This window comes from Gopherus evgoodei, chromosome 10, assembly GCF_007399415.2.
Source record: "Gopherus evgoodei ecotype Sinaloan lineage chromosome 10, rGopEvg1_v1.p, whole genome shotgun sequence".
NCBI lineage: Eukaryota > Metazoa > Chordata > Testudines > Testudinidae > Gopherus > Gopherus evgoodei.
The window spans coordinates 5,852,536-7,005,968 of record NC_044331.1 but is presented as its reverse complement, the minus strand read 5'-3'; the positions used below and the strand labels follow the sequence as shown (position 1 = coordinate 7,005,968).

Genomic DNA, 1,153,433 nt, shown 5'->3' with positions numbered 1-1,153,433 from the left:
TGGGTCTCAAAGCATGTAACAAAGGAAGGAGGTCAGTATCGTTATCCTCATTTTACAGATGGGGAAACCAGGGCACTGAAGTGACATCGCCTTGTAAAAGCTCACGCAGCAGGTCAGCAAGAGAAGCAGGAATAAAACCCAGAGCTTCTGACTCCCAGCACAATACCCCTGTTGTAAACAGATAAGTAAGAGTTAATAAAACAGGAGTACTTTTTATCTCTTTTGCCTGTAAAGGGTTAACAAGATCAGTGAGCCTGGCTGTCACCTGACCAGAGGACCAATCAGGGGACAGGATACTTTCAAATCTTGAGGGAGGGAAGTTTTTGTGTGTGTTGTTAGTGTTTGGTTGTTGTTCACTCTGGGAGCTCAGAGGGACAAGATGTGCAACCAGGTTTCTCTTCAATCTCTCCGATACAGGCTCTTATAAGTTCAGAATAGTGAGTACTAGGTAGATAAGGTGAGTTAGGCTTATGTTTGTTTTCTTTATTTGCAAATGTGTATTTGGCTGGAAGGAGTTCAAATTTGTATTTTGCTAAAAGGATTTTAATTTGTACTTGTATACTTAGGCTAGGAGGGTATTCCCAGTGTCTATAGCTGAAAGACCCTGTAACATATTCCATCTTAAATTTACAAAGATAATTTTTACTGTTTTTTCTTTCTTTAACTAAAAGCTTTTCTTGTTTAAGAACCTGATTGTTTTTTTTATTCTGGTGAGACCGCAGGGGACTGGGTCTGGATTCACCAGGGAATTGGTGGGGAGAAAGGAGGGAAGGGGGAGAGAGGTTAATTTTCTCTCTGTGTTAGGATTACTTTCTCTCTCAGGGAGAGTCTGGGAGGGGGAGAGAGAAGGAGGGGGGAAGGTGGATTTTCCTCTGTTTTAAGATTCAAGGAGTTTGAATCACAGTGATCTTCCAGGGTAACCCAGGGAGGGGAAGCCTGGGAGAGGCAACAGTGAGGGAAAGGGTTTACTTTCCTTGTGTTAAGATCCAGAGGGACTGGGTCTTGGGGGTCCCCGGGCAAGGTTTTGGGGGGACCAGAGTGTACCAGGCACTGGAATTCCTGGTTGGTGGCAGCGCTACAGGTTCTAAGCTGGTAATTGAGCTTAGAGGAATTCATGCTGGTACCCCATCTTTTGGACGCTAAAGTTCAGAGTGGGGGTTTATACCATGACAACCCCATCTCCTGCTGTAGAGATGGTCTCTTCAGCGCAGTCCCGGCTGCCGTAAAGCCAACTGAGTAAATTCTTTACCTCTCAGGGGCGCTTCCACGGTCTCTCGAGACTGAAGAATGCCTACTAGAAACCAGGCGGCCATCAAGACTGAGACCGAGCATGTGTAGTTCCAGGCCAAAAGGAATTATTGTTTAGCCCATTCTCCTTTGATTTCCATGGAATTATACCAGGGATGAACTGATGAACTTGTCCCCTATGGTGGTCTGGCTTCTTCCTCTTCCCACATCACCCTTAGCACTAGTAAGCTAAAAACAGCCTCCTGCTCCCCGCCTGGCACCTGCTGCTTCTCAGGGGAGGGAGGAGAAGCTTCTTCCCTACTTGGAGCTGGGAGCTCTGGGGACAGCAGGAGAGGTGTTCAACTGCCTCTGCCTGAGCAGTGGTGCTGGAACAATTTTTATAGTGGGGATGCTGGAGGTAGAAGCCATGTATTTGGGTTATTATTGCTACTTCAAGCCAGGAGGGGCAGCCCTGGTTCCAGCACCTGTGTGCCTGAGGCAAGGGAAGTGGTCAAAGTCTTGACTCTAGCCCCTGGCCTTGAAGTGACTGTCTAATCCCTCAAGGTTGAACATAACTAGGAATGGTCTAATTATTGCTTCGTCCTGCTTGGAGTAAAAGTAGGTGCAGGGGACTGGACTAGAAAATCTATTGAGGTCGCTTCCACTCTTCCACGTCTGTGCTTCTATAAGGCCATTTCTTGGGGGCTGCTGGTTTCTGAGCTCAGTTTGGGGGGTTTGACAGTGATTGCTGGGTAACGGGGAGGACAATAAGCCAGATCTTGCCATACAATGAGCTCATTCTCATCTTGCGGAGAACCAGAGATTTTTTTACATTAAAAAAAAAAAAAGTTGATGAAATCTTCATGATCCGCCCGCCACTTTGTTTTTCCAAGCAGTGCTATTAGTGACTCAGTTTGCAGTCTTTGTTTTGAGCCCAAAGTGAATTCTTTGGTCAGGCAGTAGCCCATGCTTTCGACAGAGGTGCATGCAGACTGCAGACTAAATACAGCACTGCACGGCTTTTGTAACAGATGATGGCAAAGACAGATAACGGTACATAAATGTCGACCACAAGAACCCTGTAAAACGAATGAAAAAGTGATTCATCTGTCCATACTGGCAGGACAAACCGTATTATACATAAGTCAAGCTGGCCCATGGTTAAACCTAGTACCCTAATTCAGTTTAAAACCCACTGCAGAACAAGGTCCCTAAAGGAGAAACGCTGAGTTCTATTCCCAAATTATACCACACGCTCCTTCTGTGCTCATGTTAATGTGCCCAGAGCCTCAGGTTCCCCGTGTGTGAAGTGGGGATGAGAATACTTCCCTACTATCCAGGTGCAAGTCTGAATTCATTCATGGATCCAAAGCCAGAAAGGACCACTGTGATCATCTCATCTGGCCTCCTACATAACACAGGCCATAGGACTTCCCAAAATAATTCCTAGAGCAGAGCTTTTAGAAAAACATCTAATCTTGATCTCTCAAAAGTGTCAGTGACGGAGAATCCACCATGACCTCAGCAAAAAAAACTGCATAGTTCTCTACCTTTGTAAGTTCAACTTTCATGATAAAGCGATTGCACCACTGTACTTGTATTAGGTGAATTTATTTTGTTTTTTACAGTGCAAATATTAGTAATAAAAATGAACATAAAGTGAGCACTGTACACTGTATTGTGTTGTACTTTAAGTTGATATATTTGAAAATGTAGAAAACATCCCAAAATATTGAAATAAATGCTATTCTATTATTCTTTAACAGCGCGATTAATAGCGATTAATTTTTTTAATCCCTTGACAGCCCTAATTTTAAGACATAATAAATGTTGGGTTCTTTATTCGCCTTCTGGTTTTTGAGTCTTTACGATTCACTTTTTCAAGCTTTTTTTTCTGCCACCACAAGGGCTACAAACTTACTTTTCAAAAACAGAAGCAGAAGCAGAGAGTGGCACATACTCATATGACCCTGGGAGTTGGAGCTTTCAGGCAAACACTAGCTAGTGCAAGAGCCGTGATGAAGCCTTGGGAGCTGGCAACATTTCCTCTTTCTACATTTTGCTGGCTAGGGCAGAAAACTTTTTCAGCGCTCAGGCCTTCCTACCCCACCCCAGTGGCCCAGGCCTTGGGAGCAGAGAATAAACCAAAAGAGCTGAATAGTGTCACCAAGTGGAATTTGGTACCCAGAGCAATCACCCTTTTCTCCAGCCCTTAGAACCAGCCCTGCTCAAGTCCGCTGCCCTTGAGCATTTTTGGGGTACCTATCCCCCTTGTCTCCCACCAATCAGACCTTCCATGGACTATGAGAACTGAGACTTTGAGGGCATGAGTGTCCGTCATGTACACTGGTTTTATACCACAGTAGCTCCATTGAATGGATTTACTCCTGATTTACACCAATGAGTTGAGAATCAGTCCCTGGAACTCAGTTTCTGCTGCTCTGGGGGATGATCTGGGCCACAGTTAACATAATAAAAATGAAGTTCAGGGCAAGGATTTCTTCTCTCTGTCAAGTGCCATGCAAAGTTATGGGGCTGCCTAAATATCAGCGTCTCCTGAGCAGTTAGGTAAAGACACATACACTGTTTTTGCACCAATCATTTTATGATCATGGAGCCATATTCTGCACTCATTAGGACAGGTGTAAATCAGCTGGAGTTTTTCAGACTTTCAGCCTGGAGTGGGTTTGCCATTTTATGGAACATCTCAAAGAGTCTCATTTTATTTGTTAGGATTTTAACTAAGTTTAAGAGACCCAGTCCCAAGAGATGAGAATTGAGCTGACACCCTCTCCCCTTTTTGGAAAAAGGCAGCACAATTTGCTATGCCCTGCATTCTGCCTGGAATCAGCATGGGCTGGAAGACCAGAGAATAGCTGGTAATCTTCACTGGTTCCAGGATTTCAGCAAAAGGTTTCTATTGCTGCTGGAGTGGACAGAGCAGCAAGCTGGGACACAGGCAACCTGGGAACTGGTCCTGACTCTGCTACTGCTTTTTCTGGGTGACCTTGGACAAGTCACTTCTCTTCTCCATGCCTCAGTTTCCCCCTCTGGGAGAATGATACTGACCTACTTTGTAAACCCCTTTGAGATCTGTGGATGAACAGTGCTAGGTATTATTGTTAAAAAGGGAGTAATATTTATTTGTCTGCTGTACCTCCATGGCAGCATGCTCCCATGCCTGCCAAGGGCTCTCCACAGGTCTGGGGATCCCTGCATGGCAGTAGGTATGTGGGCAAAGGAGCTGTGTTACTGGCTTGGGGAAAATCCTCCTGCCCCAGGACCCCATGGGGGGTGAGGCAGAGGAGTAATGCTGCCAGATGCTGTATTGCTTCTTCCCACAGATCCCCCTCAGCAGAGAGGACCCCATCTCAGCGAGGATCCTCAGGTCAGCTGTGGACAGAGGAGGCCAACAGGGACTGGGGTAGGGAAGTTTGGGAGCAGAAACGTGACTTGTTTTAAGGAGGACATCCCCCCCGACAGAGCTATGAGGGGAATCTGGGTCCTCCCTCAGGTTGCAGCTCGCTGTCACCACCTCCGGACTCAGTGCTAGACCATTTAACCAAGGTATTTAATGGCATCTCTGCCAAAGGGATTAGCTTCCATCTCCAGAATCTCTTCTGAAGATCTTTGCATGGTGACAGGTTTCAGAGGGGTAGCCATGTTAGTCTGTATCAGCAAAAACAATGAGAGTCTTTGTGGCACCTTAGAGACTAACACATTTATCTGGGCATAAGCTTTTGTGGGCTACAGCTCACTTCATCGGATGCATGGAGTGGAAAATACAGTCAGCAGGTATAAATATACAGCACATGAAAAGATGGGAGTTGCCTTACCAAGTTGGTGGGGGGGGCAATGTGATATATGCCATTGTGTGCCAGCAATGCCCCTCTGCCATGTACATTGGCCAAACCGGACAATCTCTACGCAAAAGAATAAATGGACACAAATCAGGCGTCAAGAATTGTAACATTCAAAAACCAGTAGGAGAGCACTTCAACCTCCCTGGTCACTGAGTAACAGACTTAAAAGTGGCAACTCTTCAACAAAAAAACTTCAAAACCAGACTCCAGCGAGAAACTGCAGAACTGGAATAAATTTGCAAACTTGACACCATCAAATTAGGTCTGAATAAAGACTGGGAGTGGCTGAGTCACTACAAAAAATAATTTCCCCTCTGTTGATACTTACACCTTCTTGTCAACTGCTGGGAATGGGCTAGATTCACCCTAATTGAATTGGCCTTGTTAGCACTGACCCCCCACTTGGTAAGGCAACTCCCATCTTTTCATGTGCTGTATATTTATACCTGCTACTGTATTTTCCACTCCATCCAGCTAATGAAGTGGGTTCTAGCCCACAAAAGCTTATGCCCAAATAAATTTGTTGGTCTCTAAGGTGCCACAAGGACTTCTAGTTGTTTTCTCTGAAGAGCAAGACCTTAGCCAGCTCCCCAGCTGGTGCCAATGGGCCTCGCTCCCCCCACCCCCAGTCAATGAGCCAAGTCTATAGACCCTGAGGATCTAGCCCATTCACTTGCTTTCCCTTGTGTGGCAGAGGGTTTCCTTTCAGTCAGCACAGTGTGCGATGAGCAAATGGCACATCTGACGGGAAGAGGCGCTTGGAGCACAAGGATGGAAGTGGGTTGTCAGCCGTCCTGTCCTGCCTGAGGAATAGGTCATTCAATCAGTGGTGGTGGCATGGGGTCTCCCATGCCCTGCACTAGCTCCAGCCGGGGGAAATGTAACAGATTCCAGAGGGGAACTACAACCACAGCCCTTCCCAGTCCTTGCTTGCCTGGGTCTTGACAACTGCCCTCATTACCAGAGGAATTACAGGCACAAAAGCCCCCAGAGGATTAGAAGACACTAATCCTAAAACTTTCTGGAGCCCTTCTTCAGGAATTGAGCTCAAAGACACCCTTGCATGGCAATACAGTCAGATGACTGCTCCTGAGGTCTCTGCTGAGGCACAGGGAGGGCCCGGTGGGGCTTTCCACTGGAAATCGCTTTCTCCAATAGAAATCCTTTGTTTACGGCCCTAATAGTGGCTGTTAAGGACCAGCCTTCGCCATTTCATTACAGCCATAAATGAATGGCAGCTGGTGCCATTGTACCTTGCTGTGCCTACGCCGGGTGATTCTGCATGGCAGTTAGGTTGCTGAGCTGAGGAGAAGTGATATATCCTCCATTAATTGAAAACAACTGTGCCAATGATCCGGCAGTTTTGCTGTCAGTGGAAATGAGTGTGTGGCGTCAGCACTAATGACACCTTAGAGAAAATAGAGACGCACAACTGTACATCCCACACAAATGAGATGAACTAGGAAATCCAAAGAAATATCCTTCTGGCTGCTATGTTCTAGTCCCCTCCCTGCCCCGTTGCATTAGCTTCTCAGTTAAACGAGACGGTGCTTTAATACTGATGGTCATCAGAGGCACTTACACCAACCCCACCATGCAAGTGCACGGAGACTGGCTAACCTGATCTGACTGAGATCAAAATAGCTTGGCTGGGTGGGATTTTTCTATTATTGTTTATTGCTGTAAATAAACAGTGACAGTAGATCAGAATGGTCCCCAAAAGCCCATGGACAGCTATGGTTACAGGGCCTGATTTCAAAGCCTGTTGAAGTCAATGGCACTAGTATCAGGATAAAATTGTCAGAAGGGCCTAATACCCAGATTGTCAAAAGTATTTAGATGCCTAATTCTCATTTATTTCCCTTAGAGGAGCTGGACCTAAGTGACATAGGAGCCTAAGTCCAATTTTCAAACAGTGACTTGGACATTTAGGAGACTAAGCCCTGAGGACTTGCAATGAGATGTAGGCTCCTAAGTCACTTTAGAACATTTTTCCATATTGTCTTCAGAGGACTTTGGCTCAGGCCCAATCCCCATTCACCCCTATGGGGCTGACACAGTGAGGTGCTGCGTGCCCTCAGCTTTGATTGGAGTAATAGGCAGCATACCATAGGCATTGCTCATAGCCGTGCAGGACTCGGGCTCCCATGGAGGGATGAGGCATGGTGGGAAGTCAGGATTCCTGGAGTCTATTCCTGGCTCTGACATAGACGTACTGTGGGACCCTGGGCAAGTCATTGAACCCGAGTGGGCCTCAGTTTCTCCTTTTCTCTCCCTCCCCCCAAACCCAATAGCAGCTCACGGGAATAACATGGGGCTTAATGGTAGTTAGTGTTTGTAAAGCGGTTGGAGTTTCTTGGTGGCTTGGTGCTGTGGAAGCTCGAAGTATGTTCAGTTTCAATGCTGATTGGGTATGCCATGCAATAGGGCCAGACCCACGGCAGGGAAGGCACTTCATAAAATCCTTAATAATAATAATGCTTCCCTAGGTCATTGAACATAGCGGGGTCAGCTCCCCAGCGGGAGTAAATCGATGTAGCTCTATTGACCTCAGTGGACCGAGATCAAGCTGAAGACCTGGCTCATCCAGTCCAACTGGCACTCAGCCATTCTGCCACAGTGGTACAAAATCTGGTGTGCACAGGGAGCTGCTGGCAGGTAGATGCCAATTGACCAAAAGGAAAGTCTTACACTGTCATACTGACATTATTGTTACAAATGCAATAAAATAATTACAACAAAAACAGATGTATTCACTGTTTGCCAAATCAGTCAATCAACCCTGAATACATTAATTGTATTGGTAGTAATCTGAGTTTCTTGCCAATTTATGCTTGTCATTTTTACATCAAGAAAATATTACAATCAGACCTCGTAGTTTATGCAGAAAATGTCAACCTGTCACTGCGTGAACAACGTAGCAGATTTGGCTTTTGTGTTCCTATTAATACATGAGGTATTACTGAAATGGAGTATTCCAAAGTATGTGCGTGGGAGATTGGAGGCTCACAATTTGAGAGCTGCCATTCCTGAACGAGTTAAAATCTCTCTTGGCACTCCCGGTTTCCTTTGCCTCAGCAGAAATCCCCTTCAGAATCAATTGCCTTCACTGGATGATCCAGGAAACACTCTGCTGGATGGAAACACTGGGGACACAATGTTGCATGAGTGGCTGGTGTATTGGGTCTGTGAATAAGCCCATAATGTGTTTACTCGAGTTGGCACCTACAGAGGGAGGGGCAGTTCTAGGAACTGGCAATAGAGGATAAGTATCTGGGGGTTTGGCTACATGAGAATATTTTTTTTCAGTTATACTGGTATAGTTAAATAACAATGTTATACTAGCATAACTCCCTGTATGGGCACTCTTATTCCAGAATTAGTGTGACATTTCTCACTGCGCTCCAAGTGACATAAGCTGAATTGGAAAAAGGGGGAATTGGAATTGGAATAAGGGTGTCCACATCAGAGGGTTAGACCAGTATAAATATAGGGGATTAAATTCACCCCTTACCTTGTACCAGTCTAACTTTCCTGTGTTGAGGAGCACTTAGGCTAGGCTGAGAGTTCCAATTCAAGCCATTTTTTGGCAGCTCAATGGTCTATATTACAGGCGTATTCACTTCAGAACAGGGCTTAGTGAACAAGGACCAAAGGTCCATATAGGAAAGTAATAACTGTATACACTAAGTTGTGAATTTTAAGCACTAGAGTTACACCAGTATCATCACCGTGTGGACATTCACAGTCTGGTATAAAGAGGCCTTTTTTCCAATTCAGTTTATGTAGCTTTGGAAAAGTTGAAGCTAAACCCAAAAAGGCACTCATTCTAGAATAATAATGACCACAGGGGTTTTACGCTGACATAACTATAGTGGTTTAATGATACAGCTGAAAAAATTCCCCATGTAAACAAACCCTCAGAAAAGCAGCCCTGTATCATAGAATCATAGGGTTGGGAGGGACCTCAGGAGGTAATCTAGTCCAACCCCCTGCTCAAAGCAGGACCAATTCCCAACATATATTTGGCATTAATTTGCACCTTTGTTGATGAGTAGAGTCTTGTCACTGTTTAAGTTCCTCATGGCCCTTCTCTCAGCCCCAGGTGCTGAGCTAGATGGCTCCAACCTATCCTTTTCCTGGGAATCCAGATCCTGGCCACCACAGCTCTGCCCTCTCCTCACTGAAGTCCCTTCACAAGAACCACTTCTCCAAGGACACTCCTCCAGGCTGTTATGTTCAGTTGTCGATTTACTAGCTACAGAACAATTCTCCCTCTGCAAAAAGAAAAAAAGAACCTATGCAACTTTCAAGCCGTGTGACTTCACCTCTGAGGCCACCACACCACCATCTCATGTTCGCCCTTCATCTCTCTCCAGAAGCTCGTCTCCCTCTAATGGCTCCTGCTGGTCTCATCGTTCGGAACTTTGGCACAGGACTATTTTCATCCGCTTTGTACAACACCCTGGGCATCTGTGTTGCCAAGACGATGCATTGGGAGGGCATGTGGGGTCTCACACACACACACACACACACACACACACACACACACACACACACACACACACACACCCCTCCATTTGCTGCTTGGCTTGTACTGAGCATACTCAGTAACACTACTGATGCTGGCTGCCCTCACTCTGCCCCCCACCCCGACTATCGGCAGGCATGGGCTGTCTTTGTATGATGCTGTATCAGCAACCAATAGTGACTTTCTGCTGGAGCAGGAGAAACTCAGAGAACCCCCCATCTCATAATCTGCCTTCATGGGCTACAGACAATACCACTTTCCCTCAGAATTTGCTTGGAACATCGCTGACTGGAGCGTATTGTACGACAGCCAACTGAATCCCATTAGATCACTTGCCAGAGAGCTGAGCTGGGTAATTCATTGCATAGTACAGCTACTGAATTCCATAATGCCTCATTGCAGACTAGCCCCATATCTGTAATACCATTGCCGGCTGTACTGTAGCATAGAGCGTCTGGGGGTAATAAAAGATAGTGATGAGAATGAAATGCAAACCAATGATTCATTCAGATACTGGCCTTTTTGAAGGCCCAGCTCCATTGTGACAAATTATTGCAGATGTGCAGATGGGGAAGTAAGGGGAGCTGCTAACCCTCTGAGTGCAAGAATAAAAGGGAAGTCCCAGGCCGGCCTTTCCTTTCTATTCATGCCACCAGAATGAGCTCCGGCAGAGTCCTGGCTGACTACGGAATAAGTGGAAGCTCTCTGCTCTGCATTGCCGGGTTGCTTCTTTCCAACCAGAGTGGCTACTCAAATTTTGGGGCCCTGGGGATTTTCCAATTGGGAGTAGAAATGGGTCACAAACAGGTATTTCTCTGATGCTGTTTTGTTTCTTTACAAACCATGTACAAAGTCCTGGGTCTCTGGACACAGATGGAACCAAGAAGTAAAGGAGCAGTGGCCTAGCTTGCAGCCCCCAAGCCTCTTTAGCTTACACCCACCTCCATCTGGCCACAATGGCCAGTGGCACCCACTGCCCGTTTCTGGGCACTCTGTTTGCCTTTGTGTTGGGGGGGGGAGCCCTTCTCTGTTTCTTACAACAATCTTAACTGGAAGGCTCGCGCCCACATCAATCTGAACACGGTTTTAACTCAACCTTGTAACCAAACAGGCCATTTTGTCATTTAATTGTGTTACCTGTGGCCATGTTGCCAAACTCCTATGTTCTTTCATGTGCAATCGATGTGCGGTGAATAGATTTCAGTTGTAGATATAGGTATAGCAATAAGCAGAATAGGAGTATAACAGTGATAAATAGTTAGGTGTGATAAGTGTGTATTAGGTATATGAGTAATGTGATGCCTATAGGCTGAGGCCTGTAAGATCTCAGCTTGGTCATAGTAAGCTTCAGGGGTTTTGGCATAGATAGGTGACCCAGGAGTAACCCTATGCCAGGCAAGTTACAAGATTACTGTAATAGGTGATGTTCCAAGAAAATATACAGCACAAGGTACCTCTGTAAGCACCTGATTGTAACGTCATGGAAAAGTCTGCTCATACCACGGGTTACCATGAAACATGTTTACATAAATGTTTATAAGAATAAGGGGAACTAAGAAGACAACCTATAAAAACAGGGCACCCCAAAATTGATGAAGTGTGGAAGTAAAGATAAGGAAAGGGAGGTTAGCACCCTCATGCATATGCACAAAGTTGTAGGCGTGGTCATAACAACAAGATAAAAAGCGTTCCCTGATATGGATAGGGTGGGAAAACTCCAGGAGGAACTACCCCTCCATCAGTGACCACCTGTTGAGATCCACCAGACTCTATAACATCTCTGGCAATGAGAGTATGAATACAGCAGTAGCTATGGCATGGTCTCTCTCAGGGTTTGTGAACATGGTTGTAACCTTAATCATCTGCTTAGTAAAATTTATAATACAAACAAGACTCCTTACCTGTGACTGTGTTTGTGGTGACTGTCCTCGGTCTCCGTGTGTTCCTAGAGTTTCCCAAACGAAGAGATTCGTACGGGGTGACTTTCACCCTGTTGACCTGAAAACTGTAGTACCATGAGAGCTCGGCTCTCTCTCTAGGGACACAATAGTTTTTCACTACGAATGCTGTTTCAAATAGAGGCTACAACCCAGAACAAGGTTTTGCCCAGCTCATAACAGTAGACAAAGGAGGACACAAGGCAGTTAAATTGTATGTATTGCTCTGTAGCCACGTGTCTAGTGGTTAGGTCAGGGAATGCAGAAACCAGTCTCTTGGATTCTGTTTCTAGCTCTGCTACTTGCCTTGCTGGCAGGTTCAGAGGCTTGACTTACGGCTGGTCTATACTAGAAACTTAGATCGACCCAGTTATGTTGCTCAGGGATGAGAAAAATCCAGCCCCTGAGCCACATAGTTAAGCCAACCTAAGTCCCTGTGTAGACAGCTCTAGGACGACGGAGGGTCAACTAGCTACCCTCTCTCAGAGCAGTGGATTTACCAGACTAACGGGAGAATCCCTTTCCGCCGCTGGAGCGAGTGGCTGCAATGATGTGCTACAGCGGCGCCGTTGGAGCTGTGCCACCGTTCCATTATAAGTGTAGACACAGCCTGAACGTTGTGCAAGTACCTGGATTCCCAGCATGTTTCTGGATGACTGGTGTTAATGCTGATGTGCCCGGCCAGGTGCATCTCAGAGAGAAACTCTTTCACCTGGTAGTTGAGGTGAGCTGGGCCACTTGAGCTGCTGGTCCCTGGACGGGAATGTTGGCAAGGCTGGGGGGGAAGGACACTGTCACAGGCCCCTGACTGTCACCCTTGGTCTAATATGCTGGGTTTGTTGACCTTCTGGCATTGTTGCAACTGCCTCTCTCTTCACTCCAGCTTGTTGTGAATTGGATCCCGAGTTGCACAATTTTGACACACTGCTGGATGAGGTGATTATTTCCAGAGAGTTTAATTCTTTATTGTACGATAGAGGTGCATTGTATAAATGGAAAATATAAACATGAGTTGGGGCCTATTTGGGTCTGAACCCTCCATAGTCACATCTGTGTAACTGTATTGCACAGTGTAAGTGCTTGTGTCGATTGAGCACAGGCTTGCCTGGTTCTGAGCGACCTCCACTCGTTAATATCGACTGCCTTGGAAGTTGAGGGTGTTTGGTATCTCAGTTCAGCTTCTTGCAGGATTGCAATGCTTTTTATAGCAAAGTTTTTGGAGTCTGAGCTGAACGTGTCAATCCAAGACACCACTGGGAGAAGAATTCCCCTATTCATTTGCTTGATGCTTCGTCTTATTAAAATCCCTACGATTCCAGGTGAGATAAACAGCAAAAAGTGTTTGAGTTGAGCTGCCCCCTCCCCCATCTTCTTTTAACTGGCCTCCTGAGCAGACAGGGATGGAAATATTTCAGGCATAGAGAGATGCTTAACAAATCCAAACCACCACCTGTGACGCAGATCATCCACGGGCTAGACTGCGATGTAAAGAAGTTAGGCGCCCAACTTCCATTGCTTGTCCTGAAGATTTGGATTAGGCTCCCTGGGAAATTCCCAGCCTTCACAAGCAGGTGGATCCCACAGCTCTGCTCCCAATAGCCCCTCAGAGACCTGCCACTTTGGAGCTGGTGCAAACACACCAATTGCCAGACCAGATCAGGCTAATGGTCCATCTGGTCCAGCAACTTGTCTCCAGCCATGACAGCTGCTTCCAAGGAAAGGGCAAGAAACCCCACAATGAACAATCACGGATCGTACTGTAGAAATGATGGACAATTATGGGCACAGAAATCCATCCTTTCTGCAGCACTCACAGATATTGTAGAAGTTCCCTCCAGGCCATTCCTTCATGTGAATTTACCCCTCAATAGACAATATTCTGGATTCTAAATCCTGTGCAGCCCAACACACCTGAACCAAAGAGCATAGGAGAGGGTTCTGAGGAGACCCAAACTTCCACAAGTTCTAGGAAAGTTTGGAACTGGGCTTGATGCAAGTCCCACCCCTTTTGTAAGATACCATCTTTTCTGCTATTATATGTCTGCTTTAAAAGGTAGTGTAAGTACCACTGCGTAAGAGCAAAACTCCCCTTGACTTCAATATTAGCAGTGTGGAACCCAGTAGCCTAAACACTGTTAAAGAAACTATCCTTCACCTGGAGGACAACCAGCTCTACATACAGATTAAATCCTACATTGGATTCTACCTCTTTTTGTAAATATTTTATTAATAACACATTAGTTAAGGAATACAAGGACAATTTCTTCTTACATTTTAACACTAAAGAGTATTTGTGAAGTAAGAATAGTCTCTGAAGAAATAAAGTTATAATTAAATACAGCATGGAACCAAATACAGACAATCTTTGAATAAGATGAAGTTCTGGTTACCCTTCCTTATGCATTATGTTAAAAAAAAAGTATATTTCATTTAATTTTTAAAATATTAGCAAGGGGGAAATGATAAAAATAGAACTAGACTAAACATCTCTTTTCTAACTAGGATACTCAGGAATCAATTTCTAATGAGAACAAAAAAACTTATATAGTGTGATACAAAAATGGTCACTTTCTTATAAAGCATCCGTCCTGGACAGATATCAACGTTATTCATTATTTACTTTTTAAAAATCAGAAACCCTAGAAGGTTATAAATTATCTCATTTGTTGCTATTTAAACCAGAACTTTACTGTCTGTGAAAAAATAAACCAAATCAACCAAACGAAAAAGTTGACAACCAGATGTTTTTAACCAAGTCATGTTTCATATGAGAGGAAATTCAAAGAAAAGAATCAGAATTGTGACTTTCACAGCAGCATGGAAAAGATAGAGTTGTGTAACCAAATGGTAACATTAACCCTACAAAACTTATGTTGGGGAGACATATTTGGTATTTAAACAATGTAAAAACAATACAGATAGGCAAAAAGTTGAACAGCAATAATCTTTAGTGTTACTGAAGGAAAGAATGGGTGGTGGAGGAAAAACAGTGCTAACTTTTAGTAAGATACACAAAATCTGATGTGTAATTAAAGGTATCAACCTTTTGTGTGTGTCTGTGAGAAAGGTGCAAGAAAGCTAATTACTTCTGGAAAACATTTCATGATACAAAAATATATGCACTGGTTATTTCAGCTTTGTACACAGAATGCATAATATTAACCCATTTCTCCAGCTTTTAGTCAACGATGCGAATATAAACGCCTGACACATGTATAATAAGTGCAGGGGCCAGGGAAACAGCCACGTAAATTTGGATACCTCCCTAACCGAACACTGAACATAATCCACAGTGTGCGCTACTGTGGAAGATCGTGTTAAAAAGTGACTTCAGTACAATTTTGGGGACAGGTCCTCAGCTGGTGTAAACCCCTTGACTTCAAGGGAACGACACTGGTTGACACCAACAGACATTCTTTTGTTTTAACAATCCAGGGGCACTGCAGTAAGCTGATGTTCCAGTGCTGTACGTTTCATGCTCTGGAACAATTCGGATTGGTGGAATGAGAGTAGAGAGGAAGGTTGGATGCAAGGAAACAAAGTATCCATGTGATGCAAGCTTTCTGCCTACACAATAATGGTAAGTAACGCACTGGAATGGGTTATCTAGGGAGGTGGTGGAATCTCCATCCTTAGAGGTTTTAAAATCCGGCTTGACAACGCCTTGGCTGGGATGATTTAGTTGGTGTTGGTCCTGCTTTGAGCAGGGGATTGGAGTAGATGACCTCCTGAGATCTCTTCCAACCCTAATATTCTATGATTCTAAGTAGCACAAAGAGAATCATTCACACTTTTCATAGCATCTTTCCTCTGAGGATCTCAAAGCGTTTAACTAAGCCGCACAAAACCCCTGTGAGGTAGGTTTGTCCAGATAGGGAAACTGAGGCATGGGACAGTTACGTGGCTTAACCCAGGTTACATAGCAAGTCAGTGTGGTAGAGGTGGCAAGCAGAATCCAGAACTCCCTCAAGCTAGCTTTATACCCTAGTCATGAAACTCCACTCCCTCCCCGAATGTGAATTAAACTAAAGAGTTGAGATGTGCAGTCACTGAAAGGGTCAGTTGAGAGGGTGGTTCAGCAAACAGCATCAAGCATTCCTGTCAGGTAAGATGCCCCCAAAATTATACATCAATTTACAATAGGCCAATAGTTTTTCCCTTTGATATTTCCAATTGTGTAAGAATCACCCCAGCGTTTGTTCCTGGGAGCTTTGCCTATATCAGGCAGCGTGACTGGGCCTTTACAGAACATAGGAAAGGGAAAGATCCTTTCTCAGACTTCTCCTGTTTGGGATCGGGAAGAGACTAACAGCGAATCAGGTCTCAATTTCAGAGGCCTGAGGAAATCAGCACAATCTAGCACTTAGACGAGTCAAGATTTAAACAGAAAGCTGGTCTTAACCTTAACTACAAGGTAATAGCCGTGGTCCATTCTAGTAAAGAGCCTGATTTCGAGACTTGGCCTCCTCCCATTTTGCATCCACAATTTAGGAGGAACAAGTAGGAACATCAGAAATGGCTCATGCCAGTGAAAGATTCATCTAGTCTGTAATCCCATCTCTGACAGTGGCCAGTACCAGATGCTTTGGAGGAAGGCCCAGGAAGCCCCGTAAAGGCCCATAGGCAGCTACTGGTTGGTCTATGCTCCAAAGCAAAAAGGGTTATATCCCTTATGTATTTTTATCTTATCTAATGTAACTGTGGGTTGCTCTTATTGTCCATGGAAATGTTTAATCTTTTGATTTTCAAGCCTGCTAAGCTCTTAGCAAAATATCCTGTAGCAGTGAGTTCCACAGAGTAATCATGCATTGTTTAGAATGCATTTCCTTTCATCCACTTCAAACTGGGTGCTGTGTTTGTCACCCTGCTCTGGTATTATATGAATAAATGAAGAGGAGCTCCCAACTAACCTTCTCTAGGCTACTCTTTATTTAAATACCTGTACCACATCCCCTCAGATCTGCCCCTCGCTAAACTAGGTGCCAACTTTAACTAAGCTAAGTAAATAGTGCAGTATGAGCACGACTCCTCTACGCTAGATTCTGTTCACTAGCAACCCCTCCGTGGCTAGCCACAAGTGGCCATTCTCTGGCTGTTGCCAATAAGGCAGGTTTGCGGGGCTGCAGCCAGGGAAGGCAGGTCCCAGAGTTTCCTTCATTGTCTGCAGCCTCACAAACCCCTTTGTGGCTGGGGCCTTTCCTCCAAAAGCAGTTCTCAGTAAGCGATGTGCTGCTGCCAGTATCTGCATCTCATTAACATGAAACTCAATGGGACAGGACTGGTTCCCAGCAAAATGTTGCTATTAACCGGACATCATTAATATCGGGGTTGCTATTAAGCAGCATCTGCTCTACTTTCTTAGCCTTAGTAGAAGGAGTACTACAAATACAGAGGTTAGGTCGCACCAAATCTTCGTTATTTATGGGAAATAGTGCGCTTTTCACCACAACTGTATATTGCTCCATCTTATTCTAGGCTCTCGAAGCCTTTTATCCTGTTCTGTGCCCCTCTCTGCACTCCTTCCATTTCTCCTGTGCTTTCTGAGCAGGGAGATCCAGAGCTGAACACTGTCTCCAAGCAGAGTGAGTATCATTGATTTGACAATGGCACTCAGTATTTCCAGCATTATTCCCTATCCCTATCTTAATTTAGCCTAACATCTGGTTTTGCTTCCCTGCTCCCCCCCACCCTACCTCCTCTCCTTTGACTGCTGCTGCTCACCGAGCACACATTTCCATTGCAATGGCTGTATTGACAGCTAGGGCTATTTCCTGAGTCGTTCCAGTTAATTTAAAACCTATCGACATGTATGGAAAGAAATGTAGGCATGGCTGAGGTCAATGAGACGTGATTGGCAGCTGCTGTCCCACATGGCACTGTAGACAGTTGCACCTGCAAATATTTGCCTCACAAAATTGGGTGTGAAATTTCCACCCACAAAACAGGAAGCCAGGTGGAGGCCTCATTTGGAACCAGGCATAGACCACATGTCTCGAAAAAGGCTCTTTTGGAATAGCAGAGCTACTCTTTTTTTTAAATTTAGTCCTTGAGCATGACAGCCCCCTTCATTGACCCTGCCATCCCATGGTCTGGGGGTGAGCATTCCTGAGGGTCTAACAAATGATGGTGATGAATGACGGGCCTGTTCAACAGGGATCTCAGGGTTTGTCTGTATGGAGAGGCAGCGATCAGCAAGCTGGGGTGTAGCATTCTAGGCTGCCGTGCACGTAGCTACTGCAAAGCAGGGTCACAGGGTAGCAGGGTCCACATGGCCAGGCTGGGGCGCTGTAGATGGACACCCCGGCTTGCCGCACAGTAACTTTCTGTACAGACATGTCCTCGCCCTGTTGCTCCTTCGGTGTGGATGGTGCTGGGAGCAAGGTAGGTGGGATGCAAATGTAGGTTGCCTTTCATACCACTTTGTGGCTGCTCATGGACTGGCATTCAAGAGGCTACTCAAGGCTCCAAACCATCTTTGGGGCTTGGCAGGGCATGGAAAGACAAAGCTGTGACAGAGGCCACTGGCGGTACTGGGGACAGAAGTTATATGCTAGAGAAGGGTGGCCCAAAGGCAGGAGAAAGCAAGGTCCTCAGACTCAGGTTATAGCCTACCAGGGCCTGGTCCACTGGCTTGAATGGGTGTTGGACAGGGCCCTTGTAGTACAATCCTATCACTGTACACACACACGGGGTTCCGCTTGGAGGCAAAGTGAGTAGGCAGGGCAGGATCGGGCTGCTCAAGAGGGATCTGATTTTTTCCTTGACAGGCACCAGTAAATGCCATGAACATGAATGGGAGTTACAGGCCCACACCAGGAAAGAGAAAACACTGCAGGATAGCAGAGTCCCCTCCCTGTACACCGTCAGAGTTGATGGGAGAGGAAGGCATCCTTCACATTCATCCACGTTAACAAAACAGAGGAAACAGGGGCCTTTGCAGACTTTTGTCCACAACAGTCACTGCCAACGGGACCTTTCGCAAGTAAATAATGATGAATTAAAGGGACCCAGACAGGTCAATTCAGCTCCAGTTATAGGGCCAAACTGCAACACTCTTGCATGAAGTGGCATCTTGAGTAGCTAACAGGGCAGACTGTGGAGTACAGGGTCACCCTTTGCTTGCAAGGGTGATCCTGTATCACAATCTGGACCGAGATGTAAAAACTTTTTACAAAGCCTCAGCTCAACACAAAGGTCTCCATGATATTTTTCTGGCTAATTCCAATGGAAGCAGGGTTTGGGGTTTTTTTGTTGTTGTTTTTGTTTTGCTTCGCTGTTTAACCAACAAATGGCTAAATCCTAAGAAATGCTGAGCATCTGCTCAGCACCCGCAATCTCCAATGAATTCAATGGGAAGTGCAGATTCTCAGCACCTCTCAGGATTTGGCCCAGTCTGCAGTGTTCGCTATTCAGAGTTGCATTTTGGGAATCTGAAAGCGACCCAAGACAGGGTAGGAATTAAAGGAAACTGACTCCTTTCTTTTCAATGGGTCAAGCGGAGGGAAATGCCCTCAGTCAGAAGAATAAATGAGATTATTTAAAGTCTGTCTGGGATCATTCAAGGTGCTATTTGAACAAGAAAGAACAATTTTTTTTAGTGGCCCTGTCCTTTAAAGGGGATGTCCATGCTCTGAGCAGCGAGTGCGAATCCCAGCGTGACGAGACGGCCCATCAACCTAGTATGCTAAAAATTGAGCAGAGTGCGGTGCAACAGGCTAGCTACGTGAGTTCGCACCATTGGTCTGTAGTCAGAAAGGCTAGTTCCTCCCACAGCTCACCTGCCCGTGGCTACACTCCATTTTTAGGGTGCTAGCTTTATGGCAGCTAGTGTAAGCAGAGCTGATGCGTGGTGGAAAGCATGTGGGGTCATATGCCCCCTTTCCCCTGCCCTTTCCCCTTGCAGCTTGGCTTGTATTGAGCATGCTCGCATGAATGGAGTATGCTCAGTAACATTGTTGAAGCCGGCTGCCCTCACTCTGCCCCCATATCGGCCGGCACAGGTTGTCTCAGAGTAAGTCAGTCTCCTCGAGCAGGGAAGCGGACGCCCCCACTCGAAGGCTAGACCCAGCCTAAAAATCCATTTTGGCCAAGATTGTCAGAAGCGACTTATGATTTTGGCTGCTGAATTTGAGCCAGTTTAAAGGGACCTGATTTTCAGACACTGTTGAGTACCCACCCTCAGGCAATCTGGTCTCTTTAAAGTGGTGTTGGTCCTGCTTTGAGCAGGGTGTTGGACTAGATGACCTCCTGAGGTCTCTTCCAACCTTACTCTTCTATGATTCTAAGTCTCAAGCTGGGCCCTAACAAACTGACGCTCCCCAAATCCTGTTTGAAAACAGTAGCTCTTCATTTTCTTTACCAGCGTGAGCGCCCTAAAAACAAAACGCTGCTGACCATCGCCTCATCGGAGATGGCCTTTTTGTGCAGCACATGGTCATACGGCCAAACACGCCCGACGCGTCCGTCCTCGGACAGGTGGTCCTGCCGTAACAGATTCCAAAGAAACGAAACAGCAAGACTTCAGACCTGCAGCACTATTCATTAAAAAATAGTCAACAACCAGTGCAAACATATTCTTTAGAAAAAGGCAGTATAAGAATAAGTTAAAAACTAAAATGGACTATAACAAAAGAGTCAATCTACTGCTTTTTTTTTTTCTTCAACAGACATGAGGTAGTTGTGTTGTTAAGGAGGAAAAAATAAAGAGAGAAGTAGTAAAAATGCTACTCTAGACCACACTCTACTCCACTTTATAAAATTAAATAATATAAAGATGCTCCGAGGAAATAAAAATACATTGTCGTACATTAGAAGGAGAGAGACGTACCTAAAACCATAGGTACAAGAACCTACATAACACAAAGTCCAGCTTGGTGAAGTGACCGAGGTGCAGGAGAAGGTTCTATATAGTACAAGTTGTTAGAGGCACTCGCAGAGTGTGTAATAAAAGGCCACTACATCAGCCTGCTAGTAATATTTACTGTGGTAGTGTACAAAGGATCATTAAAATCATTTTAACCATGGGCGAGCGGAGAAGGCGGCTGGTTACAGCTAATTGTCTTTCGGCTGGCATTTGTCTCAACCCCTTTGGGTGCCTGCTTTGCAAAATGCATGGCAAAGCTGAAGAGGGCCCTCCCTGGCGAATAGCAACATTGGAGAAGATACGCTTAATGTATTCTCCCTCTTTCCACCGTGACAAAAATCCCGGCACTCCCCATCATGGAATAAAAGGAAAAAATGGCACAGGCTGAGGGCAAGTGGTTCTGTTTTAGTGGCTTCAATGGGAGTTGGATTGCGCCCACAGCAATCTACACATTGATTTATTTCGTGTGTATTTAGGGCTGTTCACCTGTCTAGGAACCTGAACCACTGAGGTACTGAGCACCCTCTTTCCCCCATCGAATTCACTGCGAGATGAGGGCACACAGTATCTCTCCGGATCTGGCCCCCAGTAACTCACACCTATTTCTTCTAGCTCTCCCTTGGTCAAAATCAGATTAATTTCCTCTTTAATGGTTATGGACATGCGTCATGTTCTCAGATGCTGAGGATGAATTGATTAGCGCAGAGATACTACACAGAGGGGTGTCCTGCTGGCCTGTGGGAAAAGCTTGGCACTTGACTGGCTGTACGTTCCCTCTGACTTCTTGAAGACAGTCCGAATCCCCACTTTCCATAGAGTCCATACTTTCTCCGTGCCTGTGGAAGCCATTGGTGAGCCCACGAGGGCCAACGGCTTCCATTTTGTTCATCTTTCTGTCAGTACTTAACAGGGCATCCTGGGTCCGAAGCTCAGGTTTGCCTTGGCAGTCCACTAATGCTTTGCTGACATTCTGCTTCGCGTTTGCCAAGGTGTGAAGGGGGTGCTCATCAGAGGGGACGTTTTCTGGGTTGTGATCCTCAGGATCCATTTCTTCAGTGTCCAGCGTGTGAAGCTGAGAGTCGCAGTCTCTGTCAGAGGCTGAGAAATCGGAATGGACAATGACCTCGGCTTCCACTTGATGGAGGCTGATGGGTGGTTGATTTTTCATTACTTCATTCTGTTAGTAAGCAGAAAGCAAAGGGAGAAAGTGACTAAATTCAGATCATTCAGTCCCTGGATCCTGACAAATGGAGAAGCCCGTGTTTAACCAGGAGCATGTGAGTAATCCCATTGATTTCACTGGGCCTACGCACATGCTTAAAAGTAAGCGTGTCTTTATATGCCGCACTGGATTGGAGTCTTAAGCACTGCTCACGCTGTAACATGAGCAATAGCCAAAGACAGAATGGCTTTATGGCATAACAGCTTTGTTCCTCTCAGAAACAAGAGCATATGCTCTTTTTCAATGCAGACAACTTTTCCAAGCTTCTCTTTTCAGGTCTAAAGTCAAGAGATGCTATTTTAACCCAACCAGATTTTCCAAAATGCCAGCTGAGTTGAATTGCATTTTCCACCAGTTTTTGGTAATTAATGTTGGAAATAAAGCATGCAGCTCAGAGATAGAGCTCACTGTATATCCAAAACCAAATACGTCATTTAAAAAAATAAACATCAGGCTGTGTCATTTTAAAAGATAAACAGTCTAACAAAAGCTTACTCAGATCAATAGCCCAAAGCATTTCCAGGCATTTGTCCACATGGTTTTAGACGGTTGTGATTCCATCAATGATTTCGGGGGTGGGGGTGGGGGGGAGAAGAATTCTGGGTTTTGAGCTTGGCAAGTGAGCAAGGTTGGAACGGCTTTCCCAAGACGGTGTTATAAAACGTATTTGCAAATCTGAAGTCAACACCCGCAGGGCATGACATTCACCTCCCCAGTGTGGACTGCCGATCCCCAGTCCAGATGCTCGGTGCAGAGCGCTCATTTACAACAGCGAAAGCATTCTCTCGGGAATGAGCACAGTGGGCATAACAGAATTCACACTGTAAACTGGGCAGGAGGACTACGTCCAGATATGTGTACTCTGCACTTATACATTGCTGTCCATAACAGGCCCTCAGGATGCTCTGGAAGTCTCACAACACACATAGCTACAGGTGGGGAAATTGAGGCACAGAATGGTGCAAAGACTTCCACAGGTTACCCAGTGAGTCAGCAGCAGAAAGGGGACTAGCAAACTACACCAGGAGGTGGTTAGAAGTATGGCTAATAGTGTACAGTGACATTAAGTGGCTGGATAGCAGTATGGCCAACCCCAAGCATTCAAAAATAATGAATCAGGTTCCAAAAACTAATGTGTTTAAAAAATTAAAAGCGTGGGGTTTCTTTTTATTTGCCTTTGGGTTTTGAGCCTTGAGAGTTCATTTTTTCAAGCATGAGGGGCTCGAAATGTACCTTTTATTTTTTAAATGTAAGCTGAGATTCTCATATAATCACATGACTCCAGGAACTGGGACACTAAGAAAAAAACCCCCAGCAAATATAGCAACCATGAAATTGTGAGAGTTGGCAATGTTATTATTATAACAGTAGTAATAACTTGCTCCGACACAGCACTTTTCATCAGTAGATCTCAGAAGGAGATTTTTACAAAGGAGGTGAGCATCATTACCTCCATTGTAGAGTTGGGGTAACTGAGGCACAAAGCATTGTATTATCTTGCTCACAGTCACCTAGCAGGCCAGTAGCCAAGCCAGGAATAGAACCCAGATGTCCTGTACTCTGCTTACAGGGCAACACCACCGAGAATAACATAGATGCCTTCAGATTCTTAAGGATATTCCCCAAGTCCTTAGCTATCCAATATTGAAATTGGAACACGTACATTATAACAATTCCACAAGGCCCTCTCCCTCTAGAGACAAAGGCTGAGATTTTCAAAAGTCCTAGTGATTTTAGGTGCTTAAAGGGACAGATTTTCAGAAGGTGCATGCTCAGTACCTTCTAATTATCAGGCCCCTTTGTGGCCTCTCAAGCTGGGCACCCAAACCGTGAGGCACCCAAGTTGACTATTCTCTTTTGAAAATGTTGGCTGCAGTGTACAAGCAGAGCAACATTTGCTAGTTACTTGAATCCCATTTTGTAATTTGCAAAAGCTGTTATAAACCAAAGCCCTTAGAATCGGAAAGAACAGAACGATTTCACTCATGCAACATTTAAACAGTGTCCTGTGTTCTTGGGTCCTTTGCATTTATTTTTAAGCAGGGAGTTACTATATTAGACTAAAATTTGTTAACTAAGCAGATTTCTCTATTTTGGAAGCCCACAGAGAGACTCCTAGACAATTAGCTTTAAAATCTTTTCAAAGTTTATTGCCTTTGCTGGTTAACAACTTCATTTCCTGAAAGGAAACAATCCAAAACAAGGAAGTGAACTATCCTATGTGTAACTCTCTGGCTTCCTGTTTAAGCCAATTTTGTGTAACATTTACATATTTTAACACTTCCCTCCTTTTGTTGACAAACTCTGATGGGTAGCTAAACTGTGATGTAAATGACACTCTATAATGGGGTTGTAAAACATTGTCTCAACTCTCTACACACCATTAATTGCATCCTGTGTATAACTGATTTTCACACTGCTATCTAGGAAGGAAGCACAGGATAGGTGGAGGTACTTATTAGAGGGGAGAAGACAAAATCTTAAAGCAACACCAGGCAAATCTCTTGCTTTACCAAGTCAGCTGAGTTTATATCGAATTGCTTCAAGGGAGCCTTGACACAGAAATGATATTAGCAGCTGCTTAACTGGAATAAATCTGTATTCCCAAGTTTGAGGACACAACATCAGAAATGTTAATGTTGATTTTCAATACGTCGTGGAACACTGGAGAAGTTCTAGACGACTGGAATAAAGCGAATGTGCCAATATTTAAAAAAGATAAAAGAGATGACACAGGTAATTATAAGGCTTGTCAGCCTAACATTGATCCTGGGCAAGATAATGGAGCAGCTGATATGGGACTCGATTAATAAAGAATTAAAGGAGGGTAATGTAATTAACTCAAATCAACAAGCATTTGTGGAAAACAGATCCTGTCAAACAAACTTGATATCATTACAAGTTTGGTTCTTAGGGTAAAAGCACTGATGTAATACATTTAGATTTTGGCAAGGCATTTGACAGTACCGCACAACATTTTGATTTAAAAACTAGAACTATATAAAATGAACATGGCACACATTAAATGGATCAAAAACTGGCTAACCGATAGGTCTCAAAATGTAATTGAAAATGGGGAATCACTGAGCAGGTGTGCTGACAGTGGGGTCCCGCAGGGACTGGTTCTTGGTCCTACACTATTTAACATTTTTATCAATGGCCTGGAAGAAAATGTAAAATCATCACTGATAAAATATGCAGATGACACAAAGACTAGGAGAGGGGTCAATAATGAAGAGGACAGGTCACTGATTTAGAGTGATCTGCATCACTTGGTAAACTGGGTGCATGCAAACAGAATGTGTTTTAACACAGCTAAATGTATACGTATACATCTGGGAATAAAGACCGTAAGCCATACCTACAGGACAGGGGACTCTATCCTAGGAAGTAGTGACTCTCAGAAAGATTTGGGTTTGGTGGATAATTAACTGAACATGAGCCCCCAAATGACTCTGTGGCCAGAAGAGCTAATGTGATCCTTGGATGCATAAAGAGGGGAATCTCAAGTAGGAGCAGAGAGGTTATTTTTCCTCTATATTTGGCACTGGTGCGACTTCTGCTGGAATACTGTGCCCAGTTCTGGTGCCCACAAAGGATGCTGATACATTGGAGAGGGTTCAGAGAAGAGCCACAAGAGTGACTGAAGGATTAGAAAAGCTGCCTTACAGCAATAGACTCACATGCTCCATCTATTTATCTTAAAAAAGAGATGGTTAAGGGGTGAGTTGATTACAGTCCATAAGTAGCTACATGGGAAACAAATATTTAATAATGGGCTCTTCAGTATTGCAGAGAACGATATAACACAATCCAATGTCTGGACATTGAAGCTAGATAAAATTCAGGTATAAATTTATAATGTTGCAAGTAATTAACCATTGGAATAATTTTCCAAGGATTTTAAAATCAAGACTGGATGTTTTTCTAAAAGACCTGCTCTAGGAATTTGGTTTTGGGAAGTCCTATGGCCTAACGTTATGCAGAAGATCAGACTAGATCATCACACTGGAATCTATGAAACCTGAATTTTCTCCTGATCTGTAGACGAAGGATAATGGAAATTGCTTTACACTACCTTTCAAAGGAATTTAAAACAACCCTTGATTTTTGACTCTTTCTTTAAGCAAAAATGCAATTCCTTCTCCAGGTTGGAATAAAATAGATCTTAATAACTCTCTATGCTGAGTATTGTAGATCCTAACTCAGTTTATGTGTAAGTTTACTGCACTGCTACATAAAAAAACACAATTTTGTTTTCTGGAGCCCGATTTCTGCTCCCCAGATGAGACCACGACAGCCTCTCCACCTTATTAACAAGGAATCTGCTCCACACCCCATTTGGCCACCGATTCAAGACCACAAGGACTGAGGAAAGTAAGGCAGTGAGAACAGGGGGGTTGCTGGACCTCTGAGAGAGGCACAGAGGACTCCCTGAATATAAAACAACTTTTCCCCACATATGCGAATCACACATGACATGCAGTGATATACTTGGGCAACAGAACAAAAACCATAATCAGCAAACTGAGACGAACTCTATGGGCTAAATATTTTCTCTCCCCTACAAGCAGGGAAAAGATGAAGGGACACATAACAAATGTACCGTAGTGCACAAGCAACTGACACTAAAATACTGAAAACACCCACCGTAACAGCGTTGTACACCAGGGCTCGTAGCAAAAGCTTTTGTCCTGCATTAGAAGGTGCCTTCAGTGTTCCATTCACAGCAGTAGTAGGCTCTTTTGTAATGGCATCTCCACATCTTGTCCTGTTCTGATTAACTGATTTATTCCATGTAGACTGCAGAATAAAAAGGAAAGCAATGATCAAATTGTTCTTTCAGGTTTGGAAGGATACAAATCTGTGTCTCAGAAATAGGCAGTTCAACACAAAAGTTGGAGAAATGCCGTATGGCTTAAAGATGTCGGTTAAATGCAGCCAACATACTTCCAATGACGTCACCATAACACTAGCCCTGACAAACTGACATTACCACCACAGAACATGGAGTTTAGTGCACTGATTTGTTATGGTCCGATGTGGAGCAAGTGGATAATTGGGATTTTCTTAGCTCTGATCCCAAAATTTCTAATATCGTTCTTCCTGTGACACATTACAAGAAGAGTTCATGCTCCAAATCTAACACGGGGTCTCTGCTGATTTCATAGATTTCAGGACCAATAGGATGCAGTGTATCAGGTAACACCACACTGCATACATCTTCCTTTTGAAGACCTAATTCAAAGCCCATTGAAGTCAGTGGGAAAATGATCTTTTATCTCAGTTGGTTTGGCATCAGACCCTACTGCATGTACATACCAAGACACTAGTGTGTTGGAGGCAGTCGGAATAACACTCTACACTTCAGTAGCTACTCTCCTATAACAATCTCAAAGCACTTTATACAGGTGGATAAAGATCTCCATGTTACATGTGGAGAAACTCAGGCACAGAGAGACTAACTGACTTGCCTAACATCTAATAGTGGCTCAGTAGAAAAGTTAGGAATAGAATGTAAGTCTCCATTACGCCACTCTGCATCTCTTACTGCCCATAGAACTCACCATCTGCATGCCCACAACAAACATGGCTGCCACAACTTCTCATTTCATCCAGCTAACAGAAGAAGAAGAACTCAATTACGTCGCAAAAACATCTCATTGTTAGACATTTCAGTTTAATAACCACAATGCAAAGTGCTTCTTCTGGGCTAATGCTTTGATTCTAAGTTTTAAAAAAATCTCAGTGCACAACTTATTTTTAAAAAAAAAGGGGGGGGGGAGGAATAGCTCAGTGGTTTGCGCATTGGCCTGCTAAACCCAGCATGGTAAGTTCAGTCCCTTAGGGGGGCATTTAGGGATCTGGGGATTAGTGCTGCTTTGAGCAGGGGTTGGACTAGATGACCTTCTGAGGTCCCTTCCAACCCTGATATTCTATGATTCTAACAAGCCACCTTGGAGTTCCTCAGCTCACAATACAGTTATCACCTCATAAATAGGAAGTACCTTCATATTATCGTCTATTCATGTTATTTCACATTAACAATACAGTAACTTTTCTGGAAGAAATAGTAACAATTATTGGCTATCTATGAGAATAAGCAATATAATATTTTCATTTAGGACTATGAATGTTATTTTGAGAAGTAACTTTACCATAGCAATTATGGACATTTACCCATAACACATCAGCTAATTCTCTCCAGCCCTGCCTGTTGTTATACTAGCTACCACTAGTCCCTCTCGACATTTTAACTACAGTACTTTTTGTGATGGAAGGATCTAAGCCAAAACTCGAGTTCTAACGATGCATCATTAGGATTATTTATCTACTGCTGTAAGTGCACAGGGCTGCGCAGTAAGAGAAAGGTGACAGGTAATGAATTGGTGCCCTACTTTGAAAGGCTGCCTGGAACAACTAGTTAGGAATTTATTTTCCTCTTTCATAAAAAATTTCAATGAAAATTAGTTTTTTTTCATTGAAATTTTTCTTTGAAAGCTTCCATGGGATTTTCTAAAAGATGCTTTTTTCAGCAACCAAAAATGGGGGAAAAAATTACAATTTTGTTTCATTTTGTCAAAAAGCCAAGTTTTTACCCTAATAAAAGTTTAAATGAATTTCTTTGAAGCAACTGTTTTGGCTAGGAATGACAGAGGACAGCAGGTGGGTCACTGTGATAGCTATGGCAATTTCCTGCAGTATCTTTGGGAGCTCTTACGGTACTGTTTATTTATCCCAGTGGTCTGGGGATTGTCTGTAACTCCACGGGTGATGGGAACCACAGACCTCTGGGAACTAAGAACACTGCAAGGTGATTAGGCATATTCACTCAGGGTATAACACCTCCACAGAGGTACCACCACCTGGAGAGGCTCATATATATTGGTTCAAACTGGATTCCCCAGTGACCAACAAAGAAAGGACTTTGGATAAACAGCCTGAGTTTAAACAGGCTTTCTGATCCACCAAACAGACAAGACCTTCTGTCTAAGGAGGGCCCCAGTCTTTCCTAGGAGAGGCTGGAAGATTTTGGCCTACTGAAGCCCCATAAGACTGATGGATGACCTCTGGTAAGCTTTTAGCAGGCGTATAGGAATGCTCACTGTTGCGATTATGTTTTCTCTGTAACGCTTTCTTCTTGAAAAGAAATGTGCTTGCTTAGACCAGGTCTACGCTGCAAACTTATATCGGCATAACTACGTTGCTAAGTATCAGAGGGGTAGCCATGTTAGTCTGGATCTGTAAAATAGCAAAGAGTCCTGTGGCACCTTATAGACTAACAGATGTATTGGAGCAGGAGCTTTCGTGGGTGAATACCCACTTCGTCCGATGGGACTCTTTGCCACTTTACGTTGCTACGGGTGTGAAAAATCCACACGCCTGAGTGACACAGTTATACCAATCTAACCTCCGGTGTAGACAGAGCTATGTCGACAGGAGAGCTAGCTACCGCCTATCAGCGAGGTGGATTAACTATGCCGATGGGAGAAGTTCTCCCGCGGGCACAGCAGTGTCTTCACTAATGCGCTATAGCCGCGCAGGAATGAGTAATGGGAACACGCTAGCAGTGACATTTGAGTTGAGCAAAGAGGGTGGGAGGCCATGCAAGAGAAAATTAGAGCCTAGATACAGAGAGAAGCTGATTTACGGGGAACCTTCATGGTGGGAGAAGGGAAAAACATGGATTTCATTGTGGGAGAATGCATCAACTCCCCACCGGGAGAAATGTTGGGCCAGAAGGAAACCAGGAACAGTTCTAGCCTACTGAAAATTAATTCAGTGATAGAAACAAATGGCGTTGTTTGGAAATAAATGGATCTTTCAGCACTGTCTGATGACATCATTCACTTTGGTGATTGGAACAATCAGTATTCTGCTCTATGGAGACTCACCACACAAGGACATTAACAAGGCACATTCAAGCTGAGGTATGTATGAATGGATTGCCTGCTTAAAGTTAGAGCCAAGGGAAAAAATGTGGTAACTTCACCAATACAGAGGCACAAAATTTAGGGGTGGAGTGGGGGGTTTAAGCAGACCACCAAGCTATTCTTAGTTGAGCTTCAAATCCCCCAGGCAACCAGTATTACCTTTTTGTAGATCTAATTAAATTATATGGGCTGAATGCAATTTGTTCTGGGTTCTCTTGGCTTCCCCTTGCAATAAAATGTTGAATGCACACCTCTGTGCATGGGAAATGTGTGCCTTTCAGAGCTCAAATTATTTCACAGCTCAGACTCTTAGTTCATGGACAGAGGTAATTTCTTTACTGGGCAATCTTGTGTTTATGTGGACTCACCTTATTACTAAAAGCTTAGCGTGGTTAGAGCAACTCCTCTTTCTGGCTCAGCGGTTAAGCAGAAATGTAGCCCCATTTTTCTTTGGTGGTCTGTTTGTCCCACAAAGAATAAATTCGCTGAGAACTGGAGAAGAGCATGGGGGGAGGGAAAGGAAGCTGTACAGTTTAAATGGAGGAAAATCACTCTTCTTTTCTCTCTCTCTCTCTCTCTCTCCATCTAATCCCCCGGTGAGTATATCACAGAGCCTGTGTCTAGCTGCAAGAGCAAAGGGGCTTCTGACACCAGCGTGGCCTTGTATGAGTCATTTGACCTCCTTGTGCCTCAGTCCATCTGGCTGGAAATGAGGTAGCAACGCAGGACCAGATGTTGCACGTAAGCCGAGCATTCCAAAGTCGGTCACTTACAAAAAGTCAGACATTAGACCAGGTTGTCGGGGTTGGCATCAGGCAAATAAAAACAAAATGCTCATGTACATGCTTAGGAGGTGCTGAGCGCCCTCAGCCCACTTGGCCTTCAAACAGCAGCTAAAGGCGCTTAGCACCTTGCAGGATAAGACCTCTCTAGATAATAATTGCTTTGCACAAAAATCTCTAGGGCCAAACCTTGCTCCCACTAAAGTCCCATCGCTACAGGATCAGGCCTGCAGAGACCAGATATCAAAGATGTTGTTTATGCAGCAGTCAGCTTCAGAAAGAAAGCTTGTCAAAGCAAAGCTGTGACTTTCAGGTGCTTGTTTTCAAAACTGGAAACATGCAGATCATGGTGACAGCATCTCTGCTAACGGTCACTTCCCGTCCATCAACAATACAGTCTATTCTGGACCACTGCCCCCGGCCCCTCTCCCGTTCGTTTGGGTCAGCGATAATTAAACTAAACGGTGAGTAATGAGAAAACAGACAAGTGATCACATATAGCTGGCTGGGATGAAACACAATACGGAATATTAATAAATGAAACAGCATTTAATTACACTAATTTGCTCCTGCTGCCATCTGAATGGCTTTCTGCAGATAGGTCAATGCTGGTGGATTATGAGTTTTTTCCAGAGAACATATCATTACTGAGCAAATAAAGTCTGGGTGTTTCAGACTAGAAGGTATACACTCAGGGGCAGGCAACCTATGGCATGGATGCCGAAGGCGGCACTCGAGCTGATTTTCAGTGGCACACACACTGCCCACGTCCTGGCCACCGGTCCGGGGGGCTCTGCATTTTAATTTAATTTTAAAGGAAGCTTCTTAAACATTTTAAAAACCTTATTTATTTTACATACAACAATAGTTTAGTTATATATTATAGACTTGTAGAAAGAGACCTTCTAAAAACGTTAACATGTATTACTGGCACGCGAAACTTTAAATTAGAGTGAATAAATGAAGATTCGGCATAGCACTTTTGAATGGTTGCTGACCCCTAGTATACACACACACACACACCCCACCATATGTACTGTTATAGATATCTGCATGCACGCACACGCTATCAGAGATACCTGCACATACATAATATGCCCCCATCCCTGGCATACTTGCACGCTCTTTTTGTAGGCTTCCTGTGCAAACCAAAAATGTGGACAGAAACAGCAACCCCGGTGCAATCCCCAAAGGAGCAATCTGCCATGTTTACATAGGTTTTGATGACTGTGGGAACAGACTGTTCAGCTCCGGCTGAAATTAGCTGTGATGAAGAGCAAAGGTTTTTTGTACCAGTTTGCTATTTGCAAACAACCAAACAAAGAACCCCATTCGCTTCACCAGGCAACCGTATACCATGTTACACAGGCAGGTTCCATTTACAAAAAATATTCCCTCCTAGGGAAGTAATATCTCCTAGGTCAAGCACTTGCAATTAGCTCCAAGTCTGACTGTTAAAGCTTAGCTTGAGAAGGCTGGGGGAGAAGTTGCAGGAAGTCAGGAAAATGGTCTCTGGACTTTTACAGTGTATTAGCTAAGGAATGGAGTGTCAGTCTCAGATTTAATTTAGAGGGGCAAAAAATCACTCTCTGAATAATAAACTGTTCAATTCAAACGAGAGAATGAATACGTAACCATCTTCCAATAAAGGGCCGACAGCAAAGACATTTCAGTTTCAGTTAAACTCATCAAAGCAAATAGACTTTTTCACTGTAACCTCTTTGTAGTATCAGCAACTGCTGATAAAAATGATATTGGTTCTTATTTCCTTCACCAGCAACAACTTGTGATTTCCTGCAACTCTGTTAGCTGGGGATCCACACTTAGAATATGTACATAGCCATTTATACCCCAAGTGCCAAAGAAGTCTAAAGAACACGGCCTCTCAACATCAGCACACCCTGAAACCGTATTTGCTTTGGGACCACATCTGTTTAGACTCCCATCATGCAAACATACAGACATCATGGTAAGCAGCGGGGATAGAACCCAGGAATCTTGGACCCCAATACAAAAAAACCCTCAGGCTTCTACCACTTGAGTTAAAGGAGACTTTCTTTTAGCTGTCAGCAGGAGTAGGGGTCTTACTTAGAACCAGTCGGAAAATGTCCCCCTCAGCAAATTACTCAAATGAAAAAAAGTGGCCAAACTACATCTCCCATGATGTACCAATCTCTACTCTCTTCCTGAGCCTCTCTAGTGCATCATGGAAACTGAAGTCCACTGCGGAGCATGTCCTATTAAGAAAAATGGAGGCATGAGGCAGCCAAACTACAACTCCCATGAGAGACTCCAGTATTGTCTCCAAATCAAAAAAAAAATGTGGTTTTGGTATTGAAAATGTTTGATTTTTGAGTATTAAGTATTTGGACGAAGCGTTACCGTGGAAAGCATACACATTTTACAAAAAATTTCATTTAGCCAAAAACAATTTAGACAGAAAATGTTCAATCTTCCCCACCCACTAGAGGAACACAGAGCTGTACCACCCTTAGCCACTACACTACAAGCATCATTTATCACCTGTCCTGTCGGATACCAAAGGTAGCGGTGTTTAGGAGGTGCATTTGGGAGGGAAAGGGAGCTGTGTTATTCCCCCAATGACAACTGGAAACCAGCATTTGAAGAAGACACAGACAAAAAACTATCACAAAATGGGCATGACTCTCCTCTGGCTGAAGCAACTGCCAGCACTACGCAGGAGCGCCACCAACTGGCCTCTACTGACAGCTCACCTGCAGTGGCAACCAGCTCTCATTACAGCTGGGCAGTTCAAATGTTTCTTTATAAGCAAGGAGAAAGGATGGTCTCGTGGTTAAGGTACTGGGCTGGAGAGGCATGTTCAGTTCTTGGCTCTGCTAGAGGCTTCCTGTACATAGTGTCGCTGTGCCTCTGTTTCCTCATCTGCAACATGGGTATGATACAAGTATTACATTAACACTTTCTCCCTATATACACAAATATATATATACACACACACACACATAAATATATATTATACACACACACCCCTATATTATAATACTTTCTTTCTCCCTATCTGAAACTGTAAGCTCTTTGGAGCAGGGACTCTCTCTCACTGTGTGCTGATCTGGAACCTGGAGCAGCAGAAGCTCCAGTCTCAGCTGGGGCATCTCAGGGCTATGGCAATATCATCATAAAGAAAAATCAAAAGGGAAAGCCCTAAATATGACTGAATACTAAACCAAGAGCCTCAACGTGAATTAATGGAGAAAGAACCTCCACGCACTGAGAGCAGCTTGCTGAACACAGCTGTAACTCCAAGCGCAAGGCGTTCACCACACCACCGATTTCTGGTTGAACGATTAAAGTCCAAGAGCCAATTTGCTAGTTTTAAAAGGTCACGTAGCCTTGTTACTGCCAATTTCTTGGCATCCTGACTACATTAAACTGCGAAAGAGTAATTGCAGTGGCAACATTTGTTAAGCCCTGAGCTGTCAAAAGATCCTGATCAAGAATAATCCCAGATTGCACATATAGAGCATGTTTCAGCTGGGGATCTCAAAGCATTCTAAACCAAGAAAGCTCTGTGATAACCCTGCAAGGCTGGTAAATGTTATTAATTGTATTCGATTTGCTGAGGGGGGATTGAGGTACAGAGAAGTGAAGTCACGTGTTTGCATCAGTGGCACAGATGGAATCAGTACTCCAGTGTCTGTGTGGCCAAATGAGTAGAGCATTGGATTGACACTAAGATGACCTGGGTTTTATTCCAGGCTCTGCCACTGCTCTGTTGGGTGATCTTGACCAAGTAACTTCACAGCTCTGGGCCTCAGTTTCCACATCTGTAAAATGGCACTAATGATGCTGAGCTCCTTGAAATCTACTGAAGAAAAGCCCCATAAAAGAATTAGATCTTACTACTGGCACTCCTCTGCCCCAACCATTAGGCCATACTCCCTTCCTGTTAATGTCAAAACCAGAATGGGCTGGATAGCTCAGGGGGTGAATGATGCAGCCTTTCTTCTCTAGTTAAACGATCTGAATGAAAGCTCATTTCCCTGAGCTGTCCTGGGTTATCTCATTTCAGTTCCCAGGACAGGAATTCACATCCCTGCTAGTTATCTGGTGGCATTCACAGCACAGAGGGTAAGGAGTGACTGGATCGTGGGGACTGCCCTAGTCTCCTGTCCCTACTTCCAGCTTCCTGCAACTGGGTCTTGCTTTAAAGCACATAGGCGTGGCAGGAAAATCTGGCCTGCTGATGCCATGTTGCTCCCAAACCCTGGAGAGCCAGGGGATTTCTGTCCCCAAGTGATGCCCATCTGGCAACTGCTATAATTGAATATCTTGCAGCTCATCTGTTGCACAATGATCCAGAGCTGCAAGGATGGATGGATGACGCAGTGGGCGAGAATGTGCACTGCCACGCACAGACCCGGGTTGGGGGCAGCCTGGGGGATGTCACTTCTTGGTCGGACCTGCACTGGAGGCAGGGGAAAGAGGGCAAGGGCAGAGTGCAGCATGCATTGGGCTCTTGCATCCCCTAGTGGCTGGTTACAGGCTTGGAGGAGGAGGAGGAGGAGAAGAGGCTTGCCCTTCCAGCTAAAGTTTAATTGCACTGCTCTGAGATGTTGCGATGAGGGAGGAAGTATCCCTGCACAGAGCCCCAAGTGGCTACAAACGCCTTCTGCTCAGCAGGCAGGAAGGCTTCAATTTCAAGTTACTGCCTGAGAAACAGACAGCTCCTTCGGAGTGGGCGTGAGCAGCACCCAGCTGGACCCAGAACAAGGACTTTGTGGTGCAGGAAGACACTGGTAAGTCGGGTTGAATAGCACTTTGGAGGGATAATGGGGCACAGAGCCTTTTACCTCTGGGTCACTAGCCTGAATCCAGAGCAGCTACAAGTCGCATTGCTACCACCTGGGGGCTGTTTGGTGCAATGGGCTCAGTAGGTCTCAGCCCAGTTCCCGGGGGACGGACACCCACATCACAAAAGCCACCAGCCCAGCTGGCAGCCTTGTTGGCACTCTTAGCAGAGAGGCCAGAGCAGGGGGGAGAGATGGAATGACCTCCTCCCTGCCAATGGTCAGGCTGGAGGTAGTGGTGGGAAAGGCGGGAAAGCCGAGAGTGGGGAGGTGTCATGAGCGTTAGTCCTGTTCTGCGGGATACCACGTCCGTCTCTGGGGTAGCATCGGCACCTCCCGCAGTGCCATGGCCTCACAACGTTTACTAGAAAAAGCAATGTTTAAAGAGCGAGAATTGTCTACAGTGTCCCTTTCATCTGGAAAGGGATCAGGTCACCCCACAGAGCCAGCGGTGCCTCCCGGGCTTCAGACGCAGGCTTGGAGAAGATGAGCAAACTCTAAACTGCCGGTGATGGTGCAATTTCCTATACAAACCAGACTGGATCTCTCCTCTGCTGAGTGGGGCTTCCCTGGGGTCATTCGTCTAAGTCCCCCACTTTCCTATTGTTCTGCTGCTTTCCACAGCCTCACTCGGAGCAAAAATCCCCACAGCACAGCAGAGCTCGGTCTGTGGCACAGAGGAACAAAACTCACGGTGAGACTTTTCCCTCCACTCCGCGCTCCATGGCTCCTAGCCGATGTAGTCACGCTCCCTGCAGCAGGAGTATCTCATGCAAAGAGCTGCACAGAGGATGCCATCTGCAGCACACAACAGCCGATATATTCTGGGATGTGTTCTTGAGCCCCATCTCCTGGCACCTTATTGATCCATTACCCTGTTTACATTATATGCAGACACAGAGCACTTTTGCAACAATTTGGATGTTATCTCAATCTCTGCGGTTACAAGGCTTGTGCCAGCCACGCCCCTTCATTCAGCCGTTCACCTGAGTACTGATGGAGTTACAGCTTAGCGTCCGTGCCACGCTAATGCCTGAAGAATTTTTCTGTCATGGTCTGTTTCACTCTACAAATTTCAGAGAAAGAGAGAAATGAGGACAAGCCAGAAAGAAGAAGAATGCTTCTCAGTTTGACAGCACTGTCCATCGTAGGCTTGCAAATCACTGTGCAAGCCTTAATGAATTAAGCTATACAGCCACTTTTGGTATTTACAGGACTCAGTTTCCGTAGGATGCGAAATGCCATGGAAAATGTAACAGTTGCAAAGGAGACATGTCCTGGTTTTAATGACGATTACTGTAGGAAAGTAACATTGTCACCATTTTATGGATGAGGAAACCAAGGTAGGATAAGTTAAGTGACTTGACAAAGGTCATTTAAAGAATCTGTCAGAACTTGCAACAGTGTCCTCATCTCCCAACGCACAGCCCTGAGCTGTAACTATAAGGCCATGACTCTCTCCAGTGAGCAAAGAGTAGAAAACTACATCTGCCGGAATTCTGGTCCCCATTTTTAAGTGACAGTTTCCAGATGTGCATGCTCCTGACTGCACGCACGCAGCACCTGGGGCGTGCTCACAAATGGAGTGTAAGTGCACAGGTTAAGTTTGGAATTTTGGAAGCGTTTGTACAATACACTAGCTCACTCCATGTCGCGATGTCGCCCTCTGCTGCCCATGTCCGGCAGCTACAGCAGCCTACTACTTGCTAAAGGAGGGGGTAGGGTTTTGTGCATTCAGCACTGAAGATCCTAGTGCAATTGACACTGACGTACGCAGCCAGGCTTCATCACATGTGCACTTCCGAAGACACAGAGCTTTACATTTGTATCCATTTCTTTGTAACAAAATAACGCCCTGAGTCTTCCAGTGAAAACCGTCCAACACACAAGTAGGGATTCAAAAAATTCCATTTCTTTAGGATTCAGTGGCGTGCCCTACCAGATCTTAAAGTCATTCTAATGGGAGACGGGGGCTGGTAGCTACTTAGTGGTGTTGCCACCACATGATACTAAGGGGTAGAGTTAGAATTCAGCTAGGGAAGAGGCTAGAGTCATTTACGAAAAAAACCCTAAACCTGGAACAGGTTAATGATCATTGTAATGGTGACACCACTTCTCTGTCCGCACCACCACAGCATCTGGGCCCCTCACAGTTTTTATTTACCCCTGTGTGGCAAGGCATGCTCATATTCCCATTCTGCAGATGAGGAAATTGAGGCACAGTGAGACAAGTGACTTGCCCACAGTCACTCTGTAGCAGACCAGGGAACTCCCATGTCCCAGTCTAGTGCCCTAACCACTGAGAAATCCTTCCTCTGTTAGGAGTTTGTTTGTGTCTCCTCAGGCACAGCTGGGCATTGGAGATGCGAGGACACGCCTCATGCCAGCAGGGGCTCTGTGCTTGGCCGGGCTTAATGCCTGCTGCGACACCTGGGAGCACAGCTGCTCTATCAGCCTTTTCCCTGTCCTGTGCGAGATCGGTGCTGTGGGCCTGGGCATCTGGGGAGCAGTACTAGCACCTCACCCCCTGGCAGAGGCTAGTGCCACCAGGGAAAGTAGGGCCCCGATTCAGCAAAGCATGTAAAGCACCTGCTTGACTTTCCGCACGTGCCTCGTTGCTGAATCAGAGGCCAGTACTGCATAGTTTACAGGACACTGATTGCGTCCAGCCCCTGGCATGGGGTCGGGTGTGCAGGAGAATCTTTGCACTCTTCCCTCTTGCACACTCATGCTGGATCAAGCTGAGATAAGCCTCGAGAGCAGCTCTGCAGAGAATTCAGATACTTAATCTATCCGATCTGCTGGCAGATTTCGTTCCAAGCATGTGCACTTTTCCTTGGCATCCTTCAAGATAATGCATCCAGTTTGCTGTCCAGTGGTGACACAGATGCCCCAGAAATACTGGCTCTCTCAGAGAACAAGAACCAGGAAGTTACCAGCTGTCTGAGCTTTGTGGTCATATCTCTGGAGGCTGCACTCTTCTGGCCTATAGAGACTAACGCTCCTGCATTTCTCCTGCTCACCACGCCCAGGTGGAGCTCCAATATAATTTCATGGAGGACTTAGGATTTCTGAAGACTAGGAGCAAATTCAAAGTGCTACAGAAGACAGCACAGCACTTGAATAGAAGCATGTACATCTCCATGGCATAGAGAGTCCAACAATGCACGCAGCAAGGTCCTGGTGAGCAGCCAGAAGCTATGGCAGACTGGGACTGAAAGTGAAACCCTGCATGTAGGAGCATTAACCAGCCTCCCCACTCAGCAGATTAAATTACGGCCAGACCGTACACCATGCAAACCTTTGATCTTTGATAATCCATCTGCCGAACGCCAAGACAGGCTCAGATACTGAGATTCTGAGGCCTTAAACTCTCTGAAGACAAACCCTGAACAGACCGTGATTGGCATCCAGGCTCCTTTGGGGAGCATATCTTGCGTTTCTAGGCATTAAATTCCTACTTGGGCAGTATCCACAGAGAGATCTGGATTTATTATCCCCAAAAGGCAGGGGAAAAATGAGTCAATTGGGCAGAGAGTTTTACCTCCAGGACCCCAAATCAGAGATCAGGAGCTAAGTAGCTCTTTAAAGAAAAGCAGCGAAGAATGCATGCATCTGACGAAGTGGGTATTCGCCCACGAAAGCTCATGCTCCAAAACGTCTGTTAGTCTATAAGGTGCCACAGGACTCTTCGCTGCTTTTACAGATCCAGACTAACATGGCTCCCACTCTGATCTTTAAAGAAAAACATGCATTCCTCATTTAATGGAAAGGGCAGTTTAAAAAACAGGGAAAAAAGCAACCCAACTCTTAGATACTAACACTGCAAGGAACTGTGATTGCTACACAGGAAACCTCACGCGCTCTCCTATCTTTCCCTGTTAGTCTTGATCTGATGGTACATCTGGGAAACCACGGCAAATCGCTCTTACCCTTGTGACGGTTGTGGAGTATCAAAAAAGAATAAGTCTCCGCATTCTCTAGCGAAGAGGCAAACTCTCCAAGGCTGGGCTGCAGTGCCAGCCTCTCGCACGTCTCCCTTACTTTGCACTTAGATTTGATTAAAGTTTGCTATCATGAATACACCTTAACACCAGTGACATACAAGCATATGATTGATGCAAACATGAAATCCCGTGTGCTCACAATGCGCCTGTTTCACTCAACCTCCTAATTACCTTACACACTCTCCCCGGGTTACAAAGAAAGACATAAACAGATTAACTAAATTAGGCCAATTAAAGGTTCCCTAATGGAATTAAATGCTTCAGACAAGCTTGAGACAGAAAAGAGGGCAGGGAGAAGAGAAAGACGAGGCAATGTCAGGCAAATTACACAGAGCTCAGAGAACACCTCCGAACATACAGATCCACAAATAAAAACATAAGCTCCCTTCAACTGCACTTGCCTTCCTGATGTTTGCTCTTCGTGAACATGTTAGTGAACTTGATGTTTACAAAAATGACATTTTAAGTTAATACTGCGGAGAGTATTTGTAGAAAGCAGAAGTCGAATTGGTGAATGCAAATATTTGCATTGGAAACCCGATCGTTAATCTGTGGAATTCGTGGCCACAAGATCTCACAGAGTTTAGCAAGATTCACAAAGGGATTGGAACCTGAGAGCATCCACAATATCAGACAGGACAAGCCATTTTTCTCTATAAAAAAAATGTATCAGATATTTCTCGATACAAGTTCTCCAATCCAGCATTCTGGTTTTGCTTTCAATGCTCTTTTTTGTGACAGGTTGTTTTCAAATAAATGGAGAATCTCACTGCTTCAGTCCAAAGAGAAACTGCCGTCCTCTTTGCACTTCACCAATAACTACTTCAACCTTCTCTCATAGATCAATGGATTCAATGGCCAGAATGGACCATTATGATCATCCAGTCCCAACTCGTGCATAATACAGTCCCTAGAATTTCACCTCATCATTCATGCATCATGTCCATAACATCAGCTTGAGCTAAAGCGTCTCTCTTTTGATTTACTGATTGCCACAAGATCCTTGTACAGTTACTTGTCTTAAGTGGAAAGTCAAGTTTCTTGGTCATGGTCATTAAATTGCACCAGGCTTGCAACTGAACCAGAGTTATGACCGGACAGACAAGGTAGAGTCCATCATCATCTTTCTTACCAAAAGGCTGGAGGAAGTTCTCCTTCGTTGAATCACAACATGCTATTGTGGGGCCTTTTAATGGACACACATGCTCTATAGCAGGGCTTAAGGAGCTAACACAGGACCTGATCAAGATTCTGATGAAGCCAATGCGAGTCTTTCTATTGACTTCAATGGACTTTGGATCAGTCCTATCAATACCAGAGACTGGGCCAAACCCAAGCCCTGGTCCAGAATACCATCAAACTTTGAGGAAACCTGGAGCCAAAGCGTAGGGGATTTAGCAAACATCAGCACCTGTACCAATATTGCCACTGGCCCACAGACATGCCAGGCAGCTAAAACCCCCAGCACAACTCTGCATGTCTACCCGCCTTTGAAGAAGGGGAATCACTCTGCAGAATCGGCATGGCTGACCATCAAATACAGTAAGGTCTGGCTTTCAGCAGAATCCTTATGGGAAAGTCCAAAGCTAGATAAGGAGGACCTTTCTATAAGGTATTTTTTTCACCATCGTAGAGAATGTAATGGAGAATTATATCCCTCCTATAGAATGCCACAAGACGAGAAAAGCTAAAGAAAGGATATTAAGTGTCTTTTAAATGTTATAGGTTTAATTTCTAAAAATCCCTATTCATTTTCTACAGAACTCTGTTTCATCTCACCCCTATTAAATTCTATAGGATGATCGTGTTTTGGTCCTAATGGATTCATATTGGTGCTAAGTAGAGGGTGAGACCTTTTTCCCTTGTCTCTCTCCAGCAGCGAAGGCCACTAGGACATTTGTATTGAATACAGAGGTCACAGTAACAAACCCTGCCCAGCCTCTATTTTGGGCATGAAGGACCTGGATGGAGCAGAACCAATGCAGTTCTGCTGGGAGCAGAACCTCTCTACTCTACAGCACAGAGCTGTGCTCCCTGGAGATGAGGTGGAGCTGGACTGAGGCAGAAGCAACAGGTCACGAATCCATAACTATGGAAATCCATTCACTATTCCATCCTTCCCCAAAATGGGATCATTGCAGCCAAGGAATATACTCCTGCTTTGAAGCTACAGCAGCATCCATGGGTCAACGTCATGTGAGCTCAGCAGACTCAGCTCTGAGACTCTTGCCTTTAGAAAGTGTCTTGTAATATATCAATGGAAAACTACCACCACATTGACTGCTCCAATCATTATGAAATGTACGTAACAATGCTGTATGTGACGTTATGGATATTCTCTCTTTTGGAATCTGTAAACAAACCAAGGAAGCAAAAAAAAGGTTTTTTTTCCAGACAAAGGAGAATGGCCAGCACCTCTTGGACTCAACGGCAAACAAATCAAGCCAGCTGTGCCAAGAACACTGGGCCATTCGTTTGCATTGCAAAATCCCAGGAGACTGCAAAAATTAGCATGGTGTCATCTCCCTGGAGGACACAGAGCGCTGATCCCCCAGGACAGTTTCTTGGCTTTGAAACCAAAGATTAACTTGAGGCTATCAGGACCTGCTGAAAGACTTGGGGGTAACCATCATAGAGGGACGATGGGATACAGCATCCTTCAAGCCTTTGAGAGCTGTGTCCTATTAGCCTGGAAGGCAAGAGTTGCTGCAGGGGAGATGGTTTTGGGGGGACTCAGGACTGAAAGGGCTGTTGGTATTGCCCTGCAAGAAGGAACCAGGCTGGTGGAGGCCAGGGTGAGGCCACTGTGCCGGGAGCAGGATGCTCGTGGCAAGGCTCGGAGCCAAAGCTGCACAGCACAAAAGCACCCAGGGCTACAGGGCAGGTGGTGACACACCCCCTTACTGGTCTGGGTGAACTCCCAAATCATCACCAGGGCATAGCTTCCTCCGGCATTGGTGATGACATGGACTTGCTGTAGGAACTGGGCCATTCTTACCATGGCTGGATATGAAAACCAGCATGTTGGGGGGAATAGCTCAGGATAACCATATTAGAGGAAAATACACTTGATAATACTCTGTAGTGAGGGATACTCAGCATCAGCTGTTACAGGGACCCCCTTGCTAGCACGGTGCCTGCCCTGGAATGATCCATTCAGGCCAGCACTTTTCAGAGCCAGAGGGGAAATCAGACCCAGACTGCACACGATTGCTTGGTTCCTTGGTGCCTCTCCAGGTTAAGAGGGTTATTTGAACAAGGCAGTGGTGAGCATTCGCACCGGCTATACCTGTCTTATCCCGTGGATGCCGTCATCCGGAAGGCTGGTGTGGATGAGGCTGTGCACTTCCGTCAGCTCCGTGATGTCCATCAGGGGCAAGGGAACCTCTTCAGAGAGTGGGGACATGAGGGATTCCAGCTCATGAGAATCAGACTTGGTGCTGGGCCTGGGTGGTCCCTGCCTGCCCCGGTGATAAGAGCTGTGATTCCTGGCTGCTTGAGAATCCACGCCTGGCAGAGCCTCCCTGCAGGGGATGGGACAACAAACAAAGGTTTCCACCTCGGAGGGCAAACGGCCCTGCGCTCCCCTGTCCAGCCAATCGCTCAAGGGGTGTCGGCTCCCAACTCACAAGCAGTGGCAGATGCTGGACCAAACTGCCCCTCTCTGCTTGGGCTGTTATCAACAGGACTGGAACTGCTCTGCTTCTGTTTACTCTTCTGGGTGTGGGGATCAGTGTTAGGGCCCTGTGCTCAGCATGTACGGCCAATACACCCTAAGCCCGTGTTCTGTAACAAGCTCAGTGTGCAGATTCTACAACCCGCCCCTGTCCAGCAGATCACAACAGCTGGTGCTTAGTGCCCCATAATGGGAGCGAGTGACAAGGGCATGGATTTACTCTCACTCATGCTAATCACACCCCACATGACGTGGATAAGTTTAATCATCCCCGTTTTACAGGTGACAGGGGGAGGTTATGTGATGGGGGTGGGTTAGTGGCAGAGCCTGAATGAGACTTTGGGAGCTCTTAGGTCCCAGGCCTGTGCTCAATCCAGTCGCTCACAATGCCTCTCTCTAAACCTACGGCTTACGTCAAAAGTTGGGCTTCAAATGATTTGCTTCATAAGCACTTACAGGGCAGGTTCTGACACCTAGATCAGATCAACAGGACTCGGCCAATATGCCCCGAATGAGGATCTGGCCCCGATCACGCCAACCCACTCCATTACATCAGGAAGAAAGGGAATCCTCTAACAGTCTTCCCTGCTGGAAGCTCACAAAGCTGTTCAGAGCATGCTTAGAACTATCAGCCAGGCACCCAAACGCATCAGAGCCGTGCTGTGCATACACAGAGATGAAGAAAGGATAATGCTCTTTGACAGGGCAATTAGCATCCTGTTTTGGTGCAAAAACAATTACTCTAACAATGCAGATTAAAGAAAAGCTACCACGGCAGCATGCAAACCAGCCTGCATTAATTAATGAGTGCTCCTTAGCGGGCACGCCCCTCAAAGCAACATGACAGAGAAGGGATTCTGTATTGAAAGACATGGATTATTCTTATGGCCGGCATCTTTAACTGCCTTAAATTCAACTGTTCTGCAACACAGCCCATCTCAGTGTGGGAAAGAATCTGACAGGGGGTTTTGTGCTGCTCCACATCAGTGCTTTGTTCTCCTGGCTGTCCGGATAATGCAATGCATACCTCTGCTTGCCGCTGCGGAAACTGGCACACATACAGAAGAGTATGCAGAGGAGACCTAAGCAGACTCCCACGATGATCCCGGTGACCGAGTGGATATCCAGAACATCTAGTAGGCGAAGGACAGAGTCGAGTCAGCGTCTCAAGCCCTACCAGGAAGAGGACGCAGAGCGTCCGTGCATTCAGAAAAGCACCAACTTCGGGTGCGTAGATAGAAAATGGGCCGGATTACTGATCCAGAGCTAGTGTTCCCTAAAGCCCAGGGGAAGTGGACTGAGTGGCCCCACGCTGGGCCCATAGCTAATCACGTACACAGAGAGATACGCAGACAACACACTATTATGAAAAGTACTTAGCAGTGACCGTTGAAGCAGATAAAAGCGAACTGGCATCTGTCTAAAATTCAGCTGCCTTAACACTATATGAACTAATACAACCGCTGCAAGGTGGGGAATGAGAGCCAAATCCTTGCCCCAAGATACAGATCAGCAACAGCCACAGATGTCAGCAAGAGCTGCACACACACATTCAATTTGGCTCGATCCCCTGCACTGGTTTAAACATGTTCATGTCCTGTGTATCACGCAGCGGGATCAGGCAGTTTCATGCATTCGCTTGCACACAAAACTAAACGACACTACTAGCTAAGGGCAATTACAGAGCGTGACTCAATGCTCGGAGTGACTTCTCGAGACCAGGGCATGCTTCCAGGGGGAGTAAAAACTGGGATACCTGACAGCTTCTCACGAAGCGTGTGCACGTCCTTTACGTTCGAGTACGGCCCGGATCCTACAATGGTCTTTGCTCCCATCTTGAAGTAATACCTGGTGTCACTCTCCAAGCCATGCACCTCGGCGCTGAAAATATTTCCTGTTTAAAAGCAAGTGAGAAGGTTTAATGTCTACAATTGAAGTGCTATCTGGGGGGTTGCAGAACTTCGTTTCACTCTCTTAGCTAGCAGAGTCTACGAGCAGTATAATGTACAGAGGTGCCTTCTGTATACCAGGATGTTTTTATGCTAACATAATATGCTCGCTAGCAACCTGACCCGGCATGTGTGAAACTTTACTCATGGGAGTAATCTCACCGAAGCCTCTACTGCAGCTACACAGCCTCATGCTCCTTAGTTCTGGACTGGACGCAGGATGGAATTCCCTGGCCTGTGATATGCAGGAGGTTGATCAGCTGGTCCCTTCAGGCCTGAAAATCTTGACATTTGTGCCATTCATTGGCCACACCCCTAGACCATCCCCTCTGTGCTACCATGGATGGAGCCCAATGAGCAATCCCGTTGGAGCCAGTGGGAGGACCCTCATGAGTCAAGTTCTCTACATGCTGAACTGTTAGCAGGATCCAGTCCCAATCCACTACATGCTAACTTTAATTCCTAATTAACATCCATTTCGAAATCGTCAACCAGCAGCCTCCACAGTTCAGCTCCATCCATCCTCAGAGATTTTTGACCCTTTCCATTTTCATAGATTCCCAGGCTAAAGGGGACCATTGTGTTCATCTAGTCCAGAGGAGGGCAAATTACGGCCCATGGGCCGGATCCGGCCAATCAGGGCTTTAAATCCAGCTTGCAGGATTGCCAGCCCCATGGCACAGCGGGGCTAAGGCAGGCTGTTTACAAGGCTTTAGTTTACAAGTGGCCAGCGATCGAGAATGCATCACATCCCGTGGTAAGTTATTCCAATGGTTAATCACCATCATGATGAAAAATTTGCACCTTCTTTCCTGTCTGAATTTGTTTCACTTCAACTTCCAGCCACTGGTTATTGTTCTTTCATCACATTTCTGTTCCCCAGGTAGGTACTCACCAACCGGGGTCAAATGACTCCTCAACCTTCTCTTTGTCAGGCTAAATAGATGGAGCTCCATGTGAGGTTTTCTAATCCTTTAATCATTCTCGTGGCTCTTCTCTGACCCTCTCCCATTTGTCAGAATGCAGAACCGGCCACAGTATTTCCAAAATGGTTGCACCAGTGCCACGGCTGAGGTCATATCACCTCCCTATTCCTGCTGAGATTTCCCTTTCTGTGCATCCAAGGATCGCATTAGCCCTTTTGGCCACTGTGTTCAGCTGATTACCCATGTCCTTTCCAGAGTCACTGCTTCCCGGCCTGAGACCCCCATCCTGTAAGAAGGCTCCATTCTTTGTGCCTAGATAGCTAACTCTATATTTGGCCATACTGAAAGGCATGTTGTTTGTTTGTGCCCAGCTTATCGAGCAATCCAGATCACTCTATCCGGGACCTGTCCTCTTCCTCATTTACCCCTCCCCCAGGCTGTTTGTCATCTCTACACCTTGTCAGTAATGATTTTATCTTTTCTTTCAGGTCATTGATAAAAAGGTTAAATAGCGTAGGGCCAAGAACTGAGCGCTGCGGAAGTCCACTGGAAATACACCCGCTCGAAGCTGATTCCCCATTTGCAGTTACATTTTGAGACCTTGCGGTTAGGCAGGTTTTAACCCAGTTAACGTGTGCCCTGTTGCTTTTGTATCCTTCTGTCTTCTCATTCAGAAGCTCAGTTCTCCTTCAAGGCAATGAGTGAACAAACTGCAAGAAATGACCAGCTGAGCTCTTAACTTCACGCTGCACCTTACATGTAGCATTTCCACTCACTAGCATTGGCTTCACCTCCCCAGCCAGCAGCTTCACCCTGACACTGTTATCTATCAGATGAAAACCGCCACGCACAGGAGTGACCTGGTTTTGCAGAGGACCTCCTGGATGATCTCAGGGGGCCAATGTGCTCACAGCCTCTAGCTCACAGCAAACATGCAGCATTTTCTTTCAACCACCGACCCACCCGCTTTCCTCCTTTCTTATCTCTGAGCCACAGCCTTGACACTCAGTCAACAGAAAGTTCTTTCACTGCCCAGCGATAGCATCTTCCCTCTCTGCAGCCAGGATCCAAAGAGCACCCAAGAGCCTTGCTAAAGAGGCAGCTGGCAAGAGAACCCACCTGCTTCCAAACACACCTCTTCTCCCACACATCTCTTCTCAGTGCTCATGCTCTGCTCTCAGCTGTGGGTCTCCTCTGCTGCTGCTATTTCTAATTGTATTACAGGCTAGCACAGCCTTTCCTCAACATTATCTGTCCCCCAGCTCATTAGACTTCTCTGTTTAGAAGACTTCTCTGGACGGCAGAGACGCATGATTCCCGTCAGAAAGCAGAGAGGGCAAGGCAAGTGGGGGGATTCTGAACTGACATTTATTAGGATTGGCACATGTGCCCAAGTAGGATCGAAGTCAATGCACCTCCACTCTGGACCTAGCCCAAAGGACACGCTCCTGAGCTACTCCTGGCGCTCACCTTGTTTCCTCAGCAGAGTCCACATGTTGTCGGGCTGCGTGTTGTTTGCATTATACAGGATGACATACTCCACGATGATGCCATTGGGTTCGACTGGAGGACACCAATGCACCTGCACGGCGTATGGGTTGATTGGATGCAGCCTGAGGTCAGATGGTGGCGTTGACGGCCCTGGAGAGACAAAGGATATGACGACTGCCCCAAACGTGCAACAGGAACCAAAGGGGAAATGGCGAAAGCTCAGCTCTTTGGGCCACACCTCCAATCTGGTGCCCCCAAAAGCGGGCACGTGCCAAAGCTGCATTTGCAGATGGGAGCTGGGTGGCCAGATGCGCACTGGAGTGATCTGCATGCACCAGGCAGACGCAAGCCTACTTCGGTGGATGCAAATGGTGCACAAACCAGGCTGCTCGCTGTTGACTTTGGAGCTCAATGGAAGGGTGTGCTCTCTGCAGCACAAACAATGGGGAGTTTGTCTGTCTTGGCCAGGGAGCTAAGGAGTAGCAGGAAAACACAGGTGTCACTGCACAACTCAGTAAGAGATACACCATTAAAATATGCCAAAGCTTTTCTTATCCTTGGGCCAGGGAGCCTCTGAGTCCTCTGCCCCCTTCTGGTTTTTAATTCCCCTGCCCACAAAGCTCTCTTATCACCACAGCTAGATGGGACCCACCCTCCAAAGTCGGTTAACTCCACTCCCAAAACAGCCACTGGAGGTTGCTATTGGACAAAAGAGGTTATCCCGTGACCTACCAGAGCTAGCAGCTGTCTCAGCCTCTGCCAGCCCTAGGGCAGAGTGGGAGGCTCGAACTCCTGCCGGTATCTCTATATCACCATGCTGGGCTCAACGACCCATTTTGACAACATCTGTCAGCATTAGCCAGGACCCATCGCTCAAAGCAACTCCCAGGGCAGCTCAATTCCTCACTAGAATGTAGGATTTCTCAGAGAAAGTCCACCCCTCTTTCCCAAACAAAAGAAAACTCAAATCTGAAATAAACGTATTTGCCCTGATTGTATCAATTGCTCTTCTCGAGTTCTGCTTCCATTCCTTTGTGCTTACAAAGCCAACTCGAGCGGCAGCATCTCGTCAGCGGGCTTTGGAATGGCTCCTGGGCTTTCAAATGGCTCTCAGCCTCCACTGATGCAGAAGAGAACTGAGGGCCGACAAGTGACAGCGAGTCGGATGCCCAAGCATTTCATCGTACAAATACGTTACATCTGCTGAGTGAGTGCACAGGAGGAATGACAGAACTGGCAGCTGAAAACGGTCTTCAGAGATTTACATTGTTGCTCCATTAGTGGGCAAGGCACAGGAGGTGAGACTGGCCTTCCTCCAATCAGGGAGAGCTCTGTGAGTTTGGGGATTTATTTTCACCATGTTGCGGTACTTACGGTCAGGAAGAGTAAACCTCTCCACCACGCTGCTGAACGGTCCGTCAATCCCAACTCCGTTAGACTGGACTGCAAACTCATACTTGGTATAAGGTTTCAATCCGCTGATGAGAATACCTTCATCAGAACTGCCAAGGAACACAAACACACAGGGCAGATTAACACAGGCCGGGGTCCCATCATCGGCCACCTCAGCAACTTACCAGGAGCCTGTGGGCCAGAAAAGATGTGGGTGCAATGGAAAGGATCAAACGGCAGTGCTCCCACCTCTCACGATTCTATCATAAGTCTCACTATCTTTCATATGTTTCTTAAAGCCCAAGCTTCAGGAATCATGGGATTACGGGAGAATCACGTATGTTTCTATCCTTCATGGCTGTTCATTTATTTATGATCTTCTTGCAGAGGAAAGCTTGAAAATATGATGCCGCTAAAGCCTCAAAATCCAGAAGACAAATATACGAGCCACCCCAAATTTATTATATATATTTTAAATGTCATGATTTTTAAACCAAAACCCCATTTTGGGGAGCCTGATGAGTCATGATCTTTGAATATTTGGGGCTGACAATACTGCAACTGGCTTTATCCTTAATATAAAGCCATGGGAACTAGAGATTCCAGCATGCAGTGCAGCCTGACCCCTACAAATCAAGATGGAAAAAGGCCTGCTTTCTCCTAAGCCCCATCTCTTGTGTTTCAGATACGGACCGTTCTCCAGGAGCCATTTTTTGCACAGCCCTGATTTAGAATTGAGCAAATGGATACAAGTCAGTGTCACACGCGGCCTGGATGTAGAAAGGCACCGGGTCTACTAAAATTTAAACCACCCAGCCGCGAGGTTTCCCATGTATTTCTCCCGCATGTTTGTTTTCTTTCCAACAAGGAAGCCGTTGGGTCGCTCAGCCTGTTGCGTGACACTCTTACCTTGTGTAGTAAGTGACAAGAGAGGCGTTTTTCAGTCCCCAAGGGCTGAACCGCACAGTGTAATTGACGATCTTGACAGTCGTGAAGTCTGGTTTCTTCCACCTGAGCCAAATCGAGGTCGAACTGTTGGACTCTGCATAGACCTGGGCTGGGGGCAGTGGGGGGCCCTTCTGAACTGGAGGGTCTACGGTGCATGAAGGAAGAAGAATTAAATACACAAGTGTAAGTGGCATGGGAGAGAGAAGAGCAGTCACTGCTGGTGAGTCGAGAGGCGGATAGGCCCAATGGTTAGAGCACTAGCCTGGGCTCAATTCTCTATTCTGTCACAGGCTTCCTATGTGACCTTGGGCAAGTCAGTTAGTTACTCTCTGCCTCAGTTTCCCATCTGTGCAATGGGGATAACTGCCCTGCCTCCCAGGGTGTGCGAGGATAAATCAATTAAAGATTGTCAGGGGCTCAGACATAATGGTACTGGGCAACGTAAGTACCGTGAAAAGGCTACGATTTAGTCACGGAGGTCACGGAAGTCACAGAATCCGTGACTTTCAGTGACCTCTGTGACTTCAGCCTGTGGCAGTGGGGAGCTGCTGAGTCGTCCCCTCCCCAGCCCCCGCCCACGGGGGCAGGGAGCTGCAGTGTTCCCCTACCGCCTCTGTCAGCCCCCGGAGTTCCAAGCCGCCACAGAGTGTGGGGGTACCCCGCAGCTCCCAGCCCCCGTGGGCAGCTGGGGAACCCACGAGCTCCCAGCCATTGCGAACGGTGGGGGTACCCTGCAGCCCCCAGCTGCTGCAGGCGGTTGGGCCCTGGCATCTCCCAGCCATGGGTGGGGGGGACCTTGAGCTGTGACAGCCAACCTGCGGTGGGGGCTCCTGTAGCTCCTAGCCCCCACACAGCTGCCCCGCTGCAGGCGGTGGGGGCACCCACAGATCCCCAGTTTGTCACAGGTATTTTTAGTAAAAGTCAGGGTCAGGTCATGGCTTCCATGAATTTTTCTTTATTGCCCATGACCTGTCCATCACTTTTACTAAAAATATTCATGACAAAATCTTCGCCTTAACCATGAACAGATAGAATACGCGTCGAGAATCACAATAGCAGCCTAATTTCACCACAAAGGGAAACGAATAATGAAACTGACACATATGTCTGTATTATTATTTATCTGTATTACCCTAGTGCCCCGGAGCCCTGGTCACGAACCAGCACAACACTGTCCTAGGCGCGTTACAAACGAGATCCTCCTAGCCATGTCTGACTTCACTGGGGCCAAACTCCTACTGTTTTGCCACCCTTAGAAACAAATTGTATTGCACTTGCAAAATCCTGTCTGGGACAACAGCGGCGAGAGGCCCCACTGTGCCAGGGCGAGGTACCAACATGGAGTCAGAGACAGTCCCTCTCCAAAGAGCTTAAAATCCAAAGAGCAGGAGCAGAAAGAGAGAGCCAGGGAGATGTATTAACGTGCCTGTTATCATCCAACAGATTGGTGTCAGAACTGGGAACAGAACCCAGGCCCCCAGAGGCCACTCCTGGGCCCTATAGTACCATCTGGATCTTTCCTATATAATGGGTGGAACCGAGCGCTATCTTGCATCTCCAGCACAGCTCCCCCAGTGTTTCTCAGAAATAGGGTAACCAGATGTCCCAATTTTATGGGGACAGTCCTGATTTTGGGGTCTTTTTTTTTTTTATATAGGGTCCTATTACCACCCCTACCCCACCCCACCCGGTTCTGATTTTTCACACTTGCTGTCTGGTAACCCTACTCAGAAAGGGGGGTGAGTAGGGGATGTTGGGGGGGGTGGGGTAAAGGCCATCTGAGTTGAGTGGCACCCAATCGTAGTAAGATAGAGTGGAGACATTTCCACCCCCTCCAAGATCCTTTACGATTAACAATGAAGGTTGATCTGTAACGTGTTGAGCACTCCAGCCAGCTCCCAAGGAACACTGGTTGGTGGCTCTAAAAATTCGGATGGCCCCGCTCATTCTCAACTGGGAACGATGATGTTGGACACCAGTGCTAGAGCACAACTCCTGTCGTTGGTTCCTAAACATCTGCCTCCTTATCTTTATCCCTTTCGCTCTCTTAAAGCCATGGGCAGAGCAGAAGAGAGCAGAACATACAGGCAGAAGGTCGCGGGTGAAATAGCTAGGAACTGCCCTATGAAGTCACAGGGGTATTTCTTACCTACTGCGGTCACTGGTGCCTTTTCCGTTTTGCCCTTCCACACAGCTGCGTAGCCATCTTCGTGCTTATTGAAAGCCACCAGCTTCACCTCATAGAGTCTCCCTGGGGCTGGAAAAATGAATAACGTTTTTGGTTGCAAAAATCATTCAGCAGAAGTTCATCTTCGCCCAATCTCAACAGAGCTGCACTGGCTTAAAACCATTCAGATTCCATGTTCAGATATTAGCTAATTCATCAGGCTACCACCTCCCTACAAAGTATCATCATCTCCATTTTATCACTGGGGAAACCAAGGCCAAGAGAAGCAAGGTGACTTGCTCACGGTCACAGATTGAGTCAGTGGCAGAGCCAATATAATAAGAACTCACAATTTCCTGACCCCCAATCATGTGTGCCTGCCTCTACCATGGAAGATAGCATCATGCTGCATTAAAGCTTCATCACAACGTGGTCCCACAGCGCAAGATGACTGTGTTTAAGAGGTCCCGGGAGTTGTTTGAGGAGCTATGAACGTCCTGCAAGCACTGGAGTAGGATTATCTGGGAAAACTCTGATGGGTGGTAACCCAATGGCCTCTCCAAAGCTAGGCAACACATTAATATTCTTTGCTCCAGTTGCTTTACCCAGTAATTTAAGGCCTGATCCTCAGATTAATTGCTTAGATACTGCACTCTACGAAATATCTTAGACCTTACATCTTTTTGCTCCCATCCAAGACCAACCTACCACAGAAGACAAGTGTGTTTATTTCTCTCTCTCGCTCTCACACACACGTATGTGTACTAAAGCTGACCCTCCAAAGTAAACAAAAGCATCACATTGAATTTATCCTTGTAACTCAGCAACACCCTTGCAAATCTACAAAACGCTGCAACCTTCATTTTCCAAATCACCAATTATGCAGGGGGCCCATCAGCGGCCCCTGAGCCTGGTGGGAGAACTTCTCTCAAAGCGATTCATGGTGTGACTGTGCCAATAACCTCTGCTCAGGGAAAGCCCAGTTCATGTATTCAGAAGGATACATAGTACAGCCACCGGGGGGAATTTTTAAAGACACGGCGCTGGATCCTGAAATTCCTTGCACCATGAAAACTTCTATTAAAGTCGACAAGAGTTTTTGGTGCACACAGAAGCACAGGATCAGTCTCAATCTGTCTCATCTGCCAAGAGAGATTCTTGTCAGAAAAAACTCTGGTGCACACAACAACATACTGAGCCTACCGCTTTCTCAGACGCAGCTGCTTTAATAATAAAGTCAGGCACCTTCAGAAAGGAAACAGAGATCCCCGTTTCAAGGGCAATTCTTCCACTGACCCCAAACGGGTTTGCAGGAAAAGGCCCAGAATATCTCCCAGCAGCATTAGCTGCGCTTTCGTTAGTTCCTACAACGGACACCAAACTTAGCTCACACAGTCCAAAAGGCCGTTGCAAAGCTTGCCTGCCTCTTTCTATTTGTCTTTCACAAACTAGTAGCCTCTCCTGCCATGTTGGGGGACATTTTAGCAGGGATGTTTATTCAAGGAAACTACTTAAAAGATTGAAAGTTTTTAAATAGAGGGAAACTGGCAATTCTCTCTGGACATCTAGTCCCTTGTTCAGAAAGGCACTGAAAGCAGCCCACAGTCTCTTTGGTTCCCTCGGCTGCATTTAGCTGATGAAGTTTGTTAATTAAGGACGTGCCTATTCATCCCCTGCCCCGATGGCTCACTGGCTCCCTTACCGTGCCAATGTAAGCAGCACAAAGCCCGTCTCACTGATGCCAATTTTATTATTACTGCTCCAATTATGCTCCCAGGGCCTATTGGTGCCAATTACCCAAAGGGTGCTCGGAAGGCTGCCCCTGCTTCACAATACGTGTTCACGTTCGGAATCTAAAAACAGTTCGGCCACATTTTCCTCGCTGAAAAGCTCCCCAAAGCAAACACAGTTTTGTCTCCCTCAAAAGCTGCCTGGGTGTTGTGCGATGATGAAAACAGGCTGGCTGACCTGCATTCATGCCTCCTCTGAAATTCACAGAGGCAGGAGCTATCATTGTTGGACTACAGAGTCGCTGAGTTCTCAGGCTCAGGGGCATGTAACTGAACAGTGGCCCTGCTCCCTGTACACTTGCTCAGAGTTTCGCTCTGTGTGATACTTTCTCAGCTTCACAAAGGCTTCCGAGAGGAACCTTGGGAAATAAGTCTAGTTTGGGGAGCGGAGAGTCAGGGCAATAAGGAACGTGTTGCAAAATGTGCAGTAGAGGACAATCTGCCTTGGAAGAAATAGCACAAAGACAGGAAGGAAAGGCCAAGTCTTACTGTGACTGCATACACTGTTAACACAGTAACGACTTTTTCCTTTTAAACATCGTGGCCAAAATTTTACAACAATGGGAGCCTAAAGTCAGGCTCCTAAATTCCCATTTAGGCACTTCACTGAGTGGCCAGATTTCCAGGAGTACAAGTATCCAGTGGATCGCATTGACACCGGGTGCACAGAACTTATACAGGAATTGCCAGACTGGATCAGACCTGAGGTCCATCTAGCCCAGTCTGTGACAGTGGCCAGTGCCAGAGGAAGGTACAGGAAACCATACACCAAGCGGACATGAGATAATCTGCTCCTCATCCTGATCTCTAACAGAGATTGTGAAACACGAGGTTTGATACTGCAAACTTTCTGCAAGGGGCAACAGTTATAACTCTGGAGATTCTTAGCATCAATTTTTGCCACTTATGCAAGCTAGAAGCTGGGATTTGTATCTGCGACCCCTGGTACACGAATCCGGATCATTTCCACTGCACCACCTGAAAATCAGGCCACGGTGGTTTTCGAAGGTTGGGGTTAGACTCCTGTTTCTTATAATAGAGGCCCAGAAGTTCAGTATCTGAAAGCTTACAGGATACTTGTCAAGATTTGCTATTGAAGCTAGCAGGAAGGGTGAAAACAGATGTATTTTGTTGCATCCTCTCATATATGTGTGTGCCTGTATTAACTTGATCCAGAATAATCTACTCTGCATCACTTCAAATATGGGATCTGGATGGCTGTAATATTTCCAATAGACTAATATATATTTTTACATTCTTTTTTTAAGTGCTCATTTGGGTGTTAACTCTCTCACCTTTCTCAGGCTAAGAAGTACCTGGTACCGCTCCCAAAGCAAGGTACTACTTACTAGCCATTAACATGGATGGTGGAATTCGGCCCTCAATGTTTCTTTTTCTTCTAGCTCCCGGCCCTGGTTGTTGCATTCCACTACTAGTGATTAATTGCTGGAGTCAGACCTAGAATGTCCACTGAAATCAATGAGAGTTCTTGGAGCTCAGCACATATCAGGGTTAAGCCCGGAATGACAGACTTGTGTTGATTACAACGTCCCATTTCTCCTATTTCCTGCACAATGATTTTCCTGACTCTGTTCCCTTTTTAAGACTTTGCAGCTCCTTATCCAACCCCTCATCTCAACTGAATTGCAATATTCTCGCCAAGTGCCCAAGGTCCAGATTGTGCAATCCTGACTCGCACACGTAACCTCAACGAAATCAACACCTGCTTGTGCGAGTGGGCACTCACCAGTGCAAGGGTTGCACAGTCTAGCCTTAAATTAGCACACTTATACTTCGACTCTTGATGGGTTTTCACCCTCCCCTGCCTTCCCTGCCACCTTTGCATTCTCCGCGTACACTAGGCGCTTCTACCCCTTCCCTTCTCCAAGCCCCCAGGAGCAGGTCATTCCACAGAAAAGCAAAAAAGGACACCCACAACTGGAAGACATTTCAGCCTCTTCATGAAGTTAGGATAGTTCATCCACACCAGCCCCATCATAAGGAAACCATCAAGAGATGATTGAGGCCCAGATTTAAGGAAGTAATTACAGGTGAACAAGTGATGTTCTGAGCACTGATGTGCCAGAGCATTTGGAACCAATTCAGATCATTCCTGAGCCACTCTCCTGGCTGGTTTGTCAGTGGTAAGGACAGTACACAATGTACAGATGTGGTTTCCTCAGTGCAGTAATTACAGATCTAAATTCTTCAGAGTGACTTGTAACTGTTAACACCCTCTCCAAGCTATGAGCAGACATAGCTGTAATGCAATTCTAGAGGGGGAAGTTTATTTAGTGGCGACACAAGTTAGCCTCCCAGGTCCTATATACTGACTGTTAAACCATCCACACTATATGTTAGGTGTGTAACTCAAGCTGGCAGGCACACTCACACTGCTGTTTCAACAGCTGGTCTTGGTCAACAAAGCAAAATGCTGTACTATACGGGGCCCGATCCTCAGCTGGGGGAAATCAGCACAACTGCACTGACTTCCCGGGAGTTACGCTGATTTCACACTAGCTGAAGATCAGTCCCATAGTGCCCTACATATTGTAGCTCTGAGTCTAGTAATTAACCAACTAGTTACAGGACGTGACAATTACAAGGGTGAGCCACGGGGCAGAGGAGGGAAACAGTCTAAGCAGGAGAGTCCTATTTCAAGAGTACATGTGGCATGTCTGATTTCTTAACAGTTGGTTAATTAACTAATTACTCTAGTCAGATACTATACAGACAGTCTATTGTAGTAAACGGTTACAAGCATCTTGTTGGCTCAGGTTATCTTTCAGATCTGATTGCAGCTCATCCCAGCTGGGATTCAGACTCGTTTTCTGACCTCCAGCTCTAAAACTTTTTGCCTCAATTTTTCTCCTCTGTAAAATGGGGAGAGTAATACTGACCTGCAAGAGGTGTGGTGAGGATTAACGCATGGCTGTATTTTAATCTGGAGCAGATCTCTCAGGTGCTTTTTAACCTCAAGTAACAAACACGCTTGGCTGCATTAGAGAAGCATCTTACATACACTATATGTGAGGGAGCAGTATGATTGCTCAGAGCTCCAGTATGAAAATGGAGAAAAGCATGTTAAGTGTCTGTGGGTTAAGTTTAAAGGCGAGAGCAACAAGGGTGCTGTCGTGGTGGGCGTCTGCTACAGACAACCAGACCACGAGGAGGTAGATGAGGCTTTCTATGGACAACTAACAGAAGTTTCCAGATCACAGACCCTGGTTCTCATGGGGGAATTCAATCACCCTGACATCTGCTGGGAGAGCAATACAGCAGTGAACGGACAATCCAGAAAGTTTTTGGAGAGAGTTGGGGACAACTTCCTGGTGCAAGTGCTGGAAGAACCAATTAGGGGCCATGCTCCTCTTGACCTGCTGCTCACACACAGGGAAGATTTGGTAGGGGAAGTAGAAGTGGGTGGCAACCTGGGCAGAAGTGACCATGAGATCCTCGAGTTCAGGATCCTGACAAAAGGAAGAAAGGAGAGCAGCAGAATACGATCCCTGGACTTCAGAAAAGCAGACTTTGACTGCCTCAGGGAACTGATGGGCAGGATCCCCTGGGAAGCTAATATGAGGGGGAAAGGAGTCCAGGAGAGCTGGCTGTATTTTAAAGAAGCCTTATTGAGGGTGCAGGAACAAACCATCCCAATGTGCAGAAAGAATAGCAAATATGGCAGGCGACCAGCTTGGCTTAACAGAGAAATTTTTGGTGAGCTTTAACATAAAAAGGAAGCGTACAAGAAGTGGAAACTTGGACAGATGACTAGGGAGGAGTATAAAAAAAAAAAATTACTCGAGCATGCAGGGGTGTAATTAGGAAGGCCAAAGGACAACTGGAGCTGCAGCTAGCAAGGGATGTAAAAGGTAACAAGAAGGGTTTCTACAGGTATGTTAGCAACAAGAAGGCAGCCAGGGAAAGTGTGGGACCCTTACTGAATGAGGGAGGCAACCTAGTGACAGATGATGTGGAAAAAGCTAAAGTACTCAATGCTTTTTTTGCCTCGCTCTTCACAGACAAGGTCAGCTCCCAGACTACTGCACTGGGCAGCACAGTATGTGACCAGCCCTCAGTGGCGAAAGAACAGGTTAAGGACTATTTAGAAAAGTGGGACATGCACAAGTCCATGGGGGCCAGATGCAATGCATCGGAGGGTGAGGAGGGAGTCGGCTGATGTGATTGCAGAGCTATTGGCCATTATCTCTGAAAACTCGTGGCAATCAGAGGATGTCCCAGACAATTGGAAAAAGGCAAATATAGTGCCCATCTTTAAAAAAGGGAAGAAGAATCTGGGGAACTACAGCCTGGTCAGCCTCACCTCACTCCCTGGAAAAACCATGGAGCAAGTCCTCAATTAATCCATTTTGAAGCACTTGGATGAGAGGAAGGTGATCAGGAACGGTCCACAAGGATTCACCAAGGGCAAGTCATGCCTGACCAACCCGATTGTCTTCTATGAGGAGATAACTGGCTCTATGGATATATGGGAAGTGGTGGACATGATATACCTTGACTTTAGCAAAGCTTTTAATATGGTCTCCTGCAGTATTCTTGCCAGCAAGTTAAAAAAGTATGGGCTGGATGAATGGACTATAAGGTGGATAAAAAGCTGGCTATATCATCAGGCTCAACAGGTAGTGATCAATGGCTTGATGTTTAGTTGGCAGCCGATATCAAGCAGAGCGCCTCAGGGTCGGTCCTGGGGCTGGTTCTGTTCAACATCTTCATTAATGATCTGGATGATGGGATAGATTGCACCCTCAGCAAGTTTGCAGATGACACTAAACTGGGGGAAAAGTAGATCTATTGGAAGGTAGGGATAGGGTCCAAAGTGACCTAGACAAATTGGAGGATTGGGCCAAAAGAAATCTGATGAAGTTCAACAAGGATAAAATGCAGAGTCCTGCACTTAGGACAGAAGAATCCCATGCACCGCTACAGGCTGGGGACTGACTGGCTAAGGAGCAGGTCTGCAGAAAGCGACCTGGGGATTACAGTGGACGAGAAGCTGATATGAGTTAACAGTGTGCCCTTGTTGCCAAGAAGACTAATGGCATATTGAGCTGCATTAGTGGGGGCACTGCCAGCAGATCGAGGTACGTGATTATTCCCCTCTGTTCAGCACTGGTGAGGCCACATCTGGAGTATTGTGTTCAGTTTTGGGCCCCCTACTACAGAAAGGATGTGGACAAATTGGAGAAAGTCCTGAGGAGGGCAACAAAAATGATTAGGGGCTGGGGGACATGACTTACGAGGAGAGGCTGAGGGAACTGGGGTTATTTAGTCTGCAGAAGAGAAGAGTGAGGGGGGATTGGATAACAGCCTTCAACTACCTACAAGGTGGTTCCAAAGAGGATGGCGCTCAGCTGTTCTCAGTGGTGGCAGATGAGAGAGCAAGAAGCAATGATCTCAAGTTGCAGTGGAGGAGGTCTAAGGTTGGATATTAGGAAAAACTATTTCACTAGGAGGGTGGTGAAGCACTGGAATGGGTTACCTAGGGAGGTGGTGGAATCTCCTTTGTTAGAGGTTTTTAAGGTCAGGCTTGACAAATCCCTGACGGGGATGATTTACTTGGGGTTGGTCCTGCTTTGAGCAGGGGGTTGAAGTAGATGACCTCCTGAGGTCTCTTCCAACTCTAATCTTCTATGAGTCTATGAGAGGTTCTTAGAAATATGTAGGTGGGAACAGATGATAATTCTGACCTGAGTTTTGAGATACGAACATAGGATACACCAACCATTTCAATTTGTGCTTCACCAGATATAATTTAATCACTGAGTAGAGAATCATCTGTCACTACATTAGCTTTCAGGAGTTTCTGCATTTTAATATTTTTAAACAATTTAGCACTTGGATCCTGCTCTGACAGGTGGTCTTACAAGTATCTGAAAGAGACAGAGATTAATTTCTGCCCCTTAAACTCTCAGTACACTCATCCCTGCAACAGTCAGCTAATGATTTAACAGTGGGAGGAGCTTTAGAACTCGGGTACATTCAGACTCTGTAGTACAGTCAAACCTCGCAATAGCGCGCCCCGCCATAACGCGAAATCGCATATAACACGATCATAAGTTGGCTCCCCTTTAAGGCCTAATACTAGTGGTCCCCAATGCCATGATGCCCATCGGGACATTGATGTGCCCCCGCCTAGTGCCCAGCAGGGGAGAGAAGCTGTGGCCTTGTGCCTGCCGGGGAGAGAGAACTCCAGGGTTGCGGGTGCCGGTGCTCTCTGTCCGCAGCAGGAGCAGGGCCGCGGCTCCTCTTGAATCCGGAGAGAAGCCACAGCCCCACGCCTGCTGGGGACAGAGAACACCGGCGCCTGCAGCCTCGTTCTCTTTCCCCAGCAGGTGCGGGGCCAAGGCTTCTCTCCCCTGCTGGGCACTAGGCAGAGCACATCAATGCACCCGTTGGGGACCAATCACTTAAACTGACCAGCTTGAAACCCCGTTATACCGCGACACCGCATTTAGCGCGATGGAATTTTTTGGACCCCAAACATCACGTTATAGCGGGGTTTCACTGTAGTAGTAAAAGACTCTGTAAGATGCAATGGTGCATCTGAAGGGCTTGCAGCCAAAGAACTTTGCCCCTTCTTAGAAGTTCTCCCTCACGACCACCTTGCATTGCAAGGTGCAACCGCGGTGCCAGTGCATGTTGATAAGAAGTAGACTTAACCAGCTAACCTAGTTGAGTTAACTCATACTGCTTCACTTTCTTCTTTAGCTTTATGGGCACCATATCCCAGCTCTCCTCTTCTGTGCCATCAGAGGGGTTTTCGTCACTTGTCTCTTCTGTGCCCACTTCCCGGTAGTACAGCTTGTAGCCTGAAATCTGGGCGTGGTTGGCTGGGGGCTGCCACATGACCAGGAGGGATTCCATTTTCGCTCGGACTTTTAATTCTGTCGGGGCAAACGGAACTAGAAAAACAAGAGGAAAGAAACCCACATTTCAGCAACTCTGCGGTGTTTCCTTGCTTTGCTAAGGGGCTTCCTTCTCTCTGTCCTAGTGAGGGGACATGCCCCTGATGTGCCAGAGAGGAGCGGTGATGATTCTGTCACTGATGGGCCAACCAGATGACCACAGAACAACACAACTGATGTTCATCTACATAGCAAGGGGGGCAGTCTAGCAGATAGAGCTGGTGACTGAGAGCTACTGCTGTGGGGTGGGGTTTACCTGCCCTATTTCAAGTTAAGCACAGCACCACTTTTACCGGATGCTGTCTGTTGGCTCTGTGTTTATCTCTGTATGTCGATTTTGCCTACCCACTTCCAGACATGCCCACGCTCATTTTTCATGAGCCCCTGCTTATAACCTGCAGCCTGAGGAAGATCTGGGAAATGATGGGGAGAAGGACCCATCAAAAACACACCAAGCAGCATGGGACAGGGAAAAATATTCTGGTTCCCCACACTAAATGGAAAGCTAGGAGAGGGGTTCTGGTGTGACTGGGACCTCCTGCTGCAATTCCCTAGTGAAGACACAACCTTATGTGGGGTTGGGTATGCCATCTAGTCTAACTGCCTCAGCTTCCCCATCTGTGAAATGGGGATCATGGTATTGACCTCCCACCCTCACGGGGTGCTGTTCCAAGCCCCAGCGAAGAGAAAGGAGCTATGCAGCGCACACCACGCCCCACCCCATCCCCATAGGGTGACCAGATGTCCTGATTTTATAGGGACAGTCCCAATATTTGATGCTTTTTCTTATATAGAAGCCTACTACCCCCTACCTCCATCCCGATTTTTCAAACTTTCTGTCTGGTCACCCTACCCTACCGTGCGTTTGGTTGTCCTTGTCAGGAGTACGATGCTGCGTCCACTCTGAAGGGGCGCCATATCCTGCACTGGTGCTGGCTGCAATGCGCACTTTGTAGACTTTATTGGGATGGAGTGACTCAAGGGTGATTTGTGTCTCATTCGCACCAACCTCGGTGGAGGAGATCTGATCTGCTAGAGCCAAGGAAACCCCAGTTAGACTTCTTTATTCCAGTTCAGGTGAATTTGCCCCTGTGCCGGGGGCCAGCAGCAGGAGCTCCGGGCTGTGAATAAGCTGAGGTGAGACTTGCATGGTGCACTGTGCTGGCCTTCGGCCCAGTGGCGAACTTCCCTGCAGGTCACATTGTCACGTAACAGCGCAATGATGGTTTATAACTAGAGATGAACCACAACTGGAATCCTGACTCAGCAATCTCTTTCCGGCTTCGATTGTGGGTCACAATCAGAACAGGAAGAGGTCTCTTCTCCCCAGTGAACACACACAATTCCAGTCTGGATACAGCAGGAATCATGAGATAGCAGGAAGCTGGCAGAAAACTCACGAGAACAGATGATGAGGTGAAATTTCCACCGTTCTAGATGGCAGATATCTCAATACCTTGGGCCAAAATCTCAGAAGAGCCCCAACTGAGATTCTGGTGCCATCAAATCTGCAGCCAAATGCTAGTCTTAAATTAACTGAAATGAACCAAGAACCTTACCCTCGACTCACGGCATTCAAATCCAGCCTAAATCTAATCCAGACCCAGATTAGAACATGGCCTCCTCAGATCATCTCTGTTATAAGGTGTGTTCAGTTAATGGGTTAAACGGAGCCTAGTGGGAGATATCCATTGGAGCTGCAAAGATCAGCCTTGCTAGAGATTCGAACAGTGGCCCTATAGTTAATGCAAAGGTCACGTTTAAATAATTCATCCTGTTTGAGCTCCTGTGGGAATTTTGCCCTGGTTCTTTAACAGAAGGCTGTGTCTACACTGCAGTTGGGAGGTGTGTTTCCAGGCGCGGGAAGACAGACGTGTGCTTGAGCTAGTGCATTAAAAACAGCAGTGTGGAAGCTGCAGATCTAGCGGCAGCTCAGGTTGGTCGCCTGAGTCCAAGCCCGCCCGACCCCCTGGGTCTGGCTAGCCCGAGCTGACAGCCATGCTGTAAGATCCACACTGCTATTTTTAGTGCACTAGCTCGAGCTGAGCTAGCAGAGGACTGTCCCTCCGCGCTGGGAATCCCACTTCCCAACTGCAGTGCGGACATACCTTAAACGACCACACATCAGCCCCAGGGTGCAAACATTTCAACCGCTTCCCACTGACTCATTGGGTTGGCGGCAACCGCTTTTAGGCACCAAGAATAAAACCAAGAACCAGGTGTCACGGTGCAGAACAGAAACACAGGTCAAACCCATGGGAATGTGGCCCTTTGTCACATTTTCAATCCCCTCCTTATATCCTGGAGGTGAGCAGCTGCAGAGCAAGGAATGCTCTAGGGCTGGGAAGCTGGCACTGATGAGAAAGTGCCCATGTCCCCACTGAAGGGTTAGTATAATGGCTAACAATAGAAATAAAACCAGATCAAGCCAAAAACTGGCACATGCGGTTACATGGGCTTGCCGGGATACCGGTTTTCTTTCGACACAATGATCCAATTTTTTTTTAATTCATCGAATGCACTTCTCCACCTACCCCATGATCATTGAACCCCTTTCAAAACACACAAAGCACCAGTGACAGCCAGAAGTTGTTACCCTCTGGTGGTTGTTGCTGGCCCATATGAAATGCAATCCTCAGTCCAGTTCCCATGTGGCCGTAGGCCGACAGGGCGAAATCCACAGCTGGCAAGTGCAATGGCAGTGCTCAGCCAAGGGTGGCCAGGTACAGAATGGGCTCTGGGGAGTGAATTCTTGTCTAACCCTTTCAGGGGAGGTGTGAGGCACATCAGTGGGGCAGTACGGGGACATTTGCAGTGCTGGTCTTTATGCTGCACGTCTCCTATGGCTAAACAGAGGCCTCTGGTCCCAAAGGGTTTCAGCCCGGAACCTTCTGTCAGCATTAACCACACACACACACAACAGATTTCTCAGAACTGCAATAATGCATTGAATGCACCAACCTCTGCTTCTCACTGAGCCCATTTCCTCCTCACCTTCCTTGAGGGTGCAGTAGTCAATTTTATATTTCGTTATCTTCCCATTGCTCAGCTCCGGAGGGAGAGGCAGCCACGTCACTCTGATGTCGGCCGGGGTCGTACTCGACAGAGACAGCTGAGGAGCAGAGCTGGGAACTGGGACAGAAACAACGAACAGATGAGACATCTCCTCAGGCCGAAACCAAGAGCAACAAGCTGTTTCAACGAGGCGCCACTGGGAATTAGCTCCACTTGGGAGCACATATGTCTGAACCATGGGGCTTCAGAGGTTCAGGGATTGGCTTTGGGATTGCCCGAGCTGACCCACTCCTCTGGGCAGGCGAACCTTGGGTGCCCTTGGTCCTGAAAGTATTGTCCCTGCAGAGCATACATGGTGGCATGCTGACACACCATGCCCTTTGCTGAGTCTCACATACTTAATGCCTGGAGTTGGACCACAATGGCTTCCACTTCTGTCTCTGCATCATTAGCATTTCAATGTTTCGTTACCTGTTTGCTTCCAGAATTTAAACACAGATCTCCTAAGGACACTCAGAAATGCTCCCTGCTCTACTGAGGATTTGGTAGTTTGCTTTAGATAGGCCTATCTGCTTTCAGTTTTTTGCCATGGAAACAGAGAGATTTAATGCCACGGGGGATGGCTCAAGGATCTAAGCATCAGGTTTGAAAAACAAGTTTCCCTAGAACCACAGATTTGTATTCCGGGCAGCTGCTCATACTTCCGAGGCAGATTGTGACAGGGAATACACCCCACACCAGCTCTAATGGGGTTATGGTGGCTCAGAAGGGGCCAATTAACCTTCTACTGCACCAGGGGGGAGAGTCAGGATTGACTGAAAAACTCTAACTGAAGATGAAGACCAGCTGGGCAGGAGCAGGCTGGGCTTGTATAAGCCAGGAAGTAGAGAACAGCAGAGAACAGCAGGAGGCTGCAGGGAGAGAATCTGCAGTCACTCTCTGGAAACCCAGGGGGAGCAAATGCCCAAAGATCCTGTCCCAGATGGAAGGGGTCCGTCTAGGGGAGGTGTGGGGAAGAAGCCCAGGGACAGAGTAGTGAGAGTTGCAACTGTGTAGACCTTGGATGCTGATGATAGTGTCCCTGTGCGGTAACCCAGAGTAGTGGGCGGGCCCAAGTTTCTTTAGCAGCCCCTGTGGAAGTGGCACAGACTGGTAATTGGCACGGAAGACTGGGACAATGTATGGACAGTTGGTCCAGAGGGACTCTGGGACCCCGGAGGGGGAAGACTAGAAAGTGACCCATCTGGAGGGCTGAGTCATGAAGAGCGAGTGCTGTGAAGTACAGGAGAGACACTGCAGGGACAGAGGGACTGATGAAAAGGGGCACTAGACCGTACAAGACATGGTCCCCAGACCAGCCACAAGGGGGCACCACCAGCAGTGACTGTACCGCATTACACAGATAGGCAGAGACCATGCAGTTTACTAAGTGGGTGAATTTCAGATTAAAACTTTACAAGTTATGTATGGACATTACAGATCCTATAACAGAAGGGGTTTGCCTGGTACTTGGCAAAAAATTCCCTTTAATGTTCTACAGCATGTTATGGGCTAGCTGGCCAGTGCCCTCAAGCCCCTGTGCGTCTGTGTTTTGGCAGTGTTCTGTACCTACGGTTTAAGAAATGCTTTGAAACACTTCGAATGAAAGGCAATATAAATGCAAAATATAATCTTTTAATAGACTTGACTGCAGGTCTGACCCCAAGCTGCTGGCTGTCAATAGGAGTCTTTCCATTTGCTTCAGTGGGCCTTGGATCAAGTCCACATGGAGCAAAATCATTGTTACCTAAATAAAAATCCAGACCAGCTGAATGCAGTTCAAGTAATGGTGCCTGTGTGTCAACTGCCCCAGGATCAGAAGACAGCAGGATAATATCTAATGCCTGTTGCTGCTCATGCAGATCACTGTTCCCCACTCTCTGAAAAAAAAAAATGCGTAAATAAATATCCAGATGCAACAGGCCACATTCACAGTGCGTCTGGATTTCTGCAAGCTGACACCATTCTATGTAGGGTGTTTTGTGATATCTCCATTTGCGAAGCATAACAATTACTTGATTGTTTGAGAATACTTTCAGACACACCCGTGCACGTCTACTCAACGCACCGTCCTCCAGTGTCCGCACGATAATGGAAGAGGATGTCCGACTGGCTCCTAGCTGGGAGTACGCAACCATGTAGAAAACATAATTGGTATTGGGTTCCAGGTCTTTCACTTGAAGCTCAGCGGTATCATTATTGACAGCAAATTGGTATTCCACATTATCAGTTCCTAGAGACAAGGCAAAAACCCATCATCAGTGCAACGAACAGGAAGCAAGACACCCATCAAGTCCAAAATCAGCTCTTCCAAAAAGCCTACAAACTGTAGCTTTCCCTCTTTGAAACCACTATGGCTTCCCCTTGTCCCGCCTCTGTCACCCCGCCCAGTGTCTGCCACCTTCCTCCATCATGTTCCAGCAAATCTTAACTTAGGCGCTGAGCTCTTGGGGCAGGCCATTAGATAATCCATCCTAAGGCACCTAAATAAGCAGCCTGATTTTCGTGTGAGTTCTTGCTTCCCATTGACATTCGCAGACGTGGGAGATTCTCAGCTAAATTCTCTGAAAGTCAGACCCCTGATTCAGATTGCAGACGCAGACGCCTAGCTTTAGGGACCCAAGTTTGACTGTTTTAGTCACTGTCATTGCCCCTTGGCACCAAGCGTTTTTCTGGCATTTTGTACATTCACTGGTCATAATAAAGGCTACGATTTAGTCACAGATGTTGCGGAAGTCACAGAATCTGTGATTTCCGCGACGTCTGTGACTTCAGCCTGCAGTGGTTGGAAGCTGCAGGGTTCCCCACTGCCTGTGGGGGCAGAGAACTGTGGGGTACTGACGCAGAAGGTGGTGGATTACCTTGCAGCTCCTATCTGCCATGCGTGGTGGGGGAACCCCCGAGCTCCTGGTCACCCCGAGTGGCAGAGAACCCCTGGAGCTGCTGGTGGTGGGGGAACCCCCAAGCTCCTGGTGCCCCAGGGGGCAGGAAACCCCTGGAGTTGCTGCTGGTGTGGCAAACCCTGAGCGGCAGGAAACCCCTGGAGCTGCTGGTGGTGGGGGAACCCCCGAGCTCCTGGCCGCCCCAGGGGGCAGGAAACCCCTGGAGCTGCTGGTGGGGGCGGGAACTCCCAAGCTCCCGGCCACCTCAGGGGAACCCCCGAGCTCCTGGCTGCTCCAGGGGGCAGGGAAACCCTGGAGCTGCCGGTGGGGGGGGAACCCCGAGCTCCAGGCCTTGGCAGGCCCCTTGAGCTGCAGGAGGCGGGGGCACCCAACAGCTCCTGACCCTCATGGGCAGTGGGGGCCCCCAGACCTGCAGGTGGCTCCTAGCCCTTGCGCACCTGCCTTGCTGCAGTGGTGTGAGGACCTGCAGATCGCCATTTTATCAGGGATATTTTTAGTAAAAGTCAGAGTCAGGTCATGGCTTCAGTTAATTTTTCTTTTTTGCCCGTGATCTGTCCGTGACTTTTACTATAAATATTGGTGACAAAATCTTAGCCTTAATCGTAATAAATGTACCTAAAATTAAAAGGACAGCAGTGTCATAATAGAATAAAGACTAACAGAAAAGTTTTCAGCAATGCCTACATCAATGGGATTTAAGCTCCTGAATCTCTGAGGGTAAAATTTTCAGTCGTGTCAGAGTGAGCACACTATAGATGTTCACCTGCTCTTCTTTCAGTTTTTCACAGCCATCCAGAGGACAGAATAGTGATTTGGAAGGTAGGAAAAGACTCAGTCTGGCTGGGATCCCAGATTAGACTCCCAGCATGGTTATTTCTTCATTGCATCTGTGGGATTCACCAGGGCCTGTTTCAAACATGCATTCCTCAGAGATGCTCAAGGTCAAATTTTCATCCCAGGTTTCCACTTTTGCATGGCCATTTCTGGTCATGCAACTGATTGCATCACAAAAGTGGCCACTTGCATGCACAGAATGGGGAGATGGGCACCCAATTGCCCAATATGGATGGGCAAAACTGGTAGGTGCAATGAACTGCCAATGCAAAAGTGGGTAAGCAGAGCCAGAGGTGATCTTAAGGTGCTAGGGTGCAGCTCTGCCATACAAACTGAGCTTCCAAAAAAATTCTAGGGTAAAGTGCTCTGAAACCCCATTGACTCACTAGATTTCTCTGACCCTAGTGGGGACAAGTCAATAGTATGAGAGGCAAGTTTTCTGAAGAGGCTGAAGAGCTGCCTGAACTCTCAGGCTAAGCACACCCAGTTTGATCACACCCTGTCTGACATGATAAGAACACGCGAACAGCCGCTCCTGTCTGTGCAAGATGTCGTTAAAAAATAAATAAAGCACAAGCCCACAAAGGGGGACATGCAGCACGTGGATTCATTTTATCATCGCTATTCTACGGTGGCGGTGGACAACCCAACTACACAAACCGTGAGCACCTACCCAGGGCTTTCTGATAATGCAGGGAAAAGCCAATGATCTGTTCGCTGTTGTACTCTGGACGCTCCCAGGACACTAAGACAGTGGTGCTGGACAGGGAGACTGCTGACACCTTCTTGGGAGCACTCGGCAAGCCCTCCCGCACAATGACCGAGAGCTTGGCCGTGGCACATGCCATCCCCAGCCTGTTCTCCGCCACACACTGGTAATAGCCGGCATCCTCCAGCCCGATCTGGTTGATCACCAGGCTGCCACTGCTCTGAATTTTCACCCGGCCATTGGACAGGATGGGCTCTCCGTTCTTCAGCCAGTGGATGACGGGGGCTGGCTCCCCTTCCGCTTTGCACATAAACCTGGCAGTGCTGGCACGGGTGCGGGAAATGGTTTCAGGAGACTGGGAGATGCTGGGAAGTGCTGAAAGAAAAGCAGAGAAATGAAGGTTAAAAAAAGAAAAAGCCAAGACGAGCCCTTTCCTCCCAAGCCACATCATGTCTGTAACAGATCCAGGTACACGGTAGGGTTTGCCAGGCAAACTCTTGAGGCTTAATTTAGACTAGCCCCCAAAAATCTGTATCAACTTGCTCCCTGTTCCTAGGCTGCTCTCCCCAACGGCTTCCATAATACTGGAAGTTAGTTCCTGCTACTGATTTTCACAAGGAAACTCTGCAAAAAGAAAAAAAAATGCTTCAGTAAGTAAAAAAAAAATTAAATGGTAATAATGCCATTGAGAACTATTCCACGCTCAGATTGAATAACTGGGACCTGATGGCTTTCATCTAATTACGTTCCCCTCTTAGACACAGCGAGGGAGCTGTGAGTATCACTTATGGGGGAGCCTCTGGATGTGGTTTTAGGGGAAAAGCAATTATTTAGAGGTGTTTACATCTGAAATGTTTATTCTGTCAACTCACCAAGGACGCTGAGCTCAGCCGCAGCTGTAACAAACTGCCTGGTCTGGGGTTTGTTCGCCCGACAGACATATACGCCAGAGTGATGGGGATGGGCCTGAGGAATTAGGAGGTTGGTCCGGCCTAACACAATCACGTCTGTGGAAATAGGTTTCCCGTCTGCGGAGCACACAAACACACACCATCGGTGTAAAGCCTACATTAGGGATCCTGGCGAGACATCAGGGTTTCCAGATTTTAACTAATAACCATCATGAAAAGTTCAATTCCCAGCTCTGCCTCTGTACATGACCTTGAGCAAGTCAGTTGATCTCTTTGGGCCTCAGTTTCCCATCTGTAAAATGGGGATAAATAGCACTTTTTTTTTCCCCCTCACCCATTCTTTATCTGTCTTGACTATTTAGGCGGGAAACAATTTGAGATAAGGACAATCTCTTACTATATGTCTGTACAGCACCAAGCACAAAACAGTACTGATCTACTTGAGGTACTACTGTAATATAACTAATAATAAAATGGCTTCTATTCCCATCTCTGCCACTGACTTCCTGCATGTGTAGTCTCGGTCAAATCACTTAATCACTCGGTGCCTTGGTTTTCTCCTTTGGATAATGCAGATAGTATTACTTCCCTGCTTCTCCCAATGGTTGTCAAGAGTTTTCATTGTTTGTGAAGTGCTCGGACACCTGGACAACGAGCGCCCTGGAAATACCTTTAAGTAAATAAATGAAACAGCTGACCTCTGGAAACTAGAGGCAGTTTTTAATTGGGCAATTCAGCTGGATGAACTGAAGGAGAACAGAGGAAAATGGGGAAGCCACTTCTAGCTCTATAACTTTCTAATTAACTTAATTTACTTCCTAATGCAGAACCAACCAGAAGAATAATGCTGCATCCAAGCAATTTTTTTAATGGTCTCTATGATAAAAAATTAAATGCCCCAAACTTCATTAACATAGAGCTAAGGTTGGCCAGCTAAGTCTTCTGTCCTTCCAGAATAGGGAGAGTAGCTAACGTAAACCTCTGAAAAACCAGGAAATATACCAATATCACCCCCACAAAACAACCTTAACAGTGCCCTCTTTGTGCTAAGCCCCAACATGTCAGTAATGCTCATGCTAGCACTCTACACTCATAGATGCTACAGAACAATTTCAGATCAACCTTAACTGTAGCAGAGCACGTGTTCTGCTACAATGAAAGTCAAAGTTGTTCTGCTGCTGAGCAATGGGTGGCATCTTTCAGGCGCAGGGCTGTGGTGTGGATTTAATCCCATAGTTAATGTGAACACCAGCTCTCCCCAAGAAGAACCTATATTGTGCTGGCAAGGGGTAGCGGCTGAGAAGAAGAGATAGCCCGTGCTTATTTTCACCATTGGGTTTCTCCTAGGGATGGACTCATTCTCAGACTAGTTCTCATCCTGATCCAAACTGATCTCAAGTTTGGATCTGGGTTTAGTCCATTATAGCCAAGAAGTTTTGACTTGGAACCAAACATCCCTTATGCTCTGGGGTGTCTGATTCAGACCATATCTAAGGCTGACATATGTGAAGAAGATAATTGCTTTATTACATGCCTACTGGACCAGGTTGAGGGATGGAATCCAGAATGTATGTGTCTGCTAAAAACCCCACAAGCACATTTTGTTTTACAAGGAGCCAGAGCACTGAGTCACCATTAACTGAAGAGATTTTTTCCTGTCCGGCTCCTGGAAGCTGTACTGAACTGGCTCACAACACAGAGGATGCAATGAATTTGCCAAACCCGCTAATAAATTTTTATGTATCTGCTCTGGTTACTGACCTGTAACATATTAGCCAGTTTGATTACAAGGGAATTTACTGGCCTGGTTTTGAAACCTAACCCTGCCATGAACAGCAAAGGCTGAATTTTCCACATGAGCCTTTAACCGACATGAGCCTTTAACTTGGAACCGACAAAGGTTTGTCAGATCAGCTACATTTGAAGACTTCTGGTCTGTTTCTTGCCGTGGATAGGACACTGCCATGCATAGCACTGTCACTTTGAAAGCAGAGTAGACCCAGGGACTCTACGGCTCCCCTGACATGAGAAATTTCAGCAAAGAGAGAGAGTTCTTGGGGAAAGCGATAAATGGCTTTGGGGCCCGATCCTGGGGGGTGATGAGGAACCTCAGCTTCCCCCTGAAGGCACAGGAAGTTGCGTTTGCCCTTGCCTGGTTTTGCTGGAGGACTTCTCGGGGTCTCGGAAGGCGTGTAAGCGAAAAGGGCACAAGCCCAGTTTCTGTGCCTTCTCAGAACACCTTTAATTGTAATGTCACTGCTGCAAAGCTCCAGGAGCAATGCTGGGTCAGAGGCCCGGCAGTTCCGCAGAACAAAGAGCAGAGAGTGGGGGGACAACACTCAGATTCAGGGCTGGCCAGGAGTCAAAATGGCCTGGGTGTAATTTAAAGCAACTCTTGGCCTCTCTGCCAATCAGGGATTAGGTGGAGTGCCCCTGCTGCCACCTTGCTCCCAACAGACCTCCGAGGGAGCCGGTGGCCCGGAGCCAGCGACGTTGACTCTACGTGACCCAAGCATCCCCTCCATTGGGGAATCCCCAGCCTGCTCTGTGTCAGGGTTTAAGCAAAGCAAGGGGACTTTGAGCCAGATTGAGTTTGTGGGTGAATTTGCTTGAGGGAGGAGAGGCTTCTCTGGGCATTTGTAAATCCAACCTGCCAGCTACCAGGCTGAGCTAGACGGGGCAGAGGAGCTCAGGTTTTGCAGTCATGCATGATTTGCAATTTTAGAGCTTTGTTTTAGGTTTCAAAAATAACCCACCAGCTTCCAATGCACGGTGGGGAACCATGCTGCTCGCCTCCTCTCCCCCGCACAAGAGCCGCAGTTGCTTTCGACCCTGGCACTGCTGCTAACATCTCTGCTACTTCTGCAGCATCTCATCCTTGCTGTGATACATGACAAGCAAGAACACACCAGCTGGAAGCTCTGCCATTCCCCCCACCCTCCAAAGATACTGCCCTAGAAAACAGACGCTGAAATGCTTTCCTGGCTCCACAGCCACTGCTGGCTGCATTCAGTCAAGGCTGGACGTGGAGACTGAGACAAGCTTCCTGCCTTCAGGGTACACAGATGCATCCTCCTCCGAGTGGTGAGTGGTGGCTTGCTTCAAGTAGCAAGGGCTACTCACCTAGCACAGTCGATGTGGAACGCAGCTGTGAGCAAAGTCTACACACTCCCACATTTACTGCCCAGTCTGCAGATGGGCCCACAATTCAGTACCCAGGCGTTCAATTCAGGAACGCAACTGCAGGCACATTTTGCACACATGCCTGAACACAAGTGACTTGAAAATCTGATCCCAGATGGAACTGACGATACCAACCGTGGCAGAGTTTGACCTGGTAACCTACAGTTGAAATCCTCAATGTTACAGGACTTTACTCATCCAGAGTCTCTCAGCCCTTCTTTTTACTGCTATTTTGGAACCAAATCTATTTTAATAACCACATGAAGACTGATGAGGCCCAATCAGCTCATCCATGCTAAGCGAAGGATATTCAGACTGAAAAACCAAGGACACGGCACAAACATTTAAAAACCAAAGCTTGAAAGAAAATGTGCCACCCATTTAATAAAAAAACAAAAAACACCCAAACTCTCACTGTGCTAATTGACTCTGATTACAAATACTCTGGGCACTCACCGCTCTCGGTGTAGCAATGAATAAATTATGTAGCATGGGAAAGATGGGTATTGCTAATTATGTCTTAAGTACATGGGATGAAATGCAAGCTTCCAGCTTTGCCTCAGTGATTAATCCTCCCTGTTTTCATTCCCCACACTGAGTCCTGCAAGCTTTTTAGGGGGAGTGTGGGGGGGGAAGGATAGGAAATATTACCACAACCAAAAACATTGCCATTAACAAAGAGCCACTGGAGCAGGCAAGTTACAGCTAAAGACTGGTTTGATTAAATGGTTATGAGGGGGAGGAAAGAGGCTTATGTCAGAACATAGATTTTTGAAAACTCTTTCAATGTGTTTTTGATACGTGGTTCTTGGGCTGAGAACCCACATGGCAAGTTTCAATGTTTAATCGCTCATGTGAAACATCCGACACAACCTCAGTGATGGTTACACCAGCCCTACTTCTGATTTAGGCTGATCAGCCTTGACACATGAAAGTCAGTCTGGCTTGTTTATAGGCACTTAATGATATCTTTACTCTTTCTCAGACCTTCATTATCTTGACCATAAGAGGATTTACTTTTGAAAACAAGGCCCCTTAAATGACTAAAGAATCTTTATCACATTTTATAATCCTGCAAGATAACAAAAGTTATTTTTACAAAGCAATAGCAGATGTGTTAGAATTCCCACTAACCTTTCTGAACCACTACAAAAGAAGTGCCATCAACCTGACCCTTATACAGCGACCTTCAATGCTTTGGCTCATACAATACTGCCATGACTAATTTAGATCAAAAGGCATCAAGTAACCAGAATTTCATACATTTTACAGATCAAACAACTATAAAATAAGTTGCATGCTTTGTAACATTTTAGATTCAATTAGTAATCCCAGCTCAGGAAGGACACTCCAGATCACCACGTACGCAGCCCCATATGGTTGTTAGCAATTTAAAAAGCACCCTCTCTTCCACAGCACTTTTCCCTTTAATAGATTTTAAAAATAAAGTGTCTATAGACTCCTCTCAACATCAAAAGAATAATTATCTTCATTTACCCTGTCGTATCCAAGAGACAAATGGGGTGGGATCTGCAGAGGCCATGCACTCCATCACTGCACTCTCTCCAACTACCACTGTGGTATTCTCCGGAGCAGCAACAATAGCGACATCTCGAGTCACTGCTGGTTGGGAACCTAATACACCCAGAAAAAAATTAAAGAGGGATAAAAGAAACTCTTTAAAGAAGTGTTGTCCACATTCCATTTACATTAAAAACCAACAAATTCCTCACCTCCATGTCAAGAACAAACCAACACAGAAAACAGACTTTTCTTCCTCACTAATTACACTGCTTGTTACATTTTTTGCAGTTCACTCAACTGGTCTGGTCAATTTCACCTTTGTTTCTGCTTACTTTCACTTCCGGGTTCTCCAATAGGAGTGCCATGTGGTTGGGTTTGGAATTGACAAACAAGACTTCAGGGGAATGAGTTTCTATTTCAGACCAACATTTCTGTTCAAGTCAAGCCATGAATGGCAAGCCCACAGCCAAACATTGTGGGACTTTGCGGAAGTGTAGAACCTGATCTAGAGTCCTGCCCCGATCCTGCAATCAGATCCATGTGAGTAAAAGTGGATGCACACCTGGAGCCCCACTGAAAATCTGCACCAACCTAGGTCCCATCCACACAGCTCCAATAAAAGTATCAGGCACTTTGTGGTACAGAACCTCTACAATGGACCAAACCAGAACCCGAGATCTGAACATGCCCATACTTAGAGGAATCCCAATGCAAAGTTTGATCTGGAATCTACATCTTAGGTCCATGTAATTTCTCATCACATTAAATCTGGTAAGCAGCCCTCATTGCTATTATTTTTGTCTTCAGAACAAAAGTTCAATTTAATTACTTAAAACTGAGACCTACTCTAGTTGACAGCACAAAGGGCCTTTAACCAGCACAAAGGGCCAGATTTTCAAGGGGCTCTGAGCCCAGCTGCAAATGCGGGGTGCACAAAATGAGTGGCCAAATTCCACAATGTTGAAGCTGGCAAAGTTTTGCGCTGAACTGTGGTCAGGAAAGGGTTTTCTAAGGATTCCTAGGAAGCTGCCGAATAAAATAGTAGAAATTCTTTGTTTGTGTTCACATTTATTACTTCACCCATTAATAGCTGAATCCTGTCTGTAAGCAGAAAGGTGGATTTCTTTGTTCTTAATATGGAAAGGTTGTCACAGACATTCTGATAACCAGCTGCTAGGTTTCAAAGTAAATCACTGAGAGATCAGTTCTCTGCACACCACACCTTCTTCATTTTTGTGCACAAAGAACAGTCAAAATACATGTATTACATACAACACACAGAGGGTATAGATGTATGTATAGATAATCCAAAGTGTTTATGCATTCACATAAGGCAGTGGTTCCCAAACTGGGGTTCATGAACCCCTGGGGATTCGTGAAATGTTACAGGGGGTCCTCGGGAAAAAATTCCCTAATGGCGGACAGAGCTGTCCCTAGGAACCCAGCCAGGAGCCCGGAGCCCCTGGACTTCCAAGAGCTAAGCAGATCAGAGCAAGCCTATCTATCACACTGAGATTTAAACTTCAAGACTCCTTATAAGAAAGAGAAAGAGAGAGGGATTTTTTTGCTTTTTTTAAAATTAAACAAACAGGCAGCGAGTATTGTTTCAAAATTATTATGAAGAACAAGTTTAAGTTTTGTTGTAATGTGCGTTGTTTGCCTGGACTGCTCAAGACTTAAATAGCTTCATGCTGTTTCACATCTGATACTCCTTGATGAAACATAGGAGCCTTGTCTTAAAGCAGGCTTAATCAAAGTGATACAGGCTATGAAAGTGAGATCTTGGAAGAGTGTTGCCATTTTCATAATGTAATAAAAATACTGTAATGATAAATAATATTTAATAATAAATCGTGTGTAATAAGCATGTCATAAAAACAAATTTTATATTTCCAAAATCACTGCTTTTATAATTTATACTCAGGTAAAGGAGAAAATCCCTTTTTTTAGGAGGGGGTTCGCGAGACTTGAAATTTTAGTGAGAGGGTTTGCAGGTTGTTAAAGTTTGGGAATCACTGACATAGGGAGATATATCTATATCCAGTGTGTATACGCATCGCACAACTTCCGGACACTCAAGAATGGTCTTTTTTTTGTTTGAAGTGAACCTTCTGACTCTCTCGGCCAAGTTTATAAGGAGAGGTTAAGGAGACAGGAAATGTCTTTGCTGAAACTACCATTTTTTATCAGTTTACAGCAGCTTTGATGCTAGGAATCCTATTCTCTTTGCAGCTAATGAAAGAGATTCACTGCTTTCTGAAGGATGATGTTGTTTTCTTCACCAGGTAGGAGATATGCAGTGCTGCACAATACGAGGTTGCTCCAGGTGCTCTTGTTCCTGACAAAGAATATTGTGTGCCTTCAAGGACGCTGTCACTCTTTTAGACCTTGCTTGCTGAAGTTACCAAAAAGTGCATGTCATTTTCACTGAGAGACACAGGCAGCCCTTTTAGTGCCCATACAAGAGGGAATGCTTCATTGTCAGCCTGGTGTATTGCAAAATGCATTCAGTAATATCAGTACTTACCTCTTAGATGCAGCATGTTTAATCCTCAGATCTCAAAGCATTTCATAAAGATGGAGAAGTATTCACTCTACTTCACCTCCACCCTGCCCTCCTTATTTTCTTCTTCAGCAGAAGACAATGTGGAAGGAGAAGAAAAATAAGAAAGCTAATATACCATGGAGTAGGGTTAATGGAAGAATTCTTGGCTCCTAATCCAGCTGCAGCAGCTTCCCTCTGGCAATAAAACTGCATCCTTCCAGAAGCCAGACCCACCCACGACTGTCAGTGAAAAGGGGCCACGCAGCCACTTTCAGGGTAAAGGGATGAGGTGATTTATCTGATGAACCATGGGTGAAATTGTGCCCTCAGTGAAGTCAAAGGAAGTTTTGCTCTGGATTCCAACAGGGTCAGGATTTACCCCGAAGTGTCTTGACTCTGTAAGTTACTGGTTTTGATCCCAATGCATCACCACTTTAGGAACAAACCAGCTAACAAAGCCACATACAGCATGAGGTTAGAGCCTGCACCTGCCTAACGTGAGCTAGAATAAGGGGAACTGAATCTTATGCTTTAAGGCGTAAACTGACCAGGTGGGAGGACAGGAAGGAACTGCAGAAAGACACATGCACCCAGCATGCTCTCCAGCTCTCCTACATGTTCAGCACCGCAGAGTTGCACAGCTGTATTAGTAGGGTGAGAGGGTTGTTTAACTCCGAAATATCAAACATTGGTCACGACCAGAGGCAGAACAATGGATTTGCTGGACAAGTGATTTTATCTGGTATGGCAATGCATGTGTTTCTAAGGATTAACTGTAGCATTGTCTACATGGTGAATAAGGGGTAGATATGCACGCCAGACCCAGGATACTAGAGAGACAAGGTAGGTGAGGTAATATCTTTTATTGGACTAACTTCTGTTGGTGAAAGAGACCACTCCCCAACAGAAATTGGTCCAATAAAAGATCTTACCTCACCCACTTTGTGTCTCTAATAAGGAGCAGAAGCAGTTCCAAGGCTCCCCGAGGGCATAACATTCCCACAACAGTTTCACTCCGAGTCAGTAAAATACCTGAACGTTCCCAGTTCCTTGGCACTGGTGCAGAAAGTCACAACTTTGCCGACAGCCTTGCGCCAGAAGCTGTTTTCAGCACAGAAACTCTAATTCTCAGACCAAGACATGACACAGGACATTAGAAACAGAGCATCAGCTAAGGTGCAGGTAGTAGAGCAAACCGCATAAGATAGGGCTGCAGCGTTAGGATATTCCCACTTGGATTTCTCGGTCTTCCTGGGTGGCAGCTAGCACTGGGGCTAGATTGTCTCACCCATCTGAGTTTACCCTCTCTGCTGGGATCCAACAGTATCAAGTGATTCTAACCCCTCCCCCTTTGGTCCAATTAGAATCTCTTCATTCACATGAAGTCATCAATATTAGCAGGAAAAAAGTGTGAATTTACATTTTACAAACCAACATGGCCCTCTATCTTATACTGGTGCCATCACTGCGGTATCTAAGTGTCTAGTTAACCTTCTCCTAGTGTTGGTTGACACTAACTCCAAGGCTAGCAAGGAAACAGATTCTTATGCGCAAGTAAACACATAATCTAGAAATTAAATGAATTATGTTACTGCAAAGTAGCAGGATTATCAACAAGGAAGTCTGGGATTAGGAAATATAACCCACTGACATGTCCGTTTCAAACTAACCTAGAAGATTTTCCTGCAATGTTGAAGAGTGGAGACCCAGAAACACAGGAAGCTTCTGCAGTCTTCTGCCAACAAGGCACCAAATTTACAGAGTGAAACAGACTGTATGAAACCCACTCCATGCAACATGCTGTGAACTGAATGTGGATTTTTTACTAGAATTGGGTCCAACCCCCCAAAGTTCAGAACTGGATCCAAATTTTGCTGAAGTCCCAACTGTGTCTGAATGAAGACCTCTTCTTTAGAATAATGCAAACGTGCTCTAAAAGAGGACTGGTGAAAATCCCTGAGTCAGGACCCTGTGCAGAAATAGACCAGTAGCCAGCATTTGTCCACCAGATGGAAGCAGAGATACAAAGAAGCACGCTGTGGCCTTTTACCCTGGGCAACATTTATATTGGACATTCTTAAGATTTAACCTCCAAATTCTTTCTGAATACCCAAGTAGAGTCGCAACAAAGTTCAGAGAAAAAGTAGGTAATTCAGCCAGGTCTGAGCACGTATCACTTTACACAATGGAACTATTACGTTAGAAGGAGCGACTGATGGAAAAAGGTGCATCTGTGATCTGGTTTCATGCTTATAAACACACTGGGAGCTGAAAAGGATTTTGCTACATTCAATTACATTCATTCAGGCCAGGCCTATGGCATAAAAGATTACAAACACCATTGGCTTAACAGCCAAAGGTACGATCACACTATAGCAAAATTCAAGGGATACTTGAATTAGCACGCTGACAGGGCTACCTTGAATGGTGCCAGATGGCAAAAAAGACATTCTGTTCCCTGCGGTACGTATCGCTGCACTTATTTCAGTGGAGTTACACCAGCCAAAAGTCTGGCCCACTGTTTAAATATCAAGGGGGTGATTCTCTACCCTGAAGTCACTGGAGTTACTCAAGCAGAGTAGTAGTGAGAGGGGAATCAGGCGCTGAGGACCCACATTCACTCCATTACGGAGGCACGTGTTAGAAAACATCAGCAATAGGTGAGAGGGAGGTGCTCAGAAAAAAGCCCTCGGGTTTGCTGATTGTTACACAAGTGTGACACCACTTAACTGCAGTTGTATTAGGCCATGGATTTCCTTGACACACTCAGGAGGTGTTTACTATAAAAATGCACGTGGAGAGTTAAAAAGATCCATATCGGCTGAAGTATCAGATAAACACAACTGTATTCTGAATAGCATCTTTCATCAACACTACAGCTCCAGGTCAGCAAAGCAGGGAAGTCCCTGAGTCACGCTCTCTCTATTCAGCAAAGCAGCTGAGCACACTGCCTTGAATGGGGCTTTGCTGAACAGGGAGAGAGTGTTACTTGCAGACAGGAGTGTGGTGCTAAATTGGAGCCTATATCCCTAAAATGCTTTAAAGAGCAAAATAGCACAGCTACTAAGGAGAAACGGTGGAGAGCAGAGCTTTTGTGGGAGAGCAGGGGAGGGAGGAGAGGCAAAATTTCAATCCAGATTTGAAATGAAATGCTCAAGTGATGAGACACAGGGAAATTTCTCCCGCTGAAGATTAAAAAGCTTCTGCACCAGGTGTGGGCATATTACAGAGAGGGAGAGCAGGCTGGTTCTAAATGAGCCAAGGGGGTGGAAAGAGGCAACATAGGGTCAAGGAGGGAGGTCTCAACAAGTCCACCAGGGGGCTGGAAAACATGAGGACAATTTTGAGATGGAACCAGAAAGAAAGCAGGGGCAGGGGAGAGAGTGGAGAACATGGGTCTTGGATCACTACACTCTAAACATGCAAGTAGATCTTGGGTAAAGTCCACCCGCTGGGGTAGCTGGTGAACACATACTCAGGTGTCTGTGTATGCACAGGGTGACATTTGCTCTGGCTTTGTGCAGGGATCGGGGAATTGTTGTTTATTTATATTACCATTGAAGCCTCTAGTCATGGAGCACCCCAGTCCACCCGCTGCATTCAACATACCTGTGACCTGCAAGAGCATCTGCTTTCGCTCTGCACCCCTCACTGGGACTGCCGGACCTTTGGTACAGGGCACTAGCACAGCCCATGGGGCTGCCCTCAAATCCCCTTGTGCAGTGTCCTGTTTAAGGCTGGCAGCACAGATGGGGTATGGACTCACTGGACCTATTCAGCCCCTTCTTCATGGGGCATATGCAGCACAAAAGGCATCCCCCAGCCTGCTGTATTGGGTTAACTAGGCATGAAGTTGGCCATTCAGGAGCCAAGCTGTGTATTTCCAAGTAGAATCCAGTGATAAAGCAGAACCCTACTCCTCTTCGCTCGGTCCAGTGAGCGCCCACCTAGATGGGAGTGCTTTGCTCACTAGCCATAGCCTGGGACAAAGCTGTTGCCATCACAGAGTTTAATGGTCACTTCTCTTTTTCTGCCTGAGGCCATGTCTACATCTAAAATTTTGCAGCGCTGGTTGTTACAGCTGTATTAGTACAGCTGTATAGGGCCAGCGCTGCAGAGTGGCCACACTTACAGCAACCAGCGCTGCAAGTGGTGTTAGATGTGGCCACACTGCAGCGCTGTTGGGCGGCTTCAAGGGGGGTTCGGGGAACGTGAGAGCAAACCGGGAAAGGAGACCAGCTTCGCCGCGGTTTGCTCTCGCGTTCCCCGAACCCCCCTGCAAACCGCAGGGAAGGAGACCTGCTTGTTCGGGGAACGCGAGAGCAAACCGGGAAAGGAGACCAGCTTCGCCGCGGTTTGCTCTCGCGTTCCCCGAACCACCCTGCAAACCGCAGGGAAGGAGACCTGCTTGTTCGGGGAACGCGAGAGCAAACCGCGGCGAAGCTGGTCTCCTTTCCCGGTTTGCTCTCTCGTTCCCCGAACCACCCTGCAAACCGCAGGGAAGGAGACCTGCTTGCTCGGGGGTTCGGGGAACGAGAGAGCAAACCGGGAAAGGAGACCAGCTTCGCCGCGGTTTGCTCTCGCGTTCCCCGAACCACCCTGCAAACCGTAGGGAAGGAGACCTGCTTGTTCGGGGAACGCGATAGCAAACCGGGGAAGGAGACCAGCTTCGCCGCGGTTTGCTCTCGCGTTCCCGGAACCACCCAGCAAACCTCAGGGAAGGAGACCTGCTTGCTCGGGGTTCGGGGAAGGCGAGAGCAAGCTGGGGAAGGAGACCAGTTTGATTACCAGAGGCTTCCTCAGGTATGCTGGGATACCTGCTTATTCCACGGAGGTCAAGAAAAGCGCTGGTAAGTGTCTATACTTGATTACCAGCGCTGGATCACCAGCGCTGGATCCTCTACACCCGAGACAAAACGGGAGTATGGCCAGCGCTGCAAACAGGGAGTTGCAGCGCTGGTGGTGCCCTGCAGATGTGTACACCTCCTAAGTTGCAGCGCTGTAACTCCCTCACCAGCGCTGCAACTTTCTGATGTAGACAAGCCCTGATTTAAGACTTTTCTCAAAGCCACTGCAGCATGGTGCCAGAATCACCAACCAACTCCAGAGTGGGCTTGAAACGCCAGGATTTTAACACTCCGATCAGCCACGCCTCACGGCAGTTACTCCGTCTCTTCCTTCTGCAGACCCCACGCATCGCTTCAGAACAGAGCAAGGGGGGGCACTTTGAAAGTGATTTGCTTAATTGGACGAGCGCCATTTTCTAGCACAAAGCTTTGCCAGATTTTTCTGGTTGCTCCTGGTGTGCCCTGGGGTTACAATTTGGGGGTGGGAGGGCTCATGGGTTTGGGGCAGGGTTCTGTAAAATGGATCCTCGTGCCTCACAACACCTTTTCCTAAAGGGTTTTACAACTTGACTCAATTTTGGGGGTCTTTTACTATAGGATCAAAGATCCAGCCACCGCGGCTAGCGGTTGCTATAGAAACAGCTCAGTCCTCATCCCTAGAGTTCTGCATCCAGAGCAGCTTAGCTTGTGTGTCCCAGCTGACAAATTATGCCAGAGTTTGAAGTCCTACTGGAAAAGGGAGGCCGGGGGCAAGCACAGAGCCCCCAGCAGTTCTAGGCCAGGCGGCCAAACAAAGCACCTCTCCTATCAAAGCCACAGTGCTGATGGCACCAAGAGCTGTGACGTTCTGACTCATACACTTTATAAAACCTAATACGCTAACAACAGCGAACACCGACCTCCAAGAATGTTCTGGGGTCTGGAAAACAAACAGACTCTAGGAGTGATCTGGGGAAATTACAGACCCGTAAGCCTTACATCTTTACCTGGCAAACTGGTTGAAACAATAAATTAAAAACAGAATAACTAAATAACTGGAAGATCATCATCTGATAGCGTCTGATCACCACGGACTCTGCAAAGGAAAATCATGTCTCTCTAAATCGCTTAAAATTCTTTGAATGTCTCAATAAAGTTGTGGATAAAGGAGAACCAGCTGACATGCATCTGAGGAAGTGGGTATTCACCCACGAAAGCTCATGCTCCAAAACGTCTGTTAGTCTATAAGGTGCCACAGGATTCTTTGCTGCTTTGACAGATCCAGACTAACACGGCTACCCTCTGATACTAATTTATTTAGATGCCCAAAAGGCTTTTGACCAGGTTGTGCACAAGAAACTACTACAGAAGCTAAGCAGCCACGGGGTGAGAGGCAAAGCTTTGTCGTGGCTGAGGGCTTGTCTACATCAGAAAGTTGCAGCGCTGGTGAGGGAGTTACAGCGCTGCAACTTAGGAGGTGTACACATCTGCAGGGCATCACCAGCGCTGCAACTCCCTGTTTGCAGCGCTGGCCGTACTCCCGTTTTGTCTCGGGTGTAGAGGATCCAGCGCTGGTGATCCAGCGCTGGTAATCCAATGTAGACACTTACCAGCGCTTTTCTTGACCTCCGTGGAAGGAGGAAGCCTCTGGTAATCAAGCTGGTCTCCTTTCCCGGTTTGCTCTCTCGGTCCCGGAACCCCGAGCAAGCAGGTCTCCTTCCCTGCGGTTTGCTGGGTGGCTCCGGGAACGCGAGAGCAAACCGCAGCGAAGCTGGTCTCCTTTCCCGGTTTGCTCTCGCGTTCCCGGAACCCCCCTTGAAGCCGCCCAACAGCGCTGCAGTGTGGCCACATCTAACACCACTTGCAGCGCTGGTTGCTGTAAGTGTGGCCACTCTGCAGCGCTGGCCCTATACAGCTGTACTAATACAGCTGTAACAACCAGCGCTGCAAAATTTTAGATGTAGACATGGCCTGAGAGACAGAAAGCAAAGAGCAGGATTAAATGGTCACTTCTCTTTCCGGTAAAAGGTTAAGAGCAAGCATTCTCAAGGACTTGTGTTTTTTAATAAATTTATTAATGACTCGCAAAAGAGGGTGAGCAGGAAAGGGCAAAATTTGCAGACGAGACACGGTTATTTAGGCTAGTCAGGACTAGAGAGAGCTATGAGGAACTTCAGAGGGACCTAACCAAATTAGGCAAATGGGCAACACAATGGTAAATGAAATATAATGTTGACAAATGCCAATAAAACTCCTCATACAGCTCTCAGTTAACTGTATCAACTCAAGAAAGGACCTGGGCATCAGAGCTTCATGAAAACCTCAGCCAAAAAGCTAACAAGATGTTTGGATGCAAAAGGAATGGGATGGTGAATAATATAAAGAATGGGAAGCCCTGCTGATCAGTGCCTCCCCTTCTCCCCATGCCTCCTGCCTGCCACAATCAGCTGTTTTGCAGCATGCAGGAGGTAGTGGAGGAGCGAGGACATGGTGTGCTCCAGGGAGGGGGTGGGAAGAGGCGGGGTAGGGGTGTGGCATTTAGGGAAGGGAGTGGGGAGGGAGCCTGGGACAAAGCTGAGGGTCAAGCACCCCCCCCCAATGAAAAGTCGGCACCTGTGAAGGTGGGAAATTCAAAACAAGTAAAAGGAAATACAAAAACTCCCTGCCCCAAAGATAAGATAAGAGACAACAGACAGTTACAGACAGATAGGGGAGTACAAGGAAACAGTAAGACATTTATTCAATGTGCAGTGGCAGTCAAAAAAAAGCAAACAGAATGTTGGGAATCATTAAGAAAGGGATAGATAAGGAGACAGAAAATATCATATCATATTGCCGCTATATAAATCCATGGTACGCCCACATCTTGAATACTGCGTGCAGATGTGGTTGCCCCACCTCAAAAAAAGATATACAGGAATTGGAAAAGGTCAAGAAAAGGGCAGCAAAAACAATCAGGGGTATGGAATGGCTTCCATATGAGGAGAGAGTAATAAGACTGGGACTTTTCAGCTTGGAAAAGATACGACTAAGGGGGGAAACGATTGAAGTTTATAAAATCATGACGGGTGTAGAAAAAGTAAATAAGGCAGTGTTATTTACTCCTCCTCATAACAGAAGGACTTGGGGTCACCAAATGAAATTAATAGGCAGCAGGTTTAAAACAAAGGGAAGTATTTTTTCACACAACACATAGTCAGCCTGTGGAACTCCTTGCCAGAGGACGTTGTGAAGGCCAAGACTATAACAGGGTTCAAAAAAGAACTAGCTAAGTTCATAGAGGATAGGGCCATCAATGGCTATTAGTCAGGATGGGCAGGGATGGTGTCCCTAGCCTCTGTTTGCCAGAAGCTGGGAATGGGTGACCACGGATGGATCACTTGATGATTCCTTGTTCTGTTCATTCCCTCTGGGGCACCTGACAGTGGCCATTGTGGGAAGATAGGATACTGGGCTAGGTGGACCTTTGGTCTGACCCAGTATGGCTGCTCTTATGTTCTTATGTCATTATGACTGACAGCAGTCTCAGCCCCGCAGATACCTAACCATTGTCAGGTTTTTTGAAGGCATCACAGCAAAGGTGAGTTTTAAACAGGGATGTGAAGGAGAACAATGAAGTGGCTTTGAGGATGTTTAAAGGGAGTGCCTCCCAGCAGGCGGGGCAGCATGGGAGAAAGCATGCAGGTGCTTGTTTGAAAGTTTAACAAAGGGGTAATCTCAAAACTTTGAGAAAGATTTATTAAAAATAGTCCCAAACTGCAAACAAAAAGTTATCCGTTATCATTTCCTGTTGTTGCTAGCGCACATCATCATATAAGAATACTCCAAATGCAATGGGGGAAAATGTTACTTGCTCAGCTCATTTCCGATGGTCACTTTCAGTGACTAGGAGACTTCTTCCAGAGATGGAATTGACACTTCTCCCCTAGATGCCATAAACACTGTGTCAGCTAAGACACTGTAGGTTAAACATGACTCGACACCGTCCGCTCTCACATGTCAACAGTTTGTTGTCTGATTGCCGGATATCTCGGTATCTCAATCTTCTTTTCCATGAACTTTCTCACCCTCTACGGAGGAGGAGTCTGAAAGCTAATTCATCCTTATAGATCTCCCCTGGGAACAGATTCTAGCAACGAGCAGCTGTTCAATTGAGAAAGCCAGTGCTATTGCTCCTGTTATTCTGCAGCTAATAAAGAGGCAAATTATCCATTTCAAAGCTTGCCCCTTCAGAAATACAGGCACTGTACTTACAAAACTTTCCCCTACCCCCACTCCCCTCAACTCAGGGGCCATATGGATTGTGCAGAGGGAAAGATGATGATGACACAGGAAGAGAAGTAATGTCCCACAAAGCTGCCTTTCCCTCTGGCTAGATCCTCTTGTGGCGCTATCTATGAGTTGTTCCTATGGATGCTGCTCATCTGGGAAGGACTGGAGAGCAAAGAGGTTTGGGATGATTAGGTTCTAAGATCTCTGGAGCAGGATGTTTGCACACCACCTATGTACTCAAAGTGTGCCATGAACAGTTCTGGGACAATCTACATAATAAGAGACTCCAAAACAGTGTCACGGGCATTTCTGAATTTATAGCAGTGCTCATCAGAACACAGAGAGAGTATGCACACCGTGCTCACAAGGAAACACAACACCAAGTGGCCCAGAGATGAGCTGGTTCCAGAACGAAGCTAGGTCACCAGTATTTTCAGAAGTGACTAGTGATTCAGGGCGTCCCACTTGAAACACCTGAAATTCAGGCCCTTTCCGATGGTCTCAAGCTGGGCGCTTTGAAGTTAGGCTCCTAAAACCACTCGTCCCTCTTCAAAGTTCAAGCCTGGTATTCTGCCTACAACCATGGCAGTCAGGCAAAAACATTAGAGCCTCTGAAACATGAGCTTCGGTATCTGCATATAGCAATAAATCTCTGCAGAATGCGGCACTGAATGAGACATATCCTGAGCTGCGTAGATCAGCACAGTCCCACTGACGTCAATGGGGCAACACCAATTTACACCAGCTCAGGAACACTGGCCCAGTATGAGGTTTTGCAAAACAATGTCAGCTAGTTTGTAGTTTCTGCTATAACCATCCCAGGTCCAGAGCGTAATATTCCTGTACCTCTAGAGCGTGGTGACGCTGGATAAAAAGTGATTCATCCTGTACCTCTAGAGTGGGGTGATTCTGGATTTAAAAGTTCTAGTTTTGGCCTCTTTTTCCCTCTCAATTCACCAAAGTGCTTGAGCATGTGCCTACTTTTAGGCATTGAGAACTACTTACGTGCACAGAGTTAAGCACACGCTTAAGAGACTTGGTGAATTAGAACCTTTAACGCTACGTAGCATCAAAAGCTCAAAACACAAACAAAATCTGGCCCTGACCACTGTTGGGGGCCCTGGGCTACGAAGACCATTGCTCTGATGAGGTCTGGCAATGCCCGTATTCCTCACTTCCTTCATGGAGATGTTCATGTCTTTCTTTTTCAGACTGCGGTGGAGCAGTCAGGTCAGTGCACAAGGCAGGCATAAGGGACATTTTTGAATGTGGAGACGCTTTTCTCTCTGCTTTGATTACACAGAGGATGCTGCATCAGCCAGCCTTGGTCTTTTCTGCCCACCTACATACATGAGCTTTAATATTGTATACACTCTGCACTGCTTTGCAGATAGTTAAGCAGTTGGTAGTGCAGTGATTCTCTGGGCAAGACAACAGGTAAGAAAATATCACCCTCTTCTAACTTAACTCTCTGGAACACTCTCTCTTTGCAGATATCAGGTCTGTACTAGGGTAATATTAATATTATTATTAATAAAATAATAATAAGTATTTAAAGCGATGATGATACATGTAGAATGGGAAACAAAAGCACCGAGAAGTTAAATGATTTTCCTATTGCCAGTGAAGGTATCCAGATTAGACCCCAAGACTTTTCACCTCCTGCGCTCAAATCATTGCCCTCAAATAAAATAGCTGGAAGTCTAGCCCACCGGAAAAAATATCCCCAAGTCACTAACAAATAAAAATCCACTCTAGCTTTTAAAAAGCAGCCGCTCTCCTGCAAGCATAACAGCTGGTACAAATGTTACCACTTCATGTACACGTATATAAGTGCCTGATTTATGAGCAAAGTCAAGTACTTAGATACCAAAGTGCCAGGATAAAATGGCACCTTCAAAAGAAACCCACAAAAAAAATGCTCATTCAAGGCCCTTTCAAAGTGAGGATCAAAGAGTGTATATAGAGTGCGCGTGTGCACAAACACAAGGTAAATGTCACAAAAGACTTTCCAAGTATTTCTATCGAGAGTGTTACACTGGTTAAGCATGGTCGCTGGGAGCAGTTCTGGGCAACATCTGTTCAACTGGCTTGAGATAAACAGTCTGTAAAATAGTTTTCCCTTGTCTGTGCTCTGGAGTTGAGACTCTGGGAAGCCAGTGGAGCATAATCCCAGTGAAAGAAGAGGCCACCAGACAGTTCTGTTTCACTCCTCTCAACTTCCTTACACAGCCAACATGGATTTCTGCTCAGAAATTAAATCCTTTAATGTACCAATTCACCTAAGAAGTCAACATTCTAAACTATGTGTTCCCAAAAGCCCAGTGAGAGCCCAAGCCATGGCATTCTTCCAGGAATTGATTTGTGGATGTTTTTATTTTTAGAAGCCTTGCGGCCTGCAGGGCACAGAGCTGTATTTACAAGCAGACTTAAGGTCTGCTGCTAATCAGTCAGGGTGCACTGTGCCCACCATTCAGCCTCCTGTAAAGCTGTCAACAATGGCTCGCCCTACACACTTTGAGAACTGTTCTTCATTAAGCCAAAAGGGAGCAGAGGCAGCCAGACTGCACTATGGATGCCCCTTTATTCACTGATAGCCATTAAGAATTGCTCAGACTTTAGCCAGCCAAGCTTAGCAGGGCATATTTGTGATCTTCCAGCAGGCTCCACTCTGCAGAACGACTATGTAAAGACGGCACCTTCTTATAAAGAGACTTGTGGCTCTTTTGTCTTTCTACTGGAGGCCCTACTTATCAGCCAATGGTTCAGGGATTCCAGGTTTAGGGATGTCAAATCCTACTGGATATCCTTCTAAACAGGGAGAGACATGCAGGCATAAAGGGTGGAGGCCAGGGCTGAAAGGGGATGAGTTGGGGGTCTGCACAAGAGCCAGAAGGGCTGAAAGGGGCAGGGCAAGAGGTTGCAAGGGGGAGTGGGGTTATGTTGGGGAAAGGCCAAGCCAGAGTGGGAAGGGTCTGGGGATATGAGGGGAAGGGCTCAGCTGGGCTGAGACATCATCATCAGAGAGCATAAGGCCAGATCATCTAGTCTGACCTCTTGTAGCTCTCAGATCACCAACCCCACTCAACACCCACACACTAACCCAACAACCCAAATTAGACCAAAGTACTACAGCCCACAGGAGACTAGACTATGGCGTGCAACAGACACAGGGCAGGCAGGATCAATGTGCACCAATGCCCAAGGCCCCTGCAGTGGCACAGAGCAACATTGATCAGTTTTGATAAGGACAAGACCCTTTCCTTCTGCCAGCTTCTTGTCTATCCATTTCTCTTGATTTCACAGGTCATGTGGCGAACAGACTACACTGGGGCAAGTTGTTCAGGGTAGGGTAAGCTTTCCATTCAGGAACCTGCATAACAGCAAGAAAACACTGGAAAAAACCTCAGGGTCTCTGAGATGGGGATTCCCACTGCCAGGGGCAGCTCTATGTATTTTGCTGCCCCAAGCACGGCAGTCAGGGGGCTTTCGGTGGCATGCCTGCGGGAGCTCCGCTGGTAATGCGGATTTGGCAGCATGCCTGCAGGAGGTCCGCCGGTCCCGCGCCTTCGGCGTACCAGCCACCGAATTGCTGCCGTGGGACCGGCAGACCTCCCGCAGGCATGCCGCCGAAGGCAGCCTGACTGCTGCCCTCATGGCGACCAGCAGGCCACCCCCCCGTGGCTTGCCGCCCCAGGCATGTGTTGGTGCACTGGTGCCTGGAGCCGCCCCTGCCCACTGCAGTTCGCTGTGCAATGCCCCTCCCTCATCCTAAAACAGCTATCCAGCCAGCGTATGCTAGTGATGCCTGAGCGATGGACCAACAAGCCCTCAAAGTGCTCCTTCAAACGAGACTTGTTGGAGAACCTAATTCTACAGAAGTTACTGAGAAAGTGGGCGGAGGTCTAAAAAAGGAGAAGATGCACAAAAGGATCTTTCTGTATGTTGTCCACAGAATGGGACCGCTATATTATACAGTCCAGAGCAATATCCTTAACCTGCAGTTTATGCAAAAAGAATTCCAGTGTTATTACAAAGCAATCTGTATGATACAGCTGTTCTCCTGAACACTGCCACTTGGCACTGAACCATGCGAACCTTCATTGTACTCGTCCCATTACAGTCACTTCCTGCAGTCAGAACTCAGCAGGTTTGGCCCCTCAAGATGGAGCTACCATGAGATGAACGGTGTGTACAAGAGTCACTCGACTTTAAATCAGTTCATCTCAGGCCTGTGTCAGAGCATCACTCCGTGAGCAAGGTTTCCTAACTTGTAATACAAATAACCTTTACAAAACGTGTACACAGCAGAGGCTACAAACACCTTAGCTGGAACCATACTGCCAACATGCCGCTGTGCTCGCCTAGAAGGAGGATTGTATTTTGCGCTCCTGTTTGAAGGACTAGAGAGTCTGGAATGTGCGGCAGCAAGATTGACGGCATTGGCTACAGAAAGACAAGACGTAAAGAAGAGCTCTGTGTAAGTTTGAAAGCTTGTCTCTCTCACCAACAGAAGTTGGTCCAATAAAAGATATTACCTCACCCACCTTGTCTCTAATATCCTGGGACTGACACGGCTACAACATTGCACACAGCACTGGCGATAGCCATGCTCAGGGCCTGATTCTGATCTCACCAACACCAACTTTATAGTTTCTCCTGTGAGATCAGAATCAGGCCCACTGCATAGACGGATGCAGGGGTGGGTATCGAGTTCCGCAGCATTACCTCGATCGACATTACCCAGCAATCCCTTACTATCCTGGTCCCATTCCTTACGCACCCCTGTCAACGTGCCTCACTACTGACCCACAACACCTGTCTTGAGACCAAGCCTCTGCTCTGCACTTCAGTCCTGCCCATCTGCTTCCAGCCTGGCTGTCGCCCCTTGACAGTGCAGCTGCTTCAGCCACCCCTCTTTCCAGCTTCCCGACAGAGCCAGGATCTAACCTTTAATGAGGAAATGTGATTCAAGAACAGGAGTGGGAGTCATGAGTTCTCGCTTCTCTGGCCATCTTTGCCACTGACTACTCCTGGGTGAATGCTTCACTACTATGCACGTACAGAATTTATGTCCTCCGCAGATTTATTTGCTTTCCCGCAGAAAAATGACTTTATGATGGGGAAGCAAAGGGAAGCCACAAGAGTGGCCACGCAACCCTCTCCAACAGTATGTTTTGGGTGCCCAGGGCAGACAGCAGAGGATTAAATCACTGTGGAGCAGGGGGTGGGACTGGGGAAAATCTGGCTGGTGGCTCCTAACCTGTGGCAGGCTCAGCTGCTAGTCCCAGCTGGGCTGGGAAGGATGGGACTTCCTCTACACCACATCTGGGGCAAGGTTAGACCCTGTGTTCCCTGTAAGCTGTGTGCTTAGGCAGCCGCGCAGGAGAGATTCAAGTGCCGCTCAGCTGATTAGCATGTGCCAGCAGCATGTGTTCAGGTGCTGCTCCCCCCCATGTTGTTCCATCCTGCAACTGCTTCCAGACCCTCCTGCTGGCTGTGCGGAGCAGGGGTGAGGTGGGGAGGAAGGTGCTAATGTCAGAGTATACCCCTTCCCAGCACCCCTGTACCCCATCTCCACAGAGTATGGCAGAAGGGACAGCCTGGCTCAGCAGGACACAGAGCTGTTGTGGTCTGAAGTCTAAATGGTGAGTGGCTGAGTGCCTTTCTTAAAGAGACAGTGCACTGTTTTTAAGATTTCTCCAGCAGCCAGCTCACACGGTCTCTCCCCCCCTCCCTGCTGCCTCCCACCGCCCCTTGCAGAGTTGGGGAGGGGGACAACAGGGCTCAGGACAGAGCAGGAGAGCGTTCATTGAGTGTCTTAAAGAGACAGCGCACAACTTTCCCCAACAGCCAGCACACATACTATCCCTGTGTCTCAGATACACACACGTCTCTGTGTCACACACATGCACCCTGTGTCAGACACACCCACACCCTCTGTGCCACACACACACAGTCTCTTTCACACTCACCTCCCAATGCATATTTGTATTATTGTTGTTACTTGGTACTTCCTGCAATGCACATATATTCTCTGTCATTTTATTCTTTCAACAGGTGTTATTTTAGTGTTTTGACTGGTCTATGCATTTTATAATATTTATTTCTCTTAAACTTCATTCTTTGAGTAGTGAGTTCTAAAATGCTTAACCTGTCCTGGCTGGAGTAATTATCCTATGGTAACTTATTAAAAAATATACATTATATCTAGGTATTCTGTTTCTACTGGTGGTGCACATTCACACATATCTCAATGCACATAACATTTACTCCGCACATGGATGGAAAAAAATTAGAGGGAACATTTGTTAGACTCAGATTTCTCCCTCGGATGCAGGAAACTCTGCCAACTCCCTTGCCACTTCCTGCACCCATCGCTCCTCAGCTTCAGGGGGAGGGATCCCTGTACAGAGATCTGCTCCCCTATCCACCCAACCCCCATGCATCCAGACCCCCTCATACCCAGACGCTCCCACCAAGCCTCACCCCCCTTGTACTGAGAATCCCCCCTCCGATAAGCCCCACTCCCCCTGCACTCGGACCACCCCGACGAACCACTGCACCTGGATCCTCTCTCCACCAAGCTCCAAACAGCTGCATCTAGATCCTCACCCCATTGAGCCCTCAACACCAGACCCCCTTGATGAGCTCTATCCCCGCTCACACCAAGAACCACCTCAACCAATTTCACGTGGACCCCCCTGCAGAGTCCGATTACCTTTGTGCCCAGAATCCCTCAACAAGCCCCTGTGCATCCAGATACCCCCCACACCTAGGTCCCCCACTGAGCTGCCTGCACCCAGATTGCCCCACAGAGAATGCTCTCAACCCACACGTGGATCCCCCCACACTTCAATCCTGCCTTGCTGAGCCTGCCTGGCCACAAGCGGTGCACCTGGCATCGAGGGGCAGGACTCTGGGGCAGGCCCGGACCTTGCACTGTGTCAGGGTTGGGTACAGCTTCACCCCTGGAGTCCGTGTCCCATGGGGAGAAGGGGGGAGCTGCATAGGGATCTCTCACCTCTGTGCAGCCGGTGGCCTGTGCTCCCCGGTGCCATGCTGGAGCCTCCACATTTATTTGACCAATAAAATTTTCAGAATTTTAAAATATTGTGAGCAGAATTTTTAATTTTTTGGCACAGAATGCCCTCAGGAGTAACCTAGGATATGTCACTTGACCTCTGTATGACTTAAAATATTTGTCTGTCTCACAGAGGCAATGTACATGTGCAAAGCATACAACATTTTCCAACAAACGTAGCAAGGGTCAGATTAACAAATATTGAAATATATAAAGCAGCTTGAATCAGGAAGGAACAAATGCTCGACAGGATACAAGTTTGGTGCCTTCTTTCCAGAATCTAATGAACAGGTGTCCACTCCTCCTTAACCACCCCAACATTGGGCAGTGTCATTCTCAGCTGAAAGACCTGCTCCCAGTGCTAGGGGAATCCTGCGCTCACCTGTTTGGTGGCTGGATTCCAGTTCCCAGAGCTGCCAAGCTGGCACCTTTCACCGGAGTAAGACCCACAGGAGGCATGCCCAGTGACACCCTGTCTGCAGCAGGGCTGCGTGGCTGAAATCCCTACGTGACTGGGAGTGAGAGAACAACGCCAGCTCTGCCAACACATGGGAACGGACTCACGTACCCACCATAACTCATCAGTTCCCAGATGCACGCTCGCCCTGTCAGTCCTTCGCTTCCAAGAATGGATTTTCCAGTACCAGCAATTCAACTTCCATGGTGCCGTAGAAGGAGACACTTCCAGGAACAACATTACAGGGCAGCCACGGATATTGCGGTACCCCTTGTGGAGAAGAGTGCTCGACAAAATACCCCTCATCCCCACAGGTCAGCAGCCCTGTCACTGCCCCCTACTCAGCTATACTGAGATCGTCCAAGGGATCTGTGTAACATTAATGGATGAGTTTCCCCATTTGGACTCCATATGGGCTGAAATCTATTTGCATGAGCTCTATTTGCAGTTCACACTATCATACGTCTAGCAGGAGTACTAGGGAAATATATTTATGGCACTGGGTTCCATAGCAAAACACTGCACATGCTGCTTTCTGATAAGGGTCATTAACTGATTCAGCTCTGCCTGGTGACAGATGCAGCTTTACACTTCTGGTGTCAGGTAAACAATGCTACTTTGCAGGGGGCTGAGGCAATGCACAGGGGACAGATGATAAGAAAAACCTTTCAGGTCCCTCCCACATATCACACACAAACTTGGTCTTGCAGACAGAGTCAGTATCATCAGGTCATGCAGAATGTTTTCTCAGAAAAAAGCAGAGAGTTGCATTTAAGGAGTCACAAATGCAACAGATGGGAAGACCAAAGTCAATCAGGCATGAAATCGGAGTGAAACAATGCATGACAACTTGGAAGGAAAAATAAAAACAGAGAGATGTAACTCATTAAAAAAAAATCTGTTCTCCCTTCCACAGAAAGTCCAGAAAGAAGTCTGGCTCTCAGAAGAAAAGGAACTTTAGTAATATCCACTCAGGAATGAGGAATGAGCATCCTGTATGTGATGAATTGAGACATAATGAGTAAGAAGAGAGTGTTAGTGAAAGCTGTTACCAAAAGGAGATCTCTGAGAAAGAAGATCATTTCCTGCTGGGATCCAACTGTCATATTAAAAGTTGAAGACAAAAGTGTCTCTTTTTCAGCCTAAAAAGGTAAAAATATCTCAGAAGCTTCTGTCCATCCAGATGAACTTTTTATGGGGTTTTGGTTTTGGGGAGGTAACCATACTAGTTAGGAGGACTCTGCTACTGAAATGCTCCAAAAAAAGAAGACATCCTTAGAGTAGATCACTGCAGTAAGCAGACAAGCCCATCCCCTCCAAGGTCCTATCTTCATTAGGAAAAAAGAAAAAAGGTGGGTTCTTAACTCCAGGTCAAGTTAATGCCTACAGGGCACCCAATTTTTAACTCAACCTGTTAACATGGGTGAAAGCTGCAAAATGCTTTGTCCTCACTATGATTTTACCCAAGTGCCTTTCTCCCAGTGAAGACCCAGCCCAAGTTTTCCAGGCAATCTTGAATATTCACCAATGACCTTTCTCAATAGCTCTTCCTAGGAACGGTGACAGACTGTTAGTTTCCTTCTGAAAGAGGAAGAGTTGATTTCCCAACCTCTGCTTAAATCCTCTGGGACCGTTCAGTGCTTCAAATAAGGTTTGGTTTGGTTCTGAAAGCCCAGGGAAATTCTTCTGTTTTTCACAGTCATCACTACTGTCCAGGAGGGCTGAGTGTCACATGGGGTCAACTTGGAAGGCTTCCTATGACTGAGCATTGTGAAGTGGTCTCTTGGGTTAAGTGCCATGCCTTTCGTAACCATGGTAAGGTTACTTCTGTGGATCTGCTTCCTCAGCAGGCCTCACAACCACTCCTGCCGTTCTCTAGGATATAATTTTGGTGACTATCACACCCCGTCCTTTGACAAGCTGAACAGTGTTGTGTCAAACCCACCCAGGAAAGGAATTCACCATGTGAGCCACTCTCTTCAGACCCATGGGAAGGGGCCAATGACGCTGGAAAGGTTGAAGCTGAGTGAATCGTTTGCAGCGACTCATTGGTTCAGTGGACGTCGCCTTTCTTTTTCAGTTCCTGATTTGTCCATAAGCAGATCACCAGGTTCTTGAACATATTAGGTATTCTCAATGATTTGCCAGTTGCTTCTGCAAACGATTCTTGGTTTGCATATGTATGAATTGCAAATATTACAACTGAATATACAATTTGTGATGTACAGTGGAATGTCTGTAATTTACCCAATGCAAATTCAAAACTCTACACCAGACAAGCCAGAATGGTCTGGTGGTGACGACAACAGCCTGGGAGTCAGGATCCCTGGGTTCAATGCCTGACTTAACTTCCTTGGTGAAATTGGCTGACTCATCCAATCTGTATGCTGTGGGTCATAATGCTTCATTTCTACCACCCTTTGTCTTGTCTACTGGTACTGTAAGCTCTTTGGGGCAGGAACTCTCTTACCATTAGTGTGTACAGCTTCCAACACAATGAAACTGTGACCCTGGAGGTGCAATTAGGCACAATTACAACGCCCATAACAATGGTGGTGATATCCTCCTGAAATAAATACTGCAGCTCCTTTAGGCTACTGCCTCCCGTGGGAGTTCTCTGGCTGGAAGGGCCATCTCAGGTCAGCATCGTTCCATGTCTTTATTCCCCACCACCACCACCTTTTTTTTTTTTTTTTTTTTTTTTTTTTTTTAAACATGGGACTAAAATGAAGCCTCAAACTCCAACTGGGACCAGAAACCTCAAGAAAAAAATCTCTCCTCATTAGTTAACTGTGCAGGTCCCCAAGGCACTGTGGTGGTGTTTGTGGCATTTCCCAGTTAGGAAGGGAAAGATGGAGGAGAGAAAGTATAAGAAAGAAGAAATGCAGGCTGGGTTTTACCAAGAGGCCTAAGGGTGTCAGGTACTTGGAAAATTCCAGCTTCCAAACCCAGTAGGTGTAAAGATCATTTCAATGGAACCATTACTAGAAACAGTACAGAAGCCCATGAGCTTATGCTACAAACAAACTGCTGGCCAGTTTCTACCGATGTTGTTAGCACATTTTGACCAACAGCCCATAAACCAAACCTACTATTCTCCAGCCTCTTGGTAGCACTGCAGAGCACCTCTCTCCTCCGTAAGGCTGAAATCCACCCCGTACAGAGGACTAGCCCAAGTTCCAGGCACCACTTCAGTCCTGCTATTGTCCACCCCAAGCAGTCTATCGCTCCAGAAAACCTCCAGCCCTAGAGTATTAACGAGTCGTTCTCAATGAGGTGGAATGCTCTATCCAGCTGCCTTAACAAAATGCATATCAGGAGGTTAGAAGACCTTGAACAAACAACAAGTCCAGCTCTCACTGAGCGTGGGAGGTTCAAATGCAGGGCTGTTTGTAATACAGGAGATGTAACGCACTCTACAGCGTCAGTCACCATGGTCAGGTATCAGTACTTCTGGGCAAATCCTCAGAAGCAGAGGAGACAGCTCACCTTGTCCTATGTTTACATCCTTCCTTTTGTTCTATTACTCTTGACATCTTTGCTGCAATCTCTAGTGCCAATGTCAGGTCTTGTCAGTTCTGCTTAATGGAATATGAGCGATGGGAATTTTGTATCAAACTCACTGTCACCTAGGATTGTCACAGTTGTCAGTAGTGCTGCACTTTCAGAACTTCAGAGACAGCCAAGAGAGAACTCAGATCCTCCAGCTCCAAAAAGACTGGCTTCGAACACTTCAAGGGAGAATTTCTGTCAGCACTATGGGGTTTATGACACACGTGAGCAGTTCTTATTCCATTCAGTAGAAGGCAGTGGTGCGCACGCACGCGCACACACCCCAGTTCAATCACTAATAGTCTCCTTAGTTATATTACTCTTCATCATTTCTTTGTTGACAATTTGTAAAGTACCTACCACAGTGTTAAATACTATTTCATGTCCATTTGAGAAGATCTGATATGCTTTAATCAAACACAAATTATTGAGTTCAGTACAGAAGGAACTGGATGAAATTTCATGGTCTGTGTTATACGGGAGGTCAAACTACATAATCTATTGGTTTCTTCTGGCCTTAAAAGACCAGGCCCGCATTTCATCCCTTCTCTTTCACACCTTCCCTGCCTCTCAAAGTCACATAATCACTTAGCACCTCCTGCCAGAGAAAAAAAGATTAAGAGCGTTTTTCATGACCCAACAGGTTCATTATGCAACAGCTTCAAATATCAGCCACCTGAGAAACCTGATCCTAGAAACTCATGTAAACCGAGCCCGCCCAACTCTGAGCTTTCCTTATTTTCAAACGGATTTCAATTCCGTATTTAATTGCAAGTAAAAAAGAAATGGAAAAATGGAGAGATGGAGATACCAGAGAGGAAGGTTATCAGCCCCACTGGGGAAACGCACTGAGAAAGGAATACATTGTGTAGCTTACAAAATAACTTATAATAAATGCAGGAATGATTGGACCTGAATCTCTTTTTGCAGGGGCAACTTTAAATAGAGATTGAAATTGAAGCCTCAAAATAAAAGCACAGCTGCCTCATTCCACACTAGAAGTGGTTGCATTTATAATGGCAAGTTGAAATTATCCCAGACAGGGCCAAATGTTGCTTTCCTTTTACACTAGTGTAAAAACTGGAACAACTCCACTGAATTAAGGAGCTTGATTTAAAAACAATGGAGTCAATCTGGATTTACACTAGTGTCAATGAAAGCAAATGTTGATCTGCAGTTTCAAGGGCAGTGGAATCCTTCAGCATGAAAACCACCACTCAAGTGAAAGATGGGGATAGTGTCATTTCCATGTCATACAAAACAGGGCAGGAGTGTGTCCTTTAGAACAGTTCTCAGTTAGCCATGTGGGATGGGACTGGAGCACAGAACTAAAGTTGCCAGCTGTTTCTTTAAGATACAAGCAGGAAAACCCTGCAGGTCTTGTTCAAATGAGGAGAACTAATTTTACTGCAGCGTGTAAACATGGGAATCTTTTTCCAGGGCCACAGGAAAGACTCCGCAGAGTTGTTGCACTTCAAAGGCAAGCAAATGCCATGTTCTTCTCTGCAAGGCTCTCCGTACCCCTCTCACCTCCTCACCTTCAAAAGCCCAGCCTCCCTGTCTGAGCTTTCTCGCAAAGGAAGGCTGCACAGGGCTCTCTCCAGAATCCATCAATGCCGTTCTTGAGTTGCCTTGAGAAGGATGGGGTTGCTAGGCACTACAGCAACACAAACAACAACAAACAGGGGCTGCAAATGAGAAACTGGACGGGGAAGTATTCTCATCCGCTAGGCAGAGATTGCTCTAATCTAAATGCAGCTGAAGCCACATGAACTAAAGGCTGCAAGATCACTAGCCTTGTGGGGAAAACATCACAGCTTAGCAGCCATAATCCATTGTGATTCTTTGATCCCACAGCCTCACTCTCACTGCAAAGGGTGTTTTAGCTGCCCCTCAGCTTTGCCCCACTTATCAGATTTCATACAAATATTTGACTGAAAAACACATTTCATGGGATGTTGCCACAGCAAGCTGTTACAACTGTCAATTTAAATGATGTTCTGCCGACGGCAATCTCCCAGCGTCATCTCTAATAACAGAGCATTAAATCCCAATTCACCAGGAATGTGCTTGTCTGCCGAAAGACTTCACAGCAGCCCAGACCCAACGAATACCCTCTCTTGGTCCATCCCAGTGAATCGTCCATCCATTCCTGTGTCTGCTCAGTACAGATAGAAAGAACAGGAGTCACTTTTGGAAGACACGTCTACTTGAGCTGCGTACCCTTTAAAAGCCTACGTCCTGCTATTTTGTAGCTATTACAAGGAAGACCATTGTGCCTTCCCCAGTCTTCACAAGTTAGTTTAATTTAAAGGCTGCATACAAACACTCAGGGGGTGGATGTTCAGACAAAATTCATGCACCAAACATCTCCAGCTATGCACGCCAAATCAGGACACCGCACATGCAAACAGCTACCAAGAAGCAACGCAACATTAGATGGTTGTGCTTACCAATGACGGCAATTGCACTCACAGATTTGCCACATAACTGCACATTCAGACTGCACTGAGCTGAATATATTTGCCCGGGTAGCCCCGCATCCTTATCATTCAGATTCCAATTACTGTAATAGTTGTAATCTTTCATAACGATACAGAACTTTCCTATTGTACATTTCTAAGTACTTCTAAAAAGGTGACTAAGTATCATTAGCTTCATTTTACTGAGGCAGAATTTGTCGCACAGGAACAGCAAGTGAATCTGCCAAGTCCAAACTCTATTAGAAATTTAAATTGCTGTTATCTCTAACTTTCCCCAAAACAGGCTCTTTTGAGGCTCCAGGAACAAAAGCATCCACAAATACCTGAAGGGCATAAATACCGAGGTGAGAGAGGAATTGCTTGTGGTGGCCAAACAACGTATAACTAGAAAGAACGGGACGAACTTAAGGAAAGGAGAATTTGAACTGAATATCAAGAAAAATGGACACTATCTATTAGGTTGCGGAAGAGTCTTTCAAACAGAGCGGTAGAAACACCACTGCTTGGGACATTTAAAATCTGGACGGGACAAAGTACTTGAAGACAGGCTGTACCTACCCTGGTAGATGTTTGACCTGTTATGATTATTAGTAATGCAGCACAGTCTAGAGTCCTCCCTGCCCCTCCGTCAAACTCCAGCCCTGCTGTGCTGGGTACGATACCAACACATAAGTGAGTGACAGGACCTGACCACAAGAAGTTACATTTTAAATAGACAGTGGGAGGGGAAACAGACACATGGGGGTGAAGTGACTTGCCTGTGGTCACCAAGTAGGTCAGTGTCAGAACCAGGAACAGAACCCATGTCGCCTGGTTCCTAGCCCAATGCACTAGCACTAGACATGCGCCCCTAAAATGTGGATGTCCTCGTAGATCTTAGATTTTGCTCAGCTCTATGGTGCGTTGGGATTCTAGTCTATCACTGTGTAAAGAGCAAAAGACACAACAAATGTAATAAGAAGAGCGGCAGAGTGGGCTCCAAATAGCCATGATTGCTGCATATACACAGCATGTAAGGCCTGGCTACATATATACACTGCTGCTTTGGTTGAGAGTTGGCAGCTAAAACATAGCATCTGGTGAGTGCCTCTAGAGGGTTCCCCAACTACTCAAAGGGCTGCTACTCTATTCCTGTGCCCTGCAGTGAGCAGGCATTCTGAGGCTTCTAGTTAGTGGGCCCTGCTAAGCGTCATCTCCCCCCCTTCTGTTGGTTGTTCCTTATCAACGTGGTTGTGAAGCAAGCCAATGGGGCCCTCATCCTCTAACAAGGAGCACCTTAGAGCAATTCACATGACCTATGGTAGAAAAGTGGAATGGACACACCCCTCGGGTGCTGGCTTTGGAGCAGAACTCTGTGCCCATAGGTTCTAGAACTAGGGTGCAGGGGGTGCTGCAGCACCCCGACTTAGAATCATAGAAGATTAGAGTTGGAAGAGATCTCAGGAGGTTATCTAGTCCAATCCCCTGCTCAAAGCAAGACCAACACCAAATAAATTATCCCACTTGAAGCGGTTTCCGTTATATCCAGAGTTTACAGTTTGGTTCAATGGCTCTCAGCACTCTCACTATAAAAACTGCTCCAGCACCCATCTGTGCCCTGCTGCAGGGCGAAAAAACAGTCACAAAAACTGAAACGCAACCCCATAAAGCGCTCCTGTAGAAAGCTGAAGAAGGGGGAATATACACAGAGTATGGCAAAGCATTCCATGATGAGGCCATTTCTGGCAGAAAGCGAAAGTGGGGATTTGCAGCTCGCTTCCCACATGTACAGACGAGGAGGTCAGGGACAGGGCTGGCAGGTGTGTTTTGCACTCAGGCCATTGAGCCAAGTATGCTGGGGAAGCAACAGAGAGAAGATGAAAATCAAACGTATCCTTCTGTTTCTATTTCTGCAGAATAAGGACACAGCTCGGTTTCAGGGCTGCATGACTGGGTCCTGCCCTAAGTTCTAGTATCCTCATTCTTGCTCAAACTGCTGTTCCCGAAGGAATGTCTGGAAATTTACACCGTGACGGCTGTGCAGCCTGAACATCTGCAGCACACACAGCACCGCCTGCCACAGTTACTGTCTATCACATTATTAATCTGATCCCAGCACACATCCGGTTGCAGAGACACAGCAGGTCCTTCCCAGGGTTGCCATACTTTCAGCAGAGGGAAAGGACAGCAGCTTGGTTTTTTTAGCTCATGCAAATAATTTGGATGCAGGATAGTGTGAAGAGAATCACCCTCTCAGCTGAGAAAAGACATTGACTTAGCAAGGAAAATGTTATGATATCCCGGATACCATATCGGGAGCAGAAAAACAGGATTGGCCGGAGAGGGTGGATGGCTGAGGAGAAACAGGCCCTTTCCTTCACTACTAGCTGCTAATTCAAATCCAGCTTCATCTGGCAGCGACAAGTAGGAGACATCTCCTGGCCTGCATTCAGCAGGCTGGTGGCTTGCCTGGTGGAAACATTTCCACCACAATCAGCACCATCATCAGGTCACAAATCACCATTGACACAACTGGTGCCTTTATTAGCAGTCAGCAGGAGACCAGATGGAGTGATGGTGTAGGAGCAGGATTTTATAATTGTACTATCAGAATTAATGTATGATTTGATTTCATCCTGCCAGCCACCCTTTTTGAATAGCAGAAAGGAAAGACAGACGAGAACAATCCTTCTGACTGATTATGGTCACCCTTTTGTTTTAGGATAAGTTATAATGTCTACTATGGTTTCCTACATGTATTACAAATTAGGCACTCTAGTTAAATATACATGTCTTTGTTTTAAGGTTTTAGTAAGTAAGAGACAAGGTTAAAGGAAGGTTGAGGGCCTGAAGCCCCAATCTGAATTGTTTTAGTTAAGATTTAGCAAGGCTTGATTTACAATGTATTCTGCTGAATATAAAACACTGCTGTCTGTATACCTTTGAAGGTTTCAGTAAGAGATTATTTGTGGGAATGAGGAATGCATGCATCAGGGAAAGATAAGGTGTGAAAACCATCACAAATGTCCAGATGGTCAAGAAAAAGTGAGAGACTTGGAAAGACCAGGAGACAATCAGAAAACATCCATTGTATCCGATGCTAAACACGTTAGCAGCATTGATGACCTCAGAGGTGAGGCAGGCACCCCTGAAGGCGAGACAAATAAGAGATAACAATGGGAAGCTCGACAATACCCATCAAATGATAACAGCAGAAAACTCCAAGAACACCACCACTTAAGGACAGGATGACGTTGCAAAATGCATGTACTCAAATGGGAATTTACATCTATAAAGCTGGGGTGTTTTGCCATGGAACTCTGGGTTCAGTCCTGCAAAGCCTCGGAGCATCGGATTGTGACCGACAAAGCCCAGCTCCTCACTTGTGCTCAATCTAACTGGCTATTAGATTGACTCGAGCTACAACAGACTGGTAACTAAAAACATCAACTGGCAGGACTGGGGGGCGGGGCGGGGGGGAAGGTTTAGCGGCTGCTGCTCCCCACTGTGTGGACAAACAGAGGAGCTTGTCATGGAGTTTAAGGCCAGAAGGGACCACAACCATCTAGTCTGACCTCCTGCACATCACAGGCCACTAATCACCCCCCAGCCACCCCCATACCATGCTCCACAACCAGAATTAGACCAAACTGTTACACCCTTCTGGAGAGTAGATTGTTGTGTGCACAGGCTGAGAACAGGATGGACCAAGGTAAACTGATGCCAGAGGCGCCCACAAAGCTCAGTCTCCAGGATTTCAATCAGGCACCTTTAACCAGCACTAAATAGTGTTTTGTTTTGTTTTGGGGGGAGGGGTTGTTTTTAAACAAAGGGGTTTTTTTAAATACCTGTTTGCATGTACCATCGTTTACAGATTAAAACCAGATCGCCAGGGAGAGAATAAGTCACCTGCTGGAATTATCAAGATGTCTAAAATAACATGCATCTTATGGAGATCGCTTGGAAAAAAAACTATCAGCAAAGCGTGAGTCACCCACAGAGGTGTTTGTCGCTCGCAACAGGTTCTGCTGCCTTCCACCTGACTCACATATCCTTTTCCCAATTATAAAAATCTCCAGAGATTTGCCAGAGACATGATTTTCATCACTTTTAGCTAAATCCAATGAAAATGTCAACCCAGAGCATTCCTTTGTCTAATCAGCGGGCAGCTTAATGCTTCAGAAGTGGAGTGGGGGGGAAAGAAAAATCAAAACAGAAATCTGCTCAGACCCGTTTGTGTGGCAGAAGGAATGGTCCCTTTTTAACCTCTTTGATTGCTTTCAACCTGAAAAGCAGAGTAAACGTCTTAGAGTTACAAGATATAATTATGCAGAGAACAGAACAAATTGCGGTGCTGGGGAGAGGTTATCCAAAGTGTGGCTTGATCGATATCACTTATCAATAACACATCAGGCCAAAGAGGGGAGCTGTCTCTAGCATGCAGAGGCACCTGATACCAGAGCTCCCCTGTTACCTTGTGTTTTATTAGGAACCACAGGATCTGGCAGGGACTGGTAATTAGATACAGAGTGTTGGACTGCTCAAGAATTCTCTGTAGATTCAACACAGATTATCTCCATAAAGCAATTCATTGATCAAAGGTGTATTCTTGGACTCCACCGTTAATTACACTCCCTGCTGATGGATGAACAGCAAAGGCATCTATGTGAAAACGCACGAGCGGCAGAGAAACAAGCGAGACACTTCTAAACAAAGACAAAGAGGGCCATGGAAGGGTCTCGGAGTTTGCAAGGGAGTTTTGCCCTGCAGATGGAGGACTGAGCACCCTGCGTATGTACCTGGCTCTTTGGCTGATCCTGTAACAATTCTGTGCCTCAGACTCTCCAATGGGAATAAACAAGCAGGAGGAAGCAAGGTCTAGGCAACAGGCTGTGGATCAGGGAGTCAGGAGACCTGGATTCTAATCCTGGCTCTGCCATTGTCCAGGCTGTGTGGCCTCGGGCATGTCACTGGCCTTCTCTGCGCCTCCCACCCTTTGTTTGTCGCCTATTTAGACTGTAGTAGGTGCTATGGCATTACAAATCACAATCAGGGCCGGCTTTAGGCCTATTCCATCAATTCCCTCGAATCGGGCCCCACGCCTAAGATGGCCCCGCGCCTAGTGAGAATCCCTACCCTGGCTGGAGGCGCCTTTTAAATTTTTACTCACCTGGCGGCACTTCGGGTCTTCAGGGGCACTTCTATGGTGGGTCTTTCCCTCGCTCTGGGTCTTCGGCGGCAGCCCTTTCGCCTGCTCTGGGTCTTCAGTGGCACTTTGGCGGCAGGTCCTTCAGTGCTGCCGAAGACCTGGAGCGAGTGAAGGACCCACCACCGAAGACTCGGAGCACCGCTTGATGAGTACAAGCCCCAGATGTTTTTTCACGTGTGGTTTTTTTGTTTGTTTTTTGTTTGTTTTTGTTTTTTTAGTCATCCCTGCTGGGGCCCCATTGAAACTGTTCAAATTGGGCCCTGCACTTCCTAAAGCAGGCCCTAATCATAATACTTCCTTACCTTCCTAGGGTGCGGGGAGGGCTAACTACCTAACGGCTGGGAAGCGATTTCAAGTTCCTCACTGAAGACTGCCAAGTGTTCCGCTCATTATCATTATTATCCATCCACAAACATTCACGGAATTAGTCATGTCACCTCTGCCCCTTTCCAGAGGGAACCCTGCGAATTAAGCCTTCTCCTAGCCCCCTCTCAACTTTTCTGAACAACAGAGACATGGGCCAGAGCAGAGATCCAGTACTTTAATCTAGGGTCGGGTGTCCTATTCTACCAGCCCCTAACCCACCCCCCTGCCCACCAGCCTTCCAGAGATCCTCTCAGCCAACACTGATGGAAAAGTAACCTCCTACTGCACCTTCTGCAGGCCACTGCCACTGGCAGAGCCACTGGGCTGATTTCACCCCCAGCGTCAGCAGGTGCCACTGGTCTGAGGTCAAATGGAGAGGCTCCCTCACAGAGCAACCACAATGCCTCTGCTAGGCAGCTCCATCCATGAATTTAGATGATTATGCATGGAAGACATGGGGCCACTTTTGAAAACATAGGAAAGGCTTCTTTGAAAGGATGCGGTTTGTTCTGCACCATGCCCACCACCAGCAGCTGAGCATGGACATGACCAAAGCCTTTAAATGCCTCGGAGTGTCACGTTTACCCTCCTTCTCCTGCAAGAGACGTCCCCAAAGAGCAAAATGGAAATCCACGGAAAGCTTTGGAAAATGTCATTTAGGCAGAATTCTCATCTGGTGCAATCTTTTCTCTGTCTCTAGTCTCTTGTTGCTTATCCATTGATGGACCCAGCCCAGAAGGACCAATGCAATCTTCTTGTAGCTCAGACCTGCTGCATGTTGCGTGAGAACTAGAGCATGGCTCATCTGCTGTTTATTCCTGAAGTCATCTAGGCTGAATTCCAGGGGCCTAAAGTTATTACCACTGAATTCCTAAGGAGGGGAGGTATCTCCTCTTTAGGAGTGATCAGAAGGAACGCATACATCTGAAACAACTCCTTATTACACAGCGCTTGAAGATGGGATCACTGAATGGGCTTTGATTAAAGCTGAATCCATCTCTGAGCCCCATGAGAAACTCTGTATGTTGCTAAGTTTTGATAAGGAGGGAAATCTCCATGTTGTAGCTCCCAAGACACTACTGGCTCAAGAGGTCTCCAATTAAAACAGTCCACTGCAGTTCCTTCCCACCAAGAAAAACAACCAGAGGGGAAAAGAAATGGAACACAGAAACCAAACTTACAAAAGAGAAACCAGGCTGCTATTTCCCCAGACAACTCAATTCTATTTTCTAAACAAGGTGATTACCAACAAATCTTTAAAATCTTCATCTCACGCACGTTTTGAATCCCTAGCCACAACCAGCCTGTCTGACAATGTCTGGTTGGAGGAAAAAAACTGGCCTCCATCCGCCCGCAAAGTGGGTTTTACATTGGTCAGGAATGGTGGGATTTTACATGTACATGTCTCAGATACCACAGTGACCCATGACTCTCAGCCAGCCAGTAAAACAGGAGGTTTATTAGATGAAAGGAACACAGTCCAAAACAGAGCTTGCAGGTACAGGAAAAAGGACCCTTCAAGTCTGGTCCATCCTGAGGGGTAAGGAGCCCAGGCCCCAGTGCTGGGCCTCCCTCCGTTTCCCCAGCCAGGTCCAAACTGTAACCACCTCCAGCAGTCTCACGCAGTCACAACCCCCAGCTCCTCCTCCAGCCTTGTCCAGTTACCCAGGCAGAAGGTGTCACCTGGCCCCAACCTCCTCCTGGGCTCAGGTTACGTGCTGAAGTATCATCTCTCAAGTGAAGTCACCCCCTGATATCCCACTACCATCCAGCACCAATGCAGATGGTACTGAGTGGAGTATGAAGGCCTGAATTACATGAGAGACCAAGAGATCCTGGTCCAATGGAATATCTTGGATCCCTAATAAGGTGTCACGAAGTTATCAAGGAAATGGCATACAAACAGAGAAACCAACCCAGCATACTCTATTACACAGAAGAGGCTGTATCTCCTTCCCCTGATCCCGCCCCCGTCCTCTTTTCAGTTCTGAGAGAAGCTTCTATTCCTTCCAGTCAGGAAACATGCACCAAACTGGAACATGAACCTTCCAACAAACATGGCTACAAAACACTGCACTAGAGGTAACCCTGCAGGCATGGAAGAAAGTCATGGCTCTGATTGCCCTTCTCTCCGACAGAGCCAGCAGCAGTCACAGAACGAACAGGGTGTGAAGCAGTGCAGGGATCCCTTTCACTCTCACCTCCAGGAAGTGGCACAAAATACCCCTGCACTGGTTTGCACCCGTGTCTTGATCACACAGTCGGGGCCGGCTCCAGCTTTTCTGATGCCCCAAGCAGCAAAAAAGATGAGTGGCAGTACTTTGGCGGCAGCTCAATTGCACTGCTTCTTCAGTGGCAATTCGGCAGCGGGTCCTCCCTCTCGTCCTCTTCAGCGGCAATTCGGCGGCAGCTCAAAGAGGAAGAGAGGGAATGAGGGACCCGCCGCTGAATTCCCGCCGAAGACCCAGACGTGCCGCCCCTATACCGGACGGAGTGCCACCCCTTTGAATTGGCCCCTTTGAACTGGCCGCCCCGAGCACCAGCTTCCTACTCTGGTGCTTGGAGCCAGCCCTGCACACAGGGACCCCTGTGCAGCCCCTGTTCAGCTGCCCATGCAGATTACTCATTCATGCAGCACAAACAACCCTAATGAGGGAGTGTGCATAGAGACTCAGGCTGGGCCAGTCAAAGGAACCTAAGTGTGGGATTTGGGTGTGACACCTTGGCACCTTTGCCAAACTAAGAATGCATCGATGCCAGATACCCACACTGCACCGCACCATTGAACCTTCTATGGCTCAATGCACAGAGGATACACAGGCTCCAGGGGTTTTAGGACCAAGACCAGGACCAGGAATGGCAGCTGTGACCAGCTTCTTTGGTAAAACCACTCTCCCTGAATCAGAATTTTGCCCATAGAGTACAACACATGAATAAGCTGTACAAGTCAGTGCAGAACTTGTAAGTAATGGATGCAAAGATACCCTATTATTATAAATACAGTCATTTTTAAATTGTCCACGGCATCCCTAGGAGGAGTCCAACTATCCCACAATTGAAGTGACACCCACAGGGAGAATACCATCATCAACATTTCATGGCAGCTTCTCTATTTATAAGAAAGAATCCTCAGTACGGTTTTACACAGCCATACAACTGCCCTTTCATGCCTTACCTTTTAAGACGCTAAGAATAGCATCGTCACTGTAGCGTTTCTGTGCTGCGTTGGTTGCTACACAGCGATAGGCCCCAGCGTCGCTTTCCTGCACATCTACGATTTGGAGGATGCCATTAGGAAGAGTTATAAACCTGGGTAAGTAAAATAAAGAGCATCAGATTTGCTTTTCACAGCTAACACGATTCATACCCTAGCCACTGGAATGCAGCTATTTTCATTCCTTCCTTATATGTGAGAGCGTATTACGTGCACATCACCAAAGCCCTGGCAGAGAAGAGTGGGCAAGAAACTCTTTAACCTCCCAATAGGAGAGTTTTAAATAAAGCAAAATGTACAACCCATTAATAGCAATGGATTCAAAGCAGCAATAAAACTGCTGCCTTCTTCAGACTAAGCCTACAGGTCTCTGCTGCAGAAAACATTCTCTATTAAAAACTATATGCGTGCACGCACACACACGCACACACGTATATATACACGAGTGTGTGTCTGCATATGTAGGTAGATAGATAGTAGGAAGAATGCCATCTATTAACTTATAAGGGTATATATACACAAGTCTTCATGTTCGGTGAGGCTGTAGTTATGTGTTGCAAATGGATTCTTTAGCTCTTATAATCTGTAGCAGAAGCTCTTCTCTGGGGTCACAGGGCTTTTGACTCCCACCTCATCGAGATGTGGCTCCTGCGAAGTCCTAGGGATTTCCTCTGCAGATTCCAGCCCGGAACTGTTGGAAAAAACTGCCCCCAAAGAACCCCTCCTCTGGCTTTACAGTGAGCTAGTGCAGACTTTGAGTATGCACAGCACTGACTAAGCTCTCAAACGGAGCCCAATCCTGCAAGCACCCTCCAGCTCCCATTGATCTGGATTTGAGGGTGCTTAGCACCTCGCAGGATCAGGCCCACTGTGCCAGAGTCATGCCCAAGGGCAATGATTCAGTACATCTCCCAGGCAGCAGTACCCTGGCCCTGACACATTCTGAGCTGGTCGTGCCCCATCTGTAGATCTCCCTGTCTAGGTCCCCCAGTGCTGTGGGGTTGCAGGTGGCTGAGAAGACCTCTGAGCTCTCTCTACTGGTGAACTTTCCTCCCCACCAGGGGCTTGCTCACAGCTGAGGGTCCACTGGGCAGTAAGTGAGGCCAACAACCAACGTAGTTCAATGTTACCTACTCTACTGGCAAGTCTCAATGCCTCTCTTGATAGGAAGTCCCAGCAACCAGGGTCGTAACAGCTATTGAGACGGCAGCTGAAGAGTCTGTTTCCCCTGCCATCTGACACACCCGTAGGAGTAACAGACAAATATATTTGGCTATGCATGCAGACAGGTGACAGAATTAATTTGCCTATTGCCTACCAGCCACTCTGCTCTTCCCAGCTGAGAAACCCCCTATACTGTATTTGCCTTTGTTTGAACAAAGTGTCAGACCCGTTAAGCACCTTCCCTCTCCAAACAGGATTTCAGGGAGTTGCCCCAGAATAAGGATCCAGGAATGCTTGTTTTAAATGAACTCGCCATTAAACGATTTTCTGATGTCTCAAAGCAGGAAGCTTCATTTTCTGCATGGAAGCTAAATGCAGGGGACCATGCATCAAACGTATGTGCAAATAATTAGATACCAATAAGGAACGACCTCCTCGCAACAGCTCCAAAAAGAAGTTTGCCCTGGAAGCCATGCTCTTTTGGTCAGCGGACATTTGTAATAGAACGCTGGGTGAGGAGAAAGGGAGATACAGACTAAGCAATGCCTATAGCAGGGGTAGGGAACCTAGGGAGTTAATTTTTAATGGCACTCACACTGCCTGGTTCCTGGCCACCGGGCCGGGGGGCTCCACATTTTAATTTAATTTTAAAGGAAGCTTCTTGAACATTTAAAAAACCTTATTAACTTTACATACAACGATAGTTTAGTTCTATATTACAGACTTATAGAAAGAGCCCTTCTAAAAATGTATGACGGGCACGCAAAACCTTAAGTTACAGTGAATAAATGAAGACACGGCATAGCACTTCTGAAAGGTTGCCAACCCCTGGCCTATAGCATACTGGCGTTAACAACTCCACAGGGGAATAAGTGCTGATGGTTAGGGAGAGGGACTGGGCATCAGAGATTTTCTTCCCAGTTATGCCACTCATTCATTAGCTGGCCTCAGGCATGTAATTTTAATCTTTCTGTGCCTCAGTTCCTCCCTTCAGTAAAATACTATATAGCAGTGGTGCTCAACCTTTCCAGACTATTGTAACCCTTCCAGGAGCCTGATTTGTCTTGCGCACTCCGAAGTTACACCTCACTTAAAAACTGCTCGCGTCCAAAACCAGACATAAAAATACAGAAGTGTCACAGCTCACTGTCACTGAAACATTACTGACGTTCTCATTTTTACCATAGAATTATAAAGTAAATCAATCGGAATATAAATAATGTATTTACATTTCAGTGTAAGTATACAGAGCAATGTAAAGAAGTCATTGTCTGTATGGAATTTTCGTTTGTACTGACTTTGCTAGTGCTTTTTATGTAGCCTGTTGTAAAACTAGGCAAATATTTAGATGAGTTGATGTACCCCGGGGAAGACCTCTGCATGCCCCTGATTGAGCACCACTGCTATAAAAGACTTCCCTACCTCACATTAGGGTTGCCAGGTGTCTGGTTTTCGACTCTGCTAAAGCCATTCTGAATTTACAACGGGGCAGTAAAAAGTGCTGACCGTTTCAAAAGAAATCACCAATATGGGATGTTTTCCCGAAAAATGTAATTAGAAAACTGCTGGGATCATTCATAGCTTTCAGAATAGTACAAACTTTTCAGCTGTGCCCAGTATAACTGAGATCAGGATCTGGCCCTATAGGAGTAGGGGCCAGATCCTGAGCTGCTGTCAATCCATTGCTTCACTGAAGTCAATGAAGCTAAGCCAATTAACAGCAGCTCAGCATCCAGCCGACAATATTTAATAATAATCAGAGCTTGAATAACGCTGTTTACCCAGGGATCTCAAAGCAATTTATATAGGAAGGCATTGCCCTGATCATCACAGAAGTGTTGAGAAGTGACTCAACTAGTGTCACACAACAGATCCAGGCCAGAGCTGGGGGTCAAACACTGGTCTTCTGACTCCCAGTCACTGGACCAGAGGTCGGCAACCTTTGGCATGTGGCCCGCCAGGGAAAGCCCCCTGGTGGGCCGGGCCAGTTTGTTTACCTGCCGTATCCACAGGTTCGTCCAATCGCGGCTCCCACTGGCTGCGGTTTGCCGTCCCAGGTCAGTGGGGCTGCGGGAAGTGGTGCGGGCCAAGGGATGTGCTGGCAATCACTTCCCACAGCCCCCCATTGGCTGGGATGGCGAACCGCGGCCAGTGGGAGCCACGATCGGCTGAACTTGCAGATGTGGCAGGTAAACAAACCGGCCCAGCCCAGCAGGGGCTTTCCCTGGCAAGCCGCGTGCCAGAGGTTGCCGACCCCTGCAGGAGACCATCCCTGGCAGCTACGCAAAGCATGGTTACGGCCACCTACCAACCAGGTTACCGTGGCTGACTACTGATGGATCCATTGCCTTGTCATTAAAAACCCAGCTTATACGGTATTAAACTGAATTATACACTGATCAGCAATTAGCACAGAGAACAAGCTGGCTGTTAGGTTCTTCATTTTCTGCCTGGATTCCTACACGGCAGCTTCTTTATTTTTTAATATAAGGCCCAAGCCTACATGAGCCTTTTTAATTATAGATGAGACCAAGTTTTAATTGAAGAACGCTATAAACAGAGCTGCAGAGCTTTGACAGCCAGCTCTGGGTTACCAGCCTTCATCATGAAGAGGATGCACTGAAGGCTGATTGGTAAGGAAGGGGCAGCAGATATTCTGTGTGTGCGGAAGGGAGAGGAGCAACAAGCACGAATGGGGGCTTCCTGGTCCTGTTGCTACACTCCAGAAAGTCCTGACGGGAAACTCAGCTGTTTGCAGCACTACACAGGGTACAGGTTCTCTGTTCACTGAGCCAGCTGGATCTTCAGGCATCAGCTCCCTCCTCTTGTGTACGCTAGCAAATTCGAAGAGAGAGCATTTTAAGGCAGCTCAGCCAGAGAAGCGATGCTGTCACCGCGGGGCCCATCCTGCAGACCTTATTGACAGGAGTAATCTTGCTGGAGCCAGTGTGTCCACACGCGTGAGTCAGGGCTGCAGGACCAGGCCACGTGTTCCCTTGATGGGACAGTGTTATCCAGAGAGCCACCGTGGGGGCTCCTTGGCCGAATACAGCAACACTAAACCAAACATTTCTCTCTCTCTGCCGAGAGAGCTGCCCAGTGCGATGAGATTTATTTTTATCGCGCATCTGCTCTGAGTGTGCGTAATTACTATCAGCATATTTCAAACACCAGGCAAGGCATCTACCAGTTCCAAATATAGAAGTCAAACACACTTCCAAAAGCATATGGCTGAGATCCATTACGTAACCGCGTTCTGCTCTGCGAGGAAGGATTCTGATCGAGATGGAACATCTGATCAAGATGGAAAATCCAGCTTACAAAAAACAACCAACCAATGTCCCCAGAGGGAGTTTAACGCAATTAGCTCTCATGGCCGGTTCTCGGTAGCATGCCCAGTGTATGGTGCTATACTACAAACTAAACATGAACTCCAAAAAGCTCACAATCTAAGGGTCTGTCTACAATGCCAGGCTATGTCAGAGGCTGGCTGCTCATACATATCCAGGGCCCCCAGGCAGCCCTTGCTACACAACCTTTCACTGCTGTTGTTATCCAAGCTAGTTAGATCAGAGCCAGCCCAGGTATGTCTCCACAGGCTGCAGTCACACCTCTGATTGCAGTGTAGACGTATCGAAGAGGCACACTGACCAGAGGAAGGGTACCACATACAGGTAAACATGAGGATATATTGTAATGTCTGAGCCATCTATCTGTGTGTATGTGTTACGCAGACTATCCTCAATTATTCTCAGCCTTTAGGCGTCCTAACTGCACGAAGGGGAAGGGCTAATTGGGGCGAGTTACCATGTCTTAGCATAAAGAAAAACCCCAAGGTCACCAGCTATCCAATATGTTTAACAAAATCATTTTTGAGAGCCCTGAAGTACAAAGACGGGTTCACAGTACAGCCGCTACTAGGGACAGAATTTCCAACCCAAATGCAAGATACGTGACATATTGCTCTGCCAAGGAAAGCACAGGCACACAAGATAAAGACATCTTTACACTTGATCTTTCCCAACAGATCTCAAAGCTTCCAGCTGTTTGTGCTCATCACAGTCATGCTCGTCAACTAGAGACATCAAAAGAATTTGGGGTAGGTACCATATATACTCATTCATAATCCAAATGTTTTTGGTTAAAAATGATGCACCAAAGAGCAGAGGTTGGCTTATAAATGGGTCTACACCAAAATTTGATGATTTTAAACTCCATGGAATCACTGAATTGAATATGTAATACACTGTCGTTTTGTTTACCTGGAGCGTTTGCAGGCATGGAGCCCCTCAGCTCCCTGTGGCCACGGTTTGCTGTTCCCAGCAAATGGGAGCTGCGGGAGTCACTTCCTGCAGCTCCTGTTAGTTGGGAACTGCAAACCATGGCCACAGGGAGCTGAGCGGCTCCATGCCTGAAGACGTTCCAGGTAAACAAAATGTCCCGACCCGCCAGCGGCTTACCCTGATAGGCTGGCTGCCAAATTTTCCATCCCCTGAAATATAGGGTCAGCTTATGAAAGGATCATACAGTTTTTGTTATTTTTGCCTATCCATTTTGGGGGGTCAGCTTATAAACAAACGGGCTAATGAACGGGTATATACAGTATTTATTTCCCACTGCAATGTAGCAAAGTTTGCCTAATGGTTCAGAATTTTAGGGAAACTCTGGCATTATCCTTTTTTTAAGTACACAAAGAGCAGACATAGCCTTTCTGTCCAAATGACTTTCATTACAGGTAAGGATAAAAACAAAAAACAAAAGTCAAGTCTCCATAAAAACAGAAAACATACTGCCAGTGAACTCGTGGCCCCACTGAAATCAATCGGAGTTTTGCCACCAACTTCCTCTAGGGTGACCAGCTGTCTGGCTTTTGACCGGAACATGAAGTCAAAAAGGGACCTGGTGGCTCCAGTCAGCACCGCCAGTCAGCCTGTTAAAAAGTCCGGTCGGCAGTGCTGAGGAGCTAAGGCAGGCTAGTCCCTACCTGTCCTGGCTCCATGCTGCACCCGGGAAGCAGCCAGCAGGTCCGGGGTGAGGGGGTCACGGGGCTCCACACACTGCCCTCACCCCAAGAATCAGTTCCGCACTGCTACGGGCCAGGAACCTTTTATTAGTTGGTAAATTCTAATTCTACAAGTAGCTTTGCGTGTGAGGTGACTCTCGAAATATTTTGGTCAAAGACAAAAACAAAAAACTGTCTCGCCTTCTTTGAAAAGTTGCCGACCAACCTAGAGTTTTCTTCAGCCTGTCATACATGACTTCGCAGAGCCTGATCCAGTCATGTGTTCTTAATGTTGATGAGAGGTAATAGTTCCACTTCGTTTTTTTCAAACTGGTCCTTTTTTGATGGTCTCTTTCCCCTAAAGCTGTTTCATGGATTGTTGTCCTTAAATCTTCCCAAAATTCCTCTGCCTTGTCTGGTAATGGCTTCCCATGCATGCCAAGTTCAAAATCTTGGCATTTCCTCTGGTTTTTGGTGTTAATAGCATTGATCTTGAGCTTGCTCCTAGGTTTTGCTCTATGTAGCTTCTTGGCTGTAATCATCACTTTGCGAACAGTCAATGAGTGATCAGTGTCACAATCAGCGCTGTGGAACGTGCAAGCATTCTGCACTAAGGGTAGGTCTTTCTTCCTGATGATAACAAGGTCTAATTGGTGCCAGTGGCCTAATGGTGGATGTTGCCATGACACTTTGTGGCGATCTTTTCCTGTAAAAATATGAATTGGCAATGCACATTTGGTTTTGGGCGCAGAATTCAAGAAGTCATTGGCAATCCTCATTCATCTTGCCAATGCCAAAATGTCCCAGGCAATCTGGCCATGAGTGGTTGTCTGCACCTACTCTTGCATTAAAGTCACCAAGGAGGAGAAACTGCTCAGCTGACAGTATTCTCTTGACAACTTGATGCAAAGAGTTGTAAAATGTATCCTTTTCCTCAGGGCTAGATTTGAGTGTTGGGGCGTAGGCACTAATGATATTCACAGAGCCAATGATCGTCTGAAGTTTAAGTGAGATGAGCAGAAAGAATCCTGTGGCACCTTATAGACTAACAGACGTATTGGAGCATGAGCTTTCGTGGGTGAATACCCACTTCGTCGGACGCAGACTAACACGGCTGCCCCTTTGATAAGTGAGATGATATGCTCTGACTTCCAAATGGGTGTTTCTAGGAGCTTTACCCACTTGTTTCTCACAGCGAAACCAACACCGTGCAGATGATTTTCTTCGCTGCTTTTACCTTGCCAAAAGAAGGTGTCACTGGCTTCTTGGACAGAACCAACATCTGCAAGTCTTGTTTCCTGGAGTGCTGCAATGTCAACACTGAGTCTGTACAGCTCGCGGTCTATCAAAGCTGACGTCCATATGCTGCCTGTGTATTGTAGGTCATCGTTGTCTGTCAGACAGGGCACAAATGGTCGCACTTCCAAAGGTCCAGTCAGATGTCTCCACAAAGGTGAGCTGAAAAAAATCTGTGGCCAGCTTAAGGCTTGCCTGGAATCTGGTATTGCAGAGAGATTCTGGGTTAACGCTGCCATTGGGTCCTGGCACCCATCTGTATCAGCTAAGCTTGCCCAGCATTCTGAGACCCCTAGGCACAAGGGGTATGGCTGATGGACGGAGCAAACGATCCGTGGCCAGCACTTCCTTGGGCACACTTAATTCTTTCAAAAGTCAATTGTATAAAGTCAACAACAGAAAGCAAATCTCCCTGAAATAGTATATGAACTAAACATGATTTAAAAGCAAGATCTGAAGCCAATGATTATGTCTGGCTGTTACAAGGAAAGCAAATTTCAAGCTGCCTATGTTGAAAGCAATCTCCACGCAAGTAATTTCGCAACATCCATCGAGCTGTCATTTTAAAAAGCCATTGCCCTATCTATGGCATGCTTCCCTCCCCACCCTCACCCGACCTTTTTTAACACTTGTTTTTCTTCTCATACAAAGCAACAACCTCCCACAAGCTTCAGATAGCCCCATGACAGCCTCAAGGATATAAACAAACAGCCTTTGTTCCCAAATCATTTCTGACTCTCGTTGGGTCTTTTTTAATCCCTTTTTCCCCCTGCTCATTGCATGGGTTAACTTCCATCTCGGAGGAATGACTCTTCCTGCACAAAATGAAACCTACCGAACTTGAAGAGACTAAAGGACAATGTCGTCACTAGATCCAGAGAGAGCTATGAAGTCTGCAGAACAGCCACTAGTAGGATGACCAGACAGCAAGTGTGAAAAATGGGGATGGGGGTGGGGGATAACAGGAGCCTATATAAGAAAAAGACCCAAAAATCAGGACTGTCCCTATAAAATCGAGACATCTGGTCACCCTAGCCACTAGCCCCTGGAATCGTCCTCTCCTTCCCACACTACACACACTTTGATTAAGACAAGGGAGCAGGGCAGAATGAAATTTTTTATTTTTTTTTTTTATGTATTTTTCTAACAGAAAGTCCATGTTCTGCCTGGATCATCCCAGAGGATCCATTAACAGAACCTTTAAGCCCTTGTTAAACCTCTGAGGGAAACAGATTGAGAAAGAGAATTTGGAAATGTCTTCAGAACCAAACTTTGCATTCAGTGCCACCTGTGAAACACCACATCCTGGGCTGCACAGCTTAGTGGCAGCCACGCAGCCTCAGTTGACCATGGATTTATTACAAAACGCCACCTTTGGCACCAACCCTGCAAAGACTCACACGCTTGACTCTACGCACGGCAAACAGGTAGTCAATGGGGATAGTCACCATGCAGGAAGTTATGCACGTCCTTAAATCTTTGCAGGACCAGAAACTTGATAAAATATCAAATATCTGCATTTCCTTGACACTCTTTATGCTATTTGTCTCCTTTGTCATTTCTCTCCATTTTCAGAGTGTCCAAGTCCCAGCCAATCATTAAACACACTGCATGGGCAAAAGGATACTTACCAACAGTCAAGAGTTGGTTTGCTATTGCACACAGCCCCTGATGAATAGACATCCGGCACTCAATAGTCCTGGTTGACATTTTTGGTTATTAGTCAATTTCACTTCTATGAAATCATCCTTTGCAACTTATACAGTAGCTCTAATGCAGCAAATACTGCAGGGGAAGGCTATTCATGGGGGAGGGCAGTTTCTTTTCTTTTTTCAAAGTTTTATGGATACATTTATGTTGGTTCTGAGAACATTTGTCCTTACAAAGTCTAAATTTTAGGTCCAAAACTGCCCTGGCACCACCTCTTAAATTCCAGATTTTTATAAAATACACTCGTCTCTTAATTTTTTTTATTATTAACCCAAGAAAAACACTGGCCATCACCTGGGCTCTGCAGGAACAGCCACTTGATCCTTCTCCCAGGTGATGACAGGGGAGGGCAATCCTTCGATCCGACACTCAAATCGGGCCATACCATTTTCTTCCACTGTCTGAGACTCTGGCTGCTGAAAAAAACGTGATAAACCTGGAAAAAAGAAGAGAGTTAATGCCTTCAAATCTGTGCTCTGAGAAATACATTTTCAGTCGTTTGAGAAGCTGTATCAGAAGAGAAGAGAATGCATGTTTTCTAACACTCATGAATCTATAATAACGCAATGTACAAGCTAGGAAGACTCCTATTATGTGGTAAAACTTGGCACTACAAAATGACCAGGCTGGACAAGAGAAATGTAAATTCCTCGCTGTCCTCCAACCCGCTAGCTGGCATGCCCTTAACAAGCCTGGGTGTGTTACCAGAGGCATCTGAACATGCAAATTGGCCTCCTGCCTCATTTTTGCTGTAAATGTAACCGAATGGCAGAAGCAGCAGGTCATTTGTCTGCCTGCCCAACTGCTTTGCTAAATGGCCCTTCAGTTTCCAGTCATCCCGTTAGAAGTGGGGAGAACGATACTTTCTTGACAGACAACCAAATCTGAGACCCAGCTTGTTTTGGATGAGCCACAAAATTTGTGCAGAGAAGGGTGAATTTCACCCGTTCAGCTCTGCCCAGCACAAGTGTTACATATACGAATGTAAAGCAGGAGGACCCACTTGTGCATTAATTGATGTTACACTAGAACCTGGAGGCCACACGCGAGGTCAGGCCCCCTGGGCTAGGCACTGCATCGACACACAGTGAGACGCACTCTCTGCCCCAAAGAGTTTATAAGCGAAGGGAGTATTATTAGAGCCATTGTACAGATGGAAAGCTGAGGCACTGACAGGTGAAGGGACTGGCCCAAGGTGACATGGGGGGCGTGGAGAGCCAGGAGCTGAAACCTGCCCGCAGAGCGCAAATCCAGCGCTTTACCCACAAGGCTGTTCTGCCTCTCAGCAAGGAGCTGATTTGCCCCGAGGCCTGCTTTAGCAGGAGTGAGGAGCACCTGTACCTAAATGCCTTGTTACAATGAAAAGTGATGTGCTTCCCTCCTAAAACACACGCAACGCCGGCTCCCTTTGTCACGTTTTGCTCCCTAGAGTAAGGGGTGTGAGACCTGCTTCTGCTCGTTTCTCCCCTCTTTCAACCACGGTTAGTGTCTATTCAGACCTGCCCTGGTGCCCGATCCTTCTCCCACTAAAGTGCATGGCAAAACTCCCGCTGAGTTCAGTGCCGCAAGATCAGTGCCCTGAATCACAGCTATTTTCTGCTCACTGTCCCGCATCGCACAAGGATCTGTAGGATCAAGAACACAGAAATGAGCACTGGTATATAAATTTGGCCAGACTATCAAATAATGCACCACTAACATGTCTTAGTCACACAATGGACTTTTGAACACAACACGCTGACATCCTTAATAGGCTGTGGAAGGTTTTTATTCTCTACAACCAGAAGAGTTAGAATGTCTTTTAAATGCATCTCCATTAAACTATGACATTAAACCTATCCTGCCTTACAAATGCTTTGTGCCATCATAGAACACAAATGACTGTAGCACCATAATGCACAGCAAAGGTCTAAGCTAGAAAACATCCAACTCTGTTGCTATGCCAAGCATAAAATTCTACTCAGCAGGCTCAAATTTATCTGCCAAGAGTAATTCTAACATTAGTGTGAAATTATTTGTTAGGCTGATTTCTTACTCTCCTCAAAAACAAGAATTCTATTGGTGCGTAGTTTACAACTTTTTAAAAAATTAGACAATTTGTGTGTTTCTGATCCTGGAACCAGTTTAAAGTGTGGTATGGTTTTTATTTTACTACATTTTTTAGACCATATTCATACTAAAAATGAAAGGTCCAAAGGGCAAAATGTGTGTATTGCACAAATGGGCCTTTTTAAATATTGGGTTTCACCTGTTTTTGTGTGCAAATACCATTAATTTTTTAAACAGACAACCTGATGCACATGCAGCAGTGCTCACTCACCCTTGGAGCACCCCCTTGTGTCAGTGCGGGATGTTGCCACTATCTTCTGCTCCAGCTCCTCCTGCAGGCCATCTGCCTCTGGTCCTGTCCTCTGGCCAAGTCATCTAATTTCAGACCCCTCCATCCTGGGCAGCGCCGTCCCTGGGAGGGGGTGCAGGGTCTGGGGCAGAAGTGACAGATTCATCTCTTCCGGGACCAACCACACCAGCCAACCGCACCGGCCCGCAGGGCCCGGAGCGGTCGCACCAATTTGCCCTACCGAAGGGACAGCTCTGCTCCTGGGACATCACAGACGAACCTAAACGAAACTGAACAATTCTTCTGCTTTCTTGAGCTACTGAAGTCTTTTCTTCTCTGCTTACAAACCCTGTCTCAGGGTTCCCGCCTACAGGAGCCTACTCTGCTCCATGTAAGTTTCCCTCCATAGGAGGGTCCTGCCTTCTCCACAGTCTCTCCCTAGATCTTGCCCCTTTTTTCCATGGCCCACCACAGGGACCAACTCTGTTCTGGAGACCTTCTTTAGTCTGCTGACCCCAGGCCTTTCCATGAGGAGAGGCAGGAACTCCTTAACTCCTCTTTCCTGGGGCTTGCCTCCACCACTCAGCTCCTTCAGGGTATGTCTACACTGAAGTTAAAAACCCACAGCTGGCCCACGCCAGCTGACTTGGGCTTAGGCGAAGGGGCTGTTTAATTACAGCATAAACATTCAGGCTACAGCCTGGGTTCCAGGAAACTGTGAGGTGGCAGGTCCACTTTCAAAGCAACCAGTCCACCCGGACTCTGCTCCTACAAACCAAGGCTGCAGAACGGGACTCCTGGCCCTGGCACCTGTGCATTTTCTCTCTGATGTACAATCTACTTTTCCCTGGCAATATGAAGGATGATGGTGCAGCCCAGCTACAGAAGCACTGAGCCCTAGGCTGCAATGTTTCTAACAGGACCCATGCAATGCAGTGGGATCCAAGCACATTTTAAGGCCCTCCCCTTTGGGCATTGATTTCTGCTGGCTGTATGGTGAAACGAGAAATCACGAGTTAAAGCAAATGCAGTGGGACTTCGCTGGAGAAAGAGCCAGGTAAGAACTGTTCCTCTGCGGGGATCATACCGCATTTTTCTAGGAGTCCCACTGAATTCAGGAAGTACAGTACTCCTCAGGGGATGTCAGAGTTTCAAAATCTGGCCCTGAGGTAGGATCCAGGGCCAAAGCCTGCACAGCACCATTCACCATTTTACCACAATGCCATTTTTCATGGGTCCGGGGTCAGGAACTGGTTAAGTCCTCCAGGAATACACTCCAGTGGAAGAATGAAGAGTGGAGCACGGCAACACTGTGGGCATTGAAGGGGCAAGGTGACAGGCATGGAATGGTGAAAGACACGAATGTATTCAGCATTATTTAAACCACTTGGCAGGTTTAGATGGAAGTCTTCATTGGGCCTTGGAAATCTGTCATGAAAATTGACCAGCCCAGCCATAAAACCTGCTTTCCCTCTCTTCCCAGGATGATGGTTAGAACGAAAAGCTTCGTATTTTACTCTCAGTCACCAAAATTACACACCGCAGGTGAGCAAGTGCCGTTCTGCAAGGCTGCCTTGCACTTTTATTAATGGCACATTCAAACCAAGCACGCGACCCTCCACTGACATTTTACACTCAGCTGGAGCTAAGCCCCCTCTGATCACACTTTTAACCCAGTCTCGAGAGGTGACTGCGCTACAGTGACATGCCTCTACCCCACCCTTCTCCCGAAAGGTCAGTCCCATCAGCACAGAAGGCTCTGAGATTGGAGAGATTCCCTGCCAGAGACATTATATCCTGGTCAGAAAATGCAGTCTATGCCTGGAATTTCAGCCTTCTCAAAACGCCTCTCTGGTCTTTCGCGCTGCCTTTTGCCACCAAATTCTGTCTCCGTTTATTTTCTCCCTTTGTTCCTTTTATAATTATTAGTATTTATTTTTGGATGGTGGCATCCAGAGGCCTCAGCTGAGACTGGGGCCCCATTGGGACACTGTAGAACCCCCCTGTAACACAACCCCAGCCAGAACAGCTTACACTCAAAATAGACAAGACTAGCAAAGAGTGGGAGGGGAAAGTGAGGCCTAGAGAGATGAAGTGACTTGCCAGAGGTCACCCCGCAGGCTAGTAGCAGAGCTCGAAATGGAACCCAGATGTCCTGAGCCCTAGCCTGATGCCCTCTCCATGCTGCCTGGCTCAGTTTTGTAGGATCTGCTGCTGCTGCTCTTGCACACACCTATCTCCCAGCAACTAGAAATGATAGGCAGAGCCTCTGACCTTTAATTTTCAGCTTCCAGGTCAGGCAGGGGCGGCTCCAGGCACCAGCATGCCAAGCGCGTGCCTGGGGCACCAAGCCACGGTGAGCGCTCAGCCCTCCCACAGGCATGCTGCCGAAGGCAGTCTGCCTGCCGTGCTTGGGGCGGCAAAATACCTAGAGCCGCCCCTGAGGTCAGGTAACATCTGGTGACTGTCTTGTGGCCTGTGTGTGCAATGAGTCGGTAGTCTCAGCAGAGGTCCCCCAAAACCCCACAGCAATAACTGAAGCGGTAGTAGGCAATCTGTTCCGTCACCAAGGAGTAAATGGAGCAAGGAGCGAAACTACCCTTTCACGCTGGAGGTGCTCATTCCAGGATGGGTTAGAAGGAAACTGGCGGGCAAGGAGAGAATCTTGCACTGACATTCCACAGCCGGCTCTGCAGTGAGGACTTTGCTTTCTGGGGCAGCCAGTCTGCGATCTTTCCTCAACACTTAAAATGTTTTATGACTCCTTTTTTTCTTTTTTTTGGGGGGGGGGGAGGAAGTGACTCCAATTCTGTATGTCCTTTAATATCAGTGGACGTGCAATTTAACTACAACTACTATTCCTTTAAGCAAGTGGAATGTAGGTGAGACAAGCCTACAAGAAAGTTTGTTTCTACTCCTGTTGTAAGCTTGTGTGACCCTCCTAACACAATTGCACTACACTCGTTTAGATTACACATCATGCATATAACGTGGCACTTTGACAGCCATTTTCAGCTTCTGCCAGCAGAAATGTGATACACTACAGCACCATTCCTTCCAGACACAGCAAATATGTTCACCCAACAGCTACAATTACTGTAATTTTATAGCCCATCCCTTGCAAAACTATTTAAAGTAAATTAACAGTTTTCACAAATGTCGTGATTAACAGGAAGAGCAAAAACAACACACTCCATAGTTTCACTTTGAGGATATTTAGGGCTCTGAGAAACCTGCCAATCTAATTAATTGACTAAACATCTATTTACATAGTAAACAGACTTGAACTAGAAGTCATCACAGATCAACCAGGTCTCATGTGTAACAGTAACCCCTAAAATCAGTGTATTGACTCTGCCATGTGGCCAGGGTATAACCCAGGGGTAGGCAACTTATGGCACAGGCGCCGAAGGCAGCATGTGAGCTGGTTTTATGTGGCACTCACGCAGCCCAGGTCCTGACCACTGGTCCGGGGGGTGCTGCATTTTAATTTAATTTTAAATAAAGTTTCTTAAACATTTTAAAAACCTTATTTACTTTACATACAACAATTGTTTAGTTATATATTACAGACTTACAGAAAGAGACCTTCTAAAATGTTAAAATGTATTACTGGCACGCGAAACCTTAAATTAGAGTGAATAAATGAAGACTCGGCACACCACTTCTGAAAGGTTGCCGACCCCTGGTATAACCTTTAGTATCCCTGATTCATGGCGTGTGACTGACACCAGTAAATAAAGATCAGCCTCTTACTCCAGCCCTCTTGCACGACATATGCAGTGTTGCTGTAGCCACGTCAGTCCCAGGATATTAGAGAGAAAAGGTGGGTGAGGTAATATCTTTTATTGGACCAACTTCTGTTGGAGAGAGAGACAAGTTTTCGGGCCCAGACCTGAACAAGAGCTCTGTGTAGCTCAAAAGCTTCTCTCTCTCACCAACAGAAGTTGGTCCAATAAAATATACTGCCTCATCCACCTTGTCTCTCTTGCATGTCGGCTTTGACTATGTTGTGTCCGAACCGTTGACAAAAACGAGGTCATCTGACTCCATTTGTTTGGAAATAAAGCTGCCAGAGAAGTCCAGGAAGTGCTACCAAAATTTCCCAGGGAGCATTGCAGAGAACTCAGAGAGGGTGAAATATCCCACACTGCTGCATGCGGCAGGGTTCACTATCCGCTGTCTCCAGTGGCCAGTGCTACATCATCTACGCTACAAAGACTGAATTCAAAACCCAGTCCTACAGCAAACATAGTTCCCTAGATGCCATCAGCCGGCTAGGGCTACTTCTGAACCCAGCTGGTAAAAGAGGAAATCCAAGCAACTATCCACCACCTTTCCCATTTCGAAAAGGACAGATGACATGCCACATACACACTTGGATTCCTGGATCTAGGTGGCCCCATCAGAGAACAAGTCTGAATTCGACAGCACAATTCTATTGGGCCACTGGTCTGGAATGGAAACTGGCCAATCGTTGCACAGAAGCGTGAGCTCTCCTTTCTTCCAGACTGGGGGTGCAGAAAGACACAGGCAGCTGAGAATTCTGCATCAAGGAAGAACATCCTTCCCCTGCCGTTGTCTTTCATTCTCTGAAAGGCAGCAAGATTTCAGAAGAATGTAAAGGTTCTGTGCAGGACGTTTGCAATCTGCTGACTCCAGTAGCTGAATCCGGGGATAAAATGGCTGTCTATGACTTGAGTCTGTCCAAAGGCAGCAGAGACTTAAATGCCGCCAGCCTTTGTAGGGTTAATGAAATCCACATGCCGCATAAAATGGACCATTGGTTCAGGTGCAATTTTTGGTCCTATGTCAGCCCCACAAGGCTGTAACAATAGAGATTTGCTGTCATGCTGTGAAGATGTCAAAAGTACAACCTGCCACAACATTTGAGAACAGCACCATCTTTCTGAAGGAAAAAGGAGAGGGTCAAAACTGCATCAAAACAAAGGTGTCATAATTATACCGTCAGCTTCAGAAACCTTTCTAGCCCTGAAGCCTGTCTGTGGAACAGCCGGGTTCTTTTGCACCCAGGCCATTGCAATGGCTGATCATCTGAGAAAGCTGCTCAGAACCTCCCAGTCACCCCGTCCCAAAACAGAAGTGTGGCAAGGTGCACGATGATATTAAAAGGCATTTGAACCAAATAACCAGACGAGTTTATTTTTAAAGGCAATATAGAAAGAAACCACACAACTCTCTGTCCCAGGATACTGTTGAGACTTACCGAGTTTCAAAAACGTTCTGACGTTTCTAACAATAATATCAGCAGTTGCAATTACACTAGCGAAGATACAAATCCTACAGGCTTTCAATACTGAGGCTTCAGGGTATATAATGAGCTCACCAGGAGGGAATTTCCCCTGTGCTATACCACTGCACAATTAAGCCCACGGTGCAGGTTTCTAACTTTCTCTAAAGCAGGGACAGGCAACCTATGGCACGCGTGCCAAAGGCGGCACACGAGCTGATTTTCAGTGGCACTCACACTGCCCAGGTCCTGGCCACCGGTCTGGGGGGGCTCTGCATTTTAATTTAATTTTAAAGGAAGCTTCTTAAACATTTTAAAAATCTTATTTACTTCACATACAACAATAGTTTAGTTATATATTATAGACATAGAAAAAGACCTTCTAAAAACGTTAAAATGTATTACTGGCACGCGAAACCTTAAATGAGAGTGAACAAATGAAGACTCAGCACACCACTTATAATAAATAAAATAAAATAAATAAATAATAATTGGAGATATACCTATTTCCTAGAACTGGAAGGGACCTTGAAAGGTCATCGAGTGCAGCCCCCTGCCTTCACTAGCAGGACCAAGTACTGATTTTTGCCCCGGATCCCAAAATGGCCCCGTCAAGGATTGAACTCACAATGCTGGGTTTAGCAGGCCAATGTTCAAACCACTGAGCTATCCCTCCCCTCCTTCAACCTTCTGAAAGGTTGCCGAGCCCTGCTTTAAAGCCTCCAGTCTCAGCCAGTCAGACATGATGCTGGGCTATGTGAATTCAGGCTCTCTTCGGATGGAGAAATTCTTATGGCTTTATATAGGACAGGTAGCCCATACATCTTGGCAAACCAGATCCCACAAAGGAGACAAGCTTTTGTCAGACTTGTCCTCTTCTCTTGTAACAATAGCTGGCGCAACCCCATAAATTAAGGGAAAAAATGCTAGGTCCTTCCTGCTGACACTGGATTCCTTGTCACCTGGCCATGCCTGAACATAGCTTCCAAACGTAATCTCTTTCACACGTTCCTGGTGAGACAGACTGTCTCCTCTGATCGGTCCCTTTGAGACTCTCGACTCATTTCCGTCTGATACTTTCCCTTCTCCAGTGTGGGAGCCAAAAGCCCTTAAATGTCACAGTGGCCCCAAATTTCTGGGACTATTTGTAGAAAGGTGCAGACTGTCTCCACAGCCACTGTCTCAGGTTTCCAGCAGAATCCCTGCGAGTGGCTGACTGACTCCACAGGAGACGTGTGACCTGACCGGCCCATTTCGCTAGTGCGCACTCTGGGGAGTGAAATATACCATGCAATAGATTTCTAGGCAGCAAAGATGATCTGCTTAAAGCACAGGACTGGGAGGCAGGAGGAGATGTGGTCCATCCCAGGCTCTGCTACAGGCTTGATGTGGGACTTTCAGCAAGTCATTTAAGATTCATCCAACTCTCAATGAAGCCACAGTCTTGAGACTGATTTCAATGGGCGTCTGACCACCCCTCCTAACTTTAGTGCTTCACTTTGCTGGTATTTACCTACCTCATGGGGCATCATGAAGCTAAGTTCATGATAAAGCATCCAGAGATCTCCAGGTGCTTATGAGGGCCAAGTACTGTCATTTTTTATTATTATTATTTGCATCAGCCTATTGATCAAAAAAGAGTCCCTGAGCCACATTCAGGACCTGCAGCACAGACTCATCTCCTGACAGAAACATACCACCTTCCAGGAGAAAAAGGTTGCTGGCTGACTTCTCCTCTCTCTCTTCTTCCAGACAAGCCTTTTTCTATCGCCTAACATTAATCAGCCATGGCCGACGCAATCAGCATGAAGAATAACTCCATCTGCATGTAAACAAGTTCTGATAGACCAGGGCACTCTATTTCGCTTGCACAGAAACAGATCCCTTGGAATACTCCACTCACACGAAATGAATGCTAATGTCGCAAATGCGTCTCTCCAGCCTGCAAAACAAAATGAGCTGGGGGATGCATTTCATTAATCAACTTCCTCGTCACCCTCGATTCAGAAATAAGTAAGTTATGTCAGGTGCAAATGCTCGCTGAAGAAGCAGCACTTTCCCCGGGCAGATGGTAATAAAATGAGACATATGAATGCACACATAAAGAGCGACAAGTCTTAGACAGTTCATCTGATTTTGGATGCCATGTGATAGAGCATGGCGGAAGACGGGAGGGGGAAGTGTCATTCCCCATATTCTTACAAATATCCATTTCTAAAGATCTAGAAACAAAAATTTGGGATTTTTTTTTTATATAATTATTCTCGTTTCTGAGCCAGTATTTTTTCCATTGGTCTCCCCTACAGGCTACCAGCCAAAAAAACCAGATCAGTTAAACTGTAAGGCACACTGCTGTACCATACGCTGCAAATTTTTAGCAGTGAGGGTAATTAATCTTGGAGATAATTTACCAAGGGATGTAGCTGACTATCGTTCGGAGTCCTTAGCTCAAGAGAGGCCACCTCGTCTACGAGATACGCTCTCTAGTAAGTTCAGCCACAAGTTCCTGGGGTCGATGCGGGAGGTGCAAGGCTGATATTATACAGGGGCTGGGGGGTGTCACGCTAGATTATCATAATGATCCCTTGTGGCCTTACATGCTGCGACCTATGTTCTGCACAGCTTATTTGCTTTTAGAATCTTTGAGTAAAATGAAGTGCTGTGTAAGGTGAGGAATTTTCTGTCCGACCAGAGAGAGGCGTAAGGCAGACAGGCTATCCTGCACTGCCAGGCAGAAGGGCTGAATTCACCCTAGGTGGTTTTCCCATCTCTAACAATCACAATTTACCCAGTGTCTGTCTGCACTATACTGGTCTGTCTCCTGTCCAATGCCCGGCATTTCATAAGCCCAAAAAGTCACCCAGTTTATTAAATACTGCTAGTAGCTATTCATCTGGCACTGCAAATGTATGCAGAAGGAAGAAAAAAGGAGAGAGAAACTGGCCTTTGGGACACTGTATGCTTAATATTTCCTAAGCAAACCAAGTGGTTCACATAGACCCTACCTAAACTGATAACAAATCAACTAAGGCTCCAACACTGCAAAGATTTTATGCACAGTGAGTAGCATTTGACTTGGGTGGGACTATTCACACAGCACACGGTTACATAGGAGACAGGTTATATATGTTTGTGGTACTCGAGCACCAGGAATATTCAGGGCTGGGGGCCCTGCTCCAGCAATATTTGGACCTGGGTCTCTCCCCCGGCCCTGCCTGGTTCGGGCCCCGGCTCCTGTGGGTCTCCCCTGCCCCGCCGCGTCCCTGCCTGGCAAAAAGCAGTGCAGCACCTCTCCCCTGCCTACTTCTGCTGCCAGAAGGGCTCTGGCAGAACTGCTGTCTACTGCCCCAGGGTCCGAGTGCCCACCATCTCCTACTGGCAGGGCAGGCTCCCTTATCCTGCCCTTCGGCCCTAGCCCTGAGCCTCTTCAACACCCCAAACCCCTCAGCCCCCGACACCCTAATCCTCTGTCTCAGCCCTGAGCCCCCCTACATCATGAATCCCTCATCCTCAGCCCCAACCCTCATCACCCTGCACCCTGATCCTCTGCCCCAGCCCTGAGCCCCCCTACATCATGAATTCCTCATCCTCAGCTCCACAGCCCTGACCCCACACCTCAACCCTCTGCCCCAGCCCTGAGCCCCCTCACATCATGAACCCCTCATCCTCAACCCTCATCCCCCTGCACCCTGATCCTCTGCCCCAGCCCTGAGCCCCCTTACATCATGAATTCCTCACCCTCAGCTCCACTGCCCTGACCCCACACCTCAACCCTCTGCCTCAGCCCTGAGCCCCCTCACATCATGAACCCCTCATCCTCAGCCCCAACCCTCATCCCTCTGCACCCTGATCCTCTGCCCCAGCCCCGAGCCTCCCCGCAGCATGAACCCCTCATCCTCAGCCTCACAGCCCTCACCCCTGCATTCCCTCCTATCCCCAAACTACCTCCCAGAGCATGCACCCCTCCCAAAGCGTGCACCACCTCCCCTTTCCCACACACCTCTTCCCACTCCAAACTCCCTCCCAGAGCCTGCACCCCTCACCCCTTCCTACACCCCCACCCCCAGCCCAGAGCCTGCACCCAAACTCCGTCCCAAAGCCTGCACCCCTCACCCCCTCCTGCACATCCACCCCCTGCCCCAGCCCAGAGCCTGCACCCAGCACCCAAACTCCACCCCAAAGCCTGAACCCTGCACCCCTCCTGCACCCTAATACCCAGCCCAGGACCTGCACCCCAGATCTCCCCCTCCCAAATCCCTCCCAGAGCCTTAGGCAGGTGGGGGCGGAGTTGGGGAGGCAGGTTCTGGACACCACCAACATTTCTACAAACTTGCCACCCATGCACCGTTAAACACACGTTGGATAGGCTCAGGGCCTATTTACCCTTCTACTAGAGTAAGTGTGTTCCAGTGGGCAAGCACAGGACCCCCGGCTTCCATTCCTGGTCCTACTGAAGATGCTGGGTAAATGCAAACCAATTTGTACCTCAGTTTCCCAGTGGCAAACAAGGCTAATTACTTACCTGCCTCACAGTCATTAACCGCCATTAGGATCACAGGACGAGAGGTATTATAGCACAGAAAAATATTACTGCAGTAATGTTATTTTCTAACCTAGCTTAGTTTTTAAGTCAAGGACTGGTTTATTTATTGGCTCTCACATTCTTAAAACAGCTCTGAAGGCAATTTCCAAATGCGAGGGACTTTAATCTAGGATATTACATTGTTTTATTACTTTAATGCCTCAGCTCTTGAGAGATCTTTTTCTGTGCCTGAAACGAATACCAGCCTGAATTGGAAAGCCCTTCCTTTCATCTCTGCTTCCGTTTATAAACAGGTTGTCACCTTGCGAGACAGCACAGACAGCGTAGAGTCTTTGCAACTTAAACAGACAGCTGCTACCGCTTTTTACTGCTCTTCACTGTCTAGAACTTTCCCCTCGAGTTCAGAAGGGGGCCGTACAATATACAGTGACTGCTCCTCCTCCATACCGTCTCGTCAAAAGACACTGGGACAAATTCTGCCCTTAGTGATACCCATGCAAGCTCCTTGGCATCCAGGGGTCTAATCTCACTAGGTGCTCAGAAAGTCGCAGGCGTGGACCCCTACAGCAGAAAGCAACCTGTTATCTCCTGCCCTTTTTGGCAACCTCTCTAGGTCCCACCCATGCTCCTTCTCTGGGTATGTCTTCGCTGCACAGTTCACCTGGGTCAGAGTGCCTCTCACTGGACAGCAGCTGAGTCTTAGGCATCAGTGCCTCTCCATGAGGGGACTGGAGAACAATGCCTCCAAACTAACAATCACAGTGTCAGAGTGGGGTTGCAACCCCCAATGCTCAAAGAAACCCTTTAAAAACAAGACCAGTACATCTGTTACAGTTCAATCCAGACAGAGGGATTACTCTGACTGTAAAAATAAAGGAAGCTCTGGAAATGAACATTATTGAGATATTCTGGATGCGTGCCCACCCTCTGCAATTCTAGTCTGTCCTGCACTGGAAGCCTACTGTCCTTAGGGGGCCACATATCTCTGGGATTGGCAACAGCTGGAGGATTGAGCCTTTATTGTATTCACTCAACACGGGACAGATTTTTTTTCTTTAACTTTTTACAAAAAGGTCAGTAAAAAGAACCAGGCAGAATGGGACAAACTTAGAGCTGGGTTCTCCACATGCAGAAATAAGCAAAAACAGTCATTTTTGGACAAAACCTCGAACTCTTCTGCAGAAAGCAGACACTTCTCATGGCGAGCTGAAAACCAGTGTCAAAGGAAATTCTTCAGTCAGCAGCCCTACAGAAAGTCGCCTTGCTGAATCCTGGCTCTGGGACCAAGGTGGTTTAAAGGGGATTGGGTAGGAAGGCCTGAGGGGCCAATCCCTGCCAGGCCCGGGTTGCGTATCTCCTTGGGAAAGGTCACACTGAGCACTGGAAATCTGACGCTCGAACATTGGGACTTGTTGCTGTTTTTCTCTTGGTCTGAGCATACTGATTCTCTGTGCTTCAGCTCCAGCCTTTGAGGATAGCTCTTTCCCCACCCCTCACCCTTTTCTTTAGGTCCAGAAACCTGCCTGCCCATTTCTGTGTATTTTTGCCTCCACCTGGCAGGCATTGGCTATGAGTCAGAAGCAAACCTAGGCTCTCCTCACTCTTCAAGAGGGGCAGAGCAGGGGTCAGGTTTGCATGCTGGGTCACAGATCTCCCTTGTGTAAGTGAATGGTTTTCCCTCCACTCCTTTATACTTTCCATGCTTTGCACCAAATTACCTGGAGTCGAAGTGAGGGGCAAATATCACCAGTGTATCCTGGGAGAGATGTAGCAAGGTTGATTAGTTTATAACCCTATGAGGCCTGAAGCCTAAGGACCTATCTTAAGGTCTAAACAGCCTCTAATGTGACAATATACCGGTGCGTTCTGTGGGTTCTATAGTCTAACATAGGCACCTCAGCTGGATGACCAGCTTCCACATTTGGGCAATCACATTGGCATGTGGGCACCCAAAGGTGTGGACTCGAGCATCAGGCCTCCACTGCCAATTCAAGCTACAAGAAGGCAAGTGGACAGCAGACTCTGGCGCCGTGACCCGCGTTTCTGAGGATGATGGCAAACAGAAGATTTCATGCAGTCAAGTCTTACTCTGCAAAGCAGAGGGTCTGTTTACATCTCTTCCTAGCATGGTGCACACACCACAGGGAGCTTGAGAAATCAGATTGTTCCCTCTGTGTTGAGCTGGATTCGTGGATGTTGCCCAGTCGAGCAGTCTTGAGGATAAAAGTACTGCCTGGTTTTCTTTGGCACCTGCAGTCAGAGTCACTGAACTGGAGGAACGAAGAGCTTGGGACCAAAATCCATTATACCTTTCTCAGCTACTTCCCAGGGCACCTTAAAACACTACACTCGGCACCTGAGGACATCAGCATGTCTGCAATAAAGCTCCCACTTTACTGCCAGCTTGGACTTTCCTCAAATCTCTTTCCCTGCCAAAGATTAAGCCCCTGCCCTGCTGCTACCTAATGCAGCGAAGGCGGAGCTGAGCTTTCACAAGCAGAAGGCATCACTAATGAGGAGACACCTGACACCCAGCCCAAGAAGAGTGCACAGCCTACATGGAGAGAGATCACTGGCTCCCAAACGGGGCCTCAGCCTCCAAACTAAACAACCTTGTGCTTTTACCAGTTCCATCAGATCCTAGCCCATTCAGTGTTGTTTTCCAACCTCAGAATGGCCAGCAAAATTCCCCACACTATTTCCTCATGAGATTGCTTCATTAGCATCTTTAACTAATTCATCTGGGGGCAGATCTTCCACTGGTATAAGCTGCCATTGCTCCATTGACTTCAATGGGACTCTGGTAATTTACACCAGCCTCTTGGTTTTCGTTGGATCTATAGAGAGCTCCCACAGAAGGTCTAGTGGCAGGAGCTCTCAGCTCCCACTGCACTCCATATTGGCCTGACCCTGCCCTCTTTAGTAATGCAAGGCCCCACTGAAGCTACATGCATTAGTAATAGAATAGGATTGGCCCCATCATGCTTCTCTGATTCTATGCTGCAGTAGCTACCACTTGATCAAGATGGAATGACCAGCTGCAGCCTAATCCCGGTTTCAAGTTTGGCAGAGGTGTACACGCAGTGGACTCCAAGCATTTCAATGGCTAGTCTGAAAGGCCCTTTCCAAAGAGACTCCCCCATCTGGTTTTTAAAAGAAGCCAGGGCCCAGGGGAGTAGTGGGGGAAAAAGACATATCTGGCTTCAAGACTAAGCTTGATAAGTTTATGGAGGGGATGGTATGACGGGATAGCCTAATTCTGGCAATTAATTGATCTTTGATTATTAGCAGGTAAATATGCTCAATGGTCTGTGATGGGCTGTTAGATGGGTTGGGATCTGAGTTACTACAGAGAATTCTTTCCTGGGTGCTAGCTGGTGAGTCTTGCCCACATGTTCAGGGTTTAACTGATCGCCATATTTGGGGTCGGGAAGGAATTTTCCTCCAGGGAAGACTGGCAGAGGCCCTGGAGGTTTTTCACCTTCCTCTGCAGCATGGGGCACGGGTCACTTGCTGGAGGATTCTCTGCAGCTTGAGGTCTTCAAACCATGATCTGAGGACTTCAATAACTCAGACATAGGTTAGGGGTTTGCTACAAGAGTGGGTAGGTGAGATTCTATGGCCTATGTTGTGCAGGAGGTCAGACTAGATGACCATAATGGTCCCTTCTGACCTTAAGTCTATGAATTTATGGCTGCCTTTTAAAAAAAATCCGTGGTCCCTCTGTGCTCACTCACCAGTGCTGGAATTGTCAGCACCAGTTCAACTGGCCCCTCCCAGAATCTCAGTGTACAAACCAAAACGCAGGTCCGAGAAATTATTGTGCGTTTGGGGTCAGAAATCTGTGCACGGCAGCTAGTTAGTGCTGTGTAGAAATGCATAACGTGGGTCAAATTTAAGCTGCTTTTTAAAAGGTTGTTTATTCTATTTCCACAGCACATCTGGGAGTCTGCAGTGGGCTATCATAAATTCCTCAGAAAACACAGAGAATCAGTCTTCCCAGCAGCCCTTACGGTTATTTATGCCAGCACGTACCATACAAGTCACTTTTCTGCCCAGACTGGCACCACTAACTGCAACATCCAAGCTGAGGTTAAGAAACAACTACACAGGGCAGGCAGAAGCAAGCAAAAAAAGAGTGTGTAGCTACTTTGGAACTTTACGAGTAATATCTTACTGTAAATCCTTACTGCTTTATTAAGGGTTATCCATTACCAAGAACATTCATACATTTATAGTAACTGATTACCAGCAACCCGCTATTGGGCAATGCCAACTTCAGAGCCACCCAGATGTAACTAGTGTAAAAGTAACTGTTTGTAATTAGTTACTGCATCTCCCAACACAGCTATAATTAAAAGGACATTGCAGTTTTAGTTTCGGCCCAATATTAAGATTGTTAAATTATTTTAAGAAATCTAATATTAATAGAAATGTTTTCATATCTTAAAAATGAAACAGTGAAAATCGGTTTTGGCTGGCTTTTTGTCTGGGGGAAGGGAGAGAGATTTAAACATGCCTGTAAAATGTTGAATCCTGAAGCACCTACATCAGTACTGTGTCAGTGCACCCGTCTGTCCGATTAGCCAGTCTGCACTCAACTCTATCATATCTGAGCACTTTGGGACGCCATTGTATTTTTCTTTGTTTCATTGAACTAAACGGAAAATGTAACATTACTAATGATCCTTGGTGTTCCTAAGAACTCGTTTTACAAAACGCAGGGGGTAACTTCACCTGTCAGGGTCCCCAGTACTGTCGGGTCTCACTAATTCATCTAACACACCAGTTAGAACAACCCTGCCTCTTCTCTTTTGTTGCCTGCTTTTTGCACAGATTGACTCAAGGAGGAGATATGCCAATGAAGGCCTCCCTTTTTAAAGGGAAACACTCACCTCTCATGCTAGTCTATTCATGACAAGTTCGAGTACAACCCTCAATGTTCAATACTTCTAATATCTGGTTTCCTTTTCGCAGTTTATGAGTAATGCTGTTAGTGTACTGGGCCCCGTCCTGCAAGGTGCCAATCACTGTGAACTACCCCCCTGTAAGAACCCACTGCTTTCAGTAAATCCATCCATTCCATCATATATAGGATCCTTTAAATTTTATACATGTAACCACTGCTTACTGTGTGTGGCAATCTGTCTCCCTCTACTGGTGGTTGGGGCACAGATAGAGGTTAACCTGCTACAGCTGTGGTTAAACAGCAGAAGCCTTTTAGCACTGACAGTAGAAAACGCAATATTTAAGACTCAGAAGTCCTTGCTCTGGATCCCCACCTAGGTTGTCAACCCACACAGATGTGTCATGTTACATATAAATCAATTAAACTGTTAACGTTTTCTTATAACATGTTTTCTGTTGTTCGTGGTGCAGATTTTTTTTTAAGTTACCTATGTGTTTGTGTAACACGTAGCTCAATGGGACGTCTGTTGTAACTGTGGTCTTTAGGCACAATCATAATACAAATAATAATAATTAGCAGGCAACTGCTCACATCAAAGGGATACCATTAATCTGAAATCAAGTAATTTTAACAGCAGATTATGTTTCCAACCCCAGCTCCCCTTGCCAAGTTTTGTAGTTGCACAATTTCTATTTCTTGTGTTTTCCATCTCTTACTGCAATGTGTAGGGGGCATGGATCAGCGTTCATGTCGCACCTCATCTCAGTACCCAGCCTGGGCCAGGGAAGCGAATGATCCAACCAGCAGACTAAATTCGGTGATGAATCCGGGTCATGTACCACCTGAGGTATGTTGCAATACACTAAGAAGAAAACGACTGCCATGTGTGAAAACCCAAAACAAATTACAGGGGAGAGCATCTATTCAGGAGAAAGAGTGACACTGACTAACTGAGAAAACAGATCCAAATATCATTCTCTAAATTCACAGTACTAGTAAGCAGCAGCAGGTAAACCTTTTTGAGAAAAGTGTGATTTTCAAATGTCTTTAAAATAAGTTGCTTTTTAAACTAGCTCTGTAATTTACAACAAACTGCCCGGGTAGGACAGATGCATTGATTTTTATTGTACATTTTGCAAAAGTGCCACTTAGCTTCTCTCCATTATTTACCAAAGCATGTCTCATTCATGGTGTTAAAGAGGTAACTGTTAGATAAGGAACCACAGAACAAACAAACAAAAAAACGAAAGCCAACCAACCATACCCCACGTTATCGGTCATGCCTTTCTATGTATTAATGCTTGCATACAATCAAATCGCTCTTGGTGCACGAGTCTTCTGCTCTGCAGTCACTTGTCATCTGAAGCCACTTTCAATTGAAACTGGCCTGCAAGCAGCTCCCCATTCCCTGCCTTTAAAGGCACTTCTGAATACGCATGCTTTGGCTCTCTGCGGGATGGAAGGGGTATGTTCGTGCACTGGCCCAAGCCTGAGCAGATCCCTGAACCCAGAGGGTGATCCTACAGGTCTGAGCAGAACAGAAGCAGCCAAGACCCCTTCTGGCCATGAAAGGGGAGGTCGGCATGGCAAGTTCCTCAGGGGCACCCCAGTGCACAATCTGGCTCCCTGCTGTTACAACGGTGCTTCCGTATCTTTAGCTCTCTGAAATTTTTCAGTTGCCACCTGTGCCAGGATCTCACAGAATTGTTCTTCATGCTCCTGTCTTGAGACTCTCAATCCCATTGTGGTTTCTCGTTCCGTTTTTGAGACCCCACACCCATTAATTAGCATTTGCTGTTCTGGATGCCTAGCTCACCCATGCCTTCCTCTCAGCCCACACGGAGACAGTGTGCAGCATGCCCCCTCTGGGTCCTATCCACAGAGGATGCGACTGTTACATCTATCAACTAGACAGCCTGGCTCTTTAGCTCAAGCTGTAGAGACACAGGCTTTTAGCTCTGGTGATCCCTGGTTCAATCCCTAGCAATAGCCAAGAAGCACACTGCTTATATCAAGAGCCCTGCAGTCCTCGATCCCTGCATTACAACTTACACACAGCTCAGCTGACTGAGGCTCTAGTTTAAAGACAGTCCATATTCAACCTACTGTGGCTCTGATGAAGTTCATAATGCACCTCTTCCCTGCTACTCTTCACGTAGATATATCTCAGAATCTTTTGGAAGCTGATTGTGCCCTTTGGGTTCCTTAAAAGTGCTGTTAGTAGGAGGACCAGATAGTTAATTAGGCTGGCCAAAAGAGAATTAGAAAAGCAACTAGCTAAAGACACAAAAACTAACAGCAGAAAAAAAATTAAGTACATCAGAAGCTGGAAACCTGCCAAACAATCTGTGAGGCCACTGGATGATCACGGTGCTAATGGAGCACTCAAGACAGACAAGGTCTTTGCAGAGAAGCTAAATGAATTCTTTGCATCAGTCTTCACTGCAGAGGATATGGGGAAGATCCCACACGTGAGCCATTCTTTTTTCAGTGACAAATCTGATGAAGTCCTAGACTGAGGTGTCAGTAGAGGAAGTTTTGGAACAAACTGATAAATTAAATAGTAATAAGTCTCCAGGACCTGATGGGATTCACCCAAGAGTTCTGAAAACTCAAATATGAAATTGCAGAACTATTAACGGTGGTATGTGATCTATTGTTTAAAGCACCCTCTGTACTAGATGACTGGGGGAGAGCTAATGTGATGCTGATTTTTACAAAAGGCTCCACAGGCGATCCTGGAAATTTCACTAAACCTAATTTCAGTACCAGCCAAACTGGTTGAAAAGAGAGTAAAGCACAGAATCATCAGACACATAGATGAACATGATTTGTTAGGGAAGAGTCAGCACAGCTTTTGTAAAGGGAAATCATGCTTCACGAAGCTATTAGAACTCTTTGTAAAGGTCAACAAGCATGTGGACAAGAGTGAGCCAGCTGATATAGGGTATCTGGACTTTCAGAAAGCCTTTGGCAAAGTCTCTCACCAGAGACTCCTAAGCAAACTAAGAAGTCATGGGATAAGAGGGAAGGCCCTCTCATAAAGCAGAAACTGGTCAAAATATAGGAAACAAAAGGTAGGAACAAACAGTCAATTTTCAAAATGGAGAAAGAGAGGTAAATAGCAGAGTCACCCAAGGATCTGTATTGGGACCTGTGCTGCTGAACATATTCACAAATGATCTGAGATATGGTGTGAAGACTAAGGAGGCAAAATTTGCAGATGATGCAAAATTACTCAAGATAGTTATGTTCAAAGCTGACTGCAAAGAGTTACAAAGGGATCTCACAAAACTGGGTGATTGGCAGAAAAATGGCAGATGAAATTCAAATATTGATAAATGCAAAGTAATTCACATTGGAAAAAATAATCCCAATTATACTCCAAATGATGGGGCCTCAATTGGCTGTTACCACTCAAGAGATCTTGGAGTCATCATGGACAACTCTCTGAAACATCTGCTCAATATGCAGCGACAGTCAAAAAAGCAAACAGAATGTTAGGAACCACTAGGAAATGGGTAAGACAGAAAATATCATATCGCCCCTATATAAATCCATGGTACGCCCATACATTGCATACTGCATACTGTTCTGGTCGCCCCCTCTCAAAAAAAATATATTAGAAGTGGGAAAGGTACAGAGATGGGCAACAAAAATGATGAGGGATATGGAACAGCTTCCATGGGAGAAGAAGTTAAAAGGACAGGGACTCTTCAGCTTAGAAAAAGAGACAACTAAGGGGGAATATGATCAAGGTCTATAAAAGCATGAACAGTGTGGTGAAAGAGATTAGGGAAATGTTATTTACCCCTTCACATAACATGAGAACTAGGGGGTCACCCGATGAAATTAACAAGCAGTGGATTTAAAAGAAACAAAAGTGCTTCTTCATACAATGCACAGTTAATCTGTGGAACTCATTGCCAGGGGATATTGTGAAGGACTAAAGTATAACAAGATTCAAACAAGAATTAGATACGCTCATGCAGGACAGGTCCAGCAATGGCTATTAGCCAAGATGGTCAGGGAAGCAACCCCATGCTCCAGTTGTTCCTAAACATCCAATTGCCAAAAGCTGGGACTGGACGACAGGGGATGGATTGCTCCAAATTGCTGGGTTCTGTTCATTTCCTCTGGGGCACCTGGCATTGGCCACTGTCAGAAGACAGGACACTGAACTAGATGGACCATTGGTCTGATCCACTATGGCCGTTCTTATGAGATCAGTAAATTCCATCTGGTAGCTAGCAAGCAGTCACAGCAAGACACACTAAGGCCTTATCTACACTTACCAGGAGTTCGATGTGCAGCAATCGATGCATCGGCAGTTGATTTAGAGTGTCTAGTGATGACCTACTAAATCAACCACCAATTACTCTCCCGTCAACTCCTGTACTCCACCTGAACAAGAAGTGCAAGAGGAGTCGACGGGAGAGCGTCTCCAGTCGACATCGTGTAGTGTGGACCCCGCGGTAAGTAGATCAAAGTACGTCGACTTCAGCTACGTTATTCCTGTTACTGAAGTACAGGCAAGGCCTAAGTGTCAGTCCAATTTCCAGTATCCACATCATAGAAACCACCACCAAACAACTGACAATAATTGAGATCCTTGGTGCTACTGCAATAGAGGGAGAGAGGACTGAATAGTCATGTGGTCTGAATGATCTTCCAACCGTGGGGGCGGGGGGTCCCACTGGACAGGCACGGAGAGCAGAAGCTTGGACTCCAGTTCCTGTGCTAAACTGGTTATCTGAGCAAAGAGGGCTTCGGTCTCCACAAATGTCAATGCAGCAAACTCCAAGGGAACTCTGCTGACACACACAGAGGTATCTTAAAAAAAAAATCACCACCATCAATGACAGAAAACATGTTACGATACAATGTTAACAGCTTAACTGGTTATAGGTAACACGACACACCTGTGTGGGTTGCCAACCCAAGTGGGGAACAAACCAAGGACTTCTGAGTCTTAAATATTGTGTTTTCTACGGTCAGCGCTAAAAGGCCTCTGCTCTTTTAACCACAGCTGTAGCAGACTCATCAACCTCTATATGGGGTCCAGGGAGATGGGACCTACCATAGCACAGCAGGTAGTTCGCATCCAGAGCATGGAATTCTTAGGTAAGGAGGAGAAGTCAGAATGTCTAATGCCTTTCCATTATTCAAAGACACACACAGACCTTATTTCCTTTCCCCTGCTCCCCAGCATAGTCTATTTCAGCATCCATTGTTCTGGAGTATTGTTTTCCCACTTCCCTCCACTCCTCCTTTGTGCCAAAGTGTGAGCTGAATATACCAGAGAAAAGGAGAACGATCTTAAGGGGCAAGGATAGACTTTTCAAAGACTACAGCTCCTCTCACTTCCCTATATATACTTAATTAGCATAAAGCAGTGCTAATTATCTAGCAGATCCCAAAGGAATTAGGTGAATGGTGATATGCTAAGAAAATATTTTGACCTCTGATCTCATCATTCAGGTCCCATGTAAGTCATTCTCCAACGTACTCTTCTTGCCATGTGTTGGGTAACACTAATTAATAACACACACACACACACACACACACACACACACACACACACACACACACACACACACACACACACACACACACAGAGTATAATTCAACTTAAGACTTAGCATCACAGTTTCTTTAATAACACGGGGGCAAAACAACCAATCAAGAGACTGAATAAAGGAGGACGGACAGAAGGTCAGCACAGGACGGAACTGCTTTTTGTCCCTGAAGAAATGCTAGAAGGTAGCAGATCCTCAATGGTGGAGGCAGGTATAACTCCATTGACTCCCACTGATTTAGGCCAGCTGAGGGAAATATAGTGCATTCTGTATACAGACCATGTGTCCTGAAACAAAAGGACTTGACAAGATAATGTCCCAAAGGAAAAGCCTGGCTTTCTGAGAACAGAAGGGCCTTGTCAGGAGGGAATCTGGAAGGGTTCCATGGGAAATTAAAATGTAACTGGGAGAGGGGGAGAAAGACGACGACGTCGTAACTTATTTTGCAGACAATTCTGAGGCCTGCCAGCATTTAAAGGAACCACGTTTTCCTAGACAATTCTTCCTCCACTCTTAAGCCAGGCCGAAGAGTCTATATCAATACCAGAAAAATACTTACTTGAAAATCTAACTGCAGCCGTTTGACTGGCAACCGCGCCTAACGAGCTCTGGGAGACACAGGAGTAATTACCCTCTGCACCAGTCCTTTCAGGATATTTACTCTCCTTAGCAGCAGCCGGGGACGATATGAGGAGTGATCCATTTGGAAGCAGGCGAAGGTGCTCCTGCTCCACTAATGGGAACCCGTTCTTCTTCCATGTGATATTGATCAACTGCTCGACAGAAGCCAGGTTACAGTCCAACACCACGGCTTGGCTCGGCTCTAATGTCACCTTTGCAGAGGCAGCCCTGCAGCTCAGCTCCAGAGAATCCCCCTGCAACAGCTTCCCTGCAAGGAAAAGACATTTGGGTTGTCTCCTGATTTATACAAACAGATGTCACAGCACTTTGCAGTTAACACAATCGGACATAAACACGCAAACTTCAGCCCTGCGAGGGGTCTGGCATCTGACGTGTCACTCACAAGTGGCAGCCCCCTTTGCACATCTCTCCCGCACAGCTGAGAGGTTACCCATTAAGCTGGGCTACAGGAATGACCTGCAGTGTCTCCTCTGGGCTACGGTGGTGTCAGCTCTGCAGACAGCCTCCCTGCCTCCTTTGTTGCTATACCGCTGCTGGGGAAGGTGTATGCAGGAGGCGGCAAAGATGGCAATAACAGTATCATCAGGCACAAAAGACAATGGGGAGCCAGCAACAGCGTCTGGCTCTCGCACCTGCCTTCTAGACATCTTCACTCATACACCCCAGCTACTGTCTGAGACACCCCAGCACCGCCCACTTACCCCCAGACTCCCTCCAGCATCCTCTCATCTATTCCTGCACTGCCAGACACCCACTCACCTACCCAAGCTACAGTTGTCCAGTTCCTTGCAGCTCCTTGTCCAATCCCCCGCCCCCGCTAGGGGCAGGGCATGTTGAGCATAACCTGATATTTATGGCTATGGACAAGTATGCAAATTAGCCAAGACTTTTGCATGAAGTGTCACACGTATCACTGCACAAAACTTGGCAATTATGCCCTTAGCATCATCAGGGCATAAGTCTCACTGAAGCCAGCTTACCCCAGAGGCGGAACTCGGCTCAGCAATGGTAGGAAACTGCTTCCTACCAAACTTAATGACTCTTCTTCACATAGGATGTGTAAACACACAGGAAAAGTCCTACAAAATTAAAGAAAATAAGAGCTTTCCCACGGGCTTTAACTATCTTATAAGATGTAATAGAGAATTATCTCTCCGGAACAGCATTCTATATGATGGCTAAAAGCCTATCGAAATTCGTTTGTGCTCTTAGATCCTTTAATTTTGTAGTGTAATTTTATAGTGTAATCCTACTGATTTTATCCTTAGGAAGTTCCATAGAACTTCTCCATAAAGAAGGGAGGCTTTTGCTGAGAATACCCAGCCACTCTGTTTAACCTGGATGCACATGGGGAGAGGGGCCATATTCCGGTAGTCTACTCCTGTGGGAATTCTGCACCATTGCACAATGCAGAATTTTGCAGAAATTAATGTTTTTGCACATAAATTTCCTTTCCCCCTCCCCCAAAAATGGGCTGCAGTGCTGCTGGCCGTCACTAGGGGTTGCTGGACCCAGCAGAGCCCAGCTTGCACAGAGAAGACACTGCCAGAAGGAGAAGGGGGAGAGAGAGAAATTTCCTAGCAGCTATAGTTCCCCACAGGACCTGAGGGAAGGAGACAGTAGCATGCAGGAAACTCCACACAAGCCTGGGACCCAGCAACAGGCTGTTTCTCCTTCTGGATCCCTGGGCAGTAGGGGGATGGGTTTCTGGACTGGGGGAGGAGGGGGCACAGCTAGACTCTGGAGGGGAAGCGGTGTGGATATCTGGGCTCCAGGGACCCCCATGACTGGGCTCGGGGGGGGGGGGGGTTCAGGTGTATTGGCAGGAGGCCCACAGCTGGACTTGTGGGGAGGGGTTGTGGGTGTCTGGCCTCCCAGCTGGGCTTTTAGGGGGGAACAGGGGGCAAAGAAACAAACTAGGTTGTCACAGGGGTTTCTGTAACTCTCTAACCCTGGGGACATTTTTGCGTGAGTCTGTATTGTAACAGAGATATTTACAGAGAGGTATTTTGAAATAAATTATCAAACTAATTGAAACTGGCGTGATTATATAGTGTTATTTTGACAAATAAAATTTGCAGAATTTTTCATAGATTCATAGACTGGAAGGGACCTCGAGAGGTCATCGAGTCCAGTCCCTTGCCCTCATGGCAGGACCAAATATTGTCTAGACCATCCCTAATAGACATTTATCTAACCTACTCTTAAATATCTCCAGAGATGGAGATTCCACAACTTCCCTAGGCAATCTATTCCAGTGTTCAACTACCCTGACAGTTAGGAACTTTTTCCTAATGTCCAACCTAAATTTCCCTTGCTGCAGTTTAAGCCCATTGCTTCTTGTTCTATCATTGGAGGCTAAGGTGAACAAGTTTTCTCCCCCCTCCTGATGACACCCTTTTAGATACCTGAAAATTGCTATCATGTCCCCTCTCAGTTTTCTCTTTTCCAAACTAAACAAACCCAATTCCTTCAGCCTTTCTTCATAGGTCATGTTCTCAAGACCTTTAATCATTCTTGTTGCTCTTCTCTGGACCCTCTCCAGTTTCTCCACATCTTTCTTGAAATGCGGTTCCCAGAACTGGACACAATACTCCAGCTGAGGCCTAACCAGCGCAGAGTAAAGCGGAAGAATGACTTCTCGTGTCTTGTTTACAACACACCTGTTAATGCATCCCAGAATCACGTTTGCTTTTTTTGCAACAGTATCACACTGTTGACTCATATTAAGCTTGTGGTCTACTATGACCCCTAGATCTCTTTCTGCCATACTCCTTCCTAGACAGTCTCTTCCCATTCTGTATGTGTGAAACTGATTGTTCCTTTCTAAGTGGAGCACTTTGCATTTATCTTTATTGAACTTCATCCTGTTTACCTCAGACCATTTCTCCAATTTGTCCAGATCATTTTGAATTTTGACCCTATCCTCCAAAGCAGTTGCAATCCCTCCCAGTTTGGTATCGTCCGCAAACTTAATAAGCATACTTTCTATGCCAACATCTAAATCGTTGATGAAGATATTGAACAGAACCAGTCCCAAAACAGACCCCTGCGGAACCCCACTTGTTATACCTTTCCAGCAGGATTGGGAGCCATTAACAACTACTCTCTGAATACGGTTATCCAGCCAGTTATGCACCCACCTTATAGTAGCCCCATCTAAATTGTACTTTCCTAGTTTATCTATAAGAATATCGTGCGAGACTGTATCAAATGCCTTACTAAAGTCTAGGTATATCACATCCACCGCTTCTCCCTTATCCACAAGGCTCGTTATCCTATCAAAGAACGCTATCAGATTAAGTTTGACACGATTTGTTCTTTACAAATCCATGCTGGCTATTCCCTATCACCTTACCACCTTACAAGTGTTTGCAAATGATTTCTTTAATTACCTGCTCCATTATCTTCCCTGCAAAATTTCAGAATATTGTGTGCAGAATTTTTATTGTTTTGGTGCAGAACTTTTAATTTTTTGGCACAGAATTCTCCCAGGAGTAGGTAGTCATAAGCCAAGTCCTAACTTCAAGGGTGTTCAGAGCCCCCTGTAGAAGTAAGCACAAGACAGGAAGTTCAGATCCAGATTTGGATCCAAATGTAAATTGTCACAAAATTCAGAAACAGGCGTCAGACCTGGGGATCTGATTCAGGCTGGTCACAATTTCTAACAGAATGGGTATTTTACATGTTTGCTTTCAGAACTCCATCTCTGTGGCTGACTGGTAAAAAACAAAGAGTAGAGCACTACAAAAGAGGCAAACCCCAACTAACATGGATGGGAGCAGAATCATACCTAGATAGCTAGACATGAGTAGTGCAGCCTTCAGCTGACAACCAAATCTGCATTACAAAAAATTCACCCAGAGAGATCTAACAGTAACAAGAGCATGAACAAGGGCTGATTAGTGATGAATCCCAAGAGAAACATAGCAAAGGCCAAATGAGAGAAAAAAGAATGAAAAACAGGGAATACCCATTAAAGCAGGTGTTGAATAGCTGATAACACAAGGCTAACAGTTTATCATAAGGTAAATGAACAGTCAAAAAAGAACAAGCAACAGAAAAATGGCCAAAATATCCATCCCACTGGCTTAGCACTCTAACCCCATGATGATCCCTGCAAGCAGTTCCTGAAGTGCTGTATGTCCATTCTCAGTCAAAAGGAAGGATGTTACAGCTGCAAACTACTGGACACTGAGAAGACTGCATCACATCTCTTGGCAGCCCGCTTGCCGCAATGAGATCTTCGATCCGGTACCAGTGGTGAGAAAGTTAGATTGAACAGGTCTTGGTCTGGAAGGTTTCCAAACCAACACACACAATCCCACTTGCAAGAGTTCCACCTCTAGCAACAATGCCTCAGCATTTCCTAAAGAATATTGTCATTAATAAAATGCATTTGCTATTACAGGTCTCCAGAGACACTAAGTCAATGTTAGCTGGCAGTGCTGCTTCCACACACCAGCAATTTCAATCTCCACTGTGCTAGAAGCATCACATCCACTCTTTTTATGGCTCCCCTCCAAATTATTTTGTCACTGCTCCAATCGAAAATGTTTCCTGCCTCAATAACGAGTTTATCAACACTGGATACGAACCACATGGCTCCCTGCCCATACCCTATCACAGAAAGCTACAGATTAATTTTATAGGAATTCAAACACCCTATTAAACCTTCTACTACCTACTGCCGATAAAAGGGCTGCATTTTAAAAGCGCGCACTTTAAGCATGCAATTAGGGGCAATGACACGCAAAATTACACATGCAGGGGAATGGAATTGTTTCTAGGCATCGAAAGCTCCAGGTGCCACCGAAAAGAAGGAATTTGCACGGCCCAAGTGCACAGTTAATTTAGTGACCCCCTGCTGTGCAGAAAACCTGTCAGCTTGCAGAGAGCTCAGGGATACGCATTTGTGCTCACAGGGGCCCGCTGATCCGCGGTCTCAGCTCAGAGTCACAAACATACATGTACTCCTCTGTGCACTCTCCAACAGATTATAATGGTGCCTTCCCCCCCTTCATCCAAACAATGGCCTTTTGTCGCCAAGAAGAAAATTAACAGCAGGTTAAAAGGTTCTGATGATAAAGAAACTAATTTTCATCCAACCTGAAATATAAATTCCCCCCACCCCGTGACCTCTTTAGTTCTTCACACCGGGAGTAGAGCCCTGCCCATGCCTCAGTTTACCTTCTGCCTTGCATCAAACAAACCACTACACTTGGTGTTTTCACAGTGCTGCTCTCCTTCGGGGTGCAGCTGTCTTATTACCCTTCCCATGTAATGCACACTGCCTGCCATCGCTGGGGTGTGTGGAGGACTGAAGACTAAACACAGTCAGCACCGTCTGTGCTCAGGATAGTATCAGAGTTATTAGCAGGGTAAAACAGTATGAAAACATGCGACACAATGATTTCGACCGCAACACAAATCCAAGGGTGGGGCTCTTGATGACGGTAAATCATTTGTTATCCAAATTAGCATGTGTCAGTGGATCAGAAAAGGATGAACTGCTTCTCTTGCAGCTTCCTTTGGGCCAAAGTTCAACCGAGTGCTGCCCACCCTACCGGAAACGCACAAGTATCTTGCAGGACTGGGCCCTTTGGTGGCTATGATTTATGCTACTCTTCCATTTTTCATTACTAATTTTGTCCCTCACAAGCAGTGACACTAATAGATGTCCTAGCTGACTGAGTAGAAGAAGGATGGTCCAGTGGTTACAGTGTTAACCTAGGATTTGGAAGACGCAGTTTCAACGGCCTGTTCTACCACAGACGGCCTGTATGACTGTGTACGCATTGTAGTTGCAGCCATGTCGGTCCCAGGATGTTAGAGAGACAGGGTGGCGGAGGTAATATCCAGGGCCGGCTTTAGGGCGATTCACCCGATTCCCCCGAATTGGGTCCCGCACCCCTAAGAGGGCCCCACAAACTCCGTAAGGACCTCTGCCAACATGCCACCAAAGGCACCGGAACCCAAATGAGCCTCCGCCGAAGTCCTGCGGCTGTCTTTGGCAGCTCTTTCGAATCGGGCTCCGCGGTGCCTAAAGCCGGCCCTGGTAATAATCGGTTATTGGACAGACTGTAACCCACCAACCCCCTCCTCGTGTCCTATGACTACACAGGTGTTAACAGGTCACTCTCCCTTGAATGGTCCTTTCCAATATGTGCTAACTACTTATGCTAAACAAGGCTTTCTATCTTGCACTTTGCTGTGATGCTGGGAGTTCTTTTCCCAGAGCTGAAGAAGAGCTCTGTGTGGCTCGAAAGCTTGTCTCTTTCACCAGCAGAAGTTGGCCCAAAAGAAGATATTACCTCACCCACCCGGTCTGACCTCGGGCAAGTCACCTAACGCAAGTCTACACTTAAAACCCTGCATCGGCTGTAGCTCTTTAATGAGGATGCTCTAAGCCGATGGGAGAGAGCTCTCTCATCAGCGTAGTTACCACCCTGAGAAGCAATAACTGTGTCAATAGTAGAAGCTTCCTGCAGACATAGCACTGTCTATACAGGGGGGGTTAAACTGGTATAACTATGTTGCCCAAGGGTGTGGCTTTTATGGTTTTAAGGGTGTGTTATGGGTCTCACCAAATGAAATTAATAGGCAGCAGGTTTAAAACAAATAAAAGGAATTATTTCTTCACACAATGCACAGTCAACCTGTGGAACTCCTTGCCAGAGGATGCTGCAAAGGCCAAGACCGTAACAGGGTTAAAAAAAGAACTAGATAAATTCGTGGAGGATAGGTCCATCAATCGTTATTAGCCAGGATGGGCAGAAATGATGTACCTAGCCTCTGTTTACCAGAAGCTGGGAATGGGCCATAGGGGATGAATCACTTGATGGTAACCTGTTCTGTTCATTCCCTCTGGGGCACCTGGCATTGGCCACTATCAGAAGACAGGGCACTGGGCTGGATGGACTTTTGGTTTGACCCATTATGGCCGTTCTTATGTTCTTTTTCACCCACTCCCATGAACATGTGGTGTAGTGTAGACAAGACCTAAGTCTCTCTATGCCTCAGTTCCCCATATGTACAGTGGGGATAACAATACCTATCTAGATGACAATTACCAACTTCCCACAGGTATCGTTAGGCTAAACACATGAACAATGGCCAGGTGCTCAGATATTAGGGTGGTGGGGGCTATAAAAGCACCTTAAATAAGCAGGTATTTTTGTTGCTGACTTTTTAAATGTTGGAGGAGGGAGGGCCACATAAACCTAAGCACAACCTTGCGTGGGCCAGAGTCTACATATATTTTAATAAGATTTAAAGTTACCTGTATTGATTTATATTTTAAGTTCAGTTTGTTTCACATGAATTTAGATAGAAAATACTGTACATAGAAACAACCTAATACTTCCATGTGTAAACTAAAATGATGTAAACATGACAACGAAACACTAATGAATCGGCCATTAGTATATTGTGCTAAAGCAGGCCGTGGGCCTTATGAAATGCTCTGGTGGGCCATGTACAGCCCGCAAGCCAGAGGTTGGGCACCCCTGCATTAGCCCCAGCAGCGCAGGAGACAAAGGTGTCCCAACCTGCAGCATTAGCCTAGATATGCTATGCACATGCCAGCAAACCACAGAAGGAGAAGGCAATGTGACAGCCCGTGCACTGTTCTCTGCTCCCTTCCAGTTTTCAAACCCCAACGGAACACACAGCTGCTGGCTGACTACATATTTCACGTGGACTTGCAGAGACCATGTGAAATTACCCAGCCTGGCAGCCTACATGCAGGCACTGTATTCTGCTACATGCAGAGCACAAACGCATTGCCCTCTCGGGATACTGGCTATTGCTCCCTGAGTGGCTCTTGGCCTCTTATACCTCGCACATTGGTATAAATAACACTGTGAAAGGAAAGGTATTTTAGGCAAAGAGAAAAATACGCTCTGAGCAGGTTACCAAAAAGAGCACAATAGGAAAGTGACATAATCAATGCAGAAAGCTGGTTAACAAAGCATGCAAGGCAGAGGAGAACTCATCAGTCAGACTAAGGGCAAGAAGACATATCCAGAGTGATGAATTACTTGCAAGAACACAAATCTGAGGAGATGTATTTTTCTCCAGCCGGGACAACACTGGGCTTTCTGAGACCCTTCAAAGGGCTCTTGGCCAATGACAGCTGTTCTTGTAAAACAGTTTATGTGTAGAATGTCATATGAACCCTACTCAGCTTGTATTGATATAGCATGTGAGGGGGAAGCCCCTCAAAACGAAAGTACTGAGGCATGCAAGTCCAGAGCTGCTGCTACTACCAGTTATTCCAAAACACACTGCTACTTCTTATGGTAGGGGTCTCATTTCTTTGCACTTCCTTTGAAATCCTAAGCATCTTAACAGCCTAATTACTCCTACATAAAGCTACATCTATGGTGAACCTCGCAGGATGAGGAGGAGTGTGGTAGCGGTCTGAACACTACATTGCAAGGCTGCAAATTCCAACCCTGCCTCTCATACCGACTTTCTCATAGCCCTGAGTCACTTGACCTCTCTATCTCAGTTTCCCTATTTGTAAAATGGAGATAACACTTATCTCCCTCACAGGAGTGTAGTGGGAATTCATTCATTAATAGCAATAAGGCTTTTGGGAGGGGAGGAGGGAAGCATCAGATAAAACGCAGCCTAATTCAGTGCCCAACTCCCATTGAATTTCAGTGGGATTTGGGTGCCTGAGCTCTGAAAACGTCACCATACATCCTGCATACATTGACTATTACAACTGACGTTGTAATATGGTCTGGCTACTCACAGCATGATACAGCAACTAGCCCAGAAATCCTCTTCTGTCTCTTTTTGGTACTTGGCCAACCCTCATTAGCGTAGTCCCAGAGCACCTCAGAATCATTCCCACTGTACATATGGGGATCTGGACAGAGACTAAGTGACTTGCCCACGGTCGCCCATGGAGCCTGTGGCGAAACAGGGAACTGATTTTGGTTCACAGGCCAGTGCCACTGGATCTGGCTTTCTCCACACCTCTTTACAAGGCACCTTTTCATCTTTGAGCCTAATCACTCACTTTTTACTTTGAAGAGCAAATTTCCAAAGAGCCACAATTGCCCAGGAAAATTGGGCACAGAAAAGGTCCATTTGGTGCTGGCTAAAAATGTGTACCCACCAAGCTGGTACCTTTGTGTGCAGCCATTATAACAGCCTGGGTCATTAACAGCCCATTTAGTGTAGGACCATGAGGAGTCTTAATTAGGGAAGGGAAGAACTTCTGTTCAGACGCGTGTGACAACTTCCCACCGCTTAGCACTAAACACAGCACTGGACAAACCATATTCAGACCTGGCATGAGTACATGCAGCTTCACTGATTTCCGCACGAGTGCTGTGATAAGTGCACAAATACAGCTCTCTGCTGTCACCTCATCCTCCCGCCTGCTCCTGTTCGCCTTCTGTTGCATATTATCAAAATCCTGGGTTGAGAGTTCTGTGGGGCAGGGACTTTGTATTCGTTTGCACAGTGCCAGGCACAGTAGGGCCCAGGGCCCCGACTGGGTGCTATGCACTACCACAATACAAATAGTCATAAATTGGTCCTAGATATTGAAAGAACAGTACAAACATTAACGGACAGAGAGAAATATTTTACAGCCTCTGGAAATGTAGCAAGGTGGCTGGTTCAAAACACCATACTATGTAAAGTACTTTCAGGGTAGAGGACCACAACAGAGGAAAAACAAATATAAATCAGGATTCTTAAATGCTGCAGACTATTTTCAATTTCCATCCATTGTTATGCACTGATAGAAAGAGATATGGCTCCGTTTAAAACACACACACCCACCCACACACACCCCTACCTACCTACCCACCCAGCCACCCTGTTGGAGTTAATTTGCTAATGAAACCAAACTGAAAAGACTTTACCAGCTAGTAGAAAGTACTTGGCCAATATAATACAGAAACTATGGTTATTCCAGGACTGTTTCTAATTAAGTGGACTCCTGATCCAATAGTCATGAGGTCCCTTTGGAGGTCAGACATCAAATGTTTTAACCACAGAGACTGCACTTAGGAATTACATTTACTTCTGAATTTAGGACCTGCTAGTATTGCTTCCTCTTAGCCAGGGGCGGCTCTAGCTTTTTTGCCACCCCAAGCATGGCAGGCAGGCTGCCTTCGGCGACTTGCCTGTGGGAGGTCCCCGGTCCCGCGGCTTCAGTGTACCCACCGCCGAAATGCCACCAAATCGGAGGGACCGGGGACCACCCGCAGGCAAGCAGCAAAAGGCTGCCTGACTGCTGCCCTTGCAGGGACCGGCAGGGCGCACCCCACAGCTTGCCACCCCAGGCAAGCACTTGGAGCGCTGGTGCCTGGAGCCACCGCTGCTCTTAGCTGTCACGGTAATTTTGAAAGCTAACATGTGGCATGACATAAAATATTCTACTTGCCTGGATTACTAAATCCAGCACTGGGAATTTCTGAGAGCGCAACATGAAGTGGTACATACAAAACAGCTTTCTAGACCAGAGGGTGCTCCCACCTGTCTACACACTATCCACAGATTGCCTCAGGGTAATTAAGAACATCTTGATAACTTCTCGAGAACAAAATAAGAAAGGGTAGGGGGAAGGATTTGGGGAAAACCATTCACTAGCTCAGATTTAGACATACGTAACTGCTGAGGTGAACCGATATTAAATTCCATTCATGCAAACAGGTCACTGTTCTATTCAGAACCAGACTGTGATTGCTTCAGGACTTCCTAGATTGGATACTGTGCCTATACCAGCTGTGTGGAGGGATTTGCTTGAGATACGTGGAAACATACGACATGCATTTGAGACTGGAACCAAGCCCTGGTGTCTTGTGTTAAAGTGTTAGATTTCCACCAAAACTAGCTTCTTTGAAATAGATTAATATAATAATGCCCTGCAGAGCCTATCTAATGCACTGATAACGGCTTGGCAGGAGGTGATCTGCTTCATGCTCAACATTAATCTAAACAGGAAAATGAGTACGTTTCTGCATCTCTCCTCCTCATTCCACCTGCTTGTTCATTTCAATCACCTCTTGAATTTTGGCCCTGATCCAAAGCCCACTGAAGTCAGTGGAAAGATGCCCAGTGACTTAAATGGAAATAAATCTGCCCCTTTCAGATGAATGGGGCAGAGACTTTACCTTTCCCTACATGTTAGTACACAACCCAGCATACCTGGCCCTGATCCTGGCACTACAGGAAGACACATGAATAATAAGAGAGTAGAAAGAGTATGAATCATTGACTCACAGCAACTGGATGCTTTACACCTTTCATATGTGTATGTGATGACATACAACCGAGAATACCATTAGACCCACATGCGCTCAACTGGAGCTGAGCAACTCAAGGCTTAAACTCGAGTAGAAAGTAAAACTGATTCCCTGGCTTTCGTGGATTACAAAATTATAAATAATTCCATCTGGTGCAAACTAGCAATCCAGCCAAATTTGACAGATTCCTGATGGGTCAGAAGTGAGGCTCAGAGTGCGGTTTTCACATGCAGGATACACCGTAACAGTCGGCCACATGTCTGCTGGGAGCTTGCGCTTTGTGTCTGGTAACAGAACTTGTCTCCTCACGTGTTGCATGTAACTCCCAGCTTCTCATGTTTTGCATGTAATGCCTCACGTCTTCCCCCGCCACCCTGGAAATTTGCCTTTTAAAACAGAGAGGAGGAAAGATCTACTCAGGGACATACCAACGTGGTAACATTTCAGATATCAGAAGCAAATATGTCCTTGATCTCTGTTACACGGCTTGGGCAAACAAAAGGTTACTGTTCAACGGGAGACAAACGGCTTTGTTCAATGGAGAGAAGGGCTGTGCTTTTAACAAACATTTCTAACAACAGCTAGATGATGTATTTGTATTATTTTAATGCCTAGGAACCGGACTCCATTGTGTTAGGCACTGCACAAGCCCAAAACAGACAGATGGTCCCTGTCCCAAAGAACTTTCAATCTAAGCATCAGACAAGAAACAGGCAGACTGATTGGGGAGCTCCAGGGAACAATGAGACAATATGAGTCAGCATGATGGGCAGTGGGTCTCGGCACACCGGCATCTTGACTGTTGCCAAGTGTTTTGTAGGATCACAGAAGAGGGGCGTTGAAACAAGGGATTGAAGGAGGACAATGAGCTAAGTCTGCAGATGTGCACTGGGAACTTCTTTCAAGTGCGAGGGGCAGCAGGGGAGAAAGCACAAAGGGGCTTGTTTGAAAAGTTCTCAAGCGAGTGAGGGAGGCTGGTGGCATGGAGGAGCTGACATTTTGCTAGTGAAGGAGAGATGGTAGGTAGGGTGGAGATAGGCCATGAAAGGCCCTGAAAGTGAAAACAGGCAGCTTATGTTTGATGCAAAAAAGAGAAGAGGGAGCCATTTGAGAGACTCGAAGAGAGGGGTAAGAAGGTCAGAGCTGCATTCTGAATGGGTCTCAGTGGGGCAGGATTGCTTTGGTCAAGGCCCAGAGAGAAGGATGTGGCAGGGATCAAGATGTGATTGGAGGAGAGCCTGGAGGAGAGTTTAGTTGGGTGGATGGACAGGAAAGGCCACATCTTACGGGTGCTGTACAGAACAAATAGGCAAGATTGACACACAGGCAAGATGTGCGGACCAAGAGAAGTCCAAGCTAAAGATGATGCCCAGATTATGGAGCTGAGAGACAGGGAAGACTATGAAGAGAGGGCTACACGGAGAAGAGAAAGGATGGCAGCAGGGCAGTCTGCCACCCAAGGGCGTGCAGAGCCAGAGAGCAGCAAGCCCTCAGGAGGCGGCCAGCAGACAGGTGATGGAAATCAGCTGATCCAGCTGAACAGCAGTTAATGTTTTGCTCTCACTCCCAGCTGGACCCAGCTCTGTATGAGGAGGAGGGCCAGGAGAGGCAAACCCCTCCCTGAGCAGCAGCAAAGGGCTGCAACAGGTTAAGGGCAGGCAGGCTCTGTGGTTCCCCTGAGGCAGAGAGAGAGGACTGTGACCCTTGAGCCACCAGGGAGTAGAGGACCCTGAAGTATCTGTCCTGGTCATGGCTATTACTTGTGTTTCTTTATCTTTTTTTTTTTGCATTTGTGTGGCAGTGGAATAAAACTTTAAGAAATGAGTCAAAGGAGGTGAGAAGGCAGCGAGGAGTTACATTCATTCAAACACCCTTGCACAGTGTGTGTCTGGTCTCCCATCTAGTGGCTGGTCCACAGAGAAGGTAGCAGCCTACTACTAATGGAGTTACTCCTTAAGCTCAAGCGGCAGAGATCTGTGTTGATTGTTCTGGGTCCAAGCACCAATGACAAGCGTGAGTGGTGCTGTTAGACAAAGAATTTAAATGCTCATTTCAGCTTAATAAACAGTCAATCACTATTCACAATGGGCCAAAGTCCTCACTGGCATTGACCTGAATAGGAGTTCTGCCTGCTCTGACAATAACCAATACAGCAATCTAAAGTCATGTCCCCAAGACTGCACTATCAGGATTTTATGCTGTCATGTCCTGGGCCATGACCGTAAGGTATTCTAGCACCTCTTTTAACAAGACTGAATAAAGACTGAGGATCAGCTTCAGGATAGGATTTGTCCCAATCAAATTAAATTATCACCAGCTGAAAGCTTCCAAAAGTATTTATGTGAAAATCTTTGAATAGTTGGTTTAAAAAAAAAAATTTAAGAATGTAGCAAGAGAGGACTCATTCTAGCACAGGCCGTGGCAGATTAATACTTCACAAAGAGTGAAGTACAAAAGTTTGCTAATCTGACACACTTCCAAGGCTGACATCACTTTCAGTTCTTGGCAGCAAGAGATTTTCCTGGAGATCTGCTACTGTACGGCAGGTCCCGCTTTGCCTGGAGACTGGCCAGTGCATTTCCTATTCCATGCACTTCTGGCACATTGGAACTGGCTTATGCACCTTGCAGAATCCAAGCCAAAGAAAACCTTCCAAAGCGCAAGAAAAGCCTTTTAAACAGCGCAAGGAAAATGCTCCCTGATCATGTGTGTTCTGCTAGATATCACACTAAGAGAAAAGGACTTTTTTCCCTCTATGTCTTGCAGCATATGGAACAAATTCAAATTGCAGTTAAGCCTCTAAATTGTCGCCTGTCTTCATTTATGTATTTATTTTGGATGTCAAACCAGGAGATTCAACAGCACAATTAATCTCATTTAATCAGGAGTGAATAGCACTGAAGACAAACCAAAGTTATTCCTTCTAAAGGGGTTTCCTACCATGCCAGCCAGCCAACTACTGCAGCATTTTCCCACTGAAGCGTAACATTCTGCTGCAGCTCTTCATGCGCTCCAAGCTTAAATCTTTAAATTCCATTGTCTAGTTCAAAGAGCAATTACATTTGAGTGTGCCCGCATCAGAGGGTCACAAAGCACTTTTTCTTCTTGGGTACCTTAAGCACTGATAATTAAAAAACTTGGCCTAAGCCCTTGTTCAGGACAATCACACATTGCAAATGGCAGTCTCCGAAAGAAGCATGGACTGAGATTTTAGTATCTTGCAGCATTCTATGGAGGAAAAGTATTCTGCTTTCCAGTGGAGGCAGTGCTGCGCAGCAGTTAGAGCAGGGCATAACGTACCCTAATGGAGGGGAAGGATGGCTCAGTGGTTAGGGTGCTAGGCTGGAACTTGGAAAACCCAGGGTCAAGTCACTGCTCTTCCTCAGATTTCCTGTGTGGCCTTGGGCAAGGACCTCTGTGCCCCAGTTCTCCTTCTGTAAGGAGGATAACAACATTGTTGCACTCCTTTAGGGCGGTAGCAGATCCCACTTTCGCGTACGCTCCCAACTGCGTCACTGTATGCATTGTGCCTGCAAGTAGATGGTGCAGGGGTCCAAGTTGCCCCAGCTCTCCACCGGCTCTCAAAATTCATAGCTTGGCTACTGCGAAACAGGAGCAGGCGGGTGAAAATAAAGACCTTTGCAACTGTCATTCATGTGGGTGGGAAGCTGCATTAATGAGGCTTCGGGACCTTGATCCAGTGTGTTCATTCTGTGGCTGTTGTTAATATTTGCACAGGCCCATCTAAGACTCTGTGTGCACTTTAAATCAATCAAAATTGATTAATGGCATTCCCACTACACTAATGGCATCACCCACTAAATCAGTGGTCCCCAGCGCGGTGCCCATGGGCACCATGGCGCCCGCCGGGGCATTTATGTGCGCCCGCCTAGTGCCCAGCAGGGGAGAGAAGCCGCGGCCCCGCACCTGCCGGAGACAGAACTCCAGGGCTGCAGGCTGCGGGCGCCGGTGTTCTCGGTCCCTGGCAGGCACGGGGCCGCAACTTCTCTCCAGCTTTGAGAAGCCACAACCCCGCACCTGCCAGGGACAGAGAACTCCAGGGCTGGAGGCGCCAGTGTTCTCTGTCCTCCTGGCTTCTCTCCAGCTTCTCTGCACTGCCCAGAACTGGCACAAAAAAAACCCCAAAAAACAAACAAAAAAAAGCTCCGACTCTGCAGAATGGAGGGAATGCCGCCCCGTAGCATGTGCTGCCCCAGGCACGTGCTTGTTCCACTGGTGCCTGGAGCTGGCCCTGTCACCCGCCCGCCACACTCTTCTGAAAACATGAATGTGCTACTGGCCACAAAAAGGTTGGGGACCACTGCACTAACTAATCATGCTGGACTAAATCTCTGTTACCCTTCTCTTGCTGATCTTTCTGATACGTTTTCCATTACCCCTTTCACACAGAGTTAAAAACCCAGAAAGCACTTGCATGTCAGAAGCATCAACAAAAACAACTGCTGCGCTATGTTACTGTGTACAGGCCACAACTAAAAAGCTGGGAGCTTTATGAAACTATAAATTACGGTACAGTATGTTATTCGTTGTTTTTATCTAAATGTTTCCAAAGGCTGCCAAAGTCACTTTGGTAGATAAATATCACTTTGTGTGTGGATGAGACACACACACACTGAAATGAATATAGTTTAGACTTTCTCCCGAACCACAGATTAACCTGTGGTTTTCCTGTATTTGAACAACCCTCCTGCTATTTTGAGCAGTCTCAAATCAAGCGCTCCTGCCAAGGTTAGCCACCTCTCATACTAGGATGTAGCAAGGCTGTGACTGGTGTCGTGGTGAGGTATCACTTTCCTTTAGATTCATAGATTCCAAGGCCAGAAGGGATCGTTGTCTGACCGCCTGTATAACACGAGATATAGAACTTCCACATCTCTTAGGGCTTGTCTACACTTACATTTTATAGCACTCTAACTTGCTGGCTCAGGGGGTGAAGAATCACTCCCCTGAGCGCAGACAGTGTGGACAGGCTCCCAGTGCTCGGCGCCAATCCCCTCGTGGAGGTGGATTACCAGGAGCGCTGGGAGAGCTCTCTCCCAGGGCTCAAGCATGACCACACTCGCATGTCAAAGCGCTGCTGCGTTTTTAGTGTAGATGTAGCCTCAGAAAAACATCCGATCTTGATTTTAAAATCATCTGTGACGGAGAATCCAGCACACCTCTTGGTGAACTGTTGCAATGGTTAATTACCCTCACCATCAAAAAATTACACCTTATTTCCAATCTGAATTTGTCTAGTTTCAACTTCCAGCCATTGGATCATGTAATACCTTTCTCCAATGGAGTGAAGAGCCCTTTTTAAATATTTATTCCCCATGTAAATACTTGTAGACTGTGATCAAGTCAGCCCTTAACCTTCTCTTTGTTGAGCTAAATAGATTGAGTTCTTTGAGTCTATCACTACAAAGCAGGTTTCCTCATCTTTTAATCATTCTCGTGGCTCTTCTCTGAACCCTCTCCAAATTACCAGCATCCTTGAATTATGACTGTCAGAACTAGAGATAGTATTTCAGCAGTGGTCGCACCAGTGTCAAATACACAGGCAAAATAAACTCTCTGTTCCTACTTGAGAGTCTCCTGTTTATGCATCTAAGGATCGTACTAACTCTTTTGGCCAATGCATCACACTGGGAGCTCATGTTCAGCTGATTACCCACTACAACCTCCAAATCTTGTTCAGAGTCACCAGAATCCCAGAATAGATTTCCCCATCCTGTAAGTACGACCTACATTATTTGTTCCTAGATGTAAACATCTACATTTAGCCATATTAAAACACATACTGTTTGCTTGCGCCCAGCTTACCAAGTGATCCTGATGGCTGACCTGTCCTCTTCATTATTTACCACTCTCTGAATTTGTCTCATATATGATGATTTTATGTTTATTTCCATAAAAAATGTTAAATAGCACTGGGCCAAGAACAAATCCCTGTGGGACCCCATTAGAAACAATATCCATTTGATGATGATTTGATGTAGATTTACAACTACAGTTTGAGACCTATCAGTTAGCCATCTTTTAATCCATTTAACGTGTATCATGTTAATCTTGTATCTTTCACAAGTTTGTTAATCAAAATGTCATGAGGTATGAAGTCAAATGCCTTACAGAAGTCTAAATATATTACATCAACACTAATATCTTTATCAACCAAACTTGTAATCTTACCAAAGATAAATATCAAGTTCGTTTGATAGGCTCTATTTTCCATAAACCCATGTTGATTGGCTTTAATTATATTACCCTCCTTTAATTTTTTTTTTATTAAATCAAACCCCATATCAGATGCTCTATTATTTTGCTTGGCATCAGTGTCAGACTGACAGATTACCTGAGTCACCCTGTTTACCCTTTTTAAGTACTGGCACATTCGCTTTCACCTAGTCTTCTGGAACTTCCCTGGTATTCCAAGACTTTTTTAAAATCAACACTAACGGTCTAGCAAGCTCCTCAGCCAGCTCTTTTAAAACTCTTTAAATGCAAATGATCCAGACATGCGGACTGAAAAATGTCTAACTTTAGAAGCTGCTATTTAACATCCTCCTGAGATACCGGTGGAATGGAAAGGATGGCATCATCAAATGATATGACTACATCATCTGCTTTTTTCCCCAAATACAGAATAGAAATATTTATTGAACACGTCTTCCTTTTCTGCATTATTATTGATAATTCTACCATTGCCATCTAGCAGCCATTGTTGCTGGTAGAACCATTGTTTGGATTCTTCTTGGTCCTAATATATGTATGTCTCTTTGCTTCCCTTATAAATTTTCTACAATACCTAGTTTCTAAGTCATATTCATTATAATCAACTTCCCCTTTCCTCTATTTGTTTTTTATATATATATTATATATATTTTAATTTTGTACAACTGGCTTCACAGCCCCCCTAAACCAGGTTGGTTTTTTAAACATTATGGCCTTCTTCCTCAATTGTCGCTTTTGGGGCATCTAGTAAAGAGTTCTTAATGTGAAATTATCATTCACATTTTTCTGATTAAATTCTTCCTCCCAGATTATTTGGCTTATAGTTGTTTTCAGCTTTGTGAAACTGGTCCTTTTAAAAGCATCACTGGCTTTATAAAGGTCTGGACTTTATTCTGTTTGCCCACTATAAATGTGATCAAGTCATGATCACTTGTATCCACATTATCACTCATTTTTAGTTCCGTGATCAGTTCATCTTTATCTATCAAGATGAGGTCCGCACACATTGGATCCAACACTTTTTAAGTTAAGAAATTGTCGTCTACAATACACGTTTTAGTAATGGCAGCATGAGCCCTCCTGTATATATAACTCAAACTGAAGTCCTCCGTGATCTTTCAGACTTTTCTCTACATATTAGAGATAGGTGCATAAGGAGCTGGTCATCCTGCTCCTTAGTGTAATTTCATGATCTACAGCAGACACTGGTTAGGACAAGGATACATAAGCATTCAAGATCACTTTCTTTTGAGGTATCAGTGGCTTGAAAATAAATTTTTGACATTCACCCTCCCCTTTTTCCCCCACTCAATCCTTCTTTATACCCACTGATTTTAACATTTCAGTGATGAGAAACATCTCGTCAGTTTTCAGTATTACCAGCTAGATACAATTTATGCTCATAAATGAGCATTTCCAATTCCTCTGTTTATCCAAGATCCTGGCATTGGTGTATAGGCAATTAAAGAATTTCTTCTCTTCACATCCTTTGGTTCCTTGATTAATTTTGTTCTCAACATCTTGATTTTGTGCTGATTCATATCTTCCCCCTTCCTACCTTCCCTTTTTGTTATTAGTTTTACACCTACCTGACTGTTCTAGCCAGCATAGGTCCAATCTGGTGAGGTGCTAAGCGACTCCTGTGATATGCTAAGTGATCTCAAAGCCTTCTGATGTTACTGGGAATTGAGGATGCTCCACACATTACAGAATGGGGAGCCAATCCCTGGAAGGACACACCCTCCCAGCCGTCAGAAGGTAGTATAAACCCAATATAAATTAAATGAACTGATACAAGTTAGATAATTATGATCTCGGAGCGACATGACAACCACTCGCATGGATCATCAGCAGGGTTGGAGCACTTCTAGACCACAGTGGAGGCCTCTACATCTTGAGCAAAAGGAATAGCCCCATTAGTGGGTAGCAGCAGTAGACGTATTCTGTAGTGGATTAAAAAGGACGACAGAAAGACGCTTCCATGCAAGCTTCATGCTTGCCCCTCATTGCATACCTGCTGTATCTACGTACTGTGGCACTCCAGAGGGTAGTTATACAAAAAACAGATTTTACATGCAACAGAGTGTTAAATTTCATTCAAACTGTGCATTACTCTAACACATCCTTTGAAAACAAATCACCCAGAAAGATAAAACAAATCAATAGCAATAATAATTGATTCATTGTGTTGAATTATCAATATCTGTCACAATGCGAAAGCGAGCTACTGCATCATAAATGTCAGTCGCTCACTTTCCTTCTCTCTGCCCTCAGCAAGGCATTTAAACCAGCACACATAAAACTTATGGACCAAAATCTACAGGTCTTAACTCAATTCTTAATCAGGACCCTCCTCTGTGGAAGTTTTACCCAAATTATGACTGAACACAAAGTGCACGGTTTGTGTTTTGCTGTGTGTGCCCTTCACAACTCTGGTATGTCACGCTACGGTTCCCACTGCGATTTGCATAAAGCTCCATTTTCCAACTTATTTAAGGGACTGAGGGGCCTACGCCCATTTTCAGAGCCACTCAAATCACAAAAATCTGCTGAAAAATTACCACACGATCCTATGCCCTGCCTGCAGTGGGGGAGGAGCTGTGATTGCCCCTCGCAATACAGAGAATAAATAAGGTGGAACGTCAAGCTTCATTTTGCAAAGGTCTTGCTCATTGCATTTTGTTTGCTTTCATATTTTTCTCGAAAAACAACTCAAAAGACTGCGTAACCTCTTTCAGAAGTCGGAGGTGCATGGGGTGAACCCTCTTTGGTTTGCGTTCATGTATGTACAGCGTATACCCACATGAAAATTGCAAGCTTGACAAACAGCACTGGAACAATAACATATCAGAGTACTGTAACTGGCCCCCAAAACTCAGTTAATGACAAAATTCAAAGCAGCTGCAATGTTAGAAATGCTGATGCTAATGCAATTTAATGTAATTATTGGCAACAGACCATCAAACGAGGGCACTGTGTGCACTGATCAGAGACAAGAATCAGATGGCCAGAGTCTAAGATAATGGGGCTTCTCTGTTCACAAATGCAGACGCTGCAGATTGTTGTGGACCTCCACTCGATTCCCATCACAGTTGGCAGAGAACTGCAGCATAACACCTCCCTACACTCCAGCATTCCACGTGGCCTTAGGGCCCACATACCTACCCCTACCACGCCACACCAGGGGAAAGCAGAGACAGCAACAGCTTCACATACGCTGACCTGTGAGATCTATAGTTGATGTATGTGTAGCTACAATAGCCACCAATGTTCCATCCTCTTGTTTACTTATTACAGTTCCTATTTTTTGTAAGCCACAATGTATTTACTTTTAAAGTCTTCACATTTATTATTTTTTGGAATTTTTTTCCTAAGAGAATACAACTCTTTTGTTGGGAAGCAGGTTAGATAAATGTCTATCGGGGATGATCTAGATAGTATTTGGTCCTGCCATGAGGGCAGAGGACTGGACTTGATGACCTCTCAAGGTCTCTTCCAGCCCTACAGTCTATGAATCTTTATTAGTTTACAATACATCATGTCCAATGCCTGCTGGCAGAGAACGCAGTGGGCTTGTACACTCATGTCATAGTATAATTCCCAAATCTGGACCTTAGCGTCCAAAATATGGGTACTAGCATGAATTCCCCTAAGCTTAATTACCAGCTTGGATCCTGTAATGCTGCCACCAATCAGGACTTAGAGTAGAGCGCCTGATAGACTCTGGTCTCCCCCAAAACCTTCCCTGGGGACCTCAAGACCCAAATTCCTTGAGTCTCACAACAAAGGGGAATAAACCATTTCCCTTCCCCCTCCTTTCTTCCTCCCAGCTCTTTCCCGCCCTGGGTACCCTATGAGATCACCGTGATTCAGCTCCTTGAATCACCACACAGAGAGGAATGATACCTTCCCCTAGAGGCAATCCAGATTCAAGCTCCGTGAATCTAAAACAAAGGGATTCCCCCTTCTCCCCTCCCTCCTTGTTAAGTACAGACTCAATTCCCTTGAGCCTCAACAAGGGGAAAAAAATCAGACAGGTCTTAAAAGCAAAACTTTTAATAAAAAGAAAGAAAAAAGTAAAAGGTCTCTCTCTGCAATTTAGATGGTAAAAAGTTACAGGGTCTGTCTGCTTAAGAAACTGGAGAAACAGCCTCCTCCAATAGAAATACAATTTAAAATACTTCCAGCAAACTACACAATTGCAAGTAAAGGAAAACAAATAAAAAGACTATACCGCCTTTCTACATTTGTACTCTCAAAATTGGAATAGAAGATTAGAGAGCCTGTAGGTACGTGTGGTCACTCTCAGAGCCCAGAGAGAACAAAGCAAAACCCCAAAACACACACAAAGGCTTCCCTCCACCGAGATTTGAAAGTATCTTGTCTCCTGATTGGTTCTCTGGTCAGGTGTTGCAGGTCACTGTTTGTTAACCCTTTACAGGTGAAAGACACATTAAACCTTAGCTATCTGTTTGTGACAACTCAGCCACTCCAACTCTGCCCGCCGCCCTTGTGGCAAGTTTTGTCCCTTTGCTTCACAATTATGCGGCACTCAGCAGGCAGCTAGAACCATTGGGATATTTTTCACACTGAGATCCAACCTCATGAGTAGACAACGCCAGCGCCATTTCAGTCTACTCAAAGCACATTCAGCTGTCATTCTGCACCTGCTGAGCCCATAGCTGAATCCTTCCTCAGTGCTGTTGAGGTGGTCAGTTATACAGCTCATGAGCAGGGTAGTAAGGGGCAGGCTGAGTCTCCCAGAATCACTTATAACATTGCCAACTGTAATCCGCATGTCAGGATAGACGGTCCCTGCCTGTAGCTTTCTGAACAGGCCTGTGTCTTAAAAATGTGAGAGTCCTGCACCCTCCCTAACCAGCCAACTTTCTGTGGAAAGGCGGTCTGGGGCCAGAATAGAGAGACACCTGGAGTCACAGTACTGCACTGCAGGAGATATTTAATGGTCCTGCACACTTGCACAACACTGACTCCCACGGTGGATTTTCCCACTAAAAAATGACTTCCCACTGACCAGTAGCAATCCAGCACAGCAGGTTTCCACAGTGTGATCACCACTAGCTTCTCCACTGTCACTGCAGCTCTCATTTTGGTGTCCCAGCGTTGGAGGGCTGGGCCAAGCCCAGCACAGAGATCTAGAAATGCAGCCTTGTGCATCCGAAAGTACTGCAGCCCCTGCTCGTCATCCCAAATCTGCATTATAATGCGAGTCCACCGTTCAGTAATCTTTTCTCAGACCCAGGATCAGCGCTCCACCATATGCAGCTGCTCCATGAATGCCAACCACCACTGTGAATTGGTTCTTGCTATGTCCCACAGAAAACTGACCACCAGGAAATCGTTATGTTCCCCGTGGTTCTTTCTGCAGCTCTGCAAATACTGGAGGACCATGAGTCCTGGGCTTCTGTCAGAGATGATGAGAATTACAAGTTCCGGACTGGTTCGTGGGAAATTGAAAACAGACATGAAAATTATGGGACAGAGATGATACTATGGGATGGAGAACTCTGCTTTGTGGAAAGCTGACCCTTTGCTCTCAGTCACCCCTCCGCCAGTCATTTCTGCCCCATCATGCATTGCCAAAACTATCCAAAAAACAGTGTGCTGAATAGTGGTGGGCTGCACAGTGATTTACCCATGGTGCACTACACTGTGCAGCGACACAAGCACTCTTGGTGCGTGCCCAGCGCCGATACAAAGAACCAAGTATGCAAGTGCACAAGCAATATACTAACTGCGGAAGCTGTGGCCGACACTGGCGTTGAGAAAACTTTGGAGTGTAGACATGGCCCCATTACTGTTATCTCCCTGTGTTGCTAGTATCTCCTCTGTTTGTGGAGTTGTTCAAAACTTTGCTGCTAAAATGTGGCCCAAACTGAAACTTCAGATTCAAGAACCTAGCGGGGCACTGTCAGGTTAAAATTAATGGCCCAGATTTTCATGATTTCATGCACAACATTTACAAACACAATTAGGTTTTGTATTTATTTCAGCTTACATCAGCGGTTCTCAACTGGGGGACGCAGAGGTCATCCAGGGGTACATCAACTCATCTAGATATTTGCCTAGTTTTACAACAGGCTACATAAAATGCATTAGTGAAGTCAGAACAAACTAAAATTTCAGACAATGATTTGTTTATATCACTCTATATACTATACACTGAAATGTAAGTACAATATTTATATTCCAATTGTTTTCATAATTATATGGTAAAAATGAGAAAGTCAGCAATTTTTCAGTAATAATGTGCTGTGACACTTGTATTTTTATGTCTGATTTTTTAAGCAAATAGTTTTTAAGTGAGTGAAACTTGGGGTACACAAGACAAATCAGACTTCTAAAAGGGGTACAAGTAGCCTGGAAAGGTTGAAAACCACTGGCTTAGAGAGTGAAACTAGCCCTGTAATGCATTTGCAGTGTTGCAAGGGATTGGGATGCAAACACAACAAGGGAGCTTGAATGAAAGGTGTTGTTACAAAAGTTGCCCAACCATCTAAATATTGAGCCTAAACTATTTAAATTCTAATTTTTAGCATCTTCATCTCACAATGCTTTACAGCAAATAAAAAGCAAACAAGGGCTGATCCAAACGTTTGGGCCATTCGATAGCTCTCCTTTAACTTGGAACTAATATTACTAAACAAAAATAAAAGAAGAAAAAGGGAAAAGAAGTATTCTGGCTATTTCTTATTATTCCCAGTTCTAAAATTAAAATATGGAGTACATTTCGTAGTTCTTCTTCCAGAGGTTTTTGTGTACTCCACAAAAATTAAAACGGAAAACTTAATAATATTCAGTTCAACTGTAAATTTCAAAGCACTTTACAAAGGAAGATAAGTATCGCTATCCCTTTTTTTGAGATGGGGAAACTAAGGCAGAGAGCAGCCAAATGACTTGCTCAGTGGCAGAACTGGGAATAGAATCCAGGTCTCCTGAGTCCTCGCCCATTGCTCCAGGCACCATGCCCTGCTGCCGCCCTTTTCAAATGTAACTACTGCATGGACAGCAAAATAGTTTCCCAATGCAAATTTCATAAAAGATTTTTACTCACTCTTCTGCATAGTCAACTGGCAGAGTCTGTCCTGCCCTAATCTATTCATTTTTTAAAAGCCTCGATGTACCCAGCCGAGATGTACAGTTGGCAATTTCCATGCAAGGCTGGTACATAAATTGTTGGTAAATAATTTGTATTATACATGTTCTTGACAGAGTAGAGCAGAGTGGCCCTGAACTGCATGGATAAACATTAACCACTTTATAAATGGTCCACAATCATAATACAGGGAGTACGAGGTGCACTGCCTTTGCTGTGCGATAGATAGCTAGACAGATGGATAGACGGACAGACAGGACAGGACAGACAGAAGCACTCCAACATTTAAATGGGGGCTAGTGATCTAGGCTGGAATAAAGATCCTTTCCCCTCAAAGTCACAGGCTTGAAGTTGATAGAAATCAGAAGATCAAAGCTATTGCCAACCAATGATCCAAGCTGGTGCTTTCAGTTCACTTCCCATTTGGACAGGTTACATGTTACCAAAAACAACATCTACAGCTCAGCAGAGAGGTAAGGGAGGAGGCACTGGTGCAGCAGGGAGGAAGCTCGCACCTCCGGTATTGCCCCTGCCCTGCCCTGCCCTTGGCTGAGGAAAGTTTGTGCATCCCCAAAGCTGCCTGGATGGTATCTTCCAAAAGTACTAAATTCACTCCAAAAAGGACAATATAAAAACTAACCTGAATACAAATTATCGGAGAAGTTCCTTATGTGCCCACCAAACAATGTGTGAAGCAGCATCATAATGGCTGGCGTGACGAGTTCAGCAGTAGCACAACATGCTGTCGTGTGGGGGGATCCATCCTCAGACTTTCACCATCTGAGAAGCTGGGGCCTCAGTGGAAATTCTCCCCCTCGTTCCCAAAGGCCCTCCCCTCCGAGCAGCAGCGATGGGCACCAGAGTGGGACGTGTCTGCCATTTTGGGCAGAAGAAAGGAGGGTGACTGATAGAGGAGGAAGGAGTGGAAGGTACTGGATGGAGGAGTGGGGGGAGACAATACACACACTGCTTTTAAAAAGGATATTTTGCCTGTTTATCATCTTGTTTTTATTGGCCTCACAGCTGTCAAGTCCCCTCACTGGTGGTCTCAAAATAATGACCAACCTTACACACTAGGGGCCAACTCCTGCAGCTCTCACTGATGGGATCAGACCCACAATCATCAATGGAAGTTGCAGGTGCTCTGCACCTCTTGGGACTAGGCCCTCAGTCCTTCCTCAGGCAAAACTTCCATCAATTCCAACCGGTTTGCCTGAGAGGCGGCAGCAGAACTGGACCCTTTATCAGCTACCTTGTCTAGACACACAGGGCCCTGTCATTTGAGATGCTAAACAACATCAGGCACCATGTGGGAAATTAAATTATGGGGTTTCACTCTTACCTTTGATAGCCCTGGGCTTTGGCATTGGAGCCAGTGCCTCCCCATTACCTGTGCAGTCTGTGAGGAAAGCACAGATGACAGGATGAGGAGGAAGATGAGGAGAAAGCTCTGATTTGTCACTGACTTCATTTAAAAAAAACAAAAATCAGCAATGTGTGAGCTTCCCCCTTCCACACCGTGCATAACACAGAATCATTCCGTCTTTAACTAGATGGACACATTCAGGGTGGATTTTTTTTTTAAATTACTTCTCCATCAAACGTTCATTTCCCTTCACAGATTCCACTGCCAGTTGCATAGCCTGAGTTGCCATAAAAAAAAAATTACAACACGACACTGTATGATGTACTGTAAATCAATACAAATAGCCACAGGGAGAATCTGAAAGGCATATGGTAGGAGCACTCGTCAAATGATATTTATGAGCACAGGATACTGCAGAATAAAACAGCTTTAGCTCTCTGGTGTATTTCCACTTTTACAATGAAATCTGAAAATCAAAATGATATTTTATGCTGAACAGCACAAAGGAGACATACAAAGTCCTTCTCTCAGTCCCATTTACAATATAAACATTGGTGATGGACCTGGAACAGCAGATGGTCAGAAATACTCTCTTAGAATATTCAGGCAATTCAACTTGAATCTGTGCCCAAATCATTTAACTTTAATGGATTCTTTCATTAACAACCAAAGAAAGGGAATATGGTTGCCAGGACATTAAAATCACTTTTTCAATTATACTGTTATAAAATCGAACAAATTAGCTGTAATTCTTAGCTGAAGCCTAAATGGAGGCACGACTTTATGATAGAAATCAAAATTGATTTGGATTAGTGGGCATCAAGGGCTTTTTAAAAATTAACAAGATTCTTATGACTTCATAGCACGGATGGGTTAGCTGGAGTTTTCACTGCTCCATGTTTGTTACCTGCCAAGGCGCTGGTGCAAGCTTCACGGGTGCTTGGTACAATGGTTTTAATTAGACAGAAACTGGAGACTGCAAAGTTTGAGGCGGGAACAAAGTTTCTGAAAAAGTTTGGAGATGTTTGAACACCGTTTCGGCTCAGCCTCCCAGGGCTCAGTTCACAACTTGGGCATGGGTCAAAAGGTTTTAGATAAGAGGTTTTCCTTCAGTATCTGCATTATAGTGGCCCCAATCAGGGATCAAGGCCCCGTTGGACATGGAAGTAAAAAGTCAAAACAACAGTCTCTGTCCCAAAGACTTCACAGTTTTAGATTAGAATGTAAAATACGACAGGTGGACAAAACAAAGGGGAGGTGATGGGGAGAATTTAAGTAACAGAGCACTGCTGTAAGTAACTGAGGAATTGATACACACCTGTGCGTGGGATGAATAATTATTTTGGGGTGCCAGGAATAAGGAAGCTATGACCACAGGGATGGGATCGAGCAAAGAAAGAAAAGAATCAGGCTGGAAATTCAATGCTAAGAGCTCTATGAAAGAGGACACCATCTGGAGCGCACAAGTTGTATTGATCCTATAAAACCCAGGTACCATGGGACATATTCCTGAGTGCCACCTACTGGCAATTTATCTACTAACATCTCTGAAGACAGCTCACTTATACAGCGCTTCTGTGACAACAGGAAAAACCTTCCTGACAGTGAGATCTAATAGTCTGCGGAACTGTCACCCAAAGTGAAACGATGGAAGTCCCAACGCCAGGGCTTTTAAAACCACACTGGATAAAATGTTAAGAGTTTAGGAAACAATCCTGCATTGGCCCTTTCAAGACAGAATCACCGAACGTCAGCGTTCGAAGAGACCTCAGGAGGTATCTAGTCCAACCCCCTGCTCAGAGCAGGACCAATCCCCAGATGGATTTTTGCCCCAGATCCCTAAATGGCCCCCTCAAGGATTAAACTCACAACCCTTGGTTTAGCAGGCCACTGCTCAAACCACTCAGCTATCCCTCCCCACATGGACTAGATGCTTCGATGCATCTGTTCCAGCCCTAATATCTATGAAATGATCTGGCGTTGACAATACCTAGTCAGTTGGCAGAACTCACTCTTTAAAAAGTAAATGCAGCAGACCGTTTCAAAATCATTTTCATGAAATCTTGCAACACAAAGCACTTTCTGTGACCCCTTTAAGGGTCAGTGTATCATATTTAGTTATTTCTACTCTTTATTGCAACACAGTGGTTGACAGTTTGCATCAGTCAAAGCTGACTTGAAAAGTTAATCTTTCTTTGGACAATCCTGCACACTGCTTGCTTGCCATAATCGCTCTATCAGCATAGATATGGCTTTCAACCATGCCGCTGAGTAATATTTTTCAATAAGCGAAGGGAAACTGTTCCCTTTGAATTGGATCTTGTATTGTAATCACTGTGACTCTCTCTCCATGGTCTTGCCAGGATGGTTTTAGTACTTAACAGAACAGAGGGTAGTTTTATACAGCACCTTTCATGCTCCAAGCTTCCCAAAGCACTTTACAAAGACGTGAGATAGAAGCCAGGAGCCACATTCTCTGTTACAGTGTAACCAAGGGCAAAATTTGGCTAGGTGGAGCAGTGACTGTACAAACAAGCACAGCACCCACTATAAAGCAAGTGTATTGGAGGCATATCAAGCCTAAAATGTAAACCAACACCTGGAGCAACCAGTCCAGGGTCCTTGAAGAAATACTGCAAAATAAGTAAAATACGGATAATACTTAGATACCACAGTGATGTGCACCTTCCAGGGGGATTAAACAGGTCAGCAAATAGTGCACTCACACTCAGTCTGGAACACTAAAACTTGTTGATAATGAAAGAAAAGAAATTAAATTACCTACCATGCACTCCTGTGGTGCTGTGTATTGAAACTCTCCCACAATCAGCAGCAAAATCCTCCCCAAAACAGGCTGGCAAACAAGGGTGCCCGTTAACACTATCTATACTCTATTTTTGCTTTATAATTCTCCTCTGTGCTCCATTTCACATCCCATTTTTCACCAGTCTCTCCCTGATGACTCACTTCTCTGATAGTGTTCAAATTTGAGTCAAATTTTCTAACCCACAATGTTTGAGTGGTTTTCCAACTAGACAAAACAAGCATCTCTCTCTAATAACCAGCCTCTATGCATGTGAGAAAACACACCCACAATGTACAACCTCACAACTGCACTCCAGTGACTGGGAGAAGACCCAACATAAACAATGGCTGTTGTTCAATTGACAAGTATCTGAACAGAGAAGACATAATGGGCCACAAATGTAGCTTATTTTCCACTTATGATGATAAATTAGGAAGTGATCTGTATAGTAATTCCATAGAATTAATGAGTTTTAGGAATATGAGACAACACTACTGGTAAATCTTTGAGGAGTGGGGAGGAACCTTATTTTTTCTGCAAATTACAAAGTCCAGTGTGAATACGTAGTGCAGCTGAGAGAAGCTCCACTGCACTATATGTCAACATATAATATTGTGCAGTAATATATAAAGAGTTCTTACAACTACATACCGCTCTTGAAAGTAAAAATTCTGCCAGGCTGTAAACACATAGCAGGTCACTAGCCGTACTTTATAAGGACAAGAACGTTGAGATAGCTTCAACCCAAATCTATATATACACATCACAGAGAAAAGACAGACACTTTTTAAAAACTCCACTGTACAACTAAGGGCTTGTCTTCACTGCAAAATTAACGTGAGTGTTGTCCCTAACTCAAGTCTCTCCACACACAAACCCCTCAACTTGAGCGTCATGGTGCTTTTAACTTGACCTACTTGATCAAAGAGGTGTACAGGCTACAACTCAAGTAAGCACAGCTTGTCAGCTGCTAAAATGACCACTCTGTAGCATGGACACAGGATAGCTCCACGAGAGTGCCAATAGTCCAACAATGCCTTCCCCCAATTCCCTCTGCGTGACTAGAAAGGAAAGATAAGTTCTCCCACAATTCACTCGGAGAGAATCAGAGTGGCTCATCTTACTGCAGCGCTAAGAACCCTGGGATGTGTCCCAGAAGTCTTAGCACCATACAAGTGAGTGTGGCGCCGATGTGGACACAGCCGCTCAAGCGGAGTAACTTGTGTCAATAACTCAAGTTAACTCTGCAGTGCAGACATACAGGTCTGTCACATCTTACGCGCTCTTAACATGTGTGATTTCAGCTTTATGCGGTCAGCAAAAACAAAACAAAAAAAAACCCAAAAAGAGAAAAACAACAATTTTAATACTGTAACTGTAGTGTGGACAATTCCCCCCGCCATTACACTCAATGTAATTTTGACTATACGCGATTTTCGTTTTGTGCGCTGACTGCAGAATGTAACCCCAGCGTAAGATGCAAGACCTGTACCCTGAAAGGTCAAATCCTAGTCCCTCTGAAGTCCATAGCAAAATTCCCATTGACTTCAATGGGCTGCGGATTTAATCCTAAAGATGTTACAAACAAAAGCTATGGTGCATTTCTGTTCAACTTAGACACTTGAGCACAGAAAAGCACAGAAATTATGTTCTTGAGGAGGAGCTACTGCTGCTCCATGGATAACCACTAAGGCCATGGCTACACTAGAGAGTTGCAGCGCTGGTGAGGGGGTTACAGCGCTGCAACTTAGGATGTGGCCACACTTGCAAAGCACGGCCAGCGCTGCAACTCCCTGGTTGCAGCGCTGGCTGTACACCCGGTCGAGCCTCGGGTGTAGCAATTCCAGCGCTGACAAGTGTGGACCCCACCAGCGCTTTTATTGACCTCCAGGGTATAAGGAGGTATCCCAGAATTCCTGTCCACAACAAACCAGAAGAAAGGGAGAGCTCCGAGTTCAGCCAAACTGCTTATTTAAAAAACAAACACAGCTCCTGTTTGCTGAGCCAGCGGAGGCAGGCAGGGGAATTACTTTGGAATGTTCACAGCTGTTTGCTTGAAGAGAGAAACAGCACTCTCACACAGCAGAGAGGAAGGGGGAAGTCCATGTTGAGCAGATGCTTATCTGGTCTGACGGCTATTTAGGAGTGCATAATTTGCATTTAGTGAATAAGAGAGGGGTGGGGGAAGGGGGTCAGAACTTTTAAAATGATTGAAGGTAGGCACTGTGTGTCTTCCAGTCCTTAGAACTTGCAAGGCAGGGAGCTGAGAACAGTGTCAACTCCAAAAATCCATTCTCTCTGTCTCCTCCACGCTCCCTGTCACATTCCACCCCACCTCCCTCTTTTGAAAAACACGTTGCAGCCACTTGAATGCTGGGATAGCTGCCCACAATGCACCACTCCCAACAGCGCTGCAAATGCTGCAAATGTGGCCACACTGCAGCGCTGGCCCTATACAGCTGTACGAACACAGCTGTAACTACCAGCGCTGCAGAACTGTAAGTATAGCCATGGCCTTAGAAACAATTCTGTTTATAGACCATCTGTCTTCTGCATGCCACTGGCTTTTTCCTTTTATTCTTTATCACTCAGAGTATTTGCATGGAAACAGAAGCTCCACTTCCCAGCCGTTCACCTCCTCTTGCTGCTTATTATCCACCTGAAGTTGTAGAATACACAGATCCAGCGTTCATACAAACTGACTTAGCTAAAGAAATGAGAGCAGAGGAGCACAGAAAATAGTGTATGAGTGATTCCTGCACACATGAAGGACTCAGTGCTGCCGTCATTATGCCAAAACCAATGTCACTTTCGCACACAGAACAGTTACAATAACGGACCTTGTGAAAAATTTGCAAACCTTGAGGATGGAAGCTGCTGTATAGATGGAAAATGTTCACAGCGGAGGTTTACACATTTTCCATGGGATTCAAGCAGTAACCAACAATATTGTGATGAGGTACTGCAACATCGACCACAAAGGATGCAACAGCAGCCACCAGGCTAGGGAAGGTGGTGTTAGCCAGAAGCCTTGGCTTACCACAAATCCAGTGTGAACAACTGGAATTTAGAAGAAACACTGCCAGCATAAACACTAATCAATCTCATAACTGAGTCAGGTGTTACTACTGCTCCTGAATTCCCCTGGGAATTTTGCTATTTTTTAAAATTCATCTCTGTACCATGTTGCTGGGTGAAAAACCCATACAAACAGGGAAACTGACTTTGGCCCTGATCTAGAAAAGTACTTAAGCACAATCTTGAAGCACAATCATACGCCCAAGTATCTTGCTCAGTTGAAGCCTATGCACACAGTACTGTCAAATGATCAAACAACAACTGGGAAAAACAGCTCACTTTTTTCCTCTAATTTGATCCATTGTTACATGTAAACAGAGTTAGTCAACAAATGAAGTGGCTTCCTGAAATATTTCAAAATTTGTGGCATGCATCTGACAAAGTGGGTATTCACTCACGAAAGCTCATGCTACAATACGTCTCTTAGTCTATAAGGTGCCACAGGACTCTTTGCTGCCTTTACAAAATTTGTGAAGTTGTTTTCAATATTGAAGGGTTCAAAATGTGCCCTTTTTTGCTTTTTTAAAAAAAAAAAAAAACTGGCAAAAATTCTCCCCAAAACCAGGTTTTCATATTTCAATAATGCGGTTTTAATAATGCTTTTAATGTTTCACTGAAAATGTCAATTAAAATGTCACTGCTTTTTTATTTATTTATTATGAACAATAATAATTTAATAAAGCAGATAATTTTTCACAACTATTTTAGGGGAAAAAGGGCATTTTTCAAGCAGGAAACACTTTAAAAATTTCAGCTGACTCCATATGTAACCATCATAGATTAAAACAAATTTACATGCAAGTGTGACTTACCTCAGGCTGAGGCCCCTTCAGCTGCTGACTACCCCCAGAAAACCTGCAGATCTGCTCTTAAAAAATCCTAGCCTCACTGACTGGCAGACACATCTAAAAATGAAACTGCTCGTCTGCCCCAGCTTCCTTCTAAACATCACTCCATGGAAGGAGAAAAGACTGATTGTCTGGCAAAAGCCGCTGCTTTGCTAAGGCCCTGTCTTATTTCAGCCACCACTGGCCAGCCATCAGGGTAGATCATTTCAAACAGGAATAAGCTCCGCCACTGCAAATTGAGGCTTTGTCTGTCTACACTAGGGATTGCAACAGTGCAGCTACCCCAGTGGTCAATCACCAGTGGATGAAAGAAGAGCCAGTCCCCAAAGCCAGTAAGTCCAACACTGCTCCCCAGGCTCCGCTCAGCCAGCACTTAATTTCCTTCTTCAGCAGGTGTAGTGAGGATTAGCAAACATTCATAGAGTGATTCAACACTGTAAAGTGCTATAAAACAAGCTTGGTAGTATTATTGCTTCCCACTTAGCTGATTAAATGACTCAGGAGCTTGAATTAGTGACCTAAAGATGAAATCCCCCCTTATCAAAACAGACCCTTATCCTGCAGAGACAGGTGCTTGACACCCTGCAAGGGGTCCCACTGAAGCCACCTTCATCAGTCTTTGCAGGATGGGGGCTTTGGGTAAGGAGCGACCCACAGTGATTCTCTTTTGACAATGACAGTTTCAGTTACATGAGCCGGAGCAATCAAATTCGGCTCTTATAAGGCAGCATCAATGTCAGAGACCACGTACTACACAATGGTTGGCAGACTCAGCAGAAAGAGAGTGAAGATTGATTAGAATGGTCTCCTCCATGGCAGAGCTCTGACACATTGCCCCGCCAATGGATCTGCTGTGGTTATCTATGAAAGATGCCCACCTCTAGACATGTCATTCCAGAATGACATTCTCTTTGCAGGAAGGGGAAAAAATGCTCTCTCCCATCACAATTGCTTGGTAATAATCTCAGGGACACAGGCTGAGATCATTCTGCCATTGGTTACCTCCCATCATGAAAGGCACCAGGACAAGGTCTCCACAGACTCCCATTTAAATCAGCCCACAGCTGTAATCTCACATTTGTAACATGAGCTTCACAGGCCTGCACCGACATTGTCACTGGCATCTGGCGAATGAGGCACTAACATCTTCAAAAGAAAACTAAAGGGGGTTGCGAAAACTAATTAGTTGCTCATGTTCACTACTGTGCTTATTTGTAAAACTATAATCACACCAAGTCATTCTGACAACTTCATTTCTGAGGGCTACACTGGAGTTACCCTGGGGGCTTCACAACACCAAAAGGATGGGCTCTAATCCAGTGTTAAGAAAAGTTCTCTGAAATGTTTCATACTGATCCCGGGCAAAGCCTCACTGTCTTTCTGAAACTTTTGTGGTTTTGATGAGAGAGGGACCTTCCCTGAGATCTGCATCCAACCTTTCCCAGAGCCAGAGAGGGTTCCAATTCGGGTTTGTGCTATGGATCCCATCTGTGGCTTTAAACAGATTTAAAACTATTTTTGTATAAAAGAAAAATGGCTGGCAATTTCTCACCAGGTTTCAACCAAGTCCAGTTACAAATGAAGTAATTAATAAAACACCAGTATGTACCAGGGGTTTGCAGTGGAAATATTAAACTCTCAAACTTTGCTTTGTTTTCAAATAATAGACAAATTCTTAGGCACAGATCCCAATGATGCTTACGTCTCTGATAATACCACTTTGTATTTATATGGTTCTTTTCATCCAAAAATGTCAATGTGCTTCACAAGCATTAATGAACTAAACTTCACAACAACGTGAAGGAGGTGACAAGATCACCATTTACAGACGGGGAAACTGAAGCACAGAGATTTAAGTGTCTTGCCCAAAGTCTTGCATCGGTGGCAAAGAGAGAAAAGAACCCAGGAGTCTTGATTCCTGGCTCCCTACTCCTATCCCCAGACAACACTGCCTGCCTAAGAAATAAACACAAAGCATCAACCAGTTGACTGTTTCCTTATCCCACTGGGAACCACCAGCTGATACTTCAGAGAGAAGAAAAGGATATCTTATGAGACACAAGGTGACAGCAAGTCTCCAAATGCAGGCGAGTTAGACCACTTATCGATAGCACGACACAAGTATGCCCAGTGGTCTGTGATGGGATGTTAGATAGGATGGGATCTGAGTTACTACAGAGAATTCTTTCCTGGGTGCTGGCTGGTGAGTCTTGCCCACATGCTCAGGGTTTAACTGATCGCCATATTTGGGGTCGGGAAGGAATTTTCCTCCAGGGAAGATTGGCAGAGGCCCTGGAGGTTTTTCGCCTTCCTCTGCAGCATGGGGCACGGGTCACTTGCGGGAGGATTCTCTGCAGCTGGAGGTCTTCAAACCACAATTTGAGGACTTCAATAACTCAGACATAGGTTAGGGCGGTTGTTACAGGAGTGGGTGGGTGAGATTCTGAGGCCTGTATTGTGCAGGAGGTCAGACTAGATGATCATAATGGTCCCTTCTGACCTTAAAGTCTACGAGTCTATGAATAAAGTATCTTAGAACCATGCACACACCCTGTTCCTGCAATCTAAAAAGGTCAGATTCTTAACCAGTGAACGGCTCAAAAGTGAGCACAGACATATGAACGGCAGAAGCAATTACTGTGCACCTATAGTCTTACGAATAGCAGCCCTCTCTGCAAATTCCTTCTAGGAGCGTGAATAATCTGGTATGGGGTCAAGTCAGCACATCAGGCGCTAGTGGGTTAGTCCCGAGCAAAGAGATAATGATGATATCATCTAGAGCTCTGGGAGATTTCATTTGGGAGAAAACAGTTGAAAAACTAGAAACAACGTTTATTCTTTTCTTTTGCTTCAGTGTTTCCTAAGCATTAAAATCTTTTGCTAATTACTAGCTATTCATTCATTATCAGGTACTTAATACCTCAATTACTTCCAGGGAAAACTAACCCGACTATTAGGCAAGCAGTTGATATTATATTTAAAATAAGACTTGACACTAATATTGCACCTTCTCTCCAAGGACCTAACAGCGAGTCACACTAATTAATATAGCCTCACATCTCCCCTGTGGGGCAGGGAAGCATCAGTATCCTCATCTGCTGTGGAAACTGTGGCACAAAGCAACTGACTAGTCCAACATCACACAGGAAGTCTCGGCAGAGCCAGAAGTAGCTAGACGTCTCAAGTTCTAATCCAGATCCTTCTGGTACTGATAAAAAACATCTGGCAAATTCCATATGAGTATTATATATGTGTATCTCCGCACAAATATGTATGACTGTATGAAGGCCCTGACTGAGATGGTGGCCACATTGTGCTAAGGGCTGCACATACAAATACCAAGAGACAGTTCCTGCATGGGAGAATACATTCTAAATAGACAAGATCATCTTTCTGGGCCTCCTGCCCTTAGTTTAAGTGACTTGCCCTGGGAACAGAACCTTGACATCCAATCCTACAGGACCACGCCTTCAGCACTATACAAAATATACGGAAAATTTAAAAATGGGTTAATTTTATTTTTCTTCTTCCCTTGCAGTCTACCCCCTCAACGTCCCTGCACCCAGTCAGAGACCCTTCCCCCTCCATAAAGAGGCCCAGGCTCTGGACACTCCAGAACCTATCAACGACACCCCTTCAATTGGCCAGAAAGGTGTTTCTTTGAATCAACCCCAACAGGGAAGCGGCCATGCAGGCCTGGAAGGCCTAGATCCAAATTCTGAGCCCCTGCACTGGAACACAGATTTGGATGAAGGTGTTTTGATGGGGATTTTACACTTCAGTCACATCCCCTCATCATACATGCAACCCAAAGCAATGTGTGTATGGACATGGGAGAAAGGGACCTAACCCAAAGCCCTCACAAATGTAGGGGACATTTCTGTACTGGCCTGTACTGCCCATCTCTGTAACGAACCAAACCAAACCTCTGGCTGCAAAAACACTCTCACCGCATCGAACTCTGGGGCAGTTGAGATTCAGCTCTGAACAGTGCAACTTCAGAGCTTGGGAGGGTAGGAGGCTGCTAGTTAACTGCTGGCGTATTCCAGATCATACACAGACACTCTAGTCTGCTCTTCCTACCCTCCCCATATTGTGCTGACAGGAAGACATGATAACACAACACACGGCTCATTCCTTCTCTCTCTCCTGAGGAAAGGAAGACAGTGCCTGAGAATCTAAAATTAGCCTCTGATCTAAGCCAGCTCTAAAGCCTTCTCAGGAACAGTATGTTATCTCTTGCTAGCCTGAATCATTCCAGTTAGGTGTGGAATAATAAGGCAGTTGGCATTTGATAATGACGGGTTTACAGTGGTGTGTTTGCACTGCTATAATTTAACGGTGCCTCATTGTTTACATTAGGAAACCCAGTGTTAAAAGGTTTATAACCATTATAAACTCTAGCTCCAGGTCCAAAACATACGCGTGCTGTCATCTGGATAAACCGGGATTACATGCATAAACCCCTGTTCTCTAGAAGAGAATATTCTCAACGGCATATACACAAGCTTGTGGGAAACACATTTTTATGGACTGATTATAAATCAATTTGGCCATGTTAAAGTAAAAGGAGATGGTAGGGAAAAGGGGGAATATGTTTTCTGCTGCTTCTTTTGACCGGTGTCTAAACTGATCATTCCTAAACAGTTTTGTTTTCTAAAATTATGTTCTCCCAGCTGCTAAATCAGGGCCCACTGAAAGGGAATGAGATTTAGAGTTACTGCGAATGTGCAAGAATTATTTTTCTTTACACATATATTTGACTACGCCATCAGTACTCTGGATATACAACCCACAGAGGTGTGGTATTATGAACAAATGATCATTTTTTAGAGGCCAGTTGGATGGAACAGCAAAGCAGCACATCAATAATGTGAGGATTCGTTCAAACCCCGGGGCCCCCTCCCTTTCCTCAGTGTTTGTGCCAACTCAACCTGCCACAGTCACAAGATTGACATACCTCTATGAAATGGAGGCTGTGAACTGAGCTGGTAAATGGGTGCCCTGGGAAGGTGACTTTGAGACTGTATTAGCGAACATATACTAGGATAGCATGCCAGGATTCTCACCTTAGGCAACAGGCTGCCTGGCATTTAAAGGTTCATCTATATAGTAAAAAAATCTGCAAGGAAGCAAGTCTCAGAGTCTGGGTCACTGCCTCGGCATCTCACTGCAGGGGTAAAAACCGTAGTGCAGTCAATCAGCTCTGAAATCCAGGGCCAGGGTAGGGTCTTGGAACCTGGGCTCAAGCTGAGTCCAAAATGTCTACACTGCTACTTTTAGCCCAGCAGCGCAAGCCCCTCGAGCCCGACCCTGGCTCTGACATTCGCTGCCAGGGGCACTGTTTCCTATGTAATGGTACCCTAGCAGACAACGTCTTCCCTACAGCCTCTTCTGGCTCTGATCTTATTAATTCAGATAAACACGATCAGGCCTGAGCAGTATTGGCTGCAGACCCAAGGAAAACCCAGGTAACTGTTGGAAATGGCGCTGGTGATTTAAAGGAAGGCATGTTTCCCTCCGAGTCAATATTGAAGTGATGCCTGATTGTAGTGCTGGTTTTTAATAAGACCATTTGTATAATGCATGAAAACAGTTTAATCAGCATGGATCCACCTCATCCATCTGCCCTTTATTGATTATCCAGCTTGCAATATTCCTTCGCCCCCACCACTTGTCATTTTTCTTCAGATCATTTAAATATTCCATTTTTTTAAACTGGATTGGCTCAATTTGAGAAGTTGCTCTGCAGAAAGATGGGAAGGCTCTTGGCCCAGGTGAATGGGCTGGAATAAACTGCTGTCAATAAGATACTGACCACATCTTTTACTTTAACATAAGAACAGCAGTACTGGGTCAGATCAAAGGTCCATTTAGCGCAGTATCTGTCCACCGACAGTGGCCAATGCCAGGTTCCCCAGAAGGAGTGAACCTAACAGGCAATAATCAAGTGATCTCTCTCTTGCCAGCCATCTCCATCCTCTGACAAACAGAGGCTAGGGACACCATTCCTTACCTATCCTGGCTAATAGCCATTTATGGACTTCACCACCATGAATTTATCCATTATTTACTGAAATACTAAGAGATATACTCTGGCTGAGCACAAAATGCTTTGTTCCAGGAGACAGGTGGGCAAATCCCTCTCCTCACATTCCAAGAAAAAGGAAGGACGGTCTCGTAGCTAAAAAACACATCCAGGGTTCAGGGGGCTTGGGTTATATTTTTGGCTCTGCTCTGCCCCTGTGGAACCTTGGGCAAATCACTCACTTCCGTTTCCCCATTCGCAAGATCCTAATGTCTTACTTCCCAGAGGTGCTGAGGGAAGCATGGCAGCAAAGAGCAAAGTATCAGATGTGGTTTTGAGATGGAAGTCAATATACGGGTCCTACCTAATATTTCAAGATGCCATCCCCATGGTGACTCTTCAGCCTGTGCTGGCAATGAACTTTTGACTCATTAGGAATCTGGAGAAGAAAAGACATTCTAGCTTTCAGAGTTCAAAACGATGGAATTCCCACCAACTCCTTTGGGACGCTAGTCTACAGTCTATTATATTTCATTCTCCAGACATTCAACCTACATTTCCCTTTCTTAACATCATCCCATTATACCTTTCAAACACAAGAACACAGTTATCTCACTTCTTCCCACCCTCTCAATCATCTTTGAGCCAAGCTCATACATATTTGCCTTTTTAATCTTCCCTCCTATGTCAGTCCCTCCAGCCCCTTAATAAGTTGCATTGTTGCTCTCTAAATTCCATCCAGATAACACACAAAAAGAGTTCTCTGGTTTGACATGATTGGCGAGGTCTCACCTGGACTAGCGTGTCCAGTTTTGGGCACCACATACTTTAAGAAAGGCATGGATAAGTTGGAAAGAGTCCAGAGAAGAGCAACAAAAATGATAACAGGCTTAGAAAACATGACCTGTGAGGAAAGGGAGAAAGAACGGGGCATGTTTAGTCTAATGAAGAGGAGACTGAGGGCATGGGATACTGTTAGCAGTCTTCAACTATGATGAGGTCTGTTATAAAGAGAACAGTGCTTAGTTTGCAACAAGGGAGATTTAGGTTAGATATTGGGGGTGGAAGCTTTCTAATCACAAGGAAAGCCAAGTTCTGGACCAGGATTCCAAGAGGAGCTGCGTTGTCCGCATCACTGAACATTTTTAAGAATTGGTTAGACAAACACCTGTCAGGGATGGTCTAGGTTTGCTTGGTCCTGCCTCAGCGCCACAAAGGGCTAGACTGGATCACCTCTTGGGTTCTCTTCCAGCCCTTCATTTGTACAATTCTACAAACTGAAACGGTCTGCGCATGCCTTACAAAGAGTGTCGGCTCTCCCAGATTGGAGTGAGACACCCTGGGCCTGATTCAACTTGGCAGGATCAAAAAGCTGAAGTTTGTACCCTGGCTGGAGTTCATCCCTATGGGAGGGCACATGGCAGCATGACTACCAAGGGGCTCTCTACTGAAAGGCCACTTTACATTCCAGCTGGGAGTCCCCAAGTTTGCACTGAATCGGTGTATCTCCACAGGGCAAGTGCCAGCACTAGTCAGCTCTGGGCCCCAGATGGGTAAGTGCCAGCGGGGCTCTAGGCACACCTTCCAACACCGGCCACCCACAGGCTGTGGACGACCCAGCACACTAGTTGGATACATGCTGATTCCAACCAACCAACAACACTCTGCTTAGAGGCAGTGGGGGGGAAACTGGCATCAACCCGCAGAGAGGCAAAGAGCAGGATAGCGTGAGCACTGCTGTAAAAAGAGTGTAACCTTGTCACAGTGTCAGGTTAATGACATTCAAGGCACTCCTGTTAGGTCTTAGGCCTCCAGCCATCACCTCTCTCTGGATCCCTCTCCCACCAAACCAGAGATTTAGGCATGTGGCCCCTCTGCACCTCACTGTGATCTCCCTAGCACATCTGACCGTAGGCCAGCACCTGCCGTTCTCGCTCTCTCTTGGGGACAATGTCAGGGTTACCCAGAACCAGTCAGCTTTCACAAAGCACAGTACATTTAAGTAGGACAAAAGTATCACAGAGAAAACAGACCACCAAAATATAAGCAACCCAGCCACACTCTAGCTTACCAGCGTCACCATCTTCCACATGGAGACCAGCAGGTCCCAGTCGTTCCAACCCTTCCCACAGGGTTTGGCCCTCTTGGTTCCAGCTTCATGGCAGTACAAGTATCAGATGAAGGCTGGTGAGTCAGTTCAGGCTCCCATTTATACGAAGAGCCTGTTCTTCGTCTCTTGGGTCTCTTGAACCGGGTCTGAACAAGCCTATGCAATTCTCCCCAGCGGGTGGTACTTCTCTGGAGCTGTTTACCAGCTGTAATTACCCCCCACTGATTTTAGTTCCTGGAGAAAGCTCTGTGACCCTCCTCCATGGAGCCCGAATACAAATCCTAGCTCACAAAGATACACATAACATTTATAGATACCAAAGTCTATCGGTATTGCATGTGCCCATAATGCCTGGCACATCTCCATACAATAGTCTTTTGAAGTTTCCATATTTCCAAGATCTCACATTTGTTCCTCCTGAATCACTTCCAGTTTAGCCCTGCTCAGTATCTCCTACTTCTTCAGAGATAAGACCCAAAGCAATTAGTATGCTCATTGCCATAATAACCATGTATAATGCAGGCGTATACTCCAGGTCTGCATACTATCAAATTTCCCATCTAACTATTAAAATATTACAGCTAATAGGGCAGGGAGGAAAAGTGATTGCAACAATTACCGTCCCACTCGTTATGGCCTGAGGTATAAATCATGTCAGAATAGAAAACTGGATCCAGACCCTAATTTATGGCAGGCTAAACCCATCGAACCATGAAGCGTATCCCTCATTCATTAATTCAAATGGAACTCAAACAGGATTTGAGGCTTCACAGAGAAATACTAGCAGAAAAGGAAAGAGGTGACAAAGACTGATGGGAAGTAGCATGCAGACATATGCCGTTCCATTATAAGCCATTCATAAAATCCCATATTCCAGTCCATTTCTCTTCAATGGATCCTTTCAACAAGAAGGACCCCAAAATGGCATATCAGATCATTTGTATCTATATTAATGCCTTTTTGCAGCAGATCTCTCAGATAGCCCTGGATCTTACTCACTTATCATTTTGCTCAAACTTTCTATGTCCAGTCTCAAGACAATGAAAGTTGAAGGGAAATCCCTTTGGTGGATTTTTTTGGGTTATGGAAGAATAAATATTTTAACTGCATACCCTTGCTCCCCAATGTGTAAGTACAGAAGGAAAACGCACAAATATTGCATGTAGCTTTTGCAACCTTAGTCCCCCAGCTACCTTTTTGTGGGGGAAAGGCTAAGACAAAAATATCTGAAGCCAGTTCAATGAGTGGAGCCACTGAAACCCCATCTCCCTACACGACATCACTAGCAGGTAGGGAGAATCACATTTTTTCCCTCCAGCTTGGAAAGTCAGAGGCTGCTTCCAGGCTAATGCTCGGACAATTTAATCAAAGGAGACTGTAAAGATCTGACTCAGACACACACTACGCCTTCCAAAACAAACTGCCTTAACTTCAGAAACTCAGAAAATGGAAGATGTGAGAACAAGACAGTAGTTTTCATTCTCCTTAAAAGTTACCAAGCCAGAGCACACCTGGCTGAGATCCATTACATTCACAGCCTCAGGTGGCTTCAATACAGGTAGCAGATTTTTGTACGTGCTTTGTTACAAACATTTTGTGGACTAAATTAATCTGTTCACATGACTGTAACAACAAGGATATCAAAATGTCAACGCTTGATCTTCTAACGGCTGTTGAAAAGGTTACAGTCGCTGAGCAGCACTCATGAGTTTGCAACAACAGCTTATGCTGCGTATGCATTTGGCTGAAGAATGGCTGACAAAGAACACAGATCGAACTTGCAGGATTTTTCACAGAGTGCACAAATAGTTGCTTTATGTTTAATCTAGAATCACTGAAGCCTCCTGAGGTTGTATAACAACTGCCAGTAATGAACAAGAGAAATGTCTCTCAGATTTGAATGCCTGCATTTTGCACTTATATCAAACTATTAAAGCAATTTATTCCGCCCCCCCAGCCGAATGAGGCCCTTGGCTGAGCAAGCCAAAGGGAACAAGATGGTAGACACAATTTCAAAAGAGGTTACGCTCTCTTGTCTGCCTGGAACAGAACGATGGGAGGGATGGACAGGGATCCCCCAGGCGTCACATCTAAATGGCCATGGCAGACTTATCTCTGAAACTGCTGCTTAGCATTGCAACCAGTTACAACATTTAAGGCTTGTCTACATTACAAATACTCAGCCAAATACAGCTATGATGGTCTAGCTATGATGGCAGAGTTCCCTAGTGCAGATGCAGCGTAAGCAGACAGAAAGAGTTCTACCAGCACCAGTAAACCACCTCCCCAGAATACATTAGCTTAGCTATATCAACAGAAGCACCCTGTCTACAGGGGGGGCGGAGGGGTGTCAGCATAGATATGTTGGCTATGGGGTGTGTCTCTTCTTTCTTTGCCAAGAAGCAGTGCGGCAGAGTACAGAGGACAAGACACCAGGAAGGAGACAAGGTTTCCATGCCCAGCTTTGTCACCACGCTGTCTGGCCTTAGATAAATCACTCAGCGTCTCTGTGTCTAAGACATTTCATCTCCAAAACAGAGATAGGGATACTTACCCATCTGTGCATCATGCATTGAGATCTATGGATAAAATACATGATCTACAAGTGTTGCTAACTGTTGTTGTTATTTCAAAATTCTGCATTCCTCTTAGAGCTGACTTATTTAACTATCTGATTAGAATCTTGACGTCTCTGAGAAAACAATCACACAATCAAATGAACGGGTACTAGAAGGCCAACACAACAGAAGCTTCTGAACCAGACAGTAAGTGTCAATAGCTATTTGGCTACATGGAAGCCTGCATGCACAGACCTAGCTGAGCAAATACACAGGTGCCAGCAATATTTCAACCAACGGAAATTCAGCTACTTCTCCCAGGAACTGGGATGTCAGAGGGGTGTGCTTCTACAAAAGCCTCCATTGGAAAAGAAAATCAAACAAATGAGTAATAATCCAGGTGGGTTTAGAACTCGTGAAAGGTGCCATATTTCCTAGAAGGCAAGGACCACGGCCCATAGCAACGCAAGTCTCTGCAGGCTGCCTGCCACTGTGCTTCACTCTGACCCACAAGTGTTCAGCGTAAGCTGAGGGGATATCACATAATTCCATCTCCCGTGGTTCATACACTCCTTTGTCCCTCTGCTGAGATTGCCAAGAAGAGGGTTAAAGTCTCATTCTTTTTGCAGATAATACATCCTTTACACTCTCATTTCCATTCTATTCCGAATTCCAGTCGATTAGAAAAACATGCTTCACCCAGAAACAGTAGCACACACCCTCTGTTTCCTTCCTTACAGCCTCCTCCATTCGTGCACTGGCATCCCTTCCACCTCTTTCCTCGGCGTTCGCCAAGCCCAAAGCCTCACCCCTCTCAGTCGTCTTTCTCCAAAGACTGTCTGTGGCTAAACGGAATAGGGCCTGTATCCCCTAATGCTGCCCTGCACTGCCCGTAGCCCTCTCAAACTATAAACTTCTTTCTCTGCTTCTTCTGCCTTCTGTGAGTTTGCAGAATTGTTCAGGACAGGCCAGTTTGTAATTGTTTAGCACAAGCCATGTCAGGAGTGCACCAGGGATTCATATCACATGCTCCCCAGGCGCAGAGAGGGAAAAAAAAAATCCATGGAACATAACAAAAATCCCAATGGATTTCCTGTTCCAAACACAGCACAAATCGCATGATCAGAGTGAAAATCTTCAAAGTGCTGCCACTGCTGTTGCTAATGAGGATTTTGCAGTTCACATGGGGAAAAGAATTGAAAAAAAAAAAAAAGCAGCTAAGAGTTATGCAGGGGAAGCCCATTCTGCTGTGACAGGCCAAAATTTCATCTCTTAAAGTTATCTGTCAAAGAGCAATCTCACTTCTTCGGCCTTTGCAGGGATTGTGGACACAGTGCACAAGTCCAGTGACACGTGAGGGAGGAGCTATGGTTCCTAACTGTCAGGGTAGTTAAACACTGGAATAGATTGCCTAGGGAAGTTGTGGAATCTCCATCTCTGGAGATATTTAAGAGTAGGTTAGATAAATGTCTATTAGGGATGGTCTAGACAGTATTTGGTCCTGCCATGAGGGCAGGGGACTGGACTCGATGACCTCTCGAGGTCCCTTCCAGTCCTAGAGTCTATGAGTCTATGAGTATGAGAAACTATGATGATCTGACGTATTAGTCGGTGACAGCGGCAGGTCACTTCACCTAGCCAGGCCTCAGCTTCCTCCTCTCTAAAACAGGGATAATGACTCCTAGTTCCTCACACGCAAAGCACTGCGGAAGTGAAAAGTTCAAAGAACTCATAGAGGGGTTTGATTACACTTGAATTCCTGGGCACAAGTTAGAATCATTTCTCAGACAGAGCTGGAAGCTTCTGCAGTGACTAAAATCAGCTCAGTTATATTTACTATCTACAGTTCGTTTCCTTCATTTGCTCTCACTTACCTCATATGCCGATATGCGGCTCTGAAGTAACTGCAGATTCTCTCTGGGGTACGGTGAAGAATACCACACACAGGGACTGCTACCCAGAATAGCTCCTGTTTCGGTCCCATTAGGAACTTGAGAAAACTGGCATCTGCATCTACTACTCATTCTTTCCAGGAACTGCTCAGAAAATAACGCAGCTAGCAATCAGAACGTCTATGAGTAGGCGGGAGCAGGTAGCCAAGGTCAGCAGGTCATTGTGCATCCGTAAATACTCCAGGAGTGAGAGCGCCAAACGTCACAGACTGCACGTACAAAAAGTCAAGCCTAGCACCCGAGAAGTCAGGCACATCAAGTTTCCATTAACTACTCTGCATTTCCCAGGTAATTGTGCACCCTAGGACTTAATGAGAAATAATGAGCTAGCATGCAGCTCCATGTGGCAGCCAAGAAAACTAATAGGAAAATGTATTTAAATATTTTATTGCAGATGTGGGGAAACGAGTCTTGCTACCATCATCTCACAGCGTACAGCCCAGAAGAAGAGACAAGGACCTTACAGATTATCTTCATCACCACTGCAACATGGGTGCCCAGGATCAACCTGAGTGAGGACGACAGCGGCAGCCTACAGGGCCTAATTAGCGTAGCGTTAGAGACCCAGCATCATCTCTAGACCCTGCTCAATCACTCATACAGTGTGGCCATGGACAACAAAACCTAGCTACACCGCTGCTGCCCTGGCTGCAGAATAGAGCTAACACTGCTTACCTGCCTTGCATGATTGTGAGGGCAAAGCCTGGCCTTATCTACCCACTCCCTCCTCTGTTCATGTCATTAACGGCAAGGATCCTTAAGGTTCAGCCGAACAGCCTCACCACTCCACTGTAAACCATGAGGGGGAAAATGAAGGCGCGAAAGAGAGGACAAAAAGAAGAATAAGACATTAAACTGCAATGTCATCAAGATGCGCCCATAAAAACATTACAATGACACCTAGTTATCAGGGATCTGAGTGTTTCAGAACTGTGATTACGTGGCTGTGTAAACCGCTACATCATTGTTGGTCTGGTTTATTTTTAAAATTTGGCATATAACTGTGCTTTGGAATCTGAGCTTTCATTAACACCCACACCCACAAAAATAATAATATTTACATCTCCAGCCTTTCCGGTTGTGAAGAAAACCTTCAAAGCACAAAACAAATGGGAACTGACCCATTTCTTGCCATGGGTTGTTCACGCTGAAGCCCAATCAAGATGCTTTAAATGCCAGCATCGTTATCTGTTCTGGGGTTCCCGCCGCATAATTTGAGTCTAATGCGGCACATAGGATACCCTTATTTTGTAACCCCTGGTTCACTTTCTGCTCCCTCCTTGCTCTTTGCTGCTCCCACTGCACCATGTCTAGAACCAGGTCCTGATATTGCAATTACATCTAGGCAGGGATCCATGCATAAACCAAACGAAGTCAATGGGGCACCATGCAAGTGTAAACGGTCCACCCATGTGGATCATATGGCAAGATCAGTACCTTACTCTGCAAGCTCCTCTGGACAGGGACCAAATCTCACTTGTACCTAGAACCCAAACAGTTAATATTTCCATAAATCAGAACTAACTGCTACTGCTGGCTCCAGCATGCATCTTGATGGCAGGAGAAATTTAATTTAGTTTTAACAATTTTTGGCCATTTCGAATAGCTGCTTTTCTTTTAAAAAGAAAAAGAAATTGACTATTTCCCGCCCATGCCATTTCTCTCACGTAAAGGCCAGCAAAGCCTTGCAAAGTCTCACTGACTTTATCCCACTTTTACTACTGTTGAGCGGGATTAGCCTTAATTGAGCTCACCTCACATTAGCTGAGGATTATTTCATTAGTCATCAGCCTATAATCACTTGCATTTTCCAACACAGCCCATACATATATCACTCAGATAGCTCAGATAATCCAAGTCACATTTTTTTTTAATGATATCTGCAAGACACACATACAACCACTTTCCCCCACTCCTCCAAAATACCCAATTAGTTCATCTTAGGAAACACCATAAAAAATTAATATTGTGAAATTTCCAGTCTAGCAAGTTTCTTGTGAGAATATTCCCTACTAGGGCAATGTACTTTTTTTAAACCACAACCAAACACCACCCGGGGAGGGGCAGGGTTCACGGAAGCCAGAGAGCCCCATTAGCCCATTCTGTGGCACCTGGATTAAGAATTAGGCCCAGCTGGGCAGAACCAGGCTGGGTGGTTCCTATAAAGGAAGGACTGCAGGGTTAATAGGGAGGAACTGAGGGTACGTCCAGACTACCCGCCGTATCGGCGGGTTAAAATCGATTGCTCGGGGATCGATATCTCGCGTCTAGTCTGGACGCGATGTATCAATCCCGGAACTCCATCAACCCCAACGGAGTTCCAGAATTGACACGAAGAGCCGCGGACATCGATGCCGCGCCGTCTGGACGGGTGAGTAATCCGATCTTAGATATTCGACTTTAGCTACGTTATTCACGTAGCTGAAGTTGCGTATCTAAGATCGATTTTCCCCCCCTAGTGTGGACGAGCCCTGAGAGAAGTGAGCTGCAGCAGGGAGCTTATCCCCTGGGACTTGCCCTGAAGGGAGAAGGCAGCAGGGGTGGAGAGGTTCCAGGCAGCTGCCAGAGAGTCTGGAAGTCACACTGAGAAAGCTTCTACATTCAGCTTTCTGCAGCTATGTGGGTACCTGAACTCTGGCTCCCAAACATCTGCAGTAGTCTGAATTTCCCCAGTGCTAAGTGTCACCCAACAATCCCTATGGTGTTTTTCTGCATTGGTGCATCTAGATGCTGTGGCATAGACAAAACGTAAAAAAGGCTTCTCTAGGATCAGGACACTAGTAAGGAGAGCTACATTTTGTCTGGATTTTAGCTCCCACTGTTGCTAGCTGAAGCCTGCCATGCCCACACTACTGTTACCCATGCTAGTTAGATTGCAGCTGGCGTGGGGATGTCTCTCTTTGCTACAATCGTATCTTCACGTACACTGTAGATATCCTGTTAGCAGCTAGCTGTGCAGTGCTGTTACAGCTTATAAGGCGGCTTCTTGGCTTTCCTAAGTATGGGGAAGGAGCAGAATTTGGCAACTAGAATGAAGAGCTGAATGAATACACACACACAGCCAAGAGTCTCTCCCAGTCACTGCATAGGGAAATCAGAACTATGCCATGGCAATGTCTCCACCTGCTGGCTGAAAGGAGCTTTACCAAAGTGCCTTGACTGGTACAGAAGAAGAACAGAGAGTAAAAGGAATAATCTGACAGCTCACACTGCTGCTGAAGTGTTATTGAAAGCCTTTCACACTACACTGAACTCTCTCTCTACTAATGCAAAAAATTCTGGCAGCAACAACAAACTAACTAAATTGGAAGCTATTCTGTGCTGGCAGCTGGAAGCAACCTCCACCTACCTTTGTTTTGTGCATGCACAGAAAACCCAATGACAACACTGGAGACAACATTCCTAACCTGGTTTCCAGCTAGTAACATCTGAAAGGGCATGAGGTACCAAGTGCGCTCCTATGGGCCACTGATTAATGGATCAACATTTGACATTCTGAACCAAAAGTCTCTCTCCTCAGCAAAATGTTCATTGTGCATTATTTAGAGATAAGAGAGTACAGCACAGAGGAAGAAATAAATTGGATGTACTGTGATCTAGGAAAAAAGGGGCTAAATAATTTAGATCAATGTTTTGTGTTCTCCGACAAAAGCTGCAATCAATAAACAACTAGTTAGCAACCCCAAGAAAAAAAAATCAAACCAGAGTTACAAGATGCTTACTTTTCAATCACAATCATTGTCAAAGGCAGTAATTTACATGGCTAATACCGGAACCTGAAGCCTTCCCATGCTGTTAGATATCTCTTAGGGCATGAAGAAGGCTCCACCATCACTGTCTATCCTGGGCTGCTCTTTGTATGTCCCCTCTGTTGTTAAGTCCCATAAGTTTTCCCACTCTGAGTAGTGTTTGGAGGAATTCATTCAATCAGCCCCTTTTACATGTTCTTCCAATTGCCCAGTGGCTCACCTGCCAAGGCAGATGGTCTGGCTTCAGTCTTAACACAGATCCCAAATATTTCCTTCTTCTTTTCTGGATAACATGAGAGATGAGGGGTTGTTGAACCCCTTGGCAATTCTCTTGGCATTTGTTATAAGCTCATTTCATTTAAGAGCTAGTATTTTTCTACAGCCTTTAGACATCTATCTTTCCCTTTAGTGGATTTCCAGCTCTCTCAGCCAAACATTAAATGCAAATAACATTGGCGCTGAAGATCTGAAATTTAGTGTTTAAACTTCAGATTTTTCAATGACCAAATTTTGTTGAAGCTGATGAATGCTGCTCCTTGCAATTTGTGACAGCATTTCCTTCTGAACATCCCCATTGGTTTGCACGTTACTGCCAAGGTACGTACATTGGCTCATTTCTTGTATTCCTTTGCCTTCTAAAGTAATGCTGAGGTGGGGTGTAAATTAGATTTGTTTTTTCAAAACTGCTTATTGATCTCGTGTTTTTTCCAATGTGGACAGTCTTTCAGTCTTTACTCGTATGCTGTATGAGCGGTCACTTAGAAGAGCAACGTCAACAGCAAAACCTAGAACTTCTAGCATACTGTTGTCGTGCCGTGCAATGCCTGTTTTGTACCCGTCTACCCTTATTCTCATAGCGAAGCCCACAGTGATGCCAAACAGGAGAGGTGAAAGAATGCATCCTTGTTTGACATCATTCACTCAAGCCTGCGTTTACTTTAACAGTACAAACTTCAACTTGATAGAAGGTCTTTTGTTGGCATGCCACAGCACATCAAGATGGTCCAGAATGAATTGCAAAGGGAGCTGTTAAATGCTTTCTTGAAATCTATGAAGTTTAAGTGCTTTTTGCCATTCAATGATTATTCTTAGTGTGAAAATGTGCCTAACACGTGATCTTGTGGATTGCTCTTCCCTTAGATTCACCACAACCATTTCTGTTATTCAACTTAAGATGCTACTGCAGCATGATAGGAATGTCACCAGTTATTGCAGCCACTTACGTCATCTTTCCTTGGTATTTTGACTATAATCCTAGTTTTCCATTGTTCTGGAGGCTTTTCCTCATCCTAGGTCTCATCAACTTGAGCTTTCAGCATTTCCCCACTCACTTGGTCTTCACCAGCAGCTTTCTCAAATTTTAATATTTTTATTGATTTCTTTGTCAAAGTCAATAGTTTCTTTTGGCACCGGTCTCTTTAGCACCTCTTGAAAGGACTCTGCCCATCGCTCTCTTTTATCTTTTTCTGTTGTTAAAGTATTTCCTTGTTTACATCATCCTGAGGGCCTGAGGGATAAACTTGTCAAGCAGGACCTTGTTGAGCTGATAAAAGTGTTTTCCTATCACTGCCCAACAGCCTACATTATGTTTACAAAATCATTCTTCAGAAGGGAGATTGTAACTATTTTTTTGGTCAACGTGAACGAGAAATATGCAGTCAGTATTTGATCAGATGCTGGATTTCTTTTGTCCCATTGATCTTCAATTCACGTATCGCAGAACGGTACTGACTAAGCAATAATGCATGCTGCCCATGCAAGTATGTAAATAAGCCTATGCGATGTATTTGCTGATTACTAGTAAATGGCTGCTCTCTAGTGACACCATGCCTTGCACTGGTAGCACTGCCAATGGGCATCTCTAACAACACAGCTTCCTGTGTCTACCTCAGTTGCAGAATGCGCTACAAATCACTAAGGGAATAATACTGGACAATCAAACAAAATGGGGCCTCAGCACAAAGGCATTTGGCTTCCTGCAACCCAGGCTCCATGACACAGCTGTGAACATGCGCGAACCAGTGCCCGACAACCCATACGCAAGCCTTATCTCCTGCAGCGACCCCCAACCTTCCAGCTAAACCTCTGTCTCTCCAAGCCTCTGCAGAACTGCTCACACCTCCAACGCCTGCTTCACTCTGGCCATGTCTACATCTAAAATTTTGCAGCGCTGGTTGTTACAGCTGTATTAGTACAGCTGTATTAGTACAGCTGTATAGGGCCAGCGCTGCAGAGTGGCCACACTTACAGCAACCAGCGCTGCAAGTGGTGTTAGATGTGGCCACACTGCAGCGCTGTTGGGCGGCTTCAAGGGGGGTTCCGGGAACGCGAGAGCAAACCGGGAAAGGAGACCAGCTTCGCCGCGGTTTGCTCTCGCGTTCCCGGAGCCACCCTGCAAACCGCAGGGAAGGAGACCTGCTTGCTCGGGGTTCCGGGAACGAGAGCGCAAACCGGGAAAGGAGACCAGCTTCGCCGCGGTTTGCTCTCGCGTTCCCGGAGCCACCCAGCAAACCGCAGGGAAGGAGACCTGCTTGCTCGGGGTTCCGGGAACGAGAGAGCAAACCGGGAAAGGAGACCAGCTTGATTACCAGAGGCTTCCTCCTTCCACGGAGGTCAAGAAAAGCGCTGGTAAGTGTCTACATTGAATCACCAGCGCTGGATCCTCTACACCCGAGACAAAACGGGAGTACGGTCAGCGCTGCAAACAGGGAGTTGCAGCGCTGGTGATGCCCTGCAGATGTGTACACCTTCAAAGTTGCAGCGCTGTAACTCCCTCACCAGCGCTGCAACTTTCTGATGTAGACAAGCCCTCTGTCTGCTCCCTCACATGTCCATTCCCTCCTAAGGCTCCATCTCTTCTCCAACACCCAGCATGCTTTCCCAAATGGAACCAACACAGATTAATTGGGTGGCTTGGATTAGGAGAACAATTCTGCATTGTGTTTTTTGAAGTGGCTGTGATGTTAGCAGAATATGGAGTGTATCAGGTTGGAAACTCTGGGTTGGGGTTTGACAAACCCAAAGAAATGTGACAAAAATAAAAGGGCAGAGAGATCCAAAAAGAGCACCTGTAACTCCTTCCTCTGCTAAAGCCAGTACATATTTTAGTTTTAAAAAATATCATGGAAAATTCAATTATCCTCTGGTGACTCAGTGTGCCCAATCTGGAGAGCTGATCCAGCCACCAAGGTGTCATGCATAGGGATTTTAGTCCCGATTTAAGTGCAAATCTCAAGGCAGCTTTAAACTATGGAGTCACCACTGATATGCCCATGACAGATGGATAACCGAAGCCCTTGTAGGCAATCGAAGAATTTGGCCCAAAATACTTAATAGATTCAGAAGAGACAGCATGAGAAATCCACTGAGTCAGACCTATCTGGTCACACCAATTAACTTAATTGGCTATTGATTGTTTAACTAAAGATTCGCAAGGAGGCAAATCCCCAAGTATAGAAGGTAAAATAAAAGACAGTATGTTGCCTTCACATCCTCCCAGTAGTGGCAGTGAATGTCAGGAGACCCCCCTGGTGGCAGAAGAATCCTGTTCTCAGGCCCTGTTCCTTCCTCATCTATTCAACAACTCATTTCTGAAACGTGACTGCTGCTTTTAACCCATGAAGAGCTCCCGAGATCTTTCCCCATGCGCTGATCCATTTTAACCTGCTCAAGTCTTGGATTGTAAAATTAAAATGGGGCCAAATCATTGCAACTCCACAGGAACAAAAGCACAGCAGATCTGGGCAGGGACAGGGGGTTGGAGCGGAGGAGCACTGCCAAACCTCACATCCAATGCTCTTTTCAGGTGGGCCAGAAAATAAAGAGGGTGAAGCTAGGGTAAAGGTGTACTCCACTGTACTCCAGTTCTCCCACGCTCTTGGGTGAGGGAGCTCACAAGGGAACCCACAGGAGCACAGCTCTATCAGGTCATAGTGTTTAAGGCCAGAAGGAACTGAGGGAGTGGCAGGGGCAGTGTGGGGCACAAGTCCGCCGGGGTAGCCTCCTGCAGGATTTATTGCATCCACAGATTCCACGAGTCAAACCCCTGCCAGGTTGTACGCTGGGACAAACTTTGCTCCCCCTCACTCCCGAGACTAAGTATTTAGCAAACGTGCAGCACCACCAGCACCAACGCAGGAGGGACATGTCTCTTAAATATTAACAACTCTCAGATGATGAATCTGTGTCACTGAATTTAAAAAAAAAAAAATAATAAGTACAAGCCAGACCAGGAGCTTCAATACCTAGGTTACAGGTTACATTTAAAGAGGCAGAGCCAGGCAACGTGGGCCCAAAATGCAGATCTTGATTTAATTTTTTTTTAAATGCACCTAATGTTAAAATCATACCCTACGCTGGGCAATGGGGTAAATCACTCCCTCCCCAGGATGGGCACTGGGTCATGTTAATCACCCACTATGATGGGCAATGAGGTACTCAGCCTGCAATCCTCACACTCTTTGAGCAGTGCTGGACTTTTGACATAAAGCAGATCCAAAGTAGATCAATGGGGTTGCTCAGATGCGACAGCAGGGCAGGCTTTGGCCCAGAAACAGAGAGAAGCCCACACACAGAAATAAAAAGATCATAAGAGCATCTGTAAATTAGGAACATCACCCATCCACCAACTGCAGGCAAAGGGCCTTGACTCTGAGATCTGCAAACGACTGGAGCAGGAGTGTGGAAGATTCCCCCCTCTCTGCTCGAGACCATGCCTTGTCATGCAGATTTGCTGTCTACCCACATACAGACAGCAAGTTAAGCCCTGGAGGGAATGTCACTTCTCAGTAGCTGCCACTGTAGCAGATTTTTACCTTGCTTAATGTAAACACTGATTAGCTCTTCCCCAGAACCTTAAGCTTTTGTTTCTCTCTAGAAGCCAACAGAACTTGACAGGGTTTGGTTTCAGCAGCCCAGCACAGTAAATGCTGCTGAGGTCTCCTCCCCGGCACCAGGAAGCCATGCACAGAGTGATGTTTAGCATCCCTAGGAGCTGTAGAGCGCGTCCGGATGCGCCCAACTCATTAAGCTGATCAGAGATATGATCGCTCTGGATATTATAGAGGGATGAGGGCAAAGTCAGTATTACCACACTGCGGAGCTGAGTACCAAGAATCAATTACCCCACCGAGAGGACCAGACAAAGGGTCAATCCTGCAAGTTACCTCCACCATCCACCACCAGAATGAGGCCTAAATTCTCATTGTCCATCTCAAACTCACATTACAATTCCTTGCCACTTTTCTGGCTCTCCTCCCACAATGACCCACATGGGACAAGCATGCTACACAAACCACTATTTGCTGCTTTTCTACTCAAGCGTATTGTGGTAGACGGTGGGAGGAGGAAACCAAATCAGAGGAAAATGAGACTTTTTTTTTTTTTTTTGGAAAGAATAAAGTAGAGGTTGAAAGGCTGTACTGCCTAAATGGCAATGGGCATCACCACTGTTTAAAAACATAAACCAGCTGTAGGTTAATAAATCAGAAATCAACGTATTTGGGGTTACTGAAGCATGGGAATCGAATAAACGCTATAAAGCTACTTTGTGTGGAGAACTCCGTCACCCTTTCCCAGCACCTTACAACGTTCCCTGCCAGACAGATAAATATCAGTAGTATCCTCCCTTTACAAAATGGAGAAACTGAGGTAGAGCGGTTTAGTGGCCTGCCCAGACCCAAGAACATCAACGTCAGAGCTCAAGGATTCCTGGCTTCCAGTCCTGCGTTCAGACCATGTTCTCCCTACAAGGAAATGGAAAGCACACTAGCGAGAAGGCCATTTGATGCAAATGTTGGTATCAAAATAAAACAATACTTTGGGGGGGTTGTTTTTTAAGCATAAAACAAGAGTAAAATACAACAAATTATAGACATCAGGCCAAGTTCCTCTCCTGAAGATGATAGAGTTGCATCAGAGTTGAATTTGGTCTAATATGTGCTAGGCAAGCCCTTATAACAAAGATTTACCATTTTTCCTTTAGTATTACAGCTGACTGTAAAACCAACATTTGCTTTCTACAGATAACAAAATGACTAAAATGATCATACCGGATTTGTAAATGTTTGGGTTACCCTTCCCCAGTAGGACTAAGAATCTCTTTCAATTACCGATGCAAAAATCCCCTACCTATAGCCCCTATATATCTCCTATCCATAACACACACAACTCCATGCAAAAGTCTGGGATGGATTCCAACAACAAATTACAATGAGATTAAATATTAATTCCCATCTTAATTATATAACCATGACTAGGCTCAATGGTATCACAGCCATTAAATGCTAGAAGAGTGTGTTGAGTACAGGCTAGGTCCTCTCACAATGCTAAGTACTTGCGCTGGTGCAAATACAACTGCATTTTGCCCGTGGCTGTGAGCAGCTGTCTTGCTATGGCTGACCATCACCTATGGGCACAAAGATTCTGCTATTGTACATGAATGCTATAGTGGCAACGATACCAGGGAGTCACAATCAAACTTTTACACACACACAGGGCAAGCCAGCAGTCTATCTCCATGGTTTTCTAGTCCGCCCATCTCCATGGCATCTGGTTACCAATGTGTTCTTCATCACTGTAGCATTTAAGTGCCACATAATCATTAATGGATTCTAACCAAATGACTCCCTGGGGAAAAAAAAGGAGGTACTGTCCACATTTCTTTTTAAGATGGGCAACTGGGACACGAGGGTAAATTAAGCAACTGGCCCATGGTCTCAGCAGAAGCTGAGTTGGGAACTGAATACAGAACTCCCGAGTCTCAGTTCAGTGCCCTACCCACTAGACCAAACTTCCAATAACTGGTATCAAAATACACTGAAAAAAATAGGAGAAATGTGGAAAGGTTTGTTTGTTTAAGAGTTTACTTTTTTTTCTTATTGATTCAGAGTCACTTAATGGTGGAGGAATAAAAAGGTATAAAAAAATTAAAAACATGGTGAGGCAAGCCTCTCTGTATGGAGCTGCAGAGAGAAACCCCAAAACATTCGATTTCCCCACTCACCTGGTGCAACAGAAAAGGAAGAGAAATTATGCCAGAAAGGTTTTTACTTTAGAGACCTGAGACTGGAGGTTTCCTACTGATCTGTCAGAAAGATGGTCTGTCACGACTAGGGTGACCAAACAGCAAGTGTGAAAAATCAGGACAGAGGGTGGGGAGTAATAGAAGCCTATATAAGAAAAAGCCCCAAATATCAGGACTGTCCCTATAAAATCGAGACATCTGCTCACCCTAGTCACGACAGCCACAGAACAACTGCAGCAAATCAAGACCTGCATCTGGAAATGAGCCATGTTTGAAATCAGATTATTGTGTGCATCAGAACATGGCCTCTCACAAGGGCACTGCAGATGCTACAAGGATGTCTCAAACACAATGGAAAACTGAGTCTCTAGGAAGTACACCTCCCCTCACCACATTGTGCAAACCAACATTCGCCCACCCCCAAAAAAGACGGCAATCAGGTGACGCTGCAATAGTATAGTCATCAGGGCAGGTGAATCTGCATGCAGGTGATGGCCTGCAATGAACAGGCTACCATGACGAAAGACAAGACATGTGACATCTGGAACAACAGCAAGACTGACAGTTCTAGGCAAAGACACTACGTGTATTCAGCATGCTGCAGGGCTGCGGAGCCAGAAAGAATGCGACAAGAACAAAACAGAGCAAAAGTTAGGTAACAGAGGAAGAAAAACAGTTCAGAAACCACAAAGGAGATTTTACAACAGACACCAATTACATAAACCTAGATGGATTTCATCTGATCGTTCAGTTGGAAAGCTAGCTCTCTCCCTCTCTCTCTGCCCAAATGCAAGCTGTGTCCCTTTAGAGAGCCCCAGGTGAAGAAAGCAATACAAACCCCTTTGGCAGGCCAAGCAAGAGTCTTTAAAAAAAAATCCTTCCTGGCTCTTCAGGGAAAACTGTATCAAAATTAGACAGCAGCAAGTTTGCAAAATGCCGGGCCCGATCCTCACCGTAGCTTCATTAAAGTCCATGGGGAAAGATTTTCCCATTCCAGTTTCTTCGTAAGTGTCTCATACCCCCAATGCTTGAATTTTGGATTGAAACAAGTGGCCACGGGGTCAAATTCACAACTTTTAAAAAACATTTCAACCTTTCGGAGAATGAATTAGAGCTTAAAACAATTCAAGACTTTTGTTTTCTCAGTAAAGCCCACCTGTTGACCACACACACCTCCCCCACCACCACCAAAACCACCAACTTCGCTTCTGAACCTTCCTCCACATTGTGCTGTATATTCCTGGACTAGCCTAAACCAGCAAGTAGCAATAGTACAGCAGAGGTAATTTTGTTTCCAGGCACAACAGCAGCCAATAATTAAAAACCATTACAAATCCTAGAAAAGGAATTCCAGATTTCTTCTTGAATCTTGTTTGAAAACTAACGTTTCAACCCTTTAAAATCATTATTATTGATTATAATAAGTACTGCAGTGGTACCCAAAGGCTCCACCCACTGTGCTGCTTGTTCAACATAAAAACGGCCAAACTGGGTCAGACCAAAGGTCCATCTAGCCCAGTATCCTGTCTTCCAACAGTGATCAATCCCAGGTGCTTCAGAGGGAATGAACGAAACAGGTAACCATCCAGTGATCCATCCCATCACCCATTCCCAGCTTCTGGCAGCCCAAACACCACTCTCCATCACCTGCCTCATCCTCTGCCTCACCTCTACACTTCTCCTGTTGCCTGGACCATTCCTGCAAAACACACAAGAAACCTTGGTTCCTGCCCCAAAAATCTGACAAGTTAATACTGGAACAAAAAACTACAATCTTGTACCATGAGCACTATTTGGGGCTAAAAGTTAAGGCCACATGCTCCCCTCGGATGACAACGGGCCATAGTAATTTTGTGAGCATGCAATTCTGCACCTATATTATGCAATAATCTGGCCCTTCAAATAGCATCAGTAGGATTCAGAGTCAACTCCCAGTTTAGACAACAGGAGCAGTTCACATCTCTCAGGGTTAATACATCCCTGCATCCATCCACTCATATTGAAAAGGGTAATCTTTGCAACTTTAAGGGCTAGATACTGTAATAAACGAAAATTTATACTCTGCTGAACCTGAAACCATCAGAGGACTGAATAACTATATGCAGTGAAACAGGCATGACACTCCTGGTTTAAATCCTCGTTTTGTGTGTTTTTCTCAAATAAAAAAAAATTAAGTCTAGTGGACATTTAACGCACATGATATTGCAACAATGCAGTTGTATCAAACCATGACTTTCTAATCTTTTTCAGAGAAACAGTTAGATGCTTAAATGGGCAAGCGTACACACCGGAAGAAGCAATGGATCCAAAGATCCACAATGTGAACGAACCTTGGTGAAAGCGTCTATGGTTAAACACAGAGAACCAAGGATTTAGATCAGCACAAACAGGGGAGTGACTGGTATGTTTATTACTGGATTACTTGATTGATAACTAAATATTTGCCAATATGGTAGAACTAAGAAAACTGCACTAGTAGGCAGTAAGCTAGTGAAGTGAAAAGGAGAGTCATAACATTATTTTTTTTTTAAGGTATAAAGAGGCTCCTGGGCCTGACTGGAAGATATTGGGAGCAAGATTTCATGCTCACCAAGAGGTTCCCATTTGAAGAAGGGAGGCTGTTTCCATTAGCTACACAAAGCTTTTATGCAGAGCTTCCCCTGCTTGAAAAATCACACCTGGATGTTTTGCATGCAGAACGCAAAGGCCTTGCAGTGCCCAACGGGAGCATCCACTGTGATCCTGCTAGCCAGGGGCTGGCATTTCAGACCCAGACTGGTGGCTGCATCAGAAATGCAGATTTGAGATCTCCAGGCACTAAGATCCAACCAGCAAGTTCTCCTCCGCTGATAGAAAGTGATCTATGGAGCCAAGGAACAGCCTAATCTCAGAGCAGCCTGAACACTGCTCTCCATTGCCTCCCTCATCCTGTGCCTCACCCCTACACCTCTCCTGCCGCCTTCACCTTCCCTGCCACCAATGCCCTCCCTTCCCCACTCCCCTCAGGGCTGAGCCGGCCGGAGGGAAATGGCCCCTGTGAATAAGCCCCCCACAAATCTGGAGAGGAGAGGCCAGGGCCTCCCTTGTGCACAGGAGCCCAGTGGTAGCACTGGACCCCTGAAGCCCGCTGGAGCCTGGCTCAGGCCCGAAGGGTGGGCCAGGACAGGGGGGTGGTCACAGGCTTAGGGGCGTTGACTTCTCTCCCTGCCTTTGGGGCACGTGGCTTCCCCCCACTGCCCAGGCCCATAGACAGGCGTCCCCCCCCACATCCTTCCCCAGGCCCCAGCGCTGGCCAGCTCCCACCCCAGGGTGCAGCTGCTGCTCCTCCCCTTGCAATGGCTGGGACAGGCAGCAAAGGCACGTGGCTGAGACAACACTACCCCAAGCTCCAGGAGAGAATCCGGGGGGGTGGGGGGATCAGCAGCGCCTCGGGCCAAGGGCCCCTTCCCCCCGAGCCTGTGTCCTGGTATCCGGGGGGGAGCAAGGCTGCTGCCAAGAGCCCCCCCCCCCCGGACATCCAGCCTGGGCTCCCCTTCTGCCCTCGCCCCCACACGCCTGGAGTCAGCGCCCCCGCTCCGGAGGGAGCCGCCCCGCCCGGGTAGCACATGGCCCCGAGCGGCCGCTCCCGGAGCCCGGGCTGCGGGCACCGCTCCGAGCTCGCCCGTCCGCCCAGCGCAGCTGTAAACCGGGGGGTAAATTAACACACGCACACCCCCCCCCAGTGCACTGAAATTAACTCGGGATCTGCCGGGCCGGGCGCCCCCTTCAAATCCCAGCCCGACCCCGCCAACTTTTTGCAACAGATTGTGTGTGTTTGTGTCTCCGTGTGTGTGTGTCCCGGCCCCGCGTCTGCACCACGCTCCAGCCACGCCGCGAGCCCCGCTGGGCAGCAGGCAGCAGCGGCGAGCCTGGAGAGCCCGGCGGGTTGTTTTCCCCGTGGCCCGCCGCGCTCCCTGGCCCCGCCGGCGGGCGCAGGGGCCGGGCCGCCCGGGCACCAGGCTCGGGGGCGGCTGCCTGGCCGTGCCCGCAGTGGCGGGGCTGCTGCCGGGCTCGCTCCGCCGCTAAGGAATAAATCATCCCTGCAGCTCACAACCCGGCTCATGACCCTGGCAGGCTCCGGGAGCCGCGCAGGTTCGTGCACCAGCAGCAGCCCAGCGGGACCTGCAGTTCCCCCCCTCCCCGGGCAGCTACACGGTTGTATTGTCGGGGGTGAGGTGCACGCTCCTATAGCCGAGCGGAGTGGCAGACGGAGCCGTTCCCAGCTCTGCACCAGCCCCCTGGGTTGCTTGCTCAGAGGAGGGGCGCAAGGGGCTACCCCCAATACAGCCCCCCATCACACACACCCCGACCCCCCCTTCACACAACACACAAACGCGAACCCCAGCAGCACTGATTACCTTCCACAGCCAGGGCACAGAAGGTCAAAGAGAAAAAACAGAGACAAAGCAAGTCCTCCAGCGCCATGTAAACCCTTCAAATCTCCAGGGGGGGAAAGCAGGGCTCTTCGACTGTCCAGCAGAAGAACATTTAAGAGGGGAGCTGAGTCTCCCTCCACTCCATCGCCATCTTGTGTGAATGTTAAAGACTATGTGAGTTGCTTGCACACACACATACACACACACTCAAGTCCCACTTTAGGTGTCCACTAGAGACGCCTGAACCTCTGCCAACAACCCAGCACACACACACCCCTTTCTGCTTCTCCATGCAGCAGCATGCTGGAAGCTTTGAGGGAAACCGATTGGTCACTCCCTGCTGAAGAGCCCAGCTCTGTGCGCAGGGTTAGCAAACAAGCACCAAAGCATGACAAAAAATAAAAAGTCTGGCGGTGGGCTTTGTATTTCTGTGTGCATGTGGAGAAGAGGAGGGGTCAGCTCCAGCTTGCACACCCTGCCAGCAGCTTCTGGGTGACCCAGAAGAGTGCTGTTTAATAAAAAGAAAGGACTATTTAGTCATTCAACAGGTTGCTAAAAGCTTCAGGGAGTCTAAGAAACTGTCCTCCCTTCCCTCAAGAATATGTAGGATTTAAAGGATATTTATATTTCACGCTTAGCGTTTTTCCTCGTCAAAGTGTTTTGCAAACACTAATGGGGAAGTGGCAGGTAAATTTCAGTCCCAGATTGGAATATTTTTGGAGAGGGAAATGGGAACACAGTCAATCTTTTACAAAACGATTGTCCAAGGCATGCTACCAAGAGGGAGATAAATACATATTTAAGGAGAAACAAACACTTCCCTGCAAAAACCCAAGTGTTGCAGTATTAGGCTAGCACACAATCTCAGAGATTAGAAACAAACTGAGGGGTTGAGCCTCAGCCAAATTGACCCAGATGGATCTGGTTGCAGGATAAGGGCCTTCATTTCATTCATTAAGCATGTGCCCACCGACTTGAATGGGAACTTAGGGCAGTAAGGACAGAGGTGTAATTGAGCAAGGATCCTGGCCTTTGGCATATTGGACATAAACAGTGTAATCAAGTAAATTCTATGGCAGATAATTTTGTTAAACAAAATTCTGAACCCAACATTTCTCCTCCTGTTACCCCCTAAGCACAGCTGTGTGGCAGGTAAGATCAGTGCTCCAGTGATAAGCTAGATGCCAGTGGATGTATTCATCCTATTCTCTTTGTAAGGGTCAAACCCTAGTCACCCACTCCCTGTGGGAGCAGAAGGCTTGCTATGCAGCCAAAGAAGCACATAGGGTGACTGGCGCTGTGGGAAGAGGAAGATCTGCACCGCCCCCCGCCGTGGAGCTGTACGGCTGAGCTCCATGGGGACAGTTTTTTCTTTAATATGCAAAAGGGTTTTGGAGGGTAGGCTGGGAGAGGTGCAAAGCTGGTGGATCCATGACAGCACAGATCCACTTGCATTCCCCATACACACACACTCAGAGCAGTGTGGGGCAGGGGCCAGCAGCAGTCACAGAGTAGCTCTGCTGTTCCGCAGGCCAGGATTCCCCCTGCAGAGCCCGGGCTAGATTTGGACCCAAAAATCACACAAATGCAAGAAGCACTGAATATACTTGGTGTAAAAAAAAATTAAAAAATCTAGGGATTATAGTTTGACCAAAATTGATGCTGCTGGCCTGAACTGGAGCCGCAAATCACCTCCCCACCTGGAGCAAATCCACATCCAACTGGGCCAGTCCTTAACCATGAGCTCCACTTGCCTGGGTGCAGGTTTGGGTTCTTAGTCATTTGTCTCCAGCTCTTTAAATGTTGGTGATGTGCAGCCCCCAAGTTATAGTTTCCTTTCCTTTTTAAATAAAATGTATCATGTGACCATCCTCGGCCACTGGCTATGAAAACAGGGGCAGAGCTCATTTGGCTGTTTCTCCAACCTTGCTCAGCAGTGGAAATTATAAAGCGCTCTGGGAGCGCCGAGAGTGGCTGCAAAAACACCCCTGCCTCAGTAGCTTGGCAAATAACAAAACGTTATTTCAGCGCACGCTAGTACAAAGCTGCCCAGGTGCATTTCTGGCCCAAGAGAGGGATAGCATTCCAGTGACTCCTTTGCCCTCCAGTGGGCTGAACAAGGTCGCTGTGTAAGCTGGACGGCATTAATCTCCAAGACGGGTAGGAGACTGAGTGCTGTGGGCTAGGAAATAGGGAATAGGTTGGCTAGGGCAGAGAGATGTTTTATCACTGCAGTGTGGAAAGCACAGAGCTCTGAGCACGGTAGAATTAAAACCCCTTCATTTACCAAAGAAGCCTCTTTAATCCAGAGCTTTCTATTTATTAGCTTGTTTAGTGAACTATGAAAAGAGAAAGGTTGCATGTAGGAAGCAAGTTTCCCATGTTTACTAATTATGCAATTTTAACTTTGCACTTGGCACTTCGTTCCTGACAGACTGCCTGAGCCAACAGTGCAGAGCTATGGCTGGAGAGGTGACCGTGGTTCTCAGGCAAGCATCAGAGGTGGGCTGTAAGGTTCTGCTCCAATTCTCACCAATTCTCTGTTGTGTAGCTAGAGCTACAGTATATCTTGCTGGACCACAGATTATGATGAGCCCACATTCCTTTGTCTGTTTGACAGCACAGTTTTGGTTAGGCTCAGATTTTCTAAATAGCCTTGAGAGCTGGATCCCTAAATCCCACTGACAATATGTGGGAATTGAGGGCCTAACTCCATTAGGCTCTTTTTGAAAACCCCCGTCTTCAAAACAGCAACAAGAACTGAAATGGTACAGATGGGATAGGCTTTACGTGCTGAGATTAATGGCACTTTGTGTAAACTGGTGCAATGATTCAGGACTATTCAGAGGAATTATGGGCCAAATGCTGTGGCTAATTCAGGCAGGTGCATCGCTCTGTGCACCTATCAGATAATCTGCACCCAGCAGCAGGAGCAAGGAGTTAGCTGGTATATTTGGGCTCTACTCCAAACCCACAGAACTACAGGCAGGAGCGGCACCAGGGTTTTTGGCGCCCTAGGCAGAGGTCCTTCCATGCTCCAGGTCGGCGGCAGCAATGCTGCGGCGGGGGGGTCCTTCCACGCTCCTGGTCTTTGGGGCACTTCAGCGGCGGGTCCCGGAGCAAGTGAAGGACCCACCGCAGAATTGCTGCCGAAGACCCGGAGCGCAGAAGGAGCCCCCCGCCGCTGAATTGCCGCCGAGAGTGGCAAAATGCTGCCCCTCCAAATCCTGGCACCCTAGGCGACCGCTTCGGTCACCTAAATTGAAGCGCCGGCCCTGACTACAGGCGGGTGTGCCAGGGCTCAGCCTAGCGCCATGGTCTGCATCTAAGTGAAGCTAATGACAGAAAAGTGATACCAGAGAAGAGTCCACACAAGACCTGGATAATGACACCTCATCCACATTGGTCATCAAGATCATGGAGGAAAATCCACCCACTGAGGTCACCGGGACTAAGCTGAAAGGATGGCTTTGGCTGAAGACTCTGAAGATGGGTTTGGTTCCTGACTCTGCTGCCTGTGTGACCCTAGGTGAATCATTTCATCTCTCTGTGCCTCAGTTTCCCATTTTGTAAAATGGAAATCAGAATTAAAGCTACATTGTCGATTCAACTACATTTGCCACAGAAAGGGTCTGTTCTTTGCAGAACATTTTGACTTTTTATTAAAAAAATATTTCGGTGTTTGTTGTTTCAACTAAAAATAAATTTTCCATGAAAAAAAAAACCCTCCATTTTTCAACCAGCTTTAATAAAATAATAATAATATTTCTTTTTCCTTCCCTTTGCCTCCCCTGTCAATTGTAAACAATCTGAGGCAGGGTCTGTCTCCTACTCGCATTGTGGGCACCCTACACATTAGTGGTATACAAATAAATACCGTCTGGGTGTAGGGAAGCAGCATTCCAGTGGTGTTTCTGACCTGGAACATCTTCACCCACAACTGGCCATTTGCTAAGCATAATGCCAAGGCCCCTCTGGTGTCAGCATGGACCGAATGATCTCAGAAGGAATCACATTAACTTGGACTCAGTTCCTGTAGGATTTCTTCAGGCAAAACACCCACTGAAGTACGACCAAGAGGAGCTGGCCCTCACTGACTCCAGGTGAGAAGTTAACCTCTCACAGGTGGGATGTAGCTAGCTCAACAGGCCCAGGGGTGCCCTACTCCTTTTTAAACAAATTGTTATGGTATTTCCAGACAGAGGAAGCCGGAAGGAAGAACCATTCCTGCTGCGCTTCTCAAGCATCAGATGTTCTCCTCCCCACAAGAAGCAGCTAACAGCAAACTCCAGGAACACAACTGTGCCAGTAAAAGGAGCTCCACCTTCCAAGGTACTGATATTTCTGCTCCAGCACTTATTAGAAGCAAGAAGCCACGTTAATTTACAGCAGAACATCTCAGATGTTTCCAGCAGGAACTTTGTTCCCTTCAGCAGGCAGCTTCGTTCAACCTTTCAATATCTGCAGAGCCTCAGGTGTTTTGAGTAGAGAGACATTCTGGATGATAACAGCAGCAGTGGCAGGTGTTTGTAGTTCAGCCTTTTGTTCCCCATGTGGGAGGCATTATTGCAGCACTCCAAAAAATCTGCAATAATTCATACAAGCAATAAATCTCATACAAGCCTCCTGGTTTGCATAAGATCCTGGCTATGGAAAGAACAGAAGGGAAATCCTGCCACAAGCCTGATGGAATCATAAAAGCTTCTGTAAATTTACCAAGCTCAGCATGGCTCTCGCAGAGGCCACTAAAAAGTAGCATTTGGGGTTCTGTCCCTTTTGAAGTGTCGCCTCCAATTTTGTGTTGCTGAAAACACAAGAAATGGACGCAGAGCGGGGGCCTGCATTCGAGAGAGGTCGGAACCCAAGCCCTGGATCCAAACACCCCCGAAATGGGTCAGACCTGAAACATTTCTAAGCCTTTAATACTGATCTGCACTTAGTAAGTCTAGTCTGTTTCCAGCCTATGAACAATTATTAGTGGTGGCAGTAGAGGCCCTAACTGAAATCAGGAACCTGCTGTGCTATGCACTGAACAAATGCACAGCAGGAAACAGTCCCAAAGAGCTAATAATCTGAAGAGAAAAGACAGACAAGGCAAAACGACTACCCCCATTTCACAGATGAGGAACCGAGGCACAGAGTGACTTATGGCTTGTCTAGATGGACACTACACTGGGAAATTAGGTCGATACAACTTCATCGCTCAGGGGTGTGAAAAATCCACACATCCCCAAGCAACACAGGTAAACGGACCTCACCCCCGATGTAGGTGGTGTTAAGTCCACGGTGCATAGGCACCATCTTTTTTTTGTTGCTGGAGGGTGCTTGACCCCCACTCTGCACCAGGCTCCATCCCCACTCAGGGCCGGCTCCAGGGGTTTTGCTGCCCCAAGCAGCCAAAAACAAAAACAAAAAGCCGTGATCTGCGGCAATTCAGCGGGAGGTCCTTCACTCCGAGTGGGAGTGCTGCCCGAATACCTGAACATGCTGCCCCTCTCCAGAGTGGCTGCCCCAAGCACTTGCTTGCTAAGCTGGTGCCTGGAGCCGGCCCTGTCCTCACTCCACTCCTTCTCGCAAACCCCCTTCCTGCCTCTTCCTGGCCCATTCCACACACCCCCAGCGCACCCCGCCCTCACTCCTCCTCCTCCTTCCACCCAGCACCTCCTGCCCACGGTGGAACGGCTGATCACGGTGGGTGGGAAGCACTGGGAGGGAAGGGGAAGAGCTGATTAGCAGGGCCACCGGTGGGCAGGAGGTGCTGGGGGTTAAGGGGCTGGAGGAGGCACTGATGGAGGCACCCACTGTTGTTTTTTTTAATGTGGGTGCTCCAGCCCCAGAGCACTCACTGAGTCAGAGCCTATGAATGGGAGAATTCGCCTGTCAACCTATCGCCTCTTGGGGAGGTGGAGTACCTACACCCATGGCAGAACCTCTCCTGTTGGCATAGGTAGCATCTTCTTTGAAATGCTAGAATGGCACCGCTGCAGTGTTTTAAGTGTAGACGCCCCCAGTAAAGTTAAGGTGAATTAACTAAAGAAGTATAGTTAAAGCACATCAAACCCCTGTGTGAACGCTCTCATCCAGAAACAAAGTGGCTTTCATTTGCTTTATCTTGAGCCCTTTTGAAGGAAGATTAAGACACTTTACTTCTGAATGAGGGCATCTGCATAGACACTACCACGTTACACCAAAGCACTTGCGCCGCAGTGGCGTGCAGGCGAAGACGCGCCATGCAGATAGGAGAGTGCTCTCCTACCGGCGTAATCACTCCACCTCTATGAGAGGCAGAAGCTGTGTCAGCAGGAGTGTGTCTCCTGCTGGCATATCACAGTGTAGACACCGCTTTAAGTCAATGTAACTTACGTCACTCAGGGGTGTGAAACAACCACTCCTCTGAGCAATGTAACTTACATCAACTTAAGTGGTCGTGTAGACCATCCCTTAGCTTTCCCAAGTATCCCTGTGTACGCAAGGCCTTAGTGACTCCCCAAGGTCACCAAGAAGACAGGTGGCCAAGACAAGAAGTGAACACAGGGCTCTGGAGTTGTTGGCCTCGTCTGCACAACAGAATTAGGTCTCTAAGTCACTGCACATTGACCTATCTGTGCATGTGTCTATGCTCACATTTGTCTCCAGCTGACGTCAGTGCCCCATTAAGGCAACACAGTAAAACTACCTCCCCGAATGGTACTGAGCCATGGTCAACCTACTGTGTTTGACACAGTGCGTGTGTAGGCATGGCATGAGTCTAGTGCCTTACCTACAAAGCCGTTCTTTCCCCCGCATGACAACTTCTCACCAGCTTTGCTACATTTCTTCAACCCAAGACAGATCCCCAATACTCAGTCTTCTGGGAGAATGAGTCCACCTGGGAATATTACTCCATGGAAAGTGGGGGACAAGGGAGATCATCCTTGCCAAAGTTATTCCAAGCTGGTGGTGACTCGTGGGCTACAGGAAACACTCACAGAATGAAAAGTGTCCGTGCCCTCCTGTTCTGTATGTGTGAACAATGCCGAACGGGGAGCAGCTGTTTACATTTAATAACATGTATTGTGTAAGTGAGCAACACAGTAAGCAATTTGCTCAACAACCCAGGGATATCAGGACAATTCTGTATAACAGAAAAAGAAAAAGAGAGGGGGAAAAAGCCATTTGATAGCCAGACCCTAAGGGAGTCTCTGTATAATACACATTCATTTCATTATGCTTTCCCTCATAAATATTTATTAGGCATAATACCTCATCATTCTTCCTTGAATGGGTGTTGCATTATTATTATTATATACAGAGAAGGCTTTCCCTGCTCTCCTGGTCCTCAGCCTCCTGCTATGGGCTGTCCCTTTCTGCAGCTGTAAGTCGGGAAGAGGGGATAAATGGGAGTGACATAACAGTATGAAATGCCACCTAACAGTGGACTTTATGGCTGGACAATTGCAGCCGCAAATTTTTAGAGGGACTGGGAGGGCGGAGGAGGAAAATACTGCAAATATAGAAGTCCTGTCTTTAAAATATGCTCGCTGCATGGTACCTTTCTGCAAACTAGAGCCCCGCTCCCACAATCTGATCCTCGGGGGCAGAATCTTATACTCCTGCAGCAGATCCAACCCCAGCACTGAGCTGAGGCTGTGGCTTTTGGCATGAGCAAATGTCAGACCTTGACACAGGGCAAAGTATGGCCAAAGAGGATTTTAAATACCAACATCACACTGAGCTATTTTTATATAAAAAAGGTGAAACCATTCATATTCCATTCTAAAGATGAGGGGATTTATTTCCAAAGTTACACCAAAACAAACAGGATTTAAAACTCCATGCACGTAAAATGCATGTCCTTTGATTTGACTTATAACTGCAGCATTTGTTCTGCTAGCTGGTATTTTCTAAATGCAATGAATCCTTACTCTCATGAGTTACTCAGTGGGGCTAACTACATGAGTTAGGATTTGGTTCTGCAACTCCTAACTAAGGTGACCAGATAGCAAGTGTAAAAAATCGGGATGGGGGTGGGGGGTAATAGACGCTTATATAAGAAAAAGCCCCCAAAATCAGGACTGTCCCTATAAAATCAGGACATCTGGTCACCCTACTCCTAACTTGCCTTATTTTCTATACAAAGAGACACCCCAACTGATTCTTTATTAAGATCTGACAAGACTACTGGAGTGGGCTGGATGGATTAGGGAAAATTAAATTCACAAAAATTATGCAGGATTTATAGGAACAGCATGTATCGGGTGGTAGCTTTTAGATCAACCTTATCTGTTTCATTTCAATCAGTCTCCTGTACTGTCATATTAGTTCACTGCCTTTTTCTAAACAACAGATTCACTGCCAAGACAATAAAATACATGTTTACTGGACACGTCTCAGAATATTATGTGGCAGTTGGATAGAATCTTGTAAACAGGCATGATTCTGAAAAATAATATTTGCTCAATGTTAAAAAAAAAATCTGTGTGCTTCCCCTTGCAGCCCTTTTTCGTGTGAATGGTCCCACTGATGTCTCGATCTGTTAAGTTGTTCAAATTTCATACCTTGCTCAGAAACTTACTGACCAGGACTGGTTTTCAGTGTAAACAACACATGACATCAAGGAGTTCTGCACAGTGGGGGCTGCCTTCAGAAATAACAGTCATGCTCCTTTGTGCTAGGAAATGTGTTCATGTGCCAAAAATTAAGAACTGTTCCAGGGTTTCATTAGGTGTACAAAGCTGATGATAAAATGATATGCTTGGGAAAATAGAGTTAAACCACTAAAGAGGTTTAGAGTATGTGATCATGTCGCCCTCTAGTGGCTGGCCTCAGAAAATATAACAACCAGCTATCTCTGGAGTAACTAACTCCTGTAGCTCAAAGGTCAGAACTTCCTGCTTTCAGTGCTTATGGTCTTGGGTTTGATCCTGCTAATAGATGGGGTGCCTATTTATACACAGCTACAGTCATACCTTAGTTTGGTATATATACTGGGATGATTTAGTTGGGAATTGGTCCGGCTTTGAGCAGGGGGTTGGACTAGATACCTCCTGAGGTCTCTTCCAATCCTGCAATTCTATGATTCTATGATAATACCCCAGAAGCAAAGTTTGGGCCTGAACAAAAACATTCCTGAACTTTGGAAAAGTTTGGATTTGATCTCTATATATTACTAGATCTAGCTTCAATTCCAGCTCCCAAAACTCTGCAAGAATTTAGATTTGGAAAGCGATCTGAATTTCATGCCTGCCTCTCCTGAGATGCATTTAGTTTAAATACAAAATTTCCTCACTTGCTGCATATTTCACAAAGAATTCTAGCCAGTTTGAGTCTATTCTTGCCGTGAAAACAGCAGAGACATGATCCCAGTCTTTCTTATAGTCCTGTCTCTTTGATACAGTTCCACAGGTTGATGCTAGGAAGGACATATAGGTTTTAGTCCCCTTCTAAGTACACACAGTAGGGTGACCAGGTGTCCCAGTTTTATAGGGACAGTCCTGATATTTTGGTCTTTTTCTTATATAGGCTCCTATTACCCCCCAACACCCCACCCCACCCGGTCTTGATTTTTCACACTTGCTATCTGGTCACCTTATTTCCTAATTGTCACCCTAAAATGATAATTTTGCATTGAAAGCCTTTCACCACATCTTCTGTGCCCTCCTTGTATGATGAAGGCTATTCCTACCTATCTGATTGCTCTACAAACCTAAATAGATGGTGTATTCATTTAAGGATTACTGACCACAAGCAAGAAAAGCTTTGCCCTAACATTAGGTCTGCTATAAATAATGCATCATTGTTCAGTGTTGGTTTAAGTTCCAATGAGCATCATGGGCCAGCAGACTCAGCAAAGATGAAGGCAACACTGAGTATTAATGAGAAATAATATCATTTGATGAAGACCTCCAGTGAAACGTAGCAAAAAAGCTAAAACATCTCCAGGATTATTTTCATGTAAATCTCTTCATCCAGAGACCTGTTTAACCCTTTACTTTAGAAACACACAACTCTATGATTACCCTACCATTTTCATTTTTCATCTCTCTTTTGCGAGCCAATTTGATTTCATATAAACACTAGTTCACACTAGAGGTCATAACCATGACCCGCAGGCAGGACTCCAATGCAGCATCAAGAAACGCCTTTGAAACATCTAAAAGTTCTGCTAGATCTGAGAAATCAGAAACGTCTCAACAGCTTCCCTCTGAACTATCCAATTAAAATGTCCACAAATAAAGCTATTGTTTTCCATTGGCTTCCTCTGCTGGCCAGATATCATTAAAAGACCATTGCCTCTGACTGGTCCATTATTCCTCCTATGTTAGATTTGCTGAGAATTTTCAACGCTGTTCTTCATCTCCAGACCAAGGTGGGAATAAGAATATAATATAATAAGACTGTTTGATGCTAGAAGTGAAGTCTATGGGGAATTTAATTTTCATCTATTGAGCTTAAAGGGGTCTCTTCTATCAATGCCTCATAAAAGTTTTCTTGGAGGCAATTATTGATAGCCCAAAAGACTAAACCAGAAAGCCGGTTTCTCTTTGGATTAATAAGATTCCCCTGCCCTCTTCGATTGGGTATTGCGTAGACTAGAGAGCCAATCAGTACAATAACCTCTCACCTGTAAAGAAAGTCTGTTTCATAGCACATGTACCACAGAGGAATTCGTTGGCTCAGGGAACCTAGTTATACATGCAGAAGCGCTCGGATTGTGGACTAAGTCATTAGTGACCAAAAGTCATGATTGTTTGGTGGCCTCTTGGTAGGGGACATCACCAAGTTACTAGTGAACAGGAGCCCACATCAAACCTAGAACTCAGAACTCTCGCTTGCAGACTCTGAGGAAGCACCAAGGATGGAATGGTCAACAGAAAATGAATTCCATTCCTAGTCATAGAGCTCAGGATTTGGACAACAGATTAGTGGGAGTGTCTGGAGAAACTGGAACTACAGCTGTCTATGTTCTGCGGGCAGAGAGACAGCATCCATCTCCACTGCTGTCCACCCGGAGCCTCTAATCAAAAGTAAATCGTTCTATAGACACTAGTCCAGCCTCTAGTTTGCATGGGTCATAAAGGAAATATCAACAAGAAAGCATGGACATCCTCATGCACAATACTCACATGCACAAATGAAATGAAATTAAACAAATGGGGAGAGAGAACAATATCAGCAAACACCTCGGGCAAACACATATTCTGCCTGGGACGTATTTTAATCAGTGGTGGTGTTCATCCCAAAACTCAAGACCTCCCTAGCCTACTGTCATAACTCTCCTACTCAGATCTGAACCTTAGAGTTCAGAACATGAGAAGCTAGCATGAAACCTCCAAACTTAATTACCAGCTTGGATCTGATATCACTGCCACCAGCCAGAAGATTCCAGTGTCTGGCTCACTGTGGTCTCCCCAAAACCTTCCCTGGGGGACCCCAAGACTCAGATTCCTTGAGTCTCACAACAAAGGGGAATAAACCATTTCCCTTCCCCCTCTTCCCCTCCAGGTGTTCCCTCCCTGGGTTCCTGGAGAGAGATACAGATTCAAGCTCCGTGAATCTAAACAAAGGGATTCCACTCTCTTTACCTCCTCCCAGATTTCCCTGCCCTGGGGACCCTAGGATACTCCCTGCTTCAAGTCCTTGAAACACAAGTACCGAGAGATCTAATCTCTCTCTCCCCTCACCCAGAGGGTATGCAAAGTCAGGCTTAGTAAATCTAACACAAAGAGATATTCCCCCTCCCTTCGTTTCTTAGCCTTAACCAGTGAAAAACACTTAAACAGGTCTTAAAAAGAAAGCTTTATATAAAAAGAAAGAAAAAGACATAAAATGGTCTCTGTATCAAGGTGACAATATACAGGGTCAATTGCTTAAAGGAAAAAAATGAATAAACAGCCTTATCCAAAAAGAATACAATTTAACACATTCCAGCAACTACACACATGTAAATACAAAAAAAAACAATAAAAACCTATTGTCTTACTATTGTCTTACTATCCTTGTCCTTACAACTTGGAAACAGAAGATTAGAAAGCCTGGAGATTCCTGGGGTCACTCTCAGAGCCCAGAAAGAGAACAGACCAAGAACAAAGGACTCACACTCAAAACTTCCCTCCACCCAGATTTGAAAAAGTCTTGTTTCCTGATTGGTCCTCTGGTCAGGTGTTGTTTGTTACCTCTTTCCAGGTGAAAGAGACATTAACCCTTAGCTATCTGTTTATGACACCTACAGCCTAGTGCAGGGGTCGGCACACTAGTGGTGTGCCGAGTTTTCAGTTATTCATTCTAATTTAAGGTTTCGCGTGCCAGTCATACATGTTAATGTTTTTAGAAGATCTTTTTCTATAAGTCTATAATATATAACTAAACTATTGTTGTATGTAAAGTAAATAAGGTTTTTTAAATGTTTAAGAAGCTTCATTTAAAATTACATTAAAATGCAGAGCCCCCCAGACCGGTGTCCAGGACCTGGGCAGTGTGAGTGCCACTGAAAATCAGCTCACGTGCCACCTTTGGCACGCGTGCCATAGGTTGCCTACCCCTGGCCTAGTGCATCAAACTGGCCCAGCAGAACTGGCGTAAAGCCCTGTTCTGGTCATTTCCTATGTCTAAAAGAACTAGTAAGATGGTACTTTGTGGTGGTGCCAGTGTGAGCTGAGGAGTGAGGGAGTATTCAGGATTCATAACAAGAAGCGTAAGCATTAGCTGCCGGAAAGGGATGTCACTCCACCTCACTTACACAGCAGCAAGTTATACTACCAAGGGGAGAAAAATCTAAACACCGGGGGACATCAGGCAGTGAGTGAGTCTGACAAAAGCCATTAATTCATTGGGGAAATGGTGTAAGACCATCAAATCCCCTTGGAAATGTTGCTATAACATTGCTAAGTTCAGGATCTGCCTCGCTCACTGCCTCCTAACGCAGCTACACAAGGCCTTGGCCAGATCTTAGCCACCAGTGCCTGGCCACCAGGGTAGCTGTCCCAGAGCAAATCCACAGTGTAGACAGGGTAAATTGCTATGAGCCACCATTTGCACTGGCATTGCTTACTTTGTTTTCTGGCCCAGTACAAACAGCAGAGTTGCCTGTCTGAGCTGGTGGCCGTAACCAGGGCAAGGGCCATTATACACAAAGCTTTAGTTACAGTTTTGTACCATTTCATTTTTATTAGGGCACCTCCTTTGCAGGCCATTTTCGGCTCCCGCCTGCCCTCCCCCACCATCCACCAGCTGAGCAGATACAACACCGGATGAGAAATCTGCATTTCATTAATGTACTCTTTCCCTCTGTCACTCACCTCCTGCATGGTGCTAGCTGTACATGACTGGGCCTGAGATTTAATCAGATTAATTTAAATTAATACAACTGCCACTTAATTACAAGTATCTGAGAGCTTATCCAAACCAAGTGATTTATAGCCCACATCAGTCTAATTAATACCACCATCTCTTAAAATAAAAACCTAATAAATTGGTTTATTATATGAATGTAAGATCAAGTTATTAGCTTTGGGTCTCTTGTGACCTGGCCAATTTGAGGGAGGTTTTACAGCCCTGCTGGCAAAGGGTCTTTTTTTCTCTCCATTTTCACCATTTAAAATATTTTAATTGCAGAAGGAGGGAAAATATCTAGCTAGCAAATCACTCCACAAGCCAAGGGGTCGCAGAAGGGTTGCTTCACACACATTCTGTGGTTTCTAGAATTGCAAGTACCCACAGGACTACAGTCTGCCCAGGTTTCTCCAATCAGAACGTACACTGGTCTGTGTATCTAATATCAGGCAGCCTGTACCAGTTATTAGCCAGCAAATGGGTTTGTGAGATTACGGAAAAGAATAGGAGGAAAATTAAAGGCTTTGTGGATATGGAAGACAGTACAGGATACTGGGCTAGATGGATCACTGGTCTGACCCAGTACGGCCATCCTTATGTTCTTAACTATCTCAATCAAAATTACAGACTTTCCTACTTTATTTTCTGTATTTATTCCCCTCTCTCCAACCCCAGAAACTTTTTCTGAAGGGGGAAGTTTTCAAAAGTGTCTGAGGCATTTAGGAGCACAAATCCCCCTGGAAGTCAATGAGATGTGTGCTTCTAAACCTCTTCATGCTGGTGGCCACGTCTACACTACCACATATGTCGGCAAAAGAGTGTATCCCACTGACAGAGCTACTGCTGCTCGTAGGGGGTGGCTCTATTATGCTGACCGGAGAGTCAGCATAGTAAGATGGTACTTTGTGGTGGCGCCAGCATGAGCTGAGGAGTGAGGGAGTATTCAGGATTCATATCACCTGAAGGTTTGATCTGAGTAAGGTTGAGCCACCTCAGATTCCCCAGCATCATCATCCAGCATGTCCCGCAATCCACAGAATATCTAGGACCCAATACTGCAGCTCAAAGAGCAGCACAGAGAGAAGATAGTGGTTACGGCACTAGCGTGGGACTCAGGAAACGTGTGTACAGTTCCTGGCTCTGCCACAGACATTCCTATGTAACCATGGGTGAGTCACTTAATCTCTCTGTGCTTCAGTGCCCCACTCGCCACATGGGAATAACACTTCCTTACCTCAGAAAGGTGTTGAGTGGCTAAATTAATTAATGTTGGTGCTGGGGTCATAGAAGCACGTACACTCAGACTAAAAATGACCATCAGCAAAGCAGGGGCAGTGCTAAGAAACAAGGAAGAAGAAACAAACAGAGGAATAATTGAAAAGCAAATGAACATTGTAAAAAATAACTTCTATTGGTTACTAGCATAAGTAAGGTGAGCATAGTCCTTTTCAGAGCACCAATGTCTGTATTACTCTTGCTAACCCCCCAAGTCAGCAAGCCTGCTTTAATCAGCCCTTTAAGCACACAAAATACTGGCTAATGTGTCCTCTCAACCAGTCCCTCTGCTGAATGGTCTCAGAACCACCCCATTATGTGTCATAGAGCCTATGCTGATAACAAGCAGAGGCTATATGGCATTAGCTAAAGCGTATTGTGGTAGAAGGGGGATCCATGTTCTATCCCTGGTGCCACCATCGAGATTCTAATGATCCTCATGTGCAGAATGGTGGGAAGTCCTAGACGGTCACAATTTGTAACAATATAGTAGAGGTAGGTGTTTTATTTAAAAATGCATGAGCTTATTGAGGTTTGAGGCTTGACTAGATTTAATTGAGAATAATTGTGTCCAGGAAACATCAGTGTAAGTTTTACCACAGTCTGCGGTTTTGGGCAACATGTCTGGATGTGGTTAATGTCATTAAAGCCAATCTCTTGTAAAAAGTTGTCTGCTAAGTCTGTGACTAGTTAACACAGTGAAATTCTTTTCAAATGAAAGCCAGAGCCAGTCAAGGGACATTTTATTAAGAGAAGCAAAATGGCTGAATTCCCAGTACTACGGAAATGTTTAAATCTGTCCTTTGCTAAAGGTTAATGGTGATACACGGTGTACTTACAAACAACACCTAGCAAAAGAATCAGGTCTGGCCAATAAAAGGATTCAAAGCCTAAACATTAATCGTTTCTTATAAAAGAAAGTGTAGTTTTGTTTTGTTTCAAACCACACTGGAAATAGCTGAGTTACCTACTACATCCAGTACAGGAATATGGAGTAAAACAGAACTCTTATTATTTTTATAGGGTGAGGTATCAGGGAAGATGCAGAGAAAAATAAACCAGAGATTTTCAAAATATGGATCTACTGATTTCACTTTACTTTGTTGTTCTACCAGCTAGACTTTGGGCTGAACATGGAACAAACACAAGGATTGCTGAACTCCAAAAGTGGGTTGATAATGATGCATTCCTGGGTGTATCTGCCAAATTAAAGATGGGTTTGGAATGGGTCCCATATGAGGAGAGATTAAAGAGGCTAGGCCTCTTCAGCTTGGAAAAGAGGAGACTAAGGGGGGATATGATAGAGGTATATAAAATCATGAGTGATGTGGAGAAAGTGAATAAGGAAAAGTTATTTAATTGTCCCCATAATACAAGAACTAGGGGCCACCAAATGAAATTAATGGGCAGCAGATTTAAAACAAATAAAAGGAAGTTCTTCTTCACACAGCGCACAGTCAACCTGTGGAACTCCTTGCCTGAGGAGGTTTTGAAGGCTAGTACTATAACAGGGTTTAAAAGAGAACTAGATAAATTCATGGAGGTTAAGTCCATTAATGGCTATTAGCCAGGATGTGTAAGGAATGGTGTCCCTAGCCTCTGTATGTCAGAGAGTGGGAACAGATGGCAGGAGAGAGATCACTTGATCATTGCCTGTTAGGTTCACTCCCTCTGGGACACCTGGCATTGGCCACTGTTGGTAGACAGGATACTCAGCTGGATGGACCTTTGGTATGACCCAGTATGGCTGTTCTTATATTCTTATGACCCAACCTGCAAAGTTCAGACCTGAACTACCCCAAAGTTTAGGCATGATCAGATCCAAAGTTTGGTTGAGGAACTTCTCTACCAAAAGGTGAGCTGGAAATCCAGACTGAAACCGGGGAAGGAATGGCTGAACCCACAGCATTTTCCATCCTAAGGCTCTGATCTTTGCCCACGCGAGTGCTCCTCATGAAATTAACGGGACTATAAGGTGTGTGCAAAGGCATTTGCAGAACCTGGGCCTGCATTCCAACATCCTCTGGAAGAGGCGGGAGCACTCCAGAAAGCACAAGGCCTTCATAAATACAGAGCTTAGTATTTTTGGCAATTAAGCCCACAAGGATGTCCACCCACTTATTTTTTTTAAATGTGATGGAATTCAGTGCTCAGAAAAGTGCAAGTCTAATAAAAGTGTGCAAGTGCCTCCCACACACAGCTCTGCCAGGGCAGCATCGACTCCTACTCCCCAGCTTTTGGGCTCCCGTTCCCAGGGGGAGTCAATTGTTTTTTGTCAAGATCCAAATTTCTTGGTCAAGGTATAGCCAAGGTCCAGACTCCAGAGAAAATAATAAAACAATCATAATAATGATGAGCATAATTAAATAAATCAATAATAAGTAATTAGAAGATTTCAGGGTCCATTCAAAAGCAGCTGGTGGTCTGGATTTTGCCTGCAGTCCACCTATTGATTAACCCAGCTGGCTCTGGAGTAACAAGGATGGGTTCTAGAGGGACTGGCCTCTGAGACTCTCCGTGGCTGGAATCAGAGTTTGGGCTGATATGGGACCTTTAAAGAGGAAATAAAGTAGGGGTTCCTCATCCTGACAGATGCAGGCATATAGTGTGTCCTTTACCCATGGCCATGACACTACTAGCAGAGAGAGCTGGAGGGTGGGAGGAATTTAAGCATCGAAAGTTCAGATCTCGGGCAATAGCAAGTCTTACACTCCTGTTCTGCACTAGGAGGCCAGCTGGTTCCTAGAGACTTCGTATGGTATAGGCTGCATGACTGTTGCCAAAAGCAATAAGTCAATGCTTGCACCTCTGCTGCCAATTCCTGCTGAGGTTCAGGAAAGAGGGGGTCACTGTCCTCACCCATGTCCAATTCCAAAAACCAGCATGCTCTTAAATCTAGAACTGGGGCTGAATCAGAATCCTAGGGTGCAAGACACCTCCAAATGCAGAGGAAGTGAGTGAGTATCTAAACTCTGCAGCTTGAGTCCTCCTGTTCTTAATTTTGTGTTTTTCCAAACCCTGTCCAGGAGGTGCCTGAGGTTCTAGAGATAGCAGCATTCAATTACCATGAAGAGATCCAGGAGCAATGAAGTCAGAGGAGTGAGACTAGAGTGCCCAAGGGCAGTGTGGAGATGCACAGCTAAAAGTGTTACCATTTATTTGTATTACAGCAGTGCCTGCAGGTTCCAGTGACGTTGTGCTAGGCCCTGTACAAACACATTGTGTGACAGTCCCTGCTCTAACAGCTTGCAATCAAAACAGACAAGACTGACAGAGGATAGGAAGGAAAACAGAGACCCAGCGGAGTGACTTACCCACAGTCACACAGCATGTCAGTGGTAGAGATGGGAAAAGGATGCAGCTTTCCAGATGCCCCCTCACAATACCTTATGCCGTAGGCCATCCTGATGCTTGCAATTCTGGGTCCCTTCGCATACCCTAGGCAGGATGCTGCAACACAGCAGACGTTCGGACCCTACAGCTCAGTTTGGAACATTAGCCAAATAAAAGTACTTCGGGGGGGTGCTTCAGATTTCTTAAACTCCTGCAGCCATCATGCAAACAAGGAGAACCTCCCATGGCTAATATCCCTTCAGAACGTAAGAGCTGCAGAAATGGATTTATTATCCCGGAGCACCCTCAGAGGCCAGCGCTGCCTCTCTTGGTTCCTAACCAATGGGATACCAAGCAGTAGTTTAAGGACAGCTGCATTTATGGACTGGAAATTCCTTGCAACTTAGAATCCTCACAGCTGGGGAAAAGCATAATCTCCATGATTTGCAGGTTGTCTCTCTAGTTTAAAATACATTAGACTCAAACTATTCAATCACATGGAGAAATGAGTCAGTTACGTCCTCTAATGCCAACATTTATCATCCCATTTATCTGCTCCAGCTTCTGAGGCCCATATCAAATCACTTTCTTGTACTAGTTAATAACTTACAAGTTTATGCCTTGTATCCCTGGGAGGCCCTGAATGGCTATTCTAGCATTGCAGGCAGCATGAGACCACCTAGGGATAGGCGATCTGGTTTAAATCATACAAAAATCAGCCCAAACACAAACCAAGCCCCTTTTCCTTTCCTCTCCAGTGTTCTGTATTCCCTCCAGGAACCAATGTAAATAGTTCTAGGTTCCCCACCTGCTTTGCAGGCTTTACGCCTCCAAACAGCTCTGAGAGGTCGTTAAATAGCCCCATTTTACAGGTGGGGAAACAGAGGCACAACAAAGTTAATTGACTTGCCCAGAGTCACACAGTGAGGCAGTAGTAGAGAGAGGCCTAGACCTCAGAGGTCCAAATTCTCAGTCCTGTGGGTCAACCACTAGGTGACTCTCTATCCATCACTCTGAGAAGTCTCTCAAATACCTTGAGAAAAGCTGCCTCCTGATATTTTCAACCAACTGGGGTGGGGGAAGGAGAGCAGGAGGAGTGGAGGGGAGAAGAACTAGCAGATGGCTTAGAAGAAAAGCTTGTTCTCACAGGATGATCTCTACCCCTATTGCTAGATAATGGTTCAGCCGCACAAAAAAAGCTGGAAGGGAGGGTAAGACCAGCTGTGACAACGCATTAGTTCTAAAATGGGTAGAGGGAGACATGAAGGGGAGTGTTAACATTTGGGGCGGTGGACAAAGCATGCAGAAGCAATCCAGCAGCGGTTGTGCCTAGGTTACTAGAGCAAAGGAGCTTTGCTACTGGAGCTGGTCGGGAGTTTTTTCAATGTTTTTTTCCCATCAGAAAATACCCATTAGTTGAAACTGAAACTTTTTGATGAAACTTTGAGGTCCAAAATAGAATTTGAATGAGCAGCCCACCCCAAAATGGCCAACAGCCTGGTGGTTATCTGGGACGTGACTAATGCCAGCAGGTAGGGAATGGAACCTGGCTCTTCCTCATCCCAGGGGAAAGCCCAGGCTCCTCCGGCATGGAGGTGACTCAATCTCAAAAATTTTGAAAGGTTTCAGTTTCACCTAAACAACTCGAACATTTTCAGTAAAAGAAACAGACCCATTTAATCTAATGTGTCTCATTTGCCTGATTTGTAGGAGTCATTTCTAGGAAAACAGGACACATGCGTTTTAGTTTGCTATCATCATGAGCCAAGATTGTCAAAAGTAATGAGTCAGTTTGGGGTGTGTCTCTTGGGACACTTTTAAGGAGACTAATTTTAAGAAGGCAGGAGTTCACCACTCTCAAAATCAGGTGCTTTTTGGTTATCTGAAGCTGGGCATCAAGAAAAAAAATATTAGGCTCCCCAAAATCACTAGACACTTTTGAAAATGTTGGGGCAGGGGCATTTGAATGTTATGGGTATTTCCTCCATCGTTGAGACAGTGTTTCAAGTCTGGTAAGAGGAAAATGTTTTACTGGTAACAGAATAATTATAACAAAAAGACAAAGCCATGTAATGGACTACAGTCAGCCTTGGTTAGGGTGAACTTACCTACAGAACTTCATAAGATCCTCTGGAAGAGTTCAGATACTGAGCTGTCTTCATTGCCCATGTGGTCACTTAATGAAGCCTGAATGTAATTCAGCAGTATCCATAGAAACTAAGGCACCTTGACAAGATGACAAACATCCCTGCAATAATAATAGCAGGACAGGGATAATGGGGTGTAGCCTAAAAATAAGCAGAAGTCTTGTGGACCTGAATGGATGAGCATGAAGCTTTCCTAGATAACAAGAGAAAATATTGGTAGAAATTGAAGTAAGATAGGACAACAACTAAGGGGCGGTGTGTGTCAGAATATTTTTTAAAAAATTATAAATCAAAGTCATCATTGCAGGGATTGCTGCATCACACTATGTTAGAAATAGACAGGCCTGATTTCCACTCACTTACACCGCTGTAAATCCAAAGTTACATCATGGACATCAGTGGTGTCAAACTGGTATCTGTGAGGAGAAAATCCAGCTCCAAGAATCTGTCTTTGGCTGGAAGGCTGTTAGATCGGTGGCTCTTCTGTGTTTTAGAAGAAGACGTTACTTACGTGTAATTGGAGGTTCTTCGAGATGTGTGGTCCCTATCTGTATTCCACTGTGGGTTACACATGTGCATCTTGTGCCAGGAGCCAGATAATTTGACAGCAGTGTCTATTGGTCCACGCATGCACCCAGCCTCCCCTCATGCCTCCAGCTGAGTGGATAAAGGGCAGGTGGGCCAACTGCCTCTCCAGTTCCTTCTCCGCAGTGAATCAGATAAGTTCCAAAGCAGAGGGGAAGGAGGGCAGATAGTGGAATATAGATAAGGACCACACAACTCAAAAAATGTCCAGTTACAGGTAAGGAGCCCCCTCTTCTTTTCTTTGAGTGATGATCCATATCGTATTGCACTGTGGGTGACTGACAAGCATTCCCTAATTAGGAAAGGGTGCAAGGATGTAGACGGTAGGGCTGAGCAGATAATCGTTGTCCCAAAGGAGGCATTAGCAGAAGAGTCCTGCACCAGGGCATGATGCCTTGCAAATGTGTGAATGGAGCCCCACCTGTCCGCTTTACACCTGAAGAGACGCCATCGCTATTGCTCGTGCTCTGGTGGAATGAGCTCTTACTCCTAGCAAGGTGGGGAGGAGAGGTTCAAGAGCTGATAGAGTAGAATGAAGCCAGAGATGCATTTGGAGATTCTCTGGATGGAGATGGCATGCCCTCCAACTCTTTCTGCTATAGCAATGAACAGTCTCAGGGATTTCCTGATTGGGTCTGTTCTCTGTAGAATAGCCAAGGCCTGCCAAAGGTAAAGAGAATGGTGTCTTCATTCCTCTGTGGAAGTGTGCGGTTTTGGGAAGAACAGAGGTATGTGAATGGATTTGTTAAGGTGAAATTCTGAAATGGCCTTAGGGGTGACTTTGGGGTATAGACATAAATAAACCTTGTCCTTATGGAATATAGCGTATGGAGGATCCACCATCATTGCTCTGAGTTCACCAACCTTCTCACTGAGATGATGGCTACAAGGAAAGTGACCTTCATGAAAAGGTGGGACACGAAGCAAGTAGCTAACGGCTCAGAGGGGGACCTTGTGAGTCCTGAGAAAACAAGGTTTAGGTCCCACTGGGGAGCAGGCTTCTGAACAGGTGATTAGGCCTTTCCAAAATCTGTTGGTCACTGGATGTGCAAAAACTGAGAGCAGCACATCTCAGAACCAAGATCAACTGATTCGGGCTCGCAGGACTGACACAATGGGGGTCAAAATAGCCATACAGACATTTCCACTCATCTCTGAAACCCAGCAAGTGGGGAAGGTCTCAGCCCAGGCTCCAGCTCCAGCCCAAGTGGGAATATCTACACTGCTATTTTCAGTCCCATAATATGAGCCCACAAGCCAGAGGCTGAGGCTCTGAGATTTTCTGCTGCAGGCTGAGGTGGTTTTTTTCCTTTGCAGTGTGGACGCGGCCTTAGAAGCCCAGCACAATAATCTTACCCTAGGTGTCAGACCAGACACGATGTTCAGGCCTGGGGGTTGCTAGTTCACATCCAGCACAGCTCCGCAGTAACCAAGCACAGCACAGATCCATAGCAACTGGAACGTAGTACAATTAGCTGGCTGGTTGGTGGGCCCTGGGAAAAGAGGCTGGTGGTCTCAGTGTCAGCAACATTCATAGCAGGCCCTTCCATTGCCCGCATGCTCCATTCACCTCTTGTCCCTAAGTACTGCTCTTTTTCCTTCTCACTGAGCTCCCTCACTGTTCCCGCAGCAAGCCTATAGCAAGCAGCCTTCAGCACAGCTTTCACAAGTGTTCCAGGGCACGATTGTACAGTACGTATTCCATCAAATTGGGTCGGTGCTTTCCTGTGTATTTCAGGACTGCACACTGCTTTCAAGGCTCATTGTAGCTCCATAACTCATTGTTAGCGGAGACCTGACCTTCTCCTTTATTAGCTTAATACTGCTCTATAAAAAAAGTCCTCAGTAAAAGCCAGTCACCAATCAAAAGAGGCACCACTCAGAGCAAGCAATGTGTCACCACAAGTGTCCAAGTCAATGGAAACCTTGTTAGGTGGAGAACAAGGATCCCTACTAACAGGCTCTTATCTGTGTTTTTGTTTCCTGTTGAAGGTGCATGTCATTAGGAGTGTTAACAAGAGCTCTCAATAGCCTCATATGGCCAGTCTGCCGCTGAATATTCATGAAGGTGTGAACAGAATGTGGGAAAGCAGAAGAGAAAAGAAAGGAAGCAGGACAGTTTATTGTTCAGAACAAAAGAAAGGGAGGAAGATAAAGAACTTGTTGCTCTGTGGGAAAAAGAAATCCTGAATCACTGAAACAACAGTATATTCCTTGGGTGAAGCTTGTCTATCAGCCTGGGCTAATGTTATTTATTAAACTAAAGATGTAGAATTTTTCTGAGTAACACAGACAGCCTAGAGAATCATTGGCAGTGAAACAGATTAGGCATTTGCCCATTTGACGTTTATGATTCTAATTTAAAAAAAGCAAAACTATGACTGTGAATATGGTAAAATCTATTTTATCTAAACTTTAGTTCCTATAAAACAGAGATCCCCAAACTTTTTACCTTGTGTCCAACCTTATCCCTGTTCGCCCATCCCGGGAGCCCGGGCCAGGTGGGGCTGTGGCTGCAAGGGGGGGATGGCGCAGACAGGGGTAAGGGGGCCAAGGCAGCCAGGAGCAGAGCTGGGTGGTGCTTCCTCTCTGCCCCCCATGGGGGCTGGCCCGGGCTCCAGACATGCCCCCCTAAATGTTCCTTGGTGCCCGATGGGGGGCATGTCCCATTGTTTGGGAACCTCTGCTATAAAAGGAGAGAAAGGAAGTTCTTGTCACTAATGCACTCAACTGGGATCCAGGAGATCTGGATTCAATTCCTGGTTTTGCCTGACTCCCTGCAAATCTTGGGCAAGTCACTTGATCTCCGTCTCTCAGTTCCCCATCTGTAAAAACAGAGATAATATGTCCCTTCCCTTTGTCCGTCTTCCTTATTCAAATGTTAAGTTCTTTGCAGCAGGGTCTGTGTTGCCCCATGTGCAGGTACAGACCCTCGCACAATGGGGGCCCTGATCCCCAGGAGCTTGTGCAACATAAACAAACACAAAACACAGTTTTATTTTGCAAAATCGATACACAACAATCCCCAAGTTGTGTCCTGCCCGTGCTGGAATTTTCAGCTGTTGGAACTGAAGAGTTCTTTAAGAGGTGTTGAAACCCAGCTGAAAGTTCCAGCATATACATCCTACCAAGAATTTCTAGAACTATCATAACTAATAGCAACAAACATTTTGGAAGGGAGATTAACCTCACGTTTCAGGGTTTAGGCCAATCTCTAACTACAAGAGACCAGGATGAGACCTAATGTGGGATAATTTGCTCCCCCCAATCAGCTCTATTGTGGTCATTATACCTTCCACAGGATCATCTGGTGCTGACCACTATAATAGACAGGATACTGGACTAGTTGTCTGATCCAGCCTGGCAGGTCCTAAACCCTTACTATGTGCAGTCAACTATTAGACACACAGATTTTAAGTGGGAAATTGTCTTTATGGAATGAGACAAGCAAAAGCTGTTAAAGGAAACTGTCCAGGTGTTCCCTTTGTGGTGCTATGGTTCTCCATGTAACTGAGAACAGAAAATGTACACTAAATCCCTGCACATCAGTTGTCTCTGGACTGAGCTTACCACAACCAGACCACTGGATAAAGGCCTAATCTACCTTAGGCAAGAAACCAGACATGAGGGTTGTTCATGTTTTATAGGGCCAGAAACAGACGACTACTTTGAACAGGGGGCAGGGAAGCTTACCATTTGCAAGACATTCCTGTAGCTATTGTAACCAATGCTCAGAAGAGAGCGCAGCACAAGGAATCTTAATGTAAATATCCAACTCCTTTGATTTCAGAGTAAAAATCATCTCTCCAGTTTGCCTCCTCTCCAAAGGTTCTAAACCTCCCATATCACTTGCAGATAAATAGTTTTCCCTCAACAAATCAATGAATAGAAAAGTGAGGCAAATAATGTCAAGTCATTTCATTGATAATGGCAGGTGCTGGGCTGTAAAGGAGAAACAGATTATGAAATTAAAAAGCAATGAATCACCGCCGGGGTGGGCAGGGAGGGGGACGATCAAAACCGCGCAGCTCCCAAAGCTCACTGCTTGGTATTTACTCATCTGTTTCTAATGAAATTTAAAGTAGAAAGGGAAAAAAGAGGGCTGTGAAAGCTAATCATCAAAAACAACCTCGTTAGAAAAGCAAAGGGCCTTTTCTAGTGAGAAAACTAAACACAGAATGCAAAGCAGCACAGAATAAAGTCCCAGCTGACAGCAGTGAAGCTCAACTCACTTCACTACTCCCATACAATGAGACAATGCACTCTGAGGCAGCCTGCCTTGCTGCTGAATGGGGCTTTTCTCCTCCGTTGAGACCTGAGTACATTACTAATTCACTGCCTTTTTTTTCTTTTTTTTTGGTTTGTTGTTGTTTTTCTTTCTTAAACAACCTCTGTGATACTAACAGCTTTATCGATGTGAAAAGTGCTGATCAAACAACATATTGAAAGGGTTTTTAAAAAGGCTCATGGACTCTGCTGGGGGAAATTCACGGGAACCCTTGCAAAAATGTTTTCATCTAGAGTATGATATGATATCGCTGGGGAATCTTTCAAGGATGTTTCCTGGAAAGAGCGGAGATAATTTTACATTTTGCTTACTCCAGGGACCAAAAAATGGCATTGACAATAATGGAGCCCATGTAGGTAAACGCGTTTGCTGCTGAGCTAGAAATTAGAGGTGTTCTAAAGACACCTACGGTATTTTTGAATAAAGAATCAATGGAAGAACAAGAGAGAAAGTTGGTATGAGATGAGGCCTTAATCCAGATTTTACATCTCAACACCACCGTGTCACCCTGTCCAGATCTATTCCCCAGCTTTCTAACTGGTCCTCTACAGCTTGAAATGAACCCCTGGATCCAGTCAAAACCCCCCAGCCTTTGGGGCATCTGGATTTGCAGCTCAGGCCCATCTTTACCACCAGAAGGAAGGCAGATCCCCATTCCCAGGAGCGGTTTGTGAACAGAGGTTTGCTAAGCTTCCACAGAGGGTACCAGAGGAAGCTCAACTGAAGAATGGAAGAGAGAACAGGGCTTGATGGTTGAAGGCCAGAGAGAAACTTAGAGGAAGGGAAATTGATCAAAGGAAAAATTGGGAAGGTGATTTTAGGGAATTCCGTTTCCTCTGAAACTCTTCATTCTTTATTTTACAATAAAAACAAAACTGGCTTCAGTAATAGGCCAACATTGAAATGAGCCGGCAAAGGTGCTTTTGCACCACTGCCCTCTACAGGATGGAATCAAAGCTGCTTAAATGGATGTCATCAGCCCTATACTGCTAACTGGAGACTCACCTCTAGTTGAAGTGGTAGGTATGTTTTTGGAGTGAGGAGAACCAAGTTCTGTTGTCATTGGTGTCTTTAAGCTCTGAAGAGCCAAAATGTGCAGCACAGAAACAGCCAGGAAGCTTCTGGATAGGCACGGATTTGTTACAAAACTATTAGCTGTGTCAGTCTTCCAAAACAAATCAGGGGCATTTGCTAGCTCAGCATAAAAGCTGATGTCCTAGGGCCAGATCCTGCACTGGGCTTGAAATCTGGGGATTTGCCTGTAGGGCATAAGCTTTAGCTGCCACTCATGCTGCCTGTTGGCAACAGACCAGTTATCACACCAGTCATACAGTGGGGCTGGAGAGAGGTAGGGTAGATAGAATTACTTTGCAGGAGAATTGATTTGTCAGTTGTGAGACCACGGGAGAGGGTGGGCCTAAGGAATGGAGAACCCCAAACCACCTCAACTCACAAGCAAGAGAGAGAAACCCAGAGGCCCCAGGAACAAGAGGAGATGCGCTTTTCCCTCCCCCCACAGTCTCAGTTCCCCAGTGGTCAGGTAGCATAAGACAGCTTTCCCTGAAATGCTATGGGGCGCAGGGGGGAGGGAATGGGCCAGATGCTCCCGCCTGAAGGTCCAGGACTGGTGGTGGTGGGAGGAAACTGCAGGACAAATGGGCATCATCACAACATTAAAGAACATAGTGGAGGGATGGGGGCTGGAATGGATGCTAGCCATTTAGAGATCTTGAGAACTGAGATATTCACGTCAAGATCTAAAATTCCCTAGGGCATGCACGCAGCAGCAACAGCTCTACCCTGCCACCAGCAGAGCAGGCTACCATGGCGACACAGAGTTGACCATTCAGCTGATATACAAAAAATAGGCCTCTGATTTATGCAGAAAAAACTGGACGCCAGTATCTGAAAATCTGTCCCTTTTTCTCATTCTTGTTTGTTACATTTCCTATCGCTCCTGTGAGGCAAACGAGTAGCATTATCCCCATTTCACAGATTGGAAACAGAATTAATGACTTGCAATTCCCTGGTAGAACCAGAACTGGCTCCCAAGACTTCCAGTGCCCGGCCCCCTATTCTAACCCGTAGGACTCCTCAGTTCCCCATCTGCTTTCCTACTTCAGTGACACAGCTTCCAAAGGGCTCTGTCCGCTTGCGGGGGTGCAGAGAGGGTGCTGTTTTACTTATGAGTGCTGCTAATACTTGAGAGGATGTAGCTGAGGGTCATAAATCTTCGGTTAGGGTTAATGGCCTCTGCATCACAGTAAAAAATTAAAGAGAGACAAAACCTCTAAGTGCTTGGAGTTGGCACCTGCACATTGGTAAGTGGCCTTTATGCAAAGTGCTTTAAACTCTCAGGAAAATGGAAACAATGCAGGGCATTAAGAATCGCTGGAAGCACAACTTGCTTAGGAGGAGGAAATGTCCTGAAAGGAAGTTGGAGAGAGTCACTTTTACAGCAAGCTCTTGTGTGCATGTCTCTCCCTTTCAGCTAGCTCTTTGTAAGGATGGATTGTAGGGAGATGGGAATTAGCCCAGCCAGATCAGACCAGTGGTCCAGTATCCTCTCTCTTCGGCCTACACTAACAAAATTAGTACCTGTATTCCAGCACCAGCCAGCAGTGGTGTAGCTGTAGATGGTAACAATGAGACAAGGGCTAATGTAATCCACACCAGTACCCCTCTCTGTCCCTCTCTAGCAGCTAGGAGAATACCAGGGATGATGGGCCAAGAGAGAGGGGAAGAATGAGGCCGTGGTTAAGGTGCTAGCTGGAGACTCCAGAGACCCAGAGTCAGCTCCCCGTCCTGCCACAGACTGCCTGGGTGACCTTGGGCAGGTCACTTAGTGTCCCTGGGCAGCAATTTCCCATAACTGCCCTGGGGTGTGTGAGGAGAAATACACTGAAGATTGTGAGGTGCCTGGATACTGTAGTGATGGGGGCCACATATGTACTTAGACCGAGGCCATTTTAAAGGAGCTCGTAGTTTTAGATCCACAGGTCCTGGTTTCAGTCCCTCATAGCGACAGCCCATCCAGGGATATCGTCTCATCCTGGCAAAAATGGCACTCGCAACCCCACCAACTCCAACCCCCTCCCCCCAATAAATAAAATAAATAAATAAAGCCTGTAAAATCAACCAGCAAAATCAACACACATGCCACAAGCAGAGGCAAACTCCATAAAATCCACCAGGGACTTGGCTATTGCTCTCGACTTGAATGGCTGGCGCTCAGCTAGATCTGGAAATGGGCAGCAGTATAAAACCCTAAAATAGATGATCTGATTAAATCCTCTTCCGGCTAGTTTTACATTATCCTAAACTCATTCCTGCTCTTTGTTTTCTAAATTAATTTCTAACCCAAACTAGCCCTTCACCTCTCACTGTGTGGTTTCCTTAATAGCCACATGTGGAGGGACTTCATCAAAGGCCTTTTAGAATTTCACATTTGTATCATGTTAAAACATGAGTCACATTTGGGCAAAAAGAGCATATGGTTGAAAAATGGGTTATTGTAGCTATTGTAAGTGCCCCAGATGGAAAACAACCCTGGATCACAACATCGCTCCTCTGGAGCTGGGTGGTGAGACGGCTTTCTCAGATACGTGGTCTCATTGTAGCACGTTAAGCAGCATTTTCATGCTCACGACACTTTAAGCGAGTCACTCGAAGCAGAGAGACGACTCGCAGGGCACTGCATTCTTTCTGCCAGCTGCAAGCACCCACCAAGCAAAAAGAAGTCCGGGCTTTACAGATCCCCACTGAGGCCTCTCTCTCTGAAGAGCAGCGGTTTAGAGGAAGACAAATAGTTTAATGGCTGCCCTCCTCAGGGTGTAAGGTTAGAAATCATATGATGGTTAAACATACAATTGCTGCATTATCTTAACATGCTCAAGCTACAACTTTCTCACGGCTCTATCCATGCCAGTTTGCGGTGGCCCCTCCCCACCATGACGCCTACCATAGCAGGCTGGGTCCTGATGATTCACTAGCTTGCTAGAGCCACACACCCTGTACTATCCAGTGAACAACCAACTTGGATGGGGACACAGTGGCTGGTGTTTAAAGACGTGTACATAGACACTGACATTTTTCCAGGGGTGCTTCACCCCCGTGCTGCTCTTTCCCCCATGGTACTGCCCTTGCTCTGTCTTTTCCCACCCCCATTCTGCCTGTTCCCTGAGGCCCCCGCCCACCCCTCGCTGGCCTCCGTTCTTCCCCAAACCCCTCCCTGAGCTGCTGAACAGCTGTTTGGCAGCACCACCTGGCAGCTGTTCCATGGTACCCTGTTCCATGGTACCCCTGATTACCCCTGCTAAGCACCCATAGTTTTTTCCATGGGGTTGGAGCACCCCCAGAGTCAACACCACTGGAGATGTAGAATGAGGCACCGTGGGTCACTGTTAGAGGTAGGGTTAGCGCCCAGCCCCATGCACAGCCTCAGATGCACCCGTTCTCTCTCTCTCAACATGTAAACCCCACTTTGCCCTGGTCTGGGGAACATCCCCACACAACACACCTCTGTGGTGTACAGCTGCATTGCCTGAACCGTAGAAACTCTTCTCACAAATTCTCCAAGCCCTTAAGCCTACCTCCCCCTCCTCTGATCCACTCCAACTGCTGCCCCTTTTCCCCTCTTCTTTCTCGCTCTTTTCTCAGCCCTTTCCAAAAGGGATTTCTCCACACAAATGCAGTCTGAGGGAAAACAATCCTCCTGCTCATGCAGAAATGCATCACTCAAAATGGGAACTGCACAGGAAATCGATATATGGAGAGAGAAGACAGAGGTCTCATGTCGTCACACAAATGGTTTGTGGTTCTGCAAGAGCAGGGGAAATGCTGAGGAAAATTAATCACTAGGCCTTTAGGTAGATTCTAAACTGGATTTAGATTTCTTGTGTTTACACCTCATCTGAATTTGATTTCTACCATCTCATACAAACGAAGACCTATTTCTACCAACATTTGGGGGAAGTCAATGTTGGGCCTGGAGGCAGAATTTGTTTCTTAAGAAAACAAACCTCTAGAGGTGGAAACAAAGCAGCAGCCACCTTGCAGTTACATTTGTTGGGCAGCGAAGGGGAAAGGATTGGCAGCAGCCATCTGTATAATAATCACCAGCAGCAAGAGTCAGACGCACGCACCAGACGCTCAGGCCAAGATTTTTATAACTGATGGGAGATTCTGGGGGCCTGACTTGAGACAAGTTAAAGGGGCCTGATTTCCAGATTTCCTCAGTGTCTATGAAAATAATTCAGTCAAAATCCTTGTGGGTCTCATTATTGCCCCACAGCTAACTCCACCGAACAGCTGCATCCTGCACATCAGTGCTACCTCACACCTGGTCATGTTTCCTCTCCTCCCAGTCTTTCTGAACATGCGTTATTAGCATATATTAACACAGCATATAAATATGAATGAGTGGGGAAGGGAAATAGAGCAGGCTAATGACTATAGCAAGAGATGGGGTTCTGACATTGACCTACGGTCTACGACTGATGGTTACAGATCGGCCTCGCCAAAGGGAAAGCTCCGTTACCAGCTGTTTGAGCTGCCTGCGCAGATTGCTGCCAGTGCAATCTTACAGGAATAAAATATTGGCATTTGCTCCCCCTTCCCCCGCACCCCACTTCTTTTCCTTCTTCTCAAAAATCAAAGGCTGTAGCGGCAAGTTTGGCCCTAAGAGAAATTGCATCTGACTGTAAAAAGAGCTCCTTCCTGCCTCAGGCTGCCATGTGCTGGTCTTGTCAGCCCGCCTTAAAGTGGTTCTTCCACAACAGGCCTTTATCCGTGTGCCAGACGGTCGCCTTCCACCCCTCTCCCTCATGGGAAAACAAGAGGCAAGAGTGATCTGCTCAGAAAAAACAACGGCTGTATCAGTATTAATCACTATCACTAGCATGCACCAATGTCAGCCTATTTCCCACTTCGTAGCTCTGCGTCAAAACGATCCTGACCTACATCACCAGGTCTTTGCAAGCAGTGTGGGGAAAGGAGGACGAGCTCCATTTTCAAGGTAGCACAGCCTAGCACGTTACGGCTTGCAGCCAAGAGCTAGGAACACCTAAATCCTACTCTTTGTTCCGATGAGATAAATTAAATATTTAGTCAGTCTAGTGGCTGGAGGTAGCTGTTCTCCTTCCCAAGTAAGTGCCCAAACCATTGGACTACTGGCTGTTCTGGGATGAGGCTCTCAATCTCTCATTGAAGCTGTTCACACTTTGAATAGTCACCGGGCTAGAGAGAAAGAATCTAGTTGTCAGAGCACTCCCCTGGGACGGGTGCCCCATCCCTGCTATTACAAATATTTAATTATTTACGCCAAGTGCAAAATCTCCAACAGCAGAGATGGAGAAACCCATCCCAGAATTCCTTGCAGCTTGGTGGGCAGGGCACTCTCCAGCCCCTGCTCCCAAGTCAGGATTGGAAACTGGATCTCCTACCTCCCAGGTGTGTACTATACCCACCTGGGGAGTGAGTGTGAAAGGGCAGCATCCCCAGCATGAATCATTTTGTATAGAACAAAACAATTCATTCACCCACAAAACAAAAAAGTTTCAATTCTCCAAAAATTCTGAATAATGTTGGTTTCGGTTTGACTGGATATATATATTTCAGGACTGTCAGCAAAGCAAAATCCACACAGCTGTACTTCTGAGTCCCTGCTAGTACCCTAACCACTCAACTAGCTGTACCCGCCTTCCTCTCAAGGCCGCTCCCTTTGCTGGAGGGATGCAGCCCAGTTTGGCATGGGAATAAAAGACCAAACAAAACCATTGGAAAGCCCCCTTGCTGCTGCTGTTGAAATGAATGATAACACAACACAGCATGTTAATAGTGATGCTATCACCAAGAGGCTGCATAGCCCAGCGTGCCATGAGAGAGGCCCACAGAACGGAGAGGATGCAGACTCTGTACTGGGATGGTGAACATGCCGGCTGCCTGCCACTGGTAGCAGAGAGCCTGCTTATTCTACGCTTGCTCAGGCTAGCGGCAGCAGCAGGGTCGGTCGAGGCTGGACCTCATTGATAATTGAGCATTTCATTTGTGTCTCCACACAGGAATTAAACCGTAACCTAGCTTAGCAGAGAGCCCACCAGACAAACCAAAAATAGCTTGCCAAGACGCTGCTGCACTAACGTCATGTGGCAGGCAGGTCCATCAGACGCAGCCTGGTCCGGTGAGTGCTGCATGCACTTAGATTGTGCAAAGGCATTTTCCAGCTGTTTGCTTTAGAAAACATCTTAGTTCATATATATCATTTGGAAGACAGACAGCTAGGTTCCTAAGCCTCCAGGGGCTTCCATCATTGGGAAAAACGAAACCTGCAAGCAATGTCCTTCCAGCTGCAGACAGGAAATAATCCTGATATAAAGGCTGCTTTTAAAAAACAGTTGTATATTTGTGTGTGGTGGTCATGGTCGGCTCCAGCTTTTTTGCCGCCCCAAGTGGCAAAGGAAAAAAAAAATTAAAAACCGATTGAGCGGCCACCGAAGTGCCACCAATGAGTGAAGAGAGGGAGTGAAGGACCCACTGACAAAGACCTGGATGTGCCGCCCTTTTCTATTGGCCGCCCCAGGCACCTACTTCCTTCGCTGGTGCCTGGAGCCAGCCCCTGGTGATAGCACCAAGCCACAGACTCCTTTCTTTCGGGGGCGCTTGGTTCATGAGGAACTTTGGCTAATACAAGAGCAGGGACAGAAAGTCAGGATTCCAGGGTTCTGATCCCCAATGACGCCACATGTGACCTTTGGCTAGTCAATATTATTTCACATTCGTATTTTATTTTCACTCAGTCACAATTGCTGATGATGCCAGAGCTACACCTCTGGAAAGACAATATTTTAGTTTTGCTACAAACAGCTTTCAAGTCCTGCTCAGTAGTTAGAAAAGCATGTAACAAATCTAATCTTTAATTGTAATTAATTGATCTACAGCATAGCTGTAGACAGTGACACTTAGCTTTTCTATAGTTAATCTTAAAGTTCTTTACAAAGGAAGTCAGGGTCATTAACCCTATTTTACAGGTGGGGAAACTGAGGCACCAAAGCAAAGTGACTTGCCCAAGGTCACCAACAGAATTGGGAGTAGACTCCAGGTCTCCTTCCTTCCATGCCAGGAAGTGCACAGTCCACTGGAATATGCCACAAGCACTTGGCAGCTAGAAAATGTAGGAAACCCCTGGAAAACAACATCAGCTACTATTAGAAAATTCCTCTTGGGTACACGCAAACAGACAGCTCCATTTCCATTCTCATGCCTTTCCTTTGTGGGTTATGAAGAGTTGCACTTAAACAGGATTGTGATTCAATTAATTTGTTAATACTTGTAAAACTCTGTGAAGATGACATGCACTATGTAAGTGCTAAGTATTTAGCTCTGAACCTGCTACCATTGAATTCAATGGGTGGTAGCCTCCCACAGTATTCACTCAGCATCCTTAGCCTGTTCAGGGATGTAACAATGTTCTCTGTAGCATCTGACTAGCTATGAAATAATTCTAGCATATCTTTTATAAACAAACATCAATATGGCCTGATGTCGAAATGAGAGAAGACTGATTTCCCTTAAAAAAGCTTCAATGCAAACCATCTTATAGGTGACTTTTCAGTTTACCGTATGCACTGTGTGGAATTTAGTGTGTTTATTACTTGCATTCCAAAGGGATTTAATTCCAGGCATGGAAAGCACTTTGGAAGCTTTAAGGGTTAGTGAGATGGGACGTGTTCTCTAAATTACAGATGCCTTTCTTATTACAGTTACATCAGTCAATCAGATGCCAGCGGTCATGAGTTTTAGAAATTCATCTTAGGTATTGGAGAACGCACTGTAACAACAGGCCCCAAAGCAAGGTAACTGGTGGCAATAAATACCTGGTCCTGTGTGCTGGGGTTGTCAATCTTTCAAAATATTTCTGGTATGCAAGACTGAAAGCTGAAAGGATATGGCTATAACAATCCTGACCTCATCTCTGAGGTCACCTGCCAACAGGGGAAGTGCTATCCTGGCTGAATAAGGGAGCTCGGTACAGGCAAGTTATGGTTACAGCTGATGGAAAAACATTCTGCCAGAAAACTTCCCATCATAGAGTAAAACTTACCTGGCTGTACACCACCAAAACTGGCTGAGCCTGATGGACCATGTGATTTAAGGACAGCAGCACCTTGAACTGCTGTTCTTGCTTTGCCCAGGTGGGTTCCTTGCTCACCTAGGTTACAGTTTTGCAGAAACATGGCAATTTTGATGAAACTTTGTTGCAAAAGAATATTTGAAAATAAAAATGTTTCAGTAAAGTTAAAATAGTCCATTTGACCTTTAGATGTTCCCTTTCACAATTTCTTTTCTTTTCAATTTTGTTCTTTTATGTCATATACGCTTTATATAAAGTCTAAATGGAAACAAAACATTTCAATTTTATAGAAATGGAATATTTCAATCAATCAATCCAGTTTAAATAAATTCCATTATTTCATTTCATGAGAAATTTCAATTTTTTTTTGGTTATTGTTCCATTTCAGAACAGAAAACAAGAAACACAAAATCACAGAATTCCCCACAAAATGGAAAATCCAGTTCCCAGGCAGGTCTAGTTACATTGCATTGGAAGGAAGTGGGGAAACATCAGGAGAAAGCCAACAGAATTGTTTTCCCCCATAAGATCCATGGAGCCATAAAAGAAACAATTCCTGTTATTAATGCATATGTTGGCTTTAGAGGCCCTGTTAGCTGGCAGAGGCAGACTTAAAAGTGGCTCATCTTGAAAAGGACTCAAGCCAGGAGAAGAAAATAACTACAGCCATTCAATCTCGACTATCACTTGAGTTTCTCTTTTGGTAACACGAAGTCAGTTGTGAGGTTTCTATTGCCCAGACTGTAAACTCTTTGGGGCAGAGTCTTTTCTTTGTGTGGCAACAACATCTGGGACACAGGACCCTGATGCCAACCAGGGCTTTTAGGCTCCAATATTGCCAACCACACGCATTCTAAAACAACGAGTTAGTCCTACCCCACCTTACAAAACATGAGATTTTTTTAAACAAGAAGTTTGGGGTTATGTTTGTCCTCTGGTTTCAGAGCCTCAAGGATGTAACTAAGTCACATTTTCAAGCTTTTCTTGCAACTATGAGGGCTAGAAATTTCATAGAATATCAGGGTTGTAAGGGACCTCAGGAGGTCATCTAGTCCAACCCCCCTACTCAAAGCAGGACCAATCCCTAGACAGATTTTTGCCCCTGGTCCCTAAATGGCCCCCTTAGGAATTGAACTCACAACCCTGATTTTAGTAGGCCAATGCTCAAACCACTGAGCTACCCCTCCACCCTTAAAAATTTACTTTTTTTTTTTTAATGAAAATGGTTCTCCTCATGTATTAACTAGACTCTTACAGCAAAACAACATGAGATTCATGATAAAACCTTGAGCGTTGGTGGCGCAGTCGCTACCATCGTACAACTAATAAAGGAGAGGCCAAGGGAGAGGAATAAAAAGGGAAGAAAGTTGGTTCTCCTGGACCAAACATCCCAACTCAACGTAACCCAACTCGGCCTCGGTGGTTCTTTTTCCATGCTGAGCTGGGTATGTTTGTCTGTAAGGAGTAATCGTAATCATTCCTGGCTCTGCATAATTAAATCACAATATAATAGACTTTTCATAAGGTACGAACAGCATAGAGCATAACATTCTTCGTGCCATAGAGGATGTAACCATTTCCCAGAGCAGCCCAGATGACAGACTCAGGCCCTGTATGGCTTAGAGCAGTTTTATGAATACACATCTATGCTACATTTTCCGAGCATACATTTAGGATTAAACGTGAGGCTGACTCTCTGTTGTACAAAGTACAACCTGGAAGGTTAACAGTTCTTTGCCCTTCCATGGGACCTTCCTCCAGAGGATCCCAAAGCGCTTTGCAAATATTAATGGCTTTAGCTTCACAAGCCCCCAGGAGACAAGAGAGTGTTGTTATCCCCATTTTACAGGTGGGGAAGCTGAGGCAGAAAGGGCTGGTCAAAGTCACACAGGAAGCAAATCCCAACACCCAGGCCTATGCTCTAACCACACTGCCATCCTTTCTATCCTCCACTCCCACAAGCAACCCTTTCCTCTTAGGCAACCATACTGAAGTATCCCCAAAGCTCCAAATACAATTCAAGCTTTAGTTAAAACTCACCTTGAACAGGCATCCTGTTTCTGCTGGTTTGGGTGGTTACTTAAGAAAAGTTTAACGACGCATGCCGCTCAAGCTGTTTTTAGAGACAGATAGCATCAGTCCAACATAACTGGCATTAATGATGCAGCAGCCAATTTTGTCCTGAAAACAAGCCAAGATCAGGGATGAGCCTCGCTTCTGTCTGCAAGGCATACACTAGATTATAGCAAAACTACAGCCACCAAAAGCACATCTTCACAGTTGCCACTATACCATGGCCACTGGAAACTTAATTGCAATAACAGGGCTAGACCTCAGATATGCCAGCTTCTCAAGCACAGTTTCCTGCCACTTGTGCTAAAGGAGGAATGGCAGACTACTACAAGCAGTACAGGGCATATGAAACACAGAGGCTTTTTTCTGACATCAATCCACAGAGGGCAACAGAACACACACAGACTAGGGCAGTTCATTGAAATGCCAATAAAAAGCCCTTTTTAAACATCAGGCGAAAACATGTTTTGCTGCAGCCTGAAAAGGCTGTAAAGTGCTGAGGATCTGGCTGCATTGATACCACAAGAGGCACACATTTCCATGGGAACCAAGCATTTATTTACTTTGAAAAGCAGAGCAAATGGACTAGGAACTTGCCAGGTTTGACATTTTGCCAGGGCCGGGAAGAGAAGTCTCTGTGTCCATGAGCCATTAAAGGAAGCAGGCGCCAACCCGCTGAGCGTGTGTGTCAGGATGGGCGAAGGGTTCTCTTTAACTTGCAGGGGTGATTCAAGGTTTTAGGACACAAACTAAAGCCCAAGTGGGGACAGATGGGTCTCTTCTCCTCTTTTGCTTCCACATGCTCATGTGATTTCTTTCCTTTTGCTAAGTTGTCCAGCGCATCCTTTAACAGGAAAGCACAGTCGAAAGCTATCAAGTTTCCAGACACAGACCTGCAACTCAGCTCCACTGATGTATCCATATTATTACTACTGCCCAAAAACCCCGACCGAGACTGGGGCCCTGTTGTACTAAGCTCTGCCCTCACACTGTGTAAGAGACAGCCCCGCCTGGAAGAGTTTACTGTATAAACGAAAAGGGTGGGAAGGAAACACAGAAAGGCGAAGAGACTTGCTCAAGGTCACACTGTAGGTCAGTGGCAGAGCTAGGATTAGAATTCAGGTCTCCTCCCTGTGCAGATAGCCACAAGGTAACACTGCTTCCCTCTCTTCATATCTAGGCATCGATTAGAATCAGTCATGTGACAGAATGAAGCTAAAAGCTCATAGAAGTCAGAGATGGAAGAGACCTTGTAGGCCATTCTGGCCCTCCCTTATCAGTGCAGAACTGTCTTCCCCTTCCCCCATTTCAGTGTGGCATCTGGTTCAGATTTAACTGACTCATGCAGTTGTGCTTCCACCTATAGATACAACCGGCTAGATGTACAGTAACTGACTCACACAAAAAGAGCAGGAGTACTTGTGGCACCTTAGAGACTAACAAATTTATTGTAGCATAAACTTTCTTGGGCTACAGTTCACTTCATCGGATGCATGTAGTGGAAAATACAGAAGGAAGATATATATATACACACACACACACAGAGGGAACATGAAACAATGGGTGTAACTATACACACTATAAGGAGAGTGATCAGTTAAGGTGTGCTGTTGACAGCAGGAGAGAAAAATAACTGTTTCTAGTGGAAACCTAACTCATACAAAATAGTCAGTCAGGGGTCTGCTCCCTCCCAACACCATAACCAGCTCATTGTTACTGGGAACATCATAGAAACAGCAGGGATAGAACCCAGATCTTCCTCCTCCAAGAGAAGAGAGGTTTCAGAGTAGCAGCCGTGTTAGTCTGTATCTGCAAAAAGAACAGGATGCATCCGAAGAAGTGGACTGTAGCCCATGAAAGCTTATGCGCCAATAAATTTGTTAGTCTCTAAGGTGCCACAAGTACTCCTGTTCTTTTTTCAAGAGAAGAGAGGTTCCTAGTACTTAAAATAAAAGGAGATCATCCTTTGGCATAATAGGATCTATTACACACAGCTGAGCTGGTGCAGTTCTATCTGGAAGAGAGGATATTAGCCAGACAAGGTGGATGAGGTGAAATCTTTTATTGGACCAACATCTGTTGGTGAGAGGGACAAGCTTCTGAACTTACACAGACCTCTTGACAGCACATTCATTGCAACACCCGTTCTGCATGTGGCCTCTTGAGGAGTGCGTGCCCTGGTAAAAGCATTTTGGAACAAAGTTGGAGAGATGAGTAGTTGAGTGCTTAAAAACTTTACTTTGTAAGCAGAAGCTGGAAATTGCAATGAGTTTTTCTACCATTATGAAATGCATCTTTCTCCTAGTTTGCTGCTACTAATTATTTCAAGGAGAGTAACAGACCTGGCCTTACTTTTTGGATAAATAATGGAAAACCAAACCAGAAAAATCAGGGTTATGCAAGAGAACGTGATGATAAGAACAGATCTCGATATAATCAAATTGTATTTGAATACATCTTTAAAACAGGTTTTGCACAACGGGGAATTTGCGAGGAAATACCCCCAGATGCGGCACCTCAGGGCAGAGCAGCAACAGACGCTGATACAACGTTCTCACTTTTTAAAGACATGACTGCTGCAATAAATGATTGAGGTTTCAAATATAGAACATGGGCTTCCAGCAGCGAGGTCTAGTGGCTAGGGTTCTGCCCTGCAAGTCTGCAGACACCGGGACCATTCCCAGCTGTGACCCTAACCTGGCGTGTGACCACAGCCAAATTGCTTCATGACTCTATACCTCAGTTCCCCTCTCACCTTTTGTGTTGTGTTAAAATTGAAAATGCTTTGGAGCAGGGACTGTCACATATCATGTGTATGGCCAGCACAATGAGGCCCTGATCTCAATGTGAATAATAATAAAGGCCTTGTGCCAGAGCTGGCTTTAAGGTCATGGCAGCAGGATGTTAGCACTTTTGTAAACATTTAGAGTGAATGTTAGGCCCCAAATCAAACTGCTTGTGGAGGCCAGACTTACTCTAGAGTTGTCTGATGCATGGAAAGTGAAGGTGATTCCAATGGCGAAGCATCAGCTGACTATACACACTGCAAAACTCAAATCCAGCCTGAATCAAGAGAGAGAAATGCGTATGTTGAATATTTCTGCTACTGGCAATCGTTTTTAAAAACACCCACCCACTGAGTGCTTCTGAGAGGCACTGAATAGCTCACTAACCGCTGATGCAGCTGAGAGGACTCCACAACCCTCCCTAATCATCTTTCCATGGAGTTCTCCTTCTAGTGCTGACGCAATTGCATAGCAATTGGCAATACCTTTGGTCTTGGCTTAGATAATGAGATAGGACTAAGCAGAGAAAGCGGATTGAAGATTAGCAATTGCCACTCTACCTGCACAAAGGGAAAGAGTTGTGATACATTGTCCTGAAATTTGTGCCATTGTTGGAGGGAAAAGCAACAAAGGCAGGTGTTAAGGATGAGAGGAGAAGAGATGAATTTCCTGATCTTTTCTAGGCCATGTCTACATCTACAATTTTGCAGCGCTGGTTGTTACAGCTGTATTAGTACAGCTGTATAGGGCCAGCGCTGCAGAGTGGCCACACTTACAGCAACCAGCGCTGCAAGTGGTGTTAGATGTGGCCACACTGCAGCACTGTTGGGCAGCTTCAAGGGGGGTTCGGGGAACGCGAGAGCAAACCGGGAAAGGAGACCAGCTTCGCCGCGGTTTGCTGTCGCGTTCCCCGAACCACCCTGCAAACCGCAGGGAAGGAGACCTGCTTGCTCGGGGGTTCGGGGAACGAGAGAGCAAACCGGGAAAGGAGACCAGCTTCGCCGCGGTTTGCTCTCGCGTTCCCCGAACAAGCAGGTCTCCTTCCCTGCGGTTTGCAGGGTGGTTCGGGGAACGCGAGAGCAAACCGGGAAAGGAGACCAGCTTCGCCGCGGTTTGCTCTCGCGTTCCCCGAACAAGCAGGTCTCCTTCCCTGCGGTTTGCAGGGTGGTTCGGGGAACGCGAGAGCAAACCGCGGCGAAGCTGGTCTCCTTTCCCGGTTTGCTCTCGCGTTCCCCGAACCACCCTGCAAACCGCAGGGAAGGAGACCTGCTTGCTCGGGGAACGAGAGAGCAAGCTGGGGAAGGAGACCAGCTTCGCCGTGGTTTGCTCTCGCGTTCCCCGAACCACCCTGCAAACCGTAGGGAAGGAGACCTGCTTGCTCGGGGTTCGGGGAACGCGAGAGCAAGCTGGGGAAGGAGACCAGTTTGATTACCAGAGGCTTCCTCAGGTATGCTGGGATACCTGCTTATTCCACGGAGGTCAAGAAAAGCGCTGGTAAGTGTCTATACTTGATTACCAGCGCTGGATCACCAGCGCTGGATCCTCTACACCCGAGACAAAACGGGAGTACGGCCAGCGCTGCAAACAGGGAGTTGCAGCGCTGGTGGTGCCCTGCAGATGTGTACACCTCCTAAGTTGCAGCGCTGTAACTCCCTCACCAGCACTGCAACTTTCTGATGTAGACAAGCCCCTAGTTAGCATCCGTGCTATTCAAGTGGGATATTTTTTCTATCTAGTTTATTTCGTTTAACTCTTTAAAGATAAAAGAAAAGAAAAAAATCACAGCACAGATGAAGGGAAGTGCACTATCCTAGCAGCATCCTGGCTTGCCCAGAGGAGCAGCAGTGTCAGTGGTGACAGCAGCACCTCTGGTATATGTGTACAATGCCCTGAGGAGATCACCTGTTAGGACTGAATCCTCAACCTCGGGATTTAAATGCATGAGCCTCTAGGCTAGAGCTGGAGCGAATAGGCCCAGGCCGTGATTTCTAAAAGCATCAGCAGGACTTCAGAGCAGAAGTCTCATAAGCCCATTTGACATTCCTAGCCTAGGTCTATTAGTTTGGCAAGGTAGCAGACACAAACCTTTTTATATGGTCCAGTCACTACACGGGGACAAAGACACGGGTATCATTGGAGGATCTGTGCGAGGTCACAAGCATTTAAGTCACCATAATATGTTGGTGCAGCCAGTAGCAACGTCTATTTGCCAGCTTTGTATTAATGGACCCTGAGAATGAAAGACTATTTTGAATGGTTGATTCAAGGCTCCCAGGCCACATCTACACTGGGAAGGCACAATTGCAAGCTCAAGATGCTCCAAACAACTCTTGTACAGTCCCTTGCACCCCCAATTCAATGGCCATCTTACAAATGCTGGCTGCAACGGCTGCTTGCAGCCTCTTGGAGCACCTCTTTAGTGAGAGTCCAGCCTAACAAGTGCAATTCCCAGCATGGACAGGAAGCCACAAGTGTCGCAGCTGCACCAGCGCAGCCACCTTTCCTAATTCCAGCCCATCATGCAGCGCCTTATGTAGGGAAGCTAGGAAAAAGTCCTTGCTCCCAGCAACTGTGCTGGGAACTTTTGAGTAGCTAGGTCCTTTCTATGTAACAAGGACAATCATGGGTCTGCAGAGCTTCCGAGGTAACGAGAGGATGCTTAGGTAATGAGTTATGATCGCACAACGATTCTCATCGCTGCTGTTGGTGGAGAGCAGGGAGGTACGTGCCATTTGAGGCTAGAACAGAGACAGAGGAAATGAGGAGCCCCAGTGGAGCTATTTAACTGTTTTCCCCTTTCCCAGAGCAGCAGAGGGTTTTCATTGAAAACTTGATGGAGGAAAAAAAAAAAAAATCCACCCCTTTGCGGGGAGGTAGGGTGACCAGATGTCCCGATTTTATAGGGACAGTCCCAATTTTTGGGTCTTTTTCTTATATAGGCTCCTATTACCCCCCACCCTCCATCCCGATTTTTCACACTTGCTGTCTGGTCAAACTAGGGTGAGGGGACATGGGCTCCCAACTTGCAAGACTTTGTGCAGAAGGCAGTTTCAGGTTTCTTCTTTCACTCCCTGACTTTGGGTAGCACATGAATAGGCATAATGAAAGCTTTTGTTTGTATCCAGTCTGGCTGCAGCGGATCATGACTCAGCATTGGAGAGGGCAAAGAAACCACTGGATTGTATGTCTACAGTTGCTGCTGCTGAATTTGAAAGGCGCCGGAGGACATACCTTCCTCACTGGCTGCGGAGCAAGGATCAACTTACAGGTTCAACTTATAGCCAGGTTCTAATTTTGATAAATTCAGCCAGGCCTGGGCATCACATTTATCAATTTAATCCATCTGTGTATCTTTCAACCGGTAGCATGGTAAGCAGTTGGTGGTTATTATTTATAATTACAGTAGTGTCTAGAGGCCCCAGCCAAGATCAGGTCCCACCCTGTTAAGCATTTACAAACACAGACACAGCCCCTGCCCTGCAGAGCTTACAGTCTAAATGGACAAAAGGGGAGAAACTGAGGCACAGAAAGGTGATGTAAGTGACCTGGGATCACACAACAGGTCAGTAGCAGCACTGGGAATAGAATCTAGGTATCTTGACTCCTAGCTTGGGGCCCTAGCTAGTAGACAATGGTACTGCTTTATCTATTATAGGATGCATAGTAAGGCACTCACCCAATTACGTATGAGCTACGTTTTCAAACTTGTGCACAGTCACATATGCGTATGTTTATGCACACCTAATTTCAGTGAGCAAGACATGATCTGCCCATTGAAGGTGCCTGGCCAGTTAGGCACATAAGTGGGTGTGTACATACACAAACCCCTCCTAGGCTCTGTGCACACATTGGATATGTGACTGTGTAAGAAAGACTCCTGTGCACCTAACTAAAAACCTGTCTATGCTCTCTCACAACACGGAATACAGCCAGCATCTTCTATACAAATCAGTCTAGTTTGTTTCATTAAAGGAGGAACAGATTGTGTCTTTATTTACCTTTTTTGGTAATTACTGGTACTTTGACCCCTGTCACACTCAAGTAGTTTGCAATAAGGAGAATGTAGTTACTTTTGAACCACATCCTAAGTGCACAAAAAGACAGTGTGTCCTTGTGGGAAGTTGTGCGAGAAGACAGTCTATAAGAGTCTTTTTCCTATAAATGGAGCCAAAACCAAACCAGGAAATCGGTTGCTGGGTGAGGTTGGAATCTATCTGTTCTATGAACCATATGTTGGGGGCATGGCTGCCCTGTGATATCATGGCAATGCTGCAAAGGCCCAGGCCTCTTCCTGACTCTAAAGGAAATCATGCAGCATCGCATATCCAAGCCCAGACTGAATTCCAGTAGGGCCACAATTATGCTGCCTAGGACAGAAAATGTGAGCAGTATACCAGGCTGTTAAGAACTTCTGGTCTACAATAAGCATTTGCATCAGAAATGCTAGTGCAATTCAGAAACTAGGCACTTGGGCATGGCCGCCCTTAAAAAAATCAGATGGCAACCATGGTCGTGGTGTGACCATCTTAAGAATGGTGATAGACTCCCCCACGTCCATCTCCCTTCACTTGAAGGTCTGAGGTTACAGCTACATGCTCTGTTGTGAACTGTCAAAGGGTCTCCTGTCACTGACTGCTACTGCCCACTATGGCAGTATAAGCGTCGCCATCTGGAACACAAGCACAAGACAGCTAGTGGTAGGAGAAGAGCTTAGCATTTGCACTAAACGAAAAGCGGGAGGTTTCTGAAAACGTTCACCTAAGTTCAGAAATTAATTTCAGTTATATCCTGTGCACTCACCTTGGTCAAGCTTTACTAACGCAAATAGTTTCAGAAAGCAAATTTTAGCCACAAATATTTGTAACTAATGCATTTCTAATTGCACACCCAGTTGCAGTATCCAAACTCTTAAGAGTTGTGTTGGTTAGTTACAGGAGTCATTTAATAACTCGTTTGCGACTACTCAGATAGCCAGACTAGGACTTTATTAAAACCCACTTTGTATACGTACACTGCACCTAATTTTTAACATCTGCATCATGTAATTATCAACAGTCCTTCATTTGGCTATAAACTAAGATTTCTAAACAGAATGAAACAAATGTATCAGTGTTTGAGTTCAGCAAACTGCATGCACTATACTGATCAGAGTAGCCCAATTCCCCCTGCTGAAAGTTACTCCACAATCATCTGTCAGCAAATAAGGACCATGTAACTTCAAGCCTGTTCCTGTTTCAGTTGAAAAAAAAAATCAAGAGGCTATTTCCTTTTCCTTTCAACAGGACTTGAAGTGGGCCTTCGTTACCTATGAATTTGACCAGATGTTCCAGGGAGATTGCAGATTTCTTCATGGGGGTGGGGGGAAAGCTTGCTCAGCCAAAGAATTAAAACTTCGATACTTCTAAAGCACAGAACAGGTGAGAGTGAAAGCAAAAGCAAGCTCGAGTAAACCATTGGAGAGATTGCTGTTCCAGGCAGTACGAGGTCAGGTGCTGCTCTGAATCCCCATTGGAGGATGGCTCTCTTGCAAAAAGAACATTTCATAAATCAGTGGAACAAGACAAGTGGAAGGTGAGTTTACAGTGACAGCATTTGGCTAAACACCTGATTAATTGCTATTGCAGTTTCTACTGCAGCACTGATAGGAAAACACGATCCTTATGTTAAACTGTGGTATGGAATCGGTTGGGCTGAGAACTCAGTCTGGTTATTCAATAGCAGTTTTGTAGTCAGCTGTAAACACAGAGCATAAATCTTTGCAGCTGCCCAGTTCTGAATGGCTAAACATGTAACAAGGCCATAAATACTCTCACAAAAAAGGTACTTTTTTTTTTTTGGCTGTAACAGCCTACAATATAGCAGCACTTGGTGAAGCCACCTTCTCCTTGAGCTGTAGTAATTAAAAACAAACGAACAAAAAACCCAAAAATCTAAACAGCTCAGTTTTAAAGCAGCAGCTAATATATTAGCAGGCGCTACAGGCTGCAGGATTCTAAGAGCTGGGTGTCACTGTTACAATTCTTGTTAGCTATATTGCAGTAGCATCTGTGGGCCACAATCAGGGATCAGGGCCCTATTATGCTATAGGTTGTACAAACAGGGAACAAAGTGATGATTACAATGAGAAGTGTAACACACTTTTTTACAGGGTGACACATAAGCACTCATTAATTAACCCCTTAATTCCTAAAATCTACCACAGTGGAAGGTTTTTTGTTTTTTTTTTTAAAATGTGGGTAAAAGAATTCTGGAATGAAGAGGTAAATAAAACAGAGTGTCTATATTCGGAGACGACGCTCCTCCTGCCCCCTCAATCCATTTTTGTGGCATTCTTTAAGGGGGCAGAGGAACTCATAGAAAATGTTTAAAACTGTAGGTGCAGCACTACTTCAGGAGCAGGGCTCTCTTCCCTACAGAGCTGTAAAGCAGAAACGTGGGGAAGGTTAATTGGCTCATGTGTCCTAGTGTCTCCTCCACCCCCCAAAGCCTGAGACTGGTGCAAGTAGACCTCCCCTGACTATCCAGAGCACTGAAAGATTCTGCACAGTCGTTTCCCAGGTTTTCAAGTATTTAAAGGAGTTCTGAAGAGGGCCTATATTTGCTCCTCTCTCTCTGATCCCCAGCCAGCGATCATATTGACATGTTGGGGAGGGTTCCAAGCTTAGTTAATGCATTTCCTTGCCCCCCCCCCCCCACAGATATACACTGTTACTGTGCAGAGGCCACGAAAAAAGTTAGCCCCCAAGAACAGGCAGCCCACAAATGCTACAGTGGGTTCTGTGGGGCAGTGCATTTTTTGGTGGCTCAGGCTCCAAAATGCTGAAGGTGGGGAAGCCTTTCTGAAGGAAGGGAATGTTCTCCTCTTGCTGCACAGCTAATTACACATTTCACTCTTTAGCCTTAATAAGAAACTACCAAAATCCTCAGACATCAAGGGAAGACCCCAGAGACCTTGAACTATTTTGGCTAAGCTCAAGCATAGCGTCAGTGCAAAAGCAGAGGCGTCCCCTCAAGTCATCCACTTGCAAAGTGCAACATGTCTTTTCCCATTGCTACCTTCTATGCCCTTCTATGCCCTGCAAGATCTGTTGCCAAATTCAAATCCCTGACATGCAGATGCTCAGTGTACTAGGCACGCAAGTTACAATCACTGGCTATCACGCCTGCAGATCAGATTCGGCAGGATGCAGTCATACACTTATGCATGCAAGACTAGAATCAGGCTCCAGCAAGTCTCTCTGTTGTGTTCAATTCCCATATTGGGCCAGATCTTGAGCTGATGTAAATCAACAGTGGAACTGCGCCAGTTGACAACAGCTGTGGATCTGGCCCATTGTGTTTAACATGACTAACGATGCACCTTACCCTGTGCTGCAGCACCAACTGGTGGCTACCAGGGCTGTTAACTGCACAGAATCTATTGGCACAGGACAGCTGAATTTATTCCCTTTTTGTCCCAACAGAAAACACTTTGTAGTTAATCCAAGCACATGCCAATCCTCCTATTTACATTGATTTACCTAGTCACAGATGAAGATAAGAAAATCACTAGAATTTAATACACTCACACACTTAACATCACTGCCACTCTCCAGGGTGGAATCGGAGTGTGGGGACTTAATTATACTCTTCAATAAACACCACTAAATCAAGAAAAGAGACAGTTAAAAATAGAAAAACATTTAGTTCAATTTATTTAGCAGCATCTTTATTGCAACAAAAAGGATTTGTAATAAAACGCGGCAAAAAACTAAAGTTTCCACTTGACATGATGAAAAGCCATGTAGCTAGAAATGGAGGGAAACCCACTGGGTGTGAGACATGCAATTTTGTTAATACAAGTCAACGTTTAAACAGCAGGCACTTTATGTTCTCGGTTAAACACCTGAACTTCTACTGTGCAGAACATCAAAATAAAAACCACAGAAAGACCTGTCCTTTCAGAAGGGCAGCCCAAAGCACCCCAGCGGATACAGTACTTGTATTGACAGGGGTCTGGTAACTCAAGTAAACAGGCAATCTGGCTGATTTTCCCTCACCTTGTCATTGCCTTCTCAATATTCAGTGTCATGCTAGCAGCAAAACATACTGCTCTCCACATGGAACACAGAGCTCAGCAAGAAACACAATCAATTATTTTACTCTGACAGGTTGTCTCAGGACCCTATTTTGTCAGTTAATGTCACAGCTGGATTCTTTGCTAGATGCAACACACCACACATATACAGTTCTAAAGAGTTAAACCTCCAACGCGTCAAGCCCATCCGGAAAGTCTTTGCTAACACTATCCCCAAATGCCTCTATTAGCAGGGAATACATTTTCCATTTTAGTATAATTAAGGTAATTTATTTTCAAAGCTTCACATGCTGATCAGAATTAATTGTTTCATTAATATTGGACAGTAAACAGAGTTTATAAAAATGAAGTCATTTTAGGCAATGAGTAATACATACTTATATATATATATATATACACACACATATATATATGAATACAAATGATATATTTGGAAATGTGGAAAAAATGCAGATTACTTGCCCCAATCTAAAATGTTCCTTGCCTTCCCCCCTATTCTTTATTAAAAGGAAGATTTCCTTAAGTAACGGAAAGCACTTCAAAACATTACACCATAGAATCTGTCCCCACTGAAGCCAACCAAACACTATTCCAAACAATGAAAACAGACATAAGAGATATATATATTGGCATCCCTATTCAACACCACTAGTCCCTCAGTCATCAAAACCCAGCCTTTAATAAATACTCTATTGTTTTTCAGCAAAAGTTAAATGTGTAATTTTACTAGTCACAGGACTGGGTGGTAAGATACAAAGATACCTGCAGCCATAGAAAAGAGATTTACATTCAACACTTAGGACCCACTCTTGCTATCATACATCACTAGGTGTAGTGGTTATTGCTGGGAGTAACCCCGCTGAACTCAAAAGGTATGTCTACACAGGGATAAAAAACTGTGGGCTCATTTGGCTCAGGCTTGCAGTGCTAAAAATCTCTGTGCAGACGTTTGGGTTCAGGCTGGAGCTCAAGCTCTGGGACTCTTGACATCTACACAGACATTTTTCAGCCACGGAGCCCAAGCCCCATAAGCCTGAGTCAGCTGACCTGGGCCATCCAGGCGTTTTCTTATCCCCATGTAGACATCCCCTCAGACATTCCCAGCTAGAGATTTATTTCGTGGGGCAAGGTGGTGATCTCTCCTCCATGGAATATTCTGTTCTCATACTTCCTGTCTAGGGAGTTCACAAGCCCTGCTTAACATTTAAAGTAACATTACAACTTGGCCATTTTGAAAGTAAGTCCACAAAACAAAAACAATTTAAAATAAATCCAAATGTAAAATATTATGGGCAACTCAACTCCTCTTGGGTGAAAATGCCATCTCCTCAGTCCAGAGATTTTGGACTTGGCTTTAGGCAATTCCAAGCATCCAAAATGCTGCAGTAACGCTGCCATCATACACAGTACTCCAGACTGACACTGCAGTAACACTGCCATCGTATACAGTACTCCGGACTGATACTGAACTGTAGCATAGGAAGACTGGCTTACAGTTGGCAACAGGTGCAGAACTGCAGATCTTAGCTGTGGCTTGTCCCACCAAAACCAAGCACGATATAGTATTCTTATCTAGTAAGCAGCGTCTCCAGTTTTGATGGACTCACACTTAGTATTACACAAGGCAGTGCTCATTCCCTGTGTACTTGATTGTGCCCCTTTAAACAAACAGGAATTCGGTCATTACCGTCAATGGGAGCTGGATCAGACCCTATGGGATATACCTTTCATTACCGTTACATGTGGCAAGCATCCTTTGCACAGAAATCTTAAATACTGATAGTAAATCCTTCCAGCATTTTCACAATGAAAGAAAACATGGAGTTTTAAAGTGCCTGATAGCTGTAAAGGAAATTATTTTTGTAGAAAAGGAAAACATAATTTATGTTGCAAAACAGAGGACATACTTGGTACTTTAATAGTTTTCTGATATATATTAAAATAAAGAGAGACTGCATTATTAAAAAGTTACATGTAAGCAATGTTATGTTCAGTGCTAAACCAAAATCTAGATCTGATTACCAGAATCGCATTTAATTCCACCTTTGCTGTAAGCACTGTTCCATAGAGCCCATTCTGTACAAAAGAATTGATTTTTACTTCAGAATCATACACATTTATATTCAAGAGAGAATCTCTGGAGGAGGAACAAAAATACACCCCCAAATGCAAGTTAATTTAACATTGAACAAAATATAAACAATCTTGGAAAATGTGATACCATCCATGTGTTATTTTATACATATACGTATATATGGACCGATGCAGGGGACGTCTACACAGCAACAAAAGAACCTGCAGTGCGAGTCCCAGACTCTAAAGCCTGAATGTCTGCACTGCTATTGTTAGCGTGCAGTGCAAGCCTGAGCCAGTTCACCTGGGCTGTTAAGACTTGCTACCCTGGGTTTTCTTTTGCTGCGCAGACATACCCATAGATATATGCATATACACACCTCAGCATAAATACGTAAAGAACCAAGTGGGATACCATAGTAACAAATTTGTAGTTTTTATACTAACTGGCGCACTGTTATTCTTCAAGCTTATCAATGTACCAGCTTGTCTGTAAATACTAACTACAGCACATGCCATAGGATGGCTGAAAATGCCGGCTTTTTCTGAAGGGAATTCACTTCAGTTACAATAATTAGCTATTGTTGGTACAGAGAAAACTGTGTAGGTATTGGGCCCCTTACATTCCCCCAGTTGCCCAAAATAAAAACCTATAAACCTATTTTCCATATGCTATTGGTGTAAATTACAGGACTTGAAATATCATCAGTCCAATTCAGAATAATTGTGTGTGATCTGGGGAAAAAAAAATGGTATATGCTTACAGGAAGAGTGTTTGCTTTGACTACCTTTAGCATAAGCCAATGGACCTGATTCTGCTGTCTCTTACACAGCTCCTATATCCAGGTGATTCCATTGATTCCAGTGGAGTTATTCCCAGTTAATACCAGTGTCACGAACACCAAGATCAGGGCCTATTGTTTTAAATGTTAGAGTTCTAGGATCCGCTGATCATTCATACACCTACAAAAGTTATTAAAGCACATTGCTACAATATGTGGGGTATTTCAAGTAGGAACACAAGCCACAGAGCATCCAGATTTCAAAAGATAAAAAGAGAATCTTGCTCTGCTTTTCTCTCTGTAGCATCAAAATAGAAGGGAAAACGTTCTTGGTTTTTTAAAAGAAAGTACCTAAAAATGATGGGACGCTAACACAAACCCCAGGCACAGTTTTCTGGTTTAAAAGTAATAATTTGACTATGGAGTTCTATTTTAAGCAACATTTTGAAAGTTAAAAGTATTTTCAAGCACTTCACATTTTTCAGCCAAGTCCATATCACAGTTAAAACCACACTAGCAAAGAAAATTGTGCTTTAATGTGATTTTACATTGCAGGGTGCTAGGTTCTAGCAGCACTACCTTAAGCAACACGGACAAGGGTTTCTCTCGGAGGACAGCATACGACCATGCTACATCGCAGTGCTAGAGACGACTCAAGGGTGATGGAGTCTGTGTATGTGTGTATATATACATGGTAGTAGGGTGACAAAGACAATAAACACTCTCAATACTGATCTGAGAATAATGCTAGAATAATGACAACAAAAAAATTAATAAAACACCATTTGCATTGCTTCAATGTAGTGTTGATAGGCCCCCATCTTACCAACTCCCCAGTGGAGACTTGCACTTAGGTGTTGGAATTTTAAAATCTTAGTGGGGGAATATTTATACACCCACCTGCTGAGATAGGAAAGTATTTTGAAAACAGCTCCAAAATACACATTGGGAGATAAGTCCATGGGAATAGGCAGTATTTTTAAAATATGAGAAATATACCAAGTTTCAGCTGTTTGGCTTAAAACTAGTTTGCGTCTCAGCATACAAGGCTAACTTTTCTGCCCATGTTATTGTAAAATACATTTTTCACCTCTCTGTGTGAAATCAGGTACAAGCTGTTTATCACGCTACAAAAGAAAAAAAGCAGCAAGATTTGCACTACACAGAGATGAGCTCACTGAAAAAACTGGCCTGATCTTAGTTAAAACCAAATTATAATCTTCTTCAGGAGGCAGCTAAAAAAGTTTTTCTTTTTAAAAATAATTATCCCCAACGTCTGGTTATATTATGTGTCTAATATGCAGCTAATTCCTAATGAGCCAGACATCCCTTGCACAAAGCATAAACTATTACACATTACATTTTTAAATGCTATCCAAGTTGTAACCAGACAGATTTTTGCCATGAGTGAGCGAATCATCCAATATTACCTTGCTGTAAGAAACTGAGAAACACACTGTAAAAAAAATACACCAGTTAGACTCATACAGCTCAGTGTTTTCAGATGCTGAAGATATGGTGTGGTGGAAATGTGTTACTGAATTTCCAGCTTCTTCCAAAAGAATTTGCATGGCACTGCTGCATGCCACAGACATTTGATTTTATTCCCATTTTAAAAATTATTAGGCCATTGTACTCTAGTTTCCTTGTATGGCACCTAGTTTACTTAAAAAAAAAGTGTCTGTGTGTGCGTGTGTGTGCAGATGTGGCAGGCACCAAAATGCAACATTCTGTTCTATTTTCTCTAAAGATCAATTTCCTCATTTGGTTAAGCAGCCAGTGTATCAGAGTTCCACAGAGGTCACAATTACATTGCCTTCAGGGCAGCAATGTGAGAGCCAAGATTCTCTTGCAGATAATGCAGCAGATGGAGTTCATAATGTTCTCCAGACTCGGGGACCCTTATGCTGTGTCTTTCTTGAGGGTAAATCTAAAACAGAAAATAAAGAGTCATGAACACACACAACCGGCTAACAGCAGCTCAGAAACCAGTTACCTGACACAGGTTAATGATGTGCAAGGACCTGTGAGAGAGTTTAGAGAAGCATGTTTGATATGGAGTAGGGGTTCTCGGCCCTTTCCACATCCTGACTTCCATGTTACAATGGGAGGGTGGGGAGAGGGGGAGGAGAGAGAGATTCAGCACCCCTCTCCCAAGTAGCAATAAAAAAAGGGAGGGTGGAGGCAACCCGGGATCTAGAGAACCCCATTTGCAGGGAAACCATTAGTAGTTACAGTAAAATGCTGGATCAATGTGTAACTTGAACATTTTTTGTTGCAATAAAAAATACCAAATAAAAAACTGTCCTCATCTCTTTGATGGAAGGGTGAAGGGGGGAGAGGGAAGAGCTACAACTAGGTCAATGCTGGTGATGTGTCTGGCCTGCCACCCCCAAGAGCAGGGCAGCAGGCTGGACGGTCAAGCAGCATGGTTAGGGAACGTCTATGTTTTCTTCTTGGCGCAGGGACTGAAACCTCAAAATCTCAGCACTCAAAGGAGAAATTTCCCTTTTACAATATTCTTATTTATCTGTAGAACAGAACTTGTTGGGAAAAAACCTACAACTACTTCCTTCCTCTTCCAAATCCACAGCGAGTGTAAACACAAAAGAGTCCAAATGACTAAACTAAATGTTAACACACTTCATTGCCCATCCTGATATTAATTTTGAGCTGGATGTGGAAAAAACATTCAGTTTTTAGAGTAGGCTCTTAATCCCCCAATCTCATCATTAGATGTTTATGATCCACAACAGATCAAATACACTCCATGCACACAGCCTGGGTTTCCTCAGCCCTACTACAAACCCAAGCAGAGCTGTATCATTTTCATATCCAGGTTCTCACAGTTTAGAAACCACTTACCTGTAAATCATACGGTTTTCCAGCCCTCACTAAAAAACTCAGCAATATACTTGTGTGTGCAAAGTGAACATTCTCGTCCAAAAAGCCATGCAGCAGCAACAGACGGTGTGGTCTGAGGAAGGCAGGAGAAAAATGTTTAGGTGCTTCCTGGAATTTTCCAGTCATTTTGCAAACTGTGCGAGTCCCTTACAAAAACTATTAATCACACAAACACTCCTTTTGGTTTAAGCATTGCAAAACAAATGGCCCAATCCTGCAGACTGCTCTCAGGCAGCAATACCACTGGCTTCCAATGCCAGGTTTTCCTTCCCTGGGAGTTTTTTGCATATACAAATCAGGACTGGGCCTTATATTTGCGTACCTACTTTAACCTCCCCACAAACATTTTTGAGAGGGGATACTAAAATTGGTTTATATGCACTCAAATCGCCACTGGACACTAATTCTTTAGCAGGACATAGCAACATCTTTGCATTCTAAACACATACATACAGATATGCCCTTACCGCTAGGATAAAGCATTTTTATCAAATACATCTTTTTGCTTGGTTCAATGCCGCTCAGACTGAGGAGCTCATTACATAATTGAAGTTATGTCTGCCATTTCTTTATGCATAAGACATATTCTTTAATTACTGCCAGTATAAAAGGGATTACTTGGAAGGGCTGTAATTATGCAAATATTCATTCAAGTTTATTAAGTGGTGTTTTAATACTGGCATTTATGGTTTCAGTCTTTAATTGCCAAGAACTAGGAGATAAAAATGTGGGTGTAGGTTTGAATGTCACTGGCAGGGGGCGGGGGAGAGAGGGCACTGAACTTACTCTGAAGGAAACTTCTCCGCTTGCATGGCCACTGATCCTAGATAATATCCCTGCTCGTTGTGATCAGGGTGTCCCATGTAACGCTCTGTGTAGCCCGTGTCATAGAATATCCACAGTGTGACTGGTGCTCCGGCAATGGCAACCTGGAAGTTCCAACATAAAAAAGGGATACAGGCAGCACAGCTACTGACAACGTCCAGCTGTGATCACCCATAGGGGGCACATAACACCCACGGATATGTATGTGCACTCTGAAAAGAAACCACTGCAGTGACAAAGCCTGCTCTGAAAGGCATTGGCAATAAGGTAACCAATCAAAAATAAAAAGCAATGGTCATTTAATGACCCAACACAAAGCAACAAAGCACCTTTTCCAACCTAAGTGACCTGCAAAAGGCACGGGGTAAAGGAGGAGCGTCTCTCATCCTCCCTCTCACACACACAGGGCCAGGGACTCCGCTTGTATAACTCACCATGGCTCCACTGAAATCCATGGCTCTACAACCAGTTACACCGGCACAGGCTCTGGCACCAACAGCCTCTCTTTGGCTTGGTCTACACATACAAAGTTTTACCACCTCATAGCTACCTCGGTTGCGGGAAGAGGAGACTGATCTTTCATTGACATTTTCACTGAGTTTATATCAGCTCCCCAAACCAGCATATGCTGTACCAGGATAAGCACTTTTAAACGTATATAATCGCATCCGCATTAGCTATACTGGAATGACCACACCAGCGTAACCATCCCAGGTTAGAAAAGGACTTGCATTAGAAATTCAAACCCTGTTCGTCCTTGAAGGCCTTTTGGATGAACAAGGAACTACACTGAAGAAGTGAAACCTGAGGGAGAGGGGAAGCGGTTGTCATTGAGACCAGTGAAAGGCCTGGTTTTTGTCTGCAATACCTCCATCCACCAAATGCCTGACAGATACCTGGAAGAAAACGCTCTCCAGGATTTGACAACCCCAGTCTCTTCAGTTAAGGGCTGAGATAGCTACCACGCCACATGTCAGTATGCTCCTGGGAAGACCGCCAACAAAACCAGGAAAGAGACTTGACATTGAAAATATTTTTTAAGGTAAAATAAATATTTTAAAGGTCTTTCAGGCCTGCTTTACACATTGCAAGGAAGCAAGAAGAGCCACAAAGAACAAAATGCATACTGTTAGTTTGACACAAAAATCAACAATTATAATTGTATTTTGCACTTCTTTAGCACCTTTCATCTAAGAACCTCTAATGCAGAGGTGGGCAAACTATGGCCCGTAGGCCACATCCGGTCCACAGGACCATCCTGCCCGACCCCCGAGCTCCTGGCCCAGGAGGCTAGCCCCCGGCCCCTCCCCTGCTGTCCTCCCTTCCCCGCAGCCTCAGCTTGCTTTGCCACCGGCACAATGCTCTGGGAGCTCCCGGGGCAGCGCAGCTGCAGAGCCCGGCCTGACCCGGTGCTCTGTGCTGCATAGTGGGGGTGGCATGGCCTGGCTCCAGCTGGGCGGCATGGCTGTAGTGCTGCCAGCCACTGGTGCTCCAGGTAGCGCAGTAAGGGGGCAAGGAGGGTTGGATAGAGGGCAGGGGAGTTCGAGGTGGTGGTCAGGGGACAGGGGTGTGGATAGGGGTCGGCGCAGTCGGGGGGGGAGACACGGGGGTTGAATGGGGGCAGGGATCCTGGAGGGCCAGTCAGGAAGGAGGGGGAAGTTGGATGGGGCAGTGGGGGGTGGGGGCGCAGTCAGGGGACAGGGAGAAGGGGTGGTTGGATGGGGCCGGGCTCCCAGGGCAACTGTCAGGAATGAGAGGAGGGGTTGGATGTGGTGGCGGGAGTCAGGGGACAGGGAGTGGGGTGTGTGGATGGGGCAGCGGTCCCAGGGGAGCCATCAGGGAATGAGATGTGGAGGAGGTGGAGGAGGCAAGAGTCCCGGAGGCGGAGGCCAGGCCACAACCCTCCCTCCCCAAATCGGCCCTCCATATAATTTACAAAACCCAATGCAGCCCTCGGGTCGAAAAGTTTGCCCGCCCCTGCTCTAATGCCTTGTCTAGACACAGAAGCATCACTTTAACAATACCAGTATAAAGTGTATAACATCCTTAGTGTGGACACAGTTATACCAGTATAAAGGTGCTTTACACTAGCATAGCTAATCCTGTATTGGAAGGGGAATAATTAGCTATACCAGTATAACTGAGTCCACACTAGGAGATGCATTGGTATAACTATAACTGTTAAAAAAAATTCTCATGCTGCAACCAACAGTTATATAGAGACAAAATCTCTGAGCAAACAAAGCCTAACTGCTTTGCAATCGCTAACTGACATTCACAATATGCTATGGTATGGGAACATACCATTCCCGTATTACAGACGGTAAAACAAAATGACTTATTCAAGGTCACACACAGTCATATCTGTTTACTGTAATATATCCTGAAACTCAGATTAAAAATATATGGTACCTTGAATTTGAAAGCAATAATTTTGTAACAGTGAATACTGTCTACATTCAAAAAAATATCTAAGTACAAAAGTTTGAATTGAAATATTTTCAGGTCCACACCAGGTAGAAATGTACTTTGGAAATGGAAATTTACTCTGTGGTAACTTTGTTATGTCCAATGCCCTTCCACTGTTTGTATCCTGGGGTGAAATAAAAACCAGACTATTTTGCACACGCATAGCACTCACTGTTTACAGTTCAAAAGTCTTTGTATCTACAAACACATAGAGATATAATCTGATTAAGAAACATCCTTCCTGTGCCACAGAGATAAGCCTCATGATACATTAACGTACCCTGAAGAGGTCTGACCTCTGCATTAACGCCATCAGAGACAGGTATCCTCCATAGGACCAGCCATGAATGCCAACTCGGTCTAAATCAACGAAGTCATACTGGGATGCTAAATACTGCAGACCTTCCACTTGGTCGTCAATTTCTATTTGACCCTGTTGGACAAAGATTTTTTTTTTTTTTGGTTAGTTCTTGACAAAAGGATTCTCAGAGTTTCCAAACAATCAGCTTTGCACATTATGATAATGATTTCTATTGCAATACCACCTAGGAGCCTCATTCCAGGATTGGACCCCCATTGGGCATGGTACAAACATGGAACCAAAGGACTGCCCCTTCCCCAGAGGACATGTAGGTAAGTACATGTAAGGGCACCTTCCTTCCACCCCACTCAGCTTCCTCATGGGAAACGTTCGTAAGTGTGGTGTTCTGGTCTGTGCTGTTCTTGTTTGGGGGAAGGGACTTTCTTAACCTCAGAAACAAATTCCTCTACAACATCTAGGGCCAGATTCTGGCTGTGTGCATCAAACTGACACAACTGCCCCCCTCAAAACACGTGCACATCATCCCTGCAAAGCAACACAAAGATGGCACTTCCTTTCCCTCCAGAGCTCGGGGCTGAGCAGGTTTCCTCTACAAACAGGACCCTAGGAATCGCCAGGCCCTATAGTGGAGCGATCCATCATCTGTCTGAAGGTATCCCACCTTTGCCAATGGGAGCGGGTTCAGAAAGACCACAATGGAAAGTTAGGGACTAACTCACCCATGTCAGAGGTTGGCTTATACCCTGAAGCAGATGCGGTTATATGCCTTATACTTTACTTTATATCCTCTCTCGCTATCAGTTTTCCTCCCCAGTTCCATACCGGTTAGATGTGTCCACCCCCTCACAAGCCCAGGGAGTGGAACACTCTCCAGTTTTGTGTAAGAAGCACTGGAATCACTGCCAGAGCACTAAGGAAAGCTAGCACGTCAGCCTTCTTCTGTAGGATGACACACCAAGACTCGCCCCCCCCCCCAGCTCCCCATCTGAAAGCCAAGGAGCAGGCTGCATTGCTCAGAACCATGCTGGGACACTGGCATACATCCCACCACTTACCATTTTGTATTTAAAGGCACCTTCAAACTTAAGCCCTCGGTGGCAGGATCCCCTGTTGTCAATTACAACAACTACATAACCCAGCGAGGCCAGTGTGTTTAAGCGAAAATACTTGACTCCTTTAAACCGATTGTTCACCAGCTGCACCTGGAAAGACACAACTGGAAATATTAACAGAGCGACACCAGATAGACCACTGGAAATAAGTACAAGGGGCTACAAGCTACCAGATTGACTGCTCATCTCTTAATCCGATTCAGGATTTTTTGGTACCGTCCCCAGTGTCTCAGCTCAAGTCATGCACAGACAGAATTTACCCCCTCATTGTGAGGGCTGCGACAAATCCAGGCCCCTTGTCTTCGCACTTCTCTTTATGCACATGTGTAGAGGTATCAAGTTCTCCTTTGCAGGGGTAGAAGCCAAGTAGTTCTCCCCAACATTTTCCCCTTGAGAGGCACAGATCAGGTTCAGTGCTGCACGGCAGCCTTCCGAAATTCTACTCATCCCCCTCATCTGAGGAGAGTTTTTCCCTGCTCCCAGGTATATGAAATATTGGGTTTTCCAGGACCCAGGTGAATCATTTTGTGCCTGGGATGGTAAATCCTCACGGTGATTTTGCAGGGCTGTGGTCCCCCATTAGATTTATCCCTCCAGCCTTACTGCCTTGAAGATGCTGTGCATTTCTCCTCCACCAGTAAAACTGAGTTACAGAAAATGCTTTAAGTCTGTTTCGTGGTCAGTCAGGGTCAACCCCCGCCACAATCCCATCTCAGGAACAGTAAGTACAAGAGACAAAAATTAGCAGGTATTTCTATTAGGCTCTGTTACACTGCACTCACCTGAGGCCCTCCGTATATGAAGAGGACAGTGGGGTATTTCTTCCCAGGTTGTAGGTGGTGAGGTTTGTACATCATGCCATACAGTGTAAAGCCTGAGGAACTCTCAAAGGAGAAGATTTCCGGGGGAATATAGTCGGGAAGAGGACCTACAGGCAGGCAAGAAGAAATGGGCCCATTTTAACAAGGACCTGATGGACAGTGGGAGCTCACAGCCCTGTCTACACTATAGCTGATGCCAGCGTGAGGCAGGATTGTTGTGTCTTATGGCCAGAAGGGACCATTGTGATCATCTCATCTGACCTCCTGTATAGCACTGGCCATAGGACTTCCCTGGATTAGATCTTTTTTGAACTACAACACATCTTTTAGAGAAACATTTAATCTTGATTTAAAAGCTGTCAGTTATGAAGACTTCACCACAACCCTTGATAAGTTGTTCCGGTGGTTAATTACCCTCAGTGTTAAAGATTTGTCCCTTATTTCTAATATGAATTTGTCTAGCGTCAATTCCCTGCCATTTGATCATGTACACCTTTGTCCGCCTGATTGAAGAGTCCACCATCAAAGTTTTGTTCCTCATGTACATACATGTTTCTGGCATAGTTCTAATGCAGTTTCTTCCAGATCCCCCATCTCCCAAGAACTGTTAAAAAGTCACTGAGAGGAAGCTGGCATTAAGGGGGTTAATTTTGTCTACAGCACACTTAGCACTGGAGTGTCTGCACCACGTAGGTCCAGCACAGATCCAAACCCTCCCAGAGTTCAGGGATGTTTGGATCTGTGGGTTTTCATTAGGCCCATTACTGGCTAGTAAGGGTCTCATTCACAAAAAAGCTCTGAGTCAGGGATCCCATGCGAGATGCATTCTAGGAAGGTTTCAACCCCAGCAGGGCCAGAGGTGAACTCTTCCACCCTTTGGGGAGGTCTACGCTGCACTCTCAGAATGTGCTCGCCACTTGCGCTAGCTAGCTCTGGCCCCAGAACAGAGAAGCTGCAGCTGGACAAGACTCCCTTAATCGAGCTGATTTGTCTGCAGGGGAGAGTGGGGCACTATTGGAATCACCTGCTTCTAAAATACATTTAAGAGAAAACTTCTTGTGTTACCAAAAAAAGAAAATAAAAGAAAAAGTATGCAATCAGCCCATGTTCTCTCTGACGAGTCATTTTAATCCAGATCCCTAAGGCACAGTGTAGATGTTGTTCTGCCCTGGGTAGTTTCCTACAGTTACCTTGGCTAAGGAACTCTGGGTGAGGCATGTCGGAGGCATGATCTGTGCTTCTGAGTCAGAACTGAGACTCCCCCTCCTGCACGCAGGCAGCTGGTAGAGAAGCAGCAGCTTGATGAAAGAAATCATCTTCTGACCAAAGTACAGCACATGGAGCCAAACTCAGCTCTGTCGCATCAGTGCATGTTACGAATCACTTCATTAGTCCCTCAGCCTGGCTCCGGATGTACAGCAGATTTTAACTCATCGCCTAAATGCCACTTGGCCGTGAACGTTGTTAACCAGCCCAGGAGCTAACTCTGCACATCATTATCTGCAACAAGCTCCAAAATAAAAAGCAGCCTTTGGCCACCACAAAGGTACAAACTGGTGGGGACACCCCCTTCAAATCTAAGAGTTTTTCAAGTGCATGTCTTATTAGCCCTGTACCTTTCAAATGGATTAGAACATCACTTACAAAAAGACCACTGTTTTGTTGATAAGGCCCAGCGATACATTCAAACTTATAACAGACTCAAAAACTGTGGCCAGCTACCCCTTCCAGACATCAGCACAAAACCAAAGCCTGATCCAGCAATCCTTACTCGTCACATATTCCCACACGAGTAAGAGCAGCACAATCCAGCTCATGAAGAGGAACACAGAGTACTGACACTACAATAAATATGTAGCTAGAAGTCTTGATGGGAATCTTTGAGGCAGAACTGTAAAGGAGAGCTAAAGTTATTACCTGCCGAATCTAGAATGGTGGCCCAGAATTCCTTCGTTCTGTGAGCAACATCATCTTCAGAACCAGTCAGCCTGTACAGTGACACACAGTGCGGGTTCTTCTGGTTACTGAATTTACTGATGAACATGTCACAGTCCTACACAGAGAGGACAATATTTTCTTGAACACCACAGTGAAGAAACACGAGCCCAAAGCTCCTTACTTTTGCACTTAGAGCTCTCTAAAGAAGCTCGGCTCAAATAAAAAATGGGAGTTCCAGCTCTTGTGAGAGAGGAGATAGTCTTAGGGGCTGTAGTTTTACTCAGTTACAGGCAGCATGGTAGCCACAAGGGTGTTAATATTCCAAAGGTTCTGCCAGACACTGAAAAATGCACCTGCAAACTTAGCGGTGGCATTAGTCCAGGTCTGCAAGTTGGCACTGATTCATGCCATTCGCCAGTTTGGACACTGAGAGGTCAGGTTTCTGTAGGTGCTAATATATGCCCATCCCCGCACCCACAGTTTTATAACAGATTTAAAAAAGCTGAAGCCAACTTCCATAGATTTGAACACAGCTAGCAAAAGGCGTGCCAAAAACCAGCAGGCCCAGCCCTTCCCTAAAGGAGAGTCCCACAGAATACAGATACCTGACTAACGGAGCAGGCGTGAGAGTAACTACGGTCCGTCAGCCGCTTCACCTCTCCGGGATTCTCGTAGCTAACGACGTACAGGTGATGCTCTAAAGGGGAATCCTTTGTGCCTTCAAAATACACCAGTTTCTTTGCTTCATCCACGCGGATCTGCCAAAAGAACCCAAACACAACCTCAGTTTGTACCAGCTAAATCACTAAGCTATCCACACAATGATGCCCAGGACTCTGCCCCCACCTCCCCAGGTGGTTACAGTTAATTTAGAGCCCAGCAATGGACAGAGCTAGTTCAAATGAGCCCTTCCAATACACACAACTTTGCATATGTCAACACTAAATTTCATTTGCTACCTGGTCTCCCAGGTCTGTCAGGTCCCTCTGACTTTCCATGTTTTCTCTGGTCTTGATTATCCTAAATAATTCTGTGTCACCTGTAAATTTCCCCAATTCACTGTTCACTCCCTTTCCCAGATTATTAATAAATATATGTTACAAACAGCAGCCCCAGCATGAAACCACGGGGGCACCTGTCTTTAAACCTTTTGCCATGGTACAAATTGACCATTTTTTCCTATTCTTTGACTATGTAACAGGAAACAGCTTCTGAACCCTGACAGTTCATATCACCCTATGACTACTTGGCTTCCTTAATAATCTCTTAGAAGGGCCTCTATCAAAGGCCTTTTGAAGGTCCAAACAATGCATTCTCTCAGATCCACTATTTTATTGACTCTCAAAGAATTCTAGTAATTCAGAGGAGAATTGTTTTCTTTTACAGAAGCCAAGCAGGTTAAACCACTAATCATGCTAATCCAGGTGTACTGTAACTATTTCAACCAATTTCCCTGGTGCTCAAGTAAAGCTGATTGACCTACAATACCCATGATCACCCATATATCTTTTTCAAAAACAGGCACGACATTTGCTACCCCCCAACCTAGGGTAAGTCTACATCTACAATTTTGCAGCGTTGGTTGTTACAACTGTATTAGTACAGCTGTATAGGGCCAGCGCTGCAGAGTGGCCACACTTACAGCAACCAGCGCTGCAAGTGGTGTTAGATGTGGCCACACTGCAGCGCTGTGGGGTGGCTTCAAGGGGGGTTCGGGGAACGCGAGAGCAAACCGGGGAAGGATACCAGCTTCCCCGCGGTTTGCTCTCGCGTTCCCCGAACCCCCCTGCAAACCGCAGGGAAGGAGACCTGCTTGCTCGGGGATTCGGGGAACGCGAGAGCAAACTGGGGAAGGAGACCAGCTTCCCCGCGGTTTGCTCTCGCGTTCCCCGAACCCCCCTGCAAACCGCAGGGAAGGAGACCTGCTTGCTCGGGGGTTCGGGGAAAGCGAGAGCAAACCGCAGGGAAGGAGACCTGCTTGCACTGGGGTTCGGGGAACGCGAGAGCAAACAAGGGAAGGAGACCAGCTTCCCCGCGGTTTGCTCTCGCGTTCCCCGAACCACCCTGCAAACCGCAGGGAAGGAGACCTGCTTGCACGGAGGTTCGGGGAACGCGAGAGCAAACCAGGGAAGGAGACCAGCTTCGCCGCGGTTTGCTCTCGTGTTCCCGAACCCCCCTGCAAACCGAAGGGAAGGAGACCTGCTTGCTCGGGGGTTCGGGGAACGCGAGAGCAAACCGCAGGGAAGGAGACCTGCTTGCACTGGGGTTCGGGGAACGCGAGAGCAAACAGGGGAAGGAGACCAGCTTCCCCGCGGCTTGCTCTCGCATTCCCCGAACCCCCCTGCAAACCGCAGGGAAGGAGACCTGCTTGCTCGGGGAACGCGAGAGCAAACCGGGGAAGGAGACCTGCTTGATTACCAGAGAGGCTTCCTCAGGTATGCTGGGATACCTGCTTATTCCACAGAGGTCAAGAAAAGCGCTGGTAAGTGTCTACATTGGATTACCAGCGCTGGATCCTCTACACCTGAGACAAAACGGGAGCATGGCCAGCGCTGCAAACAGGGAGCTGCAGCGCTGGTGATGCCCTGCAGATGTGTAAACCTCCTAAGTTGCAGCGCTGTAACCCCCTCACCAGCGCTGCAACTTTGTGATGTAGACAAGCCCCTAGAGTACAGCTATTGATTTTAATGAGTGGTTGTATATTTTCTCTTAGGGGACCAGCTACTAATTGCAGCAAAAACGGTCTCCAAACAGAAATTGTTGCGTTACCAAGATTGCCATCCCTTACATAAACTGCAAGTGTTTCAGCTCTACTCAACTCATTTCAGTGTTCTCACTCTCATGGTTTATTTTTTTTAGATAACAGAGAAACGTGGTCAGAGTTGAGTAACCACAGACATCGCTCACTCGAGTTCTTTAACATTTAAAAAAAGAAGCAATTGTAATGTAGTGTGCATTTTATCCCAGCAGGAGGAATTCAACACAAAACCTCAAAAGTGGACCTGGAGACATGAATATTGGGCCTGCATAAAAAGGAGAAAGAAGAGGCGAAAGCTGAAAAAAGAGCAGTGCTGCCCAGGTGTGTGTTAATCCCTTTGAAAAATAAAAAGAGTCCTCCGATACAGGACAGCAGCTGGATGCTGGGGCTTCAGCCCTTCCATCCTACTGCTCATGAGATGCCTGGAAATTTTCCTTCCATCTCCTTGCAGTGCTATTTCTCTCCCCCTCCCACCTCCCTGCAGGTCCATACTTCATTATGAACTCTTTACTAGACAGTGGCAAACTCCTGAGAAACAAAGAGCACAAAGCAAAGGAAATCATCAGCTAAAGATGCCTCTCTGTGCTGCTCATCTCCATTATCGAACCAGAGACTCAGGGCTGGAATGGTGAGTTAAATAATGAGGTAAGAGGACAAGCAGCACCTTTGCCAACATTAAAAGCAAAGCAGCACTGGCTACTTCTTGTAAAAGAGAACTGGATAAATTCATGGAGGTTAAGTCCATTAATAGCTATTAGCCAGGATGGGTAAGGAATGGTGTCCCTAGTCTCTGTTTGTCAGAGGGTGGTGATGGATGGCAGGAGAGAGATCACTTGATCATTACCTGGTAGGTTCACTCCCTCTGGGGCACCTGGCATTGGCCACTGTCGGTAGACAAGATACTGGGCTAGATGGAACTTTGGTCTGACCCAGTATGGCCCATTCTTATGTTCTGCTCACCAGCTGAAACAATCACCCCCACTTTTGTACTTAAAGCTGTGGCTTGACTGGAGACCCAGTTCCTCTATTAATTCATCAGGGTACTATTTTCCCTAGGCAGACTGTCCACACAAGGCCTACCCTCCACCCTCAGCCTTCCATTGGGCTTTAGTGGCCCAAAAAGTGGTGCCTAGTCCTGAAAGGTGGACAGATGTGGAGCACAACCCTCATGCTGGCTCTTTGCACAGGGGTGAGTTTAACCCAGAATGAATACAGCTTGGGCAGGTTTCTCGATATTGCCCCAAACCTGACCTCAAGAGCCACCCCATGCGTGAGAGAAGGGTGACTCAGTTTCCAGATTCCCTACAATCTTTTGCATCTCTGCTGCATCATATATGTGGATTTCCATGTTAATTTTCTGATGTGAGAGGTCTGATTATGGGGTGAAATTAATGAGCTTGTGAATAGCACTTTTTATTCAGCAAACAGCAAGGTCACAGCATGAGCCTGGCCAGCTGAAAGACCTCAAGCCATTCCAGGCAGCTTTTCCTTTTCTCAGCCTCTCAGCAATCTTGCCCTTCGCAGAAACTACAATATGGGCACATCTCTCATCTCACAAAAGGAGGGATGCATGGCCAAGACACCAAGAGCAGAGCAGCATGAGGAGTGTCCAGCCCGCACTTTCTCCCCAGCCTCCAGAACCAAGTGTGTAACCTTCAGCACGAGAGAAGTCACTCCCCTAAGAAGAGAGTCCCCAGACTGTTCCCAGAGCCATTTCCCATTTAGTGAGATGCTCTGGCAGGCACAAAGCCAAGATCAAATTCACAGATTTTAAGGCCAGAAGGGATCATCACGATCACATAGCCCTGCATAACCCCAGACAAACTGAGGTGTCCTCCATACAGCTCTACCGTTCTATCTACATCCTCACCACGACGTGCCCTGGCTGTTCCTTAGACCTGACTGGCTTCCTCTCTAGTCAGAAGAGGGTAGCTGTATAGTCTGGCAAGATAACCAGGAGTGACTTTAGGACCCAACTAATTTTGTTTGTTATCTAACCCAGAGTTTAACCCAGGCTATCTCATAGGCCTGATGACATATCTTACAGATACAGATCTTCATTCACGTAAAATAAAGGGACGTACATTGGAACCATGTCTACCAAGCACTTCCCATTCTCCACTGGTAATTGCTAATTCCTCTTTGATGGGACACTTGAAGTCACCTATAAAAAGGACACACACAATTAGAGATTTTATACTTTTCATCACAACAAAGCCTTACAAACAGAATTTCACCTTTCAGCCTTTGCCTGCTTTAACCTAGTCACAAACAGGGGTTGGGAAAGAATCACACTCCTGCCACTCTTGAGTGCAGCATTACATAGCTGGCTGGAGCGTTTCAGGAACAGATCGCTGACAAAAGGAAAAAATATCAAAGAAGTCTTAATTCAACAGTTTCTCCCTATCTCGTTCTGCAACCTTTGATGTTTCCCTTTCCCAATACACTTGCACAAAAAGGCAGGTTTTGCGCTGAAATATGCAAAACCTGATCTATGGAATTGGTATGGGTAAGGTGTTAAAAATGAAGGATTCTGCTGGAAAAAATAGCACCATTTTTGATCAGGTCGGCTCACTTTAATTAAAAAATAAGTTCTATTTTGAGTGAAGCTGCAAAGTTGAAGGATTTTGCAAAAATCAAATGGAAGAGTAAAACTCTGAAACGTCAAGGTTTTCTAATTTCCCCAAGAACATTACCCACAGTTTTATGTTAAACGGAAATCTTGTCTTCCTCAGAAACATCAGCTCTTTACCACTGTCAGAGGTAGGAAGTCAGGCTAGACAGACCAATAGACAGAATGTACATGTTTAGTACTAGAAAGAACAGTACTAGGTTTTTAACCACAATAGGAATAATGAGTTTTATTTCAAAAGGGGATTTTGCCATCTGAAAAAATCAACTGCCTGACACTGGGACGCTATTAGTAAAATTAAATGCATCTTTCGTTAGTATGCAGGGCTGAGCATGCTGTCCTCAGATAGCAAATAGATCAATAGTATCCTAATTGCCTCCAGGCAGATTGCAGTATTGGAACTTAAATGAAAAAATACACCGTGTAGCAAGATGTGCAAGGGTTCTGTACATAACTGTATTGTACACCTGACTGGGGCCAAAGTTTGACCTAACCTTGCAAGTAACTTTATCTTATTTAAACTGAGTGTTCCTGTGTTTCCATTTGCAGCAGCTGCCAGTATTCTTCTTCTGTTAATTTCTCTGACATAAGAACATAAGAATGGCCACACTGGGTCAGACCAATGGCCCATCTAGCCCAGGATCCTATCTACTGACAGCAGCCAATGCCAGGCGCCCCAGAGGGAATGAGAAGAGCAGGCAATTATTGAGTGATCCATCTCCTGTTGTCCAGCCCCAGCTTCTAGCAGTCCAGGGCTCAGGGATACCCAGAATATCTTGGCTAATAGCCACGTGGGGACCTATCCTCCATGAACTTATCTAATTCTTTTTTCAACCCAGTTATACATTAGGCCTTCATGACATTTCCAGGCAATGAGCACCACACGTTGACTGTGCGTTGTGTGAAGAAATACTTCCTTTTGTTTGTTTGTTTTACACCTGCTGCCTGTTAATTTCATTGGGTGACCACTGGTTCTTGTGTTAGCTAATGGGATAAATAGCATTTCCCTAATCACTATCTCCACATCACTCATGATTTTACAGACCTCTATCAGATTCTCTCTTAGTCGTCTCTTCTCCAAGCTGAACAGTCTCAGTCTTGGTAACCTCTCCTCACACGGAAACTGTTCCATACCCCTAATAATTTCTGTTGCCCTTCTCTGAACTTTTTCCAATTCTAACATAGTTTTTTGAGATGGGGTGACCAGAACTGCACGCCAGTATTACAGGTGTGGGCGGACCATGGATTTATATAGGGGCATTATCTATCCTTTTCCTAATGGTTCCCGACATTCTGTTTGCATCTGTCCAAGCAGCAGCTGTAACAAACACAGCACTATGAATAATCTTTGTTAGGGCCAGCACACTGGGTATAGTGGTGTGGTCTTTATTCCCGTCCCCACCCTAAAAACAGGCCAATTTTTGGCCCCAATCAGCTATCGAATACTTCTAGGCATGAAACCCAAGGCACATCTTTCTACAGTGTGGTAAGCGTGTGCTCTTTACTTTAAATCTCTATGTTGCAATCTATGCCCAGAGGCAGAGAGGAGATTTATTTTTTCATGTTACACGCCAACAGTCCATACACAGTCCTGTACACCAAAGAGCTTTACTACTTGGAGACCCCAGATTTCACGCAGTTTATTTCTCATTGGACATGACCCACATGACTACTAGACTGGTTAATCTGCAAGAACAGGACAGCAAGTCAATAAGCCCATCATTTATCTTGACCAAAAAAGAGCCAACAGAGCACATTTCTCACTTCGGGCTGGGATGTGGGCACTTAATTCCCATTTGTGCCTCTGAAAAATCTCCCCCTTTGTTAATTAAGAAGAACCATGATTAAAATGAAGCCCATTACGTACGGAATATAGAATTATCTGTGCTATCCATCCTTCCTCCTGCTACAAGCATACGGTCAATGTTGAGCCAGTGAGCAGACCCAGTGATGTCAATGAGACTAGTGCTACATAAAAGCTAGGGATTATTATGATTATGATGTTCATGCTTCAAAACTTTGCTGGATGGGGGCCAGGCTACACTGGGGTGGGGAGGAAGAGATCTGTCCCACCCTCTAGAAGAGGCTGCAGTTACTTCACCAATATTCAATGGCAAGCGCCCAATTAAAGAGAGAGAGTGGTATTGCTTACTTGGAGCAGGGAGACCTCCACATGATCGCTTGTATCTGCTCTCCTTCAAAACCGAGGTGATTTTGTACAGGTGCCGAAACCCCGTTTGACACTCAGAGGCGAAAATAAACTCTATCTCGTCTTGGCGGGTTTGAGGGAAAACGTGGAAGATATCATGGATCTGCAGAAACAAAGTCGTTTGTTCATGGCTATCGATAGGACTTGGACCACAGCGGAGTCACTGTGCAACTATTACTTCTCACTGATCTGGCACAGACATGCATGTTATACCGTAGTGTAGGGGTTCACCCAACTTCATTCTATGGACCACTCCGGGGAGAAAGATCCTCTCTGGGGCCTATCCCCACACACTCATTCAAGAGGTCTCATTCTGGAGAGCAGATGGAAGGGCTCCAAAAACCACCTACAACCCATAATTTGAGAACCACTCCTGCAATGGATTACCTTGCAGATTGCCATGTACATTAGCCACATGGGCCGTGCAAGCCCAGCCAGTGTCTTCACTCACTGTCTTGCTTTCCACTGTCCTTGTCACCATCCCACTCCTTTAGTGCCAGCCCACAGAAAAAACTCTACCAAGTTCTTTCTCCCCTGCAGTCCCTTGCTCAGATCAGGAGGCAGTTGGAGGGTTCTGCAGAGGAAGATGGGCAGCCTCTGACAGAATGCTAGCTGCAGAGAAGTTCCATATTCAATGGCCTCTTATTTCGAAGTCTGCAAGGCAGACCCTGGAAGGGAAAGGTTATTTCAGAGAAGAATGGTGATCTGGTGTTAGTCACCTTTTGCTTGCTCTCTGGGGACAGTAATTTTAGGTACACGGAGAGAAGGAGCATTCACATGGTTTCAGCTGAATTGTATGAACCACAGTGGGAAAACAATTAGCATGCTGGGGGGGAAAAAGAGATGATACGCCCACTGGTGCAGCTCACAGCCCCTGAGCGAGTGAGAGACATCTTGATACATTCCAAGTCTCATTTTATGACCACAAAGAGAATACAGCTATATACAAAGTGTTCATTAAAATGCCCTGTTAGAGAGCATGATCACTGCTGAACGATCTAATTGTAATCAGTGTGTGATGTTTCCAAGCCCTACGGGGAGTAGACAGTTCCAAGATGGCGGCATTTCAGGGAGATCAGTCTTACATCTGCGCCATACTGCTGCAATGCTGTAAGCAGCTCCCTTTTTATGGTGTTGCAATAATGCTCCGGAATCTGTCATACATTTCACACTGCGAGGTTCTACAGACTGTAGTACAAGTGTAAGCGTATTACATAGGACAGCCCCAATCAGCAGAGGTATGAGGGTGAGGCACTGTGAATAATTTTAATAAATGAGAGAATTTTCAATGTGATTAATAGATACTGAGGGACATAACTTTGTTTTAAGTAAAAGGACGGTTTTAGATAGTTGTGATTGGGATAATCACGTGGGCTCTTTGGTTTTGGGCTTAATTCTAGAAAATATTCTGTGCTCCAATAGCATCAATCTGTCGGAATCTGCTGTCAGTGAAAGATCTAAGGAGCTCTTAAGGAGCCTGAGTCTAATCTAATGCAAAGTTGACAGCTAACGTAGTCTAATAGACCGGGTGCTGGATGGGTTCTAATCTAAACTCTGCTACCATCCTGCCACATGAATTTGGACATCATTTGCCTTCTCTGCTTTCCTAACCTTTTCCTGGTTGCTCTACATTTGGTATACATTGCAAGCTCTCCAAGGCAGGGACTGTCTTCCTCTGTGTCTGTAAAGCACCTACTACAACGGAAACCTCTATCCGGATTGCACCCTCTAGGCACTACAGTAACGCAAATAATATCAGTGCCATTAAGAGTTTGACAAATAATGCCCAAAACTACATACTGTTGAAGAGTCTAAAAATAAAATTCTTACATTTATCCAGATGTCTGTTGTTTCTTCATAAATAATAAGTGGCGTAACAGAGTCAGGCACAGCGTCTATTAGTTTCTGTCTTTCCATAGCATCATCTTCTACTGCGATAAATAATGCAGGGGAGACCAACACTATCTGTAGCCGTGTTTGGGAGCGATCCAGCAAGATGGACCAGGCACTATTGCAGAAAAAAATATTAATAATTATGAGTGAATTTTTCCTAAGTATTAGACAGCTGAGAGAATTGTATTTGACTCTCAATAACACCAAGCATTTTGGTGGCATCAGGAATGGTCAATTTCAGATCCACTTAGAAGATTCTTTTAACTCTGGCCAGGTAAAACAAATTTTCCCTCTAGCATTTCAAAGAATCACGTCAGCTCTGAAGTAGAGGTAGAAGAATTAGTTTTGCCTGATTTCAACCCCACTCAGACTCTGTGGTTTCAAAAGTTCAACTGGCTCAAATGTTACCAGATTTGGATTCTGCTTAGGGCAGATTGTGGAAATAGGAACAAAGGAAAGAAAAATCTAAAGAGAAGGAGGAAGCCGAAGTTTGTACACTGAAATTTAAAAGCCACTTGTGAAGATATTTCTAATGTTCTTGGATGCTTAAAAAAATTATTCTGAAGCTGAAATGGCTCAGTGTCCTCTCCAGCAGATCCAATCAGCCTGTTGATAGTTACCCATGTAGCCTTGTTAACATTTCTGTAGGAGGCCAACCAACACAAGAAGCAGGCTCCTGTATTTCGTCCATGTTAAAAAAACACAAAATGTTAAAAGGAGAATGTCAGCTTTTGATCCAAGAAGTAGGATAAATACAATTCTTGTGAGTTAGAAACACTGCACCATCTGGCCTTTAGGGTTAAAAGTTTCATGCAAATGTAGTTAGCACTTACATTGGGGTTTCTGGCCAAAGCGTTTGGTCAGCAACAATGGTCCAGTGGTTAAGGTGCTAACCTAGAACTTGGGAGCCCTGAGTTCAATTCTCTCCACATCCACAGACTGCCTCTGTGACCCTCGGCAAGTCTCTCAGTCTCTCTAACACTCAATTCCCCATCTGTAAATGGGAATATCATCACTGCCCTGCCTCCCAGGGGGATTGGGAGCTGGGTTCCCTCTAAACCACATGGCCACCCAAGAGTCAATCAAGTGCCACACATTTGATTAGTAAAGCAGCACACATTCAGCGACATGTGTTCAGGTGCCCTGCCCCCCACTGCTCTGCAGCCACATTGCTCCTGCCTTGAAGCCCCTGGCCAGCTGCTCCCAGGATCCTCCTGCTTGCTGTACAGAGAAGAGGGGGCTGCTGATGTCAGGATGTCATCCTCCTGCCACCCAGGTACCCCATCTCCACAGAGCCGGGGTGGGGAGACAGGGCTCAGGAGCAGGACGGTGCTTCTGGCACTGCTGCGGTCTGAACAGGCCTTCAGGCGAGTGCTGCTGTGCTTAAAGAGACAGCGCACGATCTCTCAGACTTCCCCAGCAGCCAGCACACACATAGTCTCTGTGTCTCTTACACACATACACACTGTCCTCCCAACACATATTTGTGTTACTGTTGTTACTTTTTGGTACTTCCCGCAAGGCAAATATATTTTCAATCACTGTATTCTTTCAAAGTGCTGTTATTTCAGTTTTTTGACTGGTCTGCATATTTCATCATTTTATTTCTCTTCTGCTTAAATTTAATTCTTTGAGTAGTGAGTTATAAAATGCCTAACCTGTCCTGGCTGGAGCAATTATCCCTATGGTAACTTATTAAAAATACATATTGTACTTAGGGTTTTTTGTTTCTACTGGCAGCGGAGATCTGCCCATGATCTCGATATTGGTGCACGTAACAAAATTCATTCCACAAATGGATCGAAAAAAATCCGAGGGAACATTCCTTGGGAGGATAAATACATGGAAAAGACTGTGCAAAGCTCAGCTACTATGGTGACGGAGTCAGATAAGTACCAGAGATTGAACTGACTCTCTTTGATTTTGAAGACGTGCTCCCATCCCCTTCTCTCAAACCACGGTGAAGCAACGCATAAAGAGTAGGCTTAGGCCAGAGGGAAAGATAGAGCCCAGAACAGTCCATTTTTAACTGTCTCACCCCAACCCCTGTAAGCAGAGACAGGTTTAACATACGCACTATTTTCCTTCTGGAGTCCATCCAGCTCTCGCAATATACTCGACTCCTTCAAACAGGATCTCAAATGGTTGCACTAGTTCTTTATCCACGACAGCTGCAATCTGTTGAAGAGGACAGCAATTCAGTGATACCGAAATAATCTCACCAAGTTACAGTGTGTGAATGTGCATGTGTACACCCCCCCCCCCGCCCCCAGGTATCTGACACTAGAATGGGCCCATCCTGTTTGAAACACTGATCCACAGATAAATAATTTGACAACTGCGCATCAAAGAAGTCTGTTTGCTTTGACGTGAGATACTAATTAAATAAAAGGTCATAAATGTCAAATTAATGTAGGAAATAAATGAACTTTAACACTTACTCTTCCTTCAGCATCAACTGTTATTTCAGACATCTTGAAAGTGACCTTTGGATTTGCTGTACCTGTAAAACAGACAGGCACCAGCTGTCACACACAAACTGTGCAACAGACAATGTGTTTGCCTCCAGGAGGACACACCCATGTTTTGAATAATTTCAAAATTCAGCTCATATTGAACTGAAAGAAGCGAAGACCAGAATGCTCTTCGGCTGATTAGCCTAAATGTGCGGTCTATGGAGGGCATGAATTCGGGTCAAGGAAGTAACAGACATCTGAGATTCAGGGAGAGGAGGAGGCAGCAGCTCTCCAGAACAGGTGTTGACCTGTTTAGACTTGCAGCATGATCTTCACATGCAGTTGTAAGTTAGCTCTCAGCATGCTTCTGTGTCAGTTCTGCCTACCCACTTCCAAATATCACAGTGTTCCAATGGTACTTGTTTCCCATCCTCCTGCTGCAATACACCATCTATAAAAACCCAAGCCTGGCTGCTGGATCCTCTCACTATTCTAAGGGCAGTGACAGGCCCACTGGCTGTAATATTGGGTCAGGAGCACACAAAGTCTGTGGCCCAGACTCTAAGCAGAAAGTGTCTGGTCCTGGAGCGTGCCCAGGAGCACCTAATGCTCCTAACCTCCATGCCACATCCCTAATGCACTGCCAGCAGCTAAATACAAAACCCTCAGTGAAACACATGTGATCACTCTGCAGAGTTCACACTGAGATGTTGCAAAGAGAAACAATGCCACAGTCAGATAAACATATGAGAGCAGCTCCAAAAGAGGGAAGACATAGCAGTGTGTTGCCAACTCACAAGAGACCTAGGTTCAGCAGTGAACTTAGGACCTACACCACAATGTGGCTGGAAAGCTGGCATGGCTGCTAGTGAGTAGTCTGACTTCCGTGGAGGCTGCTTCCTGAGACATATTCAGTCCACAAGCACAGCAGTCAATTAAGGAGCCACACAGGCAGCATCGTTCATACAACCTTGTCTTTGGAGGCCATGGTGGGCATTACCATAAAACAAGAGGAATACAAGAGCATCCCAGGCGATGAGACGGGGGAAAGAGGAGAGAAGACAGCAATGGTCTCACCTGTTTTGGGATATCTAAAGGAATCCGTCCTCCTGGTTTCCAGCATGGGTGATGTGACGTGAATTATTTCCACCTCTGACTCATCATTTTCTTCATAAAGAATCCTAAGAATTTTGCCTCCGGTGACAGCTAGAAAAGAACAAATACATTTCACATTCAGCGCAGCTGTAATAATATATGTATCGCACACAGCAGTACTGTTCCTTTGGGTACTAGTGGGGAATCTATATTATATACCACATGCTTCAACTATCCAGTAAACTGTATTTGACCTTTCACTATGCCACACAATCTTGAATCTGTTACAAATGCTGTTATCAGGTGGGTTAGTAAAAATCTCTTCTTTCCAGGCTACGTGTCCAGAGCACGAGCTGACCTCTTATGAAAAAGAGAGAGATTAGCCCCTCGGCTATATATTGTATGTACTTCCCTCCCTTTGTTTTTCTCCAATATTACTATAGGGACACTTATCTAAAAACAAATCTTCATTCCTTAAGTGGGAGTTTATCTTCCCCTCTGAAATCATGGTTTTGTCTGGGGCCTCACGCATTAGAAAGTAAACTGTTGCAAGGTTACAAACAGAGGGTCATACCGGAAAGTGGGCTGTGAAGCAGGAAGTGAAATTAGGCAGTGGCGCTGGAGTCATTTCCACACAATTTCTAGAGAATGTCTGACACTGGCAGACCACATGCCAGCTGATGCCAAGGCCCCAGGCCTGACTGAGCACTGACAAACGTATAGCCAGAAAATAGTCTTGCCAATCTGTGTGTTCGCATTATCAAAATAAGTATTCGATGTTAAGTTGATAAGAATGTGTTTAGTGTTCTATAAAATGCTTGTAGGATGCCTCATGTATTGTTCTCACTCAACTAGACCCCACGTTATAATATAACAGGAAATATTTGCACTGTATATACCCCTGCAACGAGTAACCCAGCAAACAGAAAGAAGCCTCAAGTAATGTAAATGAAGGACTCTAGTGGGAAGGTGCTAATTCCAGTACATTTCAAAGCAAGCGGTCATTGTGTGTGATGATGGGATATCAATAACTGTAAACACATTCCTCACTCTCCCATCATGAAAGAAAGAGCCCATGGGGGTAGCCAAACTGCCAACTTGTTTTCTGTGACAAGAAACTACAAATATGGACCGAAGAAAAAATTCTTCATCTCTGGACAGTTGGCATTCTACAAGGGCAGAATAGCTGAACAAGAAAACGGAGATCCCAGAGTTATTCTGGGCAGCCCTGAGAGACTTTTGGAAAACTGGCAGATTATTCCATCTGTTACCATTTGGAATTACAAACTGTGACTCACCTGTGTCTATATATTTTACCTTCTTTAACCTCTCAATAACTCATTTCTTTTTCCTAGCTAATAAACCTTTAGTTAGTTTACTATACAATTAGCTACAAATGTTGTCTTTGATGTAATATCTAGGATGCAAATCAACCTGGGTAAGTGACTGGTCTCTTGGGACTGGGAATAACCTAAATATTTTCTGATTTTTGATGTAAGTGACCATTTATCACATAGTTCAGCTTACCTGCATGGCAAGCTAGACTGGAGTGCCTAAAGGGACTGTCTGTGACTCCTTTGTAAGACTACTGTAGTACTTTGGGAGATCACATTTCGTATTCAGTTGGTGAAATCTAATTATAGAACATACCACCAGTTCGGGGAGTATGCCCTGTTTTTGACAGTCTGCCCTGAGGTAGTCACTCCTGGCCATGAGCCACTCCAAAGTGACAACGTTTCATGCGTGTCAGACAGACTACATTTAGCAAACTTACTTGGCTCAGCATTCGGACACCACCAGTAGCCAGTGTATCTATCAAATTCCTCCTGAAGCACAAAAGTAGCTACCCCAGCAGATCTGGGATCCTCTTCTAGGTTGGCCAATTCTGAACAGGCAAGATGAGAAAGAGTTAGCTAAGATCTGAGTTTTTCTGCTGCCATAGCACCTAAAAACACTCCCAAGTTGTGTTTTTCCAACCGCTGGCCAAACTCACCCCCAAGATAAATTGATTGGAAGAGGAAAACAAGCCTTCCTGCTTTCTCAACTTCCAACCAGTTTCTCGACTTTGAATTAACTAGTACTAATGAAGAAAATATTCTCTTTGCACCTGCTAGCTTAACTAAAACCCAAAGTAATTATGGCAAAAGCTTTTCTGCACAACAGAAACTGAAAGCATTTACACTGGGAAAAATGTAAAAACAGTACCAGCATTCATTCCATTGTGAAGACTGAAAATAATATAGATACTTAATGCAGTGAATGACATTGTGACTTATTTACAAAGCTTGAGTTGACCTCAAAAGTTAAAGAAGTTTTCCCCCTGCTTCCATATATCACTGAAAAAGCAGAACCCTTAAACTATTTAAAATTTGAGGAGGGCTCATTAATGCAGCGTTATTTATTTATATGGATTTTAGGAAGTTAAGACCTTAACACAGGTTGTCAGTTTCACATTTAATGGGCTTAGGTTTCAAATGAAGAATGTATTTAACTCTTAAACATAATTTATTTTTAATTGACTTTTAACCACCCCGGAAGTGGGTATTTCCCCTGTTCCTTCATCCAAGTCACACGCCGGTATATCTGTAAATTACAGTTGAGGGCGGAAGCGAAGGAAGAGAAATAAATTATCTGAAAATGAGGCAGAAGCCAGTGGGCAAATCAGAAGCACTTTAGATCACTTCCAAGAGCTTTGCAGCATGTCTGGTCACTGGTGGGAATTCTCCTCCAGTTCTGCCCAGCTCATAGCGCCTACATTCTGAAAGAAGCAGTCACAGGGAAAAGGGAAAACTTTGGGTTCAACAAGAAAAGCTTCCCTGATGCATTCAGCGAATGAGCCACCTTCCCAGACTTTATGGACATGGAAGAGAATTGCTCCACAAAGCCAGCAGAAGAAATGCAGAGAACGTGACATACAGATGACCAAATTCAGCCCTGGAATAACAGGGCCAACTCACATAAATTTCAATAGAAGCCATTAAGGCCAGTGCCAAATTTGGTCTACAGCAGTGTTTCCCAAACTTGGGACGCCGCTTGTGTAGGGAAAGCCCCTGGTGGGCCAGGCTGGTTTGTTTACCTGCCACATCCGCAGGTCCAGCCGATCGCGGCTCCCACTAGCTGTGGTTTGCCGCTCCAGGCCAATGGGAACTGCTGGAAGTGGTGCGGGCCGAGGGCCTTACTGGCCGCTGCTTTCAGCGGCTCCCATTGGCCTGGAGCAGCGAACCACGGCCAGTGAGAGCCGTGATCGGTCGGACCTGTGGACGTGGCAGGTAAACAAACTGTCCTGTCCCATCAGGGGCTTTCCCTGCACAAGCGGGATCCTAAATTTGGGAAACACTGGTCTAGAGAATATCCCCACACACCCACAAAAGGAAGAAGAGATTAAAGATCTGGATTGTATATTGAACATGCATTACCGTTATGGACAAAGGTTAGCCTCCTTTCTTCTCTGGTTAGTATATTAGATATCCAGATGTCATTGCTATGGATAAAGGCAATCCAGTTTGGAACAGCTGGGCACAGTTTTGGATCCATCCGTATGTTTGGACAACTGGTCTCCACTAAATTGGGCCTTAAGGGCTGTTGCTGTTTAAAAGAAGAAAAGATGAATTAGTCAGCAATATAAAACACGACAGCAGGAGCTGAATTGTGTTATTCTGTTCATCTCCAAAAAGATGGATGGTTTCCATTAAGTATAGATACAAGTGTTACTGGAAGGTACAGTAGCCAACTTCTACTTGCATTCAAATGCTGGAGCTTAGTGTGAGAGGAATCCAACCTTTTTTGACCAAGAAAAACATAAAATACCCACACACTCTCGGTAGGGAAGCTTCTGCTGCCACAGTGCCTCTTGAGTGGTTCCACAGATGCCACACTAACGCCCCTAAGACAGACATCTTTCATCAGCGCTAGCAGAAAGTCAGCTTGTTTACAAAGGCACAGTGCACTTTAAAAAATTGCACCCTGATGGATGAACTGGATGAAGCACGCAATTGCCTCATTCGCTAAACCCACTGAGAATGCAGCAGCATCCATCAGATGACATCATTAGACTGACATCAGGCATGTGTTATATATTAAAAAGAAATAACTCTGGCTTGGAAGTTGGAGTCCAGCTTCAGCACTTAGGCAGCAGTGACCCCAGCTGCTCTTTCACAAAGTTCTCTTCTCTATTCTGCAGCCCAATCTAATGAGTAGCAACCTTGTAACAAGCAATTTCACGGAAAGACTCTTACACTAAATCATAAATCCGGAGACTGCTACTATGCACATTCCCTTCTCTTCTCCCTTTTGCTCAACGTTACTAGCAGTCGACGTCATATCATTCCCCCCCTCAAATCTCTAGAACGTATTTCAGTGACCCTCAGCATTATTAGTGCATCCATAGGTGGTTGCTTGATCTACAAATCTCATTGCCTTGAGTCTTCTGCAAACAAATTCCTGACAGTACATTTACATGAGGATTAGCAATGTGCAGGAACTCACAGTAAATCCATGAGGGCCACCGTCTTTTACGTGGTAAATTCCACTGCCAGCCTGAAACAGAAAGGTGCCGCTTTCTCTGTGATAATCGTAAGAGGCAATCCCGACTGTCCCAATGCGCTTTCTCTCTCGCAGTAATTCTTCTTCGCGAGAATACATCCCGTAGTCTAGAGAAGCCTGAATAGGAAGAGAGAGGAGAAATCATCTGGCTTGCTTTACTTTTTACTTGGTATTCTCATGTACAGAAAGCATCTCCTCTGGCACCGAAGAGCCAAAGATGGCTGGCAGCTTGAGTAGCATCTCTGGTAAACAAAGAAACGTGTTAATCCAATGAGAATCCCACTGGCTGCAAGCAGTCTGCTCATGCTTGAGTCTCTGTCCTCGTACCAGTAACTCTGGGCCAGGTTCAGATCTCACATCATTGTAAACCCGGTTGTAATTCTGCTATCAATTTAAATGGAGTTATTCCCAATTTACACCAGGGAGAACAAGAGCAGAATAAGGCCCTGTCTGAGCCGAAGTCCTGCTGATACGAGGTAGAGGTTAGAGTCTGTTTAATAGTGCCCCTTTGGGTGGAAAGGAGGGTAGGAGCAGAGAGTGCCCCTCTGGCTTTTATGTCTAGCAGTTTGGGAAGTCTCCTTGCAACAGTCTTTGGGGATCTTATTTGAACCAGGGTAACAAAAGTTTGTGAAGTCCCTCGTAGATGCAGCCATTTTCTTTGTAGGATCTGCGCTACCTTTTTCCGGTGTTGGTGCATGGACAGACATAGGCCAATTTTGTCCCGGGAGTTTTACATACACCCTTTGAGCCAATGAACAGGAAAAGAGAGGAGAATGTTCCTTCCTACTGGTTTCAGGTCTGATTTCTCAAAGGAAGGATGGAAGCCAAAAGTAACCTTGGGTTGGCCTACACACAAGTTGCATTGGTTTGACTTGCGGCTTGCCTACATAAGAAAGTTGCACTTATATAACTTGAATTGTTCTAAACACAGTTAAACTGGTGCAGAAAGGCTGTCTGGACACTCAGTTCAGTACAAGAATAGTTTGTTTTGTTGTTTTTTTTAAACCTGCTTCTAATCAATTTGAGCCAGGGGTGGCCAACCTGAGCCTAAGAAGGAGTCAGAATTTACCAATGAGCCACAGAAATGTCAGCCGCCCCCCATCAGCTCCCACAACCCAATCCCAGCTCCTCCCACTCACCGTCAGCCTCGTAAATCAGCACCACCCCCTCCCCCCCACACCTCCCGATCAGGTGTTTCATGGCATGCAGGAGGCTCTGGGGGGGAGGTGGGGAGGAGCAAGGGCATGTCAGGCTCAGGGGAGAGGGCGGGAAGGGGTGGAGTAGGGGCAGGGCCTGTGACAGAGCCAGGGGTTGAGCAGTGAGCACCCCCTGGCACACTGGAAAATTGGCACCTGTAGCTCCAGCCCCAGAGTTGGTGCCTATACAAGGAGCCGCATATTAACTTCTGAAGAGCCGTGTGTGGCTCCAGAGCCACAGGCTGGCCACCCCTGATTTAAGCAAAACCAAAATAAGCTGCTCTTACACCAAAATAAGAGTGTCCATAGAGCCTGTTAATGACATCAGTTTAAATTTACACTAAGTGACATCAGTGCAACTTTCTTGTGGAGATTTAGTTAAATTGTTGCAAGCTTCAGTGTGGACAGAGAAACTGGTTACACTGGTTTTACTTGCCTTTACAGCTGCAAGCTAAACCAATATAAGCCAAATTTCAATGAATTTAAAGAGTATCCAGACAAGATTGCACCAATTTAACTAAATCAGTTTAAAACTCGCCCCCTTTGGTTAAAATTAGGCAACTGTGTGCATGGACCAGGCGCTAGAATGAGCAAGTGTTTGGAAATGCTGAGGGAGCTCTAGGTTTACAAGATTCTGCCTAAGGAAAAAGATGCAACCTGGGCAGGAATGGCGCTTGGAAAGCTGCACATTTGTCCATTTTCTCTTTCAGACCCAAAAACCTAGTGAGAGTAGGTTTCTGTTTGCAGCAAATCACTAGAGAGTGCTTTACTGCTATACAGACAAGGTCCACACACCAGGTATGTCCGCTGGCAGCTCGATGGTTACGAGGCAAACAGAACTTGCTGTAAAAGAATTAAAAATGTCTGCGGTGACTAGAGAGGAAAAGTAACAACACAGAGTTTAACTAACTCGAGCTAAGATCCACAGTGATCAGTTGGGAGGGATGAAAGCACCAGAAGAATTTTTAGTAGGACCTACACCTCATGAGGGGACAGACCAGTAACATCCAGGGTGCTCACATCATAGCCAATGCCACAGGGGCAAGTCCTGCCCCCCTTCCACACCAGCAGTCTGCTGCAAGTTTGCTGAGGGGAAGGACAAGACACGGGAAGACCACATAAGGGGCACACACCACCTGTGCACCACTGAGTATAGCTCGGAACTCCAACACGATCTCCCAGCTGCTGCTGGTCCTTAAGTATATGGATCAATTGATCAATACCCCTCTCTACTGCATGGTATTCACGGTGGGCTACTGCAGTCTTGCAGCTGACACAGCAGCCATACAGTAGACTGGTAGAGGCAGATTTTGGGGAAGGAAAAAGCTGTAACACCTTTAAACTGACGGTATAGTGAGAAGTCACCTGGACTCTCTAGAAGTGAAGCTTCTACAATAAGTCCCTTGCTCTCCCTTCAGAAAAATTACTGCAGAGATCTGTTGGAAGCTATATGCATCCCATCCAGAATAGAATTTTTTTTTTAAATGATTTACAAAAGGCTACAAAATTCCTAAAGTTGACAAGACAAGATCTTTTAAAAGTTAACAGTAAAGAGCTTAGCTACGCATGAGGGAAAGTAAAAACATTTAAGACCTTAAGACATTCACTGCACAGCCTGTTGGTGGCTCACAACTGCAATAACTCCAACAAGCCTGAACAGCACGAATGTCTACCATGAGGGAAAGAAGGTGTTGTCCTGTTCACGTACCTGAAAGAGTTCCAAGAGGGGTTTCCAGGAAAGCATTAGGACTTCAGCTTGGTTTATGGTTTTGGGAATTTCTGAATAGAACAGCGTGTTCTCCCTGTTCTCGCCAGACATGGCTATAAAGGAAAAAAGGATTCATTCCCCGTTATTAAAGTATGACAAATGCTCTCCCAGGAGCTGATAAAGATAAGCCAAAAGACACAACAGAAGCATGAGCATTTGCCTTCCTAAGGGGGAACCACTGAAACACACTGCAGCCTCACTCACGGAATGGGATGGCGGGGGGAGGTGCTGCAAGCAGAAGAGGAGGAGGGGACTGTAGGTGAAGTTTTGGAACAAGGCACCATACCAAGCACAAAGGCATGCTGCCACTAGAACATGGACATTCTCTGGAAAGTGGATATCAGGACCTGTCACTGATGGACATTTCAAAATCAAGCTCCAACAGCAGGGCTTCGTAATTATTACATGCTCTTTGCTGGATTACGGAGTCATGCCCCTTGCCTCAAATGGTATGTCTACTCTGCAGCTGGAACACCAAGCGTAGGCACAATCAGGCTAGCTTTGCTCAAGCTTGCTCATTAAAAACTGGAGTCTAGCAGTGGCTGCACAGGTGGTGGCATGGGCTAACTGCCTGAGTACATATCTAGGGTCTGAAGCAGGACTTTACTCAGGTGGCTAGCTGGTGGCTACACTGTTATTTTTAGCAAGTTAGCTTGGCTATGCCTATGTGTGGTGCAATCCCAGCTCCTGACTGCAATGCAGACATACCTCAAATGAGAGGGTTTCCAGCTACCTTCTGACGGGGTTTCTCTCTCACCCCAAAAAGTACACGTTAGACAAAACAAATCAGCACATTTTTAATCTGCAGCATGGGCATTGGACTAGATGACCTCCAAAGGTCTCTTCCAACCCTAATATTTTATGATTCTATGTTTTATAACCTTTAGGGCCAACTCCTGCTCCTACCAAAGTTAATGGGAGTTTTGCCAGTGGCTTGATCAGCAGAAGGATTGGACCTATTTACGAATCACTTTCAACATAACAGTCACTCTTCTGCCTAAACATTTTTACCTCCTTTTGTTAAAAGGAGCCCATGAGATTTCTCCAACATGAAAGATCAATTTCTCTCTTTATTTTTCATTGTTTACTTTGTATCTAGTCAGTTTTGCCTTCCTCTGTTTCAGACAGATGCTTTCCCGTTATTTGCATGGGTTTTTCACACAGCAACAACAGAGGAAGGTATATACCTTTCAAATATATAAAAGAATGTGATAGTAAAACTACAAGGAGCATTAGGGTAGATGCAGTTTCCTGACATGCCTGTTGGGATATGTAAGGGTTAAGGAAAGACCTGGAAAACTGCTATCACAGTAATAGGGAGTAGGCACCGGCAGGCACTATTTCTTTGCTTGATAGATAAAGTTGACACCCCTCTCCCTTCCCTTCTGCTTGTTAAGATTGATAAGCATTGCACCTGCATAAGGAATGTAGGTGTGTAAAGAATACCCTTTGAGTAAAGAAGTGTTATCTCCCCCTCCCTTCCTTTCCCAGCTACATAGATGAGCTCAGGGTCATGGCCTCTTCCTCCCTTCCCTGATTAAGGAAACTTGTGTCTAGTTACTGCAAAGAAATGCATCTTCAAGGTAAAAATGTCTGTATAATATGCTTAATGCTGTAAACAGGGGCAGACATAATTATATTCCGTATATAGCTATTAATATCCATTATATGGGCTTTCATATTATTAAATAAAGGTTTGGGGGCATTGTAGTAAATGTGGGTATTTACAAATTAACTTAGATAAGAGTATGATGTGATGAATTCAGTGCTTGGGTTGAGGGGAACAAGTACCACAATAAAGAAGCCCGTTTATTCAATCCGCCTCTGGGTCCTCCTGCTCAATCGCTAACAATTCCTTTAAAAGTATTGCTGTAAATGGACGAAGTTTCAAGTTGACCGTGTCCATTAAACTGCCTCACAGGGGTGCTGTGAAGGCCAGATGAAATGTTACTAACCCGCATTTTATGAGTGGAGAAACTGTAGGGGACAGATCATCGGTTTCAGGCCGTGGATCAGCGTGTGGGCAGACTGTGCCCCCATGTGGCACTCCACGGATTTCAATGAGCTTCCACACATGCATTCTGAATTGCTAATCAGACTCTAAGGGTACATTTACACAGGAATAAGAAACACACAGCAGGGTCACAGCTGGCTCAAATCAGCTGATGTGGGCTCAAGGGGCTAAAAATTGCTGTTTGGACTTTCAGCATTGGGTTGGAGCCCAAGTGTTTACACAGCAGTTTTTCAGCCCTGGAGCCTAAGCTCCATAGCTTGAGTCAGCTGATCCGGGCCAGCCACAGGTTTTTATCCCCGTGTAGACTTTCCCAAGAAGCAAGCACTGGAGCTAGAATTCAGCTCCGGCTCCCTGTTCTCTGACCAGGGCTTCACCTCTCCCCGCAGACTGGATTTATCATGTTTACTACTGTGGCTTTTGGAGGGAAACATTCAGATATCACAAAAGCCCCGTCCCCTAAGCTAAGCCCCTCCCCATCACCTGCAGTACCTTTCACACTATAAAAATCACATGGAAGTACTAAAATTGGCACAGCATTGACTTAGAACCCCAGAACTGTCCAGGTTAAGTGAACCACAATTAGTAAAAGTGAGGAGAAGAGGCCAAGAATAACCATTTGAATACATACGTTCACTAGAGACGCCAAAGAAACTACAGGAAAAACAAAGCATTTCATTTGTGTAAATATATATGCCCCCATTTCTGCATATCCTGCCAGCTATCTGCAGTGCCCCTGAAAATATACTCCATCTATAACAGTGGCGTTGAGGTGTCTGAAAATTACAGTTACAATTTCTCTTTTTAGGAGGCCAATATGCAGATATGCTCTTTCCCCCTCCACAACGATGCAAGCAAATAGGTAAAACAGATCAAGTTCTACTAGTGTTTGGCGGCAGGGGCGGGGGAGGAAGGAATCAAACTTATTTTCAACAGAATCAAGTCCATAACAATGAGCAACATCAGCCCAGAAAGACCTCCACGGGCAGCTACTCCATCTCCCCAGGTAGAAAGTATTCTTTAGGGAACAACCCTGAACTAAGTCTTTGTCCAGTTCTAAGAGTCCCAAGTGATGAGGTTTTCACCACCCTCCCCCCTTTCCTTTGGGAGATTTTTTCCCCCACAAATGTTAAGGCCTGAAAGGACCAGGACGATTGGTTAGTCTGACCAGCAATTCTAGCATTAAGCCCGTAACAAGCCCTTCTGGTTTTTCTGTCCAATACATTTTATTCACAGGAAGAACACTAAAACCACCACTGAGATTGCTTGAGTTTGAATCAAGACATGGGTCACGCTAGCAACTTACCCAGATAGTAGATCCTATCTGAATTGGGTCCTTCAGGGTCATTTTTCTTCACAAACATGAAATCATGAGGAGCCTTGGCCACCATGTAGCCATGGTATTTCCTAGTGTCTATGAGCAGTTTTTTAAGCTGACTCCAGGAATATCTCTCTACGTAGAAGGGTTCCAGCTTTGGCTGCTCCTCAGCCTCAGCATGCTCCTTGCTCTCAGCCGTTCCAAAGATTTCAAGACCCAGCTGTTCAGTTTCCATGGCTGCTGCCATGTTGCATGTTTCTGGAAGAATGGGACACAGGAGACGCTTCAGATAGCTGCCTTTTAGTGAGCTGGAAAATATACTCCAAAAAAAAAAAAAAGAAATAGCCCAGTGAAAACAATACAAGCAAACTGCTATTTCAATACAAGTTTTAAACAAAGGTTTTTATTTTGGAAAATACCTTGTCGTCATTCAGGCCCAAACCTTTAAGCATGAGATGTGGGAATGGGATTAAGAACTATGTAGACCAATGTATATTTTATAAAAAGTTTCCTACTTTTGTTAAATAGCTGCTTACGCTCATTTTACGGAAGAAGTACAACAATGATTCTTTGTTAAATCTTGCATGGTTACTTTTCTCTGTCATTATCCTGCATAAGTTACCAACCTTTATGGCATAAACCTATATTACGATGACTAAGGTTGTGCAGCAGTCAGGGGTAGGGGGGGAAGGTTCCAGATACTCTACATGGAGCCATCCAACTGTGCACAGTTGACCAATGCAACCACATGGACCTTATCAAGTGACTGCAAAGAGGAGAAAAATGTTAATAAGTCTTCTTTCAAGTTAGATCGTAAGCTCTTCACGGCAGAGATCAAGTCTACTTTTGTGTAGAGCAACCTAATGGTAACTGGGGCCTTTGTGCACTGCAATGCTGTTACTGCTAAATAATGATGCAAATATTACCATAACTATCGACACTCAGGTTCAACATTCCCCAGACACAAGATAGTGCCATGCCATTGTGTCATTAATTTCCAATCGAGAAATGTGAACATCCAGCACAAAGCTCAACTCTTGTTTTGTGTCTTCCTAGAGACTCGTTTCAGAAATAAACAAACTGAGCTAATGTTCAGTTTGCCAGGATGGAAAGCCATCAGCATGGAAACTGAATTGCTTCTTCGCTTCTAGAGGAGATCCTTTCAGTGCAGAGGAAGGTGTGGGAGGTGGGGGAAAACCATAGGGAAGATGGCATTGCTATGAAGTGTAACGTACCTGTTCTAGGGACAGAGAGGACTCCAGCATCCAGGAGTGTCAGTCCAGCACTTTGCACAGGCACTAAAACAAAAATAAAATACTTTATTTTATAAAATGAGTGCCATGTTGCCACAAGTCCCAGTTATACCACATAGCCACACAAGTCCAAGCTCCCAGGCAACTATAATGCACACAGACACATTAGTGTGTCTGATATACACAGCAACAACATACAACGGGCAAGCTGAATAACAGCTGGAGACCAGCCAAAGTAGCTGGGTGTGACCTGGACCCCAGCCCATAATAATACAAACAGCTAAAATTCAGGGGCCTGGGGAGGACGTTTGGAAAAAGATCCAGTTTGCCTCCATCTTTGCAAAATAGTATTATCTAGAGCTTATCATCCATAGATATCAAAGTGCTTTACAAAGGAGGTTAGCATCATTATCCCCAATTTACAGATGGGGAAGCTGAGGCATAGGGAGAGGAAACGACTTGCTGTGACTGAAACCAAGTGTCCTGAGTCTCACTTTCTAGCCACTATGCCTCTCCAAATAAATCTCTGCCCTGTTTTTCCTTTGTCCAGACCATTAACAAAGCACAAAACAGGTAGCAGAAATTAAATGCCTCATCCATCACAATCAATGCACATTTGCATGAGTGTCCAAAATCTTAACTGGGTTAAAGGAATGCTTTGCTCATAACCTAACAGAACTTAAGAGGTCAGACCTCACACTTGCATCAGAAGCCTCTTGTATATTTTGTAGAGTCCAACAAAATTATTTCTGGTTATTGCCACCCACTTACCTAGGTAGGTTTCCAAAATTCTGGAGTGTTTTCAACAACTTTTAACAGGCAGAGAAGCATGAAAAATGTCTACCCACATAAAAAATTGAAGTCACTGGGATTTTACATAGGTGCATGAGTCTGGCCACGCACTGCTAAATTTGAATGACAAATGTCATCAGCCCCTTTCACTTCGTTGACACACACAACCGCCCCTCCAAATCCTCTTCACTCCCCTCCCAAATATATTCAGGACATCAAAATAACACTTGCTTAAGCCCACTTAATAGCATAACTGCATCCTACACAGAGGACGGAGAGGTAGTGAGGGATTAGATGCCCACATTTGTGTCTCCTTGTTAACCACCACAGAACAATATCTTATGAATAACATCCTTTGGAGTGGATTAGCTGTGCAAGAGTCAGGCAGGTCAGGTTTCAGAGTTTGCTGAACACCCATACATCTGCCCACACAGCCAATTAGGAAGACACATTTTCTTGTTATAGCTACAACTTCTATGCTATTCAAATACATTAGAAGTCAAGAAAGGATGTTGCAATAGGAGAAGAAGCTGGAATATGACCAGCCGAAAACAAACAGCTTTCAGTCTGTAAGAGTCAGGCATCTGTGGCATGCCTGGCCCTGAAAGCTGCCTGGCAAAGGGTGGCAAAAGGGATCACTTCCTCTTTTGGAAAGGGAGGCAGCGTGATTTAGAAGACAGAGCACTGGGCTGGGAGGCAGAAGATGTGAGCTCTATTCCTGACTTGATGCTGACCGGTTAGGTGGACTTTGGCAAGTCACTTTCCCCTCTCTGTGCCTCAGTTTTCCCACCTGTAAAGTCTAATCATACTGACCTCCTTTGTACAGCACTTTGAGACACATGGATGAGAAGGGCTGTATAAGAACTTGTCATTAATATCACATTGCTGATTCTTAATTAATACTCTCTTCAACCCCAATCTCTCTTTATATTAAGGGGAGCACAGAGAAAGGCTATGATAACTGCTTTGGGGGTTGGGAAGAATGAGATACCTAAATAGAAGGCCTGAGATTTCTTCCCTGCAACCATACTTTAAATATCCCCAGTGTTAACTGGAGTGTGAGTGGGGTGAGGAAAGAAACCACTCAGGCCTGACTGATTTCTCTGGAGGATATTGACCCAGATAGAAGGAGGCTCTGTCCAAGCCCTGTTGCATTTTACTCTCATGCTTTGAGCTCGGTCTTCCCAACAGCCTTCCCCACTTGGCACTACTGTCTGCACAGCAGCTCCCTGTTCAAATATACTCTGCCAGGATGCCCCTATTGGCATGACCCATCTGGGGAAGGGTCCTGCATGTGAGTGGTATGTCGGGGGAGGGAAGAAGCAGGTGCATGCATGTGGGAAGGGAAACATCCCCCTGTATGGGGCACAGGTGCATAGGGGCAGGGAGACCGTTCCTGCAGATAAGTCCCTTGGCGCTTATAGAGGGTATGAGAGTCCAGCAGATAAGGCCCTTACGGGAAGAGCCCTTAGAGGGAAACGGGGGAGGAGAAGTTATTACAAAAGACTTCATGTAGGCAAAGGGGGAAGGAGAGCATGGGGGCTAGTGTGGGACCAACAGTGGGGAGCAGGTGGCACATATGTATGGGGGAATGTATGGAGCCCTGCAGGATTAGGGAGACAAAGTGCGCAGGTTGTGAAATCTGGTGGGAAGGCACAGCAAGGATGCGTGTATACAGGATGTATGGGGAGGAAGCCCAGGGGGAGTCCAGAGGTGAGGAAGCCCAGCCATAGGTGTGCAGCCCCACTGGAGAAGGAATACAGGAGCTCCGTGTGTGTGTACATTTGCAAGGCTGTGTATGTGGGGAGCCCAAGGATTGGGTGTAGCCCTGGGGAGGGATGGGACGGGGATGAGGGCTATGGGAGTGGGAGCATTCCCGAAGTAAAAGAGAAGCATGTGTTGCGGAAGAGAGGAAAGAGGGAGCGCCGGCTGTGCATAGCCCTACAGAGGGGGCGGTGGGGGGGGGGCAGCGGCTGTGCGTAGCCCTACAGAGGGGGCGGGGGGCGCCAGCTGTGTGTAGCCCTACAGAGGGGGCCAAAGCACTGGTTGTGGGTGCGTGTGTAGCACTGTGGGAGGGGGAAGCACTGGCTGTGTGTGTAGAACCTGCGGCGGGGGGGAAGGGCCCACTGGCTGTGTGTGTAGAGCCTGCAGGGGGCCCCCCACTGGCTGTGTGTGTAGAGCCTGCGGGGGACGGGGGGGCACCCACTGGCTGTGTGTGTAGAGCCTGCGGGGGGGGGGGGGGGCACTGGCTGTGTGTGTAGCCCTGCGGGGGGCGGGAGGGGGCCCACTGGCTGTGTGTGTAGCCCTGCGGGGGGGCCCCACTGGCTGTGTGTAGAGCCTGCGGGGGGGCCCGTTGCACCCCTCTGGGGGGCAGCGCTTGACTCTGCCTGTGGCCCGGCGGGGGTGGGGGGTCGGAGCGCTGGCTCTATGTACAGCGCCGAGGCGGGATAGAAAGGCCAGCTGAAGCTCTACTCGGGGGGCGGGGGGGCGGCCCTGCAGGGGGAGGGGAAGCCCCGGGGGGGAGGAGCAGTTGCCGCCCCGCGGGGGGAGCAGGGGGGGTACCGGCCCTGTCGCCACGGTGACAGGCGCGGCGGGCCCTGCGCTCGGGCCCGCGACGCGGCTCCCCCGGCCCGTTACTCACAGCGCGGCGGCGGCTGGCGGCTCCCGGCGGGGTGGCGCTGCCCCCGGGCCCGGCCGCCGCGGATGGCCCGGACAGGGGGCGGCGATCGCAGCCGGCGCTTCCGTTTCCTCAAGTCCCCTCGCTCCGGAGCCGCAGCCCGGCCGAGCCGGGACACTGCCCCCGGCAGGGAGGGAGGAGGCGCTGCCGGTGCGCAGCGCGCCCGCCTCAGGCGGCGCAGCGCCGGGCCCGGCCGGGCCTCCCGCCCAGGGAGGGGTCGGGGCCCGGGCCCACTCCTGGCCCTCAGGCAGGGGCTCCCTGAGCCTTGGCTGGGGGCAGACACCCCCAAAGCGGGGGTAGCCCCGGCTCTTTGGGCAAGGGCCAAATGTCCCGGTCGAGATCCAGCCACCAGAGAAAATTATTAAAAAATAATGATCAGCATAAATAAAACAAACCCCCAACTCCACCTATCAAGAGCTGGGTCTGAACCAGCTGCTCCAGAAAGGGAGTCGTTGTGGCTAGTCCTCTGAAAACATCCCCTCTGTGCAAAAAGGCAAACAGAAGGTGGGGAATCATTAAGAAAGGGCTAGATAATACAGTACAAGAAAATATCACACCGACGCTATATAAAGCTGTGGTACGCCCACATCTTGAATACTGCGTGCAGATGTTTTCGCCCCCTTGCAAAAAAAGATATATTGGACTTGGAAGAGGGCAACAAAAATGATTACGTGTATAATTAATCTCGCCTCAGATGGAAGCCATTCCAGATTGGGACTTTTCAACTTGGAAAAGAGACGACAACTTCTGAGGATAAGTTTTTTTTTTTACAAGCCCCAGGTTACTGAAAGCTTTTGCTCAGATAAATTTGTTAGTCTCTAGGTTGCCACAAGTATTCCTGTTCTTTTTACTACAAAATAGGGGCATTGGCTAGGGAAGGGGCGTAGTACCCTGAGGCTTGTACCAGAGCCCCTAGGGTAGTCAGTCAAACTGGGTTTTCCAGAAACTACACCAAAGAACAAACTTTTGGTACAAAAAGCTGAGCTTGAGCTGACACAGGGCACTCATTTTCATTCAGCAAACAGCAGGATTGTCCCAGAGGGTCCGCAGATCTTCCAGCAGGGTTGAAAAGTCTTCGGCTTAGTAGGGCCCCATAAGACTGATAGGTTACTTCTGGTGAGCTTTTAGCAGGCATATAGGAACTATTATCTTTAAAATAAATGTACTTTGCTGAGAAAGAGATTCTGGGGGGCACCTATAAAAACAACGGAGCCAGGTGCTGTTCTTTCAGCAGACTGGCTTGCTGGGGGATACTCAGTGTAGGACAGGGATCTGAGCAGGTTTCAAGCCCCCATTCAGAAGAGAGTGAGGCAAATGATCCCAGCTCAGAGACAGGTGACAGCTGGAGACCTGATGGGGTATTCCTGGAGTGGCCCACAGGGAAGAGACAGAGGTGCAGTTACTCTGAAACTGTGACGCTCACAATCTACTTTGCTCCACAGCTTTCAGAATTTTTGGGAATTTCACTGCTTAATCAACAATGTCTTTAAGAATCAGCTTAGTTTCCATCCCTCTCAGCTGTCCCATGCAAACATCAATATTTTTAGTACTACTAAACCTGTACCCTAGGAGTTAAATGGTGCATATTTGGCAGGTGTTAAAAAAAAAAAAGTCCATTGCTAACCATAGGATTTGATACCAAATAAAAACTACAAATCTCTACCCAATCTGAACTGTGGAGTTGCTACCAATACCTTTCTATTTAATGAAATCAGATATGCTAAATCCCTAAGCCAAGGTCAAAGACAACATTACACATGGTACAAATGAATGTCACCTCAACTCAAGTGCCTTGGTCCCATCTGCTCTTGATTTTTGCACCTTTTGCATTGTCGGTAGGAAATAAAAATGTAACACTTGACCTTACTACAATGTAACTATTTTTCTTTTAACCAGAGCAAACAGAGAAAGGAGTAAAATCAACCCAAATTGTCCTATTATTCCATGACTTCTATGCACTGTCCCATCTCTAAGCACAGGGGAGGCTGATCATGTCACATATAAAGGGTGTCGACATAATGTTGTATATACTGGTGGTGTTTGGAGCAAGTCAAACAAGGCACTTGCCTCACTGTGTTTAATTTTAAATTGAGACGTGTTTGTGTGTTTCCTTTCATGCCAGCGTTTCTTTGAATAGCTGATGGGATTGTAAAGCAAACCGGGGAACCTAGAAATCTAATCTAGCTGTTACCAGCCAGTTTGCTTTCAGGACATCCCAGAATTAAAATGTTCTGCAGTCCATTAGGTCCCTGTCTTGCAAGTGGATCTGTGCTGGTGCATCACACACACCTGCAAGGATTCACATCATGTCAATTGGGCTTTATACAGGCACAAGTATACACCTCTGCGGATCTCACTGCAGGAGTGAAGCCTTCATTTGTATGATGGATAGATCTGGAAACAGCCCAAGAGAAATTCAACGGACAGAGAATTTAGTCTCATAAAATAAAAAGCTAAACTTCAGGGTTAAACACATATGTCTGTTTTCAAACACAAGGAGATTGTCCACTAGGTGGAAACCAGAATCACTATTCACCATGACAGCTCTGTAGAAATAGTAACAAATGTATGCATTGTGAGCCCAGTCCAATGCCTGTGGAGCCTTTCCATTGACTTCAGTGGGTACTTGTGACATACCAAGGTGCAACTGAAACCAGTGAGGGGCAGGGTCACCCGTCCTGCAACTTTGGGTGCCTTACAATACCTTACAGAAGTAGCTCCCACCTGGGCCACTCACAAACAGCCTGCCATCATGCAAGCCCCATGCTGAGTGTCTGACAGCCACACTTGACTTACACTCTGGGTCTCACCATCCTTGGTTACACTGGAGGAAGGGAGAACCCAATACACTCCCAGTCCTGGATTTTCCCCCCAGAAATGTATGTCTTCGTATCTCCAGCCCTTTTATGGAGAGTTGAAATATATGACATCTGTTATTCCTTTAAGGGAATAATATGCACCACCTTACCACCCTAATGGAGCAAAGAGTCCTGTGGCACCTTAAAGACGATTATAGACGAACAGACGTATTGGAGCATGAGCTTTCATTTGGGATACCCACTTCATCGGATGCATGTCAGACTAACACGGCTACCCCTCTGATACTTGACACGCTAATGGAGTTCTCAGACACTTTAAGTTAAAACACACTGGATTAGATAATAAATTTGTTTTATTGTATTAACTACAAAGATTTTCAGTACAAGTAATGAGGCAGAAAAGTCAGAAATGGTTACAATATAGATTAAAATGTTTTCCAGAACCTAGCTTAACAAAACTATATTAGATTCAAAGCAGTTTCTCACCACATGCTTACAACAGCATTATTGACCAAACTTTCAGGTCTGGCCCCCTTCTCCAGAGTCCAACAGCTGATTCTTTTGTCTTCTCAGGTGTGGAGAGTGATATGGGCAGGGGGAGAAAAAGGGGTCTTGGGCTGTTTGCCCCTCCTTTTTATAGTTTCAGTCCCAGACTGAAAAGCATTTCCAGCTGAGAAGCAAGAGACAGAGGGTCTGGAGGAGAAAGGAGACCTCATGCTGTTTCTTTGCTAAGATGCAGATCTCTTTGTCTCTGGGATCAAGGAAATCTGAGGGTCCTCGTTGTCCTGACAATCTTTTCAATGATTTTTTATTAGGAAGCAACTGTCAGCATTCGGGGATGCTAACCTCAGCTGTCTTCAGGCCAGTGGACACGCTATGTCCCACGGGGAAACACCGATCATCTCAGCTAACAGTGGATAGCCTTCTCCAGCTAGGAAGGACATAGATCCAACCCACAGCACTGTCTGAAACTCAGGAGGACTTGGTGTTTGTGCCCTCAAGACACTGCTGTGCCTCAGAGGATTCAGACTGCTCAGTCAGGATCTGCACAATTTTATCCACAAAGTGGCACTAAAGTACTTCACCAAGAGAGAAGCCAACTCTGCAGCTAAGTGGCTGCTGCCAGGTTTAACCAGGCTATCAACTCTCTGGGGTGGCGCCTCTAAGGGCTGCTGCAGGGGAGACGGAGATGACTCCCTCCACTTCCAGCATAGCCACAGCTTCAGAAAGGCCACATGTGGCAACTCGGTCTCAAGTGACAGCACTCAAACTGCATCCCTCTCCCTTCATCCGCCACGGCACATCCCTAAACAGGGGTGACCTATATGGGTGAAGCAAGGGGAGAGGTCAGGCAGGAACCATTGTACTGATGGGCAAGGCCATAAAGATCACAATGAAGAGTCCCATGTGGCCTTTAATGGAGCAGCATGTCGGTCCAAGATGAACAGGGAAATCTCTACCACCCTGTTCTAGACACTGTCATGGAACCATAGAAATGGAAGGGACTCAAGAAGTCATCTAGTTCAGTCCCTAGCAATCATGGCAGGACTCATTATCTAGACCATTCCTGACAGGTGTTTGTCTAACCTGCTCTTAAAAATCTCCAATGACAGAGATTCCACATCCTCCCTAGGCAATTTATTCCAGTGCTTAACCACCCTGACAGGAAATTTTTCCTAATGCCCAACCTAAATCACCCTTGCTGCAATTTAAGCCTATTGCTTCTTGTGCTATCCTCAAAGGTTAAAAAAAAGAAATTTTCTTCTTTCTTGTAACAACCTTTTACATACTTGAAAACTGTTATGTCCCCTGTAAGGTCTTCTCTTTTCCAGACTAAACAAACCCAATTTTTTCAATCTTCCCTCATAGGTCATGTTTTCTAGACTTTTAGTAATTTTTATTGATCTTCTCTGGACTCTCTCCAATTTGTCCACATCCTTCCTGAAACGTGGTGCCCAGAAATGGACACAATACTGCAGCTGAGGCCTAATCAGAGCAGAGTAGAGCGGAAGAATTACTTCTGTGTCTTGCTTACAACACTCCTGCTAATACATCCCAGAATGATGTTCGCTTTTTTGGTAACTATGTTACACTGTTGACACATATTTAGCTTATGGTCCACTATGACCCCCTGGAACCCTTTCTGCAGTGCTCCTTCCTAGGCAGTCATTTCCCATTTTGTATGTGTGCAGCTGATTGTTCCTGCCTAAGTGGAGTACTTTGAATTTCATCCTATTTACTTCAGACCATTTCTCCAGTTTGTCCAGATCATTTTGAATTTTAATCCTATCCTCCTAAACACTTGCAAGCCCTCCCAGCTTGGTATTGTCCACAGACTTTATAAGTGAACTCTCTGTGCCATTAATCTAAATCGTTAATGAAGATATTGATCAGAACCAGACCCAGAACTGATCCCTGTGGGACCAGCCTGACCGTGAACCACTGATAACTACTCTCGGGGAATGGTTTTCCGAACAGTTATGCACCCACCTTGTAGTAGCTCCATCTAGGCTGCATTTCCCTAATTTGTTTATGAGAAGGTCATGCAAGACAGTATTAAAAGCTTTATTGTTAAAAGCTGTCACCAGAGCCAGACAGGGGAACCAAAAATCACCTGGGATAATTCCATGGTGGCCACATAGTCCTGAACTGGGCCAGAATGGTGCTCTGCACAGACACCCAGCACAACTGGCCTCAGCAACTCCAGAGCCAGAAACCTCATCAATCCAATTAGCCTCTTCCTGGGGCATCAGTGCCATCAATGCAACAGGTGTGGTAAAACCCCTTGTCCTTGCTGCACCAAGCACCAGTGCTGTCCATAGTCCCACTGTTCCACACATCGATGCTGCAATCCCTAGCCTTGCTGAACAGATGACCTGTCACCTGGCTGCACCAAGCACTAGTGCAGTACCTGGCCTCACTGCACCATGTACTAGTGCTACCCATGGCCCACTGCACCATGCACTGCCTAGCCCACCTGCACCAGCGCCGCCCATGCCCTGGCTGCACCTTGCACTGCCTAGCCCACCTGCACCATGCACTGCCTAGCCTAACGGCACCAGTGCCAACCCATGGCCCGGCTGCACCATGCACTGCCTAGCCTACCTGAAAAAGCGCCACCCATGGCCCAGCTGCACTGTGCACTGCCTAGCCCACCTGCACCAGCGCTACCCATGGCCCGGCTGCACCGTGCACCGCCTAGCCCACCTGCACCAGCGCTACCCATGGCCCGGCTGCACCGTGCACCGCCTAGCCCACCTGCACCAGCGCTACCCATGGCCCGGCTGCACCGTGCACCGCCTAGCCCACCTGCACCAGCGCTACCCATGGCTCGGCTGCACCGTGCACCGCCTAGCCCACCTGCACCAGCGCTACCCATGGCCCGGCTGCACCGTGCACTGCCCATGGCCCGGCTGCACCATGCCCCGGTGCTACCCATGGCCCGGCCGCACCATACACAGGCTAGTACGTACCAATCCCCCGCCTGGGCCCAGCCCCACAGGGCAGCTGAATGCCGGAGATGGGCAGGAAGAGCCAGCGACAGGGCGCTTGCGCACCGGCCCGCGAGCTCGCTCCGCCCCGCGTTCCGGGCAGCCACCCCGGCCTCGCCAGGCGCCGCGCGGAGCTGTCGGAGCCCGGCCCGTCCCGGCCGCCGCCATCATGCAGAGCCAGAGCCGGAGCCTGACCCCGCACGTGCACTGGGCGCAGCGGCACAGCGAGCTCTACCTGCGAGTGGAGCTGAGCGACGTGCAGGTACCGCCGGGCCCCGTGTCCCGCGCGCCGGGCCCACCCCGTGCACAGGGCAGGCAGCCCGGGGAGCCGCCCCCACCCCGCTGTACAGCGCCCGTTGTATGCAGTGTGTGTACAGCTCAGGGAGACTCCTGTCCCGTGCACAGGGCATGCTAGCCAGCGAGCCCCCCTCCCATGCGTGGGAAATGCAGCCCAGGGAGACTCCTGTCCCGTGCACAGGGCATGCTAGCCAGCGAGCCCCCCTCCCATGCGTGGGAAATGCAGCCCAGGGAGACTCCTGTCCCGTGCACAGGGCATGCAACCCAGCGAGCCCCCCACCTGTGCGTGGGAAATGCAGCCCAGGGAGACCCTGTCCCGTGCACAGGGCATGCAACCCAGCGAGCCCCCCTCCCATGCGTGGGAAATGCAGCCCAGGGAGACTCCTATCCCGTGCACAGGGGATGCAACCCAGCGAGCCCCCCTCCCATGCGTGGGAAATGCAGCCCAGGGAAGACGCTCCTTCCCTTCTGTACAATTGCTTCTGTCCCGGGCATGATGTGTACAGCCCAGGGAGACACCCCCTCCCTGCTGCACAGCACGTTCCCCTCCCGTGCATAGGGCATGTAGCCCAGGGAAGCATCCCCCATCCCTTTACAGCACCTCCTCCCATGGACTGGAACCTGCGCACTTTGCTGCTTGAAACTCCCAGTCTTTTGGGGTCAGATTCTGAATCCCGCTCAATTGCCACAATCCTGTCATTAAACAGTTTGTTTGAAACGGGTACACGCCTGCTGCCTAAAACATCCTCTCTTTTCTCAGAGCCCCGAGATCACCATTACGGATAACGTGCTTCATTTCAAAGGTCGGTTAATAAATTTGTTTTAAAGTTAAGAGCATTCCTGATCCCTCTGTGCAGGGGTGGACTCCTGGCGACATGCAGCCTAGCTGGGCAGAGGGTAGGATTGCCAAGGGATTACTGGCCACAACTTTTCTAAGTTCTTTTCTTGGTCATAATGATTTAGGCCCCGATCCCGGACCCCTACGCTCGCCCAGAGGAGCTTGAATATCAGAGCCTTTAGACGGAAGTGTAACACAGTATAGCTGGAGCTGATGGTTTGGGGGTTTCAAATAAATGTCCTAGGTATAGGTGTAGTAATTGATAGGATCACCACTCGGTTTGTTTTTGTAGAAGGTCATATTTAATTAAAAAACAACAACAACAACAAGCTGTGCACCATATTTAAATATGTCAGCTGATTTTCCATGCATCTTTCCCTAAACTTCACATTGAAAGCACTACTGCTGTCCCAAAGACCTTGTGTGCAAATACTATCAGGTTTTGGACCAGGAACTAAAATTCAATTTGAAAGGTAAATAGATTCCTTTGTAAAGGTTTTTTGTTTTGTTTTGAGTGAGCAGTTCAACCTTAAAGGACCACGTTTGCTGTTTTGCTTGTCAGGTTAGTGCTGGAACATACGGTTGCTTTTTTTGCATTAGGAATCTACTCTGTATCTTTCATACTGCATCCTTGAGCCTGTATACCACTCTTGTGGCCCTGAAGCCTATGGTAAAAAAAAAGTAATGTGGTGGGTTAGATTGTATCAAGCTTTATGTGGACAGGATTATTTTACAATGACAACCTTTAAAATGGTATATTTTTTGATGAGCCTGCTGGCTTTCGGAGGATTTTATGGGGAAGGACCTGGCTTTGTAGGAGACTGATGAATCCTGGCGCGTATTTGCACTCTGTCATCACCGATGTTTTAGGGATTTCACCATTGCATCTTAAGTTGGGCAGCTGATCCTTTGCTGAGATCGCTCCCACTGGGTGGAACTTGCTCCTCCCGGAGCCTCATCCGTTCCTGTCTCACAGGTAGGTCCTTTTCCAGCATTGTTCTCTGTTATAGCGAATGTCGACTCCCCATAAGGCACCCAGCGCATTTTTAAATGTCACTTTGTTAAAAGTGAATGAAATTCTAAAAATCTGTAACGCTGTCTTTGCATGTCCATTATTAAATGGTTCGATCATGCAGCACATTGGGGCAGGAGAGGGCACTTTGTATATATGATTCAGTGTTTGTTTGAAGTACATTTTGCAGACTGTGTACAAGGGTAGGGGGAGAGGGAGAGAACTCTTTAATATCTTCACACTGTTTGTTGCTTCTTTTCTTTTAGCCCAGGGTCATGGTGCCAAGGGGGACAACGTATATGAATTTCAGCTTGCGTTTCTAGAACCGGTCATGCCCCGAGTATGTATTTTTTTTCTTCTATGTTTTACAAAAGAAAAAGTATTACTTTAAAAAAAAAAAAACCCAAAAGGAAATGGCTATGCTTTAAATCTCCTGGGATGCTATTTAGAATTGTTGCTTTGCTTCTTGATGCTATAACAGATGATTTAACTAATGTTTGACGTTCTAAATGCTGTACATGTTCAATACCCCGTCTTTGAGCCCGATTCTGCAACCTTTACTCACACAGATCTCACGCTGCTCTCATAAATATGGGTTTACAGCAACATGGCTTTAAATTAATTACAGAAGTGAGTGGTGGGTAGCTTAAAAATTTACTGGAGCAGTAAAATAGCAGAGAATCTAGCAGTTTTTCTAAACGAAACATCCCAGGTTGGGGGAAAAATACCATCCGCTGGTAAGTTAGCATATGTGAAGCGCAGCCTCTCTGAAATAAATCAATAACACCTCTTACGTATTCTGTGACCTTGCTAAAAATCTTGACGTGCTCAGAATCCCAGCACGAACATGTTGCAACTCTCTTACTGTGAAGTGCTGTTTTATGTCCTGTCTTGTAACAGGCAAGAGCCTGACTGGTAAGATTGACCCTTCCCAGCACACCAAGATCTGCCTGTCCTTTTAGTCACAGGGGGTCCTGCAGAACTGATCTTCACTCCCAGTGGGGAGCAGCTGTAGCAAGACTTGTTCTGGCTTTTTTTATTTGCCCACTTGGAATAGCTGCAGTAAATCTGGGAAATTCCTTCCTTGGGGCAGATAGAACTTCCCTTCCCATCTTGCTGAGCAGAGAAGAAAGGAGAGGAGTCACTTCCCTTGAAATGCAGAATTTAACTCCTCTCTGGAGAGGTAAATTGCTGAATTCCGAGGGAATTGCCAACCCATCAATATAGAAGTGAAACTTTGCAGTAAAAGAAGCAAAAAGTTCTTTGACTTACACTCCCCTATAATCAGAGTTCCAAGCCTTGTCTACCCAAAGATTTGCAACAAAATAATGAAAGATGAGAATTAAAATTGATCTATTGTGGTGCCTGGGTACTCTTAGAGCAGAATACAAAAGTGTTGATATATTTAACTAAAGTCAGTTGGCTACTAGACTCTAGTTGCTCCTATTCTGAGATAAGCATCCACTCACAGAACTGCATCGAAATGATGACATTGGCTTTAGCAAACTGATTTGGTTAAATTGGCACAGGCCTATTTGGGGACCAGCCATTAATCTAACCCTAAATCGCTCTGAGCACATACTGCTGTATTTGTGCACCTGCACAGCCTCCTTGCCAATGCATAACAGTGTCTTTTCCCTAAGAGACTTGACATATGTTTAAAATCTCTGATAAAGACCAAACAACATGCTGGCAGGCTGTTCGGGTAATCTGAGGCCAGGACTGGAGAGCGAGCTATGGCTCCCAAGGAAGTGGCATCTTCAGTGTCATATTACTAGACAGCATGGAAATCTAACCAGAGGTGGTCAGGGTCAGGAGGGAGAATTGAGTGACTGGAAAGTACTCCAGCAGTGCTCCTGCTCTAAGGGATGATTGTTCCATTAGTTTCTGTATTACAAAAAACAAAACAACCCCCCCCTCACTCCTATCCAAGAGAGCTCCAGTGACCTCATCTGTAGTGGTACAGCACACAGGGAGAGGTGGCCTCTGAGGCCATATTACTGCACATGAGGTCACTGAGGTGCTGGAACCCGCTAGACCAGCACAGCTGTGCCAGCCACAGTCCATAGCATAGATTCAGTTTCAGCTACAAAACGATCCTTTGACTGGTATAGTAGGAACGCTTTGCTCATATAGTGTACCTGTATTTCTGTACCAGTGAAGCACTCGCAGTGTGGACTCAGCTATTTCTGGCAAAGTTATGGTATAGTAAAACCACCCCACATGAGTGAAACAAGCTATGCCAGTAAAAGCACAGTTTTGCAGATATCATTGAATCTACACTGGGGACTTTTGCTGCACTCCTGTGTTGGTCAGGGAACTCACCTCTTCACAGCCCTGGCCCACACAGCCGTGCTAGCAAAAGTCCCTACTATAGACCTGGCCTTAGGCAAGCAGGTCCCAGCTCACTTGAAGTGCTATAGATCAAAACCAACATCTTCAAATCCCTTGGAAGCCATTAGGCACCCAGGGCAGGTCACAGCACTAATAGAATCTGCTAATTAAAGGGCGGCTGAGTTTTGCACCAGCGTGAGTTTCTGGATGGATCAGAGTGCAGCCCCATGCAGAGTGCACTGACAAAGGAGTGGAGAATGGTAGCAGGGGGTGAATGTGCATAGGGGAAACCATTCTACTGTGCTGGTGCCACATAGAGTGGAGAAAAGCTGTTGCTCTCCAGTCAGTTACCAGGTGGGAATCGAGCCACCCCAGGATTGCAAACTCAAACAACAAAACACAGAAATACCCTTGCTGAGAGGCAGATCTTACCTTGGCCCTAGTTTCCAGTTGTCTTCTCCAGTCTTCTAACATCTGTCATATCAGACTGAGCTCAGCCAGTCAGCCCTCATTTGAGCTAGACATGGAGTAAGATGATCAGCAGGGCTGGCTGGCTTGGAGGGGAGAGAGCAGGGCACCACCAGCATTTTGAAGAACTAAGCACCCTCAGACAGGAGGAACAAATGCCACCATCTTTTTAGATGACTCAGCAAGAGCAACAGAATCCCCCAGAACAGCCCCCTCAAATGCTGCGGTGATCTGCAGGTGGGAGCACCACCTTGCAATCAGTGGTAACAACCCATTTCCTATTAGCTGATGGAGCTAATGATACTGCCCTGGACACATGACCTTCATCCCTTCCTTCCCAAATCACTTCACCAGTTTTTTCAATAAATTTAATCAAGAGGGGGGCCAGCATGTGACTAGGTTGTTGAATAGATTAAGAGTCCCATGTTGTGCAGCTCAGCTGTTTTACATCTTCCCTAGAAATATCTGTAGGTCCAGTCAGTCTAGTTCTGTTACCACAGCATCAGCTTATTGACATGATACCCTTCTGACACAGGGTTAAATCTGGGATGTTTGCAGGTGGCTCCAAACTGGTAGCTCATATTTTCAGAGATGGCTGCTAGCCAGCTTGCAAGTAAAGAAAAGTCTTTAACTGTCCATTAATTATCTATTGTCTCCAGCACATCCAAGGAGAGCCACACAGCTCTGCTGCCAGAGGGAAGTAATCAGAGCTCCTTCCCCACTGTGTGATGTATGTAAATATCATTAAAAGTAGGTGTAGGAGTGCATGGAGGTAGGCCACACCCCCCTGGCTACACTAGGATAGACCTGGAATGAAGGACCATTCACTGAAGATGCACCTGATCATGTGTCTCAGTGTGGCTGAATTAGAAACAATTTAACTTGCCTGCTTGAAGAAATTAAGGTTTTATTAAAACTCCAGCTCCTCCATAAGACCTCAAAAACGTGAACACTTCAGTTCCAGAAATGAGATTTTGGACCTAAAACTTGGAAGCTTAATTGTTGTTACTTTATTTCAGCCCCATTTTTAACCCAAACTCCACACATGCACTCCTCAATATGTACTGTCCCTCGCTATCGAACAGTGGGTTATTTTAATCTTGTGTGCATTTTAATCTCCTACATTGAAAAGTTCAGTTGGCAGAAGCCTTTGCCCTTAACAATTGCAGAGTCCTGGACAGAGGGAATCTAGCTAATAGCTGGAATAGGACACAGAGAGGCAGCTTTGTAAATATATTTAGGTAATCAAGGATACAGTAGTTGTTTTGTGTGGTGTTCAAAAATACTGAGGGTGAAAATTCTGCAAGGCACCTATCTGGTCCTTTATGTCAGGTTTCCGTACCACTAACTTGCTGGTTAACTCAGGCAACTGACTGTTTTTTCTGAGGGGGGGCAGGTGTTATAGTTAGGAAATGGAGTTACCGTACTGTATGAACTAGCCCCAGTAGAAACATGGAGAAGTGGCTTTCCCTCCATTTGGCCTGGTTCTTTGGTAGCTTCTAGGTGCCTGGTCCATGACTTTCATGTGCAAACGTGTGGTCACCAGTCTGGGTTTTTCTCTGTCACAGGAGTTGATAAAATAAGAAAAGCGCAAAAGAGCTGAGAAGCTTTCACAAGTGGCCTCTCGGCATTTCCATATTTCTAGGTTATTTTAGGACCTTTTAAAATTGGGGCAGTTGCCTCTTGGGAAAGAGAGACCCCTTTCTTCAGTTGTTACCGCTGTAAGTTTTATTAGTGAGAACTCACCGCAGCCAGTTCTAGCAGTGTCTTCACGCTTGGCCTGAAATGTATTTATTAAGGAGAATTGGGTGGTTCAGGGGATGGCTAACAGGACCCAGCGCTTTTTGCATTCAGGTCACTGGTTCAACTCCGGCCTGAAATTGATAGTTACCATCTAAGGCAGTGTCACTAGCCAGTCAATCACGGAGCATCTGGCAGTGAATCTCAGCCACTGAGGCTGAGTCAGAGGCTCTGTGATCAACCAGTCGATTGCGATCAGGTTGCCAACCCTCCTGCAGCCAGACCGCTAACTGAGGCAGCGCAATCGGGCTAAGGCAGGCTCCCTCCCATGTCTGGCAGTGGCTCCTGGAGGGGAAGGGGGCAGTTCCTGTTCCCAGCCCGGACAGGGCAGTGTGTGAAGCCCCCCCTACCCCCCCCAGAAGCCGCTGCTGGATGTGGTGGCTGTGTCGGGGAACCGGGAACAGTGTGGGGCTAGGGAAGGCAGGGAACCTGCCTAAGCCCTGCTGCACCACTGCCTGGGAGCTGTCTGAGGTAAGCAGCGCCTGGCCAGAGCCCACACACCAAACCCCTCCTGCACACCAACCCCTTCCCCCAGCCTGCCCTCCCAGAGCCTGCATCCCACACCCCCCCCCTGCACCCCAATCCCCTGCCTTGAGCCCCCTGCCCCCGAAGTCCCTCTAGAGCCTGCACCCCACAACCCTCCCAAAGCCAGCACTCCCTTCTGCACCCCAAGGCCCAGGTCTGAGCCCCCTCCTGCACCCTGTATCCCTTCTGTACCCCAACTCCCTTCCAGAGCCTGCACCCCAACCTGCTCCCTGTGCCCCCTCCCAGAGCCAGCAGCCCTAACCTCCTCCCAGAGCCTGCATTCCGCACCCAGCCCCCCGCAGCCCAATCCCCTGCCCCAGCCTTGAGCCCCCCACACCCGAACTCCCTCTAGAGCCTGTGGCTGTGGATACTGACCTGCCTTCTCTCCCTTACGGTATATCAATCCTGCAGTTAGGGCATGATCACCGCTCACGCAGCCGAGCTCATTTTAATCTAGCTAGCTCCAGCCCCAGAGCCATAAAAGCTGCAGCAGCCTGGGCGTCCGTGGGTGCTGGCTGCTAGCTGGAGGAAAACTAGCTCAGGTTTGTCTGCGCAAGCTGCTCGCTCCCCGTGACGGGCATGTAGACAAATCCTTAGACACAACCCCTCTATGTCAGGGTTGGGGCAGCACGAATAAGCAGCACTGCTGCTGCCTGTGTTGTATATATATCGGTGATAGAGGACTTCACGCTCCAGAGCTGTCAACGCAGAACCTTTCACCAGCCCTGATTGAATCAAACAGGGCTGCAGTTCTAAAGAGGCAGGTTCTTGAGTCTGCCCCGCATTGTGTGTTTCGCAGCTGGTGTACAAAGTGACTCAAAGACAGCTGAACATCACCGTGCAGAAAAAAGAAAGCACCTGGTGGGAAAGACTCACCAAACAGGAGAGGCGCCCATTGTTCCTAGCCCCTGATTTTGATCGCTGGCTAGATGAGTCGGATGCTGAAATGGAACTCAAAGCAAAGGTCAGTACTCCGCGCGCCTTCGGAGCTGTCTAAATAAGCAGCTAAGAGTGCATGTCCTAAGAAATACATAGACTTTTGCCATTGAGTTAACGTATTTATATTTCTATTTATTTGGAGTGCTGTCTAGTATGCTGGTTGCAAGATCCAAATGAAACAGTAATAAATGGATTCAGTCTAATGACCTGTAACTAACAGGGGGAGGCACTACTAGGTGAGGCGTTTGGTTTAAACACCACTTTATCTGCAAGTTATGCACAGAAGCCCCAGGCTGGATCAGGGTCCCATTGTGCTAGATGTTATATAAACATAAATGGATGGTCCTTGCCCTGAAGAGCTCACAGTGTAAGTAAGCTGAAATCCATGGGCTAGCTGATGTTGGCAGAGGGCTCAAGCTATCTGGCCTACCTACAAATCAAGGTCTCCAGAAGGTGAGGTGCCTGGCTGTGAGAGACAGCCTGCCTCTGCACTCCTTAGATGAGACAGTCTCAAGCACAGGCTCACCTTTTGCTTGTAGTGTTGTTAGACTTGGCCCCAAATCAGAATGCTCCCAAATGGATCTGGCTCTGAACCTGGCAGGTTATAGCCCCTAGGACCATGGTTCTCAAACTGTTTTCCCCATGGACCACTTGAAAATTTCTGAGGGTCTCAGCGGACCACTCACTGATCTTTCCAAATATTGTTTGTACCATTAGCTAACTATTGTAAAGTGCTTTGAATAAAAGCACTATATTAAAAAAAATTACGTTTTTTTGTTCTACAAATAAAAGCACACAACTCACATTTTAATATCAATAGTCTTACCTTTCTAGCGCGATGGATGTGCCCTCACTCCACCACTGCAGCAGCCCCCAAGCTGGGGCTGGGAAGGAGGGGGGTCTCTCCCCTGCCACAGAGCTGGGGCTGGGAAGGAGGGGGTGTCTCCCCTGCCACAGAGCTGGGGCTGGGAAGGAGGGCCGTCTCTCCCTGGCAGCCACGGCTCTGGAGCTGGGGAAAGTCAGCTCTTTCTCTGGCCGCTGCAGCCCTGCACATCCCAAATCCCCCCCGCCCTTTCTCCCCCCACTGCCCCTCCCACCTACCCTCTGATCCTCCCCAAGGCCACTACCTCACCTTACATATGCGTCTTCTCCAGGGTCCACTCACCTAATTAGTGGAGCCACGCCTGGGTGGCCCTTTGTTCTTTTGTGTGCGGCCACCCAGGCACGCACCTTAGAGGGAACTATCCGCAGATCATCTGAATGGAACTCGCGGACCACAGTTTGAGAACCTCTGCCCTAGATAGTGTGTGCTGTTTCCTCCAGTCAAAGACCAAGAGAGACTCCATCCTTAGAGGTTTTTAAGGCCTGGCTTGACGAAGCCCTGGCTGGGATGATTTAGGTGGGGTTGGTCCTGCTTTGAGCAGAAGGTTGGACTAGATACCTCCTGGAGTCTCTTCCAACCCTATTATTCTATGATTCCCTTTCTAAAACATCCCAGCCTCTCTTGTGTGAAAATCAGGAGTCCCGAGGTTGTTTCTAAAATAAGGATTTCTAGGTGGAATGTCCAGAAGTAGCCTCCTGAGCTACCAGGTTGGCCCTGTGTTTACATACAGCTGCATGGTAATTCAAATGCTTTCTACTGCATTCAGAATGGTTAGCAAAGAAATAACAAATCCTTTTGGAAAGGACGCAAGCATCCATGCAAAGTGTGAGTGGTTTCAGTTTTACAAGAAACACTGCCCCATGGTCAGAAGGACAAGTCTGTTTCTTCCATCCTAATGACCACGTAAGTTATACAGGATATTGCAAAGGGCTGTTTTGATTTATATGGCAATCCAGAGTGACTTTACTTCTTCCCAGGAGGTAACAATTGTTTGTGTTAAATGGTCTGAAGAGAGCGAGAGGACGATTTCACACTTTCATAAAAAAAGGAACAGTTTTGAGTGGTGGTAATGATCAAGAATTAACATGGAAAATGGCAGCTTTCACAGCGAAAAACATATTCATTAGATGAAAATATATAACGGAGGTCGCATAGCTGGCTAGACAACCATTAGCTATTGCAGTAACACTCTTTCCTGACAATGAAGAATTTGCACAGTTTTGCCTATGTGAAAAATGTAACACATTAGACTAGTAAGAGGATATTAGCTGAGTCTAAAACTCCACTAGCTTTGCAGGAGAACAGTTAACTAAATAGTAGCTGCTAATTACTGTGTTGAAATACTACATTAACACCCTTTAAAACTTTACCCCTCATTTTTAGGAAGAAGAAGAAAGGATTAACAAAATCCGAATTGAATCCAGAGTCCCTAAAGACCGTAAGTGACTGTATCTTTAAATTAGTAGGGTTGATTTGGTGGATAAGATAGTGGCAATAGTTTGCTTATGCACACCACAGGCAAAATATTACCTCTGGAAGCATGCAGTTAGTACTTCCGATGCTATCACAGTAGTATTGATAGACGTGTTGTCTCTCTAAAACTAGCATACAGCACTTTATTATGTATATAACTGCTTACAAGCTTAGTAAAACCACACTACTGTTTCACAGGGGATTTGATCATTTTTGTCATCAATAGTGCAAACAGGGGATGTGGAAGCCCAGCCCAAGCTGAGATAGGCACAGCACTTCTCTTATTTCAGTGCTGAGTTTCCCTTGAGTCCACATGGCAAATTGTTTGGTGGTCCTGTATTAGCTGGAATAGAGTGAAACTTTTTCTCTTGTAACCCGTCTTCAGATTTGAAAGGCTAACTCACTAACCCAGCTCACCACTGAGAGCCAGTTGCACAAAATAGGAATGCTGTTGCCTTTTGCTAACATGATTGTTTAACATTGATTGTAGCTTTCAGACAGCTGAAGAGAGGATATTTGTTCATGTATAATCTTGTGCAGTTTTTGGGGTTCTCCTGGATTTTTGTGAATATGACAGTTCGCCTGTTTATCTTAGGAAAAGGCAAGTAATAAGCACTATTTTATCCATGCTATTTCTTCCTCCTTTCGCCCTTTGCAGTAATTTCTAAACAATGACATCAAAATTAAGCCACATGAAACTGTAAATACTTAATTGAAATGCACAGCAAAACCCTCCCAGAAGTTGTCATAACATTAAGGACAGGACCTGTAGATAATCACATATCCTGTGATATATGGGCATCAGTGATATTTGCTGTAATCTGTAAATGCTAAATTTTAATTTTAAAAAAGGAACTGCGTTGCGGGGGAGGGGGAAATGTTTCACTCAAGGCAAGATGGGTGAGGTAATATCTTTTATTGGGCCATCTTCTTTTGGTGAGAGAGACAAGGTCTGTGTGGCTTGAAAGCTTGTCTCCATCATCAACAGAAGGTGGTCCAGTAAAATATATTATCTCACCCACCTTGTGTGTCTACTGTCCTGGAACCGATATGGCTACAACTCCACTACCTCACACTCAAGACAGACATTTCTTATCTCTAGAGAGCCAGTATTACTAAAAATGGATTGGCTTGAATGTTATTTTACTAAAAGATCCAATTGTCCATTCTGTTAATCCACAGCACAACCCTCTTTCTTTTCCATATTATTTACTGAAATAGCTCTAATTGTCATTGCATTGGGGGTTAGACATGATGACCCTTGCGGTCCCTTCTAACCCTACAATTCTGTGCTACTTTCAGCATAGGACTTTTACTTTGATCGGGTAACGTTTTTAAGGCTTTTACTCTGACTTCGCACTAGCCTGCAGATAGGCTTTACATACAAGGTTGAACACTACATTTTCCCAACACAAATCTAGTTCTAAAATCATGAGTGAGTTAGTATACGTTGGGGGCTGTGTAGTTAAGCTGGCTTCCCCCCAGCAGGCAAATTCAGATGCCTTAAAGCAGTCTTTTGTTTCTGATAGATTCCTTCTACGATACATTTCACACCATTGCTGACATGATGTATTTCTGTCAGACGCTCGCATTTATAGAGATCCTGAACTCACTGGTAGGAATCGTCAGGTCGCCACTTGTACCTTCTTTGCTCCAGGTAATATTTTAAGATTCCTCGCACCCCCGTTTATATTGTGATAGTCTTAGACATGACTGTGGGGGGCAGGGGGGGTGAGGAGGAAATGGCATCAATTTGGACTTACCTCTGGGATATCTTTTGCCCCGTAAGTAGGAATCCATGCTTCCTAGCCTGGGTTGGTAGGCTGCCTTCTTGGGTTGTGTGATGAGACAAGGAGTTGGGGCAAAGACAAGAACAGCGCAGTGGGGGTGGCGATCCTCATGCACTTGGACCAGCTCAACTTCCCACAGCAAACACACTGTGCTGCAAAAGGCGTGGCCACCTTCTCTCTCTGCTTCTGGGTTGGCCCCTATAATACAGCTGGTCAGTGTGTACAAGGACTACAGGCTTAGGAAGCACTTCCCCAGCCCGCAGTTCAGCTCCAGGGGCACGTGCCCTGGTCTTCCAGCGCCACTAATATGCCCTGGCCCTGAACTGCATGTGCCCAGGGCTCTGGCGCATTGGTATCTGTCCAGTATACTTACATGTACGTGTTGGGGTTTTGTTAAACAGGTACTCGGAAGAAATTTTGTCTTGTTTATTGTCCTTGGAAATGTGGAGGAAATGCAAAGCAAAGCGGTGGTGTTCTTTGTATTTTACTGCTGGAGTATTATTGAGCTATTCAGGTTTGTAGGATTTTCTTTTGACATGCATGGAATGCCAGGGGTTCTACTGAAAAACAGCCGTTGCTGTCAAATAATTTTGATTTTGCCATTAAGAAACACCCTGTGGCATTTACATTATAGCCCCTGCTGGTAAAACATTCCTTGGACTCAGATTTGTCACAGCATAACTGTCTTGCTAGCTTTCTGTATCTGGCAGAGTCCGGGGCTGATTCCAATGTGAGATGCGAGAGCCTATGTTGCTCCGTGTCTGGGAAAACTTGCTGTTATGTTTCTCTACCCATTTCCAGCCCTTGGTAGGGAAATCTCATTTTCATGTCACTTTCCACAAGAAATTCAGACCTTTGGCTAAAGAATTTGATGGATTCTGGAATTTCTGGTGTTCGTCAGAAAAACTACATTGTATTCTATTCATTTTTTGGGATCTAAATTGAAATATTTGTTGAAGAAAGCAGGCAGTTAACCCTATCCAGGTTGCCAGGATAACAGGTCTAGTATTGTAAGCTGTGAAAGGAAAAACATACCTACCACAGCTCCGTATGAAACAGTCCCTTTTTAATATTCGTAATCATTATTTACAATGAAGACAATAGTTAAACAAATTTATAATGTTTATCATGAATATTTGACAGTCACGACATCATACAGTGATTATGCACAATATTGTAACTTAAGAGGAAAGTTAAAACTTTTAAGTAATGTTTGTCTTTCAAACTTTGAATTTTATTCTAGGTATCCATTCTACATGCTTTCCTGCATTGATATAGAATGGAAATTACTAACTTGGATCCGATATACCATCTGGATTCCTCTCTATCCTTTAGGCGCCTTGGCAGAAGGTAAGCTTCAGAAACACAGCCTTGTAGATCATGCTGCTCTGTATAGAGATGAGAGAGTAATTCATACTTTGGTTTCAATGGTTGGAATTGAAAAACCTGAAAACAATTGGTTCAAAATAAACTAAAAATTAATTTTTTTTGACAAAACCAAAATAATTTCATTCTGATCAAACACAAAGTTTCAAAACGAAACTGCTAGTTTTGAAGCAACATTTTGATGGTTAGTTTAAAAAAAAAATGCTGAATAGGTTTGTTTTGACTTCTACATTTCCCCCCCTTGTTTGTTATTTGGCCAAAACCATTTGCTGAATTTGACCTGAATTTTAATAGTTTTGATCGCCTCACAATTGTATTTTTGGCAAATTTGTTAGTCAACTGAAAATGTTCACCCAGCTCTTGTTAAGTCAAATGCACTATACTGTGCCTTGGTCACATCTGAAGGGTGAAAGCTAAGGGTAACATAGGCCCCAGTGTTTGCATAACAAAAGTCATCGCAATAATTGGCAGCCTTGCTGGGAGTGTCAGAGAGATCTAAGGTTGGATTGGTGCAGAAACTGAGCTTACCTCTGACCTGTAGAGGTGCAGGAGTGAGGCATGTCTGCAGCAGGAAAGCTTACACTTCCACTGGCCTTTCTGTACTTCACCCTTTGGATATGTAGAGGACTTCAGTCTCCAGCTCTGTCACTTTCTTCAGCCACTCTAACACCTCCCATAACACCTCAAGAAGAAATGTTTGGATTGCCAGGCTGGTGCATCTTGGAGCTACACTGGCATGAGCCAGGTCTCCTCCCAGCTGAAGGCACAAATGAAGGCATTGCTAGAAGCTTTGGGAAAAGTTACATGGCCTGAGCTGCTCAAAGGCTAGTTACAAAGTGATTGGAGCAACTGGAGCAAGAGGCGATGCTAGTGGTCTGCGCTTGAAATAATCTTTCTAAGCTAAGGGGGAAGAGAGGAGAATGGTCCTGTCCGGCTGTCTCTCTTCCCAAAAGAGAGAGACTATTTAATGTGAGGTAGGAAGCACAGGCCTCCTAATAAACAGGAAGAGCAGGAGAAGACGACGTGAGGCTTTGGCACAAGCAATCACCCCACACATGGTTGCACAGGAAAACAGATGCACAATTTATGTACTTTTTTTGGCTGGTTTGGGTTGTTGCTTTTCTTCGATTCTCTGGGTTGACTTTCTTCATAATGAGGGGAGAAGCCGTTTTTCACTGTTTGTGTGTGAAAACGCCGTATGGTCCCTATCCCTTCTTCCTGCCGTAGGGAAGTAGAGCTGTGTCTGGGTGCTTCGTCACTCAGGGAGTCTGGCTCAGTCCCCCTGGGAGTGGAGGACGTGATGGCCGCACACCTCAGAAAGGGCATGGACCTGGCTCTTGAATTGCACAGGGGACCCATGAGTAATCTTAGCTTAAAGACCCTGGATCTTGGGAAACTCACAGGGTGCCACTCTTCTTGGAGCTCCTCCACCCACGGGCTCTGTGACTGTGCTACCAGTGGTTGCAGCAGAAGGGAGTAAAAGCCACAGAGTGGAATTAGTCTCCAGGCTGCAGCGCCTATTCCCGTAGAGCCCTAAGTACAATGAGAGGAAGAAAGAGCAGAGTGCACTGACCTAGCCAGCAAGGCTATCTTGCTGCTATGGGTGGATTCATAGCATTGCCCACCAATGCCAACAAACAAAAGTAGGAAAATATCATGAAGGTGCAGCTGTGTTTAAAGATACCACTTAAAACTAGTTTGTGCTGAAGTCTCTCTAGATTACAAAAGCTGGTCAGAAAGGATCAAAATATTTTACCATTAAAAGGGAACAACTTTGAGAAGCTTCATTTTTTGAGTAGCTCTCAAGTTTACCTTGTCCCTTGTTTTTTGCCTATAATCTTCTTGGCCTTCTGCTTTCAGCCGTCTCTCTGATTCAGGCCATTCCGATCTTCAGTGAAACAGGGAAGTTTAGTTTCACACTGCCGTATCCGATGAGCACTACAATCAAATTTTCATTCTTTCTTCAAATCTACCTTGTACTGTTATTTTTAGGTAAGTTTTTGTTGTTATTTCATTGTGTTTCTCTCCTGTTGAAATACCAAAAGTCAGTTATGTACAAAAAAGGAGTAACAGATTGCAACTTTAAATCATCGTATCTGATAGGTCATTGTTGTACCGATTTGACTGAGCTTAAATTGTCATCATACTTGTAGTGAATAGCACAGGTTAACCCAAAAGGAGACCTCAATAACAGATCACCTCGAAGCACATGCAGATACATCAGAGGCCAAAATATTACAATTATTATATCAGTATCACTGGGTAAAAGTGGGACTTCTGCAGGATTTTGCTGGATTCTTTGTGTAATTCAAAACTACACAGATGTTAACCAAAATATACCGATACTAGTGGACTATGAAGAAGCAGTTCCCTGAAGAGCTTCACAGGAGGTTTGGGGTATTTTAACGATAGTTTAATGTTTAACTGATCAGCTACAATTGTTTGTTCTCTATAATTAGTGGACCAATGATAAAAGTGTTCTGTGTGCAGATTGAGCCTAAAGCTCTGTGGATCCAAAAGTCTTATTGAAGTCAGAGGAATACAGAATCTAGCCCATGATTTTAAAATGAAAATGTTGAACTCCAAACTTCATTCCATCTGATTAAAAAAGAATGACACCAACCCTGTTTCTATTGTTTAGTCTGATGTGGGCTGTTTAGGTTTGTGACACTTTTTCTCGCAAGCTATCACAAGATTGTAGAATTATTTCCCTCTCCCTCCATCGTCAATACGCTACCCCTAAAGGGTGACAACCAGAACTCCTAAGCAACCCTACAATAACAAACAGTGTTGGTTGTTACAGTGTTAACCGTACCCCAGCAAGGACTCACTTGTCTTTAGCTTTCATCATTTTATGTCCCTGAGAAGAAAATCCGAAATGATTTTTAACTCAGTGCAGTTATCTGGCATAAGTACTCTGCAGTGATTTTTCAGTTCTGCCTAAACATTTATTTCTCTTTTCAGGTTTGTTTATAAACTTGCGTCACCTCTACAAGCAAAGGAGGCAGCACCTTGGATCAAAAAAGAGAAAGATGAAGTAAAACAGGGACTACAATGCTTTCCTAGACCTAACTTATCTTAATGACAGGAGCCTCTGATTCTTACAATTTTACCTATTATAATAATGGAAAGGATTTTCTACAGCTAAATGATCATGTTAGATTTCAGTGACTCTTCAGATAGCATTCCCATACACTGTATTGAGTTCCTCTTCAATCATATACGCATGGCACTTAATGTTGAACAATGGCAATATTTAAACATGTTTCCTATCAGTTACCATATTATAAAAAGAAATCCTATTCGCAAAAAACTGAGCAGCTCTAACTGGGAATAGAATAGTTATTTTTAATTGGATATTTGCTCTTTTTCAGATATTGAATGCAGATAAGGCTTGTGATGCTGGGGTATAATATGTCAGACCATCCATGCTATGTGAAACTGACTAGGAGTGGCCTGAGGAGCTGAGAAATGTATTTATTAATGGTCAGTGCTAGGTCTTCTTTTTTTCAGCAGGCTTTTGCTCATGCATTTAAACCTGGGAGCAACTAGTATCAGCATTGGACACCACCAGCTTGTTCTTAACGCATGTATGATAGGAAGGCTTCATCTCGCTCCCCCATGGAATAGAAATACGTAGTGGTGTCCAGCAGCCCGTCCGGCCACATACATCCTAGCCAGTCATTAATGGGAGCTACCTACTCCTTCAAATTTTCCTCACCAGCTGACATAGCTGCTACTTCACACTGCTTTGTGGTCACTAACTCTGCCCTTCCAGATGGTGAGAATTTAAATACCCAAACTCAGACACTGGAAAACCAGGCAGTGTAGGGGTGAGGTTCCATTCCCTGCTATTCTTCACCCAGTAGCCCACAAAAATTAGAATTCCACCAGGAAATGCAGAGGTAAAGCAGGCCTCCCTTGAGATGATCCCACAACCTTCCTTCTACTACCATGGGGAGGCAGCCCCTTGTCCACTCCTCTTTAGGAATGGTGTAAGTGTTTGGCTCAAACCCTGTTGAGAAGCAAGCAAGCACCTGTTTTCCGATTCCCTCAATGCAGAAGACTGCAGCTAAGGAGTCTGCATGCCAGGCTGGCCATCTGCTTTTGGGGTGCAGTAGTGGGGGCCTAAGAAGTTAGGGACCATTTTGTATTGTGTACGAGATCTCAGCAAATGGGAGGCAAGTGATGTTTCAGGTTTATGCTTTAGGTGAATTGTAAAAGTAATTTTATTTGTTTAAAACAAAGGAAGCCTCATTGCTTAAAAATGAGCTGTTTTGAATAAAGGGTGCCATGATTAAAGTGACTTCTACACCCCCACCCTGATCTGTCAGGATTTAGTCCTCTCTGACCCTTTGCATTTTCTCTGAAATTAACTAAAGTCTGATTTAAATAAACGTAATTGTAATCTTGACTAGAGCAGTTGTACTGTTAACCCAGCTGAGTCTAGTACTCTTTCTCCCAGCACCCACCGTAACCCTTGTGCAAGTTAATTCCAGAGCGATCAATTTATTTCCATCTCACTGTTTGTATAGCTTTGTTTTACGAATGCATAACACCAGAAAAAAAAAAGTTGCTATATTTTCAATGTGAAATACCCTTTTCTCCAATGATTGTTGTTGTGAGGTTTACACTAGAACATTTAGGTGGGGTTTTTGCAGAGAAGTGGTCAACCGCCACTGAAGGCATTCTGCAGAAAGACACCATCCTAAGGAACTTTCACCACTATCGAAGGGCAGGGCTATTCTTAAAATACTGCATCAGCGCAGCTGCAGCACTTAAGTGAAGACATACCTACTCCAACAGGTGAGTGTCTCCTGTTGGTGTAGTTAGTTAAGCCACCTTCCCAAGAGGTGGTAGCCGTGTTGACGGGAGATGCGCTGTCTACACACGGGGTTAGGTCAGTATAACTGCGTGTCGCTCCGGGGTGTGATTTCACCCCGAGTGACATGATTATACTAGTATAGGTCTGTAGCATAGACCTGGCCTAAATGTGTTAAAAGGAGCTTTTCTGTGTGAAAGGCTAAAAAAAGGGCATGGCCAGCTTCCTCAGGGTAGTTACACCATAATTTATACACTGTGTCACTTCTACATACGCATGTATTTGACAGTGAATCAAGGGATTGAATATCTTGGTGCCGACACTGAGAATTTAACACAGCATTCATTCTTTTAATTCCTTTAAAGGGCATTATTTATGAAATACATGGTTGTGAGGGTATGGGGCAGGCACCGCAACCCCGTATTTGGTATGATTTGCCAGGGATCTTCTATTGCTGAGTTTGCTCATCCTTCCAAAGGCAGCTGAATGTGTATTTCTATTAATAAAGATTTACAAGCAAAGTCTTTCATTTTGCTATTTGTACAGCCTCTTAGGCAAGTGAACAAGAGCAATTTGTTACCTGACCTTCATGATGGAAAGACACGATGAAGGTTTAAGCCTCCGTAATGCTAAACACGCATGTCCGTTCTTTTGAAACTGGAACCAAAACCACTGAAAGCTTCCATAAAAAGTTACTCTTTATTTGTTAATATGATATCCTACAATTTTGTTAAAAAATGAACTTTTCTCTTGCTGGAATATAAGTTACTATCTCAGATATGAATATCTTGAGGCAAATGAGATACCTGAAAATTCAGTAACTTTTCCTTTTGAAAGGCAGGGCTTAAATCTTTAAAGTCAGCAATGCAATTACTGACAGCATCCAAAAGTTGCCAGCTATACATCTAACCACATGCAGTATTCATACACCCAGTCTTTGACTGGGGAAGTCAAGTGCATGCAGTTGCATAACTGACATTTTTGAAAGTCAGGCCCTAATAGATAACACCTGCCTCTCTTCTGAGAAAAGTTTTACACAGTGCTTTTGTGCACCAATCTAATAATTACGGGTTATGTGTGGGGTTACCTGATGACTGGTTCTCGGGAGGGGGGAAGAGGGACAGTTCTAAGCCACTGGCACCAGTCCATTGCATATGCCAGCATTTTCCTCTTCTCTCCTCTCACACACCTTAATAATCATACTATATAACTTCCATTCTTCTTGTGAGACTTTCATGAAGCATTTAAAAATACAATTTCCAGGTAAAACTCTAAATCCACTAAACTATACGAATTAATCCCAGATGAAGAAACTAGATTGTTTTAGAGCACCGGTTTGCATTGACAAAGTTCTTCAAACAATATCTAAATCAGTCCTAGAAAACAAATATGACAGGAAAATTTGGACCACTTGAGACTTAAAAGTAATGTAGAGAAGGTTCTAAAAAGTGCATCTCATATTCTTTCAGTGCTGCTACTGGAGAAGTCTGTCTGCAGTGGAGTGATGTTATGGTCATAGGCGGCATATTCAGAGGTCCCATTACTTGCTCCTTTGAGTTGCTGAGCAGCATGAGTAAGCTGAAATGCTGCATCGGGATGAGCTGTATCAGGCAGTAATGTACACTCCCTTTCCAGCATATCCGCCACTCCTTTCAAAAGGTCCAAAAACCCAAATGCCAAGGCTGCCTTGCGTAAACGGTTGAGTTCCTGGAAGGGAGAAAAGCCCCATTTAAAGTAATCTTGATTCTTCTGAAAGGATATTTTATTCATTGCAAATTCAGGGGAAGGGGCCCTCAGGCCACAGTTCTGGCAAGCTTCCCAAGTGCTCACAGCATAAGAGTGAATTCTAGCGCTGGTGCCAGATTGGAGACAGCAGATATAGCACACTACCATGTCAGCTTTCTCACAACACCCTCCCCATGTGCCTCATCAGCTCTCGCCCCTGGCTCCATGGCTCTGGTGGACAGCCCTGCAGTTAGAAGAAGGATGCGCTTTGTTATCCGCTCGCTTTCAGCTAATTTGTCCAGCAGAATGTATAGAATGTGATTTCTTAGATTGTAAACTTACGGCAGGGCCCATAGCCTTGTATGTGTTTATGGAGCACGTACCAGAATCCTGGTTGGGGTCTTGGGGGGGGGGTGTGTCACTGCTAGGCTTGAGGGAAGAATTATGGTTATAGTCTGGTTTTAGAGTGGTATCATGTAGCTAACTGTATCAGGCTTATTGGATTTCTTGTCCTCTGCATCATGGGTGGAACACACACTGATAGTTGACTTTGTTACCCAAGTATAGGCTGCTCTCTACCTGAGCTCTCATTTCCTTCTGTGATGCCCTTTGATCCCTCAGCACTAGTAGTACCTACCGCTCTCCAATTCATTCGAGAGTCCAGCTGGCAATCTGCCCTTCCCCATGGAGATGTGTACATCACCTCTGGGATACATGGGATCACAAAGACCTTAGCAGACTGCTAAGGTCAAAACCACCCGTTCCTCACCACTAAAATTCACCTCCCACCCTTGCTTCCTTGGGGCTCTGGCTTTCATTATTTGCACCGCCAGTGTAGAATCACAATCAATCACTTCTGGGATACAGGGGATCACTCTCAGACCTAGGTCTCCCACAACTGAACTCAATATGCTGTCCTGTCAGAGGAGCTTAGATCAGGGGATTCCAGGTTACAGGTTTACCAATCTGTACAATCGGTCAAATATCTACCTCCCTCACAAGGGCTGTTGAGAATTAACATTTGCACAGCACTACAAGCTCTTTGGATAGAACATGTAGAGAATTATTAACCTCATCAGTCAACGCGCTCTACAGATCAAACTTGTATCAGTACAGTCACACCTTACATGCAAACCCATAACATGCTACTCACTTTGTAGAATGTCTGAGTTTTTTCAGGGAGTTTTCTTGCATTTCTCAAGATCTTCTGTACATCTGTCTGGAGAAAATAAAAAAAACACATAACTTTTGGGGGAGGCTGCAGGAAAGAACCCCCAAGTATACTGATAAATAATCACTTGATCATTCCCGCAGGCTCAGTGATCAGTCACTGATTATGCAGCTCATACAAGCGAACATACAAATGGTTATTACACTAAACCAGATACCAGGCAAAGCTTTCATTAAACAAACTGTATGTGCCAAGGTGTTTTAATTATGACACTTCAAACAGGAAGCTTTAATATGAATTAAAGAAAAAAATGACACTAGATGGAAATGACAGATACAGAGACTGTTCTACTAAGACGACCCTTTCAAAGCACTGATAGCTTTGGTGCTCTCGCACAGTTCAGTAAGTCCTGAGTTGCTACCTGGAGCCCACTTGGTTTGATCCACACAGTGACATTCTGCGCGTAACTGCGCTTGTTTTTGGGCTGTAAGGGGAAAGGGCTTTTATTGTCATCTTCACCATAAGGATTTTCTTTAGCATCTGAAAGAAAATAAAGCTTTTTAAAAATAAGATGTGGCAAGGGCATTAACACAGAAAACATAAAATGCACGAGAGACTTTAAAATCTTGGTTACTACCTGAAATAGGCCCAAGTTGTGCCATTTTCCCTAGCCAAGGCAGGGGCTCTGGACCAGGTTCAAAGAGAGACATCATGAGGTTTGATTTCTTTTTACTATCAGCTTGGGAGTACAACATTCCATGCCATTCAGGCCTACAGAAAAGAGCAGACTGCTAAGGTCAAAACCATCCATTCCACACACCTAAAATTCACCTCCCACCTTGCTACCTTGGGGGGCTCTGGCTTTCATTATTTGCAAATTATTTACACTGCCAGTGCAGAATCACAGTAACACTAAACATTCTTGTCAAGCCACCTGGGGCTCACAGCTTGGCGTGAAGTATTTCCTAGATGACTGGTCCCAAAGCAAAACCACGAAAAGGGACGTTTCCAAGAGAAATGCACCTCCATACCCTAACTGAACAATGGCCACCATGCCTTCCACTTTCAGGCTCCCATGCAGCAGTACACAGAAGTTGGGTATTTTGCCAGCAATTTGATTAGCTGAATTCTCATCCTCAGTGTCATCAGTGATCCCCGGACCCACCTCATCACCTTCTGTGCAAAAAAACAAAACAAAAAAAGCGAGAGAGATTGACACTCACTAGCACTGCTTTGTTTTCTGTCATGCTCGACACCTTACAACCTCTGCCAGGCAAGTCACCCAGCAACAGCCACCTCGTTGACCTAAAGCAAACCACCCTACAGTGAAGTTCAACAGAGCAACCTTCCTTACACGCAGCACCTCCTCTCTTTAGGAAAGCTACAATTCTCCAAAGCTTCCCAGGCCACTGGCACTTTGAAGACGTGAGGTATTTCAATGCTGTGGTTACTGGATGTCAGCCTCCTATCTGACAAGCTTAATCCTTTGCATTAAGCCTCCAGCATAGCAGTGGCGCGAACAGCTGCCACATGAGATGCCTGGGTGTGTGGGTAGTGTGGCTAACGAGGCACAGCATGGCATATAGTTCTACTGCAGTGGTTTTCAAACTTTTTGTATCAGTGACGTCTTTCACACCACGAGCCTCTCAGCATGATCCTCCTCCCCCTTATAAATTAAAAACAGGCAGTTTCATTTAATTTAACAGGGGTTTGGGGCTGTCAGCTCCACAGAGCTGATAGCTCGCAACTCTCATGTAACCACCTTGCGACCCCCTTAGGAGTCATGACCCTCAGTTTGAGAACTCCCATGTCTGCCCTACTCACGAAACTCAGTTTCCAAAGAGTTGCCCCAGCCTCAGTTCAAGTGAAACCTCACCTTTGGGAAAACCAGACTAACATACAAGGTTCCAACACTGCGCTGGTTGCAAGTGACCCCTCTTAAGGGAACCCTTAACCCCTCCCTTCATATGATTCTTTTTTGTCATGAGCAACTTACAGAGTTTTAGGAGCTGAAAAACAGTTGTGCTTTAGCCATCAGCATGAGGTTCCCACAGGGAGGAAAGGTTTGGCACAAATGAGTGCGAATACACAGAGCCAAAACTCACTAACTGCATATTTGGTCCTTTCACATTTTCCCAAGAGAAACCTCATATTTCCTCTTTGCTCCACTTGAGGAAGGGTAACTAGGAACCACATTGAAAGGGCAGTAGAGGTCCTTCTGAATGCAAAGACGAGCACACAGCAAGTGCAGACAAAGCAAAGCCTGAGATTTACCCAATCTTCCTTACTACTTTCACCAGCCTCCCAGGCACAGATACAAATGTTAATAGAGGAGCAGTAGCTAACGTTCCTGAATAACAATGGATAAATCAAAGCACAAATACCACCCTCTGTATTACCCCACCCACAAGGTGGGTGAGGGAATATCTTTTATTGGACACAAGCTTGTCTCTCTCACCAACAGAAGTTGGTTCAATAAAACATTACCTCACCTACCTTCTCTCTCTAATATCCTGGGACCAACATGGTTACAACTACACTGCAGATCATCTCTGTTCTGACGACCATTAAAAAAAACCCCAATCATTACAAGCAGATAAAAACAGGCATTAAACGTTCAGCTTGATTGCTGAGCTAGAATTATTTTTATCTCTAAGTTCAGAAAGTTCTTTTTATGATATCACTAAAGAGACATTGTCCCTTTTATTAATGGTGCTGTTTTATGTACTGATGCACTTTTAAGAATTCTTTTTTTAAGAAAAGGCAAAGAGCTTGTGTTTAAGATTTTAATTTTAATGAGCTCATCAAAAAGTGTTCTCCAAATGGCATGGCACTTGTCCTTTAAGAGAACTTTGGAATGTCTGGCTGTAATCTACGACCAGCAACCTTGGAAAACCTTGTCAATTCCAAACAGTGCAATGTTCACTATTAGAAACAAAAATGGCTCACCTTTGTTGAGTGCAATGGGCAGTACCAAGTGTCTAGATAATACAGGAGGGCTAGAAATATCAGCTATATCTATAAAACCAACTATTTCTAGATCTGCAAAGAAACAAAGTCACAAGTCAGCCCCAGAAATAGCTGAGGATTCATTCATGTTAAGTTTAACATCAAAATAGGAATACTCTTCCTTAGACTGTGAGCTTTTTGAAGCATAGACCATATATAACTAGAGCACTTCACACAATGGGGCCCCAATCTTGATCGGGACCTCTAGGTGCCACCATAATATTATTGTATAGTAAATATTTCTGAGTAACTTTAAGATGGGCAGTTGAAAAGCAGCTATAACAGACAGAACCTGGTGTGTCTAATGGAAGTTATCTATGAAATATGCTGCTACACAACATGCTTTTGTTCATTGGTAACTAACACTTTGCCCATAGGAGAGAAATAACCAGTCATCTTTAAGAACAAAAGAGCAGAGTATCTGCCCTGATCCACTCCTTTGCACTGCTCAAGTGGCACAAATGCCCCACCCCAGGATAGCCCCAGTGTGGAGAGTCCCTAGCAGATATAAACCTAGGATGGCCACCTTCTACACCTCTGTTGGCAGAGCTCCTGTGCAGAGGGCAAGGAAGGGGAGTGGCCAAAGCATGATGCTCTCTGATTATGCCCAGCTTGCACATGGTCCTTCAGAGACCATATCCAGCTGGCACAAGTTAGAGGAGCTCTTAGGCTATTCTATCTTGTGCTAAGGCCAAGAACCAGAGAACCTGACAGCCCTCTGGTCTGTTGCAAAGAATCTGTCCCAAAGGTTTATAACATTGATGTTTTCCATAGCTAAGTAATATACTGCTTAATTAAACTCACAAAGGCATTCAGTGGCTGACTGACTATGTTGTAAGGTGGATGTAGAATGGAATCTTATTTATACCAAATTCCCTTATCTCAAATGACCGGAGATTCACCAACATATGTTAAATACAATTAAAAGTCCTCTTGTTTGGACAAGTTTCATGCCCCTGATTTCATTCAGTTGCACGGTATTCCAGTAGTTAATTAAAAATTTGATGTCTACTAGTCCAAATTCAGTATAGATCCAAATAAAAGTGTTATTACTGTGTTCCCCTCTCCAGATTCATTTCTCTTGCAGCTGAAAAATCAAGGAAACTTGAATGGCATTAATTTCAGAGTTCCTACTTCATTTATTAGAATAACTTAATCTTAATGGTGCACCCATCAGTTTTCGGAAAGAACCACACACTTTTTGACGAAGAATCCAATAGAGCCAGATATTGTTTAAGACATGTCACAGAGCAGGTTCGGGAAGGCAAGTTACCACACAGACTAACCTACCAGAGCACTCTACTTCCAAATTGTAAAGAATAACATAAAAACAAAAGCACACAAGGCAAAGTGCACTGCTGAGGAGGGAAATTTACTTTGGCATAAGAAGAAGGCTTGGATTAATCAATGTACACTCTGTGCACTTAAACAGGGGACCCCTGCCCACTGGATTTAAGTGAGTGCATTGCAAGCTGGCATGTGGGGTTGCAATTCTGTCATGGGGGGGCAGCTGAGCAAATTTAAGTGAAGGTGGGGGGCGTTGCAATTTCCCTAGTGCATAGCACTCCAACATCAGGCACTAACAACAAGTAAACCTTCATTCGGTAGGTCATATTTACAAATATTGCAGAGCGTATTCTATGCATTGTGTGCATGCCTCAGCGACAGAATGCACCCCTCTTCCCAGGTGAAACTTTGGTCTCTGGGATGAATGAGGAACGTTGCACTCTGCACAATTGTTTTTACAGTGAATTTAGCGGTGGCGAGAGGTGCAAATTAACAACTCTTGGAGAATGGAGACATAAGTAAGGGCAATGCAAGCTTCCTCCATGTCCCAATGTCTCAATATCAGCCTTTGGAGGGTAGTTCAGACTCTATAGAATTCAACCCTTGGTTTCTCTGCTGAGGCTGCCAACAAAGGTGCCAGTTGGTTCCAACTGAGATGGAGGGAGGAGGGTTTGTGATGCAGGCAAGTCCAGTAAAAACGGCCCTGACATCACCAGCTCATTTGCCACTAAGCAGCCATTAGAGCAGGGGTGGGCAAACTTTTCGGCCTGAGGGCCACATCAGGTTTCTGAAATTATATGGAAGGCCAGTTAGGGGAGGCTGTGCCTCCCAAACAGTCAGGTGTGGCCTGGCCCCAGACCCCTATCCGAACCCCCGGCTTCTCGCCCCCTGATGGCCCCCTGGGACTCCTGTCCCATCCAGCCCCCCTGTTCCTAACAGCCCCTGGAACTCCTGCCCCTGACTGCCCCCCGCCACCCCACCCAACCTCTCATTCCTGACTTCCCCCTGGGGACCCCTGCCCCCATTTAACCCCCCCTGTTCCCCGCCTCTGACCACCCTGACCCCTATCCACACCCTTGCCCCTTGACCACCACCCTGAACTCCCCTGCCCTCTATCCAACCCCCTCGCTCCCTGCCCCCTTACCGCAACTATCCAACCCCCTCGCTCCCTGCCCCCTTACCGCAACGCCCAGCTGGAGCCAGCCACACCACCACGCAGCACAGAGCACCGGGTCAGGCAGCAGCTTTGCAGCTGCGCTGCCTGGCAAGAGCATGCAGCCCTGCCGCCCAGAGCACTGTGCCGGCGGCGAGGTGGGCTGAGGCTGCGGGGGAGGGGGAACAGCAAGGGAGGAGCCGGGGGCTAGCCTCCCTGGGTAGGAGTTCAGGGGCCGGGCAGGAGGGTCCCGGGAGCCATAGTTTGCCCACCTCTACATTAGAGGATAATGACTTCTGCTTACCTCCAAGCTTGACTGATTTCAGCTTAGTCTCCTAGAAGTGAAAGTCTCCATATCCTGAAGCAGCCAGCCTACCTCTAAGCGACACAGGCAGAACCCACAGCCCAGGGTGCTGTGGTGGCTTTAAGACACGTGTGGATCCTCCCAGTCCTCACTCAGATAGCTCTGAGTGGTGCCTAGATTACATCGGGCTGTTTATGGGCAACCAGAATCTCAGCAGGATTATATACTGTTGCCCTAGTCCCAAAATGCCCCTCCTGCCCTCTACATCAGGCTTGCAAGAGAGTCCGTGGAAGACAGCCCACAGCTGTCTTCCACAGAGGATTTTCAGCTGGCCACAGCTGGGGTTTTTAAAACCCTTCTACGCCACTCTGGCCTATCTGCCAGGTGTACAGGGGCCAAAATAGGGTGAGACTCTGACCCTCTGATGGCAGCTGTCACTGGCCATTGCAATGTTATTGGAAATTGTATTCCACTTTCTTCAGACCAGAGAGAAAGAAGAGGGAACAGTCACTATGCAGGGTAGGGGATATCAACAGAAAAAGAAAAAGTTAACGCGACTCAGATTTAAAAAACAAACAAACATTTGTTACCTGTATTAATTGCTTTAGGGATGGGATCTATTTCCTCATCTATAATGAAAGGTTCTGGTCTGGGAAATACTTGCACATCAGATGTTAAGTGACCACATTTGAGAACAGCATGGAATGGTGTATAAGCCAGGTCTATTAGTTTTCTAGAACATGATCATTTATTATTAAGGAAAAAGTAATACAAATCAGTTGAAAATAAGTTTTGCAAGCTTGTTTAAGTGCATTATACTGAGTTCCCAAAATGGATTTTTTTAAAAAAAAACTTGAGTTCACTCAGTAGTTCTAGCGTTGTTAAATTACGAAATGCTACGATACATATAGAGACAAGGTGGGGGAGGTAATATCTTTTATTAGATATTAGATAGTACCTCCCCCACCTTGTCTCTCTAATATCCCGGGACCAACATGGCTACAACAATACTGCATATGTGATACATTATGACATTTATGGCAAATTAATAGCAGTTCCTGAAAAGCCTATGACCTAATCAACATTTCAAATTGCCTAATCACTGACAAAAGGAAAATATCTAATTAAAAACAGTAGCATCAATATCTATAAAGAGTGAACAAACCAATGAAGGCCAAGACTGATCAATAGTAGTTAACCTATTGGACTAGGAAAGAAAAAGAAACCTATGAATCAAAACAAATCAAATTTCTTGCTTTATGATTCTTTGTTTTCTTTACATACATTAATTTCACAGTCATGTTAGTTACAAAAATACTAACCCAAACATGGACTGTACATTCTTCAAGCAAAGGGGTCCATCGATGGTAAAAATCTGTCCTTCCCCGTTATTTAAATCTACAAGTCTTTCCAGACAATCTAAAGAATCTGAGCTCTGGAGCTGCACACACACAAAAAGAAATTATACCGTTGGGGGAAAAAAACAGCATAAGAACAGAAGACGTAGAAGATTGTTTTTAAGGAAATATATGCAAATGAGAGTAAAAGTCTGAAGCTTGATCTACACTAAAAAATTAGGTTGGTTTAACTACTTGGTCAGAGGTATGAAAAATCCACATCCCTGAGTGGCATTAAATCAGCTAAGTCCCCATGTAGGCAGTGTTTGGTCAACCTAGCTATTGCCTCTCAAGAGAGGTGGATTACCTACGCTGATGGGAGAACCTCTCCCATTGGCACAGATAGTGTCTACACTGCAGCAGCACCGCTGTCGTGTTTCAAGTGCAGACAAGCTCTAAGTTAATTTTAAAAAATTAGGACAACCGTATCTTGCTAATTTTTAAGGAAGCCAATGTTTCTTCCCAAAAAGAGGTTTACTCCTAATATAATATTTATTATTAGCCCAGAAGTTTGTCCCCATACTGGGGTTCATAATACATTGTTTCATCAAGTCAGACCTAGCTTCCAGCTCTTATATTAATAGATTCCAAAGCCAAAAGGGATCATCTAGTCTGACCTCCCGTGTAACGCAAGCTATAGGACTTCCCAAAATAATTTCTAGAGCAGATCTCTTAGAAAAACATCAAATCTTGATGTAAAAATTGCCCTTGATGGAAAATCCACCACAATCCTTGGTAAATTGTTCCAGTGGTTAATTCCGCTATTAAAAACGTACACCTTATTTCCAGTCTGAATTTGTCTAGCCTCAACTTCCAGCCGTTGGATCATGTTATACCTTTGTCTGCTAGATTTAAGAGCCCATTATCAAATATTTGTTTTCCCCCCCGTGGTTCTTATAAACTGTGATCAAATTACCCCTTTAGCTTTTCTTTGTTAAACTAAATAAATTCACAGGTTCTCAGTCTTCAAGAGTGCATAAGTGCCTTTGATAACATAATACTTTCTACTTCTATAGTGCCTTTCCTCAGAGGATTACTTAGGCTATGTCTACACTACAGATACTACAGCAGCATAGCTGAGCCGCTCTAGTGACATTGCATAGACACATGCTACATCAATGGAAGGGGTTTTCCTGTCACTGTAGTTAATCCACCCCTCCAAACGTGGCAGCGATGTCGACGGTAGAAGTCTTCCACTGACCTAGCAGGGCTATACCGGGGCATTAGGTTAGTTTGTCTACATCTCTCAATTAACTTACATATACGGCAGGTGAATGTAACCCAATTATCACTAAAACCAAACACTTTACCAACAGATTGTTAGAATAAATCTTGGGGAGAATATGTGATTCTGTAAAAACAATAACCACTCAGTATAACAAAACCAGCAAGAATTTGTTAAAGGAGTCACCTCGTCTAGATTAGCCATGCACATGATGTATAACTTGGACGGGAAGGGGAAAGGCAGTGGAAATCGGTTGCTTTCATTTCGCTGGTTGCAAGTAGCTAAGGAGTGCCGCAGAGAGCCTCTGCCAATCCCTAAACAGCCGTCAGTTACTAGAACAACCTAGTGCACACACAAACACACACAAAAGGATATATTAGCATTTTCACATAAACACATTTCTTCATCTGCCCCAATCCTGCAAACACTTACACCTGTGCTTAGCTTTACTTCTGTCAGTAGTCCCACTGGGACCACAGGGCTTAGTCCTGAAAACCCCTACATGAGCAGTTCTGATTCGCAATGAATTAATTACATAAGGATTACCCATGTAAGGTTTGCATGTAAATTGTATATTTAAGCAATTAACAGTTACAAATTCGAGGCGCTACATAATTAACAGACATATCTATATTTTAAAATTTAATGAAGAAAATAATGACTAGGATTTATTTTTATAAACTATAATCAGATCCTACTACTAATGAACACAGAGTAACAATTAAAAGTATGTTTTTCAGTTTTAAAAAGCCACACACCCTTTCAGTGTAGAAACTATGCTCTCACAAGGACGTTCAACTCTGGGCAACTCAGAGTCTCAGAGGAAAGATACTAGAAGAGTGCAAGTTATTATAATCGCTCTGCAGAACTCAGGGGCCAACCCAATTCCCACTGAAGCCAATATGGGCCATAAAAAAGAAAATATCGGTCAGGTATGTCAGTCCCTCAGTACTTTGCTAACTATTACAGCATGTCTCAACCCTTTCTGGTTTTTCAACAGCAGCACTAAGGCACTAATGTGATATTTTTCATCCAAACGGATCCCAAAAGTTATTTACAAAAAAACTGCACTCTGAGGTTAAATAAAATCATTGGATTTGTTTGCCCTCCACTGAAATGCGGCCATTTCTGGGATGGAACATGGCATCTGTGTGGTGTTGCTGTGCACCAAAAACCACCAGTTTTGGCTAGCAAGTGAGAAACACCAAATCCAGCTGAAATTAAGCATTTATTCTTTTCATCCAGATTTAAAATCCAGGTTTTAGCAGGTGAGAGAATGCACTTTTTATTGCTCCCTTTTCCTCAACACACCTGTCACTTTCATAGTCTCATTAGTGCTTGTTTGCTCTCATGCTTGAAAATAACCTGCCTTACTGTAACAAGAGTTTGCACATTTCCCATGGCCTTTCATCCTCCTGTAACCTGATGTGCTAGCACAATGGCCTGTGGTGGAAATAAGAGATCACCCTACTTAAGATCCGATATATGCTTGATTTTTACATCTTTCTAACCGTCTGGTTCTGATGTCTGTTTTTCCTTTTATGGCTATATTACAGGTGGTCCCAATCCAATGCTCAGTGGTTTGAGCACTGGCCTGCTTAAACGCAGGGTTGTGAGTCCAATCTTTGAGGGGGCCACTTACGGATCTAGGGCAAAATCAGTACTTGGTCCTGCTAGTGAAGGCAGGGGGCTGGACTCAATGATCTTTTGGGGTCCCTTCCAGTTCTATGAGATAGGTATATCTCCATACATTATTAATTAACTAGCTGCAAAATCAGCAAATGCAAACAGTACCCCAACCAACAATGAGGGCAAATGTAGGGTTTTTCCCCATGAGGGAGCACTGGATGGGAGGGGAAACCAGACCCAAAGCTGTAACAGCCCAGTGGAAGTTCTGAGTCCTTCTAGCTGAGCACGACAATGGCTCAGCAGGGCTTGGGGATCAAAGACAGAACACATTCAGAGCAGTCCTTACTACTGCTTCAAAGTAAGGGATGCCGCTGAGCCCAGACACTGGCATGTGCATGGTGGTGGAAGATGCTCTGTGTTTGGCCATGACCCTTACCTGCTGACTGTGGCTCCCTGGGCTGGAGAATGCAGGCAGGAGCATAAACCAAGCCTTCCAGAAGTGCTCGAAGAGTTTTAGGGAACAGTTCTATTTTGTAACATGTAGGTACATCAGGAGGGGGAGGGGATCAGTGCTGAAAGGGGTTCTCAAACATTTTTCTCTCCACCACAACGCTGCAGCTGGGCCAGAGATGGCAGAAATTAGCCCAAATGTTGCTGATGATTATTTTATGGAAGGGTTGAAGCATTTTGTTGCCATAGTGGCCAACCAAATGTGTTCAACTGATAATCTGCAAATACTGCAAGCTGGATTCTGAGAACAGTCAAAGGCGGCAACCAATCTTTACCTGGCAGGGAATCGCAGCACCCCATTCCTGTTGCACAACATTACAAACCCCAACCAGTGCCGATTCTAAGCATGTTTTGTCATAATCATCCATGTTACTTAGGGCTTCCTGGAAAGAAAAATTACACATTATCCTGCCTGAGTGGACAATTGTTATCAGGGAGCACATGTAGCTTATTAAAAAACAGGAAGTAATTCATAAAGACTTCCCTTCCCATTGTGTCTTTATTAGGGAAGTATTGTATTCCAAAGGATGATCTGCAACGTTTTTTAAAAATTGGGCTTATGCCCTTTTGTAGGATATAGAAAGCAGGCCTGAAAAAACTGAGGTTTGATATGTTTTAAGTATTTTTCTGATTTCCTTTATATTAGAAATTAAAGCCTGAAAAACCACATACTGATTGGGGAACAAGTGAAATTCTGACCTCACGAACTGAGAGCAAAGGCATTCTGGTCCACAAAGGGTACAAACCTGTTTTTAAAATAATCCTTTGCAGGTCTACTAAGAACAGTACAGTCAAAACCTGAAACTATGCTATTCCCTCAAGTAAAACAAAATATCTCCTCCCATTGTTCTGATATTTCAACCCCCATCCCCGCGCCCTGGAATACATGTGAAACAATAATCATTTGCCTTTCTATAGCACCTTCCATCCAAATACCTCTAAATGCTTTATAACCATTAAAGGCTTCTTTACTCACACTGAGTAGTACTTTATTACACAAATACACCGAGTGAAGTCAATGGGAACACGGTTGCTGCTTTAAAAGGTACAATTTGTTGGTATCACAATATGACCTTAAGTAATATAGCCTCACAATATGCCTGTGAAGCAGGTCAGTAATTTTCTACCCAGTTTATAGATGTGGAAACTGAGCCACAGAGCGCTTGCCTAAGAGCCTGCCATACTGGAAGTCAGTGGCAGGGGAAGTAACAGAATCCAAGACTCTTACGTTCATATCCAGTCTTTAACATAAAACTATCCTTTCTTCCTAAAAGGAAAATTTTATACAGGATCAGAAAAGCACCATATAAAGTATCTGATGCTCCAAAACACAGACAGAAGTACAAGCTAGAGCAACTTGGTTGGACATTTGGCCTGGATAGATTTCCCCAAGGCCACCCTTCAAAAAATAAACAGCAGCAATGAGAATGTGGGAGAATTCATACGGGTAAAATGAAAACAGCAAAGGGAATTTGTTCTCAGCAATATATGTAACATCCCTGCACTCCCGGCTCCCTGCTTATGACCTTGTGACCCTCACTCCTGTCCCTGTTTGTCATTAGTTGTCCTCTGTATTTACATGAGATCTGGGTCTGATAGCTCCTCCCCTTAGGTTGGGGGAAGGGGCCTTCAGATGTGGGCAGGAGCAATCCCAGATTCCCAATAGGTGCCAAAAAATACTTATGTAGCATAATCAAGCAACATGAAACTTGGAGTGCCTTGTCCAGTCTCTTTTAAAGCACCAAGAAGCTTCTGTAATTTACAAACTTGGAGCCAAATTCCACCCTCAGATAAGTCCAGGCAACTCCCATTAGGGTCAAAGGCTTTCAATATCACATACCATTCAGCCCTAAGCTGCTTCTCAGATCTTATCTCCTTTCCATACTCTCCCCACCTCCCTCCATTCTGCCAATCAGGTCAGGCCTGAAGCATCCTTAGTCACTTTTCCCACTCTCTTCCTGCTTCCGCACAAAACGCCTTCTCTAAACCTGTTCACTTTATTCAAAACCCTTCCTGGAGCTCCCTTATGCTGTGTCACCTCTGGAGAGCACGTCAAAACTCACACAAAACAGGGAAGTCACAAAATCATCAGTGTATGGACAAGCCTCCTCAAGCATCCCGCTGATCTCATTACTGGAACCCTCCGAACAACTTCTCTTCATCCCCTCCTTTGCCTTCATTAGCCCTGCCTTGTTGGGTGACATCTGAATTTAGACTGTAAGCTCTTCGGGACAGGAAGTGTCTCTTTACTTGTTTTTGTAAACTACCCAGCACACTTTTGGATGCTCAGACGGCATTACAGGCAGCGCTATCACTGACTTGTCTGATCATAAAATACAACTTTCCCCTGTATCAGTTTCCATATTTGTAAAATAGGGATAACACTCACTTCATAGGGTTGTTGTGAGGCTTAATTAACAGTGCATAAAGTGATATGAGATCCTCAGACAGGAAGCCTAAGGTTTCACTACAGCCACAAAACACACAGAATGTTTTGAAGAATTGACTTGCTGAGCCCAGTAAATTCTTTCTAAGGTGTACCTGAAGCGTGTTGTAATCTCTTGTAAAGGGAACCATCAGTTCCCAAAGCGATGAGAAGACCACCAAGGCTGTAAACTCAAGTTTGTAATTGGTGGCCATGTGCTCAAACAACATGGTCAATCCATGGACAGCCAGGTGTTTCCGTTGATACTCTTCAGAGCCCTCCACAGAAACAGGCCGGGTCATGGAGAGCGACACGTCCATCACCACCACAGTCGGCATGATGATCCTTTCTATGTTACCAAGAGGAGGGATTCACTGCAAAGGGGAAAAAGCTCTACAGAGTGATTATCCCGGAGCACTGAAAGAGAAACATGCCCTGTCCAATCCTACAGAAAGGCCCTATATGAGGCCATGTCATGCTGTAGCACTGACAACACATTAGGACTTTTACATGCTTAAAACTGTAAAGTGCCCCAAGACTCGGATATGAGGGGATGCAGAGGGTTAGAATTGGGATAAGAGTGGTAGCTAGAGGTCAGGAATAAGGGCCTGCCAATGTTTTTAAATTAATTTGGATTAAAGGTGTGAATTTAAAGTGCATTGGCTATTTGTGAATAACTCCATGTGTGGACACACTTATTCTGGAACGAGAGTGCCTTCACCAATTTAGCTTTAATTCAAACTGGGGCTATGTGGTCCAAGGGGTTTATAAAAGCAGGCTGCTGAGTACTGTTGGATAGAGCTGAGAGAGGAGGAGGCGGCAAAGCAGCAGCAGCAGAAACACCACAGAAGCAGCCAGAGAAGGCAGCCAGGATATCCCAGAGAAATGCACTTGTTGTGAGCTTTGGAAGAGCGATGGCTGGTAAGAGGCTTAGAACTGTGAGCAAAGAAACTGTCTCCTGCTGTCTGAGCCCTTCTGTGTACAGGGAAACAGGATATTGTGTACATTCTTGTAAGTAAGCAGGATTGTATCAAAGACGCACCTGACTACATTAACAATTTCTCCTTCCAAAGGAAACAACCAACTACACCCCAAAATCAGCATGCGTCAAACAGGATTTAGCTAAACTGGAACAAGATACTCCTATTCCAGAATAAGAGTGTTCACACATGGAGTTATTTAGCAATAGTTATTCCAGACAAGATATTCCTGAATAACTCCAGCGTAGACAAGGGGCGGGGGGTTGCACAGGGCTGAGGCTGAGAACAGGAATGGGATAACGGGTGGGGCTGGTAGGGTAAGGATTTGTGATGTCCTGGAGCTATGTGTTTAAAGGGTCCCAGAACTGGGATAGCAAGAAAGGATCTGGACTTCTCTGAGGGAGATAAATGTGTGTGCACAAGGAGGAAGGTGGTTAGCTAGAAAGGGAGATACAGCTTTGGGAAGGCAGGACAGGGACAGAAGGAAGGGCAGAATTTCAGGGTTCTGGGACTAAGGTGTGGGGTAGGATTCCAGGAGTCCCAGAGCTGGGATAATAGGGATGGCTGAGGGAAAACAGGATTCAGGGGGCTGGGGGAGCAAGGAGGGCTGAAGGGGACAGGTTTGGTGAGGAGTCAGGATTTGAGGGAACCTAGGGAGGGTAGATTTTGGCAGTAGCCCAGGGCAGGAGGCCAAGATTCAGGAATCCTGAAGCAGCAGGGGATCAGGGACTAAGACAGGCAGACTCTGGAGGTGTCCCAGGTCTGTGAGGGGAATGACTGAGGGTCCGACGGGCTGTGAGAGCTGAGAGATGGTGATAGGGCAAGTTTGAGAGAATCTCAGGGCTAGTGGGAATCAGGATTTTGGGTCCCGGGGAGCTGACAGGGGCTGGTGGCTGAAGGGGCAGGTTTGGGGAAATCTTGGAGCTGGTGGGAGGAGCAGTTTGGGGGCAGGAGAAAGCAAGGCTCGGGGTCCTAAGGAGCTAGTGTGGGGGAGCAGGGTTCAGTGACGGTTTGGTGGTAGGGGGCACAGGTTTCGAGAAGGTCTTGGAGTAGGTGGGGGAAACTGAGTTTGGCGGCTGGGGTCACTGAGGGGCAGGTTCAGGGAGCTCTGGGGGGCAGGTTTGGGGGCCGTGCTGAGTGGGAGGCGCTGTGGTAAGCTGAGGGGTGTCAGTACGGGTGCAGGGCGGGATTAGGGGCAGGTTTGGGGGCCGTGCTGAGTGGGAGGCGCTGTGGTAAGCTGAGGGGTGTCAGTACGGGTGCAGGGCGGGATTAGAGGCAGGTTCAGGGAGCTGTGGGGGGCAGGTTTGAGGGCCGTGCTGAGTGGGAGGCGCTGTGGTAAGCTGAGGGGTGTCAGTACGGGTGCAGGGCGGGATTAGGGGCAGGTTCAGGGAGCTCTGGGGGGCAGGTTTGAGGGCCGTGCTGAGTGGGAGGCGCTGTGGTAAGATGAGGGGTGTCAGTACGGGTGCAGGGCGGGATTAGGGGCAGGTTTGGGGGCCGTGCTGAGTGGGAGGCGCTGTGGTAAGCTGAGGGGTGTCAGTACGGGTGCAGGGCGGGATTAGGGGCAGGTTCAGGGAGCTCTGGGGGGCAGGTTTGGGGGCCGTGCTGAGTGGGAGGCGCTGTGGTAAGCTGAGGGGTCTCAGTACGGGTGCAGGGCGGGATCAGGGGCAGGTTCAGGGAGCTCTGGGGGGCAGGTTTGGGGGCCGTGCTGAGTGGGAGGCGCTGTGGTAAGCTGAGGGGTCTCAGTACGGGTGCAGGGCGGGATTAGGGGCAGGTTCAGGGAGCACTGGGGGGCAGGTTTGAGGGCCGTGCTGAGTGGGAGGCGCTGTGGTAAGCTGAGGGGTCTCAGTACGGGTGCAGGGCGGGATCAGGGGCAGGTTCAGGGAGCTCTGGGGGGCAGGTTTGGGGGCCGTGCTGAGTGGGAGGCGCTGTGGTAAGCTGAGGGGTCTCAGTACGGGTGCAGGGTGGGATTAGGGGCAGGTTCAGGGAGCTCTGGGGGGCAGGTTTGGGGGCCGTGCTGAGTGGGAGGCGCTGTGGTAGGCTGAGGGGTCTCAGTACGGGTGCAGGGCGGGATTAGGGGCAGGTTCAGGGAGCTCTGGGGGGCAGGTTTGGGGGCCGTGCTGAGTGGGAGGCGCTGTGGTAAACTGAGGGGTGTCAGTACGGGTGCAGGGCGGGATGAGGGGCAGGTTCAGGGAGCTCTGGGGGGCAGGTTTGGGGGCCGTGCTGAGTGGGAGGCGCTGTGGTAAGCTGAGGGGTGTCAGTACGGGTGCAGGGCGGGATTAGGGGCAGGTTCAGGGAGCTCTGGGGGGCAGGTTTGGGGGCCGTGCTGAGTGGGAGGCGCTGTGGTAAGCTGAGGGGTCTCAGTACGGGTGCAGGGCGGGATTAGGGGCAGGTTCAGGGAGCACTGGGGGGCAGGTTTGAGGGCCGTGCTGAGTGGGAGGCGCTGTGGTAAGCTGAGGGGTCTCAGTACGGGTGCAGGGCGGGATCAGGGGCAGGTTCAGGGAGCTCTGGGGGGCAGGTTTGGGGGCCGTGCTGAGTGGGAGGCGCTGTGGTAAGCTGAGGGGTCTCAGTACGGGTGCAGGGCGGGATCGGGGGCAGGTTCAGGGAGCTCTGGGGGGCAGGTTTGGGGGCCGTGCTGAGTGGGAGGCGCTGTGGTAAGCTGAGGGGTCTCAGTAAGGGTGCGGGGCGGGATCAGGGGCAGGTGGCACGGGGGGGGGGCAGGGTCTGGGGTTGCAGGACCGGAGGGGACAGGGAGCCGCAGGGGTAAGGGGTCGGGGCGGTGGGGCACTGAGGGGGCAGGATCCGAAGTCCCTGGGCGGCAGAGGGCAGGACTCAGGGGGCCGGGGCCCGGGCTGTAGGGCAGGCGGCGGCCGCACTGAGGCCCGCGGGCGCTTGGGGGGCAGGGTCCCGGGACTCTCCGCCCCACCGCTGCAGTTCGGGTTCCGCCGCCGCCGCCGCCGCCCGCTCCCCCCGGCCGAGCCCGGCCCGCTCACCCCGGCCCGAGGCCTCTGCAGTCCCAGCCCCGCCGCCGCTTCCATGAGTCCGGCCCCAGAAACCTTCCCCCGCTGCGCCTGCCGGAACTCAGGGGCCGGGCACAGAGCGGCCCGGCCCCGCCGCAGCCTCCTGCTGCCCCGGGGAAGTGTCCGGGCTCAGGGGGGACAGGTGGGGCTGCGGGGGGGCTGGGAGGTGATGTGGGGGGGAGCTCAGTGAGGAGCTGGGAGGTGCTATGGGGGAGCTCATTGGGAAGAGGGGGGTTGCTGTGGGGGGAGCTCACTGGGGAGAGCTCACTGGCGAGAGGGGGGTTGCTGTGAGGGGAGCGGAGGTTTGCTGTGGGGGGAGCTCACTGGAGAGAGGTGGGGGTGCTGGGAGGTGCTGTGGGGGGGAGCTCAGTGGGGAGAAGTGGGGTTGCTGTTGGGGGGATGGGAGGTGCTTGGGGGGTCTGTGTGGAGAGGTGAGGTTGCTGGGGGGGGAGCTCAGTGAGGAGCTGGGAGGTGCTATGGGGGGAGCTCATTGGGAAGAGGGGGGTTGCTGTGGGGGGAGCTCACTGGGGAGAGGTGGGGTTGCTGTTGGGGGGATGGGAGGTACTGGGGGGGGTCTGTGGGGAGAGGTGGAGGGTGATGTGTGGAGAAGCTCCATGTAAACATCTGCAAAACTTAATTTATTATCCTCCTTCAACTCCCTCCCTAAAAGTCTCCTTTCTACGATGCCTACAAAAAGCTTGACAACAGGTAGGCTGCGGGGGGTGCATTGTTTCAAATAGTCCTTTGAAGCTCATAACACTTCCCAGTTTTCACAATAGTTATGTCTCCCCCCAAAGATGTTACATACAATCCCCCAATAATATTCACACCTTTGCATTTCTAATACAATGAACTCCTAAGGTCTTTACACTTCATTCAGTACGGTTGGCCTTAAAAACTGCAGAAAATTGCCAAATCTGTCACACCTAGCTCCTGGGATCTTGTGATTACATGAGAATCCCAGCTTTCAGTTGAAAAAGCAAGTTTCTAGCCCTTATGGTAGCAGAGAAAAGCATGAAAATGTGACCTGAATACATCCTCCTGGCTCAGAAATCAGAAGGTAAATAGAAAACCCCCCACTGTATCTATAGGTTTTTCAAATTTCATGGTCTTTTGGAGCCTGACTTAAATTTTGAACACATGAGGTTGGCTACATTACATACTTATATTATGGACTGGCTCCCACTCTGCTCCAGTTGAAGCCACTGGCAAAACATGTATTTTGACTTTAGGGGAACCCTAGAGTTGTGCTTTACTGTCTGGTATGGATTGTGCTGGTGGTTGATGTAATGTGTGAATTCTTCATTATCCTTAACTGTGCCACTCCAGCAGAACTCTTGTCACACAGCAGAGGGAGCTCAACATGATTTCTGCTCTACAATTTAATACTGAACAACTTTGTACATCTTGGAAACATGCCATGATTTTTCAGATCTGCAGAACACCAAACAGAGCTCACTGAAGTCAATGGACTGTGGAGGTGTTTAGCACTTTTGCAGATCAGGCCAGGAGGTTACAAGGCTTGTACATACATGTACAATGCATGATTTGCCAAGCCACATCATGATTTACACCCAGATAATGGAGGCTAGGATCAAACTCTTGGGGTTGGTGCATACGAAAGGACCCAACATTGGAAGACTAGACCTCAAAAAAACACCAGTTCTAGTCTTGGCTTCACTCTCCATGTGCCTATCTATAAAATAGGTATATTGATAATGACGGCCTTTGTAAAATGCTTGGATATTTACTAGTGAAAAGCACTAGATAAGAACTGAGTATTATTATTATTGAACCACAAAGAGTCACAGATCATGGGGACTGTATGCTATCTGATGGGTAAATGTAACCCACTGGTCAGTGCATGTGATGAATCCCTTGTTGTGCCAGAGCCAAAAAGAGTGAGAGTCTGTTATAGCACCATCATAAAACCAAGCTGGATAGCTCAAGCTGTAGCAATTTATGCTTTTAGGGCTGGAGGGCCCAGTTTGGTTCTCAGTATTAGACAAGATGGTGATCATCACATAAGCATCTCCTTTCCAGCAGCCATAGAAAACGGCATTAGGCAGTCTCTCCTTCCCAAGGCAGTCCGTGACTTCCCCCAGCATCCTCTTCATATTTTTCAATCATGTTCTTGGCAATTAATATTCAAGGGATTATCTTAGCCTCCTGATATTGTGCCATGGACAGGCAGTTGGAGAAATCTTCTAAAAGGAGCTGTAAACTAAAGAACTGGACTCACGCATAGGCAAAGAGAAGGAATGTGGTCTGAAGATGACCCTACCCCTAAAAATTCATCTGGGAAGGCAGAAAGAAGTTCTCACTTCCCTAATAAACCTGGAGATGTATAGTATGCCCATAGTGCCATCCTGCAGGCCACATCACCATATAAACCCCAGTTAAAATGCAATCTGCCATATTTATGGCAACAGTTTAGAAATCCAGATTTGAGAATGAAGTAAGAAATCCCAAAACTGAACTTAACCAGTAAAGACCAAGTGCTAGGAGAGATGATCATGGCAAAGCAATTCTTATTTCTAAAGCAGCAAAAATTGTACCAAGTGCCATCCGGGCATGCAAGAAGACCAGCATCTGCCTTAAAAATCCTGCAATTTTTGGCCCAACTCATGCAAGCTGACCTGCTTGCATGGTGCCTCACTGGGGCTCCATGCATGTCCTGGGTTCTGTCCACACATACAAAGGGGATTCAGAGAAGAGATTTAGCACAAAACAATGCACCCCTTAAACAAACAGTTTATGCCCCCCAGATCACCTTTTACTTATTTCCATTTAGCAGCACTGCTGATGGATTGCAATACATTTAGCATTTCACCCTAATGGAGAGCAGTGAAATATCTGACCAGAGATTTCATGCTCCGTCAATCCTGGAGCCATTCTGTGCCAGTGACACCCCCGCATGATATATATTATGCTGCCCCCAAAGGGTTGTTCCAGCAACCAGGAATTGCCAGAGCATAGGGGTGTTCCATTCATGCCCCCCGTGCTGGAGGTAGGGCTGTAGGAGCCACTACAGCAGACAGAATTCTCAACTAGCAATTTCAGGTGCAAAGCAGATTTAATTTGTAGCAAAGAAGGGGTGGAGGGTCTGGCCCATTTTCCTCTGCTAGTTATTGAACTTCAGCTTCTAGCAGTGTTTTTGCTGACAGAAATTCTGATTTGAGAAATAATTGCTAGCAATGTGCGATGCTTCATTAAAATGAAACTGCGCACAAAGCCACCTGCTAATGGCAAATACCTCAGCAGGAGATCCACAATTTGGTGTAAATTATCATAGCTTCCTTGAAGCCAATGGAACTGTGACAGTTTATGGCAACCGAGGCTCTGTCTCCAGAAGTCTGCCACTGGGAAGATCTGTAGCATCTTACTGTCTCAGGGGTGTGCTGTTATTGTGTGTTTCATTGCAGGGATTATCTCTTGCTCTGAAACTGAGAACATCCCATAGTCTAAGACAAAGATATTTGCTTCAGAGATAGTATTTTATAGGGTTGGGACTATTTAATCTTCTTACGGGCTGCAGGTATTAAACTGGATTGTCTATTCCTCCAGCAATATGCCCTTCACACCTGACCCTGTCTCTTATCAGAATTCAGCTGGGAGAGACCTAACAAAAATGGGATAATTTTCTGCTGCTTCTACCCATAACTCATCTCCTTTCAGGGTGCTACATGTCAAAGAAGCCTCCAGCACTGAATGTTAGCAATGGAACATCCTTTTTTAAGGTAAGCTGTGGAGCTTCATATGATTGCCTGAGAGATCTCTGTTAGATAAAACAGTCTGATCACAAGGGAAAGGAATGGATTTGAATCATACTTGTAAGAGAAAATACTCTGCTTACAAAATAAGATTAAAATGGTGTTCAGTCAATGAGACTGGAAAAACAAGGGCTGGATCCTCAAAAGTTATTAAAGTAATTGAGCTATAACAATTTCCATCAGCTGATGATCTGCCTTTTACATGCAGAAGTTGTTTAGGTAGCTTGTTTTAGAGAGGAGAAGTAAATTGTTGTGTTTAAATAAGGAGTTAGTTCAGGTATCTTTTTCTGTTTTCTATTTTTCTTCTCTTATTTTGCTTTTTTTGTTGTATTATAAAGGGTGACAATTTCCTTTACTTCTATACACGTTATTGAAGACTACAGCCGACTGTATTATTACATGCTTATAGTTAATGTATGCACATGCACAGGTACTTTTTAGACAGCAGGAGTAGGATTTATAGGATCTCTCTCTCTCTCTCTGTAGGTACTTCTGTAGCCCCCCATCACTGGAGTCTCTGAGCACCTCTCAAGAATTTAAAACAGAGATAGCAACATCTGCACCTGTCTCTTCCTTTCCCCTAGTTAGAAATCTAAATTGATTAGCTTATGGCATTTTAAATATGTGAGTACATGTGCTTGAAGAACAACTTAGTGAATGGCTTAGAGTTGTGTTCCATTTACATCTTCTCCTCATTTAATATAATAATCCCATTTTGAAAAAACTGTGTTCAAAATCATAGTTTACGATACAATACACCAACTCCAAACTGCAAGGTGAATTCTATTCACCCCTACATCAATGTTTCTGTACTGCCATAGCCCAGGCCTCTGTTGCTTTGGTATTTATACTTTGGCTCCCTCTGTAAGTATGGAAGATATGCTAATTATCCCCAAACAGACAGTGTGATGACTAGTCCATTTTGCCAGTCCTAATTTGGACAGTAGGTTTAAGAGGTGTAGCCACAGTAACAAATCAATGCTCAGCATCTTTGTTTTGACTATAGCTTTTCTCACACTGAAGCAAATAGAGAAATCTCCTTTTGCTTGGTTTGTCTCTCGTGAGAGTACAAACGGGGAGCTGCAGAGTGGCACTAGCTGGGAGATATTAGAGCAATTGCCAGGTACATTTCCAGCAACATATCAAGCTTACATAGGTAAGTAACTGGCCTGTGTGAAGAGTGGATTTAACACGATAGGGTTGTCCTTAGTACTTAATCTTCTATAGTGATTTAGACTGTAAATAAGCTCCTTGGGGCAGGGACCATCTTGACTTATATGCTTATAAAGCACTGAGCAGAGTGCTACGAACTATCTGTTGGACCCAAATCAAAACCCAGATCTGAAGAACCCTGAGCTTTGTGGGGCATAGTGATGGGGGAAGAGAAGAATCCAGATACAGAGCTGAAAGTTGTGGCTGGCTCATCTCCGTTATGAGTCAAACCAAAATGCCAGATCTGTACAGCCCAAACTTTGGGAAATGAGGGGGTTGAAAGCTGGATCCAGATCTGAATTTGCCAGTTTAGGCCCATCTTATATAATGCAAACAATGCCAGTTAATAATGCGTTGAGTTCAGGTAGGTGACAGTAGATCCTTGCACTGTGTGTTTCACACTAAAACTTCTTCTTTTGTAGGATTCTACACTTTTTGTAGCATGTAGTTCCAGTCCTGTTGAGATCCCCACATCTAGGAGCAGCAAGAGACTCCCAATGATAGGTGTAAATACAGTTTGGTGACCAGGAGAAGTCTCCATTGGCTCCAGGAACATTGATCAGATTCATGAGCTTTTGGGAAATGCATTTACCACTGAGAAGGCGGCTTCAGAGGAATTGGGTTCTTTTCCTACTCGCCATGATGTTGGCTTTTTCCATCTATCAGCTTCTCTGTGGCCCTAAAATTCATTCAGCACCTTGGACAGCATCTCAGCCTGAGGACCAAGTGAAAGTGACCACCAGGGACCTTTCCAGCAACAAAGTCGCTGCATCGGGCAGTGGAACAACAGCATCCAAGATAAGGCATTGTGTATATGTGGACCCTACGTCAACCATGCCCATCACTTCATCAGTGAATGCAACCCCACCCCTAGGAAGTGTCAATCTGACCCACCTGGATGAAGAGGGAAGTTACCCAACACCTCCCTCCCATGGAGAATACCCTCAAGACCTTTTTAGCTTGGAGCAGCGCAGGAAAGGGTGGGTCATACTTCACATCTTTGGCATGATGTATGTGTTTGTGGCCTTGGCCATAGTGTGTGATGAATATTTTGTCCCTGCTTTGGATGTAATCACGGAGAAGTTGCAGATCTCCGACGATGTGGCAGGGGCCACCTTCATGGCAGCAGGCGGATCGGCACCAGAACTCTTCACCTCTCTCATAGGTGTCTTCATTTCACACAGCAACGTGGGCATTGGCACCATTGTAGGCTCAGCGGTGTTTAATATTCTTTTTGTCATTGGCACCTGTGCCCTTTTCTCGAGGGAAATACTCCACCTGACCTGGTGGCCCTTGTTTAGAGACGTCTCGTTCTACATTCTAGACTTACTGATGCTCATCCTGTTTTTCTTAGACAGCTTCATTGTTTGGTGGGAAAGCATCCTTTTGTTGAGTGCCTACGCCCTCTATGTACTCACCATGAAATGGAACATTCACTTAGAACAATGGGTGAAGGAACAGGTGAACAAGACAAGAAATACCGTGAAGGCGGCCGCTTCTGAAGACACAAAGAAGGTTAGTGTCCTCGTTGTTTTTGTTACCTAGTTGGGAGTATTTGTTCTCACTTAAAGCACAAGGAAAGGTTGAGTCTCCTTGACAAAGGGTGCATTGGACCAACCTAATCAATCCCTTCAAAACCAAAACTGTTAGTTAAGACAATTGCTTTACTTACTGGTGATTGTTAAAAGGTGAGGGAACATAATCTAAATGTTAGGAAGTGAGGGAGAAATCAAGGAAAAGTCCATAATCCATTCAAAGGGGGCTCAACTGTAGAACAACTCCGACTGTATCCATTAGGTGCACCTCTGCATGTTCAGAGAGATGTATGGGATTTTCCACGCAGCTGTCATTCGTGGGAACTAGATGATTCAGTCCCATTCAGTGGTGGAGATTCAGGGCCTACATTAGCAGTCGGGAACCACAGAAGACACATTGGCTTGAAATGCGCATTCTCGGAGCTAACAGGAGCATTTCTTTGGTTGTTTGAATCTAAACAATATAAGGATAACCCTTCCCTTTCACCTGTCAGGCTAGATCAGAGGTGGGCCACATCTGGCTGGGGAAATTGTATGCAGGGTCATTAACGTAGGGCTGGGGCAGGGGGTTGGGGTGCGGGAGGGAGTGTGGGGTGCGGCAGGGGCCTCAGGGCAGGGGGTTGGGGTGCAGGAGGAGCGCAGGCTCCAGCCTGGTGCCGCTTACCTCAACTGGCTCCAGGGTGGCAGTGGCGCGCAGTGGGGCTAAGGCTGACTTTCTGCCTGTCCTGGCCCTGTGCTGCTCCCAGAAGTGTCCAGCATGTCCGTCAGTGGCTCCTGGGGGTGGGGTGGGGCAGGCGGCTTTGCCACATGCTGCCCTTGCCTGCGGGTACCACACCCAAAGCTCCCATTGGCCATGGTTCCCCGTTCCCGGACAATGGGATCTGCGTGGGGTGGTGCCTGCAGGCGAGGGCAGTGCATGGAGCCCTCTGCCTCCCCAAAGGGCCACAGGAATGTGGTGCCAGCCGCTTCCGGGAGCGGCGCAGGGCCAGGGAAGGCAGAGAGCCTGCCTTAGCCCCTGCTGTGCCACAGGGCTAGCAATCCCCCATGCCGGATTGGAAGCCCTGATGGGCCTGATCCGGCCCACTGGCTGTAGTTTGCCCTCCCCTAGGCTAGATGCTGAGCAGTCTAGGCTACTGACTCCTGTGGTATATGAAAACTATGTGTAATTGTGGTATCATTGCACCTTTTCTGTACAGAATTTGAAAAGGAGCAAAGACCAAAGAATGATACCAAAAGGGATGAGTGGTGCAGAGAGCGCTCAACGTAAATCAGGAGACATGCACAAATACTGCAAGACAACCTGATTGAATGGGAAACAGTTTTTCTAAGAGTTTTTCCATTTTCTTGAACATTTTCCAGCCCCCTCTTGCTCTCTTAAAAGAAGCTGAACAAAGGGAGCAAGATTGGGTTGGAGGATCCATGGTTGGAGGGTGGGTCAGTGTGGGGCCCAGGAGGTGCCAGTCCATGAATTATGCTCCCCTCTGAACATGGCAGATTTCCCATAGGAAACTCATATGTAACCTCAGCTGCGTGCATACATCAATACACACACTATGGTCAACAGCAAGAATCAAACACGGGGTCTTCTGCATCCAAGGCACAAGCCCCTGCTCTTTGAACTAAGGGAGAATTCTAGCTCTGAGACAGCAAACAACTGTATAGGTGCTGGAACCAGCCATGAGCAAGAAATATGATCCCAGACTCCATGTGTGGAAGGCACATTGCACAGTGCAGGATTAACCCCTCTGCACCTGCTCTCCCTCTCAGAAGGTGGGTAAGGCATCTTCTTATCCAGCTCCTCAGGAAGCAGTGCAGAAGAGGAGGCCATCCTGGGACTGGCACAAGTTCCATACGACTGTGTTTTGTCTTGCTCACAGACCCTGGGGATCTATAGGGTTTCCAGGCCACTCCCCCTACCCCTCTATGTGACCATGAGCTCCTCCCCACTGAGGCAAGTGTGTGACTCCAGTTCTGTGAGCAAACCTCATAGGTAGAGATTTGAAAAACACTTCCATGCAAGGGCAGCGTCCGTGCAGGTTGATGAAGAACTAATGGCATTCCCACAATTTTATATTCTTGTTTCCATGCAGCAAGGCAATGGGTCAGTTGCAAGGGATGGAGCAAAGCACTCAGATGACAGCAAGAGACTGGAGGTAGGTGGATATAATAGTCTGTGCAACACTATATGGATCTGGATGTATTGCAGCTGGAACCACCCCTGAATTTAAATAGATGCACCAAGCAGAAACTGTTATGTTGGGCAGGAAAGGAAAGGAAAAACTCCTTTCAGAATGTGTCCTCTTCTCGGTGTAAGGAAATACGGACCAAATTCTGCCTTTGTGAAGAGGAGCAGTCATGGGCATTGAGCAAATGGAAACTGAAGCAGAAACTGGCTTGTTGTCTCAGGATAGCCAAGTGCTGTAATCTGATACTACTCTCAGGGATACTGTGAGCTTGATCAGACAGGCAGGCTTAGTCAGAGTAATGTTGATGATTCTCAGTCCACTTCCCAGCAGACAAAAGCCCACAATAGATAAACCAGCATAACTGAAACTAAGGGTATGTCTACATCTACAATTTTGCAGCGCTGGTTGTTACAGCTGTATTAGTACAGCTGTATAGGGCCAGCGCTGCAGAGTGGCCACACTTACAGCAACCAGCGCTGCAAGTGGTGTTAGATGTGGCCACACTGCAGCGCTGTTGGGCGGCTTCAAGGGGGGTTCGGGGAACACGAGAGCAAACCGGGGAAGGAGACCAGCTTCGCCGCGGTTTGCTCTTGCGTTCCCCGAACCCCCCTGCAAACCACAGGGAAGGAGACCTGCTTGCTCGGGGGTTCGGGGAACGCGAGAGCAAACTGGGGAAGGAGACCAGCTTCGCCGCGGTTTGCTCTCGCGTTCCCCGAACCCCCCTGCAAACCGCAGGGAAGGAGACCTGCTTGCACGGGGGTTCAGGGAACGCGAGAGCAAACCGGGGAAGGAGACCTGCTTGATTACCAGAGGCTTCCTCAGGTATGCTGGGATACCTGCTTATTCCACGGAGGTCAAGAAAAGCGCTGGTGTCTACACTTGATTACCAGCGCTGGATCACCAGCGCTGGATCCTCGACACCCGAGACAAAATGGGAGTACGGCCAGCGCTGCAAACAGGGAGTTGCAGCGCTGCTGATGCCCTGCAGATGTGTACACCTCCTAAGTTGCAGCGCTGTAACCCCTTCACCAGCGCTGCAACTTTGTGATGTAGACAAGCCCTAAGGCCCCAAGCCAGCCAACAGCTTAAGCACGTGCTCAATTTAAAGCATATGCTTTGCTGGATCAGGGCCTAATTTAGGAACCTCCGTGTTGGCAGTCTCTGCAGAGAGGCCATGGATAGGCTATGGAGACTGAACTCCTCTCTCTTCCCTAGAGCTGGCTGAGACACATCAGTGAGGCAGGGATGGGAAACCTGCATTGTTGCTGCCTGTCCTGGCCCTGCTGATTGGCTTGAGGACATCAGTCTCCCAGGGTGTCAATCCCGCTTTCACCAGCGCTAAAAGACAGTACTGAACAACAGGAATAGTCTGACTGTGGGGAAATAGCAAAAGGGCCTGGTATTAATGGCTGTGTTATACATTCACTCTGTTCTACAGCTCATGCCATCCTTACAGCGAGGAGGCAGCTCCGCCTCTCTGCACAACAGCCACATGCGCACCACCATCTTCCAGCTCATGATCCACACCCTGGACCCCCTGGCCGAAGGTGAGCTAACGCCCCACCTCTGTCTGATTCGACACTCAGTTCTGTAGCCTGGATGCAGGCAAAACTCACAGTGATATATACAGGATCAGGTCCTTGGCTGGCGAAAATCAGCATAGCTCCATTCAAATCAGTTCGGCTATTCCAGTTTGCAGCAGCTGAGGAGCTGATCCACAGTAGTGTGTGCATATAATTATTTCAGAATGGGAGTCCTTTCCAAACCTCAGGCCTCTCTGATCAAGGGCCCTGTGCCTGGAGGAAATGGCACTCCATTTCTGATGTGCTTTGGGAGCTGTTATTACAACAAAAACCACCCAGACCCATTAAATATACCTGGAAAGAGGCAAGCAAGGACAAATTCAGCAGATCTGTTGTTGCTGTGGTGCTGAACAGTTTCCCCAGCAGATGAAGGATGACTGGTCACATAAAAATGCGCATCTTTCCAAGCTGATGTTTAATGGTGCCATGAATTTTAGCCAGATGTTTTCTTTTCACCTGGCTATAAAATAAGCAATGTAGAGATTGCTGAGGGTAAATCTGACATCAATGTGCTTTGGAAGGCTGAGTGCTCTTACTTTGGTAACACACAATTCTCTTAAAATTACAACCCTAACCTGAGGCCTTTGGTTCTTACTGAGGTCAACTTGCTTCCAACCAGCATGCAGCATCTGGTGTTTTCCATATGATGCCAGCCTCTCCCCTTATGTTATGGAGGTGGCACCATAGTGCCCCAGGATTTCCAGTGGCTGTAGGCATGGTTTCAAAATGTTAATTAAAGCACTAACTAATTTTGCCTCTAATATATAATTGCAGCTTTCTGGCATGTATAACAAAAGTATTAAGATGAGAATTTACTTGATGTGTGAACTTGATGAAACAGTATCAGAAGTGATACTAACACCCACTTTTGATCTAGGGTTAATTAAGTACAGGGATATACATCATGTAAATTGATGGCAATCAACAGGTTATAGATAAGTGCTGACAATATCATTCACATTTCCTTTGACCCATATGAACACTCCAGTGAATTAGTACATTTAACATTCCTTTAATATTCAGACGTAAGTTAACTGGCCTGTTGCTCTGACCTGAACTGGTCTGTCAGAGTCACAGGCACTATAGAAAAAAGAATGCATCTAAACAAATTAAACTAGCAATTGAAGAGAAACAGATCAACAGTGACTTTAGGGGGTTTTCCTTGTTACACTGCAGCTGCATTTGGCCCTCTGAGCTTTACAGCTAGGTAGGAGGAGGATGCAGAACAACAGAATTGGGGCTACCAGTTCTTTTCAGGAGGCCATGCTGATCTCCTGGCGTGAAATGCTTGAAGCCAATTCCAAAAGAGGAATATACAAGAAATTAACAACCAAACAAGGAGGGCGGGATATCTGACACTGATCTTCTAGTAGTTGTTAGGCTGCTGAAATGCGCAGGCTGACACAAGTTACCTGATAGCTAACTGATAGCTTCTCCATGAGAGACAAAGCTCAGATTCATGGGTAATTTGCAAACAATAGTGCCACATGTGCTGAAGGAAAGAAAGAAGCTGCCACCTGGAATGGAGAAAACAAACCATTCTGCAGTGGGTTTTGTTTATTGCTTTGCTATAGGAAAGCATACCATTAGCCATCAGCAGAGACAAGTCAGTCTGGGAAGGATTAAAACATAGGGGAAAATAACAGTATTTTCCCAACAGTCTTTTTCTCACAAGTATGGCTCCTGCATTGGACCAGGGGTTTATGGAGGACTTACTGAATTTAACCAGCCCCCACTGTTCAGTTACTTTGGATTATTCAGGGCCTAGTGCGGTATCTTGATAGCCCACCTTGATTACAGTGTCATCCTCTCCTCCCCTGCCCTCCCACCCCCCCAAAAAATACTGCCAAAGCCTTAACTCCATGAGGAGTCCTGAACACGGGGTGCGTAAACAGCACCACCAGGATAAATGGGGGCAAGGCGATGGTGGGGCGAGGTTGCTGAATAAGCCAGAGCACTGACAGAGACTTAACCTACAAATACCCTTTCTACCTGTACCAGCCTTCAGGAGATGCAGGCTCTTTGGCCAATGACACCCCCCCCTTGGAGTGCATGTCAGGAGAATTAATGTCCCACTTTCAAATCACTGAGGCTGATCGCATGCAAACTGGCCAGTGGCCAGGCAGGCCAGAATCTAATGAGTTTATCTTGATTGAGAGATGCCCTCACACTCCACTCCTAGAGGACTCCATAGTCTTAGCTTAGGCAAGGGCAGGGAGCCAACAGCTTAGTCCCGTTTGGTGCTGGGGCCTGGCTGCCCTGAGCCAACCGCTCTGCAATGCAAGTGCTTTATCTCCCACTAGCACCCAGGAGAGTATCAGGGAGACAGGGCGGTCTAGTGGTTAGAGAGCGAGACTGGGCATTTGCCAGAGCACCTAGCTGTTTGCATCTGTGCACAGCAATGGGGGAGTTCTGTCTTGGAGCATTCCATACCCACTCTGCACATGGTTCAATGACAATACAAGGGGTAAGGCTGCAGGGAGTCTGGCTCTGAGCTCTGATTCATCCTTTCCCATCAGTACCAGGGGGATGAGAGCTAGAGTGGGCTGGAAAACTAAAAACACAGAGCTTCAATTTTTCCAACTCCCCCTTCCATCCCATTTCTCACTGAAATATCATTTGGCTAAAAATGCCCCTACCAACTCTGACATCCAGCTGCCTTTGTCAGCTGCTAGGAGATCGTGGCTTGAGACACTAGTGTTGCCTGATGTATGGATTATGTATTAATTATACTGATTACTTAAGAATTCCCAGTTAACATTCAGATAGGTTCTTGTCCCAAGATCAGGCCCAGTATTAAAATTACTGTTCAGCCTGGAGCCCCGATGTGCACAACACTCACACTTAGGAAACCCTTCTGTATTTGTGATTGGTAGCTAGAGATAATACCGGACGAGCATGTGAACAGCTGTCCTCACACGACCTGAAATGTTAATCTATCCCCTCCACCCTCAAAACCTCTCGCCGGAACTTAGTGGTGCTTTCAGCCCAGGCTAGCCGGCCCATCCTGGGATCTCCCCAGTGCTGCTTGCACGGGGGCTAGTAACCTCCCCACATTTGGTGAACCACTCAAATGCTGATAGTACTCCAATGCTTTCCCACAAGGACAGCCAGGTTCTCCCACAATTCACGGGGAAAGAATTATAGAGCAGCTCCGCTTACTGCAAAGAACCAGGGGCTGCACTCCCCAGATGTTCTAGCACCACACATGGGGGAGCGCAGTGCCCGTGAGCACATGGTGACTCAAGTAGGAGGCTTTGTGGTGTGACTGCTCACAACTGGGCCAGGCTAATCCACAAGCCAATGACACGAGTTAACAGTGCAGTGAAGAGGAGTTTGTCGTTTTTGTGGTCAATGAAATGTAAAGAGCATTTCTCATCCCAGGCCCTGGGTTGGCCAGGCTGCAGGCACACTGGCCAAACCTCTTCTCCAGTCACATGACGGAGGAGGAGCTGCTTTAGTTTTCATGTAATCAAAAACTGAGCAAAGTCATCACTACTCAGGTAACAGCAGCATCTTACCTCAGAATGCCTTCCTTCCACATCCGCTCGCTCTGCAGCATTGAATATCGGCCCCGCTGTGCTCCCTCTCTCCCCACACGTTTTATCCAGATTTTCTTTCAAAGATGGTTATTTTAGATTTCAGGCAAACCACCTTTAAGAGCTCAGGGATAATTATTGAAGTGCTAACTGCCTGGAGACTATAACAATCCTGGTCAGCTAGCAACACTAGAGCTGAAAACAACTTGGGTCTGAGGGTTGACTGCAGCCCATACTACAAGGCTCACTGAGTGGGAGTTAATTCCTTACACCTGATGACAGGCCTGTCCCTCTTTTCATTCCCAGCAAAGTTTAAAGACACGCTTGACATCATGAGCAACTTGGCCACGGGCAAACTAGGCTCTCAGGTCAGACAAGGAGTGAAAGCAGAAGGTGAGCTCAAGGCAACCTGTGCCATTTGCCTGTAAAGTCTTTTTGCTTTGCACTGTACCTGCTCAGGTCACCAGTGCTGCAGATCCAGGGCGGCCCATGAAATGAAGCTGTGCAACACACTCTTCCACTCCGTGAACACTGATCACATGCAGCTGTCTATGCAAAAGCAGCCGCAAATGGTCGGGAGATATACACGGGCTCCAAGAGCTGGCGGTCAAGTTCATTCCTGCAGAGCCCTGGGAGTGCATTAGTTAAATAAGCATCCAAATGGAAATGACGGGGATGAGCCCGGCTATTCAATCAGAAGGGAAGATTGTGCCATTACGCTCAGCAGCTGGATGCTGATGCATCACTAAGACACCAGGGGCTGCAAATGGGATTTGTTCTTTAAAACAAACAAAAGAGCCTTAGCCTGGGAACTGGGTCTGTCTCCTCAACTGGAACGTGGCAGGGTGACTGAGGGGACACACAGTACGAAATGTCCAGTGCAATTGTCTTCTGAATAGTTGCTGGCTTTATCTATTTCAGTAGCGATTCATAGGCTGCTTGAGCTAGCATTTATAGAGGTGGTAGCTGTCCAGCGCTGCAACATGGATCTGTGCTATTCGTGGGGCTGGAGCCATCTGAAAGTGGATGAATAAAATTCACACTGAAGTGCCCATCTCCGCAGGCACGGTGCCATACCACTGGAGTGCCCTAACCACATAATTTGATCTTGCCTGTGTAGACGAGGACCAAGCTGTGGTTAAGCCCTAAATAAAGATCTAGGAGCATAGCCTCAGCCAATTGTCATAGTTCCACTGAATTCAGGAGAGCCATAACTATTTACCACAGGTGAGGATCTGCCTGCTAGAGGATCTTTCCTGTATAGATGGGCCTAGGCTACATCCTGTCCATGTTACCAAACTGTGCTATATCCTCAGGCCAGATGTTTTCAAAGTCCCACTTCTGTGCATCTCATTATGCAATCCCCAAGTAACACGTGCCAAGGACAGCTTCTGAAAGCCTGACCTCACATTGGTACAAAGTTGTAAAAACAGGATCACTAAGACCATTATAAGGGAGTTAGGTTCAGCCTGCACAGTTCAAGCCAAACCATCCTACAATACTAGTCTAGGTATCAAGTATCAGAGGGGTAGCCGTGTTAGTCTGGATCTGTAAAAGCAGCAAAGAATCCCGTGGCACCTTATAGACTAACAGACATGGGGTATTCACCCACGAAAGCTCATGCTCCAAAACGTCTGTTAGTCTATAAGGTGCCACAGGATTCTTTGCTGCTTTTAGTGTAGGTATGATCCTGTCATAACATGATCCCCTGACCTGGCAGATTTGGCTATATAGATGGGCCCAGAACGTATTCACTAAGCCACATTGCAGCAGCATGTCAAGATCCCATTCTCTCTCAGTGCCCCTCTTCCCACCACTATGCAATATCCATGTTCCAGCACTGTTCTGAGCGGCTGTTTTTAGGTTTCTCTTGCTTTCGGTTACATGGGTTAATTACATTCCTGGAGGGACCAGCACAGAGGAGTCTGGGGATTTTTTTCCTTTGTGTTATCAGGTGTCAGCACTTTTCTCTTTGGACATGTGCCTGGTGATTAGGGATTAAAGCCTGTCAGCCAGAACAGTCACTTCTGAGAAACCTTGAACATCACCAACCCCTAGAGAATGCCCCTGTCATGATGGAAAGAAGGAAGCAGAGCCCTGCATCCTGCCTGGTTGCTGAGGCTGGCTTTAATAGAATTTTCAAACTCAGTGTCCATTAGCCATCAGCCAGTCAGCACTCCCTCTCCTTGCTATATCTGCCTTTAGCCACATGGGTATTACATAAGTGATGCCCGGCACAAAGATGCGAGGCAAAGCTGCTGCTACAACCTTATGTCTAAGGTTAGCAGGCCTGATCGTGCCCTGCTTTTGCTGGCACTCCCTGCTGATGCGGGGAGGTCATCTCTTACTGCTGGGCCCAGCTCTCTCTCTTATCCTTTCAAGCAGAGAACAAAGCGGAAGCAGAATTAGCAACCACTGTTCAAGTAACGCCTGCCAGCGACTCCAACCTCAGCGTGGAGGAGGATGAACACAGTGCGGACACACCGCCTGGCGGGCAGGTATTGGGAACTGGAGCCACATGGAACAAGAGCTCAGTCCAGGCCAAAACCTCAGAGCCGTGTCCGGTGAAAGAGGGCACAACCCAACTCAAGTCATTAGCCACTCTAAATAGACCGTCCTTGTAGTAACAAGTTATCTTGAGTGCCAACAGAGAGCCCTAACACAAGTAACTAGTTAGACCCAGTCAGCTAAGACCCCAAAATGCTCCTTCTAGTCAAATCCAGGCTCGGAAGTACTACAGCAGTGGGCTGTGGTAGCCTTACGTCGTATACTGCCCTACTCCTCAAGGTGCCCCATGGATTTCGGTGAGACTGCTCAAGGAGTAAGTGACTCCGCAGCGGAAATGAGGCTATCACAACCTGTGTAAACTAGTTAGTGCAAAGACTGTCGTCCTCTACGGCAGTTCTTTTTGTTTTAATGATGTGTCCTAACCCAGGGAAGGGACAGTTGGCTCCTTTAAAGAGATGAGGCTATTTTGCTGTGTTGATGACCTGGTGGTTTTAAAGCCAGATAACATGTATTGTCTGTATGTGTCTCCAGTGCCCAACACAATGGGGTCCTGATCCATGACCAGGGCCTCTGGGCAGTACTGCAATACACATACTTAAGATATTCAGGACTCTGACTGCAGCCTCTCTGGGCGCCGGCACTGAGATAGGATCCTTCACAATGTGGTCACATAATGGTGACTTGGGGGACGGACTGTTCTGCAAATATTTGCAAATGGGATAATCAAAAACTAGATCTCTGTCCTGGGGGAGAGGACCATACTGAGTCATTCATAGCTGTGTGTGTGTGAATGCACACACACATGTGGAGCTGTCAATGTAGACTTCTAGTTGTTTCAAAATATGTTGGGGGGGTTGGTTGTTTTTTTGGTTCACAGCTCTCTCCGGATATAGAAGGCAGCAGCTCTGAGGAGGAGGAAGATTGTGATGATGACAGTGAGGATGAGGAGGAAGAAAATGACGAGCCGTTATCCCTCAAATGGCCAGAGACCCGGAGAAAACAAGCTATTTACCTTTTCCTCCTGCCCGTTGTGTTCCCTCTCTGGCTCACAGTGCCCGATGTTAGGAACCCAGTAAGATTTTACTTTCTTTATGCCACTGCGATGGATAAAGCTTTATTAGCAACAGAGCCACTATCTATTTTCCCCATAGATAGCTCGGGCCTCTATGTACTGTGACAAAGTTCCTCCTCTACCTTGGTGGGTCCTGCACTTACTGGCAGATTTGCTCACCTCAGTGATCTTCCCCACAGTCTGGGTCTGATCAGGAGTTGGGAGGTTTGGGGGGAACCAGGGCCCGCCCTCTACTCCGGGTTCCAGCCCAGGGCCCTGTGGATTGCAGCTGTCTATAGTGCCTCCTGTAACAGCTGCATGACAGCTACAACTCCCTGGGCTACTTCCCCAAGGCCTCCTCCAAACACCTTCTTTATCCTCACCACAGGATCTTCCTCCTGGTGTCTGATAACACTTGTGCTCCTTAGTCCTCCAGCAGCACAGCCTCTCAATCTCAGCTCCTTGTGTCTCTTGCTCCCAGCTCCTCACATGCACTTCCTCTCCTCTGGCTCTCCCTTGCCTGACTGAAGTGAGCTCCTTTTTAAACCCAGGTGCCCTGATTAGCCTGCCTTGATTGGCTGCAGGTGTTCTAATCAGCCTGTCTGCCTTAATTGGTTCTAGCAAGTTCCTGATTACTCTAGAGCAGCCCCTGCTCTGGTCACTCAGGGAACAGAAAACTACTCATCCAGTGACCAGTATATTTGCCCTCTACCAGACTCCTGTACCCCACTGGCCTGGGTCTGTCACAGTACCTACTTCCCACTGATGGGGGTGGAAGCTGGAGCTCCAGTTCTGGGACTGGGGTTGCTTTCAAAGGCGAGAAGTAACTGAAAGCAGGTATTCTTCCCCTGAATGTTACAAGGCAAATCAGCAGGCAATGGCTAATGCCGAGTAGCAGAGAGTCCTCTAGGAAACTGCGGCGGCTGTGGCAGTCCCAGAAACCACCGCTGCAGCTGGCACTCGCAGCTGGCAGAGGCAGAAGAGAGGCTAACAACAGGATGAGCCCAGAGCCTGAGCTACCCTCTGTCCTCACCAAGGAGTTGGTCCCTGTTGCATGGGAGGCAGATTGGCAGGGAAGCATGGGCCGCTTTGCACTGCCGCTGCATTCATTATACCTCCCAGGAGCCAGAAAATGTCACTCCTCGCATCACCACCTTTTTTTTTTTAAGCAAACACTGAAAAATGTAAAGAAATAAACAAAAATTGTGTCTGGGTCTGCATAGCGCTGGCCATAGAGCACATTAACCGATAGGAGGCTGAATTACTATACACGACGGCTGCGCCTAGATCCAGGGCATTTCAGTAGCACTGAGGAGTCATAGCACCTAGTGGCACTGGTTACATCAGACATTTCTCTACTGCAGCGGTTCTCAAACTTCACTGCACCATGACCCCCTTCTGACAACAAAAATTACTACACGATCCCAGGAGCCCGCTCGACCCCCACCACCTCCTGTGTGTGTGTGGGGGAGGGACGCAAAGCCAAAACCCGAGCCCCATTGCCCCTGGCAGGGTGGGGGCAAAGCTGAAGCCCAAGGGCTTCAACCCCAGGCCTATAACCTGAGCCACCAGCGTTGGTGACCCCAGGTTAGAGAACCACTGCTCTACCTCATGGCTGTAGGTTGTTAGCAATGAGGGTAAAGTCTGCCCACGGAACAGTCACGTGACAGGATGCAAGAGACTGCGAAAAATACTGGCAGTGGGATGAAACACAGTAAAATAGCATGGACTGAAAACTTAAGCACGGTGCAGCTTGTTTTAAGCAACCACCCAAGGTATCAGCAAAAACTGGGCACCTAGTAGAGATGTGAAAAAATCAAGCAAAATGATACCAGAGACTATAGGACCATGTTAAAATACTTGCCTGAGGTGAAGTGATGGAAGGTGGATCAGGCTGTTGGGAAGATCAGACCCCTAATCGTTTTCTTTTCAAACTTGCTTTGAACAGAGGTCTAGAAACTTCTTTGCCATCACATTTCTAGGAGCCATCGCCTGGATTGCAGCATTCTCCTACCTCATGGTGTGGTGGGCACATCAGGTAAAAGGTTCTTTTTCTATCTAGAAACAAAGAGTGGTTCAAAAAAACAAGTAGAGGGGGGAAAATACCCCACTGTGGCAGACACCTTTGGCCTGGACTACATCTACAAATTAAATAGACTTAGCTACATGGCTCAGGGCTGTGAAACATTTTGCATCCCGTGTGACACAATTAGGTCAACCTAAAAATTGTTCCACTGACCTCCCTTCCACCTCTTGGAGAGGTGGGTTACACTGACGGAAGAACTCTTTCTGTTGATGTAGGAAGCATCTGTACTACAGTGGCAGCAGCACAGATGTGCTGTTGTAGTATAGATATTACCCTTTGTTTTCAATGACTTTACAGATACTACCATCCAATTAACACTAGACATTTTCTTCTGGGAGAACCCAAGTGAGAATGTTGAATTTCATCCTTTTTCATTTGACAAAGATTAATTCTTGCTTCCAGCCCCTGTTTTTAAGGGAGTTTTTGCATCAATGGAAGAAATGTCAAGTTGACAATTAGCTTCATCTTTTTATCAATGCATGTTTCGGTGGGGGACGTAAGTGTATTAACCTTATCTAATTACATTTCTAAGAATATAGGGTCTGATATAGTGTGGTGCTGAGTGCCCTTAATGCCCCTTCCTTTAATATCAAGATGCTATTCAAGGAGAGGTGAAAAATACTCAACCCTTTGTAGGATTGGGGCCTACAATTGTATTTAGTGATGTATTGTACATTTATCTTATAGTTCATCAAACCACCAATCAACAGAAATTGTGGACAGTGAACCACAGTACAGATGTCAATCAGCAAGTGGGACTGTGTCCAACTAGGGAGACCACTCAGAAAAAGAATTGATCATGATTTGGGCCAGTTTTAAATTTGGAGAGTAAAGATAACTCCACATCTTCTGAAGAGGTTCCAAGACAGAGGTGTGCTGTGCTGCAACTGAACACACTTCCACTTGGTCATGCCTTAGAGGCACAACTTTGCAGTTAGAAGAGGATAAAGGAAATAGGATTTCATATAAAAACAAGCTATAGAATTAGGCCATCCTGTTTCTTGAAAAGCAGAAATAGGCTGCAGCCTTTAAGGGGATTTCAAATAAAATCATAACCCAAATACAGCACCAAGCCTTCAGGAATGAAAAGGGTTAATTAAATTTTTTGTTTCAAAACCAAGGACCATTGTTGCTGTTTACTAGGTTGGAGAAACAATTGGGATTTCAGAAGAAATTATGGGTTTAACAATCCTGGCAGCAGGCACTTCAATCCCTGATCTCATCACAAGCGTTATTGTTGCACGTAAAGGCCTGGGTGACATGGCTGTCTCCAGCTCTGTGGGCAGCAACATCTTTGACATCACTGTTGGGTAAGTACTAGCCACATGTTAAGAGTCACGTTTGGTTTGAACTAGAAAATGCTGCATTTCTATTCCAGTCTAAATTGGACTTGTTACTTTCGTGTTGGATATAAACCAAATTAAAGGACAGCTGGACAATTAGTGACACACATTCATTTGAACAGATTTCTTTAGTTAACCTGACCCAAAGAGAGTTTATAACTAAAACCCAATGCCAGGTACTGCAGTATGGTAATAACTCAAGACTTTTTAAGTGGTATAAGTTCTTAGTCTAAATGGCTGTAGTGCCACTGACCAGGAGTATGTGGTTCAAAATAAATAATAATAGCAGCTTTACCCAAGGATCTCAGCGTGCATCAAAAACATTTAATCTTTCAGCACCAAGGCGTGAAAGACAGTGACAATGTCCCTTCTTTAACTGAGGATGTTTCCCTTTCTCAGCTGACATCTTTTAAAATTTAAATTGTTTTTTTGTTGTGTTTTTTTTTTTAATTGTTTAGGGTAATGGAACTTGAGTTGATCCTGTTATAGTTTGATGCATTTTTATATAAGATCTAGAGATGTGCTGCACTCAGCTGATATTGCTAATTTTAAAATCTGACCCACGGAGTAGCTGTTTTTCCAAAATTAAATAGTTTTATCATTTAAAAAAATTAAAGGGGCTTGCACATTTAGTGTCACTTAGAGCATGACACAGCCCAATATGTTTTGCTAGCTATGCTTTAGAGAAAAATCTGAACACACAACTTAAAAAAAGTTTGTTTTTCAATGATTCAGGCCAGACGCCAAGCACATAGTGCTGTCAAGCACCTGTTTAACAATTAGGTGCCTTTTGAAACAGTAGAACATTGACCATGTGGTGGGGCAATTCCCGATTGACCAGATTGTGGTGTACAGAACCCTTACCAGTGGCCTGGATTGCTGCCAAGTTACCTGATCCTGCTTCCTCCTCCTGCTCTGGGGCTGCTTCTACGGGTGCCCATGCTCTTCATCCCTGGAGTCTGCTCAGAGTGGCCGGAACAGAGCTGCCATCCCTCTAGATTGCTCTGTTTGAGATCTCAGATCGATAAAAGAGGTGGTAAAGGAGTGGGAATTTCCCAACTCAGTAATTTTCTTTCTGCTAGCAGCATCTCCCACAGTCCTGCTGCAGGTGGGCAACATACTCCCCTCCCGTCTGCAGTTTCCGGAGACAGTTCAAGGCCATAGAATAGCCTGTGCTAGCCACGTGCCCTTCTCGGGCCTGCTGCCAGGCAATTCATTCCAAAGCTGTGTGGAAACTTGGCGAGAATAAGGAGTAACTAATTCCAATGCCAGGCAAGTAAGACTGTACAGTAAGTCCCTGCTTATATGGTAGGTGTCCAAACGAAATGTTGACTCTCAGCTGCAGAGCCATCTGGTGTAGCAAAATTGTGGGAGATGCTGCTAGCAGAAAGGAAATTATTGGGGAAGAAAGTTTCCCTTCTGCAGCCCAGCCTCTCCCACAATTCTGCTACTCACGGGAAGTAGCAGGAGGTGGATAGGAGCAGCGAGAGAGAAGAGAAAAACAGAAGGAAGAGGAAACTCCTCCCTACCTCCCCCTTTTTTCACATTAGGATTGCTCAAATGGCAAGGTTGTTACTGGACCACCACCTGCAGCACCCTCTTCCCTTGAAACAGGTATTTCACGATCAAAGTAAGGTCTCCATCCAGAACTTTGTTTTCTTCATCCATTTGTTGAGTCTTTTGAGGTTGAAGATGGGACTGACATCTCCAGGGTGCTTCTGAACAAAGATGATGCTGGAGTAAAACGCTGAGAAGCGTTCTTCTAGAGGAACAACTTCTATTATTCCTATATCCAGGAGATGGGAGAACTCATTCTGGACCTGCTTGCACCTGGCGGGGTTGCTGGTGATGGAAGACTGGAAGAAGAAGGGATGGGATGAAGCCTTTAATGCACCAGGGATACTCCTTCAAGCTCTCGCTCACTCTCATCTGTGGTAGAAACAACTCATTGTCTGGAAAGTGGGAAATCCTGTGCCCTGAGCTCAGGTTTGGGAGAAGTACATTTTCTTATTGTCATAATGAGTCCTTCGAGGCTGCGGGAGCCCCTTAAGGTTTTCTGCTCTCTCTTTGGATCCCTTGGCATATGTGTTCTCTTTCCTCTGAAACCTCTGTGAGGAAGATGAACGAAAGGAGAATCTCTCTCTGATAGCGGGTTTGTAGTTCCTTCTGAGAGCAGAAAGGGGAGAGGGGAGGTTTAGGTTCAGTGGTGTTTTCAGCCACTATCGTGTCCAATTTCTTTCTAAAGAGGAGAAATCCTGTGACTTGAACCTGGGACTTGTTTGGAGTATCTACTGTCCAAGGAGCGAAGCCATATGCATCTCCTGGCCATCGAGCTAGATGCCATGGCTCTGGCAGAAAACCTTATAGCATCTATTGGAGCATCTGCCATGAATGCTGCTGCTAGAGAGATTTGTCTGAAGTATAGATTTAAAGTCAGGTTGGTCTCCGCCCTTAAGGGCTTTAAGGTCCTCCAGCCACAACGCAGTGGCTCAAACAGAGCATGTGGCTGCTAGAGATGCTCTAAGGGTGGCTGAAGAAGTATCAAAGGGTGGCTTCCACCTTCCTATCTATTTGATCCTTGGGGAAGAAGTCTTCTTTGGATGGACTAACCATATGCTTTGCTAGAGATGCTATGACAGCATTGATCGGGGCATATCTGTGAGATCATTCTTTGACTCTTGCAGTTTATAGAATCTGAGAACATGCCTCAACGCTTCTATCATTTTCAGGAGATTCACACACCTTCCGAAGTACCTCCTGAAAAGGATGAGTGCAGGGAAGTCACTGCCTCGAGGGAGGATTTGGCAGTGACGTATTTGCTCTGAGGCTTGTGCTCAAGAGTCTGTTCAGGCTGGAACTCAAGTGTGGAGACATCCTCTTTGCACGTGGTTACAAACTTCTCAGTGGAAAAAGACCTGTGTTGCATTTTGTCCATGTCCTGCTCAGAATCAGTCTGCTAGCTCTCTTTCTGCAGCAGAGGAGGAGGTGTCCGAGTCAAAAGACAGATACCGTCTATCACAGGCCCTTTTGTGGCTAGCCTTGCTTTGAGCCCCTAGAAATTTCTCCCTTTGATTTGTCTCTTGTAGGCTCACACTGCCGCAGGCCAGGGATGGGAATTCACTGCCAGAGTTCCCTGCCTCAAGCTGTGAGGAAGGGGTGCTGAGTGTGAGCCCTGCTTCTACCCCCAAGGCACTTTGGACCCATTTCAGGATGTGCGGTGGGGCCAGAAGCCTTGTCCTTCAGTCTTATCCTTAAGGTCCTGAATTGCCCCAGGACTCCCTGTCCCCCAGGCTGGCTGGCTGAAGTCCTTAGAGCCGCTCCCTGTTCTGTTCCATGTCTCCTGGTCATGCTTTTCTGTGGTGGAGTTGCAGCTTCCTGGGGAATACAGGTCAAGCTGCCTCTCTGGCCCCAAGCTCCGCGCCCTAGCAGCGCTAGGGTCAGCTGGCTGACAAAAAGCAGGGCATAATTCGCCCTCTGTAGAGCCCGTTACAGCTGCCTCAAGATTAAGCCCCTTTTGAGGTTTGCCGGGAGCTTGCGCGGCTGCTCTGCCATCCCTGACAGCTGGCAGAGGTGCTTGAGCCCCATGCTGCTAAATCCCCGGTCCAAGAGGAAGAGAACAAAGCAGCCTGCTACCTACTGCCCGCAGACAAACCCCCCAAAAGGCAAAGAAAAGGTCGGGAGCCCAGAGGCCACCTCTGACTGCCCCGGGAGACAGAAGAACTGGCAGCAGCCAGATGAGGGAGCATAGCTAGCACAGGCTGCGCTACAGCTTAGAACCGCCTCCGGAAACTGCCGACAGGAGGGGAATGGCCCATATGCAGCAGAAATGTGGGGGCTGCTGGGCTGCAGAAACAGGAGCAAAGCCAGCAGCAGGACAGGAAACACCAGTTGTCAGTGGGCCCTGACCTGTCATGAAGAGTGGACGTAGGTGGCTGGGCAGCACATGCAAGGATAGAAGAGCACAAGTTAGCAGGAAAGAATACAGAGAGGAAGAGAAACCTGAGACCAAGCACTAGAGCAGCAGTTCTCAAACTGTGGGTCAGGGATGAGTCACGGCCCCATTTTAATGGGGTCACCAGGGCTGGCTTAGACCTGCTGGGGCCCAGGAGCCCAGGAGATCGAGACTCAGGTTACAGGTCCCCAAGGCCTGAAGTCCTGGGCTTTGGGGCTTCAGCTTTGCCCCTCTCCCCCACGGGGGGCTCAGACTTCAGTCCCCCTGCTGGGGTCACATAATTTTTATTGTCCAAAGGCGGTTGTGGTGCAATGAAGTTGGAAAACCCCTGCACTAGAGAAGCACACGTATGAGAGGATGAGTCAGAGGTGGGCAGCAGAAAGAGAGCAGAGATGAAGTGAGTGGCAAGAGGAGATAGTGGGATTAGGTTTCACACCCCCCGCCTTAGCAGGGCAGATCACATATATTGCATTTCAGTTTTATGGTAGCAGCTGGTGTGGTGCAGGGGGGATGTTTTGTGATAGACATGGGAAGGAAACTGGTCCATTCATAGGAGGAAACGTGGTCTGTGAAAGAGGTTATTAAGATGCAGCTCATGCTCTGAAAAAGTTTTGAGCGTTCCCCTCCCTAGGCTACACTGGGATCACCCAAGTAGCAGTTTTTCAGGAGAGAAACAAACAAAGATCTCTTGGCCTAATCTCAGGATTTGGAGGTAGGAGATCCAGGTTTTTTTCCCCATCTATCGCAGGCTTCTTGTGTGACTTTACTCAAGACAAGCTCCAAGCCTGTTTTCCCCATCTGTAAACAGAGATAAGACTTATGTACCTGACTTTGTGGTACAAAAAGGTTTAATTCATGAATATTAGTAGGGTGCTTTGAGATTCCTGGATGAAAGGAATGAAAGCAGTCCAGAGTACCATCCCAAAACTCAATTCCTAGGGTAGAAAGCAAGATAAGTCAGTTTTAGATAAAACTGAATGAAGATTGCACATTAAGTTTTTCTGCATGGATCCTGATACCAATTGCTTTATATCTGTCTAAAATTCAGTTTTGCATGAACTTCTCTAAGCATTCCTTTAAACTGCTTTTCCCTGACTTACAGTTTGCCAGTTCCTTGGTTCCTTTATTCGATCTTCAATGGACTCAGCCCAGTTGCTGTCAGTAGTAATGGTTTGTTTTGTGCAATTGTTCTGCTTTTTCTCATGCTTTTGTTTGTGATCATCTCAATTGCTCTATCGAAATGGAAAATGAACAAACTATTGGGGCTCACCATGTTTGCTCTTTACTTTGTATTTTTGATCATCAGTGTGATGCTAGAAGATAGAATCATATCCTGCCCAATATCTGTATGAGGCTTGGGTGTAACTACCATTTGGGCAGCACACGACGAGGTGATCTCCATAGACAGTATGTGTAAATGAACTTGAAAATGGGTTGGAGATAGTTATGTTTTACTTACTTAAAGCAATTGTAAGCTTACTGAAAATTGTGAAAACTAAGCTTAATGAAATAAATTCAAATAAAGATTTCTATTAATATATTTATATGCATTAATATATATTTAGGCCCCAATCCTGCAAAGACCCACACAGGTCTTTAAAAGGTTATGCACTGCAAGTAGTCCTATTGAAGTAATAAGATGAAAGACCGTGGCCCTGCCCACTTGTAGTCATTAAAGAGCCCAGACAATTTTTGCAGGAGTCAGAGTATTATTAGTCTTTTGCAGAATCAGGGTCTAAATTATTAATGAAAGGGCCTGATCCTAAACCCACTGAAGTCAATGGAGGTTTGTCAATGGGTGTGGGATCAGACCCTGATGGTGAAATTCAGCCCTGTGGGGAGAGCCAGTGCTGATTTTCTTACACCCCCAAAATAGGGGGTAAGTGGGATGTAAGTGTTGAACAGGCCTTGAATTGGTCCCTCTAAACAGAGGGGAATTTCACCCTAAACTCTTTGGAGAAAGAGCAATAAACTGATTTCTGTGCTCAGTGGGAAACACATTTACCAGTTACAATGCAATCCTGAAGGATATCCACTCTGCCCCATTATAAATAGGCATCTGATTCTCCAATGTGATCCCTAAACTCATGGTGAAGTCCAGAGGGACTCCATGTGGACCTAAGAGTCCATTGGTACAGTTTGCTTTGCAGGATTCGGGGACTAGGAGAGCACACTGCAAAAGATAAAGAAAACAGTAAAAGGTAAAGAAAACAGGAAGTGAAACTGTTCTAGAGGAAACTGAAATGATCTTATATTGCTTTTCACCTCCTGAAAGTGATTGTATTCAACTCCTGTTAGCACTAATCTGTTTTGAAAAATTGTGTCACATGAAGAAATGCTAATTGTCACCCACCATTATCGATTAGCCTGTATGGCTTACGGTTACCAATGCCTCAATTAAACCAGCAAAGTGATGAGAAACTATAGATGCTTCTGTCATTCTTAAACCATTTAATAAAACTGAAATGAGCATAACCATACTGAGAACTTCAGCTTTGTATTTACTTGTAAAACTCAACTTTTATTCTTTTGGATGAGACAAAAAGTTTATCCTTGTGAACAGTGACCTATATATTTTAAATGAATTACAAAACAAAATAAACATCCAACAAACCGATGTTCTTTTTGGTAAATAAAATTTCAACGTTACATATTTACAAATCTACAACCATTCATTTAAAAAGTGCTGTTTGCAAACTAACAAAGTACCATTTTAAAATCCAGATGAGAATGTTATAATATCTAGAACTACTCCTCCTCTGAAATTAAAACTTGTACCTTCCATTTGTTATACAAAGATTTTGCATGCAGAAATTGTTCCCGTCTTTCTTTGGGGTAGAAATTATTTCATTTGTCCATGGAAATTTAAGAAATCATTTTATCATAACTGTACCAAGAGCAAACCTAATGGCAGTGGGCAGTATTTAACAGTCACTGAGAAAAATTTCCACTTCTAATAGCACAGGGGTTCTCAAACTGGGGGTCGGGACCCCTCATGGGGTCACGAGGTTATTACTTGGGGGATCGTGAGCTGTCAGCCTTCACCCCAAACACGACTTTGCCTCCAGCATTTATAATGGTATTAAACATATAAAGAAGTGGGGGAGGAGGGTCACACAAAGAGGCTTGCTATGTTAAAGGGGTCACCAGTACAAAAGTTTGAGAACCACTGTAATAGCATCTCATTATTCCATCCCTAACAGTATTTTCCCCCCACCCCTGCTGCTATGGTGGAACAAGAGAAAAGCATGGTATATATTGCACTGAAATGTAAAACAAACACTTATTTAAAATTAATGGAAAGAAGCACTATATAATACACACAATATTTTACAATTTTTAAAATTGAAAATATATTCCAGAAGTACTAGAAAACATCTTCATCCTAGCAGTACTGGAAAACATAAAATGCTTTTTTAATAAAGGACAGTGAAGGCTGAAAATTATTTCAATATTGGATTGTATGATGCTTAAAAACTTTCCACCTTCAGGATCTGCATTCTGACCACCACATTATAACAATCTAAAAATATATCAGTTTCTGAGATATTTTATATTTCTCAAACGATCTGGAAAAAGGGATAAATAATGAGGTGGCAAGGTTTGTAGAGGATAAAAAATTACTCAAGATAGTTAAGTCCAAAGCAGACTGCGAAGAGTTACAAAGGAATCTCACAAAACTGTGTGACTGGGAACAAAATGGCAGATGAAAGTCAATGTTGCTAAATGCAAAGTAATGCACATTGGAAAACAATCACAACTCTACATACAAAATGATGGGGTCTAAATTAGCTGTTAACCACTCAAGAAAGATCTTGGAGCCATTATGGATCATTGTCTAAAAGCATCTACTCAATGTGGGAAGCAGCAGAAAAAACCAACAATGTTAGGAACCATTAGGAAAGGAAAGGAATAGATAAGATAGAAATATCATAATGCCACTATATAAATCCATGGTGCGCCCACACCTTGAATACTGTGGGCAGTTCTGGTCATCTCAGCTCAAAAAGATACATTAAGAATAGAAAAGGAAAAAAAAAGAAGGGCAACAAAATGATTAATGGTACGGAACAGCTTCCATAGGAGGAGAGATGAAAAAGTCTGGGAGATGATTAAGGGGGATCTGACACAGGGCTAGAAAATCATGAATGGGGTGGAGAAAATGAATAAGGAAGTGTTATTTACCCCTTCACATAAAACACAAGAACCCGGGGTCATCTAATAAAATTAATAGACAACAGGTTGAAAACAAACAAAAGGAAGTATTTCTTCACACAATACACAGTCAACCTGTAGAACTTGTTGCCAGGGTATATTGTGATGGCCAAAAGTTAAAACTATAACTGGGCTAAAAGAAAAAGAATCAAGTAAGTTCATGGAAGATAGCCATCGATGGTCAGGAAAGCAACCCCAAACACTGGATGTCCCTAAGTCTTTGACTGCCATAAACTGGGACTGGATGACAGGGGATGGATCACTTGATAATTTCCCTGTTCTGTTTATTGCTTTTGAAGATTCTGGCATTGGCCACTGTCTGGAGACAGCATACTTGGCTAGATGGACCATTGGTCTAACCCAATATGGCCCTTCTTATGTTATAATGTTTCTACAGTTGACTGACTTGCACCAGGTTTTGCGAAAGGAGTATTTAAAAAGTAAAGTGGATAATGATTTCATTTGATAAATAAAAACAACATGATATATTAATGTAAAGCAAGCACAACTGAACATCAGCAACCTTTAAGAAATGCAGTCTTAAGAGGGCAAGGGCACACTAAAATTGCTTGCCTGAAATAATGAGACATATACAATATTTTTATGGTACATTATGTGCTTTCAATATAATACTGAGGGGACTTTTCATACCTGCATAAGCTAGCAAACTTGTTTGGTCTTCTACAGTTAAGGTGGTAGAAAGTACTCATAAGCAAGCTGGGCTAAAGGATTGGGCTATGTATTAAAGATGCTGATATTCTGTGCTAGCACAAGTGCATAGTTGCAATGTAATGTCAGCAAATGAGACTTGGTTTGGAGACCAGACTCAGATACTTGTGCAGTACAGGTTAACTGCTAAATCTAGAACATGAAGCCTGCGTCATAGCTTTCCAAGTACCTCTGTAACACCAATGACAGCTCTGGAAAAACAGCTTGTTCTCCTTCATGGCTATTAGGTACTATAGAATGGCGATCATCAAGTAGTAGTAACTGTAGTAGGAAATAGGATTTAAAGAAAGTGGTGTAACACTGTATTATACACAGCACAAATATAAAGGTAGTTATTTACATACATGGCAACTATTGCAGGTAACTTTTACTTGGTAAATACAATGTACCTACAGCAGAGCATGCAGAGCATACATGTTACTAGGTACTTACAATGAGTAAGTTCAAAAGTAATGACCATGTATTCCGCACGCTGGTTTTGACGACTGAGTTGAGCATGTTGGCAGCGTATTTATCATGTACTGTAACTGATGATTAATATGGTAGTTTTACATCATCAGCGAGGAATACTTTTCAGAAAATGTGGGCACTACAAAATAAAGCCTCACAATTTTTTAAAAGAATTAAGCATATGAACACTGGTGGTAAATGTAACGTTACCTAAAGAAAAAAATAGCTACCCAATTAGCAGCATCTTAGAAAAGAGTTATATCCAGAAAGACCAAATGTGGGTCAAGATGTATTTCGCATGTAACATTAAGAGTAAACTGCAGCTCTTGACATTTTAAAACATTCTGCTTAGGGCAGCGTTCCCTTACTCTTTTGAAGAGGGATTGGTAGGTGCTTTGAAATAACCCTCTAAAGGTCTAATCACATTTCCATTCAATAATAATAATGATCTCAATAGAATTTTTCAATTTACTTCAGTGGAAACAGGATGGCGTCCTCACTGCCCCTCGTTAACATTGACAAGATGGCAGGTGCAAGTGTCTGGGCTATGCAGAAAACTCCCACAAAAAGATGTATTTATCTTTTCCATCTAGGTAAATATCATGGTAGGATTGCTCTTGGAAATTGGAAAGGTTGGGAGAAGTCTCTCAAAGACTGAGTATCTTCTCCACCTCCAACGCTGCAAGGTGGTAGGAAAAAGAACTTGCACAGAGAACCTCTGATACTTTATACACAAAACCCACTTTGTGGTGTGTAGCTGCTGTGAATGACTGCGTAACATTTTCTGAAATTTCTAGAACTTCAAAGCATGAGCCAGAAGTCATGACTCCAAGGTGGAGGAGTTATGCAGCACTATTTCTTTACAGAGCCGAAGTTACTGTGTTGCCTGTGAAATATAAGATCAGCCATTCCAAATATACCTTATTACATACAGCACATCCCAATGGATTAAATTCCCTATATATTTTATGCAGCATATCTCCCATATCCATTTTCTTATTTTTTTAAAAGAAGAGTAACTTTGGACCACAATGAATTAAGTGCCATGTTTAGGGCATTTACAAACATACCTACACCTCCATATACAGGACTGTACACTATACATTTTATATGGAACTATTTTTGTAAGCTATTTGCTATACATCTTGTAATATATATCCACAGATATATTAAATTAGTGAATGCCAACAGCTAAAAAGCGTTGGATCGCCTTAAAGTAAACTCTGGGATCCTTCAATGTATTACAGAATTTTGTGGGGGACTTCTTCAGAAAGAAAGATACTACAGAGTCAGTGTTAATAACCATATTTTTACGTTTGCTATACTTTTCATCTGATTGCAGTGGTAGTACATAATTGTGTGTGTGCAAGAAAAATACTGGCCCCAGAATATTAGCTAGGACAGTGCTGAAATTATAGACCACTTCAAAAACAAATTATTTTTTCAAAACCTAATTGGACCAGTTACTATAAATAGCAGAAAAAAAATGAGCACTGTATTGCTTATGCAATAAGTTCATTAAAATTCATCAGAGTAATTAAAAAAATATCAACTTACTATAAACAATTTAAAATATGTATAATACAATTTTGTATGCGCTTCCTAACATTTTGAATATTCTATGTAAACAGATTTGCAGAATTTACTTCACTCTTGCTAGTTTCAGTGCCTCATTTTTGTCTGCCTCTCCCAAGTTTTCTTTCAAGGACTGTAAAATGTTGTCCCTTGTTAGAGAACTGATTTAGTTCAGGGTCTCCTACTCCACAAAATGATTTGCAGAGAGAAGCAAGGAGAGGAAAGTAGTATTTGGCCCTTTCTTTGTTCATTGTCCATTTTTGTAACTGTACATAGGCCCAATTTTTTCCAATCTTCTGACACAATACATTTGTAAATATGTTTTCAAACACTGAAGACCGAGATGTTCTTTGTGACTTTACACATGTATACAATTCATTACAATACGTCTACATTAAAGATATGGTTCTCCAAAAATCTTTCGGCATTCCATCACTCCAGTACTTGGCGGTCTATCGCAGTTGTGAGTGCTCTTGACCTGATTAACTGTGAGACGATCATAGGCCATTTTGTACTCTCTGTCAAAAGCATCTGTAGAAATAAAAAAAGTCTACGTATTGTACCATACTTATACAGATGCTAAAATAGGGTAACCACCTTTCTAGTTGCTGGTAACCAGTTCCCTTAGGCCCACCTCTTCCCCCAAGGCCTCACCCCATCACTCTCTTCTTTTCCTCCTCACTCCCTGTCACTTGCTGCCTCCTCTCAAAGAGCCTGCCTGCAGGTAGGAGGTGGCCCCAGCTGAGCAGGGGCTGGCATGGGTTAATGACCCAGCACTTCCCCATGCCCTGTGGTAACCGGACTTTTGGTTTGGGTGCTATTTAGCGTTGCCAGGTCCCCTTTTTGACTGGACTTTCTGGTAGAAAACCAGGCACCTGGCAACCCTAAATCACACCCAGACCCGGAAGCCAAAACCTGGACGGGTGGCGACCCTATGCCAATAGTATAGTTGTGTCTATTTTCATGAAACAGCTGAAGAGTCCTTGTAACAGTACACACACACACACACACACACACACACGCACACACACGGAAAGCATATTAACATCGCACACATTCAAATATACCAAAATAGATATTTTCTCCTTGAAATCTGAAATAATGGTTTGTATAAACCATTAATCTACATTTACCTAAATACAGTTTATATCTTACCTATATCAATGTTCTCTCTTCCTAGAGCAACAAGTGAAAGAAATAATATTTCTCTATAGAGGCTCCTAAAAATGTAAAAAAAGTCATTAATTTTAATTCTGAAAGATGGTACCATTTGAAATCAATACTACAGACAATTCAAAATCAAGCCAAAACATAAGTAAACAAACAGTACTTATCTTACCACATTGTTGAAAAGAATGCCACCTTGAAAATCATTATTTGTTGAGCCCCTATACTATGTTTGGTGCTCAAACATGGAAAATGACAATGTCCCTTTACCTAGGAGTTTATAGGCCAAGGGCCTGATCCAACTCCCAATGATGTCAGTGGAGTCTGGATCAGACTAACTGGAACATGCACATATGGGACAGACACAAAATATACCAGCGATAAAAAGATATTACAGAGATGATAAAAGCATTTTGTTGTCACAAACTTCTTCAGAAAAAGTGATTTTTTGAGAGAATTAAAGATTTTCCATGGAAAACATTTTGATTCTCTAGAAATGTTGACATTTTTTCTAAATAGAACAATCTCATTTCTCCCCCCCCTTTCCTCTTCTCTCACTTTTTTACCTTTCCCCCCCTTTTTCCACTAGAAAAGTGAAGAAAGAAAGTTTTAAAGGTGGATTTAAGTAACATTTTCTCCTTCTTGAGACTCCTACCCCTGTACACCTTAAGTGTACAAAAAATGGGAAGTAAAACGAACAAACAAACACAAATAAATAAAGGGGGGAATAAAAGAAAGTGAGAAAAAGCCCACCCCAAAATGAAAATAAAAATCAAAGCAAAACAAAAATTCTTGAATTTTGTCAAAACCGTTCCACAAAGCCCCCAACGAAAAGCAAACAAACAAAAAACCCATAACCCAACCAGCCAACAAATTACTGGAAAATTTGGAATGAAGTTAAGAAAACGAAGGGTTTTTAAAATAAAGCTTTTGCAATAATCATTTTAAAAAAACATTGACCATATTTAGTAGATACTCTTGGGAGAACATTGCTGAACACCTTGCAAAGACTGTAAACCTCTGAACATACTATTCATACTGCGATCCCATGCTCATTGCAAAAGCTTGCTTCAGTTTGATACATGAGTATTCCTACCTCTGTCTTTTAATCTGTGGCCATTTGTTCAATCGCTCTAAGATTTGACTCATTGGTCCATAGACATCATTCATCTTAATCCTTTTCACCATGCTTCTCAAGAGCTCCTGGTTAAAGGAGTCATCATCTTTCTGCAATAAATGGACCACTGGATACTTTTGGGCTGCCAAAGAACAAACACCATAAGAAGAAATGTGCTTTTTGTAAGCAGCATGGTATGAGAAAATAAAAAACAATGGAAGGCTATAAAAATGTGGATACACTCAATACATTACCAAAAAAAAAAAAAAAAAAAAAAAAAAAAAAAAAAAAGCATCAAGTCAGAACAGCATCAGGGTAAAGAAAGAACAGGAATATATGAGACAAGCACGAATAAACAGCCATAAATGGGTCTACTGACCTTTGCAGGTCTTTTAGTAGCAATCAAATACTTAGTTTAAAAAAAGAATCTAAAATAAGAAAATAGGCTAAATGGATGGATTTACTGAAATGTTTTGTACAAACTACTGTATAAGTTTTGTGAATCACCAAGCACAATCCTACTATTCCTCTCTCTCCCATAAAGAAAACACTGACAAGAAATGGTGGCCTACTTCTACTGGAAAACAAAACTTGTTGAAGCAGTATGCTGGAAGCTAAAATCTACTTGTAAAACACACACACAGACACACACACCAAATAAATAAATATCACAAAAAAGTTGGCAATAGCAACAAACATAACACTCACTCTCAAACAAAAGAGTACGATTTTGACCTGCAAGACAAAGAAAGTGGTTTGATCAACAAATCAACTGTATCTCTATATAGGTTAACTAAAATGAAAAAAGATCTCTTTTCAATATATGTTTTTTAGTTGCTGAAAATAAAAGCTACTTTGGTTTTTAAATAGACTACTTACTCTGTGCATTCCACAGAATATATAGGGGCTGTCCTGGATCCTGATGCAACTTCATATTGTCCCATAGCATCTGAATGAGAACATATTTACTGTCCTCTGACATACAGTTTCGTGGAATCTGAATAGGAAGATTAAGCCTTTGAATACAGAGGTCGTTTATGACGGTTATAACAGCTGACTCTCTCAGTTTAACCGATATATATCAGACCAGTAGATTAGAGGATAACAGCTTTAACCTAAGCCACAAAACCACTATTTCCCATTATAGTCTGGATGCTGGTAATGACGAAAGCCCAGGGCTCTGAAAAGAAGGCCTAAAGGATCTTCTCCTCCTCATCTTTCCACAATCAAACACCTACACGCCCTCTAGTCCATTCAGCTCCCTTTTTTTTATTTTTTTTTGTTTGCCATGAAATAATAAAGTCAAAAATATGAGTTGTGAAGTCCCTTGTAGCAGGAACAGCACACCAAACTTCACTGAGCCTGCCACCAGTAGCGTACTACACCCAGCACAAGCACCACTGGGGCCACGTCCACACTACAGAGTAAGATCGAAATTAATAAAATCGATTTTATAAAACAGGTTTTATAAAATCGATTTTACACGTCCACACTAGGGCACATTACTTCGGTGGTGTGCGTCCATGGTCCCAGGCTACCATCGATTTCCGGAGCGGTGCACTCTGGGTAGCTCAGTAAAAGAATGGGACCAATAACTTCGATTTCCGTCCACACTAACCCTAAATAGATTTAGTAATATCGATTTTAGGGTTACTCCTTTCGTTTAGCTGGAGTACAGAAATCGATTTTAAGACCCCTTAAAATCGATTTTAAGTGCCTTGTAGTGTGGACGGGTACAGCGTTAAATCAATTTAACGCTGTTTAAATCGATTTAACGCTGTAGTGTGGACCTGGCCTGGGTCTAAGTTCAACAGTTAAGGTATGGAAATACACTGGGCCAATTAAAGTAAATGGAGCTATAACAATTTACACTCGCTGAGGATTGGGCCCAGTTAGTTGTAAGCACTTGCACAAGAGCTATTTCCAAATAAGGACTGTAGAATCAGATCAATCACTGAAAGACAAACATTCAAGTCCTCATCATTCAATACTGCCCTATCTTTTTCCATACCTTTGAATTTTTATTACAGTGCTCAGAAGAAAGTATTAGTCCTGGTAAGTTACTGGGCAAGTCCAGACGCCTGAAATACCACACCAGATTCCAAAACACGATAGGATGATGGTCTACAAAATCTGCCACTGTTATCACACGATCCCCTTCATTTTCAAGCAAGCTTTCAAGCTCTTTCCATACCACTAGAGGACTTAGGTAAGGAACAGTGATGGGGTCAGGACTACATAAACGCCATTCCAGTCCTAAAGAATCCTATTGTAAAGGAAGAAAATAAAATTATATGAAATGTAGCTCTTTATAAAATAAAAAAAATCTTGTGAATGTTAATTGTTCCCTTCCAGGAATACCAAAGTCTACACGCTAAAATTAATTTTAGTTCAAATTAAAATCATGAGATCTATTTCTGCTTTTAACCTGGGAAGGTGGTTTCAGATGACATTACTACTATTCTGCATGATCAAGTCTACTGCACATTTAAAACACTGTTGCTTAAATTAGAAACAAATCACTACACACCGTTGTTCCTTGCAAAGTGGTGGGCAGGCTGCCAGTGGGAACAATATGGCTGAGCTTCCGGCTTCCCTTCTCATCCTCTTCCAGTGGACCGTAAGTACTGACACTTCTTGCTACAGCAAGACTGGGACACTCTGACCCAGCAATATTTTGTCTTCTTCCTGAAGGGATTTGGATACTTCTGGCACAAGAGTTGTCCTGCTGCTTAGATTTGCTGGAAAAGATATGGTTACAAACAAGACCAGCTTTCACATTGTTCTTTAGTGTTCATACATACTGGGAGTTAAATAGGCAAAGATGTAAAACAAAAACCTAAGTGGCCCACTACTCATTGGATCGTGACCCTCAGTGTGACTGAGAACTCCCAGACCCAAAGTGGCACCTCAGACTCCACCCAGCCAACCACACTGCCCATGTCATAGGAAAGCGACTCTCTCCTTGCAAAGAACAGAAACACCATAAGAAGAAATATGCTTTTTGTACAGCAACATGGTATGAGAAAATGATGATGGACAGGGGCCCCCGTCAGGGACTATAGCCAATACTGCAGGATTATGGATGTTGTCAGTGACTTTCTGCTATAGGGAGGGAATGGAAACAGTTAACGCAGCTAATCTGCCAAATGTCCAACTCGCACGGGGCAGCGAGGAATAGTACGGAGGTCCTCACGTTAAACAGAGTTTTCTTATATCTTTTCACATTTTAACCTTTTCGTAATACAATTTCTTTCCATTAGTTATGAATTTACACATGCCCCTGAATTATTTCAGGTAAAAGTATCAGTCAATAGAAAATGCACATTTACCATTTTGAATTAAAATCATCTTGAACAGGCATTACAGATGTAGCAAGACCTGATGTGGGAGTAGAGATATAGGACTTTCCTGTCTGATTTGAAAAAGGTGAGGGAAGCTGCATATTCTCTGTAGATGGACTGGACTTCAGAAAGTACCTATGAGGAAATGAAGTATTAATGTAATGTAAGAAAGGCTTAAAAAATTAAAATTTGAGCATATAAAACCTTGAGAGAGAAATCATATAATAAATTACCGCCCAGGTCGCCGCAGATCTCGGATTTCAATATTCAAAAAGGGCAGGAATAGGTTGCCACAGAAAGGACATGTGGTATTGAGATTTGAATCATCTGCAGTCCATCCTGCCATGATTTCTTCATCATGAACCAGACAGTCACAAGTTCGACATCGCGAACAGCTTGAGATGAGTACCTGTATATAGTACTTAATTAAGAGGAGTTCTATAGGGGCTTCAGAACTTATTTGCTCTTTGTTACAAAGAAAATGCATAGATGAGAACAACAGACTAAGGCCAAAATGTTCATGCTTAGGTGCCGAAAAGCTTAGTACCTAAATCTGTATCTAGACACCTAAAAATAAAGTAATTGCCTAACTTTAAGCACTCAAGATTGAACTTTTTGGCCTGAATTTATGTATTTCAATACATCAGTAGTAAGCTTCAATCCAAAGTACATTAGTGTTCAGTTGATGCTTCCATGGACCCATCTGTGTCTTAGAGTGAAACAGAAGTGAATGATGGAATGAGTGATGTATCTCGGAGGAATCAATTACCTGCAGGAATGAGTTTGTGAAGACTCACATCTATTGTGATGTAAACAGATCAGGGGCTAATATAAATAGATTAGGGACTAAATTAATTTGCTCATGCAGTACACAAATACATTGTAGCTGAATTGGTTGGCTTCCCTTCTTACTGGTCTACCAGGATAGCTCAAACCTTACAAACACTGATATATCTAGAATAATAACGTGGGCTTTGTTATCAGTTTGCCAAAGAGACATTGTAAGTTGTTTAGGCCTAAAATCTAGGATTTGTTAACCAAACCAGAAACCAAAACACCCTAATAGCAAACAAAATAAATACTTGCTTGAATTTAAGCACTCCTCTGTATGGCTAGTACATGAGAACTAAAATCCAATTGAACAAAGAAAAGTAACTAGTCTATTTTCATTGTCCAAATTTAGTAAAATGCAAAAAGCACATAAACAGCGTTAGAGGTAAAAATAAATCACATCTTAAATATTCTTTCAGCATCAATAAAGAGAAGTTACTTATCTCAAAGAACTCCAGTTACTGAAGGGACTATTGGCCACATGGATCCTACTGTAGGTGTGTGCACCCATCTGTGCAAACCTGGAACATTTTAGCCAGCAGTGTATGTGGGGGCTGCAAATGCTCTCTGCACATCCTTGTGCCCCAAGGTATAAATGGTGCATCAGCCTTAACTACCATTCAGTTCCTTCATTAATACAGAATCTAAATAAAGGCCCCATATCAGTGGGGAAGCAGGGTGGGTGAGATCTGAATTGACTAAAAGCCTCTCAAAGAACTCCAGTTACTGTAATGGAAATAACCATCTTCTTTGAGCATTTGTCCACAAAGATTGCATGGTAAGTGACTGACTAGCAGTTACCTCTCAGAGAGGTAGGTGACAGGATTCCTATCTAAATAACTTTAGGACATCCCTGCCAAATAGATCTAGAAGCTGCCACAATGGAGCAGTGTTTGATAAACGTATGAACTAAATTTCAAGTAGTCATCCCACGGATCTGAGAAATAGGGTCTCCCCTAAAGCAAGCTACAGATGTCAACTGAGCCCCAGTAAAGCGTGTCCTAACTCAAGAGGAAGGAGGTGTGAATGAGTAGGAAATCTTAGACACTTTGGGTGGCGACAAATTACCATGGGCACCAAAAAAGTGAATGACTGTTGGGGCTGCTTTGCCTTCATACCATCGCATCTCCTGTAGGGAGGGTATGAAGGATGCGTGTGCAGCCCCAACAGGCATTGCTAGCTAAAAGGTTCCAGTCTTATGTGCATGGGGCATACGCACCCACACCAGGTTCTGCGTGGACAAAAACCCAAGGAAGAAACTAAAATTAATCAAAGTTACCATTAAAAAAAAAAGTATAATTTTTAAATTGAGAGTTGTTTAAGACGTGTTGCTGTTTCTTTTAGATTTCCAAATCCCATGGCAACTAATTTCCTCAGGATCCTTTGAAAATCCTAGCCTTATTCTAAACTAAAGGATTGCAAGAATAATCAAGACATTTTTAGAGGAGGAGCATTTACCTATTTACTGATTTCTACTATACTGAGCCTTTAACTTGGAGTTTTAACCGAGTTTAAAGTGGCATTTCATTTTTATCTGGAATATGTTCTTTTGTCTTTATCTGGAATATGTCTAAGAAATACATCAAGAAAAGTTGTTTCTTTTCTATCCAAATTAAGATGCTATAGCAAGACATATCATACTATACCTCCATAGCATAGTTCTGAAAAACACTGGTGCTACTTGTGCTGCAAGAAGACATCAACTCTGATTTGTCAGGCAAGGGAAACTTTGAAAGGGAACCTATTAATTGATGATAAACAAATAAAAGGAAGTATTTGTTACTACATAAAATAAATTTACATTAGAATCTACATTGGTCTTTGACCAAGTGACTTTACATAGTATATTTCGGGAGCTACAGAAGGTCAGTTATGCTGGAGATGCCCTGGAACAGAACGAGTTGCTACGACAGGGCCTGAGGCTGCTGCCTTGTGCCAACAACAGGGATAGTGGTGAGCTGTCAAGCATGAAAAACCAGTATATGTAGATTCTGTGAAAGGAGCATGCTAATAGCTAGGAACAGGTTCTGATGAAGCAATTCATATGGTTCCTGCATGAATCAAAGCTAAGGAGGGATGAAAGATTCCGCTACAGAATCAGCTAGACAGAACCACTATTACAGATAGAAAAAAATGAAGTACAGGTGGTTAAAATCTCATACCAAACAAACAGAAAAAACGCTCTGATAATTCACTAAGGGATAACTTGAAAATTACTAATGACAACGTACGTGTGCATGCCTTCATGTGCACATACAGGGAAGATAAAGTGGGAAGAGGTTTAAAACATTTTGGTCCAAATGCATTTTCTTTCAATTCTTACTAAAAAAAAAGCCCAGCACGGTCACCTCTAATAGAACCCAAATAACCCCTCTGACTATGCCAGGCAGCTTTCAGCTCCCCCAGTCTTGGTATGCCTGTCAGACTCTACTCCAAACAAACAGTTACCATGCTGAACTCCCTATCTCTTAAACAAGAAATTAATTCTTCCTATAAACCCATTTCCTTTCCAAGCTCCAGTCCGCTAACTTGCCCCATAGTTACACACCACCACTCCAGAAATACTCCCTACTCCAGCAGCAGAAATGAAATTCTGTCCCCTGGGTCCATTCCTGTGAGACCAGCAGCAGGGCTCCGTGAAAAACATTTGAAGTTCTCCTACTGTCTGTTGTCCAGAGAGACACAGACATTTCTCACCATAAGAGGTTAAATGACGGAATTTTTTTTTTGCAGGAAAAAAAAGGTGATACGAAATGACTTGCTCAAAACCAGTCTGTGGCATGTCCCCAAAGAGAACCTAGCTTTCCTAACTCCCAGTCCCATACTTTCCTCACTAAACCATGCTTCCTCTCAATTTGACTGTGGTTAAAATGGGGTACTCCATCATGACATTTATGCAGAAATCTGTATGTAACACAAAAAAACAACCATTTAATCGCCTCTCAAGATTAGAGACAATTAAGTTAAATGCCTGTCTTGTTTTCTACATGGAAACACAAATGTTACTTTTATTAAGGCAGTGATTCCCAAACTGGGGTTCATGAACCCCTGGGGGTTCACAAAATGTTACAGAGGGTTCTCAGGTAAAAATTCCCTAATGGTGGACAAAGCTGTCCCTAGGGATCCCGGGCAGCATGGCGCCAGCAGCCCGCAGACTCTGAACTTCCAAGAGCTAAGCAAATCAAAGCAAGCCTATCTATCACACTGAGGAGATTTAAACTTCAAGACTTCTTATAAGAAATTGAAAGGGAGGTGGATATTTTTTGCTGTTTTTAAAATTAAACAGGCAGCTAGTATTGTTTTAAAATTATTATGCAGAATAAGTTTAAGCTTTGTTGTAATGTGCATTGTTTGCCTGGACTGCTCAAGACCTGAATGCTTGTGTAAGAGGAACTCTTTGAGTTGGCTTCTTAAATAGCTTCATGCTGTTTCACATCTGATACTTCTTGATGAAACATAGAAGCCTTGTCTTATAACAGGCTTATTCAAAGTGATACAAGCTACGAACGTGAGATCTTGGAAGAGTGTTGCTGTTTTCTTAATGTAATAAAAATTCTGTAATGACAAATAATACTTAATAATAAATATTGTGTAATATGCATGCCATAAGAACAAATTTTATATTTCCAAGATCACTGCTTTTATAATTTATGCTCAGGTAAAGGAGAAAATCCCTGGAAATATTCATTTTTAGAAGGGGATTCATGAGGCTTGACATTTTAGTGAAAGGGGTTCACAGGTTGTTAAAGTTTGGGAACCACTGGTTACTAAGGATTTTTATTATTACTATCAAGAAGAAAAACAAAAAAAGCCAGGAACAATAAAATGACCTACCAAACAACGAGCCTCGTTACAGACATTTGCAGGTTATATAACCTTCTCTTAGCTGAAAAGTGCAGTTGTCTCTATTAGCCATTGAAGATATTGGAGCCATACAAAATCAACTCCAGGTACAGTGAGGTGGAATACAGAGGTTCATGAGAATATCATTGTTATTATTACTATTTGTACTCCCCAGTCGTGGATCAGAATCCCATTGTACTAGGGGCTGTGTAAACACGAAACAAAAAGATCGTCCCTTTCCCAAGGAGCTGCAATAAGAGCACGCACACATGGGTAGGGGACATGCATGCAGCGAGGTAGTATTTTGCATACATTTGCTTTCCCTCACAAAAAGGGCTAATGTATCTACTGTGATCCCAAATTATGAACTAAAATTATGAAGAGATGCCACAGCTTTCAACACTATACTTTTGAGCAAGGGATTGCAAATTTAATGAAAATATAAAAAAACCTCTTACCACACTGATACAATTGCTTGGATGAGCCATCATGAGAAGCTGAACTTTCTAGGCTTGTCCTGCTTAGACCAATTTCCTTAATTACTGAGGTGTCATTGTTCTCTTGAGGAGAAGAAGTACCTTCAAAGTCATTGCAGACATCTTCATCAGTTAGAGACGTAGATTCTGAATCCAGAATTCCAAGAGATGAAACACTTGCTCGGTCTGAATTTTGATCCTACAAAAAGAACAGTGATATTGTTATTTTCTATGCTCAGAAAATTAAAGGCAAATGGAAACATTTTTGAAAGATAAAAATGTTATTTTTATTAGGAGAAGTTGGACACTCAAGTATTTCTCCCTGATAGATAGTTCACCTCAGACTTTTATTGAGAACCTGTATATGTATAAAAGACAAGTCAGTCTTTATTCAGTAGATCTCAATGGACTCCTTTTAAAAAAAATCCTTGGGTTAGATCCCCAACATGCACTGAGAGCCTGTCTACACTAGCATTTCCACTGTTTCTATGATTGATACAAGTTGAACCAGTGGCAGCGTTGGCGGGAATTCAAACAAAACAATTCTGATGCAGACACAGCTTTAGATCAGCTAACCATTGAATATAAGAGCACTTCCATTTTTCAAATTAACACTGGAACAATTTTTCTTCAAATTGTTTCTGTTCATTTAAAGATAGAAGTATCTATTAAACGGACATATACAAAAAGATATTTGCTACATAAAAAATACTGCATCATTCAGACTATTTGAAAAAGCATTTTCCTAGGTGCACAGTATTTAAGAGAGTTTAAATAAAAAGTAAAGTGTCTAGTAGCTGTAATACTGTACATACATGAAATGTACATTTCAAAGTTAAGTTGCATTTATCTGAGAATTTCACGCTTATGATGGACAAGTTTTCGTTTACTTCTCTAAAGTAAAGACCAAAGAATATTTTCCTAGTCGGAGTAACCACTATCCTCCATAAAGACATACGTTAAATAAAAGCTGCAAGTATTCTAGTCTGGTACTGGAAAACACACACATCTACTTCCCAAATATCATTAGTAAAAGATTTACACTACAGAGGAAAAATATCTGTTGGGAGCAATAACCAACAAGAATTTTTCTGTGCTTGTGCCAGCTAAGCCTAAATGAAAATGCTCACGGATCCCCTATTTTTCTTCACATTACATTCCCCCTCATATGCCAAGCAACCCTCTTAAAGACACCGTGCTGGTAGCTGAATGAATGAGATGCCCTTCCAAATCCATCAGTATTGCTTCCAAACTGACAAGAGTTATCCAATCTGCTCCCGCTCCAGGGCACAACATGCTATCTATATTGCATCCCCAGAAACTAGTACTGCTAATACTATAATTACTTGAATACACACTGAATCTGTAGTTGCCATTGACTTCCTTGTCAAACTTTCTAGGACCTTTAATTGCTTTGAAAATGTCAATCACTGCATTTAATTGAAGAATGGTGTGTAAATCAGGTTCTAGCAAATCTCATTTCATCACTAATAGATGTTGTGCATATACTCTGCCTTGATGTATGTCAGTCAACTAGGCTTTTTCCACACACAAGGTTCAGTGTTTCAGCCTCTCCAGAATTATGTCCTTTCTTCATAGAAAATGTATCTTTTGAAAAATCTCAAAATAATTGTGAAAGTTTACCTTTGAGGATGCAGCATATGTAGTAAACTTTGAATACCACTTGCTAGCCTTCTCTGCAACGCCTTTCCCAGCAGAAAACATGCTGCTTTTCAGAACATCAAATGTAGGTGTTAATAGTGTATCTAAGTTGAATGAAGGTGGAGACACTAGAGTTAATGCACCAGCCATGTCCTGTGACTGTTCCCTTGCCGGACTGTAAGATGGAGAAGACCAAAGCCTGTCCCTTGGCCTTTCTTCATTTTTTATGTGGTAACTTTTGGATTTGATAAGACGCATTGGCCTGGGAGAATTTGGGGGAAGGCTGGATCTTCTGCATGGCTGCGTCACTGTTGGACTCTTTTCACTAACATTTTTGTCATCGTATGTTTTTTGCAAGTCAATGCTTGGTGCACGGCTTGTCAAAGGGCTGCTCATGTTGTTCATGTACATTACTATTTCTTCAGCTAAATCCCGTCTTGCAGATGGCGTTGAAACACTTTTGTCATCATCGTCATCATCATCATCATCTTTCTGTTGCTCGGTCTCAGCAACCAGCAGCGAGAGGGGATCAAATCCAGTTTCCACATCTGTTTTTTCAACTGGTTTTATTAGAAAGCTGCTATTACGCTGTAACATCTTGGGTTTTTCATTAGACGACTTTACTATTTTAGCTGTGTCAGGTTCAGCATCTAAGTCTTCTAAATCAAATATAACAGGAGACTCTGTTTTATCTGCAAAACTGCCATAGAAAGGTGCATCTTCATCACTAGATTCCTTCTCCATACTCTCTCTCTCAAACCCTAAAGATGACTTTCTGAGGTCAAGACTATTCGGCCTTATGCTCTTCTGGAATACATTAGATAGTATTTTTGCATCAGCTCCTAATTTTTCCACAATGTCTCCAGGGCTTGCATTCTGGTTAATTCTATTTATCATGAACCCCATCAGGGCATCTCCACTCAGATTACGGTTCCTGCTTCCCCATGCCATCTGTTTTAGATCAGGTTCCACAGCACTTTTATGTCTTTTCCTTAAGGTTTTACTTTGAATAACTCCTGCTTCATTGGTACCCTCAAAAGCAGATGTGAACAGCAGCCCTGCTGGGCTTTCTGAAAAACAGAAATGAGTTACCTTACTTTTGTCAAATAACTTTTGTCAAATAACAAATGAAAAAAAGTCAAAATCAGCACAAAAAAAACTAGAATGTAAACCCGCTTAATCTTTTAAACTGGTAATAGTATCAGCTTGTGGATACTAGGGCTGGGTTGGCTTGACTGAACAGAGAGAACAGGCACAGCCCTTAAAATGCACATATGTCCAAAGATATTCAGGGAAATCCTGCTTACCACAGGGTACACTCATGCGGTGGTGAGCTTCTTTGTGCCACTGCCTGGGTTTCCCCCACTTGGCAGTAAGGTTCCTTCAGGTGTTGTGCAGCCATTGCCTCCCTTCTAACAACAATCCTTCCCCTCTAAGTTTTGGGATATTGGGGAACGAGGGGAGGGAAGCAAAATCATGGAGTGGCTAATATAATACTTGATTATTAAAGAATTAAAAGAGGGTACTGTAATTAATGCAAAATCAACATGGGTTTATGGAAACTAGATTCTGTCAAACAAACTCATCATATTTTTGGATGCGATTACCATTTTGGTTGATAAAGGTAGTAGTGTTGATGTACTCGATTTAGACTAAGGCTTTTCACTTGGTATAATACAAAATTTTGATTAAAAAGCTAGAATAATATAAAATTGACATGCACACATTAAATCGATTAAAAACTGGCTGATAGGTCTCAAAATGTCATTGTAAACAGGAATTGTCATTGAGCAGGTGTGTTGCCCAGTGGGGTCCTGCATTATTGAACAGTTTTTTACCAATGACCCAGATGAAAACAAAATCTTCACTGATAATTTTGCAGATGATACAAAAATTGGGGGAATGGTAAAAGACAGGTCACTGATTCAGAGTGATCTTAACTGTTTGGTAAACTGTGCAAGCAAACAATATGCTTTTTAATACAGCTAAATGTAAACGTAGATACATATGGGAACAAAGAATGTAGGCTGTACTTACAGGAAGAGAGACTCTACCCTGGCAAGTGGTGACTGCCAAAAAATCTGGGGGTCGTGGTGGATACTCAGCTGAACATGAGCTCCCAGGGTGACCCTTTGCCCCGAAGACCTAATATGATCCTGGGGTGCATTAAGAGGGGAAGTAGAGAGGTATTTTACATCTATATTTGGCAATGATCTCAATGCTGCAGGAATATTGGGTCCAGTTCTGGTGCCCACAGTTCAAGAAGAATGTTGATAAATTGGAGAAGGCTCAGAGAAGAGTCATGAGAATGATTAAAGGATTAGAAAATAATGTCTCATAGTGATAGACTCACAGACCTCAATCTATTTAGCATCATAAAGAGAAGGGTAAGGGCTTACAGTATCTACAGAGGAAACAAAAAGGCTCTTCAATCTAGCAGAGAAAACGTATAACATGATCCAATGGCTCAAAGTTGAAACTTGGCAAATGCAGACAGGAAAAAAAAAAGGCATGAATTTTTAAGGGTGAGAGTAATTAACCATTGGAACGATTCACTAAGGATTGTAAAAGCAGCAAAGAGTCCTGTGGCACCTTATAGACTAACAGACGTTTTGGAGCATGAGCTTTCGTGGGTGAATACCCACTTCGTCACATGTTGCATGTTCACCCACGAAAGCTCATGCTCCAAAACGTCTGTTAGTCTATAAGGTGCCACGGGACTCTTTGCTGCTTTTACAGATCCAGACTAACACGGCTACCCCTCTGATACTTTACTAAGGATTGTGGTGGAGTCTGCATTACCTCACAATTTTAAAATCAAGATTGGATGTTTTTCTAAAAGATCTGCTCTAGGAATTTTTTGGGGAAAATTCTACGCCCTGTGTTATACTGGAAGTCAGACCAGATATTAAAATGGTCCTCCCCTTCTGGTCTTGGAATCTATGAAGGGGAGAAAAGGGGAGCTCTCCCTCTAATTTTAGCAGGAGGAGGAAGGGAAGGAGTTATGCTCCCCAGAAGAACGCACACAGCGTCTCTTGTACACGCTAACCCCTGGATGTCAATACACCATAAAAGGGTCTGAAATCTGAACTGAAAGAGATGGCCATAAAATGATTTTTAGAAAAACAGCAGCATCAGTCAGAGGGCCTCTAAGTCACAGCATCCAAGAGTATTCTGAAAGCAGCAGCAAGAAATTTCAGACTCGTGAAATTAGGTTCCCATTTTACAGAAATGATCATTCACTAAGAGGAGGTATGATAGCTGGGGTCAACAAACAGAACCGTTTGAGGGCAAAAAACATTTTTTAATGTGATTAACTAGAGCCAAAGAAAGAAGTCTGAATGTCAGAGCAGACTCCTTAGTTTTGTCACTACATAGAATCCACAGACCTGAAAGCATGACACATCACACTATTTCAACCATGGCTGACAGTGTTAGAATAATTAGATTTCACACTACTAAGGGGCATGGAAAAACAGTTGGAAACTTCATTTAATTATACTGGTTAGACACCTCTACTCTGACCTGCAGGAATTTGATACCTGCAGGAGGTCACATGTGAGAGAGAGAAGAAAATGCCATTTGTAGAGTTTGGGGTGTTTGGGAGCACATGCAGAAACAAGAACAGACAAGTCAAGAAAAGAAAGCTGGAAATCCAGACACAACATTCACAAAGTTGTCTCCTTGACCCAAGCACTTACAGACGATAGACCCAATGTAACTTATACTGACATTACTGAAAATGGTTTCATTTATGTCATCTGCCATTGGAGAAGCCCCTATTTTTTTCTTTTTTTTTTTAAATACAAGTGGTGGAGGCTGCAGAGTTGCTACCATGATTCAAGACAGAAGTTCAGGTATAAACCCAGCACTTTTACTTTTCAGACTAATGAAGAATACATGTGTCATGACAGTAACATAGGTGATGTGTAGATGAAACAAAGACCCTCATGGTCCAAGCCCAAAGCAGCATTATCATGACCTTGGAGAGCAGTATACAATTATGTACAAGTCAGCTGCTGTAATAGCAGCCAGCAATTCTGGTGGTTCATGGGGAAAAAAAAGGAAACAAAAACTAAAACTATCGCAAACATAAAAAGTGGCCCAGAGAAGAGAGAATTGTTTAAGCTCCAATACTTTTCTCCCTAACACCATATTGGTGTACATAAAAACTAAAACCTAGCAGACACACAGCTCCATGACAAATAATGCAAGTTATGCTCTGATTAAAAAAACCCAGTTACCCTTAAATAAAGATGAAGTATAACTATTAACTCACCCGTGCTAACTTTCCCAGCTGTACTGTCAGCATTATCAATGGTACCATTGAGTCGTACTATGTTAGAAGTGGCTTTTGCTACTTGAATTGTAGTAGTACTTGAATTTTGATAATTTAGCTTGGGAAGACAGTCACCACTTCCTTTTGCACTCTCTGTTTCAGACACTGTGTGCATAAAAGAATACATGCAAAATTTCATTAGGACGGAGGTAATTCTTAGAACAAGTTTCAAATTCCCATTATCTATAAGTTTTTTTTTTTTTTACAGGGTTAGTTAGAAACTGAATGACAGCATGTGGTGATACTGATCAATTATACCAAAAGTAAGCTGAGATGTTCTAGTCTGAGACATCCCCCATGGCAATACTAACAAAGATTACTGCACCAAAGAATGGCTAACTGAACTGTTAAATGATATATTTCTAAAGAGCTCAGTGGAGAAAACAGCATCCAAATATAATTTGTAATCTTCAAGATTCCAAAATGCAATGACATTATATGGTACTAGGAGAAACTTTATGGCTTGTGTTAGGCAGGAGGTCAGACTAGATGATCAGAATGGTCCCTTTTGGTCTTAAGATCTATGAATATGAAATGAAACTTTCTAGTGACCAACTGCAGTTTCCCTTTCTAAATATAATTTTATATAATTTTCTAAATGTGTTGCTGTTTTTTAATAACAGCAACTTTTCAAACATTAGATCTCATAACAGCAAAAAAATGTTAATGTCAGGTTTATTGAACTTACAACTTCCATTTTAATGCTGAATATTACATGTTTCATCTCATTTGGAACCAATTACATATACTATTAAGTAATGCTTAATTTAAACTAACTCATACTTTGTTTCAAGGAAAACAAATACAAAAGAGATTCCAATATGTCCTCACTCTGCAAAACAGGAAAACACCTATTAACCTAGGGCATCTGATAATTCAATGAACATTTCCACTAAAAGCAGTAGTAGTTAACAATATATTTGTCCAAAATATATATAGTTGTAAGAGCATTAGGGCCTGATTTTCAGAATTGCTGAGCACCTACAACCCAAATTTAAGTCAAAGGGAGCTACAGAGGTTTAATCACCACTAAAACGGTATGTCTACACCACAAATTAAGATGTAACTGTCGTGTAGGTAGGCATACCCATACTAGCTTTAATCTTGCTAATGAGGGTAATAACAGTAGAGAAAATGCAGTGACACTGGCTTCAGCACAGACTAGCCAGTCATGTACAAGCCCATCTGGGACCTGGGGTACTTACTCTGATTGCTACACTATCAGTATTCTTATTTTCACTTTTCAGGATAAACAAAAAGTTACTCTGATACATTCATCAGAAAAAATTGAAATGTCCTGTTACTTATTAGCTCTGAAAGTTGAGTTACAGATCCTTGGGAATTTTCCAGGTGCACACAATTTAAGTCTCAAGCAAAATGGCAAGTTTTTACTTTTATTCATTTTTGGGTTAGATCACAAAACAGATTCATTCACAAGGGATTTTAAAATAATGGAAATTCAAAAGACTAGGAAATTAACCAGGTGAAGAAGCTAAAAGATTTTGATGTTTCTGTGCTATTGCACATTTGCTCCACTGAACATTTCATCTCAGTTAGTTTGATAATAAAAAAAGGGTTGACAAAGAAACAACATTGTTAAACAACAGCTGTCTCTCTGTTCCATACCCCTCCACACACATAGTCAGAGAAACCAGGTTTTGTGTGATGGAATAAATGGTGATTGGGGAGGGTAAAAAATTCATCCATTCAATCCAAAGAGAGGCTTAGGAGCCAGAACACAGGCTGCTACCCTTTCATATCTTTGCGCTGCTGGATCTGCCTCAATGCAGATCCAGCTACACCCAATGTCACTTGAGAGGTAACTAATGCCAGATCTACGCTAGAAAGTTAGGTTGACCCAGCTGCATCACTCAGACAGGCCTGTGAAAAATCCACAACCCTGAGCGGTAGAGTTAAGCCAACCTGGTGTAGAAACTGCTAGGTTGACAGAAGAATTCTTCTGTCAACCTAGTTATGTCTTCTCAGAGATGAGAACCTCTCCCATCACAGTAGCGAGTGTCTGCACTGAACTGCTACAGGCAGTAGAGCTGTGCCATGCAGCATTTCCACTGAACACAAAGCCTAAGCAAATATGTAACGCTGCAGTACTTATAAGCACAGAATCTGTATTTGTTTTATAACTGATTTTTCCAAAAAAGATGCATCATAATTAAATGCACAGAGCAGGCAACTGCACATCTAATCAGGAGCTAAAGTACACGCACAAGCTACTGATCATTTTCAACAGGTGGCACTTACAAGTGCAAAACTTTTTCAGCAAAGCTAGTGGTGATATTATGTTTCTAAAACTAATGTAAGTGATGAACTTCGGGTGACGCATCTTAACCGTGCATTTTCACAGCTGGCATTTGTTGTGTTTTTTCTGAAATTCAATCTTAACTCAGAATTTCCTGAGAATTCTAATGCTTTAGCTTTTAAAAATACAACACTCTTAATTTTTTTCTTTAAGTAACTGATCTTTCCTTTAAAAAACATTTAAGATGAAATTAAAATTATTTTAAAAAATAAGAAATTGCTCTATAACAAGAGGTCTTGCTTCATTTGGACCTTCACCTCCCTAGTTCCTGTGAATGACTGAGTTCACCACTTGAGCACTTTCTAAGAGATATAAGATGGCAATGAGAAAGCATCTTGTGATGGAAGATTTCAGAAATCCCCTCCTTGAAATCCTCTCTAAGTCTGGAGGACACACAAAATAGGAGTAATATGTTCTCATATGTATATGTGGATAAGCGAGGGGTCTCCAGAGCTTGCAAACTGGATAGGTACTCCTGCAGAGATTATGAAGTATGCATGGACTCCTGCAAAGAATGCAAGTTCTGTTCTTTACAAGCCCTCTTGCAAGCTCTGCAAGAAATCCTGTAGACCTTACTTCTGGCTTGACATTTGCTGCTTAGGAATCATGCAGCCTTTACTTCTGAGCTATCTAAACAACACACGGCACTGACAGAAGAACGTAACAGACCAGGATGCATTGTTCAAAACAAGTACAAATTGACGTGATGTGCAGAACATACATTAAAAGTGCTGTTGATAAAATAATAATTCACTTTAAAAATTAGTCAAAGGTACTCAGTAGGGACAACATATTAAACTAAGTCCAGAGTCTGTAGGCCTAGTTGAGTTATGACATTACTAAATAAATTAGAAAACATGCAAGTAGTACGATCACCTTGGTATTTTGGGCCCTCATCTCTCTAAACCCTTTGCCCAATTTGCGTGAACATTGCCATACAAGTTCTACCCTGGCTTATAAAAGGTTAGGCCAATTCCTTTAGGTCTGATGAAAGTATGCAGATGTAAGTAGAGTTTTGCTATTCCTCTCCTACAGAGGAGACTAGCAGGCTCTCCACAATGCATCCCCCTACTGGATATCAAAGCATCATCACTTATATACAATGAACTGGACGGCAATATTTATAAAATACATACAAGAACTGGAATCACTCTCTCTCTTGTCGTCCTCTTTTTGTTTTTTTATATCTTGAACAGATGTTTCCCCTTGCCTAAATTCTTCTTTAGATAACAAGTTACTCCCAAGATCTGAAAGTCCCCCTGTTGTAACAGGAGAATTGACAGGATAAAGAAAATTAACTCTATATTTCCATACAATGAAATACTGTGTAATAGAACAAATGAAATATCCATAATACAATAATTTATTTTGTTAGGCAAATTCCAGCTAAAAATATTGAACACTTTATCACATAAAATTGCCATGGAATGTTAGGACAACTATAGATTGATTTAATACAATACTGGTGCCACCAAATGTACATAAACATTCAAATTATGTCAATGAAGTTCAAAATAAGCCAGCCAAAAGCTAAACAAAACTTATCACAACATTCTATTTCAGTTTATTTGCTTAGAAGACCAAGTGTTAGGTTGTTTTGTGCTCAACCAATCCAAATGTCACACACTCTTTTTAAAAGTTAAAGAGGTGTCAATACATTATTCCATTGTACAGTAAAAACCGTTACCTATCTTTTGTAAGTGTTGTTCTTCGAGATGGGTTGCTCATGTCATTCCATTGTAGGTGTGCGGGTGCCCACGTGCGCGGTCGTTGGAGACTTTTGCCTTAGCGGTATCCGTAGGGACGGCCATGGTACCCCCTGGAGTGCCGTGCTCATGGTGCGGTATATCAGGCGCCACCGGCCCTATGCCCTCTCAGTTCCTTCTTGCCAACAACTCCAACAGCAGGGTAGGAGGGTGGGTAATGGAAAGGACATGAGCAACACATCTAAGAATAACAGTTACAAAAGGTAGGTAACTGTTTCTTCTATGAGTGCTTGCTCATGTCGATTGCATTGTAGATGACTCTCAAGCAGAATCCTCAGGAGGTGGGTTCGGAGTTCACAGCTTTGCAGACTGTAGCACTGCTATGCCAAAGCCAGCGTTATTTCGAGCTTGCTGGGTCAGCGCATAATGTGAAGCGAACGTGTGGACAGACAACCAGGTCACAGCCCGACAAATTTCCTGGATCAGCACCTGAGCAAGGAAGGCTGCTGAGGAAGCTTGCGCCTTAGTTGAATGAGCCAGCACAACCACTGGCAGGGGCACCTTTGCCAGCTCGTAGCAGTAGTGAATGCAGGACATGATCCAGGATGAGAGTCTCTGGGCTGACACTGCGCAACCTTTCATCCTGTCAGCAACAGCCATGAACAACTGTGTTGACTTACAGAGTGGCTTTGTTCTATCAATGTAGAAGGCCAGCGCCCACCTGACATCCAGGGTATGCAGCCTGGCCCTTCTGGCCCCCCCGAGTATTTAGACGGTCCAGGCTGTGTAGGTGAGCAGGAAGAAGGGAGGCAACGCTGACTGAAGCTACTGTCCCTTCTTCTTACAGAACCTTGGCAGGGCTGCCAAGGTCTTGGTGGTGGGGACAGCCAGAAGGGCTTCAGAGCAGGCTGTGGGGTATGTATGCCAACCAAGAATGGCCTTCGTATCCTTCACTCCATACAGCCTGGCATCCGTCTGCCTAGAGAAGAGACCAACTCCATCAAAAGAGGGATCTTGGATTGAAGTTTGCAACTCTTGCGAGGCCCGCCGTTTGTAGCCACAAGCTACACAACTCATCACCACTGCCGACGCAACTACCTGAGCTGCAGAGTTCACTGCATCCCAGGCCATTTGTAGGGAGCACCTGGCTGCTGCCATGCCTTCCTCAACCAGGGTGCTCAATTCCTGGGCTAACCCCTGTGGAAGGGACTCCTGGAACTTGCAGAGGGAAACCCACAAATTCAAGTTGTAACTTCCCAGGAGAGCTTGGTGGTTTGCCATCCAGAATTGTAGGCTGGCAGTCGAATAAATCTCCCAAAAGAGATGCAGCCTTTTGGCTTCTTTATTCTTAGGAGTGGAGGCGGTATGGAGTTGTTTGTCCTTTCTGTTGGCCGTGGAGATGACCAACAAGCCTGGGGACAGATGGGTGTATAAAAACTTGAACCCTTTAGCTGGAACAAAGTATTTTTTCTCTGCCCTTTTGGAAGTGGGAGGGATAAACAAGGGGATTTGCCATAGGGCCTCAGCAATCTTTCAGACTTCTTTGTGGACTGGCAAAGGCAGGCAAGCTGGGCTGGAAGCGGAGAGGACACTGAACATTGAGTCCATCTCCTCCATCTCTAAGCCCAGATTGTCTGCCACTCTCCGGAGCACAGCCTGATGCTCCTTAAAATCATTGGGCGGGCTAAGCCTGGAAGGGCCCATCACTGCCTCATCTGGGGATGAGGAGGATGTCCAGGTTACTGGCGGGAGGTCTGTGGCTTCTCCTCCCCCAGGGGAGGGAGGTTTCGGGGTAGGTACTGCTTCCTCAATCCTGGCCTCCGAGTGATCGTCATGCACCGAGTCCGGTGCCATTGGTATCCCCGTGTCACCGGCGCTGCTGGAGCAGACTGCTGTTTCACCTCGTAGGATCAATGGCGCTCTCTGCTACTCCGCCCGAGGCCGCAGCAGCTGGCTTGTCCTCCTGGGGAGTCTTTGCCACTTGTTGTTGCCGCAGCTGCTCCGATGGTACTGGTGGAGGTCTCTGCCCCCTTCGCTCTAGGGAGACCTGGGCAGGTGCCAGAGGTGATGGGAGCTTGGGTCCCAAACCGCTCTCTTGAATCAGTGACGGACCTTTTGAGGGGCTCAGAATTTCTGCTGGAGAGGAACGCCCTCGCGGCTCCGGGGTGGCTGGATGGGCCAAGTCAGGTCCCTTGTCCAAAGGTCCATGGGCCTTTTTGCCTGGTGCCGGAGAGCCGTGCTTCCAGGCCTTGTTAAGCTCCGGGGAATTCGAACAGTGCTGGACGGAGCCTGTTGCTGGGGGTGCGCTACGCATGGATGCCGAGGTACTTGCCGACTCCTGGCGGCAGGGCTTGGATGCCGGGCAAAGGGCCCACTCCACGAGAAGGGCTCGGAGTCTAATATCCAGCTCTTTCTGAGTTCATGGCTGAAAGTGCTTACAACTACGGCACTTCTCCTTGACATGCAATTCGCCCAAGCACTTGAGACAGCTGCTGTGGGGATCACTAACAGAAATAGACCTTCTACAGTCCATGCAAGGTTTGAACCCAGGGGCCCGGGACATGTCCCTCCTGGGGCAAAGTCCCACTAGGGAACTCTATCAACTAACTACAACTATCTTATGTGACAGACCCAAACCAGTGGGGTACAGGAGTCTGGTAGAGGGCAAATATACTGGTCACTGGATGGGTAGTTTTCTGTTCCCTGAGTAACCAGAGCAGGGGCTGCACTAGAGTAATCAGGAACCTGCTAGAACCAATTAAGGCAGACAGGCTGATTAGAACACCTGCAGCCAATCAAGGCAGGCTAATCAGGGCACCTGGGTTTAAAAAGGAGCTCACTCCAGTCAGCAGGTAGGAGCCAGAGGAGAGGAAGTGCGTGTGAGGAGCTGGGAGCAAGAGACACAAGGAGCTGAGAGTAAGAGGGTGTGCTGCTGGAGGACTAAGGAGTACAAGCGTTATCAGAAATCAGGAGGAAGATCCTGTGGTGAGGATAAAGAAGGTGTTTGGAGGAGGCCTTGGGGAAGTAGCCCAGGGAGTTGTAGCTGTAATGCAGCTGTTACAGGAGGTACTATAGACAGCTGCAATCCATAGGACCCTGGGCTGGGACCTGGAGTAGAGGGTGGGCCCGGGTTCCCCCTAAACCTCCCAACTCCTGATCAGACACAGGAGGATTTGACCCAGACTGTGGGGAAGATCACTGAGGTGAGCAAATTTGCCAATAAGCGCAGGACCCACCAAGGTAGAGGAGGAACTTTGTCACACTTAGTACAAGAAACAATTAAAACTCTAAGGCTGAAGAGCTCTTAAAGAAGCAAGAACAACTGCTAACCACTTGCGAAGTAAGGGAGAGAGGCACTCTGACTAACCACCATAGGTGGTAAGAAGGAACTGAGAGGGTGCAGGGACAGTGACCCCTGATATACCGTTCCATGAGCACGGCACTCCAAGGGGCGCCACAGCTGTCCCTACGGATACCGCTAAGGCAAAAGTCTCTGACAACTACGCACGTGGGAGTGCACACCTACAATGGAATTGACATGAGCAAGCACTCAAGGAATAATATTTTTTTTTTTAAAGGATGAAATGTTAAAGTCTCCTGGTTTTGTTTTTTAATAGAAACTGCACTTCTAAAATAATTCAGACTCAATTGAGATTTTCTTTACATGAAAAGTCAGCAATACCCAGTAAAATCATGTGAAAGCCCACAGAGTTACTTGGCAATTCTTGATAGGCATCACTGACCTGAGGATGACTAGTATAGCTGTGGCTGAATGAGTTCAAAACAAACAAACAAGGGATAATGTTTCAACACAGTTCTTCTACCCCTAGAAAGCTTTTCTTTCACCAATGGTAGTTGGTCCAATAAAAGATATTACCTCACCCAGTTTGTGTCTCTTACTTATGGAAAGAGATGCTGTATACTAAATATAATAAGACACAATGAAAATCTAGTTATTAAAAATAAATCTTAATTTCAATGTGTGCCTTCATCCACAGTTCTTTCATTACAATAATCAGTCCCATAAATGTCAAGGTCATACATCAAATGAAATGAATGTGACAGTTTCAGTAACATAGAGACCCTGAAATACTGGCCCAAGGTAGAGAGCAGGGCCCATGACATATTTAAAATGAGGAGACTCACAGACCATCAAGGCTCAAATCAAACACATCACCCTTTAGGGCTAGAAGCTCTGTGACAGACTTTTCAAAGCAATGGTCCTGGACCAGTGACTAATAAGAAAAAAAAACCTGATTCCTGGAAACATTATCCACGTGCTATGGTTTTCTAACATAACAGCTCTGCAAGTAGCATGTTGTCTTTTTCACCTAGAATTATAGGTAGTAACTAATGATTCATGCATTTTGAAGAGTTAAGGTACAGAACTGTAAAATATAATTGCTTTAATGACTCTTCAATACTTAGTTAAAATAACACATTTTACGTTTAATATAATCTAAATACTCAGACTGGATTTAACGTGTAATTCCCCTCTAACAGGTAATGTATAAAGTTAAAAGCAAAACAATAGTTAATAAGACACCATGTCAGGTTAAATAAAGTACAAAGAAAGAATGTATTAGTATAACCTTATATATAATATCTATTATACACATAAATCTATACCACACTTATCAGCAGTGATACTTTGACTAAAAAAAATAGGTCCCATAATAAAATACATGCTGCATTGAGAAGTCTTCTAGTAACATGAATGAAGTAGACAGATGAGCATTTGGCATTTTAAATTGTAAGACAGAATTTTTTTTTATTTAAAAATATTAATGCAAATGTAATTTTTATTAAATAATTAACAATATAGAAGTAATTCAATCCTTTGACAGATTTTTTTTTTTAATTACAAATTGCTTATCAATGTAAGCTAATATAAAAACGTATGAATACTCTACCGGAAAGAGCTGCTTGTGTTGTGTTGGCAGGTAGTTTTTTTAAAGATTTTTTAAACTGTGCTATTCCTAATACAACATTTCTGATCTTCGTCCATAGGAAATAGCCACTTCTATTACTTGAAGGCCAGGTGCTTTCCAAAACAGCCTATTCAATGAATAAAGTCAGATTAAATGACTGTAAGAACTCTTTGCTTTCTGTTACAGATTTGCTTAAGATATTCCAATACAAGGATGTTCAAAAAGTGGTTCATTGACTTAAATCAAACTGGCAAGAAACACACTGCACTAATAAAGTAAATCTTAAATGTTAAAAAAAAAAAGGAAGAAAAAGCAATTTTCTAACTTATTTCTATAAAAATTATTCCTTCAGTAATTTTTGTTTGCTATTATGTACAATAATAAGAATATATCAGCCTTCCTCCTGTCCTCCCCCAAAACACTTACCTTATTATAGTAACCATATGTAATAGCATTAGGGTCAACACCGGCTTTTTTCATTTCAAAAAGGACTCTCACTGCAAGCACAGGCTGGCCATATTGCCCACATAGCTGCATAATCACCCGGTAACATACCTGAAAACAGACATTTTTAGTGTTTCATTTTATAGAGAATTTACACAAAATTCAAAACAAAACCCCCAGGATTCCCTTTTTTACCTCATCAGGGGGATCTATCTTTTTGGTATGCATTTTTCGCAGCACGTCATATGCAGTTCTCAGAGCCCTGACTTTCGAATGGCACACTTTCACATACGCAGGAAGGCAGATAAACCATAGGCCATAGCAGTGACGCAGCAAACACCTGGACCACATCTGAGGAATGGAGGAGTACCTCTTAGCTATCTTATGGGCTGACTTTATTTCCTGTAAAGAGGTATTCAGTTAATATCTTTAATATACATATTTGATTTTTTAGAAATGAATCATAAAAGTGAGACCCTGTGTGAGTGCTCTGAGCTCTTTATGGGCAGAAGAAGTCTAGACACACTGAAATTTAAGCCAGAAGCTGGACAGGCAGGAGAAGCAGCACCACACAAGGAACTCAGTTCTTATCTGAGATAAACAGAGATGTGTCTTATAGAATCAGCTCTTGTGGACTTAATAGCTGCACACCAAAAAAGCTACTTCTCATAGACTTTATACTAAATTACTGAAGGCTTCTGCTTGCATAAACAAATAGACTCTCCCCCCCTCTCTCTCACACATACGGTGAGAATAACTGAGAATATGATTCAAGGTGGTTAGCTGTGTGCATATATATATATATTAGGTTTGGACATTACTCAGTTGTCAGCAGAGGCCTCCAAGTCAGCTCAGTTTTCAGTTCAGATAAAATAAATAGAAATATCATCCTCTATACAATGATAGTTTCTCTTTCTCTCCCCCTCATTTCTATCTTCATCATTTGTGCAGTGTCATGGAAACGCAGTATCATGATTCTAATCAAAAGCATCTGATTTATAATCAAATATTAATATACATTTGCAAGACTAATTCATAATACTGACAAATGATGACAACATTCGAAGTAAAGAAAACAAAAACCAACCAAACAGAAGATCCTAAATCTTGTGCTTCTTTCCAAACAAGTTTCAAGCATCCATTATATTTTGTGGATGTTTGCACACTCAAAAGGTTAGGTGGATGGAGTATGGCCAGCAGCCACGGCATTTTGCTACGATCTTGTCAGATTTCATGAAGTAAGCATAATTAGACTAGGTCTAAATTTGGAAGGAGGCCCCAAAAGACCATTTAGCTGGTTTACCTGGATCCTAGGAAACAGCAGTATCAAATTGACACAAGATATTTTTCTGAATCAGCACGGAGCCAAAAACCCAGCATGGTCAAAGAGCACCATACCATGAATGGTGACTTCTTTTAAAGGAAATATAGAACCTAAGTTCTGTCCACTTGTGGTTATTATCGATCCCAGGGTGCTTTCTTGTCAGACTACAACTCAGGCATTATATTCTGCCGACTTACAACTCCCAGGCACTTCCACAGTTGTATACCATGTTCTTTACTTACTATTAAACTACTATGAAGTATTGCCACATAGTATTTACATTGTTAGACCAGCATACTCTGCACCAGAGATCCTTATATTGTGACGTTTAATTATTAATACTCCCACAGTAAAGTGCTTTGATGTACTCAGAGGGAAGATACTGTAGAAGTACAGAATCTTATCACAATTTTTTTTTTGCTGTTGGTGGGTTTTTGTGTTTTTTTTAATTTTCTTGTGTCCTTTAGGTTTCAGTCACTTCAGGAACAAGAGGGAAGGAAACCTTGTTTTCCTACAGTTTCTCAGCAAATTCATAAAAAAGTCAGCCTGGAATAATTTAAAAACCTCTACATGCTAAATTAGGTGAAAGATCAGAAATGGGTTCCAAAGATGAAAGATTCCTAATACAACATGAGTTCTTATTAGCAATGTTCTTGAATATTACAGTTTGATTAATTCTCACTTTCTTAATGATTAAGATCAGGAAACATGGGGACAAAACAGTAATCCCTTTTATTTGACAAGACAATCAAGCTTTGTAGAAGATACTATGAAGGCCAGTGAAAGCAAAGATACTTTCAGCTTTTTTACACTCTGGATGCTACTGCACTCTGATCTAGCACTTACTGTGACTTTAAGACCAGACCATTGCAGAGGTTTCGTTCTTCAAGATGTCATAGCTTATGATATTGGTGAAAGGCCCAGCAAACTGTTTTTTTGTTACCAATATCATCAACTAGATCTCTGTGAAAACAGACTATCCATCAACCAGCTACAAATTGAAAATTTGGAACACAAGGTTATCTTTGGATCCTGTCTATAGGTTGAAGAAAATGGACCGTATTACATAGCAAAGCTAAGAAGGAGGCTGGTCTGTCAAGGCATTTTAGGACCAAAAAAAAAAAAAAAAAAAAAAAAAAAAAAGAGAGGCAAAAGACATGGAAATAAAAAGGCAAGGGGCCTGGCATTGTTTTATACCTCAAGAAACCGCATGTTGTAGCCGGAAGTGGGAAAGAAACATGCATAAATACAGTAGGGTCAGAATTCTACTTTTCCAAGGGTAATGTATTTGTACTGCCAAATGTTAATGATTTTAAAAGACATTTCATTACTACATATATAGAATGTAAATATTCATCTGAAATGTAATTCTCAGCACTTGTCCATTAGAGGAGAAAATAAGCTACTTAAAATACTTGTTTAAGTCAGGGCACGTCAGATCATAAAAATCAAGACATAGTGAACTGAACAGTGATCAAGGGAGCTCTGTAGCAGTAACAACTGGAAGTGCTGACTCATTAAGAAAAAGTTTATTACATGGTCAATCATATACTTAAAAAGAAATTTTCATTAATTAAATTAAGCACGTGCGCATACCACTGTACTTCCAATTTAGTGCTCATCAGCAATTTGTAAAGCAAGTGACATTAGGTGATTTATCAATATTGTCAAACTGTAAAACCTACTAGAGAAAATTTGTTTTTAAAAACTTGTATTATGATTTGAAACGGCCAGGACATTTCTTTGTCAGATGTATCTGAAGAAGCCCAGAGAAGAAATGTTGAGACATCTATCGCAGTGGGTGGGGAGGGAAGAAAAAATAAGGTACTTCAATAAAGCTGTGAAAATGGTCACCACCTACTACAAAGGACACAAAGATGACTCCACACCCCAATTCACCTAGGAATTTAAGGATATCAAATCCTTCCCCAAACAACTCCAAGACAAACTCCACAACCTCATCCCCCACAAACTGACTCCACTCTTCCTGAGCTGGTCCTTGAGACTGTCACCCTCTCAGCAAAAATCCCTCCTATCAGGCTTACAAGAAACTAGCTGACAGTCATCTAGTTATCTCAGTTATTTATCTTATCACTTGACTTCTCCTTTATGTGGAGGGAAGAGCTTTACAGATGGAAGAAAGGGGTGTGTAAGGGGTGTGTAAGATCACTAGAATTGCAATAAGGGGAAAATAAGTAGGGCAGAGAGAAAAAAGGGAAAGAAATTTAGTGAGTTTTAACACACACATGTAATTAAAAAATGTGTACCTGTTACCACTCTGATCACTTTGCTTGTAATTCTTTCCCCCAACCTCTCATTGAAGCTTGTGTATTTGTAGACTGCACACTCCTTGGGAGAGGAACCATATCTTTCTGTGCGCTTGGAAATCATCTACCTATCTGTTGGTGCTATAGCAATCTAAATAATGAATACTAATAGAATGGAGATTGCCCTAAAAATAGTTTAAAAGTTTGCTTGGTGATCTGATTTGATGATACAGATGGCACAAAAACATAAGGTAGAAAAAAATTCCCCTTAAGTAACTATGAAAGAGGAAGGTGAGAGAGGTCCCTGTGCCTTTAAGTAGAAAAAGAGAATCGTTTAGAGATAACTCCAAGTCTAGCAGTCTCTACAGGAAATTATGAGCTACAACTGGTATATATCGTGGGGGAAAAAGGAAATATGGGATTCCTATACTAGTGCCATGTCTCCAGGATGGCTGAAATCCTCTTTATTTTTCAGTGTGGGACTCATCCTTTCAAGAATTGTGAGGCCATGTCATTGAAGAGAAAATTTTCTGGTAGGGCTGTCAAATGATTAAAAAAATAATCACAATTGCGAGATTAAAAAAAAAATAGTACTTAAAATCAGAATGCTCTTTTCTTCCCCTGCTGTGAGAGATGTTATCTGACAACACTCACATCAGAGAAGATTTTCAGCCGTAGTGACCACAGGGTTTGAGGAGGGACACATGGATTTCTCCATTGGAAATATTTTCAAGCGTGCCTCTTAGCTTTTTAAGTTGTCTTTGAGAACAATTTAAGTACCTGACACAAAAGGCATTTGGTGTATCCATCATTAAGAGGCATTACTGTCTTGCAGGTGGGACATATTTTGAATCCTGGAGACTTTGGTGAAGACAGTACTGAATTATCTCTGGGAGAAATAAACACTCTCAACATCAGGGAATAAATCAAAAAAGGGGAGGGAAAATGGTAAAGCTACACTAATTTTATCACTAACTACTGTTGATAAGGCCACACGATGAGCAAAGAGGTTTGGAGACTGCAGAGTTCCTACTTGAAGCCATGGGTGATGAGAAGAACCTGAGAGACAGTTAGCATCACCTTGCCATTTATGCCCTGAGCTGAGAGCATAGGGATTCAGGGCTCCCAGTGGACATGGCTGGCCAAAAGAATCCAAACTCACACGACAACAGAATATGTGTACACAAACATGTGAAGAAGAATCATTAATGTTACCCAAGTTAAGTTTCTTGGCGATGACAATAATTTTTAGTTGCATCTACACAACCATGGTAACCAATGCTATTGATGACTAAGCTTGGAAGCAGAAGGTCCTTATAAACTTTTAAAACTTCTCTTGTAATTTAAATATTTCAAAGTACCTGTTTTGTTCTCCTGAACATTGGGGATGGGCTGTTGGGACTACTGGCTTTTGAAAACAGTTTGTTATTTGGTGTAGTCAGGAACCCCTCAGGTTGGTCAAACAAATCTAGCTTCAGCACAGGAAATCCATTATAGCTATAAGAGAAAAATATGCCATAATCTAACCTTTGTAACACAGTTTCAATCAGCAGTGAACATAAGGTCTAAAAATGTCAGTGGATAAAAGCAGTTACACTTTCCTCAGGTAAGAGGAACAAAGTTTTTTTTACTGAAAGTTCTGGATGACTTGCATAAACACACAAGCTCTTAAACTTGTTTCATCCACTTACTTAACCAATTTTGATTCTTAAGTAACAGTTTTTCTTTATTAGTATTCCAATAAATTAGCACAAGTCAAATGTATTAGTATTGACTGTACTTAGTAGAAGAAACATATGTGCTAATTTAGTCTCTAATGAACAAAGCAGAACACAGAGACCCATAAAAATCAATATATGCACTACAAACCCATCTGAAAGATAAAATTAGATTACTAAAAGTCCATTTTCATCTAGCAATGTAACAAAGATCCCAGTAGAAATAATCTAATTTGACATGTACTTACTAAATTAACATCAGTTTTCACCCAAGGGCTTGATTCTGAGAGACAGAGTGTCTCCTGCAAAGAACTAAGCATCCTCAGCTTGTTCTGAAATCAATGGGAGCTGATAGACACTATTTTACAAAAGGTCTTCTGTAAATTGCAGACTGAGACCCTGAATGTTCCATTTTAAAATTTAGATATCAATATTAACAGACAGCGTGACTAAGATTAAAATACTGAAAGTAATTTGATGTCCACACAAATAAGTCATTAAAGCTTCAATTCAGCTGGCACAGCAGGCTTTTCACATGTAAGCTTTCTTACAGAATGAACAACTCTGGGGTTGGAAAAGTTGTATTCTATAGCTATCACAACACAGCTCTATAAATTAGCTGTAGAAAGGCAAAAGGGCACTTTTTTGTTATTGTTTGCAAGTATTTTATACTGCTCCCTTGCGTACCTGTACTGCAATGGGTGCTCTTCACCATTAGGTAGGTGAGGGATCTCAGGTGGCGTTATGAAAACTGTGTGTTCACTCTTGTAGGACTCATCCAGCTCTATAAGCCGTGTTTCACTACTCTTGTCCATATCTACCTGCAGAAATTTAATTACAAGAACAGTGTGTGTCAAAGTTATATTTGGTTACAGGAAATTAACGTATTGCACAGCACAGGCAAACAGTATGCGATGTTAGCATCAAAGGGTTGTATTTGGGAGCTAGGAGCTCCTGGCAAGGTGACGATTAAGAGGCACAGTTGTTGGGGGGAGGTTAAATGAGGACTAGCTATGACACGTTAATGCACCTTTTTGCTAAAGCCTTTTTCCAGGCTAAATTTATATGACAGCCCCCAAACCAGGGAAGGAATGCTGCTAAGAAAACACCTAAAAATAGTTACAAATAACAACATCCAATACCAACCCAACTGTCACCTTTGAGATAGCCATCTCAGAACATTTATCTGTTTAGTGACAAATTTATTTTTTGTTCATATAATAAGCTCATGGCCATTTTGTTTCCTCATGGATCCCTTTAGGTGTCCAGAACAGTGGTTTTGAGAGGAACACCATCTTTCAGAGGTAAGCCACTTGAAACTTGTGTGCAAAGAGAAGAAACTGCTTCGACTTAATTTTTTAATATGAAAATTTATTATTCTTCTTCTATTCCAACTTGATCGCTGACTGGACTAGTAACAGAAACGTGATCCAGATAGGGTAATTTAGTGAGAACAGACAGCTCTGCACAGCAATTTTAGTTTCTTACACAGTAATTAACTTCCGTAATTGATATAAACTAGCAAATCTTTCTGTTTGCTTAGCGTACACAGATTTAAAGAGATGCCCAATTTAAGGCATCTGACCTATCCAAAGTAATGGATGTTGCTCAAACTTTCTGCTCCTTCTTAGACAGGAAGAATTGGACTCAGTTGTAACATTCAATTAGGCAAAACAAAAATCGCTGTCTTCCTCAAGAACCAAAAGGCAGCAGAGGCTGCTTAGCATTATTACTGAAAGCTTTTCTTTCCATTCCTTGAGCCACAGAAACATTCTTACAATAAAGTGTGGTTGTTCCACTGGAGAGAAGAGAATAATAATTAAAAAAAAAAATTTCTACTACATACCAACAGATCATCTTAGCATTATAGTTTGAATCATTTGTGTGCGTCAGCAGCAGTTGCGCTGGAAACTAGAATTTCAGATGCTTCTCCAAACAAGCTACTCAATTACTATTTCTCACCTGGGACACATTTTATTAGCCCAACACCAATGTTTAAATTACACGAATGGCTGTGTGGCTGTGAAATGAAGTACTGCGATAAGAACAAGATGGGGCTGGAATTAAAATTAAAGTCATGCCATATACCTTCATCATGTATGTCAAGTATATGGCAGGCTCCCTTGGCTGTAAGACAATGTACTGGATTTTTACCCTCAGTCTTTTCTCCTTGAAAGACAGTTATTGAGCACATACCTAAACTTAGCCTCCTACTGTGTAAGCTTTCAGCTGCTTTTAATAAGCTTATTATACATACTGGATCTGTTAGGAGGATATATTCTTTTCCTTTAAATATGCATTTCTCTATGAATTCTGCACAAGAAGGATGGTAAATCTACCCGCTTCAGGGAGACACAAAAGCTTCATTAAGTCACTATGGCCTCATTTTCAGGTGCGCTCAGCACCCCAAACTCCCATTAAAGTCAACGGGAGCGACAGATGCTTGGCAGCACCTCTGAAATTCATACCATTTGCAGTCAGGATCCTAATGGTCAAGTGCATTTTGTTTACACACCAAAGAATGTTGAAAGGGAAACTAGAAGAAATATACTGGGGATAAAAGCAACAACAACTCATCTGAAATGAGTCTGACTGCACTTTGAGGGCATAACACCAGCAACCAACATACTGTAACAGTTACAAAGTCTTCAATCCTATCACTAGGGCCCTACCAAATTCATGGTCCATTTCAGTCAATTTCACATTCATAGGATTTTATAAATTGTAAGTTTAATGATTTCAGGTATTATATCTGAAATTTCAGGGTGTTGTTAACTGTAGGGATCCTGACCCAAAATGGGACTGGGGGGCTGGGGGTGGAGCAAGGTTATTGTAGGTAGGTCACAGTATTGCCACCCTTACTTCTGGGCTGCTGCCTTCAGAGCTGGGCCCTCAGCCAGCAGCTGCCATTCTCCAGCTACCCAGTTTCAAAGGCAGCAGCCCAGAAGTAAGGGTGGTATGGTAGGGTATTGCCACCTTTACTTCTGGGCTGCTGCCTTCACAACTGGGTGCCTGGCCAGCAGCTGCCACTCTCTGGCCACTTAACTCTGAAAGCAGCGCAAAAGTAAGGGTGGCAATACACTGACCCCCACCCCCACAGTAACCTTGCAATTCCCTTGATACCCCATTTTGGGTCAGGACCCTCAGTTTGAGAAACACTGGTCTTCCCCATGAAATCTGTATAGTATAGGGTAAAATTATACAGAAGACCAGACTTCACTGCGATACAGACTTTCACGGCTGTGAATTTGGTAAGGCCTTACCTATCACAGACACAAAAGGAACTGCACTTTTACTGTGTCTGGATGGCAAGCTCTCACTTGCAAGAAATGCTGACTGGCCAGATGAACAATCTCTGACACTGTCTCTTTTATAAAAATTAGTTACCCTGTTGGATCCAACATCACTCCTGGCTTTCTGTCCTTGCAACATTTTTTTCTGTTGGTAATGTGATGCACCTCTCCAATATCAATGAACTGACATTCGGGGAAACCTGCCTCTTGCCTAGGACATCCAAAATGCTCCATTTTTTCAGCTGTTGTGTTCAACTCAGATACCATGACACCTACTTCACATTCATCGCAACGATCTAAAAATGTGTTCTTGCTCTCTTTTGGAAGAGTAAACATCATTGTCTTCCAGCCCACTTTAAGCATTATCATATCAGAAATTGCAAGGGCACATTACCTAATCCGGATTCAGAGTTATCTGTAGAAATTTCAGAATATTTGGACACATTCTCTGACAGTTTCTGATATAACCCTCTACAGACAAATATCTTCTACATCATAGCCAGCAAATACAGAGTGAAATGTACCTGGTTGAAACAAAGTACAAATGTTTTTCTCCATTAACTCCCCTAGAAAAGAAATCTCAAGTGTAAACATGTATCAACAGCAGCTGTCGGAACTATGCTTATATAGATTTTAAATAAATAAAAACTGCACTACAATTCAAGAAGATTCACACTAATTTTAAAAGTACATTTAAAACCAAAAATTTTGTGCCAGTCAAAAGTGCCAAACTGAAGGGCCTACAGACTGAAGTCTGTTTATGCACACAAGCATACCATGAGCAGCAGCAGTATAGGCTTCCCTAAGCTGCTGCGTGCCTGACCGTCAGGGACCTCTCCAAGGTAGTCTATTCTGTGCAAGGAAGCTAATGAGTCAATAGCAATGGAGACTCAACAGGTAATATGTTCCCTAGAAACCAGACTCAGACACTATTCTGATGAATTTATGATTTGGTACTGTCTTTGTCTTCCTATATACTGTGGTCAACACCATAATACCAATAAAACAACTTACTGAGTCATTTCACACAGGCTGTCAATTATTAGCCTGAGCTAGATTTCAACTGGAGATCACTGAAACGAACAATTTGTCCACGCATCCTGTACGTCAAAACTCCTTGTACCGTTCTAAACATACAACACTAGGAAAAATGATATGCTCTTTTTTTGTACTAAACTGTCACTAACTACAATGCCTGCTTTTTAAAAGCTTAGTATAAGGCATTTTTTCTATAGAAAAATACTTTGCTGAACTTAAACTATGAAATCTACAGATTAACACTGTTGTTAAACTTCCAAGAATCAACTGTAGATTCAGGTACAGAAAAAGCTGATTCCTCCAGCAACATAAAATTAAAATAATTTCATATAGTTTCTCTCTTTACTGAGTAACAGATACATACATAATATAGTTTCAAAAGGATCCTTGAAAACATTTAAAATTTGATAAAACAGCTTTTTTGGTACACAGAGATGCTCTTAATTACGCATTTTACTGCATGAGACAGAGGATTAGCTATTTAATCATCTGAACAGCAATAACATATGGCTCTCTAAAAAGCAGGAAAACTTTACTTGATAACTTAAATCTTTAGAAATATGTAAACAACCCAAAGAAACAAGTTTTTATTTTTGGTTTCAGCAATAAAGTATGTTAAACTCAGTAGTTTATATGGACTGAAATATTTCTGAATTGTTTCAGGAAAAATGAGATCTTGTGAAACAATTTAGCAATGTCTAAGGCCTTACTTGAATTGTGAGATAATAGTCAAAAATTGCAGCTGAGTTGCAGACAAGCCAAGGAAAATTGTGGAAAAATAATAATAATGGACGTTACTCTGTGTGGTACTGAAGTTCGTTATTACTTTTCTGTGATTTTTTGCTGTTGGCTGCCTGGGGCTAAGAGTGGGGGCTTCTGCTGTTGGCTGCGTGGGACTCCCACTGTTAACCATGCACACAGTGGGGCTCCCACTGTCAAAAGTGCAGTGGAAGCCTAATATTGTGGAACCCATAATTTATCTTAAAGATGAACAAGAGGTGGTAGGCAACCTCATCATGCAGTTGTGTTCAAAGACAACCACAGGGGTACCTTTGTACTATTTCAGTCATGGACAGATGGCCAATAAAAGTATCTGGTTATCCGATGGGAAGGAGGAGAATGACCCAGCTAACTGCTGATTTTTCTATAGTACAGTTCTTGCATTTTTAATTTTAGTGAGCCTTGTATCATAAACCCAAAAACAATATCAGGCATATAGGGGCCATGGACTACGGTGTAAAAGGCCCTTACTATTGCTCTGAAGTTGAAGAAATCCCTTTGTGAGGATCTATTCATCCTATTGAGAAAGGTCTAGCTGGGGGGAATTACTCCATGGAGATCAGCAAATCCTAGGTGCGTAATACAATTTGTGTGCCTCAGTTTCCCTATCTTTAGGGGTAGCTGCCCACTTTTGTAAAGTTCATGGAGATTCTTGGACAAAAAGCACAATGCAAGGATTATAAAGCTCTGTGTAAGACTTTTATTCTCACAACATCCTGGTGAGACAGTATTATCCCAATTTTAGAGATTGGAAACAGGTTGAAAACAGGTTGTCCACAGAATAAAGCGGAGAAAGAAGTAGGACAGGAATAAATGAGTTCCAGGCTCTCAGCCTTACGCCCAAACACACTGCTTTTTTATTTTTTTTCTAAAAGTAGAACCTCTTGCTTTGTCTTAAGACCTGCATAGACTATTTGCCGATTGTATAGTGGCAGCATCAACATAAGAGTTACTTCTTCCGAGAATTGTTTGAACTCCCAGAACAAATAATAATTTTAGCTAAGACACTGATTTATATGCACACTGAAACCATTCAATAAAATAAAATGAAATGTAACAGAGTGAACTTGGCATTTGTATAATAATCTCGTTCTGAATAAAAACCCTCTATTTAACATTAGAGACACAATTAGTCTGCACTGCAATTCTATCTGAATGCTGCTCAGCAGCGTTAATCACTAGAGTACATTCTTGTCTGTCTGCAATTTTCCTTTCTTAAAAAGTTTAACATGGGTCACATGCTTCACTAGGAAGCCGTTAAAGATTTTTTCTGTTAAATTGTGAAGATATTTTGAATGTTTAATTAAATCAATCCATGGTCTATAAACATGTACAGTTATGCTTTCTTTTATTAATTTGTTTTTGGAGAACTGTGAAAACTGACCTAAGGCTGGAAAAGTAGCTAAGGAGAATTATGCAAAATTACAACACTTAATAAAATATCAATTTTTTCCACACAATAAGTCAGACCTGTTCTCAGAATTTTTTTTCGAAGTATGGATTCTTCAGTCTGACTTTCCTGTGCTTTGCCCCCTAACAAGTAACTATTCTAATAATCTTCAACATTAATTCTGTGGAACAAACAGCAGGTGACCTACTTTACAGGAAATCCTAGACAACAGCATGCATTGCTTATACATCAATGTCCCAGAACAGAATGTTCCAGGTACCTAGCAAGACAACAAGCAAGGCTTATATTTCCGGCAATATTAACAGGAACTTTTTGTTACAGTAGACTATGGCCAAATAATATTAAAAATTGTGGGTTCCAATTTAATCCTTCCTAAACAGATACACACTCTTCTAGCATAATACAGAAAATAAGAGGTCGACTTTTCAGTCAGGATCAAGCCAATTTTGCATACCCACTTTTGCACACTGAACTTTCTTCATCCGTAAAAGTGAGTACATAAGTGTTTTGCTTGTACCAAAGCCATAACATGGCAATTGAGTGCATGCGCACGATTTTGGACACTATCAACTGTATGCACTAAAACAAAGACTGAGCTTAAAGTCTGGGGGGTACGTAAGCTAAACAAATTTACTTCTGCAAATGATGCAGTAAACTCGAACCTACCTTGACATGGAAAGCTCAGCATTATGGCTGTAAAACGACCTGCCACTATGAGCTGAATCCAGCAAAGCATTCAGACCTTCTCCAAAAACCTAACCTTAGGCTTGTCTACATGGGGAACTCTGAAAAATGTATCTAAATTCACACCTTTAGTTAATTTAAAGTGGACTATTTAAACCACATTAAATATCTATGTGGACACTCTTACTCAGAAGTAAAGTAGCCCTTAATTCAGTTTAGTTTAATTCACTTTGGAAACAAATTAAGATAAACTGAATTAAGGGTACTTTAATTCTGAATAAGCATGTTCAAGTAGGGGCTTAATGCGGTTTAACTAATCCACTTTAAATTAATAATTTTAGTTGATTTGGATTAAAAAAGAAATTAGAAAAGCAAAAGAAACAACACATTTACTAACAAATAGGATAATGGTTACAGAAGTTATATGAAAATTATCTTTAAAATGTAGCAATTGTTATGAAATGTCTCAATTATGGTCAATAGTTACTAGTCAGTAACCTGCTTAAAGACACCACTCCCAATCCTGGAGAACTCCCACATGCCCTTGACAGAATTATCTTTCCTCTTCTGTATATGTTACAGATATGGGAACACCCTGGCATAACAAACTACAGCAGCAGAGCGTATTCCATTAAATGCAGCCTGAAGCCAGGATGCATTAATGCTACCCACAAAAATGTCATAAGAAAACTCGATAAGGATTTTTCCAAGTGTTATAATCATGTATTGTGCTAGCTTAAGAATTCCATACAAGATACCCAAGACATTTGATAGCAAGCCTATTAGGAAATATACACAGGTAAAAGTAGATTATTAATAAAAGAATTAGATGTAAAACAGCTAAAACAGGAAGGAGGCCTATGATTTATGGGAACCGTATATAATTGTTGTTGCCTAGGAGTGTAAACAATAATGATACAGATAAATGTTCTCATTATACATCAGAGGGCCTGTACTAAAACAACTTTTTAAAATTAATAAATTAGAAAAGCTGCAAGTGCTGAGGTAAAATTGATGAAAAGAATTCAACCCAATGTTAGCAAAGATCAAATGGATCTTATTTTTACTGTATAAAAATAAAAAGTAATTAATTGATACTATTCAGTTCCTTATGGTGCTCATATTCAGTTCCTAAATAATTATATAAAATATCATAGATCCTATGAAAACTAAACTACCATTTAAGGAATGTGGTATTGTCCTGGTGAACTGTAGGAAGAACAACTCCTCCTCAAATTATTAGGACTATCGTATTTCTTAATCTAGGCCAAAACTTTCAAAATGTATATGTATGTGCATGTACAAATCACGACCTGCATGCATGCACAGGGCATTGCAGATGCACTTTTGAATACTTGGGCTACCTAGGTATTCACTTTACCTGAATTTCCCCTTCAACATTGGTGGAAAGTGACCCTAGAGTAACAATCACACTAGGGCACCAGAAAACAGAAGTGGAACAGAAAAGAAAAAGGAGAAATGGAACTAAATTTATAATGAAGCTATATCAAACTTATTACAATTATATACAAATATATTACTCTATCTATAGTACCTGTTGAAGTGAGCAATGGAAAAAGATAAATCAAGTACTACGAACATACTAAACCCACACTTACTTTATTTACACAATCATCAAAAAATACAAGGCTTGCATCCTTATCACTAACAAAGGAACATTCTTCAATGAAGCGAATAAACATTTGTGTTTTGGTCATTGATGTGTAGAATTTTTGATGTGATCGATCTCGACTTTTTAAGAACCCTACAAAACAAAGTATATGCACGTAAGAACACTGAAGCAAAGGAAACAGCACATATTTCACTAACGAATAGGATAATGGTTACAGAAGCTATACAAAAATTTAAGAACTAGCAATTGTTATAAAATGTCTCTATTATTGTACTAACAAATACTATCAACTAGACACCTTTTCAATACTTTTTTTTAAAACCTTTTCAGTACGGGTTTTGCCAGTGGCATCATATCATTTTTGCCCACTACCATTACATAGTCTTTTGATTTTTTCCATTCAGCATAGTAACATGAAAGTGGTTTCTTCTTCGTTATCACTCCAGTGAAAAATAGTTTTTGCATATTTTATTAGCTTATGATTAAAATCAAGAATATGAACCTTTACCTTGTAGTTCAAACAGGGAACTTGCATCTGTTGCTCTCTCAGAAGGTGCCTGTGTTATTGGCCTTAGGTACGACCTATAACCTTTTAATAATGAAGCCATGAAACAAAGAAATGCCTCCTGGATCTCCATATCTAACAAATGCAACTTCTTCCCCGAATTAAAATCATAGTCATTCATTGTTAATTCCATGAATGCCTCTTCTCTTGGTCTTTGCTGCACTGTGAACAACAACAACAACAGTGTTGACCAAAGCTATGATTTCCTTCTTATCTTATTGGGTGATAAGTGAATCCAATATTATAATAGTCTATACCGGATATAAATAGAATAGTGAAGTCTGATGATTAATTCAGTGTGACAGCACACAAATCACTAGTCTGTGGGTTTTACAAGAGGCAGAGACACAAACACATTTACCTTTTCAGTACAGTTACTATGGCAACAAAGACGGAATTGGTATGGACACTGTTTAGTGACATGCTAATAAAAAGGGTAGTTTATGGAATCTGTTGAAATGTATACAGTTAGTTGGCAAAATAAATGAATTTTTAAGAATATGTTAATCACACATGTGGGATGTATATATATTTTAGAATGCCTTCTTTCCCAAAGTGCCAGCAAGAGGTTTATTGACACTATATATACACGCACAAAACCAGTGAAATGTATATGGCAACCATCAGGAGCACAGTACAGTGCACAATGAGGGTAGGGAGAAATGGGGGCACTTTGGTAAAGGAAACTAGCACAAATCCCTACTCTTATGAAAGATGCCTTTATACAAAGCCATTAGGATCCTGATTCCCAAGGCTTCTCTGCTTTTCTCTCCCCCACTCACACAGAGTGGTAACATGCTAATGGTGTCCTTTTGGAACAGAAATACGGTTTCATTATTGTGTTCCACTGTCCCAACACATTATGGTTGCAGCTATAGCCTCCATTAGAAACCATGCTTACATGAATTTAGATTTTGGTGACAATTCAAGAAGGAATCCATTTTATTCTATATTATATAGACTGTGTGCATATTTTAGAAATTGCTAAAAAAAATCCTTTTCCGACTGTAAGATTATATGTAGCTATTAGGAAACTATATGATCTTCACAATAGTTTAATCTTAAATAATACATATCACCATTTATGCAGCATGCTGTTTTTAGTATGTCTGAACAATAGAAAACATTATTAATTTCTGATATCCTCAGTGGTCAAAATTGTTAAAAATGGGTGCCTAACATTAGGAACTTAATATTATATTTAGGCCCGAAAGTAAGTGGCCTGATTTTCAGAAGTGCGGAGCACCCACCCTAACTTTAGATGCCCATTTTTTAAGATTTTGGCTAAGGTATATTAACTTCTACAACATATTAAACATGCCTGCTTTGGACCGACTCCATCCCCTTCCTATTCTAATCCATGCCTTAACCACTTGCTATCTCTGCCGGTGCAATTTAGTCTTGTATGACTTTCAGCCACTTTTGCTTTCTAAGGCCCTCATCCAAAGCCCATTAAAGTCAATTGAAAAACCTCCCATTGACTTTAATGGGATTTGGATCTGGTTTTAATTGTCAGGAACTTCAAAATGCTGCTAAGATTTCCCTCTCACTTCATGGAACAGGGACATATTACCTCCACCCTCCGTCACATCACCTGGTTTCCTAACAGTCCCAATTAAAAAATTTCCTTCCTGATTTTCAAAACTATGGATTTGGTACATATTACTGCTCTAACCTCATCTCCTGCTTGGGCACATCAGTCCTCTAAAAATGGTAGTTTTTGAAGAACATAACATAGCTACCACAGATCCCAGCAGCAAAGCTTTATGCAGTCCCACTCATGACCCTTGGCACTGGTTGCATGGGAGAAGAGTGGCAACAGTGTACACTGGATTTCAGCTATTCTAGTTTCACCACCACCCCCCTCACAACATAAACCCTAGCACAACCCTCAGGCTGCCCTGTCTACACCAGGGGCTGAGCAGCTACCCCAAGAACACAAAAACATTTAAATGTCTCAGTAAAACTATGCACAGGAATGGCACAATGGAGAATCAGGATGGTAAGCACCTATTAGCTTGTGTGCCCCAAACTACCTCAACTGTCAGATAAAGGCATGAGGACAATTTGGGTAGTCTGTAATGCACAATCTGTCAAGAGCTTTACAGGTCTTGGTCTACTTTTTGCTCGTCTGCCTCCCCTCCTCACGATTCTTCACTTAAGAGATGTCCCTTCCCTAGTGCTTCATCTCTATGGACGTTTCCCTACCTCAACTGTCAGATAAAGGCATGAGGACAATTTGGGTAGTCTGTAATGCACAATCTGTCAAGAGCTTTACAGGTCTTGGTCTACTTTTTGCTCGTCTGCCTCCCCTCCTCACGATTCTTCACTTAAGAGATGTCCCTTCCCTAGTGCTTCATCTCTATGGACGTTTCCCCACCCCAAAAGCCAGTTACAGTAGAACCTCAAAGATATGAACACCAGAGTTATGGACTGACTGGTCAGCCGGACATCGTGTGAAACTGGAAGTAACCAGATAGCAGCAGAGACCCCCTCAAAAAGCAAATACGGTACTGTGCCTCTATTGCATCTTAAAGGTAGGCACATATGGATTGTCTGTCCCCACCCCACCCACACGCACAGGGCAGCCACTTACAGCAAGACGCTGGAACTGCCAGCCAAGGCAGCCAGACCCAGCCAGAGTAGGAGTAGCACTGGGGTCTGTACCGCTTTCACCCCTTCCGCCCACCCCCTGCCAGGAAGGAGATGGGCTGTTTTTAACCCCCGCTCCCCCAAATCTCCCACGAGGGAGACATGCTGTTTTTTCTCTCTCTCTCACTTCCCCACCCCTTCCAGGGGGATAGTCTTGCAAACTCATGTCGGCATTGAGTAGGGAGCTCAGCTACTGCTGAAACCTGGCTTGGAGTGTCAGCTGCTGGATCCAGAGCCCGAACTGTGCTTTGTTCAGAGAGTTACGAACATTTCAGAACTACTTCCATTCCAAGGTGTCTGGAAGTCTGAGGTTTTACTGTGATTATTTCTAATCTTTAAAATTTATGCAAAACTTCTCCTTTTTGTAAAACATTGTGGTATTTATTGTGACGGATGCCTTCAGCAAACTGCACTGTAACTAAAATCTACCAATCTGTTAACATTAGCTACAATGCACCACAGTCAGTGAAAATCTTGTTTTATACTTCCCCGACTCACATTCTGCCAGTTGTTGATATAAGTTATTTAAAGTGTTCATTAGATTTTTGCAAGGTTTCTTTGGTAAGATCTTCCATGAAATAGTTTTCTTATCTCCAGTTCTAGAAAGGGAAGAAGAAAAGTATTAACGTTCAGAGACCATCTTTTTGTTCTATGTTTGTACAGCAACTAGCTCAATAGGGTCCTGGTCCACAACTAGGTGCAATGGGAATACAAATAAATTAATAATAATAACGGAAAATATATTTCTACACAGGGTCATATCCAGATGGATGTAATCCTAGATGTATAAATGAAAATGGGTGTGCATTCACAATATGAAGAACGGTCTTTTGAGCAAGGAAAAGTAGGCATTTAATTTACGGTATGGAGATGTGGTCACATAGTCATCCAACTGGTTATCCACACATTCTGATGATGATTGCAGCCAAACCCAAGAGTGATGGGAGAAATTATGATTTAAAAAGATGGAAACAGTAATGCATTTTGGAGCACATGAAAACAGAGTATTAGTAACAATACCTAATGCCAACCATAGTGTGGGCAGAGATTAAATATATTTTCACAGAAATTTTCCACTGGGGCACCTCAATATTCTTGTTATTTTACTCCTGGGTCATTGTAGTACAGACTGCCAATGATACATAGTAGGGCTTAAACATTTTACTTCAACCGATCTAGCTCAAGGACTGTGCCCACAAACCATGGCAAAAAACAAATGAATGAAAAAACCTTGCTTGCCATGCCCCATTAGTAGCCACAACCTTTGCAGTTTAAAGAGGTAAAAAGGTTGCATACTATTTATCGTGCTCTGTATTTATCAACTTTCTATTTGATAAAGTTTAAAAATGGTTTCGCTGCACAGAACAGGAATGGTTTAAATATTATTAAATATGGCAACTGTATATTGTATTTTCTAAATTATGGTGACTTAGATTTAGAAGGTGGAGATGACTGGAATTACACAATGACTTGGATAAATTCATACATGAGGGGAAAGCCACTTTACTGGAGAGCTGAGGTAGATGTGACCGCAGACAACATACCGTTGAGGTGATGTAAAAGTTGCACTGTTTCACTGTTAACAGAGGGCAGTGGCAAGTCTTTTAGACCATAACAAAGACACAAAACCACAAAAATCTCAACCATTTGTTCATCAGCTTTTTGCCAAAACAGTTTATGTACATGATATCCACACACTTCACATGCTCAAAAAAATGCATCTGAAACTAGTAATTGCCAGAAGACAGCAATACCGAGAAGCAGAAGATGAGAAGGTGAATCAACAAGCCTGAAAATAAAGAAAACTTAAAATATTAACATAAAAAGACAGCAGTGGGAAAGAAATGCTGCTTTCTATGGAACCCTTCCTCCCCACTCAAAAAAGGAAAGAAAAAACCCCACAACAGAAAAAACAGATCATCACAGTCCATTCTCAATTGACTGCCAAAAATACAGAGTAGAGGAGAGTTGTACAAAATATCTGAGATCACCACAGGTGCCTTAACACAATCTTTATTCACAAAGATTTTTTTTTTTTTAAATTATGGCCATAAATGTGCACTCAAAAAGATAACCATTCCAAAATTATTAATGATAAATTAAAAACAAAGAAAGGTTAATGAACTCACCAGCTTCTTTAGTTAAAAAATAAATGAGAATGATACTGATCAGGAAAGCTATCAGTTGGACAACATCAAAATAACCTTGAATCAGACTTTTGGTATAAAAAAAGACTGTTCTTAAAATGTATGAGCTATATATATATTTAACTGATCTTGACAAATACTGCTTCCTTCTGATTTTTGTTGCCTTAAAACTTTTATATTATATAAAAGTTATATAAAATTGTATTAAGTACACAATAGTTCCAAAGGTCTTTTTAGAGTAACTTAGTATTAGTTTGTTTTAATGATGATATAGTTGGGGATTGGTCCTGCTTTGAGCAGGGGGTTGGACTAGATGACCTCCTGAGGTCCCTTCCAACACTGATATTCTAATTCTGAATCATTTTATTCAAATTCTATCCTTCAAATGGAATCTCTCAGGTTTTTGCCATAGGAAATAAAACATATATCGCAACTATACAAGAAAATCAGTAATAGATACTTACTGAGAAATGGTGTTGGTATCTAGGTCAACACAGCTAACATCTGGTGGGGGATCATACAGATCAAAGTATCTTGAATCAATTCCTACTATGAACGGACATGGTGCGCTTAACACATCTGCCAGTGCCAAGGGGCAAAGAGGAATGTATGGGCATGGCCAGTGGAAAGGAAATATCATCTTTAAAAAAAACAAACATAATATTCAACTAACATTTATAGAAGGATACAATGTCAGACTATTTTCCACATTATAAAAACAGTTAATATGAAAAGTAACAGCATATGATTGAAATTGTAAACTCTAATGTTAAATAGCTGTTATCAATTAAAAAGGCAATTTAATTTTTCATAATTTTTAGTTTACTTAATCTGTAAAAACAGAAATCTTTTGCATACTAACCATTTCTCAGTAGAGGCACTAACACTGGTCTGTGAGAAGGAGGACATAAAAATAATATACATCTACAAGCCCTCTGAGGGTAGAAACAAAGATTATAGGCCTACTGGGGGGCCATTTAGGAAATTAAGGAGTTCCTGCATTTAGTGCCTACATACAATAGGGACTGACATAATATTGCAAATAAGCAAAAGCCAAAGATAGGGTTAAATTCTACCCTCAACGCATTTAACCCCAATTACTTCTGTTGTATCTCAGAGAGGAAATCTGGTCCCTATTTTCTAAATAATACTCAAATCCAGAAGTAGTACTATACATTCGTTTTACAGTTTATTTGAACAATATTCTTTTTCATTAAAAAAAAAAAACAGGATTAGGAAGAGATAATGCTACTTACTGAGACTAACGCCTCTGTCACACTAGTAAGGACAGACGGTCGTAAGGAATGGATGAGAATTTTATGTTCTGTTACAGCAAATACAAGTAGAGTAACTGCATTCTCGGGCCCTAGGTTCTGAAGCAGTGTAGAAAACTTGCCACCACTGTTACAAAATATAAAACATTGGTGAATATCAAACTATTAGGCAGAAAATTATTATAATTTACTACACTGAAAATATGAACAAATACAAAGAATTCATAACTGAATTTAAGCTAGGGTGTTGTAAACACAGTGCAAACTTAGGTTTTCCATTTTTTGCATTCTTGTTAAGAAGAAAAACTCGGCAATTTCATTTAGTTTCACTATCCAGTAAAAAAACCCCACCTACTTATCCTACAGTAATTGTAGCTGAGATTTTGTAGTCAGTGTGGATCCCACTGTAAGGGTACATACACTTCAAACAAATGAGAATGGAATCTTTTGAATACTCATGTCAGTCAAGGCCACACATGCATATTGTGCTCCTATGGAAGGGCCTAAAGGGTGGGGCATCCACAACGCCCCTCTCAGTTCCCTCATGATTCAAAGTTGTTGCTGCTGAGGACTCCATGAAGTGGGGATGAAGGACTGTTCAGAGGATTTGCACTGACAACATCATCTCGAAAAACCAGTTGTTGGGTAAGTAACTTTCCTTTCTTCAAATGTGTCAGCGTACATCCCAACCTAGGCGATTAGCAAGCAGTATCCTCATTGGCTGGTGGCAACGAGGAGTTTCAGCTGAATCTAATAATGATTGAAGCACCACTATTCCAAACTTGGCATCAGCGCTACCACTAAGTCAAGGGCATAATGTTTGACTAAGGTCAGTGGGTTACTCCCTGTTGCTGCCTTGCAGATCTCAGGGTATGTCTACACTACCCGCCAGATTGGTAGGCAGCAATTGATCCAGCGGGGATCGATTTATCATATCTAGTCTAGACGCGATAAATCGACCCCCTGAGTGCTCTCCCATTGACTTCTGTACTCTGGCACCGCAAAAGGTACAGGCAGAGTCAATAGAGAGTGGCAGCAATTGACTCACTGCGGTGAAGACACCACGGTAAGTCCATCTAATTACATCGACTTCAACTATGTTATTCACATAGCTGAATTTGCATAACTTCGATTGATTTCCCCTCCCCCTCCCCCTAGTGTAGGCCAGGGCTCAGATACTGGCACATTCCTGAAGCAGGATGATCCTGCTGCCTGTTCCAGTGGTATGCACCTAGACATTTGGAGGAAGAGATTTGCCAGCTGAAAATACATCATGTGATCCATGTAGAGCTTCTCTGTGACAAGATAACTTGACCTTTTACAAAGCTGGAAATGGCCACAAAGAGATGAGGAAACAGTCTGAAAGGCCTGGTCCTGTCAGTGTAATAGAGTAGAGCCTGGGGAAATGCAGTGTGTGTAGCTTCTGTTCCTTCCTGTAACGACACTTGACACAGAAGAAGATAAGCAGATAAATCAACTGGTTCAGGTGGAATTCTGAAATTTGGGATGGTGACAAGAATGGAACTCCTTTCATGCTTTCTCAGGATCTAGCCACCCTCTCAGCTTTTGCAGGACTTGAGGTGGGACTGTGACCTCTTGTTCATGCGCTGTCTGGACAGGGAGTACACTGACCTAGACAAATTAGAGGACTGGGCCAAAAGAAACCAGATGAGGTTCAACAAGGACAAGTGCAGAGTCCTGCACTTAGTATGGAAGAATCCCATTCACTGTTACAGACTAGGGACCGAAAAGCTAGGAAGCAGTTCTGCAGAAAAGGATCTAGAGGTTACAGTGGACAAGAAGCTGGATATGAATCAGTGTGCCCTTGTTGCCAAGAAGGCTAATGGCATTTTGGGCTGTATAAGTAGGGGCATTGCCAGCAGATCAAGGGATGTGATCATTCCCTTCTATTCAGCATTGGTGAGGCCTCATCTGCAGTGCTGTGTCTAGTTTTGGGCCCCACACTACAAAAAGGATGTGGAAAAATTGGAAAGAGTCCAGTGAAGGGCAACAACAATGATTAGGGGGCTGGAGTACATGATTTATGAGCAGAGGCTGACAGAACTGGGATTATTTAGTCTGGAGACGAGAAGAATGAGGCGGGATTTTATAGCTGCTTTCAACTACCTGAAAGGGGGTTCCAAAGAGGATGGATCTAGACTGTTCTCAGAGGTACCTGATGACAGAACAAGGAGTAATGGTCTCAAGTTGCAGTGGGGGAGGTTTAGGTTGGATATTAGGAAAAGCTTTTTCACTAGGAGTGTGGTGAAGCACTGGAATGGGTTACCTAGGGAGGTGGTGGAATCTCCTTCCTTAGAGGTTTTTAAGGTCAGGCTTGACAAAGCCCTGGCTGGGATGATTTAGTTTGGAATTGGTCCTGCTTTGAGCAGGGGGTTGGACTAGATACCTCCTGAGGACCCTTCCAACCCTGATATTCTATGATTCTATGACCTAGCCAGAGTTCATGAGCAACAGGCAAAGTTTGACAGAGTTTAGAGAAGAGACTTTTAGCTCCCAATATTTGCTAAATGAGAAGAAGAAAGGGGGTCTTCACCTTATCCTATATAGATAACAAAAGTCCGAACCAAGGTGGGCATAAAAATACTCAAGTTTTCTGCAGGACTTGATACCACTTTTTTACTCTCTTGGCTGCAGCCAAGATAGTGACAAGTGTTTGCCACAGAGCTTCAGTGGGGTCAAACAGTCCTTCATTTATCAAAAGGGCAATTCTGGACAGGCCCAATGTCATCAGTGTATCGAGCAGTTTATGAATTTTTTTTTTAGATAACTGATGTGCCTATTTCTAGAATGTCCACGATTCACATAAGCAGACATTGGAATGTCTTAAAATCATCTGGCTCTGGAGCAAGGTCTTTGAGAGGCATGGCAGGATGGCACTGCTCTTCTGGTCTCATGTTGAGCGGTTCTTGGCATTCTTCCTAGCTCGGTGCCAATGATCTGGCCACGGATGACACTGGGAGTGCAATCTCCTCTTCCTGGAATGGGACAGGAATCAGCTCCTGAAAATGTGCAAAGGAGAATCCCAGTAAGCCCAATACAGCCATGATGCATGCCATCAGACTAGCTTGTGTTTCACAGTCTTGGTGTGGTTGTGGTGGTGTCCTGTGAGGAGAACCGTTCGGTCTTTCCATAATCTCAGGAGAGAGCTGGTTCCCTGCTTGCGGAAGGTAAGAATGTATATCCTGGTGACGGGGAGGAAGAACAGATTTCCTCTAAGGGTGGCACTGAGAAATATGGTGCTCTCAGTAGCAAAGTCCACATCAGTGCTGGTCGTTGCCTTGGTGCTGGGGTCATTTCTGACACTGGTCCTGATTCCTCAAAGGATGCATCAGCAGTACCATCAGCAACAATGCTGCTGGGGGCAATGCTGATGGTTATACCATCACAAGTGGAGTTTTGTGGATTATGTGATAGCTTGTCACTAGCCCTAGGTTCAGTGTGGGGTTTCACAAGTTTTTTCCAGGGAGGCTTTATGTGGCCTTTCCCTATGGGAAGATATCAACCTCCGCGTACGGTCTCTGCCATGATTTCTGTCGGTGGTAAGCTTCAGTACCAGCAGTATCGGCATCAGTGCCAATGGTGCTGGCTTCAGTGTCACAGTTTTTTCTGTGCTGGCTTTGAGCACTGCATGTCTACCGAAGGGGGGCACTCGCGGATGTAATTTTCTCCAGCACATGGTTAGATTTGGTACCTGACTCCTCAAGGTACCAAGCAGCACTTCCGTTGAGCTTCGCAGGACTTGAGAATCTTGGAAGAAAAGTACTGGCATACCAAGCATCTGTCTGGTATATGGCTCTCACTCAAGCAGAAGAGACATCTGATATGTACATCTGTTAACAGGGTTAGTCCATCACAGAAAGGATAGGTCTTGAAGACTGAGGACTTAGAGTTCATCACGAGGTTGAAGTGGATGAACCATCACCCTACACAGATGGAGGGAGGTGATCTAACTGCCAAAAATAAGTCCTGATGGGTCATGTTTGTTTGTTATAGTTTCCTAGAGCAAACAGATGAGAGTTCGGAAGATTTCTGAAGAGTTTAGCCAGAATGAATGACAAGTGGTTGAATATTCACTAAGTTCCATCTCCATCAGTGGCAGCAAGAGGTAACAGAGGGAGGGCCAAGGCTGCACTGCTTTTTATGCCCAGATATGGACACATGATGAAGCATAGGGCAAATGTGGGCCCTGACACACGAGGCTATTCAAAAGATTCTTATCTCATGCACATGAGGCACATGCACACCTACAGTGGGATCCACACTGACACATACTCAAAGGATGTACAGTTATTTCACTAAAAAGCTGAAACAATAAAAGCTGCTTTACATACAATAATCTTATTTAATTGAATATGAATCTAACCAATGTCTTCAGATTACAGAGTACTTTAAAATGTGTGACTAATACTTTGAATTAGTGCACTGATATTTCCCAGGCATTAAAGAAAACTAATACCCAGACACAGTGACATTTATGAAACAGTTCTGTAATTCTCTAACAAATGCCAGAGGGTCTATAGTGATTTTCCCTTCAATATAATGGGAACTGCTCAGTTCCTCAGGTTTGTGCTGCAGTCACATAGCTATTATATGAATGCTATTCTATTAGAAAGAAAGTTATCACATTGTAAACTGATCTTCATGGATTATACAAAAATATATATCTTTATCTCCCCCAGTCAAAAATGAATTCATGTGCGTTAACATTCAATATTAACAGCATCTTTATTCTTCATATAGAAAGTATGGACTATTTTTGTTTAAATGAGTATTTAGCAAAAATGATAGATTTTACATAAAAATTATATGAATTATTAAATACATATAACTTTGTTGTTAAGCAGTCTGGGTTCATATACACACATTTACTTTAACATATACCCACAAAAACAATGAAGTGAAAAGTTAAGCTACCTAAGAGTACACACACTCTACTTCTCCACACGCAAGCAAACACCTTTACCATTACTGCAGCTGTAATACAGATCTCTCTTTGCATACTGAACTCTAATTCATCTTGCTCCTTCTGTACACATAATTTGACCAGATTATTCCTCCCACACTAGTAGTTGGAGATATCTGATACAAAGTGGGGCGGGGTGGGGGCAGGAAAAATGCAGCTGCGGATGGAGAATGTTTTATTTGTCATCAACTGTGCACAAAACCACCTTCATTTTAGGATAAAATCTGCCAGAAAAGTAATTACTGATGGAAAAGTATTGGGTGTGTCTGACTCCGTATCAAACAGGCTTGTGTTTATATGGTTCCCTACCATTCAGGTTTGAGTACACAGCACAAACTTTCTGTTACAGCAACATGGGGAATAGCTAAATAATGATCCTAAATCTAACAATAAAATAAAATAAAACCAAGTGCCCATAGACAATACTCAGAATCCAGCTCTCTACCAAGTTTTGTGTAGGCAAAATGTTTAAGAGATTATTGGTCAAAAAGGAAAAGCTAGGATTGCAATGGACACATCAGACAGGAAGACTTTTGAATTTTGGCCCTATTAAATATTATAAAGAGAAACCAAACAAGAACGCCACAGAAAATTCAATGGGCAAAAAAAAGTTAACTTTCCGAATTCTTTTCAGACTGATTGGCCACCTACTTTTTGACTAAACCAGGAACTTATGCCTGATATTAAGCCCATTTAAGAAACTTTATCCTGACTATGGAGTCACTACCAAGGATTTCCATAATTTAAAATTTTCATGAGGTTACTGCAGTAGCAAGTGAGATTTTAAAAAAATATGGCAAACTATCTTGAGAGAAGGATTAAATATGAAGTACCAAAATATATATATAACCTTTTTGTTATTGTTGCAAGACAGTGACTTACAGTACTTCAGATATAGTTATAAAATATAAAGACTTAAGATTCATGCCTTTATAAAACAGCCAATTGGTTTAGAAAGAAAGATCAATTCACTTCCAGATACAATTACAAAATATAGTAGACAGTTAAAATTACTTCATATTTCGAAGCTTTAAAGCTTCATGTCACTAATAGATCAAGATATGTTTCACAATTAAACAGAACTGTTGTTCTACTTGCCTCAGGGGTAGAGGTGATGACACCGGCTGACTAAGAATGAGGTTATCATGTGGCGATAGCTATTAAAAAAAAATTCATATATACTTTTTATTCTGAGCCTTAAAAATAAATAACAGAAATTGAACAACAGTCAGTCAATTATAATTTGAACATTTAAAAAGAAGTCTACATTAAACATTATGTAGCTCAGGCATATGTAAAATAATGAAGCAATAAAACGCAAAATCATCATCATTCATTATATTTTACTTATAGATAAGTGATAGGTGACACTTTTTCTCCTCCTCCTGCACTTTAACAGAAAGATGATCCATCAGATTACCTATCTTAAAAAAGGAATTAAAACATTGTATAACAACTCAATGAAAGTTTATTAACACTCCAGCTAATTAATATTCTGGGATCAGTGAGGAACCACAGCTCAGATACCACAAGACTTTTTTCAAAGTAACATCTTCTCTGTAAGACAAGAGAACCAGATCCTCAGCTACTGTAAATCAGTTCAACTCCATTTATTTTACTGGAACTAAAACAGATTATACTAGCTGAGGATCTGGCCCAGGAATTTATTAATACATTTATCCTCTCTTCAGAGACTTCAACAATGGCATCAAGAGAGGCCATGTGTACTCAAAATGAAGATAGGAAGATTATTTTTGTTTTTACATTACACTTCATGGTTTTATATATAGGGTATCTTTCAGTAATCAAACTCAGGAACTATACTGCCAGAAAAGAACAATTACTTACCTACCGTAACTGTGGATCTTCGAGATGTTGTAGTCAGTGTGGATCCCACTGTAGGTCCACATGCAAACAAAATCAGAATTTGTTTTGCGTAGCACAGTCCACTAGGGCCAGGCACATGGTCTATGCCTCCTCATGTTCTCACGCAAGGGTATAAAGGGCAGAGTGGCTGCAACCTTGCCTCAGTTCCCTCACAAATCAAATACTAATTAAGGACTCCTAAAGTGAAAAGGAGGGTCAGGTCACAAGATCCACATTGACTACTTATCAAAGAACCACAGTTACTGTAAGGCAAGTAACTATTTTTCCTTTTTTGAGTACGTGTCAGTGTGGATCCCATTGCAGGTGACAGGCAAGCAATATCCCCTCTAGATAATGGGAATGAGGAATATCAGCTGAAACAGTCAATGATTGAAGTACTGCTCTCCTAAACTTGGCATCCCATGTCAGGGGCACAGGGTTTCTCACAAGCCAGTGGTTTACTCCACATGCGCAGCCCTGCAGATCTCAGAGATCTGAATGTTTTTGAGGCAGGTGGTAGATACAAATTGTACTGTGGTACTATGTATCTTGATATTCAAAGGGAGAAGCTTGCCACCCAGCTGGTAGCAGATGAAAATGTACTGTGTGATCCATTTGGAAATTCTCTGTAAAGAGATAAGTTGGCTTTTAAATGGACCAGAAATGGCAACAAAGAGCAGAGAGACCAATGAAAAGGCTTGGTCCATTTAAGCTAATACATCAAAGACCTGGATACATGCAAGTTATGCAGTTTCTTCATTCCGGCATCAAGTGTGAGAAGAAGGCTAGCAAGGAAGTCACCTGGTTCAGGTGAAAATCCAAGACCACTTTGGAGACAAAACTGGGGTGCGGTCTCAACACCACTGTCTCTATGGAAGGATGTATAAGACAGTTCTGCCATGAAAGTCTGGAGCCCACTGACTGAGCTAAGGTGATGGCCAGAAGACCACCTTGATAGTAAGTTAGTATACGAAACAATATGACAGTGGCCCAAATGGAGGCTCTATGAGTTTCAGAAGGACAATATTAAGGTCTTATGAGGGAGCCAAATCTTAGACTGGAAATTAAAATATGGAGGCAGCCCTTAAGGAATTTTGATAACCACTGGGTGTGAAAAAACTGATTGAGAACACACGAGTGCATACCATGTTGACATTGCTGTAAGGTGGATCTTGAGATAATTGAATGCCAAGACCACTTGTTTCAGGAGTAGCTCAGCTCTGTCTAGGCGGACCGAGAGGAGAGCAGTTGTGTGGTGTAGGCTCCTGCCGAGAAGCTGCTGGGGCCCCACATGGCTGGGACCAGGCCCCACTACCAAGTCACCACAGGCCCTTCAACCATGGAGGATGGCAATGACAAACCCCAACTGAGAGAGGAAGACCTCCAAATCATGACCAGAGAGGACACTTGGAGAGAACTCAGCAGTAAACCAATGGCACCAGCAGAGGAACCAAAGTCAGAGTAGGAAATAGCCCAGGGGTGCCCACCCCATATACCACACATTTTGAATTATTGTTTCATTGGACCCTGGGTGAGAACTCAGTGGAGCAGGGAGGATCTGGGTTCCCCTAAACCTGGCCATTGACCCTTGCCACTGGATGACATGGACACGGACACAGACACTCACTCCTAGGTGGTACTGCTGGGCATGGACACCAAAACACTCTCCTCCTCCCTCGACAGATGCCCAAAGGGAAAAATCTCTTCTACTTTAAGCATACGTCTTCCTAGTGGAGGATTTTCTGCTTTGTATGAGGAGATCAGAATTTGATTCTGACGTCTGAGCAGGTCAGGAGCTGAATGGGAGGCCACGTGAACAGCTGCAGCAGGACCAACAGATAAAATTGCCTCAGCCAGCAAGGGACTATTATGACATCTGTAGCTTTGCCCCTCCTGAATCCTGGACATTATCCTGGGGACCAGGGAAATTGGTGGAAAAACAGGAATCCTCAAGACCACTCATGGAGAAAAGGCCTGGGAGGGAACATAATATTTACCTTTGGCTCTTCTTGAGGTGGGAGAAAGGGATAAAGAGTCTGCCGTATTGACTTAACAGGCTCTAAAATTGCGTTATCAATGGCCTGGTAGTAGCCAAAATGTCAATGAGGCAATGGGAAGACTCCATAACCACCTCCATCTGGATCCCCAAACCTGAGGCAACCCTCTTCAATAGCTTTTGTTGTGCTCCACAGAATCATAGAATATCAGGGTTGGAAGGGACCTCAGGAGATCATCTAAAACTCCCTGCTCAAACAGGACCAATCCCAAGACAGATTTTTGACCCAGATCCCTAAATGGCCCCCTCAAGGATTGAGCTCACAACCCTGGGTTTAGCAGGCCAATGCTCAAACCACTGAGCTATCCCTCACCCACAATCAGCTGGAGGTGAGATGCCTCCCAAGGAAACTGCCTCAACGGGGGAGGAAGACAAGGAAGTCAGCACAGTTTGAAGCTGTCCTTCCTCCATAAGCTGTTCAGCAGGCTTCTCCTGAACCACTTCTGCCTGCTCAGCGCCAGACCCAGTATCGGACTCACAAACAGATGGCACCTGGTGAGTACAGTCTCCCCTAGGATACAGAGCAGGAATAACTTGTGTAGGACCTGGAAACAGAGAAATCCTCCTAGTTTCCAAAAGGCCACTGGACAGGTGTCAGGTCCAAGGGGTTCCCTGGCCACATGCCTGATCTGATTCCAGCTGCAGGATCTCAAGGTAACCCTGGATAGAAACACCTAGAGGTAGAATAGTGCAGCTCCAGGGTTTGGAAACCTACGTGCCAACATGTGATACCAACTTCAGATTCAAGCTTTCCCTTTGATGGTGCTGATGGGTGTGAAACCTGAAGCACAGGAAGTTGTTGTAGTACCAACTACTGAACTGATGATACTGGTGCCCTTCAGTCATTGGTAGCAAGAGCACAGTATCCTGCTCTGCCAGGGATATCAGTACTGACAGAGTCAGATTTCTTGCTGCCACAAATGCCACAAGTATGGTTGACACCAAGATGGTCTTGAGTTGTTTTGGTACCACAGAGGAAGAAAGCTCCACTTTAGTCTCCAGAGTCAACAGTGCCAGTTTCTGCATTACCTCATAAGACAAGTACTTGGATTTTGGCTGCACTGTACTCTTATCCACATGTGTAATGGATTTAGGTGTCTGCAATCTTCCTCTCTTGGAGCGTCTTAGGTTCCAGAGAAAAAGGGTAGTGCCCGGTCTCAGGCTGCATAGGAGGAGCATTCTTAACAGAAGTGCCAAGTCATGGCAGCTATGCTCTGATGGAGGTCTCAAGGCCACTCCCATGGAAAAGCTTCAGCCCTGCTTCTTCTTCTTTGTCCTAAAGTCTTTGTAAATTGGCAACGATCCTGAATATGAGTTTCCCTCAAAACACTTTAAGCAGTCAGAGCACAGGTCACTCAGGGGCATTGGCCTAGAACAAAAGATGCAGGGCTTGAAGCCCAATGACTGAGGCATCCCTTGCTGCCATGAAACAGAAAAGTGAGATCTGGGGACCAAAAAAGAAAACTAATCTTACACTTACTAAATAACTACAAAACTAGATAACTATTTACAAGAAATTTACAATTTACACTGAAAGCACTTGCTGAGGCAAGCCAAGGAATTAGAATGACCATCACGGGTGGTAAGAAGGTACTGAGGGGGTTCTGAGGCAGCTGGGCCCTTTAAACTGGCATGTAACAGCACAGCATGCTCAAGCCACCCTTAGTGAGTGTGTGCGCACCCAGAGTGAAATGCACATGTGCAATCACTCAAAGAAGAATTTCCGATCTCGCATGCATGAGGTACATGCCTACGCCCACACGGACACATATTCAAATAAGAACCTGTAATGCTAAACAGCTACTTAGTCAAAAAAATTAAAATACTCCTTTGGGTTTTAGATTCCCCCCCCCCCCCATTGTTAAAGAGATCTTAATTCTACCATTCTTGGTAAATTATGGAATTCCAGGGAGCAAAACTTTACCTAATAAACTAAAAGTATTATAATTGCTATGATTCAAGCATTCCCTCAGAAAAATATTTTAGATTTGAATGCATGTGATGTCATTATGGTACAGTGCTAATCACTGGGTCAGACTGTGTTCTCTGTAACACCAACGGACATCTGGAGTAATTCTATTAAAGTCCGTCATCAGACATCTTGTAAGAATTATCTGGCTATGGACATTAACAGAAATTTCAATAAAGGCTGATTTTGCTACTTGTGCTAAATTAGTATGTGCATGATCTTTTGCCTATATCTATGGTGTTATGTAAATTCATTTAGATGTAATGTGTATGTATGGCTCACGCCACACAGGTATTTCTTAAAAGTTTGTTCCAGGATATTTTCATATATTTTGGTTCATTTTTGCTAATTGGGAATATTACTTCAAATGTCTTTCTAAAGATGCTAAATTCTGCTATATACATTTCTCTACAGATCTTATCTACACTATTTTATCAGGTGTGACTAATGGAAAAAAACCAGGATTTAAATATACTGGATTTTTAATCAGACTTCAAATATTTATCGTAAAAACTGTCAAGTGTGGAATATACCTCAGGATAACTGTTCTCCAACTCCTCTTCAGAAATATAGTAGCCAAATTAATAAACATGCCCTTAGACATCCTCAAATCTCTTGGCTGAGATTTCTAAGAATGTTTAGAACAGCATCTAAGGAAGTTGCCTCCATTTTTACTAGACTTTATTCACTGAGAAATCTCCCCTATAGGCTGTGGATATCACTTCAAGTCTCAAGACTGCACTGATTCCTTTGCAATGTATTTTTTCAAAAGAAGTCCTGAAGATCATATACCATTAGTAACTTGGTCAGAACAGTAGGACTTGGTTCAGTAATTTTGGTTGTATGGCTAAGAAATGAGTTTGTCCGTTCTTTGCTCTAAGTTTCTAACTTAACATGCCTCTATCCTGTTTGCTTCCTAAAATAAAATTTTCATTTTCCAGTGGGATGCCACCTAATGAGGCGGCTTAATAATAGTTCCCTCACAAAATCCCAGATTAGAGGTTTCCTTACCCTCACCAACTGAACAGAGAATGCATATAACTGAACAGAGAATAAATCTTTGATTGACCTCCAACCCTGATACCACTTCTAAGGCTGTGCATAGTAAAGATTACCTTACATGAGCACACAGTAAGGGTCATAAGGCTCCATGTTTGTCATGGAGGTCATGGATTCTATGACCTCCGTGACTTCTGCAGCAGCCAGTGTGGATGGCCTGGGAGCTGCCTGAGCAGCTCTGGCAGCCCCTAGGACAGTTGCACTGGCCGCTGCTGAGGTAGTCTCGGGCCCCACTGCCCCCCCGGAACAGGAGTTCTGGTGTGGGGAGGCTGCAGGGCTGGGGTGCAGGGCAGTGCTTAGCTGGGGGGTGCTCCCCAGAAGGCTGACAAGAACTCCCCTCCCTCCTAGCTCCATATGCTGCCTCCACTCACAGGCACTGCCCCTGCAGCTCTCATTGGCCACAGTTCTCAGCCCATGAGAGCTGCAGAACCAGAGCTTGGGGAAGAGTGGAAGCAGCACATGGAGCTTGGAGCTGGAAGATGCTGCTTCCCAGCAGCCAGGTAAGAAGTCTGAATCAGCCCCGCCCCCCTTCCAGCACCCGCGGCGCCCCCCCCCCCCTCCAAAGTTTTAGTCAGGGGTATATCGTAAAAGTTATGGACAGGTAATGGCCCATGAATTTTTGTTTACTGCCCATGACCTGTCCATGACTTTTACTAAAAATATCCGTGACTAAAACATACCCTTAGTTATAAGTTTCATAAATTGTGCCTCTTGAAAGTGGGTCTCTCTTGTATACTTCAGTGGGAACCATACACATGCAGGGGACAGAATAAGGCCCTTTGAAAAAAGCAGTCATGAAGAACATACTCCAGAGGTCTAGCCTACAGATCTCACTTTTGTTTACGCTAAATAAAAGAAGAAAATATTTCAAGAACTAGGAGGGACTTGCACAGCTGTCCTGACTTTCTGCAATTTATCCCTTAACTAGCACATAGGTTGGGTTTTTAAGTACAAAATAAAATATGCCTCATGAAAATATAATGCCTAAGAAAATATTTTATTATAGTCCTAAATTAAACTGGAGACATGCAACATCAGTTATTTCTAAGTGTGAAATATTTGTGAATTTGGCTGTAGATGTTTTTTCTTTTTTATCCAAATATTTTAAGAAAACTAATATATTTTCACATTACAGCAGCTGTATAACATGACTGATACTGTAGATAGGTAAGAAAGATTTTAAACTTACCTGAACTAAAATTCTTGGCCTCTGAGGGGACGGAAAAGGAACTTTGTGCATAAAATGCGAAATGTGTCTGAAGAAAAAGAAAATACTGACTTTAAACAGAATAGAAATCACTGCTTGAAAACTGTTTGTGAATGCTGTACCTCACTTCAAGCGCTTACTGCAGGCAACATGAAAAGAGGCCATATAAAAATGGCACAATCTTGCTCAGTACATTGGCTCCCCAAATATATTTAGTCATATTTGCTTATTTGAATGACGAACACAAATTGTTGATATTTATTACTCTTGTTAGTACTACAGAGCCAACAGCCAAGACAGAGTGAAGTAGATTCAGTTTAGGTTCTTATTATATCCTGATCATTGAGGTATTTGAACACCTTTATGCAACGAAAACTCTTGTATTAATTCCTTCTTGTGAATCAACTCACCTGGTTATAAAATTCCAACCAAAGAACCACTCTCTTACACTTTTGCAAGCCCACTGAAGGCGATGGGATTACACAAGCATCACAGAAGGTGTAATTTGGCCTTCAGAACCTATATTGCTGATGTTGGTGTGCAAGATGACAGCAACTCAGGGCATCTTTCAGACTCCAGGGTTGAGTTTGCAAGCTGGCAGTTACAAAAATCTTTCCATTTGTAAACTAAAAATATTTTATCTTTAAATCTACTGTCACTTTTCAGAGACTACAGTAGAGTTGCCAACCTTCTAGGACTGTCCTGGAATCTCCAGGAATTAAGATTAATCTTTAATTAAAGATGTCATGTGATGAAACCTCTAGGAATACGTCCAACCAAAATTGGCAACCCTAGAGACTAGCTACATTTCAGTGTGTCATAGTTTTAGTCTGTTTACTTTGTTAACACAAGTTGTAAATGATCCCTGCAAAGTAACATTAGGTAAAACCATGAGGTTAATGAACTTCTGCTTGATTTTCAAGCTTTCAGACACCAACTGTACCTCAAGATCAGTGATAGGGGGGAAAAAAAAAAAAGAAAAGAGGTAGCACATTAGGGCTCATTCACATCGTCGTGTCAAATGCATGACTATAAATCCATTAATTTTTTTCAACTGTAAACTAAAACAAACAAATTTTTTCTAAACTCTGCAATCCTGGAAATTGTTCAAAATGGAAATAGAAAATTCTGAGAGAGCTTGCAAGAGTTATGTATTTCACAAAAATACTTGGCATTTTCAGATTCATTCGTCTCCATATTGCACATGAAACTAAAGCATATAATTGTACTGAGATTTCCTATTATTAGCAGCACTGGGAGAGCTTCATCAGTGTTATTCTCAGAGGCTAACACAAAGAAATGGATTTTGGCATAAAAAGGCTGCATTTAAACTGCCAAAGGGCTCTCTCTTTGATCCAGCAAACAGACAGGACCTTCTGTCCAAGAGGGACCCTGACCTTTGCAGAACAGTTGGAAATAGTTTAGCTACTAGGGCCCCAAAAGACTGAAGGGTGACTCTTGTTAGTTTTAGTGTGTATTTAAATCTGTTTGTTATTATGTTTTCTCAATAATTATTTTACTTTAAGAATAAATGTATTTGCTTAGAAAGAGCAGTGTGATAACTTGTAAGAGCTGGCAAAACTGTTAATAGCTCTCTCAGAGAAAGCAAAGCACAGGTACTGGCCTATAGGTAAACTGGCTTGCTGGGGCTATTACAGTGTAGGCACGAAGCTGTGCATCCTTAAAAGCCCCAGTCAGGAAGGAGAGACACATAGGTCTCCACCCAAGCGGGTGCCCTCAAGGAGCCACAAAGGGGGAATACAGGTGCAGTTACCCTAAACTGTGAGAAATATATTTACATTAAGAATTTTATAAAATTACATTGAAGTTTAATTGGAAAAAAAAATGGTGCATATACAGGCACAGATTTTAAAAGTATTTGCATTGCTCAGCTCTGCATTGCAACACTCAACTGACTGAAGGGCTCATAAGTTCTAGTTTCAAAACCAACTTAAGCAGCTGGTCGCTTAAGAGACTTCTGAGTGCCTAAGTCACTTTTGACAATAGGACTTCAGAACCTAAGTCAGTTGGATGTTACAGTATGAGAGGAAAAGTGTCTAAATATCTTTAAAAATCTGAGACACAAGTTAGGCGAGGTAATATCTTTTACTGGACCCACTTCTCTTGGCGAAAGAGAGAAGTTTTTGAAAGCTTGGTCCTATAAAGCTGGTCCAATAAAAGATATTACCTCATCCACCTTGTTTCTCCAATATCCTAGGACTAACATGGCTACAACTACACTGCATTTAGAAGTCTAGGCCATAGTCAGAACAAAGCAGGTGTCGGCTTCGATATTTTCTGTTATGCTGTAAACTTCACTTAGCCTAGAAGTGTCTCCCTCAGGTATGCCTACACTATGGAGCCCATGCTAGCCTATGATGGCTATGTCAGCATAGCCATGCTGGCACAGCTCCCTATGTGATGCAGCCTGCATCAACAGAAGGAGTTTTCTGTCGGTGTAGGAAAACCACCTTCCCAAAAGACATTAGTTACATCAAAAGAAGCCCTCCTGCCATCGACATAGCCATGTCTACACTGGAGATTGTCAGAACCATTATATCAGTCAGGTTTTTTCACACCAATTACCAACACAGCTACGGTAACATAACTTTAGTGCAGATCAAGGCTTAATCATCATTCAGATTATAGATATTACTCTTTAGTATAGGGAGTCATATCACACACTTTAAACAGCTAAGGATTATTCTGACTTGTGTTAGAGCTGAGTTTGACAGATTACTCATTCCAAAGGGTCAAAGATATTATAAAACTAACTCCTTTATTGTCCTAAACATGCACATGTGAATAAGCATTTTTATAATCTTTTTGACCAACTGTATCTGACAATAGCACAAAGGGTTTATAATCTTAGTTCTCCTAAACAAAATGTTTAAAGATCCTGGAGCCACTTAGACAATCTTAAAAAGAAATGAATGGCTTAAGTGGTACATAGAGAGGAGATCAAATACATTTTAAAAACCTAAAAAGAGGTTTTTAAAGAAAGGGTACATCCAAGAGAAGTTTATCCATGGGGGAAAATGAACATTTGATTCACCATAATAGCAGAATTGAGAATTAAACACAAAAATACTTTAACAAGTCAATCAATTATCAAAGTAGCATTCACAACAATTTGAATTATCAGCAAGACTTCTTCTGTGAAATAACTTACTTCTCAATAGGCAGGACATGAGGACCAGAGATGGAATAACGATAAAGAAAGGTAAGAAACTTCTTGAAAGCATCAAAAAAAGGCCAGTGAGAAAGCAGACAAATGCATTTGTTAGTCTGAACTGTTTTGGAGTTATCCGACTTCCCATCTCTAGTAGTTGCTAACTCTAACTGAGATTTCTGTTTTTCTGTGAGATTCTCCTCAAGATATGGTTCATAGAATTGAATAGCAGCACCATATACCTGCAAAAAATAATATAGTTGATTACAGCTATGTACATTTGCCTTAATCTTTAAAGCAAGCCAACATATCCTAAACTTGCAAGCAAATCAAGAGTATTCTATAGTGTGATAAATTGGGCATATGTATCTTCTGAAATTTATTTAAAAATTTTCTTATGATCACATATAAACCAGACCCTTTTAAATGAATTAAAAAAAAACAAATATAAAGCCGTATGTGAAAAGGCAAGTTAAAACAATTGTCCTTAGAGTAGACAAGGAAATAATGATACAGAGTACAGCTGTCTCTGTAACTACCATTTAAGCTACTTTTGGGGTTGCTCTATAAGCAACTCAAAGTAGTAGACAACTCTTCAACAAAGCCCTCCTGAAATCCATCTTATGGTATGTGACACATAGTAGGCATGGGAACAATCTTGTTCCTATGCCTACTATGTGAAAATCCTGGCTGCATCCATGCAAATTTACTTTACTATCTCTTAGATTTCTGTTTTCACACACTAATGTAACTGAAAAAGAGGGAGGAAGGGAATTTTGTTTTAGGGGCTGATCCAGAACCCACTGAAGTCAACAGAAAGACCCACTGTTGTCTTTAATAGTCTTTCAGTCAAGCCCTTAAAGAACAGGATTCAAGTTTTTTTTAAGTTATCTGTGTAAATGTCTTTTATCATCACTCTAACAAATGTCAAATTGTGTTATAAAATGTTTTACTGTTACTGATGTAGTTTTCTTGTGCTTATAATCGGTTACTTTTCCCAACACTAACTATTCAAGGTTACAAAAAAAACAAAAAAACCCACAAAATTTAATATTTGTTAATTTTTTTCAATACCTTTTCAGCTGAAGCTCCAGTTAGTACAAATGTAGAAAAAACTGGTAGGGGGTATTTACTATTAGATGGCCAACACTCAATAGTTGCACCCATGGGTAGACAAAAAAGAGGCACCGATTCTGGTAATGGGAATGACTCATAGTCTTCTTCAGGATATCGGCATATTAAACCTATTAAAGCAATTGTTAAAAAGGCAGTTACAGAACAAATCCTATGTTAGAAGTGTATGTGTGTATGACCTGATCTCACACAAACACATTAAATTATATAAAAGTACAAATTCATGTCAGGAGGTCTAGAAAAAGTTTCAAAACGTCAGGCCTAGTATATGATTGTCAGGTTAACAGCACAATTCCAAAGAACTAACAGAAATTACATGGCTAAGCACAATATTATGAATTACTTGATATTCTAGGTACTACACAGTAAACAATCTTATTAATTTTTCTTTTTCCATACCTACAGGCTTAAGTACATTTTCATCTAGAAATAGTATAGTATTTTTATCACAAATATCAATGAACAAATTAAATTTCAGATCCACAAAGAAAAAAAAACTGTGAATGTGATGAATCAAGGTAATAAGTCTTTGAATAAAAATTAGTCTTCTAATAAGATTCAACTATGTGTTTAAAAAAGAGAGAAAAAACTTTAATGGTAATTATATTTTTAAAATGACATTAAACGCCAGAGAGCTCTTCAGAGGATATAAATGGGCATAGCTCCATTGACTTCAATAAAGTCATGCTGATCTACACTAGCTGAGGATCTCACTAAGTTTTTAAGATATATGCGACTAACCATTTTTATTTCTAGCTACAACTTCAAAATACATCAAGTTCTAGAGCAAAGGTTTTTCAACCTGGGGGTTCTGAACAGGAGTCTGGGAGTTGCAACCACCTATCCTTTCCCTATTACTAGACAGACAGTTGGGAGCACTGTAGGTCACAGTATGGAAACAATTGAGAACTGATGTTCTAGAGAAATATGAAACCCTATGATATAAGGCTAGTCTCAGGAAGTATAAGGCACTGTAAGTTAGCAAAAAGTATTTTCCTTCAATCAAATTTAACAGTAAAGCATTTGTGTTTTGTATATACAAAACTCTGTGTACATTTATTACCAGAGCGACAAAAAATGTATGTATTTTTTTACATTAGTAAGTACCTATTAGCCAGAGGCCTAACCTACACTATCATATGTGGGGTATATTCTTACCACATCCTGGTAAAAACACAAATGCATTGAAGACTTAGTTCTGCATTGTGAAAATCACTCTCATTTAATGCTGACTTCAGTGGGAATCAAGGATTCTTATCCCCATGCATCATCAGGCCCTCAGTGAATTATATTTCCTCCCCAAAACAGGAAAAATAATGAAGATTCAAAATACAGTATAATTAAAACAGATCTCAAGCCAGTTGACCTTCAGGGCACTACGTAAGCCTCTTCTATTCCCTTCAACTTCTGCCACAGGCAGTGTGAATGTGAAAAATATTTCAGTATTGAGTTCATTTATTCTGATATGATCAAGAAGTCTTGGTATACGTACTCAGGGTTACAGCAGGAGGTGTTCATGACAAAATGAAAAAATCAACTATGTTTTAGTAAAAAAAAATTACAAGACTATTACAAAACATCAGGTGAAATCTTGACTTCACTGAACTCAATGGGAGTTTTGCCATTGATCTCCATGGGGCTAGGTTTTCAACCCAAAAGGTAATTACAGTACCTTTGCCATATTCTGCAACAGAAAAGATAATCTGCAGTAAAACTATCTGAGAGCACTACAATGAATTAAAGAAACACAACAAGATGACTAAGCCTATGTTTAATACAGATGTTTAAAAATGAAAGACAATCATACAAGACAGTAGTCTGGATTTTTTTTTAAATTTATTTTTATTAGAAAGCTATTTGGGTCAGAGGCTTATTTTATTTTTTTTTTACAGTGCCAAAGACAATGTCTGTAAAAAGCTGTCAAGATGAAGGTATGGCTGAGTGTACATATCAGTAACTTAAGAGCGCAACAAAGCTATAAAATAATTACTCACCAGCTTTATATGATATGGTATTGGTTTTTGCCACAGACTTTTTATAACATAGGTATACTGCTGAGCCCCACTGTAAAAAACACAAAAGTCAACACATTCTTATTGATTTACTTGACAAGGTGTAAAGAAAAAAGAAAAGAAAAGAAATACAGTGAAAATAACTAGTTAGGGAAGGATTCCTCACAACTCTTGTTATCTTTTATAGAGTCATGTCCTAGGAACACAGGAATTACCATATTAAATCAGACCCAAGGTCCATCTAATCCAGTATTCCAATTCTGACAGCGGACAGCAGCAGATGATTTAGAGAAAGGAGTAAGAACCACACAGGAGAACATGTGAGATAATTTGCCCCTCATATTAGGTCTCCTCCTAGCTCTTATAGTTAGAAATTGGCTTAAAATCCAAAGCATGAGGTTTAACACCCCTTCCTAATTTTGTTTAGCATTAACTGTAAAAATCTAGATATTCTTGTTACCATACGCATGTCTATCCCTTTTGCTAAACTCTTGGCTTCAATGAGGCTACTTTACTCACACTTACAGTCATGCTGATTTCAATGGCCTGGTCTACACTGGGGGGAAGAAATCGATCTAAGATACGTAACTTAAGCTACAAGAATAGCGTAGCTGAAATTGACGTATCTTAGATCAATTTAGATTGACTTACTTTGCATCCTCGCAGTGCGGGATCAACAGCTGCCGTTCCCCCGCCAACTCCGCTTCTGCCTCTGACCCTGGTAGAGTTCCAGAGTCGACGTGGAGCGCGTTTGGGGATTGATGTATCACGTCTAGACGAGACACGATACATCGATCCCCGATAGATCGATCACTACCCGTGGCGGGTAGTGTAGACTTACCCAATGGGAACTACTCACATGAATCAATATAAAAGCATGATTTCACCCATAAAGTAATAGATTTTTCTCTGCTAGCTTTTCCACTAATCATGCTGAGGCATAGTCTTAACAGGCTTGCTCCACTTAACCTGTAATTTCACACTCTGTGAAACATTTTTAGCACAAATGTCATAATATTTTACAATTTTTAAGCCACAATGATTATCACTTTTCACTTAAAAGAAAGTGTTTTCATGCCCTAACTCCTAAATGGACATGAAAAATAAGAAGAATGAGAAGGTCTTAGAAATAAAAGAGCCAGGTCTGCTAATGAATGTATGGAGAACATAGAAAATCTTTCAAGGAGGAAAGAGAAAGCACGCAAGTTAGCTCACTGGACATTTAAGTGTCAACAACACAAAGTCAACAGTGTGACTTTGGTAGAACTAAAGGAGCAATTTTAAAGTATCTGTTCTTTGATAAATTTCAGTCGATTAGACAACATTGAGCATTAAAGGGACAATCAATTTAAAAACACAGAAATAATGTTTTTAAAAATCTGCTACTGTTAAAAGTAATACCAATAATTACTTTAGCACAGAGATCAGAAAAAGTGTCTGATTTTTCAGTGTTTTTTTTGCATATGATAGCATTCAGTGTACAGAGTCAATATTTTTTGCCAGTTTATGAGGGATTTTTCCCCAAATGAGCAGTAGAGAAGAGAAACTGAAAAAAAAAGAAACAGGAAATGTAGTCGTAAAACCAAAACAATTGGCAATGGGCTCAGAGAAACTACTTTTAAACTCGAAACTGACAAGATTTCAAAGTGACAGTGTCTCTTTAATACCAAGTATGTTTTCCACCACTGTTACTTGACCCTACATGCTGATTATTCACAATACAAAGAAAGCCACATTATATCAAATTTTAGCAGTCATCTTTCCTGTTACATATTCATTGGTCCATGTTTAAGACTGTAATATTGTACCTGAAATATGGGCACTGGTACCCAGTATTTCCTCAGTCAAGAAACTAAAACTCACCTCCTCTAATAGGAGTGGAAAATCCGGTCTTACACAGATGTGTAACCAACTCTTTCAGAGTCAACTGCTTTTAAGTATTTCTTTGCTGTCATACCAACATATATCATGCCAGGCAACAGCAGGATTACAATGTGAACCAAAGGTCACATTTAAAAATAACGAAAAGCCTTTCAGCCCATCTTTATGTGCCTACCCAATCTGCATGCTCAAACATGAATTTTCATATATGCAAAATTTGGAGGCATAGTTTTACATTACATTTTTGAAAACCTGATCACAGCATTCTTTCTTCAGAGTAAAGAGCGGACACAGCATACAACAAATGTTTGGCTCTTATACACCTGCTGGAGCTGTTTCTGCACTGTTGGCTACTATTTAAGGGCCTGAAGTGAATGACAAAATGTTCACTGACGGGAGCAGGATCAAGCCCTGAACATCAACCTACATAAAGTCTGAGGGTTTGTCTACAAGGCACAGCAAAAGTGTGATAGAGGGTTGTGATTTGTAAAATGCACTAATGCACTCTAACTGCCTCATGAACACCCTGCTGGCATGCTCTAAAAGCTACTTAGTTTCTGTTAACATAGTCCTGTTTGAAACGGGACTACATGAACACGAACTAGGTATCTTTTAGAAGGCACCGCAAGGTCTACACAGGGCAGTTAGAGAGCAACACACTACAGCAACAATTTACAAATCAGATGCCTGGCACTGTGTAGACAAGCCATTAGAAAGTTCTCACATCTGGAAAAAAAAGAAGGAAAATTGCCTGACTACAAGCCACAACATGAAAAGTAGAATAAGCAGCATAACAACGTAGACTCAGAAGGTTAACAGTCTGCTGACAATTATTAATTTATGCTTCAAATAGTTAAGTTATCAAATATCATAACGGCAGTGTTACTCAGTTTCTGGATTAAAAGAGAGAGAGTTATTCTTTGAAGTAGCTGTCCCAAAAAGGATCAAAACACTGCTCAGAGAGAATATACACCTTGGCAACATTAAGCAATAAATGAGCTCATTTTTTATTAAAAAAAGAGTCACTGTCAAAGTTGGTAGGCTCAGAATGACCTATTTTTCTTTTTTGTAAAGTCCATGAAATTGTTTCTCTTTACTACTATCCAGAACATACACCACATACAAGATCCACCCCAAAATCAAAATAATTATAAATAAATATACTAATAGCTATCTTTACACCATGCATATCACTGTGGTATCTGAGTACCTTTCTGCACAATAAACTAACAAAAAATAATTAGAACTTAATAGTAACATATATCAAACAGTATTGTCCGTAAGTTTAAAAAAAAAAGTATGTAGCTGTTTAGTTGCGTAACAGATTACTAGATATAGAAGCAGGATGCTTTCATCCCTTTACAAGTGTTCCGTATTCACCACTTGCATTATCCACACAGACACAAACTTTGGCATTCTTTCATTCAAACACTATCAAATTTTCCACTCATCTCAGGAACAGAAGATTTACTGAACTAAAGCAAAAAATTATTTTTGCCTTTTTAATTTTGCCAAGCTGCAGTAACAATAGAAATATAACTATAATATTGTGTGCTCATCAACATTATGCCAGACTTAGACATCAGTTAGTACCTACAGAGAAAGGTGGTTGGCATCCATGACCAGAACGATGAATATATAATCTCCTTTTTTTTTTAAATTCAGCTAGTGACTTTTTTTTCCTTAAATATTTTAAAGTGGCAGAAATAAAGACTCAGTTCAGTTCTTGAATTGATTAATGAAGCCTGTCTTATTTAGGTAATTAAACAGAGCCTCTACCCAAATAGGGAACAAAACTGCTAATAATTTTCCAACTTGGTTATTGCTAGCAGTAGTCTAACATGGAACAAGATTTTCTTCTGAGCATAGTGCTAGTGAAACTGCTAGAGAAGCTACCTCCACTATCTACCCATCCCTTATGTAGTGTATGGCATAGTTTTGTAATATGGTTAAAACACAGTTCTCAGAGTTAGAAATCCCATTCTACATTGAAGGTAATTATGCTGGAAATCTTATTATGTCTGTACAGGGGGGAGGGGGCAATAGCTCAGTGGTTTGAGCACTGGCCTGCTAAACCCAGGGTTGTGAGTTCAATCCTTGAGGGGGCCACCTAGGACCCTGGGGCAAAATCAGTACTTGGTCCTGCTAGTGAAGGCAGGAGGCTAGACTCAATAACCTTTCAGGATCCCTTCCAGCTCTATGAGATAGGTATATCTCCACATATTACATGGCTGTACAGTTGTACAGGCCTGACCTAAAGCCTACTGAAATCAACATATATAATCCAGCATTTTTAAGACATTCCCACATAGGGACAAAGGAAATGTTACCCCCTTTCAAAAACACCTTTTCATTACTTGCTAGAGGTAAATCAGTTCAATTTTTCACCAGCATCTCCCAAGGATTCTTGGTATAAATCCTCTATAAACATTAAAGCATTAAATGTTAACTGAACAAATCCAGACATGCAATCTTACCATACTGTTATTAAGATTCTTGTCAACCTTGCAGAATGTATGTGGAGGGCTCTCTCCCTTACTCGGTATAATTATACATATATCTGTGACAGCCAAGGTGTTTTGGGTCATATTTTCAGAGGCTCTTCGGTAAGTGATGTATACTCTTTGTGATGAGGCACTGCCACTAATGTTTGCAGGACGACCAGATGGAGTGGCTTGAATGATTTCACAGCCCTGTATTAATCTCTCTTTCCCATCATATAAAACCCTGTATTAAAAAAAAAATCAAAGGGCAAAAGTAATTGTTTAAACATAGTGAAGACTGATCCAGAACTATAATTTAAGACTATATGTTTAAGAACAAATTCTGTCGTGCCTCTGATCAGAATAGATTTTCACTGAAAAGAAAAGCTACTTCAGTTCATAGTATATATAAAAACATGTTCTGACAGGAAACTTCCATTCTGATGCTAGATTACCATTTTCTTTGTGTATAATTACCCTTTAATGTGTATTCACATGCAGTTTTCAACCACTAAAAGCCTCCTAAGCTGTAGCTAGACCTCTCACTGTTGTATCTGTGCTCATAATTCAATAGATCACTATTCATGACATATGGGAGGGAACCATCGTCCAGTGTCTTGCACACGAGCGTCAGGACCTCTTTGGTTCTATTCTCAACTCTATTACTGCTTTATTGTATAATCCTGGACACATCACTTAGTTTGTTCCTCATTCATGTAGAAAATGAGATATGATATTAACCTATCTAAAGAATGTGTTGTGAAGAGGATTATTGCTGTCATTAACTAACGGCTTTTTGACACCAGCACCAGACTTTTAATGAACTGTAGCAGGGTCACACAGCATGTTAGTACAGAGCAAGCTGGTGCACTGTAGCTACACACCTCAGCTTACTGCACACTAACTCGCCACACAGACAAGACCTAGAAGCCAACATTTACTAAGTATGATGTTTTTCTACAATACAGGCCAAATCTAAACCCAACTGAAGTCAACAGGATCCCTTCCTTTGATGGCTTTGGATCAGGTCCTACATGTGTAAATACAGCAAGTTCTTAGTACTGCATGTACTTTTGTAAAACTCATACTATTTGTTTGTTAATCATTAGTACCACTTAAAACTACTAGAATCTATAGCACTAATAAAAAAAATTACTCACCCCAGATCAGTAAGTGGAGGCTTGTCCCTTCCTCTCCTGTAGCAAAGGAAGATCTGTGGACCCACAAGACTCCCATTATTGAGATCTGCTGACAGTCCTGATGGAGTAACATCTATGCATTTATATCCCTGTGGCACTTCCTCCCCCAGAGATTTAATAATTACTGTCACATCAGTGATGGGTTCTTTTGGTTTAGCTATTTTATGGCAAGCATCATTGAAGTGGATTTCTTCTTCTAGTGGTTTTGAAATATCCGTCAATCCTGCTACAACAAAGTAGTCAGCAACACGAGCGCCTTTGTCTTCCATCTTCCATCACAGAAAGTTGTATCTGGTAAGTAATAAATGTAGGTATGTTTTTGGAAATAGAAAATTCTCAAATATGTAAGAAAGGAACATTAAGCAATAAATACCATCACTATAGCTATATAGTCAAAAAAAATCAAAAAAGTTTGCATCAAAATATGAACTACAAGCCACAATATGGAGTATACTAAAAAGAGAGACACACCTAAAATTAATTGCTGTAACATTTTTCATTTCTAATTACCCGTTTGCAACACTTAAGAATTGTTACATTTCATCTGTATTGATTTTTAGCTCATACTATTTGACACAGATTTCTCTCTCTCTAAGGAAAGGAGAACTGATATGGCCTCCTTTTGTTACTTACATATTAGTGTATCAGTATCATCAGTGAAAGCAAGGATGTGCAAAGTTTGGGGAATAGCTCGTTAGTTAAATCCTGCTGAGGAGCCAAATGTGTGCTACATATTGAAATATGTGAGCACAGACAAGTGGATTTGTGTATAACCTATGTCAAATAATTTAAGTTTTGAATATATATACACGGGCAGGAAATGTCCTCCATCGTCTAAATATAGTAGGTTATATATTTGAAATCATATCACCTTGCCCATCAGATCTTACAGCATAACCAGGATTAAGGCCAGACCCTGCAAAGAATATTTTGGTGTGCTAATAACTGGTGCCAATTCAGTAAATGATGCAGCTCCCTTGGGTCTGTATTCACACAGAGTATCCAGAATACAACTAGGTTTACTATGCAGCTGGAGAGTTGAGCTTTTGGATGACGTGTAAAACCAAGAACCTGAACATCTAGCCCCTTCGACAATCAAATGGTCAGGATAGAAGAATCAAATCAAGATCACACGAAATTTTTCATAGCAGTAGGGGATGCTAATCCTGTTGTTCTGGTCAGATCCCAGTTTGGGAAATTAGTCTACCTATCTAAATTCCCCGTTATATCAATTGAATAAGGAAATCTTCACATCCAGTCCTAATTTGTTTTGCATAGTATTATTTTGCACTGTTTAATTAGCTGTCATTTTCTACTCTAGGGCGGGTGAATTTTAGTGCAGAATGAAGTGATCCCTGCAAGATGAAAGGATAGCCTTGAAATTAAGTCTAGGAACTAGATGTCTGGAGATTTAGGTTCTATTCCCAGCTTTAAGCCATAGACTCCTATATGACCTTGGGCAAGTCATCTAACCTCTCTGTGTCTCATTGTCTCTATCTGCAAAATAAGGATATTAATACTGCTGATGGGTCATTATGGACTATTATCACAAACCTTTGGGAAACTGCCTAAAAATCATTTATCAAAGTCATACTAGAAACCACCCAATGCATGCTGAAATCTTGCCGAAGCTTGTTTCAAGAACTAGACTTCTGTCACTTTGTTCTGGGGCTGTGAGGGGAGGCATGTTCTGAAATTACTCAGATTACTTCAGATGACTAGAGGAAAGAACCATAACGGGAAAACCACCCCCACCATCCACCTGACCAGAAGAGAAATTCAAATTCTTTTTTCCCTCTCCCATCATCTTTTCTGTGTTCAGGTGAAGTAAATGACTTGATCTATTTATAAAGTTGCATGTAAACCGATAATATTTTGGTTGTATGCAATGTTGTTGTAACCATGTTGGAAGAGCTTTGCAGAAGCTCAAAAGATATTACTTCACCCACTCTCTCTCTCTCTAATCTTATGGTTGTAATTTCCATAGTTTAAACAAACTTTAAACTTTGTGAAACAAAGTTGGCTGTAACTTGCAATTTTTTTCTGCATACTGAGTAAATGATGTAAAGGAGTTTAAAGTCATGTATGGTTACTGAGAAACTAATGCCCATAACTGCAATAAAGAATCTTGAGATATGGCACTTCGCAGTAAAATGCAATAATTACATCTAACTAATCCTTAAAGTACCTAGACAGGTATTGACCTATATCAGAGAATAAACATTTTTTTTAGTTCAACCTTCAGGACTAATTTGATAAAAATAAATCAGGTTTCCAGTATAAATAATAGAATCAGGAGAATAAGAGAGAAGGTATTGCTAACAAGACATATATGAAAGTAATGACTCTATAAACTCAGTCAGAACCTGATGCTGAAGGAATACATCTGAGGACTTACAAGTTCAACAATAATGTAATATGTGCTGTATCTGATGCCCTCAATAAAACCAGCACAGGCTAGCTACAGTACTTAGAGAGATAAGGCGATTTAACACAATGTCTCTAACCTAATTCAATTTCTAAACACTAATATTTTGTAGTTATGCAAATTCAAATAAAGTACTGTATATATTGTGATACTATCATCCTCTATAAAACGTACCTACTGTATATTAAATGTTAACCGAGATGAAAACTTTCTTTTACCAAGCAGCAGCCACTCTGAACCAATGAATGAACGATTGCAACATTTTTAAAATCCAGTGCACAAATATGTTTTTATCAGCTTAAAAACATACAGAAGAGCTTATGCAGTTGCCTAAAAATATCAAATGATTTTTTAGAGCGCATTGAGCAATGTATCAAGAGGAAAATGCATGCTTCATAATGGAGATCACAAAGTAATAGTGATCAAACACAGTCACCAGGTAAATAATAGAAAGGATTTCTTGAAGAACAAAGAAGAGCAAAAGGGTTACACTGAATGAGGCAAGGGCCCTGTGGGTGGAAAAAACAGTAAGTAATGTGATCATGTAAGTAATGCATATGCATAAAGGGGTCATATTTAAGGTTGCACAGGACTTAATTCTGGCATTTTCTACCTTTCGAGTGCTTGACTTTGCAAACTTAACAGCCTTTTAACATAGGGGGGTTTTGTGTGTGTGTGTGTAATATTATAATCCTTTGTAATGCATTTTGAGATTTAAGGTGCTAAATGATATATATGCTACACAAGGCTATTAATAAGCTAATAAAATCTCATCAGCATGTTCTATAAATTGATGTCGCTGGACAGACTAGAATGAAGCTACAGCGCACCTTATAGGCAACACATTAGACTTAGGTTACATAGCAAAGAACATTTCCCTGAATTTATATTCCAGTGTGCATAGAATTCTGGCAGGCTGCTTCCCCAGATGCAAGGCTGCTACACTGTGCAGGCGTGTGGCCATCCAGAAAGGAAACCTGTAGGATAGCTGTGTGAAGATGGGAGAACAGGCAGCTGTTCAACTGGCAAAAGCACATGAGGAAAGAAGGGGGAAGCTGCTGCTATCCAGGCCACACACATTCACACATGCTCATTACACAATACAAATGACTGTTTTTCTGCAATGTACATTATAAAGCATTTTTTAATTCAATAAAGAATGCAGAAATAAATGTTATTCTTTAAGATCAATCAGCTCTTAAATGTAGTATAAAATTAGCATAGCTGTTGTGTTGAATAATCAGTTAAGCAGAAAAATGGAGGACACTTTCTACTATGATCATCAGTTTAATAAAAGAGGTCAATTTTTAGTTGAAAGTAGTATATAAGTTTGTGAAAGCTCTTTCATTTGGATAGGATGGAAGTGTCACTGAAGCTGTTATCAATACAAAACAGAACTGAAGTAGCATTTCCCAAGGATTTTATGAAAATGTGGTGGTAAGCGTGGTCAGAGCACTGACCTGAGGATCTGAGCCTGTCCTATATAAACGGTTCCTTTGTTTGTTTGTTTTTAAATGTACATTTAACAAGCAGACATGTATTTATCGATGTTCTCCTATCTATGCTTGACTCTCTATTTATATTGCCATTTAGCATGCAGGGGTTCTTGCCTAGAGCAGCTCTCTCAGCATTCTACAGCCATTGAAATTCTCAACCAGAGCATCCCCGTAGAGTGCTGTTGGTACTTGCAGGAGTCAAACCAAGGATTCAAGCCAGGGAAGTTGGGCCTCATAAGAGGATGCTGTGAAGATCACACCTATGGTCATTGTCACTTGGGATGCAGGTTGTTCCAAGAGAATATTTTATTAAGCATTTTTCTTATGGTAGTGCCTAAAGGCCAACCAAGAATGGGTCCCCATTCTGTTAGTCACTGTACCGAGTAAGAGAGACCCATGCCCTGAAGAGCTTACAATCTAAGAGAGACGCAGGGTGGGGTGGGGGAGGGCTATAACACACAAGTAGAGTAAAGAATGTGTGATGGAAAATGGCATGTTAGTGCAACAATTTTTGGGGGGAAGTGAGGTTAGATAAGAGGAGATCAGCTAAATGGAAAGAAAAGTGAAGGGAGAAGGAGGACATTGAAAAGGGAGAGAGAGAAGGACAAGGCAGGAGAGAAGAGGATGAAGGGGGAGGTTGGAATGAAGGTGAGGTGAAGAGACTCTGAGGGGAGAGGAGTGGAAGTGTTGGAGCAGACAGCCAATCAGCATAGGGCAGAGAAAGCCCAGTCAAAACTGAAGAAAGTTCTCCACATCTAAGACCAAAAGGTGTTCTCTGCCTGCTGCTGCTCCTACTGGCTGGAGTCTCTGCCTGGCTCCTCACACAGTTGTTCCTCACAAAGCCACATTTTTGGGAGGCCACCACCTGGGTCCTAGTGCCTGCAAACTCAGAAAGTCTCCGCTGCAAAGTTCTGGGTCCAGAGGGGTAGCCCTGGCAGAGCCCCGTTTTATCCCCTCTGCCTCTAGCCCAACAGTACCTGCTTTGGCTTCTTCTGCCCATGTCAGCTGGAGTCTCTGTTTGGTTCCTCTCAACAGTTTTCCATGCCAAGGCTCATCTCCCCTCTCCCCCACTTACACCTAGTATAGCATGATATTATTTCCCCCATTCAGAACAAGTAGCATATAAGACTCATTGAAACTTCTGTAATTTATCTGCAACTTTTGGAAAATTAAGGCTGTGGGGGTACCCCCGAAATTGGGTGGGATCATTCTCTGCACAAATGAGACCTTCGAGACTTTAGCTGCTACCACTGAACCCAGTAGCTAAACTGAAAACTGTGGATCTTTGTAAGTGTTAGGGATATTTTTCATTCATATTTTGTTTTTACAAAGTTGGGAAGGATAGTGACCCCGCACTATATAACCATTTTTGGGGTGAGCAGAAAGGAATGCTGAAAATGCACTTCAGGAGACTGAATAAAACTAGCACAAAACTAGACTTTTAACTGAAATGTAAGGCTTGCTAGAGAGCTAGATTTCTGAGTTCCACAAATTTTACATTTACATTATTTTATGGCCTTCTTCTGTCACCTTCAATAGCAATTTGTATTGCTCATTTATAGTGAAAGTATTGAAATGTTGCTTTATTATATCAAACATACACACTACGATTGTTAAAACTACAAAGAAGAAACTATACACATACACAGAATATGCATGTACAGATGGTAATGTGTTGTGGATATCCTCTTCTAACATCTAAGCATCACATTTATTTCACTTAAGATCCTTCTGCAGAGCCATTTCAGCACTATGTTATATTCAAAAAACTATCAGCTCCAAGGAGATGTGCTGCCAATGAGAGGTTACATATAAATAAATGATTAAAATTAATTGCGTTCCTACTCACTGAACACTAGGTTAATTATAAATTACGTCTAACACATCTGTGAAGCTAAACATCATTCTATCTTATTGATACTCTGCTCAAAATCTAAGAATCCCCTAACCAAACTAGTAGCATACATTTAATCCCAGACAGATTAAAAAAGGCAGAGGCAAACAGGTACCCATTTATAATACACATTTTCGCTATATAAATCTTTTCCATGTCAAGGCTTATCTTAACCCTCTTCCCACACATAATGTATGCCTAGTATAGCCTGAATTTATTTCCCCAGATCAGCACAAGTCTTGATGATTTTTATTGATTTGGGGATTTGTCCTGCTTTGAGCAGAGGGTTGGACTAGATGACCTCCTGAGGTCCCTTCCAACCCTGATATTCTATGATTATATGCTTCTTCTGTCATTTAATTTCAACTTTTGGAAAATTAAAAAAAATAAGTGATGCTACAGCTCTCCTTGAGATCTTTATTTTTCTTGATACAAAGCCTTGCAGCTACTAAATATATGATACAACAAAAAATAGGTAAAAAGTTAATTCAGTGGTTGATTATTCACACAGATGCTTATATTTATAGATTTGTTGAGAAAGATTCAAATGCAGTTTTTGATGTGATGAAATTACATGAATTGTACACTTCAGTCCTCAAAAAGGGGAGAGAAGAGGGTAATATACAGGTAATGCAGAGTAAATAGTCATTGTGCAAATATCAAGGTACACACAGACTAATCTGAACAACTGTAATAATATAGCTAACAGAGTAATGAACATTTCTGTAGCAACTTTCATGCCAAATGACTCCAAAGTACTTCGTAACTATATACATATACCATTCTGCAAGTAGCTCCCATGGAGAGGAGAAAAAAAAGGTACAGCACACCGCACAATACTTGTGGATATGAGCATGTTGAGACAAAGCTCTTATGAAGAAAGCCATATGTAACCTGTTACAGAGCTCTCTGGAGGTAACTGTGGGTTCCCACTCCATTCACGTAGCCTCTAAAGCTTGGAAACAGGCCTTAATTATAAAGATTGAGGATATTTTCCTTTTTTAAACGTTTTTTAAAAGGAAGAATAGAGCCCTATCAGACGTTCTACACACATATGCCTAAGAGTATACCAATATAGCTTCTTTTTAAGGTGAGAACAACAAAAGGTGATATTCTCTAGTGCTAAATACCCTGCTTTACTTTTTAATCTATTTTTAGATTAATATATAAAAACATGAATTTTATTTTATAGTTAAAAAGCAAACACTATTTCTCAAACAAAAAACAGCAATATTATTACAGAGCTGGTGGCAATTATGCAAAAGGAAGAGTCTTGAAAAGATTAACACATTTTAAGACTTATTAAATCGATGTATCTTATTTTAGTGCTGAATACAGAAACCAGTCTACCATGTGTACGGTGCGAAGCATTCTGAGGTTATAAACAGATGCTTAGAGGTGTAGGACAGTATAACACACATACTTTTTCAGCCTTAATGACCAGAAACTTAACAACTAACCTGGAAAAAAGTAATTTAAAAAAATCATGTATTTTCAGAAGCTACCAGTAAAGAATGGCAAATGACAAAACACTACTGCAATACCTATCATACAGTGAAATATCACTGGGATTACAATGTACTGCACACATACTAGTTTCACCATTACACTTGCAATAAAGGCAAGATGTGGTTTTCTGTTATTTTTTAGAACTGTTTGCGACTTCCATTCAAACAAAATGAAAAGAAAAATCACAAACAAAACAGTGAAATCAGTGGGCATCTAGACAGCATGCTGCCCTCAAACCAGTTAATTTCTTACTTGAGAATGTATATAAAGACAAATGTTCACCAAGTAATCTATCTTCAGTAACAGACATATTTAATACTTGAAGTGATTCCACTGATCTTGCAAGATCATCTTTTAATCTTCCTGTCCTGATTCTTCTTCCTGCCTGCATTTTCCTTTGAGAATATTCAACAGCTTGTTATTAACTTAATTTTCCTGTTAGGGTCCAAGTAGTATTTGTCTCTGCTAAATATGTCTGAAGTAGAAGAGGTTTTCTTTGTTTGCCTAGCTATAGAGTGATGCTCTACCAAAGAACAGGGAATAAAAATCTCCATTAGCAAGTAGGAAACTTTCTCTGGAAAACACGGAAGACTACATCATCAGTTTCTGCATAATTTACAGTTTCATTTAGCAAAAAACCAAACAAAAAACACAAACAATTTTAAGGCCAAAGTTCTCAGGCATATTCACTAATACTGCAGTCTTAAAAAAGAAGAAAAAAATCTTCAATTTAGATACCCAAAAATTGAGAAACAAAAAAAAAAAAAAAAAAAAAGGCAGTGGCTGCTTTTGGAAATTTGTCTGCAAGCTTCTAGTAGCTCTAGAGCCCTCCAAACAGGAACCAAATGCAATATTTTCTTCCTAGGCATGTAAACAGAATACTTCAGGGCCTTTACTGCTGCTCATAGCTTTGCCAAGCAGCAGGAGAGTAAAATTAACAAGAACTGATCAGTTTCACTGTGGCCATTCAGAACTATTTGTGGGAAGTAACATTGTCATGAATCATGCCACTATGCACTGCACCTTGGTCAAACTATGAGGAACTCCAGTTATTCAAAGCAAAGGATCCCAACTCTCCTGCCACAAAAAAACAGACACTGAGTGAAAGGTAGAGCACTAGAGGCCCCATACTGGTAATCCCTTAGCAGCAGCCATAAAATTCTGGGAGTGGATTGGTCATTACACAAAGAAAAACCTATTTCCCCATGCTAATGTTTTCCTCTCTCCCCTACTGTTACTCACACCTTCTTGTCAACTGTTGGAAACGGGCCATCCTGATTATCACTCACAAGGTTTTTTCTCCTGCTGATAATTGATTACTCTCATTATAGTTAGAATGGCAACACCCATTTTTTCATGTCCTCTGTGTATATATATCTTCCTACTGTATTTTCCACTGGCGGCATCTGATGAAAAGGGTTTTAGCCTACAAAAGCTTATGCTCAAATAAACTTGTTAGTCTCTAAGGAGCCACAAGTACTCCTCGTTCTTTTTGGGAAAAAAGATATCAGAGACTCTCCTCACAGAAGAAGTGGAGCTTCACACTTATTAGCCAGTGTTATCCAGGGACCAATGTTATCCAGGAACCAGAATAGCAATGTGAAAGAAGCAGCATCAACCTCTCCCATCTGGCTACCTATTCTGTTTTCTAGCAATGCTCTCACACACTGTGCTGTCTTCACTGCTGTTGTTATCCGTGCTTGGTGGATTCAAGCTCATTTGAGTAGGCTAGCCCATGCACAACTTCTGCTGTGTAGACATAACCGGAATTTGATTTCACTTCTTTCACTATCTTCTGATAGCCCAAATACTCTTTCATCCTATTCAGGAATTTTCTATCTTCCTCTCTGAAGTGTTCCTTTGCATTTATTTTAATATATTGTTTTGGGTTTGGGTTAATATTCTTTTGAGGTTTACTTTACAATGTCATTTCTCTTTTAAGATCTTGATACTCCAGCACATTCATCTCATCCCTCCATCCTGTTAGCACTACATATTCTCTATACTCTAGTCCTAGTTTAGTATTTTTCCTACTATAATTAGATGCTTCCTGCCCATTTGCCATTATTATTATAACAGATGGGATTAGTTGTTCTTCAGATGTGGAACAGTCTAACTATTTCTAATCTAGAGAGACAAGGTGGGTGAGGTAATATCTTTTATTGGAGCAACTTCAGTTGGCGAGAGAGACAAGGTTCCAAGCCTCACAGAGCTCTTCTTCTGGTCTGCATATTTCTATTCTAGACTATTTATCTCACTATCCTCTCAATGATCTCCTCTGCTACATTAAAAGATTGAGTTGACTAGATACATTCACTGAATAAAAGTTAACTTTTATTTTACAATGAAACATGCATGAAAGGCCACCTCCTACAGGCAACCCTCTGTTATATGTAAATACCTTAAGGCAGTAATTCTACAGCATTGCTATTCTGAAGACCACGTCATAAGAGACATATTCAGAGGCTTTCATCCTCCACTGCTTAGTTCTCAAAATGTTTCTTTCTGTGGACAAACAGAAATGCTCCATGGATCCAAGATTGAGAATATCACTCTAAAGTATCCCTAAGCTTTTGGGACATTTCTAGTGATAGACCTGCCTGAGCCAGGAAACTGATTTTATTTGGAGGGGGGGTCACTTGCAGAGTTAATGACAGATTTCATTGTACTTTAAAAAAATGCATACACATGAATAAGTATTTGAAATGTAAACTATCTTGGCCCTAATCCATTTAGACTTCTACTTACTAGCAATTTTCCATGTGTCTATCATCTGACCTCAGCCCAGTTTCTGTCATTACCATTTCTCCAAATTAAGTGTTAATTCCTAAGAAAACAGTTCAGTGCTTTAGAAAAAAAATAATCAGACCCCTCAAACCATGGAATTACATTTTTTAATATATTCCCTCAATTAGCAATTTATTTCCAGTTGACTTCATCTCAAAGATGTGCATAACCATGTCCTGGCTAGGAACAGCCTCTTCCAAATAAGCAGCTGTAGTTTAAATGTAATGCCTGTCAGTGCTAGGTAAACAAATTATGATTTTAAATATATTCTCCAAATACTCACTACAGAAATTACTTCCAATAACTTTGCAACATCTTACTACTAGAGAAGACAACTATTTCACTCTCCTATTTCGACACTGGATGAAATAAGCAACAATTTTACTCAGTTATTACAATAAATAATACAGAGGGCCAACCTCTCCCTATGAATGAAGACCACGGGCTCTATTTACTCTAGATTTTCCCTGCTCATCCTACTATTGCTAGCAAGGGTACAGTTCCTTCACTGGTAACAGCAGAAGTTCCATTGTCAACTGGTCATCAGCATTTAAGCCACTGTGTACTTGACCAGAACATGCAACTAGTGTAAGGTAATGCCCATTCCATCTTGGTTGGTAGGGCACTGACCCCAGGATAATCTACAAAAGCCTCCTTTGCAGGACCGAGGGAAGGAGAAGCATGCAAAGCAGTCACAATATTCTGCACTGAGATGCACTTGATCCAGGTCACCTCTGCATCCAGTAGCAGAGGGCCAATAAGAGCTCAATTATGTGCATCAAATTCCCCATTCTGAGGCATGTGGGGTACTGAACAGTTAAAATGCAATTTAAACAGCTGAGTATTTAAAAGATAAACAAACGTGGCATAATTATAAAACGGAGGATGGAGTATTGCATAGGGGCCAGTGGTAATCGTGATGCATTTTAAGTGACAGGTCCTATTTTTCAGAATGAATGTATGCACACTAAATGTAACTTCAGGCAGTTTTGGTAACTGCATATGCAAATAGCCAACTATATGTGTAACTGCTCATTTGTGCTGTTTCCACAACTGCATGTGCAATCACAATAAGCGTACATGCTACAGCCAGATTCTCAGACCCCATTACGCCCCACATATCTATTAAAAATGGAAAGGGCAGTGATATAAGTGTCCAGTAAGATGAGAGAAACCACATTTTAGGGAATAATTAACCGAAAGCGTTATCATCTACAGACCTTAGGTGCAATGGCAGCAGCCTTTGGAAATGTGTGGTGCCAGAGTCCAAATAGCCTCCTGGAGCTTTGATATGTTGGATGGTTCAAACCCTTTGACCTTCCCATTGAAGGCTGTGAAAACAGCAGGAGCTCGCAGTGTAGAGAAGCCAGGGTAATATGATCACTACAACCAAAACCAAAAAGACATGCTGCTGTGTCCTATACATAACATAAGAACAGCCATATTGGGTCAGACCAAAAGTCTATTTAGCCCAGTATCCTGTCTTCAGACAGTGGCCAATGCCATGTGCTTCAGAGGGAGTAACAGTACAGGTAATCATCAAGTGATCCATCTCGTCACCCATTCCCAGTTTCTGGCAAAACAGACGACACTAGGGACACCAGCCCTGCCCATCCTGGCTAACAGCCATTGATGAACCTATCCTCCATGAATTTATCTAGTTCTTTTTTGAACCCTGTTATAGTCTTGGCCTTCACAACATCCTCTGGCAAGGAATTCCACAGGTTGACTGTGTTGTGTGAAGAAATACTTCCTTTTGTTTGTTTAAAACCTGCTGCATATTAATTTCATCTGGTGACCCCTAGTTCTTGTGTTATGAGAAGAAGTAAATAACACTTCCTTATTTTTTACTTTCTCCACACCCACCATGATTTTACAGACCTATCATATCCCCCTTTAGTCATCTCTTTTCCAAGCTGAAAAGTCCCAGTCTTAATCAATCTCTCCTCATACAAAAGCTGTTCCATACTCAATCATTTTTGTTGCCCTTTACTTAACCTTTTCCCATTCCAATATATCTTTTTTTGAGATGGGGAAACCACATCTGCACACAGTATTCAAGATGTGGGCATATCATGGATTTATATAGAGGCAATATGATATTTTCTCTTTATTATCTATCCCTTTCTTAATGATGCCCAACATTGTTACCTTTTTTGACAGCCATAGCACATTGATTGGATATTTTCAGAGAACTATCCACAATGACGCCACAATCTCTTTCTTTAGGGGTAACGAATAATTTAGAACCCATCATTTTATATGTATAGTTGGGATTATGTTTTCCAATGCGCATTACTTTGCATTTATCAACACTTAATTTCATCTGCCATTTTGTTGCCCAGTCACCCAGTTTTGCAAGATCCCTTTGTAAGTCTTTGCAATCTGCTTTGGACTTAGAACTATCTTGAGTAGTTTTTGCCACCTCACTGTTTACCCCTTTTTCCAGATCATTTATGAATATGTTGAATAGTACTGGCCCATCTCTTGTTTTCAGTTTAGTAGCTCAGTTACGTACAAAAAGTTGCACGTTTTTTATCTTCTGTATTTTTAAACGTACATTGCCCAGAACTTAAATTCACCCAACACCTTCTAGCCAGAAGCAGAAGTAAACATGTACAGCAAGGAAAAAATATGCAATGTCCAGGGCAAAAGCTGTAGTAAGAAACTTACCCTCCAAACACCTAATGAATGTGAACACACTGCCTAAAATTTAACTAAGTACCTTCCACCATTCTCCATGCTTGGCCAAGAATAGTGATATTCTGAGTGTGTTCTTTAAAAGTGATAATGGTAGTAAACTGGTGGAGAAAAATCACAAGGAAATAGTCTCTCTGTAGAGGCTTCCTTCCCTGCCTGAGTAAGAGTTCAGCATGTAGTCTGACTACAGGATTGCACACTAATTTAGCAGAACACTTTGTTTCTACATACAGGTTTGGTTAGCATGACTGCAGTAGGGATCTAATTACTTTTGCACTTGCAGCATTTGAAAAGAGTTGGGTTTTTTCCACTAAGTTTATGCAATTATACAGCCAAAGCTACCTACTTTTGTAAACTGACAGCTCAGAATCTGGCCCAGTCACACAACTGTATTTTCAGAATAATCCCACTGAAGGGAATGAGCTCATTCTGAAGTTACAGAAGCGTGACCAAGATCAGAATCTGACCCAACAGTCATCTTCTGCTTATTTGTATAAACTTGTTTCAGCAAAAAGGGGGTTTCCCTCTGAGTTTTTTTTTTATTTGCATACAAATTAATCTAATTTCATGCCTTACACTTACTGCTGGGTTAATTTTAGCAAAGCTGTGAAGTGGGCAGTGTAGTAGACACACTATCACTGGGGGAGAACTCTCCCTGGCAATAAAAAAAAACAAAACAAAAACACCCCCTGTTTAAACTGGCACTTTCTGGAAAGTGGGGGGTTCACACCCCTGAACGACTAAAGTTTTAGTGCTGAAAGTGGAAGTGTAGATATGACCAGAAGAGAGCATGTTTATTAGATCTGTATGAGCAATGGCATGCTTCCCTCTAAGACTCTGTTCTACTTAAACTCCCTCCTATGTCAAACAGGAAGATATTAGGAAACTGCTATTTTGCTACTGGGAGCTAAGCCATTGTTTCTGAACACATATTACATCATTTATTTTTTTTTTTATTAAACCTGACTTAAGTTGTGCAACTTGTTTTAACCCCCGACTTTTCAAATGCATGCTACCACAGTGCTTATAAATATGTTCATAGCAGAGTGAATAAATGGGCATCTAACAAAACAGAAGATTTTCTGTAAGTATTAGTTTCACTAGTTAGCAGAAGTCCTTTCAGAATCTTTCTACTTTCTGAAACATACCAATTTAACTTTCTCCATGATTACATAGCTACAGTTTTATGAAGTACTACAACCTGTTCTGACTTGCAAAAGAAGTTCCAATTCTCAACAAATATATGTAAAGGGAACGGAAGAGGAGAGATTTTCTACATTTAAGTATAATATTTGTCATAACTTCACATTTCAATTTTAGTAACCTATTAATCCAATTACAATTATTCAAATTAACCAGACAACAACATTCAGACTAGAAAATGTGCATATAGATGAATCAGTCAGATAAACTATTCATCTCACCCTGTAGCGCACATTCATTCTATGGCAAATAAATTGTTGAATGTATTTAATTGTGGCAGCTCGTGTCAAAATGGTGGTAGCCACAGTTTCCAGTGGAAAAGTGATGTGGGGTGGCAGCATTTAGAACTTTCCCTAGTGTACCTTTAATATATCCACTACAAGACTTGTATGTTTGCTGCCTAGCAATTATTTTAGAACAGAAAAATTGTCTCCCATTGCTATCACTAGATCAGCTACACCAGTGGGAGCCCTAGCGCAGAAAAGGCTCTGTCAACTGTGACAAAGATAAAAGTGTCAAAAGTTAAGTCTGCTCAGATATAGAATTTATATCTATTACCTCCACACAGACAGAAATTGCCCCAGAGATGTTTATATAATCACAAATTGAAGAGCAAATAATTTGCAAGAATGTTAAAAGTGTGGCTGACACTACAAAAATAACCCAAGAACTCCAGCATATGAATCTTCTTAATACAGAAGTATTTATCGATAGATAACTGTTACTTTTGAATGAATACAGAACAAGAAAACCACAAAGAGTTCTGGTCCTACAGTACGCCGAAAACCTTGTTCACACTAGTTTCTAGTAACTGGATACTGTCCTGACCTGATCAGACTCTTCTATAAAACTTGCTCCAAAGGGAGCGAAGCTCCTCAGCACCTTTGCAGGAAACTCCTCACATCAGTGGGCCCTTAAAATTTCAGACTACATTATTTAAAAAATCAATTCTGATTAAAAGATGTGCATAGTAAAAATCCAATACTCAGAAAGCATGCAAAGGCTGTAAATCAGATTATCCTTTTTTGGCCTTTGTATCTCTTTGGCCAATGTATCTATGTGATTCATTGCAAGAACTGAAAACAAAAGCTTTAAGGCTCTATTTCCTATAAATAAATAGGAAGTCAATGCCAGGAATCATGAACAGCCCAATGAAACCTGAATGCGTTTAGCGGGATTAAGCTGTCAAGGAAACAGTTCAGTATTCACATTCATTTTACAGTAAGACTATACTCAAGATCCTCACTAGTCGATTCATTTTAAGCAGCATGATTCTGAACATATATAGGTTAAAAGATTCTTGCAAGGCTAGGCTTGTACATCCAATACAAACCAAAGTTCATCCATGTACTCCTCGACCCCTTTGATGGCTAGATTGATTCAAATAGTTTCCCTAAATCAGAGTACCTAACAGCAATGATTAAACACAGAAATATTTAATCTTTCTCAAAGTGAAAGATTATGTATAGTACATTTTATTTTATTTTTTTTACAGAAAACACTGGCTGAATAACAGTTCAAGAAGAAATTGTGAAATGAGTAAAAAAGCTGTCCAAAACATTACTCTTCTAGTCAGTTTAATTCAAACATTAGCCGTCAGATCTAACTGCCAAGTCTACATCTCGTAATTTCCATTGTAAACAGACATGAATTGGGGTGCTAATGCATTCTTTAAATAGAATTTAAAGATAAGCAGTGGCTCAAAGTCATCAAAATAATTAACAATCCACTAAACATTAGCATGTGGCCCACTGAGTGTGTAGTAAATTCTGATATTATGATAGGACAAAAATCTCAGGGCTCCAGAAACGACTTTTTTTACCATAGTGTTGGTGGTGTTACAATAATCCAGCAAAATTGCTGTAACCTGTATGTAGCCAAGGGAAAAATCAGAGGGGGAGGAGGGAATCACAGATCTGTGTTTGTAATCCCCATTAGTTATCTAGTAAAGTGGATGGGAATTTACAGATTCAGTGAACAGAAGTCTCAACCCGTTTCTTCCTCTGCAGCTGCCCAAGCCAGCTCTCGTGGCCCTGCTTGCGTGTGTAACATGGCAGGTCAGCGTGCACACGCGATCTCTGGCAGCAGGGGATCCCTGCCCCTGCACACGGCGAGGCCCTCCCGTCTACACAGCGGCGTTACAGCGGGGCCGTTTTAACGCCCCTCAGGGAAGTCACACGTCTGCCCCCATCAGACAGCGCTGCCGTGCAGCCAGACGCCCCCTGCTCCCCGCAGCGGAGCCGCCCGAGCCGCCCACCCCGCCTTCGCACGATCCTGCCCGGCGCGGCCCGAAGGAAAGCCTTGCTGGGCGCACCACATCCCCGGCAGCTGACGGACAGGCACCGCCCCACACACGCTCGGGAACCCCCGGATCGCGGGGGCGGCGGGATCTAGGGGATCGCCCCCCCCTCGACAGGGAGCGGGGCAGGATACATTCGCGTCGCGCCGCCTGCTCTAGGGCTGCAGCCGAGTCATGTCGCCCCCACCCCCATACTCCAGGGTGGCCCCCCGTCGTCATCGCCATGCCGGCTCCCTCAGGGGTTCCTGCCCGCCTCACCGACACGGCCCCCGCTGCCCGGGCTAGCGCCCCACGGTGGCGGAGACACCCCAACCCCCCCCCAGCGGTGACAGCTCCGCACGTTACCTCCGCCGGCGCTGCTCACCTCAGACCGGGGCAGCGCTCCCCATGGGGGCGGCTGGTGGATCCTCCTCCTCCCGCCCTGCGCGATGGAGAGAGCGAGCGCGTCGCGAGCCAGTCCCGGCGCCCTTATCTCATCCTAACGGGAGCCCGAGCCGCCGCCGCCGCCTCCCCCGCCGGCCCGCCCGCGTGGGTGTCTCAGGCGGGATCCCCCCTCCCCTCAGCACCGCCTCCTGTCGCCGCCATCTTGCCTGGCTGGAGGGGGGAGGCCTCCTTGGCCCGCCGGATGTCGCTGTAGGGGCTGCCCTCGGCTCCCCTCCACCGCACGGGGCGAGAGCCGGGGTCAAGTGTGGGCAAGCAGCGGCCCCCCACCGTTTGCCTCTCCCGCGAGGAGTGCCCCCACCTCCAGGGCGAGCAGCGCCCCCCCACCGCTTCCCTCTCCCCCTACCTCCAGGGCGAGCAGCGCCCCCCCACCGCTTTCCTGTCCCGCGAGGAGTGCCCCCACCTCCAGGGCGAGCAGCCCCCCCACCGCTTCCCTCTCCCCCTAACGCCAGGGCAAGCAGCGCCCCCCCCTCCGCTTCCCTCTCCCGCGAGGAGTGCCCCCTACCTCCAGGGCAAGCAGCGCCCCCCCTCCGCTTCCCTCTCCCGCAAGCAGCGCCCTCCCACCGCTTCCCTGTCCCGCGAGGAGTGCCCCTACCTCCAGGGCGAGCAGCGCCCCCCCACCGCTTCTCTCTCCCCCCTAACGCCAGGGCAAGCAGCGCCCCCCCACCGCTTCCCTCTCCCCCCTACCTCCAGGGCGAGCAGCGCCCCCCCCACCGCTTCCCTGTCCCGCGAGTGCCCCCACCTCCAGGGCGAGCAGCCCCCCCACCGCTTCCCTCTCCCCCTAACGCCAGGGCAAGCAGCGCCCCCCCCCCGCTTCCCTCTCCCGCGAGGAGTGCCCCCACCTCCAGGGCGAGCAGCGCCCCCCCCACCGCTTCCCTCTCCCCCCTACCTCCAGGGCGAGCAGCGCCCCCCCCCGCTTCCCTCTCCCGCGAGGAGTGCCCCCTACCTCCAGGGCAAGCAGCGCCCCCCCACCGCTTCCCTCTCCCCCCTAACGCCAGGGCAAGCAGCGCCCCCCCACCGCTTCCCTCTCCCGCGAGGAGTGCCCCCTACCTCCAGGGCGAGCAGCGCCCCCCCTCCGCTGCCCTCTCCCGCGAGGAGTGCCCCCCCACCGCTTCCCTCTCCCGCAAGGAGTGCCCCCACCTCCAGGGCGAGCAGCGCCCCCCCCTCCGCTTCCCTCTCCCCCCTAACGCCAGGGCAAGCAGCGCCCCCCCACCGCTTCCCTCTCCCGCGAGGAGTGCCCCCTACCTCCAGGGCGAGCAGCGCCCCCCCACCGCTTCCCTCTCCCGCGAGGAGTGCCCCCCCACCGCTTCCCTCTCCCGCGAGGAGTGCCCCCACCTCCAGGGCGAGCAGCGCCCCCCCTCCGCTTCCCTCTCCCCCCTAACGCCAGGGCAAGCAGCGCCCCCCCACCACTTCCCTCTCCCCCCTACCTCCAGGGCGAGCAGCGCCCCCCCCCCCCGCTTCCCTCTCCCGCGAGGAGTGCCCCCTACCTCCAGGGTGAGCAGCGCCCCCCCCCGCTTCCCTCTCCCCCCTAACGCCAGGGCAAGCAGCGCCCCCCCCCGCTTCCCTCTCCCCCCTAACGCCAGGGCAAGCTGTGCCCCCTGCCGCTTCCCGCAGCCCCGGGGCACCCCCATCCACATACAGACACATCTCCTAGCTCAGGGATACTCAGACCTCAGGGGTTCAGGAACCAAATTAAAGATCAACGGCACCCAAAAGAGGCACAGTCCTGTGACCTCATACTAAATGTCATGGCTAGAGGGGTGAGGACCTTGTCTAAGTTATATTCAGATTTAAACACCATGACAGGAATGATTTAGTTTTTATATACATGTATATTAGTCTTACAATAATATTTGACCAGTCAACTGTATCAACTACAATTGGTTAGTAACATCATAAAACATCCTGAGTGGCTAATAATTAAATCACATTGTTTTAATATCATACGCTGCAAAGAACTACAGGAGACCTTAAAGCAGGGGTTTTCAAACTGCAGTCAGGACCCCTCAGCAGGTCATGAGGGTATGTGGGGGGTTGCGAGCTGTCAGTCTCCACCCCAAACCCTGCTTTGCTTCCAGCATTTATAATGGTGTTAAATATATTAAAAAGCATTTTTAATTTATGGAGGGGAGGGGGTTTGCACTCAGAGGCTTGCTATGTGAAAGTGGTCACCAGTACAAAAGTTTAAGAATCACTGCCTTAAAGAGCCACTTGCAGCTCAGCCTCACTCTGAGTATCACTGGCCTACCTGATTCAGTAAGAGCCCCTGTCCTGTTACCAGGCCTCTCCAGAGAAGTTTGGGGTCCACTCTCCCCCCCCATTTTATATTATTGACAGGATTACAGATTTTGGGATGGGTGTCCCCTGAGCTCAGGCCTAGGTGCACTTGTCTCTCCCCTTAATTCCCCCTCCCAATCAGACCTGCCTGTTACAAACTGTTTGAAACCAGCTCACACCCAGATGGGCAGTATAGCTTCACCCAGCTTCTAGAGATACAATCCCCATCCCCTGTGGAGACAAAATGCTTTGTACAAGAACAGTCCATGTTTTCCCTCTCCTTGTAGTTATACAAGGCTGGTCTGTGCTGTTCCCTAGTCTCATTAGTTGTAGAGTCTAGTCTACAGCTACCTACTACTTCTCTATATACTGCCCTGCTCCTTGAAGAGACTATGCCCACTTAGTCTACAATCTGTAGAAATACTGGCTAGTTTTTACACATTTCTGGGTTTAAGAGTACATAGGGCAGGGAAAAAGAGAAAGTGATAAGAATCAATCTTAAATTCACCCTTGACTTACTTCACCTTTAAAAGCATCTACCCTATCCTAGCCATTACCCTATCTGCATCATTAGATTTGTAGAAGCTTCCTGCAGTTGAACACATCAACAATAAAAGCAGAGGCTTCTGGTACCCACAGACCAGATATTAATGGCTCAGGGACAAGTAACCTCCCCTTTGACCCAGCTGACTTACAAGAGAGAAGTCAGGACAATTATACCCTGAAATTTCACCCCAGCAAGATATTTTGTGTACAGTTACAACTAGAATTCTACAGTGCTGTACAGTCAAATGGGTTTGAGGAAACTTTAACATAGTAGTCACAAGTGCTAGTAAGACAAGACGCTTTTCCCATTGTCCTCCCTCTATTTATAGTTCTTGAAGATCAAAGGTAGAGAAAGTTTCTTGATAGAAGCATACCTCACTCAACTTCAACACAACTTTCCCAATTCCTGATCATGGTATCAGGGACCCCAACAGAACTAGTAGTAGTAGTAGTTCTCATTAGTCCCTAATGGAATTACAAATGCTTTCGCAACACAATTGCAGCAAGGCCTGGGGAAGGGGGGAAAACAAAAAGTCTCTACCCTAGGGGAACAGGTTTTCAGGATCCAGTGATTCAGATAGATAGCAACACAACTGACAATATTACTGAAGTTTTACATATGTTCTTTCCAACTCAAAACCAATCCTAATTCTTATTCTAAGCCTCTGAACACCACAAATGTTATACAGGATTCCTCATTGTCCAAGCAGTTTCCTTCACCAAGCCCCTTCCAAGTCAGCAAACTTGCAACTATACTTTAAGAAAAATACATGATAAAATTTAAAATATGACTTATTGATCATTTCCCTGATTCCTATTTCTAAGCCCACGTGTAGACAGCTGCTTCTTTCTTGTAAGAGATCTAATAAGAGTATCTCTAGCCCCAGAAGTGTTTATTGTGGCTTCTAAACTCACCTGCTATATGAAACCAATCAGCACCTAATCAGGTGTCAGCTATCTTCAATACACGTGAACATGCAGCCAGAGAACCTTTTGCAGTCTTAACAGCCCACATCAGGTTGTTACATTAAAAGTATAAAAGAACAGGCAACGAGATTGTTCAATGCTAAAAATTTTAATAAATCCTTGTTTTGAGCAAGGAATACAAAACATCAGCTACCTGCACAGCCTCACCACAAAGACCTTTTAGGGCCTCTTCTAGACACAATAATCCAGGCATGGAGTCAATGGAAGTTAGGAGCCTACATGCCTCTGAGGATCTGGGCCAATGGGATAAACAAGACATCTATACCCAAAGTCTCTTGTAGTTTGCTGCAAACCGGATGAACGTTCTGCAGCAACGTCCTCAGACTGTGCAGTGCTCTGGTGAAAATTCTTCAAAATTCTGTAATGGATTAAGATATATTTTAATAATAGAAATTTTTATTTAATTAAATATGAACATGAATAACGCAATCTATGCAATTACCTATGTTACTTATTTTGATAATACATTCAGAATATTTTATGCTATATGCACATGCTGAGTTTTCAATTTAGTGTCATTTTCGGGTTTCAGTTAGCACCTGATTGGGATTAATGGAGCATTTCACACCTCTCAGAGCTATTGTTTCAGGCTTTCTGCATTCATGCAGACCATCTCTGCATTGATTCACATCTGGTTCACCTTTTTGAGGGTGTCTCCACACCACTCTATCACTAGGAGCAGAAATTTATATTTGTAATGAAAGCTGAGATTCTGAAGACAATTATTTAGCAAAGGGAAGCGTCTATGGCTAATTTTGTTGTCATGGAATACATTGGTGTCCCAGCCTCTGTTTTCCAGAAGCTAGAAATGGGCAACAGGGGATGGATCACTTGATGATTATCTGCTCTGTTCATTCCCTCTGGGCATCTGGCACTGGCCACTGTGGAAGACAGAATACTGGGCTAGATGGACCTTTATTCTGACCTAATATAGCCATTCTTTTGTTCTTATACACCATGGAGCCCCCACTGCATAGAGCAGGATCCCATTGTGCTAGGTAGCAAACAAATACAATGTACACTGATCACCCCACTCAACTCCAACCTGCTCTCTGACTTTGACCCACCTGACACTCTCACTTCTTGGCCAGTCAGGGTATCCACAGGTCTGCCCCAAACTCTTTGCTACAACGATTTAGTCTTTTACTCATACAGTCCCAGGTACTCAGAACATTCTCCCTTCCTCTGAGCCATCAAACCATCTCTCCCACTTTAAAACTAGCCTTAAAAACTTTTCTGTTTGGCTTGTCATCTACTTTCTCTACAAAGCCTAGTGTAATGCCATGTGTGAAGACAATGAGTGTAATACTCTATTTGTAACAACGATAATCAGAACCAGTGAGTAGAGTTACTGTACTGGCAGAGACATATTTATTGTGTACACTGTTCTTGCAGGCTCATTACGCAGAAGTGATTTGTTAGTCAGTTGTGCAAAGCCCTTCCCTTCAACAGAACTTTAGAGAAAACTCCTGGAATTTCCTCTAGACAGATCTTGCCCCCACATGAAATCTGATTCAAAGTTAATTGAGTCATTAGGTACCGTCCCACTTATTCCAGTGAGTTTTGGATTACGTTCTTACTGTGCATAGTAAGTAAATTGGGAACAATTGCCACATACTATAAGTGGGCTGGCACCATGAGTGCCTAAAGTGGGACTGTAATACTTAGTCCTGCCATGAGTCCAGGGGAGTAGTCTAGATGACCTCTCGGGGTCCCTTATAGTCCTGCGATTCTATGATTCCACAGCCTCAGCATTTCAGAGTCTGAAATACTGGGTGGAGCCTCATCAGTCATATTTAGCCTTCTCAACGGGGCAGCCAGGGAATTTCTATGAGCCAGCAGCCACAGAACCGTTTCTTGTCCATGCTGCAAACCAAAATTTCTAACTTGTGGTTTAAAGTCCTTTTTAGAGCATGGATTTTATTTTAAGTGAATTTTACACATGGGTAAACTGAAGCTAGACACAGGCTAAGTGGCAGATGGTCAGTGGAAGAGCCAAGAATACAACCGAGAATTCATGAGTCCCAGTACCCTGCTTTAAAAATCTTTATCCCAATGTTGTGAGGCTTACCTCCTTAATCTTTTTGATGGGTTTAAAAGGTGCTAAGAAGGCACATTATTATGACTACTATTACTTCCCTATAGAAATTGTTTTTTCACTGGCATGATTACTTCATTTTTTTAAACCTGGAACTGTGGGACCTTATTCTGGTGACACTCACATTGGTTTTACCCCTGTGGAACTCAATTGGTTCTGGTGTATATATTTCTGATATACATTGATGTGAAAGCAGAATCAGACTTCAATATGTTGAAACAAACAAACAAAAAATACCTGACAGAACATCTTTTTAAAAGATGTGACATACCCATAACCCTGGAAAAAAGGTTATGACATATCCATAACCTTGGAAAAAATAACTGTAAAGATAATGCTAATGGATAATTATAAAACTTGTAACTGACAAAACCAGACTCTGCATTTCAGATGATAAATTACCTTATTCTCACCAGTAATCCACTTGCAATACAATAATGTATCTACATCTTGAGGGTTATGCACTGAAATGGAGGTTTTGGCAAACTATATTCATACTGAAAGTTGGGCAGCAATTTCATGAGGAATTTTTTAAAAATAAGCCTGTTTGAAAATTTGGCATTGATCCCTTTTGACTTTCCCTGGTTGGAATGGTTAAACTTTAGCAGGGGGTACAAAATAGAGTATTTAAATGTTATGACGTGGCAGTAGACTGGTGCAATCATCCTTCCCTTGGTTGCTCTCAATGCAGTGTTTCTGAAAGGCTTTTAAACTGCAGGGACACTCATTGCCTATAAATTATAAAAGAGGCTATAGACTATTGTGCATGCAAAAAAAAAATATTTCAAACACTTCTCCAGATATAGAAAGTGCTGCGGCAGCTACAAATGTGAAGAAATTAATCAAACACAGGGCCTGATCCAAAAGCCACCGAAGTCAGTGGAAAGTCTCCCATTGATTTCAATGGGCTTTGGATCATGTCCGTATGGTTAAGACCATTTATGACATGAACTAGTTGATTCACAAAAGCACAAATTTCTGCCTTCAGTTAAAATTCTCTTGCCCCTGATTGCAGTGCAATTTGCATAAAGGTAACAGTGCAGAATATTGCCCCAAATGAGCAAGGATGACATCTGCCCTATTGCATAGGGATGTGTGCTAGAATAATGAGAACCAGCAGCTGAACCAGCACTCTGGTCACTGTACATTCAATTACACCACTACCTTGATATAACGCCACCTGATATAACACAAATTTGGATATAATGCGGTAAAGCAGTGCTCCGGGGGGGGGGGGGGGGGGGGGCTATGCATTCCGGTGGATCAAAGCAAGTTCAATATAACACAGTTTCACCTGTAACACGGTAAGATTTTTTGGCTCCCAAGGACAGCATTATGTCGAGATAGAGGTGTAGTCCCAACCCCCGACCCCTTGCATCCCAAGAGGGCCTAGATCAGCCTGAGTTAGGGGGACCTAAGGAGATAATTAACCTATTAACTAGATGAGTAGAAAAGGAACACAGGAAGGGTGAACACAGGAGAGTAGGGAGCAAGTAGCTAGTCAGGAGAGATCTTTGCATGAAGGGATTTCTCCTCTCTGGTAAAAGGGGATAATAATTATATGTCACTGTAAACAGCCTTGTTGCATTGGACTGTAAAAGGGTGGTGGTTGCTATAACACAAATAAGGTACACAGCAGTGGTAATAAAGTGGAGGTATCGGAGCCATTTCTGCACGAAGCCAGGAGAGGAGGACCATGGCCTCACTGGAGAACAGAAGGCCTGCTCCACCATTTATTTTTTCAGGGTTTGGCCCTACAGTCATTGAACTCAGTGGTTGTGCTTACTTGAGTAAAATGAGCAGACGTGTCCCCTCATGAGCAGACTGCCTTGGCAAGGCTTTCTATGGAGTACTGACGCGGGACTTCAGCCAGTAAAGGAGGCCACAGACGCAGACATGCAGAAGGACTGGGAAACACAAACAACAAGAAAAATATCTCTAAAGAAGTGACCTAAATTTCTCTCTGTCTTTTCTATAAACAAGAGTCTGATAAAAATTCATTCTTGTTTCATTGTACAGTGAGGGTTTATTTCCTCAAACCTTCAGAGTGAGCGCCAGGAAATTATTCTTCACTAATGTTAGAACTATTTGCAAGCTGCTCCAACTTTGTAACATTCTCCATGCAAATATCAGGAGGTCCAAATACACTGGCAGGATGTCTGCACCAACGGGAGGGAAAAAGGGGCCAGTTTTGCCATTGTGCTTGGTTTTGTGGCTATGATTAGGACATTGGGATAATGTGAAACTGAGCAAACTGGATGCCTTACATTTCCACTTCTTATTGCTGTTGGCCTATAAATACCTACAGCTGGACCATATTAATGGAATGGCCCCTTCAATGTCAAGTGATAGGGGAAGACCTTCCACGAGAATGAAGCATATGTAATAGCAGCCTGCATCCACACCATCTTTGCTGTGCTCCTGTCAACTCATACAAGAAAGGCCAAGTCAGTATTGAGGTGGAAAACGGTTCAGAACTGTGTGCTCTGGGAAGGCGTGTAGGTGATTCATCAGGTGGCATTCTTTCCTCTGAGTCAGCAGAGAATCTCCTGCTCAGAACATTGCTAGGAGGTGCCATCATGCTGGAGATACCATCCTTTAGAGGAGATACAAAACAAGGGTTATGAGCACCTTTGCTCACTAAAGATCTCATGCTTTTACTTCTTGGAAGAATGAGTCTTCACTCCAGAATCATGGCCAGATCCCAGTCCATGTAATTACAGTCTATATCTAAACTTTCCATGCAATTTCCATTGGTCATTTTCCATCCTAAACTTTTGTGCGGTGTTAGATTGAGATACTTTACTCATGGATAGTATTTTCTAAATGGACAACCTACCTAATTCTCAATTATTGAGGGACAATTGCCACTCGCTATATTTTGCTTTCCACAACCAAATCTCTGTACAACTTTTCATGAGTGATGTATCTGAGTATTCGGATTCTAATATCTAAATTGTATTGTTAAATCTATTCACCTAAATGTGGGTTATTGCTGTTTATGCACTGTGTGTATCATATGACTTTTAAAAACTAACTTTATATTTGTGGATAATCTAAGCACCATACCCAGATGTACAGACATTCTTTTCCCAAACTATGTATTATATAATTTTTAACATTATCTTTAATAACATTTTTAAATAGCTGCTGCATTCCAGAGACTACTATATATCACAGTGGGTTAATTGAACTATATGTGTCACTTACCTATTTAGAGATTTTATGAGGCTTAATTAATTAGTGTTTGTAGAACATGTTGAAATCTGCAGAAGAAAGCCACTATAGAAGTTTCATTATTAATTTACAATCACCTGTTTATGAATAATAGGCTAACATCTTGGCAGTCCTGGGAAAAAGTGAGATGTAAAACTAGCATAAAGCACCTTGTTGCTGTACATATCTGGGGTGTATAACCTGACAATTATAAACTCAGGACACCTGAAAATCAGACTGAGAGCTGTTAAGATACAATCAGGAGATTTGTTGCTGGGTTTTGATGTGAGACCTCTGTTTATAACTGTTCACACAGATAAAAAGCCTTTTATTTTCTTCCAAACAAGCTTGAACAGGACACCTCATTGGAAACACAAAGAGCACTCCATCCAAATGACATCACTGAGCATAACAATTATTTTGTATGGCGAGAAAACACTGGGTGCCTCTTCTGACTAATTGTCATGGATGATTTCCAAGAAAATGCCTCTTCAGAATAAAATGCAACCCACTTATCTAACCAAAATAACATGATAACTTCCCTGCCATCTCATCCCTACAAAAACCCAACCAATGTATCCTCAAAATCCAGTTTCTGCTAGCTGTAGAAGGGCAGTGCTTAATTTGTGCCAGGGCTGAGCTCTGGTACCTCTGGCAGTTCATAGCTCCAGCACTGCTGGGCTTGCTGTATCAGTTATGAATGTAAAAAAAAAAATGCTTGATCCCTGGCACCTAATTGCTTGATCCCTGGCACCTCTTTCATTACAAATGAAGCACTGAGAGAAGATGTGTATACTTCTTAATTTTGGGAGGCACTCAGATACCACAGTTCTGAGCACCATGTAATAGCACAGACAGACAGGGGTGTTATGGATTGATTAGTGAATGCTTGTACACTTCCTCAAACATGTAAAATTGGCTGAAATAAGTGCTAAGTATTATTATGCCCCCTGATTCAGGAAAGCACTTGGTCATGCATGCAAATGTTCTGAAGAGAGATGCTTTTGTGAATCAGGACTATGCAGCATTTTGGGATACCTTGTACATTGAAGGAGCTATATAAACTATACTTCTATCTGGGTGAAGATTAATGGAAAACTGTGGCTTGTGTGTGAAACACATCCATCCGTTTGTGGCACAAAATTGCCCTGAAATCTGGCAAATTCCTTGAATCACAGTCTGACTTGCAGTACAAAATTTTTTTTACTATAAATAACAATAGTGGGGGAAATGTTCTTGGCAAGTCAGCTTGTTTCATGCTGCTGATAGTTCCTGTTAGTGATATGTATTTTTCTTACTGAGAAAACAATGGAAAACAGCTGCTAAAACACTAACAATGGGGACAGGGAATGGCGGCTTTTCCAAAATTTGAAGCATGCAGAGTAAAGCCCATTTAAAATAGAATTAATTATTAAACCTACATCCTTTTTGGTAAAATGAAGCCCTCTTAGACCATCTAGTTTGTCTCTCAGACAGTGCAAGACCATGCCCTATTGTACATTTACTAATGGTTTGTCCAGTCTAAGTATTAATATCTAGTTTAAAATATCAGTTACGTACAGATATTCATTATCATTATCATTCATACTAACATTACTTTGCACTTATAGCATGCCTTGAATCCTTAGGATGCCCATGTGTGCAAAATGGATAATGTTATCTCCATTTCACAAATGGGTAACGCTGTGTTACAGGGTGGTAACACAGGTCTTGAAAAAGTCAAGAATGAAGTCAGTGAAAGAACAACCCCAGAAGAACAGAATAGGAGTTAGGAGTCCACTGCTCTAACCATTAGACATACTCCCAATCTAAATAAACTAGATTTCAGTGACTCCTACAGGACTGTTCTTGTGCAAACCAAGGTTCTACCGTGCATGGCGCTGAGCACACTGGTCTTGATCCAGCAAAACACTTGAGTCAATGAGACTACTCACATGCTTAAAGTTAAGGAAGTGCGTAAGGGCTTTGCTGGTTTTGGGACTAGAGTGCTTAGCACCTTGCAGGATTGAGCCCCATATGAGTTAGCTGTATCATTAATTCACTAAAGCAAGGACTCTAACCACAGCAGAAGACGAGGGCTACTTGCATGCATTATAGTGTAGCATATGTCACTCCTTATAACCAATAAAAATTCAAATGTACATGACTATCTAGTTATTAATAAATGTCCCTATTAAGCCAAATCTTGGAGCTCGGCAACTCTACAATAAGTAAGCTCCTGAAAGTCTCTGTTTCATTTAGGCACAACTTGGACTCCAGTTATTTGTGATACATTTGGCCTTGTGCTGAGTACAAAGTTGAATCTCCCCTTCTCGCACCATTGTGTGAAAGCTGGCCCAGTTACTAACATTCAGTATTGCTGCTGCACAGAGCATTCTCCAGGCAAAGGGTGACATAACTACCAGTCACCCTCTTTAATGTCTCCCAAATCTACTCTTTCCTCCTTGTGCCCAGTGCCTCCGTTGAACCCTTGACATTGTGCTAGTCACCTTCTTCCTTGATTACCATAACTTTCTCACTGGCCACATCACCTCTTATCCCACCCAGTTTGTCTATAAGACATCTAGTAAAGTCTTCCTCTCTCAATAATCTGATGGTGTCACTTGCCTCTTTAAACTCTTCCATATGCTCCCTTTCATAGATTTCAGATTTCTTGGAGTTTAAGGCCAGATGAGACCATTAGATCATCTAGTCCATTGGTAGGCAACCTATGGCACGTGTGCCAAAGGCGGCGCACGAGCTGATTTTCAGTGACACTCACACTGCTTGGGTCCTGGCCACAGGTCCAGAGGGCTCTGCATTTTAATTTAATTTTAAAGGAAGCTTCTTAAACATTTTAAAAACCTTACTTACTTTACATACAACAATAGTTCAGTTATATATTATAAACTTATAGAAAGAGACATTCTAAAAACATTAAAATATATTACTGGCATGCAAAACCTTAAATTAGAGTGAATAAATGAAGACTCAGCACACCACTTTTGAAAGGTTGCCGACCCCGATCTAGTCTGACATCCTATATATCATGGGCCATTTATTTTCTCCCAGATACCCCTATACTGAGTCCAAACACTTTAGTTAGACTAAATCATTTTAGTTCTCAGGAGACTAGACTATTGTGTGCCTCAGACAGAGAACAGGAAAGACCAAGGTACCACCAATGCCCAAGACCTCTGCAATGGCCAGAAATTGATTAGGTGGGATATGCCCAGATGATCCCAGCAGGCGATCAGTGCCCCATGGATCAGAGGAAGGTGACAAACCTCCAAGATCCCTGCCAATCTGACCAGGGGAAAAATTCCTTCCCGACCACAAATCTGGACATCAGTTTGATTCTGAGCATGTGAGCAAGACACAACAGCCGGGCATCTAGAAACATGACTCTATCACCTCCGAGCATTGCTTTACGTCATCTGGTTTCTCATCTCCAGCTCTGGTCAATCCCTAATGCTTCAGAGAAAGGCAGACAAAAACACTGAATACAGCTGGACAATTGTGTATTAGGGGACAAAATCCTTTGTGACCCATACAGGTGACCAGTTGAAGCTCTGAAGCATGAAATTTGATTATAGTCCCTGTGTTAATGCAGAGCTGCAAGTGGGATGGATGTGTTGATGGCAGTGCAGGCACTCCTTTACTCCTAATGGACAGAGAACATTCACATCACATTCAAGCTCCAATGCCTCACCAGAATTTTGCCCCACCTATTATACAGCTCTTCCTAAGCCTCCCGCTTTTCCCACCTTTTATGGTGCTTTCCATTATGTCCGGAACAGTCTCCTTGTCCACATCCAGCAAGTGTCCTCACTCCCCTGCAAATCCTTCCTCTTCAAACGGTCCCCCATCTCTTCTTCTCCTCATCACTAATCTCCACAACCTCCCTCTTCTCAATGCTTGTCTTGTGTCTTGTCTTGTACATGCTTATCTTGTCTCTTCAGGGCAATGAATGTGGGTTATCTATAGATCTGAGCCAACATGCTCTTAGGCCCAGATTCTCAAACATGTAAGCACCTATTCCCAGGCTTTCTACCATGAACAGTCCCATTAGCTTCAAGGTAGTAAGAACTACTGGTATAATTTTGCAGGATTTGGTCCCATGTTTGTAAAGTGCCATGTAGCTTTATAGTTCTATAGAAATGAAATATAATAATAATTTCATAAATAGATGTCTATATACCTACAATGCCAGTCAACGCAAGAACGCTTCTTCAAGGCTTCAGTCCAATGCCCCAGTTGCTAGGAAGGCTGCAAAAATGAAACGAATTGTGCCCTTTCTCCTGACAACATCATGTGTAACACTATAAACACCTATGGAGCAGCTGTTGCTCTGAAACCTCTCATTTTCCATGGGCAGTGTATAATCATGTCTACCAGACAGTCATGCCAGATACAAGATGTTATTTTTGATCTCCAACATCAACCTCTGTCTACAGAGCCAGAGGAACCACTTCAAAACTATCTTTGAACTTAAGTTTTAAAATCTCAAAGCAAAAAACACAGCAGCAGAAAGTTATGGCACATACTTTCGAGAGGGGAAAAAGAAAAGTGTCTGCGAAGCGGTTGTCCTGATTATCAGCATGCTAGGAACATGCCTTGGTTTTACTAAGTCAGTTTAAAAATCAGTCTAGGTAAACTGATACAAGCCCCTAATATAGATGCACTTGGTTAATCCTTGCTTATATCAATTTAAATTAAACTTGTAATTTATGAATGGAAACTAAATCAACATAAGCAAGTATTAAACCAGTTTAAGTGCATCTACATTAGGGGCTAGTGCTGGTGTAACTAAATTGATTTTTCAATTGATTTGGTTAAATGGATGCTCTTTTCTAGTACATTGGGCTGGGATATATTGCTGTTTATTTCAGCATGCGAGAAGCAATATACAAAGAATTAACACATTAAGACCAAACTAACACATTTGGTGACCATAAAAGTGCAGGCAAGCAGGCTGAAGTTAATAATGGGTTGCACAGCAGGAAATCTATGCAAGCAAATGCTAGTTCACATCATTTAACTCAGGCTTGCAATTAACACCATTTAAACAGACTAGCCATGCCATTTACCAGTTGTTCAGTATCATGAAGTTGCATTACACTGACTCTGCTCTGACAATTGTCCAAATGAAATGGGCATGTTAGTTACTTAGGTCTTCAGTTAAAAGGATTGCATTGTAGGTGCAGTAAGCAACAGTAAATCTGTGATATTTAAACCCATCTTTATTGAATATAGTAGTAACATAACATTTGACTTATTTCCTGTACTGTCATTTGATTGTCATTAGATTTCAAGTCCAGTGACTAATGAACTTCCTCAAAGTGTCCAGGGAGATTCTAATAAAAACAATACTTTGGTTGACTATTCAAAACCAAATGTATAGTAATCACTCAATGTGTCAGTGTTGCATAGACTGTGTCGAATCCCCATAGTTATGCTCAACATAACAACTAAAAAGGAAGAAATATTTTTACAGTGGTTGATAAGTATACAGGAAGTAAGCAACATCTGTTACAATTTCAGGAGATTTTGCCTTCAGCAACTGCTGAAAACCTTCAGATCCTGCATTCCTGATACCCCTTGCTTGGACTTTAATACTAGCAGCTGTTGAACAGCATATGTGCAAAATTGTGACTTAAAAATAATATGTAAAGTCTTTTCTAAAAGGTCACTGCCATGTAAGTTATTAGCTGTTTTCAATGTAGTATTTTTTCTCTCCATTATCAATACCCATTAGAAGGTTGAGGAAGGGGGAAAAAGGGAGGCGGGGGGAGAATTTTTCTGCAGATTTTGTCATTTTTCATTTTTCAAACACTGATGTTTTTTAAATTCAGTGTTTTCCCTTGGTGCTGAAATTAACATGCCTGTTTTTTGTTTGTTTGTTTTTTAAAGAAGACCAAAAATATATTCCCCGTTTACAGAATAACAACTATAACTCTGCTTAGGAAACCACATCCTTATGTGCTTTCCTGAACCGGGGCCTACGGAGACCTACCTACCTGCAATCAAATATCACCGCTAAGGTAAACCCTTCCAGCTACAACTATGTAGCACTTACAGCTAAGGAAAAAATAGTTAAATATGTACAAATATCAATCAATTCTTAGTGAACAGGACAGAGCTACACCTTCCCCTGCACAACACAGATGCACCAGGAATGCATACATCTATTTTTCACTTACGGCAGGATTGAGCAATTCAGTGCAAACACTGTTCTCTCTAAAAGATCAGGGAACAACACAAATTTTAAAAATAAATTTAAACATATGGGCCAAATTCTCTACCGGTGTTAATGGGAAAAACTCTCTGGCAGTCAGTGAAGCAGCTAAACTAGTGGAAAATTTGATCCTATAATTTTGTTTGCATTTAACCAACAGCAATTGTCACATACTTGTTACAGGACTGAGGTTCGTGTACAGTAAACACTTACGTTTTCATATGCTTCCTTTGAGATTGTAACTTTCCCAAGGAAATTGCAACAGTTATGTTGAAATTGTATTTATCCATATATGGTAGACGCTTTGGACCTGACACTAGCGAACTGGAAATGCATGTCAAAGCTCAGAGAGCTAGATTCTGCTGTTACACCAGTGAGGTCAAAGGAGATTTGCACATGTATAAGTGAGAACAGAATTTGGCCATGAAAGTCCAAAAAGTGTTATATTTTGGAGTCTTACCGTGTTCTTTGTGTGTTGTGTTCTTAACCTATCAGTGGATACCATTTTATTTGAAAATAAATTAAAGAGAAAGATGCCTTCAAATATTTTCAGAAAAACAGGACCTTAGTTTGGAAAACAGACATAGTAATTTTACCTACTAAGGCCTGGTCTACATTGCGGGGGGGTGGGGGTGGGGAACCATTCTGAGATAAGCAACTTCAGCTACAAGAATAGCGTAGCTGAAGTTGACATATCTTAGATCGACTTACCTTGTGTCCTCACGGCATGGGATCGACTGCCACGGCTCCCCATCAACTCTGCTTCTGCCTCTCACCCTGGTGGAGTTCCGGAGTCGACAGGGAGCACATGCGGGGATCGATTTATTGCATCTAAACAAGATGCGATAAATGGATCCCCAATAGATTGATCGCTATCCGCCGATCCAGTGGGTAGTGTGGACGTACCCTAACACTCAAACTGAATTCTATCAAGTGCCATTACTAGTGAGATCACAAAGGCTGAGACACACTGATCAAAGCAAGAAACTTAATGCCTGCCACATCATCCTTAAATACAAAGCATCCTCCTATGTCTAGAACCAGAAGTTTATGTGGAACAGAGACATCATAAGAGGCTCTAAGGAAATACAACACAGTAGATACTTTGGCAGTGTATATTGCCTACTCTAGCTGTACCTATGTTGAACTATTACATTTTAAATCATGTATATGGGAAAATGCACTAACTTTAAGTGGTTTTAAACCCTGGAGATTGGTGAATAATAAATAAAAGCTTTTATTCTTTTATCAGTGACTCATATCTGCTCATACTGGTCTGGTGTGGAGAGTGCTGTGAATGAAGCTAAACTATATTAAGTTGGAAGTGTTGTATTATTTGCATAAGCATAACATTCTATTACTTCTTTGATTTCACAGCAAATTGACTTTTTCAGATTTATTCTTAGGGAGCGTGGCACCAGGAAGGCTGGTCTGGATTAATCTGAATATTGTATCTAACCATCTTGGAAACAGGCCAAACTCTGAAATGATCTTTCATTAGAACTGCCATCATGGAACAACAAACCCATAACTTGTTTTTCTCTGTTCTATTAATTTGGTGTCTGGGGAAACAAACTTGCACCTGCCTCAGGAGCGTACTTTCCTTGTGCAGACTCCAAAACATGGGCACATTCTGTATACCTGCTTCTCTTATGCTTTGTGGACATTAGAAACCAGCCACTGAGCTACTGTAAAGTGGTGTAACTCCACGATCAAACTATAACTATTTCCAGCAGCTCAGGATCTAGTCCTAGATGCACAAGAAACCTTCACCAAATCTTAGCAGTACCAGACCCTACCACCCTCTATTTGGGCTGCGTTCACTGATGCATCTTCTGGTAAATCTCCTTTTGCAGCCTAGGATTTTTCTGCATTCCTGGATCCTTTAGAGCTGGGACCATCTAAATAAACTAGATGTGACCTTTTTTTCACTCTGTCAAAACCATAGAGGCTGGTTCTACAAGGTTGTGAGCAGATACTAATGACTAGTCAGGCAGGTAGATTAATAGTGCAACTTAGGACAAATCAGAATTCTAGGTCAAACAATGTTTTATGGAATACACCAGGGGTCAGCAACCTTTCAGAAGTGGTGTGCCGAGTCTCCATTTATTCACTTTACTCGTGGCAGTAATACATTTTAATGTTTTTAGAAGGTCTCTTTCTATAAGTCTATAACAGGGGTTGGCAACCTTTCAGAAGTGGTGTGCCGAGTCTTAATTTATTCACTCTAATTTAAGTTTTCACCTGCCAGTAATACATTTTAAGGTTTTTAGAAGGTCTCTTTCTCATAAGTCTATAATACAGAACTAAACTATTGTTGTATGTAAAGTAAATAAGGTTTTAAAAATGTTTAAGAAGCTTTCTTTAAAATTAAGTTAAAATACAGAGCCCCCTGGGCCGGTGGCCAGGACCTGGGCAGTGTGAGTGCCACTGAAAATCAGCTTGCGTGCCACCTTCAGCCTGCATGCCATGCCATAGGTTGCCTACCCCTGGAATACACTCTAAAGTGAACATCTTGCACAGCTTGCTATGACACAGCTGATTAATGAGAAAACTCTTATCCCACTGGGTTTGTCCAAGCACATGAAACCCATTTTTAGCATCCCAAAGGTGTTCACACTGACAGACCTGACAGCAAAGTCTGCCTGACTGTAACTCTCTAGAGTAGCAGGAAGGATGAAATGAGTCATGAAACCAGTCCCCTAGAGGGAGAATCTTGAGTAGAATGTCAACAGATCTTTTTCATCTTCCTCACTTCAACTGTTTGAGCTTTTACCAATGGGGCACCCCCGGTATTCCAGTTTGCTTCTAAAGATGCAGGACCAGATGGCTGCCACACATAATTTACTGACTCATGGCAGGGCCTGAGGTATTTGTTATGTATGACAGCTAACATAGGTGCTGGACCATTTTTGATTCCTGAATGTATTCCTTTCCAGGGCAAGCTGTGCATCACAGCACTAGAACAGCTATCTATGAATCATAAACGTACAGTTGAAAGATTAGGCCCATTTCCCTCGCAGTGTGTGCTAGGGAAACACTCATCAGGCACTTAACACGGAGGGCAAGAAAGACACCCACTAGTGAAACATGCAGTGTGGGAAATATGCAAGGCATTGCCTCTGTAGCAAAGTATCTGGCAGCAGAGAATGCTGATGGCCGAAGGATACAAGGCTATTGTCAGAATCCAGCCCCATTCCCCTTATAGCTAATGCCATAAGCTGTTGTAGACACACTGCCTGGTGCCTATTTGTACAGTTAATAGCTATAAGGTGACATAACCTTATTCCCAGATTCTGGACCTTAGCGTCCAAAATTTGGGGGTTAGCATGAAAACCTCCAAGCTTAGTTACCAGCTTGGACCTGGTACTGCTGCCACCACCCAAAAAATTAGAGTGTTTTGGGGCACTCTGGTCCCCCTGAAAAACCTTCCCTGGGGACCACAAGACCCAAATCCCTTGAGTCTCACAACAAAGGGAAATAATCCTGATTCCCTTCCCCCCTCCAGGTGCTCCTGGAGAGATACACAGACACAAGCTCTGTGAAACTACGCAGAGTGAGTCCCCCTCTCCGTTCCCAATCCTGCAACAAAAGCACTTTCCTCTTCACCCAGAGGAAATGCAAAATCAGGCTAGCAATCCAACACACAGCTTTCCCCTGATTTCTTCCTCCCACCAATTCCCTGGTGAGTACAGACTTAATTTCCCTGAAGTAAAGAAAAACTCCAACAGGTCTTAAAAGAAAACTTTATATAAAAAAGAAAGAAAAAATACAAATGTTCTCTCTGTATTAAGATGATACAACACAGGGTCAATTGCTTAAAAGAATATTGAATAAACAGCCTTATTCAAAAAGAATACAAATCAAAGCACCCAGCACTTATATTCATGCAAATACCAAAGAAAAGAAACCATAGAACTTACTATCTGATCTCTTTGTCCTTACACTTAGAAACAGAAGACTAGAAAATAGAACTACTTCTCCAAAGCTCAGAGGAAACAGGCAGACAGACAAAAGACTCAGAGACACACTTCCCTCCACCCAAGGTTGAAAAAATCCGGTTTCCTGATTGGTTCTCTGGTCAGGTGTTTCAGGTGAAAGAGACATTAACCCTTAGCTATCTGTTTATGACATAAGGATATTTCTGGCCAGAAAGCTTCCTAAACATAGTAATGAGAAGGTGCTAAACTCATTGTCTGATAATGAACCTGTCTCCGGCATTTTCTGGAATATGGGCCTGATTCCCTACTCCCTTATCTGGTGTAAATCAGGAGTCACTCCATTACATTCAAATGACTTACATTATATAAAACTGGTGTAAATGAGAGGCCAATCTGGCCCAGAATGTAGTCTTGGTGCCAACAAAGTTTGCTCAGTGGAGGGATGCAACATTGTACCATTTCTGCAGAGTGTGATTTGTGCTTCAGTGAGAGAAATGCCAAAGAAGCAACTTTGCAATCATCCCTCATTGAGGAGTTGCACATACTCATCTTGGGTAGATAATTGAACCATGAAAGAGAATGGAATGCTAGTAAAACGCTCTCATACATCTACAAGTATGAATCCACTAAGAAAGTCTGGAATCCCAAGCTGGTACTCAAGGCAAATAAGAGGGTCTCATGGACAAGAGAAGCCACTGTTTGCTCTTCGGCAGCCTGTCTCTTACCAGATATTTGACGCTGTACTGGATTGTACTGGAACAGTGACAGCCTTAGCAGATAGGCGTGAGTGCTGGTATGCCAGAGCTCCAGTCCATGCATTGTGTTCAAGTGCAAGGGGCTGGAACCTTGTCCAGGAATGTCAAAACTGCACTATTTGAAGAGCTTCTGCAATTAAGAATGTGTCATCACTGCCTCCAGGTCAGCACAGGGCTCACTTTAAATCTCCTATAAATAGCTTCCCAAGGCGGAGTAAGGCAAACGTTTGGCTCTGGTGAATCTAAGTTTTGCATTCTCTAGGGAAGGCGGAAGATTCTTTAAAGAAACCTCCATCCTTGCATAGGTCTTTGTGGAAAGCTCTTGTGGATATTCACCAGAATGAGCCAAGTTTCTTGCTTGAATACCTCAGCAAGGTGCAGAAAGCAGATCTGTGGCTTCACCACTGAAAGTCCAGGCGTAATTTCTGCTAAAGAGAAAAATGAGGCTCAAACTCAGATACTAGTGAAACCTAAAGGGTGGACACCTAGTGGATTTCTAAGGAATATCTTCAAGAAGGATTATTATCAGCACGTTGTCATTTTCCTGGCATAATGAACCACGAATATGTTTGTAAAGGAAGCATAGTAAAATCTGGATCTCAGTTTACTAAATGAATCTAGATACAGCTTCCAATTTACCTTAAGAGGCAGCTACTATTATTACTAGACTGTATTCAAATACTATTACTTTTATTTCACTGTCTTTAAAAAAAGCATTATGGGGAACTGGCTGTATCAGAGGATTGGAATCATGCTAGAGAGCTCTTCACCCAAGCAAAACCAACATTGTCTGGCAGCAGTGGACAGTTGTCCCAGCTGATGACTATTCAATGATCTAAATGTGATGAGTTTGATAGTCTCAGTCTAGTTCTTGGCAGACAGGTACTTACGTAGCAAGGAATAGCACCGTGCTGGGCACTAATTGCCAACCTTGTTGGCCGTCTCAGCAGCAAGAGCAGGGATTGATTTGGGTGTGGAGTTTAAACTGCTTTCTCAATCCCCTAGAGCCGGTCCCTTCAGATTAAAATCAAGGTGTTTCGGTGGGCAGGATAAGGAAGCTTGTTCTGGTGCTGCCCTTGCTGTACTTGCCCTGTGGATTGTATTTATACTCAGATAATCTACCTAGATGTCAGTGAAGTGAAACAGGTGTAACTGAGAGCAGAATTTGGCTATTTGTAGACAATAACAAGGGTACGAAAAGGTGTGGAGCTGAAGTATAAACTTCAGAAATTACTTCTTGACCAATATGCAATCATGGAGCAGCCAGTGCTCTCTTTCAAAATGTGTCTGTGGAGGCAACAGGCCAGGGAAGTTTGTTTGTGGAAGCCAGAATGGAGACAGGGAATAGATGATTTCACATCATGACAGATTCACCTCATCAAGCACTGAGTCATCTGGTCATGTGCATTAAATTCCTGTTCCCCACAGAATGGAGAAAGCTTCTCTTCCTTCCCGTTTACTTCAACAATGATCTACTTTAACACTGGTCCCAGAGAACTGCTGACTCTTTCTAGACCTACTCCCTTCTCTTTCTCCAGCAGAGATACGCAGATACGTAAAGAGTAGCAAAACTAGGGCTAGTTTTGAAAACATATCTAGGGTAATTTCAGATCTGGGTCCCACGTTATTCAAACACTGCAGTTTGGGGAGAGGAAGGTTAATTTACAGGAAATGACCTGGACAGGGCCCACCTCTTGTCATATGAGCTGTAGAACTAGAAAGTATAGAGTTTAGAGCTGTAATTCAGTTAGCTAAGCTATTGACCACTTTGCATTTCTATTACGTTCACCAGTGCCAGGGAGAGTGGAACTCCTTGTACACCATAGTCCCTTTAATCTGGTCAGGTCTGTTTAAAAAGGAAGTTTGTTATTTAAGCGGACAGATTTTATATTCAGAAGTTCTTTTTCTGAGTGACATTATGTGAAACTGAAACTGGTGAGTCCTAAAGTGACTCTTCTCTTCTATAATTTAGAGGCTTGATTGGAAAGCTGAGTGAATTATCTCTGCATCATGGTAATGACTCATTGCTTGTTAGGAAATTGGAAAGTATTGACTGGATTTCCCCCCTAGGAAATATTTCTCCTCTGAATGAATTGTGTAGGTTGTGTTGCTTTGCTTTTGTCACTCTTGCCTGTGAACAGGGAAAGCCGGTTGTCCCTTTGATTGGGAAAGTGGGACTTTGGGTCATCAGCCATTCAAGGACAATTTTGAATTATTGTCAATTGCTGATACAAATCATTCTCTGAACTGCTCATTGTTTGATGGAATTTGCAACACATATACTGGAAATGTAGGGCCAAGTTCAGGCATCTGCCAGAAAACCTGCAACCCAGCAATGGTAGTGCTGGACAGTTGCCAACCTTCATTTTGTTTCCTTCAAATCCCAGGTAGAGACCAATCTGCAGGGTGAAATCATAGCACCATAGAAGTGAAAAAACTATCATTTAATTTAGTGGGACCAGGATTTCACCCTCGAAGTTAGGGGTAGATGCCTATCTGTTTTTGACTATATATCCGTAACCCATCAATGGTGCCTTGTCGATCTGTGCTCCTTGCAGGTCTCATTTACAAGTCACGGACGTGCACGGCCTAGCTCATAGCTGTAACACTGATACCTACATGCATACATTAATAGTGCTGTTGCAGCATATTTCTGGGCTTGTTTTGGTAGCTGGTCTATGAATTTCCAAAACATGGCCATAAATGCACAGTTATAAGTGCGACCTGGTCTCCTTTTCTCCTGCACATAAAACATTCAGGACCTATGTGACTCTCATGTTTTGTCTGTGCTCTAGCTTTTGGGAATGTGCTGTGTCTCTCTGCTCACTACAGAAACATGTGCGTCTAAAGGAAAAATGGAGAAACTATGATGTGGTGATAATTTGTGTTGTTTTCCTTTGACTGAATTTCATGCTCACGCAAATGAGAAACTAACGGCAACATAGAGACCAGATTTGCCAATGAACTTCATCCCTGAATTGCTAAATCCTCTGCTATTCCAGTGCTGAGCACATATACATTCGTAGTGTTAATACACTTCATTACCAACACAAAGTATTCCATATAATCCAAACCTGGCTGCCCTCACAGCTTTGCCATCACTCCTCATCTTTGGTCTGCAGCATTTCCTGCTATCCCAATCCTGTCTCCAGACAGTTCTGTCAGTGCACCTCTGTGCTGATCTGCAGCATTCTCTGATATTTTAATCTTGCCTATTTACTCCAAGAAGAGAATGATTACAAAATTATTTTAATTAGTTTAAATTGACTTAGCTAAAGATAACTCCTACTAACATTCACGCATGTGGCAATCTGCTGTCACGTTGACCTTAAAAGACATGATTGGCAAAAGCCCTCTATTATAATTTACATTAGGTTAGAACCATACAGAAATATAAAGAACATTATGCTCATTTCAGTTGGATACAGTATCGATTCTTACTTTCTGTTCTAAACTCTTATGTTGTATTACCTTGTGCCACTCCAGAAATAACTGCAGTTAGGTGCAGGATGAAAGCACTCTTGTAAACAAGTATCATTAAAATGTTTTTTCTGAAATATCAACTGATAAATATACTCTATAAAAGCACAGGAAAACAACTAGTTTTTTTGTGTTGCTTTTTTTTTTTTTTTTTTTTACAGCTGTGTAACAAAAAGTCATTTGATTTGTGCTATTTCCCCCCCCCAATAAGATAAAACAATCTTTTGTCTTTTAAAAGGTGAAACTAAGCTTGACAAATTTCAAGTTCACACCTTAGGTACTTTTGTGATGTCTATAGTATCTGAGAGCTTCACACTGTGTAATGTATTTATCCTCACAACACCCGTTAGGTTGAGCACCACTATTATTCCCATTGCACAGAAGAGGAACTGAGCCCTGGTCTATGCTACAGAGTTAGGTTGACACAAGGCAGCTTAGTTGAGCTAACTCTGTAAGCATCTACACTAAAATGTAGCTCCCACTGACTTAATTTGCCCACTACACTGAGGGCAGGTCTACACTATGGGGTTAAGTCGACCTAAGTTACGCAACTCCAGCTTTGTGAATAACGTAGCTGAAGTCAACGTACCTTAGGTCAACTTATTGTGGTGTCTACACTGTGCTGGGTCGACAGGAGAAACTCTCATGTCAACTTACCTTATGCTTCTCCTTCTGGTGGAGTACCGAAGTCGATGGGAGAGTGATCTGTGGTTGATATAGTGGGTCTTCATTAGACCCGCTAAATTGAATCCCGGTGGATCGATCACCACATTGTCAATCCCCAGTAAATGGAGACATACTCTGACTTAATAACTCCACCTCCACGAGAGGTGTAGCACATAGGTTGCTGTAGTAAAGTCGATAGTGTCAGTGTAGACACTGTGTTGCTTACATTGACTGCTGCCTTACAGAAGCCATCCCACAATGCCCCACACTGACTGTTAAATTGCTGCAAGCGCTCCTGGTGAGGACACTCACCGCTGAGAGAAGGAGCGTAGTGTGGACATGAAAAAGTGATTTAATTACTGCAGTGGCAATACAGCGAAGTAATTTAGATTGATATAATTTTGTAGTGTGAACATACCCTGAGAAACAGGCGCCAACTCGGTGGGTTCTCCGGGGCTCAAGCACTCACAGTAAAAAAGCAGAGGGTGCTCAGCACCCACTAGCCACAGTGTTTCCGGCCCTGGGGCTGCCTGCTGATCAATTGCTCGGTGGCCCCAGGGCTGGCTGCCAATCAGCTGTTTGGCAGGCAGGAGCCACTTGGGGAAGGGGAGCTGGAGAGCAGGGAGCAGGAAGTCGGGGTGCTCAAGGGAGAGGGCAGAGCAGGGGTGGGAAGAGGCAGAGTGAGGGCGGAGTCTCAGGGGAGGGGGTGGAGTGGGAGTGCAAAGAGGTAGAGCGAGGGAAGGGCAAAGTGGGGGCAGGGCAAGGATGGAGCACCCACCTGGAAAAATACAAGTCAGAGCTTCTGCCCTGAGACACAGAAAGTTATCTACCCTGCAGATATCATGATCACGAAGGTGGTTTTCCCAGGGTGAGGCTCATCCATTGCACTGCGAGTGTGCTGACCCTTGCGATTTCCCCAAATGCGGGAAACTCGACTGCATAATTTGTGGTAGGGGGGACTGCGTTTGCACTCTCCCCTTAAAAAAAAAAAAAAAAAAAAGACCTGAGGTTGACACAGGACAGCTGACTCATGCACGGGCTATAACACTGCAGTGTAGATGTTTGGGCTCAGGCTGGAGCCTGGGCTCTGTGACCCCAGGACAGGAGGGTCTCAGTGCTCAGGCATCTACAATGCAGTTTTCAGACCAGCAGCCTGAATCAGCTGACCTGATCTCAGAGCTATGGGTTTCTATTGCAATGTGGACATATGAAGAGAAACTAAGTGACTTACCCAGGGTCACAGAGCCAGGCTGTGGTAGACCAAGGAATGAAACCCAGATTTCCCGAGTGCCAACCTAGTCCCCTAACCACTAGACCATCCTTCCTCTTTAATAGCTGAACTGCTATTATGTAATTTGTTATTTTATTGCAAATCAATGTCTCTGCTCAATCTTTTATTTTCAGTGCTACAGAAAGGTGCACACTGGTGTTATTTTAACAGCATAATGTATTTTTAAACAACTAAAATTATTATGTTAAAGGATTTCTTCTTATTCCAATGAACAGTGCTTGACATTCAGAACTCTCCTTAATGCTACTGGGCTTCATTTTTATACATGGAGATGAGAACATTCCCTTAATTATGCAGATGAGCAACCTATCAGTTCCACTGCTGAAAGCAATCCTGTGGAAAAGAAAAATTTTTTAAAGGCTCCAGTTCAATTATATGGCCATGAATATCATTTTAACTCCTCACATCTTGGTCTCAATTTTGTGCCATGGAAGTCAATGGCAAAGCTCTCATTGACTTCCATAGATATGAATTTGATCCCTATCACATAAGCATGTCAGTGACTGGACCCAAGCATGATTGCTTTATGTCAGACTGCCTTGAAACAACACTCATTTTCCCACCAGTATGTTTGGATAAGTGCACAAAGTAGCTTCGCTCACCTGTGTCTTTTCTGATCTCCTGCTAAGAGGGACATTGCGGTACTGGATTTTTATTCTGGGCTTCACATCATGCAGGACATAGGGATTGCCATGTTTTTCCACGTTCAAGGCTGTTTCTCATTTGGCCCAAACTAATACTTTAATAACTTTCTCTTTCGCTCCTTCCTGCTAAATGAGTCTTTCAAACCCTCCCTGAATTTATTTGGGCAGTCTCCCTCTGCCAAACAGAACTTTATGGCCTACTTCTTCCCCCAATAGTTAATTTCTTCAGGAAAAACATACCTCCTAAAGATGTAAAGATCTTTAAGACTAGAGACAGGCTTGATCCAAATCCTACCCAGGCTTTGAACTGAGGTGATGTGAAGTGGAGCACACTGACTGTTCTTTCATTTTGCTCCTGAATAGATCTATATTTCTCTAACTCTGTCTGCAGACGCAGCATGTTTCCAGAGATCCACACATCCAAGGCTCAATCTTACACGCTTCCCTCTCCAAGTCCCAGCACCATGAGCCTTCTACATACTGGACTGTTTCGCAGTCTGGAATATTAGCGTAGGCCTTTGCTACACGTGCGAGTTGGAGCGCATTAGATCAGCCCTGAGTGCCCTAAGTCCCAAGGTGTCTACACTGGCAAGGTGTGTTTCCCGGGTCCAAATGCAGAGTTCCACTATGGTGAGCATGTCCGTGAATGCCACAAGCAATCTCATGTCATATGTATTATCTGTGTTGACACCATCGTGGGACTCCTCACTGTCACTTTGTAGCTTACGGAGTAACTCGACTGCAATTTGTGACGTGCTGGTGAGACCCATCAGCATATTCCTCAGCAGTTTGGGATCCATTCCCGCAGACAGAAAAGGAAGACAGAGCACGCAGTAAAAAAAAGCTGAAAGATGGTGCCAAATGTGGATGGAAGCACAGGAATTGCTGGGATGTGAAGCGATGCATCTCACGACATTGGGACAGGACCCAGGATGTCCCGTGGTCCCCTCCCTCCCCCAAGCCACAGCGCCAGAATGGGAAGAGGTGCTCTGTGGGCTAGCTGCCCATAATGCACCACTACCAATGCCACTGCAAGTGCCGCAAATGTAGCCACACCATTGCGCTTGCAACTGACAGTGTGAATACAGAGACAGCAGCAGGGAAAGCACTGCCATGAGGGCTGGTTTAACTGCGGGTGCTCTACATCTGCAAGTGTAGCCATGCCCTTACCTTCATTGTCCTTGCTGATGTGACAGTTCTGCCAAGTCATCGACTTCTCCCAGGAGACTCCCACAGCTGGAGACCATTTCCTTCAGTTGACTGTTGTACTGAGTGCCATGCTTGGTAATTCCTAGAGAGTACAAAATCCATCATGTAATACTCCTATACTATGTTGTTCACACCGTGTGGGCGATGAGTTACTTGCATGTAAAGCAGGGTTTCTCAAACAGGGGTCACTGCTTGTGTAGGGAAAGCCCCTGGCAGGCCTGGCCAGTGTGTTTACCTGCCCTGTCCGCAGGTCCGGCCTATCGCGGCTACCACTGGCCATGGATCGCTGCTCTGGGCCAACGGGAGCTGCTGGAAGTGGCGGCCAGTAAGTCCCTCAGCCCGCACCCTTCCAGCAGCTCCCTTTGGCCCGGAGCAGCGAACCGCAGCCAGTGGGAGCCACGATTGGCCGAACCTGCGGATGCAGCAGGTAAACACACCGGTCCGGCCCGCCAGGGGCTTTCCCTACACAAGCAGTGACCCCTATTTGAGAAACCCTGATGTAAAGCGTCCCTCTGTAGTCATAAGGCCAAAGAAAGTTATGTGAAGGCTGCACATTTTCAATTCAAGCACTTCCAGGAGCGGCGCCAGGGTTTTTGACGCCCTAGGCGGGGGTCCTTCTGCGTTCCTGGTCGTTGGCGGCAATTCTGTGGTGGGGGGGTCCTTCCACGGCTCCTGGTCTTCGGGGCACTTTGGCGGCGGGTCGCGGAGCGAGTGAAGGACCCGCCGCAGAATTGCCGCCAAAGACCGGGAACGTGGAAGGACCCCCCCCGCTGCTGAATTGCTGCCAAGGGTGGCAAAATGCCGTCCCCCCAAATCTTTGTGCCTAGTCGCCTAAATGGAAGCGCCAGCCCTGAGCACTTCCCTAATAATACCTGTATTGGAGAGATTTGACCTAGCCTAGGCAAAGAGACTCAAACCCCGACTCAGCTTTGATTTGCTTGTAACTTGGATGGCTTCAGCCCACATTCTGCTATTGCTGAGAGGTCTGCAAGCCTGGCTGAGTCTCCCAGCTGACCTAGCTCTAGGCTGCTCTTTGTAAAAACACTGCTGCGTGGTGCCACACATGGTCTCCTTCGGAATATTAACCCCCCCCCCAGGATACATTAATAATGGTAATAGAAGAACTCTGTAGCAACTACTGGGATGCAAACAATAATTCCCCAACACACTGAGGCTGGGTAAGGGATTCCAAACGGACAAATAACGTATTTTCATTGAAAATAATGATTCTGGAAAGGCTGTGTAGGACGGAGAAGCACCTCCCGCTCTGCGGCGGGTAAAAACCGACAGGTTCCACCGAGATTTGAACTCGGATCGCTGGATTCAGAGTCCAGAGTGCTAACCATTACACCATGGAACCGCCTTAGCAGCAGCGTGCCCAGGCCGCCTGTCATCCTTGCTGCGGGCGGGCTCCGAGCAGCGCCAGAGACCCCCCTGGCCTTTGCCCCGACCCAGGCACAGCGCCTGCCCCCTGCCCCCGCCCGGAGAAGCCTGCGGCGGGATCGCCCTGCGGGGTCTGGCCGGCCGGCGCCGAAGGGAGCAGCCCCGCGTGTGTCAGAGCTGGGGGGAGGGAAGGGCAGAGCCGCGGGCGGCGCTAGGCACGACCCCTCCCTGGTGCAGTCCCAGGGGAGCAGGGGGGCCAGGCCTCGCCGCAGGGACGGGCTACGGGCGGGTCCAGCGCTGGGGAGCGCCCGTCTCGGGGGACGCAGGGGAGTTGGGGGCGCGTCGGGCGCCACAGCCTATGTACCGGGGGCCGGGCCCGCTGTGGCGCTCTCAGGCCCGGGCACCGCGTCGCCCCCTGAGGCGCTGTCGGGCCGTGTCGGAATCAGGGCCTGAGGGGCCGTCTGCAAAGCGCGGGAGGCGGTGGCGATGGGCCACCAGCCCCGCCCCACCGGTGGGCGGAGCCAGCGCGGTGACCCCGGAAGGGCTGCCCCCGGCCCGGCGCCCCAGGCGCGGTGATCCCGGAAGCAGTTCTCCGCTTGGAGGCGGGGCGCCGAGAACGGAAGTGCCGCCGCGGCCGTAAGGAGGGGGCCAGGGTTCGGCTCCTCAGTCCTGTGGCGGCTCCCGCTCTCTGGCTCCGCGCACCATGGGCACCCGCGACGACGAGTACGACTATCTCTTCAAAGGTAGGCGGGGAGGCCGCCAGCTCTGCCCCCACCCCGCCGGGCCCGCGGGGATCGCCTGCCCGGCCCTGCAGCCCTCAGCACCGTCCGCAGCAGGGACAGCTCAGCCCGGAGCATCTCCTGGCGAACGTCGCTTCTGGGCCTGCCTCTCCTCCCCCAGGCCTGGGTGGGTGTGCGGGGAGCAGCCCCCTCTTCTGGGCCAGTGCGAGAGGCTCCCTGGGATGCTCCAGGCTCTGGGCCAGGTCCTTGAATTGAAATATCCCTGCCCGCGTGAAATCTGACTCCCCTGTAATACCTTCGGACCTAGCCTTACCCCCAGCAAGCCTTGGCCCAGTCCACCTCTTGCTGATACTGGTGGGGGCGCCCCAGCCTTTGACTGAGGGGATGCCTTGAAGTGTATTCCGGAGGCTGCTTCATTATAAAAAACTAGTTTGTAAGCCACTTCCATCATCGCTGCAAAGCAATGTCAGGGTCTCTGATTTTTCCCTTTTGTGGGACCGAGGAAATGGTTTGCAGAGATGCTTATTCGTGGTTTGATAGGATAACACGTGATTTAACATTTACATTTCAGTTTCTAAGTATAGTCAGACTATAAGACTGAGACTTGCTAGCTGAAGCCCTCTGTTTTGGAGGCAGCTTTGTGTTGTCAGGATCTTATTGCCCAACGAAGGCTGAATGATGATCACCAAAGATAAAACTTCAGAAACCCTTTTAGATTTTCTGCACTTGTAGAGCGTGAGTTTTAAATATGGAGGTATGAGTATTGCTATACTAGCCTTGTAGGGGATGGCTGTAGCTTTGGACAAGCCTACTCTAAAAATGACTAAATTAAAACTGTCCAAAGATTTAATGTGAAACAGTCATCCTGGGCTGTGATCTTTGTGCAGTGCTAGGCTGCTCCTGAACTAGGAGAGCAGTCAATGTGCTGAATACAATAAGTAGCGGTTGTGCAGAGGGAGAGTAGAAGTCACTTCCTATTACAGTTTACAGGTTAAACAGTATTGTAAGGCAAACTATGCTTTTTCGGAGGTTGATGTTGGCATCATAAGCACAATTAGTTTCATGCAGTAGTAAGTATTGCATTACTTGCCTCATACTGTGCTGGATGGAGTTCTGCTCCAGTGGTTACTGTAACCATTATCTCATACCCACTGATCTCACTTCCTGTTTTGTCACTTCATAAAGCTCCCGGAAGATTAAGGCAAAAATTCTTTGTTTTCCAGGGTCTAGGCAGATTCTTCTCATTTTGGTTCAACTGAGTTTTGTTAAAGATGCATCAGAATGTAGCAAATGGTCTGGCATTTATCTTTCTGCCAAACGAAACAGCAATTGTTGGAAATGTTCACAAGACAGACATGCTGCAAAAGCACAGTGAAATGGTGACAGTATTTCCTGACTTTAAAGTGAACACTTAAATTGCCTATTTTGAAACTATTTCAGATGTAACCACATGCTGTAAAACTGTAGTGGAAATCTGCATGTATTGAACACTGGATTTAAAATATTAGTTTGTATCTTGTAATAGCAAAGGAGATCTGAAGTGTTACTGTCATAACAGTAAGGATGGACCTTGAAAGAAAGAGAGAATGCAAAGGTTTTCTCCCCCTATATTTAACTGCAATAACTTAAGTAACCTTTGCTGTATGTTCTTCCATTTGGAAAGCAGCTTTTTACCATACTTTTCCCTAAGTACAACCATCTGTCAAGGTAAATGTATATTACAACTAAACCCAGGTCAAGGAATCTGGTTACAACAGCAGTAGTTACCTGGCAAGGTTACAATCCATTTCCATTTTGCAATGTAGAAAAGCCATCTTGGTGGTCATTAATTTGAGCACATCCAGTGTTCTTGTCTTGGTTACTCTACACTGCATTATTAAACCACCATCCTAAAACATAAGCACTACAAAAACTGTATAAATTGGACATATTAAAGGATGTCTTTGTATGAAAAATTGCAAAATTAGTTTAAATCTATATAAACTGATTACTACTTTAATCCAAATGGTACATGTTTATCTCCAGAAGAAGGAAAAATGCAAGAAAACAAAGTGAGCATAAGGGAGGTCTTATGGATGAGGAGATTATGTTCAATCTTCAACCTACCTTAAAGTAACAAGGGTGATATTTTCTATTCCTGCTCTTCCCCCTCCCTCCCCAGCGGATTAAACACCCCTCCTCCCCTGTTTGTATAGGACCTACAATGTTTGTTAAGCAGAGTCCGAGACTCACAACCTTATCTCCAAATCTGTGTTGATAATGCTGGCATGTAGGGTGTGGGCCAACCTACACTACAAGTGACAACTAAGTCAGAGGAGCTGTTGCAGCTTAGCTGTCTTCCCACTCTGTTGTTCAAGACTTGAGCATGGTTCAGTGGGACTTACAATAAATTGGGTTGTGTCATTTCTGGCTGTCCCACTCCAATGTGTTGCCCTTCAGGTTCCTATCTTTGAACTGCCTGAAAGACAGCAATGGCCAGAATACTCGGAGGCTGCCCTGCAGAAAGATCTGTGATCTCCACAGTCACTTTTTTTACTCTTATTTTTTTGGGGGGGGGGGGGATTGACAGCCACTGCCCCCTTATGACCCTATTTAGGATTAGATGTGAATTTATCAATATAATTTTTATACCCATGTTGTAGAACCAGCCTGTTATCTAAGCAGCAGATCACTCCTTAGAGTAGAGTGTGCAAACTGTTGCCCACTGTGAGTTTATGTATTGGATGTGTTATACTAATCTTAAGATGACTTTGCTGCACATTGTCAATTACACGTTCTGTGAAACTTTTCCATGCTCATCCTGATCTTTCAGTTCTATAAAAATCTTTTGTAGGTACTATTCCAACCAAAATGATGGTTCTGTATTTATGGAAATAAATTATCCAACTGGCTGGATGTGTCATTGAGTTACAGCTCAGTGAGCCAGCAAACTCACTTCCCCATTCTGAATTTGGGCCTGACTGCACTGACAATCAGCTGACTGTTAGATATGCTTGACAGGCGTTATTGCATCTTGCTCATTTTTCTCCAACTTGATTACTAAATCAAAGAAGCTCTGCTAAAGCTGCACAAACCTGTTGGTCTGGGTTTCAGACCTTGCATTACTGTCTCATACTTGCTCTGTTTATGGAAAAACCTGTCGCCTGAAAGCCACTGCTATTTAGAATGCTAGTAAACCTTATTTGGGCCTCTCCCTCCATTACAAGTCAAGGCATTTTCTTGTGATGTAGCAAGTCTCATTGCTGCCTCTGATAAATGTAGAGAACAAGATTTGTATTTATTCATTTGTATTATAATATTACCTTGAGGCTCCAGCTGGGTTGTGTTATGCACTGCAAATACACAGAACAGTCTGTCCCTTACCCCAAAGTCCTCAGGTGTTAGTATAAGATGAGACAATTGGTTTTTAAACAGAGGGGGAGGGCACAAGATTAACAGTGAGAGGATAAACATAATGTGTTATCACTGCTTAACAACTGCCTAGCCATTGTAGAGAGGGCTTTGGGTTTTAAGGAGAGATTTGAAGGATAGTATAGTAACTTTTCAGACTCTTTTAGAGTTCCTCACATGTATAAGGGATATAAAGACCTAAAATATAGGAAAGGTTTGTTATTAGATATGGCTCTCTGTGGTGGGAACAAAAGCATAAATAATAAATTCAAGTGGTTTTCAGAAATGACCCTTCCATGCTTGTAAATGTCCTAAACTTTATGATGTTGCAGTTAGCTGTTGTATTCCACCCCAATCTTTGCAATTAGACAATGCACATTTGTAGTTATAGGTTCACCATTACTGTTTAAACTGGAGTCTAAGAATATAATTTCACTAGCTAGTTGAAACACTTGAGAAAATGGTTGCTTTTAAGTTTTAAGGCAAAGGTTAAACATGGGAACGCAGCTTTTGTCATGGGCTTTTCATCTTAATAGTTTGGTTTTCTTGCAGCCTAAAATGCTGAATTTATATACATGTTTTGGACTTGTACAGAACGCAATCTAGAGAATCTAATAACAAAAATCAAACTACAATTACTAAAGGAATTTCATTTTGCTGACCAAAATATAGGACTTGCTATGGCAGTAGCAATAATAAAACTACTAACATTTAGCTGAATTGTTGTTACTGTAAAGTGTTGTACAAGTGCTTAGTGTCATGCTAACACTAATTGCACTAGCTAAACATAAATCGCATAAGGGCTACCTTATAATAGGATGGCCAACTATTAGAAATTGGAATCTTTCATAAACTTTTTTGATCTGCTAGATGGTGGACATGCTAGCTTTGGTGGTGTCACATGTTTAAAGGACCATGGCAAGAGTTTTAAGCCTGGTTTGATTTCTTTAACTGCCACTCACAAGAAAGCAGTTTCCTAAACTGTAAATAGATTTAGGCAATCAAAAGTTCAGTTATTACAGTAGACTTCAAGTATAGTATTTTCCCTATTGCACAGTGGCTAATTCTAAATATCCCCAAAGATCTGTTCTCTTGGATGCTGTTTTCACAGAGATTCGGTCATACTGAGGATAAAAACAAAGCCATTTTTTTACCTTCATTCACAAGTAACAATCAGATAACAGCAACCTGGCAGGGGAGAGTGAACTCACAAAGGAGAAATAATGTTTTGCAATCAGACTAGATGACTAAAAATGAAGTGTCTCTATTGAAAACTGGAAAAACACTTGCCGAGGCGGCTTTTAAAAATACTGTATTCAGTTTGCTAGCTAGCAAAGAGTAATGAGCTGAACTGTTCAGTAAGAAAGTGGCTCTTGGGAAGCTGGATTATGGAAGCACTCTGGGCCTCATTCTGCAGCTGTGAAGGCTGTGGCTGGTACAGATGCCCAGGCTTAATGCTCTATAAGCCTGAGTCATCTTGCTGCTTTTTTTTTTAAATATACACCTTTTCTCCCATCTGCTCTCCCTACCTTGATACTTCTCAGATCCTGATTGCCATATGCAGATACAGACTGCTCCAAAGTATGGGACTGTCTTACATCCTGCTAATGCCCATGTCTACACTGGAAACTTCAAAGCACTGCCAAGGGAACGCTCCCGCTGCAGCACTTTGAAGTGCTAGAGAGCGCTCTCAGCGCTCCTGGTAATCCACCTCCAGCGTGGCTCCCAGTGCTCTGAGCCTGTCTACACTAGCGCTTTAAAGTGCTCAGACTTGCTGCACTCAGGGAGGTGATTTTTCACACCCCAGAGCCAGCAAGTGGGAGCACTATAAAATGTAAGTGTAGACAAGTCCTTAGGTCTTGAAACAAATGCCATAAAACCCATTGGAAACCCCAGAGTTGCGTACATAATTACTTTCCAGCCTCGATGGTTAGACCTTTGAATTACAGTAACTCCTCACTTAACATTGTAGTTATGTTCCTGAAAAATGGACTTTAAGTGAATCCAAATTTCCCCATAAGAATTAATGTAAATGGGGGGGTTAGGTTCCAGGAAATTTTTTTTTCACCAGACAAAAGACTGTTATATACACACACACTATAAGTTTTAAACAAACAGTTTAATCCTGGTACACAGTGGTGATGATTGTGAAGCTTGGTTGAGGTGGAGGAGTCAGAGGGTGGGATATTTCCCTTACTGCTAAATGATGAACTAGCAATTGGCTGAGCCCTCAAGGGTTCACTCTCTAAGGGTATGTCTACACTACCTGCAGGACAGTGATGGATGTATTGCATCTCATCTAGACATGATAGATTGATGCCCAAACATGCTCCTTGTCGACTCCAGAACTCCACCAGGGCGAGAGGCAGAAGTGGAGTCAATGGGGGAGCAGCGGCCGTCGATCCCATGCTGCAAGGACGCAAAGTTAAGTGATTCTAAGTCGATGTAAGATAGGTCAACTTCAGCTACGCTATTCAGCTGAAGTTGCGTATCTTAGGTTGATCTCCCCCCTAGTGTAGACCAGGCCTCACTCTACAAGGCAGCAGGAATGGAGGGAGGGGAGACATTGCAGACAGAGACACACACCCAATGTATGAGAAGGAGATATGCACGTTTCCCTCTTAAGTACACTGCCTTGTTATTTGGACCAGCTTGCTGAGACCACAGCTGCTGCAAGCTCCCTTCCTCCTGAGCCCTGGTGTGTCCCCCCCGCTCTATGGAAGATGAGGTAAGCAGGGTGCAGGAGCGGGGGGGAGCACCTTGACACTAGCCCTCCTTCTTCCTCCCTCCCCCCTCCAGCCCCCTGCACAGCAAACAGGAGTCTCGGGAGCAACTCGAAGGCAGAGGGCAGGAGCAGCACTTGGCAGGGGGGAGGGACAGGTGAACTGCAGGCAGCTGCTGCACAGGGAACTTAGGGAAGCAGGGAGCTGATAGCGGGGGCTGCCTGTCCACCCTGGTTCCAAGCCCCCACCAGCTAGCTGCAACGGGCTGCGCTTCCTGCAAGCAGTCGACAAAGCAGGCGGCTGCCAAATGAGGTTAGAAGAGAGCATTGCACAACTTTAAACAAGCATGTTCACTAATTGATCAGCAACATAACAACGTTAACCGGGATGACTTTAAGCGAGGAGTTACTGTATACTTTGATCATTGTTTTTCTCCCACACTTCAGTTTTGACCAGGATTTTAGTAGGTGTTGTAACTTTTGGAGCTAGTGCACAGTATGTTTCTAGCTGAAAGCATGGGATCAAGCTTCTGAATGATTTAAAACCTTCATTTTTAAGGATTCACAAGATTATTGGATGGTATCAAAATGCCAGAATTGAAGTGGGTATGTGTGGAAGGAAGAAGAGACTAAACTAAACTGTAAACTAAAGTGTTACCAAATTTAGTTTATTATGTGTGTTAGCTATGAACAGCTTCTTAATAGTTTTTAAAAGAATAATAATTTTGCCTTTGCTTTGCCTCTGTCAGGCTTAGAGCCAAGTCTTATCTGCTGATGTTGTGCAAAGTTTCCCTGCCATGTACAAGGGGAGCTACAATGGCCCAATTAAGTGGAGAAAATAGAGAGATGGGGGAAGAGTCTTTTTTTTTTTTTTTTTTTTTTGTTAATTGGATCACTGTAGCTTCTTTTGAAATTTGGCACAGTAAAAGTTTGCTGATGTCAGCAACAGCATGGGACTCAGGCTAGCTGAGAGAGAACCATGGCAAGTTGTGTGGAATGACTGAAGTTTTTCATGTTTAGTACTCAGGAAAATAGCAAAAATATTGGTGATGGTGGGAGTAGGGATAGCTAAACTAGCTGATAGCTATGCTGCAGGGTCATACTACGCAACTTGCTGGGGATAGGGAACTTGGGGAAAGCAGAAATTTACCTAAACGAGAGACCTCTTCAATCCCTAGCGTAACAACTGCAACTGGATGCTAGGAGTTTGGTTTATAGGAGATAGAATTGGTAAAAAGGGGTTTGAAGGGTTCCCTCTCCCAATAACTTCTATGGGTATGCAATTTCTGTCATTGTAAAGCTATTTAAAAACTTGGCCTAAACTTGCCAGAAGAGATTAATATATTCCAAAGCCAGAAGGGACCATTGTGATCATTTAGTCTGACCTCCTGTATAACAAAGGCCATAGAACTTCCCCAAAATAATTCCTAGAGCAGATCTAGGAAAAAAATCTAATCTTGATTTTAGAATGGTCAGTGATGGCGACGCCACTATGACTTTACTAAAGTGTTCCACTGGTTCCTTACTTTTACCATTTAAAAAATTTACACTTTATTTCCAGTCCAAATTTGTCTAGCTTCAATTTCCAGTCACTGGATCATGTCATACCTTTGTCTGATAGATTAACTAGGTGCTGTCCATGTAGGTACTTGTAGATTAATCAAGTCACTCCCTTAACCTTGTTAAACTAGATTGAAGTTTCTAGTGTGGATGTAGCCACAGAGCTCAAAGCACTGTCAAAAGCAGCGCTTGGAAGTGCTAATGTGGTCATGAGTGTACTGGGAGAGAGCTCTCCCAGCCTCCTGGTAATCCACCTCCATGAGGGGATTAGCTCCCGAGCTCGGACTAGCACTTTAAAGTGCTCAAACTTGCTGCACTCGGGGTGATTTTTCACACCCTGAGCCAGCAAGTTAGAGTGCTATAAAATGTAATTGTAGATATAAGCCCTCCCGCTCTCAACATGCCTTTTAGTTTCTGATCATTCTCCTGGCTCTTCTGACCCCTCTCCAATTCATAACATCCTTCTCAAATTGTGGGGACCAGAATTGGATGCACTATGCCAGCAGCAGTTGCACCAGTGCCAAATGCAGAGGTGAAAACCTTTCTACTGCTACTTGAGATTCCCATGCTTATGCAGCCAAAGATTGCATTAGCCCTGTTGGTTACTGAGTTTTGCCAACAAAAGGAAAACCCTATGATAAATTGTTAGGAGACACTGATACAATTAATACTCCTGAGGGAATTCTGTGCAAAAAAAATTTCTGCACACTATTTTCAAATTCTGCCAAGTTTATTTGTCAAACAAATGAGGCTCCACCGGCTGCACAAAGGTGGGAGATCAACCTGCATCCCCTCTCCCCCAGGACATGGACTCAACGGTGATGTTGCACCTGACCCAGACACAGTGCACTGGCTGGGCCTGCCTCAGAAACATCCTGGGGCCCTCTCCATCCCTGTCAAGCACACTGCATGTGGGCAGGCAGGCTCAGCCCAGCAGGATCTAGGTGTAGGGTGTGGAGTGAGAGGGTTTTGTGTGGGGCAGTCCGGGTGTGGGTGGCTCAGTGGGGATCTGGATGCACAGGGACTTGTTGGGAGGGGTCCGGGTGCAGGTGGTTAGGCCTCAGTGGGGGTAGAGGGGTCTGGGTGTTGGAGGAGTCCAGGTGCATAGGGGTGGGGCTTGTCAGGGTGGGGGTTTGAGTGTGGGGGCTCAATGGGGAGTGGTCTTGGTGCAGGGGTGGGGATCCAGATCCAGGGGGATCTGGGTGCAGAGGGATGGAGGTTGCTGGGGCTGGGTGGACAGCCCCCCGTATAGTGACTCCTCCCCCTGCAGCTAAGGAGCAATGGGGCAGGAAGTGGAGCTGGGGGGGTCTGACCAAGTCTGTAGTGGAAGTGTGTTCCTCCACCAGCCCAGCTGGGAATAGCCACTGAGCCCGGTGGCAGGGTAGGAGCCACCAGCCGGGACATCCCCAGCCCTGGGTAGGGCTCAGGAGAGCCAGGTGTGGGAGTTCTGGGTGCATGGGGTGAGGCTCGGCTGGGGGTCTGGATGCATGGAGGGTGGGAGTCTGACCTGGCACCAGTCAGGGCATCTGCAGCCTCCCACGGTGATTTACCTCTCAGCTGGCTGCTCTGGGCTCCCGCAGCCACATGCCCACGCTGCTGTGGAGGGGCATGTGACCACTCTTGTGGCTTCCCTTTGCTTCTGGGTCAGAAAGACATCTGCAAATTCTGCATGTGCAGGGTGAAGAAGAATTCCCCCAGGAGTAAGTTAAATAGACTTGTCTCTTGCACCTGGGTTGTTATATTCCTGCATCTCCTATGTTAGCAAAATCAGCTATGGGAGGACAACTGAAATGTGACAATATTGAGCTGTCATTCTTGAATAAAAGCCAGATTCTGTCTGTATCAGATGTGGACGTCACAAGCCTAATAAACTACTCGATTGCTAAACAAATGGTTAACTGAGACTGTGCTGCGTACAGCTTCTGCAGCATGGCTAGCTTCTTGCTGAGTCAGCTGGCAGAGGAAGCCAGAAAGATGTTTTCATGAAGGTCTTCCTCTAAGGCCATTCTTGATGCTAATGTATGTGTTGCTTTTTTTTGTGGCAAGGGGGGAGTTCAGAAGATGCGTCACTGGTGCGATGGCCTTTATAGTAAAGGAAAAATCCTCTTTCCAGGGTTGCTTTTTGAATTGTTTTAAATCAGGCACAGAAGACTCGGAAGCAGTGGACAGTAACTGGGAAGGCTGTCACGTTAAGCTGCAGCTGTGCTCTCTGCAGACTTAGAACTCAGCCTGGGCTTGGTTTAATACTTGAGCTGGGTTTAATTACACCATTCCACTCTTCTTATACCTTGAAAAAGAGTGAGAGTATTTCAGAAGGCATCCTCAATATACTTGTGCTGGAATACCTCCATTTTTAATGCTAAATCTGAGGTGCTATGAGCAAATATTGCAGACTTGAAAAACAAAAGCTGCCTAGCAAAAATCACCTGCCATGCAATTGTGCGCTCTCCTTTGCTGTTGCTGGCGCTGACTCGCTCCCAGCTGGAAGGTGATCTGCCTTCCTTCTCTAGGCCCTTATTTATCCTGTTTGTTTTCCCTGTTATCAGTGCAGTGTTTTATCACTGTCAGGGCATAGGACTATCCTGGTGGGCTGTTGTGAATCAAAGGAGTGGCATGGCTAGAGTTTGAAAGTGTCACCTCCACTCTGCTGTGAGCCCTTAGATTATACCCAAACCTACACCTTGAACCTCAATAGCACAGCCTGCTTCAAATAACCCTCACAAGATCATCACTTTCTCCAGTAATTGGAGTTTGGATCTTCTGCCAGTGTCCCTTCTTCTGCAAATGTATCCATAGCTGAATCCCCAAACCATAGCTGGGGTGAAGTTTGTGGTGTAGTCCTAAAGGGTCAGGTTCCTGGGTCTGGATGAGCTGGATTTAATCGGCAGGTGAAGTGATGGGGGCTCTAATATCTTTCTGCTCCACTCATTCTGGACCTGAGCAAAGGCTAAAACGGCTCAGGTATGATGGACTGCTCTAATCTTTACACTGGCTAAGGCAGCATTCTAAAGCAAATTCTACCAGCAGAGGACTGCTGAATGTGTTGGGTTGTGGCTTTACTTGCACCCTACCAGGCTCAAGGTGACAGCTGACTGACCATGTTGGTTTTTTGCATCCCAGGGATTCCCCTGGTGTTAGGAATCCCTGACTTCCCCTTGGGGAAGCTTGTGGTTCCCTGCCAAAAGACACAAAGGAGATCTAGTTGAGGGCCAAGATCTGGTCCACGGGACTCTTGTTTCAGAAACACAACTGGCAAGCTCCAGCTGACTTTACTCTAAGGATCGCCTTGATGTGAAATTCAAGTTGTTGGCCCTTATGAGGTGCTTAGATACGACTTATTACCCTAATAAGTAGCTAGATAACTATGGAGTATTTTACTACTCTGTGGGAGATTAAGATTTGAATTAAACAATTGTAAAAAGACCCTGTTCAAATGGTGCTGGATTTGGTATCTCCATTTGTTTGGAAGCATGGAGAATATTTGAGCAGTTACGTTTGCTGCCTTCTTTTGCCCACATCTCCTTGTGAAAAGTAAATGTTTCTGTGCATAAAGCAAATTATAAAAATTGCTCTGAGTATATTTGCGGTGATGTGCAATTCTGATGACACTTCTCTTGTCTTTAGTTGTACTTATTGGAGACTCTGGTGTGGGCAAAAGTAACCTCCTTTCTCGATTCACCCGTAATGAGTTTAACTTGGAAAGCAAAAGCACTATTGGAGTGGAGTTTGCGACAAGAAGCATTCAAGTTGATGGCAAGACAATAAAGGCGCAGATATGGGACACAGCAGGACAAGAACGATACCGAGCTATAACATCAGCGTAAGTGATAAGGACAGTGTATATTTTTACTAGAACTAGTGTTTGGTTTCAGTTTTCTCCTGAATCTGAGAGAAATTAGAACTCAGAATCCTTCGTGCCGTAATGAATGCTGGAAAACATCTCCCTGTAAAATGGTTAAACCTGAGACTGGCAAAAGCATGGTATTTTGTAGGCAAATTTACTGAATTCCAATATCATTGGCATCTGTGTGGTGTGATAATTTTTACTCCTGAAACCTATCTTCAATGTTACACATTTCTATTAAAAATTCTGAACTTGATTGATTTAACCCCGTTCAGATACACTCAGTGTATGGGGCTATTTTAATATTGGTGAGAGGAAATGGGATATTTGGGATCTTATCAGATGTCGCTAAGATATGAATGGAAGTCTGGAGTAGCAGTCTTGAACTAAACCAAACCCCAGGTTCTTTAGCTAGTCTCTGACCAAGTCATCTTACTTGTCTGCTTCTCTGTCCATCTGTAAGTGGCAATATTACTTCCTCACTGTGCAGGGCCAGATTAACTCTCCTGTGGGCCTGGGGTTATTCGATTTTTTTGGGGACCCCTGAAGGTTTGGTGTAGGGGAGAGGGCTCAGGGCTGGGGCAGGGGATTAGGGTGTGAGAGGGGATGCACGCTTTGGTCAGGAGGCGCATACCTTGAGTGGTGCCTGGGTGGTGCAGCAGGGCTAAGGCAGGATCCCTGCCTGCCCTGGCTCCATGCTGTTCTGCTCCCTGAGGTGGCAGCATGTCTGGCCCCTAGGCAGAGGGGCCAGGCCAATCTGCAAGGTGCAAGCTGCCTGTGCCCACAGGTGCTGCCCCTGCAGCTGGGGGCAGGGGCGGTGCACAGAGATTCCCTGAATGCCCCTCGCCCTAGGGGCTGCTGGGGCACATCAGCAAGCCAGTGCTCGCAGCTCTGGGCTTGCGGGGAGGACTCTGAGGCTCGGGGACTATGAGCCGGATGAAAAGAAGCAACAGGCTGCATCGGGCCTGCGGAGCCCCCTTTATCTGCAACCCTTAAAGCCCCTGCGTTAATCTGGCCCTGCCACTGTGTAAAGAGCTTGGAGACCCAGCTAACTACAAACTATTTAACACCTTTTTTTTTTGTACTTTGAGGTTTTATCGTAAAAGCAGAAACCCTAATAATGCTGTCGTGGACACCACTAGTTCCCATGCAGCAGCCTTAGCTAATTGGAATAACTGTCTGGCTTAAAGTGGAAAGTAAATGAGAACAAAATGAACTTGGGTGTGCTTAGTCTAAGACCGGATTGTCAAATAGCACAGTCAGTCAGATTTGATTCACCTTCTGTTAAGGCACAGAGGAAGACTGTTTGAGTCATGTTGTTCATTGCTGATTCAAGAATACATGTCTGCCTACAGGTACTACCGTGGGGCTGTTGGGGCTTTGTTGGTTTATGACATTGCCAAGCACCTTACCTATGAAAACGTGGAGCGATGGCTGAAAGAACTGAGAGATCACGCTGACAGTAACATTGTCATTATGCTGGTGGGTAATAAGAGTGATTTGCGTCATCTGCGCGCAGTCCCTACAGATGAGGCCAGAGCTTTTGCAGGTTAGTGGATTAAATATAGTTTGTTGATGGTAACCCCTCTCTGGGGATTCAAATTCTTTGCAGCCCAATATAGGCAGGCTTTTAAAGAACAAAGGAGCAAGTTGTTACTTGCCCTCTCAGCCCACTGTTAACACACTTCCCGATAGACATCAGAGCTCTTCTCTCAGCAAGCAGCCTAATGGCACCAATACTGATGCCATTCCTTGGATAGGCCAGAGGCATTTGTGATGTGACAATATCTCTTTAAACCGAGATACAGCATTTCATGTGTTCCTGAGCTTTAACGCTCTCAGGGATGCTAAGATCCTAAGTCTCTTGTGTAGTAGCACTGCCAATCCCTCCAACCTGCCTTTAGTTCATCGGTGGCATGTGAACCACTGGCTGGGTGAGGTTATCCCCCAGCCCCACCCCCCTTCCACATACCCCACAGGAGTCCAGTGGGTCTTCTCCCCTGCCACAGCTGCCAGCCTCCACCTCAGGCTAGCATCCCCAGCCCTGAAGTGCCAGGAGGGTGTGCGCTGCTGAGCAGGAAGCAGGCTGGGCAGAGAATGGGAAGGGCTACACTTGGTTGTTTGGGGGAGGCTGCCTATGATACCCGCTGCCCATGCTTTATTTAGCTTTTACAACTGCAGACACAGAAGTGAAGGCAGCAAATAGATGGACATGGACTGTTCAACTTGGTTTTGAGTACCCCCAGCAGGTACTAAACTCAACTGGTAAGGCCTTGTCATGAAACGAGAGCTTTGTCTCTCAGACTCATTGACTTTATGGCCAGAAGGGACCACTGTGATCATCTCAGCAATGTGCAATTAAATTCTAGGGTCACCTGCCTGGGTCAGTCATTGCCATCTTCATAAACGAGACATTTCAGGCCAAGTTTCTTTTGTAGTGGAATGTGGATTTGGGTTCCCTGCATTAATAATAGTTAGTCATTGATTTATGCAGGTCCTTGCACACAGCTTGCGGCCAAGTGAGGATGTTTGCATGCAAATAGGACGACACCAGAAATTGCATTTTTTTTTTTTGGACTCAAAATCCCTGAGGATCATTCCTCTTTGACACGGCGCAGCTTTTGAGATGCTTGCAAGGGGGTTCCTCCTTTCATGTAACACTTAACATCCAAACTTGAGGTTGAGAGAATGGAAGAAACCACAACATGGAAGTCAAACATAAAAGAACTAAACATGACTCCTTGCCTCTTCCCGCACTCTTGAGTGATCATTCATTGCCTGAGGTGACTCACCTAAGTGCTCTGGTGACACTGAAGTGAAGTTCCATAATATCTTGGGGGGAAGAGAGGAGTAAAACTTGGTTACCAAGCTCTCCTTTACATGACACTGGAACACCCCAATCTTACCGCTTCAGAAGCGGCACTGCCGCGTTCAAGAAGTTACATTATAGTGCTGCTGTGGCAGGGCGGAGGTATGGGACTAGTTGAGGAATAATCCTAGAAGCCCCCCTTGCTCCCCCAGGGTGTGGAAGTACTATAAAGCAGTGTGTCTCAACCTTTCCAGACTACTGTAGGCCTTTCAAGAGTCTGATTTGTCATGTAAACCCAAGTTTCACCTCACTTAAACTTCCAAAATCAGGCATAAAAATACAAGTGTGTCTCAGTTCACTATTATTGAAAAGTGCTGACTCATTTTTACCATATAATTATAAAAAAACTGGAATATAAATATTGTACTTTTTCAGTGTATAGTATACAGAGCAATATGAACAAATCAGTTTCTGAAATGTTAGTTTGCACAGACTTCGCAAGTGCTTTTTATGTAGCCTGTTATAAAGCTAGGCAAATATCTAGATGAGCTGATGTACCTCTTGGAAGACATCCGAGTACCCCCAGTGGTACACATACCCCTGGTTGAGAACCACTGCTCTAAAGTCTCACTAGCACATGCTGGGGTGATAAGCCTCTGGGGTAGATTGGTGCCTAAAACATGCAGCATGTGAGAGTGTTGTTACTGGCAGTGGGCATTCATGGCAGGTGGCCATCCTAGTGTCCCCTCATGGCATGGGGAGGCCCTGCAGGCATGGTTCCCTCAGCTACCTCTCCTCTGGAGTTCAGAAATAAACCACCCTCATCCAGAGTCTTTAAACAATATTCCCTACTTTTAGGGTCTAATTTATTTAGTTTTAATAAAGAGAGCTTCCCTTTAGGTGCAGGGGTCCCCAGCCTCCTCCTTGGTACAGGAGCCTGCAGCCCAACAAGGGGGCCTATGCTCATTAATTCAGGATAGCTGTGGTCTCTAACCAGTTCTTCCCCAGCTGGCCCTTCTTACCTGAGTGCTTTTCTCCCTGGTTTGAAGAGCTTCCTAGGTAGTGACTTTCTCCTGGTGGTGTGTCACTGCTTTCAGAGAAGAGGCAAAATATATACAGCCCTCTTTCCCAGAGCTAGTCCTGGTTGGTTGGAAGAGCAGGGAGCCTTGCCCCACCCTCTTGACAAGGCTCCTGGCCCATGTCCCTTAAAGGAACAGCAGCACACGTTTTCCACAAAGTATTTGCCCCATAGCTGCCTCTGCCATTTTCTTAATCCCTTGAGTACCTCAGAATTCCCCAGATCTCTCTGCAAGGCCATGCTACAGAACAAGGCATGGCTGACCCCCTAGGCTCTACTGTCCTTAAGGGGGCAGACTACCCCCATTATAGCACTGTTCTCCTTGCCCCCTTTAGAAGAGAGAACATTTGTTTTCATAACTACACTTTTATATCCGTACACAAGGTTTTCAACACAGACTGCAATAAATCCAGTGCTTGATGAGAATCACTTGTGTGATGCCTGCATTGTAATTTACGATCTCTTTCTGCCCACACAGAAAAGAATGGCTTGTCATTTATTGAGACATCTGCTTTAGACTCTACGAATGTGGAAGCTGCTTTCCAGACTATTCTGACAGGTGAGCCTCGTAATGCTTTGTGCGGTCTGTCTGTGTGCTGCTGAGGGGAGGAACTGCAGATTGCATGCAACTTTGCCATTTAAACATGCAATTTTCCCTAGATGTAGAGACCACAGGCCAGATTTTCTAGTCTGCTGGTTACAACATTAGCCTAGGACTCGGGAGACCTGGGTTCAATTTGCTGCTCTGTCACAGACTTCCTGTGTGATCTTGGGCAAGTCACTTAACCCCTCTGTGCCACAACTCCCCTCCTGTAAACAACAGAGAGAGCCGCACTACCCTACCTCACATGAGGGTTGTGAGGGTAAACACCTTAAAGATTGTGAGGCACTCAGATATTATGGTGCTGGGGCCAGGCAGGTACGTTAGATGACCTCTGCTCTGCACAAGCAGTACGTAGTGGCTGGAAACTGGCTACATCTGGAATTTCCAGCAGGCATAGCTAGCTTGAACTCCACCTCGTGCCGTCCATGACATTGTAGGGCAAGAGGAGCCGTGGCTGCCTGCAGCATGTCGAGTTCCGACAGTTCCCTAGCTGATTGCTCCGTATGGGCTATAGCCAGCCAGTGCACATTAGAAGAGCCCAGAGGGCCCTCTAAACTGCTAGAATCTACACAAGACCAGGACTGGAGTAGAACCAACTGCAGCATCGGAGAGCTCCAACCAGCTCCTCTGTGGTGCCCCTGCAACTGTACTCAGCAGTGAGTCTAGCCCAAGGGTTCTCAAATAGGGTCTGGACCCCCCAGGGGGTCGTAAGCTATCAGTCTCCACGCCAAACCCTGTTTGCCTCTAGCATTTATAATGGTGTTAAATTATATAAACAAATGGTTTTTAATTTATGAAGGGGGGTTGCACTCAGAGGCTTGCTGTGTGAAAGGGGTCACCAGTACAAAACTTTGAGAACCACTGATCTAGCCCATATACCTTTGCATCTATCCTGTGCCTGGCTTGCTGCCCTGGTCTGGTAGGAGTGCAGTCCTACTTCTAAAATATACCTGTCTCTGTACTGTTCAGCACCCACCCAACCTCCATTCCTGTGCTAGCAGGCACTAGTCTATGTTTGAATGTATTCTTATCTGGAAGATGCCCATGATAGGCCAGAGAATTTAATACTTTGTGTCTTTAAAATGCACTGAAGATTCAGGGCCAGACTGTCAGCAGCTATATTAGAATGTGAAAATGTAAGAGGAGATAACTTGCATGCAATCATTCAGTATTCATGAATTACGTTGGAGAGCACTTTGAGGCAGGACAATTACTTATTGCAATTGATCTTGTCTGAGCTTACATCTGTTGTATGAACAATGAAGCCGTCCTTGCTGACTCCTAGGTAGTTGGCATGCTTTGCCAAGAACAGACAGGTATTTGTTAAACAAGGGAAGTACCCAAAGTGTCAGGATTTTCTGAGAATGCTGCATGTTTGAGACAGATTCTCTTCTTCATGAATTTGTTTAATAGAACACTTAATTATTACTGCAATTGAAATTGCATTTTTAATGTTTCTTGGAGGCTCTTGAAAGGCTTTTTTTAAACCCCAAATCCCTCATAAGTGTACCCATTTTACAGACAGGTGATTGGAGGCCTAAGGAGGTTAATTGACTTGCTCAGGTCCATGTAGAGCTGGGGGCGGAGCTGGGATTAGCATGCAGGAGTCCTGATTCCCAGTTTCTGCTCTAATCACTGTTTGTGGCTCCTTTGTTAAAAAACATCAGATCAGTCAGTGGTGATTGCTATGAATACTAAAATTAAGGCTGAAGAGTAAACTCCATAAAACTGGACAACACAAGAAGCATTGTCAACCTGCATATCTCTCTGCTGAGTATCTACTGATGCTATTTCTGGGTGTGGGGCAGGGGAGTGGTTGATGTGTAATAAGTAGATAGCATTAGACAGGTGCTAGCAAGCTTGTTGGAATTCCTGTCTTCTCCATCCATTTCCTTTTCAGGCAGTCTGCAAGGTTCAGCCTGAGGCATGCCCATTTTGCACAAGGGGTTTGGGAGAAGCAGTCTCTAACTGCCCTCCAGGTCCCAGCAACCACATATCTTTGCCATCTCCACATTTCAGAATGTGATCAGAATGTATGTCAGTGTGCGCTGTGTGTATTTATGGATGTGTTTTACACTTCAAACCGAATAGCTTCTCTTCAGCGATGCTGCCTGCCCCATCTTGACTGGTAGGGGTAAAGACCCTTGGCACAGGTGTTAGTATTTAGCTTATTAGTTCAGCTCTGGCAGTGCAAAGGAAACAGAAATCTGGAAATCCGGCAGATAGAATGCTGCGTACATTGGTTTCTTCCAAAGCTGTCAAATTCTGTATAACTCAAACTCATCATCAGATTGCCCCGAGTTTATTGCTGCACTGTACTATTCCATAAAGGCATTTACTGAGGCAAAAAGTCTGTTGTTTGCACCAGGCTGCTGTCTTAGCTACTACACACAGCTGGGTGACAATCAGACTAATATATTGCTAATGCCATGGAGAAGCCATTTACCTCTTGGGCAATAGCTAGATGAATGAAGGTTGTTTTCAAAGCAGCCTATACTAGCTTGTTTTATCAGCATCTTTTATGCCAAAGTTGTTTAGGATTATTGTTAGTGGACATTCTATTGCCGTGCTTAATTTTCCTTTATGAGGTGCATTGTGTAATCGGAGAATAAGTGAATCAAATCCTGTCCTCAAGGGCTTCTGGAAGGTGTGATTGCTGCTCAACAAATGTAGATGTTCCCTGCATGTTGTGGTGACAGTATTTTAGGTACAGAATTGTCGGGCATGCAGATGGTGGTCCTGTTCAGGGGGAGTTGGATCATGTTTGAGGAAACACGTCTACTGATTAGAGAGCATGTGGCTTGTTCTAGCTGAGCTCCTGTGTCAGGGAGATAAAATAAAGTAAATATATTAGCAGCAGGTTTCCTCCATCCACACTTCAACTGGTGTGTGAAGGATGAATGTTCTCCCAGTAAACTTCTTGATAACGCTTGTCATAGCTGGCTCTTTCCAGCCAAAACCTACTAATGATTACGAGGGGTTACTCCAAGTGTGTGAAATTCAAATTGGTTGGTGCTACCCAGCCCCCGCTTGCTCTGCACAATTTACTCTTGGCCAAGAGTTATGTCCCTGACACCTCTACAAATAGGGTGTTTGAGGGTGAAGCATTTCTTATTCTTCTACAAAGCAAATCAGATGGGAGCCATAATAAACCTAAAACCTGACAGGCTAATAACCAATGTGACACACACACAAGTGGAGACTCAATGTTCTGTCATGTCCCCAGCGTTAGCAGTGCTGGAACCGCACTGTAAACAGGCTGCGGCTGCTGTTTTCCACATCTAGTTGCTTATGCAACCCTGCACGGAGCTGGTCTGACATGGTGTTTCAAAGTACCGACAGCCAGCCTGTAGTAGGGCTCCCAGCCCTGCTAACTGCACTTCAGCTGAACTGGTGTTACTTATAGCGGGAGCCATTTCTCTGGAATGTGTCGGACCAGCAAGGCCGACTTCAGGGTTCTCCAGCACCTGATAAGAACAGTGTCATTCACAGCCTTTCATTTTTGTTAAAAGCAGCTTTAAATGTTAGGGTTCATGGGTATGGGAAGGATGATTCCCCTGGTGTTATGGCAGCTTACACATGTGCACGTACTGCACTCCGACTGCAGGAGGAGGAGGGAAGGCCCTTTCTTAGCCTAGTTGCTCATGATGGGGGGGTAGCTGGAGTAGAATCTCATACCCAGTGAGCGCCCAGCTTGGGGCAGGGTTCAGCTGCTCAGGAGTACAAGTTCTGGACTGTTAGCAAATTGGGCAGTGTCTGTCCTTCTGCAGCCAAAGCAGATGATCCAGATGGCCTTGTTAACAAGGCAACATTTAGACCTCGAGGGCCTGATTCCCATGGCACTGCTGTACACTGCTCTGGCAATGCACGGGGGCCTTACAGCGAGTATTTGTTACAACTACAGCCACTGTAAAATCCTCTGCACGGCCACAGCAATGGACAGTGGCCTTAGTGTAAATGGAAGTCTGCTCTCAAGTGTGTGACATGCTGTCTGCCCCCGAATCAGGCTCTGTCTTGCAGCTATGTCCTTCCTCTGGGGCTGCCTTCTCACCTAGCGATTTGTAATGTTACTTCTCTGGGGGATTCCCACCAATGACAAACAATCTGGGGATTTTCCTGTTGCAGAGCTTGGTCTGCCTAAGAATGAAGGCAACATAGCAGTGGCCTAAGCAGGCCCTGTGCAAGGTTCCCCCTAGATCAGTGTTTCCCAAACTTGGGATGCCCCAGTTTGTTTACCTGCTGGCAGGTAAACAAACCAGCCAGGCCCACCAGGGGCTTTCCCTAAAGAAGCAGGGTCCCACGTTTGGGAAACACTGCTCTAGAGCAATGTCACTTGCCCAGCCCTGTTGCAGTGCAAGGCCTCTTCTGAGCAGAGATTGCCAATTACAGTGACCCGTGCTACTTAATAGGGACTTGGATTTTGTTGTTACTGAATGGAGTGTAAAGTATTAATCTCTCTCCTCCCGCATATCTTCACTAGCATGGAATCCTTAGGGACTGCCTAGTTGTATAGCATAGGCCTGCATACGTTGATAATCCTCATGCAGGCCTCAGAGCCTCTGCTGCTGATGCCACAGGATAATGCTGTGTGGCAGGCAGGTGGTAGATATCACATGTCAGACCAGCGTAAATTTCAGCATCCAAAGGAGGAATCGGCAGTGCAGTAGTCTGTGAAATGCCATCCAATTCTTGGGTGATAGTGGTGAGAGAGCTTGAACCTGTAGGATATGGGGACATGAAAACAGAAGTTTCTCTTTTGTAAGTTGCAAATCTTTGCTCACAGCTGTGGAACAGGATGGGTGTGATGTCTAATGTTACAGGACTGTTAGTGATAATGCAGTGGAGTGTGTGCTCGGGAATGGTCCTTCATGGAAAATACTGTTTTCAAGCTTGGTGTCTGCAGAGGTTATCCACTGCTGAAGTGCTGCTGGTGAGTTATAACTATAAAGGCAGCAGCAGTCACTTATTCTTAAATAGTAATAGGTCAGATTCTGCCCTTGGACATGCAGAGAGAGCTGTGTGATGGTAAACCTTGGCCTGAAGATCTTGGTGCCTGAGGCGCTCCGATTCCATCCCACCCGACCCAGCAGTACTTCAGGGTGAAATGCCCTGATGTATGATGAGTTGCATGTGTTTTCTAAAGAAGAATTTTCAAGTGTTCCATGGGAGGTGATACGGTCTGTGGGTTTCTGGCTTGTAGAACAGACTTTGTAAGGTGCATAAACTCAGCGCGTGGGCCCTTAGAATTGCTGTTTCTGCAATCCTGTGGACTTAAGTGCTGGAGACCTGTTGGAAGAATGTGTGTGTTTCATTGATGTTCACCCCATTTACAACCTGAATTTGCTCCTATGCACAAGAGACCATTAAAGTTATTTCAGGCTGCTTTGGAAAGACATGACAGAAAACTTTAGTAATTCTGAAACCAGAAACCCTGTTCCTTTCAGTGTGGCAACTGCTGGGTTTGCTTATATCAACAGTTCACGGGTGTAGCCAGCTGTGTCAAACTGAGATGATCCTAACAGGTTCTTCCTCTTGTATTTAATGAGATGTGGGATGTGTCAGTTCTGAATCCCCAACTTGCTGCTCTTCTCTGAACGAATGTGCCACTGGCAGATAATGATATTTTCTTTGTATTCTCAACAAGCCTTGTGCACTGGGCTCATGTGATTTTGTCCAGTTGCCCTGCTAGTCAGTATTCAGATGGCTATATGCACTTGTGCTGTCTGTCCTGCAGGAGAACTTCAGGTCTGACATGCCTGTTTGGTCCCTTGGTGACTGCATTTGCTGGGATTTAACTTTGTTCACAATTTGTTCAAAACGCTGCCCTTTCCCTGCACCTTTATTCCAGTCCCATTTGCTGGAAGACCTCTTTCTAGCACACTTCCTATTAGCTACAGCAGCAGACACAGAGCTGTGTGTATTCAGCCCTTAGCAGCAAATGTTAGACTTATCTGCACGTTTGCTCAATTTGCTTGTGTTGAAATGTCCGGTTGTTCAATTCTAAGCAGTTTATTGCTCATATTCTGAACAAATGCTACTCTCTAGTGGAAGAAATATTTCTTGGTTTGGGGTTAAATAAGGTGCCAGTCAGGCAATTGTTGTTGTACTGATAACTGACTGGGACACTCCAAGAGAACTCGGATCACAGCTTTCTGTGCAGCGAGGGATATTTGCTGAGCTATGCTTTGTTCTCATTCTGCCCCAGAAGAAAGAGTAAAGTGTAAGTGTCTCGTGCTCCAGCCCTCTGAACTTATATGGAACTCTTGGTGCACTGCATAGTGTGGAGCAAGAAATTGCTGGGTGGAGGAGTTCATTTATTTTCACCCCCTCCCCAGAAGAACAGTTCCCCTGGCTGTAGCAGAGGGCAAGGCAGTACCAACTGGCATACTTCAATCTAGTTTGAAATCAGGGTAGCTTTGGACTGAGCTCAAACTTTTCCACTTACCTAAGAAAAGCTTGGAAGGGGACTGCAGTTTTGAATAAGAAGAGAGTCTCTCATTTCCTCCTCCATTTTGAGGCAAGTAGCCGCTGCCTGCCCACGGTCATGCTGTCCTTTCTTTCTCTTTGAGCATTTGAGATGCACTCACTACGGCTGCAAAAATGCTTAATGCCTGGGCTCTGCTTTGCACTCACTAACTCCAGGACATTTTGAGGTGAGGCTTCAGATCAAAGTATGTGCTGCACCTCTGAGGCACTAGGAATGAAACAAGAATTTGAGCTGAGCTTTCCATTTCAAGATTCATTTTCTTTCAGTTTGGAGTCCAAATTTTGGCTGTAGATTTAAAGTCCGATCTTTGCTGCTCAGACATGGAGTACTTTTGTTTAGATCCATGACACACAACCTGGGGAAAGTTACAGAAACAAGGCCTGTCACATACTCTGGACAACTCTACATAATTTTTTACAATCTAAGACTGCTTCTCCCAACAGCAAATACATCAGACATAAGACAGGCCTGAAGGTCTTTTGGAGCAGAGGAGCAACTGCCTCTCTGAGCCCTCTCCAAAAGGTGGGAATGTAGCAGCCAACCAGCTCCATTCAGCCATGCTAGCATCTCCAGAGTATCCACAGCTTTACGATCATCAGGAGCAAAAGCCATATACAGCTCTTAAAAACTAGCAGGGGCATTTTAGTCTCCCATAGCCTAATTCTCTTGCTAGCATGTTCTGGCTGCAAAATAGCTCTCTTCAAGGGAAGTAACAATAAAAGCAAAGGTGTAGGGAACGATAAGTAGACTTGTAGAAAGCAAATGAGCCTTGGTCACAGGATAGTGGAAGTGTGGTGGTACAAGTGAACTGATTTGTGAAGATATCTACATGATGTAACCTACACAGCTGTGCGTCTCATTTTGTTACGAGGTATTGACAGACTTTGCTGGTTTATATATAAAGTCCAGAAGATGCTAAACTTGAGTAACTAATTGGTGTTGCTGTGATTGAAAATATGTGCATAGTAACTGGTTCCTGTTCTCATTTTGCAGAGATCTATCGTATTGTTTCTCAAAAGCAAATGTCAGACAGACGTGAAAATGATATGTCTCCAAGCAACAATGTGGTTCCCATCCATGTCCCACCAACCACTGAAAACAAACCAAAGATGCAGTGCTGTCAGAATATATAATTGTTTCTTCTTTCCTAAAAGGCTGTGTATATTCCCCAGGTCCAAGATTTAAATATATTTGTAATTCTTGTGGTTACTTCTTTGTGTTCAATTACTTCTTCTTATTATTCCTTCTGATCTTTTTCATGTCTTACCACTTTGATTTTAGTGTTAAAATTATTATTGCTTCCAAATGGCTGCAGCATTTTCACAATTCTGACTTGCCAGTCTTGGTTTAATAAATTGTTTGAAATTCTAATTGATTACTTTCCAACATGATGACCACCAGTTGGGTTACTGAATGTCATTTTGTAATACAGCTCAGAAATGTTAATTCTGACCTTCCCAAAACATTAGTGTCAATGTTAGTGAATATTTCTGGGCTATTTAAATGAGATCATCTTTCCCCACTCCAGCTGTTTGTCTTGCATCCAAAAATTGCTCTTAAATGCAATTTTACAGTAAAGCTAAATGTTTGTTACATCTTGAGGTGGTCAAGGTATGTGGGTTTTTATTACTAAATACTATGGCAAAAATAATTCTTGTTTTGCAGCTAAGCTGCAGACTTCACTATGTGCAATGGTGCTCTTGAGTTCTAATTACTGTGCAAATGAGGTCATCATGGGAGGAAGTGCTGCTGGGAGGCTGAAATGGGAGATACAGGTAGGAGCTCATTCAAGGTGCATCTTCTGAAATAAGACAAAGCAACATGAGCTAAGTAACGAATTCACTTTTCTCTCTAATATTGGAATTGCAGCACTTTGTGTTGCCCGGGAATTGGACTCCATGGTAGAGGCAGTGTCAGAGGATGAGCAAGTTCTTCCTTTCCACAATGAGTAGAAAACTTGAGAGAGATTGTATCATGTACCCAGAGTTTGTTTATATTAGCAAATGCTTAATGCTGGGGTCACCAACTTCTGTGATGTCTAAAGAATTTATGAAGGACTCCAGGGCACCACTCATTCGTTAGTATCATCTGGAATAGCTTTCTTACTGAAAGGGTGTGCAGCTAATAGACTGATTTCAGTACAAGTCAGACAGCAGTTGACGTAGACTGAGGGATAAGGTTGTGAACTGTGCCTTCTGTCACTACACTTTTGAAAGTACTACATAATACTCTCATCTCCAAACTGTCCACTAAATGGTTTGAGTTATTGGCACTTAAACTCCTATAGTATTTAAAAAGCTATAAAAAACGATTGGAGCGGGGTGGGTGGGAGGAGAGACATTCCTCAGACACTGATATAATCAACCTGGAACATCTGTATGTGGGCATGCACAAATTGCTGCATTTATTAGCCAATCTTTCTGTCTTGCGGTGCTCATGATGTGTAAGGCACACGGAAGGCATTGCTGTAGTCAGTCTTTTTTTTTTTTTTTTTTAAATCCATTTCTCCTGTTGGTGTATCAGTTCTGAAGAAGCTATTGGATCTGTTTGTAAATTACTTTGTATTTTATGCACGTTCTGTAACTTGATTCTTTTTTTTAAATATTGATTTAAAATAGTCATTCATGATAATAAAGAATTACAGGGGACTACTCCATATATTGTCGGGGTACTTTTTTGGGAACTGGAATTTGTCTTGGCAAAATGATGGGTTGCCTTTCAGGGTACATGTTATGTATGCAACTAAGGCTGTGCATTGTAATGGAAGAATGTCCAAGGGTACAATTGGAGTACACCTAAAGCAACGGACAAGGAAGGGACAATGCTGCTCAATTTTTCTTGCCTACGGATGTGGAAGTGTTTTGAATCCAGGCCCACAGTCCTCTGTTTCAGTGACATACACATTCACCATAGGTTGGCAGCTCCAAGACATTTTTGTGCCCTCAGCTGCACTCCATGCCTTGTCCAGTGGTTCCATCATTTTCACTTGTAAACAGCTTCTGCAAGCTCTCTTTCAAATAATGATCATGTAGTCAAGAAAATTAGCAATAGCATTGGAGATCAAATGCAACACTCTGCCAACTCTTTCTTCAATTCTTTCAGTTTCTTCCTGCCAAAGTTAATCTTGGAGCAGGAGAACTGGATAAGGTGTTGACTCTGCCAGTTTTAGGGACGGTGACTGGTGTTCTAAGTGGCCTCATGCCTGATCAGTACAGATGAGACTTCCAAGGAAAACAGTGTGGCAGGCAGTACTAGTGGTGATCCAACAGGTGGCACTCATCCTTCTGAGTCAGCACTGAGCCAGTGACTGACAGAGCCTCTGTGTGTTTTCTCATCAGAAACCCTGCCAATGGTTCTCTCTCAGTATTTTTTACAAGATTTGGTTCACTACATGGACAATGACATTTTCAAATGGCTGTAGTGCAAACTGCAAACACTGGAAGCCTTTTCACTCTCCCCTCCAACTTTTGTTGTTGTGACTGTCCAGCTCAACAATTCACCTCACGAAATAGATGGCCATGCTAATGCTTAATGTCAGGTTGATATAAGGTATGTTAAGCAACATAGAAGGCTTTTGTAAAACATATCCTTGCTGATGCCAGAAAAAAATGAAGCCCATCAAAGTGCAGAAATTCTCATGAAGCCTGCCCAGCTCATCTCCACACTTGGCCCCTCTTAGCATGGAGGGAGACTCCAAAATTGCCTCATGAGCTTGCTGCATTATTGGTGCAGAAAAGGTAGGATAACTAACGATCTGGGCAAGATTTAAAAACCTGTTGAATCTTACACAGGAATCCCTGGCAGGAAAACCCCCCTGTAGATTCTGTACCTCTTATGGATTGCTGCAAAATGGAATTATAAATTAATTTCATGAAATACTCTGCAAAGAAAAATCTTATATAAACAGACATCATTGCCTTTGTTATATTTGAAATGTGTGTTTGCTTTTATACTACAGAGGTGAGTTCTTACCCATTACAAACCTTTGCTGGTAGTTCCTGTCTCTGCAATGTTTTGTCCAAATATGTAGCTCCATATTAAGTTCTGATCACATCCACCCTCCACCTGTAAGCAGGGTTGTCTTGTTTGTTACTCAGCTGGGTAAACCCCCAAGGAATAAAAAAGGTGCTTCAAAAAAATCCCTGTGAGTATTCACTAGGTGTAACAGTTCCTTTTGAGCTGATACTGAACAAATGACCCAGCAGGGGCCTTACTGCCCTTCCATTACAGATGAAGCTCCCAGCAGCATACGTGACACTGATTCTTCTCTTCTCACATAGGTGACTTTTCATTATAAGGTATAGTGCTTGGGCACCAGCATAGGGCCCCACAAAAGTTTTTCATTAAATTATAAAATGAGGTTTATCCAGCAGAAGCCTTTACTTGCACACACTTTTTTGAAAGCCCAGATTTTAACCATCATAAACCCATATTGCAAAGATCAGTATTTCCACCTTGTATTTGTGGTAAAGGGTGCAGAATTATTGTCTATAGCACCTTATTACAATTACTTACATTTAGTTGTTTAAACCTGATGAATTTTCCAGAGTTGAATAGCTTAGTGAGTGGCAAAATAAGAGGATTGTGCGTGTGGGCTTTGGTTAACAAGATCTTTGGACATTTGAATTACAAATACTGAAAGTCTCAATTTAGCAGTCACTACACTGCTGTAGAGGGAGCTTAATTCTGTAGCTGCTTCTGCTGCATGGTTTAGCTTGTAATTTACTGATTAGCATTAATACATACAATAGACTAGGCCAGGGGTCGGCAACCTTTGAGAAGTGCTGTGCTGAGTCTTCATTTACTCACTCTGATTTAAGGTTTCACATGCCAGTAATTCATGTTAATGGTTTAGAAGGTCTCTTTCTATAAGTCTATAATATAGAACTAAACTATTGTTGTATGTAACGTAAATAAGGTTTTAAAAATGTTTAAGAAGCGTCATTTAAAATTAAATTAAAATGCAGAGCTCCCCCAGAGCAGTGGCCAGGACCTGGGCAGTGAGTGCCACTGAAAATCAGCTCGTGCCATAGGTTGCCTACCCCTGGACTAGGCCCTGACACTGCAATGTACACCACATGGATGGATGACTGAGCCAGCTGAAGTCAAGGGGGCTCCCCGTGGGTACAGCTTGTACACTAATTAAGGCTACATTTCTGTCACAGCAGTCGTGACTTCCAGAGACCTCCATGACATTTTCTGCTTCAGCCCCTGGAGCTGGCACAGCCTCCTCAGGGTCCCCCTGTGGGGTTCCAGTGACAGGTGACAGTTGCCTCGGGTCCAGCAACAGAGGACAGCCGGGGGGTGGGAGGGAGACACCACAGCTCCCAGTCCCAGCCCCCACGGTGACAGGAGAAACATGGCGCTGCAGCAGCAAGAGTCACAGACAGATCATGGCTTCCATGAAGTTTTGTGTATTGCCCATGATCTCTCCGTGACTTTTACTAAAAATAACCATGGCAAAATCTTAGCCTTAAAATAATGTCTGCAGGATCGCAGCCTCAGCTTACTGCACAAAAAGCCGAAAGGGACCTCACAGTCGCACCTTGTTTGAAATAGCTCCTACAGCTGTATGGGAGCTAGGCCAGGCTTTGATAGCACCATTATGATGCTCCATTCTGCTTACGCAGGTTTAACTTATGGGCAAGTTTAAGAGTTGCCAGAGCAATTGATGAAAAGGTGCTTACAGCTTGCTTTAAAGCTAGGATGTGACTGGCCCCTGGCTTAGGAATTAGTCTCTGATTTACTTCACTTTGAGTTTAGATTCGCTCATTCTCAGAACTGTTGAAATTAACTTTTCTACTTTACGTGCCTGAAATTGGCTTGAATGTTCTCAGAGTTGTTTGGGTAGGCGAATGTAAGCCCTTCCGTAACCAGTCCTGGGGTACGGAGAATGCTCATGCCTCTAACAGGTTTAGGCTGCAAATGAATACATTTGAGAAGTGCAGATTGAGAGAAACACCATTTATTTTGTACAAGGTACAAGTACCTTAGCACAGTGAACAAATATATTACAAATCTGTCTTGCTTTAAAAAAGTATTGCCATTTCAGTGTCTATTTTCTAAACTAATGCTAATGTACAAGAATGTATTTCCCCCTCCTGCCTCCTGTTAACCTCTATGCACATCATTTCATTTGGTTTGGCAATCCAGCTTTGAAAAAGCCCAGCATATCGCTGCTCTCCAAAGTCCATACTGGACAGAAACACAACATATACATTGTTTAGACTTGCAGCTTACACTGCTTTGTGCTAGTGCTAGACGTATGGCACGTCTCTAACAATAGCCTTATGTGATTAACTGCCTTTTCATTGATAGTTTTGAGGTAAGTCTTCCTATATGCTAAATAAAATATATTCCTACCTGGCCCTACAAAATAATAGTCTAGTTACGTCTTGAATAAGGCTTTTCTGGAAAGCAAAATTCCTATTGCTGATCAATCATTTGCCCCCATGCACACATGCAGCATTCATGTAAATATTTATGTATTTCTTGCAACGTGAACAGCAGCTTCTTTTAACCCTATGGGGAAAGAGCTCTCTGGAGTTAGTTCAGCTGTCTGAACTGCAGAAGTTGCCAGTTGCATAAAGGGTTTCTGAACTTGTGTCCACCTCTGCCCATGAAAGATTCCAGCTTTTTTAAAAATGCTGTATTGCCAGCACTTCTCCCCACCCCTTGCCAAGAGAATTTAGTACGTTACCGGATTGACAGTAGAGAAGCACAAAGAAGTGTAGCACTGGCTCGGCCGACATTAATGCACGTTTCTTTGCACTGCCCTGACACAAGGCCTTAAGCCCAGCACTGAGCAGGTAGTTCAGTCTCCACAGCACATTCAGCTCCTGGCCTCTGGGCGTTTCCATTAACGGTTCAAACTGCAATGGGGTTTTCCATATGCCATTAAACTCCTGTCTACTAGGAACTAGACTGGCCCCCACACCAGTTCATTTCCTGCAGGCCTGTCATCCACTAACAATGACTCCCAGCTAGAGCCAGATTCAGACCAGTGACCTAGAGGTGAAAGGCTCTGAATCTTACTACCAGGCCCTTAGGCCACTATTTCCTGTATTAGTATTTTTAACTTACCACTTCATGCTTTAACAAACTGATCACAGTTGCTTTTCTTGCTCTTACAGTTCCATCAGAACAGCAAAAGTGCAACAGACTTTCATATTTAAGATGCAATCAATTTGCTACTCCCACATTTGCCTAATAAAATTACATACTTAGCATCAACACTACTTCATGCTCAAGATCTACAAGAAACTGCTTAATAGCAAGTATTCTATTTTCTATGTTAAGGACTATAAAAAATAATCTGGGAGGCTTATTCCAAAGCCATACCACAGGCAAACCTCATGGTCATTATTCCACGAACAGCTGTTTAAAAAGGAAATCTGGTCACAGCTCAGTTTAATGACATTTCAGGTAGAAACAGCAAAGAATCCTGGGGCACCTTATAGACTAACAGACGTTTTGGAGCATGAGCTTTCGTGGGTGAATACCCACTTCGTCAGATGCATCTTTGCTGCTTTTACAGATCCAGACTAACACAGCTCCCCCTCTGATACTTGGCACATTTCAGGTAGACTCAGAGGTGGATAAAGTTGCACTACATGGTAATGCAGGTGAAATTAAAGGGTTTATTATAAATGGTACGCAATTAATCTGGCTATGAGGGAATGGCTTGGAAAGATGGTCTAGAAAGCACTGGTTTGGATGCAGAACAGAAACAAGGTTCTATTTTTGACACACTGAAGTGGAACAGCTTCTCAGCCGCTGTGAATCTGCATAGCTCCATTGAAGTCACTGAAGCTATATGCCAATTTAGAGCAGACGACAGTCTGGGCCACTGTATCGAATAAAGTAGCAGTTGTATAAGACAAATATAACACCACCAACAATCAAAGGTTTCCATAGTTTGTTAAAAATGTATCCCTAAGCATCTGACTGCCAGATGCTAGGCCTGGACAACAGGGGATGGATCGCTCAATGACGGACTTCCGTATGATGCCTCTGGCAGGATACGGGGCTAGATGGACCATTGGTCTGGCCCAGTATGGCTGTAATTATATATGTTGGGCATGACACACACTGTTTAGATGAGCTCTATGATAAAAGATCACTGGAGACTTGTGAAGATTTACATCGCTTAAAATGAGCAGGAGGCATTGAGAATAACCACAGATGGTGTATATGTAAGAGTCCTCTACTAAAATATCCTGGCAGCCAGTAGAAACAGGAACTGATTACAAACTAATTTACCAAGAATAAAATTGACATGTACGCAGAATGGATATGACAACAGCATGAACCAAGGTTTACAAATTATATCAGCTGAATTAAACAGCAGTCTTTCCTGGTTTTTTTTTTTTTTTAAGTGTATCCTTTTCCACGATGTGTATGTAAAATACATTCCAGCGTCTTTTTAGATGTCTTGTTTCTAACAGTAAAGGTCTCTTTACGTGGGTAGTAGAAATGTACATCTGTAGCTGTAAGTACTTACAGGTGGGGGTGGGTGGGTTGTTTTAGTTTACAATTAGGAGAACACAGTCTGTAGAGTCTTTGACTGGACTATGCAAACAGCTTCCTTGAGTAATTATTCCAGTCAGATGGAGATGATGGTTCTTTATTTTTCTGTGATCTGTATAAAAACATCTTTTTCCATATCATGCAGCAGCAAGTTGGCCCAAACAAATGTTCTGTTAGGTTAGGTTCCTTGTGTAATACTATTTCAAGTCATGTCAGTGTATTGCAAAACCAAAAAGGATTGTCTTCGTTTCTTTCATCGAGTCAGAGAGAATGAATGTTCACAGCATTGCAACAGCGAAGCGTATCCCTTTAAGACTGCTTGTCCCAAGATGGCCCATGGGTAGGGCTGTGTCTTACAGGGAGAAGGTCATAATGACTAGGAATGTGGCTGTTCTTAGGCAGGTCATATGGATTCTGGCTGTAATTAGCACTACGACCACGGGCTTCTTGGACCACACTGACAGTGGGCTCTGAAGATACAATGAAAAATGGGTTACAATGGCTAGCAAGCTGCTAGTTCTGATCATCGGAGCTTTACATGCTCATGTTAACACATGCATAAAGACAAATCCTTTCCAAACACTTTCTGCTACTCCGGACTTAGTTCCAAGGGCACTGCAAAGAACGCTTTCCAACGATCTGCCATTTCTTTTTTAATCTTGCAATTGGGATTTGAAACTCAAAACAGTTTAAAAACAAGCTCGCTCACAGAAGGGTTGTATTACTCTTTGATCCCAAACTTGGGACCCTAGATAGGAAAAATCAACACAGTCCCTATCCCATAAAGCACAGTTGTCTCTTGATTCTGCCAAATCCTAATGACGACTGCCCCTAATGTAAAACTCAAGAGAGAATACTGCTAAAACTAATGTTTGCTTCTGCTGATCTGCTGAGCTTCCGTGGTTATCTAGGACACTTACCAACTTCATATATATTTTTATTAGTGGTTGATGAGGTTGGCATTTCTGAATAGGGCGAATCCCTGTGAATGGGTGATTTCATTTCCACATAACTGCTCTCCGAGTGTTTACATGTCAAGATGGGTGGATCCTTAATGGTAGCGTATGGGTTTTCGCTGCTGTTCAGAGAGCAGGTGCTTGAACTACACACAGATTCTTTCATATACTCTGCAAAACAAGAACAGAGCAGATTTCTTATATGTGAATGGCTACAACTGAACCTCTGCAGAGAGGGGGAAGAACTTCAATCACTGAGGCATCTAGTACAAAAATCCAACACTTATGCTTTGGGCACATCCAGAGCATGACATCTAGAAATCATCCCTTTATCCAAACTCATCCGCAATCCATCTCCTCAATATTTAGTAGGAAAACCCCACTTGGTACCAAGGCCATTCCTGTAAAAGGGTCTAACCGCCCTTCATTACACTATTTGGCAACATCATTTAATTTCAGATGGCAACTTTCCCTAGCCCTCCACAACCCTCGAAGACCTAAGTGCTAATGTCATCCCTTCTTTATATGCACTGACCCAGGGAAGCATGCACAGGTTTGCTCTGAGCCAGCTTTGAAAGTAGTCATTTCTGTTGGTACTTGGTATGCTAGAAAAGCTACAGGGTTCAGCATCCCGAGCTGCAGTCAATATCAAATGCCGTATATTTGAAAATTAATTTTTCCAGCAGCCCTAGAACTGCTTCAATCAAAGTGCTTAGTGGGTCTCTGTGAGATGTAATTTCAGGGGCTATCCAGCACTGGAAGGATTAGATTTCTTCGTCAAGTTCCCTTCTGATGATAAAAATTCTGTAAGGGAGACCCCTGCTCTCAGAGAGATTCTTCAGGCTCTGCAGTGGGATGAAGGCCATCTTATGTCTCTTGGGGTTTTTTGATGCTGTAAACAATTATCGTTCCCTTCTCCCAGTACGAAATAAATACATCAGACTGTAACACAGGCAAAATTATAAGAGGAGAGAAAGGTTGGCATGAGACAAGGAAGCTGCCAAGAACTACCCAGTCCTGAAACTGGCTGAGAATTTCAGCCTTCTACAAACAGTAGTGCCAGTCGTGCTATTTAAAAAGAATAAAAAAGAATAAATAAGTCTTAACATTGACTTTCAATAACGTGCCATTGCTGCTGTGTGCAGTCCTGCTGCTGTGCATTGCCATTAATTTAGAACTAGAGCGATGCAATGAAAGATGAGGCATTTTCTTGTGCTGGTTTACAGTACAAAGGCAGATCCTGGTATCTATGAAACACGCCCGGTGCAATGGTAGGACTTGCAAAATATCTGAATTCCCAGTTGCCCCCGCTGTCTAGTATGGGAGACAAAAAGAGAAATTCAGGTTAAGAAATAAACAGACAACAAAGACATCTCTTCCCCTTTAAAAATATTTCTCTGCTGCTATTTGTTTCCACTACTACAAGATACTTTGTCACTTGATGATTCCCGGTTCTGTTCATTCCCTCTGAAGCATCTGGCACTGGCCACTGTCAGAAGACAGGATACTGGGCTAGATGGACCTTTGGTCTGACCCAGTATCATATGTTCCCGTTAATCTGTTGTGTAACCATCTCCATATAAGCTTTGGGGATGCTGTACCAGGAGTTGGTGTGTATGTAGAGTCTAGTACAGCCCCTGGCTGTGGGATAATGATGGCTTGGGATAATACATGAACCAAAAAGTGTTGGCTGATCCTGTGAGGCGCTGAAAGCTCTTGACTTCTACCGAAGGGGATGAGGACACCCGGTATCTTGCAGGCTCAACTCCTCAGCTGAGGTTAGCAAGGAGCAAATAAACACTCTCCTCTCTTCACAGACACAGTCTTGGTACAAATCCTTGTGGGAAAGTTTGCTCACTGATTCAGTGCAGGATCCTCCCTGCTGGTGGGGACACCTACCATTGCTTGTGTGTATGTGAGCGCATGCACGTGCAATGTCCCAGGGCCCTGCAACATCTCGCCATCCCTTCCTGACAGCCTGGTTCTATGAGGACAGGGGCCAAGATCCTCAAAGGTATTTAGGCACCTAACTTCCACTGAAATCAGTGCAAGTTTAGTTCCTAAATACCTTTGAGGATCTGAGCCAACATGCCTTCCTCTCCACCCTGGCTGCGTGCTCCTCCCACACAGCTCTTTGGACCAGAGGTATGCCCTCCCTTTGGAAAAGGCAACTCAACATACAGATACCCTCCACATGGGGGTCTGGGGAAAGGGCAGGGCATTCAGGCTGTCCGTGCTTTCCCATTTCTATTCTGATGCTTGGCTTCAGCTCCAGAAGGAGATCTCAGATTGACAACAAAATTCTGGAACCCTCTCTAAGCAGCATCTGCTTGGGAAATATTTTGTCCTTTCCATTTCAATGAAGGTCTGTGACAGAACAAAAACCATCCATCAAAAACTAACGGCATCCCTATGCCAGCTACACTGTGAATCTCACAAGAGGAGTTGAGCAGAAGCCTATTAACTCATGCTAATGACCCAGGAGGCCCACAGTGCATTTCCAAACTTTGCAAGCCCCCACGGTCTGATCCTGCAAACCCTTGTTCTTACAACCATCCCACTGGCGCTTATTAATTACTCATGTGAGTAAGGATTTACAGCATCCATCTGTGTAGCAAGAAAGCTAATAGCAGGGCAAAAACAATTCCAGAATCCTGCATCACAAAACGCATGTTACTTCTTTTGACAACCGCAGCTGATTTCTTAGTTATTTGCAACCCTTCACAGTGTCCAAGTACACCTGCTAGAGTGCATTTTGCATAGGCGCTGGAATCTTGGCAACAAGTGACCTTCATCGTAACACTCAGCTCTTAAACCTTTGGTGAGAAGTGAAGTGGGGCGAGACCAGCGGGGGAGTTTGGGGAGAACGAGCAGGCTAGCAGATCAGCGAGGAGAGACGTGGAAAGCTTAGCTCCACAGAACAGACCCACAAGGCGCGTACGTGAGGGATGAGAGCACTGCAGGAACCAGGATACAGTGCAGTGCTTACATCAATCAAATTAAGGCTCTCCTACTGTTACAAAACTACAGGTTTGGAAGGATATAAAACAAATCAACTCTGCTCTGTTACATCAATGTAAGTGTGGTGTTACGCCACTGATTACAAAAGTTACTCCAGATTTACAGTGGTGTGAATGGGAACAGAATTTGGCCCTCTGACTTTAAGAGCCTGGTTCAGCATCCATTGAAACCGGCAGGAGCTTTCCACTCCCTTCAATGGGCAATGGATCAGGCCTCAAAAGATCAACCCCTCCCATGCCCAGCTACTTTGGTTTTGTCCCTTTCACACTGTATTTGAGTTAATAAAGGTCTGTCATGCATCCCTCCTTAAAAAGCTGAGGGACGATCCACAAATAACACAGGAATCATGCAAAGAAATAGAAAGCCCTAGAATGAAAGGACCTGTGCTATATGCACTGGGCCCAATTCTGCAGCCCTTACCAGGGCAAAACTCTCATTGACTTCAGTGGGAATTCTGTCTCAGTGAGGATTGAGGGGCCTGATCCGGTAAGATGCTGAGTGCTCTTGGCTCCCACTGGGTTCACCTTGGCGAGGGAGCGCTCAGCGCTTTAGAGGAACAGGCCCTGACTAGGATTGCACTATAAGGAACGTTACTTTTATTCCATTCTAGCAAAAGGAAGCCCCAGCTAGCGGTCAGCATAAGGCATCCTCTGGTGGCTAGTAAATATTCACAGCAAAGACTGTTCATTTGACAAATTACCCTTCACGAGGAATTGATGGACAGATCTTAATAAAAATGGGCCATAAATTCTATGGAAACAGAAACTGTTTAATCAAGTCAAGTGAGAATGCAGCAAACCTACTTCCCTCGCTCTATTCATGGTGATGAATGGGTGTACCCAGGAGATGAAAAGCAGGAATCAATAGGGCCCTGTAGCCTTAAGGACCAACAAGAACATCATAAAGGTCAAAGCAAGCTGAAAAGCTAACCAGCAGATTTCAAACTGCCCAAGAGTCCACCGGCTAGAGCTGCCTGAAGGCCCAGAACAGACCCAATCTGCACAGGTTTGGGGATTAAACTCTTGAAAAGTAGATACTGGCAGAACAATTTCATCTACAGTTTTTAAAAAACATTTATTTCTGTTCTGCCTGGAGCAAGCTGAACTATCTGTGCTGTTTCTTATTTGCAAACATGCACATCGGATCTGACCCAGGCCAAATTCCCACCCTACAGTGAATGTGATTCAATCTGGCTCAGATATTTGTATCTCCCAAATGAGGGTTTAAAAAGAACTGCTAAGAGAACCACAACTAAAGTGCAAGCAGGGCCTCAGAGCCCTGTAAATCAGAAGTAACTAGTGAAATCAATGGAATTATGCCATAAAGTATCGGAGAAGTGTCTCTCAGACCACATATATTCATTTGGACCATTCTCTGGCCAAATGCCTTTAGCAGTGGCCATGGAGAAGCAGTATCCCAAAGGCATGATTCCTGCTGACATTAATGGGAATTTTGTGCCTAAACAAAGAGACTCAATCCCTCGCTCTGAACAGGATGTAATTTATAGAGCATGGCATGTATATGGAAAGATGTTGCACTTGGGAGCCATTATCAGCTACAATATGCACTAGAGCTCAATCAGTTTTAACTCTAAGGGGACTGGAAGAGTCTGTGTTAGTTTGTTATTAAGATGATTTGGAAGAAGAAAAAAAATGTCTACATTTGTTACAAGACCCATTTTTAAATTAAGTTTAACTCAAATCAATTTACCAATTTACTTATAATTTGTGGAAAATTCATTCTGTGCTCGAAGAATCAGTATAGGGGGCTTTTTGGGAGAGGGTGTTGCTAAGAGCTAGTAAAAATAATTTCCTATCACACCCACACACAAAAAAAAATCAAGATTTAAAAAATAAAAATCACCCAGATTCAGAACAAAATGCCAAAATTTCAACTTTTTTTGTGAAATGAAATTCTGACAAAAATGTTAATTAATCTGAATGTTTCTTTTTGATACATTTGTAATGTTTAATGTTTCATGATACATCAGAATGTTTCAACCCTTTTATTTAATTTTTATATTTATACAATAAAATAAATGTCAAAACTAAAATAATTTAGAAATGAAAAATCAAAACTTTTCATTCCAAAAATGTTCAGTTTTTTTCCTAAATGAAATGTTGTCAAAATTGATATGATTGCATGAAAGATTTCAGTTTTGTTGAACCGATGGAAAACTGTTTTGACAAAGAAATTCTGACCAACTCTAGGTATGGTGTATCTTTTATACAAAGTGGCTGAATCATTGAGTTAAGTGCAAAACTCAACCTTAACTATGGGATCACAACCAGCACATCTATATTTTGCATTTATGTTCAATAAATATATTAAATGGGACACAAATAGAAATCAAAGGAATGTCTGCTTTTCATATTTTAACCCCCTGAGTCCAAGTTCCCCAGACACTGTGAGGACCATGCCACAGAATGAGATTTAATTTTTTCTACTAACATCAGAATACTCTACTTCCTTCCACAGATCAGCCTTCATGGCATTTTGCTATATACTTCCTGAGTATCTTAGGCCATAATAATGACAAGACTTAGAATGTATAAACATGAATATCATAAACATGATTTATAAAATGCTTTATAAAATCATAAACATGAATGTATAATGTTTCAAGCAGAGCAAAAATACAATCTCCCTTGTGTAATCAAAACTAGGGAAGACACAAATAGTGTGTATCTAATAAGGTGCTTTCCCCCTGACCTGGCACATCTCCACTGGTTTCCATAAATGCACTGTAATGGCAGCTGATTTGTGCATGTCAGCACGATAGTGTATGATGCTTGTGGTGATGCATTCTGGCATAATGAAAATAAAGAAGCTCCTGCGATGGGTGGTATAGACCTTTTGCACTGTTGCCAGCTCTCAGGAGTTTATTATGAGTCTTGCAGTATTTGGTGTTCTTAAAGTCTCAACCCCTGGAGTCATGTCATTACATGAGAACAGGAGGTTACTCACTTTGTGCAGGAACTGCGGTTTTTCGAGATGTGTTCCCCCCCGTCCAAGGCCCCTCCATGTCAGAAGCACAGGTCTCTCTCAAGACCTTGATCAGAGATTTTTCCACTAGCAGTGCCCCATGCACCCAATGCTTCCTTCTATGCCTGGGTACTGCAGCTCCCATAGCAACACACATCTCAAAGAACTGCAGTCACTGCACAGAGGCTGTAACCTCCTTTTCTTCTTTGAATAGTGTCCCTGTGGGTGCTCCACTTCAGGGGACTTCTGAACAGTTTCCCTGGAGGGAGCTTTGGAACAGAGTCCAGAACTGAAGATAATACTGTAGTACCCAGAGCTGCAGGCAAGGATTAAACTGCAGTGCTTTGAAAACCTATGTAACTAAAGCCCAAGTAGCGGTATTACATATCTCAGACACGGGTACGTTCTTAAGCAATGCCGTGGATGTTAACTGTGACCTGGCAGAAGGTACTGTTACCCTTTGAGGAGGATGAATGTCTGTGGTCTCATAACCAATGACAATACATCCAGATGTTGTATGCAGTGCTGTTGCAGCTGTGTTAGTCCCAGGATGTTTGAGAGACAACCTAGGTGAGGTAATATGTTCAGATCCTGAGAAAGAGTTCTGTGTAAGCTGGAAAGCTTGTCTCCCCCCACAACAGAAGTAGTTCCAAGAAAAGATATTACCTCACCCACTTTGTCTCTCTCAACATCCAGATATTTATCTTGATAGTCTCTGACCAGAAATTGTGGATCCCTGGGATCTATCCATTAAGGAGATTAACAACCTGGATGACCTTTGAAATTGGTTGGTCCTATCCAAGCAGAAGGCCAGCACACTTCAAACATCCAGCGTGTGAAAAGAGAACTCCTGCAGATAATTACTTGACTGTGGGAAAAATAGTAGTAGATGAATATACTGGTTAAGGTGGAACTCCGAGAGAATCTTAGGTAAGAATTTAGGATGTGGGCATGTAGAAACCTGATCCTTGAAGAATACTTTAAAGGGTGGAATCTGCCATCAAGGCACCAATCTCCCCAACTCTATGGGCTGATGTGATGGCTACTACAAAGGCCGTCTTCATAGATAAATGGAGCAGAGAACAGGTTGCTGTACCTCAGTGATCCAGTCTCTTTTGGTTCTTGTCATGTGGAGCAGACCTGGAGAAGTCTTCCCTGCACTGCATATTTACCGCATCCATGATTAGGGAGTTAGGCGGAGGGTGAGTGAACAAGAAATCAGTGTCCTCAAATGGGAATGTAATACTTTTTTATCTGTTCTTTTATATGTTTGCGCATAATTTTGGCTGGATCCAGGAGCACCTCGTTGATGGGTAACGCCATCTGGGTACGTGTTGCTGACTGTATGATATCCAACAGCTTGTGTTGTGAATTCTTGATGTCTTCAAGTGGAAGTGAAGAGTGTCAACTACTCTCTTTCTGAGGTCCTGATACTGCCGAAAATCACTGGCCATGGAAGGTGGTGGAGGCATAACCACTTCATCTTCAGGATGAAATAGGTGCTTGAGGTGTGGCTTCTTTATCTGCCCTGGCCTCTTGTTCCTTAAACATCTCCTGGAGAGGAGAGGACTAAACAATCATAATCTCCCTTGGAGATGGTATCAGTGGTCTGGAGAATTTTTGACGGTAAGCAGCTCAAGTATAGGAGGGCCCATATGGGACTCGTGGTAGCATGCAGGGTTGGTTCCACAACTCTTAATGATGGTCACAATCTTCCCTGTGACTTTCAAAGAATGGGATCCTAACAGGATATGCTGGGGGACCCTGGACTGAAATAGAAGAGACTGATGAAGTCCCCTTCATTCTCTTCAACATGGTCCAATAGAGGAGCCCCCATTGAAAAGGGTGGAGAGTCCTACAGTACCAGGGAAATGGTAGCAGTGTGGAGACCAAGATCTCAATACCAAAAGGCACTAGGTACCCATGAGGAGCAGAGATTCCAGCTCATCCATTATGGCAGGTCCCTTGCATAGCTAAACTCTTGTGGTGCCGAGCAGGGAATCGGTACCAACAGGGTTGCTGAAGATGCGATTGCCGAAGCTGACAGTACTGTCAATGGCGGGCATACCAATGCAGATGCCAGTGAAGTCTTGGTACTAAAGGTGCCAAATGGATAGGTGCCAATGGTGGGACTGAGCCTGGTGCTACTGGACTGGGGCACTTATGCTTGTCTTCTTTGTCCCTGGTATAGGGTATTGAAGCCACCTCAGAGCCATCTCTCCCTCAAGCTCTGGGGCTTTCTGGGTCCACAGAGGATGAGTCCTCCAGCTCAGCGGTACTGGGCCGAGAGTTCAAGGCTTTGGAGGCTGTCAATTTCACAAGGGGTCTGGGCTTTTTGGGAGCAGACTCCTTCAGATGTGAGTCTATGCTTCTGTTTTTGGGAGTCTTCTCAGAAGCCTCCACTGACCTGCCCTTCCTAGGGGAAGCCTGTGCCAAGGTGGAAGGGAAGCTGGATCTGTCCAATGACAGATGTACCGGGGGTGTGGGGTGTCTCCTGACCTGACTCAGACACTGGTCTAAGTGTGTGCTCCATCATGAACAGTCTGAGCTGAGTCTCCCTGTTCTTTCTTGCCCTAGACTTGTGGTCTAGGCATAGGGTGACCAGATAAAAACTGTGAGAAAACAGGACAGGGGGTGGGGGATAATAGGTGCCTATATAAGAAAAAGTCCCCAAAAATGGGACTGTCCCTATAAACATGGGACATCTGGTCACCCTTGTGGGACATCTGGTCACCCAGAAATTCCACTTGTGGGAGACATGGGACTCCCTTAAACAACAGACACTCTTAGAATGGCCATCGCTCATGGATACATCCTCTCAGCAGAAGAGGCAGCATTTTAAGCCAGGAAGACAAGACTCCCCAAGGAGAGAGAGGGGAGAAAAAAAAATCTATCCTCTCACAACTGACACTTACTAACTAGAATGACTACTAACCACTGGCTATACTAACTAATTTTAAACAACTATAAGAAGAATACAAAATAGCTGAGGTATGGTCAAGACGGGCATGCTAGGCGTGCATCTCAAGCCGAGGTGGCCGAGAAGGAACGGAGGGCAGTTCACCCGTGCACCTTTATGGCCCGGTCTACACTGTGTGTGTGTGTAGGGGTGGAATCGATCTAAGATACACAACTTCAGCTACGAGAATAGCGTAGCTGAAGTCGAAATATCTTAGATCGACTTAGATTGAGTTACTTCACGTCCTCATGGTGTGAGATTGATGGCCGTCGCTCCCTCGTCGACTCCGCTTCCGCCTCTCACCCTGGTGGAGTTCCGGAGTCGACAGGGAGCGCGTTCAGGGATCGATGTATCACGTCTAGACGAGATGCAACACATCAATCCCTGATAGATGGATAACCACCCGCCAATCTGGCGGGTAGTGCAGACATACCCTATGTCACCTTGGTGTCTGGCACGAGGAGGTGTAAAGCACATGTGCGAGCTGAACAGGCACTGCTAGTGGAAAACTCTCTCATCAAGGGCTTGAAAGGTGCACGCGCACCTGATGTGGAGCACCCACAGGGACACGGCTCAAAGAAGAGTCTCTGCTTTCATCTAAAACATATAGTAAGTCTCTAGCCCCTGCGGTTGCAAAGGAAAGTTTGTAACAGTGACCCCTAAAGGCCCAAACACCAGCAGGCGAATCGAAAGACCACACACTGATTATTTCTTTAAATCTCTCAGATTTTTAAGCCAATCTCATTTTGGGGCCCAACTCATGATTTTTGAGCGTTGGCAATACAGCTTTTGAGGTCTTCACTGCCCCGATGCATCATCCATCCCTGGTTCCCCACTATAGGAAGGTGGCATCAGACCAGATACTGGGGACAGGATGACTCCAGTTTGTATAGCTCAGGACATCTGGACTCTCCGAGACTGTATTAAAGACAGATTTACTGCATTCCTAATGTAAGAGCATAGGAAAGGGACCTCTCTCTCTCTCACCTCAGGAAGCTGCATAGGCAGCGCTGAGACTCAAGCCTTACACTGAAGATTACATCATGTCTGTTCTAAGTAGCCAGCACAGAGGCAGCGGCCAGGGCTTTGAGGCTGAGTACCTTTTGTGTTGGTGGAATCTGCAACTAGTAAATGAAGCAGGTTGAATGTTTTGCTGCAGAGGAGCCTCTGCTACTTTGCAGTGTGGAACCAGAGCCTAGGTCTGTCCATCCACAATCCCATCCATGCTTTTAACTGGCAAGGGTGGGCATATTAATCTGTGTGTTTGAGCAAAGCCAGTTTGTGCAAATCAGCTAAGCGTTTTGCCGGACTGAAACGTTCAAAGCCCAGAGTGGTTGATGGTGGCTTTCTAAAGTGTGAATCACTCTTATAAATGCTGAACATTGAAAGAAATTGGCGAGCAACAAGAAATGACTAAGAATAAAACCAGTCTGGCTACTGCTGAAAAATCAGAATGATCTTCGCTGGACCAGACGGAGCAACAATAAGAGCAGAGGTGTGGAAAGAACACCAATGGCTGAGCAAAAGGCAGAATTTATCCAATAATAAACAGGAGACTCCCTGGGCACTTGAACCTGAAGAAAGCGTCTGATGAGACAAACCATGACAATTTCCATCCACCCACACCCAAAATACACACCCATGCAAAACACAGTTTGAGATGATTGCAGACTTTACTGAGTTACGTATCACTGGAAGCTGTTTTAAAGCAGACTCAGAGCAAAACAAGAAGAAAGGGGATGAGATGGGAGAATGGGAATGCAGCAGTGTTCACCATACACCTCATGGTGCTAGCTTCCTCCTTTTTATGGTTGCTACTGTCACCTGCTCTCTGCTGCTGAGCTGCATGCGACTCTCTGAACTCTTCTCCCGAGAATGAAAAGTCATTTTAAAATGCAAAGCAGGCTTTCTCCAGAAACAATTGACACGGGCAAAGGCAGAGCTAAGCTAGGAGACAAGCCTGGTCTCGTAGAGCGGGACTGCCTTGGGAGTCCAGACACTTCTATTCCCAGCACTACCATTGAGCTGTGTGTGATCTTGGGTAAGCCACTTCCTCTCTCTGCCCCTCTGTGTAAATTGTAAGCTCTTCAGGGCAAGGAGGATCTCTTCCTGTGTGTCTGTACTGCTGCCAGCACCATGGGGCCCTGACTGAGACTGGGGCCTCTAGAAAGAATGTGACGTTCCTTATTGGGAAATAGAAGCGTTAATGGCCTGATTCTCCAAGCCCTACTCAGGTTAGTCATCCCACTGCTGGGAGACTTGAGTGAATAGGGTCTGCAGGATCAGGTGTCAGCATTTTGTATCAATGTTTCTTTACGTTTCCTCTCTGTGTATGTGCAGCAGTAGGGGAGCCTGGCACAATTTGTCCCCATTGAGTGATCTGGATTTCCACCACCAACAGAGCATACAACCTGACTTATACGCATGGTTAGCGGGATAAACGCCAAAGCTTTTCTCTGTGTGACTCCAACTGTCCTGGAGCTGGGACTGTCTTTTCTGAGTGACTCAGCCTGCAGACATGCTGCTGCTCTCAGAGGCAGAAGATGGGTTGGGAGAGTTATGTACAGATCAGTAGCTTGGGTGCTGTGAGTAGAACATGCCCTCGCACAGAACTGAACTCACCGGATGTTTCGTATTCTGCCTTCTATTAAAACATAACACTTGCTGGATTCAGAGCAATAGCAGTGTTCTGCCTACAGTCCAGGAGTTCTCTTTTCCCCCCTCTCTTTTTCACCGCCACCGCACCCCCAGGGGCCCAGCACCCCAGACCACATTCTCAGTAGAATGCACACATTTCTGTCATTACCTCGCTGCGGAAAACCAGTTACTCTGAATACCTGATGCACGAATGACATGAACCGTATACAAATTACTGAAAGTGTTCTGGGGAAAACATCATGACTGGGTAGATGTCTGTGACACAGCTCCCTATGCGCTGTACGGCACTGAGGCTAACCTACAAAGAGTGACTGCACACAAACAATAAAATCGGACACGCTTACGCTGGTGTCAATGGGTAGAACTCCGCTCACACCTACTGCGCTCTGCCCACTGGAGCTCAGGCCCACGGTGCTGTTCTTTTGAAATCCCATCACAGCCCCTTTTGAAAACCCCACGAGGTGCCTCTCTGCATCTGCAGGCACCTAAATTCCTTTGAAAATCCAGCCCTGTCTCATTGCTTATTGAGTGACACACCCCTTTAACTATCAGCTGTGTGTGTTTATAGTGATCAAACAACTAATGAAGATCTTTACTTCCAAGAGAAGTAACTGAATTCTCAGTGGACTGGACCACTGGCAGGTGTGAATTTTGAACAGCAACAAGCAAAGTGAACTGATCATGTGAAGAAAAAGGCTAAAATCCTAAATAAGTAATTAAATATGTAACAGTGGGGAAAACCTTCCACAACCCACTGGGGCTGTGCTTCTTTATCTACACATATGGAGTCATATATTTGTATCTCTCTCTATATATATTATGGCTAGGCTTGGAAGGATTTGATTTTTTAATCAGTAAATGTCGATTTCACCATACACACAAACTGATGAAAAATCTTTTCATCAATGATCATCAAAATCAGAAGGTAGGCAAATAAGATGAATGCTGCTTGAGAACTTATTAGAGTTTGATTTAAGGATATTTACTTTGTATATTCTGACCTGTGATATTGACAATTTGTGCCTTAAGGTTTCTAAAGCTTTAACTTTTTGAATATCAGTGTCTACTGTCACTGTACTGCCTAATCCGCCATAATTGTGAAAAATTAAATCAATACCAGAAAAGAGCTTAAAAATAAACATCAATATTATTCATTGAAATGATAAAACAATAACGTTTGAATTCTGCCAAGCCTAATTACAGAGACCAGCTGAGTGAGGTAATAACTTTTATTGGACCAACTTCTGCTGGTGAAAGGGACAAGCTTTTGACCTTACACACAACTCTTCTTCAGGTCTTCTTCAGTCTAGTGTGAATTCAGACTGTGTGTTTATATCACTATTTTCACTTTGTAAAAATAAATAGTGATTTACTTTAATCTACTTTTGTACTGATAGTTTCTTTGACGAAACTGTGAGTAATTTATTCTACAGTAGATTTTCTTTCATTAGAAGATAAAGGGTTTTTACTGAACAGGGGTATCAGTCAAGTCACTGGAAGCATTACCAGTCAATGGAATAAGGAAAAACATATGGAAAACTAACATTTTTTTCTCTTAATAGTTTCACAGATCATTTATAGAGAGTTTTTGAAGCTGTACTAACTATTCTCACTTTAGGCAATGGGATAAATCAATTTTTTTTTTACATATTATATTAGTTATTTTTATGAACAAAAAATATCTTCATTCTTTAGGCCTGGCTGAGGGCTAGTAATACACCTCTCAGGGCTAGTCATTGCCATATTTCTATTTCATACTCATGGACCATCTGCCATCAATTTAATTAAAAAGGGCCAGATCCTGCAACACTTACTCACATAGACAGTCCCATTCGGTTTCATGTAAGGACAGCTTGCACAAGTAAGGTTGCAAAGTATCTTACTGAAGGAGACTGTCCAATATTTAGTTCCCCAAACCAATACACAGGGCCAAATTCTCAGATGGTGCAAACTGAGGTGGCTCCACTGAAGTCAACACCAGCTGAGATTTTGGCCTCATAAACCTGCATATTCTAGAGGGATCCTGAGTCCCCCTTGTTTCACCTTCTGGACCAGCCCTGCAGTCCTCACTGGCCCAAAGGTTCATGGAAGTCAATGGGAGTCTTGCCTGAGGAAGGGTTCTGTGGGCTTAGGGCTCCCTATGTGTGTGGTTCTCGCCTTCAAAACCTGAATAACCCGATCAATTAGCAATAAAGCAGCCCCTGGGTTTCTGACATATAAAGAAAGCTGGGCTCGGGTCTGAGCAGTGTTCAGGCAAGTCCGGTGTGCTCCACCGGTGCGAGCTGCACTCAGCTCAGTGTTTGGTCAATTATTTAATGCTGCAGTGATTGATTAAAATGCCTGTTTTGTACATTCTCTTAGGGTGGTGCAGAGACAGAAGGCAATTTGTTTTTATAATAGTTTCATGCACACTGAAAGGTCTCCTAAAGAGCTTTACCATGCAATACCTTAAGTGACTATAGTGACTTAGCAGGCATACACAGCAGCCATTACATATTCACGAATTGTTCCCCAAAGCCTTGGTAGGAATGCAGGCTTAGGGTCTTCAACTGTGTGAGGGACCTTTAACTTCCACCTAGCTAGACACATCTTGGTTTACCAACTCATCCAAATGACAATGGCAGTGCAGCACCCTTGCAAGTATTACAATAGGTATTAAGCCTATGACCTCATTAAGACTTGCATCCATAATTTCAGGGTCAGACACCTCTGGCTCAGAGTCAAGAGGGCCACCCGCTGAGCCATGCAGGCGTATTTTGTACCTCATCATTCTGTTGCTTTCTTTTCATAGGCAACCATTTTTCAGGTGTTCAGGATTCCTATCTCACCTCTTCTACCACACCCCTCCTCTCAAACTCCTTGCTAGGGTTACTGCAGGCATTCAATACTATACCTTTGAAGCTTTTTTCCATTATGTATGTGTTCTGACGTCTATCCATCCCACAAGCACCTGTATAAAAATGATATATAATGGAAAACAAATGAATATTTATGTAAATTGGAGTGCTTTGACTAAGTGTAGCATATATTCTTTCCCCTCTGTTCTTTAAGGATCCTATTCGGGCCACGCTTAGGCATGGGCTTAGCTTTAAACCTGTGCTTTATCCCCATTTTTACTTCATTGGGACTTAAGCACATGCTTAAAGTTAAGCTCCTACTTAAGAGTTTCTCTGAATAGGAGTGCTTTCCTGGATCAGGACACCACTTATCAGCAACAAACTACCCTTCAGGAGAACAGAAAAAAAATCTGCTGATAAGCTGACTCGTGAAGCAATTAGTTTAGAGATGTAAGCAAAAAAAAAAAAAAAAAAAAAAAGCACCAACCAAACAAAGCAATATAAACACTAGAAATTTCAGATTACGGACCAGTTTATATTGCAAGACAGTTAATTTTAGGGGATGTTTCATCTGTGGATTTGAAAGTTATTTATTCACTAGTTTTGGTTCAGAGATGTTGACTTCACTTTAAAATCTACACATGATTTAATAAACTGACAATTATCCTGAAGTGGTTGCACAGCTGGTTCAAAGTGTAGCAATTTACAGCAGGCTGCCAATTTCAAAGAAATTGACTTATGAAATTCCATAGGAACATGCCACTCAAGTTACTTGCGGGGGAGGGGATCCTATTTCAGTTTACTAGCTGGTGTTGCTTAAAATCACGCCAGGTAACAACCAGGTTTAAGAGAACACCAGCTCTAGCTCCTACATTCTTCTTAACTCCATCATCTGGCATTTCTTACAGTCTAGCAGAGCCAATGCAAACTCAGTTACAGAAATAGCACCATATAACTTCTAAAATTCACGATCAAGTAACTAAAATTCACGATCAAGTAACCAAGCTATGTCGTTAGAGAAGCCCTGTGAATAAGATGTCAATGGATTCTCCTAACCATTCATCCTGAAGTGCCCTTGGTCTCTGCAGAGAACAAGAAAGATCTCTCACCCCACCCACCACAGCAGCAACCTGCAGTATTCACACGGCTCCTTCTTCATGCCAGAGGTGGTGGCTGCAGCCTTGTTTTGCACTGAATAAGTCACTATTGCCCTCAGGCTACCGACAGTCCAAAGTTAAAAACCATCGGCCCTGATTCACAACTGCTCCATCCCTGAGCAGAGCACAGGAAAGGGGGCTGGAGGGTCAGGGCAGAGGTGGCTCTGCACCACCTTCATGCTCCCTGTATTCTGGGGCTGGTAGAGTCCTGGCAACAGTAAAGCAACCTTACACTTTGCTTCCCATAGCCCACTATGAACCACCATCCTGTCCCAGCCTGCCTCCTCTTCGCCCTCCGTCCTCTCCTAGCATATCCTCCAGGAGCTGGGAGCAGCAGGACAGGGCTCCGTTGGCAGTTCTAAGCCAGTGGGGGGAGCCCTTTTACATAGGGGGATTCCTGGGGGTTATTTCTGCCCTCTTGAAGACCCTTTCATTTTGCAAGAATTGCAGAAAGGGACTCACAGTGCAATGGAGAACTGGTTCCAGTGCAGCGGAAGTGGAAATTGTGTAAAAATGGCACCTTCTCACTCAGTGCAGTGTCTCCTGGTGTGTACCAGAGTCTCATCTGCTTACATGCATGGAGCTACAAGTGGGCACATGTCCCCTGGGGTTGGTGGTGCCCCAGGAGGCTTCACCTTTGAGATGGAGTGTGCAACTCCACAGCATCCTCAAATGTGGGGCACTGCCTTAAGGGGGAGGACATTGAGCTCTTAATAGTGTCCAGAATAACTGTAGAAAGAGTCAACATTCAGAGCATCAGCATGAGGAGCAGAGCTACTTGGCCAGCGTAGTTGCAGAAGTGGGGATGCAGAATGAATGGGGGGCAGTGTATTGTGCAGGGTTGGGCAAGGAGAAGGAGCCCAATTACAATCAAATAGCAACTGGGATGGAGATAAGAAGTTCAGCCTGTATGGAACAGAGATAGCGGCAGACATCTCACTTGAGGGTTAGTGAGGTAGAGTGGGTTATCCCAGTATAAAGGGAGCAGCAGCAGGGACGAAGGGGGGTCCCAGCCTACAATGAGCAATGGGTGGGGACCATGGGAAGGGACATTGCTTATATAATGCAATAGTATCACATGAAGAGTCCCTGACCTACAAAAGTAGTAACAGAGCAGAGAGGAACAACCTTGCTTGGTGGCTCAAAATCCACAGAACATGACCTAGGTCCCTGCAAATGGCTTGAAAATATTGATTAAAGTAATCATATTTAGAGGAAAAATAAGCATGGAAGAAAATTGGAGTGGTGCTGCAGGGCGATATCCCAGTAGATGTTAGGGAATAATGAGCAGATCATGATGTCTGTAGAGAAGAATGGCATGATTTAGTGACCTATCAGGTCAAGATTTACCCTGAGAAACAATAAGTCATGTTCACTGAAACATGAAGTCAGTCTATGTACAGTATCATAGAATATCAGGGTTTGAAGGGATCTCAGGAGGTCATCTAGTCCAACTCCCTGCTCAAAGTAGGACCATTCCCCAGACGGATTTTTGCCTCACATTCTTAAATGGCCCCCTCAAGGATTGAACTCATAACCCTGGGTTTAGCAGGCCAATGCTCAAACCACTGAGCTATCCCTCCTCCCTATCTATACTGGCTGCCCTCATGAGATGTATACATACATCTCTCCATTACACCTATGAAGATCTAAAGCAACATCCTGATGAAGAGTTCTGAATATATGGGTGACTGTTGTCTAGATCCACTAACATGCTCCTACAATTTGGTAGTTCAGAAACTAAGGATATAGATGATTAGCTAAGAACATAAGAACGGCCATACTGAGTCAGACCACTGGTCCACCTAGTCCAGTATCCTGTCTTCCAACAGTGGCCAGTGCCAGAGGCTTCAAATGGAACGAACTGAAAAGGGCAATTTATCGAGTGATCCGTCTCTTGTCATCCACTCCCAGCTTCTGGCAATTAGAGGTTTAGGGACACCCAGAGCATGACATTGCATCCCTGACCATTTTAGCTAACAGCCATAGATGGAATTATTCTCCATGAATTTATCTAATTCTTTTTTGAACCCTGGTATGTGATTGGCTTTCAGAACATCCCCTGGCAGTGAGTTCCACAGGCTGACTGTGCTTGTGTGAAGTACTTATGTTTGTTTTAATCCTGCCTATTAATTTCATTAGATGATCCCTGGTTCTTGTGTTATGTGAAGGAGTAAATAACACTTCCTTATTTACTTTCTCCACATCATTCATGATTTAATAGACCTCCATCATATCCCAACTTAGTTGTCTTTTTTCCAAGCTGAACAGTCCCAGTCTTTTTAATCTCTCCTTGTATGGAAGCTATTTCATATACCCAATAACTTTTGTTGCCATTCTCTGTACTTGTCCAATTCTCATATACATTTTTTTTGAGATGGGGAGACCAGAACCGCACACACAGTATTCAAGGTGTGGGCATACAAAGCGGCATTATGATATTTTCTGTCTTCTTATTTCTCTCTTTCCTAATGATTCCCAACATTCCGTTTGCTTTTTTGATGGCCGCTGCACAATGAGCAGATGTTTTCAGAGAACTACCCACAATGACTCCAAGATCTTTTTTGAGTGGTAACAGCTAATTTAGACCCCACCATTTTGTATGTATAGTTGGGATTATGTTTTCCAATGTTCATTACTTTGCATTTATCAACACTGAATTTCATCTGCCAATTTTTTGTCCAGTCACCCAGTTCTGTGAAATCCCTCAGTAATTCTTCATGAAGGCCAGATTCTTGATCTCAATTCCATTGGTGTCATTTCAGTGGAGCTTGTACCATTGACATTGGCTATACACGTACTCCTGATTCACTCAAACTGAGAGCTGAATTTGGCCTTTAGTGTGTGAACTGCTTGGAGCAGGGACCTCAGCTTTTATTTGTCTGTCAACTACCATGCGCACTTATGGTAGAATAGGAATAATAATGAGATCTGCCTTTTCCAATTACTCTCCAGGTAGGTCAATATTTTATCGCATAACCTTGAAAATATCCTTTATATTTAAGATTTGTCTATTTCTCATTAGAAGGAGAGAAGAGGCTAAACCAAAACTCATGATCCAGATGCCCCGATCATCCCAAATGTTCCCATCCAAATCCAGCCTGGGCCTGTCTCTACCAGTCACCTCACCTGTTGGTTTTAACCACTTGTTAGACCAAGCTTTTCTGAATGCACAAGACTCAGTCTTGCAAACTCTTACCCATGGACATAGTCCTTACCCAGATGAGTGGACCATACCTGCACAAGTCCCACTGAACTCCATGGGGCTACTCATGTAAGGACTACTTGCCTGAATGAGAGTTTGCAGAATTGTGCCTGTAAAGCCCAGTTTGTAAACAGAAAGAAACTTCTGGAGATTCTCCTTGATTACCGAGATTTCTGAGTGTGTGTATTTCTGTATTGTTGGGCAGTTAAAATGGAAAGGCCAAGAATTAGCAGGCTTGGTTACCATAATGCAGCTGAGCTAAAGGTCAGAATACAGCATACAGCATGGGCATGAGGAAAGCTGATGTCTGCCTAGTGAAGCACTAACCCTAGGACTGCAAAAGTTTAAGTTAGGTCTCTTTTCCTAATGCAATGGCAATCACTTCCTTATCCTCCAGTGGAATCAAACATGTGATCTTCCAAAGAACCCCGTGGTGTAATTTTCATGACTTTTCCCTTCTTTTCTATTGCCTAATAAGTTAAACACGAAACCAAAACAGGCTGGAGAAGTGGAACAGAGAGCACATGGAGCTCAGAACAGAACAGAACATATCATATGTTCACTGAACGTTGCATAAAAGTGACAGAAAACTATGAAGACTAATGAAGACACACACACTTTGTCTCTGCTACATCATGCTTTCATAACCCTCTTATGATACTGGTGTTTACAACACTCCTCAAAATTCTCCTGCAGGGCCCCAGAGCTGCTGAGAGATGTGTGCTCTATTATTTTGTTAACTGGAATGTGAAAATACATAAACATTCCAGTTCTGGAGATCCTGAATTTAGGGAAATTTTGGGTCTGGGTCTAAATTCACAGTATGCTACTAGCCTCTTCTATTTCAGACTACACCAAAATCCTGGAATGAAGCATTCTCCCACACACCGTGACCTTTGAGAAAATTTTGAACCAAACAGAGTGGATCTCAAACAATTGAAGCATATCTGTATTTGTAATGGCTGTTTAGTTGTTGCAAACATACCCCAAACCAGGTGCTCAGACACTGCATTTGGGGACAGTATTATAAAAAGCCCCATGGCAGACAGAATCAGCCATTCTTGTTTACAGCATGTTGCTTCTAAGACTTGATTTAATTAGCAAAACAATGTGGTTTTTTTGTAAACTTATTGAGTGGTTTGAGACTTTGGAACTATTTAGTATGGGCTCCAGAGGCTAAAATCTGTATACTTAACTGGAATTTTTCCTCCATGCACACACGTACTAGCTTGTTATTTTAAGACAGTAGTTCTCAAACTGGGGCTGCCGCTTGTGTAGGGAAAGCCCCTGGCAGGCCGGGCTGGTTTGTTTATCTGCCAGGTCCATAGGTTCGGCCAATCGCAGCTCCCACTGGCTGCGGTTTGCTGCTCCAGGCCAATGAGGGGCTGCGGGAAGCGGCAGCCAGCAAATCCCTTGTCCTGGGCTGCTTTCTGCAGCCCTCATTGGCCTTGAGCAGCGAACCACAGCCAGTGGGAGCCGCAATCGGCCGAACCTGAGGACCCAGCAGGCAAACAAACCGCCCCAGCCCGCCAGGGGCTTTCCCTACACAAGTGGCAGCCCCAGTTTGAGAACCACTGTTTTTGGATATCACCCACACCTGAATAACATGACTCAGAATATTCTAAAGCCAGACAAACAGGCAATACATTCAATATTCCTGTAATGGGAGGCAGGGAAGAGAAAAAACAAAGGCAAGCCACTCCCTGAAGCTGACAGGACTAGGTTTCATGCAGGTAATGCAGCCAAGTAATATACCCTGAATCAAAGTCTACAGCTCAAACACTGATCTCTCTGCAGCGCATCCATGACAATAAGTTGTGCACTGGGGTTTACCTGCCTGTTGCGTGCCTGTCACCATCAGGGTTCCTCCAATCCCCTTAAACAGATACAATTACCTCTCTGCACCAGCGCTGACCAACCAGTTTAGAATCTAGGAGGGAAATATGCCAGTTATGATGATAAAGTCTGATGGAAATTTAACTGAGATCCAAGTAGCCCTTCCACATATTCCTAAGCATCTGAACATGTGAATATTGTGGACTCAATTAAAAACCTGGTCCCCAACAAGGCCTGCCATTCCTTCTCTATTGAGTTCACTTTCCAGCAGGAATCAAAGGGAAGAAAAACGACTACTCAGTAAAACGACTAAGGAATATGCTGATGTAACTGAGTGAATTGGCCCATTCTATGCTACTTAAAGCTCTTAATGCACTTTGACTCTTCTCCGTGGATCTACAAGCCTAAAAGGCATTAGTGTGCACCAAGGAAGTTGCAAGGATGCTGGGCCAAATTCCATGCAGCCCCACTGATAGCATATGAATAACTCACTTGTTCCTGAGCGGCTTCCCTTCTACTGGCCCAAAGCAGCTCCCATTAAAATCAGACAGACAGACTCACATTGGGAGTTGGACTGGGCCCTTAGTTACAAATGCAGAGAGTTTGTTAATGCAGCGTGTTGGTAATAGTCCGGGGCCACGTGCTCAACCATTCTTACAGTTCCGTTCCCGTGTTCAGTCACCAATGGATAAGCTGTAGCTAGTTCTTCCCAGAATGGATTTATCTCCTAGATTTTCATCATTATTGGATCGTGATTAAAGGGCATGCATCTGAAAGAAGGAACCATTCCTTTGCCTGTTCCTCCCCACCCCCAATTACGATCAGTCCTTTAGATGGGAAATTTGAAACATGGCTCCCAGACAGCATTTCTCTTTTCCACTAAGAAAAACAGGGAATGACCCATAACCCAGCAAAGACAGATGTAAACTAGCAATTGTGGGCAATCAAAAGGAAAGATGTTTCCCAAAGGTGTAAAAATAGGTGCAGCCTTCCAGAACAATCTTAACTGTAGAAACCACAAATATCTAAGATTTATTTTACAGGTCCCCTTAGGATGATAGGGAGAAGGAGAAAAGGTTACCTAAGGTTCTGTTTTGTCATCTACACATGCAGTTACCTTTATGATCTATGCGCTGGAATGGCATGGGAATATTGAAAAGCCTGCTAGCATGCATGGCATGTCCAAAATGCATCCCCTAGGTCCTTCCAGAGCTAGAATAAAGAACTGGAAAATTCTTTCTGAATTCGTAGGGCTTAACATCTGGATATTTCTGAGTTAGTCTCCAAAGAGGGATTCTTGGATTTAATCTTATTTTCTGAAATTAGTGTTTATAATAGTTGCAATTTCTAAGCTGACTGTAGGAGCCTTGGGAGCTGATCCTTTGGTCTGGTAGGTCTGAAAAGCGTCTCCCTCAGCACTATTGTCTCACCAAGAAAAAACAAGTGAGATGGCTGAGAAGCAAGGGAGTAAGATATGAGTTTTCCATTTGTGGTGGTTGGTCTGCCACTGAGCATCCATGGATTTCTCTTCCCCATCTCCACCTAACCTACACATCTACTGTTTCTGGACCACTTAGGGGACACAATAAAGGAGCAACCCTCGGCCATCATCTTTGACCCAGTGTATGGTTTTGGGATCAGGATCCAGCACTCAGCCCTATCGGGAGAAGTTCCATTGAAATGCTACTCCCTGAAAGGGCTGTGAAAAGTACTTGCGACTCAGAATTTGAGAAGATAGGCTGATTCTGAGTCTTTTATTGCTCAAAAGCAGCAGCATTTTCAAATGAGAATCCGCTAATTTTTCATGCAAAAATGGCTTTGTTTTGGAGCAAAAGCCTCAACATTTTGAAAATGAGGCTGGGTGATCATCAATTTCCATGCTGAAACTCAGAGAAAATGCACATTTTTTTATGCTTCCATGTGAAACAGAACCTTTTCTGGAAAATTTGGTCTAAAACAAGACATCTGGGCTTCAAAGTGCAATGGAAAGAAATTGTATCTATTTTTCCTTGAGATCTCTTACTAATCTGCTCATCATTATTGAATGTCACTTTTTTCATATCCAAAGGCACCTAGAAATGCTTCTGTTAGGAAAAAAAACATACAGGTGTGCAAACCAAGTCTGGTACACAGGAGGTGCAAGAGGCCACAAGCAAATGAAAACAGTGTTTGCAAGTAAAGGACTGATAAAGTGGTAGAGGAAAAACTAAGATGAAGACAAACTTAATTTATGCAGAATTCATATGCCTTCCCCTCAATCTCTACATACAATAGGCAAACACACATCAGGATAGCACAGCAGCTCTATGAATTACCATGCAGATACATGCATCCGATGAAGTGGGTATTCACCCACGAAAGCTCATGCTCCAATACGTCTGTTAGTCTATAAGGTGCCACAGGACTCTCTGCTGCTCATGCAGATGAGCACATCAATGGCTGGTGATGCAGAAAGCTTTGCATTGAAATCCTACAGGTTTGTGATTTTCCTGAAGCAGGAATTGAAAATGACACTTGGTTTATGGGTATAGGCATTGCTATCCTCAGTGCCAATAAAGCATAGTCTAACCAAGGGAATAGTGACAGTTGTAAGGCCCAATGGTATTTCACATTCATTCCTCTGCCCAGAGTGTTGTGAGATCTCACAAAATTCTGCTTACCACTAGCCCTTCTGCATACTTTATTTCCAGCAACATTTCAGCAGCCAATACTTTACAACTTACCAGAAGTAAGAGGCAAATGCTTTCTGCCATTAATGAGCTACATTTCAGGTGTTCAAATGGGACAGCTCGTCAGCAGCATCTAAAATATGGCATTTTACTTACTTGGAGATACCAGCTGCTCAAACCATGTCAGAACTCATGCTGGGGAATGGAAAGGAACATTAGGCCTGATGCACTGTTACAGTTGGGTTGCTTTCTACCACAGTGGTGGTGCCACGCAGATCAAAAACTGGCCACTGGAGGATTAACTGGGATGTTGTCACTCCTACCTCACCCCTCCTTTTCAGCTACAGGCTTCAAAGGGAATTTTACTGAGTAAGGTTTGCAGGGGTCTCCATTTATTTAATAATTTATATCAGTTAAGCAGGAAAGAGGAACAGAAATCGTAACTTGAATGAGTTTCACTGTTCTAAGTGAGTTCCAAAAAGACCTCCCATGCATGGAATAGATCAGTGTGCTTCAACAGACCAAACCAGAAAGCCAGGACAGTCTGCTCAGTTTCCACAAGCTGTGGTTTGTGGTAAAGAAAACTACAGTCAAGTCTAGATCTTTTACTGCTAGTAATTCTTTTAGTGAAATAAAGACAATGCCAATATTATTTTATTGTTAGTGCCTTTAAGGATGACTGAACTGGCCTTGGAATTGCTCTAAATTCTATTTAAACAATTAAATTGTTTAAAATTACTGACCTAGATCATTCAGATAGCTGTACGGCCTCCGGTCTGCAGTTTCTCTGTCAAGGACTTTGTTACTGAGCTGTTCAAAAAGCATGACAATGAGTTAACGCTGAAACCAACAACCCCACCACTCAAGACCTTGACCCAACTATACCATAAACCAAAATGGTAGGTGAATATTACTTCTGCCTCACCAACTCAGTTCTTTATATATATCATTTGAAAGTTTGTAGCTACCATACGGGAAAAATCACAAAGGAAGGACACTTCACTAAGCAATGTACACAAGCATGTTGGAAAAATGCATGACTTCCTAGGGCAACCATTAATTATAAATCAAATGTTTGTGCAAATGGAGAGACATACTGGCAGCTTCAAAGCAAACGATGAAGATGAATATAGCAAAACAACCTACATAAGCATGCAGGCATGAGCTGTTTGGAATAAGGGGGATTTAATTATGCATCGATATATTTAGTTAACAGATATAAAAGATACAAGATTTCTCACAATTCAAGGAAAACAACATCAAGAAGAACAAGGCGTGAAGCCACAGGCAGATCTGCCAACACAATCAGAAGAGAGTCCAGGGCTTCCAACCATACACCACTGCTGGAAAGTTTTATCTTAGAGACTGGCATCTGGGTCATGCCATGTGCCCAGGCTGCACTAGCAGCTGGCTTCTGTGCTAGAGCAGATAAAGTCTAAAAAGAAAACAGCCCATGGTGCCAGCAACAGAAAATAGTAGCGTCCGGTGAAGGCTGCTATTGTATTAAGCACGTTACCATATGCTCTTGAGTTTGCTGCCATTTCCAGACTGTATGTCAAGATAAGCTTAAACTGAGCCAGACTAGCATTTAGCCACAAGCCTGGTCTAGGGGGCACTGCAGAGACAACATGGCCCAGAAGAAGCACTGGAGAAATCGGTATCTGTCTGAGGCATGACCTCCCTAGTACTGTTCTAAGGTGAGCACTTTGCACCAACCATTGAGCATTGATGCACAATGCTCCCCCTGTATGTTGACCTGTGCAGAAGGATGACGACTCCATCCCCACACTGGAAGGAGCAGAGGAAAGAGTCCTTATGCACTCTGGTGGTTGTGCTCCAGGGCTCATTCACTTTCTGGGTCTCTGTATGCAGAGACGTTAGCACTATTGAATTTATGGACTTTACATTTAGAGCCAAGGTGCCTATGGATAAACAGGAAGGGCCTGTGATTTGCTGTAGCTGGTTGGGAATTTTCCAATGAAATGTTTTGTCAGAAAATGACGATACATTGAAAACAAAACTATCTGTAGGAAAAGGGTCATTTTGACATATCTCCTGATTCAAAACATTTCTGAAAAAAAAAAAGTTTTGAACTCTGTCAGTCATTCCATTTCAACATTTTTAAATGAAAATTTTGGGGGGTTTCAAAATTTCAATTAATTTATACAAAAAAAGCAAAAGTCAAAATTCAAAACAAAACCTTTCAAATAACATGATTTGAAATTTCTCTTGGATTATTGTTTGCAAACATTTTCAAGATTTTGGTAGATCCGGGGCCAGTTATTTTTTTTTAAATCTTGAAGACTCTCCTGGGATGGGAAAACTGTTTCCTGCCCAGCTCTAGCAGTTATCTAGTCACTGTGGGCACCATTTTACAAAACACATTTATTTCCCATGCTCCAGTGTTTGACTTTAGTCCAGTGTTTCTGGCATTCCCTATAGCTAGAATGGAAATGACATGGTAAATTTCCAATTGCACGCAGTGAATCTGATATACAAGTGTCCATTTTAATTTCAAACTCAGAACAAAAGCTACCTCAGAATAAATTCTTCTATATAATAGCTATCGGTGTGTACTGAACCATATGTCGTGTGCTTAAGGCTAACAGGTTACTCAAGAAATGCATATGAAGTGGCACTTTAATTGTACAATCTGAAATTTGCTATTCCTAACGTAGAACAAAACTTCACATGGTACTGGGTGAGTGCTCCTACTGCCGTAGTAAGACTGGAACTGTGCAAAGCTCATTCACGCTGAGTGTGATCTTATGTGTTCATAGCACCAGAATTTCACTTTGTTCTGGGTTTGAATGGATCCAAACTTCCGTGTGAATTCCAGCTGAAACTGCCAAGTTTCACCTGGCCTCAGTGCAAAGATGTCTAAAGTCACAGTTCTAATGTGTAAGTATGAATTGGATTTGCCTGAAGGGCTCAGGGAACTTTCCTAAATCGTGGTTGAGTTTGGAGTTAGTAACAGCACATGGAATTGGATAAGACCCTTAGGGCTGTCACTAGCAATGCACGCAACTCTGTACTGATGCTCCCTTTTAGGCAGTGCAAGGGATGCATTTGTATTTTTACTGGTGAGACTTAGTTTTGTGCAGTTAAATCTGCATGTATATGGTAGGGGCTGTAAGTAGGTTTAAAAAAAGACAGGTACATGGGAACCACAAACCCTGGAGCCATTTGAAGCGAGTGTAGCTCGTGGTAGAGAACAAGGCTGATGCGCACTGCTCCAGCAGGAGCTCCCGCCACATGCACCATGCTCCCCAGAGCTCAGGGGAGGCATGGCCACTCTGCCATCTCCAGGGCAGCTCAGCTAGCTTATGTAGAGGGGAGCAGGGCAACTGGCTCATCCATTTAGGTGCCTAGCCCTGTAGGGTCTTTCTGCTTGGGTGGGTCCAAGTCCTGCAGCCAACGCACAGGGGCACAAGCTGGGGGGACTCCTTACGCCATCTCCCTTTCCTCCTGCACCAGGGCAGGGTTGGACACTCTTGTTCTTAGGTTTTCTTGGAGTTTAGTTTAAGTGAAGATGTGTAATAACCATGGGCCAAATCATGCAATTCTTACTCCCCCACACTCACTTCTAATTGTTTGCAGGAGTCCCATGTGTTTCATACAGAGTATCAACGTGCATTAGTATACACACAAGGAACCCACAGAATCACAGAAGTGCAGGACTGGAAGGGACCTCGAGAGGTCATCTAGTCCAGTCCCCTGCACTCATGGCAGGACTAAGTAATAACGAGACCATCCCTGACAGGTGTTTGTCTAACCTGTTCTTAAAAACCTTCAGCAACGGAGATTCCACAGCCTCCCTAGGCAATCTGTTCCAGTGCTAAACTACCCAGACAGTTAGGAAGTTTTTCCTAATGTCCAACCTCAATCTCCCTTGCTGCAATTTAAGCCCATTGCTTCTTGTCCTATCCTCAGAGGTTAAGGAGAACAATTTTTCATCCTCCGCCTTGTAACAACCTTTTATGTACTTGAAAACTGTTAGCATGTCCCTCCTCAGTCTTTTCTTCTCTAGACTAAACAATCCCCATTTTTTTAAATCTTTCTTCATAGGTCATGTTTTCTAGACTTTTAATAATTTTTGTTGCTCTTCTCTGGACTTTCTCCAATTTATCCAGATCTTTCCTGACAGGTGGTGCCCAGAACTGGACATAATACTCCAGTTCAGGTCTTATCAATAGGGAGTAGACTGGAAGAATTATTCCTTGTATCTTGCTTACAACACTCCTGCTAATACATCCCATAATGATGTTCGCTTCTTTTGCAATAATGTTACACTGTTGACTCATATTTAGCACATGATCCACTATAACCCCAGATTCCTTTCCACAGTACTCCTTTCTAGGCAATCATTTCTCATTCTGTGTGTGTGCACTCAACGTATAAAATACAAGAGACGATATCTACATGTACACACATAAACCTATAGTACTGTGGTTCTCTGATTGCTTTCTGAAACAGTTTAGCTGAAAATAAACATGAAGACATGTTACACTGAGTCCCCATATCTGGAGTTATAAAGTGTGGTATTGTGTACACAAATGGATATCTGGGCCAACAAATGCTGGTTTGCATATCAGAATAAGGGTTCAGGCCATAACAGGTGTAATTACACCCATTAAACACACACACAATTTGGACTAATGCCAGAACACTAGATTTGAAGGAATAGAATATCCAAGTCGATTTTTTCCCTAATCTCTGTGAAAGATATGCTTTAGTTCTACCACAACTATTAATCCAGGGTAGTGCTATGACCTGTGCTAGGCACAACGTCAGACTAGAGGATCACAATGATCTCTTCCGGCCTTAAAGCCTAAGACTCTATTAATCTAACATTAGATAGAACAGACAGAGCAACAGTAGCAATGTCTGTTGCTTTATTCTATTCCTTCAAATTTTCTGTCTACAAGTGTCTTGCTCAGCCAGCAAAGCTAAAATATGTTATCAGCCCATTAGTCATCTCTCTGGCAGGCTCTCAGCCTTTCTTCTCATTCCCTCATCCCCAAAAGATAGACAGAAGCAGAGACAAAGATGATAATCTTTTGGTTGTGTGTGATATTTCTAATCACAGTCATTCCGCCTGAGAACAGTGGCTGGTGATTGGGCATGCTCGCACCCGGGCTGGCTCCTCTGTGTACCTGGACTGCACTAATACACAAGATAGGAGTCATTCAGTTTTCATTCAGCATTTCCTTTTTCTCTCTCTAAACCAAGGAAAGCATTGACGGAGATGATCATATGCCATGTGCAGAAATGGTACAGTCATAACAAACACAGACAAGTAGCAATCAATCACTAAAAAGCAGATAGCTTTGCAACTAGGTGTGGAAGGATTAGATTTGTATTGGTAAATGTCAGTTTAACCACACATATTGAACCAATGAAAAAATATTCCCACAGATAATAATTGATACGTAGATAGGCAAAGTACGAAAAATGTTGCTAGAGGACTTCTTAGAGTTTGATTTAAAGATATTTCCTTTGTTTATTTTGACATGTGATGTTAACAGTTTGTGATTTTTCAGTGTTGTTGTAGCCATGTTGGTCCCAGAATATAAGAGAGACAAGATGAGTGAGGTAGAATCTTTTATTAGACCAACTTCGATGGGTGAGAGAGACAAAGTTTGGAGCTACACAGAGCTCTTCAAGTCTCAGGAGGAGGGAGGGGTAACGTTTCCAGGTACAAGCAAGAGATCCTCAGCTGCTTAGCCTGGATTAGCCCTAAAGAGCATACAGAGCTTGCTAATTATAGAAGCTTCTATTACCTTTTGAAACTTAAAATTGTAACTCATTTGTGTATCTATGTTTATCTGCTTTAACCTTGTAAACAACTCTCCTGTTTAAGGAATCTTTATATAGCTTATTATAGGATTGGCTACAAGTGTTGTCTTTGCCGAGAGATCTAAGGTGCAACTGAACTGAGGCAAGTGACTGGTCCTTTGGGAATGGGGAGTAACCTGAATATTGCTGTGATTCTTGGTGTAAAGGACCATCTATCACAAAGGCAGGCTCAGCTGGGTGGCGAGATAGACTGGAGTATCCAAGGGGCTGTCTGTGACTCCATGTTAAGGCTGTTATAGGGCCTGAGTAGCTTCCGCTAAAATTGCTTGGTGAAATCTAAGTATAGAACTAACAACCAATTTGGCATTTGTCCTCTCGTATTTAACAATCTGCCCCGAGGTTAGTTGTCTGATATCTTCCTCCCTGCTAATTTTACACAACTGTGAAAATTTAAAATCAATAAAAATTAAAAAATACCTTTAAAAATAAGCCTCAATATTACCCACTGAAATTATTTAAAAAAAATCAATCAAATTCTGCCAAGCCTATTTAGAACACTGTAACACAGAAAAGAACCACACAATTTGGGCCACATCCTTATATGGTGTAAGCTGGCACAGCTTCAATGGCTTCAATGTCTGTTTGTACCAGCTGAGCCTGTGGTCCCCTTTTTTGGTTTGAGGCATTGCAGTAGCAATGCCGAGTAATGAATGGTGATTTCTAATTCAGCTGCACCATTTGGGTCACAGAGTTTCATTAAAAGCTTTGTTTTCCCAGGGTTTTTAAATAGGTCTGGCAGAATTAGATTTAAAAAAAAAAAAAGAAATTCTATGGGTAGTATTGATATTCATTTTTAAACTTTTAAAATTATTATTGATTTAAATTTTCACAGTTGTGGGAAATCGAGGGGAGGTTCAGACAATAACTGTTTAATGACAATAGACATTGAGATTCAAAAGATAAAAGCTTTAACACCGTTAAAATACAATTTGTCAAAATCACATGTCAAAATATGTAAAGTAAATATCCTTAAATCAAACCCTAAGTTCTCAAGCTGCATTTTTCTTACTTTGCCTATCGGTAAATTTCGATTATTGTCGTGTGTGTGTGTGGGGGGGGGCGGGGTGATTGACACTTACTGGCATTCACTGATAAAAATCTAATCCTTCCAAGCCCATTTAAACTCAGCCCCCTGAATGAAAACTGGACATGAAGAGCTTTGGACCACAACTGATTTTTTTTTTAAATTGAATAGTTTTGGGCCATTTCTGCATTTTTACAATGCAGTAATTGTGTGAAGTCTGATTACAACTGTCTTTTTGTGCTACATTAAGTTGTTATTTTCTGCAAAGATGGAATATTCTTTTCATCTTCCGTGGAGGGCAACTGTTTTTGGAATTTTTTCCCCCTTAAAGTAAATTTTCCCAATGAAAAAAATCCTAGCATATAAACTTATATAAGGCTGAAATCTAGTTCTTATCTGGGCAAAACTTCCATTGAGATCAATGAGAGTCTAGCCCGAGCATAAATATCACTAGGACTATCTGGGCAACCATTTGCAATCTGACAAGGACAGAATTTTTGAAGAAGCTTAACGTTAGCTAAGTAGCCAACATCCTGACCTCTCTCACATTCAATGAAACTGACTTTCTGCTGCTGCAGCAGCCTGCAAGCTACGACAAGAAGGGGGGAACAGGGACATAGGACAGGGACTGGGGCAGGAGAGAAAATAGGCGAGAGGGTGGAAGATGGAGAAAATGCAGGGGGATAAGACAGGACACAGGTAAAGGGATAAGACGGGGGAATGGAAAGGATAAGGGAGGGGACAACAGGGAGCAGGAGAGCGAGTGAAAAAGAAGAGACTGGTAGTGAGAGGAAGGGAGAGATGGGGAGAGAGAGACAGCACTAGAGAGAAAAAGAGTTCTCAGCCTGGACCAAGGTTTGTCCTCTTCTCTTACCCCTCCACCCAGGTTGTCCCCTGCCCTCTAATAAGGAAATCTTAGAAGAACAGCTACAGCTCCATGTCCCAAAGGCCTGCTGCCCCTTAAGAGTGCAGGGATGATTAGAAATCCAACTTTTTCTGGTCCAGGCATACTCAACACCCCAGGGAATTCCTGTCATTTTCTTCTTGTGCTTTTTTGTGCTCTGTCCCTGGGACTGTTGTGACCTCAGCCCGCACTGTAAATAGATATGTACTCCGAGTACAAAGTGTGCATATTTCACTGCAGAGAGCGAGGATGGCATCAGACAAACTGATTAGGAAATGAAAATCGTTAAGGTGGCCATTAGGGGATTTATATGCTCTTTTGCTTTACTTGTCTAGAAAATTGCATAGAGAAGCAGCTTATTCGATGCCGGCCTAGCTAATACAACACTGTAGGCACCTTCTCATGAATAAGTAAGATAGTGGGGAACCTAAAAGAAAAGCCAGGCCATATATTTTGACAAATACTCTAAGAAAAATATAAAATCCATTGTTTTTCCATTTAAAACACTGTGACAACCTTTTAACTGAATGATTGACAGAGGGCAGTAAAGGAAAGGAAATGGCTTCCAGTCTGGTCTAAAATGTTCTCTGGGTTTTATTTCCTTCCAGCAGCTGAATATTTTAAGAGGCGAAGTGACAAACTAGCACTGCAGGCTGGGAAACCAAGCTAGGTACTTGCTTTGACCTTTTCAGAATTCATTGCAATTATTTCAGAAGGATTAGCTGGGAAGGCTCACGCTCGTGGAGATGAACCCCAATTTTGACAACTATTAGCATTTGCACTTTCAATGTGGGGTGCAAAAGCATATAATATGGAGGGGGCATCTGCATGTAAAAAATAATGCATTATTAACAAAAATCAATCAATCTATTGAAAAGGCAGTTTCATTATTTACATATCTGCCTTAACTTTCCGCAACAAAATCTGTGGAGCCAAATTTTCTATTATGTTGGAATGAGATTTTCTTTTAGTATTCAGGAGGGAGGATGCGTGCAAGCATTTTGCATATCCTTTACAGTAGTATATCTCCTCTTTTCTTAATATTGCCCTGGTGGCTTTCTGGTTAGAAGAGCTACATTTGATCAGAATGACATGAACCACAGCGTACCATCGCTTTTTGAGCAGACATCCCCAGTTAAATCAATTACGACATTTTCCTGAAATAATTGCTTGCTTGGTGTGGCCCCACAGGAAGAGGTATTTTCACCAATGAACAGCGTCTAAATGTCATGCCTAGCTGTCACATTCTGAACCCTTTAATCACAGTGAGTAGTACCTTACACTGTGACTATGTCCATGTCCAATTAAAGTCCATGGGACTGTGTTGAGTAAGATACTCAACCTGAAAGAACCCCTACTGAGCAGCAGCGAGTATCAGCAGAGCTGCTGGCGCTGCCTTAGAATAGCATAACGTTCACCAAGGGGCTAGATAACATCTTGCAACTTTCCTTTATATCTGGGTATTCTGCACAAGGATCAATCAGTTAAACAACTAACAGTGAAGTTATATGGCTTACTGTATTTATGGCTCATTCATTTACTTTTGTTTTATTAAGAAGGGGAGATTTAAATTTAAATAAATGCCAGCAGAGCTATTTGTTAGTTTTTCCATGAAGTAAACTCAGATTGCTAAAACGTTGAGGTCTATTGTCCCCTTGTTGCAGATGCTGAAGCTCTAATTACCATACACAGAGATCATGCAGATACACATATGGGACAGCAGACCTTTTTTGTGTAACTTAGGCTGAAGCATTAGGATTCTTCATTATTGGAATGTTAAAATCAAGCTGGGAGAAAGCAGCAGTCAAAAGGCATTACGTTGGTATATTTCCTTGAACTGATAAGAACATTGCTACATTGGGGTGCGATAATATCTACCTTACTGGAGCTGTTTCCATCCAGATTATTGGTAAAGAAGCGTGAAGTCACACCACATGACAGAGTGTGGTAGCTTGGATTGGAAAAACAATGTACACTCCCGCTACCTTGAGATACATCTGGGAAGAAAACAAGTCATCACAAAATACTTTGGAAGCCATACAGATAATTTGGAAGTCGCAAATGGGTAATACACTTTAGGGAAGATCAGGTCCCAGAAACTGATAAGCACACACTAGTAGATACATCATAAATTTCCAGATTAGTTAAATTATCTTGTATTGACCTAAGGATGGTGTGAAGTCTTTACTATTACCATACAACTGATTACAACAACCACAAAAGCAAAATATTTAAGGGAACATGTAGTTTTATCTTTCTGAAGATCATCAATAAAAAATAAAACTATTTTCTGGTAGACAAAGAGCATTATATTTTAAAGATGAAATGCAAAACTTGGAGAATGGCAAGTCTATTGCACACTTTCTTCTATAGATTAAACCATCTAACCATTAATGAAAATAATATTTATGAAACAATTACAACCTTTTATTATGAGTGTATAATATTAGAAAGAAAGGTCCTGTAAATGTCTGTACCAAGGGTTAAATATATTTTCTATAGCTGTCTTTGATCAAAGGCTTAAAGAAAGGAGTACTATACCACTGAAATGCAAACATAAGTAACTGTATTGGTGAGTTAAAGGCACATTTCTGTATTTCTTTTATTAATTAAGAACACACTTATTCATTGTACAAAATATTTTACGAAGAGTAGCATGGTATCTATATTGGCAGTTCTCCTGTAAACACCAATCCAGATTTTTTTTTTTCAGTTTAACAATAAATTGTTGAAATGTGTCTTTGAATAGCAAAGGAAAGGAGGATAGGTTAGAAAGGTTAAAAAAGAAACAGCACAACAGGCAAAGCCCTGTAAAGAGCAAACGGATTAGTTTTACCCAACACGTGTGTATACGTGTGAACTTGTACTTTGCTCTGCTGACATCTTGTGGAGATCTAGTTTGCAAAGGATTCAGCTGTAGGGTTTCATCTGTACTGTGCACATAACAGAAGTGCTAGGGCAGAGTAAAGAGGCCACACATGAACCTACACCTTTGACAATGCAGACTTGTTGCTGGATCACCCAGAGCAATTTAGTAAACAGTTGATTGCAGCAAATATACTTTGGCTGCAATACAGAGCTGAATTCTTGCATTAACTGTGATACAACCGTTTCATTTCAGATATTTTTGTGAACCTATTGCCAACAAAGTACATCACATCAGAGTATTGTGATTCCAGGCCTGAAGGATTAAAGTTGGTGTACTATATTCTGGTCACATCTTACACAGTGTTTTGTCCACAGGTCTTTGTATTTAACCTCCTTCAGATAAGATTTGTATATTTGTCTTTAACCATAGCACTCGAATAACTAAACTCTTTCCCCTAAGTACTCAGCTATGACAGTACAAGGGGCTATATAAGTATCTAAATATGTAGACAGACAGATCCAGAGTGAATATACAGTATGGGCAATGCTGCACATTGCAGGGGACTGGGAGCCTAGATGGCCTGCCAGGACCTTGCCATTTCTTAGGACTATAATTCTGTGACATTTACAATCGAATTTAACAAGACATGGCCACCACTGTGCGACTGCAAACAAGAACTGCAACTGGAGCACAAATATGGTAGCCATTATGTGCTCATCAGAAATACAGTAGTTCACATACAGCCTTGAACCTGCTTTATTGAGAGATGGAATGTTCTCCAGGATACTTGGGTCTCCCCCCATTCTAAAAGACAGAGGATCTTTAGCTTTCACAGAGAGAGCCTCTACAAAAGATCAGATGGGGAAGTACCCCTGACAGCTTCACTGAAGTATGTGTCAGTATTGTGTATGTCCCAGTTACAGACTTGAATCCATAACCTCTTGGCCTAGAGCTGAATGCAACCAGCTGAGTGATATTGACATGTAACCCTCACTGTTATCTCTGATGCCCCTTTTCATATCTGAGAAGAACCAGTAGCTAAAAGCAGCTGAAAAAGTGTTACCAGGCTGCCCGAATACCAAACTCAGTGCCAGGTTAATAAGTCTGTATTCACTGAGAGATAAATACATGAGTCTGAATTGCCAAAAACCTTTTCTTCCTTTACTACTGGCACTACCACATACTCAGAATGACAACTTCTCTGCAATTCCATTAAGTATCTGCATAAGCTGATTAACCTTGTCTAGCAGGGTCCGACTTCTACACATTTGTTCAAGAAGCACTAATAAATGCTGGCTGAAAATACATCAAGTGCAGATCAACTCCTGTCCCCATCGAAAAACAACTTATCTCAGGCAAGACTTGTATCCATTCCAAATGGTGAAAACCCAGGGATGCCAGGCTACGATTAATGCACATTAGTATGGAAGGATCTATCCTGCTAAGGGGTCCATGAAGATCTCCACACAAGCATGAGAGGCTGGGCTCAATTCTGGAAGGTGCTGAGCATTTCAGCCCCAATCCAGTAAAAGCACTTAAACTGAATGAGTAGTCCCGCTAACGCCTGGATCAGGGCCAGAGTGCTTAGCACCCAAAGGTGCTGGAACAATTTTTATAGTGGGGGTGCTGAGAGCCATTGAACCAAACTGTGAACCCTGTATATGATGGAAACCACTTTAGGCCAAGGGGTCCAGCAGCGCCCCCAGCACCGTAGCTGCAGCACCTCTATCAGCACCGAGCAGGATCAACACCAGCCCCCTGCCCAGACTTCAATGGGACACTGTACAGGCATAACGATCCACAGTCTTGGTGATGACAGTGGAACAACAGGAGGACACAAGGATGTGCTCACGCATGTCCCCTGGTGAAATCAGGCCGAAGAATTCAAAATGAGGCAGTGGCAGCCAGGCACAGAGTCTGGTAACAAAAGAGGGAATTTGGAAGCAATGAAATAATTAAAAAGCCATACACCAGTGTACTGTTTTCTTCCATCGCTTGGCCGTGATCCTGGGATAGGATCTGCTGCAGCAGACTCCTGCACTCAGGCAGAGACTCATGGGAACACATGGACTCTGACTGTGAGGGCTAGTGCTAGCAGATCACACGGCAGCATCAGGACCCTTACCTGAAAAGGTCTTTGTTATATTGTGAACTCTTTGCAGCAAGAGAAGGATCAGTTTTACTTATCAGGATGGTCCTTGCACAATTAGGGGTTTTTGGGATGTAACTCACCCCTGAGTCAAGAGCCTCCACAGCCCTGGACACCACTTAGCCCTGTAGGACTTCGTGCTGGTCCTCACCCTTAGTGCAAACAAATGAACAAAAACCATGTAGTTGGAGGAATCTTTTAAAATATATGATAGAAATGAAAACCCCTCTCAGCTCTAAAGCATTATGGGGCTGTTTATACCGCAATTAGAAACCAGCGGCTGGCCCATGCCAGCTGACAGAGGCTTGCGGGGCTCGGGCTAAGAGGCTGTTTAATTACAGTGCAGATGTTTGGGCTTGGGTTGGAGTCCTGGCTCTAAGATCCTATGAGGTGGGAAGATCCTAGAGCTTGGGCTGCAGTATGGGCCCAAATCTCTCCATTGCAAATTAATCGAGCCCTTAGCCTGAGCCCAAGCCCAGTAAGCCCAAGTTGGCTAGCACGGGCTAGCCACAGGTTTTTTAATTATAGTGTAGACAGACCCTCAGACACAGTAAAAATAACGTGACCTCCTATTATAGCTCTAGTTCTGTGATATGTGGTATAAAATACTCCACCAGAAGTGAGTGTATAGTTCTCATCTTTGGGCGTACGTACTTGCTTTCAAGCTTTGGGGAGAACTTCTGCTTTCAGATCCATGTGATGCAGTTTAGATCCAATATTTTGCTCTCCCTGCCTGGGATAGCTCTCTTTCCCATCGTTAGCCAGGGAGATCTGAGAGCGGAGAGTCTATTTTACTGCCACATTCTTTGTCCACTGATGCCCTCTGTTTTTATAATCTCTACTACACATGAGCATGGATTTTTGGCCTCAGTAATGTTTAAAAGTCAAAGCTCTAATACCATCTTTCAGAACTAAAATAATGTGTGACTTTGGAAAGAAATTTCACTGTTTACTCTACATCTCTTGGAGCCAGCGAGCTGAAAGGGAGCAGACACAGACTCCAGACACAGGAGCAGCCCTAGGCCACTAAAGGAAACTAGCAAAATAATGGTCTTGGCATCACAATTTGTGCACAGCACAGAGGATAGGAGCTGACCCACTTAGGGCTTGATCACGCAGTCTTTATTCAGCCAAATTCCCACTGACGTCCCTGGGCACCGAAGCTTCATACTTCCTAGCTGGTGGCAGCGTGGCTATGGCTAGGTAAGAAGCTGCTCCATATGGGTGAGGACAACTAGAGAGTCACTGTAGGTACCCAGGAGTGCACAGACATAACCTTATCCTATTGTGCCCTCAATCCATGTACAGAATTCCAGTGTCAGCCTGAGGTGTATGTGACATGAGTGGTGGCACTGAAGTCATAGAATCATAGAATATCAGGGTTGGAAGGGACCTCAGGAGGTCATCTAGTCCAACCCCCTGCTCAAAGCAGGACCAATCCCCAATTAAATCATCCCAGCCAGGACTTTGTCAAGCCTGACTTTAAAAACCTTTAAGTCCTATCATCAAGGTTCACTGCCCTCTTCCCACCACATGCCCCCGGCCCCACCACACCGTTCCAGTCAGACTGCCAGCCTTCCCTATCTGTGCTCCTGTCTGAATCGCTAGCTCCCTATTTCCTTCTCTGTGCTCCACCTCCTGGCTTTCTGGGCTATAGAAGGAGCAGGCAGCAGAAGTTGCTGAGCATCCCAAACAGGTGAGAGAAGGGGTCAAAGTTCAGGGCGTTACAGACAGGCAGAAGATAGCTGGGGGAGTTGACGGACCCAGTCGTAAGTGGGCAGGGAGTTGCATGGAGTCCCCATGTGTTACTTTGCATCAGGCCCTATGAAAATGAAGGCCAGCTCTGCAGAACTATTTTTGACACCAGTAGGATATTTTCACAAAGGGAGTGGATAGAACAGCCAGGTCAGACAGCATGGTATATCTTTCCACCAGCACATGGAGATGCGCGGTGAGGGGGGAACAGCACTGTTCTTGTGACCCCAGCGAAAAGGGTTGGCTGACCCTGCTCAGTTACAGGCTCTTGAGCAATAACAATTCTATTGTCAAAAAATCATACAAGGAAAAATTCAAAAATACTCAAACCCAGACCCAAACCTGACACCCTCCCCCCAGCTCTAGCTTCCCCCAGACAGGATGAGATGGACTTGTAAGAACTAAAATATTTATTATCCAGTGTCCCTCTAGGGAAGCCTAGACAATGAAGCCGAGCCCCAGTATCTGCTCCTTGGAACAACAAGGAGCTGGCACGTCTGCCTGTAACTGGGCCACCCTGGAACAGGGCACGACTGTCTCGTAAAAGGATTTATTTTCTATCCTTGCACCAGGCCCCGAAGGCGTCCCAGATGCTGCAGCATGTGGAAGATGTAGAACTCATATATTTGTGCAGCAGCCTGGAAGTCACCCATCCCCATGGCCCTTTCCCTCTGCATGTGCAGCTGCTTAAGAGCTAGGCCAACAGGTACAAGTGACGAGGGCATAATGAGTCCTGGGATGGAAAGTTACAAGTCGGGGGGGGAGGGGAGGAATGGAGAATGTGCTGTAAAGAAATTCAGCAGTCTGCGAAAGCAAGGTCTGGGCTGCCACAATCTTAACGGCTCTGTCTACGTGCCATGGGCAGAGGAGTTGTCTGTTAGGTGTAACTTGCAGGGGTGAGAGAGGCAGTGTTCACTCCCAGCACTAGCAGATCTTTTGACTTGATGAAGAACGTCCGACTGGGAGGCCATCAGGTTTAACTGAGAAGTTCTTCATTTGCAGCAAATCGAAGAGGAAAGGAAACGGGTGCAATTCTCACTTTCGTGTCTGGCCGGGCCAGCTCTGCCCAGCAATTTAAAACTACAGCAATATTCCTCTATTTTCCAATGTGCTTCTTGCACATACTTGGTGCCATTAATTATAAAACCAAAAAAATATATTAAGTTGATTAAACCTTCTAAAGAAATAAAAACCAACCTGAAAGAAAATGAATGTCTGAGAAGATCAGAACGTTCCTCTCCACTTATGAAGTCAAAGCCAGCCAACCCTCCCCTAACTATTCATCATCCGCCCTGTTGCAACACTTCTCTTATTGGGGGTTCACAGCTTGGCTCTTCCAATCCTGTTGAAGTGGCAAACTGCATGCCAAGCTGTGCTGGTCTCTGGCCTGATGGTCAGAGGAGCCCTCTTTGGCAACTGTCCCACACTACAGTCTACCCAAATAGGCAGCTCCATCAGAGAGATACATACATTGTGACTAAAATCCAACAAGAGAGATAGGCAGAGGGGATCCAAGGACTATTGTCGGCGGATTTTATCTTGTAGCTACCAGGTGAGGAAGGCTAGGCGGACCAGAGTAGAGCTCAGATTGAGTGGATGAGAAGCCAAAGTCTGAAATGTTGCATATCATGTCATCTCATCTTCGGGGGTTAGTCTGGATGACCCTTGTGGTCAACTTGTAACCCTGTGGTTCTAGGATAGCCAAGCATGCACATGCCATCAGAACTGAAGTCTTGATACCTTTGTAGAACCCAGCACCTGAACACATCCAAGTTGTGAATGAGGCTGACCAACTCTGACTTTGCTGGACACGGACGGCCCCCTTCCATATCCTTAATAGTCCACAAACTGGCAGCAATTCACACTCAAAAGAATTCCTTTCACACGGGGCATGATTTCTCCATGTCACCATGGGGGCTACTGCAAGTCAGACACAGCAATGAGTAGCAGGACCCCGAGGGCAATGCAGAACTGGTGAAAACACACATGCTAGATCTATCTCCACCAGTTCCTGAAGCCTCTGTTCACCTCAGGAGCAGGAGCTCCAGTCTCTCAGCCATTTAAGGGACAAACCACAGCTAGAGGGCTAATGCTTATAGGGAGCTCCCTACAGGGGGCAGGATACAACCTTCCAGCAAAGAACTCACCATGGAGCATCCTACTCTATATGAGTGAAGGAAGAACCGAGAGGGGGAAAAGGTCAGTAAAGAAAAGGTAAATTTCTCCAAAACCTAGCCAAGCCATCAAGAAGAGCTTCCTCCAACTACTGGAGATAAAGAAAACAAATAAGCAGAATTGCCCAGTTATTAACGCTTCCTTTAGACCACCACAAGAGCTGGGTTTTTCTCTCACACATCTTCATCAACTGGTAAGAGGATGGCAGACAGGGGCTACCGAGAAGAAGGTGACACTATCTTCTCTCCCAAAACAGAAGATGCCACTGTCAGATAAAATCCCACAATTAACACAGTCGTCCTGTTCCCCACTTTAATAACCTGGATCCTGCAGCTCCTCCCAGGGGAAACTCCTACTGACTTCAATGGGGAATGCAGTCCGTGTAAGGGCTGCAGGACTGGGCCCTATATACTAAACACTGCACACATCATGCCATGGTCCCAGGCAGTATACTGTAGTTATTTTTTCGTATGCTACCTAGCTGATATCAAGCTGTGTGTTAGGTGTGCCCCCCAATCCCTTAGTGAGCGTAAAAGCTCACAGCATTTGGAGGAAGAATATAGGTACAATTATTCCTGAAGCAAAGTGCTACATATTGTACACAACAAACTCATTTTTTCCAACTGAGAATAATGTGAATCCCCATTTGATTAACATAAAAAGACCCTTACCAGAAAGTGAGTAATCTGTATTAGTCATCCTCATGGCTGGAGTGTAAGATACACTTGGCATGTCATGCCCCTTCTCCTTCTGTTTCCGTCGATACCACACAAACAGTGCCAGCAAAACCATAATAATTAGAAGGAGAATAATAATTCCAATGATTGCTCCCACTGAGTGCCTCTCTGATCCGAGAGCGGGGCTAATTTTAGTATAGGGATTTAATTCTTCCATCATAAGAGCCGCTGTTAAAAATAATTCATAACACATTATAAATTGAATAGCACAGGTCATATTTCAAGGTTTATATTTTAAGAAAAGTGCTTTTTTTTTTCTTAAAGCACAGAATTTCATCATACCTTGATCGCACCTGATTCCTTTGAAGCCTGGACTACAGTAGCATGTACCAGTGACGTGATCACATGTAGCATTATTCATGCATTCGCATAGCTGTTTGCAACCATAACCAAATGATCCAGGTGGGCACTCTGTAAGGATTGGAGAGAATCTTATTAGTTTTATCAAGGAAGGGGGAAATCTGAGCTTGACATCAATGGGGCCAGGATTTCACCCACAGCATTCATCTCAATCTTTTAATCCAGGAGGTAAATATTCTATATTATTGTTCCCTTGTACAACCCTACCAGTCTGTATCCACCATTGTCTCCTGTCTTGTAAGCTCTTTGGGGTAGGGTCTGTCTTTTTGTTCTGTGTTTGTGCAGTGCCTAGCACACTGGGGTCCTGGTCCATGACTAGGACTCTTAGGGGCTATGGCAACACAAACAAACAACAATAATAGCCTGGTGTGCTAGTTAGTGGGTTTTAATTTTACTTCTGGAATAGTTTGATAGACTTTATGGGGATGAAATCGATAAGGTTTTACAGAAATGAAAAGATCTCCCTAACAATTGCATTAAGTGCCTACAGGTCCATTCTACGGAATTTCATAAGAGGTTTAAAAATTCTAGATGGAGGTTATCATTCTCCATTAAATTCTGTAGAACTTTTCCAGAAGAGTTGCAAATGTGATTTTTAATGTATATTTATAAGAATCCAATAGATTTTTACTAAAAGACCACATACATTCATAATTACCTCCACCAATACCAAAAGAGAGACAGAATAGTGCAGACTGAATTACAAAATTGAGCATCTGAAAGGTTTGGTTTGCTCTGCTTATATGATATTAGACTTCCTGTATTTCTATCACAGACAAAATGATTGAATGTCTAACTGATAAATTTATTCATACAATTACCATGATGGCCTATTACAATAAATCTGTAGGCAGCTTATTATGCTTCTTCAGGCAACATTCAATAACAAATTGAAAGAAAGCCCGTAAACAAGTTCTGGCAACTCCTATTACTTTATATAGAGAAGGCGCGTTACTGACTATATACACAGTTGCTATGTTTCTCTATAATAAATGTTCCTGGTTTTAAGATATGACTTCCTATATTTTACTATGAACAAATGGCACAGCATGATGATACCTTCCCAATGTCAACTTTAGAGAAGTAACTTTTTGTAGCCAAACGTTGATATTAAGTATTGAATATTAGCCAGTATCTGTATAATGATTCATAACACATTTAATAAGTTATACAATTGTTTCTCTCTCCCATTATGCATGCAAATTTCTAGATGAGAAAAATAAAATTGTTCTAACTAGTGCACAGTCTGATATCAACTCAAAGGCTAGGTTTTCAGAATGAGGTACAAAAACGGTATTTGAATTTCAGTTACGGTGTCCGATCTTTGCAGGGTCCCAAGGAAGTTTACTCTTTCGTAAGGATATCAAGAACATTGAGAGTGACTGTAACTAGGTTTCAGGGCACAGGGCAAGCTCCAACTAATGGAGGAGGAGGAAGCCTTCAGTGAAGGCATGTTACCCCATAAATGCCTATTGCATCTTCCTCTGCAGCATCTGGTACTGGCCACCATTGGTGACAGGGTGCTGGATTTAACAGACCACTAGTCTGTTCCAGTATGAAATTTCCTATGTGGTTATGCTCCAACTGCATGCGCAGTTGCAATAAGTGTGCATACAAATGGACAACTAAGATGGCCATGAGCCTCTTGTTCACAATCTCTAACTGAGCAAACTAGTCACACATGTTCTTGCATGCACACACAGACAAACATATTAATGCATCTCACCAATATATACACACATATCTAAAAGGATGAATAAAAGAACACACACTTAGAAGCTTGCAGATATTATTTTCTAGGATTTTATTTGCAATTCTGGCAAAAATGTTACAATATCATCTGAAGCAGAGCTCTGTGCGAGCTCAAAAGCTCGTCTCGCTCACCAACAGAAGCTGGTCCAGATATTGCCTCACCCATCTTGTCTCTACAATATCAGCTAGGCATACACCAGCATGCAAGCAAAGAAATCAATTGGAGTAATGTCATGAGGAAGATGAGCTGGATTTCACCGTATATTTGGAATTCAAATAAGTGTGTGGGAATTCTCTTCTGATTTACTACATCAGACAAGCTGGTAATTATTCAAGTACAACACATGCAGGATCCCCTATCCTACTCTTTGTTGTTAGAAGAAGCTGTTTGGCCCTTGGTATTAAATATGCCGGGAAGCAACTGACGGTAATTACAATCACCAATGCCAGCATCCTTGCAAAGTCATTGAATTCCATTGTTAAACACTCAGTCCTCTAGTTAAATGCACATTCTTCCAAAACTGCCATGCACTTACTTGAGCTACTGGTAAGAGGCTATTGTCCATTGGATCTAGTTTCACCATAACAGCAAAACTTTCCTTAGGTTCACACCAACGAAACACAAGAAATAAAAACAGCAAAACAGAGTGAAAAGAGCCATGGCTCAGTTAATTCCATTCTGACTCAGACTAAGGAGCAAAAATCCCCAAAGTGGGCTACTTGGACCTTGGGTCCGGGCACATGGAAGTAAGTGAGGCAACTTCTCTGCTTGCCACCTCCCTGGGCACGGTGGGGAAGGGAGTGAGCAGAGCCCCCTTGCTCCTTCCCACCCAGACCTCAGTTACTGGGCAGAATAACTGAGCAGTCAATTTCTTGTTGGCAAGAATATATACCGGGAATAAATTACTAATCCATAGAAGCAAGGAGGAAGCAGGGGAGGACTTGTTACTCGGAGGGCTGCCCTTGAGGCACGATGTCACCTGAGGCTGCTCGCACACTACCCCTTGCCCAAGGCTGTGCCTAAAATTCATCTCTAGTCACTAGCTGCTGTAATACCATATTGGTTATGGAGGTCAGAGGGTGACTGTAAGAGTCCTGCTGCCCAAGCTGAGCCTGGTGCATTGTAGCAGTGACATCTGCCGGTGTGGGGCAGTGATAGGGTGGTGCACAGTGAACACCCCTTAGCGGTAGTAAAGAATTCCCCAAAAAGGCAGTGCTGGCAACTCACTAGAGGGAGATTTTCAAAGGCATAAAAGGGCCCTAGGTGCCCAGTTCCCACTGACTTTCAGTGAGAATCAGGGGCCTAACTGCCCTGCACGCCTTTGGAAATTGCCCCCACAGCATCTAAGTCATAGAAGACTGGTGAAAATGCTTTGCTGCAAAGGTGACTGGGTGCTACAGAGGGCGACAGGTGGTACAGAAATCCCTAAGGAAGGAAGGCAGAGAGATAAATAGAAATGTCTCTTTTTGACAGGTCACCTCCTGTTTCTTAAAACTCTTGTGTGTGAATTGGCTGCTTGGGCAGTGAGGCCCTCCTGATGGCTACAGCTCAGGATAGTGTCGAATGGTTCAGAGCCAGCTTTGCCAATCAGGTTTTGTCCTGACATCCCAACACTCCCTGGGATGCAAAGACAGTTATTTGTAAGGCTCACAAATTGGACATTTCTGTTTTAGTGGCTCTTTGCTCCCCTGTGGCTAAGGAGAGCCTGTGTTCTTTGCTTTCCATAGCATGAAATAAGTGGCATGCAAACCACACTACAGTCCATGTAATTCTGAAAGCCAAGAGTTATCTAGGAATGATGCACACATTCCAGAAGTCAATGAGCACATGACCACTGGGTCTGCAATACCTCACATTTGCATGTACAGCTTCCTGACTGCATGTCTAACTAGCTGATTTGCATGCACAACTGTGGCCGCAGCTGTTGCATGGGCTCTTGAAAATCTGTCACATTATTTTGTCAGTGCTAATAGGAGGGCCACAGCAAATGCTCTGGGTACTGAGTGAGATACAGGACTTGTTGGGATTACACCCAAGGAACTCAAGGAGGCAAAAATCATTGAGCACAAATTTGAGATCATGCCTGTAGCTTCTTACTAGGAAGGACTGCCCCACCCCACACCACCCCCACTCCTTTTTCATCCAGCTCTCCCAGTTTTACATTGAATTCGATATACTGTTCCACAGTCCCACAAACAGGCTGAAATGCCTCAAAGGACCAAGTGCAGTATCAGTTTAATATCTGATAGACCTGCCTCCGGGAACCGACTCTATCCCTGACTGTCATGAGGACGTATTCCATGAATTCACAGGTCTCTTCCATCTCTGTTAACCCTCCATGACTTACGAGTATTTTAATTTTAAAAAGCATTATATTTGGAAACATCAGATTATTCCATATTTTGCTACTTAGCCAGCATTTTGTCAAGAAAAAGCATGATTTTACTAACTGCCCAGTGTCAAGTTAGAACTCCAAGACAGATAAAGCTCCAGGAAGCCTAGCGCTGTTAGAACCCAAAGGCAGAGATGCTCCATGAAGCCTGTCATTCTGTATTGATTTCTATTTGGGAGACAAACCTGTGTTCCATTCCTTTAAACCTGACAAACTACAGTAGAAAACAAAGAGAAGGTTAGTGATCAGCCTGAATATTTCCCAGTTTTTCAAAGAAATTCAGGGAATATGTTCATTATAGCAAACCTCTTTCAAGCTGAATTGCGAGCAGTACCAAGTCTATAATTTCCACCAAGGTTCTAAAGGGAAAAACATCTCAGGAGAAATGGAAAATGAAGAAATGTTGCTGCTTACTTTGCTCACACTGTTTGCCCGTAAATCCCGTTCTGCATGTGCATTGCCCAGTGATGTGGTCACAATCTGCTCCGTTCTGACACTGACAAACATTGGCGCAATTTCTTCCATAAAAGGCAGCTGGGCAACCTGTCAAAAATCAGAACAAGGAAAGAATCAGAAATACACAAACAAACTTAGTAGCATTAAAAATACAAAGTGTTTTAAGGTCTACATATTTTTAATAATATTTTTTGTTAATCTAAATGCAGAGAGGAACCTCCAGTCCATGTTCTTGGACAGTGTTTTCCCGCATCTTTCAGAATTGCCTCTTTAGTGATTCAAAGGAAAACCTGACCATCTGTATTAACTGTACTTTTAAAGAGTAAAAGAAGATGGTTACAGAGGGAAATTATCTTAAAAGCTACAGATCAATCAGTTATTTGCAAATGATGGGAGCTTCTTGCATGCCCTCCAGAATTGCACCTTCTCTAGTACAGGAACCTGCTCAAGGCTTGAAACCTGGCCTTGACAGGTTGAGAAGCCTGCTGTATTTTTGTCTGGACTAGGCTCTAGGTATCAGGGCATTTAAAGGCCTGGATCTTACTTACAGCTTGTGAAAATATGAAAATAAGTAACAAAACTATGTGGCTGGTGCCCTTTTATTAGGGACCTTCAATACTGACGGGTCTTTTTTGTGTGTGATAAGATAAAATGATTTGCAGATGCTAGCGTGTGCAATAACACACAGTGTTGTAATGCCCGGAACTGACACAAGGTAGCAGCATATACTCTGGTAGATTCACCGACAGGTGAACAGTGTCCCTAAAAGCCTTACGCTGAGTACAGTAGAGCCCAGTCCAACCAGCGGTACATCTACATTCTCCATCGTAAGGATTGCACATTGCTCCATTGTGGCAGTTGCACGTGTGAAAGCAATCTGGTCCCCAAAAACCAGCTGGACAAGCTACAGAGAGAGAGAGAGAGAGAGAGAGAGAGAGAGTGCAATTAATAACTCAGACTAACAGGTGATTATTACTGATGGTTGTTAAGCGATGACATGCTTGGTGCTGCACAAAGACAGCCTCCTACACACTGCAGAGCTTACTTTCTAATACTGGGATTTCATGACAATAGCAATTAGCTTCAAGCCAAGGAAAACCTTCTTCAAATTTAGGCCCACATCCTGCAACCTGATCCATGCTGGTAGATCTTTACACCCAGTGAAATCAATGGAGCTACATAGTGGTACACTGGTCCATCAGTCAGGTCAATTTGTAGGTTCAAGGTTTTTGATCCACATGTGCAGGGGCACTGGCCTAGAACTTGGGAGCCACTGGTTCAATCTCCTATTCTGCCATACGCTTCATGTGTGATCAGGGGCAAGTAGCTTAGTTTCTCTATGCCTCAGTTTCCTATCTGTGCTGGGGATAACAGCACTGCCCTACCTCACAGGTGTGTTCTGAGGAGAAACACATTAAAGTTGTGAGGTGCTAGAGTGGTCTGCTAAATCCAGGGTTGTGAGTTCAATCCTTGAGGGGGTCACTTAGGGATGTGGGGCAAAATCAGTTCTTGGTCCTGCTTGTGAAGGCAGGGGGCTGGACTCGATGACCTTTCGGGGTCCCTTCCAGTTCTATGAGATAGCTACATCTCCATGATCCAGACAGCATATTGCTCTAAATATTCTATTCAATCTTATTGCTTCAGTGGCTTTGTCTGCAGAGTCAATTTGGATAGAGTTTTAAGATACGGAAGTAATTTAATTTCCCCCCTCATATTCTGGAATTCCTGCATAATACAACACAGCTATTTACAGTTCACATTTAATTTGCAATCAAGTACTAAAACTACTGACTTAGTTTGTACTACAGAGCAGTACTGAAATGTTGTAAAAAAGTAAAGAACATGAAGGGTAAATTCAAATCCATAACATCCGACTGTGTATGTTGATGAGGATTTTTTTTTTAGATAAATTAAGGTCTTCAAGTATACTCATGCTTTTTCAAAAGTTAGCATGTTAAGCCTCCTCCTGTGACTGCAGTAAGTCACAAAGTTATTAGTACCAGATAAAAAGATCCAACCAGTTAATAGCCTTTCAGCATAACACCTGTATTTTTGCTGCTTTTCAAAGAAAAAACAAGACACTTCCCATTGATTCACACTGAAGATATGAATTTATAAGGCAAGAAATAGTTCACAGGCAACCTGTGGTGAACATTTCCATGCCGCCTGATATGGGAGTGGATGCGAGTTCTCCCTCTTTCCGTGTTGTGGGCACTCAGTTTGTGAGAGAAGGACACAACCGCTGTGTTAGGGTCTGTGGAGTTAGCCATGCTGCCACATATGTTGTACACAAATCTCTGCGCACTAGCCAGCCCATGAAATTCCACTGGCAGCAGCTTGGAAGGTAAATAACTGGGTTCTGGTGTATGATAGACTTACTTAAGTGGATGGCCAGGATATACAGGAAAGATGACTTAAACCGCAGAAAAGATCACTGAATTCACAAGGTGCAAGTTAGGGGAGGATCTGGTGCAAGGCATTCATACTAGAATCCAGCAGAAATGCCCATCTGGCTACTTTGCCTTTGTGAGAGGAGACTTGCACACTTCTCCAGCTGCTTTAGAACTGGCTTTGGGATCCAGGAGCCACAACCGTCTCCTTTGCGGCTTCACCTCTCAGCCGCCCCAAGTAACTCTCAGTGTTTGGGAGGTCTGATCCCATTTCTTTGTGGAAGAGTTTACCTATTGACTTCAATGATTGCAGTAGACAGCCCTAGAATGACACCAGCTAGAATACAGAGTTCATTTTGGTAACTTTCACATTTTCTAACCCTGAAGAAATCAACAGGTCCCACTCAGAAAGCAAAAAAAACATTTTTTTTCAAGGTTAAACAGAGGTAACAGTCATGTTCCAATTACACAGTAAAATATAATGAACAATCCATGGAGTTTACAGCCTTTTTTATTTTTCTGAGTGACAGCAATATTCTGCTGTGGAAGACACACAATAATAGCAAAATTACAGCCATCTGTTTTTATCCGATTCATACTTTATCACCCGAAGTTTAATATATTTTATTCTGAATGCTGTCTAATATCCTAGTTGAATCCTGAATATGAAGTAACATTTCGGAATGGTAGGATATTGCTTCCCACTGTGATCTGTCTTCAATTAAGGAATATGTTCAGGAAATGACACTTTGGGATCAGCAAATGTCAATCTTCTACCTGGGCAATTTTCAGCGAGAAGTCACACATCCCTCCAAAACCACATTGCCTTTTACAATTAAATTACATTTAATAGGAATATATCATCTTCTGAATTTCTCAAGGGTGTGGGCCTGGTATCTGAAAACATCTATTGGCTAATAATTTCTCATGTAATAGGTGAAAGAAAGTGATTAAAAATGGAATTCAACTAGAAATTAAAAGGGAGCATGGATCTTTCTTTACTGAGAAGAGCCTGTGACCTTGCTATATAATCATAGGAGCTAGTAACGATCCATGCAAATTCCAATGCAGAAGCTAATTCAAGCCAAAGCTAACAGATTAATTAAAAGAAATAAGCTATAAAGAGAATAAAGCACTGGCTGCTAGAACACTTCAGGGATTTCCCTGGAAATATCATTTTTGTCCTTAACTTTAGCACATTTAAAACTCAGATAAAATATGTAAAAACCAAAATTTTGCTTACTCTGAGAGCAGTCTTTCCCTATCCATCCCGGAAAACATTGACAAGTTCCATCAATAGGATTACATGTGCCGTTGTTGGTACATTGACAGACCTCAGCACAGTTCTTCCCATACCGTCCACTGGCACACACTGTAGAAATATAAGACACAAGTGTTGGGAAATAATATGACTTAATGGCTAGCGATTACTGGTTACAAGTAATAATGACATTCACCTGTCCTAGAAAGGGTGTAAGTCAAACAGGGACAACTCTTACTCCAAAAAACACAACAGCAAAACCCAAACTAAAACAAAAAAATCCTAAAAGGAAGAAGCTAACCAAGTCCATTTTGGTTGGCAACATTCTGGGTATAAAACACCTTCTTGTAACATTGGCACCTCAAAACCCATATTTTTTGATTGAAAAGGTGGTTACCAGTAACACTCAAGATTACAATAACTGAAAGGAATTAAAGGGAGCGGGCAGACCAATCAGTTGTAGGCACTGCAGCACCAGAAAAACAAATGGAAGGGAATTCAGAGATATAATTGAGGGGGCAGAAGGGACTGATTTAAGGACTCGGCCAAATGATGCCTACAGAGGGAAGGAAACGCCAAAGAAGGGATGGAACTGTTAAGGTGGCTCAAGGGATTATAACCAGACATACATCTGTCAAGGACAATCTCGGTATACTTGGTCCTGCTTTAGCATGTGAGGACCTCTTGAGGTCCTTTCTAGCCCTACATTTATTTGATTCTACAATGATTGGGATTAAATTTAGGAAAGGAACAATTTACACTGAATATCAGGAAAAAAATGTCCCAATGGTGGGATCTCCTAGCACAATAGTCTCAAGAAGGCTAGATTTATTCACGTTGAGATCCACACATGTGGACTGAATATAGCTGAAAGCTACACTAAGGAGCTAACTGCATCTGCCCTGCATGCTACTGCAAGCTTTCTGTGAATAAATCTTTGGAACACAGAAGAACAATACTGCACATCTTTCGGCAGAGAGCTGGAAGTTATTGACACATCAATTATCTGTGCTCTGCCTGCCTGGCCCAAGAATAGGAGTCTCGTTAATGTGATGCATAGTACGAGGAATCGAAAACATTTCTTTTTAACCTGGCACTGATGTCTTAGGTGGAAAGATACACAACCTGAATACCTGAAGTCATTAATGCATAGGGTGTAAGTTTCTCATATTGGGATGCACAGCAGCATACAAACCAGCAGGGAGTTTGCCTATAGTATACAATCCCCCTTCACAAGATCACTAGCCGTACAACTAAGCGTATACGTGTGAAGAAACGTAAAATTATTTTCATGATATAAGAGACTGATGTGACAACAACACTGCATTAAATCCTGCAAATCTTAACATGACATGAGGAGGGAGTTATGGAACTTGTGCTTCTAAATCCTTCAGGCACTTTTGAAAATCTCCCCCGAGCTTCCCAACTCTCAGCAAAGTCAATGGGAGTTGGGACCCTCAGCATCTTGCAGAATCAGGCCCTAGGAGGATAACGGAAAGGCATGACAAGCCAACAAGGCCTGAATATTTACACCATGTAAGCCTGGAAAAAAACAAGGAAGCACAAGTGCTACTGCTGAAAATTCATGCTTCTCTCCGTCAGCATCTATCTAGTGATCTACAAGCGCAGCCATCACTATAAGCTAAGTTTTACCATTATGATAAAATCATAAAAAATAATCATATTTATCAATGGATCACAACAAAAGTCTTAGATATGCCTGTCTGTGCTTTATTAAAAGAGGTTTTCCACAAATTAAAACAAACCAAAACTATTCCCAGAGGTTCACCAAGCGCAGTTTACTCAAAAGATGGGAAAAAAAGCTATGTCTGATTTTTCTCTGCAGTGTAGGCAAAGAAATATAAAAATGAATAGATAGGTATGTCTTTAACCTCCTGCAAAATTATAGAAAATCTTTAACATTAAAACTGATGGAAAGCTTTGCTCAATATTTGTCTTATTGTGCACAATGAATGAACTGTTGGGTTCTTTTTGGCTGCGCTCCCTGACAAAAACAGATGTCTGTTCAAAACAAGATAAAACACACAGTCCATCTCTGTGAAGAATGTAACAAACAGAACTGGACTTCTATCCTTGTAAATAATAGTGATGTCAAAAAAGGCACTTCTCTGAATTATTCAACTATTTTACCATTTCAACTATTCTCGCTTCCTTATATGCATTCACTGCAGACGACCTCAATCTATTCTGAATGTGAATCCGTCGCAGATTGAAATCCTGAGCTGTGATTCATTGCTCAGTATACCATCCTCTACCCTTACTACCACAGAAACCTAAGCATGGTGAAGAGGACAATAGCATATAGTCTAGCTACAGACTTATCTCCAAGAAGGATAAAGCTGACTTTCAAATTATGTACTAAACAGAATAGTCCTCTAAATGAAAAGAGATAAAACTACATAGAACAAAGAAGAAGAAAAAAAGTTAGAAAAACCAGCAAGCTGCAGAAAGAACTAAAAGGCTCTGTCAACCTGTCTGTCCCATTATTCCATCCCATGCTCTATTCACAGTACTTCAATTCAATATTTTTATTGCATCTTTAAGATGGAAATAGATAGCATCACTTCAATGAGAACTGGATTTTTTTTAAATTAAATAACAGTTCTCAAAAAGCTTACTTAAAAATGTAGCTGATTTACTCTGCAATTTGGAACACTAATGCCTGAGAATAGATTTGTGATACTAATTCTGACACTGACACAGGAAACAGGCTACACATCACACAGGTGAAACTTCCGGTTACGAGAGATGGAGGCTAGCGGTGGGATTGTGTGAGCATCTGCTTGTCTTTGCTCCAGCTCGGAGATTGGTACAATGTACTAAAGGATGTTAACACAGAAAGAGCAGAAGAACTATTCTGCTAACATGGTTGCTTTCCTTAGACTTGGAAACCTGGTTACACTCTAATATGAGGACTCTCCTTTCAAGTGGTGAACACCAAACAAACATTTATTATTAGCTTCAAGATATTTTTAAACACAGCTCTGAAATAAGGACTACTAGTACCTCTATATGCAAGTATTGTGTGGGAGAACAACCCTGATTGTGATGTTAATTAGTTATAAAAGCTCTGAAGTGGGACTAAGAGTCCCACTGAGATGTCAGGTGTGTTCTGGCAGCCGTAATGTATCATCAATCCAATTTGCTACATGATTATGAAAAATATTTATAAAAACAGCTGCTCAGTTGCTTGCTGCTTAGAATTCTAAGTAAAACTGTGTCAATACATGGAATTTCTGATGTTACAGAGTGTACTGTAGGTATGTGCTACCATGAAAAAATGTCCTGATAGCTAGAAAAAGGTCAATGCAGAGTGATAATATGAAGCACAATCTTTGTTTCACATTATTTTTAAAAGAAAAGCGTTAACTAGCATTCTTCTCTTTAGAAATATAAAGTTACATGATAACTCATTAGGACAAACTGCAACACAATTTGATTTTAATTAGGACATTAATATTTTAAAGTGATTCTGCTGGATAGATCAACATTTCAAAGTAAACCCAGAAGTACTCAACATTTAAACAAAAATAAAACAGTTTTATTAGCCAGATAATTAGCCCAGTTCTACACTTCAAAATTTGGCTAACTTTTCACATAAAATGGACAAATTGACTGAAGTATGTTTATTCTAATACATCAATTGGTATACTGGTTAACTGAATATAAAGCATAGGGAAAAGAAAACATACAGTTATATTTAACCTGTGTTTAATGATTTTGCATAAGTACTGTTTGTAATTTGTAACTCACTGAAAAACAGGTAATTAAAAAGTATCAGTTCAATTTTTTTTTACAAGGCCTGCAACTTAACCAGAGCAGTAGTCATTAAGAGTAATCTCTATCAAATCTATCTGTAGAAAATACTCGTAGAAGCAGGCAATAAATCAGGTCCTGCACAACATGGCAGTGACTTTGCAGGTGGTGTAGGATACAACTAAAAAATTGAGGCCAACATTTTCAAACATAGGTGCCTAAATTAGACAGCTAAATAAGAGTGGCTGGATTTGTAAAGGTGCTCAGAAGTCGACTTTAATGGGAAATGTGGTCACTCTGCAATTCTGAAAAATCAAGCCACTAATTTAAGTGCCCCTGGAACAAATTTCCTGCCTCCTTTCCTTGTGTTCAGTAATACCTGATTTCAATGCCACCATTCACGGAGCAAGGTGCTGTTCACTGCCAAGACGAGTTGCATGAATTATCTGGCCCTCTATTTAGGTTTAAGTACCCAAGTTTCAGCATGTTGGCCTTTATATTTATATTAACTGATGTGAGCCTTTTATGTTTAAAAAATGTACTAGAAAGTGTCATCATACCTTTAGAATACACTAGAATTAACAGAAGGAAAATGAAATGGTAGAACAGTAGATTTATTTACAAAAACTGTCACATTTTATATGCGCTTAAATACTGAGCTGCAGAACTGTTTTATTTATGCATGTCAGAGTACAACATATTTACAAAAAGATGACTAAGTACTCATTTGCATTTCACCTGTGAAGTAAAACAGTTTCTTGTGATCTAAACTGCTGAGACTAAAGAACAAAGCAGATAACTTAAAAACGGTCTGCAAGAGTTCTTGCTGCAAAGAGTCCCTTGCACATAAATGTAGGAAAAAGTAGGCATGAGAGTATCTTGGGATCGGTACCTTGGTTGCAGAGTGAGCCAAAGAATCCAGGCAAACAATCACAACGTCCAGTAACATGGTGACAAGGCCCGCTGTTGTGCACACACGGGGGACATGCTTGACTGCAATGATGCCCATAAAAGCCAGGTGAACAAACTAAAGCAAGAACAAGATCAGGTAGTCACTGGAGTTCAAAGGTCTTCTCATAGACTTTAAGATCAGAACCTTCTCCCTTAATCAGTTTTATAAGGGCTCTCGGCCTGTGCCACAAGCTAAGGCAAACAGCCTCATTTAGTTTCTAAAAATATCAGATAAAATATATTAGAAATTGCTTTCAGTTACTTATACCCCCCACAATAAGTGCCTGATTTCTAAACAAATTAGATGCAGAACACACGAGCAACTGGGCATCTAATTTGTGCAGTGGCAGCACCCAACAAAGGTAACTGAGAGTAAAAGGGTAATTATGGTAGCGACTTGCAAGATTGCCCCATTTGCATGGGCAATCACAACAGATGCTTATATCAATTAGTCCAGACATTGTACGCTTAACTTGTTTAAAACTTAAAAAACACTGTAGGATTTGTACACAAATGAATAAAAACAGAATTAGGGCTAAGTGCCTTTTCTAAACCTGCATTATTGTTCTTAAGCACGCAGTGTACGGAAAATCCTGCAACAAGCAGACACTCTCTGAGTGTAAACTGCAGGAAGAAAAATGCAAAAAATTACATCATGTGTTTCCCCTTTTTTACTCATGAGATTCCCCACTGGCTCAGTTTTATAGCCAAATGATGACTTCTCTGCCAGCTCATAAATTCACTGTGGGATCGAGGTCCTTATGTTACTACAGATTTCACAGTTGAGACCTAGCTGATAATTCTGTTGATGAGACCATACCCATAAAGCAATCCAAATCCCCCTCCCAGATGGTTCTGGAGGGCTAACAACTATCCAATCTTTTTGTCAGTGAAGTTATTCTGAATACACACCGAAAGCAAACCAGCTGAGTACAAAGGTACCACTTTTGTAAAATTGCCCTTTAGTCCTGGATTCCATCCCTAACTCTGAATTTCCTGAAGGGGAAGGGGAAGGATTCTGAGAACATGCTTAGAGAGGCCAAACCCTGCTGCAGCTTCAGAGCTGTATTCTTTAGGGGCTCTCTGCACACCAGAGCCCCGGGAACTGTAGGGCCAGCGTGGGAGAGAGCTGGATCCTCTAGCCATTCCACCACAGAAGGGGGTTTCAGAGGCTTGGGAGCTACTGCATGAACAGCCACGGACTCCCTCTGCGACTTAGGGAAGAATTCCTCTTTCGTCAAGTACGCAGTGGATCTTGCCAGGGCACAGCCTCATTACTGGAGCTGTGCTCTGGGGACAGGAGCTGCCCCTTATGGCCTCCATGCCTTCAGCTGATAAAACTAAGCTATTTTTCAGCTCAGGAAGGCCAGAAACTATTAACTTCCTTTGCTTTTGCACTCTTAGGGCTTCAAACTTGTAATAAAATTTCCTGCTCAATTCCCTGAAGTTTTGAGTGCCACGTGTCAGCCTTGGAGAGGAGTTCTACAGCGGCACAGATATGCTGAAGCACCCGGAAAGAGGGGTTTTTAATGAAAATGTTTATAGGCCATTAACTACAGCAGTGACAGAGGTCACCACTATAAGGGCTTTAAATAAAAACTGGCAGCTACAAGTTATTTTTAGAGATGAGTGTGTGCTGGTTGCCAGGGTCGGTTTTAGCAAGTGCGGGGCCCAATTCGAACAGTTTCAATGGGGCCCCGGCAAGGATGACTCTCTCTCTCTCTCTCTAAAAAAAAGAAAAAAAAGGAAAAAAACATGTGGGGCTTGTACTCACGGGGCGGTGCTCCCAGTCTTCGGCGGTGGGTCCTTCACTCGCTCCAGGTCTTCGGTGGCATTGAAGACCCGCCGCCAAAGTGCCGCTGAAGACCCAGAGCAAGCGAAGGACTCATCGCTTAAGTGTCGCTGAAGACCTGGAGTGCTGCCAGGTGAGTAAAAATTGAAAAGGTGCCTCTAGCCAGGGAAGAGATTCTCACTTGGCGTAGGGCCTTCTTAGGCGCAGGGCCCGATTACGGGGAATTGGTGGAATTGGCCTAAAGCCGGCCCTGCCGGTGGCAAGTGTTGCCTGTAAAAGTCAGAAGAGGCATGTGATTTGGGGTTGGACAGTGGGTGTGAAGGGGTACCGCAGCAAAAGAGATTAATAAAGGTGAATCCATTTCTCTTTAGATAGCAAGAAAGTGGTGTCTGGCCTCCACAGAAATATGCAGAGCTACTAAGTGTCAAGTATGGGGTACAGGGGAAGAGAAATGGTTTTCTAGATATGGCAAATGAGAAGATTTTATCTCCTTGGCACATTTTAATATGCAGCAGGAGACTGCAGCTATTCCAGGTTGGTATCCAGCCTGTGTGCTTCTTTTTCCAGAGTGCAGGATCCTGAAACTAACTTGTGGCAACATCATGTCAATGCCAATTATTTTGATAGCCAATGACTAGCCACTCTTCAGTATATAACAAGCCCAATCTGACTTCCATTGATCATTGTGCTGGACGGAAGATGATCTCTACTTCCAGAGTCTGTTACATTTGTTCACTGGACCTCATGTGACACTCCAGCACAATAATAAAAATAAGCATAAAAAGTTTCTCCCTCTCTCCCATTTCTGCTTGTGCACAGCCTGTGCTCTTTCACTGAATCCCAAAATAGAGCATCCTACAGTTACCCTGGCACAACTTTTAATTCCTTTTTGCCTCAAACCTTCCTGAGTTCTGTACCCACAGAGGATGCATCTTTCCAGCAATAAATGTCCCCTTCCTAATCGTTATGGAATGCCGGATAAAGCATTGTAAAGCAGTACCTGCCTCCCCCCCACCCAACTGACTATGTCAGTGAGGCTCTTCGGAAGGACAATGGGGGACTGGCTATTGCTGGTGGGCAGTGCATTCAGTTCTGCCTACATCTAAACAATTTATTAAACAATAATATTGGGCCCGGTGGATTCTCTTTTTATTCTCTAGACACGCTTATGGAGTCAAAATAATGCAACATCTGATATTCTCTTGAGAACTCTGCCCTCCAGGAACTGAATTACCATGCTACAATCATTTTTGTGGTCTGGGCAGTCCCTAATGGGTGAATGGGTACATGAGGCAGGAGCACACTGGTATGAGATCTCTTCCCCTTACTACCACAGGCCTTTTCTGGGCCTCTCTTTCTTTGCTTCGCTTCAGAAGCACCTCGCCCACCGCAGAAATGGTCTTACTTCTCTGGCACATGGGTCCTCTATATCCTGGCGCACACTCGCAAGTCCCATCCTCCGGCGAGCAGGATCCCCCGTTCTCACAGTTACAAGAGATGGAGCAGTTTGGTCCCCAGCGGCCCTGTGCGCATACATTATCACAATGGACGCCTACAGAATGCAAATGGATACATTAGCTTTCAGCACGGCTCATTCAGTTCGCTGATAAAACAGATGCTTGGGTAGGCTCTTAACTTACAGGGCATTAGAACAAGCAAGGGAGCCTGGTTAGAAAATAACTATTCTCCTACCTGCCTGATAGATTGAAGGTTCAAAATGCACAACAGTGAATCCTGCAGGATTGAGCCCTGTGGGTATGTCGACCCCGACAGCTGGAGCAAGCCGCCCACCCCAGCTAGGCAGATTCATACCAGCAGAGCTTGAGCAAGATCACTACAAATAGCAGCGTGGACGTGGCAGCCTGGGCTCTCTAGAGAGCCGGAGTTGCAACTCAAGACATAACATGCGTCCGTCCACACTGATATTTTTAGCATGCTAGTTTGAGGTCCGCTAAGGCAAGTCTGTCTGGCCAGGCTGGAGCCTCACTCCCAGCCGCAGTGTAGACATACCTTCGTCATCTTCGGTGGGATCAAGGACTAACAAATTTTAAAGATCATCAAGTATCACAAATAATAGGTCTTGAAATAAAAAGAGTCAGTTGAAATCTGGTCACAAAACCATTGCGGTGAAATAAAAGATTGAAAAAGAAAAACAAATCATAGTGCCATGAAAATACTTTAGTTCTCAAATTCCCCACTGTACTTAGATTCAATTATATCCAGTATATTTGTCATTTTCTGTCCTAAACCGCTGTATAGTGTCTGTGTTATTGCACCATTGCCATATTTCACCCCAGAGCTTGCTGTGTTTTCAACAGAGGGTCTGTATGTTAATACATTAAAGTCCTGATCCTGCAAGCAACGATATGTGGGCAGGAGTCTGTCGGCACACCATCTGACATGTAAACAAGCGGAGACTGGCAATCGCAAATTCAGCCTCAAATTATTCCCATGGCAATTGTTTGACATTTATTCTTATGACAATCGAAGCTTCAAAGGTGCAGAAAAACCCTGCCAGGGGACTTAAAAGCTTTCTTTAGTATTGTTTTCACTTGTGATATTTAAATACAATCTTGTGCTGTGTCTCTGTAGAAACCTGAATCAAACTAACTAAGGACTTGACCCTGCAAACCCTTATCCACATGAGGAGCCTTTACTCATGCGAGTAGGCCCACTGAGAACAACTAAGACCCGTTACTGAGATCAGCAGAACTACCTCCATGATTAAATGCTCCTCAGGCGAACAAAAGGTTGCTAGATCAGGGCTGAGACGTAAAGAGCTGCCAGCAGTAGAAAGTGGTATTAGCTTTGGCACATTGTAGATATTGATATAAAAAATATCTATTGGCTTAAAAATTCTCCTAACAGCATTACCACACTAGGTGCTTTACAACTGCTGCACCAAGATTTGATGGTGTACACGTGCCCCAGCTACTTTTTCAACATGAAGAAGTTCTTTATCATCCATGCACATGTTCCTGCTGCATAATGGGATAAATGCAGACAAAGATGCTGAAAGATCCAGCCTCAGCCAGAGGCTGGATTAATGCACTACTAAGGATAAATACAATTCCAAGTAATTTCCTATACCTCTGATATCTTCATCTGGATGCTACAGGTAATGGACTGCATTTGTGAAGCTGTAATCTGTACCGTCACCAAATGTTGAGGATTATTAAATCAGCTAAAAGTCATTATAAACACACTTAACAGTGCAGTTTCAAGTTCATTTTATAACTCTCTGAAGCAAATACTCTCTGGGAAATATCACAGATCCAATGTTTCCTGTTTCTGAAGATTAATCACGATTATGATGAACCTTCCTTGAAAATCTTAACAAAGGTTGGCAGGGGTGGAAAGTTAAAAGTTCAGTTTAAAATGGGGTTTCTAAGAATAGATACTCAGAACTTTATTTAAAGAGCCACAACCAAGGCTGTACAATTTAAAAAAACAAAACAAATTAAGATACAAGAATACCCATAGTAAAAACTTCCCCTCTTCATGTTTCAATACACAAACCCAAACAAAAAGGGTTCAATATAAAGACAAGGGACTAGAAGAACAGGGGAATTTATATGAGCTAAATAATACAAGGGAAACCTGCAGTCATAACAAAAATATCTCTGAAATAAAAGAAATCTTTTGGCTTGTTTAAGAGAGAGAGAGAGAAAGAGAGGAGTAAGTATATAATGTATTATAAATATTTCAATAAAATAAGGTACATTTTATATTTACACACTATACATGCTTATTATTTGTACTTTTAAATGCCTCCATTTGAGATCCCAGAATTAAACCCAAGACATACATTTAGAAGGATGGGTGCCCTTTCCTCCTGACTGCAGTATTAAAAATACAATTCCTCTCCTGCGGAAGGGCTATTTATAAACAGAGACAATTAAGCAGCATTTTTTCTGGTCTCTTTTCCCAAAGTTTGAGAAAGAATGACATTGACTCCTCTCCTTTAAAAATAGCTGAATTAGAATGCCATAGATGTTCTTTGCAGCAGAAAAGACTCTGCCTAACTAATGAATAATGAGGGATGTCTTCTCCTTCCTATCTGAGGCAATGAGTCATTGTGAGGCTGATTGTTCTAACAAAATGTAGAAGGGGGAAAAAAAACAGCCTTTGTATAAGACGAATTCCACACATTACACCTCTTATTTATTAATATTCAAAAGACCATTGAAAAGATTCTGCAATACATTTTTACAGAACCCCCTTTGCATTATTTCTAAAGTAATTCTTCTGGATGACTTCTCTTTTGGAGGCACAAAAATAATACCCACCTCGCACTGCAAGTAAAAACAAGCAGTTAAATTTGAACTTGGGCATGTGCATTGTATGGAATTTTGCTGAAGAAGCACCTTAGTTTACATTTCCCTAATTTGACAATATAGTAAGGTTGAGTATATCACGCCCAGCTACTTTACAATCAGAGTTACTGGAGCATGAAGCTTCCTTAATGTAAAACTTTAATCTTTACTTAGAAATTTGCAGATGAACATTTTTGATAAGCAATTAGTGTTCAATATGTAATTCCTAGAAATATAAAAAAAATGCTGAATTCCACACATTTCAGCATTTCAACTTGCAACCAAAGGTTCGTGATTTATGAACAAATGCCTCATTTCACATGTGTTATGCACAAATTAGGAAGACAACTACCATAAGAATATATTCTCAAAGCTGCAGGAGGCAATTCCACTCATAAACCCAATTTCCTGAATGCTAAGAAATGACTTACTGCACAAGGTTCTTGTTGCAATTGCTGATGTGAGAATAAAATCACGCTTCCCTGGTAGCGCACCAAGAGCTCCTCAAACAATGATTTGGGGATATATAGTGAGTGAAATTCATGATCACTTACATAAAAAGTCAGAGTCATCAGCTGTATGTGAGCAAAAGACATAGGAGCTGGGGGCCAATGCAAGATTCTTGATCCCAGACCTTAAGCCAACTTGCAAAATGGAGTATTGGCCACTGCCCCCTCTATGCCATTGAGGTATAGGAGTGTTTAGGTCATTGGATCTGCATAGTCAATGATCCCAATGCCTGTTGCCCAGGGGCGGCTCTAGACATTTCGCCACCCCAAGCACGGCAGCATGCCGCAGGGGGTGATCTGCCAGTCGCCAGTCCCGCGGCTCCGGTGGACCTCCCGCAGGTGTGCCTGCGGAGGGTCCGCTGGTTCTGCAGCTCCACCAAAGCCGTGGGACCAGTGAACCCTTCGCAGGCAAGCCTGTGGGAGGTCCACCGGAGCCATGGGACCAGCGGACCATCCACAGGCATGCCGCGGAAGGCTGTCTGCCTGCTGCCCTCCCGGCGACCGGCAGAGTGCCCTTCACGGCATGCTGCCCCAAGCACGCGCCTGGAGCAGCCCCTGCTGTTGCCATGATTGCATTTGAGCAGGCTGATTGTATCTGCGGTCTTGTATGGTCGCTCTGCTAGTAGGGAGGGATAGCTCAGTGGTTTGAGCATTGGCCTGCTAAACCCAGAATTGTGAGTTCAATCCTTGAGGGGGCCATTTAGGGATCTGGGGCAAAAATCTGTCTGGAGATTGGTCCTGCTCTGAGCAGGGGATTGGACTACATGACCTCCTGAGGTCCCTTCCAACTCTGATATTCAAACACATATACCACATGGCTTGAGTGGTACAGAGAGCCTTGCATAATCATTTACACCCAATAAACAAACCTTTCTCAACAGACATGGATGGAACCAAATGGGTGAAATGCAGATTTTTAATTATTATTTTAAAAGGGCAGAATTTATTATTAGCATAAAAGGCAAGCTTGACTGCCCTCATATCAAGCAGCCCCAGGGTGGTTATGTGATACACAGTCTCTGTCCAGGGTTCTGGCAGGGCACCTTCATTATGACTGGCAGAACACCTGCTGATCTGCTTTTCATCAGTGTTTGGCCCATCTTGAGCCCAGGCATGGGTGAGATGGGGAACATACTCCTTAGGCCACACAATGAGATAATCTCACTCTCTGCAATTGTGAGAATTTGAACAAAAAGCGAACGGCTAGTGCCTTTAACCACGGCACTAATTCTGCATTAACCCTCTGGTGCCAATGCTTCCTCTGGGAAAGGAACATACACTGAAAAGCTGGGATTTGTGCTCATGAAAATGAAAAAATAGTTACGCACTTTCTCATTAAAATGGTTACTCACCTTCTCGTAACTGCTGTTCTTCGAGATGTGCCGCTTATTATCCATTGCAATTAGGTGTGCGTGCCACTTGCACATTTGTCAGCAAGTTTTTCTCCTAGCAGCAGCAGTCGGGTTGGCTGTGGTGCCCCCTGGAGTGGTGCCTTCATGGCAGTGAATATATGACCCTGCCGATCTGGCGCCTCCTCAGTTACTTCTTGCTGGCAACTCCAACAGAGAGGAGGCGGGGGGATAATGAGCAACACATCTCAACGAACAACAGTTACAAGAAGATAAGTAACCACTTCTTTCTTCTTTGAGTAGTTGCTCCTATCGATTCTAAATAGGTGACTCCTTACCTACCCGGTGGGGTCGGAGTTATGGAATCGCTGACCGGAGCACCACTCTGCCGAACGCTGCAATTGTCTCTGGTGTGCTGGGTAATGGTGTAATGAGAGGTGAACATATGAACCAACGACAAAGTTGCCACTCTGCGGATTTCGTGAATTGGGACCTGGGCTAGGAACACCGCTGTGGAGGCCTGTGCCCTTGTGGAAGGCACCACTAGTGCCTGGGTCAACCATGGGGTCCTCAGGCTCAACCACCTCCACCGCCTGCAACTCCATATTGCAGGTGATCCTGTGTAGCCAGTCCCGATGAGCCCTGCTATTGATGGGGGGCGGCGATCCAGAGGCAAAAGATCCTGTTACTGCTTCATCAAGTGACTAAGTCGACGAAGCCAGAGGCGGCACCATGTCCTCCTGGCCTTCCTGCTGCCTGTTGTTGTCCCGATCAGCCCCATGGCTCTCGGTGTCAACCGCAGTCTCAGTGCCGGGCGCAGGTGCAGAAGCTGGATTCCACAGAGTGCTATGAGCCAACATGGTCTCGGAACCCCAAGGAGAAGGATGGTTTCTGGCTGGTGGGGGCACGTGTCCCTCGGAGGCCACCGACTGCAGGCCCCTGGAGAAAGAGCCCTGGGCCTGGTGGTAGGCCCACAAAGTCCAAAAGGGCCATTGTGCCAGCGGCTGCCACAGCACCATACTAGCGTACTGCCTGTGACTGTGCCTGTCCAAATGGTACCGGCTGTGCCTCGAATAGCAGGAGTCAGCCTCTGAGTCAGATGACCTGGACCCAGATGTCCACAGTGGTGCCAAGCGGTACTGCACCAGGGAGCAGTGCTGCTCATCTGGTGCCAGAGACCGGTGTCTTGGTGCTTGTGAATGGTGCCGTGAGGTTGGTACCGGGGACCCTCACTCCAGATTGCTCATGCTCAGTGGTTGTATCTTTCGCTCTTAAAGAAGCCTACTATTGTTTTTCTAACTTGCCTCCAGAAGAACAAAGAGGGGAGAAAAAGTGGGCACAATAAAAGAGAGCCAGTGTCCTGTTTTGGGCCAATCTATCCACTTGACATTAGCTTCTGCAGCAGGATTCATGTACTGCACAGAGTAATTATTTTCTGGGGATGATAAATTATAGGAAGTGGGTTTAACCATATAGCTATTGATGTACAACTGTAATTATTTCTCTGAATAAGGTCTTCAACTTTTTCTCAATAATCACAATCCAAAGACAGATGTAACGTGAATTAGCAATGACAGGCGTGATTTCCATAGACATTTTGGATCTAACACAAACATTTCACTCTCTTCCACCTGTCTCTCAGTATGATATGATGTCATAATAATCTCTTATCCTTGGCATTTAAATTGTTTTGGAAAGAACTGCTTTCCTATGAACAAACAGGCATCAAATTTCTGCAGGAAATACAGTGGAGGCCTGAAGTTTGGTGTTTCACGCCTGACTTTCTGGGTTGTCAGCTGACTTCATCTCCAGCAGTAAAATTCTTACTGGCAGTTTGTGGATACACTTTGAAACCATAATAATATCCACTTAAAAAAATTGGTAGATGTCTTAATGACCACAGGCTGAAAGACTGCTTTAGACATGTATTTATTTGCTGACTTAGGGCCAGATAGTGCCTTGTGTGGCTTTAGCTCCAGTGGGAAATATGCCTTCACAAGACACAGTCCTGCCTTTACTACATGGGGCAACCTGCTTGCTGCACCATGCTTAGGAAGCAGCCATATGGCCCAATAGCTGGCACCCAGTTTCACACCAGGGAGCTGTCTTGAGCACTCAGGCACCCAAATACCCAGTCTAAGGCCTCACCCCATGAAGTCCACTGAACTGGAACTCTACTAATGACTTCAGTGGGCTTTGAAACAGGCCCTTAGGCCCAGATCTTTAAAGGGATCTAGGCGTTTCTCCACTCAGTGTTGCAACACCCAACTGATTTAGAAGGCTCCTAAATCAGCTGGATGTTGCAAGGCTGAGTGGATCAACATCCACATACATTTAAAAATCTGGGCCTTAGTGTCTAGGTGCCAGTGTTTGCCCTTAACAGTAGAACCAGGCACGTAAGCAAAGGTGCTCAAGTCTGCTCAATAGCTTGGCATGTGAAGTTCTGCAATGACTGATTTTTTGCCATCCCCTTGTCTTCAGTGGGACAGCAAAAGGAAGTCAGAGTGAAGTTAGTCCAATGTGTTTAACTTATAAGGAGATGCCATCAAGATCAGAACAGAAAAGGGCTTCACCAAAATCTGGGAATGCTAATTTTCTGATACATAACAATCAAAGCAAATGTCTCAGATCATCTGTAATAATCTCCTTATCCTTCCCTCCTCTCCTCCCATTGTTCATTTAATACGGCTATACTCTTATCTTATCTATAACATCTGCTTCAATCTGTTTTGTATTACAGACTAGATCGGCATGCTTTGCTATGTACCGAATATGTTGCTGCTTCAGTCTGCATTAGGTAAAGGAAAATTCAATAAGAACATTAGACAGAGCTGCGTCTGATTAGCGCTGTACCATCCATTCAGAAGGGATTATGGTAGCACATAAACAGGATGGCGTAAAGAATTCTTGATGCTTTCCTTTTCCCCCACATCTCTCTGTTTATTCCAGTTTCTAGACTTGCCTTGGGTTACTGACTCAGATCCAATCAGAAACACCAGAGTAAAATTCCCAAGGACAAAATCGTTCAGCTACTGGAACGCCGGAGAACCAGAAAATTCTGTTTGTGAAGAGCAGGACATAGAAATAAATAAAATGGGATCTCCCTTAAAGGGAAAGGAAAACACTAGTAATTGATAACCACTGTGAAGTCTGCAGAGTAGAAGCGATTTTTGTTTTTACACAGTGAAATTATTCTACAGAGGAAACAGCCGTCACGTTCTTTGTATCTTCAGCATGCCATTCCAGCCAAGAAGCCATCCTAAGCACTAAGTTGTGGGACCGATTCTCATGCTGGTGAGCATTTACTCAAGTGAGTAGCCCAACTGAAGTCAATGGGGCTACTCATGTGAGTTAGAGCTCATCAGTCAGAGCGATGGTTCCATAGCCTGGCCCTAAATGATGAAATACAAGGTTTGCTCCAGCAGCCAGTGAAAGATTAATTTGTTTTTTCTCTCATCAATGCATGGGGGACATAAACACCCATTACTATAAGTGTTTTTCTGATTCTAATACATTTACAGCCTACTGCACCTCTATGGAGCACCACTCCTACCACCATTTTCAATTAGCTATAGAACAGTTCAGATATAAAGCATGGAAACCTGGAATTTGTTCAATAAAAACTTTGAAGGTTTTCTTTCTGCCTTAAGCATTGGCCCATTTCCAGGGTTACGAGATACTCTCTGGGGCTCACTAGGGAGGAGAGAGAGATTATGGCCACCAGGGAGAAAGGATGATGACGGGACAGGGGTTCTGGGGGGAGTCAATTTCAGCCCATTCCTTTCAGTACCCTTCCTTTATACCTTACCCCATACTCTTGACATGGCCTCTGGCCAGGGAGCAGCAGGAATGAAATGGGGCAGAACCAAGCTATCCATCAGCTGGCAAGGGAGGGGCTTTTTAAAGGTAGCAATTTAAACTGTTGTCCAGCCCTTTTATTGATTAAACTCTACAATAACTCATGACCTGGGAAGATGGTTGGCAGGATCTTAGTCTCCTGGTAGAGCTGGGGAAACGATTTATATTGAATCATGTTTTCTTTCTTTTTGTGTGTGTGGAAAACAGATATTTTAATTTTTTCCAAGTTCTTCATCAAAAATGTACATGAAAATTTTCAGCTTGCTAGTTGTTTTCCAAATTGTTTTCATTTCTTCCTTCCTTCCAAAACACAGCACTCTGACATTCAGTATTTAAGGTGCTATACAGTTCACAACTATTATTCACCCAGATCTACTTACAGAATAACTTCCCACAAACATATTCAAACTTGTATTTAACATACATTCGTGTTTGTTAAGTGAAAATAGTTGCCTATATCTAGTGCCAAGTTAACTTTTTGGGCCAAACCCTTGGCTAGGTTAAGTCAGCATAGCTCCAGTTAAACCAATGGAGCTACATCTACTTACTCCAGATAAAAATCTGACTACATACGAAAACCAAAAGGAATTAAAACTGTACTAAATTATGTTCACACTTTCCCTATTTATGGCCCTGATCCTGCACTGCTTACCTTTAAGCACAAGTGTAGTCTCACTGGAGTCAATATACACTATCTTCTTGTACTCGGATCCTACTCCCACCGAGGTATCAAAACTAGACTGTGCCCTAAATTTGGTTCAGATTTGGCTTAAGACAAACACAACTAAGTCTGCTTTAGATGAGACTCTGAGGCCGCCTAGATATTGGTCAAGGAATGCCACTGACATAATTAATAGCAGGACATCAATGAAGTCTTTGATATAACTTCATAATTCATATTTCTGAAAATTTGCCTTGTATCAGCAGGAACCATACTTAAAGGGCCCCATCAAAGAGAGAATGTTTAAGCACAGAATGACATTAAAATCTTATCAACTCACTTGAAATTAAGTCAATGAAAAATTAAAGTTAATTTCTAATAGGCTTATGTTACATTTATAGACTGAAGGGCACTTGTGGAAACCCAGAGAGTAACCACATACCTTTTCAGATGGAAATGATTTTTGCATTTGAAAGGCACAGGCCAGAGGAGAGAGAATGAAATGACTCCTGAAATGTCTAGTTTTCCCATCTGTTTAAATCTAATATAAGGATACAGAATAATCACAAAAATAAATTATTAATTTAAAAATCTGGGATAAGACTGCCAAGAATGATAAAGTTTAAAATACGGCTTGTAAAATGGAATTAGACATCTAGAAATTGCATGTTTAATAGGAATTTGCTGTTGCTTCATTCTAATATTTTATGCTTAGTATCACAGACCAAGAAAGTGTGAAACAGTCTGATTAAAAGAAAAAAAGGCTTATTTGTGTCACTACATAATCACTTTGAAGTGCTGTGTATCAACCTATTATTTATTTATTTGGCATATGCAATCTGGTCAAGCCAAGCCACAGTGTTCTTATCAATGATGGTCAAGGCATGAAGACTTCTAGGAAGCAGAGTCAGTCTGCAGTCCTCAACAATTTGTGCCAGGGTTTGTGGCTCCCCACACCAACATAGTAGCCTGTCTCAAACGCCACTGAAATTCTGCTGCAGCACAAATTCCATGTCCAGTATGAAACTGATTCAGGTGGCTCCATTGCCTTTGTGGTTAATTAAACCCGGGTTGATGTTGATTGGGGTCTGAGACAAGATAATTATTTTCTATTTTCTCTGCGGATCATGACGCTCGTCACACGTTCTCTACCGTAAATCCCTCGCACGGTAAACTTATACACAATGGGTATGCTGAGGGCAGACGACTATGTGGTAGAGTAAACAAGTTTTAATTAATGGTCGACATGGCATATCATGCAGTTTTGTCGTCAGCTTTGCTATGCTTTCCTCTCTGCAAACACTGGGTGATGCACTATTGCAGAGAACTAGTAACCATGGTAGAGGAGTAGCTTTAAGTGTGCCTGAAATAATACGTATCAAAGTACTTAAAACCCTATTGTACTTACTGTAAATGCACTACTTCCTGATTTTCTTCTGGTTTTAAATGCATAGGGCCCGAGTCTACCCTCAGTTATGCAAGTGTAAACCTGGAGAATCTCCACTGATGACAATAGAATTATTCCAGCTTTACACCAAGGTAACTGAGGGAAAAATATTACCCTGATATTATAACCCAAATATTGCAACAAATGGACAAGTGTCATGTTAATATAAACATTTATTTTTATGGCATTTTATATTTTTTTAATGGAAAGTCTCTCTCTTTCCTCCTTCCCTGCAAAGTGTATCATCGTCTCACAAAGAGCCTAAATAGAGAGAAGTTAAAAATACCTCAGAGCTTACTGTCAAAGTGGGCACTGTTTCTTTAAAATTCAAAAAGGCCTTCCCTTGAGTAAAAGGCTTATCAGTTTTACTGAATTAATGTGTCCACAGGAGAGAAGAAACATGTTTCTGTGTTTGAGTGACAGTGCAGACGTCGCTTGCAGCCTGCAAATTCTCTCCAAGGCAAAGTCTCATGCCTCAAAGCTAACCTTACCTGTGACCAGCCTACATTTCCTGACCCCATTAATTCACGTATACAACCACATGAGGAAATCCCTACAATTTGAGACTACCACACCCACTGTACCCTCTTTCTGTATGTAATAAGAGACAATTAGGCTTTATATGGCTGGCAATTTATGAAAATGATTGAGATTATGGATGACAAAAAATTCATAGTGACTTTGTATTTGTTATGTCAGAGATGCAACTTAATCTTGTGAAACACAAACAAACTGAACTATTTAAAAGCATCAGTGAAATAATGGGATACCTTTTTCTCAACAGCACAATCATTTCCTGGACTGTGTTTGCAGTCCTGATTAATAAAGGAAAACAATCATGGGACCGTGTATTAAAAAAACCTGCTGATTTTTCCCAGTGGAGTTTATAATTAGCCACACTGTTGAGTATTTTCCATTTTATGTTTATAGTACAACCCCATTTATTCTGCATGTTTTGGGGACATCAAAATCATTTGGCTAATCAGAGGAGTTACTCTCTAAACCAAACTATTCGCATTGGGAGAGTCTAGATATTATTGGTTTTTATAAAAATCAAACGGAAAATAAGACATAACCAGGATTCAGATTAGAGCATTCCAGATTTAAGGAATTCAGCTAAACAGGACTGTGCTGATCTTAATTTTAAAGGATCTGAAAATTTCCCACTATCTATACCTTCTTATTTAATCCCACTGCAATATCAAAAAGGATATTAGACACCTTGTGTGTGTCAGCACAGACTGATGGCTTTGTTTAACTGTGTGCGTGAAAGTGGTGTGCGATTGTGAAAGGTGCTACAATGTTGATCTTGGAGATGCAGCACAGCTCTGGCCAGTGCACGGTTCCGCATACAGTCCTGCCAATACCCCTCTGTCCTGGCACGGAATGTTTTCCCATCCACCCCGAATCACAATGAAAAGTTGAACTCTCAGAAAATTTCGCAAACCTCACAAATATTTTCAGTTTGGTTCCATCAAAATGTTTTGATTTGATTTCAACCCTTTTTTTCCCCGTTAGTATAAATTTACTGACATTTCAAAAGGAAAAGTCATTTTGACTTAAAACCCCAAAAAAGACCGTTACTCACCTTTGTAACTATTGTTCTTCGAGATGTGTTGCTCATATCCATTCCAATTAGGTGTGCACGCGCCGCGTGCACGTTCGTCGGAGACTTTTTACCCTAGCAACACTCGGTGGGCCAGCAGGTCGCCCCCTGGAGTGGCGCCGGTATGGCGCCTGATATATACCCCTGCTGGCCCGCCTGCTCCTCAGTTCCTTCTTGCCGGTTACTCCGACAGTGGGGAAGGAGGGCAGGTGTGGAATGGATATGAGCAACACATCTCAAAGAACAACAGTTACAAAGGTGAGTAACCGTCTTTTCTTCTTCGAGTGCTTGCTCATATCCATTCCAATTAGGTGATTCCCAAGCCTTACCTAGGTGGTGGGGTCGGAGCGAGACGTTGCGGACTGTAAAACCGCTGCGCCGAAAGCGACATCGTCTCTAGCTTGCTGGATCAGTGCATAGTGTGATGCGAAGGTGTGCACAGAAGACCAGGTGGCCGCACGGCAGATTTCCTGTATGGGGACATGAGCCAAAAACGCGGCCGACGAAGCCTGAGCCCTGGTAGAATGGGCGGTAAGGGGCCCCGTTGGCACGCGGGCCAAGTTGTAACATGTCCTGATGCAGGACGTGACCCAGGATGCAATACGCTGGGAGGAGATTGCCATGCCTCTCATGTGTTCCACTACTGCCACAAACAATTGTGGTGAACGTCGGAAGGGTTTAGTTCTCTCAATGTAGAACGCGAGAGCCCTTCAGACATCCAAGGAATGGAGCTGTTGCTCTCTTCGGGATGAATGCGGCTTTGGGTAAAAGACTGGCAGGAAGACGTCTTGGTTAATATGGAAGGCGGAGACGACCTTAGGGAGGAATGCCGGGTGTGGTCGCAGCTGTACCTTGTCCTTATGGAACACCGTATACGGAGGGTCCACGGTCAGAGCCCGAAGCTCCGAGACTCGCCGAGCCGACGTGATAGTGACTAGGAAGGCCACTTTCCAGGACAGGTACAGCAGCGAGCATGTGGCTAAGGGTTCGAAGGGGGGCGCCATGAGCCTGGTCAAGACAAGGTTCAGGTCCCAAATGGGGTAGGCCGTTTGACCTGAGGGTATAATCGCTCCAGGCCCTTGATGAATCTTGACACCATAGGGTGGGAAAACACGGACTTGCCAGCCTCGCCTGGATGGAAGGTGGATATAGCCGCGAGATGGACGCGCAGAGAGGAGATCGCCAAGCCCTGCTGCTTGAGAGACCACATGTAGTCCAAAATGGTGGGGACTAGCACGGAGAGTGGGTCGTGGCCGTGCTGGTTGCACCAGCAGCAGAAGCGTTTCCATTTCGCTAGGTAGTTTGAACGCGTGGAAGGCTTCCTGCTGCCCAACAATACTTGTTGTACTGCGTCAGAACAGCGCAACTCAGACTGGTTTAACCAGCCAGGAGCCATGCAGACAGGTGGAGGGACTGTAGATCCAGATGACACATCCTGCCGAAGTCCTGTGTGTTCAGATCCGGCCAAGGAGGTAGGGCAATTGGATTCGCCAGGGACAGATCAAGCAGCATGGTGTACCACGGCTGCCGTGGCCACGCCGGAGCGATCAGGACGAGGCGAGCCTTGTCTCTCCAGACCTTGGTCAGGACTCGGTGGACGAGAGGGAAGGGTGGAAAGGCGTAGCAAAGACGTCCCGTCCATGGAATGAGGAACGCGTCTGACAGGGAGCCCGGGGAGCGACCCTGTAGAGAGCAGAACACCTGGCATTTCCTGTTCGATCTGGAGGCGAACAGATCTATCTGGGGAAACTCCCACCTCCGGAAAACAGAATAGAGGACGTCCGGACGGATGGACCATTCGTAGGACAGAAAGGATCTGCTCAGGTGATCCGCAAGGGTGTTCCGCACTCCCGGGAAAAAGGAGGCCACTAGATGAATAGAGTGGGCTATGCAAAAGTCCCACAGACGTATTGCTTCCTGACACAGCGGGGAGGACCGGGTCCCGCCCTGCTTGTTGATGTAATACATGGCCGTTGTGTTGTCCGTGAATACCGCGACACAACGGCCGTGCAAATGGCATTGGAATGTCTGGCATGCTAGGCGAACTGCCCGCAGCTCCCGCACATTGATGTGAAGAGACAACTCTCTCTGTGACCATAGACCCTGTGTACGCAGAGTCCCCAGGTGCGCACCCCAGCCCAGCGATGATGCGTCCGTTGTCAGGGACACTGAGGGCTGAGGGGCGTGAAACGGTAGGCCCGCACACACTTGGGAGGGCATTGTCCACCAGCCTAGGGAACATAGAACATTCGGTGGAATCGTTATGATTGTGTCTATGGCGTCCCTGCCTGGTCGATAGACCGACGTGAGCCAGGTCTGCAGCGGGCGCATGCGGAGTCTTGCATGCTTGGTGACGAAGGTGCATGCGGCCATGTGCCCCAGGAGAGCGAGGCACGTTCGAGCAGACGTGGTCGGGAAGGCCTATAGGCTTGTGACCTTGGACACTATGGCTTGGAATCGGTGCCGGGGGAGGCTGGCCGTCGCGAGGTTGGAGTCCAGCATTGCCCCAATGAATTCTATGCTCTGCGTAGGCACCAGAGTGGACTTGTCCGGGTTGATGGTCAAGCCTAGACTCGCAAACAGCTCCGTGATGATGGTGATGTGCCCGGTCACCTGCGCCTCCGACATGCCTTGAATGAGCCAGTCGTCGAGGTAAGGGAAGACATGGATACAACGACGGCGCAGGGCAGCGGCGACGACTGCCATACACTTGGTGAATACCCGGGGGGGCGAGGAGAGCCCAAAGGGGAGGACCGTGAATTGGTAGTGGTCCTGATTTACCACAAAGCGAAGATACCGCCTGTGCGGGGGAAAGATCGCAATGTGGAAGTAAGCGTCCTTGATGTCGAGAGCGGCGTACCAATCTCCGGGATCCAGGGAAGGAATGATGGTTCCTAAGGTTACCATGTGGAACTTGAACTTTTTGATGAATTTGTTCAGGCCCCGCAGGTCCAGGATGGGTCAAAGGCCCCCTTTTAACTTAGGGATTAAGAAGTACCGGGAATAAAACCCCTTGCCCCTTAGCTCCCTTGGCACCTCCTCTATAGCTCCGATGAGCAGGAGCTTGCGAACCTCCTGGATGATAAGTTGCTCGTGAGAGGGGTCCCTGAAGAGGGACGAGGAGGGAGGATGGGAGGGGGGTGGAGAAATAAAATGAAGATGGTAACCAAACTCCACCGTGCGCAGGACCAAACAATCAGAAGTTAGCTGGGACCATGACGGCAGGAAGGGGCGGAGGCGGTTGAGGAAATGAAGTGGATCCAGGGAAGGGATTGGTAAGCTGCTCTCGGGTGCACCTTCAAAAGCTCGCCTTGGGTCCCTGCGGTGGCTTGTCGGACCCAGAAGTGTTACCCCTTTGAGGACCTGACTGACGTCTACGGTTCGGCAGGCCTCGCCTCCAGTTAAAATCTTGTCTGGGGCGAGGCAGGGCGTAAGTGCGCTGATGGTAGGGGCGGAATGGCCTTCTCTGAGTCTGGGGCGTGTGCATTCCCAGCGAACGCATGATGACCCGGTTATCCTTCAGGCTCTGTAGCCTGGGATCCGTCTTTTCAGAGAAGAGGCCCTGCCCGTCGAATGGCAGGTCCTGGATCATGTACTGTAGCTCCGGCGGTAGTCCGGAAGACTGCAGCCACGATATACGGTGCATGGCTACGCCCGACGCCAGTGTTCTTGCTGCCGAATCGGCGGCATCTAAGGAAGCTTGTAGGGAGGTCCTGGCGACCCTCCTGCCCTCTTCCAGGAGAGATGAAAATTCCTGGCGTGAGTCCTGGGGAAGCAGCTCTGTAAATTTGCCGACAGCCTCCCAGGTGTTGTGGCTGTAACAGCTCAGGAGGGCTTGCTGTTTCGCCACACGGAGCTGAAGGCCTCCCGCAGAATAAATCTTGCGGCCCAGCAAGTCCATGCGCCTGGCTTCCCTGGATTTTGGCGCAGGAGCTTGTTGGCCGTGGCGTTCCCGCTCATTGACTGATTGTACCACCAAGGAGCAGGGAGCGGGGTGTACATAGAGGTACTCATACCCTTTGGATGGTACCATATATTTCCTTTCCCCTCCGCGGGCAGTGGGTGGAATGGAGGCCGGAGACTGCCATATGGTGTCCGCCTTCGCCTGGATAGACTTGATGAAGGGGAAGGCTACCCTGGTCGGTGCCTCCGCAGAGAGGATGCTTACTACTGGGTCCTCTACTTCCGGGACTTCCTCTACAGGAAGGTTTATGTTCTGGGCAACTCGCCTCAGAAGGTCCTGATGTGCCCGGAGATCAATCGGCGGGGGCCCTGATGAAAATGTGCCCGCTACCGCCTCATCTGGGGACGAGGAAGAAGACACCCCAGGGAGGAGTGGTTCCTGAACGGAAGCCTCGTCCAGAGGGACCTCCACTTCCCAGGCATCCTGCTGCGCCAGGGGATCCGCAGGGTCTTCCTCCATACCTGAGGGGGGAGGCCGGCTGACTGTGGCCTCTGGTGCACGATGCTCCGATTGGCTGGAGCAAGCTGGGCCCGAAGGTTCGCCCTGGGCTTGGTGGTATGCCCAGGGTGTCCAAAAGGACCATTGTGGTGGTCTCTGGTCCGGGCGGGCCTGAACATCCGAACCCCCGTAAGAGGCGCTGTCCATATGGGAAGAAGCGGACGAGTGCCGTGAAGGCCATGGAGGAGCCGTCGATGACTGTGGCAGGCCTCTGCGCATCCCGATGTCGTCTCTGCGCGGTGCCGGCGAGCGGTACCGGGAGTCATGGCGGTACCTCGATCTGGACTGGGACCTGCTACCAGCTCGGTGCCGGGAGGTCGACCGGTGCCGTACGCTGCCGTGCCGGGATCGGCTGCGGTAGGAACGTCGGTGCCGCGATCTAGACCGGTGCCGAGAGTAATACGACGGCAACCGGGATCTCGATCGGTGCCGCGAGTACGACTGGTGCCGCAGGTAGCGGTCCTGGGACTGCGAGCGGTGTCTGGATCTCGAGCAGCGACACTGAGAGTGGTCCCTCGATTTGGAATGGGACCGATGCCCAGTAGTGCCTGGCGAATGCGGCCGCACCATGGCGGGCTTGCCCATCGATTGGAGAACCCGCACCGGCGGTGCCGGGGGTTGGGGCAGCTCAGGCTCTGTCAGGGCGATGAGGTCGCGTGCAACGGAGAAGGTCTCTGGTGTGGAGGGTGCAACAAGCTCAACCGCTGTTCTCACTGGGGAGCTGAGAGGCACCGGACTCAACGGTCCCTGAGGAGCCGGAGTCGACGGTGCGATGACGCTCGGTGCCGCGGCGGATGACGGTGCCAGGCGGTCCGGTTTGGAGGCACGCTCTGACTGCAGTGCAGATGTAGGTACCGCAGGAGCCCTGTGCTTCTTGCTCCTTGGGGAGAGGAAGCGGTGCCGGCTAGGGTGCCGGGCCGGTGCCGAGCGGGAAGTTGAAGCCTTTTCCAGCGCCGGGCGGTCCGGAGCGGAGGCGACACTTGGTCCCGGTGCCGGAGTCGGTGCCGACGGTGGGGGAGTCAGTGCTGCCTCCATCAGGATCTGCTTCAGGCGACTGTCCCGCTCCTTCTTCGTTCGGGGCTTGAACGCCTTGCAGATCCGGCACTTGTCCGCAAGGTGGGACTCGCCAAGGCACCTCAGGTAGGAGTCGTGCGGATCTCCTGTGGGCATCGGCCGATGACAGGCCGCACAAGGCTTAAACCCGGGTGAACCGGGCATGGGCTCCGGCACTGCGGGGAGGAAAAGGGGGCGAACCCCCGATCCTCTGTATAACTATTTACAAAATACTCTTAACTAACTTTATAACTACAACTATTACTATAATTACAGAACTATATACACTATACTGTAGAAGAGTGAAACGCTAGGGAGGTGGAGAACGGCTAGCCGTGCTCCACAGTTCCAACGACCGACACGGGCGGTAAGAAGGAACTGAGGAGCGGGCGGGCCAGCAGGGGTATATATCAGGCGCCATACCGGCGCCACTCTAGGGGGCGACCTGCTGGCCCACCAAGTGTTGCTAGGGTAAAAAGTCTCCGACGAACATGCACGCGGCACGCGCACACCTAATTGGAATGGATATGAGCAAGCACTCGAAGAAGGACTTTCCAATTAAAAAAAATGCAATCTTTTCCAAAATTTTTTTGAGTCAAGAGATTTATCAAAACCAACCCAGTTTTGTGAACAGTTTCTGGTTAACAAAATCGGCACTCCTGTCCAGCTTTAGAGGAGCTACCTGCAGTGGTGAGAGCATAGATCCATGTCCATGATTAATTCAGCCCTTGGCCTTTCTACTGAGACTACCAACTAAATGGCCAATTAACGACAACTGGATGCTGGTATCTGCGATGAGGTCATTGTCCATGCAGAACTAAGCTGCAAACCCGAAGCTTATTGGGTCAGATTGGGCTCATCTCCAGCATGAGGGAGAGGGTCGATGCAAGAAGCTTCTCCACTCCTGTGCCTCTGTGCAAGAGTCGGGCCCTACTGTAGTCCTTGAGCTTCTCTGTGTGCAAGGCCTATTCTTGGCTCACATCGCTAGTCACAGCAAAGGAAGGGAGGGCCAAGCAGGCAGGGCTTGGAGAGGAGCTCCTGCAGCATCTCCCTTTTATAAGAGTGGCAAAGGAGCTGTACTTCCTGGGACCTGCAGCTGACATTATGCCTACTTCATGGACAACGTCTACCAAAGCTCACCCTGGGCTGGGCCACTAAGGCAAATGAGACCATTATTTCTAATTTCTAGTTACAAAACCCAAGAGGATCCTGGCCTGAACTTATGTCCAGAGCACAATGCCTGAGTGCCGCTGGCTTTCACCAGGTGATCTGGGACTCTTGATTCTCTTTGCTCTGTTTGCTTGCACACTGCTGCAAATCAGCAAATATTCCCACATGCACTTATTCCCTCCAGCATTCAATATTTCACACTACAGTGTTTACTATCTCACAAAAAGCGACAAAGAGTCCTGTGGCACCTTATAAACTAACAGACATACTGGGGCATAAGGTTTCATGAGTGAATACTCTCTTTGTTGCTTTTTGCAGATCCAGACTAACAGGGATACCCCTCTGATACTATCTCACAAGGAACTCAATGTGCATGATGTCCCAAATTAACCCACTACAATTAACATTAAAGCACTCCATGTTTGAGGGCTTTCATTTTAACCTGAACGTGCACGACTACCACGTGGGCAAGTCTAAGGCTGATGCACATGGTTAGCTGGAAGTGCATTGTGAGGAAGAAAATACAAAGTGATGGGTACTGAAATACACAGCTGATCTTAGAACAAGAGAGACCTTTGCGAATCTTTAAAAAGCTCTGAGATTGCTCCACTTCAGCCTCAGTCCTGCTGAGTGCTGAACTCTCTGGCTCTCCTGTCTAGTAATGAACTCAAGCATGTGCTTTACTTTAATTTCAACGAGACTATTTAAGTGCTTAAAGTTAAGCAGGTGCTTAAATGCAGTGTTGATTCAGGGCCATGGGCACTCAATTCCCTGCAGGATTGAGACCTTATTTCTAAAACATTTACCGCTTCCTCCATGTGGAACAAAATTCAGCGGCGTGAGCACACGTCTGAGATCTGATTCTGATCCAGGTTGAACACGTCTCACTTGGCTTCTGCCATCTGAGAGCCCTTTGCCAACTTTTCTTTTTCTTTTAATGACAGATGCCCTCCTTCCAAGAGATCTCCAAAGCTACTAGTAACATGATATTTATGTGTATCAGGCCGATGTGTCCTTTTGGGGTTAATTTTCAGTAATAAAGACATGGAGAAATTGTCTCACCTCTCATCTGTTTACGTAGGTCCAAGATCTACCTTTGAACATGTGTGGGGGACTCCCACTGACAATACTGTTCATCTCTCTGAAGGTGGGATCTGGGCCAGAGTGAGCACTTACCACTTGTTGCTGACATGGTGAATTGCTTATTTATGCACGCAGCTGGTCTATGCAACTTCGTGATTGCATTGCTGATACTTCTGACTCCCTCCACCCAGCTGTCTGTTACAACCACTGATTGCATCTTGTCTTAATCTAGGCTGTACACTCTGCAGCATACAGACTGTCTCTTGCACTGTACACGGCCCTGAACAACTGAGTCTCAATAGGTGTCATCATAATATAACAGGGCGTTGGGGGACTACTATTAAGTAACCTTGTATACTCAGTCCTTATGAGGTTTTTCCCCCTCATGAGTTTTCTTACCCAGACTTTTCTGTGTGTTCCTATTATCTTCTCTGTCTCTGAAGGTTTATATCAGTAACATCTTGAAAACCTATTTTAAAGAACATGGGCTGTATCTTCCCCTTGATCTTTGCACAGAGCATTGGCACCAATGGGAGTCCCATATGCAGCATGAACATACAGAATATGCTTTTTCAGATGAAGTTTTGTGGCCATTAGGATCAGAAAGTCACATGAATTTCTCTGCCTGGTGTGAGTGGGTAATAAAAATCTTCAGATGTTCCTGAACTTTCCTCATCTTTTACAGGCCATGTCTAATTAGAAGCAAACTCGGAAAGCACAAATTTTATCCTGAATTATTTATCCCATCGTGTTTGTAAGGAGCACATCACAGAGTAGTTCACAACAACTTCAGACCATAAGATTAATCTTCTCTGATGACACACTCACCAATGTGAATATATAATTATCTCACTGACGAGTCTCTGAAATAACATACTTTCAAACACAAATGAGTCGAATTTATCCTTTTATTTGGTGTGAAGCCAAATGGAAAAACATTGAAAGCAGAATTGACAAAATACATGTTGGCTTTGTCTATCAGCATTTTTTACGTACCCGTCACTTTACCATCTAGATGTCAATTTCAACTGGGGCTGAAATTCTAACCTAGTATTTTTTCTTCTCTAATTGGAACGTGATCCTGAAGTTACTGAAGTCAATGGCGTTCAGTGCCTGGAGAATTTGCAGGGTGCAGTTAGGCCTTAGCAGGTAACAAGGGTGTAAATTATCCAGTAGTGAAAGAAAAAAGCAAGGGGGGTAGTGCAGAGATCATCCTTACTTTTAGCAAGATTGGCTTGCGCCTGCATGTGTGGTACATTTGAAAGTGTGTCTGTGTTTGTGAGAAGAAGGGTAGAATGTTTATTAGATATTTTCCTTTTGGCTATATCGGCCTGAGGTACAGAACAGCAGTTGAGGACGAGAAACACTTTTGTGTAACGCTACATGCAAAGAGGCGTTCAAAGAAAATATCCTAGAACATGGTAAACTCTCCTCCTTCCTACCTCCAAAATTATATCCAATTCTGGGATTAACTGTATTTTCATAAGATCGTTCCATCTCTTTTGGAATGGTGGCAAAAAAAACCTGTCGAAGGGGTACCCTCTAATTCAGGGGGTGGCCAGCCTGAGCCCAAGAAAGAGCCAGAATTTACCAATGTACATTGCCAAAGAGCAGCAGTAATAAGTCAGCAGCCCCCACATCAGCTCTCCCACCCCACTCCCAGTGCCTCCTGCCCACCGGCAGCCTTGCCGATCAGTGCCTCCCCTTCCCTCCCCGCACCTCCTGATCAGCTGATTCGTGGGGTGCAGGAGGCTCTGTGGAGGGAGAGGGAGGAATGAGGGAATGGCAGGGGGAGGGGGCACGAAGGAGCGGAGCGGGGCTGGGCCTGTGGCAGAGCTATGGATTGAGCAGTGAGCACCCCCTGGCCCACTGGAAAATTGGCGCCTGTAGCTCCAGCCCCGGAGTCGGTGCCTACACGAGGAGCCGCATATTAACTTCTGAAGAGCTGCGTGTGGCCACAGGTTGGCCACCCCTGCTCTAATTACTCATTGAAAAGTCAGCAATAACACACGATCAGCCCGATGCATGGATGTACTGATGGCAGAGAGGCACAAGGACAGTTGAATGCCTCTATGCCACTGAGACTTAGGTATAGTGAGCAAGGAATGCAAACCCCAGGGTGTGTTAGTGACCTTATAAAACGGATCTTTTTGGTGAAGGCCAGTTTTAAAGTATGCGTGTCCAGTATGCTGTTTAAAAAGCAGCCCAGTTTTTAAACAGTGCGCTGCACTTCTTTTATAATTAAATAAGATTGTAAAAATAAGTTGTTTTCAAATTTTAAACACTTCACATGGCTTTGTCTGCTTTTCTCCCTAGGAACCTGAGCTGCTGTGCTGAGGAGTCCACTCAGCAGGAGGGAGGCAGTGGCTTATGTCATTAATTAGGACCTGGGTTGCAGGACCCTGAATGTGCTGGCTGCTTTTAGCTCATACCAGCCAGTGCTGCTTTTGCTCCAAATCTTACATTTCTTAGGAAAGCAGATGAGTTCCCCAAGCAAGCTACCGTTAATGCAACTGCATTGTTAATGCATCTCCATTGCTACTGCCACCCTTAGGCAGCCGGGATAATGATGTGACTTTGCATTCAAAGCCACGAAGATAAACTTTCATTTTTTAATAGTAAGTCTCACAGGTTTTCCAGCTGCTGCTGCCCTGCTTCGAACAGAGCAGAGGCTTGACTTTGTATAAGCTGTGGTTTATTTTCATTGCTGTCCTCTTAGAATTACATCAATATTAAAGGACCCAAGATCAGCAATGGCCACAGAGACTCTTTAGCACTAGAATCTCAGTTTGATTCAGATAGCTTTTTGGGATCTCCAAGGCTGGCCAGGACTCTCTGAGATCTTATGGAAAGCCTCTCTCTGCTCCTTCTATGCAATCAGGAGAATGGATTGCAAAGACAGCATCAACTTGCTTCCCAAACCTACTGTTCTTGGCAACGTGGTTAATGGGTAAAATATAAACACAGAGGAGACAGCTCGCGGCCACATGATTCCCATAGGAGCTACACTGCCATAGGAGAAGCAACAAGTGTAATGCATTTCTGGATCCCTGTGTTGCTAGCTCCTTTCCCTGATATAAAGGTCTCAGGCTCCACAAGGCCACAAATGTCTCCCAATGGAGAGGACAATAGAAGAGAAAACTGCATGAGGAAAACTTTGCAGGTTTCCAAAACAGCTTTCTCGTGACCAAGAATTCTTTTTACAGAAGGGTAATATCTGGCTCAAGGATTTGAAGCCTTCTTCAGTGAATATGAATACAGATTTAATCAAAGCCATTTATCCTGTCCCATCATCATAAGCATTTCTAATCGGCATAAATTCTTATAATCTCTCTCCTGTATATTTTGTTTAAAATTATACAGCCAATTGAGCTAACAAGGTGATATAAGAATCAGAACCGTGCATATTACACAGAATAGCTTGGTAATTTTACCTGTCCACCCGGCAAGACAGCAGCAATAACCAGTGACAGCATCGCACCCGTCTGCATGGCTACAGTCACAGCGTTCACTGCAATTAAGACCATATGTTCCATCCTTCCAAAAACAAATTTAAAAGCGTCTTAGTAATCAGATTTTGGTCCTCAAATGTGCACAATCATCTATCACACCCATTTTAACGCTAAGTTGCATTTTTTTAAATTAACATGCGACAGTCCAGGCGAAAAAATGTGATGCTTACCACTTCTAAAAAGAACCAAGCTCAGAACGCATATTACATGGCGATAGCTCTGACAGCATGTAGTGCAAAATGTAACTAGTTTACTTGACTACTTCGAACTTTGATCTGTTATTTACAGATTACTTTCTTCATTCCTCCATTACAGCCCATGACAAAAACGTTCTATCGATCTATGTATATTCTAGGAGTGCCATACACACCATCTGGGAATATTATTGAAAACAGATGCAGGTGTAGTCTACTAATACTTACAGGGCATGCCTGATCACAGTACTCTCCTTGCCACCCAGGCGAACATAGACAAAACCCATCCACTGGATTGCAGGCTGCTCCATTGGCACAGTAACATGTTTGGTTACAGTTAAGACCCCAAGTTCCACTTGGACATGGAATGGAGCAGTCAACCCCTTGCCATCCTAAAGAGACGTGCAACAGAAACAACGGTCAGTGATGTTTCCTCAACTGTCATTGTTAGAAAAAAGAAAAATGAATGCAGAGCTACAGGTGTCCATTTGCAGTATTGCACTGTTCTCTACAGCCAGCAGGTTAACAAACACATCTTGCATTATGTGCACTTTCCACACAGATCGAATGGCCAAGATTCTCTGTTGCACCTAGGATCTGTAAGGTGCAATAGGGCAGAGGTGGCAGGGAGGAAGAGCACAAAAATTGCAGCTTTCTGATTCTGGCTGGCCCTGGCAGATGTTAGAGCAGCCTCGAGCTAAGGTGTGCCTGCTGGTTCTGACTCCTAAGGGCCAGAAGTGGGTGGGGAAGATACAGGAGACAGCTATGCTGGCTGCACCAGCTGGGGAGATCTGGTGGCTCTCTTGCCCCAGCACTGTTAAGGGTCTGAGGCAGGGAGAAAATCTGGAACAACCAAGACCTTTTGCACACTTAAGAGCTGGTATACCACATAAGCGGAAGAACTGTTACATGTCACTGCTGGTTCTTTACATTCTATTTTTGTGGGAATGTTCTTTAATATAAAGAAGCTCACACATACACACACCCACACACCCCTAGCCATTGAGGCTCAGATCGTAACTGCTAGACACCGAGCAGCATTCAATACGCTGCCACTACATGTAATGGAGTTTAGCAGAAATACCATGGTTTATGCACTGTAGTGAAATGGAGTTATACAGTGATTGATTAATTCCTGCTTGAAATGCCAGCTTTTATTATTGTGTGCAGCTTTGTTCTAGCTGTGCTGGTCCCTGGATATGAGACAAGGTGGCTGAGGTAATATCTTTTACTGGATCAACCTCTGTTGGTGAGAGAGACAAGCTTTCAAGCTTACATAGAACTCTTCTTCGAGTCTTTATTATTCTTTGCTTCAGTGCTGGTTTAGGGCTCAAGCATGCCACATGAGGCCATACAGACACAGCTGCCTGTCAGGGCCAGCGAGAAGATGCACAGTCCAAAGAGGCCTTGGAGAAGGCACTGTGGGTCAGGAAGGAAGAAAGCCCCAGAGCTCCCCTGAGCACAGGCAGTGCATGCTCACTGCTATCTAGGGTGACCAGACAGCAAATGTGAAAAATTGGGATGGGGGGGGGTAATAGGAGCCTATATAAGAAAAAGACCCAAAAATCGGGACTGTCCCTATAAAATCAGGCCATCGAGTCACCCTACTGCTATCCCCATGAAGGAAGTGCCGTAGTTTGCAGAGAGGTGTGTGTATCTGAAGGGTGGCCCTGTGGGAATGCTAGCCACACCAGGGCCTGTATTTGGGGAAGCACTAGGACTGGAGTTGTGGAGATCTCTGGATGGGGGGAGGTTCCAGTTACCCAGACAGGAGCCAGGCTCACTGTGAATCAATATTTCCAGTAAGTTAACTGGGTAACAGCACAGGGTTAGACTGGCACAGCCCTTGCTTGGCCACTCAGTGGAAGAAGAGGAGGGAGGAAGGCCTCAGATTGTGGGAGAGCATCAGCTACTCATCCTGAGAGAAAGGGGCAGAGAGTGTGAGGGGCCCTAGCTCTGCTCCTTCCCATTTGCCAGCCAGAGAGACAGTCCAGGTGCACGCCAGGGAGCGAACTGCTACACAAGACATGGAGCGATAACTAACTGCCCCTACAGCAATGGGCAGTGGGGGACGAGTTGTGACTCTGAATCACAATTTGTTCGCTGGTCTGCTGGAGAGAGGCAGTGCAGCTCCACACTGCCCCTTCATCTGGGCAGATTGTCAAATGCAATCTAGCCCGTTGTGAACTCTGCCATTTCAGACTCTTTCTGAAACAAATGGAGACAGTTAATAATTTACAAATAGAACACACTGGAGCTGCTGACTGTGCAATTCTGCTTAGTCACAAATCAATTACAATTTACATACAGTTGCATTGTTTTAACTTAAAAGGGACAGTGACATTTACGGCATCCAATGCAACCAGTAGCCAACTCTTCCATCTGAATTACATTTACCTTCTTTGCAAAGACACAAGCCATCCACAGGGGAACATGCACCATCATTTTTGCAGTTACACACTGACGAGCAGTTGGCTCCGTAGGTTCCGGCCCCACAAGCAGTGGAGCAATCATCTCCCTGCAAACCAAAATTAAACCAGCGTCAGGCAGAAAAATATGGATTTCAGGAAATTCTCATCTGCACATAAAGGAGGCTTTCACTGTCAACAAGCTACACAGCACACTGAGACTTGATAGTTTAGTCTTCACTGCTTGAACAGTCACCTCTGAGTCCTGTGATTCTGACGCAATTAGTGGTTTGATTGACTTGGAGGAAAGGAACACGTTTCTGGCAGCCATTCAACAGGAGGCATGAAAGTTCCAAAAACAAACCACCTAGAACAGATGTTTGAGTATTAACCAAAACATCGCTTACAAAACACTAATCACAAAACACACAGAGTCTGCAGCTCTGCAGAGCTTGGTCGCATCTGAGCCGACACAAATGCTCCAAAGAAAGGATTTTTCAGTAACCAAAGCCTAACAGAGCTCATGTGTATGCATCCACCACCGATCATGGGAGTGAAAAATTAATTAGTGAAGTGCATTAGACCTTCATATTTATACACTAACCTAGCTGGCGTATGCATTTGTTTAGGGCTGGACTGTGACTTTCGACAGAGCCTTGAACAAGGAGTGATGTGTAACCTGAACTGCCGGAGAAGCAGCTATGGATGCATTATGACTCAGACACCTCTCTGGGTTACAGCCCAGCCCGTTTTTGCCTAGCTCTGGGGAGTGGGCAACAACACGATTAGGAGCAAAGATACGCATCCGATAGAGGAGTGGTGTTGGACATTTAGGAGTAGGAAGGCATCGCCCATCAATTTTGTACTCCCTCAGGGTGTGCATCAGCAGTAAATTACAGTGTTCCCAGAGCTGTCTCAGTTGTACTAGTCGCCAAGTATGCCCAGACCCAAAATCTGAGCAGCCCGCGGAAGTGTACAGGGAAAGCATAGCCCCTCTTCTACTCTCTTATGCAGCAGTGTTGTGTAAGTCACAATGAGCTCGTAGACTGAAGCTCTCGTCAGTGAATTCAATTAGAATATGCAGTTCTATGTCACAGAAAGCCACCATGCACTGCTCTGACACCCACATCTTAGCTGAAGATCAAAGGTGCAGATTTCATGTGTGTATGCCCAGGAGAAGAACCATCACTCCTTTGATGTGACTATGCATTTATCAGCAGATATAAATGTACAAAATGTCAATTTGCTTAGGCTCTAAAAAAGTACCACCTCGCTGGGGAAACTACGTATTACAGCACTAAGCAGCAAACAAGACATCAAAAGGAAATAAGATCATATTTTATAGTACTACAAATCCACAGATGGTTAAGAGAATTTCCAGCTTTCTATTGTACAGTAAGAGACGGTAAGTAAGGGACTTTCAGCCTTTCTGCTGTACAGCAAACCTTTGTTTTAGGGGGATGGTAGCTAGACCATACAAATATGTTCTGTCCAGAGGCAAATCCTCTAGTCTAATTTTGTAGCGAATGTAGTGTTTGTAAAAGGTGATGGCTTTAGTGGAAACCTTAGTGAAGAGAAAGAGAGACAAGCCCCCTAAAAACGTTTGGCTGCACCAAGGAGTTGGTTTGACAGCCAGGGTGTTTGAAATGCACTCTTCACCCACACTGTCATATGTGCCTCCAGACTGATGCGGGGGAACCAGGAGTTGATCTGGATGTTAGAGAGGCATTCAGTCTCTATGCCCGGTCAGTCCCTCGCCCTTCTGCTGAGAGCGACAATAAGGTGGCCAATTAGTGCCACTTATAGATCCGTTTGTTGTGATGTGGAAACCTGAATGAGATTTCCAACTCATTTCACACAGGACATGGAACAGCCAGTGGTCACTACTAATTTTTGATGACTACAACCTGTGCTGGATTAGAACCGGTGATCTAGAAGTAAAAGCGATTTTCTTGTAAAAGGAAAGAAAAGCAGAGCAATTTGTAAAGTCTAGTGTTCAGTAACTCCACTGTGGCAATATAGGGCATGGATCTAAAATGCGCTAGTAAGTAGGATGAAGGTGTGGCCTAGAGATGGAGTGTCTGGACTTTTGGGTCTGTGGCTAACTTGGTGACTATGGGTATGGAGATGCAACATCCCCCCTCTGCCAGCTGTACTATGGATACCAAGGGGCAGATCCTCCGGTGGTGCAAATTCCCTGCAGAGTTATCACTATCTGCACCAGCTGTAGGTCGGGCTCCAATAATATTCCCCACTTTAGTCACAGGGATGAGGGGCATCAATGTTTATAAAGCACTTTGACCTCCTCAGAAGAAAGGTGTTATACAAATGCCCAGTACCATCATGACAATTCAGCCTTTACTCTCAATGTCTTTGGGTTTTGGGGAGCATTATGGTACGTAATTTAAGAATACTGTACTTTGTGGCTTAACCACAATTAGCCACTTTGTCCCTTCGCAGTTATATTAATTGTGTGAACAACCCTGAATTAAAAAAGCAAAACAGAACACCTTGTCTCCCCCACCTAGCTGGCTTAATAAGATTTCTCTCCCTGGTTACAACTAGCCAGACCTCCAGAACACCCTTTGAGTGACAACTGCCACATACACTTAACTTCTTAATTATATAATAGGAAAATGCACTTGAACTGTAGCACTGGCACTAAGATATTATTCATTATAAATGCAGAACCGGTTATTAACATTTTGAACTTGATTTGGGAGAATGACCTGTTAATTAAATACATTAAGGTACTGTTAAAGATATGTAAATTCCATGCACCTCTTGCCACTTGCCTCACTGGATAATATTGCAGTACATTTCTATCCAGTTGTTAATGAGTTATATGTTCTATTAAACTGGTATCACATGTTGTTTACTGGATCTTCCCTCTTGCAATATGGCACTTTATATTTCTATCCTATTTAGTAAAATTAATCAAGAGCTGTGCACCTTATGTTGATTTTCTTTTTTTCCTGTGAAGTTCAGAAGGTTAATGAGTGTAGTGAAAAGCCTGAATCTGGTATGTGAGATGGGAAGGAAAAGCTAATTCAATCAAATGTATACCCCTGAAAAATTACAGCTATATTAAAAAAATCTAGCTATAAATAACCTGATATTTAACGTCTCTCTTCTATACCAGAGTGATCCATATGGACATCATAAACGTTCAGAAGTGCTTAATTTTGTTGCTCCGATATTTCAGGTTGAAGGCTCAATTCATCAAAATGTATGTCCTGTATCCATCTGAATGAAACTTTATGGCTTTAAGGGTCAAATCCGACTCTCACTTACGTCAATGGAAAGACTTTGACTGGCTTTAACGGGAATTGGATCAGCCCTAATTCAGGAAACTGTGGCATTCAAGTCCATCTCCCTTTGTAAAGCAGTGTCTGCCTGATTCATGTCCTCTCACTTCCCACATCTTATTCTTCAGGCCCAATCCTGTGAGATACTGAGCACCTCAATTCAACAGGAGCTGAGGCTACTCAGCACTTCTCGGCATGCTCAGCAACTAAAAAGAGCAGGCCCTTCATCTGCTCTAATTCTGAACATGATGGGAACATTACAGTACACCAAGCATACACACATGGGATGTTTGGCACCGGTGACACCAAAGAGTTGACTTGTAATCAGAATCAATAGTTGATTAATAGTAACAATAATACTGTAAATATTAGCCAGTCGTTGCTAAAACTAAATGAGAGGCTTTTACATTCCTTGGCAGAGATTTGGGCATGCAACGCTCGTTATTCTTAATTCACCCCTAAGTACTGATAGGCTAGGTCCAAGGAACCAAATCCCAACAATAATGCAAGCTGCCAGTTCCCATCCATCAGCATCAAATATTAATAGACTCATGAGGGTCAGAGCATCCATCTTACCAGATGGCAGTCGATAACATGCCTTGTTTCTGTTCACAAGTAAGGTGGAGATTTCCTTTCCCCAAAACAGTTATTGTAAAATGGGAAGCAGAGCTTACAAACACACCAAGGCTTTAAGGGCTATTGTGTGAACAAATTGTGGATCTTTAAAGAAATAAGCACTTTTCCTATTCATGATTGCCTTAACAGCATGGGTAAGCTTATTTGTTTCTGTTAAAGGCATGCTCTTGCTATACTTTAAACAATGGCTCTCACATTTTAAGGGCCTGTTACAAAGCTCATCGAAGTCCACAGAAAGACTCTCACTAACTTTAATGCCCTTAAATGCCTAAAATGCAGCCTTCCAGGAGAAAAAATATTGGAAATTGGTATCCAGTACTCTGATGCCAGCTGTGATTCTAAAAATGAGCAACTGTGCCAAGCACAAAGCCGTGGCCATAATTGGTGGCTTTTGTATTTTGAACATTTAAGAGATGAAAAATTAAAACTTTGAAAAGTAGATAAAATCCAGCAGAAAAGTTTACACCGCGGGACCAAATCTAGATCCACTGAAGTCAATGGAAAAACAGAAAATCAATTTTCCATGGCTTCTGCAATGCAGAAGGCTAACAGAGTTGTTACTGAACATGGTCTTAAGTTCACATTTTAAAAACCTAGGTGACAGTTTTGTGTAAGTGTTCTTAAGGGCCACGCAGCACCCTCATCTCCTAGCAGAATCAATAGGAATTGAGGACATTTACCGGGCCAATAATAAACTGTACTCACTATATGGCTAACTTGATATTCTGAAAACAGAAAGATTTGCAGAATATTTTTTTGCACCATGCCTTATGAAAGGAGACTCAAAGAGCTTGGCTTGTTTAGCCTGGCCAAAAGAAGGCTGCGGGGGGATATGCTTGCTCTATATAAATATATCAGGGGGGTTAACGTTAGGGAGGGAGAGGAATTATTTAAGTTTAGTACTAATGTAGGCACAAGGACGAATGGGTATAAACTGGATATTAGGAAGTTTAGACTTGAAATTAGACGAAGGTTTCTAACCATTAGGGGAGTGAAGTTCTGGAACAGCCTTCTGAGGGAAGTAGTGGGGGCAAAAGACTTTCCTGGCTTTAAGACAAAGCTTGATAAGTATATGGAGGGGATGTTATGATAGGATTGTTAATTTGGGCAATTGATCTTGGATTACCACCAGATAGGTCTGCTCAATGGTCTGCGGGGAGATGTTGGATGGAATGGGAACTGAGTTACTGCAGAGAATTCCTTCTTGGGTGCTGGCTGGTGACTCTTGCCCACATGCTCAGGGTTTAGCCATATTTGGGGTCGGGAAGGAATTTTCCTCCAGGGCGGATTGGCAGGGGCCCTGGAGGTTTTTCGCCTTCCCCTGCAGCGTGGGGCACGGGTCGCTTGCTGGTGGTTTCTCTGCAGCTTGAGGTCTTCAAACCAATTTTGAGGATTTCAATAACTCGGTCCTGGGATAGGGGTTGTTATAAAATTGGATGGGTGGAGTTCTGTGGCCTGCCTTGTGCAGGAGGTCAGACTAGATGATCAGATTGGTCTCTTCTGACCTATGAGTCTATGAGTTATATATGCAACTCCTATCAACCACTGCAGGGGATGTCCATGCACAGGCCCTCAGAGTTTACAATGCATGCACAAAACAGATGGCATGGATGCAGAAGGGCATGTACAGTGCATTAGGTATGTAGAGATAAACAGATCAGGACGACAAAATATGGATGCTGTTTGTGGCTGGTGTCTGTGTGTCCAGATAAGCTGATTGCTATGGATTTACTCTATCAAAAGTACATATTTATATGTGCATACATACATAATAGGGCACACCAACGTGCTGGTATACAGGATCTGTGCACTGGTGCAGATCACAGATACAGCTCTGTAATATTTACTTATTTAATTGTGACATTTACAATCAACCCAAAGTGGTTCTCTCTAAACGTTCCCCCAATGTAAACATATGGTATCCAGCAAAGTGAACTGGCGGAACTGACTGATTTCCCTAATGACATTCCAATGGAAATTTTAATGTGCTCTTCTTAGGCACATTAATAGAAATATGAAATTTTGAACTTTTTATCTGTTTTCTCCTCCACCCCAGACTCCAGCAATTTATTCATGACCTTACAATACAACATCTTAAGTTTTCCAGACATAATGATGTCCTCCGGCAGAATTCCTTTCCCCTCTGGGCGATACTAATTACTCCCTGCAGATGTTGTTATTGGAACTAATGATAAAATGCAGAAAAAAGGTTAGTGCAACAGCCATAAGGTTCTTGTTACTAGTATAATCCAGGGTTTAAATTTGCAGATAATCACTGTTCCTGAGAAAGGACACATTTTCCTTTACTCAGTTTGTTATGTCATTTGATGTAGCTGTGCCAGATATTTAAATACACATACATATTGCAGTAGCCACTGGAAAACCTATTCCAGTGACAGTTTCACTTCATTATTTCACTCTTTGCTTTTCTGAGATGGAGAGGGGATGGGAGAGGGAGGGTGATGCTTGTTTAAAGAGGGAATTTAGTGCTCCTGAAAGTTACAGGGCTTGATGGTCCTGGAGACCGAAGTCCTCTATTTAGTCACAAAGCAGTTTCAATACAGCATCAGTGAAGGCTTCCCCATTCTACTCCTCTGAGGGCATCATCTCTCTTCTGGAGACATCAATTCTAGAAGTGAGGGGTTAGTTCAGTTTCTCCACACTCAATCAATCCTGGGGCTTTCCAGTGAGACTAAACACAACAATACCAATTACTGCCACAGCTGGCGGTGATGCATTTGGAGTGGGTGTGATGTGTTGCTTTTTCTTCTAAAATCGGACCCCTTTATCCCTTGCTGTTTAAATTACATCCACTTACACTGATTTACCAATGGATGTAACTGACATTGGCATTTATTTCATCTCTTTGTCCTAATATATTAATGTATACAGTAAATATCATAGTAAATGCAAAGTTCAAAAATCTGCCTTCCTGGTAATAATTCTGAAATTTAGTTTATTGTAAAAGGGTTTTAGTGAAATAGAAACAAAACAGAAAGCTTGACTTCCTGGAAACGGTTAGTCAGCAAAATAAAACATATTTTGAGTCCTGTTGGTAGATATATCGTGAGATCTGAGATACTGGTGCATCGATCCCAAAGATCAGAACAAGGAAGTACTGGCTACATTTCTAATGGTGCAACAACCAAAGCCCCTGCTGTGCATAAACAAAGCAGACAGAATTGAGTGGGGAAATTGACAACAAAACTAACCACTCTTTGGTGTTTTTTTTCCCAATGCGGGAAGGGCAGCCATCACATCCCTCGGCCTGCGCCGCTTCCTGCAGCCCCCATTGGCCTGGGATGGCAAACCGTGGCCAGTGGGAGCTGCGATCAGTCGGACCTGCGGACGCGGCAGATAAACAAACCGGCCTGGACTTCCAGGAGCTTTCCCTGAACAAGTGGCGGACTGGCTTTGAGAAGCACTGGTCTAGATGACAATTGTATCTAGTGAATTTTTGTGAATTGGAGCCCAAATGTCTTTTCTATGGGCCTATTTCTGCCACTTTACTCATGGTGAGCAGTACTTTACTCCACAAGCAGTCCCACTGAAGAAAATGGGCCAGAACCATGATTGTGGCCAGACTGTGCTCTAAGCTACCTTTCCAGTCCCCCATTGGGACCGCTTTATTTCCCAGTGTCAATTAGAGCAGCCTAAGGGCTGCTCTCAGCTACATTAGCAGTTCCCTAGGGATGTGTCAGTTTCACAGAATAGCACAGGCTATTCTAGCCACACTCTGTCCAGTGCTTAGCACTAACATACCTCATGTATCAAAGGTGGGAAATGTTCTGGCTTAATGGAATTGCTTGTGGAATGAAGTAATGCTCAGTGTGATTAAAAGGCAACAGAATCTAGCCTTGTGTGATTTTCCCCCCTTCATATTATCAGTTAAAACAAATTTTCAATGCAAATAATTTATTCTGCATATTGAAACAATGGGCGTGATTCCAGCAGGAGTTTTATTTCTATGATCCAAATCATCTAGACATGCACATTAAACAAAATACATACAGAATTTAACAAAGATAATGGGCCAGATCCACAGCTGGTCTAAATCAGCATTGCTCTGTTGACTTCAATGAAGCTAACCTAATTTACACCAGGTGCATTGCAAGGGAGGACAGAGAAAGTACCTCTGGCTGCTCCATGAGCTGCTTTCCTGCCAGGCTCTGGGAGCCCCAAGGAGAGCACAACAGAAGCTCACCTAGCTCTGACTGAGTTCAGGGAGTGCCTAGTAAAGGATGGCTTCCCTTCCTCACATCACTGCCCCGGGAAGCCCAGGGGAAGGAACAGAGAGGGGAAAATGAGAACCAACAACCAGCTCTGGCTCCCTGATTCTCCGACCCAGCCCTGGCTCTAACTTTAAGAAACCATACCACCAGCTGAAGATAGCCAGAGCACACTGCACTCTGGCCCCATCCCACTGTGTTCCCTGGACAAGGAGGAAGATGTAGGAGCTGGCTATCCTGACTCTGCATCTGCTGTGAATGCCTCCATGTGGGGGAAATCCCCGGCCGGAATTAGGAGCGGTTTCTGCTCATTTTGTACTGCCAAAGTGGCCCAAAGGAAGGGGCATGGGACAAGGATCTGCCTCCAAGTACTGACTGCGGCCTCTTGCCTTTTTGGAACTAGTATATTTGACCCCCCAACTGAGAAGTCTGCACAGCTCTGCAGTAGGGAGGTCAGCATAAGCAGAGAGCTAAATGTACAATCTAGCGCTTGAGAGCATCCTGTGGTTTTTGCAACACTCTCTAGAGGTCCAGAAGTCAATGACTGGAGTCCATCATTTCACAGATGTATCCTTTTTCTCTGTTACAGGTCTACTAGAGAACTGGCAGCATTCCCCGTCTTTGTTAACCACTTCAGGACACCGCGGGTGAGAGAATTCAATGGAAAGCAAATTACTTCTCAGAGAAACATTGAAGTGTAGGGCCAGAAGGGACTGTAGGCCTTAAACCTGAGCCCATGGATCCCTGGGCAGAGCTCAGACCATGGCTACCACCCAGCAATTCACCTGAATAACTGGAGACAATAGCCAACAAAGCACTAGCTCACAAAGGGACCTGTCCACAAAGTTCCTGTCTAGGGGAAACTTCCAGCATCACTAATTGTCTGGGGAGCTCTATTTAAACCAGAAAGAGGCAAAGGAAGTTGTCTGAGAAACTAGAGGAATCCCTGACTGGTTGCTGCCATGGACTCTGCCCGCTTACCTGACTCCAGAGCCCTGCCTTCCTGCTTCTTCCTGTCCTCCCCATCTGTTCGTGGTCCCTGCTTTCCTGCTTCACTCCAAGTCCCAGTTCCTACGTCCCACCCTTGAGGCTGACTCCAGCTCCGACCTTTGGTGTGGCACCTGACTAACCTATTAGACATGACTGCCCAAGCCCCAGTCACTATGGGTCATGGAGTCCAGCCCCCTGTGCTGAGTCAGGACCAAGTAAACCCAGACCATCCCTGACATGTGTTTGCCTACCCTGTTCTTAAAAAACTCCAGTGATGCTGTGTAGGTGAGAAGGTGCTTTTTACGGCAAGAACTGAACAGCATAGGGCATGCTGGCTTTAGGCTCAGGTACGTCACCTTTTGAGCAGCCAGTATGTAACACGACTTTGTCTTCAATCATCCCACACTAAGTGCAGCAACGTTGTAGTACAAAATGTCACAATATACTGGGCCAAACCCTTTCCTGGGCGAGTCTACTCACTGCAATAGGCTTGCACCAGGGATGAATTTGGTCCATCCTATTTTTCAGTCCTACGTATTTATGGTTCTACCAGTATGAACTGGGCAATTTAATATGCATATATTGCATCGTCTACTTAACAATTCTGGTCACTGCTACTATCTGATCTGTGCATGTTCATTAAAAAGGAAAAAAAAAAAAGACCAGGGGGGTTTCAGCTCTATACTGAATTGTCGGAATATTGAAGATACATACTATAAAATCATGGCAATACCTCCGTGGTTAAGAATGTGCGCGTGTTAATACAAACATATATGCACACATACAGTAAATATGGCTTCAACACTAAGCTACGATTAGCCAAAGAAAAGAACCCATTGACAGACAAACAAGACATGCCTATGCATGCACGCACATCCTGAAAAAACAGAGACTAGTATCTGGTAGAAGTTCTATTGCCCTCACGACATGCAAAATTATGCTGGGATTTTGGACTTACGTGCACTTTTCTAAAAAGGATAAAATTGAGCCCTCAGAGACCACAGTTAAATAGAAAATGAAATGAAAAACTAACCAATGATTTACATTCTATTGTAGTGGTTTTAGCAACCCTTAAGTTTTCAATCTGGAATCTGAATTACAAAGAGATTCAACTAGCAGCTATGCAAAGACCTGTCCACAGCTACACAAATAGCACCAATGAAGATATTTAAGTTTAGAAATTTAATAGTTGGAAACGAAACAATAGATTTCCCTGCAAAATTCATATAAAATAACTCAGTCTGCAGTTAGGTATTGAGCCCCTCTGGTACTGGATGAGGCTACAGAAATGGAAATACAATTTGACATAGCCACACGACCAATTAAAGGTGAAACAGAAGCAATATGTCAACTGGTAGCAAAGAGAAGCATTCTGAGTTCCTATATGAAACTAGCTCCTTTGGACCCACTTACAAAATTCTGGAGTATTAAGGTAAATAGAACAGCAGCACAGCTTACAGGAAAAAGCAAACAAAAGAAGAAAGAAGAGGAGAAGTGGGACTTGACTACTGCTATCAGATTATAAATGCTGCATGTAACCGAACAAGTATTAAAAAGGGGGACAACAGACATGGTTCATTAATAGAGGAAGGCAATTCTGTTCTCCTATAAATCTGGGGCAATGCCACAGAAGCCAATAATTGATGCTAAAGTAAACCTGGAGTAACAGAGCAGAATTTGGATATCCTAGTACAGATTCAAAGGCTCCTCCACTGAAGAGAGAAAAACAAAACAAAACAAAGGAAGTTCGTAAGGGAGATTTGGAAAAAAAACCTGCAAGGATTTCAAAGCAAGAGTTATAATTTCTGCAAACCATGCAGAACCACTCTGAACTGCATCCCCTGACCTTGCTAAATATTTCAGCACAATAATTCAACTCTTAAAAAGCACACAACAAATGCCTGTGGGTGTAAGGGGACCCCTCATTATGTCCCCTACAGCCAGAGGCTGACGTGAACATTGTCAGGTTTATGGACGCAAAGATTCCCAGACAGTGTAGCAGCCAGTGATCCGGCAAAAAGGTCTAATTGGTCAGCAGAAGCTCCAGGGGGAGAAGGAGGACAAGTTTAATAGGCAGCAAGCACCGGGTCTGTTGATATAAAAGGCAGCTGAGAAGCAGCTGAATCTGAAAGCCTGGAAATGGACAGGTGGTCTCCCAATGACGACTCTACTTTGGGATCAGGTTGCAGGATGTCTTACTGTTTTACATTCTGGGGCTGAGAAAAATCTTTCCTCTCTTACAATCGGCCCTGATTAAACTGTGTCTGCCCAGGTTCCAGATAAACCATTTTTTCCCCAATTCTATAGGCTGCTGCTCTGGCAGTGCCATCCCACAGGGGACCAAGTTTTAAAAAAGGTGTCTGCAATGTAACAGAAACACAACACAGTATGAGATGAATGTAACGCTTGTGAAAGGCGCCGGATTGACAGTTCTAAGGGACAGAGTTCTCTATTTATCCACAGAAACACTACAGCCCCGGATTGGTATCATAAGCTTGGTTACACAGCCCCATCATTGACCTTGACCTTGACCTTGAGGGTGAAAGGGTGGTTCAGTTTAGCAGCAAGTTTGCCAACCAGGGCCAATAGAGATGAGATTAGTGATGTGGACACATGCCCACTGGAAGCTGGACTGAGACCAAATTCATTTCATACAGGCCACTGAACAGCCAACAGAAGATAATTGTCAATCTGTACTGATTTAGCCCAGATTTGCACCAGTAGCCAAAGGATGAAAGGCTTATCTCCTGGACCAGCCAGTCCCCTATGCTCACAAAAATGGCAGACAGCCATTCTGGACATACAGATCTCTTGTGCGTGCAAGTAGATAGGTTAGCCAATTCAGAGATGATAATTTTGCAGAGGTATCAAGGTAGGAACCAATGAGGACCTTCTGTTGGTCTCTGAGCATTCAGTGGGGGACACCCAGGGATTACAAGTTATTCACCTGGCTGAGTCCATTTTTACACAGGAAAGCCAAAGCCTTCTTAAACCCTTTGCCACATTAGGCATCCTTGCCAGTAACCAAACGAGAGTGGCCACTCCACCTGGACATGAACAAAGACAGTTCCTGGAAATGGTTTCAGGATGTCTGCTTTTCAAAAGCAACTTGTGACAGGATGGTGGCCCTCTAACTGCTGGTCCTGGATGGGGAATGGTAAAAACCAACAAAGTGGACCCTTGCAGAGATGCTGGAACTTATTAGGGTGGAAGGGTGTGGTAAAATATGGATCATGCCACAGAGGGCTCTCTTGGACACCAATGAATGGAGGCCTTCAGGCATGCAGTCCAACCGACAGAGAAACTTTCTGTATGACTTGGAAGTATCAATGACTAAAAACACTTCCTTTCACCTCTATCTCATCAGAAAACTCCATCTTCCACATTCTGGATGAGGGTCAGGCTGGTGCAAGATGTGGTTGCCTGCCTCCTCCATGGTTTAGGTTCAAAGAATCATAGAATATCAGGGTTGAAAAGGACCTCAGAAGGTTATGTAGTCCAACCCCCTGCTCGAAGCAGGACCAATTCCAAACTAAATCATCCCAGCCAGGGTTTTGTCAAGCCTGACCTTAAAAAACTCCAAGGAAGGAGATTCCACCACCTCCCTAGGTAATCCATTCCAGTGCTTCACCACCCTCCTAGTGAAAAAGTTTTTCCTAATATCCAACCTAAACCTACCCTACTGCAACTTTAGACCATTACTCTTTGTTCTGTCATCTGGTACCACTGAGAACAGTCTAGACCCACTCTCTCTGGAACCCTCTTTCAGGTAGTTGAAAGCAGCTATCTAATCCCCTCTCATTCTTCTCTTCTGCAGACTAAACAATCCCAGTTCCCTTAGCCTCTCCTCATAAAACACATGGTCCAGCCCCCTAATCATTTTTGTTGCCCTCCGCTAGACTCTTCTCAATTTTTCCACATCCTTCTTGTAGTGTGGGGCCCAAAACCGGACACAGTACTCTAGATGAGGCCTCACCAATGCTGAATAGAGGGGAATGATCACGTCCCTCAATCTGCTGGCAATGTCCCTACTTATACAGTCCAAAATTCCGTTAGCCTTCTTGGCAACAAGGGCACGCTGTAGACTCATATCCAACTTCTCGTCCACTGTAACCCCTAGATCCTTTTCTGCAGAACTGCTGCCTAGCCATTCGGTCCCTAGTCTGTAGCAGTGCATGGGATTCTTCTGTCCTAAGTGCAAGACGCTGAACTTGTCCTTGTTAAATCTCATCAGATTTCTTTTGGCTCAATCCTCTAATTTGTCTAGACCCCTTTATATCCTATCCCTACCCTCCAGGGTATCTACCACTCCTCCCAGTTTAGTGTCATCTGCAAACTTGCTCAGGGTGCAGTCCACACCATCCTCCAGATCATTAATGACGATATTGAAAAAAACAGGTCCCAGGACCCACACTTGGGGCACTCCGCTTGATACTGGCTGCCAACTAGACATGGAACCATTGATCACTACCCATTGAGCTCGACGATCTAGCCAGCTTTCTATCCATATTATAGTCCATTCATCCAATCCATACTTCTTTAACTTGCTGGCAAGAATACTGCTGGAGATCATATCAAAAGCTTTGCTAAAGTCAAGGATTAACACGTCCACTGCTTTCCCCTCTGTCAAGGTTCCTTCCCCACTCTGAACTTTAGGGTACAAATGTGGGGACCTGCATGGACACTTCTAAGCTTCATTACTAGCTTAGATCCGGTACACTGGCACCATCCAGAATTTCAGTGTCTGGAGCACTTTCTGTCCCCCCAAAACTTTCCCCTCCCTGGGTTGCCTTGAGGGACTTCACCAATTCCCTAGTGAACACAGATCCAAACCCCTTGGATCTTAAAATAAGGAGAAATTAACCATCCCCCCTCCTTTCCCCCCACCAATCTCTGGTGAGTTCAGATCCAATCCCCTTGGATCTTAAAACAAGGAAAAAATCAATCAGGTTCTTAAAAAGAAAGCTTTTAATTAAAGAAAGAAAAACAAAAATCATCTCTGTAAAATCAAGATGGAAAATACTTTACAGGGTAATCTGATTCATATAGTCCGGAGGAACCCCCTCTAGCCTTAGGTTCAAAATTACAGCAAACAGAGGTAAAATCCTCTCAGCAAAAAAAGAACATTTACAAGTTGAGAAAACAAAAATAAGACTAACAAGCCTTGCCTGGCTATTACTTACAAGTTTGAAACATGAGAGACTGATTCAGAAAGATTTGGAGAGCCTGGATTGATGTCTGGTCCCTCTTAGTCCCAAGAGCGAACAACCCCCAAAACAAAGAGCACAAACAAAGACTTCCCTTCACCAAGATTTGAAAGTATCTTGTCCCCTTATTGGTCCTCTGGTCAGGTGTCAGCCAGGTTCACTGAGCTTCTTAACCCTTTACAGGTAAAAGAGACATCAACCCTTAACTATCTGTTTAGGACACCCTCATCCACAGAGCCAGTTATCTCATCACAAAAGGCAATTAGATTAGTCGGGAATGACCTGCCTTTGGTGAATCCATGCTGACTGTGCCTGACCCTTTCCCTCTCCTCTAAGTGCTTCAGAATTGATTCCTTGAGAACCTGCTCCATGATTTCTCCAGGGACTGAGGTGAGGCTGACTGGCCTGTAGTTCCCCGGATCCTCCTCCTACCCTTTTTTAAAGATGGCCACTACATTAGCCTTTTTCCAGTCATTCGGGTCCTCTCCTAATTGCCATGAGTTTTCAAAGATAATGGACAATGGCTCTGCAATCACATCCGCTAACTCCTTTAGCACCCTTGGATGCAGTGCATCTGGCCCCATGGACTTGTGCTCGTCCAGCTTTTCAAAATAATCCTGAACTGCTCCTTTCTCTACAGAGGGCTGGTCATCTCCTCCCCTGCTGTGCTGCCCAGTGCAGTAGTCTGGGAGCTGACCTTGTTTGTGAAGACAGAGGCAAAAAAAGCATTGAGTACATTAGGTTTTTCCACATTCTCTGTCACTAGGTTGCCTCCCTCATTCTGTAAGGGGCCCACACTTTCCTTGATTTTCTTCTTGTTACTCTTAACATCTCATTTTGTGGCCTCACTCCATCTCAGATAGTTAATCCCCCTAGGGACAGTTATATGACTATAAGGGAAGAAAACAAAAGGAGGGGCAATAAATGGCATGTTGAAAAAACATCCAGGGAGGAGAAAGAACGCAAAGGCCGATAGTATAAAGACAAGTTCCTTCCTTATCATGCTCCAAGCTCAGACTCTGGCCACACAAAGTCCTTTTTATTTTAGGGACCTTGATGCAGGGTGTTTTTTGGGTCTTGCAGCTGATTATTGATTCAGCCACACCTTCAAGCTAGCACTTGAGCAAAAAGCCATATGTGCAACCCCTCTGTCGGTGGTTGCCACTGCTACACTAGCTGTTCACCTTTATTCTGAAGCAATGGATTATGAATACAAATGGGCATGCAGAAAATGTAACTTGTTTGTGCCGTTATGTAATTTGTGAAATAAGACTGGACAAACCATTTTTGTTGCCTGTAATATTCCAGTTGATTCGACAATTGCTGTGCCACAAAACCTTCCCCACCCCCACCCTCCCACCAGCCAGTAAAATTCATATTGGTGATTGGTAACAAAAACACCATGATAAAAGATATGAATTTATTTTATACTTATAAATGAAAAGAGCTGTTCACAAAGGGGGGTAACCGATATGCTCAGTATATCAAGGATAAAAGGAGAGAGGCTCTATTGAAGATTTCCCCCCCACTTTTTTTTTTAAATCTTTTGATGAGGTGCCCTGTTGCTCTGAGATGAGCTTCCACTGAAGTACTTTTAGAATTACCTCAAAGAGAAAATGATCATTTAAATGAATTAAAGACCCCAAAACAGATTCACTATCTCAACCCCAGGATCATTTTTCATGACAAGAATTCTGTGAAGTTTATGAAATACCTTTACTACTGAATCAAGGGTTTATAAGACCATGAAGAATCTCATTCATTTGCCAATATTACTTCTGAAATGGTGAAGGATGGTACATTTATAATAAAGATGAAAGCAAATATGGGGAAGAATGTGATTCTTCTGATACATTTATATTTATCAATCATGGGTGTTAGAGAAAGCTCTTGCCCTTGAAATTCCTCCTGATTTGCAAGGGATTTTTACCCTGCTTGGTAAATTCAGCTGAAGAACAATAAGTTTCTATAATGTTCTGTAATGGAGTTGCTATGTACATCGGCCAAACTGGACAGTCTCTATGGAAAAGGATAAATGGACACAAATCAGACATTAGGAATGGCAATATACAAAAACCTGTAGGAGAGCACTTCAATCTCCCTGGCCACACTATAGTAGACCTTAAGGTGGCCATCCTGCAGCAAAAAAACTTCAGGACCAGACTTCAAAGAGAAACTGCTGAGCTTCAGTTCATCTGCAAATTTGACACCATCAGCTCAGGATTGAACAAAGACTGTGAATGGCTTGCCAACTACAGAACCAGTTTCTCCTCTCTTGGTTTTCACACCTCAACTGCTAGAACAGGGCCTCATCCTCCCTGATTGAACTGACCTCGTTATCTCTAACTTGCTTGCTAGCATATATATACCTGCCCCTGGAAATTTCCACTACATGCATCTGAGGAAGTGGGATATCACCCACGAAAGCTCATGCTCCAAAAGGTCTGTTAGTCTATAAGGTGCCACAGGATTCTTTGCTGCTTTTAAAGTTTCTGTAAGATACTCCCTTCCTTCAAGGAAGAGGAAATTTTAAAGGGCCAGAACTGAAGAGTGGGTACCAGACGCTGTTCTGTTATGCAGAAAAAGAACGAGGGAGATTTGGTGTAGGTTGAGATGGTTACACCACATAATGCAACGTGACAAGACATGAACCAACATTCAGCATAGAAAGACAGTCACTTTCTGTACATGCATCTACACAGTCAAGGTAAAAATACCAAGGATGTTCTTATTTGACCCTCTCCACCATGCATCATTACTAATTTAAGTTACATTCTGGCACAATGCATCTCTTCCCCCCCAATTCTTTCCAGGAGGTTACTATCTTCACTATTGTGGTCCCAAGACTCTTTGCCCTCGTGCCAAAATTGATGGGTGAATAAGGGCTGCAGATGAACAAATGGTTTTCCTCTCTTTTGCGTATTCCCTTCAAGGATCCAGGGACAGATGTTGTGTGTGCCAGAGTCCAGAGGGAACACTCAACAGACCATTTCAGTCCCCCTTTGCAGATTAAGAATGTGGAAAAAGGTAGTTGGTGGTTTTATTCATTTTGGTGTGGGCTGTGCAGGCCTATTTGTTTCTTTTACAGGAGCCGAAAACTGGCTAGAGATTTTTGTTTGTGTTAACTGATATATTATTTGTTAGGATTGTTCTGTATATTGTAGTAGATTTCTATTTAATTATATTATACAGTGTCTACCCTGTTATTTATGGTGTGTTAAAGAGGACAGATTCTACTCCAAACGTGCAAAAATGTAGATGTAAACTCAAAGGCAGAATTTGTTTCTCAGTGATAGGACCAAGTATTACATTCAGAAACTACCACTTAACACACAAAATTAAGGACTCAGACACACTTGGGCCCAAAGTCCTCAAAACTTGAAGTCCTTCTGCAGACAAAATCCCCATTGAGCTCAATGGGAGTTACATACACATAAGGGCTTAAAGATCAGGATAGAAACTAAGGACATCCCTTTATTAATGTTTTTAAAATCCAGTTTTGATGGCATAACAACAAAAGATTCAAATGACTATAGATGCATAATACAGGGTCATAACTGGGCAAGCCTAAAGGATTTGGAGGGATATTCCAAAAGAAAAGTCATCTCTTATAAAGAGATAATTATTTTTATTGTTTCCATCCCTTTCCTTACCACAGAATACAGAGATGGACCTGTATGGGAATTACCAATATGGTCAAGAAAAAGAAGTGTCAGAACGAATTCTTTCATTTCGGTGATGAAGTGCTAGCTTTGCTTGCCAGCATGCAGGATTCAATAAAAATAGACAGGTCTTCAAAAAACTGCAGCATAAATAGATGAAACCTTTAAAGTAATATAAGTTCTGTCACCTAGATATGAAATATAGAACTTTGTGCACCCACCAAAGTAAAAGCTGACCAAACACTCCATCTACATGTATTAAAGTTTGCTGAAAGTGTCTTGGCCTGAGAAATGTTCTAGTGCCATATCTCTTTACAACATCAGATAGTGAAAAAGAATCAGAAGGTAAATATGTTTTTCAAAGGAAAAACGAAACACCCACAAAGAAACAAATGCATAAAGCCAAGCAAGATCTCAGTAGCTAGTTAACCATAGTTTCTCAAAGAGCTGCAATTAGTTGCCAAATGGAGAGTGTGAACTTTTCAGCCTGATTTCAGCAGCATATATAATAACTTGAGTAACTGGAAAGCTGATAAGTATGTGCTGGGGGTTGGTTTCAAGATTTCCTTGCGAGACAGAAGGTCAGGATTCCTGTGGTCTCCTGTCATATTTAATTCATATCCTCTGGCCTTCTTTGCCTTGTTCATTGAATTACAGAAATACAATTCAGTGAACCAAAAACAAAAGAAAAAAGGTCAGGGTAAATCCTGACTTCACTTACACCCCAGTAGCACCATCACCTTGAGTGGGCTTGTAATAGTGTAAGTGAGGGCAGAATCTGGCCTTTAGACTTTTAGAAAACAGACAAAATGCTAAAATCTGGGGAAGGGAGGACACAGCGAGTCAGTGTAAACCCTACTGCCACCTCCACAATTACTTTCAAGTCATTTATCACGAGGAATACAGAGTGACTTTCTGTGGCAGGGGGGAGGGGGTGGAATTTCTATCATTAGAGACATTTCCTCTGCTTTAATCTCCAGTTTACAGTGGCTCCTTGTATGTGTTTATCAGACTCTTCTGTGTCACTAGTGTGCATTCCCAATATACAGGTACTCTCGGTGGAGGGCTTTTCAAATCCATGATTTGTGGTTAAGCAGCTCAGTAATCAGGGGCTGTCCTCATGCATGTTTATTAAAAGTGCCGCATACTAACTTCCCAGTGGGCTTACTTGTCATTACAGTGCTCCACAGTCGTCTTAATGGCACAGCTGCGCCGCTCAGATCCCCTGCATAGGAGAGGCTCAGCAGCTGCAGGACCTACTACAGCCCCGATGTCGCTGGAACAGCTGTGGAGCCAGCTCTGCAGCCAGTGGGGAGAAGATTCTGTTCCTCTCAACTCCCATGGACTTCCCATCACACAACCCACTTTCTGCTTGCACATTGGGTTCAAGATCAGAACTGAAATGTATTAATAATCATTTGTCTCCCTTACCCAATGCCCAATTACCTCAAAATAGACAAAAACACTTCCATTTGTATTATAAAGAAGCCGCTGTTTGGGCTACCTCACCACATACACACAGTATCCTGCCACCACCACTGGGCCACCTACTACATACACATGGTATCCTGCCACCATCATCTGGACCACCTCATCACATATACAAAACAATTATCTGTCTGCTTCTTCAGCATCAGTGGCAGCCCTTCCTCCAGCTCAGTTACAACATCCCTTCCCTCATGCTGGTGAAACAATGGTGTTCTGATTGTTTTCATTTCCCAGGTGCTGATGGTCACATGCAGTTGAACTGTTACAGGGAAAGAAAACATGTCAGTTTGTGGACTGCCCTCAGCTCAGACAAAGTTCCTATTTGCTGAAATTTGCCATCTGCCCTATATATTAGCAGATGTGTAAAGATACGGGCACAGGCATGTCCTCGGTGGCTACATTTAATGTTTGGAACCACAGGTAATCTGCAGGGCTACAACCGATAGACTTCAGCACCACAGCACAGACTTCTACCTCTTGAGCTGAATAAGTCTGTCACCATCAGAAGTAATTGGTTGTTATCTTCCATGCTAGCCATGAGACAGGGATGTGACACACACCTTACATGTGAGTTACATACTCATCTGAAGATTCTGTTCTCACATCCACCAATGTAAATCTGAACTCTGTTACACTAGTGCAAATCCACAGTAAGCGAGGGAAGCAATTAACTTCAGTGAGTTATTCCTGGCAAGGTCAGGACTCAGTTAAACACAATTAGGAATATGGGAAAATTGCACAGATTAGTTAGGTTTTTCAGACATCTCTTAGGGCGGGTCTACACACAGTTTTTGTACCACTTCAACTATATTGATTTAGAAACCAATATTGTTGAAGTGGTCTAATCCCCTAGTCAGGACAGAGTTTTATTTACTGTACATTTGCAGAAACAAGCAATATCCCTACAGGAACCTTTAATACCAGCATTAGTCACTTTTTGGAGACATGTATGTGGAGATCTGGCAGCAGAGTTTCACCCAAAATGTCCATCAAGGAAAATAAAGATATAAAATGACCTGAAACCCCATCCAAGATGTTTTAGCTGGCCAATATTTTGCTTTGGCATTTTAATTTTTAGACGTGGCACACCTAATAAATATTTTCACAGTGATACTGTATGTTTTTATTTTAAAACTTAAAATCTGTTTAACTTCCAAACATTTAGCAATTTCCACTGTATTTCCACTTAAATACATTTAGCAAAGGTGACCAGATGCTTTGTGTTTTTAATGGCTTGTTCTACGTCCCAACAAAATTTCCCAGTTTTGGCTGCATTCGCAGATAACACATTTTGAAACCCTGCCCAGCTGCCCTGACACAGACGAGCCATGGCAGAGTAAAAAAAACTAGACCATCTGTGCAAGAGAAGTGGGTAGAGGGAGTTCTTTGGCAGCAAAAGGCCCTGCCATTTCTTGGTCACTACACTTTCTAGCTATCCAACAAACTGAAACGTTCTGGGTCCAACCTATCTGCCTTTCCAGCTATTGTACATTAAAAAGCTTCTGATCTTACATGAGACCTTTTACCTTACTCTGCTATGGAAGCTTCTGTTTAGAAACCAATACTTCTGCAGAATGTCTGATTTTTATCTCTCATTAATTCTTTGCAATTACATGTCACAATTGCTGCCCTCTGGGCTACAGCAACCAAGCTTCATATTAGGGAAAAAAAGCACGAAACAATTCATTTATGCCAACCCCAACTAATTAGTTCTGTCCAGTTCCATACCAGCAGCACTCTATTGCCTGTGCTGCCATGTGCCAGACACCCACATTCAGAAACACTCCATTCATGCCCAGGCTAGTGGAGTCCAAGGGTAAAATTCTGCTTTGACAGCTCCCCACTGCTCCGGCAAGAGCCGTGCATGCATACCTGGGGCTGAATCTGGTCTCAAGCCTGTCACTGAGATGATCTGCTTTGTGACTTGAGAGGGTTCTGGCCCCCACCCTGCATCTACAGCATGACCTGCAGGCTGCTCCATGGTGGAGCATTAATATTTGCTCCATACCCAGAAGATGGAATGTGCAACAAAGCTAGCTCAGCGGGGGAGAAGGGATTCAAGGTGGAGAGAAAAGGTGGCTGAGATTCTGCCAAATCTTCCTTGAAGCCTATATTCTCTAGCATCTGAAAGAACTATTGTAACTCGATTCATCTGGCACGCGTACGAATGACAAATACACTTCAGAGGCAATAAATTAGCAATTTCAAGGCTTTACATCCCCTCATGGACTAATTGCCAGAGATTATAGTACATTATGAGAAAGCAATGATACTAATGCCTAAATATGCTTCAGTGACTATAGAGCTATCCTCAATAACCATGCTGCTTAAATGTCTGTGCAAGAAGCCTCTTCATTATGAGATTAAATATTATTTTGAAGCAAGGTTATAGGAATTTACTAGGCTTCATCTTTGCAGTAATGCAGTTTGGGAGCAATATATATTGCAAAATATGTTTTTACTAAAAGGAAAAGTAAAGGATCCCAAAATATTTGTATGCTGTAAATCTGAATGGTATTCCTGGCAAGAAAGAGGATCTTTATTTTACAGTTGCTATTAGCATGCTGTGGGCCTCATTTCTCCCTCTTTCTTACCCTGGTTTCACAGTGGTGGATTGACTCCTGATTTATTCCTGTGTTAATGAGTGGAGAATTAGGCTCCATGAGCTATATTTTTTAAAATGCCTAAGCAAGTTAGGTGCCCAACAATCACTGACTCCCCACAGGAGTTAGGCACTTATCTTCCTTAGGCACTTTGGAAAATCCTACCCCACATATCTAAAAATATATACTTCATTAAGACAACTGCTAAAAAGCAGACTGGGACTCCAATCCTCAGGCTCAACATAGAACCTGCAGTAGGGGACAAAGGAGGCTTAAACCATCGCTGCACTCCCCCATTTTTGGAGATAGCAGCTGGGGAGCAACAGAACAAAGGACCACGAGACCAAATTCCTCTTATTTTTTTGCAGGCACCCCATGTTAAATACCGTTATTTTTGTCTCTCTCTCACCATATATCCTGGAGCACAGGTGCATTTTCCTGTCACACTACCACAATCTGCACCGTTCTGGCAAAGGCAGATCAGCTGGCAGCCTTCGCCATAGTATCCAAGAGGACAGGTGTCGTTGCAATAAAGTCCAGCCGAGCCAGCTTTACAGGTACATTCTCCAGAGAGTGGATGGCAGCTAATGAAGAAAGACAGGCATTATGGAGAGGTATAGATGAATAAACAATCCTCTTTGTAAATAGCAACAACACCTTAAAGTAGAAAATTCCAAGTCAAATATCTGCCAGAGTTAGATTATAAATTACAAAAATGCTAAAATTTGTTCAGGACAGCTATAAAAGGCAGGAAATGTCTGCCCGAAGGTGACATGACGCCAACTTGTCACAGGCATTCAGAAACCTGCAAAGAGCAGAGGATTTCACACACCGGGGCGTTTGCTCTTTCCCCCCCATTCAAATCAATGTGAGTTTTGGCATAAACATCAATGGAGGCGGAGGCTTCACATAAATGGCAGTATTTAGGCACAATATGTTCAGTTTAGGATGGGCAGGGGCTCGGAACAATTTGAAGGTAACAAACTAAAGGAGGAGGAGATTGCAGTGTAGTGATCAGAGAGGAAAGCAGCTCTGAACAGAATCCTTCCAAGCCTCCTGGCAGAGAGGTGAGTGACGACAGGGCAGAACCTTTCAGAAAGGGCAGCTAAACTAGACACACAGAAAGTAGATGGGGAAACCTCTTCTCTCGCAGAAAAGACTATGCCCAGAACCCTCAGCTACATCAAATGGGGCTCAGCAAAGCCACAGTCCTGAAGCTGTGCACAGAGCTGGAATCAACGGGAGTCCTGTGACAAATTCTCAAGCCAGGGCCTCTGTGAGTGTGACACAACAGAACTCTCTAAGGTACCTGAATGCTCAATAGCAAGTGTTTCCACTAGCCATTAAGGGCTTGAATCCCATTTTCATTAAGGCCCCTTGGCAACCATCTGACAGCAGAAAGGGGCCAAAGTGTAAATAAAAAAAAAGCTATAAGGGCCAGATTGTGCCTGGTCCTCGTACAGGTCCCAAGGTGGGTAGGGGACAAGCATCCTTCTTCCCTTTGTCCCTGCACGCCCCTCCCCACCACACACACACCATGGAGCAGCCAGTAGGTGCCCCCTTGTGTGCCCCCCACACTTCCTCCTGTCTGTGCAGAAACTGCTCCCTTCTAGCTCCCACTGGGCCATGCGCCATGCAAAGGGGTCATGGCCATCACCTTGCCGCTTCTCTACACTGACCAGTGAAGCCAGCTGGATGCAGATGGCATTACATGCTCCAGTGGATGAGCTTTTCCGGGTGCTGGGGTACTCAGGGAAGCACTATGCTCCTTCTGGGCCTCTGCACCATAAAACTGTTGTGCCGTAATGGCACCATCTGGCCCTAGGGTAGAGAGAAGAGGAATAACTTTGTGACAAGCGGGGATTTCCTCTCCTAGTCTCTAACATAAAATCTATAGAGAGATCATCCTAGGAATCTTTTCCCTGGTTCCTACCAATCCAGGCTATTTACTGTTTATAGTTACTTGTTGGCATGGCTTGATTGAATGGCTTTCCTCGTAGCTATACCATTAATATCCTGTATGTTCATTTTAAAGTTAACCTCAGAAAGCCTGGCTTGTGAGCCTATTTTATGCACTCATTGGTAGAAGAGATTAGTCACACACTGTTGTGACTAAGAATCACCACATTTTGCGACTGTCCTATGTTTCATCATAAATAGTGTTTTACTGACTAATTAAAACAATTCATCAGCCTAATGAACCACGAGCCATGAAATTCTGACAAAGCATCCCCTGAAATGATGGTTGCTCACGCAGCACCTCTTAACATTTAGATAAAAATAATAAAAGCTCATTTTTTCTCCCTGTGCAACTATTCATCATTATCTAATGAGAGCAGAAAGCCAAATATTAAAGGAATATTTCTGGAAAGGATTTTTTGTTGTTGTTTCTTTGGTTTTGTTTCTACTGCACGTATTATAGGGTTTCACTGGTGCAGCATCTGTTGTCTAAATTAAATCTTTCAAAAATAATATATGATCACAGCAGTTTGAATCAGTCTATGACAATTCACTTGAAAATTCTCTATCCCGTAAGCATTTCTGCTTGAAGGCAGGCTCTTTTATCAAATAGGACAGATTTTTTGCATGGGATGCGGGCTATTTATTAAGGGCAAAATTCATCTTAACACCCACAACAAAGCTACAGTAAACTGGCATTGTGCAGGGAGCAGCAAATTGTTGGGGGAATGGAATCCACCTCCAGGTCCACTAGCATGTATGTGGAAGCACTGTCACCCCTCCATGGATCCAATTCCACTTCCAGACTGGAAGAGGGCAACGATCTTGCACATGCCCGACAGAAGCTTGTGGCCTCTAGATTCACATAATCAGCCTTTTCTTCTGAAGTCCAAGCATACTAGAGAAATGAGACTGTTTTTTTTCCTCAGGCCCGGCACTCGTATTTCTTAGGATTCTTCGAAAGGTATGTCATGTATGTTCCATTAAAGAATGCTGCTATCAGAGAACCAGGAAAATCCTCTAAATAAAACTCTGAGCTTTATGGTATCTTTTTTTATATTCTGTAGAAGTAGAAACAGTACGTGAACACCCCATAGAGATACAGTGCACTGAAACATAACATTAATCTTTGATAGCCAGGTTGTATTGATGGACAGCCTTACTCATGGACTTAGATTGGCTCTATGCCAGAAGACAGAAAACCTGAGTTCTCTTCCTGATTCTGCCAAGACCTTGGTCAAGTCACTTACCCTCTCTGTGCATCTCAGTTTTTCCACCTGTAAAATGGGATGATGATGCCCTTTGAGATTTATAACTGATAGCACCATACAAGTATTTAGATATTATTACTGAGACTCTGGTACTTGTGAACTATACCACTGCATTCTAATGTTAGTAGAGTTACATAATAATCTAAATGAAGCCCCTTGTCATGAAAACAGAGAGAGATTTAGGAATCTCCTTTTCTGTTTCTTCTTCTTTGTGATCACCATTCTGTAAAAATCCAGTCCATGTGTAAACTTAACTATATATATAATTTAGTAAATTTAATTCACCACATACGGTAGGTCAAAGTGACACTGATTTAGACTTTAGACACTGGAAGGTAAAAATTTTCAAGTAATGCACAGGAAATTCCATTAACAATCAGATGGGGAGAGGGGAACTATGCATACCTATTTTAAAAATGTCCCCTTCAAGCTTATCTGTCTACATTATGCTCTGGCAGCCTGATGGATAACATGTAAAATAAATTTCTCCCTGCCAGCCAACAAACTGAAATTAAGAAACACAAGCAATACAGACAATTCAATGAGCTGGTAAGGGAATATAAGACCTGTGGACAAATCAGAGAAGGCATCTCACTAACATCTGCTTTTCAATCTCTTGCAGCAAGGGGACATTCGTTTCCCCTCATACTCTTGCAATGTGTGCTTCTGTGTTAAACTGAGTCTTATCAAATACGATGACTTAAAATGTCCCCGCATGTTAGGAAGGAAAGATGTGGAAGAGAGAGAATGAATGCAAACACCAGGCCCAAGTAGCCAGGCTGGGGGCAGGGGAGAAATGGAAATGGGGAGTGATCTCCTCTCAGATCTGACATGACAGTGGAGTTGCTCTGGGGCTGCTAGTGCAGCCCATAGATTAGAACAGTTTCCTCTGCTCCTGCACTCCCATGTAAAAGCAGTACATTTCCCCCACTCTGTTATTTTGCTATAATTAACATCAGCCCGACTCCTATTAATTATTTGCTGCTATTTTCTATTGATAGTGCCCTCCCTTACTCAATTTCCCTTTAAGAAATGTTTTTAAGGGTACGTCTACACCGCAATCATGGGGTGCAACTGCAACTCGTGTAGACAAACCCCAGCTAGCGTTAATCTAGCCAGCAGAGCAGTGAAGGCACAGAAGCATTGGCTTCAGCATGGGTTAGTAATTACTCAGGGTTCCAGGTGGGCTCGTACATGTGGGCTGAAGCACAAGGAGTCCTAGTCCCCTTCTTGCTCTGCCTTTGCTGGTGGGGACAAAGCGTTTGCTGCTGGCCCATGCTAGCAGTAAAACTGCTAATCCCCATCACTGGCTCAGCTGCACTGGCCAGCAGGTTGGGGAGATTAAGCCAAGATTTCGCCCAACTGCTGGGCATAAGGGAGTAAAGCCTTTTGTACTCTTGCACATCTGCTCTCAGTGTCCAAATAGACACTGGGCAGGAGTGCGGATTCTTACACTTTTACATTCCTCTGCCTCCTTGGTTGTACAGTTCAAGTCACAATTGAGCCCTTTGTCCTTAGCGCTGGGATTGGCTGAAACCCTGGACAGGAGTTCTCAGAATGCCTCGGTGCAGGAATTATTGGGCCAAACTAGATCATCATGATGGGCCCCTCAGGTTTTATAACCTCCAATTCTATGAAAAGCTGATCTTGTCTTTCCAATCATGTTCTCCCCGTCTCCCCGCCAAAAGCTACCCTTTAAGCTAGTTCTCCAAGGACTGAATTGAACAGGACAAAACTATTGACAGAAAAAGAAGCTAGCCTCTTCCATCCATCCTATCCTGTGGCTAATAACATTATCCCAGATTGTTAAGGTCTCAAAACAAACTAGCCACCAGTTTTTAATGGTGGTTTTGGAAAGCAGGTGGCTGTCACAAACTGAGTCACTTTGGAAGCCAGCCACCCCAGAAGAGAGAAAATCTGGGTAAGGAATTCACTACATGGGACCAAATAGAAAGTCTGTACAAAGAGTTGTTCAAAATATGGAATGTCTTTGGAGAAGGTCATTTCCTATCAGCTTAGACACTCCTTGGCTCAGAAACTGGCAGGATTCTGTAGAGTTCATTGAAAAGTGGAAAGCTGAAATACCAGGATGAATGAAAGAACATTTACAGCTCTACAGCTTGCTGGTATCTCTCTGTTCCACAACAGTGGTGATAAGATGCAGGGAAAAGACAGATTTTTATCAATGGAGAGACTAGACTCATTTATTAAGGAGAGCAAGATACCATCTTGAGCAGACGCTGCTGCAGGTGAAGCTGATGGGGCAGAGATGGAAGGAAAGGCATTAGAAGCACTGGCTGGGCAGCAACCCAGAGCAGATCAGATGTAGAAAGTAACTAATTACTATAGGGCATCAAAGCTAAGAGGGGCCTCGATCCACCAACATTTCGAGTCCCTCTAAAAACCATGTGCTCTAACCCTCCTTGACACACTGTTCATCCTAGCCCGTCCCCATGCAATGTAGGTTCTTCCAGCCAGCCCAACCAGCCACCCTAAAAGGATCTTCTTTCTACCCCCTCAGAGTGTGCTCATCTTTCTTACACTCCCAGCTGAGTCCTTCCTCTTCCTCCCTGGGCGGTGGGTGAACTCCCCATTTGGTGATGCTAACCCCCGCCCCTTCTGCCTGAGCCGCCCCCACTCCCGTGGCTGGAGGAGCCCCAACCTGCCCCAGCCATGCAGGCCAGCCCCAGCATCAGGCCGGCCCAACCCCTGGGCTTCTGGCCAGCTGGCCGGCCCAAGCACCATGCTGCCAGCCAGCCTGATCATTGGGGCCCCTGTAAGCTGGCCTGAGCCCTTAGGGGAGAGGATGAGCGAGGGCAGGGCCTTGGGGCGCAGACACGGCCTAGATTGGTGAGGCTTAGCCTCCCCTGGCCTACTATACCCGCTGCCCACGTCTTCCTCCCAAGTGAGACAGCCCTGACCACTCCAGCCAGCAACTGAGCCAACAGCAATCAAGAGGGCCTGCACTTGTTCTGCCTCACTACTACACTCAGCCAGGGGCGGCTCCAGGCACCAGCACAGCAAATGCGTGCCCGGGGCAGCAAGCTGCGGAGGGGCGATGCGCCGGTTGTGTGAAGGCGGCATTCAGGCAGCCTTTGGCAGCATGCCTGTGGGAGGCTGTCATAAACAGATAAGAAAAGTTAATAGCACAGAAGTGCTTCATATCTCTTTTGCCGGGAAAGGGTTAACAAGAACAGTGAGCCTGGCTGTCACCTGACCAGAGGACCAATCAGAGGACAGGATACTTTCAAATCTTGAGGGAGGGAAGTTTTTGTGCTGTGCTATTAGATTTTGGTTGTTGTTCACTCTGGGGGCTCAGAGGGACCAGACGTGCAACCAGGTTTCTCTCCAATCTCTCTGATACAGGCTCTTATAAGTTCAGAATAGTGAGTACTAGGTAGATAAAGCAAGTTAGGCTTATGGTTGTTTTCTTTATTTGCAAATGTGTATTTGGCTGGAAGGAGTTCAAATTGGTATTTTGCTGAAAGGATTTTAATTTGTACTTGTATACTTAGGCTGGGAGGGTATTCCCAGTGTCTACAGCTGAAAGACCCTGTAACACATTCCATCTTAAATTTACAAAGATAATTTTTACTGTTTTTTCTTTCTTTAATTAAAAGCTTTTCTTGTTTAAGAACCTAATTGTTTTTTTTATTCTGGTGAGACCCCAGAGGATTGGGTCTGGATTCACCAGGGAATTGGTGGGGAGAAAGGAGGGAAGAGGGAGAGAGAGGCTGATTTCTCTCTGTGCCAGTATTACTCTCTCTCAGGAAGAGTCTGGGAGGGGGAAAGAGAAGGAGGGAGGAAGGTGAATTGTCCTCTCTGTTTTGTGATTCAAGGAGTTTGAATCACACAGTGATCTTCCAGGGTAACCCAGGGAGGGGAAGCTTGGGAGAGGCAATGGTGAGGGAAAGGGTTTACTTTCCTTGTGTTAAGATCCAGAGAGGTCTGAGTCTTGGGGGTCCCCAGGCAAGGTTTTGTGGGGACCAGAGTGTACCAGGCACTGGAATTCCTGGTTGGTGGCAGCGCTACAGGTTCTAAGCTGGTAATTGAGCTTAGAGGAATTCATGCTGGTACCCCATCTTTTGGACGCTAAAGTTCAGAGTGGGGAATTATACCATGACAGAGGCGCACCAGTCCCGCGGCTTCGGCGGCTATTCAGCGGCGGGTACACCAAAGGCGCGGGACCAGCAGATCACCCACAGAAACACCTCTGCACTCAGCCCTCCTCTGAATAAGGATCCGGCCTTAACTCACCGCGTCTATCTCACTCCTAGCTATACACAGCTATACACTCCTAGCACTCTTATTCACTGCAGTGGCTTCCCTGATGTTCTATAAAATACTTGTGAGCTGCGTGAGCCTGGTCTTAGCAGGTACAGAGTCTCCTCTGAGGCAAACCACGCAGTGCAAGCAACTATTTCACTGGGGAGCACACCTGTAATTGTTGCTCTGCTCAAAACGATGGGGTTTTTAAGTCATCCATAGTTGCTAACGTAGAAGTGACAAATCTTAACACTCACAATTGAGCTATTCCACATGAAAGATCACCTAGTTGTTCTCCAGACTGATACAGTCTATGTCAAACACAGCAGCAGATTTGCCTGAAGTATTTATGTGTGTGCAAGAATTTAGTTATGCAGCTTACATATATAATTAAGGAGTAAGGATGTGTGTTTTAGCAGGCTGCAAGATTGCAATGTAGGTCTGTCAGCTGTCAGGTTTCCACCAGTCTGGTTTAAAATTGAAGAATGTCCAAATCAAAGGCCCATTTGCTTGAGCATCAATTCTCCCTACCTCCTTATGAACCTATAAAACTCTGGCCTGGCTGTGAATGTTTAACAGTAAGGGATGGGAAATCAGGAATCAAAGCAGGAGGGAGAGTAAAAAAAATCCCTTTCATTTATCAGTCCAAGCCCTTACATTATCCTGTTCTATCGTTGCCTGGTAGAAAAGTATCAACATACAATGGCGTTGGTCTGGCAGACGAAGAGCCCAATTCTGAGCACTTCCTACTAGGTGTTCAGTAACTCTCACTGAAATCAACTGGGAGCGACAGGCACTCAGCATCTTGCAGGAATTTAGTGATCAGAACCTCACAGGATTGGGTCTTAAACAAAGCAAAAAGGAATAAAAAATTAAGATCTGACCTTTTCAGTGCAGTTTATTCCATTTCAGGTACCCTTCCCTGATAATTATTTTCTTGAATATTTTACACATGCACGTACTAAACGAAGAGCAAAAATAGGCACATATGAGACGGGAAGATAAGTCTATTTTGACAATGTTGACTTCGTTAGAGTGCTGGAGAGTGACTGGGGGATATTGATTTATGTCTATTTATACATCTGCCTCAAGTGTTTTCAACAAGGTAATTTGCAATGAGACATAAGATGAAGCAAATTAGGTTTCATTTTGCAACTGTGTTTGGAGTGTGTAGACTCAACAAGAAATTCCATGTCATAAACCGAGTCTGAGAGATGGAGGTTAGTAATATATTTCTGTTTTTTGAACTTCTGACAGTTTTTTTAAAATAAAAAATACAAAATATTTTTACTGAAAATTTAAAAATGAAGTGTTCAGCATCATAGTGTTACCCATCCAATCGTTGCAAAGTTTTTATCCTTCCGATGCTTTATGTGATGAATAAAACATATTGTTGTTGGCATCCTTTCATTTGTGAGAGACAGTGGGAATTGCAGCCTATGATATAGATGGTTTGCAATGTCTACAAAAGGGGTAGGCACAGCCATAAAGGACCTCATATTACAGCCTTTACTTGTGCGACTAATCCTGACTTACATGAGCAAGGGTTACCAGACTGGGACATAGATCAGAATGTTTAGGAATTCAGTGGGACTACTCATCTTCCTAAAGTTATGCCCACACTTAAGTCTTGTGCTGAACTGGGACTTAAGATACCAAGCCTGTAGTCACTCAAATCCAAGAAATAATTCACAGGAGTTGGATAGGGCCCTAAAGAAAACTGCTGGGAGAAACGGATGGAGTCAAATATAATTTTTTTCCTCAATGCTTTCTTATTTGTACCTATTAGTCCAGCTACTAGTAGAAAGTATGATGTACATACCTGAGAGTGTTGTTAATATTACAAGGACATTTCTTGTGGCATTTTAGGCCATAAAGCCCTTCTGGACACATTCTTTCTTGGCAACGAAACCCTTTAAACCCAGGGTCGCACATACATGCTCCATTTACGTGGTAACACTTTGCACCATTTTGACAGTCACATTTTCGAGTGCACTGAAAGCCATATGTCCCAACAGGACACTCCTCTTGACACCTGCAAAGAAATATGTGAGATCTGATGAAAGCCAAATGCTAAAGAGAGGCTAGTCCGTTTATGACTTTTCCAAGGGAATATTTTGGCTGATATATTAAGCATAAAATCATACCTCATTTATTTAAGTAATGTACTGAACAAATGAAATCATTGAGGTGATGTGTTATCTTGAGCATGTAAATTGCTGCTAACCTAAAGTGTATTTATTTTGTCCAATTAAATTTCACAGTATTTACACTAGTGTTAACAAAGTGACTGTGCTATCACTTCCTCAATAATTGCATTCAGAAAGCATGAACAATTTGATACACAATTAGCTACTTTCTTGAAAGAAAGTCATCTATATTTGCCTTCTTCTAATTTTCAAAGCCCTACACACACACTTCCTTAAATGTGTACCATACACTCGGAATGCTAATCAGGGCTGAAAAATAAGCATGATCAATTAAGCAATATTAAGAAAAATGTGCTACAACAAAAAATGGTTTTATTTTCCCTTTATGCTGCTTTTGCACCTGTTTTATAACAAAAGTGAAACTGGCCCCTTGTCTTGTTGCATATGTACTGTCTATCTACAGCAGTCGGAACCTAAAATCCTCTTTTCATTTATTATTACAGGGATGGTCACTAGCACAAAAGCTCAGACAGACAGTTTTCACCCTCAGTGTAGTTTCTTCTCCAGAATTAACAACATTTGTAATACCTGATACACACAAAAATAGAACCCCATGAAACTATATACAGATTGTTTTTAACTGCACCTTTCCTGTAATATTTCAAATATTTCCCTACTGGATGATTTATGAAATGTTGGGGCAATACATTCTGAACAGTCTGTTTCACAGTGCTGTGCAAAGCAATCCAAGAGATCACATTTCCTACCTGAAAGGTTTTTTGCTGCCCTAAGCTCCAAAAGCACAACTGTCCAAGCAAAGGAAAAAGGGGGGGGGAGGGAGTAGGGCACAACAGCCCAGAATGCCACCCCTGGAATTGTGCCACCCCAAGCATGTGCTTGCTTTGCTGGTGCCTAGTGCCGGCCCTGAATAAAAGTCCTAGAAAATGGAACTGTTTCTGTGCCTGCTGCAACTTGATGGGTTCCGAATTTTACAAGATATTAGCACCTCAGTTTACATGATTCATCATGAAGCACAGCTATGCTTTATTCACTTAAAAAGCCAATTCCCTTATCTCATGGATACCAGATACTGGAAATCGCCTATCAGCATTAATTTAAGCCCATGCATTGACTAAAATGTATACTGTAAATGCAGTGGAGAGAGGTCAGTGTTAAATGTCTTTCTGCAGGTCATTTCACAGCTGGCATGTGAGACTTAATATCTAAAAGATTAAGGTACAACACAAGCCTAACAAATTGAAATGAACACGCTCACTATTTAAGAGGAGAAATCACGGTCGCAGCCTCAGATGAAGATGTTTTACTAAAAATAAACAAAGTAAAATAAAAAAGCCCAGCTAGTGATTTAACTGCAGCATATTTCAGCATGGTCGTTGTTATATTGCTCAAGTTCAGACTTGGGATTGGAAGTTAGAGGAACATGTGGAAAAAATGGCAGTGAAAGAAGTCTTAAGTCACCCTGAGCTAACTATTGGCTGCTAGCTTTGAAGTCCTCAGTGCCGTCCAACTGTGGAGTAATAGCCAACAAGGAATAATGGGAATAGAACTGAAACACTTAAAACAAATGAAATGCAATGAATGTATTAAGATGTCTTGTTTCCATTGCCACATGCAGCTCTACAGGAGACTACTGTACTCAACAAGATGAATGCACAGTCGACGGTGCACTATATCATTCTATATTTATAGAAGATGAAACATTACATAGAAGGGAAAAAAAGCATCTGGAAATGAAATATTGATGACCTAATCCATTTACATAATTAGCCATTTTCTACTAACAATTTAACCAACTTATTTATTTGGAGATCAAGCAGCTACTGCTAATGAATTTTATACAAAGAATACTAATAACGATTCCTCTGGAACATAAGGATAATCATAGCAGGAATTAGCTTTCTACTGAAACATCCTTCCTTAGCAACATATCAATCTAATGTGTCCATAACACCATTAACAACCAGATACATTGCTCAATTAAACTACAAAATGAGCTGCTAAGCCCTAGTTGTGTTTCTTGTTTAATTTACATTGCTTTCTGCCTATCTGGGGAGATTCGCATTATAATATCTACTGAACTTTAATATGTTCTACAATTATTTGGGTTGGGATAATATGGCTGTCACCTGTAGAATTAATGGAAGCAATTTCACAAAATATTAAACATAAGACAGCCTGTTTAGCAGAAGAAAATATTACAAGCACCTACATTATTTTCCAATATTAGTGCTAGGAATGGTTCTTATGGAAGAATAATGGCTCTGTTTTCTTTACAAGGATCACCTTTTGTACAATAACAAAAGCTATCAGAAATACACTTAAAAACTGTGGAGATCATGGTTTTCATAGCTATGAAATATTTATACAAACAAAACAGGTTTGCTTATTCTATCATAACAAATGTAGTATTTATCCTATTAAGATTCAATCTATCGGCTCAATGACGAGATGAAAAACCCAGCTAAAATGCTAGGTTCACTTTTTGTTGTTGTCAGCCATAAAATTTTCATACTTTCCAGTTGTGCTTTTGCTATTATTCCATTCAAATAATTTACAATACAGACATTTACATGGGCGCTTAAGTTATTTTAGTTCAGCACAAAGCTATCTGGAACTATCAATAGTGCTTGTCCATTTGTTATAGGTTAAGTGGCGTGGTCCCACTTCCCAGAAAGCAGGGAATGAACAAAAAGTGAGAATTACACTTCTACAGGCTCGTGTGTCTTGGTTAAGTCCACAAACATTTATCTAACTATATGTCACTATCTGTCTTACAGGACTCCAAACTGTATATGGCTATTTACAGACAAGTAAAAAAGAACATCGGGAGATAATCAAGATCTAGTATTAATAGAAATATTCTCTTGATTTAAAAAAAAAGTCAAAGAAAATACTGTTTTGTTTGGAAACTATATTCCCTTGCTGTGGCTGCAATGTATGTCGTGGCATTATGATAGTATGAGACCTGGAAAGCAAAATGAACTAGAGCCCTAAAATGAATCTGACTAATTTGTCCCATTGCCCCAGCTGAGTGAAATCACAGCATTAAAGTCAATGGGGGATTTACCATTAACTAGTTGTAGTTACCAACAGGCAAGACAAGAGTGCTCACCTTAAGAACAAATTTTTACAGATGAAATCCTGTCCCCACTGAATTCAGTCGCAAAACTCTTCAATGACTTCAGTTGAGCCAGGATTCTATCCATCGATAAGGTAATTCTTTGGGCTTCCCATAAACTTTACAGGCTTCATCTAAACTGAAGAGTGTTTTAAATAAGGTGTGGGAATCTCCAGGCTGCTCCCAGCCTCTTTTGCTGCTAGAGAAGTCGAGTGTGAAAGTCTATGCATATTGGCTTTGAAAACAGATGCATCTCCTTTCCTCTGCTTCCCTTTGGGATACCCTCACTTCCTCTTGACCCCCCCCGTCTTCTGTCCTTCATGTCTATTTTGCTCCTGACAGTTCCCAGTCCAGCGAAGCATCTGAGCAGTTCCATCAGGCCCTACTTACTTAGAAGTTTTGATTGGATCGGGGCCCATATTCACAGCTCTCTATCCCCCTGGCTTGCCCACTTTCCATTGTTACACCTTCCAGTTGGCCCCTAATATTTCCTCTCTCTCCCCTCTGAGATCCCATCTCCTTCCAGAAGCCACACACACACACACACACACACACACACACACACACACACCCTCTAAAGCTCAACCTGTGTGTCCTCCTCTGTCCCTCCCCACATCGCTAGGTTCCCGCCTTTCCGTTCCCTGGCTCTGGGGGTTGCTGCCAAGAGCACGGGCAAATTCGATCCCTTCTTCCTTTGCCCGCTACTTGTGGTCTCTTCTTCCAAGTCCCCAAGGGAATGTTTCTGCTCCTGTTGCTGCATGTGCTCTGCCTGTGTTGGGGGCAGTTCCCTTTATTTCTTGCAGAGCCAGTTCCTTTTCAGCGCCATGCCCCCTTGTGGCTGGCAATGGAGTGAAGGAGCTGGCCTAGCTGTTGGCTGGGAGCTCACAATAGCTCTAGCACGGTTGAGTCTCCCAACTAACAAACCAGGGACCCAAAGCCATTGGCTGCAGAGGCCTCAAAACCAGTCCTTTGTAGCTGAGGCTAAGGGCATGTCTACACTTATCTCCGGAGCGATCGATCCAGAGCGGGTCGATTTATCGCATCTAGTGAAGGCGCAATAAATTGACCGCCGAGCACTCTCCCATCGACTCCAGTACTCCCATCGACTCTGGAGCCAAGAAGAGCAGGTGGACTCGACAGCGGAGCGTCAGCAGTCGACCTACCTCAGCGAAGATACTGTGGTAAGTAGATCTAAGTACGTCGACTTCAGCTACATTATTCACATAGCTGAAGTTGTGTAACTTAGATCGATCCCCCCCCTCCCAGTGTAGACCAGGCTTAAGTGTACAAAGAGCCTCTGATTTCAGGCACAATCACCACGACAGACATTCAGCCCTGATGATTACTTTTCACTGGAAAGCTATCTCCATATTTAAAAAGAAAGTTAAAGCTAAGATTAGCCATGACATTTAAAGGCTCCCCCAACTAAAGGGGCACTGGCTTTGTGCCATGAGGTCCCAACCACCAGCTTTATAAAGGGCGCTGTTGTAAGAACAGGGGATTTTCCTTAAAGCAACCTTCCCTAGAATGACATCTACTTCCATCTGCTTTACCTAGCTGCAGCTGCTATTTGACACATTTCCCAAAGCAAACACTGGCATCAGTCACATGAAGACACCTGATTTCAACAGAAGTTACATGGCTGCAACACAGCAGAATGGCCTTCTAAATGTAAGTGTAGAATTTAGGGCTGGTTTGTTTGTGTCCTCTGAATAGCTGACAAAGAAAGATGAAAGGAAATAAGACACTCCAACACACTCTAAACGTCCTTCTGCACTAGGGCAGTGGCTCTCAAAACCGTCCCTCTTTCAGGCATCTGATTTGCCTTGCATACCCTCACTTAAAAACTGCTTGCTTACAAAATCAGACACAAAAACACTGAAGTGTCACAGCTCACCATTACTGAAAAAGGGCTGCTAACATTCTCATTTTTACCATATAATCATAAAATAAATCAACTGGAATATAAATATAAATATTATTTCAGTGCATACAGCAGTACAAACGAGTCATTATCTGTATGGAATTTTAGTTCGTACCAACTTCACTACTGCTTTTTACGTAGCCTGTTGTAAAACCAGGCAAATACTAGATGAGCTGATGCACCCCCGGAAGACCTCTGCATCCCCCACGTACCCCTGGTTGAGAACCACAGCATTAGGGATAAAATTCAGTGAGCTATCACTTAAGCTGGATTTAAGTGATGTATAGGATTTGATGAAGTCGCTTAATCCAAGACAGCTTTGTAAAACAATATCATCTTTTCTGATCAAATTAAGGTAGCTCCTCTGGTTTATAAATGTTGAGGATTTATCACTTTTTTCTCGTGTCAGAAACTGCAGCAACCCAGATGGGAAGGGAAGGACATATTAAACTGCTGCATTGCTTACTCTTGAGGATATTAATTTGTATAAATATGGTTCATTTACATATCTTGTAAACATGTAATGCTTTCTATTAAATTTGTCGCTGTAAATATCTAAATTTAATTTAATCCATTAAATTTTTAAGTTACAGTAAAAAAAATAAAATAAAATAAAAGGAACAGTAAACGGCGGGCACTGCCATTGAAAAGTAATAAAAAGGCATATTATAAAGCTGAACTGCTCAAGGAAGAGGCACCTAACTGCAGCAATAGGAATGGAACACACTGTTTTCCAGAGAGCAAGATTGTCTAAGATTAATATTGAAGAGCAATGTGTTTTATTACCTGTCTCCCATATATCCAGCTGTACACAGGCATTTTCCTGTCACATGATCACACTGTCCTCCATTATGGCATGGACAATCCTGGCTGCAGTTAATTCCAAAGGTTCCGGAAGGGCATGGCTGTGCACATACAAAACCCTAGGGAGGTGCAGAAAGAGTAGTGTTTCAGTGAAAAGTTGCAATGTTCTGAGCTTTTCTTTCTGGATAGTATATTTATTTGTCCGTCTTGTGACACCTTGATCTAAATGAGCTGGCAATGTTTCTTGTGGACATGGTTTAAGATAAGATCAAAACAAGCCTAAAAATTCTGCCACCCAAATTAACTCCTGCCTTCCATTTACAACGTGTCTCCCTGCTGACGACAAGTCACTGGTTTCTCTCTGGGGGCTTCCTCAAGCAAAGGCAGCAGGTGTAGCAGGAGGCAAGAATGATACAGACTCTGCACTTCTCAGAAGCAGAGGTGGGAGGGCTTGAGGAGTGCCAGGGGCAGCTGGCTTCAGCCTGTCCTGCCTTTCAACCTCTGGCCACTCTAACACTCCTGCCCCAATCCTACCCCCTTCCATGGCCCCTCACCTCCTCTGCAGCAAGGCAGTGAGACAGATGCGTCTCCTCCTCTAACCTAGGGGCACTATGCTGACTGCAAACCAGCAGGGGGAGCGGACAGTTGCCAGACAGGCGGCAGAGAGGCCATCTGGCTCCCAAGGCCCATCACTACTGCAGGTGCCTGGTGGGCAGGAGAAGTAACTGCAATGAAACCTCTGCTCTGTCCCTGCAGCCATGTGGGGTGAGGACATGGGGGCCTGCTGACATGACTGAAGCCAATGCGTGATGCAAGGAACATCTACCTGGCATCTCTCTGCACGGACAAACCAAGATCTGTAGATATATAACTGAATTCCCCAGTGATGTTCAACTGCATAGCTACAGAGCCATGCCCCAACTTCCTTCTCTGCAGCCTCCAACCTCGACCTCTGCAGGGAACGAGCCCTCTGATTTAACCTGCATAAGCCATCGCTACATAAGGCGCTGTCCATAAATTATGTACCACATTTTTTGGTGATTTTCAAGATCCACTCACCTCCTGTAACACTGAGACAAATGCACACATTTAAGGACCCACTCACCTGCTAATGCATTCCGTAATTTATGGACAGCCCTCAAACCTGCCACTTCAGTATCTCTCTGTACACCTACTTCCAGCCTTTAGACCGGCTGAGAATTATCCAGCACAGATAGATGAGCATCATGTACAAACCCCAAACCCCACTGGCCTATAAACTAAAACATGTTCATTTAAAATATGCTCCTGCAGCCCCTTTTCACTTGGAAGTTTTAAACCTAATTACAGTCAGTTCAGAATGCTCTTCCCACTGAAATCAAAGGGGAAAGAAAATATTCCCATCACAACTCAACAAACAACTGGCTGTTCACACGGGGTGAAACTCACCCAGGGGCATGAGGCCACCAGCAAGCCCATACGCCACCTGCGGCCCATTTGGGACCTCCACATCCCAGTCCCAATCCTATCCCTTTGGCTCCATGTCTTGGGCCCCCATCCCTCTGCTCCTCCCACCCCCTTGTTCTCTTCCCTCCGACTCTATGCTGTCTGGGCAGTAGCAGCAGAAGAGTTGAAAGCCGGGGAGAGACAGCCTCCCTCCTCTCGGTTCCAGGGCCAGTATCATAACAACCCCCCCAACGCCCAGGAGGAGCAACTGCTGTGAAAGTCCTGATCCGCCCATGTAGCCCTAGGATAGCACATACTCAGCGTAGGTCGCGTCTTGGGACAATTGAGCTGCCAACCTCTAACAAGTCACTACTGAGCATGTGCCAACTGACATTTCCAAAGGCTCACAACTTCGCCAAATTTGAGCAGGTTTTTCCAGGGATGGTTAAAGGCACATCTGAAACTCCAGGGCGATGCTTCTGCCAAATTTCAAACTCCTGCTCCAAAGCATGGAGGCACTAGAGCTCCACAATTAAAAGGCTGTAAGACTGTAACATGGGCAAAAGAACAGGTTTTCCCTTAACCTCAGCCTGAGGCAGACACCAAGCACGCAAAATTTCAGCCCAAACCATTCAAGTTGGACATGGTATAAGCAACTGAGGCAGAGTCTTTCAATGGAACGTGCTGGGAAACCTGAAGTATTGGAGGCACTGCCTGCATCACCTACCACACACAACATTTGACAGAAAAGCAGTGGGGATTTTCCTTGAACTTTTTTTCTTTTTTTTGGTCTCTGTGAAGTCTCATTTCCCCAACCAAGTGCCAGAGGCTCCTCATTTTAAACAAAGCACACACTGAATAAATCTTACACAAAAATGAAAAACGGAGCATCACAAATGAGGATATTCACAGTTACAGCTCCTCCTCCGGGGCACAGCTTAGGAAGTCTGTAATAGCAACACATCCGCAATGGAAAGGCTGCCTCTCTCTCTAACCCTAAATCAGATCCCTTAAGCCTCTCTCAGCCTTGTGATAGGTGGTTCCCTAGCTAGAAAACAGACCTTTTGGCCTCAATTCAAGACCAGTCAGATTCTGCTGTAACAAACATGTCTCTCCAGGCTTGAGTAATAAGCAATACTATAAATTTGGAAATGCAGGTATCCATTTATCTGGATAAATGCATTTTCACTTCATGTCTCAAAAAGAACAGGATTTCTATCAACAAACAATGAGAAAGTAATACTCTGAGATCTATCCCCTGGAGCCAAAGGAATCTTTAGACATAACTTTTTGCATTAATCTGTGCTAAGAGAATATAAAACACCGCTCTGTGGAAGATCAAATGTCAGACTGAAGTTTCTTGTAGTTTACGCATCTTATCAGCAAAGTTTATATTTTAAGACCCCAAACTCTCAGGCTTCTGCTTTTAATACAGTTTCTCAGCATTATTAGGAAGATTATTAGAAAAGGTCTTCCCACCCCATCCTTGATTTCATTTTACAAAAACCACAACAACAAAAAGAAACCTGCACATGGCTGAGATGGAGGTTAAAGCACCCACCAACCAACACCCACATCCACTGGAGTGAAAAATGCCCAATACATTTTAGCATTAGAAGCTACTCTTCTAGTGTAATACTTCATACAACAGACCGCATGTTGTCCTGGTGAAAAAAACATGGGGAAATAAATACTTAAACACTGAGTTATTGTAACTCACTGCATTTCTGTCGGATTCCCCCTTCAAAGGAGAGAGTTTTACAAGGCAGCTTGAGGGGCAGAAGAACCAGCTTCCCTCAGAGGCTGATCCAAGGGGAAACCAGAGACTAACCTCCCTAGTCCACTTTTACCCATTCAGTTTGATGCCTAGTCCCCTAGGTACCACAGCTCCTAAGGAAGCAAACCTGTCATTAGTAACTCCCATGTGTGCAGCCCAGGAGGGACAGAAAGTGCCGTGGGACAGGTCCCAGGAACTATAAAATGTGAGTAAATTTACTCAGTACTGGAGTATAAATCCAGGGAGAATTCACTCTCTCACACGTGCAGTGTGCCTCCAGTACACACATGCAGTGTACCTCCAGTACACGCGCACGCACACACAGAGTCTGAAGTATCCTCTCCAAGTAAACTTCCAGTTGTCCAAGAAAGACTATCAATACTATAAAATAAAATGAACAGTTAGCAGCCCCATCTCTTCTGCTCATTTATTGCCCACCTGTGTCTGGCTGCACAAGCCACGGCACGTGCCAAGAGTTAAAACTCCAGCAAGAGTAAGGAATTAGTTACTCTCTCTCTAGGCATTGGATTTTCAGCCTTTCATGAAAACCCTGGAGAGTCCCTTAAATTTAAAATCCCAACATTTACAAGCTGAATGCTTCTGCTTATAATTTCAGTTTCTTCCCCCAGAATACTTGATCTCTCGCTTCAATTTTTAGTTATGCTCAGTTCAAACACATCAATTGTTAACTCCAGGTTTTCCTCTGGAGACTAATCAGCCAACAACAGAGTTTTCAGGAAAGTCCCTCTAGGACACTGAGTATTGCAGAGAAAATTCTAAACTTCAAGCACAAATGGGACAGAACGAATAGCTGCAGCTGCTCAGCAGCATCGGTGCTGTAGCGCTCTCCTTAAGGGACCACCTTGCACCGTAAAAGATTTCTAAAACTTTCTCTACATTCTTGTTTTTCTTTAGTGACATTTCCACCCTGTGAGAAAAGGTCTCCTGCCCAGACAGCAGATAAGGGGGAGTCCAGTTCAGATTCTCAGAAACACTGGTATGTGCAGTACAAATATTAGGGGAGCACTTGTGGCAGGAAAAAAGATCTCTGGGTGGCATATTGGTGCTCATTCCTTTTTACTAATCAACTATCAGGGGAACTGCAGTGTGGCAGCATCGCCTGCCAGCCTGAGAAAAACAACGGGGTTGCCTGCCTCATCTGTTAGCTACCCACCCCTCAGGGCGGAACGGTCTTTTGCTCACCCACTGAATGCTAAATGAGGGTGATTTACCCTGTATTAACACTGCTGGTTGTTTCTGGACCAGCTTCGTGCCATCACTGTGTCACCACTCCCTTTGGCTATGAGTGTCTTATGAGAGAGATCCACTAGGAGTTCTTAACATAGAGAACAGCTTAGGCTGAAAAGTCTGAAGGGATGGTTTGCTCATGCATCTCTATCCTCCTGTGATATCTTACAACCTGCCACCAGAATCTTGAGGAAAATATCTTATCTGGAGCTAGCACCATGATCAAAATGTCTTTGAGAAGCTAATACAACTCTCTCACAGCCAAAGTTTATCTTCCAGGTAACGTGGCTTTTTTAAACCTCTTTGGGGCCAAATTCCTTGTGGTGTAAACTGGTCCAGTCCCACTGAAATCAATGAAGGTGCACTGTTTTGCACCAGCAATGACTTTGCACTCTGTGTGTTGGCAGATTCCTATTACTGAGAGAGGGGGTGAAAAAACTGTCTTGAATTATATCCATCCCTGGTTTAATTCCGCTGACTTAAACAGAGTTACACCACAGAGACATTTAGATCACTATTTTTCAGTGTTTGGATCTAAACATCAGTTCTATTCCCCCGCAAGCTTGTGATTGCTGACAATGAGGAGGACACTGTTAAGGATCGGGCTATTTGTCATAGCATAACGATGCATCTAGAAAATCAAGGAAGCGGCACCTGGATGCCTTTCTGGGCAATGGAAGATGCTCATTTGTGTATCAGAGGCTGGAACTGAGTGAACGTACCCTACATTAGCATTTCATACACAGGATATGCTGCATAATTCTCCCTCCTCCATCCTGCACATGGAGGTACTTTAAAGAGCTAGAGGAATACAAAGTCCCCTCTCACTCCTGCACTTCCCAGATGGAATTAGATCCTCATCAAATTGTAATGTGTGATAATCTTTATAGCATACCAGGTATTAGAAAAAATCACAGGCATTGTTTTCCATTCAATTCCAGCAGGACTGCCAAGAGACTAATTGCTAATACTGGCAAAGTGCCAGGTAACGAAGCACAGCTGAATGGTGTGCAGGCCTGGGAGATTTGACAAATCCGGAGAGAGTTAATTATCACATTATTGATAAAGTTAAAGATTTTTAAAATGTTTGGTCCCGCTTTCTCGACAAACAAAACTAAAGCGGAGGGTAATTTGCTCTCTCGGGGCCAACTGTTTCATGCAGGCAAAACTCCTATTAAAATCAATGGGAATTATGCCTGAGTAAGGACAGTAGCACTGACCCTATCTCCGTGGCCCCGTGATGCTGTATCTATTCTCTCTGTAGCATTGCCTGTCAGAACCACGGCTGTCCGCTCACCTTCTCCCTCTCCCGTTATGAAAACGCTGCGCTTAGGACTTGGTTGGGCATTTGCTCAGCGTTCTGCATAAGGGTGGCACGTAGCTGCACTACTCCTGGAGAAGGCGCAAGGAGGAATTGTAACTCAGAGAGGCCCAATTCCTCCCTGCTCCCTGCTTGCCCACAAGGGTGCTGTTGGAGCAGGGGGAGAACTGTGTGCTACAGCTCTTTGCAGGGTGTAGCACCGTCCCTCTCCTAGCACGGGCTCAGCTCTGTTGCTGAGCACTTGAGTATGGGGGAGCCACGCTTTTGCCCACTCCTTCCCCTCTCTTCCCTCTCCGTACCCAGCTGCTCAGGGAAGTAGCATAGGGCATGCAGCCCCTGCTCTCCTCTCCACAAGTTCAGCTGTGATGTGGGGAGGGTCCATATGGGGGTGGAAGAGCCTTATTCCTCTTCGCTCCCCTGTGGGGGTGCATTAAGGCTAGTCACAGTCTCGTATGTGTTTATTGCCCTGCAGTAGTGCCCTGGGGGCCCAATGCAGTACGTGCTGTACATGCACATACTGAAGAGATGGGTCCCACTGCAACGTGTTGACAGTCAAAGCATATGACAAGAAACAGCTGGTGGATACCGGGAGCAGACAGAGGGAGCCCAAGCTATCGCCAGTGAGTAAGTAAATTATAATGTACTTTCAGAGTAACTCTAAGCAAAGATCTACAGGTGAGGTAAGTAGTAACTTGTTACATACCATCCATCCAGGAGGACAGGAGCACTCGCCGGTGATATGGTGACAGACTCCCCCATTCTGGCACGGGCAGCGCAATTCACACTGAGCTCCATGACTGCCTGGAGGGCAGTGCTCTTCACAGCTTGGTGAGGGGCAAGTGAGGTATGTGGGAGGGAACAAAACAAATCAAAACAGTTTAAAAGCAAACATTAACAAGAAACAGGCAAATCCACACCACAAAGCATCACGGGAGCTCTGATGCAAATCAGTGACATTTCAATCGGCAATGTCAACAGTAAAAATCAATTAACCAAGAATTCCAACATTTAAGTTCCTACAAGACGCTGTGTCTGTGTTCTGAGGAGCCAGCACTGCAAGCCACGTGTGTACTCATTACTCATGCATGAAGTCCCACTCATGCATTTATCCAGTCGAACTGCTCCCGTGAGTAAAGATAACTCATGCACATCAGGGTTGCAGGATCAAGCCTTTAAAGCTTAATTACACAACGCAGCAATAAAACAAGCCACAAACAAAATAAAACGACAGGAATAAAATGCTGGAAAACGTTGAAGTGTTTTGTTCTTCCAAAATTATTACAAAATGTCAAATGAAATTACCCCCTGTGTGGAGGGCAGGCACAAGGCCACCTGGGCCCTGAAATTCTCATCCAATGCCTGCTGAGGTCAATGCAAGGACTGCATGGCTTTCATGATACTGAAGTGACCCAGATAGGCCTCGTGCTAGCTCTCTGCACCTGGGTGCTTTTCACCACATTTGGCTGCTGCTTTCTCATATTACCAGTTTTAACAGATTAGGCTCTTCACAAGCAAACAACCGACTATTCCTCCAAATAGAGATGATCACGCAACATATTAGTTGCTGACCCTGCAAACACTTTACTGCGACAAGTGGACCCATCAATGTGAATGAGATTACTCAACAGTAAGCAGAACCTTTGGTAGTAAGTGCTTATAAGACTGAGTCCATAATATTGCAAGGAAATCAGGTATGTAGTAAAATATTTAAAGGTACACAATTTATTGGTACAGGTTAATACAATCTTTATTTTCTATCTAGGCATAAGCATTCTTTCCTTCATGCTGACCCATAAACAATGCTAGATTCCTCCCTCCCCCCCCCAAAAAAAAAGTAGAGAGACAAGGTGAGTGAAGTAATAACATTTATTGGATCAAACTTCTGTTGGTGAGAGAGATAAGCTTTTCAGCCACAAGGCGCTTTTCTTCAGGTCTGCATCAGTGTCAATGGGACTGAAGAAGAACTCTTTGTAGCTCAAAAGCTTGTCTCTCTCACCAACACAAGTTGCTCCCAATAAAAGATATTACCTCAGCCACCTTGTCTCTAATATCCTGGGACCAACACAGCTACAACTACCCTGCAGACAGAAAAAAAGTAGGGCATTTGTCATAGATTTTCAAAAAGCTGTCAGTAGGCCTCAGGGAACAAAATACCCCTCCCCCCAGGAAATTCTCCTGTTGCCTTTAAATAATTTTGAAAAGCATAATTACCACTGAAACTACGGCAAGATCTCTAATGAGAACTGACGTTACACCGTGGGCAATTTTAAACAAGAAACTATTACTCAGATGCCCTAAAATTAATATGCAGATTTGGTGAATCTAACTTGTAAACTTTCAGTGTGGGACATGGGGATTTAGCGACATGAGTCTCGTTACAGATAACAGGAGTCACAAAGCTAGAAATTTGCCCCCAAGATACTAAGTCAATAGAGTTATCTTTAATTCTTCCTCAGTTATACTGAAAGTCAGATAAGCCAGAGAAATGGAGTTCCATTTGGTACTGTAGTGGATTGCTAAACATGTATATCCGATTGCTTGTAAGTACAGTACTATGGTTTGATTCTCATATTCACACCACAGCTATAGTAATTTTACTTGCAGGTAAATCGCCTGAATTTTTAATCTCTCTTTAGACTAAAATTTGATTTCCACATGTTGACAGCTGTAATTAGCAGTGATAAACAGTGCTCCTTTGTTCAGTCTTCCATAAATCCTGTTACCTGGTTTCTAGAGAGTAAAAAGTACAATGTATCGATTGTGTAAGTTTTATCAAACATGCATTCCACTAAGCGGGGTCAAAGCAAGGCTGTCAAGTGATGCACAGTAAAATATGCCTGTCATTGAACTTACAATACCCCTGTGTATCCGGGAGCACAATGACACTCTCCTGTTTTATGGTCACAGGTTGCTCCATTGTGGCACTGGCATTTAAACTGGCAGCCCTTCCCGTAAGTCCCAGGGTCACAGAGCTCTTCACAGCGCCATCCTTTGTACCCATCTGCACAGACACAGGCGCCAGTGATAGGGTTGCAGAGAGCCTCATTCTGGCATTGGCAGCGGTTGCTACAATGTGGTCCCCAGTGATCGCTATCACAACCTGTAAAAGACATGTTCATTTACTGAGATGATTAGGGGAGTGCATTAATAGTCTCCCATTCTATCCTCCAAAGCTTAGATGGGCACGCACAGAAAAAAGGCATGATTAATATCAGGCACTTAAACAACCGTAAAGACCTTTGAGTAACTAAGGCCCTGATCCAGCAAGGTACTTTAGCACATGAGTTGTGCACAGGATTAGTCCTATGCTTAAAATTAAAAGCAGTGTTAAGTGCTTTGCTGGATTAGAACCTCCAACTTTTACCATCCTCTCTCCCAGTATGCCTGAGAAAGCTGGAAGGAACAAACCCAGGGTGGAATTAGGTGCATAGGTTGAAATCCTGGCTGCACTCAAATCAAGCTACACATGCTCCGTACTGCTGTTGCAAGATGTCAAAATGTAAAGACACAGTCATTAGAAGCACTTGTCCTGCAACCGCAAGGTCTACTCTACTCTTCAGATAGCTTCTATCAGAGGTGAAGTCTCTCCCATGAAAAATAGATAATAATTTGTTGACCTTATTTCTGGGAAGTTGCATATTAGTGGCTTTAGAATGAGGAACTTCAGCAAGGGTGAAGAGGAAGATACATTATTCAACCAGCATTGCTGATCTTCAATTTTTTATTTATTTAAAAGCCTGTATTGAACAATAGCATAAAAGGCCAGAATCAACCTGGGAGAAGGAACAACTCCACTGGCTTCAAAAAGAGGTGCAGCTACTTGTCCAAGGCACAACTTTATCTCATTAACTGTACACCTACATGCTGCATAGAGAGAGGTGCATGGCCTAGCGACCTGAGCACAGGACAGAGTGCGAGGAACTTTGGCCTAATCCTTGCTCTGCCTTGTGGAAGTCACTTTATTGCTCTGACTCAGTTCCCTCAAGTGTACAACAGGGACAATGCTTATCAAAGTTGCAGGTAGCAGTGTAAAATGGTCTAAGAATACAAATCTCTCTGTTCACATGTATTGAATTAGAATCATAGACTCGTGGGACTGGAAGGGACCTCAAGAGGTCATCCAGTCTGGTCCTCAGCACTCAAGGCAGGACTAAGTATTATCTAGAATTATTGAGTGTCCGTGTGAAATATATGTATGTGTGTATCTCATAAAGCATTAAGAAAAGTATTGTATGTAAGCTGGAGGGGCAGGGAAAGTGTCTGCGTTTATACAGTGGTTAGTCCAGACTGGTCCCCTAACCACCACTATGATATTACTTAACGTTTATATGTGCCCATTTTATTTAAACCTTTATTTCAAATTTCTCTCTCTCTCTAGCTTTGCCAAATCTCACTCCATGCTGTAATCATAGAATCATGGAAAGGTAGGACTGGACGGGACCTCAAGAAATCAAAAGATCCTACAGTGAGGCAAGACTAAATACACCTACACCAAACCTGTTCTTAAAAACCTCCAAAGATGGGGATTTTACAACCTCCCTTGGAAATCTATTCCAGGGCTAAATTTATAGTTAGAAAAAACTAACACTTAACCTAAATCTCCCTTGCTGCGAATTAAGCCAGTTACTTCTTGTCCTACCTTCAGTAGATATAGAGAACAATTGATCCTTTTTATAACAGCCCTTAACATATGTGAAGATTCTCAGGTCCCCCCTCAGTCTTCTCTTCTGAAGACTAAATATGCCAAGGTGTTTTTATTCACAAGGAAGATCAGGGTGCACCAGGAAGGTGCAGCAACTCCTCTGACTGGCTGTAACATTTTAAAAAATTTAGATAGTAAAACTGGCCTGTAGTGGGTGGGAAACTGGCTGGCCGTTGGATGGATTTTTCAAAGGCTATTAAACACAGTGCCTCAGTTCTCACACATTACATCACTCAGTATGTTTAGCTCCAGATTTGGATATCGGCAAAACCAGTGTAAATGGCCTCAACTCCCATTGCGTGGACTCAATTCCAGGTGAGGATGGAGGAGTTCAGCGCACTCAGCATCACACAGAGTTAAGCCTCTAGGCTCTCAGATTCTTGGGGTAGAGAGCTGTCATTTTTAAATCTTTCTGTAAAACATCGTGTAGACCTGGCACAATTTAGCCCTGGTCCTGATGGAGCCCCTAGGCCAGTGTTTCTCAACCTGCAGGCTGCTTGTGGCCCAACCAACTCACTGCTGCAGCCCATGTGACATCTTCGGAGCCATACAGGCTGTATATATATTGTGTGAATGCAGCCCACATAATACATAGAATGCTGCATACATGGCTCACAATGGTAACTAGGCTGAGAACCACTGCTCTAGGCTCTACTGCAGTGGTAGGCAACCTATGGCACGTGTGCCAAAGGCAGCATGCGAGCTGATTTTCAGTGGCACTCACACTGCCCGAGTCCTGGCCACCGATCCCCGGGGCTCTGCGTTTTAATTTAACTTTAAATGGAGCTTCTTAAACATTTTAAAAACCTTATTTACTTTACATAAAACAACAGTTTAGTTATATATTATAGACTTATAGAAAGAGACCTTCTAAAAACGTTAACATGTATGACTGGCACGCGAAACCTTAAATTAGAATGAATAAATGAAAACTTGGCACACCACTTCTAAAAGATTGCCGACCCCTCCTCTATTGTAATAGAGAAATAACAATAGCAACAACATGAGAGTGATCGAAGCTTACACAGGAGCTATACTGTAAATGTATGTGCTATTTAAAATGTCAAAATGATGCACAGACTGGAATTGCAGCATCAGTAAGAGAGCCAACTGAGAGCGGTGATGTCAGGGAGGTATGACTGCTTCTTTCAGACTGTGTGTGTGTGTGTGTGTGTGTGTGTACATGAGAAAGAAAAAATACTGTGAGGGATAAGCCTGAAATATGTAGCACTCCCCTGGGAAAGGCCAAGTTAATGAGAGCAGCCATATTTCAGGTCATGTGCCAACATTCCTTGGCAAAGGTATTCACTCACTTCCTTTCCTCTCAAAGATACCACCATAGAGGAATTGCCAACAATAAAAGGGGAAATAGCTATGTGAAGGACGAGGTGGGCTGCGTAAGTGCAATCACAGTTGTCTGCATAATACAGATCTACAGGTGAGCAAGTCATGCCACTGCAAAACACACGGTTCTAATAGAAGAGAAAATATCAGGCCTAGTTAAAGTGCATGCTAATTATATCGTGCACGGAGTTCTGAGAGCTACTATGACATCTATTATCATATCACCAAATTCTGTTCTCTCACTGTCAGTTTAGTTTCACAATACACACCCAATAGGGCCACGTCTGAGAAACCCATTCACCCTGGAACAACTTCATTCTCCCACTGAGTTCAGGGTGAGTAGATCTATCTAGAATTTAGCATGGCAGCACAAGTTGGACAAAGATGAAGCAAACAGAGGTCTAAAAATCGAGCAAATAAATAAAATGACTTCCAAGGAAACTATGCCATTTATCAAACAACTTATGCCAATGAGAGACAGACAGTCATTAGTGCCCTTGTGGTGAATTTCCACCACACTCTAGATACACTGTTAATATCAAAAAGACACCGTATATAGCACCAGCGCCACAATTTCCATAAACCGTGCTTATTTGACCTCATCATCATAATTTTACGTATGTGGTGGGTTCTTGTTTTTTTAAACAGTGACCAAATTCATACTCTATGTCCGTACATTCAACAGAATCTTATCGACAGTCTATCAAAGACAAAGCAGAGAAAAGTAACGTAGGCATCCTTATCTCAGCATAAGAAAAAAGGGCCAAATTCGGCTGTCAGTTATGCTGATGTCAATCTGGAGTTACTACATTACCTTCAAGGGATTTACTCCAGATTAACACCAGGGTAAGCAAGAGCAGATTTTAGCCCATAATCACTATTCTGGAATATTTCTAAATTCAATTGGGAATGTTTAAATAAAACACTAGCCTTGTTAAGAGGATATATAACAAATGAAACGACCTGTATCTGAGATGAGAAGGTGCCTGTAAAGTAGGATTATCATGAGTTATTTAATGCATTTTTTGAAACCAAGAAGAGTTTCTGCCCTTAATATAACTGTACACCTGCAACATTACTGAAGTTAATAGGACTGCATGGGTATAATTAGTGCAGAATTTAGTTCTATATTTGTCTTTAACTCTGCCTTAAGACATGATTGCACATCTCTACATGACACTGAGTCTGGAATACATGACACAAGCCACTAACAAACATGAAGAGACAGCAGTAAAACCTAAAATGTCTTATGCCAGGACACTCGGAGCAAAGAGTTAAAATAATCCACTAGCTTTGCAAATCCTGTACTAGATCAAGAGTGAAAATCTGGTGTGCTCACGTTCTTGTACCTAGCTGACATTTACTCATGTGATAACCACACCATTCAGTTTGGCACATTTCAGCACAGTTGGCAAGAGATGCCCAGGACTGGAATAAGATGCAGGAAAGGGGAATCCTGGAGGTCACAAAGTCATTTCACACACCACCATGCACTTGGCTCCGCCCAGTTCTATTAATCCCTCATGTTAATGAGCATTAAAAGTCACATCAACATCTGTTTTAAAAGGAAAGATCCAGAAGGATACAAATCTCTTCTTGATCTGCTTGAATCTAAACCCAGAAGACTGCTTATCCTAACAGCTTCCTATACTTGCCTTACAAATCACAGCTGTCCTCAAAATAATCATAACTTCAGAAGATCCTTTCAAAGAATTTTGCACAAAAGCTCAGTGGCAGAAACATCAAAATTATGCGATGGCAAAATAATGGAGAACCACGTTGAAATGCCAGATTTCTAGAGAATACAGATGGATAAAGATGCACCATTGAAACAATGGTTTAATTGCTTATTCCGAACACTTCAAGATAGCAAAGAGTGCTGTGGCACTTTATAGACTAACAGATGTATTGGAGCATGAGCTTTTGTGGGTGAATATTCACTTCGTCGGATGCATGATGTAGTCACCCACAAAAGCTCATGCTCCAATACATCTGTTAGTCTATAAAGTACCACAGGACTCTTTGCTGCTCTTACAGATCCAGACTAACACGGCTACCCCTCTGATACTTGACTATCAAGACAGTAATGATAAACTGCAAGTCGAGACACATTGCTTAATGCCTACATGACTGAAAGATGTTACAACCATTAAAGAAGTTAACACATTGAGTTTCTGTAGATAAAATATAGTTTTTAATATCCCAATGTCCCAGTATATATTTTAATACTCTTTTATAAAGATTGCCCTATATTATCAGAGGGGTATTGGTTGGTGGATGCAATAATTGCTGACATAATAAATTTCTGTAAGGCACTGGACTTGATATCCAGGAACATTTTGATTAAAAAAACTAGAATGCTACAACATTAATATGGCACACATTAAATGGATTCAAAGCTGGCCCATTGATAGGTCTAAAAATTTAAGCGTAAATGGGGAATCATCATCAAGCAGGTGGGTTTTTAGTGGGGTTCTGCAGTGATCAGTTCTTGGCCGCATGCTATTTATCAATGACCTGGAAGAAAACATAAAATCATCACTGATAAAGTCTGGAGATGACACAAAAGTTGGAGGAGTGATACATAATGAAGAGGATGGGTCACTGATTCCGAGCCATCTAGATTGTTTAGTAAGGTGGGGACCTTTTTCCTGGAAAGCAGTGACCTTCAAAAAGATTTGGGGGTTGTAGTTGATAATCAGCTGCACATGAGTTCCCAGACACTGTGGACAAAAGAGCTAATGTGATCCTGGGATGCATAAATAGGGTAATCTCAAGTAGGACCAGAGAGGTTATTTATTTTACCTCTGTATTTGGTACTGGTGCGACCGCTACTGGAGTACTAGCTCCAGTTCTGATGCCCAAATTTAAGAAGGATGTTGATAAATTAGAGAAGGTTCAGAGAGCCATCAGAATAATTAAAGGATTAGAATACATGCCTTATAGATGGAGACTAAAGGAACTCAATCTATTTCTCTTAAACAAAGAGAAGGTTAAAGGATGACTTGATACAGTTTATAATTATCTACATGGAAAATAAATACTTGATAATGAGCTCTTCAGACTAGCAGATTCAATGGCTGGGAGTTGAAGCTAGACAAATTCAGACTGGAAATAAGGCATATATATTTAATGGTGAGGGCAATTAACCACTGGAACAATTTCCAAGGGGTCATGGTGATTTCTCCATCAGTGGAAATTCTGAGATCAAGATTGGGTGTTTTTCTAAAATATGTGCTCTAGGAATTATTTTGGGGAAGTGCTATGGGCCGTGTTATACAGGAGGTCAGACTAGATGATCACAATGGTCCCTTCTGGCCTTGGAATCTATGGACCTATGAATTACAGGCAGAACTGGTACACTGCCTATAGTTAAGATCCTCCATCACTTTCCACTACAAGACCCTTCTTTCATTTGTTTATAACACTGCCATAATTTAACACTTCAGTCTAAAATTTCCCATGCCAGGTGTCTCCCTCAGGATTAATTTTTTTGGATATTTTCAACATAAATTATTCTGCTGTTTCAGAGAATGAAAGCAGGGGAATATATACTGTTTTGCCCATGTTAAAAAAGTCTTAAAAACTTTTGCTGAAGACCTCTAGCACCTCTGTGCTTTGAAGAAAGGGCTTGAGATTTAGCAGAAAGTTGTCCGCATGTCACTGATATGCTTTAAGTAATCCCAGTGAAAATCCACCCCAATTTGACCCAGTTTTAAACCTTTAAAAATGCAGTTTGCTTGTGCTAGGTATACATAAGTTATAGTTTGGCATCGAGTTCTCCTAAAATACTGCCTGCATTATGCATGCTGTAGCCAGGGACTTAGTAGGACTTTCCTTCCAATTGCTCTTCCTGCCAGCCCAGGGCAACTGTCTCTCTCATCCCGCTCTAGTGACTGGTGCCTATAGAGGACAATAACCTTCTACCATTAGTTCATTAGATCAAGTGGTTAAGGTCTACGCTATGGAGCTAAAGATTCCAACCATGCTGATGACTCATGGATGTCAATTTGTTTCTCACTTGACGGAATGTGTTTCTTTCAGTTTGATTTTTTAAAGAAGCTATGATATTACACCCAAAAAGCTATCATAAAAGAACTGCAAAGAAGAGTTACAAAGCCCAGCACTCAAATGTAAGGATGTGCCAGAATTAAAGTCGTCTGTGCAACCTTAATTCAGCTCCTTTGTGTGTATGCATGATGATGCAGTTTTTAATTACATCATCACAGACTATTTCCCCCACATTCTGGCATTTCCTAACTTTTGCATGCTTGACTTTGCAACCTTAATGTTCTTGTTATGTCTGTTGTTGCGTTTAATACTACTATACACACACACACACACACCATGCTTTGAACTTGTTGGAACCTTTATCTTGAGTGCCACATTTTCAGCCCTGGTGTCCAATATTATACCAAAAGAAAATGCTCATCTTACTCTTTACATCTGCAAGACTGAGTGGGGCATACAGTTTCCACACGCAAACAGGTATTGGAGAGATCATATGCCTTCACTGCATGTGGGAACATAGGTGGACATAAAATCAGAGGTTGATTTGAAACCCGCTAGAATTTGAACTCAATGTAATTTCCCAATGCTGGAGATCTTCCTTCATCTGCGAGAAGGGAAAAGAAGGGAAGGTAACTTCAGTAGCATCAGTGATTTTCCCCTAAGCTGATTAATTTCGTCCTGTGAGGAATAATCTATCTAAATTTCATTTTTTAAATGGATGCAAGGAAGTCTTCAGGGAAAGATTGTACTCAGTTCACTGTCTACATCTGACAGGAACTGTATGGTAATACAGGTCATGATTTAATCCTGGATGATGATCTCACTAGTCATTGACTCTCCAAGATGTGTAGCCTAATTCAATCGCTGTACATTTGAGACCTCTCAGTTTCCTTAGTTAGTGCTCCTTGTGGAAATATTTTCTTCTCAAAGTTATCCTAGTTTAAAGAACATACCCACACTGTTCTGTGAAAAGGCTAAAACATTTGTACAATTGTTCTCAGACATTTTACTTCTTGCTCAAATAAAAAGAAAATCATCCTAAGTCCTCCTTTAATTGGAAGAGGAAAGTTAAGAGTGTTTGCAAGTGCTATAATGATTTTACTATATTTTGGAAGCAGTGAAATGGCAGGGGGAGGGGGGAAAATGAGACCTTCTCCTGACAGAGACATCAAAGAAGCTTTTTAAGAATTTTCATCAAGGGCTATTTCGGGGGAGGATTCGAAAGACCTGAAATTTGATTTTTTTTTCCAGAGAAAGCCAGTCATTTCCTTTGTAGAAATTACTGCTCGGTTATATGAGTCTTTAAGTCTTCTGACATTCCAGACACTACCAGAAGTTCAAAATCATGAAACACTTCATATGAGAGAGAGAGAGAGAGAGAACATTGTATACAACACTGGCTGCTTTTCTTTTCATTATAAGGTTAGTTTAAAAAAAAAGATGTTACAAACTTTAAAATGTTACTTTAGAGTCATATTAATGGGAGGTAAGATCTGTTCTTTAATTAGAATTTTACTGTACTGGAGGAACAACACATAGCCACCAAGCGTCCAATAAAACCAAATGAATTTGCTGTCTTTCCTCTGCTCGGTTCTTGCTTGGACAAACCTTGCATCAGTCTCTCATTTTTTCACTGGGAGTTTTGCAGGAGCAAGGACTGCAGTATTAGGCTCTGTGGAGCGAGTAAATCCCTCCACTAATAAGGTAAATCCTTTTTTCACACTAGCAGTGGGCACCTATGCCTGCCAGGCACATTACCATTTGCTGTCTATGGCTGCATGAAATTTGCTCTAATGTCTCTGCAGGGAAGCATTCCCGGTTTTCTCTATAGGAAGACTCTACAAGGAACAGAAACAAATTTGGATGTGCCTAAGGCACTTTGGATTGGAAACAGAATATTGAGAACCGAACATAAGACGGGCACAGAGGAACTGAACGAACAGATCAGCTTCCTTCTAGAAGGGCATAATCCAAAGCCCACTGATGTCAATAGAAAGTCTCCAATTGACTTCAATAGGCATTCTGGTTCAGATACAAAGACAATGTCTGCAGGCAGTAAGGCAACACAGATGTTTGGGCAATGCAATAGCTATGGACTGGAGCACTGCCAATAGCATGCAAGAATAGGGCGAACAACCCATAGCTTTCCCCCAACCTTCAGGCTCATAACTTCCAGCAACTGAGTCTATATGAGACTAAGAGAAAAATTCCTCCCTTTGTTTCTATCTTTCTTTCCTCTTTTTCTTTAGCAAACAGTACAAAAAGTTTAACAAGAAAGGCAACTGGAGTCAGACTACTGAATTATGGGGCATACAGCTGTTGCCACCATATCCCTGGGAATAAAGAAGGCTCCGCTCTCAAGGGAGGTAGAGCAACACGTCAAAGATCAGCAGTGCCAATGTCACAAGGAGGGGTCAGGATTATCGCTGCCCCAACAGGAACTACACAATGCTGACTAGAGATAGAGGAACCCTTCTGGTACTGAGCTATGGTGACCTCTTACAACATCTAAACCCCATATACTGCAGAAAAGATAATTACCTTTTTCCATAACTGGTGTTCTTCGAGATGTGTTGCTCATGTCCATTCAACTTAGGTGTGTGCGTTCGCTACATGCACCAGCGCCAGAAGTTTTTCCCTCAGCAGTATCCGTAGGGGACCGGCTCTGGCACCCTCTGGAGTGGTGCGTGTAAGCAGCGGCATATAGGGCACCACTGGACCCCTCCATCCTCAGTTGCTTCTTGCCAGAAACTCCAACAGTGGGAAAGGAGGGCGAGTCATGGAATGGACATGAGCAACACATCTCAAAGAACACCAGTTACCGAAAAAGATAACTGTCATCTTCTTCTTAGAGTGATTGCTCATTCATTCAACTTAGGTCACTCCCAAGCAGTACCCCTCTGAGGTGGGGAGACATTCATGGACCAGTAGATTGCAGTAAAGCTCTGCCAACCCAGCATCGTCCCTGGCCTGAGCGATGGCATAGTGGGCTGTGAACGTGCGCACCAAGGACCACATCGTGGCTTTACAGATGTCCTGGATCGGAACTGTGCCAGCAAGGCCGCCAAGGATGCCTACGCTCTAGTCAAGTGGGCTCTGACCATCGACGGCGGAGGGACTCCCGCTAACTCATAGCAGGAGCAAATACAAGAGGTGATTTACTTAGAAATCCTCTGCGTGGACACTGGAAGGCCCTTCATCCTATCACCTGTAGAGATGAAAATCTGAGTTGACTTACGGAAAGGTTTTTTCTGATCTATGTCCAAAGCACGAAGGTGCCTCTCTTTACCAGTCTCATGGGGCTTAGGGCAGAAGACCGGAAGGAAGATGTCCTGGCTCATGTGGAAAGTATGGGGAAGGAAGGCTGGGCAGGGCTGGAGCTGGACCATGTTCTTATAGAAGACAGTGTATGGTGGTTCTCAGGTCAAGGCTTGCAGCTCAGAGACTCACCTCACTGATGTCACCATCACCAAGAAAGCTACCTTTCACGATAGGTGAGACAGGGAGGCCGAGGTCAAAGGCTCAAAGGACGGACCTGTGAGCCTGGACAGAACCAAGTTGAGATCCCACTGAGGGGCCAGGGACAAGACTTGAGGAAAGAGCCTCTTGAGGGCTCTAAGGAACCTGCTCATCATGTCATGGGAGAACACCATCTGCCTCTGGATTGGTGGATGGAAGGCCAAAATGGCTACCAGATGCATCCCAACAGAGGAGTGCACCAGGGCCTGGTTCCTTAAATTAAGCAGGTAGTCCAAGATTTGATTGCTCCGAAGAACGTGAAGGGGAGATGGCATCCCCAGCTGCCGGAAGGTCTCACTGGACCTTGCTTTAAGTGGCCCTAATATCCCAGAGAGGGGAAAAGAATCTGCCTCTGCTCACTCAACCTTAGGGTCCCAGGCATAAGACCAAAACAGCTGAGCATCTGGCCCTACATTTCTGGGGATGGCAGTAACGCAGAAGCACACCAACCATGCTAGCTGTTCCGCAGCCACGCTCTCCACACGGTCATGGCCTTGAGCAGGGCAGCGGTGTGGACTCTTTGTGGATTGCCCTATGTGAAGGGTAACCCTAGCTCACTAGTTCAGACACCTCCTTTGTAGTGCAAAGCAGGCAGAATGGGGGCCAAAACATGGCCCGCAGTGTGCAACTCCTCCCGAAGCATGACGCAGTGCATGCCCGGGCCCAGCAGTTTAAACTGTCCCTATTTTATTTTTAGCAGCACATAAACAGAGCATCCAAAGTGTATGTCCAGAAGGTAACGCTGATGATGCTCTCTATGGCAGCTGTAGCTATAGGTACGGTATTAAAGGTAAAACTGAATACTCTTTGTCACAAAAACAAGTGTTGTAGAATGTGTTTCTTCTCATTCTCCAGTGTCCCAACCCAACTGCTATGCCTAGGGCATCTTTAACCCTTCAGTTCCACGTAGGGTGACCAGATGTCCTGATTTTATAGGGACAGTCCTGATATTTGGGGCTTTTTTTTAATATTGGTTCCTATTACCCCCTACCCTGTATCCCGATTTTCACACTTGCTATCTGGTCACGCTACTTCCACTGAACAGGACAGTATGTAAATTCACACAGTCAATTATTTAATTGGCATTTTAAAACATACGGATGATCTATGAAAAAAAACAGTGCCAAGTATAGAAAAGCCACAGCTAGTAATAAAGATTCTCTGTCAAGGGAACAAAGAACCATATCCCTTACACGTAGCACAGCACAATGCTAACGCATCCTTCATTTTTAATGTGATCAATAAGCAATTAATTGTAGTGCCACACTATTCTGATATTTGGCTTTATTTTTGACAGTGTGGCTGTAAAATTTACAATGCTGCATCTTCCCATCTGCCACAGCACCTACGCTCCCTGTTATCGCAGTTGTGTGCAGCTCCTTAACTAAACAAGGTTAGTTTTAAGGGTGCTGTGCCCCCAGTGATCTGTTCTGGCTGGGATCTCAGATGCTCTAAAGCAGTGGTTCTCAAACTAGGGCCGCCGCTTGTTCAGGGAAAGCCCCTGGCGGGCCAGGACGGTTTGATTACCTGCTGCGTCTGCAGGTCCAGCCAATCGTGGCTCCCACCCTGCAGTAGTTCGCTGCTCCAGGCCAAATGGGAGCTGCAGGAAGGGTGGCCAGCTTGTCCCTTGGCCCGCAATGCTTCCAGCAGCTCCCATCGGCCTGGAGCAGCAAATCGCGGCCAGTGGGAGCTGGACCTGCAGATGCGGCAGGTAAACAAACCGGCCCGGCCCACTAGGGGCTTTCCCTGAACAAGTGGAGGAACAAGGTTGAGAACCACTGCTCTAAAGCGAATTACGTTCCCCAAGAACTTCAGAAGAGAATCAGAGCAGCAGCATGCCTGATGGGCTTTGAAATATGGGTATCTTTCATATCTAAAAGAGTTCAAAGATTACAAATGTCTAGATGCAAATATCTACACACGACTACTTGCTGTTCTCTTTTCTAAGAGGCATATTTAAATCTTCACAGGTCTTTAACATTACATAAAATCTTCAAGGTAGCTTAAATACACTGCTGTCTTTCTCTGACAATAAACTATTAACACCAGTGTCCCTTTTAGGCACATAAAAGGAAGAACTCTTTTTTTTTTAAGTCCTGGTCAATGCTCTACATAAGCCGGTGAAGACTAAGAAGTTCAATCACCAAAACTTTATTGTAAAATTGGACATAGCCTCTTCGAAACAGCTGATAGTATTTATCATTAGAAAACAGTGGAGAAATACCAGTGAGCATGAAAGAGACCATTCTGGTAACAGGATGAAAAAGAAAAATACAAGTACAGGCAATTAATCTTCGCAAAGTGAGAATAAAACCTATTTTTATTTGGAATATTATACCTCCTTTGTTTACTGTATTCCAGGGTCTCAGTACCAAGGCGATGGGTGTTACAGTAATACAAAAGATAGATACACAGCAAAACAGAATGATACTGGAGATGATATCTAATTGCAAGGGGTGGAATTGCTTTGCCCACATAAAGCCCAAGTAATTATGGTTTTATGTGAATGCTGCATGGCAGGTTTGGAGGGGCAAAATGCCCACCGCCAACCCAACAACAGGGCATAGGAACCAATTCCCTTCACATTTGCTCTGCTATTCCAGACTCTCCAAACCATTTGCACAGGGTGATAAAGCCACTGGATCTGAACCACTGCAGATCTAGTGGCTTTTGTTGTCAAGTGCCAATCTGCGTAGGATCAGCACATTCATTATCACCTTCCATGACATTCAGCCTGTCCTACTGATCCCCTGGTGGCCCCTGCCACACACAGTCCCACTGCAGGGCTTAAGTAGCATGGGGTGGAAGGAGACAGGAAATCATTTTCCTGTCCCACAGGAGTTTGAGATTTCTATTTTTTTTTCTCATCCCAAATCAGGACACAAACTGATCATCCGAAACCAAACTGGATCAGGTCAACTAAACATTTCATTTTGATTAGTTTGACACATTTCATTTTGATTTGACCATTACTACTTTTTTTTAACCTCCTTTAATAGTATAAATTAACTAAAATTTTAAACCAAAATGTTGTTTCGAACCGGAAAATGAAACTTTTCATTTAGAAAATGGGACATTGCAACAATTTCAGAACTCTTTTTTTTCAAAAAGTTTCTGAATTGGAAGATTTGTCAAAACTGTCGCTTTTGGGCAAACTGTTTCCCTTTCACCAAATCAGCATTTCCAGTGAAAAAAAAAATTTCATCAGAAAATTCTTGACCGGTTCTAGTGCATAGTGATGGGTTTGGGCTCTGTGCACTAGAATGAATTTCACCCATCGTGGACTACTGCTCTGAATAGCCTCATGTGGAAAAACAACAGTAATCAATAATTAGTTTACACCTTTCTCTTCAAGTTTATGCCTCATAGGATGGTAGCTCAGTTTATGCATGTGGGCCCAGGCCCACTGACTGTAATGAAGCTGGAAACATTTACAGCATCGGAAGCTCTGGCCTGCAGCATCTTGCTGCTTTCAGCATCTGTGTCAAGGCTAGCAGTCTAAAGCAACTAACCTACTGTAACAGTGACTGTCTGGTCACCTATCTATTTTTTAAAATGACAGCTGCCACTGGGAAAATGAAAAAGTGAAATAATAGACACATGTGACTTCCTGTTAGAATACCAGCAAGGGAACTACATATGATTGCACTATGGAGGACAGATTATTTGTATACGAGGCTGGAAAGAAAAATGACCATGACCTGAGATCAGATCATTTTCCCTGCTGTTAAACAAGAAACATCTAGGGAAACAGTGAACTCTATCTGGTAAGTTTGTTAAGAACAAGGTGATTCAGAAATTTTTCTGACGTGTGCACACAAATCGGATGAGACAGAAAATTAGCATCTTTTAATTTTTTTTTGGAAGACGTTACTAAAAAAAACTCATACTATTAAGGGTTAAGTTTCTCTGTAGCACATTTTTATTATGAAGGTTTTCCTTCCTGATCATCACAGGCTGAATTTCAGTCTATGACATTCAATTTTCAAGGGATTTGTGTGCTATAATTTTAAAAACAATTGCTACTTGCTCTATTTTCAAAATTATTTATTGAGGGGGGCTGAAACAATTTGCACAGTTAAGGTGCTAAGAGACATTAAACCAAACTGTAAACCTTGTATATGTTGGAAACCACTTCAAGCCAGCACTCTTAGCTCCAGCACCTATAGAACAAAATACTACATAGTTAACATTAATAGAAAATACTAGCAATGATATTATGCAATAGTTTCGGGTTCTGATCCTACAATCGGATCAGGGCCTATGGACCTCTGTGCACATAGATTGCAGGATCAGGGCTTTTATTTTCAAAGTATCATACAAACATGAACCAAACTTCATAGCACTTTTATAAGCCAAATATTACTGCTATGTTACAGATGGGAAACTGAGTCAGGCAGGTTGCAGTAAGTGACTTGTCTGAGGCCATGTTGAAAGTTTGTGGCAAAGCTGAAATAGATTCAGATTGCAGAAATAAGACCTAGAGCATTTTATAAATATTGTATAATACATTCCTTAAAAATTTTTCTAATTCCAAGCTTTACTGAATTCAGAAAACATAAGGTTAGTTAATGATTAATCAATATGCTGAAAGGTGTTTCTTTTAAGCATAGAGAGAGAGCATCTGCAGATTGAATTTTTTTTCTGTATCTCATCAATATTACTGTATAAACATTTTTCTTAAATAACCGATCCTAAAACTGAAGTAGCATATGCAATATCTTTATCTACATTATTTCATTTTCTGACTATAGCAGTTTCGCTAGATAAGCTGTCACTTCTAATTTGCTGAATAGTTTTAAAGATATTTAATTATCAAATAATTGACTTATTCAATCCTATTCAAACAGTAACAAAGAAGATATAGCTGTCTGGGAAGACATCACAGGCCCCAGTGACGTATAATTTATACAAATCCAGAAAGGAAGCTGAAACATATGACTCAGAAACACAGCAACACACTACCATTCCCCCAATGTCTATTTGAGAAATGATAGCAACTCACAAAAAAATAATCAATCAGTCATACATGTCAAAGAAAAGGAATTCAGAGTGGGTAAAAACTAATACTGATCAAAAAATGAAGAAGAAATTTTCTGGACAGCAATACAGTTGTGTAGAAAATAGAGTTTCACAGAAATTGTAAATGAAAACAAAATCCTATTTTTCATCAGAAAATATTTTCATCTAAGCTTTTCATACCAGCTCTAGTTAAGATATGAAAAATGATAATAAGTGACACTTAGGTTTGGTCTACACTGGGGGCAGGGCGGGAGATATCGATCTAAGGGCATGTCCACACTACCCGCCGGATCGCTGGGTAGCGATCGATCTATCAGGGATCGATATATCGTTGTCTCATCTAGACGTGATAAATCAATACCTGAACGCGCTCCCCGTCGACTCCAGAACTGCACCAGGGCGAGAGGCGGAAGCGGAGACGATGGGGGAGCTGCAGCCATTGATCCCATATGAGGACGGGAGGTAAGTCAAAATAAGATACGCAACTTCAGCTATGAGAATAGCATAGCTGAAATCGACGTATCTTACATCAACCCCCCCTCCCCTAGTGTAAACCAGGCCTAAGTTATGCAACTTCAGCTACATGAATAACATAGCTGAAGTCAACGTACTTAGATCAACTTACCATGGTGTCGTCACCACGGTGAGTCTACTGCTGCCAGGGCCATCTCTAGGCACCAGCAAACCAAGCATGTGCTTGGGGCGGCATATTTTAAGGGGCGGCATTCTGACCATCTTTTTTTTTTTTTTTGCTTCGGGCAGCAAAAGTCTAGAGCCGACCCTGGCAGCCGCAGCGCGTCATGCATGGGGGGGTGCCCTGGGGCCACTGCGGTTCTTGCCATGGAGGAGCAGCGCCTGCACCTTGTGGCTGGGCAGGCTCCGAGTGGGGGACACTCAGGCTGGGGACTGCCCCGCGGAGCACATGGAGCCACCTGCAGGTGCCGCCCCCCAACCCCGCAGTCCGGGCTGGGTGAAGCAGCCCGAGCTGCCCAGGGACTGCAGCAGGGTGGCCAGAAGCAGTAGCGGGGCCATAGAGGGCAGGATGCTGCCATGGGGTGCCCACATCCCACTCTCTGGGGCTCTGTTCCCTCTGAGGTTACCCTGCTCCGGCTCCTCAGCCCCCGGCTGGGGTCATCCCCCAGCTCCGTCCTCCCGGGTCCCAGCCGGTCCTGGAGGCGGGAGCCCCGACTGGAGGGACCCTGGGCTGAGGTGCAGCCCGGGAGCACTGCTGCTTCCCCCGACCCTTCCAGCGCCGGACTGGCCGGAGGCGAGGGGGGAGTAGGTGGAGTCAGCACTGTGGGGGGGAGCCCAGGGCTGGGGCGGCAGGGACTGCGGGTGGGGGAGGGCACTGGTGAGAGCCTGGGGTTGGGGGAAGCCAAAATTATTTTTGCTTGGGGCGGTAAAAAGCCTAGAGCCGGCCCTGACTGCTGCCGCTCCCCCTCGACTCTGCCTGTGCCTCTTGTGGCAGTGGAGTACAGGGCTCAACGGGAAAGCACTCAGGGATTGTTTTATCATGTCTACACTAGACACGATAAATCGATCCCTGCTGGGTCTATCACTGCCCGCCGATCCAGTGGGTAGCGTAGACATACCCTGAGTCAATGATTTCTTTACAGGAGATTTTGTTTCTACCTAGAAAAGGCTAAAACAGCAATCACTTCTCTGTTTTATCTACTTCCCCTCCCTCAAACTTGTGGAATATGAATGAAATGGGACCTGGATGGACAAAAAGAAAGATAAGAAAATGGGCTCTCCCTAGTCACGGAACACTCCTGTTCCAGATTTAGATGTGAAGCTAACAGCTAACATTTTCACAAATACTAAACTGCATCTCAACACAGTGAAGCTTGCAGAAACTTCCAAGGCCAAGTTGGACAGTTACAACGAACGCAATGCAGAAACTGAACAAAAAGATTCCAAATCAGGTGATTCTCATCCTCCGTTTCACAATGCCAAGTTTGAAAAGGATTACAGAATGGACACAGTTAGAACACTCAGTCCCCATTCTGTTTCTTTATACTTTCATCTACCAGCATTTTCATGCACATTACACATATCAGTTTTCTCAGAACCATGTTGCTTTCCTCCTTATTTAGTCTCCATTTCTTTTGGATCTAATTAAAAAAAATTCAAGAGCAATGATTCAGTATTTGCCACCATTTCCTTCAAGTTTCATTGGGACATTACATATTGTTTTGTAACTGGGTGCCAGGCTGGGAGAATCAGACTTTTGGCAAGCCTGAGAATTCAAAAGGCAATAAAACTTTGCATTTAGATATTGAAGGAGCTGATCGACTCATTTTTACTTTAAAGTCTTCTTTAATTAAAATCCAAGAAGTGTAAAAGGAATTAAGTTCACACTGTAGCAAAGAAGCTTTCCTCATTCCTTACAGAGATGTTACAACTAGCAAAGCTTAAACCCTGTATTGTTCTAGAAATCACAGGTACGCAGGCTCTTCTGTTCAGCCTATTATTTCTGGAGTGCTAGAAGGATCTTAATATTCTCACTTGTAAAGCCAGTGTAAGTACTGACTGAAGTGTAAATGTCCAAATGTTGAGCATGTTTCCCTCTTTCCCTCACCCCCAGTGAATACGAAATAAGAAAGACTTGAAAGTAACATCATGAGCCCAAGATTTATCCCTTCTTTTTTGATGGCATGCATAAAATTAGTTTTCAGTATTGGCATTAAAGTGATGGAAATAGTTGGATCTACAAGCTTAAAGACGCAAGAGAGTACCCTTCACAGACAGGTTTAAAAGGTGAGAGCCCATGAATAGTTTAAAAAAATAATTTATTTTTACATTTTAAATTTCCTCTCATAAGCAGATCTTGAGGAAACACAGTAAACATAGCAATTCAATCAACTTCCTTTGAACTGTATTGTAGATCTCTCACTATTCTAATTCTTTAACACTAATGGGGCAGTCGAATATGGCAGGTCTTTTGCTATATAATTGGTATATCATCGAAAACAGAAGCTGAATGGAGTTAAAAACAACTCAAAAACACTGTTAGTAACTGCATAACAAAAACTCTTTTAAACTCAATGCAAAGGTGGATCCATTACAGGTTTTATGCCTCATGTCTTGGAAAATTCTAATGAGCCCCATAGTTCATGCTGTCTGTAACTTCGAAGATCTAAATCATTTTAAGGCAGTTAGTTCTGTAGTTAGTTCTAACTGGATACCTGTCAATGTTCCAAGTTATTATTAACAGAAGCACTATCTTGTCTCCACTGTTCACTGTAAGAAGACGCTAGTAGGAGACATAGAGCTAACTTTCATAGCAAACTGGAAGAGTTAAACGTTAAAAGGTAACATTTAAATGAGCAGTGTGTCATTTTACATGTTTGCTTGAAATGAAGGGCTATATAATCAACAAAATGAAAAAAAAGACAATATACCTTTAAAAAAATCTAAGCTCCACAAGGATAACACACCACTTTGTTACCAAGAAACAATAGACACACCTGATGCTGAAGTTAACTAACAAATTCTATTCCCTGGGAAAAAAGTTTCTAGATCACTAGCCTTAAGCATTTTCTAGTTCTGACCAGAGAGTTGAGGGTAAGATTGACGGCAGTTTGCCATTAAATTGTAGTCTAACCATTGTTACTGATTATTATTTGAAGTGCACTAGTGTCATGGACCAGGGATCCACTGTGATAGGCACATACAAATAACAAAAAGCAAGTTCCTGACCCAAAGAGCTTACAATCAAACCAAGGAGCTGAATATAAAGTCCTTTGAAATTAATGGAAAAAGAGTCCTTCCATCTTAAATGGGCTTTTGATCAGACTCTAATGGCATATGAGACCACAGAAGTCTTGTTAATTGGGTCTAGGCACTTGCTAAGTGGGGTTCTCAGTTTAAGCAAATTCCATCTGATAATACTCTTTTGAGACCACCATTGAAAATGAAGAGTTGGAGTGTTACATTGTCATCCAGTTTATCCATTGATTTGTTTTGGTATGATCTAGCTACTGAACGTAAATATTGCTGGATCTAGACCCTTACTTACCAAGGAAGATTTGAAACTGTTGGTCCAAGTCCCTGTTGTCTAAAGTTCAATTACAGTAACTTGTCCCACGTGGGTGTTCTTTATTATGTCCCATTCGGAATACAGTTCAGGATGTGGCTGCCAGCACCCCTGCTGATTGCTTGAACACATCCAGCCTATTTTACACAATTTACACTTGCTCCCTGTAAAATTTGTTATCGATGCCAAAGTTTTGCAGCTTATTTTGCAGGCACTCAACAGTTGTGGCCCAACGTATCTGAAAGATCCTCCTTGGTATCCATATGTTCTCAATTGTTAGTGAGGTCACAACTGACAGCTTGCTCAGTCTGCCAGAGATACAGCCATAAATCTTTGGAATCACGGCTTTTACCAAGTATTCCTGCACAAACTGCTCCATCTGGCATTTAAACTAAAGACATTTGTATCTTCTGCTGCTTTTGACTGTTCCTGGAAATATACTTGGATAACATGTGATTACTATTATTACAAAATACCTTAGATACCATGGGTGAAGAGTACCACATAAATGCATCATAATCAATCAAACGAAAGAAGTCCTATTCAATTACATCATATGACAACAGGCAATTAAATATTGACAAAATTTTTAAGTGCTTGTTATGAATGTTAGACGTCTAAATACTAAGATGGGTGAACTTGAGTCCCTCATATTAAATAAGGATATTGATATAATAGGTATCACAGAAACTTGATGGAATGATGATAATCAATGGGACATGGTAATACCAGGGTACAAAATATATAGGCATGACAGAGTAAGTCATGCTGGTGAGCGTGTGGCACTGTATGTGAAAGGAAGTATAGAGTCAAATATAGTAAAAATCTTTAACGAATGAAACTGTACCAGAGAATCTCCAAGGATAGAAATTCCAGGCTTGAATGAGAAGATTACAGCAATAGGAGTATACTACTGACCTCCTGATCAGGATGGTACGGGTGACTGTAAAATGCTCAGGGAGATTATACAGGCTCCAAAACCAGAAAATTCAATAGCAGCAGGGAATTTCAACTGTCCCCATATTCAGGGACGGCTCCAGGCACCAGCACGCCAAGTGCGTGCTTGAGGCGGCAAGCCATGGGGGGCGCTCTGCCAGTCACCACGAGGGCAGCAGGCAGGCTGCCTTCAGCAGCATGCCTGTGGAGGGTCCGCAGGTCCCGCGGCTTCGGCGGACCTCCCTGTGCTTGAGGGAGGTCCGTCGAAGCCGCGGGACCAGCAGACCCTCCTCAGGCAAGCCGCCGAAGGCAGCATGCCTGTCGTGCTTGGGATAGCAAAATGCCTAGAGCCGCCCCTGCCCATACTGACTGGGTACATGTCACCGCAGGACATGATGCAGAGATAAAATTTCTAGGTCCCACTAATGCCTGCTTCTTGGAGCAGCTACTTGTGGAACTCACAAAGGCAGAGACAATTCTTGATTCAGTCCTAAGTGGCATACAGGATGTGGTTTAAGAGGTGAGTATAGCTGAACCACTCAGTAATAGCAACCATAATGTAATTACATTTAACATCCTTATGGGGCAAAATACCAAAGAAACCCACCACAGTAGCATTTAACTTCAAAAAGGGGAACTACACAAAAATGAGGAGGCTAGTTAAACCAGAAATTAAAAGGAACAGTCACGTGAGTGAAATGCCCTCAAGCTGCATGGAAACTTAAAAAACATCATAATAGAGGCCCGAACTATATGTATACCCCAAAATTAAAAAAAAAAAAAACACAGAAAGAGGACCAAAAAAATGCCACCATGGCTAAGCAACAGAGTACAAGAAGCTATTAGTGATAAAAAGGCATCCTTTAAAAATATGAAGTCAAATACTAGCGAGGAAAATAGAAAGGAGCATAAACTCTGGCAAGTCAAGTGTAAAAGTATAATTAGGCAGGCCAAAAAAGAATGTGAAGAGCAACTAGCAAAAGATAAAAAAAAATGCTGTTAGTTTTTGTAAGTATGTCAGAAGCTGAAACAATCAGTGGGGCCACTGGACGATCGAGGTGCTAAAGGAGCACTCAAGGAAGACAAGGCTGTTGTGGAAAAGCTAAATGAATTGTTTGTATTGGTCTTTACTGCAGAGGACGTGAGGGAGATTCCCACACCTGACCCATTCTTTTTACATGAAAAATATGAGTTGTCAATAGAGGAGGTTTTGGAATAAATTGGTAAATTAAATAGTAATAAGTTACCAGGGCCAGATGGTTTTCACACAAGAGTTCTGAAGGAATTCAAATGTGAAATACACCTCTACCTTGATATAACGCTGTCCTCAGGAGCCAAAAAATCTTACCGCGTTGTAGGTGAAACTGCGTTATATCGAACTTGCTTTGATCCACTGGAGTGTGCAGCCCCTTCCCTGCGGAGCGCTGCTTTACCGCATTATAGCCGAATTCGTGTTATATCGGGTTGCGTTATATTGAGGTAGAGGTGTAGTAGAATTACTAACTATGGTATGTAACCTATCAATTAAGTCAGCAGTTGTACCAGATAACTGGAGAGTAGGTAGTGTAACACTGATTTTTTAAAAAGGCTCCAGATTAGGGATCTGGAACAGCTTCCATATGAAGAGAGATTTCTAAAACCTGGACTGTTCAGGTTAGAAAAGAGATGACTATGGAGGATAGGCAGAGGTCTATACAATCATGAATGGCGTGGAGAAAGTAAGTGTTATTTACCCCTTCACATAACACAAGAACCAGGGGTCACCCAATGAAATTAATAGTCAGCAGGTTAAGACAAATATAAGGAAGTACTTCTTCACACAACACACAGTCAATCTGTGGCACTCGTTGCCAGGGGATGCTGTGAAAGCCAAAAGTATAACTGGATTCAAAAAAAGAATTAGATAAGTTCATGGCGGATAGGTCCATCAATGGCTACTAGCCAAAATGGTCAGGAATGCAACCTCATGTTCTGGGTGGTGTTCCTACACCTCTGACTGCCAGAAGCTGGGACTGGACGACAGGGGATGGATCACTTGATTATTGCCTTGTTCTGTTCATTCTCTCAGAAGAGCTGGCACTGGCCACTGCCAGAAGACAGGGTACTGGGCAAGATGGACCACTGCTCTGAGTCAGCATGACCATTCTTTGGTATTTCTGAATCATCTTCTCCTTGTTCCCTCTTAAATGGTACAACTAGAATTCTATATTAGTAATAAGTAACAACTTAAAGTATTACTTTACGCCTGAGTGTAATATAAATATACCCAATAAACAAGTCCATTAATTATAATTTAAAAAACAGTAAAGTTTTCCTGTCAGCATCTCCCCACAAAACACTTATTTTATTCTGTAAAAGTTATTAAGCCAAATTAACTTTAAGTTGATCATAAACAATTATGGGGCTTGAATTCCTAAATATTTTAAGCTTGGCACAACTGAGCTGATTAGATTTTTGCAGGCTTTGGATTTCCTACAGTGTGAAGACTGTAAGAATAATTTTTTTTACCCAGAAGAACAATTCAGGTCGTCAGCTACTTACTACATGCTAAAATAAGAAGAGCCATTCCCTGGAAAAATAAGGACATTAAAAACATAAAAATAAAAATGCCAGGGTTTGTAAGAATAATGTCTAGTACAGTTCCCAGTGGACTAATGGAAGCTCATTTAGTAGCACTTCAAAAGTGCACTGTGACATTAGGAAGTACCATCATATCTTAATAAACCAAGTAGCAAAGCTTCTCTCGGTGGAATAGTTGTAAACTTGATTCTTAAATCTTACTGTGGTACAAGTTTTCAGTAAAGGCTCATGGCCATTCATCTTATGTAAACGGCCCAGAAACTTTGCCACTCATAACTCAATGTCTATAAAAAACAAAAAAATAAAATTACTGAACTTATCCCAAAGATAAGAAGAGACAAGGTTTGCTTCTGTGCACACAAACTCACTCCACTGATCTTGCTTAAGGATTATTTCCAAGGTAACTGTCTCAGATTTCATTAAGCACATTTTCTACATATGCTAATTTTATGCTGCAGGTGACCAAGACTTCTATAGCAATTAAGTAATCAGACCAGACTAAAATAATTAAGAAACTAATAATACTGTTAAGGATGAGTAAATACACATCATGATATGCTCTGCCATCACCTACCCAGTCTCTCTGCCTCTCTCAGGTCTCTCCTGAGTCTAGCTCTCCTTTTCAGGACAAGTTCTTCACTCAAGGTGCCAAATCCCTCCTGCGTTCCTCTTCAATAAAACTTCCCAGTGTTTGGGAGGGATTGCAGAAATGTGTTTTAAGCATCTGGTGGTTGTGATAGAAAGTTCATTGCATATACTTGCTGTATCTAACGTTGTTCTGTGAACCAGTGAGGGCCCATATATGGCCAAATCTTTGTGTGGCAGAAAAAGTCTACTTACAGATCAAGATGCATCGAAGAGGTAGTGTTTAGATCCAGATACGTACCCAGACATGGTACCATATGAGGCTAGGGTTTGGTGTAATGGTTTGAGGTTGGACAGTGCCGAAATCTTACAATATTTTAGCCCCAAATGGTGGAATCTTGGGAGATTCCCTGTCTCTCTAAACTGGATCCAGGAATAGACTCCTTCTGGATCTGGATCTGACCCTGAACCAAAAACCATTGGAACAGGTTCAGATGCAGGAGTTTAAATCTAAAAGCCACTCCCCACAAAGGTCATGGTGAGTTCAGCTTTGAGTTTCAAGCTTACGTCTCTACTTACAGCCTTAGGCCTTGATCCCACTGTCCTTCTTCAGACAAAACTCACATTGATTTTTAAATCAAATGGAAGTCGTGTCTGAATAAAGACTGCAGGAGCAGACCCTTAACTGCTTGCATATAAACTATCTTGCAATTCGTGCCTTGGGGTTATCTGAGTTAAAGGTGTGACAAAGTTCCTCCTCTACCTTGGTGGATCCGCTCACCTCAGTGAACTTCCCCTCTGGTGGAACCCACAGTCTGGGTCAACTCCTCCTGCATCTGATCAAGAATTGTGAGGTTTGGGGGGAACCCGGGCCCGCCTTCTACTCTGGGTTCCAGCCCAGGGCCCTGTGGATTGCAGCTGTCTATAGTGCCTCCTGTAACAGCTGCATGACAGCTACAACTCCCTGGGCTACTTCCCCACGGCCATCTCCAAACACCTTCTTTATCCTCACCACAGGACCATCCTCCTCCTGTCTGATAATGCTTGATTGTCTGATAATTCCTCAATCCTCCAGTAGCACACCCTCTCAGTCTCCGCTCCTTGTGCCTCTTGCTCCCAGCTCCTCTCACACACACTCCTTCTCCTCTGGCTCCCCATTGCCTGACTGGAGTGAGCTCCTTTTTAAATCCAGGTCCCCAGATTAGCCTGCCTTGATTGGCTGCAGGTGTTCCAATCAAAGTAGCTATCTCCACTGCCTTCTAGAAAGTTTTTAATTGGCCCCAGGTGCCTTGATTAACCTGGAGCAACTGCCATTTGGTTACCAGGGTCCTAGGGATTTGTTTAGCCTGGGGTTAACATACCTGTTCCTCAGTACTTTACTGTAGCCATATGGCCTTGCCCCATCACAAGGTTAATATTCACTAGCTAGGATAATCTTCAGGAAGAGGCTTCTAACCATCAGTTTCGGAAAAGAGCATATTACTTAAAACTAATATTTTACCAAGCATAACTATGGCAAAGTAGCCAAATTCTGCTCTCAGTAACTTTGGTGTAAATTCAAAATGTCTCCATAGACCTGAAGGGAATTACTCTAGATTTACATCATCATAACTGACAACTCATTTTGAACCAGTTTCTAACTTCACCTATGGCAACAAAACTTGGCACAAACAGATGAACACTTTAGGATGGGAGTCACGTGCTAACTCTAACTGGAAGTCATCGGATAGAGGTATCTAACTGGTTTAGAACCCACTGAAAATCACCACATGCATGTACTTATTAAGAGATAAACACATGAGATTCCTTATTCCCATATTTTATACAGAGGATCATAACGAAACATGAAGATTAGCACTTATCCATTCCTGACCCACTGTCAAATCCCATTACCATTTGAATATATCAAAATTTATTCAACCATAATTCAGGAATTAGAAACTTAGCCTCAAAATACTTAAGAACACATTTTCCCCCAAAGAATTAATGTGGTGCATCAACAACAAAGTTCCTTGGCCTCGTGTCATATATAAGCACCCTACCATGCTTCCCAACAGCAAGAATACCCTTTGAATGCAGGTTATTGCAAATCACCTGGTATTAACAGCAGATAGAGAGTGCTCAAGAACATACTGGCTGTGCATTGGCTCAATTCTTGCCCGTTGCCATGCCCAAAGTATTCCTGAACTTAGTGTGGCACTACTCTATTGAGCCTGATGGAAAGAGGATAAGGAGAAAGAAAATGTAGGAGAGAGAGAAAAAATTAGAAGAATGAAAAACAAACAACAAGGCAAAGAGAAAGGAATGAAAGGAAGTCAACAAATCTGAACCCCACCCCCCAAGAAATAGGAAAGAGGGACAAGGCTGGAAGAGAGGAAGGGAAAAAACAGATCAACAACTACAGAGAGAGAAATAAAAACAAGAGAGGGGAGAGGTAAAGACAGCTGGGGGTGAAGGAGGGACTTTTATTCCTACTGCCCTTGCAAAAAAGTTTAGCAAGGTTTCCCCATTAGTGGCCCACATAATTTGGCCTAGGAGAATAATGTAGGTCACCATCACGTAATATTAAGTTAGCAATAGAGGGTAGCCCACTAGATCTACTATGCAACAAATCAATCTGTTTACCCTCGTTAACCAAGAAAATGTAGAACAATGATAGAAGGGGTAAGCTACAGCCTGCACCCAGCCATAGTCTCTAGCTATTTCCTTTTCCTCACTGATGTTCAGATGATATTTGCCTCTCAACCTCCGACACCCAGGGAATGATTAAATGTAATAAACAAATGATCATTTCTCACACAGGCAACCCATCATGTCTGCGGTGACGAGTTCAGAGGCACCCGCTACATTTCACCAGGCAGACAGTTTTTAAAACACGATTCTCACTTTTAAAAACTGACAAATGAGTTCAGTCACATCCATGTTGTCACAGTTATCAGGGACTCTGGAGACAAGGTCAAAGAAATAAACCAATTTATTTTTTTGCTTAATTTGTGTCAATTGATTTCCTATTTTTAATTAATAATTCTAATTATGATGCAGCAAATTTACCCAACAGACACCACTGGTTTAATCAGAGCTTATTGATCGGAAGTGTAGAATGATCCCAATGTTCCTGACAAAATTGATTTCTTGTTGAGAAAGTAAAAAAAGAGACCCACGAGTGGGACTGACTCTGTCAGCTAACCAGTGTGACAAAGTTCCTCCTCTACCTTGGTGGGTCCAGCGCTTATTGGCAGATTTGCTCACCTCAGTGATCTTCCCCACAGCCTGGATCAACTCCTCCTGTGTCTGATCAGGAGTTGGGAGGTTTGGGGGGAACCCGGGCCTGCCCTCTACTCTGGGTTCCAGCCCAGGGCCCTGTGGATTGCAACTGCCTATAGTGTCTCCTGTCACAGCTGCATGACAGCTACAACTCCCTGGGCTACTTCCTCAAGGCCTCCTCCAAAGACCTTCTTTATCCTCACCCCAGGACCTTCCTCCTGGTGTCTGATAATGCCTGTACTCCTTAGTCCTCCAGCAGCACACCCTGTCACCCTCAGCTCCTTGTGCCTCTTGCTCCCAGCTCCTCACACACACTTCCTCTCCTCTGGTTCCCCACCCCCTGACTTGAGTGAGCTCCTTTTTAAACCCAGGTGCCCTGATTAGCCTGCCTTGATTGGCTGCAGGTGTTCTAATCAGCCTGTCTGCCTTAATTGGTTCTAGCAGGTTCCTGATTACTCTAGTGCAGCCCCTGCTCTAGTCACTCAGGGAACAGAAAACTACTCATCCAGTGGCCAGTATATTTGCCCTCTAGCAGACTCCTGTACCCCACTTGCCTGGGTCTGTCACACCAGCCTGATGGTCCCTAAGTTATGAGTCGGTGTTCTTCACCTTACATATAAAAACACAGGCACTAGCTACTGCTTCAGCACTTCAGGAATTGAATCTGGTGCTTTATGGTTCTGATACAACCTAGGGCATTTTCATAATAGTGACAAGCTGGGGAAAGTAAAGCTCGAAGACATTCATAGAATCATAGAAGACTAGAGTTTGAAGAAACCTCAGGAGGTCATCTAGTCCAACCCCCTGCTCAAAGCAGGACCAACCCCAATCATCCCAGCCAAGGTTTTGTCAAGCTGGGCTTTAAAAACCCCTAAGGATGGAGTTTCCACCACCTCCCTAGGTAACACATTCCAGTCCTAGTGAAATAGTTTTTTCTAGTAGCCAACCTAGACCTCTCCCATTGCAACTTGAGACCATTGCTCCTTGTTCTGTCATCTGCCACCACTGAGAACAGCCGAGCTCATCCTCGTTGGAACCCCCCTTCAGGTAGTTGAAGGCTGCTATCAAATCCCCCCTCACTTTTGTCTTCTGAAGACACCATCCACTGAAGAAAAGGAAAAATTTGAGAGAGATCAGGAAAAGCTTCCTGACAGTGACCTCTGCAACCTAGTCTGAATTAAGGCCCTGATTCACCAAAGAGTCCCTGTTCAGGAGAGCACTTAAGCACATGCTTAAAGTTAAGCACACATTTAAGTTGCATTGAAGTAAGTGGGATTTAAGCATATGCGTAAGTGCTTTTCTAAGCCAGGGTCTAGCATCCCCCCACACACACCATTGGTACAACCAACATAGCTCCCCAGTGACAGCAATGCTTGGAGCACTTCCATCAGGGGTATGCATGTCTGCAATCAGATCAGAACTCTGGGCCCATCCCAGCGAGAAGGAGAGCATGCCATGTAAACCACTGCCTGCATGCACTGGGGAGGTGCAGAGACACACTGCACCCCGGAGCAAAGGGAAACATGGGCCAGAACATCCCTGCTATAGCCTTTAACAAGTGTTCCTCCCTCTTCCCCCAGCTCTAAAAGCCAATGAGGAGTGGCAGCTGACCATGCCCATGGCCTTCCCCACACAAGGGAACCGGCACTGTGGTCATCACTAGTCTGGTGTTCAGGGGCGAAGGGCTGGGACTGTGAAAAGTTACTGTGCACAGGGGCAAATGGAAAAGGCTCAATCTGTCCACTCTTCGCACAACACTGCAGGGCTAGTTTCACTCTAGCGATAGGAAACTTGCCCAATTGCTCTATCTTCCACTTTTCACAATTCTCTACATTACAGTCCAAGCAGGCTCAGCATAACACTTGTATGACAGAGCTCAAATTGCTAATATTAAAGAAAATACAATTATTCTTACCGTGGTTAATGCATACTAAACATCCTTTATTTTTGCTTACTCCATCCATGATGTGTCAGTAATAAACATGTGATTTGTATTAAATCAGTTTTTGGCTAAAAATACTTGGAACAGTGAACTGATAGATAATTACAGTAACAGCTATTTATTTCCTGCCAAACCTGTAGTGAGGCATGCCTGCCTGCAGAGTTATGTCTTCTTAAGCATAAAAAGATAAGCAGTGCACAGCATACATTTTGAATAATGAGGAAGATTTCCTATGGCAGGGTATTTGAGAAGGGGGAAACAGAGTGTGATTTGTTACAAACCATATCTATTTATGTAGAATGGGATTTTAATTGGAGCTACTTATCCCACCGATATAAACTAGGCAATGAAAAATGATTGATGCACTCTGGTAATTATTGTTATACCACCTCGCAAACCACAACAAAAAATTCTTTCATGTACATAATGGCTGTTTAAATTTTAATAAGATACTGAAATGTACTTACGATTGCAACACATTAGAGCTACTTTTGGGGTAATTCCTATATTTAAAATTAAATATATATTTAATTGAAAAAAAGCAGAATATACATGGAATGTTGTATGCTTTTATTTAAGCAATAAATCAATCTACTTTGCAAATACACAAGGAAGAAAAAAAGCATTTACCGGTTACTTTTGCTGTAAGGGAGCATAGGCATGATATAGCATGAAGTCGTCTCCTAAAGTATAAATGGTGGCAATACGTATTGGGCCACAAAAACATAAGATGACTTTGTAGTCACTACTGCTTCTTCTTTATTTCTTTCTAACAGGAAAGGTTAAGAGTGCAAAAACATTTTCTATTCATTATTACAGAGAATGAAATGCAATATAAATTCGTAATAATGGTTATACCTAAGGGGGAAGTATAGCAGTTCTGCTCATTTACATGGAATGGAGGCTGGCTACTAAAGCCATTCTTCACTTCTTCCCCAGCTGCAGAATGACGCCTCACTAGAATGTAAAATTGTGCTTGCTCTCTCTGTCTCGTCCACATTGGACTTTCCAGAAAACTAAACAGCCAAGACACCATTACAAAGTATGAGATCTGAAGGATGAAGAGCAGCCAAAGGCAATGGGCCCATCATAGCCAAGTCTCTTAAACATGGAAGAGAATTCAGAAAATAGTCCAGTCATAGCATCTAGTGATGTATCATTTTTCACATAAGAAATGTCTTGGCTATATACAACTGTCTCAAAAAAAGGTGTCCAAAAGTTGCCTGTAACAGAAAACTGCATCAAATAAAAGACCCAGAGCAATCAAGACTTTCTCGGGTTATAATCTCATTTGCGCATTAATGGTATTTCAGTCAACAGACTGTCATGCCCTAGCTAAGAGTTATATTGTAAACAATCTTTCCACAGTCATACTAAGTTTCATAGCAGATACCCTACAAGGTCAGACTGTGGAACCAATACTCTTTATTAGGGTGATTGATCATATCATAAATTTAGCAAAATCAAATTTTACCTTGATGTCTCCTATACAGTCAAAAAAAGACATAAATCATGTGTACCGCTGATTTGAGCAATCCAATGAGATCAAATTACAAGAAAATCATTGACCTACTATGCATATTCTCATAAGGCACAATACTGCTGTTGTTGAAATGAATTGCAAAGTCCTCATTATCGTCAATTGGACTGTGGGGAGAGTATCCTGGGTTCAAGTTTACAGAAGTCATTCAGACATTTTCTCAGTGGTGATTGGTGGGGGTTAGCACCTCTTGAGTTTGGCTGTGTGGTTTGGACTCAAAACAAAAGGGAAAGGGAAATCTTGCCAAATCTCCCATATTTCACCTGGTTGCATGTCAAAGTGGGAAGAGATTTCTTTCATTTCCACCTGAAACCATACACCGTTCCAGACTTGCTCCCAAGCCAGTCTGGACCCTTTACAAACTAGGCCTGGGCATACCAGCGTACAAGTGGGACTAAAGCAATGCACAAAGGTCTGTGCTAGCTGATAAACCTCTCAGTGAACCTGGATCAACCACTGGACATTGGAAGAAAACCTCAAACCAGCTCATCTGGTTTCAGGTTTTTTTTTAAATTATGAATCACTTGCAGAATGGAATAGTAAGAAGGAATGGTCTTACTGATAAGAGGAACACATTGCATTGCAGGCTCCAGAATGGAACATAACTATGTTGCTTCTGAGTTCCTCTCCATTATAAATACAACATTAAAGAACCATTCATATCATCCTATACATTTTTTTAAAAATCCCAACTATTCATCTTCCTAATTCTACATTAACCTCAGTAATTCTACTTCATTTAGTCATCTGAATTGGAAAAAAATCTCACTCCAAAAGCATAATATATCAACAAATTGTTAAATATGGATCAAGGACATTTTTTCTCAATAATCCCTGATTTGATCAATTCCAGATATGTTTCTCTTGTATTCTGGTAATCACCCGGATACAGATTTAGCAACAAACTCTAATTATATGGATGTTAAGCAATGATTCTGAAAAGCGAGAGTTACGCTATGGAGAGCTTCACAAGTAGAAGCCAGTGTGCTCAATCAATTAAATTATTGTAAGAGAAAAAGAATCCAGTGAAGGAAGGGAATTCATAAATGAGGCTGATCATTAGTACAATTGAACAGTCACCTCGGGTGCAGTCTGTGGCCCCGTTCCAAATGTAGATTGATGGATGGATTTTGTTCGGCTGAGCGCGGCCCATTTTGAACTGCTGATAAATCTCAGAATGTTACAGGCTAAGAGCAAAGGCAACCTCTGTAGCACTGTCCTAGCTACCCAGTCTTGGGGTTCCAAGGAAAGGTACTTCTCCAATGCCTCCAGCTGCAGTTGTGCAGTGTTGGTTGGAACAGTATGTAGCTGCCCACAATAATTGGAAGTGGAATGGGAGAATAGTAAGCCTGGGAAGATTTGTGATTTGTTGCATGACCCAAAGATGTTTAGCATCCTCAGAACTGGTGTCTTTCCACATGACAGATTCATGTCAGTCAGCCACAGAGAAGAGGGATGGCCACTGGGCCAAAGTGGACTCCAAAGGCTAGAAGGAGAAATCCCCACTAGCCTCTTGGCAATGATATGATGAAAAGAGCCAAGAATTTGATGTCCAACCTGATGGGGTACTGCCTCCCTCCCCACTGACTGTTTAGCAGGCTTTCTGCTTCTGATCTACTTAAAAATATTAGGGAAAACATTCTAACTATAAGGATAGTTAAATTCTGAAACCGGCTTCCAAGTGAGGTTGTGGAATCCCCATCGTTTTTAAGAACAGGCTAGGCAAACACCTGCCAGGGATAGTACAGGTGTACTTGGTCCTGCCTCAGTGCCAGGGGACGGATTACATGACCTCTCAAGGTCTCTTCCAGCCCTACACTTCAATGAGGCTATAGGGTACCTGCGTTAAGAGCCTGATCAAAGCCCACTGAAATCAATAGGAGTCTTTTCATTGATTTTAATAGGCTTTGGATCAAGCCCTAAGAGCAGTACTGAGTCCTATCAGATACATGTTGTGTCTATATCTCTGCTGACCTGGGCCATAAAAGAACTGCTGTCCTGGTGGTGAAATGCTCGGTCTCCCATTACCAGTGTCCGCAGCCAGCAAATTATAGATTCATTGAGTTTAAGGTCAGAAGTGACAGTCAGATCATCTAGTCCGGTCTCTTGTATGACACAGGCCATTACATTTCAGCCAGTTACTTCTGTACTCAGCCTAACAGCTTGTGTTTGGTTTCAGCATAACTTCCAGGAAGACATCCAGTCTCGGGGTACATCTACACTACAGGATTATTCCAATTTTACATAAACTGGTTTTGTAAAACAGATTGTATAAAGTTGAGTGCACGCGGCCACACTAAGCACATTAATTCGGTGGTGTGCATCCATGGTCCGAGGCTAGTGTCGATTTCTGGAGTGTTGCACTGTGGGTAGCTATCCTGTAGCTATCCCATAGTTCCCGCAGTCTCCTCCGCCCATTGGAATTCTGGGTTGAGATCCCAATGCATGATGGTGCAAAAATACTGTCGCAGGTGATTCTGGGTAAATGTCGTCACTCATTCCTTCCTCCGTGAAAGCAACGGCAGACAATCATTTCGCACCCTTTTTCCCTGGATTGCCCTGGCAGACGCCATAGCACGGCAGCCATGGAGCCCGTTCAGCTTTTTTTTAAACTGTCACCGTATGTGCACTGGATGCCGCTGACAGAGGCGGTACTGCAGCGCTACACAGCAGCATTCATTTGCCTTTGCAAGATAGCAGAGACGGTTATCAGTTGTTCTGTACCGTCTGCTATGCCATTGTAAATTGGCAATGAGATGATGGTTATCAGTCGTTCTGTACCATCTGCTGCTGTCATGGGTGCTTCTGGCTGAGGTCGGCCGGGGGCGCAAAGACAAAAAAGGGAATGACCCCCGGGTCATTCCCTCCTTTATGGTTTATCTAAAAATAGAGTCAGTCCTGCCTAGAATATGGGGCAAGTGTACTAGAGAACCAGTGCACCAGAGAGCACAGCCATTCTGTGTCAGATCCCGCAGAAATGATGAGCTGCATGTCATTCTAGGGGGTGCTCCTGCAACAACCTCACTTGTTGCTTCCCTGCTCCCCCAACCCTCTTGGGCTACCATTGCAGTGTCCCCCCCATTTGTGTGATGAAGTAATAAAGAATGCAGGAATAAGAAACACTGACTTGTTAGTGAGATAAAATGAGCAGGAGGCAGCCTCCAGCTACTTTAATGTCCAGGCAGGACATTAAACGGTGCAGGGGAGAGGAGCATAGCATCCCGCTGCTATGATAGTCCAGGCAGGACATTAAACTGTGTGGGGGAGAGGAGCCCAGCATCCCGCTGCTATGATAGTCTAGGCAGTACAGAATCTTTTCTTTAGATATGAAAGGAGTGGGCTGATGGAGCTCAGCCCCCAGTTGCTATGATGAAGACAGTTACCAGCCGTTCTGTACCATCTACTGGGAATGACCGGGAGTCATTCCTATTTTTACCCAGGCGCCCTCAGCCGACCTCTCCTGAGGCCAGCCAGGAGCACTCACGGGCTGATGATGACGATGGATAGCAGTCATATTGTACCATCTGCCACCAAGGACGGGAGGGGAGAGGGTGCTGCTGTTCATTGCCCCAGAACCGTGTCTACCAGCAGCATGCAGTACACACAGGGTGACATATAAAAAAAGTCAAGAAACGATTTTTTTCCCCTTTTCTTTCACAGGAGGGCGGGGGGGGGCTAAATTGACGAGCTATACCCTGAACCACTCCAGACAATGTGTTTGACCCTACAGGCATTTGGAGCTCAGCCAATAATGCAAATACTTTTCGGAGACTGCAAGGACTGTGGGATAGCTGGAGTCCTCAGTACCCCCTCCCTCCCTCCATGAGCGTCCATTTGATTCTTTGGCTTTCCGTTACGCTTGTCACGCAGCACTATGCTGAGTCCCTGCTGTGGCCTCTGTCTGGAGATTTTTTCAAATGCTTTGGCATTTCGTCTTCTGGAACGGAGCTCTGATAGAACAGATTTGCCTCCCCATACAGCGATCAGATCCAGTATCTCCTGTATGGTCCACGCTGGAGCTCTTTCTGGATTTGGGACTTCATCGCCACCCGTGCTGATCAGAGCTCCACGCTGGGCAAACAGGAAATGAAATTCAAAAGTTCGTAGGGCTTTTCCTATCTACCTGGTCACTGCATCCAAGTTCCGATTGCTGTCCAGAGCGGTCACAATGGAGGCCAATACCGTCGATTTGCAGCCACACTAACCCTAATCCGATGGGGTAATACCAATTTCAGCGCTACTCCTCTCATCAGGGAGGTGTACAGAAACCTGTTTAAAGATCCCTTTATATCGATATAAAGGGCCTCGCTGTGTGGACGGGTGCAGCGTTAAATCGGTTTAACGCCACTAAAATCAGTATAAACGCGTAGTGTAGACCAGGCCTCAATTTGAAGACTTCAGGAGAAGGAGAATCCACCACTAACCTGTGGAACAAACTACCAAAGGAAAGCACCCTCACTGTTAAAAATATGTGCCTGATTTCTAATTTGAATTTTTCTGGCTTCAGCTTCCAGGCTTTGGGTTCTTGTTACGCATTCCTCTCATAGATTAAAGAGCCCATAAGTTTCAGGTATTCACTCCCCGTAAAGGTACCTATACATTGTAATCAAATCCCCTCTCAATCTTCTTTTTGATAAACTAAAAGGATTGAGCTCTCTAAGTTTCTCTAGCTCTCAAATCATTTTTGCAACTCTTCTCTGCACCCTCACTAAATTTTCAACATCTGTTTGAAAACGTGGACATCAGAGCTGGATGCAATAGTCCAGCATCACTCACACCAGCACCATACACAGAGATAAAACTACCTTCCTGCTCTACCCACTACTCCCCTGTTTATAGAGCCAAAGATTGCATTCGTCCTTTTTGCCACAGCACCACACTGGCAGCTCACACTGTCCGCTATGATTCCAGATCCTTTTCAGAGTTGTGTTTTCCAGGATACAGCCTCCCCACTCTGCAGGCATGGCCTGTATTTCTTGTAGATGTATTAAAACACATTTCGTTTAAATGGGCTCAGCTTATCAAGTGATTCAGCTCACCCTCCATGACTGCCTTGTCATCATTCCTTACCAATCTTTATATCATCTGCACATTTTATCAGCAGTGATTTTATATTTATTTCCAGGTCATTGATGAAAATGTTGAATAGCATTAGATCTAATACCAATCCCCACAGAACCCCACTAGAAACACTTCCGTGCAATGATGATTGCCCAGTTTTTGAATTAGCATCTGTTAAATATATTAAGAATTGGCTTTATACATATTGCACAGTTGCTAATTTTTTTTATTTAGAATGGTGTGCCGTACTAAGTCAAATGCCTTTCAAAAGTAAGTATATTACATCTACGTGGTTACCTTTATTACCTAAACATGTAATCTCCTCGCACAATGAAATCAGGATTGTTTGACAAGACCTATTTTCCATATAACCATGTTGACTGGATTTAATTATTTTCCTGTCCTTTATCAACTGAATCCCACATCAAGCCCCTAAATGATCATTTCTGGAGGAAAATTGCACATGCCCAGGACCATGAAAAACACAAGCAAGAAAAAGCCTTTGTAAATGACTGAGACTGGGACTTTTCAGCTTGGAAAAGAGATGACTAAGGGGGCATATGATTGAGGTCTATAAAATCATGACAGGTGTGGAGAAAGTAAATAAGGAAGTGTTATTTACTCCTTCTCATGTCACAAGAACTAAGTGTCACCTAATGAAATGAATAGGCAGCAGGTTTAAAACAAACAAAAGGAAGTATTTCTTCACACAATGCACAGACAACCTGTGGAACTCTTTGCCAGAGAATGTTGTGAAGGCCAAGACTATAACAGGGTTCAAAAGAGAACTAGATAAAATCATGATGGATAGGTCCATCAATGGCTATTAGCCAGGATGGGCAAGCAGGTGTCCCTAGCCTCTGTTTGCCAGAAGCTGGGAATGGGTGATGGGATGGATCACTTGATGATTCCCTGTTCGGTTCGTTCCCTCTGGGGCACCTGACATTGGCCATTGTCAGAACACAGGATACTGGGCTAGATGGACGTTTGGTCTGACCTAGTATGGCCGTTCTTTGGTTCTTATGAGAGACATGCCCAGGAAGAAGAGAAAGGCAGAGGAGACAGACTGCAGCTATGGGAGCACCCAGAGAAGAGACCTAGGGTGCTGGGCTGAAGCATCAGGTAAGTATGTGGGGGTTGGGAGGAAGAGTATTTGAGTCGTCCTACAAAGTCTCAAGCACAAATCAGACGTTAATAGTGAATTGCTCATGTGAGGCCTTATGACAGGCAGGGATTGATTTTGACCTGCACAATAGCACCAATGCCTATGGCTTTGCAGAACAGAAGCTGGGAATGCCATGCATGGCTTTTTCACCTTTTGGATGGACAGCTAATGAAGAATTTAGGTCTCACTGATGTGTTCCATTATGCATGGCCTTAGAATCCCAGCTCATTTTCATTCTAGGCTCGTTTCACAAAGGAAGATGTGTAATTTAAGATGTAAATTATTTAAATTCATTTTTAATGTTTACTATTCTTGAAATGGCAACTGAAAAGCAATAGAATGTGGAACACAATCGTGCTCTTAAACTGTTCATGTATTTTTTCCTGTATAATTTGTTTCTGGTTTTATTTAGTTTAGAATATTATGGCAGACTTCACATACAAACACTGTGGGCCAAAATTCAGCCCATCTGTTAGCAGAAACAAACTGCATGCTGAAATGTGAAGACTCCTGTCGTGTTTCTCAGCAATAAACTGTCTGAGAGGGAAAGTCACTGGTCAGTCAGTGAAAAGGAATGCTATGTCATTGTGTACGCCCTGGAAAAGCTACGCCCATATGTTTGGGGACGGCGGTTCCAGCTACAAACTGACCATGCTGCGCTAAAGTGGCTTCATATTGCCAAGGGGAACAACAAGAAACTTATTCGTTGGAGTTTAGCTCTCCAAGATTTTGATTTTGAAATTCAGCACATCTCAGCAGCTTCTAACAAAGTAGCGGATGCACTCTCCCGGGAGAGTTTCCCAGAATCCAGTAGTTAAAAAGTGTTCTTAAAATGTAGAAGTCTGTTAGTTATATACTTAGTGGTATATGTAAAGGTGCATGTGTTGTATTAATCTGTTTATTTTAAAGTTCTAGGAGGAAATAGCTGCCAGTGAGCTTCCCCACTGTCTGCAATTTGGGGGGCATGTCATAAACAGATAGCTAAGGGTTAATGTCTCTTTCACCTGGAAAGAAGTAACCTGAAACAAATGACCAGAGGACCAATCAGGAAACAAGACTTTTTCAAATCTGGGTGGAGGGAAGTTTGTGTGCGAGTCCTTTGTTCTTGGTCTTGTGCCTGTCTCTCTCTCGGCTATGAGAGGATTTCTGTTTCCTGCTTTTCTAATCTTCTGTTTCCCAGTTGTAGGTACAAAAAAGATAAGACAGTGATTTACATGTTTTTTTCTTTTGTATTTACATGGTATAGTTGCTGGAATGTTTGGAATTGTATTCTTTTTGAATAAGGCTGTTTATTCATATTTCTTTTAAGCAATTGACCCTGTATTTGTCACCTTAATACAGAGAGACCATTTTTATGTATTTTTCTTTCTTCTTATAAAGCTTTCTTTTTAAGACCTGTTGGAGTTTTTCTTTAGTGGGGAACTCCAGGGAATTGAGTCTGTGCTCACCAGGGAATTGGTGGGAGGAAGAAGTCAGGGGGAAATCTGTGTGTGTTAGATTTACTAGCCTGACTTTGCATACCCTCTGGGTGAAGAGGGAAGTACTTCTGTTTCCAGGACCGGAAATAGAGAGGGTGGAATCCCTCTGTTTAGATTCACGAAGCTTGCTTCTGTGTATCTCTCCAGGAACACCTGGAGGGGGGAAGGGAAAAGGTTTATTTCCCTTTGTTGTGAGACTCAAGGGATTTGGGTCTTGGGGTCCCCAGGGAAGATTTTTGGGGGGACCAGAGTGCCCCAAAACACTCTAATTTTTTGGGTGGGTGGCAGCTTTACCAGGTCCAAGCTGGTAACTAAGCTTGGAGGTTTTCATGCTAACCCCCATATTTTGGACGCTAAGGTCCAAATCTGGGACTAGGTAATGACAAAACTGCATGCTGACATGTGAAGACTACAGTTGCGAATACCTTCTTTTTCCAGAGTTGTATAAAAATATCCTGGGCAACATCCTACGTATATTTTACATACAATACCACGAACGAGACAAGTCTTTAAAATAATACACATACATACACAGTGCATGTAGATATATCACATAAACAAAGCCATTGGTATAGAAAGAGACAGACTGAGCATTACAGTGAGAATCTATTGCCCTAGAGGCTGGAATAGTCATTGACACTGAAATCAGAGACCTGATTTCCAGACTCTGGATAGGCATGCTCTTGCAAATGTAATGCTTTGACTCTGGTAGGCACTGAACCCTGGACCTCTGGATTTATATGGGTGAACCTCTACATCAGCTAAGAGACTCCGCTCACAGGCTCTACAGACAAATGTGTACATGGTTCAGCCATTAGATGGTGATAGAGAGCCCCACTATGTGAGCAAGGGTCTTCTACTTTGGGACTGATTTCATGGGGACACTGCCAGACATATCTCTTTGATTGCGTGCGTTGATTCATAGATTCCGGGACCACTGTGATCATCTAGCCTGACCTCCTCTATAATACAGGCCACAGAACTTCCCCAAAATAATTCCTAGAGGAAATCTTATAGAAAAAAATCCAGTCTTGATTTATAGATTGCCCTTGATGGAGAATCCACCAGAACCCTTGGTAAATTTTTCCAGTGGTTAGTTACACTCATTGTTAAAAATGTATGCCTTATTTCCCGTCTGAATTTGTCTAGCTTGTGTGAGATCCAGAATTAATTCTGGGGTTTCTGGTTGTTATGCGACCCCTATGCACGTATAACCCATGTCTGACCGCACCGAGGGCAAAAACTAGTCCACAGCCTATAAATATCTCACCTAACTTTTTATTATGTAAATTCCAACTACATCACAACTTTGTTTCTGAACGTGTCCAGATTTCATAAGGGAAATGTCAGTATTCCAAAGACAGTTTCATTACACTAGCAACAGTGTCATCGAGGGAGATTCTGCTCTCGATTAGCCAAGCATAACTGAGAGCAGAATCAGGCCATGGCCTGCCTTTTTTTGCTGTGTAAGATTGCTGGCGTTGATCCCAGATCAGAGCAAAAAACAAGTGCCTGACTTTAATCAGTCAGTGTTACTTGGCAATGCAAGAAGTCTTTATACATACATATATATATTTGTCCTAGCAATGAAAGAGTATTGGACTTTATTTCCAGGAGATAAGGGAATATCTTTTCACTCATGCATAGCTAATGAGGGAATCACTATTTTCTGCAAGCACAGTAAATACCAAATCCTTGGTCTGGTTATTATTGCCAACTCCATTTTTACAACTTCCCATTTTAAAAAATGTTTCTTAATTGATTTTGTAAATCTATTTTCCACTGGCACTTAAATGCCCATGCAGTGAGAATACACATACATGCATGAAAAAAAATAAACCAAGGTTACAATAGTAGAAAATACAGGTTCGTTGTAAATACCATTTTAACAAAGTTTAGTCAAAAGAACGTCCCATGCTTTCATAAGAACACTGTCATAGCGAAACAAGATCAGATTAATTACTGGTGTAAGTGGGTGCAGTTCTGCTGTTGTCATTCCACTTATACCAGCAGTGCAGCAGATTTGGTCCTCGGAGTGTTAGTTACACACATGATGGTTCCATTACCACTGAGCCTCAGTACCGGTGTCTGCGAGCCAACCACACATAAGGGGAAACAGAGTAAAAAACAGTAACCACCAGATTCACCAGTACACATCAGCTTCTCTACATTGCCTTGGTGATGCAAAGCAGCTGTGAACCCTGCTTAGCTGGCCGGATTTGTTTTGGCACAGCAGCGCAAAGCAATTGGAATGAGCCTGTGAATCTATCCCTAGTTTTGGGATTGTTAGTCAGTCCTTGAAAATAATAGTGCAATCTTTGTAACAATATCTTCCACTCACACAGTGCCTTTCATGAAAAAGGCTTCCAAGGCATTAGATAAACTAAGACACAGACAACACAAAGATCTTTTTAACCTGGGGTAAGACACAGCAACTGTTGGGTGACGAGAAACACTGCAGAACAGAATACAGCAGCAGGCAAAAACTGCTCTGTGCATTGGAAACTAAATGAGAGCCGGTTTCACTAGGTTTCTGAGTAAAGAATCAGTAAAAACTGAGCGAGGACCTCAAGGTTTGTCCCACATAATTACCCCAAGTTGAAATTTGGCCAGGATATGCAGTTAACAGCTCTAGTCTAATGAAAAGTGTCATGGGATCTTTAATGACCTCAAGGGATGGGGACATCAATTTTATCTCTCAGCAACACCACGCTGGGAAAGAATGCCAGGCACTAAATCATTAACCCCATTTCATGCAGCATCTAGCTGGCTCTTTGGAGGCTCCTCAAACAACCCTGCCTGAGCTTGCTCAGCTTGTGATGTCTGACAGGATCGCAGCTCAAGATATGAAGGGAAAAAATACAGACCATAAATCACATCCATCAATTGCCTAAAACACAGGAGTGTAAAAGTTAAAAACAACAAAGGACCAAATCCTGAAAGGCGCTGAGCACCAGCTGAAGGTAGACAACACCCCTCGGCTTGGACCACAATTGCAGGTGCTCAGCATCTGTCACGATTGGGCTCCAGAGGAATGTGGTCAGTCAGGGCACATGTAGGAGAAAAACCATGCACAGAGAAAAATTTGGACGAAAACACCCTAATTCCCCAGCACACACCCGACCACCCCCAAAATTAAACACTTGATATTTTGAAACCACTCACTGTTGTAGCTGCGGTTTCCACTAGGCTCTGCCGGTGTGATGCTGTGCTCAACCAGACCTCCAGAGGTGGCCATTCCTGACAGTTAATGGGAAAAGAAAGGGCAGCAGGGGGGAAGAGTGGACATGGGAGAGCAAAAGATGGTAAAAGAAGGGAAAGGTGCATCTGTCACTGAACTCTATCACCTTCATTTTTCACATACACTGGGGATACTTGGGGCAGACCCAAAGCCCACTCATGTCAATGGGAAAACTGCTATTGGCTTTAAACAGGCTTCATTTCAGGTCCTGCGAGAGTAAAGCAGGATAATAATAGCTAAGCAGCCTTTTCATGCAAATACAGGCTGTCTAAGGGCTTTGGTGAAATCAGCCCAAGGAGGAGTTTCTTTGTGTTCCATGTTTGCATTGTGGTTATACAGAAAGATCGTTTGAAAAAAAAATTCCCAGTGGAAATTTCAATTTAAAATGATGGGGGAAAAAAATCATCAAAAATTTCCATGGAAAATTTCAACCTTATGTCCAAAAAAAAAAAAAAAGATTTTTTTTTTGTTTTTGATCTAAAAGTTTTTGATTTTTGATAAAAAGCCAAAAATTTCTGAAGCAAGAAGAAACTTTCCACAAATTTTTTCATGTAACTGAAAATTCACTTTCCCACTGAAAAACAGTTGTGATGGAATTTTTTTTAAAGAGCCCTAGTAATATGTTTCATGGTCCATATAAGTGTGGACCATGAAAAGGGTCAGATTCTGCACTAATTTTATACTATACAACCTGACTGAGCTGTATGACAAGATGTAAAGGCCAGCATGAAATTTCATCAAGGTGGTCTTTGTTTACAATCCATACCAGTCTTTAGTGTGAACATGATGCAATATGAATATTAATGAGACTGTATATCATATCAATCATGTGGAAAGAGACTGTAAACAGAAAAACAAAATGGAGCGTTTAATTAACTTGCAGGCTTAAAAATGACCACAGAGGCTAGAGGTTTTTTGTTTTGTTTTGGAAAAATCCAGTCCTCTGTGCTGTAGAGCTTCTAAAAACCACAGGGGTGATGAATTTAAGGATGTATCTGAGATGCAATTCACTCCAGTGCGGAGCCAGCACAAAACCAAGATAGCACATAACTTCTACTTAAGTCCAACATCGAGCACTTAAATGGCACCTAAGTGGTGTGCTACTGTTACAATAATTCAATATTTATATTGTGGTTATAATAATACCTAACTGTTCATCAATAGATATCAAAGTGCTTTACCAAAGAGGTCAGTATCATTATCCCCATTTGACAGATGAGGAAACAGAGGCACATAGTTGAAATGAATTACCCAGCAAGCTAGTGGCAAAACCAGAAATAGAACCCAGGTCTCCTGAGTCCCAATCAAGTGCTCTAGCTACTAGAGCACACTGGCGGTGCCTGCCAATTGTGCTCGATGCTGTACAAACATTAGTACCTGAGAGCCCCTCCCCCAAAGGGCTCGCAATCTAGAATAGGCCTGGTGCAGGCTCTCTGCACAGAGGGAAATTTCACTCAGATGAATAGATTCATGCCATTTATTTTTCTTTCACTCAAACCTGATTTAATTAAGGGGAGGTATATATTTTTGTATGGGTGACAAATACTCATTTTATTTTTCTCCTGGAGAACAATCCTTTCTTCATTCTCTTCTTTCAGAAGCATTCACTATGCAACATCTTCCCTCCTTCACTAGAGTTAGAGGGTGAGGTACAGAAGCTAAAGGCCCAGAGCTGCCATTGCATGCAGATCTGTCACCAAAGGCAGCTGAAAGACCCACAGTACTAAGCATCATGCATAATGAATCTAGATCCGACCTACTGTCCTATCCAAAGAACTCAACCGCTTCCTTGCTGACAATTTTATACCTTCTAGTGCTCAGGAATGTAGCAATTAGTGAAACACGGAAATGAATCAGAATGATCAGCAGCCAGATACTATTAGATAACAATGCACCCGCAACTCATTAAATTACTTTGAAAATGTAGGGTGTGCCATAACCTATAGGAATGTTTCAAGAGCTCATTACCAAACTGCTTGAAGAAAAAAAAAATCTAACTCTGGCTGCAATGGATACTATATTTTCACATCTCTGCACAAGCATGCAGTAAAACTGAGTAAACAGAAGGTGCATGTAAGAGTGATTCAAATACATATTCAGACTAGATCATGTCTGGACAAATGCAGGTGCTCAAGGGGGACTGAAAGGGTACAAGGATTCTATCTTATGCCAATGTGCGGGAGATGGGCAGAGTCTTTGGCAATATTCTCTGCCAGTATTCAAGCTACTTCTAAGGGGGTAGTGAAGGGACAGCTAAACCACATAGGTGAGCACACGCTTTCCTTCGAGGGATTTCTACTGTGGGGTTACAACCCTTCATCATCAATTTTGGAGATGCGACTGACTCAGTGTATTGGGATCCCGCTTTCACAATGAACAGAGATGATCGTTGCTATGCTGATGATAATCAACCTATCTTGCTGCAGCAGCAGATTATTATAGTTGTTGCCGTTGTTTACTTTTATCCTGTCTGTTGGATATTATTCAATGGGGGGCCTGCTACCCGGCTTTGGAATATTATTCTTTCTCTGACACAGTTATATCACTATTTCAGGTGTTGCTAGGAATATGGATTCTGTTCTTGAGACAGATATTCCTCCTAGCATGATATAACATCTGTAGCTGGAGCATCTTTCTGTCACCTAAGAAATTGTTGCAATACTTGTATGACAGGTACTATATAAATCTATATTTTATTGTAAATATCTCCATATGGATGTCTTTATCTAATATTGAGGCAGTAATCCATGCTCTGCTCCATTATAATCCAGGGTCCCAGATATATGACTTGTAGAGAATGCTCAGGATAAAGTTCTTAGTGACTCTAGGGATCTTAAAATTGCCTTTTTAAAATGCAAATGCCTTCCTCAGCTCAGCCTGGTTGTCCTCGTGACATTCCCATGCCCTGTATTATGAATCTTGTCTGCAGGTCAAATAAAGCTGGCTTTTTAGTCTTCCCTCACTAGCAGTGATTAAACTTTGGGGTTAAAGCTTTAGTTGTTATGTCCCTTGGATTTCAAGTTGCCTTCTTGCACTTGTTAGGAATACAGGCTGTTAAATCAAAGATCAAATTGGTCTAGTCCATTTCATTCCAGCCTACTTGAATTGAGGACTATATTACAAGCCTGATTTTCTTAAACACATGTACACTCAAAAACATCCGTGCCTATTTTTTTAATATTCCCAGATGGCTATTTATGCATCTAATTGTCCATGATTCCATAATAATGGTAATACACATACAAATTAGAAACATAATGGCACATACCTTTCTGTGCATGCAATATTCAAAAGCAGGCTCTATATGTACTACAGTACTATGTATTGTCAAGCAGCTTGAGGCTGACAGCAAGAAAGGGTCAAATATGTAGTTAGCTGTTGGGTTTTTTCTTCTGCAAACTGTCTGCTCAGAGGTCAAACTCAAATGAAGGTATTGGCTCACAAACAAATGAGATTCAGCCACGTGATGGGAACCGTTGCAACAGGAGCTAACACAGATCTTGATCCTGCTGTCCTTGCACTTTTTTTTTTAAATTGGAGATATACCTCCTAGGATATATCTCCTAGAACTGGAAGGGACCTTCAAAGGTCATCGAGTCCAGCCCCCTGTCTTCACTAGCACGACCAAGTACTAATTTTTGCCCTAGATCCCTAAGTGGCCCCCCTATATTCAGAACTCCCAAGCACTCCCATTCTATTGTCTAAGCGGCCAGGAGACAAATGTTATGACACCATTTAAAAATCATTCTTGGTCTTGCAATTGACGTGAGAGAGTGGGTTACCATGAGAAACCCATAAACGTTCAGACAGATTAAGTGACACAGGCAAGATAGACTGAAAAGACCCAGGTTTTTCATGAGCAATAAAACAGTATAGAAGCTTAAGCTCTGGCTTCTGATGCCAAGACTGGAAAAGCATTTCAAAGTCCGATGTTTATTTATCATGTCAACTCAGCATGCCATTTCCAGAGTTCATAATGTACACACCAAACGTATGCATAAAATACAGCTTCCTAAATTGATATTTGCTAGGGGAAGATACAACACAAATAAAGATCCAGTTAGTGAACATGTATCTGTAGTGCACAGCTGCCTAAACTAGGAAAAAATACTGAGTGGTTTGCTTTCCACATACAGTCCTATTTTGTCTCACAAGAAGTTACGCATTAGGGTCCCATGCAACCCTTACTCAGGCAAAAATCCCTACTGAATTCAATGGGGAGCATTGCCTGTCTAATGATTACAGGATCAGGACCAGGGTTTCAGTCTGGGGGCAGATGGTGACCCTTGCCATAAGACTGGGCAGCAGTGGACGGGGAACCATGGACCCCCTAACTCCCCTTGTGTTCACTACCTGGATGCTCATCACAGGGGGAGGGGGAGAACAGCCTCTATGGGCGATGCTTTTCCCGTCCCATTCAGGTGGGCAAGGAGTGAGTCAAACAAAGACTTTATCCTTCTAATGCATTGGCCAGCACAGCTGAGCTGACACAGCAGGGGAAGCAACCTGAGCCAAATTTAGGGCTGGTGCAGATTACTATGCCCATCCTGTAGCAGATTAAGACCCTCCACCACGCGAGCCCCAGGGCAGTTCACCTGCCAACTGCCTTTTCTCAGGGCCGGAAGCAATCACCATCCCACCCCTGTGCTAGTAAGTCATTTTTTATAATAGAATAAAATCGGTTTCCATAATGTTCTGAAGTTGCCGCTTTGATTATTCAAACTCTCCATAAATAATATTAAAATATATACTGTATTCAATAAGTCGATTGGCTTATACATTCCTTTTAATTACTTTTCCACTTGTATTCTCTCTTTGTAATGGCCACTGTAAACACAGATATAAAATCACATGCCACACTGGAAAGCATTACACATTGCACTGACTCGAGATGAGACATTTTAAACAGTTTGTATCATTTTAATGTTTGTATTGCAAATTTCATTCTGAAAAACAATTCTCCCCTTAACGCACAGAATTAGGTAAAGATGCAACAGGCAATGTTTATACATCAGAGATTACCTCTGTCCAGAGTTTACAATAATGAGAGCCAGAGTCTGCAAAATTCAGAGCCCCTAATTCAGTAAAAAGTACCTAAGCACTCACCTAACTTGAAGCATAGAGATAGTCTCGTTAACTTGAGTTGGCCTACCCATGAGTTTAAAGTACCTTGCTGATCTGGGGCCTGAATTCTTAAAACTCCACTGACATCCACAAGAACTGAAAGCACTGAACACTTTGCAAATTCAGAATTTGATCCAGCAAGGGGCTGAATATACCAATTACAATCCATCAGAGCACTTAAGGATGTGCTCTCGTCCATAAGAAGTCCCATCCAAACCCGGCACCTAGCAGCACCAAGCCCTCAGGCTCTCAAGCTGAGGCTTGGAGAGCTGCATATAATATATATTGCAGAAGAGGTGCAGAACAGACATTAATAATTATTATTAGTAGTATTACCATGGCACATAGGAGTCCTATTCATGGATCAGAACCCCATAGTGCTAGGTGCTGTACAAATCCAGAACAAAAAGCCAGTCTGTGCTTACAGTCTAAGTAAAAGATGAGACGCAACCCATGGATATAGACAGAGTACAAGGAAACAATGCGACAATGTTGGTCAGCATGATGTCCAGTGGTCCCAGCACACCAGCAACCGACACTGGCAAGTTTTTTGGGGGCCCCGATGGAAAAGCAGCGTTTTAAGAAGAGTTTGGAAGGAGGATAATGCATTATTTTTGTGAACGTTCGCAGGGAACTCCTCCCAAGTGTCAGCAGCAGCATGGGAGAAAGCACGAAGGTGCTTGATTGAAAATTTAATAAGTGGGTGATGGAGGCTGACATCCTGGGTCGATCAAAGGAGGGAAACGGACATCTTAGTAGTGAATTAGAGATGATAGGTAGGGTGAGGACAGGCTGGGAATGGACCAATAATTTATGTGTGATGTGATACAGAAAGGAAGCCAGTGGAAGGATGACAATGTCAAAGCGCTAGTCTAGGAAAATGCTTCTGCAAAGATCATTCGGAGCAGATATGCACAAGACAAGGCTGTATTTGTCAAGGCCAGAGACAAGGAAGTTGCAGTAAACAAGATGCGACATGATGAGAGTTTTAGCTGAATAGATGGCTAGGAAAGGCCATACACTAGACACTGTGCAGAAAGAATTATCAAGATTTAGAGATAGCTTGAAGGTGAAGATCTAGAGAGAGGTCCAGGACAAAGATGACACCGAGGTTACGGGGCTGAACAACAGGCAGGATAGTGGTGTTGTTTACAGCAGTTGAGATAGGAGGTAGCAGAGAACACTTGGAAGGGGGCGAGGGGAAGGTTATGATCTCTATTTCCCCATGCTGCACTTGAGTTGATGGCTAGACTTCCATTAGATGTCAGAGACAAGACAAAATTTTAATATGGACAGAAGGAGACAAATCTGGAGTAGATAGGCAGATCTGTGAGCCATCAGCATAGAGATGGTAGCTGAATTTGTGTTTGTGAATTAGATTACCAAGAGAGAAGGTGTAAAGGGAAAAGAGATGGGGACAAGGACAGAGTCCTGAAAAACCCACACAATGTTGAAGCGGGGACAAGGAAGTTCCTCCAAAGGACACACTAGAGGAGTGACAAGAAAGGTAGGCAGAGAACCAGGAGAGGACAGAGCCAAGGGAGGACATGATTCCAAGAAGAGCATTGTCAGCTTTGTTGAGGGAAGACAGCAGGTCAAGGAGGATGAGGATGGAGTAAAGGTTCTGAGCTTTGGCTAGGAAAAGCTCACTAGAAGACCTCGGTGAGAGCAGCTTCACTGGAGTTCAAGGGACAGACGGCAGAGTGGAGGTGGGGCATGGTGGAGTTGAAGGAGAGGAACTCCAGACAGAGACTGTAGACAGAGCATTCAACAAGACAGAGAGCACTATTCAAATTCATGACTGGGGAAAAAAAGACCATGACGTTTTTTGAACTTAAAAGCCTCCTTAGGCAGAAAAAGCAAGAAAGGGGAGCACTGCTGACAACAGCAAATAAAGTAACGTGAAGGGCACCAGCTGCCTCCATTTTAGCAAAAAGCCTCTTTTGAAAGGACTACAGGGTAGAAATAAGGGTCAGTAAAAGGAAGTGACATGAAAGCCAATAAAGCTAAACCTTGGCAAAATGAAAGAGTGTCGCTTATTTCACTCTACGGTATGCGCATATGATTAGAGTCTTCATTACACATTACTAGCCATCAGGAAGCCTGGAATTATCATTCATTAAATACAGAAAGTCTATTTTATATTGTACACAAACATACACACTCATACAGGGGTGGCTACAGGCACGGGGGGCCAAGCGCGTGCCTGGGGCGGCAAGCCATGGGGGGCACTCTGCCAGTCACTGTGAGGGCAGCAGGCAGGTTGCCTTCGGCAGCATGTCTGCGGAGGGTCCGCTGGCGTGCTGCCAAATACACGGGACCAGGGACCTCCTGCAGGCAAGCCGCCGAAGGCAACCTGCCTGCCGTGCTTGGGGCGGCAAAATACCTAGAGCTGCCCCTGCACTCATACATGTGTGGCTGTATATAAATACATATCTGTAACATGCATATGGGCATACAATACACCCAAACACACATATACAGTTTTTAATACCATATCAATCCATTCAGATCCACATATGTGCACTCAGATATATTTACTGCTCATGGGCTCAATCTACAGCCCACTGAAGTCAATAAAATGTTTCAATTGATTTCAGTAGGTGTTAGATCATGTCCTTACATCCTAATTCAAGAAAGGACCAAAGCACATTCTGAACTCCACCTCTTAAGTATATGATTAAGTGCTTTTCTGAATCTGGGGCTAAATGACAACATATTAAGGAGGCATCAGTAGAGTTTAAGTCAACAAGGGATTTAAGCATATGCTTAAAGTTATGCACACGTTTAGGTGTTTTGCTGAATGCAGGCCAGAGGCTGCATACTTAGGTATGTTTCAGGCAAAGTGAAAATCCTCATTCTAAAATCAAAACATCAGTATTGGAAACCACTTAGATTTTCATTTACCAATTAAAAGAAGCAGCAGATATTTAAAGTAACCTTCGGACACATCCATTATAGAATAACCAAAAGGTGAAACTGATAACTTTATTCGTTCATTTAAACACCACAGTACCCATCGCCTTTGGCCCAAATCCTGAAATCAGAAACTAAGTGTACCTCTGTGTCCATGCAAATCACTATTGCAGGCTGGCATTTTCTGGCTTAAGTGAGGAGCCTCATGGCAAGGGTGACAGAAGGTATTTGAAATTCTTCTTCATAAAGACCCATACGAATGTTATCATCTCAAACGCTTACCTAACACACCAAAATTATTAATTTTTATTTTAAGTACATATCATAGTTTTTTTAATCACAACATTTCTAAAAGGCAATAATAATGGAACATGCATTTACAAAGAGAAAAAAATATTTTTTGTTAAAATTCCTCAATTTGAGAGATCAATGTGTGTCTAATTTTTCATATATCTTTGAACAGCCTAAAACGACAGACTGCTCATAATCTGTTTTAAATCTCAGTGCCAGAACATGACAATAGATAGCACTGTGGAGTGTCTTGGTTATCTCAAGGGGAATAATTTAATGCCAACCAATAGCAAAAGGGTGACCCAGTTTGGAGAGGCCTGGAGAGAGGTTATCTTACTGGTGATTTTAGCCATGTGCGGCTGCATGCAGGCACAGTTAAAAGGCAGATTAATAGGCAGTCAGGTGTGAGGGAAAAAGCCAAGGAATCCCACCGTGTAACATAAGGCATTCATCCTATTTTGCAAAGCACTTTACGAATTAACCTAGACTGTTCTTTTTTTCCCAGTAGTAAGTTTCCTAAGCTTTGCACTGTGCTTTGCAGGCCTAGTTTGTATTCTAAAACAGTACAGTTCATATAAATCTTAGTGTTGTTTTTATACTAGAGAGTGAGAGGGGGAAATGACAAGCGACCACCAAATCAACAGGCTGCATTGCACAGCATACAATAGTATGGTCATAATGCAGTACTTCTCATTTGCGCTGCCACTCGTTAATTTCCTTAACTTACACTGCATTGTCCTTTGTAATACGTTTACAATCAAAGAATGACAAATAAAGAGCCTGCTCCTGCTACCTTTCCAGCGATCAGTCCTTACTCATGGGACCTGTACCATTGACTCTACTGGGGATATTTGTGTAAGGGTTGCAGGATTACATACAGTAAGAGTGAAGACAGAGAACTGCCTTAGGAAATGTTTTCACAGAGACTCTTATGGCATCACATGGGGCTAACACAAAGAAGCCTCCCTGGTGCGCCAATCCTCACCATGTTCTCCCTTAGGCCATGGCTACACTAGACACATGACGGCAGAACTGCTGTAGGGTAGACACTTCTGACAGCAATGTCGCTGAAGTAAATCCACCTCTCCAAGAGGCAGTAGCTAGATTAATGGAAGAACTCTTAAGCCAGCCCAACTTTGCCATGTAGACCAGCCTGAAGTTACACTTGCATTCATACACTTGCATTACACTTGTTTCCTGTTAACCATTTACCATACCTAAGAGCTCCACTGAATCAAATCTTACAGCTGCACACATACTTGAGGGGTGTTTTGATTCTAACTTAGATACTGTAACCAATAAAGTTATCCAAATTGATAATGGAGCAGAAACAGAGAACAGAACCTTGGTAATACCGAGACAAGGTTTTGGCTCTGGCAACAGAGGTGAAAGTACTAAATCATTAACAAGTGTCTTTATTGCATCCAAAAATAGGAACCGTAAAAAACTTCAGTAAAGCATCCAATATTTATGTAATGGTCACTGCACCTTTGGTAGAGTGGGGTGGGTGAAAAGGGTCTCCTAATTCTGATTTGTGATTCATAAATTGTTTGAAAGAGTTTGATCCTCCTCTCTACACATCAAAACATTTTAATGAAAGAATAAAATGAAAGAATGAACCTTGACTACAAAATCTTGACTTATGAGAATAGTTCTTAGAAGTGCCATTGGTTCCTTTCTAAAACATGGAGGAATACATGAGACATCAAAAAGGAGACCAATAGCTTCACTGAACATAAACAGGTTTAGATCCCATATTGTATATAGTCACAGCAGCCATCATATACATATTATGTTTCTAAAATCAGAATATAAATTACCATATACAACATTTGCAGATGGTACTAATATCTGCCCAGAACAACGTCATTGTTACCAAGGCATACATGCATGTATCTAATCTATGTATTCACATGTGAAGAAGCAGACTATAACTAGGAAAAAAGTGAACAAAAGAGGTGTTAAGCCATGTTTTAATTATGTGGTCAGCTCATACTTGAAGCAATTAACTTTATAGCACATGAAGCTACAACAGCAACTCCACAGTTGTGATTGTGAGACAGTTTCCATTCGAACCCTCATTTTAAATTACCCTCTTCTAAACTTTGGCAAGAAAGTTCCTTGTAGCTGGAATTTTTATGTGCTTAGTCATAAGCCAGGGGATAATTATGGGGGAACTTTCAGGATAATTTAGGCAACAGAAACCCATAAAAGCTAACAGTTATGCACAGACTCAAACTAAATATTTAAGCAGCATAAAAATTTATAAACATGGGCAAATCTAAACAATACCATAAATAAAATCACTATTTGCATAAATTCCAAAGCTAAGACAGTTAAATGACTGTTTTGTAATCATTAGAATGTGTCCAAGAGTTTGATCAGTCTAATAATCATTGCTGTAGTGATTCAAGTTTGCATTACAAGAATAACACTTCCTCTGGCATTATTAAGAAAAAACTGCATGTAAAGCCACTAATATTTCTTTATTTCAAACACTGGTAGTTACAGCATTTCCAAATTTAGGGTCAAATTACGCCTTTGGAGAATTTGAGCATATACTTACGAGTCCCATGTTTTACTGCACTGCAGAAGACATCAATTTACATTGCACCATACTTCTTGTGTAATCATCATGTACTGTACATGATAGATTTGTGCAACGTCCTTCTTTCTGAACTTAATCAATGCAACGTTGCCCCTCTCATATCCACACAGAATGCTGCTGCAAAGATCATTTTACTAGCCCATCTGTTTCACCAGGTCTCCCCTCTCTCTTCGCATCCTTCCACAGGCTTGTTCCCCTCTCTCTTATCGCATTGTACATAAGCTATACTTCCAAGGTCCTTCATGGCCTGTCCCCACTCTATTTATCTCTCATTCACTATCAAGGAGTCCACTCCCTCCATTATGCCATGATGCGAGCCTCCACTGCACCCTGGTGCTGTCTCTGATATTGCCTCTCACTTGGCAGGAGCTTCCAGTAAACATCTTGTCATAAACAGATAGTTAAGGGTTAATGTCTCTTTTACCTGTAAAGGGTTAACAAGCTCAGTGAACCTGGCTGACACCTGACCAAAGGACCAATTGGGGGACAAGATACTTTCAAATCTTGGTGGAGGGAAGTCTTTCTTTGTGCTTTTTGTTTTGTTCTTTGTTCTCTCTTGGAGCTAAGAGGAGCCAGACATGCAACCAGATCTTTCTCCAATCTTTCTAGAACAGTCTCTCATGTTCAAAATAGTAAGTACTAGATAGAAGGCAGATTAGTCTTTATGGTTGTTTTCTTTATTTGCAAATGTGTATTTTGCTGGAAGGATATTTTACCTCTGTTTGCTATAACTTGTAACTTGGGCTAGAGGGGATGGAGTCCCTCTAGTCTATGTATAAGCTTAGACCCTGTAAACATTTTCTATCTTGATTTTACAGAGATAATTTTTACTTTTTTTTTTCTTTAATTAAAAGCTTTCTTTAAGAACCTGACTGATTTTTTTCCTTGTTTAAGACCCAAGGGGATTGGGTCTGAACTCACTAGGGGATTGGTGGGAGAAAAGGAGGTGGGGGGAAGGTTAATTCCTCTCTGTTTTAGGATCCAAGGAGTCTGGATCAGTGTATCTCAGGGTAACCCAGGGAGGGGAAGTCTGGGAGGGGGAAAAGGAGGTTTATTTCCCTTTGTTTTAAGACCCAAGGGGTTTGGGTCTTGGGTCCCCCAGGGAAGATTTTGGGGAGACAGGGAGTGTACCAGACACTGGAATTTCTGGTTGGTGGCAGCGCTATCAGATCTAAGCTAGGAATTAAGCTTAGAAGGGTACAGGCAGGTCCTCACTTTCTGGACACTAAAGTTCAAAGTGGGAATAATACCTTGACATATCTGCAGAGCTATCGTATTATCCTTATTCAAATGGTCCTTTTCTGTGATGCCTACAAAAAACTGGGCCAAGGTTAGCCAGCTGGTGTGCTGATACCAGAACCTGTCACACTGACCAATACTGTCTCACTGTTTGCTTGTGTGCCTTGTATCTGTTCTCTTGTCTCAGACTGCAAGTTCTTTGGGGCAGGGATTGTCTTTTTGTTCTGTGTTTGTATGGTGCCTCGCACAATGGGGTCCTGGTCCATTTTGATGGCTCCCAAGTGCCACATAATAAATTATCATAGAATCATAGAATATCAGGGTTGGAAGGGACCTCAGGAGATCATCTAGTCCAACCCCCTGCTCAAAGCAGGACCAATCCCCAGACAGATTTTTGCCTCAGATCCCTAAGTGCCCCCCTCAAGGCTTGAGTTCACAACCCTGGGTTTAGCAGACCAAAACTCAAACCACTGAGCTATCCCCATTCAGCTTCACACTGACCCCTTCTATCGCCCTCTAGAAATTCAGCATGCAGCCTTTTTCCCCTTTGCAATTGTATTGTACTATACTCTGCTAAGTCAGATTTTCAAAAGCCTTTTTCTCTGTCCGTATCTTTTAAATGTGAAAATCCAGAGCTATCTTGGGACGCCCACTCTATGGTGGACAGCTTTAAATAGGAATCATTTATCTTTTCAGTGCATTGACTTTAGCATGAAAAATTAGTTTTTTTTTTAAAAATCACTTAAAATGGAGTATCAGTGTGGTAAGGTGTTTTAAAGTTGCCCACTGTTGCAGAAATTGTTGAATTATTTCACACAGTACACTGACAATTTTTCTACGATGTGTCAGTGGCAGTGATGGACATTTTGTACTTCTAAATGTGGGGGTCACATCACAGCTCAGCAGCTCCAAAGCACAGGCAGTACATTAAATTTCATTACTCTTCACTTGTAGGTAAGTGATATGACAGACACATACCTAGATATCAATTTTAAGTCTATTGTGCTAATGGTTTGCAAGATAAAAGCATCTGTAAACTGCAATTTTATGCGGAACTCATGATCCCAGCCTATCATATAGCGATGGGAGTCGCTGCATAATAAAGATGAATGCAACCCAGTGTTGCTCAGAAAGACCGTTAACTAAATGAAGAAAGCACTTCAGTGACTGTGGAATTTGTACTAGTGCCAAATGTAACTTCCCCTTGCAACTCAAGAGATGCCAAATTTGGGCAGTTGCCCAGGGAAGAAGAGAAAAACCAAAGCTGCATGAACTATTATTTCTCAGTGACTATAAGATCATGGTTATAAATTCCAAATCCAGTCTTGATTTTAAGTCTTTTACATGTGCTGTTCAACCTGGTTTAACCCATCTTTTCTTTATTATAGGAATTTAATTGCTATTCAGCCTGTATTAACCTTATTATGAAAACCCTGGAGTTAGGGAATATATCACATCACATTCACTCCTAATTTCAACACAATCCCACACTAAGTGAATGGGAGAGTAATGCACATATTGAGAGGAAAGGAATGCAAAACAAGAGGGTACATTAGTTATTCATGGTCCACAAGGTGCCACCAGTTGAAAGCTCAAACAAATTGGAAGCATTTGCGTTAAGCTCCTACAGATCTACGCATTTCTGGAAGAATCGCTAACTCAATGAATTCCACCAACACACGGAGTTGCATGTATGTCTCTTATCACGCTTCTCACCTCCACTTGCACTTTTTATCACAGTAAGACTTTCACAGGCACTCAGAAATTGCACTTGCAAATGGAACTGCCAGCTTTCATGAGACTAAGATGGACTCTGCTCATTCAGAACACTCAGTGGATGTATTTACTCCATCTCAAATAAAAACCTGACCCATATTCTGTGTGACACAGAGGACAGAAAACAGGAGTGATCCTCTCTACGCACAGGTACATTAGGCTACTATGAAAGGACAGAGACCTGACCACCAGTATATTCTCTCCTCATTCTGTGGTCACAAAGGAAGAGCTTGCCATTCGTAGTGGGTTCCTAATGTGGGCATTCAAACAGTCACTCTGAGGAAGCAGCAACAAACTTTGGAAAACCTGAATTTAGGCCATCTAGAGATTGTTACAATGAAAGCTTTGGAAAGAACCTACGTTTGGTGGCCATATAGGGATAGCCAAATTGAAACACTCTCCAACATTCAACATTTCAACAAATACACAATACACCAGATGAGGCAGCAGCGATTCTTGAGAGAGGCTGAGGATACTATAGCAGCATGTGGATTTCAAGGGACATTTCCAGGACCTGGCTGTGATGGACTCCTACCCAAAATGGCCAGAGGTATTTATCAGCACATACCAAACAAGTACTATGCACTTATGTCCAGATCCTCTGCTGATGTAAACTGTCCTAGCTCCAATGGAGCTGATTAACACCAGCTGAGGAGTTGGCTCTTACAAGAACTGGTATCCAAAAGCAGACCACCAGTGATAATGGTCCACAAATTACATCATCAGAGTTGAGGAATTTATGTTAAATAGAATCACAGACCCAACAACTGCCCCCGACTATCTACACTGCAATGGCACAACTGAGCTGTTTGTTCAACTGTTAAAGGGCAAACGTTACAGGGGAACACAGAAAGAAACTGCTCATCATCTTACTTATTAATGGAAACATTAGATACAGAACAGAACAGCCCTCCAGGCACCATCGGTTTTACTTTTTGGACTAAACTTTCTCGAGTGGATCTCCTAACATCGGAATTTTGAGGAATCTTTTATAATAAGCATGTGAAAGAAGCTGGCAGAAGACAACATGCTATCTTATGTAAACTGATACAGACTAAAGAGTTTGGCAGCAGCCTTCCACGAAGACAAATATAGGAGCTAGGTACCACTCAGTCACAGATAAAAAGTGTTATACACAATAAAAGATCACTGCCTATCATGCTGACCAGCTTTGACTCATTGTTAACTTGTGCTCTCCCTGCCTGTCTGTATCCATCTGTTGTCTCCTGTCTCATATTTAGATTGCAAGTTCCTTGGTGTAGGGACCATCTTTCTGTTCGGTGTCTGTACAGCTCTTAGCACAGTGGGGTCCTGGTCCGTAACTAATGCTACAGCAATACAAATAAGATGATCAAAGGTGACAAAATTGCATGTGGCAAACTACTCTCTAATTCTAATCAACTAGTAACAGAGACTCTTATTACCACCACCACCACCACCACTGACTGAGTTACAACAAACAAATGACTCCTGCAGGCTCTCTTGCTTGTGAAGAAGCAGGGCAAACACTAACTCAAAAGCTAACTGTGGATACCACAGTTCAGTAGGGCCAGGAAATTGCACCTGAGGAATCAATAAAAGATCATCCAGGGACTCTTTCAAAACCATTTTTCTCAATTAGAGGTGGACATTTATCTATCTACCCTAAAGATTACTAGTTAAATGATTTATATTGTACCTATACTGCCGTTTATTCAGAGCATGCATGTGAAGTAATGTTTTTAAAGCATTACACAGCATTTGTTCATGATACCTGGTCAGTGGCCCACTTGTGGTTAAAGTTATGTTTGTGGCTTAAATGCTTTGCTGGGTTGGGCCTCAGTATACTACAATGCAGGCACAAAAATACACCGAGATCCTGGAATCCACAGACTCAAGCAGGCACCTGGGACAGATAACCTCCCCATGCTACCTACTGGATTCCGAAGGTACCTCACTGTCTCCGTTACCAATCAACCTGGGCTGACCTTTCACAGATCACCCCTCTCCACTGGCAGTTTGGCCAAGATTGAAGCAACTCTTGTGCTCCACCCTTGGTGCTGAGATCAATTGCAAGCAGACAGCCAGTGCACAACCCACCAGATTGCATGGTCAGCATAATGCATTTTTTCCCCAAGGTAATACCCCTTTTTCCTCCCTGGATGAGACCATATGCTGTTTTCTTCACTACTGTGAACAGGAATGCGTTCCTAGCTGTCTGCATTTGTGCAGCTGCACTTTTCTGTAGAATAACGTGCCCTAGGTTTTTGGACATACATTTGAACCTCAGAAGGTAATTTCACCCTCTTCCAGCACCAGCCTGTTGATTCACCAACCAGGTATGGCACTGTCATTTGCGTCAAGAACGGCTGCTAAACAATTGCTTGATCTCAGCTGCTCAGAGCATCACCTATTCTGTTCCAAGACTGCTTTGAAATGGGCTTTTAACATTTGTGACTTCCATTCTAAAACGCTTCTATTAGTTGATCAAAAGGTTTTCTTGACCCCCTTTGAAGACTCTGGAACTGTAACTGACTATTGTCTTCTAATTAGAGTCAAAGCTGTCCCAAACGGGCTCTGTTTTCCAAAGAGAGTTAAGTGTCTCAACAGCGAATAACGGAGTCATACAGTGGGTTATTGATAACTTTACAGAGAGCACCATGAAGTACTGTCACCCCCTGCGAGGTCACAAATGCTAGCTGATGAGATTGTGTTCGCTTTATCGTTTCCTTGCTGCAAGCACCAACAATGAACGTAATAGCTTTTTTAAAACCCTGTGTTTGCGTTAACTGATAATGTCTTCTGGATGAAATGCCTTTTCACTCTAATGTCTTAACAACAGCTTAAGAGCCTCAAAAATGCATCATATTGATATACAACATGTTAGTCTCTTCACATATTTGATTTTTCTAAATACTTTCCAAATATTGCAAAAAATGATAAAAGCCCTGCATACAGCATCCCACGGGTTCAGTTCCAAACTATGCAAAATGCTTAGAAACCAATGCCCAGGAAGTCCCCTCCCAGTTTTCAGGACTGCGTAGCTAAGTTATTAAAAAGAACAGCAACTTCAAATTTACCTCCGTACTAGTGACTTTCAGCAATCACAAACACAAAAGAAAATGCCCATCATAGTCACAGTAAAGCATTGCACAGATGCGGTAGCGTTTGGCTTATTGCTTACTTGTTTAATTTTTATAATTAAAATACTGAATTTAGGGTAAAATTTTCAGATGTGCCTACGTGACTTTGGGATACAGTCTCATTTTCAGACATGACTTAAGCAAATAAGAGCCTAACTACCATTTATTTCCAATGACTTGTAGGCTCCTCAGTCAGATTTTGAAAATTTTATCCCCAGATCTTTTGTTGTTGAGACCTCTACATTTGGTCCATGTCCTCTTTCCTCCTTTACAACTTCCTAATACCCTGCTTCCTTTCCACCTCTAACTTAATTTGGTCTACAAAACATTAATGTCAATGAGTTACTCCAGATTCATACTTGTGTAACTGAGATTGGAATATGGACCAATGGGAATTGCCTGTGTGTGTTCGGAGTCAGGATTTGGTCGTTAGTTTCCGCCTTTTTGCTCTTTTCCTCCATCTCCTTTTCACACTCTTCTCTCCTGTGGTCCTCCCTTGTATGCATTTTGCAGTCACTTTACTGGACTTAGCATTTCATGAAGAAGCCATGCACCAAAGATTTCCCTTTGTATTACTGAGACGTTGTTCAATACCATCATGCTTTCCTTGCCAAAATGATCTCATCAGTATTCTAATAATAATTCTTGGTAAGGAATAAACTTTCTATATTATTTATTGTATACACATATGCACACACATACATATCTAAACACACATACATACATTCACACACACGTACAATATGAATCCATTGGATAAATGAGTTCATCTCAAAACTGTCCGTCTCACCTGAGATCTGATCACTAATTCATCTTCCTGGGGACTGATTCAACCTTCCAAATCCCTACCTGACAGCTACCATTCAATCCACCACTAAAATGTTTCTACCTTTTACCCAAACTGTGAAATTCCCTCTCACTTCATCCCCACTTGTCCAAAACTACACCCCATTGCCTAGGGGTCCAGCATGGGAAAGATTCGGCCTGAAACACTAACAGGTTTCCTATACATGCCATGAGCTAAATGAGAGTTTTGTACTGCAGAAAAGGGAAAAATTCTCAGCTTCTTATTGGCAAAGGCCCCACACTAACTCCTAGCCTGGAAAGTCCCAAGGGAACAGACTTTAAAGTCATGATATTCCGTACACAGAAATGCAAAAAAGAGCATTTAGAGGGTTTGATTTGCTTTTTGAGATTTTTATACAGTGACACTCATAGCGTAACTACGACACCTGGTGCAGGGATACGAAAAATAGTCCCACAAAAGTGTACTAAAACTCTGCAAAGCATTTGCAAACCAGTTTTTCTTAATATCTGCCAATTTTACACATACACAAGAGACAACAGTGTGACACACAATGTAGGTTTTATTGGCATGAGTCTGGGACGCCCATGTAATCTACTAATGGCTTTGTCACTGCTGGGTTATGTAGTAACCCCAAACTCATGTCAATAAAAGCCTTCTGCCACTCCACCAGAAGAACTATTTTCTGTACCTCACCTTGTGGGCAAGGAACCATGACCAGAGGGTCATTTTCCACCTTCACATCATGCATTGAATTCCCAATGAAATCAATGAGTATTTACATAAAAATCAGTGTCCGGATATATCCCCAGGTGATAACTTTTCTTTAACCATCGGTTACATATTTGGCAAGGAGCTCTCATTACTGTTGACAAGTTTTACAGTCTAATTCCCTGAGCTCCCTATTAAAATTTGACCCATAGTCTGGCCTCAGTTTAGAGGTGGCCATTTTGTTCAGGAGTGGGGGGGGGGAAGAGGGGTCAACCTATTTGATAACTGTTCCTTTCACTTGTCACTAATAAGGGGACAAATCCTGGCATTTGAGTCAATAGGCATCGAAGAACAGTGCAAAGGTAGCAGGATCAGACCGAACGCTTTCTATACCACACTTGTAAGAATATTTCATTTGTTTCTTGCAATCTATCCACTATGTTACACAGACAGACAGAATGGGGGAGGGGCATGAATATTCAAGGCAGGATGGTAGAATACATTAATGTAACTGATTATTCCTTATTAAACTGTAAATAAGGCTTGATAGTTTAATTTTGTTTGCTAGCCAACTACAGCTCCGGAATGTTCTTTCTGGGCAACTGCTGCATACTTGCTGAAGTAAATGACAGCTTTAGATGCACAGAGATTGAAGGACAGGACTCATAATTGTCAGGGCACAAAAGAAGAATCATAACAAAGGCCCTGATTCAACAAAGCAATTATCCAAATGCTTAACTTTCAACGGGTGTCTAAGACCATCCCCATTCAGCAAAGCATTTAAGCATGTGCTTAAATTAGTGCTTTGTTGAATCAGAACTTAAATACAGCAGGCAACATGAACGGTGAAAATAGCATTCCTCTGAATAAACAGGAAAGATTTTTAACCCATTTCAGTCAAGATTCAGTCACAGCCATGCACAGAAAAGGAGAAGCCAGTTTTCAGAGGCCTGGGAGAAAATGGGGTACTATCCTATCCCAAACCATTCCCCACAATAACACAGGCTCACTTTTCACACAAACAGCACTATGAAAATGTAAAATGTTAGCTTAATGTTCCAATTTAATATGAGAAGCTGGTTTTCAGATGGCGGTTTGAGATTCTATATAGCCTCTGCATTGGTGTCATCAAGAGTAATACATATGTTTTAACAGACAAGTAAAAATGTAAGATTGGTGCCTCCTGGAGCATAACCCCATTCTCTGCTCGGTTGTGTAACTGCTCCTCTTAGCTTAAACAGAAATAAATATTTAGGGCCAGGCTAGGCCACTATCTCTCCCTCACTCCTTGCTCCCCATGGTCTCACTGGGACAAGTTGGGAAACAAAGTTCAGCTACAGAACGGGATTATGATCATCCCGTTGTCAACGTACCTTTCTGGAATGTCCAGAAGCGACAAAGACTTAGTGGAGGGGACCAGCTACTATCCAAAGCCACTTCTACACCAGGAGTGAGGGCCCATTTAACGTATATCTTTGTAGGAGGGAGGCATAGACAAGCCTATGTTGCATTGCTGGGGTCTCCATTACAGGAAATAGCAGCTAGCCATTAGGCAGGAGTGGGAGCTATTTAGTAATTATCTGACGTTTTTAAAAACAATTATTTTTCAACACCTCTTTTTATTATCTAGTTAATGACAGCACTTACTGATGCTAATGTAATGTGTAATAAAACTTCTTTACTATCATCTCTCTCCTGACAGAGGGTGACAGAGAGAAACCAGTGAAAAGAAGGACAGTTAAAAAGCAAGAAACATATGGCTGCCTATTCCTTATCAGCCTTCCATCTGTAAATGACACATGAAAGGTATCTTACTCCCTGGCTGCTGCTTCTGTATGTAAGTGCTGTATTCCAGCATGTCAGAGGTCACTTATCAGATTCCACTACTCATTTTTTTCTGATTACAAATCAATGAGGAGAACAACAGAAGGTCAGGTCCTTTCTAAATATAGCGCTGATGTTTGCGGTTTGCTTATTCAAGGTCTGCCAAGCCCCTCTCAGGCAGGGATTCGTAAGCAGTGTTTTCCAAATCAGCAGAAACTGGGTGCTTGCCGACTCCCCTCACATATGCAGCTGAGAGAAGGTGGATTAAACTGTCTAAGCAAATTGACTTGCTCCAGCTTTCAGATTCTTGCTGGCTTCTGTCCGAATTGCAATTGGTGTTAAGATGCGAGGGGGAGGAGAGAACATTGTGTCACAGCTGAAGGTGACAAAGCAGACTTGGCTTTTTTAACCCTTCACAAGACCAGTGCTTTACCGGGATTTATTTCAATTTGAGTAGATCTGGCTGTATTAATCATCATAATTAGCTGTGATCATTGCGGCACACAATTTAATACAATTGACAGCTGTTCTCATAGAATAAACTCAAAAGCAAGAGAGTGATTGAAATGAAGGATTATAAAGCATTAAGAGAGAACTCCAACTCTGCATATGACATTCTCATGGGTTTTTTTAAACATAAAAAAGGGAGCTAGTAACAAAGGTTCAATGGCACGCAGAACATCCTCTAAAGAAAGGAAAGAGGCTTCCACAGTGGGAAACTGTTAGATATATTAAAACTGCAGCACAAATCTATTCTCTTTTCAGATGCTTTTCATGGCTGTTCCACCCATCTTTACTAAGCACTGCTAAGAGCTACATATGCCACTTTTTGTGCTTAAACCAGTGGTTTTCAACCTGTGGTATGTCTAGAATTTCCAAAGGGATATGGACAGCCATTTGAAATTTTTAGGGGTCCACAAATGAAAAAAAGATTGAAAACCACTGGCTTCAACAATAGTTTGGTCCACTGCCATCACTGAAGCTGCACAGATTAACATCGCTTGAGGCCCTATCTAGTCATATTGCATCATTGCAGGATCAAGCAAAAGAAGTTGGACTGTGAAGGAGAGGCCCTTAATAAAATACAAAACACTTTCATTGCAAGTAAAGGGGATCTGAACAGATCTGGCAGAGTATATTTTGTTCTCTCTTTTCACACATTTGTTCTAGCAGAATGGGCCAAATTCAGCTGTCAGAAAAAATGGTGCACACCCAACGAGCCAGATTCTCAGCTGGTATAAAGTGACAAAGCTCTGCAGCTCCACTGACTTTGGTGCTGAGGATATGACCCCACTGTTTATTTTATTGGCACTGCACAGGGGTAACCAATAGCAGAACATTTCCCCTCACACACAAGATCTTCAGTTTTTATTTAAGCTGAAGCACATTCATGAATATATCTAGACATGAATCTCTTTAGGATGGTTTTGTAAACTGAACAAGAGAGAGTAGAAAAACTATAGATCTGTTTGTCCAAGCCCTGGAATACAGGCCCCTCACAATGATCATGGCTTTATGCATGCAGCACCCTGGCAGGGAGATGGGAATAGATGCCTACATCACAGCAAAAGTCAAAGGAAATGAATGGAACAGCCCTCTCAAAAAATCACTTTAGATTCGGATCCAATTGTTCTCCATTCTTTATAATTGCTTTAACTTTTATCATCAGCGTTGCCCCCCGGGTGACTTAGTAAGCAAATCAATCTCCTGTGTTCCTAGGAGGACATCTGGTTAGGTTTTACTTCAGAAATCAATGTGATGTGGTATTTCAGACGTGTGTTCTAGATATGAAAACATCTTCACAGATTGCTTTAATAGTGTGGGTATACAACACATCTATATTATCTTCTACCCATACAGATACCTATATCCATGCTCATTCTACCATATATGTGCTGGTGAGATCCAAGTGATATATTCTAGATAACTGGGGAGACTCCCAGCTTGGAAATGAACTTGCTTCATGGAATGGGCCAAGATATTGCACCTTACAATGGTGATTTTTTTTTTTTAGTATAGAAAAGTTATTACAGATCATTTTAAGGTGTTCAAAGCTCTCTTTGAGTTCTGTATAGTTGGCTTCATGCTCTCTCAGGCATCTGACTTTAAAGACAGATACACATATAGGAATTCTAATAAATGTTTCATCCACCGAGGAACATTTGTAATAAAAAAAGTTGTTTTTTTTGGCTGGAAAGCATGTGTCATGTATAGAGTTATGAGATGGGGCAGTGTGGTATAAAGATGCGATCAACACTCATTTGAGATGGTCACAGAAGTCATGACTGGCTTCGGTACTTGTGAACAATGATACAACTTTTAGATGACATCAAGTTGTCAGGTATTCCTTCTGTCCCTGATTCAACAAGCATTACAAGAACACACTTAGCTTTAAGTACATGCTTATGGGACTTTATAAGCATGTGCTTAAGTGCTTTCTTAAATAGGGATGAATGGCTGAATCATGGCTTAAGTATAGGCACACATACACTTAAAAAATGTCAAAACACTAGAAGGTCCCTCTCCCTTTGCAATGAAATAGAAAAATATAATAGGAAAATATCATATATGCTATACTATAGTTTAAAGATGGAGTATGATTTTGGGGTATGATCAGGGGGCCTGGGACTTAGGACCTCCAGGAAAAATTGCTGACTGCCACTGATGTTCTGGGTGACGCTGGAGCAACTCAACCTTTCTGTGCCTCAGTTTACCTGTTTGGAGAACTGCTGCAAAGCTTAATTAAAGTTTGCAACATGCTCTGAAGTCCTCCGATGAAAAGGGATTCAGAAGTTCCAAGTATTATTATTACTCTCGTGTATGCCATCCAGCAGTTTTGATACAGATGCGGGATCACAAGTAGTGTTCAGGGTTTTGCTTGACAGCTCTACATTTCACCTTTAACAGCCTTAGCAGACAAACATCTGTTCTCTTCTGGACAATGAAGCATTCCTTCTTGTTGTTAATGTGCCTGACAGCATTATCTCTAGGTGCCACAAGCAGGAATTAAATGTATGTTCATTTTGCAAAAGAAGTCCAATCCCACCATCTCTTCTTCAATTTGGGCCCAAACCCAGCACCCAAAGAAGTCCAAAGAGGCACTTTAAGAGCCAATGAGGACTGCTGTACAAAGAAGCCCTCTGCGGTGCACCACACAATGAACTTTACCGAGCCTACAAAACCCTTGAACAACTCTACATATTCGTGCATTTTTGCATATTCGTGCATCTATTTGTGCATTTTTTGTTAGCTACCTATATTACATATATATACGCACATATGCACACACACTTTTATTTTTATATATATTATATATATATATATATATATATATATACATATACACACACACACACACAGGTCACTGGGTGAGTAGTTTTCTGTTCTCTGAGTGACAAGAGCAGGGTCTGCCCTAGAGTAGTCAGGAACTTGCTAGAACCAATTAAGGCAGACAGGCTGATTAGAACACCTGCAGCCAATCAAGGCAGGCTAATCAGGGCACCTAGGCTTTAAAAGGAGCTCTCTCCAGTCAGATAGGGAGGAGCCAGAGGAGAGGACGTGCGTGTGAAGAGCTGGGAGCAAGAGACACAAGGAGCTGAGACTGTGTGCTGCTGGAGGACTAAGGAGTACAAGTGTTATCAGACACCAGGAGGAAGATCCTGTGGTGAGGATAAAGAAGGTGTTTGGAGGAGACCTTGGGGAAGTAGCCCAGGGAGTTGTAGCTGTCATGCAGCTGTTACAAGAGGCACTATAGACAGCTGCAATCCACAGGGCCCTGGGCTGGAACCTGGAATAGAGGGCGGGCCCAGGTTGCCCCCAAACCTCCCAACTCCTGATCAGACACAGGAGGAGTTGATCCAGACTGTTGGGGAGATCACTGAGGTGAGCAAATCTGCCAATAAGTGCAGGACCCACCAAGGTAGAGGAGGAACTTTGTCACAATATACACACACACACACACACGTTGTGACAAAGTTCCTCCTCTACCTTGGTAGGTCCTGCGCTTATTGGTGGATTTTGCTAGCCTCAGAGATCTTCCTGTGTTTGACCACGTGCCCCACAAACCGAAGTGAGCCCCTTTTTAAACCCAGGTGCCCTGATTAGCCTGCCTTAATTAACTCTAGCAGCTTCTTAATTGGCTGCAGGTGTTCTAATCAGCCTGTCTGCCTTGTTTCCAGAAAGCTCCTGATTGTTCTGGAACCTTCCCTGTTACCTTACCCAGGGAAAGGGGACCTACTTAACCTGGGGCTAATATATCTGCCTTCTATCACTCTCCTGTAGCCATCTGGCCTGGGCCTGACCCATACACATACAATATACATATATATGGAGCACTCTTGAAACGAGCACTTCCACCGACTTCAACAGGACATGGATTGGGTCTTTCATCTGCCCTTCTGTCATAAACAGATAGTCAAGGGTTAATAGAACAGAAGTACTTCTTGTCGCTTTTGCCTGTAAAGGGTTAAGTTCAGTGAGCCTGGCTGTCACCTGAGCAGAGGACCAATCAGGGGACAGGATACTTTCAAATCTTGAGGGAGGGAAGTTTTTGTGCTGTGCTGTTAGTTTTTTGGTTGTTGTTCACTCTGGGGGCTCAGAGGGACCAGATGTGCAACCAGGTTTCTCTCCAATCTCTCCGATACAGGCTCTTACAAGTTCAGAATAGTGAGTACTAGGTAGATAAAGCGAGTTAGGCTTATGTTTGTTTTCTCTATTTGCAAATGTGTATTTGGCTGGAAGGAGTTCAAATTTATGTTTTGCTGAAAAGATTTTAATTTGTACTTGTATACTTAGGCTAGGAGGGCTGAAAGACCCTGTACATATTCCATCTTAAATTTACATAGAAAATTTTTATTGTTTTTTCTTTCTTTAATTAAAAGCTTTTCTTGTTTAAGAACCTGATTGTTTTTTATTCTGGTGAGACCCCAGCGGACTGGGTCTGGATTCACCAGGGAATTGGTGGGGAGAAAGGAGGGAAGGGGAGAGAGAGGCTAATTTCTCTCTGTGTCAGGATTACTGACTGTCTCAGAGAGAATCTGGGAGGGGGAGAGAGAAGGAGGGGGGGAAGGTGGATTGTCCTCTCTGTTTTGTGATTCAAGGAGTTTGAATCACAGTGATCTTCCAGGGTAACCCAGGGAGGGGAAGCCTGGGAGAGGCAACAGTGAGGGAAAGGGTTTACTTTCCTTGTGTTAAGATCCAGAGGGTCTGGGTCTTGGGGGTCCCCGGGCAAGATTTTGGGGGGACCAGAGTGTACCAGGCACTAGAATTCCTGGTTGGTGGCGGCGCTACAGGTTCTAAGCTGGTAATTGAGCTTAGAGGAATTCATGCTGGTACCCCATCTTTTGGACACTAAGGTTCAGAGTGGCGAATTAGACCATGACACCTTCTGTACAAGCTCCTTCCTGCCCATTTCATTTTCTTTATTCATTCCTCCATTTAACAAGGCACTTGTTTACATACAGTGAAGAAATTATTGTGCTTTTGTCCTGGAAGACTAGGATTACAGAACATGAGTTCTCTTCTACACTATATTTTCCTACCTCATGCAGCCGTTTGTGAGGATTATTAGTTAATGTTTGTGAAGTACTTTGAAAATGAAGGGAGCTATATAAATGCTGAGTAATCATTAATTATTATTATGTAGTGTCAAGCAGAGGGTCAGCTAATAAAACTGGAGATGCAGTATATATTTTCAAACCTTCAGTCATATCCCTGCAGAATAAGCAGCACTCTCCATTTAGTACAATTACAGAACTCATTCAAGCTTTATTGAAAATTGGGAAATTGTACATGATGATTTTGCAACTGTATCATTAGTAGATAGTCCCTTTGAAAGGATCCATCAGAAGCTAACCTTTTTTCTTCAGCAGAACTCAGCTGTTTCAGTCATTACAATATTTATGGTTCTAATGATTACTTTTTAAATCCCAATTTCGCAAAACATTAAAGATTTTTATTCTATGCAACATCAAAGAGGTGATCTGGTGCCAGGCATCCTCAGCTTGATAACAATTATAAGAGTAATGAGACAATTAAGTTTTGTCATAGCTGTTAAAATAAGAACCTAGTTTTGACATTTATAAAAGTGGCATTATGAAATGTTGAACTCAGGATTATCTCTTTAGCATACGACTAACACAATTACAGATATTCCATTGATGTATGCTGTGGCCCTCTTCTCAGTACAATAATTATCCTTTAATGAGCCCACATTAATGTAAATTGGATTCATCAGGAAATAAATTTCACAATGAATGTACAGCGCTCTCCAGGTAACCTTTCATGAAAGCAATGCAAATACTAATTTTGATCATTTGTGGCCTAGAGATTTCCTTTCAGACATGAGGCAAATAAACACTCCAGGTAGATCACACAATTCCTTGATATCCACAGCACTTTTATGGTTTCATAGAATTAAGTTAAATTAGTTTGTGGCTTTTGTAAAGCTTCACCTTTGATTAAACATGCATTAATGGCTCATTAATAATGCAAATTTGTCCTTTCCCTCCCTTCTTTCCTATCAGCACAGCCTCATCCTCCTTACAGATTTCTGCCAAAGTCCATGCTGGTGGATGGTTTTAGAACCAATGGAAGCTGTTCTATACAGTCATTCCAGCTGCTGGGAAGTACATGCTGATAATATCACATGTGACTGCTATTCCACTCTGTACCAGTTCTATCCTACTCCTTAAGAGTCTCTACAAACCAAGCCCCTCTGAAAAGCAAGCCACTAACCGGCAGTCCCATGCCCTCAAAAATTTCAATTAATTATAGTTATGGTACTCTGATTAATTATCCCACCTGCTCACAGCCACTTCGGAGACTTCAACAACCCATGGTTAATAGAACTCCAATAGGTACATTCAAATGTGGGTATATATTTAATATAGTTGTTACCTATGTATTTTCATACATATATTTTCAGTGGAACTGTAACACTGTCAATTTGAAACCTAGACAACTGTAAAGCATAAGTTAAAACTTGTCTCAGGTCCTGTGTCCCCACAATTAATTTTTGTGGTTTTACAATTCCATTTTGTATTTTAAGTTATTTTCTCACTCCTCTTGCTATGCAAGACGTCCACACAACCAACAGGGGCAAGAGTGAAACTGGCTAGTCACAAAGTGCTGTCAACTGAACAAAATAAAAAAAAACGACAAAAGAAATATTTCTTTCCTCTAATCTCTCTCAGTTGTAGCACTTTTGGTAAAAAATGTAGGACAGGAGTGGGATTTTTAAATTGCTGGTGTCCCTTTAAAATATGCATGTACTGATGAACAAACCTAAGACAAGATCTAGCATCCAGCATTAATGTCACACACAGTAGTCATGCTGTTTTGCTAACAGAACACTGAAATGATGACCAAGACACACACTCTGGCTATATCCTTCAACAGAATGGGTTTCAGCTCAACCCTCTAATGGTGACCATCAACACAACTTAACTTTGGGGGGCTGTAAAAGTGTAGTGATAAGACAACAAAGGAAAGATACCTGAACGGTTATCAAAAAAAACCAAAACAAAAGGTGGTAACAGTCTGCTCTCTATGTCCTCTGATGAAGCGTGGTTGGCTCAGATCTCTCAGGACCCGGCTTATCTGACCCACACCAGATAGAGAAAAAGGTCATCCAACGAAGACATTCCGTGAAAGCCAAGAGAAAAGCCAAACATGGGGCAAATTGTATTTGTAAAAGTAAGGGTCAGGGTGGGAGAGAGAGAAATTTGTGATTGTGCTTGGGATAAATTAGCCTTTGATGCAGAATCCATGCTTACTCCCATCCCCCATTCACCCAGGTATAAAGAAACAAAAAAGTAAAGAGGGGGAGAGTTTATTGGGTGAAATTCATCTAATTATCGTTTGTTTATTTGTAGGAGCCACAGTTGTGAACGAGGGCTGCTAAGCCCTGTACATACACAGACCAAAAAGATAGTCCCCTGCTCCTAGGAGTTTACAACCTAAATGTAAGTCAAGAGACAGCAGATGGACGCAGACAGACAGGGAAAGCACAAGTTTAAGCAGGGTCTGAATGAATGCTTCCATGACAGCGAGCTGGGAGGGGATGGACTTCGGGTGTGTTTATGTAAATACAATTTGCTCCTGTTCTCCTTACATATTCAGCAGATACAGCAGTGTCAAAGTGATCAACTTGGGCTGGCGTTGGGTACAAATCACGTTAGTACTGAATGCAGGGTTAGTCAAATATGGTTATCAATGTTGTAATTATTGTAGGAATACAGGAAAGCATGACTGTGCTTAACCTGTCCCAGAAGAGAGGGCCACTTCCAGTGGAAAGAAGCTCGCTAAGCCAGGGGCTTGAATGTCAGAACCCTGTGAAAGTAAGGGGTGGGGACAGGTATCCCAGCCAGGAGGTTACATGCCCTCATCAAGGATCCTCCCTAGACTGGTTTAACCTGGTCCTCCCACTGTTCATAAAACAGAGCTAAAGCGGCTTCCTTAGGAGCCTCTGTCATGTTAATGCCTAATCAGAGCTGAAATCAGTTGTGGTAGGACTGTGTTTCTGCCCTGCCTGCTAAGAGCTAAAAATCACTGAGAGCTGAAATCACATGAGATGGGGCAGTGTTTCTGCCCAGCCTTCAAAGAACTGACAATCACAAAGACTGATGTGCAGAGGTCACAGCAGAGAGGCAGGGGACAACACAAGGCGACTGACAGTCAGCTGGTGAACGAGCGGTTGGTGTGGCAGAGAGGCGTGATGAGTGGCCAGCAGGGTGGCTGGCAAAGAGGGGCAGCATGCACCTCTGGACTCTGGGTCTGCACTGACCAAAGACAGCAACTGAGGGGTGCAACGGGCACATGAAAGGGACTTTTTGGTTGCTGGAATTAAGAATCTGAGAGGAAAAGGGCACTGCCCAAACTACTTGGAGGCGGGTCTTTTACTCATGGTTTATGTTTATGAACCCTGTTGCAGTGTTTTCCCAAATTAACACCAAGTTGTTTCCCTCCTTTTATTAAAAAAGTTTCTTTTCTCCATTCAGACTCTGTGCTTGCGAGTGGAGAAGTACTGCCTCACAGAGGCACCCGGGGTGGGGTGTACATTTCCCAGGTTACTGGGTGGGGGCTTGAGCTGGTCCTGTGTTGTATCAATTGAAAGGGACCTTTAAATATAGAACCGGCCCTGGTTGCTGCTGGCTCCACCAGGCAGAAGGGTTACACAAGGAAACAATCAGACAATCCTGAGCAGCATGATAAGCAGCTACGTAACTGTTGTTAAGCTTCTCGTAGGCAGCACCTCTATGCAGAGGGCCAGTGCAAAGTTTATGTAGCACATTAGCCCTGTTTGGAGGGCGGTAATTCTGGCCCTCTGCAGAGGGTGAATTTCATCCACGTTGGGTATGTTTAAAATCATGCTCATTAAGTCCTGGCTACTACATCAGCTATTTTTCTCCAATGTAAAACAGCCTATCAAAATTCAGCACAATACATACATTAACATGCATGCAAATTATATATACCTATACATACACACACACACACCAGCAGTTCCATTAAAAAAATTCACTCTCTTACAGCACCATTTGCGTGCAGATTCCCAATGTCAATATATTCCAGGGCAAAGAGGAAGGAGGTTGAAAGGTTAGTGGTTTTAGAAAGCTAATTGCCATCTGTAAATTACAGTTATGAACATACCATCCTTTTTTCAGCAATGGAGCACAGGAACACTGCAATTTTAAGTGTTGCAGCACAATCCAGAATATACAGTAGTGTGTTTTGTACTAGTGCATGACAGTCATAGGAAATTAATTCATGTCAGTAAGAAGGTACCTCATTGGACTGAAAGGATGTTCTTTAACAGTATATTAATAATAGACCCTTTGAATTTAAAGTGGACAAAAGTCCCTGTGTAGAACTTGTGTTTACTGATTGTTCATTGTTTTAATCACGGATTTAAACAATAATCAATAAGTGCTTGGCAGTAAAATACAAGCTTTAAATTAAACTTTTTAAAAAAAAAAAGTATTTCACCTTTAAGAAATAACAATCTATTTAAAGTAACAGTGATCATCCGTTTGACTTTACATGGAATACCCTGCCAGGCATTAAATCTGTATTTATGTTCAACAGTCAGAATTTTCTCTCTCCCTCACTTGCATTAAAACTTAAGTAGGAAGACAAGATATGGCACAGAACAGTTTAAAAGTTATGGGTTAGATTCAACGAGCATATGATGTGTCACTGCGGACAATGTAAACTCAGAAACGCACCCGCTTGTATCCGAACCAGGAATGCCATTCCCTTTGAAAACGCAGCCTTTTATTGCAACAATTTCTCCCAACCATCCAATTTGGAATTTAGTGTGGCTCTTTTCTACTTCTCAATACGTCACTTTTACTTTTTAAGCTGGACGTGTTCAGGGCCTGCTACTAAATAAGCAACTTTATCTACCAGCACCACCTCCATGTGTTTGGAAAAGAGAAGACTGAGAGGGGGCCTGATAGCAGTTTTCAGGTATCTAAAAGGGTGTCATCAGGAGAAGGGAGAAAACTTGTTCACCTTAGCCTCCAATGATAGAACAAGAAGCAATGGGCTTAAACTGCAGCAAGGGAGATTTAGGTTGGACATTAGGAAAAAGTTCCTAACTGTCAGGGTAGTTAAACACTGGAATAGATTGCCTAGGGAAGTTGTGGAATCTCCATCGCTGGAGATATTTAAGAGTAGGTTAGATAAATGTCTATCAGGGATGGTCTAGACAGTATTTGGTCCTGCCATGAGGGCAGGGGACTGGACTAGATGACCTCTCGAGGTCCCTTCCAGTCCTAGAGTCTGAGTCATGCTCTATACTCCACCTTTCCCAGTGGTATCCCTGCAAAGCGTCCCTTAAATGCAGTTCATTTTCAGCAGATAGTATATCTACACAGCAAAAAACAAACAAACAAACAAAAAAACCAAACCATTACTGGCCCTTGCCAGCTGACTTGGGCTCCTCCGAGGCAAAGGGATCATTGCTAGAGGTGTAGCCTGTATGCCAAGTGAGTCTTTTTCCTCTGCTGAGATTACCAGCAAGGGCGACAAGTGTGATTTGGAGTAACACAGCATGATGTTACAATTTCATGCTCAGTTTGCCATGCTTACAAGTAGGCGAGAGAGAGAAAAGAATAAAACCTTTAACTGGCAAACAGAGTCAATTTGTTACGGAAATCACTGAGAGAGGATAAATATGGAGTTCTACAAAGTTTATTTTACAGTCAATTTTCTCCCTATAACTGAACTTAATACCAAAAGAAGGGAAATTATACAAATATTTCATCTGGACTCTAATAGTACTAAATTGGGTGCTCTGGAGATAATTCATATAATGTAGATAGGCAAACATGAGAATTCCATTATCATTGAAATGGAGAACCCTCCTTAGTTCATGTACAGTAGTAAACAAACACAGCTTATGCAATTTTAAAATAAACATATTTATTATAGGAACATACCAGCTGCAAAGCCAATGTTCCAGTCAAACACACTTTTTTCCCCAAGGCAGTTACGAGATAATTCCTGGCACTTATTTAGAATCTTCCACCTGAGGATCCCAGTGTGTTTTACAAACGTCCACCCTCACAACATCCCTGAGGTGAGTGTTGTTATCCCCATGGTACAGGTGGGGAGACTGAGGCACAGAGAATTAAAACGGCCACTCAAGGACACACAGCAAATCTGTGGTAGCACTAGCAGTTTGGATGTCTTTGCCAAATTAATTGGCTTCCAATCACTAGACACATTCCCTTCCCCCTGTCCCCCAAAAGTCATGTGTCTGACGTAACATTTATGTCCTGCCCATTATGGCATCAATAAGCACAAGTGAATCACCATAGCCTAGGCAAGCTCTTCCTCTGTGTTTTGTTGGGATTCAATATTAGAAGCAGAGCTACAGGACAAATTTTATATCTTAATCTGTTCCCCTTTCCACAGCTCAAGTGGCACAATGAGATGGGAAAGGTGCTGTATCAGCCCTGGTAGGAATACCCCCAGCATGAGGGAGTCTCCAGTAGCTACAGATCTGGTGGAGCCAATGCCTATGTCTACTCCCCACAGCTCCTAGCGCAGGGGACGAGTCTGGGGCAGATTATGAATGGATGGGAGACAGGAACCATAGTGGGCCTAACTGGCTTATGGTCATTCAGCAAAATGAATGGGAGTTAAAGACAGGAACTTGCTTAAGCACTTTGCTGAATCAAGGCCTGAATTCTGCCCATGCTTGGCAATTTCCCAAAGGAGTGTGGCACTGGAGAAATAGTCTGCCCTTCCTTGGAGGTGGGTCACCCCTTGGGGCTTTGTAGGCCCTGCTAATGCAGAGGCTGACCGGGGCCCCAACTGACAAAAAACAAATGAGTTCTTTTCCTTTCCATGGACACAGCTTCACGGCGCGCAAGTCATTAGTCAGTCAGAGGAGTGGGAAGTTCTGTCACCTGCAGCTCCTTCACATAGGAACAGCCAGGTCTAACGTGTGTGATTCACTAGGGCTACTTCACATTCCTCTACATTCTTAAATAACATCTACAAGATTCCTCCCCATAAGCAGATATTGGGGAAGCATCAGATGCATGATAAATAATACATTACACAACTGTACTTCAAAGGCCTGAACACAGTGCAAGTGCAGCAGCTTCCCTAGATTTGCCAGCGCAGTTCAGTTTATTTGACGCTTTCCTTGAAACAGGTTTTTTTGGTTGTTTTTTTTAAACCACAGTGCTTCGATTCTGTGTCATTACATTTTTAATTATATTGCATGGTGACCTGTCTGCTCCAGTAGGGGGAAAGGCCACACTAGAAAGAAAATGGGTAGAAATAGAATTATTAATCATCACGGCTTACTGCATATGAGCACACTGCAGAGGGCAGAACCTAAAGGGTTTAAAAAAAAAAAAAAAGCAAGCATGACATTTTTGGGAATGCCACTTGGAGCTGTGGCACAGTCTGAGTAATGAGATAAGGAGATAACATTCATGTGGTAAAGGTGGGTCAACAATAGAAATACCATAAAATCCAATCTGAGGGGAAATGTCCAGAGGTTTTAACTGTGAATTTATATTTCGCACCATTTAAGTCCATTCAACTCTACAAATCTTTTATGGTAAAATTCACTACATGGAAAGGCCCACACCTGAACCAGACCATGTATGGAGGGGCAGAGCTGCACAAGGAAACCGCCACACAAATGCATTCCAGAGGAGAGTCTCTGCTCCAAGCAGGTTGGTTGGAAGGAAACTGTTGAGGATTGGCAGGGTTGGATAGTGGGAAGGCTGCCAATCAGCAGATAGATGGGGTGAGGGGGCAGGAACAATATTTTCAAACAGGGCCCTGATTTTTCAGAAAGTGCTGAGCCTTTTGAAAATCAGGGTCCTTTGAAGTGTCAAGTTCAGAACCAAAAACTGAGGGACCCCAAATCACTAATCATTTGTGAACATTCTGACCAGCACATTGGCTCTACCCCCATCCCCCACCCAGAGCAGCTGAGTCAATGTGGAGTTGGTATAGGCCAATAGCAAAATTACTGCCCATCCTCCACCAGTGGCAAAAATTGGCCTGGAAGGAACTGTATCCCCCTGCCCCATGGCTACCACTGGGGAAGTACAACTTAAGTATTCCTCATGCTCAGCGTGCACTTACAGTAACAATCTAGCGCAGTTTATCTAGGCAACACATGTATCTACTGACAGAAAAATCTAACTGATGCATCCGTAAACCAGGTTATGGTATTCTGAGGCTAGATTCCAAATGGAATTTCTATTGACAACAGGTGCCTGCAAGGGTGGCAGTGATTTTCTCAACATCAGTCCCAATGTGCTATGTGCAGCTGACATTGGAAGCCGGCCCTCGGACAGTAAATGCCACATGAAAATGTTTCTGAGCATCCAACTGCAATTACAAATGAACAACAACTTTTAAATGAACATTTAATTGACTTTACAAATCTTACCCCTATGCAGCCATTCATATAGTTAAAATGTATTCGGGTTTTTTAAAAAAAAATTCCAGTATTTTACAACAAGATAATCCGTTTGCAACTTTAATGCACCGTAAATTTTCTCCACTGCATCAACTGCATGGTGCTATGGAGATAATATGAGAACAACCTAGCAAACTTTAGATAGCAATTTATAACAGATTTATATATACTGTATGGACATGTTTGCCTTTTTTTATTTCCTCATAAGTGATGCCATTAATGCTGCTATAACTCTTATTTACTCGACTTCCAGGCTTCTGGCAATAGCACAAAAACAGATTTTCAGAATTTACATCACACACGCATCATAAGAAGCAACAAAAGAGCCTAGGTACGATTTATTTGGATCAGCGCTAAGATTCATCATATTCACTTTCATGTTAACACCGTCTCCCCAAACAGAAAAATTAGGGATCTGATTTTCAAAGATGCTGAACACCTGCAGCACAGACTGAAATAGGAGCTGCAGAGGGAAATATCCATATAATATCAGCCTCATTTTTACTCACTGGAATTGGACTGCAGTGCAGGAAAATTCCCATCGGAGTCCTATCATATTCCCAATAGATTCACATCCAAGACACTTGGAGGATTTTATTTCTCATTAAAAGTGCATTGCACGTGACTAAGAGCCATCGTTCAGCTCAGTATACAGGGAACTCGGTTAACAGCAGCTGGAGAAACAGGGATAGATCCTCAGCTGATGTACATAGGACTGGAAGGGACCTTCTGGGTCAATGAGTCCAGTCTCCTGCTATCACAGGCATGTCATGTAATTCTCTTCACACGCTTATCAAGCCCTAGCTTCATGGTAGCTAGGTTGTTTGTCCCCACTCCTCCTACTGGGAAGCTGTTCCAAAGCCTCACCCCTCTGACAGGTCAGAACCCTTCTTCTAATTTCCAGCCTAAACATATTTATAGTCAGTTTACAGTGTTAATCAGTGGAGCTTCACTGAAGTGAATGGAGCTGTGCCAGCTTCCCTGGCTGAGAATCTGGCCCACAATGTCTCAGATGCCCGTTTCACAAAGACTCCTAATTCTATTTTGCTGGGGCACCCTAAATACAATGTAGTTATTCTCCTTCCTCACATGTCCATTGTTTAAAGCTAAGATGTCCTTACATGGCCTCAGCTGGTAGGAGGAAAAAAACCACCCACTGTCCTCAAGGTTGGTGACATGCCAGAGTCCAATTCACCAATGGCACATGCTGGCAGAGCTCCACTGAAGTCGAGATTTGGATTTGATCCAAAATTTTCATGGACTTCAATAGGACCAGGATTTCACCCCATACATTCTTCCTATAATTACTTACAGTAGCATCTTCCCTGTCCCGTTATTGAAGGACAAAGCAGGAAATATCAATGACTCATCATCTCTGGATTCAGGAATGTTTGCTTTAAGAGGGCTTTTTTTCCCCACACACAATATGAAACACATGTTAATAAATCCAGAGAAAAATATTCAATAAAAGAATGGAAAGATTTGTAGTCAGAGTGGAGCTCAAATAAAGTTCATGGTTTTTAAGTAAGGCTGCTTTCAATTACTTTACCCTTTTTAAATTGTGAAAGATGTAATGTTAATCAAACATGTAATTTGCAAGTGTTTTTCTTTAGTAAATGTCATGTACAAGTAGATATTTAGGATGTAATGCACAAAATAATTGCAGCTGGATAACTTTCACTACTGGTATTTATTTACATTACAGCGGACATGAGCAACTCTGACAAAAAAGAATATCTTGGATAAAATCCTGGCCCTATCGAAGTCAACGGCAAAACTCCCAATGATTTCAAAAGGGCCCAGATTTCACCCTTTCCTTTTATATGTCTTATCAATGGGTCCCTATCTTTCTTTGTAGAACAGAGTGGTTTTTTAAAAAAAAAAACCTAACACACCAACAGTAAAAAGTGCAGCGTTTTTCCAATGAAAACAAAAACGTGCAATTAAAACCTTTGTGATGCTTCAGATGCACGGTGCTAGAAAACTGCACAAATGGTCCAATGGGCACAGGTCTGGACAGGGACGTGAGTTCTATTCATGGCTCCTGCTGTGTGTCTTAGGCATGTCACTGCACTTGCTTGGGCTAGGTTTTAAGTGTTCAGCACACACAACTGGGCCCAGATCTTCCACAGCGCTCAGCACCCAGCAGTTCCCGTTGTGCCACTTATGGCTGCATATTTAAATGGAGTTGATTTTCTTAAACTCTGGTCACTTATTTTGGCGCCTAAAGTGGAGCTGAGTCTTTTGCAAATCCAGCCCCAATTTTGGGTGCTGTGCCTTTGTTTGAAAACCTGGCTCTCGGTGTCTCTGTTTTATCCTTTTTCCCCCTAAGCTCTTTGGGGAAGAGATTATTTCTTACTATGCATGTACAATGCCTATGCCCATGGCGCTCCAGGCTTGACTGGGGATCTCTAGGTCCTACTTTAATGAAACAATTACCATTATTTGCATTATTATAAATTGCATTGTGGGAAATCCAAAGCTGCACTGTACAGAGTTATGAAATTTCTACCTTCACTATATTTGTTCTTTGTAACAGTCACAAAATAATTGCGATATCAAGTATTGCTGGGTGGATATTTTAAATTAAAATACTGCTGGACAACAATAAATATTAAGAGCATTTTGAAAAAAAACTGTCAAAGGAGGAGGAAGTGGCTGCACCCGGCATAACGCTCCGAGAGAGAACAGCCCTTATATTCATAGGAGAAGGTTCTACAGTGGGACATCCTGCACTTTGACCTGCAGATGCTCAGACTGTCCATATAGTTCACTACTATGGATGAACTAATAGTTAGAAAGCAACCAAGAAATCTTAAATGGAGGCTTTCATTAAAAAGCACAGATGTTCTTTCAGGAAGTTCTTTGCCCACGGCACATTTAAACTTACACAACATCCTCTCAAAAGAGACTAAGGACTCTATTCCAGCTTTCCAAAGTTACATACACATGTTCCCACCACCACCACTTCCCCCCCCCCCCAATATATCTTCTTAGCAAGACGACACACTCAGTGCATTAGCCACAGGGCATTCGGCAAATGAGCACATGCAAACTGGATAACTGTGCGTCGAAACCGAGGGCAGAGATTTGTTTGACCCTCTGTTTCATTGTCAAATACCAAATGTCAGGCACAAGGTTTCTTTTTCTACCATACGATGAATACAGTAGAATAATTGAGCCTCAGGACTGACTATGTTCTTTACACTGTGTTCAGCAACAAGCAGGAAGCCTCAGATAAATACATTGTGTACAGAACCTGACTGGCTTCTCAGACTCCGTGTACTGATATTACTGATCCCATCCCTTTAAATATACTGAAAACCAACTTTTTCATTTAACTTGGTTTACTGTTGGTGCCACAACATATTTCCAAGCAACAGGTCAAGGGACATGTAGCTGATCATGCACGAAGGAGAAAAATCAATGTGAAGACTAAAAAGAAAGAACAACTGGGATAAAGGATCCTAATGGGTCCTGCTGTATTTACTCCATGGCAAAAGAATTGTTACACAATTCCTTCCACCAGCAATATACTTCTACTCATTTACACTTCCAAAGCCACTGAGCAGTATCAACTGTTACAAAACGTCAAGACCAGAGGCCAGGTTCAGGGTACTATCTAAACTGCACTCAGGATAGGTCCAAAGGGGTAATGGTAGTTCAAAGCTTACTTTGCCGTCCACTGTGCCCAAGGGCGTAAATTAGAGCAGTCCTGGTGCACTCCCAATCTTCAAGGGTATTGCAATCCAGACTTGGATCCAGATATGAATTTTGCAGCTTGAGCTCATCAATAGTAAGCAGATTTAGAACCCCAGAGTGGAAGATGGCCAACGGATTGGACACCACCAGGAATAATAATGTGTAAAACAGAAAGTTTTTGGTGGCATTTGTAGTGTAATCACCTTTTATGAACGATACGCGTGAACATGGATTCTTTGCACATGCACATCCAAAGTTCCTGCTAATGTCAATGGGAGTATTGGGTGCACAATAAAAGCAGAATCTGGAACAGTAATCCTATAATAGAATTTTGATATTCATGGACTTGGTTATTTTTTGTCCATTTTTAGCAAATTGCAGTACAACAAACGAGAATGCATAGTTGAGTTGTCATGCGAGATAATTGATTTTGACAGGATTACAGGTTAAGCTGCAAACCAGTGACAAATTATTTTGAAATTCTTCTGCAGTATATGTCCCAGAGGATAGCTTGTAATCGTTTGTAAGCTCAAATTAAGTCCAGAGTTAAATTTCATTAGATCTCAGGTAAAGCCACAGCTCAGCATGGGACTACTGATGTTTTACCTTAACCTTTCCTATTACATCAAGGACACAATTGTAGCAAAGGTTATGAAGATTATTCTTCAAGTTGCAAATTGCTTATAACGAGAGAATTAAATTGAAATACATTCCCAGACAGCCTGCAAAACGTGTGAGAGAGAAAAAACCATTGAATGGATACCTTAAAAATCATAAAAGTTCTTATACTCTGCATTTTTTAAACTCTCTCTTGCATAAAGCTAAAAAATTAAACAGAATCAGATGAAGTGAGTTATTAAGCCCCATCTTTGTATTTGAATTACTATAACTGAATTAAATCACCACTCAATATGGCTGTCCCGGTGCTTTATTACAACCGTTTATAAGGAATAGGTAGATAATTTAATATCATATTGCAAAGACTATATTTTGTGGCCGTTTTATTTCAGACAATGTTAAATATTAATTGCTATACAAAAGGGTGCATAAAAATTATGCTGGAAACAAATAATTCAGGTCCCACAAGTTAATACAATATTTGCATATTCACCTTCTTTCAAGCTGGAGCTGAGTTAACTTTGGTTAGTTCTAGAAAAATAATAATTTATAGTAAAACGAGCACAGAACTGATGTGAATATTTGACTTACACTTTAAGGTTGAGATTTGGGCAGTTCCATTTGGAAATCTCAGCCAAAGGCTCCAATCTGTAAGGGATCCTTTGGTAGGTGATGAAAGGTGCTACACAAATGAATGGCAACACATCACATACCTATGCGTGCATGCACACAGTCTGGTGCTGAGCAAACTACCAGCCCAGGGGGAACTCCAAAAGGGACTGTGTTTTCACTCTGCCTCCTGAAACTCCATAACACACCAAGAATGCACATGCTGCTCTGGTCCTGTAGCCTGATCCCCAGGCACACACACAGCTAGCGGGGCTGATCGGTACAAAGAGGGTGGGGTGACCTGTGGAGTGGTTTATGCACTGGGGTGGCAGGAAAGGAGCATTACTGTTATTATTGCCTGCTCTTGTGTGGACTACACAGGGAGAAGAAGCTCTTAGCACGCTCCATTTCGCGCACCCACTAGAGGCAGGGCACAATTTAGCTCCATACATTTATTCTATGCACAGCAAACACAGGAGTTTACGTGTGCATATTCTGACTCTGTTGAGTTCCAAAGGAAACAGCTTCATCAGAAAATAAGTTGAGGCAAACACACAAACAAAAAACAGCTTTAAAATATTCAGTATGTTATCCCCAAAAGAGCTCACTAATTCCACTAATTACTTTTTAATGATCATAAGTAATAAAAGACACCAAATAAGTGTCTATTTGCCAGGAAACCTGGTGCAATATATGGCCAAAACCAGAAACCTCATCATCTCCACCTGCTCTCAGAGTACGCCAGCATCCCAGATTGGTTTGGGTTCAGTTTCTAACAAAAAGGTGATTCTGTTAATTCTAATTATGCTTTTGGAGCCGGAGCACCTGTATCGAAGAGCAATGTGAAATTAGGTTCATATGGTAGTGCTAATACGTTTCAGCAATAGCCACTGATTCTGCAGATATGAACTTGTGTCAGTTTGTAAAAATACAGTGAAACAATAAACACAGCAAGCTTGCTTGTGCTTTACAGACTGTCTGCTCTTAGTTCCTAAATTATAAGAAACATCTGGTAAATGATGATGTATTTTGGGGGGTGGGTAATTAAAGTTCAAGCATATAAATAGATTACTTCAGTCTCCAGGGCTGTCAGTCTTGCATCCCTGGCAAGTACTAAATTCACTTGTAACAAATTACACTAAGTAAGTGCTTCCCGTTGCCCAGCTCTGTTTTGAACATATGATATGCAAATACACAGTAATCAGAGAGGGAGACCACAACTGCCTGATTGTTCCCACTTAAACAATGATTCAGCTCAGAATGCAGCCACATTGAATAAATATTATTTGTGTTAATGGCTTGAAAAAGGGTTGTGTCATTTTGAAATTCAGTTGGGACTCCTCCCATAGTATAGAACAGTTTCCCTATCCATGGGGCAGGCTCCTCAGGCCGCACTGGACTAGTGTGTAAAGCACAAGGAGAGGAGCAGTAGGGTTCTAAAAAACATTGCGTGGATTGAGAGCCCTTTAGTCTCTACTGTAAGTAAGTTGTTGTAGGTAAAGGAGTGGGCAACTCCTCGAAACCCAATTTACTCTCTGCCCTGTGGTTGTCCCTATCCACAGGAGTAGCTCGCCCATACAGAGATGCAAGTTCAGGACGCAGCTCAGAAGGTAGGGCAAGTGTCCCAGCACTGGAGCGCTCACCTCAAGTCTCATGTGGTATTAGAGGGGGGCAGGGAGGAAAGCAAAGAAGAAGAGAACGAATGAAAATAGAAAGTGAAAGAGAAGATGAGAAGAGAAAAAAAGGCTGATGAGAGAGAGACAGAGACAGACACACACCCACACACACACACAGCAAGTATGTCTGGGGCTGGGCCTAGCAGGAGGAGATTGGAAGTTATCTATCCACTGATCTGTAGCAACAAAGTCTCCACCTGAAAAAGTTTGGAAACCACTGCTTTAAAAACATGCCCAGATTTACATCACAAGGACTTTTCCTAAAGAGTAACCAGGAAAAGCTGGGCTTCTCTACAGCCTTTATGAGACCTATAAACAATCACTGTTTTTTTTTCTTTAAATTCTAGACACAAAAATCAAAGTTTTAGAAACTTGGCATTTATGAGACTTATAAACTGAGAGGGGTTGCAAACACTTTGGCGGATCAAATTAAAATTCAAAGGGATCTTGATAAATTGGAGAATTGGACTATAGACGACAAAATGAAATTCAACAATCACAGATTTTTCTTCTTTAAATTCTAGACACAAAAATCAAAGTTTTAGAAACTTGACATTGTTTACTTTGACTAAGATTTTTAAATGAGGGATGGGACTGCACTCCAACTACTAAAACAAAGGGACTGATTCATGTTCAGCATGTCCAGAGGATCAGTGTGCTGAAAGACTGACATAAAGAGATGGCCATATAAGAAAGCCTCATTAAGGTGTTGTTCTGTATTTCCCATTAATTGTCAGATATCCCTTTGCTAACAACAGGGGGTTTGTGTAAAGGACTTCAGCCACACAGGCTTTGGTCTTTAAAAGGACTGGTGGCACTATCAATCTGCATGTTACGTAAGTCGCCCCTTAAGGAGAACACAAAACAATCCAGACTATGAAGCAGATACATTTCTGGAACCACATCACTGATGTCAGTAGGCACAGATAGACAGCCCAGATTCAGCTCCCAGAGTGGGACAACGTTGCATTACAAATTAATATCTATCTGTGGCCTGAACTTAACATCCAATGATGTACATGCATTTAGCTCACAAGAAGAGGAACTGCTAAACTAGATGGATCGATGTTTCTGTCCCTGTTTAAAACCTCAGCATATCTAGTGTAACACTAACCGTCTGTGCCCTTCTGCGGGAGTTGTTTAAAAGCTTCATCTCATTTACTTGGAGCCTAATAGTCTTGCAAGTTTGACTCACCTTAGTGATCTTTGTGTTTTAAACCTTGTCAGCACAGTGAACAGCTAAATTTGTCATTTGCAGTTCATTTCAGAAGAACTGCACTGTGCACTAGAAACTTGGTGATTAATTTAACTAATCATGGCCAAACAAATAATCCTGCATCTGAGGCCAGTCTGTTCATTTACTTAAAAAGCAATTGCACACAACCAGCATATAGATAGAATCCAGTATATCTCGGGTTAGGGCCGAGATAACATTCAAATGATTTCTTTCAACTATTTTTTTAAGGGTTTTCCAAGCCTGTCTCCTCGGAAGCATCAGAGGCCATGTTGACATTTAATTTCAGGTTTTAGATTGCATCCATGAATACACATGGCTCCAGAGGAAGACACTTGGAGTGAGGTAAATAAAAGCTAATCAGTCATGCAGCCATTAGTATATGATAATGACAAAGCTTTGGAAATGTAACCAATGCACTCTGTACTGTAAAAGAGTGAAATTCACCCCGGCACAGAGGAGTCACACAAGACCAGTGAATCACTAGACTTAAGTTTCAGCACCAGGTTCTTCCAGCACTTATGCCCTACTTTGAGGGCTTAAATGAGACTTAAATGTGCATAAACTCACACTGGCCCTTTACAGAGGAGCAAATTTCACCCTAAGTGCATGATACACGGACTTACACTATAAAAGGTAAATTTTTGGCAACAGAAATAGGTTCCCCAATCAGAATATTTAAAAATATTTTCCTTTTTTCCAACGCGATCTTTTAATGGGAGTGTAGGGGATAAAGCTCAATATTTGAGCAAAGATATTAAAGACATTATTAATATAGTTCCAATTTATTATGATAGTTTTAAGTTATTGCAAACTTTCCTATACTGAATTTTAGGAAATATAGTTATTCTTATATACACGATGCATGAAGAATGACATCTCATGTGGTTATGTTTTTGATTGCGTGTTTTATTAAAGGACACTTTAAGGCTAATAAAAAACACTGGTAGGAAATTTCTGCTCTCTCTCGATAAGGGACAGACACAAAAGATGCCAAGAATACCACCACCTCCTTGGCCATTGGATCTATGACCATCAGGTTTGATTGCAAAAACTCCAGAATTCAGGTTTATACTTTATATTTTACTTAAATATTGTGATTTTTGCCTTCCATAGAGTATTTGGTAGAAGCCTTTAATTGCACATTGTGGATAAAGTTACTGTACATTGTAACGTTGGGAACTGTTTGATTAGAAGGCAAACAACCACCAGGAGTGTCTTCTCAAAGGGCAGGACACCACTCCCTTATTAAAGAACGTGGACACATTTTTCTAGTACATGTCAAAAAGAAGTGATGTGTAGCACCTGGTTTATCGAGACCACAAAAGCTAAACCAAGAGGCTTTCATCACCTTCTCTCCCCCTCTTTTCTTCAAGGAGAGAAACCTAATTTTTAAACACACAGAGAAAATATTCTAGAAATATTTGTAGTGAGACTCTCATGAACACTTTAAAGTGCTCCTTCTTTTACCCTTAAGGAAAACATCAATAGTTGGGAAATGTTTTGGTTACTCCTAAACTCATGTTTCCACATAAAGGTGAAAACTTTTGTTTATTCCTTAAATACTTAAGGTAGCATAAGCTTAATTTCCAATTTCCATTTGCAAATTCTTTCTAAATGCAAGCATCTAATGCAACAACTTCCTGATATCGTTGTTATCTGAATAATGGGATATTTTAGGTGCCAATATAGAATCAAATGACCTTGCTGTAAGAGGTTATTAATATAAGAAGCCATTTCACTACACAAATATTTACACTAATTAGGGAAACAATTAGTTATCTTAAAGCAACTTCCTTTCCAAACTCAGAAAAGACAGGAAGAACCTTTCCAAAGACTGTTAAGAAGGAGAGACAATACTTTCTTTAATGACCATTTAAAAACTCTCTTCAAGAATCTTTTAAAAGACGATTTCAAAAGCTGAAAGACTTTTTCTTAGAAAATGGGATGTTTGAATTTATTTGAAACAGAATTTCAACTGCTATTAATGGAAAGAAAGGATCATTCAGAAAACCAACTGAATAAAACAAAAGTTAAAACTGAGAAGTTTCCTCCACAAAGACAAAGCAATATAACCACAAAGTTAGAGAAGCTACAACTCTTTTGCATATGCATTGGCACATTGTGTATTCATAAGCTGAAGATGCTACCAAATCCATCCCATGAAGATGTTGGGCTGATGAAAAGGTCAGAAGTTGATATTTGGATCCAGACAAGCTCCTGAAAGAGGTGCCTTCCACCTGCAGTGAGGTTTATGGAAAGAGAAGAGAATAACTCTCTCTGCATTGAGGTACTAGCTCTCAGCATCCTCATCTCAACTCCACCTGTTCATCTCACCCAAACAAACAGCAACAGGACAGCTAAGAAGAATCAAGAATAAAAGAAGCCATAACACAGCATCAAGAGCAAACAACTGTAATATGATGACATCACCGAGACTTCAACATCATTGGTGATATGGAGTTTGCAAAAACACTGTCAAAGAATTAGATTTACATGTTCTTGAAATAATTTTAAGGGGATCTGGCCACTGTTTGTGTGTTATACACATAGGATCTACTGTTCTTTTCCCCCAACCGCAGCAAAACAAAAATCAAATCAGAAAACAAAAACAAAACAAAAAAAAGCATTTGGAATCAGGAGGACTTTACTCATTAGGAACAAACAAGTGTGAGGAAGGTTAAATGTCAGGTTTAAACATCTGATCATGGGTTTTGATATAATTTGCATCGATGCAAATCCAGAATAATTCTATTTGCTTACTCCTGATTTACACTACTATAACTCAGATCAGAGTCTGGTCCAATATCCTCTCAAGAGCAGTATGCTCTGCTTTTAAGATGAGGGAGCAGAGGATGCAAAAGATATTAATTTCTGTGAATAAAAAAATATTGAACTTGCAGAGACAGACCGAAGTCAGAAGAAATATGGGTATTAATGATCCCCTTTCTGTAATCCACAACAACGTCCTTTTCTCATACAAACACCAGATTGTCTTCACAAAGAGTTGGTTCCATACAGTCCATCCTCCATATAATGATGTGTGAAAGATGCCTCTGAGCATGAGAACAGCAAAACAAGGACACTGGACATCAGAAAGGCAGACTTCAACCAATTCAGAGAAATAGTAGGCAAGGTCCAATGGAAAGACCAGTTAGGAAGAAAAAGGAGATGAAGGGGGCTGGCAGTTCCTAAAAGATGTAATACTAGAGGCTCAACATTAAGCTATTCCCACGCAGAGCAAAGATAAGAAAAGCCACAAGAGGCCACAGTGGCTGCACAAAGACTTTTTTAACAAACTAAAAATCAAGAGAGATCCATAATGGAAATGGAAGGAGGGGCATGCCACCAAGGATGTATACATGGGAATAGCATGAGTGTGTATGGACAAAAAACAGGAAAGCCAAGGCAAAGAACGAGTAACAGCGGGCCAGAAATTTTAGAGGCAACAAGGGTTTCTAAAAATGTGTCAGAAAAAAGGAAGACCAGATGGTGCAGCTCCACTGCTCAATGGAGAAGGTGAGCTGGTAATGGAAGTTGATAGGAAGGCAGAGTTGCTCAGTGACTACTTTCCTTCAGTCCTCTTAAAAAAAAATGTGACCAGATGACTAGCAAAGTTATCATGACAAAAAAGGGGAAGGGACGCAGATTGGGATAAGTAGAGAAATCTCACAGGTCTTCAGACTATTTTCCATTAATTCAAATCAGGGCCTGATGCTATTCACCTCAGGGTGGTGAAGGAATTAGCGGAAGACATCTCAGAGCCCCTGGCAATAATATTTGCACACTCATGGATGACAACAGAATTTGCAATTTTAGGTTGCATTAACAGAGGTATAGCATGCAAGTCATGGAAGGTGATAGTACTGCTCTGTTCAGTGCTGGTTAGGCCTCAACAGGAGAACTCTGAGATTTATGACACACAACCCCTTGAAAGCCTGTTTTCCTAGCGTTGTATGAACTCACAGTAAGTGCATCTAGATAGGTTTTTGCTTAAATAGATCCACAGAGTCAAATTCCCGCTTAGATGCAGGGGATCCCCATTGACTTTTAACACTGCTCTCTAGTCTACCACCTGTATATTGCATGTGCTACAGTATCATTTGTAATTCATTGTGACCTGCTGGCCTGATCCAAAGCCCACTGGAAACAATGGCAAGACTCCAAATGACTTCAGTAATCTTTGGATCAGGCCCCCAGAGGATGATTAGGAGCCACTTATAAGTTGAGAATAACGGCTCATTGTAACGCCCTACCTGAGCATTGACAGAATAACCCTATTGGATGCAAACGTTCTGCCACAGAGAACCCTGAAACAAGATTGGCTCCCTCAGCTTCTATAGACAGGCCAGTTAAACTGGCCTCTTGCCTCAATGTTATTTTCATGTGGCACTGGAGCCACTTGATGCTTCTTCTGATGCTCTAAACAAAGCCACTGAGCCCGGTCGCAAGATCTGTACTCCAGGCTGGCTCGTACCTCCACCGGACCGGTGAGTGGGAAGTGGAGCTCAGGCACATCTGACGTACTGTCCCCTCTCTGGAACTGGTGGAGCCCTCTGAGTGCCTGGAGACTGGGTGGGCCAGGGAAAGCCCTGGTCAGGACGAGCAGGGATGCACATCATCCCTTCTCCACCCCATGTACCTTTCCTGGAAAGGGTAATACAGCCCCAGACTGAATGCCCTTTACTGTGTGGTCTCCCGCCTATGTAACCAATCCAGCTAAGAGGGTGTGCATGTTAATATAGGTTCCTCAGTTTTTCAGGCAAGCCTTGAGCCCTTCTTCACTAGGGGCAAACTGTGCAGGCAAACTCTGCAACCCTGGTGGTGGAGGGTGCACTCGGAGGGAAACCAAAAGGACATTCTCACTCACTTCGAACACAGGAGAATCTTGCCCTCGGTTTTACTTGGGAAAACTACATTGAGCCCTTATTAAACTCTCCTCTAATCAATTTTTCACTATTTAGAAACATTGTGGCATGAGCAGACACACTGCAGTAAACTCCAGCTCTTCTAAGAGAGTTCCGTCAGGGGAATGAATGCTTGAGATGAGATCTAAGCCCCTCAATCTCTTATAATTAGTATCGGTGTCTGCCACCTAGGCTTTAGCTAGCTCTGCTGAAACCTGAACTGTGCAGGATAATTTCACAAAATCAATATGCACCACATTAGACAAACATTATTTTTATACTTCCATCTCGCCTGGGAAGGGCTAACAAATAGAAAATGAGCAGGCATAGCATACTAGACAGGAAAGCCAATGAAGAATGATGAACTGGAGAGATGCAGGTACAGGACATAGAATATCCACTCCCCAACAATGAAGAATGAATGTTTCATCTCTTCTCTTCATAGGCAAAGCCCACCAAGGACTTCTTGATATAGGATCCTCTCAGTGACATACACAGATAAATTTCCATTTGGCAGTTATTGTGATCACCACCAGGCGCTAAATCCTTCTTTGAACAGCATACACCATAGGGGTTCTGCTTTTTTTCCTAACTACCATACAGTAGCCATGACTGGCCACTACTAGTTTCATGCTCTCTCTCTTTTTCACATATCCCTTCTCCAGAGTCATTCCCAAAGTTCACTAAACATCATTCCCCATAGGGCAATCATTCTCTCTCTATTGCGCTCCATAAGTCACACAAGCACAGGAATGCCACATCTGCTCCAATTATGTAGCCCTCCTCATTCTTCAGATTTCAATATACCTGCCATTGCAAAGATGACGACACTCAAATCTATAACTGCCAGGATCTTTATCAGGTTCCGTGATAGACTTCACCACACTATCTTCAGGAAGATGGAGCATTTCTGGACTCTCGCTTAATTCTAAAACTTCCTGATTTTTGCTGGGTGTAGCATAGGTCTGTTTAATAAATGAAAAGCTACAAATTCTCTGGACTGATGCAAGTGACTTTGAACTGTAGGGAAGTGACTCAAAGTAGTGCTGGTTAAAGACAGTATAGGAAAGAAATCTGTGATGATCAAAGGGTTAAAGATAGAGATGTGCAAATGGTTTCACAAGTAAAAGAACACCAGTGAACTTCTTCCTTTGCAGAAATACTCCTTAATCTGCAAATTTCTGGTAATTTCACTCCAACGTTGATGCCAGTAACAAACTAAAAACTGACAGATGAAAACTGTATTTTCTTCCTGCAACATTCTTCTAGAAGAGAAAAAACAGTTTTGGCAGTTGAATGCACTGTAACTTCCAGCATCCCACTTCAATACATCGTGTTTAAACATTAAACAATGTTTATTGAGGCTATAGTGCTGGTGACTTCTATAAAAGAGATCTTTACATCCTTTCATAAACACTTTAACAGATACCTTTGCGAGCATCACAAGGAGATAAATGCCTCTTTAGCGGAAATATTCATCTCTGACTCCTTCTGCTGTCAAATTATTACTGCTACTTTACAATCATACGGTCCTTTCCTGCTTCATTAAATTGTTTGGATGATACAAAGACATTCTTTCAGCAGGTCAGCTTCCTCTGTCTGAGACAGTGTTACACACTCATGAGGTTCGTCTTCTCTTAATCTGCCTTTTCTCTTGTTCTCTCTTTTCCCAGCATCATTGCCCTTGCTCTGCTAGTTTTCCCACCATCTCTCTCTCTCATTCTGAAGCAATTTGTAATTTACACTCAGCAGTGTCAGCCAGCAACCGACTACTCAAAAGCCTGTGAAACTCTTTTCCCCACATATGCAGTGTGCTGCTCATCTCAATTCCAGACATCTGTCCACTTCCCCCTTCTATTTCTACTGAGTTCCTTTTCCATCCCAAATGGTTTTCTCCTGTCAGTTCACCCATTTGCTTGCTCTGATTTAGCTGTTTTCTTTCCCTAGACTTCTTCCCTGCCCTGTTTCATTTTATTCCTTGTTGCTTCTGATTTCATGTTACTGCACTTTATTCCCCTGAGATCTTCTTGGGTTTGGCCCTTTGTCTCAACCACAATTGTAATCTGCAGCTTTACTACTCTAATCTCCCATAGAAGCATCAGGTATGCGGCTAGCACACCATCTATTCATTTATTTTCCTTGGTCACTGCACCTTTCCTCATCTTGGTTGCTTTTCCCTGGAGATAACCCAAAACCCTTCTACATTTCTTGCCAATGCTAGATTAGCAATGAAAGCAAAATGCCCACCACTTATGGATATCCAGAGCGGAAACTCTCTTCTGCTAAATCCTGGATTCACAATCAGATTGGTGTTTATAATTGTTCTCCACCTTTTAATGAAGGTCCCTCACTATTATCAAGAGATGGTGGCAACCTGATTGCACATAGTCACATGACCCAGAGATGTAAGATGCCTCCTCTTATGGTTACCCTTCTGGACATCCCTTTGCAAAGACTCTTGACAAGTATGAGGGCATAATTTGAGGACTCCGGGTCCTATTTTCCAAAGAGCCTAAATGACAGATTCCAAAGCCAGAAGTGACCATTTTGATCATCTAGACTGATCTCCTGTACAACATAGGCCACAGAATATCCCCAAAATAAATCCTAGAACAAATCTTTTAGAAAAACATCCAGTTGTGATGTAAAGAAATGTCAATGACAGAGAAATTAAATTGTTCCAATGATTAATTATTCTCACTATCAATAATTTACACCTTATTTCCAGTTAGTATTTGTCTAACTTCAATTTCCAGCCATTGGATCATGTTAGACCTTTCTCTGCAATTCTGAAGAACACATTATCAAATATTTGTACATTTGTATTACGCAGGTATCTATAGACTATAACCAAGCCACCCCTTAACCTTCTCTTGATGAGAAATAGATTGAACTCCTTAAGTCTATCCCTATAATGAATGTTATCTAATCCTTTAATCATTCTCGTGGCTTCTTTTCTGAACCCACTCCAATTTATCAACATCCTTCTTGAACTGTGGACACCAAAACTGAATTCAGAAGCACTAGTCCCACCTCATCTGAGGAACATATCCCTCTGTTCTTCAAACTGGAGAAACCAGCTTTGTTTTTATCATCTTCCATAATGACAGTATATTAATTTAGGCCTCTCTTGAGGCTGATGAGATTTGTACAGATTATCAGAATCACTAGTAGATTCAAAACACTGGTTCCAATGGGAATCACATATATAACCCAGAGCAACATCTGGCCCAGCAATTGTAAAACAGTTTTTTTTTTTCTTCTGAGAGCAAGCTCTGTTTCCAATCTAAGCTCAAGTTTGAATTTGGAAATGACAGGAAAATAAAATAAAAAAAAAATAAATTTGCTTAAAATGTTCTTAAGGTGATGTGGTGAGTGTTTTGCATTTAAAATTAAAAAGTACTGGAAACATATGCATTTTTATCAAGCTTGCATATCAAAACGTTGTTTCCATTAGCAATCTGGAAATGCATTACATGGGTAGAGTGAGAACTCAAAATTGGCTCCTTGGGAAGAGACAGAATAATCAGGAGTTATCGTTCTTTATGAGAGAAAATATTAGCACTCTCCAAACCACATTTTCCTCCATGGTTGTTAGCTCTCAGAGCTTTCATGAGCCATCAGGCAACTCAGCCATGGATTCTGCTTGGTATTCATTAGGTTCCTTCTCCCTTAGAAACAGCTGTCTAAACAGATTGCAGCGTTCCAGGGCTTCCCAAACCTGCTCTGTGACAGGAGTGGAGACACATACTCTATCCAGGCCCATTGCTATTTTTTACGGAGTGTGGGGGAGTTCAGCCCTGCACCCCTCTTCCTGGGACCCACAGTGACTCTCGGCCAGCTAGTAAAACAGAAGGTTTATTGGACAACAGGAACACAGGTTACAGCAGAGCTTGCAGGCACAGTCAGGACCCCTCCACCGAGTCCTTCTGGGCTTTCAGGGTGCTTGGATCCTAGCTAGGATACCCTGAATTTCGCCCATCCAGCCCCAAGCCCAAACTCAAATTGCTTCCCTCTTGCCACTCCCTTCCTTTGTCCCCCTCCCGGCAAAGGTGTTGACCTTTCCCCTCCCTTACCTAGCTCAAGTTACAGGCCCTGGCATCGTCCATCCCCTAAAGTCCTCCCCTGCTCTCCCACTCCAAAAACAGACAGTCCCTACTGCATCACACTATTATAGACTGGCTCCTAGGAACAGTGGCATGTATTTTTGTACGGAGATATGCAGATCAAGATATCAAAGAAGGCTTTACAATTGTGCTTAAATTATGGGCCTGACTGACCAGTGTATTGCTCCTATGTTAGAATCATAGAATATCAGGGCTGGAAGGGACCTCTGGAGGTCATCTACTCCAACCCCCTGCTCAAAGCAAGACCAATCCTCAACTATTTTTTTTGTGCCCCAGATCCCTAAGTGGCCCCCTCAAGGACTGAGCCCACAACTCTGAGTTTAGCAAGCCAATGCTCAAACCACTGAGCTATCCCTCTCCCTCTTAGGCTGATGTAACTCTGCTGTTTTGGATACAGCTGGTCCAAAAAAAAAAAATGCTTGAAAAAATTTTCCCATCAGAAAATGTGGATCCATTGAAACTAACATTTTCCAAGAGAAAATATTGATTTCAAAGAAGTTTCTCAATTTTTTGATCATAGGGTGACCAGATGTCCCGATTTTATAGGGACGGTCCCGCTTTTGGATCTTTTTCTTATATAGGCTCCTATTATCCCCCACCTCCTGCCTGATTTTTCACACTTGCTCTCTGGTCACCCTATCTGATCGCAAGAATCAAAATGAAAGAAAACATTTCAAAATATCAAATGGTCTCAATTTGATCAACATTTGTCATTTCAACTTTTCTGATCTGAAACTTTTTGGAATGTTGTGTTCTGAGAAGTTTTAATTTTTTTTTTTTACTTTTTGTTTCTTTGAATGGAAACTAGTTTCAGAAGGTTGAAATTTCTCATGAGACAAAGACTTCAGTTTTCCAAACACTTTTAGTTTGTTTGAATGGAGTTACACCAACATAAGGATAGAATATCACAGTGATGAATTAGGCCTCAAATTGTTGCAAGTGGTGTGCAGAAACACACACACACACACACACACACAGACTTTATGGCAACGCAGACAGTACAAACAAGAAAGCCCATTGCTGCTTCCCATTTTTAAAAGGAGTTATTTTCAAAAGCATTACAGAGAGTACAGGGCAACTACTTAGGGCTTTGAAAACCTATAACAACAAGCAGCAGTGGAGAGGTTATTACAAAATGCCTTTTGAAACTCCAGAGAACAGTCTGACCTGAATTTTACCTGTTGTAAAGTGAAATATTTATTGCTAATTTTGTCTCTTGAAAATTTCTTGCATTTATGCACAAATATCTCTTACATGGAAATAACTTTCACAGCAACATTTAGTGAAGGAATGGTTTATGTATTGTTGTATATCCATTATGCAAAGGAGCACACAGGGCTTGTAATTCTCTCATTTTGAACTGTCGTGATCCATAATTTTAGTGTATTCTTCTGCAGACATAAAAATATGATCTATGTATATATTTAAAGTTAGCAAATCATCTTCCAGACTGCATAGTGAATTCCAGCACATGGTATCAATGCTCAGTGCCATATTCTACCTCATTCTCCTTTCAAGAAGAACTTCCATTGATGGCGAACATGCATTCTTCAGAAATGGAGAACTCTTACGAACCCACTATGGTCTCTCAATTTTTGATTGTGTTATTCATCTGATTAAGGTGCTGATCACACTCAACTCTTACTCAAGTCTGTGGTAACTACAGGTATTCACCATTTCACTGGAAGTACCCAGCCCCTTGTAGGAGCTTGTATGGGTCCCACCCAACATCAGTGTGGAGGTGAGGAGCAAGATTTCAGCATGCAACACTCCGCCAGTAACAAGAGTACTGCCCTGACTTTTCAGACAGTCCTAAGTCCAGGATAGGACAGCAGCAAAAACATGGGAGGGGTCAAGAGTCTAGCTGTTATTTGTGGAAATGCAGCATTGTGACCTTTTTGCAAATGTATGCGAGAAATTACATTTAGCCAGCCAGCCAGCCAGGAGGGGGGGTGCTAAAGGGAGTGCTGCATTCCTAAATCCTTACTTCCCACCCACACACCTTTCCTGGCATCAGGGATAGGTCTTTAGGATGCACTCTTTGAGAGTATTTTGATTGAGGTAATTGAATCTGTGCTCCTTTTCCCCCAACATAAATCAGGAGTGACTCCACTGAGGTCAGTGGAATTACACTTTTTAAATGAAGAGCTTAAACCTTCATAGTGATTCAGCAGAAGTGATCTCTAACCAAGTGCTTGAGCTAGTATCAAGGTCACGAGAAGCTATTTTAAACAATTTAGATTTACTAGAAAGTAGCAGAACAATCACTCGATTTATAGGCTCTCACCCTAGGGTTTAGAAACTCAAGTACTCTTTGGTTGCTGTTGGATCCTATTAGCTTTTCTGTACTTTCAAGGAACCATCTGCTCAAAGCCCCTAATGCCGAATGATGAATGACTGGGCCTCCAGCAGGTAAAATTTGCTGGAAAATAATTCAAGTGAATTCCAAGTCTGTCCTCTGAGCAAAACCTCTCATCTCTCCTTTCCTGCTGTAACCTTTAATCACAGTCCATAGAATAATACAACAGCCAATTGGAGAAAGTGTCCCTTGATCCCTTTGGAAAGTTGGGCCTGTCATAACATATTTCCCAGATTTGGACCTTAGCGTCCAAAATATGGGTGTTAGCATGAAAACCTCCAAGCTTAGTTACCAGCTTGGACCTGGTAAAGCTGCCACCACCCAAAAAATTAGAGTGTTCTGGGGCACTCTGGTCCCCCCAAAAACCTTCCCTGGGGACCCCAAAGACCCAAATTCCTTGAGTCTTACAACAAAGGGGAATAAACATTCCCCCCCCCTTCTCCCTTCCAGGTGTTCCCTCCCTGGGTTCCTGGAGAGATACACAGAAGCAAGCTCCGTGAATCTAAACAGAGGGACTCCACCCTCCCCATTTCCAGTCCTGGAAACACAAGTACTTCCCTCTTCACCCAGAGGGTATGCAAAGTCAGGCTTAGTAAATCTAACACAAAGAGATTTTCCCCCTGACTTCTTCCTCCCACCAATTCCCTGGTGAGTTGCAGACTTAATTCCCTGGAATTCCCACTAAAGAAAAACTTCAACAGGTCTAAAAAAGAAAGCTTTATAAGAAGAAAGAAAAATACATAAAAATGGTCTCTCTGTATTAAGGTGACAAATACAGGGTCAATTGCTTAAAAGAAATATGAATAAACAGCCTTATCCACAAAGAATACAATTTAACACATTCCAGCAACTACACACATGTAAATACAAAAAAACCAAACAATATAAACCTACTGTCTTATCTCTTTGCACTTACAACTGGGAAACAGAAGATTAGAAAGGCAGGAGACAGAAAGATCACTCTCAGAGCCGAGAGGGTCAGACACAAGACAAAGGACAAAGAACTCACACCCAAACTTCCCTCCACCCAGATTTGAAAAAGTCTTGTTTCCTGATTGGTCCTCTGGTCAGGTATTTCAGGTTACTCCTTTCCAGGTGAAAGAGACATTAACCCTTAGCTATCTGTTTATGACAGGGCCAGATCCCCAGGAACAGCAAATGAGAAAGAGAGCAGAGTTGTCTTTCTCCCACCTTTCCACATCGCCACTCCTGGGGCATTTGTGGTGCTAGAATAGCCCCCAGTAGCTGTTACACCACCTGAGGATCAGCCAGAGTGCTCAGGTCATAACTCTCTCCAAACTCCCAAAGAATGGGACAGAATGCCCACCATGCTGAGTGGCCAGAATCCATGTGGCTTACAGCTGGCTATGCCCCTGCTTTAGGCTTCCCAGCCATGGAGAAGGAGGGGGCAGTAGCTGCTTTCCTCACAGTGTCCTGCCTGCAGGGCCAAGTGAGGAGACACGGGGTATGGAGGGGGATGGACAGAGTGGGGTACATGGGGCTACTGGGGGGTCACAGACTGGGGTTCAGAAGGGCTAGTGGGGGAGGATACACTGGGGTGGGGGCACAGGAGCTAGGGGGGTGACAGCATTGAGCCGGGGACTGACTGGGATAGGGGTGCAGAGCCACATATGGATGGGATGGAGGGATGTCTGAATGGAGGTGCAGGGACACATGAGAGAGGGAACATACAGGGACACATGGGGACAAGAGCCTGACTGAATGGGAGCGGCTGGGGTCAGCCAGGGTCTGCATGGGGGAAGCTCCCCATCCAACTCAAAAACAACCCCTTTCCCCCACCCCTCAAAAACTGTTCTATATTGCTCACACCCACACCCAATAACCCCCCAGCTTCACTTCCAGGCTCCTATCTAACAATTTACTTCCCTCTTCCTCAGTTCTTCTGTCCCCCCTGACTTCCTTAAGCCTTTGCACTGCTTCAGGAAATACGTTTCTGTACTATAGTTTAAAAAAATTATTACTCAAAATTCTGTATTAATATGCCTAGTAAGGAATCTATTTGTCAAAAAACATTTCCTGAATCTTTTTTGTTGGATGTATTGTTACAGACATACTGCTGACAGGTATTTTGAAATAAATTACCAAAATAATTGAAACTGGCATGATTATACTGTGTTATTTTGACAAATAAAATATGCAGCATTTTAAAATATTGTGCACAGAATTTTTAATTTTTCTGGTGCAGTATTCCCCAGGGAGTAATATATGCTATTTACCAGGGAAAGTGCCATGAGATTTATTTTATTTTATGATCACTCACTATACATTCTGTACACCTTCAAAGCATTTTTACAAACATAAACTAATTCATACTTTGCAATTTAGCCACAGCTTAGGGTCTCTGATTTACGTCTTACAAAAAAGAGAGAGGCTGAAATGTCCAAAGTTACCTGTGTGATTCAGACACAGTTCCCATTAGAAATAAAAGGGGAACTGGCATCTATATTCCCTAGGCAAGTTTGACTTTCCCATCCAGCACCTCCAGAAGCACAACTTCCAGTGCAATTCTGAGGCCTTGCATCCATATTAACTCTGAAGGGGCAGCGGGACCTTCGGAGTCGCCACAGTATTTCCTGACGCACCAAGATGTTCTTTGGAGGTCTCCCAGCTTACTCTTGACCCATATTCCCCCCTCAACACGTGAGAGAGCTGACAAGATCTGAGCACAAGGTGGCACGGCACCAGGCCACGTGGATGGTACAAGCTGTTACCATAAACCTGTTCCAGCAAGTGCCACTCTGACAGGATACAAACAGAAAGAGGATTTTTAATAGACCAGGACTCCACTGCCAGAAGATTATCTAAATTATACATGAATATTCACTTCAACACATAATTCATTGCCAGCTCACTTCCTTACCAAAGGAGCCAAACATAGAAATAACTGGTTGCTTCCATAAAAGCAGTGCCTCTTGTAACCCTAAGATAATTGCATTGAATTATTCCAATAATATATTACAATTTTGAAATCTGTATTATACATACAACTGTAGGCCTGGTAAGCAACCTGCCTTCCCTTCCCCTACACCCAAATACACATACTTCAGTTGTTGTTAAGTTAGAATAACATCACTCTTTAAAATTAACGAGTAGGTTCAGCTCACTGACCTGCTGGTTGTGCTCTGCTATGCAGGATATTTGGAGTCAAGCTCCGGCCGCTCTGGATTGGCATGACCTGAGAGAGTGCTAGTCAACCACTGGAGGAACTGCCTTGTATTGTTCATCAGTAAGGGGCCGGGAGAGGGGAGGGCTTCATCATTATGGTGCCCCATCTTAGCTCCCTAGGCTGTGATTCAGCAAGGGACTTAAGCACATACCTAACTTTGAGCACTCAAGAAGTTCCATTACCGACTTTAATGGGACTACGTACATGTTTAAGCACATTGCTAGATCAGACCCTAATAAAGGGAGCTAGGATCCAAGGAAGTCCCCTCCAGAGCCCGACAAGAGGGGTCAGGTCCATCAACTGCACCTACTCTTCAAAAGCAAAGAGGGCAGTCTCAAAGGGAGGTTGCTGTTGCTAGGAGAAAACTTCTTGCCACTCCCTTGATCACAGATGCCAATAGCTGATTTAAGGAGCAGGACTCAAAAGAAAGTCCTCTGGCAGCTGGAAGGATGCAAAGACTAGCATCATTTGGTGTGAACAGGCAGAATGTGAATTCTGCCTCTCTCCAAAGCAGCTGGTACCAGGTTAGATGGACACGTGGGTCTATCTGTTTCTAACGTATGAGTCATATAAAGGTGCACAGCCAGTTCTCTCAAAAACATTCTTAAATGCTTTATCCTACTCATTTTTTTTAAACCCACAAGCAGCTACCGTCTTCTATTGGCTCTGGGAAAGGCTACACCAAAAGACGAGCTTTGCATCTCGCCCTGAACATGACAAAGATTGTGGCATTTCTTACGTGGCTTTGTTACAGAGGTTGCAAAGTGGAGAATATTCCCCAGCCACTAACAGTGAGAAAAATCTATTAGGCAGATTTTAATACCTACCAGCAGGAAAAAGAATTCCCTGAGCAGCATGGAAGGAGAAATGATAGATCTGGCCAGATCAGGCCAGTTTGATTCAGCCAAAGTTTAAAAACCATACAGGTATATCCCTACATGCTCCTGCCCACATTAAAAAGCAGCTTGTGCTTACATCTTCATTTCTCTGGACCCAGAAGCCTGCGTAAGCTGGGCTTATGCTGGCAGTGAGACACGTATACACACACACACACACACACGGCCCAGGTGTGTGGGCCAAACATCCAGCAGAGGAAAAACATAACACAAGCTTTAACTTTGGTGTGATTACACCAGTTTTGGCAGCGGTTGAATGGACTGGAGGGTTTTTAAAAGTCCTTTTAAGGAAAGAGCAGATTGCTGGGATTGAAAAAGACAAAAGTCAATTCTGCTCCTTAATTACTAAAGGAAGCTCTTTTGTCTACAAAGGTTGGCCAAGAAGGCTCTTCAGTAGGTTTCTGTTCAGCAAGACTTCATTTGAGCATGTGCTTCTGTTCTGATCCACATGCATTTGCATCCATTTGCACGATGCAATCCTCACACTTAATTTTCAATTCAGCCAAAATAAAACACGGTCAAATTGGACCTGGTTGCACTAAAGACCATGTTAAAACTGCAAACTCCACACATGTATCAATCAATCCCAACTTCACTCAAGACTGGACCAAGCTTTGAAAGACTTTTAGTGGCCCAGAGATCGCGAAGGGGCAGCCAAAGGGTCTGGCAGGCCGGACAGAAATGTTAGATGGGCCGCATCCGGCCCATGGGCCGTATTTTGCCCACTCCTGGTTTAGACTCTCTGAGTCTTCTGTTAAATCAAGCTAGGTGGCAAAAATGAACATGTTGAAGGGCACAGGAACTGGATTTCAGAGCTCTTTGTGGCTAGCATGTAATCAATAGACTCCATCAGGTGCTCCTCCCGCAAGAGAGAGATTCTTCAGTCCAACAGGAGTAAGGAATGACAATGTTATTGGACTCCAAAGCAGCAAGCACAGATAGGCAGGTATCTTCCAAATGAGCCCACAACCGGCACTCCCCCAAGAACTGTGTTTATTTGGGCCAATTTTAAATTTTCTTCAGATGAAAAGAAATTTCTAAATTCCTTTGTGGAAGCGTGTTAACCTTCAGGGGCAGATACTCGATGGATGTAAAGTGACTTCAATGGAGTTATGACCATTTTCATTAGCTGAGGATGTGCCCCGTAAAGTTCAGGTCATGTGAGTGGCACAGCTCACAACCACTTATTTCACTAGACATCCCCTCTTACATTAAAAAGCTGAGGATAGAACTGTGCTGAACTTTTGACTCAAGCAGATAAAATTCTTGAAATCTGCCTTGATTTGAGTTTGACCTGTACTCACAGATCAGTAGTGGTTCCCTAGAGCTTTTATTGTCCACGCAGAAACCGTCCAAAGCTTTTTATGAACATTTGAGCCCCCAAAATATTAAGCCTGGAAAATGTCACAGACTCATTTTAAAATACTCCCGTTTTCCTCCTCTGATTTTTACCACTGTTTTCATGGTTAGTCAAGCAAACCACCTTCAGATTTAGCAAACCAGCTACTATTCTCATTCATCCACAAATCTCAGAACTGAAGCATTCCAGCTGCTCCAGGACTATACCCTGAAAAGTGATCTTGCTGAGATATTATACTTGCCTGTTATGACCTTCGCTATTTTTTGACACAGAGATAAAGATGAAATAGGTTCTCTCTCTAATGACAGTTTGTATAAAAAAAATTCTGATGAAAATTAAACTACCTGTATATTTATTGCTGACCAACCTGTCACAAGTCAGGGCTGTTAGAATCTCTGTGTCTCAAACGAGGGGATATGAAGGATGCATTCCCCCACTGCCCTGTGGTAGTAAAATGCAAACACTCCCTAAATTAACTAACTATTTGGGTGAGTACTATATTTGCTGCCCAAATTGACAAAGTAAAACATACTGAAAACCTCATTTATTACCTGCTCTCTTTAAATTCCCTGATCCTGGCACCCAAACTCTTGGGAAAGTCAGCTCTCAATCTCAACTGTGTGCCTCACGCCCATCCCCAGTTACGCTGTCAGCTTCTTCACGCATGCAAATGAATCTCAGTGCCGGTGCTAGGAGAAGGGGGTGTGGTCTGCAAGTTAATGTTCCCCAAAATGAAAAATACCCACCCCATTAATTCCTTTCAACAGTCTGGCCTGATGAGTTACAATATTTTAATTAAAGAAAAAAGTCTTACTTTTAAAAGGGCCTGACCCAAAGCCTGTTCAATTCAACAGGAGTCTTGCCACTGACTTCAATGGGCTTTGGATCAGTTCCAATGTCACTCACCTGCTTAAAGTTAAGAATGTGCCTAAGTACTTTCCTGGATCAGGGCCTAAATGTTTGCAAATCTGGAAGGCTATTATTCAGAATGGTGACGCCCCCAATACCAAATCACTTTCCTACAAGAACTCCAAGCCACTATGTCATGCTGTTTGAAGTTAATTGCTTTCAAATAATTGAACAGGTGATCAGGAAAGTTCACATGGAGCATTTGCTGTCTTCCTTGGCATCTGAAAAAAACATTGCAGATTGCCTGGCCAAAACGAGCAGGCTTCAGAAAGCAAGTTTAAGGAACTGGGGCAAGAGTAATGTTTTAAAATGGATTTTTCTTTGAATGAATGAAAATTCTCTCTTTCTTTTAGCATCATCAAGACCTTTAAAACATTTTATTCAACAGTTTCTTTAGTTAATGCCTCATTACTCCCCTTTTTATTGTTATGGTAATCACGCCGTAATATACTGCAGCTTTTTGGTATGAAATCAAGGCTAGGCCTGCGGGCATCAACAGATGTATGACAGCATGCAGTAAAACAGGTATAGAAGCATGCAGAGATGAATATGGCACAGGATATGGGGGAGGGAAGGTTGGAATTGTTTAGAAATTCATCCAAAGTTATTTTAACCTTGGCAGCAGTTGAACTCTAACACGCAATATGATCAGTCATGGGGAAGTTGCAGAGAATCGTAAGTTGAATGTTGTCCTACCAGATGAGTTATCAGCACGAACGTCTGAAGCTGCCTGAGTAATTACAGCCATGGATGCAACTATTTAAAAAACATTAACTGTATCTATTCCAGTCAACTGACACTGCTAGCAGTAACTATCTAAATTTAATGTGAGAGTCTCACCTATGAGTAAAAAGATCATAGATTTGTGCTTAGTGTCAGCACCTCAACTCATAATCCTTCCTGGCAGAGTAAAATTCACCCGCATGTAGAGCCAACAGAAAGCCCATACACCAGCTAAGTCCCGCTTCGGTCTGATGTTGAGGATTTAAATGGCACCATTGAGCGTAGGGGTGAATTTCACCCATAGTGCAGTATTTGGTTTTGGGCAGGGGCTAGGATCCACGCCTAGGAAGTGTCGTTTCTCCTGCAAGAGGTTGAGCAGTCTCAACTCCTACTGAAGTAAATGGGAGTGGAGTGTGCTCGGTACCGAATAGGTTCTAACCCTAAATGAGACTGCCCAGGAAGCAGTTCAAAGATCCCAGAAAGTAGGCGGCGACTCAAGTAATCTGCTCTGCAATCCCTCTCCTACTAAAACAGTTAAGATATTCAGCGCTGCAGACGTAATGGCCAGTGTCTTTGCCCACAAAGATACCAGCAGAGCTACACTCGCTGTCCCATCCCACAAATATTTTCAAGATGTCAAAAATGTTCCCATTCAGCATCAGGACAAAACCAAGAGATCCCCATCTCCCTCAGTAGACTAGTAGCCAGGGCACTCACCTGGGAAAGGGGACACCCAGGTTCAAGTACCTGCCATACTAAATACTTATTTTTTTATATAAAAGTGGTACAGCTTCAACAGGAAAGATGGAGAGAGACCCATCCCAGAATACCCAAATAGGATTCAAGCTGCTGCTCTACCTTATTCGGAGTAGAGATTTGAACCTAGTTCTCCCACAACCAAGGTGAGGACTATAACAGCCAGGCTCTTAGTTATTTTGGGTCAGGCTCGGTCTCACTAACTCTCTCACTCAGCTCACCAGAAATTAATTCCATCCTCAGACAGCTTCTTGAGTCACCGGCATTTGACCTGCTCTAAATTACCAGCACATAACTCATTATGACAAAGCTATTTGTGATTCTTTGTGTACTATACAGAATCAAAATCTACTGTGTACGTGTTCATCTAAACAAAACCAAAGCCCCTTAGGGCTAAGGGTCCAGTCTTCAAATCACTAACCACCAAACACAACACTTTGTTCTGCGAGTAGCTCCATGGAAGTCAGTAATACCTGATGTCCATAGGACCATTCACAGTGATAAGCACTATGCTTGGTAGCAGTAAGTGCTTGTTGAATCAGCTTTAAGACAAGAATGCCTGTTGCACTACATATTACAAATGGTAGGAGACACAATGGACACTATAGTCCAGTGAATACAGTAATTCTATTAATAAAATGAAAGCTTACAGTTTGAGGCTAATCCTAGGAATATCATTTATAAAAGTTAACAGGGCATATTTAATTTAAGAATTGGCTAACTCGCCTCTCTTCACAGCTGAAACCTCATAAATGAAATATACTGGATTGCTGCCCGGTGCGGAAATAAAAGTTATGAATAATGTTTCTCTCTCAATCATTGTCAGTGCTTTAATATTCCTAATTACTTTAAAAAGCTAAATATTCAATATAGGAAAAACCCCTTTTTCTTTCTATCTTCACTTGCAAGATTAGTACAATTAAATAAGAGACACTGGGCAGTTTTAGTCCAGAGACCCATCTCCATGTTGCCATCTTATCCTTTACTGTTTATTATTACACAGAATGGAGCTTTTATTACTCTTTCTGTACTTTATTACAAGGTTTTTTCCCATCCCAGGTTTGTTATTTTAACATCTCTACATCCATAAGTGAAGTGCTTATCTATATACGGCACAAATACCAAATGACTAGGGGCAAAAGCATTATTTTTTTAAAATAACCAAAGGGTAGAATTTGTTCTTGAGATTCTGGGCAATATTTCATAATTGAAGGAGTTCTTTTTCCCAAGGGCTTTAAAAAAATGTTACTAGAAATAGCTACTCAATATTTTATGCTGCCTTTCTGGTTCTTTTTCCCCAGCGGAGAAGACTTAGAGGCCCTCCCATCCCCTAAACAGAGTGAATCCTTACATTCTCATGAACTTGCCACTCTCTCCCATTCCACAACTGCCTCTGCTCCCATAATTGGAGAGACACTGTGAAAGTTGAAGACAGAACATTCATGATGTCCTTGGCCAGACAAAGTTCCATCCCGTTGGCTTCAGGCAACATGGTAAAATCTCAGGTACTGTTTTCACCTGGGCAGGGATATTTAACTGCTACTGCCCTTTGAGCCTGTCAATATCTCTAACCTGTCTCTCTCCACAGTTACCTTGTCTATTATCTTGATGCTTGGTAAGAATGTGTCTTTTTCCAGCTTCCAATCAATTTGGGAAAGTGGTGGGAGGAACCAAAACTATTCAGTCTGTGACTTGAAACATCTTTCTAGAATGATGCAGCTTTATGTAGTTGCCTGCCTTCATGTAAACTTATTTCCATTATGCCAGTAATGGCTGAGCCTACGTTGCATAACTCTCCAATGTTTACTCTGGAAATAACACTAGCAGTTTCATTCTAGCATGAACTAATCACGTGGGCAGAAACCTATTTTTACTAAGAATAGCTCTGACATATGTAACTTCTCCAACTGAAAGACTCTTGAGCCTTAAAGTATAAATGAATCTTCTAATGAAAATATCTAAAATGAGCACAACACCCACCAGCTACCATCATCCATTCCTGCATTTTGGATAAAAGACAAGGGCGCAAGCTTAGAATCAGGAGGTGAAATCTTGGCTCCATTGAAGTTAATGGCAAAACTCCCACTGGCTTCCACAGGTCCAGGATTTCATCCAGAACCCATGTCCACCACAGGAAGTGTTTTGATGAAGACTTTGGCATGGCCAAAACATGAGGCAAAGCAATTTCACTTCAGAGACAGTCTTATATGAGCATCTATCATTAATGTTTGACTAACAGGAAATAAGAGTTTAAAAATGTCTTCTACTGCATTTAATAAAGCTTTATAAAGATAAGAACAAAGAAAATTAAAGCCATCACCTCTTTGTTAGCAGGGCAGGAGCGATTCCCCAAATTAATTAACTGTTGTAAAATAACCAAACTGATGTTTCTCATTTTCTATTTAAAGTAACTGTGTCCTAAGCCACAGATTTCATTCAGACTTGTTTTTAAAAACAGCATGTGTGTCTTTAATATACCCATATTTTTTATTGGGCCTCTACTCACCACTGGAGCAGTCAATGCCTCCCCAGCCTGGTTCACAATGACAGGTATCTGGAGATACACATCTTCCATGCACACATACTTCTGTGCAGAGAGCTGTGAAGGAGAAATGCCACATGGTACTGTCAAATGTGTGAAATGATTGGTAAGCACAACACTTAAATTGCATCATAAAGGTCAATATTGTCTTTAAAAAAAAAAACAAAAGCGCTACTTGCAGATTTTAATTAATACTAGATTATTAAAGTAACCATACAGGTGTCTCTTGATAGACATTAAAAATCTCGTATTCCAATCTGACTTTTCGTAATGAAAAAAACCCTGCCACCAGTAATTACTTTGTGTAGCAATTATTACTTCGTAATAAACAAAACCTTTACCAAATAGACCCTTATGACTGTAATACAAGAATGCCAGCTTCTTATAACACAATCAGACAAAAGTGTTACAGCTCATAAGGAAAAAAAGAACTCTGTGTTAATATGTATTAAGATCCAAAACAGATTTGTCAAAATAGACTGAGGAAAAGAAATAATTTTACACATAGTGCTGCAGTCGTACCCTTGTCTTTTCAAGGGCATCAGGTTTTCCATAACTGTGATCACTACTTAGGATCCCCACAAATTAGGCATGTGTTCGAACGCCGACAGCAGGGCTCTCTTATTTGCCAGTCTGTTCTGAATAACAGCTAGGATCTCTGCAGCCATGTTTCAGCACAAGTTGGTATTAAACCCTAGGTGGCCATTCCTCTGAAAATTCTGGGTTTGGATCATCAGGGACACTGTTCAGATTTCACACCTAAGAGTTTCTCCAGCTCCAACTGGTAAGTGGTTTTCCTATAATCTTAACTATGGGAGAAAACTTCTAGACCTCAGCCAGTCAAATCCTGCATTAACATCAATGGGAATTTTGCTTGACTGTAAAGACTGCAGGATTTCTCTCTATAAGCTTGTTTCCTTTGTGGGTTCTGTGTGTGTCAAAACTGTAATTCATTCATATTTCATCTCTCTTGTTTGGATAGGACTGCAGGGAGTATGACATATTGATCACTAATACTCTAGGCTCTAATTATCCTACCCTATTTTGTGCATTTATTTTATTTCCATAAGGGTTTCCAAAGACAGGTATGCATTCTTCTGGTCTGTAAGCATGGGATCAAATCCACGCCAGGGCAAGAGAGAAATGGAGATTCATTCATACAGAAATGTGAACTACCACACAGTTTAGCAAAGACATTTCAGGACAGTTGGTAATCTACACTCAGGAAGAGATCGAGTATGGACCAGCAGTGGAGTTACAGGTCAATATAAAGGCTCAGTACGCTGGAATAGCTCTGGAGAGTACTTTGAACAGCATTTGCACATGCCATGCCTAGCTCTAGCCTAGAAGCTGATTCTGTTCCCACTGACACCAGTATTAGCCTTTTGACTTCGAGAGACTCCCCTCATGATTTACACTGGTGTACAGGAGAGAATCTAGACCAAAAGAGTCCAAGATCTTTCTGTTCCCTTTATTTATATTTTAAACAGCAGGTCATCTTCTATCTATAAAACTGTGCAGCACCTTTTTTTGCAAACTGGGTAATTATTTTAGCTCCCGGCTAAGGCATACATTGTGAGGCAGCAGGCTGACCATGAGACATTTCTGTTCCCTCCCACATAAGGATTTCTGTCACCTAAGCAGTACGTGAAACTGACTGGCATTTTCAGTGTATTACTGGTCTATTATTTAAGCTTAAATGGCAACAGACATAGAAGCATATTGTAGCATATTTTATGCCTCAAACAGATGTCTGCTAGGTAGAGAAAGTGATACATTACAGGCCTTAAATAGACATCTACTGTTACATAACACAAAAGAAGCTTGCATCCTGCATGAGAGCTGCACAAAAAGTCTTATTTTCACCATTCTGTGAAATGTGAAAGATACATTTTTCACTATGACAAAAAAAAATTTGACATGAAAACACAATGGGCAAAATCTGCTTTTTCCATCGGTGAACACCCCATCCCACTCGCTAGTAAAGTCAGGCACATCTCAGCCTTTGTTGGAAGTCCAACAGGAATGAAAACAAAAATTGAACTGAGACTCATGTTTAGAGACCTGCACAATTTGTATCTGCTTTCAACCCACATTCCGCAAACATGGTCTGTGGAGATCCGCATCTGATTCCACGGACACAAAGCAGATATCCGCAGGTTTGCAGGACTCTACTCATACTACCCCACAACCCAGTGCCTAGCTTTCCCTTATGGAGGCCATCAACTTTCTGAGTTGGTTTGACCCAGTTTGTCTTTTTTACACAAGGACCTGCCCAAGACAGAACAGAACGTGTTAAATGAATAGCGCAGAGCCCCAATTCTTACCTTGCTGAAGTAAAGCCATTTAAATCAATGGAATTACTTCTGACTGGCCCTGTGTGCAAAAGGTACAGAAAGCCCCTGCCTTAAGTGGAAGGCTAATTTGACATAAGCCAATTTATTCTAGGATGGGTATAATCAGGAATGCTGTTATTGTCTTTGATATGAATCAGATCTATAGCATCCATATAAAAGGTCAGAGTAGGGCATTACTCCGAAATACTACCATTGCAAGTAAAAATTTCAAATTCTCCCATATAAAATGGGAAGTCTTGTCTTGCTATAATCTTTAGAGTTTAATTTAATTTTTCATTCTATTAACATTCCACATTATAAGATACAATGGACCCCAGGGCATTCTTCATAATAAACTTTGTACTGTGGTTTTCAAATGATCTTACTAGTTAATGGAACTATAAAAATCACTTGCACGGAAAGGTCAAGAAAAATAACGATGAGTATGTGCGTTCTGACACCGTCCTGTTTGACACACAGCTAGCACGCCCTGGAAAGAAGAAAACTTGCACTAATGCAAGTGATATAATCCCTCTCAGCACAAAGGCTGACACTTCAACCCTTGAAATTCCAGTGATTTTATGTCTGCATTTTCCTCCGGATCACTTTCTCTTGAACAATCCAGCACCTCATTGATCAGTTTATTATTAGCATTCTTGGCATGAGTATCAGATCAGTTTGTAGTTTGATTCAGCCTGGTAATAAAATGACCTACATCAAAGTTCTGCCAAAATGCCAACTTTGTAGCAATGCTTTTAGCATGAGTATTTCACCATATTCAAGGTCACACAGCAACTGCTTCTAATCATGGAATAAAGTCAATAAAGGGAGTTCTGAAACAATTCATTTGATACTTATCACTTATTCACTTTATAATTACAAACACTGATTCACTCTGCACATAAGGTCATTCCTCAGTGAAATAGACCTACAAATTAAATTCTTCCCAGCCTTTGCATTGTTATTCAGCTTTCTCTAACTTTAGTGTTTATTTTTAATTGCTGTAGTAATGTTGGGCTCCAGATACTAAATAGTTGAATGGAAAAATTTAGTGTTTTGTCTGATAACCTGAAAGATTATCCAGGTCTCCTGGCTGTGGAGCTTTAGTGTATTATATCTTGCATGGTACCATGCTATGGGTGGGCATCTCTGCTGCTTAAAGTATGACCTCACTGAAGAATTAACTTGGGTGATCAGCACCTGGATTAGCCTGGCCTGGGAGTGAGCAGCCACACTAGAAAGCCCTACCTGAATTACTGTCTCCTCATTTGTACCCTGCTCTCCGTGTGGCACTACGACTTCCAGGGGCACATGCCCTGGTTCTTTGTGCTGCAGGAAGCTGAGTCACTTTAAGATTCTTTGCCAGTATATTGTGAGAGAACTTGTCTGTCCTGGGCACTAGAGGACTATCAGCACTTGAGTGATTTAGCCAGTGTCCTCACTGCAAAGTGGGCCCATGTCAAAACAGCACTCAAGCTCAAGCCTATACCATCAGCCATGCCAGCTAGGCTGGGTTTAATGAAGCACCAAACTCAGGTGAGGGGGTTTTCTGTGGACCAGATGCAGGGTTATGAGAAAACCTAAGTAAGAGCCCAAGCTAACTCTGCAGTGAAGACATATTAATGTCCAGTTTCAAGAGTGCTAAGAACATAGTCATATTTAAGAGGGAACCTTGAGATCCATGCAGCTGGGATCCAGGACCCACAGCCTCCACAGGAGTTGGGGAGGCAGGGTCTGTGATGCTGGCATGAGCTGGAACCTGGCCTGCCAACATCACCACCTCTCAACTGGACACTGACAGACACATAGCTAGGATCGGTCTGGCTCACTCATGCGTTAGTATTGATAAAATAGGCATTCAAATGATAGGACTGCATTTAATGTTTAGGGTCTATTGAATACTTGTGAGTTGCTGTATTTATTCATCTTTTTTGTAATATCTGTGTTTCATATCGTAATATACTATTTGAGTGGTTGTGTTGTGAGCCTCTGTGATCAATGAATCACCATACGGGAGAGGGAATTACTTAGTGTGAAGAGCTGCTCTTCTACAGAAATTGGTAAGACTCTCCAGAAAGAGGAGACCCATCGATACCAGATGGGCTGTGGTTGGCTCTTACAACTGGAAACTCCCTATATCTGGACCAAGAAACCCCCAACAAAAAGACTAAAGATACTTATTGCTGTTCTGCTCTCTTCCCCATGAAGATGAGTCCTCCAGGTGGACTCTTCCCATCAGCTAAGTTTGTAGCTCAGAGCACATGGCAGGAGACGGATAAAAACCCCAACCACAAGGAACTAGGCATCTCTATGCTGTCTGAACTCGGGGGGAGTTCTAGACATAAACAAGAGATCCCCAGCTGGGAATAGCTCTAAAGAACAAGCAGAGCTTGCTGAATAAAGAAGCCTATACATCTCTACTCCGATATGACGCTGTCCTCGGGAGCCAAAAAATCTTACCGTGTTATAGGTGAAACCACATTATACTGAACTTGCTTTGATCCACCGGAGCACGCAGCCCCACCCCCCTGGCGCACTGCTTTACCATGTTATATCCGAATTCATGTTATATCGGGTCGTGTTATATCAGGGTAGAAATGTATTATTTTTAAAACCTGACTATTCATTTGCTTTAGCCTTGTAAGTAACTCTTTAATTTCCTTTTCCTATTTAATAAACCTTCATACAGATTACTATAGGATTGGCTGCAAGCACTGGGCTTTATGTTTCATACCAAAATTGACCTGGCGTAAGTGACCGGTCCTTTGGGACCAGGACTCACCTGAATATTGCCATGATTCTTGGCATAAGGGACCATTTATCACAGAGACACACTCTCCTCACTGGCAAGACAGATGGGAGTATCCACGGGGACAGTCTCTGATGCCATGTTAAGGCTATCAAAGTGCCTGAGGACTTTGCACTTGGTGAAGTTGGTTGGTGAAATCTAAATTTACAACTCACAACCAATTTGGAGTTTGTATCCTGGTTTTTAACCCCGAGGTTGGTACTCATACTCTTGTGTCAGTGTTGGGAGTGTCACAGGCCCCACAACCTGCTCTGTGGAATAAGGAAGTAAATTATGCCCCTCAATGACGTGTGACTCTGGGTAAAATCCTGGCCCTATCAAGTCAGTGGGAGTTTTGCCACTGGCATCAATTTACCAGGATTTCACCCTCTGGAAGAAATCCTCACAGAGCTTAACCTCACCCCATGGTTTTAGCCACTATGTTAAGAAGGCAAACTCATACTACTTTCTTTGTATAATAGCCTATGAATATTAGGCCCACATAGACCCTGCCACTTTTAGGGCCCAAACTTTTCCCTCTGTCATCAAGGCAAGTAGGGTTGGGCCTCCAAAGACTCTTTCAAAGTGGTTTAAATATTAATAATTGTGCATCAGTGAAAGTCAGCAATTGGTTTTATAAAGTCCCTGCTGCTGCTCCAGCTAAAAACAATCGTTTCCTCCTCCTAAGGCTTCAATCAATTCTGTTAATCAATGTTCTAGTACAATAATATTCTTGGGGATTATTCTGAGCATTTAACAGTTTCTGATAAATGATTTTCCACTCCCGACTGCAAGGTTTAAAAACAACCATTAGCGCACTTGGCAAGGAGTAACACACTTGTTCAACTTGTTAATGAGGTTAAAAAAGGGACGGAATCAGCAGAGCACAGCACCTGACCTAGGAAAACTTCTTTTTTTTTCCTCTCTTTTAAATTCACCAACAAGACACTCTTCCAGTCACAGATTTTCTTCTGGAAACTGATCCTTGGTATCCGCAAAGTTAATGTGATTTTACTTATGAATGGTATTGTATGTTGTAGCTGTTGTGAGGTAACGGCTTGTATTTTCTGAGCAATATAGAAATATTGAACACTTCTCTCTCGTGTTGTGTGCTGCAAATTATTGATTTTGAAGGATTTGATCCTGCTGGCCTCACTCCAGCAAAACTCTGACGTCAATAGGAGTATTGCCTGAATGAGGCCTGGAGGGGACCACAACTCTTCCTGCTCCGCTAAAAGCAAGAGAGCTGCCAACACTCTTAGGACTGGGGGAGTGCAGCTCTCCCTCCTCCTGAGGTGAAGTAAGATCTCACCAGGCTGCGGAATCTGAATTAGGAAGAGTGAGAGGAGCTGCTACCTAGCTAAGGAGTTTCTGGGGCATCCTGCCAGGACACGGGAGAAGCAGCAATGCCCGATGGAGGAAAAGACGGTTACTCACCTTTGTAACTGTTGTTCTTTGAGATGTGTTGCTCATATCCATTCCAGTTAGGTGTGCACGCCGCACGTGCATATTCGTCGGAAGATTTTTACCCTAGCAACTCTGGTGGGTCAGCAGGTCGCCCCCTGGAGTGGCGTCGTCATGGCGCTGGATATATACCCCTGCCGACCCAACCGCTCCTCAGTTCCTTCTCGCCGGCTACTCCGACAGTAGGGAAGGAGGGCGGGTTTGGAATGGATATGAGCAACACATCTCGAAGAACAACAGTTACAAAGGTGAGTAACTGTCTTTTCCTTCTTCGAGTGATTGCTCATATCCATTCCAGTTAGGTGATTCCCAAGCCTTACCTAGGTGGTGGGGTCAGAGTAAGAGGTCGCGGAGTGCAACACTGCGGAGCCAAAGGCTGCGTCATCTCTAGACTGCTGAACCAGGGCATAGTGGGAGGCAAAAGTGTGGACCGAGGACCAGGTCGCTGCGCAACAGATTTCATGAATGGGCACGTGAGCGAGGAAAGCAGCCGATGAGGCCTGAGCCCTGGTGGAGTGCGCAGTCATGTGGCCCGATGGGACGTTAGCCAAGTCGTAACAGGCGCGGATGCACGATGTTACCTAGGAGGAGATCCGCTGCGAGGAGATGGGTAGGCCCTTGATACGTTCAGCCACCGCGACAAAGAGTTGGGGGGTTCTGCGAAATGGCTTAGTTCGCTCAATATAAAAAGTGAGCGCTCTACGGACGTCTAGGGAGTGTAGCTGCTGCTCCCTGCGAGATGAATGTGGTTTGGGGAAGAAGACAGGTAGGAAGATCTCCTGGTTAACATGGAAGGCCGATACCACTTTGGGGAGAAAGGCCGGACGTGGTCACAACTGCACCTTGTCCCTGTGGAACACAGTGTATGGAGGATCTACCGGGAGGGCCCGAAGCTCCGAGACTCGTCTCGCGGATGTGATGGCCACCAGGAGAGTGGTTTTCCAAGAGAGGTAGAGAAAGGAGCAAGTTGCTAACGATTCGAATGGGGTGGACATGAGTCTGGCAAGAACCAGGTTAAGGTCCCATGTAGGGGAAGGGTGGCGTACTTGGGGGTAGAGGCGCTCCAGGCCCTTAAGGAACCTAGACACCATAGGGTGAGAGAACACCGAGCGGCCATCCTCCCCCTGGGTGGAAGGTAGAGATAGCCACCAAATGGACCCTCAGAGATGATACTGCCAGGTCCTGTTGTTTAAGGGACCAGAGGTAATCCAAGATGTTGGAAATGGAGACCTCGGTGGGAAGGAAGTTCCGCTCCACGCACCAGCACGCGAAACTCTTCCACTTGGCCAAATATGTCGCTCTAGTGGAAGGCTTCCTGCTACCCAGTAGCACCTGTTGCACTGGGGTAGAGCAACGCAGCTCAGACTGGGTCAGCCACGCAGGAGCCATGCCGTGAGGTGGAGCGACTGAAGGTCCGGGTGACGCAGCTTGCCATGGTCTTGGGTGATCAGGTCCAGGTGAAGAGGCAGGGGGACAGGGTCGGCTATGGATAAGTCTAGCAACATGGTGTACTAGTGCTGCCGAGGCCACGCTGGGGCTATCATGATCAAGCGGGCTTTGTCCCTGCGTACTTTCAGTAGGACCTTGTGGACAAGCGGAAATGGTGGAAAGGCGTAGAGCAGGTGCGTCGTCCACGGTACAAGAAAGGCGTCCGCCACTGAACCCAGTGAGAGGCCTTGAAAGGAGAAGAACATCTGGCATTTCCTGTTCCCGCAAGACGCAAAGAGGTCCATCCGGGGAAACCCCCACCTCCGGAAGAGCGAAAGAGCAACGTCCGGGCGAAGGGACCATTTGTGGGAAAGGAAGGATCTGCTGAGGCAATCCGCCAGCGTGTTCCGAACTCCCGGGAGAAAGGACGTGATGAGGTGTATAGAATGGGCTATGCAGAAGTCCCAGAGTCGTAAGGTCTCTTGACACAGGGGTGAAGATCTCGTGCCACCCTGCTTGCTCATATAGTGCATGGCTGTTGTGTTGTCGGTGAATACTGACACACACAACGGCCCTGTAAGTGTTGTCGGAACGTCTGACAAGCGAGGCAGCCCGCTCTCAGCTCCCGGACGTTGATGTGGAGGGTCAGCTCTTGAGATGACCAAAGGCAGTGGGTGCGTAGGTGCCCGAGGTGAGCCGCCCAACCCAGGGATGATGCCTCTGTTGTCAGGGACGCCAAGGGTTGGGGCGGATTGAACAGTAGCCCTGCACACACCACGGAGGGATCCAGCCACCACTCAAAGGAGTCTAGGACAGTCAGGGGAATGGTGACGACCATGTCCATAGGATCCCTGGCTGGATGGTATTGTGAGTTAAGCCAGGACTGGAGGGGCTGGAGGCGCAGTCTTGCGTTACGAATGTACAGGCTGCCATGTGGCCCAAGAGAGCGAGGCAAATGCGCACCGAAGTCAACGGCGCCGCTTGCAGCCTCTGGATGATGGCTGCCACAGTCTGGAACCGTGACAGTGGTAGACAGGCTTTGACAAGAGTAGAGTCCAGGATGGCGCCAATAAATTCTATCCTCTGAGTAGGGATTAGAGTCGATTTTTCCACATTGCTCATTAGACCTAGACGTAGGAAAAGTCCTTGACCATGCGGACGTGACTGAGGACTCGCACCTCAGAGGTCCTGTGGATGAGCCCGTCGTCTAGATACGGAAAGACATGTATCCGACTGCGGCGAAGGTGGGCAGCGACTACAGCCAAACATTTGGTGAATACTCTTGGGGCTGTAGAGAGGCCGAACGGGAGGACCGGAACTGAAAATGTTGGCGGTTGGCCACGAACCAGAGGAACCTCCTGTGAGGTGGGAAGATGGCTATGTGGAAGTAGGCATCTTGCATGTCGAGGGCGGCATACCAGTCTCCCGGATCCAGGGATGGGATAATGGTCCCCAGGGATACCATACGGAACTTCAACTTTATCATGTATCTGTTGAGCTCCCGCAGATCGAGGATAGGTCTGAGACCTCCCTTTGCCTTTGGGATTAGGAAGTAGCGGGAGTAAAACCCCTTGCCCCACTCGTGCTCCGGTACCTCCTCTATGGCCCCTTTGGCGAGGAGCATTTGCACCTCCTGTAGGAGGAGTTGCTCGTGAGAGGGGTCCCTGAAGAGGGACGACGGAGGGGGGTTGAAGGGGGGGGTTGAAATAAATTGGAGGTGGTATCCAAGTTCCAGCGTGCGTAAGACCCAACGATCTGATGTTAGCTGGGACCACGCAGGGTGGAAAAAGGAAAGACGGTTGGAGATTCTTTAAAGAAACTGGTACAACGCCCTTGGGCGCACCTTCAAAAAGAAGGTTTTGGCCCCGAGGAAGGCTTGGAGGAGCTTGGGTTCTGGCTCCCTTGGTTGCCCGATTGCCTTCGGAGACCGTTCCTGCCTTGCCGTCTCGCGAAGTCTTGTCTCTGCCGGGGCTGAGGGTAAGGGCGGTGCGGTTGGGGTCGGAAGGGCCTGCGCTGAGTTACCGGCGTGTGCATTCCTAATGAGTGCATAATGACCCTGTTGTCTTTTAGGTTCTGCAGCCTAGGGTCAGTTTTATCCAAAAACAGCCCTTGGCCCTCAAATGGAAGGTCCTGAATAGTGCATTGGAGCTCCGGGAGGAGGCCGGAGACCTGGAGCCACGAGATATGGCGCATAGTCATGCCAGAGTCCCGAGTCCTGGCAGCTGAGTCCGCGGCGTCCAGGGAAGCCTGGAGGGAATTCTTGCCACCTTTTTCCCTTCGTCGAGGATCGCCGAGAACTCCTGTTGTGCGTCCTGCAGAAGCAACTCCTTAAATTTGTCCGCTGCTGCCCAGGTGTTGTAACTATAGCGGCTAAGGAGGGCTTGCTGATAGGACACGTGGAGTTGGAGGGCCACCGCAGAGTAGACTTTTTGTCCTCGCAAGTCCATGCACCTTGCGTCCTTTGATTTAGGGGCTGGAGCCTGCTGGCCATGGCGCTCCCTCTCGTTAACCGACTAGATGACGAGGGAGCAAGGAGGAGGGTGGACATACAGATATTCATAACCCTTGGATGGTACCATGTATTTGCACTCTACACCTCACGCAGCGGGCGGAACAGAGGCCGGAGACTGCCAGATCATAGTGGCATTGGCTTGTATGGTCTTAATGAATGGGAGGGCCCTCTAGTGGGGGCATCCGATGACAATATGTCCACCACTGGGTCCTGTACCTCCAGGACCTCCTCGGCCTGCAAGTTTATGTTCTGTGCAACATGCCTGAGGAGGTCCTGGTGGGCCCTGAGGTCAATTAGTGGAGGGCTGGTAGATAAGGTTCCAGCTACAGCCTCGGCAGGGGAGGGTGAAGAGGAGAGACCTGGAACGAGCGGGTCTGATGAGGGCTCCGCCTGGTGGATCATGTCTGTCTCCCTGGGGAGCTTGGAGTCCTTAGGCTGGGTCAACCCTTCCTCCATAGGAGGAGGAGGAGGAGGAGGACGACGGGTAATCGTGGCCTCCGGCACCCTGTGTTCCGAGGTGGTCGAGCGCGATGGACCTTGGTGAGGGCCTTGGGCCTGATCGTACGCCCACGGCGTCCAGAACCCCCACTGCTGCAGTCCATGATCTTGAGGCTGGGGCTCATGGAATAACGCAGCGGGCACGTCGGTGTCTGGGGCGTATACACTCTCCGCCTGAGAAGACATGGATGGGTGTCGGGACGGCCATGGAGGAGCCGAACGAGGCTGGTATGAGTCCTTCGCTCCCGTCGCTGGAGATCTCCTCGGTGCTAGGGATCAGTACTGGGAATCATACCGGTGCTGAGACCGAGACTGGGACCTGCAACCAGCGCGGTGCCGGGAGGTCGACCTGGATTTCGAATGTCTACGACAGGACTGGCTGCGAGAGTCTCGGTGCTGGGAGCAGTGCCTAGAGCCGGAGCGGTACCGAGAGTACCAGGCGGGACGAGAGGTGGATCCGTGCCGCGAGTACAACCGGTACCTCCTAGGTGAGCGGCGCCGGGACTCCGAGCAGCGTCGAGACCAGGACAGTCCATGAGAGGTGCCGGGACCTGGATCGAGATCTGTGCCGGCTCATCGATTCTAGTGAAAGAGGTCTCATAGCGGCAGGCTTGCCTCTAGAATGCAGAACCCGCACCGGCGGTGCCGGGGGTTGAGGCAAGGCAGACGCAGTCATTGCGATAAGGTCTCTGGCCGAGGAGAATGTCTGCGGTGTGGAGGGGACCGTAAGCTCGACCACAGGTCTCACTGGGGAGCTCTCAAGGACTGGACTCGATGGCCCTCTCGGGACCGGAGTGAACGGTACCACAGTCGTCGGTGCCACAGCAGGAGTAGGCGCCGGGCGATCCGAACAAGTCTGCGTCGAAGGAGTGGAAGAAGCTGAGGGTCTTCGATCAGGTCCCTGTGCCAGAGCAGGCCGGTGCCGAGTTGTCTTGGCGGATTCGGTGCGGTCCGGTGCCGGAGGAGCAGCGCTCGGTGCCAAGGACGGAGGGTTGAGGGCTGCCTCCATAAGGAGAGTCTTTAAGCGAAAGTCCCTCTCCTTTTTAGTCCGTGGCTTAAAGGCCTTACAAATGCGGCACTTGTTGGAGATGTGCGATTCCCTGAGGCACTTTAGGCAAGAGTCGTGGGGATAGCTCGTGGGCATCAGCTTTTTACAGGCCGAGCACTGTTTAAACCCTGGTGAACCGGGCATGGGCCCCGGCACCAGGTGCGGGGAAAGGCTAAAGCCCAAGCCCCACTAAAAACTATATACAGTAACTAACTAACAACTATAAAACTAATTACACTGTAGACTAAGTCAACTGTATACAACAAGAGATCAAATGAACAAGGAGAAGCTAGGGAAGTGGAGGACAGCTAAGCCGCGCTCCACTGTTCCAACGACCAACACGGGTGGTAAGAAGGAACTGAGGAGCGGTCGGGTCGGCAGGGGTGTATATCCAGCGCCATGGCGGCGCCACTCCAGAGGGCGACCTGCCGACCCACCGGAGTTGCTAGGGTAAAAATCTTCCGACGCACGGCACGCACACCTAACTGGAATGGATATGAGCAATCACTCGAAGAGAAAGGAGAGGTGTCCCCGTTGAGCAGCATGATCTGCACCATGTGTCTCCCTGCTATAATCTTCACAGGTTGAACTTGATTCACCCACAGAAGCCCAGGGTAGGTGAAACTAAACTCACACAGGTGGACACAGGTAGTGTCTAGACTGGTGCCCTCCTTCAAGGGCTTAGTTGGAGAGGGCAGTTTTAAGTGAGGGCACAGGTGCCAACTTTCTCCAGCGTCGGCAGGTGCCCGAGCCCCCCGCCCCTTTCCCTGCCCTGACTCCACCCCATCTCCACCCCTGGCCCCGCCCCCATTCCAACCCCATCCCCAAAGTCCCTGCCCTAGCTCCATCCCCTCCCTGCCCCATTGGATCTCTTCCCAAATCCCCGCCCCGGCCCTGCCTCTTCCCCCAGTGCACTGCGTTCCCCCTCCTCCTTCCCCCTCCCTCCCTGCCCCATAAAATTGCTGGGAAGGAGGAGAAGCAGGACATGTGGTGTGCTCGCAGAGGAGGCGAAGGAAGAGGCAAGCTGGAGCGGGGGGGGAAGGGGGGGCCACGGGCAGCTGCCAGTGAGTGCTGAGCACCCATCAATTTTTTGCCATGGGTGCTCCAGCCCCAGAGCACCCACAGAGTCAGCGCCTATGAGTGACGGCAGAGCTCCATAGAAGCCCTGCAGCAGAGGTGGCCCAGGGGATGGCTTCAAGTGGGAGAGGAGTCCCAGCTGCCAAGTACACAGCTAGAAGCGGTAACATATCCAACATGCACAGTATCCCCCCTGTGGCTAAAAATGGGATGTCAGAGAGAAGTAAGCACTTCCATCACATACAGAGTTGGAGCATACAGAGGCCTTCAGATGAAGCAGGACCAATTTCCAGATGATCAGGTAAGTACTTCTATCATGTATGGGCAGGGACACATAGAACCCTTCAGCTGAAGGGAAAGTCTGTTCCTAGACAGCGAGGCCTCGCATTAGCCCGTTCAGCTCTATTGTTTTCCAACACCCTGCTCTGATTTATGCTTAGCCCTGTTTTATTCCAATGACGACATTACTGAGACCTTCTACATTCCGATGCTGGTCTAGTGCCTGTCTGATTTCAATTGTGATAAAGGAAGCATGGGAGGCAATGCCAAAATAAATGGGCTGCTATCAAAAAAGCAATTAGAACATCAATTACAAGGGCCAGATTCTGCCCTTAGATGTGCAGTTGAAGCCATGGTGACAAGGATGTAGGCAGAACTTGGCCCTAAATGTTCTAATGCAGTCTCAAAGCTATGCAGCCTTGGAGATCTAGAAATTACTGCAGAACTGCACTGCTTGCACATTTTTCTAGAAGTTACACACCCAGGATATCAAGTGAATCCCCCTGTAGTAGAAATTAAATCTGTCATAACCTAGCTTCTGTGAAACATATTTCTTGTACCACAAAACACTGCCACATGTCCATAGCTCCCTGATCGCTGGCCTGCCATGAATTATGGCCCTCTTCCCATGAAAATCGTATTTTCTGTCCCAGAGTGACACTGCTTCGCTGCCGATTGATCTTCATAGGCAGAATGTGCATACTGTGTATGTTAGCAAGAATGGGTGTACTACAACAGAAAGATCAAAAGTAGACAAATTGATAAGTCCTGGCCACACTATGCCTCTTGCATTCCTTGCACTGCAACGCAAGACCTAATAAAATCAAATTACACAGATTTCCCTAGACGACTTTTAGCCCTGTAGTGCACTGAGGAAAGTATTGATTTTTCAAATGAAATCCTTGTTCGGTCATATTCCAACTTCCATCAAACAAATCTAACAAAATCCTCCCTTCCCCTCCCTCCAAAAAATAAAATAAAATATGGTGAATGTGGCCAAATTGCTAACGTTAGAGCTGTGACTGAAGCTGGGCTATTATACGACATGTGTCCTACAGAGCCAAAGTCAGATTTCATTTCAGATGAGTCCCCACACTGCAAATGGAGGTCATACCAATGAGATCAGGGACAGAGGGACAATCAGTTTGAAGATCATGCTAAAGTGTTTTGGGAGAGCTAGACTAACCTTAGTGGGGATGCAATATTTATATGAACACAATAATCTCACCTTTAAAAGAAACTGTGGCAAAATACTAGCTACATTTAAAAGTAATTTAGGGAATTGAGCTGAAAGAGAGATCCCAGGACATAAATTGCTGTACAACTAACTACTGGGGCTGATTCTGATCTCAGGCCACCAACATAATACTTGTGAATAAAGGGACACAAATCAGACGTCAAGAATTATAACATTCAAAAACCAGTCAGAGAACACTTCAACCGCCCTGGACACTCAATTATAGACCTAAAAGCAGCAGTTCTTCAACAAAAAAAACTTCAAAAACAGACTCCAAAGAGAAACTGCAAAACTGGAATTAATTTGCAAACTCGACATAATCAGATTAGGCCTGAATAATAACTGGGAGTGGATGGGTCATTACACAAACTAAAAACTATTTCCCCGTGCTAATTTTTCCCCCTACCATTACTCACACCTTCTTGTCAACTGTTTGAAATGAGCCATCCTGATTATCACTATAAAAGTTTTTTCCCTCCTGCTGATAATAGCCCACATTAATTGATTTGTCTCGTTAGAGTTGGTATGGCAACCCCCATCTTTTCATGTTCTCTGTATATTCCTACTGTATTTTCCACCCCTTGCATCGGATGAAGTGGGTTTTAGCCCACGAAAGCTTATGCCCAAATAAATGTGTTAGTCTCTAAGGTGCCACAAGGAGTTCTCGTTCTTTTTGCTGATACAGGCCCACTGTCTTGCCTTTGTAATTAATCGTTAAGGGAAACCCTCTACTATCGCGACAGTCAGATTTATAGTCCGATTCATGACCCACAATCCATGCACCCGCTCCAAACCAGAAAAAAACCTTGGAGACAGAGACTTCTTTTCCTTCTACATATACTGTCAGAAGTTACTGAGATTCTGGTCAACCTGTGTAGGTCCCCTTAAAAGGGAGGTAAATCTTATGTAGTATTTACATAAAAGTAACTGTTACACATCGTTTTAATAAGGAGCGTGGAAGTGGCTGGATTTAGATTACAGAAGACCCCAAAAATCTGAATCCTGTGAATATGGACAGATCCTACTTGCACCAGTGTTTTACCAATAACTCTTCCAACTTCAGTGCAGTTCATCCATTGGTTACCGTATTGAACCTGAGAGCAGACTTTTGCCTATTTATGTACAGTATTTGTACAAAGATGCTGCAGAAGATAGCTGGTCCGCTTCAAAAAAAAACTCGAGTCTTTTTTCAAGACTGCATGTGCATTTCCCTAGGTAAAGACCAGGATTTGGCCCAATCTATGAACTTGGATGGTGGGCAGAAAACCATGTGTTTGTTCTGTGTCTGTCCAGTGCCTAGCACAACGGGGTTCTGATCTATGACCAGGGCTGCTGGATGCTACAGTAACACAAATAAATCATAATATTCATCAGAGATGGTAAATGGGATTTGTATTATTAAAGCATGGTAAAGTTTGGTCATAAATAGGTTGACAGTGTCTCTTTACCCACCGTATCCAAGAAAGTGAGGTTTGGGAAGTGAAAATATCAATGGTTGAAATACTGAGTTTGAGATACATTGAATCCTCCAACCCCAATTTTATTTTATTTTTTTTTCAATGAAATCTCTAATGCTCCAAGTTTCAAGTGGAATTTCCCTGGAGGACTTTAAAAAATATTTATTAAGGGGACTGCATCTACCACAATAGTGCCAACCTGTAATATGGGGCCTTGTCTGCTAGCACCTCTTTTGTGGCCAGACCAGGGGGTACACCAACCTGGTGCCATCTCCCTTTATGCCACCACACCCAGTTTTGCATTTGTCAAGACCTTGTTGTGACCTGAGCCCTCCTGGCCAGGACCTCAGTAGCCTCCTTTCCCTTTAGGATAGTGGGGAGTCAGAAGCTGTGGCTCTAATGAGGACTAATCAGCCCTAGCTCTCCTGCCTTAAGACCCTTTCCTCCAAAAGCCCTTGGGCTGGAGTTGGAGGCGGATGAGTTTCCAGCCCTCTCCATTGGGTTCCAACTCAGGACCCTTGTTGGGCACAGCCAGAGTCAGCCCCTCTCAGTCCCTTGCTGCTCCCAAAGCTGCTGCCTACCTCTCCTGTTCTGTAGGCTCCCCCAGCCTCTGGTCCTGCCTCTGGAGTGGTGGATTTTTCTGGAAGCTTCTCACCAGTCTGCTGCAGAAATCCCTTTTCAGTCTCTCTGGCCACCACCCTGCCCTCTTATCCTCACAGCTGCTGTGGGGCTGCCAATCAGCTCTGACTGAGTAGACAGTTGCTTCATTAACCCTTTGGCTGCCAAACCACCATGGGATGTATAGACTCCAAGACACAGCGGCATGCACATTTAAAGTGAAATGCTACCGTCTTACAGAAAAAAAGTCTGTAAGAGGAAAGCACTGGCACTGTCTCTGTACCCAATCCAGAGAGGCGTTTACACCAGGCCTGGCCCTGCAGCAAATATAGATTTCTCCATGGTGTGAGACCCTTAAGACCCTTTAGCCGTGAGTGGATCTTGATTACAGATACAGTAAAACACATGGGGGACAGGGGAACCTGACATCTGTTTTGATGTCTTATGGGTTCTTTCACACAGCACTCAGTTCAGAATGGCTACCAGACGCTTTTCAATAGAACCCTGTGCGGATACAAATTTTGTATCCGCACCCAATCTACGATCCACAAAACTGAGCCGCTGATATAAAGACGCTATCCGCAGATTTACAGGGTTTGGGATATAAAATTTGGGTCTGCCTCCATCCACAATCCACAAAAACGGGCTGCGGATATCCGTGGATTTTCAAAGCTCTACTTTCCAAGCAATTGCCAATTTCACCCTCTTCCCTGACTGAAAATAAGCAGGGAACCGGAAATGAGCACCAATTTCATGAACGGCTCCCCTGCAAACCTACAACTGACATATGCATGCAAGTGACCAGCCCTGAATTCACTTCCTCTGGCTATTTCAACCTATCACATTTTTCAGTTTACTTTCGGTTACTAAAGTTTCCTGCTCCTTTGCTCCGTTACCTTCCACTGGGCCAAAGCGACGAATGCTGAAAGCACAGAAATTACAGCACTATATGAATAAATTGAAAGCTAGCATGGCCAGCAAGAGCACCACTGCAACCAGCAGCTGGCCAGTTAGTTTCACTCTCACCCTCAGCACGTGTGATTGTTGTTTTTTGGGTTTGCTTTCACAGATGCTGAGCGCCCACAATTCCCAGAGAAATCAATAGAAGCTGCTGCAGGTACTCAGCACCTTTGAAAAATCAGGCTCATTTTGCAAAAGTAAGTTTGGTTCTTTACAGCCCTGTTTAAAGACAAGAGGCTTGCTCCCGTGCCCCGTGAAGTCTCTGAGCCAGATTCTACCTCTGTCGTTTATGCTGAGCGCTCGCTAGTCATGGGGGAAGGGAGGCAGAATCCAACCCAATGGCAGAACTTTCAGTGGCTTCAGCAGTTAGTGAGATTAGATCTGAATTCCCTGCATTCAACATTTCATTTATCTATCCTTGTCTTTAATTCTTGTCTCTGAGATTTTAAGTGAATTTAGTGCTCATTGATTTCAAGGAGAGTTCAGTGCCAAGACACTTTCGGAAATCCCACTAAGCATCTACATGCATCTTTAGGCACCTAAATACTTTTGCAAATCTGTCCCTAAGCCACTTTTGAAAGTGGGACTTCATCTCTAAATTACAGGCTTTTTTAACACAATTTCACCCTCTGTGGTTACTTGCTACGTTCCACACACATTTTGAAGGCCCGTTTAAAAATTAAAATACAATCTATTTGCATTAAGCTGTATAGGAGCCGGGTTGTTTTCATAAGACATCATGCAGCATATTACACAGCATAACTAATGTCACTGGATGGAACCATTTTGACTTAATATTTGAAGTGACAGGCTCATCTGGCATTGCTGCTTTCCAGCAAGCTTAATATGTGTACGATCTGTGGTAAGGAATTCAGAGGAAGTGGTAAGGTAAAAGCATCATTCCTAGCATGCAAATTCTTAATGGTAATGTAAAGGGGAAATACTGTACTGTAATTCCTCACTTACAGTCGTCCCGGTTAACGTCATTTCGTTGCTGATCAGTTAGGGAAGATGCTTGTTTAAAGTTGTGCAATGCTCCCTTCTAATATCATTTGGCAGCTGCCTGCTTGTCCACTGCTTGCAGGTAGCGCAGCCCATTGCAGTTAGCTGGTGGTGGCTTGGAACCAGGGTAGACCGGCAGCCCCCACATCAGCTCCCTGCTCCCCTAAGTTCCCTGTGCAGCAGCTTCCTGCAGTTCAGCTGTGTCCCTCCCCTCACTGTGTACCGAAAACCCACCAACCGCTATGCCAACTTTCATGCCTCCAGCTTCCATCTGGGATGCACCACACGATCCATTGTCTACAGCCAAGCACTGAGGTATAACTGCATTTGCGTCAACCCCCCAGCCAGAGACCAACACCTACAAGATCTTCACCAAGCATTCTCAAAACTAAGATACCCACACAAGGAAATAAGGAAACAAATCAACAGAGCCAGACGTGTACCCAGAAGCCTCCTGCTGCAAGACAAGACCAAGAAAGAAACCAACAGGACTCCACTGGCCATCACATACAGACCTCAGCTTAAACCCCTCCAACACATCATCAGTGATCTAAACCCATCCTGGACAATGACCCCTCACTTTCACAGGCCTTGGGAGGCAGGCCAGTCCTCACCCACAGACAACCTGCCAACCTGAAACATATTCTCACCAGTAACTGCACACTGCACCACTGTAACTCTAGCTCAGGAACCAATCCATGCAACAAACCTCGATGCCAGCTGTGCCCACATGTCTACACCAGCGACACCATCACAGGACCTAACCAGATCAGCCACACCATCACCGGTTCATTCACCTGCACATCCACCAATGTAATATACGCCATCATGTGCCAGCAATGCCCCTCTGCTATGTACATCGGCCAAACTGGACAATCGCTATGGAAAAGGATAAATAAACACAAGTCAAATGTTAGGAATGGCAATATACAAAAACCTGTAGGAGAACACTTCAACCTCCCTGGCCACACAATAGCAGATCTTAAGGTGGCCATCCTGCAGCAAAAAAACTTCAGAACCAGACTTCAAAGAGAAACTGCTGAGCTTCAGTTCATCTGCAAATTTGACACCATCAGCTCAGGATTAAACAAAGACTGTGCATGGCTTGCCAACTACAAAACCAGTTTCTCCTCCCTTGGTTTCCACACCTCAATTGCTAGAACAGGGCCTCATCCTCCCTGATTGAACTAACCTCGTTATCTCTAGCTTGCTTCTTGCTTGCATATATATACCTGCCCCCTGGAAACTTCCACTACATGCATCCGATGAAGTGGGTATTCACCCACGAAAGCTCGTGCTCCAAAACATCTGTTAGTCTATAAGGTGCCACGGGATTCTTTGTTGCTTTTACAGATCCAGACCAACACGGCTACCCCTCTGATTTTCGAAAGATTGTTTCACACCAGCTTTCTGAATGGTTCTCTGTTGCCATTAGAACAACAGAGCTATAAAGACTAAACAAACCCGAGAAAGTTCACTTAGGGTCCTATTGATGACCCTGTTTTATCAGATATGGCACCATTGCATGTCACTTTTATTCTGTTTTATATGCTCATCAAACGTTCTTGTAGTGATATTGATTCATTTTCAGTTAGAGTTTAAAAGGTGTAAGGCAGCCAAAAATGGGAAGAAAAAAAAATGACCCAGGTTACCAGTAGCTCTTTCTCTGAATCAACTAGGGAATCTGTTTGAGATTTGTCCCCCTATTTCTGATAGCTTCCCTGATGTTTAGAGCTATTGTATGAAAAAGAACAAGGGACTAGTCAGGGGAGGGTCACAGCTGGAGGAGACTACAATAGGAGAAAGTGAAAAAGATGCTAGCTCAGATTTTGTATGTGTACTAGGAGTGCTTTTTAAAGGTTATCTTGATTTAGTTGCTATTTTTCTCTCTCCTCCCTGCTTCCTCGTCCTACTCCCCCTAAAACTACATCAGAGCAGAGGAAAATAATTCCATTAAAGAGGGACAGAAAGAAGTGGTTAAGAATACAACTTGAATTTTAAACATGGATTTCATTTCACACGTCCTTTTGTTTTCAACCTTATTGATTTCAAGACGTCTCCACACTCCCAGACTATCAATCACATTCACAATTCCTTTCTCGGGTGAAAATGTCTGCCATCTTCTGGAGTTCACCATGCCCACTGAGGGTAAGTGCCTTGCACACAGGCGTGCAAGGAGGCAGTGATGCAAGGGAGCTTGTCCACACAGGGACAGCCAGAATCCTGCTGCTTGCACTCACTCACCTCATGCAACTACTCATGTGAGTAGGTGCTTATCAGCATGAGTATGGGCCGAGCAACCGAGGCCTTTGTCTGCAACATGTGGGCCAGGGTTAGAACCATCAGCAGCACTACTCACGCAAAATGGGCCACAGCCTTGCTCAGCAGCTGATGGCACTACACTGATGCTGAACGAAGGACATGCTGCACCTCCCTATGCAAAGTGCCAGCCCCACAAGCCACAACACCACAGCAGCTATGGCTGCCAGAGCCAACAATCTACCTTAAAACTTCTTTGCTTTAAATTGTAATTCAAAGATTCATATACAACCATTATCCACGCAAGGGTAGCAAAAAATGGGAACTGACACAGACTGGACTAAGTCAGTTACTTACTGAGGACTGACAAGCCTATAATAAACCTGAATTGATTGCATAGGTGGCAATTATCATTTACGATGGTTTCTCAATCATCATATGGCATGCGTTATAATCCAGTAATTGTCCTATTCAGTATAGATCTTTCACTAGAGCAAATCAGCATACCACCACTGAAGAGCAGTGAAGACAGAGGGAGAAGAAAGTGGGAGAAGACTAAAGAATGAGGTGGGGAGCAGAGAGATATTAAAGCAGAAGTGTAGCAGGGAGAAGGTTATATAAAGCCTCAAAAGCAATATACAGACTCCATTGACTTTGATGGGACTATGCCGATTTCCACCAGCCTGTCTTTGGGAATTCTCCATTTAAAGGGCTAGCTAGAACTAAGCAACTTAACTGAAAAAATACATCCTTGGAAATTGGACTTTGAAAGTGAATTCAGGTTTGACTGTGTCTGTGACTCTTTCATGTTTGCTTCCCACAAACCCTCCTGCACTGGAGCGCTGCTAACAGAAATACACATGTGAGCATTGTTGAACCTTGATCCCGCTCATTGTGTCCTTCTCGATTGTTGTATTTCCTGCCTACAGCCTGGAACATGCAGGAAAGCATTTCTCTTGTCATTCTACAGAAATAGCAAGTAATTCTACCTCCTTTTCCCAGATAACCCAGGTGTCTTAATTTTTTCTTTAAATGTTTATCAACTTTGAAACTTTCTATAGCCTCACCCCACCCCTTCTGCTGTTACATTCTTCTCCTCCACTCCTCTCTCTGTTCATGTCCATGAACTGTCTTACCTCTCCTCTTTCCACCTCACCTTCTCTATATCACCTTCCCTTGGTGGGACCTCGTTATCCTCTCACTTACACGAATATAACTCCATTGACTTCCAGGGAATTACTCCTGATTTACAATGGCATAAGCAGAAGAGAATCCTGCCTGTCACATCTTCACCAATGAGGTCTGCACACTCTCCCTTACCTCAATGATTGCCCTATACCCAGGGCCGGTGCAAGGATGTTTCGTGCCCCAGGTGAAACTTCCACCTTGTGCCCTCCCCATCCCCGAGCCCTGCAGCGGGTCTCTTCCCCCAACCCTGAGGCCCACCCCCCAGCAGCACCCCCCTCCACCCTGAGATGCCCCCCCCCGTGGCAGCTCCCCACGCCCCCCTGCCCTGGGGCCACTCCCCGTGGCAGCTCCCCCCACCAGGAAGCCGTACGGCAGCTCTCCACCCCAGTTCACCTCTGCTCCACCCCATCCCTGAGCCCTGCAGCAGCTCCCCATCCCCCCGCTCCTCCCCCACAGCAGTTCTCCATACCCCCCCACCCTGAGGCACCCCCCACCCGTGGCAGCTCCCCTCCCCGGCCCAGGGAGCCATGCAGCAGCTCTTTGCCCCAGTTCACCCCTACTCTGCCTCCACCCCAAGCACACTGTCGCTGCTTCATTTTTCCTGCCTCCCAGGCTTCCGGCGCCAATCAGCTTAGGTGCCCCAAGCCTGCGAGGCAGGAGAAGTAAAGCAGCCACAGCGCGCTCGGGGAGGAAGCAGAGCAGGAGTGAGCTGGGGAGGGGAGTTCCCCTGAGTGCCGACCCCCCCCTTACTTGCTGCAGGTGGCCCTCCCCGTGCCCCCCTGCCCCAGCTCCCTCCACCTAAATGCCGACAGCGACCAGGGAGGCCTAAGATCCAGCCGCCGCGATCGCCACCAAACAAAATGCTTCCCCCCAAATCCTAGTGCCCTAGGCAACTGCCCACGTCACCCAATAGGTTGCACCGGCCCTGCCTATACCTTGTCTGAATCACAGGGTACCCTGCCCCTTTCAGAGGGCTGGGGCTCAGTCTCACCTACTCAAGGCCTAGCCTACCTCCCAAGTTGAAGGGAATGAGCAAGCACGGGGGTCTGCAGGATGGGAGCATGTGATCAAGAACCAGGCCTGCTGGGAGATAGGAAGGTCAATATGAGCTCAGTGAGAGACTGCAAGGGACTGTCTGAGCTGCTCTACATAGATTCTCCTTAGCACTCAGACAGAGTGGCTGGGGAAGGACCAGCCTGCAGGGAGCAGGACCCAGCTAGAAAGGATGGAGAATGGGGAGCTAGTCCCTTGGAGGAAAGACTCAGCAGGGACAGGAACTAAGAATACTGCCACAAAGGCGTGTGTAGCTAGGAAGGCTAGAGGGGAGAGGGAGAGTTCTTGTGTATCCTTGTTACTCGGCACAGAAGAACCTGTGTGAAGTCACACACAAAATGGGCATAAAAGGAGGAATTCTACACAAACTGTGTAATATCTGAGCTGAGAACGTGTTTCCCATCGTCACTTCAATTCCATAGTTACTAAGGCCACAGGAACAATAGCCTTCCACACCATTTTTCTGTGTGAGTTTGTGTCTCTGTGTATGCACACACCACACACCCTATAAAAATCAGAGAAAGAGCATATATGTTCCCTGCTATCAAGTGTCTATGTATAGTTATATCATTTCCATTTATTTATGATGCATTATTGATGCACAGAATGCTGGATGCCTCAATAATGTATCACTAAGGCTCTTACAGAAAGCACTAATACTGGCATAACACATTTCTACAAAGATGAAAAAAAATATTGTTTGAAACCTGTTAAGACTTAGAAAATACACTTTAAGTTACAGGACTGCTGGCCAAGAGAAATTTAAAATCACAGGCCAACATTTAAAATGTCAATAATCCATGGGCAGTGGAGTGGGGGGGAATCAACAAATCTTCTGACATGATACAAACAACTGCTATGAATATTCAGGAAGCTAAAACTGCTGATTCAGTGTTTTCCTCGACTGTCCAACTTTTGCACTGATCACAGACGTTATTATTTTTCTTTTCATCATAAGAATCCTTGACTGCTGTGTCCGTGTGTTGTTGCATCATATGCATGAAACTGCAAGTACTGGAATTCATCCAGATGGCATGACGCTTTGGAATTGTTACTTCTACTGCACAGATGTTTAACAATCAGGCCATATGGCTCCAATAAAACAATCTTTTCATAGTTTTTTTTTAAATAAATGACAATATATATGCAACATTGTAAACCCAGTATAATGCTAAGGTATGAATTGTCATACAAGTAGAATACAAAATTATATACTGAAATTTGACGCTTGTATTTAAAATATTAGACATGGAATACACTATCTAAAAATCATGATCACAATCAGGTTCCAAAACTCACTTGTACATAATACCACCTTATCTTACTACTGTAATAACTGTCAGGAACCCAGATGTGCGTGGTCAGGCCTAGTAGCTGGAACTGGAATCAGATCTAGTGATCAGAGCAGGAGCAAGAAACTGAAGCCAGGAGTCACAGCCAGTAATCAGAGCCAAAGGGTCTGAGCCAGGAGTCCAGTAGGGAAGCAGAGCTGGAACAGACTGGGCAGGAGCCGGGCTGGGAACAAGGCAGGCACAGAAGCAATCATAGCTGCGGGCAGAAGCATTGAGCAACCAGAGATCAATTGCAGCCATTGGGATTCCTCAACCAGCCAGGCAGAGTGGTCAATCAGGCGGGCCCTGCTGTACTCATAGGCTGCCCCCAGACTGGGCAGGTGGAGCTACGTGTCCTCCATCCTGACAGTGACGTCATTCTTCCTTTGTTCAAAAGTGAATTCAAAGGTCACGACTTGCGCTAGCAACTGGATGAAATCCTTCATTTATTGACAGAACAGACAGAACCACAAACATAATCACGTGCCTAGACTGACCATGATGGAGCACCACTCTGGCTGACAGAGCGGAGATTCCACCAGTGAAATTCATAGTTTCTCTATAAAGACTGTTAGCAAGGGGGCCAATCAGTAGTAATACTGACAATATTTTTGTAACACAAATAACTGATCACTGGAAGCAAGCTGTGATCACCTCGCTTCATCCCAGAGAGCACCACCAAGACACAACCAATTTCAGACACTATTGACCTGGGTCAGATCTGAACCAACAATCTAGAGCTAAAGAACTTCATTTGCCATTATCAAATCGCTGAGCCGTCCAGTCACGCTGCATAGGGATATATATTAGAAAGTGAATGAAAACAGAATACTAGCCTTGAAATTTAAAAATAAAAAACCATCTCGTGATTAAAATACTCCATGACCCAAAATGTGAAGAAAAAGTGAATTGCCATCCTCCTGTCTTTTGACTGTTTTTCCTGCCAAGAATCATAGACTCACAGGCAGCTCAGAAGGGACCATTATGATCATCTAGTCTGACCTCCTGCACAATGCAGGCCACAGAATCTCACCCACCCACTCCTGTAGCAAACCCCTAACCTATGTCTGAGTTACTGAAGTCCTCTAATTGTGGTTTGAAGACCTCAAGCTGCAGAGAATCCTCCAGCAAGTGACTCGTGCCCCATGCTGCAGAGGAGGGCAAAAAACCTCCAGGGCCTCTGCCAATCTGCCCTGGAGGAAAATTCCTTCCCGATCCCAAATACGGCAATCAGTTAAACCTTGAGCATGTGGGGCAAGACTCACCAGCCAGCACCCAGGAAAGAATTCTCTGTAATAACTCAGATCCCATCCCATCTAACATCGCATCACAGACCACAGGGCATACTTACCTGCTGATAATCAAAGATCAATTGCCGAATTAATTGCCAAAATTAGGCTATCCCATCATACCATCCCCTCCATAAATTTATCAAGCTTAGTCTTAAAGCCAGATAGGTCTTTTGCCCCCACTACTCCCCTTGGAAGGCTGTTCCAGAACTTCACTCCTCTAATGGTTAGAAACCGTCATCTAATTTCAAGTCTAAACTTCCTAGTGTCCAGTTTATATCCATTTCTTCTTGTGTCCACATTGGTACTAAGCTTAAATAATTCCTCTCCCTCCCTAATATTAATCTCTCTGATATATTTATAAAGAGCAATCATATCCTCCCTCAATCTTCTTTTGGTTAGGCTAAAAAAGCCAAGCTCTTTGAGTCTCCTTTCAGAAGACAGGTTTTCCATTACTGGGATCATCCTAGTAGCCTGTCTCTGAACCTGTTCCAGTTTGAATTCATCCTTCTTAAACATGGGAGGCCAGAACTGCACACAGTATTCCAGATGAGGTCTCACTAGTGCCTTGTATAATGGTACTAACACCTCCTTATCTTTGCTGGAAATACCTCGCCTGATGCATCCTAAAACTGCATTGGCATTTTTAATGGCCAAATCACATTGGTGGCTCATAGTCATCCTGAGATCAACCAATACTCCAAGGTCCTTCTCCTTCTCTGTTACTTCCAACTGATGCGTCCCCAGTTTATAACTAAAATTCTTGTTATTAATCCCTAAATGCATGACCTTGCACTTTTCACTATTAAATTTCATCCTATTACTATTACTCCAGTTTACAGGTCATCCAGATCTTCCTGTATGATATCCCAGTCCTTCTCTGTGTTAGCAATACCTCCCAGCTTTGTGTCATCCGCAAACTTTATTAGCACATTCCCGCTTTTTGTGCCAAGGTCAGTAATTAAAAGGTTAAATATACAAGGGTTGGGGTGGAATGGAGAATATGCTGCTTTCTGCCTTCCCCTACACTTTTCTCATGCCTGGATCTCTGCCCCTTGTGCTACCTAGGACAAACTTCTCCTGTGGATGCTTTATATAAATCTGATCTGCAGGAAAAGATTAAAAGGGACAGACTGAAGAAAGCATTGGTCTCCCAGACAAAGAGCTGTCCATTTAGTGAATCAGGGGCTCTTTCCACCTGACACTTTTTAAAAGGGAAATCCTCAATTACACTCTGCTCAAAGGGCAAAACAACAAAAGACCCACGTAACATTATTTTCTAAAGCAGCAAGGAAGCGTTCAAAGCCGCTTTACCTACCACAGATGCTAATCTAGTTGATACAATTTAAAAATCCTTCCTGAAGGGCATTTGAACCCTTGTCGTTTTAAAAAAAAGATTTTCTGTAGTTTATGCACTTGCTTTGCCAAAAGCTTCCCTTAGCAAACAATATATACTAAATCATACTTGCTCTGATCTACTACTCGGAGGATGCAGTTTGTTTTCAGAGGCAGCTCAGTGGAAAGCTCTGTCATGTATAAATATATGCAGAGAGGGGAAAATCATTTTGCACAACTACCAGACTGGTAGGGACCATTTCTAAGACACCAATGTGGGAAAAAAGCATGCACTTTTTGTGTTTGCTTTTTTTTTTTATTTTAAAATCTTGCCTAGTAAGGCAATAAAAGCAAATGTCACAAAGACAAACTCCTCCCTCAAAGTTAAATTCCCAAAGCTATATGGTAAGATGCTGAAATAGGTGAATTCTCTAACCTTTCACCTCTGGACATGCACCAATAAAATGAGATTGATGGGCTCAACGTACTTCCTAGTAAACATTCCTCCATAATGGAAAAGCAGCGCTCTGCTCTGTACAATTCAACCCCAATGGCAATCTCTGCTGAAAAATTACCAGTATTTAACTCACGAAGAGTGGTATAAGTTGTAACCAAATTATTCTGCCAGAGTTTCATGAGGAGGAATGTCACACAACAACTGCCGACATTAGTCCAACTCCTTAGCAACAACATTTGATTTATTGTATCCCAAATTCATTTACTAACAACAAAATGATCCCAGCCACAGAGGCCAGCTCACAATCCTGCTGAAAGCAATGGGAGTTTTGCTGGGGACTTCAAGGAGCTAAAGATGAAAACCTAAATTGCAGCTGCTCCCGTAGCAGAGATAGGACACTGATTTAGAGACTAGTGTTACACTGCACTCCAAACTGTTCTATACATTTTACAGACATGTAAAAAAGACTGGTCCCTGTCCCTAAGAGATCTCACTCCAACTAGACAATGCAGAATTGGGCAGATTTCCAATTCAAACAAGAAAAATATTTGATCTCCTACCTATCTGCCACTGTCCACAATGCATCACCACTGACATGAGAAGGGTGAAAAAGGCACCACGGAATAAAAGGCAGAGCCATGCATCTCTGGATTACTTAAATAGTTAAGACTAAGCAAAACAGATTATATCAATGCTAATTCACACTGAAAATACCAAACACAACAAGTGAGAAAAAAAAATCTGACATTGCTCTTTAAAGGGACAATAAACAAGAGGGGGAAAGGATCAAAACAACAACAAAAAAGCCTTCTCTCCTGCTTTTAATCCAAGAAAAAGCCAGTAATAGAGAGTTAAACTCAGCCTTCAGCAGCCTAAGCATGTCATTGTTAATTACAAAGCTATTTAACTTTTGCAAGAAATAAAGGCTGCTATTAATGAAAGAAGACCCAATTAGCCTTTAATCTACACACTGTTTTTTAATCAAACTTTCTTTTGATCATCATACACACTGCGGGATATAGTCTCCCTTCGCCACATGCCATCGACTTCCACTAATCCTAATGAAATAGATTTTAAAGGACTGGCTGACTGAAGCAATGTGGAGGAGCATCTCCTTTGTAGTGGCTGGAGCTTCCTTTCCCCAGTGGGACCCATAATCTGTGTAGTTTGGAGGCTGAATTCCAGTCTCCAAACCATTCCTCCTCCTCTCATTAAGGCAGCATTGGAAGGGAACTCAAAAAGGTGAATTCCTTGGTGATCCCTGACCTCTTCTTGTGGGTTCTGCCATGGGAGGGAGCAAGATACTTTACACTGCTAGGAGTGAGATGGTCCAGTGACAGTAGCAGGGTAGTGATCACCATGTAAAAAACCCAAACAAAAATAACCAACAGAAAGTGGCAGGATGGCTAAAGAAAACAAAGACAGAGTGGCAGATGAGGAGGGGAAGAGATGGGAAGGATCTCAACAGTAGACACAGACCTAAGTAGTCTTCAGTGCTGAAAAGGGTGTATTTTGCACATCGGGGAAACCAATGCACATAAATGAGAGAGCGCTATCCCGTGGTCAAACATAGTGAAGACTAGGCACTTTAGTTTTAATGTGAGGTAAACTCACTGAGATGCTACCCCTGGAATGGGTACAGAGCAGTATACCTCCTGGTAAAACTGATGTGCCTGGATAGCTCAGATGGATTCATGCACATTAGTTACTCTTAGATTTTAAAAAAAATCAGCTTTTTTAGCAGCGTAAACAAGGCCACAGTCTGCTCCACCTGAGTCACTCCCCTAGAACGAGGGGGGGGCGTTCTGTGACGACTCCACTTAAGGATCAGTGAAGATCCTGATCTTTAGAGTGGAAATAGCTCTTGAAAATGAATATGGACAAAACCAGTGTGGGACTTGACACAGTAGAAAGAGAAAGAACAGGTAGAAAAATATTACACCGGAAAGATACACTGTGCTATCATGATCTTTTGGTTGGAGACTCAAGAGTATTACTATTTGTTAAAGTAATGTGGAAACATCTGGCACCTAAAAATAATGCAAATGATCTGGGATTTAGGCATATGCTTAAAATTAAGTGTGTGCTGAAGTTGGAATGATTTCTTGAATCAGGGCCTCAGACTGTAAAGATCTGACCTTCAGAGATGCTGAGCACTCAGACTTCTTACTGAAGTCAGAGGAGCGGTGGATGCTCAGTAGCTCTGAAATCAGCCCTCAATTTTATTGATTACTGTTGTATTAGCATCCTTGATTTTCTACACCTTCTGGGTGAAGGTATTTTTTAATTGTAATGTATGAATCAAAACTGTATACGTACGTATGCAGAAGTCTCCACTTTCATAATATCCAGGGCAGCATTGAGATCTTCGCCGATACATTGTTCTTATTCCTCTTCGATATGCTGTTTTATAACTTATTCTAAATTGCAAGACAGAAAGCCATTTGACAGTATTGGAAATCAATGCCTATTGTTGGAATTATATTTGTGTTAAATTATAGCAAGGAGAGCATTCAATAATTACTTGAAAATGCATGAAGGCTTTTGATATTAAAAAACACCATAAAAAAATCAATATGTATTTTGAAACTTGCATTAGAACACGTATTATAAACACAGTATTTGCAGCTATCGGCCTACATAGCAGTACCAAGAAGGGCTATCTGAGAACATTGTCACAGAACTAAAGAGAGGGCAAGCAGCTTTTTCAGGAACAGCCATTCTTCTCTGTGTTTTAGCAAGGTCAGCTATCAGCAATGGGATCAACACAATCTTCTATGGAAACTACGTTTTCAGTATGCCACACAAAGAACTATTGCGAGGCAAGCTGTATCTCTAGTTCTTGTTACAGGAGACAGGGAAATTAACCCCCAAAGTGCATTGTCTCCACTAGTAATTATTCCCAGACTTCATTCCCTTGCAAGATGGCCAGGGCCGGCTCTAGCCATTTCGCCACCCCAAGCACGGCAGCACGCCGAGGGTGGCGCTCTGCCGCTTGCCAGTCCCGCGGCTCCAGTGGACCTCCCGCAGGCGTTCCTGTGGAGGGTCCGCTGGTCCCGTGGCTTTGGTGGACCTCCCGCAGGCGTGCCTGCGTATGCTCCACCGGAGCCGCGGGACCAGCGAACCCTCCGCAGGCACGCCTGCGGGAGGTCCACCGGAGCCGCCTGCTGCCCTCCCGGCAACCAGCAGAGCGCCCCCCGCGGCATGCCGCCCCAAGCACGCACTTGGCGCGCTGGGGCCTGGAGCCGGCCCTGAAGATGGCATAACACTGCTATCAAGAAAGCACCGTAAGGCAGCCTTCCCTATCAGGAGCCTCTAATGCAAAAATAAATAAATAAAAAGCCACCGTACTGAGCGTTCTGTAGTTTTACCTTTCTCCGTGCAGCAGAGTGGACAATACTTTGGAAAATGTACTTTGGCTCAGTCTTTGTTGTTCTTTCTATTAGACAAGTCAACCCCACCTAGTCTGCTATACTCCAACCAAACCACTATTCTTGGCATGAGCAGTTCAACTTCTGTACCCAGTTCTGGGCACCAGACCACAGAAACTAAAATGGAGTTTGAAACCTACAAGGTGTTGAGTGCCCTCAGCTGCCACTGAGTCAATAGGAATCGAGCCCAAATAGTAGCTGCTAGCAGGAAGAGACCCCAAGAGGACCATTTGTGCTGGGTGTTTATGAATTGCTTTCCACTGGGAGCCAAGCTGCCAATAGCTGATTTCACACCACCCAGGAGAATTTGATAGATGGCAACAACTTTCCCTCCGTGCCAGAGACGGAGATTGGCCCCAAACTCCAAATTTATGGGAAGTTCAGCTTCAGATTTAGATGCAAACTTTGTAGCTTAATCCCATTTCTAGTCACCACCAACCTGACCCATATTCAAACTAACAGTCTAAAAGAGAAAGAAAGACGCTGTGATACATCCAAAGCCATTTGGTCCCATCTGCACTAGGCAACTGAAGTATTCTGTGTAGCTCAGTGGTTCTCAAACTTTTGTACTGGTGACCCCTTTCATATAGCAAGCCTCTGAGTGCGTCCACCCCCCTTATATATTAAAAACACTTTATTTAACACCGTTATAAATGCTGGAGGCAAAGCGGGGCTTGGAGTAGAGGCTGACGGCTCGTGACCCCACCATGTAATAACCTCGCAACCCCCTGAGGGTTCCCAACCCCCAGTTTGGGAATCCCTGATGTAACTGAATCAAAGTTCAGGAGAGAGTCACTGTCCCTCTCCTGGTTTCCTAGATTGCCACTGGATTTCTCAGTGCAAAGGCTAATGAAATATTGTCAGTCACAAAGATTTTGTTGCAAAAAGGCCTGTATTTCCTTCGGTGTCAGGAAGGAGATAACACAAAGGTTTGGGGATATGGGGAAATGAAAGGGCAAAAATATCTTGGCAACAGCACTTACCGATGTCTAGTGCATTTGAACCAGTTCAGTATATCAGTACATCTCGTGTAATAGATCTGATCGAAAGGGTGAGCATAAGATTCCTGCACTGTCACAGCATAGCTAGGGACAGACAACGAAAGGGAGGGAAAGACAGTTCTTTACAATGTGAAAAAAAAACCCTCTGCTTCCTTGACGTGCACCCACACCTAATTCCAGCCTTAGAAATAACTAAATCAACAGCCTTGGGAACAGGACTGGCTCTAGGGTTTTTCCGCCCCAAGCAAAAAAATTTTTGGCTGACCACCACCCCAGCCCTGAGCTCTCCCCCCGCCACACACACACACACCGATGCCCTCCCCCATCCACATCCCCTGCCGCCCCAGCCCTGAGCTCTCCCACACACACACACACCGGTGCCCTCCCCCATCCACATCCCCTGCCGCCCCAGCCCTGAGCTCTCCTCCCCACACACACACTGGTGCCCTCCCCCATCCACATCCCCTGCCGCCCCAGCCCTGAGCTCTCCTCCCCACACACACACTGGTGCCCTCCCCCATCCACATCCCCTGCCGCCCCAGCCCTGAGCTCTCCCCCCCACACACACACACCGGTGCCCTCCCCCATTCACATCCCCTGCCGCCCCAGCCCTGAGCTCTCCCCCCCACACACACACACCGGTGCCCTCCCCCATTCACATCCCCTGCCGCCCCAGCCCTGAGCTCTCCCCCCCACACACACACACCGGTGCCCTCCCCCATTCACATTCCCTGCCGCCCCAGCCCTGAGCTCTCCCCCCCACACACACACTGGTGCCCTCCCCCATCCACATCCCCTGCCACCCCAGCCCTGAGCTCTCTCCCCCCCACACACACACTGGTGCCCTCCCCCATCCACATCCTCTGTTCCCCCAGCCCTGGACTCCCTCCCACCAGGGCTAACTCCGTCCGCTCTCCCCTCGCCTCCAGCCGGTCCGGCGCTGGCCAGGTCGGGGTAAGCAGTAGGGCTCCCAGGCCGCACCTCAGCCCAGGGTCCCTCCAGCCGGGGCTCCTGCCTCCAGGAATGGCTGGGACCCAGGAGGGCAGAGCTAGGGGACCACCCCAGCAGGGGGCTGATGAGCCAGGGCAGGGTAGCCCCAGAGGAAGCGGAGCCCCAGAGAGTGGGACACAGGCCCTGCACAGCAGCGCCCCACCCTCTATGACCTTCTATGCTGCAGTCCCTGGGCAGCTCGGGCCACTTCATCCAGCCCCAGCTGCAGCACACCTGCAGGCGGCTCCATGTGCCCCGTGGGGCGGCCTCCAGCCCGAGCGTCCCCAGCTCAGAGCCTGCCCAGCCCAGCCACAAGGTGCAGGCACTGCTCCCTCGCAGCGCGAACCACAGCGGCCCCAGGGCACTCCCCATGCACGACGCGCTGCGGCTGCCACGGCCAGCTCTAGGCTTTTGCTGCCCAAAGCGAAAAAAAAGATGGCCGGAATGCCGTCCCTGAAAATGCGCCGCCCCGAGCACGTGCTTGGTTTGCTGGTGACTAGAGTCGGCCCTGCCTGGAAACTATGGGCCTGATCCAAAGCCCAAAGAAATCTTCCCACTTTCACCTGGAAGCAGAATACCTCCTAGAGCTTCTGCTCCCAGCTCGGACCATTGCATACAAGGCACACCTGAGACATTTAGGGAGTATTTCCGACTGATTTAAAAATCCATTTCTTTCTAAGTCAGGAATAAATGTTCCCAAAAAATGCATTACGTGTTTTAAAAGCTGGAAAGGGCAACTGATAAAAACTTTACATTTTCTAAAGACAAAACTTATGTAGAGCAAAATAGTTTGGCTTAGAAGATCTGTAAAATGCTCCGTGTCTTTAAATCGTATCAGAGGTCTTCCTATTAGGACTGTTAATTTTTGCTTGTATACAAAAATGCGAATATGAACAAATATTAACTTAATGCTGCTGAGTTTTGCCAGCATGGTGGGAGTCTTACATTTCATTTTATGATGAAGGAGAGTCATTACTTCAACAAATATTGGGAGCACCAATCAAACTGGGGATAATGTCTAAAAGGTCTCAAGGGTGTTTATTTTTAAACTGCACAAATTTAATCCTAAGTAATTTGTAGCAGAAATAACCTGGTAACTAATTGCAGATGTTAAAATTATGAGTTACGTGCTATCTGGGCATGGTAATGTTTTGAGATTTGGACAGAATGTGATATTATCTTTTACAGGCCTGAATAGATTGCAATGTGCAGAAATTGGGTAAACTGGTTAAAAATTACAAAGAGTGAAGACATTGGGAAGATGTCAGCAGTTATCCCCCATCACTACATATTACTTATTTTGTGCAACAGGTACTACCTTACTATTATTAATTATATTTATTTAGATGAGGCTGGTATTTTCAAGAGTTTACATAACTTAGAAGCACAAATACCATACGTCTCACTCCCACAACAATGGGAATTTCCTGCAGCATCCTGGAAAAACCTTACTGAATTAAATTTAAGTATCTTTGGAGTCCATTGTATTAAATGCAAAGGTTATATATTATTGTGGACTGGGACGATGGACTTCTCTAGCAGGGCAGATGGGATTTGAACCCTGGGAAGTGCTATGAACTTCAAAGAATAGACTGAACAATGGGCCAGACAAGAAAGGACTTTTGGGACAAACAATGTCTAATGTTAGCCTCGGGAATCTCTAGGGGGAGGTGAATGCAAATTCCCCACCTCTAGTGATGCAAAAACCCAGCTACACCCAAAGGAGAGGACCACTGTCTGCTGATTACCCATAGTCTGAAGATTAAAGGCCAGCTGTGTAAAGGAAAGACTAACCTATTCATGGGTGTGCCTGGTCTGTGCTAAGGAACCCTTGGCCGGGTGGGAAGGACTGACTCCTATCAGAGCCCTTGCTGGAGTTGGGGTGATCTCTGGTAAGCTTATCACATGCGTGTAGGTTCTTTTATCGTTTTCAGTACGTTTTCTCTGTAAGGCTTTCCCCTTAAGAATAAATGTACTTGCTTATAAAGAGCTGTGGGGTAACTTGTAACTGTTCGCAATTCCAGCTGTTCATTAGCCTTCGCAGAGAAAGCAAAGTGCAGACTTTTTAGGCAGTCTGACTTCCTGGGGATAACTCATTGTAAGCAGGGAGCTTTGCAGGCTGGAAAAACCCCAGTCAGAAGGGAAAAAAGACGTGGGTCTCTACCTGAGATAGGTGACAGCTGAGGAATTGGGAGCCTAGACTTGGGTGCCTAGAATTGGGTGCCCTTAAGGGAACAGGGAGGGGAAATATTGGGGCAGTTCGTTGAACTGTGATACAGTGCTCCTAGATCACTTAAATGCTTTAGAAAATTCCACCCATAGCCTTCTAGGTGTGCGTGTTGCCAGACAGGCAAACACAAAGCTGAGAATCTTGCACTATAAGGCCCTGATTCTGCACTGATCTTCCCTGCAGAAACCTGCAGTCTTTATTAACTGCAGGACCTGGACCTATGAGCTAAATCCTGCAAACCCTTATATCAAATCAGTGGTCTTAATCATGCAAGCAATCCCATTGTAGTCAATGAGACTGCTGGCGTGATTAAAGGCTTCAGAACTGCACTCTTAACAACAGATGATGTCAAAATATTTGCCTGGAGAGTTGATGCCTATTGAAGTCAGTAAATTGGGCTCTTAATACATTGATCTGTCATATTTCCCTTCTACCTGGGCAGCCACAAGACAATCACTTTTGTTCTCTGTACAACAACTTGCTGGAGGTTTTCGTTGGTGGTGGGATTTTTATTTACATTGCTCGTTATAAATGTAAAACAATAACATTCACGAATCTTTATTATTATTTTATGATCTTATTTGTTACCCAGCGCTACACCAACTTAATCTTTTTTGGTTGATTTATTAACGCCTAAGTAACAAAGTTATCTTGGTCAGTACAACCAATCCATTTTGCTATTTAATTTTTGTTTATCCTTCACTGGGTCTCTAGGTTGCAGACTTCCTTCACACAAAATCAATATTTTATTCCTGTGCTCTGAATGCATCGCCCCCACCACAACTGCAAAATACCATTTCTGCACATAAACATGCTTCTCTTTGCAGCTGCATTTTTCCTGTAAACCACTTCACGCTCTAACAAAGACCTCCAAAAATCAAATCATAATAAACTTCATAAATGCCACTATGCTATATATGCATATTTACTCGTTACAGGAGCCATGCTTGCTGTAGTATAAGCTATGGAGAAATGTTAGGGTCCCATTCACTCCTATGCTGGAATAACACACGTAACTGGGATGGAAGCTACATGAGTTAAACCTCAACGTGCAGCAACTTTAGTATCTGTGGTCTCTGGAAATGGACCCCTGCATCCATATGGAGCCCCACTGAAGGCAAAAAAGGCTCCATGCAGACACAAGAGCCCAACTGCAAAGACCCAGTTATGGGACGAGAGCCTATCACTACAACAAAGATGTGCTGTGAGCAAAATTATCCTAATTCACAATTGGGGTCTCCAGTGCACAGAGCTCTCTAGTCCAGGGGTCTGTGTTGCATATTCTGCCTTCATCTCATATGCAGAACTTTCACTGGTGTTGATGGGAATTCCGCAGGCGAAACCAAGAAGTTCAGAATTCATAATACAAACCTGCACATCGTACCAACAAAGGATCAATACTTCGTGCCAAACACTGGCAAACACTGCGCTCAGCCACCGGCCAGGAAACCTGCACCCAGCAACTCAAGAGGGAGTCAGACTCAAACCCTGAATGCATGGAGAGAGCTCCTGTATAGGAGCCACAAAAGGAGCATTCCAGAGCAGGACAGAAGATAAGTAGTATGGTGCTATGTTCCCTCATGCATAACCCTGGCGCTGATTATTCTGGCTGCTCTGAATCCAGACACAGGTGCCTCTGCAGCATAGATCAGTGTCTGTTTGTGCGGGACGGTGACATAATTTGACTCCTAGTGATAATAATTCTGCCTTTACAGTGTACAAATCTGCACTGGCTATCAAATTGAAGGAGACACTGCTTATACATTACCTTTCCCAGTGACTACAAACATTGGGATCATCTGGATTTAAGGACAGAGTCGTTTTCAGCAAGAAAGACAGGGTAAGCACTTTTAAAATCCACCACAACAGTATGCAGACCACCATCCTTGTTTCTAGATGAAGAGAACAAAACAATGTTCATTAACAGATCAGTATGAAAGAACATCTGCTTAATATTTCCAAGACTAGGCCTGAACTTCAGCACAAACTCATTTTGATCCCCTTACTCACACCCATAATGAATAGAAAACGATATTTCCAAGTGACAATTATTTATTATCATGGTGTGGACAGAAAGGCTTATCAGCAGAAATGTTAATAAATAAAATACTGACACCATAATAAAGTCAGTAACTGGCCTATGCCTTATATTTTGCTACAATCTAGACAAGTCAATATTCAGATCTGAGCAATCAGGAATGTATTTACTAGAGAGCTCTGGAAAAGAAACAGATGAGACTCACCAAATAATTTCTTAAAGGAGCTATATTAACATGCATATAACTCAGAAACTAATTTACAGATTTACTGGAAAATTCTCAAAAAATTCATCCTCTAATCAGAGCCATTGCTGTAAATTTGAGAGAGATACATTCTACTATTCATATATGTTCAAAGACGATTTAACGTCTGCTTTAAGTGCAAATCTCAACACAGCCTTAACAGTGGGGCTGATACCTGCAAAAAGGCAAATCCTCCCACTACTAAGGATGCAGTGCAGAGGCACGTCCTAAAATTAGGAATCGAAACAGATTTCAGTAGGTTTGAGCTTAAATTTGAGGGTGAAACTACCCAAGATATCAATACCCATGATTCTCCCTAAGAACATTTTTGATACCGAAGATCATTAAGGCTGCTTTCACAAATAAAGTAAATAATTGAGCTGTTAAAATAATCTACATTCCCATCAACCCATGGGTGAAACCCACCCAGGGATTTACATGTGTCAGAGTAGGCTAGACCTCAAAGACATATGCTTATTACATGACCGAGGGAAAATCAATTCACTTTTCAGCTTTTATTGAAGTGTCCATTCAGAGTGACAGAGGTCAGCTGATTCCACCATGTCATGCTAATGATGAAATAAATAATAGCCATGTTGAACATCTGAAGTAGAAATGCCTGAACTCATTTGGTTTGGATTCTTCATCATCTAATCGATGTTATAAGGATAGATGTATCTGAGGAAGTGTTAGTCTATATGTACGAAGATTTATACATAGATCTATAAATATAAATTGAACTCTCTGTGTTTGTCAGTGTTGTGGCCACTGAGGTTAACTGAAAATCACTGAGGGCCAAATTCCTCTTATCTTATTCATAAGAGCAGCTTTCAAAGAGACTACTAAAATGAGCAAGCCAAGTAGGATACGACTCCAAAGGCTCCCCTGTAACCTCTTTGCACTCCTTGCGTCAACCATCTCAACCTGTAAAGGCCTGGGAAAAGGCTTTGCAACCCTCTTCTTTACAACTAGGCAACATACTTCGATCTGCAGACCAGAGAGGCGCTACTAATCAAGACTTCTCAAACACCTGTCAAGAACTCCAGCTGGATGGAAAACTTGGGGCTAATATGTCAACCCTGCATCCAACGATGCAGCCTCTTATGGAAATAAAGTATTAAAACTCAGGGAACAATAAAATTACAATTTCCATTTCAGGCATTTGACATAAATATGTCCTCCTCTAATACAGCACTGTGACCAACATGGTTCCATAACTTAACCTCAGACATTGCCAGCAGGCTTCCCCTAGCAACAGAACAGATCTCCCTTCTGCTGTCTGCAAAACACATGGCTCTCATTACATTACCTCACTGCAGGAACTGGCATAAAGACCACATTAAGGGGTTGATCCTGCCCAGCACAGATGTCGCGTTGAGCATATAAGCATAAAGTAAAATGAACAAGAGGGGGAAAACTGATTCCGTATTGGTGCCTGATCCAAAGCCCAGAGAACAAGAAACAAGAAAGAATCCCATTAATTTCAATGGGCCTGGGATCAGCCTTTGAGGCTCCAAAGCTATTCCTGTCTAGCAGCTCTAGTAACAAAAGGAACATATAGCAAAGTCACTCGTTAGCACGCTGAAGAATACACTTACGTCTGTGGGTATCCGCTGAAGGAGGATGTGACACCTTTCTAAGGGAAAGGAGCACATTGACCACAGTTTTATTAAAGACATAACTAATGAGTGTAGACAACACTCACAGCAAAGGGCAAGTGCACCAGGCTCCTAATTGTTGGCAGTTCCTTGAGCTTAATGAAAAAGTGCAGGGACTTCCCACGGTTTGCCTGCTAGTCTGCACAGCCCTGGCCATCGGACCCAGACCAGCATGTCTGACAATGCCCTGCAGCTACAGCAGACACCAGGCCAAAACCTGACAACCCCAAAAGTGGGTTTTTTGAGGTCTTATGAGGCAACCCATCCCCCAACAGACAACGAGTCAGATTGAATGGTATTTACAGGGCTGGCCCAACCCATTAGGCGATGTAGGCGGTCGCCTAGGGCATTAACACTGGGGGGGGGGCCGCCCCGGCCATCAGCAGTATTTCAGGAGTGGGATCTTCCGCCGCCTCTGTCAGGGGCGCCATTTCGGGGGCAGGACCTTCTGCCACCTAGGGCGCCAAAAAAGCTGGCAGTACTCCTGGGTATTTAGGTGCCTAGCGGGATTTATAAAAGCACTCAAGTCCCACTGATTTTAGGCCCTTTTGTAAACCCCACTCTGCACCTTTAAGCATCTAAATACCTTTGTAAGGGTGGGCCTAGCTTCCCCACCTGCAGAATGGCTGAAGGCACTAACAATTGAGGGCAGTAACATGGCTAGTAGCTATCAGCTGTGTTGGAGGCACTTGCATTGTAGAGAGCCCTGCACTGCTGGAGGGAAGAGGGAGCACTGCTGCAGTATGCAATTCCGCTCTCTCCCCTATTCTGTTTGACGTGGAGGCAGGTGGGCCCTTGTGCTGCATCCCCCCTTGTGCCTTGGAAGTGTGGCACTGCATCCTTGCACTTCCTCAGCCCAAGGACTGCCTTGGTACTTGGCCTCAGTGCTGAACGCAAGCCTGAGCAAAATCTGACCCTTAGAAACTAGCCCTCTTGTGAAGGCTACCTGCCTTCAGCCTGACAACTGACACAGCTGTGATCTTTGTCATGCAGGGTGGTAGAAATGAAACCATCTCATCAGGCTGCACATGCATTCCAGGAAACACAGTGGGTTATTACCGGTTGCCACTAAAACAGCATCCCAAATACATCAGACACCAGACAGAGCCCTAAAGCCATAGCTAAGAACCCCAGTCTGGTCCAGCTCACAAAGCAGGGAGAATGAGGAACAACAGGGAGAGAATTTCAACAAGGGAGAGAAGGTCAAAAGCTCCCATTTGTGCCTTTCCAAATCTCTCACCTCAAGGCTCTGTCCCACAAGCCAGCCAATCAGAGGGTTCTTTGTGGGACAGTATTGGGTCATCAGGGATGACGGTGACTGGCTGGCCAACATGGAGCTCCAGAGGCTTGGTCTGAGAGCTGAAGGTGCTCAAGGCTAGGCATGATCTGACAAAATAGGGTCCCTTGCTGTCCAAAATGTTCATGGTGTAATTTTTTCCATGGTGTCGCTCTCTGTTAATCACAACGGATTGGGTCACGTGTGTTATACGTCAAGCCAGTTTCATATCCCAGGCTCTTTTTAGAATTAATTTCATGACCAAAGCTATAGTACTGGCACAGGAGTATTCATCCTGCATCCTGAAACCCATTCCACTGGTTTCATCACAGCAGAATGGTAATGCATTCTCACTGTTAACCCACTAATCTTAGCTACAGAAAAGCCACTAAGTGGCAAGCCATTGATTTATTTGTCTGTGAGTTCCTTTTGCAAAATGCTTTGCTGGTGAAACGGTGGTTGGGTTTGCAGAGACAATGAAAGATGCAGATAATCATTTAAATTGAATGAAGTGTCACATGAACACAGATAAAAACAGATTGTTTCCCCCTAACCCTCAGTATATGTAACATGAGCTGAAATCACACAGCACCTAGCATCATCATGGCCTACAAGCAGAGGGGACAAAAAACTCAATGGACCCCTGCTAAGCAGAGCATAGATGTAGCAGAAATATTCCCTTTTCAAAGGTGTTGGTCACCCGTACGTCCCACTGATTTCAGTAGCGTTTGGGGTTCCCCAATACCTGTGAAAGGCAGGACACTAACATTTTAAGGGAGAGGATTTTAAAAGCACCCAAAACTTAAATGACCTTTCAGTGGGATTTGATGCTCCTAAATCCCCAGGTGCTATTGAAATTCTCTCCCTTAGGTGCCTAAATGTAGAATCAGGAAACTAACCTAAGCTATGTTTCTGAGGTAGATGTCCACAGATTTCATCCAATGCAGTGAACAAAAAGACATTTCTTCCTCTAAAAACCGTACAACAAAACAGAAGCATCTGTGTTACACTGCCTTACCTCAGTGTGTTGAAAATTCCTCCTGGATCCTGTATCTACAGACTATCAGGGCTTTAAGGAACACACACTGCATAGGCACAGCCGGGCTCTTCAAAAGTTCACTGGGCACTGCAAACAGTCAAGAGGTACAAAAACAGGTCAATAAAGAGTGGTGAGTGGGAGCAGAAGTGGCTTAAGGTAGAAATGGGAGAAACAAGCATACATAAGCAGATATCCTAACGGGAGAAATCAACAGGCACTGGATTCAAGGGTAAGGGTACTGGGGTGTTTACTCATAAATGTATGTGAGCAGTTTTGCAAGACACAACGGAACTATCCCTTTCAATTAGGGCAGATGATGAATTAGACAGACACCATTGAGCTAAGTATGAAAAGTGACCATGTGTTTGTTGATCATACCATTTTACTGTCTAAGAAGAATCAAGAGTCCTACAGACAGAATCCAGTCCTTTCTCCCTATCTGAGGGTTTTGTCATAGTTTAAGCAAGGGACCACTGGAACAGACACTCGGCTTCACACTAGACCTTGTTAAAAAAGCTAAGCTTGGCCATGGGTTTTAAAACTGACTAGCAAGTTTATGGTTACCAACTTCAGACACCATAACAGGGGGCTGATATTCAGACATTGCTGAGCACTGTGAAAATCAAGTCACTTCACAGGGTCTCTGGCTAATTGACCAAAATTTGGGGGACTCAAAATCACTAGCCATGTTTGAAAATCTTGGCCAAGACCACAGAAATGTTTCCATGATTTATTTTTAATTCCTCTGGAAAATAGTTTTTAAAAACAGGTAAACTTTTACTGGAAACGTCTGTTACCCAACATTAAAACAAGGATTACCTGAAACCAACTCAACTGATTCTCATTGTCCCAGCTTTGATAAATGCAAATGATAAAGCCATCGGTATAAACACTGGATTGGGCACTGGATTTCTGAATTACTCCTCCATTTATTATTTAAGGTGTTAATAGGAATACACAGCATGAAAGGCAAGGAAATATTTCTGCTAACAATCGAAGATGTTTTGCTTAAACCTCTGGAATTCATTGCCATTCCAATTTTGTTCATTAAGGGTAAAAGCACCTGGCTTAGAGTAACAGGGCACAGGCAAAAATAATGCTATCATAAATCCACCTCCTCCCTTATTCCCTGCAGTCACAACCAGGCCCTGGTGTAGCTTAGAGCAGCCATGGGGCTCCCTTAACTTGTGCTTTCTGCCTATGGCCTCAAAGGGGCAGTCCAGCTGCTGGAAATAGCTGGGGTACAGGAATGACTCATCTCTGCAGAAAGTCCCAATATGATTCATGCACTGGGGGTGCCTATGCAAGTGACCTACACCAGATCTGAATTAGCATAAAAGCCATAGCATAACCATGAATGAGACCTATTGGGCCTACCGGAGCAGAAGAGAGGGAGAGCCAACACACACACACACACTCACACACACACACACCATTGTGCAGGGCTAGGTCGTTCCCAACCCCTCTGGAGAGGCCAATGCCAGCAGCACTAGCAGTCTGCCCTTGTGTCCAGCACCAGAAGCGCTCTCTCCTTAGACACAAGTACAAAATCTGTCTTTCCAGCCACAGAGATGTCCCAGCAACAACAGGAAACACATGTTTCCAGGATAAATCATTCTATCAGCTACAGAAAAGTTACACACGAGAGCCATGAACCCCTGCTGCTCGGCCAACGTTTTACTGCAGGAGCAAAAGGGAACGGCAGGAATGAAACAGAAATTAAACAAGGATCAGGTGACATTTTAGACAATTGACGTGAAATAGAAAAGGAAAAGAAAAAAAAAGAGGGAGATTACGGTGCTTACACATTTACTGAGAAATTGGGGGAGGGGGAGGGTGAAACCATGTAAAGGGCCAGGCCCTGATTCTCTTACTAAATCTGAGGAGAATCTATTTCATCAGGATTCCTTCTGGAGCTCAGTGTGCTCAGAGCGATCACAAGGGTCAGAATCTGCTCTTCAAAAATTGAAGGAAGAAATTACATTTACCAAGACCTATTTCTAAAGGGATTCTTTTAGACTGTAGAAAACCCTACAGGAGCCCTAACCATACAGGGGGGTTGATTGTATTTAAAGGGAGCCCTGTTGTCATCCCTTAGCACATTTTCTGACAGATATCAGCTGAGTTTTCCAAAACTGACCAAGGGATCAGGATACCTATTTCTAATGGGAATTGAGCTTCCCAATCCATTAAGCATCTTTGAACTACTCATCTGTAAAATATTTCAGTGTCAATTTAAACTGTTACCAACAGCAGTACGTGGGCCATACTGCAGAGACATCTAAAGGCCAAATTTTTAAGTATTTAGGTGCTCAACTCCCATTAGTTTAAATGGGAATTAGGCACCTAAATTCTTTCAATAAATCTGGCTCTAAAAGCTTAGTTCTGCAGTCAGGAGCGATCTCATTGAGAAAGCTTCCATTGAAATCATTGGGAGCTTGGCTGGACAGAGGACTGCAGGATAAAGCCAATGCCATGGAATGAATAATAACTGAAGAAGTTTCATCAATCTATTGCAGATTATTTTTGGAAATGCATGGAGTTTCTCCAACCCCTCAAGGAGAGAGAGGCCAGAGTGCCACATACAGACCATTACTCATCTGCTTTTTCAATGATCTGGCAGAAAGGAAAGCAAAAGAAATATATGTAACTGGTTTTGTTAAGGGCTATGAAAGCCATTCGGCGCAAGGAAGGCTGGGATAGAGGTTAGGGCATTAGTTTAGCACTAAGAAGATCTGTGTTCAAATCTCTCCTCTACTCTCGACTTGCAGTGCACCCTTGGGCAAGTTACTTAGTGTCTCTGTGCCTTGGGTCCCCATCCATAGCATGGGTCTAATAGCACCACTCTATGTCTCAGGGTTGCTGGGAGGATAAATACATTAAAAGATTGTGGGGTACTAGAGTAATGAGGTATATAGAGATGAATATGTTAGGAAATTGGGACACATCATTTGGGGTCAATACTTGTGATTTTACATCTTTAATGATCTAAGTTTAAAAATACAAAAAAATCTTTTCCTTAAATAACTGAGTAATTACAATCAATGGACAGCCCAGCATAGCTATAATGAAAACACTACATCTACAGCACATAAAAATGTCAGCGAACCACAGGCGAAGTGCAGACAATTGCTGGTTCCCTTTCAGAGAGATTATTTTTCAAAAAACTGGCCTGTCATTTTATTTAGAATAAAATTAAAATGTTACCTTGTAATTTTGCGCTCGATATCAACAACTGGCACAAAATGAGCAGTAAGGTCTTTGAACATTTGGACTTTTAGGTCATTATTCTGAAGTCAAGTTCATTGGGACTTGAATGTTCATTCTCGACACAGAGCCCTGATGGTGGATTCGATGGGGGTAAAATAACTCTCATGCACAGGGCAAACACTTCAACAGCAATTTCGCCAAAGGGACATTGGCAGGCACTGTGAGCAAAATCCAGACATGCAGAGGTATCTCTGACGGAGAAGGCGGCTTGCGGGCTATGGAGCAGCTGGCAAGCCCACCCAATGTCTGGTGAAGTCTTCCATGGTGCCAACACACCCAGGTTATGGGGCTGGCAATCCACTGGGTGGATTCTCTGGTCTCACCCCTCTGCAGCTCATTCTCACCTGCCTATCGTGCACTGCCATGCAGGGAGCTGTGGAGAGTGCAGGGAACCCCAGCACTGTCCCTTCCTCTCCCTACTTCAATCTCCTTGCACAGTGGAGCTATACAGGCACTGCTGTTTGCAGCTAGAGAGTCAGGGTGCGTGGCGGGGACGAGTGACCCCACAGAGATAACAGTACCTGGGCACCCCTCACAGCTTTATGTACATTCCCTCCTGTGATTTATATGCTATAGACTAGGACTCAAACAGAGTGAAAGGCAGGTTAGCTGATCCACTGCAGCACTATATCCTCCCAAAAAACTATGGTTAGTGCTTCTACAGTATCTGGGACTAGAATCTTAATTACATTGTTTGACACAACTCCATGTGCTGACTGTGTTATTTTGCTGGCACCTACATCAGTTCATGAAATAGCCAACCACACCCCAAAGTATTAAACTGTTCTTGTAATGAGTCTTTCTAGTGACACGTACAAACCACTGAAGCGTCTTTCTTTTAGTTTATATGGTTTCTCTCACTAGAACCACAGCGTTATTTATCATAGGCGTAGGCAGAATGGGCTTGATTCAGCCTGACTTGAAGACCAGAAATGACCATGGTGATAATCTAGTCCGACCTCAGCATGGCCTCTGCTTTGGCAACCTGTGATCACTGCAGGTGCAAACAGCAGCAGCTAAGGATGGGGTTTTCAAAAGTACTCAGCAACAGGGCCGGCTTCAGGCACCAGCAAAGGAAGCAGATGCTTGAGGGGGCCAATGGAAGAGGGCGGGTCTTCGGCAGCAATTCGGCGGCGGGTCCCTCAGTCCCTCTCGGAGTGAAGGACACGCTGCCGAATTGCCGCCGAAGAATGAAGCAGTGCAGTAGAGCTGCCGCCAAAGTGCCGCCATTCACGGCTTTATCTTCTTTTTTCCGCTTCACCGCCTGGGGCGGCAAAAAAGCTGGAGCCGGCTCAGCTCAGCAGTGGCCTAACTCTGCTCCAACTGAAGCACTTTTGAAGAGCTCACCCTCCATGATCACAGTGACGTATAGCCTCAAGGAAGCCTTAGATCAAGTGTAGCAACCACAGTCCCCAGTATCCTTCACACTAGAAAGCCATCCAATTGCCTCATTCCAGACACAGGATGAGATTTAAAAGTTACATTAAAAACACTTGCAAGTCCTGCTTTATCTGCTACTCCAAACAACACAGACTTTGTATCCCATACATCCTACAAACAAAAACAAGAATCACACCTCTAACAGAAACCATTATACCAGTGTAAAAATATGTACATAGATGTGGCCTGAACTACAAATCCATGTATGTTTCTGCTATGGGCAAGATTAGTGACAACTGACACTGACACAACTGAATGAAAAATAAGCAACTTCAAGTATGTGTAACTGAACAAATCCAGCAGCATTCTAACGCAGCACAAAGGTCAAGCAGAAGCCTCTGTCAGGAAGTGCAGTTTCCTCTGTATTTTCATTTGAATATACTCCTGCTATTTATCACCTCTTTTTTGTCTACATTTATCTTGGAGGAAATTATAATGAACCAAACAACTAAAAAGCCCAAGTACAATGAACAGTTGAGCAAGTGACAAATTAACTAAATTAGATTGATGGCTGCTGATCCATAGGAGCGCTATCGAATCCCAATGCTACATCTCATTTTTCACCCAAAGGCCCCTCTCTCTTCTATTCCTGAACAGTGCTGTGTTTCTGGGAGAAGGCTGGTCTGTAAGCTTGGAGACATCAACAAGAGTCCAGATTCAGTTTTTCCAGTCTGGTTTCAAAGCTTGCTAATGCCTTTTAGTCTCCAAAGACACTCTTGAGATTGTAATCCAAACAAAACAAAAACTGCTGAAAACAACTCAGATTTTCATGAAATGCTGCAGACAGGTCAAAACTGTTTGTTTTACGTTCCTTCACACACACTAAGGAAACAATCTCTGTTTCTCCTGCTTCTACATCCTTAGAAACCTCACTGGTCTGACAAAATAAGTCTTCATCTGATCCCCTTCTCCGGATCACTTTGTTTCCCCAGCACTCTATCCTCTGTAGTATTCTCAGTTATAGCAGCAGTCAGACATTCTCTTCCAGCATGCAATTTTCCCCTGAGCCTCTAGAAACCTTAATCCAAAGTTTTCCAACTTCATATCCATTAAGGCATTGGCAGGGCAGCCGAGAGAGAAACTTCACTTAAAAAAAAAAAATCACCATCTGCCAAGTTCTTGCTAAATCTGAGAGGGTTGTTTAATCAATTTCTACATTTCCGGAGGCATGAAAATTAAAGTGTAATCATGGCACTTTAAAAAATTGCCCATTTTACCTTACACACATGAGGCTACCTAGCTACAGCATTCCTTTGTACTTCCCTATAGGGGATCCCTGGGCTACAGTAGATATTGGAGTAAAGGGATTTGCCCCACAGTGTCAAAGTTGGAAGCCTGAAGTTAGGAGCTTAAATTCATATTGAGGCACCTAAATAAGTGCCCTGATCTTCAGGGGTTCTGAGCACTCTTAAATCCCTGTGTCTCCTATGCTCAGCACCTCTGAAAATCAAGCCACTTACTTAGTTGCCTAAATGTAGATTCAGATGCCTAGTTTTACGCACATAACTTTGAGAAAACGGTGACCTTTGTTATTTAAGGCCTAGGTAATACAACTGGCAAGTTAAAGACCATCCCCCTAAACGGGCCTAAATCTCAACTAATACAACTCTGACAGCAAAATACATAGGCCAAATTCAGAGGCCCGGGGCTCCTCTCCCATAGGTGGGAAACACACACACTGAATATCCTAGTCAGGCCCTTGTCACCAGATCATGCTTTCAGCCAGATGGGGATGGCGGCTCACTGATGAAGCACAGAGAAAGGGTTTCAAAACCCACCAAGGCTGGGGAAGAGATGTCTCAAATCCCCTAGCTAGAGGGATGGGGCAGTTTGCTCCTCTGTCTGCCTCACAAGCCCAGCCTTGCTTTGATAGCATGGCCTGTACATGCTCCTCTTTGCCCACACCGGCCCCACACAGTGGCTGAGTAGGTCGACTCTTTCAGTGAAGGGGAGGCTGACTGTGGAGGAGATAGCGAAGGCTAAAGAAGTGCTAATTTTCAGAGCTGTTTGCAGTTGCTTTTGAGCCCTTCTTCAAGGGAATATGCTGCCCAGTTACTACCTCACCACTGACCCCTCCATTAGCCACACCCTGAGTGCCTACAGGACCCAATCATATATTTATACTGAAGAGTTTCCATGGGCTTGGAGGGAGCTGTGAATCCTCCGCTTCCATGATGTGTGGGGACTGTTTCTGCTCCTTTGCTCACCCTTGTGCCATGTGCTAGAGAAAGGTGGGTCTGGCCAGACTCCCCAGCAGATCCAGCCAGTTGCTTGGCCCCATAGAGCATCCTCACCTTTCCAGGAACCATCATTTAAACTTTCAGAATTTATTCCAAGGCTTTGAATTGTTAGAATAATGAAGAGAGAGACAAAACGAGAACATGACCCCAACCCCTATTTAATTTCACATAACTGTGCTAAGCTCTTCACTCCGCTGTCTCTCTGGCCCATTTTATCTATTGTTTATTTCATTTTTTTTCCAGGAAATTGTTCATTAAGGGTAAAAGCACCTGGCTTACAGTAACAGGGCACCAGGCAAGAAAAATTGTCATCAGTGACGGGGAAGAACATTCATTAATACATCAGACAGAGCAAACCCATAATGAACCAAGGGACTGCAATGAAATTTCTTAAATATAATGCAGAAGAAGAAGGGCCACATTTTCTACTGGTGTAAATGACACAATTCTGGTGAAGTCAATGTGTCAGTTTCCACCAGCAGAGAATTTAGACCTAGCAGTTCGGTCTTCGGATGCAGATGGCACGAGTGTCACAGGAATTAATTGAAGGGCAAATGCAGATCTTGTTATCTGGCCTCCATAGGTGGCTGTGATCCATCTCTCTCCCGGGCCTTGCCCTTTTAAATTTGCTGTCATACACTGTTATTGTTATTCCCAAAGTCGTTACACTGTAATAGAGATAAAAGTGGTGGGCTGATCTCTGGCTTTGAAGGGAATTTTAGAGCCAATACACATTAATGTTTTCTGCACAATTGACAAGTACATTTCTCTCTCTCCCTCTGATCAAGAATGTCACAATAAAAGGTACTGTCTTTTACTTCCCACTCCATAACCGGCTCTCTCCTCTTCCCACTTGCTTTCAAACACCTGGCCCTCAGAGGGAAAACTCAATCAGATTTTCACCCACCCATGCTCAGGAACACAAAAGAGTTGGGGCTGCAGAATTCCCTATGCCCTTTCTGCCCCTTTGCACACTAGGCCAGAATCTGTCCTGTTGTGAGGTTAACAGTGAACATGAGGGGGCCCCAGGGCACATATCATCCTACACAAGACCAGCTGGAACCCCCAAACCAAAGTCACATGAGTCAAAACCAAAGTTAGACAATCCAATACCTATCAGAGAATTTGACCTCTCAGGGAACAGAAATGGTTCCCAGACATCCCCAGAAGTTATAAGAATATTGCATCACAGCCCACTGGTTTAGTGAGGTACGTAAACACATCCCTAACTTCATGCTTCTAGGACTTCATATCTATTTCCAGCCCTAGGGATGCAAGCCATTTTCCTTCAATTCAGGCAAACCACAGACCTTGGTTTAAAAAACATGCTTAAATTCTGCTGTGTCCTCATGTAGGCCACAGTCTTGCAAACACTTGCAGAGTTTATGCACCAGTCCCTTTGAGCTCAGTGGGACCATCCATGTGTATAAGTGTTTGCAGGACTGGAGCCATGGTTTAGCCAGCTTGTGCGAGACAGTTTGTTTACATTGACCATCTGCAGGCACAGCCGCCTGCAGCTCCCAGTGGCCACGGTTCACCGTTTCTGACCAATGGGAGCTACAGGAAATGGCAGCCAGCACGTCCTCGCAGCCCGCGCCACTTCCCGCAGCTGCCATTGGCTGGGAACGGTGAACCGTGGCCACTGGGAGCCTGCGGACGGTCAATGTAAACAAACTGTCTCACAGTCAGCCAGTGGATTACCCTGACAGGCCACAGGTGGCCCACCACTGGTTTAGATACAACAAATCCTGCATCTTGGCAGCAGGGCAGGTTAGATGACCCTTGCGGTCCCTTCTCACCCTGTGGTTCTATGATTCTAAATGTAAGGCTGACCAAGTTTCTGTGTTAGCGAACTCTCTCCAGCTGGAAGGGATGAGCTGGAATCTGCCTAACTGCTCAGAGGGAAAAAAAGAGCCCCGTGACTTGCCAAAAGTGATTGAGGACATGTCCCAGGGTGGAAATCACAGCAGTCTAGATCTTAATAGTACACTCTTACATGTTCCTTTTTTTGCCCCAAGAAATCTAAAGCCTGTCTTTGTAGATCTAAAAAAGAAGGGACAGAGGTGAACCTCAGACAAAGGAATGTTTTTCAATAGATCACTACATGCATGCCCCTCTCCTGCACTGACTAGACACCGATACACAACCTCAACCACTGTTCAGCGCAGGCGTAAGTTTGTAGTCCTGTTTTATTTAACATCTGGCCCATGGAAATCCTGTATTTTCCATTCAAGCTACTGTTTTCTCTCCATGACCTCACATAAATGAAGCTCCTCGCAGCTCCCCACAGTCCACTTCAAATGGCATTGCCCTTCGTCAGCCCTGGTTTTATAATGTTCCATTCCCTTGTTCGCACTCGGCCAGTTCCCCCTTGTCATAAACAGATAGCTAAGGGTTAATGTTCTTTTACCTGTAAAGGGTTAACCAGAGGACCAATCAGGAAACAAGACTTTTTCAAATCTGGGTGGAGGGAAGTTTTGGGTGTGAGTTCTTTGTTCTTTGTCTTGGTTCGGTGACCCTCTCGGCTCTGAGAGTGATCTTTCTATCTCCTGGCTCTCTAAACTTCTATTTCCAAGTTGTAAGTACAAGGATAGTAAGACAATAGGTTTATATTGTTTTCTTTTGTATTTACATGTCTGTAGTTGCTGGAATGTGTTAAATTGTATTCTTTTTGGATAAGGCTGTTTATTCATTTTTCTTTTAAGCAATTGACCCTGTATATTGTCACCTTGATACAGAGCCTATTTTAATGTCTTTTTCTTTCTTTTTATATAAAGCTTTCTTTTTAAGACCTGTTGGAGTTTTTCTTTAGTGGGGACTCCAGGGAATTGAGTCTGCAGCTCACCAGGGAATTGGTGGGAGGAAGTCAAGGGGAAAAATCTCTTTGTGTTAGATTTACTAAGCCTGACTTTGCATACTCTCTGGGTGGGGGGGAAGAGATATTAGATCTCTCGGTACTTGTGTTTCCAGGACTGGAAGCAGGGAATCTCCTAGGGTCGTCCAGGGAGGGGAGCCTGGGAGGAAGCAACAAGGAAACAAGGGGAGGCGGTTATTTCCCTTTGTTGTAAGACTCAAGGCGTCTGAGTCTGGGGGTCCCCCAGGGAAGGTTTTGGGGAGACCACAGTGAGCTAGGCACTGTATAATTCCTGGCTGGTGGCAGCAATTACCAGGTCCAAGCTGGTAACTAAGCTTGGAGGTTTTCATGCTAACATCCATATTTTGGACGCTAAGGTCCAGATCTGGGAAGAAATGTTATGACACCCCTTCCCTCCTGTTTTGGGAGAGTCATTTCTCTACCCTGCTAAGCATCCTCCCTCCTCTATGTCCTGCTTCTCCACACAATACTGGCCAGAGATACTGCTGAATAATCCAATTTAAAATCACTGGCAGATGTCTTTCAGTATCATTCCTCCACAAAATTCATCTCCACCGCTGCACTCAAACTTAATTATGCCTGTGTCCAGAGGGACCTGGGTAGTCCCCAGGCTCTTAGTTACAACATTTAGCATCTCCTGGGCCTCCAGGTATGTCAGCTGTGTGGTAGGGCAACGGGTCAGGAGCTTACAATGTACCTGATAACCCCTCTCCCAAGATAGAAGCAACACTTCTTCCTGTGTGAAAACATTTGCAGGTATGAGATTAAGGTGATCTCACTCAAAGCAAGATGGGGGATTTCAGCTAGGGGCCTGCCACTCATTCAAGCTTTATCATCCCTTGCTGTATCCGAATAACCCATTCACTCTTACCAGCCTTAGCCTCCTCTTTTGTCCCCCACCACATGCAGTATCAATTTCCATTCCTCAGACACAAAGAACCCTAACTACCTCTTGCCTGCTCCAAAACCAACATATCACATGATTATTTCTATACCACCCAAAGGATACAAGGTGCTTTACACACCTGTAGGAGCAGGTCTGTGGCTCAAAGCAATTTAAACTCTAAATAGACAACACAGACAGAGACAGGGGGGAAAGGATAGATGCAGCACAAATCCAGTTTTTAAAGCCCCTTTGATTTTTTTAAACACCTGGCTATTCAAATAATTCTTGAACTGCTGCTTTCACCACCTGCCCAAAAGTCACCCTCGACTCCACATTTTCTGCTGTCTCCTTTGCATTTCCTGCTAAATGGGCACATTAAAGGATTAGAAACCTGTGTTATAATGAGATCAATCTATTTAGCTTAACAAAGAGAAGATTAATGGGTGATTTGATCACAATTAAAGAACCTACATTGAGAAGAAACCATAGAATCGTAGGACTGGAAGGGACTTCAAGAGGTCATCTAGTCCAGTCTCCTGCACTCACGACAGGACTGAGTATTATCTAGACCATCCCTCACAGGTGTTTTTCTAACCTACTCTTTAAAATCTCCAATGATGGAAATTCCACAGCCTCCCTAGACAATTTATTCCCGTGCTTAAACACCCTGACAGCTAGGAAGTTTTCCTAACGTCCAACCTAAACTCCCCTTGCTGCAATTTGAGCCCGTTGCTTCTTGTCCTGTCCTCTGTAGTTAAGGAAAATAATTTACCTCCTTCCACCTTGTAACAACCTTTTATGTACTTGAAAACTGTTATCATGTACCCCCCCAGTCTTCTCTTCTACAGACTAAACAAACCCAGTTTTTTCAATCTTCCCTCATAGGTCATGTTTTCTAGATCTTTAACCACTTTTGTTGCTTTTCTCTGGACTTTCTCCACTTTGTCTACATCTTTTCTGAAATGTGGAGCCCAGAACTGGAAGCTATACTCCAGGTGACACCTAATCAGCGCAGAGTAGAGTAGAAGAATTACTTCTGGAGTCTTGCTTACAACACTCCTGCTAATACATCCCAGAATGATGTTTGCTTTTTTTGTAACAGTGTTACACTGTTCACTCACATTTAGCTTGTGATTCAGTATGATCCCCAGCTCCCTTTCTGCAGCGCTCCTTCCTAGGCAGTCATTTTTCATTTTGTATGTGTGCAACTGATTGTTCCTTCCTAAGTGGAGTACTTTGTATTTATCCTTCTTGAATTTCATTCTATTTACTTCAGACCATTTCTCCAGATCATTTTGAATTTTAATCCTATCCTCCAAAGCATTTCCCTCCCAGCTTGGCATTGTCCGCAAACTTTAAAGTGCACTCTCTATGCCATTATGTAAATCGTGGATGAAGATACTGAACAGAACTGGACCCAGAACTGATTCCTGCAGAACCCCACTTGATATGCCCTTCCAGATTGAATATTTAGCAATGAGTTCTTCAATCTAACAGAAAAAAGTCTAACACAATCCGATGGCTGGAAATTGACACTAGACAAATTCAGACTGGAAATATGGCATACATTTTTAATGGTGAGAGTAATTAACAGTTGGAACAATTTACTAAGAGATGGTTATGTTGGATTCTCCATCACTGACCATTTTTATATCAAGAGTGGATGTTTTTCTAAAAAGATTTGCTCGAGGAATCGTTTTGGGGGCAGTGGTATGGCCTATGTTATACAGGAGGTCAGACTAGAAGATCACAAGGGTCCCTTCTGGCCTTGGAATCTATGAGTCTGTGGACAGGAGCAGACACTGTGCCTACATTTCATTAACCTCGTCCACAATAAAAAAGAGAGGCTAACAGACCTCTTGCTAGATAGGGCACCATTACTAAAACATCTGGGCGTTTCCAGCCAAGTAACCTTTTGTTCTCTCTGATTCCCACCCAATAACTCTGAAATAAGAATGACTCTAACAAGGTAAGAGACAATACCAAACCTGAAACACACAGCTTGAGCTTCTCTAGAAGCCTAGTCCCTCCAGGTCTTCGTATGACCTGCAGTCCCTCACTGGACAGGTGAATGAACGCATGTAATGTTTGCCCAGACTTTCGACCTTACCCTTTCTAACTGAACAGTTCTCTAGCCTGCTCTGTCAGAGTGCTCCTTCTTCCCCACACTCTTCCTAAGGTGCCGACTGGATTCATAAAGCACAAAATTGGGAGTCAAGAGTTCAGAGTTCTATTCCCAGCTGTGTAGCAGACCTGATGTGCAAAGCAGAGCCTCAGTTTTCCATGTGCTTTTGTACATGTGCCCAAGTTCTCTCCCTGGGGAGAAGATAAGAGAAAGAATGAACCACACGTGACAGACATTAGTCAGGTCACTTCATGTACCACTGGAAAGTGCTCAGATACTTTGGTAATAAAAGTGATAGAAGAACGTGAAAATAATAGAATAGCATGTATTTCACACATGCAAGCTGAGGGCTGCGTATGCATATACCTTAACCTCTCACTGCCTCTGTTTTCCAGCCTGTAAAATGGGGCAAGTACTTCTTCTAAACCTCACAGAGGACACTGTGAGGCCTCATTAATGTTTGTTAAGCACTTTGAAGAAAGGTGCTAACTAAATGCAAATTCAATGGCAGACCCAGGAATAGAACACTGAGTTCCTGGGTCCCAGCACAATGCTCAGTCCACCAGATCTCTACCTGACAGGAGGCACAGTGGTACTCTAACTCTGCATTTCCATGCTTTCTAATATTTGGGTTATTTTCAGTTTAATGTTAGCTTTTAAAGTCCTGGCTATAAAACTTTAAAAACACACACACACACACACACACACAAAATTCTATTAATGGGGTATTTCCCCCTCTTGTTACCGATACATATTTTCTGAACAAGCAGGACACCAGCTTCATGGCATTATTTGGCTGGGAATTCAATAAATAATCTGCTATAAGAAGAGCTACAACCTTTATTACTTGATTTTTTTTTTCTCCATGGGAAGCAGAATTCAAAACAATCCCTTAACTAATGGCATTGTCACTGTGCTACTCTCAGTCCCTAGGGGTAGTTCTCCTGGTTTTTAAATGGCTTTAATAAAATGTGCCAATCAGACAAATGGACTCCTTTCTCCATTCCTCTAATACAGCCTACAGTGCCTGGATACAGTGATGGCATGATAAAAATACCATAAATAAAGAGATACAGAGCTAGCAAGATCAGCTAGATAGAATGACAGATACAGAGCTCGCGAGGTAAGACAGACAGAATAGTAGATATGTAGATAGATAGCTCTTTTGTCTAGAAAGACAGCTAGTTTTTGAGCTAACACAACTAACGACTATTTTAGACTGATGACTTATTTTTTACCCATTTGGACTCTCCAGTATAATATAATAAGGGAGCGAAAACATTCCATCTATTGCTGAAAGATCAGAGAGGTGTGAGTGATTGTTTGGGAGGGGTGGGGGAGGCACTGTTTGCATCTGTAACCCACCTGTTTAGGAACTATCCTAACATTACCTTACAGGCGGTGTCAAGTTTGGGACTGACCCCCACGGATCCAATCTGTGCTCCACAAAACATCAGCAGGAGAAGGTCGGGTAGCTGTGGTAACATCCCCTGTCCCCTTCTTCTCCTTTCAAGGCCTGAGAAGTAGATCAGCAACATTTTTCCCAGTGTTTGCATACCACAAAGGGCTTCCCCGTTTAAAACGGTCACTTAGAGCAGGGTTTCTCAAACTTCATTGCCCCGTGATCCCCCTCTGACAACAAAAATTTCTACATGACCTCAGGAGCAGGGACTGAAGTCTGAGCCCACCTAAGCCCCGCGGTCCCACATGGGGGAGGAGGGGAAACCCAAAGCCTGAGTCCTGCCACCTAAGTAGAGGGGGCAAAGCTGAAGCTCAAGGCCTGCAGCCCCAGGCAGAGGTCCATAACCTGAGCCTTGCTGCCCAGGGCTGAAGCCTTGCAACTCAGCAAGTCTGAGACAGCTTGGGCAACCCCATTAAAATGGGGTCATGACCCACTTTGGGGTCCCAACCCAGAGTCTGAGAGCCACTCACCTGGAGGGAACTGAAATTCTGCTCCTGTCAGGTGTGCGCACCCTGCAAGGGGGTAGCGCTGGCTTGCTGACAACTCTCCTTGAGGTGGCAACACAACATCATACCTTCGCTGCCATGTTAGTGGAGATGACAGATCTAGAGGCTGCCGAAAGGAAAGGAAGATGATCCCTCTACTGCACCATCTCCTTTTCTCCCTGTAGGTTCTAGTTCAAGAATCAATACAGGGACCTTCCTGTGGCCAATACAGAAAGGAGGTCAGATTATATTGGGTCCCTTGTGGCTTTATAATCTATGAAAGCCCGTCTGTGAGCACCCTCCATGGGGCCTGGGATTAGGGTTACCACCTCTGAAATGCAAAAAAAACCCGGCCGGCACACATACACCCCTCTACACAAGGCAAGCCTGCTGCAACCCCAATCCCCAACCACAAAGCAACTCTGCAACCTTCCCTTCCCTTCAACAGCCCTGTATAGTCACTGAAACCCTCCCCTCACACACACACACACACACACACACACACACACACACACACACACACACACACACACACACACAGAGTGCACTTGCATGTTGGTGGGCAGACAGCTGCTGTAACACACACACACACACACACACACACACACACACAGAGTGCACTTGCATGTTGGTGAGCAGACAGCTGCTGTATTTTCAACGGTTTTGATGGATTATCGCATAAACTGTGGAAGTGAGAACATTGCAGCACCTTTAGCTGGACACAGAAACTTTTAACATCAGATAGAGTGTACGATGGTAACAACACAAATCTTTAGACCCACATAATGTAATCTGTCAGTTTTCATTTGTCTGGCAGCTGACAAATCCACATAAAAATCTGGCCAGGCTGGTCAAATACCTAACTGGAATCTGTGAGAATGGCCGGGTCAGCCTCAGTGACACTGTCTCTCCACAAACCCTGTGAGGATTAATCAGAGTCTGGTAAAGCTGACACTATGGGTGGTGCTCCTTGAGCTCCAAAACCCTCAGACGGCGGGGCAGTCAGGCGCAGCCTGGAAGCGTGGCTCCTGAGAGTCCTGGTTGTGCCTACATCTTATGGCAGCTCATATAAGCCAAATCCTTCCCACCCTATGTGCACAAGTAATCCCACTGGACTTAAGCTGGGGCCTCTCTCATAAGGCCAGTAGGGTTAGGACCATGCACAATCACTTCCTGATATAAAACTCTCCCAATATTACAGACAGTAACATCAGCCACACAAGGCCTCATCAATAGGACTTTGCCATTGACTTACGCGGAACCAGAATTTAGAATACACAAGAACACTTGAATTTCTTGGTGACCATAAGGCTTAAGAGCAGTCTTTTTTGCTTATTGCAATTAGCGCTCCTGGCATTTACTAAACATTCAACAGTATTGTTTCCGCAAATATCTTGCTGCAGACTTCGGAGTTATTTCTGCACCGTATCCCTATCAGTTCCTTACAGCATCCCAGTGTGAAATGGAGAAGTGGCACGTAAGTGTCAGCTGAAAAACTAAAGATCAGGCTGCTGCCTGAATAATGCCCAGCATTTTACAGTTTAAACAAAATATCTGTGAGTAATGTCTTACCTCCTTTTTACGATGAATTAAGTGTAAACTGCAGTGTCATGAAACTGCATAGATTAATTACACATAAGTTCTGTATAAAACAAGGCTTTTTCAAGTTCTAAAGTATAAGCCATTAAGGGAAAAGAGTAACATTTTCTAATTATGTCACTGATCTAAAATTTCTTGTCTCCCTCCTGTGAAAGCATTTCACTCCTTCACTATGAGCCACATTAATGATAATTCCTGCTACTTGATAAAGCCTTTATGCTAATCAAATTGTCACCAGTCAACATGTGCGTTGTCACATTTTTACCTTTCCACAAGACTAAGATTTCAAACATTTGAAACTACCATTAGCTTTGAAGAATGTACTAAAAATCTAATTTAAAAAAAACGTTGTTGTGAGCTTTGGGAAAATCTGTATTAGGATGGCCCACTAATTAAAATAAACTAATCACATCTTACTTCTACTTTTCAAATGTATCTGCCTACAAATCTAAAATCTCTTTCAGAACGATTAAAATCAGAACTAAAAAATCCCAAAGCGCTTTCCTCTTTCATGAGGAGTCAGACGAAACACACTTTTTCAGATTTCAAAGTCCATTAAAACATCATCACCTTTGAAAACAGATGCACAGTCAGCCCCAGAAGTGATTTAGACAAGTGAGATGCTGGAAACTGCCAGGAACTATTCGTGTTCAAAGTTCCCTCAGCAGGCTCAGACAAGTCCAGTTTGCATCACATATAATTAGGACTTTTCAGACCATAAAGATCAATAATATAATTAGTAAATGATATGTTATTTCTCAAAATACTGATACTGTCTTTGATCAACTGAAGTTGACTGACTACTCATGACACGTTAATATTAATTAAGGACAACGTGATTAAAAAGTTCCTTGGAGAATTATCTAATTACGCTACATAAAAAATAAAAATATGCAGTATCTGTAGTTTAAGGTTTACTACAATGACTATTGTTCAGGAAACTTTAGGAAGGAATTAGCATTAACATTTTTTTCTTCTCTACAGAAATAATTTGTGACATTTGAGCGTATATACCAGATGGCCCAGTTTAGTAATGAGATCTGTCCACTTATAACACCTGAATTTGTAGGTGAGTTCTCTCCCAAACTGTGGAACAGCACTAGCCACAAGGGACCATTTGACAAGTTTTATTTTTCTTTTGCCTCTGGGCAACTGACACCGATCTATTATGACCCAGGCTTTTGGCAATGCAATAAAGGACTGTACCAACAGAAATGAAGCAGAGAGTTCAAAAGAGTAAGTAAGATCCTCAATCTGAGATAAGAACAGAGCAAGAGCATTTAATAATCTCCTGAAATACGATATTTTGGCTACCAATACTTGATAGCTTCCAAGAGCAGGTATTGAGGGAAGTTTATATTAAAAAATGTATTTCCAAGTGATTTCTAAACCAAAATGTCTCTGTAAATTTGTGTGAGCATCAAAGTTGTGTGGTGAAAAGGTACTTTAATTTCACTACTGTGATGTGGTGAAGGATTTCTTAAGAACTAAAAGACACAAGATCACCTGGCTTCAGATGACGACAGCAAAAAGAATGGACGGAATGCCTCACAGTATCGCAGTAGGACAGCTGCCCTGGGAGGAGGAGGCGGGGGGAGGGGGCTGATATTTACAAAACTCATCTCATTTGGATCCTGATTTCCCACAAGCTATGGCCCTGAACCTGCAAATGCTCACGCATTTCCTTATTAATTTTATACACACGGGAAGTAGACACACTGAGCTCTGTGAGCCGAAGCTCAGCGTTTGCATAAACATTTCCAAAACAGGGCCTCCATCTTGCTTTTGGCTCATGAACCCAAGCTACAGTGGCATGAATAGTGGGCAGTAGCATAGTCCCTCCTTTACCTGGGGTTAATGCACATACAAAATATCACACCTTCAGTAGGAGCTTACGATAATGTGCTATAGTTCTGAAATGTCAAGTCTTATTACAGCAGCCATGCTAGCTTCCACTTGGAACAGGCTGAAATATTCTGGTAGCTCAGTGGCACATCGCTGTCAGTATGGGCAAAGAGCAGCGAGCTCACAAGCATGCTGAGGCTTTCATTTTGACCAGTTTAGAATCTCTGGCAAAAGAAAGAAAAAGAAAAAAGCAACCTTGCTGCAACTCTAGCAATTTGGTTTACTTTGAAAGCTGAAGAATGAAAGTGCTGAGAGCAGGATGTTGGTTAAATAGGTGCCGCTTGTATTTGCCCCAGATGCGATGGAGCTGGCAAGCTGTTCAATACAAAATGATTAATGATTGCTCGCAATCAGCCTTAGGAATCAATTGGCATTGAGTGACATAATGATTCTATGACATCATAAAGCCTCACAGCTGATGCTCATTCTTTGACATTTCTCCCCACGCTGCCATTTTTGGCAGTCTGAGGGTGTTCTAAAAAATGATGAGTTTTAGGATGTTAATGAATGAAGGAGTTTTCACATCAGGGAGGTCTTCGTATTCCTCACAGCCAAATTTTATTTTTCTGGGCACTCATCTTCCCTTCTACCATCAGCCTTCATAACTCTTAATCAAATTCAGCCATTTTAGTATTCTAGAAAAAAAGTCATCTGTTTGAGAAAAGATTCTGCGCTGGGATCATCACTCTGATGGCTGGAGGAGAACTTAAATATAAATGGCGAAAGGAAACAAAAAGGCTTATTTCTATATATTTCCTGTATTGAAAAATGATGTACCTACTGCATGTGTTGAGAACCACCTAATTCTATTTCGCTAAGTTACAAGTGTACCAAGTTTGTGCGACTGGACTATCGTTTTTTCTCTCTCAATCATATTACTGGCATGTTTTTCCACAAGGTACCTATCTAAGGCAGACAATGTTTTCAAGTAGTTCCCAAAGTCATTTTTGTATGCATTTTAAGCCATCGTAGTGTGCTTGTACCTTCCGCAATGAATGAAATGACACTAAAGTACAGTGTAAGATTTACTGGTCTCCTAAGGTGGAAATTCTGAGAATCAATCAATCAGTCTCACAAGTAGCAGCAGCCATCACTTAAGAATTTTAGTTTCTTACAGCTCTTGCAGATTTTCCTTCCCCAGATAACAATTCCACAGCATATAAAAACAAATAAACAGATCTATTATTAAAAATCTCCCGGGCCACATATATACACAGTTCTCTAAAGTAGCCCTTTCTCCCAAGCTACAACTAAAATTACTTCCAGATTGGAGGATCTGAAATACCAAAACTTTTCCTAATTTCATTTGCTTTTCCTTCATCACCAAATCACAAATCTAGAAAATGAAGACAGAAATTTGAACTCAAAAGACAGACTTTAGCGACTGCTTGCCTGTCTGCCTCCAAAATAAATTGCAGGTGTAAAAATGTAGGCACAAAACCCAAGGCTGGTTTTACAAAGCCGTTCCTGTCTGTTGCATTAATATCTATAGGGAGCTTCAGCAAACACACGAATTTGCAACACAGGTAACTCCTCCCATATCTGAGGTACAATAAAGCAAAGTTCTTTGCCTCTCTTCATTCAATATATTGTTTTAGCACGCACACATCACTGCAACAAAATAGCACAGGTTGGCTTGTACCAGGCAGCACGACATTAGCTGATGTATTTGAAGTAAATGATAGTGTAAGTCTTACTAAAAGGAAGAGCAACATCATAACTGTCAGAGCAATTTTCCACATCAGTAGTTTAACACTTGAACTATTGCTTATTTTTGCAACTGAACGATTTCCCAGTTTCTAGCCTTTCAACTCTGAAACATCAGTTCTGAGATGTGTCAAACAACATTTGCCTAAAAAGAGACAAACATACCTCTGAGATAGAGATTTAATCAGGAAACAGTGCTTCTTTCAAAATAAAAATGTTGAATGTCTCAAATTCCCGTTTACTTTTCTGTAACCAGCTGGACTGTAAATAATCCCAGGTTTCACAAACACTAGAATATTAGGCTGCCTCTGACCCAGTATCATAAAGACGGAGTTATTCATTTTAATTTCATACTACCATAATTCTCACCTTTGTAGATGAGGATAATCTGTAAAGTCTGTTACCAGCTAGCTCAACCGCATCTCAGAAGAGAGAGATAATGACATTCTTGCGCCATGTACTTTGGACATGAACAACTGGCCAAGCTTCTCCACTTGTCACGCTCCGCTAGTTACTGATCTGTACAGCTGCCATTTTTAAGGGCTTCCTTACATTCATAAACTAACTAACAAGATTCAGTTTCAAATGGAAAAGACACGAGGCCATTCAATATACCTACATTTCCTGACTTTGAAGAGGGTTGATTATTCCCAAGGTTACACAAGGGAAAAAAAATACAGCTGGTTGGAAATTTTTCAAAAACATTTTTCCACTGGAAAGCATCAATTCATCAAAATTGGAACTTTTTGCAGTAATGTATCAGGTTTGACCAAACTTTAGTAAGCAAGGTCCAGAATGGAACTTCTGATGCATGAAAGAGAGATGTTGGAGACTCATGTTCAAATCCCTGCTCTGAAAGACCAGAGATTTAAACATGGGTCTCCTACATCCCAGCTGAGTGCCCTAATCACTAAGATATGGGCTATTCTAAGAGCTCTCTCTCCATCTTCCCTGTTGAAGCTGCTTCACTTCAGATAAATTATTAAATATGTATTATGCTAGAGAGACCGACGCCATAGCCTGGTGCTTAGGGCACTCACCTGGCATGCACCAACCCCAGGTTGGGATGTAAACCTGGGATTCCCCTATTCCCAGGCTACTGACTATAGCGTGATAGGTGAGGGTCTCTCTTGCTCCTGTTTTTTTTTCCCCCACACAAAAAATTTCAAAAGGTCTAAGTTTTGGTCCAATGTGGAACAAAAACAAGCTCCAAAAACTTGGTATTTTTCATAAAATGGAATTCTGGTTTTCTAGCCAGTCCCTGCCCCACCCAACCCCCCAAAAAATCAATACAGTTGTGAGAGTTGGGAGTCTCTTATTTAGAGGCTGAAGGCTATAGAAAGAAATGGATGGAGAGGGCTGTGTCAAGGTTTTTTCCCCCACTTTGAACTTTAGGGTACAAAAAGTGGGGACCTGCATGAACACTTTTAAGCTTAATCACTAGCTTAAATTTGGTATGCTGCCACCAGCTAGAATTTAGCGTCTGGCACACTTTCTGTTCCCCCAAAACCTTCCCTGGGGAACCCAGACCCAAACCCCTTGGGTCTTAAAACAAGGAGAAATTAACCATCTCCCTCCTTTTCCCCCCAGACTTTCCCCTCCCTGGGTTGCCTTGAGAGGCTTCACACCGATCCAAACTCCTTGGATCTTAAAACAAAAAGCAATTAACCATCCCCCTCCTTTTCCCCCACCAATCCCCTGGTGAGTTCAGATCCAATCCCTTGGATGAGATCACTGAAGCACTGGTTTAGATTAGAGGTGGATCACCAAAGAACTGTTTTCTCCACTTGGTTTTCCCAGGGGAAATCTGGCTTCTTTTCCCAGTTTATGTTTTCCTGTGATTAAACTCATGTCAAATATTGATTAAAACGGGAAACCTAAGTTTGCCTCAAATGTTAGTACTAATGCATTCACTCAGACATGACCTGGAAGAAAACCTACATTTGCCTTTCTCCACTCTATTCCCTCCTCTTTCAACAGGTTGTCTTTATACTGTACAGTGTGTTCAAATTTGTAAACATCAGTTTTCCTGATTAAAGTGTCCATGAGGGAATTTGTTAAGAACATTAATGTTGCTTGTGTGGCTAAGCACAACTAAAAGCCACGTCCTCAACTATGAGAGTAGAATATAATAAACCTGTGGAAATACTGTGTGTCAACACTAGTTTCAATTTACTGGGGTTTAAAAACAAATATTCCAGCCTAGTCTAAATGTAGGAAGGTTCTGCAGGAAAAACTAGAGAAGATCCTAAACCAGGGCTGTCCACCCACTGCCCATGAGAAATAAAAGGGAAGAAGTCAATGACTAAGGTCCATATTGTATTATTTTGCTGACTGGGAGAATCAGGTTCTAGGATGGAAGATCTCTGCAGTGGAACTGCTACTCTGTTATTACCTACTCACCCCATTCCCCGTTCCATGCTTTGAGTCCATCCAGGAGCATATTGATAAGTTTTCAGTGTACTCGTTACTCTCACTTGTCTGCCTATATCTCATCTGCCTATTCATTCAGAGACTTCTGTATTTTCCTAGATTTATACACATGTGCACACACATATAACCATATATTGGAAGCATAGAATGGTATAGAAGTAAAGTAGAATTTGTGACAGGTTGGACCCCCCTTCTGGGATGCAACCTGATGTACTGGGATTTCACTAAGCCTCCCCTGCTCAATCAGCCTGAGTTCCCTCTCCCTGCTTTGCTGAATTAGGCTCTCCGGCCTCTTGAAGCGCGCCCGCGCACACGCACACACACGTAGGGCCACACCCTGCTGCTGACACAGACTGAAATCAGCTCTGTGTGAGAGGACTCCCCCAGCACTCACATGCACACCCCTTTAGGGAGATAAACCCAAACTAATACTGTCTTGCACTGTACAGAAAAATCTGCACAGTGCAAGCTCATAAAAATCCACCCTCTTCCTCAACATGAAGAGAGATGTGCACACTTCTTGCCCACGCCCAGTTAGAAATTACATAAATTGGGTTTTATTATAAAGAAGAAATAAGTTTATTAACTACCAAAGGTGGATTTTAAGTGAATATAAGAGATAACAGACAGAACAAAGCAGATTACTAAGCAAATGAAACCAAACACGCAAACTAAGCAAGTTTCACTAAAGAAACTGGTTACAAAGAGTACTTCTCACCCTCAATATTGTTGCAGGCAGATTACAGAAAGTCTTGAAAGGCAACTGCACTGGTCTCCCTCTTAATACCTTGGGTATTATTACTCACAAGCTAGATGCCCTTCCAGCTTGGGTTCAACCCTTTTCCCCCAGTTCAGTTCTTGCTTCTAGGTCTTCTTCAGTGTCTCTTTTGGTGGGGATGCAGAGGAGAACCCTGGTGATGTCACTCTCCTGCCTTATATAGCTCTTGTGTAAGGTGGGAGCCCCCTTTGTCTTCGAGTGGAAAACACTGGCATTCCAAAAAGGGAGGAGAGGTGTCCAGCACCAGGTGACTCGAACCCATGTCTCTGCATGGCTGTGACAGCCACTGCTCGTAGGCTGTCTCCAGTATCCAGGGGAAGACTACGCTCTTTTACAGTCCATTGTCTCTGCTAATGGCCCATTAGCCCTGCCTGGCTTTTCCACTGTTGTACCTGAAGCACTGGGTGGGTGACACCCAAAGTAACACATTTGATACGTAGTTAATATTCCTAACTTCAGCCACAGAAATAATACAGGCATATAAATTGGATAATCACACTCACAAGAACAGCAATGCTAGGTCAGACGAAAGGTCCATCCAGCCCAGTATCCTGTCTATCGACAGTGGCCAATGCCAGGTGCCCCAGAGGAAGTGAACCTATCAGATAATGATCAAGTGATCTCTCTCCTGCAGTCCATCATCACCCTCTGACAAACAGAAGCTAGGGACACTATTCCTTACCCATCCTGGCTAATAGCTATTAATGGACTTAACTTCCATGAATTTATCTAATTCTCTTTTAAACCCTGTTATAGTCCCAGCCTTCACAACCTCCTCAGGTAAGGAGTTCCACGAGTTGATTGTGTGCTATGTAAAAAAGAGCCTCCTTTTATTTGTTTTAAACCTGCTGCCCATTAATTTCATTTGATGGCCCCTAGTTCTTATCTTACGGGAACAAGTAAATAACTATTCCTTATTCACTTTCTCCACATCACTCATGATTTTATATACCTCTATCATATCCCCCCCTTAGTCTCTGCTTTTCCAAGCTATAAAGTCGTAGCCTCTTTAATCTCTCCTCATATGGAACCCATTCCAAACCCCTAACCATTTTAGTTGCCCTTTTCTGAACTTTTTCTATTGCCTGTATATCTTTTTTGAGATGAGGAGACCACATCTGTACGCAGTATTCAAGGCATCAGTAAATCATAACCTTTCCAATGATATCTCACAAGCCATACTGCATAAAGTATATCTCAGTTATGTCATATTCATAGCATAAGCATATTTTCATAAAGAATATGGTGTGAAACGTCACAGCAGTAACTTTAAAACAGCACTGCTGAAGTTTTTAAACTGAACTTACCTCACCTTGACAATGGCCCCATCTGGAAGGTTTTGCCTTCAGGAGTCCAAACTACCCTGGTACGTTTGTTGTTAGTCTGACAGCAAGGTGCAGGGAATTGGTTGACAAGTAAATGCCCCGTTGGTTTTCAGACGGGGCTACAATATTTACAGAAAACGTGAATATTGTGGTTTAAAGCCTGGAAACCATCCCTTTAACTAAACAGCACTAGCCTGCTTTCTCTGCTTTGCCCACAAACATCCAACACTGGCTGGAAATAATATGTGCTGATTTTATATGCAATATTAACGTCCAGGGACTGTTCTGCTTGCCACTGACTTGAACGGAAGCAGGAGAGAGTCCTTAATTAACACATTTTAAAAATCCATAAACTAAGCTAATGATTGACTCTCACAGCAGCCCTACTTGAAGGACCCGAGTGAATCGGCATGGTTTAAATTCCCCATAGCACTACCGAAAAGCAATCAAATTCCACCTTCCCTGTGCGCCAGCCACAGTGCGAGCTGCACACTGGCCTTCCTATCACGAACCACAGACCACTGGCATTCCTGGGGCTGGACCCTGGAGTAGCCCATTTTCTTTGTGCGAGTGAAGCGAGCAGGATTTGGTCCCCTCTGTGCAAGGAATCCACCCACTACTCCATGATGAGTTTTGCCAGCAAACGCCCCCTGAATTGATCCAAAGGCAGAACACCACAGTCCCAACCCTACATGAAGCCACAGGGGTGTCACAGCTTCACAGAGCTCTTGGATGGTTTCAGTCCTCCACATCTTCTGGCTTATTTGCTGTGACAAAATCTTCTGTGGTTGCCACGTCCCAGCCACCTTCTCAGTTCCCAAAGCCACACCCAGTGGCTCCATATCCCAGCTGCTCTTTTCTTCCCTCTAGCAATACACTGCAAGAGATGTCATTAGGGACCCAATTCTACTCCCACAGAAGTCAGTGGCAAAACTCCCTTTGACTTCCAGAGAAATAGGAACACTTAATGTGGCAGGAGAAGGCATTGCATTTGCCGGGCTTCCCACTTCAGCTCATTATTTTGTTTCTTTTTCTTCTTTCTCCTTGCTGCAAACCAAGGTGTTTTGGTTATTAGGGGCCTTTGCCCAACCTGCCACTATAGCTGCTGAGCATAGATATGGGCCCCGTCTGCAAAGTTCGGGTTCCTGACCAAAAGCCAGGGAATCAAAACCTCTCTCTGTTACGCTGCTGGAAATGAGGAGCAATTCCACTGAGGTCCTAGGAGATACTCTGGATTTATACCAGAGTAAGTCAGAGAAAAACGTTCATATTCAGAATTCTCATCACACCTCCAAAGAGAGACAACCCTCAGGCCATAATGTACTGCACAAGATGCTGTTACACTCCGAGTGCTCCTGGTTCACTAATACTAACGATGTCTCTACACTCTCTCTAGGAGTGTAGAGACAGATGTCTGCTCCCATGATTTCTAGGCTACCAAAAAAAAAAAAAGAAAAGAAAAGAAAATAGGCAAAATACTGCACAAGCTTTGCTGAAAGGGTTTGAGCTCATATCTCCTAAAAATAAATAATGCCAGGGTGGGAGAGACTTGGTGGCGTTTCCTTCTCGCTCAGCTCCTCAGGGAAGTTAACAGCAAGTTTCCTGAATATTCTGTGCATGCTTCCTGGTGTGTGTTACTAACTAATGACACAGATAGCGCATTTAATGCCACTACCACACTGCTCCTCGAGCATCTGTCCTGTTGATGCCTGACAGAGGAAGATAAATATATTTATCATATACAGCAAAGTGCATAACAAAGAGTTTATATAGTTGTCTCTGACAAACCTGACAAGCCACGGCTGGCAGCTTTAATCAGCTCCCAGCTGAGCCTGGAAAATCAGAGGAAACACAGAGCTGACCTTTCTGATGCATTTCTTAAAGCAAGGTTAAAGTCCTAGCTTTTTTTTTAAATGGGAAGAGGTGTAAAGTTCAAGCACAATATGAGGGAAAGGAGGGATCCTGTGCCAAAAAGATGAGATAATACTTAAAACAAATAATCACTTCTATTGCCCAAACTGACCATTAAAATAAGGGAATGTGGGACAACAGGTGCACAGGTAAAAATGCTCAAAAAGTCTCACACCACAAATCACTTTTTCCAGGTGTCCAAAATGTACTAAATACAACTCTCAAGACACTACGACAACTGCAATATGAATTTATTTTAAATTATAATCCTACAGATAGGTAACGCAATATCTCTAAAACTGTGAATCTGACAGATGTTCTCTTCGTACTTGCTTTGTATATGAATGATGCTCTGCATTTGTTTGAATAGTGCCAAGAAAAAATATAAATAATGAAGTGTTACCCAATCAGATATAAATTGTAATGTACCATCCTAGCAAGGGTCTACAAAGTCTCCAGGCATGCCAGTGTGTAGGCCAAAATTTTCACAAGTGACCCAGAGCTTTTTTCTGCCAACCAGGAGATACTTCAAAAGGGCTGGTTCTCGGAAACTACGGAGTACTCCCCTCTGAAAAATCAGCCCCTCGAAAGTGTCTCCACCAATCAGGCATCCAAAACTTGAGGGATCCAAAACCAATAGAAAAATCTTGGCCCTAAAGTTTTAGAAGCCTTACAAAGGTTACCAAAACCCCAACCACACACTGATTGTTTTTAAAAGCCTGAAAATATTTTCTGATGAACAGCTTTGGAAGCATGAAAATATTCTTCTCATACATCCTGCTGGTATAACAAGCTCAGAGACTACGCCATATTGATCGCTGATGTGCACTTTCAAAGAATGCAGGAAAGCTGATTTCTTCTAAATTACTACCAATGGTAGGTTTTTGCAATAAACAAAAAGTAAACCTTTAAGGCTTTTCTGCAGCCTAATTTAAACATCACTTTCCCTCCACCAAGTTTTAACAAGCCCTCCCCAAAGTATGTTTGCTGGACCCAAGCCACACAAGCAACCCTAGCATCTGTAAAAATGGAGGAACACAGTTAGAGATTTACACCAGGCTGGTGTTAATCCAGATTAAATCAGAACCCCTGTGAAAACAACCCTACACACTGAAGATGACTGTGTTCCACTCTGATTTTTCTTCTCTTGTTGTCCACCTGATTCTGATCCACCTGGGTTCACAGTGACAAATGTGTGACTCTGATTAACTAGACCAGTAAATTCTATTGGCCAAATTCCCCCATTCGCACACTTTGGTTATACTGAATTGACTTCAATGGAGTACAATCTGGTTTATATCCATGGGAGTGGAGAATTGGGTCTCACATATTTTGGGGACATGGCACACATCCCCACTACCGGAGTAGCGTCTCCATGAGCAAGTTAGCGGAGTGGCACTGACTAGAACCAGACGTCATCTACTCTGCCCTTCTTGGAGCAGAGCAGTTTGGGCTACCTGAGGGAGAGGTGAGGAAATAAAGAGGAGAACTGGCTGTGCTCACACCTGGAACAAGCTGTGCACTGTTCCTATTCTGAGGGGCGGGAGGTCACAGCAAACCTAACTAGAACAAAATCTTGGTGTCAGGCATGGGTTTCAGTTTCCTAGGTGATAGAAACGGCAGGATTAAATTATGGCCTTGAACTAGGGCTGATGCAATCTGTGGATTATCAAACAGGTTTAGCAAACAGTGACTGAGAAAGGCCGGGAAGAGGTAGTTTTGCAGCTCCCATCACTAGTCTGGGGACCAGCTCAAGGAATTAAAGGACTGTATGAAGGGTGCACTAATGGAAACTAGATCTTTGTACTATTACAGAATTAATATGTTGCCATTATAGATATATGTCCTCATTTATCTGAGTTACACTCATGAAAACATATAAACAACAGAAGTGAATATCATTACGAGATATCAATCAATACATTCCCACTACCTTAAGCATAATAAAAATCAATACGTTGATTTTTCACTAATAAATTTTCTCCTTGGATAAGAGAATATATTTAAGATTTGGAATCTGATTACAAGAGTCTAATTCCTGTGATACAAGGCCATAAGAATCAGAAGTTTTCCTTAAACTGACAAGCCAAAAACTTACTGCACAGTAACTATCGTTGCTGTATTAGAGCGTTCCCTACACTGAAAAAGCTATAGGAACATAAGGACTAGGAACTGCCACACTGGATTAGACCAGTGGTCCATTTAGACCAACCTCCTTTCTAAGATACTAACCAGTGGTCAGACCAGCTGCTTGAGAAGTAGATGCAAGAAAACTTGATGGCAATTATTAATTATTATTATTATTATCATCATCTTTATTACCACAATGTTGCAAAGCCCTATTCATGGACCACATCACTATTGTGCTAGGAGCTATACAAACAGAACAAAAACAAAAAAAGTGGTTCCTAATAAACTACCCATAAGTAAAGTTTCTTCCTGACCACTATTAGCTAGAGGTTGGTTGATGCCCTGAAGTATGACTATTGTATCCCATCCAAAACTCAAGGTTCTTTTTCAAGCCCTACCATTATAACATTGGATAGTCTTATTATCCATATAAACTTCAAATCCTTTTTTGAACCCTGCTAGGCTCTTGGCCTCACCAATAACTGGGGGCAGTGAATTCCACAGACTAATTGTGCATTGTGTGAAAAATATATTTCATTTTATCAATGTATTTGCCACCTTTCATTTTCACTGGATGACCTTTGCTCTTGTGTTTTGGGAATAAGGTGAATAGAAGTTCCTGATCTACATTCTCTAGACGACTCATTTAGATCTTCATCGTGGTCCCTCTTATTTGTCTCCTCTCTGAAAGCAAACAATCCCAATGTTTTCAATATAGAATTTCTAAGTCTCTATTCATTCCTGTAATCTGCCTACAAATCCCTTCATCTCCATACAGTAGCTAACACTGCAAGACTGCCTTTGAACACTCAAAACATTTGGGGGGGGGAGACACATTTTAAACAAATTTTTCCACACTCAGAGGTGCCTATGATTTTTAAATAGGCTTTTAAGGGGATCAGATCTCACCCTAAATTAAAGCATCACAGGACTGCCTGATCCATAGCTTAAGGGCACAGATAAATTGCCCTTCAATATAACTATGCCGATTTACACCAGCTGAGGATCTGACCCCAGGGGACTGCTTTGAGAGAAACGCACTGTGTGTGTGCGCACAGCAATAACAGCTAGTCGGTTGTTTCTGCTCTCGCTTTACATCCATTTTAGACCAGAATAATTCCACAGACAGAAGCAGAGTTCACACTGATGAGAGGGAGATCGGAATCAGGCCCCGGCTTAACTTTGAATGTTCTGGTTTGTGTATGCAAACCCTTCATCATAGCACAGCATTCACCTCATGTTTGCATGGTGTGTATATTATGCAATTACACTAGCGACAGGCTCAGGGGACAGAAGCACTGAAATATTTCCAGAGGATAAAATATGGTTCCCGAGAGGCATAATGCCCAAAGCAGAAGGTTAATTTTAGCCAACACATTTACTGTGTGGTTTATTACTCTTTTGGATTGTTGTTCTAATATACTGAAGTCATTGAGGACACGGGGCCTAATCCTACCTCCCCTCTGCACCTGCAGGAGACCCTAAATACAGAATTTCAGCTCTAGGACACTCCTACACATAGGAGCAAGAATAAAGAAACAAGCCATAGAGAGGTCATGCAAGGCAGGCCACCCCCACAGCAAAGAGCAGCGAGGGATGATGGACATGGGTAATTGGTCCATGACTGTGGATCTGAGACTATGCAGTAGATAAAACACTCAGATCCCCAGCTGACATAAAATGACTTTGATAGAGCTTTGATTTACTCTAATTGGGATCTGGCCTCCTCTACGTATTTAGAGATTCATGCAAGAGCCTAGGATTTGACTCACAGAAACTCCAGCACAAAGATTTCTGCATTGAAGTCGTTGGGCCTCAATCTGCTCTTGGAACAGCAGCTCAGCACCTTTGATTTCAGCAGAGTTCTTCCTGATCTCCACTGATGCCAGTCTAAGGAGAACCAGGCCTCCTGAGTGCCCATGGACTACAGTGCATACAACCCACTCCTGTAAGTAAGCGATGTTTGGGATGCTTGCCGGCTCCTCTTGCTTGTAGGAGAGGGCAGGACAGCTGATGGGTAGGACTCTCTAGGAGGAGACATTGGTGGAACTGATAGACAACCCTTGGGTGAGACAGGCAGCCTTGTTGGCCAGTCTTCCAACATTATCTATGGCAGATAAAGGCATCAAGGTGAGTTATTCATATGTTCCATTCAGTGCATCCTACCTCTGCTTAGAGCTGATAACAGCCTACTCATGACTGAAGGCTATACACACCCAGGAGGGAGAGGAACTGCACATTATAACTAGGAAGAAGAAGAAGAAATTAAGAAAGGGAAAATTTAGACTGAATTTCAGAGATGAATACATTCGTAGATCATAACCTTTACATAGATATGTTACATGGTGTATGTAGTAAAACATATTCCAGTTATGTCACATACACGGCCATAAGCATATTCCATAAAGCCTTATGGGGGGCACCGTCACAGCGGTAGCTAGGTTGATGGAAGAATTCTTCTAGCACTGTCTACACAGGGACATGGGTCAGTTTAACTACATCGCTCAGGGGTACGGATTTTTCACCTCTGAGTGACGTAGCTGGTTTGATCTAATCTTCCAGCATTAACCAGCCCTTAGTTGTTTTCTATCGTGTGACCAATTTTTATCCAGGTGAACTAGTCAAAAAACAAAAGCGGGTATATCCATACCTTTCGCTCTTATTCTTGCTACATATAGTAAGCTTTAACATTTCCATCTTCATCCCCCTCCTTATGAGAAAGCTACCAGATATGTAAAACAAAAGGTTGCAACAGGGGTAAAATGTGGTGACGAGCATTCTGCAAGGAGAGAGATGTCTGACAGACGGATGGACAGAACATCTCAGCTCTTGGTCTGGGCAAGTCACCAAACAAACCAACCAAAGGCACTGGATTTATGGCAAATGGAGTGTTCACATGCAAGAAGTCTGGTCAATTTCAATCCTTTGCCAGGTCTGGAGAATGTAGTTCACAGGAACAGCCCAACCTTAGTCTGTATGCATTAATCATCTTCCTCTCCCAAGTCCCCCGGCAGCCAGCCCCCTCTCTCAGGGGATTGCTGGGGTTCGGTTGTCAATATAAGGAGTGAGGATCTTTACATGATGGCAGCCCTTCACCCTCCAGGATATTTAAAAAAAAAAATGCTGTTAGGGTGAAGGATAAAATATTGGCCCAGTCAACCTTGACAATGTCCTCATAATGTATTTCCAACTTTTCTTCATGTTCACTGACTGGCCTATAAATCTGCCAGTTAGAGCTGGATTTAGCTGCTTCTGGCCCTGCATATACTGGGGGGGGGGGGTGTTTGTGAAGAGAAGTAATGAAAAGACTAAAATAATTGTTTTTTAAAAAAACCTCAAGATTTACACATTACAGTCTGGACAGCTCCTGACAGAGTCACCAGTATCACCAAATGCAGAAATCACCAAGGCAGCAAGCAGTGACTGGAATGCTAATAGAAGGAGAAAGCTGATAAGTTCCCATGGGACGAGATTCACCCTTGTGAAAAGGGCCTTCGTAACACAAACAGGAATGGCATGGATATAACTGGTGCATTGGCCCTTTGCTGCCCCTCTGCACCAGGTGAATTTCACCCATGTAGATTCCTCTTATCCCAGATGTTTACTTGACTAATTCTTGGAATTCCATGTAGAGCCATAAATTAACCATGCTTTAGGGGAAGATATTACACTCAGAGGGCCAGATTCTGACCTCAGTTATACCAGTACCAACCTGCAATACCTCTATTCGTGTCAGTGGATTTGTTCTGGGTCTCTCATGATTCATTATTTGTATTGTGGTAGTGCCTAGAGGGCCCACTGTGCTAGGCACCAGACACAGACACCCTCCCCCAACAGACAATTGCTGCCTCCAGTCCAAGCAATACCAGTGTAATTGATTTCACATGACTTACTCTGGGTTGATGCTGATATAACTAAGACCAGGAGCTTCCTGCTTTGTTGATATTAACAAGGTCACTGCATTCCCCTTAGATAACATCACTGTCCGAGGCCCTGGAAGGCAATTTCTTGATTACAAAAAACGGGACAAGGCTGTACAAACTCAGATGCATCAGCAGGTTGCTATACCCTCCTTCAATCCCCAGGAGCAAGGGAGGGCAACAGAGTGCCATAGAAACAAGAACACGGACATGCAGCACGTGATATTATGAATGGGTAGCACTGAAAGCAAGGACATCTTCAGCTCTCAGGGAGAGAACTTTTTTTGTTGAAATATCATTCCTCACTGTTTGGACTGAAACCCATTATTACCAATTAACCTGCTGTGAACCCATATCACTGGCTGAATTAAACATAATTATTCATCCATAGTAATAGCTAAAGTAAATTCTGGCAATCTCGGCTAACATTGATTTCTCCTTTGGGAAAACTTTCAAAGATGGCACGTCCTTGGCTATGTTTTTAAAACACTTCTTTTTGGTTAAGTCGCAACAGAAGATTTATCATTACAAGCCATTTCTTAGTCTTCTGTAATGTCCTGTTTTCTTTTTTTTATGCAAATGTCTGTAACTAACTCTATCATCAATTGCAAAACTGCAGCCATGCATTCAGAACCCTGATTTCCCTTAGATGAAGTGGTAGCATGGGTATCCCATTGCCTAAAAATCAATTTTTAAATTAGTTGTTACTTTTCATAGCTTTTTAACCAGACAATCTGATGAACCGAAGCCCCGAGAGCAAATGCAGGCATAAATCTTGGTTAGAATTTATTTCAGGTTGTCAAATGCAATTTACTAAGAGAACATCTGCCAAGAAAGGATCCAGAAGCAAACCTAAGTTGTCATTTTAAATTAAGTGCGGTTCCTTTTTGTTAATCTTTCTACATAAAAGGCTGTAAAGTAGTGCATTAAAGATGCAGCAGTCCTCTTTCCTAATAAAAGGCAGAGGGGAGAAAAACAGAATGAAGACAGAATATTTCTTTAGCTGAGAGAACATGTGCTCAAGACAATTAAGTGCTCGCTCACTCTCACTGAAATCTGCAGTCTTCTATTTATTCTTAGACCATGCACAATGTGTGAAACAAGCTACTTGAGTGTTCTGAAGCTGACGAGTAGCTCAACGGCTGTGTCAGCTTGGCTCTGGAATTTTGCAAAGCAGTGTAATGTGTGAGATTCAGGATGGGCACATCACATCCTCTACACATTCAGCCTGGAAACTAAATTTCATAAGTGACAGGTTGGATCCAGGATCTCCTTGAGGCATCGTTTTAACACTCACAGCCAAGCTATCAGAAACTGTGATGGGGATGGTCAGGCCTAGTGGTCGGAACCAGAGCACACAGGCCTAGTGGTAGGAGCCCGAATCAGGCATCCAGGGCGGAGTTAGAGCAGCACTAGGAGCAGAGCTGGAGTAGGACTAGGCTAGGAACCGGGTCAGAGCAAGAGCAAGCCTGCAGCAGGCTAAGGGCCAAGAAGTTCTGAGCCCCGGAGTGACACTGAGCAGACTCAGCTCCTGTTCCTCTGGTGAGGCTTATATACCTGGTCTGGGAGTCAAAAAACCAGTTCCTGGCTTGTGGATTGGCTGGAGCCTAGCACAGGGACTGACTCATCACCTTATACAAGCAACTCCCTGAAATATTAGATTTTTCTTCCCCCTCTTTGAATCTCTTCACTGGCTCCTCTTTCTTCCATTGCATCAAGCTTCTTGTCCTTGATGTTAGGACTTGTGTAACTCTGCTCCTCGCTATTTATCTGCCCTCGTGTCTTTTCGCATGGTCCCCTCCATCTCCTCTGCTCCGCTAATGACACCAGCCTCCCTGCTGGCAATACTGTTTGTCTGCTTCCCCCAGGCGAGTCTCCATGCTTCTTTCTCTGCTGCCTCCTATGCACAGAATGGCTTGAGCCCCTCCGCAAAGCCGAGCCGCTGCCCTACCTGCCTCCAAATTCTTCACGCAGACCCACTTCTACCATGACACCCACAGGAAATCAAGGGTATGCCTACACTGTACTCTTAGCCCATGTTTGTACACATGTTTTTAGCCCAACTCCTATAGTCCACACATAAAACCCTCAGGCAGTGCCTATTTGCACTTTGAACCAGTGCTTGCTTGCACAGCTGCGGGGCTGGTTTAAAGCTTGAGCTGAATTTTAGCTGGGGCTGGAACTGGCCCACACTTCAGCGAGGCTGCAAGTAAAATCCCTCGAGTCCACTGGCCTTCCCACAAATTCTTCAGCCATTCCCCACCCCGAGGCACAGACAAGTTCTCCCATGACTGATGGGGAAAGAATCTCAGAGCGTCTCAGCACGCAGGGCCACGGGACATGCTGCCAGACACACATGGTCAAGTGCAGAAATGAGGAAGACACAGTAACGTGGGTAGGGCTTTGCAGCAGGGATCCTCGTACTCAGACTAGGCTAACCCAGGTGGCTCAGACCTGGGCACCAATCACCAGGTTAAATGTGTAGTGTAGACCAACCCTTTATGGCTGACTGCAGGGTAGGTAGTGGAGGTGCTTAAGAATAAGATTTTTTTTGGCGGGGGGGGGGTAAAATATATTAAAGAAAACAGCTAAATATTTAAGTTACCACCAACATACTCTATATTCCAGACGTGGCTATTCACCATTTGATCCGGTTATTTCTGTGTCATCTCTGTCCGACTGTCTGGTCTTCTAGGACCAACCCTTCTTTTGTGTCTGTGCAGCAGCTAGCACAGAGCACTACTGAAAACAAGCCAGTAATAGATAATATTGACACATGAGCTGAGATATCCAAAAATAAGGATCAAGGACAATGATCCAAGCCAGGGGTGGCCAAACTGGGGCTCCAGAGCCACATGCAGCTCTTCAGAAGTTAATAGGCGGCTTCTCATATAGGCACCGACTCTAGGGCTGGAGCTACAGGCGCCAACTTTCCAATGTGCTGGGGAGTGCTCACTGCTCAGCCCCTGGCTCTGCCACAGGCCCTGCCCCCACACCACCCTTTCCCGCCCTCTCTCCTGAGCCTGCCATGCCCTCGTTCCACCCCACTCCCCCCCAGAGCCTCCTGCACAGCTGATGGGGAGGTGCGGGGAGGGAGGGAGAGGCACTGATCAGTGGGGCTGCTGGTGGGTGAGGGAGCTGATGGGGGGCTGCTGACGTATTACAGCGGCTCTTTGGCAATGTACACTGGTAAATTCTCGCTCCTTCTCAGGCTCAGGTTGGCCACCTCTGATCCAAGCCCTTTCTGGGTAATACATTACCCTTCTCTATTGAAGGTTGATACAAATTTCAAGGGAAATAACTACACTCTAAAATAGGCAACTAAAATTCAACTGGATGTTACTATAAAACTCTGTTTATAATGCACATCTTTGGTGGGGATGAGGAGATTTGTGTGTTCATTATCCTGATAATTTAACACAAAAATATATCACCCTGCAAGTGAGAAAATAAAGAGGAAGGCATGAGGGATTCAGTCATGTTATATTTTCCTTTAATTTTGCAGTCTAAGGCTTATTAAAATTAGATATTTCTGGAGAAAGTGAGCCCCACCCCCACGCTAGTGAAAATACTTTCCTTTAAAGGACATTTTCAAAAGGTAGAAAGGAGAGGTGATTTACCTTGTACAGTAACTGGAATTCTTCAAGAAGTGTGTCCTGTGGGCGCCATGCTCCATGTGCACATGAACCCCACGTACCTGTCACCCGAGATTTTTGGTGGCAGTGTCTGTGCGGCCTGCACGAGCACTCGAGTCCTTCATGTCCCATACCGAAGATACACAGAGCTGCACAGGTGAACAGTCCTCATTTCCTTCTCTACTGTAAAGTACTGAGAGGCAAGATTTCAAAGCAGAGGGGAAGGAGAGCAAGCACAGGCGGACCCATCTCAAAGAACTCCACTTACTGTACAAGGTAAGTTACCTCACCTTCTTCTTCAATTACTGTCCCTATAAGTGTCTCATTTCAGGTGACTCTCGAGCGTTCTCCCCTGAAGGAGAACGCAGATTTGAAGCCAGAGGAAAGACTGATGAAAAGACTGCCATGCCAACAAAAGCATCTGACCTAGACGCATGACAAGGGCATAAGTGTGAACTGATGAGAGAATTTGCTAGGCTGCAATTTGGGCAACTGGTATGTTTTTAAACAGGGCCATGGAGATAGAATGGGATCCTGCAGAGTGGGCTGAACTTTTGCAGAACTGTAACAAGACAGAACATACCCAGAAATCTACTTTGAAAGTCCTTGGGTGGAAATCAGATTCTCTGGGTCAGTCCACTAACGAAACAGAATCTAAACAGTTTGGTTCTGTCCAGATAGGACATTGCCCTTCTAATGTCCATTGTATAGAGTGCAGTTTCCTCCCTGATCTTGCTTTGGGGGGGAAATAGGAAGGTGGATAACCTGGTTAATGTGGGCAGTACAAGCTAGTGAGGAGCTATGTCACTCTGCCCTTCAACCTAGGGTACCTCACAATGCTTTGTTGCTGTAGCTTCCAACCTGGGCTTCTCACGATCAGTCAAAGAGCATGCGGGTCACACTCTGAGTGTCTGGGTGTAGCCACAGCCCTGGTCCAGCAACTCTGAGCCCAGCAGCCTGTCAGCAAACACCAGCCACACTCTGGCTTCCAGCAGCCATGGTTACTACTTGCAGGGTGATCTCAACACACTCCCAGGCCTGGATTTTCTCCAAAAATGCAACATAGTGTCTGGTAGTGAAAAAGGTTGCACCTTAGGGTTGCCAGATGTCCAATTTTCAACCAGAACATCCAGTCAAAGAGAGACCCTGGAAGCTCTGGTCAGTACTCCTGACCAGGCCATTAAAAGTCTGGTTGGTGGGGCTGGCATGCTCCCTACCTGGCTCCGCACAGCTCCCAGAAACGGCGACACGTCCCTGCGGCTCCTAGGCACAGGATCAGCCGGGGGGCTCCGTGTGCTGCCCCCACTCCGTGAGCTGGCTCTACAGCTCCCATTGGCCTGGCTGCCCCTACGCCTAGGAGCCAAGGGATGTGTTGCCACTTTCAAGGAGCCCCCCCAAGGTAAGTGTTGTGCCAGAGCCTGCACCCCCTCCTGCACTCCAACCCCTTGCCATAACCTGGAACCCCTCCCCACACACACACACACACACACACACACACACACACCCCTGCCCCGGCCTACAGCCCCCTCCCACACCCTGAAACCCTCATTTCTAGCCCCACCCCAGAACCTGCATCCCTATTGCACACTGTTTCGTCTCACCGTTGTTTGCTGAAATGCAGATTTTCTTTGTCTCCTGTCGTTCCCCTCTCGCTGTCTGAGAGCCCCGTTTACAACTCATATGTAAACTGAGATACACACATATTCCTTTGTTTAAGATCTGCTTAAACAGTCCTGTCTAATTGAGGCTATGTAGGTTTGAACATGTGCCACCATCATCATTCAGAGGGAATTCATAACTTCAAATATAAAGCTTCCACAGACATTTCACCATGATGTTATCAAGCAGTGAGCTATTAGTTTTCAAATGATACTTCACATATTCTGTACAAAGATTATTACAATAGTGTCTAGGGTGTGACTACAGGGGTGCATTCAGTCATAGGAGGATCAGCCATTAATGCCTCTAATTCTCTGACTCTGGGCAGAAGCGATGGCCACCAAGAATGCTGTCTTTCGTAAGTGTAGCCTAGAACACTCGGCTAGTGGTTCAAAGGCAGCTTTCATGAGAAAACTCAGGACCAAGTTCAAGGCCCATATAGAAGCAGGTTCTCTAATCTTCAGGAAAATGTTAACCAATCTCTTGATGAATCTTGCTATTGTGAGGTGAGCAAACACTGAGAATTGCTCCACAGGAGAACAAAAGACTGACAGCTGCCAAATGAACTCTGATGGTACTCACAGAAAGACCTGACTTCTTTAAATTCAATAGGTAATCCAGAACAGCAGATCGCGAAAAACAAAACAGGGAAAACTCTCTAAATACCAGTGGTGAAATCTCTTCCATTTTTGAAGGTAAGTATTTCTAGTAGAAACATTTCTGTTATTTAGTAGGACTTCTTGTACCTCTGTCAAGCCAGAAACCTCTATCCCCTAGAACCATCAAGGAGCCAGTTTCCATTCATAATCTTGGGAGAAGTGCTTGCTCAGATCCTCGGCCATGGTGTCTGGAAAGATGAGGATGTGATTGGCTATATGTCAGTTCCATAGCTTTATTGCTTTGGCACAAAGAGAAAGGGAACTCACCCCCTCCTCGACAATTTATGTAGAATATGCAGGCTACATTGTCTGTCATGACTTTGACAGTTTGGAACTTGATTAAGGGAGGAAGTGGGTCCAAATGTTCGTGACTGCTCTTAATTCCAGGAAGCTGATATGCAGAAGAGACTCTTGGGCAGACCACTGGCCCTGAATGGTATGTGTCCACCTCATGAGGGACCTATCTGACATTATAGTGTTTTTAGGAGGTAGTTGGCTGAAAGGAACTCCTGCACAAACTTTGGACAGGTCCTTCCACCAATTGAGTGAGCCTAACACCCAACAAGGGACATACACCAGTTTGTCTAGACTGTATTTGTTCAGAATATAGACTGTCCTGAGCCATCCTTGGAAGCAGCGGAAATGTAACCTGATAGGTTGTGTTATGAAAGCAGAAGAGCTGCCAAATGACCTAGCAGCTGAAGACAATTTCTTGCTATTGTCTGGGAGCTTATTTAAACCTTGGATATGAAGTTTGTTATTGTTGTAAACCTGTTTGCAGGTAGGTAGGTAAGTTCTGGATGTTACAGCATCCAGAGAAGCTCCTGTGACATCTATCTTTGAAATGGGAGTCAAAGTAGATTTTTCAATATTGAGTTGAAATCCTATCCAGTGGAACAGGCACTTAGCTGTCTGTATGCAGAGAGAGCTTTGTCATACAACTGGCCCTTGAACAGCCAATCATCAATGTAAGAGAAGGTGATTATTCCCAGCCAACGAAGGTGAGTGGCTACTGCTGCCAGGACTTTTGTGAATACTCTTAGGGCTCCTGAGAGGCTGAAGGGAAGCACTCAATACTGGAAGTCACCCTGGCTGATTCAAAGAAACCTCTTGTGAGAGGGGCGAATAGCAATCTGGAAGTACATGTCCTGAAGGTCGAGGGCTGTGAATCAATGCCCTGAATCTAATGGTGGAATTATAGCTGCAAGAGTCACCATTCTGAATTTCTACATTTCCACAAAGGTGTTTTGGAGTCTGATATTTAAAACTGGTTTCCATCCCCTGTCCTTTACTGGGACCAGAACATTCTTAGAATAGAATCCCTTCCCGCTCTACTGGACTGGAACTGGTTCTTGCTCCCCTACCCAGGACAGAGCAAGAACCTTCCTGTCTCAGCAAATCTTTGTGAGATGAGTCCCTGAGAAGGGAAATGGCAGTGAAATAGATGGAATGACCAGATATTATAACCTCTCACTCCCAATTCTCAGAGGTAATTTGCTCCCACACAGGTGAAAAATGTCAGTTTCCAAATGTGTAACACTCAACAGGTCTAGGACTTAAGCCCGTAGAGGTGCCAGGATCCTGACCAAAAGGTGGGAGGTGGGTAGAGTGGTGCAACTAAGGATTCATGAGGTAAGGATGCTCCAGACCTCGACCAAACCATCAAAATTGGTGTTTCAATGATGTGGAATGCTGGGTGGTGTTAATGGTCACAGTGGGAGGTCTCAGTCTCTTCTTATGTGGTTCAGCAGATCTCTGGATGTTGGAATACTGGAATGGACAGGATTTCTCTACCATCTGGGATCTACTGAATTTTCTTTTATTTGCAGGTGTGTGCACGCCAAGAGCCCTGAGTGTAGTACCTGAATCCTTCAGGGTGTGCAGGGATTCAAGAGTGGGCTCACTGAGAAGTTTTAGTCCAGCAAAAGGGAGGTCTTCTACACTGTTTTAAACCTCCCTAGGAAATCCAACTGCTGGAGCTAAGATGTTGTATGAAGGAGGATAGCAGTAGAAACGGAAGGAACTGCAATGCTGACAAGGCTTGCAATGAGGTCCTCACTAACCTTCTGCTATGATGGCCTGGAACTGTTCTTGAGGTTCTGAAGGAAGATGTTCAATAGAAGTGCAGAATTTACTGTAGTTGATGTGATCATACTTTGCCATCAAAGCCTGGAATTTGCAATTATAAATTGAAAGGTCATGGCAGAGTAGGCCTTACAGCCAAAGAGGTTAAGGCATTTTTGGTCCTTATCGTATAGTGTAGATTTAGTATGGTATTGTCTACCTTGTTCACTGGCCATGTCTACAACTAAAAAATTGGGTGGACGATGCAAAAACAAAAATTCGGAATTGGTGACGGGAACGTATTACTTTTTAAATCGGCTTGTTTACATGTAGGTAGTATACTAGCCAGAGTCTGCCAGATGGTCTTTGCAGTGTCAGACAGAGCTTCGTTCATTGGTAAAGCCACGTGACCAGAGACTGTCGCATGGAGAATGTCCTGTGTTGTGACTCTTGGACCTCCTCCAGTGGGATCTGAAAAGAATCTGTAATCTGTTTCATCAGCTCCTGAAACAGTTTAAAGTCATCATCCTACCAAGGCAGGGAAGGCACTGCAGCCTCATCCAGTGAAGATGCGGCAATATTAGTTTGTGGTGTCACCTCCTTGTCTACTCAAGCTTCTTGCTCTTCCAAAAACTCCTCTTACGGTTGAGGATGCTGAGGAAGATGTGTTGGAGCAGGAAACGGCCTTTCTCAATGATCCCTACAGAAATAGCTGGGAGCTCATGAAAACTGATGATGGCGGCAGCTCACGGGTCCCAATATGGCCACTGAGGGAGGGCATAAGGCAGACAAGGAGTAGACCTGTGCAGCTAGTACCAGCAAGAAGGGGCATGTGATTGTCCTCTCTCTCTGTAATAGTGTCAGGAGACATGTTCCTGTGATGGTAGATAAGGGATCCCTGCACAGAGATCTGGGAGTCTGAGGAGGAGTCCTCAGCGTAGTTCAGAGGAGGAGCAGACACTGGAGGTGAAGATGGTTGTCTGCCTGGTGCTGAAGATGCCAGAGAACTAATGAGTACCAGGGAAAGGTAAGGTCTTGGTGACCAAAAGATCATTGTACCAACAGCTTTTCAGTACCCATTAACAACAAAGATTCCAGCATGTCTGACAGAAACAAGCCATTGGAGAATCTAAACACCTGTGGTACATGGTGAATCTGTGGCGAGACTGGACGAGGCTCTGCTGTGACCAATGTCGGCACTGAAGATGGTGTTTGTTTCAGCGGTACCTACTAGATGGTGCCAGCATCAAAGGTGTTGAAGACTTTGGAGATACCTGTGCTGCGGTCTGAAGCGCCTGTTTAGGTACTGGAAGTAGTACTGAAATGTCTGTAGATGGTGCAGACTTCCTTGACGCAAATGTTTATAGTGTCTGCTGGTGCGGTCGTGCTTGGGAAATACTGAGGACATCTTTAGTACCGAGGCATGTTTGGTACCATGGGTCCTGGAGGACCCCAAGGTCTTTGATAAGCACTCAGTACCAGAGAAGCCTGTCGCCTCAGCGATACTGGGACATGAGGTCTCCAAAACAAAATCGATTTCTGCGGTGACCAAGGCCTCTTTGGAGCAGGCTTTCTGTGAGGAGATCTGCATCTCCTCACTTCTCGGGAGCATTACGAGAACCCTCTCTGTTTAAAATCCATAAACATCCAGGGAAGTGGGGTAGGGAGGTTGACACGGCACTGTGGTCACTCGGAGGTCAATGGAAAGGGGTATCTGGGCCTAGGTCAGAGAATGGTGAAAGGAAGAGCTCCATCATAAAAAGCCTCAATTTAACCGCCTGTTTCGCGCCCCCCCCCCCCCGCCCCTGTCCGGCGATCTGCTCTTAAAAGCTGAGCAGATTTCGCACTTAGCTGGAATGTGGGTGTCTCAGACAGCGGCTGCACCAGGAACGGCTATTGCTGACAAGGTCAGATCCCCGGCAGGTGAGGAAGCGCTTCAACCCTGGGATCTCGGCAGGCCACATCGACAACAACCCGTGAAGAGAACCACTCAGATGGGGGGAGGGGGCTAAAGGGGGTTTTAAATGAAGACAAGCCCAATAAACTAAGTAAATTAAACTAACACTAAGAACTCTTCTGCTACTAGATGCTCCATCTCATGATATAGGGCAGTTGAGGGCCGTTCGCCCACACAGCTCTATCTAGCCTCAGTATGGGGCACTAGGACCTCGAGAGCACACGCGCAAGCCAGAACAGGCACTGTTATCAAAAACACCCCATCAAATGGGGCACACATGCACCTGAAGTGGGGCACCCCAGGGACACTCCTCGAAGGTGCCTTCAACATTTCGGCAACTGCCAATGCTAACTAAGTAGGCGCCTGCTGTAAATGAAGTCATGCTATATAACCCCTGTTCAGCGTCCCATGTTCCTCTCTGTGCCAGATATCAGAGAATGGGAGTCTGTTACAGCCCCACCTACAAAGCACCACTCTTTAGCCCCGACTGCCGAGACCTGTGCTTTCAGCTCTGGAGGTCACTGGCGCTGGCCAGCACATATGCATTTTTCTGCATATGGACTTGGAGCCTCTATTTTTGGAAAATTGGGCCTTAACGACCTCCCTTCTGTGGGCACAATTTGCACCATTAATGGCTTCACCCTCTCAGCAGGATTGGGGACGCTTCCGTCGTTAAGAGTCTGCTGACGGAGGCTAATGAAAAAGTCCGAGGCACAGGCATTGTGGTTTTATTTAGATTTTAAACTCCTTCTCATGCCCTATACACTTTGCATAGCTTAAAAAGACAATATTCTACACCACCAATTAAGTTCTTATCATATTAACTGAACTGCCATTATATCATTACCACAAGCCATCCAGATAATCACGCTAATAACTCCCTGCATCCCAGCTCACCAATCCATGACCCCACCTGTAAAAATAATGGCTTTTGCAGCATGTCTGGAAGGTTCACAAAAGTGGTCTCTGGCTGACCAAACTGGGGGATCAGATTCCATAGTCCAGAGGCCTTCCCTACGTAAATAAGGGACCTCCAGCTCCACTCATCGCACCTATAACAGCATTCTATGGGGAAAGTGAAAACTCTTAAGTAACCAGGTCTCAAGCCACTTAGGGCTGTGGAGAAGGGAGATATCTGTATTATTCTGTATGATTATTATGTGCATTTGAGTCTACCTATTCGATATTATTCTGGCTGAGTGCATGAAGGTGGTTGGGGAGAGCAAGCAGGAAAGGAAACAATAACAGAGATAGATATCTCCAGGATCCTTGAGAGAAAGAATGGATGAGCTAGTCATGGGGAAATCCCTACCTGCTTAGCCAGAAGGGCGATAATCTCTGGACTTGCAAAAATAGGCCTATGAGCAAAAGAACACCAAGCTGTAAAAAAAAAAAACCCTGGCCAAGACCAAAAAAGGGAGAGCTGACAGCTGTTCTGGGGAGAGACACAGACAAGTAGGACAAGCAGCACAGATGAGGAACTTAGACATGCCTCAGACAGCTGGGGTCGCCTAAGTTTTGAGAGGGATGACGAGCTGTAGGCAAGCCCCAGTAGGTGTGGACTTGCTGTGGGTCTAACTCTTTCCCCTGTTTGCTCTGTAGGTTTAGGTACATCTGTCTGGAAGAGGTTGTTATGGATCACTTTCATCAGCCACTGGTCACAGGCACCCAAAGAGAACATCTTGCAGGTGCCAACTTGCAGTTGGGCCTAACACAGTTGGAAACAAGGGTCTGCCATCCAGGGATCCTGTCTCCAAGTGGTTGAGACAGGGGGTTCCACTCAGAGAGAGGGGTGGTGGAAGCACTCACCAGAGGGGTGGACTCATGAGGGGCTCCCAAGGAGCCGCTTGCCCTGTAACTGTGGCTATATGGTGGGAATAGAGGCTGCTGTAGCCAGATGGTTCAGTCTAAAATGGAGTGAGCCCGTGGAATTCTACCCTGGAAGAGCACAGGCAGAAGCCTGTCCCTTGGAAAGAGCAACCCCCAGGAGTGCCTGGAGGAGAGATCTCAGGTACACCTGGCCTCTGAGCCATCACAAGGGCAGGTAGGTTAAAACCAACTCTTCCAACTCCACCTTAAAAATACTGGCTAGTAGTGTCGATTACTAGAGCCCTGCGCAAATACAAAAGTTGTATCTGCATCCGATCTGCAATCTGCAAGAATGATGAGCTGATATCTGCAGATTTGCAGGGCTCTAGGGATTACAGGGCCCTGCTGCACAGTGGCTTGAGCATGACACACAGCTCATTAAGCTGGCAGCCACATTCTGTGGTTTCCATATGGTCTCCCCGCAGTGGAGCACAATGCAGTAATCTAATCTCAGGGTGACAAAGCCACAGGACTATGTGACAAGCTCTACAAGAGGGACAAGTCCCATTCCTACAGACAGGCACAGATTACACAGCCCTAGTGCACTGTGTGGATGCAAACTCTGCCGGCACAAATTGTGCACAAATTGTAAAGACTCCAGGCTTTTGTCAAAACTGCCTCTAATTGCCTAACATACAGTAACAAGCAGCGACAGAACCGAGTCCCAATACCACGCACTATACATATTGCACATTACAACAGTCACATAATAATATGACTTAGCACTTACACAATGATTTATACAGTATTTTCCAAGCACTGTGCACGCATTCATTAATCCTCACAACACACCAGGGAGGCGGGTAAGTAATTATCAGCACCTCAAGTAGCAAATACCCAACTTCGTTTGTTTAAAGCTCCTAGAAGAAGAAGAGATGAGGAGGGCAGACCCTGGACTTCTGGTAGTTCTCATGAGTATACGTTCTATTTTAATTGGCAAGATTTCCAGCAGCTGACAGGAAGATTAATAAAATCTGCTACCAATCACAGAGTACGATTTTTTGCCTTTTATAATAGTCGTGCAGAAGTGAAGAAATTTGAGTGCCACAATCAAGTTTTGTTATAGTGAGAACAAGAACGATGGGCCCTGAGGTAATTGCAAGGTGAGGGACTTCACTCTGAAGTGAAGGATAGATGGACATCTCATGATGTCGTCACCAAGCACACCACTACCAGCTTATCTCTACGCTATCATTGCCGGTGGCCTGCACCGACAATCCCTTCCATTCGATATATAGTTCGCCTCCCGTTTGTACGTCTTGCAACAACGATTCTACCCTATTCAGCTTTTTATATTTCACTCATCAAATCTGAGTGCCTGGTCTTTAACTTCTTCAATCCTTAAGATATTCAAATAGAATAGTGTTGTCAATCATCATCAACCTCACTGTATCTGATGCTTTGCTTAAAGCCCAAGCTCCTGGAGTCACATGACTACGTGAGACTCTTACCTTTCATTTTAAAAAGGTTTTAGCCCTTATGGTTTCAAAGAAAAATCTTGAAAATATGACCTCTAATGGCTATGGCACTAGAAGACTCAAACATAGGACTCTTTTCATTATGTGTTAAGATCCTGTGATTTTTAAGCCAGTTTTTTTATTTTTGGGATCCTAGTGTTATTTTTGAATGCCTGTGTCTGGCAATACTGGATCAGACTGCAAGCTTGGTTACACCAAGGTAAATGCAGACAATTCCAGTTTGGAAAGTCCACCAAATGGAGCTAGAAAGTGGCTACAAATCTCCCCATCACTGGAGACCTTATAAAAACTAGCACAGGTTAAAAAGTGAGGAGAGGAGAGCAGAGCAGACCCCCCACTCCCTGACTATGCAATTCAGCACATCCCCTCAGCAGCCTCTGCCCAAAAAGCTCTTCTGGATCCAACATAAAGTTGGGAGCACACATCAGCACAAGGGCTAGAAGAGACTAGGAGCACAAGGCAGCAGATCCGCCTTAGCCAAAGTTTTGTTCTACATTAGAGAGAAGCAGCTTTTAGAGGAAAACAGGTTAAACAAGCCAGTTCTAAAACTAGAGCCCAGACAGAGAGCTTTATTAGCCTTAATGTTAAAGCACATGGCGTTGGGGTGCATTGTGGGAAAGGGAAAGGCTAACAGGTAGAACTCCTCAACACATGAGCTTACAGAAATGTAGGAATAAGCATTGACATTTTGGGAGAACAAAGTTCTTAATAAAAGATGTACTTGACCATCCATCAGTGCTGGAGAATGGTCTGGCTCCTAAGCACAAGAATAGACCCTCCTAAATGGCCTAATAGGCCCTGTGCAGTGGGAAGACTCGGCCCAGGGTTAGTTATCTTGAGCTCCCTCTGCTGGCTGCCTATTTGCATCTGCAGTCCATTTCAGCAGAAGATTAATCCCAAGAGTAGCTACTGGGTTGGCTTGTTTGTTTTGTTTTTTTTTCCAAATTCAGTTATGGGAGTGTTGCTTTTTTTTAAAAAACAGGTATCTTAACACTAGAGGATATTCCCCCACTAAATAATACCAGGGTTAAATCAGGTGAAACGTCTGGTCTAAATTACTTGACAATGTCCATTCCTTTCACTTTTGGTTTGACATAGTAATGTTCCAAAACAAAAGGAAGATTTAAACAAATCTCAAGCAGTAGCTCGGAGGAGCCTAAAAATTGTCTGCAGTTATATTACGTTAGCACTCATTTTTCAGGGAAGACACATGAAACTGTGACAGCCTTAGTGTTTAGCAATTTTAAAAAATACAACCCTCTGCAAATCTGCTGTCAAAATCCATAATCCACAGATAGGTGGACAAGCCGCCTTTATTCGGTCTTATCCTTAGCCACTGAGATAAAAGACACCACCTCTTCTTTAGCATTGTTAACCCACCCAAGTTACTGATTATAATGCAAAATGATCATGCTCCCATGAGAGCCTTCAACAAGCATCCAATCTGTCTGACACCGTGACTATACCCTTTTTAACATCAAGTGATAGGTAAAATAGCCATCATGTTGCTTTCCATTCCAGGTATTTCCACCTGTTCATTGGTTCTTGGCTATTATGTTATTCATAAGATGCCATTACTGGAGTTCTCACTTACGCAGTACCCAATCTCAGGTGCTAGTCAAATGCTGTTTAATTTATCATCTCAAGTCTCAGCCATTGATTACACGTCACACACTCTTGCTGAATAAGCTCCACTATTAATGACATGACACATAGGAGACTTCACCATTAACAGATAGATCCATAAGGTCACCAAGAAATAGAGAGAAACTCTGATGCAAGTTGCCAGAAATACCAAAAGGTCAAACAGTGCCCCCCCTCCACTTCCTTCGGTTTTAAATTGCTTCTCCCACCTACATCTCTGCCCTTGTTTACTGTCACATCCCACTTTGTCTCCCCTGCTCCACTCAGGAGGCCAGCCCCAGGGCTCTCTTCATTTCCTTCTCCCACTCACCTCTTCGGGCCTCATTCCACCCTGTAAACCTCCCTGTCCCAGCATGCTAAAACCACATCCTTTCCTCACACAAATCCCTCCTGAAAATACAAACGTTAACCCCTCTCAATACAACCCAGTGAGCACCCAATTTAAATACAGAATTTTAATCTAAGTTATTACTGTTTTCTGTGCCTCTCAGTACATTTTTGTCTGACCTTTCTCTGTCTTTTAGAGTCTGATTCTCACTGACACCAAGGCCCCTTTGGACCATGTTGGCAGTGCTAAGGAGATTTATGGATTATATTCACTCCCACTTTAAGCTCTCCTTCGCTGCCAGAGCAGTGTAAAGGAGCCTGGGAGTCAATGAGATTCAGGCCTTGTATCTTTTGTGTGTTTTGTACAGTATCGAGCACAATCTCAGCACTTAAAGTTATAATCAATTATAGTCATCTAGATCTAACTAAACACACTTCTCAAAACCGTTCCCATGGTTCTTTGTGTACAAGTTACAAGAAGCTGAGCTAAAGACCAGATATTTCTAGTGCTTAACAAAAACGTTTGGTCATCGGTTCATTAAGAAGATAGGAAACTATACCCAAGTCACGCTGACTACAGTGGGAATGTAGGCCTGTATCTGAGGCTAGAATATGCCCTTTAACATACAGCAAAAAAAAAATAAATCACATTTTAGTAACATTTTAAGTTAATTTAACGCAAACTTTTTTTTTTTTTGCTTAAACTGTGGTTGCTGTAAATCCAGCAGCATTGAAAAAATACAACTATAATTCAACCCAGCGATTTTGATTGATGTCATAAACCTGGACAGCAAAGCTCAAGAGGTTTATGAACAATGAGAGAACCTTGAAACTGAAAGAAAACCTGAAACCTCACAAGGTTATTCATAATTCTCTTGAAATTGTTATATGTAAAAGAGTTTTTAAAAAATGCATGTGCACACAGCAGTTGGAGGCAAAATGCTTGATGCTGTAGGAGGACATTCACTAAAACGAAAGGGAAGCAGGTAAATGTGTCTACCAGAAATTATAAGAAAATTAAACTCAGGTAGTCAGCGATAGACAATTTACTATAGGTTTACCCTGTAATATACGTTATAGGCAACAGTTACTTTCCAGTGAAAGTTTGTATTTAACTTTGTGGAGCGTCTCCTTTTACATCAGGCATTCAGCGATCACTCTTCCCCTGTTTAATATGCACAGTGATCCTTCTTCTCCTTTGTCACATAGTCAATAATTCATCTCTCCCTACCACAGGACCTTAAAATGTAGAGGCCATTTCTTGCCATGTGGGTAGTGTAGGAAGGGGTGGAGATAGACAGACAGACAGACAGACCCTCTGCTCAAGGAATCCTACCAGCTAGAGAGCATGTTCTGGTTTACACAGTGAAAGGAAACTATGAATCCCCTGGCTAGCACTTGCTGCCATGAACAGCATGCTTGCTAGCTGGTCAGGGGACTAGACCTGCTCTAAGCTGATAGTACATGGCCCATGTGTCTGCCTAACCTCTCTGGAGAGCGATGACCATAGGTTCTCTTCAACCCTGCAAGTCCCAGGACAATACCCAGCAATGAAAAAGTTCTAGCTACAATCAGTAACTGGCTGTATATGGGGGTGGAGGGGCAGTTATTTATTTGTAACCACACAAACCCTTGCAAGTAATGTGTGACCCTCAGATTCAACAATTCAAACCCCAATTCAACAAGCTCACTTGCCTAACTTTAATCACAATGCTAGACCCATTGAAGCCAAGGGGACTACTACGCACACACTTAAAGTCAGGCATTTGCTCACTACTTTGCTGAATCCGGGCTGAATGCAGAAACTCAGTTCAGTGCTGAAGGCCTATTGTCATTTTAGTGAGACGCTCTGTTTACTGCTTTCCCATCGGATATCTTTGGGTTAAATCTTTCTAAAATCCTGGTTCAAGTGCCAGGGACAATAATGTAGGTCTTGAGTTCATACCCAGGATGCCATGAACCGGGAGACAGGTTTGTAAGATTCCAGAATCAGCCCAGTAGGAGGGAATTATCTATTTACCAAATGCTGCCTGACTTCCTCCACGTGAAATCGGATGATATTAGTTGATACTAAGGAGTCAATCGGCTCATAGTTGTAGATGCAAAGAATGAGAAGTTTCAAAGCTTCACTTAAAGGCTATGGGAGGCAAGAAAAAAACGGAGCAGAGAGAAAACAATTATAGGGCACGATGCTTTCCTAGCTAAGAACAGGCACTTTTCATTTTTTTCATTCATAACTCAGAAATGCTATAAATTAAAAAATAAAAAATTGGCGAATGGTCAGAGGAAACTAATTGCTTTTGCTATTAAAAAAAAACCTAGTTTTAAATGGCTAAAATGTTGCGGCTTAAAAGGAGCTATTGTACATGAACACTAATTAATTTCCTAAAGATTTTTATTACATCTCCGTGACACAGGCGGCCTAATTATCTGATAATGCTTTTTCCATGTATACAGGAAAGATACTGTTGCAGCATGTACTTTGATTGCACTCAAAGAATCTGGAAAACGTGACTATCTGCCTATTGTGCCAAAGAGCCCGATGATAGGGAGCACCAGAGCAAAGTCCTTCCACCGTAGGTGTAAATGAGATAACCATACACACACAAGAATTGGAGCCCTATATTCTTCCCTGCTCCCTCACATATACACACAGCACTATTTCACTGCCATATCTTCAGCCAAGAGGGTGTTCTATGAGCAGGCCTTCAGGAAAGCTGAAAGAACAGAGCCAGCAGACAGCCTCTTGCCCTCTGCTTCCCTCCCAAAGCTTGGAAGTGTCACTCCTTTGATAGGTCTGACCTCCCCAACACTGGGGAAAGGAGGTTGTTCCTGAGACCAGGCCTTGTATCTAGCAGCACTACAGGGCACTGGGATAACATTCAATGGCTAAAGCAAACATCCACAGATGGTGGAACCATAGGGAACATACAAATACTGGCCAATACAGGGAAGTGCCAAACAAATCTGACCTATAGTATGCAGACGGAGTTCCAGGTTTTCATCGGGGCCTTGTTTTGCTTCAATCAAATCCTAGAAGTAGTAGCAGGTAGAGATGATCGCCACGGAGACCCCTGCAAGGGAGAGACCTTAATGGGGCTCCCACACTGCAGTGGAAAAACCACTCTGGGGAGCGTGGGAGAGACGGGCCCACTTTGGTGGATTACGGGTAATAAGTACATGCTACTCTATGAGTTCACCCTACTGACTGCAAACAAGCAGTGCAGACGTATCCAGAATCAGAGAGAGATGGGGATGACAGTAGCCCAGAAGAAGAAATAGGTGAAAGCCCCAAAATCTTCCACTGTATAAGTCACTGAAACGGGTAACTGAAAGACCCCAGGAGTCAGATACCACAGTGATGGGTGAGCTAACAAAACCCTAGAGAGGCAGATTGATACAAATCTCAAGGGCAGATCCTGAGGACCTTTTTTTAATTTTCACTCCATCCTCAACTCAGGCAAAATTTCCACTGAGCTCAACATTTGGCAATAATTACAAACTAAACACATTAGAAAATGGTGAGAGTGGGCTGCGCTGCTAAACCGGCACCATAATAACTGAATGCTTATGGTTATGTTTCAGTGGGGCATAGCCAGCGAATGCTGGAGTCCTCTCTTGTCTCAAAATGCATGTAATTTGCTTAGCACTAAAGGCAGTTCACTCATTTGCATCATGTGTACATACTGAGTGACTCAACCTTGAAAGTGCAAGCTATTTGCATTGGAACAGAAACTGGATCTCTAATCAAGATATCCTTATTTTCCTAAGTATTATCATATGCTGTTTGACTGAGTTTAAATGGATAATACAAAAACACTGTATGGCAGACGAAATATAAGGTGGGGAAGGGAAAACTGGAAAGATTACAAACCAATCTGTGAAATCTAATCTCTCCTTGATGCAAATGAGTAACTCCCATTAATGCCAAGGCAAAAATCTTTACACAGAAAGGCGAGTACACTCCAAAACTGGCTAGCTACTCAACGCTTTTCAGCAGTACAGCCTTCTGGTAACTGCTTTGGTGGCATTTAACTTGTTCAATTAACTTGCCAAGGATCAACGGGGGTTTCACAAGAGTAAGGGTTGAGTAAACTACATAGAAATATCCACACGTTTTAGCCCTACTTCTTAAATCTGTTAGGGAAATTTTGTTCCCTTCTCCCAGCTTTAAACTGCCTCAAAGCCATCAGACAAGCCAGTGAAGGATTCTCCCTGCACAGGGAATCTTCCAGTGGAGTAGAGGAATCATACACCAATCTCTCCCAGCTACCAGTTAGAGAGGGTAGCCAGAACACCCTTACGCGGCATTGGCAGCTAGTGTTGTTCACAGCAGCCTTAAGGCTGCACTGATTTAATCCAGGGCGTAGGAGGCAGTGCAGACCCATGATCAGAGGGGACAAGTGTTTTTGCCCACACCCACACTTCTTTATAACTCTCTTAAAACTGTTCTGTTCATAATTACCTATATACAATACTTGAGAAATAAGGGCCCAATCCCTCAAGGTTCTGAGCACCTCTAGTGAGGTGCTGAGAGTCCACTGACTTCTTTGGGAGATGAAGAAGCTTAGCACTTCCCAGGATTGGGCACAAACATGTAACAGAGAAAAGAGAAGGATAAGTATGATCTCTGGGCACAGTCTGTAGATTTCATTTTTCTGTTTCCTAAAACTGTATGTGCCTGGAATGAACGCATGCCCTCTCTAGCAGAGGAAAGACTATAGAGTGAAAATCTGAGAGCAATAATCCATTGCAACACTTTAGGGGAAACTGCAAGCAATTTCCATTCTATTGATCCTCCCTGAGCATCAATGACACACTGAGTTTATTTGGAAAACTAATTCTAGGACATGGTGCAGAATGATACTCTAGTCAAGCTATCTGACTGAATAGGTGCAATTTAATGATGTATGTCGGGACACTTTTAAACATGGTATGGTACACTTGCCTGTATATGTATGTGTAAGTGCATGTGTACCAGAAAAAGTGAGCTTTCCTTTCCAGGGGCAAATACATGATTAAAAAAACATTACAACTTATCAACTATGTTGCTGTATTAAAAATAAAATAAGTTGAGTTATGTGCTTCTGGCAAGAGTCTAGAATTCCTCTATACTACTCCAGGGGGAATTCTGTGCCATTGCCCATATGCAGAATTCATGTCCCCCGCAGATTTCTTTGCTTCCCCACAGAAAAGTGACTTTCTGATGTGGAAGCAAAGGGAAGCCACAAGAGCTGTCACGTGCCGTTCCCCAGCAGTACGGGTGCATTGTTTTGGGGGCCCGGAGCAGCCAGCGAGGAGGTAAATCAGTGGGGCCGGGGCTGGGGACGCCCCAGCCAGTGGCTCCTACCCTGTGCCAAGCTAAGCTGCTAGTCCTGTCTGGGCTAGGGAGGACAGGAATAACTCTTTTCGTGCAAGGAGCAGCCAGGGTTGGATCAGACCCACTCACAGAAACCTCTCTGGTTGCAGGAAGCTCTACATCACCACCCCTACTTCCTGCCCCCAACACTCCTCAGCACTGGGGGAGGGCAGGGGGTGCTGTGCAGGGAGCTGCTCCCTCATCCACCCAACCCCCATGTATCTGGACCGATCTGTAATATTACCTGATTAAAATATGACCATATAGACCAGTGTTATATATTTGCTGCAAATCTTGTATAAAGGTTGTCAAGTGAGGTGTCTGTGAAGAGGTTATATTTGCTGGTTAGGATTATGCTGTCTAAATGCATGTATCATTTTTATATTTGAAGTTAGAAGTATTGGCTCTATGCTTGGATTTCAAATATTTGCTCCTGGGGTAACGCCCACAAGGTAGCTAGCCAGCACATCTTGGAGGGACTATTCAAATTGAGTGACCCATCTGTCATAACCTATTCCCAGATTTGGACCTTAGCGTCCAAAATATGGGGGTTAGCATGAAAACCTCCAAGCTTAGTTACCAGCTTGGACCTGGTAAAGCTGCCACCACCCAAAAAATTAGAGTGTTCTGGGGCACTCTGGTCCCCCCAACAACCTTCCCTGGGGACCTCAAGACCCAAATTCCTTGAGTCTTATAACAAAGGGGAATAAACCATTTCCCCCCCCTTCTCCCTTCCAGGTGTTCCCTCCCTAGGTTCCTGGAGAGAGAGACAGAAGCAAGCTCCGTGAATCTAAACAGAGGGACTCCACCCTCCCCGTTCCCAGTCCTGGAAAACAGAATTACCGAGAGCTAATCTCTCTTCCCCCCTCACCCAGAGGGAATGCAAAGTCAGGCTAGTAAATCTAACACACACAGATTTCCCCCTGACTTCTTCCTCCCACCAATTCCCTGGTGAGCTGCAGACTCAATTCCCTGGAGTTCACCACTAAAGAAAACTCCAACAGGTCTTAAAAAGAAAGCTTTATATAAAAAAAAAGAAAAAGTACATAAAATGGTCTCTCTGTATTAAGGTGACAAATACAGGGTCAACTGCTTAAAAGAAATACGAATAAACAGCCTTATTCAAAAAGAATACAATTCAAAACATTCCAGCAACTACACACATGTAAATACAAAATTAAAAAAAAACATATAAATTACTGTCTTATCTTTTTTGTACTTACAACTGGGAAACAGAAGATTAGAAAGCAGGAAACAGAAAAATCCTTCCCGTAGCCGAGAGGGACAGATTCAAGACAAAGAACAAAGGACCCACACACAAACTTCCCTCCACCCAGATTTGAAAAAGTCTTGTTTCCTGATTGGTCCTCTGGTCAGGTGTTTCAGGTTACTTCTGGTCAGGTGTTTCAGGTTACTTCTTTCCAGGTGTAAGAGACATTAACCCTTAGCTATCTGTTTATGACACCATCAAAAGAACATGTAACTGAAAATGGGCCCTGGGAGACACCCTTCTACACTTTATGCATTTTGCCTAGTCACAGGAGGAAATTCCATTGACATGGGACTTGGTCTTGTGACTCCAAACCCCATCTTGTTGCTGTAATTTTCCATAGCCCTCCACATGGCAAAAGCTATAAAAGACCCTGGAAACACCTCCATTTTGTCTTCAATCGTGCTTCTTACCTCTGGAAGAACTTTGCTACAAATTGAAGCTCTGAACAAAGAACTAAATGACCCATGGGTTCCAAGCTCCGCTCCCCCTCCTCCCCCTCCTTCCCAGCGCTTTCCACCCACCAACCACCTAACAGCCGTTTGGCAGCATTTAGCGGGGAGGAAGAGGGAGGAGCGGGGACCCAGCACAGTCAGGGGAGGGGACTTGGGGGAAGGGAGTGGAATGGGGGCAGGGCTGGGGTGGGAAAAGGTGGGGCAGGACGGGAGGGTCGAACACCCACTGGGCAGAGGGGAAGTTGGTGCCTATGGAATGACCCGTGCAAGCTGTGGATGTATTCCAGAGACTTGACTTAACCCAGCAGTTTATACCGTCACTGCTACAAGCTTCAACCAAGAACTGTGCCATTACTCTATATAATTGATTCCTTTAACCAAATTTAACTCTCACCCTTCTTTTTATGAATAAACCTTTAGATTTTAGATACTAAAGGATTGGCATCAGCGTGATTTTTGCGTAAGTTCTAAGTTATATATTGATCTGGGTGTGTGGCTGGTCTTTTGGGATCAGAAGAACCTTTTATTTGATGAGACTGGTTGTAAAGAACCATTCATCTCTGAATCTAGTGTTTTTGGTGGTGATACAAGAACTGGAATGCCCAAGAAAAGTGCTTTTATGACTTCTTGTTAGCCAGTGTGGTGAAACAGGAGTTTACTTTCATACTGGTTTGGTATATCTTATGAAAAAATAGCCACCAGTTTTGGGTTATGTTTGCCCTGTTTCTCAGCAGTTCGTCCTAAATTTGGCATCCTCAGTTGTGACCAACAGAGGCATGGTTACATCATCTCATATCCAGATCACCCTGTCAAGCCTCATCCCTTGCACCCAAAACCCCGCCATTGACTCTCCTGAACTCAAACCAACACCATAACAAACCTCACTCTCTGCATCTGGAGCCCCCCTGCACCCAGATGCACATTTATTTATTGACCAAAAAAATTGCAAAAATGTGCAGAATTTTAAAATAGTGTGCAGAATTTTTAATTTTTGGAGCAGAATTCCCACAAGAGTAACTATATCTATTAAATGTAATATCCAATCATATGTTCCAACATTAAACTGAAAAATTTCTCAAAAAACACAAAAATGGCTATTCTTTTTAAAATAATCTCATTATGTATTAATCAATTTTCTACATTCATTTTGCTGAAGAGACAAGGAATTTTCAAGCAACTGATTTTTCATGAAGACAATTCTTACTTAATTCCTTTGCTCACTTAACAGTGAGAGTGCATATAAATAAGACAGTTCTCTTTGATCAGCATTAGCAGACATAAGTAGGTGTATCAGCAACATTTGACAAATGTGTCTGGGTTCCCCCGAGTAGAGAAATGTCATTAAGGCACAGGAGAAAATCATTATCTGGTCCATAAATGATTACACAGTGATGGGATCCTATCACTCCCTTCACCACAATTTGCAAAAATCTGGTTTTCAAATAGACCCAGAGAAATCCATTCACATTGGGTTGCATATCACAAAATGGCCTTGAGAGTGGCGATTTGGAACCTGTACCTGCCCTCACTACACTGACAAACGTCCGCTTTGAAGAAACTGGAGTCTTAATTGGTGCAAGGAATGCAAAACTAGCCTTTTAGTCCTGTAAAAAGCCCCAGCCCAGTGTTCCAAAAAATTCCACGGAGCCAAACATGGAGCTTTGGTTTATTAAATATTCACGGTACAGTTGTTCCAAGAAAGGCTGTGCTGTAAATAGTTACCTTGACATTCTCGCTTTTGCTTATGAGTTCTTTTTAATCTTTTAGCACAATTCACTTCTTTTGAAATCTGCTCACAATCTTAGCTTGTTTTATTTTCCAATATTCTGAATGTTAAGGTTTTTCCCGTTTTCATCACTTTTTTTTATTTTAAGATTTCACTTAGTTATAGTTATAACTGTTACCTCCAGGGCCATAAAATGCAAGCATCACCCGCCTCTGATTCGACATAAGACAACACTGACCCTAACTGGAATACTGTGTGGTCATAAAAACATGGAGGTAGCCTCTCTTCTCCCTCCCACTTCAGAAATGGGCATCCTACTCTGTGCTCCTGTTACATCTATACTGTCCTTTGGAAGCCACACTTCTGACCATCTGGGAGCATATGGTGGGGTTGTTAATGAATGCATACACCAACAGCTTGATGTGTAGGAACCCCGTGAGTTCAAATTCCCAGTGGTCCTGCCATTGTTTTTTTCCTCCCAAGTAAGGCAGGGTTTGGACCAAAGTTGGTCTGAAAGATGCTGTGCAATCCAAGGCCCCCATCTTGCAGAGAACTTTGCATGAATGCTAGGGTGCGTCTACAGGGAGCAGTGTGCAGAATTAGGGCCTAATACTGCAGTGTCATAAAACCATATTCCATAATGAACTGCAATGAGGACTATCGTCCTTTAATAATAATGTTGTTTAATATTTCTAGCATGCCATGAGCAAACAGGTCTCTTTCCAAGAAGACACAGGAAGAAAAAGATTCCTTGTCCCAAGGAGCTTGCAGGGTAACTCAGAGAAGATATACTGCACAGGACTAGAGCAGAAAAGTAAACAGCAAACTATGGATGCTTCCTGAAATAAGTGGATTTTAAGAAGTAGTAGGATGTGAATGAGTGGCAACAGAGGGCTTGGCAGGACAAGTAGTGGGAGACAGTTCCAAATAAAAGGAGCAATAGTTTGTAATCAAAGTTTAAGGATGAAACATTGATTTGGGACAGAGTGGAGGTCCCTTGTTAGGAGATCTGGTTTAAGAAAAGAAATAGCAGGTTTTCTCATCTGATACCAGTGTTTCCTTGGCACAGACTGGATCTGTACATTAATCAAGCCACCTGTCCAAAGGGGGATTCAGTATTGTTCAAATAAACTCTTAATATAAGCACACAAGGACCAGATTAATCCAACAAAGATCGACACAGGTGCAGAAAGGCTCTTACTCCACGAGCCTGGGTCCATGCTCCCAGAAGGAAGTGTTTCCACAATGCGGTTGAGCCAGAGAAAAATGCTAGGTGTCCACGGAGCGTCAGAAGCTGACTTGACAATCTCATTGCCCCGAGGCTCTCTTCTAAGCTAAGCAACAAAGCAAATGCCAAATCCATGGCGGTTCTATTAAGGAATTCAAAAGGTCATTGCCCACAGTAGACAATGAGAGGCTTGTCCAGTCAGTTGCCATGAATCAGGGATCTAGACCAGGGGTAGGCAACCTATGGCACACGAGACGAAGGACGCACACGAGCTGATTTTCAGTGGCACTCACACTGCCTGGGTCCTGGCCACTGGTCCGGGAGGGGAGGGGCTCTGCATTTTAATTTAATTTTAAATGAAGCTTCTTAAACATTTTAAAAACCTTATTTACTTTACATACAACAATAGTTTAGTTATATATTATAGACTTATAGATAAGACCTTCCAAAAATGTTAAAATGTATTACTGGCACGTGAAACCTTAAATTAGAGTGAAGAAATGAAGAAGCGGCACACCACTTCTGAAAGGTTGCCGACCCCTGATCTAGAGAAAACTCATGCATTTGAGATATTACATAATGTATGTTCTTAGTAATAACCCAGGTTAAGGGATTGGAGATTCAGTCATCTCTAAAAACACACATCACTGCATCATCTCCAATGCTTAATGGTATTCAGCAAAAGGAAGGGCTCCCTGTTGTAAGCTCTATGCTTCTCCATCCGGGTTTCTAAATGCCAGATCCTAAAAGCGTTGCCACTGAAAATGACTCAAACAGTCACTTTCAGGTAATAGTTCCCACCTCCCCCCCCCCCCCACCGCCCCCAAAGTATTTGAAAACATTTAATCTGACCTGTAAAATGGGGCACAATTCCAATCCCAGCTGTGCATAAATCACTGCCTGAAATACACGATTTTTTAACTTCCTTTAGTAAGACCGGGAGTGGGGGGGGGACACCGGGGAATGACTCAAAGTTCCAGGAAAAGATCCAAAAATAACCAAATATATTAAAAAACAGTGTATGAAAAGCCTTTCATTTCCTGAAGTTTGCCACTAAAATGTCACAATCTAAAATAAACCCCTCCTCTATTTAATTTGCTCTCTCTCTCATCTAAGGTTTCTGTCAGAGAATCAGCATGCTTGAATGGACCTCACTGCATGAGTTCCATTGACGGTTTATTAGTGGAATTAGGTCGCTGCTTGTACGCTATTCAATAGTCCTGAGTGTGTGCAGCACGTGTCTTCGTTCAGGAAATTTACCATTCTGAATGTGTTGTCCGCTTTCTTTTCTTTGCCTTCACAGATGGGAGCAAAACGAGTTACTGGGCCTTAAAAGCTAGTTTATTCCCCAGCCAGTATGTATGCTCTGCTGCAACTTGTTAGCCATTTAAATAATAATCAAAATATCTACTTAATATAACATAACAATGGATTTATAAATAGAGTTTGAAAAATATTTCTTATCAATCTATCAGATTTAACTATTTTTCTTTTATCACAGTTTGGTCAAATTGCTTTCCTAAATCTCCCTCAAAGGCACTGTCATATGGTTTAGACTGACTTCCCCTGGAAAAGATCAGGACAAGTCTAGCAGCATGCAGCTCTGCTAGCATAGGCCCTGTAGTATCCAGATTAACTCAAACAGTAGGAAGTCCTGTCGTACCTTTTTCTCCTGTTTAAAAAACAGCAAAAAACATTGGCCTTTCAGATGTTTTCAGACTGTCTACTTGTGTTAGCAGAATTTGCTGTTGATTATGGATTTACAATCTTCTCTTAGCAAATTTGGCCAACTGCCATTTGAGCAAACTGGGGTCAGTCACATGCGCACACACACACAGAGTTAGGATTAACAGTTGAAAAATCACTAACGTAATAACACTCCTTATAAAAACTTAATTGAAGCATGACTTTTATTTATACGCTAATGGACAGAAAGCCCTCTGTTCAGCAATACCCAATGCAATCAAGGTTTTGGGGAGAAAAACATAAGTTAAGGCCTTGATACAAAGCCCACTGAAGTCAAGGGGAGTCTGCCTATTGGCTGCAGTGGGCTAATGATCAAGCCTTTAAGATACAAAACGGAAAGCAATACGCAAAATGCAACCCACCATCCCCACTAATGGAGAATGGGGTTACCTCAAAATGGAGACCACCGAACTACTTAAGTTTCTTCTAAGAGTAGGCTCTCTGGTGGTCTGTGCTCAAACAGGAATCCCAGATTCACAGGCTTGCAGAAACAAGTCATTTCTGGGGAAACAGTGCCCTGTCTAATCCCCCGCTCAAAGAAGGGAACGGAGGCAGGATGCGGGGTATAGGTGCAGAGCAGGAAATCTGCATCCCTGTGCTCTACAGCATACTCTCAGCACAGCCAGATTTTGGAGATAAATCAGCAATCACAACGGACAGTGATTGCTGATTCATCTTCAAATCTGGCTGTGCAGAGAGAATGCTGTACAGCACAGCTCAACAGTGGCAAGGGGGGCAGATGGTGAGGTGCATGAGGGATGGTGAGGTGCATGTGCATGCAAACATGCACTGCTCAGACGCCAAGGCTACTGCGGGCCTGAGTCTGCAATAACCACCATAGCATGGTTTGGCCCCATTCTCCAACTAGGCCATGCAATGTTGGCATCCCACAGAATTGGCCACCATGAAGTTTCACTGGCTCCAGAATTTTTTCATAATTTCATATCATCCTACAAGTAAACTTCACAAGCCAAACGGTTACCCTGTTGAAAATGGGCATGTCCCAGGAATACTAGACACTAGGGATTAGGAATGCAGCAGAGACAGATTTCTCTTCTTCTTGGGGAGAACATGGCTCATTTTCATGTTGCTCCTCTTTGGCTAGAGCCCTGTAAGGATGTCGGCTGGGAGTTATTACAGCCCTCATTGCCGAAGAGAGGAAGTGATATGGGCATTAGAAATTGGAGAGGAAGGAGGAGAGTCCCAGCAGAACTTCTTCCCATCCCAAAGCAAATCACAGAGATCATCTCTGTGTTGCATGCAGAATTTATTTTAAGATATCGGTGTTTGATTTAAATAAAACAAAAATCTGCTTAAGATACATTGTTTCATCTGCTGAGTAGCAAACACCAACACTATAATCACATCAAAATTGATTGGTTTAAAAATGTCCACTTTAATTAATTTATTATAAATACTTACAGAACAGTTTCAGACAAGGTCTAATGCACCATGGATTAAATGTCATTTACTTGGAATGCTTGGGTTAGGGAAGGGAAAAAACCCACCCATTACTAAAACAAAACACTGCTGACTATAGTCAACATAGCGTACGTATGTGAAGGAGAATTGGATTCCTCCTCGCAGTATCTGATATAGCTATGGATTCAGTGTGTGCTCATCATTTTAAACATTTTCAGTCAATATTGATTTTTTTTCAAACTTACACATTTTGTAAGGGTATTTTTTTCATGCTGAGACTAACAACTTAGCAGAGTTTTAGACCCCAATCTTGCAAAGCTTTGGCAGGAACAGAGCCTTACTTATTTACAAAGGGCTAGACTGGGGCTTTGCCACAAACTCAGTGAAAGATGAAGCATGTGTAACAGATTTAGCAATTTCCTCCAATACCCTGAACAAACCTCAATGAAATGAAGTTAAAGCTTATTAAATTAAGTTTAAGTATCTTTGGAGTCCACTGCATTAAAAATGCAAATTTGATGTATTATTGTGGGTTTGCAGGGAACTTTTCGGGGTGGGGGAGGGCATGCCCAATATAAACCTGGGGAAGTGTTATGAGCTTCAAAGGACTATTTGAAACAATATGCCAGACAAACCAAGCAGGTCTCCTAGGAAATACTTGCCGGAGGTGAATGACCAGCTCCGGTTATGTAAAGACCGTTTTGAAGCTTCGCCCTGAGTATGGGACTATTGTCTGGCTGATCATCTGTTCATGGTCTCTGCATTTCAGAGACCCAGACTGGATAAAAGAGGGACTCAGATTCCTGGAAGTGCCTGTTCTGAGCTAACAGCTGACCTGAACTGGTGACCACAGAAAACCCCCTGGGTGGGGTTTGAAGGAAAGCTCACCTGCCAGCACCCTGGCTGGATTTGGGGTGATCTCTGGCGAGTTTATTAGCATGTGTGTAGGTTCTTTTTGTTTTAATGTTTACTCTGTAATGTTTTTATCTTAAGAGTAAATGTGCTTGCTTAGAAAGGGCTGTGTGGTAATTTAACTGTGGGCAGTAACAGTCTGAGGAGAAGGCAAAGCAGGCATTCTGAAGCAGTCCACTTTGCTGGGGATTCACAGTGTAGCCAGGGAACTGTGCAGCCTGAAAAAACCCTGGGATGGGGGGAGTAATTTGCTGCTAATCCAGGCCAGCGGATTATTCTCCCCCTTCGGGTTTGCTGGCTGGCATGGCCGGGGAAAGATTCACTCATTCCCTTTGCACCTACTCAGGGGATAGACATGGGAATTGAATACACGTGTACTCCTGCTTGCCTGGACCAAAGTCTGGGTAGCCTTTGCAGAGCATGCGGCACAGTTTTACCCTTACACCCCAGGCAGGCATGCAGTCCAAGGGACAACTGACCCGTAAAGCATCTCTTGCACAGATGCAGACAAACCCCTGTACTGCTGTCTCCATTTCTAACACACACAGGCACCAATCTACAGCCAACCATCACCATTACCCACTGATTTTCAGTGGCTTGCTACTTTCATATCCTTGCACTACAACCTTTGAAAGAGACATGAAATATCGCCCTGGCCCACCAAGCAGAAAATGCTCAGAAGCAGATTTCAGAAGACAGACCCCAGAAAGAGATTCATGAGTAGAACCCATGGACTTCTATTCAACAGCACCTGGAGCATAGCATCCCAAAGTCTGTGAGAACGCAGCCCCAGCACCCCTGCTGGCCAGGTAGAGGTGGTCACTGGGAGGAGAAAATGGACTTACACACAGCAGCTGTCAAAAAGCAATAAATTTTAACTCCTCTTCTTACCAGCCAAGAGGTGAAAGGAAGGACAGAACCTGCATCCACACATCCGATAGTCAAGGGACGTAAACCGAGTAACCAAGGCTGAACTCTTACAGGGCCACACCAGGAGAAGATCAGTACCTGATCCCTTCATAGACTGCAGAGATCCATCTTTGCAATCAGCAGTGGCTAACAAGTCTGATCCTTTGGCCAACAGGTATCCGGTAAATTCTCCCAGGCCTGTCTCAGTCTCAGAGTCTTTATTTCCAGTTCTGCATGGAACGCTTTATGCCTTCTGTGTGTGACTGGGTTTTAGGAGGTTATTACAGCAGATAAGGACGTGCTGTGCAAACAGTGGATTCTTTGATTCGCTGGCAATTCCAAGGAGTGAGATGGGGGAAATCAGTTCAATCTGACGCTGAAATCTTTTGAAATTTTCAGCAACAGGGAAAAAAAGTCATTAAAATTTTGCGTTGGGTCTGTAACAGGGCAGCACCCACCTCTTGCGAGCGCCCACTTCTGGTTGGGTGTGTCTGCAGTCTTTCAGTTCTGGTGACCCCCATCGATGGTTCTCAGGCAGTTTTCCAGTGATACAACCCTCCGGCCGAGTCTCACACACTGTCTGTATGTGAATCAGAACAGACCCCTCCGGAGTACACATTTCCTCAGGGGCCTCTCTCGGTTGGCATCTCTTTAGCCTTCCCTGGGCTCAGTCTTTTAGTCTTGGCCCTGGTATGGGGCCATATCCCCAGGGCTTCCTCCCTGGAGACACTACCTTTCTGCAGCCCTCCCCAAGCTCAGTCCTTATTCAGTCCCATCACCCAGCGAGGAGCTCCTTTGTTTCCCCCTGGTCCCTGCCAGCAACCGTCTTCGGCTCAGTCCTGGCAGGCAGGCAGGCAACCACTCTATCACTCTTATGGTCCCTGCCAGCAGACTGAACTCACTGTGGCCCTGCAGCTCCTTTTATATGACTCTACTGGGCCATGATTGGTTGCTCCCTGCAGTCTCTCTCATTGGCTGCTTCCCTGCAACCACTCTAGGCTGCTTGCAGGACTTCTCTTCTGCTCCTTTCTGGGACAGGGTGTGGCAGGACCCTGAGGCCTCCAAGCCTAGTCAGTCCTGTCACAGGGTCAAAAACATTTCATTCAACCCAACACTAAATGTTTTCTTTCAATTCTTTTCATGGTTTTTAAGAAGCTGAATTAAATTGTTGTTCTGAATCAAAAACGTTTCATTTCAAAAAAAGTCAAAACAAAATGTTTCAATTGCCCCCCCTCCTCCCCAACCAAAACAAATAAGCAAAATCTACTGCAAAATGTTCTGGGTCAACCCATATCTGCCTTTTCCATCAAAACAAATTTTGATTAAAAATTTTTTCCCAGGTCTATTAAGGACCATCGTTTTGAGGCATCTGGTATCTTGTCTTTTTCACATAGCCCTGAACTAAAGTTTACCATACAATTTGTCAGCTGACATCAGAAAGTCGTTTGGGTGTAGCTATCTGAAGTGAAAAAAATAATTTAGCAGGTTAAGGGTTAAGCATCTATAAAGCTGAACCAACACTTGAGTTCAAATGCTTTTTCAAAGCTCGCCCTGAAAAATCGCCTTGACTTTAAAGAAAAAAAATATGTACGAGTTCCAAGCGGAAGATCCTGGCTCAGGGGAATCCTCAGGGCTCTTGCTTCTCAGGCCAGCTTGAAGCAGGAGGACTCCCAGAAACAAAGCTCACATTCTCCAATGGCATGAGAAATATCACACCTCAGGCCACACAAAGAGCAATTCTGTCTATCCTCAAAGTTACAGACCTGCTCTGTAGCTCTCCCTTCACCTGCAAACAGAGCTGCCACTGGCATGGGTGAGAGCTCTGCACACAGAATGACAGCAAGATCCAACCATCTACTAGCTCATGGGAAACAATACAAAGATTTGCCATCATTACAATTCTGATTCCCTAGTCACCTGAGAGGATGTCAATACTGTACAAGCATGAGGCATGATAGCAAAATTAAGCTAAGCAAAGAGAAGACAGGGCAAGTCTATGACAATCACTTTGCAACACATGAACAAAACATTGACATGAAATCGAACGGATTTTATATCCCGGCCTAAAGAACAAAATAAAACTTGGTTAAACTCGAGTTAAGGTAAGGAGTAAATATTGTTAGCTTAAAGTTATAAAAGCTTAGAAGAACATTAGTTATCCAACCATCACAATTAGAAATCAGAAAATTCAGAGATTAGATGAAATTTAGAACAAACAACTATTTGGTGACAGAGTCCAACACACCCAGATCCCACTGTGTAAGAACCTGAATAGAACAGAACAGTCTATTCTAATGTGCCTAATTTGCCAAAAGATTCACTTTCTCCTATCTCAAAACACATCCCACATGCTAGATCTTGCGAACACTTTTTGTAACTGAGAACGCTCTCTGGTCAGAGCCCCGTCATGGCCAGCATGGCACAGCAACTCTCTCATTGGGCTAATGCCCTCTACCATCACTCCGGCACTGCGATGGTTCCCCTTCCAGACACTCACCCTCCAGCCAGGTCACCATCTTTAGTAAACTCCTTCCAGGGTCACAACTGTACAAACTATAAGTCCCAAAATCTGTCCTTAACACAAACAAAAATCCCGCCCCCCCGGGGCTCTGCCTCAGCCTGTAGCCCCTTCTTACTGGGCTGGACAACCTCTGCGATGGGCTTGTATGTCCCTTCCTTGGGGCCGATGAGGGAACACAACCTCTGAAGTTCTCCTCTGTCTCTTGCCTGCTTAATCAGGCTCTCTCCCTGCCTGGGGAGTTTCTCAAGCTCTGACCTTTCTGCCTGGCTCTCTGCCATTACTGAAGCTATCTCCCACTCTTAATGGGGAAATTGCCTGGTTCCCCTCAGGTGGGGCTCAGTCTGTTATCTGGCTGGCTGAACCCCAAGCTCTCCAGCCCAAAGGGCAAGACATTCTGTTACATCTTTCATTTTAAGTTTTTAGGACAAGCCATTTTTGAGGCAAAGCAGGTCAAAGAAAACATTAGAAGAGTTTTCAAAATAGGTGCTTCTAAAAATATTTCCTGTTACCCATAAGTGACTTAGGAACTTAATAGCGTAAGTCTCTGAAAATGGGATTGAAGTTCCTAAGTGACTTGGGTGCTTCTGAAAATATTTTCTGTTTCCCATATTTCAAAAACTCAGATAGTGTTTTCTTTGCTCTATTTTAGGATGCAGGAGATTAAGTCTCATCAATGAGATGTAATCTCCTAAATGACTATGTCCTTTCTGAAAATGGGACTCAGGCTCCCAAGTCACTTAGGTGCTTTTGAAAATTTTACTCTGTCTTTTTCACAGCACCCCTTCCCCCGCATCTCAAAACCGGTTTTGTCAATAAAAGCTCAAAAATGGGCCAAGTGTTCTCAGCTGCTGCAGACCACACACCGGAAATTTGAAGCAGAGGAGGAATTTTTCCAAGGATTTCAGTGTGTCTCCCCTTGCATCGATTCCCGCCATTGGCACATACTGTATGCCCAAGTACTGGATCCACCTAAAAACCTAACTGGTAATCCTCAAGAAGATGAAGTAAGTAAGTATATGTGACTGAGTTAGTGTCAACACGAGAAACTTTACATTTTCCTGACTTGTTTTCACATTTTTAAACCTTAATGTTGCATAAACATTTTTTTGGATTTAAATTTCCCAGTTTGTTTCCTTCTTGTAAATAAGGGAATTCGAGAGGAAGAGACAATTCTGAGTCATCTTTTCTCATTCCATTAACATCTTCCATCCTTCCCTTTCATTTTGGCTGCTGGGAGGAGCCTAGATGGGCGATAACTGTCGACTTGGCTACTGAAAGGGGGCTCATCTTTTCCTGACTTGTGGGAACTGCAATACTACAGAAGATGATCAGCTCCATTCTTCCACACTGGGAACATCTCAGAAGGATGCTTTCTGATTTCCAAATAAATCAATTATCCAAGCCACATTCATAGGTGCTGAAACTAGGGGTGCTGCCAAACCCCCTGGCTTGAAGTGGTTTCCATAAGGTGACGAGATGTCCCAATTCTACAGAGACAGTCCCAATTTTTGGGTCTTTTTCTAATATAGGCTCCTAGTACCCCCCCCACCCCCATCCCGATTTGTCACATTTGCTGTCTGGTCACCCTAGGTTTCCATCAAATACAGGGTTCACAGTTTGGTTCAATGGCTCTCAGCACCCCCCACAATACAAACTGTTCCAGCACCCCGGTCATGTACATTTCCTAGGTAGTGTTCCAAGTGTTGTGCAAAACACATTGTAGGAGATAGTCCGCAGGAGAGCCAAGGACCGAGCACAAATCTTCAAGTCCCAGAGCAGTGCTTTATCCATAAGCCCACCCTTCATTTCTATCTCCTTACATCTTACGTTCATCACTGGTTACTGAAAATGCTCCTCTACCTGAACAGCAGTGCTGAAAAACACAGGCAAATTCTTGAACAACGATAAAAAGAAGAGAAAGCAAATTCAACAAAAAACTCAGGAAACGTGATCGTTTTATCAGACTCTTCCTCTACAAGACTCCACCTGGCAACCCCTTCTCAATTATGAAGGCATAATTTCACAAGCCACTGCAAGTGCAAGAGTATTTCTTTGATGGAAAGTCAGTTTAGGTTTCTCATCAAGTGAACACAAGCTTTATTTCTTTTCTTGTTTATAAGCAGGAAAGCATGAAGCCACAAAGAGCAAAAAGCCCTCTGTTGGTATATAAAAAACTGCTGTGCTGCTGAGTAAAAGCTTGGCCTAAGTTGCAGTCCATTAATAGCTATCTGTGCTAGAAAGACGTTCATGTATTTTTGTTTGTTTTTGTTCACCAGTTCCTACTCTCCTAAAGACAGCCAAAGGCTAAATAGTGCTGCTTCTAATACAGATTAAACAGCATGCAATTCAACTGGCGGCACTACGCTTTCAGCTAAGAAAGGAGTTATGTCATGTAAAAAGAAAGAGGTTTTCTTTGGAAGTGTGCATTCTTCTTCTTTCATGACATGATGAAAGGGAAGGGTTGAATTTTGTAGCTATATAATAGCATCACCAAATTTACCCAAAAGTCTGCTATTTGCAGAGCGCCTAGTACGTCGCTAATGTCATGTTCCAACTGAAAATAAAATGAGAATAATAAACAAACACAAATTGGCCACGAGTGTTGTAGTAGCTGTGTCAGTCCCAGGATATTAGCAAGACAAGGTGGGTGAGGCAAAATCTTTTATTGGACCAACTTGTAATGGTGAGAGACAAGCTTTCAAGCTTACACAGAATTCTGCAGGTCTGGGACCAGTACTCTGTTACAGCTAAACAGGGGGTCAAACAGATTGTGTAGCATAAGTAGTTAAAACAAATTTCAAGGGACCACTCCGGGTGAATACCCCTACAGTTATAGGGGGGAAAGGAAAGGGTGAGAAGGCAGCTGGGGACAGGGAGGTTAATGGTTTACAGATTATAATAAGCCATAAATCCAGTGTCTCTATTCAGTCCATTATTTCTGGTGTCTAGAAAAAAAAAGGTTATGAATTTAAGCTCCCAGACTTGTCATACAAAAGTGTCGTGCAGGTTTCTCTTGATGAGGAGGACTGAGAGGTCTCACCAGCAGAAGTTGATCCAATAAAATATATTACCTCACCTACCTTGTCTGACAAATTGTCCATGAAATTCTGTATATATTATATGCACACATTTTCCCCTTTCATTTCATGGCATATACAGCCAGCTTCACTCACAGAGTACTAGCTTACTCCTTTAGTAGACCTACAAGTAAGTCCGTCAGAATCTTTTCCACAAGTTAGCAACCCAAGGGCCTGTTTCAGATCTCAGTTGCACTGGGGTAAATCCAGAGTAATCCACTGAAACCAGTTGTGCTACTCCAGATTTAACCTGAGATGACTGAGATCACAGGTCAGCCTAGATTCTTTGACAGAGAAAATACAAAGAGTATTTTTGCACTAATGGTAGCTTGTAATATGTAATTTTGCATCAGCAGTTTTTAGTCAAGCTATTTAATTAGTGTTATGGTTAAAGAAGATTAAGCAAACTGCATACACTGCAACAAACAGACTCTAAATTGGCTTTGCAGTTGGAACAGTTATACTTCCCTGCCAGCTGCCTGACCGTTTGTAATTCTAATGAGTACAGTCAACAATCAACACTCTCTCATTAATCACTACTAATAAACTTCATTGATCCTTAACACTGGGATTTCCACCCCAAAGCATCCCAGAAACAACACCTCGTTTTCTATTAAATAAGGTAAGTGCAGAAGTGGGATAGAAGCGGCTTTGGGATAAGAGGTAAAAAAGCCACCAAAGCCAGTATGCTAAGCACCCTATCTAAAATGATGCACTGGTATTAGCTCTCCTTCTCAATAAGGCAAGCTCCTATTAAAATAGAAAGGGGAAGCAAATAACACATCTGACTTTGGCAAATACTGCAGTTTGTTTCGTTACTCAAGGCATTGACCTGCATACAGGAGAAAACAGCAGAGATAGCTATTGGTCACTGAATTGCTCGGTAATTTCCCAAATATACTGCTTTTGTGTGAGATCCATCACTATAAATGTATATACTGAAATCCCAATATGCTCTACAATTACTATTACTGATCATTACTCTTGTAATAGCATCTAAGGGACCCAATGAAGGTTCAAGGCCTTACTATGCTAGGCACTATACAAACAAGTCTTTAAGGTGCCACTGGACTCCTTGTTGTTTTTAAGGAACACAGACAGTCCCTGCCCAAGACTGCTCACCATGAGGGGCGGCTCTGTTTTTTGCCACCCCAAGCGCGGCAGTCAGGTGGCTTTCAGCAGCTCACCTGCAGGAGGTCCACTGGTAACACAGATTCAGCGGCATGCCTGTGGGAGGTCCACTGGTGCCATGCCATCGGCCGAATTGCTGCCAAACCGGCGGACCTCCCGCAGGCGCGCTGCCGAAAGCCGCCTGCCTGCCGCCCTCACAGTGACTGGCAGGCCACTCCCCGCGGCTTGCCACCCCAGGCATGTGCTTGCTGCGCTGGTGCCTGGAGCCGCCCCTGCTCACCATCCAGGATTCTGACAATCTGCAACAGGTGGATAAGCAGACCCATGGGAGGAAAAAGGAATAATAAAAGACAAGGGAGCGTCTGTATCAGGTAACATTTGTAGAGGGCTATCAGATGTCACAGTTAGCCACTAGTGTAACGAGTACCACGTGTTTGTTATCTGAAGGCATTGCAGCAAAAGCAGGCTCTAAGGAGGGATTTTAAAGCTGCTACAGTAGAAGATTTCTGAATGCTGACCAGGGAATTCAACTCAAGAGGGATTTCGCACGGCACCTCAACAGGTGTCTCATCTCTAAAACTGACAGTGCTTATGAAAGGGTAATGTACAATTTACAACAACACTAATGAGCAGGGAAAGGCCATTCTTTGAAGCCATTATAACCAGGCAAGGAAGAACAAACAAAAAAGAAGGAATTAAAAGTAATACAGTGCTGCTAAACCAGCATGTGCAGCAGGATCAATACCTAGTGTTGGAAAGGCGCTGCTCTAAAGGAGCATACAGCAGTAGCACAGACTGTCATGGCACTCAGGTGCATTTCTTAAGGAACCAGTAAAACATAACCTTCAATAGGGCAAACTGAGGACTGTATGAAAAAAAATACTAATATTGTTTTTTTTTGTATTAAAATCACTAAAGTTAGCTATGTCAGAGGCTTTGGCTTTAGGGAATCTGCGTGCTGCAGCTATCTTCTCCAAAAAATATCCTCAGCTTCGAGAGAATGGCTGCTCAGAACAAATCGTTTGACCTGGCTGTGACAGTGATTTGCTGAATAAACTTGGGCAACTTACTTCATCTGCCTCAATTAACTCGACCTATAAAACAGGGGCCTTCTTTCATAAGACACTGAGTTCTTGGATAAAAAGTGATCCACAAGAATTCAGTGTCAGGTCCCCAAGGGCAGCATGAGCACCTTTTACTGCAGAGAAAATCACAATCCATGCCAAAGTTCTGTACCTGGCAAACTTGGAACATCTGCCATGAGCTAGAAAAGGGCCAAATTACAAATGGTATGAAGGCGAGACCAGGGAACATATAAAAAAGAGCTATGTTTGATTGGAGAGCTGAATTTCTCCTGAAATTATTTAAGCAAGACTAAACTCCTGGCACGTGAGAGTCTCCAGATCTTTTCCAGTTGTTCCCACTAATGCTTTGCTTAGCTTTCTGAACAAGGAAGTGTTCATGGAGGATACAGTGGTGCAAAGCAATTCAACGACAACGTGGCAGTCAGAGAAGCCTACAGATCATTTATAAAGACAAATATACAAAGATTTTTCAAGATCAAAGTGGCTCATTCGGGAAGTAAATACCCAGTACTGCGTCTTTCTATTTCCTGCCTCATGTCCTTGGACAGCATAATCAACAAGGCTGCCTTTGTATTGTATGTTGTGCTTGATTGTACATTAAAGCACTAGATGGTACTCAATCATCTGTTCTTGTCCACAAGCAGTGCTGGGCATTTACAGCCATATAAAGGAAGTTAAAAATTAAGTATGAGCAAGGCTAATCAGAAAAACAGGCAAAGTCAGCTATGAACAACAGTCCCCAATAAAGGCAGAAAATGCAGAACCCACTCAACACCTTATTCTTTCTAAAGTGTGGGAAAGGCTTTGATAACCACTGTATATTATTTCCATTATACTTTGCTCATTAAGATTACATCAGCAATGCAATAGAAAGCTTTTAGCCTGTTACCACCCAGAGCACAAGCACTAACAGAACTAGAGCTTTGCTTCAAATACTGAGCTATAATTTCTCAAGATCTCTCAAACATATCCCATCCCCCTCTGTTGCCTGACCCTTTCTAAGATTAATAATGTTTGGATTAATAGCCAGTTGATCTGCCTGTGATAAGATTCTTCCCCCAGAATTAGGCTACACCGAGCTAACACTACAGAGTTCAATATCTGGTGGGAAGTCTTGGGGTGGATGACAGGAACACTCACATGAAAGGCAATGTAAAACCTTAGACATCTTTATTAACATAACGGATAAAGCTAGAAAAGGCCCAAGCCACATAACAGGATAAAGATAATACAGTATCAGGGTTATCTGTGGTATCATTCTATGCATAAGCTCTTAGAATTACACACTCAAGCCCTTTGTTGGGGGACCTGGTGGTAAGAGACAAAAGACACGCCCTGTCTCTGGCGTGCCATAGTGTCCAATGGGCCAAGCTCCTGAATGAGTTGAAGGGGCAAGCAGTAGAAAAGCAGACAGCAATGGAAGTAGTCTAGAAGAGATCAAGCCCCAGACTACATTGTAACTGCCCTGTTATGGGGTGTGAGCATCATCTGCTCATGCTCAGCCCTCCATGCCTATTTTTAACCTTTACACCCACATAATACTGAGGTGTACTTATTCTATCAGTTAAAATGGTGATACATGTCACTGCCATTTCAGCTCATTCTCAGACCCTTCAGCCCTTGCTTAAATGGATTTGCAGTTATTACATACATGTGCCTTGTGGTAGCACTTTTTGGACCATTTTAACGCCTGCCATTGAGTAAGCTCTCCTTAGTCCCGAAAATCTAAAGTAATTGTTAGGCCATTAATCTATGCCAAAGGTTATGGCCCACTTAACCACATTTGTGCTAATTTATGCTTCAGTTAATGTCTTACAGGCCTGTAGGTTTCTTGCATTACAGCTGCATATAACGAAAGCAGCTAAAACACAGTGAAGGCAAGCCAGTGACTATAACAGGCAAGCTTGCCCTATGGACTAAACAGGTCACTGCTGTAGTAGAGTAGCACATATAGTTTATACTACAGGCCCTGGATTATGGCTGGACTCCAATGGAGCTGTCCATGGTTTCTGCAGTTTTGTTGTAGCTGTTTTGGTCCTAGGGTTTTAGCGAGAGACGGTAGGTGAGGTGATAAGCATGTCTCTCTCTACTGACAGACAAAGCTCCAGGAATTTGAGGGAGCTGAAACCACAAGTCAGTGTCCTTTTATACAATGGGACCTTTGATTAACACAGTTCTTAAATGAAAGTGTTATAGGACGATGTACAAGCAAGAACACTGGTACATCAGATCCTGACTGCTACTCAGAACCAAGTCTGGGAGGCAATCTGTAGAGTGCATGGCATTTGGTGCAGTATCTGCAAGTGGATGGTGCCGCAGGAAACATGTTCAGTTCAGGAATCCACCAAAAATCTCTACAGGGGATAGAGTGAAGACTGACAATATGCCTACTCAACCAGACATTACAATGCAACTCAGGAGTGTAACCTCCCTACTATTGACAAGTACGAGGTGCAGAGCATTTCTCGAGAAACTGCCAGATGAGCAGGCAATTCAGTGGTTTAAATTATGAAAGAATTTGTAACTATTGAAATGTACAGTCACAGGGCTACCAGCGAAGGTGAACTGCGATGGCAGATCTTTCCCCTCAACTCTGTCTATAAGAGAAGAGTACATTTCTGAACCTAACTGAGCAGGGATGTCAGACATAAAGGACAGAATAATTCAATTCCAGTGAGCAATATATGGAAATCTGATTTGCCCTGTTTCCGCAAGCGCTCATGCATTGTGGTAATAAAGTTAAGTCTTCATAAGTCATTCCTCTCTGCATGCTTGGGTTTCTCATGTTTGACAGCTCAGCTAGCAAAGGTTCACCTGAAATTAGAATCTCTTCATATCCAATTCAGGAAAACTACAAACATATGCTTAATTTTAAGCACATGCTCATGTTCTGCTGAAGTCAATGCAACCTAAGCGGACAATTAGAAATAAGCATGTGCTTGAGTGCTTGCCTGAGTTGTGGTCTTCGGCATGTATCTAACACCAATTTGCGTCCCCCCGAATGGTCCAGATCAGACTCTAGCCTATCATATCTGTTTCCATGGAAATGAAGAGACATCAACTCACACCATGCATTGTGTCAATGCCTCTGTGTTTTTCCCGGAAAAAGACAGCCTCCAGATCTACCTTTACCATCCAAGGCGCGGTGGAAGCACCAACCCCATAGTTGCATACATGGAGATTTCCAGCAGGTCTGAGCCAATTCATGGAAAGGGCCACTGGGGTGATGTGCAATTTGGAAACACAGTGCCCCCAGGTGGTGCCTGGCTAGCCAGAAATTCTCCATATTTCACAGTACAATGAAAAAACTCAATTCAGGAATGAAACTGCAAAATAATCACCACACATTTAGGTGCCCACTGCTGTGACTTAGCTGAAGAAAAGGATCCTCGAGGGATGCTGTAAACTCTCATGGAGAAATCTGCAGGACCCTTTGCAGTGTCCTATACTAGCCTAGAGCAGTTTGAAACCTGCCATGAAGTTACTGAAGCCATCAAATACCATATTCTGGCCCAGATCCTCACCTGGCGTAGATCAGCATAGCTCTGTTGAAGTCAATGGGCCACATCTTCAGCGGGTTTAAAGTTTACCTAGCACATCTGAAATCAAAGGGCCCCAGCTGGGGTAAACTGACATAGCTCCACTGAAGACAACACATCTACAGCAACTGACACCGCTGAGCAGTTGGCCCTCGGAGTTTCTAAATAAACAGAGATATTTCTTGGTGGGCATACTGAAAGAAGAAATAGGACAGGGGCTACAACTCAATGGAAATCAACAGAAGGTAGGATGAGCTGTGGCCGCTAGCTAGAAAGGTGGAGAGACAAAGTGGGAGCCTTTGCCAGACACTTAGAATGTCGTATGTTCTGCCCCGGGGGTGGGGGGGGGAAAGAGGTTTAGAAACAGCACAGTGCAATCTTTATCGTGCAGTGAACTGAATGAAGGTCTGATATTGAATGACATTACATCAAGAAAATGAAAAGCTAAGGACTAACTTAACCATGCAAATCCTGTTCAGGCTTCATAATAAGTTGCACACGTCTTATACTGATTGAGTGTTCTGGGGATCCATCTTCGTGTGATGCAGAATAATACACAGTCCTTCAGCTTGTCATGGAAATGAAAGGCTAGATAGGACATCAAGAGATCCTCTAGATCAGCCCCCTGGTGCTGATGCAGGACCAAGTAAACCTAGATCACTCCTGACAGGTGTTTGTCTGCCCTGTTCTTAAAAACCTCCAGTGATGGGGGTTCCACAGCTTCCCCTAGAAGCCAATTCCACAGCTTAACTACTCTCTGAGTTAGAAAGTTTTTCCTAATATCTAACCTCCATCTCCTTTGCTGCAGATTAAGCCAATCACTTCTTGTCCGACCTCAAGGGAAGACAGAGAACAACAGATTCACAATCCTCTTCAGAACAGCTCTTTGCATATTTGAAGGCTGTCCTCGGGTTCCCCCGCAGTTTTCTTTTCTCAAGATTAAACATGGCCAGTTTAACCTTTCCTCATAGGTCAGATTTTCTAAACCTTTTGTCATTTTTGTTGTTGTCGGGACACTCCCCAATTTATCCACATTTTTCTTGAAGCGTGGCACCCAGGACACAGTACTCCAGCAGATGCCTCACCTGCACTGAATGGATCAAGAGAATTGCCTCCCATGTCTTACATACAACACTCCTGTTAATATACCCCAAAATGAGATTAGCCATTTTCACAACAGCATCACATTTTGGACTCAGATTCAATTAGTGATCCACTAACGCCTAGATCCTTTTCAGCAGTACTGCTCCCTAACCAGTTATTCCCCATTTTGTAGCTGTGCATTTGATTTGTCCTTCCTAAGTGCAGTACTTTGCACTTGTCTTTACTGAATGTAAGCTTTCCAGGACAGAGAATGTCTCATGTTTCATTCCATACATATTTTTAGAAACAAACTTTTTCATATGTAACTGGAAAGCCTATTAGGTTCCTGCAGAGACAGGGTAAAGTGTGACCTACAGGGGTCATGTGTAACCTACAAGAGACCCCTTTAAAGAATCCTATCCAAGTATGAAATTGGTACAAAGAAAAGGAGCAAAGGCTGGTAACTGAATGTTAGTTACTTCAAAAAAGTAGTCACTTGCAGGCAGTATGGAGTGAAACCAACATTTTCAGGATCGTATCAGAACTTGAAGAGACCTCCCAACACACACTTCAGAAATGCTCTTGTCCTGATCTGAAATAATTTAACAATGTCTGCAACAGCAACCTTCAATTTGAAGCAACACCCCCAATGCACCAGAGAAGTGCTCTTCAAAGATCAGTCACCATTTATCAGAGAGAGAAAAACTTTTAAAAGGTGTCCCAGGCACCTGGCACACTTTCTGTCTTCAGAGGGATAATCACACAAAAGGGAGGAGGCTTTTATTTTTTTTTAAAATCCACAGTATTTGCAAATTACAAAAGGTTTGGAGATGTACAGCCCAGCAGTGAGCCATCCAATTTGCCATGGTCTGTGCAATTACTCTACTTATTTATCAATCTCTGCCTAGAACTCAAGCTTTGAACATTGCATAAATCTTCTGATGTATTTTTTTGTGCAGACAAAATGTTAACTAAAATTGTAGCATCTTTGTTCTCCTAAAAGCTTCATGCCTGGCTCAGAAAATCAAATCCAGACTAGACAGATTCAAGGAGACTAACCAGGAGTTTCACATGGGCCTCCAGTCTGGTGGAAAGAATTTCATGCCAGCAAATAACTACACCTACATCTTTATCACCTGCAATCTGCAGCAGAACATAGGAATAGTTAGATGTTTATCTGCTTGCATCCACCAGCCAGCTGGTTATGGGTGACCTCACCTAATAATATTTTCATCACCAATTCACTGTGGACACAATTAGTTGTGGTGCAAACTGTGCCTGGAACAACAGGAGCTAGGATTGACGTTCTGGCCCTTATCATCCCCTGCTTGCAGAAACTGATTTCAATAAGGCAGATGATCATGCAGTACTTAACCTAAAATAGATGATAATTCTACAGCTCTGGAATAAAGAAACAAACAATGTTAAATAAGCTAGAAAACAATCATCAGACCCTGTTAAAACTCCTAGGCTTTTGCAATGAAATATTTAACTGAAATAAAGAGCAATCACCAGAAGAGTGATTGAATGCAATGACACTCAAAGCTTCCAACTAATAGTCATTTTTGATAAAGAAAACATGACCTGCTTCCTTATAAGAAATGGAAATATACTCATGGCGTGCAAATATTCACCCCACGAGGGCAATGACATTAGCAATGTTTCTGATGGGCTAAATCACAGATGCTGCAGCAGGTTAAGACAATGCTTATTAATAAAAATATGCTAGCTTCACATTTAACCCAATGAGCATTAGTTTATGCTGATGCTTTCCAACACAGGAACAGTGATGGAGGATGGTGACAGAGGTGAATGTAGTCAGATAACTCACTTAAAACATATCAGACTAAATTCATCCCTGCTGTAACTCCACTGAACCCAAGAGACTTGCACCACAGATTAATCTTGCCCAACGTTTACATATATGACCAAGGAAAGCTCAAAGCAAATGCATCAGTCGAAATGAACATAAACTTTACCAGCCAAACATTAATATGAAGTGCAAATACAATCACACAATTTGCTATATGTTTATAAGGGATGTTCCTTTTTTTTGTTGTTTTTGTTTAAGCAGTCAGAAAAAAAAACTTTCACTCAGCTGACAACCTGAAAGAATAAACACCAAGCCTTCTATCAGAAAGATGCTGCTAGCATTTTCAGTCTTGTGCCCGAGATGTCCATTACGATAAACTCACTTCATTCCTATGCTACAATATTAATGCAAGCAAGTGGGTCTATGGGACCTTTAAAGTGATTCAAAAACACTCATCTTTATGACAATGATTTCACTAGCTCTGATTGGCCAGTCCCATTATATAAAGTTTATGAGAAGTAATAAATCCTATGGAAGATTAAGAAATTAGAAAGCAATTTTACTCAGTACTGCTTAGTTTGGGGTGGGGTTTTTCTCCCTTATTGGGACAGTTGTTGGGATGGGGTAATATTTTAAACAGATTTTTAATACAGATTTACTTGAATACTTCAAAAAGATCACAGGAAACTTTTGTCTTAACCACAGTATGGCCTTGTCAGTAAAACAGAGCCAAAATCCACCTTTGGTGTAAGCTGAGTTACATCAGGCTGCTTTTGGCCCATTCTGTGTCTGTTAAAAGCAAGAAAAACTGCAAAATGCAAACAGTAAGAATGAATACTAGCCTAATGCATGTTTTACTCAAACAATGTCATTTACGGTGAAAAAGGAATGTGTTATAGAACCAGCCACATGTTTGAGGATACATTTTATACACTGGAAGTTAATAGCATTTAAAATAAGAATGATGAATAGAGTTCATTTCTTCATGAGTATTTTAGAAAGATAAAATGGCACAAGGTTCAATTTAACATCCATTCAGGAAACTAAATATATGATCAAGAGAAAGATAAAAGAGCAATAGTTTAACATGGTACATTACGCCCATCAGTTGACAAAAAATTGTTAGTTATAACATTTGCAATCAGATACAACAAGATACAATAAAAAACATAACTGCAGAAAGAAAAAGGACTGGGGAAATGTGTAAAATTCCAATAAAAGTTAGCAATAGCTAAGCTATAAAGTTTCCAAGCACTCCACTCCTACTGCCCGGGCATTTCAATGAGGCGACGAATGTCTCTATTCATGAACGAATTACATCCCATATTACCTTGAGTTTTATGCAAGTTAACCAGAAAAATTGCAAAACCATCTACTTCCATGTAATTGATACAAAAGTAATGCAATGTGCGTATCTTACGACTTTAAAAACAAAACTTTGTATTTGTGGATAATCTAAGCACTATGCACAGATATACGGACACTTTTCTCAACCTGGGCACTATATAATTTTTTAACATTAGCTTTAATAAAATTTATGATCATTGCCATTTCTCAGAATACAAAGTTTTTCCAGTATGCAAAGAAGCTAAACACAGTGACTGATAAAGATATTGATGAAAATTAGCACCAGTATTCACACCATGGCATTCAAAATGTATGAAGAGGAATATTTGTGTAATAAAAATACTGATGAGTAGGGTTTCAACTGTAATGAGCTGTAATTAACCCCTATATGATTTTTGTTAGTGTGAAGTCAAAATGTATGCAAACTACTAAATATAATCACCCCGCTGTGACCCCAATATTATGAACTCTCTCTCTGCACTCTTTAAAGATTCTGGCTGCTTGACTTAGATGTTTCCCCATAAACCAATAGCCACTAGCCAGATCCTCTGCCTTGGCAAATCAGATTTTCACCAACTGAAGATCTGGCCCAGAATGTATACAATTTGCTCACAATTAATAAGTGATATGGGGTAAAAAAAATACTATTTAAAAATAATCCTAAAATATATTAGCCAATATGCCTCCTCCTTGCCATGATGCCATTGCAGTTTTCTGGGTTTTTTTATGTCCATCATAAAGCACTGCATAACAATTAATAAAATTTTATGTTCTGGATTCTATTTCAGTCCAGATTAGTATCTCTAACTTTATTATTCTTTTTACACAATCTGAGAGTGGTTTGGTACCTCCTAGTTTTATTGCAAGGTCCCCGGTGGGTCTTTGTAACTTTGTTTAGATCTGTTCTCATGTGTTGCTTTTTCTTTGATTTTGTTATATGCTTAGCAAAAGCCATGAATTTATGGCCACCCCCACTATCTTTTTGCATATTAAAAACTGCCCCAAAGCTCTATAAGGAGTTGTTTTGAGCGCTGAATATTCCCGATGTGCTTACAGCAGCTCAACTTTAATTTGCCCATTTTATTTTTAACAAAACAGACTGTCACAACAATACAAACATTAATTCATTCTATCAGAGTAGCACAGAGCACATCCAAAAATGACTTTGTCCTGATGGGAAAAATTACATTTCCGATACAGGCAAACAAAATGTAGAGTTAGATATTTATAATGAAGGTTTTTATCAGCAATGAAGTGAAGTGGTGTATTTCTAATCAAATAAGAAGGGGTGGGGGGGCCCTAACTTGAAGTTTGGAAAACAGACATTTAAATTTAAATATAAATGTATAATCTCCAGAGCTACGTGGCATAGTGCTCAAACACAGAAAAAACCAAACTGAAGGGCCGCTAGCATAACTAAACTCCCCCCCAGGTCGATAGTCCTGCATTCAGAGGCACAAGAATAGTCGTCCTTTTGGCTACATGGAGCATGACACAAGAAGGTAATTTTCCTGATGTTTCATCTCCCACAGTTCTCCATGGAGGATTTCGATATAAAGCGGTTCTTAATGCTCTGAAGTCTCCCCAGGCTTCAGATGATAGTACCAAAGTAATTCATTGCAAATTGTCTCTGTAATTTATGTTCTAATTTTAAAAGCCTGTGCAACAGGTAAACTGTGTAAAACGCATATGCATCCTTTGTGAAATCAAAGCCGCACATTTACACCCAGAAATAAATGCGCTAAAATGTGAGGATTTCTGTGGTCAAGGAGTGCACTCGTTTTGTCTGGCTCACGTATTTTGCAGTCTTTGAAAATGTTGCTTGCAGTATCCTTATAATGGTGGCATGCATGTACATCTGCTGCAGAAATATATCTTTTATAGTCAAGTTGAGACTCCCAGAACACCAAAGGTATATTTTCTTCTTGATGTGCCAATACATTAAAAGGAATTATGCATATAAACTCTGGCAGATTGTACTTCTTACTGTGCACTGAATTTGATTATTCAGATAAAATTAATAATGAAATGGAAGCAGCACTGGAAAATAAAATATAGCGCCAAAGAGAAACTCATGAAACTTTTTCACCTGAAATCTTACACCAAAGCAATTTGGATGGTCAACAAACTACAGCTGCAACTAGTTCATAAACAGAGCAGGTGTGTTAACGGTCACTTTTGCTTTTCTCCCCTATAGGGCTGGTTTAAAGGCATTATGACTGAAAGAAGCAGGGCTCCACCAGTATACAATCATTTTCTGCCTGCCATCAAGCCCCAGGAATCTGACATTCACATGTAAGAAGCTAATTGGAAACACTCCCTTCCCGCTCCCCGTGTGACCTTTGGTGGGTGAATTCTTTCAGTGCAAGAGCGGCTTGGACAGCCAGAGGAAGCAGCCAGTTATCCACACATAGGTTGACAAAGGAAGACAGAAGGGACAGCATGATGAGATTGGTCTAAAAAAAGTAAGGGAACAACATGTGGGAAGGAAAGGAAGGTCTGTTCTAGTGCCACAATAGGCTTTTAAAAATTTAAGTACACATGTACTTACAGGATCCTCTGGGACAGTAGTATCCAAGCTTATTACACAGGAGGGAGGGTCATAAACCTAAGCACAACCTTGTGTGGGCCAAACAGATTCTACATATTTTAATAAGATTTAAAGTCACCTGTACTGATTTATATTTTAAAGTTCAGCTTGTTTCATATGTATTTAGATAGAAACAACCTACGTACAGTATTGCCTAGTTACACACTTGTTTACATCATTTTAGTTTACATGTGATGACAAAAACACTAATGAATTGGCTGTTACTATATTGTGCTGAAGCAGGTCACAGGCCTTATGAAATGCTCTGGTGGGCCATGTACAGCCCGCAGGCCGGAGGTTGGGCACTGGAGAGACGGCAAATAGAAAGGTAGAGCACTACTCGCTGCCTGCAGCCATGTTGCAGTGCATTGGGAAGTGAGATTCCCTCATCTCATAGGATGATCTCTCTGCATAGGAGACTTCACAATAATGTGAAAAAGACTGCAAGCGTTACAGGCAGTATTCTTCCTCCCCAACCAGACTTTAATCCATCCGAGACAGGAGACACTGTGCCATCTTTGTATGAGATGGACAACAGAAGTCCTGATGATCACTTGTAGTCACTGAAGTTCCAGGGGCACTTTTTGCAAGTCACTGAAGCATCCTGACCAACATTTAACCTACTTAAATCTTCCTTGCAATTAACCGAAGCATTCTTCTTCACATGCTATTCTAAACTGCTGTGCATTGCTGTGTTCCACAAAGAGGCAGGTGAAGTGATCCAGGTATGTCACCAGTGTATAATTTATAAAGCATGTTGGGATCTGTAGCAGGGTGGACCCCTGCTCCTGCCCAGAAGGGGGTAAAAACAGCCCTGAAAGGGGGCTGTAGCTGGGGAAAGCAGCCTTTAGGCTGCTTTGATTGGGGAAGTGGCTGCAGCTGGGGCCATGCCGCAAACAGAGCAACAAGGCCTTATAGGAGGGCCAGGGAAGCCAGAAGAAAACAGTCTCTCTCTGACTGGAGAGGGAGACAGGCCTGGCTGCTTGGGAACACACCCAGGGGACCTAGAGGAAGGCAGGGCTGGGAAAGGCCTTAGGAGCGGGGAAGCCGTAGGCCAGCAACTCCCCAGGCGGTAGGGCCTAGTTCTAGGCCTCCTAGGTACTGGGCTTGCAAAGGGGCAGCCGGAGGGTGGGTAAAGGCAGCCAGTCCAAACCCCGTTGCCTATGATGAGTGGCTGATACTGCAGTCTGCCCCAGTGAACGGGGGCTAGATAGAGACTGGGCAGTAGCCATCTACTGAGGCAAAGTGGGGATAGAGGGTGGGGGTCCCCCGGGAAGGGGAAACCCTCAGAGAAATGGGTGACTGCTTCGGGGCAGCACTCCATGTAAAAGGGCACCGGGTCCAGGGAGGGACATGGGGCCAGAGAACAGGCAGATCCCTGTCCTGCAGAGGGCGCTCCGGGCTGGAAACAGAGCTAATTCCCTGAAGACACCAGCAGGGGGCGCCACAGGAGTGAATCTGCCCATTTACAGGATCCTTTGGGGATACAAGTTGTTACCAAATAATTATTAACACTCAGTTTATTAACTCTGCTATAACATGCAGAAGGTAGAAAGTAAATATATCTCATAAGTCAAGTATGTGTTTGACATATCCCTTATTACTTGGGAGCACAAGCAATCCACCAATAAATCAGCCCTTTTGGACTTTTTCCCATTAGCATGATGGTAATTAAGCAGAGAAGAGAGTCTTAGAAACACACAATCGCTGAAAGTCAAGCAAACAAGTCAAAGCACTCAGAAACGTATGACTCCCTGAAGTTCCTTCCAGTGGATGAATTAGTGGAGGCTCTCAGCTAGCTCAGTGGTAAAAGGCCTAAATTTCTGGAGTCAAGCCATGAGGATTACCAGTGCTACCAGCATGCAGTGGGCTGATGATCATGAAGTTTGTTGTCATGCAGGTCACCACTGGACTCCCTCTGAATACTGAAATACAGCATGTCAGGGAAGAACACTTTTTGCACGTACCAAGCTAGAAACAATTCAAATTAGCAAATATTTCGCATTTAGAAATGCAGTAGATAAGAAGAGAGGTTATCAAATTATTTCCTAGCCAGAATGAGACTGCATCAGTAATATATGATCATGGATGAATTCTCCTGCAAATCCAAAGCAAATGTACTGCAGTCAATACCATGACTCTGGATTCTCACCCGTATAAATGAGAGCAGTATTTGGCTCCATGAGGACACACTGGTATCAGTTAAAATGTTAATAATACTCAGTGTTGCATCTCCTTTTCCACACATCCTGAGATTTCTTCCCCATCCCCTCAATGGCTGAGGGACCTGAATGGAAGCCAACTGGCTTAAGCTCAGTTCAGTAGAACTGCAATGGTCAACGGAGAGACGCACTCTGGTGAACTGGCAAAGCTCATGCAGGCTCCTTCAGCTGAAGGTCTCTGCCCACCTCAGTTGTGAAAATAATTCAGTCTTGAACTTTCATTAGGCTCCTCACTGCTCCCGGAAGCACAGATATTGCAGTGGCCAGAATTGGCTTCTTTTATTCCCACCTGGTCAGAATAGGCTATGGTAAACTGCCCTCTTGCCACCTCCCGGCCTGACTGCTGCAAGGGGTTCTAGCTGAGGCTGCTCTGGGAAGGCTCCTCCAAAGCTCCAACTGGGGTGGCAAATGACTGCCATGCATTGTCCATAAGCTGCCACGTCACTTCTGGATGCAATTCAAAGTGCTGCTTATGAGCTACAAGCCTTTAAATGGTCCATGCCACACACATCTGAGATCCTACCCACTGTGACCTTGTCATAAACAGATAGCTAAGGATTAATGTCTCTTTCACCTGTAAAGGGTTAACAAACAACACCTGACCCGAGGACCAATCAGGAGACAAGATACTTTCAACTCTGGGTGGAGGGAAGCTTTTGTGTGTGTGTTCTTTGTTCTTTGTCTGTGTTCTCTCTGGGATCTGAGAGTGACCGGATGTACTACAGGCTCTAATTTTCTATTCAAGTAGTAAGTGCAAGTAGAAAGGCAGTTTAGTCTTTTTAATTAGTTTTCTTTATTTGCAAATGTGTATCTGGCTGGTAGAGTTTTAATGTATATTTGGCTGGAAGTATTTTAAATTGTATTTCTGCTGGAGGAGGCTCTTTCTCCAGTTTCTATAAGCTGAAAGACCCTGTAATATTCCATCTTGAATTTACAGTGATTTTCTTTATTCTCTTTTCTTTTATTAAACGTTTTTCTCTTTAAGACCTGATTATTTTTTTCCCCTTGTTAAGGCAAAGGAACTGAGTCTGTACTCACCAGGGAATTAATTGGTGGGGAGCAGGGAGAAGGAGTAGTGGGGGAGGAAAGGTGAATTTCCTCTGTGTTTTAGGTTCACGGAGCTTGAATCTGTCTCTCTCTCCAGGAGCCCAGGGAGGGAACACCTGGAGGGGAAGAGAAGTGGGGGGGGAACAAACCTAATTTCTCTGTGTTGTGATTCAAGGAGTTTGAATCACAGTGATCTTCCAGGGTAACCCTGGGAGGGAAAGCCTAAGAGAGGCACTGGTGAGGGAAAGAGTTTACTTTCCTTACGTTAAGATCCAGGGGGTCTGGGTCTTGGGGGGTCCCCCAAGCAAGGTTTTGGGGGCACCAGAGTATATCAGGCACTCTAAGTCCTGATTGGTGGCAGCTATCAGATCTAAGCTGGTAATTAAGCTTAGGGGAATTCATGCTGGTACCCCAACTTTTAGACTCTAAGGTTCAGATTGGGGAAAGATACCATGACAGACCTACCAAGGTAAATGCACTTGGACTACCTACTCACAGGCTGAAATTTGGGGGAGTCAGTGGCATCCCTACATCTGGAACAAAACCTGCTGGAAATATACCTGAGCGCCTGCCTGCCCATGGTCAGGGTGAGAAATCTTTTCATCCAGGATTTCCAACAACAGCAAGCACAAGGTTTCCCTGATGCTGAATCTTCCGGATATGATCTACTTTGACAGAATTCTGAGTAGGCTGTTACAGAGGCTCCCCATTCTGGTCATGGTGTTAGTCCTTTCCTATTGGGGGAAAGTGCCCCAGATACCATGGTGATGGGTCCTTAATAACATCTGATATAAAAATGACTAATGATAACCAATCATAACTAAATGGCTTTGGCCTTACTAAAATCAGCTTAATTATACCTAGCAAATAAAAGCTCCTTCCCAGTTTATGGGTAACCCAATTTTCTAAGTGCTAAGAGAACATGATCTAAAGAAGTTGGCAAATCTCCCAAAAAGTTCTGTCCTGCTCTCTCCTCTGCCTCATATACCGGCTGGTATATAAATTGGCTGCGTGTTTGGTTGATTTACATGCCTGAGATGAAGCAAAGCAGTGTAAGGAGGCCTAGGGCTTATCTAACACATACAGCACAGCAGCTGCACTGCTCTAATGCTTAGTGATGACACTACCTACATCAACAGGATTGCTTCTCCCATCAGCGTTAGGTATTCCACCTCCCCAAGAGGCAATAGCTTGGTCGACGTAGCACTGTCTACACCAGGGATTCGGTTGGTATAACTGCATCACTCAGGGATGTGGATTTCCCCTGAGCAATGTACTTATACGGACATAAAAGTCTGTAATGTAGACCAAGCCCTATGCACCTTTCCTCCACTACAAGCTTAAGTGAGATCAGCATTGGAGCTATCTGGTCTGCAGCTCAGACAGAGAGGTTTCCTTCCCACCCCACACCATCCTCCATAGTGAAAGAGGTGCCAGGAGCAGACTGACAATGAGGAGGACGTCTAATTCCTGCCTGCTAAGCAACTACTGAACCTTGGGGGTCATTAAGCAGAGGGGGGGAAAAGCGGGAATTGTTTGTTTAAGATAGAAACTTAGAAAGCTCTGATCATTGAAACGACACACTCTTTAAAATCACCAGAGAACATCACAGAATTAATAGAAAAGTCTAACCCTTTATCATAACCTCACAAGGATTTCACAGACCTCTTCAATCTCACAGGCCACTCTGACCCTCTAGTCTGACTCGTGAATAACCCAGTGATCCTGTACTGGGTTTAATAACTGCATAGCTGTTTCTGGAGTGGCCACATACATATAAAGGGTTCTGATATTTACCTTTAGACCATGTAGCATAAAGCTACAATCTGAAGCCTGCCCCTTAAGTACCATAGCTCCATTGTTATTTATTGGGGGTATTGTAGCACCCACAAGATGCAGTCCCTATTCCAAAGAGCTCACAGACTGAGGCCCCTACACAATACTCATTGGAGTCAATGGAAAGATTCCCGTTGAGTTCAACAGGCATTGAGTCAGGCCCTAAGCAACACTGAAAGGATGAGAAAGAGGGATAACACATACCTTACTATTTTCAAATAACTAACAGCTATCCCCACTGGCCAGCTACCGAGCCATTATGGCACGGCCAGGCTCTCACACAGTCACAGCCCCACTTTGCCATCTATCAGTACTTTCGCTCTCTATTACCTTCAATTTGAACATCCGCTAAGCAAACAGCTACAGCAGAAGAGAGCTCATGACACACTCTTCTCTTGGTTTCACCCACACACCTTCAGTAAAACCAACAAGGCTGCACAAGTAGAGCAGAGAAAAGACTTCCCCCTTGCTCACTGCCCTCCCTTTTGCACATCTGGTCACAAGAGATCAATGTAATCGGATGTAAATTGTCTGATATCAATCGGGAATGTACTAAAAGTTCCTTTCACATCTATGTGTTAGCTCCCATCTAACTCTGAAAATGCAGCCTAATTTGATAAGAATTATTCAATTGTGGGGCAAATTCAACCCTGGCGTAGCATCATTGATTTCAATGAAATTACATTATGGATGCATGTTTCTCCAAAAATTAGACATTTTTATTGTTTGCAGCTGGTTTATTATGGCTGACAATTGTTTATCTATGTATTCCTAAAAATATCTTTGTCATTTACACTGATTTGGCTAAACCCTGGAAGCAAATACAATTAACCATAACTGAAAGGAACAAACTCAAAGCTGACTGATGAGCTGCTGTTTTAAGACACTCAGTTCAATTAAGCTAAAAGCATTCTTTCATTGTTGCAACAGCGGTTCCAAAATAAAGTCTGCATCGAAATAAAATTAATGTGAAAATCTACAAAATATTTTAATAAGGATTTTCAAATAACTAGGTTTCTGCTATTGCAAAACACTACTGAATATCAGACATAGTCAACATAAGGACTTAATTTAGAATGTTTTCTTGGTACATTTGAAAAAAAATTAAACTAGATAACAAGCAAATTTCCTCAATGGGGGACTAATCTCAAAAGCACTGGTTCTTCTTAGAACAAAACAATAGCGACTTTGGTGTTAGGCATCTAATCCATTTAAGCACTTTTGAAAATCCCATTCAACGTCTATCTGCGTCTTTAGGCGCCTAAATATCTTTGAAAATCTGACCCTTAGGCTCCTAAGTCAGTCAGACGCTTTTGCAAATTTTGCCTGATGGGCCAGATTCAAAACCCACTGAAGTCAGTGAGCTTTCCTTTGAACTGAATGTTCTTTGGATGAAGCCCAGTATGCTGCTCTACATAATTTACGTAATAGAAGAACTGACTGATGTTGAAGTTTATTACACAGCCACTGGACACAAATATATTCAGTGTAATCAAATAGCCACTTCTCTTATTTCAATAGATAGGAGAAACATCTTACACATCAGGCCTGCCTTTAAAAATAGGCAACTTAAAAGACCTAATAATTTTTAATCAGTAGGAATACTCAAAATTAATTATCTGTGTACAAATTAGCTTTTAAATAGCAGATTCATTTCTCTGGTGATCTAATTTAGATTTTGGTATCAAACTATGTTTCAAACGACATAAAAATCCTTCTCTGGTAAAATTTTATCCCTGATGTTTTCAAGCTGCTCTCTAATAACTATTCCTAATTGTGCTTATTAAAAAGTGGATTTATGAATCTCAATTAGGTTGCTTTCACTTGTCCTACAGCGGTTTTCAGTACCAACAAAAACTGCTTCAAGAAAGAAAAAATTTAGGTGGGTGACAGAATAATTACTGAAATATGAAAGAATATGCCTATTAATGCAGTTTACTTTTCAGTAATTCTTTTCCGAGTTCTCCAAAACAAAAACTACAGGGTTACGATCATCATTCTGGGAACTATGTTCCTCCCACAACTTTGTAAGTACTTTTAAATTAGGATATTCAGCTTTCCTTGACTGCCCTACAGTCAAGCATTTACTTACCTTACATAATATGTTGTTGTTATAGGGCTAAATTCTGCTCTGGGGTGTGCTGATGTTAATGGGTGCTCTATTCAAACTCACACAAGGACAGAATCGGACACGGGCTGTGAATCATCAAGGCACTTAAACACAGGCTTAAATTTAGCTTTTGGTTTCAACAGGATTTCAGCACATGCTTGAAGTTAAACATCTACCAAAGTGCTTTGCTGAATCAGGGCCATAGGTTTGAAATGAAAATAAAAATAGATCTATTAAGAATGACAAGACTTATTCCCACCAAATCAGCAGCAAACTAATACATTCCTAAACAAATCTCCTCTTTCTAATTTTGAAGCAAACATGCACTATGACTACTGTGGCTTATATGGCTATTGGTCCTGATTCTCTAGTGCAACTTTTGCACCTGCTGTAGCTAATACGGGCACATCTGCTCATTATACACCTGAAGCAACGTACTGGACCAAACGGACCCTTTTTGTCTGATCTGGTATGGCAGTTCCTGTGTTCCTCCATCCGTTGCTGAGGAGAATATGGACATGAAGCTGCGCTAATTCTACAACATTATGAACATGACCCTGTCATTGTGGTCAAGCAGTTGGAAAATTTAACCCTAAATGTGTATTATAAAGCAACTTGCAACAAAATCATTTCAACAAGAAACATTTGTAATTGCAATGTGCATGTGAACTCCAGCACAGTCCACAGAACAGTTAATGCAACTGCCTGCTGTCCACAAGATTTACTTAAAAGCTGCACGAAAAATCAAATTTCTCCCCAGAAGCATGATGATTGAAGGTAGTGGTTTGAAAACAACAGTGTTTTTTGGACTCCTGCAAAGACAATTCTCCAGCACTCAGAAGGATGAGTCCACCCTTCTCTAAAACACAGATCCCAATTTTGGTAGTTAAAATGTTTCCTAAATTATTGTCCCTAAGCTGGAAGAAATTGATAAAATACAATCATGCATTAAAATTAATCATACAATGACCTTTGTGTGTTATTGTAGTAGTATTTCACCACTTTGCAGATGGATGATTTAGACTTGTCTACTGTATTGCATAAGAAACTCCAGAGGAGCAGGTAGATAAGTCAAGACAACGTCTCAATTTACAAATTCAATTTCTTGCTATTTGGAAAACGATTACCTGGGCACATATCTTTGGGAGGTGGCATGACTAAGGAAAAACTGATGGCTTTTCCAAGTTTTACGTATTTAGAAACACAGATGCAATTTTTAACAGTTGTGCTTCTTTTAAAACCAACAGGTCTTTCTGCAGGCTAGAGGAATTTATTTTAATCGAAATTTTAATGAATAACACTGATTCCACTTTACAAACTTGGGTGTCTCTTTCAATGCAAATCCTCATTTAGGGACTGATCCAAAGTCCAAAGAAAGAGGCTCCTTGACTGCTGCAGGTTTTGGATCAGTCCATTTGACATCTACATCCTCATTTAAGTTGCTTACATCATCACTTGCTATGATTAAACCAGATATTCAGATACTTAACTTCAGACACTCAAATTTGAAAAGGAGACCTATGCGGCCTCATGAAAAACAGATGGATAGATGTATCTATCTTCCAAGGCTATCTCAGCAAGCAATATTTTACATAAAATTAATCCTCTCCTGGTATTCCTCATGTATCATTATTTAAATCCAAGTAGAATTAATGCTGATGTGGATTTATTGAATAGTTTATTCAAATGGTATTTCTGTTGCTTCCAACAATTTTTACACATAACTCTGCTTGATTAGAAGTGCTATCATGGGAAGAAAAGTTCATGATGAGTTCATCAAACAATCCAACTTTGCTTACCCAACCAGTTTTATTTTGAATTGGATTGGAATGCTGATATATAATCGGGTCTGGAAGAAAACTATGATCATCCAATGGCACAAAATATAGCAATAAATTGGAATAAAACTGGTTGGTTTTGGACTTACTAGCACCTGACAGGAAAGTCAGTTGCATAAAATCTAAAGAGAACTGAAAAGATGGGTCTATAGCTAATGTCAGACTAAATCACCAAGGAACATAGAAGATACTAATAGGTACTTTCCACAGGATCTTGGAGCACCATTTACTGTCCAACAGCAGCTCTACCTTTTAAAAGAATATCAAGAATTCTGTACAATAGTCTAGTGGCCTGACTGGCAGCGCTTTGCATTATGGCAGACCTTGGTTTGAGACAAGATTTGAAATTCGACCCTATTAGCTGGCAGAGGCTGGGAACGTTGCAAAGGTGATATCCTTGGTTTAGTGAAGGTAAGAATGCTACTGCAGGCTCGTATATCCAGCATGCATTAGCAACGAACACAGAACAGCAACACGTTCTCTGCATAGGCTGCCAGGGTTTGACAGGCTGACGTATGAGTGGAGGAACGTGACACTGAGTTAAATAAATAGCTATATGTTATGGAGGGTGGAGTGAAAGCTACCTGACCCCAATTCCAAGCAACCTCCCTCTCTGAAGCTCCTGTGTGGTTAGTGTTAGCTGGAAGAGGGGAAGCTCTCGCTGTTGATCTTGCGGACAATGCGTAGCAAGCCACTAAGCCTAATCTATAAAGACATTTATTTGTATAAATAAGCAGTTCTGTTTAGTTACTTTTTGATGTGTATGACAGGGAACCTGTAACTGGGCGCTTTTTCTTTTTTTGTTTGTTTGTTTGTTCTTGCATGTAGCTATTGAAGAAGTGAGGTGTACCATTACAGGATAAAATAAAGTGTCAGACTAACAGCTGTCAGTACCATAAAATATGTGCATTTCTACAAGCCCTGCTTATTCTTTAGGAGGATCAATTGTTCTAATTTGGTATCAGATACGCTTGCAAGGGAATATCCTCCACCATGGCTTAAGAATTGAACTGAATTGATGGATTTTTTTTTTCCTTTTCTTAAGAATGCACTCTTCTTGCACTGCAATCCTGAATACTTCAATGGAACAGATGCTCCAGCTCTCATGCATAAGTAGCTTAGCTTGTAATTTAAGATTCTGTCTACTATGTTTAACTATTTTGCACACGCAGGCATTAGTGATTTCTCCTTTAGTGCAGGAATGAAATAGTTGACAGAATTCTTGCCTTTTTTTTTGAGCAATATAGTGAAGATGCTGCATGCAAAAGAAAACCAGAATGTACAGAACACCAATTTTAAAATATGGAAAATGGTTTACCTATAGAGTCACATGCTCACAGCTAAAGTGAACACAATATCTACAGATCTGCAATGCTGCCTCTTAACAGTACAAGCAAAACCATAGCAGTGACAGGAATGATTTTTAATTATGCTTATAAGTGAATTTCATGAAAGGTGCTGCACTGGCAGCAGTGGAAATTGAAGTTCATTCTCCATCAAAAAGGTCTGACACAAGCAACAGCAATGTAAGCTTTCCCCACATTGCACTCTTCGGCATGACCTGAAAAAGCTTTCTCTGGGGGTGATCCAGTGCTTGGTCTCTGCAGGATAAAGCCAACAAGACTCATGATGGACACTTTTGTTACATGAACTCCTGACAGCTACATAGTGGATTGAAGACATTCACCCGTTTCACAAACGCCACCAAACAGCCATCATATAATGCTTTTGGGTCCCTAGCAGCTTAAGTCACGCTCTCGTTCATGGCCTCAAGTTGAAAAGCTCTGTACCCCATTACCAAGATCACTATGGGTCAGATCCCACTCTTAATGAATTTGAACTCAATTAACCGAACAGGAAGTTTACATCACAGTGAAGAGTTCTGAATTAAAATTATTCAATTAAGAAACGGCGTATAAAGTAAAAATCCATTTAAATGAATTCATCCCAAGCGAGAAATACCCCTTGGAATAAGTGATACTTCCACTGTATGAAAAAGAAATACCTTTTTATCCCCTGGTCTGGCCCTTTCTGGGGACAAGAAGGAAAGTTCCTGTATTTACTAGCTTATGAACCAGATGCTTCCTCTGTTAAAGGGGGCTTTTATACTAACTGTAAACCCACATTCTGGCCTCAGCCCTCAGATTATCCTGAGAAGGTCAGTAATAATCTGAAGATGATGTGGGGCAGCAGAGTCAAGCAGCACCGTACATATTAACATACACTGACACACGCACCCCACCCTTCCCTTGAGCATAGGCTTAGCCCCAGAAATCTCCCGCACAGTTCTGGCTGCAGAATTCCTGCAAACTGCATGGATTTTCAGGAAACCTGAAGCAGACCACAACAGTTGCATGTTGCAGAAGAGGAGCCAGAACACGCATTCTCATGTAAGTGTCACGGAGTGTGGGAGACACAAGGCCTTGCACCCCCAGCTTCCTACGATTCACTATGACTCTCAGCCAGCCAGTAAAACAGAAGGTTTATTTAGACGACAGGAACACAGTCCAAGAGGGGTCCTGCAGGAACAGACAATAGGACCCCCTCTGTCAGGTTCATCTTGGGGAGGAGTGGAGAGGAGGGGAAGAGGGGAAAGGGAGGCCAGAGCCCCATCTGGGCTCCCCTCCATTTTCCCAGCCAACTCCAAAACTGAAACTCCGTCTCATTCAGCCTCCCCCCTAGCTCCTCCCTAGCCTTTGTCCAGTTTCGGGACAGAGGTGTCACATGACCTCCAACCCCCTTCCTGGGTTCTCATGTTACATGCTCAAGTATCCTCCCTCAAGGAAAGTCTCTCATCCCCAATGCAGACAGTCCCAGCAAAACTCCCCTGCAACCTTCCCAGGTCAATACTCCCCAGTCAGTATAAGAGCACATTAAGAACATTCCCACTTTGTTACAGTAGGGAAAAAGTAGACTACACTTAGGCCCATGTAACATAAAATGAACACAGGTCCTTAAACTGACATCTGGAGACAAGCCGCTGTTCAACTTGAAAATGTTTATGTATCGGCCAGACCTTAGAAGCAGCCCAGAAATACTGGGGAGGATAAGAGAGGAAACAAACTAACTGGCAAAGAGGGGGAGAATCATACCGTACCCAAGAAGAGGAGAAGGAGACCTGGGTTATGTATAAAACATTGACTTCTAATACTGAAGGTTATCAATGTAGCATCACCACACCAAATACTTCTGGGGGGGTTGTGAATCCAGCACAAAACTGGTTTCTTACCTTCCCATTTAATTCAGCAACTTCTGGGTGAACCCTTTCTCTCTTATCAAATCTTATTTGTCCCTTTCTTTCCTTTTGTTTGTTTGCTTAATTGTGGTTCTCCACCTTGCTGGTTTGTACACAAACATTTGACCTTCCCTGATTTATACTAGGGTTGCCAACTTTCTGTTTGCAGAAATCCAAACACCCTTCCTGTGCCCTGCTCCTTCCCCAAGCCAATGAGAGCATCGGAGCCAGCACTTGTGGCCGGGACAGCGCATGGAGCTTCCCTGGCCGTCCCAGCACCTAGGGGGCTCAGGGACATGCCGGCTGCTTCCGGGAGCCATGCAGAGCCAGGGCAGGCAGGAAGCCTGCCTTAGCCCTGCTGCGCTGCCAACTGAACTTTTAACAGTCAAAAACTGGATGCCTGGCAACCCTAATTTACGCTGAGAAGAAGGAAGAAGGAAGAATCCATACCAAAGGCTCCCATCTCTGCTATTCAAAGAGAGGTTCGCTCTGATGGGTGCTCCCAATCTTTTATTATTGTAACAGCTCATGCCAGCATCATTATTCCAGGGTCTGTGTCTGCTTGTGCTAACCCACCATGACAGTTAGTACAGGGTACGTCTCCTCAAGCTGGAATTTACATCTCTAGCTCTATGCGTACACACACCCTACGGTGTTGTTCAGATCCCAATATCACCAACCCAGAGCATTAAAACCCAGGCCCCCCTCAAAATCCTAAATTTAAATTAAAAATTATGAGGCTTTAAAAAATAATAAAAGCTGGGTCCTTTCTTCTAAATTTGGAGCTTTTAGGGGGTCACATTTTCAAGCTTTTCTCCACAACTACAAAGGCTAGAAATTTCTTTTTTTTTTAAATTGTACATGAAAGCTGAGATACTAGTGCATTCACAAGACTCCAGAAGTTGAGGCTTTAATGAAAATATCAAGAATCACAAGACTTGTGATAAAACTAATCTGGCAAAAGTCTGGATCTAAATGTGGAAACCAAAAACCCCTGAATTTTGGGCAAACTCAAATCTGGATTTGTACTTTGCAACTTGGACCCATCTCTAATCAGACCTAATGGTGAAGTCAACAGAGACTTTAGAAGGATCACACCTCTCACATTTGACACACATTTAAGCTGTTATATCCTAACACAAGAAGTTCTGTGGTACCTTTTTAATATTTAAAAATATGTTCAAAGCAACTTTCAGCACCCATAAAAGGTGTTGGGTTGACAGCGCTGGAGAATGAAGTCACAGAAGGCACAGCACAGGCAGCAGCAGAGCTGGGTTCTCCATACTTCTAACCACTGTGCTTCAAAACCTGTTCTGGAAGGAGGATGTTTCCAGTAATGAATGTAGTTTAGCCTGCGTGCCCATTCAAGTTGCCAGCCTCTCTGTTGAGGCTGTAACACTCAGTACCAGTTCTGATGGCAAATAATTTAAAGATTATTAGACCTACTAGCTTTGATCTTGTTTGCAATAGTGTGCAGGTAGCACAGGCTCTCATCTCTGCCCCCGAATTGCTGTAAGCAGGCGGAGCATTGACATTTCTCTTGGATTTCTCTCTCACAGAGAGAAGGATTCATTTAAGTTTCAATACTCTCCCTAGCACAGCGGTTCTCAAACTGTGGGTTGGGACCTAATGCAGTTGCCAGGGCTGTTGTTAGACTTGCTAGGGCCAGCAGGCTGAAGCCTAAGCCCCACCACCTGGGGCCAAAGCCTATGCCCAAGACCCACTGCCGGGGTGGTGGGGCTCAGGTTTTGGCTTTGCCACTGCCCCCGGCCCAGTGGGGCTTGGGTTTTGGCCCCCTTGCCTGAGGCAGGGGGGGCTCAGGTTTTGGTCTCCCCTCCCAGGGTTGTAGTAATTTTTGTTGTCAGAAGGGGGCTGTGGTGAAATGAAGTAATGTATGAGACCTAGCAAGCATAGACCAGGTAGCCAGAGAACAGTAACTGCCTGGATTACATGATTCTATCATTTGCACACACTTATTTTTAATCACACAAATCCCACAGCATTCTGGAGTTGGTTTTGGACAATTGGCTGAGAAACTGGGATTCTCCTTATGCTGCAGCTACCACTTTGGAAATACTGGGCCAGATCCTCAGCTGATGTAAATCTGTGATGCTCCAGAGACCTGGCCTATACTCTCTAATTTCCAAGGTCAGTATCACATTTTTTAAAAGAAGTTGGAGGCACATGCACAAGTCACACTGCAGCCACCAGGAGTCACAGGGGAGCACCACAGGGCAAGATCTGACCTGCAGTTTTTACAGCAGGTTCTGTTTGGAGTTTGTCTACTTTGTGAGTAGCCCTTTAACTCTTCTACCAACTTTTTCATCTCTCTCTTCTTAGCTTATAGAATCTGCCCAGTGAGTTACAACGTCAGTTTGCAAATTCCAGTGTACAGAGCAGAGCCTACTCGGACATCAGTTCTGTCAGCCTCAGCAACAATGCTGAGGTTTTTTCCATCCTTTTCATTAATACCTGACAGCCCTTCGTGGTAACTCATTTACTCATGATGACTTATAACTATTTCAGTTGTCTCAGGCTTTTCCCACTACTCGGTCCAAATAATTTCTTAGTTACACCTGAGATACAGACAATACATATATGCATCTGAGACATAGGCAACACACATACTCACATAGGGTCTGATCTAAAGCCCACTGAGGTAAGTGGAAAGACTCCCAAGGACTTCAGGGTGCTTTGGCTCACAGCTAGACTCCAACTGTCACAGCATGTGCGCGCAATGTGAGGGGACAACAACAGGCACTACTTTGCTCACTAGAGCACTCGTGCAGGAGGCAGGAAGAATGAAGGTGCTTGTACAACCAGAGCACAAAGTGCAGAGGTACATCCAGAGATACTCTACACTTGAAGGGGTCTGGCTGGGCAGTCTGGGGGGAAGCCAGCACACCTTTACTGTGCACCTGACAGCCTTAAGAGGCCAACAGCAGTTTGGAATGCTCCAACCCTTAAAGAAAGGTGTGAATGGTAATACTACATGTGACTGTGCTCCCTCTACAGGCTTTCTGCTGGGCTCCCCAACTTCTGCAGTTCTGGTACACCAAGTAGATAAGAGCTTATAGCTTTTATATAAAATAACTGAACTATACAAACACTCCATTTACATTCCTGCCCCCAGGGACTTTGCAACAGTACTGCAAAAAACAGTAATTATATAGGAGCACTTAGTATGCAATAGTATGCAGCATTTCTCTTTCTAAACTGAACCATCAAAGCAGTATCATAAATATTATATGATACAAAATCATGGGGTAGCTCATACCACATGATTTTGAAAACAATAACCAGGCACATGCTTTGTAGTAGCATGGAATTAGAAATGATTTTACTGACATAGATAAAAGGCTTGAAAGAACTGTGATCTTAGCACAGAGAGGTAGTTTGTACAAATTGCATTTAAAAGTGCATTTACATTTCTATTATAATCCCCTATTTTTGAGGATTGATAATTTTACTATGTATATTTTCTTTAAAATGAATTCTGATATTTAACATCTAAAGCGTGATGGATTGTTCAAGCAAAGTCTGAATTATTCATTTGGCCATTTTTATGTGAAAAAAATTCCCACACCCACATGCACAAAAGGGAAAAAGATTGTGCCTTCAGTTTTGTAGTTCTGACTAAAAACACAAACTTCATTAATTTATTTTTAATTATAATGATAAGCACTCATCCAAATTGCTGAGTGCTTTAATTAAAGCCACAACTGCCACATAAAATACCTCACTATAGTACAGTAAACTGCCTCAGCCACCCACTTGTCAACTGAATTATGGAAGTTTATAAAGCAGTGATTTCTTTTTGATAGGGTGCGAAGAGGGAAGCAGAAATTTTTGTTTTGAAAAATGACTCATATGTATATGGCCATAAACGTTCTCAACAAAATATCCCTATGAATCTTTACTAAGCAGACTTAGTGAGATGCTTCACAGCTGTCTTTGCATAACAGAAGGTGTTATGAAAACCAAGTTCAACAAACATTTGCTATTCAAGGATTCCCTGTAACTTAGTTATTGCCAAGCAGAAACTCATGTACTTCCACCAAGTGGGATCCTGCAAACACATGAATAACTTTACACACATGGGTACAGAATCACTCACTGGCCTGATAAAAAGCCCAATGAAGTCACTGGGACACGCTCCCATGCATGTAGTTACTCATGTGCGTAAGAATTTGCTGGAGCAGAGCCTTAGATTGTTAGTGACCACACAAACTAATATCCCACAGTGGGGTCTCCACTGAGATGAGTAGTCAGTTCATTTCACTTTTATCTAACACTATCACCAGCAAAAGCCACAGACTGTCTTTGGCTCTGTTAAAGTGACATCAGAAGATCTAAGAAACTAGGAGATAAAGTTAAGAGTGGGGTTTATACCACTAATACACACGGCAGAATATTACAAGGGTCTCCCCAGTCTGACTGAATTTGGAACCTATATGGGTTTTGGAACCTTCTATGTAATAACCAGCAGGAGGGGCATTAAGATCTGAATTTCAGCCCTCTCTCTCTGGCTCTCCAGTTAACTCTGAGCTTCCTCCGGCCAGTGTAGGTTTCAGTCAGATCCTTAATGTTATTTAAGGATCACTGGATTTGTTTAAATACGATGCGGTACTTTGAGGCCCAATGTCTGCAGCAGAACGTTAATGACACAGAACTTTGAGCATCTCCGCGAGGCGGCCGATTTCCTTGCCCGGGGCATCCAGGCTGCTGATGCTCCGACACTCCCCAGCTTCCTCCCTGCCGGTTGGGAGCCACCTGACCCGGCAGCAGCCTGGAGGAGTCTCCGGCCGGAGGCAGGGCGCGTTTGGCCGCATTGAGCTGCAGCGATCGGGCGAATCGCTCCCCTGCATCATCCCCCAGCCGACAGAGGGGGTCCCCCTCCCAGCGCCCCCCGGGGACCGCAGCCACGGATGCGCTGCTGGGGCACAAGCCGAGCAGGGCAGCCCGGGCTCCAGGTGGCGAGAGCCGGACCTGCCTCCTGCAGCCGGAAGAAAGTTAGTGCCGTTAAAGCGGCTGGGAGAGCGGGGCGAGCCCCGCGGCTGGGGGAACCCCGGACAGCGCTGGGGAACGAGAGGCGGAGAAGGGGGACCCCCCCATCCGGCAGCGGGGCCCCCAACCAGGCCAGCCCGGCGAGGGGAGCCCCCTGCCCGGATGCGCCCGCGCCCTGGGGGGTGGACATCGGGGCGTCCCCGCCCCCACCTACCTCGGAGCCTTCCCTCCCGCCGCGGCGGGGCTCGGTGCAGTAGGCAAAGCCGCAGCCCGGGCTGCAGTCAGGGGAGCCGGGGCCGCTCGCTCGGATCCGCTCCAGCGGATGCTGCTGCTGCTGCTACTGGGGGCTCCGGGCGCCCCTTTGGCTCTGTTGGGAAAGTTGCAGCGGCCACGCGACGCCCCTTAAACCCGCCTCCCAGCAGGACCCGGGGGAGGGGGGAGGGGGAATTGGAGCCCTTCAGCCCGCGGCGCAGCTCCGGTCACAGCCACGTCTCTGGACCGTCGCTCCGGGATGCAACTAACCCCACAGCAGGCTGGGTGCGCAAAGGCAGGTGCGGCTGCTGCAGACGCGCGGGTTGAGGCTCGGCTCCTTCGATTCGTGCATTTGCAGATCTTGCCAAAGCGGAGAAACTTTCCAGTTCCCTGGGGGGCTGGGCGTGGTTGGGGGGCGTGTCCGGGGGTTGGTTTTGCATGGGAGGGGAGAGGGTTGCATTGTATAGGGTAATTTTTCTTTTATATGAAAATTACACGACTAGCCTCCAAAGGAGAGAGGCTCAAGCCTGCACCCCCACAGAGCACAAGACTAGACCCCAACTCTTTGCAGATGTGTCTGCATGAGGTTGCAAACTCCCTAACTGCAAAGGACACTTGGCAGCCTCTCAGCACGTAGGAGAGAGAAAACAATATTACTCCCTGCTGCTGAAAGACCCAGGGCTCTGCGGATTTGCTTACTGGGGATCATGCAAACTTCTGGCCTTACTTCCGTGTGCCTGGATTTGCTGGTGCATATGCATGCATTTCCTATGTGGCGCCTGCACCTTCATTCCCACGCAAACAAACGCAGCTTTCTCGCTGCCTTGCTCAAATCAGCCCTGGATGGACAGCAGCTGCCTAAAGCTGCCACCAGGCAAGACTGGGGATGTTGGTAAGAAGGAGGAAGCACTATGAAAAATTTGCCTCTTCCCTAGAATCCCCTATTAATCCAGAACAGCAGCCTTCTGATTCTTACATTGATCTGCAGCATTGGGGTGCTTTTGGACTCTTCAGGGCTACTGGATACCCAAATAGCGGAGGGTTCTCTCGCTTTACTTGTAATTTCTCCTGAGAATGATGTATTAAAATAGTGACAAACGCAATACAAAAAAATTCCTTTAAAGAAAATGTTTATGATCTGTGATTTCAAATATATGCACAATCCACAACTAATTTACTTAGCTGTTGAACTAAGTGATTTCATGCTTGTAAAAATTTTTGAAGATGGAAAAACACTGTGCGCCAAGTGTTAATATTTATCATTTTCTAATTGCTGTAACAACCTTGGGCCTGATCCTGCATTCCTTAGTCTCCTATTATGTTCATATGTAAGGAACACAAGAGCAGCCCCCTCTCTATAACACAGCTACAATGCGCAGGGGCCTATTTTGTTCTCATAGCCTCATGGAATTCCAGCCCACCAAATGTTTTATGTATGTAGTAGGGGCTCCCAGCATCCTTGGCCTTACATTGTGAATTTGTTGGTAACATGCCAATTGCACATTTCCAGGTGATAGCAAGTCCCCAAAAAGGACATAGTTCACTGAGGCCCTTTCAGCCTGGATTTTCAGTGAGAAACTCTCAATTTCAGCTGTCATCTCCCAGCTTCCTAGTAAACTTCTTGATTCCTGCCACAGCACTTGCCCCACAAATTTTTTTTGTTTTTCTTTCTGAACCCAGCTCCATGACTTCCCTAGCTCCCCCATCAGCCATCTGAGCCAAGACAAGGAGAAAAGATTATGTGACCGTTGGCTTCGTATCCACCTTTCTCCAAATCCAGCTCCTTAATCACTAAATCCAGAAAGCTATTCTCCACAGCCCCCCATCACCAGTAGTTAAGGCAACATGATCAGGAGCTGAAGAATTGTGTGTCTATAAAGTGACTTCTCCCTCCAGCCTAATTTTTAATTATTTTTACCGACTTCCTATTAACTAACAACATCAATAATAAATTATCAACCATGTTTATTCAATTATTTTCAATATTTAACACTGAATATTGATTAAATCTTGAAATACATTTATTGAATAGTCAGGTTAATTATTTTACTATTTGTATAAGAATATTAAAAACTCCACTTGTTCTGTACTTATGACACAGTTTATGTCTTACCACTAGGTTTCACAACTGTCCAGCTATGGAAAAATCTCCTGCTTTCCAGATCTTCAACGTTAACAACTACATACAGGTTATTCCACAAACACTGTCTGAAACATGTGAAGTTAGAACCCATTTATTGGACATAATTTAGTCCAGACCCTTGCTACAGCAAACAGCTGTCTTAAGCCTCCTAAATTGTGTAGCCAACAATAGCTACATTATTTGTACGTCTTTCAACTAATTCAGAATTCCCAATTAAAAGTCTGGGATACCATCTGAAATTGTAACAGTCCTTGGCATTCTTGGTACCAAAGATCAAAAAATTACACTGTTCCTAAATGTAGGTTTTTTTCCATGATCAAGATAAAAGGCCTGATCCTGCAGTTCTTGCATTGGCAAAATCCCATTCAAATAAAAAAATTCCACTTACCAGTGAAGCTGCCACTGATGGACTATTCTGTTACTCTCTGAACATAAGATTCTGCCCTTTCTGAGAAAAAAGGGCTGGAGGAAAAAACATTTTAGTAGATTTGAGTGTATCTGGCTGTAGATTTGATTTAAAAAAAAACTGCTCATTTTGTGGATGGCTAGTGTTTTACTCAGACCCTTATATCAACCTCTACTTAAAGTAGAATTCTACTCTACAAAGGGACTTAGAGTCAAAAGAAACAAGCATTGTGGGGCTTCACATTAAAATACAATCAATTATTCCATATTAAATGGGCTCAGTTTACAAGTAAAAAGATGGGGGTGAGAGCTTGATGTGTTCAGACTTGCATTGTGTCCCTACAAACTCAGCCTGGGATCTGAAAGTCAAGTTAACTAGTACTGACTAATGAGCCAGGAACAACCTATCAAGATTCTGAAGGGCACATTCTGCTCAGTTACACCTGTGCAACCCCCTTGTCCTGAAATTATGCCTTTAGTTACACATATGCAGCCCTACCATAAGTTTAACTGACGGCATATTCTGAGGACAATGGAGTTACAATAATGATTCTGCAACTGCAAACTACTTTACAATGTTGCTGATAAAGTGCAAGCCAGAAGAGAATCCAGTTCCTTCTCCCAGAGTTCTTCTGGATGACAAGAGTTAAAATTAATATTGCTCTTTCACAAAAGCAAGAATGTCTGACTTGCAATACACATAGGGTATCCTGACCACACTGAAGTCAATGGGAGTTTTGCCATTGATTTCAAGGATTTTACCCAGGACTTAGGTCTGTTGAGTAAGAAGGTGCCATTCATACACTCTCTTCATAATCAATCCACACTTGGAAGCAGGCAAATAGAAGCCACCAAAATACTTACATCTGTGTAATTCAGACTTCCTATCTACTTTTACATTTTCTATAAGCCATTTCTTTTCCAAAGGGGGAGAAGCAGTCCTGTAGAGAACAACAAAATATTGGCTCATATTATTGTTTGTAAAAGTATCAGCTTCACCTCATACAAAAGTATTGCCCATTTAATGTTAAAGATCAAGAAATTAAACATACATAATTTATTTCTGAAAATGCAAATGATTGTTGACAATAACGGTAGAAGAGAAAGCAGGGCTTCCAAGATGTAGCATGAATTTTTTACACACACACGCTTTTTTTTTTTAATAGAACTGTTCAGTGTCTCAGTTTATGAATCACTTTGTTCCCTGCAATAAGATGCTGTCTGTGCAATCAGTGATGATAAATGGCATATAATTGTAAACTTGATATTGGTTTTCAATATTGAATTTATCATTCTGTCCTCTTAACACATATTAAATACTTTAAAGAATTTATTTATTTGTTTGATCTATCTGTGATTTTTTTTCAATAGTAAAATGTATTAGTTTTCTAGTTTTTGAGGCTTACCAGCGGACATCCTCATTAATAATGTTGAATAATAGTGCTGGCGTCCTTTACATCCAGCTCCCTTCTACTAATACTAAACATCCATATTAGATCAAAATATATTAGATTTAGGTACAGTAGGAAATCCAGCTTCTTGGGACCCAATTCTGCATTCTGCTCTTGACTTCACTGGGAGATTTACCTGACTAAGGAGAGCAGAATTGTGCCCTTGATTACAAATCTAACTTCTGCATTTTTAGGAATGACATTTCATTTGATTCCCTGTCATGGTTGTTGACTAATACAACTGGAGATGGGTCCAAGATAAAGAACTGAACTCCCGCAAAGCCTGAAGGAGTCCAGATGTCATATTCCTTATTTGGGCCTATGTCCAGATAAAACATTCATTTACCTTTAAACACAGACCCACTCTCTCAAGTAAGAAGAATGTATGCTAAATTAATCTTTCACTCTCAGAGGTGAAGAAAAACAGAAAACATGCTGTAGGACCTGATCCAAAGCCAACTGATGTCAATGGGAGTCTGTTAATTTCAGTGGAGTTTTGATCAGGCTCATAATCTGACCACATGTGCAAGTAAACTTCTACAGGCTTTGGAGAAAGACATTGACAATTAGTTGAGACAGAGCTAGTGATTATGGATTTCTTACAAGTCTAGTCCTATACAAGCCCAAATTTTGCTATGGGTTGTGTTCATGTAGCTCTCTGATTTTAGTGGGTGCCAGGCACCTGCTTTGGAGGGTACAATACTGTGCTTAATTTAATAAGGATGAGAGTAAAAGGAGATATGATAGTGTTAGAAGAAACAGTTTAGTCCTCATATAAATGGAAGCAACACCATTACCTTCAATGGAATTATGACCACTTACATAAGAGCTAAATTTGGCCCAACGTTTAGCTAAAGGTTGGTATGTAAAAACAAATGGTATAAAGAAAAGTAATTGAGCATGGTGATTTATCCTTCATCATCATACAAGATGAGGGAGTGTACTTAAAAGGCAACAACGGCAAGTGTAGTGTATAATTCACTTGTGGAACATCCTGTTGCAGGATGTTACTAAAATAATAGCTAATCTTTTTACACAACTAATCTATGTCTATGAATAAGAATAGCTTGTGCAGTCATGCTAGCTAGGATAAAATTACGAAAGTTACCAATCCTCATGCTTTCAAGCGTAAGCTGAATGCCACCTGAGGTCAATAAAAATATTTTTCTCTGTGTATTCTGCACAAAATTTCCTAATGTCCCCAAGAGCATTTTGGCTAATGTGGAGTGGAGTTTTGCCTTTGCTTGGAGCATATGACATTGGTCAGTGTCAGAGAAGGATACTGAAATAGATGGACAATCACTCTGGGATACTTTAAGTTATTATTAACATTAATGAAAGTTATGCATGTGTACTGAGAGGAGAAGAGACCCCTTATAATGAAAAAAAAATATTGAAGGAAGCACATAGGATACATAACTATTAGCAATGGCAAATAGGTCAATAGCAACTATTTTCTTTTTAATGAAAACTGCTAGATTGATGGCCTTGGAGACAAGATTTGCCTCTTTCTAAGCCCATCACTGCTACAATGAGGGAAGTGAGCAGCCCATTGCCACCCCAAAGCACCTCAACCCTAACCTGGAGGAACCGCCTCTTAGAGTGAGAGGATACACCCTTCCTGCTCAGTCTGCTATCTGTCTGTAGAAGCTGCCAGTTAATGCCAGTTGTGCTGGTGGACATCCGTACACTGGGAACTCCGCTCACCCATCAAACTCATCAGGGCCAGCTTTAAGCTGATTCACCTGATTCCCCAGAATTGGGCCCTGCACCGAAGAGGGCCCCACGCCCAAGGGGGGCCCGCTCCAGGGGTCTTCAGCAGTATTTCGGTGACAGGGGGTCCTTCGGTGCCACAGAAAACCCGGAGCAGACCCCCCGCTGCTGAAGTGCTGCCGAAGTCCCGGATCGCCACCAGGTATTCCAGTCAGACCCCGTGGGTCATAAAGCTGGCCCTGAAACTCATTTCACATAGGTCACCAGATAGCTATCAGAAGTGAACAGCTACCAGAAGTGAATCTGATCTAGATTTGTGACCACAGCCTAGAGGCCACAGGTTCTATGTAGCCTGTTACCTATTCTCTGAATCTACCAGTCATCCAAATGGGCACTACTTAATACAAAAGCCAAGGGCTAAGCCTCTGTTTCATTAAATTCTGGACTAGGTGCAGCCCTGGGTCACAGCAGCTAATCTTGGTATCATCACAGGCAGCAGGAAGTTCACTGTGCGGGATGAGGTGGTTGCTTTATATCACAACTTCTCTGCTGCCACCTGAGAGGCCAGAACACACCCAAAAGTAGGCAGGACTGGCCACAGAGGGGACACAGATACATAGTGGTTGGAGATGTATTGATTCAGTGCAATCCCTCTGTCATAAACAGATAGCTAAGGGTTAATGTCTCTTTCACCTGGAAAGGAGTAACCTGAAACACTTGACCAGAGGACCAATCAGGAAACAAGACTTTTTCAAATCTGGGTGGAGGGAAGTTTGGGTGTGAGTCCTTTGTTCTTGTTTTCTGCCTGTACTCTCTCGGCTATGAGAGGATTTTTCTGCCTCCTGCTTTTCTAATCTTCCGTTTCCAAGTTGTAAGTACAAAGATAGGAAGACCATAGGTTTGTTTTTTTGTATTTCCATGTGTGTAGTTGCTGGAAAGTGTTAAATTGTATTCTTTGTGGATAAGGCTGTTTATTCATATTTCTTTTAAGCAATTGACCCTGTATTTGTCACCTTAATACAGAGAGACCATTTTTATGTATTTTTTCTTTCTTTTTACATAAAGCTTTCTTTTTAAGACCTGTTGGAGTTTTTCTTTAGTGGGGAACTCCAGGGAATTGAGTCTGCAGCTCACCAGGGAATTGGTGGGAGGAAGAAGTCAGGGGGAAATCTGTGTGTGTTAGATTTACTAGTCTGACTTTGCATTCCCTCTGGGTAAAGGAGGAGGTGGGGGGGAGCTTGGCTCTCTCTCTCTCGGTACCTATTTCCAGGACTGGAAATAGGGAGGGCGGAATCCCTCTGTTTAGATTCGCGGAGCTTGCTTCTGTGTAGCTCTCCAGGAACCCAGGGAGGGAACACCTGGAAGGAGGAGAGGGAAGGGAAATGGTTTATTCCCCTTTGTTGTGAGACTCAAGGAATTTGGGTCTTGGGGTCCCCAGGGAAGGTTTTTTGAGGGACCAGAGTGCCCCAAAACACTCTAATTTTTTGGGTGGTGGCAGCTTTACCAGGTCCAAGCTGGTAACTAAGCTTGGAGGTTTTCACGCTAACACCCATATTTTGGACGCTAAGGTCCAAATCTGGGAATATGTTATGACACCCTCTCTCCCCCGCGCCACCTTCTTCTCCTCACAAAGGGGCGTTCCTAAAACTTAATGCTGCTCCCCCCTAGGCAGAAATACAAGAGAAGACAGATGGCAGTGAAGTTGTTTCTGGGGGGTGAGGGAGTGGTCCAGCAATCCTATGCTATTTAACATCTTTTCCAGTGACATGGAAGAAAACATAAAATCATCACTCAGAGTACGGAGATGACAAAAATTGGGAGAGTGGTAAACAATGAAAAGACCAGGTCATGATTGAGAGCGATCTAGATCGCTTGGTAAACTGGGCGCAAGCAAAGAATATACATTTTAATGCGGTAAATGTAAATATACACATCTGGGAACAAAGAGTATAGGCCATACTTACAGTGTGTGCACTTAACCTTAGTCCCAGATCTGGACCTTAGCGTCCAAAATATGGGGGTTAGCATGAAAACCTCCAAGCTTAGTCACCAGCTTGGACCTGGTACCTGCTGCCACCACCCAAAAAATTAGAGTGTTTTGGGGCACTCTGGTCCCTCTGAAAAACCTTCCCTGGGGACCCCAAGACCCAAATCCCTTGAGTCTCACAACAAAGGGAAATAATCCTTTTTCCCTTCCCCCCTCCAGGTGCTCCTGGAGAGATACCCAGACACAAGCTCTGTGAATCCAAACAGAGGGACTTGCCCTCTCCGTTTCCAATCCTGGAACAAAAGCACTTTCCTCTTCACCCAGAGGAAATGCAAAATCAGGCTAGCAATCCAACACACAGATCTCCCCTTGATTTCTTCCTCCCACCAATTCCCTGGTGAGTACAGACTCAATTTCCCTGAAGTAAAGAAAACTCCAACAGGTCTTAAAAGAAAGCTTTATATAAAAAAGAAAGAAAAATACATACAAATGTTCTCTCTGTATAAGATGATACAACACAGGGCTAATTGCTTAAAAGAATATTGAATAAACAGCCTTATTCAAAAAGAAGACAAATCAAAGCACTCCAGCACTTATATTCATACAAATACCAAAGAAAAGAAACCATATAACTTACTATCTGATCTCTTTGTCCTTACACTTAGAAACAGAAGATTAGAAAATAGAACTACTTCTCCAAAGCTCAGAGACAGCAGGCAGACAGACAAAAGACTCAGACACACAATTCCCTCCACCCAAAGTTGAAAAAATCCGGTTTCCTGATTGGTTCTCTGGTCAGGTGTTTCAGGTGAAAGAGACATTAACCCTTAGCTATCTGTTTATGACAACTCTATACTGAAAAGCAGTGACTCTGAAAAAGATTTGGGGATTGTGGTGAATAATCATCTAAACATGAGCTCCCAGCATGATTCTGTGACCAAAAGAGCTAAGGCAATCCTGCAACGTATAAACGGGAATCTCAAATAGGAGTAGAGAGGTTATTTTACCTCTGTGTTTGTCACAGGTGCAATCACTACTGGAATCCTGTGTCCAGTTCTGGTGTCCACAATTAAAGAAGGGCATTGATAAATTGGAGATAGTTTAGAGAAGAGCCAAAAGAATGATTAATGGATTAGAAAACCTGCCTTACAGTGAAACTCAAGGAACTCAATCTGTTTAGTTTAACAAAGAGAAGGTTAAGGGCTGACTTGATTACAGTCTATTAGTATCTACCTGGGGAACAAATATTTAATAGCAAAGAAAAGTATAACACGATCCAGTGACCGGAAATTACAGCAAGACAGAATCAGACTGGAAATAACATGTACATTTCTAACGGTGAGAGTAATTAACCACTGGTACAATTTACCAAGGATCATGGTGGATTCTCTATCACTGATCATTTTTAAATCAAGATTGGATGTTTTATATATGCTCCAGGAATTATTTCAGGGAAATTCTATGGCCTGTGCTATACAGGAGGTCAGACTAGATGATCACAATGATCCCTCCTGGCCTTAGAATCTATGAATAGCCAGTGAGAGACATTTTACTACACAAAGAAGGCAGAAGGTGAAATAAGCTGTGGATTTTCCTTTGTGACCATTCCCTACTTGGATCTTTGCAAGTATCCTTATGACTGGTTAGTTGAATCCATTTGAATCCAGACCCACTTAAACATTTATTTAATTGTATTCCTTTATCTACATTTATATAAAACTCTATTTTTGTTATTCATATCATAGTAGCACCAGCAGAGATCAGGCCCTCATTGTGCTTTACATGCACATATTACAAGAGTGTCTGCCACCCACAGTTTACAATCTAGACAGACGGGACAAACAAGACCAGGAGGGGAAACAAAAGAGGAAAGTGGCTTGCCTAAAGCCACATAGCAGGTCAGGACAAAGCAGGGAATAAAAACCCAGGTATCCTGACTCCCAGTTCAATACCTTCTCCACCAGACTGTGCTGCTTCTCCACATTGCAAGAGACTTCAATGGGTCCTTTGACATCAGCGAGCTCTTCGGGTGGATGGAACAGTATTTGATAGGTTGAGGAATTTTATCTGGCCCTGGGCCTTTTATTATTGAATTTATTTATTTGTGGATTGCGTAAGGATGAACAGCCTACAGGTTTAACGAGGTTTAGATTGGACATTAGGAAAAACTTCATACCTGTCAGGGTAGTCAAGAGCTGGAATAAATTGCCCAGGGAGGTTGTGGAATCTCCATCATCGGAGACCTTTAAGAGCAGGTTTTAAGAGCAGATGGTGGGATTTAAAAAAAAATGTAAGATTAAAATTTTAAATTTAAATATTTTTTTAAAAATAGGATAAAAATGTTGCAGGAAATTTCCACACAAAAATTATATCAAACAAAACACTAAATTAAACATTTTGCAAAAATTTCTTTTAATTTTCAACCATCTTTACTAATCAGCATTCATTGATGAATTTTTAAACTTTAACATCAGTCAGAAACTTGTGTACTCCTAAAACTACAATATAAAGCATTTTTTTTTTAGCAATTTTGCCATTTTACAAGGGAAAAGATATTTTTGGTAGCACATGACTAAATAGCAAAATTAAAACTAGAAAATTAATAACTAGACAGCATTTCAGTAACATCAACTCTATTCAACATACATCCATTCTCATTAAATACAGCAAATCCAAAGGATACTGCACACTTAGTCCTTTATTATAAGGAGGAGAAGATAGAACAGACATTATACTGAAAAGCAAAATATACAAATTGCAGGAAATAAGAAAATATTCACAGCTGTAATATATTTTTAAAAATACTAGTATGTCCAAAATAGTCTGTTTGACTGAAACATATAATAGTTTTGTCTTTAACTCTTAAAGCCAAATGAAGGGAGAGCAGGGTGTGTGTACATTCACAGTCTTCAAAGATTATTAAGTCAATCAGAAACAGCAGATCAGTAATGGTATCATAAACCAATGCTATTGTCCTGCACGATATGATCAGCATAATGGCATGGTGAATAAGGGGTTCTCAGCAATTTTTTGGGGGGCCTGAGTGCAGCCACCAACTCTTGCTGGCAGCCGCTCTGACAATTTTTTCTAAAACAATTAACTCAATTATCTTCACACAGCACAGCCAACTTGTGGAACTCCTTGACTGAGGAGGTTGTGAAGGCTAGGACTATAACAGGGTTTAAAAGAGAACTAGATAAATTCATGAAGTTTAAGTTCATTAATGGCTATTGGCCAGGATGGGTAAGGAGCAGTGTCTCTAGCCTCTGTTTGTCAGAGGGTGGAGATGGATGGCAGGAGAAAGATTACTTGATCATTACCTGTTAGGTTCACTCCCTCTGGAGCACCTAGCATTGGGCACTGTTGGTAGACAGGATACTGGGCTAGATGGACCTTAGGTCTGACCCAGTATTGCCATTCTTATGTTCTTAACTTTAGGAAAAACAAAAATATGCACAGATACATGCCCAAATCATCATAACTTATGTAGGTTTTTTTGAAAACTCAATAATACAAACATTCAGTTGTCTGTAGTCTTTATTGAACCTGAACAGAATAGAAACAAAAATAAGGTACTTTGCATGTTCTTGTCTTTTGTTATTATTCCTTTTGCCTTTTTTTTTCTTAAAGACTTGCTAGCTAGTAAGTCTGCTGCTATGAAAAGTGATATTTGTATTTTCTTAATATAATTTTTCACAGCAGCAGACTTGCTAGCGAGTTGGGAGGCAGTGAAAAGTGATATTAACAAACATACAAATATCTCTTTCCCCAGCAAATTTACAGAGCCCTGGCAAGCTAGTGGACAAATTAAGCCCTGAATGGGGAGCTGAGTTGCAAGGCAGAAAGTACCAGGGTGATGGTTGGTGGGCTGGAGGAGGCAGTGGGACTGGGGTGATTGGCTGGGGGAGGCAGTGGGGGTCAGCGGGTCTGGGCCAAAGCCCTGCCACAAGGGACCAAAGCCTGCCACTTGCCACCCCAGGGCTGAAGCCAGAAGTGAGAGCTCCACTGGCCCCAGGAAGGTGGGGAACTCACACCATCTGCCTACTCCTCCAGCACTTCTGGCTCCGTGATTGGGCAGGGTCCAACCCCTGCTGGTGGCCCTGGGGGGAGGGACCATTGCTTCCCTCACCCTCTCCCCCTATCTCTACCCCAGAGCCTGTAGCTGCAAGAAAAGCCCCTGGTGGCCGCATTTGAGAAACACTGAGTTAAAGTGATTTACTTCGTTATACAGAAACGAAGTATTTAAGTACAGTAGAACCTCAAGAGTTACAAACACCTCAGGAATGGAGGTTGTTCACAACTCCAAACAAAATGTTATGCTTGTTCTTTCTAAAGTTTATGAGTGAACATTGAATTAATACAGCTCTGAAACTTTACTATGCAGAAGAAAAATGCTGCTTTTCCTTTTTTTTAGTAGTTTATGTTTAACAGAGTACTGTATTTGCTTTTTTTTTTTTTTGGTGTGTTTAACTCTGAGGTTCTACTGAATAGCTTTTGTCTCAGAGTCACTGTCTCCTTATTTAAAAATAAGCATCTAGGCCTTGACTCTGAATTCAGGGTTTAATACAAAGCCCATGGAAGTTAAGAACATAAGAACGGTCATACTGGGTCAGACCAAAGGTCCATCTAGACCAGTATCCTGTCTTCCAACAGTGGTCAATGCCAGGTGTCCCAAAGGGAATGAATAGAACAGGGAATCATCAAGTGATCCATCCTCTCTCGCCCATTCCCAGCTTCTGGCAAACAGAGACTAGGGACACCATCCCTGCCCATCCTGGCTAGTAGCCATTGATGGACCTATCCTCCATGAATTTATCTAATTCTTTTTTTTAACCCTGTTATAGTCTTGACCTTCACAACGTCCTCTGGCAAGGAGTTCCACAGATTGACTGTGTTGTATGAAAAAAGACTTCCTTTTGTTTGTTTTAAACCTGCTGCCTATTAATTTCATTTGGTGATCCCTAGTTCTTGTGTTATGAGACGGACTAAACAACACTTCCTTGTTTACTTTCTCCATACAGGTCATGATTTTATAGACCTCGATCATATCCCACCTTAGTCGTCTCTTTTCCAAGCTGAAAAATCCCAGTCTTATTAATCTCTCTTCATATGGCAACCATTCCATACCCCTAATCATTTTTGTTGCCCTTTTCTGAACTTTTTCCAATTCCAATATATATTTTTTAGATGGGGCAACCACATCTGCTCACAGTATTCAAAATGTGGGCATATAATGGATTTATATAGAGACAATAAGAATACAGAAAATATCATATCTATCCCTTTCTTAATGATTCCCAACATTCTGTTCGCTTTTTTGATTGCCGCTGCACATTGAGTGGATGTTTTCAGATAACTATCCACAGTGACTCCAAGATCTTTCTTGAGTGGTAACAACTAATTTAGACCCCATCATTTTATAGGTATAGTTGGGATTATGTTTTCCAATGTGCATTACTTTGCATTTATCAACACTGAATTTTGTCTGCCTTTCAGTAAGAGACTTTCTATTGACTTCAAGGGACTTTGAATCCACAGCAGTGGAAGACTACTTGCAATGCTCTTTCATACCTCTTACGTTAATTCTAGCAACTCTCCATTTTATTTTTTTTAAATAGTTCACTCGTTATAGTCACAACTGCCACCAGTCACTACCTTTGCTGCATGTGACTAGAAGAATAGTTCAGAATGAAGGAAAATAGAGAAAAATGAGAGATGCCCTGGATTATAGAATTAGTGAGATGGTCACAGGAAGGAGATATATTTTGCATACTGTTGATAAATATCTCAAGTTATTTTACTAAACAAATGTTTTGCTGACTCCAGCATTCTGAAGGTCCATGTGGGAAGATGAACATCTAGTTAACTGTGAAGTATGGTCCAAAATAATAATTATGCTAGAAATATCTTCACAAGAGTTTGTGTGCATTTATCATCATATTTAGCAAAAATACCATTTCCATTAAACAGTCCCATCTCCTATGAAACTGGAGATTTCACATGTTCTGTTGTATCACTGCTGTGAAATATGACATTTGAAAGTGTGGGAAAACAGACAACTTTTACAGCATTTTAGTCAATAAGACTGAATTATGCAAATTAAAATCTCTTCTAGGACTATTGTAACTTCTGATGTCACAGTACCCCTAGCCAAAACTAGCTGTTTTTAGACACCTTGGAATTAAGCTGAGGGATAGCTCAGTGGTTTGAGCATTGGCCTGCTATAAACCCAGGGTTGTGAGTTCAGTCCTTGAGGGGGCCACTTAGGGATCTGGGGCAAAAATCAGTACTTGGTCCTGCTAGTGAAGGGCAGGGGGGCTAGACTCAATGACCTTCTGAGGCCCCTTCCAGTTCTAGGAGATAGGTGTATCTCCAATTATTAAATTAAAAGCAGGATTCTTAAAACAACACAAAAAGTAATATCCTTCAAATGTATATATTTCAAGATGCCAAAGAGCTGTACACACAAATATCTCCTCTGATTATTAGTTTCTGATGTCATCACACTTTTTTGTTGTATTCGCATCTCTCTCTCTCACACACACACACACACACACACACACGGTCTGAATCAAAGGATCAGTTTCAAATATCTCCAAAACTTTGGGAAAGTTTGGACTCAGAACCAAAGTTTGCAGTCTATACATTAAAAAGAGGCCAATGATGGCTAAGCTCTATTATCTGGCCTACAGCTTTATGAATGAGAAGAGTGATAACAGAGAGATAATTTGATCTTAGTTACACCCATGCCACCCATTTGACTCCACTGAGGTTGCACAGGAATAGCTGAGACCAATATTTGGCCCTTTGCCACCAGTGAATTACCACGTTTCTCCATCAGTAGAGATAAAGGTTATAACTAAGCTTATGCATTGTGTATGATGTGTGCATATCTATGACAGTTACTACTGACTTCAGGTTTTACAGGAAGAATCCATCTGTGCTGATGGCAGCCTACCCCAATCTGGTTCTTGAAAACCACTCTGCCTTTGTCTATTGCAGGAGTTTATCCATGACCAGCAGGGGTTAAACAAATTAGTTTGCTTGGCAGGTGGCAGTTTTTACCCTGCCAATTAACTCAACAGGGAGCAAATAACCCACTGACCTTCCTTGAGAAGTAGCCTCTCCCAGGCAAGCAAGACTGCAGCAAAGATTGCAGCCCAACTAGCGGAAAGGGCTGATTAGTCTGTTTTGGACTGTTCATATTTCCTTTTGTATGTATGTATGTGTGTGTTTACACATACACACACACCTGTTTTAGGAATGGAATTCAAAGCACCTGGTCCAGGTTGCTAGGCAGGGAAGTCCATGAAGTGTCTTACATTTCTGGGAAGCTATTAGCATAACAAACAGTCTCCAATCCTCCCCCCGCCCCCCTTTACAGTTATGTTGCCATTTTTCTGTTGTTGTTACTGTATTTTCCCACAAACTCATCCTAGTATTGCTCTGACATTGTGGCAATGACATAAGATTGCTGTATACACTTAATTTTAAACAGACAACCACATTTTGTAATACCTTGATTTCTTTGATAAAGTTTCAGTTTTGTTTGATTTGTAATGTAGTGGAAATCCAGAAAATTAAAGCAGCATTCACCACTGAAGGATTAAACACTGGAGCTCTTGGGACAGCGCCCGCTCAGAAAAAAAAAAAGTCAGAGTCATATACATTCACCTTAATCACAGTTTACTGTGCCATTCACAGTTGTTAAATTAACAGAATAGCTGTTCCTACAGCAGGATTGAAGTGGAGCAGGTGCTCCGCTACCCCAGCTTTTATAGAGCAGGAGTTCTCAACCTTTTTCTTTCTGAGCTCCCCTCTGCCCCCGAACACGCTATAAAAACTCCATGGCCCAGCTGTGGCACAATACATGTTTTTCTGTATATAAAAGACAGGACCTGCATCAGGGGGTAGCAAACAGGGCAATTGCCTGCAGCCTTCTGCCACAGGGGCCTCCATGAAGTTAAACTGCTCAGGCTTTGGCTTCAGCCCCGGGTGGTGGGGCTTAAGGCCTCAGGCTTCAGCCTCATGCTTTCTGACATGGGCCCTAGCGAGTCTAATGCTGGCCCTGCTTGGCGGACCCCCTGAAACCTGCTTGTGGCCCCCCAGGAGGCCCTGGACCCCTGGCTGAGAACCACTGGTAAGGAGCACTCCCCAGTAGCAAGAGCCAAACCAGCAGCAGTGGGAATTGAGTTGACAATCCTGCAGCATCAGTATGGCACTGAGAGATGCTGTGAATAGAGACCCCATGTGAGCACATTGGTCTGCGAAGCAAGCCAGTGCCCCAGCTAAAATTTTCATCTAGAAACGCTACGAACAGGGGCAGCTCTAGATATTTTGCCGCCCCAAGCACAGCAGGCAGGCTGTCTTTGGTGGCTTGCCTGCGGGAGGTCCCCGATCCCGCGGATTTGGCGGCAGGCCTGTGGGAGGTCTGCCAAAGCCGCGGGACCAGCAGAACCTCCGCAGGCATGCTGCTGAAGGCAACCTGCCTGCCGCCCTCGCGGAGACCAGCAGAGCACCCCCAGGCACGCGCTTGGCGTGCTGGTGCCTGGAGCTGTCCCTGGCCACTGCAGGTCAGATTACTGGGACAAATAACCAGGAAGAGAGGTAGACAGGAGAAGAATACATTGGGGAGCATACAAGGAGATACATGTTTTAACATATAGAAAACATTAATATCTTTGTAGAAAGGATCTTTCTTCTTTACATTCACATGGCCTAAAGTCTGTATTGAATAATAGGAAGCTGACTTGAAAAACATACAGACCAAAACAACCCAGCTCCCTACCCCAAAGTACAGAATGGAATTATGGACTTTTGTGAACATAAATAGTTTCAGAAATTAAACTGTCAACTGAGATTCCACACAAATAAAGTCATTCTAATATTCAAACTGCTGCAACAACTACAGATTTTAACTTTCCTCCACAGCCCAATGTCCTATGATTTTAATTTTAGTAAACTATTTGACCTACAGGGATGCATTTAGTTGGAGACTGTAGTGGGGAGACAGTAGCAGAGAAGCAGACATACATAGCTGGAGGAGGAAGGGGAACAAAGGAGGAATATTAAAATCCAAAGAGGAAACTGAGGACTGGAGATAGAGAGAGGGAAAAGGGAGGGGGGTGAGTTAAACTGGAAAAACTATGTAGGAATCAGTTTCTGGCAAAGATTCTAGTCTAGGTCTACTAAGGACAATCAAAGATTCTCCTGTACTTCTTTGCGTGTCTCTTGAGATGTAACCAGTTGGCCAGCTTCTCAGTAGCACCTTAACCTTCCATTCCATCACCTCCTCTCCTTACCCTCTCGCCATCATAAGTCACGGTACCGTGTCTCCACTTCTGCCTTCCCAAACTGCACGCAGAGGAGAAACTCTCTTACCCAGAATCGCAGTGGCTTAGCCTAGTGCCTAGAATGCTGCTTGTCACTCTGGCCTGCTGTGCTCTGCATTTCCCCAGCAACACAACTCCCACATTCAGGAAATGGGAGCAGGGCTAAGGAAAGAGAAAACAAGTCAGAAAAACAAGCGTGAAAGGTAAATATATTTTTAATAGCAGAATCCCCCCTCTCCAGTCGGATTTATTTGTGTAGGTTTCTATTTGGTGGCCTGTTGAATCAGCACATCTGTGATGGCTCCATCAGTTTCTGCAAAATATCAGTTATAAAGAATGCAGTGCTCCCTTGTTGCTGCCTACATTATAATAATATGCAGTCTTAGGGAACCTGGTGACAACATGGTAGCCTCCAGATACAGTTAAAAGAGGCCCAGATTATTCCCTTAAGATCCATGTGTAACAGGATGGGGGATGCTGCTGCTGCATTGTTGTTTATTACACTTCCTGCACCTCAGTTTAACTCTTTGCTGAAGCACAGGCCTGAGTTCTGTCTGCTCAGAAAGCATTACACAGAGTTAAACTTTAGGGATATTGTATGTAAAACCCTGATTAACAGGTGTTAATAGTTTCCGTCAACTTAAAAGAGAGTAACCTACAGTTTCTTAGTAAAATTAATATTTAATGCATACAGAAATTATAAATTGTATAAAACATTTTAAATAGTATTCCAAATACTATGAATAACATATAAACAAAAGTTATTAAACAGTAAATCTATTGGTGCATCTCATAAGACTTTCCTACTTTGTTACTATTACATATATTCATTTATATATTCACACATCAAAACATATTCCCTTCTGATCTTCTTCCAAAAATTATCTCAGTTTTTAATAGCATGACCGTAATATGTTACCAGGAATCTTTAGAGCTTGAAAAGAATGTCAGCATCTCAGTCCTTTCAAACACTTCAGAATCCTGTCAGCAAGGAAATGATTTAGAGATCACCACAGATAGCAGCATTCCAGCCCTTGTATTAAAAGTTTACTGGTCTTCTCTGTGGCTGGTGAAACAGAAATTTGTAGCCTTTATCCAAAGTGGCACAGGAATTGAGGTCAGCATGTAAAATATCCTTTCTTTAAGACCTAGATCTCCACAAGACTTTCACTCTACATCTTCTCACCATATGCCCAGCTAAATCACGCAAGACCTTACAGATTCTGACCTCGCGCAGTGCTGTCCCTGTTCTCTCTCTCTCTCTCTCTCACTGAGACAGACGCCTAGTTTAAAGCCATTAGCCATGGGAGGCAGGGAGCATAGGCAGGGGAAGGCTGTGCCTCTCCAAGGAGCCTGGCGTGGCCCTGCACAGAAGGCCCACGCTTGCTTACTCTAACCCAATTCCTCCTTGGCACCAGCAAGGGCAGGGTGGTCACTCATCTTCAAGGAAGCATTCTGGAGCCAGGGTTAAGGAAGGTCACGGCTGGCCTGCAGCCTGGACTTGAGGTGGTAAGGGCCTCCCCGCGCTGGAGGGTCTGGATGCCCACCATGTGCTTGGGGACGCTGGGAGTGCAGGCCCTACGCTGCTGGCCCCACACTGCTGGCCCACCCAGCACTCGGAGGGTCATGCACCACCCACCTGGCACTTGAGATGCTGGGGGCACTGTGCACTGCCCATCTGGTGCTCTGGGGCAGCGCGTTTCCCACCTGGTGCACTGGGGGGGGAGAAGGCTAATGGATGTGGGGGGTGGGCGTAGGGACTCTGGGATCCGGCCGAGCCTCAGGCAGGAGGGGCAGGGACTAGCCTCCCCAAGCCCATGTGTCACTCTCCACCCATGCTATTAGCTAATAGCTAAAAGTAGATTCCACAGGTTCTGTAACCTCTGAGGCAGTGATTCTCAGCCTGTGGCCCAATCAGTTTTAAGCAAAAATAAATATAAAGACTAGCGTCCAACAGAATAAATGTCTGATCTTGGAAATATGGCAGGTTTTAGTCACCTTTCATTGGACAGCTCCATTTCAAAAAGGCCATGGTAAGAAGAAGTGTGTTAATTGAACCTGTCTTTAAGAGAGAGTTCAGCTACTGTGGGTTAAACATGCTTTCCCTCGTCAGCAGAGGCTAGGTCATATGAAAACCATTTTAGAAAACCACTTTTAAACCAAAGATCAAATTCTCCTCTTATTTCATTGTGGCGCAACAACAGCGTTGAGAAATTAGAGGAGCTGGACCTGTGTAATTAGGAGGAGAATCTGGGCCTAAATTTCTAGTCCAGAAAACATGCCAAGTGAGACAATGGCCCTCCCATTATCTAATAACAGCACAAGCAGCTAATCCAAGCAGCTAATACTGTTAATTTAACTGATTTTGGGTGGTTTATCAAACTGCATACATGTAGATATTAGTATACTTCTCATTACCCTTGTCTAATGCCATCTTTGTGAAATTTCTCCCCATATAAGTCATGTTTTACTTAATCTGTGGCCTAATTCAATTTCCATTGACTTGAATAGGAGTTAGATCAAGTCCCACGGCTGTAAGAAGTGTGGGACAAGGGCTATCATTTTATCTGTCAGCAAAGTACCATACACACCACTGCCATTATATAAATGAATTTGCTCATTAAATAGATAAAGGAATATATGTTGTAGTTTGTAACTAAATAGCTGTACTCAAATGCATTCTTGGTGCAACACCATTGAAGTCAATACCACAGATGAATTTGGTTCCTTGTTACAGGTGAGTACAGTATTACTATACAAATATATAGCTGAATTTGGTACATTATTCTACAAATTGTTACAAGGAGAGTATTTGACTAAGTGGTTAGTATTTTATCAAAAATTGCACAAACCCACTTTAACACGCCTTTTTTTGGATTGCAGGCTGAACTATATTATTTTCCAAATTTGCTCTCAGGCTGAGCTATTGATAGCAGGAAATTAAGTCTGTGGTTTACAGCCAAGGGCGACGAACCAAAAGGATGAATACTTGGCTCTAGTCCTGGCTGAGACAGTCAGCGTGTGACCTCAGTCAAGGCATTTGACCTTCTTGTGCCTTAGTCAGATCAATAGTAAACTTGGCTAAGAAGCAAGACCTTGCTGAAAAGCACTTGTGTCTGAGCTCAGATTGCATAAGTAAATACATTTAAAAAAAATGCAAGTTGAATGACACAGGTCATTCTTTTTCAGAATTATCACCTCCTAGAAAACATGCAGCTGCTCACAGAATTTTAACTCTTTAAGTGTTGGTATTAGAAGGCATCAGTGCTGCACTGTTTAACTACAAAACACAAAGTTTACAGTCTGTATTTTAACACTTTTTCTTCAGAGACTGTACTAAGCAAAGAGTAATATTGTGGGCACATACACTACAGCTACTCTAACTTGCTTTTTATAAAAGAAAGTGTTACAACTTACTTTTCCAATAGACCTTAAATCAATTTTCAGTCTAAAATTATATAGCTCTATAAATTAAGACAGTCTTGACTGTCATCCTGAAAGTCCTTGCTTCTTTTCTCACCTCCATTTCAAAGTCTACTCCTCCACATTTTCTCATGAAGTAAGTTAAAGTATAAGAATAGCATTCAGAGAAGGCCAGCAGATCCAGTGACAATCCCCTGAATAAAACTGTCATTGGTATGCATCAAGATATAGAATAAATGATTGCTTAGCCAAGGCTGTAACCTCACCATAATGCCTGCTACCAATGATTGAAGCAACACAGTGGAGAAAGTAGATCTCACCCATTCTGGTGGTAATTATCAAGCAGTTCTGGGGTGGGCTATGAAGCAAATCCTTAGGGGTTAAGAGAACTGGTAGGGGAGAGTTCCTGGTCATCTTCTCCTCTCTCCCCTGAAGTCATGGTGGTAGAAAGCATGGGAGGCAAAAGAACCCTGAACAAACATCCTGCTTTTACCCATACATGCAGAGGAAATGGTGACACTTCATATTCAGGGCTCTTAATGTGGGGAAATGGAAAACAATATAGCTGCTTCATTTTGTTTTCCTATCTTATGATGTGAGCCCTCCCCTCACCAGCTGGAGGCTCTTCTCTGTAGTAGTACTTAGAAGAAGCACTATAGAGCTCCTGGAGACCAGAAGGGATGAATAGTAGGTACTCTTCCTCTGCTTTTATCAGGGGATGATAAGCTGAGTTCCCTCACTTTAAGTCCTTTCTACCACCTGCAAAACTGGCAAATAATATGTCATTGAATAGGTGTTTTCAGCTGTTCACATATTACACTCATTAAGCTAAATTCATCCCTGGTGTCATTCAAATGGTTCTAAATAAGGGGAACGAGGTAGAAGTTGGGTCATCATATGATTGCTCCCTTTTTAAATAGCTAATGTCTACAATATGAATCATAACAGTATTATATAACATTTACAATGAAAACCTCCTGGCAAGGACATACACCTATTAATAAGGCATTCAGCACCACGGTATATTACTCAGAGTTGGGTGAATACTGCAGTACATTTTCCATAGATATTAATTTTAATTTTTAAATTAATTTGCTTTGACTATGTTTACACTGCCTTTGTGAATACTTTACCGAATGAAATTCTATAATGGGAATGAACGTGAAAAACATATTTTAAGTTTGAACGTTTGCCAAACATGAACTTCAAATTTCATAACCAAACAACAACAGTACACATGTAAGTGCATTAATTTTACACTGCATTCTGCCATTCAAAATCTGCATTGTTGGTCAGTTTCATAAGTTATCCAATTAAGGAACAGAAACACCACCACATGACTATGGAACCAATCAACATATGTTGAAATGTGATTGTGTGCAATTAACTATTTCCAGATGATCTGCAGACCCAGAATTATTCATGATTGTTTTCAGTGAATAATTCTGAATAATTAATTAATTTTAGAAAGATGCAATTTTTCTTCAAAAACAATTCACAAACAAAAAGAGAAGCAAAATTCTTAGACTACATTGCTTAATCTGAATTATTTGCCCAGATCTATTAGACAGTTTATTTGCAGGTGTGACTCTGGAGTATTACAAAAGCTTCTCTCATGCATTCCTTGTGAGTAAGAACCATGTACCAAAAATGAATGACTGTCAACCTAAGGATCCATAAAAAGACATGCTCTAGTTAAAACAAGAATTAAAGCAGGGAAGTCCTATGGCTGGTGTTATCATAGAGAAAGTCAGACTAGATGATCACAATGGTTCCTTTACACTTCTAATAACACTTTTCATGAAAGGATTTCAAAGTGTCTTTAAAATGTTAATTTTCAAAACATTACTTTATTTACATAAGTAGTATAGTCTTTATTTGATAAACAGTCATCTTAGGTAAAAGCAAGTTAAGCACTTTGACCAGAAGTCCTAACAAGTCACGGGGCAGAGCTAGGAATAGAACTCCGAGTCAGGTCCCTTCTCTGATCAATGGATCATGACAGCATGCCTGACTGACCAGCCACATATTACATGTCCTTATTGTGAACTTTCTTACAGCTTCAAATATGTACAATTAGAATGTTTAATTAACTATTCAGATGAGGTGCGCTAATATACTGCAATAAGTCAACATCCTCACAATGAACAGATTAACTAGCATAACTAATATAACATATGATGTTGTTTAGATAGGTGGAAGACCTATAGTAATTCTCACTGTAGTTAAATAACACCAAGAATGATTCTTGGAGCATTACTCATTTAAGTAGACTTTATTTGCATACTGTCCTTGAAATCAGCATGCATTAGAACTGCAAGCTTGCAACAGTAATATTAAGCTCCATTATAACATTTGGTTGCTTGAGCTAAGAGAACTTCAGAGACTCAAATTCTGATCCTGTAAACACTTACCAGGCGACACAGGCTTTTTCATGTGACTAGTCACCTTGACTTCAAAGTTTGAGTCAGACTACTCACAGGAATTCTTGCAGGATCAAGTCCTCAGCCTTTGATGGGGGAAAAAATAGCATGATTTTTTCTCCTTTGGTTTCAATGCACATCTCTGAGCCTTCAAGGAAAGCTCTTACTATCTAATTTGTACAGCAAATGACAACTGAAAAGAGTTCAGTGGAGGTCGACTGCCACTCATTTAATTTCTCATGTTAGAAGGCTAAGGAATTCATTGGAATTACAGCTTGAGATTTTGAAAGAAAGGGCAAAAAAAAGTCATCCTTATAGTTCTGTTTTCTATTTACTGCACTTTATAAAGAAATATCCTTTGGAGGAAAAAGTTCTACAGTAATGACTCCAAACTTGGACTAAATATGCTATAGGAACCAATCCCAATTTGGTGGGGATGGACTGGATGACCTAACAGGTCTTTTCCATCTGACTTCTATTATGCTGTTAACTTTTTAAGCTATAATGGCATTCCTACAGGATTTGAGGCTCATGTAAGCATCATTTCAATGTAAAAGTTACAAGCTTCCACACCTATTCAGATCAAACACATATTGAGAGTTTTGCCTGATTAAGGGCCCAAATAACTAAATTGGGTCCAAATAACTAAATTATTTCCACCATGTCTACATTTGCCACAGTGTCTACATTTGGTTTTTTAGATCTTATGAAAAAGCAACTAATGCCACCCAAACTAAAATTACCTGTGAATGATGCCTTTCCTTATCTTTAAATCAGCTGAAGTTTAGTGTTTTTGATGACAGAATAAACACTGCCATTCCTTTTTAAATTAATATTTGATTTTAATATGCATAAAATATCAGTTAATACCATAATAAAACATTGGAATGAGCTCCCTAAAGATATATAATATTAAGTGAAACAAAATATTGTACAACTTTGTGATTTAATGATGTAACACACTTCAAAATTTCATCCAGAGATGAAAGCGGGTAGGGAATAATGTACATAACATACCAAAAATGAGGAATTGTAGTAAATAAATTACTTTTATGCTTCCAATAATTTTAAACCTCTAGTCATGTAGTTTCATTCTCTCCTGCCATGCTTGAAGGGATCTGCAGCATTGTTTATTATTGTGTTACAAATCAGCATTTAGTTTCTAGTTTGTTAATTTATTTTGGAAAAGAAATTGCTTTGGTGTTGTAACAAGCGACTGGAAGCAGTTTGATCACAGCAGCTGGAAGGCTGAATTTTAAACTGGGGACACACAAGTTAGCATTACCACCCAAAATCAATTAAATAGTGTCTCCTAGTGGCTATAATGGGAAATTGCACCCTGAACACTAATAAGCAGGCTTATTACGGAGGGGAAATCCTGCTGAGAAAATGAGAAGCACAGCAATGCGTGATAACAAAATAAATTTCCTTTTTTATAAAAGAAATAAGTCTGAAGATGCTTCTTTCTAAAGCTGTGCAAAATATTTAACTCAAATATACAATGGACCTAAAATCAAGCTTGGTTTGAGTTTAATCTGCATTTGAAACCAGCACTGCTTTGTTAGAACTTCTTGTGTGCATGACTGTGAATTGTCCACAGAAGTTTTCTACAAACTTTTTATTACCCTATCTAGGTATGTGTAAGCACTTTGATGCTATTCATCATGTGTACTTCAAGTTGCTGCCAGGGTATTTGAGAAAGGTCACATGTAGTATTTCTCTCTTGATCTCTGCTTGGCTGAGCTTCTTCCAATTTAAGAGGAGCATCCTCTGACCAGAGGCCATTTTCAGTTGGTTTTTCAGTGAGAGAGGTTGAATTTATCTGAATTCTCTGATTTAGTTGGAGAATTCAGGGGAAAAAATGCATTTTCCTCCTAGCTTTTTGTTTATGTCTGACTCCAGCAGGCCTAATATGTGGTTACTTTCTTTCATTGCCTGGGTTTGTCACACTTATCTGATTATTATGTTATATTCTGACTCTCACATCATGTTGTATCGTGTCATCATCAGAAACTTCCCTGCCCCCAAAAGAGAGTCAGAAACAATGTGAGCAATTAATTATGCTACTATGTGCAAAGCAACAGGGGATTCTTCCCAAACAGGCAATATTATCATGGGACTGTAGTTGAATGTGGGAGAGGTTGAGTAGGTGCAGGGTCCATTTAGCTTCCTTAGTTCTAACCACCTCCTCATCAGGCAGGTCTCCCTTCAAACTCGGAGAGTTGCTGCCCAAAAGGTGCTTGTGACATCTGCTACTGATTTGAGAGAGGAGTAATACAATAATATATCACCTTATAAAAGAGCTGAGGAAGCTGATATGGAGAATATGAGTGAGGCAGATTGGAGGAGCATGGGCTACCAACATTGAGGAACAGGGATGAAAAAACTTCAGTGCCCAGGAGGCACTTAATTTATCATATGGCAAGTACAAAAGGAAGATCCTTACAGATTTATTTTCCAGTACAGCAACATGGCTGAGAAGGAGTCTTGATGGGGCCGGAGACATCCCCAATACCAGGCCCACACGCCATACTAGGGATGGGTTTCTTGAGAGACCTGAATTTTTACCCTTAGAGTGCAGAGCTGATCAGAGAGCCAAAGATCAGAGGTGAGATGAGGGCACTCCCTGTGGAGCAGGGCTAAGCAAAGGGTTGCCTACAACAACAGTGTAACATCCACCTCCTGTATTTGCTTCTCCATAGGGAGTTTGGGGATTAGCAGGGGTCCTGAAACCCTCCAGCTGTAATCTTCATGAATGTGGATTTATACTAAATGTGGGCATTGTCCACTTAAGTAGAAAGCTCCTTCCAGGAGAGACTACAGAATGAGATAAGAGCATCTTCTAAGTCAGTTGACCCCAGCTTGATTTGGAGTGAGTGGAATAATCCTGACCGAATACAATCCCCTGACCTTCAACCATCAGGCTCCTATGTATATTGTGGCTACTGTTGACAAAGGCTGGAGGCTTGAAGTCTTCTGTAACCCAGGATCACATGTTTCAATACCTTTCACAAGTAAGGGCATGGAGTTCTGGTTGGGGAATGAAATAATAACCAATGGAGTCAGTGGATACTGACTGCTGTTATATATGACCTTACATTACCACCCAGGTCATGTGATTGAGACAGGACATACAGTCAGTTTCTCTTACCAGTACAGTAACTCCTCGCTTAACGTTGTAGTCATGTTCCTGAAAAATGCGACTTTAAGCGAAACAATGTTAAGCAAATCCAATTTCCCCATAAGAATTAATGTAAATAGGGGGCGGGTTAGGTTCCAGGGAAATTTTTTTCACCAGACAAAAAACTATATATTATATAGATATACACACAGTATATGTTTTAAACAAATAGTTTAATACTGTTCACAGCTATGATGATTGTGAAGTTTAGTTGAGGTGGTGAAGTTAGAGGGTGGAAGAGGGAGGGATATTTCCCAGGGATACCTTGCTGCTTGTCATAAACAGATAGTTAAGGGTTAATGTCTCTTTTACCTGTAAAGGGTTAACAGGCTCAGTGAATCTAGCTAACACCTGACCAAAGGACCAATCGGGGGAAAAGATACTTTCAAATCTTGGTGGAGGGAAGTCTTTGTTTGTGCTTTTTGGGTTGTTCTTTGTTCTCTCTGGGAGTTAAGAGGGGCCAGACATGCAACCCATTTTCTCCAATCTTTCTAAAACAGTCTCTCAGGTTCAAAATTTTAAGTACTAGCTAGAAGGCAGATTAGACTTTTATTTGCTTTCTTTATTTGCAAATGTGCATTTTGCTGGAAGGATATTTTACCTCTCTTTGCTGTAACTTATACATAGGCTATGGGGGAGGGAGTTCCTCGGGTCTATGTAAAGCTGAGACCCTGTAAACTTTTTTCCATCTTGATTTTACAGAGCTAATTTTTACTTTTTCTTTCTTTAATTAAAAGCTTTTCCTTTTAAGAACCTGACTGATTTTTTCTTTGTGTAAGACCCAGGGGGACTGGGTCTGAACTCATCAGGGATTGGTGGGGGAAGGGAGGAGGGGGGAAGGTGAATTCCTCTTTGTGTTAAGATTCAAGAGGTTTGAATCACACCAATCTCTCAGGGTAACCCAGGGAGGGGAAAATCTGGGAGGGGGAAGAAGGGGGAATGGTTTATTTCTCTTTGTTTTAAGACCCAAGGGATTTGGGGTCTTGGGTTCTCCTAGGGAAGGTTTTGGGGGACAGAAAGTGTACCAAACACTATATTTTGGTTGGTGGCAGCATTATCAGAGCTAAGCTAGGAATTAAGTTTAGAGGGGTACATGCAGGTCCCCATTTTCTGGACGCTAAAGTTCAAAGTTGGAATGAGACCTTGACGCTGCTAAATGATGAACTAGCACTCGTCTGAGACCTCAAGGGTTAACATGTTGTTAATGTAGCCTCTCACACAAGGCAGCGTGAGCACAAGGGAGGGGAGACAGCCTAGCAGACAGAGACAGACATACGCCTTGTGTGTGGGAGAGAGAGAGAGATGCACACTGCCCCTTTAAGTAAGCTGACCCACTCTTAAGTGCATTGTCTTTTTAAGTGGATCAGGAAGTTGAGACAGCAGCTGCTGCCCCAACCTCTCTGTCTCTCTCCTCTATAGGGAGAAGGGGTAAGTGGGGTGCAGGTGGAGGGGGACACCCTGATATTAGTCCCTCCTTCCCCCCCTGCACAGCAAGCAGGAGTCTCTAGGAGCAGTTCCAAGGCAGAGGGCAGGAGCAGCAGAGGGCGGTGAGGGGAAGGACAGATGAATTCCCTGGCAATTGATAGCCTGCTGGGCAGCTGCAGCACAGGGAACTTAGGGAAGTGGGGAGCTGATAGAGGGGTTTCTAGTCCACCTTGGTTACAAGCCGCCACCAGCTAGCTGTAACTGGCCGCTCTTCCTGCAAGCAGTGGACAAAGCAGGTCGCTGCCAAAGATGTTAGAAGGGAGTATGACACAACTTTAAACGAGCCTGTTCCCTAATTGATCAGCAATATAACAACGAAACAACGTTAACTGGGACAACTTTAAGTGAGGTGTTACTGTACTTCTCATGCTACTCTGTCTGACAGGGACCAACTCTTTTTAAGACTGTTGATATTAGCAACCAGAGCATTACCTAGGGAGATATTGTGGATTGTGTCATTGATAACATAGTGGTTCAAGGAGTTGGCTATTAATCCTGAGGCAATCCTAGAAATGGCTGCAGTTGGATCCCATGCTACGGCACTATGGAGAAGGTTTTTACTGAGCCAGTGCAGGCTGTGAGAGGGATTTGTCAACAGAGGAGACAGTGCCTACAGAGTCCTAAGTGTCTGCAAGCACCTGTTGAATAATGGTAGTTGTTCCAAAGTGGTTTTAAAGACTGGAAGAACAAACAATAGAGTTGTGCCAGGAGGAAGCCAAACCTTGCAGCCTATCACCCCAATGACTGCATTTCTCAAGAGACGGAAGGACTCTGTAGATAAGGAAGGAAAGACTCCTGCTAATGAAGGCTGTCCTGAAGTAACCAGACTTTCAGACACCACATCCTGTTTGTGCTACATTCTCATAGTGTTCTAGTCATAGTTCTGGAAAAAGTGCTAAAAAGGTATGCAACTACATCATGGGGCTGTTCCCTATGCTAATTAATGTTAGTAGTGTGAATTTTTTTTAACATTATCTGTGCTCAAAGGAAAACCTATACACTCCTATAAACATATTACATTATATGATTTCTGCTGGCAGGGATTAGGGGAATGCAGCACATTCTGATCACAATGCCGGACCTGGAAAATTCACTATGTCAGGAGAAGATGGCATAAAACCAGTTAAGTGCCATGTGGGAGTCCCCTCTGCAGGAATAATTCCCATCAGCTGCTTTTCCAGAGCAGCGTAACTATGACTTAGTGAAAGGTAGGATTTGACTCCATTATATCAATAGAGACCTGGTTTTAAACAGATGCAACTGCATTAAATTAAATGGATGAGCACTTGTTTACACTTGGTTTTGATTTAAAGCCCACGTCTGTATTTAATTCTGCCCCATGTCCATATATTGATTTACCTAATAATGACCCTCAGAACACATTGGTGCTTTTTTGGTCTCTCCAGTCATATAAGTTATATAGTGTAGATAGGCAGGAAAAGTATCAAATTAATTAATTTGGGTTTTGTGCTTTTCAGCAATTTGTCTATCGAATGGAGCTCTGTCCCAAGTGAAACTAGGGCAATGCTGGAATTTTTCAATGACCTGAAGTGTTTCTTTGGCATGCAGGATGCTGAGTGACTACAATCAATTCGTACCACACTGAATAGTTGATAAATTGGAGTGTGTTCCGAGACGAGCCATGAGAATGATTAGAGCAGAGTGTGGCAACCTCTGGCATGCAGCTCTCCAGGATACGCACCCTGGCAGGCTGGGCCAGTTTATTTACCTGCTGCGTCAGCAGGTTCAGCTGATCGTGGTTCCTGCTGGCTGTGGTTTGCTGTCCCAGGCCAATGGGGTCGCCAGCTCCTTCAGAGCCATTCATGGATTAGAGGATTGGAAAACGTGCTTTACAAGATCTCAAAGAGATGAATCTATTTAGCTTAACAAAGAGAATGTTAAGGGGTGACTTGATTACAGATTTTTAGTGTCTACATGGAAAACAAATATGTAATAACAGGTTCTTCAATCTAGCAGAGAAAAGTATAACATTATTCAATGGGTGGAAATTGAAGCTAGACAATTTCAGACTAGAAATAAGGCATACATTTTTGACAGTGAGGGTAATTAACCATAGGAACAACTTATCAGGGGTTGTGGTGGATTCTCATCATGGACTATTTTTAAATCCAGAGTAGATGTTTTCTAAAAGATATGCTCTAGGCATTATTTTGGGGGAGTTCTACAGACTGTATGGTACAGGAGGTCAGACTAGATGGCTTTGGAATCTATGAGTTTCCACACTTCATCCCTCCACTTGCTTCTGTAAATAGACAGAATTCTCAGGAGGATTGCACTTCCCAAAATAGGCAAGAGCAAACACATTACTGAACTTTAAAATACAAGTGGCTCTGACTCATCTGAAAGAACAGTTTCTCTAGGCCATAGTGGCATTATCCAGCTAGAGTAATTATGTGGGGAGACAGAAACATTGAGCTATTTCCTTTTGATCTGTCTAATCTCATATTTGACAGGCATGTTAGAGGAAAAGTTCAATGACAATTTGTTTCTGACTATTCTGGGTGAAGGCTGAACCTATGCTGTACTCTGCTTTTATTCTTTGTCTCAGCAGTTATGTAGAAATCTTATAAATCTTTCTTTTGGAATTCTCTAGCACTTGATCATACAAAACAGCTAAGGATGCTCCTGCTATCCTGCATCTACAATTCTATGGGTCTCTTTGCATCCATCAACCTAACTTAACTCGGAACTGATTTTCAAAATGTCATGAAATTTTTACAAGATGAGAAGTGCTGTCTCTGTTTGATCTCAATAGGCCAAATCCATCACTAGTGTGAGTGCAGCTCCCAGGGGCTTCAGTGGTTCAGTTCCAGGACTGAATTGGGCTCACATTTTAATTTTTTCTCACTTGAAAAACAACAGCAGCAACAACAAGTGAAGATTCCATTTGTCTCTGCTGACTGGGATGTCTGAAATAAATCAGTGTCTGCCCAGCAACATCAACATTGCACTAACTTAGCCCAAAGGTCCTGCCATTCACACTGTGAGGTAAAATTGGAGCAAATGATCTCACTCACTTTAATTTGATTAACCCTTAATTTTATTACAATAATTGAATGACACTAACTAAATTCATGTCCGTGCTGGCATAACTGATCACCACTGTACCTCAAAAGAACTTCTCATTTTCCCTCCCAAATGCTCTCTTCTTCTTTCCTGCTCAATGACCACAGACAGCTCCACCTTCCTTCCCATTACATGGGGTCACAACCTCAGTGTCACATCCTGGAGAATAAGTCCATCAATGTCTACTAGAGCATGGGGTTCCATCCCTGACCATCTAGGCTAAGTGTCCCTAAGCCTCTGACTGCCAGATGCTGGGACTGGATGACAGGGGATGGATTACTTGAGAATTGACCTGTTCTATTCATTCCCTCTGAAGCATCTGATGTTGGCCACTGTCATAAGACAGCATGCTGGGCTGGGCTACATGGACCATTGGTCTGACCCAGTATGGCTGTTCTTATATTGGCCTCGGTTCTCCTTCTCCCCTTATATCCAGCTTTTGTTGCCTCTTCCTCCATAACATTTCTACATGTCATCCTTCCCACTACATAGACTGCTAAAAAACATGTCCATGCCTTGATTGTCTCTCACCAAGCTACTACAGTTACCTCCAAATCAGAGCGTATATAGCAGCTAGGTATTATTATTAAATTCCTTAGCTGCTAGTCAAAAAGCACAGGGGCAGGATTCTGTGAGCACTGCATCATCCTGGAGCTAACAATTGAGGTGCTCCAGCTTTTACCACTTCTAACCACAATGAAAGCTTCTATTTGCATCTCTCTCAGCTTTTGTGATGGGAGGTATAAACACCTTCCAGTCTCTGACCTTTGGTGTCTCCCCTCACTGCAGATGCTTCAGTGGAATGCAACTGAAAGGACTTAATACTACAAGCAATAATAAAGTAGGAGAGCAGGGCTGGTGGAACCATTTAGGAGAACTAGGCGGTTGCCTAGGGCACCAAGATTTGTGGGCGCCAAAAAGCGGCAACCCCCCCCCCAATTTTTTTAAATGGTTGCAGCCGCCGCTGCTGGAGAGGTAGTCTGAGCTGCCTACAGCCGGCAGCCCAGGGCGCCTCCGGGATCAGGGCGCAGCCGCGGCAGCCCAGGGTGCCCCCGGGGTCAGCGTGCCGGCGCGGCAGCCCAGCAGCCCGGGGCACCCCCGGGGTCAGGGCGCCAGCGTGGCAGCCCGGCAGCCTGGGGCGCCCCTGGGGTCAGTGCGCAGCCGCGGCAGCCCAGGGTGCCCCCGGGGTCAGTGCACTGCCGCGGCAGCCCAGAGGTTCGGGCTGGCGGCGGCTGTGCTGACCCAGGGGAATCCCTGAGCTGCAGGCAGAGGCTCAGAATCCCTCTCCCTCCCAGAGCAGGGGCTCCAGCCTCTGCAATTTTTCTCGTTGCCGGCGGGGGCGCCAGCGGCTGGACAGAGCTGCGCAGGTCTGCTTAGGGCACGTGGCAGGGGCCCTGCGACAGCGGCGCAACACCAGGGCTTCGCTTCTGGAGGAAAGCGGGGGCTGCCCCCTGGCTCAGCCTCCACGTCAGCCCCAGCAAGGGGCACGGAGAAGAAAAGAGCCTCAGCAGTGGTCTGGTGGAGCGGAGGAAGAAAGAGGACCCCAACGCTCATGCATTGGGCAAGGTAAGCAAATGCCTCCCCACAGGTCGGCCTCAAGTGCCTGTGCTCCTTCCCCCTTGGTCCTTGGCTGGTCCCTGCTCCCCTTGTGCCTGGACGGCTGGAGAGAACAGCAGCTTGCAGAGCTGAGCTGCCCCAGTGCCCCCAGGCACCCCGCTGACCCCATTCCTCCCACAGCCCTGAGCCCCAGCTCCGAGCCTAGTCCTTCTGAGTTGGAAACCCCCTCGACCTCATCCCCTCCACAGCCCTTACCCCCAGCTCGAAGCCCAGTCCCTCTGAGCTGGAAACCCCCTGACCCCATCCCCCCAACAGCCCTGACCCCCAGCTCTGAGCCCAGCCCCTCTGAGCTGGAAACCCCGTGACCCCATCCCCCCAACAGACCTGACCCCCAGCTCTGAACCCAGCCCCTCTGAACTGGACACCCCCCTGACCCCATCCCCCCAACAGCCCTGACCCCCAGCTCTGAGCCCAGCCCCTCTGAGCTGGACACCCCCCTGACCCTATCTTCCCACATCCCTGAGCCCAGCCCCTGTGAGCTGGGCACCCCTGAACCCAGAGCCCAGCTCCCCGTGGGCAACAACAGCACCACCCCCAGGCAACGACAGCCCATTGGTACCAACTATCACAATCACCCAGAAATTGCCCATTATGTAATTGCAAATGTATACATACCATTACAGCTTTTAATGTTTTTAAATAATGTATTTGGTTTATTTTCAAATTATTACAAATTAATTTTTGAATGTATTTCACTAGTTATTTTTTACATTTCCTAACACATGTTACTATAGTATTGCAAATGTTTTATGGAAGGGACCCCCGATTTTGCTTTGCCCAAGGCCCCCTGAGCCCTCTGGGTGGCCCTGTCTGAGTTTTAAGCCCTGCTGCTGTGTTTTGCCTGCAACAGGCAGGCCTAAGCCTGTGAGTGACCCCCATAGCAGCTGCCTGAAGAAGTGCTTGGGGGAATCATGCAGAAGGAGCGTGATATTTGTTTGAGTTCTCTACTCATGGAGGCTGTGTTCCACTTGGTGCAGGACAGCAGTCTCAGGAGGACTCTAGGCCCAGCACCTTGCCTCAGTTTGTAGATTTGTAGTGCACCCATCACCGGGCTCAGTCTGGCACCGCTACCCCTCACCAGTGCCCAAGAAGCAGTCGAAAAAGTTGGATGGACTGATTAGGTTAGTTGTCATGCTGTTGCTTGGCCAGTGTAGAGACCACTGAATGCATAGTATTCCTTTATGATGTTCTGTCCTGAGCAAAATTGGCATGTTATGAGGTAGTGCCTGTGAGGGACAGGTGTCTGTTTATGTATCCAGCCATCATGTCTTATGTCTTCTTGGGGGGGAGCTTTTCCATCCTGCTTTCATTGGTGACATCTGTGATGCTCTGGTAGACATCTATGAAGACAATACTCTGACAGGATCATCTGGCAATACATCACGAGTTGATGCAAAGGCTCTTACAAAAGCCATTTCTAGTTTCCAGTTTCTTGTTTCTCTTGTTTTCTGGTATGACATATTGTTTGAGATCAACATAGCTAGCAAACAACTTCAGGCAAAAGAATTTGATATATGTGATGCCATTAATCAACTTGGAGAAACCAAGAAGTTTCTTGTGGGCCGCAGAAGTGACGCAGCCTTTGAGAAAACATTGGTAGATGCAGGTAAACTTGCGGAGGAGTTGGATGTACCGGCACTTCTTGAACCAGATCCAATCTGTATTAGAAAGAAGAGGAAGCATTTCACATATGAAGCAATGACGAACCTATTTATGATCCGAAAGAAAAATTCAAAGTGAACTTTTACTTTGAAGTCATTGACACAGCAATACAGTCGGTTGAAGAAAGATTCACATTGATGCAGCAAATTAGTTCAGTATTTGGCTTCATATATGATGTTTACAGTTTGCAAAATAAAACACCAAAGCAAATTATGGAACATTGCTTGATTTTGGAGAAAGCTTTGCAACATGGTGAATCCAAAGATATTGATGCCTTTGACTTGTGCAGTGAATTGCCAGCTATTGCAAGACGAGTCCAAAGGAGTTCATCACCGCAAGATGTATTGAACTTCATATGGGAAAATAAGCTAACAGATAGTGTCCCTAACACAGCTATTGCTCTTCGCATCCTCTTGACTCTCCCAGTTTCTGTGGCCAGTGGTGAGCGAAGCTTCTCGAAGCTCGAGCTGATAAAAACATATATGCGAACATCAATGTTGCAACAAAGACTTGTTGGGCTATCTACCTTGTCAATAGAACATGACATTGCTCACAGCATTGACTTGGAGGAACTTGTTTCTAAATTTGCTAAACTTAAAGCGCGGAAACATAAATTCTAAATTATAACATGTTACTCTGTGACCATGTATTGTGTATAATGTATGTGATTTTTGGGGGGAGGGGGGAGTGCAAGATGGAAGTTTCGCCTAGGGCGCAAAATATCCTTGCACCGGCCCTGTAGGAGAGTGTTCTGGAAGTTAGGAAAGTCAGCTTGCTACAGGTAGGAGACACAGCTAGGGTATTTCTACATTGCAGCAGGGAGCCAGGTAGGGTGGCTAGACAGCAAATGTGAAAAACTGGGATGGGGTGGAGGGTAATAGCCTATATAAGAAAAAGACCCAAAAATTAGGACTCTCCCTATAAAATCGGGACATCTGGTCACCCTAGAGCCAGGCTCCCAGCCTGGTTGGACAGACTTGTGATAGCAGGGCTGGAACTAGTGTACTAAAAATAGCAGTGTGGATGTTGCAACTTTGGCGCAGACTCAGGTTAACACCTAAGCTCAGACCCATGGGATCAGGTGGGCTTGTAAGCCCAGGCTCTGAGGTCAGAGAATAGGCTGTAATGCTGCCCTGTTGCCTACAGAGAAGGACCAGGAACTCACTGTGTAGTCAGCTAAGCTGTCCTTAAACCCTACAAGGATTCTTCAAAGCAAGGCCAATATCCAGCTGCCTCATTAGGGCAGCTTCGTGTTGCCAGAGCAGAACATTCCAGGTGCAATATAGGAGTCAAGGCTCCAACCAGCAGACTCATTATGCATATGGCTACAGAGGTGAATATGAGTTCTCAGGTTAGAAATGTGGTCAAGTTCAATTTACAGCTCATTATCCAGCCAAAACTATATTATTTTTAAAAATGTATGGATCAACAGTGTTGAATAATATAAACCAAATAAACATTAGTATCTAACACTACCTTAATGGTCTCTGTCCCTGTTCCTCATTTTGGTGCCTTTTATCTATCTTAGATGTTCCCTGAAATGCTTTGTATGTGGGATTCCCAATCATTTCCCTATAAAGATCCCCTTTCTGACTTTCCAAATACTTGTAATAGATAAAGGACTCAGGGAGAGTCACAAGGTAGTGCAGGGAGATGAACAGTGTAACTCTCTGAGCCAGCTGAGTCCATTGAACCAGAGGGGAGATTCATGAACGGCAAGGCAGCATTAAGTGCTTATTTTATTTTTCTCTCCCCCTGCTCCGAATTGTAATTCAGTATTATTCTGTGTTTCTCTCTAAAAAATATGAGATTGGTGCTTTCTACTGACAAATTATGCACTACAAAAAGCAAGCATGATTGGGATTGTGGTAAAGATTTATAGCAGAGTAATACGTCAGCTGTTAGGGACTACAGCATTCAAGCTCAATAGTCATGGTATTTGCATCACCTAAATTTTAATTCAGTTTGAATGCCATTTTACTAAGCAGTTCTCCATCTATTGAACACCTGTGATGTGACAATAGCATGTGGTCATCTAGAATGCAAGAGAAATATGATTTTCATTAGATGTTGGATTGTTGTTGATTGTAAATATATGGACAATTTTCCATTTTTTAAAGTTTATACTTTAAACTCCATGATGTTTCTTCCTCCATTTAATGTCCTTGAGGGAAGAGTCACACTCCATACCTTAGGAAAAGCAGCTTTATGGATATTTACGATCTATGTATCTGGCTCTAGGATTACATGATCTGGGTCTCCTTGCAATTCTTAGGGTGGCTCACTAGGTTTTCCACCGCAGTGCTTTTCCCCAGCATTAGGTATGTCTGGGAAGTAACCGTATGATGCTTGGATTCCCTGAAGAACTGCAGCTATTTTCTGAGGACAAGCTTCATATATGCTCCATAGACCCAGCTGCATGACATTGATTTGAGGGTGGAGTGAGCCTCATGTCTCTTCATTTCTGTTCCGTGCACTCTCATTCAACCCCAGTTCAATCCTCCAGAATTACCAGACCTAACTATTCAAAATCATGAGTTCCCCTCCTCCAATAACTCCTGAATTCGGCTTAAAAATCATGAGAGCTTAGAAACCAGCCCCATGGAAAGGGCACTTTCTATTTGCCCTCTCTTGTCTGAGCTGAGAGGATGTGCTTGGGTCACAGTTTTCAAGTTTTGCTTCGCAACTCTGTGGACGGGAAACTCTGTTTTCATTTTAACAAAAGTTCCTCTCCTATTCACAGGACTGCAGGAGCTGGGGCATAAAAAAACCCTCAGCCCAACTATCACCTGGGTAACATTGACCCTTCCCTCCTCAGCACCAGCTCCATGCCCCCTCTTGCTCAACTTTCCTAAGAGCCATTCCTCCCTTCCCCCAGGCCATCCCTATACCCTTAGCACTACCTCCCTCAGAGCCAGCCCTATCTCCCCCTGACGCCATCCCTGCCCCCCTCAGTGCCACCTCCCTCAGAGCCAGCCCAAACCTCCTCCCAGCACCATCCCTGCTCCCCTCAGCGCCACCCCTATCCTCTCCCCAGCACCATCCCTACCTCCCTCGGTGCTACCTCCCTAAGAGCCATCCCTATCCTTCCCCCAGCACCATCCCTGTCCTCTCAGGCCACGTCCAGACTAGGAATTAAAATCGATTTTAGATACGCAACTTCAGCTACGAGAATAACGTAGCTGAAGTCGAATTTCTAAAATCGAGGTACTCACCAGTCTGGACGGCGCCGCATCGATGTCCGCGGCCCTCCGTGTCGATTCCGGAACTCCGTTCGGATTGATGGAGTTCCGAAATCGATGTAAGCGCGCTCGGGGATCGATACACCGCGTCCAGACTAGACGCGATATATCGATCCCCGAGCAATCGATTTTAACCCGCCGATGCCACGGGTTAGTCTGGACGAGGGCTCAGTGCCACCTCCCTCAGCGCCTGCCCAAGCCTCCCACCATCCCTGTCCCCCTCAGCACCACTTCCCTCAGTCAGAGCCATCGCTCCCCTCCCCCAGCACGATCCCTGCCCCCCTCAGCGCTACCCCCAGTCAGAGCCATCGCTCCCCTCCCCCAGCACCATCCCTGCCCCCCTCAGCGCTACCCCCAGTCAGAGCCATCGCTCCCCTCCCCTCATCATCATCCCTGCCCCCCTCAGCGCTACCTCCCTCAGTCAGAGCCATCGCTCCCCTCCCCTCATCACCATCCCTGCCCCACTCAGCGCCATCCCCCTCAGTCAGAGCCATCGTTCCCCTCCCCCCAGCACGATCCCTGCCCCCCTCAGCGCTACCTGCCTCAGTCAGAGCCATCGCTCCCCTCCCCCGAGCACCATCCCTGCCCCCCTCAGCACTACCTGGCTCAGTCAGAGCCATCGCTTCCCTCCCCCCAACACGATCCCTGTCCCCCTCAGCGCTACCCCCTCAGTCAGCCATCGCTCCCCTCCCCCCAGCACCATCCCTGCCCCCCTCAGCGCTACCTCCCTCAGTCAGAGCCACCGCTCCCCTCCCTCCAGCACCATCCCTGCCCCACTCAGCGCCACCCCCCTCAGTCAGAGCCATCGTTCCCCTCCCCCCAGCACGATCCCTGCCCCCCTCAGCGCTACCTGCCTCAGTCAGAGCCATCGCTCCCCTCCCCCCAGCACCATCCCTGCCCCCCTCAGCACTACCTGGCTCAGTCAGAGCCATCGCTCCCCTCCCCCCAGCACGATCCCTGCCCCCCTCAGCGCTACCCCCTCAGTCAGCCATCGCTCCCCTCCCCCCAGCACCATCCCTGCCCCCCTCAGCGCCACCTCCCTCAGTCAGAGCCACCGCTCCCCTCCCCCCAGCACCATCCCTGCCCCCCTCAGCGCTACCTCCCTCAGTCAGAGCCATCGCTCCCCTCCCCCCAGCACGATCCCTGCCCCCCTCAGCGCTACCTGCCTCAGTCAGAGCCATCGCTCCCCTCCCCTCAGCACCATCCCTGCCCCCCTCAGCACTACCTGGCTCAGTCAGAGCCATCGCTCCCCTCCCCCCAGCACGATCCCTGCCCCCCTCAGCGCTACCCCCTCAGTCAGCCATCGCTCCCCTCCCCCCAGCACCATCCCTGCCCCCCTCAGCGCTACCTCCCTCAGTCAGAGCCACCGCTCCCCTCCCCCCAGCACCATCCCTGCCCCCCTCAGCGCTACCTCCCTCAGTCCGAGCCATCGCTCCCCTCCCCCCAGCACGATCCCTGCCCCCCTCAGCGCTACCTGCCTCAGTCAGAGCCATCGCTCCCCTCCCCCCAGCACCATCCCTGCCCCCCTCAGCGCTACCTGGCTCAGTCAGAGCCATCGCTCCCCTCCCCCCAGCACGATCCCTGCCCCCCTCAGCGCTACCCCCTCAGTCAGCCATCGCTCCCCTCCCCCCAGCACCATCCCTGCCCCCTCAGCGCCACCTCCCTCAGTCAGAGCCACCGCTCCCCTCCCCCCAGCACCATCCCTGCCCCCCTCAGCGCCACCTCCCTCAGTCAGAGCCACCGCTCCCCTCCCCCCAGCACCATCCCTGCCCCCCTCAGCGCCACCTCCCTCAGTCAGAGCCACCGCTCCCCTCCCCCCAGCACCATCCCTGCCCCCCTCAGCGCCACCTCCCTCAGTCAGAGCCATCGCTCCCCTCCCCCCAGCACCATCCCTGCCCCCCTCAGCGCTATCTGCCTCAGTCAGAGCCATCGCTCCCCTCCCCTCAGCACCATCCCTGCCCTCCTCCGCACTACCTGGCTCAGTCAGAGCCATCGCTCCCCTCCCCCCAGCACCATCCCTGCCCCCCTCAGCGCTACCCCCTCAGTCAGCCATCGCTCCCCTCCCCCCAGCACCATCCCTGCCCCCCTCAGCGCCATCTCCCTCAGTCAGCCACCGCTCCCCTCCCCCCAGCACCATCCCTGCCCCCCTCAGCGCCACCTCCCTCAGTCAGAGCCATCGCTCCCCTCCCCCCAGCACCATCCCTGCCCCCCTCAGCGCCACCTCCCTCAGTCAGAGCCATCGCTCCCCTCCCCCCAGCACCATCCCTGCCCCCCTCAGCGCTACCTCCCTGTCAGAGCCATCGCTCCCCTCCCCCCAGCACCATCCCTGCCCCCCTCAGCGCCTCCTCCCTCAGTCAGAGCCACCGCTCCCCTCCCCCAGCACCAACCCTGCCCCCCTCAGCGCCACCTCCCTCAGTCAGAGCCATCGCTCCCCTCCCCCCGCACCATCCCTGCCCCCCTCAGCGCTACCCCCCTCAGTCAGAGCCATCGCTCCCCTCCCCCCGCACCATCCCTGCCCCCCTCAGCGCTACCCCCCTCAGTCAGAGCCATCGCTCCCCTCCCCCCGCACCATCCCTGCCCCCCTCAGCGCTACCCCCCTCAGTCAGAGCCACCGCTCCCCTCCCCCCCCCCTCCCCCGCACCATCCCTGCCCCCCTCAGCGCCACCCTTTCCCGTCAGCGCCCGTTCCCTCCTTCCCCGGTCTCCTGAGCCCCCGCCCCATGTGGCTGTCCGCCCGCCCTCTGAGGCAGGCTCCTCCCTGTCGGCGGGGAGCAGCCTTGTGCCGTCGTGCGGCGCCGCCTCCCTTCCCAGCCTGGCCTACTCGCGCGTCCCGCGCCTCCCGCCGGCCCGATGCAGCGCACGGAGAAGGTGCTGCAGCTGCGGGGCCTGCAGGGCCGCTCGGTGCGCATCGTGCGGGAGCACTACCTGCGCCCCGACGTGCCCTGCCGCAGCGCGCTGTGCCAGGCCGCCTGCCCCCGCGGTGAGGGGGGCCTGGGGCGGCTGCGAGCCGGGGGCGCTGGGCGGGGGCGTCGGAGGGGGGGACGATAAGAGCACAAGGACTGTGGGGCTGGGGGGATAGGCGGCCGGGAGGGAGAGTGGGAGGAGTAAAGGGCGTGGGGGGCTTGAGGGGGCTGGGAGGCAGAGGGGGGCACCAGGAGTAGAGGGTATGAGCGGCTGGGGGCACAAGGACTGTGGTGCTGGGGGAGAATGGAGGAGGGTGGATTTTAGGGCTAGTGGAGGCTGCTGGCACCAGGTTTAAGGCTCCCCAGAAGCAGGGTACGGGGGGGTCACGCTAGTGGAAACGGGTCGCAGGCCCCAGCTGTGGAGGGTAAAAGAGGGAATGCAGCCGGTGTATGTAGGGTGCAGAAGGCGACCCCACGATTTAGTGCTACAGCAGAACTTCGGAGTTATGGACACCTTGGGAGTGGAGGCTTGTTTGTCATTCGGAAATGTTCCGACCTCTGAACAAGACGTTATGGTTTTTCTTTCAACAGTTTACACTTAAACATTGGTTTAAGCTTTGAAACTTGAATATGCAGAAGAAAATGTGCCTTTTAACCATTTTCATTCAAATGAAATGAGCACAGAAAGTTTCTTTACCTTGGAAGCAATGTTTTAAACTTTCCCTTTATGATGTTGTATGTGTGTGTCTGTCGTCATCGTCTGCTGCTGCTGCTTGATTACATGGTTCCTAATGAGGTGTGTGCTTGACCAGTTATTTCAAACTCTGGTGCTCATAACTGAGGTTCTACTGCAATGGATGCGGTTGCACCATGTGTAAAAGACACTGGAGTCAGAGGTGCAGATAAAGGCACCAGGGGCTAGTGGAGGGGCCTGGTGGTATGTTGATATTAGGTGCTGATAGAGGAGGTGGGGTAGAGATTAGAAGACAGTAGGTATACTGTTGGAGGGGGGGCGTGTCACAGGCATGTAGAGGAGGGCTTGGAGGCGCTAATAATGAATCTCAGTTTTCCCCAGCCAAAGCTTTGGAGGTGCTGTACAACAACGGATACAGTAGTAGAAGGGGGGGAAACTGAGTTCACAGGTTATAAATATCATTGTTAATGAGACCAGTTGGCTTGTATCAGTTCTTAGGAAACCTTAGAAAGTCAGCAAAGAATCCTGTGGCACCTTATAGACTAACAGACAGGACTCTTTGCTGCTTTTACAGATCCAGACTAACACGGCTACCCCTCTGATACTTAGAAAGTCAGTCGATTTGTCAGGATATGCACAATTTAAATATAGTCCACCAATGCTTGCTGTAAATGCTGCAATCCCATATTAATAATGGCATTAGTAACAAATGGATACACATAAGAAAACATTATTTGCTCTCCGACAACCCGGGAATGCTAAATCAAATTAAAACAATCAATGTTGAGTAACATTTTCCAATTTATTTCTGCCATGAAGGATTTCTCAGGAAGTTTTAGAGAGCTAGGCCCAGCAGAATTTGTATAGTCTTTCTTTAGGGTAAACAGTAGTGATATTTTTAGCTCTGAAACCTTTCCTGTTGCAGAAATCTTTTCTCTCCAAGCATGTACATTTGTGGAATATTTTATATAGAAATATGGGTAAAGAACGCTCTGCTAGCTCTCTAGTAGTAAGTGGGTATTACTAAATCATGAAATCTGTGAAAGCAGTGGTATAGAAGTACTTGTACCTCTTCCCCCCCCATACCTGGAATAAATCATAAGAGTTTTTGTTTCAAATACTTAAAAAAAATCTTTTCATGTGAAAGTAGAGAAAATTGATGTGTTGTTTGCTCTTTAAGTGATATATTTTGTAATGAAATCAGATTTTTGCTTACTTTAATTTTTTAATCAAATTTTTATCAGCTTGTTCCATTGATCAGAGCCCTTGTGACCTCAGTCACAGATAGTAAAGTTTGAGAAGGCTGTATCATACGTCATTATATATTGTTTTATTAATTAGAACAATATTGTATAAGAGAGTTAAGGATTAATATGATTTTATTCTGCTCTTCAGGGAAGTTCTATGGCGTGTGTTATGCAGGTGGTCAGACTAGATAACAGTGTAGTCCCTTTTGGCTTTATAATCTAAGAATCTGTGAACTAGGATTTCCTGGCATGGGGGCATTATTAATAAACCACAATTAAAAATGATGTTTAAACTTTTAAACTTTGAATTATATTTTAGATGGGAAATTGTTGTCAGATGATGTGACTCATTATGTTGTCCCTGACTGGAAGATTGTTCAAGATTACCTTGAGATTCTTGAGTGTCCAGAGCTGAAGGGTATTATCTTCATGCAAACAGCATGTCAAGCTGTGCATCATCAAAGGGGTCGCAGGTATCTATGCCATGATAATTTACTACTGCTTTAGACTTGTAAAATTTGTAGGAATTGAAATGGGAAAACGTAGAAGTATTTAAGCATGGAAACTTGAGCTCACCAAGACACTGATTATTTCTAATGTTTAAAAATCCCTCAAGAAACTTTATAATGTAATTGTTGGGAGGGAGAAATTGTGACTAGTTGAATATACAGAAACATCATTTTCTGTTCCTCTTTCACAGGGTCAGAGCAATAGTACAACTTGCATGTTATTCAGCAATCAGATGCCTTCTTAGAAGCAAAAGACTGACACTGCAGTTTTTGCATTTTACATTCTAAAAATACATAATTGTAAAGCAATATAATTGTATACATTTTATAAAAGTGTTGTACATGGCTTACTTTTATGTTACTATAAAAATGTACCATAAAAATACTATAAATAGATCAAACTAGATTTTTCTGGCTGATCTGTTTCTGAAATAGTTAGAAAATTACTTGACTCAGACATATTTTGTTGCTAGTCTTATGGTATTTCATCTTTAAAAGAAAATCTAAATGCTAAGTATTATATAATCAGTTTCAATTTTTGATCACTAAAATATATTTCTTGGATATGCAAAGGTTAATAGTATACTGCAGAAACTATGCAAGCTAACCTGTGCTCTAAAATCTGAGATACCCCAACATTTATCAAGGTTTGTCTTGCTGAAGTTAGTCATAAAAATATTACCTGTGAATATTTCAAAGGTTATATTTTAAGCATGCTTAATGGAAATATTTCTAATCCCTGAGTGGTCGTAAGCAAAATACTTCTGGTTATCCCACTATTTGCCTTTTTAGCCCTGAAACATTTCCCTGGCTATGCTTAAGTTTTCTTGTGAGTGGCGTGCCACAGCATTTGGGTATATATTAGCAATATTTTATGGCATAATATTTGACTTTATGTCTTGAAGTGTATGTCCTCTAAGAACATCTTAATCTTGTTCCATTTTTACATGATGATGCCTGGTGTGCTTCTATGCAACATATAAATCTTGTTGAAATGTTAAAATATATGCACTGGAAATGTGAGTTCATTGGATCTCTGGGGGGAAAGCATCTGTTGAGTAACTCCTGACTGAAATTCAGACCAGCAGTTTTTCCATTGTTTTAATTACCTGTCTTGTAAACAGTTTTCTAATAATATTTATGCTTAATTTTATTGAACATTTTGACGTAATGGATAGCAATTAGAGGTTTTCAGGGCTTCTTACCAATTTCTGACAAAATTTTAGATATGTTCCTTGAACAGAAATATAAACTTACTATTTACAGCTAGCATGAGCAAAATGGTTTTCATGGCATTATGACTCCTTATATCCGGGGAAAGGATTACATATCAGACCTGTAGGAAAAAAACACTTTGTTTATAGAAATCAAATATTTTTAGAGGAATTTTTTTTCATTATTATTCAAACAGCAACCTAAACATGCATAGCACTTTAAATACAAATATGACTGTGTCCCCATCCCACTGATAATCCAATCTAAACTAGCAGCAAAGAATCCTGTGGCACCTTATAGACTAAAAGACCTTTTGGAGCATGAGCTTTCGTGGGTGAATACCCACTTCGTCAGATGCATGTGACGAAGTGGGTATTCACCCACGAAAACTTATGCTCCAAAACGTCTGTTAGTCTATAAGGTGCCACAGGATTCTTTGCTGCTTTTACAGATCCAGACTAACACAGCTACTCCTCTGATACAATCTAAACTATTAACTTTAATGTAAGCTGTAGTTTTATTAAAAACTATCATTTTCTTTATAAATCACCATTTAAAAAAATTACCATGCACACAAAAAAAGCTTCCATATTATCTGTCTTCAGGCAAATTTTAAAACAAAAAGAGTGTGCTTAACTTTATGAATGAAAGAGGCTGAAGACAGAGGCACTTTCAGAAGAGTTTAGGCCTGAATTTTAGGACATGAGGGGCTTATTTAAACAAGATTATAAATTAGAAGCCTGAAATACACATTTAACAAAATGAAACTAACTGGTCTGCATTTGTTGTGCCATAGAGTGAAATGCAAAAAGTAAACACAAATATTGAAAGGTAAATTAGACTTTAAGAATTATATCAAGTATTTATTACTGCAGCATGATGGCCTGGATGAATCATGTGTGGTAGGGATTGATTTTAGACCTCTGGAATAAAACCAAGAGCCTCTGCTGCAGAGGTGGGCAAACTAAGGCCCTCAGGCCACATCTGGCCCATGGGACTGTCCTGCCCGGTCCTTGAGCTCACAGCCGGGAAGGCTAACCCCCAGCCCCTCCCCTGCTGTCCCCCTGCTCTGCAGCTATGCTGCCATGCAGGCAGCACAGCTGGCTCCGGGCTGCGCAGCTGCTAGTCCTGCCATTCTGAGCAGCATGGTAAGAGGATGGGAAGTGGGGGGGTTGAATAAGGGGCAGGGAGTCCTGAGTGGCAGTTGGGGGACAGGGAGCGGGGCAGTTGGGTAAGTGTGGGAGTCCCGAGGGGTGGGGGTGGATAGGGGTCAGGGAGGGTTGGATGGGGGTGGAGTCCCAGGGGGGCGGTTTGGGGCGGTTCCAGGAGGGGGGGAGGTCAGGGGACAAGGAGCAGGATGGGTTGGATGGGTTGGGGATTCTGAGGGGGTGGGTAGGGGGCGGGGGCCAGGCTGTTTGGGGAGGCACAGCCTTCCTTACCCGGCCCTCCATACAGTTGCGCAACCCCGATGTGGCCCTCAGGCCAAAAAGTTTGTCCACTCCTGCTCTACTGCCTGAGCTAAAAGATCCAGGTCAGTTAGCTCAAATACTTTAGCAGACTCAAACCTCTGTTGGGTCCAGCCACGGGGAGGGGACAGGGAGTCTCACTGTGGGTTATAGAGGTAAAAGGTTGTCTAAATTGACTTTTAACCCAATAGTCTCATTAATGAATTAAGTCTCACAATCTGACTTCGAAAAGTGTTATGATCTCCATTTTACAAAGGGGGAAACTGAGGCATAGAGAGGCTGAGGCTTGTCTGATGTCACATAATGCTTTGGTGGTAGAGGCTAGATAAAGCAGTGGTGTCCTGATTCGCAACTCACTGGCCTAGCCTATAGCTTGCTCTGAAAATACTGTATTGAAACAGCAAAGTATTTCTCAAAATGTTTGGTGTATACATACTGTTTTAGTAACTGTTAATTTTGCTCTAAAAGGCCAAGTCCTTTTCCCGTTAAAGTTAGTGGCAAGACTTCCATCAACTATACTGGGATCAGGATTCAGCTTTATAGTGTTAAAACTAATTATTGTAATTTTCCTTCATTTTTTTCCCTAAATCTTTAACTAGAATTTAAACAGCATTATTAAAAAGATGGCACAGTGTACATTTGTCTTGTTTATATTCCAGACAGTACAACAGATTGCGAAATCTAATGAAGGATGCGCGTCATGACTGTATTCTGTTTGCTAATGAATTCCAGCAGTATTGTTATTTGCCAAGAGAGAGAGGAGAATCAATGGAGAAATGGCAGACCAGGTATGTTTTAACTAATAATGGGGGTATTCAGTGTTGCACTGAACAAAAAAGGCATGACTGTATAGACCAGGGGTCGGCAACCTTTCAGAAGTGGTGTGCCGAGTCTTCATTTATTCACTCTAACTTAAGGTTTCACATGCCATTAATACATTTTAATGTTTTTAGAAGGTCTCTTTCTATAAATCTATAATATGTAACTAAACTATTTTTGTATGTAAAGTAAATAAGTTTTTTAAAATGTTTAAGAAGCTTAATTTAAAATTAAATTAAAATGCAGAGCCCCCCACAGACTGGTGGCCAGGACCCGGGCAGTGTGAGTGCCACTGAAAATCAGCTCACGTGCCGCCTTTGGCGCATGTGCCATAGGTTGCCTACCCCTGGTATAGACCATTCATGTCTAGAAATGCTAGGACATTGGATATGTAAGACCTAAAGCTGTCAGATTACCTAGCCATAAGGTAATATGCAGCATTTGAAGTCCTAGGGGGTCCTTTTGTGATTAAGAATACATTACATAAAAATAGAGGCAAATATATTTAAAAAACATGTAATCATAAGTTTATTATAAGTAGATAAAATGAAGTGAACTGAGGAAAATTCAAAAATGGGTTCTAAAGAGATCTTTAATTGTAGGAGGTAGAACACAGTTTTATAGGAATGTTCAGGCAGAGTAGTTGTAGGTCCTTTCTGAACAGCAGCATAGCACTGTGTCTGTAATGGAAATAACTTTTAATATTCTTATCACAGTAGTCTTCTGGAACACATTTAGCCAAACTTTCAAAACTTTGATGCTTGCTTTCATGCAGAAAATGCATGCAGCAACAGGCTTGACTTTCATGCTTGTATTTACATATTCAGCTTGCATTCTGTTTGCATGGTCAAAGCAGCATTTGCTTACACAATTACTTGACTTGCACTTGCAATTGTAGTGTACATGTGTTTGAATTTTTTAGAGCGTAAAGGGGCCTGAGCCTTTAAAAAAAAAATTGATCCATTAATTTAAGATACATTACCTAAACCATAGACTCTCATTGACTTCAGTGAAAGATGGATTGGGAAGAACTTGCTTACTTCTCTCTGAGGTACTTGAGGATTTAGGGTGTGCAGAACTGTTGTGGCCAAGATATGGTGTTCTTAGGCACTGTGCCTAAAACTTCTCACAGACAAAAGAGCAGCTCTGGCTAGACTTTTTACACCTGCTTTGGAAAGTAATGAAGTATATTCCCACCAATGCTGCTGCCAGACATTATTGTAGATGATGCAGTGTTAGAGACATGGCTACATTCCATCTTGTTTTACAACCTCGCACTCAAAGGTGCGCTAGGTCTTTGTCATAGCTGGGTCCCATGTGGATGTGTTTTAGGGAAGGAATGAGGCTCCCTGTGCTACCTTTCTTTCATAAAGCACCCATAATTTTGACTAATATTTTGGCTGTTTGCTAACCTGATTTCCAAATCTCAGAGTATGCATGTTAGAAATGTAATCACTGATATGTAGACCCTAGAAAATGTCTTAAACGTAACAGATGCAATGTGATAGACATGTTAGTGTGAACTGCACTTTTCTAGGAGTATTTACAATGCAGCAGTATGGTATTATAATCACTGCTTGGGTCAGCTGCCGGTTGTTATGGTAACAGAAGATGAAGATGCTATCAGAGAATATGGAGGTGAAACGGAAGGAGTGTTTGTGATTTCATTCAAGGTAACGTGTTAAAAGAAATAGAAGAAAGTTGCCTTTGTGCAACATTAAAATAATGATAAATTAAGGACTATAACGTATAATGTGTATGTTAAGCCATCTCAAAGATTGCATGTAAAAATAATACACTACTGACTTTTACCTCATTTACATAAATGAAAGCAAGGATTTGAATACTAGGAATTCATCAGAACAGATAGAGGTAGATAAAATGGAGTAGGTCTGGAAGAAAACAGCAGATGCAGAAAGTGCAGGCTCTTCCTTGCTCATGTTCAGTTGCATTTGGGGCCTTTTCATCTTTTTTTCAGTTTTTGTTAAATTTTATGTTTGTGAATTATGATAGACTGAAGTCTATAGTGCAGGTACTGTGCAGGCAGCACAGCATAAGATTCATCTTAATTGTTCTGCCAGTGAGCCTCAGCCTTGAGTAGTTGGGACTGTCTGTAGTAATGGGAAGGTAGTTCAGTCTCCATGATCCATTCGGCTACTGGCCTCTGTTTTGAGACTGTGTGTATGTGTGTGTGTGTGTGTGTGGAGGAGGACAGTTGATGCCAATTGTTATGTGGACACTATTTTATTAGTAACCAAACTGAAACTTCACTAGTTCACTTATGTAAACGGCTCAGTATCTGCTAAGTGTAAACCACTTCTGATTACTACCAACCTGGCTTGTATTCAGTCTCGTCACTTAGTAGTGAAAATACTATAGGTGGTGGAAGGGATGTGTCAGGCTAACAATAACATTTAAACAAACCAACAAAAAACCCACTTTGTTTTAATCAGCATCTTCGATTATTAAAAATGAAGTAACTTTAACTGAATCTAATTTACTTTAAAATAGGGCTGTCAATTAATCGCAGTTAACTCATGCGATTAACTCAAAAAAAATTAATCGCGATTAATCGCAGTTTTAATCACACTGTTAAACAATAAAATACCAATTGAGATGTATTAAATATTTTTAGATGTTTTTATACATTTTTGAAATACATTGATTTCAATTACAACACAGAATACAAAGTGTACAGTGCTCACTTTATATTTTTTTATTACAGATAGTTGCTCTGTAAAAATGATAAAAGGAATAATATTTTTCAGTTCACCTCATACAAGTACTGCATTCAAAAATAAAACAGTTTTTTTGTACATAATTCTACATTTGTAAGTTGAACTTTCATGATAAAGAGATTGCACTACAGTACTTCTTATTAGGTGAATTGAAAAATACAATTTCTTTTGTTTTTACAGTGAAAATATTTGTAATAAAAGATAAATATAAAATGAGCCCTGTACACTTTGTAGTCTGTGTTGTAATTTAAACCAATATATCTGAAAATGTAGAAAAATCCCAAAATATTTAAATAAATGGTTTTCTATTATTGTTTAACAGCATGACTAATTGTGATTAACTTTTAATTGCTTTACAGCCCTACTTTGAATTAGATCTTTCAAAAAGTTATTTCATTTTTATAATTAAAATGTTATCTGAAACTAAGATAATAAAAAACGCTTCTGTGGTATTTATGGTAGCAGAGTGATTTAGTGGGGTACTACACTGTTCTTCTCTAGAGATATGGATTAATGGAGAAATGAGTTTGTGGTATTTAGGATATTGACCACCAGCACTACAGAAGCATTGTAGAGTCTGCACAGAATTCTGTTGTGAATAGAACCATAGATCTCTATTTAAAATCATTTTTGTGCTCTGTTTATATTGTGTATAAACAGAATTACTTGGATAATTTTTGGCCCGACTTAAAAGCTGTCCATGAACTCTGCGATTCTATACTTCAATCTCGGCGTGAACGAGAGTGTGAAAGCCAAGAAAACAATGGGAAGGAATACCCTGAACATCTTCCTACGGAAGTATTGGAGGCTGGGATCAAATCTGGACGATATATACAAGTAATCTATTATTTATAGAGCATACAAGAAAGATGAGACCCTGCGCCAAGGAATTCATAGTCAAACTCAGAAAACTGATATATGAAATAACATTTAAATGCAGAAGGTTGGGAGAATGCATTGGCGAGGGAACGAGTATTATAAGGCTTCAAGAAAAATAGTTTGGTGAAGGGTGAGCTAAAAAAAATGGAAAACTGTTCCTAGAATAGAAGTGACATGAAAGAAAACATGCAGGTAACAGTGAGAGAAGGGATTGGAAGGAGTGTAATGAGCAGAGAGGGAGTATGAGGTGGATAACAAGTAAACTTTCAGAATCTTTTTGTTCCTGTCCCCTTCTTCTCAAATAAAATGAAAAAGTTCATCAGATGACAGTCTTGCGGATTCCGTAATTTTTTTCTTCAATTTCTGGCTTTCATGGAAAGCCTTTGCTAGAAATCTATCTACTCTTCAACTGGTCTTTAAAGATCATCATGTTACCACATGATTCACCCATCAGTTGGGAAAGTAGATACTGTGTTTAGAAGAAACGCATCTATTTTTTTTAGAAATACAAATTAAATGTGAAGATATAGAACCTCTCACCTTTTAGGTTGTCCATTTGAGTCCAGTTCAGGTCATTAGTAATCAGAATTCTGTACCAGCGTATAGCTATTCATTGGCTTATGTTCAGCTGTTAGTAGATACATGTCCATGTCATGAAAAATAAAAAAACACCATAAGAGGCAGTAACCTGGTACCTTTATTGGCAACCTCAGCAGAAAGGCAAGAATAGAATACACGGACTGAATTTTTTGCCTCTTAGGTGGTACCTCTGAGTCAAGACGGGGCAGTGCCATGTGTGTAGGTTTGCATTGACTCTGCTTGTGGTCTGTCTAGTCTGTGGATAAAAAGAGAGCAGCAGTAGTCTTCAGAGATTTCATCAGTGCTACATTAAATAAAAAACATCTAGAAATAATGCTTGGCTCTTTCAAGAATTCAGTATTTCAGCTCTATTCCATGAAGTATGCTCCCCACAAGGTGAAACAGTCTTGTTCTGAGTTTCCTATGAAAATGATTAGAAAACATTTTTAAATGGATTTTTAAGAAGTGAAGACTTTTAATGTATATAAAGTTGGTCATTTTGAGGTGCGCAGATTTTTTCCCTTTGTAGTTGCATCTGTTGGTTAGTGACTGTTACTTTATTTTAGGGTGTCCTGAATGTCAATAAGCACAGAGCACAAATGGAAGCTTTTGTTCGACTTCAAGGAGCCAGTGGTAAAGAAACAGGTGAAAATATTTCTATTAAAATGCTATATTTAAAGATTAATTTAAGTGCGTTCCATGCCACCTTCTGGTAACTCCTTCCAGCTAATTCAGGAACAACGGTTCCAGGCTCTCTACAAGAAGCCATACAAACTCCTCAGTCAGTAGGACAGTGGTAGAGAAAACGCGAGAAATTGAGTTGCTCAGGTTTTCTCCATGTGCTGAGAAAGACTCTGAAAACTGCACCACGTGTATCCCCTTTAAACAATCATCTGTATTTCAGCCTTCCCTTCTCCCACACTGTACAGTATAATGAATTATGGCTCTGTCTGTCCTGAATGGTTTGGACCAACCCTGACGCCCCATAGTTGGTCAAACACTTATGCATGTGCTTAGCTTTGGCTTCAGGGAGTCTACTCACATGATTAAGGTTAAGCATGTGCACAGATGTTTGCAGGGAAAGGGCATTGGTCATTGTGGGCTGTTGACAATCTGATTGTTTTATTCAAGACTCCAAATACCAAACTGCTTAATAGCTTTTTTTAAAAACTAAGAGAGAGATTTCTCCTGACAATGTAGCATTGGTACTTGCCAACACTCTTTTTTTGAGAGCAGTCATATAAGAACTTCCAGATTACTGCAAACTATTGTTTCAACAAAAAATAGGCAGCGGAGAAGTGGTGTGAATTTTCAGGAATGTATAGTCTATTTTATTATTATTTTAAACCTAGATCTCCAAAGTGATATACTTATTCATGGTACCAAAGCTCGGAACCGTGCAATCCATGGTGATGTAGTAGCTGTAGAGTTGTTACTCCAGCATGAATGGAAAGGAAGAACTGCTTCCCTTTGTGAGAATGATACTGAAGAAAAGGCACCAGGTGACACCTGCAGTGAACCTATGCCCACAGGTAAAGTAGATAACAGTGCAAAGTAGATTGAAAGTATTTGCCTTCCTCTATTTATGGGACTGCATTGTGCTTGCGGTTACACAGACTGCCCCCTTTCCCAATTACCAAGTTTAATCATGGAAAGGGATACCATACCAATAAACAAGATTGATAACACACACAACTACAAACAAAAACATTATTCAAGCTGCGAAGTATAGCACTCTGAAGTTAGGAAATGGCAGATAAAGTGGTCTGTGCACCCTTCAGTCGGCCTCCTTAAACATATGCATTATGATACATGATCACATACTATTTTTTTCCACAGGCCCCTCTTTCAGTGCACCGGATGGACAGTGCTCATTAAATACACAGCTGTTCTATGTTGTTTTCACATTGTTCAGTGTGTGGCTCTATGCCTTATTTGCTTCAGTCTATTCAAATGAATGCCTGTTCTCACTTTCAGGCAACATGGTAAATAAGAAACAGGCAGCATTATCTCCTGTAAATGTAAACAAACTTGTTTGTGTTAGCGATTGGGTGAACAAGAAGTAGGACTGAGTGGACTTGTAGCCTCTAAAGTTTTACATTGTTTTGTTTTTGAGTGCAGTTAGGTAACAAAAATCTACATATGTAAGTTACGCTTTCACAATAAAGAGATTGCACTACAGTACTTGTATGAGGTGAACTGAAAAATATTATTTCTTTTATCATTTTTACAGTGCAGATATTTGTAATAAAATAATATAAAGTGAGCTCTGTACACCTTGTATTCTGTGTTGTAATAGAAATCAATATATTTGAAAATGTAGGAAAACATCCACAAATATTTAATAAATTTCAGTTGGTTTTCGGTTGTTTAACAGTGCAGTTAATTTTTTTGAGTTAATCGCGTGAGTTAACTGCGATTAATCAACAGCGGTAGTCAAAACTATTTATTAATTTGGGGTGCCCAGTTTGAGACACTTAGGACCTGATTTTTCAGAGAACTTATTATATACAATTTAATATGTTCAAAGTACAGCTCCCATTGATTGCAAACCAGATCTTGTTAGCAATCCTAGTATTGGCTTGTGGATGCACAAGTTGATACTGCAGAGTAATGAATCCACCAAACCTCCTACATACTTACTTTACTATTTCTGCCTAATCTAGTGGTCCCCAAACTGGGGGGCGTACCCACATCCGCTTGGGGGGCACAGCAGGGCCCAGACCAACCCCCCTAGGGGACAGGAAGGGATCCCCCAGCCCTGCTCTGCCCGCAGCCCCAGCTCTGCTCTCATTCCCTTTCCAGCCCCAGGTCAGGTCCACCTCTAGTCCCAGCTCCTCCTCCATCCCCAGTTCTTCCCCCAGCTCCACCCCTGCTGAGGAAGCTTTGGCTGTGCAGTAATGGAGCAGGGGCACAGGTAGATTCCATTACTGGTAACGGTGGCGGGGAACAACAGGAAAAGTTTGGGCACCACTGGCCTAACCATTTGATGTCTAGCCAACGGTACTCCTCTTTCAAAGGTAGAGTTGTTGGAATCATTCAGAAGAACTGGCGAGATTATGTGGTCACTTTTCCATCCAAAGAAGAGAGTCAGTCTCAGGGTAAAAATGCCCAGAAAATTCTTGTTACACCTTGGGATTACAGAATTCCTAAAATCAGGATCAGTACACAGCAGGCTGAGGCACTACAGGTAAATAATTTGATTGCTATTTCTGCATTGTGTACGCCAATATGATAGTGCAGGTGTCATTTGTTTTAATATAATGATTTCAATGGGAGTGAAAGGTTTAAAACTATTACCTTAAGCCACTAACAGTAGTCCAAATTTTGGCCTCACGTGTGTATACAACTAGTTGCTTCGTTTCGTGCTAATGGGAGCTTATCGGAACACTGAATTTGGGCCACTAACTAGTTATTTAAACAATACTTTCTTTTGGCATCTTCAATTAAGCAATTAAATTTAGACTATTTCTTCATGTTTTCAAATTCTTCCTTTTAGGATAATGCCATAGTAAAACCTAATGAGTATCTACCTGAAATCCAGTTTGAATTAAGTCTTTAATAAATTTTAAAGAGACCCTTTTAAGATAAAACTCATGTTTGTTTTTTAAAAGTTGTCTTTGTGGTACTAAGTCTAGTGTTCTTTAGTATTGTGCTGTTCATTTTGTGAATTCCTCTGAACTTCACCATTGAAAATAATTAGTCAACTTCTTTTTGTTCCTAGTGCATTTCTTTCTCTGGTTGTCATGCATTAAACAATGTTCTACAATGTTTGGGTTGCAAATACTTTAGAGGGATGTTTAAATCTCAAGCTATCTATTTTCATGTAATCTTTAAACAAATTAAATGAAAATATTTCTGTTAATATTGGGTTTCATGTAACCTTTTGGGGTCTTGGGAGGAAGGGAGGGGGAAGTATAATCCATCTGGCATACGTCCTTTCAGACTGAATCCCAGATGCAGTATTATTTGGGCAATGCTTATAGAGGTGCAGGCAAACAAAAGAAATAATCACTTCCCCAAAAATCTTATACGTAAAATAACTACTTATGAAATGAGGTAACAGGCTGTGTTTTGGTATATGTAGTGTTTGGTAGTTGCTATATCCTATTTATTTAAATTTTCCTCCTCAATCTCAGTCAGTCCTCAGAAGCAGATAAAACATCTTATTTGCATGGCAGTCTACGAGCAGCGAGGACATAATGAACGCATGAAATGCCATCATACAACTATTGCTTATAGCATCAGCCACAAATGCACTACATGTGAATTAAAACACATGGGTCTCCTTCCGTCTGACTGCTGGTTATAGACTGTAATATATTTTGGAACAAGTAGCTAATATTTTTTTTTTGTAATGATCAAGAAGTAAATTCTAGTAGTTTGAATAACAAATGCCAATTCCACCATGGAATTAAGAATTTATCAGTTATCTCTGACTTTTTTTTTTATAGATTATGACTCACATATGCTAGTATAAAGATTGTGTGGGACAGTATGAATGACAGTACTAACTTTAAGTTAAAAACAACATAGCCTAGATTCTTTGCTGCGGCCGAGATCTTCTGGAGGCAGCGGAGGTGCCATCAGGAAAGAGCTATGGCTTCCTGATTCTCTGCTCCGTTGTATGTCAGAGCCTGGGGTATGCATGAATGTATCTTGATTTTTAATTTAATGATGCAGATTCTGTTATTAAATGTTTAGGCATGGTCTTTGATAAGGACAATGTATGGTCTCCTTCAGTGCATATTTTATTTTTATGTTTGCCAGTGTTTTTGGATTTCACCATTTGTCTCTCAGCTAGCACTTCCGTTGATTGCTTTTCAGTGAATGCATTGCTGCCCTAACATGAGTTATTGTCTTACTGCAGGACTGTAGAGTTATTGTGCGTATTGATTCCTGGGATTCAACATCTGTGTATCCAAATGGACATTTTGTACGAGTTTTAGGACGGATAGGAGATCTCGAAGGGGAAACTGCAGTTATTCTAGTGGAGAACAGCATTTCTGTTGCCCCTTTCTCAGAAGTCCAGGTTTGATTTCATATTAATTGTACTCTTTAACATTCCGTTTTCCAAACTGTGGTCTCCCAAAGAGAGGAATCCACTGATGGTTTGAAGAGAGCTAGCTGATCACATGTGCCATCTGTCATCCCACCTATTTCCAGTTTCTGAAAATACAGGATACTTCCCTAAGACTACTTTTTCACCTAAGCAATTGCTATCATTGCACCAAGCATATTATACAATTGCAAATCATGGGGAAAGTGGTTTGAGATAAGCTGCCTGTTAAGATGTGTTTTACACTGTGAAAAAGTTTGAGAATCTCTGCTGCAATATAGTCATTCTAAGTGGAGTTTTAAAATAGTTCTGTCTTTAATATGAGGTGTTCATAATAATGATCCTTTATAGCCCAGTCCTACTATTGAAGTCAGTGTCACACTTCCCATTGATTCCAACAGGAGCAGGGACCTGCTGTCCAAGCAAAGTGTTTTGATTCTGTCCATTGTATACTTTTATAAACTGAGTGCCATAAACAGATATGTAAAAGACAAGATACATTATTGATATTTCCCAGATCTGTAATATCACTCAGTTATTAATCTCCAAGTCACTTGGAAGATTAGCATATTAAAGCATGGGACATAATTACTTCCTTTAAGGCAAACATGAAGGAAAGACCTGGAGAATACAAAGAGGGAATATATTTCAAATGTCTGTTTCCTGAATGAAAAATTATAATCCCAGTAATAGATACCAATATTTTGTGGCACTGTAAGAGAAAAAGGGAATTTTAAATCTACTTTGTAACCTCTGTATGTAGAAAATTTATAAAATTATTATTGCCAATACTCTTTATGTAGATGTGTGAGATGCCTTCCAGTACCTCAGAGAATCCATGGAATGTGAATCCAGAGGAGGAACCAAAACGCATAGACTTGAGGAATACGCATTTGATATTCAGCATTGACCCCAAAGGCTGTGAAGATGTGGATGATGCACTGTCCATTAGAACATTAGCCAATGGGAACCTAGAGCTAGGTGTCCACATTGCAGATGTAACCCACTTTGTGGCAATAAATTCTTACACTGACATTGAGGCCAGAGCAAGGTAAGTTTTATTTACTATGGAAAGTGTAAAGCATATTGGGGAAGAAAGTTTGTAGTGAGGCTGTCTTAAACAATATAAAGAGATTACTGAGCATGGGAAACCTACTGCTTTTCTAAAGAGTAACTGACAACAAAAACAGTTTTTAAAAAAAATAAACTAGGTAGATAAGGTGTCACGTTCACTAGGCTCAGCTGCTGCAAAAATATTTAGTGGAAGCTGCTGGTGGCCTACTGCCTACTCTGGAGACAGCAGGATTGTGAGGGAAGGAATCCCTTTTGACCAGCCTTGTTTCCTTTTTTATCCCTAAAATGTCTGTCTCTCAGTGAGTCATGTTTTGAAGTTAAGTAAACTTAATTATTTGATGCAATTAATAGAATTGTCCTGTATTGTTTCAGTGCTGCTATACTTTTTGGAGGGACTGAATCTTTACAGAAGGCAAAACATCTGTTGCACAAGACGCAGCCCTTACATGAATTCCAACATATAAAAATCATTACTAAAAGCATAAGAGAGGCTTTTTTGTGCTATTCACATAGCAGAGCCAACAAGTACAATTTCTGATACTTAGTATCGGCAGCTGGAAAACTTATGACTGTGAGAAGGATACTGACATGTACTGGATTTTCATTTGCCAGATATATGTCAGTCCGTTTCTATCTTGCCATTATCTTGAAATTAAAATATTCAAACAGCTTTTATTAAATATATTGCTTTATGTAATTGCAGACTTATATAAACTTGATAGCCAGTGAAGATACATGGTACAGACTATGAATAATCCTTTTTATTCCCTGACTGTTTAGGCCTTAACCGTGCATTCCTTGTGTACCCACAACTCTAGATTGAAGTTGTGTGAGGAAAGCAGGATTGGGCCCATAATTTGTAAATTAATGTTTATTTAACTTGATTGCATTTCTGCCCTTGTGTGCATTGTGTAAAACTAACCTTTCGAAATCATGCTGACATTTCTATCCTCTTATGCTGAAGCTGTGCTTATGTTGCAAACTGCTTGAGAGATGTACTTGAATGTGTCCCTGTGAAGAGTACAATAAATATGTTTTATGTTCAGGGCAACAACGTATTATTTAGCTGACCGTCGTTATGATATGCTGCCTTCCATCCTGAGTGCTGATTTATGCTCTCTTCTTAGCAGAGTTGAAAGGTATGATTTTTGTAATATTTATGACTAAAGAGGGATCTGCTGATGCATGAGGGATTTACACAAATAACTTTATTATTGCTACCAGCAGGTACCTGAGTATATCCCTTGTACAAACATCCAGTATTAACATGTTAGGATCATGTATATAAATATCCCATGTATATAATTCTGTATAACTAATAAGGAATTGTGGCCAGGTGCCTGGAAGGGCCACACTTAGAATGCCATACTCAGGGCAGATGGCAAGAAATAGGACAGACAATCCCCCAAAACTGGTGGTTTATTCTATAATTGGATTTACCAAGCCAGTAACAAAAGAGCTTCTGCAGTACCACACTGGTTAACCGAAGCCAAACACCTTCCCCTTTAGGCATTCCAGAGCCAAGGGCCAAATATCAAGCTGTCAGCCAATGCTTAGTAAACTAATTAAAGATTTATTAATAAAAATGAAGAGCGTTATAAATGGTTAAGGAATCATATACATACAAGTGATTGCAAAGTGCTAATATCAGGTTTGTAGCAGTAATGAAACAGACTGTGGCTTGCAGAAGTCTCTCTGGTAACTTTCAAAAGGTTGGAAGGTCCTCAGTCCACAGTTCAAGATGCTCCTTTTAGCTGTAAATCCACAGTCCAGAGAATTAGAACAGGAAAGAGGCAAAATGGAGGGGTCTCAGAGATCTTTTATATCCTTTGTCATATGCATGGAAGTTTACTGTCCCAGGTACTGGCCCAAGATGGAGTCAAGGGTCCCATGAGCATATCACATGTCCTTACATAGTTTGCTGATTCATAAGAGGTGGCCACTGGCTCCTCGCTGACTGAGGCATCTTCAGGAAGAGCTATCTGGGCAGAATGAGTTTCTTCTGTGGCCCATTGTGACATTGGAGAGTCCTCAAGAGCCATCAACACATAGCTGTCTAGCCTTGATGTAAAGCTATCTGGAGGGTGTCACCCAGGAATACAATGCAGGTTTAAGATACAAGCACATAGCAAATATTCATAACTTCATATACAAGGATGCGACATGCATATAAATAGGATAATCATACTTAGCCAATCATAACTTTTCCATTGATACTTTACATGATATACTTTGTATAAGATTTATTGCAGCTTGGTACCAACGGTGACTGCATTAGTGTAACCAGTCATTTTTATACAGCATCCTGGGAATCACTTCTTTAAAAAATTAGGAAACATGTACTTTTACTTATTTACTTTGGTGTAAGTTAATGTATATTTGCATTTTTTTTAAATCCAAAAGTTAGAGAGTTACATGCATTTAAAAAAAATCCCTGTGAAAGAACCGACTTAGACCATGGTCCTACAAAGATTATACTTGTGCTAACCTGTTTATTTAGTGAGAATAGTTCTGTTGAGCAGTCTAGCATGTACATGAGCCTTTATAGGATTAGAGCATTAGCATGCAATCACAACTGAAATTGAGGTGGGACCTTTTTATTAAATGTAATATGTTCCCACAACATTTTTTGGCACATAAGTGTCCCATTGGTAATGCTCCCTTAATGGCCATTCCTCTCTATTTTTAAAGAGATTTTTTTTGGATGAATTTCATGCTAACAGAAATTCTGTGGGTCAGAGTATAGTTGTTTTTTATATCCATTCAAACATTGGCACCTGAGTCTGTCCACAAAAGATTATCAGTTGTGTCTGATGTTTCCTGATGTGGACACCTCTACAATGGGATTTGCCGTCAGATGTTAATAATTTAGGCAACCAAACTTAATTGTAGAGATGAGAAGGTCTTCTCTTCTTTGAGTGGTTGTCCACACGGACTCCACTCCTGGTGTGTAGGTGCCCCAAATGTGCAATAGGTGTCTATTGGGGCTCACATCTATGCTGTAGATGTCCTCAGCCCCTTTCCTCTCCTGAGGGCAGAGGGACCCAACCATCCCTCAGTTCCTTCTTACCGCGCAGGGTTGTGAGACAGAACCTCTGCAACATCTATATTCTCTGTGCACTATTCTACAGTTAGATGTGTTACAACTTAGTTACTAGTTCATATAGTTATTTGCCTGTTGACCAGAAAAAAAACAACCAAAGATTTGTTTCAGTTGAGGCTAGACAGCCCTCCCCCAGGTACAAGAATGCCAGCAACATGGCAGGAGCTAAATCTCTGGGGTTCCTGTGATGCTTCAGTACTGATTAGCAATGAGTGAATAGGAGAAGGACCTATTTCTGAGAATGTTGTTCTCTTTAAGCAAACTCTGAAAGCTACAGAAGTCGGTGTGAGGTTGTTCCTCAAGACCTTGATGCAAGCCGCCTATGGACACTGTGAGGAAGGACATTGCTAACCACAGTCCCTCTCCGTTAGTGGCCCGGTAAACCAAGATTTCCCCTCCAAGCTCTAGAGCTTGCCAAGAGTGGAATCCCTGGGAGCAATCACACAAAGAAGAGAGAATGGTTACCTACCTTAACAGTGACTTTGGTCCTTTGAGATGTGTTGTCCGTGTGGATTCTATGACCCACTCTCCTTTCCTGCTAAGATGAAGTCTTTCTCTGCGATTTTGTATTGGCGAAGGAACTGAGGGATGGTTGGGCCCATTCCATGCTTTATGCCCTCAGTTTGGGGGGGGGGGTGCAAGGGCATATGGGGTGTCAGCGTGGCCATAACAGACACTGCTGGCTAAAATAATCCACTCATGCACGAATGAGGCACATGCACCCCAAGAGTGGAATCCACGTGGACAACACATCTCAAAGACCCACAGTAACAACTGTTCTTTCTAATTACCAATCACCTGAGCCAATGAGAAATAGAAATATAAAACACGGTCTTTTTATAGGTTAAAAATAACAGATCAAGATGCTCTTGATACATTTTACTAAGATGCCTTCAAAGTAAATGAATACACTACAACTGCACTTAAAAACAAAAGTGGCTGTATTTCTTAGAAGTAGAATACTACCATTGCTTATATAATTCTTCTTCATGTATTGGCCATGTTGTCCCCAGGGTTGAAAGGTAAGGGCATGAACAAGTGGCACTACCATGCCCATTTGTTTCATGAAGTATAATGATAGAGCTGTTGGTACAAAACAGAATCTGTAGGCTTGTCATATGTTGATATCTTTCAAGTTCTGTTTTATGAAAACTGTAAGTGGTTGATTAACTGAAGTTTTTATTTTTAAGGTATGCTGTCAGTGTCATGTGGGAGCTAGATAAAAAGTCATATGAAATCCTGAGAGTCTGGTACAACAGAACCATCATTCAGTCTTCATACAAATTGGTCTACGAGGTAGCTCAGGGATTATTAGATGGTGACCTAAGTGTTGTTGATGATATCCTAGAACTCAAAGAACTGGATGAGAGAACTAGACAACAGAAGCTGGAAGAACTGGTCTGGGCAATAGGAAAACTGACTGATATAGCTCGATGTGTTCGGGCTAAACGTGACAGTTGTGGCGCTCTAGAGCTGGAAGGAATAGAAATAAGAGTGCAGCTGGATGATAAAAAGAACATTCATGATCTCATTCCTAAACAGCCGCTGGAGGTGCATGAGACTGTTGCTGAATGTATGATCCTTGCTAACCACTGGGTGGCAAAGATGATTTGGGAGAGCTTTCCTCACCATGCTTTGCTGCGCCAACACCCTCCACCACGACAAGAATTTTTTTCTGAGCTCCGAGAATGCGCGAGTGCCAAAGGCTTTTCCATAGACACACGGTACCTTTTACTTCTCTTAGTTAGTTTTAAGCACTGAGAGTGAAATTCCACTGGTTAACCATTATAACTTAGACAAATATTTACAAACTATTATAAACATCACTGTAATTGATGATTCATATCACTTCTTAAAAGTGATGTCTTATTTCAGGGTAGCCTTTCAGTGAATTGGGTGTTGCCATTCTAACTGAGGGATATTATCTGAAGCTCACTTGGCTGGGCCAGGAATAGATGTTACCTGAATCATCTGGAAGTAGTGGGGGCAAAAAACCCTAACTTGTTTTAAGACTGACCTTGTTAAGTTTATGGAGGGGATGATATGATGAGATTGCCCACAATGGCATATAGCCCATCTGTGACTGCTATTAGCAAATAGCCCCAGTGGCTGGAGATGAGACAGTACAGGGAGAGGGCTCTGAGTTACTACTGAGAATTTTTTCCTAGCTGTCTGTCTGGTGGGTCTCACCCACATGCTCAGGATCTAACTTATTGCCATATTTGGGGAAGGAATTTTTCCTAGGTCAGACTGGCAGAGACTGGGGTGCCGGGGGGTTGTCCTCCTTCTGCAGCATGAGCCACGGTTCACATGCTGGTTTGAACTAGAGTAAATAGTGGATTCTCTGTTACTTGGAGTCTTCAGATCAAGATATGAGGACTGCGTTAACTCAGTCAGAGGTTGTGGGCTTATTACAGGAGTGTGTGGGTGAGGTTCTATGGCCTGCAATGTGTAATAGGTCAGATTAGAAACTAGATGATCAGGATGGTCCCTTCTGGCCTGAGTGTAAATGTGTCCTAACATTCTGTCCAGTCAGTGTGGAAGGGCCAAATTGTGTTCACTCTGATTTTTAAGACAGTTCTAGCTTTGGTTGCTTCCTAGTTCCTCTGGTAGCAATCTGAGGGATAGCCCTGGTTTGAGTACAGGAGACTCAGTAGAATATGAGTTAGTATTTAAAATTTAGGGAAAGGTTGTACCTGTGAAGGTCGTGGTATGGACCAGTGTGACTCCAAGGGAGGCACTAAGGGAAGTACTTTCCGGAGCTCCTGGGAATAACTGTGTATTCACAACTACGTCCTTATGGGTGGGGTGCAGCTTACCCCTCCTGCCATATGTGGCCCACACTGCAGACCAGTGCTTGTAGAGTGGGTGAAACAAGCTCTGCTGTCCATTTTATCATAACTGGGCAACCTCACCGAAATAAAAATAGAGTAGCCCCCATGCTCCAGTCCTGCCTGGCCCTCACATGGCATGCATAAGAGGAAGAGCAACTAAATGAAATTTGGCATTTTCAAGTAAGAATACTGTTCTAGGGCAGAGGTGCTGCTACAGTTTTTGGTATAGAAGTATTAATGACTATGCAGAATGCAATCTGATTATTACTTGAATGTGTATTCCCTTGCTGCTGTTTAATCACATGCTCTAATGTTCAGGGACAGCATAATTACGAGTTTGTTTTTGGTAGGTCTAATAAAGCACTGGCTGATTCTCTGAGTAAAGCAGATGATCCCTTAGATCCAACTGTGAATAAATTACTGCGGTCCATGGCTACTCAGGCGATGTCTAATGCACAGTACTTCTCGACTGGTTCGTGCCCCGAAGAAGAGTTCCATCATTATGGTACCTTACCCCTGGTGTGTGTGTGTGTGTGTGTGTGTGTGTGTGTGTGTGTGTGTGTGTGTGTGTGTGTGTATGCACGTGCACTTCCATGTATGTGGTTTTTTTATTTACATTATTATTTTTGTCACTGTCTCCCTTTGTCTTAGGACTTGCCCTAGATAAATATACGCATTTTACTTCTCCAATTAGAAGATATGCTGATATTGTTGTCCACAGACTGCTAATGGCTGCCACTTTAAAAGATACTAAAGTAGATGTTACGGCTAATTTGTTCAGCAGCAAAGATCTTGAGGAATTGTGTAGACACATCAACAACAGAAACAGGGTAAGATGGATGGCAGTTGTGTCTTCAGATGTGTTTGAACACCACCTTGTGCAATGGGCCCTGATCCTGATTGGGAGCCTCTGGGTACTACAGTAACACATAGTAAAATTAGCCTTTTAATTAATAATTAAACATAATTAAATCCTAGTGTAAAGTGAGACCATAATCAAAGGAATACAAGTAAAGAACTTGAAATTGTCATTACAGCTGAAAATGTATAACCAGGTGTGCAAAGTTCGAGTCCTCTTGAGTGTGCGGTGAAGCATGAGAAAGGCAGAGTACTTACTACACTTGAAGTATACAGGAACTTGCAGCATGTGCTTATTCAGTGAGGGATATTACAGAAATTTTAAATAGTAATTCCTTTTTTTAAATGGTTAACAAGAAACCTCAACCTTTTTTAAACATCCTGTTTCTCAAAGAAGGCTCTGGAGTTGTAAGGATTTGAAAAACACAAACCACCTTTAGGGTTTCTCTGCTTCAGCCTGAGCCACAGTATTTTGACAACACAGGAACTACTGTGTAGGGAAGCTGGCCCAGTTTTGCCAGTGCTGAAAGCAGCCTTGATGGCAGGAGATGCTAAAGTTTGGACTGAAAATAACAAAATATTTTTTGATTTTGGAGGGCTAAGAGTCTTCGATCTGTGTGCCTCTTGCCGCAGCTGAGCAAAAATTGGTACCATTGGGCTAAATTTTGTTCTCAAAGCCATGCGCACATCTGAGGAATATACTGTGGCCTTTCATTAACCAGGTTGCTTCCTTTCTCAGCTATTGTATTAGTGCTAAAAATTAATGACTTATTTTAAGAAGGTTAACGATACTTCAGTTTCTTTGAGGCATCTCTGAGTTTTTCCATTTCCTTCTCTAATGTTTTTCAGACCTGAAAAACCCTTATTCTCCAAATTTTAGTGATTTTTTTCACTGAAGTTTTGATGTTCAAAAATGTACAGCGTGATTCTGAGACTATGTAGCTATCTTCAACCTTAGGATAAAAATTTGGGAATTAACCTTCCAGATCTTTTGGTGTTCCTGCTAGAACTTCGTGCTTGACTTTTTTTTTCATTTAAAAATAAAAGTTTTTGCCAGTTCATGGCCTGACTTGGGTCAGGCAAGTTCTGCTGATGTAAGTAAATTTTCCTGTATTGAGTTTTTAACAGAGCAGCTGACAAATTTGTAAATCTGTAGGGACAGAGTTTGATAAGCTCTTCAAGAGACAAAAATAATTTAGGTTTAAAGAGTAGCTGGACTTGCATCACTTATGAAAAGGCAGGGTCAGAGAGAATAAATCATAGATGTTAGCTACACTTTTTGCTTTGGACATCTTGCAGAGGCAGACTCTCCCTCTCTCTGGGACAGGAAGCCCTTCTACCTCTGCAAAGACTGTGTCATCAGCAGAGCCTGCAGCAGAAGCTAGCTAAAAGTAGCCTAAGGGCTGATCTTCATAGTGGGGTAATGCACACCATCAGTGTGTGATTTCTAAAGTTCACTAATGTGCAGTAATTGGTCCCTGTGTAGACCCTGCTGGTGTGCACTAAATGTTCCCTAACATGCTTTAATGTGTAATAAATAAATAAGCTTGCTGGAGCTGCTTAGTGGAGCAGTTACCGGCTGTACTTAGCTTTTGCTCCAGCTGTACTGGCCTAATCCACCTGTTAATTCTTCCCATCCCTTGCTCATAATGGAGGAAATAATGGGAGTAGAGTTGGTGATAGTGGCTTCTCTCTGCAAACAGAAAGGAAAAGGATCTGATATGGATTTCCCCACTCTAAATAAACTATCATAATTTTTTTTTTTTTTAAAGCTGTGATGTGTGTGAAGGGGCCTGGTCTATACTACAAAGTTAGGTCAATGACCTAGGTGTGCGTGTGTCTACACTTAAATTTGTACCACTGATGGAAGTGCCCCATTACAGCAATGCAGTACTGCCACCTCTGCAAGCAGCACTGAGCCGTGATCGATGAACTGAGACTGATGCAGTGGGAGTGCATGGAGACAGTTGCACACTGAGAAGTTGACCTCTGGCTCCTAGTCACCAGTGTGCAACTCATTTCTGCCCCACATGCATTGCTAAAAGTTCCCAAAAGACTGTGTGCTGGATGGTGGTGGGTTGTACACTGGGATACCTAGCCATCGAGCATTGCACTATGTCAACACAAGCACTCCTGGTGAGTACATGCAGCGCCAGTGTAAGGAGCCAAGTATGCCTGCACACAAGCCATATACTAACTGTGGTGGCTTTATGCCTACATAACTTGCATTGACCAAAGTTTATAGTGTAGACATGACAGTAAGGCTGGTCTACATTGGGAACTTATATTGGCATAACTACATCTCTCGCGGATGTGAAAAATCCACGCCCGAGCTGTGTAGCTTTGCTGACCTAACCCCCAGTGTAGACAGTGCTAGGTGGATGAAAGAATTCTTCCATCAGCCTAGCTCCTGTCTCTTGGGGAGGTGGGCTAACTGTTGCGACAAGAGAACCCTTCCTGTTGCTGTAGTGAGTGTGTCTATGCTTAAGTGTGACAGTGGCACAGATGCAGTGCTCCAAGTGTAGACGAGCCCTAAATTGAGCTTTACTGCTGGAGAACCAAAAGAGGCCTGATGGTATTGCAATAAAGAGACATGGTGGGTGAGGTAATAATTTTTATTGGACCATTTTGTTGGTGAAAGACACAAGCTTGTGAGCTTACGTAGAGCTCTTCTTCAGGTCTGGGAAAGGTGCTCAGTGTCATACTGAAATAAAAGATGGCACATACAAGGAATTAACATGATGTAAGAGACCAGTCAAGGTGAAGTGGGCGGTTAACACCTCTGTAGGACAAAGGTGTGGGTTAGTTGGTTACAGATTGTTGTAATAAGCCGTAAATCCAGTGTCTTTATTATGTCCCTGGTTTTTAGTGTATAGTAGAATTATGAATTTAAGTTCTCAGGCTCATCTTTTGAAGGTGTTGTGCAGGTTTCCTTTGAGGACTGAGAGGTCAGATATGGAATGACCATTTTGTGAAAAGTGTTTGCCCATAGGAGATCGGCTGTTTTTTGTCTTTTATCATTTTTCTGTGTGAGTTCATTTGAGAATGTAGTTTGTTATTGTGTTGTTTCACCCACATAGTTGTTGGGGCATTTAATGCACTGGATGAGGTATGCGTAGGATCCATGGGCTTGAAGGGTGTTATAGGAGGGTATTGATTAGTATACCTGTGGATATATGGCTGCAGGTTTTGCATACGTTACTGTAGGGGCTGGGGCTGCATTCGGTTGGTTAACACTCCATTTATTTCAGTTTCTATAAGAGACATTGTTAAATACAGACTGCTCAGCCCTGTACAAGATGGTAGTACATCATTTCAGAAATACTTCATAATGCGTTTGCACTGTAAATGATATTCTGTTAACTTTTGCAAAGCTGTCTGTCTTAAGGTATTTAGTCTTTGAATACTGTTCTTTCTTTAAGATAACTGCAACAGAAAGATATGAAAATTATAAAATTGAAGAGTTTGGCCAGTTTTCTTCCAGGAGTTATAATGTAAGATGTCCTTGAAGGTGTATTTTTGTAAAACTTAAATTAAATAAATAGTGGCATGACCTTTCTAGAGACTTAAAAATACTGAAGTTAAATAAGCTTCTTCTGGAACATTTTATTTTAACATCTTTCTAAAGTCTTTTTATGGGGCACTCTTTTGACAGGCTGCACAACATGCCCAGAAACAGTCTACGGAGCTTTTTCAGTGTATGTATTTCAAAGACAAAGTCTCTGAAAGAGATGAGCGCTGTACAGCAGATGGTGTTATTTACTCCATTCGAACAAATGGGGTACTTGTTTTTGTACCAAGGTAAGTCAGGGCTTGCAGTTGGTAAAGAAATAAGATACAGCAAGGTGTGTTCCTGCTGCATTTATGGAAATGTGTGGTTCTTGAGAAAGGTAGCAGTAGCTGACTACAGCGTAGTTCGTTGTTGGAAGATGGCTTAGTTTTAACTTTTTTTTTTTTTTTTAAATAATTTAGGCCCAATGGCTTTCTAGCCCTTGATTTTAAAAAGCATAAAAGTTCCTAAAAGGAAGAAAAAGGGGATGATAAATACAGTGTATATATCTATTTTGAATTCTTAATTTCTGACCTTAAATGACTGTTTTTAACTCTCTTATTGCCCAGCTTCCTTTTAATTGAAATTTGTGTCCCTACCAGCCACTTAAAATTAATTTTCAATAACAATAAATTTGGTCTACTTAGAACTAAGTGAGTGTTTTTTATAGTAGAAATTGGCTAGTTACCTGAAAAAAGGACACCTCTGTTCCCTGGAGGAAGAAGTTTAAAACTGTGCGTTCACCAGCTGCCTCTACTTTGCACTGCATTAATTTCACCCCATTATTTAACATAAGGGGCATTTAGATTTTGGGGGTAGAGGGCTAGGGTTGATACCAGCTGTACCCTATTTTTCTTATTTTAATAGCATCCCATCAGTGTCTGAGGATAAAAGGGGGCTGATGGGGAGAGTGAGTAGATGTGGGAACACTGTATGGGTTGGGAACATTTATGGCTCAGCTTTCATGGCCAAACAGATAGGGTAGCAGCACCCAGAGGAATTGCTTCCATGATGCTAACATAATTATAGACCGGGTTTCTGTAAGTGATGGTACTTTAGCATCATGTGCTGGGGAGATACCAGCCAAAGAGCTCTTACATGACACATTTTTAATCTTGAATTTCTGATCTTTGAAATTAGTAGTTTAAAATAGCTTCTCATTCTACTAAACGTGTTATGCATGTGGTATAGCAAACTATACTGAACTGAATGAGTTGGGAAAAGTAGCTGACTCTGTGCAGAGGTTGGACAGCCCTACCTTTCACAAGGAGAGATTTCTTCAGTCCCCAAATAGCAGGGAAGGGCAGCTTGTGCTGCTAACATAGCAGGGCCACCCTGCTTTCTGTTGACTTATGCTTCTGATTAGCATCTCGAGAGGTGTCTGAGTTGGGTGGTGAGGTGGACTTTAGCACTGGTTAAATAGAGGGGAGCTATGCAGAATAACTATGGAATATCTTGATTGATTTACTTTTTTTGTTCTTCCCCTTCCCAACTGCCTGCTCTTTGTATTTAGATTGTATTTTTTTTACAGAGGGCTCTCTTCATGACTGACACTTGGCACATTGTCAGTGCTTGATAAATAACTTCCCTCAAATTCACTGTCACTATACCTGAAATGTTAGGGGCATTATGATCAAGATACAATACATTCCTATTCTGTAGTATTATTTATATAGATTTAATCCTTCCTCCTGCTGGGTGTGGGGATGGTTTAAAATCACTAAAATTGTTGATAGTTCTTAATGGTACCATAATATTGTTTTTCAAAATACGTTTGTATTTTCACTTGGCATCTTGTAGGTATGGTATTAAAGGTGCTGCTTATCTGAAAAACAAGGAGGGTTTGGTCATCTCCTGTCAGTCTGATGGCAGTTGTGTATGGAAGCCTGGTTCTCTTCAGCGTTTTCAGAACAGAATTACTTCCACAACAGTTGCTGGAGAATCTGTTACATTGAGTCTGTTTGACCATATAACAGTAAGTCTTAATAAATTCACTAAGGGAAGTACCAGAGCACAAATGAGGGGAAAAATAACATTGTGTACTTTTGTTTCTAAGGTAAAAATATCTGTTCAGAGTTCACGCTGCCATCCTGACACCATCAAGCTTGAAATAATTAGCAACATACCTTACAAGAATACAGCCACAGAGCTTTACCAGAAGAATTCCCACGTATTGAAAGCTGACTTAGTAAAAGAAGTAACCAGATCTGCTGAGGAAGCTCAACTTGCCCAGGAAAAACAAAACGTTGAAGTAATTCGGGAAGAATATCAGGAGTATTGCCAAACAAAGGGAGTTAGCTTGTACCAACTGCTTGAGGAAATTAGAGACTTAGCTCTACTGGATGTTTCAGCTGGTAACCGAGCATGAACTAATATTTGGCACTGCTCTACTTAAGCAGCTTTGCACAATTTTAAATTGTGTTAGCTGATAAATCATTTTTAATGTTTTCTGCTTTTGCTAATTTGAACTATACCTCAACTAAAATTTAACACTGATTTTTAAAGTGAAACAGGCAGAGCCAACTTAAGATGTTTTATACATGGTTAACTACTGTATTCTTACTGAAAGACTGAAGATTGTATTGTGGTAAACTACTTAAGATGTCTTTTTAAAAAAAAATCTGATCTTGATAAAAAAAGGTGACTGGACATTGTTATTTCTAAACTAGATTTGTAGAGAATCTAAATATATTTGCATAACCAATACTGCAGTGATGTAAGCCAGAACACCAGTAATCTTGCCCCTTCAGTTTTTATCAAATTAATTCAATTTTAAATACTTCAATTCCACAGCTCTATTTACATTAAACCAGAATGAAGCAGTTCAGCTCCACCCTTTATATGCTTACTACACAAAGTGCACTTTAAAAAACAAGGCTGCCTAAAATTACATCACACTTCCAGGCCTTATTCCGAGATTATCAAGATAATTATGGGTGGTTTTTACTGGCCTCTAACTCAATTACTGCATAAACAAAAAAATTGTTACTGGTACATGTAGTTTTAACCTGATTACTGGAACCTCTGGGGCTAGTTATAACATACTAATGGAAGGGAGATTGTAGGAGAACCTTGCTTCCACTACCAAAATTACTATGAAGCTAAATGTAATGTTTGACTTCAATGAAGCATGAAAGGATTGTTATCTGAAGAAAATTTCTTTGAGGAGGTGTTCAGAGGCAGAAAAGGAAGCTTAAATATTTAATTCCTACAGAGTCAGTTTCACTTCAACTTTCCTGTATTAGTATACTACCACAACTCAAAAAAAACCTATTCTAACTTGATTTTCAATGAAGTTTTTTGAGTGTTTAGTTCTTACTCCCCTCCCTAAAAGAAAAATTAAAGTGAGTTTATATAGTCTGACCTTGCCCCTTCAACAGAAACAACTTCCCATAAAATAGGGGAATAAATACATAGCACTTGTTGCAGGAGAAAAAAATCCTATAAAAAGATAACCAGAATTATCAGATTTGTTGATGAATAGCTAAGTCCACTATGAGATACCACAGAACATGAACAATTATACATCTGAAGCTACTTAAATTTCCTGTCATGTGATTTTCTCATGACTTAAGCAACAATGAGTAGAATATGTTTAGAGTGCATTTGATTGACAAATTTGTGCCATCAATGATATGTAGAGAATATTTTTCAAATTTGGTTTCCAAAATTTAATAACTTTCAAGGTGCTGTATAAAATAATTTACTAAAATAAGCATTTCATAACATGAAGTATTGTTACAAAATGCTACAGAACACTTAAGACAGGGTGGATGTTCATACTAAGCAAGAAGTTCCTGATACTGAACCATCACTTATGGTCTATTAAAAAAAAAAATTTTAAACAGGATGTAAAAAACTTTATACAAGCCCAGGCTTTCAAGACCCACGCAAGTTAAGCTTGAGGAATGTCAATCGTAAAAGTCACATCATAGTATAGTTCCAAGAAATTAATGTCTACTTTCACTGATACCTTTTGACACGGGGGAAAAAAGCTAGTTTAAAAAACAGTTGAAATGTAGAATAGTTATGTTCCTTTCCTGAATTAAGGTGTTGAAGAAAACAGCTACTAAAGCTGATATCTGTTTTTTTACACAGGGAAACTGATTAATTTTCTCCAGCTACACAGAATGTCATGAATAAGATTTCCACAGAATGTCCAAGGGTAGGGGGGAAGAGAAGTCAATGACACTTGAGCATATTAAGATATCTGGGTCCTTCTAAAACATTGTATCCAGACAGAAAGGTTATTTGATTTCTTCTGCACATGTACGTTGTATATCTTTGTCCACAGCTTCCATGTCAGCAACTTTGGCTTCAGCAGCTTGAATTTCTACTTCTGCCAGGTCATCTGGATCCTGATCCTCAATTGTTTTAAACTTTTGATTTGGCTGGGTGGCAGACAGATCTATTAAAAAACCAAAACATTACTGCCTAGGATATCCAAGTTTCATTTACCATCTGCAATTTCTTTGCTCAGGCTCACACCTCTGAGCCACCCTCCCCAAGGATTTGAAATTTGTGACCAGCAAAGATAATTGTGCACAGGGTTTTGTTGGGAGATGGATAAAGATGCAGCAATCAACTTCCTTTCCACATTTTAGAAAAGAGCTATCAGTTATCCCTAAAGGTAGAAGTCTAGTTGCAGGTAGTAAAACAGGGATCAGCAACCTTTGGCCCATTGCCAGCCAGGGTAAACCCCCAGCGGGGTGGGCCAGTTTGTTTACCTGCCGCAGCTGCAGGTTCAGCCGATCACAGCTCCCACTGGCCGCGGTTCACTACTCCAGGCCAATGGGGGCTGCAGGAAGTGGCATGGGCCAAGGGATGTGCTGGCCACATCAACAACTAAGTAGTATAAGGGGAAAATTGACTGATGCCACAGAAAAAGCCCTTAGCTATACAAACTGGGCATTTTATGGAAAAGGCAATGTAAGTTCTTGACTCAAAAGCTTACCGGGATTCAAGAGCAACATATTCTTCCACCAACTAAAAACAATTAGCAAAAGATAGCTGTGCACACTAATGAAATGTATGCTACTTCTGTTACAAAAATGTCTAAACCTCTGATACTCCAAGGTCTGATGTTATTCAAATATATCTGGAAGTAGCAGACTTGCCTAAGAGAACAACATGTATCAAGACATAGAAGAACATTTGAGATTGAAAAGCGGTAAAACTCCAGGGGCAGTAAATCGATCTGACTTAAGCAAATTCATGTAACTGAAGTCGATGTAGTTAGATCCACTTACCACAGTGGCTACACTGCGCTATGTCAGTGGCAGAGTGTCTCCCATTGACTTCCCTTACGCTTCTCAGGGAGGTGGCATACACAAATCAATGGGAGAGTGCTCTTCCATCGATCTAGCGTGTTTTCACCAGACCTGCTAAAATTGACACTCGCTGCATCGATTGCAGCAGTGCCGATCTATCGGTAAGTGTAGACATGCCTCAGGACTTCATGGCTTATTTATGGAGGTATTAGAGGGTCTCTTGAGAGGTACCTTTAGTACCAGTCTACTAGTTAGGGGAGGAACCTACGAAAGCAGCAAAAGTTATTGCTCTCCCTAATGTTGGAAAAGGCTTCACCATATGCAGCGTCACGACAGTTTATATAAACTCCAATCGTGCTGGATTTACTAAGGATAGACAACTGTCAAACAATATTCAAAGAGTACTTGGAATCTATAATGCCAGATGGAAAAAAAAGATCCATTTCTTTTATTATCATTTAATGTAAAGAAAGTTTTTGATATAAGTAGAATTTTCTGCTTCAAGTCTTGTCCCATATGTACATTAGCTCCCAGTCCCTTAAATGGATAACTGCTCTTTCTAACAAGGCAGGATATCCATTGTCTCTGTTACTCTTTGCATAAGACACGGTGCCTTTTGCACAGAGGATACAGACCAATGAATCTCACAGGAATAAAACTTCCAGGAACACACAAGAAAATTGCTTCATACATACATGTAGTTTAACTAAATATTTCCCTAAAATTTAGTATCTAAAGAAATCCATGACTTTGGAAAGCATCTGGATTTAAACTAAGTTATATCAGATCTGAAATGCTAGCTATAAATTTGCCAGATGGTGATGTCCCATTCCTCCAGAAAACATTTGGGTACAAATGGAGAAATTCTATGAGATACCAGGGAATTCAAATCTCAAACAATCCAGAAGAGCTCTATAATTTAAATATCAAACCTCTACTTCAGCAAATGATGCAGGAAGTATGCAATTTCTTGGTTGGGAAGAACAGTCAAAATGAACATTTTTGCCAATGATATCTTTCTTATTTCAAGATCTTTCTGTAATAATACCAGATAAAACCCTAGCAGGAATACAGAGGATGATAGAATTTATGTGAAAAAAGAAAAAATCAAGACTGAGTGCACATACTTTGTACAGACCAGAAATATTCTATGTTATTATCAAGCCAGCCAGATCAAAGCAGTACTGGAGTGCGGGTACTCTAACCCAGCCAAACACTGGGCCTTTACACTGCCACAATTTTCTTGTTCAATAAACATTGCTAGGCTACCACGGATTAATACAAAATAATCACACTTTCCAGAAATTTATACACATCCTTTAGCAAAGGATGCTCTGTGGGTTGGGCTAGAACTAGAGAAGAAATTCTTTTCTCTTGCTAATGACATCTGTTGCAAATAATCCAGATCTTAACCCAAATTGCAAACCACAGTGATTTGAAAACTGGGAAAGTCACAGAATACAAACAGTTGACTAGCTATTATGCAAAAAAAATTATTGAGATTGAAACTAACGCACACACTCCTATGGCAAGGGTTCTCAACCTTTTTCTTACTGAGCCCCTCCCTCCCATGCTATAAAAACTCCACAGCCCAGCTGTTTTTCTGTATATAAAAGCCAGGGTTGGCATTAGGAAGTATTGAGGGCAATTGCCCAGGGCCACATGGGGCACCACAAAGCTAAGTTGTTCTGGCTTTGGCACCTGGTGGTGGGGCTCAGGGCCCCAGGTTGCAGTCCCAGGCAGCAGGGCTTCGGTTTTCTTCCCTGGGCCTCAGAAAATCTAATGCTAGTCATGCTTGGTGGACCCTCTGAAACCTGCTTGCGGCCCACAGGGGTCCTGGACCTCTGGCTGAGAACCACTGTCCTATGGTACCAGTAATTTCAAGTTAGGCATTATGTTTCTCAACTTTCTAGGAAAGCTGTTTTATAGACAGCTAACTTTAATAGAAACAATGGCATCTGGACAAAAAAAACCAAACTAATTTACATCACCTTTTCAGACAACTCTCCTAATAAAGAAAAAAAATGTCCATATAACATGCTGGGAATGGATCTGTATAGACGAATCACATCAGAGGAATGGGGTCTGATCTACAAAAAAGGACCAGCAACCTCAGTCTGTAGCATGATAAGAAAAATTATTTGAGATACTGTTTCAGTGGCACCCTCACACCCATCAGGTTAATATATGGATAAATTCTGGAGAAATTGTGATGAAAGATTTTTATGCGCAGCTGGGGGCCATATCTAGCCAGAGAGTAGAGTACTGGGATGCAATTTGTAACCAAATATCACAAACAACTGGATATTTATTACCAATTTATCCTTTGAAAATCTTGCTGGGGCTTCTTTAGTGGAAATGGTCACACACAAGAAAATGAAGAATTATCTTATCTACTACTAGTAGGCTATTGATAGCCTCCCACATGGAGAAGGGAAGGCAAAATAGTGAACTCTAGAGGAATGTTTTTAAAATGTGGGCGATGGTTGTTATAGGAAAATGATACCCAGCAAAATAGACAGTAGATAGATATTTGGTTACCACTCAAAGTATAGTCACTGGGAGAACAAGCACACCTGTCCAATTTTTTTAATATTAACATTTGATAGACATACCCTATTTGTTAAATATGTAATGAGAGATTTTCACTCCGATAAAAATCACTAGAAATGACGTCATGGATAGTGTCAAGATACTCACTCTAACATGGTAATGCCCTGTTACAGATCACTAGATCTCTATCTATTACTGTATAATGTTTCTCTAAGCAAAAGCTCACTGTTGTAATGGTTGATGTATAGTCTCCGATAATTACATAGCTAGAATCTGTAAACTATTAAAACTTCCTAAAGAAAAGAAGAAAACCTAGCTCTAAAGAGGCTTTTTGAGCCTGCCACTGTCTAAGAGGAAGTTAGAGGCAAGAATACTGGATCTGCCTCTAATGTGTATCCATTACATCATAAATTAACCTCTCTGCTGTATCAAGAACCACATTATTCACGTTATCTTTAGAACCATGAAGACTAGAAACTCCCCTCTCCAATATGAAAGCTTAATTGACAGATAAACTCCTCCCCAAGGAAAGTTATCTGTGTGGTTTTCTGAATGGTTAATCTTAACTGCAATACAGTGAAAGCTCCCAGCTTTACACAGATAAAGGTTAAATTCTGGAAAATAGAGAAATCTCAATTATCAGTTAGGTGTCTACTGCTCCATATAACCACAACCCCCTAGAAAATTAGCTGCTTTTTTAAATGTAATTTTAAAGCATGTCCTGTTCTCTTCTTTGGTTTGATGGTGTGGGCTTTGAAATTTTAAAGCTATGAACATTACTTGTCAGCATTTAAACTGCAAAATTCTGTTACTATTTACCATTTTCTTGTGACTGACTGTTAAATTGCATCTTTGCCTGCCTTCTTTCCAAGGCTAGTTGCCGGTTCCTCTCAATTCTTCGCTGTTGCTCCTCTGTTAGGGCAGTACTTGAGTGAGAAAAAATTTCTTCCTTCACGTTTTCAGAAAAGAGGTCTAATTCTTCTTCAGGAGACATTTTGAGCCCATTATTTCCCCCTCTACTACCTGTATAAAAAGGCACAAGTAAAAACCATCAGCACCTTTGAAGCCAAAGCTTTACTATTAGTGAAACCAAAAGTTTCAATGTAGATCTAAGATTGTAAAAACACGTTAGAAGGTACACTTTAAAATTGTAAAAACTATATTGGTAGCTAGACATAAATCACTGGTTTAAATTGAGGCTAGATGGTGGCGCTCTGATTTCTATGAACTCTGTATTCTTTATCCCTGGAATACTAATAGTGTTGACCACCACAAAAAAGACCATATTAAAAAAAAAAGTTCTGAATGCACAGGGTTTTTGTGGGTTGTTGGTTTTTCTGTTTTTAGCTGCACCAGCGTCCATACATTGTGCTTGAAGGTTTGAGGCGAACAAGAGGTAGGACTGTTGTCTTCACATACAGTCTTGCAGTGCTGCAGCTGTGCTGCTGAAGCACATTAGTGAACATGTTATGCAACAGGAGAGCTTCTCCTGTGGCACAGTTAATCCACCACACTGAGAAGTGGTAGCTATGTGAATAGGAGAAGCTCTCCAACCAACATAGTGCTATCTACACTGGGGGAGGGGGAAAGGGGATGTCAGTATAACTATGTCACTCAGGGGTTTAGATTTTTATACCAATATAAGTCTATAATGTAGACCCTGGCCAAAGCAACAACGCATTAAATCCTTATTAGAGCTGACTGATTCTCTGATGCTGAGAATCAACAGGACACATGTTCAAATACATCTGTTAATTTAGTTGTCTTTAAAATGCATAAACAGTCACTCTTTAGAACTCCTCATTACATTGCTACAAATAGGGAATACATATCACCATGACTGCCATATTTTACAATATGCAAAATGGAGGTAGAGAAATTGAGTGACTTGCCCAAGTGCACAGAGAAGTGCCCCAAAGCAGTGAGATGGCAGAAGATATTTTTTAATAGAATTTTCAAGTTGACTTCAGCCAAGAAATTGCTCAAATTTTTCAACTAGTTCTGAAAATTCTCTATGAAACATCTCTCTGAAATCTGAGAACTGGTCTACACTAGGAAAAACACCATTCTGGCCACTATGGATGTAGACGCCCTTTACACCAACATTCCACACAAAGATGGACTACAAGCCATCAGGAATAGTATCCCCGATAATATCACGGCAAACCTGATGGCTGAACTTTGTGACTTTGTCCTCACCCACAACTATTTCACATTTGGGGACGATATATACCTTCAAGTCAGTGGCACTGCTATGGGTACCCGCATGGCCCCACAGTATGCCAATATTTTTATGGCTGACTTAGAACAACACTTCCTTAGCTCTCGTTCCCTAATGCCCCTTCTCTACTTGTGCTACATTGATGACATCATCATCATCTGGACCCATGGGAAAGAAGCCCTCGAAGAATTCCACCATGATTTTAACAATTTCCATCCTAGCATCAACCTCAGCCTGGACCAATCCACACAAGCAGTCCATTTCCTAGATACTACTGTGCTAACAGGCAATGGTCACATAACCACCACCCTATCTCGGAAACCCACTGACGGCTATACTTACCTACATGCCTCCAGCTTTCATCCAGGACACTCCACACGATCCATTGTCTATAGCCAAGCTCTAAGATACAACCGCATTTGCTCCAATCCTTCAGACAGAGACACACCTACAAGATCTCCATCAAGCATTCTTAAAACTACAATACCCACCTGCTGAAGTGAAAAAACAAATTGACAGAGCCAGAAGAGTACCCACAAGTCACCTACTCCAGGACAGGCCCAACAAAGAAAATAACAGAACACCACTAGCCATCACCTTCAGCCCCCAACTAAAATCTCTCCAGTGCATCATCAAAGATCTACAACCTATCCTGAAAGATGATCCCTCACTCTCACAGATCTTGGGAGACAGGCCAGTCCTTGATTACAGACAGCCCCCCAACCTGAAGCAAGGACTCACCAGCAACCACACACCATACAACATAAACACTAAACCAGGAACCTATCCTTGCAACAAAGCCCGATGCCAACTCTGTCCACATATCTATTCAAGTGACACCATCATAGGACCTAATCACATCAGCCACGCCATCAGGGGCTCATTCACCTGCACATCTACTAACGTGATATATGCCATCATGTGCCAGCAATGCCCCTCTGCCATATCCATTGGCCAACCCGGACAGTCTCTACGCAAAAGAATAAATGAACACAAATCTGATATCAGGAATCATAACATTCAAAAACCAGTGGGAGAACACTTCAACCTCTCTAACCACTCAGTGACAGACTTGAAGGTGACAATTTTTACAGCAAAAAAACTTCAAAAACAGACTCAAAAGAGAGACTGCTGAACTTGATTTAATATGCAAATTAGATACAATTAACTTAGGTTTGAACAGAGACTGGGAATGGTTAGGCCATTACACTAACTGAATCTGTTTCCCCATGTTAAGTATCCTCACACCTTCTATGGGTCATCTCCATTATCACTTTAAAAGTTTTTTTTCCTCCTGCTGATGATAGCTCAACTCAATTGACTGGTCTTTTACAGTTGGTATGGCTACTTCCACCTTTTCGTGTTCTCTGTGTGTACAAATATCTTGATGCTGTATGTTCCAATCTATGCATCCGATGAAGTGGGCGGTAGCCCACGAAAGCGTATGCTCAAATACATCTGTTAGTCTATGAGGTGCCACAAGTACTCCTGTTCTTTTTACTAGGAAATTAGGTCAGTATATTTACGTCACTCAGGGGTGTGAAAAATCCAGATACCTGAGTAATGCAGTTAAATTGTCTTCATACCCAACGTAGAGAGCGATAGGTCGACAAGAGAATTCTCTAGTTGATCTAGCTACCACTGCTCAGAGAAGTGGATTACCAATGCTGTTGGCAGATCCCCTCCTGTTGGTATAGGTAGTAGTGCAGCTGTCCCCTGAGGCATCTATCACAGAGGTATAACTGCTAGTGCCATTAGTCTTAATCTCTTTCTTTCTCTCTCTCAAAAAAAAAGAAAAAAAAAAAGACAGTAGAATCTTGATTTTATTAATGCCAATGTTACGAACATCCAGTAATAACTATTTTTCCCGGATTCGGAGAGTAGAGGGGAAATAAGTCACAATAATGTGTTCTTGTGAAACAAGTCAACATCCCTGCACATTCTGACACCTTGAGCGCACTGAGAACTGCTTGGCATTGGTTTGAAAGACAAGAAAATGATGCAGTGCAGCATACCTACTGTAATTTTGAGTTGTTCAATTTTATTCACTCAGTTTCTAAAATTGGTGTTCTACTATAATATGATTTTTAAAACTAGTGTATGGAGCCATCGCACAGAAAGACTGATAACTTGACAGACTCTGTCGGCAGGAACCATATGTTTTAATGTATGTGGCTGCTTAGGGTTGCATTGTATTACTAACAAATACAATCAACAGCAAATATAGCCACATTTATGTAGTTGCACTAATGTCTGACACAGGGTTTGAACTCATGTCTCCTGCATGTCTCACAAAATATTTGCTCACAAAGATAGTTAGCTTTTTCTCAGCATTATTTTTCATGGCACTGAGCCACCTGAAAGTATGAACACTGTCATTCACACATTGTCCTATGATTTTTTTTTCAGAAACACTGCAATGAAAGCGTGAGTGTTACAAAACACTGTCTGTACATAAACATGTGCGTTCTCTAAAACTTTTCTGCATTTAATGACAAAATGGTCTATGGACATGTTTTTTGTGTCTATGCTATTCAGTAAGATACACTGCTACCTCGATATAAAGCCACCCGATATAACACGGTAAAGCAGTGCTCTGGGGTGGCACGGCTTCGCACTTCGGTGGATCAAAGCAAGTTCAATATAACACAGTTTCACCTACAACACAGTAAGATTTTTTGGCTCCCAAAGACCGTGTTATATCGAGGTAGAGGTGTACCTCATATTTGCACAAGATCAATTAAAATTGATAAAATAAGCCTCACTATTTTTTCTAATATTAACTCTTGTGCTTATCGTTTGTATTTCTTGGCTTTATATGCCAACGTTGTTCCATTGTCACACAGAGGAGAAGTTACACAACATTAATATATCCTTCCCAAAATGAAGTAGCTAAACTGAGCTATGATAAGGATTTGCCCCAGTAACAATATCTCCCTCTTCAGGCTAACTCACTGTGGGACAATAAGGAGGCCAGAAGACAAAAAAACACCTAACATCAAAAGGAACAAGAGGAGAAAGAGGACTGCAACCTTCTATGGACACGGTGATTTATTTATTGTGTAGCTCCAAGACATCATCAAGACTGGAGATTTGCCCAGATTATAGTCACTGGTATAGAGGCAACAGTACCTAATCACTAATCCAGTCAGGTCTCCATGGTAACTAACACCTGGTCTATGTAATTTAGAGCTGCAGAAGAAAGTTCACAACACAGCCTAAACAGATTTTATCCACAATGAAACAAGCAGATAGGAAAGGTGGTAATATGTTTCACTAGTTCTGCCCCAGAATGATCATAGAGGAAAAAAGGGAAAGATTTCTTACTGCTTGCTCACCATAAGCAATGAGGACCCAAGGGAGAACTGTAGTCTGTTACTTCTCTCTAGTGTTACAATTTCTTTCATAACACTAACTGAATCCAACTCATTTTTCATGCAAGGGAAACACTCTTCCACAGACTAGTAATAAAACTGCTTTCTGGTTCATCTGAAGCACTATCTGATTATACAAAGAACTGCTACATTAGCCACTTCAAAATTCACTATTGCATTAAAAAAAAAGTATGACCTTGAGATAGTGGAAAGAGTTAAAAGGAGTAGTAAGTATGCAGACAACTAAATACAGTAGTGGCAGCAGACACCAATAAGTATTTTTAACAAGAAAATAATCATCATATAGACTGACTGCTCTGTTAAAATGGGGAACTTATACAGACATTAGTCACTTGATGTACTTAATGAACCTTCTATTTCCTATCAATCACAGACTAGTAAACTGCAAGAGTACTTCAATTCTGCACCTCTACAGGCGAAGTGGAACCTTAATGTTAATTTTATGTGAAAATAGAGTTTCTTGAAGGCTCTAACAATTCAAACATAGTTGATGTCCTACTTTTGGGTTAACTTATTATCCACTACCTATTTTCCAGCTGAGAATGGAGAATAAGATGTTGAGAAACTTCTTTACTGAAAGCTACTCATCTCTAGAGATATATGTAGCCTGATCAGGATGTAGAGGATAGACTTAAATTTGATCAAAGAAAATTTTGCATAAGTCTTCTACAGAGGCATGTTATTAAAAGAGAGGACCAGATAATTCTAGGAGGTTTTTCCCCCCATACAAGGATGCAGTTGTATTATTTTTCCATTGTACCTTCCATATTTTTTCATTGACTGTGAAAGTTGAGAACAAGTTAATGTTTAAATAAACTACTGGAACGGGCTGCAGAAAAGCATACATGCCTTCATTACTTGTAAAATCTTCATGTAAAATTGGAAGATCAAGTCTAATTCGCTTTAAGCAGGTCTGAAATGAGAAGAGATGCTATTTATTACAGATTAATGTTTTCACCAAAACATCTTTGCACTATTTCACAGTAAAACAATAGTTACATAAAGCTTGAAGTAAAACCTGAAACTTCACTGGTAAGCTTATATACAACTGAGAATACAGGATGTAATCACAGGGCTTCCTGCCACCACACCAGGCATGCACACCTTTACTAATATTTCATTCACTGATGTCCTGCATAGTCCAGAAGGAAAAAAACCACATTGGGGCGCTACGGAAAAGAAAATCAGCTATATGGCATGCTTCCTTCCATTTACTCACCTTTCTCACACCTACATCAGAATAGAAGAGAAGCTGAACTTGGCAGTATGCCTCCCTCTCCCACCAAAAAATGTTAGTATAACATGGAGGTTAATACCATATTAATTCCTACAGCACTTGATCTTCCCCTGCCTTTCCCCAAACCCAAGATGCTCCAGAGTGCAACAATGGACTGGCAGTAAATAGCATAATTACTGGTCTTGCCATACTGATGCAGCTTGAAGCATTGTACTGTGGAGCCTCTGGCTTCCACTTCTTTTTTTGGCTCACTCTTAACCAATTCCACTATGCTACACCCTTGTCAAAACTTGAGAGATTTTGAATTATTTTGTTCCCCTCCATATACTCTTGTGGTAGAAGAGAAGGTTAAGAGCCTTTGTATGCATTAGACCAGGTCAAATAAAATTTAACATTGATTTGATAAAATGAGTCAGCTTTAGCAATATTACCTGATTGTCTCCAACAGCCAGGCTAAGAGAGGAATTGGAGCACATTTTACTATTAGCCAATAGCAGAGGAAAGTAGACAGATTGTTCACTCTCGCCTCTTTTGTTAAGCTTTTGGTGAGTAAAAGTTTTCCTACTCAGGCCTCCACTCACAGTTGTCTCCTGATCTGGTCATAGTATGATGATGCTGTTTCCGCCTGTAAGGTATCATGTCTTTCTGGGTGATGGTTAAGTGTTTAAACTTGCTGCTAACCCGGTTTCACCCTTTTTGCCCCTCCCAGGAAGACTGGTGCCTTTCTTCACAGTTCCTTACAATTCCTCTTCTCTATTTGTGCTGTTAGAAGTTTTTTTTCTGGATTCCCCATCTTCCCTTAAGTAGTGCAGGAAACAGCACATCTACTAAACACTCTGCTGGAGATGTAAATGTAAAAATAAATTCCAGCACTCCAAAATAACTTACTTTGGTAATAAAGGATGTACCTACAAGTTACAGCACGTTCTTTGAAATACTGTGTTTCGAATGAAAGGTAATTTATAATGCACTCCTAAATAATTTATTCAACGCTGATTGAGACTGTTACTTCAATTAAACGAACATGTGCATTTAATTTAATGAATTATTTAAGAAAGCATTATAACTTGTCTTCCTTTTTGCACAGTATTATCCTCCCAAACTCTGCCTTTTGTACAATATGGTATTTGTAACAAAACAGAAAAGGACATGACTAGCACTCACTTGAACTTCCTTTTTATTTCCCAAATACTCTACTCTCTCAATGAAATCATCAAACTGCAGTTTCGGAAACAGTCTATGAGCCCAGTGTTCCATGTGTCTTAAAAGCGTCTTCAAGTCCTCTGTCTGGAACATAAATAAAAGACATGCAATTCCAACAGCTGGATAGATCTGCAGATTTTAGAGTGAGAAACACTGTCAAAGACACTGGTAGCATTCGGTTTTTGCAAGGCTGAAAGTCTCCTGGAAACTGAACAGGTAAGTGTATCAGGTGATCTTACACTGTACTAGATAAGTTCATGATTGCTATTATGGGCTATTACAAAAAAGCGTAGCCAATCTATAATAAGAATGGTGATCGGCATTCAGATACACACCAGCACAGACTTTAAGACCAGCTTTTCAGAAACCTATAAACTGAAAATTAAGTATTTTTGTAAACAAAAGCTCTTAAACAGAACAGAAAAACAAACAAGTGGTGAAAAATTCATTGTCACAATTGTGACAGAGTCCAGACACACCAAGCAGAGAACAAAAGGTTTAAAAACCCCAACAAGAGCGTATGAAGCAACTGACTGCATACTATATTATTGTACTATGCAAGTGAATTGAGTAAAGTCCTAGGAGAACTCGCAATGTTCTGAACTTGATGATCATGAGGTATGTAGATTCTGGTTATGAAATATAAACACACACACCCCTAAATGTGAAGTATTATATATCACCAGCACCTCACAGTAGGAAGGGGCACTTCCCAAGGCTGGTAACCTAGTATTTACACAAAACAGGCTTCAAGTAATGACCCATTGTCCAGCCAAGAAGAGATAATGGTAGACTACTGGGGCTAATGGAAAGATAGAGACATCCTGGGTCTCAAGATAAGAGAGGATTTTTTCCACACTCTAAATAAATATATATCACCACAGACTGATGGAAAAGTATTTTAAAAGCAGGCTTGTGATTGAGATTTTCTTCCAGAAACTGAGAGACAGTCATTTGGCCAGTGAGGTCAATGAAATGCTGGATTCTCCCTATGGCTAGGGCTACACTGGGAAACTCTTCAAAAGAAATCGGTAACTTGTATTAGAAAAGTGTAAAGCCTAATGCTGCATCTTTTTTATTATATAAGTTACACAGTAATGTTTACTCTCTCTTCCTATTTCATCTTTGAATCTGGGCTTTTCTATTAAATAAACTTTTAGTTTATTTTACTCCAAGGAAACTGTTTCCCCCAAAGTCAACAGATAACTGAGGGGCTAGATTCATGCCTTCAGGGGTGATGAACCAGAGGGGAACAATCAGAGGTTTGGTAGTTAAGAACTCAGGGAGAATGGATTTGGGGAGACTTGGGAACAGAAGGGCTGTTAGCGTCATCCTGCAAGAAGTAACTAGGCTGGTAGAAGCCAGGGTGAGACTTTGTGCTGTGAGCAGGTGGCTTGTGTCAGGCATCTGAGCCATAGTAGCACAGCATCAAGGGACCCCAAGGTTATAGGGCAGGTGATAACAGAACCCCTAACTAGTGGGTAATCCCTAAAACATCACAAAAATAGTGTAACATTATCAGTGAAATAAGTACAAGAGTTAAATATATTTATATTATTTAAATCATCCCATTCTTGCAAATGTTTCACATCAGTTAATTATTTTTCCCCCAACTCCTTTTCACGCTACTGCTGCTGTGATACAAAGAGAATTTAAAATGACCTCAGATAGTTTTACCCCAAATGCTTTTCCCACCACTTCAAGTAGAGGATCATGTGCAAGGGGAGACCATAGCACACAGCACTTTAGCTGATCTTCTACAATGGAACATTCCAACTCAGTGTCATTTAGAACGGCTCTCAAAAAAAGCTAAGTACATGCAATGTTGTAGCTGAGATTTTACAAAGACAAATATTTGGTGGTTCCCATTGCAATCATAGCAGTCCACATACATAGTATGTTCCATTCTAATCACATGTTAATTTATTTTTTAAGGTTAAAATTAAATTACAGCTGTTGTGGGAACGATAACTGAATTTCCTGATACTTTCCTAAGTTTTGTATGTGTAAAACAAACCACAATGTTATTAAGGTAAGTCATCAAACTATTCAAAAACACTAACAATATTTGTTGAGGACAGAATAAGCAGTCTTATTACCCTCCCAAAGTTTAAGAACAATCATTCTGTGGGCACATTAAAAAGAAAAATCACACATTAAAAGTTCCAGCAGAATGGTTCTAGTTTGGAAAGTTAACTAGAAAAGGTTTAAGGTCAGGATGCATTTTTCCGATCATATTTTTTCAATTGATGTAGCTTAATATGACTGAAAAAGCCCCATCAAGATGCATTTGAAATAGTGTTAGCTGGTCCTATTTTAGTCTAGGGTGAAGTCTTTATTCATTTTTAGAAGGTAATGTTTGATTTAGTTCTAGAGTTATACTTCGCTCCTCCTAATTACCGCCCCCCCCACCCCCAAAAGTTAACCTTTCATTCAAACTATATTCCTAAGAAATAGGATAAGAATTGTTCAATATTTGTTACCTCATGTCCTTTACCCTTAAATTTTGCATTATCTAATACATGTCGCAAGGCTGGAAGTCCTCTCTCTGAAATTAACCTGTGAATATGAAAAATGTCGAGTTAATATGGTTTTCAAATATGTTTTTTTTGTTTGTTTTTAACAGATTCAACTAGAAATTCTAAAACTTACTATTTGTGATATTTTTATTAGGGCTGTCGATTAATTACAGTTAACTCATGTGATTAACTAAAAATATTAATCGCGATTAATCAGTTTTAATCGCGTTGTGAAAAAATTTCAATGGTATTCTATTGCTTAACAGTAAGATTAATCGCCCTGTTAAACAACAGAATACCAATTGAAATTTATTAAATATTTGTGGATGTTTTTCTACATTTTCAAATATATTGATTTCAACACAGAATATAAAGTGTACTGTACTCACTTCATATTATTTTTATTAAAATATTTGCACTGTAAAAATGATAAACAAAAGAAAGTATATTTCAATTCACTTCATACAAGTACTGTAGTGCAATCTCTTTATCGTGAAAGCGCAACTTACAAATATAGATTTTTTTGTTTGTTACATAACTGCACTCAAAAAGAAAATGTAAAACTTTAGAGCCTACAAGTCCACTCAGTCCTACTTCTTGTTCAGCCAATCACTAAGAGAAACAAGTTTGTTTACATTTATGGGAGATAATGCTGCCCGCTTCTTATTTACAAAGTTAACTGCAAGTGAGAACAGACATTCGCATGGCACTTTTGTAGCCGGCATTGCAAGGTATTGACATGAGATATGCTAAACATTCATATGCCTCAATCAGGATCAGGGCCAAATTGTACAGTGCCTAATACAAGCACGAAATAAGAAACAGTCCCAACCCTAACAATTTACAGTCTATGTGGAAGAGAGAGGACTGCCAGTGCTAGGATACAGATAATCAGAAGGTTAATACTGAATGCTTCCAAAACACCAAAGTATGATATCCTAGAATAACTTTTAGTATACTTAAAAGACACATCTTCACAATATTGGGATTCAGCCCTGTTTACTTTTCCCTTTAAAAATCAGAGTTTTGCATGCAGAAGGAAATAATTTTCTACTCCTTAACAATGCTGCCTGATGCCTACAAATATAATCTCAAGAGCAAGAGTTCATATATCTATAAAAATCAGATTTTACTGCACTTCACAAGACTGTGGATAACACCCAGAAAAGGTCAACAGTCTGAAGTCTCATTTTGAAGGATTTCCCCCATTTAAAAAAAAAAAAAAAAAGTCAGAAGAAATATTCCTGAGGCAGGCTGAAATCTGAAGTAATCTGAAGGACAGATAAAAGATATTATACAGAAGAAAATGCACTGTCATGTACAGCACTTTACCCATAAAATAGTTTTCATGTCCCAAAGCACTTACAATAGAAGTATGACTTAGGATAACAGCACTATAAAGGGTAAGTGAAGAACAAAAGGATCAGGTACATTTGGCAGCAATAAGCTCAATATATTCATCTCTAACATCCACAACCTAAAACATGGTAACGACCAATTGGGTAATGTGGAAACAGATTAACACCCTAAATCAATTTCTACCAGGCAGCCACACACAGATTATTGTTTTTTAAACACTGAAATCATCACCAGTACATAGGAACATTGTGCAACAAATACCTTTGAGCATCTAATTTAGGTAGCGGCCTTTTAACTGCTTTCTGTGTAGACACAGTAGAATCCTTCGTTTGGGATGGTTTATTTCCCTCTTGCTCTGACAAATAGAACACAACATACTATAAATCTATAATGCAAGCGATATCAACTATCATTACTCAAATTAATGTTTTACATCTTTATGTTCTACTTATACACCTCTACCCTGATATAAGGCAGTCCTCAGGAGCCAAAAAATCTCACTGCGTTATAGGTGAGGCCATGTTATATCAGGGCAGGGAGAGGAACCACTCCCCACCTTGGCTCACCTGCTTCCTCCCTGGGCGCGTCACCGCCGCTTCGATTCTTCCTCCCTTCCAGGCTTGATGTGCCAATCAGCTCTTTGGCCCGGCAAGCCGTGGGGGGTGGAAACGGACTGGCGGCACGCTCCGGGGAGGAGGTGGAGATGAGCTGGAGTGGTTCCTCTGTGCCCCTGGTTGCTACGGCCCTCCTCGGGGCCCTCCCCGCCCCAGCTCATCTCTGTTCCGCCTCCTCCCACAAGCACACCGCAGCGCCGCTTCTCAGCTGATTGGCGGGGCAAGCCTGAGAGGAAGAAGTGGAGCTGCGGCATGCTCGTGGGAGGCGGAGCGGAGGTGAGCTGGGGCAAGGGGGCCCCAGGGAGGGCTGCAGCAAGTAATGGGCGGGCACACAGGAACCACTTGCAGTAACACAAATTCAGATATAACATAATATCAGGGTAGAGGTGTACCTCACTGGCTCTACCAGTTGCCAGTTTATTTCTGAATGTTTACAATGTACATTCTGTACATGTTCTCTCCTTCCCTTCCCCCCGGCGCACTTTATAAAACAGCTTTTAAAAAGAAAAAGTAATATTCTTGATATCTTAAAAGAGTGATATTTTCTGGCAAATAATAAAACTATTTCCCATCTTAATGAAAAGCTCTTTTAAAATTTGTACCTTAGTTTGTTAATTAGTGTAACCGACAATACATTGTGTATGCTTTAACAGCAAAAATCAAGGCTATAAATTATAACTATGGTGTCAGGAGTCCTTCAGAATTTTTTTTTGGGGGGGGGGGGGAGGGAGAAGGGGAAAAGAGGAGGAGTTCGCTCCAACAACAAAATAAGGGTAACCTGACTAAGGCACATACGTGCTTAACTTTACACAATGCATAAATGCTCTAAGGATAAAGCCATGTGAAGCTGGTATCTAGTTAGGAAGGCAAAACTTTCTCAAGTGTCCTAAGCCAATGGTATTCAAACTTTTTTCATTTACGGACCTGTAACAAATTTCAAATGGCCGTGCCATTTAAATTTTAGAGTTATAGTAGAATAACCAACAAAGCAATACTTTAACAGTATTCTTGTTTTGGAGTCAACAGAAGACTTCTCAGATGATTACAAAAACCAGGCAAATTAATTTATTGATAATTGTCACTCCCGCACACTTTTTTCTTTTTTAAAAGTATACAAAAAGAAAAAAAGGTTCACGCATAACTAATCACCTCAGGTGAAAAATAAACTGGGAGATACTATATCAGTGGATTTTTAAAAATCCTTAGGAGTTTGCTAAATGCATGTATTGCATTAGCTAGACGGAAGAGAAGAAAAGAACACAGAGACATTGTAAAGATAAGTCTCTCTTTGACAGTCCTGATATAACTACAGACCTGATAGCCACTGCCAGTTATGAAAGACAGATTTATGGGAATCAAAAATAAAACAGCAGAACCATGTGAAATATGGAAATAATATTACTGGGTTAACCCTGTAGGATATGACTAAGACCCTGATTGCTTAATGAGATCCAAAAAGGCAGATCCATGAACAAAAACCCACTGATTTAAACAGGACTCTTTGTGGTCCCAGGATCTATCCTTACAGTTCTCATCACAAGACTAGGGTCAATGTTAATCAGATTTATTACAGTAATACCTAAGGGCCAACCAAGAACAATGCCCCATTATTGTAAGCACTGTACAATCTGTATACAAATTCTTATACTACATGCTTTATTCTCTGAAGTTCTGAAAATTCAAGAGTTAGGAAACTCATTTTCACATATCAACATTAGTGTGCTTATCCAAACCAATCTATTCCTGATCAATAAGTGTTCTACTTTTATACTAAACATGTAAACCAAGAATCAAGGAATGCATACGTAAAATCTAATATTTGAGAAATTGAAGTTTAACATTATTCATACTCAAAGTATACCATCAGATAGTCAAGTCTTTCAAATTTTTAAAATAAGAATCAACAAGCTACCATAGTGAGTCAGATCATGGTCCATCTTGCCCAGTACCCTGTCTCTGACAGTGGCCCATACCAGGGCCTCAGGGGGCAATTATGGAGCGATCCACCGATCTTCTGCTCTTGGCTTCTCGTGGTCAGAGGTTTAGGGTTGTCCCAAAAACGGGGTTGCATCCCTGACCCCCGGGACTAATAGCCATTGATGGATCTATTCCTGATTAACTAACACAGTTCTCTTTTTTTAAACTCAATTATACTTTTGGCCACAGCAACAAGTCCCAAAGATTATTTGTGTGAAAAAGTACTTCCTCTTGTTTAATAGGCAGCAGGTTTAATACAATTTCTTAAAAGGTAAACAAAACTTCTCTATTCACTTTTTCAAAATCATGAATGGAGTGATAAGCCTCTAACATATCCCCATCCTTAGTCATCTCTTTATTAATCTGAACAGCCCACAATCATCTTTGTTGCCCTTCTCTGACCTTTTCTAGTTTCACTGTATCCTTTTTGAGACGGGGCAACTAGAACTGTATGATATTCAAGATATGCGTACACCACAGATTTATATAGTAGCATTATGATATTGTTTTATTTTCTGTTTCCTAATAGTTTCTAACATACTGTTAGCCTTTTTGACCATTGCTAGGTACAGGGCACAAGTTTTCAGAGAAATATCCATGGTGACTCCAAGATCTCTTTTTTGGGTGCTAACAGCTAATTTAGAATCCACCATTATATATGTACAGTTGGGATTATTTTTTCAAATGTGCTTTACTTTGCACTTATCAACATAGAATTGTATTTGCCATTTTGTTTGTTTTCACCTAGTTTTGTGAGATTCTCCTTGTAATGCCTCGCACTCTGCTTTGGACTTAACTATCCTGATTCATTTTTTATCATCTGCAAGCTTTGCCACCTCCCTGTTCACCCCCTTAAAATTAAAATATATCCTGAAACACTGGATATGGATTAAAAAAATCCTATTATTACTACAACCTTTTATGCTCAGCATCTTTATTCAGCCAAATGTTACAACTCCCGTTCCATTCAAAACAAGTCACACTTTACCAGTAATAAAATACTTTCACACACTGCAAGGTGAAGCAAGCGGCGTTCACTGACTATTTTGTTTCAGTGCTGTAGTATTCATTCCTTTTCATTGATATTACAAGAAGATATATTTTTCAGAATTAAAAAAAAAGTATATTGAAAGACCTATTTTGTTTTATAGATATTTTGATGGGGAGTGTACAATACAGAAAATGTTTCCTTCCCCAGCAATGTTTATCATGCACAATCAGGTCCAATTTTAATTTATAGAAGCAGAAGAATAAAAATTTCCAACCAATTTTAGATAACTAGAATTTTATAAATCAATTTAACAGAGTATGAAACTAACATAAGTCAGTTTAATAGTATATCAGTATAGACTCATAGGCTTTAAGGTCAGAAGGGACCATTATGATCATCTAGTCTGACCTCCTGCACAATGCAGGCCACAGAATCTCACCCACCCACTCCTGTAACAAACCCCTAACCTATGTCTGAGTTACTGAAGTCCTCTAATTGTGGTTTGAAGACCTCAAGCTGCAGAGAATCCTCCAGCAAGTGACTCGTGCCCCACGCTGCAGAGGAAGGCAAAAAACCTCCAGGGCCTCTGCCAATCTGCCCTGGAGGAAAATTCCTTCCGGACCCCAAATACGGCAGTTAAACCCTTAGCATGTGGGGCAAGACTCACCAGCCAGCATCCAGGAAAGAATTATCTGTAGTAACTCGGATCCCATCCCATCACAGACCACTGGGCATACTTACCTGCTGATAATCAAAGATCAATTGCCAAATTAATTGCCAAAATTAGGCTATCCCATCATACCATCCCCTCCATAAACTTATCAAGCTTAGTCTTAAAGCCAGATATGTCTTTTGCCCCCACTACTCCCCTTAGAAGGCTGTTCCGGAACTTCACTCCTCTAATGGTTAGAAACTGCCGTCTAATTTCAAGCCTAAACTTCCTAATGTCTACCTTATATCCATTTGTTCTTGTGTCCACATTGGTACTAAGCTTAAATAATTCCTCTCCCTCTCTAATATTAATCCCTCTGATATATTCATAAACAGCAATCATATCCCCCCCTCAAATTTCTTTTGGTTAGGCTAAACAAGCCAAGCTCTTTGAGTCTCCTTTCGTAAGACACGTTTTCCATTCCTCGGATCATCCTAGTAGCCCGTCTCTGAACCTGCTCCAGTTTGAATTCATCCTTTTTAAACATGGGAGACCAGAACTGCACATAGTATTCCAGATGAGGTCTCACCAGTGCCTTGTATAATGGTACTAACACCTCCTTATCTTTGCTGGAAATACCTTGCCTGATGCATCCTAAAACTGAATTAGCTTTTTTAACGGCTCTATCACATTGGCGCCTCATAGTCGTCCTGCAATCAACTAATACTCCGAGGTCCTTCTCCTCCTCTGTTACTTCCAACTGATGTGTCCCCAATTTATAACTAAAATTCTTGTTATTAATCCCTAAATGAATGACCTTGCACTTTTCACTATTAAATTTCATCCTATTACTATTACTCCAGTTTACAAGGTCATCTAGATCTTTCTGTATGATATCCCGGTCCTTCCCTGTGTGAGCAATACCTCCCAACTTTGTGTCATCAGCAAACTTTATTAGCATATTCCCGCTTTTTATGCCAAGGCCAGTAATAAAAAGGTTAAGTAAGATTGGTCCCAAAACTGATCCCTGAGGAACGCCACTAGTAACCTCCTTCCAACCTGACAATTCACCTTTCAGGTATGACTTGTTGTAGTTTTCCCTTTACCCAGTTCCTTATCCACCTTTCAACTTTCATATTGATCCCCATCTTTTCCAATTTAACTAATAATTCCCCATGTGGAACCATGTCAAATGCCTTACTGAAATCGAGGTAAATTAGACCCATTACATTTCCTTTGTCTAAAAAATCTGTTACCTTCTCAAAGAAGGAGATCAGGTTGGTTTGGCACGATCTACCTTTTGCAAAACCATGTTGTATTTTGTCCCAATTACTATTGACCTCAATGTCCTTAACTACTTTCTCCTTCAAAATTTTTTCCAAGACCTTACATACTACAGATGTCAAACTAACAGGCCTACAGTTACTCGGATCACCTTTTTTCCCCTTTCTTAAAAAGAGGAATTATGTTAGCAATTCTCATACGGTACAACCCCTGAGTTTACTGATTCATTAAAAATTCTTGCTAATGGGCTTGCAATTTCATATATCTATGCTGTTATACAGATTCTTTCTTTCTAGAAGATATTCACCTTCATTGATGAGGGCTCCTTCAACATCATCTCTCCCTGGGGAGGAAGGAGGTGGAAGAGGTGGAAATGTTTCATCTTCTGTAGCATCATACTCAGGAAGATCAAACAAGTTGTTTGCTAGTGGATCTATCATCTTCACAGTTAAGCTTTTTCCCCTATAGAAGAGGATATTAAAAAGATGCACATATTTTGTCTGAAGATACCTGCATTTTATGGAAAGTACATTTGCCAGTTAACATGTGGGATACAAAATATTAATTAGTCCAGGAGACTGAAAGGATGAGATACTTACAAAGATGATGAAACTGTCTAGTCAATTTATGGGACATAGACAGGAGGACTGGTCAAAAATTGTTCATCAAAACAGTTTGACAAAAATATTGGGTTGTTAACTAAACTATTTCATGACACGTGTCCGCTTTCCATGGAAATCACTGACTTTGTCAAAAAATGAAAACACTGTGGGGTATTTTTGATGGGGGGGGGAGAGAAATCAACATTTCCTGGAAGAAAAAAAACAACCCAACCAGCTCTAATATAAATCTTTGTGCTTCAAAGCATAGCTTAACCACAAATTAACAGGGCTAGAAATAAAACCTTCCCCAGTCACTAAGCTGAGAGGGGTGGGGAACCTACAGCCCAAGGGCCAGAAGCCCTAAGCCTTGGCGCCCCTCTGCACAGCTGGAGCCGCAAGCACCGGCTCACCCCACTGCGGGGGAAGCTGGGGTTGCCAGACTGTTAGAAGTCCAGTTGGCTCCGTACAGCCCCCGGAAGCAGACGGCATGTGCCTGCAGACCCTAGGAGCAGAAGCGATCAGGGAAACTCTGCATGCTGCCCCCAGCACCAGCTCCGCAGCTCTGGGGAGCACCATGCAGGACCTCCTGGCGGCGCCTCCGCCTAGGGCCTGGACATGGCGGCCGCTTCTGGGAGCAGTGAGGAGCTCCAGCAAGCAGGGAGCCTGCCTCAGTCCTGCTGCCGACCAGGAACCAACTGAGGTAAGCGCCTCCCAGCTGGAGTTCACACCCTGAACCCCCACCCCCAGGTCAGAACCCCCTCCCATAACCTAACTCTCTCCCAGAGCCCACACCCCAAGTCTCCTCCCTCACCCCAATCCCCTGCCCCAGCTGTGACCCTGCTCCTGCAGTCTAAACCTTGGCTCCAGCCCAGAGCCCCCTCCTGCAACCCAAACCCCTCGGCACAAGCCCCACCAAGATTGACCAGACAGCAAGTTTGAAAAATCGGGACAGAGGGTAGGGTTAATAGGAGCCTATATAAGAAAAAGACTCCAAAATCGGGACTGTCCTTATAAAATCAGGACATCTGGTCACCTTAGTTCCACCCCAGAGCCTGGACTCCAATGCCCTGCCCCAGCCAGGAGCCCCCTCCCACGCCCTGAACCCATTTCTGGCCCTACCCCAGAGTTTAGGGGAAATCCCCAGTCTCTGCACTACCCCCTGGCTCTGTGTGGTTTGCTACTGATTTTTTCTGTGGATCAGGGGCCCGATAGAAAAAAGGATCCTCATCCCTGCATTATGATTTTAGTGCTTTCTTCTGAAGCAGCCAGTTCACTGCTAGAGACAGGTTGGCCAGGCCGTCAGCTTGACCCACTCTGGCAGTTGCTAATGTCCCCAAAACTAGAGAGAGAAATAGTTGGCCTCAGATCTCCCTCAGTTACAGACATCTGTATCAGTAACCACAGCAGCAGCAGGTGTCAGAGCCATCTCCAGGCATAGGTGGCTGCTAAGACTGCCCATGTCCCTTTAACATGGATAGCTCACTGGTTTGAACGTTGGCTACTAAATCCAGTATTGTGAGTTCAGTTCCTGAGGGGGCCATTTAGAATCTGGGGCAAAAAATCTGCCAGGGGACTGGTCCTGCTTTGAGCAGGGAGCTGGACTAGATACCTCCTGCGGTCCCTGCCAACCCTGAAATTCTATGATTCTCTGCCGGGGATCAGCAGCTCCAGGCCGGGTTACAGCCCAGCCCGCTGCGTGAGGCAGGCGGTCAACACGTTCAGCCCCGTCCCTCCTCAGTCGAGATGCCCAGGAGATCCCACTCCCCTCTCCCCCCAAACAAGGCAGCGGCCCTGCCGCCTGGCCCTGAGCTCGCCTGGGTATAAAGTCAGGCCGGTCAGGCCTCTCCCAGAGGGAGCCGCAGCCCCTCCCTTCCCAGTGGGATGGGGGGAGTGGTGCTTGCCCCACCCGCTGAGGAAGAGCGGGGTCTGAGAGGCCCTTCGCCTGACAGAACACCCCCCCTCGAGTCAGCCCCTCTTTCACTCAGCCCCTAGGAGACCCAGCCAGGCAGTGGGGAGGGCGGGAGAGGCGCTCTGTACCTCAGGGCCGGCCCCGGCCTCACACGGGCCCCTCCTCCACGTCCTGGCGGCTGGACGGCAAATCCAGCGCGCCCGCCACTCGCACGCTCCCGCACACCGACGGGACGTTCACGCGGAGGAAGGGGTAGGCGGAGTAACGAGGAAAGACCGCGAGAACACGGTCCTGCTCGCGCCCTCTGCCCTCCCGTCAAAGCTTGGCGCGCCTCTCGCCCTCAGTGATTAAATCTCGCGAGCGTTCAAAAACACCGCGCGCGACGCGGTCTCGCACTCCGCAGCCCCTTTGTGCTTAGTACTCTGTTGGCGCCAAAAAATCTCAGCCCAAGGACCTCGTGTGCTTGGTGTGAGGGACTTGGCGCGTGGTGAAGCACCAGGGCTTCTCCCTCAGCTCTGCTCAGTCTCTAACTCCCTCCAGCAACAATTCGCCTTTTTAATTATGCTTCACCTTAGTATTGTGTTGTTCTTGGAGACCCCTGATAGTCCGAGTCAGTAATTAATTAATTGCTAATTGATTGGTTAATTCAGTAATTAAGGCTGATGGAACCAAATGAAGCAGACTTGCGAGCCAGCACATTAATCAATGATTTGATGGCTCTAAGGTGACCAGATGTCCTGATTTCATAGGGACAGTCCTGATTTTTGGGTCTTATATAGGTTTCTATTACCCCCCACCCCTTTCCCAGTTTTTCACATTTGCTGTCTGGTCACCCTAGATGTCTCCCCCCATAATGTTTGACAGGACCCTGTCAAGGGCATGCCTCCACTAGGAGCCACTGCCCTAGTGCAGCCAGGGGCATGGCTCACTTGCTGGGCTTAGGTCTCTGAAGTTCTGCTATCTAAAACAAATGATCTTATGGAATTACCCATGTCTGTGATGTTTGATGCCACAGGGGGGAGGAAGGGGAGGCTCATAAAGCAGAAGCTAAGGATGGCTCTGTTTTACAGGATTGCCAAACCCAAGCATTCAAAAATTAAAAGACAAGCCTGCCAAAGATCATTAGCGTTGTTCCGTAATACACTGTGGGCTCTTTTTATTTTCCTTCTGGGTTTTGAGCCTTTTGGTCAGTCTCAGGTCATGGTTTCATGCATTTTCCATAAGTTGAGGGCTAGGTATCCACCCCACCCCTAAAAACAAATTACCATATAATTACAGACTTTCAGGACTTGGGACTTTAAGGAATACATAAGTTATTGTGAGAGTTACTGCATCAACTATAATAAAATATAATTGAGCTACACTTCAAAAAACAGGATTGAGACTTTATCATATAGTTTACCATAGGCTGCCTATGTTGCCAGAATCACAAATATAGTCACTTTTCAGTAGGTCTCACAAATGTAAATTGCAAGTGAAAAAATCATTTTCCAGTCTTTCATATTCCCATACAAATATGAGATAAATCTCGACATAGTAAATTTACTTGTCATATTAAGAATAAAATACGTTATAGAAAGTGTATGGCAAGTGACATTGATTGTTTTTCCCGGGGAAATTAATAACTAGCCACATGATGATAAAAATAATACGTTAAAAAAACAAAAAACAAAAAACAGAACTTGCCTGTATTATTGAAAGGTCTTTTGCTTTTTAGCTGTAAATGAGTTATAGATGCTACTTGCTGCCTTCAATATTGAACGGTAGTATTTTGTCTGAAAAAGTGGAGAAAATTAGCAGTGTAGTTTCTATTTCTGAAATTTTCCTTTCCAGTTTTGTTCTCCAGAGCAAACATGACAAACAGCCAGGTTTAATGTATGGCATAAAAATGTAAAAAAATAGAAGGTTTACATTTAAATTATTTCAAAGTTTGTTATTCCAAATTCTACTCTGAATTAATTTAACAACATCAAATATTATACTTTCAAGTTCTTTTTTTTTTTCCTGGTGAAGAATATTGATTTTGTCTATGCTTTTTTTTTTTCTGAAATTGATCCTTTCACCACTAAATAGACTATATACCAGTCAGTCCTACGTAAAGCTGTGCAGGTGCCTGAACAGTAAAATTCACAGATTTATGTATGCAATCTAGTTTTAGAAATTGAGCTAATTTGGTGGTTCAAATTACAGTGTATAAACCACTATTGCGAACTTTGATGGAGGAGAGGAGAAATATATCCTTAAAAGGGCCATATACTCACACTGGATGGTATGTGGGGTGAAGATTATAGTAACCTATTTTTAAAAGTTCTGTAAAAGATCCCTGCAAGACTTCCCTCCGTGTACCTCAGTTTCCCCCATCTATAAAATGGGGTGATACTGAAATCTGTTGCAAAGTGCTTTGATACCTATAAATGAAAAGCACTATAGAAGAACTATTTAATTATTTATTATTTGAATCTTTAATTATCCAAACCCATTAACTATCCCCATTATATTTGTGTATTTGAGGTTGTATTGTATAGTCAAAGGAGAAGGAGTGAAGTGCAAACACATATACATTATACAGTATAATAACAAATGCACCAAGAGTTAAGGTTGTGGAAGGAAGAAATAATTTGCAAAGTGCTAGCAAAACACACACATCTGATGCTCCAATGCATAGTACAAACATTACTGTCCTGCAGACTCACAGGTCAACAGCAACAGAGTCCTGATGACTACTGATCATCTTTGCACAATTGAGAAGTTGAGTGGTTTATTTCACAAAGCCTTCAGCCTTTGTTCCATATAAGTCCCTGTGCATGCATGGGGTGGATGGAGATGATACCCATTGGCAATGCTTTCAAATACTCAGGTCTTATCTCTACTAGGAAAACAAAGATTTTTTACCACATTAGTTAACTTGGTAAAATCCCAATGTAGGCAAAGCAGTTGTTTTCATATATACTAGCTAGTGAAGTAAACCCAGATTCCTTGGTAGACCTGCTCAGGCATGTTAAACTATAAACTGCCATTTCCACACTAGGATTATTCCAAGCATTAGTTACCACATTAGCTAAGCTTACACATGGTTAAAAACTACCTTTTTACATAATGTGGAAAACGCCCTCAGGTTTCTGGGCAGATTTGATGGCATGGTCTGGTACAACTTGGTGCATATTTTAATATCTTACTAACCTTTTTCCACAGAAACCATAATATGGCCCTTTGTTTACCTTGGTTATTAAAACAGGCAGCAGGGACACCTGCCAGCTCACTCTATTTTGGAGGCATAGTCCTTACTTTCATTAATGTCCATTTTCTATACATGCCCTATTTATATATTTTTTTAAATATTGGTAAACACGCCCATTTGTACTTTGGCTTTTTTAAGAGTTCTCATATACTTCTATCATAAACATTTTCTTCAAACTCTATCATTTTTCCTACATGTTAAAGGTTTATTTAAAAAAAAACAGACACATATATGAAAAACATTAAAAATTTATATAATTTTAGTTTATGTTTTAAGAAAAAATGCATTTTAAAATCTGTTGGAGTTTTTTCAGAAACGGTTAGCAGATTTGGGGTCAATTCCGATTGCAGTTACACTGATGGAAATTGATTAATTTTAGTCTAACTGGTCTAAGAGTGACTTTGTGGTGCCAGATTCTGCTCTCAACACTGCTGTAAATCTGGAGCAACTCTTCTGAAGATAGATTAGTGTAAATTCAGAGTGAAATCTAGTCTATTGTATGTCTAACAGAATTTAAAGTTTCAGTGACTTTTAGCATTAGGCCTAACAGACTGGTTTAGCTAAATATTTTTGCTAATTACTTGACTATTGATATCTTGGTAAATTAGAGAACAATTCTTCAAACTTTTACTCCCATGAGCATTTTTATGCTAGAAATTTGGGATTATGTATCCGAGTGAAGATTTACAAGTCTGGACCCTCATTTATTGCATTTTTTAATGTAATTAACAAGTAAAAGTTAATAAATTGGTCTTGTTCCTGTAATCAGATCAGTGCAGAGTCCTATTGCCTTAAATGAGACTCTGTGAAAAAATAATGGCCAGCCTATGCAGATCAGATTGCAGAATCTGGGACACTGTTTTTAATAACTTGATATCTACATGCCATAATATTATTTTATTTGTATATTCAGTCAATTCAGAATATATTTATTTTCTCATTTTAATACAAAGTGGCATATTATAGACCTTAAAAGATATAGGATTAATAAAACACATTTTCCTATTGCTTTACAATATTTCAGATTTGTGTTTGCAGTACAAGTATAGATTTTACCACAGGAGGGAGCTGTCTCTTACTCAGATATTATCAGTTACTTGGGCCTGGGGAGAAGCTATATGTTTGATGATCAGACCTGTGAAAATGATAAGATAATTTTACCTTTTGTAGTTTAAAAAGGGTAGGTAGCTAGAAGTGATATAATAAATTATTTTGTTATACAAAAACAAACAACACTGAAGCGAGAAAGTAATTCAAACACTAGGAGAAATTCTGCACCTGACAGAAAAAAATATTTCCTCTTTGCACAATTAATTTTGTTTAAATAACCTTAATAAGCCAGGTGATTCTAGAGAAGAAGATAGAAAAGAACTCCAGTGGAGAAAAAAGCAGCAGACTTTTAAAATTGCATTGGCAAATTTGTGGGACCATAATTAGGGCAGGCAGTCACTACAATTGCATGTGCAATAGCAGTATTTGTGTATGCAATCAAGTTAGATATCTAAGTGTTCTGAAATTATCATAATTGATATCAGTGGTTAATTGTGCATGTAATTGGATATGCACAGTTAAAAAGATCTGGCTAATTTTAAAGTAATTTTTGGTGCTTGGTGAACAAATAATTTTTGATATTCATTGCATAATGAAGATTAAGTAAAAGATTTAAACAAAATAAGACGGTGTTAAAGCAATACATTTTCATAAGCAAATTTAAAGTGGAATAAATGGGTGCTGTAGAGAGAAGCTCTGGAGGATAAGAAAAAGGATTTGGAAAATAAAATGATAGCTCATGTATTATCAGAAGAAAAAGACACCCTAAAATGGAGGCGCTTCTAGAAACTAAGAGCTGTTTTCTGGTTATATGAAAAAATAAGTTTCATAACAAAAGAAAAGCTAACAGCCACAGTGAGAAATGGCTACATCAATTTCTTGTGACAGATAAATCCACTTCTATTCTAGAAAGAATTCTGTCAAGTGGGTTATCAATGGTAAGCATATCCCATTCATGTTGAGGAAGTCTTTCTAGGCTATGGCTACACTGGCGCTTTACAGCGCTGCAACTTTCTCACTCACGGTTGTGAAAAAAACACACCCCTGAGCGCTGCAAGATACAGCGCTGTAAAGTGCCAGTGTAAACAGTGCCGCAGTGCTGGGAGCGCGGCTCCCAGCGTTGCAAGCTAAACCCCATAAGGAGGTGGAGTAGGTAGAGCACTGGGAGAGCTCTCTCCCAGCGCTGGCGCAGCGACTACACTCACACTTCAAAGCACTGCCGCAGCAGCGTTCCCAAAGCCCATTGTTGGCAAAGGAAAGACTCCCACAGACAAGTGGGACTAAATGGCAGAATAAATGACCACACTGGGCTACTGCCATTCACTACAAAATTAGAGAGTTGGGGAAAAAATTGAAGGTGTTAAGTGCAATTTAAACAATATTTGTGGTGGTGACAGCTCATGCTTGTTTCTTCACAGCAGGGAAAGATTACAAGTTTTCTATTCTTCAGCACTGCTTTTGCAGCCCGGTTGTGCTTTACTTTCTGCATTTATCTAAGTGCAGGCGATGGGGGGGTGCGTGTGTGGAAATCAGTTCTACAACTTTTAATTCATTTCACTTTCAACGTCCTAGTGCTCCAATGTTTGGGTTTCAAACACTGCACAGGAATCTTTGTTTAAGAACTATTTCCAGTCAGATACATAGCCTTTTAGAAAGATTTTGGAACCTTTTGTAGTCTATGGTTTTATAACTTAGGTTTGTTTTTGTTTTAATTAAGTTATAAATGCTGGAACTAGGGGTACTGGGGGTGCAGCACCTCCTGGCTTCAAGTGGTTTCCATCATATACAGGAACAGCACAATGTCTGCATGATATCTAGATTATTCTTGGCCATAATATTTTTGGAGATCTTTCTAATTCATCATGAAATAAATGTTCAGATTATGTGTTGTAACTTGGTCTTTCACCACTAACATAAAGGAGCTGAATTACAGGGGTTAAGATTAACATTTTAAAGTTTGTCAAGGGGGAAAGTAGCATTAGAGAGAAAGTATGTGCATTAATTAACAGATGGGAGGGTGGGTGAAATTAATGATGGCTCAAAAGTAGATGAGGTATCAAACTTTAAAAAAAAATCTCTTAAAAAGTTACTATATAATTAAATGATGGATGTTAGCAGCATGGATTTGTAATACATTTTGGCAGCCAAATCTTACAAATTGTTCAGATTGGCTTGGGTTTATGTGCACTGAAGGCTTACAAATAGTTATGATAAATACAAAGGATTAAGTTGGAAGGATCTGAGAAAGTAACTGAATTCACCGATGGTGCTCAAGTTTCTGAGACTCTGCCACCTTCAGAAAATATTAAAGAGTAAGTAAACAGGAGCTAAGTTTACTTACCAGCTGGATGAGAAGGACATACAGCACAGCAGACATACATCTGTAAAATGGCTGCATAAGGGCAGCAGTTGCTTGTATCTGCACAAAGACCAGGAGTGCCTCAAAAGCTGTTCTGGGAAAAAGGTCCTAGGAAAGTGCCACCCTGAAGAAATTTGTAAGATGAAGGCATTCACAGAGGAATCAGCATTTGTATGTAACAACCTGAAGAGCCCTACCTAGTAACCTGACCCAAAGTCCATTGTAGGCAAAGGAAAGACTCCCACAGACAAGTGGGACTAAATGGCCACACTGGGGTATTGCCATTCCCCAAAATATTGCAGAATTGGAAAGAAAAAAACCGGAAAGCTTTAAGGGTGATTTAAGCAATATTTGTGGTGTGACACCTCATATTGGTTTCTTGACAGCAGGGAAAGATCGCAGGTGGTCATTCTTCAGCATTGCTTTTGCAGCCTGAAACTTGGTCTGGCTGTGGGGATCATTATGCCCTGAATGCGTGTGGGGCAGCAGCTCCCCTGCCTGAGCAGCCTTGTGTCTACCGATGTCACAAGGGGCTTGCGCCTGCCTTTGTAACATGTCAACCCGTGAAGGTAAGGGGCAGTTGAGTCTAGGCAGATCATGATGAAATTTGCAGCAGGCATCCTCTGACCAAGCACAGAGGTTCCTTCCCCTGACCACTCCCTGAGCATGTTTGTTCAATGAAAAGAATGAGTTTGAAAAAAGTGCTACAGAAGCTCCCAGCCCTGCTATTGGCTCTGCCAAATACACCTCTGCATTCGTATTGGCTGAGCAAAGAATAGCCAGCCCAGGGAGGGGAGGTGGGTGGGCACAAAGCCCGCCCATGTCTAAAGGCCCCTCCCCTAGCCTTGCAGGAGGGAGCCCTGGACCTGAGTATGGGGGACAATAATGAATAGTAGGGTTAGGAGTGAAGGTCACACGCTAAGAACTAGGGATCCAGAGGGGGAGACTGAGCAGAGAACCCCAGACAAGGGCGGGGGGAGAAAAGAGACTTTGAAGCAGCTTGGCTCTGGCTGGGGGTGAGGTGGGGTGGGACACTCCGCCAAGCTTCCCCTGCTGGCTGGAGTGGGGAGGGGGAAGAGAAGTAAGCGAGGCCAGCAACGTGACTGCCGTCGCCTGTGTGTTTTGCTTTTGCTGCTGCAGTTCATGCCAATCAAGAGATGGAACCAGTATGTCGGGAGGTCGGAGTCTAACCTGGCTCCTGATTTCATGACGGCCCCAGGAGCCCAGCAGGAGTTTGCATTGGCTGGGCCTTTTGTTCTGCGCCAGGAGTGTTGCTTGCTGCTCTCACTCCCGGTTGGGGAAGGAAGGGGGCAGAGGAGCAAGCAGCGTCTCCCAACGAAACTCGGGGAGGGGACTGTAGCTCCTTCCACCCTCCCCAAATGGCGCCGGAGGCTAACAGGACTGGGGTGTGGGTGAAGACTCCAATCCCTTAGTTCCTGCAGACTAGGGGCTCTGTCCGAGAGGGTCCAGTGCCACGGGAAACGGGAGAGAAGCGGCGCTGCACTGGATGCGCTAGTGGGAAGGAAGGGAGAGAAACCCTGAGCTCTGTGGCCTGGCCGTAGCAGGCCGGGATCCGGAGCAGAGGGGCGCCCTGGAGCCCCAGGCCAGCATTTTCCCGGTTCCCAAAGGAAAGCGTGCCTTGCTCTCCACAGCTACGCAGGCGCCAGGCTCCCCCGGGCACTGGGAGGGGAACTAAGGGCAAAGGCCAGGGTAAGGGCAGGGGCTTCCATTCAGCTTCACTTCCCAGTGCCCATGCTCAGCCGCGCCACGCTTGCGCACTGGGGGCGCCCGAGGAGTTCGCACATGCGCAGTCGCGGAAAGGGACACATTTTGAGAGCGGGCAGTGGTTGCTACCACGGTGCGGCTCGGGGAACTCCTCGCTGCTCACTCGGGGAGTGGCCCCTGGCGCTGGTGGACCAGGAGCAGCTAGGAGCGTCCCTTAACTCTGCTTAGCTGGGGAGAGCCCGCTGGCGGGTAGGAGCGGGAACTGCCGGAGGAGCCCCAAACTCTGCCTGGCGGGAGGGAGCCCCCTGGAGCTGGCCGGAGCAGGAAGGGGATTTTCGGAAGTTTAAACTCCATTATTCCTATTTAAAATGCCTAGAAAGAAGCCTGTACCCATTCAGCTGAACCCGACTCCAGATAGCTCCACCATCAATGGGACCAGCACTGCAGAGTGAGTACCGCCTCTCTGGGGTTTGGGTGTTACTTCTGTCTTGGAGTGGAGAGGGAGGATAGGGGTGGTGAAGTTAAAACACACTGTTTGCTCTACTGCTATGTCTATGGGGACTGTGCTCCTAAATCTCTGATAATGGGAAACGTTATTCCTGCACACTCTTTAGGACTCTAGCAATGCAAAGTGAGCGGATGTTATTTTACAGGAACTCCTCAATCTCGGTTAAAAAAAAATGCACACAGCAAGTGTTAAAGGGTACTGTCAACATGATTTAAAAAACCAAACACCTACCGTTTAAAAAAAACCACCAAAACCACAGGTTCTGTTAGAGCAGCCTTTTATCATGGCCTAATTAAAAAAAAAATCAATTTTTTTCCTCCCTTGCTGATATGTCTTTTTTCAGAAAGGACAGTGTATCAGGCAACACAATTTTGTCAGAGATGCATAAAGTAAAACAAGATGAAAAAAATTGAGAAAATATTTTATAATTTAAGTTACAAGTTTGTAATTCTAGTAGATACAAAATTTTCAGATGGAAATGGAAATGTGATTTTCAAGTTAATGGTATCGTTTTAATGTATATACTGTAGAATAAGTACTTAACAAATGTCAAGTACATTTTTCTTTTCTAATAGGAAAATTTTATATATGTAGGAAAAGTAAGTTGCACTGGAAATCGGAGTATCATTTCCCCTCTTTTATTCTATGATAGACTGCAGTCCATTTTAGTAAATCTGTCTTTCGGTCACCTCAGCTGTCATATTTGGTTAAAAATAATACTATTGTGGAAAGTAGATACTACATCTGAGCTTTCCTGGGTATAATGAAAACATTGCAGGGGGAAAAAAAAATCAGGAGGGAAATAGCTATACATGGTGGAAAGGAAGGTCTGACTAACAGATTTTGATTCTTCATTTAACAACAACAAAGATTGAAATCCTTCAACCGTTACACTTTAATTATGGGTTACCTGTGAATTTATGGGTAAGGAAACATGTTTGCTTGAGAAGCCTGTATTTAAACAATCTGTTGTGGTAAATAAATAAATAAAAATGAAGTATTACAAAAAGTTTGCTAAAGACAACAGGTTTGCACTCATCACTTCATTCTTAACCTCAGGTTATGAGAGAGATAAATGGAGGTTTGAAATACCTACATTCCCTGGAATCACAGGTTGCTGTCCCAGAAAGGTCAGTTCAGCCCCTCTGCTTTCTTAGGCAGATAAAATGAAGTTTGTGGGTGGGTTTTTCAGAGGATACCTGAAATGGAGGTCCTGTTAGTCATCTGGGGCTGACGCCCACAATTGGTGACAGGTTTTCAAATGAGCTCAGCTTCCATGGTTACCCATATAATACTCCGATTTTCAAAACTACGTAGCAGCCAGTAGCTCCCATTGTGACATTTATAACCAGTTTTTCAGAAGCATTTAGTATGCATTGTGCTGATCTTTTTAAAAAAAATCTAACGAACTACTTTGGTGCCTAAATGGGAGCTGACTTCTTCTGAAAATCTGTCTTGGACAGCAGGTGCAGAGCTCTTCTGAGAATTCTGGCCTAAGTGTCACATGGGGTTCGCCCTGGATTGCTTGGTAAAGATTAATATAATTATATTTATGTAACATTTCCTGTTGAAGGACCTTCATGGTGGCTAAAAAATTATAATTTGCTGTAACATTACACATCTGTGAGAGGTGGATATCGTTATCCCCATTTTACAGAGGAGAAGCTGAGGCACAGGTAAATGTTTGTTTTTTTTATTTTGATACCTAAAATTAAAAAGCACCTATTAATTGCATCTCACCAGTATTCCTACTTTCAAGGGATGTTACTCCTTTTAGTTGCAAATTTCCATATAACATTGTATTCAGATTTGGAGTCCCCTCACTTCTCTTGTTGCAAGTTATTTACATCAGAGAAAAAGAGTTATGAAACTAAGGTTATACAGATAATGTTGTTTACACTAAAGATCTGGACCTCACTGGATTTTCAGTTTCTTGTAGTAATAATTGTGTGTCCCCTCCCCCCATTTTGGATCTCTGTTATATGTTGCATCTCATATTTAAGCCTTGGGAGGTTAAGAGGTATACTAGGTGCTTTTGATGGCACAATTAATATAAAGAGCAAATCCAGCAACCTGCCCATACTTACACAGAAAGAATTAACCAATCAAAAATACTCAATTCTCCCAACAAATACTAACCCTCATTGTGGTACTTCCTGTGTGACTTTTGATGCATGAGGCAGAGCTGGGAATGAATCCCAAATCTTACTCCATTTCTATGACTTATGAGACCATATTATACTTCCTTTTGCTTTCTACCCCTTCCTTTCCAAGTTCTGCCATGTCATGATTGGTTAATGCCTGCTTTCTACTGCAGCAGAGTTGCCTGAATTTCGGTAGTGCTGTATGCATATCACTAGTAACGTTTTGGGGATTCTATGGGAAGAGAAGTGTTATGTATTTGTAAGATTATTACCTTTTTGACAGTTAATTTGCTAGTTTTATGCAGTCCCGGACTATTCAGTTGCTGGTCATTTGAGCCCCTAGTAGTTACTCCTTTGCTGGCCTTGTACACATACTTGCCAGTCTAGTGCCATTGTCCTGGTTGTTCCTGGATTCTCTTTCTCTCACTTGTTGTATTGTATAGTGAAGTTTTTAAAATATATATACTGCAGAGCCTGATTATCATTTACACTAATGCCCCTTTACAATACCAGTGGTATAAAAGTGGCTTTAGTGTAGTGGACATTAAGGATATGTACACTGAACATTTAAGCCCCTGAATTCCTGGGGCTGTTGCCTACAACCAGTGCTTCATTCCCCATTATGTGGATTGTTTGTTTTAATCATTCACCCAGACTATTTCAGATTCATCTGGGGCTCCCCAATGCACTTGTCAGCCCACCAAATACTATGAAAACTTGGTGCAGGTCCTCTGCCAAATTGTTCACTTTTATTTTTAACACTACCCCGAAGAACAGTCTCATAGGAGGGAGGATTGCACCACTGCTGTACTCTTTGCATCCACTGCTACCCGAGGGAGTAGCTACACCACAGTGGAACTTTGTGCAGTACTGACCTGATTCATGTTAGTTTTATTGTAATGCTGCTGCAAGTGGGGAGCACGGATTAAATAGAGGGCAACAAGCAAACGGAAAATAAGTAAACTAACTAATCAGAGTGGAAATAATTTTTCTTTCTCCTACTAAGCTATTTGTGATAATTCATTGGCTTGATAGCCAGAAGAAACAAGGAAACAATGTCAGTTTTTCATTCCCCTAAAACTTCTGCATACCCTTCCTACATTTGAAACTTTGGAAGTGTTCCAGGTCCATGTGAGGTTCAGTATGCCCATTCTTAAGGCCAAGCTGGATCGAGCATCCTAGACAACCTATTCAGTGAAATAGAGAGAGTAGTTTTAGAGATAATACTTCTTTCTATTCTAATAAAGTTTCTTGTTTATTGTTAGAAGAAAGCGACTCCATGTGATTCCTAGGCTGTGTCTTCACTCCAAAAAACAAAGTGTGTTTTTTTTAATATTGAGATGTAAATTCTAGTGGAGCCAAGGCACAGGTAGTTTTTACCTTGATGTAGCTAGTCAAGGTAAACCCCAGGTGAAGGAGCGTAGGGATGACCTCTGCTAGCAGAATTGAGCTAAAAACTACAGTGCCTTGTCTCCACTAGGATTTCATATCGAGATAGGTATCTTGATGTAAAAACACTTTATTTTTCTAGTGAAGACGAAGCCTTCACATGATAGTCCCGTGATGGAAAATATGAAATGAAAGCATAGTATTGTCTTAGAACTCCCAGCTCATGATGTCTCCTGAGCAGTTCTGTCCTTTTAATTTTGCACTGCGTTAATGACTCATCTGAAACACAATAGCAGAAGTCCCAGCACAACTAGCAGCAGCAGCACACTATGGGTAAATCTACACTTAGAGCTAGAGGTGGGATTGCCAGCTTGAGGAGACATACTTGAGCTAGTGTACTAAAATAACATACTTGGGACAGTGCAAGTGATGGAACAGGCTAGCAGCCCTGAGTACATACGTAGGGTCTCTGGTGGTGCATGCTCAGGGCAACTAACCCATCCTACCGCTCACGCTGCCCTAGCTACATTTTATGTCAGGGGTCGGCAACCTTTGGCTCACGGCTCGCCAGAGTAAGCACCCTGGCGGGCCAGGCCAGTTAGTTTACCATCCACATCTGCAGGTTCAGCCGATTGCAGCTCCCACTGGCTGCGGTTTGCTGCTCCAGGCCAATGAGGGTGGCGGGAAGCCGCGGCCAGCATATCCTTCAGCCTGTGCCACTTCCCGCCTCCCCCATTGGCTTGGCGCAGCGAACCGCAGCCAGTGGGAACCGCAATTGGCCAAACCTGCGGACGCGGCAGGTAAACAAACCGGCCTGGCCTGCCAGGATGCTTACCCTGGCAAGCCGCGTGCCAAAGATTGCTGACCCCTGTTTTATATTTCGCATGCTAGCTCAATGAGAGTTAGTGCAAGAATGTCTCCTGGAGCTGGGAATCACACCCCTAACCTCAAGTGTAGATGTACCCTAAGGGCTGACTTACAAACAAGTTTGCACCAATTCATCTAAACTGTTTTCCTAAACCCAATCTAGTTATTTTAGTGCAAGTCTGTGTTTGAATATTTACTTTGGAATAAAAGTGGCTAAAGATGATTTAGTTACACCAAGAAGCAACACCTGTGCAGTGCATAGTGGCTATGAGGAGACTGTTATAGTTACACCCTCCAAGATAATCTTTCACTAATGTTTACTAGGTGTTTTGTCCGGGCTCATTGGAAACGATCAAATAAAAGAATCTGTATAATGTTGGATTATAATTAAAACTGATTAATTCAAGTAAACTCCATAGTTTGTCTAAATATTGTAACAGCCTCAGAAAATTGGGAAAACTTATCTGCAAGAATACCTATTCACAAAAGGATCTGTAAAGGAGAATCTGGATAAACTTGTCGGGTCTAAACTACATGTAAAGAGACTGGTTATAAATGCATATGGCATTAGTAAATCTTCTAAAACCATGTACTAGATTGTTGTAACATTGGTAGTAAGCACTGTCATCTTTTTGCCATTTGAGACAAGTAGGTTAATTTCTCTTTCCCCAAGATGAGTTCTGTTCCTTTGTGAAAATAGCCATTAATCATAGAAATGTAGGGCTAGACAGGGCCTCAAGAGATCATCTAGTCCATCCTCCCCCATCTTGAGGCAGGACCAAGTAGCTATCCAGCAATGTCTGGCATTGCTGAAGTACTTACATTTTTAATTACAGAGGTAGCACTTGAGACCTCTCTAGATTACTGTGCTTGCTTGTCAGACATACCACCAAAATGCCTGCCTACTAATGGGGCAGTTCTAAAGTTTAATTTTTACCTTGATTAAGTCGATAATGGATACTCCCCTTTCTCTGACACTTTAATCTGGACTTGTGTGGAGTGCCTAAAACTGTGAGGCCTTCCTGATGAAACCATAAAAACAATGTAAAGTTTCAATTACAATTGTATTGACACTCATTTGGTATCATTTTTGTGTATTGTATCATACAAAAGTTTTAATTGCATAAGAACAGCCATTCTGGGTCAGACCAATGGTCCCTCTAGCCCAGTATCCTGTCTTCCAAGTGTGGCCAATCCCAGGTGCTTCAGAGAGATGAACAGAACAGGGAATCATCAAGTGATCCATCCTCTGTCATCCACTCCCAGTTTCTGGCAAACAGAAGCTAGGGACACCACCCCTGCCCATCCTGTCTAATAGCCATTGATGGACCGATCCTTCATGAACGTATCTAGTTCTTTTTTAACCCTGTTATAGTTTTGACCTTGACAACATCCCTTGGCAATGAGTGCCACAGGTTGGCTGTGCGTTGTGTGAAGAAGTGCTTTCTTTTGTTTAAACCTGCTGCCTATTAATTTCATTGGATGACCTCTGGTTCTTGTTTTATGGGAAGGAGTATATAACATTTCCTTATTCACTTTCTCCACACCAGTCATGATTTTATAGACCTCAATCATATCCCCCCTTAATATTATTTTTTCCAAGCTGAGAAGTCCCAGTCTTTTTAATCTCTCTTCATACAGAAGTTGTTCCATACCCTTAATCATTTTTGTTGGCCTTCTGTGTACCTTTTCCAATTCTGATATCTTTTTTGAAATGGAGGACCAGATCTGCAGGCAGTATTCAAGATGTGGATGTACCATGGATTTGAGTAGAAATATTATGATATTTTCTTTCTTATCTATCCCTTTCCTTGTGGTTCCTAGCATTCTGTTAGCTTTTTTGACTGCCACTGCAGATTGTGCAGATGTTTTCAGGGAACTATCCTCAATGATTCCAAGATCTCTTCCTTGAGTAGTAACAGCTAATTTAGACCCCATCATTTTATATATATAGTTGGGATTATGTTTTCCAATGTTCATTACTTTGCATTTATCAACGCTGAATTTCATTTGCCATTTTGTTGCCCAGTCACCCAGTTTTGTGTAATCCCTTTGTAACTCTTCATTGTCTGCTTTGGACTTAAAGGTGATTTGAATTGAAATCTCAAGTTAGCTTCTTGTTTTGGTGAAGGATTTGCAGAATATTTAACGTGCAGAAGAATATACTGTATCGGCATCTGAAAGTATGCTGAGCTTCTCCAATTCAAATAAAAGAAATGATCTCTGCGCCAAGAGGATAATTCCAAGTCAATTTCACACATGATGCAACAAGGGGTAACAAGAAAGTAGGGTGAGATATAAAAGAATGGAGAGGGGTGCCATCAATAAAATTGTTATTACTGAACAAGTCTAATGACTGTATGATGAAAAAATATTTTTGAATGAAATAAAAAAGGAATTAATAAGTAGATGATTTAATTCTTGGAGGCATTGTATAAGAAGTAGGTTTTGGGAGGGATTTAAGAGTCTACAAAGCCACTATCTTCTCCTGTCTCAGGAAAGGTGTTTCCTGCATAGAGAATGGCATGGAAAAAAGGCCACAGGTGATTGCGGGCTGTTTCCTACTATGGGGAGATAGACAGACTGAAGCAGTATCAATGCAGCAGGGATCGATTTAGTGGGTCTAGCCTGGTACTCTAGCTCTCCCGGAAGATTAAGGGAAGTTGAGCGGAGAGCATCTTCTGTTGACTCAGCGCATTGAAGATACTGGGGTAAGTCGACGTAGCTTGAGTTAGCACAGGGATAGGCAACTTATGGCACGTGTGCCGAAGGCGGCACACAAGCTGATTTTCAGTGGCACTCACACTGCCTGGGTCCTGGCCACCGGTCTGGAGGGCTCTGCATTTTAATTTAATTTTAAATGAAGCTGCTTAAACATTTTAAAAACCTTATTTACTTTACATACAATGATAGATTAGTTCTATATTATAGACTTATAGAAAGAGACCTTCTAAAAACATTAACATGTATGACTGGCACGCAAAACCTTAAATTAGAGTGAATAAATGAAGACTCGTCACACCACTTCTGAAAGGTTGCCGACCCCTGAGTTAGACTAATTTAGGTCAGCTTACCCCTGTAGTGAAGACAAGCCCTGTGAAAGAAGTAGAGAAATAGGGTATAAAGGATGGCAGTATCATTGAAAATGCAGAGTTGGCAAAGGATGAGATAACTTATATACTTGATCATAAGCTGGTTCGTTTATAAGCCGACCCCCCAAGGTGGATGAGTAAAAATGATTTCTTTTTTTATGACCCATTCAAAAGCTGACCCTATAATTCAGGGGTCAGCAAACTTTGGCTCCCAGGCCATCAGGATAAGCCACTGGCGGGCCCAGATGGCTTGTTTACCTTGAGTGTCTGCAGGCACGGAGGTAAATCTAAGTAAACAGTGTCCCGACTCGCCAGCTGCTTACCCTGAAGGGCCGGGACAGCAAATTGGGGGGGGGGGGAAAGGATTTTTTGGAGGGGAGAAGCTGAGAGTCAGGAGTAACCCCTGCGACCACCCCCATATAACCCCATCCCTAGACCAGGAACTGCACACTCTTCCCATCCCATCCCATCCCATCCCTTCCCACCTTTTCTGGGGAGGGCCAAGGAAGGCTGTCTGTGGCCTGGCTGGAGCTGCTCTGGCAGGCTGGGCAGTGCGGCCGCAGCCTGCTCCGGTAGGCCAGATCAGGCAGTACAGTTGCAGCATGTTCCAGAGGGCTGGGCTGTGCGGCATGGCCGCAGCATGCTTCAGTGCCCTGGCAGTGCAGCCACAGCCCGCTTTGGAGGGCGGGGCTGAGCAGCATGGCTGCAGCCTGCCAACCCTGGAGCTGCAGCTGCTTTGGAGGCTAGGGGGAGAGCAGCGTGGCCAGAAGCGGAGAGACCCACCTCTCCCTCTTTATACCTGTTCATAAACTGACCCCCTTTTTTACTAAAAAAAAATCAGCTTATGAACGAGTAGATACAGTAATCAAATAGTTTATTTTAGTCTTTGTATAATGGATCCAGTCCTTAGTTATATTCAATGCACAATTAAGAGTAATTCCTGAGAAAATTTTGAGTAAAGAAATCTTTGCAGCATTGGGCATATTTTAGCTTCTCCTTGCAGCCCGTTCATTCTGTCAAATGGGATTAAAGAAGCCACTGAGTAGCTGGCACGATCCTCTGCTTACTGTTGCCTGTATTTGATGGCTGGAGAAGAGTTCAGGAAATTATCTCATGCAGCCTTGGCTTGGAATTGAATTCATAATACAATTTGCAAATGAATTATACAGTGACTCATTTCATATGTACCTCACAGGTTTCTCTTAGCCAAAACATCCTGGGCCAAAATCTTCATCAAGAAAACTTTGTGTTATGCCTAATGGAGATAAAAAGGCACCTTGACTCCAAGCAGCACTGCTGTTGTCTCCAAGTCTGTTTTATAACATTCTTTCATTTTTACTCCCGCCGCATTATGATGATTTTTTCTTTTGCCATTGCAAAATGGACCTAAATGAAGAGTGTAACCGAGTTAGATAGATTGGTCTAGATCCTGGCAAATCTGGTCCTCTGAGGAATGATTCCCCCTCTATGTGGGGGAATCATTAAGAAGTGTAGGGCTACCAGTCTTTTTTACCACCATGTCTTTAGGCTTTCTGCAAGTGGCTTTAGACAACATGATTTAAAAAGCAAACAAACCAAAACCCACAGCATTGTCTCAGTAATGCTCCCACTGTGTAGTTTTTTTTTTTAAAAGCTCAGGTTAGAAACAGTCCATACACAGAATTCCCACTGACTTCAATGGGAGCTCTGAGCTTGGAATACTCTACCAGATTAAACTCTAAAGCCTCTGAAAAATGGAATTTTATAATTGAAATAGCTGAATAGCTATCATAGCTATCTTTTATATATACAATTGTAGATTTAAAACTTCTCTCTTAAGAGCTTATGTTAAAAGCCCTCTCCTTGTTCATCCCCCGTTGGTAACAGGTTACCAATCTTTCAAATATGTGTGGTAATTAGTAGACTGGGCATTAAGAGTTCAAGATAATAAAAGGTTCATAGTTAGCTTGGAATTATTAAATAGATCCTTCAAATTCAAATTAAAACCCTACCCAGTTCAAATCTGTGCGTGACTGATATTTTCCTTAATTGCATTGGAAATTTAGTTTTAATAACACTAAAAAAGGATAATATAACATGAATAATCTAATATCAAAATAATGGATATTCAGAATCTGCAACACTATCTTAGTTTTCTCCACTGTGACTGGGTATATGCATTTAAAAAAAACCCCTGATAAGTAAGTATTTCAAACTAATACAAAAATATGCACAAACACTAAACAAATTAAACAAAGCTTACATCATTCATTGCTTCTGATAAAATAAAGTCTATCCATCTGGTAAGGATACAGAAGGATTTTCAGAGGTTTTAAACTGATGTTCCAGCTAGTAGCAAGTCTTATTATACACTTCTGCCTGCGTGACAGCAAAATATCACAATATTTAAAAATGAATTACAGTAAAATCACTTAGACAATTTTGGCTTTGTTTAGTAAGTATAAATAAATTAAGCATCAACAAAACTGTTTTGTTTAGCGAAGTAAGCTACAGTATAATGAACTGGAGTGGGGAAAAAAGCTTGTTAGATCACTTTTAAATTGTCTAGTTACCGTCTAAACATTAAATAAATGTACATAATACCAAATTTGCAAACACTATTATTTGTAAGCTCAAAAACTTGTCTTTTTCACCAACAGATGTTGGTCCAATAGAAGATATTCCCTCTCCCAGCTTGTCTCTATTATCCTGGGACCAACAAGGCTACAGCTATTTCTGAGATACTTTACTGCATTGAGATTAATTGCTTTGTTCTTCTGGATATATACTGAAGTACTGTATAAACATGATTACTTTCATAGTGCATTTCTCTCTAAAAGGCTATTTCTCTTTACATGCAAAATCTGTGGCTTTATTTTAATAAGCAAGGAAAGAGGTAAATTTCTGTTTTAAACAGTTAATATACAGCAATAGAATTAAAAGTGAGTCCAGCATCACAACAGGGATATTATAACAGAGCACCTATAGTTCCATACTGCTACAATCTACTATATCAAAGACCTTTTAAAATATTTTAATTACTTAAACTTTGTATTAATTTGTATAAATACTTAAAAAACCCTAAACAAATAAAAGTTCTACTAGAAATGTAATTGATTCAGTATCATGAGAATAATGGCACAGGTTTCCCACAAGTTAAAATATTGTCCGATTAAGCAGTAAAATAACAAGAATGCTTTTTAGTTTTATTTATTCATTTGTTTTAACAAAACTCAAGTCTTAAAAATATTATCCTTGCTGATCAAAGGACAAATATTCTGAACTCGTTTTAGTCCTCCACAAACGCAGCATACATGTGAAGTGCTGTAACATCTTGAGCTTGGAAATGGTTAAAATCTTAGCAGTATTAAATAGAGATTTTCCTTTTTTAAAGAAAAGTTTACTTCATAATGTACTTCATGCTACAGTTCTATAATCCAGGGTGACTTTGTGTTTTGTTTTTTAGAAATACCACAAAATATTTTTTGTAATTTTGTCATATATATTAAAAGGTCAGATTTGCTTTGTTGTAGACTGCCGAAGGATAAATGGACAAGTGTCTACCATTTCCTGTATAAAGAAAAAAGCTCAAAACCATCGACCAGACAAAATTGATAATCTTTGCTCTTTTTCACGTCTCTACAGGCTCAAGTACCACAGAAAAACGTGTAGGCCTGATTCTCTACTGCTATGCACCTGGTATAGTCATTCACACTTAGGCATAATAAGTCCATAACGCTTCCATTTCCATTTAGTAGCACTTAGAATTTTTGGGGCTCCAAGAACAATACTACCAAAGTTGCTTGAACCCAGTTCTCTGCTGATGCATGCTTGCTGCATCTTTCATTTCTAGTTTTAGTTTTGCTGCTGCTGTTACTGGTAAACATCCATTTGGAAGACATGGGGAACCAGTGTATGCTTGAGTTCCACCCACCGCAGTTCAAGAAAGTGTCGTCCTGCCCATGCAGGAGACAGGAAGCACAGCTAGCCAGAAGCAAAACAGTGTAACTGACTATATGTTAAGTTTATTTGTATACCTGTGATACACACACTGGGGAAAAAAAAAAGTGGGAATTTCTATACATGGAAGAGAGAGAGGTGTTGGTTATAACAGAGTGGGTACCAGATTTTTGGATATGAATGTCATTGTTCTTTTTAAGTCACTCTTTACTGTTGCTAGATGCAACCCTGGGGATTGCCTGGGATTTATAAGGTTTCCAGACTGTACTGCTGTCAGCCAAACATTCCTCTCCTAGGAGGAGCAATAGCTGACAACTTCAGGTTCTAACTTGCAGAATTTTCATTTTGTTTCTCCCCCTCCCACAGGTTTTTCTTTGGAGGGAGCAGTCAGCTGTAAGTGTTTTCTAGATGCATATTGTTTTATCATTGGAATGTCATGACCAAATGATTTCTGTTGTGGTAAATGTTCAATAGTATTAGTTCAGACAAATATTGCTGCTGAGGAGACAGTACATTGGAAGGCACATGCCAGCCGTGCTGCCAGTTGCTGCCCACAGGGAATGAACAACTGTTTTGGAGAAGGGAATAATTTACTGATTAGTAACTTTTCTCAAACATCTGCTAAAGTGGAACCCATTGTTACCCGCAGTCATCCATACAGTCATGCCTGAACAAGAAGACAGTGGATTGCAACAGAACTTCATCTACTGTCAGCTTAATTTATGATCTTGTGCCTATATTTCATCAATTCTGAGACATTCCATCAAGAGAGAGTATGGTGTGATGTCAGTGACCAAATGATACATAGGAAACTAATGTGCAGGAAAGTAGATTATTTTAATTTACCATCTCTGTGGGACTTGTAGCGGAGAAGCTACCATTCTGTCCACCAGATTCTCCATAAAGTAATATCTTTTCTTTTTCCTTCTTATGGCACTTATTTTTTAAAAGACCTTACCAGCAGCATTTTTTCCTGGATTTTTTTAAAGTCTGTTTTGTGCTTCACTGAGGGGGGAGATGGGTATTGTGAGTTTGTCATAACTATAGACAGACTTGTGAACTTTATATCAAAGGGTTGATTTAATCCCAGCAAGCTTTTTGAGGGAGGTTTTTTATTTTTTGTTTTAATTTTATTTCTCTCCTCTGCTCCTGCTCCATTAAGCTGGCTCCAGGTTGTGACAAAGTTCCTGGTGTGTGTGTGTTGCTTCCTTGTTTCCACATATCTAAGGAATGTGTATGAGATTGTGAGTCATGAACTTCTGACTTCTAATCCTGGCTCTGCCATAGACTTTGTGGCCTTAAGCAACTAATTTCATCCCCTTGTGCCTGCTGTGCTCATTTCTGCTATGAAAATAATATTTACCTACCTATCAGGGGAGTTGTTAAAAATGTTTTACAAATCAATTAATCTTCCCATGTAAAAGTGCTGTATCATTTAAATATTATTTGTATGTAAAATATATAGTAACCCAGTAGAAGGGCTATTGTGTGTATTACTTGGAACTGGTAAAGCTGACCGCCAATCAGCTGGTTACATCAGTGGTCCTCAACCTATTTACCGTTATGGGCTGCTGCATATGCAGCTCTCTTTTATGTGAGCCGCATCCACCGAGTATTTATACTATCCATATGGCCCTGAAAATGTCACATGGGCTGCAGCTGTGTGCTAATTGGGCCACAAGTGGCCCCCGGGCTGTGGGTTGAGAACCACTGGATTACACAATTGTGTTTGCAGTAGCTGGGTGGCGCAGCTTTACAATGTATAAATATATTCACTAAGACTGGGTAGAAGCCAGTGGGATACTTTTACATGAGGGATCTGAATATGGGTATCCGGAGAAGAAATGCAAATGCACTAAATCTAGTGATGTATGTATGAAGGCCCATTCTATTTTGAAATGAAAATATAGTTCTGCATCACAGAAATAGATTATTGAATACAAAACTGTTTAGGCTCTAAACAAAGGGAAAGAGAGGTCAGCTGTTCAGTGAAGGTTATTTAGTTGCTAAAGGATTGGACTGTTACCAGAGTACAGAGGGCTTTATATGTTGTTAAGGATTAAACTAAATTTTTAGAAAATGGATAAAGTAGCTTGGAAAAAATCCCTTGTGTTTTTGGTGTTGTTTTTTTTTTAATTTTATTTTTTTTTGTATAGTGTTTTCTTTTATGTGTATTGTTGGTAACTTGGAGACTGGGGAAAAAATCAATGATTTTTTTTTTAAATTGGAATTTACCTTGATTACAGGTAGGCACTATTATTATTTTATTAATGACTAACATCATGTGAAGTGAAATTTTGCTTGTTTTTCGAGACATTTGAACCAGATTTAAAGCACCCTCAAACTTTAGGGAAATTCAGACCCAGATCTGGATCTCACCTCTATTATAAACTAAATGGTGGATTTTTCTGGTCATGTCAACTGTAAGTTAATGTTTACTATTAGTACCTCATGATGTATTGTATGCCATGGAAGTATCGGACTGTTGTTAGTCACTCTTCAAAGCTTTCTGGATATAGTACTTGCTGTAAAAAGTTTGAAAACCTGTAGGTCCCTTATATTCCATCCTAATGAAAAGTCCCACAGAATGACTGGCAAACTGTAACATGTATTTTTACTGATGAGGGGCAGTCTATGTATCTAGAAGAATTTCCAAAGAACCCTTTAAGCCTATTCAAGGGACACAGGGTGAATGCTTTAAAAAGCATTCCTTACGTGTTTTGGTAATCACTCTGTATTAGAACTGAAATAATTTTGAAAATCTAACGTTTGCTTTCTCTGAATGTTTGTCTGTCATTCAGATCATGTGACTGGCATGCAGAAGTTCTAATTAGATATATCCACATGTGTTCTGGACGCGGAAGTTGTTTGTGACATGCAGTTTTTGTCAACAGATTTGTATTAGATGGTTACTTGTCAGAAACTGGATCAGAATACATTAAAGATTTTTTTATAGACGTTTATTCCAATTGCAACTGAGTAGGAATAAGTGCCACACCAAAGACATATCTACATGGAAACATACAGGAAAGTTAAGGTGAATCAACTGAAAATGTGAAGTCAGTGCACATAAATTTAAAAATTAGTTTAACCCTAGTTTGCTGTAACTTTGAACTAAGGACGTAGATGCCTGTCTAAAGTGCATTAAATCCTCAAGGGGATGCTCTCAGTGTATGTACATTGAATTCATACCTTTGATTTGCCTTAACTTTCTTGTGTCCCTTTGTAGACAACCCTTCACAGTGGTGTACACCTTTGACAATAAGATCATTAGTTTAATTCAAGAAGAGTCTGCAGCAACAATAGTTTCCATGTACTCTGCACCTTGGGATCAAGTTATTTTTCTTCTTGGTATAGTTTTCCAAAGATGAGATATGGGTAACTGTCATCACTCAACAAAATCTGTATGAAAGCTGAAGCAAGTTTTTAAAAAATGGGAAACATGTAGCTAGCTTGAAGTAGTAACTTTATGGCTTAGCCTATGCTTAAAAGTGAGGTCAGCATAGCTGTGTCAGTCAGGGGTGTGAGAAATACACACCTTGGAGTGCCACATCTATGCCAACCTAACGGTGATGTGGATACAGCTGAGTCTATGGTAGAATGCTTCCATCAGTGTAGCTGTTGTGTCTCAGGAGGTGGTCATACAATGACAAACCCCTTTGTCAGAGTATACTTTGTCTACAGTGATCTCGCTATACCAATACAGTCTCCATAGTGTAGACATACCCTCTAAAACAAAACAAACTGTATCTGTTGTCTGAAACAGTTGTGAATTGTGTGTGAGCTGCCCACAACTGAGTCATTTAACTACAATTTCAGTCTTAGTTGAGTAAGACAACATCTTGATTATCATATGCAATGATAAAATGATTTAGCTAATGCCTTTAGTGCTGAATACTCCATGATTAGCAGCATGTTCAGAACATTCCTCTTCTCTAGACATGTTTTAATTAAATTTCTAAATTTACCCTTTTTAAACCTCAGTTGGTAAGAGAGGCTAATTGAAACCAGTATTTCGCTCCACTGTTTAAATAAGACTCTTGAGATATTTCAGAGAGTCTGGAAAACATGCCATCCTAAGCCCTTGTATGCAGTGTAGTTGTAGCTGTGACAGTCCCAGGATATTAGAGAGACAAGGTGGCTGAGGTAATATCTTTTATTGGACCAACTTCTGTTGGTGAGAGAGACAAGCTTTTGAGCCACACAGAGCTCAAAGTAGGTCCTGAAGAAGAGCACTGTGTGGCTTGAAAGCTTGTCTCTCTCGCCAACAGAAGTTAGTCCAGTAAAAGAGATTACCTTGCCCACTTTGTCATTCTGAGCTCTTGACAGTTTTTTTTCCACTGACCAGCTTTTTTTGCAGTCTGTAGTCTGCTAGCAGAAAACCACAGGGCCTGACTTTCAGAGGTGCTGAATACCCATAATTCCCATCTACTTCAGTTGGAATGATGGATGCTGAAAACACCTGCAAATCAGGCAATTGGATTTTCTGTGCTAGTAAGCACTGCACTCTCACACTCCAGCTCTTTCTTTATAGAAAGACAGGAGAGTTTACTGTAACTTGAAATCTAGGACAACTGTATTTTAAATTCTGTGACATGCCTCTTTGCCCAAAAGCTATCCCCATCATTACCATCTCAATCTGTATCTCCTGTTCTTATATAGAGAATATATGTACAGAGATTAATAATACAGTGGAAAAACAGGACCTCTGCAAGCACAAATAGATGGTTGGTGCTTACAGCCTGCTACTGTAATTTCTGAGAGATGTTTACCTTCTATTGCAGTACTGTTTCTTTTAATCCATTATGTAGGTATATGCTTCTGTCTATAAGCAAGACCTAAATTGTCCGTTTCAAGATTCCTGTTGATTATGATGGAAGAGAATGCATTTCCTTTGTCAGTTATTTCTGAATTCTTACTGAGCTTTCAGTATCTTTTTGTTGTTATCGTTGTTTTAACCTCTGATTGAAACCCTTGTTTATAGCAAACTTGAGTCTGGCGGTAAGGTCTCCCCGTGGAGGTCTTGTTAATTGGGCCTTAGCAACTAATCAAATTGTCGGTTTTTGCACCACCATCAGTCCCCTTGGCTTCCCTTCTTCCTATGATCTGCTCCAGTGTCTGTTTTGCTTCAGTTCAGTTCATACATGTTACTTGAGACTGCCTGCTTGAAAAGCTTATGTTCTTCTTCGAGTGATTGCTCATATCCATTCCAGTTAGGTGTGTGCGCCGCGTGTGCACATTCGTCAGAAAACTTTTACCCTAGCAACTCAGTGGGCCGGCAGGTCGCCCCCTAGAGTGGCGCCGTCATGGTGCTCGATATATACCCCTGCCGGCCCACCCGCTCCTCAGTTCCTTCTTACCGCCCGTGTCGGTCGTTGGAACAGTGGAGCGCGGCTTAGCTGACCTCCACTTCCCTAGCTACTCGTAATTCTCGTATATAGTTATGCAGTTATAATCCTTTTATATATATATTTGTATAGTTAGTTTAGTAATAGTTAGCGGGGTTCAGGAAGTAGCCCCTTTCCTGCACCCGGTGCCGGAGCCCATGCACGGCTCACCGGTTTTAAAATGGGCTCGGCCTGCCAGAAGCTGATGCCGAAGGGAGATCCACGACTCCTGTTTGAAGTGCCTCAGGGACTTTCACTTACCCCTCCACCTTTGGCACCGAGTGATGATCAAGCGGCTGGCAGAAGCGCCTCCTCGGCACCAGACCCCGCCGGTACTGCCAAGGCCTTTCGGCACCGGCCGTCGCCGGCACCGAAGTCAACTTGGCACCGCTCCCTTCCTCCGAGGTCGAGAGAGCCTACAATTCCTGCTGGTGCCTGACGGCTCCCCAGCACGCACCGTGGTTGAGCCCCCTGCTCCTGCTGCTTCCGTGCCACCCGCATCGCAGCCAGAGAGCTCGTCTAAGTCGGATTGCCCGACACCAGCACCTGCTGAGGCACCGACGACGTCGGCACCGTCGATCCCGGTCCCACAAGGGCCGTCGAATCCGGTGCCTGATGGCTCCCCGGCACGTGCCGTGGTTGAGCTTACTGCTCCTGCTGCTTCCGTGCCAATGGCACCGCAGCCAGAGAGCTCGTCTAAGTCGGATCGCCCGGCACCGACACCTACTGAAGCTCTGACGACCTCGGTACCGTCGATCCCGGTCCCACGAGAGCCGTTGAATCCGGTGCCTGACAGCTCCCCAGTATGCACTGTGGTTGAGCCTGCTGTTCCCTCCACGCCGGAGACATTACCAACGGCGAGGGATCTCATTGCCATGACAGAGTTGATGCTGCCTGACCCCGGCACCGCTGGTGCGGGTAATACAGTCTCTTCATATGACCGTCCTCTGTCAGCACAGCAGAGCGGCACCGTTCATGATCACGGTCCCGCAGACGCTCCAGGTCCCGTCAGCACACCCGACACCACTTGCAGTCCTGGTGCTGTTTTCCTCATCGGTACTGGTCGCACTCGCCGCACCGGTCGGTATCCCGTTCGCCGACCGCTACTATCGGCACCTTTCCGACTCCCGGCACCGCGACAGGTACCGTGACTCCCGTAGCCTCTCCCCGAGCCTCGAGATCTCTGTCAACCTCCCGGCACCGTTCTGGTTGCAGGTCTGGATCTCGTTCCAGGTATCGGTACGCCTCCCGGTGCCGGTCTCCGGTGCCGAGTTGGGCAAGGTCCGATAGAGTCAGAGACTCTGCCCCTGCCTTTTTTTAGTACCTCCATGGCCATCCAGACGCGCATCTGTGTCATCCCACATGCGCAGATCTTATGCTCAGGACCACGATTCTGATACGCCCCCCGACAACCTGAGGTGGAGGAGGTCCCAGAGGTAGAGGACCTGGTATGGTGCCCTCTAAGGGGCACGACTACTCGTCTGTCCGCTCTCCTCTCTGCTCACTAGTCTTTCAGTCTGTTAAGGAGAGGTATTGGGATGGCCAGCGGGCGCCAGCCCCGAAACCGAAGGAGGCTTGGCGAATGAACCTACTTGGCCGCCAGGTGTACTCTGCAGAGGCCCTGCAGCTCTGGGTAGCAAAGCAACAAGCCTTGCTTAGCTGCTATAATTATAGCACCTGGGTGAAGGTAGTTTTAGTTTATGGAGTTTCTCCCTCAAAACTCCCGCCAAGAGTTCGCTGCCGTCTTGGAGGACGGGGGAAAAAGGTACCCAGAGCCGTCCCTCCAGGCCTCGTTGGACGCAGCAGACTCAGCAGCCAGGACTCTGGCCTTTGGTGTCACCATGAGGTGCATCTCATGGCTTCAGGTTTCAAACCTCCGGCCGGAGCTGCAGTATGCCATTCAGGACTTACCCTTTGTTGGTAAAGACCTCTTCGTGGCAAAGACAGCCCCAGGCTGCGAAGCCTGATGGACAATAGGGTCCTAATGCGCACTCTCAGCATGCATATGCCAGCGACCAAACGCAGGCCTTTCTGTCCCCAGCCGCCATCCTCTGTGCCTAGCCAGAGACAGGACTTTGGCAAACGGTGAGGCCAAGGTGGTCGCAGACAAACGTCAGGACCCCTAAAGAGCCAAGGTCAAGGTCCCTCGCAATTACCACTGGGACCAAAGACGAACCTTCCAAGGTGTGCCTGAGGGCGGTGTACCAGTCGCAGGCCGGGATCCCAATCCCGCTTTCTCCTGGCGTGGCCCCAGTTAATTTCAGATCGCTGGGTCCTGCCCACAGTGGAGCATGGGTACCACCTCTAATTTGTTCCAACCCTGTCCCCCTTCAGGGACCCCTCTCACGAGCAATTCCTCGTACAAGAGGTGCAGACGCCGACGGACGAAAGGGGCAAGGGGGTTTACTCCCATTATGCCCTAGTTCCCCACTCGAACGGAGGTCTCAGACCTTCCTAGTTGTGCGTGGACTCAACCAGTTTAGGATAAGGTTGAAGTTCCGCATGGTATCCCTGGGAACCATTATCCAATCCTTGCCTCCTGGGGACTGCTATGCCGCCCTCGATATGAAAGGACGCGTACTTTCACAACGCCATCTTCCCTCCGCACAGGAGATACCTCCGCTTTCTAGCCAACCGTCAGTACTTCTGGTTTACGGTCCTACTGTTTGGCCTTTCTGCAGCCCCACAGGTATTGACCAAGTATATGGCCATAGTCGCCGCCTACCTTCGCTGATGTCGGATATGCGTTTTTCCATATCTGGACGATTCGCTTATCCGAGGAGACTCCGAGACACAAACCACTCAGCACGTGGGCATCGTCACAGTCTTATTTACAGGTCTAGGCCTGATGATTACTATAGAGCAATCCACTCTGGTTCCCACGCAGAGGTTGGACTTCCTAGGGGCTATCCTGGTCTCCGACCTAGCCGGAGCCTTCTTATCACAGCCGCGGTTTTAGGCGATGACAACAATCATCCGAGGTCTGCAGACTTTCCCAACGACCTCGGCTCGCACTTGTCTCAGTCTCCTGGGTCCATGGCTGCCCGCAAGTTTGTAACCAAACACGCCAAGCTCCGCCTCCATCCTCTCCAAGTCCGGCTCACCTCGGCGTACCGCCCGGACAGGGAGCCAATGGTCATGGTAATCACCGTTCCCTCGAGCACCTTAGGCTCCCTAGAGTGGTGGCTAACTCCCTCCCTGGTGTGGGCAGGGATGCGGTTCCATCCGCCCCAGCCCTCACTGCCCCTGACGACGGACGCGTCATCTCTCTGCTCGAGTGCTTATGGTCACCTCTGAGTTTAAGGCCTTTGGTCTTCTCGGGAGTTGGCATTCCACATCAACGCCCCAAAAATGAGAGTAGTCCGCCTGGCGTGCCAGGGGTTCCAGCGGCAGCTGCGAGGCCGTGGTATCTTGGTGTTTACAGCCAACACAACGGCCATGTGCTTCATAAATAACCAGGGAGGGACATGGTCCTCCCCCCTTTTGTCAGGAGGCCATCCATTTCTGGGACTTTTGCATGGCCCACTCGATGGGGCTGGTGACGTCCTTTCTCCCAGGCGTTCGGAACGCCTTGGCGCTTTGACTCAGCAGATCTTTCATGTCTTACGAGTGGTCACGCTGCCCCATGTGAGGCGTTCTGCTTTCCAGAAGTGGAGATTTTTCCTCACATAGACCTGTTGGCTCTCCGCGAGAGCAGAAAATGCCAGATGTTCTGCTCCTTCCAAGGTCTCTCCTCGGGATCGATCTTGGACGCATTTCTGATGCCGTGGAAAGGTCAACTCCTTCATGCTTTCCCACTGTTCCCACTGGTTCATTAGGCCCTACTCAAACTCCGCAGGGGCAGAGCGTGCATCGTCATGATCACTCCAGCGTGGTCCAGGCAGCACTGATACACCACGTTGCTCGGCCTGTCAATAACCAACCCAATTACCCTGCCACCCCACCCAGACCTCATCACTTAGGGCCACGACAGGCTTCGTCACCCGGACCTGCAGCCTCTTCGCCTCACGGTGTGGCTGCTGCGTAACTGAGCTGGGGTGGCAGGAAGCCTTCCACCTGGTCAACGTACTTGGCCAAGTGGAAGCATTTCTTCTACAGGTGCAATACACTCGATCTTGCTCCTACTGAGGTCTCGATCCCCTCTATTTGGCCTGCCTCTGGCCTTCAGCGGCAGGACCTGGCGGTATCATCACTGAGGGTACACTTGGCAGCCATTTCTACCTTCCAGCCAGGCTAAGGTGGACGTTCCGTGTTCTCACACTCTATGGGTTCTAGGTCCCTCAAGGGCTTGAAGCGCTTCCACCCTCGGGTGCGCCGCCCAGCCCCAGCCTGGGACCTCAACCTAGTTTTAACCAGACTTATGTCTCCCCCATTCGAGCCATTCGCGACTGGCCCTCTGCTATATCTGTCTTGGACGACAACTTTCCTCGTAGCTGTTACATCGGCCAGACGAGTCTCCAAGCTCTTACGGTGGTTCCGCCGTACACTAGGTTTCACAAAGACAAGGTGCAGTTATGACCACACCCGGCTTTCCTCCCTAAGGTGGTTTTGGCCTTTCATGTTACCCACAGCTCAACGCAATGGGCGCAACAGTTGCACTCCCTGGACATCTGTAGAGTGCTCGCATTTATATTGCGCTGACAGAACCATTTTGTAAGGTGCCCCAGCTCTGTCACGGTAGCAGACCAAAGGGAAGGCTTACTTGTTTTCCTCTCAGAGGATCTCATCTTGGGTGATGGCGTACGTCCGCACTTGTTATGATTTGGCTCATATTTCCCCAAGCCACATCATCGTGCTTTCTAGCAGGGCTCAGGCTTCATCTGCCGCTTTGCTGGCTCGTGTTCCTACCCACGAGATCTGTCGCGCAGCTCCATTGGTCCTCGGTCCCTAACTTTGCTTCGCAGTATGCCCTGGTTCAACAGTCAAGAGATGCTGTAGCCTCTGGCTCAGCAGTTTTCATTCTGCCACATTTCACTCCGACCCCACCGCCTGCGTAAGGCTTGGGATTCACCTAACTGGAATGGATATGAGCAATCACTCGAAGAAGAAAAGACGGTTACTCACCTTTGTAACTGTTGTTCTTCGAGATGTGTTGCTCATATCCATTCCACACCCGCCCTCCTTCCCCACTGTCAGAGTAGCCGGCAAGAAGGAACTGAGGAGCGGGTGGGCCGGCAGGGGTATATATCGAGCACCATGACGGCACCACTCTAGGGGGCGACCTGCCGGCCCACTGAGTTGCTAGGGTAAAAGTTTTCTGACGAATGTGCACGCATGGCGCACACACCTAACTGGAATGGATATGAGCAACACATCTCGAAGAACAACAGTTACAAAGGTGAGTAACCGTCTTTTTCAGGTTTTTTGTGACATCAGGAAGGCTGTGGCAAAGGAGAAAGAACCAGGGGAAGGATTCTTGGTTTTTCAGTCCAATCTATAAACTTCTTTTGCAGATTTATTTTGTGGTGTTGGTTGCAGAGCCCTTACTCTGCAGGATTTGTGCCAGAGCCCTTCAACTCATCTGGCCATCTCTTTACCTTCCTCATCTGAAGTTTGTTTTCCAGCTTTTGAAGGTTGAGGACATGGATTTTCAGTCTGGAGAGAGAATATTATACAAAACAAAATTTGCTTGGCTATATTTTCTTTTGTCAGTGAAGGTCTAGTTTTTAAGTAGAGCAGTCTCCATTTTGGTCCTCATTGATGTTTGTGTCCTGATGATACTAAACCTGAATGTGTCTTAATCCATCCCAGGCAACTCCTCATACTAACCTTTTTTATTTATGGGCTACTCAAGAGCATGTGGGAAATTTGAGAAGTTTCTCTAACTGACTGCAGCGGCAGCCTTTATATTATGGGCTGATCCTCAGTGGTTTAAATCAGTGTGGGTAGCTCCACTGATTTCAAAGGAGCATCTGTTACAAGTTATCTTTAAGAAGGCTTATGTTTCCACTTGGTAGAAGCAGGCAGAAAATAGTCTGAATCTCTTCTTTTCTTGGTAATGTATGAGGACTTCCTCAAGATCCTAACATACTTCTAGCTTCTTGTCTAATTTTAGACCTTCTGCATTGCTTCTTGGGTAGGTGGCAATGGGAGAGTGTTGGAGGAAGATCTGGACCAGGCATTAAAGACTACTTCTGAATGGATACATTCTTCTCGCATTCTTCCTAGCTGCTGGGCAGGTATTCAGTAATTTGGCATATGCTGAACTACAGTTTTGGGGGAAGCTGTTAAAATAAATTCATATTATGCTGTGGTTGAATTTATAGAAATGGCTCCTCTAGTTCATCCTCATCAACCCTCAAGGCCTCAGAGAAATTCAGACCGAAGGAAAATGTAACATTTTATATCATCTTGGGCACATCACACCATCATCTTTGCCTCAGTTTCTCCATTGGTAGAATGGAATAATGATACTTGCCCTCTGTTCTATAGCTCAGTAAGTTCTATGGATCTGATGTGGTTGTAGTAGAGCTTATTATTCTTCAGAGGAGAAGAGCCTAAAGAACAGAACATGATTTAGCCTTTATAGAATGTAGTGAGAAAAGGAATTGTGCCATTTAATTGGTTACTGTCAATTACCATATCTTCACTGGATGTAGGATAGAACTTGATGAATTTTCTACTCTGTCCTCCCAAAAAGCATTCTTTTAAGCTTCACTGTGCTCTTTGTATGAAAGAATGGAGCAATCAGATGCATAGGAAGGAACGGGTTGTGTCCAGGCAGGTGATAAGTTTGTAGTCCTGTCTGTGTTTGCAACAGAAATACTACACAATAGTTTTTGCAAAGTGAAAGAGAAGTTGTGTTTCAGTGGAACTACTCATGGGGTAAAAGACTACTCTGTGTTAGTCACGGTAGGAGAATCTGGACATTAGACCGCTATTCAAGAAAGCCGTGAAGCACAAGTTAGTCACATTCAATCAATACCTAACATTGAAGTCAGTGAGACAGAAGCTGCAGGGCTTTGCTGAACTGGGGCTTATATATGCTGACACACATGAAGAAACTCCTATTTGGATTTTTTTTAATCTCTATTAAATAGACAGACAAAGTTAATGCATTGGTGCCAAATACAGGTTGTCCAATGATTGTGCGCATTAATTTTGAAATCAAATCTATTGTAAAAATGGAAAATCAGTTATATTGAAAATTGACAGAATGCACAGAAATTGTTACTGTTTTTGTGCCAAAGAACAGAGACCTTTGCACATTTTGAATGAATTTACATATCTTTTATAAATCTTTGTGGACTGTGTTCTGGCTCAAATATTTCTTACGCAGCATTTGAGTTACACCACAAGTAAAGAGAGACTGTTGACACTAGAAGAAGCTTTTGTACTAACATAAGATATTGCTTTATGCTACATATTATTCCACAAACCATTTCTTCTGTGATGAGAGAAATTTCCCATTTATTTTTCTTATCACCCAGTTTCAGTACAGTTGTGCAGAATAGAAACCACTTTGTCTTTCAAAATGTATAAGATGTCCTCATGATCTTAGTTGAGTATTTTTTTCAGTTCCCTGATTGTGGTGGTTCATGCAAATCATGTAGTGCACTGCCTACTTTCTTTTTAAAGTTGACAGGTGTGTAGGCGCTTGGAAAAGCGTTACTGTCACTGTTCCAGAAAACAGCCCCCAGTAGATCTGAAAGATACTGTACCTTCTTGTGCAGTCACAGAATCACCTCTTTTTGAATAGATTATAAAAATACACACACTTAAAATAAATAAAAATCAGCACCTCTTAACAAATATTTGAAGTATCCAGGCACAAAGATGTACAGATAATTTATTACCTCAAAAAGTATTTTAAAAGAGTATTAACATTGTGGTATATTAATTATTCTGTCACAGATGTGAATCCAAAATGATCTTACCCTCTTTAAACATGTAAATAGAAATATATTTAGTTTGGTCTAATTCGTTTGGCATTATTGCTAGTGTGCTTTGAAAATGAAGAGTTCTTTTCTGCTTCTCTGAGGCTAGATTGTGACATTACCATCTAGCACAGAGTAAGCGGTCTCCCAGCTGCTCCAAGGAAGGAGCATGCTGCTTCAGGTTTCAATGTTCACTGTCCAGATTGATGGGCCTTAAAAGGGACCTAGCAAAATAGCTTACTTAAGTGGTAGCATCTGGATGACATTTTGCCCCTTCAGGAGTCCATAGGTGAGATTATGTACTGCTCCTTTAGAAGGCCCAGCTCTGTCCCCAGGGACAAGTAGGGATTAAAGTGGATTTTAGCCAGCTGTTCATCCTCCAGATTCTGGACTGCTCAAGGGGGCCTTTGTCGAATTTAGTTGGCCCTTAGGCTACCATAAGTTAGGCCCCTTCTGGACTTCCCTATGGGCAGCAGCACTGGCTAGATTCTCCACTGGTTCTGTGCTGTTGGCCCTGTCCCTGACGCACTCCTTCTGATTCCAGCCATGTTCCTGGCATATCCTCTGTGCTGTGATTGTGAGAGTGACAGCCCTGGCCAGAACAGGGGCTTTTACCTGTTATAAAGGATATGCAAGATTTCGCAAGATTATGAACCTCTCCCCATGTATGGCAATATTGATGGATTGATTTGATTGATGGGAAGTTGATCTCTGCTACTACTTACTCAAAATCTGAAAAAGTAGCCCGTTACATACTTTGCAAGAAAATCCTGCCTTTCAGTTGGTCCGCATGCATATACCTAAATTTAACTTAGACCTATGAACAGCACATTTGTTCTGGTTTGACTTTATTGCGGTGAATTGCTTAGAAATGCAGAAGCAGAATTGTGAAATTATTGCAGTTACAGAAATGTCCCTTGTGCAAGAGGCGGAGAATTAAGTCTGCAGTATTGTGTCTGAGGGCAGGAGGGAAGAGGTAATGCAACATACCCCAAGAGAGTTATGACTGGGCAGGATGGAAACAGAGCCAGCACCCAACCCTGTAAACCTAATACCTTGATACTGGTGCTGCATTTTCTTTAAAAAGACATACGTTCTGCTGCTTGTGTATGTGTGTGTTTTTTTTTTCCCCTGCCCCCCATATTTTTTCCCCTGCCCCCCAGAAGGCATTCTGTAGGCATAGTCCCTCCAGCCCAACTGGTCAGGCATGGCACTTTCTAGTGTGGCTCTGGCTGAGTTAGCTATGCAGCTTGTATATTGGTTACTACTAGCTAGATAATGTATTTATTGTATGTGCTATGTAGAATTATAGGGTGCCTTTAACAAATGGAGAGACCTTATTACTGCTCTGTTTAGATGATCATGGGTACAAAAGCTGGACTCGTTCCCTACTGCAGTGTCTAATATCTGTGTTTGTGTTGGAAAGTGATAGAAATGAATTAAATGGTACCACCTGTTGATTTAAAATAATACTTGGAATACTGAAACACTGGATGGCTTGATGATTTCTTGCTTTGATGGAACTCTGGCAAAGGCACAGCTTTTTGACGATGAAAAACTGACTCCAAGACCACATACAGCAATGGTGATGAATTTTAATAGTTTGTCCTTGGAATAAGAGGTTTTTATATAGAGATACAGTATCTACCAGAGTGTCTTCTGCACCCAGACTTTTTAACGCTCAATTACTACCTCTTCCAGCTGATTGAGCTGCCTTAATGTTTCTCTCAGTGCACTAGTCTTGAAGATTCTGGTTTATGAATTCCCCGTGGTCTTCCTCTGTTTGTTTTGTAAAACTTCATATGCAAGGCCCTGGGACGACATATCTAAAGAAACTTGAAGATCTATAGGACTTTCTCCCTTCCTCTTGCTCCATATTCCTTACTCTACAACTTGGCTCTTACAGGGAATTTCACCTGATAAGGACCAAAAGAACAGAGATTTCCCTCTGCTCTTTCCAGACTTCTGAGTTCCCTGGGTTAGTTCAAATTCCCTGCCTTTGGGAACTTAACTACCAATATGGTGTTTTTAGACATTTGTTTGTTGTGCAGATCGCCTCTTCCCTGACAAACTGAAATGTTATATATTTTTTTAAACTGTGGCAATTGATAAGAATATTCCATGTGAGCAATATGGCAGCTGTAAGATTTGCAAAGAGAAAATGCTGAATGAGTTGGAATTTTTCTCTTCCTCAAAAAGGGTATTGAAAAGTGGTCTGGCATCCTGTCTATATAAGTCTGGTTTCTTGGTCCTTTCGGTAGTATATTCCTACCACTGAGAGACAATTTCTTGTTTCCTCTGACTGGCCTTCAAGAGGGTGCAATAGCCCCTTAAAGGGAAGATTTGTAGCAGGCCTTTTATTAGCAAGTATAACAGCCCCCCTCAAGACTACTTGCAAATAAAGACACGAATTTTGGCGCGCCCCCTTCCCAGTAGTCAAGAGCATACAGACCAGATTTTCTAGAGTTGTTATTATCCCACATTCAGGCCGAACTTTCAGAAGACCTCAGTCCCCATTTAGGCACCAAAATTGGTGACCAGAGCTGAACATGGTGAGTGCTGAACTCTCTGTTGTTTAGGCATATGCTTTTGAAAAGTGCCTAAGTGACTTAGGAGCACAAATCCATTGAATTTCAGTGAGATTGTCCTTCTAAGCAACTTGAGTGCTTTAAAAAATCCTGCCCTAGGTGCCTAAATAGGATCTGAGCTCTTTTGAAAGACAGGCCCTGTCAATAACCTTAGTCCCAGATCTGGACCTTAGCGTCCAAAATATGGGGGTTAGCATGAAAACCTCCAAGCTTAGTTACCAGCTTGGACCTGGTACTTGCTGCCACCACCCAAAAAATTAGAGTGTTTTGGGGCACTCTGGTCCCCCTGAAAAACCTTCCCTGGGGACCACAAGACCCAAATCCCTTGAGTCTCACAACAAAGGGAAATAATCCTTTTTCCCTTCCCCCCTCCAGGTGCTCCTGGAGAGATACCCAGACACAAGCTCTGTGAATCCAAACTGAGTGACTCCCCCTCTCCGTTTCCAGTCCTGGAAACAAAAAGGACTTTCCTATTCCCCCAGAGGGAATGCAAACTCAGGCTAGCCAATTCAACACACACCGATCTCCCCTGATTTCTTCCTCCCACCAATTCCCTGGTGAGTACAGACTCAATTTCCCTGAAGTAAAGAAAAACTCCAACAGGTCTTAAAAGAAAGCTTTATATAAAAAAGAAAGAAAAAATACAAATGGTCTCTCTGTATTAAGATGATACAATACAGGGTCAATTGCTTAAAAGAATTATGAATAAACAGCCTTATTCAAAAAGAATACCAATCAAAGCACTCCAGCACTTATATTCATGCAAATACCAAAGAAAAGAAACCATATAACTTACTATCTGATCTCTTTGTCCTTACACTTAGAAACAGAAGACTAGAAAGCAGAAACTACTCCTCCAAAGCTCAGAGAAAGCAGGCAGCCAGAAAACAAAGACCTCAGACACACAATTCCCTCCACCCAAAGTTGAAAAAATCCGGTTTCCTGATTGGTCCTCTGGTCAAGTGCTCCAGGTGAAAGAGACATTAACCCTTAGCACAGGCCCCAGTTACGGTGTCTGAGCACTTGTACACCCATCTTTTGAGCTCTTTTGAAAATCTGGCCCTTTATGTTAGACCCAGGACAATGTGTCTTCTGCATAGAAATCATGTTAGACAAAAATGATTCTTTAGTTTAGTTTAATACATCTTAATGGACCACGTTCTTGATCGTCACAGGCCCTATTTAATGCAAAGAAATAGCTGAAAAGGACACTATGAAGGAGTTCAGTTTTAATGGGAGCCTACTGAAGCTCTGGAAAGGTGCTCCAGTTAGCCATAGGGAGACATTTTAAAGGATGCAAAATTTGGATGGGTGACACAAAGAATATCAAGGATCCTTCCCTCTCCTCACCCTCCCGTAATTTTGTAGCTTTCCTACAAAGCATATACCAAAGTGTATTTATCTGTCTTTGTATTTCTTTGTTAAATGATATGTTCAACATTTGGTTAGGAATGTGCGTGGAATGTTTTTTGTTTTAGTTCTGCTTAAGTGACCAGGTAGGTGAGCTAATATCTTTTATTGGACCAACTTCTGTTGGTGAGAGAGACAAGCTTTCAATCTACAGAGTGCTTCTTCAGGTCTGGGAAAGGCACTCCCAGTGCCACAGTTAAATAAAAGATCAAACAGATAGTTTAGCATAAGTAGTTAGCTCATATGCTAAGGGACCATTCAAGGTGAAGTGTCCCATGATGAATGGACAATCTGGTCTCTTACTGGCGAGCTGTGAGTGTAGCACGTGGCCATTTGACTAAACTATAACTTGCTGAAGACTTCAGCTGACATGGCATACTCTTTGACTTAGTAAATGGACATAAGGTGAGTGGATCTGTCAGCATGTGCTCTTTGAAAACATGAGCTGCTTATTCTCATCTGTCAGCAAACTTCCGGTGCAGGGTTTAGATTTTGCTTGCATCAATGCTCAAGAGTTTACTGTAACATAATAAAGGGTACTTAACTCCTGTTAATCATTGCCTGCTCTTATTTTTATCATGTAATTATCACAGTAAGAAAAGAGATGGAGGACAGCTGCATTCCCCCAAATATATATTTTACTTCATCTGATGCTAAGTTATTTTTCACTGGGCATATTTGAGAAAATTCTAGTGACTAGTTTGCTTTTTGTCTTATGCTTGTGAAGTTAGATGAGAAAAAGTACACCTCTTTCTTTACAGTTCAGCTTTATAATAGTATCTGTCTGCAGGACTCCTTTAATTATTGGGCTTTTCTACATGGAAAAATGTTTTATTACGGCTATGTTGAAATAACTGTTCCATTATAGTGATACCGGTGTAAGTCCCTGTGTGAACACTTGATTCTTGTATAATTATTCTGTTAATATCAGAATAAAATCACTTTGATCCCAGAATAAAGTGTCCACGCAGGGACTTATAAAAGTATTACTATAGTGCAGAAAAATGATTATAGTATAGGTATGCCAGGAAATTTTCCCATGTAGACTAGGTCATGTGTGTAATTTTGTAAGGCTACTTTACATTTGTCCAGGGTGAGTAGATTGTGCATTTTTATTTTCCTCCTTGCTTTTTTATTAATAAGTGAGTAAAATATTATATTTCTACTCATCCTCTTGGTAAGGGTGAATGAGCTGATCTTGTGCCTGGGCTCGTAAATCTTCAGCGTTATTGCAATGAGAATAGGCTTCAGTACTGGAGAAGTAGACCTCAGGAATTCTCATACTCTGTATACAACTTGCTTAATAAAGTGATAATGCTTAGAAAGAACTAAGTTAACCTTAATTGTGCCTTGTCTAACTCGACCATTCAGACTTTTAACTGATCTGGGAGTAGGGTGGCTTACAAACCTTGATAGTGATCATATTCAGGGAAAGGGGTGTTAACAATGTCTAGATTGTGTGGTTTTTTTTTTTTTTTAAACCCTTTCATATTCAGATAGTTGGATTAAGTTTTCTCACAAATGGGCTCTTAATTAAACTGCTTACCCCTTCTTGATGCTAATTCCATGTCTGCTGTGGAAGCTCAAAGAGGGATAACTTCTAATTTTGGGTGCTCTCTTTGGCTCTGAAGGAGCAGTTGAGCGGAAGTGATGTGAGGGAAGTCACGTGCCTGATACTTTTACCATCCGCTCAGACTTATTGCTATATTAAGATAATTTGTCGCTGCTGTTCAGAGAATCTACCTTGCAGCAATTTGAAGTGGTCTGTGTCTGGCTGAGAACTTAGAATGCGTCTTCCCTTCCGTCCTGGTTTTGAAAGTCAATAGTATTTATAAAATGATGCTTAGAAATGGTTTTTCTGTATATCGTCCTTCACTTCTTTAAAATCATCCCTAGAGAAAGTGTTCCTGCTGCACTCTCTTAAAGGGCTGTGAGCCAGCTCCTGAAATCCTTACTCTCACAGCACTAAGTTCATTGGGAATGTTGCCTGGGTAAGAGCTTCATGATTTGGCTGAGCAATAATTTGAAGACTTGTCCCTAGATATTTGCTGCAGCTGCAATTTATTATTATTGTTGGATTCAGGAATCTCTATATCTGCATGGGTTCTTTTTCAGATGTACTGTTTCTTAGACATGACATACTTTTAAGACGTGGAGTTAAATTATGGTTTGTTTTCTTCATGTAGAAGTTGAACGGATTGGCTGCTGTCCCAAATATAGCTGTCCTTTTGAATTGCTGTATTTGGCTCTTCTTTATTTTTCTACCAATATTAAATCAAGCTTTTTGGTTGGCATGTTATTGACCAGAAGAAGTAATGAACTTAAAACCTTTTTGATTGGTTATTATTGAATCAGTTTATTTTATCCCTGCAATGGCTATTTTATGTATGTTTTTTCTGTTTGTGCATGACTGGAATGGCTTAATTGCTTTATTCTATTGGCTATGCTTTATTTGCTCCTGTTCTCTGCCTGTAGTACACAACAATTTAGTCTCTGGAGGATTGTAATACTTCGGTGTAATACTGGTGGTTGGGGTTGATGTGTGATTACTAGGTCGTCTTGGTGGCCTGTGACATACAGGAGGTCAGACGAGATGATTTGATGGTCCCTTGTGGCCTAAAACTCTCTGACTTTCTTTTGTATCACAATGCAAGTGAGAGGCTTTTTAATGGATTGTCAGATCTTTAATCACATGTGAAGATCAGTGTTTAAAACATTTAGACAAACTTTGCAGGACGTTGCATATCACCTATTAAAAATCTGAATCCAAAAATAGTTTGTGTGGAGGTGGTGTAATATTAATCAAGCCATTAACCAGTACTGCTGAGTCACTGAACCCACTAGGTAGATCAGGGAGTTCCACCAGGCATGAATTTGGTCCAGTGCCTCAAAGAGAAGGGGGATAGATATTATCTGGCTGCTTTTGTATTATTTTGTCTGTACTGAAACTATTTACATACACCAAGGACCTAGTTGTGTGACTCTTGCTAGTGTGCACATAAGACGTGATCTGGCAAGATAATGCATGTAAGTGCAAGGATTCAGGGTCTTACTCCGGTAGTCTTTGATTTCAGTGGTGGTAGTCCTCTTACCCCTGCAACATTGCTTAGGTCTGGTCTACATTTACAAGTTAAATTGATCTGGATTTGTCATTCAGAGCTGAAAATGTCAAGCCCTGACTGCCGTAGTTAGATTGACCTAACCTCCAGTGTAGACATGGATAGGTTGACCGTTGAGTTCTTCCAATGACCTAGGTACCACCTCTCAGAAAGGTGGATTAACTATATTGATGCAAAAACTCCTTCTGTTGATTTTGAAAGTGTCTGTACAACAGTGTTGCAGTGCCATATGTGTGCCACTGTAACGGCTGTAGTGTAGACATATCCTTAGTGAGCTCAGATAGCTTAATCAAATTACGCTCTCTTTGCTGCATAGGACAAATTTAGAGGCGCTGCAGAAGAAGCTGGAAGAGTTAGAATTGGATGAGCAGCAACGTAAACGTCTTGAAGCTTTCCTTACTCAGAAGCAAAAAGTTGGGGAACTGAAGGATGACGACTTTGAGAAAATCAGTGAACTGGGAGCAGGAAACGGCGGTGTGGTCTTCAAAGTATCACACAAACCTTCTGGCCTCATTATGGCAAGAAAGGTGAGAACCTCCGTAGCAACAGGAGCTTTAATGATGCCTTTTCAAAGCTTAGTGCCCATCAAAAAGTGACATTGTCACATAGAATATTACTGAAGACCAACTTCCAGGAGAAGTGGAAATGCCTTCTAAAAGTAGCAAAGGTCAAATACTACTTTAGCCTCCACTTCCCCTGTCTGCGGACATGGTATTATGTTCCACGTTGTAGTGATGAAAGGCCAATAATCCTCTCCCTTTTTTGTTAGCAGCTTCTCATATTTTGTAAAGTAGGAGGTATTTTATTTACTGCCAAAAATCTTCTTTCTCTGACACACAATCTAAATACACCGTATAACCTCACTAATGACTAGGATATCCACAACTAATTACTAAATGTTTTGGATTAGCAAAGCGGCATATCCTGTCCCCTAAGCCAGGCTTGTGTACAGAGGCTTAATACATTTTACACTTTTGGGGTTGGAGGAGGGGGAAATTTTCCTTCTCATACCTCTCCCTCCACAGGCTGCCAAGGAGGAGTAGACCTACTCTGTGTCTGCAACTGCACGATCAGGGCTCCTTTATCATGGAGCAGGGGGAATGGCCAGTGGAACCACTGTCTCAGCCCCTGTCTCCTTCAGTGGAATGCAGGAAGAGCCTCTTGTCTGTGTAGTAGGAATCCCCTGCCACAAGGAGAGCTCTTCCTGGCAAAGTAAAAAATGTAACTTTATGCATTTGGCAAGTGTCACGTGATTATTTAATATTGCGTAGCATGCTACTAAATCATGATTATTAATCGTGTTTATTAGAGTAGTGACTTAAGGACCAACCAAGAATAGGGTCCCATTGTCCTAGGTGCTGCACAAACACAGAGCAACAAACTGCCCTGGCCCTGGGTAGCTTGCACTCTCAACAGACCACGCAGACAGGGGAAGGGATAAACGCACAAGTAGTGTGAACAATGTGATGGTGGCAAACATCATGTTAGTGCCACAACTTATTTATTGTTTGGGATTGTTTTAGTTAGGAGGGGATCAGCTAAATGGAAAGCAGAGGGGAGAATAGGGTAAGAGGGGCAGGTGTGGAATGAAGCTAACTGAAGAGACTGTCTTGGCGGGTGGGACGAGGGGGAGCAAACAGCCAATCAGCACAGGGCAGAGGCTATCCGAGAACTTTCTGCAGTTCTCACTGGAATATCCAAGGATCCAAAGGTCCCTCCTTTGGCTACTTCTGGTTCTACTGGCCAGAGTCTCTGGGTGCCTGTTCTCTGCAGTTTCCCCCCAAGATCATAGGGTGGTAGAGTGGAGGTGAGGCATCACTTGGACCCTAGTGCCCGTGAGTGGAGGAGGGGGTCTCCCCTCTACAGTTCTGGGTCCAGGGAGTTGTTGGGGGCAGGGGAGGGGAGGGGACCGTGATGGTCCAGCTCCATTTCACCCCCTCTACCCCAGGGCAGCAGTATGGCAGCTTCTGTAACAGAAGTAGATTGAAAACTTTCCATCAAAACTCTTTTTTTTTTTTTCATCTGAAAATTGGGATTTTAATTACATGAATTTTTTTTTTTCTCGAGAAGCATGCATTTTGTGGAGTGGGTTTTTGTTTTTGTTTTTTTAACTTTCACTAAAAACCAAACAAACTTCTTTGATTTTGAAATGCTGCTCTGGTATCTCATGAGAACTGTAGTTCAGATGCATTATGCCCCTGTTCTCTGTGTGCTGGGTTCCCTGGCCATACTACATCTCTCGTGAGGCACTGTGGTCAGGAATGGCTGTTAGGCCCTGCTTTGGCTCAGCAAGAGAGGAGGCCATCATAAAACACAGGAGATGTAATTCAGCTACGGAGCCTGGCCCATAAAGGGGAATGGGGCACAAAGCACCCACATTATAACTTTTGTGAGGCACCATGGCAGAATTTCAAAATCCGAGTTTTCAGTTGAAAGTTTTTAGTTTAAATTTTTGGCTCAAAAGTCCACAGAAAATTTTCAAAGAAGTAACATTATTTTCATTTGCATTGAAATTTTCCACAAGGGGAAAAATCCATTTTCCAATCAGTTCTCTTTAGTAATATACTTCACTATAACGTTCTGCTTTCAAAGCTGTGGGAATCAAGGTGAGTTGGCCCTCTTTCAAGGTGAGACTTTTGAAGTTCACAGATCAGTGAGTCTCTTGCACACAACCAACTTACTTGATTTTTTTTCCACTCATTTTATAAAACATTTAGAGGGGAATTTCAGCCTAGCTTGTGTCATTTGACACTTATCTCTTAGGGGCTATTAAATCAATTATCGCTGCTTAATAGCTTTCCTTCAGTGTGCCCAGTACTATTTTGTTTTCCATAAAATATTCTCTGGATCTGTACTCTTCTGAGAGAAATAAAAACTCCATATTTTGCATTAGGCAAAACATAATCTATCTAGGTTTCAGATTAGCAGCCGTGTTAGTCTGTATCCGCAAAAAGAACAGGAATACTTGTGGCACCTTAGAGACTAACAAATTTTATTTCAGCATGAGCTTTGAAGTGAGCTGTAGCTCATGAAAGCTCATGCTGAAATAAATTTGTTAGTCTCTAAGGTGCCACAAGTACTCCTGTTCTTTTTATAGTCTAGCTAAGCAGTGTAATTTTATAGCTTCTCTTTAGATATATATTCATATTTGATGATTTTTTTTTAAATGCCCAAGGTGTGACTGAATTTTGTTCTTCGCTGAATGTATTTGGGGCATGTCTTTCTGCGGCTGCTTGCAAGCCATCTGCCCAGATGTTTGCAAAGCAATGTGGCATTGTGACATATTTTGCTATGTAATTTCATTCATGGATTTTCCTCAGTTTACGTAGTCTAAATAACTGAAATAGATCCATTAACAGTAAATAGATGGAAGAGGGAAAAAAATGCATTGGAACAAAATGTTCCAACTGAAGAACTTCTTGTAAAGATAAGATAAAAATCCCACTCTTGGTAATATAAATACTATGCATCAGGTGGTATTTTATGCTATAATTAATGTCTCTCAAGAACTGTGATTGTCATAGAACAAAGAGTAACATGTTGAATTTTAACAATTACCGTAGATTATCTTTTACTTGCCTATCATAATTAGAATTTTAATTTTTATCAAAAGAGTAATTTTCTTGCTACTGCTGCAGGTTGGGAAGATTATCTTGCATTTTTATTTTAACATAGTTGTTTTCTTTTGTATTTTGGGTGTTTATTTAAATTGAGGAAGAAAATGTCTTTACACAGTACTTTACATTTGTAATTTTGGGGGCTTACTTGTGTAGTGCTAGAATATCAGAAATGTCCTCCACTTGAAAAATAAATAAATAAAAATCCACACCTTTGGTGTACTCGCTGTATAAGAAGACTTTTTTATATCTTAGCTGAGGTCTATTTGATGTTGTGTTATTTATACTAAATATAAAAATATTAGTAAAAAAAGAGAAGAAAAAAGCATTGTTTAAAATGTTTTAGTTGAAATAGACCATTCCCTAGTGGCCACACACATGCACAGAAAAGTTGCATATTGCAAATTGCATAATTTTCTTAGTTCCACCATAAAAGCAAGCTATTAACTGGACATGGAGACTGAGCTATCCCCTATCTTCAGACCCTTCCATTCATGTCAAGTTGGAGACATAATGGTGCGGTTCATATAGGGAGCTTTCATTGCTCTATGTGTACTGTATCTGTTCTGAGGATAAACAGGACTTCACTTTCCATTGCTGTAAACCCAGCGTCTTTTCATACTGTTGTTTTTATCAAGGGTACAAATGTGGAACTTCCCCAGTAATGGGTGTGCCTAGAGTTTCATAGGATGATAATGCTTAGTATTATTATTTCAGTGGGTTAAAATAAATATTGCAGTATCCAAGTCATGTATTTTTTTTAAATTGTCACTGAGGGAACAATAACAATTGATTTATTTTACAGTTAATTCACTTAGAGATCAAGCCAGCTATTCGAAACCAGATCATTCGTGAGCTGCAAGTTCTACATGAATGTAACTCTCCATACATAGTGGGCTTTTACGGAGCTTTTTACAGTGATGGGGAGATCAGCATTTGCATGGAACACATGGTAAGTAAATGTGTATCTGTGTGTGTTAATCTAAATTTTGGTATCAAACTCCTGTGAATATAAAATCCAATAGATACCATATTCTGCATATATTCATAGAACCTCTGTTAACATGGGAGCCTGTTATGCATGTATGAAGAGTGGAATATTGGAGTTCAGCTCTACCATGCAAATCTGAGGACTTTGGATTTAGCATGGTTATGTTTCCAGAGACGATCCTCTGTATCTGTCATAGCCCTACAAAAGTCTCTATTTTCTTCTCCTTTATCCCTGATCTTTGAGAATCCACATTATAGTGACCATTTTTGGGTGCTGGCTGGTGAGTCTTGCCCACATGCTCAGGGTTTAGCTGATCGCCATATTTGGGGTTGGGAAGGAATTTTCCTCCAGGGCGGATTGGCAGGGGCCCTGGAGGTTTTTCGCCTTCCCCTGCAGCGTGGGGCACGGGTCGCTTGCTGGTGGTTTCTCTGCAGCTTGAGGTCTTCAAACCAATTTTGAGGATTTCAATAACTCGGTCCTGGGATAGGGGTTGTTATAAAATTGGATGGGTGGGGTTCTGTGGCCTGCCTTGTGCAGGAGGTCAGACTAGATGATCATATTGGTCCCTTCTGACCTATGAGTCTGAGTCTATTCTTACAGCCAGTCAACATGCTGTTGAATCAATCAGAGGCATTACTGTTGAGGAGTATGAGGAGAAGAAAAATTCTTTTTACAGCAACTGCAAGCATTGGTGCAGCCCCACCAAAAGTAGCCATCAGTGTGACCATCGGTGTAAAATGGGATTAGATGTTTTTACCACTTGAAAACCTATTCTGAGCTGTTTTTGTGGGTTGTTTTTTTTTTTTGACACAATGTTAAAAATACTTGGTCTGTAATGCCAGTGGTGGCTTATCATTGGTGCAGCTGCAGTAAATATAGGTACTGAATTTTTCGAGTGTAGATGCGTTCCCTGTGTTCTCTCTGAAATGATATCTGCCCTGCCCATTCTTTCTGAATTCCTAGAGGAATTACAGGGGAAACTAGCAAGACCAGAAGCACCATAAACAATGGCTGTTTCATACCAACGTAATTTTTTTTTTTACTTTTTCATTTTAATAGAAAAGTACAGATTATTCTAGACATCTGCCAGCATTTCTCTAAGCCATATGGAGCCCAATGTTTAGAGCAATTTTTCTGTGATTAAAGGTTATTCAAATCCCTCCCTCATTCATCAGGCAGAGGAGGTTTTGAACAATTTCTGTTCAAAGAACCACATTTTCTAGCAAATAAAATAATGTTTTATAGAAAGGATGTCTCTCTTTTATTACCTAGGGATATTCTATATCGTTGTTGCCTTGTCCACCTTTAAAGGAAATCTTTAGGGAAAATGTATGGTTGCGTAGGTTCATGTGATCACAATCTAATTTCTTTTACTATGTGCAAACAGAATATGGTGCTATCCAATAATATATATACTTGATGCTTTAAAGAGACCAATTCCCAAAAGCTGAAACCAATCATGAGGAAAACTGAGTGGGTGGAAATGCTTAAACATAAAAACAGGAATCGTGATTGGTAATTGTATTTAAAAATGCTTTGATAGATGCCCCAAAAAACACAATTCTGCAATCATGAAAGAAAATTACTTTTGGTTAAAAGCCATCTTGGTTAAGAGGGGAGGTGAAATAAGTGCATGCCCTGTGTGAGTGTGTATTATACATACAAATGGAGAAGCTGATAGCAATGAATACAAATACAGCAGTTAGGAAATGCAGACAATTGATAAGGAAAGCTAACATTATCAGTCAGTAGGAATAAGAACAATAAGAAGGAATTCTTTAAATATATCAGGAAAAAAGAAAATCTTATCAATGCAGATTAAGTGGGGATTTAAATGTATTGTCCTTGTCCAGCTGAAAATATCAGAAGTGAATCTTAACTTCAACTAGCAACAAATGCTTGACAAGCAAAATATTTGGGTCTGCTCTTAAAGGCTGCTCAGCACCTGGATTTTCAAGGCAATTGAAGGTATCAGCACCTTGCAATACTGGGGCCTGATTCAAAGGTCTATTGATTGCCTTGGAGAGTGAATCCTTCTGTCTGATGAATCAATTTCTGAGAAAAAGGGACTGCATGTTTTTTCTACACATTATATAATGTGTATATATTTTAAATTTTAGATTGATTGATTGCACTTTTCCATTGGAACTCTTATTTATTTTGATTACATGAATATTAGTACAACATTTAACACAGGCTCATATGCACTTTTTAAAATCTTTCCCCTGGGAATGTTGGGATGCACTCCCCTGAATGATAAAAACTTGCATTGTAGCTTGCATACTATATGGTTCTCTTTAGGGGTATGAAAAGTGACAGAGCACTTCCCACTGCTGAGTTTTACAAAAGGAGTCAGAAAACTATCCCATGCCTGGGGGTATGATTTCAAGAACTCTGGAATATTGCAAATCATCAGCCATGTAATTGAATCTTGTTTTTGTTTAAAGAAATAAAATTTAGAAGTTCTGTTTTTGTTATGTAGTTTCTGTTCTAGAAAATCGGTACAAGGCTACTGTTGAATTAGATCATAATCGGTTGCTAAAAATAAGTATCATTTATACAGCTTTTCTTCTCTGAAGCTCTTAGCAACAGAGTTGCTTGAATTTGAAAGGGTGCAAGTGCATGGGTTTAGTAACTTATTTAATTCTGGTAAAATGAGTGGAGTAGTTACTCAACATGAAATTTGAAAAACAATTTTTTTCTATTTTTTTTTCCTGTTGGTGAGTCATAGCCTGTCACCTGTGTCTGCATTTGGTGGTGTGCATGACACATTGGCATCCTCAGTTACCATAAATACTGCCTAGAGTTCGTACGGGACTGGCTATCGACAGCCTCAGTGTTGTTTGTTGCAAAAGGGAGAGATTGACATTTCCTGATTTCTGAGTGTAGTGGAGCTGATAAATATTTCAATGATTCCCTACCTTGTGCTCAAAGTTCTTCAGAACCTCCTGTTAACCTCTGAGGCTGGTCTTCAGGTCTCTTTCATAATTGCTATACTGTCTACTCAGTGTTCAGGAAATAGAATTACAGAATTAAAACATATACAGACAGTGTCTGAAAAAACAGTATATGGTTGCCTTCCCTATGTTCCTTGTTGTCTTAGATTATAAACTTTCAAGAGTGTCAATCTCTGTGCACCATACATAGCATAATGGGGTCCTGATCCTGCTTAGAGCCACTGTGTGCTACTGGAATATACATAATAGACAGGAAGACTGTCCGTCAAATTAGACTACTGTATTTCCCATCCAAATAAAATAATTCTGAGGTCTGGTCTTGCCTTTATCCCAAAGATCAACTCAGACTATCACAGATCGCAAGATATAAACCTTCCATTCTGCCCAAATCCTGAGCATCTAAAAGAGACACAGTGGCACCCCATGGACATGCAGAGAACAGTTAAAATGCATCTAAATACAACTGTAGGCTGCAGAAAGCTTGCTGTGCTCCTAGTGCTTTGTCACTTCTGGTCATCGACAAGGCCTCCTTAGTAAGGAGAATCAGCCTGTGCATCATGGAATTATACAAGGCTAAACGACCACTAAATGACTCAAGGGTCCACCTGAGTGGTTGCCAGGTCTCAGGTTGTTTAAACAGATTAGTATAAAACTAATTAACCTTTTCTAATGACCAGCTGCACTTTTTCCCTTGATACTCACCACTACAATAGAAAGCAAAAAGGAAAGTTTATTTCATCACAAGCAATGGGAAACAGCACATTATCTGCCTTCAAAATTACAAAAAAAATGTTCCTCACAGACTGTAGGCTTTAAAATGTTTTGGATAAATATGATTGATGTTTTAATATTCCAACACTACTTATTAGGATGGCGGGTCCTTGGATCAAGTACTGAAAAAAGCTGGAAGAATTCCAGAGCAGATTTTGGGGAAAGTTAGCATTGCTGTAAGTATATTTGTAATGTACTCTGGGAAGCAGAGACCAGATGTCTCCATATTATATTAGGATAGTGACAGATCCAGAAGGCAAAAGCAGCCGGTTTGGGGGACTGAGGAAAATTTAAGTGGGACAGGCAAATATTACTAGGCTTTAAAGTGTTTTTTCTTTTTTTAAGAGATTTATTTATTTATTTTATTTATTAATATGTTTCACCACATATTCCATTGTGTGTGTTTGCTTTGATTTTCCACTAAGGGATGTCAGCTGCTGTTACTACCACTGGGTGGGAAAAGAACCAGCAAAATAATTAAAAAGGTCTATTAAATGTTTTGAATGTTACCCTTTAAGTATCTGTATTGCAGTAGGTTGTGTCCATGACATTTCTGGTGGCTGTTTGGTTAACATTATTCTCTAATATGGCAAATTGGAGTATAAATTTTAACATGACTGCCTTTATTTTCTCTTTGAATCTTGCCAGGGTGTATTGTGCTTTTTGATTGTAGATGACATTTTGAAATTCTTGCTTGGACGAAACTCATGTTTTCATTTTTACTAGTTTTACAGCTTTGAAATGTTGAATTTTCTTTTCTTTTAGGTAATAAAAGGTCTCACATATTTGAGAGAAAAACATAAGATAATGCATAGAGGTAAGATTATGCATTATATCCCTGGCTTTTCTTTTTCTTGTATATTGAACATCAATATAAATCAAGAGGGTTTGTTTTTCGTGCTTCTATGTCTCAGCTTGAATTTTTTTTTTCACCTGACATATTGTTTCTCCAATCTCTCTTTCAACCATTAACCCTGTAGCTGCTGGGTGCTCTCACAACTTCAGTATGTTGCAGGTGTAATGAGCATTCTTTGAAATGTTTAGCATTTCTAAGGAAATTCTCTGGTATGGGAGGCAGCTCTGCATGAGGCTTCCATCCCATCACCTATGCAGTGGTGGTAGTGTAGCTGTGTGGGTCCCAGGATGTTAGAGACACAAAGTGGTTGAGGTAATATCTTGTATTGGGCCAACTACTGTTGGTAAGCTTCAAAGCTTGTCTCTTTCACCATCAGGTAAGCCCAAGCCAATCAATGAGAGACATGTAGGAATTGGTGTTTGTGTGATTATATATTTGATATACTCTCTTGCTTTATGAGGAAAACTCTTAAAATACATTATGAAACAGTATTTATGACATTATAGTTCTCTAATTGTAATGGGTTTTCTTCTGGTAGCAACAGGTCTATTAGCCATCTTAGCCAAAAGCTTTGAAGAGGTTCAAAGAAATACAACACGCTGTTTTTAATTTCTGTTAATTTCCATTATTGCCATTAAGATTATGGTTCCTCTTTAAATTAAAAGTCACAGGCTTTTAATAGAGGTCTCAGGCATTCACGTGCTATTTATAGACGTCTACCAATCAGAAGTGCAGCCCTTTTATATTTATTACCTAGTTTAACGGTGGTTAACAACCGTTAAATTGTTAAATCACATAAAAAAGAGGCAGGAGTTTAGTTCTAAATCTGCCCAGGTCTTGGAATAGACTTCACTGTGAGGTAAACACCCATATTGTCTCCTACATCTTTTACCTTAGCCTTTTAAATCCAGCTGTTTTTTAATTGTCTGCATGTCCTAATAAATCAGAAATGGCGTTTGTGAAATAAAACATTCTGTAGTTTGTCACTGTAAATTTCGCACCAGAGATGGCTTGCTTGCTCTACATTTTTGTTGCCTCCGCTTACTGCAGTGATTACACAATATAGTTATCAGTACTGACCATTCAGCTAGTCTGTTGCATCATTTAGGATTCCACAGACTTTTGGTTATAAAAATACTCCATTCATCAGACTAGTCACTTGATATGTGGTTGTTAGCAAACCCAGGAAAGGATTAGTAGGAACACACGTAGATGTGACAGATTGAAGAACCACTTTAAACATGATGCAATAGACTGTATTTATTAGATGTTTTCTTTTGGGTTTTACTAACAGTTGAATATCAGCTTCTGCCAAGGAGGTAGTAGGGACTTCATATGGATTTCTTATGGTAGCTCCAAAGGAATGTGGTTCTTAGTTTAGCACTTAACAAGGTTTCTTGGAAGAGACCCGCTGTTTTAGGGCAGATAAAAAATGTGACACTTGCATGCTCTCAACACCTAGGTCAGCAATGGCATAACTGCTTTGACATCAGTGGAGTTGCAGCCTCTTATAACAGTGCTAAATTTGATCCTTCAGTATTTAAATATTGTAATGATGGGTGTGGGGAAGAAGGAGAATAAAATGAACAATATAGTAGTGTGGCTTTTCTTCTGTTTTGTTTGGTGGAAGTAGTGATTTTCAGGAGGGATTGTTTGAGGGGGTTGTGTTGTTTTTGAGATTTTCTTGTTTTTGTTTGTTTTGCAACATTTAGACTTGCATGTTTTTGTCATTGGTATATTTTTGAGCCGACTTCTGTTCTGATGGACATACAGGTTGCATTTTCAAAAGCTCCAAAATGACTTAAAAGCCAAGTATTATTTTCAACAATGACTTAGAAGCCAAAGTCTCATTGAAAGTCCAATGGGATTTAGGCTCCAAAGACTTGAAAGTTTTACCCTTGATTCTTTGTAGAAATCATAGAAATATAGGCCTGGAAAGGACCTTGAGAGGTCATCAAATCCAGTCTCCTGCACCGAGGCAGGACCAAGTCCCTGACATGTTTGTCTAACCCAGGGGTAGGCAACCTATGGCACGCATGCCGAAGACGGCATGTGAGCTGATTTTCAGTGACATTCCACACTGCCTGGGTCCTGGCCACCGGTCTGGGGGGCTCTGCATTTTAATTTAATTTTAAATGAAGCTACTTAAACATTTTAAAAACATTATTTACTTAACTAAACTATTGTTGTATGTAATATATTGTAGACTTATAGAAAGAGATCTTCTAAAAATGTTACACTGTATTACTGGCACATGAAACCTTAAATTAGAGTGACTAAATGAAGACTCGGCACAGCACTTCTGAAAGGTTGCTGACCTCTGCTCTAACCTGTTCTTTAAAATGGGAAACAGATGATCACTGTCCTCTTTATAACAGTCCTTAACGTATTTGAAGGCTGTTATTAGTCCCCCTTCAGTCTTTATTTCTCAAGACTAAATATGGCTTTTTTTTTTTTTTTTTTTTAACATTTCCTCATAGGTCAGGTTTTCTAATCCTTTTACCACATCAGTTGCTCTGCTCTGGACTCTCTCCAGTTTGGGAAAGATGTAGACGAAGTGTGGTGCCCAGCACTGCACACAGTACTCCATCTCAAGCCGCACCAGTAACGAATAGAGCGGGTCACCTTCTGCGTCTTATGTACAACACTTCCGTTAATGCACCCCAGAATGATACTAGCCTTTTTCGCAACTGCATCACGTTGTTGACTCACGTTCAGTTTGTGAACCACTATAATCCACAGATGCTTTTCAGCAGTGCCACCACCTAGCTAGTTATTCCCCATTTTGTAGTTGTGCATTTGATTTTTTTTCCTCCCTAAGTGAAGTACTTTGCATTTATATTTATTGAATTTAATCTTGTTGAATTCAGACCAATTCTCTAGTTGGTCAGGGTCATTTTGAATTCTAATCCTGTCCTCCAAAGTATTTGCAACCTCTCCCAACATGGTGTCATCTGCAAATTTTATAAACATGCTTTCCACTGCATTATCCAAGTAATTAATGAAAATATTGAATAGTACCGGACCCAGGACTGACCCCTGCAGGACCCCACAAGATTCACCCTTCCAGTTTGACAGTAAACCATTGATAACTATTGTTTGAGCATGGCCATTCAAGTAGTTGTGTACCCACCTTATGGTAATTTAATCTAGACTTCATTTCCCTAGTTTGCTTATGAAAATGTCATGTGAGACTATGTCAAAAGCCTTACCACACGGAGCTGCTCAGCACTATGCAATTACTGCTCTAAAAAGGGCTTTGGGATCTGTGCCTGGTTGTCTGGGGCAAGTGATGATGGTGGTTCCTTTGTTTGTTGTTGGCATGGGCCAGATCCAGATCTTTTCATTTGTTGGTGGTGGGCTCAGATCCAAACCCACCTTACTATTCCAAAAGCGAAAGGTGACTATTTTCTACTAATTGTTCAGCTGCATTGAGAATCTCTCAAAAACAGGCATTTTCATAGGATTTATGCCCAAGAGGGTAGAGATCTGGTGAGAATAGCTAGTGCTGTTTTACGGTACCTAACTGAACCTGAGCCCCACGAAAATCTAGATCTGAGAACCAACCACCACCTCCTTTCTAGTTTGACACCACCTTTAAGTAAGAATCTAGTCAGCAGTGTAAAAAATAGTGTCTCTTTTCGGAGTTAAATTGTGCCACAGGTTGGGTCGAGATATTTCACCTGGGACACCACAAAACCTAGGTTTCTGTTGGACAGTACTCTGTACCTAGCCTTTTCTGCTCAACACACTGAAAACTCACATGGTGGGACGTGCTTCTTGCTACTTATAAACTCTGAAACTTAGTTTTAAAACTAACTTTTGCTAATATTAGTACTTGTGGACCTCCTGCTGCCAGTCATTATCTTGGGATGCTGGTGTTAGTGGAATAGTGGAAATCAATATGAGAGATGGCAAACCACTGTTAAAGTGCAGTGAAAAACATTTTAAATATTTTGAATAAGAAGTCTGCTGTTTGAATTTGTTGGTACATATCAAGAAGCTACAGATGTCCTTTTGTTTTTAAATCCCCAATAAAGCTGGATGTAATCTCACTTGCTGTCTCTGATACTGAGCCTCCATTTATTTGAGCTTAAGCTTTCCTGGGCTACAGCCCTCTTCATCAGATGCATAGAATTGAACATACAGTATATTTTTATACACACACCCACCCACCCACCCACCCACCATAAAAAGGTGGGAGTTGCCCTACCAACTCTAAGAGGCTAATTAATTAAGATGAGCAATTAGCAGGAGAAAAAAACAACAACTTCTGTAGCGATAATCAAACCGAGTAGTCTCTACGCAAAAGAATAAATGGATACAAATCTGACATCAGGAATCACTGAGAACATTTCAATCTCTCTGGTCAATCAGTAACAGACTTACAGGTGGCAATCTTGCAGCAGAAAAGCTTCAAAAACAGACTCCAACAAGAAACTGCTGAACTCGAATTAATGTGCAAACTAGATACCATCAATTTAGGCTTGAATAGAGACTGGGAATGGCTGAGCCATTACACACATGGAATCTATTTCCCCGTGTTAAGTATCCTCAGACCTTCTTGTCAAACTGTCTGAAATGGGCCATCTTGATTATCACTACAAATTTTTCCCCCTCCTGCTGATAATTGCTCATCTTAATTAGCCTCTTAGTTGGTAGGGCAACTCTCACCTTTTCATGTTCTCTGTAAGGGCTGGTCCACACAACGGGGGGGAAATCGATCTTAGATACGCAACTTCAGCTACATGAATAACGTAGCTGAAGTCGAATATCTAAGATCGGATTACTTACCCGTCTTCACCGCACGAGATTGATGTTTGCGGCTCTCCCTGACGATTCCGGAATTCCATTGGGGTTGATGGAGTTCCGGAATCGATATAAGCACGCTCGGGGATCGATATATCGCGTCTAGATGAGACGCGATATATCGATCCCTGAGCAATCGATTTTAACCCGCCGATACGGCGGGTAGTCTGGACGTAGCCTAAGTGTATATGTATCTCCTTACTATATGTTCCATTCTATGCATCCGATGAAGTGGGCTGTAGCCCATGAAAGCTTATGCTCAAATGAATTTGTTAGTCTCTAAGGTGCCACAAGTACTCCTGCTCTTTTTGTGGATACAAACTAACATGAGCTGCTACTCTGAAACCTGAGCCTCCATTCTATCATGGTCACAAACAGGTGTCACTTTTCACTCCTCTGGTGGCTGCCATATAACACACTCAATAGCAGAAGTTTTTAATTAAAACTTGATTTAAAAAAGTTCTATTTCACAGTTAGGACATGGTGAGAATTGCATCTCTCCATGTGAGCTCTGTGAATGCTGCAAGGAGTAGAATGAGGGATTAATCCAAAACCATTATGGTTAAAGGGAGTATTTTCATAGACATCAGTGTGCTTTGGATCAGGCCTACAATGAAGTTTTCTTTCTCAAGTTGATGTTAAAGATTTACGATCTTTCGAATGTATATCTTAAAGTGAATGCCCACGAGTTTCATTGTCCTGGTTGGTGACCTGTTGAATAGCTTTGACTGACTTTTTGGGAGTGTATTGAGGACGCTGACTTTCTGGCTTAGCAGTGCTAGATATGAAGCGTCAGTCAGTCAGTTGATGTGAAGGGGCTGATTGTGTCATTTATGAAGTGATCCTTGCTTTCTGATGTTTGGCTCCTCACTGGCAGTGTCACCTCATAGAAATAAAGCAGGCAGTGCTTAGAGTAGTGTAGTAGAAGAGAAGATGACACTGGCAAGGCGTGGATTGAAATATACATGGGGCTAAGGTGTAGTGGCACCTTTTCCACACTCCTTCCTTGTTCTCTGAATTCTAAGAATCAGTTAATTAAAAAAAGTTTGTCTCGCTAATCGTTGCTCGGGTACACTTGGGTCATGTTTTTGAGACTAAGTGATGCTGTGACGGCTGCCTGTTTGCACAACCTGAAATAATTCTGAGGTGTGAAGCCTGCCCGTTCATTGTGATGGGTGCTAACTCAGGTGCTCACTGATAATACCTTAAATGTCAACATTCCTTACAATTTCATTCCTCATCGAAGCATGTATGGAGGAAGATCTGCCCAAATCTACTGTAACAGCCCATTTGGCCCCAGGAGTAAGTGGCTTTGGTAGATACAGCCACTCCTACCCATATACATACCCAGTAAAGGAGTAACCTAGCAGAGTCCAGCTGGGTATCTTCACCTCCCTCTCAAGAGGGAGTCAAGCTCACAAACCCCAGTGGAACATCTGAGGCTCGTCAAGGGGAAGCCAGACCCAAGAAGCCCAGCGAAGGCAGAGCCCCTTTGTGTATTCAGATCCTACCGAGGGTGAGCCAAGCACCAGGAGCCCAAAGAACACGCATGATTAGAGCTTGCACAGTCTGCCACGACTGGTGTCTCCGATGGGCAGAGCTTGGAAGAGTAGCACTCGATTTTCCAGATTGATCCCTGACCAGTTAAGGAGCGTTGGCTCTTTAGCTGAAGCAGGAGGATCCAGTTCAGTCCTCAGTGTATTGGCCACGTGACTTTGAGGGACCTTTTGAGGCTGACTTCATGCCCCACCTCAACCCCTTCATCCTGCTTTCTAAGGCACTTGGCTGATTTTTAAAGTTAAAGTAGTTTTCTTACTCCTATTTGGAAATGGTTCCATTTCTGAGACTTCCTTGATCTCTGTCTTGAATAAAGAGCCCCTAGTTGCATATGGACCTGGAGCTGGGGTACTAAATAAAGGAGAGTCCAAGCAAACTAAACTTCTTGGGAAAACTTAGGCCATGTCTATGCTAGAAGCGCTTTGCTTACTGTTATGTTATACCAGCAAAGCGCTGCTAGTGTGGATGCACTTTGCTGCCAGTAAAAGTACAGTTTTGCTGGTATAGCTTATTCCAGTTCCCTCAAGCAAAATAAGCTATACTGGTAAAAGCACAGTCTTGCCAGTATAGCTTCATCTACACTGGGGGCTTTTGTTGGCACCGCTCTGTCATATCTCTTTGCAACACTGACTGACGTAGCTATGCCATCAGAAGTTAGTAGTGCAGACTAGGCCTAAGATCCTGTCAATCGCAGCAAAAAGTGTCAACTATTTCAAGTAGATGGTGTATATAATTAACTTGTACAATACATGCCCAAGTTCCCTTAATGGTGAGATACAAAATGGGAACTCACACTGTGGAATGAAAGTCCCCAAATGGTCCTATTTCAAATTGCAACATGTGTATTAATCTCTCCAGCAAATAATCTCTGGCAACTATGCTGATATTGTAAGATTACAGCAATCAAGTGACTTTCTACAAAAATATGGCTTCACAAATGCATCTCTGCTGTCTTGGGCCAGAATCTTGTAAAAATAGTTTTTTAGTTGTCATGGTTTTGTGACCCATTCATACTTGGTCCAGAAAATAGACCCATTCAGGTTTTGATCCTAACCAAGAGAAAAAACGTAAGAGGCAAGTTTGGATGTAAAGATTTTTAATCAAATTCCTTTGCTCCTTCACACACAGTCTCCCTTCTCTAAACTCAAAAATGTTCAGATTCAAGCCTCTGGTTTGGGCTCAGCTGTACTAATATTTATTAATACAGAATGTGCTTTATAAATCAGGTGTTCTTGTCACAGTTTTTGCAACTTTGCATTTAATTCTGTGTAGTGTGGTTGTTTTAAACGTTCCCTGCAAGCGCTGGAAAATAAAACTACTCCCCTTCCCTCCCTTGAGCTGCAGGCATGTGCTCTCTTTCTTTGAGGGAGGGATATCTCAGTGGTTTGAACATTGGCTTGCTAAACCCAGGGTTATGAGTTCAATCCTTGAGGGGGCCATTTAGGGAACAGGGGTAAAAAAAAAAAAGAACAAAACTGTCTGGGGATTGGTCCTGCTTTGACCAGGGGGTTGGACTAGATGATCTCTTGAGGTTGCTTCCAACCCTGATTTTCTATGATCTAAACAAAACATTCAGGATGATATCTATTCGCAGGTAAAGTGAAATACAGAATCAACGTTATGGGCCTACGCTACATGCCCGTGTCCTTTAATTTTTCTGGACTGTGTTTCATGGATCACATTGCACCGTCGCTATCTTTTGGAGATTGGGTGGAATTAGGGTATATCTGCTTAAGAGGAATCACAGGTACTTGGAAACTGTGGGTCATATAACACACACATTGCATTACTGTAGTTGGTTGCAGCTACTGTTGGTCAGCATAACTGACTCTGCAGCATTGCTGGGCAGTAGAACAAAGGAATGTGATGGCAACGCTACAAAAGAGTCTTACATTTTTTTTACAAACAAGGTGTTTTGTCATAAGATGTTAACACTAAAGTGCTCCTGAAGTCCAGAGCTAGCGTAGTTGGTCCATAACACTTTCCAGTACCTAGCAGAATGGGGCCCTGACTTCTAGGCATTACTTGAACACAAATAAATAGTAGTAATAATACTGACCTGGAGAAGGAGAATGAAGGGGAAAGGCAAAACTTGTTGGTGACACAAAATTAGTTAGATTCGTCAAAAGCAGGGCGAATGATAAAGACCTGCAGAAAGACCAAGTGCAACTAGGTAATTAAACAACCCGACATTGAGCACAGCCACGCTGGGAGGCTCAGCTTATACTACTCAGGCTGTGTCTACACTGCCACTTTCAGTGCTAAAACTTTAGTTGTTCAGGGGTGTGAAAAAACAGCCTCCTGAGCGACAACAGTGGTAGCGCTGAAAAGTGCCAATATACACAGCACTTTGTTGCCGGGAGCCATGCTCCCAGCGATAAGGCTACCACCCCTCATTTGGGGTGGTTATTTTTGGTCTGGGAGAGCTCTCCCCGGTGATAAAGCATGTCTACACTGTAAGGTGGGCAGTGCAGACATATCCTTAGAGACACAGGTGGATCCTGAACTAGCTGTGACCTTTCAGGAAAACTATTCAGGCATCATTATGGCCGTGAAGAAGTCATTAGAGTGCATTAAGAGGAGAATGGAAAATGTTATGCCTTTAGATAGCTTAACTTTTATTTGGAATGCTGTTTTAGTTTGGTCCTCCTCTCTAAAAGGAGAACAGGGAAAACTTTGGAAAGAAAGAATTAAATCGAATGGACATAAGGCAAGGATGGCTGGGGAAGAGGCAGATAGTGTGAAGAATTTACCAGGCTAAGAGGATTAGGACTCGTTTAGGAGTAAGCGGAGGTGTGATAAAGGTACATATACTCTCCCATAATACCAGAATAAAAAGGCTCCAAATGATAAGGAAACAAATTTCTATACTGTGACTAACCTATGAAACTCCTTGTTGCAGGATATTAAGACAAATGACATACTTTTATTGGTTTTTGTTTGTTTTTTTTGTTTTTAAAGAAACCATCCCTACGTGAATAAACATAGCAAATAGCACCTCCAGATCAGCCAGGATAAAATTCCAATTGCTATCAACTATACTTTCATATCATGCACTAGATGTATTTGGGGAATTTTACATACTTTGAAGCAGCTACCATTGGCCCCGGTGTCAGACATATGATACTGGACTAAGTGGATTAGATAAATTCCCTGTGTAGAGAACTTGTGGCAAGGATGAACAAACAGATTTTTATAACTAGTCTTGGAATGATTAGACTTTTATTAGTCAATTTCACTGTACACACCCACCCACACATATTGTTAAAAATATTTCCATCAATTATAATTGAAATTTACAGCTAGGCAAAGTAAGAAGAATGCTGCTTGAGGACTTTTAGAGTCTGATTTTGGATACTTTGTATATTTTGACAGGTGATGTTAATAATAATATATGGAGATATACCTATCACATAGAAGGGACCTTGAAAGGTCATCGAGTCCAGTCCCCTGTCTTCACTAGCAGGACCAAGTGCTGTCCCTGATAGTTCCCCTCCCCATCCCTAAATGACCCCCGCAAGAATTAAACTCACAACCCTGGATTTAGCAGGCCAATGCTCAAGTCACTGAGCTATCCCTTCTCCCAATTTATTTGTTTTTTAATGGTTATAAAGCTTTAACTTTTTGAATCTCATCATCTACTGTGATTGAATAATTCTTGTCTGATCTCACTAATAACTTCATTGATTTGATTTTTCAGAATTGCAGGAAAATAGAAAAAAAGCTTAAAAATCCATATTACCCATCAAAATTATATTAAAAAAATAAAACACATTTGATTTCTGATAAGCCTATTGATAACCTTTTAACCTGAATTATAGTCAGACAGTTGACAATTATCAATAGTTGTGCTATAGGGCAAATATATTTTCTTTGTCCATTCCTAGTGAATGCCTTTAATGCGGCAAGAAAATCACTTGCATGGTGGTATACAAGGTTTTTATTCTTTTACGTGACTGTGTGTGTGGCTGAGGGGTGTGTGCAGAGGATGAGGTTATAAGGAGATTACTTCATATCCCCATAAACTCTGAAGACCCCCACTGGAAATAAGATGGATGTTTTTAGCAGTGAGGGTAATTAACCGTTAGAACAATGTACCGACGGGTGTGGTGGATTATTCAACACTGAAAATGTGTAAGTCAAGATTGGATATATTTTTAAAGATATGCTCTAGCTCAAACTTGAATTAACTCTGGGAAGTTCTATGGCCTGTGTTATACAGGAATTCAGACTCAATGACCACAGTGGCTCCTTATGGCCTTGCTTATGAATTGCTCTATTTAGCACCCTTGTCTCTTCAGTGTTGTATATCCATCTTTCTGTCTTGAGAGGACTGGCTGGGAATGCTCAGCTCGCTTCCTCAGTTGTCTGGAGGGATTGATGTTAAGTGACATGCCTTTCACCTTCTCCAAGGGTTGAGTACATGGCCCCTGCAGCACACGCTGGCCTGCTCTCCTGTGTGATAGCACAGAGCCAGGGACTGATCTCCAGGGGGTTGTCCTTTCCCTCAGTGTCACAGTCAAATGCTTCCATCTGACATGCGCGTTCCATTTGGGCAATGTAAGTTGCATTGGGAAAATACTGGCTGCAGAGAATCCGTTTAAGAGTAACCTGTTTACAGGGGTTGTGGGGTGGGAGGTGGGCAGTGGAGTTCCAAACATCATGTTCTTGTCCGAATCAGAAGCTTTAAGGAGACATTGACATTGCTCAAAGCATGGCAGGCTTTATTTCAAAGTCCACGGTTTGCTGGGTTATTGTAAGAGCTACACTGTGATTATCAGAGCTGTCACTAGAAAAACACATGCAAGTGTAAGCCTTCAGAAACAACCTGTATCCCAGGTAGTCCCCCAGCGCCAGAAGCACTGGTAGAAGTTCACTGACAATGGAATGCTGACATTTTAATTGTTTCTTTTGCTGTGAAAAGATGAAGATGGAATGTTTGTGCTGCTCAGCAAGAGCTGTCAAATGAGATGACAATAGGGTTTTTAAAATTTCGTCTGTGCCTGCATTACGTACCGCACTGGTGGGTACATGCATAAATATAGCTAATCGAAATATGGCATTCAGCATTTTTCCAGGGGCTGCTGTGGTTTATGAACGTTCACCTATCCCAAAAAAAAAAAACCAAAACAAGGCTAACAAGCCTTGTCTGAAAATCCTTGGGTAGCCAGGAGTTTTTGTAACCTCTCACTGCTGGCCCCAAAGTGCTGGTCCGTGGCTGCTACTTTCTTATGACTAGGGTTATCCTGCTTCAGGTTCCCAAAGAGAGAACACTGCTGGATAGGGGGAGGGTACAGTTGAGGGTGCTGGAGGTGTGTGTGTACTGGAGAGGGGTACCTGGGGCCTCACCCCTGAGGTGGGGAGAAGTGTTGCTCCTTGTCACGGTGGTAGGACGGCTGGCACTGACTTGGGATGCAGCAACAGCCATCAATCAGACCTCCCTGTGGGCTTCTCCCCCTCCCCAGCACTGGGAGCCTGGGCTCGGGTGGGAGGGACCAGTCGGGGCACAGAGATTGCTCTTTCTCAGCTGCAAAATCCCAGACATTGCCTCTTATTTGAAAAACCCGTCTGGACGGAGGGGGGAGAATCAAAAAAGGAGGCGATGTCCGGGAAAACCTGGACATATGGTAAGCCTGCTAATGAGTGGAATTTCAAGCTTAAAGATTTACTGCAGAGAGAGACCATGGACATGGAGGAGATCCCTCCTACAGTCAGTGGGCAGTGACCTAGCTAAGGGGGAGGAAATCTCCTTGAGGCTCCCGTTGTGTAGAATCCCCTCAGTTGTTCTGTTGTGGAGGTGGGGTTTACCCCCGCCTGGAATTTGCTGCAAGTCTGGCCCTGAGCCCACAATGGACTCCAAGGATCTCTGCCTGCATTGAGGCCTGGCACCCTGCACATGCGCCTGGCAGCAAGCTCCAGGGGAGTCATACTACCAAGGAATCCCGCAGGAGCTCTTCCCTCCCGTTCGATGTTGCAAAAAAGGCTCCATAGTAAAGCAGTAGGTGTATTCTCTTTCCAGGGTGAACTCCATGGGGCTAGGAAGGGGATGCATCTCTGTGGATATTTTCTTGGGGCCCTATGTGGTGGGGAAGGGGAGACTGAACTGTGAAGGCAGCTCCTGCTCTCTGCAGGAGGTGGGAGAGTCCTGTGTGCAGCATCCCCTCCATCCTGAGATCTTGGGGCCATGCCGTATGTGGCCCCATATTAGGTCAGTGTGTGGATTTTCTGTGACTTAAAGCTAGCGCTGAGTTCTGTGTAGTTACGCTGGATTGATGCTACTGTAGCTGAGCTCAAGGAGCTCTGCAAGGCATTGAAAAAGCACTTCTCAGTGTGCCTGGGCATCTTCAAGTGACCTGTTCCAAGCATCAAGGCTTTAGAACGAGAAACAGCAACAAGAATTTCAAAAGGCAAACAACATTTCTGCTCTGTTTCTTTTAGAAGTAAAAAATCAATTACTTCTAAAAATATACCCTCCACCTCTGTTTCCTAGTCTGTACGTCTCTCTTCAAATCATGTGTAACCTTTTACACAGAGCCTTCCCTGTTTTGGGGTGCTGTGTTAGCATCAGCTTTCCAAGATGACCCTGCTACGGACATGAACTGCACACTGACTCCTTCGGAGATGTGTTGCAAGCTACTGGAGTATGTCGTATATAAATTCTGAACTAAAATATAGAAGAAAATGTGCTTGTGGTGGGAGCTGCTAAAATGTGCAGCAGAAGTGTATAAAATGGAAAAGGTTATGCTTCAAGAATGCTGTGCATACTGTGTTTGCCCAGCTTGCCGTGAAGCATCCAACTTCCTGAAAGCTATTTTAGGCTGCGTCTAATCTATCCATTTTAGGTATTTCCAAGGCCTCATCACCTGCTGTCTAAGTACTGTCTGCTTGCTAATGGCACAGAGTATTTTGTATCCAGTTAAAATGCAATGTATAGAAAAGAATTTGTCAGCACAGATCTTTCCCCACCTACTTCTTGAGTAGTGCTTAGATTTGAGTGAAGAGAACATGGTAACAAACAAGGAGTTATAGTCAGTGTGCTCTGGGGTCACAGATGCACAAACAGGAATTGTGAAAGTTCAGTTCCTCCCTCAGTCCAAACCAACTTATTATAACCTTTATTTAAAAAAAACCAAAAAAACACATTGGTGGCATTCTTTGCAAATGTGGCTGCCGGTTTCATAAACCCTGTAATTCGTTGCTAATGACTCTGGGTAAGTAGTCAATTATATTGAGAAACTTCTTATACCTACAACAAAAAGATTAAAAGAAATGCTCCCAGCACTTTAGCATGGATAAATAGTTGGTTATTAGTTGCCTAGTTACCAAAGACCTGCATTAGGTTGCTATTTAGAGAAGTAGTGCTGCTGACTGTAAAATCTTAACCAATTTTTCTTCCATCTCAAACTAAACAAGCATTTAATTTAATGCAGTGTTTCAGTATCAGAATTGTTCTCAGTTTAAAATAGTCCATTTACATTGTCTGAGTTTATTTGCTAAAGATAAGAAATTGCTTTTTTACACACACACAAATATTTTTATCAGTTTGGGATGATAGGACACATGGTTGCATTTCATTTAATGACCCAGTAAACTAAAATGTATAGATTATTAATGATTTTTTACTGAATATACTTTGGCGCAAAAAAAAGGCCGCCAAACTGGAGTTAAGTTTGAAAGTACATATTAGCATGTCTGAGACCCGTATGTGAAAGTCCTTTCAAGAATGTTGTAGACACTACAAAACGTAATTGGAAAAACAGGAAATTCTGAATGAGATTTAAACTTAAACACAAACCTGTTGTACCTTCCAGGGAGAGGAAGGGAATCAGGTAGGAAGTTAAAAGAACAAGGGGAAGCACATGGTTACTCCCACCTTTCATGTTACTTTGATTATCAAAGATTCCAATTGTATATATCTCTTTCATCCGTTCATTTTTTTTCCAGATGTTAAACCATCCAACATTTTGGTAAACTCTAGAGGTGAAATCAAGCTTTGTGATTTTGGTGTCAGTGGACAACTGATAGACTCAATGGCAAACTCGTTTGTTGGGACGCGGTCGTACATGTCTGTAAGTACAGCTTTTTTAGCTTTGAGTTTACTATGCATTGTAGTACAGTTTTCAGTGAAATCACTGTTGCCGTCACTACAGTTATTGGCAATTATTACTCACTGCCTCCCTGAAGTATTCAAGTATCACATCAAAGTTCAAAAATGGATTTGTCGCAATGCGTGACTGATGACTTGGAGTCTTTAACATTGCAGAAGAGATGCTGATGCATCTGCATTGCAAAATCCAATGAGCTAATGCTTTGGGGTTTTGTGTACATGCATCTCCAAAAAACCAGTGTAGAGTTTGTTCTCCTGACACAAGTCCTTTTCCCTATCCCACCCCCCAAAATTTCTCACAGTTGCTACAATTGCCAGCCTAGGCAGGATGCTATCTACAAAGTGCTTCTACCATTGCTATCATAAGGTGAGTTAAACCAGTTACAGTAACGGGGAAAAGGTTCATGTAGACAAGGCTTAGTGCAGGGGTGGGCAAACTACGGCCTGTGGACTGGATTTGGCCCCTCAGGGCTTTGGATCCAGTCTGCAGCGCCGCCAGCACCACGTCCCTTTGGCCCCTGGGGGGGGGTGGGTGGGTGAGTGGGTGTGTGTGTGTGTGTGTGTGGGAAGGGGGGGGCAGAGGGCTCTATGCATTGCTCTTGCCTCTAGGCACTGCCCTCTGCAGCTCTCATTGGCTGGGAATAGGGAACCGTGGCCAATAGAACTTTGGGGGAGGTACCTGGAGATACAGCAAGGGCAGTGCACGCAGAGCCTCTGCCTCCCCTCCCCTCCCCAGGGGCCGCAGTGCTTCCGGGAGCGGCACAGGGACGGGGCAGGCATGCAGGGAGCCTGCCCTGGCCCCAATGGGCACTGCTGCCACCCTGGAGCTGCTTGAGGTAAGTGGTGCCAGCCTGGAGCCCGAAACTCTCCTTACTCCACCCCCCAACTCTGTTCCCTGAGCTCCTTGCTGTACCCTGCACCCCATCCCCCTGCCCTGAGCCCCTTGCCGCACTCCGCATCCTCCTGCACCCCAGCCCCCTGCCCTGAGCTCCCTTGTACACCCTGCACCCCTCCTGCACCCCAACCCCTGCCCTGAGTCCCCTCCTGCACTCCGCACCCCTTCTCTGCCCTAATCTCTTGCCCTTAACCCCTTCCTTCACCTCGCACTTCTTCCCACACCCCAACCCCCGGCCCCGCATACAATTTCCCCACCCAGATGTGGCCCTGAGCCCAAAAAGTTTGCCTGCCCCAGTTTAGTGGCTAGTGTGGGACTACCTTAGTGGGTGTTCTCTTCTGAAAACTAGTATTCAGGAATAAAGTGCTATTTAAAGAAGCACAGTGTATCATGTGGCAACCAGCACGAACATGAATTGTGGATCTTTCACTCTAATGTATGATGGCATTTGTCAATTGAATGCATTCTATTAACTCACAAAGCTAGGGCTTTCAGAGTTTCTTCAGTAGCTGTGAAATTAAGGCTGGACCTAAAAACAAAGGAGGGTGGGGGGAGGTATACTGCTCATTCTACTGAGGCCTGGTCTACACTACGCGTTTAAACTGAATTTAGCAATGTTAAACTGATTTAACCCTGCACCTGTCCACACAACAAAGCCCTTTATATCGATATAAAGGGCTCTTTAAACCAATTTCTGTACTCCTCCCGACAAGGGGAATAGCACTGAAATTGGTATTGCCATGTCAGATTAGGGTTAGTGTGGCCACAATTCGATGGTATTGGCCTCCGGGCGGTATCCCACAGTGCACCATTGTGACTGCTCTGGAAAGCAATCTGAACTTGGATGCACTGGCCAAGTAGACAGGAAAAGCCCCGTGAACTTTTGAATTTCATTTCCTATTTGTCCAGCGTGGAGCTCTGATCAGCACGGGTGGCGATGCAGTCCCAAATCCTAAAATAGCTCCAGCATGGACCGTACGGGAGATACTGGATCTGATTGCTGTATAGGGAGATGAATCTGTTCTATCAGAGCTCCGTTACAGAAGACGAAATGATGAAGCATTTGAAAAAATCTCCAGGCTATGATACAGAGGCCACAGCACAGTGCTGTGTGACAAGCATAACGGAAAGCCAAAGAATCAAATGGACGCTCATGGAGGGAGGGAGGTGGTACTGAGGACTCCAGCTAACCCAGTCCCTGCAGTCTCCGAAAAGCATTTGCATTCTTGGCTGAGCTCCCAATGCCTGAAGGGTCAAAAACATTTTCCCAGGTGTGTCAGGGTCTGTGTCGTCAATTTACACCCTTCCCCCTCTCCCCCCAAAAGAAAAGGGAAAAAAATCGTTTCTCACCTTTTTTCAATGTCACCCTATGTCTACTGCATGCTGCTGGTAGGCGGGGTGCTGCAGTGCTGAACACCAGCATCCCCTTCCTGGTGGCAGATGGTGCAATATGACTGATATCCGTCTTCATCATCAGGCCGTGAGTGCTCCTGGCTGGCCTCGGTGAGGTCGGCCGGGGGCGCCTGGGTAAAAATGGGAATGAGTCTCGGTCATTCCCGGCAGATGGTACAAAACGGCTGGTAACCGTCCTCATCATAGCAGCTGGAGGCTGAGCTCCATCAGCCCCCTCCCTTTCATGTGTAAAGAAAAGATTCAGTACTGCCTGGACTATCATAGCAGCGGGATGCTATGCTCCTCTCCCCTGCACCGTTTAATGTCCTGCCTGGACATTAAAGTAGCTGGAGGCTGCCTCCTCCTCATTTTATCTCACTAACAAGTCAGTGTTTCTTATTCCTGCATTCTTTATTACTTCATCACACATGTGGGGACACTGCCACGGTAGCCCAGGAGGGTTGGGGGAGGAGGGAAGCAATGGGTGAGGTTGTTGCAGGGGCACCCCCTAGAATGGCATGCAGCTCATCATTTCTGCGGGATCTCTGGGGCTCTGACACAGAGCGGCTGTGCTCTCTGGTTCTCTAATACACTTGCCCCATATCCTAGGCAGGACTGACTCTATTTTTAGACAAAACATAAAGAAGGGAAGCCAGGAGCAGCCATGACAGCAGCAGACAGTACAAAACGATTGATAACCATCATCTCATCGCCAATTTACAAAGGCAGATGGTGCGATAGGGATGGTAACCGTCTCTGCTACCTTACAAAGGCAAATGAATGCTGCTGTGTAGCATGCAGTACCGCCTCTGTCAACAGCTTCCAGTACACATACGGTGACAGTGACAAAAGGCAAAATGGGCTCCATGGTTGCTATGCTATGGCATCTGCCAGGGCAATCCAGGGAAAAAGGGCGTGAAATGATTGTCTGCCGTTGCTTTCACGGAGGAAGGATTGAGTGACGACATTTACCCAGAATTACCCGTGACACTGTTTTTGCATTGGGATCTCAACCCAGAATTCCAATGGGCAGGAGAGACTGCGGGAACTATGGGATAGCTACCCACAGTGCAACGCTCTGGAAATTGACAGTAGCCTCGGTACATGGACGCATACCGCCTAATTAATGTGCTTAGTGTGGCCACGAGCACTCAACTTTATACAATCTGTTTTACAAAACCGGTTTATGTAAAATCGGAATAATCCCGTAGTGTAGACATACCCTTAGAATGGATCCTGCTTTTCAGGATACTGTCTTCTCCATTTGTCATCTGAGGTGCGTGTCAGATTAGAAGTGAACCAGCAATTTATGTTGCAAACTTGAGATTTATGAGTGCTGTTAAAGGGCAAAAAATTGTCACAGCTCCTCACTTTTTGCCCCGGGCGCTGGTGTTTTTGTTTCTATTTTTCTTCTGATCAGGAACACTTGAGGAACAAAATGCCACATAGCTTCAGTTTCCACTGACACGTCACTTCCACAGGTTGAAGGTATAGCTCGGTCCAACGGCATTGTATTTCAAAGATCAAATCATGGTAGTGAATCTGCTTGTTCTCTGCAGTAGTCTTTGAAGTTCATTCTTTTGCAGGCAATTACTGATACTGCAGTGTCTCTCTGAGCACAACTGGCCTGGCTAACTTGCATCTGAGGAAGTGGGTATTCACCCACGAAAGCTCATGCTCCAAAACGTCTGTTAGTCTATAAGGTGCCACAGGATTCTTTGCTGCTTTCTCTGAGCACTGTTTTTCAAACTATGGGCGAAAAGGCTTTGCTGGACCATGATCATTTTGCACGCAACACCTGATTTTGATGTCTCAATACAGTGAGATTAACTTGGAGCTATTTTCTGTCTCCTGTCCACTACACATGGCTTTGATGCACTTAGTGCCATAAAGGTCATTTTCATGGCTACTTCCATGCTGCCTGCTACATCTCATTCATTCACTTTTGTTTTTCATCTAATACTCTAGCAAACTCTAGAATTTATCCGCCTTGGGGGTGGCTTCCTTGCTGCCCAAAATCTGGTAGTTTATTCTAAAAGGGCTTTGGCCTCCGCTCAGGTGGGACATTGGGGAAGGTCTAAGTATGAACTTCCAGAAATAGTATGTGGTTTAATAAAATACCAGTTACACTTGTCATAGTGGTTCAAAGTTGTCATTGGTTAAAGAGTTTAATGGCTATAGACCACTCTGACATCCTACAGGAATATGAGACTGTAAACTCAGTTTAGAAGGTCCGAGTGCCTAAATGCGTTCATTCGAGTCTTTGCTCTTCTGGAGAACTTAAGGCTCAATAAAGGAGGGAAAAGGGCAAAATTAAATTTTGTATTGAGCCTTCTCAAAGAAAAACATGTATGGGAGCCATGTGGACTAATTTTATACACTAAAACTACAAGAGGGAGAGTGTTCAGTCTTTACCATTGTTTTGGTATTTTTGGCCACACAATACTAATAAAGCAAGTGCAGTAACCGACTGTATATTTCAGTCTGTGTTTGCACTTTATACACTGTTCGCATGGACATCTTGAGAACCTTTTCAAGTTATTTTTGTTGGAATGGCTGGACTAATTAGTGTGACTATACCTGAAATACATGTTTCATTTCCCCAATGTGTGATTCAATTTTTAAAAAACAAAACCATATTTTTAGTTGATGATTTGCCATCTGTTAGAGAGGCTCTGACCTACATGCTTCCCACTTGGTGAAAGAGTAGGTTGGCATGAGTGTGTTTACCGTATATACTGCATTTTTCATCTTTACATGAGATGTTTTTTCTCTTCGTCCCTTCTGTGCTCTAAGCTTTCCTAAGCAGAACACAATCCCGATAATGTTTCAAAACCATTCAGATGTTGAAATGTATGTGCCCATCCCACATGGAAACTATTTGAAATATTTTCTTACATTGTTTTTACACTTGCCAATAAAGCACTCCAGGAAACCTACACACTGCATTTTACAAGCCGAACATATGTTTGAATAGGACAGACTATCACTTTTGAAAAAACCTTTCAAATAATTTAAATCTGTTTTCTTCAGAAGTAAAATAAGTATTTTGAAAAAGAAACATCTGAAATTGGAGTTTATTGTTGAGTAATAAGTACATTCTCCACAGTGATAAGTTTTTCCTTTTTTATTTAAAAAAAACTTAGTTGAGTCATTGAAATTGTATAAGAACAAATATTTTTAAATAGTATTTTAATACTCATGAACAAATGCTAACTGTTTGCCTATTCATTAACTACAGGAGCTGTGGTACATATTTCACCTCTCCTGAGTCATGCTATACAGCCCACAGTTGGCAAATTACTCCTTTGAAATACAGTAAATAGATACACACTGATGTGTTCAAGCCCCCGTTTCATTGTGTCACAGGAAAGTTGGCCTTTTAAGAGGTTCAGGGTCCAGCTTCTGTTCTGTGCCTAGTTTCTGCCCAGAGCAGAGTCATTCTGGGACTGGGTATGGGAACTGTGAGCTATGCAACAGTGCAATGAAAAGCCAAGTTGAATTTAAGGTTTTGCAAAATGCACTACTGCACAGTCTACATTTTCCGTGTGCCCTGGAGAGCTAAGGCAGGGGAGGTAATATCCTTGATTGGACCAATTTTTGTTGGTGATAGAGACAAGCTTTTGAGCTTACACAGAGCTCTTCTTTAGGCTTGGAGAGTTGTTCGTCTCAGATTGCCTGTCTTCCGGACAGAACTCTGATGTAGGTAGAGGCTGGACCTTGAACCTCCTTAAAAGGCCAGCTTGCCTTGTGACATTTAGAAAATCTTTAAAGTTTCCCCCTCTTTCTTTCTTGAGGAAAGGAGTGAATCCTTTGTTGCCCCAAAATAACTTTTATTTTCTTATTTTTTCAATTTACATGTGAGTTCTAGCAACGGATTCTATTGCAGTATGAAGATACTAGCTCAAACACTAGTATTTTCTGTTGCAAAAAGTAGTAAATCACCATTAACAAAATGCTTTAAATACTTCATTAAAGGTAAATTTCTATAAATTTAACTGAATTGGGTATCTGAGTTGTGCTACTGACAGTTACTGATTCAATTCAATGTTTATTTTTAAATTGTATTTATGGTCTTTAATTGTTAAAGATCAAAGTACCCGAGGTTTATGGAACTGATGAGAATTCAGATTTCAGACACTTTTTAAAAGTCAGTTATGGACTCCTTGACTGCCATAATGATTTTTTTAAAAAGTCATATTCATATGCTCACGTGTTTATTTTATCCATCACTCTTTCCAGGTTATTGCAGTGTGTGGTTTTCTTACCTCTTACAATGTTTTGGCTTTTCTTTTCGTAGCCGGAAAGACTCCAAGGTACTCATTATTCAGTGCAGTCAGACATCTGGAGTATGGGATTGTCACTGGTAGAAATGGCCATTGGCAGATACCCAATTCCCCCTCCTGATTCCAAGGAGCTGGAGCTGATGTTTGGCTGCCCTGTGGAGGGAGACTCTCCAGTTTCTGAGACTTCACCCAGGCAAAGAACACCTGGCCGACCAATGAGCTGTAAGTGACTGATGCTGTGTAGCATGTGAACACTGGATGGGTTTGATGGGAGGAATACAAAGCCCAAAGGTAGGGTGAGAGGGTGGAGAGAAGAGGGAAAACTGGATTCATGCTGTCTCCTTCCAGCTTCATGGAGATCCCAGAAAGAAGCTATTAGAAATTTGCTGCCTTTGTCAAACAGAGCTGTGCCTGTAGCCTTCCCCAATGGGACTGTGTGGTGGAAAGAGCAAAAGCGTAGTATTGTCAGACTGAATGTATTTCTACCTTATTTTACAAACAGTCTGGTTTATTTTTCTATATGTATCATCCATTTGTAGCCTATGGACCAGACAGCAGGCCTCCAATGGCAATCTTTGAACTTCTGGACTACATCGTCAATGAGGTAAACAGCTGTTTACATCTATCGGAACTCCCTTTTAAACTGTTCATTCAACCATATTGCTTTTTTTTGTTTAGCGTATATTGTAAACCAAGCCTCTTAGCTCATCCCTGGTGCAAATGCACTGGCTTGAATGAAGTTATTAGAGTCCTGCGTGGATACAAAATTTGTATCATCATCCGATCCACAATCTGCAAAAATGGTCTGTGGATGTCCACGGATATAAAGCTGATATCCATGGATTTGCTGGGCTCTAGAAGTTACACCTGGGATAAATTTGGTGTAATCTATTGTAACCAAAGATCAACCTTTAAATAGGTCTGTGGCTTTCCAGTGACACATGTAGTTAGGAGAGAGGATGGCAGAGTAACATCAAGTGCCTGCATAACTATCCCTGTCTTTGTTTTACCGCTATAATTGTTGTCTCTCTAAAATAGTTTAGTTACAATATTAGACTGTGTCAATTTTGAAGTGTGGTTTTGTGTTTTAAGACAAAAATGCCTGTTAAAACTTGTTACCAAGATTTTCACTGAATTCCCCAACTACAGCTAAACTGTTATAATTCCAGTGCTTGTGCCTTTATTGTATCTTCTTCTATGTGCTGACAAGGGCTGACGTGCCATAAAGAACAAGAGAAATCCCAGTACCAAGGGATCAACAAACTACTAACTACCAGAGTCAAAGAAATTTAAATATGATGACTGGTGATTCATGTATAGGCATTTCTAGGACACTCATAATTACCAGTCAGCATTGATGTTTGGTTCTCCTTGAGCACTACATTTTGCCTGGGTTACTGTTATGCAGGGGTTCTCAAACGGGGGGTCAGGATGGTTATTACATGGGGGGGGTCGCGAGCTGTCAGCCTCCATCCCAAACCCCGCTTTTCCTCCAACATTTATAATGGTGTTAAATTAAAAACACATTTTTTATATCTTTATAATGGGGGGGTTGCACTCAGAGGCTTGCTATGTGAAAGGGGTCACCAGTACAAAAGTTTGGGAACCACTGTGCTACAGCATCTGTTTCTAAAAGACAGAACCTCTCTCATGCTCTTATTTCAGAGAGCTTTACAATACCTCTCCTTGGGTCAGTCGAGCAGACATAACACTGGGTGTCATTGCAGAATCTGACGCTTTGGACTGAAAATGAGGATGTTAAAACATCAAGGCTGATATTTCGCTTCAGCTCTTATTCCTGGCTGCATTGAGTCTTCAGACACTGGGATAGAGAGAGGCATTATTTTGGATACAAACGAATGTGTATGCATGTACACACTTGTATTTTCATCATCCTCACATAAAATGCCTTCTGTCTTTTTTATAAGTGTTTATTGATGTTTCATGTTTGTAATCCATTAGCTATAGATATAGATATAAAAAGCTTCAAAATCTGAGTTGGTGCCAAGTCCATGACCCCTGGAAACACTTCTCATTCCATAGTAAATGTGTGCACACGCATTGCCATGGAAACACTAAGTATATGTTTTCATTCTTGAAATACAGCTGGTTTTGGCTTATTTAATACATTAAGACCCTGACTGTGCAAACACTTACACAGGTGAGTAACTGTGCATAAGAGTAGCCCACTGAGTTCAATAGGGGCTACTTATGTGCATTAAGTTACTCACTAGCGTAAGTGTGTAGATTTAACTCTAATCCAGTAGTTAACGACATGGAGGAGAAGGCACTGTCTACCCACCTTTATATAAAATAACTCTTGTCTTACCAAAGTGCTTGGATTTTAGCTAAAGATTTTTAATTCAGAACCTGACTGTACTAATTCCCTGTGGCAGGATATTTAAATTAGTCTTGAAATGTTATGCAAATAAAGATATGTAAATGGCCTCCCCCCTACCCCCGCTGGAGGATGGCAATAGATCCAAATCGAATCAGACAGTACATACTTGCTGTAAGGCTGCTTGAAGACCTCATTGTTGGCAGCTATACATAGAAAAATTAATGTGAGCTGTGCATGGTGCTTAACAGCATCTGGGTCCGTCATCAGCAGGTAACATTTCCAGAGAAAGGAACTGCGGTGAGGAGCATATAACTAACATGGCGACATTACACTGTTCATTTGTAACTTTCTAAAAACAGACTCTTCCTTCCTTCTGTTTAGTAATGCAGGTGAGAATGCTTTCTTCTCTTAATAAGACACTCAATAAGTTAAGATTGGACTATGGCATTGAATTGCTTCCTATCATTAGAGACAGCTGGGAGTAGCCCCACCCTAATGAGAGACTCAGGAAGCCTCTAGTTAAATGTGTCACATGGACTCATCCTAGGCAGGGTTAGAAAACACAGAACTTAAAACGGCAGCATCTTGTCTACCTGAACGCTCCTTATTTGGCTGCCATCGGCAGAGCTGTACCAGCTGTGGCAACAGCAGGAAATGTGAAGGAAGAATCCTAGTGTAAGCATGTGTAACTTGCATTCCCTTCTGCAGCCAGCCAGATCTGTTGGCCATTGTGGACTTGAGGTGGAGCTCTGGCCCCACCTCTTCTGCAGAGCCTAGTGCATGAAGCAACGCTAGCCTTGAGAGTTCATGGATTCACGGAGCACAATGACTCCACTGTACTGGGTCACAAAGTGGAGAAGCTCTTTTCCTCTTCGCCTGGGCTCTCCCAGGAGGTGTTAAAAACTTGTCTCTAAACATTCAAATGGAGAGTGTCCCAGTTTGTATAATACACAATATGGTAACATTTCCCCTTCGGCCAGCTGTCCCCTGAGCACCTATAGTTCAGCCATTGCTAATGCCATTCCAAAAATTGACCAGTGTTGATTTGTAAAGTGTAGTAGGATCGCGGGTTTCGTCTCTGAAATTACGTGTCCATGTATTTAATCTCCACTGGTCTGAAAGCAAGAGTCATCTGGTCCTTGTGCCAGTGCCTCAGCCATGAAGGACAGCACAGATAGTGTTACTGTTACACCACAGGGCCCAACAAGCTATATACAGACTTATAACACACAACTAATCAACTCATTGAGATGTAAGAGCATCACTCATTCCTTTTGCATTAATCTACCATTTATTTCATTTCCAGCCTCCACCAAAATTGCCCAGTGGTGTTTTCAGTCCTGAATTTCAAGATTTTGTGAACAAATGGTGAGTGTTTTATGAGGTGATTAAGCTTCCAGGGGACCATATGTGGGATATCAGTTTTGCTTTTAGTCAGAAAATGTATTTGCTTTAAAAGGATCCTAACGCTAAGAGATTAGTTCTTTCTTCAAATATGAATGCTGCTACTTTGTGGAGCTGTGGACAAATGTTTTCACATAGTCAGGACTCAGTGGTCTTTATGTAATGTCAACTGCAAAAGGAAATACAGTACAACCTTGGGGCCTGATCCTGTAAACTCTTACTGCTGGGTGTAGTGCTTACAGCCATAAGTAATCCTATTAAAGGCTTGCAGGTTAAGAAGTGCTATATCCAGCAGGTAAGGGTGCAGAATCAGGTTCTGAATCATCCACACTTTTGGTACTTGGTCCTGTCTCCCCACAGTGATTATTTACACTAGAACTTTCCCCAGTTATGCCAAGATTGTGTTCCCTGTGGGCATTCCAATAATCAAACTTGTAGTGAATTGGGTGTTTTCTGCGTGGATTCATTTCCTATGGAAATTTTATACCTGAAAAAATACGTTTAATTTTTAACTTGTATTTAACAAACCCAGAATCTTATTTCTTGGTTCTTGGGGCTGAGGTGTTTTGACTAACAGGAGCTGCAGCATTTTCAGCTCCCAAGAGGAGTAGGGGACATTGACAAAACACACAGTGCCACCAGCTCCTTCCAGCTGGGAGGCTCAAAAGGGGTCCCCCTTGTTCCTCCTCAGTCAGAAGGATGATATTGGGGGAAGGGATTTCCAGGCCTAGAAACATCCATATTTTTCAGACTGAAAATTCAGTTTTAACACAGAAATCCCAGGAATCCTTGCCAGCTGGGTTCCTGTCATGTATTCTTGCCCCCACAAGACCACACATACAGCACAGCGACCAGGATAATTTCATATATCAAGTTACAGCCTAGAGTGAATTTTACTATCCATTTATGAACACCTAAAAAACCGGTAATTGCTTAGACCCATAAATGTATATAATCAGTGGGAATTGCATCACTATAAGGCTTAGGGGTGCAATAAGAAAAACTCAGCTAGGACGCTGAAAAATTGTTCAGCACAACCTGCTGGTAAAGCCTGTCCTTGACCAGAGAAAATGACTCAATACCTTTTGACATTTTCTATTAACATTTTATGTTTTCTTAGCTTAATAAAAAATCCAGCAGAGAGAGCAGATTTGAAGCAACTCATGGTGAGTAAAAGCTCTTTGCTCAGTTAAGAGATTCTGGTCCTTATTAGATAACCCAGTACTGTAGCTCTGAGATTTAGTCCTTCAGAAGAGCCCAGGTAGAATTCCCAGCTCACCTAAGCAGAGGGAGGCAAACATTGGTGTAAGCCATCTCTTCACTTGTTGCGACCCTGTGGCCAGCAGGGCACCAAACTGGCTTCTAGCACAAATTAGTTTGAACAGTCTCCTAAGGAAAATTCTGCCAACCTGGATTTGGTGGATGGCATCAGGCTCCAGCTCTGTTCCCTCCTGCCCCAAGAACAGCCCCCCCCACCTCATCGGCCAGGAAGAGTTGACATAAAAGGTGGCTATTTCAGGATCCTCCCACACTGCAAGCATCCTCAGCTACCCTATAAAGGCAGCTTTAAGGTCACTGCGATCTTACCAGGACTGAGGATCCAGCAGTTTTAGGCCCTTCATTTGGGTGGTGATAGGTCCTGTCATTTTTTTAAAACCAGGATCTTAATAGAAACATCTTTCTGATATTAATTACAATGAGGACAGATTATTTACCTCTTAAACTTCCCCTTCACTATTTAAATGAGCTGTAAACAGAATGGTCTTTGCTTTAATTTAGTAATTAAATTTATTGGTTATCTTCAGAGGAAGAGACAGTAAGTCCCATGTTCCTTTACTGTGGCTGGTCATTATCTCCTGGAACATCTTGGACTGTTTTGGGGGAACATACAGCTTCCATTTTTTTACCATCAGAGTATTTTTAGAAGAGCTAACATCAAAGGATGTAGCAAATTTGCAGCACGTGGTCCCTAATCCTGCAAATTACTCTGCTTGGGCAGACTCCATTCACTTCATGCAAAGTAACTTGCAAGATCAGGGCCTCAGTCTGCAGCAGAAAGGGAAGATGAATTATGACTTCCTCTCTCCCAACCGTAAATCATGGATGTGAAGAGGTAACAGGATAATTTCCATCACTTAATCTAGCAGAAATGTAGCACTGTGTATGAAGGCATAATACTTAGTGCATTGTATGATACCTATCTTGGATAACTGTGACTCAAACGTTCTGCATACTAAGGTGATTGTCTTTGTAATCAAACAATTATACATGTCACATGACAGAGTTCCTTGAGAATGTTTTGCAACACATTGCTTCATTATACTAGCATAGAAGACCTAAAAAATGAAATGAACTAATCTGTTCTAATCAAATCATGTTGAGTACAAAGCAAAATAAAAGGACAAACATCAATGGTGAAAGTAAATTAGACTAAGTTTTATTTCCATGTTAATTATTTTTAATGTTTAACTGTTTTAGTCTGCATTCCATTATCTTGTTGTTTAGCTCATTCTTTCTTTCTGTCTCTATATTGTAGATTCATGTTTTCATTAAGAGATCTGAAGCTGAGGAAGTGGATTTTGCAGGATGGCTTTGTTCGACTATAGGTCTCAACCAGCCTAGTACACCCACGCATGCTGCTGGAATTTGAATATTGACAGCAAATCTTGTACTGTACATCTGTTAAAACAATGCTATTTTGGTCTCATTTCTCAAGCTTATATCTGTTCAAATATGTATTTCACCTCTTAAGGAAGGAAGTCTGTTCTAGCATGTGCCAAATCCTGTTTGTTTTAAATTTGTCCTAAATTAATTGGTGTACTGGATTACTTTTACTGACCAAAATGTTTGAGATGTTGAAATTATAGTGCTTGCTGATTAAGTGAACTTGGATATTTTTTGTGATGGAAATCTCACTGGGGGTACTTAATCCCAGATTGTTTGAGCTCTATCAGGATTCCTTGTAAATTGGTGGTACTGTACTTCAATCATGCTTATCTAGTCTCCCATACAAGGTTGGTTGTTAGAGATCCTCCTAAACAATATTTGTCAAGCATGCTTTCGCTGTTATCAAAATGTGCATCTCAAAGTTAGTCATAATGGTTCTGATCTTGCTTTTGTGTAGAGAACTCTTCCCGGTTAAAAGGGCAAGAGTCCTGTATTGCCATGAAACACAAGGTATCATGACTACTTTTAGACCTGTTTATATTTCTATATTTATTTTTAAATGTACTGTCATACTTTGGATTGTTTAGTAGTATGTCTCCTTTAATTGGTATTTTTTTAAAAGTAGCTTTTTTTGAATGTCCTATAGATACAAGAGCTAAAAGTGCATCAGACTTGCTTCCTTTTAACCCAACTAAAGAAGACTTATGACAACTGTGTGTATAGTGTCTAAAATGTATGAAAATCCTTTGAATTACTTATTCTTTCAGATGGTTAGCAGTTTAATCTCCTATACTAATAAATATATTATCAAGTAACTTTAGAGGATGGGTATTTTTAAATTTTTCACTGTAAGTTGGGAGTAATTGGAATTTAACTGACACCATACAGCTTTGTTGCAGGGTGGGTGCATACATAAAATAGAACAGCTGTTTAAATATGTTCAGGAAAGAAGCACCTGTTTGATACTATTGTGTTACATAAACCCCTTCCAATTACCATAAGTTCCCATAGGCCTTTTCTATTGACTTTTCACTATCTCATGTTGAAGTGAACTGGAATCCAATCCTCTTTTTCAACATACATAATACACTCACCTGGGTCAGCTTGAAAAAAGAGTTCAATACTAGCTTCTCTAACAGCATCACATCCCCTATTTCTGAACAGAGCACTCTTTTCTTCTACATTAGGTAGAGGCTAAGACCTTCAGTTTACATTTTATCTCTAGCGCTGTGCAGAAACCATTGCCTGTGGTTTGGTGCCAATGTGCACCATAAGAAGTGTTGTTTACTCCTTCTCAAACAAGAACTAAGGGTCACTACATGACATTAATAGGCAACAGGTTTAAAACAAACATTTCTTCACACAACACTCAGCCTTCGCAACATCAGGCAAAGAGTGCCACAGGTTGACTAAGACTATGACTAGATAAATTCATGGAGGATAGGTCCATCAATAGTTATTAGCCAGGACGGGTAGTGATGGTGTCCCTAGCCTCCGTTTGCCAGAAACTTGGAATGGATCACTTGATTACCTGTTCAGTTATTCCCTCAGTAGCAGCTGGCATTGGCCACTGTCAGAAGACAGGATACTGGGCTAGATGGACCATTGGTCTGACCCAGTGTGGCTGTTCTTATCACATGTTCCTGTTGCTGCAATTTGTACCTGCTGTGTGAAATCAGATGCTGGTTCAATTGTAGCCTCTGGTAGGTGAATGTATTAAGTGTCCCCTCTCATTCTACTTGCTCCTGTAGGAGATGAGGGACTTTGTTTCTGCCCCTCTTTAGCTGGTGTGGTTAGGTGCTATTTTGCAAGTGTTGTCCAAGAGTCTGATGTGTACCTTGACCCTGTACTGTATACGCTTTACTGACCTCTCCCAAATTATGTAGCATGAACCCTGCATATGAGAGACTGGTGTGACAAAAAATATCTTGTGTAAACAAGCAAACTCATTACCTGAATCATCAGAAAACAAATAATGGACATCTGAGGGCACCGTTTCCCATTGTCAACTGGGTTTCTTAAGAAGCCAGTTTTGACTGCTAAAAGCAGTCCCTACCCCATTATGTTTTGTGAGGATTGTTGCATGTTTTAATATTTGCTCAGCTGTTTTTAAAAATTTTCTTTTTGCAGAGGAAATTGTGTAGCCCTTTCTATTAGCATCTGGTGCTATTCAATGAGAGAGCATTCTGCAGAAAGATAATAAAAACAAAACCCCCACCAAAAACCAAGTGATTGGGAAATCTTATGGAAACAGACATTTCTAGAGCTTTCTGGTTCCAGCTGGGCCAAAAATACTCAAGACAGCCTTTCTTGTGGTAATCTCACATTCTGTTTCAGCAGCAACCCAGAAATGCAGAGGCAAGTGAATTTAAAGATCACCCAAACATTTGAGAGAGGTTTGTTAAGAGGAATGGGAAAATCTTTGAATCACTCTTTACCTAATCTGAACCTGTTTGGCCATCAGGACTCTTATCAAGGAATGATAGGGATAGAATAGATATGAGATCAGTAATAAACTTCCCTGGAAGCAATTTTAAGAACAGCATACACACTCTTTCAAATTAATTTTACCTTTAAAAAACACATTGAAAAGTAGAAAACCTTTTGTGGTATACAAGACATCCTATGCTTAGGCTTGGAAGGATTAGACTTTTTTCATTGGTAAGTGTCAAACAATTTCACTCCATGCACAGATGAAAAAATATTTCCATTGATAATAAAAATTTAGACAGGCAAAGAAAGAAAAATGCTGCTTGAGAAGTTAGTTTGATTTAAGGATATTTAATTTGTGTATTTTGACATGATCAATCTGTTTTAACAGTTATAAAGCTTTTTAACTTTTTGAATCTGTGTCTGTCATTCAATAATTGTCTAACCCCTGCCTTAGTTTCCTTCAACTGAAAAGGTAAATAGATAAAAACAGGAAAACTTCTTAAACATCTGTTGAAATTTTAAAAATTGAATCCTGCCACCCCTACCTAGGCTTATGGTAAAAGCACCGACAGCTTTTGACCAAGCTCTTGTACACCTAGGCTGAAGATTGGAAGAGTATCAATCCCATGGGGTTTTAAAAGCAAAGAACCAAACTAAAATTGGATCCCATTCTTGATATTACTCTGTCAGATAATTGTAGTATGAACACCAAGCACATCCAGTACTGTCCATCTAGGGCCCAGTCAACACTGGCTGAATCAGTTAAACTCATTTTATATTTGAATACTGTTCTATCCCGTTCAAGTTTATGCCATCATCATCATCAAGTATCTGAGCACCTTCCATGTATATTATACCTAAAATAAGCCCTGTGTGATTTAGTCTGTCTCAGCAAAGAAAATACTCAGCTTTTTTTTTTTTTTTTTTAAGTTAGACTTCCTTTTGTATTAGTGAAGGCAAGGAAAAGTCTGCTTTGGCCTTAGAATGGAAAGTGGTGAGGTTTCTGATGGCGTAGGTCCAGTGGGAGTTCATTCAGCAATCTGTGGCTGACCCCCATGAAAGCACTACTTCCTGCACAGATAACCTTTACCCTCACTAAAGACACTTACATTGTGACTGAGGAGCAAAGATGTTGAACACAGTCCTTGTCCTGGAATTATGACTTCGACACACTATTCCTTGGGGAGCCAGTGTAGAGAGCTGAGGGCAAGTTTGATGTGCTCACAGTAGCTGCACTGCTGTATTTTGTATAGTTGGAGTTTCCTGTAGGCTGATTGCTTCATGTCCACATAGTTTGTATTGCTGTAGCGCAGCTGGGAGGTGACCAATGCAGATATTGAGGGCAGGTAATCCACCACCAGAAGAAGATGGAGACGTTTAAACAGCTGGGCACAGCAGCAAACAACTCTTTCTAAGGAAGAGCTTAGCATCAGCAAGGAATCCAGGAGCACTCCTAAATTGCAAACTGACTTGATCAACTGTGGATATGCATCATTAACCAAAGGAGACTGGACAGTGGCTGCAAACTCACTGCTTTCCTCTGACCTCAGCATCACGTGTCTTGCCTGGATTCAGCTTCAAGCAGCTTTTGTTCAGCCATGAGCTGGTCTCATCCAATCACTAACTTGCTGAAAGTGGCATTGTTGTACATTGCAGAGAGAGCACAGCTGTGTTCATCTGCATATTGTGTACTTGGACTGTATTGCCAACACTGAGCAGAAGTGTACAAAGCATTGATCCTTGGATGATACTCAAAGTAAGGCATCTGGTGGCAAAGGAGCAGCTTTTCCATCACTAGGGCTTCGAGCCAATGCGTTCAGAAAGGACTCAAACCATTCGACCACATTGCCCAGGACTCCTGCCATCTACCTGAGTTTCTCATGCTTAGCAGGATCAAATGCTGCAAAAGATGATGGCAGGCTGCCTCCATCCATCAACAGCAGATAAGCCATCAGTACTGCTAATGCTGTATCCATCCACTCGCCTGGCTCAAATCCAAACTCTTTGGTCCCCCAGTACAAACCATGTTTAAATGGAGTTCAGGCTAAAGTCCTGTCTCCACTAGAAAACTATACCATATGTACACTAGTAGTGGCCCAGAACTCTCAGAACACGTAAATCCTATTTTGCTAACACTTATCCACACATCCAGCAGCGTGTTAGCCATTTCAAGTGCATATGGCCTGAGCGGAACAGTGGCAGGAGGCCTAATTGTAGCATGCAAGTTAATTTGCTTGTTTCTTGTCTACATTAGCACTACAACTTTAAAAGCAACCATAGGCTAACAGCAAGTGTTGTTTAGATTTCATCAGGGCAAGGTTAACATGGTATAAAGTATGCCTTTGCACACACTTGCTACCATTTTAGACACTCAGCCAACAATAACATGCCAAAATTGTCCAGAATAGATAAGGTCTAAGGCTAACTGTTACAGAACATGTTTTGCAAGAGAAAGGAGGGCAACAAGCTGTTGCTGTCTCAAGATGTAAGGGGAAAGAGTCAGAGCAAGTGCCAGCAAATATACTCATCTCTACAAAACAAAGCAATGACACAGGTTGTGTCCCGCTAGCCTTACAAACTACGAGTGCAAGAGTATACACTTTTCAAAAACAATCCCTTTATTTTGACATTCTAACCTAAACTCGGGACATATCCAGCCCAGAAACGTTCTGCCTAGCCTCCCCCAGCTCTAATGAGTTTGGGGAAAAGCCTGCAAATCATTCTCCTATACAAGATTGAAACTTCAATTACACTCAGAGCCAGGCTGAACTTCAGCAACAGAAGATGATGCTATCCTTACATTCTAAAAGTTAGTTTCCATAACTACAAACCAAAGCGAAGCTTTAACCAAGAGCCAATAGTCTTTCCTCAAATATTTTCCTACAATCGAGGGCAGGAGCTATCTAGAAGTTGGATCATGTTATAACCACATCTAGGACACTGAACATATTGCAAACTTCCCCCTCCCCATTTGTTAAATGACTTATTTGGTTTTCTACTAAATTTTTGTGCAGGGCTACTAGTGCTAGGGGAGACATCAACAGGAGCTTTAAAGCTTAATCCTAATCAACACTGGAATGCTTTACACACATTTTATAAACCAGATTTTTAAAATCTAGTGTATAAACATTTTATTAGTCAGAGGTTGACAAGGATAGCTCAGTTAAGATATTACTTTTATTTTCTATTTTTAGCAGCATAACACAAGTTTGGTTTTCTATGCCTTCTAACATCTATTTAAGGAATGATACAAGAATCAGCTGCAGTGATTTAGTATCTGCAAGTCATCAGGAAAGGAAATGCTTTGTCTACTGACAAGTGCAACACTAACTTATTAGTATAACATTACATGAATTCTGGAAGGGCCATCATTTTTCATTTCCTAGATCACTTTAATTTCCTAATCTCTACTTTTGTGGAATTACAGTTGGAATAGTTATTGCTTTAGTGAACTAAATTAGTTAACGACATTAACTTTTCCCACCTATATATAAACAAGTAGTAAACTACATTTTAGGATTTAAATGTAAAAGGGATCATGCTACATATTTGTGGAACAACTTTTCATTCTTTTAACATCCAAAACAAGATTTTGACAAGCTTGTGTCATCTGTGCCACCAGTCTAACCTCACTGGAACCCTCCAAAAGTAATTTTCATTCATTTATGTAGTTCATATCTGTGTACAGCACCAAGTAGAATCTCATGGGAAGTTTTGCTTGAACAAAGGGGAATTTCCTGAGTCTAGGATAAATAACACCAGCTGTCTCCCATTTTTCCCCCCTTCAGGAGTCCGATTCATCCTCCTCTTCCTCTTCATGGTCTTGAATACTTAGCTGTAATTCAGTTTGATTGATAGCAGCCTCATTGTCCATCTGCCCAAGAGTCTGCTATAACAACAAGTTCAAGTTATCAATCAAGAGAAATAGTAATACTGAGCACTTCTATAGCATCTTCCCTCTGAGAATCTCAGTGCTAATAAAAAATGAAATAAGCTTCAGCACCTTTCAGAACCTCAACAACCTTTTTAGAGAGAGAGCTTTCCGTACTGAACTCACTGAATAATAAAGCCCGCTGAGCTGGTAAGCAGCAACTTCTCCACAGCATAGTTTTAACTAGTTCTAGCCTTATTTGACAATGCACCAAATTTCCATCCCTTGTAGTATCCTGGCTAAACAAAGTTACAGTAAAAGCTTTATACTTCCTTGCTTACAGTATGCTAAGCTTTGCTGACTGTGAATTAAAACTGCGTAAAGGCAAGGCAACAAGCTGGTGGTGTTAGGAGAAAAAGAGGGAGAAGTCATTTATTTGGTTTCTTAGCTGGTGAGTACTGTAACAATATAAGAGGGGTAGGCAACCTATGGCATGTGTGCCGAAGGCGGTACGCAAGCTGATTTTCAGTGGCGCTCACACTGCCCGGGTCCTGGCCACCGGTCCGGGGGGGCTCTGCATTTTAATATAATTTTAAATGAAGCTTCTTAAACATTTAAAAAACCTTATTTACTTTATACACAACAATAGTTTAGTTATATATTATCGACTTATAGAAAGAGACCTTCTAAAAACGTTACAATGTATGACTGGCACACGAAATCTTAAATTAGAGTGAATAAATGAAGACTCAGCACACTACTTCTGAAAGTTTGCCGACCCCTGCAATCGAAGAACCCTATGTAAAATGTTTACCAGAAACTTCCTCATATAGAGTGACTCAAACAAGAACAGACAATATTTTGTTGCTTTCATATTCTTTGATACTTATGGTTCTATGTAGTATTACATGAGAAATGAGTGAGCCGTCTTCCTTTCAAAAGGCAAGAGTGTTCCTTACTTTTTGAGTCTCCTCTGTGATACCTGGTGGAGAGACCATTACATTCTTCTCTCTGGAGCTAATCATAGATTGAAGGGCCAGCTCTTCCACCTAGAAATAAGATATTGGAATAAATCTTTCCAGCAGTTATTTCTTTGTGCCTGTTAGCAAGATACACTCAAGTTCTATTTATTGTTTTTGAAGAGTGACAAAGTAGCCTTTTGAAGGTAAATTCCAATACACTGAACTCATAGTACCAACTGTTAAGAGCTCTTGTGATGATCTTGATGCGAACTATATATCCTGAACAAACATGAAGCTACACACCAGGTTCTGTATCATTTGTCTGGTGGAACAGCCCACAGCATAGGAACTATTACTAGTTAATAATACCTTTAAAATTACAAATTCTACTTTTAACACAATATGAAGAAAACAAGAAGCAAGTCTGAATATAAGCAATTCACCAAAGACAGCTACATACTGGGTGGCATACTTATACTACTCTACTGGTATTTGACAACTCTAATCTATTTCTGATACATACAAAGAAGCATGTGAAACTGAGCAGAGCTTTGTTGCTCTGCTCACATGCTTTTCTGAAGTTAATTTTACAATACCACATCTTTTTAAATCTGGAGAGATCTAAGGTGATAAAGTGATGGACATCACTTCTGAAAACTGTGATGCTGAAAACGCTGCACATACCAGCATGCTTCTGAAAGACATTATATCCCTTGCCGGAAATGATATATGATCAGTGCATTCCTTGGGTGAATTGTCTATTAATATAATTTTGTCACCTTTCTCATACTGCAGACTTGGCATCTCACACACAGTCACACTCTGCCTTGCAAAACTTGACGGCATTCAAACAATTGCTGCAGGAAATAGCTATGAAAAGGGTGTATAGGTCATGGCAAGCTATCTCCTAAGTGCTGTAATGAAAGGAGCCTTCATTCAAATAATTTTTTCAAAGAACAAGTGTACTTAGTTAAATAATTTACGTTTTAGTATTTTGCACATATACACTTTCAGTTAAGGATCTCAAAGTGTTTTAAAAACAACTGAAATAAGCCTTACAAAAGCTCTGGAACAAAGACATTATCTCTACTTTAAAGATGAGGAAACTAAAGCTATAAAGCAACAAAATGATTTGTCCAAGTTTACAGAATGAATCACTTGGAAAAGAAAGCTGGAGTCTTGACTCCCAAGCTCTTGCTCTAACCACCAATCATGCCTCCCAATTTTTGAAGTATTTTTAGTTATTCAAGACATAAGTAAAATCTAGCTAACTACATCATAATGTCACTTCTTCTTTCAAACAGTATACAGTATGACAAAACAAGGAGAATAAAGGAACACACAAACAAATGCAAAGTAAGAAGTTTCTGCTTGGTTGTGTAAAATGTCTCTCTTCAACATACAAGCAGAGATTGTACGTTGGGGGGGGTGAAGGTGTGGTTACAGTTAGAAATCGGGACGTAGATACTTCTTAAAAAGTTTCCTGTGTAAACCATTTGAAACGATTTCACTTCAAGGGTTAACGAATCGAGCAGCTGGGCCCGCCCTGGCCGGTGAAGGGCCAGCCGGCCTGAGGTGGCTGACGGCGCTTACCGGTTACCATCTTACACCCTGGCTAGGAGCGCGGCCACACAGGGAAAGCGCCGCGTACCGAGCCCCAGGGCACGGGCAGACTTCGAGCCCCTTCCCTGCGGCTGAGCCAGCCAGGCCCCGCCCGCGGGCGGGGGAGGGCGAAGGGCCGGGCTCCAGGGGCAGGGCCTGGGCCTGGAGGAGACAAGCCTGAGGGGAGGAAGCAGGCAGCCCGGGGGGACGGGGGGGGCGGATCCCGCTCGAAGGCACCGGAGCAGGGCGGGGACCCCAGCGCTCGGCCCCGAGCCAGGGCAACAGGCGGGCGGGGGGAGGGGCCCCGCCGACCTTGAGCCGGTTGAGCTGATCGTGCAGCGCCGCCTTCACCCGGAGCAGCGTCTCCTCCTCCTTCCGCAGCTCCTGCAAGCGGCTCAGCATCGTCCCCGCGGCGCAGCCCGGCCGCCTCGAGCCCCCTGGCGGCGGCGCGTCCCCTCAGGCGCCCCTCCGACCGCAGCCAGGCGGCGCAGGCCGATGACGCGTCCCCTAAGCGCCGCGCGCCGCCGGAGCGGCCGGGTAAGGCGCCGTCGTGTGTGGGCGGAAGTGCTTCGGCGGCTTCCGTCCCCCGAGGGGAGGCGGGGCGGGTCGCTAGGTGACAGCGCCGGCGTCCCTTCGCCGGCTGCGGGGGCCCACGCCAGGCTCGGCCACAGCCTGAGCCGGGGGCACGGGGCGAGGGAGAGCCCCGCCCGCCCGCCTCAGGCTGCCCCCTCCCCGCCTGCACGCGCCGCCGTGTCTTCCTGAGGGAAACTGGAACCGCCACGTGCAGCTGCCAGTGTGTGTCTGGCGCGTCCCCTCTGGGGCCCCCCCCCAGCCTGCCTCCTGCTGGGCAGAGCGGGAGGTGACCAGGCAGCAAGTGTGAAAAATCGGGAGGGGCTGGGGGGGGGTAATAGGTGCCTATGTAAGACACAGCCCCCAATAGCGGGACTGTCCCAATCGAATCGGGACACCTGGTCACGTTAGGGAGAGGCCCCAGGTTGGGTTGCTGTCATGCTGGCCCGAATAGCAGCTGTCACCCAGCCAGGGTAGGGCCAGGCTCACCCAGCAGCGAGCCCAACACTGCAGCCCTTCACCCATTCACCAACCTCTATTCAAGTATTTTAAGCGTGGGTTCAGAGCCCTCCTGGTTTTCGAAATGAGATATCTTCGCTACAGGCTGGGACAGATTGCCAAATGAAGGGGTTAGGAGGATGGAAGTCACAGTTCATGATGTGCCTGACAAAATCTAGAAAGCGGGATTTCACTGGTTCAGACACACAGGATGAATGAAAGGGATATGGTGAAGAGAGCATGGAAGGAGAGGGAAGACTCAGAGGAGAATGAAGGAAGTAATGGATGGATTGAATCAAAGCTAGTAAGCAAGTGCCTCAAACAGATAAAGATGGTAGCTGCTTAGATGATGATTCCAACCCCAGATGATGGGGTAAAGGGAAAGAGGAAGATTTTACATCATGTGTATTGACCTCAGTTGTCCAGTGCAGGCTTCGAAGGGAGAATAGGCCCACTATAACTTAGGTCTGTTCGAAAACAGGGTCTGATCAACATGGAAGCAGGTGAAAAATTTCACATACACAGCCCACAATCATAGGTCTAGTATTTTAATGAGTAAATGATTGTCTATTCTTCTAAAGGTTAAATTACCAGGCCTTTGAAAGCTCACCATTTAAATGTCTCTCATAACTGTAAAAGAATAGATGTTGAAAAAAAGGTATAGAGATATAAAACACAAAAGGCTGTGAATATCGAGGGTTTTTTAGCTTTTGTTTCTTTTAAGGCTTGAAAATGTCATAGTGATAATCAAAACAGTGTTATACTATTGTAGAAGCTTGAGACAGGGATATTAAGATATTTACAAACATCTTGTATTGGAAAGTGAGGGATTTGTTTTCAATTACAAGTCTGTAGCATAGCAAGAAGTTCAAATTTCTCTCTGGTACCATCCACTATTATGCCTTGTCCTCAAAACCATTCTGTCCTTAATTTCCCATGGGGGAATAAAGGGTTGACTACTTAACACTTGAATATGCAATGGTTTTCTCAAGGCATTTGTCAAAGAACCTTAAAAACACATTATTTTAAAACCTTATAATTCTAAAAGAGTAAAACATGGCATAGGACCCATATGTTAATTTGGTCTTGCTACAAGGCAAAACTTCTTACTCCTCCATAGATCACCATTGTTCCAAATGCACTAGTACTCTTCAGTCACTGGGAAGTTTACATCTTCCATGTGTAGTAACATAAACAACATTATAGCAAAAGTGCAACTATAGTACCAGCTCCAAATACATCCATATTGTACTCCAGCTGCGTACACACAGTGGTTTCTTAGTCCTTCCTGAAATAAGTTAATGATTTTGTGTGCTAAAAACTTGATTTCGTGTGCTATTTAAAATGCAATCCAGACTCATGCAACTCAGAATAGTCCTCTGCTATTTGGGATGGATGGAGGTTTGTCACTGATATTTTAAACTTGGAAGAGGAAGTTATCAGCTGCCAGACAAAGTAACAGCTGAAGGAAACAAAAAAAAAAAGGCGTGAAGCAAACAGAAGAACTAAGAGGCACACTGGTTTCAGTCACTTGTTTGTCCTCAAGCCCCATCACATACTAAGGATGGTTTAGGAAGGGTATATTTAAATCCTTGGGCCAGTCTACTCTTTTCACCACCCTCTACAAAGATGATGGAAGAAGATGGGAAAACAGAAGGAAAAATCTACAGTAAATGAATGAGTATAAATAACAATCAAATATTTTTATAGGAAGTTATATTATACTATATAAGATTAGTAATAAACTTGAAAATCAGTGCCTTTGATGAAGGTATCTTTTTGCCAGACTATAAAAAGCTGGCTATTTTCTCAATGCATTAAAATCTGCCACTTTCACTTGATTTATAGGGCCTACTGCTATAATCTGTTGAAAGTTGTTCAAGGATCTAGCTTTGGTAAACGGCTATCTCCCCCCCCCCGTAACTTTTGCCAATCATATTTCCAAACAAAAATTATTCAAGGGAGGTAAAAAGAAAATGACATTAAAATAAGTACAGGATTTAGGTGATTTGTGATAACATTCTTTACAATAATAAAATCATGCTATCTGAGCTATCATATGCTATATGTTAGGAAACTAACATACCAGTGATTGGTTGTTAATTGGAAATATGTACAGAGTTAGATTAATTTTTACTCAGCCTCTCTTTATCCTAAAATGGAGAGGATTATTTAAATTCTTAAAGGCAAATTGTACATTTGGTTCATAAACATTGTGGAATTTAATTTTTCATGATTTTGACTCATGTTTTTGAGCTTTGCAGTCTGTCAACAAAGAATTTTTGAGAAAAACACAGGATCTCTTATTTCTGCTTCCGTTTTAAAAAGAGTATCCGAGGGAATAACAGGGAAGTAGAACCTCATGGTTACAAAAACCTTGAGAATGAAGGTTGTTCAGTTACGAACAAAACATGACTGTTCTTTCAAAAGTTTACAACTGAACACTGACTTAATACAACTTTGAAACTTCACTGCACGGAAGAAAAATGGTACTTTTTTTTTTAAATAGTTTACATTTAACACAGTACAGTAATCTGCTTTTTTTCATCTCTGCTGGTGCTTGACTACGTACATCTCGTTCCAAATGAGGTGTATAGTTGACAGGTCAGTTAGTAATTATGTTCGTATCTGAGGATCTACTGTATTTAATTAAAAAAAATAGCAAAGAGGTTTTCCGAAAACTGATGTTTTTAAATACGAGTACTAGTCTCACTTTCCATTTTAGCTTCCCGAGTCTTGTCAGAAATTTTATTAAATGAGCTTGTTAAACAGATTAATATTTAGTCACTTTGTTTAGGAAGAGTTGAATTATTTTTGTAATAAAAAACCTGACAACTTGTATATCTAAAAAGCTAGAGGGAATTTGAAATATTTAAAACCTGATAGTAACTCAACCCAACTTCGTATAAACATCTTTCAATCTCACCTGTAACTCTAGCTACTAATGTAACCTGTTGAATGCACAGTATTTCAGACATTAGGTTTATAAACCTAATGAGAATTTAGAAATATCCATTTACAATATTTTAGTCTGATATAGAGCTCTTGTAATTACTGTTGTACCCAGTGTGAACAGGTGCAAGTTAAGGGTGCTTTTCAGTAGCTTATGTGTATAGTAAATAAGGGAGTAGCCCTGGACCTAAATGTCAAATCCTATACACCAAATTGTGTTGCATACAGGGTGACTAATACAGTATGAATGTCATATCTTTAAACATTTTGCAGTCACTGACCATAACCAGTTGCTATAGCATTCCTGCACAAGGGAGATGGGAAATAAGCAGTCTACTGTAATGACACAATCTTAATGCTCTTATCATATTCTTCTAGTTGAAGGCTAATTGCATATGTATCTAGTTTATGAGCATGGGTTACTCTCATCCTGTTCTTCCCTTGCTGCATTTTATATTACACATTAGAATCTTTAGGACAGGATTTACAAACAAACAAAAAAAACAATGTAGGTCTGGCGTAAATGGGGTCCTAATTCTCATTAGGCTCTTAGTTTCTAAAATCACCAAAACAGTTTTAGTATCCAAGAATAAAATACTCTTGGAACATTTGCCTTCATTAGTTTGGCAAGAGGAGGCTGACTAAACAGGCGTGGAGATTTCTACTTCTCAACTGCCACCGTGTGGTTGTTATGCATATTGAGTACTTGGATACCCAGTATAGGAACCCTACTAGCTATCTTCACTATTTTTGATCCAGAAACTTTTTGTATTTTATCTGTGATTTCAGATGGAATACACTACAGATCTCCTTAACTAGCAGGATCAAGTACACAGTTACTAAGGAATAAGTTAGCAAGGCAGGCATTTAAGTATAAGCTGTTGAAATCCCCATATCTCAAATGTAGTAATGGATTAAAAATTCTGTTTATGTCCCCAGCTGGTCCTGCAGCAGCAACAGGCTTTGAGCACTCCCAACAGCTTAAAACTGAACTCAATATTAATCTTCATGATCCATGTTAGGTTTATACGTTGGGAGTCTTAGCAGCACAGTGAAGTTTCAAATTTTTCAGCCTGTCGTTTTCAGCTAAGATTTACATCTGTTTAACCATTTTCCATTAAAAACTCATTTTGAAGTTCTTTTGCATAATGTCTGTAATGCATAATCCCTCCCTGTCCAAAGAACTGTGAGAATTTAAAAGGTTAATCTGAGAAGTTATTTTTGAATTTGAGAATATTGCATTTGCTTTACATGTGCCCTTAGAGTAGAGGATCCTATTTCTAGGCTTAGTTATAAAAAGGCTGTTAATTCAGTACAACCAACTGGATGTTATATACTCAGCAAGAGAAAGCAAGTATCAAGCTCATTCCATCTATGGAGTCATAGTACTCCTAGCCTTTGTAGAAGACAGACTGCAACATAGTGTTGCTTTACCCTTGTTACCTTCACTGTGAGGTTATTCTGTCACTGTTGTCTTTCCGAATAAAGTTCAAACTCCGCCTTTTCAGTCTCAGAGTGAGCCAGCTCATTATGTCTTTTTATCCACTCCTGGTTTCCCTCATGCTTTTCCTGTCTAGAATTGCACCCTAAATCCATCCAACCACACCCATTTTTCACTTTACTTTCACTGCTGACCATCAGTCCTGTAGTTTTAAACTCCAGTCTGAAACTTCATTAAAAAGACAATTCAGAATTTGTCATCTAATTCAACTCTTCACTTCTCCCTCCCTTCTCTACACTTCATCTTTCAACCAAAAACTTGTCAGTTTTTCAGAGGGAAAATGTTTGTTAGACAAGCTTGATTCATACACAACAGAAAAATCTTGTATTGTTTGGCAAGTAGTGAGAGTTTCCATACTTTAGAAGCTGGATAGGTCACAGGGAGCAGTATTGGCATGGGAACCTTACTACAGATTTTTAACACTTAAAATAGCATACATCGGTCATAGTTCAATATTAAAGGAACTCTAAGGTGAAACTTCCTTAGAATAAACCTGCTAATTATCTACGCATTGTCTACACTAGGGGCTTTCCCTTTCCACAGTTTCCCACTGGGACTAACACCAACTCCAGTAGTAACTCTGGGAGTCCTAGCCAGTGATCCCACAATAACCCAGGTATCAAGTTCCCTTTTAATAAAATGTAGCTACATTTAAGTTTTACAATAATGCAAGACTTTTTTTAAAAAACGCACCTTTCACTTGCATCCCCCATTATGCTTTCTGATAGAACAAACAACAGTGGACACAAAAAATAATTAATTGCTCATCTATGGTTTAATTTACTTTCCCTGCACCCTTCCTCCCTCCAAAGCATTTGCAGTAGTGGTCACAAATAACAAAGACACTTTCACCAACTCAATAGAATATTTATTTGTTGTAAATCCACAGCATAGCCTTTTGAACTTAAGTGGATAAGCCTGATGAGTGCATTATGCTGCAGCCTTTGACTTCTTCTCTTGTTTGCGTTTGTGCTGTAGGGAGAGTGGGGGGAGAGAAAAAAAAAAAGATTAGTCATCAGAAACATGCAAAGAATATATAATAAACAACACAGATTAGACGTCTAACTTAAGTCTCACATTTTGAGCATGGCGCAGGATTGTATTGCGTCGCATTGTCTTGGCATATGGATTCAGTTTTATCATGACTCTCAGGTTCTTCAGAGGATTCTTCTTGAGAACTCTACGGCGAATCTTTTTACTGTAAAAACAATTCTCAATTAGTGTACTTCATGGAGATGCAAAACTGTTTAAGAGCTGGAATACATTATTTCTTCCAGAAAAGTGGACTTATCCTTAATTTTCAAATAACTATGCTACTACAGTGTCTGAAGAACACTGATAACATCTTTGGTCTTAAATCCAGACGGCATGTATATTTAGTTCGGTAAGGTAAAGTTAGTCAGGGAAACAGTGAAGAATTATGCTACAGAATGTATGGCACTCAGCTGGGAAGGGACTGTCCAAATTAATTTCGTATTTCATTCAGCTTGGAAAAAATGGAATGGAAAGCTAGCCAGTTTCACTTTCTAGTTTTCATATATTAAAACAATATTGTATTTTTATGGTTGTAAATGTACAGCAGAAGGTGTAAATTCTTAAGGAATAGTTTCTAAATATTCAACTTATAGCCAAAACCTTATTTCTAGAGCTAGACCCACTTGACCATGTACCCTGAATTAATCTACATAAAGCCAAATTCTTCATATACATTTTAAACCAAGAAATTGAAAGGACAAGAACATTCTGGTTTGCCATGCTGAGTGTCCTACACCCTCTGATCCCAAAAAGTTGAATAAAAGTGTTCAAATAAACCCTTGTACTTTGTAATTAGATAAAAATAATTACTTTGGTGCACGCAGGGCCTTCTGGATCTCCTGACTTTTTAAGATTCTTCCAAGGTCTGTATTGGTCATCTTATGCATTGGTAGGCTACACAAAACACAAACAAATATTTAGAATCAAAATTAGGTGGGGATATTTAATCTGTACTCATTTTTATGAAGAGCCAGCTATTTAGGAAACCTTACATCCTTAGTTAAGACTAAATCTTACCACTAAACGAAAGTTACAGAACTTTTGTGTTGACTAATACCATATCACTTGTCTGAACTGTCTTAATGAAATTTTTAGCTAAGTCAGATTCTAGATATACATACTTATAGTCACTCTTTAGGGTAGCAGGTTTGCGCCAGGTACCATACAACTCATCCAGCTTTCGGAAGGCACTTTCAGTCCAAATGCAGAAACGCCCAACATGGCCACCTGGAGCAAGTCTCAAAAGATTCAGCTTGTTTACATTGAGAAGAGTAATTCCTAAAATGAGACAAAATCACAGTATTTGTATTTCACTTGATATAATAGCAAAATCAGAGCAGTTCGGTCCACAAAAAGCAAGTATGGGTTTACTAGTTTTAAAGACTTTATACTACAAAGATATACAGGCATCAAGATTTCAAATATTGTAAAAAATAAATTTTATACATTGTTTTGTAAAGACAAAAAAGTGGAGACGGTATCAGTTACAGCAAGTTATCTTTCTGCTCCATATGAACATTTTATCAAATAAATGAAACAGATCTCTAACCATGCCAACAATGCCCTTAAACATACTAAACACATTCTTTCAGAGATACAGTAAAAGCTGTGTTATCCGGCACTTCATCAACTCAAAAACTCTATTAACCTGCATTTCTGATATTTCCCAATACAAATCTTCAATCTAGTAACTGGGACTAGTATACTGCCCAGGTTATGCAATTGCATATTCTGCACTCTACTTTTATGCAAAAGAGGCAGAAAACAAGCAAGCTGATATCAGGGATCTATTAAAAAAGCAACTTCCAGAGTGCGTCATAGGGTCATTACAGATACAGCCCAATCTCCTACATCTACAATAATTGATGTTGATAATGATGACCCTGAGGCATTGGAAGATCAAGTGCCTTCTGAATCAAAGATTAAATTATGTTCAGTATAGTTTTAGTGTTAAGTGTATTTTTAGTTATCTGGGTGTATGCTGCCCATAGTGATAGGTAGTGTCATATGACAACCTACATGCCAGATAACAAAAGCTTTTACTGTATATACATTCACTGTATTCAGATAGTAGTCAGAACTTCCACAAAATCATGTGTTTCAGAAACACGGACCAATGAAGTGGAATCTCATCATTTTAGGTACTCTCATCCAAACAGAAGATCAGAACATCCCGATAACAGACATACTGCCATTTGTTCAGTAATTCAAAAAAGTTACCTGGGATATTTCTAAAAGCTTTGATGATGCCATTGTCCTCATTATAGATAATGCAGGGTCCCCTGCGCTGGATGCGACGGCGATTCCTCATTTTACCCTTCCCAGCACGCATACGCTGAGATGCATAAACCTATGCAGAAAGAACACATCTAGAAATCCAAAAACAGTACAATTCCCACTATTAAGAGGTAGCACAATCAAGAAGTCAGATTTTCACCATCATCACTGTACATCTGAAACACGGACCAGTGAAAAGTTCATCATTCTGGAGATAAATTAGGCTATTAAAATGCTTTTCATTTCAGTCTTGGGCAGGGACGTGAAGCAGCATAGTGAAAGAGAAATTTGCATTGAACCCACTATAGTTTGTCAAGTATTTAATTTTTAAGCAAAGTGAAGTCAAGATATGAATAGAGCATATCAAAAGCAAACATCAAAATTTATATTATTTACTAATTAAATTATAGCAAATGAAGACTTTAAAGCCAACATTAATTTACTGAGCTGCAGTCTGGCATAAGCAATGTTTTAATGGGGATTTGTAAAAGGTTTACTTGTATTGACAGTAAACAACTCACCTTTTTAATGTCATTCCATGCTTTAAGCTTCTTCAGAAGCAGAACAGCTTCTTTGGTTTTCTTGTAACCCTCAACTTTGTCCTCAACTACCAGAGGAAGTTCTGGGACCTCCTCAATGCGGTGGCCTGATAATTTTATGAGAATTTGATAATAAGTTATCGATTCTTTTTTGCCTGCACAAATCTCAACGTAATAATGAAGATGTATAGCAAAAGCAGTAATGCAAACTTCATCACAGGACCCCACTGGTGTCCCCTCAAATCACACCTATAGGGTCTACTTCTAGGGCTGAGGTTAGTTCAACTTCTCTTGGGCCTCTAATAAGAGTAACAATCATAGTAGTGATCTGGAATGTGACTCAAAACTGGTATTTCTGCAACTGACTACCATAAACTACCAGAGCAAGAGTCACATCAATGACAGGCTGTTTCCATTCTGTTCTGCATAACCTCGATGTACTGTTAGTTCAGCTTTACTCAGCATATATGCTCCTTTTATTTGAAACATTTCACATGAAGTGGATACCATTAAAAAAGTTGTACTGTAATACTGTACAACACTCAACTTCTTTGGAGTAAACTAAAATTACCCCATGGCAATACAATAATGAGCTGTTGGCACGCTGTGCAGCAGTAAAGAGCAAGCATTCTGGAATTTTCAACATACCCACCTTTAGACATGACCAGTGCTGGGAGAGCAGAAGCTGCCAGAGCAGAACAGATGGCATACCGTTTTTGAGTTGTATTTACTCTGCGATGCCAACGTCGCCAAGTCTTGGTTGGAGCAAACATACGGCCTCCGCGACACATCTATGCATCCACAGTTAAGAATAACACTTTCCAAACGTTTTTACAAAACAAGACCTTTTAAAGCTTTGCTCAGCATTAGCTGTTCGTCAACCATCTGTACCAGCTCACTGACAGCAGGCAACTGTCACTGAGTACAGAGTAAGACGCAAATTACGACATCATGGCAAGCTAAATAAACAGCAATGTGTATCTCAAAAATTAGAAGATCTAAAGATCTTCCCTCATGGTAACAATGAAGAGTCCTATGGCACCTGAAAGACTAACAGATTCCTCCTGGTTATCAGTTAATTGTTTAGATTTCTGCTCCCCATCCCTTCAAAAAGTTCAATTTTATACCGACTCAATAGTCACAACCAAAATAAAAAAGATACATTTCCAAAAGCACCTTGGCCAGAGCGATGAGTTCCACCACCTCGCACTCGGGGAATACGAGCAACAGCTCTTCCAGTACCCCAAGATTCAGCACTGGTCTGATGTCCTGAAACAAATGTTTTTAATTAATCAGTAAAAATACAGAGAAAATGAAACAAACAAACAAACAAACAAACAAACAAACAATCTATTTTTTCTAAGTCATAGGAATAAAGAATTCAAGAGAATCAGAACTTCCACTGTTATCATATAGTTCAGAAACACGGACCAATGAAGTGGAATCTCATCATTTCTATGTAGTTAAATTAAGACAGGTTTTGAAGCTTGAACACAGACAATAACTGGAACTATATATACTATACTATTACACTATCAAAATGATAATGTAAATTACAAAGTTTACTGAACTTTAAGATGGACACTGTAAACATATATATTTTCACACCAAGTAGATTTATGCCTGTTTAGTACTTTGATTGGAAACTTAGGAGGAAAACTTGATCATGGTCTGATACAGGGAGGGCTGATGCTACAAGTATGTTGTCTCTTAAATATAATGTAAAACTGAGATGATGACCTAACCACCCATGGCAATCCAGTATTCTATGTCAGCGGTTCTCAACCAGGGGTACACGTATCCATGGGGGATACTGATCTAGATGAGTTGATGTGTTTCTCAACCTGGGAGTCCTGAGCCCTGGGAAGGGAGAGGGCGGCATGGGATGGATTTAAGGAGGGTTGCAAGTGCAGGGCTGGCGTTAGAGGGTGGCAAGCAGGGCAACTGCCTGGAGCTCTATGCCACAGAGAGCCCCGCAAAGCTAAGTTACATGCCTCAGCCTTGGGCAGTGGGACTTGGGCTTCAGACTCCTGAAAGGGGTACAGAAGTCTGGAAAGCTTGAGAACCACTGTTTTATGGCACTACTCATAACAGGGTTGTTAACTAATTTCGCCTAGCAAAAATTCCCCTTGTGGTTCTAGTTGGCTAAGATACTTTCTGCAGTGTTCATTTCTGGTTCCACACCAGAGGCAGCTGCAGTTCTGAGTCCTTCTGATTGTAAGGTACTATGTAAATTAAGTCCTAGCAGTATTAGAGCTAAAATTAAAATAATGTAAGTGGCATGCATACAGTAAGTTGACAAGTATTATATATTAATGTAATAAAATAATCCTGATCTAAATGAACCTATTCAAATTCTGTACACAAATCATACCTGCAAGTTCACTAACAGCATAGGGTTGTCTACTGTTCTTGCGCAAATTGGTATGAACAAAGTTCACGATATCAGGGCGAATAGGAGCTTTAAATACAGCAGGCATGGTGACATTTTTGCCTGATACCTCCCCCTTTTCGGAGTACACAGATATTAATGGACGAGTACAAGCCTGAAAAAGACAAGAATTTTCTTCAGCACCAATAAGTTAAGTGGTTCAGATTCAAAAGATGTTTAAAATATTGCACAGCATCAAGTGTCTTCAGTTCAACAGCGCCAGATGCTGACAGCAGGCAGCTGTCACTGAACACTGGATAAGAGAAAAGCTTATATCATCACCGCAATAACTATTTCCATTTATACTTATGCCAAACAACTTCATAACACTGTAGGAGTAGGTCACACACACACCTGGGAGGTCAACACAGTTCAGCTTCAGCAATGATGTAAAACTGTTATTCTTAAATTTGTAAATCTCGTTGATCTGTTTTACAAATACTATATCCATACTGAATTTTATTTTCAGATACTTAAAACAATCTATTAGTAATCTTTTAATTACAACACATTCATTTATGAAATCTGTACATTTTGGAGTTTTGGTGCGTAACAAGGAACTTAGAAGTTATTTCACTTACAAAATTATCTTGGAAACCTGAAAAACTAACCAGGCCCAGTATTGCTTCCCCTCTAGTGTCTAATAAGGGCCTCAAATATATATAACCAATATTTTGGAAACAAACTCCTGGCCTTAACAAAATGGTGTAGATGTGCCATTAACGCTGTGAGTTGGGAAATATTTTTCATTACAAGCAACTTCTGTTGTGATAAAGGCTTCTCTCTCCCAGTTTTGCTCAGAGGAGCATTTAGCTAACAACTATGATACATACTATATATTGCAAGAATGCCTAATAATTAAAGTGTCAATTACGCGAATTTCCAACACTGACTACTACATCATGACAGCAGCTACGACCTCCATCAGCTAACTCTGTAGGCTAGGCTGGCAGCACGCATGGAACTACAGGCTGCTTAAGCCAGGTTCCTGCCTCATGCTACCACGTGGGAAGTCTTAACATGATTTCACCCCAAGCGTTTTTCAAACCCTAAATTTTTTCTGGGTGGAAGGTAAGGAACTGGGACAGGATAGAGGGCAGGGCCCCGCATAGTCCATTTTAACAGCACTATATCCAGCCCTTCCATGCTTTAAAAAAGAAACGGGCGGGAAGCGGATTAAGCCGAGAGTCAGGCTGGACCCGTCTCCATTCGTCCCCCCCCGCAACAATAAGAGATTCTCGGGCGGGGACCAGAGCTGAACTACGAGCTACGGGCTCTCAGCCATGGCGCGTCCCGCGGGAGCCAAGCCCGCTTCCATCCCCCCATCGCACACCGGCCTGCTCCCCCAGATTACATCCCGCCCAGGCCTCCTGCGCTCCCCCCTGCCGGCACCACGCGGCAGGCCGATCGCTGACGACTCCAAAATGGCGGCCGACTGTCTCGTGCCGGTGCCCTCCGCCCGCAGGCGGCCCGGCCCAGCCCTGCCCGCCGATTCCCGTCCCCGCTCTTTGGCTTACTGCTGGCCCCACTCCGCGGTTCCCCTTTATCGACCTGCCACCCCACAGGCCAGCCCCACAGGCCGCGCCTCACCATGCTGGCAGAGGAGCCTCTGGCTCCCGCTCCTCACTCCGCCACAGCCCCAACCGGAAAAGGAAGGACCTCTTACTACCATCTCCCTATATGTAACCCTCAACCCCACCCTACCCCTCCCAAACTTCCCAGGAGGCTGCAAGAAAGCGAGTCCTCTAATCTCCCGCCCACCCTCCGATTGAGGTGGTGGAAATAGTCTCATATCACGACCTCCCAGGCTTCCCATCCCTCCCGAGCCTGGGGACTATTTTTTGGCGGATGGATTCCGAGGCGGACCTGACAAAAATTATAATATAAAGTTTGTTTTTATAAAATGATGATGATAACATGACAAAAATAACGTGCAACGAATCGTTAGAGCGCAAAAATTAAAAATAGTGTTGTCTGATCCTGGGCTGTGCTGGGTGTAGTCCCGGCTGGAGGGGCCGTGACCTCGAAGGGGCGGGAAGGCGCGTAGTTCGCTTCGCTTGGCCTGACTGAGGGGCCGGCAGGGCGGGCAATGGGCTCCCACAGGCACCAGGCGGCCCTGCGGCTGTACGACTGTCTGCTGCAGTGAGTGTCCCCTCGGCCCGGGGCTGGCCCAGCCCGCGGGCCTCTCCCAGAAGGGGTCCGGCAGCCCCAGCTCCAGGCCGCCCACTGAGGAGCCGGGAAAGGAGACGGGCTCGTGAGGAAAAGGCCCCGGGGCCTTCCCCTGGGGGCGGGCGGGCGATGACGGCGCTATGGGGCTGCCGGCTGCTGCGCGGCACCGAGCGGACTAGGGTGACCAGACAGCAAGTGTGAAAAATCGGGACAGGGGGTTGGGGAGTAATAGGAGCCTGTATAAGGAAAAGACCCCCAAACTGGGACTGTCGCTATACAGTCAGGACATCTGGTCCCCCCAGAGCGGACATCCATGGGGCTGGCCCCACTGGAGCCGTGGCAGCCCTGATCCCGCGTGGGGCAGCTTTGAGTGTTAGCTGAAGCTGGCCCTGCCTGGGTGGCTGGGACCTCTTATTGCCACTGCTTGGGTGGAGATGGTCCTCGCCCTCGGAGCAATTGTCTTCCCCAGTGATTACATAGGATAAATGTGGCGGGGTGCTGGGATTTGGGCTATGCTTTGGCCTCCCTACCCTGAGTCATTTCCAGAGCATGGTAGCCAGGTAGGCTGGTTCTGCCGGCTGGGGTTGAGGATTTTGCTATCCAAAGTAAGTTGACCCCCCTACCCCCACACTTCCCCACTCTAAGTGCTTCAGAGCGGGATTTGCCTCTGTTTATGTGTCTTAGGCCTAGTCTACACTTAAAAATCAGACTGACCTCCCTAGGTCGCTCTCAGGGCTGTGAAAAATTTCATGCCCTCAGTGCCATATTTAACATTTTTTATGAAAGCTAATGTTAAAATTATGTAACAGAGAGGTTGAGAAAAGAGTGTTTGTACATCTGGATATAATGTTTAGATTATTCACAAATTCAAGGTTTGGTTTTAGTCATAAGATACATAGAATGCATAAACAGCAATCACCCAAATTGAGGTGAATGAATTTAAGAATACAGTTTAGATATTTAGCATCCAAGTATTCGGGTACATTACTCATGGGAAAAAGTTATACAGAGAGTTGGTGGCAGAAAGCAAAATATATCAGTGAGTGAAGATTATCCCTCAGTAATTGAGAATTTAGGATAGATTGTCCATTTAGAAAAAAACAGTCCATCAGGAAAGTATTTCAGTTACTTTCCCGACTGCGCTTCTCATCAGCACTCCAGCTTATACCTCCTGGTATTGTCGAAGTCCGGTGATGTGTTCTATGTAGATGTCCCTCGATCGCTTGATGGCGTCCAACACCATGAGTTGCCGCATCAACTGAGCGTAGCGTTGACTGATTCCACGTTCTCTCAGCACTCGCTTGTTACCGAAGTTCCATGCGCCCAGTGCATGATTTTGAACCTTGTAGCCCCTAGCTCTCAGGGTATCTATTATATCGATTTAACACCCAGTATAGATGTGGCTTGGTTGATGGAAGGATTCTTCCACGGACCTTGCTACTGCCTCTTGGAGAGGTGGATTAACTACATCGAAGAAAAAGCCCTTTCCGTTGAAGTAGGAAATGTCTAAACTATGGCACTACAGTGGCACTGCTGTAGCAGCTGTAGGGTTGCCAACCCTCCTAGTTTGGCTGGGAGTCTCCCAGAATTGGGTTTGATCTCCTGGAGGCTACTGAAGCCAATCTGCGAGATTTTAGGTCGCTAAAAGTCTGGCGGCGCAGTGGGACTAAGGCAGGCTCCCTACCTGCTCTGGCTCCATGCTGCCCCTGGAAGCAGTGACATGTCTGGCAGCAGCTCCTAGGAGAAGGCAGGGCCAGGGGGATCTCTGCATGCTGCCCCTGCTCTGAGCGCCAACTCCGCAGCTCCCATTGGCCAGGAACAGGGAACCACAGCCAATGGGAGCTGCGAGGGTGGTGCTTGCAGGCAGGGGCAGCCTGCAGAGCTGCCCATGAGCCTAAGAGCCGCTGTTGGACATGCTGCTGCTTCTGGGAGACACCTGAGGTAAGTGCTGCCCGGCCAGAGCCTGCATCCTGAGCCCCTTCTTGCACCCCAACCCCTGACCCAGCCTGCACCCAAAGTCTCTCCCAGAACCAGCACCTGCTCCCACATCCCAACCTTCTGCCACAGCCCTGAGCCCCATCCCGCACCCAAACTCCCTCCCAGAGCCCGAACCTCCTACTTTAACCCTGAGCCCCTCCTACACCCAAACTCCTTCCCAGAGCCTGCACCTGAGCCCCCTCCCGCACCCCAACCCACACCCCAGCTCCCTTCTGCAGTCAAACTACCTCCCAGAGCCCGAACCCCCTACTTTAACCCTGAGCCCCCTCCTACACCCGAACTCCTTCCCAGAGCCTGCACCTGAGCCCCTTCTCGCACCCCAACCCACACCCCAGCTCCCTTCTGCAGTCAAACTCCCTCCCAGAGCCCGAACCCCCTACTTTAACCCTGAGCCCCCTCCTGCACCCAAACACCTTCCCAGAGCCTGCCCCAGCCCTGAGCCCCTTCCTGCACCCCTGCCCCAGGCTCAGTCTGGAGCCCCCTCCTATTCTCTGAACCCTTTGGCCCCAGCCCAGAGCCCGCACTCACCCCTGCCCCAGCCCGGTGAAAGTGAGTGAGGGTGGGGGAGAGTGAGCAAGCGACTGAGGAAGGGGGTCTGGAGAGAGTGGGGGGACCTCAGAGAAGGGGTGGGAGGGTGGCTTTGGGGAAGGGGGAGGGAAGGGTGTTTGGGTTTGTGCATTTAGACCAGAGGTGGGCTTACTACGGCCTGTGGGCCACATCCGGCCCTCGGGACCTTCCTGCCCAGCCCCTGAGCTCCTGTCCTGATACTTGGCTCCAGCCACAGCCGCACCACCAGCCACCGGGGCTCTAGGCAGCATGGTAAGGGAGCAACAGGGGTTGGAAAGAGGGCAGGGGAGTTTGGGGTGGTGGTTGGGGGCAGAGGTGTGGATATGGATCGGGGCGGTCGGAGGGTGACGAACGAGGGGAGGTGTTAAATGGGTGCAGGGGTCCAGGGAGCAGTCAGGAAGGAGGGGGGGTTGGATGGGGCAGTGGGGGGCAGTCAGGGCAGGGGTTCCGGGAGCGGTGTGTGTGTTGATTGGGAGCAGGGTGTGTGTGGATGGGGTACAGATCCTGGGGGGGCCCATCAGGGAATGGGGGGTTTGGATGCGGCAGGAGTCCTGGGGGGGGATGGGGGGCACTCCTGGCTGTTTGGGGAGGCACAGCCTCCCCTAACCGGCCCTCCATACAATTTCTGAAACCGGATGCGGCCCTCAGACCAAAAAGTTTTCTCACCCCTGGATTAGACTTTTGGCAACCCCAAGCAGCTGTAGTGTACACATGACGTTATACGTTGCTTAACAGGCTGTCAGCACTAGTCAAGTAATTGTAATAGGAGATGAATACAGTTATTAAGAAGTTGGTAGCATCTATACTGGGCAAAGTGTTATGGCTGATTAATTAATTTAGTAAAATGAGAGAGTAATGGCAGGTGAAGCTAGCTGCAAAAAAGTGAGTGGCTCTTGGGTAGAAGAAATTTGGTCAATCTTGGTCTTGCCTTGGTTTGGTGCAAACTTAGGTTTCGAATCTGTGTGATTCCTACATTTCAGGGAATATTGAGCGATAACTGGGAAAAGACCTTGTCAACACTAGAAAGTTTTACCGCTTTATATACAATAGTATATGCTCCCTTCCCAGCATGTGGATGTTGTAAAAAGGTGCTTTATATTTGTTTTGTTATTCCCATAAGCTACTTATACACTTGTATAAAGGTATAACTTAACCAGGGCTTTGGAGCGGAGCCCAGAGCTGGAGCACGGAGCAGCTCTGGCACAGTGGAGTTTCAGGTTTTTGTCTGGAGAGGAGCCGGAGCACAGCTCCAAAGCCCTAAACTTAACTGTGTTCATGTTAGAGATTGCACTAATATAGCTGGATTGGTTTTAAAAAAAAATCACATTTTCTTTCTACTTTTTAGAGACAAATGTATCATTTGGGGAGGGTGAAAAGAAAAAATAAACTAAGTGAATATTTTGTTTTGTTTTATTTCAGAGTATATAATGAAGGAAACAAAGGTATCCCCAAAGACCCATTTCCGTTTGAGGTAAATACTTTTTTTTTCTTTTTTAAAAAAATAGCTCTTTGAGCTTAGAAGTGGTTTGAAAAATTTCTAAAGATATCTCAAAGATCATTATTTATTTTTAAATTTATAACAAACAGGAGTGTGTAGAAGAGAAGCATCTAATCTTGGGATCTAGGCAAATTGGCATAATTTTAAAAATGAGTAACATTTAAAAACATTTCCAAAGCTAGAAAATAAATAGCTGAACAGAAATGACAAGTCAAACAGTATCCTTATTGCACTGCTTTTTCTTTTCATAGTCAAAAGCTTGAGTAAAGAGCTGCGCAGCCTTGATCACAACAGATTTGGGCTATTTGGGACCGGCTCAGGGAGTGAATTCCAAAGTTTAGAACCCCTCATAGAGGAACTGTCATGAGAAACTCACCCTCTCTTTTATACCAATGGGACTACAGCTTGAGTACTCCACTGACTGCATCTGCAACAGTATGGCATAGGAAGATGGCAATCTCTTAGATCCTAAGCTATATGGGGTTTAATAGGTCAACTTAAGCCATACATTTCCCCTGGAAACCTATCGGCAGCCAGTACAGATTCCAGAGCTGCAACTCATGATATGCCGTTATTAAGTGGCTTGCAACATTCTGCGTCATCTTAAATTTCTCAGTTGATAAGGTTTAGCTCCATGTAGAGTACATTGCAGCTGTCTTATCTTAAGGTGAGAAAGGCATGGATTATTAGTGAATGGTTGAAATGATAGTAGAAAATAGTTTGTTGTGTAATTAGTTGATTTTGAAATCTTTATCGCAAAAATGTCTTCTAAGCACAACATGTAAATGCAATACATTAACAAAATTTTTCTTTTCCTTTTCCAGGCTGAGGTCCAAGTACATTTGATTGGCGAGGGTTGCAGAAGTCCCTTAGAAAGTTTTTGGAATGGAAACAGTATGATATTCATTATGCAGAAAGCGGTAAGTGGGTTTTGTTTGTTTTGCTTTAAAACTAGAGCCTTACACTTACATCCCTGGAAATGTTCAGATATATTCTAATTATCAGATTTACTTATGCATTTTTTTTAAAGGGACATGCTGAACTAACCGACCAAATGGAAGAATCACAAATAGATGATGCCACTTACATTTCGGAGTTTACACCACAGAGGGGTTCTGGACCAGTTGCTCTATCTGTTACAAGAGGAAAGTAAGTTTCCATAGTTTTATCTTTTTGTTTAAAAGCAGTTGTATACCTTATTCAACACAAAAGTAAATTCTGTGCTGCAATGTAACTAGCATACTAAATGTTGTGTATAGCTAAACTAAACAGGCAGCAGGGGGTGGATCACTTGATGATTACCTGTTCTGTCCATTCCCTCTGAAATACCTGGTGCTGGCCACTGTCCGAAGACACGATGCTGGGCTAAATGGGCCTTTGGTCTGACCCCGTATTGCTGTTTTTATGTTCTACCTAATCATAGGAATTTGCAAAGCAAATGGAATTTCGTATGTATTACATATGTTTTTCTCAAACTGTGTAGATGATAATCTAGAAGGAGAAACCTAGATATTTCATACTTTTTATGTTATCCTCATTATTGTTAAGAGAACAACAACTATTCATACGTGAGATAGGAAGAGTATGTTGAAATGAGTGGACAGATTTCACATTAGTGGCACAAACACCTTATAGGTCTGTCTTCACTGGGAGGGAAAAGTATGTTCTCAACTTGAGCTAACTAACTTGAGGTAAAATCCTAGTGAAAAAAAGGCAACTTGTAATTGTCACAAATTAATAGGTTGAGTTAAAAAGGATTCTCCTCCATGTAGGGAGAGGTATTTTGGGATTTAATTGTGTGTGGAGGACCTTCCGTGGTCCTTTTATGTTGGGGTGAATTTCACCTCAGATACACACTGCAACAAAGTGTCCTTTTCTTTTTAATATTGGACAATTTCAGAATATTGTTTTTTGATCCTATAAAACTATTCACTTCTTAGTAGCTGTATATTAATGGGGAGATGACTATATTTCATCATGAAAAGGGAGCTCATACTTACTGGAAATATTAATAACTGAAGGAGTGATAAACCTGATATTGCAAAGGCGCTTGAGAGCAGTTCCATTAACTTAAATTGGACTACTCGTGTGTAAATGTGCAGGACTGGGACTTAAATGACTTTAATTTAAAGTGGCCATTTTTTCAATTTTTTTTAAATATAGCAAAAGATACCAGATTTGATTAAATCCCAGCCAGTTTATCAAATTAAACTATCTGTCTTTTTCAGCTAACAAAAACTGCTTAATTCTGAATATATATATTTGTTTATACTAAGTTGTTATCTGTTGCTTTACTGTTAATACAATAGATCAGGGATTGGCAACCTTTGACACGTAGCCCACCAGGGGGCTAGGCCAGTTTGTTTACATGCCACATCCGCAGGTTTGGCTGATCTCGGCTCCCACTGGCCGCGGTTTGCTGTTCCAGGCCAATGGGGCTGTGGGAAGTGGCGGCCAACACATCCTTCGGTCCACCCCGCTTCCCCCAGCCCCCATTGGCCTGGAACGGCGAATCGCAGCCAGTAGGAGCCGAGATCAGCCAAACCCGCAGATGCGGCACATAAACAAACCGGCCCAGCCTGCCAGGGGGCTTACCCTGGTGGGCCTCGTGCCAAAGGTTGCTGATCCCTGGACTAGATTTTGAAGTAGCGTAAACAGAGAGGGGTCAGCTAACATCATGCTAAATTTTGTTAATGATTATTCTTTTATTTCCAGGCAACTGATTTCACTCTATACACTGGCACAAAATCCAAACATGACCCATTTGAAGATAAGCAAACCAGTTGTGCTTCCTCCCCTGTGGGTAAGATGTGACAGCTCTGACCCTGAACATACCTGTTGGCTAGGTGCTGAGCCTCTCAAAAATGGGAACAAAATCACAGGGATCAGTTTCCATATAGTTACATGTAATGGTAAGTTCCTCCTGGCTATAATGTTACACAGTCAGCCCTTCACCAAAGTTGAAAGAGGGAAGGACAAGAAATAAGTGAGAGTTAATATGGTAACAACCTATATTGCTATGATAGTTGTCCACTTGTGCTCTATAAACTAAATTTTCATTCTAAAATAATTGTCTCTACCCCAAGTGGTATCAAAAATAACCTTCAAAGGGTAAATGAAGTGCAATCCATGCAGTGATATCTAGACAGCTCTGCAGATAGTCTGACACAACTTTTAGAGAAGTAAGGATTGCCCCCATTCAACTCACTGATATATAGTAACTGAATGCTACTAAACATTTGAAAATGTCATTAACTTGCACTGCTAATTGTACAAAAACAATGGAGGGATGATTGTATTTTGAAGAACAGTTTTACTGTGAATGGCAGCTCATTCTGGTGTCACAAGTGAGCAGAGTTTGCATTGTGAGTGGATCTTTGGAGAATACCACCACTTATTTTTTCCATTTTGACCACTTAATAATTACATCTGAGTGCTAATTTCAGTTTGTGGTTAGTATTTTCTGAAAGCCTCTCTTCCTTTCACAGGTCCTACAGCTGACAAAACCTGTTTTGCAAATCTAGAAGACCTCAAGAAGGCACACAAATTCAGACATCGCTCATCTATTGTAGGTTTTTCATGCTTTTTCACCCTTCTAAAATAATTAAATTTACAATATTTTGTTTATGAATTTCAGTTGTAAGATTCTTTGTATATTTGTTGATTTGTGGGACTTTTTTGTTAGCTTTATGGCTGGTTTGTATATCTTGATCTGTAGCACTCTGAGCTCCTGCTAATCTGAGAAGCAAGGGACCACACATGCTACCTAACTTTTGGATGTGCTATATTGCAGTATGTTTCTCTGACACTAGCCAAGTTTTATTTTTAAAGTTCTCTTAAAAATGTTTGTTTGCGGAACACCTTCCCAGTACTACGTTGATTTGACATTTTAGGGCTCTTTTGCAGGCTCCAGAAAGTATAACATAACATTCTTTTGAAAATAATCCTTAGAATGGTAGATTTAAATGACTGTTTAAAATATATTCATTCCAGGTGGCAACCAAAGGCTTTGCTCAATATGAGCTCATTCGATCCACTACATTGGAGGATACAGTGGCTGAATCAGAGAGTAATATATATGTTGATCTTACATGGAATATTGTGGATAAGATTCTGCAGACACCTCCACTCACTGCAGTGGCGACACTGGTAGGAGAAAAACCCTTCTCATTGTTTATATCAAGTATTGTAGATCACAGAAAATATGCTAATTTTTGCTTGTTACATTATTGTTGCAGTAGCAGTATAGTGTGTTGATAACATCCATAATAAATAGTTCATCAGTTCTGTTAATAAGGTTTTAGTACATTTTTATTCCAGAGTCAGAATCTGATGTGTATTTTTGGAATTTTCAGAACATTAGATTGGAATCTGGGGACCCCAGGAGTCCTGTGTTCCACTTGCATAAAGAATTGCTGTTTCTCCTTGTAAGTATAAATGTGAAATTCCCAATTGATATCAGTTTCGTTGTCATCATACCAGGAATGGTATTTTTACGTTTTTTGTGTTCATAGAATCACAGAATATCAGGGTTGGAAGAGACCTCAGGAGGTCATCTAGTCCAGCCCCCTGCTCAAAGCAGGACCAACCTCAACTAAATCATCCCAGCCAGGGCTTTGTCAAACCGGGCCTTAAAAACCTCTCAGGTAACCCATTCCAGCGCTGTACCACCTTCCTAGTGTTTCCTAATATCCAACCTAGACCACCCATACTGCAACTTGAAACCATTGCTCCTTTTTCTGTCATCTGGTACCACTGAGAACAGCCAAGCTCCATCCTCTTTGGAATCCCCCTTTAGGTAGTTGAAGGCTGCTATCATATCCCTCATCACTCTTCTCTTCTGCAGACTAAATAAGCCCAGTTCCCTCAGCCTCTCCTCAAGTCATGTGCCCCAGCCCCCTAATCATTTTCGTTTCCCTCCGCTGGACTCTATCTCCAATTTGTCCACATTCTTTCTGTAGTGGGTCATGCAAAACTGGACGCAGTACTCCAGATGTGGCCTCACCAGTGCTGAATAGAGGGGAATAATTACTTCCCTCAATCTGCTGGCAGTGCTCCTACTAATGTAACCCAGTATGCTGTTAGCTCCTTTTTGGCAACAAGGGCACACCTGACTCATATCCAGCTTCTCGTCCATTGTAATCCCCAGGTCCTTTTCTGCAGAACTGCTGCTTAGCCAGTCAGTCCCCAGCCTGTAGCAGTGCATGGGATTCTTCCGTCCTAAGTGCAGGACTTTGCACTTGTCCTTGTTGAACCTCATTAGATTTCTTTTGGCCCAATCCTTCAATTTGTCTAGGTCACTCTGGATCCTATCCCTACCTTCCAGCATGTCTACCTTTCCTCCAACCTTAGTGTCATCTGCGAACTTGCTGAGGGTGCAATCCATCCCATCATCCAGATAATTAATTAAAATGTTGAATAAAACCAGCTCCAGGACCGACCCCTGGGGCACTCCACTTGAAACCGACTGCCAACTAGACATCGAGCCATTCATCACTACCCGTTGAGCCAGATGATCTAGCCAGCTTTCTATCCACTTTTAAAGTCCATTCATCCAATCCACACATTTTTAACTTGCTGGCAAGAATACTGTGGGAGACTATCAGAAGGTTTGCTAACATCAAGCTATAGAATGTCCACCGCTTTCCCCATATCCACAGAGCCAGTTATCTCATAGAAGGCAATCAGGTTGACCAGGCATGACTTGCCCTTGGTTAATCCATGTGAACTGTTCCTGATCACCTTCCTCTCCTTCATGTGCTTCAAAATGGATTCTTTGAGGACCTGCTTCATGTTTTTTCCGGGGACTGAGGTGAGGCTGACCAGCCTGTAGTTCCCTGGATTCTCTGCCTTCCCTTTTTTAAAGATGGGCACTATATTTGCCTTTTTCCAATTGTCCGGGACTTCCCCTGATCATCATGAGTTTTCAAAGATAATGGCCAATGGCTAATGTGGCTGCAGAGCCAGCTCCCTCAGCACCCTCGGATGCATTGCATCTGGCCTCCATGGACTTGTGCTTGTCCAGCTTTTCTAAATAGTTCTTGACTTGTTCTTTCACCACTGGGGGCTGCTCACCTCCTCCCCATACTGTGCTGCTCAGTGCAACAGTCTGGGAGCTGATCTTGTCTGTGAAGACCGAGGCAAAAAAAGCATCGAGTACTTCAGCTTTTTCCACATCATCTGTCACTAGGTTGCCTCCCCCATTCAGTAAGGGTCCTACACTTTACCTGCCTGTCTTCTTGTTGCTAACATACCTGTAAAAACCCTTCTTGTTACCTTTTACATCCCTTGCTAGCTGCAACTGCAATTGTGCTTTGGCCTTTCCGATTACACCCCTGCATGCTCGAGTAATATTTTTATGCTCCTCCCTAGTCATCTGTCCAAGTTACAATTCTTGTAAGCTTCCTTTTTGTGTTTAAGCTCACTGAAGATTTCTCTGCTAGAGAAGCCAAGCTGGTCGCCTGCTGTATTTGCTATTCTTTCTGCACATGGGGATGGTTTGTTCCTGCGCCCTCAATAAGGCTGCTTTAAAATACAGCTAGCTCTCCTGGACTCCTTTCACCCTCAATTAGCCTCCCAGGAGATCCTGGCCATCAGTTCCGTGAGGGAGTCAAAGTCTGCTTTTCTAAAGTCCAGGGTCCATATTCTGCTGCTCTCCTTTCTTCCTTTTGTCAAGATCCTGAACTTGATCATCTCAATTTCACTGCTGCCCAGGTTGCCACCCACTTCTACTTCTCCTGCCAGTTCTTCCTTATTTGTGAGCAGCAGGACAAGAGGAGCACAGCCCCTAGTTGGTTCCTCCAGCACTTGCAACAGGAAGTTGTCCCTAACACTCTCCAAAAACCTTCTTGGATTGTCTGTGCACTGCTATATTGCTCTCCCAGCAGATGTCAGGGTGGTTGAAGTCCCCCATGAGAACCAGGGCCTATGATCTGGAAACTTCTGTTAGTTGTCAGAAGAAAACCTTGTCTGCCTCCTCCTCCTGGTCTGGTGGTCTGTAGCGGATGACCACAACATCAAACCTGTTGCTTTCACCTCTAAACTTAACCCAAAGACTTTCAACAGGCTTTTCTCCAGTTTCATACTGGAGCTCTGAGCAATCATATTGCTTTCTTGCATACAGTGGAACTCTTCCACCTTTTCTGTCATGCCTATCCTTCCTGAACAATTTATACCCATCCATGGCTGTGCACCAGTCATGTGAGTTACTCCACCAAGTCTCTGTTGTTCCAATCACATCATAGTTTCTTGACTGTGCCAGGACTTCCAATTCTTCCTGCCTGTTTCCCAGGCTTCTTGCATTCATGTTCAGGCACCTAAGATAACTAGCGGATTGCCCGACTTTCTCAATGTGAATCAGGAGGCCTCCCTCTGTTACACCTTCCTCCTTGTGTTTCATCCCGGTATTCCACTTACCTCAGGGTGAACCTAGTTTAAAGCCCTCCTCACGAGGTTAGCAAGCCTGCCTGTGAAGATAGTCTTCCCTCTCTTCATTACGTGGATCCCATCTCTTCCTAGCAATCCTTCTTCCTGGAACAACATTCCATGGTTGAAGAATCCAAAGCCCTCTCTCTGACACCACCTGCGCAACCATGCATTTACCTCCACAATTTAATGGTGTTCTTATTTAGAATCTCCGTTGCTGTTTGAAAGGTTTTTTGAAATTACATGAATGTATTAAATGCAGAATAACTTTTAACACAGTGTTAAGGTTGAGAAATAAAGAACACACAAATCAGAACATTCCAAACATTTCTAACACAACATTAGCTTGGCAGTATTGATTGCCATATACATTTCTTGGTGGAATTTTCATACAACGGGTAATTTTTTGTTGTTGTTGCAAGTTTAATACACCTGTATATTCTCTGTTATGTACAGAACCTCAAACAAAATAAGTATCTCTGGATTTTTTGTGCTGTTAGGTTTTGGCTGAAGGCTTGAAGACTGGTGTGACTGACTGGCCTGAGCCTTTGGTAGCTGAATCAGCGGTTGAACTTGTCAAGGAACTTCTGAATGGTATTTTTGTTTAATAATTTGAGATGCTATGATTGGGTAAAATTGTGTGGAAAAGGTTAAATCTTATAATAAAAATTTGTTAAGAAAAAAATTGCAAGGGGCTTAAAATTTCACAAGAATGAAATGAAAATGCCACATAATAAGATTATGATAGTATTTGAACTGCAGATGGTAATTTATAAGGTCCAGTAGTCCACCAAAAGTGTTCAAGAAACAGGTTACTTTGTATACCTCTAACTCTCCTGGTGAAATCATGAGAATCCTGTGCAGTGGGTAAACCATAGTGTTTTCCCCACATTGTGGAGAATAGGGAGAAAAAAATGAAATGAGACAAATAAAAATCTGTCCTACAACACTTTACAGACTAAGAGGGGCAAGAACACATGTAAACATAGTGGCCAAGATTTCAGTGATTAGTGATTCCAGTACACCAGTCTTTGTGTGCCCAACTTGGGTTATCTTTAATTATCCTGAATTTCAGAAAGTGCCAAATGCCAACTCTCTGAAAGTCTAAGGTGTCTCAAACTGAGGCTTCCAAAAATCACTAGTCACTTCTGAAAATTCTGGCCATTGAGTGCAAAAAAATTCTTGTCAGAGAGGCTACAGACATGCGAGTTTAAGGTAATAGAAAATGGATATAGAAAAAGAGAAACCGAGAACTTTAGAATGAAACTGAAAATATCCACAAATTAACATATAGACTAACAGAGAAGAAAAAATTTAAGGAAGAAAATCAGAGATGTTGAGAAACAATAAAACCATCGTTTCAGCGTTAGTGAAGAGAGGATAGGTGTTTACCAGTTATCTCTAGGCAACTGAGTATATTAAAGTAAGTGTGAAAAACTGACAAAACAATTTACTTTAAAAATACACAAGAAGGGACCATCCCAGACTAAACTGTCCTTAATAGATGGGCATTTAGAAATAATATAACAAATCCTTCTGTTATGCAGCTGAATGTATTAGATGAAGGATAGTTGTGATTTTCTTCAATGTGTGCGCGCACACCCCCACACCCTTCTCTTTCCCTTCCCTGCCCTCGGGGAGGGCAAGGAACCCATGACAGCATTAGTAGCTCCTTTTGAATGGGGGAGGATTTTTTCAAAAGCCTGATTAGATTATCCACTTGAGGTCCCTTCCAACTCAAATAATTCTATTAGATTTAACAGATGGCTCAGGCAGTGGTGCTATAAGGAGGGCTTTGGGATGTATGGCCACTGGGAAGCATTCATGGACAGAGGACTGTTCTTTTGGGATGGACTTCACCTGAGTAAGGAGGGAAATAGACTTCTAGGATGGAGGCTTGCCCAACTGATTAAGAGAGCTTTAAACTAGGAATTTGGGGGAGATGGTTGGGAGATGTTCAGGTAATCTCCACGCTGGAATTTAACATTTGAGAGGGAAGAAAACAGTAAGAGGAGATACAGCCATGGGCAGAAGAATGGACATGAGGAGGAAGGGTAGTGTAGATACCAGTCTAATAGGTGATACTGGTGGTAGAATGTCTGTGTCTAACCAGATAAAGAATGTCAGTGAAGTCAAATGGCAAAAATTAAGATGTCTGTACACTAATGCGAGGAGCCTAGGTGACAAAATGGAGGAACTAGAGCTACTGGTGCAGGAAGTGAAACCAGATATTATAGGGATAACAGAAACATGGTGAAATAGTAGTAATGACTGGAGTACAGGTATTGAATGCTATGTGCTGTTTAGGAAAGACAGAAATAAAGGCAAAGGTAGTGGAGTAGCATTGTATATCAATGATGAGGTTAACTGTAAAGCAATAAGAAGTGATGGAATGGATAAGACAGAATCTGTCTGGGCAAAAATCACAATGGGAAAGAAAGCTACTAGAGCCTCCCCTGAGAGAGTGCTTGGGGTGTGCTACAGACCGCCAGGATCTGATTTGGATATGGATAGAGACCTCTTTAATGTTTTTAATGAAGTAAACACTAATGGGAATTGTGTGATCATGGGAGACTTTAACTTCCCAGATATAGACTGGAGGACAAGTGCTAGTAATAATAATAGGGCTCAGATTTTTCTGGATGTGATAGCTGATGGATTTCTTCACCAAGTAGTTGAAGAACCAACAAGAGGGGATGCCATTTTAGATTTGGTTTTGGTGAGTAGTGAGGACCTCATAGACGAAATGATTGTAGGGGACAACCTTGGTTCGAGTGATCATGAGCTAATTCAGTTCAAACTAGATGGAAGGATAAACAAAAATAGATCTGGGACTAGGGTTTTTTATTTCAAAAGGGCTAACTTTAAAGAATTAAGGAAATTAGTTAGGGAAGTGGATTGGACTGAAGAACTTGTGGATATAAAGGCAGAGGAGGCCTGGAATTACTTCAAATCAAAGTTGCAGAAACTATCAGAAGCCTGTATCCCAAGAAAGGGGGAAAAAAATCATAGGCAGGAGTTGTAGACCAAGCTGGATGAGCAAGCATCTCAGAGAGGTGATTAAGAAAAAGCAGAAGGGCGGGATTAGCAAGGAAAGCTACCTTATTGAGGTCAAAACATGTAGGGATGAAGTGAGAGAGGCTAAAAGCCATGTAGAGTTGGACCTTAAAAAGGGAATTAAAACCAATAGTAAAAGGTTCTATAGCCATATAAATAAGAAGAAAACAAAGAAAGAAGAAGTAGGACTGCTAAACACTGAGGATGGAATGGAGGTTAAAGATAATCTAGGCATGGCCCAATATCTAAATAAATACTTTGCCTCAGTCTTTAATAAGGCTAATGAGGAGCTTAGGGATGATGGAAGGATGACAAATGGGAATGAGGATATGAAGGTAGATATTACCACATCCGAGGTAGAAACCAAACTCGAACAGCTTAATGGGACAAAATCAGAGGGCCTAGATAATCTTCATCCAAGAATATTAAAGGAACTGGCATATGAAATTGCAAGCCCATTAGCAAGAATTTTTAATGAATTGGTAAACTCGGGGGTTGTACCGTACGACTGGAGAATTGCTAACATAGTTCCTATTTTTAAGAAAGGGGAAAAAAAGTGATCCGAGTAACTATAGGCCTGTTAGTTTGACATCTGTAGTATGTAAGGTCTTGGAAAAAGTTTTGAAGGAGAAAGTAGTTAAGGACATTGAGGTCAGTGGTAATTGGGACAAAATACAACATGGTTTTACAAAAGGTAGATCGTGCCAAACCAACCTGATCTCCTTCTTTGAGAAGGTAACAGATTTATTAGACAAAGGAAATGCAATGGATCTAATTTACCTCGATTTCAGTAAGGCATTTGACACTGTTCCACGTGGGGAATTATTAGTTAAATTGGAAAAGATGGGGATCAATATGAAAATTGAAAGGTGGATAAGGAACTGGTTAAAGGAGAGACTACAATAGGTCATACTGAAAGGTGATCTGTCAGGCTAGAAGGAGGTTACTAGTGGAGTTCCTCAGGGATCAGTTTTGGGACCAATCTTACTTAACCTTTTTATTACTGACCTTGGCACAAAAAGCAGGAAGGTGCTAATAAAGTTTGTGGATGACACAAAGTTGGGAGGTATTGCTAACACAGAGAAGGACCGGGATATCATACAGGAAGATCTGGATGACCTTGTAAACTGGAGTAATAGTAATAGGATGAAATTTAATAGTGAAAAGTGCAAGGTCATGCAGTTAGGGATTAATAAGAAGAATTTTAGTTATAAATTGAGGACGCATCAATTGGAAGTAACAGAGGAGAAGAAGGACCTCAGTGTATTGGTTGATCACAGGATGACTATGAGCCGCCAATGTGATATGGCCATTAAAAAAGCTAATGCGGTTTTAGGATGCATCAGGTGAGGTATTTCCAGCAAAGATAAGGAGATGTTAGTACCATTATATAAGGCACTGGTGAGACCTCATCCGGAATACAGTGTGCAGTTCTGGTCTGTCATGTTTAAGAAGGATGAATTCAAACTGGAACAGGTTCAGAGACGGGCTACTTGGAATGATCTGAGGAATGGAAAACCTGTCTTACGAAAGGAGACTCAAAGAGCTTGGCTTGTTTAGCCTAACCAAAAGAAGGTTGAAGGGGAAATGATTGCTCTTTATGAATATATCAGAGGGATTAATATTAGGGAGGGAGAGGAATTATTTAAGCTTAGTACCAATGTGGACACAAGAACAAATGGATATAAACTGGACACTAGGAAGTTTAGACTTGAAATTAGATGAAGTTTTCTAACCGTTAGAGGAGTGAAGTTCTGGAACAGCCTTCCAAGGGGAGTAGTGGGGGCAAAAGACATATCTGGCTTTAAGACTAAGCTTGATAAGTTTATGGAGGGGATGGTATGATGGGATAGCTTAATTTTGGCAATTAATTTTGGCAATTGATCTTTGATTATCAGTAGGTAAGTATGCCTAGTGGTCTGTGATGGGATGTTAGATGGGATGGGATCTGAGTTACTACAGAGAATTCTTTCCTGGGTGCTAGCTGGTGAGTCTTGCCCACATGCTCAGGGTTTAACTGATTGTCATATTTGGGGTCGGGAAGGAATTTTCCTCCAGGGAAGATTGGCAGAGGCCCTGGAGGTTTTTTGCCTTCCTCTGCAGCATGGGGCACGGGTCACTTGCTGGAGGATTCTCTGCAGCTTGAGGTCTTCAAACCATGATTTGAGGACTTCAATAACTCGGACATAGGTTAGGGGTTTGTTACAGGAGTGAGTGGGTGAGATTCTGTAGCCTGCATTGTGCAGGAGGTCAGACTAGATGATCATAATGTCCTTTCTGACCTTAAAGTCTATGAGTCTATTATCTAATTTTGAATAGTAGAAACAGTGTTTAGAAGGAATCACGAAGAAAGATAATACCTTTCAGTATTTGTTATCCATCCATCTAATCTCGGTTAGTAGGACCAAAATTGTAACATGTCTGAGACTTATACTGTTGTTCAGCTGTACATGGTTTATCATAGTGATAGAATTCCTTTCCCTCCCCCTTTTAGATTTAAAGAATAAACTGGATGGGTTTAATACATCAGTACATAAAAATGATGCAGAGGTATGTGTATTTTCGGTCATCCTCTTCTTTCTTTCACTGTCCCTGCAGTAGTTTGAAAATCTCCCCTGTTGTCCTTACTCCGCAGGAACTGTAAGAGATCTATTGTTTCAAAGGCACATATAGCCATTGGGCACTTAGCTGAAAGTCAAATGTCATTTGTGCCTTTTCAAAATCTCCTTCAATGTTTTATATTTTAGCATTTTCCCCCGAGTTTTACTTAGCTTTTAGTACTGATTGTTATGTTCAAAGAGAAGTAGCTGTGATCTTGTCCAGCAGGCAACACCAATCCTGATGGATAGGAGTGGGTTAACTCCACAAAGGTCTGCTTCCTTCTCTCTCTTCCTCTTTACCTATGGGTTGGAGATCTCTCTGATTTCTTCCAAACACGATCACTTTTTATCATCTTAATCTTCCACTCTCATCTAAAGTTATCAGTCTCATGCTGCTATTTCACCTTCTTACATGAAGCTACTTGATCTCTGTGCCAGTTTCACTCTGCCACTGGCTTGACTCTCCAGTGGTCCATGGCCTACCGGAGGTTTTGGAAACTGGCACATTTATCTATCTAGCTGTTAACGCACATCACCATGATAACTTCCTGCCTTAAATAACTTCAAACAATTTTGTAGAGATTTAAATATTTTTTGTATTTGTGTATGTTTTATTTTTAATAGTTATTTAGTATTTATGTTAGTATTTTTATTTTTAGTATTTATTTGTCTCTCTCCCTCCTCACAAATAGTTGAGTTTTTTTTTTCTTTTTATAGGAAGGTTAAGTCAATTAAATTAATTTTCCAATTTGATCTCAAGTCTGTGATCTACTGTACACCAACAAAATTATAGACTTTAGTCCTGCATCAAAGATCATGGAGAAAATCATATGCTCAGATTTTTCTTTTTTTTTTAATTTTTTTTTATTTGGTGCATTGCAAGTCAGACATTTAAAAACAAACAAAAAAAAATCACACAACTCTATCATTTGTGAAATCCATGCAGTATTAGTCATATCCTTTACTGGAGCTTCTCTGATTCCATCACTGCAGCTGTTTATGCCAGTACTTTCAGTCTATACTGGTATAGCCAGTTGTAAGTCACAGTGGAAGGACAGGTTTGAGGGAGTTAGCATCAATTTTTACTCATTCTAGGCAAGCATTCTGGGCAAGCTCTGCTTTGCAATGGCCAGAAACCCTTCCTCCCCACAACAATGTCCTTTTGTGGGCACATAGCCTTTAGGAATTAGGTATTTCCCAAGAGGTTAGGTCAGTGGCTCCTCACTACTTTGTTAAGACTTGGTAAAAGCATGTTTCTTAATTGGTATGAAATATGTTTGTTTATTGAACTACTGATTGGGCGGGAGAAGAAATATTAATCTTGCAAATAGATTTGGCTATTGGAGAGGATTTGATTTATGTGGATCTTTAGAACAGTGGTGCGCAAACAGGAGCATGTGAGATTCTCTGGGGTGTGTGTGAAGAAACTGGGACCCAGGGGTCCTGTAGGACCCACTGTCATCATAGTGGGAACAGTGATAATAGATAAAATAGAGTGGGTATTGTGAGGCAGGACAGGAGCAGGATTAAAAATATAGTCCTCTCGTGCTGCAAACAAGAGCAGCCACCTCTCCCCGGCCACCCAGCTCTTAAGGCCACACTGTTGCCAGCAGTAGTGCAGAAGTAAGGGTGGCAATGGAGGGTGGGATGCAATAAATTCTGTGAATGGTAAAGGGAGGGGGCATGACTGGAAAAGTTTGCGCTCCACAGCTTTAGAATGTTATGATAAATGTTTGACTTTATTTTGAAGGAGCATCTTCAAGTAAAACTCTCTTTCAGAAAGTCCAATGTGACTCTGCTGCAGTCGACAGTTCAATAAAATCACTTTTTAGTGAGCGAGGGGACCTGGATTTTGCTGAACAGTTGTGGTGCAAAATGAGGAGGAGTAAGTGTTTTATCTTTTTCTCACTGCCTTATAATTTGTACACATTTCCTATACCACTTTTTTATATATATTTTAAGAAATTGGTGTAAGTTTCTCCAAGTTTTAAGAACTGATTAACTCTTCAGGCCTAAGGCTCATTGTCATTTATATAATTATAAGATAGCATGTTCTACTTACAATATATAGGAAAGTATAGTGACTTGTGGTATGTGCATATTTTCTCTTTGCCAAGTTGTTTGTTGGTTCTTTTTAGCAATAAATAGTGCTTACCTACTTCATTACTGACAGCCATTTATCTATAAAATAGACTTTACTGGGGCTCATGGAATATATTTAAAGTAAGTAGTTTTTTTTAGAAAATGTTAGATGTCAACCTTTGCAAATAATATTTTCAGTCTTGCGGTCCTATTAATTAAATCCATTATTGCATTTTGATTACCAAGTGACAGTTTTGGCACATAAATGCCTTTTTTTACTTGTAGGACGACTTGGAAGTAATGATGATTCTTTTCTAATGTGAATATTGCCATAATAATAAATGCCTTTGTAACATCAAAAGCAGATGACTAAAATGTACTCTATACAAATGTACAGCATACCCTATTCAGGTATATCAGTACTTGAAGGTTTCTGCTGATGCAGAATGCGGACACTTGTCTCTTAAGTGGGGCAAGCAGTTAAGAGCATCTTTTAGTTTCTCTGAAGCATGAAGCATTGTTATCTGTTTACTTCAGTTTGTAACAATCACCTTGAACTGTAGTCTATAAAGCCTCACATGGTCTAGGACTTAGTTAACTTTCCTCATGTCCTGTTAACAGTAATTATAAACTGTTGAGTTGCTTTCACTGTTGGTTTTGGAGCTGTGCTCTAGGACAGGCATTATTAGTAAAGGGCCATTCTCTGGAATCTGCTCTCACAGACCTCTTGTCGAACTTCATGGTGTAGTGCAAGACCTCTTGGTTCAGTCACACATTTAAACTAATCTTTGGGCCATTCTGTGTAGTAAGTTTATGGGGTTTTGTTGTTCTTGGAGTTTTTAAAATTCTTATATTTTGTGCATTGCTCAACTTTTTTATCATTTATGTGATAAAGGCAGACATGTTTTTGTAGCCATTATAAATTAAATATTGGAATAACTCTTTTCTCAAGGTGTCGCTTCCTATCAAGACTTGGTAGAGTGTTTCACACTGATCATAAAATCCCTAGAACATGATGAAATACAGCCGTGGGTATGTATGTGTAGCCTGAATATGTTTTCATGATAAAAGTATCAGCTTTGGTTGTGTAAATAAAGTAGGATACATTTCTTTTAAATGTTTGTAAATTGCTCCTCATTTTGACAATATTTTAAATTCAGTTTTTAAATAGTTCACTATTAGTTGGTCTCCTTTTTTAATAATGTCCTGCTTGTAAATTATACTGTGTATTTCATCTATATATTACCAGAACACATCTTATTTTTTTAGATTCATCAAGGGAGTAGCAGTTTACTAAGCAAATTGATTCAACAATCCTATCGTGGAGCTATGGAGGCTATTTCCCTCAGTGGTGTCACTCCAATTCAAATGCTTCTGGAGATTGGTCTGGACAAAATGAAGAAAGATTATGTCAGTTGTTTCATAGGTAAGCCTGTTATTTAAAACCATGACTGGAAATTCACAAGAAAAGGCTACTTGACCTAAACAATCAAACATTTCTGGTTTTGTTGACCTTAACTTCACCTCTCTGTCACCTTAGCCTTTTTTCTTATTGCCCATAAAATCTGTACTTACCACTTAGTGTGTTCCTTTGCTTAATTTGCAAATTAAAAGTATCTCAAAATAACTGTGGCTTATAACTAAGGCTGTAACAGTGTTCTAAACTAATCTTTTTATGTGGGTTTTCATAAATGTCTGAATGATAGAAACCTATCAGTCTGAAAAATCTGAAGGGAGAAATTTGAGTAATAGCCTATTTATTTAACTGGAGCCTGTTTTTACGTGTGATAATGCAGTAGGTGGGGAAAAAATGTGTGTCCTTCCTTACTGTCTGTCTTTCCTCCCTTCTTGTAATCAAAAGGGGTTGAGGACAAGACAGCTAAGAATACTGACAGTATAATTTATTTTACAAAATGAATAAATTGCATTCTTGAGCCACACCTTGAAACAGAAGCTAGCATGTAGGGATATTTTTTAAAAAATTAAATTATTACTTCAATGGTGTTGTGGCTCTATCTTCAGTCTCACAGTTTGTTTCTTTTGCTTCCATTCTGTTGGGTTGTTGTCTTCATTTTTGTTGGGTTTATTTGTTTTCCTCATTTTTTTATTGTCATTTTTTTGTCTTAGTCTTTGTTGGAATTATTATTTATCAAGGTATTACCACAAAACTAATTTAACCGTAAATTCCTTTTATTAAATCCAAAGGTCAAATGACATTTATACAATTGTTCTAAACATGCCTAAAAAGTCGAAATAATAAGCAGTTTACTACCTCCAAATAGTAACAAAACATTTATAAGCATTTGATCAGGATCCTTGCAAATGGTCCAAACTCGGGGAGGTTTAGACTCATAGTGGTCGACTCCATCGTGGTCTGGCAGGTATTACCAATAAAGTCTTTAAGAGTTTACTTTTTTTATATCCCTTAACAAACTATTGATGTCATTGCCAATTATCGGACCTTAGCTAAGGTCGTATGAAGGATTTTCTTATATAGTCAGTATTTACTGCACCTGATACCCAGTTGATTGTGTTTTATTACTAATACTTCAGCCCAAACCTTAAATAAGATAACACTGGTATTTTGAAGGGTCACTACAAGTTTAACACAATAAATTTTCTTTCTGATGTTCTCGTTCTTTTTGGTCACATGCTTTGGGCCTATTGTTCATGCTAATATCCAGCTCAATTTAAAACCATAGTTCACCCAATCTAATGTGGGCCTATATTCCTACGCTACTTTTTTCAAGGCTTCTCTCTTCACCTTTTCTTCATTCCCTGAGTCTTCCTACCACACTGCCAGCCTGTATGCACTCTCATTTGCTCACCTGGTTTCTGTTTCTGCTGCTTCAAACCTTACGCTGTTTAGGAGGGAGAAGCGTTGAGAATTTTAGGGCTGGTGACTCAGCTGATCCTAGCACCTGCTATGCCTATGGCTGCTGCCCCTTTGCATTTCCATGTAGGGAAAATGCCACGTTGGTGGCTGGTAACCACTGTCTCCAACACCAGCCACTTCATATTTCTCTTTGTAGTTATAGCAGTGAGTACAAACAAGGCCTCAGGTGTGGTGACTGCACACTCTTCCCTTTGTGTGGCTTCCTGTGGCCACCTGTTTTGCTTATGCCTGAAGCTGCCACGGTGCGTAGCATGTTTTTATTTCTTTTTTAAAAAAAAAATCTTTATTTGTTTTGCAGGCCAAGAACTTGCAACATTAACCTATCTGGTGAGATATTTTAATTCTTATTTTGAAAGCCATATAAAGTTTTGACATACACTTGTTTAGATTAATTTTCTCTCCAAATTCTTAAAGCCTATTTGCAAGACTATGACATATTCTGAGTTCTCAGCCTTGAAAACTGAGTGTTCTAAACACTTGTTTTTAACTCTGGTGAGGGGAGAGAGGAAGGAGAAATTTGGTCAAAGCTGAGGAACCACCTTTGATGTCCTTATCTACAGAGCTACTTCCACTTGAAAAATATGATAGAACCATGCTCAGGATTTTGTAGGAAGCTGAGAAATCCTGTCCATTAGTTTGAGTTTGCTCCTGAGAATAGAGTTCTTAAAGCTGTTGAAACAAAATTTTAACTACAGTAGTAGAGAAAATTTATGTTCAGTCATGAAAGCGCACATTGCAGAAGGATTGCGGTTAGAAATAGGGTTTTGTAGCTGTTGCATTACGGTGCCCCTGAAGGTTTTGCTTGTCTGTCACTCTTTTCAAAAGCTGATAACACTCTGAATTGGTGTTTCATACATATGTGAAGTGAACACTGTCATCGCTGACAGTCCTAAAATTCTACTATGAAAACACTTTTTCTTCCGAATCATATTCTTGATCATGGAAAGTCTGTCACCTCCTTAAAATTAGGGTCGTTGAATGGATAAAATATCAAAGTGTGGGTTTAATAGCTTAGGTGGTTGGTAACAGCAGCTTATTCCCCTGGTTAGGGCACCATATTTTAGGTCAGGGAATCTAGATTCTCTTCGACTCTGCCATTGACTTGCTGTGTGACCTTACGCACAACAAGTCACTTAACCTCTGTGTGTTTTTCCCCATCTGTAAATGGAGATCATACTTCCCCATTTTTGTAAAAAAGCTTTCAGATCTAAGAATGAAAATCACACTATGAATGCAAGGTGGTAGTGTTCTTGTTAGTATGACATCTCCACATTTCATTTCCAGCTCTCTGGCTCAAACCCAGACCGAAGCCCTGATTCAAACCTACCAAAGTCATTGGTAGTCTTCCCACATCTGTGGTGATCCAAAAGTACCACCATGTTACATGTGTTTGACCTATGTGAAAAGAATTGGTAGTCTAGACTGTAACCCATATTGCACAAGTCATCCCATTTAGCATTTTTATTGCTATTTTCAGCAGACAGCCAAAAATTGCGTGGCTGTGGAGGTTAAACTACTCACCTAAGAGGTGGACTTTCCAGGTCAAGGTTGGGGTATATTTGCAGATTAAGAGGGAACTTGAACTCTTGCCAGTATGTCCCATATATAATCTAGTGTCTTTTTCACCATCACTAAACTATTTTATTTTTTAAGTAGGCAAGAGATTGACATTCTAACTTCACTGGCAGTTGACTCAACATCAACAAACTGCATGTTCTAGGATTACTTCAAGGTTGTAGGTTTGCATGGAGTATTGCTTCTCTCAGCTGCAAAAAAGCGCATGGTGTTTAGTTTGCAAGAAATCTGCTTCATGAAGCATTCTGAGAGCAGGATTTTTATAAATCAATACCCTATTTTCTCATAAAAAAGGGGCAGGCAAATGTAGCAGAGAGAGTGGACCTTCAGAATATGTACAAATTGAGTACTCATCTGGTTAGCATATTTAACCCACCCAACACCAACAGTTATCTTTTTAAGAGCTTTGTTTATTTCTTGTGTTCAAGTCTATATTTTCTTGTCTAGGACTACTTCATTTCCACATCAGTAGAGCTACAGGAGCAGGTTCATCGCATTCAGAAACTTCATCATATGCTGGAAATATTGGTCAGCTGCACAGTCTTTCTTCACTTCAAACATGAGAACCTCTTCCCTTTGATGCAGTAATTTTATTTAATTTTTACTTTTTGTCGTTTAAATGTCAATAATAAATGGATTATTTTAAGTAACTAGATACAGTCAAAAGGCAAACTTTTTCTAAACTGAACTTTATTGATAATGATTGTGAGGAACGGGGGCTGTACTGGGAGCATTTGGATCTTACTGCTCAAATTTTCTGCCCTGATTTAATACGCTTGTACTTTTTCCCCATCATCTTGTGAAGGGGTTCAGGAAAATCACTAGAATACTAATTTTCATTTTCTTCTCTTCTTCCTTTTCCTTTCTGAGCTCTCAGATCCCAGCCATTCCTCCATTCTGAAATATGTAAATCAGGTATTCATAAGAATATACCTTCAGAATAACATTCAAAACAAATTTTTTTTTACATTAGCTTTTTTGTTTCTGCAGCTTCTTTCTTGCATGTCTTGTTTTATCAGCCATTTCAAGTCATGCTTCCAAACCTTGCAATTTTTTGAGGCTTTCATCCATTTAGCTCTCAGATAGCACAAAATCCCAACATATTTCATATTTATTTTCAGTGCTACAAAGCTTCTGTGACTAGATAGTGTGAAAAATTAGCCTTCCATTCTAAAAAGATACCATGGTTTTAGAGGGAACATTTGTGAGGAATAAATTATTGTGCAATTGCAATTTGTCAAGTATAGTATCGCTTATGAAGTCGCTGTTGTGATATGATCATTTTCTACTGTCCTGGGAAGCAAGAGCCAAAATCAAGATTTGGAATCAAGGTTTCCTGCAATTGCATAGTAACTGATCTATTGTCATGAAAGCATGTAAAAGGAAGTTTAGTTTTGCATGTATATTGATCTGGAGTTGAATAATTGCATAAACACTTATCCAATAAGTAATAAGTAACAGTATTTGACTGCTTTTATCACAGGTCCTGCATAAAATATTACAAAGAAAATCCTCTGAATGAGAAGCATGTGTTTCAGCTACCAATCAGACCAGCTGTTGTCAATAAGTTCTATCAAAAGTAAGCCAAACCTCAGCTTTCAGAATACGGAAATTCAAATCTTGATTTGAGTACATAATTATTAGGGTTTTTTTGTGCTATTTGATTATTCCCTCAGTGATCATGCACAAATATGGAGGGTGGAAATAAATAGTGGACATGGGCAGAAGGAGGTTAAAACAGTATGGCAGCTTAGTACTAGTCCTCCTGTTGAACATATGACTTCGAACAACCTAGGTAAGGAACCATTTCTGGTATAAAATATTAAAGTGATACTATCAGCTTGAATTTTTTTTAATTAACTAGTAGTGTATTGTTTTGTTTGATCCAGTGTCTCATACAGCACTTTTTAAACAGTGTGTCTTCAATGTTTTTAGTTCCTTTCTATGCATAAGAATCTCTTCAGCAAGGGAGAAATTGACTATATGTAGAAAAAGTGAAACTGGCTAAATGTAAGAAGTGTTGCTACATACGCAAAGTAAACAAATGAGGCGGGAAAAAAACCTTTCCGTTATAGTATTGTTAGGTATTAGTTGTCACTCTATGAGGTGCAAAATTTTCAGTGTATGGTGATTTTCCCTACCCAGCCTGACAGTTACTTTTAAAATTAATTGTAACATAGTTCTAAATGTAACTGTCTTTGAATTTGGCATCATGCGTCTCAGTCAATAGAGAGAGGGTAAATGTATTGTTAACATGAAGAGTAGGTGTCCAGATGTTGGCTGGAGCAACATTTTAAAAAACTCTTGAAAAGCTAGGGAAGAATTCCAAATACAGGACAGTATAGAGTTGATTTGCCTTTCTTTTGACAGTGGCAAAAGAGATTAACGTTTTAGTAGATCTTGGACATTTTCTTATCTTTAAAAATAATTTTGAGAGCCTATTAATTTCAGTGGAACTTGGTGCTTATAATGGATTCTTGAAGCCATTGTGTCAAAATTTCTTATGATCTGTCATTTGTAAGAATACCATGTTAACACTTAGTTCTTTTGTTTTGCAGAACTACTTTGTGATACAACAGTTAATGGAAACACCGAAGAAAGTATGTATTTTATTACCATGGCTAAGTGCAGTCAGGTGCATTTTGCATAAAAGAATGCTGTTGTACAGATAGAGGCTTGGAAGGTACAGTAAATGGAAAATATTGTCAGCATATCTGCTTCCCCAAGTATATCTAAATATATTTTATGGTTGGAAGAATGATACCCTATATTTGGTAGTTATTTGCTGTCCTGTGTTTGAAGTTAGAATCTGCATAGACCTATAATTCAACAGTATGTGTACAGTTTGTTTAAATACTTTGTAACATGCAGTAATTTTTTAAAATTATATGAAATGTAATTGCTTTAAAAACTTATTTTGATAGTTTATAAATTATGAATATTCTACTTTACATTGTTTTAATTTTATTTTTTTATTGCTTATTGTACAATGTAGCTGACCAAGAGCAAAAAGTGTTATAAAATCTTTGCTGATGTCACATGATGTTACGTCAGTAAGACATATTTGGAGAGATGCTCTTCCAGTGCCATATAAACTTTGTAAAAGAACTTCAGTTTTCTCTAGCCCTATATTTATATTTTAGAGTTGCTCTTCTCATCCAGCCCAAATTCAGCATGCCTTCAAATGCAAATAATTGATTTTAATCACTTTTTTCATTTGTACTTTTGAGTTATTTTCATAAAGAACATTCATATAACTATTAAAACATGTTGATTTGATTATTTACAGTTAAATATAGCCTTTATGTTAGATTTGGTACCACATTTTGCTAGGAGGATGTACATTTATCTAATTAGGTAGCATAACATACATTTGTTCAGTAATTTGAGGTTAAGAAACTGTAAGTACTGACATTTGGAAAAAAGTAACTGCCAGCATTCATCCCATTGTCAAAAATGAAAATGATATAGATTGTACCATATTATTAAGTTTGACCCCAAAATGTAGTTTAAATATGTTTTCTCCCTGATTTTTATATGCCAAAAAAGCAGCCTTGATAGTTTGAAAAGGGCTCATTGAATCAGTGTGTGAGATTTTTATTTATTCAAATTTATATAAATTATTTTAATAGATTATAGTCAGTTTAGGCCTTAGCATAGGTTGTCATAAATTCAAATTTAAATTAATTAATCTGTCTTCAAAAATAAAAACACATTTAAATTTAAATTAAAGTTAAATTTTAAAATACAGTTTAAATTTGTGGGTTTTTTAAGTCATTGACTTTTATTCACTCTTCTTGAATAGAAACTAAGAAATCTATCCATTTTGTGCAGTTAACCTGACATCCACAAATGAGTTTGTGTTTTGGAATTTTGGTAAAAGTTGAACATAAAGTCTTGTTTTGAAGGAATCATTTCAGGCCAAGCAATGACAGGTTGCAGCCATACTCTGGAGCTAGTTCAGTTCTGTATAAGCAGGTGCATCTTGATTAAGCTGTAGCAGGACTGAATTTGGTACAGTATCTTAACTCACATGTCCAAGTCCTTGGATCACATTTTTTTGTGTATGCAACATTCTCTAATAAAGAAAGAGATGTATATTTAATAAATAGAATCCTAACAAATTCACAATGAAAAATATGTAATGGATTATGAAATCTGATTACTGTCGCAGTATTGCCATCCTTACTTCTGCACTGCTGCTGGCGGCAGCGCTGCCTTCAAAGCTGGGTAGCCAGAGAGCAGCAGTCAGTGGCCAGGTGCCTAGCTCTTAAGATAGCATCGCCACCAGCAGCAGCGCAGAATTGAGGATGGCATGGTATGAAGGGGTTTGTCATTTTGGGGGGGGAGCAGAGCTGACCCTATGGTTGGGTGACGTTGGTGATTGCCCAAGGCACCATGGTCACTCCCCACACGCACATAGCCAGCCTAAAGTCCCTTTAACCCCCGAGCGCTGGGCCAGGAGCAGGGCTGGGAGTTCTGCAGCTGGGAGTTCTGCTGTGTGCTGGGCTACAGCTGCTAGTCCTGGTTAGGCTGGGGAAGGAGTGGACTTCCTCTTCCCCTGCATGGGCTGCTCCCAGGGTTGGGTCAGCCCTACAACCAGGAACCTCTCCTGGCTTCAGGAAGCTACGTGGCTGCTGGCTGGAAGCCTAGCTCTGAAGGCAGCACCGCCACCAGCGGCAGTGCAGAAGTATGGGTGGCAATACCATACCATGTCACCCTTACTTCTGCGCTACTGTTGACGGTAGGCTGCCTTCAAAGCTGGGCTCCCAGCCAGCAGCTGCCACTCTCTAGCTGTCCAGCTCTGAAGGCAGCAGTTCAGAAGAAATGGTGACAATACCGTGAACCCCTACAATAGTGTTGTCACCCCACCCCCCGACAAGCCCTTTCTAGGTTGGGACCCCCATGGTTACAGCACTGTGAAACTTCCGATTTAAATATTGGAAACTGAAATTTATGATTTTTATAATCCTATGACCATGAAATTGACCAAAATGGACCGTGAATTTGGTAGGGTCCTAATGTTGAGGTAGGTGTAGTGGCCTAAGCATAGGACTGGACATCAGGATTCCTTACTTCTGGTTCTGGCTCTGACCATAAGTCTGCGAACAAGTCAGTTAGTCTATCACATTTATTCCACTTGTGTGCAAAATTTAATAATACCTAATTATTATTGTATGGGGATGACTAGTTAATGTTTATGCAATGACATTAAGATTTTGAAGTATGATATGCTGTAAGTATCCTGTGTTCATATTTCGTAATTAGCACTTCATCACTATTTTCAATTACCATGGAGCAGGTTGAAAACAGAACTTGCCAACAATCTACCTATTCTTGAAATATATATCAGCAAGCTTTGAAACAATTTAATCTCAGCCAACTGTTGCCCTAATGAAGAAAATGCATACTTTGCAAAACATGAAGGAAGATAAAGCCTGCAGTTGAATTTTGATAGAAAATAATACTGAGACATGAATTGCCTTTGTAAAATTTCTAAATTACATCTTATGGGTGAATTGAATAAAATGTAGAAGCAACAATATGTACACAAAAGTAAAGCTCAATGTTTTTTAACACTACAGTGTTACGTAAAGGAGGCATCTGTGGAAACCTTTAAAACAATATTAGGATAAGAATGGCATTTTATTGCCTATGCAAAATGAAGATGTTATGTAAACTTGTAGTTTTAGTTGTGCTTTCGAAGGAGGAACATTAATAGAATGGCGCTGATAAGTATGCAGAGTGTGAACACCGTTGGTACAACAATCTCAGTCACCATTTCCATGTGAGTAGTCAAGGGATCTGAAATTTGAGAAGAGAAACAATAATAGATAAGAGCTGTTCTAATGGAATAATTTTAGTTATTTGTTCATTCTATATTTTAAGCAGAGATGAATAGCTTTGAATCTTTTTGAACATAATTTGTTTAAAGCTAAAATTAATTTTTTTACATTGACATCTGCATTAAACTGGCATCACTTGAAACAACAGAGAGAAAGAAATTGTAAAAGATAGAATAAACATGTTTTATATATTTTGAAGATCTGCAGCAAGTTTATATTAAACTCTCTTCATCTACATCTTTTGTGGTAAATTCTGAAACATGTCAGTGCTCAAAGGGTTACAAAAAATTGTGCTTACCATGAATTAGTCTCAGAATATTAGCAGCAGTATTCCGCTGTTCCTCTGATTTTCAAGGAAAAGGGGAAAAAAGAAAATAGTCAAAGAAAGATCTTTGGAAAGCACTCTAACCCTTTGAGGACTGCATTGTATCTCTGTGGAATTAAAATTAAATTGCTTCTTTAAACTTTTATTTGGTGATTGTAATACAAATTGTTTTGATGCACACTATTATTAAAAAATATTTCTATATTAGTAGCCCTCAAAGAGTTGAATGAGAAACACACTTAAGCTATAGTGATATGTTAATTCATAGGGATGGACCACTCATATCTTAATCCTACAGTATGGGCCACACACATGTACCATATTCATCCCATCTTCCTTAATGGTTTCAGCTGTCCACTCAAATAGAGTTTTTCCCCCAGTTGAGGAACTGATGACCCCTTCACAAGCCCCAGCATGGGAGATGGAGATGGAGACAGAAGGGAGGTGTTGGAGGCAGGCTACAGCACTGTGGATATTCTGGGTAGTACTGTGGTTTGTAGGGCAGTGTAGGGAAGCTGCCTTAATTTTGATTCTGAGAGCCTGTCCAATTTATGCCAGGAGCTTCTCCAGTCCCCAGAGCAACAAAGCACAAAGGTGGTTTAAAGTCATCTTAGTTCTCCCTCCCACTGGACTGCGAGTTCTCACCCCTAGTTCTTATGCTCATCATTCAGAGGCTACACATTTGCCTTTTTTTTTTTTTTTTTTCCCCTGTTGCATGATTACCCTGGGTTCGGTTTTTGTTTTTGTTTTTGCTTTTGCTTTTATGTTTGAAAAGGGCAAACAGTCACTGAGAAATGCTATTATCTGCAGAAGTAAGTTTTTAACTGCTGTGACTCCGCAGTGTTTTTACTATAATTCTTAAGAAAAGAAAATTCAGAAATATTAAAAAAACTGTAATACAATCCCGTTAGCTGCACTATTTTGAATTACTAGTAGTAAATTAAGAGGTACTGTTTGAGTCTGAAGTTTGTCATAATTTTTAAAAAGATTTGGCTTTCTGTTTTCAAGGAGAAAATATTTATTGAACCCAGTTGTAATGTTCAGTCACAGAAATGTTTTCCCATTAAACCCGTACAATATATATATTTACATTTATTCTGTCTTACTCATCCAGTAATTACCTGCAGCAAGAAGTTGGTTTGTGATCGAACAAGTCTCTATAGCCTTTTGGTGCCAACTTTTTACCTGACAAAAATCAATATTATTTATTTGATGTGATACTAATGGTTTCACCAAACTCTTAATATATATTGTCTTATTAGCACCATTTTCAATGCCTCTGAACTTTAGTCATTTACAAAACTTTCCAGTACTCTTATTCTCACACTATATGTCAATTGTATGACATTTTATGTTACTTTGTACATGTTATGATGAATATATTTATTATTTTAATACATTTTCATGTTGTTAATTCTTTGGGATGATACAAAATAAACTGGAAAACCCACTCAATATTATTTCTCAGGGTTTTTCTTGTTTTAGATATCATTCACATGCAATGTCTGAAAAGCACATAAGGCAATGTCTCTAAACACAGTAAATTAATAATGTGGGTATTGTGATTACAAAGTTTTATTTAAGTAGTTAATTTACTTTTATAACACTTTCAAAAACATCAAAAGTGTTATAAAAGAACAATAATAGTAAGATTAGATTTCATAATTCTCTTTCTTCGCTCATCCCCATCGAGGGTGAATAGTTGTCCCAATTTTATAGGGACAGTCCTGATTTTTGGGTCTTTTTCATATATAGGCTCTTATTACCCCACCTCCCGCCGTCCTGATTTTTCAAACTTGCTGTCTGGTCACCTATCCCCCTCCCACAAATTGACACAATCCTAAATTAAATGATTACTTATAGTAATCTAATGTCAAATCCCACATACCTTACTCATGCAAGTTATTTTTTATCAAACTCAAAGCAGAATTTGGTCCTAAATTAGGAATAAGCAGGTTTAATGATAGAACTCACCTCTCTTGGATTTGGGAATCCATTTGCACTGATGATCATCTTGTAATAGTAGACAGATGCCTTTGGGTATCGGGGTTTATTCCCCTTTTTAAAGTCAACATGGTATAATCCAAATCTTTCAGAATAACCTTTATTCCATTCAAATTTATCCAGCAGAGACCAGACAGTGTAACCTTTTACATTAATGCCATCGTTTATGGCTGAAAATAGATTTCAAATTTGTTAACAACCAGATCAAGTTTATGTCTTCACTAGAAACATAGTGCTAAGCAAGCCCTATTTTATACCAAAAATGAAGGAAAAATTTGGGGTAAAATTTTCAAAAGCATGAAAGTCACTTATGTGCCTGACTTCATATTGAAAGTCAATGAGACGTAGGCTCCTAAGTCACTTAGGCACTTTTGAAATTATTATCCTTAGTCTAGATGCACTGGAGGATTTCATAGGAGTAATTACAGTATGTATATTAGGTGCAGTTTTTATTTTGTAAATATGGAAACTCATAAATTATTCCAATGTTGAACCCAGTATAGGTCAGAGTTTCAAAGAGTTAGAATATCAAAATGCTTAAAAACAAATTTTGGAACACATTTTATTGTGACTTTGTCCATTTTTTAAAGTTCACCTTTTAGCATCTCATTAATATACCCTTTCAGATATTCAATTCTCCATTCATCACACAACTGAATACACTGCAGCTTTTCTGAAACTCCATTCTCTGTTACGTAAATGAGAGGATTCCCATACTGTGCCTACAAAGAAAAACATGCATATTGGAATAATGAAATATTATTATACTTCATACAACTACAATAAATTTTTTTAACAAAAATAAAATTTATAGAAAACTAGTTTCAATCTGTTTACTATATATTTTTTTCTACTATGGTTACATTTAAAACAAAAGCATAGTTAAAAATTTAACTTTTTTCTTTGGGTTAGCTGAAGTTTATTATAAACTATTTCTATAGTGCAAAGAGGCCACAACTGAGATTGAGGCCCCATTGTGCTAGGTATGTGGCAATAAACAAACCTTAATATGCAGATAAGAATACTGGTGGATGTGTGGGTATTTATGTCTGACACTGAGATACAGATTCGTACCCTGTATTAATCAAGACTATTAGTTAACTTCCTTTAAAGAAGACTTAGCTTAAAATTACCTTAATGAAGTTGAGTAACCTTCGAAATCCCCAGGGCACAGAATATAGCCATTTAGATCCTGGATTTGGCCACTTTGGATCAACCAGTTCTACCAAATCACGATCAGTGTGGTAACTGGGCCCTTTGAGGGCGGAATAATTTTTCTGTATAATGTAACGAGTGGTAAAATGACTTAATCCCAGGAAATCAGATGTACCCTTAATGTAGCTTTTCTCTTGCACTGAGAAGGTTGGTAATCTTGATGTGCCTAGGCCTTGTTGAGCACTCTTTTTACCTATTAAATCAATTTTTTTTTTTAAAAAAGATGGTTAATGCATCTTCTGCACATGATGGAATCTTTCTGCTTTTCTTTACACCACAAAAGCAAAACTAAACTGTTCTAAATTTTAAGTGCTAATATTGCGTAGCCTTGAATGAGCACTTTCTCTCTGAACACAACAGTGTTCAGTCTTCCTCTTTCTACCTTTAAAGAAAGGATAGTAAAGGATAAATTTTACTTGATGTGGTTACGACTGAAGAAATGTGGTTTAGACTGGGATTTTCAGAGGTGCAACAGGAATGTAGGTGTCCAACTCCCATAGTCTCCTTTGAAAATCCCAGTCTTAAAGCACATCATTAGGACTCAGGTATTCGTGCGCTAACTTGCCATGTGTCGTTGAGCACATGACTTAACTTCTTTCTTCTGTTTCCCCATTTTTAAAAATGTGGATAATTATACTTTTTAGAGGAGCATACTACTGTTTGTTTTGAATTAACAAAAATAATATTTTGTCTTTATCTGGAATCTTTCAGAAAAATGATTTTTATTAACAACCCTCCTCCAAAACTCTACCCTTAATTTGGACTAAAATACACATTGATCAGATTATCACTTTCCCATTGTAAAATGTTGTAACTATGTTATTTATTCAAGGTGTAAATAGTCAACCTGACTTACCTACATAATTCTTCATAACTTCAGGATAGTCTCCACTGTAAATAGGATTTGCAAACCATCCCAAGTAAAACTGTACGTATCTTTCAGCAGCTTCAATGTCCTTCTGGCTAGTTAGATCAACAGGTTCACCCCAGGCACTAGTTAGAGAAATTCCAACCATACCTTAAAATAGAAAGTGACAGTTCTGCAGTTATGCATAATCTTTTAAGCCCTTACTGCAGAGGCATAATTACACAATGAATACTTATTACCTTGTTGCTTGCTACGCCATGTCTTATTATAAGAATGCCAGACCTTTGCATGAGTCTGTAATTAAAAGAACATATGTATATGCTAACCTATCGTGTAATAGTCAGTACAGGAAGAGTCAATGAATCTGACAGATACGGCAATATGCTCTACAAATATTATTGAATTACGCTAAACCTTATTAATTTAAATTTCAGTACCTTTGGAGTTCATTATATTAAAAATGCAAATATGGATGTCTTACTGTGGGATAGTATGTAATGTCTCTAGGGAGGAGACATGGCTAATCTGAACCCTGGGAAGTCTCTTTGAAACAATGTGCTAGACAGAAGTTTTCAAACTGGGGGTCGGGGCCCCGCAGAGGGTTGTGAGGTTATTACATGGGGGGGGTTGCAAGCTGTCAGCCCCCACCCCAGACCCTGCTTTGCATCCAGCATTTATAATGGTGTTAAATATATTAAAAAGTGTGTTTAATTTTTTAGGGGGGGGGTCGCACTCAGCAGCTTACTATGTGAAAGGGTTCACCAGTACAAAAGTTTGAGAATCTTTGTGCTAGACAAACAAAGTTCATTGGGATTCCCAGGAAATACTTGGGAGGAGAGAGAGGCAACTTTTCACTTCCCGACTCAACCTTTCAAAGTTGTGCCCTGAGCAGAAACCCATTGTCTGCTGATCACTGTTATGTGAGGACAAGATCAGAGGCCTAGACTGGATAAAAGAGTGATTCTGAGATTCGTGGGGGTGGTTGTTATGAGCCAAGGCACTTATGAACAGGAAAAAAAAACAACAAAACCCTTGGAGGGGTTTGAAGGACTGTTCACCGGCCAGAGCCCCTCTTGGAGTTGTGATCTCTGCTAACCTTATTAGCTTGTGTGTAGGTTTTTATTTTTTTTTATATTTTTTTCTCTGTAATGCTTTTACCTTAAAGATAAATGTACTTCCTTAGAAAGAGCTGTGTGGTAACTTATACTGGTAGACAATTATGCTATTTATAGCCTTTGAGGATTTGGAGAAAGCAAAGCACTGCTGAGATCTTGTATTCTGCTGGGGAATTCATAGTGTAGGTAGGGAACCAGTGCAGCCTGGATATACCTCAGTCTGGAGGGAGAGAGATGCATGTCTCCACCCAAAAAAGGTGGTGACAAGGGAGTTAGGAGCCTGGGAGTGGATGGACGATGGAGGGTACAGTTGCCCTGAGCTGTGATAGAAGCATGGAAGATAAACTTGTCGCACAAATGCACATTTGGAAATTGTTACCGTAGGTTTTTAAAAAAAACCCAAAGAACGGTTTCTCATGGAAGCTTTTGTTTTACATAAGATGTCAACTAGACTTATGTGAGAGTCCTTTGCAGCTCCCAAGATAGCCTCGTGAAGGTGACATGAACATTTAATGGAGAGTTCTGTTTTACTGCAGATCTGTTCTACTGTGTGTCTATATTTAAATGAGAAACTTTTTCTTTAAATGAAGTTTGTTCACTTTGCGTGAAATACTGGCCTTGCTGAAGTCAATCACAAAACTTCCATTGAGACTAATGACAGGATTTCACCCTTTGTTCATAGAAGCTACCTTAAAATTCTCTCTTCTGATCTGTTTGACAGTATGTTCAATGAGACACTTAGAGTTTTTTAAAAAAAAACTGTCCTCTGAATTTTTGCAGCTGAGTGCTATGTCATGCATCCAATACTACTTAAGTATGCACTATCTCAGCACCAGTAGTTTATAATTCTGTTTAAATTAACTCTTGAATGCTTTTTAGTATGCTGTTCAGAAGTTCAATCTTTGCTACAAAGCCTTCTTTTCCTGGGGAAGAAAAATTAAGACCCACTTATCTCAGTCATAAAATGAGATAGCAATACAAGAAAGAACATATTTCTAATTTTACTTTAATTATATGATGTGCTGCTTTGTATGCCCCTATTCCACTGAGCTTCAGTCCTGGTGCATGCTCTCCTGTCTCATAGCCCTCTTCAGCAACCGCCTGCAAGTACATGAGAAAAAAAAAAAGTAACTGTAGAGTCACTCCCAACATGTGGGGACCAAATCTATGTAGCCCAAAAGACCTGCAGGAAGCCATCAGTAACTTACCCAAGGGTTATTAAAAGTAATCCAGTATTTCACACGATCGCCAAACTTCTCGAAACACAGATTTGCATAATCATTAAAATAACTTATCATGCTTATATTCTGCCACCCACCATACTTTTCTTGGAGCACCTGTATATATAATAATTACAAGAATTAACAGATATGTAACGTAGAATTCAGTATGCCATTTTTTTTTATAAAGGTTTTTGTATGTAACTCAATATAGACACTAGCTAGGCTATGATGTGATTTAAGGTGATTTAGTGAAACCGAATAAGCCGTTTAAATGAGGCAGAATTCAGTGACTCACAGTGGGACTGTAACAGTGCTTAAGTATATAAAATGATAGCTCGGAGAAATTATCGGTAACTTGAAAGCATGCTGGAATATTTACAGTGTTGTCTTTAAATGATCCACATTGTGTCTATTTTTACAAACAAGTTAGCTACCAGAAATCCTAGATTAGACAACATAATACATTTAAATATTCTCAGACCTGTGGAAGATCCCAGTGGTAGAGGGTCACAATAGGGATAATCTTGTTCTCCAAAAGACTATTAATTGTATCATTATAGAACTTTATCCCCTTTTCATTCACCTGTTCTTCTGGGGAAACAATTGAAGAAAATTAATTGTTTTTACATCATTTAGATATTAATCATTGGAAAATGTTTTCTAAAATGATGTAAACTATATATATCTAGATAGATTACGTTGGTATATGTATAGGCACCTGTATACCATGGAAAGGGCTGACATTGTAAGGACTCTGATAGAGAAATAGATATATATTTACCAGTAATATGTGACAAATATACCATGTCATTTTTATGGTATTCTCAAATGTAGCAAAGTTGTTTTGCCTACATGTGCTTTTAGGTTTATAGTTAAATGGTTATACTTACTTTTAATACCAGTGGGCATAATACGAGGCCATGAAATAGAAATCAGGTAATGATTAACTTTCAACTCCTTCAGTAACTGAATATCATCCTGCAAAAAGAAAATCCAATTAATATTACTCACTAATCCCTATAAACTAATTCTTCAGATTATTAATCTACAAATTAAAGCAATTTTAATGAAAGACTTTGAGTTGATGAAATATGAAAGAAGAGAGGATTGCACAGAAACAATGTGCTTTGCCAGTTATTTTCTGTTTCCTTTGAAAAAATGACTCTTTGTAGAAGCTGGTGGGGCATGAGTTTATTCAAGTACAAAGAAGTCCCAAGCCTGTGTATTTTACCTCAGTCTATTTGCCATGGAAATTGTGAATGTAATGTTAAATTCAGAACTTCATTGGCTTCACTGTGGAATCAAGCATGGAAAGAAAATGTGTTGTGAAGGAACACGTTTTCATACAAAGCGTGCCTAGCATCATCTTAAAATATTTTTAACTGACCCTCCCTTTCAAACTAAATACATAAAATAGGGAGGGTTGTGGATAAGAGCAACCAAGCTTGGTTCACATACCTCTGTCCAGGTCAGAAACTATGTCCATGAGATCTAGCTGCAGGCTATGGTGGGGATGTCTGGGGGTGTTAAGTCCCATGTTTGTGTAATTGCTAAGAAGGAGTCAATGTTCAGCCTGGGCTTCTACCCATGTCTCCTCCTTTTGCATTACATAACTTGCTGTTCCTACATTTTTTCATTTCCAAATAGCTATTTGCACATGCAGTGAGATAGTTGGGTATCCAACTGCTTGATTTGCATGTGCACATATGGAATATGTGGGCACCTATATTTATGGATACAGCCTGGTGTATGTCTGCAAAATTAGACTGAAGAATTTGGCCCCAAACGTATTAACTCTTTGCTAGAACAAATTCATGCTGGAACTCTTGAATATAAGGATTTTATATAAGGTTATCTGCAAATAAATCACCCACGCTGTTAGACTCCCAGTTTTGTGTATAAGGTTCTGTTAATTTGGAATTTATCTAAATTTTCTGGGATTGTCATATTCTGAAACTCAAACACTTGACACTCGGGTCTGCTAGACAGAACTTTTCAGTCTCCTCTCTGTAATACCAGTAAACTCTTCAATTCAAATCTGCCATTTTATTTACATGATGCAAGAATGGTTGGGAAACTTGCATATAGTGTTCTATTTCCAGTGGTAGAACATACCTGTTTTCCTACCTACTGGTATAGGAATATAATATAAAGATTTCAAGTATAAGATTGTAGAGACTGACTGAACTTTGTTTCTTGGTTAGGCTCTAGTATATCCTGACCACAAATAATTAAATTACTACTTTCCAAAATCCTGTTCACTAGATTTTTAACTTGAGTTATTTTCTAGCATTTTGGTTTTCCTTACTAAGAAAAGTAAGTTACTAGCTGCAGGGCAGCTGTGTAAAGACACCATGCAGCCAAGTTCAGAGCAGACACACCAACATTTCTATGCTGTCTCAAACTGGAACCAGCTCCACAATGAAAACCAGCAACCTATTGGACTCTGATTCTTCTTACCATGCATGTGCTCAGATATGCTACCTGGGCATGTCTTTCAATGATATAAATGGGCCTGCAACTTCTTTTTTAGGCATGAATTTGGAGGCAGAACTGAGTGTTTTTTTTTTTTTTTTTGGTTAGGTTCTTTAAAAATAAGGAGTGAGTGCTAGGGCATTACATAATATAATGTGTATTACATACAAAGACGGGCATGGAAGCTCAAATGTTAGAGGAATTGTTGAATAGTCTAAAATACCATTTAGGGTATTGTCACTTTTCCGACAGTTATAAATGGGAGTTATTTTATTAAATAGTGTAAATATTACAATAGTGTAATTTTAGGGAGTGGTTTTAGATGCAATATTTCCATTTAACAAGAGAGTAAAAGCATGGCTCAATGGTTAGAGCGTAAGCCTGGTGCTCCAGAGGCCGGGGTTCAGTTCCTTGCTCTGGCGCAGACTTCCTAGGCCCCTAAAACTTGTGATAGTTTTGAAAATCCCACTTGGTGCCTAAATACCTTTAAAAATCTGGCCCTTGCGCTCTCTCCATGCACTACCCTAACTAACAAGGTGAAAATGAATATATTAAAGATTGTGAGAGGCTCAGAGACTATGGTAACTGGGACTATATAATTGCCTAAAATATAGAGATAAGCCAGTTCCTTCTCCTTTATCCAGCCCTAGTTTGGAAATATCCCAAGAGCTATGTGGGGTTGTGAGGAAAGAGGTCTATCTGGATGTTTACATTGCTCTCATCCCTGGTATCTGAGGAGTAGACTGAGATGGGAAATTGGCCAGCTAATTTCCATGAGTTCCTCGCCCAGTAAACAGCTTCAAGACTCCCAGAGGTAGAGCTATCTTTTGTTTTTCTCTTTTTGCTGGCAATGTCTAGAAGACCCCAATATAATTTGATTTTAAACTGTGCAGAGACTTGTACTCTTCACAGTCCTCTAGGTGTTAAGGATGGTCTTTGCTGTTGAAGGGACAACAAGTTCCTGACTCTGGCGTTCCTACGTAAGCGAAGGCTGAGCTGCATTTCAGATGTATGTTGCTGACAGTTTTAAGTAAATATTCTGCTGCTGTTTTAGGCCTAGACTGTGTGCCCCCTTCCCTCACCTTGAAATCCACACTTGGATTTTCATCTCTCACACAGAACAGGGCTAAACTACTTCTGCAGTACTGTTCCCATGATCTGAGGAGGAGGATCTGAATTCAGGGCAAGCCAGTGAGGGACACATCAAGCATAATCCGTCACAGAAGAAATGATAATGCAGTCTGGAGAGACCATCCCCAAGGGTCCTAGAGGCAGCCAGAGCCATGGCCCTGTGCTGCCTGAGAGCTGGAAAGGGCTGATGAGGTCATAGATCCACACGTTTTTGTGGCAGTCTTTTCTAGTTGCAGGGGAAGGGAGACCAGTGCATAACCTATACCCCTGTAATAAAGAGGAATTCTAGCAGCAGAAGATATCCTCCCCTAGAGTGGGATTTACTGTAGAAGGGCAAGCATGACCTGACCCATAGACCACAAACAGCATTTTAACAACTTGTCGGTCCATCTTAAATTCCAGTGAAAAAAGGCTTTTGTTTGGACTTAAACTTTCCTCTGCAGTTTCTGAGCTGGGGTTTTGCAGTTTTGTGCTGGTATGAAAACCAGGTTGTGAAACTGACTAGAGACTATTTTCATTTCCCGAGAAGTTTATGAAAGCAGACTCGAAGAACTTGGCTTGTTTAGCCTGACCAAAAGAAGGCTGAGGGGAGATACGATTGCTCTATATACATCAGAGGGATAAATACAAGGGAGGGAGAGGTATTACTTAAGTTAAGTGCCAGTGTGGAAACAAGAACAAATGGCTGTAAACTGGCCATCAATAAGTTTAGGCTCAGAATTAAGCAAAGGTTTCTAACCATCAGAGGAGTCAAGTTCTGGAACAGCCTTCCAAGAGGAGCAGTGGGGGCAAAAAACCGAACTGGCTTCAGGACAGATTAATAAATTTATGGAGGGGATGGTACGATGAGATTGCCTACAATGGCATTTGGCCCATTGGCGACTGCCAGTAGCAAAAATCCCGAAGTTCTGGAGATGGGACACTAGATTGGAAAGGCTCTGAGTTATTACAGTAATTTTTTTCCCAGGTATCTGCTTGGTGGGTCTTGTTCAGCTTCTAAGTGATCACCATATTTGGGGTTGAGAAGGAATTTCCCCCCAGGTCAGATTGGCAGAGACCCTAAGGGTTTTTTGCCTTCTTCCAAAGCATGGGAGCACGGGTCACTTGCAGGGTTAAACTAGTGTAAAAATGGTGAGCTCTCTGTAACTTGAAGTCTTTAAACCATGATTTGAGGACTTCAATAAGTCAGCCAGAGGTTAGGGGTTTATTTCAGGAGTGAATGAGGTTCTGTGGCCTGGAATGTGCTGGAGGTCAGACTAGATGATCACAATGGTCCCTTCTGACCTAAAAGTATCACTCTATGAGATGACATGGAAAGAAGTCAAACAAATGACAGAAATGACTAAGTGTCAATTTTTAATCTCATTTCTTGTAACAAATATTTAATTTTTTTCCTTAGAAACAGTGGACCTGATTCTGCAAACCTTTATTGAATGAGGAAAATCAAGATCTCAGAATCTCTTCTGAATTTTCCCATTGTGAGTCAATAAGGTTTTATTTATGATTTTACCTTACATCTGAACCCTCCACTCTAGACTTTCAAGTTTAGTCAGCTCCACTAAGTAATGGAGTAATAATAGTTTCACTACTATTCCAATTCCTGTAATGCTGGCTCAATATAGAACCACCATTTGGAATCCTTCGTGTTGTGTATTTTTCTTTTCACTGGGACAACAATTCAAAAAAACTATCCTTAGCGCCTTGAAGACTGGACACTTACTGCTGTAGCAAACAACAGACCCTTGCTTAACAGCTCCGTGTAACAATCTAGTTGCAGACTTCAAGAGCAGCAGATTAAAGCATCTGTCATATTTTTAGTTCAGTGTGACTAATTAACAACAGTTCAGTATTTTTTCTATATTAGGGATATTTCCTGGTTTAATCCTACCTTAACTTTGTAGTAGCCTTCACATGATGAATCTGCTGTTTCATTCATAAACACTTCCTCTTTTTCGTGAGTAAAAGCATCCCAGATACTTGGTCCTTTCCCATCCTTGTCCCAGGCTCCTTCAGTCTGATAGGCAGAACTGCCAACACCCCATAAAAATCCTAAAGGTAACAACAAGTACGTACATTGATGACAATCTGGAGACTAAACCTCAGAACTGGCTTTAAGGACTAAATGTTCATATGTGTAAGTAACTGGGATGCCCTCAGAATGTTGCATCTGAGTGTGAAAAGTAGGTGGCTTTGTGTCTAATTAAACACTTTACACATATGCATACACACAAATATGTGGTTTTGCACATGCAAACAAGCACACCTGTAAATTTTTTAGGTGCATTATGGAGTGTGGTTGAAAATTGGGCCCTAGACTACAGTCACTTTTTTTTACTATGTAAGATACCAGTTGTCCAATATACCAAGAAATGTTTAAATATAATGGGCCAGAGTCTCATAAGACCTCTTTTTATCCCTTAAACTGGGCATAAACCCATTAGAAGGGCTCTGCATTGGCTAAGTGGTATATTAAAGAGCTTTACTGTAAAACAGAATCAGGCTCCAAATCTTCTTTTACATGCAATATTTTTCTATGAGTTTTTTCAGTGAAAACATATTTAGCTATTTTGACATAAAACATAACAAAGGGACCATTCCATGGCAGGGATGTTAACCTTATTTTTTCAGTGTCTTTTAGTAAAATGCAATTAATCCATATTCACAAATTACTTAAAACACAAACATGAAGACAAAATCTGTGCCTAGCTTGTTTTGTTTTTTTAAAACACTTGTTTAGATTGAATAAAAAAGTGTGTATATTTGACAGAAGGGCTAGCTGTCCGTGGACCAACTTTTGATGTGAATCAGATGTGATTAACAGCTTGAAACAACCCCTCTCCCCCAGATAATTCATTCAAATTACGTAAGAACATAAGAATGGCTGTCTAGCCCAGTATCCTTTCTCAGTCAGTGGTGCCAGATGCTTCAGAGGGAAAGAGCAGATCAGGGCCATTTTGAGTGATCCATCCCATCGCCTAGTCTAAACTTCTGGCAGTTGGAGGCTTAGGGACAACAGGAGCATGGGGTTGTGCCCTGACCATCTTGGCTAATAGCTATTGATGGACCTGTCCTCCATGAACTTACTTAATTCTTTTTTGAACCCTGTTACACTTTTGGCCTTCACAACATCCCCTGGCAACAAGTTCCCCGGGTTGCCTGTGCATCGCGTGAAGTACTTCCTTATGTTTGTTTTAAACCTGCTGCCTATTAATTTCATTGAGTGACCCTTAGTTCTTGTGTTATGTAAAGGAGTAAATAACACTTCCTTATTCGCTTTCTGTACACCAGTGGAGACTTTTAGGTCTCTATCATATCCCGCCCTTACTCGTCTCTTTTCTAAAATGAACAGTCCCAATCTTCTGAATCTCTGTTCATATGGAAGTTGCTCCATGCCCCTAATCATTGTTTTACTTCCCTGCACTTTTCTAATTCTCGTATATCTTTTTTGAGATGAGGTAACCAGAACTGCACCAAGTATTCAAGATGTGGGTGTACCATGAATGTACATAGCGGCATTATGATATTATCCCTTTCCTCATGGTTCCTAATATTATTCACTTTTTTGACTGCTGCTGCACATTGTGCAGATTGTTTCAGGGACCTATCTATGCTGAATCCAAGGTTTCTTGGTGGTAACAGCTAATTTTACTCGTGGGGGAATTCTGCACCACTGCACAATGCAGAATTTTGCAGACATGAACATTGTGTGTTCAGAATCCCGCCCCCCCAATCCCCTGAAATGGTCTGCAGTGCTGTTGGCTGCCACTAGGGTCTGCTGGACCTGGCAGAGCCTAGAACACACATAGAAGACACTGCCAGGGGGAGGGGAGGGAGTTAGAGAGCTCCTGGCAGCTACAATTCCCAGTACCCCCTGAGGGAAGGAAAGGGCAGTGCACAAGAAACTCCACAAGACTGCAACCTAGCATCAGGCTATTTCTCCCTCTGGATCCCTGGGCTCTGGGGAAGAGGCGGGCAGGTGTCTGGGCTGGGGGGCGGGCACAGCTGGGTTTGAGGGAGGAGTGGTACAGCTAACTTGGCAAGGGAGGGCCCTGCAGCTGAGCTCTGGGAGGGACGGTGGGTATTTGGGCCAGGGGGCCCTGTGGGTGAGGGGATTCATGTGTATTGCTTGTGGGGAGAGGGGTTGTGGGTATCTGGTCCCTTGACTGCTTGCGGGAGGAGGGCGAGGAAAGGGGCAGAGAAATAGGAATTGGGTTGTCAAAGGGGTTTCTTTAACGCTCTGCTCCTGGGGGAATTTTTGTGTGTGTCTGTATTGTTACAGACATACTTCTTGACAGGTATTTTGAAATAAATTTCTAAAATAATTGAAACTGGCGTGATTTTTTGACAAATAAAATTTGCAGATTTTTAATTTTTTGGGCACAGAATGCCTCCAGGAATAGTAAAATTTAGACCCCATCATTTTGTATGTATAGCTGGGATTATTTTTTTCCAGTGTGTGTTGTTTTGCACATATGAACACTGAATTTCATCTACCATTATGTTGCTCAGTCATCCAGTTTTGTGAGATCCCTTTGTAACTCTTCGTAGTCAGCTTTGGACTTATCTTGAGTAATTTTATATTATCTGCATATTTTGCCACCTCACTGTTTACCCCTTTTCCAGATCATTTATGAATATGTTGAATAGTCCTAGTACAGCTCCCTGGGGCACCCTGCTGTTTACCTCTCTCCACTGTGAAAACTGACCATTTGTTCCTATCTTTTAGCCAGTTACTGATCCATGAGAGGATCTTTACTCTTATTCCATGACTGCTTACTTTGCTTAAGAGCCTTTGGTGAGGGAGCTTGTCATTTAGTTCATATTCATTTAGTTAAATTGAGTTTGTAAGAAAGCATTTGGAATGGTTTTTTTTTTTTAATGTATCTCTGCATTTCCAAATTCATTGCAAGTAATGAGTCGAATCTGGCAGTGAAGTCCTATTGTTTTTACCATAACTTTGTACTTTGTTTGGTCTCTTACACCACAGGGAAGGTCTGCATGTAAACACGCTCAAATCAGAGTGCTAGCATTTTACACCGAGTTTGCTCTAATTTAAGTCACCACACAAAACACAGAGCAAAGGTGAGTAGAGTGTGTTAAATGCATTCTACAAGAGGTTATGGTGAGGTTGAAGTTTCACCTCTGCCTTTTCTCTCTGCCCTGAATGGCTCTGTATTATGCATATAATCTCTCTTCAAAAAGGAGAATCTTTTACTAACTTTCTTGTACTGAACAGGAATGGGCCTAGAATATTATAAAACCAGACAGATATAGATTAAAAGTACCAGTTGGAAAAGTGCCGTAATAGAAGGAGCCAGGGTTATTCTTTGTCCATTGGAAATCCTCAGTATTCAGACACCACACCAACCCAAGCACATACCACACTTTCAAAACATATGTCTTCATCACTATTAGTGTCCGCACTGCAAAATGTCCACTTCAGAACCCCACCTGATAAAACAGAAGCATCATTGATGAATGTTGCATCTCATTCACACAGAAGCATATTGTCATTGCTGACAGGGAACCCTGAATCAGAATATGCAGGCTTAGGTGGCTTTTAAGGCTGACACAGGGCAGGTGGAAGATTGGTCTAACGTTTTGTCAGGGTTCTGAGGGTGAGAAAAGGGCTGAGTGCAAAATCCCTGCCATCAGAGTTACTCCCTGGGGGGAAAAAAGTCTCTGTTGAAAACTTTTGGTTTAGATTTCAAATTTCCCCTGCCATGTCTGTAACTCATATCCTGCACATTGTGCTAGTGCATGATAGCCAGAAGGTGAAACTCATTACACTTACGTTGTTCACACTGAATAAAGTATGTAACAAGCTTCATATGATTTTTAGATTTTTAATTGTTGCAGTTGTGGAAATCTCAGCTCTTAGCTTAACAGCATCCCTTTAAACATATTCCAGCATTTATTTAAAAGAGTAGTATTTATATCCTGAAGTTAGTTCTAACTGCTGTGATTCTTGGCTGCAGAATCAGGCTTTCCTGTAGGTGGTGCTCAGTTATGCCCATTACTATTAAGGTTGGAAAACAGTTTGTTACAACTTCATCTTCTCACAAACTTAACTTTTTCTAAAAGGTCACCTCTTACATGCTTGATTCTCACCTGATGGTGATTTTTTTGGGAGACTTCAAGAAAAATCCCTTAAGGTGTTTGAGTTTGAGGAGCATAAATATACATTCAATTTAAAAAAACCAAATCATGCTTTTTTAGCTATAGTTTAAAAAAAACAGAGTCTTTGAAAGGTGAAACCTGGCATGAAGATAGCCCTCAGAGGGGTAGTGCTTCTGTTTTCTTAAAATATTATGGTGCACATTGTGACAAAGTTCCTCCTCTACCTTGGTGGGTCTTGCACTTATTGGCAGATTTGCTCACCTCAGTGATCTTCCCCACAGTCTGGATCAACTCCTCCTGTGTCTGATCAGGAGTTGGGAGTTTTAGGGGGAACCTGGGCCCGCCCTCTACTCCGGGTTCCAGCCCAGGGCCCTGTGGATTGCAGCTGTTCATAGTGCCTCTTGTAACGGCTGCATGACAGCTACAACTCCCTGGGCTACTTCCCCAGGGCCGCCTCCAAACACCTTCTTTATCCTCACCACAGGACCTTCCTCCTGGTGTCTGATAACACTTGTACTCCTTAGTCCTCCAGCAGCACACCCTCTCACTTTCAGCTCCTTGTGCCTCTTGCTCCCAGGACTATTTTAATTCCTAAAACACTCATCCATTTCCCATACTATAGGCTTGTAAATATGATCTCCTAGCTTGTGTAGCATGCACAAGCTGTGACAGCCTACCTAGGTAAACCCTTGCACTGCTTTACTTTTCTACTGTTTTTGACTTACCTGTCCCTCTTTCTTTTCCATATGTTCTGACTGGGAGAGTCCTCCAAACTGCCAGAAATTTACCAGACCATTTAGAATAAATTTACCTTCACAGAATAATCACACAGAATTCATCCAATTGTAACAAAACACTAGGAGAAACATCTAGTTGAAAATAGTGTTCTGTTGATTTAAAGCCACAACAAAACAGAACAATCCTTCTCTATTCAAAATCAATGATGCAGAAAAAGATTTAGCTTAACCAGACAAATCTTTTTGCAAAGGAGATTTTACTTTGTAAGCAAAGTTAATTTTATTAGAGTGATCACCGCCTAACTGTGCATGTCCCTGAGTTGAGGAGGTCTATGCAAGCATCTTTATATTGAACAATATTTGGTATCTGACTGTAGGATTGTCGTATGGCCATGCTTTTCCTTTCATAATGAGTCATTTTGTTCAAGAATTTCAGAGGGCAGTCTTAACAGCATATATACTTTACTTTTTTCCCTTGCTACTGGATAGACCTGGGTTCTGTTCTAGGCTCTGTTACTGACCTTCTGGGTAATATTAAGAAAGTCATTTCACCTTTCTGTGACTCAGTTTTCCCATCTGTAAAATGGGGTTAATGGTACTGATCTCTTTTGTAAAGCATTTTGAGGTCTGCTGATGAAAAGTGCTATATAAGAGCTAGGAATTATTATTGTAATTATGTCATTAGAAGTCTTCCTATCTTATTTGATAGTATGCTCAGAAGAGGCCTTCTGCTGTCACTGGAACCCCTTGAAACTGAAGGGAATTGGGTATAGAATTATGTTGCTGTGAATATTTCAGTGTCAACTCTCAAGGTCCAAATACTGGCTTCTCCATCCATGTGTACAGTAGAAGAGTGGATCCTGCTTACAACTGCTGAGCCCTTCTCCCAGCTCCACCAAATCTCTCAAAGTAAAAGACTCTCCCACAAAAAACAAGTTTGCTTCTGCAGTGTCAGCTCGATAGCTCAGATATCTCTGATATTGTGGGCCTGCTTTTTGAGAAGAAGTAATTCAATCACCTGAGACCCTGCCTCCAGAACAAAATAGCAGGAATAATAGATAGTATTTTCCAAAAAACTTAATAGTTAACCTTTTCTTTATTGTGGAAAACAGCTAGCTTCTTCCCAGAATAATTGCATCTCTTCTTTTCCATTTGATTAGGTGCTCTTGTAATTATACCTGGAGGGATCTAGCATACATTATTAAACCAAGGCTTTATGCCTCATATTCAGCACCTCTGTCATATCATAAAATAGAAATTCAGGCTAGGGCCTTTTCCTGTGAATGTATCCCTTAGATATGTGAGTTAACCATGTTGGTGCTTTAGCAATTAATATTAAAACATTCTTCAGAAGAGTATTTTCCAGTTATGCATTTGCAGTATCTTTGGCTCTGTTTACAAAGTTCTGTAGAAACTGCCATACTTTTATTGATGAGAATGTGAAAGGAGACACCTTGATGGAAACTGTACATAGAAGCAATATTGATAAGTCACAAGCTAAGTAAAAGATCTAACCATCAGGAGTATAATCCCTCTACCTTTAAAGTACAGAAAGACAATCTACAGTAATTATAGTTATATCAGTACATCATCAATTGGCCACACTGGGTCAGACCAAACGTCCATCTAGCCCAGTCTCCTGTCTTCCAGCAGTGGCCAATGCCAGGTGCCCCAGAGGGAATGAACAGAACAGATAATCATCAAGTGATCCATCCTCTGTTGCCCATTCCCAGCTTCTGGCAAACAGAGGCTAGGTTCACCATCCCTGCCCATCCTGGCTAATTGCCATTGATGAACCTATCCTCCATGAATTTATCTAGTTCTTTTTTGAACCATACAAATCTAGAGAGTCAGACAATTAAGGATTTTATGAATCATGCTACCAGCATTGCTGTAAACTATTACTAACCAAAATATAATGTTTATTCCAGGGATCCAGCTCCAGTTCCCCACTGTGATTTGAAAGGGTTATGCAGGTCCTCCTGCCTCTTCATTCCACTGATCATAAGATATGTCACCTTTCCCTTTCATGTGTTATGCCGATATTATAATCACAACATTAGCAACTGCATTGTCATTGTGGATCAACTGCTATCTCCACCTTGCTTTCAGTCTCCAAAGTGCACCCTCCACCACAATTCTGCACCCACTAAGTTAGGAGATTGGGCTCCCATTGTGCCAGGAGCTGTACATACACAGAGAGAAAGATGGTCCTTGCCCCAGCAATTTAACAATCTAAAGAGACAAGACAGAAAAAGGGTCAGAGGGCAGAGGCTGCTCAAGACAATCTCCTGCCCAAGGCAAAACTTCAGTGTGGCAGCCCCCTCCTACTTTTCTCATGGAAGGGCGTCCCCCCCTTGGGGACTTTCAGGAAGGGACGAGAGGAGCTTTCTGATAGTTTGATAGTTATGGTAGAAGTGAGTGGAGGGCAAGCCCCAGGTTGCAGCACCACTCTGGTTTGGTGTGGCTACGCTTCCTTTATGATAGTGGGAGGCAGCTGGACTACACTTTCATGAGAAATGTTGCAATCTGGAGCTTCACAGCGTTGCTCAATTTTGGCGTGGCTGCCCCCTGCTGCCATAGGCACCCTAGGCAGCTGTCAAGTTTGCCTGTAGCTAAAGTGTCCCCTGGGGAAGGGAAACAGACTTGCCCAAAGTCTCAGAGTAGGTCATTGGCAGAACTGGGACTAGAGCTAATTTCTCCTGACTCCTAGTTCAGTGCCTAAACTACAGCTGAACTGATTTCTCTCAAGGTTTGTATAGTCTGTAAAATGGTTTCGTTAGGTGTGGGCAAAAGGTTTGCAGGGCCACCCAGAATCACAATGGGGATGAAGATACAATGAATCTTAATGCTGCTGTCTGGGAATAGAGGATTCCCTGCTGTCCAATCCTGCAAAGTCTAGAGTTTTTGAAAATGTCATTGTGCACTTAGCCTGGCCACCCTATGTATGTACCTGGGGTGCTGCCACAGAGACTCTAAGGATACATCTACACTGCAGACGGGGTGTACTTTTGGGCTCAGGTAGACGTACCCTAAGGCCGCACCACTACTGAGTAGTTCCCCTTTCTTTGGGGTTGGAAATCCCAACTGTTTAAATCCCACAGTGAGCTCTGGCATGTTGGCTGTCTTAATCACATGCAACACACCGCTTTTGCTATGCACACCTCCATGACAACAGCACCTGCTGTGGACTTCCTGACCACAAGCTGGTGCCCAAGTAACTAGTACCTCTCTGGGGTAGCCAATGTCAACAGGGCAAACACTGCTTTTCTTTCCATAGGGAGCAGTGATCTCATCCTGGTGGCCTGGCAGCGCAGCATTAGGGGAAGCTCACTTGTGTGCACAATTAAGTCTCCTTTCTCATGCAAGAGCTATGCAGCCCCTGAAGCTCATCACAGGATTTGTAAACAAATTGGTCCTGCAGCCTTGGTTCTCACCCAAAAGCAGCAGTCTACCTCAGTGAACGTCATACTCCAGGACGGCATGGGACAACTTCTCAGGAGGTGAGCAAAAGCTGTTAGCTTGTGGTCTTTGTCTCCAGCTGTCCACAGGCCTGCCTCAGCACAGCTTCCTCAGATCCCTCCTGACTCTTCTCAAAAGAAATCTTGCTGAGTAAGGACAAAGAGGGGAGCAATTGTCTGCTCTGCCTGTTGATAAAAGGTCTAGAAAATGGTACCAGCACCAAGGGACAAATGGGACCTTCCTCCCATTCTCCCACAGTTCTGCAGGGCTCTATGAAGGATCAAAGAAGGCCTTTTAAAGCTATTCCAGAAACCACTGCATCAGGGAGCTGTGCTGGTGACTGAGGGATAGATGTGCATGGTAATGCAGCTGCAATCTTTGGTGCTCTGCGACGTCTGTTTATTACTCTGATCACAACTGTCTGCTTGATTATTACCTTGTATTCCTCCATCTGGCTGAATCCTGTTGTCTTCTGCCTAGATCGTGAGTGCAATGGAGCAGGGGTGGTCTTTTCATTATATTGGTATATAGTGTTTAGCACAGTAATACCTGGCCCTTATGTAGCATTTTTTTTTATCAGTAGATCTCGTAGCACTTTAGAAAGGGAGATCAACATTATTATTCCCTTGTTACAGAGAGGGAAACTGAGGCACGGAGCGGGGACGTGGCTTGGCCAAAGTCACCCAGCAGGCCAGCAACAGAGCCAGGAATAATAGCCAGGTGGGCTAAGTCCCAGTCCAGTGCTCTATCCCCTAGGACGCACTGCCTCTTCAATGGGACCCTAATCTTCACTGAGGTTTCAAGGTGCTACTTGGATGCAAATAAATAATAACAATTAGCAATAAAGTGTAGAGTCAGCGTAAAACTGCAGCCAAGATATCATGGCTATCACTGGTTCAATTTCCAGTGGGTCAGTTCTCTAGAGTATAAATTGTACCACATGACATAACCCCCAATACCATTGTCAATGAATATTTTGTATGATGGCCTGACTCAAAGGTCACTGAAGTCAACATTAAATGCTTTCTGCAGTGAGCTAACTCTTTTACTATGGACTTCAGGGGAGTTGTCTGAGGCTACCTGAGAGCCAACGTTTGGCCTATGGATTCTGGTGTAAAGATCATTTTCCAGTCCCAGCACGTCGTCTGTGTCACCCCTCTCTTTGAATCTCTTCACAGGCGCCCTCTTCTCTCAAGAATGTAGCTACTTGTCTTCACTTCCAAGGCCCTTCACTATCTATCCCCACCATCCCTATCATCTCTCATTTAGTATTGAAAGGTTGACACCCACCTCCGATTGGCTCATGTCAGCCTCCATTGCCCACGTGTTAAATTTTCAGACTTCATGATTTCTCTCATGCTGCCCCTCGTGCCTGAGACAAGTTTCCTGTAAACATCCACAAAACTAACTCATTTTCCTCCTTCAAAACCCTCCTTCAAACATTCCTTTGCCACCAGGCTTTCAGAAACATTGGTATCAGGCTGCTTGTGTGCTGAGAGGCAGCCTACCATGCTGACCCTATTTTCTCATTGTTTCCTTGTACAGTACTCCCCTGTCCGTCTGTCTATATCCATCCATCTCTTGTCTTGTACTTAGACTCTCTTGGGGCAGGGACTGCCTTTTTTTGTTCTGTGTTTGTACGGTGCCTAGCACAATGGAGTCCTAGTCCATGACTGGGAGTATAACCAGAGCTGCAGGAAGTAAAAAATGGTTGGCTAATGTTTAGGTTCCGAATCTGTTGGGAACTACCTCCTTGTCTAAATTTGTGAATAATCCCAACTGAGTTCGTTGGGATTGCTTGTGTGAGAGAAATTATGCACATGTTTAAGTGGTTGCAGGATGGGACAACTCTGAAAGGGATGTCAAATGACCAGGAAACACAGCTTGTTGGGTCTGGAAACTCATGCTTTTGGACAGTAGTTGCTGTTCACAGGGTATTTCAGGGTCTGTTCTTTCCCTTGGTGTCCCGGAGAACTCGATATTTAAATAATTAGAAATTAAATTTTGTTTTTTAAAATTCTTTGGCGGGGGTGAGAGTGATTAAGACAGCGGGGAGTGAAGAGGAGGTGAGGGTGAGTCAGATACTTATCCCTTATTGCAAACAGATCTCCATGGGCAGATGTGAAGATTTGCTTTAGCCTAATGCTTCATGAAGTGTTAGTATTGGTGTAGAGTCATGCCCTGGAGCAAAGGGCCCTTGCAAAAACAGGCCGGCTGCAAAGGGGGGAACCTTGGGTAGTGTACTATCTGTGCAGAAAGGGTTCTGGGCCTGCAGATGTTGGCACAGCGGGGTGCTCACCACAGGACTTGCTACAGTTGGCACAGAGGGGCGGTGGTGACTGCTATTCTATACTGGGATTGTGTGTGGGCAGTGACTCATGCCCATGGAGCATATCATGAGCTAGAAAATGGTGGTTTTTTTAACTTTGCAGCCACAAAATCTGTAAGTAAATTCTCTTTATTGCTCTGTTTTGTATTTTTGAAACTGTGATGGTTCCCTCTGAGGGCTAATTTAATAGGAGAAAATTAATGTAAAAATTTGTCATTTGGTTGATGAAACCTGGAATAAACAATAATATTGTATGTTTATACACTGCCTGTCATCCTGGAGGTGCTCAAAGTGCACTGAAACTATGTACTTTCAGCATACAGTGCCCCTGAAATGCAGCCACCTTTGGAGTGGAAGGCAGTGATCATGACCATGTCACTCACAGCACGTTTCAAAACAAGGGCGAGATGACGACTCCTGATCAATCTCTTGTTATTTTATAATTATTTATACTATGCCATGTATATGGTGGTTGATTAGCAGATAAAGGCAAATACCCTGGCCTTGGGCACTTACAAATCCAAAGGTCACTCTGCATCAGAAAAATTAGCAGTTAATAATACCAGTCATGCTTTTGACACACTTCATGTCCACACAAAGACACGAGTGGTGAAGTGGTGCACAAGAGTCACCAGTGCTCTCGCAGTTGCACTTGACTATAGGAAGTTCCACTGGTTGGATTCGGGTCTTTGAGCAGTTGAGGGACTTTAAGGCTGTTCTCACCTCTGTCTGGCTCCCCCAACTCTCTAATTCAGGGGTCGGCAACCTTTGGCACGCGGCTCGCCAGATAAGGAGCCTGGTGGGCTGGGCCGATTTGTTCACCTGCTGCATCTGCAGGTTTGGCCGATCACGGCTCCCACTGGCCATGGTTCACCACTCCAGGCCAGTGGGGGCAGCAGGAAGCAGCATGGGCCAAGGGATGTGTGGGCTGCCGCTTCCCGCAGCTCCCATTGGCCTGGGATGGCGAACAGCGGCCAGTGGGAGCTGCAATCGGCCGAACCTGCAGGCGCGGCAGGTAAACAAACCGGCGTGGCCCACCAGGGTGCTTACCTGGAGAGCCGCGTGCCAAAAGTTGCTGACTTCTGCTCTAATTCATCCCCTAATATAGGTAGATCATAAGTAAAACATCCCTGTAATGTAGGTAGAATGGGCTAAATCCCTGGCAGCATGGCACTTTAAAGGCTTATTAGTATTCATATGGGGTGACCTGCATAAGCCACTATTGAATAATTTTATTATTTATATTGCAGTTTGACCTAAAGGCCCCAACCAAGATCAGGGTTACATTGTGCTAGGCACTGTATAAACACTTGTAAGAAACAGTCCTTGCCCCTGGGAGCTTGCAATCTAAGTAGACAAGGCAATGGGATTATCAGGTGTCCAGTTTTTGACCAGGACTTCCGGTTGAAAAGGGAACCTAGGTGCATCTGGTCAGCACAGCTGACTGGATGCTAGAAGTCTGGTTGCCCGCAGTAATTGACCTCTGCCACTGAGGGCGGGAAGAGCAGCAGCTGTGGCTGGAGCCACCTGAAGGAGCTGCTCTCTGCTCAGCTGCTGCCACTTGACAGAGAGCAGAGGCTGGTTTCCAGACCGGGCTCCAAGAGGTAGGTGCCACTACTGTGGGGGGGAGGGTGTCTTGTCCACACACCCCTTCTGCCTCCCTGTGTCCCGATTCCCCTGGCCCTCGCTATGGGAACTGACCCATCCCTGCCCCTTGCTCCAGGGACCAACACCTGTCTTGCCCTGGCCCTGGCTATGGGGACCAGCCTCACCCTGCCCTGACCCCTTGCTCTGGGGACCAACCTGCGCTGTGCCCTGATTGCATTGACCCCTTGCTCCACGGATCAGCCCTTACTGTGCACTAATTGCTATGGCCTTGGCCCTCGCAACCGGGACCGACCCCTATACCCCACTGTGCCCTGAAACAGCAGGTGGGCAGGCTCTGCATCAGCTCCTCCCAGCCTGGCTCTGCAGGCAGCCTGTGAGTCCTGGGAGTTGGGGAGTGAGTAGGGGATGGGGGTGAAGAGTGAATGATGGAGGGTGAGGGGAGAGAAGTGAGCAGGGGATGGGGACTCGGGGGAAGAGGCGGGGCAAAGGTGTTCAGTTTTCAGCAATTAAAAAGTTGGCAAACCTACACATAACAGGTAAAGGGATGGGAGAGACAGATCACCATCCTCATCCCATTTTTTATAGATGGGGAAACTGAGGCCAAGAGAAATTAAATGACTTTACACAGACCACACAAAGAGTCTGTAGCCAAGCCAGACACTGCGTCTTCCAGCTCCTTGTCCAGTACCTTAAATGCAAAACTAGTTTTCCTCTCTGTGGACTTGATCCTGCATCGCTGAAGTCATTGAGAGCATTGTCACTGACTTTGATGAGTGCAAGATGAAGCCTACATGTGTATAGTAATTAGAGTTGAGTGAATGTTTGATTTTTTTGGTTTGAGGCTAAATCAAAATAGCCAAAAAAAAAAAAAAGTCCAATTTGGTTCAAAGCAAAACTGATTTTTTGGGGGTTTTATCATTGAAATGAAAAGAATGAAAAAATTTCAGTTGAACTAAACAGTTTGTTCAACTTGAAACAAAACAAAAAAATTGGTTTTTCATTTTGGGTCATTTTTGGGTGTTTTTCAACCCCTTTAAAAAAATTAGCTAAATTTCTAACCAAAATATTGTTTGGATGCAGAAAGTCATGATGTTTAGTTTCAAATTGGATGAAATAAACCGTTGTCTTTCTATCTTTTTGTCCATTTTTTCAGCTCAATTTGCCAAATTCTGCCTGAACTGGTAAATAGTTCTGGTGTCTCAAAAATGCATTTTTTGTCAAATTTACTATTTCATCAAAAAAATTTGCTCAGCTCTAACAGAAATGTGGCCATACCAAACCACTTTTATCTCTGACAGTCCAAAACATCATGCTCAACTTCCATCTCTGTATGTTGCTCTTTATCTGGATCCCTGCTGGCCTGTTCTCAAGATATTTATTCTTGGTTTCACTGTGTAAAACCCAGTTTTTAAAATAAAACTATTAGGGGTTAAACCACCTCAACTTAAGTAATGATGGGCCATTTATGTTCCGCTAGCGATTTGTCATTTTTTCCCCTTACTGTGTTTGCAACAATTTTGAAAAATGTACCAAAAATACATCAAGACTATGTAATCATTTTAAAAAGTATTTTATTTTATTGGTGAGTTAAAAGTATGTTAAAAATATTTACCCAGTGGAGTCCATCCAAAAATGTCCTGTGATGGATGTGAAGTAATATATTAGAAAGTAAATGATTCCATTTTGACTTCCTGGAGAATGCTGTGAAGTCAGGGGAAAGTCATGACTGTCTCCCATTCTAGGTTTGTCCATGAGGTACTTGTCTAGGACTCAGGCAGGGCATTTGGCCACATAGACATTTAAACATTGATGTGCTGGACTATAGCTGTTCCGATGTGCCTCTCGTGCACGTGAGTGTGCATACACACACACTGCTGTGTGAGGCCACCAACTCTTCGTTCGCTCATGCACTGTAACACTTTTTTTAGATTCCCTTTTGTTTCAAAACACTTTATCTCCAGATGGGCACCTAGAAATGGAGGCATCCAAAATTAGTGCATTTTTTTATTTAAATTTTTTAAAAATTGTGGCCATAATAACCTGCCCAGGTCAGTGACTGCATAGAACCCAGTATGCCTAATTCCCAGGCCCTTGTGCTAACCACTAGACTACACTCCCTTATTAGAATGAGGAACAAAACCCAGCATTCCTGATTCTTAGTCCCTTGCACTAACGGCTGAGTTATATTCTGTCTTTAACCTTGGTTAGGCCCCTTTTATCTCTGTGATTTCCTTATAATTATACAGCACATAAAATGGCATGTAAGTGTTCCAAATGTGTGGTCTCAGCTTCTGCAACAGCCCTGACGTATCTGAGATGTTTCTAAAACCCCATTTATAATTGCTCCTTTGAACAAGATCGAGCATCTGAGAGTACAACTGTAACTGGATCTGGAATAACATTTTTGTGTATCACAAAATTACCACGTTTGTATCCTACTATCTCTTTTAGGAGGCTTTTTACCTAACACAGAGCTGTACCAGTGGTTTAGATTTGCTTGTAAGAAAAAGAACTCTGGAAGCAATTTAAATGATGATGTCTTGCTTCCCAATAAATCATGTTGCTTTGACTTAAAACACTTGGAGGAGCATAGGTGTTAATTTAGAAAAGATGTTCTGAACCATTACTTGTGGCCGAGTGCATTCTGACAAAGGAAATGGGTATTTTATAAATGTGGGGGATGCATTTTATTGCCTTAAAAAAATCTTTGTGAGAGAGCGCTGAAGGCTCATTCCTGTCTAAAGAACCTGTAGGCCTCGTTGTTCTGCTGATGCATGTCAGATTTACACACATGGTAGTGATCGCTCTAGAGCAAGAGCTAACCATTTTTTGGAACTCTTGTAGCTAAATGGGGATTTTTTTCATGGTGGATGATATGTCTTTAAGTAATGACCTGTGATGGCAACAAGTACACCTTCATTTGAACTGGTTAGAGTTGTCTGAGATAAATGGAGTTTGTTACTTCTGGTGTTTGAACTGTGAGACGAGAGAAAGATCAGTAGTGACACAAGGCTCAGTTCATATTCACCTCGCAAATTTCTAAACTATAATGAAAGCTAATGGCATAGTAATGTGTTGTGTCATCTGTAACATTAAATATCTTTATTGTATTTCCAGCCTATTTTTTTAAGCTTATGAAGGACCAACTTATTTGGGAGTTTGCCATCTTTTTGCACAGTGTTTCCCAAACTTGGGACGCCGCTTGTGTAGGGAAAGCCCCTGGAGGGCCAGGCCAGTTTGTTTGCCTGCCGCGTCCACAGGTTTGGCCGATCGCGGCTCCCACTGACCGCGGTTCACTGCTCCAGGCCAATGGGGGCTGCTGGAAGCAGCAGCCAGTACGTCCCTCGGCCTGCGCTGCTTCCAGCAGCTCCCATTGGCCTGTAGCAGCGAACTGCAGCCAGTGGGAGCTGCGATCAGCCAAACCTGCTGACGCGGCAGGTAAACAAACCGGCCTGGCCCGCTAGGGGCTTTTCCTACACGAGCTGCATCCCAAGTTTGGGAAACATTGTTTTTGCAAAAGTAGATTGTAATGACTGGGGAGGATATGGGCAAATCTGCAAAGTCTGTTTCAGCTTCACTTTCAACTTCATTTCAGTTAAACTGAACATTTAAGAACACATTTTCAAACAGGCTCTACACTGTGTCTGTGAAAAAAACATGCTTTTATGTATACAGAGAGGTGCACAAATTCCTTCTTCTGCTACCCATACTGGGCTTCCAGAGGATTGCACCTAATAATAATACTTTGCACTGGTTCACTGACATTTTCAAAGCTTCCTAACAGGTTTTTTAGTTTAGTAGGTTGTTTTGAAAAGCTGTCCTATAAAGTATGGCAGATAATGGGTACTGTATATATTATGGAGTGCAATTAAGAAGGCATACTAAACATTTGCCCTTAAAAATCTAATTTGACCTTTTTCCTGCTGATGGTTTTACTCTAGCCATTGCTCTGATTTTGATAGAAATGTTGAGAAACTGCTGAATTCACCAATCTGAATTTGCTTTTGTTGAAGTCCAATCCCATACTCTACCATCATATGTTTGTGATCATACAAAAGATCCTTATGAATCTTGGGAATGAGAGAAAATGAAGTGATTTGATCAACTACAGAATACTAAAGGCAGCAAAGAATCCTGTGGCACCTTATAGACTAACACACGTTTTGGAGCATGACTTTCATGGGTGAATACCCACTTCGTCGGATGCATGTAGTGGAAATTTCCAGGGGCAGGTATATATTTGCAAGCAAGCTAGAGATAATTAGGTTAGTTCAATCAGGGAGGATGAAGCCCAGTTCTAGCAGCTGAGGTGTGAAAACCAAGGGAGGAGAAATTGGTTTTATAGTTGGCAAGCCATTCACAGTCTTTGTTTAATCCTGAGCTGATCGTGTCAAATTTGCAGATGAACTGAAGCTCAGCAGTTTCTCTTTGAAGTCTGGTCCTGAAGTTTTTTTGCTGCAGGATGGCCACCTTAAGATCTGCTGTAGTGTGGCCAGGGAGGTTGAAGTGTTTTCCTACAGGTTTTTGTATATTGCCATTCCTAATATCTGATTTGTGTCCATTTATCCTTTTCCGTAGAGACTGTCCAGTGTGGCCGATGTACATAGCAGAGGGGCATTGCTGGCATATGATGGCGTATATTACATTGGTGGACGTGCAGGTAAATGAACCGGTGATGGTGTGGCTGATCTGGTTAGGTCCTGTGATGGTGTCGCTGGTGTAGATATGTGGGCAGAGTTGGCATTGAGGTTTGTTGGATGGATTGGTTCCTGAGCTAGAGTTACTATGGTGTGGTGTGCAGTTACTGGTGAGAATATGTTTCAAGTTGGCAGGTTGTCTGTGGGTGAGGAGTGGCTTGCCACCCAAGGCCTGTGAAAGTGTGGGATCATTGTCCAGGATGGGTTGTAGATCCATGATGAAACGTTGGAGAGGTTTTAGCTGAGGATTCTTTGCTGCTTTTACAGATCCAGACTAACATGGCTACCCCTCTGATACAGAATACTAAGAATAACTTTGGCTGTTTTCCCATAGCTGATTATGAGTCTGAAAAGAAAGACATAGCTAGGAATGTTTCTGTGGGCACCCCACCGGTGCTGGAACAGGGGGTACTGCCACATCCTCTGCCTTGAAGTGAGTTCCATAATATACAAGGTTTACAGTTTGGTTCAATGGCTCTCAGCACCTCCACTATAAAAATTGTTCCAGCACCCCTGCCTGCATTGTCCCCAATAACAACAACAACAATAATTATAATTAATAAAGTACTGTACTAATTTCTGTAAATCTGTGAGCAGTGTATAAAAACTAATCTAAATGCAAGTCTGGCAATGATTTGTAACTTATAAAGTAACTCTGGCTTTGATGCAGTTGACTCAAATCATCCACATAAAATTCAGATTCTTCCCTTCATAGGTACTCAATGTAGCTAATCAAAAACACAGATTTGGTGCTTAGTATTTGTGGCTGTCCAATCTAAAAATCAATTGTATACTATATCACCCTAGACATCATAGCTTCTGAGTTGTGTAATCCTCTTTCATAATGTAACGTTACTATATTTCATAATGAGATGTTGTGCAAGCCATCTGATATCTGGACAGCAACCATAAGCAGCACGGGGAAAATGTAATACCTTGATAGTTAATGGTATTGGGCTAAATCTTGCTCCCATTGCAGTTACTAGGAATTTTTTCTTCAATGGGGAAGTTAGGGCCCTTTAAACTCTTCAGTTTTATTCCATTACGAGATTGCATTGTATACTGATTAAAGAAGCAGGCTGGGAATCAAGATTCTAATCCTTTCTGCAGCCCAGTGTCTCCCACAGATCTTGATATGTGGGCTGCTCATGGAAGCAGATCAGCTTTTTGATGCTGCCTTTCTGGCCACACCTCCCTTTGCTCCTGCTTGTTGCCAGATTCTCTGGCTCTGTTAGCATGGGGATGGTGGTTTCAGTGCTCCTGCCTTTTCATCTGCCTAAGGCTTTTTTAAAATTATTCTTAATCATGGGGCAGTGGTGAGCAGCATTCTTGCTCCCTAGCCTCCCCTGCCCTGGGTCAGTTTTTAGTCAGGTGCTGGAACCCACCTGGAGCCTCAGCTGCAGTGCCTCCCTGCTGGCTCCTCTGTGCCTTTTAGGTATGGCAGAACAGCCTAAAAAGCACAGAGCAGAATTCAGACTGAGCTCCATCTGTGAGACAGCCTTCTTGGGCTCAGCAGACTCTGAGTTGAGCCCAGCCTGCACCTGGCCTTCTTTCCCTAACTCTGTTCGGTACCAGGGCTATGAGTTGGACTGGCACATGGAATTCCCTCCCAGCAGAGCAGCCACAACTCCAACATGGGAAAACGGACCAGGAGTCTCTGGGCAGAGCAGTGAGAAGCTCCAAGGACAAGGAGGATCTCAAGGAGTCCCTGGAGAACAGACAGAGCAGATTTGCGGGGTCACAAATTCCCATTAAAATGGGTCCTGAGTGCCCTGGAAAGAGAAGCAGCTCCCCCCCCATTCCCAAGTCAGCCAAGAGGGCCCTGGAAGAATTTCCCTTCCCCACTCACTGGGGGAATAGGACCCAGCAGATGAGGACTCAAACAGATCTCCTGAGAGGACTTCAGACCCTCAGGAAGGCTAGTGGCAAAAGGCCTCAACAGAGCTGCTCCAGAGCTGGTACATTCAGGACCGGTGCTAGTGTTTTTAGTGCCCTAGGAGCACGGTCATTTCGCTGTTCCGCGGCTCCGGTGGGCCTGCCGCAGTCGTGCCTGCAGAGAGGGTCCGCTGGTCCATGGTTCCGGTGGAGCTGCCGCAGCCGTGCCTGCAGCAGCTCCACTGGAGCCACGGGACCAGGGGACCCTCCGCAGGCATGACTGCGGCAGGTCCACTGGAGCTGCCTGCTGCTCCCCCCTGGCAAAATGCCGCCCCCCAATAATCCTGGCACCCTGGGTGATTGCCTAGGCCGCCTAAATGGAAGTACCGGCCCTTGGCACATTAAGTGAGCAAAAAAGGGAAAGAAAAAGCATAAAAGATGGAGGTGATATGAATCATCTCATTCCTCCTCCTCATGCCTCCCTCTTCCAGAGAGGATGGTGAATAGTTGGGCCCTGACTCCGATCAGGACCAGGGAAAGACTCAGAAAAGGTTTGCTGAGGAATTTGAGGCCATGTGTAGCAAGGTTGTATCCACTATTCAGATTCAGCTTGAACAAACCCCAGATCTTCAGAGCAATTTCTCCCCTCAGAATTCTCCCCCGAGGCTGCAATTCCCTTACACTCCTCCTTGGAGGAAATAATCGGCATGAATGGGATGCACCAGAGAAGGGCAAGCACATTAACAAAAATGCCTTTAGGTTCTCATAGACTTTAAGGTCAGAAGGGACCATTATGATCATCTAGTCTGACCTCCTGCACAATGCAGGCCACAGAATCTCACCTACCCACTCCTGTAAAAACCCCCTAACCTATGTCTGAGTTATTGAAGTCCTCAAATCATGGTTTAAAGACTTCAAGGTGCAGAGAATCCTCCAGCAAGTGACCCGTGCCCCATGCTGCAGAGGAAGGCAAAAAAACCCCAAGGCCTCTGCCAATCTGCCCTGGAGGAAAATTCCTTCCCGAGCCCAAATATGGCGATCAGCTAAACCCTGAGCATGTGGGCAAGACTCACCAGCCAGCACCCAGGAAAGAATTCTCTGTAGTTACTCAGATTCCACCCCTATCTAACATCCCATCACAAGCCATTGGGCATAATTACTGCTCATAGTCAAAGATCAATTAATTGCCAAAATTAAGCTATCCCATCATACCATCCTCTCCATTAACTTATCAAGCTTACTCTTGAAGCCAGATATGTCTTTTGCCCCCACTGCTCCCCTTGGAAGGCTGTTCCAGAACTTCACTCCTCTGATGGTTAGAAACCTTCGTCTAATTTCAAGTCTAAACTTCCTGTTCTATAAGGTCCAGGAACCAAAGGACCCGATTACTGAGATACCAAAGGTTGATGCTGTTCTAGCATTCCTGGCAAGAGAGTGTTATCCCCTCAGAAGGGGATTTCTGTTCTACAGACCCTACAGACAGAAAAATTGAGGCCACTCTCAAAAAAGATTTTGAGGCCTCCTCAGCCTCCCTTGGGGTACCCCTAGCAGTTTCTTGCTATGTGAAAGCACCTCTCTCCTTTCTGGAAGATCTCAGAGCCCTCCAGGGTAGAGATCACCCTCACTTCAGCTGTATTTTAAAAAATGTTTCCCTGGCAATAGTGTTCATTGCTGACACCTCAATAGATGCGATAAGATTCTCAGCCAATGTCATGGCCTCCAGCTCAGTGATCAGGTGCCCCCTATGGCTGTGTCCCTGGAAGGTGCATAGCCATTTGAAGGCGGTGCTGTGCTCCACCTTGCTTTTTGGCAGCTAGACAAGGTAGTGGCGAACAATGCTGCAAAATCTAAACAGACCCTCTTAATGCCACATCATGCCTTTAAGAGACAGTACAGACCTGGCGTCAAAAAAAGGCACTCCTTTCAGTCTTCATCCTTGCAGAAATGCCAGTGAAGGGACAGCAGATTCTCCAAAGAAAAGTTATGGAACTGTGGCTTGGGAGAAAAGTCCAGAGGGAGCCCTGCCACTCTCAAAGCCTCTATATGACAAAGATTGCAGAGGTCTCCACCGAGAGCTGAAGCTAAGGAGCAGGATTTCCCATTTCCTGGAGGAATAAGTTGCATTGATCATGAGTCAGTGGGTCAAGGATATGCCCTTGAGTTATGGGCTCTGCTCTATTCATTTTCTGTGCAGTCCTCAGTCTTGAATGACCCCTACAGCACAATGTAATCCAGAACAAGATTTCTCACCTCCTGGATATGGGCGTAATAGAGAGCTGAACAAGTAGATGAAGAACACAGAGTTCCAGATGGACACCCTAACTTCTGCAGTGACATTCCTGTTCAAGGGGGATTTTCTGACTTAAGTGGACCTGGCAGATGCATACCTCCATGTGTCCTGATCAGACCCTGCCATCACAGATATCTTCCTGCCTATGGCAGGCAGCATCATTAATACTGGATGCTCCCATTCAGCTTGTCCTTGGCCCATGGGTCTTTACAAAGGTGTTGGTGGTAATCCTAGCCAGACTCAGGTCAGAGGGGAGCCACCTGTACCCCTTCCTGGATGACATCTTAATCAGAGCTTCACCCTTATCAGCAGCACACAGAGCTACATTCCTGATATTGAATCTCCTGTCAGCACATGGCTTTACTATTAATGTCAAGAAAAGCGCCTTGATTCCATCCACCCAAATAACTCACTGGGACATAGCCACCTCAATAGCAAGGATCTACCCATCTCTAGAGAGGTTCCAGAAGATTCAGGACCTCCATGCATTGTTTTGGAACTGCAAGTGGCCCACTGTAGCACTGAGCATTCAGTGGTTAGGCCTTCTAGCATCATGCATAGGGATCTCTTCCTGGGCGAAATCACGCATCAGTCGCTTTCCAGGCTTCATCTTAAAGGTATGGTACCATGCCCCAGAATGCATGAAAGCTCAAGTGAGAGTTCCAGCGCAGGTGGCCAATTCCTTAAAATGGCAGCCAGCCCAGGGCAATGTCCATAGAGGCACTTAGACCTATGAGGACAGATGCCATATCACACAGATGGCCCCAGGGCCTCCTCTATGGCATTTCAAACCATTGTTGTGAATGTCAATGTTTTATGACTTTAGCCCATTGCAGTTGTGATCAGGGCCTAGAGACCTGCCCTTTTATGACTTGAAGATTTAAAATTTCTTGATTTTCTCTCTCTCTCTCTCTCTCTCTCTCAGTTAAAAAAGAAGGAATGAGACAAACAACATTGGTGTGGATAAGAAAATGCACTTATTACGATAAAACAGATCAGAGCTGAGAGTAATAAATCTCAGAAAAGCATAATGAGAGGTAATTACAGGCTCTTTAAGATTACAGTCTTAAGTTCCTCCAGTTGTTGGCACTAGGATGATTACACTGTACATCTTGTCCCATGCTCTGGTGAGTTGAATATCCATGTGTGATTTCTCAGAGATATCAGACACAAAAATGACTAGTACCAACTGCTAGTAAGTTCTGTTTTCCTAGCCTGTCTATGAACATACTTGGAAAATTCCAACAGCGTTGTGCTGTGTGATCCAGAATCCCTCTTCTTCAGCTAGAACCTAATATAACTTTGTCATAAACAGACAGTAGGGTTTAATAGAACAGGAGTACTTCATATCTCTTTTGCCTGTAAAGGGTTAACAAGTTCAGTGAGCCTGGCTGTCACCTGACCAGAGGACAGGATACTTTCAAATCTTGAGGGAGGGAAGTTTTTGTGTGTGCTGTTAGTTTTTGGTGGTTGTTCTCTCTGGGTTCTGAGAGTGACCAGATGTGCAACCAGGTTTTTCTCCAATCTCCCTGATACAGGTTCTTCTAGATTCAAAATAGTAAGTACTAGGTAGATAAAGCGAGTTAGGCTTATGTTTGTTTTCTTTATTTGCAAATGTGTATTTGGCTGGAAAGAGTTCAGACTGGTATTTTGCTGAAAGAATTTTAATTCGTACTTGTATACTTAGGCTGGGAGGGTATTCCCAGTGTCTATAGCTGAAAGACCCTGTAACATATTCCATCTTAAATTTACAAAGATAATTTTTAATGTTTTTTCTTTCTTTTATTAAAAGCTTTTTCTTGTTTAAGAACCTGATTGTTTTTTTATTCTGGTGAGACCCCAGGGGACTGGGTCTGGATTCACCAGGGACTTGGTGGGGAGAAAGGAGGGAAGAGGGAGAGAAAGGTTGGTTTCTCTCTATGTTAAGATTACTTTCTTTCTCAGGGAGAGTCTGGGAGGGGGAGAAAGAAGGAGGGGGGAAGGTGAATTTTCCTCTCTGTTTAAAGATTCAAGGAGTTTGAATCACAGTGATCTTCCAGGGTAACCCAGGGAGGGGAAGCCTGGGAGAGGCAACGGTGGGGGAAAGGGTTTTCTTTCCTTGTGTTAAGATCCAGAGGGTCTGGGTCTTGGGGTTCCCCGGGCAAGGTTTTGGGGGGACCAGGGTGTACCAGGCACTGGAATTCCTGATTGGTGGCAGTGCTACAGGTCCTAAGCTGGTAATCAAGCTTAGAGGAATTCATGCTGGTACCCCATCCCTTGGACGCTAAGGTTCAGAGTGGGGAATTATACCATGACAAACTTTTATGTTCGCTATGTTGCTAACGATGACATAATTTATACCCAATTGGACCAACTTGCATGGCTCCAAGGTAGGCCTTGCACCTGAGTTGTTAGAAGGCCTTCAAACCATAAGAATCAAGGATAGGGTTGAGAAACCTTGCCCTTTGGGCCAACCAAACCAGTAGAAGGAAGAGTTATTTTCCGGAATCTCCATGACTGATCACCTTGGGGAGAGGAAATCATGACATCGATAACCAGGCCACTTTAGCCTTTGACCGATCTCTGCTCTCTAAGGAGATCTGCTCGCAAGAAGCGATGTGCCAGCAGAACATGCATGGCTCTTTGCCTGCAGTTCCAGTTTTTACTGTGTGAGAGTCCAGAAGCATTTGCTACCCCCCATTATTTAAAGTATCTTATTTGTCATCCCTTCTGTTTCTGCCTTGTTTTCAGTAGCTGGGGGAGCACTAGGACACTACAGTGGTGAGCGTTACAGGAAACGCCACAAGGAAATCAATAATTCTGTATTCAGTTCAGCATTTAAATTATACACAATAATTGAGGCATAAAGCCATACATTGAATGATGAGGCTAAAAAGAAATATCGAAAAGCTACCCATTCATTAAGCTCTGTCCATCCTGTGCATAGGGAACCTTAATTCCGGCATTTCCCGACTTTTGAGTGTGTGGCTTTTTAACCTTTAACATATGCTTTTTGTTTGGTTTTGTTTTTTAATGTAACTAACTTGCATCTAATAGTATTTTAAAATATACTCTTGCTAATATAGTTCATCCACTTAGACTCAAAGACTGTTCTTTAAACTGAGGCAGAAATGTCAACTTCCACCTTAAAAGGACCATTTTAGTCATTGTGGAGGAAAAGCTCATAGCTGCCATCTTCCCTCATTTTTGATCATATAACTCCAGCTGTCAGTCAAAGATCAACAAATCTTCTAAAATGGACAGGCGTCCCAAGGAAAACTGACTCTTCTCCAAAGCAACAGTGTCTGAGCAATGACATCACTCCACAAATATCTTAATCTTGGCTAGTCCAACCACACTTTGTCTATAACTAAGAGAAGAGCCAGTATATATGGATTTTTGTTATCGCTCCCTCGTAGCGGATATGTCTGCTAAAAAGACCCACTGAAAGTTGGTAGTTCTTCTTCGAGTGATTGCTCATATCCATTCCAGTTAGGTGTACGCGCCGCGCGTGCACATTCGTCGGAAAACTTTTACCCTAGCCACTCAGTGGGCCGGCAGGTCGCCCCCTAGAGTGGCGCCACCATGGCGCTCCATATATACTCCTGCCGGCCCACCCGCTCCTCAGTTCCTTCTTACCGCCCGTGTCGGTCGTTGGAACAGTGGAGCGCGGCTTAGCTGACCTCCACTTCCCTAGCTACTCGTTTTCTCGTATATAATTATGCAGTTATAACACTTTTATATATATATATTTGTATGGTTATACGTTTTTCCTTTGCTAACATGGTTAGTTTAGTTAGCGGGGTTCAGGAAGTAGCCCTTCCATGAGCCCAGTGCCGGAGCCATGCATGGCTCACCAGATTTTCAAAAGGGGCCCGGCTTACCAGAAGCCGCGGCCGAAGAGAGATCTACATGACTCCTGTTTGAAGAATCACACTTGACAGATAAGTGCCCCATTTGCAAGGCTTTTAAGCCGAGAACAAAAAGGTGCGGGACTTTCACTTGCCCCTCCACCTTGGGCGCGGAGCGATGTTCAAGCGGCGGGCAGAAGCGCCTCCTCGGCACCGGACCCCGCCGGTACCACCAAGGCCTTCCGGCACCGACCGTCGCCGGCACCGATGTCGACTCGGCACCGTTCCCTTCGTCCGAGGTCGAGAGATTCTACGATTCCTGCTGGTGCCTGGCGGCTCCCCGGCACGCGCCGTGGTTGAGCCCCCTGCTCCCGCTACTTCCGTGCCACCTGCATCGCAGCCAGAGAGCTCGCCTCAGTTGCGTTATCCGGCCTGCAGAGGCACCGATGACTTCGGCTCCGTCGATTCCA

The 1,153,433-nt window shown here is 43.4% G+C and overlaps 15 protein-coding genes, 2 long non-coding RNA genes and 7 other non-coding genes across 71 annotated transcripts; 8 read left to right on the top strand and 16 right to left on the bottom strand.

Annotated features, from left to right (window-relative positions):
- Positions 1-15,289: 15,289 nt before the first annotated feature.
- On the bottom strand, positions 15,290-200,798 carry IGDCC4 (immunoglobulin superfamily DCC subclass member 4). Of its 2 annotated transcripts, none has more exons than XM_030578836.1 (20): positions 200,543-200,798; positions 139,917-140,246; positions 117,032-117,173; positions 107,527-107,660; positions 73,552-73,689; positions 68,833-68,988; positions 67,925-68,335; positions 65,583-65,747; positions 63,455-63,592; positions 61,319-61,492; positions 60,224-60,457; positions 51,727-51,834; positions 49,539-49,722; positions 48,612-48,739; positions 47,217-47,387; positions 44,628-44,765; positions 43,899-44,004; positions 42,485-42,719; positions 26,294-26,446; positions 15,290-21,598 (listed from the first exon to the last, which is right to left on the bottom strand). In XM_030578836.1, exons 1-20 carry the CDS (start codon positions 200,607-200,609, stop codon positions 21,068-21,070), a joined length of 3,843 nt encoding a protein of 1,280 aa, XP_030434696.1. In that variant the 5' UTR covers positions 200,610-200,798; the 3' UTR covers positions 15,290-21,067. The 2 variants fall into 2 exon arrangements, with proteins under 2 accessions (XP_030434696.1, XP_030434697.1); XM_030578837.1 differs by having other exon boundaries at positions 61,319-61,489.
- Positions 200,799-247,159: 46,361 nt separating this feature from the next.
- Positions 247,160-295,758, bottom strand: DPP8 (dipeptidyl peptidase 8). 8 transcript variants are annotated; one of them, XM_030577526.1, is made up of 21 exons: positions 295,704-295,758; positions 285,925-285,987; positions 284,678-284,947; positions 281,301-281,413; positions 278,340-278,513; positions 277,271-277,439; positions 275,629-275,739; positions 273,837-273,965; positions 272,745-272,806; positions 272,381-272,481; positions 270,241-270,418; positions 268,354-268,513; positions 265,654-265,733; positions 261,417-261,569; positions 260,791-260,926; positions 258,835-258,980; positions 257,996-258,142; positions 256,899-257,051; positions 254,111-254,253; positions 253,286-253,397; positions 247,160-252,350 (listed from the first exon to the last, which is right to left on the bottom strand). In XM_030577526.1, the coding sequence occupies exons 3-21, from the start codon at positions 284,934-284,936 to the stop codon at positions 252,228-252,230; spliced, it is 2,649 nt and encodes an 882-aa protein (XP_030433386.1). In that variant the 5' UTR covers positions 284,937-284,947; positions 285,925-285,987; positions 295,704-295,758; the 3' UTR covers positions 247,160-252,227. The 8 variants fall into 8 exon arrangements, 5 of the variants coding, with proteins under 5 accessions (XP_030433386.1, XP_030433387.1, XP_030433383.1 ...); XM_030577527.1 differs by lacking the exon at positions 295,704-295,758 and adding an exon at positions 289,376-289,416; XM_030577523.1 differs by lacking the exon at positions 295,704-295,758 and having other exon boundaries at positions 284,678-285,009.
- Positions 295,759-295,826: 68 nt separating this feature from the next.
- HACD3 (3-hydroxyacyl-CoA dehydratase 3) lies at positions 295,827-314,812 on the top strand. 4 transcript variants are annotated; one of them, XM_030577542.1, is made up of 11 exons: positions 295,827-295,983; positions 296,779-296,821; positions 298,135-298,208; positions 303,795-303,959; positions 306,201-306,255; positions 306,781-306,891; positions 307,820-307,947; positions 308,482-308,594; positions 309,324-309,430; positions 311,327-311,458; positions 312,431-314,812. In XM_030577542.1, exons 1-11 carry the CDS (start codon positions 295,891-295,893, stop codon positions 312,505-312,507), a joined length of 1,098 nt encoding a protein of 365 aa, XP_030433402.1. In that variant the 5' UTR covers positions 295,827-295,890; the 3' UTR covers positions 312,508-314,812. The 4 variants fall into 4 exon arrangements, with proteins under 4 accessions (XP_030433402.1, XP_030433403.1, XP_030433405.1 ...); XM_030577545.1 differs by lacking the exon at positions 295,827-295,983 and adding an exon at positions 297,727-297,832 and having other exon boundaries at positions 296,782-296,821; XM_030577543.1 differs by lacking the exon at positions 306,781-306,891.
- A 156-nt stretch (positions 314,813-314,968) lies between these two features.
- INTS14 (integrator complex subunit 14) lies at positions 314,969-334,181 on the bottom strand. Of its 3 annotated transcripts, XM_030577538.1 has the most exons (12): positions 334,094-334,181; positions 330,240-330,497; positions 327,974-328,081; positions 325,746-325,901; positions 324,260-324,378; positions 323,528-323,670; positions 320,134-320,226; positions 318,216-318,360; positions 317,822-317,955; positions 317,606-317,724; positions 317,167-317,232; positions 314,969-315,995 (listed from the first exon to the last, which is right to left on the bottom strand). In XM_030577538.1, the coding sequence occupies exons 2-12, from the start codon at positions 330,459-330,461 to the stop codon at positions 315,744-315,746; spliced, it is 1,557 nt and encodes a 518-aa protein (XP_030433398.1). In that variant the 5' UTR covers positions 330,462-330,497; positions 334,094-334,181; the 3' UTR covers positions 314,969-315,743. The 3 variants fall into 3 exon arrangements, with proteins under 3 accessions (XP_030433398.1, XP_030433400.1, XP_030433401.1); XM_030577540.1 differs by lacking the exon at positions 327,974-328,081; XM_030577541.1 differs by lacking the exons at positions 327,974-328,081; positions 330,240-330,497; positions 334,094-334,181 and adding an exon at positions 327,625-327,943.
- On the top strand, positions 330,515-333,680 carry LOC115658497. 3 transcript variants are annotated; one of them, XR_004002311.1, is made up of 3 exons: positions 330,515-332,302; positions 332,486-332,508; positions 332,589-333,680. It is a non-coding gene; the product is annotated as an uncharacterized LOC115658497 (long non-coding RNA). The 3 variants fall into 3 exon arrangements; XR_004002312.1 differs by having other exon boundaries at positions 332,486-332,588; positions 332,669-333,680; XR_004002310.1 differs by having other exon boundaries at positions 332,383-332,508.
- On the top strand, positions 333,722-361,922 carry SLC24A1 (solute carrier family 24 member 1). 9 transcript variants are annotated; one of them, XM_030577536.1, is made up of 13 exons: positions 334,190-334,262; positions 334,791-334,828; positions 337,799-337,860; positions 339,528-340,085; positions 340,464-340,620; positions 342,731-342,793; positions 344,265-344,373; positions 348,255-348,341; positions 350,331-350,446; positions 351,334-351,528; positions 353,456-353,545; positions 354,737-354,903; positions 359,991-361,922. In XM_030577536.1, the coding sequence occupies exons 4-13, from the start codon at positions 339,673-339,675 to the stop codon at positions 360,238-360,240; spliced, it is 1,647 nt and encodes a 548-aa protein (XP_030433396.1). In that variant the 5' UTR covers positions 334,190-334,262; positions 334,791-334,828; positions 337,799-337,860; positions 339,528-339,672; the 3' UTR covers positions 360,241-361,922. The 9 variants fall into 9 exon arrangements, with proteins under 9 accessions (XP_030433390.1, XP_030433396.1, XP_030433391.1 ...); XM_030577531.1 differs by adding an exon at positions 338,380-338,517 and having other exon boundaries at positions 339,528-340,620; XM_030577533.1 differs by having other exon boundaries at positions 339,528-340,620; positions 350,334-350,446.
- Positions 361,923-365,292: 3,370 nt separating this feature from the next.
- On the bottom strand, positions 365,293-454,656 carry DENND4A (DENN domain containing 4A). Of its 4 annotated transcripts, XM_030577107.1 has the most exons (34): positions 454,523-454,656; positions 449,177-449,339; positions 447,571-447,674; positions 437,804-438,133; positions 436,638-436,887; positions 432,262-432,331; positions 430,208-430,377; positions 429,134-429,375; positions 425,944-426,010; positions 418,903-418,961; positions 412,803-412,947; positions 412,011-412,186; positions 409,898-409,998; positions 406,691-406,909; positions 406,169-406,314; positions 398,031-398,164; positions 396,987-397,122; positions 392,230-392,436; positions 392,017-392,145; positions 391,573-391,717; positions 386,090-386,212; positions 382,577-382,741; positions 378,280-379,367; positions 376,618-376,834; positions 373,963-374,057; positions 371,719-371,894; positions 371,474-371,620; positions 370,672-370,882; positions 370,153-370,407; positions 369,021-369,138; positions 368,850-368,876; positions 368,121-368,283; positions 367,013-367,077; positions 365,293-366,388 (listed from the first exon to the last, which is right to left on the bottom strand). In XM_030577107.1, exons 4-34 carry the CDS (start codon positions 438,109-438,111, stop codon positions 366,252-366,254), a joined length of 5,691 nt encoding a protein of 1,896 aa, XP_030432967.1. In that variant the 5' UTR covers positions 438,112-438,133; positions 447,571-447,674; positions 449,177-449,339; positions 454,523-454,656; the 3' UTR covers positions 365,293-366,251. The 4 variants fall into 4 exon arrangements, with proteins under 4 accessions (XP_030432967.1, XP_030432968.1, XP_030432966.1 ...); XM_030577108.1 differs by lacking the exon at positions 447,571-447,674; XM_030577106.1 differs by lacking the exons at positions 447,571-447,674; positions 449,177-449,339.
- Positions 454,657-457,912: 3,256 nt separating this feature from the next.
- Positions 457,913-483,794, bottom strand: LOC115659219. Of its 2 annotated transcripts, XR_004002484.1 has the most exons (4): positions 483,674-483,794; positions 481,888-482,008; positions 462,294-462,414; positions 457,913-458,767 (listed from the first exon to the last, which is right to left on the bottom strand). It is a non-coding gene; the product is annotated as an uncharacterized LOC115659219 (long non-coding RNA). The 2 variants fall into 2 exon arrangements; XR_004002483.1 differs by lacking the exons at positions 457,913-458,767; positions 462,294-462,414 and adding an exon at positions 480,164-480,406.
- LOC115659275 lies at positions 479,605-479,762 on the top strand. Its single transcript, XR_004002500.1, has one exon. It is a non-coding gene; the product is annotated as a U1 spliceosomal RNA (small nuclear RNA).
- TRNAQ-CUG lies at positions 483,215-483,286 on the bottom strand. Its single transcript has one exon. It is a non-coding gene; the product is annotated as a tRNA-Gln (tRNA).
- A 103-nt stretch (positions 483,795-483,897) lies between the features above and the next one.
- RAB11A (RAB11A, member RAS oncogene family) lies at positions 483,898-509,199 on the top strand. Its single transcript, XM_030577744.1, has 5 exons — positions 483,898-484,052; positions 495,346-495,541; positions 496,921-497,114; positions 499,931-500,011; positions 507,537-509,199. The coding sequence occupies exons 1-5, from the start codon at positions 484,013-484,015 to the stop codon at positions 507,674-507,676; spliced, it is 651 nt and encodes a 216-aa protein (XP_030433604.1). The 5' UTR covers positions 483,898-484,012; the 3' UTR covers positions 507,677-509,199.
- A 5,336-nt stretch (positions 509,200-514,535) lies between these two features.
- On the bottom strand, positions 514,536-891,822 carry MEGF11 (multiple EGF like domains 11). 11 transcript variants are annotated; one of them, XM_030578784.1, is made up of 27 exons: positions 891,433-891,822; positions 792,907-793,014; positions 788,441-788,564; positions 783,435-783,536; positions 781,340-781,440; positions 751,369-751,461; positions 687,348-687,422; positions 645,848-646,094; positions 643,698-643,818; positions 637,206-637,342; positions 631,029-631,241; positions 622,120-622,294; positions 599,577-599,697; positions 597,408-597,571; positions 596,908-597,010; positions 573,365-573,511; positions 570,109-570,243; positions 565,422-565,550; positions 562,564-562,692; positions 561,747-561,875; positions 557,110-557,238; positions 556,762-556,995; positions 549,021-549,139; positions 540,099-540,165; positions 530,545-530,601; positions 515,993-516,199; positions 514,536-515,542 (listed from the first exon to the last, which is right to left on the bottom strand). In XM_030578784.1, exons 3-27 carry the CDS (start codon positions 788,554-788,556, stop codon positions 515,382-515,384), a joined length of 3,411 nt encoding a protein of 1,136 aa, XP_030434644.1. In that variant the 5' UTR covers positions 788,557-788,564; positions 792,907-793,014; positions 891,433-891,822; the 3' UTR covers positions 514,536-515,381. The 11 variants fall into 11 exon arrangements, 8 of the variants coding, with proteins under 8 accessions (XP_030434644.1, XP_030434652.1, XP_030434645.1 ...); XM_030578792.1 differs by lacking the exon at positions 687,348-687,422 and adding an exon at positions 517,156-517,338; XR_004002431.1 differs by lacking the exon at positions 514,536-515,542 and adding an exon at positions 517,156-517,342 and having other exon boundaries at positions 516,116-516,199.
- Positions 891,823-931,441: 39,619 nt separating this feature from the next.
- DIS3L (DIS3 like exosome 3'-5' exoribonuclease) lies at positions 931,442-962,070 on the top strand. Of its 4 annotated transcripts, XM_030576869.1 has the most exons (17): positions 931,449-931,600; positions 933,784-933,937; positions 937,314-937,442; positions 939,011-939,146; positions 940,872-941,048; positions 942,236-942,314; positions 943,022-943,201; positions 944,690-944,859; positions 946,540-946,701; positions 947,532-947,779; positions 948,849-948,941; positions 952,096-952,629; positions 954,090-954,244; positions 954,391-954,569; positions 958,253-958,398; positions 959,948-960,122; positions 960,204-962,070. In XM_030576869.1, the coding sequence occupies exons 1-17, from the start codon at positions 931,471-931,473 to the stop codon at positions 960,513-960,515; spliced, it is 3,159 nt and encodes a 1,052-aa protein (XP_030432729.1). In that variant the 5' UTR covers positions 931,449-931,470; the 3' UTR covers positions 960,516-962,070. The 4 variants fall into 4 exon arrangements, 3 of the variants coding, with proteins under 3 accessions (XP_030432729.1, XP_030432728.1, XP_030432730.1); XR_004002225.1 differs by lacking the exons at positions 959,948-960,122; positions 960,204-962,070 and adding an exon at positions 956,370-956,733 and having other exon boundaries at positions 931,442-931,600; positions 958,253-958,340; XM_030576868.1 differs by having other exon boundaries at positions 959,948-962,070.
- Positions 962,071-962,084: 14 nt separating this feature from the next.
- TIPIN (TIMELESS interacting protein) lies at positions 962,085-986,161 on the bottom strand. 2 transcript variants are annotated; one of them, XM_030576871.1, is made up of 8 exons: positions 986,062-986,161; positions 983,730-983,884; positions 978,166-978,259; positions 976,510-976,585; positions 973,988-974,110; positions 972,436-972,499; positions 966,790-966,993; positions 962,085-962,555 (listed from the first exon to the last, which is right to left on the bottom strand). In XM_030576871.1, exons 2-8 carry the CDS (start codon positions 983,860-983,862, stop codon positions 962,395-962,397), a joined length of 855 nt encoding a protein of 284 aa, XP_030432731.1. In that variant the 5' UTR covers positions 983,863-983,884; positions 986,062-986,161; the 3' UTR covers positions 962,085-962,394. The 2 variants fall into 2 exon arrangements, with proteins under 2 accessions (XP_030432731.1, XP_030432732.1); XM_030576872.1 differs by lacking the exon at positions 973,988-974,110.
- On the bottom strand, positions 970,287-970,422 carry LOC115659303. The gene has a single exon (XR_004002522.1).
- Positions 986,162-994,382: 8,221 nt separating the features above from the next.
- MAP2K1 (mitogen-activated protein kinase kinase 1) lies at positions 994,383-1,064,095 on the top strand. Of its 4 annotated transcripts, none has more exons than XM_030577055.1 (12): positions 994,383-994,753; positions 1,006,611-1,006,637; positions 1,026,942-1,027,152; positions 1,031,048-1,031,194; positions 1,035,060-1,035,137; positions 1,035,727-1,035,778; positions 1,050,128-1,050,252; positions 1,056,878-1,057,085; positions 1,057,403-1,057,467; positions 1,060,511-1,060,572; positions 1,061,729-1,061,774; positions 1,063,145-1,064,095. In XM_030577055.1, the coding sequence occupies exons 1-12, from the start codon at positions 994,674-994,676 to the stop codon at positions 1,063,256-1,063,258; spliced, it is 1,215 nt and encodes a 404-aa protein (XP_030432915.1). In that variant the 5' UTR covers positions 994,383-994,673; the 3' UTR covers positions 1,063,259-1,064,095. The 4 variants fall into 4 exon arrangements, with proteins under 4 accessions (XP_030432915.1, XP_030432916.1, XP_030432917.1 ...); XM_030577057.1 differs by lacking the exon at positions 1,006,611-1,006,637 and adding an exon at positions 995,873-995,943 and having other exon boundaries at positions 994,667-994,753; XM_030577056.1 differs by lacking the exon at positions 1,006,611-1,006,637 and having other exon boundaries at positions 994,385-994,753.
- Positions 1,064,096-1,066,594: 2,499 nt separating this feature from the next.
- SNAPC5 (small nuclear RNA activating complex polypeptide 5) lies at positions 1,066,595-1,072,624 on the bottom strand. 2 transcript variants are annotated; one of them, XM_030577060.1, is made up of 3 exons: positions 1,072,456-1,072,624; positions 1,070,539-1,070,628; positions 1,066,595-1,069,597 (listed from the first exon to the last, which is right to left on the bottom strand). In XM_030577060.1, exons 1-3 carry the CDS (start codon positions 1,072,543-1,072,545, stop codon positions 1,069,493-1,069,495), a joined length of 285 nt encoding a protein of 94 aa, XP_030432920.1. In that variant the 5' UTR covers positions 1,072,546-1,072,624; the 3' UTR covers positions 1,066,595-1,069,492. The 2 variants fall into 2 exon arrangements, with proteins under 2 accessions (XP_030432920.1, XP_030432921.1); XM_030577061.1 differs by having other exon boundaries at positions 1,066,595-1,069,594; positions 1,072,456-1,072,616.
- A 5,886-nt stretch (positions 1,072,625-1,078,510) lies between these two features.
- RPL4 (ribosomal protein L4) lies at positions 1,078,511-1,085,622 on the bottom strand. The gene is made up of 10 exons (XM_030578172.1): positions 1,085,537-1,085,622; positions 1,083,890-1,084,061; positions 1,082,678-1,082,784; positions 1,082,168-1,082,306; positions 1,081,498-1,081,622; positions 1,080,920-1,081,049; positions 1,079,821-1,079,977; positions 1,079,510-1,079,593; positions 1,078,742-1,078,862; positions 1,078,511-1,078,636 (listed from the first exon to the last, which is right to left on the bottom strand). The coding sequence occupies exons 1-10, from the start codon at positions 1,085,537-1,085,539 to the stop codon at positions 1,078,595-1,078,597; spliced, it is 1,080 nt and encodes a 359-aa protein (XP_030434032.1). The 5' UTR covers positions 1,085,540-1,085,622; the 3' UTR covers positions 1,078,511-1,078,594.
- Positions 1,080,770-1,080,840, bottom strand: LOC115659294. Its single transcript, XR_004002513.1, has one exon. It is a non-coding gene; the product is annotated as a small nucleolar RNA SNORD18 (small nucleolar RNA).
- On the bottom strand, positions 1,082,373-1,082,472 carry LOC115659296. Its single transcript, XR_004002515.1, has one exon. It is a non-coding gene; the product is annotated as a small nucleolar RNA SNORD16 (small nucleolar RNA).
- On the bottom strand, positions 1,082,902-1,082,973 carry LOC115659295. The gene has a single exon (XR_004002514.1). It is a non-coding gene; the product is annotated as a small nucleolar RNA SNORD18 (small nucleolar RNA).
- LOC115659297 lies at positions 1,084,133-1,084,232 on the bottom strand. The gene has a single exon (XR_004002516.1). It is a non-coding gene; the product is annotated as a small nucleolar RNA SNORD16 (small nucleolar RNA).
- A 334-nt stretch (positions 1,085,623-1,085,956) lies between the features above and the next one.
- Positions 1,085,957-1,114,507, top strand: ZWILCH (zwilch kinetochore protein). Of its 3 annotated transcripts, XM_030578847.1 has the most exons (20): positions 1,086,003-1,086,088; positions 1,087,269-1,087,441; positions 1,089,873-1,089,882; positions 1,090,099-1,090,151; positions 1,091,003-1,091,098; positions 1,091,209-1,091,327; positions 1,092,894-1,093,090; positions 1,093,667-1,093,746; positions 1,094,172-1,094,327; positions 1,094,534-1,094,605; positions 1,098,104-1,098,197; positions 1,103,155-1,103,210; positions 1,105,040-1,105,145; positions 1,106,295-1,106,374; positions 1,106,612-1,106,768; positions 1,108,537-1,108,565; positions 1,110,261-1,110,397; positions 1,111,297-1,111,392; positions 1,111,490-1,111,608; positions 1,112,372-1,114,507. In XM_030578847.1, the coding sequence occupies exons 2-20, from the start codon at positions 1,087,433-1,087,435 to the stop codon at positions 1,112,461-1,112,463; spliced, it is 1,758 nt and encodes a 585-aa protein (XP_030434707.1). In that variant the 5' UTR covers positions 1,086,003-1,086,088; positions 1,087,269-1,087,432; the 3' UTR covers positions 1,112,464-1,114,507. The 3 variants fall into 3 exon arrangements, with proteins under 3 accessions (XP_030434708.1, XP_030434706.1, XP_030434707.1); XM_030578846.1 differs by lacking the exons at positions 1,087,269-1,087,441; positions 1,089,873-1,089,882 and having other exon boundaries at positions 1,085,959-1,086,088; positions 1,090,100-1,090,151; XM_030578848.1 differs by lacking the exons at positions 1,087,269-1,087,441; positions 1,089,873-1,089,882; positions 1,111,490-1,111,608 and having other exon boundaries at positions 1,085,957-1,086,088; positions 1,090,100-1,090,151; positions 1,112,372-1,112,474.
- A 54-nt stretch (positions 1,114,508-1,114,561) lies between these two features.
- LCTL (lactase like) lies at positions 1,114,562-1,131,421 on the bottom strand. Its single transcript, XM_030579012.1, has 14 exons — positions 1,131,301-1,131,421; positions 1,127,904-1,128,064; positions 1,123,300-1,123,387; positions 1,122,891-1,123,000; positions 1,122,395-1,122,523; positions 1,122,192-1,122,287; positions 1,120,311-1,120,365; positions 1,120,060-1,120,221; positions 1,119,122-1,119,396; positions 1,118,584-1,118,710; positions 1,117,959-1,118,158; positions 1,117,106-1,117,169; positions 1,115,958-1,116,002; positions 1,114,562-1,115,618 (listed from the first exon to the last, which is right to left on the bottom strand). The coding sequence occupies exons 1-14, from the start codon at positions 1,131,419-1,131,421 to the stop codon at positions 1,115,503-1,115,505; spliced, it is 1,749 nt and encodes a 582-aa protein (XP_030434872.1). The 3' UTR covers positions 1,114,562-1,115,502.
- Between the last annotated feature and the right edge of the window lie 22,012 nt (positions 1,131,422-1,153,433).

Bases quoted from the DNA above. Each gene is read 5' to 3' on its own strand.
- HACD3 (XM_030577542.1), top strand. From the start codon at position 295,891: ATGCAGAGCCAGAGCCGGAGCCTGACCCCGCACGTGCACTGGGCGCAG. The intron at 296,822-298,134 runs GTCGGTTAATAA...CTTTTCTTTTAG, and splicing joins TAACGTGCTTCATTTCAAAG to CCCAGGGTCATGGTGCCAAG. The intron at 306,256-306,780 runs GTAAGTGACTGT...CATTGATTGTAG, and splicing joins ATCCAGAGTCCCTAAAGACC to CTTTCAGACAGCTGAAGAGA.
- DENND4A (XM_030577107.1), bottom strand. From the start codon at position 438,111: ATGGAAGACAAAGGCGCTCGTGTTGCTGACTACTTTGTTGTAGCAGGA. The intron at 406,910-409,897 runs GTGAGTCGGGGA...TGTTGTTCACAG, and splicing joins ATATCAACAACTGGCAGAAT to TGCAGCAAAGACCAAGAGAA. The intron at 376,835-378,279 runs GTAAACTTTCAC...TTCTTTTTGTAG, and splicing joins CATATGCTGCATCCTCAAAG to GATCAAAATTCAGACCGAGC.
- MEGF11 (XM_030578792.1), bottom strand. From the start codon at position 788,556: ATGGTGGTCTGCATACTGTTGTGGTGGATTTTAAAAGTGCTTACCCTG. The intron at 643,819-645,847 runs GTAAGTTCAATG...CCCCTCACCAAG, and splicing joins CCCGGATACACAGGGGTATT to CTGTGAAGAGCACTGCCCTC. The intron at 556,996-557,109 runs GTATGATGAAAT...TATTTTTAACAG, and splicing joins AGGAATCAGGTGCGATCAAG to CGGCTCTTATGATGGAAGAA.
- SNAPC5 (XM_030577060.1), bottom strand. From the start codon at position 1,072,545: ATGCTGAGCCGCTTGCAGGAGCTGCGGAAGGAGGAGGAGACGCTGCTC. The intron at 1,070,629-1,072,455 runs GTCGGCGGGGCC...TCTTATTTCTAG, and splicing joins ATCAGCTCAACCGGCTCAAG to GTGGAAGAGCTGGCCCTTCA. The intron at 1,069,598-1,070,538 runs GTAAGGAACACT...TTGTTGTTATAG, and splicing joins TCACAGAGGAGACTCAAAAA to CAGACTCTTGGGCAGATGGA.
- DPP8 (XM_030577526.1), bottom strand. From the start codon at position 284,936: ATGGCAGCAGCCATGGAAACTGAACAGCTGGGTCTTGAAATCTTTGGA. The intron at 273,966-275,628 runs GTAAGTTTGCTA...GTTCTTTTCTAG, and splicing joins GTGTCCGAATGCTGAGCCAA to CTGTCACCGGAGGCAAAATT. The intron at 257,052-257,995 runs GTAAGTGGTGGG...TTTGTCCAACAG, and splicing joins GTGCCTTTAAATACAAAATG to GGTCAAATAGAAATTGACGA.
- LCTL (XM_030579012.1), bottom strand. From the start codon at position 1,131,421: ATGAAGACATATGTTTTGAAAGTGTGGTATGTGCTTGGGTTGGTGTGG. The intron at 1,118,159-1,118,583 runs GTGAACTTTAAA...ATCTATTTTCAG, and splicing joins TATTAATGAGATGCTAAAAG to CCATAAACGATGGCATTAAT. The intron at 1,117,170-1,117,958 runs GTGAGTTCTATC...GATTTTTGTCAG, and splicing joins GATTCCCAAATCCAAGAGAG to GTAAAAAGTTGGCACCAAAA.
- IGDCC4 (XM_030578836.1), bottom strand. From the start codon at position 200,609: ATGGCGCTGGAGGACTTGCTTTGTCTCTGTTTTTTCTCTTTGACCTTC. The intron at 61,493-63,454 runs GTGAGGAGGAAA...CCTTGGCTCTAG, and splicing joins CTACTGCACCCTCAAGGAAG to CAGATCAGATCTCCTCCACC. The intron at 26,447-42,484 runs GTATAGCCGGTG...TTTATTCTGCAG, and splicing joins GCATCCACGGGATAAGACAG to TCTACATGGAATAAATCAGT.
- RPL4 (XM_030578172.1), bottom strand. The intron at 1,081,623-1,082,167 runs GTGGGTATGTTG...TAAAATTATCAG, and splicing joins AGCACTGGTCATGTCTAAAG to GCCACCGCATTGAGGAGGTC. The intron at 1,079,594-1,079,820 runs GTATGTATATCT...TGTTTTGTGTAG, and splicing joins ACCCTAAAGAGTGACTATAA to CCTACCAATGCATAAGATGA.
- ZWILCH (XM_030578846.1), top strand. From the start codon at position 1,086,036: ATGGGCTCCCACAGGCACCAGGCGGCCCTGCGGCTGTACGACTGTCTG. The intron at 1,091,328-1,092,893 runs GTAAGTTTCCAT...TTTTATTTCCAG, and splicing joins CTATCTGTTACAAGAGGAAA to GCAACTGATTTCACTCTATA. The intron at 1,094,606-1,098,103 runs GTAAGTATAAAT...TTGTGCTGTTAG, and splicing joins AAGAATTGCTGTTTCTCCTT to GTTTTGGCTGAAGGCTTGAA.
- RAB11A (XM_030577744.1), top strand. From the start codon at position 484,013: ATGGGCACCCGCGACGACGAGTACGACTATCTCTTCAAAG. The intron at 495,542-496,920 runs GTAAGTGATAAG...GTCTGCCTACAG, and splicing joins TACCGAGCTATAACATCAGC to GTACTACCGTGGGGCTGTTG. The intron at 500,012-507,536 runs GTGAGCCTCGTA...CTCATTTTGCAG, and splicing joins TTTCCAGACTATTCTGACAG to AGATCTATCGTATTGTTTCT.
- TIPIN (XM_030576871.1), bottom strand. From the start codon at position 983,862: ATGATAGATCCACTAGCAAACAACTTGTTTGATCTTCCTGAGTATGAT. The intron at 966,994-972,435 runs GCATGTATGCTT...CTTTTTATACAG, and splicing joins AGATTTTACAAGTAATGAAG to GTAGTAGAGGGGGAAATAAT. The intron at 962,556-966,789 runs GTAAATAGTAAC...GTTTTTTAATAG, and splicing joins CAGTCAGTCACAAGAAAATG to ATCTGTCTGCCACCCAGCCA.
- MAP2K1 (XM_030577055.1), top strand. From the start codon at position 994,674: ATGCCTAGAAAGAAGCCTGTACCCATTCAGCTGAACCCGACTCCAGAT. The intron at 1,035,138-1,035,726 runs GTAAGTATATTT...CTTTTCTTTTAG, and splicing joins TGGGGAAAGTTAGCATTGCT to GTAATAAAAGGTCTCACATA. The intron at 1,057,086-1,057,402 runs GTAAGTGACTGA...ATCCATTTGTAG, and splicing joins ACCTGGCCGACCAATGAGCT to CCTATGGACCAGACAGCAGG.
- SLC24A1 (XM_030577530.1), top strand. From the start codon at position 339,673: ATGAGCTTTTGGGAAATGCATTTACCACTGAGAAGGCGGCTTCAGAGG. The intron at 340,621-342,730 runs GTTAGTGTCCTC...GTTTCCATGCAG, and splicing joins CTTCTGAAGACACAAAGAAG to CAAGGCAATGGGTCAGTTGC. The intron at 342,794-344,264 runs GTAGGTGGATAT...TCTGTTCTACAG, and splicing joins ATGACAGCAAGAGACTGGAG to CTCATGCCATCCTTACAGCG.
- DIS3L (XM_030576868.1), top strand. From the start codon at position 931,471: ATGCAGCGCACGGAGAAGGTGCTGCAGCTGCGGGGCCTGCAGGGCCGC. The intron at 946,702-947,531 runs GTTTGATTTCAT...CTCTTTATGTAG, and splicing joins CCCCTTTCTCAGAAGTCCAG to ATGTGTGAGATGCCTTCCAG. The intron at 954,245-954,390 runs GTACCTTACCCC...CCTTTGTCTTAG, and splicing joins AGAAGAGTTCCATCATTATG to GACTTGCCCTAGATAAATAT.
- INTS14 (XM_030577538.1), bottom strand. From the start codon at position 330,461: ATGCCGACTGTGGTGGTGATGGACGTGTCGCTCTCCATGACCCGGCCT. The intron at 320,227-323,527 runs GTAACAAATGTT...GTTTCTTTGCAG, and splicing joins CCCTAAAGCAATTAATACAG to ATCTAGAAATAGTTGGTTTT. The intron at 317,956-318,215 runs GTATGGAGGTGC...TCTTTTCTGTAG, and splicing joins GTGGCCATTGTTCAGTTAGG to GCCTGAATGGCATGGAATGT.